Source organism: Macaca thibetana, chromosome 6, assembly GCF_024542745.1.
Source record: "Macaca thibetana thibetana isolate TM-01 chromosome 6, ASM2454274v1, whole genome shotgun sequence".
Taxonomy (NCBI): domain Eukaryota; kingdom Metazoa; phylum Chordata; class Mammalia; order Primates; family Cercopithecidae; genus Macaca; species Macaca thibetana.
This window is the reverse complement of record NC_065583.1, coordinates 58,729,668-59,883,100: the sequence shown is the minus strand read 5'-3', so window position 1 is coordinate 59,883,100 and position 1,153,433 is coordinate 58,729,668. Positions and strand designations below refer to the sequence as shown.

Below are 1,153,433 nucleotides of genomic sequence, written 5' to 3'. Positions count from 1 at the left end.
TGCAGCCCACCAAAGTCCTTTTTGGGTCAAAGGAAACATAAGCACGGTGCCAGTCGCTGAATGCAGCATCACCAAAATCCAGGAGAAGACACAGAGAAGGAGTCATTGCTTACCCTCCATTTCCCTCCTCGGTGCACTTTTGCAGACTCAGCAGCAGCTCTTCTTGTTGGGGCTCAGGAGTATGGGCTGAAAGATACTGCTTCTCAGGCTTCTTCAGGGGCTCCACCACCACTGAAGATAAAGGTGCACTGGGGGAGGGCACATTTCATGTTTCTCCATTGCCTTTGCCCCATTCCTATCTGTGGCTCTTATTCTTAAGTACCACATACTGGATTGCAGCCTGAATTATGCCACCAAACAAAATCACGTCGTTATAACAAGCAACATCTGAGAAAGCCACTGCATGAACCTATCTGCAACCAAAGAACACATACAGAGACTTGGTACCCTGAAAGCAGCCAGAAATCATGCCAATCCATCATATATAATATAAAACATGGTCATACCCTCAAAGGAAACAAAAATAAAAAATCAAGAAGCCCCATTTAAAAGATGGCAAATTAAAAAAAGAAAAGCAGCAGCATCCATCTAGATGAGAAGGAATTAGTACAAGAAATTCAGCTATACAAAAGTCAGAGTGTTACATCACCTCCAAAGGATCCCACAATCTCTCAAGCAATGGATCCTTACAGAATGATGTCTCTGAAATGGCAGATACAGAATTCAGAATATAGATGACAAATAAACTCATTGAGATCCAAGAGAAAGTTTAAATGCAACACAAAGAAGCCAGAAAAGCAATCTAAGTTTTGAAAGATGACATAGGTATATTAAGAAAGAACCAAACAGAACTCTGGAATTGAACAATTCACTACAAGAATTTCAAAATAAAATTGGAAGCCTTAAAAACAAACTAGGCCAAGCAGAACAAAGAATTTCAAAGTTCAAAGTCCAATCCTTCACATCAACCCAATCAGACAAACATCAAAGCAAAAACAATTTCAAATAATGAGCAAAGCCTTCAAGAAATATGGGATTATGTAAAGCAACCAAATCTATGACATATTGGCATTCCTGAGAGAAAAGAAGAGAAAGTAAGCAACTTGGAAACCATATTTGAGAATATAATTCAGGATAATTTATAATGCCTAATTTTACTAGAGAGGTCAACATGCAGAGATAAAAACCCAGAGAAATCCTCTTACTATGCAAGAATACCACCCCCAAGACCCAAAGTCATCAGACTATTCAAAGTCAACACAAAAGAAAAAAATCTTAAAGGCACCTAGAGAGAAGGGTTATACTACCTTTAAAGGAAAGCCCATCCGAATAACAGCAGATTTCCCAGCAAAAACCTCAGAAACCAGAAAAGATTGGAAACCCAACTTTAGCATTCAAAGAAATTCCAGCCAAGAATTTCATATCCTGCAAAACTAAGCTTCATAAACAAAAGATGAATCAAGTCTTTCCCAGACAAGCAATCACCAAGAGAATTTGTCGCCACCAGATTGGTCCTACAAGAGATACTTAAGGGAGTTCTAAACATGGAAATTAAAGAACAATATTTGCTGCCAAAAAAGCACATGCAAACACATAGCTTGTGGATCCTATAAGGCAACTACACAATTGAGACTATGAAGCAACTAGTTAACAACACTACAACAGGAACTAAACCTCACATACCAGTATTAGTCTTGAATACAAAGATTGTAAACAATCCACTTAAAACACAGAGTGGCCAATTAGATTTGAAAAACACACACACACTATAATCCATCCTTCTGCTGTCTTCAAGAGAGAAATTTCACATGTAATGACATCCAGAGGCTCATAGTATTTGGATAGAGAAAGATTCACTATGCACATGGAAAACAAAAAAGAGCAGGGTTTGTTGTATTAGTCTGTTCTCATGCTGCTAATAAAGGCATATTAGAGACTGGGTAATTTATAAAGGAAAGAGGTTTAATGGACTCATAGTTCCACGTGGCTGGGGAGACCTCACAATAATGATGGAAGGAGAAGCAAAGGCACATCTTATATGGTGGCAGGCAAGAGAGTGTGTGCAGGGGAAATGCCCTTTTATAAAACCATCAGATCTCATGAGACTTATTCAGTATCATGAGAGCAACACAGGAGAGACCTAACCCCATGATTCCATTATCTCCCACCAGGTCGCTCCCATGACACCTGGGGATGATTACAGCTCAAGATGAGATTTGGGTGGGGACATAGATCCAAGCCATATCACTTGGTATTCTTCTATCAGATAAAATAGACTTTAAACTAACAACAGTAAAAGGGAACAAGAGCATTTCATAAGGATAACTAACAACAGTAAAAGGGAAAAGAGCATTTCATAAGGATAAAGGGGTGCATTTAACAAAAAGGCTTAACTATCCTAAATATGCATGCAGCCAACATTGGAGCCCTGGGTTTATAAAACAATTACTTCTAGACTAGGAAAGACTTAGCCATATAGTAATAGTGGGGGGCTTCAACATCCCACTGACAGCATTAGAAAGATCATGAAGGTAAACACTAACAAATTCTGGACTTAAAATTGACACTTGAGCAATTAGACCTAAGAGATGTCTGTAGAATACACCACCTAACCATAGAATATACATTCTTCTCATATGCACATGGAAGATACTCCAAGATTGAACACATAATCAGTCACAAAGCAAGTCTCAATAAATTCAAAAAAACTGAAGGCATACCAAACATCTTCTTGGATCACAGTAAAATAAACAGAAATCAATACCAGGAGGAACCCTCAAAGTCACACAAATGCATGGAAAATAGACAACTTACTCCTGAATGACTTTTGAGTGAACAACAAAATTAAGGCAGAAGTCAAAATGTCATTTGAAACAAATGAAAATAGAGATACAACATACCAAGACCTCCAAGATATGACAAAAGCATTGTTAAAAGGAAAGCTTATCTCACTAAACACCTACATCAAGAAAATAGAAAGGTCTCAAATTAACAATCTAACCTTACATTTAATGGAACCAGGAAAACAAGAAGAATGTAAACCCAAAACTAGAAGAAACAACAAAAATTAGAGTAGAACTAAATGAAATTGAAACTCCCCAAAAAACATACAAAGGATCAACAAAAAGTAAAGTTGTTTTTTTGAAAGAATAAACAAGATTGATAGATCACAACTGATACAGTGATTGACAGCTAGATTAACAAAGAAAAAAGATATCCCAATAAGTATAATCAGAATTGACAAAGGTGGCATCATAAATGGTGCCACAGAAATACAAAAGATCCTCAGACACTATTATGAACACTTATATGCACACAAACCAGAAAATCTAGATAAAAACACACAACCTGCCAAGATAGAACCATAAAGAAATGGAAATCCTGAACTGGCCAGTAATGAATAATGAAATTGAATCAATAGTAATAAAAAAAGTCTACCAATCACAAAAAGCCCTGGTCCAGATGGATTCATAGACAAATTCTGCGAGACATACAAAGAGTTTGTATAAATCTTATTCAAACTATTCCAAAAATTAGGGGAGGAGAAACTCCTCCATAACTCATTCTATAAAACATGTACCATCCCGATACCAAAACCTGGCAAAGATACAACAAAAAGGGAAACTATAGGCCAATGTCCCTGATGAATATAGATGCAAAAAAAAATTCATTAAAATAATAGCAAACCATGTCCACCATCACAACACAATCAAGTGGGCTTTATTCCTGGGATACAAGGATATTTCACCATACACCGATCAGTAAATGTGATTCACAACATAAACAGAATTAATAACAAAACCATATGATCATCTCAATATATGCAGAGAAAGTGTTCTATAGAATACAACATCCATTCTTGATAAAAACCCTCAACATACTAGGTATTAAAGGAACATACCTCAAAATTATAAGAGCTAATACAACATACCAAAAGCTAGCATTATACTGAAAGGGCAAAAGGTAGAAGCATTCCCCTACGAACCAGAACACATAAAGATGTTCATTCTCACCACTTTTTTTTTTTTTTGTATGCTTTAAGTTCTAGCGTACATGTGTACAATGTGCTGGTTTGTTACATACGCATACATGTGCCACGGTGGTTTGCGGTACCCATCAACTCATCATTTACATTAGGTATTTCTCCTAATGCTATTCCTTCCCCAGCCTCTGACCCCACAACAGGCCTGATGTGTGATGTTCCCCTCCCTGTTTCCATGTGTTCTCATTGTTCAACTCCCACTTATGAGTGAGAACATGTGGTGTTTGGTTTTTGTCCTTGTGATATTTTGCTGAGAATGATGGTTTCCAGCTTCAACCATGTCCCTGCAAAGGACATGAACTCATCCTTTTTTATGGCTGCATAGTATTCCATGGTGTATATGTGCTACGTTTTCTTAATCCAGTCTATGATTGATGGACATTTGGGTTGTTTCCAAGTCTTTGCTATTGTGAATAGTGCCACAATAAACATACATATGCATGTGTCTTTAATCCTTTGGGTATATACCCAGTAATGGGATTGTTGGGTCAAACAGGATTTCTAGTTCCAGATACTTGAGGGATCACCACACTGTCTTTCACAATGGTTGAACTAATTTACATTCCCACCAACAGTGTAAAAGCGTTCCTATTTCTCCACATCTTCTCCAGCATCTGTTGTTTCCTGACTTTTTAATGATCGCCATTCAACCTGGTGTGAGGTAGTATCTCATTGTGGTTTTGATTTGCATCTCACTGATGGCCAGTGATGATGAGCATTTTTTCATGTGTCTGTTGGCTGCATAGATGTCTTCTCTTGAGAAGTGTCTGTTCATATCTTTTGCCCACTTTTTGATGGGGTTTGTTTTTTTCTTGTAAATTTGTTTCAGTTAGTTGTAGATTCTGGATATTAGCCCTTTGTCAGATGGGTATGTTGCGAAAATTTTCTCCCATTCTGTAGGCTGCCTGTTCACTCTGATGGTAGTTTCTTTTGCAGTGCAGAAGCTCTTTAATTAGATCCTATTTGTCTATTTTGGCTTTTATTGCCATGGCTTTTGGTGTTTTAGTCATGAAGTTCTTGCCCATGCCTATGTCCAGAATGGTATTGCCTAGGTTTTCTCCTAGGGTTTTTATGGTTTTAAGTCTAACATTTAAGTCTTTAATCCATCTTGAATTAATTTTTGTATACAGTGTAAGGAAGAGATCCAGTTTCGGCGTTCTATATATGGCTAGTCAATTTTCTCAGCACCATTTATTAAATAGGGAATTCTTTCCCCATTGCTTGTTTTTTGCCAGGTTTGTCAAAGATCAGATGGTTGTAGATGTGTGGTGTTATTTCTGAGGGCTCTGTTCTGTTTCATTGGTCTATATTTCTGTTTTGGTACCAATGCCATGCTGTTTTGGTTACTGTAGCCTTGTAATATAGTTTGAAGTCAGGGAGCATGATGCCTCCAGCATTTTTCTTTTTGCTTAGGCTTCCCTTGGCAATGCAGGCTTTTTTTTTTTTTTTTTTGGTTATATATGAAGTTTAAAGTAGTTTTTTTTCCAATTCTGTGAAGAAAGTCATTGGTAGCTTGATGGGGAGGACATTGAATCTATAAATAACCTTGGGCAGTATGGCCATTTTCACAATGTTGATTCTTCCTCTCCATGAGCATGGAATGTTCTTCCATTTGTTGGTGTCCTCTTTTATTTTGTTGAGCCGTGGTTTGTAGTTCTCCTTGAAGAAGTCCTTCACATTCCTTGTAAGTTTTTTATTCTCTTTGTAGCAATTTTGAATGGGAATTCACTCATGATTTGTCTGTTTGATTATTACTGGTGTATAAGAATGCTTGTGATTTTTGCACATTGATTTTGTATCCTGAGACTTTGCTGAAGTTGCTTATCAACTTAAGGAGATTTTGGACTGAGACATTGGGGTTTTCCAAATACACAATCATGTAATCTGCAAACAGGGACAATTAGACTTCCTCTTTTCCTAAGTGAATACCCCTTATTTCTTTATCTTGCCTGATTGTCCTGGCCAGAACTTCCAACACTATGTTGAATAGGAGTGGTGAGAGAGGGCATCCTTGTCTTCTGCTGGTTTTCAAAGGGAATGCTTCCAGTTTTTGCCCATTCAGTATGATATTAGCTGTGGATTTGTCATAAATATCTCTTATTATTTTGAGATATGTTCCATCAATACCTAATTTATTGAGAGATTTTAGCATGGGTGCTGTTTAATTTTGTCCAAGGCCTTTTCTGCATCTATTGATGCAGAAATGTTTTTGTCGTTGGTTCTGTTTATGTGATGGATCACTTTTATTGATTTGCATATGTTGAACCAGTCTTGTATCCCAGTGAAGAAGCCAACCTGATTTTGGTGGATAAGCTTTTTGATGTGCTGCCGGATTCAGTTTGCCAGTATTTTATTGAGGATTTTCACACTGATGTTCATCAGGGATATTGGTCTAAAATTCTCATTTTTTGTTGTGTCTCTACCAAGCTTTGGTATCAGCATGATGTTGACCTCATAAAATGAGTCAGGGAGTATTGCGGGAAGTCAGGCACCCTGGAGAGACTGGTTGAAGCAGGGGCAGAACAACATAAATTATGAAGATTTAATGGACATTTATCAGTTCCCCGAATTAATACTTTTATAATTTCTTATGCCTGTCTTTACCACAATCTCTGAACATAAATGAAGATTTCATGGACATTTATTACTTCCCAAATCAATACTCTTATAATTTCTTATGCTGTCTTTAATCTCTTAATCCCACCATCTTCATAAGCTGAGGATGTATGTCACCTCAGAACCCTGTGATGATTGCATTAACTGTACAAATTGTTTGTAAAACATGTGTGTTTGAACAATATGAAATCAGTGCACCCTGAAAAAGAAAAGAATAACAGCGATTTTCAGGGAACAAAGGAGATAACCATAATGTCTGACTGCCTGCAGGGTCGGGCAGAATAGAGCCGTATTTTTATTCTTGCAGAAAGCCTATAGATGGATGTGTGAGTAGGAGAAACATCTCTGAATTCTTTTCCCTGTAAGGAATATTAATAATTCATAGCCCTGGGGAAGGAATGCATTCCTGGGGGGAGGTCTATGAACAGCTGCTCTGGGAGTGTCTGTCTTATGCAGTTGAGATAAGGACTGAAATATGCCCTGGTCTCCTGCAGTGCCCTCAGGCTTGCTAGGATGGGGAAATTCCAGTCTGGTGAATTCTAGTCAGACCAGTTGTCTGCTCTCAAACCCTGTTTCCTATTAAGATGTTTATCAAGACAATACGTGCACAGCAGGACACGAACTCTCATCGGTAATTCTAATTTTGCCCTTGCCTTGTGATCTTTTATTGCCCTTTGAAGCATGTGATCCTTATGACCTACTCCCTGGTCATACATCCCCTCCTCTTCTAAAATCCCTAATAAAAACTTGCTGGTTTTGCATCTTAGGGTCACCACCACAGTCCTACGAATATGTGATGATACTACCCAAGGCCCAGCTGTAAAATTTCTCTCTTTGTTCTCTTCCTATTTCTCAGACCAGACAACACTTAGCGAAAATAGAAAAGAACCTACATTGAAATAACGGGGGCTGGTTCCCCCGATAAGGGAGGATTCCTTCTTTTTCTATTGATTGGAATAGTTTCAGAAGGAATGGTACCAGCTCCTCCTTGTACCTCGGGTAGAATTCGGCTGTGAATCCATCTGGTCCTGGACTTTTTTTGGTTGGTAGGCTATTAATTATTGCCTCAATTTCAAAGCCTGTTATTGGTCTATTCAGAGATTCAACTTCTTCCTGGTTTAATCTTGGGAGGGTGTATGTGTCCAGGAATTTATCCATTTCTTCTAGATTTTCTAGTTTATTTGCGTAGAGGTGTTTATAGTATTCACTGATGGTAATTTCTATTTCTGTGGGGTCAGTAGTGATATCCCCTTTATCATTTTTTATTGCATCTCTTTGTTGTTTCTTCTCTCTTTCCTTCTTTATTAGTCTTCCTTGTGGTGTATCAATTTTGATGATCTTTTCCAAAAACGAGCTTCTGGATTCATTGATTTTTTTGAAGGGTTTTTTGTGTCTCTATCGTTTTCAGTTCGGCTCTGATCTCAGTTATTTCTTCCCTTCTGCTAGTTTTTGAATTTGTTTGCTCTTACTTCTTGAGTTCTTTTAATTGTGATGTTAGGGTGTCCATTTTAGATCTTTCCTGCCTTCTCTTGTGGGCATTTAGTGATATAAATTTCCCTCTTCATACTACTTTAAATGTGTCCCAGAGATTCTGGCACATTGTGTCTTTGTTCTCATTGGTTTCAAAGAGGATCTTTGTTTCTGCCTTCATTTCGTTATTTACCCAGTAGTCATTCAGGAGCAAGTTGTTCAGTTTCCATGTGTGGTTGTGAGTGAGTTTCTCAATCCTGAGTTCTAATTTGATTCCACTGTGGTCTGAGAGAAAGTGTGTTGTGATTTCTGTTCTTTTACATTTGCTGAGGAGTGCTTTACTTCTAATTATGTGGTTAATTTTAGAATATGTGTGATGTGTTGCTGAGAAGAATGTATATTCTATTTATTTGGGGTGGAGAGTTCTGTAGATGTCTATTAGGTCTGCTTGGTGCAGAGCTGAGTTCAAGTCCTGGATATCCTTGTTAACCTTCTGTCTCGTTGATCTGTCTAATATTGATAGTGGGGTGTTAAAGTCTCCCATTATTATTGTGTGGGAGTCTAAGTCTCTTTGGAGGTCTCTAAGGACTTGCTTTATGAATCTGGGTGCTCCTGTATTGGGTGCATATATATTTAGAATAGTTAGTTCTTCTTGTTGAATTGATCCCTTTACCATTATGTAATGGCCTTCTTTGTCTCTTTTGATCTTTATTAGTTTAATGTCTGTTTTATCAGAAACTAGTATTGCAACCCCTGCTTTTTTTGCTTTCCATTTGCTTGGTAGATCTTCCTCCATCCCTATATTTTGAGCCAATGTGAATCTCTGCATGTGAGATGGTCTTCTGAATACAGCACCCTGATGGGTCTTGATTCTTTATTCAATTTGCCAGTCTGTGTCTTTTAATTGGAGCATTTAGCCCATTTACATTTAAGGTTAATATTGTTATGTGTGAATTTGATCTTCTCATTTTAATGTTAGCTGGTTATTTTACCCATTAATTGATGCAGTTTCTTCATAGCATCAATGGTCTTTACAATTTGGCATGTTTTTGCAGTAGCTGGTACCAGTTGTTTCTTTCCATGTTTGGTGTTTCCTTCAGGAACTCTTGTAAGGCAGACCTGGTGGTGACAAAATCTCTCAGCACTTGCTTGTCCATAAAGGATGTTATTTCTCCTTCACTTATGAAGCTTACTTTGGCTGGATATGAGATTCTGGGTTGAAAATTCTCTTCTTTAAGAATGTTGTATATTGGGCCCCACTTTCTTCTAGCTTGCAGGATTTCTGCCGAGAGATCCGCTGTTGGTCTGATGGGCTTCCCTTTGTGGGTAACCCGACCTTTCTCTCTGGCTGCCCTTAACATTTTTTCGTTCATTTCAACCTTGGTGAATCTGACAATTATGTGTCTTGTGGTTGCTCTTCTCAAGGAGTGTCTTTGTGGCATTCTCTGTATTTCCTGAATTTGAATGTTGGCCTGTCTTGCTAGGTTGGGGAAGTTCTCCTGGATAATATTCTGAAAAGTGCTTTCCAATTTGGGTCCATTCTCCCCGTCACTTTCGGGTACACCAATCAAACATAGATTTAGTCTTTTCACATAATCCCATATTTCTTGGAGGCTTTGTTCATTTCTTTTTACTCTTTTTTCTCTAACCTTGTCTTCTCGCTTTATTTCATTAATTTGATCCTCAATCACTGATACCCTTTCTTCCAGTTGATCAAATCAGCTATTGAAGCTTGTTCACAAATCATGAAGTTCTTGGGCCATGGTTTTAAGCTCCATCAGGTCATTTAAGGTCTTCTCTACACTGTTTTTTCTAGTTAGCCATTCATGTAACCTTTTTTCAAGGTTTTTAACTTCCTTGCAATGGGTTCGAACATGCTCCTTTAGCTCAGAGTAGTTTCTTATTACCAACCTTCTGAAGCCTACTTCTGTCAACTCATCAAAGTCATTCTCCGTCCAGCTTTGTTCCATTGCTGGCGAGGAGCCGCAATCTTTTGGAGGAGAAGAGGTGCTCTTGTTTTTAGCATTTTCAGCTTTTCTGCTCTGGTTTCTCCCCATCTTTGTGGTTTTATCTGCCTTTGTTCTTTGATGTTGGTGACCTACACATGGGGTTTTAGCCTTCTCACCTGTCTTATCCAATATAGTACTGGAAGTTCTTGCCAGAGAAATCAGGCAAGAGAAAGAAATAAAAGGAATCCAAATAGGATGAAAATAATTCAACATATGTCTCTTCATAGATGATATGATTCTATACCTAGAAAATCCTAAAGATTCTGCCCAAAGGCTCCTAGAACTGATAAACAACTTCAGTAAAGTCTTAGGATACAAAATCAATTCACAAAAATCAGTAACATTTCTGTACATCAAACTGTTCAAGCTGAAAACCAAATCAAGAATATAATCCCATTTGCAATAGGCACAACAAAATAAAATACATAGGAATACATCTAACCAAGGAGGCAAAAGATCTACACAAGGAACACTACAAAACACTGCTGAAAGAAATCATAGACAACAAACAAATGAATATGCATTTCATGCTCATGGATTGGAAGAATCAGTATCATTAAAACATTCATACTACCCAGTACAATATACAGATTAAAGACTCTTCTGTGAAATTACCAACATCATTTTTCACATAATTGGGAAAAACTTTTCTAAAATTTACATAGAACCAAATAGTTGGAATAGCTGAGGCAATTCTATGCAAAAAGAATAAATCCAGAGGCACCACATTACCTAACTTCAAACTATATTACAAGGGTACAGTAGCCACAACAGCATAGTGGTTGTACAAAAATAGACATATAGATCAATGAAACAGAATAGATACCCCTAAAATAAAGCCATACACCAATAATCAACTGATCTTTGGCACAGTCAACAAAAATAAGCAATCAAGAAAGGATACCCTATTCAATAAATGGCACTGGGAAAACTGGCTAATTACATGCAGAAGAATGAAACAGACTCCTACTTGTGACCATATACAAAAATCAACTTTAGATGGATTAAAGATTTAAATGTAAGACCTGAACCTATAAAAATCCTGAAAGAAAACCTAGAAAATTGTCTACTAAATATTGGCTTAGGCAAAATAATTTGTGACTACATCTTCAAAAGCAAATGTGGCAAAAATAAAAATTGACAATTGAAACCTAAAGAGCTTCTTCACAGCACAAGGAGATATTAGAAGAGTAAATAGACAACCTACAGAAAGGGAGAAAACATCCGCAAACTATGCATTAACAAATAACTGCCATCTAGAATCTATAAGGACCTTACACAAATCAATGAGAAAAACACAATCCCATGAAAAAGTGAGCAAAGAATACAAACAGATGTTTCCCAAAAGGAGACATATAAGCAGCAAACAAACATAAAAAAATACTCAACATTACTAATTATCAGAGATGCAAATCAAAACCACAATGAGATACAATCTCACACTAGTCAGACATGCAATTTATCTATATAAAAAACCTGCACATGTTCCCCTGAACCTAAAAGTTAAAAAATAAATAAATAGAATTACAAATACTGCCCCTGTCACCCCCACCTAAAAAGTAACAAAATAACAGATATTGGTGAGGTTGCAGAGAAAAGGGAACACTTAAACACTGTTGGTAGGAACACACATTATTTCAGCCCCTGTGTAAAGCAGTTTGGAGGTTTCTCAAAGAACTAAAATAGAATTATTATTTGACTAAACTAGAGAACTAAAATAGAATTACTATTGAGCAATCTCAATACTGGGCAAAAGGAAAATAAACTGTTCTACCAAAAAGCCACGTGCATTTGCATATTTGTCATAGCACTATTCACAATTGTAAAGACATGGAATCCGCCCAGGTGCCCATCAACGGTAGACCAGATAAAGAGAATGTGGTACATATAAACCATGAAATACTACGCAGCCATAAAAAAAGAATGAAATAATGTTCTTTGTAGCAACATGGATTGCAGTTGGATGCCATTATCCTAAGCGAATCATTGCAGAAACAAAAAACCAAGTGCCACATGTTCTTACTTATAAGTAGGTGCCAAACATTGAGTACACACAGACACAAAGTTGAGAACAATTAACATTGGGGATTTCTAAAGGGGGTAGGGAGGGAGAGGAATCAAGTATTGAAAAACTACCTACTGGGTACTATGTTCACTACTTGAGCAAAAGTATTGTTAGAAGTCCAAATCTCAGCATCAGGCAATATACCCATGTAACAAACCTGCACATGTGCCCATGCGGCAAAAACAAAAATTGACTATTGGAACCTAAAGAGCTTCTTCACAGCACAAGGAGCTATTAGAAGAGTAAATAGACAACCTACAGAAAGGGAGAAAATATTTGCAAACTATACATTAACAAATAACTGCCATCTAGAATCTATAAGGACCTTACACAAATCAATGAGAAAAACACAATCCCATGAAAAAGTGAGCAAAGAATACAAACAGATGTTTCCAAAAACATATGTTGAATGTTTTGAATCCATCATTGAATCCAGGGTAAAATAATGAAATGAAATTAAATGAAATGAAATATATGGTCCTATCCAAATCTGAGAATAATAAAATATGATGGGATTTTCCAAACCAAGGTAAATTGTTAGTTTACCATAGGTGTTCTTGTGTAGCAGACACCTTTGACCACTTTCCCATATATATCTGCTCCCTCTCTCCTTTCTTACAGAACTATGATTTTGTTCATGTATGCATCCCTCTCATCCTGACATTTTTGAAAAGTCTAGAATAAACTTCAGCCCCAGTGAGTGAATCTTAAATTTCATAAATCAGTCTCAGTGATTACATTACCCTACACAATTGATCTAAGCATAGATATGTGATGCAATTCAAGTCAATGTAACCCAAGTGTTAAGACTACTAAGGGATCATGGGAAAGGCATTCTCACAAAATCACATATTATCTCTTTTTTCTGACACTTTTGTCTAGGTATGCCACCTGGAAGTGTTGCAATCTGGAATCTGGCCTGAAGACAAAGTCATTGTGGTGAGAATTGTAAACAGGAAAGGTGATTACTTCATTGTGCCATTGACTAAACCAATCTTAGAACAGCTCCGACTGCCCTTCTTGTCATGTGGGAAAATAAATTATTTACTGTTGAAAACACTTCCAGTTGATTTTCTGTTAACTGCAGCCCCTGAACTCTATATTATCAAATCTCAGGTACCCTTTTCAGTTCTGCTCTTGACTAGAGCATACAGAAGTTTTGATACATTTACTATTCCCCCCTTATTGAAATATTTAGTTTCTGTGAAACTGGTGTCTCCTATTTTTTTCTCCTTCAATAGAAAAAACAGTTATAGTTCTCCTTTGTGCAATCACTAAAATTCAGAATTCCTCAGGATTTCTCTTAGGTCTCTTTCTTTCCTTCTTTCTTTCTTTTTTTTTTTCCTTTTTCTTTTTATTTTCTTACAGTTGCTTAATACTTGTATTTTTTCTTTGACATCTGCTACCATCTATGAGCTAATTACCCTCAGGTAATTTGGTACAGACCTATTCTCTGAGTTCCAGGTATACATTTTGACCATCTTGTTGAGACATTCTCTGATATTGCACAGGTTTCTTAAACTGAAAAAGTCCAAAATTGAGTCACTGATGCTTGACACTAAACTGTTTTTCCTTTACACGATGCCAAACACACCTGCAGTTACCAGTTGGTCACATTAGAAACCTAGGAGTCATTCTTGCCTCATGTCCACATCTGATATGTCTTTCACCTATCTACCTCTCTTCATTTGTATTACTGTCTTCTTGGTTGAGGGTAGTAATACCTTTAGTATGCTCAATACAACAGTTGCTTAACGAATATCCCCACTTTTGACTTTCTATGATCCATCTCCTATGCAGCAGCCAGAGTATTATTTTAAAAGTGCAAATAGATTCCCTATTAACAGCGTCTCTCTTCAATGCTATTTCTATACTTAGATCTAAATCCAAAGGGTTTGAACCTGCTGAGATGATCACGTAATCTGAACCAGGTCACCTCTCCAGTATTATCTCATATGATTCTCTGACCTATTCACTATGCTCTAAACACACTGGTCTGCTGTCATGTCTTTAAAGGAGACACATCTTTCCTCTCTCAACTATTTAACTGAGTTAATTCCTGCTCATCTTCCAGGTTTCAGCCTGAATATTACTTCAAATGATGACTGCCAGAACCACCCCATCTAAATTATATCCTTAAGCTTTATTATCTGTCATGAGCTGTTCTAATTAATTTTGTAGCACATAACATTTAAACAAACATTTATACATATATCAATATACATATATACATATATGTATAAAATACATGCATGTGTATGCATATATATACACGTAGTATATCCTCCTACAGTATAAATTCTAAGTTGAGAGGCCAGTGCCTGTTTTGTCCATCTAGCAAATCACAGAGAACTTAGAACCCAGCCAAAGAAAAAAAGAACTTTTCAAAAAGTTCTAGACAATTGACAAGGTCACAGTCAGGAAAATAAGCAAGTGGATACTGCTAGGCTTGAAGTATCTAGACCACTACCATGGCTCTAATAAACAGGACTGGCCTAGGCTAATGGTAAAGCAGAGACAGACAGCTTTTACAAATTTCCATATTGCCTTGATATTAATATTCTTAATCTTCCATTGTGGTTAGATACAGAACTTATTAGCTATCCCCAAGCAGAATAGAATAAATAACATTTATCCCTCATGGGAAATGTCTTATTCTTTAAAGCCACCAAGATAACATTATAATGAAGTATATTGTTATTAAATACTGATTTGCTGTGAATCAAATAAAATTATTGATTCTTACAGATTATTTGAATGCTGTTACTGGAAAGAAACACAGTGTGGTGGAAATACATTTACAGTCTATCAGAGCTAAATTTGAAACTGATTCCTGATAATTACTAGTTATAGATTTGGGAGAAGTTTATCTTTTTGTACTGTTTTTTTATATAAATAGGGATATATTTACTTCTGATAGGGATTTTCATGGTGTTTATAAAAGGATATGTGTGACAGTAAATTTCTCAGGTCCTGGCACAGAATGAGAAGCTACAATGCTGCAGATGATCAAAAGCTGATGATGTAATTTTATTGTACTTTTAGTGTTATCTGTTAGTGAAGAAGCTAATGTGTGCAATGTTTTCAAGAGAGGGCAGAGTTAGGAGTATTAAGAATCATTCATGTGGACATGAAATTTGAGCTAGAGGGGAAAGCCAGGGGAACAAGATGGAGAATTTAGTGGATTATGGCTAAGTTACTTTCAAATATGATTCCATTGATCCATTTATTGGAAAAAAGTATTAGCTCACACATTTATAAATGTCAATGAATGTATCAATAGTTTGCCCAAGTTTATATTCTAGCATATTGTTACTTTTATTATACTGCAATATACATGAAACAATATTTTGCTTCCATTTCTGAGGCCTACTGAGCCATATAGATGCTAAGTCATGCTCAAATCTATTGGCAAGTTGCTTTACAAAGAATAATGCTATAACTCATCTATGCATAAACAGGAATTATAATGCCCTGAAAAGTTGAATTCAAAAGACCAAAATTGAGCAGTAAAGACTGTTTCATACTGAGCCATATGAAAAGTGATCTCCTCTATTTGACTTGTTTAAGTCTTATCTCTGTCTTTGAAATTAAACACTCATAATTTGCATTTTAACATTTCTGAAATTCTTTTAGAAATAGTATCAAAATGATCCATAGAGAGAATGCTATTTATAATATATATAAAGGGAAGTATCACAGTTTAAATACATACCTTTATTTTTCTACCCATGCTCCAACACGTACATCATTGATGGGCTACACTGATATTATCAAATGAATTACGGGCAAGGGAAATATAACAAAATACTCTTTACCTGTCTCTCAATTCAATTATGAAATCTCCAACTCCAAACCTCAAAAATTGCTCCAAATCATCTTTATTTGTCAAGTCCTGTACAAACCATGCTCAACAATAAGTTATCCACACCCCATTTTCCACCCTCAATAATACTCACTGGAAAAATAATCCCTTAAAAATTCTGACTACTCTACTCAATTGTTTGCTTCTTTATGAATTCTTAGCCTTGGCAAGTAAATCTTTATTTTGATAATCATATAAAGTCTAAGGTAAATCCTATTAACCATAAATAGAGATGAATCATTTTCTCCCTTGTTCTGCCACAGTACATTTTATCTTTGGGAATATTTTCTTTAAAAATCTTTACATAAAGTTTTTTCCCTTATAAAATATAATTGAAAAATTAAGTCCATCAAAAATGATCACTGTCATGAATTTTAACATTTAATAATGGGAAAATAGAAACATATACACAAAAAGAAAATATGCACAGCAAATTATGCCTAATGGTATTTAAGTTGAATATTTTTATGAAAATCTTATCATGCCTTGAGACAAGTCCATATTCTGAGTACCCAATTGGGTTTTTATAATTATACGTACAACTTAAACTACTATGTTAAACTACAAACTTTAAGCACCTGTTGTTTCTGCTAACCTATAACATACTCTTAATGTTTGCCCTCTCTTAAACATAGTTTTAATACTAAAAGTAATAACCTCTCAATCTCCCCTATCTTTCTCTCTCCCCACTTCCATCTCTCACTTAAGCACATTATTCAAATTGAGTTTGGCTCTTTTGCTGGGGGAGGGGGGTGGCGGGAATCATAGAATATTGGAAATATAGGACAAGAGGAAAAAAGTCAAAAGAAAGATAATAACTAAATGACATCCACTGTAAAATTATATAAGAATATGCTGCCTCCCCTTGTCACAAATATTTCACAAAGCCACAAAATCAATCTTTACACAGATCATGTTTGCAGCTCAGTTGGATGTAAGTAGGAATTAGCTACAGCTCACTAAACACTTTGTCACATTATCTGATTGCATTTAAATTGTTTTTAGGTAATTCAAGGAACAGATTATTTGCAGGGGCTCCTGGGAATAGCAACACTCCCTCAACAAGAAGTCAGTGTACCCTGTTCATCTGTTTTTAAAGTTAAATCTCTTTCATACCCAGTGTGAAAATTTTAACAAAGTCTGATTTGCTGTTAAAGATTTTGCACAATGCTACATAATTCTACTTAACACTTCAAGCTAGGAAAAGACGTGACTGCTAATCTGAACTCCACCACCAATAGCTGTTTCAGATTAACAGGTTAATTTCAGATGCCAAAACTAGCTTCATCATCTCTTTCCCCTAGTTTGTTTTTTAAATAGTCTTTGAAAATTATGGAATTATAACTATTCATTATGTGTTTTCTCTCAGGGCTAGATGACTTCAATAAAGCAAAGTGGGAAATGTCTCAAAAACATTCTTACTCTTCACACTCAAATGATATAAGAGGTGCATATTCAATGAGCAGCAGTAAAGCCCTTCTAAAATGGGTAGGTGTAATTTGTCTTTCTTATTTCATTAAAAACGTTTTGGTCAATTATGATGCCATCTGGTAGGAGGCACCATTTCTCAATGAGCGTCACAAAATAAGAAATCAGCTGAAAGTAATAGATTCCACCAGAAAAATAGATACGGCATAGTCAAATAAATTTGGAACATGCTAGGAAAGCTTAGTTGAATAAAACCTGTTTTTCTTTTGATACTTTTCATAGATTTCAGTATATTAATTTGAATTATAAACCCCCTAGAATGAGAAGGTGCATACACAGTTTCTCAAAGCTGATAAAAGAGGAAATACACAGACTACAGATGGAGACAAATGTAGTCACAGACATAGGTTACACCACATGTTTGAGTAATGAAAATCTTTCTGATCCTTAGTTTCCTCATCTGCCATATGATAGAGTGAATAAGAGATGGTCTCCAGGGATGAACACACCAATGCCCAAATCCCAGGGCTGTCACTTATTTGTTGTGAATCACAGGCAATTTACTACAAGTTCTCCATACCTCAGAGTCTCCTTTTAAAAAAATAAAGAACATAACAATAATATCTACCACCAGATTTGTAATTACAGTGCTTAATAGTTTTAAGGTGCCTAAAACAACAGGTGTTCACTAAATATGATTTTCTTTCTGTCGATTCCCTTCTGTCTCATACCCAGAGCCATTGTTGGGATATCTGAGCCTCCAAGCCTCACGTTGGAATTAGATCCTCGATGTTTTTTATATATACACGTATACATACACATATATACGTATACATCTACATATATATGTATAAATATACATAGATACATATATACACATACGTATACATATATACATATATACACATACATATATATGTATATATACATATAATCATGCCACATTTTATATATGTGTGTATATACACATATACATATATGTGTATGTATATGTGTATATATATGTATATGTGTATATACACACATATATAAAATGTGGCATGATTAAATCAAGCTTATTAAATAACCATCACCTTGCTTACCTATCTTTTTTTATGGCAAGACATTTGAAATTTAGTCTCTTACTTTGAAATATATAACACATTATTTATTTATATCATCAACAGAGTAAAACTTTTAAAACAATAGCATTTTAAATAGCATCAAAACCATAAAGTGCTAAAGAAGAGACCTAACAAAACTTTCGCACCAGGAATATATAAAACTTTACTGGAGAAATTAAAGACTATTTGAATAAAGGAAGAAAAATGTCATGTCCATGGATAGAAAGGCTTCTCAAATTGATACATAACTTCAATGTTATCCCAAGAGAATCCTACAAATTACTTTCTTTTGGAGATTAACAAGCTGATTCTAAAATTAATAGATATATAATTAGGTTCAAAACAGCCAAGAGTAAATTAGAAACATTTACCGTACCAAGAATTTTTATAAAATTACAGCAATTAAGGTGTGTGGTATTTGTACAAGAGATAAACAGGCCAATTGGATTGAATAAATAGTCCAGATCTAGAACCACTGAGAAATGGACACTTAATTTTGACAAAATTGGCACTATAGAGCAGGGGTGAAAAGAAATAATAAAGACCTTTTAATGGTTGAGAAGAAAAATAAGACAAAGCAATTTTTATATGGGCAATAAATTGAATAGGCACTTCACCAAACAGGAGACAGCAAAATAATCAATAGCTTTTTAAAACTTGCTCAATATTGTTATTGCTCAAGGAAATATAAATTAAAGCATCAATAGAATACCACTATATAATCTACCAGCATGGTTAGATTGAAGACACAAACACACACCCTGATAACGTCATATGATAGCATGGATGTTGAATAACTGGACCCTCATACACTATTGATAAAAATAGAAATGTAAGTTGGTGCAATCACTTTTGAAAACTATTTTATATGATATATTAAATTTGAACATGATCCACCAATTTCATTCCTAGATTTGTAGCAAACAGAAATAGTTTTACATGACCCAGAAGATATGTACAATGTTTACAGCAGCATTATTCATAATAACTCCAGACAAAAAATACCAATGTCTGCCACCAGTTAAAAGGTTAAATAAATTGTAGTTTACTAAGAAACATCATGATATGATAGACTACTACACAGAAGTAAACTTAATAAACATCAGGTGCCACAACCAAATCGATGAATCTCATAAGAAAAGAAACATTTGAGCAAAAGAATTGCACACAAAGACACATGCTGCATTATTTAATTTGTATGAAGCTTTTGAAAACATGCAATTTATAATGTTTGAAATCAAAGTAGTGGTTACCTTTGGGGAGGAGAGCAAGGTTGTGAAGGAAAAGGCTTCTGTTGTGCAGGTAGTATCTTAATTTCTTGATCCGTGTAGTGTTCATTTTATGGTAATGTATTAGGTTGTAATCTTAAGATATGTGCCCTTTTCTGTATATGTATTATGTCTCAATAACAAAAATGTCTTACCTAGAAATCTCAATATTATCATGTCTCTCCACAGCATGAAATCCTTTAATGGTTCCATGATGTCTTAAAGATAAAATATAGACTTCAGGAAGACTTTGAGTTGACTTCTTAACCTCATTTTCCACCTTTGTCATTCAGATACCCAGTTTTTTAAACACATAAAACTGTTTGCAGTTTCACAGATACTCTCTTTTGTGACTTTGCCCTTAGCATAAAGTTTGGAATTTATAAAATAGCGCTTCCTTGTCCACTCAGCTAATTCTACTCACCTGTAAATTGTTACCTTCTCCTGAAAGCCATGTAAGAAACACCAGCCTAGGTTAATTTCTCTCATTTGTGTTCTATAGGACCCTGTCATGCCTCAGTAATAGCTCGTAGAACCATTTTAAACATCAGTTCTACAAGTCTATCTTTCCCTAGAACTTGGTAATGCATAATTCCCTAAGCCTTATAAAAACACAATTCTTGCCACACAGTGAACACTTTATAAGTATTACCAGATTAAATTGTCTGCCTGGCAATTGGTTGGAAAACAGCTTCAGTTGTAAACAATTAGTTTGTTTATGCATATTCACCAGTTGTGTTGTACTTGGAAAGAGCTGGATGGAGGAAGCTTAACTAAAAATTTTAAACAAATATTGTTCATTCCAAGATGGCTGAATAGGAACAGCTCTGGTCTACAGATCCCAGCATGATAGATGCAGAAGACAGGTGATTTCTGCATTTCTAACTGAGGTATCTGGTTCATCTCATTGGGACTGCTTGGACAGTGGGTGCAGCCCACGGAGGGCAAGCTGAAGCAGAGCAGGGAGTCGCCTCACCCGGGGAGTGCGAGGGGTCAGGAGAATTCCCTTTCCTAGCCAAGGGAAGCCATGACAGACTGTACCTGGAAAAATAGGACACTCCCTGCCCAAATACTGCATTTCTCCAATGGTATTAGCAACCGGTAGACCAGGAAATTCTCTCCTGTGCCTGATTTGGTAGGTCCCACGTCCATAGAGCCTTCCTCATTGCTAGCGCAGCAGTCTGAGATCGACCTGCAAGACAGCAGCAGAAACCAGAGCAAAAACCTGAAAATTCTGAAAACCAGAGTGCCTCTTCTCCAAAGAATTGCAGCTCCTCGCCAGCATCGGAACAAAGCTGGATGGAGAATGACTTTGACAAGTTGGTAGAAGTAGGCTTCAGAAGATTGGTAACAGCAAACTTCTCCAAGCAACAGGAACATGTTCAAACCCATCACAAGGAAGCTAAAAACACTGAAAAAAGGTTAGACGAGGGGCTAACTAGAATAAACAGCATAGAGAAGACCTTAAATGACCCGAAGGAGCTGAAAACCATGGCACAAGAACTTCGTGACGCATGCGCAAGCTTCAATAGCCAATTCGATCAAGTGGAAGAAAGGATATTGGTGATTGAATATCAAGTTAAAGAAATAAAGCAAGAAGAGAAGTTTAGAGAAAAAAGAGTAAAAACAAATCAACAAAGCCTCCAAGAAATACGGGACTATGTGAAAAGACCAAATCTACGTTTGATTGATATACCTGAAAGTGACGGGGAGAATGGAACCAAGTTGGAAAACACTCTTCAGGGTATTATCCAGGAGAACTTCCCCAATCTAGCAAGACAGGCCAACATTCGTATTTAGGAAATAAAGAGACCACCACCAAGACACTCCTCAAGAAGAGCAACCCCAAGACACATAATAGATTCACCAAGGCTGTAATGAAAGAAAAAATGTTAAGGGCAGCCACAGCCAGAGAGAAAGGTCGAGTTACCCACTAAGGGAAGCACATCAGACTAACAGCAGATCTCTCGGCAGAAACCCTGCAAGCTAGAAGAAAGTAGGGACCAATATACGACATTCTTAAAGAAAAGAATTTTCAACCCAGAATCTCATATCCAGCCAAAGTAAGCTTCACAAGTGAAGGAGAAATAAAATCCTTTAGAGACAATCAAATGCTGAGAGACTTTGTCATCATCAGGCCTGCCTTACAGGAGCTCCTGAAGGAAGCACTAAACATGGAAAAAAAACAACCAGTACTAGTCACTGCAAAACAATGCCAAATTGTAAAGACCATCGATGCTATGAGGAAACTGCATCAATTAACAGGCAAAATAACCAGCTAACATCATAATGAGAGGATCAAATTCACACGTAACAGTATTAACCTTAAATGTAAATGGGCTAAATGCTCCAATTAAAAGACACAGACTGGCAAATTGGATAAAGAGTCAAGACCCATCAAGGTGCTGTATTCAGGAGACCCATCTCATGTGCAGAGATGCACATTGGCTCAAAATGTAGGGAAGGAGGAAGAACTACTAAACAAATGGTAAGCAAAATAGCAGGGGTTGAAATCCTAGTCTCTGGTAGGACATTAAACTAGGACATTAATCTAGGTAGAATCTTGCAATCCTAGTCTCTGGTAGGACATTAAACTAGGACATTAATCCTAGTCTCTGGTAGGCCATTAAAACAGACATTAAACCATCAAAGATCAAAAGAGACAAAGAAGGCCATTACATAATGGCAAAGGAATCAATTCAACATGAAGAGTTAACTATCCTAAATATATATGCACCCAATACAGGAGCACCCAGATTCATAAAGCAAGTCCTTAGAGACCTACAAAGAGACTTAGACTCCCACACAATAATAATTGGAGATTTTAACACCACACTGTCAATATTAGACAGATCAATGAGAGAGAAGGTTAACAAGGATATCCAGGACTTGAACTCAGCTCTGCACCAAGCAGACTTAATAGACATCTACAGAATTCTCCACCCCAAATCAGCAGAATATACATTCTTCTCAGCAACATATCACAGATATTCTAAAATTGACCACATAATTAGAAGTAAAGCACTCCTCAGCAAATGTAAAAGAACAGAAATCACAACAAACTGTCTCTCAGATCACAGTGCAATCAAATTAGAACTCAGGATTAAGAAACTCACTCACAACCACACAACTACATGGAAAATGAACAACCCCCTCCTGAATGACTACTGGGTAAATAATGAATTGAAGGCAGAAATAAAGATGTTGTTTGAAACCAATGAGAACAAAGACACAACGTACCAGAATCTTTGGAACACATTCAAAGAAGTGTGTAGAGGGAAATTTATAGCACTAAATGCCCACAAGAGAAAACAGGAAAGATCGAAAATGGACACCCTAACATCACAATTAAAATAACTCAACAAGCAAGAGCAAACAAATTCAAAAGCTAGCAGAAGGCAAGAAATAACTAAGATCAGAGCAGAACTGAAAGAGAGAGAGACACAAAATCCCTTCAAAAATCAATGAATCCAGGAGCTGGTTTTTTGAAAAGATGAACCAAATTGATAGACTGCGAGCAAGACTAGTCATGAAGACAGGAGAGAAGAATCAAATACATGCAATTATAAAGGGGGATATCACCACTGATCCCACAGAAATACAAACTACCATCATAGAATACTATAAACACCTCTACGCAAATAAACTAGAAAATCTAGAAGAAATGGATAAATTCCTGGACACATACACCCTCCCAAGAGTAAAGAAGGAAGAAGTTGAATCTCTGAATAGACCAATAACAGGCTCTGAAATTGAGGCAATAATTAATATCCTACCAACCAAAAAAAGTCCAGGACCAGATGGATTCACAGCCATATTCTACCAGAGGTACAAAGAAGAGCTGGTACCATTCCTTCTGAAACTATTCCAATCAATAGAAAAAGAGGGAATCCTCCCTAACTCATTTTATGAGGCCAACATCATCCTAATACCAAAGCCTGGCAGAGACACAACATAAAATGAGAATTTTAGACCAATATCCCTAATGAATATCAATGCAAAAATCCTCAATTTAATACTGGAAAACCATTCCAGCAGCACATCGAAAAGCTTATCCACCACGATCAAGTCAGCTTCATTCCTAGGATGCAAGGCTGGTTCAACATATGCAAATCAATAAACATATTCCATCACATAAACAGAACCAATGACAAAAACCACGATTATCTCCATATATGCAGAAAAGACCTTCGACAAAATTCAACAGCTTTTCATGCTAAAAACTCTCAATAAACTAGATATTGATGGAACTTATCTCAAAATAATAAGAGCTATTTATGACAAATTCATAGCCAATATCATACTGAATGGGCAAAAACTGGAAGCATTCCCTTTGAAAATCAGCATAAGACAAGGATGCCCTCTCTCACCACTCCTTTTCAACATAGTGTTGGAAGTTCTGGCCAGGGCAATCAAGGCAAGAGAAAGAAATAAAGGGCATTCAGTAAGGAAAAGAGAAAGTCAAATTGTCCCTGTTTGCAGGTGACATGATTGTATATTTAGAAAACCCCATTGTCTCAGCCCAAAATCTCCTTAAGCTGATAAGCAACTTCAATAAAGTCTCAGGATACAAAATTAACGTGCAAAAATCACAAGCATTCCTATACACTAATAACAGATAGCGAGCCAAATCATGAGTGAACTCCCATTCACAAATGATACAAAGAGAATAAAATACCTAGGAATCCAACTTACAAGGGATGTGAAGGACCTCTTCAAGGAGAACTGCAAACCACTGCTCAATGAAATAAAAGTGGACACAAACAAATGGAAGAACATACCATGCTCATGGATAGGAAGAATCAATATTGTGAAAATGGCCATACTGCCCAAGGTAATTTATAGATTCAATGCCATCCTCATCATGCTACCAACGACTTTCTTCACAGAATTGGAAAAAACTACTTTAAAGTTCATATGGAACCAAAAAAGAGCCCTCATTGCCAAGACAATCCTAAGCAAAAACAACAAAGCTGGAGGCATCATGCTACCTGACTTCAAACTATACTACAAGGCTACAGTAAACAAAACAGCATGGTACTGGTACCAAAACAGAGATATAGACCAATGAAACAGAACAGAGGCCTCAGAAATAACACCACACATCTATGATCATCTGACCTCTGACAGACCTGACAAGAACAATAAATGGGGAAAGGATTCCCTATTTAATAAATAGTGCTGGGAAAACTGGCTAGGTACATATAGAAGGCTGGAACTGGATCCCTTCCTTACACGTGATACAAAAATTAATTCAAGACGGATTAAAGACTTAAATGTTAGACCTAAAACCATAAAAACCCTAGAAGAAAACCTAGGCAATACCATTCTGGACATAGGCATGGGCAAGGGCTTCATGACTAAAACACCAAAAGCCATGGCAATAAAAGCCAAAATAGACAAATGTGAGCTAATTAAACTAAAGAGCTTCTCCACAGCAAAAGAAACTACCATCAGAGTGAACAGGCAACCTACGGAATGGGTGAAAATTTTTACAATCTACCCATCTGACAAAGGGCTAATATCCAGAATCTACAAATAACTCAAACAAGAAAAAAACAAACAACCCCATCAAAAAGTGGGCAAAGGATATGAACAGACACTTCTCAAAAGAAGACATTTATGCAGCCAACAGATGCATGAAAAAATGCTTATAATCACTGGTCATCAGAGAAATACAAATCAAAACCACAATGAGCTATCATCTCATACCAGTTAGAATGGCGATCATTAAAAAGTCAGGAAACAACAGATGCTGGAGAGGATGTGGAGAAATAGGAACACTTTACACCAAAATGTTGGTGGTAGCATAAATTTGTTCAACCTCTGTGGAAGACAGTGTGGTGATTTCTCAAGGATCTAGAACTGGAAATACCATTTGACCCAGCCATCCCATTACTGGGGATATGCCCAAAGGATTATTAATCATGCTGCTATAAAGACACATGCACACATATGTTTACTGCAGCACTATTCACAATAGCAAAGACTTGTAACCAATCCAAATGTCCATTAGTGATAGACTGGATAAAGAAAATGTGGCACATATACACCATGAAATACTATGCAGTCATGAAAAAGGATGAGTTCATGTCCTTTGCAGGACATGGATGAAGCTGGAAACCCTAATTCTCAGCAAACTATCACAAGGACAGAAAACCAAACACTGCATGTCCTCATTCTTAGGTGGGAATTACATAACAAGAACACTTGGACACAGGGCGGGGAACATCACACACTGGGGCCTGACAGGGGGTGGGGAGCCTAGGGGAGGGATAGCATTAGGAGAAATATGTAATGTAAATGACGAGTTGACAGGTGCAGTAAACCAACATGGCACATGTATACCTGTGTAACAAACCTGCACGTTGTGCACATGTACCCTAGGACTTAAAGCATAATTAAAAAAAAAAAATTTAAAGAAACATTAAGTTCACACCATGCAATGATTCCAAGTAAAGGCAACTTTTTCTTGTTCCATCAGTTTGATTCCTAGTCCTCCTTTCCTGGATAGGTCGAAATGGGTTTTAATGAAATCAGCAATATTTTAAATTAGGCATTAGAGAATATATATCTTATTACTCAAAATGGATAATGAAAATTTATAAAGCTGAAATGCAATCAGTTTTATGTCTTTTCTGAATGTTTTTAAACATTTTATCACAAATAAATGTCAGTCAAATCTATGCTTTTTAAAATCAAGGTTTTAATTTCTTAATAATTTTGATCAGTGCATATTTCACATGACTACATATGATAAACATTATTTAACAAATTTAGAAGCTGTTACATTTAATTACTGACACATTAAGGTCTCCAAAATGCTATTTCAACATTTAAAGAACAGCAAATTAAAACAAACTAGCAGCAGGCCACATGCAATACCTCACACCTGTAGTCCCTGTGCTTTGGGAAGCTGAGGCAGGAGGATTACTTGAGGAGTCTGAGACCAACCTGGGCAACATAGTGAGAACCCTGCCTCTACAACAAATTTAAATATTATCCTGGTGTGGTGGCGCATGCCTGTAGTCCTAGCCACTCAGGACGCTAAGGCAGGTAGATCACTTGAGCTAAGGGTTCGAGGTTATTGTGAGCTATGAACATGCATCCGCATTCTAGCCTGAGTAAAGTGTGAGAACTTGTCTCTAAAAATAATATTAAAAAAAAAAAAAGATCAGCAAAAAAGTACCTCACTACAAGTAACATGATGAGACTCTCTCCTCACCAGATCAATAGCAATGATACTGCCATGCATTTTACTGTGCCAATCAAAGAATAGTATCTCTGTGGCCCACTGTAAGCATCTTTCACAAAACTGTATTTTAACAGAACTCAAACATATTTAAATGTCATGCAAAGGCAAACACATAAAGCCTTTCTCTAGAGATCCAAAATGCATTTTTTTTGCAGCAGCAGCACCAGCAGGAAACAGAAAAAATATCTTAAGAATAATTGGTTATTTGTCCTTCCAACAATGTTTTTCTTCCCGAATGTGCAAGCTGGGACTGTTTGATTTTCTGTAGAGAAGTTTTATACATAAAGATAAGTTTTATCTGACGGCTATAGAGCTCTCTCAAAACCTAAAGACTACCAGGTGTGGAAGGGGAAGCAGATAAGCCTCAGGATTACACCCATGTGAATCTAAATGATACTGGAGGCACAGAAACAGGATCTTACCTCTGCTTTTCGCACATACATTTTTATTCTAGTTCTTTCTACAGACGGGTTTCTTCTGCATACCATTGCATTTGGTATACAGTATCAGTTTGAAGCTCCTGAAATTATCAGTTATAGTTATGCAAAATGCTGACACTATCTCTCCTTCTCTGTGTGTGTGTGTGTGTGTGTGTGTGTGTGTGTAACATATATCATAGACACATTTACACACCCACTATGGGAAAAAAAATCTAACTGGCTTACTTGGGTCAGGTGTACAATTTTGGATAAAGTACCTATAATTAGATGATTATGATGACTTAGTAAAAGCACAGCTTCTGTGGATCTTCTCTAGACCTGTGAGTCTAGAGAAGACCTTACTAGGGTGTAAGTTTATCTAAAAGACAAAACGGAAAATTGAAAGTCTAAACAAAATTGTTAAATGTCTATTAAGTCAAGAATAAAAGCTTGTCTAAGAAAATCCATGTGCTTAGCAATATTAGTCTTGACATCCACCAAAGATTAATAAGTGAAAAGAATCATTAACTATTTTTAATACTGTTACAGGACCAATAGGTTTGTATTCCCACTGTGCAGTAACATATCGATACACTGAGATGGCATGGTTTGCAGAGAGAGAGTAATGATTAGAGAGTGCTGAAATAGGAGATGCAAGGGCACCCTCAAATCTATCTCCTTCAGGAGTCCTGAAGTGGAGTTTTTAAGGGAATCATGGAGGGCCAGCAGATGGAAAATTTGAGTCATTGATTGGTCAGGGCAAGGGGGATACAATCATCAGGATGTGGAAATCACATTATTTGGTGAGTCAGTTCCTTGGGGGTCCTTCAGATCAGCTGGTGTTAGTGGGGTGTGTTAGACTAGCTGATGTCAGTATGCAGGAGTTGAAAGAGTATCTCAAAGGGAAAACATTGCATAGTGTTCAAGTTTTTATTACAGAACAGTTAAGGGAACTGTAATCTAAGGTCTATGTGATTCTAGGACAATAGGCAACAGACAACTCAGATGAAGACAACTCAGATGAAGAGCAGAGAGCAACTCAACCTTATGATTAATGATGAATGTGCTGCAAGCTTGGTTTATTTTTGTTTCTCCCCTTGCCTTCTTCACTGATTAATTTTATAAAGTGTATAGGAACAGTTTCAATACTATATTTCTTTGGCCTAGAAACAGCAGATTCTTTGTCTCCTATCATCTTACAGATAATCTATAGGCTGAGACCCATTCAGAAAGATTCCCAATCTCAAATAATAAATTTTTCATTGTCCTAAAGCAATTAAGTAGCAATTATAATGTGAAGTATTATTTAAAATCTGTAAACTTCACTGATATCACATTCAATTATAATTCTTTCATAGTCAGAACTTAATTTTACAATATCTGGAAATTGCAAAAGTTCAAAAGTCAGTACTACTACTTTTTTGAATATGTGGCTAAATATTTTAGACTGAACTAAGATGTCTGCATTCTTTCAAGGTCAGTGAAAAGACACTGAAAAAAGAACACAACAGGGTGACTATGGTCAATAATAACTGTACATTTTCAAATAATTTAAATAATATAATTGAGTTGTTTGCAACTCAACGAATAAACGCTTGAGGGGATGGATACGCCATTCTTCATGATGTTATCATTTCACATTACACACCTGTATCAGAACATTTCACGCACCCCATAAACATATATATCTACTATGTACCCCCAAATTTTAATTATTTAATAAAAAATAATAATGTTAATAATTTAATTATTTAATTAATAATTAAAGCAAGTCGACCTTATGATTAATGATGAATGTACTGCAAGCTTGGGTTATTTTTGTTTCTCCCCTTCCCTTCTTCAATGATTTATTTCATAAAGTGTATAGGAATAGTTTCAATACTGTATTTCTTTGGCCTAGAATACATACTAGGTCAAATACTATATATTACCATATTTACAATATATACAATATATACGATACTATATATTAATAACAGTTATTTTTCCCTATTTAGGGAAAAAAATAACACAGGAAGGAATCCAAGCAAATGTACAATTGTTACAGAAATAATCATAATGAAGCATTGAAATATTCAAAGTAGATATTAATAACAATAATTCGATCATTAATTGGACAAAACTAATAGACAAATTGGTCCTATAATTTCAACCTACAGTTTAAAGAATCTGTCATTCAAATACCTAACACATTTTATATTATTTCTGTTAAAAAGTCAAACATTAATGTAAACATTCATTAGTTTGAGTGTGTGGTGAAGTAGATTGAATTTAGTAATAGGTTATTTTAAAAGATATGCAATACAATGAAAGAACCTGAAGGGATCTCAGGAAGGGTGGTATTTTACCATCTATTGATCACATTAATAGACACAGAATGGCACAGAATCTAAGTGAGTAAAAAAACTAAGACAGATTTCTCCTTATCCTACCTTTTGTATAGGACAACCTTCTATAGCATAGATGTATCATATGGGAAGGTATTGAAAAGTCACAAACAATTGTACTTGTGCAATCTCTTACATTTGACAAAACATACTCATAATTGTAATTGCTTTTCATGCAACCCTATAAGGCTTATCTATCCCTTTCAGATTGTTGGCTCTTAAAATCTTTAGTTTGCTTATCCCTGACTCTGTGGTTTATAGAGCTAGAATGGAATAAATGTACAGGGTATTGATGGTTTGGCTGTGTCCCCACGCAAATCTCATCTTGAATTGTAGTTCTCATAATCCCCACCTGTCAAGGCGAGACCAGGTAAAGATAATTGAATCATAGGGGCGGTTTTCCGTTTGTTGTTCTTGTGATAGTGAGTGAGTTCTAACGAGATCTGATTGTTTTATTAGGGCTTCACCCATCACTCGACACTCATTCTTTCTCCTGCTACCCTGTGAAGAGATGCCTTCTGCCATGATTGTAAGTTTCCTGAGGCCTCCCCAGCCATGAGGAACTGTCAGTCAATTAAACCTCTGTTCTTTATAAAAAAAAAAAAAAAAAAAAAAAAAAAAAAAAAAAAAAACTAAGACAAACTGTCACACTTTGGGAAATTTAAGGGTTTTTTCTTCTTTTATTTTTTACTTTTAAAATAGTTTTAATTTATGTGCAAATACTAAACAGTGTTCTACCCATAAATTCTATTTTCCAAAAACAATTAGGAGCTTTTTAAAGAAGAAAACCACATAATTAATTTTAAAATATACTGGAATTCCTCTGCTTCTAGATCATTGCTAAGCTAGAAAAATGAAAATTTTTCTGCCAGGAATCACGAGTTAGAACTGAGTATTCTTCAAAGCAGAAATTATAGAGTTTAGTGCCATTTCAGGCAAATATTATTCAGCTCTCATCTCCAACATCCACAGTTACCTATCAGAACGATTAAACCAGGTCAAAAATAGTCCAGCATAATTAGGCTTCATCAAACAAGGCTATTATTTTCTTCTAAGATGCTAATACACTAAAACAGGAAACACTGAAATCAAAATAAAGGATATTATTTGAGAATACCTGTCTTACAGATAGTTAGTTCCTTATCGTATTCCCCTTCTATAACACTAATAAAGGAAATATTTTACTGCAAAGGATATTTCATTTTGTATATCACTTGTCATGAATTTTTTTCATTAGTTATTATATAAATGCCTCCTGCTGCCATTATCCAAATAATGTGACCATTTTTTTGTCCACAACTCATTTCTGTATTTACAAACAGAATTTTCATGATTTACACAAGTACATCTATCAGTGAAGGTTTAGCACTAAGAAGCAAGCTAACATTCATAATATCTGATGTTTTACAGACAGCAGTGTAGGAGAAACATTTTTAATCACCTTTTAAGCGACCATATTTAAAAAAATAAATAATTTAGAAGTTGTTAGTCTCCAAAGGATATTTTCAAGTGTACATGCAGAAATGTGAAGGTTTTTAAGAAACATCTTCCATGTCCACATCCTGTTGTAATTGCTGTACCATTTTCTCTTACGGCTGCTTTCCTTTGCCTGCAAGAGGCGCTTGGATAAGATGGATGTTTTGCTTGACTTTTTTGATCTCCTGAACTTTCTGTAGCTCTTTATTTTTCTTCAATCTGTTCATTATAAATTTAGCTTGACGTTTCTGTTTGATCTCTTCATTACATCAGTAGTTTTATTCCATAGCACTTGCTGGTACTTTGTAGGTTCATGTTTACGTTTTTCGAAATCAAATGAATTATTCACTGTAAGCTCTTTACCAGTTTCTTTCTGGAATGCTTTGGTCCACCTGAACTTGCAAGGATTGTGTTTCTTTTTAAAGTTTTTATGATATTTGTATTTACAAAATCTGAACACCTTGCAATCATTGCAAACAAACATCATGCAGTGGCCAGGGTTCAGGGTTCATGGGCCCTGTACAAAAATTACATTTCCAGATAGGCACGTTGAACCTGTGCGGTTCCCACCAACCAAATCCCAAGCTTAAGTGGAAGTTGAAATTTAAGTTTTGAGTTTACATTACAACCAATAATTCTTCATTCTTGGATCTATTAAAAGGATCTAGAATCTAGCTATTAATAATATCATTTTTTAAAAATCAAATAATTTTGCAATATTCTCTTCTTTCATATGGGTATATGTGTATATAAAACTTAAATTTATGTAATAAAGATCTTTTATTAAGAAATGTACAAATATGTTTATATATTTATATTAAATATATATTATTTATATATTTAACTTCATATATCATTTGATAATGCTTACAGAGACACATATCCTATATTATAACAGAGTACTTATTTCAATCCAAAATATTTAGATGGCGAATAGAATATAGTTCATTACCATTATTTACTTTTTCACACATTTATGAAGCTAAAGAAATTTCTAGAAACATAGATGATAGCTGGGTAGATGGATGGATAGATGAATGAATAGATGTTCATAGTATTTGGCACCATTCCAAAGTGTTTTGTCTTAGCTTAAAGGAAAAGAAAAAAATACCGATAGAGGCAGATTTTAATTTTTAAAGAAATAGTTGGAAATAAGTGAATATGAAGGAAGTTTACATCAAAGATATTTGACACTATCTAAATACAAAAGGCAGGGCTAATTAAGCAACATTCTTTGATATAGAAGACTACTCCCTCCTACTCATTACTGTTTTTTTCCATCTGTGTTCTGGTTTTTGATTTCTAGTATAACTAAGGAATTAAATTTCTAGTTGTATTTAATTTTAATCCAAACAGCCCCCTGTGGCTAAATAGTTACAGTATTGACCAGGTAACCTATATTCTGCCCCAAAGCAAACTACCCAAACAACATGGAATATTCTGTCTAGAAAGGGCCCACTCTATGTCTAGAAAGATGTCCAGGCCTGGTTTCTTGCTTCCCCTCCAGTATTAGATCACGTTTTTAACCTGTTATTTTCTCTTGGCATTATTCCTTAATGAAAAACAGTGAATTATGTATATAAATTTATAGCAGCTTAAATGGAAGAAGAAGTTATTTAAAACGTGTGACCATGCTTCCTGAAATGATTTCTAACCTTTACATTTGGAGAACAAGCTAAGAGATGGCATTTGCAAAGATTTCCTAGGATGTTACTAACATTAACTATTTAAGATTTGCTCTGTGCCCTATTAATAAAAAGTGACTTTTCTCTTATTTGCAGCAAGGAAAAATTGGTCTTACTTGCAATATAAATCAAAAAGCTGGTCTCAAATCTGTGTGTTGTGATCTCACCTCTCAAAAATAAACAGTCCCTCACACTGAGTCCCTCTTGTGACACCGGGAGGTGGAACCAGCCACACATGTCCTCCTGTTCTCATATGCTGCTTCAGTTAATACTAAGGTTCAGTAGTTGCTGCCAGAGAGGCTAAAAAGGAGAAAGACATAACCATTTGATCCTCTGCTTCTAAATCTGCTTTTCCACCATGGCATCTTCTTTCTTCTCACCCTGCCCACTGTTGCCCAGCCCACAGAGTCACCAGAAAACTTGTCTGGAATGTGAGAGAACTGAAGAACATAAATGGTAGATGGGCAGGTTCAATCCTATAGAGAGTTGTGCATTCTTCATTCACCTGTATGGTATTTGGAAGGCAATACACAACACAACTGTTCATTGCGCAGGCTATGGAGTCAGACAGAAGTGGCCTCAGATCTCAGCTTAAATATGACCTTTGGCAAGTTATTGAACTTGAAGCTCATTGTGTCTATGTTTTCTCAACAGTAAAATGGAGATATTAAAAGCTGCTTCAGAGAATAATTATTAGGACAATTTAAATAATACATATGAATTTGTTACCCTGTCTGTGGCATAGAGTCTCCAAATGACAGCTATAATAATTTTTAAAAGGACCAAATAAGTGTAGGTATAACTTAATAACAATGATCTTAGGAAGTGTTCATTACCCAGCTGTATATCCCTGCTGAAATCCCTATGTTGAATTCTGCTCTTTATTAAAATTGCAAGCCAATTATGGGGGCATTTAATATGTCAGTTGTTTAATTTTGAAAAATGAATGTTACCTTTGTAAAACCATCTGGTCAAGAATTTACATTACACTACACTTAACACAGAGACTTCCATTGTACTTAGAATGTCTTCATCAAGTTTATTAAAAAGATGTAAGGCTTAGGGAAATTTACATCTGATATTCAATTACCAGGTTTTTTTTTTTTTTTTTTTTTTTTTTTTTACAAATGGGAACTCTATGTGTTTAAGGCTTACAACATGATGTTTTGATATATAATGTATACATTGTGAAATTATTGTCATAATCAAGCTGATTAATGTATCTATCAACTCAGATACCATTTTCTTTTCTTCTCTCTTTTTCTGTGTGGTAACAACCCTTAAGGTTTATCCTCTCAGAAAATTTTAAATGTACAATACACTATTGTTAACCATAGCCACCATCCTGTATATTAGAGCTACATAACTCACTCATCTTGTGTAACTGTAGAATCACTATTAGCAAAAAGACAAAGATAAGTGCTGGTAACGATGTAGAGGAAAGAAAAACTTATACGCTGTTGATGGAAATGTAAATTGGTATAGCCATTATGGAAAACAGCCTGGAGATTTCACCAAAAGTAGAAAATAGAAATAACATATGATCCAGCAATCCCTCCTCTGGGTATATATACAAAGGAAATAAAATCTTCATTTCAAAGAGATATCTGCACCCCCATGTTCATTGCAACATTATTCACAATAACCAAATTATGAAAACAACCTGAATGTTCATTGACAGATGAATGGTAATAAACACACACACACACACACACACACACCAAATATTATTTATCCTTTGAAAAGAATGAATTTCTGCCATTTGCAACAATATGGATGTATCTTGAGGACATAACACTAAGTAAAATAAGGCAGACACAGAAAAACAAATACTGTATGATCTCACAAGTATGTACTAAAGCAAAATCCCACACCAAAAGAGAGGGAAAGGAAGGCAGCTATGAAGGCAGTTAGGGTAGATCCTCAGTAGAATTCTTTCCAACAAAGAGCAGCCTGAAAAACCAAGCTGCAAGCACAGATAAGGAAGCAAAGTCTACCATAAAAAGACCTTTGTCCATTCAGTATGATATTGACTGTGAGTTTGTCATAAACATCTCTTACTATTTTGAGATATGTTCCACCAATACCTCGCTTATTGAGAGTTTTTAGCATGAAGAGGTGTTGAATTTTATTGAAGACCTTTTCTGCATCTATTGAGATAATCATGAGGTTTTTGTCATTGGTACTGTTTATGTGATGGATTACATTTATTGATTTGTGTATGTTGAACCAGACTTGCATCCCAAGGATGAAGCTGACTTGATCATGGTGGATACGCTTTTTATGTCTGTTGGATTTGGTTTCCCAGTATTTTATTGAGTATTTTCGCATCAATGTTCATCAGGGATATTGGCCTGGATTTTCCTTTTTTTGTTGTTGTTGTATCTCTGCCAGATTTTGGTATCAGGATTATACTGGCCTCATAAAATGAGTTAGGGAGGATCCCCTCTTTTTCTGTTGCTTGTAATAATTTCAGAAGGAATGGTACTAAGTCTTCTTTGTAGCTCTAGTAGAATTTGGCTGTGAATCCATCTGATCTAAGGCTTTTTTTGGTTGGTAGGCTATTAATTACTGCCACAATTTCAGAAGCATTCCCTTTGAAAACTGGCAAAAGACAAGGATGCCCTCTTTCACCACTCCTATTCAACGTAGTATTGGAAGTTCTGGCCACAGCAATCAGGTAAGAGAAAGAAATAATGGATATTCAAATAGGAAGAGAGAAAGTCAAATTATCTCTGTTTGCACATCACATGATTGTATGTTTAGAAAACCCTATCGTTTCAGCACAAAATCTCCTTAAGCTGATGAGCAGCTTCAGCAATGTCTCAGGATACAAAATCAATGTGCAAAAATCACAAGCATTCCTATAAACCAATAATAGACAAAACAGAGAGCCAAATCATAAGTGAACTCCCATTCACAATTCCTTCAAAGATAATAAAATACCTGGGGATACTACTTACAAGAGAAGTGAAGGACCTCTTCAAGGAGAACTACAAACCACTGCTCAAGAAAATAAGAAAGGACAAAAACAAATGGAAAAACATTCCATGCTCATGGATGGGAAGAATCAGTGTCATGAAAACGGCCATACAGCCCAAAGTAATTTATAGATTAAATGCTATCCCCATCAAGCTACCACTGAGTTTCTTCACAGAATTAGAAAAATCTACTTTAAATTTCATATGGAACCAAAGAAGAGCCTGTGTAACCAACAGAATCCTAAGCAAAAAGAATAAAGCTGGAGGCATCATACTACCTGACTTCAAACTATACAAGACTACAGTAACCAAAACAGCATGGTACTGATACCAAAACAGATACATAGATCAATGCAACAGAACAGAGCCTTCAGAAATAACACCACACATCTACAACCATCTGATCTTTGACAAACCTGACAAAAACAAGCAATGGGGGAAAGGATTACCTATTTAATAAATTGTGTTGGGAAAACAGGCTAGCCATATGCAGAAAACTGAAACGGGATCCCTTCCTTACACCTTATACAAAAATTAACTCAAGATGGGCTAAAGACTTAAATGTAAGACCTAAAACTATAAAAACCCTAGAATAAAACCTAGGCAATACCATTCAGGACATAGGCATGGGCAGAGACTTCATGAATAAAACACCAAAAGCAATGGCAACAAAATCAAAAATTTGGCAAATGGGAGCTAATTAAACTAAAGAACTTCTAAACAGCAAAAGAAACTATCATCAGAGTGAACAGGCAACCTACAGAATCGAAGAAAATTTTTGCAATCTACCCATCTGACAAAGGGCTAATATCCAGAATCTACAAAGAACTTAAATTTACAAGAAAAAAAAAAAAAAAAAACAACCCCATCAAAAAGTGGGCAAAGGATATGAACAGACACTTCTCAAAAGAAGACATTTATATGGCCAACAAACACGTGAAAAAAACTCATAATCACTGGTCATTAGAGAAATGCAAATCAAAACCACAATGAGAGTCCATCTCATACCAGTTAGAAGAACGATCATTAAAAGTCAGGAAACAACGGATGCTAGAGAAGATGTGGAGAAAAAGGAACACTTTTACACTGTTGATGGGAGTGTAAATTAGTTCAACCATTGTGAAAGACAGTATGGCGATTCCTCAAGGATCTAGAACTAGAAATACCATTTGACCCAGCACTCCCATTACTGGGTATATATCCAAAGAATTACAAACCATTCTACTACAAAGACATATGCACACGTATGTTTACTGCAACATTGTTCACAATAGCAAAGACTTGGAACCAACCCAAATGCCTATCAGTGATAGACTGGATTAAGAAAATGTGGCACATATATATCATGGATACTATGCGGCCATATAAAAAGGATGAGTTCATGTCCTTTACAGGACATGGATGAAGCTGGAAACTATCATTCTCAGCAAACTATCACAGGAACAGTAAACCAAACACCGCATGTTCTCACTCATAAGTCGAGTTGAACAATGAGAACACATGGACACAGGGAAGGGAACATCACACACCGGGGCCTGACAGAGGGTGGCTACTAGGGGAGGGATAGCATTAGGAGAAATGCCTAATGTAGATGATGGGTTGATGGGTGCAGCGAACCATCATGGCACGTGTATACCTATGTAACAAACTTGCATGTTCTGCGTATGTATCCCAGAACTTAAGGTATAATAATAATAATAATAATAATACCTTTGTCTTTTCTGCAACCAGTGAGTTCTGTCCATACACAGTTGGCTTCAGTGAACACATTCTTTTCCTTTTTGGGCATACTCAGATAAGGGAACTTACATAGGGGACTTCCTTAAGATACGCTTGCAGCTGCACAGATCAGAGGATTTACACAAACCAAACATGTCCACAGTGGTAAATTCCATCTGCTGACACATGTGTAGTAAGGGAAATAAAACAATGAAGTAACTCAGGATAAGGACCCACATGCTCACTAGAGGGGCAGGGTGGAGCTGTTGTAAATTTCTGCTTTATGCAAATAAGATACCCAGTCCTAACTGTTTTTTTCACCTTATGCAAATGAAACACCCCACCCCATTCACTTTTGCATAAAAGTCTTTGTACTCAACTGTGAAATGCCAACCTTCCTTGGGCCCCTCCCCACAGTGGAGAGCTTTTCTCTCTCGCTTATTAAACTTTCACTCAAACTCACCATCATTGACCATGTCCCTTATTCTTCTTGGTCATGAGACAAAGAACTTTGGGTAATACCTCAGACAACAAGACTACTTCACTAATATCTCCCCAACTTCACTAATTCTTTGTACCATTACTTCTAGGATTTCCCTTACTGATGAAGCATTGGCATGTATCAGTCATTAATCTGTCATTCTTTCTTTTTTTTGAAATCAATATCCAAGTCTTATAAATTTCACAGCATTGATATGTTAAATATCTATTTCCATATCTACTGCCTTACTACAGATTCTTAATATCTCATACTAATGATATTCTCATAGTTTCCTAAGAGGCCTTGCTCTGTCTCCATTTATAAGTTCTCTAAAGTTCCCAAGTGATCTTTTTATAATGCAACCTGATCATACCACTCCTTTGTCTGGAGATCTGCAGTGATTTCCACTGTTTAGATTATAAAGCTAAACCTTTAACCATGGTGTACAAAACTATTCGTGTTCTGTCCCTGGCTTTCTTTCCAGTCCCAGGTCTACTTCCTGTGCCTTGTTTTCTCACACTATTTTTTAGCCTTGCAAAACTGCCTAAAAATACCCTTACACCACTTGCTACTTTTGGATACAAGCAACAGAAACCCACTGAAAGCACTTTAATATGTATTTTGAATTGAATGCTCATGCTGATCATAGAATAGTGTAGACGGCCAAGCTGAAAATGGAAGACAATTGTGACAAAGGTATTAATAGGTCATAGAATCTGATATTGGAAGTACAATTCATGCCATGAAGAGTAAACTCTGAATTAGAAAGTCTTTATGAAGTTGGCAAATTTATACATGGTCTCTAATTTCTGTCTGAGTCTGCTCCATTTTTTTTTTATTTTGTTGACATGGTTTCTCTATTCAGCTCATCTTGCATAGAACAACATGATCACCATCCAGAGTCTACAATGTCCTCTCGGCTCCAGAGTCATGGCCAACTGATGATTCTATGTCATTGAGTTAAAAAAAAAAAAAAATCTAGCCCATTTCCTCACTACCTGGCAAGACTTTAACTCAACAGTCAAACCATGTGTTGACTGTCTCATCTTTGTTTCTCCACTTAATTACCAATATTTTCCTTTATACACAAAAATAATTGAGCATTATTTCTCTGTGTGTGGTAGGGGCAGGGCGTGGTGAGGTAGTGGGGAATTTAGCAGTTTAAGCTAGAAGTAACAGGTGGGTAGGACAGGCATGTGACTAAAATCCAGTACATACACAAAGCCCCTGTGCTTTCATCTGGAATATGCTCTTTTCCTCCTTGTCTGCTGGTGATAACCATCTAGTTTTCAAAACACTGTACGTTTCCAGAGAACAAGGATTTTGTCATGCTCGTTACTATATCTCTAGCCTGGAAAATATCATGCAATCTTTAAATAGTTGTTGAATTAATGAACAAATATATTCTTTTTATTTTCCTATAAGGTCATCCCTACCAAAAAATGGCCACTCTTTCCTTTATACCCCATTAGAATACCCTTTATGCATACCTTTATTAGAAACTAAAATACTGATGTACTTATTTGAGTCCATCACTTTACTAGACTGTGAGCTCCTTGAGGAAACACCTTGAGAAAACACAATGTACTAATTTCTAACGTTTCTAATCCAATGTACATGGTGAAAAACAAAATGCCTGTTGAATCAATGACTGAGTAAATGGGCAACATTAACAAGCCCTTCACATTCACAGTGTCTTTCTGTTCCTCTTTTTTAAGAGCACTATTGTATGTAAGGTTTCAGGAAGCAGAAACAAGTAAAGCAGCACAAATTTTATCACTGTGAAGAACATGCCTTACCCTCCAAGCAAAAGTATTTTTCAGCCCATTCCTGTTCCTTTCTCTGCTGGCTGTCCACTGGAGAAACTGGTGTTCAACACACCCTGTCTCTGAAGAACACCAGAGAACTTTGGTAAAGATCCTGACATAAGACTTTGACTGATTTGTTCCAAAGACACAATTATAAAACAAGTCTCTATGGAATATACTACTTGGCTCTGTTTTAATATCCTTTAATCACAACACATATAATTCTTTTGCTTGGAGATCACATAAAGACTATGCCCAAAACAGTCAGATATACTGCACTTTCATCTCCTTAATAAACTTTGCTATACTTTGTCTTTTCCAGTAAATTACAAATGAGTCACAGTTTGGAAATAATTCTAAAAGAAAGCACTTTCCAAGCATGGAAGTGGTAAATATAAACTTCAGTGTATGACCATCTGTCAGAGTTAATTACCGTCAGGGATTTCTTCCTTAATTATTTGTTTCTATAGCCAATGTAAAGCAAAATTCAAAGAGTGAACTTTGAATAGTAGCAAATTCTTTATATATTTACCAACTTGTTTCCAATACTAATTAATTTTCTTCAATATAAAATAATTATATATATATTTTTTTCTCTATGAAACAAACAAGAAAGTGAAATTTTCTAAGTTCCATTCTCTGGAAGTAACCCTAGTGAACATTAATTTTTTTTTCAATAACTTGCTTTTAATAGCATGTAGGGTTGCTTATCATTTTTAGGTTTGCCTAATTTTATTAGGGTTGCCTCAAAGTTTTAAATAAATTTGGTTGAGTAAAACAGGCATCACTAATTTGCTTATGTTGATGCAGGGTCATTTTAAACATGCAATATAGACAAGCATTCTCTACAATAACCTTGAATAATTACAATGACAGCATTTTTTGCCCTCTTCTGCTTTCTCATATGACAGTGAAGTGGCTAATTGCTCTGCAACATAGCCTATTACAGCCACAGTTAATTAACTGCAATAATTATCTATGGGACTTTTTTGTATAATTAGAAAGTTTCAGATATAACAAATAAAATTTGCTTCCCCTTTTGAGGTGTGCAGCTGTATTATATTCAGCAAACACACATTGTTATTTGTGGTAAGTACACTCAATTATGATTATCCTCTAGCACCATGAAAGTGAGTTAGGAATCCACTTGGGGACAAGTTACTAAAAGTTTTCTTTGAAATAATAGTCACACTCAACATGTTTTTCTTTTGAAAGTGGTGGATACGGCTGAGCATGGTGGCTCACATCTGTAGTACCAGCACTTTGGGAGGCCAAGGCAGGCAGATCATGAGGTCGAGAGATCAAGACCATCCTGGCCAACATGGTGAAACCTCGTCTCTACTAAAAATATAAAAATTAGCTGGGTGTGGTCGTGGGTGCCTGTAATCCCAGCTACTCGGGAGGCTGAGGCAGGAGAATTGTTTGAACCCAGGAGGTGGAGGTTGCAGTGAGCCGAGATTGCCCCACTGTACTCCAGCCAGGTGACAGAGTAAGACTCCGTCTCAAAAAAGAAAAAGAAAAAAAAAGTAGTGGATACTTATAACCATTATAAAACTCACGGTGTAAACAAAAAATAGCCTGGAGCAGGCAGAAGGATAATTCAGCTGCTCCTTTTTCATTTTAAATGAATCCTAGAGAGAATCAGTGTGGTTGAAGCCGTGCCCCACAACTGCCTACAGCAACTCTGTGCCCCCCACTCCTCCCTATGCCCCAACACAAAGCTGAAATCCCCTCACTTCACCGGGCTCTTGGGCTCTTTCTAATTTGTTAAGCATTGGATGAAAGAAAAAAAAAAAAAACTTCAAGAGAGGTAATTAAGTAAGGTCTTAGGAAAAAGAGTCATCACAATGGAATGAGACAGTTTGTCTCACTTTTTTGGATAGAATAATAAACTCACGAGTAGGAAAACCTGTTTCTGGCTAAAATGATAGAGATGTGAAGGACAGCAATAGAACAGGCGAGAACTACGGGGTGGGAAAATCTAATGATGCAATTTTTAGAGAAGATATTGTCCTCTCAGAACCCCAACACCCAGCTACTCACTAGTTTACTGAATTTAGTGAAAAGTTATTTAAAATGGGGAGAAAAGGCAAGATACTGGAACCTTACTTGGAGATCACCTAAAGAATATAATAGGCCTGGCCGGGCGCGGTGGTTCAAGCCTGTAATCCCAGCACTTTGGGAGGCCAAGACGGGCGGATCACGAGGTCAGCAGATCGAGACCATCCTGGCTAACCCCGTGAAACCCCGTCTCTACTAAAAAATACAAAAAACTAGCCCGGCGAGGTGGCGGGCGCCTGTAGTCCCAGCTACTCGGGAGGCTGAGGCAGGAGAATGGCGTAAACCCGGGAGGCAGAGCTTGCAGTGAGCCGAGATCCGGCCACTGCACTCCAGCCTGGGCTACAGAGCGAGACTCCGTCTCAAAAAAAAAAAAAAAAAAAAAAAAAAAAAAAAAAAAAGAATATAATAGGCCCAAAACAATCAGATATATTGTACTTTCATCTCCTTAATGAACTTTGCTATTCCAGTAAATTACAAATGAGTCACAGTTTGGAAATAATTCTAGAAGAAAGTTAATTATTTCTTTTCAGGGAAACATATCTTACGTACTTTTTTAATCTCATGCTATTTGAAGAGCAAAAATTTACTAATAAATGTTACATTAAAGATTAGCCAAAAATTATAAAGTAAGCAGTTTACTAAATTGTATGGATAGTCTTTTTCCCTAACAGTAAGAACTTTTTAAAAAACATCTTTTAGCATTAGCCTATAGATAATCCTTGGGAGGATATAGGTTGAATTATGCTATAGATTAAAAGTATTAGAATCATAGGATCAATGTAAATTATTAGGCACAGGAAGATATACAAATAGCCAACACACACATGAAAAAATTTTCAGTGTCATTAGACATTAGAAAAATGCAAATCAAAACCACAGAATTTCCCATACTAGGATGGCTATAATAAAAATAAAACATTTTTAATAGAAAATAACAAGTGTTGATGATGATGTAGAGAAATTAGAACTGTAACACATTGCTAATGGGAATGTAAAATGATTTAGCCACTGTAGAAAACAGTTTGACTGTTCCTTAATAAGTTAAATGGAGAATTACCATATGACCTAGGAATTCCATTCCCAGATATACCCAAAAGAATAAAAACAAATGTCTAAACAAATACTTGTCCACAAATGTTCAGAGCAGAACTGTTCACAATAGCCAAAAAGAAAGAAAAACTGAAAATTTCATCAACTAATGAATGAATAAACAAAATGTGGTATCACCAAACAATGGAATATGTTCAATCATAAAAAGAATAAAGTACTAGTATATGCTACTGATACGGAAGGTAGAAAGAAATTATTTAGGCAGATAGTGAGGGCAAAAGAGTCATCAGCAAAGCTACCCTTCTAACAAAAAGCAGCCCCCAAAAGCATTTCTTTTCTAACAAAGAGCAGCCTGAAAAATGGAGCTGCAAATATAAATAAGCAAACTAGAAGCTTGTATGGGGTAATCCTGGCAGCTGCACCAATAGAAAAGGGCTATCTTGGGGCCAGGCATATCCAACATAGAGGGTACATCTTCCCTTTGTGTCATCATGTGTACAGGAACAAAGAAATGGGCAACATGGCAAAGCTCAGGCAGGGATCCTGCATGCATAATAAAAGATGAGAGTGGAGGCTACCAGAGATTTGCACCCTAGTCAAATAACACACCTGGTGGTCTAACCAGTTTTTCATGCCCTATGTAAATCAGACACTGCCTCCTCACCAGCTCATCAATAAGACCCCCTGCATTTCACCAAGGATTCAGCAACCCATTTTTCTGAGTCCCCTCTCTGCAGCAGAGAGCTATTCTCTTTCTTTCACCTGTTAAACTTCCAGTCTCAACCTCACTCTTTGTGTCCACATCCTTGTTCTCTGTGGCCATGAAACAACAAACTTCAGGTGTTACTCCAGACAATGAAGCCATTTCAGTACCACATGAATGAATCTGAAAACATGATACTAATTAAATAAGTTAGACACAGAAAGTCACATATTGCATGATTTTGTCTATATGAAACATCCAAATAGGTGAATCTATGTAGATAATAAGCAGGTTAGTGGTGGTAGGGGCTGGGTGGAGAAGAAAATAAGGAATAGCTGCCTGGGGGGTCCAGGGTTTCCTTTATGGTTGATGAAAATATTCTGAAGCTAGACAGAGGTGATAGCTGCACAACACTGAATTTACTATATGCCACTGAATTGCATACTTTAAAATGGTTAAAATGAGAAATGTTATGTTATATGTATTTTATTACCCAATAAAAGTATTAGAAAAAGGAATAGAATTGAGGAGAATAGTTGACTTCAAATGAAAGTTAATGTCTCAAAAAAAAAAAAAAAAAAAAAAAAAAAACATTGATTTTGATTTTGTAGTCCATAGCACTTGCTAAGAACATGCCACTTAGGAAGCTTACTGATGCTTCTCATAAAGCCCAACATCACACTTCTTATTGGTACTCTTTCAACCTCCAGACCGAGTGCTTGAATCAGTGCAAGTCATGTCAGTTTTGTGGCACTTGACAGAGTAGTTTCTTTTTTTTGATATATGTTATAAAAAATGGACTTTGCTAAAAACTTATTTTCATTTTAATGTATTCATTAAAAAATGGTGCTTTGTGTTATCAAGAAGTATCATCTCCTTAAGCTACTTTAACAGAAGATTGAAAATGATGATCCCCATAAGTCTCTGCTCATGACTCCTGTTCTTCCTCTTCCAGAGACTAAATGTTATAATGAAGGTTTTTAGTTATGTTTTTTTTTTTGTCTTAGTCAATGATCTCATGTATGAAGCTTAATGTCAACCTTAGCCCCTTGACATGTTCAGTAATTATCTTAAAATAACACTCACTGTAGGCCGGGCATGGTGGCTCATGTCTGTAATTCTAGCACTTTGGGAGGCCAAGGCGGGCAGATCACAAGGTCAGGAGATGGAGACCACCCTGGCTATCGTGGTGAAACTCCATCTCTACTGAAAATACAAAAAAAAATTAGCCGGGCGTGGTGGCGGGCGCCTGTAGTCCCAGCTACTCAGGAGGCTGAGGCAGGAGAATCGCTTGAACCCAAGAGGTGGAGCTTGCAGTGAGCCAAGATCACTCCACTGCACTCGGTGATGCTACAGTGACACTCAGTGCACTAGGTGACAAAGTGAGACTCCGTCTCAAAACAGAAACAAAGAAACACTCATTGTAAAATTGTCTATCAACTTTAAAAGGAAAACAAAGCATTGTATTGATATTTGTGGATATACTGGCCATATAAAATAATTTGTTTACTCATGGTAGACTACACTACCTTGCAGTCCCAAGCTGCCATGATGTTTGTATTTAGAACTTGAGATGAATTGTTAGTTTGAGAAGTAGAGGCTTCTAGTCACCAAAAATTCATAGTGAAAGAAACCAAATGCAGAGCTCTCACCATCTACATGCCAATCTGAGTGTCTGTACAGCAGGTTAAAGTTTAACCATTCACAGAAGTTTAGGCAAAAGGAAGAAAGTAAAAGGAAAAATAATTTTCCTGCTGCCCCACAAAATAGAATCTAACTATCAAAAACAATGCAATTCAGATGGTTCACACTGCACAGGAAAAAAAATGGCATTTACAATATGACCTCTACATGAATGTAGTGAGACAGAGTAAAGAAAAACAAAGAGCTGACCATTACGAGTACAAAAATTAAGGTTCAGAAGAGGAGTTAAGTTTTGGCTGGAAGGATTTGAGAAAGTGGGATTAGACTTCGGCTTTATAGTATGGTTAAGAACAGACTTTGTGAAGTGTCAGACATCATATGCCAAAACCCAGGTGTTAGAATGAAAGTAGTGTGTAAGGCCAATACTAAAGAGTCAAATCTGACTGAACTCAGGAGGCCGTGTTGGGATATAGTAAAATATAATAAAGTGAGAAATGCAAGATGGGCCAGAGAATAAAGTTCCTTAGATGCCTAGGAGGAGTTTGGATTTATACAAAGGAAAATGGGAAAACAGTGATTTTCTTTGAGCTTGCCTGATGCTGAAATTCTCAGACTAGGAAGATGGCTTGGTTTCAGTATGCTGTATGAAGAGAAAAAAATCTAGTTAAGGAAACCATCTGGAAGTTGTTAGAGTGAGTTAACTATGCAATGATGAAGAGCAAAAATGGGGAAGGGATGTGGAAGTAGAGAAGGTACAGATTCAAGAGCCATCTCAAACAAACAATAGGATGTTCTCACAGAACAGGTAGAAGGCAGAGAAGACAGCTGAGGTGGCTAGCCTGGATTTCTGAGAGGAAGCAATGGGGAGGGTAGGAAAGTGAGGTTAATTTTGTTGATGTTAGGCTTGAGGCAATATTAGGTCATCTAATTAGATGACACATCAGGAAAAAAATACTACCTTTACCACTAAACTCAGTGTATTTCAAATGTAAAACAAGATAATATATATGAGCATATTTTCCCAGTTATATAAATGTAGGGTATGTAAAAAAGATATCTTGTTATTTCCTTTAATAATAATTATAACATGAGAAGGCTGAGATTTGAGGAGGCCCAAGGCTGGATACAACAGTGCATATCTCCTTGATGGGAACTAAAACCTCAAGCATGCATTAATTTACTTGGTAATGTGGTTAGATCAAGAGCAATAGGATAATAATGTTCAGAGAAAGTTCAAGAAAGAACTAACGCTGGAATTTCAACAGGGGATTTACATTTGCATACCTGAGTAAAGGTTGTGTTTTCTTTGTCATAGAAGTTGAATTTCACTGGCATCAAATTCAATATTTAGACATAATGGGCAATTCAACATATTGCCACTTTTTAACTGTTACTGCTGTAACACAGAGAAACATGAAGACATATACACAGAAGCAAAATAAAAAAGAATTAGATGGCCAGTGGTGTTACGATGTGCAAATCAATGGTTTTACCATATCTTCAATCACCCTTATGAAACTAAAATAATGGTTTTATTAAGAGATTTGTCTGTTTGTTGTTTGTTTATGTGAAGTGACCAGCCAGAGTGCTATGAGATTTGTTTCTTTGCAATTCAATAGTATCTGATTAGAGAAAATTACTCTGTTGATTTGCCTAGTGAAAGGATAAAGGAAGCTGATTGTCCTTCCCTTTGATAAGTAAATTAAAACAGCTAAATTCTATAGAGACTGAAATGATGCCTTGAGTGAATTAATGGCTAAGACAATCAATAGGCTATAACTTTCTTGTTGGTAACAAGATTTAATTTAGAGCTTATGGCTGTTAGAATTCTGTTAGAATTCCTCTAACAGATTTTTTTTCCTGAAAAAAAGTTTGTTTCAGACTTGTCTTTTCTCATTATTTAACACTCATAAACCAATATAGTTGTGCTTATTCTGATTATTACAGTTTTTAAAGTACCTGATCAAGTCACAGAAATGAGATCTTTGGAATGTTACCCAGAAATTGTACCCACATTCCGTTTGTAATACATTCAGTAATGAGCATGTATTACCTTTAGGACAGCAATAAAAATAAGTACCATTATTGACATGGCAATATAATGGTATCACAATTCAAAAATACAGTAACATTTAAATGAATTAAGTCTTCTATAGCAAGATAAAGAAATAAAATGCTGATGTAAATACATAAGAAAGAAAACTATAGGGACATTTTATAGGCTAAGTAAAATACCATCAGGAAAATATCATAGATTATAAAACATTTGACTTTTGTGTAAACTCTTAACAAATTTCTCAATTTTTCTTGCCCCAGGCAGAATTTTTCTTTTTTCTCCTCACCCAATATTATATATGTGTGTGTATCACCTCAAAAAACTTACTGAAAGATTTCCGTTCCTCAATCAGCTCAGCATTCTGCTCCATTTAGCAGCTCTAAGGATTTGCAGAGGGCAAATCATGTCAAGCCAGAGCTAAATATCATAATTGACAAAGTGTGAATCAGCAGGTAATGACCTTCTATAGAAAATGTGCTTTTTTAAACGTTAAACCCTATCCTAATTGTATATATTTACTAAACATCTTAAATGCTCAAAGATCCAATGCTTATCTTTTTCAGCTTAGGATTTTTGCTCATCCTTAAATCATATGAATTAGAGGTCTTTTTGTTTTTGTTACTCATAATAACGAAATAGAATGCCAGCCCCTTGAAGTCAGGGAATTTGTCTCACTTGTTCCATTATAAACCCAGCACTTCAAAAGTGCCTAGTGCGTTAGCAATTATTATTATTAATAGTTAAATGGAGATGCTTATATAAAGATACAAATAATTGTTGAATATGACAAAGCTAAAGGTTATGTCTTTCACCTGGGAGCATATCTTAATTTACTGTATTTGACTAATGTTGGATTTTATGCCTGAGTCTACATAGGCTGGATCACATGAAAAGAAAATTATCAGCGAGTACTAGCTAATAACTAAAAATGAAAAAAAGAAAACAATATAAAGCAGTCAACAACATATATAAACATTTATTTAAAAACAGTCCACCTCTGGATCTTGATCTCATCTACAGAGATATAGAGGGATTTCTCTTGTAATAGAAAAGTTGTACTGAACACTTGTTAAACATGACAAGAAAGATTTTATTCAAGACAAGTGCAATAGGAGTCAAGGCTATGGCAGTAGGGTAGAGGGCCTATCTGAAACAAAAGGTAGGAGAACTTTTAAATGCTGGGTTGAGCTAATGGAAAACTACTAGAGGACTTTGGTGTGGAGGAGTGGGGAGTTGGCTAATGTGAATAGGTCATCTGTATTTGCTAATTGGCTCCTACCCTTCCACAGAGACTAGAAGACAGTGGCCTTATCTTTCTTGATTATATTTCTAAGAGATGGCCTCAAGGTCTTTGAGAAATGCACTCCAGGGTTGTAATACTGGCAAGACGCCAGGGGAAGATTTACATCTCAAAGAGTCAGAGAAAGAATTTACAAAGGAAAATTTTCTTAGGTAAATTCCCTAAGAAAAGGAAGGTCAGTGACCTAAAGTCAAAATGCCTGTCTAAAATTTAATAGAGCTGAGGGGAATATTAAAGTTCTCTTGGTAATGCACTTAGCACTAATTCAGAATTGTAAAGCTAGAGAATAGCTGCAAAATTAAGGAATGACTTATTGGTCAGAGCATGCTCCCTCCCTGGGTGTCTCCTATACAAAAACGGCTTCCTTTCAGCTGCTTTGATTTTTTTCATTTTGCCTTATTATATTCACTGAAGTTAGATGAATAAAACATTATTTAAGCCATCAAGCAGTCTTTTAAAATCCAAATATTTTTAAGACTTATCACTCAAAAATCAGGAAAGTGATGAGGACTTCATCAATAGTATTGGGAATGAAAAACTAGTTTCCTAACAACTGACTTGGAGGCAATATAGAGAGGAGGTAATAGACTCCAAAGCCATGTTCAAATTTGGACTTCACTCCTTATTGTCTACATTTCCTTGTACCAGTTATTTACACAATTTTCTGTGTTTTCTCAACTGTAGGAAACAGACACACAAGTTTATTGGGCTGTTTAAGTAAATCAACATTATTCAGTACTTAAAAGTATAGTTACAGGGTTAGCTATTTCCATTAGTGTTTCAGAAATTGAAGAATTTTTTTTAAACTTTCAAAAAATAAATAGAAAATTTAAAAAAGTATTTCAAGTTGAATTCTGATTTGCTGTTTTGTATTTGCTCTCTGGAAGCAAGCCTTACTTTCCCTGTCATAAATTTTCTAAATGTGCCCAATTAAAATAAATTCTTACTGAACTAAGAAGGATAATCTATCTTCTGGCATTGATATTCAATGCTTTGATTCCTTACCAAAAATTAGCCAAAAAAAAAAAAAAAAAAAAAAACCATGTATTGCAACAGTATTTCCCACAGAAGCCCCAAATGTAACCATGTGATCATGAAACAAAGCATATGTGTAACCAGATGAACTTTCAACAATTTGTAGTTGAGAAAAAATCTGTCTTCCTGTACTGCCCTGGCTAGAAGGTAAAGTAGTAAATTCTTTGTCAGGCAAAAAAATAATGTAGCACAGAAACATAATACATCATTATAAGTCATATGAATAATTATGATTAAAACTTACATGCAAACCTATTGCAGGAAATAAGGAAAAGAGATTTTGTAATCAAAAGTTGCAGTAACAGTCTTTTAAATTGTATATATGGCATATATACCACAATATGCAGATAATAATTGAATATTTTGTTCCTGAAATTATTTGTGAGAGTTTAAGTCTACCTTGCTTGCAAACAGCATTTTATATTGAGAAAGTCAATATTCATATTTGACTTTGACTTAGAAATAAGAGATATTTTGTTTCTTCCCTGGAATATTAGCAAAGTTAACAAGAGAATTATCAGAGAACTGTGTTTTACCTGTTTTATTTAAACTTATTTTGCTAAGTGATATATAGATACAAATAACTTTTCATTTTAATTGTAGATGTGATTTTTGTTTTATTTTCCCAAAAATAGTATTCATTTTTATAAGGTCCATGGAGAAACACTTCTTTTTCTGTATCAGAAACATTTGAAATTTATCATTATATATCAGCAATAGTTCTAACTTTTGGCTTAGAGAACCTGATTGAGCCTTGTGAATAATGATGATTATAATAATAATATCGAATGTTTGTATAGCTCAGTATGGTGTTAAAAAAATTTCACTTCAATTAAAGGTTGAATTGAGCAATGAACAATTCATGAGTTAGGCAGCCCCCAGTATCACAGCAGATTCAAAGAGACTCCAGGGATGCCTCATGGTCAGAACAAATTTATAGACCAAAAAAAAAGGGTGGGGGGAGTGATATTGTAGAATTTTCTCCTTAGTTCAGCTGAAAATGGGGTCCTTGTCACATGCCCATGAAATATTAGACTTGCAGACACTCTGAAGGGTGAGGAAAATGGAATTTACTGAGAAAAAAAAGGGGATTAAAAAGGAAACAGGGACCCTCAGCAAAGTGACTCCTGCTAGTAGAGGCTTCCCGCCTCACAGACTGAATTCCAGGTTCCACTCTGGGACAGGAAAGGCCAGGCTCCTCCTTCCTGCAAATGCTCGAACGTCCCAAAACTCCACCCTGTTCTCCCAGTGCACAAGCTGGAGTTTACCTAGGGACCCCTCCACACTTGGCTGTCTCAGTGACATACAGAAATCAAAAGTGAGGTATAGAAACAACTGGATTGGTTACAGCTCACCGTTGGCCTTATTTGAACACAGTCTGAACACTCAGCAGTGTATGAGTGGTTGAAGTACCGCTCGTGGGATGGGCCAAGACTCAACTAGTGTTACAGGTACATACTCCTAAGTTAGGTTTTCAATCTTGTCTATCTAGTAAGTTAGGTTGCAGTTCATCCACAAGGACTCAAATATAGAAGTAGAGTCCTTTCAGGCCATAGTTTGCTTTAACAATGGTTTTGAAAAGTATGTTGATACCCATTACCATATATATACCAGTCTGCAGTACTGTGAAATTGGTATTCTTAGATCCCTAATTTCGTTGACAAAGAAACAGAGATTCTAAGTGTAAATGACTTCCCTAAGATCATGGTAATAGTAACTAACTTCAGTAAAAGATTAGAACCTATATCTTAAGCATTTTATATTTTCTGAAGGAAAAAAAAAAAGTTAAAGTTAGATGTGTAACACAAGATTTTGAAAATCCTGAAAATTATCATGCTCTCAAATACCTAAATATGACACAGAAACTATTAAAGATGTCCACTTTTAAATATAGCTGAAGAAAAAAGGAAAAATCTCAAGAGGCTAGAAACAAAGCAGGCATGGAAATCACTGAATACAGCAACACCTGGAAACATTTGGTGATTTGTGGCAACAAAGAGCTTTTATTATAAAAAGCTAATGGAGAGTCTGAACACAGAAAACCCTTAAAGCTTGTGCCTCTGAAGAGATTCACCATTAGTGAAAACATAAGCTAGAAAAATAACAAACCACTGCCAAAAGAAATAGCAACAAAATTTGTTGATCTCTGATTCAGTCATGGGTACAGTGATATATTCCCCCCTGAGAACTTTACCCTAAAGTAAGGCCACATGCAGGAATGATATTTAAATGGATTTAAATGGTTACTACTCACATGGTTTAAAAGTCTTAATTAATTAATTTGAAACCAACAGTACCTTCCAAATTTTGAGGAAAATAAAATTGAACATACAATTGCATACAAGGTGAAACAATCTTTTAAAAAAAATACAGATTGCAAGAATTTAACCAACAGGCTAACAACTGAGGAATGTATTTGAAAGAGAAGGAAGGTTATGCCAGAAAGAAGGTCTGAGATGAAAAACATGGGAAAAATAGAAAACGGCAAATACGAGCAGTAGTCGAAATAAATATTTATACACTGCATAAAATAAAATTTCTATTCTCAGCAGTACTAGATAGCCTAACTGACGCTCCAACTGAAAACTATTGAAAATGCCAGAAAAAAATATATTCTATGGACTTTAAAAAGACATCAGTGAACTCTGAAGGATCTCTGAGGTAAAAAAAAAAGTATGAGAAAGGGGAATTTAGACTCTTAGGCAGAAGTCTATAAGCGATGGGACAAATCAAAACCATGGCCTGGGATTTTATGGCTCTGGAGCCAAGAATGGTTATTACATTTTTAAAAAATTATGAGAAAAATTAAAAAATAGGCAACAGAAATAATGTGGCCTGGAAGTACATGACCAGAAAACACTAAAATATTTATTATATAGCCCTTTGCAAAGATTGCAACTCCCTGATCTATAGAGTCCAGAACTTAAGAGGAGCCCTATATTCGTCATTTCCCTTAAGGAAAGTTGCCAAGTTTAATACTTGAGAGGGGAAACATCCACAGCATACTCAAATTGTAGAATCTTTTAGGAGAAACCCCCCAAATCCAAAGATAATGACCTCAGAGTAAGGGAGTCCTAACACGCAGATACATATCCAATGAGCAGCAAGGAAAATGATCTGCCTTGAAAGTAGTCACAGACTAAAGGGAGAAAAAATTTCCCCTAAGGATTTGCAACATTACGTTGGCTCTCAGGTAAGTTTGCATCCTGAATCCTGAGAAATGTAAAAAACCTGAAGTTGAGAATTAAGTGTGAAATGGCCCTGGCTGGAAAAGAGTATTTTCAAATGCTTGGAAGAAGCAAATATAAATCTCTTCTCAAGGGTCCCACTTTCAATTCAGACATCAGAGAATTCTCACTGATAAATGTTCAAGAAAAATGGTGGCTTTTTTTTTGTTATTGTACTTTAAGTTCTAGGGTACATGTGCACAACGTGCAGGTTTGTTACATAGGTATAAATGTGCCATGTTGGTTTGCTGCACCCATCAACTTGTCATTTACATTAGGTATTTTTCCTAATGCTATCCCTCCCCCAGCTCAGGTTTAATGAAGCATCTGACTCATAGAGACTTAAAATACTGGAATTATCAAACAATATAAAATAAGTATACTTACTTTTTTTTTTTGAGATGGAATCTCGCTTTTGGTGCCCAGGATGGAGTGCAATGGCGCCATCTCAGCTTACTGCAACCTCCGCCTCCCGGGTTTAAGCAAGTCTCCTGCCTCAGCCTCCCAAGTAGTTGAGATTACAGGCATGCACCACCACCCCTGGCTAATTTTGTATTTTTAATAGAGACAGAGTTTCTCCATGTTGGTGAGGCTGGTCTCGAACTCCGTACCTCAGGTGATCCACCCACCTCGGCATCCCAAATTGCTGGGATTACAGGTGTGAGCCACTGCACCCAGCCACTATGTTTAAATATATAAAAGTATGAAATATATTATACAAATCAAGAAGGTATAAAAGATGGCCCACCATAACGGTAATTAAACCCTAGAAGGCATATCAGAGACAAGTCTCTGCTCTGAACTCCATCCTACCTGCAGAATTTAGAGCTCCCAGTGTCTCAGGGGTTTCTTCCTGCCCCTGGTACCCTGATCTGTCCCAATGACTGGGGCCTTGGCACCTCTTTACCCTGTGTGACCCCTGACTCAAAAGTCATAATGAATCAGAGGTGATGGCATACATTTCTTCCTGGTATGTGTGAGGCTTCTTGTTCCCAGGTGATGTTACCTGCACATCTCTTCCCTCCTTCTAGGAAAACCATTAGATATTCTAGAGGAATAAAAGCACTATTCTTACTTGGTCTTATTATGGTTGAGTACTTAGTGGGCTCTCTGTGTATTGCCAGGTAGTCACTGGAGGGGTGGTACTGGATAGAGAAAACTCTATTCAAGAGCCATGAATTCATTTTTCCTCATTCCTAGATAACACTTTTACTTTAGTTTTTACTCAGCATTTTATATTTTAAGAGACTTCTAAATTTGGCATTCATTTCCTCTATAAAAGTAAAAATGTAAAACTAATAGGTATCTAACACCATAGATAGCTACTATGAATATATATAATCAAGTAACCATATGTTCAAGAATTCTGCCCTCTGAGAACATTGACCCAGAACTGCAGTTTTAAAATGTTGTTTTCCTCTTTTAAATTTCTATTTTTAAATGACAATTTCTATTTTTAAATTAGTGGTTCTGAATGCCAAGAAATGAATGTCTCTATAATTAATGGAAAAAATATTTTACACATTGGCATTGGCAGAATTAATTTTCAAGTTAATTTTCACAGAGGAATTGTGGGTAATAAGTGTTCTAAAATCTAAATCTCATCTTTGTTCATCCTTATTTTACTCAATATGTTTTGGCAAAGACAATTACCACAGAAATCATTCAGCAATGCAATGCCATAAATATCATAAAAATGCAATGTGTTTTTGTTGCTATATTTCTTTTTTTAGTACATATCTCTAAATAAATATATATGGCACCAAAGTCATTAACTAAGGAAAATCCAAGTCAACAAAGAGAGAGTTTATATGCTAAAAAGTCAAATAATGAAACATTTTACACTTCACTTAGACATGTGAGGGACACTCCATGTGCCAGTCATTGTAATAAGTGATGGCAATATTTAAAAATCCAGCCTCCTTTCTTATCCTCAAATAAGTGGTAGTCTAGCAGAGTCACTATAAAATAAATATTAGTAAAGAGTTGAAATAGTTAATCAAACAGCCTTTAATTGTAACACACACAGAGGAATGGTACCAACTCAGGTTCTATATATATATATATATATATCTGGAGAAATAGGGAGAAATTATGATACCTTGGGATTGAGCTATTAGTGGTTCCAGAGGTCATGAGTAACTTCAACGCCTTGGAGAGAAAAGCTGGAAAGGCTGTTTTGTGCAATACTATTCAAAGAGGCACTAAGGATTTGGTCTTAAGTCTCTCCCCAGACCACAGGCATAAAATGCCATAGATTTAATCAAAATGACTTCCTGTAGAAGCTTAGTCATACTGGAATGCCCAATTCAACTATCAACTCCCTTACACAAGTATTATCTCTATCTTCCACAGTGAATGAAGGACAGAAAATGTATTCATTCACTTTCTTTCATCCCTACCAAGACTGCATTATTGAAAAACTGTTCCTCAGTTCTTTCCTCTTTTTTAGTTATTACTAATGAGTATTATTCAGGCATGCAAATTTGGGAAGAGCATTTGAGTCATTTTGGGTTCTCTACGAAGCAGATGCCAACATGGAATTAGAATTAATTAGAGGTAGTGTCTGTAAAAATGGAATATGGAGAAGTAGACCAGGAGAGCCTTCAGACCATGATACTGGTCTGACATCTGTGAGTCCCTTTTTAGAATGGAAGTTCTGTAAGTACAGAGAAAGAGCCAAGCACAGAGAAAATTTTCAAGATAACCATTTTATTCCTATAATAATAGTGTCTAATGTACATAAATTAGCTTTTCTCTTTGTTTTCTGATGATTTCTTTCACTGCTCAGGGCTACTTTGGGCAGCTACCTGCCCTTGAGATGAATAAAATGGCTCTGAATTCCCAGTAGTCCAAGTTGGAAAAGGTTTAACAACTCATCAAGCTGAAGGGTCATCAACAATTGCCAAGTATATTAGACACAAAATGGAATCAGAGTTTAATCTCTTACAATCCGTTAAGTTGGTGCAAAAGTAATTGTGGTTTTTGCCACTACTTTTAATTTTCTTTTTCCAGTAATTTCTCTTGATTATATTGTCTTTCTCCAGAAGTTGTTGTGTTAGCTTAATTACCTCATCTTCTACTATGGATATGAGTTAAAAGAAAAGGTCTTTGTGCTTAGGATACTCTCAAGAATACTCTGGGGGGTCTTATAAAAAATAGAATTTCCAAAGCTACCATTTCTTTTTACAGGCAAATTTCATCCTCTTCTGCCACTTCTTTTTCAGCATTGCTTGGCAATCTTGTTACTTTTCAGACCTGTCCTTAATAATATTATTCAAACACTTCATCTTCAAGTGTTTGAATTTTTCATCTGGTTGTGGGTCCCTAATACCAGAGCATGATACTTGTGAAAATGCTCATCTAGGGAGCTAGGAAAAGTAGCTTGGTTCTTAGTGAAAACATGCAAGACTAACTAAATGCGACTCAATTTTACAAAATGTGAAAGAATGAACAAAAATACGAGATAATTATTTTGTGGGGACTAGAGCAGACATCACATCCTTATAGAGCTTATAGTATCTTATACTTCTCTGCCATATTGTTCTTAGGAGCATCAATATATTTTTTTTAGATCCTAATAAGTGTCCGTTTCTTAACTTATTTTCAATTAATGCCATTTTCCCCGTCCTGTCTTTATTATAAAGGGAAAATAACTATGCATTCTTATTATACCTCTTTCTTTCTACTGGCTAAGAGTTTCTTGTAATAAAATCTGAGAGTGTCTGCCGCAACCAATGCCCCATAAGTGAAACATGAATCTGAAGGGCTGATTCTTCCAAATTCTGCTATTCTTCTGACACATAAGCCATAACAACATTGACAAATTAGCTACAAATGATTAGATCAGAAGCCGGTGCCTAACTCAAGGGCAAATGTGTCTAGGCTGGAAATAAAGAAGGCCACCAGTCCTTGAGGTAGCCTGGCCTAAATTCTGCCTAATAGGGGTGTTCTATATATAACGGTGAAAAAACTTCCCAACCAGAGCTCATCTTTTGGGCCTCTGACAAAGAGACAGTCACCAAAATGTGTTATTATGATGTTTCTCAGAATGCTTATTGTATACTTCAGTTATGGCAACAATCATTTCCAGGATAAGCCATAGTTAAAAGGGGGGCAACACTTTTCATTTTTTGGTCCTTCATGGTTCTTTGTAGCTTTGCAGTAAACTTCTCTCAAAGGAATCCTGGGTTAGAGTGTTTCTTATAACCTTATAGAGTGTATCTACTGTAAAGTACTTATAGATTTATTAACTCTCTCTTTCAAGGGTCCCAAAGACCCCTAGTTTCTGTATTTGTTAGAAGGACTCAGCCCCAGAATATAGTCATACTCAGAACTATGATTCAATGCAGGAAAAATATATGAAGCAAAATTCACCAAAAGGAAAAGCATTTGGAGTGATGTTAAGAAACAAGGCTCAAGCTTCCAAGAATTTTTTCACAATGGAGCCACCAAGATATGTGCACAGGCATTTACATTTTGTGTTCTGGAAGGACTTTTTAAAGGGAAGAATGGAAGATCCTTGTGACCAGATTGGGGTATGACTACAATATGTAAAATAAAAAAGGGTATCAGATTTAGCTAGTTGGGTAACTAAGAAATGGTTGCTATTGATTATTCCTATTGAACTGTAAGAAAAAAAACAAAAAACCTTGAATGCCACGTTTCCAATCAGACACATTCATATAAATTACTGACTTGTGTAGTTGCTTAGATTAATTGCACTAGGTTAACTGCACTAGGATTAATTGCATCAGCAGACAAACAAGAGCTGAACTATATTCTAAGGAAGAATTAAAATAAAACATTATGCATGAAGATTAGAATAGAAGCAATGTTAATGGCCTTTGCTGTATCATCTACACTGCTTGGAAAGTCTCACTTTTTCTATTTGGAGAAAGCCAGGGGAGTATGTTTGGGTTTTAAACTATCATCCTGAAAGGGACATCATGAAGCCAATGGCACAGCTTCAATCTGGGTTTATGTTTCTTACCTCCACTCTGGTCCTTAATATTAGATTTCACTTCTCACTGGTTACCCCCCTCCCATGTTATTCCACAATGAGCAGGATCTTAACTCTCCTTATTTTCTTCTAAAATCCACAGAAAAGGTACAATTACAATTGTATTGAATACTATTCTTTATCAATTACTCTTTTATATAAACTTTACAAATTATAAATAATAAAATGAAAATTAGAATTTTTAATTTGGACTCAGTTGAGAATTAAAAACACATCTTATGTTTCATTTTAAGCCAATAAATTAAATGCTGTCTGAACAACTACAAAGGCTTCTGTTGCTTTCTAAATAAAGAGAAAACCACTAGCAGAGGAAGATTCTCAGACTTATCATGTACCTTTTGGTTCAGAAGTTAAGCAATATCCATAAGAACAATTAAATAACTTCAAGGGTGCTACCTAAACTTGTGCTAACTGGATTTGGATTTATAGTCTTAAATTCTTCCTAGCAGGTTTATAATCTTGACTAGTCTTAGAAATGTGTACCTTAGAAAAGCACACATAAGGAGCTTAAAGAGATATAATTTCATAAAAGAAATCTTAAGTGGCAATGACTAATAACGTTCACTGAATCAAAAAAAGAAAAAAATCAAAACCTGATTTAATTTCACATACCAACTCAGGACAGCAATTACACTCCCAGAGTTTTTAAACCGTTGAACCAAACGACATACCAAAATAGTATATTTTTCTTAATAATAACCATAGATATCAAGGTAATAAGAGCTATATTTTCTATTTTGAAAATTTTCATGTGAACAAACAAATAATGAAGTGACTTAAAGGGTGAATTTTAAAAATCTCTAAGGATACAAGTTCGAGTAATCTAAAGCTTTACAAAGCAGTCACTTGAAGCTAAAATTCTGGAGTGCCACATTACAAAATCTAAAATCACATTGAAATAACACACACACTGAATAAAAATAGACCATGATTTTATTTTTTTTTTCCTGTCTGTGTAGAAAATAAGTTTGGAGCACAAGTAGCAATTTCATCTTTTAAGCACATACTATAAAACTTTGGAAGAAGAAGAAAGATATGGCAAATAATCAACAACTACAGATGTTAATACTATTAATGGCTATTCAGTTTTGGAAGTAAACTATTTTACATCTCAGTTTCGTTGCAACTAAAATTAATACCAACTCCACAGCTCCCATTACACAGACAAGAAGCATTGCTCACATGCTCTAGATGCCACCTCCTAAACAGTTTCCTGGAAAATGTAAGAGAGTACTGCGATCTGTTCATTGCCATTGTCCTCACTGCCATAACTCATTGCTGTCAGAAGGCACCACTGTGGTGCACTGCTTTTCCACTGCACCAGGGATCCAAGTCCACAAAGAAGGGAACTCTCGCTCTCTTGGGCAATAAATCACATCAACTGGAAGAAAATGAAGAAGTAAATGTGGTTTTATAACTATTGCTGGAGTTATTTAGTATGTTAAATACAATGATGAAAAGGATATTTTGTGAGAAAGAAACAATATGAAAAATATTGACAGAATGTAGCTAGATACCAAGACAGCTTAGACTTATACGAGATGTTATACACCTAAAAGTGAAAGCCATAGGAAAAGGACAAAAGGAAGAGAAGTTAAAGTGACATTATTTATTTTATAAGATCTTTCTTTTATAGGTCTCTTTATAGTAAAAAGTTTGAACTTAGGCAAAAATTTCTCCCCAAATCACTGCAGTTATGAAATCTCTTCCCAGTGGATCTCATTCTCTTCCCAACCTAGAAGTATACCTTATTTTACTTTTCTTAGACTTCAGATCTCTTTTAAGCTTAGTTGTTTCACATTTCTCAGTTTAAAATGACTATCTTTGACTACACACACAAAATTGGAATTAGTTTTTCTTTATCTGTGTCATTACTATATGTTCAATTTCTTATAAGCAAATAATCTAATAAGTGTAGTTTGTTTTGTCCAAACATGTCTTTAAAACCCTTTAAACTATTTTTACATGCTTTTCTAAAGAGTTAGCTTAATTTTGGCTTTTTCTTTCTCAATTATTACAATTATATTGTAGCACTCCTTGCTCCTTGGCTTTAATTATGTGTTACTCTTCCAATTTGTCTATGTATTACTTCAATTGTAAAATACCAGGGAGTTCTCTGTAGATATTGCAGATTCTTTAGATGTCTCATTACAATATAATTTCCATGTACAATCAAAGTACCTAACTCTGAGACTAACATTTTCTTGGAATTTCTCCTCTGAAAAATAACTTTTTATTATCTGAAAATGTTTTGAAATATCCTTTTGGATCTTAGACATCCAAAAGGATATTTCCAAAAAGAATATGCCTTGGTCTTTCGTGTTGCTCTTGTTCCAAGGTTCTGGTTCCTACTACTTCAGCAGCCAATCAGACTTACAGATTCAAACTATGCACAGAGTAAGACTTCCCCCTGTTTCTTCCTTGAAGTGATCCATACAGTCCCCAAAGACCTTGATTACATATTAAGCCCACACCATGATCGATTGCTCTACACAAAGCACTCTGTAAATCACTCTAGAGTGGCTTATAAGCATTCAAATAGAAAAAAATTAAGATAATTTCTCTATTTAAGATTTGAATTCTTACTCACTATATAAAAAGAAATTTCCTTGGCTACACTTTTCTGGATATAAATACAAGGAAATTTATTACAGTAAATCATTGCTCATAACTTGATTCATATATGATAGATTTTTAGTGCTGTTACTCTTGCCTAGCTCTGGGTCAAATATTTCCACTGTCAGACTTCCCAGTTTGAGCCCCAAGAATGATTCAGTTCTAACCCTTCCTTTATATAGTGCTTGAAATGTCCTGTATATTTCCTTTATTATACAGAATTAGAAAACTGTGATTAAGAACTAGGTCAAACTATATTCTGCTGCAACCTTGGTGGTATGTTTCAATCACTGATTCAGCAAATTAGTATCTATTACAAGAAAGGTCCTGTTCTAGGTACTGGTATTGTAACATGAAACAAAAGAAAACAAATTCTCATCCTTAAAAAGTGTGCCAAATGTGGTGGCTCACACCTGTAATCCCAGAACATTGGGAGGCCGAGGTGAGTGGATCACAAGGTCAGGAGTTCAAGACCAGCCTGGCCAACACAGTGAAACCCCATTTCTACTGGAAAAAAAAAAATTAGCCTCACACAGTGATAATCACCTGTAATCCCAGCTACTTGGGAGGCTGATGAAGGAGAAGGAGAATTGCTTGAACCTGGGGGGTGGAGGTTGCAATGAGCCAAGATCACGCGCCATTACACTCTATCCTGGGTGACAGAGTGAGACTCCATCTCAAAAAATAAAAAATAAATAAATAAAGTACTGTTTAGTGGATTAAAAAAGACAAAAATAAGATGAATAGTTAATACACAGTATGTTAGAAGGTAATGAGTGCTATGAAGAAAAATAAAACATGAGGAGAAATATGACTCTAACAATATTACTCTAGTGATTCTGTTGGAAATAGATCAAAGGGAAAAAAGCAACATAACTAATTTGGCACCATTGCAATAGAATATGTAGGAAAAGAGGCAACAATAGTTTGGGCAGGGCATTAGCTCTAGAGATTGGGAGACAAAGACTTTGGATATAATTTGAAGGCAGAGTAACAGATTTTTCTGATGGATAAAGGATGACCAAAAAGAGTAAAGGACGCTTCCAAAGATTTTAGTCAAAGCAAATAGAAGAAGTGAAGTGCCTGTTATGGAAGGATAGGGTTTTGTGGGTGGTGGGTGAGAGTATAAGCTTGATTTTTAAAATGTCAACTTAGGAATAGTCTATTAGATATCCAACAGGAGATATTTGGAAAGTTAGTTGATTACATGAGTCTAGAGTTGAGAGGGGAGGTAAGATGTAGATATACATGCTAGGTTAATTAGCTTGTATATAGATATTAAAGCCTTAAGACTTGAGGTTTCCCAAGAAAGGGAATCAGTAGGAAAAGAAATAAAGAAGTAAAGGACTGTATGTTGGGACAGTTCAATATTAAGAGATTAGAGAGATGAGAAAAAAAAATCTATAAAGAAGATCAAAAAGTAGCAGACAAAAAAGTAAGGAGAGAAACAGAGCAATGTGATATCTGCATGATAAAACAATTTCAAGGAGAAATAATAGTAAGAAAAGAAAGAAAATCATCAGAAGTTCCTAGTATATCCATGTGGCAAATTAAGTTAACTGGTTGGTGATCACAAACTTAGTAAATTATTGTTCCCTCATGATTAAAGAAAAATTATGTAAAAGCAATTTCCATTTCATAAATATTTCTGTTCATTATTTTCCAGGATCTAAAGGGCAAATCTCAGCGTACTTTGGGGTTGTGGCTTGAGGGTGGTGTTATTTTTCCTGAAAGTCTCATTTAAATACTTCTGTTTGTGCCAAGTGGAGAAAATTCCTTTTTGAGTGTCAATTGGCCAATATTTTTTGAAGTTCTTTGGGAACCACATGCAATTTCAATTTTCAGGAAACTTTATGGATAATAAGCTTATTTTCTATGAATCCAAGTCACAGAATCCCAGCTTTCCTGGCCTTCGTTTCTGGCCTTTGCAATTAAACCTCAAGCCATTGGCTCAATGTTGCTTTTGAGAATAATCCATAGTCTGGCTTTCCAAAACCATTCTCCTTTAACATTCTGTTTAGTAAGTGTCTGTAGGCAAATTACTTGTCATTTAGCTTACATTTATGACTCATAACCAAGAGTTAAAATAATAAACAGCTGGGGGCCTTTTTAAAATATTTATTTTGAATCTAATAGCATAATTAAGAGCCATTCTTTTAAAGAGGAGTCATTTTCATCTCTTTTCACTTATGTCAGAAACTCCCTGCCGAAATTAATCAAATGTTTATATGAACACTAAATTTTCTTCAGGGTCCAAACTAGAAAGTAATTATTTAAAAAAATACTTGATTTTTAATCTGCCAGGGTAATACTGACACATTTTTATATAAAATATTCCCAGATTAGCAAGCAACTCTACCCTGTCATCACATGTTCCAAAATGCATTATCTATGACCCTGGTTCTCCTCCCAGCAAAGTCATCATTTTAAAATGCTTTGCATTTTTTTCTTTTTGAATTTGCTAGAGATTTCTTAAAGATTTTTGCAAGCATTCATCCAAGTATTGGCAAAATTTCTGTCAAAGGTCAATCTGAATGTCAGAATTTTAGTTCTGAAATACTCTGTTTTGTATCTCAACATTAAATCAATGAAATATATAAAAGTCAAATGTACTCTTATAAAGGCTGCTCAAACTTATGTTCTCTCACCATAATTTTTTAACTCCTGCATGGTATTACTCCACAAAATATCATTGGCATTGCTCTGTAAATGTTTTACTTTCACTTAATAGCAATCAACAAATTATCAAGACACTAAAGCTAACTCAAAGAATCCAAATTTTGTGTACAGGACTTTTCTAAAAATAACTGGAAATCTCTAGGTTTTACACATCTATATATTTAAAGTTTTATTTTAATATGACTGTAAAACCACCTAATTGGCTTCATTTTCTTGGATAAAATCAAACTTGAAACAATACATCTGCAGTGTCTCCTAGAGTTCCTCGGGAGACATATTTCTCATTTATGATTTTCAAATCAAGAATACAATGCATAATTATGGTTACATCAAAATGGCAATTAATTTTAATTCCTGTCTGATGCCATAAATATATATAGTTGAGAAACATTAGTTTTCTTTTTCCAGTGAGGAAGGTATACGTCGTAGGTTAAAAAGCAACAAAATCATGCAATTTCGGAACTTTAAGCATCACTCTTCTCTGTGCAGAAGGTAAAAACTTGAATTATCAATTGTTTGGGAAAATTCAAGTGATAAGAAAAGAGTTTGACTGGGGTGCAAGCAGATCTGCAGCAATCTGGGCCATGTCTTCTTTGCAGAAACATTTCTTGTATAAAATTTTTCCTCCCTGTATATGTACATTAGTGCTTGTTTTCAGACAGTTGTGTGTATGTATTCTTGATCAAGAAGTTACAGGGGATCAGAAGCAGAGAAAAAATAGACCACAGGAAAGGCCTGTTAGCCTGATTTTCTACTCAAGTATGTGTTCCTCTGCCCTGGTGACACCTCACATGTGATTGTATTTAAGGTTGAATAACTCAGATTTCAGTGGATATTCTAATACTAGATTAGTGTATTAAAAGAATAAGACCAGACCACATCCCTAGAAGTAGAAGTGAGATTTTAAATAAGAAGATTGAATATTCTGGACTGCTAGTAATTTAATGACAAAAATGAAAATGAAGTTGTAGATCCTTCACTGGAAGTGCCAAAGAAATGAATTGGTCTCTCAGGATCCTGGCAGCAGTTTTGAATGGAGATATTAAGACACTTCTGCAGGGTAAACTCACTTTTATCAAGGGACATCAGGTTAGCAAGTAGCCTGAGGAACATCTTAGGAGGCTTCTGAAATTTTGGATTATAGCTGGTGGTGTCTGCTTGTAAGTCACATTTAGGAGTCAAAGTATATTTGTACTCCACTTGCCTTCTAGAACTCCCAGTCTTTCTGTATTTGATTAAAAGTTACAGCCTATCTTCACATACCTTTTTGAGTTAATGAGCAAAACTATGTGCCAATTTTGGGGAGAAACATTTCTTGCAAGAGAGAGGGGCAGTGGGTTGAGAGGAATACACCTTGAGATGGCAGCAGGTAACCAGCAAGGGAGAGAGCAGTAACCATTGAAAATAGCAGAGCACTGGTCCATGCCTGGTTGACATGGTCATTAACTACAGGACTAAACTGTGGGGCATGAAGAATTCCTGGGAAACTCTCTGCAACACTAAAGGAAGGAAACCTGCTAAAAGACTAGATGCTATGCATTCAAGTATGGAATAAGGACTTTAGCCAATTTGATTTGGACATGTGTTCAGTATAATACTTGCGATGAAATAATTCTACTGAAGTTTTCATTATTGACCTTTGTTTTTATGCTCACACAGTGGACCTGAGACTGCTATCCTTAGAATGCCTTGCTTGCAGGTTGTCCCTTGGCAGGCATGTGTAATTATGGGAACACAGGGCACAGGACCACAGGGTTGATGCCCAGGTTGCAGTCAAAAATGGCACTACTTTGGCATTATGGGTTGGCATCCCAAGTTTATGGATTCATTTATTTCCTCATTAAATAAATATGTATGAAGCCTGTCCAGTCTGACAGACACTGGTTTAGGGGCTGGGTATAGAATAGTGAACAAGACCAAGTCTTGTCTAACAAAACTTAGAAAATAAAGAATATTTTTAAAATATACATCTGGTAGCAATAAGGATTATGAACCAAATGGAAACAAGGTAAGATAAATAATGGAGTACAGGAAAGTTGGGTGGTCAGAGGAGACAGCACCTGGAAGGGAACTAATGCCCTCAACACTGACAGCTTCCTTCAAGTGTTTTGTGAGCATTGAACCTCTATGAGGAGACCAGAGTAGACGAGCAGGACATAAAAGCTTTTGAATACATGGAAGATCCTGGATAAACTCTGAATCAAGCCTAGACTTTGGTGTCCTGGGTATGCACATGGGGGTCAGAGCCACTGGAATTTGAGATATGGTTAGTCTGAATTTATTCTACGTGCAGAATCTGCCAAGATGTAGGGATATTTAGACTCTACAGTTAATGACAAAACATGCAAATAGAGTAGATGAGAAAGAAACCGATAACATGAAGCTGGAGCAAAAGTCAGAGATCCTATCTACATTTGGAAGTCATAGGAACAATAGTTAAAACAAGAATAATGATATATCAAAATGAACAAGTGTCAAAGTTGGAGTCTTGAGGAATGTTTATATCCAGATACTGGGGGAAAATGTAACAGAAAAGTAATTTGAGGAGAAGCAAAATAGAGAAGTAGCAAAAATACAGAAACAATATGAAAGTATTCAAAAAAGCAAGAGAGATTTGATAGTGTTAAATTCTAAAATGAAAATAAGATAAATGCCAAGCAGAATTTGTTTAGAGGATATATAGAAACCACAAGAGAATAGCATTAGTGTGGTAGAATCTGAAACTAAATGTTATGGCATTATAAAGGAATTCAGATGAAACAATTTTAGATCAGGTATCACAAACATTTAGCAAAGAAAGAAAAGAGAAAGGTACAATGGTTCTACCAGGTGTGTCCATGACAGAGCTTGCATTTAAACAGGCACTTATTAATTTTTCAACAAATGATAACTTGATGAGTGATTAAGATTTTGACATTTTCGATGAGAACATTCTTTGCAATTTTTGAAAGCAGGGTGGGAGGAGCCAAAGGAAAGAGAGAAGTTGAAGTTGCTAAAGAGAGGAGGAATAATCATGAAGGTAACATATGGAGATATAAGGAATTAGATCTAGAGTGTAGGAATGTGTACACTTCCTTCAAAGCAGAAAGGATAGATACATCTCCCTTGATATTTCAAGTTGAAGATTAAGTTACATATAGGAGTTAATACTTGACAATTTCAATGTCTTCTGAGAGACTGGAGTCAAGGTAACTAGCAAAATTTGTGGGCCTTAGGTGAAACAGATTTGGAAATGACTTAAGCATTTTTGAACTTGATTATACAATGTCAGCCCTACCAAAGCAGGAATATTCTATTTTAAGATCTATCCTACCTCTCCTCCTTAAACTGCCACTTAAATATGTTACAAAAAGATGGGACCCCCCAATACAAGTAATGGAGAAGAGACTGCAGGTTTACATTAGGCTGCTGTTGGGCAGGCAAAGGAGTGTGCAGGTACAGGTGCCAATTTTGCCTGCTGGTGGCTTTCTACTTGAGAACTCTGATTTGTTCCTCAACTTTTGGTTCTCACAACATAGAATGCAATCTAAATTTACAGGTGTTCAAGGCATTTCCCAATCTTTGTTGACCTTCTTAAACTCATACAAATGGCCCTGCATATGCTCTGGTGAAGGTGTTTAGAGAACCTCTTAAGCCCAATATTATGTGGCTGAATGAAAAATACTTATATACTACTAACAATTAAAGGATGGGCACATTTTAAATTAAGCATATTTTAAATGATGTTTTTCATTTATCTTAAATACCCTACTTTGACCTCAAATCACAATTTTATCCATCATATTCTCACTATGGAAACAACATAATAACTATATTTTAAACTGTGAATATGCAAAATTTACTTTCGTGACTCCAGAATGGAAAAAGCATATGAAAACCTGGCACCCAGGGAGCAGCTTCCTTACATCCAAACACATGACTGTTGGAAATAAAAATTCAAAGGAACCAAGACAGCCAAGGTAAAGAAGATGGAAATTAGTATAAAGAGAGCTATTTCTGGAGAGCTGGACTAAAATATAAAATCTGTTTTCCCATAAAAATTATGCCATAAGTGACATCTAAAGATTTCTTGAGCAGTACTAGTTAATAAATGATTTCATAATAAGCTTTTTGGGGCCATCCTGATGCTGCAACAACAATTAATTATCCACCATTTCTGTGCAAAACCAGAAAGCCATTCCTAATCCCAAACAAATGACTGGTAAGTGATATAGCCCAATTACAAGCCATTTTGTGATAGTCCTTACTTACACTTTGGGCATAGCCAGTGGAAGACGGTAGCCTATCTCAGGAAATGAGATGGCAAGTGGATTTCTTTCCCTGTGCCAACCTCAATCAGTTGGAGTAATGTGTTATAAAGTACCCTGAAATCATGTTTTATCCAGACAAAAAAGAGTTATGCATTATTTATGTATTTCAAAGACATGCTTGAGAGTAAGATACTACCACCCATTTTAGAAGATGGGGAAAAGAAAGTAATATGAATAAAGTTTCAAAAGCTGGTACATCAGCATGAAGGAGAGGTAACAGAGAAGGCAAACTGAAGGGCTTTGTTTTATCCTATCTTAATTCCTGTCAGTTTGTCTTAAAAGGAAAGGTGTAAAAAGGTGTAGCTGGCAGGTGAAATGAGTGAGCAATGGTGAGAACTTCCACCCAGTAACTTCCTTTCTTGTATCTCCCAGATTGATAATGACAAGGAAATAAAGGACACAGTGAGGCAACTAGAGAGGAAAGAAGTAGCAATCTAACAGTTCCCAAGTCAGTGCAAAGAGAAATTAAATTAAACTGCCTAGAAGTCTCAATTAACTAGAAGTCTCAATTCTAGTTAAAAACAATTTTTTTTTAAATGAAGGAAATCAATGGCCATTAGTTTTAACGTGGGGGCTGGGCCCATACAATTGATATCAACATCTAATTGCATCTCCTGATGATTTTTGTTATTATAAATGAAGTCCAGATCTAAATAAGATATTTTTTAACAAAGCAATAAAAAATAAAACTGTACTTTTCAAGTATTATCTGGAAGCTAAATGAGTTCAACATTTTGGTAGACAAAGGGAAAGAAAGATGAATAGAATAGTACTTCACATCTCAATACTAACATTGAATGTAATGGCCTAAATGCTTTACTTAAAAGATACGGAACAGTGGAATGAATAAGAATTCACCAACTAAGGACCTGCTGTCTTCAATAGACTCACCTGACACATGAGGACTCACATAAACTTAAGGTAAAAGGGTGGAAAAAGATATTCCATGAAAATGAACCCCCAAAGTGAATAGGAGTGGTTATTCTTGTATCAGACTAAACAAACTTTAAAGCAACAACAGTTAAAAAGAGACAAAGAGGGACATTATATAATGATAAAGGGGCTAGTCCCATAGGAAAATATCACAAAATTTATATGCACCTAACACTGGAACTCCCAAATTTATAAAACAATTACTATTAGACCTATGAAATGAGATAGACAGCAACTCAATAATAGTGGGAGATTTTAATACTCCACTGACAGCACTACATAAGTCCTCAGGACAAAAAGTCAACAAAGAAACAATGGATTTAAACTATATTCTACATCAAATAGACTTAACAGACATTTCTAGAACATTCCACTCAACAACTGCAGAATATAGATTCTACTCATCAGCACATGGAACACTCTCCAACATAGACTATATGATAGGCCACAAAACATGTCTTAGTAAATTTAAGAAAAATGAAATTATATAGAGTACTCTCTCAGACCACAGTGGAATAAAACTGAAAATCAACTCAAAAAGGCACCCTTAAAATGAAGAAAATACATAGAAATTAAATAACCTGCTCTTGAATGATTGATGGGTCAACAATGAAATCAAGACGGAAATTTAAAAATGCTTTGAACTAAACAATAATAGTGACATAGCCTATCAAAACCTCTAGGATACAGCAAAAGCAGTGCTAAGAAGAAAGTTCATAGTATTAAATGCCTACATCAAAAAGCCTGAAAAAGCACAAATGGGTGTCTAAGGTCATACCTCAAGGAACTAGAGAAACAAGAACAAACCAAATCCAAACCCAGCATAAAAAAAGAAAAAACAAATATCAGAGCAGAAGTAAATGAAATCAAAACCAGAAAATACAAAAGATAAATGAAACAAAGAGCTGGTTCTTTGAAAAGATAAATAAACTTGATAGATCATTAGTGAGATTAATCAAGCATAGAAGAGACAAGATCCAAATAAGCTCAATTAGAAATAAAACAGGAGATGATAGTACAACTGATATCACAGAAATACTAAAGATCATTCAAGGCCACTATGAGCACCTTTACATACACAAACTAGAAAACCTAGAGGAGATGGATAAATTTCTGGAAATATACAAGCTTCCTATACTAATACAGGAAGAAATAGAAATTCTGAACAGACCAATAACAAGCAGCACAATAGAAATGGTAATTTAAAAAGTGCCAACAAAAAAAAGTCCAGGACCAGATGGATTTACAGCTGGATTCTATCAGACATTTAAATAAGAATGTGTACCAATCCTTTTGACACTATTCCACAATATAGAGAAAGAGGGAATCCTCCCTAAATCATTATATGAAGCCAGTATCACCCTAATATCAAAGCCAGGAAAGAACATAACAACAACAACAACAAAATACAGACCAATATCCCTGATCCCTGATGAACATAGATGCAAAAGTCCTCAACAAAATAGTAGCAAACTAAATCCAACAGCATCTCGAAAAGATAATCCCCCATGATAAAGTGGGTTTCATACCAGAGATATAGGGATGGTTTAACATACACAAGTCAATAAATATGATACACCACATAAACAGAATTAAAAACAAAAACCATATGATCATCTCAACAGACATGAAAAAAGCATTTGACAGAATCCAGCATCACTTGGTGATTAAAACCCTCAGCAAAAGTGGCATAGAAGGGAAATACCCTAAGGTAATAAAGCCATCTATGACAAACCCACAGCCAAAATTATACTGAATAGACAAAAGTTGAAAGAAATCCTCCTGAGAACTGGAACAAGATAAGGATGCCTACTTTCACAACTTCTATTCAATGTAGTACTGGAAATCCTAGCCAGAGCAGTCAGATAAGAGGAAGAAATAAAGGGCACCCAAATTAGTAAAGAGGTAGTCAAACTGTCACTGTTCACTGATGATATGATTATATACCTAGAAAACCCTAAAGATTTGTCCAAAAAGATCCAAGAAATGATAACTGAATTAAATAAAGTTTCAGGATACAAAATTAGTGTACACAAGTCAGTAGGACTGCTATACACCAACAACGACAAACCTCAACATCAAATCAAGAACACAACCCCTTTTATAATAGCTGCAAAAAATAAATAAATAAAATAAGATACTTGGGAATATACCTAACCAAGAAGGGGTAAGACCTCTACATGGAAAACTACAAAACACTACTGAAAGAAATCATAAATGACACAACCCAATGGAAACATATCCCTTGTTCATGAATTGGCAGAATCCATGTTGTGAAAATGACCATACCATCAAAAGCAATTTACAAATTCAACACAATTCCCATTGAAATACCACCATCATTCTTCACAGAACTAAGCAAAAAAAAAAAAAAAAAAAAAAAAAAAATCCTAAAATTCCTATGGAACCAGCCCACATAGCCAAAGCAAGACTAAACAATAAGAACAAACCTGGAGGCATCACATTACCTGACTTCAAACTATACTATTAGGCCATGGTCACCAAAACAGCATGGTATGGTATAAAAATCGGCACCAAGGCCAATGGAACAGAATAGAGAGTCCAGAAACAAACCCGAATACTTATACCCAACTGATCTTCAACAAAGTAAACAAAAAGTGGGGAAAAGACACCCTATTCAACAAATGGTAAGCCAAGTGGGGATAATTGGCAAGCCACATGTAGAAGAAACTGGATCTTCATCTCTCACCTTATACAAAAATCAACTGAAGATGGATCAAAAATTTAAATCTAAGACCTGAAAACATGAAAATTCTAGAAGATAACATTGGAAAACCCCTTCTAGAAATTGGTGTAGGCAAAGACTTCATGATCAATAACCCAAAAACAAATGCAACTAAAACAAAGATAAATAGATGGGACTTTATTAAACTAAAAAGCTTCTGCACAGCAAATGAAATAATCAGCAGAGACAACCCACAGAGAGAAATCTTCACAATCTATACATCTGACGAAGGACTGATATCCAGAATCTACAAAGAACTCAAAGAAATCAGCAAGAAAACAACAAGAACAACAACAACAAACAATACCATCACAAAGTGAGCTAAGGACATGAATACACAACTCTCAAAAGAAGATATATTATACTAATGACCAAGAAACATATGAAAAAAATGTCCAACATCACTGATTATCAGAGAAATGCAAATCAAAACCACAGTGCGATACCATCTTACTCCTGCAAGAATGGCCATAATCAAAAAATTAAAAAAGATATTAGAGCTTCTGCACAGCAAAAGAAACTACCATCAGAGTGAACAGGCAACCTACAGAATGGGAGAAAATTTTTGCAATCTACTCATCTGACAAAGGGCTAATATCCAGAACCTACAAAGAACTCAAACAAATTTACAAGAAAAAAAAAACAACCCCATCCAAAAGTGAGCAAAGGATATGAACAGACATTTCTCAAAAGAAGACATTCATACAGCCAACAGACACATGAAAAAATGCTCATCATCACTGGTCATCAGAGAAATGCAAATCAAAACCACAATGAGATACCATCTCACACCAGTTAGAATGGCGATCATTCAAAAGTCAGGAAACAACAGGTGCTGGAGAGGATGTGGAGAAATAGGAACACTTTTACACTGTTGGTGGGATTGTAAACTAGTTCAACCATTATGGAAAACAGTATGGCGATTCCTCAAGGATCTAGAACTAGATGTACCATATGACCCAGCCATCCCATTACTGGGTATATACCCAAAGGATTATAAATCATGCTGCTATGAAGACACATGCACACATATGTTTATTGCAGCACTATTCACAATAGCAAAGACTTGGAATCAATCCAAATGTCCATCAGTGACAGACTGGATTAAGAAAATGTGGCACATATACACCATGGAATACTATGCAGCCATCAAAAAGGATGAGTTTGTGTCCTTTGTAGGGACATGGATGCAGCTGGAAACCATCATTCTTAGCAAACTATCACAAGAACAGAAAACCAAACACCGCATGTTCTCACTCATAGGTGGGAACTGAACAATGAGATCACTTGGACTCGGGAAGGGGAACATCACACACCGAGGCCTATCATGGGGTGAGGGGAGGGGGGAGGGATTGCATTGGGAGTTATACCTGATGTAAATGATGAGTTGCTGGGTGCTGACGAGTTGATGGGTGCAGCACAGCAACATGGCACAAGTATACATATGTAACAAACCTGCACGTTGTGCACATGTACCCTAGAACTTAAAGTATAATAATAATTTTTTAAAAAAAAAGATAATGAAAAAAAAACGGATATTAGATATTGGCATGGATGTGATGAAAAGGGAACATTTTTACACTGCTGGTAAATCTATAAAGTAGTACAATAACTGTGGAAAACAGCGTGGAGATTTAGTAAATAATTATAAGTAGATCTAACATTTGATCCAGCAACCCACTACTGGGTATCTACCTGGAGGAAAAGGGGTCATACAAAAAAGATACTTACACATGCTTGTTTATAGCAGCACAATTCACAATTACAAAAAATATGGAACCAGCCGAAATGCCCATCAATTAACAAGTGGATAAAGAAAATGTGGTATAATTACACCATGGAATACTACTCATCCATAAAAAGGAACAAAGTAATATTATTTGCAGCAACCTGGATGAAATTGGAGACCTTTATTCTCTAAGTGAAGTAATTCAGGAACGGAAACCCAAACACTGTATGTTCTAACTCATAAGTGGGAACTAAGTTATGAGAGCACAAAGGCATAAGAATGATACAATGGACTTTGGGGACTTGGGGGAAAGGGTGAGGGGGATGTGAGGAGTAAAAGACTACACATTGGGTACAGTCTACACTGCTCAGGTGATGGGTGCACCAAAATCTCAAAAATCACCACTAAAGAACTTATCCATGTAACCAAATACTACCTTTCCCCAAAAAACCTATTGAAATAAAATAATGATAAAAAAGATATCTCAATGTTAAAAAAGAGACACAGGTTGAATTACATAATTCTCATTACTAGGGAAAGAAACAAAGTAGCTACTCAAAGAGCCGAAACATTAAAAATATACATATATTGCATTTCGTTGCATTTTGAATTTTGTTAATAAAGAGTTTGTAAAAAAAAAAAAAGAAAAAAACTACCTAACTAAATAAAAGATAAATAATACTTAAATTATTTGTTTCTACATACTATTTTTTTCTATTAAAGTAAAGTGATTTCTCTTCTTGTCTTCGTGCCTCATTTCACTAAGTTGATCTTCAAACTCTGATATCCTCTCTCTGCTTGATTGATTTGGCTGTTGATACTTGTGTATGTTTCTTCAAGTTCTTTTGCTGTGTTTTTCATCTCCATCAGGTAATTTATGTTCTTCTCTAAACTGGTTATTCCAGTTGGTAGTTCCTGTAACATTTTATCAAGGTTCTTGGCTTCCTTGCTTTGGGTTAGAACATGCTCCTTTAGCTCAGAGGAATTTGTTATTACCCATCTTCTGAAGCCTTCGTCTGTCAATTCATCAGTTTTATTGTCCCTCCAGTTTTGTGCCCTTGCTGGAGAGGAGTTTCAGTCACTTGCAGGAGAAGAGGCATTCTGGTTTTTGGAATTTTCAGCATGTTTGCTCTTTTCAGCATGATTTTTCCTCATATTTGTGGATTCATTTACCTTTTATCATTGAGGTTGATGACCTTTGGATGGGGTTTGTGTGTGGGGCTTCTTTTTGTTGGTGTTGATGTTATGGCTGTTTGTTAGTTTTTCTTTTAGCAGTCAGGCCCCTCTTCTGCAGGTCTGCTGCAGTTTGCTGGAGGTCTACGCCAGACCTTGTTTGCCTGGGTATCACCAGCAGAGGCAGCAGAACAGCATAGATTGATGCCTGCTCCTTCCTCTGGAAGCTTTGTCCCAGAGGGGCACTGGCCTGATTCCACTCAGAGCTCTCCTGTATGAGGTGTCTGTCAAACACTATTAGGAGGTCTGTCTTAGGAGGCACGGGGATCAGGGACCCACTTGAGGAGGCAGTCTGTCCCTTGGCACAGCCGAGCGCTGTGCTGGGAAAACCCTCCCGGCAGATTCGCTGTTCTCTTCAGAGCTGGCATGCAGGAACATTTAAGTCTGGTGAAGATACACCCACAGCTGCCCCTTTGCTCAGCTGCTCTGTCCCAGGGAGATGGGGTTGTTATCCATAAGCCCCTGACTGGGTCTGCTGTCTTTCTTTCAGAGATGCCCTGCCCAGTGAAGAGGAGTTTACACATGCAGTCTGGCCACAGCCACTTTGCGACGCTGTGTTGAGTTCCACCCAGTCCAAACTTCCAGGCCTTTATAGTGCGGTGGGGGGAAAACTGCCTACTCAAGCCTCAGTAATGGTGGAGGCCCCTCCCTTCAGCAAGCTCGATGGTCCCAGGTCGACTTCAGTTGGCTGTGCTGGCAGCCACTGGCAGAATTTCAAGCCAGTGGTTCTTAGCTTGCTGGGCTCGGTAGGAGTGAGACCCACTGAAGCTCCCTGGCTTCAGCCCCCTTTCCATGGGAGTGAATAGTTTTGTCTTGCTGGGGTTCCAGTCACCACTCAGATACATGGGCGGGGGGTGGGGGTGGGGAACACCACCACTACCACCACCACCACAACAACAAAAACCTCCTGTGGCTAGCTCAGTGTCTGCCTGAACAGCCACCCAGTTTTGTGCTTGAAACCCAGGGCCCTGGTGGTGTAAGCACACGAGGGAATCTTCTGGTCTGCGGATTGCAAAAACTATGGGAAAAGCGTAGTATCTGGGCCGGATAGTACAGTCCTTCATGGCTTCCCTTGGTTGAGGTGCGGGGTGGGGGGGGGCGGGGCTCCCCTATTCCTTGCACTTCCCAGGTGAGGCATGCGCCACCCTGCTTCTGCTCACCCTATGTGGGCTGCACCCACTGCCTAACCAATCCCAATGAGATGAACAGGGTACCTCAGTTGGAAATGCAGAAATCACCCGTCTTCTGCATTGGTCTCGCTAGGAGCTGCAGCCCGGAGCTGTTTTTTTTTTGTTTTGTTTTGTTTTGTTTTGTTTTGGTCATCTTGCCAACAGCCCGTTTTTATTGCTTATTGCATTAAACATGAACTCTTTCTCTGTGGCTCTAGCAAAACAACTTTCTGAAAATTCTGTTGTAAATACGTAATCAGAACGCCCTTTATTCAAGGGAAACAAAAGCATGGAATTTAATAGGCACTGATTGATCCCAACTTGGCTGTCATGTCCAAATATCAGAAGTTTATTTGAGGGAAACTGTACAGTGCAAAAGTATTTCTTATATGACTAAACGAACAAGCAAAGAATTAGTAACCAGATGGGACTGATTGAGAAACTTCATTTGTGATTGAGTTTGGGGATTTATTTCACTCCAGATGATGTATCTATTAGCCTGATTTAATCATTCTACCTGAACACATGTATCAAAATATCACATTGTACTCCATTGATATATGAAATTATTATTTGTCAATTAAAAATAAATTTTTTAAAAACAGTCTAGTTATAAAATTGTTTGTGGAAGTATTAAATTGACAAACTTATAGCTACCTTGATGAATTACATTGGCAGTCTACCAAACTGAGAAATATCAAGGGGCAGGAGGTTATGAGAGATAAACAGAATTTCTTACTCTCTGTGGCAAAGAAAATAGGGTGTCTGAAATCAAAATATTTACATTTCATAAGTAATATTGCACTTGCAATTGGAGGTGACTTTGTTAGTGGTAAATGTAAATTTTAATTATATAACAAAACAAGACATCTGAATGGGTAAATTAAAGTGAATCTCCTGTATTTTATATACAGTGTTTAAAATATAATCAGTTCCTCTGGAACTAAGACAACACAGAAATTCTCTGGAGAAAAGAATGTAATATAGTAAATAACACATTTTTTCATATGAGAAAAAATATTTTTCTACAAATCATAATTGGAATACTTATGGAAATATTTCATTGTGTTATAGGAGGTAGTCAGGCAGTCATGAGCAGGGCAGGAGAGGGATCCCCTCACCAGGAATATCAGGCAACTATCAGGTGATGGTCAATCTGTTGTAAAACTGTCCCTCTAAAATAATAATTGATCACAGCCAGCACCAGGAAAAAGCAGTCTCTCAGTCGATAGAAATCACCTGAAATGGGTGATTAGCAGCTTCCTGATAGGATTCCAGGAACTGGGTGAGTGGGCTCAAGCATGTGAACTATGAGGCAAACTGGCAGAGTTTAACTGGTATATGACCTTCTCCTAGGAACACTCTATTGGTAAGGGAAGAACGCCTCAAGTGAGCATGTGCACAATTTCAGTAAACACATGGCACACGAGGCCCCTCCCGAGTGCTGGCAGGCTACTGCACGTGCAGACAACGCACCCCAAGGGAAGAATCAGGAGAGAAGAGATGCAAGACCCCGGAAGCATGCCAATGTGTAAGACCCCAAGTCAAAGGACAAACCACCCACTTGACTCTCTCAAGTTGCCTGCTTGGCCCTCTTCAAAGTGTACTTTACTTCCTGTCCTAAAACTTTTAAAATAAACGTCACTTCTGCTCTAAAACTTGCCTCAGTCTCTCACTCTGCCTTATGATTCCATCAGTTGAATCCTGTCTCCTGAGGTGGCAAAAAATGAGTTTGCTGAAGACCCGTACACATTTGCTGCTGCTAACAACTGCAACTCTTTAAACATAGCTCAACTCTTTCAGTCAATTGCCAGTCAGAAAATCTTTGAATCCACCTATGACTTATAAGGCCCCATCCCCATCCTCCCCCTCCTTCAAGATATTCTGCCTCTGTATCCTGAAGCAATGTTCATCTTCCATGTATTGATTTCTGACTTTACCTACAATTCTTGTCTCCCTAAAATGTATAAAACTAAACCTGTAATCTAACCACCTTAAGCAAACATTCTCAGGATCTCTTGAGACTGTTTCCTGGGCCACAGTCACTCAGACTGGTTTAGAATAAACCTCTTTAAAATATTTTAGAGTTTAGCTTTTCTGTTAACAAAAGAATATAAAGGTGCTATTCCTGGGAACCCCAACCAGGGAAATGGAAGGGTGCCTGATTTGCTGTGGGATATAATCTAGGCTTTACAACACTGAACTTCTTGCCCATTCAGTTTTCCGCCTTCTTCTGTCTTCTCCTCCTCCTTGCTTTTGCCTTCCTTCCCTCCTCCTCTTCCTACTGTAAAGGTAGAATAATCTGTTTTCAGTAAACAAAGATCACACTTTCTTTGTTTAATAAAAAGAAAGAAGGCAATTGGTTCCCCAACCGCTCCCTGCTTGAGTATCTTTTTAAAAACATAAGAGTCCCAATAAAAGGTCCAACCTTTTCATTTTCAGTATAAGATCCAAGATCGCCTGACCAATGAAAGTATAAATACGTTTTTCTGAGATTAGCTTAAAAGTCTTTCACAATACGAGAGATAATCACAAAGTAGGTCCTCTTGTCTTTCAGGAAAATCAGGGAAGTTTTATTTCTCTACTACTTTACTGCACAAATATGTATAAAATTCTGTCCAGATTTTGTAGTCACTTTTATGCTGTCTTACACGCATATAAATTTGATAACACTCAATATTCAATTGTGTTCTTTCTCTCTACTATATTGGCATGAAGATTATTTATTTCTCCAATCCTTCTTTCCTTCCTTCTGTCTTTTCTCCGTTCCTTCCTTCCTTGTTTCCTTCCTTTCCTTCTTCCTTCCTTTCTCTTCTTCCCATAAGTATTTACCGAGTGCAGATAGCACTATATTAAGTACAAAAAGACTTAGAACGTGGTAACCTAAACTAAAAGGTAAAACCAAAATAACCCCATTTGTTTCAGTATCCTTAATCTCTGCTTCAAGATTTTATAATGCAAGTTTTTTTTCTTCGTACATTAGGTGTTGTATTAGTTATTATCTAATTATTTTTTATTGTAACTGCCCATTTATTGTTTATCCAGGAGAATATTCTTTTATGCCTGCATCATTTTTGGTTTTGGTTGCAAGATTTCTGACAAATGTTTAGCATTCCATTGTTTTTGCATGTTTCATTGTGCACCGGCCAACATTAATGGAGCGTTAGGCTTGTAAGTACCTGCGCCTACAAGGGGAGGATTTGATGCTGTGTAAGAAGCTGAATCTTTTCTGCTATTGATCATGTGATTAGTCTCTGTGCTTCCCTTGAGTGAAAGCTTTCTTACTATTCTACTTTTTTTTTCTTTTTAAATTTTAACCAAGCCAGGCACAGTGACTCATGCCTATAGTCCCAGCACTTTGGGAGGCCGAGGTGGGCAGTTCACTTGAGGCCAGGAGTTCGAGACCAGCCTGGCCAACATGGTGAAACCCCATCTCTACTAAAAATGTAAAAAATTAGCTGGGCATGGTGGTACATGCCTGTAATCCCATCTCTTTGTCTCTGTGGAAGAGTGCATGCACAAGTTTGGTAAGTGCCAATTATCAAACACAGCTGGCCTAATCTCATTGACCAGCCTCCCCACTAACAACTTCCAGTTCTTTTTCACTATCTTACCCCAGTGTTTAAAAACTCCCCTGCCTTTATTTCAGTGGAATTGACTGAGATATTTAGCACATATTTTATACATATACACAACAATGTGCCTCTTAACAATGTTTCAATCAACAACAGATTACATATATGGTGATTCCATAAGATTATAACACTGTATTTTTACTGTGCCTTTTCCATGTTTAGAAACGTATAGATACACAAATTCTTACCATTATGCTACAGTTGCCTACAGTACTCAGTACAATAACATGCTGTACAGGTTTGTAGCCTAAGAGCAAGGGGCCATACAATGTAGTCTAGGGGTGTAGCAAGCTATACCATATAGTTTTGTGTAAGTATATTCTATGATGGTTACACAACAACAACATGACCTAAGGACCCAATTCACAAAGTATCCCTGTTGTTAAGTGGTGCATGACTGTGTCCACAGGTGGATTAACAAAGGCTAAATTTGAGCATGAGAACCAAGTACTCTAGTGGAAGCAGATGTATTTCTATTTTAGAAATAACATTATTGTCCTATTTCCCACTCTCCACTGATCTCTTCCTGCTGTAACACATGAACACACACAAACACACATACACATACACACACACACACCCCCCACATGGAGTAGATCTAAAGTATCTGCAGCTTTGAAATACAGTTACTCAGGAATCCTTTTGTCATTTGTGAGCAAAAAGAAACTACTCCAACCTGGAGAAGAGTAGGGAAACAACAACAACAACAACAACAACAAAAAAAAAAAAAAAAAAAAAGGGAGGCAATCACTGCTAGTTGATTTTCTAATCGGCTTTCACTTTTCACTACAGCAAAGGCCATGTCAATAACCATGCTTCTGTCTCTGTCTCCTTTCCCTCCTGTCAGACCCTGTTTTCTTCAGGTTCTCGCAGGCTGGCTTGGTAGTAATGGCATCTGTAGACATGATAGTGGTGTTGTCAGCCCTTTCCTCGCTCCTGGGTAGATTCTTGCTATATTTAGATCAGCATTTGCAGCACCACATAGATGGAATGAACTTGTCAACAGGCCCAATATGTGTTGCTCTAGAAGTGAGCACAGAGGGCTTGTATGATCCCCACACTCTAATATTTCCTGTCCCCTTCATTACATATTGAATCATTCTGAGAAATTTGATTTCTGCACCTTGGTCTTTTTCCTAGAATCCTTCTTTCCTAATGGGACTACAGCTGTGCACAGAATCCTAGCTCTTGCAATTGCATTACTGGAGACCCACTGTGAATGAACTAGCTACCCAGACCATAACTCAATGGGTGACAAGGAATTGTTCCTCTCTGAATTCCAGTTTTTACATCTGCCATGTCGGTCTGATTCTCCAACCCTACACTCTGTACTCATTACAGCTTCTGTAGAATTTACAATGACTTTCTGATATGGCTCATTGGAAACCTCCCCTCCATAAAAAGCCTCTCTAAAGCTGGGTTCTTTCCATGGCTATTTTTCTGTCCTATACGCTCCCTCTAACTCATATTACTGGAATACAGCTTTTAAGGTATAATACAAAAATATAAAAATATAGATATTGATGAAAATATATACTATTCACTAATAGTCTATTGTTTAGTGGACAATACATATTTTTTCTAATGTAATAACAGCCACTCAAGTTAGTGTTATTATCCCCACTTTACAGGTTGGTAATCTGAGCCTAAGGCTCATTAGAAACTTTATCACTTACCGGACCACAGGCATTAATGCAAGAGCTGAAATTCAAACACAGGACTAATTTGGGCACAAAATCTTCACCTCTTTATGTTGTGTCACAAGATTCAGATATTCTTTGCTAAGAATTAGCACACTGGTAGCAGAGGGAAAAAAAATCCAGTCCCAAAAGTAGCCAGTATAATAAGAAAAAGGCAAAGCATTAGGATTCAAAATGCCCTGCAAATTAGTTGTGTGACCTTGAACAAATTATCTCACTACTTTGTACTGACAACTTCCTTATCAATTACATAGGAAAATAGAACAGTTGGTAATATAAGCTGTGTAAGAGCAAACTTAAGAAACTTGTGAAAATAATAATCTTTCCATGCAACTTTACAAAAAAAGTCTTAAAGACCTTAAGTTTTTCTTCACTTATTCATGTAGTGAGTGGAGATAAAAAATAATAAATGTTACTGCAAGTTTTGTGTCAGAGGCTGCCTCTCTCCTTCCTGCCATACACTTCGAATGTCTAGGCAAGAATTTGAGAAGTGCATTTTCTTGCTCTCCAGTCAAGCTAATGTATACTGGAGGGAGAAAAATCCATAAATCCCCATATCTGGCTCTCAATTTGCCTTCCATCTGCCTCACTAATAGTTTTCAGGTTGAAGAGGTTTTTGTTTCCACATTCTCCAGGGCTGTGAGAAACCATTAAAAGTGACAAAGATTGTTAGAAATGGAGGAAGTGTATAGAATCAATGCAAGTTTGGCAGGCAAAGCAAAAACTACTTTACCTTATAAACATTAGAAAATCTGTCTGCAAAGTTGATCTTTAATGGAAAGTAGAAGATGAAAGAAGTAGCCAAAATAGGCTACCATGTTCATCCAGATATTACAAAAGCAATGATAGGCTCATTCTTCTGCTGCCTGATTCCAGTACAACTAATGCTCACGAATGTCAGCTGAGTACATTAGAATTTAATAGATGCCAGCAACACTTAAGTAAAAACAAGCAAAAATGAATTCAAATTCACTTCTTATTTTTATCCATAAACATTGTACTCAAGTAAAACTGCAGAATTCTTGGCCCTATTACAAGATTAAGAGAGACTTTTCCTTTTACTAATTATCTTTCCTTTTATCTTTACCAAACTGACTTTACCTCTATCCATGAACTTAAATGTTAATGTGGTTCGTAATTATCTCATAACCTATTACGAAACAGTCCGAAACATCCTAAAGGAGAGAGAAGAGCTCCTAACTGTCACAAGAAGTTGTTCTTCTGTTTCAAATATATAGGTATTCCTACGCGTAAGGAAGAGAAAAACAGAATGTGAAAGAGACAGAACATGTGCCCAAGCCAAATAAAATACAGTCTGCAGGCTAGTGGTTTGAACACTGGATGAAAATATATTCTTATCCTGGAACAAAAGAGATGGTACGGAAATCACAAATTTTAAATGTTATTAGGCCAATCTAATGGCCTTTGGCAAGGAGTAGTTAACGTTTAAGGAAAATAATCTTTTCAGTTGCAGGGTTTAGGAGTGAGTCTTTATTGCCAAAAGTCTTTTTCAAATTGTAGTTATGAATTTTTTACTGAACTTCGACAAATCTATAGCTCATTCTATTAACATAATCTTTAGGGTGACCTTGAACTATAGGTTTGTATTTTAATGAAATCAGCATTACTCTGTTCTGACACATTTTTATAAAGCACATTTTATAGTATTAATAGAAAACTACTGCAATTTAATCTATGCAAATGATATTAAAAGAAATACAGAAGTCTGTTCAAATCTTTAGGTTTAAAAATGCAATCCTATTTAAAAAAATATATGGATGTCAGCATATTCTCAAGACTAATGTAACAAGAGTTTAAAATGATAATCTTTCTATCCTGATTTTGGCTGGGCCCCCAAAGGCTGAGAACTATAGAGTGGGTGCCAAGTAACCGTATACCTTACAGTGAGAAGTTAGTTCATCTATACAAGAACATGACAAATGTTTCTTAGATTTTACAAGGTCAGCCACCTTCCATAAATACAAACAAGGTAAAGACTGAATAGTCACAGGAGGTTTGGAGAAGTTTGTCAGTGAGATAGTACCACTCCATGAGGGTAGTGAAATAATGCTTCCTCTTGTTTTAATCCAAATGAATGGGGCTTCTCAAGGGCTCTGTAAGCATCCCCTGTATGCATTTCCTGTAACTTATTTGACACAGAGGACTGGGATTTAAAACACACCTGAGGAGCTGACAACTAAGAGGCTATACCTCTCAGGTTAAAAAATATCGTTTGTAGAGGGGGGTAAAAAAGGCATGTAATATGATGATAGGATTAATTTCAAATACATCAATAAATGCATTAAATGTACATCCAGTTGATATTTCAGTAAAAAACCAAAAATCATCAACTTATGAAATTCTCTTTGATACATTTAAAACATACAGTTATAGAAAATATAAACTAAAATAATGGAATAAAATATGTCATGCAAATACTCCCCAAAATTATTAAAGTAATTTCAAACAAATAGAATTTAAGATAATACAAGTTTTTGTGGGGGGTGGTTGCAGTGACTGACGCCTGTAATCCCAGCACCTTGGGAGGCTGAGGAGGGCGGATCACCTGAGGTCAGGAGTTCAAGACCAGCTTGGTCAACATGGAGAAACCCTCTCTCTACTAAAAATACAAAATTTAGCAGGGTATGGTGCACGTACCTGTAATCCCAGCTACTTGGGAGGCTGAGGCAGGAGAATCACTTGAATCTGGGTGGCGGAGTTTGCAGTGAACTGAGATTGCACCACTGCACTCCAGTCTGGGTAAGAGAGTAAGGCTCTGTCTCAAAAACAACAACAACAGCAACAACCACAACAACAAACTTTCTTGAAGTAAAATGATTTTGACTCACAATAAAAATTTTGCTCACTGAAAAATATGGCCTCAAAATATATAAATCAAAATCGAAAAACCTAGAAAAAATAAATTTAAAAACTAAAAGCAGATTGATACATTTCAGTAAGTAATTAATAGAACAAGCAGACAAAAAGTTTTGAGTCCTCATGTAAAAATAAGCATTGATGTGGGAACTACTTACTCCTCTGGACAAGAGTCTTTAAAATAAATATTTATATAATCTTATGATGTTAAACAGACACTAGGGCTTGGATCTACTCTTTCAGCAACCTTACAATAGCTCATGTACACTGCCACATCTCAAAATAAATCTGAGACCTTAAACATGCTTAGTATTTTTTAAAAGATATTAATCTAGATTAAATAGAGTAAATATAGCACAGCTAATCTTATTTTGCTAAACAGAAATAATCTTTTCTCAATATTACCTCATGCATGACACACATAGAAGCATTCTGACAAACCAAAAAGAATGACAACTGAGAAATAATTCTTTAGAGGAAATTCCCAAAGGAACAATAAATATTTCTCCTTAGTCAATAGTACATTTATAGGAAGTTACACAGACCGTAGAAAGAGAAAGGCAATATTTGATCTACTTTTGACACCTTACTAATGTCAGCAGATGAATGTGTGGGGAAACAGGCACTCCCAAACTGTTAGGAATACAATCTTCTTGAAGGGATTGTGGCTATTCTAAACTCCTTTTGGTTTATGCATTGTAATTTACCAGTAGCCAGTTCCCTTTCCGGTAGGAAAATTATTCTTTCTTAGTGCACTGAAGCCTATAATGCACATGTGATTTGCTTTGGACAATAAAATGTAAGAAGAAATTATATGTATCACTTAGGGACTTTAAGGACAAATGCAAGCTATAGTAAATTCTCAACATTCACAGTAGTTATGTTATAGAAAGTTTCCATGAACGATGAAGATTGTCCATCGAACACTGTCATTGCTCTGAGGAGAAATGCACTATCGGGTTTCTATTAACCTCTGGTTACAACATTTAGACTACTTACCAATCAATACAACCAGTAATACTTTTTTAACAGGTCTTTCTGTTTAAAGATATCTGAATGAATATATATTTCTTACAAATAATTATACGCAGTGCTTTTTTTAAAAAATAATAAAGCACTAGTCAAGAACAGCTTAGCATTTTCTTCACCTTGGGTAACATCACTAAAAATTTCTTTAGTTTTCAACCTCATAACAATGTTTCACCCTGTTTTTATGGTTCATCATCTAGTGGATCCACAAGTCTAGCCATTTTTTCATCTTTTGCATATTTTAAGATGTTACTGACCTGGTAGTGGCTCACGCCTATAATCCTAGCATTTTGGGAGGCCAAGACAGGCAGATTACCTGAGGTCAGGAGTTTGAGACCAGCCTGGCCAACATGGTGAAACCTCGTCTCTACTAAAAATACAAAAATTAGCTGGGTGTGGTGACAGGCGCCTATAATTCCAGCTATTTGGGAGGCTGAGGCAGAAGAATTGCTTGAACCTGGGAGATGGAGGTTGCAGTGAGCAGAGATCGCGTCATTGCACTCCAGCCTGAGCAACAAGAGCGAAAGTCTATCTCAAAACAAAGCAAAACAAAACAACAAAGTTGTTACCATATAGCTTGAATCCTAATACAATAGATGTTACTTGCACTCTTTCTAGGTCAGCCTGACATATAGATTGGCACATTTCCTCTTATCTGAATTTACTGTATTACTAATTTGTTAACATTAAACTCGTGGTCAACAGCATTGTAATTCATGCCTGAATACAGTGTATTGGACACATGCATTTTCTCCATAAGGCACATCACAGCCTTGTTGTGCATAGGAACACTAAACAGTACTTTAGCACTACTCTTTGGGCCATTTTAAATGGCAAAATTACCAACAAAAAAACATAAAATGTAAAAAAAGTAGTACTAAATAGATAAAACAAACAAACAAAAAAACAAGGTATGAGAGGTGAAATAAGAGTTCAAGAGCATCATCTTGTTGGACCTCAGCTGGAAACATGCACTGTTGGACAACTCAAATTTTTTGCCACTCTGCACATGTCTGAGAATGAAGATCAACCCTATACATTAATCTTGACCAACAATCTTCCAGTTACTGGCTGATTCATTAATCTGGGCAGTGCAGAGACCTCAACTGAACATGCATAAACAAATAGCATGAGCCAGTATTAAATTTTGGTTGTTTTAAGTCTCATAGACTTTGGAATTATTGGTTACTGCAGTGGAACCTCACCTCCTCTGACTTACATGCTCCCTGACCTAAAAATACTATTATAAAATTTATCCAATAAATACACTCACACATCTAAACAAAACCATATGAGGAAGACTATAGAATTTTAATGGAAGGATACATAAGAAACCAGTAACTCTGGTCACCTCTGGTAATCAAAAGGAGGGAACTGAGGGTCTAGGCAGTGCTTAGTTTTCTCAGAATAATTTTTAATTGTTTAGAAATGCATAATTTTTAAAATAAAAAGATAAATTTCAAAAATTTAAATAAAATAACCAAATGAGAAGTATGTGTATTTTAAAAATCCTTAAGGTTTTCTATTAAAATAAATAAATGAGTTTTACTAGACAGAAAATTTCTAGAAGGCTTGGATTGCTGTCTTTATTAAGGGATTATTTTATCACTAGAGAAAGATTATCCCGTTATGCATTTGAAGGATGGATTTGAGACATTTTCAATTATTTTAATTAATCTAAATTATGATTTATTTTTAGGGACCAGCAGTTTTATTCTCTTTTCAGTGACCCAAAAGTAGCAATATATGAGCAGCTGAGAAGAGGGCACAGCCTTGCCTCCTGGAAGCATCAGTGCATTCTCACTGAGCCTGGTCCATGCAGCTTACCTATCCAGAGGGTCACTGGAACATGACTTTTAAGTATCAGAAGATCAAAGGATTGTCTTCCAGAAATAGTGACTTATTAATTTTTTTATGTATGTGAGAACTACCACTTTGCAGAAAACATTTTTGGAATAAAAATACATCTTGTTTGTAAAATTTTCCTCAGAAATTGTATTGAACTCATCATTTTCATTGAAAATTTAAGGTGACAACAGTATTACAGAATATATTATGAAAAAAATCCCATAATTTCTCTACTTTAACACTCATTTAACAAATTTTTTTATCAAAATTATTTTATGTTGATAATCTTTCTATCTTGTCACCAAGTATCTACAGATTTACTGAGTACAACTGGAGTGTATCTAATAATTTTCTACATCATATTTTAGTTTAACTTCATTCCCAGAAAATTGTCAAATGTTTTATTGAATTATTTTCATTATAGTTTACCACTATTACTGTATTCATGAGTCAGTACCTCATTATAAAGTTCTCTCAAAAATTAGATTTTTATATATGTATACAAACAGAATAGCTGAATAATTTTTATATATTTCTAGAAGGGAAATTGTTCAGAAAACAGTTTATTTCCTGGGAATCTGCTAGTCTAGAGAAATATTATATACTATATTCATGTATATTTTACATGCGTGTATATAGAGAATAATTATATAAACACGTGTGTGTTTATATAATCTATATTTATCATTACTATATATGGTGACGATATGTAGTCAATGAAAGATTATACAAAAATATTTCTTTTTGCATTATATAAGAAGAAATCTACTCCCTTAGCACTATGGTTGAGAAAGTTTGATGAAATAGCTCCTATGATTTGAAATGTCAAATTGAGTTTGGTTATTTAGCATGTTGCAAATCACCATTCTTGAACTGCTACTGTTAGGGGCGGGGCATCTCCAAGATCGGAGTGGTGAATCCCTATGGGTATGCAGCAACCTCAATTTTGGCCTCCTCAGAAAAAAGAATTCGACTGAGGGGCGTAAGGCAGAAAGAGACTGAGGCAAGTTTCAGTGAAGGACTGGAAGTTTATTAAAAAGCTTTAGAACAGGAAATAAAGGAAAGCACACTTGGAAGAGACCCAAGTGGGCACTGTGGAGGTCAAGTGCCTTGTTTAACCTTGATCCTAGGACTTTATATGCTGGCCCACTTTCGGCGTCTTGAGTCCCTCTCCCTTCATTCTTCTTTAGGGTAAGCCTCCAGCATGCAGGTTGCCCTCTTTGCACTTGGGAGGTGAGCATGCCCAGTGTGTTTAAGAAGTTGCATGCATGTTCACCTGAGGTGTTCTTCCCTTTTCCGGTGGAATGTCCCCAGAAGATCATACTCCACCATTTTGTCTCTTAACATGTGTGCTTGTGCCCACTCACCTAATTCCTGAGATTTTACTGGAAGCTGCCTATTACCAATTTCATTTTTTAATCTATTGGGAAATTGCTTCTCCCTGGCTCCAAGTATGACCAATTATCGTTTTAGTACGGCAGCCGCCAGAGCATCACCTGATGGTCGCCCGACATTCCTGGTGGGTGGCTGGGAGTCCTCTAATGACCCGCTCATTCCTGACTATCTACTTAACTGTAACACTACCAATTATGCCCTCTGACACTGGCTGTTTTGGCACACAAATTGAATTTAGTGACATTGGATATAACTCAATCAAGGAGTAAAAGTGACCTTGTGCTTTACTATGGGCATAAAATCAGCATTATTCATTTAAGTTGTCTCTATGTTCATAGAAAAGGCCACACTGACATCCTATTTCAACTGTAAAATTATCTGTCATTTTCAATTATTTCCCATTTATTCCATGAAATTATGAAGGTTCATTCCTAACACAGGAGGAGAAAGGTTAACAGATGATAAATAGGAAATCATCTTCCAATTTGTTGAAATATATACATTGATCAAAAACTAATCCTCATAAGGCATTGGAAAAAGCAGGAGATTTGATTCCTGTTTGATTTTATAGCAAGTAAATTGGCTTCAGCTGAAAGTAGTAGAAACCATTTCGTGTCTCAGGTAACTGAAACATGGAAGATGTAGTTGCTCAATAATGTTAATGAGTTCTGAATTTTGTAGAGTCTCCACTCCTTTCCACAATATGGATTTTATCTAAAGCTGGACATTCTTGGTTTCTCAGATTAGTTACCAGCTTCAATCAGAATTAGAGGCTTTTTTGTCTATAATACCCAGGAACAAAAATATTCTCTTTTTCTGTCACTACCACAAAAAATCTTGAACTTTCTTTTGGTTAAACAAACCCAGTTCCCTTGTCAACTTCTGAGTAGTTACTGTGATGAGAGGAATGTGATTCCCTGATTTAGTTGGGGGTTTGTGTGTAGTCAATCTCACCCATAATCCATGATTAGAAAATCTCATGTCTGATTAGAAATAGAGAGGTAAACAAATTTCATGAAACAATATATTTATATTAAGAACAAATATTGGCCGGGCGAGGTGGCTCAAGCCTGTAATCCCAGCACTTTGGGAGGCCGAGACGGGCGGATCACGAGGTCAGGAGATCGAGACCATCCTGGCTAACACGGTGAAACCCCGTCTCTACTAAAAAAAATACAAAAAACTAGCCGGGCGGGGTGGCGGGCGCCTGTAGTCCCAGCTACTCGGGAGGCTGAGGCCGGAGAATGGCGTAAACCCAGGAGGCGGAGCTTGCAGTGAGCTGAGATCCGGCCACTGCACTCCAGCGTGGGCGACAGAGCGAGACTCCGTCTCAAAAAAAAAAAAAAAAAAAAAATTCTGTGTATTTACCGAAAACATTTAGGCTCCAGACATTATTCTAGGCACTGGGAATACAGCAGTGCACATTCTTTTGAGTAAAGTAGATTCTCTACTCAAAAGAACCTGTTGTCCAAGAATGGGTGCCCCATGAGAAAATAAACATAATAGTTTTAGAAAATCAAAAAAGTACATTAGAAATTAGAGAGACTGGCAAAGGAGTGGTTACAACTGAACTATGATGATCAGGAAATCCCTCTCTGAGGAGGTAACATGGAATCTGATGAAGAAAGAGAAGGAAAAAACATTCTGCTTGCACAGGAAATAATAAGTGCAGAGTTACATAGAGGAGAACCAGCTTTATATACTGAAAAGATAGAGAGTCTCAATATGGGGCATAGGGAATGTGGAAGAGAATGATGAAAGATGGAGTTACAGAAAGAGATCAGAGCCCAAATGTGTAAAGTCTTATAGTAAGGTGCTTATTGTATTCTAATTGAAGTGAAGAGACATTGCCAAGTATGCTGATTCTGGCTGCCCACTGTCTGACCACCCTTTATATGAGGAGAGGCTTCTCCCATCTTATGAACCTTGGTAGGAAGGAAAACCTATACACCACATTAAAGAAACTGAAATGTGACCAGCTTTCATTGAAACTATGAAAGAGTCACAGGAAATACAAAAACTCCCTTAGATGGTGTCAGTGGTTGCAGGGAGACTGAGTTCCAGAGAAGGAGCAATGTTGGTGGCGGTACGCCGTCCCCCCAGGCAACTGTTTCAGTCATTAGCAGCGAGACCTTGATAATGTCCTCCATGGACCAGTACTGCAGTGTGACTGTGATGTGGCTCCTCACTGAATAAACCTGGTTCTCCAAAATCTTCCCCAAATTCCTTGAATTACCAATATATTTATACTAAATGATTTTCCACATACAATATATAACTGCTTACAATATAGTAATTTATTGTTACATAACAAATTAACTCCAAACTTACCAGCTTCAAACCACAATAAACATTTATTATCTTGTGATGTTCTGTTGGTCAGAAATTTGGGAGCAGCTTAACAGAGTGGCTCTGGCTCAGAGTTTCTCAAGAGGTTGCAGTCATGATGTCAACCAGAGATTTGCTCACTTGAAGGCTTGACAGAGGCTGGAAGATCTACTTCCAAGATACCTCATTTACATGGCTGTTATCAGGAGGCCTAAGTCCTTTACTGGCTGTGAGCTGGGAAGGAGGCATCAGTTCTTTACCATGTAGATCTCTCCTCAGAGCTGCTTGAGCATCCTCATGGCATGGAAGTTGGCTTGTTCCAGAGCAAGTTGTCCAAGAAAACCAAGATAGAAATTGAAGTCCCTTCTACAATCTAGCCTCCAAAGTCATATTTCATCATTGTAACAATATTTTATTGGTTACATAGGCCAGACTTATTCAATATGGAAATATACTGCACAAGGGCACAAATACCAAAAGGTGAGGATAAGTGAGGACCATCTTGAAGACTGGCTGCTACATTTACTCAGAATTGGTTTCCACTATTTGCAAATAAAAGTCCTGACTAATTTTTAAGTCACTAGATATTTTTAAGAAGGGGGGGGTGATATGTTTATTTAGTGTTTATCCTGGACTTTGATTATTTAAATTATTATAGGAGAATGAAATGTTGAGGCATAGTGGAATCAAGAGGCTGTTACCATATTTCAAGTGAGATATGGTGTTGCTATTATAGTAGTTAATGGAGAAATCTGTTCTGATTCAAGTCACAGTTGTAAAGAGCAGCCACAGAATTTACTGATTAGGAAGAGAATTTGAAGGGAATCTATAAAGCAAGGATGCATCAAAGATTTAGACTCAGAAACAGGGTGTATATCAGAGCTATCTACAGAACTAGACACAAGAGAGAGAGGAACAGGTTTGTAGGGGAAAACTAAGAGTTCCATTTTAAATATAATCTTGATGCATTTATTAGGTATTCAAGTGGAGATACATAGCTTAGACTATTAAATACATGAGTGTGAACTTCAGGGCAGAGGATCAATGCTAGAGATATAAATTAGCTATCTTTAGGAAACACATGATATTTAAGGCCACATTCTCCATTAATTTTGTAGAGCCTTAACTGTAGAACACAACTTGGAGTACATAAATGAAATTTTATTACTACTGAAATAAAGCAGTTTTGCCATGTCCATGGACTTATGTAATTCTTTTCTTTTTCTTTCTTTTTTTGGAGACAGAGTCTCGCTCTGTTGCCCAAGCTGGAATGCAATGGCACCATCTCAGCTCACTGCAATCTCCGCCTTCTGGGTTCAAGGGATTCTCCTGCCTCAGTGTCTCAAGTAGCTGGGACTACAGATGCACGCCACCATGCTCGGCTAATTCTTAGTATTTTTAGTAGAGAAGGGGTTTCACAATGCTGGCCAGGCTAGTCTCAAACTCCTGACCTCAAGATTCGCCCGCCTCAGCCTCCCACAGTGTTGGGATTACAGGCATAAGCCACTGCGCCTGGCCAATTCTTTTCTTCAAAGGAGAGAAAAATATGTGTTCTTTAAAAAGAGAAGGATAACGGGATACCAATATTCTCAAAACAAACCTCAAATTATAAATCAGTTACCCAATGTTCAAAACTTCAATACTATTAAACCAGACACAACGTTTTAAATTTCTTCTTTTTTTCTTTTTTTTTAAATTTATTTATTTATTATTATTATTTTACTTTCAGTTCTAGGGTACATGTGCATAACGTGCAGGTTTGTTACATATGTATACTTGTGCCATGTTGCTGTGCTGCACCCATCAACTCGTCAGCACCCATCAACTCGTCAGTACCCATCAACTCGTCGTTTACATCAGGTATAATTCCCAATGCAATCCCTCTCCCCTCCCCGCTCCCCATGGTAGGCCCCGGTGTGTGATGTTCCCCTTCCCAAGTCCAAGTAATCTCATTGTTCAGTTCCCACCTATGAGTGAGAACATGCGGTGTTTGGTTTTCTGTTCTTGTGATAGTTTGCTAAGAATGATGGTTTCCAGCTGCATCCATGTCCCTACAAAGGACACAAACTCATCCTTTTTGATGGCTGCATAGTATTCCATGGTGTATATGTGCCACATTTTCTTAATCCAGTCTGTCACTGATGGACATTTGGGTTGATTCCAAGTCTTTGCTATTGTGAATAGCGCCACAATAAACATATGTGTGCATGTGTCTTTATAGCAGCATGATTTATAATCCTTTGGGTATATACCCAGTAATGGGATGGCTGGGTCATATGGTACATCTAGTTCTAGATCCTTGAGGAATCGCCATACTGTTTTCCATAATGGTTGAACTAGTTTACAATCCCACCAACAGTGTAAAAGTGTTCCTATTTCTCCACATCCTCTCCAGCACCTGTTGTTTCCTGACTTTTTGTTACAAGTCAATTCAGCCTACTTGAAATCTTGAAAGTCATATTGGCAGTGATATTTTGAAGAGAATATTGTTTGGCAGAGGGGAATAGCATCCTGATATTAAACATGAATTAATAAGGAGGGTCACTTGGTAACTATTTCTATGAATCATGCCCTAAGAGAACTCTTTACAGGAATAGGTCTCTCATCGAGACAGTGACTCTTAATCATTCTACTTCCCACTGAAGGAGGGTACATAGATGCTGGTTTGTGTTGGATAATAAATAATGATTATTATACATCTAAAACATTGTCCAAGACATTTATTCTAGTTATGCTTATTTAGGAATGCCTATATAAATGGTTATGTGGTACTGCTGAACATCTGTCTCCTGTCTTTCTGACCAGCATCTTATTTTTTAAAATGCCAGTTGTGGCATTACTCTGTTGATTCACAGATATGAATCAGTAATTTTTCTATGTTGTATTTTAGTCTAACTTGATTCCCAGAGTAATTAAGTGGCCCTATCCACTATGTACCTTTAACACCAAATTCTTGTCAGATATGTAACAATATTGGCATATTTGATCACCATCACTATAACAAGAACTTAAGCAAAAATAATTATTCTATAAAACCAAAACAATAATCACACTATGCATAGTCAGTGACCATTGCCACTTGAGATAAGTAACATTATTTTTCTAGTCGAAACTTTCATTTCAGTTCTAACAGAGAGAAGCTAGTTTGAAGATCATTTTTCCCAAAAACCTTCCTCAGTTGTTGAAATGGGTATGTTGACACATTTTCTACTTAATTCAATGTAGATTAGTCAGTGACTTCTCTTCAGCTAAACCTCAAAATGGTATAAAACTGAATTTGCTATCTTTCCCCAAATCAGCTTACCCTACAGATTAATTTATTTGTGTCAGTATTATTTTTCAATCACCTAGGCTTGAAAATTTGGAATTGTTTTTGACTTCTTCCTCTCTTGCATTTCTAACAATTAAGAATCAAGTTTTTATATCAAAAATTATTAAGCGTTTACTATATTCTGTGTGCTTAGGATGCAAAGATAAATGATATCACACCTGCACTTCAGGAACTCACAACATTTTCATTTAACCCTTCTGTATTTCTACTGCTGTTAAACCAATCTTCACTAGCTTTCTTGTCTCCACTCTTTTTCACATCTAATTTATCCTAAACATTGCTGCCAGATAAATTTCAGTTCAAAAATGCATTCTATACATTATACTTTTATTAAAATGTGTAATGATTCTACTTTTTCTGCAGAATTTTGTTGTATATCTTTATCAGGCATTCAAGACACTTGACAATATGTTCCTCATCCTACTTTGAAGCTGTCTGTTCACTCCCCCAAACCTTCTGTTCCATCTAAACTAGTCTACACACTACTCCTACTCAAGCCATATATATCCCTACTATCAAACCTTAGTTCACACCATTTCTCTTGCCTGAGATGTATACTTCCCCGGACTAAACATATCTAAGTAGAATAATACAAATTTAAGAATGTACACTATTAAGAGTACTAGCTACTTATTGAATACAATCTATGTATATTTAAAGTTTATAATCAGTTTTCCAGTTAGGTTGTACATGCATTGAAGTTCTTGATTTTGAGGTACGTACCTCATTTAGGAAATAGCACATATACTTAAAAGTTTAGTAGTTTTTGTTTGTTTGTTTGTTTTTTATAAACAACCTCCCTTCCCTGTACCTTCTTTGTGGAAGGAGAACTTAAATACTTAGTATAGAACTTCTTCAAAAATGTATGCTGTACAATAATCTATCATAAATATCTTACATTTCACATTTTTATTTCTATAAATGAAGTCTTTATAGTCTTTTATTGAGTTTGACTTAGAGTTAATTATAAAATATTATTACCATGAATTCCTAGCTATAATTCAATCATAACACTCAGAATTGTAGAATTTTGGACTTGACAGGATCCCAGTAAATATTGAAATAAAGGAACTGAGGCCCGGATGTTGCTGGAAGGCATGTATTTAAGAATTGGAAGTATCATGCTTGAGTCTCATCTTTTATGTACTTGAATATAAGGAACCAACCACACTAACATGTGTACATTGTAGGGAATAAAATATTAAGTAATATTGTCACCAGGGCAGCCGTGATGAAATAACTGGAAAAATTACATTTTCTTACTGTTTTTCTTTAGTCCCTTTATCTATAGGCAAAACTGCTTAAAGAAACAAGATGGCTGAGGATTCCACCAGATCTTTTTGACCCTTTGGCCAAATAAAAGATAAGACCCCTTCATGAAACTATTGCAAACTAGAATGGGTGACCCCTTAGATAATTAATGTATTAATACAATGCTAAAACCCTCTCGCCTAAAAGAAGATCATAGCCATTTGTGTACATGCAGGGAGTGAAGCATGTTTGGGGATTCTGCCTGTGTGTTTGGAACTTCACACTGTGCATGCTTACATATACCTCCCTGACCATATCTAACTATCTAAAATCTCCCTGCCTCCCATCACTCTGGGAGAAGGTGTCTTCACAGCAGGAGCTCACCTTCTCCATTCTCTGAGCACTGAATTGTCTTTTTCAACTGGATGTTTTTTCTTTGCAGCCAATACAAAGTAAAGAAATAAATCAATTTACCAATGACAATATTACTCTCTCATTTTCCTCAAAACCTGTACAAGATGTATCTAACAATATCCCACAAATTCAAGTGATATAAGGGCAATGCCTATTTTTCTAAAATTGACATTGGTGATTAGAATTTTCATGTAGATGTATTTGGATGGTAAAGGTAATCCTGTGGTCAATTACATTCTCATCTCACTTTTTTTCACCCTGTTATTTTAAAACCAATGCTTCAGAAATTAATGCTAAAGTAAGTTTTGAATAGATAAGAATTTGTTTCTAAATTTGTTCATACAACTTTAAAAGAATAATGTTACGGCTATAATAATGCCAATAATGATAGTATTAATTGGCAGAACGGCTACTATATGGCAGATTTTTCTAGAAACTTTACATGAATTAAAACATTGACGTCTCACAAAATTACTCTAAGGTGAATTCTGTCATCAATTAAATTTTTCCAATGAGAAATGTAAAGCTCCAAGGTTAATAAACTTTCTCCAGGGTATACATTGCCTTCTAACCCCAACTGTCTGCCTGATGTTTTGATCCACCATGCAATCTTCTTTATTGTTCTTTCTGAACTCTACGTTCTGTTTTTATGGGCGCCACTGGCTCCTGTCTCTAAAAACGGAGAACAAAGGAAAAGAATTTACCATTTTTTAGCCCTCAAATATTAAATGAAAAGTTGCAGATCCCTGGCACTAATTAGCCTAAAAATTTCTTAATCATAATGTAAGATTTTAGCAGATATGTATAATTTCTACAATCTCCATTTTTAAGTATCTGTAATCTTAGAATATAAAATATTTTTTCTTTCATGTTTATTTAATGGTGCCTTTTCATTTGCCCCCCTCACTTGCGGCTCTTTTGTCACCAGTTACATGGTAATTCCTCAAATTTTAGTTTTCTGCTATATCATGACTCATCAAGTTTTAAGATAGTCATTCAATCCACCAAATATTCTTCTCATTGTGATACTTCCTCTGATAAATAAAAATGGTGTCAAAACAATACAAAGAGTCTCCAATTAGGATATCATCTCTGTGTCATAAATGAAAGGATTTTCTATAAGTGACAGTACACAATTCACAACATGGGTGACTATGTACCACCTTTTGAAAAGATATAACAAATAGAATTGAAAAATCTAAGTCAGTGTATAGTAGCGTTATGAGAGTTTTCAAGGCAACCTTAATTTTTCAAAGCTTGTCTATTTATGTTTTGAGAAAGTGGGAATTCCATTAAAAATAATTCATTTACATGGTATTTCTGAATTTATAGAAATTTGGTGATGGTTATCAGGCTCTTGTTATGGGATCTATTAGTATGCTAGATGTAGGATTCCTCCAAGAATGTCTTGAATTATGTTTATCAACTGACTCCTGTCAATACTTTGTACAACATTCAACCTATTCTACAGCCCTACAGCACCTAAAGAGGCATGCACAAGGGACTCAAAGAAGATATAGCAGTAGATAAGACATTCTTTTTTCTCCATAATAACAATAAAATATTTTTGAGTACTTACTACATGCAAGGAACTGGTTAAACAATTCTCATTTAAAATTTTATTCAATCCTCCTAACAGCCTCATAAGGTGAGGGTTATTTTAACCCCATTTTCATAGAGAAATCAGACACAAAGAGATTAAGTTACCCAACTAGGAAGTATTGGAGCTCATATTCCAATCAAACTGTTATTTAATTCTATAGTCAGTGCTTTATCAACCCAATTATTAGCCCCTCTATTTTTTCTCATAGCCTATAGCAGCAGAGAGTGGACACAACCAATCTGTGGTCAATCTTGAACTGGGTCACTATATGGTAAGTGAAGAAGTTTAATAACCGAGCTCCTAGGTTCCACTCTTATTGTAGGAGCCAGAGAACACAACTCCTCTGTTCCTTCCTAAAAGCTTCAAAGAGGAGATGTGCCCCATCTGTAAAGATACAAGTTTATACTTTCAGCAACTCTACCCAAAATTAAGAAGCGGCACCCAGTGGGAAACTCTTCCCAAACCAATTCTTTCCAAGTCACACTCCCACTATGCTTCTTCCTATGACCTGATAAATCATTTCCTTTGAATCATTTTAACCTCTTAGAGATAATCTAGATAATTTATTGGCATCGTTTTTAGTATAATCACCAAGAATCTGGTAAAGATATCAAAATATTAGAATCCATAATTATATTAAAGCTATATCTTAAGAAGAGTACATTTTAATAGAATATAAATTGCTAACGTGTTAGCCAAACACAAAAACAAAAATTGCTGTTTGGTTGTTTTGTGTGTGTATGTTTGTGGTTGTGGAAGACATTAGTAAAGAGCAGCCAAACAATGGTTTATTTCCTATTTTGGAAAACCATATATCTGGTACAAATGAACCCGGATGGCTCTCACTTGACAGTGGTGCCAAAATGGAAAGCAAATACAAGAGAGCCTAGTTACGAGTTTTGAGCCAAGAGATTATATTCGATTTCTTTCTCACATGGGGCATTTTAGCTTTTTATTACATAAAACTATGTGTTAATGTTTATAATGCAGAATAATTGTTTGGCACAATTCACAAATTACATTCACTGCTTTCTATATCAAATAGAGATTTTTAAATAAACTCAAATTGTATAAATTATAATTGGTTGTCTGTAATGGGCTGGTGGTCTCTCTGTCCCTCTGCGCACAGCCCAGTGCCACTGATGCCCCATAAAAATACCATCTGCCTCTGGTCTTACAGCTCAAGGGATTTTCTAGTGCTGTGTGCCACCATTATTTACTCTCACTCTGGTCTGGTTTCCATAGTTCCCAACTGTTGGAGCCTATGCCGAATCTGTCACTCTTTCCACTAATAGCCTGGTTGAGCTTTCTGCAGGCTTTGGTTTCCAGCTTTCACTGGCACACCTTCAGGTCTGCTTTGCTTCACACTCTGCCCCTAGCAGACAAGTGCCTCCTGCCTACAAGCTTCCCTGGTCTGCAGTCCCAAACCTGATTCACTGTTCCAGGGAATGGGAGGGAATCTGACAGTGATGCCCAAGTGCTAGTGCAATAAAAGTTGCAACTTCCCAACTCCCTTCAGAGATTTTAAAGAAAATAACAGAAATAAGTAAGAATTCAATTGAAGATTTGGAAGCATAAGTTTGATATCAAAAATGTTTAAAAGAACATAAAATCTCCAACTCAAGATTTAAACTGTGAACTACAGCTAGGTGTAAGATTAGGTCATATGATTTATGTGTTCGAATATTTTTATAGAAAAAAATAAAGTATCCATTTACATTTACTCACACTATCCACAAATTATTGTACACACCAATAGAAATGTATTATGCTAGTTTTATTAAATGGTGCTTGGCCTGAAGGTTTTTTTTATCACAAACTTTCTCAGTACCTCATGCACACAAAAGTAACCACAGAATAAAAGCCACCTAAAGTAAAGTGGTCCAGTAGAACTATAATGTGAGCCACATAAATACTTTCCCAAGTATCTATATTTAAAAATTATTTATTTTTAGTAATTTATTTTATTTGACCCAATATATCCAAAATATTGATATTCTTTTATACACCAAATTTTTGAACTCTTTTATGTATTTTACACTCACAGTACATCTCAATTTGGACTAACCACATTTCAAGTACTCAATAACCATATGTGAATAGGAGCTACCATACTCACAGCACTACTTTAAAGGAAAAGATACTTTCTATCAATTTCTTATAAAAAGAATTATTTCTGTAATGATAATATATTCTTAAAAATAATACATACATGTCATGTTCATTAATATCCTTCCCAAATTAAAAAGATTTTACTTCTCAACAAAAGTTTCTTTTTTTACATACTCAGTTATCTAGTATCAATATACAATCATGAGTTATAGTTTTGAATTCCTATTGCTGCCAGACAAAAATTTGAGCTGCTCTCATTCTAGGCATCCATGTGGCTGGGTGTTCCAAGTGAAATTGTGTCAGCCCTTGCTATGGAAATATGGTCCTGGGATAAGGTATGACAGGTTAATGGAATGGTATGTTCAGTGAAAAGAACATATAACAACAAGGCATTAAAAACAGTGTATTCTCAATTCTGCGTGCAATTTCAAGGGTGACAAAACATTTCCATGAATTCTTGTTTCCTTAATTAACTTTTTATGCTTTCTTCTTTCTTTATCTCTAAGCAACTCTACAAATTTAATGAGAATTGATTTCATCACAAGCGTTTTCTAAGAAGAAAAACTCTAGTTTTTTAAAGGTCATTTTAGAAAAACTTTTACATTTATAGGAAGAAATGCTAACATATTTATTTTTTAAGAGCCAAAAACATAATACCAAAAATGCTTTGTGTAATTCATTTAACAACACCACCAGTATGTATTCATTTGTTCATTCATTGAAGCTGCATTAAATAGACATTATGTACCATATGGTGTGCTTGGAACAAAAATACAACAGAGAACACCAAAGCTCCTGCCTAGAAGTTTATGTTCTACTGAAAGAGATAGAAATGTGCACTGTCTGTATTCAGAAGTCTACAAGGGAAGTAGCCACAAAGCAGTTGGAGAAACATCAAGAGGACACCTATACTTGTTTACATGGGCAAGTCATCTCTGAAGGTAGTGATAGCTAAGGTGAGCCTTGAATGCCAAGTAGAAACTTCCAGGCCAAGGTAAGAGAAGAGAGAAAAAACAAGCAGTGTTGAAAGAACTTAAGTTCACATAAGGTAGTCTTGTTTATGAATTTAAGAAAGTTTGTATGGCCAGAAATGAAGCTAGGGAATCAAGTAAACAGGATCTACATTTTGAAGGGTCTAGTAAAACCACTCCAAGGATGAGGAGCTACCAGAGACTTTTAAGCTGGAAAGTAATTTACCATATTGCATTAGTCTGTTTTACATGCTGCTGATAAAGACATGCCTGGGATTGGGAAGAAAAAGAGGTTTAATTGGACTTACAGTTCCACATGGCTAGGGAGGCCTCCAAATCATGACAGGAGGTGAAATGCACTTCTTACATGGCAGTGGCAAGAGAAAAATGGGGAAGAGGCAAGAGTGGAAACTCCTGATAAAACCGTCCGATCTTGTGAGACTTATTCACTACCAAGAACACAGAATGAGGGAAAACCCCCTCATGATTCAAATTATCTCCCACTGGGCCCCTCCCACCACATGTGGGAATTATGGGAGTACAACTCAAGATGAGACTTGGGTAGGTACACAGAGCCAAACCATATCACGTATTATGCATTATAAAAGTCATTCTGTTCACTGTGTGGATTCCACACGGCTGGAGGAAAATTCATTGAGAAGATGGTATACTTTAACAATTGGTAAGTGTCTAGACATTTAGTGATTAGAAGTAGGTAAGGGAAGAATTTGATAATGATTCCCCAGGTGCTTGCTCTGGTAATGAAGGAGTAGTAGTGCCATCCATTTATTAAGGCAGAGGATCATAAGAATGCATGCGAAATCAAGCACTTACTCTGTGCCAGGCATTGTACTTACTTTGTTATATCAAGCAATTGAATCTTCACAACAAATATAAAAAGCAAGTACTATGATTATCTCAACCATTGCAGAGAGACACGAAAAGCTATAACTGGCCCAATGTTACACAAACTAGGAGAAGGACACAAATCACAAACATATATAAGAGCTATACAATAACAGCATTTGCAGAAGAAAAAGGAGAGAGGAGCAATAAGGAGTCTGACTGGAAATAGCCAAGAGTTATTGACTAGAATGAGCTGCAGCCAACTGGAGAATTGAATTTCAACCACCAGGGATTGTACCCACTCCATTACCTGGTGAATGCAAGAGAGTCAGTATAAAAAAGGAAGGAACTGATGACGTCTACTCACGGGAAATCTCAAAAGAGTTTTCTTTCTGGACAGGGACCAACATGGAGAAAAAGGAAAGTGCTGGGAATAAAATCAAAATTGCAGGGATTACACTAGTTGATGTAGTTCTTAATGTTATATTAATATGAAGTGGCAGCTCCACAGACCCCACAAATGATCAAGCACTAGTGAACCAAGATAATTTAGATTTGTGTGTCCAAAAAAATATTTTGCATGAAGCTATTAGAAGCATTTTGAATACAATTACAAGTTTGGTTCTATCAAAGGTATTTACTAATATTCCTATGAAAGTTCCTAGTCAAATATGGGAGACTAGAAGAACAAGAGTGCCATATTGTTCCTCACCTTGTCTCTCTTCTCAAAAAAAAAACAAAAAAAAAAAAAAAAAAAACCCTGAAAGTTCTCAATAGTCTAAGTCACTTATCTGTGTGTCAGAGTTCTGAGAATTCCTCATTAACAGCTGCATCGAAGAATTTCCATCATTAGTCAGCTCTCAGAACTGGATGGATCTACACTGAAAGAAAATTGCTCATTTTCAAAGCCACTGGGACTGCACATAGGAGAGCACACATATTTTAAATTGAAATTACGTAAAATTTCCTCTGAATATTATTTACTTTACTACAATAGTAATTATTTTTAATGTGTATTCTAAATTACAATTATTTATCTGAATTGACAAGTAATATTGATTAAAGTTTTTTGAAAATTTTTTGTCTAAGTCATATATGTAATAATGTCACCTATAATAAAAATTAACACTCATGACTTTTTAAGGCCCTTACAAATATCATAAACAGACACAGAGAATGTCAATTGCTATCACTATTTTCACATTCTGGAGAAGCTCGCACCCAGTTCTAGGACTAAGATTGGAAAATACAAATCTGAATTAAATTAAATATACTTTATTTTCTGAAATATATTTTCTTAAAGCAACATTGAAAATTTAGTTTTGTATTTTGAAAAATGCAAAGAGAGTGGATGTTAAGTGTCCTCACAACAAAAATGACAACTTTGTGAGGTAATGCATTTGGTAATTAGCTACATTTAACCAATCTACAGTACATATTTACTGTAAAACATCATGTTATATATAAATACACACAATATTATCTGTCAATTTTTTTAAAAAAAGAAATGAGAAAAAATAAATGAAACCAAAGAAAGGCACTATATCTTTGCACTGCAAAATACAAATGAAGAAACAGCATTTTCAGTGGATTCAGGTGAAACCCAAAGTTTAGCTCATTCAGGTTCTAAGATGTGATTATAATAATCTGTGTTCTGGAATAAGCAGTTATTTGATTAAGCTGGCAAAAGCTCTTGAATTTTAAAGGAAAATGTCTTTCAGTTGAGTTGACTGTGACGGTTAGTTTTATAGATCAATTTGAGTAAACTAGGGGATGCCCAGATGGCCGGTAAAAGGTCTTCTGGGTATGCCTATGAGGATGTTTCAAAAGAGGTTAGCATTTGAATCACTAGACTGAATAAAGAAGATCTGCTCTCACCAATGTAGGCAGGCATCAGCCAGTCCTTGAGGGACTGATTAGAACAAAAAGGCAGAAGAAGGGTGAACTCTCTCTCTTGCTCTATTTCTCTTTCTCTTCTTGAGCTGGGATATCAATCTTATACACTTAGGCTTTGGAGCTCCTGAACCTTGGGCCTTTAGACTCAGACTGAATTATACTACCCACCTTCCTTGTTTTTGGATCTCCAGCTTGCAGACAACATATTGTGGGACTTTCTGATCTCCATAACCATGAGCCAATTCTCATAATAAATTGCCTGTAGTATATCTATATGTAGCCTTTTAGTCTTGTTTTGCTTGTGTCAATCAAGAAAAAATGACAAGACAAGTCTCAAACATTTTCAGAGATTTATTTGCCAAAGTTAAGGACATGTGCCGGGAAGACAGGTCTATGCCTTTCTCCAAAGATGATTTTGGGGATTCCAAATTTAAAGGGAAAAGGGCAGGATATTGAGAAGTACACAGTTTCCTTGTAAGAGGTGGGCAGGGAAAAACAGTCATTCATACCTTTGCCTTGCTCAGTGAGTCTGCATTTTTTTACACAGGATGACATAGACAAATGGGGCAGAGGAAAAATGCAGGGAATCTGTATTTTACATAAGATAATATAGACAAAATGGGGCAGGGGAACAATCAGATATGCATTTGTGTCTGGTGGGCCGGGGATGACTGGACCTGTAACGGTAAGCTATTAATTTGTATTGCCATGGTGAAATTTTAACAACTCACTAAAAATTTCCTTGTGGGCAAAATATGGGGGAGGCGTGTAGTTATTCATCTCATAGCCATCTTATTTAGGAACCAGGTTTGCATGACCCAGTGGCCTGCTTGACTTTTCCCATTGGCTAAATGAGTCTGGGGTCCCAAAATTTAATTTCCTTTCTCACTGGGAATCCCTGATACTACATTAAGTAAACAGAAATCAGAAAGTTTTTTGTCTATAAATTTAGATTGTTTTTTGTCTATAAATTTAGACTGAAAAAAAAATATTTTCCACTTTTTGGCTCCTTAGTACCAAAAGTTTATGCTCAGTTATAGTACCCAAACTTATGCTCTGTAAGAACTGACTTCTCTTGAAAATAATATACATTCAATCACAGTACTCATTATATTCCAATTTTATATCTAGCAATATTGCCATTTGATTTGAGTTCAGGTATAAATATCTGAATGTGTCAAAACATTTATTTCAGAAAGTGGGCATTAGAACCTAAAAACAGGAAGGAGTGACTTAGCTCAATTAGGAACACAGAGATTCAAAGACCAGGTAAGCAAATAGCTTTCATTTGCAATTGGAGGGGCACTATTTTAGGACAATAGACTGTTAGTCCTTTAAAAGCAGAGATGATATGTTTTTATTTTTGTATCCCCAATATTTAGTGCCGTGCTTGGCACATAGTAGTACTAAATATAAGTGTACACTGACACTTAGGAATTAAAGTGCATATAATGTTATAACCATAAAAACCTTTTAACTTGTCTTCCTTATATAGCATGTATTTATAACAGAAAGTTTTTGGAATGCAGGACCTGTCCTTTTGTTTTTTTTTTTGAGACGGAGTTTCGCTTGTCACCTAGGCTGGAGTGCAATGGCACCATCTCGGCTCATGGCAACCTCTGCCTCCTGGGTTCAAGCAATTCTCCTGCTTCAGCCTCCTGAGTAGCTGGAATTGTAGGACCTGGCTACCATGCCCAGCTAATTCTTGTATTTTTAGTAGAGACAGGGTTTTGCTATGTTGGCCAGACTAGTCTTGAACTCCTGACCTCAGATGACCTCTCTGACTCGGCCTCCCAAAGTGCTGGGATTATAGGCATGAGCCACCATGTCTGGCCTTATCTTGTAATTTTTAAGTAAAACAAAAATTACCAAGTAACAACTTCACTGACTTTAGAGTGTTTTTAATGCTTGGGGAAAAAACTGTTTTATATATTCTTCTACCTTAACACTATACCATACTAAGATTTATAGATTGCCTTCTAGTGTTTGTCTACGCACATATTTTATGTAGTTATGCTGAAATTTTATATTCATTGCTTTGCTCTGTATTTTTAATTTAACATCTTAATATTGCAATGTTTTTATGTTGACGTGTTGTCTGAATAATTATCATTTTTACAGTTTCATAACATTTCAGTAAGTAAATGACAAAATGTATTTAACCATATTTCCTACCATTACTTTTTAGAAGAAATACATATTTATCTGATCTATTCTTTACAGAGCATAATTTCAGATATTTAAAAACATGTTTGGATGCAGAAATTTTTCTTTAGCACAGCACTTACCTCTGGCATCTACAAAAAATGCAAAACAATCAAACTTGAAGGCCAGTGTAAATTGGGTCAGATTATTTTGTACCCAACACGGGAATGCCCCTTCATCTATTTTGATTTGAAATGTCAATTTCTCAGCTGAAGGCCTAGGAATAGCTCCTCTTTGAATTGACTATGAAGAAATAGAAGATGACCCAGCTCAGTGTTCAGCTGCTTGCTACATATCCGGTTTACGTACATAGATAAATCCCAGGTCTGTCATTGGCTTTAATTTTGAAAATATTATGAAACTCATTCAGGTCCTTGAATTTACCAAATCTAAACTTTGAAATTTCTTAACCTCCATTTCACTTCTCTAGAACACTTATACTGAAAGCTCATCTGTTATAGACATTTTATATGTATTTATTTTTATAAAGTCAAGCTTCCCTTTCCTAGCAATTCTCTTTATGAAATCCCTTGCCTCTGGAAGTAGGGCTACCCTTAGAGAAAAAAAAAAAATAAAAGCCAGAGATCTATTTAGTAGTAAAGATTCCTTATTGCCTCTAAAATCTGAAAGCATTGATAAGGGAATAAAATTATTATAGCTAACACTTACTGAGGGCTTACCACTTGCCAAGAACAGTGCAAAATATGTTATATATACTTTAGTCATCACAGAAATCTTATAAGATAGATACTTTTATTAACTTCCATTTTATAGAGGAGAAAAAGGAGTTAAGCTTTATAAATAAATTGCACAAGATCACATCATGTGTAAACGTTAATGTTGAGCAAGATTGATGCTTAATTTCATTCAGCTGGGGAATCAACAATGCCAACCGAAGAATTAAATACCACCATTGCAGAGAGAAGATAAGAAAATGAAAGTTTTCCATTATATGAAAATAAACTAAATAACATTTATTCCCCAGATATATTTCTGTGAAGTATGCCATGCTCCCTCTTATTTCCTATGCATTCATGCCAGATGGGAAAGCCTATAAGAGCATCTTTTGTAGAGGAAGCTTCAGAATTTTCTCAAAACAGTGGTCTAGGGGGCTACCCCCAATCAACTGGAACAGGCTAAAAAGATTACTTCTGTTGCCTATTACTCCTAAGAACGTTATGATTCAGAAGTGGTGCTGGGAATACCTTACAGGTTTAACTGACTAACACAGAGTCACCGTCTAGACACTTCCAGAAAGGCTCTGTGGCCTGTGTACTAAATAGTGACAGGGAATGATCGTATTATCTACCTCATATAACTGTAAGAAGGAATAAATGAGCAAAAACAAAGTTCCAGATAACTTAGGTTTGATAAATATCCCTCGCCCCCCCCCCCCCCCCCCCACACATTATGATCCAGGCAGTTTTCTACACCCTATTCATCGATGAACATAACAGAAGAAAATCCACCCCCTGACCACCACCTTTCACAAAGTTTAAGAAAAAGAATATTATTCATATTTATTAATTTACTCATGCAGGCATTCATACATTTATTCATTTACTTCAATTTGCTTGTCCACTATGTGCCTAGTAAAGCTTTTTGTTTGAAAAATATAAATAATGCAACCTCTGCCTTCAAAGAACACTGTTAATCAGGACAGACAACAACAACTGACTATAATAAAATGTATTAGACGTTATTATATAGGGAAATGTAAACAACTATGGAGATATAAGCAGTAGTGAATCTTCTTAAAGACATGAAACTTGATTTAAAATATAAATATATAATATATTAATACTTGTTTTTTAAAAATCTCAGTGGATTCAAGTATCAGTTTTAAAGGCCAGCATCTTTTTTCTTTCTAACAAAAATTTGATTTCACTTAATTATATGTGCTTGCTTTTGAAAAAGGAAAAGATACTGTTGAGTCCACGTTGCGGTTAAAAATATATACAATATATAATAAGCATGGGTGGTAATTGACTCAGTACAATGCAACTATCACTTGTCCAATCCTGTATTCTCTGAAGGAATGTTATAATTCAGCAGTGGTGCTGGGAATGCCTCACAGGTTTAATTTAATTACTACAGTTCTGACCTTTTCATAGTAGTAACATATAATCTTTTGTCCCTATGGGTTGGCCTGTTCATTATGTTTTCTGCCCAAAGCTTACCGCGCATTGATTTCCAATTACTAGTTTATAAAACTGCCAAGTCATCTCTGTCAAATTACTGTTCCTCACCAAAGCAGCTTAAAAATTATGCAAGTCAAGTGAAGTAACTGAAGCATTAATTAAAATTTGCAGATTGTTAAGACAGACCCAAGAGACACGAAAGTACTGTTGAGGAGGAGCCGTGTCTCTCAAATCATCTGCCACTGTAATTAACTGCCATGTCCTGGTCATATTGCCAAGACCAGAAATTTCAGATTTTTATAATGAATAAACAATTATCTGTGAAGTTTAAGCTACTAATATACATATAAGATTATTCTATAAAGAGTACAATTCTGACTAAACAACCTGAGAACTTTAAAGGCCTTGTGTAAGAATTCAGACAGTTATATATTAATATAGGTAAGACCATGTATATTCGTTAGGACTGGAATCACCTGAGAGTAAGGATGATCTAAATTAACATTGGTTAAACCAAACAGGAATTTTGTTTCCTAATAGGCCTGAGGCAGAGGGCAACTCCAGTTCAATAAGTCTGAAGGAACCAAAATCTTTCCAGCTGTTTGTTTCACCATCTGTATTTCTCATCCTCATAGATCAAAGGGGAAGTTACAACCAGGGGATCAGAACAGGCAGCAGGAAAAAAAGAAGGGGGGTTTAAAAAATTGAGCAAAAGTGGGCTATTATATCTTAAGAACCCCAGAAGCTGCCACATAGTCACTCAGCCAGATTTAGTCACATGGTCACTCCTGGCTGCAATGAAGGCAGAAAAAAGTTTTTATTCTGGCAGCCAACTGCTTCTGCTGAAACATGGGCATCCTATGACTGGGGGGTGAAGGGAAAATTGACATTAGAACAGGAGTCCCCAATCCCTGAGCAATGGACTGGTAGCGTTCCATGGCCTATTAGGAATTGGACTGCTCGGTAGGAGGTAAACAGTTGGTGAACAAGCATTACCACCCTAGTTCCACCTCCTGTCAGATAGCAACAGCATTGGATTCTCATAGGAGCACAAACCCTATTGTGAACTGCTAGAATGGGCGCTCCTTATGAGAATCTAACTAATGCCTGATGATCTGAGGTGGAATAGTTTCATCCTGAAACCATTCCCCTTTTACCCCTGTCACCCCATCCCCCTCCCCAATTCCGTGGAAAATTTGTCTTCCACAAAACTGGTCCCTGGTGCCAAAAAGGTTGGAGACCGCTGTGTTAGGTCTCCTACTAGTCTCTACTACACCCTTTGATTACTGAGTGATTTAAAATATCTTGGTAGTTTAACAACAAACTAAAGACGTAGTATTTGTAGACAACAAACTAAGAAAACAGTGGTACAAAATGGCCACATTAAGAAATAACAAAGAATTAAAATCAACCCTTCTAATAATTTGGAGATTCCTCAAAAAACTAAAAATATAACTACCACATAATCCAGGAATCCCACTGCTGAGTATGTATCCAAAGAAAGGAAATCAGTAAACCGATGAGATATCTGTGTGACCATGTTTACTGAAGCACTTTTAATAATATCCCAGGTATGGAGTCAGTCCAGGAGTCTACAACAGATGAATGAATAAAGAAAATGTGATGTGGTATACATGGACAATGAAATATTATTCAGCCATTAAAAAAGAATAAAATCCTGTCACTTGCTGCAATAGGGATGAGACTAGAGGACATTATAAGTAAAATAAGCTGGCAGAAAAAGACAAATATCACTCTTCTCAGTCATATGTGTGAGAGCTGAAAAAGAGAATCTCATGGAGGTAAAATATAGAATGATGTTTCTACAGGTTGGGAAGAGTATGGGGAGGGACAGATGAAGAGAGTTTGGTGAAGGGGTACAAAAATACAGATAGAATAAGTTCTAATGTTTTGTAACACAGTAGGGTGACTACAGTTATCAATAATTTATTGTATATTTTTAAATAGCTAAAAGGAATTATTTGAAATGTTCCCGTCACAAACAAATGATAAATGTTTGAGGTGATAAATATCCCAATTGCCCTGATTTGATCATTACACTTTGTATGCATGTATCAAAATATTACATGTATGCCATATATATGTACAATTACTATTTATCAATAAAAAATAAACCTTGAATATTAGAAATGAGGGATAAAAAGTAATATACAAGTCATCAGAATATAAATATAGGGAAGGAAAAGGAAGGAATATACAGATCTTTAACAGCAGGTTAATAAGTAGATAAGGAACAGATGTCAAACCAATTAAAGAAGGAAGTATTAAACAGAAAACTATAGACAAGACTCTTAGTGCTCCAGAAATTATTCAAATAGATGACTAAGATTTAATTCTTTAAAGTAAGTTAGATATTTAAAAAGACATTATTAGGGTGTCTATAAAATTTAAAATTAGAATAGTGCTAGGAGCTCTAAAATATGCAAATATATGTATTACGATAAAATCTTTTTCATATAGGGCTTTTGAACTTCATGCAGGAAGAAACATTTTCATTCAATAATGTTAATAATTCTATAATGAATACATAAATAATGGAAGACAATGACAAAATGAGTAACTTTGGAGGAGAGTGCACGAGATCTGGACCTTGTAGGAAAATAAGGATATCAACAGGCATCTTCACCTGCAGATTAAGAGAAAGAAATGCAGCAACTAAAGCCACTCAGCAGCCTCCAATACATTCAGGGTATAAAAGATTCATTTGTGCGAAAAAATTAGGAAGATTACAGTCCACGCTTAGACTGCTGTTCTCTCTGTGCTTGTATTTGAAACCCATCCCTAAGCAGATTGAGAGGAAAGAAATCACCACTGTAGCTGCTCATCATTCAGCATTCGTTTGCATTGGTTTGCCTTCCTCTTTCACTTTTGTAAACATCTTTCAAACTCCATACGTCTCATTAAAAATCATAACATGTTGTGGCAAAATTTAGACCAAGCATAAGAGATCAAGAATATAAAATAATATGTGGATATATTAATTCTCCTATATAAAGGTAAACTCTGAAAAATAAAGCCAACCAGCTACCAGGACTTGGGACAACAGGCTTCTGTCTCCAGTACCCCAGTGTGGAGGAGTGTGCCACAAAAAGCCTAATCACCCCATCCCCAAAACAAAACCAGATGTTTTTGTTAAACAATACCAGACAAACTAAATAAGCATATTTTCTTGCTTTTAACTGTATCCATCAATTTATTGTGTCATGATGATGCCAAATCCTGTTGGTCAACTTTATGTGCCGTTGATTAATTAAAAATGGGAAAATCAACTATTATTCAGTAAGTGCTTTGTTGCCAAAACTTTTCAAAAAATGAAATTTCTGAGTTAAAAGTAACAGACAGTTGAAGAGATTCCCGGTGATAAAAAATGTTTAGGGAACATTGAACTAAATTTAAGGAATTATACAATATTACATCTTTGTAGAATATAATTTCAGTAAATAGTATTTTTTCCATATTTAGGTTCATTTTCTGGATAGTTGAAAAAGAATCAGTCTATTTTTTAATAATTAGTATTTTAATGCAAATATTAAAAATTTACTTTATCCTTCATGATGTTTTTCAAAGGGATAGTTAAGAAAGTTGTCAAGAACAATATTTTTTCTCTCATCATCTTAACCTGTTCTGAGATAGTCATTAGTCTCCAAAAATAAGCTATTAAGATTTTGTCTTTGTATAGCTACTTTCAAAATAGCCACAGTATTAAGACAAATTGGTAATAATAGTAAACAATAAGAGATCATCTGATTTTTTGATATTACTGTCAAAACAAGCATTAAGGCTTATCCCATCAAAAATTTTTGAAAATCAAATCTCATCTGAAATATGTTTATCATGCAAGCCCAGTTTTGATTCTGAAACAGAATTTTCCTATTCTATAGGGAATTATAGAGTAAAACTAAAAAGACTAAATCGGAAATCAAGAACGCTGATCTAGTTTCAGATAAGGTACTAGCTTCTAGGGTTAAACCAGTTGGGGAACTCAGAGGCAAGAGCCATGTCTTGATTAACTCATGAAAGAAAATTAAATCAAGAATTCCTCAGAGAAGTAGACCATATGACATATTTAGCAATAATGCCAAAGTAATAAAAAAATTCAACCACCAACTTTTACTACAAATAATCTGACTTTTCATCGTGGAATGCTATAATTCTCTTTTTAGCTTCATTTCAGATTAATTTTCTAAAGAGGAAAACATGCATTTATTTGTATGAGAGAAATTATAATTTAGTATTTATGTAACAGACAGCTTCAAATTTATTATGAGAAAATAAATATTTTTAAAGATTACCAGATTTTCATTACATTAGAAACAATTCTTTGCAACATTTTATCTTTGGTCTTTATGCAAAGAAATGAACATAAAGCAAAGCTATCTAAGCTGTGGAATTTGATAATCAATTTTCTGACATCTAATTTTATGTTCCATACTTTAGAACAAGAATTGGCAACCCACGCACGGCCTATGGGCCAAATCTCGTTCTCCACCTGTTTTTGTAAATAAAATTTTATTGGAACACAATCATGCTCATTCATTCATTTATGTATTATCTATAGCTGCTTTTGCATTCCAATGGCAAAATTGAGTAGTTATGATCATATAGCTTGTAATACCAAAAATATATGCTACCTGGCCTTTTACAGAAAGAGGGTTGACGCAGGAGGTCTGGGGTGTTCAAATCCTGCACATTCCAGTAAAATGAATGACCCTCGACCAGCTCCTGGAAATAAGCTCTAAGTCCTTGGAATATCCTGCCTGGTAGGACGCAAAGACAAGGAGTGTCTTTGTTTATCTGAGGCCTTGGGCCATGCCACATAGTTTGTGCTAACAACGTGATTATGGTGGGGTCCTTAGGTCACACAGTTTTAGTTTGACCTCTGGAGAACCTAGAAAATAACCCTCAATAAAATCTCTGGATACCAAGGCTTGGATGAGCTTCACTAGCTAGCAATACTTTGTATATGTAGTCACACATTTTTTTCTGGTGGAATTAAGCACTAGTCATATAACCATTTGACAAAGACACATGGAAGCTTGAACTTGGTTTCTTCTGAACTTGGCCCTATGCATATTTTGCCTTTGCTGATTTTAACAGTATTCTTCTGCTGTAATAAACTTTCACGGTGAATATGATAGCTTTTCTGAGTTCTATGGGTTGTTCTAGTGAATTATTAAACCTGAGGGTGGTCTTCAAGACCTCTAAACTCACCGAATCTTTCCCAAAATGTTTGCCGATCCATTCCCTGGCCATTATTGAAATGTAAAATGTCAGATAAATAAAACTGATCATACTTAAACTAATAAGATATATTTAAAACTTTTCAGAGTTCACATTATTTTTTCTAACTTAATCATCAATTATATTTTTTAGCAAATTCAATCCCTGAAACAAGACCATTCCATAAGTAAACAACATCAAGCCAACCTATTTTCCTTAATCCAAGTTTGCAGTTTCTTAACAAGTCCTCAATTATGAGTATTTTCAGCATATAATATTTATTTGGAACAATCACAAGAATAAACAACTCATGATGCATTCTCTACTATAGCCAGCAGTGGCTGCCAAGATTTAAACTTATCAAAAATAAAATAAAATGAACCTTACTGTGAATAAACTTTATTCTTTTTTTTTTTTTTAACCTCATACAAAAGTCAAGAAAGGTAATAGGAAACTCAGTCCACATACTGAATCACTAAGCTTTGTCTTTATGCAATATAAAAAAAAAATGTGCTGTTATTGATTTGTAAAATAAAAAACAAAATTTAAACCTAACTAAAGAGAGATTATATTCAAAAGGATTATTTCAATAAGGAGAGAGGGACAGTTGCAATAGAGAGAAATCCTGACCTAAGATCTACAAGCCTTTCAAAAGTTAAACAGAAAGAGCTTTTCTTTTATCAGAAAGAGTCAACAAGCCTAGAAAGAGCCAGATGCAGAGACATGGGAGGAGGAAGGGTGGCATGATCTGACAACAGCTTGGAGAATGCTTTCTCAGTGGTCAGTCTATTCCCAGAAGCTTGCGGCTAAGTAGGGGCGGTATGCTGGCTCAGACCAAGGGAGGATCAAATTTGAGAGGATAGGGAAAGGAGAGAAACTTAAGTTCAGCTAATAAGTATTTTGTTTCAGAAATCAATAGGGAAAAGAGAGTTCAGCTAGACATCTGTCTGGCCTTGTCATAGCTAAATAGGGACATCCATAAGTCTGCCCCTATGGGATTTATGGATGTGGGGAGGATTTTTTTTCCAGAATATAAAGGTGTGTGGGGATCTCTTAATCCCCACTATGTTTCAGAAGCACAGGGTTCAGGTAAAATTCAACACCGTCAGATCATACAATTAACAATGACAACAACAAATCATTTAGGTAGTATGATGCTGCACAGTGTTAGAAATAGAACAAGTGAATATAATGGGAGAATTGAATTAATTCATGGAAAATAGAAATAAGGTAAAGTAATATTAATAATGTTTTAGCTGAAAAGGATGTCTTCAAAGTCATTTGATATTAAAGACATTACAGGAGTGAAAATGTCCTGTTAAAACAAAGGGAAAATCAACTTTTATGCCTTACTGATGTTGCAAGAAAATCTAAACTGGCCTCTAGAAACCTACACTAATGTTGAGTTACACAGAAAGGGTTCCAAGAGTGGTGAAAAGAGCTATGATCCAAGCATCATCCTCTTGTCTCAGATTATGAGCTTAGAACAAGAAATGCCTTACATTTTCTTATATTATTTTTAATATTTGCAAAGAATGCACCAGGAGAATTTTAGTAATGGCAGTAATAAATCAGTCTTTTCAATTTGGGAAAAAAATAGATATCATATTTCTATTTAATTTAGTTTAAAAATAAAGATCATTGACCTACACTCAGAGCCAGGTACTTGTTTAGGTGGTGGTTTGAGAGTGTGCAAAAAACTAGGTAAAGCCCTGACTTTGTGGGGCTTCATCTCCAGTGGAGAGGAAAGATAAAAGAAAGTAAATAAATAAAAGACCATATTATTATAGGTAATTTTTATGGGCTGAATTGCATACCTCCAAAATTCATGTGTTGAAGTCCTAACTCCCAGGACAACAGAATGTGACTATTTAAAGGTAAGATTTTAAAGAGATAATTAAGAAAAAAATGAAGTCTTTAGGGTTAACTTTAAGCATATATGACTGGCATCCTTATCAAAAGAGGAGACTGGGACGCAGACACACACAGAAGGAAGATCATGTAAAGACATGGGGGAGAAGATGGTCATCTGCAGGCTAAGGAGAAAGGCCTCAGAAGAAACCTACCTTACCAATACCTTGATCTTGGATTTCTAGTCTCCAGAATTGTAAGACAATACATTTCCACTGATTGAGCCATGCGGTTTGTGGTACTTTGTTAGAACAGTCCTAGCTGCCACAGTTGCACCTTGTACAGTTTGCTTAGAGAAGTCAGAGAAGATCTGTCTGAAGAGATAACATTTTGATCGGAACAAATCATGTCAAAACGCAGGTAGCCACATTCCTGGCAGAGAAGACTAAGTTTGAAAAGCCCCAGAGAACACAAATGAGGCCAATGTGTCTGAAGAAATTGAGAAAATGTGAGAACTGAATGAGATGACTTTGGAGAGATCATACTTAAATATGGTTCCCTGATTTTCGGCATCTGTAAAACACACGGAGAATATTTTAAGGTCTAGAGGTTGTGTTTTGACTCCCTTCTCTCTTTCGGAGTCCATAAGAACAAATCTTTTGGGCTGCCAAAGTCAAAATAATAAAAATCATACTGAGAATTTCACAGGCTTTGTCATCCAAATAGTATATCTGTTGTCCATTGCAACTTGATTACCTTTAAAGGAGATAGAAAATAGAGCCCCATATGGAAGAAGCACAGAATAAAAATTGATTCAAGGAAATACAGAAACAGAGTCACATAAACACTGAATTAGATAATATGTGCTGAAAGGCATGTTTCCAAAATTGCTTATGATCTCAAATAATATAAAGAATGTAATGGTTAAAGAAGAAGAAGAAAAAGAAAAACATAATGTAAAAATGCCCTCTTATCACCTCACCTCCCACACAGACAGGATTAGACATACTGTGAAAACCTAACCCAATTGCATGCCTAAGAAGACTTCCAGCTTTAAAAAGTATTTCTCAGAACAGGCATATCAAACTCTTTAAGGTTATCAGAAGAAATACAATTTACACTGAAATTATAATATAAAACATATCAAGGATAGAAAATAAATGACAGATATTTCTCCTCTCCCATTTTTGGCTCTGAAACTTCTGGTAAATATCACCAATCTCTCCTGACCCCCTAATAGCATCCCAATTATCTCAATTGGGATGCTCTCAACCGTTATAAGCAGAGTAATACTGTTTAAGTTATTTGAATGTGTTTTTCCCCTTTACATTTCTGTCCACGTGACATCCTCTGTAGTCAGCCTAGGCCTTAGAGTTACTACAGGGAATTACCACAGGGAATGTCACAGGGACATCTGGGGACAGAGAGAGGATTAACAGCTTGTCACAGCAAGAATATAAAGAGAAAAAAGAGATAATCTACTTTTCTTTGCAATAAGACAATATGCTTGAAAGCACAGCTTTGTCAGAGGAAAGCAATGTCATAAATTCCCTTATCTGATATTTTGGAATAAGGATACAGGTTTAAAGGCCTTCATAAATGAGCTTTATATTAGACATTGGCCAAATAGCAAGCAAAAGGTGGTAAGATTTCAGTACTGACAGAAGCAAACACTCAGACACATGATGTGATATCCTTTCTCATGGCCAAAACCCCAAAAGCAGGACTTGTGTTAGGAAGTTTGATAAAAACTTAGGATTCTAGAAGTCAATTTTCTTATAGATTACCCCCAAGCAAACCTAGAAGCAGCCATCTCAAAATAAACTGAGTGAAATAAACTGAAACAAAGATCAGCCATCCTTTGGTTCCCATGTGGCATAGTGTCCTGTGAGTACATGGAAGACGGCTGAGTTGAGCATCTATGAACCTGTCCCAAATGAAGGGAAATTCCAGGACAAAAACTAAGAAGCTAAGAGATCAGGTTAGGGAGTTGATTATGTTACCAGGTCAAAACCAACGGGTTAAGATCAAGCGGGAAATGTTTTAACATAACAGAGAGACTAGTTGTCATCAGTCGGGTAGTAACCCAGGCTAGTTATATCTAGCAGAGATCAGCAAGATTACAGAAGATTCCATATAAATTTCTGCTCATCACCAAGAGGAAATATCTCATACCCTTTTCCAAATGGCCAACTTGAAAAGGAGCAAGGGAAAGAGTAGAACTCCAAGACTCAGCATATATCTAAAAGGTTATTTTATCATTACGTTAGACTGAATTACCAGTTTGGAATCAAATCTTTGGTTGTCACCTCCATATTATCCATATTATCCACCAATATAGATTTTAATGAGGAAAATCCAACCAGTTAATTTTTTTTTAAAAAAAGAGGTTTTATTTTATCTGCCCCTGTCAGTATAACTTTTAAACCTACTAGACAATAAACTGTAACTATTCAAGTTTGTGGGCTAAGTCTTTTTCTTAGACACAGCTAATGTGAATACTAAAAACATTTTTCTCTATGATGCTTCTTTTTCCCTAAATCAACCTGACTTTTCTCTAAAACCATATCAGATTGACACATTCTATTGTAAAATGTCAATTCAGACTGGTTAAATCAGGTTCTGCCAGCTTAGAAGACATGCGATTTTTCTTTTGGGAGTTGTTTTCCTAATATCCATGGCTTTGATTAACAGTTTTTAACTAGAAGACAAATCTACCCATTAATTCTCAAAGTTCTTCAGTGTTTGTTGAAGATGGGGTGGGAAAGGCAAAGGATGTTTCCAAATTTACAGTAAAAACAAAATTTAGCATATTAAGTTACCATTCACTCACAGTAGATTTACAAAAGTATCATACAAATTACACTTTTTCTAATAAACAAATTACACTTTTTCTAGAACATATTTAGACTGGCTATGAGTTCATTAACATGCTTTAAACCACTGTCTCTTTCCCTGAGATTCTAAGTTTATAAATGTTTTTCTCCTTTCCTCTCTGCAACCCCTTCCTTCCCTGGCACAATATTCTCTCATTTTTCTAATTGGATTCCCTGGTTTTATCTTGTAGACATAAAAATTATCCCATGGGTAGACAGGGTTCACTTTGACTTCCATTTCTTTTATCTTCAATTTCAAAAGAAGTTTTTCATGATGAGAAAAGACAACTACGTGTACTTTTATGTAGAACTATGCATTTCTATAGTTCTGAAAATAAGTAGCATAACTTAATACTGTGAAACCGTATGCTCTGTTTAGGTATTTATGCTTTCTCTGGGAAATGCTATTCTTAAAAATGCATTTCATTTTAGTATTCTTAATGGGTTAGTAATAGGGCTACCTTACAAAGGGTAAAAACAAAAAGGAAATATTTCTTTATTTCTACTAAGCAATGGCCTCTTTTGAAACTATACTGAAAATGCTTGAATGGACAACAAAACAAGATGAAAGTGAAAAACACAGAAGAACCTTTAAAAGCTTTGTTTTGTGTATTTTCCATTATAGAGAGTGCTATAATTTGATTTGTAATTTAATGTACTGTCTTACATGCATAATTTGTACTTTTGTATTTAAATATTACTGCTATTTCTTATAATCAGTTACCTTAATTATAAAAATGCCAAATTTGTTTTATTGAAAATCGTTTTTAAAAACTCAATTTAACAGTTTTCACAAATTAGTTACTTAAGCAATTATAATAGTAGTTAATATCTTGATTGTTCAATCTGATGAAGCAAAAAGAACAAATGGAGGTCCTGGATTGTTGACCAAGCATCTCTATCCAGGACCTTTCTCATCTGTCAAGTGGGCAAATTGGACTTTACCTCCAAATTCCTTTTCAAGTCTACATTCCCATGGCTATTCCAAACTATTGAATACTTTGAAAAGGTTGGTTATAATATGATATAGTTTGGATATTTGTCCCCACCAAATCTCATGTTGAAATGTAATCCCAAATGTTGGAGGTGGAGCCTGGTAAGAGGTATATTGCTCATGAGGGCAGATCCCTCATGGTTTAGTGCTATCCTTGCAATAGTGAGTGAGAAGTATTGTGAGATCTGGTTGTTTAAGGGTGTGGTACCCATGCCCTCCTCCCCAGCTCCCAACTTCTTGCTCCTGCTTTTGCCATTTGACATGCAAGCTCCCACTTCACCTTCCACCATGAGTGAAAGCTCCCTGAGGCCTTCCCAGAAGCTGAGCAGATGCTGGCACCATGCCTCCTGTACAGCCTGCAGAACCATGAGCCAATTAAACCTCTTTTCTTTATACATTATCCAGTCTCAGGTATTTCTTTATAGCAATGCAAGAATGGCCTAAAACAGAAAATTAGTACTGAGGGGTGGGGCTTTGTACAAAGATACCTAAAAATGTGGAAGTAACTTTGAAACTGGGGAATGGTCAGAGGTTAGAAGAGTTTGGAGAGCTCAAAGGGAAATAGGAAGATGAGGGAATGTTTGGAACTTCTTAGAGACTGGTTCAATGATTGTGACCAAAATGCTGATAATGATATGGACGATGGAATCCAGGTTGAAAAGGTCTCAGATGGAAATGAGGAACTTATTGGGAACTGAAGCAAAGGTCACCCATGTTATGCCTTAGCAAAGAACTTGGCTGCATTCTGTTCAGGCCCTAGGGATCTGTGGAAGGTTTAACTTCAGAATGATGACTGAGGGTATTTAGCAGAAAAAAATTTCTAAGCAGCCACATGTTCAAAATTGGGCATGGCTGCTTCAAACAACCTGTGTTCATATGCGGGAAAAAAGAAATGACTTAAACTTGGAAAAAACTTTGAAAACCTTGCAGCCTGGCCATCTGGTAGAAAAGAAAAGCCCAATTTCAGAAGATGAATTTAAGCAGGCTGTGGAGCAACAGTCTGCTAGAGAAATTTGCATAACTAAAAAGGAGTCAAGTGCTAAAAGTCAAGACAATGGGAAAAAGGCCTTGAAGGCATTTCAGAGACCTTCTAGGCAACCCCTTCCATGACAAGCCCAAAGACCCAGGAGTACTAAATGGTTTCAGGAGCCAGGCCCAGGACTGTGCTACCCTTCACAGCCTCAGGACACTGTTCCCCACCTACAGCCCACTTCAGCTCCATCTTCATCTCAGAGGGCACCAGGAACAGCAGAGGCCACAGAACTGAGGGCATAAGCCATAAGTCTTGGTGGCTTCCAAGTGGTATTAAGTTGGCAGGCACACAAGAGTGCAAGAGTAGTGGAGGGTTGGTATACTCCACCTAGATTTCAGAGGATGTATGAAAAAGCCTGGATGCCTAGGCAGAAGCCTGCTGCAGGGTAGATGCCTCACTGAGAACCTCTACTACGGCAGTGTGGAGGGGAAGTTTAGGCTTGGAAGTCCCACTCAGAGTCCTTACTAGGGCACTTCCTAGTGGAGCTGTTGGAGGGCGACTGCCATCCTCCAGACCTTAGAATGGTAGGCTCTACCAGCAGCTTGCACCCTGTGCCTAGAAAAGTCACAGGCATTCAACAACCTGGAGAACATCCATGGGAGCTAACCTCTGTAAAGCTGCAGGGGTGGAGCTTCCCAAAACCATAGGAGCCCTATTTTGGAACTTCAAGATTTAATGACTGCTCTGCTGAGTTTTGAACCTGCACAGCCTGTAGCCCCTTTCTTTTTTCTGATATCTCTCTTTTGAAATGGGAATATTTACCCAATGCCTATACCACCATTGTATTCTGGGAGTAAATAACTATTTTGATTTTACAGGCACATAGATGGAAGAAACTTGCCTTGTTTCAGATGAGACTTTGAACTTTGCAGTTAATGCTAGAATGACTTAAGACTTTGGGGAACTGTCAGGAAGTCATGATTGTGTTTTGCAGTGTGACAAGGACATGAGATTTGAGGAGCCAGAGTTGCAATAATATAGTTTAGATATTTATCCTCATCCAAATCTCATGTTGAAATATAACCCCCAATGTTGGAAGTTGGGCTTGGTGGAAGGTGTATCACTCATGAGGGTGGATTCCTCACAACAGTGAGTACTCATGAGACTGGGTTGTTACATGTGTGGCACCACACCCTGCCATTCCTTCTTGCTCCTGTTTTTGCCATGTGACATGTAAGCTCCTGCTTCACTTTCCACCGTGAGTAAAATCTCCCTGGGGTCTCCCTAGAACCCAAGCCAACGCCAGTGCCATATTTCCTATGCAGCCTATGGAACAATGAGCCAATTAAATTTCTTTTCTTTATGAATTACCTAGTCTCAGGTATTTCTTTATAGAAACGAAAGAACAGCCTAACACATAATACAGGTCCCAAGAAATATGGCTTTTCCTCATTTGGTTTATATATTTGAAGCTGCATTTTCAAAAAACGATGGATAGTGTACTGGGCTGAATGGTGGCTCAAAAGAATATGTCCATATCCTAATCCCTGGAACCTACAAATGTTACCTTATTTAGGAAAAGGGTCTCTCTATATGTGACTAAGTTAAGGAACTTGAGAAAGAGCATATTCTAGATTATTCAGGTGGGCTCTAAATGTAATCACTTAGAGAGAGGCAGAGAACTTTTCGACACACAGAGAAGACATCAAAAAAAGAAAGAGGTAACATGATCACAAAGGTAGAGATTGGAGTCATGTGGCCACAAGCCAAAGAACTTCTGCAGCCATGAAAATATAAAAGAGGAAATGTTTTTCCTCCTAGAGAAGGTACAGCCCTGCTCATGCCTTGATTCAGTCTCTCACCCCTAGTATTGTAAGAGAATAAATTGTCACCCAGTACCTAGTAATCTGTTGTAGCAGCCTCAGAAAATGAATACAGATAGATTGCCTGAGATTTATTTATTGGCAGTGCAGTCAGTGATGAAGACTCTCTCTTGTTTGATTTCTTGGTTTCCTTGAAACAAGATTCTACTCAGGGAGTCAGAGAAAGAGTCCAAGCAGCTGTGATGGCAGAGTCTTCTAGTTTCCACTTGTTTTTCATCCTAAAGGCTCATCTCTTTCTTTCTGCTCCCTCTTCCTTCAGTTTCTGGCGTTGTCCAGAATAGTACCAGTTACTTATCACATTCAGTGATTTATCATCCAATGGTATTTGAAAAGGAAAAGGGGAACATCCCTCAGCTTTCTTAGAGAAAAATCTCAGAAAATTAGTCTAATGTTATTATAAGTAAAAATCTGTGCTACATGAACTTGGAAGAATCAAAATGGGTTATATATCAGTTTCTTAAGAAAATTTCCAAATGGTACTTCTATAAACCCTCAACTATTGACTTCTTTACTCTCAGAACTGCTTTTATCTTTCATTCCCTACCTTAACTCTTTGAATTAACAACTGTGGTATTTAATACTAAATAGGATATATAACTTCCTATTTGGCCTTCTCATGAATTTGTTTATCTATTTGAATATTGATTATATTCTCTTTTTTTTTTTTTTCCATTAATAATGGCCTAAACCTCACCAACTAGCATGCAAGCAAATAGAAAGCGAGATATTTAGTCAAGTTTACCCAGGAAGTTCAAATAAAGTAACTTAGGCATAAACATGGTGGTAAAATCAAGCAGAAGGAACCACATAAACAAAAACAGATGGGAAAGTAAATGGAGAAAGCTGTTTCTGAGAAAGGGCTGAAGAACTACATTGATTACTCATTTCTGGATAACTACTCCCACTCACTTCATTACCAGGTAGTTTTTCTAAGTGTGTCCTATGTAGTATATATTTTGAAAAGTCTATAAAGTCACTTTATTCCTAGATATTAAAAAAAAATCTTTGGACCACATTAGATTTGATGTTTTTCAATTCATTTATTTATATTTAGTTTGCATTTGGAAGAACAGAGCAATTTTCAGCAATCTAATCTCATTAATCTCCAAGTTATCTTTCTGAGACAGAAAAGCTACATAGCAAGCTATTTATTTTCTGTTCAATGAATTCTTGTGTCATTCTCTTTGCAGATTAATGAACAGTTTCTCCAAATCCTCAGAGAAATTGAAGTGTTTATTTCAGCAAATAATATGTTTTTAGAAGCACACATTATTACAGAAGTCTTTCCTGAGAAACTTCTCCTGATATATTATGGCCTCTTATCCCATTGTGCAAAGGAAGGTCATAGTAAAGCACATTTATGCTTAGCTCAGTGCTGCAGTCTTTCACTAATAATAAAGTACTGGAATCTGGCAAGGCATTTACATTGTCAAATAAAAGGATTTTTTAAATATTAGTTTTCTTTCCAGGCAGTTTTGATTTGTCACTTATTTCAGTATAATATACATACAAGTATACATGTATAATTTTTTTTAAATTTCTTGCGTTCATGTTACTAATACCCAAATCAAGAAACAGTCCATTTCCAGCACCCTAGAAGATGCCCTCATGCCTCCTTCCAAACACTACCTCTAAGCTCAACACCATTCTGACTTTTATCACTATAATTTGTTGTATTATTACTTTATATAGTTTTTCATGTCTGACTTCTTTCATTCATTATATTTGTCAGATTCTTCCATATTGTTGCATGTTCTTCTAGATCATTCATTCTCATTCTACATAATACTACCTCATTTTGTGATTATGCCATACTTCATCCATTACACTGTTGAGTAGCTTCAGGTTACTCAAAATTGGGTAAATTCACAAATCAGGTTTTGATGAACATTCTTGTATATATTTTGGTAAAAATCAGTAGGCATTTCTGTTGGATTTTGTCTAGGAGTGATATTGCTGAGTTGTGGTATATGTATACATTCAAATTTAACAAATAACACCAGTTTTACAAATTAGCTGTCCTAATTCACTCTCAACAGTATTTGAGTGTTGCAGTTGCTTCACCTGCTCATCTACATATGGTATTTTCTTTCATTTAAGACATTCTGATAAGTATGCCGTGGCATGACACTGGAGCTTAATTGGCATTTCCTTAATTATTAAGCTAGAACATAATTTCTATGTAAATTGGCTACATATGTACATATATATTTGCATATATTTAGTTTTGTCCATATATTGATTCTGTTCATATAAATTGCATACATATATATTTCTTTATATATTTGCATTTCATAGGTATGCAAACATATAATTGTTCAACTGTTTTGCTTATTATTCTATTGCTCTCTTTAATTTTCAAAATTTGTTTATAAATTATAGATATAACCACTCTGTAGAGAAATGTATTATAAATATATTCTCCCACTCTTGGAGCTGCCTTTTCCCTTCTATATGAGAGGGAAGATTTTCCCTCTATGCTCTAAGGGCTCAATAACTGAGTCTATGAAATAAACTGACAACAGGCAGATTAACAGTAGAAGAGGTATACAAATTTCTTACCTGCACAGGGGCATCACAGGAAAGAAAAGTGAATAGCCAAAAACTCAATGAGACCCAAAAGCTTATATTCCCACTTCATAGGGAATGGGGGATGTAGGCAACTTAGGGAAAAACAAATGGCTTTTGGAAAGACAAATGGCCCTTTTGAAAAACAAGTGACCGTCTGTGACAACGTTTGTCTGGGTGTGGTGTTGACCACTAGCCTGGAGATCAATGACAACTGAATCATTTTGAAGAATGTGTCCCTAGGTAGATAAAGAGAGGCCAGCCTCTCCCTGCATCTGCTGTCTCCCGGGTGCCCTCAGTTTGAAGTAATCAGTATATTAAGGTGGCATATTTGGGGATGCCATTTTGAAAACGCATTCACTCACTTAATGCTCTCTCCTGATGAACAAAAGTTTCTTCAATTTTACTGTAGATCAATTTTTAAATTTTAACTTCTGTAGTAGACACTTTTTGTGTATGTTTGAGAAATCTTTGCCTATAAAGAATTGTGAAAATGTTCTCCTATGCACATGTTTCTAAACTTTAGTGGTTTACCTTTTTCATTTAGATGGAAATCCTTCTGTAACTGATTTTCAGGTATGGTATGAGATAGAAATAAAGATATTTCCGTGGATATGCAATCCATCCAGCACTATTTATTGGAAATCCATCCTTTTGTTTACTATACTTTCAAGACATTTTTCATGACAATCAGTCAGATATCAAGCTAGCATACTTTTAAAAAACGTGTCTGTAATCAAGTTTAAATTTTAATTTGGAAAAATGTAAATCCACTGATAGACAAATAAATAAGATGTTTACATATTAAATTTCAGAACAGGGAACAAGATTTTTAAATGATTGGGGAGAAGTAATTATTTTCTTTCCACTTGATGTTTTGTTATTTCAAATGTATCACTGATCTATAACAATAATCACTAATATTTCTCCATCCCCTTTGTCCTGAGGTCCAATTTATCCCAAGAATGCCATGAAAACAGGCATTTGCCTAGGTTCCATAGAGGGATATGTGAGGAAATTATCACTCTCTTCAGCAGGCACATCTTTTTGCTTTCTTTCTCACTTCACCTATTCAAATCTCCACTTATTTCCAAATGTATTGATATTTCTTCCTTTTCTAAATGATCGTCACCAAACTTTTTGCCTCAGTCTTGCAATGGAAAGTCAGGTAACATTTCGTGAACATTTATTTATGTATTTATTTATTTTTAATTTTTTATTGTTTATTATACTTTAAGTTCTAGGGTACATGTGCACAACGTGCAGGTTTGTTACATATGTACACATATGCCATGTTGGGGTGCTGCACCCATTAACTCGTCATTTACATTAGGTATGTCTCCTAACACTATCCCTCCCCCTTCCTCCCACCCCACAACAGGCCCCAGTGTGTGATGTTCCCCTTCCTGTGTCCAAGTGTAATCATTGTTCAATTCCCACCTATGAGTGAGAACATGCGGTGTTTGGTTTTCTGTACTTGCAATAGTTTGCTGAGAATGATGGTTTCCAGCTGCATCCATGTCCCTACAAAGGACATGAACTCATCCTTTTTGATGGTTGCATTGTATTTCATGGTGTATATCTGCCACAGTTTCTTAATCCAGCCTGTTTTTGATGGACATTTGGGTTGATTCCAAGTCTTTGCTATTGTGAATAGTGCTGCAATAAACACACGTGTGTGTGTGTCTTTATAGCAGCATGATTTATAATCCTTTGGGTATATCCCCAGTAATGGGGACGGCTGGGTCAAATGGTATTTCTAGTTCTAGATCCTTGAGGAATCACCAACTGTTTTCCACAATGGTTGAACTAGTTTACAGTTCCACCAACAGTTTAAAGGTGTTCCTATTTCGCCACATCCTCTCCAGCACCTGTTGTTTCCTGACTTTTGAATGATCGCCATTCTAACTGGTGTGAGATGGTATCTCATTGTGATTTTGATTTGCATTTCTCTGATGGCCAGTGATGATGAGCATTTTTTCATGTGTCTGTTGGTTGTATGAATGTCTTCTTTTGAGAAGTGTCTGTTCATATCCTTTGCCCAGTTTTTGATAGGGTTGTTTGTTTTTTCTTGTAAATTTGTTTGATTTCTTTGTTGGTTCTGGATATTAGCCCTTTGTCAGATGAGTAGATTGCAAAAATTTCCTCCCATTCTGTAGGCTGCCTGTTCATTCTGATGGTAGTTTCTTTTGCTGTGCAGAAGCTCTTTAGTTTAATTAGATCTCATTTGTTGATTTTAGCTTTTGTTGCCATTGCTTTCGGGTGTTTTAGACATGAAGTCCTTGCCCATCCCTATGTCCTGAATGGTATTGCCTAGGTTTTCTTCTAGAATTTTTATGGTTTTAGGTCTAACATTTAAGTCTCTAATCCAACTTGAATTAATTTTTGTATAAGGACTAAGGAAGGGATCCAGTTTCAGCTTTCTACTTATGGTTAACCAGTTTTCCCAGCATCATTTATTAAATAGGGAATCCTTTCCCCATCTCTTATTTTTGTCAGGTTTGTCATAGATCAGATAGATGCAGATGTGTGGTATTATTTCTGAGTGCTCTGTTCCGTTCCATTGGTGTATATCTCTGTTTTGTTACCAGTAGCATGCTGTTTAGTTACTGTACCCTTGTAGTATAGTTTGAAGTCAAGTAGAGTGATGCCTCCAGCTTTGGTCTTTTGGCTTAGGATTGTCTTGGCAATGTGGGCTCTTTTTTGGTTCCATATGAACTTCAAAGTAGCTTTTCCCAATTCTGTGAAGAAAGTCATTGGTAGCTTAATGGGGATGGCATTGAATCTATAAATTACCTTGGGCAGTATGGCCATTTTTATGATATTGATTCTTCCTATCCATGAGCATGGGATGTTCTTTCATTTATTATCTATTGAGCAGTGTGGTAGTTTTCTCTTAAAATAATATTTATCATATGTAGACCCAAACAGCCTCCAAAAGAAATTACTTAATTTTTCATCTGTAATCATTACTAGTGTCTTAATGAAGTTATATTCCTTGTAAATTTGATGAAAGATTTTTTTATCTCCTGAAAATATGCATATACATAAAATCATAAATACAATTTCAGAGGTTCCCAGGCTACTAGAAGCCATAGGTTGAGAAATCATTATTTTTCTTTTTTGATGATTCTCCATGAGCATATTTAATGATTAAACATCACAGTGTATGCAACATGTTGCTTTATTGAGGATAATTTTATGGTTGCTCATAGGGCTGAATAAATGATTCCATTATAAAAATGTGTTAAACTGGATATAATAGCTACTTTTCATTCTAGATGAATTTAGGATATTTCATTTTGATACTAAGAAGTTTCTAAAAATCCCCTTTCAAAAAGAAGAGTCATTTGGAGAAGACATTTCTTTCAATCATGTAATGAAATACTTAGTGGTTGCCCTTCCATCCTATGTTTAAGGCACTGGCTAAGAGAAACACAGAATGCCATATTACCAGTTTTTTTCAAATATATAAAAGAACAAAGCATAATTATAACAGAGCAAAGCAGCTGGTCCTTTCTTTAAAGAATCTAGAAAAATAAATTTGTTACAAAAGATACCCATTTGTTATGATATTCAGAAATTCCACATAGAGCACTTTTTAGTGCCATATTGAGTACAGACACACAGAAAGCCTCTCACACCTGAACACTAGACTGAAACAGAAAGCCTGCATGTGGTGTCAGATACAGCTGTGTATTGCAAAGAACTGCAACTTCAGTCTCATCCTCAAACATTCTCTTACTCAAAATCTCACTGTTTTAATTTTTTTCTTACTGCTCCACAGATGCTAGAGCTGTCAACCCTGAGTTTTATCTAATAGGAGCATTCTTTGCTTCACCAAAATAAAATCAAGCTCTGGGAATTAACATCTGCTTAGATGTGACACCATAGACCCAGTGGATTAATCTCCTTGAGCAGGTAACTTCTTCCACATGTTCCAGTTGCCTTCATAAGTCAATATTTTAAAAAATCAAAACTATTTTTACTCTAAAGATTTTACACTTAGTCGTTCCTAAAATCATGTCCTTTTTATGCACAGAACTTTCCATCAGCTTTCCTTTACACACAAAAAAATAAAATCCAAACTTTTTAACTTAACCTATAAAATTATACATGACTGAGTCCCTGGATACCTCTCTGGCCTATTTTCAGATCACTTTTCACCTTGATCATCATACTCTAACAACTGTCTGTTGCAAGAATACAACAACCACCATCTCTTAGGCCTCTGCTGTTCCCTCTGCCTGGAATGCTCTTCTCCCAGATATCCACATGGTGCACCCTTTGCATTCCTTTAGGTCTCTTTTCATATTTCACTTCTGACTCTACTTAAAATCACAGACCATTTACTAGTTTATCCTCTTTTTCTGTTTTATTGCCTCAATATCACTTACTACCTAATATTGATTTACATTATTATTTTACTTATGTTTAAAATATAAGCTTCATGAGTGTAGGCATTATATTAGTTTACTGTTATTCCATTGTGTCTAGAACTGTGCTTGGCAAATTGGGGATGCTCAATAAGAATTCGTTAAATGCATGAATGCTTCCTGAATCTTAACACAGGATGAATTTGCTAACTTTTATTCAGAACCCAGACTTTATGTATACCATTATAAGCAGTCTAGTAACTCAATAATTTCAACATATTTTTTCAAATGAAACAAATATCAAAAGAGTATTAAAACAAAAGGGTTAACTCCATTCATGAAATTTAATTCATTGCAAGTACAAAGAGGACTTAGTAAAATAGTCAATGACTTCAAAAGCAATTGTTGTCATTCTGTAGACATTTTCTGTGTATCAAAGTAATTCCTTTCTCTGAATCAAACTATACAGTAGGAACCTATTTTTAAAATAGGCAACTTATGTAATAATTATTTCATGAAGAAATTTTAACACCATGTCTTCTAAGGGCTCATTACTAAGAAGAAGTAGATGAACAACTTTTCCCAGATAAATTGTCTGTGCAAAACTGGAGTTGCACTACACCATAGCATATATGCATCCATTTGGCACACTGCAGGTGCCAGTAGGACAACGTACCAGAGTGTAACTCTTCCTGATCATTTTCATAATGTTCTCAGTTATTACCTTGTAATAAGCTGGTAAATGTCTATAATTGTTTTTGAGTCATCCCAATGCAGTCATGTAATAATAACATGTATTTTAAATTAAACTTGGGGGTTTTCCTCCATACTGGAATCTCTAGTATTCACATAAATGAAAATCAAAATTAGGATAAGTTAATGTCAAACATTAATGGATTTTTACAGTGTTAATTGGTGTTCCTTTTTAAATTATTGCTGCCTACAGACACATAGCTGTAGTTCCATGCACTTTCAACCACTAATGCCACCAGGCTAGTAAAGCAATTAATGTATATTTGGGGTTAATTATCAGAATCATCAGAAACAATTTTTCAATTGTTTAAATATTTTATTTTTCCGTAGATTATTGGGGTACAGATGGTGTTTGGTTACATGAGTAAGTTCTTTACTGGTGATTTGAGAGATTTTGGTGCACCCACCATCCGAGCAGTATATACTATACCCTACTTGTAGTTTTTCATCCCTTGCCCCCTCCCACCCTTCCGTCCAAGTCTCCAAAGTCCATTGTATCATTCTTATGCCTTTGTGTTCTCATAGCTTAGCTCGTACATATCCATGAGGACATATGATGTTTGGTTCTCCATTCCTGAGTTGTCTTATTTAGAATAGTAGTCTCTTCAGTCTCATCCAGGTTGCTGTGAATGCTGTTAATTCATTCCTTTTATGGCTGAGCAGTGTTCCATTGTGTGTGTGTGTGTGTGTGTGTGTATATGTGTATATATGAATATATGTGTGTGTGTATATGTATATATGTGTGTGTGTATATGTGTGTGTATATATATGTGTATATATATAAATACATATATATCTCTCTCCCACAGTTTCTTTATCCACTCATTGATTAATGGGGCATTTGTGTTGGTTCCACATTTTTGCAATTGTGAATTGTTCTGCAATAAACATGTGTATGCAAGTATCTTTTTCATATAATGACTGATTTACCTCGGGATAGACACCCAGTAGTGGGATTGTGGATCAAATTGTAGTTCTACTTTTATCTCTTTAAGGAATCTCCACACTGTTTACCATAGTGGCTGTACTAGTTTACATTCCCACCAGCAGTGTAGAAGCGTTCCCTGATCATAACATCCACGCTGAAAGATCTCTACAAGGAAAACTATGAAACATTGGTGAAAGAAGTCATAAATGACACAAACAAATGAAAACACATTCCATGTTCATGGATGGGAAGAATCAACATTGTGAAAATGACCATACTGCCAAAAGCAATCTACAAATTCAATGCAATCCCCATCAAAATATCACCATCATTCTTCACAGAATTAGAGAAAAATTCAAAAATCCATATGGAACTATGAAAAGATAAAAAACAAACAAACAAAAGAGTCCATATAGCCAAAGCAAGGCTAAGCAAAAAGAACAAATCTGGAGGCATCACACACACACACACACACACACACACACACACACACCAGATTTCAAACTATACTATAAGGCCATAGTCACCAAAACAGTGTGGTAGTGGTAAAAAAATAGGCACATAGACCAATGGAACAGAATAGAGAACCCAGAAATAAACTCAAATACTTATAGCCAACTGATCTTCAATGAAGCAAACAAAAACAGAGTGGGGAAAGGAAACTCTCTTCAACAAATGGTGCTGGGATAATTGGCTAGCTGCATGTAGGAAAATGAAACTGGATCCTCACCTCTCACTTAATACAAAAATCAACTCAAGAAGGATGGAGGACTTAAATCTAAGACCTGAAAGTATACAAATTCTAGAAGATAACATTGGAAAAAACCCTCCTAGACATTGACTTAGGCAAGGATTTCATGACCAAGAACCCAAAAGCAAATGCAATAAAAACGAAGATAAATAGCTGGGACTCAACTAAACTAAAGAGCTTTTGCACAGCAAAAGGAACAGTCAGCAGAGTATACAGACAACCCACAGAGTGGAAGAAAATATTCACAATCTATACATCTGACAAAGGAGTAATATTCAGAATCTACAATGAACTCTAACAAATCAGCAAGAAATAAACAACCCCATCCAAAAGTGGGCTGAGGACATGAATAGACATTTCTCAAAAGAAGATATACAAATGGCCAACAAACATATTAAAAATGCTCAACATCACTAATAATCTGGGAAATGCAAATCAAAACCACAATGCAATACCACCTTATTCCTGCAAGAATGGATATAATCATAATTTTAAAAATGGATATAATCATAATTTAAAAAATCAAAGTATTTCATGCGCTATGTAACAGTAGTATTACTTTAAGATCAAATTAACATTACTTGAAAATAACTTTCGAGTTTCTATACGTTTAGTTCTCATTTTATTAAGAAGTATGGTTTCTATAGGTGGGAAGTCTATGTTTGGCTGTGAAGGAAATAAGGGAAATAGAATTGGGTTATAAGCTGAGACTGACATTGATGAAGAAAAAAAGGATTTGAAAGTGTTTAAGGGAAAATCTTAAAAGATAGGAGCCGGCCAAAATGGGCACTGCATGAGCCAAGGAAGGAGGTGACAACTCAGGTGACATGGTGGAGAACAACAGTGTGCTCTTTTTGGTAGTTGGATGTCGCGCATGTGATATATACTTCCTTATCTATCTCCCCTGTGAAATTCTTATTAAAAGATACTCGATTACTAATTGTGACACCACATGGGTTGATTCCTTAGGAAAACTGGAAGAAGGACTGACCAGCATACATATGGATATGGGATTAACAGGCAAAGAATTCGTGAACACACAGTTTGAGATGGTAGGAGGGCTGATATCTGGATTAAGTAATCTTTTTGATTCACCTTACTTCCAGAATTCAAACAACCACTATCTGCTTTCACCAAAAGCCTAAGTTTTCCACAACAAAATAACATTGAAACAGTTTGAATACCATACTTACAAAACTCATTTATAAAACTGAATATTAATAAATTTTGCCTTTGAGAAAATTATGCCCAGATAGCAATTTTATAATCTATCCAAGACTTAAAATAAATTTATTTGAAAATATTTTAAATATAAAGACAATAATGACTTCCATGCATAATGACTTCTCAGCAACCTTTAACTCTGTTGAGATCATAAACAAATTCCATGCCAGAAGCCCTTAGAAATAGGAAATAAAGTATATTTCCCTGCCATAGTACTCCTTTTAATCACGATGTCACCCTTCAAATACAATTGTCCCAAGCAGCTTTCCCCAGTGATGAGTTTATGATTCAATAAAGCACACATTCTCCTGCCCTGAAATTGAAGATGCTTCATTATAGACATAATAAAGTTAAATGGACAAGTCACATGCCTCACAACAGAAGGTTCCTACTGTTCTTACAATAACTAAATGTCCCTAATTTACCTTTATTCAAAGAAAGAAGCTATACTATTTTATTAATCAACCCAACTTAACATAAAAAGACTTTTCATATGTGAAAAAATATCACACAGAGGCTGACCATTTTGTGAATAGAAAACACACACAGTAGCATAATCCTCAATTTATGCTTTCTGAAAGTGAGAGTCATCAGGCACAGGTGCAGATGCTGAGAACTAAACAAGGTGGAATAAGAGTTGAAAGGGCAAAGCTTTGTTTGCCTGTCTATAATAAGAAAGACTGTCCTCCACACATCCCACACAGAATAGAGTTTGGGGAGGTATTTATTTTGGGAGGAGGGGAAAGAAATGGAGAGCCCATGTGAAGACACTGCAATAATCATTAAAAGATCTATTCAATAGAGAAAGAGTTTAGGATAATAAATTACAAAGAGGTATGGAAGCAAAATACAAGGTAAAGTAATTGAGTAAATAGAAAGGGAACTTTAAGAGTTATTAGCATTGAGTTGCATGGAAAGAAACAACTATTCTTCAGATGCTGTATTTAAGTTCCACATTTAAAACAAAACAAAAAAATTCTTTTACTTCTTAATTCAATAATCGTTATATTTTCCTCTGAAAATGTTTCATAACTCATAGTGATAGCTCTCTCTTCTCTGGCTTGCTTTTCCCCAAGGTTATTTATTTTAAATGATAAATGAAGAAAAATCCTAGTACTTTGTAAATAGAGATCATTTTTGTTAGCAACCTTAAATGGAATTTCTTAGAGTATAATACATAGGAATGTAACCATTATCTTTACCACTGATACTCAGTCTGCTTTTACATTTTATGTGAGGAAATACTTCTATTATGTGAAATGCATTAAAGGCACCTACCATGTTTCATTGGAACTAGAGTTTATAGCTACTATAGGGGAGGATATGGACAGTAAGAGTAATAAAAGTTTTGGTAAATAAATAATTTATTTCTACTCCTACAATGGTAAAGGAAATTCCTCAGGACTTTTCATATGTTATTTTTGGATCAACATCTATTCTCACATTTACAAGACAATATTTTACTCATGCCAATATATAAACATAGACTTTAAAAATCCTATAGTAGTATTTCTTCAAGCATGTTATGTAGAATTTTTCCATGATACGTTAGTAGGTGTTTCAGAGAAAAATGAATCTTGTTCAACTAAGTTTGAAATAACTAACAGATTTCTTATTTACTTGAGGACTTCTCAAAACATTTGGTGTGCTCCAGCATTTAATGAATTTAAGAGGCAATAGATTATGCAGGCTTTCACATTTTATTTGATCAGGAAACCATTACACTAAGCATTTATCCTGTGATATTAGTGTTGTGCAGAAAATGCTTTGGTAAATGCTATTATATTTATTCATAAAATGGATAAATTTATAATAGGTAAATGTGCTATTGCAAATCTACATAGTGTTTATTCCTAGATGTTGTGTGTTAGAGATCATGAAATATATTAACCTTACTCTTTCAAACATCACACACAATGAGAGGTCTTTGCTCTACACATGCGGAAATGCAATTATGCTCAGCAAATTGAGGGAAACTAACTGAGGGCAGATTCCTTCAGCTAAGACTTATATTTTCCCCAATAGTTTCTATAAGCTAATATGAAAAGTACTCTTGGGTCCTTCAATTCCCATCTCTGTAGAAACAGCTAGGGAGAATGGGGTAATATTTTAGGTTAGGAGATCATGTTTTGGGTCACAGTGTTATTTAGAGTGAAGGTTTGAGAAAGTATAATCTAATACAGTTTACTGATTGTCATAACTCAAAGTCATAAAATGAGACTCGGGCACTAAATATGCCAATCATTTTTGATAAATGAAGATGTGGTTCACACTCAAATTATGCCCTAAGCTGCTTACAAGATTTGTTTTCACATTTAGTGTTCAGGTATGTATTTTTGATAATCCTACAAAAACGCAGGCTAAATTGTATTATTCAGAAAAGCACAATGTATATTTGTATGTACATCAGGCCTCCACTTAAGTCGCTTACCAGGGTGTGATCTTGGGTGAAATACTTTTCTGTATCTTAGAGTCTTCATAAGTAAAATAGGAGAAATAATTATAATCGTATGCACACACATGCAGACATACACACCATAAAGTTACCGTGAGGATTAAATGAGTTAACATACATAAAGCATTTGAGACAATTCTTGGCACGGAGTAAACATTCAATATGCTTTAGACACTATCATGTGTGAAGTACTATGCTAGTTACTGGGGATGCACACAATAGCAAGCAAGGCAGACAAATTCTGTGACCCCAGGAAGCTAGCAGTGCACTAGGAAAGAGAGATAAATAAATCAAAGAAACGAACAAATACATAAATGCAAGTGTAAATGGTGTAATAGAAACAGCATATGGCCATTGAAAACTATATTAGGGCTCCCACCATACTGTATCTAGGTTAAGGAGAACACCTCCTAAGAAGACATTTCAACTGATATTCAGACACAAACAGGACAATTATGTGAAGAATATGAGAAAGCATATTCCAAATAAAAGAACAGAATGTAGAAATGCATTGAAATAGGAGTAAATTTAGAGAGCCACTGTTCTGCCAGAAACAAGTGGCATGCTCACAGTAGGCTAATTAGAAAAGGAATTAATAAAGGGATGATTTGCAGTTATGAGCAGGGAACACAGTGTCCTGGGCTTAGTAAGTAGAACTATTACCGTGTCTAAAAGGATGAGATTGGGCAGTGCTTACCAGAACCCAAAATAAGAGAGATATGTAGATCAGGCCAACTTGAAAGGACTTGACCTTCCAATGGATAGAATCAGCCAGAGGCGGCTGCACAGGGAGAGAACGAGGGAAAAAATAATCTCTCCCTCAAATCTCCTGCTAAGGCACCCTGTCAGTCAACCCAGTGAGCCACAAGGCAAAGAGAGCATTGATGTGGTCTATAAAGACATACTAGGGCAGAGAGCAAGTTGGAGAAAGGGGAGAGGAAAAATAGAGGAACACTGAAAGAAATCTGGTATGAATGGAATATAGCAGTGAGAAGAGGCAATGAGAGTAGATAGACAGGCAGGGAATAAATTACTCAGAAGACAAAGGGGATTTAGATCTTATTCTAAATGCAATGAGAAGTCATGGAAGGATTTTAGGGGAATGACATAATCCAATTTGTATTTTAACAGATTACTCTGCCTGGTATGTAAAAACACCTGGGAAGGTGTAGCAATAATCTAGACAAAAATCTGATGATGGCTTGCATTCAAGTAAGGACAGTGGAGATGGAGAGACGTGGGCACATTCAAGCTGAGAATAGAACTGACAAGATCTTCCCTGAGATTTGATGCTGGGTAACAAAAAGGAAGAAATCAAAGATGACTACTAGATTTTCAGCTTGAGCGACAGGTGGAATGTCGTTCAGTGGGTAGAAACAGACTTGGGAGGGGAGGATAAGGAATTCAATCTGGGATATGTTAAGTTTGAAATGATCTGGGACATCAGATGAGAACGTCAAATAAGTAACAAAATACCTACATTCCCACTGAGAGAAGTTGTCTGGCCTGGGAACAGAGTTATCAGAATGTGGTAGTAATTAACACCACGCCAGAAGAATTAATGAGATCACGTAGAGAGAGTATTATGAGGAAAAAGAAAAGATTAGCTCTGATTTATCCAAACCATTTTTATATAAATTAATTGGATTTAAAGCAGAGAGACTAACTTTTTTTAATGTATATTATTTTACTTCTCATTTGATAACTTTTGTAAAGTAATGAGCAGAATGTATTTCTTCAGGGAACCAGATATATACATTTATTCATTCAATAAAAGTTCATTCTTATAATGGCCACTGATACTTATATTCAAAATGTTTCTAAAAATATCTCCTCAGGCCTGCATCATCTTTGCAACATTGCCTTATATTTTATCTTTGTTTATTTATATGCCTCAGAATTTTATGCTCCTCACAGTAATTAGGGTTAATTATCTCTAATGCAAATAGATCTGTGAATCATTCCTGAATATCTAATGTCCAAGCATCTTAAAGGTTTATATATTTATTTATTTTATTATGCTTTAAGTTCTAGGGTACTTGTGCACAACGTGCAGGTTTGTTACATATGTATAAATGTATGCCATGTTGGTGTGCTGCACCCATTAATTCGTCATTTACATTAGGTATATCTCCTAATGCTATCCCTACCCTCTACCCCCTCCCCACAATAGGACCTGGTGTGTGATGTTCCCCATCTTGTGTCCAACTGATCTCATTGTTCAGTTCCCACCTATGAGTGAGAACATGTGGTATTTGGTTTTCTGTTCTTGGGATAGTTTGCTGAGAATGATGGTTTCCAGCTCCATCCATGTCCCTACAAAGGACACGAACTCATCCTTTTTATGGCTGCATAGTATTCCATGGTGTATATGTGCCACATTTTCTTAATCCAGTCTGTCACTGATGGACATTTGGGTTGATTCCAAGTCTTTGCTATTGTGAATAGTGCTGCAATAAACATACGTGTGCATGTGTCTTTATAGCAGCATGACTTATAATCCTTTGGGTTTATCCCCAGTAATGGGGATGGCTGGGTCAAATGGTATTTCTAGGTCTAGATCCTTGAGGAATTGCCACACTGTTTTCCACAATGGTTGAACTAGTTTACAGTCCCACCAACAGTGTAAAAGTGTTCCTATTTCTCCACATCCTCTCCAGCACCTGTTGTTTCCTGACTTTTTAATGATTGTCATTCTAACTGGTGGTGAGATGGTATCTCATTGTGGTTTTGATTTGCATTTCTCTGATGGCGAGTGATGATGAGCATTTTTTCATGTGTCTGTTGGCTGTATGAATGTCTTCTTTTGAGAAGTGTCTGTTTGTCTGTTCATATCCTTTGCCCACTTTTTGATGGGGTTGTTTTTTCTTGTAAAATTGATTGAGTTCTTTATAGGTTCTGGATATTAGCCCTTTGTCAGATGAGTAGATTGCAAAAACTTTCTCCTATTCTGTAGGTTACCTGTTCACGCTGATGGTAGTTTCTTTTGCTGTGCAGAAGCTCTTTAGTTTAATTAGATCCCATTTGTCAATTTTGGCTTTTGTTGCCATTGCTTTTGGTGTTTTAGACATGAAGTTCTTGTAGTTTGTAGTTCTCCTTGAAGAGGGCCTTTACATCCCTTGTAAGTTGGATTCCTAGGTATTTTATTCTCTTTGAAGCTATTGTGAATGTGAGTTCATTCAGGATTTGGCTCTCTGTTTGTCTGTTACTGGTGTATACGAATGCTTGTGATTTTTGCACATTGATTTTGTATCCTGAGACTTTGCTGAAGTTGCTTATCAGCTTAAGGAGATTTTGGGCTGAGATGATGGGGTTTTCTAAATATGCAATCATGTCATCTGCAAACACGGATAATTTGACTTCTTCTTTTCCTAATTGAATACCCTTTATTTTTTTCTCTTGCCTGATTGCCCTAGCCAGAACTTCCAACACTATGTTGAATAGGAGTCATGAGAGAGGACATCCCTGTCTTATGCCAGTTTTCAAAGGGAATGTTTCCAGTTTTTGCCCATTCAGTATGATATTGGCTGTGGGTTTGTCATAAATAGCTCTTATTATTTTGAGATACGTTCCATCAATACCGAATTTATTGAGAGTTTTTAGCATGAAGGGCTGTTGAATTTTGTCAAAGGCCTTTTCTGTATCTATTGAGATAATCATGTGGTTTTTGTCCTTGGTTCTGTTTATATGATGGATTACGTTTATTGATTTGCATATATTGAACCAGCCTTGCATCCCAGGGATGAAGCCCACTTGATCATGGTGGATAAGCTTTTTGATGTGCTGCTGGATTCAGTTTGCCAGTATTTTATTGAGGATTTTTGCATCGATGTTCATCAGGGATATTGGTCTAAAATTCTCTTTTTTTGTTGTATCTCTGTCAGGCTTTGGTATCAGGATGATGTTGGCCTCATAAATGAGTTAGGGAGGATTCCCTCTTTTTCTATTGATTGGAATAGTTTCAGAAGGAATGGTACCAACACCTCCTGGTACCTCTGGTAGAATTCGGCTGTGAATCCATCTGGTCCTGGACTTTTATTGGTTGGTAGGCTATTAATTATTGCCTCAATTTCAGAGCCTGCTATTGGTCTATTCAGGCATTCAACTTCTTCCTGGTTTAGTCTTCGGAGAGTGTAAGTGTCCAGGAAATTATTCATTTCTTCTAGGTTTTCTAGTTTATTTGTGTAGAGGTGTTTATAGTATTCTCTGATGGTAGTTTGTATTTCTGTGGGGTCAGTGTGGATATCCTCTTTATCATGTTTTATTGTGTCTATGTGATTCTTCTCTCTTGTCTTCTTTATTAGTCTTGCTAGTGGTCTATCAATTTTGTTGATCTTTTCAGAAAACCAGCTCCTGGATTCATTGATTTTTTTGGAGGGTTTTTTGTGTCTCTATCTCCTTCAGTTCTGCTCTGATCTTAGTTATTTCTTGCCTTCTGCTAGCATTTGGATGTGTTTGCTCTTGCTTCTCTGGTTCTTTTAATTGTGATGTTAGGGTGTCAATTTTAGATCTTTCCTGCTTTCTCTTGTGTGCATTTAGTGCTATAAATTTCCCTCTACACACTGCTTTAAATGTGTCTGAGAGATTCTGGTATGCTGTATCTTTGTTCTCATTGGTTTCAAAGAACATCTTTATTTCTGCCTTCATTTTGTTATGTACCCAGTAGTTATTCAGGAGCAGGTTGTTCAGTTTCCATGTAATTGAGTGGTTTTGATTGAGTTTCTTAGTCCTGAGTTCTCATTTGATTGCACTGATGGTCTGAGAGACTGTTTGTTATAATTTCTGTTCTTGTACATTTGCTGAGGAGTGCTTTACTTCCAACTATGTGGTCAATCTTGGAATAAGTGCGATGTGGTGCTGAGAAGAATATATATTCTGTTGATTTGGAGTGGAGAGTTCTGTAGATGTCTATTAGGTCTGCTTGGTGCAGAGTTGAGTTCAATTCCTGGATATCCTGGCAACTTTCTGTCTCGTTGATCTAATTTGACAGTGGGGTATTAAGGACTCCCATTATTATTGTGTGGGAGTCTAAGTCTCTTTGTAGGTCTCTAAGGACTTGCTTTATGAATCTGGGTGCTCCTGTATTGGGTGCATATATATTTAGGATAGTTAGCTCTTCCTGATGAATTGATCCCTTTACCATTATGTAATGGCCTTCTTTGTCTCTTTTGATCTTTGATGGTTTAAAGTCTGTTTTATCAGAGACTAGTATTGCAACCCCTGCTTTTGTTTTGTTTTCCATTTGCTTGGTAGATCTTCCTCCATCCCTTTATTTTGAGCCTATGTGTGTCTCTGCATGTGAGATGGGTCTCCTGAATACAGCAGACTGATGGTTCTTGACTCTTTATCCAATTTGCCAGTCTCTGTCTTTTAATTGGACCATTTAGTCCATTGACATTTAAGGTAATATTGTTATGTGTGAACTTGATCCTGTCATTATGAGATTAGCTGGTTATTTTGCTCGTTAGTTGATGCAATTTCTTCCTAGCATCGATGGACTTTACATTTTGACATGTTTTTGCAATGGCTGGTACCTGTTGTTCCTTTCCAGATTTAGTGCTTCCTTCGGGATCTCTTGTACGGCAGGCCTGGTGGTGACAAAAATCTCTAAGCATTTGTTTGTCTGTAAAGGATTTTATTTCTCCTTCACTTACGAAATTTAGTTTGGCTGGATATGAAATTCTGGGTTGAAAATTCTTTTCTTTAAGAATGTTGAATATTGGCCCCTACTCTCTTCTGGCTTGTAGAGTTTCTGCCGAGAGATCTGCTGTTAGTCTGATGGGCTTCCCTTTGTGTGTAACCCAACCTTTCTCTCTGGCTGCCCTTAACATTTTTTCCTTCATTTCAACTTTGGTGAACTTGACAATTATGTGTCTTGGAGTTGCTCTTCTCAAGGAGTATCTTTGTGGCATTCTCTGTATTTCCTGAATTTGAATGTTGGCCTGCCTTACTAGATTGGGGAAGTTCTCCTGGATGATATCCTGCAGAGTGTTTTCCAACTTGGTTCCATTTTTCCCGTCACTTTTAGGCACACCAATCAGACATAGATTTGGTCTTTTCACATAATCCCATATTTCTTGGAGGCTTTGTTTTTTTCTTTTTACTCTCTTTTCTCTACACTTCTCTTGTCACTTCATTTCCTTCATTTGATCTTCAATCGCTGATACTCTTTCTTCCAGTTGATCGAATTGGTTACTGAAGCTTGTGTATTTGTCACGTAGTTCTCGTGTTTTGGTTTTCATCTCTATCAGTTCTTTTAAGGTCTTCTCTGCATTGATTATTCTAGTTATCCATTCATCCATTCTTTTTTCAAGGTTTTTAGTTTCTTTGCGCTGGTTACATAGTTCCTCCTTTAGCTCTGAGAAGTTTGATCGACTGAGGTCTTCTCTCAACTCGTCAAAGTCATTCTCCGTCCAGCTTTGTTCCATTGCTGGTGATGAGCTGCGTTAATTTGGAGGGGGAGATGCGCTTTGAGTTTTTGAATTTCCACCTTTTCTCACTGCTTTTTCCCCATCTTTGTGGTTTTCTCTGCCTTTGGTCTTTGATGATGGTGATGTACTGATGGTGTTTTGGTGTGGGTGTCCTTTCTGTTTGTTAGTTTTCCTTCTAACAGTCAGGACCCTCAGCTGCAGGTCTGTTGGAGTTTGCTTGAGGTCCACTCCAGACCCTGTTTGCCTGTGTATCAGCAGTGGAGGCTGCAGAAGATAGAATATTGCTGAACAGCGAGTGTTGCTATCTGATTCTTGCTCTGAAAGCTTTGTCTGAGGGGTGTACCCAGTCGTCTGAGGTGTGAGGTGTCGGTCTGCACCTCAGTTGAAAATGCAGAAATCATCTGTCTTCTGTATTGCTCATGCTGGGAGCTGGAGGCTGGAGCTGTTCCAATTCAGCCATCATCAATAGTAGCATTTTTTATGCCATGGATGCCTTTGGAGGTCTGATGAAAGCTATGGACCCCATCTGAGAATAATATTTCTCAATGCATAAAGTAAAATATATAGGATAACAAAAGTAACTAATTATTTTGAAGTACATTTATCAAAATTTAAAATCAAATTTATAACAAAGTTATTTTTAATGCATTAAAAACTGCAAGTCTAGTAATTATCATAATTTCAATATAGTAATGAATGCAAAATATATTTTGTAATATCTGTGACAACTAGAATATGGTATAAAAATCTGTCATTTCTGTTCAATATATTCTGATTCTATTGGGTGCATACCTATATTTAAAATGAAGGAAATATTAAACATCAGTTGGGGCACTCTCTACCCCCAAGGAGGTAAGGGTCTTGGTAATATTAGCAGTAGGAGAAAGTGGGGAGGACAAACAAGTCATTAGATCTTCGCATTGTGATGAGAGAACATTTGGGAAACAGGAATGCATCATGAGTGATTGGAACACAGTAGAAGTCTTAGAAAGTCTTCTCAGAGATGCCTCTATAGCCATACCAGTAAGAAGTGTGTGTTTAGCATTTCACATAAAGTAACATGAGAATGCATGTGTAATCAGAAACAGTAATGAAAGCAGCAATATCACAGCTATGCCATGCATTGTCCTTGTGTTCTGCATGAGAATATATGGGAGGGAGTCTCACAACTGCTCTTTCTTCCACTCTCCCAAATAGCATCCTGAGCATTGTCTGCCTGCATCAAAATATCTCATGTACCCCATAAATATGTATACCTACTATGAACTCACAAAAATTCAAAATTCAAAAAAATAGCATTCTGACCCGACAATAGAACCAGAGTATAAAGAATCCTTTAAACTTGTTAATCACTCTATGTGAAACCTATTTAATTCACTCACATTATTGTACAAATTGGTTTCTCACTTCAAATTTTTGTTCAAATATCACATTACCAATGAGGCTTTCCCACACCACTCAATACAAAACAGCCCATTTTCCCATCATTCTCTACCTGCTTGGTTCCATAGTACTTATCATTGCCTAAAATTATATCCTGACAAGAGAATAGTAGTTTATTGTCAGGCTCCCCACTACAAGGTAAACTTCATAAGGGCTATGATTTGGTCTTGTTCAGAGCTGTTTCCATAGTACCTAGGTGAGTGATTGTCACATGATAATAACAGCACTGATTGTTGTTAAAAAAATTAATGTACATATTGTTTAAGGATGTATTTGTCCTCACCCAATTATAACCATGACTACAACCCTGTCTCACATGTCCATGTCTCTCAGTATCCTTGGTCTTATGTATGTGACACAACATACCCCTTGTCCTTGCAGATACTACAAAAACCATCCCTTGCTGCTACATCTTGCTATTCCATCCCCACCTTCTGTTGAAGTTTCCTGCCTTCACCCACAGAAAAGCCAACATTCTGGAGTATAACTATCTTTAAATATCTTACTCCAGTATAATGCACTGCTTATCTCTGAGGATGGTGATACCATCACACTCTACATCCCTGTATCAGGCTGGACTGGGACGTTTTCTCACAATGCTGCTGGCAATATGACTTCACAGTCCATTGCAGAAACCAAGATAAGGCCACACAGCAACACTGAGTTCTACTTCTTCCTGGTTCTTGTCCACCCTACCCCCACTCTGCTCCAGTGATCTATTTTCTCTCTAGGCTCTACTGCATTTAGTTCTTTTTTTTTTTTCTTCATTTTTAAATTTCTTTGCATAATCATACATACCACTGGGCAAATAGCCCTCCTTTGTCACCCACATGCCTACTTTAATCATTGCTCATTCATCAATTATGGTTTATCTGTCCATGACAGATATTATAGCAGTGGCGAACTACTAGCAGTGTGGCATAAATAGTGCTCAATTATTTTTGTAAGAAGAAAAACAGGGAGAGAGTAAGGCAAGACCTTCATTTATGTATTTAGTGTGCATTTGTTGAGCTCAGTCTTACTATGTTCCAGATATTGTTCTGTGGACTGTGGATAGAGTGGTGAACAACATAGGATAAAAACTTACCATCCTAATGCTTATATTCTAGTGGGTAAATAAAAGATAAATATATAAATATATAATATAGCAGCTAATGATAAGGGCTATTTTAAAATTTAAACCAAACTAAGGGACTGGAAAAGATGGGTAGAAATGAGCTATCTTAGATAGAGTGCTCAGCGAAATCCCTATGGGGAGGAGATATTTAAACAGAGATGAAATATAGGTAGAAGTAATGCCCAGCACATCCAGATCTGGCCCAAACAAACCTCCTGAAACATTTTTTACTTTCTTTTTTCTTCTAACTCTTGAGTAGATATTGACCCAACGGCAAGCTTTAAGGTGGCAGAGAGTGTCCTTCAGACTAAGTCCATCATTATTGCTTTAAACAGAGAGCCCTCTTCCTCATTACCTCCCAAAAGGTGCCACTCCCATAATGAACATCCTAATACTTTATAAATGTAATGCTGTGTATAGTATATATACTTTATATAATATATATATGATTCTGTATGTGGTAATGTAGTACACTTCATGAAGGTAAAATAGATTTCTGATTTTTTAGCACTGAGACTATGAAATTACTATTATAGCAACTACCTCTAACATCTCACATTACAATAAATAATAAAGCCTTCTAGGCAGATAAACATTATGTGCAAAGACTTTGGTACAATGAGGCAATAGTGTGGCTGTGTGTTCCATTCCAGGCAGAACATGGAAAGTGTAGCTGGAGCCCAGCACATTAAAGGAAGAGCTGTGTGAGGTGAGATCCAAGAAGTGGGGATGGTGGATGATAGCACTTGGGATTTTAGTTGGTCTGAAATGAATAGGCCCTAAGCTCAGCTGTGTCCTAGAGCTTTCTAAATTGATGAAAACAGCTTTATTGTCCAAAAAGGTAACTACTAACTACTGCAACTGATGAACTGAAATTTTAATTTAAATTTATTAAATTTTAAAATTACAGAGTCACATGTGACTAATGCCAATATATTGGACAGTGCAGCTCTGGTGGCTTTCAGCAGAGGAGTGGCATAACTTATCTTACATTTAAAAATAAAAATCATATGGTACATCTAGTTATAGATCCTTGAGGAATCGCCATACTGTTTTCCATAATGGTTGAACTAGTTTACAATCCCACCAACAGTGTAAAAGTGTTCCTATTTCTCCACATCCTCTCCAGCACCTGTTGTTTCCTGACTTTTGAATGATCGCCATTCTAACTGGTGTGAGATGGTATCTCATTGTGGTTTTGATTTGCATTTCTCTGATGGCCAGTGATGATGAGCATTTTTTCATGTGTCTGTTGGCTGTATGAATGTCTTCTTTTGAGAAATGTCTGTTCATATCCTTTGCCCACTTTTTGATGGGGCTGTTTGTTTTTTTCTTGGAAATTTGTTTGAGTTCTTTGTAGGTTCTGGATATTAGCCCTTTGTCAGATGAGTAGATTGCAAAAATTTTCTCCCATTCTGTAGGTTGCCTGTTCACTCTGATGGTAGTTTCTTTTGCTGTGCAGAAGCTCTTTAGTTTAATGAGATCCCATTTGTCAATTTTGGCTTTTGCTGCCGTTGCTTTTGGTGTTTTAGACATGAAGTCTTTGCCCATGCCTATGTCCTGAATGGTACTACCTAGGTTTTCCTCTAGGGTTTTTATAGTATTAGGTCTAACATTTACGTCTCTAATCCATCTTGAATTAATTTTCGTATAAGGAGTAAGGAAAGGATCCAGTTTCAGCCTTCTACTTATGGCTAGCCAATACTGGGTATATACCCAAAGGATTATAAATCATGCTGCTATAAAGACACATGCACACGTATGTTTATTGCAGCACTATTCACAATAGCAAAGACTTGGAATCAACCCAAATGTCCATCAGTGACAGACTGGATTAAGAAAATGTGGCACATATACACCATGGAATACTATGCAGCCATAAAAAAGGATGAGTTTGTGTCCTTTGTAGGGACATGGATGCAGCTGGAAACCATCATTCTTAGCAAACTATCACAAGAACAGAAAACCAAACACCGCATGTTCTCACTCATAGGTGGGAACTGAACAATGAGATCACTTGGACTCGGGAAGGGGAACATCACACACCGGGGCCTATCATGGGGAGGGGGGAGGGGGGAGGGTTTGCATTGGGAGTTATACCTGATGTAAATGACGAGTTGATGGGTGCTGACGAGTTGATGGGTGCAGCACACCAACGTGGCACAAGTATACATATATAACAAACCTGCACGTTATGCACATGTACCCTAGAACTTAAAGCATAATAATAAAAAAAATAATAATAAAAATAAAAATAAAAATAAAAATCCTGTTTACTTTGTAGGTAGTAAATTGTAACATAACAGGCATGGGAACAAGGCTAATAAATAGGAGGAAAGGCTGGTAAAATTGTTCAACTGAGAGAAGATATCTTGGACTCTGATCATTGTAGTGGAAGCAGGAAGTGGATAGATTTTGAACATTTTAAAGGTGCAACCAATGGTGTTTTTAATATCCACAATATGAGTTGTACTAGTAAAAGAGGAATCAAGGATTACTCGAATAATTCCCTCCCACCCCTGTCCCTTAAACAGCTGGATAAGCAGAAGGCATTTTCTAAAATGAGAAGCTTAAGGGGAGAGTACATTTGTTCTGATGTAAATATGTTTGGTTTGAGGTGTCCACTAGATATCTAAATGCAGATGTAAGGGGTCTGGAGTTCATGGGACAAAGTTAGATAAAATGGTGAGCTACATATGCTAAGTTGTAAGGGAGAAAACTCTTTTGGCCAAAGTGATGTTAATGTCACTGTATGATATGTGACTTCACTAAAAAAGCTTGTCACTTTTATTTCTGTCCAAATATTTAACTAATTCTCCAATTTCTGTAATTTATACATTTTTTAAAAAAATAAATATTTACAATTCCAGATTTCTATAATATTGTTTTGTTTAAAACTGAATATTTTACAATAAGAAATTCAAATCTGCATACAGAGAATACAAAAATAGCATAAAGGCATCCTTGCAGTACCAAGAAAAATAATGACTATGCATGAAATTTAATTCTATCAGAAAAAGACATTGATGTTAGTCATTGAGAATATAAACACATATTTGAATGTTATCCTTTATTTTTTCTAAGTATTACCTAAAATCTTTATGCATATGTTCAAAATTTTCTATTTCTGGATAAGTGTGATCACATCGTCTGCACCTTTTTCGGTGCCAGATTTTGCTTTGGTTTTCCATTTTTGCCTGCTTCCAATCTTTCACCCTTTATCACTTCCTCCCTTCCCCATATCACATGACATAACCCTGCAGGTCAATCATGTTAAAATCTGGTTTGTAGCTGTTCATATTTTTCTTTATGATCATGGAATAATAAACAGAATATATGGTCTTATGATTTGTTTTAGAAAAATAAAGGATACATCTGCTCTCATGAGAAATAATTCTTCCAAATCTCTTTACTTTAAATAATACGGTTCTAATTAATTCTTTGTAATGGCATAACTTCCCACATTGTTAGTTCCATAATTTACTCAACTATTCCCCTATTTCCATTTTCATGTACATTCACTCGGTTTTCAATATTTTTGGCAACATAAAAAATAACTTAAATATGAATGTACCTATATTCTAATATATCTCCTTACATACTGATGTTTTGATTTCTATGAGCTAGAGTACTAAGAGTGGCATTTCTAGGTCAAATAGCATACACATTTTTAAAAGATGTCAACAGTTTTTCCCCAAAATGTGAAAAATCAATTTGTGCTTTCATCAGTACTATATAGAAATTACCTTTTTCTCATATTCCCACTAGCAGTAGGTGTTAGAAATCTTTTAAATTTTATTTTACTTTAATTTGTATTTCATTAACTCCTAGTGATTTTAAACAACTTTTTGTGTGTAGGGAGAACATATGAATATGCTTTGCAATAAGGTACATATTTTTCTACCAAGTTGTTTGCCATCTCCTTGTCAATCTTTTGAAAACTCTCTAAAAATGTGTTATCATCTGCACTAAAAATCTGTTTTCTCAAATTAAGCATTTGTCTATTTCTTTATGGTATTTTGTCATTATAAGTTTAAATATTTCTATCTTCTCTTGTATAAAATCAGAGTTTTATTCTTAATTAAGAAGTCTTCTCCACACTTAACTAGTCTCCTAGATATTCTTGCATGGCAAAATGATTTTTTACATATAGGTCTTTCATTCATTTAGAATTGTTCTTGTTTGTGGTTAAAGAATGGTTTTATTTTATATCCCTTCAGATGGACAGCCAGGAGTTGAAGAACTTTTCTGCAAATCATCTATTCTATTCTCATGTGTATTTTTCTAGAGAAAATATATTGTAAACATTAAATAATCACCAAAGGATTTTTAATGAGATTTTAGATGGTTCCATCAAACTAGAGGGTAGGCAAACAGTTGAATAGCAAGATAAACTAGGAAACTGTCTTTTTTTTTCCCCAGGGAATTTTTTCAGAAGTTCCACAAACTACATCAATATTTATTTCCAACATGGAATATTTATTTCCAACATGAAAATGGAAGAGCCAGCCAAAGCCTTCCAGCCTGGTAAATGGATACTTTCCTATTTATAGTTAGACTGTGAGTTACTTGAAGGCATGTAGGTACAAACTATCATTCCAGAAAGTACTCAAAACAATTTGTTTAATAAACAAATGAACAAATAAGTGAATGGATAAAGAAAGTGAGGACAGATTGGAGAGACAATTCCCTATGGGAATTTTGCATTTCTTAACATTTTATGAGAAGGCATTGACAACTTTTGTTCCACACTACCTTATCAAGAATGTATGTATAGAAAACAATCATGGAAAAAGATATTACCCCACTCTAAGAAAGAGGGCAATCTGTTTTCTGAACAGAAGAGTAACAATAATGTATAAGGCATAGGTACTCCTCTAAGGCAAAGGTTGGGCAGTTTCCCCCGAGCCCTCTTTATAAGCTCGAGGGTTTCCTAAACTCCAAATTCCTTCAGTTGTGATATAAATCCATGTGTGAAGACTGTAGCCACCTGGGCCTGACTTTGCATAACCTTTGCAGAACTTAGGGGGCAACAGGAACTAAAGATATCATGAATTTCATGCTCAATGTGATCACGAAGTTCATGTGTCATGAGTAATAAAACTCTGTTTCTGACCTAGATAGGAGTCTCATGCCTTCTGTCATCATCCATAAAACTATGGCAGGCAAACTTGCTAGCTTGCAAGTATGGTAAAACCTCATACCCTTCACTGTTCTTAAAAGAAGGACCATCAAATTCACTTCCCCTCACAAAATATCTTACCTACTTTTTGCTTTTCTGATATTTCATTCTATTCTCTGGATTAACTCTATCCCTTGTTAAATTTCAAATATTTCTGGAGACAAAAAAATAATTACTACAAAGAAAAAAGATAAAAAGAACATAGGAACACAATTCTAAGGAAATTATTGAGAGACTATAACTGAGCCACTAATGGTAGAAGTGGCTACACAGAAAGGGCTTGGAATTATCAAAGGCAAACTATGCCTCCATCAAATAATTATTTTGAAATCAATACTTGTGTCTTATGGTGTGTTCCAGTTAACAATTTTTATATTGTCAACATTCATTCTGGATTTTCTCTAAAGTGACCAGCCACAGCCCTGCAAAAATATCTATAAACCACATTTTTCAACTTTTGATAAAATAACCTCTTAATTATTGATTTATTGCCAAAGTCCTTTTGCAGCTTCAAGAAGATTTTGGTTTCTAAAATTCTACTGTGTTTTAATGTTAAACTAATATACAAGGTGAATTTTTAGATCAATAATTGGGATTAATCAGTGAAGAAAGCTAAGATGGCCTGACTAGGATATATATTTTAAATTTTTACTGAAAAGTTTTAAGTAACTATCAGTTGAGACTTGTGGAAAAAAGTTAAAAGTTTTATTAGTAATACCTTCTATTTAATATTAAAAAGCTTCAAATGTCTTATGGCATTATATAATTAATGCTTACATTGCTCTTGGGAAATTAGTAAGGATATAAGTTATTCTCTCTCTACTACGCAGTTAGGGACCCCAAGCAGCCACCCAAGTGTTCAGTCACTTTTCTAAGAAACACAACTTTTTAAACTATAAACAGAACTCAACACTCTACCAGACTGTATCTGGACAGAGTCTATAATAAGCCCCAGTGGGTATAATGATACGGAAGTTTCTGTGAATTTTAACAGCTTGCTGAAATCTTTATGATGGAAACCTGTATTTATGCTTTTAATTACCATGATTTTAGCAGTCATATTCAGGTAAATATTTCTGACATTCTGTGTATAGGAAAGCATACACGTGCCAATTTACACTGACAAAATTTGTTCTTTCAATTTATCAACTGACTAATTAGCTTTCATTATAATGCTTTAAAGATTTTCCTGGGATTTCAGCTCAGTAGTCTGAGAGCTCTCTCTGAGTAATGTATTCACAACAAAACTTGTGAAGCTGCCATCAGAAAGACAGAATTCATGAATGAGAGAGGAAGGCTACGTCAATCTTGGGCAAAGAAAAGGAGGTGTTAAAACTGCATCTCAGAGTATGCTTCTTAGGGAACACATCTTCAACAGTTGGTACCAGGTTGGCCCAAGAAAAAAAGGGCACTAAAATGGATGTTTGGAAGTGTATCACCTCCTACTCCCTTGCAATAAGAACCTCCACACCTGCTGGCAGATAGAGAACTATAGACCCTGGCACAGGTGACAAGCCATCTGTTAAAAATTCTCACCACTGGTAAACTGGGATGATATCCCAAGGGAGGAAAATATATTCATTGATGCATTTTGTCAAGCATTTGGAAAAATATGGGGCAAATAGTAACTATGTGGCCAATGCAATTGGGTGGTTATTAGTAAGAGTAATTGATGATGTAAGAAAAGATAAAGAAAAGCTAAGAGTAATTAGTTCCCAATTGATAGCTAAGTGTGAAAGCCAGAGGGTCTCCTTGATAGCTCATAAAGAGTCACTGATTTGTTCTGCCAATATAAAAGCCCTATTTATGAAAGAATGGGACCCTAGCAGCTTTTTATGGGACATAGTGCAGGAAAAAACCCCACTGAACCATGACACTGCAATGTAAACAGCTCAATCACTGAGGCAAATGAACTGGCAGACTCTATGGTGTAAGATATTTTGGTGGGAGGAAAATAGGCCACATGAAACTTACGGAAAGGTCCAACAGGAGAATCACAATGTGAACTATTAGAGGTATTGAGCAATGCCTTGCCTTGCAACTAAAATTATATATCTTTTGAAAAAGCAACTCCTGCTACATTACTAAGATAGAGAGTTTGTCCATGGGGCACTATATAATTATGTAGCATATTTTCCAATCATGAGTTGAGTATTTTCATATGAATAAGAGGACCAACAAAATCTATCATAATATGAAAATGGTACATCAGAGTTCTAGCACAAGCAGAACCAATCATAAGCAAGCTGCATGAGTATGTAACCCAGATGTCCACTTCATTGCTGTTGCACCAGTAAAACTCCCTCTGCTTACATCCATGGCCATATGGGTAATCTCCTAACCAGCTGACTACAGAAGAAAAGTTTGAGCTTGGTTCAGAGATGGGTCAGCTTAGTATGCGGATGCAAATCACAAATGGACAGCAGTCACACTACCCTCACTAAGGAATGGTGTGCGAATCAGGGGCCAGGGAAAATCCTCCCATTGTGCAGAACTCTGGCATTGCACTTGGTCATCTACTTTCTATGACAATAGTGGTCTGACAAAAAATTCAAAATGGGCTCCCCTCTCCAGGCACAAGAAATATTTTACTGCTGAACTGCATCACATGCTTTGACTCTAGTCAAACTCACATGCTTACTTTTTGTCAGTTTTATAATCAGAAATATTTAATAAACTATGTCTTCATTTATTTTTTGGCTTCCTGAAAACTTACAGTCAAATTTAAAGTCCAACTGTGACACTTTTGCTGGTTCACGTTGTTAATATAATTGTGTTTTCTTCCATAGGATTTTGATATTTCTATTAATAGGTCTTTTCTCTCATTGTAATTTTCCCATTTAGACTTCTTTTTAAATATAATGCCTTGCTGTGCCCCTCAGGGGTGCTTTGTGAAAAAGAAACTGATGATTGATATATAATAAATTGACAGGCAGATAAGTATTGTTACATATTTTTAAAAGCAAACAAAAACATGAGACTAACACTAAGACAAAACTGTTAATTGGGATAACATCTCTTGGGCATTCTCCTAGACTTACTGTAGTCCCTACTCTCTACTCTTCAATTTCTTGTTCTCCTTTTCCATTTTCACCCTAGATTCTCTCATATCTTTTTTTCATAGAAATATGGGTTCAGCCAACCAGGGTCAACCAAGGCACTGCTCAATAATACTTTAAGGAGTGACCCTTCCCAGGAACACTTTTATTTTAGTAGAAATCTATTGAAGACAAATAGGGTGAACGCCCAAAGGGATGATTGAATTTAACACATAGAGATAATTGGTTCCCTTATCTCACTTTACAGCATCTTCTGTATTTAAAGCATGAGGATTATGTTATCCATGAAGATCACAACATTCCTATGTCTAGCTCAAAACTAGCTAGACAAGTTTTGTTTTATTAAGCCTCAAGACAAAGGAAAATTGCCAGACTTTTTATAGCTATACTGTCATTTCTTTCCTCTAAATTTTTATAACATGAAAGAATCTTATAAGAAAAAAGAAACTAGCTCTCTAAGCTACTACATGAACAAAACTGTTTTCACTTTTGCAAATTTCACTTATGGCTTTGCATACTACAAAATATGTTGCATAGCTGTAATCCCAGTTCCAAGTAAATCTGTACATGGTGCTTTATGTCACTTTTAGAATATAGCTTCCCATGCTTCTATATGGTTTCTGGAACTACTCATTTTAACAGGATATGATGTAACATAATTTACCTAATCATCCTTTATGTTATTAAAATTAGGCTATGGTTATGTTTCTTGCCATTTTGTATAATGCTACAATGAAAATTTGGCACAGCTTTATATCATTGTTGCATTAGTTCTGCAGAATTAAATATCAGAAGGTGTTTAAGTAAAACATATGAATATTTCTATTTACCTTAATTATCTCTTATTACTTTGCTCTTCAAAATTCTTGTAGAAATTATAATTATTTAAACCATCTTAATAGAGCATAAGATTGTTGAGTAACCTTCCCAAAACATAGACTTTAATTAGTAACAGAGCAGATATTGGAATCCTGTCTCTTGAGTCCCTGACATTAATTTATTGGATGCACAGTCTTACATACAAGAAAAAAAGGAAATAATGAACTCAATTTTGTGGAAGAGAAGGATGTAAATCTGACTAAATTCCAAGGATGATAGGGACTTCATTAGATTCTGTTTTCTGGGTATAAATATTTTTTCCCAAATTTCTTTCTTAGAAATTTATGGACATTCTTCTCGCTCTAGAACAAAACTCAAGTTTTACTTTCAGAAATCTCCTCTCACCTCCAGATTATATTAGGAATCCTGAAAATTTAATAGGAAATTCTGTCATTCCAAACTTACTTCTTCATATAGAATCTATTACAACTGTAATTAAATCACTAACAATGACTTTCCTAACTGAACATAAGACAGCTTCCATCTATCCTGTTCTCCACTATAACTACAAGGCCTAAAATAATGCCTTATATATAGAAAGTTCTCAATATTTATTGAATGAATAACCAATTAATGGATAGAAGAGCAGATGGGGAAATTAATATATTTTTAAGCAGGACTGAATCACATTCACCAGAACTACTATTATCTCTCTTTCATCTAAAAATCTGCAAAGACTATTCTGGTTCAAGATGATGAATTTACTGTAAGCATGTTCTTTTATTGCCTTTTAAAATCACAGCGAAATGACAGTAAAGATATGCTGTTAAACGACAAACTCTGGCAACTCTGAAAATAGAGAATATGCCATTAATGAAGAATTTTCTGGAAGATAGCATGCACATGAGAATGTAAAGACAAATCAAACCAGAGGAAATTACAACCCAAAGCATTAACTGGAAAAGGCTAATACAGAGAGGGGAGTTGCTTAGCCTGGTAATGACCTGAAAATGTCTTAAGGCTAGAATTGGCAGGCATAAAATATAAGAATGGGCTGTGCGGAAGCCATCATATATTAATTGATAGAATACCTAGATCTGCTCCTAGCTAGAGCCCTAAAAAGTACTACATAAGAGAAAAAGTTTTTCCTAGTGGCCAATCGTGATGTCAGTGTTAGGGATTGGGATAGAGGCAAATCAAAGCCTGAAGTGATTCTATGCCTCTGCAAGGACCTGCAGGAGCACAGTAGGGGATGCAGTAGAAAGGAAAACAGCTCCTCCTAGGAATAAAATTGATCATGTGCTCTCCCACCAGAGTAGAGAATGCATGCATGACTGCCATGCTACAGGGACTTTGGATGTCCCCCACCTTTGCAACAAAAAGGTAGCCTTCCAGGTGATAAAGTCCATACAGTTATAGAAAGTCTATATCCAGGCATTCCACTGAGGATAGAGGCTTGAGGATGTGCAGACGTCTGAACTGTGAATACTATCTATCTATCTATGCTAATCAGCATAGGCCTCTGCCTATAAACAGGAGTGGTTGAACACATTAATAAAAATAACAGCATGAAAAAGAAACATTAATTTTCCAAGCATTAGGTTTAAAAACAAAACCCTGGGTCAAATACCAATATGGTAAGGAGCAGAAGATAATTAAAGGAAAAACACCCACCAGTATTATATGAAGAGAAATAAAAGATTATTATTACTGAAAGTTCCTTTGCTGTCTAGAATGTAGAGACTGGAAAGAATATTGCTTCCATCATCAAAGCAGGAAAACGCTGGGGAAAAATTTTTAAGAATCATAATTTTTCTTGAAATTATTATAGAGCAGAGTTTGCAAGGTAATCAAGTAGCCAAAATCCAAGGGAAGATGGGTCCCTCCTCAGAGATACGGGATGTGAGCACTGAGTTACCTGAGGCAGAAAATGTGAGAATTCAAGCACCAGGCGAGCTGGTTATATGAATTCAGGTAAATTTAGTTTTAATTGCCATATTAAAGTTCTCTAGAGAAACAGAACCACTAGGATGTACATGTGTATGTGTGTAAATATATATGTGTATATATGTATATATACATGTACATGTATACATATGTTCATGTTATATATATACATATATGTATATCTACATGTACATCTATACATATATGTATATCTACATGTACATCTATACATATATGTATATCTACATGTACATATATAGGTATACATATATGTATACATATATGCACATGTAAACATATACACATGAACACATATACACATATACGTGTGTGTGTATATATATATAGAGAGAGAGAGAAAGAGAGAGATTTATATTAAGGAATTGGTTCATGTAGTTATGGAGGCTGGCACATCCAAAATCTGGAGGGTGAGCCAGCAGGCTGAAGGTCAGGGAAGAACCAGTGTAGTAATTTAAGTCCAAAGACAGTTTGTTGACAAAATTACCCCTCCTTCAAGAATGGCCAGTTTTTGTTCTCTTCCGTCCTTTGGCTGATTGGATGAGACTGACTCATATTATTGAGGACAATAGCTTGACACGAAGCCCACCATCTTAAATGTTCATCTCATCCCAAAACACTCTACCAGAATCACCAATAATAATGCTTGACCACACCTCTGGGCACCATGCCCCAGTAAAGTTGACATATAAACTTAACCATCATGATTGCTAAAGCCCATAAAAAAATGTTTAAGTTATTACCTCTAAAAAGTAAGACTATGGGATGAAATAAAGATAATTTTTTACTTTTCATATTTGACTCTATGGTATATCTTCTGGTTGCTATCTTAACTATGTAACTATGTTATTTTTACATCTATTACAAAGACACAGCAATAAAAGCCACAATGTTAGCAAAGTATTTTATAGTTCCACATTGTTTCAAGCCATCATTAACTCTTTGGATTTGCAAAATTAAATTTGTTATACTAGACCAGATAATTGTCACATGCAAATTATGTTTACATAAAAGAAATTTTACCCAAATTGTACCCAAGGGGATTTTGTTCATGCTTCGAGGTTTCTTTCTTTCCAATGATGTCCACCAGGTGTTCATAAGAAAGATTGGAGGTAAAGTGAAAGATTGAAGAGATTCTTCCATGGTGGTTCAGGCCTACAGGAGTGAAGTGACAACCACTGTGAGAAAAGCCTGAAGCCTTAACTAGACACTTCTCTGTGGAACAAAATCCTTAAACACCTTAGTCATGAAAGGGAGCTCTGTCTTCACTCAGGGCACAGGTGAAGACTCACTGTGGCTGAAGGAGGGTGAAAGAGAAAATCCTACCCCTGGGAGAGGGGCAAAAATTATTCCTGGGCTCAGAGTCCTATCTCAGGAAAAGCATTATATGAAGAGAAATAAAAGATTATTATTACTGAAAGTTCTTTTGCTGTCTAGAATGTAGAGACTGGACAGAATATTGCATCCATCATCAAAGCAGGAAAATGCTGGGGAAAAATTTTTAAGAATCATAATTTTTCTTGAAATTAATATAGAGCTGAGCTTTCAAAGTAATCAAGTAGCTTAAAAGTTGAGCAGAAAAACTGTTCCAGAACAAATCTGCAAAATACAGAAGGCAGAGATTAGCTGCCATGGAGACAAGCAGCAGGATCACTGAGGCAGCTCCACCCCTGAGACCTAGAAGCCCAAAGCCTACTTAAGACCAAGACCCAGACAAGAGAGAACACCTCTTGCCCCACACCTTCAGACAAGAAAACACCCAGCAGTCAGCCACTGGAGGAGACTGGAAAGCTTGGAGAGACATTCACATTATGCCCAGGAAAGAAAGCTGAGGCACAAGGAAACATTGAGAAATATTATACAGCAGGCCAGCCCCTAGCTTAAACGCAACGAAACACAAGAGCAGTTTGAAGTTGGAGGTGCACTGAGGGTAACCATGGCAACAAAAAATTTCCAAACCCGTTGTCTCAACTCCTGACAAAATGAAAGCAACGCTTTAAACTAAGAGCCTAGCAGAAAATGCCTGCCAATTTCTTGACACAAATGCTATTTTCCTTCATCTTTCCTGTACTACACATTATGTATAACCTCATAAAAATTATGACACATACACAAAAAATAAAACAATTTATTGTCAAGAAACAAAGAAATCAACAGAACTGGACTCACAGATTACTCAGATGCTGAACTACATAGCAGATATAACAAAGGGGAAATGGGGAAAGTAAAGGAAGCTATTTCAGTAACTGAAATCCAGACTCAAGTCTTCAGATTTTAAAGGTTCTTTAAATGAAAATACTACAACAAATTTTAAACAACTTAACCCTAGATTCATTTTAATAATATTCAGAATTTCAAGAATAAATTAAAACTTTTAAAAGCATCTGGGAAAAGATAAGTTTTCAAAGGTATAAAAATAAAATTTGCATCAAATGTCCCATCAAAAAATTGGAAAGTAGAAGGTGGCACAATGCCTTCAAAATTTTGAAAGGAAAAAATTTTAACCTATAATTCTATACTTAATGTATTAATAGATGAGGAAGAAGGACATCGGCAAGACAGCAGAATACAATTCTCCAGCGCTTGACCCGTCACAGAAATTCCAATTTAAATAACTATCCATGCAGGAGTTTGAAAGCAAAATAAAGGTATTCACAGGATAAACAAAGATTATGTAAAGATTATGTGAATAACCAAATGAATGTTTTAAACATAAAATCTAATAGAAAGGAAACAGGAGATCTTAGAAACAATAACGCCAGCTCAGGGGAGAACTGTTAAGAAGTTAACATTTTAATAAGATCACCAAGTGATTTTTTTTGCTTGTTAAAGTCTGAGGAATTTGTGTGAGTGATTTGAATTACTAATGTTTGATATCAAAAGTCAACTGGTAAAGTCTCAAGTTGATAAATAAAAAAATCAAGACTCAATAATTGAATTTAGAAGTATGGGCAATGGAGGGACTGAAGGATTAACAACTTTAACTAAAAAAAAAAAAAAAAAAGTTTAGGTTATTACCTCTAAAAAGTAAGACTGTGGGATGAAATAAATAAAGGTAATTTTTTACTTTTCATATTTGACTGTATGGTATAGCTTCTGGTTGTTTTCTTAACTAAGTAACTAAGTTACTTTTACAACTATTTTAAAGATATAGGAATAAAAGCCACAATGTTAGCAAAGTATTTCATAGTTCCACACTGTTTTGAGCCATTATTAACTATTTGGATTTGCAAAATTAAATTTGTTATACTAGACCAGATAATTGTTACATGCAAATTATGTTTACATAAAACAAATGTTACAATGAAGCATAAGAAAAGATTTACTAACTACAAGTTTTACTTATTTTTAAAATATTCAGTACAATAAAATTCCATTTTATTTCAACAAAATATTTGACGGTTTCTTAGATTTGATCAAAATGGTATTAGACTTGAAAATTTTTGCCATTTGGACTGAAAAACAAATATCACTGTAAAAGAAACTACTCATTTTTCGTATCACAGTAAAGTTCTAAATAATAGATCATTATCTCTATTCATAAATTGAAAGCAGTACTTTTAACTCGATTCAATTTTTAAGATGGAGTGGTTCTAAAATGAGATTAATCCCACTTTCGTACTCTAAACCTTAAAAGAAACAATATTTTGTGTCCTTATTAATGAAGTAAACCTACTCAATTTATAATTTCTTAAAGATAAAACACAAGCAACCATTTTGTATTAATCATTTGTGTTGTGGTAATAATCAACCCATACATCTCAATAGTTTATGACACAAAGGTTTATTTATCATTGATGTCTGATTTGGGTAGCTATAGGTCTCTGCTTGATGTGTCCTTTCATTCAAGGATCTAGGATGAAGATGAGGCACCTATCTGGGACACATAATTCTCAGGGCAAGGGAGACAAAAAATAACAAGATTTCTGCTTGGATTTGTGTATCTAATGTATGATCACATGTCATTGGCCAAAGTCCAATGTTGTTGGGGAATTTCTATTCCACACAGTAGGCATATAAAGTTTCTTAGAAATGCATGAGACTCATAATCCTCCTTCAAAAAGAAGAAATACATTTTAGGGACCACCGTGTAATCTTTCGTAATCCTGTCTTTTTCACTTTTACTTCACGCACTGTCACACTCACCTTCGGAGATATTCTGAGGTCATGCCAGATGATGATGTGTTCCACAGAGGAACAGGAAAGCTGAAGAGTTGTATTGCTGCCAAAAGTATGGTTGAGTAAATTGAATAATGAAACATTTTTAACCTTCTTTAATGCCAAAAATTCTTCATTTTCGTTAAACTTATGCCACTTAAATTATCTTGTTTTATCTTTTATTTTAGGTTCAGAGTTATATGTGCAGATTTGTTACATAGGCAAATGCATGCCATGGTGGTTTGGTATACAGATAATTTTGTCACTGGGGAAATACGCATAGTTACCCAGGTAATAAGCATAGTACACAATAGGGTTTTGTTTTTTTTTTTTTTTTTTTTTTTGCTCCTCTCATCTTGCATACTCATGAGGACCCCAATGTCTGTTGTTCCCCTAGTATCCATGTGTTCTCATTGTTTAGCTCCCACTTATAAGAGCATACAGTATTTGCTTTTCTGTTCCTGTATTAGTTTGCTTAGGACAACGGCCTCTAGCTTTACACATTTCATCTTTTGTTTGATAAAATCATAGGTTTATGATTATTTCTGCATATAATTTTGAAAGGACAATAAATATAAATATGAAATGCTTCAATTAACCACGGGATTAAACTGGGAGCCAAATTTGACACCAGATGAATTCTGAATATCGATTTCTCAGTTGAATAGAAAGAGCTATTTAATTCCAATCAGTTCTATGCAAAATAGACAACTCACAAAAGAATTTTCTATGAAACATTAGAATTTGTCAGACTATGTGATTTTTCTCCATTTGTATGCAGAGTATATGCAAGTCAGACTGCAGATCCTGAAACTGTCAATATCATTGTACCGTATTGATTAATAACAGTCTGCTTATACTTCTTATCCAAATAGCTATCACTGCCAATCAATAGAATGTCTGTTGTTAAAATTCTTGCTCTACTGATTACCAAAGGATACAAAGAGTAAGTTTTCTTACCTAGAGGATAGAAATTAAATGTGTTGCAATGGTTATGTAATGCTTTTTACAAAACTCAAAAGATAAAGTGTAATTGTTCTGCACAAAAAGCACTGAAAATGTACTGATTGCCCTAAATAAGTAAAAACTCTAGAAATTAAACTGTACACTCTCTCTCTCTCTCTCTATATATCTATATATATATATATATATATATATATATACATGGCTATATTTTGTCACTTTGCATTCAAATATAAAAGTGCATATGTAGTAAAAATATCCTTTTTTTCTTGAATTTTAAATCAAAATAACTAATTGATATACAGTTTTCAGTGTGATATCATATAAGACAGATTTCATTTTTCATCATCAATAGTGTAATTGATGGGAACCAGAAGCAGAACTATAAAGAGAATGTCCCTTGGGTACTGGTAGGGGACAAACTGAAGTTTTTCAGGAACTTCAAAATAGGCAATATCACTGTCAATTTTCCAACTTCCTTTCATTTTGTAATAATTCATTTCACAAGTACAGAGAACATTTCAAGAAGTTTCTCACATGTGGAGCAGTGTATTATAGACAGTGCTTGCCACATTTGCATCTGAACTGTGTAGTTATGAGCAAGACAATCAAGCTATTACCGCTTCATGTGTAAAATGGGGTAAGACATACCTTGAAATATTGTGAGAATGAGAGAGGATGCATATAAAGAACCTGGCATAGTGGTTGGCATGTAAGTAGAAACCAATTTTTGGAAGTTTCCTTTGTTAAGATTGATTTTAATGTTTATTAATCTGAAAAGCTCTTAAAACTCTAATATGCTACTCTGTTGCTTTGAATACACTCTTAAAAATAAGCATTTTTGGAGTGTGCTCTACTTAAGACATGACAACTTTTATTTCTAACCCATTGTCAATATGGTATTGAGAAGGGACGACAGTGGATTTAGCCATAATAAAAATGAGAGGTATTCGATTGTCACTTTTTTAACTGTTTGAATGAAAAAGAGTCCTATCCTTTCCAGACATATTCACATACCTGGAACATGCAGAGACATCTCTCTGCAGTTTTTTTTTTCCTTTTGGAAAGTATGATACATTGGGAAATAGTTGGTCATTGATCCCAGTTCTTAACAGAGCTCCTAAATTCCTTTTAATTTCTTGAGTGATAAGGGTAATAAAAACTTCTTTATATTGAGGTGACTCTTGGTGAGCCCTAACCAGCTTCAGAAGGGGGACTCATCACCAGAACAACTAAGGCATGATTATTTTGTCAGAATCTTCAGTCCCACCCTCACAACCTCTAAAGAAGGGAAAAGGGCTGGAGGTTGAATTAATCCCCAAAGGCCAATGATTTAATCAAATATATATATATATACACATATATGTATGTATGTATGTAATGGAACCTCTTTAAAACATGGGATTCAGAAAGCTTCTGGCTAGGTTAACACGTGGAGGTGCTAGAAGGGTGGAGTCCTTGGAGAAACATGGACGCTCCATGCCCCTTTTCCTATGCAACTCTTCCATTTGGCTCTAGGTCAGTTTTATTCTCTATTAAAAGAATGATAATAGCAAGTAAAGCATTTTCTGGAGTCCTATGAGGCATTCCAGCAAATTATCAGACCTAAGGCAGAGGACATGGGAACCCTTTATACAGGCAATTATTCAGATGTATGGGTGGAAACCTGGGACTTTTGACTAATATCTGAGTGGAGGCAGTTTCATGGGACTGAGCCCTCAACATGTGGGGTCTGCATTAACTCCAAGTAGTAGCAGGATTTCAGTGGATTGCAGGACACCCAGTTGGTGTCCGAAAAGTTGGAGAATTGGCTGCTATAGGAGAAAACGTCTACATATTTGATGTCAGAAGTGTTGATGGGAAAGTAAGTGGAAAGGGTATTGGCAACAAACAAACAACAAAAAAACACTACTTGGGCAGATATTCTAGCTAATTTATAACTCTTGGAAAGAAGAGAAATATTGGGAAAATAGAATTCCAACACAATTTGTCAAACAGGGCAGAGAATGATGCTTTTTAAATGCATTGCTTAGTCAAGGAACTTTAATGGTGTTTTGAAGTCCCAAAGGGATTAGAAGTAGGGAGACATGCTATTCATGTGATATCCTACACATTATTAGCAACAGGGGAAATCAAAACTGGAACAAGTATACTGGTTAACAGTTAAGGTTTAGTACAAGGAGGAGTTAAATTCTTATCTAGGGTTCTAAAACATTTCAATCTTATTTCTTATAGTTTCTGTTCAATATATATGTACATAACTATTAAAAACACACTGGTTTTTACCCTAAAATTGTAATAAGCCACACCCAAGGCAGTACCATTCACTTTTAAGAGCAATATTTTCTAGGACCAATCCGAGCAAAGCTCACTTTAAAATAACTGCAAATATAACTTGGATATATGAGGAATAGTAAACGAAATGGGATTATTTGTCTGGAGGAGAAACATTTGCCCAATAATTGCTTTAAAAGTTCTATTTAATAGTCACCATTCTAACTGTTGTGAGATGGTATCTCATCGTGGTTTTGATTTGCATTTCTCTAATGACGAGTGATGATGAGTTTTTCATATTCTGTTGGCCGAATAAATGTCTTCTTTTGAGAAGTGTCTGTTCATATCCTTCGCCCACTTTTTGATGGGGACTTTTTTTTTTTTTTTTTTTGAGTCTGGCTCTGTTGCCCAGGCTGGATTGCAGTGGCGTGATCTCGGCTCACTGCAACCTCCACTTCGTGGGTTCAAGCAATTCACCTACCTCAGCCCCTTGAGTAGCTGGGATTACAGGCACCCACCAACATGCCCAGCTAATTTTTTGTATTGTTAGTAGAGACAGGGTTTCACCATGTTGGCCAGACTGTCTCAAACTCCTGACTTCATGATCCACCTGGCTTGGGTTCCCAAAGTGCTGGGATTACAGGCATAAGCCACAGCGCCTGGCTGGATGTTTGATTTTTCTTGTAAACTTGTTTCAAGTTCCCTGTAGATTCTGGATATTAGATCTTTGTCAGATGGGCAGATTGCAAAAATTTTCCCCCACTCTGTAGGCTGCCAGTTCACTCTGATGATCTGTTCTTTTGCTGTGCAGAAGCTCTTTAGTTTAATTAGATACCCTTTATCAACTTTCGCTTTTGTTACAATTGCTTTTGGTGTTTTAGTCATGAAGTCTTTGCCCATGCCTATGTCCTGAATGGTATTGTCTAGGTTTTCTTCTAGGGTTTTTATGATTTTGTATTTTACATTTACATCTTTAATCCATCTTGAGTTAATTTTTGTTTAAGGTGCAAGGAAAGGGTGCAGTTTTAGCTTTCTGCATATGGCTAATCAGTTTTCCCAGCACCACCTATTAAATAGGGAATCCTTTCCCCATTGTTTGCTTTTGTCAGGTTTGTCAAAGATCAGATAATTGTAGATGTGTGGTTTTATTTCTGAGGTATCTGTTCTGTTCCATTGGTCTACATGTCTGTTTTGGTACCAGTAACATGCTGTTTTGGTTACTGTAACCTTGTAGTATAATTTGAAATCAGGTAGCGTGATGCCTCCAACTTTGTTCTTTTTGCTTAGGATTGTCTTGACTCTACGGGCTAAGTTAGGAAACAACAGATGCTGACAAGGCTGTGGAGAAATAGGAATGTTTTTACACTGTTGGAGGATTGTCAATTTGTTCAACCATTGTGGAAGACAGTGTGGCAATTCCTCAAAGATCTAGAACCAGAAATACCATTTGACCCAGTAATTCCATTACTGGATATATACCCAAAGGATTATAAATCATTCTATGATAAAGACACATGCACATGTATGGCTATTGCAACACTACTTACAATAGAAAAAGACTTGGAACTAACCCAAATGCCCATCAATGATAGACTGGATAAAGAAAATGAGGCACATATACACCATGGAATACTATGCAGCCATAAAAAAGGATGAGTTAATGTCCTTTGCAGGGACATGGATGAAACTGGAACCCATCGTTCTCAGCAAACTAACACAAGAAAAGAAAACCAAACACCACATGTTCTAACTCATAAGTGGGAGTTGAACAATGAGAACACATGGACAAAGGGAGGAGAATATCATACACTGGGGCCTGTCAGGGGGTGGGGGGCTAGGGGAGGGATAGCATTAGGAGAAATACCTAATGTAGATGACCGGTTGATAGATGCAGCAAACCACCATGGCACGTGTATACCTATGTAACAAACCTGCACTTTCTGCACAAGTACCCCAGAACTTAAAATACAATTAAAAAAAAAAAAAAAGAATCTGGGGGAGTCTTGGGAAATGTGGGCATTTTAAAACTAGAAGGAAAGTGAATTATTTGTGATCAGAGAATAGACTGTAGATTCTTAAAATGCTTACAATTATCCCTTCTCCCATTAAAAGGCAGAATCCATTTTTCCACCTCTTGAATCAAGGTTAGTAATACGATTTGCCAGGTAAATAAGACATTAGCAACATGAGACAAGCACAGAGTTGAAAAGCTCTTGCACGTTAGAGCTTACACACTTGCTGCTCCTGGGACTTTGCCCCTGCCACCACTTGAATACATCCAGTGCTAATGAGAAACATATGGTCCAGTCACATACTCTATTTGAGAGGTGGTTAACCACCAGTCATATGAATAAAGCCATCCAAGATTATCCAGGCCCAGAAAGCCTGCCAAGTAGTAACAGAGGAATGGCCCAGCACAAATTGTCTAGCTAGACAAAAGGTTTTTGTTTCAAACCACTATAATTTGTTACACAACAAAGGTAGACCAATACCCAAAACTGACATATCTCTAAACAAACATCTAAATATATTAAAACAATGACATGAATGTCTTCTGTATCTCTTGTTAGAAGTCTGGAAATCTACATTGTTGGAATTTAGATATTTTATTTGCTTACAGGAAAACATTTTCATCAGGAAAGTTGAACCATTTTAAAACATGATGGTCTATACTTTTTTATACTAGGTTTAAGATAGCCTATATAGTACTATCTTAAAAAGTAAAGAGAATTAATTATACTACACAAAAATAATTAAAGTTGAGAGATCTGGCTGTTGGTGGTGGTTGTTTTTCTAGTAACCATTACGTACATAGATGCCTTAGAGCATGAAACTCAACTGTTTTAGTCCTCTGCTGTTCAATAAGTAATATAAGGGAGGTTGGAAGAGATGAAACCTGAGCTTACATCTAAGATTTTTTGGTTTTCTGATTTCATGTCAACTTTTGAGGTCCAATTTTTCTTCTGTCAATCAAACTATGCTTTCCATAGCAGTTAAACTTACATAACTATATTCTTTAAGTATGTATTGAAGATTTATATTTCAAGAAAGAAAATAACTACAAATGTAGCTTGCTCACCTTACCTATCTTTAGAAAGGGAGATAGAGATTTGTATTTTCTTTTATTTATTTATTTATTTATTATTATTATACTTTAAGTTCTAGGGTACATGTACATAACGTGCAGGTTTGTTACATATGTATACTTGTGCCATGTTGCTGTGCTGCACCCATCAACTCATCAGCACCCATCAACTCGTCATTTACATCAGGTATAACTCCCAATGCAATCCCTCCCCTCTCACCCCTCCCCATGATAGGCCCCCGTGTATGATGTTCCCCTTCCCGAGTCCAAGTGATCTCATTGTTCAGTTCCCACCTATGAGTGAGAACATGCGGTGTTTGGTTTTCTGTTCTTGTGATAGTTCGCTAAGAATGATGGTTTCTAGCTGCATCCATGTCCCTACAAAGGACACAAACACATCCTTTTTGATGGCTGCATAGTATTCCATGGTGTATATGTGCCACATTTTCTTAATCCAGTCTGTCACTGATGGACATTTGGGTTGATTCCAAGTCTTTGCTATTGTGAATAGTGCTGCAATACTGGGAGTTTCACTAATCAGTTCATTAAAATAGTTTATTAACCCCTATTATATGTAAAGTATTTGTGCTTAACACTTTATAGGTTACAAAAAAATTTTAGATATAGAAATTTTCCTTGAAGAGCTTTCTACTAGTTGGAAAAGATATTTACTTATTAAAAAGCAAATACAAGGTAAAACTTTAAAATATATAACAAGTACCAGAGACACACCACATAGATTATTATAGGGAATATATAAGAAGTGCTGAGAAAAATTTAATGTTAAATTCATGAGGTGCTACACACACATAGTAAATGTTATTTAAGTGTTATATGTTTATGTATAGATAATAAGTGGCTAGGAATAATTAGCTACTTGACATGAATGGCTCTGAAAAGAGACAAGTCAGCTACCTCTTTTTAAAAGTCAGTCAACTTCCTGCCAAGGTATTCCATCCATTAATCAGTTTTCAGAATTGGAACAAAATTTGCTGAAACATTTATTTCCTCAAATATTTGAATACAGTGTTGTCATAGTATTTTATATTATGGATGAACTCTAACACAAGAAGTCTTCTTGTTGGCATATTTTAATTATATCCCTCATATGTTGAGCCTGCTCTGCTTTCAAATGACTGCATTATCATAGAAATATACGCACAAACTTCATATTTATGTGGTGTACTGGCGTATTGGTGTATCTAACCCTGGAGATTGTCATACAGTAGGCAGTCTGAGAATCTTCTGGGAATAAATAAATATTTCAAAAGTAATTTTAAAATTTGTAGACTACTAAAGGCAGTGTTTTTTAAATGCAAAGCTAGTAGGTACTGTTGCTCAGCCTATAATTTTTTAAAAATACAATAAAAAGTATAAAGTCACCAAAGTAAAAATCCAAAAACTGAAAGTTGAAGATTACTTTGAATTTATTTCAAATACATAAAGATTTACAAAGCTATGACATTTATCTAAAGAGGCTCTTAAATAAAATAAAAATTTTATGTAAAATTTATATGTAAAAAAGAACTAATTTTCCCAACTTAACTTCCACCAGAGACAGGCTTGAAAATTAAAAATAGAGATGAGGGAGGAAATGGGAAAAATACAAAGGGAATTTAGAATCAAGTCTTAAAATTATGCCAAGGTGCTATACTATTTTTTTAATTTTTGTTATTTTTATACTTTCAGTTTTGGGATACATGTACAGAACATGCATGTTTGTTACATAGGTATACATGTGCTATGGTGGTTTGCTGCACTTACTGACCCATCCTCTAAGTTCCCTCCCCTTGCCTCCCACCACCAACAGGCCCTGATGTGTGTTGTTCCCTTCCCTGTGTCCATGTGTTCTCATCGATCAACTCCCACTTGTGCGAACATGCAGTGTTTGGTTTTCTGCTCCTGTGTTAGTTTGCTGAGGAGGATGGTTTCCAGCTTCATCCATGCCCCTCCAAAGGAAATGATCTCATTCCTTTTTATGGCTGCATAGTATTCCATGGTGTATAAGTACATTTTCTTTATCCAGTCTATCATTGATGGGCATTTGGGTTGGTGTCTTCGTTATTGTAAACAGTATTACAATAAACATATGTGTGCATGTGTCTTTATACTGGAATGATTTATAATCCTTTGGGTATATACCCAGTAATGGGATTGCTGGATCAAATGGTATCTCTGGTTCTAGATCCTTGAGGAATCACCATACCGTCTTCCACAATGGTTGAACAAATGTACATTTCCACCAAAAGTGTAAAAGCATTCCTATTTCTCCACAGCCTCGCCAGCATCTATTGTCTGACTTTTTAGTAATAGACATTCTGACTGGCATGAAATAGTATCTCATTGGGGTTTTGATTTGCATTTCTCTAATGATCAGCAATGTTGAGCTTTTTTTCATATGTTTTTTGGCCACATAAATGTCTTGAGAAGTGTCTGCCCATATCCTTTGCCCACTTTTTGACTTTTTTTTTTTTTTTCCTTGCAAATTTGTTTAAGTTTCTTATAGATTCTGGATATTAGACCTTTGTCAGCTGGGTAGATTGCAAAAATATTCTCCCATTCTGTAGGTTGCCAGTTCACGCTGATGATCTTTTCTTTTGCTGTGCAGAAATTCTTTAGTTTAATTAGATACCATTTGTCAATTTTTGACTTTTGTCGCAATTGCTATTGGCATCATCATCATGAAGCCTTTATCCATGCCTGTGTCCTAAATGGTAATGCCTGGGTTTTCTTCTCAGGTTTTTATGGTTTGGGGTTTTACATTTAAGTCTTTAATCCATATTGAGTTAATTTTTGTCTAAGGTGTAAGGAAGGGATCCAGTTTCCATTTTCTGCACATGGTTAGCCAGTTTTCCCAGCACCACTTATTGAATAGGAGATCTTTCCCCATTGCTTGTTTTTGTCAAGTTTGTCAAAGATCAGGTGACTGTAGATGTATAGTGTTATTTCTGAGGTCTCTGTTCTGTTCCACTGGTCTATGTCTGTTTTGGTACCTGTACCATGCTGTTTTGGTTACTGTAGCCTTGTGGTATAGTTTGAAGTCAGGTAACATTATGCCTCCAGCTTTGTTATTTTTGCTGAGAATTTTCTTGGCTATATGGGCTCTTCTTTGGTTCCATATGAAATTTAAAGTAGTTTTTTCTTTTTCTGTGAAGAATGTCAGAGGTACCTTGATGGGAATAGCATTGAATCTATAAATTACTTTGGGCATTATGGCCATTTTCGTGATATTGGTTCTTCCTATCCATGAGAATAGACTGTTTTTTCCATTTGTTTGTATCCTCTCTTATTTCCTTGGGCAGTGGTTTGTAGTTCTCCTTGAAGAGGCCTTTCACACCCTTGTTAGCTGTATTCCTTTGTAGCTATTTTGAATGGGAGTTCATTTATGATTTAGCTGTCTGCATGTCTATTGTTGGTGTAAAGGAATGCTTATGATTTTTGTACATTGATTTTTGTATCCTGACACTTTACTGAAGTTGCTTATCAGCTTAAGAAGTTTTTGGGCTGAGATGATAGGATTTATAAATATAGAATCATGTCATCTACAACCAATGAAAATTTGACTTCCTCTATTCCTATTTGAATATTCTTTATTTCCTTCTCTTGCCTGATTGTTCTGGCTAGAACTTCCAATATGATGTTGTATAGGAGTGGTGAGAGAGGGCATCCTTGTCTTCTGATGGTTTTCAATGGGAATTCTTCCACATTCTGTCCATTCAATACGATATTGGCTGTGGGTATGTCATAAATAGCTTTTATTATTTTGACATATGTTCTATCAATACCTAGCTTATTGAGAGTTTTTCAACATGAAGGAATGTTGAATTTTATCAAAGGCCTTTTCTGCATCTATTGAGATAATCATTTAGTTTTTGTCTTTGGTTTTGTTTATGTGATGGATTATGTTTATTAACTTGTGTAGGTTTAACCAGCCTCGCATGCCAGGGATGAAGCTAACTTGATTGTGGTAGATAAGTTTTTCGATGTGCTGCTGGATTCAGTTTGCCAGGATTTTATTGAAGACTTTTGCATTGATGTTCATCAGGGATATTGGCCTGAAGTTTTCTTTTTCTTTTTGTTGTGTTTCTGCCAGGTTGTGGTATCAGGATGATGCTGGCTTCATAAGATGAGTAGGAAGGAGTCCCTCCTTTTCAACTGTTTGGAATAGTTTCTGAAGGAATGGTACCAGCTCCTCTTTGTACCTCTGGTAGAATGCAGCTGTGAACCGCTGTGAATCCTTCTGGTCCTGGGCTTTCTTTTTGGTTGGTAGGCTGTTAATTGTGGCCCCAATTTTGGAAGTTGTTATTGGTCTATTCAGGGATTCGAGTCTTCCTGATTTAGTCTTGGGAGGGTGTATGTGTCTCAGCATTTACCCATTTCTTGTAGATTTTCTAGTTTATTCACATAGAGGTGTTCATAGTATTCTCTGATTTTAGTTTGTATTTCTGTCAGGTCAGTGCTAATATCCTCTTTATCATTTTTTATTGTGTCTATTCGATTCTTCTCTGTTTTCTTCTTCACTAATCTAGCAGTCTATCTATTTTGTTAATTTTTTCAAAAACCCAGCTCCTGGATTCATTATTTTGGAGCATTTTTCATGTCTCTGTCTCCTTCAATTCTGCTCTGAGTTTACTTATTTCTCATCTTCTGCTAGCTTTTGGATTAGTTTGTTCTTCCTTCTCTAGCTCTTTTAATTGTGATGTTAGGGTATTGATTTCAGAGCTTTCTAGCTTTCTGATGTGGGCATTTAGTGCTGTAAATTACCCTCTTAACACTGCTTTAGCTGTGCCCAGAGATTCTGGAACAAAGATATTGTATCTTTGTTCTCATTGGTTTCAAAGAACTTCTTGATTTCTGCCTTAATTTCATTATTTACCCAGGAGTCATTGAGGAGCAGGTTGTTCGGTTTCCATGTAATTATGTGGTTTTGAGTGAGTTTCTTAATCCTGAGTTCTAATTTGATTGCAATGTGGTCTGAGAGACTGTTATAATTTCAGTTCTTCTGCATTTGCTGAGGAGTTTTTTACTGCCAATTATGTGTTCGATTTTAGCATTAGTGCCATGTGGCACCGAGAAGAACGTATATTCTATTGATTGGGGGTGGATAGTTCTGCAGATGTCTCTTAAGTCCATTTCATCCAAAGCTGAGTTTAAGTCCTGAATATCCTTTTTAATTTTCTGCTCATTGATCTAATATTGACAGTAAGGTGTTAAAGTCTCCCATTATTATTGTGTGGGAGTCTCTTTATAGGTCTCTAAGAACTTGTTTTATGAATCTGGATGCTCCTGTATTGGGTGCATATATATTTAGGATACTTAGCTCTTCTTGTTGAATTGATCCCTTTACCATTACATAATGCCCTTCTTTGTCTTTTTTTTATCTTTTTTGGTGTAAAGCCTGTTTTGTCAGAGACTAGGATTGCAATCCCTGCCTTTTTTTTTTTTTTTTCCTTTCCATTTGCTTGGTAAATTTTCTTCCATCCTTTTATTTTGAGCCTATGTGTGCCTTTGCATGCGAGATGGGTCTCCTTAATACAGCACACTGATGAGTCTGGACTCTTTATCCAATTTGCCTCTCTGTGTCTTTTAACTGGGGCACTTAGCCCGTTTACATTTAAGATTAGTATTGTTATGTGTGAATTTGATCCTTTCATCATGATGTTATCTAGTTATTTTGCACACTAGTTGATGCAGTTTCTTCACAGTGTCATTGGTCTTTATGTTTTTGGTATGGTTTTTGCAGTGGCTGGTACCAGTTTTTCTTTTCTATACTTAGTGCTTCCTTCAGGAGCTCTTGCAAGGCAGGCCTGGTGGTGACAAAATCACTCAGCATTTGCTTCTCTGGAAAGGATTTTATTTCTTCTTCGCTTATGAAGCCTAGTTTCACTGGATATGAAATTCTGGATTGAAAATTCTTTAAGAATATTGAATATTGGCCCCTACTCTCTTCTGGCTTGCAGGGTTTCTGCAAAGAGATCCGCTGTTAATCTGACAGGCTTCCCATAGGTAACCTGACGTTTCTCTCTGGCAGCCCTTAACATTTTTCTCTTCATTTCAACCTTGGAGAATCTGACAATTACATGTCTTGGGGGTTATCTTCTCATGGAGTATCTTAGTGGTGTTCTCTGTATTTCCTAAATTTGCATGTTGGCCTGTCTTTCTAGGTTGGGGAAGTTCTCCTGAATAATATCTTGAAGTGTGTTTTCCAGCTTGTTTCCATTCTCCCCGTCTGCTTCACGTACTCCAATAAATTGTAGGTTCAATTTTTTTATGTAGTCCCATATTTCTTGGCGGTTTGTTCATTCCTTTTTGTTCTTTTTTCTCTAATCTTTTCTGCATGCCCTATTGCAGCAAAGTCGTCTTCAAACTCTGACATCCTTTCTTCTGCTTGATTGATGTGGCTATTGATACTTGGGTATGCTTCACAAAGTTCTCGTGCTGTGTTCTTCAGCTCCATCAGATCGTATGTGTTCCTCTCTTATCCTAGTTAGCAGATCCTCTAATCTTTTATTAAGGTTCTTAGTTTCTTTGCATTGGGTTAGAATATGTTCCTTTAGCTCAGCAGAGTTTTTTTATTACCCATCTTCTGAAGCCTACTTCTGTCAATTCATCTGTCACATCCTCCATCCAGTTGTGTGCCCTTGCTGGAGGGACATTGTAATCATTTGAAGGAGAAGAGACACTCTGGCCTTTTAGGTTTTCAGCATTTTTTAATAGATTCTTTCTCCATGGGTTTGTCTAGTTTCAATCTTTGAGTCTGCTGACCCTCAGATGGGGTTTTTGTGGGTACCATTATGTTGTTGTTGAGGCTGTTGTTGCTGGTTGCTGCTTTCTGTTTTCCCCCCTCCCTGCGCCACAATGGTCAGGTCCCTCTTCTGTAGGGACCTGTGGTTTGCTGGGGGGGTCACTTCAGGCCCTACTCATTTGATTCAGTTTTACGCCTGGAGATGTCACTAAAGGAGGCTGAGGAACAGCAAGGATGGATGACTGCTCCTTCTTCTGGGATCTCTGACCTTGAGGGGCCCCCAACCTGATGCCAGTAGGAATGTTCTCATATAGGGCATCTGACAACCCCTGCTGGAGGGTGTCACCCAGTTGAGTGGTACAGGAAACAAAGCCCATTTAACAAAAGCACTGTGTCCCTTGATATAGGGGGTGTGCTTTGCTGTGGGGAAACACACTGATCTGGGCTACCCGGATTTCTCGGAACTATCAAGAGGAAAAGCTATGTCTGGTGGTCCACAGAGACTCTACACTACTATTTTCAACAGTTATTGAACATCTATATCATCTCAGTAGAATGATGATAAGTGATTAATGCCACTTTTGTGATAGACAATGAAGGCTACAGGATCAATATAAATCAAACTTAAGAGATTTACATTAGCAGATAGTGTTGCAGTTGTTTATGTTTGCTTTGAATTTCTTGTTTTGTATTTTAAGGATAAATTGTTATCGCCTTTATTTTTCCCCTTTACCTTCTTATAGTTATTCCTTATAACCATATTAAAAGTGATTTACAATTAACCATAGTATTAACCACTTTCAGGATTAGAATTTAGATTAATACAGTCCCTCTTTTCACAAGGGTCACAATGTAGCAGAGACATAATTTATCTACTTCACAATGAAAGTACACATCTAAAAGCCCTAGAGAGAAGACAAAAAAAAATTCATTTTAACAAATAGATTTATAATACTGAGTTCCAAGAAACAATTCTATAGTTGGTCTTTTCAGGTGAATCACAAAAACAGATCTCCAATAAGATAAACTTATGTTGATACAGGCCTAACGCAGTGTCTCAGATGTAGTGGGCACTCTGTAAATATTTGTTGCTAAACATTGCAATAAATTATACTATCTTTACTTTCAGAGTATAAATATCTGCACCTTAAATAGTTGTGTTAATATACCAACCAGAGGAATTAGTAGACAAGAAATGAAGATACAGTTGTCAACTCTACTAACAGAGGTTTCAGAGTTTATGTCATAAGAGGACTTAAGTGACAATGAAATGATTCAGTGAGGGATAATGAGATATTCTAGAGGATATAATAATAAAACTGTTAATATGAATTAACCTATAGGAAATCTATTTAAATCCAACAGTATGTAAGAAGCTCTAGAAAACTAGGTTTGTAGCTAGAAATGGGCAGACAAAACACATAAGAAAACTCAGTAGAAGGATGATAAGTAATAAGTCCCAATTTTATGATAGACAGTAAAAGCTATAGGGTCAATATCGATCAAACTTAAGAGATTTACATTCACAGATGGTGTTGCATTTGTTTATATTTGCTTCAATTTTCTTGTTTTGTTGTATTTTAAGGATAAAATTATGATTGCCTTTATTTTTCTCCCTTTACCTTCTCTTCTCACTCTGCCCAAAGCAAGAACATCAAAGAGCTTATGGTGGTGAGATGGAGGGTATATGATTAGGAAAATTTACAAAGATAGTAAAGAAAAAGAAAAGAAGATATTGTCTATAATCTGTTCAAAGAAACATTCAATCAAATAAGTTCACAGGGTTAAGGGGGAGGTAGTTAATCTATGTATCAATGGTTTATCATAAAAACAAAACTCAAATCTACAGAACTAATTATAATTGTACCAAGTTTGCCAGTAAAACTATAATTTTTTCTTGACTCATGTTCACACATCCTAAACAATTTACGAAGTGATTTGTGTACACATTTTATGATTAATTTGCACAACAAATGAGTAGAAAACAACTGCTCAGAAAGTTTAAATAAGTAAAGGCTAACGGAAGTTGGATGAAGTCAGGAACTCAAATACTGAAAACAGGTTTCTTTGAAAAACCAGAAGTGAGGATGCTTCGTGGTCTATATTTAATATTAAAATTTCTCCTGATAAAAGTAACTATCGCTTGTTAAGCAAACATGTGACAAATGTTTTACCTCTCCTAGTGGGAGTTTCTCCCTGGCCCAGCTGGTGGCTCCTAGGACCCATATATTATCATATGGGTTTCTGCCCTTATAGTCAATAGTTTTCACCTGTTAGTACATGAACCTAGGTACGCACACATTTGGGTCTCTTTAACAGTAGTAAAGACAGAGAGAATAGCTACCAAACTTCTCCCATAATCTTTGCAGACCCTCTGCCATCCTGTCTGCTGGGGTTCTGCTGTCCCTCATTAATTCATTGTGTCCACCATATTGCCGATGCACCATTCAGGCAGTTGGCCATGCACCTATCAATTATCTTCAGATCACTGACCTCCTCTCTACCCACAGGCAGCGCCTATGTCACATTACCAACCTCCAATGCTCCTCCAGTACTCTGCTACCTCGCACAGAGCTCTCTCCTCCTACCTCTAGATGTCAATCATTCACTCTCTGGCCAATAAATGAATATTTTCCTTACCTAGTAAACAGTTTTCTTAAGAAGGTCCCCACAGTTTATTTGTTTGGTCCCTTGCCTATTATTTTTACAGTTCCGCTAGAGTAAGGTGAAAGAAGTCCTCAGCAGAGTAACTTGGAGACTAATAACACAGTCTTTCATCCCTACCCCAATTCCTTACACATACAGGTACACACATGCAAACACACACACACAGTTTACAGGTGACACTAGAGAACAGTCAGGAAATGTTCACCCTCAGCAGTTTGTACTATGTATTGGATGTATTGCCACCTCTCTTGACAGGCAAAACTAGTACTGAATTTTATTCGCTCAAGTCAGATTTCTCATTTCTCTCAGGAGCCTCTACCTCAATCCCTAAAATCTAGTTTCCTTCATTTCTATTGCTCCAGTCCATCATACATAACTGTATTCATCAGAAACCCAAAGTCAGACAAATTTCAAGCTCTTTTTTGGGCTCCTGAGCCTCAGGCAAAAGCCAACCAAGGAATGTGGCTACTCACCTCTTTATCTCTCAAGGTTCTATGGCCATTAATGAGGTTTTGTCTTTGTAAAACACGGAACTTCTACTACCACAGTATTTTTCAAACCACATTATTATTTCAAATAGGAAACAATACATTTAACCTCAAATTACATGCATCTAAAATAAGCATTGATGAACCTTATCTATGTCCAATAAAATTTGGTAGTTTTTTATTCTACTCAATATTTTTTATGTTTAAATAGGAGTCAAACCCACTAAAATGATCCAATGCATCACTAGTAGATCATTCCCACAGTTTTAAGAGTTTTTTCTAGGAGGCAGAATGAGAAAATGCCTAACTCAACATGTTTGAATATTGAGTCTCTAAGTCTACCCAACAAAATACCATGTAATACATATATTATATCTTAAACCTTCTCAATCACACTCCATGGTAGATACTGTTATGCCTAAATGACAAAGTCCAAGATATTTAATGACTTTCCCAAGGTTGCATATCTAGAAATGATACTTCAGAACATGAAATTCAGGTTCATCTGAGCTAAGTCTCCTCTCCATATGACAGTATGTTGTTACTTATGGTTCAAACAATCCATGAGTATGGATGGAACAATGAAGAATATAAGGCATATGTTGCAGGGATTAAGAGAATTAAAAGCCAAGCTTCCTTGTGAGCCGGACTTTATCAATTCAGTATACATTTATCTTTTGGGGCCCAATTTGCTAGACATTGTCATACAAAGATGGATACTAAACTCCCTCTTCTCAGAGAACCCAAAATTTTGGGTCAAACTTGAATTCTGGATGTAATCTGGACAGACAGAAATGATGAAGATACTTCAAGTCAACAGCACAACACGAGCAAAGAATAATCGCAGTAAGAACTTATGCAGAGGCAACAATAAAAAAAAAAGAAGACTGAGGTGGAGAAAAACACCCTACCATATGTTGCTAAATGAGAGAAGTAGGATGAGGACTAGTCACAAAGAGCAGCAACTATGTGCAGAATGGGGCACTTGGTGAGGAAAAAAGACACCCTGTAGGGTCATACCTTTGACAAGGAAATAAGAATGTGTTCAAAGGCATAGATATTTTTTTGACAAGTTTTCTAAAAGATAGTTAAAAAGGTATCCAAAAGGCAGTAGAAAATCTACCTGCCTCACTCTTTCCACGCCTTTAATCAGAATGCCAAATACAGTTGTTTTAAAATATGTCTCCCAATTTTTTGATAGTCCTCCCATCAAAAGGCAGAGTCTAATTCTCTTCTTCTTGAATAAGAATTGATTTTAACAAATCACTTTTAAGGAAAACTTCTAGCAATTACAATGAGAAGGAAGTGACACTATGTGACCTCCAAGGCTGGTTCAGGGATCAGGTCACAATAGTATTTCTGCTTCTCTCTCTCTCACTCACTCACTCACTCACTCCCAAACAAAAGGAGGAGCATGTATCACAGTAATTTCTCTTGAACAGTCACTGCCTGCATAAGTAACACACACCAAAACAAACTTAGGGGAAAAGAAAGTGGGTGCTGATTGAGACATGAGACTGTGATGGCTTAACAATACAAATCAGTGGTGCTGTCCCAGAAGCAAAGAGGAGCACACAACAGGCAAAACAAACATTTTCTTCAAACATAGAGCCCGATACAAGGATTTGGGTGCAAGGGGTTCATTCTGGAAGTCACTGTAGAAGTGCAATGAGGGTAATAGGGATGTAAGGGAGGGAAAGGAAAACAGCTAATAAATGTTGTATTGCTCTGTGGGCAAGTGGAACTTACTCCTACTGGAGACCCTCTGAGAAATAGCTTGAATACTCTCTTGGAATCATCTTGCATGGGATAAAGAAGATGGGGTATTTCCACCAATTCCCGTTCTTCATTAGTTAAGAGATTGCTCTAGAGTTGTTAACTCTTCAGCACCGTTGGTGTGGCCCATTTGTGGGCAGAGCATACTCCTAGAAGCAGATAATGTTTCAAGCAGAGACACAGGTAGCCATTGGTATTCTTCCTGCAGGTAAACTTCAGGCTGAGAGGATGTGGGTGAGACACTGCCTGCTGTAGTGTCTGACTGAATGGGTCATTAAGCTGTGAGTGAGAGGTAAAGAAACAGAGATGGTAGTAAAAATATCATTCTGGTGAAGACTGACTGTGGAACAAGGAGAGAGATGCAGTGACAGCTGGTGTTTTATGGTTCTAACACTTAATTCATAGATGCACATTTCAGCACTCAGTGTCTCAACTGCCATCTTACGTGAGAAACCTGGACCTAAGAGGAGATAAATTGTTCCTCCAAAGTTTCACAACCACCACGGTTCTGCGACTCCTAACATTTACTCTGTGTTATTACATACTTCCTCATTAATATATCTTTACCTTAAAAAGAAAAAAGAAACGACAAATAGGGATTGGCACGACAACCTGCACCCAGATAGGGCATTGGCAGCCCCTGGAAAGTGGTCTGTTTACCAGTGAAGTCAACACACAGCTCCCAGGATATGAACACCTCTGTTTCTTGAAGTGTATATAAATATTTTTCTTTGAAGAACTCACTTTTTCTCCATTCTCGTATATTCTGCTATTTTTGAAAAAGATGACAACGCTTTCCACAGATTATTGCTTCTGTCCTTTATATGCACATCAAGGTGCATAACGTATAAGTGAGAAAAACTGAATTTCTCCAGTTGAGTATTAAAGAGTGAAGCGGAATTATTGAATTCAATCATGTGTTAGTAATCCTCCAAAGAAAAAGTTAGCATATACCAGAGGAACAAAATTTTACTAAGCCAGATACATCATAGGCTTCTAAGAAACAACCTGAAGAGGTTTACAAAAATCAATATTAAAATAGCACTTAATCATTTATAGGAGGACGCCATTCTCAGAAGTATCTTTTAGTAACAGTCTGAAATTATATCCCCTAGTATAAAAACATGCCTTTAGTCATTGGAGAGATTCTGCTGGCACAGAGTGATTTATTAGGGAGTACAGGAAGATTTGAGATAGTAGAGTCTTATATTTGAAAGATTATCTTCTCTGCCTGGACGATAATTATATATAAGAGTAAAAATATGACATGAAAAAATAAGAGGACATCTATGAAATAAGAACACAAGATCAATAAAATTGTTTAAAATAAAGTGAACAAGAGAAGTTTTCATTAATGATATCTAATATGCTGAGTACACACCTGAGGACTATGTAAGAAAAAGTCACCATAATTGCTGCCATGAGCAATTTTAAAAAGAGAAAAAACTATAAAGGGGTTATTTTAATCAAGATTAAGTTTTCCAGAGACCTATGTGAGGTTGTGGCATACCTCTCAACCTTTCCTAAAAATCTTCCCAAAATGATGCACCATGTCAAACCTTTCTATTTAAGCAGCTTCAAAGGATCACAATAAAACTTGGCCTGCTCACACATTTTAAATTCAGCTTTTATCAAACTGATTGATGATTTGAATTGGACTTATGTCAATTTGATTTATGTGTCTGCTCTTGGCCTATGCTATGTGTACAGACCATAACCGAGTTGTCACTGATGAAAGAAGATCCACAAGGACAGGGATAATATACCTCCCAAAGGGCCATTAAAGGGAAATCACAGGACAAACCTTGTCCTTTGCTGAGTCCCATGAGCTCCAAAAAGCATGTATCTTGCAGTGCCAGGCACAGATTAGGAGCACAGAATCACCTGAGATAAGCAAACAAACATATCATGTGCTTTCCGGAAAGGTGACATCACTCATCATGTTCCTTTGAAACAATTTTTAAATAATGGCTGAGTTGAGAAACCATTTAAGACTCATCAACTATTAACATTAAGTGATATTCACAATTATGATCAGCTTGCATTGCTACACAGAGCCCTTGTAGTTGTCTTACATTTTCTGATTTAAATAGACATTTTTCTTGTCCCAGGGAGACACCATTATCGACGTTTGGTGGAGAAAAAAATATATGAGACAAGTATTGCACTATGAATAGTCACATAAAATTAAGTTCTTAGCCAATGAACTTGAAGACTTGATATTAAATTTCTAAGTTGATTTTTTTAGCAGTCTGCCCTTTTAGGAACAATATTTTGATTTTACCATTAACAACTGTTGGCCAAGATAGAGAGTCCTATTTTCTTCACTTGTGATCTGTCATTATCACATATTCTTCAAAATCTTGTTGCCACTGCTAAGCATTTTAACTTTTTTCTCTATTGTTGTTCATTACTATATTTACCTTCCACTAATCTATAATGAAAAATAAAGTATAGAACAGACTGCAGGTGTCTATCTAGGATGTCAGTATTTTCTTGGATCATTACCAAACAGTGCAATGACAGGATTCCCAAACTGGTCTGTTGCTTAACATTGCTTTGCAAAGATCTACTGAAAACATTACTTCTTTAACAACTACAGTGTACTTTCTGTAAATTGCCACTTGTTGATACCTCCTAGAAAACCACCAAAAATTAGCTGGAAAAATATGTTTTGAAAATGTTGAAAGGAAAATTGTTTCCACTGAAATCTGCAGAAAGCAATATACCATGATTTTGGAGGGTTGTGTTGGTGCCAGAAAATGTGTTTGTCTAAGTAGACCTCTAAGAATATGGAATTTTACATTTTCTATAAACTTAAAGCTGTAACCATCAACAATTCGCTGGCTACTTTCTTCTCTCTGGTTAACAACGCTCAATAATGGGGTATCCACAGAGTTATGAAAGCATATTCTTTATAGATCTTCAATCAAGAAAACAGTCTTGTCCTTGGTAAGTTTATGTGCAGTTCTCTAATTGGAGAAACTGTTCTAAGCCAATCATGAAGTCCTACTTTCTCCCCAGAATATTAAGATATCAGATACCCCAACTGGAAGGTTCTACTGGTCTCAGGAAACATCTGGCAAACTGGATTCTTACCAGTTGTCTCTGATATTCTTAAGGAATTAATTTGAAAAACTTTATGCTTCCCCAAATAAATAATACAATAACATTTCAAAAGTACTACTCAATTTGAGTAAGGGACAATGAAATTTGCTTGAATTTCAAACATGAAAAGTAGTCAAAACTTACTCAAAACCAAGGTGACTCTGTTCCCACATCTAACACCCTCTGAATACAATTCAAGTTTGTAACTTGGTAAAATACAAATGATGATAGGTTTTATAAAACACTGTTGAAGCAACAAATGCCATAGTTCTGTCTTATTTCTTCTCTCATAACCATGGCTTCAAGCACCACACTGTTCTGTCTCAATAAAATGCACATCATTGAGAGAGCTGATGGAGGAGAAAGCAGCTAATAGCTCTGAAAGAAAGGAATGATTAACTACAGTGTATTGTGACTATTGTGTTTAATTTCATGATATATAAAGAAATTTAATGACTTATTTAGCTGTTTCTTCAGGATGGCTTCTTCTGACCTTTTACAGCTCATTCAGTGCCTTAGGAGAGAGGAAGATAAGAATGCATTTCAGATTCTTCCATTATCCTGCAGTATAACAAGAGGAGCACTTTCTGGTGTCACTACAAAACTTGATTATCCTGGTTAGGAAGATGCTTTTCCAAAGGAATGAAAGCGCTCCCACTCTGCATGATGCTTTCCTTTCTCATTAAGCCTGACATTTCAGTGCTTTGTTGCAAACAAAAACTTATAATAGCACTGGACCAAAGGTATAAAATTTTGCCCTGAACACATAATACACTGTATAAAAGGAAAGGGAGTGACAGAGTTGTTGATGTATGCTTTGTAGTTACCACTTTGTGACAGTTACCAAACAGCAGCAGCTATTTTAGCCAGTTTGCAGAGAACCACTTTTGGACAAATGTTCGAATACTGGCTACTCAACCAACCTACGTAATGATAATTTAGAATGGGCTTTCACCAGAAAACCAAGCATATTTGCTCTAACAGTTATTCTTCCAAATAAACAAACTGCCTACTTTCTCCATAGCCAAAAATGTCAGCTAAATTCCCAAATTTAAATTTTGACCTTCATTTTAAGGAAAATGAGCACCTGTTTTACTTTTAGAAATGGAGACCTAACCAGAGAGTACCAGTAACGATTGGAAAAACATAGCAATGGTCTGTTAGGGGTGGAGTGGCTGTTAGATCCAGCTCAATCATTATGATCTAGGACTTAGATTTTCTGGAGCTTGAGGAGGAGTGGCTAGCATATGCATATGTCACTGTATCCTTCTCACACTATATTACACCTCTTTATTTTCTTGATAGAAGTTTAACATTTGGGTGTGCTTTTCTTTTAATATTGAAAGCATTTTTGTAAAGAAGTTGAATATTACCATTATTTAAACTGCCAAGTCTTTGCAAATATTTTTTAATTTCTACTTTTATTTTAGATACAGGGGTATATGTGCATATTTGTTACATGGGAGTACTGAGTGATGTTGAGGTTTGGAATACAGATCTGGTCACCCTGGTAGTACCTCACAGGTAGTTTTTTAAGCCAACACTCCTCCTTCCATCCTCTGGTAGTCCACAGTATCTATTATTTCCATATTTATGTCCATGCGTGCTTAATGATTAGCTCCCACTTATAAGTGAGTACTTATGGTATTTGGTTTTCTGTCCTTGTATTAATTTGCTTAGGAGGATGGCCTCCAGCTCCAACCACGTTCCTATAAAGGACATGTTATTCTTTTTTTTATAACTGTGTAGTATGCCATGGTACATATATACCACGTTTGTTGTTGTTGTTGTTGTTGTTGTTGTTAATCCAATCTACCATTGATGGGCACCTGGGTTGACTCCATGTCTGTGCTATAGTAAATACTGAAACAATGAACATATGAGTGGATGTGTCTTTTTGGTAGAATGATTTAGTTCCTTTTAGGTAAATACCTAGGAATGGGATAGCTGGGTCAAACGGTAGCTCTGTATTAGCTCTTTGAGAATCTCTAGAATGTTTTCCACGGTGACTGGACTAATTTAAATTCCCACCAACAATGAATAAACTTTCTCTTTGCTCCACAGCCTCACCAGAATCTGTTATTTTTTAACTTTTTAGTAATAGCCATTCTGACTGGTGCAAGGTGGTATCTTATCATGGTTTTGATTTGCATTCCTCCAATGATTAGTGATGCTTAGCATTTTTTTCATATGTTTCTTGGCCACTTGCCTGTCTTTTATTTTTAATTTTTCATAGGTTATTGGGGTACAGGTGGTATTTGGTTACATAAGTTCTTTAGTGGTGATTTGAGAGATTTTGTGCACCCATCACCCAAGCAGTATACACTGCACCCTATTTGGAACCTTTTATCCCTCGACCCCTCCCACCCTTCCCCCCCAAGTCCCCAAAGTCCATTGTATCATTCTTACACCTTTGCATGCTCATAGCTTAGCTCCCATATGTGAGTGAGAACATACAATGTTTGGTTTTCCACTCCGGAGTTATTTCACTTAGAATAATAGTCTCCAGTTTCATCCAGGTGGCTGCAAATGCTGTTAATTTACTCCTTTTTATGGCTGAGTAGTATTCTATTATGTGTATATATACACACGCAGTTTCTTTATCCACTCATTGATTGATGGCCACTTGGGTTGGTTCCACACTTTGGCACTCACAAACTGTGCTGCTATAAACATGAGTGGGCAAGTATCTTTTTCGTATAATTACTTCTTTTCCTCTGGTAGATACCCAGGAGTGGGATTGCTGGATCAAATGGTAGTTCTACTTTTAGTTCTTTAAGGAATCTCCACACTGTTTTCCATAGTGGCTGTACTAGTTTACATTCTGACCACCAGTGTGAAAGTGTTCACTGATTACTGCATCCATGCCAACATCTAATGTTTTTTGATTTTTTGATTATGGCTATTCTTACAGGAGTAAGGTGGTATCACGTTGTGGTTTTCACTTGCATTTGCCTGATCATTAGTGAGGTTGAACATTTTTTCATATGTTTGTTGGCCATTTGTATATCTTCTTTGAGAATTGTCTATTCATGTTCTTAGCCCACTTTTTGATGGGATTGTTTTTTTCTTGCTAATTTTTGCTGTAGATTCTGAATATTAGTCCTTTGTCAGATTGTATGGATTGTGAAGATTTTCTCTCACTCTGTGGGTTGTCTGTTTACTCTGTTGACTGTTCCTTTTGCCATGCAAACACTCTTTAGTTTAAATCCCAGTTATTTATCTTTGTTTTTCTTGCATTTGCTTTGGGGTTCTTGGTCATGAAATCCTTGCCTAAGCCAATGTCTAGAAGGGGTTTTCCAGTGTCATCTTCTAGAATTTTTAGTTTCAGGTCTTAGATTTAAGTCCTTAATTCATCTTGAGTTGATTTTTGTGTAAGGAGAGAGGTGGATCCACTTTCTTTCTCCTACATGTGGCTAGCCAATTATCCCAACACCATTTGTTGAAAACGGTGTCCTTTCCCGTTTATGTTTTTGCTTGCTTTGTTGAAGATCAGTTGGCTGTAAGTATTTAGGTTTATTTCTGGGTTCACTATTCTGTTCCATTAGTCTATGTGTCTATTTTTATACTAGTACCATGCTGTTTTGGTGACTATGGCTTAGTAGTATAGTTTGAAATCAGGTAATATGATGCCTCTGGATTTCTCTTTTTGCTTAGTCTTGTTTTGGCTACGTGGTCTCTTTGTTGGTTCCGTATGAATTTTAGAATTTTTTTTTCTAATTCTGTGAAGAATGATGGTGATATTTTGATGGGGATTGCGTTGAATTTGTAGATTGCTTTTGACAGTATGGTTCTTTTAACAATATTGATTCTACCCATTCATAAGCATCGGATGTGTTTTCATTTGTTTGTGTAATCTATGATTTATTTCAGCACTGTTTGTAGTTTTCCTCATAGAGATTTTTCAACTCCTTAATTAGGTATGGTCCCAATACTTTCTTTCCTTTTTTTTTTTTTCCAGCTGTTGTGAAAGGGATTGAGTTCTTGATTTGATTCTCTGCTTGGTCACCGTTGGTGTATAGAAGAGCTACTGATTTGTGTACATTAATCTTGTATCCAGAAACTTTCCTGAATTCTTTTATCAGTTCTAAGAGCTTTCTGGAGGAGTCCTTAGGATTTTTGAGGTAAATAATCATATCGTCAACAAACAGTGACAGTTTGACTTCTTATTTACTGATTTAGATGCCTGTTATATCTTCTTTTTTTTTTTTTTTTTTTTTTTTTTTTGTCTGATTGCTCTGCCTAGGACTTCCAGTACTGTGTTGAAGAGGAATGGTATGAGTGGGCATTCTTGTCTTTTTCCCATTCTCAAATGAAATACTTCCAACTTTTCCCCATTCAGTATTATGTTGGCTGTGGGTTTGTCATAGATGGCTTTAATTATATTGAAGTATGTCCCTTGTATGTCGATTTTGCTGAGAGATTTAAATCATAAAACGATGCTGGATTTTGTCGAATGCTTTTTCTGCATCTATTGAGATAATCATGTGATTTTTGTTTTTAATTCCATTTATGTGGTTTATCACATTTGTGTATGTTAAGCCATCTCTGCATTCCTGGTATGAAACCCACTTGATCATGGTGGATTACCCTTTTGATATGTGGCTAGATTTGGTTAGCTGGTATTTTGTTAAGGATTTTAGCATCTATGTTCACATCAGGGATATTGGTCTGTAGTATTCTTTTTTGGTTATGTCCTTTCCTGGTTTTGGTATTAGGGTGATGCTGGCTTCATAGAATTAGAGAGGGTTCCCCCTTTCTCTATCATGTGAAATAGTGTCAAAAAGACTGGTACTAATTCTTTTTGTATTAGTATTCTGGTAGTATTCTGGTAGTAGTCTGGTAGTATTCTGCTGTGAATCCATCTGGTCTTGGATTTTTTTGTTGTTGGTAATTTTAAAGTTACCATTTCAATCTCACTGCTAGTTATTAATCTGTTCAGGGTATCTAATGCTTCCTGATTTAAGCTAGGAGGGTTATATTTTTCCAGGAATTCATCCATCTCTTTTAGGTTTTCCAGTTTATGTGCATAAAGGTGTTCATAGTAACCTTGAATGATCTTTTGTATTTCAGTGGTGTCTGCTGTAATATCTCCCATTTTGTTTCTTAATGCGGTTATTTGGGTTTTCTCTCTTCTCGGTTAATATTTCTAATGGTTTATCAATTTTATTTATCTTTTAAAGAATGATCTTTTTGCTTATCTTTGTATTTTTTTGTTTCAATCTCATTTAGTTCTGCTCTGATCTTGGTTATTTCTCCTCTTCTGTTGGGTTTGGTTTGTTCTCGTTACTCTAGCTCCTTGAGGTATGACCTTAGATTGTCAGTTTGTGCTCTTTGTCTTTTTGATACAGGCATTTAGGGCTATGAACTTTCCTTTCAGCATTGCCTTTGCTGTATCCCAGAGGTTTTGATAGGTTGTCATTGTCATTCAGTTGGAAGAATTTTTAAATTTGCATCTTGATTTCACTTTTGACCCAATGATCATTCAGGAACAGGTTAATTTCCATGTATTTGCATAGTTTTGAAGATTCCTTTTGGAGTTGATTTCCAGTTTTATTCCACTGTGGTCTGAGAGAATACTTGATATAATTTCAATTTTCTTAAATTTATTGAGGCTTGTTTTGTGGCCTATCATATGGTCTATCTTGGAGAAAGTTCCATACACTATTGAATAGAATGTGTATTCTGCAGTTGCTAGATGAAATGTTCTGTATATATTTTTAAGCCCATTTATTCTAAGGTATAGTTTAAATCCACTGTTTCTTCATCGACTTCTGTCTTCATGACCTGTCCAGTGCTCTCAGTGGAGTATTGAAGTCCCCCACTATTATTGTATGACTGTCTATCTCATTTCTTAGGTCTATTAGTATTGTTTTATAAATCTGGGAGCTCCAGTGTTAGGTGGAACCTAACAATATACGTTTATGGTTGTGATATTTTCCTATTGGACAAGCCCTTTTACCATTATATAATATCCCTCCTTTTTTAACTGCTGTTGCTTTAAAGTTTGTTTTGTCTGATGTAAGAATAGCTACCCCTGCTTGCTTTTGCTGTCCATTTGCATGAAATGCCTTTTTCTGCTCACTTATGTGAGTTTTTGTGTGCTAGGTGAGTCTCCTGAAGGTAGCATGTAGTTCATTGGTGAGTTCTTATCCATTCCGTGGTTCTGTATGTTTTAAGTGGAGTATTTAGGCCATTTACATTCAATTTTAGTGTTGAGATGTGAGGTACCATTGCATTCACTGTGCCATTTGTTGTCTGTGTACCTTGGATTTTTGGTTTTTGGTTTTGCTTTTTAACTTGTATTTTTGTTTTATAGGTCCTATGTGATTTATGCTTTAAAGAGGTTTTGTCTTGATGTGTTTCCAGATTTAGAGCTCCTTTTAGCAGTTTCTTGCAGTGGTAGCTTGGTAGCAGCTAATTATCTTAGCAGCTAATTATCTTAGCATTTGTTTATCTGAAAAAGACTATCTTTCCTTCATATATATGGTTAGTTTCACTGGATTCAAAATTCTTTGCTGATAATTGTTTTGTTTGAGGACGCTAAAAATGACCCCCAATCCCTTCTAGCTTTTAGGTTTTTTGCTGAGAAATCTGCTGTTAATCTGATATGCTTTCCTTTATAGATTACCTGGTGCTTTTGTCTCAACTCTTAAGATTCTTTCCTTCAAATTAACTTTAGATAACCTGATAACAATGTGCCCAGGGAATGATCTTTTTGTGGTGAATTTCCCACGTGTTATTTGTGCTTCTTGTATTTGGATGTCTAGGTCTCTAGCAAGGCCAGGGAAGTTTTCCTCGATTATTCCCTTGAATATGTTTTCCAAACTTAGACTTCAATACGTTTGGTCATTTAACATAATCCCAGACTTCTTGGAGGCTTTGTTCATATTTGTTTTTCTTTGTCTTTGTTGGATTGGGTTAATTCAAAGACTTTGTCTTCAAGCTCTGAAATTCTTTCTTCTAATTTGTTCAATTCTATTGCTGAGAGTTTCGAGAGCATTTTGTATTTCTATAAGTGTGTCCAATGTTTCCTGAAGTTTTTAGTTTTTTATTTATACTATCTATTTCCCTGAATATTTTTCCCTTTACTTCTTGTATAGGTTTTTGGATTTCCTTGCATCAGGCTTTGCCTTTCTCTGGTGCCTCCCTGATTAGCTTAATAACTAACTTCCTGAATTCTTTTTCAGGTAAATCAGGGATTTATTCTTGGTTTTGATCCATTACTGGTGAGCCAGTATGATTTTATGTTGGGGAGTGTGGGTGTTAAAGAGCCTTGTTTTGTCATATTACCAGGGTTGGTTTTCTGGTTCCTTCTCTTTTGGGTAAGCTCTGTGAGAGGGAAGGTCTAGGGCTGAAGGTTGTTGTTCACATTTTGGGGGGTGTTCACTTGATATAGTACTCTCCCCCCTTTCCTATGGAAGTGGCTTCCTGTGAGTCGAGCTGCAGTGATTGTTATTTCTCTTCTGGTTCTAGCCACCCAGCAAGTCTACCCAGCTCTAGGGTGGTACCAGGGGCTGTCTGCACAGAGTCCTGTGGTGTGAATCATCTATGGTTCTCTCAGCCATGGATACCAGCACTTGTTCTGGTGGAGGTGGTGGGAGTTGTGGGTGTGAAATGGATTCTGTGAGAGTTCTTAGCTTTGGTGGTTCAATGTTCTATTTGTGTGTTGGTTGGCCTCCTGCCGGGAGGTGGCACTTTCCAGACAGCATCAGCTGTGGTAGTGTAGAGAAACTGGTGGTGGGTGGGGCCCTAGAATTTACAAGAATATATGCCCTTTGTCTTCAGCTACCAGGGTGGATAGGGAAGGTCCATCAGGTGGAGGCAAGGCTAGGTATGTCTGAGCTCAGACTCTCCTTGGTGCAGCTGCTGTGGGGGTCCTGCTGCAGGTCTTGCTGCAGCTACTGTGGGGGATGGAGGTGAGGTTCCCAGGTCAATGGAGTTATGTATCTAGGAAGATTATGGCTGCCTCTGCTGAGTGATGCAGATTTTCAGGGAAGTAGGGAAAAGCCAGAAGTCACAGGCCTCATCCAGCTCCCATACAACCTGAAGGGCTGGTCTCGTTCCCACCATGCGCCCACTAACAGCCCCGAGTCTGTTTCTAGGCAATGGGTGAACAGGGCTTGAGAACTTGCCTTCAGGCTACCCACCACCCAGCTGTGAAAGAAAAGGACTTTGGTTCTCCCCCAGCCTGTGGAGTCTACACGCCAGATTCACACCCTCCCCCGACTTCTGGCCAGGATTCTTCTCTCTCAGTCCAAATTGTTACAAAATTCAGCCGGAGACTTCCTTCTTGTAGTGTTTTCCCCCACACCTCTGGCCACCCTCCAGAAGGATCTCTGTGGTGCCAGGCAGGAATGGCTTGCTTGGGGACCAAGCCAGCTCCCAAGGCCTTCCCCATTGCTTCCTCTACCCCTGTATTTCACTCAGCTCTCTAAATTGACTCAGGTCCAAGTAAGGTTGGAAACTTCTCCTGCAAACTAGGCCTTCAGTTTTCCCAGTGGAGGTGGGTGTGTTTGGGAGTGGTAAATCTCCCTTTCCCACTTCCACAGTTGGGGCACTCACAGTATTTGGGGTGTCTCCCGGTCCTGCAGGAACAGTCTGCTTCCTTCTGTTAGAGGGCCTGTGGGTCCTCTTGGGATTCCTGGTTTGTTCTTTCAGTTGTTCTGGAGCCAAAATTCACGATGCAAGCCTCCTCACACTGCTCTATCTGAGTAGGAGCTGTGATCTTGTATCTCTTTTGAGAAGTGTTTTGTTCATGTTCTTTGCCTATTTTAAATGAGGTTATTTGGGTTTTGCTTATCAATTTAAGTTCCTTATAGATTCTGAATATTAAGCCTTTGTCAGATAGTTTGTAAATATCTTCTCCCATTCTGTAGGGTATCTGCTTGCTCTGTTGATAGTTTTTTTTGCTGTGCAGCAGCTCTTTAGGTTAATTAGGTCTGACTTGTCTGTTTTTGTTTTTATTGCAATTGCTTTTGGGGACTTAGACAAAAATTCTTTGCCAATGCTGATGTCAAGAAGAGTATTTCCCAGGTTGTCTTCCAGAATTTTCATAGATTGAGGTCTTACATTTAAATATTTAATCCATTTGAAGTTAAATTTTGTATATGATGAAAGGTAGGGGTGCAGCTTCAATCTTTTGCATATGGCTAGCCAATTATCCCAGTAATATTTACTAAATAGGAGTTTTTTCCTCATTGCTTATTTTTTTCAGCATTGTCAAAGATCAGATGATGTAGGCTTTATTTTTGAGTTTTCTGTTACTTTCCATTGGTTTAAGTGTCTGTTTTTGTACCAATACCATGCTGTTTGGGTTAATGTGGCTTTTTAGTACAGTTTGAAGTTGGGTAGTGTAATGCCTCCAGCTTTGTTCTTTTTGCTTAGAATTGCTTTGGCTATTCAGGTTCTTTTCCGGTTCCATATGAATTTTAGAATTTTTTTTTTCCTAATTCGGTGAAGAATGACATTGGTAGTTTGATAGGAATAACATTGAATTTATAAATTGCTTTGGGCAGTATGGACATTTTTATGATGTTGATTCTTCCAATCCATGAGCTTGGAATGTTTTTCCATTTACTTGTGTCGTCTGATTTCTTTCAGCAGTGTTTTGTAGTTCTCCTTGTAAAGGAGATATTTCACCTCCTTGGTTAGTTGTATTTCTAGGTATTTCAATTTCTTTATGGCTATTGAAAGTGATACCGTGTTTTTTATTTCACTTTCAGTATGGATATTTGTTTTTAGAAGTGCTACCTATTTTTGTACATTAATTTTGTTTCCTGAAACTTTACTAAAGTTGTTTATCAATTCTAAGAGTTTTTTGTCAGAGTCTTTAGGATTTTCTAGGTATAGAATCATATTAGCAACGATGGATAGTTTGCCTTCCTTTCCTATTTGGATGCCTTTTATTCCTTTATCTTGGCTGATTGCTCTGGCTAGGAGTTCCAGTACTGTGCTGAATAGGAGTGTTGAGAATAGGCATCCTTGCCTTGTTCCATTTTTCAAGGAGAATGGTTCCAACTTTTGCCCATTCAGTATGATGTTGGCTATGGGTTTGTCATAAGGGGCTCTTGTGTTTTTCATAAAGATAACAGTCGTTGCCCTATTTAGGAACTGCATTAGAAATGGAAATTTTACTTTTGAAAAATGTTTTGAGATCACCTATTGAAACTGTCATAATCAATTTGTTGACACTTTGTATACTACTGAAATACACTTAAAAGTATTGTTTGACATCCTCTATAGTGTTAGGCGGCAGCATGGTTTTATGTAAAATACCCATTTATCTGTAATCTAAACCCTTAGTAGAACACACTCTATCTTATTTATTTATCCATAGAAATAAGAGGCATGGATCCACTGAAGGAAGTTATGAGGGTCAGAAAAATCCTGTTTAGTATATAAACAATACATGCAATTCTGTGCTATAAAGAGCTACATGAAATTAATTTTAAACACAGGGTTATCAAAAGATGATATAGACCAATGGTCAGAATAGTCTAAAATAAATGTATTTTATCTTATGTTATAATTTCTATTTCTAAATTCTCACCCTTTCCTCCCTGAATTTAAGTATGCCTGAAATTTAGAAATCAAATATACACTATGAAATATAAAATTTTCCTACCCTTTAAAACATATAATTTATTCCTAAAAATATCACTAACATGCAATATAAACAAATTCACATGCTCTATAGATCTGCATTATCCAATTCATGCTGTCTTTAGTAAGAAAGCATATAAAAATTATATTTATTAAAATAAAAATGACCAGTGGTTAATGAGTTAATACTAGTTAATAAATTAACAAATATGTTGTATTAGTTACTTAGCACTGCATAGTAAGATTAACAGCTGAAAACAACAGACCTTTATTATCCCCCAGTGTCTGTGGATCAGAAGTCTGGTTGTAGCTTACTTTGGTGCCTCTGGCTCAGGGTCTTTCATGAAATGGCAATCAAGGTGTTACCTGAAACTGTGTTCCTCTGAGACTGGACAGGAAGAGAACACACTTCCAAGGTAAATCATATGGCAGTTGGCAGGTCTCAGAAGACCTGCATGTAAGCTCACTCAGTCTCCTGCAGACGTCTGCCTCATGACATAGCAACTGGTTTCCCCCCACAGCAAAAATAATCCAAGAAAGAACAAGAGAACTCCCCAAATAGAAGTCACAGTCTTTTTTCACCTAATGTTACATGTGACATTCCATAATGTTTGCCATATTCTATTCATTAACAAGTCAGTAACTCCAGTTCACAATCAAAGGAAAGGGATTACACAAGGGTGTGTATACCAGTATACCAGGAGGTAGACATCTGGGGTGAAGGTAGAGGCTGCCTTTCATTTATTATATTGACATTCTTTTAGTAATATATCTTTTAGATGGTAGTTCTGCTTAATCACTATTCATTTCTTATATATGATACTTAATTCAAATACTCTATATCAATAGGATATCTGGCTAATTCAGTTGTTTGCACCTATTGAACTAAAGGTTCCAATAAGCACATTTAAATGTAATGTATTCTTCCATATAAAGTAAGATATAACTTACTTTATATAGAAAAGTGGGATATTTTTGACATTGTTGGAAACCAATTTGTACTTTCTACATTACTTAAAATCACCTTCACACATAATTTCCAAGCATCAAGTAATTGTTAAATGCCATTATTTGAAAATAAAATTATAACATTCTCTGGTATAATATTAATAAACTTAATTTTAGCCCACAAATCAAATCTGAAAACTGACCTCTGTATTTCTGCCAAGAATGTTTTCCTGGTTCAGCAGAATGGGGTTAAAACATTGGACAGAAACAAAATGTAAGAGCCAAAATGTAAAAGACTTAGAAAACTTTAGTTCATAACAATCATTTTCTCAGATTTTTATAAATAAAATAGAAAAACAGCATTGATCAAAAACAGGTATAGCATTCATACCTGCCTTTTAACTATAGGTGCTGCACATATAGCTGCCATTCATTCATCACTTCCCAAAGTTAAAAAAAAAAAAATTAAGTCTTGCTCTATTTATATAATTCTTTATATAAGCATCATCAAGGATTAAATTTAAATTTCAATAGTGAATCACAAAATCTGTCCCTTCCAGCTTTCTAAATAATTTTTGTAATACATTCCTTATTAGACTATTACGTTTTTGGTTTTAAGACAGAAATGCTATAAGACTATCGGATTTTCACCATTACATTTTTTTTTAATAAGGCGGAATCAAGCCAATCCTGTGACCTGTGGGTATTTCAGACAATGTCATGGTTAGAGGACTAAATGTAAATCTTTTCTGAGTGTCTTTCTCCCTAACTTAGTTCTTGATTGTTGTTGGTCCTAAACTGAAAGTGTTGGATATGACAAAAGACAGCTACTAATGATCATGCATGTCTGCAAAAATCACACCTCACAGCACTAAAGACTTCTCAAGGCTTTTCAGAATACTCTGTGTCAAAATGATTCATCAAGACTGCCACTTCAAAATATTTCTAGCAATCACATAAGAAACATGCTGAGAGTGCTGTGAATTAGATCATTTTAAACATATAGAAGTAACTTTATTTTCTTAACTGCTTTCATCAAAGTAGAAGATATTCCCAATTTAGAGGTTCTTCATAAATGATACACATTCACATAAGAATTGTTCATATAAATGCTAATGCACAAACACACACATTACACATTTAGGCTCACACATGCTGTGAAGAATAAAACAGCTTTTCATCTCAAGTAATGCTGAAATACACTTTTGTTAAAGCATAAAAGGCACTTGCATAAATGTATAAGCATCAAACTGAAGGTTTACAAGTTAAATAATTTAAAAGGAAAATAATGAGTGTTAAGAAGTCTCACTTAAAAATTAAAGCTTGTTCCATAGACCAATAAATACTTAATTACTAGTAAACAAAAATAAATCTCTATTTTAATTCCTCCAAGAACATAGCTCTTCCAACTATTGTGTGAATTCATCAGTTTAATATGAAACAACAATGGCTGGTCTTTCCTCTAGAGATGCTTTCTAAATGTGAAAACAAAGTCTTATTCAAGACCTTTACGAACACAGAAGGAGTTAACCCTGACAATGAGATCTGTGTTTGGAAAGAGTATCACATTTATAAGGATTCTTGCAGGTCATAAAGCACCTTTGTGCAAATTAAAAAATAGCAACCCCTCTGGGCCCAGATTGGCACATGAACAGCATTGTGAATTATGGGCTTCCTTTTATTGAATGGACACAGACTAAACAGGAAGCACAAGCAGGATCTTGACCTCTTGTAAACCCCTCCATTGTGCCCACTTCTACAAAGAGCACAAACCACACAACCATAGATACCAGTCCTGGTGTTAGGTGGCGGGACTCTGAATGATTGTGGAGCAACACAGGTCACCAAGCAAACTTACCAGTATAATACTGTTATAGCAGGTAACTAGTCAAGCATGAGCAGGGCGGGAGAGGGCTCCCCCTGACCCAAACACACACCAGGAATGTCAGGTGACCATCAGATGATGGTCAGGCAGTTGTCACTGTCTCTCTCTAAAATAATAATTGGTCACAGCTGGCACCAGGGAACGGCTGTCTACCAGTAGATGGTAACACCTGAAACTGGTGATCAGCAGCTTCCAGGTAAGATCTAAGGAGTCACGCGAGTAGGCTCAAGCATACACATTAAGAGGCAAAATGGCAGAGTTTGACTGGTTTGTGATCTTCCAGGGACATTTAACTGGTAAGGGAAGAAGGCCTCAAATGAACATGTGTACAATTTCAGTAAACACTGTACATGCTCACCTCCCAAGTGCTAGCAAGCAACTCACATTGGGACAGCCCACTCCAAGGGAAGAATCGGGGGTGCAAGGATGCAAGACCTCAGAAGTATGCCAACATAAAAAATTCAAGGTCAAACAGGGCACTTGATCTCTCAAGTCACTGGCCATCATCCAAGTGTACTTCCTTTCATTCCTGCTCTGAATCCTTTTAATAAACTTTCATTCCTGCTCTAAAACTTGCTTCAGTATCTCCTCTGCCTTATGCTCCTCATTTGATTTTTTATTTTTTGAGACAGTCTCTCACTCTGTTGCCAGGCTGCGTGCCGGGATGCAATCTCGGCTCACTGCAACCTCCGCCTCCTGGGTTCAAGTGATTCTCCTGTCTCAGCCTCCTGAGTAACTGAGACTACAGGTGTACACCACCACACCAAGCTAATTTTTGTATTTTTAGTAGAGACGAGGTTTCACCATGTTGGCCAGGATGGTCTCGACCTCTTGACCTTGTGATCCCCCCACCATGGCCTCCCAAAGTGCTGTGATTATAGGCACAAGCCACCGCACCTGGCCTGAATTCTTTCTTCTGAAGAGGCTAGAATTGAGGGTGGTAAAGACCCATACAGATTTGCTTCTGGTAACAATGCAACCCTAATGTGGTTTCAATGTTTGTCCCCTTTAAAACTCAGGTTGAAATTTCCTTGCCATTGTGATAGTATTGAGAGATGGGACCAGTAAGAAGTGTTTAGGTCATGAGGGCTCTGTCCTCATAAATGGACCAATGCTGTTATCACAGGAGTGGGTTCAGCCACTCTTACTCACTTTCTCTCTCACTCTCCCTCTCTCTTTTCCCTTCTACCACACTATGATGAAGGCTCTCTCACCAGTTGCTAGCACCCTGGCATTGGACTTCCCAGCCTCCAGAACTGTAAGCCAATCAACTTCTGTTTATTATAAATTACCCAGTCTGTGGTATTCTGCTATAGCAGAACAAAACAGACTAAGACAAAGCCTAACAATGCAAATAGTTAACCAGAGAAGATTAAGGTCTAGGAGGTTTCAAATAGAATCCAGAGATCAAGGAAAATAGTGCAGACTCCTAAAGCCAAAAAAATATGAATAACTATGAATTCCACAACAATGATACTCTGGCAATCTTTGTAACTGGTTTTGTCCCCGAGAACTAGTTTATCTGCTAGAGAAAGCAAGAGAAGTAAAATATTTGTATACCATATTTTATAACATGCTTGATCCAGCTGTCTATTCTCTGGATTGGATTACAAATGTGATTACAAATGTGCTACAGACAGGGACCTTAAACTGTGAATGCCAGGTACCTTACGGGTACTTAGTAATGCAAAGCAATAAAATCTCACTTTATATAGAGGGAAAAAGGGAAAAATGGGATTTTGAAAAATTAGTTGGGTAAAAATGACTAATTTCTACATTTAGGGAAACAATTATTGGGTGATAAGGGACAATGTCAAAAGTGTCCTGCATACACTATCCTAAAATAGCTCCATATTCCATTTATTTTAGTGTTTTTCCAATAGGCCCGCATGAGTGCATGTCATTAATTTGGTGAGTGACAAATTTGGTGATACCTTTTTTCTATATCATGAAGGTATATTCACAACTTAGCTTTGGACTTATAATTAAATGAAGCACAAAACTCTGATTTATTAAAATTCATTGCAGATTTTTGGACAGAAATTTATTCATGCTCAAAGGCAAGAAATCATTGTGAAGGTTTGTGAACTCAAATTTGTATTACTTTTACCCCAGGAAAAAAACAAGATGTCAGTAAAACCTGTATTCTCTTTACTGTATTGTAATTCATATCTAGGTGGACCAAGTTAATAATTTGGTTGACAGAAAATATAACTGATAGTAATGCTAATAAAATATGAATAACATTTTTAAAATGTGGTTGAATATAGAAATCACTGCAATACCTATGACAATACAACAGCCCTTGATTCTAGTTAGCACAAATCCCCATTCCCCTTCCAGCAAGCACACTTGTTCATAATCTTTTGTACAACTTACTCTGTTTAATTCTTAACTAACATTTCCTAACCTACAGTGCCATCTCAATTTGCCTCTTGATCTCTGCAAATTATTTGTCATCCCCATGTCTCTCCCTGTGCCACAAATTCCACTACTCTCAGACAGATGAGTAGACCAAAGTCATTAGCCTATGTTGAGATTTATTTCTCCCATCTATGATGATGTAGCATCTTCAAAAGTCTCTTTTAATTTTTTTTAAATTTAAATACTGAAAAAGTAAAATAGCTCTTAATCACACTATTTTAAAATGTATAAAATGTTAATGTACAAAAAATTAAAGTCACATTTCCTTTCTCCAATGCATACAATTGTGATGGTCAGAGGTTACCATGGTTAATAGCTTGGTGCCAATCTTTTCTGACATTTTACTGTATTTATTCATTTGTCTTTCTCTTTCTCTCCAGTGTCTGTGTGTATACATACTTACATATTCACCTTTTTTAATCCTTCCAAATATAGAATCACATACACAGGCATACACTGATTTTCCCATTAATAATATTTTCTTAATATCTCCCCATATTAACACAAAGAGGACTATACTTTGTTTTATTAAAAGGCTGAGTGATATTCCATGGTATGACTCTTCAGTAATTTGTTAATGTTCCGTTGATAATTTACATTCAGTTTTTAATTGTTATATACCACACCACAATGAAGTTAACATACATCTTTGTATACTACCTCCTTTTCCAATACAGGATATTGAATCAATATGTACTTCAGTGTATACTTTTGCCTTTTTTCAATATGGCAAATTTCTCAAAATGGAATGGCTAAATTATAGGATTTTGTATGAGATTCCTGAGAACAGGATTAGTGCCTTTTCTTTCCTTATAGATTCCCACGATTCATATAATATTCCAAGATATAGTAGTGACTAAAAGGGGTTAGCAGACTCTAGTTAATTGAGTGGTTGACTATTCTAAATACAGAACCTACATTTGTAAACATTCTGAAGAAAATTGACCCTTTCATTTTTTTCCTACAACAATAGAGCACTGCCATGTTATTCAACATCTAAAATATTTCTCCCATTTTGATTAAAAACTGAATTATCAGAAACATTTTTCTCTATTCATTCAAATTATATAAAATGGAAAATAAATGTGTGCATATTCTCTGCAATTTGTAAAGAGAAAAATGGGTAAACTGATTCCTACTGCACAGTGTGTTTGTGAAGTTTCAATGAAAGGATGCTCTTAGTAAGTCTTGTATAGTATTTTCCATATACAAGCACTCAGTGGCTATGACCTTTCTTCATTATAATCACTGGAGAAAGCCAAGAGCTTATGTTTAAATGTTATATTACCATATCCTGTTTTAAGTTATAGAAATTGTTCAAAGTATGAGAATTAAGTTGTAATTATTAAAAAGGTTTTGGTGACATAAAATCTGCAGTGTCTTGAGCCATTTAACAAAAATAAAAGCACTTTCAAAGATATTTACTTGTGAGCCAATGTTAAAGAATTAAGAAATAACAAGCAGACAGGTTTACAAAAAATACACTTATAGTCATCAGTCATCCTTGGTTTTTCTATGTCCAATTCATGAACTGAAAGTACTCTCTTTTATGTAACTTGAGCGATAGTGGTAAACCACATCTTTGGTGGAAGTAGCATCCTTGCACGAGTTCTAGCACTTAAAATTGCTACTCCTGGCACACATAAAGGCCAGCATATGTATGTTTCATGAACTTTATCATTTCCTAAGATTATCGTTTCCATATTACAGCAAGCAAGGATATACACACTATTAAATTCTTCAGAGCTAGAAAGAAGATTTAAAACTCTAGCCCAATTTCAAACCCATTCTCTTCTAAGGTACAATGTACACTGGCCATATCTGACCAAGCACCACAGAAGTTTTGTCTGCACTTTTCCTCCTCCAAATGTAAGTTTGACCTGTCACCTTTAAGTTTCTGATGTTATTTTTTCTGCATACAGTCATCATCCCCCAACCTTTATTAAGACTGTAGTCAAATCCTACCTTCTCTACAAGGCATTCATTAATCCATCTCCTGTGCTTGCTTTGAGATGCTAACATAGCTGACTTTCTATGATTAAATGTGACTCTACCACTTTGCCATGAGTCCATACAGGCCGTACAATCCAAGTTACTTTTACTCATTTGCAGTATTATTTGATTCTTACCCTTCTAGAACCAGGTTCTAAAGACATTTTTTGAACTGAATTGAGATGAGTTGAAGATAACTGTTTATTTAATTTTAAGTATGTAGGGCTGAAAATATGTGGCCACTGGCCTCTACCAGCAATAGAGCTAGACAAAAATAAGCCATTAAATGAACTATAATTAAATTTAAAAAACTATAACTCTCCAAGACTTTGTTCCTAAAGTATAATTTGTAACTAAGAAAGTTTGAGGACTTGAGGGAAGTTTAGTTCATAATTATATTCATTAACAGTATTATTGACTCCATTGTATCGAGAATCATACTAAATGCTATATACACAGGAGTGAGAAAATGGACATTCCCAACAACCAGAATCTCTTAATTTAGTGGAGTAAAAAAGTAAATAATTATAATCCAGTGTTATGACAGAGTAAGTACAAGGAGTTGAGATGTCCTATAGGGAAATGAAGGCTTCTAAGAACTGTCTAAGAAATGATGCAAAGAATGATGGAAATTTGCCAGCAGACAAAGCTACAAAAGGACAGGGCAAGAGTAGACACAGTTGCAGAACTATTGAAAAGCAGGAGCAGCATGGGAGCTGTCAGAGGATAAATCCACTCTAATTTTATTCCCTTCAGCAGCTACCAAAGGGTTTTTTTGAGTTCAACTAAACATTTAAATTTACAACACTAGCACACGCCACTAAGAAGGACACAACAGGAACTGCAGCTTACTGGCAACCTAGTACCAAGCATTCCTCATCAATGTGGACACCTGCAGTATTTCTTACAGCAATTCACATAGCTCTCCAGAAGCTATTTTCTCCCCTGTGTAACAATTCAAAAGCCAAGAGACAGGATCCACATAAAATGAATATAGAAGATTCCCCAGATGGAAAGCCTCGTAGTTGACAAGAGCCACTCTCTTACAACAACTCCATACTTTCCAGTGACCACACGAAGAATATACCAGAAATAAGTCACCACACTCAGAGAAGCCCAATGTTACTTTGCCAATCAAGGGTAATGTTTCCATAAGCAAGATCATCTAGAAATAGACTCCACGTTTTAACAGAGCCAGACAGTTAACTGGTGGTTATAATTCCACACAGAAGGGGAAAGAGCTTTGTAATCCTCTGCCCACACTCCCTCTGTGATTAGTCCTGGATGGCCCAGTGATCCAGGTAGTGGACATAGCATACAGAAGCCTGTGGGAAAGAACAAATGGTACATCTGGTGTCTAAAAGAAAGTTCATAATGACTGGAGCATATTGGGGTTGGAGGAGAGTAAAAGATGCTGGAACTGGCAAAAGAATAGCCACAAGGCAGCAACAGAGAGTATATTTTGCAGGACTATAGTTTAATGTAGAAACACTAAAAGGTTTAAAGCATGGGAATAATTTAATCATATTTATACTTTAAAAAGTTATCTATGGCCTCTCTATGGACAGTAGATTGGAAGAGTATCAGAAAGCCTAATACCTTATGTTTGACCCAACAAATCCACCCCTACCCTGTTTGCTTCCCCAGGGGCTGATCTGAATGCACTACAACAAAGGATTCACTACCTCGTGGCTTCCTGTTAGATTCAACCTAAAAAGAGATCCAAGGGAAGATAGAGGCCAGAGTATTCATTCTCCTAAATTCTTTCCTCCAAAGTTTCCTAAGGTGCGCTTTGCTCCTTGACCAGGTGCCCCTGCTCTATGTGATTGTCTCTGAATAGCTCACTCTCACCTGGGTTCTGATAACGCCTCCCCTTGAGACTAACTCCAGGTCGCTCAACTAACTTTTCTGACCTCGCTTCACATACATTTGTATACAATCCTTCTATGAAACCTTTCTAGAATTCTAATTTTCATGCTCCATCTATTTTCTACTGGATCCTGTGCTGATCACAATAAGACATTAGGTCAGACAACAAGTGAGTAGGTGTTGGTATTCTGCCCAAGATCCTCTTGTAAACATTTTCTATTTGTGCGCCTCTCTGCCCCTTCAGTATGCTGCCTCTAACAAGAGAAGTTATAACTCAATTAGGATATCAGTCCTCAGACTACAGGTAGGACAGGAAAACCAGCATAGAACATGGGTGTTTGTATCTTTCCAGAGTGGTCCTGAGACAGTGAGTGGCTGTTGCAGGAGTATGAAAGCCCAACTCCCTTACTCCATCTTAGGACCATTTCTGAGCTCCTGATTTTCTGTGTTCCTGATTTTCCCTGTGGAGTCAACTGATATCACCTGCACAGAGGATTAAGTACAAAATAAAAACCTGTGGCCACCTTCTTCAAAAAGCAGAAACAAAATGCTATTAGAGGTACTAAAATATAGAATATTTTTTCTTCTATGATCTCTCGTCATGATGTTTTTATTTGCTATTTTTTGTCATTCTAAAATTTAAAAAAGCTTAAAATTTTGAATCGTAAGCCTGTATTTCACCATTCATCTTTAGATTGTGCAATGCTTGTTTTAATACCAATATAAAAGCAATTAACTCATATGCAAAATCTCTAATTACCCAATTTGTATTTTGTAGTTTGTACATGCGCATGTATTTCATTGTTATCAAAACAGTGCATACACTACACAAAAGTAACGGAAGTGTTTTTCTTTCATTTATTGATGGTCTCACATTTTATCAACTCTTACTTTGGCTTACTGAGAAGGAAGGAGTAAAAGAAAAATGAACTATGGTTTGCTTTATTTCCCACTTTCCTTCTGTGTCATCAGTTTTAGCATGAGTAGTCACTAACACAAGGAGGTAACACTAGTAAGAATAAACCTGATATTTCTTTGGTTGTTTGTGTATCTAAGAATGCCATTGACTTCTTTCTGCAGTCTCAGCAAGTGCTGTTTTAAAGGGAAATCACCTTCTAAGAGCTGTTGGCACCCTGATGTACTCATAGACTCAATCCACTTTTGTGCTTGCTTTGAGTCTTCCTGAACTCCCACTACTGCCGAGTCACCAAAATTCAATGCTCGTGAGACATTGCAAATGCTACATATGAATTTTGGGAAGGCAAGAAATGGCAAACACATAAATTGCATTTCTCTCATCTGCTCAGTTGCGTGCTCCATTTTCCCATCAAACTTCAATCACAAATACAAATTCAAAGATAAAGTTTAAGAATTTCAAGACATAACAGCAGAACAGTAAGCCAAGAACCCTTCTGAGTGAAGGTCCCTGTGCAATTGCAGAGGTTGCACATCCAAGTCTTATCTTCATTGGATTTTGCTGAAATCGGGCCCTTTTATTATTTCCCCCTTTCGTACTCCCTCTAGCTCCTTATTGGTTTCTCCTGGCAGTATTTCCTTAATAAATCACTGGAGAATGAGTCTTTTTGTCAAGGTCTGCTTACCAATTTAACTTAAAATGGTTTTTACCGAAAGTGTTCCTGAGAAGCAAATTTAAGATGAGATTCAGGAGATGTATCACATGTTTAGCAAATAATAAAACACCATACTCCCTTTCCACCATACTGGTGATGAGTGTGATAGCTTCTGGAATTCTATGGCACTGAAATTACTAGAATATTCACCTATTTAACTGGGAAAAATACAAAGAGATACCCTGGCTTGGGCAGTATCTGTCTTGATTTAGGACTATCGTGAAAATGTGGAATTGATTGCTTTTAACTAGGTGATACTAATGTCTTAAAAGAGAAAAAGGCAGGCTCAGTTGAGTTACTTACCAGCTTAATGATACGAAAATCAGAAATTCCCTCATGGTGGAATTTAAAGGGACCCTCATGTCCTAGAGCGGGAGTCAACAAACTCCAGACCTGAGGCCAAATCTGATCCCCTATAGTTTTTATAAATGCTAAGTGAAGTAAGTCAGCCACAGGAAGAAAAATACTGCATGATCTCAGTTATACGTGAAATCTAAGGGGAGCAAAAGGTAAAATATGCAGACATAGAAAATAAAACAGTGGTTACCGGGGTAGGGGGAATGAAGGGAAAATGGGGAGATGTAGGTCAAAGGATTCAAATTAGCAGATGTGTAGGATGAACAAGTATAGAAATCTGATATACAACATGAGGACTACACTTAATACAATTGTATTGCATTAGGGATTTTTGTTAAATAAGTAGTTTTAGCTGCTTTTGTCACAATACTACTATGTGAGATCACAGACGTTTTTAATCTGTTAATCTTCATTATAGTAACCATATTACTGTTTATATGTATCCCATCACATCATGTTGTAAACCTCAAATATACACAATACAATTTATTAAATAAATTATGCATTATTATTAGCACACAACCATGCTTATTCATTTATTATGGCTGCATTCATACTACAAGAGCAGAGTTTAATAGTCGCAACAGAGACTGGCCTGCAAAGCCTAAAATGTTTATTGTCTGGCCGTCTCTAGAAGAAATTTGCAAATCCCTGTCCTGGAGTCCGAGAGCAGCCTGAGCAGAAGAAAAGGCACAGGACCTGTGCTAGTCTGTTCTCACACTGCTAATAAAGACATACCTGAGACTGGGGAGTTTATAAAGGAAAGAAGTTTAACTGACTCACAGTTCCACATGGCTGGGGAGGCCTCACAAACATGGCAGAAGGCAAAGGGGGAAGCAAAGTCACATCGTACATGGTGGCAAGCCAGAGCGCTTGTGCAGGGGAACTCCCATTTATAAAACTATCAGATCTTCTGAGACTGACTCACTACCATGAGAACAGTATGGGGGAAACCACCCCCACGAGTCAAGATTCAATTATCTCCACCTGGCCCTGCTCTTGACATGTGGGGATTATTACAATTCCATGTGATATTTGGATGGAGACACAGTCAAACCATATCAGGACTTGATTGTAAAAGTAGGAGAATTTCACTGAAGGCTGAATTCATTGCCTTCACCAAAATTATGGCTCTGATAGAGAAAGACTGAAACTTGGAATAGAAACATCTGGGTAAAATGCATATAAGTTCATTCAACTGCCAGATTTTCTTATTGGCTTATTATTGAACCATATTGGCTTGCAAAAGCAGCCCACTGCTTCTTGCTGGAAGAAAGAAGCAAACCCACCTCTATCAGTGACTATGCAGAGGCATCAACAGGGCTGGTGCTAGTAGGACATTGCTTTTCCTCAAAATCAATCCACATTGCCCCTGATGGCCCCTTGTATTAGTTTCCTATGGTTGTCATAATAAAGTATCATAAACTAGGGGGCTCACATCAACAGACATTTATTCTCTTACAGTTCTGGATGCTAGAAATCCAAAACCAACGTATCTATTGGCAGGACCATCCTCCTTCCAAAGACACAAAGGAAGAATTCTTCCTTGCCTGTTCTAGCTTCTGATTGTTACTGGCAATCCTTAGTGCTCCTTGGCTTGTAGCTGCATTGCTCTAATTTCTACCTCTGACTTCACATGGTCTTCTCTCCTCTGTGTCTATGTGTCTGTCTAAATTTCCCTCTTCTTATAAGGACATCAGTCGTTGAATTAGTATATACCCTAAGCCAATAATCTTATTTTAACTTGATTATGTCTGCAAAGATCATGTTTTCAAATAAGGTCACATTCACAGGTTCTGGATGGACATAAAGTTTGGGGGGATATTATTCAACCCAGTCACTCTGACATCAACAATTAGGCATCCATCATTAAGCATGGCCCAAACAGAGAAATACTGATGCCAACCCTGCTGTGAAATGGAAGGTTTATACTTAGAGAGAGCTACAAATCTGATTAATATATACTGGCATCAACTGAGACAGAATGCTTGGGAGTGGATCTTGAGGGTGTAAACTGTGGCAGAGTGGGGAGGAGTTGGAATATAAAGTTGTGTAAGAGTAGGAATTGGCCAGGCATGGTGGCTCCTGCCTGTAATCCCAGAACTTTGGGAGGCCAAGTTGGGCAGATTGTATGAGGCCAGGAGTTCGAGACCAACCAGGCCAACATGGCAAAACCTGTTCTCTACTAAAAACACAAAAAATTAGCCAGGCATGGTGGCACATGCCTGTAGTCCCAGTTGCTTGAGAGGCTGAGGCAAAAGAATTGCTTGAACCTGGGAGGCGGAGGTTGCAGTGAGTTGAGATCGTACCACTGCACTGCAGCCTGGGCGACAGAGCGAGACTCTGTCTCAAAAAAAAAAAAAAAAAAAAAAAAAAGCAGGTTTTGTTGATGTGGGGGCACTTTTCCCCTGACTAAAGATTTAATTCTCTGACAAGAGTCCCTAGAGAAAATATTAATACACTGCTGGATAGCTCTTTGAAATCTTCAAAATCTGTTACTACATGTTAAATGATACAGAAATAGCAGAACTGCCTGTGCAGAATTGAGGGAGAGATCAAGTTCAGAAAATGAGCATGCTGGAATGCATTTACTGTATAAGACCCAAGAATCCACCAGATGACCACATTCCTTAGATGGCCAGAGTACGCCGTTTACACAAGGCAAAAATGAATGTGATAATGAACGAGTCATGAACAGCATTCAGACGGTCAGTTATATAGGCCAGGACTAATTATTAAAGATGCTGTTATGTAGAACTATGTTCCCTAGTATCAACGAGTATGACAGGATTCAGAATAGCAAGGCCAGATAACAGCATTTATCCACCAGAGAGAGGTAAGTTGAATTTACCACAATAGCCAGAAGATCAAATGGCAACCAGGGGCATTGACCTGCCAACACCTATGGTAATGCCTATTGACCATGCTGTTACTAGTGGCAAGACAAGTGAGTAGCCAGATTGAGATACATGAAAATAATAAAAAGGGGTCCAGAGTGGATGATGTCAGCTGCCTCAATGGAAATTTATAATCAGTTGTCTAGTTTCCAGACATCATCCAGTTCTTTTTTTTTCCTCTTTCTTTTCTTTTCTTTTTTTTTTTAATAGAGACAGGATCTCACTATATCACCCATGCTGGTCTCAAACTCCTGAGCTCAAGCTATCCTCCCTCCTCAGCCTCCTAAAGTACTGGGATTACAGAAAAGAGCCACTGTACCTGGCCTTTGACATGAGCCAGCTCTCACACCCAGACATATCAATCGAACATGTTTCTCCTTGTAGAATGACCCTGCAACTCCTCAGCAAGTAGATATAGCTGTTTTGTTTGTTTTTGAGACAGGGCCTCATTCTGTCACCCAGGCTGTTAGTGCAGTGGTGCAATCACAGCTCATTGCAGCCTTGAACTCCTGGGCTCAGGCAATTCTCCCACCCCAGCCTTCCAAGTAGCTGGATAGATATTCACCACCAAGACCAGCTAATTTATTTATTTATTGGAGATATGGGGTTTCCTTATGTTGCACAAGCTGATCTCAAACTCCTGATCTCAAGCAAGCAATCCTCCCTCCTCAGCCTCCCAAAGTGCTGGGATTGCAGGTATATGTAGTTTGGATTAACTCTTTCCTTTCCTAAAAGGACCTATGGGCATTTGCTTGTGTAATAATACACTGGATAAAGAAAAATACTCAGTTATTTGAGGATTGTTGGATACAGAGTCCAACTGATGTTGATATCCAGAAACCCAGAGCACCACCATAGCCCATTATTACAGTAAAGGTAGAGGGAAGACATGTGACAAATGAAGTCCTTCCCCACGGTTATCTCACTGTGGATACAGTATATCCATGGACCTACCAGTTGCCATCTTCTGAGTTCCTAAATGCATAACTGGAATGAATATACTTAGCAGGTACCAGGACCCTCACGTTGATTCCTTGACATAAGGAGTAAAAATGTCCACAGAAAACTCAAGAGGAAGCCCCTGAAATATCCCGTTCATCAAAGTTATTCAAACTAATGAGTTCCATATCCTGTTTGGAATGTCAGAGGTTAGTTTTACCCCTAAAGAATTAATGAGGCAGGGGTGTTGGTTCCCACTCTATCACCATTTAATTCACCAAGTAGACTCTGCAAAAAAAACAAAAGAATATTAGTGAAGCATGGTGGACTGTCCAAGCAGTATCCACAATCACAGCTGTTATTCTGGGTGTGGTGTCTTTACTAAAACAGACCAACTAAGCCTCCAGTTCATGGTATGTGAATTTTGATTTGGGTGCATACGTAATTTTCAGTATTCTTCATGAAAGCATCTGAGGTAGTTTACATCCATCTAGGATGGGCAGCAGTATATATTCACAGTCTTGCTCCAGAGATATGCTAACTTGCCTGCTCTCTGTCATGATAAATCTAAAGACAACTGGCTCATTTGAACATTCCACCATATTGGAATGATGACACTAAGTTAATAGACCTAATAAGTGAAAAAGTACTCTGGACAGCCAGCTAAGAGGGTGAAAGGTAACCAGTGACTGGAATATTGGTGAAGTTTTAAGAGTCCAGTGGTTTAGGAAAAGCCAATATCTCTTGCAAGGTAAAGAGTTACTGCACCTTGCACTTCCATTCCTAAATGAATAAAATGAATGAATAAAGCAGAATTTGCTAGACTTCTTTTGGTTTTAAAGGCAGTACGTACTACACTTGGGAGTTTGGTTCTGAATTATATGCGGTTCTTATCTAAAAAGTTCCCAGTTTTCAGTGGACCCCAGCCTAAGGCAAAGAAAAGTACTCCATAGCTGAGTCCAACCACTCTCTTCAGAATTCTGAGACTTCCTAGTGATAACAGAGCAATACATATGTTATATGCTTTTTCTTTTCCCAAAGAGTAGAAAACAAACCCTCTATTATTTTCTATTCAAAACCCACAAATATTCCATTAACAGCAAGTGCATAATCCATAGTGATCAATGGACTTATCTCCACCCTGGCTTCATCACATTACAGGCTTCTGACAGCAAGCAATTTTAGAAGGGACCAAGGTCAGTAATGAAAATGAAGAGTTGCGTACATGACTGACTTTGTTACATAAAAGAGAATTTTTTTTAAATGAGAAAAAGAGAAAAATGTCTTCATTACAAATGCAAATATAAAGGGATCAAGTTACTTTCTACCTTTTTTCCTCATTGTTTATGACTGCTCCCATCTATTAATGTAAAAGAGTAGCATATTCTTCAAAGATTTTTCAAGGTATTTAAATTCTAAAAAATGTTTGGTGTTTAAAATCAAGTGCTTTCAAGTAAAGAATATAATAAAATGTGATCTACATATTACATAAATCAAAACATGGCTTAATAAAAAAATCCACATTCATATAGTTAATTTCCCATTGGCAAAGCATTTTCACATATATAATCAATGATTGTCTAATATATCTATAAAGGAGAAATAAGTGAATACTGTTATTCCTTTGGAGACTGAAACCACCAAGTACAGAGATTTTCTGCAAAGCCTCAAATAATTTAAAGTGAAGATGTCTCCTGATATACTTTATAAAATGTATTAGGCTCAACTGGTATACCATACAAAATAAGAATTTCTACTCTAATTTATTTGGACATTTTAAAGCATTTATGTGTGTTTATTTTTTAATATGTGTCAAGCTGTAGGCTGGGGCCTGGGGATTTAAAAATGAGTAAATAGTAGGCTCTGCCCTTAAGAACACATACATACACACATGTATATACAAGGAATTATAACATAATACAATATGCTCTTGATATAAGCAAAGTACTTAACCAAATACAAAGTAATGATTAATTCTGAATGATACTATGTAAGACTTTACAGAAAATGTAATATATTTGATGAGACAGTTAAAGGAGGTTGGAAAGATGAGTTCTGGGTGCGAGGAAAGGAAAGTGAAGAAGCAGAGAGAAATCCAGAGAAGCCTAAAAGCTTAGGGTGTTTTAGAGGAAGAGAAGAAGACATTACAATTAAGAAAGAAATGAGTTGTGAAGAGTGGTGGGCAATCATCTAGGTTTGTATTTTTTTAGAACATTAATTTTACTATAAATACTAGAAATCAAAATGCCCATAATATAAACACAAGACCTATCACATCCTCGCATTTTCAAAGTCTAGCAAATTATATGACACATTTTGTAATATGAAGAAGAAACACTTTTGACAAATTAACATAATATTTAAATGTGTATTGTATTTAATGGCATTTCTGCATTACGCTTCATGTATTACATTTGTTTTACATCTATGCATTTTATTACTTAAGGGATAAACATTTATATGAAGAACATCAATTTTCCGAAAACGCTAGTAGCAGCAGTCAGCATTTACTACTATTCTAAACAATCATTTTCATAACCTCTCTTTAGGGAACTACATTTTAAGAAGAGAAAAAATGGGGGAAAAATAAAAGTAAAGATGGGTGTGGAGAAGTGAAAACTAGTGAGAAATTGCCTGGCGAATATCAATCACCTTCTAGTAGCAAAGTTTAAGTGCAACTAGACCTTAAGCATCCCTTTTATTTACAGCACCTTTTAAGAAGCTATATGAGAGCAGAGAGCTTACTAGTAAACTACAAGTTTGACACTCCCATACAATACAAGAATTTTCACCTCACTACCCATACACAATAGCAACAATATAACATCTGTAAACATCCTTTGTAAGCTGTAAAGTTCTTTTCGTATTCAATAACAATAACACTTGCTTACTGAATAATTAAGACAATTAATTTTTAATAATTAAACAGGAATTATCCAATAAAAACTATTAAAGGGTATTCCAAGTGCTTATCCTGTGTCAAGCACTGTGATAAATGCTCTGTATGCATTCTCTTATTTAATTCTTTCAACCACCCATGGGAGATAAGTAGTTTCCTCAATTTACAACTGAAGCAACTAACCTAGAAAGACAATCTGAGCTGACCAAGGAAATAAAGGAAAGTAACATAGAAACAGTAATATACAGATAACATAAAGAAGACCTGAATAGAGACAGTACTATTATCAAAGACCCAGATAATAAACATAAGAATCAAACAATCATAACAAAAACAAATAGCTCAATATATAAATGGACAAAGATTTGAATACACACTTCACCAAGAATATGTGGTTGACAGAAGGCAGGTGCAAACATACTTAGCATCAGTAATCATTATGGAGATGCAAATTAAGAACACATTGAAACACCAGCACACATTCATTAGAAATTTTTAAATTTTAATTAAAATTAAATGACTGACAATACCATGTGTAAACATAAAATGTGAAGGAACTTGAACTCTTACAGTCTGCAGATGGGAATGTAAAATGGCATAATCACCTTGGAAAACAGTTTGGAAATTTCTTTAAAAATTAAACATATACCTATCATGTAATCCAGCTTTTCCTACAAGGTATTTTATCAAGAGAAATGAGAGCATCTGACCACAGAAAGACTAGTACAAGAATGTCTATAACAGCTTCATTTTAATAGCCAAAAACTATAACAACCAAAATGTCCATCATCAGATGAAAGGATAAACAAATTATGGTATATCCATACAATGGAATACTACTCAGCAATAAAAGGAACTACTGAAACAAGCTACAGTATAGATGGATCCTAAAATAATTATGGTGACTAAAAGAAAGCAGGTACAAAGGAACACATACCGTTGACTCTATTTACATGAACTATATGCATCTGCAGTTTATTGTATGCCAATTATATATCTCTATATAAAGCTGTTTTTGTATGTTTATATTCACTTTCGTGTGTCTGTAATACACGTTTTTCATTTTTTAAAACCTCTGAGTATTACCATCAACATTTTAACAATAGTAATCTCTGGGCAGAAGACGAATTAGGGTTGTTTTGAATTTTCTTCTGTGTGCTCACCCTTATTTTTTCAGTACCCCACAAAAATTACATAAATACTATTTTAACACTAAATGCTATTTAAAGTTTAATTTTTAAAGAGCCATTTTTACAAGGATATAATCTCTGCATTAACAAAAGATAGGAAAGTACATATTTTGAGTTCAGAGGCATTTTATTCCTCCTAGGGTTTCTACGGTATCTCTTTTTTTTTTTTTTTTTTTTTTTTTTTTTGAGACGGAGTCTTGCTCTGTCGCCCAGGCTGGAGTGCAGTGTCGCGATCTTGGCTCACTGCAAGCTCCGCCTCCCGGGTTCACGCCATTCTCCTGCCTCAGCCTCCCGAGTAGCTGGGACTACAGGCGCCCGCCTCCACGCTCGGCTAATTTTTTGTATTTTTAGTGAAGACGGGGTTTCACCATGTTAGCCAGGATGGTCTTGATCTCCTGACCCAGTGATCCGCCCGCCTTGGCCTCCCAAAGTGCTAAGATTACAGGCGTTAGCCACAGCGCCCGTCCTATGGTATCTCATTTCTTTACAATGAAGATACATTTTATATTTAAAAATAAACTATGCATGTATTTTAAAAGAAACAGTCTTAAAAATGTGCCCACTATGCTGGCAATTGTTTCCATACTTACATGTTAAGCAATCAGTTAATTTATGTACACCTGCTTTGGATGTGGACCTTTATTCTCACAGGTAAATGGTGACTTTTGGTTCACCCTTTTCACTGTGTTGCCCATCCAACTCTTGGTCCTTATGAAAAGGTCAGAGAAGAAGGGGGAGTACAGCTTGGTCCCTTCTTTGGGAAGTCCCAGTGCCTACTCTCCTGACAGCCTTTTTCAAGCAGGTGAAATCAGTGACAATCGCCAAAGAGCAGAAATCTCGTGTCGACGGTGGGGGCGAATGTTCACGCAATCGTGACTGGGCATCCGCGCTCGCCTCCGCCTGGGCGGCGCCCCACGCAAGTCCCCAGCGACCCCGGCGGCGCTTCCCCGGCGCCCTCCGCGTGGAACCCTGCGCCTCTGGCAGAGAAGGGGCGTGTGACGCAGTCGCCGTTGCCTAGGGCCACATTCTGATCGGATCTGACGCTTCCAGATCATCGGATCTGAGGCCCGAGAGGGCCGGGCCTCAGTTTCCCCACTTCCAAGGAGGCGGCGCTATGCTGTCCTGTTTCAGGCTCCTCTCCAGGCACATCAGCCCTTCGCTGGCGTCTCTGCGCCCCGTACGCCGCTGCTTCGCGCTTCCGCTGCGTTGGGCCCCGGGGCGCCGCCCCTCGGATCCCAGGCCGATCGCCCCCCGCCGCACCCTGACCGCAGCCGCATCCTCCGGGGACCCTACCTGTCCCGCAGCCAGCTCCTCTCGGGTGCGCCAGAACTTCCACCCCGACTCTGAGGCTGCCATCAACCGCCAGATCAACCTCGAGCTCTATGCGTCCTACGTGTACTTGTCCATGGCCTATTACTTCTCCCGGGATGACGTGGCCTTGAACAACTTCGCCAGGTATTTCCTTCACCAGTCCCGAGAGGAGACAGAGCACGCGGAGAAGCTGATGAGGCTGCAGAACCAGCGAGGAGGCCGGATCTGCCTGCAGGACATCAAGAAGCCGGACCAGGACGACTGGAAAAGCGGGCTGCATGCCATGGAGTGTGCTCTACTCTTGGAAAAGAATGTGAACCAGTCATTGCTGGAATTGCACACTCTAGCCTCTGACAAAGGTGACCCCCATTTGTGCGACTTCCTGGAAACCTACTACCTGAATGAGCAGGTGAAGTCTATCAAAGAACTAGGTGACCACGTGCACAACTTAGTGAAGCTGGGGGCCCCGGATGCTGGCCTGGCGGAGTACCTTTTTGACATACATTCCCTTGGAAATGAAAACAAGCAGAACTAAGCAACGGGCTGCCTTCCTCCCACGTCATTGGGTTCAAAGACCAGAGTCAGCTGTCTCCTGCTTTCTTGCCCTTAAAATCACCTCCATCTTTATATTTTTCTGTTACACTATTCTTGCAATAAAGTGATTTGTAGAAAAAAAAAGTTTTGCCCATGTTTAACAAGGACTTTTTATTAACCATCAAGACACTTATTTTCCCAGCTCGAAGAATAGCCCAGATAACTATGGTATGAAAAGGACTCCAAAAAGCTACTGAAAGAGGGTGCAAACTAACGTTCTCCAGTTGCCAAGTATTATCAGAATATGAACCTACACTTAAATTCTGTGATTTTTAATTCAACAAGTGCCTGCTATATTCAATACCTTATGCAAAACGCTAAAGTGGGAAAATGGATAAAAATATACAAATAACTATAAGTGAAGAATATTTAGTACTATGAAAATCATACATGCAAAATGCTATGACAGCTTTTGCCTTTTCCCATGGTGTCCCAAGAAGCAGTACAGTCTGGAGATTGTTTTTTAAAAGAATTCATAGTCAAATTTGGGATAAGCTACATGAATTATCAGTGCTGGTCTTGGAAAATCACAGCATATATTAACATTTTAAGGGCTCTGGGACATTTTGCAATTAAACAATAAATATAAAAGCTTGAATTATTTTTGTTTAGCTCAGTGTTTTCCAAACATATGCAATCTCAGTGTTTTGTTCTTTTAATGTCAGTAGTATAACAAACTAGATCTGATTCCACACTCCATATACTTCACCACTGAGTCTCTCTTTTAACCTGCCAAGAAGAGTGAAAACACTGCATAAAACACCTTTCTGTGGTCTTTACAATGGACAGAAAAGAACATGGGGGTTAAACAAAAGTCAAGAAGGGATCCAGAATAAAGGAGGCATCTAGTCAGATGTTTTCTTTAGTCATGGAAGTGAGGAGGGGAGAGTCCAGCATTGGAATAGACTAGAACACTGAGTGGTGATTGGAAAGATGGGCTGGGGCAGAGTATAGAGGTGAGAAGGGTTTGGGCTTAACTCAGGGGACAAAGGCAAGGACTTCAAAGGCTCTCAACAGAAGAAAACAGTGCTCGAAGTTGAGCAATCTGAAGCTTAGTCTGGTTATACAGAGTAAGAATCTGAAAACAACCGAAATATCCCTGTTAGTTTGGGTTTTCTGAGACACAGATGCCAAAATGGGATTATGTGTACAAGAAATTAGGGGAACAGACCTCTGAGAGAAAATGGAAAAGGAGCAAGTGGGAGAAGCAGGAAGAGCCTTCAGACTTCATGCAAATGTAATCCCCGGGGGATGAAGAAGGGAAGTTGTGCATATTTCTTTGGAAAGGTCTGCAAGACTGTCAGGGAGGCCTCAAGTCAAAGTCACTAGTCAAAGGAATCCCAAGTCTCCCAGAAATGAGCCTAAGTACCTTTCCTGTATTTAGGTATTGACTGGGAGGTATAGACTTGCAGGAAACCAAGTAATGAATCAATTTCAGAGAACGGCAGCTGAGGCTCTTGGCAAATTGTGCTCCCTGCAGTCCAAAACCTGAGAGGTACTTGCATATTATGGCACAAGTTCAACAAAATGACTTAGATTAAAACACCAAACAGTGTTTTAGATTAATACACATAATATTCTGTAGTTATTGTTAAATATGATTTTGTACAAACACCTTATGGTGTGTATAGAAATTCTGAATGTATTATGTTAAAAATGAGGAATATTACACGATGGGGTTATATAATTCTATATGTACAATTGTAAGACAAATTATATTATATGTGCATATAAGATGACAAAGTATATATACCAACAAGCAAAGCTAGAAAATTCTTTTAAATAGTGAGATTGTGGTTGATATTTATTTTCTTTAATTACATGTCTTTTAAAAATACATTTGTTATAATGGACAGTCATTATTATAATAAGACAAGAAAAGCAAAATATAAGATGGAGGGAAAAGCAATAAAGGCCAGAATTATGGTAAAACCAATGGAAAGACAAACAAAGAGATTCTGGTGAGAGTTTAGAGGCAGAATCATTTCAATTTTGTGACCAATTTAATGACTGGAGCTAAAGAAATGAGGTATGGGAGAAAAAGTGATAGGTCTGAAATTCGAGTTATTAAAGAATAGGAGATTTGAGAATAGAGATCTCAGCAGGAGGGATAATTGGAGGTGGGGGAATGCATAATAATTTTGGTTGATTTTGTTGATCATTCTCACTTTACATTCTATTCTTAAGTGGGTCTATTTTGCTGCTCAGGAATCCTGTTATATTTCTATGCAAAATCTCTTCAAGTTTTCCAGATGAGTGGTTTTCAAACTATACCTTGCAGCCCATTAGTGTGTCACAAAATTATTTACTGAGTCACTATCCATGTTTTGTGAATAAAATAGAGTAGAATTGAAGTGACAGTAAGTGAAGTAAGGGTATTGTTTCCTGAAACTCTTGTTTCAGGTGGTGTGTGTGTGTGTGTGTGTGTTCTCATGTATTTACTTCCTGGATAGTGATATTTCTTATTCTGTGTTTCTGTCAAAAACTTTCAATAGCTGCTCTCCTAGATAATTATTTTACAGATTCTCTTTTCTCCTCAAATCTCCAAATCTCCTCTCCCTCCCTACTGTCAGTTGGTAATCCGCTTATTTCACTGAGAAATTAGAAGTACTAAAAGAGAACTTCACACTTTTTCATCATTGAATTAATCATAAGCTTACATCTGTGTTCACTTAGATTTTGTTCTGCTAGAATGGTTGTTGCATCAGTGTTGCCTCCTTAAAACCAATGCCCTCAATCCTAACCTCCCCACATAGGCAAAGACACAAGGATATCACACCTATGGTTTTCCTCTCTCTTGCAGCAGCTTTGCCCTCTTTATCACTTGGTCCCATGAGAATGCAAACACTGTATTATTTCTCCTCATCCTTAAAAAAATGTCACTTCTGGACTCACATTCCATCCAGCAAACACCAGGCTACTCCTCTTTACTCATCTCCCTTGTACAACAAAACTTCTTGAAAAAGTTCTTCCTGTCTCCACCTTTTATTCTGCTTTCTCTTGATCCCTCCCAAGGAAGCCTGTGTCCACTACTACACTATTTATTTCCTGTCAATAAAAATAGTGACTTTCATGTTAATAAACTCAATGGTCAATTTCCCAGTCTTCCTAGAAGTACTTGTCCATTCTCTATTGAAACATGTGCTTACTGTTCTGTATTTCAGTTGCTCTTTCTAATCTCTTCCCATCTCTCTGACCTTTAAAGCTTGGAGCGTCCCAGAGCTCAGTCCTCACATCTGGACTTCTTCTCTTCTTTATCTATACTTGTTCCTTAAAGATCTCATCCTGTCTGGGGACTTTTATTTAAATATATATTCATTAACAAATCACATGTTTTAGTTTGCTTCAGCTCATCTTTGAACTCCAGACCTACATATCTAAATACCTAATCAATATTTCCCCTCAGATGCCTAATAGACATTTCATATTTAGCATGTTCACAGCCATACTCTTTATTTCACCACCCTCCAAAACCTGTTCAACCCAGTCTTTTGCTTCGTAATGAATGGAAACTCCAATCTACCAGTTTCTATGGTTCAGTCATCCTTGACTACTCTCTTTCATATGAAAGTCAGGTCTTTCAGCAAGTTCTTTTAGGTCTTCCTCTAAAATAGATCCAGAATCTTACCACTTTTTAAAGCCTTCATCATTGCCACTTCTGTACGAGCTCTCACCTTTTTTTCCATTATTATATTTTATGTAACACTCTTTGTTTTTGTTTAATTTAGTCTTCCCTGCAATGCAAATATGTCATACTTTTTACAGATCTAACTGCTTTCACACCTAGGAACATTCTGTCATTTCTTCACAAAGCAGCCAAAGTGTTCCTTTGCAAGTGTAAGTCATTTATTGTTATTTCTTTGCTCAAAACTCTCCTATACCTTATTTAATTTGGAGAAAATGTCAAGATCAAGATCCTTACTATAGTCCACAAGGTGCTTTGTGATATGAGACCGTAAAATCTTTTTGACCTGATATTTCTATATGTACTCTGTGTGTGTGCGTGTATGTGTGTATGTGTGTTTAAGAGGTGGTAAGATTATATTATTCAATATGCATACAATAATATATACTATATGCAATATATATAATATATACTATGTACAATATACATATACTAATATATGTATACAACATAATACTGTGTGTATATTGTTTGTGTACACATGTATATTGTATGTACTCTATGTATGTTGTATATATATTGACCTCACTATTCATATGTATATGAATATATGAATATGATACCTTTTTGATCTTAACATTCATATAGATATATGAATAGTTAGGTCAAGATATATCATTATAACTCTTTCCCCAGGCCTTTCTCTCTTTCTCCCCACTCCCTCTCTCTCAATCTCTCTCGATATCGAGGGCATCTACGTTGTTTCTCTATATTGAGAGAGAGAGAGAGAACAGGAGAGAGCATGTCTTCTGCTTGCTTTACTCCCATCACATTTGTCCCCAGGACCTCAGGTTGTTCTCTGTGCAAGAATATTTCGCCCCCAAACATGAACGTGGTTTTCATTCTAACTTCCTTTGAATTTCTGATTAAGTGTCATCGTATAGAGAGACTTCACTGATTATCAGTCTAAATTTGTGACTACATTTCCCATCACTCTCTATCTTCTTACTTGATTTGCTTTTTCTCCATAGCACTTACCACCACTGGACATCTTTTGTATTTACTTGTTTCCTTCTCTCACTAGAGTGTAAGTTCTGCAGAGCAGGGTCTTTGTTCTGTTCACTACTCTTTTCATAGCTCCAGAGTAGTAGCTATCTCTTAGTAGGTTCACGATAAATATAAATGAATGAATGAGTGAGTGAGTGAATGAATAAAGATATCTAGAAACCAGCTGGAAGTGCTGATATGGGTCTTTCAAAAAGTATCAGAGAAATGAATCTGGAGGTTACTCATATAAAGTTGTTAAGTAAAACTGTGAAAAAGCTGAACTGACAAAGGAAACAGGAGACAAAAGAGAAACAGAGGAGAGGAGTCCAAATATAGAAACATAGAAAGTTGAATATCTCTAGATTTAGGGGAGATTCAATAAAGAACTCATGAAAGGATACAGAAAAGGGAACACTGGACTTGGAAGCTATACATGACAGAACTTCTATCAAATGCTGCAGAGCTTAATTGGATTACGGATTCATAGGAATTGGCCATAATAAGTCATTGATTATTTTAGAAGAGGGACTTTAAGAGTGGTGGTAAAATAAATGAGGTGGAGAACATAGAATTCTCCTTTGAGTTTTTTTTTTTTAAATAATTGAAGGGGAAAGAGGGTAAGGATGGCTGTGCACATTATTAGGCTAAGGAAATAAGCCAACAAAAGGGAGAAACATGAGCGGCAAGTGATAGATAGAGAGGTTCCGTGGAAGAACAGAGCACAAGATAAAAAGCTTAGGTGCAACCTAGAAGAACATGTCATTCCAAACTAGCCTGCATGAACGAGGGAGGAAGTGACGGGTTTTAAATGAGAAAAGGGCACATTTAGGGTGCTTACATAGGTTGAGCTCAAACTTCTAAATAAAGTATCAAATTAAATAATTGACTAAGATATGGCTATCTCTATACAGAAATATTTCAATTTTATGTATCAGGTATTATTACAAAAATAACTCAATATAAGTTATTTTATAGATAGGAAATAAGTCTTTACCCTATGTCTAAAATTTAAAACAAATACAGAAGCTTTCACAATTGAAAAAATATGTTCCTGGAATTGAGCAAAATGGAGGATATATTTCTAAAGAGAAACCTAGTATGTGAAAGAAATGACTCCAAACCCTTAAATATTAGAATAGATTGTACAACTTTTGAACATAAATACCCAGTGATACCAAGATCCAAGGCCTTCAGACTTGCAGAAAAATATATAGTATATTCCCCTAACATTAGTAGCTCTTGAAAAACATCATCCTTCATATTCAATTGTAAATGAGGTTTTGTGTAATTCATTTAAAGGGTAGAAGTCTCTTGGAGAAGCCCTTAAAATGCACTAAAATGCACTCCAAGATCTCCCAGAACAAAGAGTGTGTGTGTGTATGTGTGTGTGTGTGTGTGTGTGTGTGTGACCTGACTTTTTAAAATTTTGAACATGAACTTCAAGCTTTCTGCACTTGGATAAAAGGCAAGAGAAAACATTCAGCACCTCGAATGCAACAAAGACAAGTGAGAGGAATGCATGGTGAAGAAAAAGACTCCCTCTCAAGACACTTCTCCACTCCCTCCAAAACTGCACCAAGAAATGTATTCAAAAAATAGACATCTGGGAAACATGCACACTTGCTAAGCAGAACTGACAAGTGTATTATCTCTGCTTACAACAGGCTGTTAGCATAAACTGTCAAGCAGCAGTCAGGTAATAAAATCAGTAAAGTACACAGGCTTTGAGGTGTGTTTTTTAGCTTTCCTGGACTTCATATTTCTATTGTGCATGATCAAGACACTTAATAGGTATATTTGTTAATGAAGAAATAAATGAACAAATGTGTGTGTGCATGCATAAATGCATATATACTGAGTATCAGATGGAATTCCAATGCCCAACAAAGAGTGGGACTGCGTGGCAATTCTCGAGAACAGACACAGACATGCACTCAGGGTTGGGCTTCTTCCAAGCAAGCTGGCCAATTTCCCAGCAGAGATGATGGCCAAATATTCTCTTGAGAAAGATATCTAATACTTTTGTAAATACCTTAGTTTCTCTCAAATGCCCTAAGCACCATATTTTCACAGATTGAAATAGCAGAAAGAATTTCCAATACCATAAAAGGATTGCTAGACTACTGAATTGTGATTGCATAACCTATATGCAGATCATAGGCAATGTAATCTAGTCATTAAGAGCTTCCCCTTGAGAAGGCAGAATACCTACATGAGAGTAGCTACTCCACCACATACTGACTGTGTGATTTTGGGAAAAAGAAGTTAAACTGTCGGAGACTGATTTTTCTCCACTAAATAATAACCTACCACAAAGTTTATGGTGGGGATTAAATGAGATAATGCATATATAGTTCACATATTATCTGGTGCCTAGAAAATACTCAATCAGTATTAGCTGCTTTAGAATTTGTGTTTTAAAGGGAGAGAAAGTGATGTGAATGTGTTTGTGATATTTTTGCTTATATATGCATAAATTGTCTCTAGAAGGATAATGTCAGTTATCCTAAATGAAAAGAATGGTAGTCAGGAAAGGGAACACAGTAATACTTTTTCATTGTGTAGCCTTTAGTATCTCTTGAAGTGTTAATCCCCTGAATTTATTACCTATTCAAAAACAGTAAAATTTAAATATAGCAAATAAATTAAAAACTGCTGTTAATTTTACTCACTTCTAAACAGCATACATATACTGCACTTCACTATAATATATTCCAACACTAAATTTAGAAGTAATTCAAATAACAAGTTGGAAGACTAATCAGAAGAGGACTTGTATTTCTGTTTAATCCAGCCTAAGGCATTTCCCAACATTTTTGTTTGTTTTGCTCTCCCTTTAGCCATAGATTAAAATACAGGCAGTCCTCACTTTGCATTGTTCCACTATGCATAATTTCAGTTACTACAGTTTAGTTTTATAACAGCAATACTCCAATAACATGGGTCAAACCAGCTACCACAGTATATTTACTGAGAATTAACTGCATAAAGAACCAGTTTGCTGCTAGCTCTTCAGCCCACAAATCACCATATAACCACCAGACGCAGGTCATGATCAGGTACTAATCATGTCACTTCTTTCAAGGTCTGCCTGAGATTGGAGATTGGTCATCATGCATCTGTTATGGGGTTTATCCCCAGATCATAAAGTGTGTAGTTGTCTCCTTGTTTCCCAGTGATAAACCCAGGTAACAGTTTTATAACAATGGATAATCCAAAGAGGGAACTGGTCAAAAGAAGTAAGTGCAGCAAATAAATGAAAAGCAATCATGCAGGAAGTGAAATTGAATATTATTAGAACTTATTCACCTAAATGAGCAGTTATGACAAAAAGGATGAAAGATATACCAGAGAGGTGATGCCAGCAAAAACTTCACATTAACAAAACTCTTGGAGCTACTTTACAACACCCGAAATACAAAAAATAACATTTTGGAAATGGATTCAGATTTAGAAAGGAGTATGACAATTTTCCAAGGCATAAAAGAGATGTTGGCTCCATGTGCTAAGTTACATTATAAGAAGAAAAGCAAGAAAAGCACTGTTCAAACTACTCTTACTATTTTTTGAAAGAAATAAAACTAATTTTTAATGTTTCAACTGTTTTAATCACAGTGTACTAAATAAATATTAGTTTTAGTATTTTTTCATTTTCCTTTACATTTATTGCCAAAAGTAAGAGAGTGTTTAGTGTTTTGACAAAAACAATTTAAAGGCTACACAAAAATCATAATTTTTTCCATGATTACTAAACTCACTTTGCATGGTTTCAACTTGCAAAGCCAAGCTGAAAGCAGTCATGCTTCTTTTCCACCAGATAATATCAACTTTATGCTTCATCTTAAAGAATGTGATTTATGAACCCAACTATTATCATTAATGAAATATAATAACGTCAAATCTGTAATTATTGGAGCTATTTTCAAAATTAACACCAAAGATATTACAAATATCAGCAGTACCTGAGTTCGGTTTCTTGGTTTTTGGTATTTTATTGAAACATATGAAATATATACACAACTGGATTCAAATGGTCAAATGAAAAAAATAGTTACCCTGACTTGAGGCTAGCAACACAAAATAATAGATGGTATTTTATTTTTTCTTCTGTGCATGAGTTCAGGAGAGTCAATTCCATCATGGAAACCAAAAAAGATTTCGATAGACCTGTTTCCAACATTTTCTTTAGAGATACATACAACATGTGTTTAAGGAATAACTTGACTATTTTAGGGTGAACTACTGTATATTATTACTGGCTACTCTGCATTTTTAAATATTTAGACACTACATATTGTATTAGTAATTTTGAAAGAGCAAAAGACATAGGTTGTTTGGATAACAAGAGGGGTAATTATGAAGAAGGAAACATGAGCAAGATAGAAATAAATGGAAACTATAACTGGAAAATTCAATTCACCAATGAATTTTAGTGACACAAAACTTCTAACTGGTAGCGTGCTACTTCCGTTCATTGCTAACTGCACACAGAGTGCATCCAAAGGAGGCAGTTAAAAAGAAGCAAGGTGCTGCGTGAACCTAGGGAGGAAAGTTGGGGGTGGAAATCTCTGAAGATGTAGTGACTGAGTAAGAAGAGGACATGAGTTCATTTCGTAACATAGGGAAACTGGACAAGCATAGAGGAAATATCATTGCAATAAATGAAGATTTGCAGGAAGAGTTAGTGGAAATATGGAGAAAAGTTATAACTGTCAAAAGGAAAAATGAATTTTTTTTTCATAAAGTGCATCTAATTTAGTTAGAAGCCTGATAATCATGCTTAACAATTTTCTTTCCCTCGACTTCCATGTCCAAATAGTTGCCAAGGTTTGGAGATTTTTACTTTCTAAATATTTCTAGATTGTGTCTGTACTCTGCATCTTTTCCACTAACACAGCTACCATGACTGCTCTCCCAGATGCCCAGACCGCTGGCATAGTCTCGTAAGTTGTCTTCCCACATCTACTCTGCCTCAGTCTGCTCTCCAGACACACTCTCTGCTCTTCTCCACCTCTCCCCATGCTTCAAGATGCTGAACTACAAGAACATATTAATGGACCCCTGGTCTATGGAGTCCTTTGATCCCATCAAGGTATTTTTTCTCTCAGCTCTTTGTGTTCAGTGTCTCTGCAGGTTTGCAGCATCCGTGCACAGAAGCGGTATCTTCTGTAAGGCAGCTCCCTCTACTTAGCCTCTTTGTCTCTGGGTTCCAAAAAACTCCGGTAATTCTTCCTGCATCAGGCCTGGGGAGGAATTATCCCACTCTTGGTCTCCTCTCCTCCCCATCTTTTGTAAATAGCTGCTTTATTAATATTCTCTTCAAATAATCCCACTTGACCGTGCCATGTGTTTCCTGTCAGGATCTGGATGATGGTCTTGTCCCTGCTCTTTCTCCAACAGCATCTCTTAATAGTCCTCATCCTAATCCACACTGCTTACATTCTCAATGGCAACCCATTGAACTACCTACAGTTCCCCAAGTGTGCCCTTATTACATTCCACTTGTCTTCCTTGCTATTCACCGGCCCTAATATCCACTCCATAATTCAGAAATTTCCTCTTTCCAGAAGTTTTGATATCCTCAACTTACCATCTTCTAGTTTGTGTTTGGGCAGGCATTTTAGCTCCTAGAGCACTGTATCTATCCATACCACAATGCTTATCACTCCATGATTGCCTTTTATTTGTCTGTCTATACTACAAGCTCTGAATCACCATTTTTAATTTCTAGTCCCGAGGGCCTAATAACCTCCCTGGCACATGATAGCTATTCAATAAGCAAATCAAACTATAAAGCTGTGTGTGTAATCTAGCTAAAACAGTTCAGAGCTATTTTGTAATATATTGAAGCACAGTATATTATAAAGAAGCTTACCTATTTACCCCAACCATTTTCTTCTTCCAGTGCAGATCTTAATGAGAATACAGAGACCATAGCTAAAATACTGCACCAAGTATACAGACTGCTGCAACTGCCTCCATCAGTCATTTATCCTTCCAAAAGTAAAAGCTTTACACTTACTTCTCAATTCTCCTTCATTGAGAATTTTATTTCTTCAGTGTTGTCAAAGAAAATACAGTACATTGAAAAGTAAGGACGACTCAGAAAACTGGATTTAGAAAGGTTTCAGAAGGAGGTTTATTCAGGGAAAACACGAATGTTTCATAGTATTCTTACTCTCATAACCGTTGCAGTGAGAGTAACATTTACCATTTGTTTACATTATTTTATTAAAATTATTTGTTTCTTTTCTTTTATGGCTACCTCTTCCTCTCTTCTCCCCCATTTCAACCACATTATTCCTCACTCAGTTCTTTACAGGACACTATGATATTCCAACTAGTCCCCTTTCAGGACTAAAGAACTTATTTCGCAGCTTCTGGGAATGCTGACAGTTGATGGCTCACAGGCGAATCCTTCCTTTCAAGTTTTACCCTCAGCTGAAGAGAGCTGCAGGTATGACATCTTACTCCCTCCTGGGGCAGTCCACAGCCGATGACTAGTCAGTGCTGAGGGCTGGAAGGGGAAAGCATACAGAGAATATGAGGAAACAAAGCCCCCTTGCTCCTATTTGGAAAACCATGCAGGGATATTTTAGCTCCAGAGGGCCTGGTGGGACTGGTTTTTGCTGTGACTTAATCACAGCCCAACCCCTCCCTAAGCTTGATCTACCCTCCTTCATTTCCCTTCAATGGTTGACACAAGGAGCACTCCCCCACTCCCCCATTCACTCCTTGAATGCCAATCTCTATCTCAGAACCTGCTTTCCAGGGAGTCGGACTGTGAGAGTCTTCAACAAGGACCCCATTTAAAAAAAAAAAAAATGAATTCTTCCATGCTTCCTTCTATAACAGTTAATCACATACACAAACATATGTAGACATACATATGAATAAAGGTGTCAAAAATACATAAGATTTTGGCTTTTGTTAATGGGATATTATAAATTTCTTAGTTTTACCATTCAATAGCACATAGTGTAAATTCTTTCAACACAACTTGTACCTCTTTATAATTTTAGTTTATTCTTTGAGTAGTTACATAATACTCCATGATGTTAACATATCATAATGTAGTCATTCACATTTTGCTGGGCATTCATCTTGATTATTGTTTTGTTTTGTTTTCATTTTGGCCCCCATGAACAATGCTAGAGTAAATATTGTATATATGCCTCTATGGACTGTCACTTTCATTTCTGTAGGTTTCCAAAAATAATAGCTTCAAGAATATGTATATTTTATTTTCATAGATATTGCCAGATTTATTTCTAAAATTCTATAATATTCACATTTGTACCATTAATGCAGAGAATAACTTAAGAAATAATTCTATATGTCATTTTGATATATTTCTTTCTTGTCCCATACATGGACAAGTGACTTTATACAAACTTTCTTTTTCAAGATGAAAGTCTAGAGAGGTCCCCAAAATCAATCCAGCATTGATTTTTTTGGATATAACCCCAAAAGCACAGGCAACAAAAGCAAAACTAGACAAATGGGACTATATCAGGCTAGAAATCTTCTTCACAGTCAAGAAAACAATTAACAGAGTCAACAGGCAACCTATAGAATGGGAGAAAGTATTTGTAAACCATACATATAAGAGGTTAATATTCAAAGTACATACGGAACTCAAACCACACAATCACCAGAAAATAAATAACCCAATTTTTTAAATGCACAAAGAACCTAAATAGACATTTCTTGAAAGAAATCATGCAAATGGCCAACACATATATGAAAAAATGTTCAACATCACTACTTATCAGAGAAATACAAAGTAAAACTGCAATGTGTTATCACCTCACATTTGTTAGAATAGCTATAATCAAAAGGACAAAAGATAGCAAGTGTTGGTGAGGATGTAGAAAAAAAAGAACCCTTGTCTACTGTTGGTGGGAATGTAAAATGATGGAGCATACCAAGAAACAGTATGGATGGTCCTCAAAAAAAATTGAAATAGAACTATCATATGATCTAACAATCTCATTTCTGGTTATATATCAAAAAAAATCAAGTCAGTATGTTGACGAGATATCTGCACTCCCATGTTCATTGCAACATTATTGACAATAGCCAAGTTATGGAATTAATGTAAATGTCCATCAACGGGTAAATGGATTTTTAAAGTTGTGGGATATATACACAATGGACTATTATTCAGCCTTTAAAAAATAAGGAAACTTTGTGATTTGTGAACCTGAAGTACACTCTGTTAAATGAAATAAGCTAGGCACAGAAAGACAAATACTGCATGATCTCATATGTACGTGGAATCTGAAAAAATCAAAGTCATAGAAACAGAGAATAGAATGGTAGTTGCCAGGGGTTGTGGATATGTTGGTCAAATAACACAAAATATCAGTTAGAAAGAATAGGTTGAGGAGATGTACTGTACACATGGTGAATACATTTAATAACAATGTATTTGCATACTTAAAAATTGCTAAGAGAATAGATTTTAAGTGTCACCACAGAAAAAAAGCATGTGAGATAATGGTTATGTTAATTAGCTTGATATAACCATTCCACAAAGTATTCATATTTCAAAACATCATATTGTATATGATAAACAAATATAATTATTTGTCAAATAAATAAACAAATAAATACATAAATTGTATCATTACAAAAAAAATGATTTAAGTGCTACTTAATCATCAAAACAACAAACACAAAATGAAAAACCACTCATTTTAGAAACTCACAGACTGGTAGAAGTGATGTTAACATAAAAATGGAAAACTTTTAAAATCAAAGTACTACAATTAATTGTAAGATTACAATTATTGTAATCTTGTCAGATTACAAATCTAGCTTTCTTTTAAGTTAATGTTTAAATGGAGCTGGAAGTTATGCCTGGTATACTTAACTTTATCTAAAACAATTTCTTTTGTTATTCAGACTCTCCTAGAAGCAATAAAAAGTATCAACCTCTTTTCCCCCAGAGTTGACATTATGATGTCACTAAATATGTTTAAAAATTAGGGATAGTCAGTAAGAATTATTAGAACTAGCAATTTCCTGAATCCAGGAAATAAATATTGGTTTAAAAAGCAGAAAACAATGATGTTCAATTCGGAAAACTACATACAACATTCCATATTCAGATTTTAAATGTAGTCAGGTGCAAGAATAGCTAGATACTACCATCCCTGATTTCACCAACAAACCATTATGGACATTTTTAATACATGATACAAATCTAACATTATTAAGTGTGTTTCTGCTGACATACAACAAAATATATATATCACAAAGTTCAGCTATTTTGTCATTGGAAAATGTGTTGTGATTTGCAAAGAAAACAGTTTTCCTGTTTTAGCAAAATTAGAAGTTAATGAACTGAATATTCCACTGTAGCATTAACATAAATAAATGCAAATCTACAACAAAGAGAGTTAATCAAATTGAGTTGAACAATACATTATCCTAAGCACATTTTGCACAAAACTACAGGCTGAGGAGTAATTATTTTTATGCACAGGCACTTGGCATTTTCAACTTGGAAAACAATTTTGCCAAGTAAATTTGATTCCATTTACAAGCGCAACCAGTTGTTTGCTAATGTTAGGACACCATCTTGTGGATAAGGTATCTAATTTGGAAACCTATTTGAAATAATTTACACAGTAAAACGTAAAAAAAAAAAATGTTCTTGGTATCACAAAAATTAATCAACAGCTTTACCTTTATTTTATTACCATGTCTACAAAAGGTATGGCTAATAAAAGAACACTGAATAATTTTTATCAAAGGAGCCTTTTCTCATTGTGCATCTGCTACACACCAAATGTTGTATTCCAAAGTCAGTGTATTAGAAAAGCATTTTAGTGAAATCTTTATTCTACAGAGAATTAATGAAATCCGTGTTAATAAAAATAAACTTTCATTTACCACTATAACACAATACTGAACACTTTAAAGATATAGATTGTTGGCCAAGATATTGTTCTTGAGTTTTATATTGTCAATATTAAAATATATATGTTGTGTGTGTGTGTATATGTGTGTGTGTGTGTGTATGTGTGTGTGTGTATATATATATATGAGGCATATGAGAATCTCAAAGATCAAACTGGTTTTCTCCTTAAAAAAATTAATTTCTCTATTAAACTTGCCTGTTTATTTAAATAAGAAAAGTAATACTTATAGGAATGCTGATGCAGTTTGACTTTATATAACACAATAAGTTAGCAGAAACAGAATACATGCCTAAGAAAGCTGAGCGCTAGTTTTGCCTCTGCAACTGATTAGCCACCTATCTTGGACGAATCAATTCACTTCCCATGCCTTATCACAGCTGAGACAAGAAATAATAGACGCTTGTCCAGAGAATTTTTGGACATAAAATAATACATATAAAATTTCTGCATCTACCACAATATAGGAAATAAGAAGAAAAACAGATCTGATTTTATTCCAGATCCTTGTTCCAATCCCTGTCCTCAAAAACAGCTATGGTTTCTTTAGTTTTTTTTAAAAAAATTATGTGAACACCCACTGTATCTTTCAACACATTTTTCTTTTATTAAGCTGTTATGTGCAGTAAACCTTCTTGACTAACACAGCACTCATGTGATTTGGGAAAGGTAATTACATTTAGTTAATGGAGGAGGGATTAAAAATTCAGGTTTTCATTAAACAGGTATGGGATTGAATTCTGATTTCCTCACTTACCAGTTGTATGACTTTGGGTAAGTTATTAAGCTTCCCTTGCCTTGGTTTTCTCACATGCCTCGCAGAGTTCTAAAAAGCGCTAAATTAAGGTGTGTAAGGCATTTATCACAGTGACTGGTCTATGGCAAGTGGGAAATGGTAAACAAGAAAGATTATTATTATAATTATTGTAAATGGATATTATTTAATTTGACATCCTCCCAAATCTGAAAATAAATCAGAGCATGAAATACTCATCATTCATAATATCTGTAAAAGAAGTAATACTCTTCTGCATTGATGCCCACAAAATATCCACTTAGAAGAAGACTTAAATGGTATTTTTATAGAGTCTAAATTGATTTCCTCTAAATGGCTAAAGCTCTAAAACAACTTGTAACTTCCCATCTGCACCATAGTACACAGACCACAATACATCCAACTCTTCAAGAGATTTGAATCTTCACAGCTCATTAATCTATAATGAAAATAATTTATGAGCATCTTTGACTTACAAAGGCAAGTTGCCTTCTTCATCATGCCTTTGTGGCTCCTCCAGTAAATGTGGTGAGTCAAGGTTCAGCAGCATTCAAACAGCTTAACCATCAAAGTGACCAAAGGTCTTTTTGAAGGAGCTAGAGAAATACAAGAGATATCCTCTAGTCTCTCTTCTGACTGTATGATACTTCAAAAAGTGAAAATACAAACTGACTATTTGGAAATGTGAGATTGTGTTGTTTTTCAGCCACATATGTGATTTTTTTGCCCTTGATATCTAGTTAACTAAAATAGAAGCATTTTACAAATGCACAAATAATGTCTCAGAAAATAAATCTGCATTCCCCTCCTCCCTCTCATTCTTTTTTCTAATTCAATTTCTAAACTTGAAGAATCAGCTCAATTCTCAGCATATCCCTGTATCCTTCCTCATCCATTACAAGTCCTAACGGCCGTCCTAGGCCATATTATACTTTATTTTCTTTCATGCCAATAACTTGGAGCAAATAAAGACACCTCAAGCAGGCTAAAAACCTAGGATTTCATCAAATTTGTAGCTTTTAAATATGAAATTAGCATTTAACTTGGAGAGAGGCAATCTGATTTTTTTCTGTTCATAAAAGTATAAACTTTTTTATTATATTTAGACTGAAGAATTTATTGCATGCCTATTGTTTGAACTCAGATAGTCTTTCATTTCACATTTTTCTCTTCAGTCATAACTGGATCATATTACTCACATTAAAAAAGACATAACATACAAGAAAATAGTTCCAAATTCCTTTTCAAAATATGTGTGTACTTTTTTCCTGGCTTTCACAACAGCAAGGCATTTCCAACCTGTCTATGGCTTTGTTTTTGCTAGAATTTTTCTATGCAATATCCTAAATAAGCAATTTTTGGGGAGGCATATTAAAGCTCTCAAACTTTTCATAAAAGAAAATACTCTTTTCTCGTAAGCTGTATTCCTCCTTTTATTATTTATTTTAGAAATTCAGCTACCAGTATTGCTGATTTTAGAGTATTAGCAGCTGACTGGCTCGGAGTTGGTAGCACGGTCTACAGTTGTCCTCTGTGCCTGTGTGTGTGTATCACTTGTTTAGGTAGATGATGGTGGAGAGTGGTTTTTATTTGAAATTTTTAATTGTAGAGGCTGATCATGTCATTAGGAAATATGTGTAAGGAGTCACACAATGCTTATTGATTAGCTACTTGGGCATCCAGCTCCTTAATCTAACTCTTCTCAAACTGTTACCTCCTCCTATACTTTGTAAATTAATGCAGGTCAGGGACTTCAAGAATCTCAAAACAACAGGTGGCTGGGATTATGTGTAACTATTTTGAGATAATTGCTTTCTGCTACTTACCCTCAGGTACTGATACAATCCTCTAGTGACAATTGTTCAAAAAATCCATTATATTTTCTGTTATGTCCCTATCCCTACCCTTTACAAATTATCATTTGAACAATATTAGCACAATGTTGAGCTGTAATAGGAACTTAACATGATTTTTCGGGTTTCATAAGGACTTTCCTTGCAACTATTGTTTTCGTACCAATCCTAGATTTCTTTCTTCCTTTGAAAACACCTCTATACTATACCCTCTGTGAAAAAGAGTTGTGTGTTTCAGTAAGCTATATTTTGAGGTACTTCCTAATGTATACCTTTCCATTTCAAATATTCGCATTTTTGTTACTTGGTTATATTAATATTTTTAAATAGACTTTTATATACTCACATTGTCTACTTAACTTTTTAATTGTGATCAGTAGTGCATCCTATCATGGGCTGATTCACTGGCAGCAAAGATTTGAGAGAAAATGTTCTGCATATGACAGTACTGCTTTCAACTGAATATAGATTGATCCAGCACATTTATATTAGGAGTTTTTTTATTGAAAGTAATAGAGCTGAGCCCAGATTAAGAATGCTCCATTGCTTTCAAAAAAAAGTCCAGTCATAAAACATGTTGTACTTAACATCTGTGGCCCCTTTCATCTCCTGGCTTCCTATGACAATATGTGCACTGTCTTTTAACCCTTGCCAATTCAGTATTATTACTTGTTTTGATGGTATATTTCTGAAATGTACTGCACAGGAAACTGAGGTCAGGAAACTGTACCAAATAATTATTGTTGTAAATATTAATTAAAATAAACAAAATAAATTGAAAATGGCACTGTTATTATTTACTTTTTTATCTAGATTCTTATAATCTGACAATTCTACCATCTCACTGGTACATGATAGTCCAAGAGCTGAGGTGATATTGCAGGACTACCATTAGAGGGGGAAAAAGGCAATTCTAAGCTGTCTCAAAAAAATATTCCTGGCTGGGCACAGTGGTTCACACCTGTAATCCCAGCAGTTTGGTAGGCGGAGGTGGGGAGATTACCTGAGGTCAGGAGTTCAAGACCAGCCTGGCCAACATGGTGACACCCAGTCTCTACAAAAATACAAAAATTAGCCGGGCATGATGGATGACGCTAAATTGTTCACCCTACCTGATACTAATTTTCCATTATGACAGGAAACACACATTAGAACCTACAAAGTAGTTGAGAGGGGATATGTACTTGATGAATGTAGAAAAATCATCTCTGCAAAAATGCCTTATTTACATGATGTTAAAAATCAATCATTTTTACCTAATTGGCATCACAGTTGAGCTGAATTAAGATAAACAGCTATAATTTATTAAGTTAAGCACTCTCATTTGTATAACAAGATGCCCATCACAACAGAAGAAAGTACAGCCAAACAATATACTAACGAGTCACAGATTTATTGACTATTTTAACTGAAAATATCCTTAAATATTATCTTGTCCTGATATGTTAACGACTCATCTTTTAAAAGAAAACAAAGAACAGATAAATTCATGGGTGACCGGGTTGAAAAGGTGAGAACTGTTTAGGGTGGATGTTAGAAATCTCTTTGTTAAAAACCGCATGTATTTAAAATGTTACAATGTTACTGTTTAAGAAAGAATATTTGAAAATATGTATTAAATATGTAAGTGAACAATAAGAAACACAAAATCTTATTAATTAAATAAATTGTGCTTGCAAAAAAATATTAAACTACAATAGGCACAGATTGCAGTTTCAATTAAAAATACTCTGTTCATTTTTTTGGCCACAATAGATACTACCAGAATTAGTTATAATTAATTTTAACCTGGTCTAAACTTAGGGTCATAGGAAATCCTGATAATGTGTGTGAGATATTAAGATTTTTAAAATCTGATAGCAATTTGGTTAACTATAGATAAATATGATATTACATCTTGTTTTTCTTCTCAATTTTAACAGAAATAAAGTAAATGTGTTCCCTTGGTGAAAAGGTTTTGGATCTGATTACGTTAGGCAGAGAACTCAAGTCTGACCAAACTTTAAATGAAAATCTTCCAAGAAGAAGCCTCATAAAAAACAAAATAATGTTACAGATGCCAGTATTTTCATGAATTTGGAGGAGTTAGGCTCAATGCATACTCAGAATAGCATAGACCAGAAAAGGAAATGATGACTTAGACCTACAGACAAATGAGGAGGATGAGTTTGCTCAACAAACATTGCTTTTGCTTACCAATATCCATTCCAACTTCCTTTGTATGTAGCACTATCATTTGCTTGGAGGACTGTTGTTCACCAGTATTGGTTCTGTCGGTGTTCCACATCCAACAGGTTCACTCCAGGGAAGAATTCACATTGGAAGGAGAAGGAATAGCAGGAGCTACACTTTTGCATGAGTAATTGTATTGTCATTATCAAATTACCAATTTCTTCAAAATAGTAAGTCCACCAAGAACAAGAATACTGGGTCCACTCCCCCAAGCCAAAGGAAAAGCCTGGCAGAGTATTAGCAATTCCACAGGCTGAAGTTCAGCACAAGGGACGAAACAAGGGGGTAGAGATGATTTATCGTTCAAGGCCCTCCTGATTGTCAGGGCTCACCCTAGCACAGCTGACTGTGGATCTAATAAGAACTGATTTCAGAGTCTTCTGCTGCTGGGACCAAAGTAGTTAAGAATGCTTTCACTTCAGTCAAGAATGGCCAAGGACTGAGCAAAGCTGCTCAGCTGATCTTTTAGCTTGGGGTGAGTAGGTAGGCCTGGAAGAAGCAAGCCATAATGGGGTAAGGATGGTTTGTTAAAAGTGGATAAAGTTAATAATATGGTGTGTCTTGAACTGAGAAAAAGTTTAAATATACAAATGACCACACTTCTTGATATTTTGCAAAGATACTCTCTCACAGCATTTGAAATACCTCTCTTTGGGACATTCTTTCCTTTATTCTCCTGTGGTAAGATTTTATATATATATATATATATATATATATATATATATATATATGTCTTAAATGCACTAAAATGCTATCTATCTTCTAGGGAGAATACTCAGCTCTGAAAATTGTTTTATTACATTTCTACATAATTCTAATTTGAATTAAGTATTCCTTCTGTGGGAAGGTATGGACAATATCTAATTAATAAATAGATCTGTGCACTGGGCCCTGCACATCACAGATATACAGGAAATAGTTGTTCAATGAATAAATGCCAAGTTCATGAAAGGAGTAGTTCCTTCTCTGACTGAAATTATTCAGATCTATCTTTAATATTTTAAGTATTCATAAAAAATGTTTCAGCTGGAAATTAAACCTCATTAGCACCTGAGACATGAAGTGCTCTCCTTTACACACAAAATTAATTCTATTACTGACGGAGGAGAAGTCTTTTCAAAATGAGTAAAAAGGAAAATGAATACGGAAGAGTAGAGAGGAAAAAAGCATAGTCTCAAAACTTAGGTATGGCATGTATTTTCAGACTCTTAAGTACTGCTTTCTGGTTTGTATATGGAATATAACAACATGGCACTTTAGTGTGCAATTAGAAAACACGCATAACAAGAACCTTAGTTTCAATGAAAAAGAAAAAGAGCTTAAGCTCTCTCAAACCAACTATGGGGATTGTGTCCAGTTTTTCTGCAGTTAATAAAGAACTCTTCTCTGCTTCATTTAGATAGTTCTTTATCCTCAAAAAAAGATTTCTTTTCTTCTCTGATACCTGAAGTTCCAGCTTTCAATGCCCATGGTCATCAGTATTATCTTCTTTGGAAAGATTCTTCCTCAATGATAAAGAATGATAGGTAGTAATGTGAATATCCAAAAGATATTCCATTTACAAGCTTTTCTATCTAAAATACAAAATACTTCTAAAAGGAATGACTTATGCTTTATTTGTGTTTTTCTGGTTTATTTAACTTTTTTTGTTTCTTATCCACATAGATTTATCCACAGTATAAGTGAATTTAAAAAGAAAGAATTTTAAAATAAACATGATGACCTATTCCATTATAAAACATATTTAAGTTTAAGAGACAACGAATAACATAGTCAATAGAGAATTTTTCATTCTCTCTTGGGTTTCAAATAAACTTGGTTTCAGTAATTTAGAGTTCTGAAAAATATGTCAATGTGTAAAGCGCACTGGTGCAGCTCCTGGAATAAATTTTGGAATAAATCAGATTGTGTTCTCTTATACAAAGATAATAAGAAATATGTCCAACAATTGTTTTCAATGGGTTATGAACTTTCAGAAGGTTAAATTCTCTATTTCTGTTACTTTGGGGATTCTTCTTATATCTCTAACAAGCTCAGAACAAGTTGCACCTGTCAAATGTTTTGGCAGTTTACAAGACAACAGTGCCTGAAAGAAACTGGGCCTACATTTTCATGTATCTTATTGAAGTTTGACATTTTACAACTGTGACTCAAATTATTCTATCAAATAATGCTTCTACTTCCTTTATAAGAGTGAGAGGCTTAATGCCAAAGGCACAGCAATTTAAAGATATCCTTTTTCTAATATTGTCTTCAAAACATAATTACTACAACACATTAGAGCTTATAAAGTGACACATACAGCTTTCTGCATAAACTGTATTTTTTATAAGACTTTGTAATAATTATGTCACATGAAATACCAAAGAATGTTTCTTTCTGAAAGATTATATCTAAAATTATCTAACTTTATAAAAGAAAACAATAGCCCTAATTAACAGAGGGTCATCCTAATGATATAGTGTCATTTTGATCTAATCTATTACTTGGATTTTTACTGTCTTTTTAGAAATATGACACAAATTTTCATACAGATTAGAGACACATGAAATACCTGAAAATTCTACTTCCACCTAAAGGAAAAGAGGAGAACAAGCTTCTCAATGCACCACAAGTGCTCTCCAAAATTCTTCCCTCACAACTTCAGCCTTTCAGAGGGTGGAGAGTGGGAGGAGCGAGAGGGTTCTTGGATCTCATGCAAGAAAGAATTCAGGGCAAGTCTGTGAAGTGAAAGCAAGTTTATTAAGAAAGTAGAGGAATAAAAGAATGGCTACTCCATAGACAGAGCAGCCCCGAGGGCTGCCGGTTGCCTGTTTTTATGGTAATTTCTTGATGATATGCCAAACAAGGGAAGGATTATTTATGCCTCCCCTTTTTAGACCACACAGAGCAACTTTCTGACATTGCCATGGCATTTGTAAACTGTCATGGCGCTAATGAGAATGTAGTAGTGAGGACGACGAGAGGTCACTCTTGTGGCCATCTTGGTTCTGGTGGGATTTACCCAGCTTCTTTACTGCAACCTGTTTTATCATCAAGGTCTTTATAACCTGTATCTTGTGCCGATCTCCTGTCTCATCCTGTAACTTAGTATGCCTTAAACATCTGGGAATGCAGCCCAGTAGGTCTCAGCCTCATTTTACCCAGCTCCTATTCAAGATGGAGTTTCTCTGGTTCACAGGCCACTGACAGAAGGAGAGGGTCTTTCGGCACCTTTGGTGCATAGGGCAATAGAGTCCTAAAATTTTTTTGAGCAGATCAATACAACAGAGGCATAAGGTAACAACAACAGATAATGTGAATGAGAACACAACAGGTAAAGGGAGCCTTCTCTTTCAACCTGTAAGGCTGTTTCATTTGCTCTAAAATCACAGAGGATCATATATTGTTTATACGATGTGACATAATAAATTTTGAAAATTATCTGAAAACTGATCTAATTCTATCCCTAGTTCCTATGTCTTCAGTTGGAATCAAAATTGAAATTATCTTGCTTGGATAATCATGCTTTCCACATGGCAGTTTATGGAGCAAAAAAATAAACTATTTTTTATCAAAAAGAAAAATATAGAATAACCAAGTCAAAAGAATATTGATTTTTTTGTCTTATATAGTTGGCACAAATTAAAATCATACAGTAGAAGTCCAGCAGCTAACTCTGGAATTTTCCCTGAATTCTTCAAGGATCTCCTCTTCCTATTTACTTGCTGTTCCTCCCTCTACCTAGCCTCAGATGTCCTAAATTTAGTGTTTCTCAAGTTTCAGAAATGTACTAATCTATTTCGATGTAAAAAAGAATGCTCTTTGAGGCTTCCTAGTACTAATAAATTATTTTTATTGTTTGTCAAATATGTATAAACACAAAACTAAGTATAAACTCCTTATGCTTAGAGCTTATGGTTAGAACTTCAATTCTAAAACCAAATTAAATATATACAAACAAAATTATAAAAGCAATAAAATTCAAATTAACGTTAATTTAGTGTGGTAGATTATGCTATTTTGCTGCAACAAAATGTAAAGATGATACTTAACACATTGGTTTGCCATCTTAGTTCAGAATGCTTATGCCATCCTGTGATATCTGATGATTCAAGTATTCTAAGATTTCTCTATTAAAACTATTGGAAAATGTTCAATTGTGCAGTGCACTGTTTTGTAATTGGACCTTTACTTGGTATGAGATGTATCATTTATGTACAAAGTTCTGCCTCTGTTCTTTTCATATTATTCTACATTTAAACTACCCTTTAGCTTAAACACATATTCACCAATGTGCAGCTCTCTATGAGGGCAATTTTGACTTTTGAGGGACATTTGGTAGCATCCAGAGACATTTTGATTGTTACAAAATGGAAGGAGTACTAGCATCTAGTAAGCAAAGGACAGAGATTCTGCTAAACATTCTACAATGCAAGGATAGAGCCCCATGACAAGGAATTACCTAGTCCAAAATGTCAGTAGACTGAAGACTGAGAAGCACAGCCAAGGCAAATACCAACTGTGAATAGTCAAGTCCTACTTGAGTGCTTGGTTCTAAGTGGTTATCTGGATGATCCAAAATATGTTTATATCAATTTATTTCATATTTTTGGTTGAAATGTTTAAAACAAATTTAATTTAAATTGGCATTAAATAATTCTAAAAAATTATTGAACTTCATCAGATATATAAAACTTAAAACTACAAGAACCCAATGAGAGTTATTTTGAAGAAATTCATTTTCTTATATAATATTATAAAAAAAATCACACAAGGCTCTGGGATTTTTTATTCTTAATTTAATTGTCTTAAAAATACCACTCTAAGAATTTGCCTGTGTTATAGAGTAATTAGAGTAATTACTTATAGAATTACTCTAAATTGAATCACCTTCAGAAAACATTTGTTAGTCACCTAATTGACTGTAATAACACACAAAAGAAACAGAATTTACTGCAGAATCCATGCTACAGTATAACAGAGCTGGATATACATTTCCAAAAAAGGGGCGATGATCTAAGAAAGTTGGTAAACTAGAATTATAGATTAGTCTAAAATGATATGATGATTAAGAATCTTAACATCATCCCTAGTTTATCATTAAAGCATTTATCGAACATTTGTTATAAGGCATGGTTTTTATAAACTTTAATCTCAGGTCAAGTACAGTGTATTTTTCCTCCTTACTAGTTTCCATGTCTGATAGGCTCCAGTCAGAAGGTCTGGGAAATAAATACTTGCCAAGAATAAAGAAAAATACAAAGCTTTTAAGGCTAAAATTCTAGTATGCTGCAACAGAAAATGTTTCAAAATAGTTTGCATTTCAGTTGCTTCTTAACATCTTCTTGCTAGTTGCAGCAAATTTTGGATGATCTTTAATACATTTACCCCTCCCTAAGAGGCAGTATTGATTCAGACACTGGCCTAGAATCAAGCAGTCTTCATTTGACATTTGATTGTCCTGATACCTAATAGTATGGCCTTAAGCCTATTCTTCCTATAGTCCATTTTTTATTCGTACAATACAGATAGCAATAATAGTTCTATTAGCTTTTTGATGGCTAAATGAGGTAAAAGAGAGTGCTTAGAAAAATATCTGGCACTTGATAAGCTCTCAGTAAGTGTTTTCTATAATTATTTCTTTATTTGAGTTGTTATATGAGGAATAATTAAAAGATTACAAAAATAGCAAATGAAGATGATTAAAGCCCCATTTTTAAAACGCAGCTGGATATTTGAAATGAACAGAATTATCCTGCCTAGAGTAAATCATTCTCTTAATTCTCTCTTGACAATAGTTCCACTGAAAATGTGCCCATTTACTGTTTTAATTCCATTTTTTCATGAATTCAAACAAATGAACATGTACTGAACACCCACTAAGTTCCACAGCAGATGCAGTCTAATGTGGAGATTCAAAGAAAAACAAGGCAGAGTCTCTGCCTTCAAGAAATTAATGACGAAAAGGGAAATTGATATTGGCACAGAACCAAATGACCAGAAAAAATGCTTTAGCCCACTCCCTGATTCACAGGCTTACTTAAAAAAATGTTAGTGAACATTTCATAGCAACTGATAATGCAGATAAAACTAAGAGCAAAGAACTGTAGCTTCCATGCATTTGTATATGAGGAACTCCTTTTATGAAGAAAGATGTTGGTTATAGGTTGGGGAAATAATTCCAAGCTTCTGTTGGAATTATTCTCTTAGAATCATTCCATAGTTTGCCTTTCTACTGTATTGTGCAGAAACACAATGTGGGTCCACAACACACACACACACACACACACACACACACACACACACACAGATACACCATTTAAGCATGCATCTTTTTTTCTTTTAACTTCATATACCGTTCAATAAAATACTCAGCATGGGTTCCTCTTAAGATGGCCTCCAGTGAAATAAGACGGTGGAAATCAGTCCCAATAAAGAAAAGACAGGACAGACAACTGAAATCAGAAGTATTGCATTTAGAACACTCTTGTCATTTGCTCAATTCCTCACAGTGTTGTTGATGAGGCTTCCCCTGCAAATACTTTGGATATTTATAGCCTTACCTAGCTTCTGCAATGTTCCTGGGATTTGTCTGCTAAGAGCCTTGAAAGGAAAAGCATTGTGAAGAGGTGAAAATGACAAAGTAGAGCTATATATGGAAAGTTAGGAGCAAATGATGCTTAAAAGTTAACTAGAAGAACAGCAAAATAATCTGCATGCAGTTATCCTTGGAGGAATATTTCTACCTGCAGCATTTAAATCATCGCACTTGTTCTTGTTACATTTATAATAATAATATTAAACCTGTAACACTTTTGGAGGACAAAAACCAATGTGGTCTTATGTCATTGATACATAATAACTGAGGATCTACATTGCAGTGTCATTTGGCTCTGTAAAAGGAAATCAGTTCTAACTTTTGTATCTATAAAGGATGTGAGATTTTTCAACAACTTGGAAACTTACAAGTTAACCAAATAGCCAAAACAATTTTAAGCAAGAAAACAAACCTGGAGGCATCATACTTCCTGATTTCAATACACCAATCAAACAGTATGGTACTGGGATTTAAAAAATACACATATAGACCAATAGAACAGAATAAAGATTCCAGAAGTAAACCCACTCATATACAGGCAACTCATCTTCAACAATGATGCCAAGAATACATAATGGGGAGAAAGTAGTGTCTTCAATAAATGGTATTGAAGAAACTGGATAGTCACATGCAAAAGAAGAAAATCAAGCCATTATCTTTTACCATATACAAAAATTAACTCGAGATGGATTAAAGATTTGAACATAAGATCTGATACAGTAAAACTAGGAGAAAACAGAAAATATCAGGAAATCTTCTTAACTTTGGTCTCAGCAATGATTTCTTGAATATAATACCAAGAGCACAAACAAAAAAGCAAAAATAGACAAATGGGTTTATATGAAACTAAAAAGTTTCAGCACACACAGTCCAATAGAAAGGCAAACTGTAGAATGAGATAAAATATTTCCTAGCCATATATCTGATAAAGGGTTAATATCCAAAATATATAAAAATTCCCCAAACTTAATAGCAAAATAACAAATAATCCTATAAAACAAGGAGCAAAAGATTTGAATAGACATTTTTCAAAAGAAGATGTACAAATGTTCTACAGGTACTATATGAAATAAATGCTCAACGTTATTAATTATCAAGGAAATGCAAACAAAAACCATAATGAGATGTTACTTCACACCTGTTAGGTTGGCTATTACTAAAAAAAAAAAAAAAATGTTGCTGAGGATACGGAAAAAAGAGAACTCTTGCATGTTCTTGGTGGTAATGTAAAATGACATAGCCACTATAGAAACAGTATGGACATTCTTTAAAATATTAAAAATAAAACAATCACAAGATCCAGCCATCCTTCTGGGTAAATATCTGAAGGAATTAAAAATCAGAATCTTGAAGTGATATCTGCACTCCCAAGCTCACTGCAGCATTATTCACAATGGCCAAGATATGGAAACAAGTCAAATGTCTATCAACAGATGTTTGGGTAAAGAAAATGCGCTATAAAGACACATGCACACGTATGTTTATTGCAGCACTATTCACAATAGCAAAGACTTGGAATCAACCCAAATGTCCATCAGTGACAGATTGGATTAAGAAAATGTGGCACATATACACCATGGAATACTATGCAGCCATCAAAAAGGATGAGTTTGTGTCCTTTGTAGGGACATGGATGCAGCTGGAAACCATCATTCTTAGCAAACTATCACAAGAACAGAAAACCAAACACCGCATGTTCTCACTCATAGGTGGGAACTGAACAATGAGATCACTTGGACTCAGGAAGGGGAACATCACACACAGGGGCCTATCATGGGGAGGGGGGAGGGGGGAGGGATTGCATTGGGAGTTATACCTGATGTAAATGACGAGTTGATGGGTGCAGCACACCAACATGGCACAAGTATACATATGTAACAAACCTGCACGTTATGCACATGTACCCTACAACTTAAAGTATAATAATAATAAATAAATTTAAAAAAAAAAAAAAAAAAAAAAAGAAAATGCGGTATATGCCTACAATGAAATATTATTCAGCCTGTAAAAAGAAAGAAGTCCTACCATTTGTGACAACATGGATAAACCTAAAAGACATTATGCTAAGTGAAATAAGCCATATACAGAAGGATGATTAGACATAATTCCTCTTATATTAAGTATCTAAAATAGAAGTAGATAATAGGATGGTAGTTACCAGGGGAAGGGGAAGAGGGAGATATAGAGAGTTGTTATTCAATGGATATAAAGTTAGAGTGATATAAGATGAGTAAGTTCCAGAAATCTGTGCAACATGTTGCCTATAGTTAACCTTAAGGTGTTGTGTATTTAAAAATTTGTTAAGAGAGTAGGTCATGGGTTCAGTGTTCTTGTCACAAGAAAAGGCAGATGTAAGGTAGACATTAAGAATGTTTTGATATATTTATTGTCTGAATTGTGGTGATGATAACTCAAGTGTATACATTTGTCTAAATTCACCACATTGTACACATTAATTATATGCAGTTTATTGTAAACAATTTATATGTCCATAGAACTGGGGTGAGGGAAGTTAGCCTGCCACAGTTTTATTGGTGCTGGCAGAAGACATGATACTCCTAAGTCCTGAAAAAGCCCAGGTTTTTAATCACAACAGTAATAGTAGCCAGATCATCACCATTTTGCACCAGTTCTCTGAGCCCCAATATTCATGCATTACTGCAAAGAAGGCCAGATGACACCTGTACAAAGAATAGCGTATATTACAGGAAAGGACCTCTAAGTTTAGGAAACTCAAATCTTTTATCATGGACAGTTAAGCCTGTTTGGCCCAAAGGCAAACATTTTTATTTATTGTATCCAACAGTAAAAAAATCTTCTGTTTGCTCTGAAGGGAGACACTACCCTTATCTCCCAAGGCAGTTTGCTACACAAACATCCTTAAAAACATAGTCTAGAATGTGGTAGGTAGACAGTGCCTTTGCTCACAAGACATCTAGAGATGTGAGAGAGCAATGGAGAATGGTTGTATAATTGAAACTATAATAACTTAAATATTTTCTAACTCTGAAGTCGTGTACATCAAACAAACCTCTTTAGGGTTTAGGAAAACTATATTTGTGTGTATTACACAACATATACAAAATATAGAAAGTTAAATGCCTACAAAAATAGAAATTTAAAAATGTGAAATATCGAAACACAAAATGAACTGAGTTATGACTATAGCTTGTGTTCTTTGGTGGGGGTTAATTTAACCATTAACCTATGGTGACTTTTACTCTATCATTAATTAAAATCTAGAAAAATTTTAACAGATATTTTCCTTTTTTCTGGAAGATATTATCTTGACTTCTTTAGTATCAGGGAGTTCATTGGTCCTACAGTTAGATTTATTATTGGGAGTAAGATCACACATTCTTCTCATACTCCTTTTCACCCAAATGATAATACTAAAATGGAAATCGTTTTGACCAAAAACATAGGTAAAGCCTTTTTCTATGTTGTATGTATGTGTAGGGCTGTGTGTGTGTGTTTGTGTGTGTGTGTGTGTAAGAATGAAATTTCTGGAATAGTGAAATCTATCAACACTCATTTATCCTCCCTGATCTTCAAATAAGCCAGCTTGTTTTCCAAATGACAAATGACATAGAACACAAGAACTTAATATTGTTTTTCTATCATGCTGAAGTCCACTACAGGGTAAGTGCCTAATATCACATATTATGGAGCTAGCCCAGAAGAGAATTTGAAGGTTCATTTTTAGAAAACTTAAATGGATTTCCAAATCCTAATTAAAGTATCATTCCTACAAGACAACCAGGATTTCATCTCTCTTCATATTTCAAATCTCTACCAGAAAAGTTGAAATATAACTATATAATTCAGGGTTGTTAAATAAAACAATTTAAAAGAGGCATTTTCAATATTTACATGACCATGTTAACATAACTTCAAGTGACTTAAATTATTCATAAAAATGGTGCTTCACCTGGACTAACAGTTGCACTATTAAGATAGATTTCACACATGTTTATTCAATGACACAAATGTAGAAATACTGTGTAGAGTCTGTACTAATGCAAATATAAAAAAATAATTGCTTCCCTCTAAAAACTGACATTATTGCAGGAGGCTAGGAAGAATATGACAAGTATGTAGAAATCTTGATAGAAAATTTAAAAAGAGAACTAATATGAGACAAATTTTATGTAAAACATCAATTTCATTCTAATTAGAGCAAGCTAAATTAGTAAATGTCTGTTTTACACACTATTTAACTATTAGTAATTGAATTTTGCTTCACCATGGCTTACTGAACTCAAAAGTTTATTTAGGCACCCTCCTAAAATTTCACTGAGATGACAGAAAAAATATATATAAAACTAAGGATATATAGCAAGGAACTTGTTGAGTCAAAATAGTCAGAATATAATTTTGATTTATTGTTACTCTCTTTTAAGAGAAGTTGCTACTTGAACATTCTAGCTAATTCTATTCTACTACTGCAAGCAACAAATCACTTTAAATTCGTAAAAAACTGACTATAAGAAATTGTAGCATCTAACAAAATTGAAAATTTTTCTTCAGCCCAGACCTTAGAATATTTTTTATTATTATAAAATAAATAGCATAAATAAGGCATTTATGCTATGCCTTATTTCTCATTATTTCTTTGTCATTCTCCACCAAACCTATCAAGTGAGTTGGAAATGTCATTGTACCAAAAGAAAGAGAGGAGAGCACTTATGCTATGGTGTATTTTTTATCCAAGGTAATGTGAGCCAACAACCAGGCTCTATTCTTGCTGCTTCTGTTCTTCCAAAGTTGTCAGTTCTCAACCAGGGCTATCTAGGAGACCCTCCATTCTCCTGGCTGACTGGGTCATGAGAACACACAAAGAGGTCTGCCAGCAACCCTGAACCAGGCTCTGTGGTCAAGCTCAGTTGTTGCTTTAAAAATAAGCAACATTTTGAGCATTTTTATTTCTTCCCTGGGGAAAGATATATGATGTTGGTGACAATTCAATTATAACCCTCTTAAATCATTTCAGGCAAGTTCAAAACAGGCATAGTCTCCAAACAAAGAAATACTTTGCATAGAAATTTTGCAAACATGACTTGTTATACCCCCTTGCTGTGGTATATATAACAATTCTATCTGTGGAAAGATACACACCAAGCTTTATCTAGAAAAAACTAGTCTGGCAAAGTCATTTGTTTCCCATTTAAAAGGTTACTTAATGTTGGGAAGACCAAGACAGTGTGAATAATGGACTTACACATAGTGAGTCCTTAGTGTAGATAGCCACTAAGTTAATTCAGATGCAACAGATGCAGCTCTACTTTATTTAGCACCTACCATGTGTCTGTTCTACATAGGGACTGCATATAACAATAGAAAAAGATGAGTTGATGTATCACCATATTAAAGAGCCCAGAGATTTGCTTAAAGGTCTCATATAGTGCCACATACTATTATGAGCATTATTCAAGATGCTTGTTCACTGAAGAACACAGTACAAGAGAATCACTTCTTCATTCCTAGTCCAATTTCCCAGTTCAACCCATAATGCCTGATGAGTACACAATCCCAACAGCCTTCTAACTACTCCGATGGCTTTCAACTGTTATTCACATTCCAATCATCTTTCATATTGTTCTCAATATTTATTTCTAAAAAGGCAGCTCTAAAAATGGTCATTCATCTACATAGATTCTTCCCTCGCTGACTCCCATTACCTACATAGAGAGTTTAAACTCCTTGGCATGGTATTTTAGATACTTAGAGGACTTAGGTCTGACTTACCTTTTCAACTACATTCTCCTTCATTCCCCACCATACCTATCATGCTGAACTACTTATCCTTCCCCGAAAAAAAAAAAAATCATACATTTTCAAATCCTTATTTTTTTTCAGTACTCCTATCTCTATTTGGAAAACACAAAGTTTGTACTGGATATGATTTATCTAGTTCTGTGACTTTGTACAACACAATAAGACTAGAAAGCAAGTACAAGCAAATTAGATAGATACTTGGATGTCTCCAAAGATGAGAATTGATGATGTTGAGATACAAAAAGGTAATAAGGGTGACAAAACATGACGTGGTGACTAGAAGAGTCTAACTTGAATAGAGACATGAAATCTAGAAATGACTGAAAGACCAAATGAATAGGAAGGCAGTGAAGCAACTGATGGCTAAGGGAAGAAAAAGAACATGTTCTATGGCAGAAATTAAGAGTAAAAGTTTGGGATAAAAAACATTAGATATTTGAAGTTGAACAGTTCTAGTTGATGATGAGTTTCGAATGTTGAGAGAGAATTGCCAAAATTGAATTTTGAATGGGAGATGACCAAAGGGCCATGAGGCTAAAATTTGGAAAAGGTCATACAGATCAAATCAGCTAGATGAAGCAAGTATAAGGCAAAACATTGTCTTAATTGCCCAAATCTTCCCCAACTGTGGAGGAGGTGAAGAGGATGACATTGAGGTGAAGCTTGAATAGAGAGGTGAAATCTAGAAATGACTGAAAGACCAAATATCTTTGATGACATAGACCTCAGCTCATTGCATAACTTAAAACCAAACTGCAATACATCTAATTTATATCATTTAAATAAAATATAGCTTAAGATAATTACCATTTGAACATAATTTCTATCAAAAAATACCCATACAGTTGATTTGTATTTTTATAGTTGATTAAAAACTGAAAGATACATTTTTTATTTTTTTTGAGACGGAATCTCGCTCTGTTGCCCAGGCTGGAGTGCAGTGGCCAGATCTCGGCCCACTGCAAGCTCTGCCTCCCAGGTTGACGTCATTCTCCTGCCTCAGCCTCCCGAGTTGCTGGGACTATGGGTGCCCGCCACCACGCCCGGCTAATTTTTTGTATTTTTTAGTAGAGACAGGGTTTCACCGTGTTAGCCAGGATGGTCTCGATCTCCTGACCTCGTGATCTGCCGCATCCTCCCAAAGTGCTGGGATTACAGGCGTGAGCCACCACCCCTGGCCGAAAGATACATTTTTTAAGCATGCAATTGATTCAGGATTTTTCTTGGCCCCTTTGCCAGACTTCCATCAAGGGCACCCTGTCTACTTGGCCTGCAGTGCTTAGCCTGTTGTGGGAAGGAGCATGTGAACGAGTGAGTGCGGGATCTGGCTGGCCACTCCATCAACACAGTAGCAAGGTCTGTGCAGGGCCTACAGTCAGACCAGGCTACGTGTCACCTACAGGGGAACACAGTCGCACCCAGGCAAGGGTGCCTATGACCTCAAAGCCCCAGTGGGGGTGTTAGTGTGCAAATTAGCTCTTTTAGCTCCACTGTCCACAGCCTAATGGATGGTAGCATGTTAGCAGCTCAGTCTCCCACTGGTACCATCATATGGGGCAGTTGCCCTCTGGTAAGGGCAAAGAACCAGTGTGAAAGCCTTTCTGGGTACCAGCACTCAGTGGGTCTCAAGCTCTTGTCCAGCATCCAAGAAGAATGAGGTCACGCTTGACGACTGAAGGATGGCAAGGGTGGAGAATTTTATTGAGCAATAAAAAGAGCTCTCAGTAGAGAGGGGACCTGGAGAGGGGATGGGAAAGGTAGGTCATCTTTCCCCGAAGTCAGGGGTCTCTTCCCCAAAATCAGGGCATCTCCTCCCCAAAGTCAGTCCACCTCCCTTCTACTAACTGAGTCTGGGGTCTTTATAGGCTCAGGATGGGTACAGGGTGGGCTGTAAGTAGTATTGAAAAGGCAGCATTTGATTGGTTAAAAGGCATTATTCAGAAAGAATCAATTGGGTGAGGGTGGGCACAGAAATAGAGTTCTCACTTTGGTCTGTGGGTTTCAGGCTGTTTTTGGATAGAAGGTGGGGTTTCACTGGGGACCCAAGCTTGTCTGTCTGGGATTTCTCTGCCTCCTGCCTCTATTACAATCACTGGAATAAAACATCTACTGGACCAAATACACAAGATTGAGAAAGTTTAAATTTAATAATAATCATGTAGAATGCCCCACAGTGAAAAAACTGCTTATAATACATGTTGAGATAAATAAATGTTTAACCTTTTGGCTAAATTTAAAGTGTAGCAATAAAAATGGCTTAGTAGATTGCAAAACAGACAGGAAAAAGAACTCAGCCCCTGCTGTTTGAGTCAAGTTTTTCTCCAGAAACTTCATTAACAGAAGAAGCAGTGCTGATGCTCAGCACTATTTCATGCTTTGGCTGTGTCCACCCACAGAGGCATAAGTAGATTTTTATTAGACATAGATTAGATAAACTGAAAATATTCTGGGCTGTCTGTCAAAGAAAAGTGTCAAAAATCATTACATTACAAGAAGAAAAAGTGTTGAGTAGATGCCCTAAAAATGACTGTAACTTTCAAATCAGCATTAAAGCCTACACATGATAACAAGATTTTACCCCTACAGTTGCCAATATTTGCCTTAATAAGTGAATAATATCAACTGAACAATTGGGAAGGGTAACGACTAGGTAAAGGAATCTAAAAACAGTTATGTAGGTTCAAATTCAGAGACAGTGTTTAGATAATTGACCAGTGCTTCACATGTTACTCCCCACTAATTGAGATATTGTAGATTATTGAAGATGTTAATGAAACCTGGGAAATCACCAACAGCAACCCGCTTTTCAAGTTGAATATTATCAAAACCTGAAAGGCAATGGAAAAAAATAATAAATTAGTGAACCAATGATGTAAGAAATTGGGTAATATGTCTCACATGTTGTAACAACACCCAAAAGCTCAAAGTAAATTGGCGGAGTAAGATTTAGCATGCAAACAAGAAAAACAAAAACAGGAGTCCCTATTCTTATATCAGATAAAATGATTTTAAGTCAATAAAAATTAAGAAGAACAAAGAAAGACATCACATAATAATAGAGGGTACAGTCCAACAAGAAGACTTAACTATTATATGTGTGTATGTGTATATATATATACACACACACACACATACACGCACGCGCGCGCGTGCACACACACACACACACACACACACACACACACACACATATATGCCCCCAACATTGGAGCAGCCAATTTATAAAAACAAGTTTTTCTTGGCTTTCAAAAAGACTTAGACAACGACCCAATCATATTGGAAGACTTTAAAACCCCACTGACAGCGTTAGACATATCATTGAGGCAGAAAACTAACGAAGAAATTCTGCACTTAAACTTGACCTATGGCCAAATGGACCTACTAAACATCTACAGAACACTCTACCCAACAACCACAGAAATCAATACCAAGTATATTTCTCAAAACTACAGAAATTCATGGAAATTAATCAACTTACTGCTGAGTAACTCATAGGAGAACATCAAATTTAAGGCAGAAAATAAAAAAAAGAAAAGTTCTTTGAAATCAGTAAAAATAGGGACACAATGTACTAGAACCTCTGGGAGGCAGCTAAAGCAGTGTTAAGAGGAAATGTATAGCACTAAATGCCTTCATCAAAAAGTTAGATCTCAACTTAACATTTTAACTTTGCACCTAAAGGAAATAGGGGGAAAAAATCTCAACCCCAAAGCTAGCAGAAGAAAAAAAAAATAACTAAAACCAGAGAAGAACTGAATGAAATTGAAATGCAAAAATCCATATGAAAAAATCAAATGAAACAAGAGTTGGTTCTTTGAAAAAATAAACAAGAGTGATATATTGCTAGCTAGATGAATAAAGAAAAAAAGAGAAGATACAAATAAGTACACTCAGACAGACAAATGTGACATTACAACTGATTCTACAGAAAAACAAAAGATTATCAAAAAATGCTATGAACACAAATTACAAAATCTAAAAGAAATGGATACATTTCTAGAAATGAAATCTACCAAGGTTGAGTCAGGAAGAGATTGAAACCCTAAATAGAAAAATATCAAGCTCTGAAATTGAATCAGTAATAAAAATTCTACTGGCCAAAGAAAAGCCCTAGACCAGATGGAATCACAGATGAATTCCACCAGATGTACAAAGAAGAACTCACACAAATCCTACAAAACTGTTTGAAAAAACTGAGAAGTGGCTCCTCCCTAACTCATTCTATGATCGCAGCATCAGCCTAATACCAACATTGGGCAGAGACACAATGAAAAAAGAAACTTCAGGGTGATATCCATGATGAACATAGATGCAAAAATCCTGCACAAAACACTAAAAAGATGGAATTCAGAAGTATATGAATAAGTTAATACACCACAATCAAGTAGGTTTTATACATGGGATACAAGACTGGTTCATTAGACACAAATCAACAAATGTGATTTACAACATAAACACAATTAAAAACAAAACCATAAGCCCATTTCAACAGATTCAGAAAAAGCTTACAATAAAATCCAACATCTCTTCATCATAAAAATCTTCAACAAACTAGGCATCAAAGAACATACTGCAAAATAATAAGGACCATCTATGACAAGCACACAGCCAACATCATACTGAACTGGCAAAAGCTGGAACAACTCCTCTTGAGAAACGGAACAAGAGAAGGATGCCTCTCTTATCATTAATACTCATTATAGTTCTGGAAGTCCTAACCAGAGCAGTCAGGCAAGAGAAAGAAATAAAAGGCATCCAAATTGGAAAAGAAGAATTCGAACTCTCTCCCTTTGATGACAATAAAATTCTATGCTGAGAGAACCCTAAAGACTCGATCAAAAGGCTTCTAGAACTGATAAATAACTTTAGTAAAGTTTCAGGATACAAAATCAACATTCAAAAATTAGTAGCATTTCTATACACCAATAATGTCCAGGCAGAGAGTCAAATCAACAATACAATGCTACTTACAATAGCCACAAAGAAAATGAAATACCTAGGAATACAGCTAACCAAGGAGGCGAAAAATCTCTACAAAAAGAACTATAAAACACTGCTGAAAGAAATCAGAGATGACACAAATAAATGGAAAAATAATCCAAGCTCATGGATTTGAAGAATTAATATTGTTACAATGGTCATACCACCCAAAGCAATTTACAGATTCAATGCTATTCCTATCAAACATCGTTCTTCACAGCATTAGAAAAAATTATTCCAAAATTCATACAGAACCAAGAAAGAACCCAAATAGCTAAAACAACCATGAACAAAAAGAACAAATCCAGAGGTGTTGCACTACGCATCTTCAAACTATAATATGCTATAAGGCCACAGTAGCCAAAACAGCATGGTACTGGTACTAAAACAAACACGTAGACAAATGGAACAGAATAAATAAATGGAACTCAAAAATAATGCCACACACTTACAACTGTCTGATTTTTGACAAGGCTGACAAAAACAAGCAATGGGAAAAGTAGTCCCTATTCAATAAATGGTGCTGGGATAACTGGCTAGCCATATGCAGAAGAATAAAACTGGACCCTCACGCCTGTAATCCCAGCACTTTGGGAGGCCGAGGTGGGCGGATCACAAGGTCAGGAAATTGAGACCATCTGGCTAACACGGTGAAACCCTGTCTCTACTAAAAATACAAAAAATTAGCTGTGGTGGCGGGTGCCTGTAGTCCCAGCTACTGGGGAGGCTGAGGTAGGAGAATGGCGTGAACCCAGGAGGCAGAACTTGCAGTGAGCCAAGATCTCACCACTGCACTCCAGCCTGGGCAACAGAGCGAGACTCCGTCTAAAAACAAAAAACTGGACCCCCGTCTTTCACCAAAAAATAACTCAAGACGAATTAATGTTTTATATGTACCACCTCAAGCAATTAAAAAAAAAAAAAAAAGACCCTAGAAGAAAACCTTGGAAATACCCTTCCTGCTTCCTGAGACTTCTTGGCAAAGAATTTTTGTCTAAGTCTCCAAAAGCTATTGCAATAAAAGCAAAAGTAGTCAAGCGGGACTTATTCAAACTAAAAAGCTTCTACACAGCAAAAGAAACTATAATAAACAGACAATCAACAGAATGGGAGAAAATATTTGCACACTATGCATTTAACAAAGGTCTAATAGCCAGAATCTATGAGGAGCATAAACACATTGACCAGCAAAAAACAAATATTTCCATATAAAAATGGGCAAAATACATGAACAGACACTTATCAAAAGAAGACTTACAAACCACCAACAAACATGAAAAACTGCTCATCATCATGAATCATTAGAGAAGTGCAAACCAAAACCACAATGAGATATCATCTCATACCAGTCAGAGTGGCTGTTATTAAAATGTCAAAAAGCAAATACCAGAAACACTTGCTGACAAGGCTCAGGAGAAAAGAAAACATTTATCCCCCGTTTGTGGGAATGTAAATTAGTCCAGCCACTGTGGAAGAAAACCTAGGCAATATCATTCAGGACACAGGCATGGGCAAAGATTTCATGACTAAAACACCAAAAGCAATGGCAGCAAAAGCCAAAATTGACAAATGGGATCTAATTAAAGACCTTCTGCACAGCAAAAGAAACTATCATCAGAGTGAACAGGCAACCTACAGAATGGGAGAAAATTTTTGCAATCTTTACATCTGACAAAGGTCTAATATCCAGAATCTACAAGGAATTTAGACAAATTTACAAGAAAAAAACAAACAACCCCACCAAAAAGTGGGCAAAGGATATGAACAGACACTTCTCAAAAGACATGTATGCAGCCAACAGACATATGAAAAAATGCTCATCATCACTGGTCATTAGAGAAATGCAATCAAAACCACAGTGAGATACCATCTCACACCAGTTAGAATGGTGATCATTAAAAACTCAGGAAACAACAGATGCTGGAGAGATTGTGGAAAAATAGGAAAGCTTTTACACTGTTGGTGGGAGTGTAAATTAGTTCAACCATTGTGGAAGACAGTGTGGCAATTCCTCAAGGATCTAGAAACAGAAATACCATTTGACAACAATCCCACGACTGGGCATATAGGCAAAGGATTATAAATCATTCTACAATAATGCACATGTATGTTTATTGCAGCACTATTCACACTAGCAAAGACTCAGAACCACCCAAATGTCCATCAATGATAGACTGGATTAAAAAATGTGGCACATGTACACCATAGAATACTATGCAGCCATAAAAAAGGATGAGTTCATGTCCTTCAAGGACATGGATGAAGATGGAAATGGAAACCATCATTCTCAGCAAACTATCAAAAGATCAGAAAACCAAACACCACATGTTCTTACTTGTGAGTGGGAGTTGAACAATGAGAACACATGGACACAGGAAGGGGAACATCACACACCAGGGCCTTTGTGGGGTGGGGGGCTAGGCGGGTGATAACATTAGGAGAAATACCTAACGTAGGTGATGGGTTAATGGGTGCAGCAAACCACCATGGCACGTGTATACCTATGTAACAAAACTGCATATTCTGCACATGTAACCCAGAACTTAAAGTACAATAAAAAAGAAGAAAGGAAGGAAAGAAAGAAGGGAAGGGAAGGGAAGGGAAGGGATATTAGTTTACGGCCCTCAGACCCTTTCAAGAGCATTTCATGTGCTATATAAAGATTTGACAATGGTTGATCTACCACAAAAAAGAAAAAAAAAAAAAAAATTAGAAACTACAGATACTGGAGAGGATGTGGAGAAATAGGAACACTTTTACACTGTTGGTCGGAGTGTAGATTACTTCAATCATTGTGGAAGACAGTGTGGCGATTCCTCAAGGATCTAGAACCAGAAATACCATTTGACCCAGCAATCCCATTACTGGGTATATACTCAAAGGATTATCAATATAAAGACACATGCACATGTATGTTTAATGCAGCAATTTTCACAATAGCAAAGACTTGGAACCAACCCAAATGACCATCAGTGATAGACTGGATAAAGAAAATATGGCACATATACACCATGGAATATTATGCAACCATAAAAGAGTATGAGTTCATGTCCTTTGCAGGGACATGGATGAAGCTGGAAACCATCATTCTCAGCAAACTAACACAAGAATAGTAAACCAAACACTGCATGTTTTTACTTATAAGTGGGAGTTGAACAATGAGAACACATGGACACAAGGCGGGGAACATCACACACTGGGGCCTGTCAGGGGACGGGGGCCTAGGGGAGGGATAGCATTAGGAGAAATACCTAATGTAGATGATAGGTTGATGGGTGCAGCAAATCACCATGGCACGTCTATACCTATGTAACAAACCTGAATGTTCTGCACATGTACCCCAGAACTTAAAGTATAATTAAAAAAAGAAAAGAAAATACGCGATTCCTGTTTACCACTATATAGGTGTCAATAAGTTACAAAATTATGGTATTGATCAAGACATTTTTCTTCAATAAACTGGCTATGTAGGGTGTTATGAAATTAGAAACATATTTTAAATTATGAAAAAAATGTGCCAACTTGGTGTTTTTATTTTTCTTCATTCATCCACTTGCTATTTGTACAATAAGGAATAGCATAGCTATCCATAGATGATTATGGCACCCTTTTGCATTTAGGAGTTATGAGCTTGATGCTTCACAATAACCCTTAGAGACAAATAGGAGATGGATACATAATATGATCTCAAAGTGCATCATGATGAAAAGTAATGGCTCCACCTCTCACAAGCTGTGAAATTAAGGGCAATTGTTATAACCTCTCTGAACCTCTGTTACTTCCTTTGTAATGCCTACCTCCTAGGATCTTTGTGTGCAATTAGATAAAGGTTGTTAAAATTTTAGTACAGTGTCTTCCTTTGGAAAAATGCTTAATAAATGGTAGTTTATATTATCATTATTATATAAAACCAGTAAGAGAGACAGGACATGAAGGAAAGGACAGTAAGTACAACTTAACCTAGTGAAATGTTAATATCAGAAGTAAAAAGCATTGCAGGAGTTCATAGTAAAGCAGAACTATTCTCCAGAGATGCTTTTCTTGAGACGTTGCTAGTTAGTTGGGCCTCAAAGACAGGGGAAAACTCAAAACACAGATAAGGGAAGGAGAATATACCAGGTAAGGTGAAAGCTGAGGTTCTGAGGCACAGGCACATGATGTGTTTGGCAGTGTGGCCAGGAGACTCTTGAGGAATATCTTGGGACCTGCAATTGAAACAGTAGGTAGAAATAAGATAGAGGAAGGCTGTAAATGTCAAAGCAAAGAGTTGGATATATTTAGACATTGAAAAAATGAAGTGAAGTTTCCTAAACCCAGAATTTTAAACAAGTGTATTTACGTACACTGCTAAGTTAATTGATGCACATGTTCAAAAATTACTTCGTTAGATTTCTCAGATTGGATCTCTATTTTTAAAAAGCTATTCAAAAAAGCTTACTCTTGGCCGTGCGTGGTGGCTCACACCTGTAACTCCAGCACTTTGGGAGGCTGAGGCAGGTGGATCACGAGGAGTTAGAGACCAGCCTGGACAATGTGATGAAAACCCTGTCTCTACTAAAAATACAAAATTTAGCCAGGCGTGGTGGTGGGCACCTGTAATTCTAGCTACTCGGGAGGCTGAGGCAGGAGAATAGCTTGAAACCAGAAGGCAGAGGTTGCAGTGAGCCGAGATCGCCCACTGCACTCCAGCCTGGGCAAAATAGCTAAACTCTGTCTCAAAAACAAACAAACAAAAAACAAAACAGCAATAACAAAAAAGCTTACTCTTGCTGGCTCTAAAAATAGCAATTTATGCAGTCCACAAAACCTAGCACATAGTAAGTATTCAACACATGGTTCATAAATTTGCAATGAATTTTGTTCATTGATAATAATGAAAAAGATGTGTATATAAAATGTTATAACCCCAGGCATTATGTTTTCCAATAATTTCAACTTTCCCTACTCCAGCAGCCAACAAAGAGGAAAAACTGAGTAATTAGAATTCACCTCTTCTCCCTTCTATTGGACATGCTTAGGAGCAGTGGAAAAGCAAAAAATCAGGGATGATGCGGAGAGGTGAAGTCAGTAAATGACAAAAAAGCAAGTTACAAATTGAATAATCACTCTCTAAGTAATACAAGTTGTACAGTATTATGGATAATTACCATTTCAGAAGCACTTTAACAATGAATATCATTTGCAAACAGCTATTACTTGCATAGTTGAAAAGGGTTCATTTCCTAATCTCCCCTAATGGCACTTATTGTACAGCCAAAACTAATGTTATGTATGACACAGGGCTGAGGTCCTCCTTTAATGTCAAGTATACAACTGGGATATGACAGTTCATCCTGTGTTAAGTACTACTGGGAGACAATAAACAGTAAGAGGATGACTGCATAGGCACAGAAGCCAAACTTCTGGCTCAAGACTTGACTCCACCACCAACTAGTTTTGACCTAATGTAAAGTTCCTTATCCACTCTGTGCCTGAGTTTCTCATCTGGAAAAGGTGAATAATAGTAGTATCTTCCTATAAAGTATACATAAGTTCACATATGTAAAACACTTGGGAAAAATGTCAAGAACGTGATAAAAGTCAATGAAAGTTAGCTATTATCATTCACTGGGTAAATGAATGACAAGAATTGATAGAGCAGGAAGCAATTGCCTCTATATAGGACAAAGTGTAAAAGTCAAGGAAGACTTCAAAGAAAAGGTAATGGTTAAGCCTGAAGGTTTGTTATGAAGGAATGGTGGAAGAGTAATTCAGGCAGGGAAATGGAGGTACCTGGTATATTCCAAGTGGGGAATAGACCTTTACTCCAGAAGTGGTGGAAAATGAATCCAGAACCGTAAGAGGTTGGGATGAAGATTTGTAAGAGTTTCAGAATTCTTTAAACTTCAGGTAATTGAAGATTTTGAAGGTTTTTAAACTTGAAAGAGACTTGACTAGGCCTCATACTTAGAAGGAACCTGGGCAGCCACTCAAGCTAAATGTGAGATAACTGTAGCAGCCAGACTCATTGAAGTCTGCAAGTACACTATGAGGCTATCACTGCTAGTTATTTAAAACTTATGATGCACTAGGCAACCAGGCACTGTGCTATTGTGTGTGTGTATATATACACACACACACGATTTCTAACCTTTTTTTTAAAATAGGGTCTCATTTCATTGCCCAGGCTGGAATGCAGCGGCACAATCATGACTCACTGCAGTCTTGACCTCCCAGGCACTAGCAGTCCTCCCACTTCAGCCTCTAGCAGTCCTCCCACTTCAGCCTCGCGAACAGCTGGAACTGCCATGCCTGGATAATTTTCTTAATTTTTTTGTAGAGACAGGGTCTCCCTACATTGTCCAGATTGGTCTCGAACTTCTAGGCTCAAGTGATCCTCCCACCTCTGCCTCTCAAAGTGCTGGGATTACAGGTGTGAGCCACTGCACCTGGCTCACATCTGTAATTGGCTCACACCAATTTCTAATCTTTAATGCAACTATGTAAAATAACTATTTGTCATTATACAAAATTATACATTATACATAAACAAAAGATCAAGAAGTTTAAGTTATCTACCCAACCAATAACAGGCTAGTAACAGGCATAGCTAAGTCTTCAAACATTCAGGTCTCTTGGGGGCCAAAGTTCTTCTTCTTTCCACAAACACCTGCCTCCCTCCTGAGTCTGTTCTATGGCATCAACCTAAGACAATCAGTCAACAATGAGAACCTGAATAAAGGTGTCTACAGTGTGGATGAAGAGGGATGATTGCTTACAAAGACACGTGAGGTCTGCAATTTAGAGATGTTTTGAACAGGGGCTTTGTGAAAATGCAAGATGTTAAAAACAATTCTAAATTTCCTAACACAAATAATACACTTTTCAGTATAGAAGAGAGGTGTTTGGTGAGAAAGATAATAGAGTTAGTTTGAAGATTTTGTAGGCTTAAAGTGCCCGTGGGACATCTATTTGGAATGATCTAGTTTTCAGGTAGAAGTAGAGCTTGAAGCTCTGCAGAGGTTAGCCTGCAGAAAGACTTCTGAGATATCAAGCATTAGGTGATAGCTGGGAATACAGAAAGAGAAGTCTGCACAGGGAAAACACATGAAAGAGTAGGAGAAAGAGAAAAAGGAGTTTTTGTGACACTGGATTAAGTTTTTAGTCTCTGAAAAGCCAGTAAGTTGAATCCTTGTAACAGTTACTTGAGTGTGCCAAACTACTGAGCTCTCATAATATCCATTAACGACAGACGTTTTTCAGTTCTTGACTGTATTCCGAGCAGTCAAATGTATTAAAAACATGCAAGTCATTGCCTTCCAAACTTATCAAACACCCCTTTTATAGAGTTCATTGACCATCAAAATCTCTCAACAAGAAAAAAAGCTAGAATTACAATATTAAACATAGACAAATAATTTGTGTACAAAATAGGAGCTCTGCAACATTATTTGTCAGGCTGGAACACAGATTCAGCTCCCCTGATTTGCACTCAAGAATATTATTCAATGGAGTGACTGCATCTGTTGACACAATGTGTATCTGTCCCTCCTTGGGACTGAAATGAAACCAAATCAGCTCACACTGCTGTCTTGATAGCTCTAAAATTATAATTGCTATTTAATCACTACTAAATTGGACTTGGCCTTCAATTCTTGGCAAGTGTTTTTATTACATTAGTAATATACTGAACTTCTCTTTCTTCGGTCTCTTTTGCCAAACATTCTGTAATGAAAATACACAAAATATTATTTTTGTAAAATGTTGACTACAGTGTAAGGCAAATAAGGTTATAGTTAAGTAGGTTCTTTTTTATTTAAGATAAACAATGATATCATTAAGCATCGCGATAATGTAAAACTAAATAACAAGTGTAATCCTGATGAAAATTGTTTTCCAACTAAAATTCCTTTTTGAATGGCAAATCAACCTCACTAATATATAATATGTAAATTATGAAACTAAAATACATCTCACATTTGTGTTTAAATTATATTAGATTGATTTCTGCTCTACAAACACATTATGTTGCTACCAGCTTCCTTGGTAATTATATTCTTACAGCCAGTGAGAAAAAAGCATTCCTACATTCTAATAAAGAACAATAAAAAGTATGATTTGATTGTGCATTTTGATACCTATTTAGGAATAGTAAATAGCAAATTATTAACAAATAATTTATTTTAAATTAGGATATATTTTAACTGCATTAAAGCATAAAAAACTAAATTATAACGTTGGCTGAGTCACTTTAACTTCTAGTCTTCAGCTTTTCAACCATATAACGAATGATTTCTTAAAATAATTACAAAGTTCTTTCTAGTTATAATATTTTAATGTGAAGTGGCAATACCAAGGCATAGTACTGAAGAAACTTTAGATTCAATTTCCAGGATCACTCAAGACCACTGCCAAAGAACGTACCAATAAGAACAATGGTCAACTAAGCAAGTGCCAAGTTCAGTGTCGAGTTCACCGTGCACCCATCTAGCAAATTGCTGCCCCAACCTTCTCTGATGCAGATATTCTAGAGTGGAACTGCTCATACTCTTTAATCTTTAGTTTAAATATTTTTTACATGTAATGATAAAGCTTGTACTAAAACAAATATTTGTCAATTGAGGAGCATTTTAAAGCACACCTTCATAATTAGAAAAGATAAAGGGCCATTTTTTTTTCTATAATACAAGACAACTGAAAGAAATGTTATAATATTCCTTCCACTATGCACATTTTGAATTTTCATCATTCCAAGAGTAGACCTACATTTGTGGTTTAAAGTTTCAGTGTGTTTCCTGTGAGGAAACAGGAGTTCCACTAACAAGTCTTTCTTTTCAAGGTCAATGACACATGCCATTGAAGCACTTGGGAGACAATTCTGCATTTGATTTCAGAGACAGAAGTTAAACTAAAATAAGCATATTGAGATGCACTAGATGCTAAATTATTTGCTCAGGTTCTGTAACTAGGAAACTTGAATTAGCTAGTGCCCCAGGCACTGAGATATTAAAGTTGTAATATAAAAAGCTCTGCTTATGACTTTGCCCTGATGACTTCTTGTCACTCATACGCCAAAAAAGCCTATTTGGAAATGCACACCAGGGCATGGGCAATAAGTAATTAACTGTGCTTTACTTAAAATCTTTTATTATACAAGTCAGAAACTCTGTTTCCCAATGACATTAACTTACTTGAAATGAATAATACATGGCAAGAAATTGGTCCCTGCAGTTCAGAAAGGGGATTTGACTCTGTTTTAGTAGATTGTTCAGACAAGGCAAAGGTAATTCTCATTAAAGTTTTGAGCATGTAGTCATAGACCAGTGAGACACAGAATAATTACATGTACCTCCCAAAAGACAAAGAACATTAATAATATTACCTCACACACATCTCAAGGATCAGGCCTGAAGGAAGTGATTATAGCATATAACAATTTTCTCCAAATGTCCCTTCAAGGGATCTGATTAAATTCATCATATGCTGAGATATTCTTTCCTTTCATATATTTTGAAAAGGTACTGAGTATATAACTTTGCATATATATATAGTCCTTTTCTAAGGTAAATTCATTCAGTTATTAAATATCTAATATACTTATTTTGTCATAAAACATCTAATATATTTACTTAAGTGACATCTAAATACATTTTTTAATGGGCAACTGTTAAAGAAAATCAAACCCAATACTATTTTCTATCATGGCTAACCTATCTGACTGCTTTCTTTGAACACTATATTGAGAAACCTAAGCATATCTTAGTGTTCAAAGACTTCTATAATGAGAGTGTTCTAAAATGCTCACTTTGCTGTTTTAGCATATCTAAACTGCTTACAACATTTTCATTGAAGTTTTGAACAGTTATTCAGCAATTAAAATAGATCACATATGGACACATCCATTTCTTATAAATTAATATGCACTTTTTACAAGAAAAATATTTCTGCTTTTGTGCAATAATACTTTTATATAAATATTAATGCACATGAGAAAATAAGAAAAATAGTCTAAAAGATTAGATTTTTAATAAAAATATGTTCTTTAAATATTCTCCATAATTTACTCTTTTTTAAAGTGAATCTTCTAAAATTTGTCACAACAGTAATAAATTTTTACTAAGGATCTCAGAGAGAACTAACACCCCAAAATATAACTTCATTGCTTTTTTAAGAAATCAAAAGTGATAAGGCACAAACTTCTCACACAACCTCCTGAAGACAAAGACTTCCTACAGTTGTTCTTCATAGCTGTTACTCTAATAAAGGTATTTAATACTTGTTGGTAATATCAATGGCCACATTTTAAGTCATAATATTTTGGTTTTCATTTTCTAAGAGGAAGGAAGAATGTTAATATAAATAAGTACATAGATAGGTAGATAGGGGTGTGTGTGTGCGTGTGTGTGCATGTTATATGTTCTCAATCTCTTGTTTAGTTTTTTGCTGTTGGGTAGTCAAATTAAATTACTTTAATGTTTTCTTTTCCAATACAGTGACCAAATGAAAGGCTTTCTAGACCAAATGCAGAAAAATCACTTTAAAACACTGTGTAAACTGCAGATCAAAGTGTTTATATTCACCAAACCATACCATTCAACTAATCTCTTATCCTTATGCATGAGCTAAACTCAATTCAGGAATGAAGACTATGTCTCTCAGTCTTACACCATCCAATGTTTCAAAGACAATTCAAGCCAGGTGGTTTATAGGCTATACAAGTTAATAGTAAATATAGACAGAATGAATTCATTACATCATTTTGTCCTGGAGAGTGGCATCCTGCTAGAGGAGCACAGGATATAAGACAGCACAGAGGGAACCCAGATACGTGGTCACACAGGAGAAAAGAGCAGTTTATTAATTTCACAAAACACCCAGGTTAGTAGCTGTTAATTCCTTAATGTGAGAACCTACCATTGGAAATTCTAATATCTACTTAGAATGACTTCATAATTTTAGAAGCAAAACAGAAATAATGGTTACATCCTCCTATTATCAGATATATTATTGCTTGAGTGTAAAAATATTGAAACATTGGTACACAACTTACCAAGTACAAATAGATGAACAGGAGTCTTGGTTAATTGTTAGGAAGAGATATTCCAAATGTCTGTGTATGAGTATATTTCTAGGCCATTCTAAACTGGCGCTGTTTTAGTAGAGACTAATAAATGACAAGTAGTAATTGTTTTTCATTTTCAATATGTGGACATATATCATGTCCACCTCTGAATCATTATGGCTGAGTTTAGTACAATTAGTTTATTCCTATTCTCCTTTATCTAAAAAAGAGGTAAAATGTAAGAACTTTAGTCAACCAAATAAACAGACTTTGGGGTTAGACAAACAATTTAAATTTTAAATTAGGTCAGTGAAATGCACAAAAAGATTTCACTCTTACAATCTCAGCTGTATAGATATCTGTTCTAGTGCTGAAATACTCAACTATCTCAAATACTCAACTTCAGCTCAGGTAGAGAACTTCCTTTTTCTGCTGAAAAAGCATCTCAAAAGTACGTTTATGCAGCTTTAAACTTTTGATAAAGCTAATCTGCTTAATTAGCAGCAAGGAGTTAATCTCAAGCCTCAGTGGATAAGACTCCTCCCAACAGCTGATTACCAGGATAGTTTTGTGGGTCTTATCCTGAGAGATTCTGATTCAGTTGGTGTGGGTTTGTGTTCAGGAATTTGCTTTTAATCCGCACCCAAATTGCTAGTGATGCTGGGGGCACATTTTGAGAAGCACTTAATGTAAAAGGCAGGGACCAAAATCTGAGTAACTCCTACAATATCAATCTACTTATGTTGTTACCAAAATTGCTTATATTTGAAGTTGTTGAAGGATGTTAAAACGATGAGAAATATTTGTGAAAAGCACGATAATCTATCCAATGTTTACTCTGACATGGATAAGGTTCTCAAAGCCTTCCTGTTTCTTTTTTCTCTCTCTCCTCCTATGTCCATACACACACGCACATACATACATACATACACACATACATATAATTTATTGATTTTTCTATTTAAAATTAAAGTAAATAATAAACCTCAACTTTCACAATTCTTAATATGGGGATTTATAAGTTAAAAAGTACTATTTGAGCAGTTGACTTTTTGTCTATTAATCCCAATGGCAATGACCTAGAAAGTAAAACATGTAAAAATATACATTGGAAGGCAAAAAAGAGTATTCATCAAATTTTGAAAGCTTTAAATAGCTATTATTTGGGAGTGGGAAGATGGAAACAGACAAAGGGTTTTATGCCAACAAATATTACAATTTAGATGAAATAATTACATTCCCACAGAACTTACAAAGATTGACATAAGAAAAAAATAAAATCTGAATTTCCCTATATTTATAATTAATTCAATGTAAATTAAACATTTTTCCACAAAAAAAAACTTCAGGTACAAAGGCGTAAACAATTTATTCTAACCAAACATGTAAGCAGAAATTAGGCATATCTTAAAAAATCACTTTGAGAGCAAAAACAATGAAACCACTTAGGTTTATAATATCAGCATAATTTTGATAACAATCACACAAAGCCATATCAAGAAATTTACAAACAAATCTCGCCAAGAACATTTGTACAAATATCTTAAATACTGTATTGGCAAACAATTTAGTAAGATGTAAAATAGAAAAATATCATGACAATATTTGGTTTATTTTAAAAACACAAAGCAATTTTAGCATTTGAAAATCAATGTATGTCATAGTCCTAATATTCTAAAAAGAAAAAATACTTGACCATGCAAATTCGATAGTGTGCATGACAAAACCTAAATTAAGAGGAAGAAGATTATTATTAATCTGATAAGGAGACTCTTTTAAAAACTGCATTGTACTTAAAGAGAAAATATTAAAATCTTTTCTCCATGATTGGGATTGAGTGTTATTATAGCTCTTTCTATATTATATTGAAGACACAATAAGATAATAAAAACAAATGGTTGGAAAACAAAGGTATCTATAGCTATTCACAGATATATTCAACAGATTATTCAATAGACTCAATAGATTATTTTACAATAGCATCAAATATATCTTATATTTAGGAACAAATCTAACAAAAGATGTGTCTGCTCACTAAAAAAGATTTAGAGAAATTAAATAAAACCTGAATAAATAGAAGAATATATCATATTAGTGGATTCAGACAATATTATAAAGATTTCAGTTTTCTCCAAATTGAGATATAGATTAAATTCTGTTCCCTTAACACTACCAATGGAATTTTTATGAAAATTGACAGGCTGATTTTAAATTTTGGGTAAAAACACAAGGGTAAAACTTCAAAGACTGAAAATACCAAGTGTCAGTGACAACCACTTTGGAAAATTATTTATCAGAACAGACTAAAATGGAAAATAAACACATCCTATAACTCAGCAATTCTATTCTTAGGTATATACCCAAAGATATACAAGACTGCACATACAAGAATGTTACTTAGTAAGAACAAAACCCTGGAAAAAAATCCAAGTGATGATCAAAATTTGAATGGATGAATAATTTGTATTACATTTTTATAATGAAATTCTTTACAGCAATAAAAATAAACAAACTTCTACACACAGTAACATGGATAAATCTCATCATGTGGAGCAAGGAAGCCAGACACATTACAAAATAGCACATACTATGTTATTTATGTAAAGTTTTAAATGAAGAAAAATTCATCAGTATGCTGTAAGTCAAAATAGTGGTTATCTTTAAGGTGTTACAGGAATAAAGGCAACACCCTCCAGGGTGTTAGTTTTCTTTTGCCTAATCTGGATGGTAATTAAATGGGTAGGTTCACATTACAAATATCTCTCAAGCTGTAAGCTTGATTTATATACTTTTCTGAATATATTATATACTTCAGTAAAAGCATTTATTTAAAAATATTACAATATTATTAATAAATAATTTAAAATAGTATTTTAATAGTAAATATTAAATAATTTAATAAATAATATTAGATATTTAGTAGTAAATATTGAATATTTACTATTAAAATAATATAAATTATTTTTTAATTTTTGAATCTCATTTAGACTTGGTTGTAATTATTCAGCCCTACCTTTTAAAATCTGCATCCAATATAAATAAGTATAATTATTGCATATATTGTGACTATGAAATAATTACACTCGTAAGTATTGACCATGGAACATTTTAATTTCTTCAAAGTTACATTACACATTGGGAAGGCTATATAAGATAGTTGTTAAAAAGGCTGGTTCTGTAATAAGTTTACATAAATTTAAACCTGAGTTCATGATTTACTAAAATGTGATTTTGGGAAAGCTATTTAAACTCTTTGTGCAAAAGACAGATTCTGGCCAGGTGCGGTGACTCACACCAGTAATTCCAACACTTTGGGAGGCTGTGATGAGTTCAGGAATTCAAAACCAGCCTGAGCAACACAGGGACATTCTGCCTCTACAAGAAAAAATAATAAAAAATCAGCCAGGCATGACTTTCATCCCTTCTTCTCAAATAGTACTGGTAGTCCTATGTCCTAGGACTAGTCCTATGTCCTATGTCCTTTATCTACTTCTATCCAACAAGATAAAGATAAACAAATAAAGGGCATCCAAATTGGTAAAGAGGAAGTCCAACTGTTGCTGTGCATTAATTATATGATCGTATACCTAGAAAACCTTAAAGACTCATCCCAAAAGCTCCTAGATCTGATAAATGAATTCAGTAAAGTATCAAGGTACAAAAATCAATATACACAAATCAGTAGCACTGCTATACACCAACAGCAACCAAGTGGAGAATCAAATCAAGAATTCAACCCCTTTCACAACAGCTGCATAAAAGATAAAATACTTAGGAATATACCTAACCAAAGAGGTGAAAGATTTCTTCAAGGACAACTACAAAACACTGCTGAAAGAAATCATAGACAACACAAACAAATGGAAACACATCCCATGCTCATGGATTGGTAGAATCAATATTGTGAAAATGACCATACTGTCAAAAACAATCTATAAATTCAATGTAATTCCTATCAAAATACCATCATCATTCCACACAGAACTATAAAATACAATTCTAAAATTCAAATGGAATCAAAAAAGAGCCCACATGGCCAAAGCAACATTAAGCAGAAAGAAAAAATCTGGAGGCATCACATTACCCAACTTCAAACTATACTACAAGGCTATAGTTACCAAAACAGCATGGTACTGGTATAAAACCAGACACATAGACCAATGGACCAGAATAGAGAACCTAGAAATAAAGCCAAGTACTTACACATAACTGATCTTTAACAAAGCAAACAAAAATATAAAGCAAGGAAAGGACACCCTATTCAACAAATGGTGCTGGGATAATTGGCAAGCCACATGTAGAAGAATGAAGCTGGATCCTCATCTTTCACATCATACAAAAATCAACTCAAGATGGATCAAAGACTTAAATCTAAAACCTGAAACCATAAAAATCCTAGAAGGTAGCATTGGAAAAACTCTTTTAGACACTGGCTTAGGCAAAGACTTCGTGACCAAGAATCCAAAAGCAAATGCAACAAAAGCAAAGATAAATAGATGGGACTTAATTAAGCTAAAAAGCTTCTGCACAGCAAAAGGAATAATCACCAGAGTAAACAGACAACCCACAGAGTGGGTGAAAATGTTTGCAAATTATGCATCCAACAAATAACCAATATTCAGAATCTACAAGGAACTCAAACAAATCAACAAGAAAAAGCAAATAATTGCATCAAAAAGTGGGCTAACGACATGAATAGACAATTCTCAAAAGAAGATATACAAATGGCCAACAAACATGGAACATAGTCAACATCACTAATTATCAGTGAAATGCCAGTCAAAACAACAATGCATTACAACCTTACTCCTGCAAGAATGTCCGTGATTAAAAAAATCAAAAATAATAGATGTTGGCATGGCTGTGGTGAAAGTGGAACACTTTTACACTGCAGGTGGGAATGTAAACTAGTACAACCACTATGGAAAACAGTATGGAGTTTCCTTAAAGAACTAAAAGTAGAACCACCATTTGATCCAGCAATCCCACTGCTGGGTATCTACCCAGAGGAAAATAAGTCATTATATGAAAAATATACTTGCACATGCACGTTTAGAGCAGCACAATTTGTGATTGCAAAAATATGGAACCAGCTCAAATGCCCATTAATCAACAAGTAAATAAAGAAAATGTATACATATATACATATATATGTATGGATGGATACACACACACACACACACACACACACACACACACACACCATGCAATACTACCCAGCCACATAAGGGAATGAAATAATGGCATTCACAGTAACCTGGATGGAGTTGGAGACCATTATTGTAAGTGTAGTAACTCAGGAATGGGAAACCAAACGTCGTATGTTCTCACTTATAAGTGGGAACTAAGATACAATGTTGCAAAGGTGTAGATTGATATAATGGACTCTGAGGACTTGCAGGAAGAGTGGGAGGGAGGTGAGAAATAAAAGACTACACAATGGGTGCAGTGTACATTGCTTAGGTGATGGGAGCACCAAAATCTCAGAAATTGCACCTAAAGAAGTTATACATGTAACCAAACACCAACTGTTCCCCAAAAAAACTATTGAAATAATAATAATAATATAAAATAAATTAGTCAGGCATGGTGGTGCATGCTTGTAGTCCAAGCTTGGGAGGCTGAAGCTGAGGGATCACTTGATTCCAGGGGGTAAAGGCTGCAGTGAGCAATGATCATGCCACTGCACTTCAGTCTGGACAACAAAGCGAGACCCTGTCCCCTCTGTTCCCCTTAAAAAAAAAAAAGACAGATTTTTCTTTTCTTCATCTTTAAAATAAGAATGATAATATTACCTACACCAAATATAGTTGTGAAGATTAAGTGGCAGAATACATTTAAAGCCCTGAAAGCAATAGTTATGCGTATCAAGTGTATGATAAATGATAGTGCAAGATGAGAGATACAAAAAATGTAGTCTTTCCTATAATTAAAATATTAGCAACTATGTACACATGCATGGATTAGTATGTAATCATACACTTCCTTCCCCTATAGTTGAGAGGGCATAGACGTAATAACATCCAAGAACAACAAGCAAACCCAGCACCCAGATCTTGGTGTCTAATATCTTTCTGCAATAAAAGGAATCACAGATTCTTAGGGGAAGTGGCTGATTCTAGGACTGGAGCAACAAATACACAAGATGAGCCTGCAGTGCCAGAAAGTGAAGAAGTGCTCAATGAAACCCCACAATGATGGGGGTATGTCAAAGGGACACAGGAACCAGGTGAAAGCTGTCAATGGCCAAAACTAAAGAAATTTGAACAACAAAATAAAGTAGTATTATGTTATTTAAAAAACTTATGAAATAAATATCCTTGAGTCCATACTGACATAAATACATAGTCTTTAAAAAATAAAACAAATAGGAGAGAATAGACAAATTTCCTGTGCTTAAAAAATTCCAAATAATTTGTGTGAATACTCTGCCTCAAAGAGATGGAGCATAACTCCTCGCTTCTTACACGTGGGCCGAGCAAAGTGACTTGCCTCCAAAGAGTACAGTATGGACAAGAGAAAAACAAAAAAGAGAAACTCATCAGTGGAGACACCTGAGAAACACTACCTCAGCCAGGTGATCAACTTTAGCATCAACAGTGACACATTATGTTGCTAGTATGTATCCTTGATAGGATTTGATCAAAGCGCCAGTTTACTTTTGTGGTTTTCCTACCAAAAACCCATAACCCGAATCCAATCATAAGAAAAATATTAAACAAATCCCAATCTGGGGACATTATATAAAATACCTGACCAATACTCTTCAAAACTGCCAAGGTCATCAAAAACACGAAATGTCTGAGAACTGTCACAGTCAAGAGGAGCCTAAGGAATTAACAAAACAATGACTTCATGTAATTGGGTATCCTGGATGGTATCCTGAACCAGCAAAACGACATTAGATAAAAATTTTAAAAACTCTGAATAAAGTGTGAATTCCGGTTAATAATAATACATTGATACTGAATCATTAATTGTGAGGACTGTATCAAACCAATGTAAGACATTAATAATAAGAGAAACTGGGCGAGGAGCCTAAGGGAACTGTTGGCACTATTTTGAAAATGCTTTTGTAAACCAAAAACTATCCTAAAATAAAAGTTTATTTTAAAAGGCAAATGTCATTAGAAAACTCGTGTGACTGTATGAAATTATTTTTAAAGCAAAAAAATGCAACATACATGTAAAGCATTTTTACATATCTTTATTGATTTTGACCAATTCTCAGTCCCTTTAAATATTTTCTACTTCCTCATGGTCATTTTCTCAATATAGAGCTACTTCATTATCACTAGAATTTGAAGGACTTTGATCAGTACTAGTAATAGGAGAAAAAACTATGACGATAAAGAATTTTTTAAAATCTGGATTTCAGTGCCACCTTTTGGACTAGCAACAAATGTGACCAACAACTCACTTGGCCCCCGATGTTTCCATAGTCCTCATCTGTAATTGTGTTCTAAACTATATTTTATTAAATGCAAACATTTGTAAGTATTAAAATATATTACCTTAGTCATTAATAACTGATAAAATCAACATCTTATCTAGGAAGTCTTCTATAGACTATAGTTGGCATAACCAAATCAGCTATTACTAATCTCTGATAGCAGATAAATTAGAAAAGAAATAAATTAAATAAAAAAATTATAAAAACAAGTCTACTGCTTGATGAATTTGGTTAAACCTCTCAGAAATTTAATTGTTGCCAAATATTCTAAATATTCTATAAACAACTTAAAAATCCTGGCAGAATTTCCTTATTTATAGCATTTGTCAATATACTACTTATTTATAGTATTGTATATAGCAAAGCTGTAGACATTTTAACAGTTCTCAAGGAATTTCAATTTTATTTCAAAGCATTATAAACCAGAGGTTTCACAATACTGAGTAGTAGATACTTTTGATGGGAACCTTGCTTTTAGCAATACTATACTGTATATTTTAGTGTTACACAAAATTAAAACAATTTATTTCCAACTGGATAGGAACAACTTGATATTATAACCAAGAAAATTAAAATGAAAGGCAGCCATGTGCATTTTTTAAGTTAGCAGTCATATTTCACTAGGCCATTTAAAATATTTCAATACCTTAGAGATAAATGAGAAAAAATTCTGTCAGATTTAAATGCAAATATTGAACATTGCATGTGAAAGATCTCTCAACATTCTCCTACTACTGCAACTCTTTCTCCAAAAATTCTAGATTTTTGTACCTCTTTTCCACTAGTATTAATTAGATTCCTAGGCAATTTAGCTGACACCTTAAAAATGTCAAAGACCCGGTTGAAATTTTAGAAACAAAAAAAAGGAAAAATAAATTGTGAAGACCAGGAAACCTGATAATGAAAACAACCAGGTGTGTTGGGCTGGAAGGAAGTGGTGTTCAAATGAGGAATCTTCCTGGATTTGAGTCTGAGTTCGCATGTCATTATGCAAGAAAGAGATAACCAGAGATGGGATATTTAAGAGACTAGAATTTTTCAAATCATCAAGGAGAGACTGGCATTCTACACTAAGGAAAAGTATGTACAAATATATGGTAGGCTCTAGAAAACCCACACAGTCCCAGATTGCTGGATGAAGGCTAAGATTGTATTCACTGATTTCTATAGAAAGTAGTAGGTACAATGCTGCTGAAGAAGTTGTGCATGTGATTAACTGTGATGCCAGGCTGGCTTGGAAGAAATGGGCATAGGATCATTGATGACTTGACAAAAAACTGAGAGTAAATGTATGAGATTTAGATTTTGTAGAATTTGAGAAAATAAAATAACACAGGCTGAAAGAAAACAGAAATTGTTATTGTTTTTTGCTCTCACGTAAAACAAGTCTAGAAAACAGGCAGTCTCGGGTAGAACAGCATTCCATAAAATCAAAGAACCGTTCTCCTCCTTCTATCTTGTCCTCTGTCCTTCAGCTCATGGTTTCCTTCCCATGGGCCAAAGGAGGGCTGGAACTCCAGATAGAACATGAGCTGTCGAGCCAAAAAGCAGAAAAAAATAAAATAAAATAAGTCCCTCCTCTCAACTACCTTTATGGAAAATTATACACAAAATGTTGCTCATATATTTTGAGCAGAACTTAGTCATTTGGCTAAGACTAGCTGTAGTAGATGCTGGAAAATAATAGTCTTTTTTTGGATAGTCACGCTTACTACAAATCATGGGTTCTATCCACAAGGTGGAAAGAGAAAGGATATTGGGAGCATTTTAATATAATATAATTTAGTAATAACCCAATACTTCAAAAATAAAATAGTTATAGATGATGACAATGTCCAGCAGTATCTGTTTTCTAAAGTATAGAGAACATAAAAGACATATATTTGGTTGTACTGAGGACCTTAGAAGGAAAAAGTTGAGGTGAGGAAGTTGGATGGATTATGCACAAGAACATTGAAATCAATCAGAGCAATAACAGAATGTGCAAAGAATAGGAACTAAAGAATATTCAAAATCCTCACTGAAGTTTGAGAGAAAACTAAGTCAGTTAATAACTGTATAATTGGAAGGTGTGATTTTTCATAAGAAGGGTATTTTTTAACAGAAGAGGAGAATCCTGGTACAGAGTTGATAGATTTTTAACTTCAGCCCTTCAGGTCAGGAGATCCAGAAAGTAAGGAAGGTAAGTGAAGAGCTCTCAGCAATATTGGTAGTGAAAAGAGCATGGTCCCACAGATTTGATGTGTAATGACACCTTTTTCATTCACTAATTTCATAATTATTAGCAAGGTACAAAACTATCTTGTTTCCTCATTTAAGAATTGAGAATAATATCTGCCTCAAAAGTGTATGGTAAAGATAAAAAAAAAAAGAAAACACTAAAACATTGCTGAACTCATAGTAGAATCTCAAATAATGTTAACCACACTCTCTTCTTCCTACAGTTTCCAATCTGTCTGTAGTGGGAGTTTGCTTTTTTAACTTTATAGTCGTTTCTATAAAAATTTAGGATGGAGAACAAGAATATCATGGGCAGATAATGCATTATTTAACCTCCAATTACGACAGTTCACATTAGCCTTAATTTATTATGAATGAGGAATCTCTGTTAGGTCATAAATTCAGTCACTTGTTTTCTTAGTACCCTCTATTAGGCATTAGGAGAGAAAGGGTGCTGTGAGTCTCAGTGACATGTACGAACAATAAGCAAATATCCTCCCAGGGTGCCTCTTTGCTAAAAGCCTGCCATATGTCCACAATGCACTGAAGCATTAACAGCACATCTCATTTTATATCCCCGTTTGACAAGCACATCTTAAAGCAAGGATGAGCTTGCACTAAGTGTGCTTGTCTAATTCCCATTACTGCTAATTATGTGCACACAGCAGGAAGACCACATCTCTTCAAAATAAGGCTTACTTTTCAAGAGAGACAGAGGATAAAAGTCAGTAAATTTTCAAAGCACCAAATGATTTCTTACCATTATTAGCATTTTATGTACCTGTGGATATTTTATTTTATAACCTTAACCATTATTCAGTTGTGGCCACAGGCCCTATATGAGCTTTCAAAAAATAAAGTCATTCCTAATCTGTTGCCTGGCAAGACCTAGCAGCAATTTGTCTTCATAAAGAACCCTTGCCATGCTATTTCCTGAATTGCAGACTAGAAAATTTGCTTCAAGATTAAGAGGCACCAGTGAAAAGAATGAAATACATAAAAATAAAAACTTTCCTATCTCTTTATTTGAATTCTATTAAACTAGTGCATGTCGTTTTAAAAAGGAGATAAGGAAATTTTCGACCGGTTTTTCCGTTGATTTTCTATTTTGATTTTTCTGATTATACAAGGAAGTGCTTATGAAATGCTTTGGGCATAATAGCACAATACATGTCATTATAGGATACACTGTACACACACATTTCTCTGTGCAGTTTTCCCCAGGATATTTATGCTGCAAACAAAAGTTAATATCTAACAACTTTTTCAGTCTTTCACCCTCAATTGTATATTTTTAAGATGTTGAAGATTACAGAACATCAGAGAGAAAGTATATGTTGGTAAGATAAAAACGCGGTATTACTAAAGCTGCAGAGCCTGACATATCGCTATAATAAACCAAATTGAGCATATTCTTGTGTCAAGATCTGCCTGTGTTTTTGGAAACATTCATTTTCTTATGAAATATCCAATAGTAAAACAAAATCCCTTTCTGCATCACAATGTAGATAGCAAAATAATCCAAATTCCAATGCTTGGAAATACGTAGATTTCTACTTACCTTCTTTATCCCAATTTGAATGAATATATCATTTCATTTTTATCCATGTCAACTTGCAATCTCTGAAGATTGTTTAATGCTTCTATGGCTTTTATTAAATGATTCTACAGCAGATTTCAGGTCTCTGTAAATTCTCCTTGAGATTTCATACTTTGAGCCTTTCCATTTTAATTTTATCATCAGGAGTGTTTGAGGCATTTCATGGGAAAGAAAAAAAAAAACCTATGTCTGCCAAATGATTCCTTTAAAGTCAATTTTTATAAAGGGTGTTTTTGATTAAATGGTATGTGATCATTGTATTCAGTTCACGGGAAAGTAAGTGTGTTCCTCAGAGGGGGATGCGGAGACGTGGGATTCAGTTTATGGACAGTAAGGATTAGACAGTTCGTTTCTTTAACTTTACCCTATTCTCTTTAAATTACACATGATTTCATGGGTGTCAACTTCAAAATGGAAAAAGACCAAAGGCAAAAACACATGCTTTGTCTTATTTAGTTGCTTAAGTCTTTCAACTGCGGTCAAAACATGATTGTGAAAATTTCAATTTAAAACTACGTTTATGATGAGTATAAAACGGACCCCCAAACTTCAATTAATCGTAGCAATTGTACCTTTTCTTTGAAAGATTTAAAAGTTGCAATCCTAAGTTCCTGAGAGAGCAGCTCTGATTATTTGATTCCCTACTTACTCCCCAGGTGAGCTCCAGAAGCTACTCCAAGCTACATCTAGGGTCATTTTTTTCTTCTAGGGCATAGAGAAGTAGATATCCTGCAAATAAGAAAACACCTACCTCTTCTCGGCTTCAAACCATTCATTCTTCCCATTCTTAAAATATCAGAATGAAGTATACTTTCTAGGCCAGCTTTAGGACTGGGTCTAGAATACTGCCCAGCAAAAATGTCCCATCCAACAACTGAATCAGTTTATTGAGCAACTTCCACAACTAGAGATAAAATGTGAATGCTCACAGAGAGATTATGTTGACTCTATTGACACTGATGGGTGACCAGAGTAAGACTTCCAGAATGAACAAATGAAAAACAACTGTGGACTAGCAAGACATTCTTCATAAGTTATGTAAGTGAAAAATAATTTTAAGAGGTCTGGAATTGGTTCAACCTGGCTGGTTATTCTTGGCAATAGTGGGATTAGTTGATTATTTCTCCTGTTTAAATTAGTTAAATACTCAGAAATTGATTGAGGTTACAAATCAAGCTTCTAGAAAGAGAATAAACAAGCAGCTGTAAATGTTTGTGAAGATGCCTCACTAAAGGGACAGCCAAATTACCTGGCTCCAGCCTGGCCCTTTGACTCACCCAATCAAACCAGCTGCCAAGTCTCTCCCCAGAAGGTGGCCATTGGCTCCTGGCTAAGAGGCAGGAATTACAATATAAACAGCCTTTTTTCTACATATTTCTTCTCCACCTCTTCAATGTTAACAGTATTGGGAAATAAGAAACAAATCAAAAATATAAGGGTTAAAAAATGAATGTGATTTCTAAACAAAGATGATTTATAAACCATTCAAATAAATGCATTTGCAAAAAAAAATAGATTCTTTTTCTACTTTTGTATTAAATAAAATTTGTCACACAAATTTACTCATCATACCTACCTATTAGATGTTAGTTTCCTTTAAAAATAAGCATTTACTACCTGAAATTCATAAACTATATTCATCTGTAGGCAAAAACTTGGTCTTTTTCTTGTATTCCATAACTCTGACACTGGCGCAAAACAACCATCCAAATTCAAAGCCTCAAATGTATGTTTGCCATTTCACTTACCCTTACCTCTAATCCTAGCCCTCCCTCCATTGCTCTTACAGTCACTCATTCCAATTCCCCTGAGGTTCAGTCATGGCCTCCAGAACAACTTGTCTGACTCTGATTCTGCCTTGTGCAATGCACTGTGTGCATTCCTGAGAAAGTAATCTTTACATGTCTTATTTCTGGTTATATACCATGCCCCAATGGCTTCAACAGCTCCTAGAAACCTACAAAATAAAGACCAAGTACTTTATTTGCTAAGTATTCCAGAAAGGTTTTCAAGACCACACTCTGATTTGACTTCAACTTCTCTCGCACTCTGTCCCATTGCTCCTCTTCAAATCACACTATGTTCCAGTCAATTAGATCCTCAACTCACACCAGTCCTGCAAACCCTCCTTCTCTTGCCTTGTCTGCTGTATCCACTGCCTGAGTTGCTTCTTCTATGGTCAGCTTCCTCAACTACGCCATATGAGGAATCTCTTCAGATTCCTTCTCAGGAAAGCCTTTGTTAAAAGCCCAAAATAGGTCAGGACCTCTCCTTCACGCCTTCTGAAATCAGTGTTTCTCCTTGTAGTATTTGTAGCATGTGTGATTAATTAAATATTTGCAAAATTATTTGTCTAATTCTGTTTCTGTCACAAGATAGCAAGAGCCATGAGGACAAACACTGGTATCTATTTTTTTCTTTGTATTCCCAGCACCTGGAAATGAAATAATTATTTCATTTAATAATAATATTTAATAAAAGGAACCTTGCAATTTTTCAGTTCCTTTACTAGAGTAGTTCTCAGACAGAAGGTGCACTACAGTAATGCATTGTGATAATGATGTGTGTGTCTTATCTTCAGCCTTTATGTTTTAGTTACCTTTGTCTCCCTGATAGCACCTTGGACAAATCTGTGCAGATACTGCTCAGTAAATTTTTTTTAATCTAGTGGGAAGGAAAAATTATTAAATGCATACTGTTTTTCCACACTGAAAGCCCACATTGAAAAACTAACCTTTGGCAGACTGAGATAATTAGCTCTGATTTCAGATAATTTTTTAAATTTGATGTGTTTATTTTTATAATTGTCTAAAATTTTCTACATAAGCACATCCTGGATATCTGGCTTATAACCAAATGCTGCTTCATCATTTCAGCACCTGTTGCATTTTTCTTTACTACAACATTGAGACTCAATAGTTCACTTTAATTGTTGAGGCTAATGACAAAAGAACAGATGTGGACTTAATACACAAGTAATATTTTCATGATGAATGAAGGTTAGATAGATATCACTGAGCACTCTTGAAACAATGGTTATGAAGCTGTTTTGATGAAGAATAGCGGAGGACATTTTGAATTATCCCCTAGCATATGGTGGCATAGGCATGCCAAACTTAAAAGAACCTGCCTGTAGCTCTTGGTTTCATATTTACATTTTGAGCAATGGTTCAGTTTCAGCAAACAATATCATCTGTCACAGTAAAGCAATGTTTCTATATAAAATTTCTTGCGCTGTTTTAGTTTTGCTTGCATTTAGTTGGTAAGCTTATTTTGGAGAGTATGAATCAGGGGTAGAAATTATGGGAAACTACTCACCATCCCTAGCTACCAGGACCACTGGGTAGAACAATAGAAATACAGTATTACAGTATTAGTAGATGTAATGTTTCACATTGTTTTAAACCATAAAACAAAAATTAGTCATTTTCTATTATTTCACATTCAATAATCTTATAAAAGAGGGTAGTATATTAATAAACACAAACTGCTCAAACACTTTAAAATATTGATGATGATGACAAATAAAAATAATTTAAAACTACATTGAGGAGGGGTATAATAATTTCTTTTTCAATTAAAAGAGGTCATACATTTCTCAACTTTGAGAAACATTGTTCTTAGCTTCTCAGTATGCACCGCACCCCCCACCCCAACTTTTAGTAACAGCACCCCACACTTCTCTTGGAAAACCACTCTCCTCCTTGTGGTTTTAGCAGAACTATAAACCATGCTGTTGCTGCTTGCCTTATCTAAGCTATAACCACATGATTCACATTAGAGCAATCATATTCTCTCAACCAGGAATTTGGATATTGTTTGGAGAGACATAAAAGTAGAAGACAGATGGATTTGGGCTATTTCCAATGAAAATAATTGTGAGTTTTTGCTACTGAGATCCCTGAAGCTACAGTGGGTTTCTGTTCTTTCTTGAATCCTTCTTGAGCCTCTCATTTTATATAATGAGTAATGCATTATCCTTCTTACAAACTTTTTCTTCTCTTTTCTTTCATTTTTGCCTAAGTTGATCAGTTGATTTATTTTGGTTACCACCAAGAATCTTAACCAATGCAGTAATCTAAACAAACCTAACCCAAAGTCACACAAAATTCAGAGGAGAATTTGAGAAATTGAGAAAAAGTATTCAAGAGCTTACAGAAAGATAAGGAAGATAAAAGCAATACCGTGTATAACATTTTCTTTCTTTCTCTGTCTGGTTTATAAGTTTTGAATTCACTTATTAATACATTTTGAAACTGATGTCTCACACCTGACCAAATGTTTCTTGAAAGCAAGAAGTAATTCGTATTCATGTGGTATCTCTAGCATCTCACAGAAGGCTTGGCACACCTAATAGGCAGTCAATAAATATACTTTGAACTGATAAGTTTCACCTCCAAGGTTTATGGTTACAACAGTAGGTCAATAAAGAAACAGTTTTTAAAATTTATAAAGTTTATTGTAAAAAGAGGCACAGGTGAGTTTTCCAGTTACTGGAGAATGATCTTTAGTATTACTGCCATAAACATCTTCCAGTCTACAGTAGGCTGCTTTAGGTTAGAAAATGGTGTTTACCTTTGTACCTCCACAATCCAAAAAATGCCTTATATATAGCTATCACCTCAATCACTGTTTAGTCAATTAATGTAAACTGAGATTAGATCTGTCATTCTAGAGTTTATTTTCAGGATATAAATCAATGTGACTTGAATTTGAAGACAATGTTTACATCATACTCTAGTTTACACATATTGTTGCTCTACTGAAATTAATATCAAACTATCTCTGTTGCTTACCAAATTTCTTCCTTTAAACTAGGATGCCATACAGCAGCACGAGTTCCTCCAATTGTCTATACTAGGTCTGTTGAGGTCTAAGGTGAGAACCACTGAGCATTGAACGGTAAGTTAATTTGTAATACTAACTCTTTCGGGTGTACCGTCATTGTCAACATCTTTATTAAAATATTTTCAGTCATTTTTGCTGAAGTACATGATACAGAAGAGATCACTTTCACCTATGCACTGGTGACCTAGCTAGTTTTTTCATAGAGCATTAAGCACGAGCTAGTCATGCTCAGAAATAATGCCACACATCTACAATCATCTGATCTTTGACAAACCTGACAAAAACAAGCAATGGGGAAAGGATTCCCTACTTAATAAGTGGCATTGGGAAAACTGGCTATCCATATGCAGAAAACTGAAACTGGTCCCCTTCCTTACACCTTATACAAAATTTAACTCAAGATGGATAAAAGACTTAAATTTAAGACCTAAAACCATAAAAACCCTAGAATAAAACCTAGGCAATACCATTCAGGACATAGGCATGACCAAAGACTTCATGGTTAAAACACCAAAAGCATGGCAACAAAAGCCAAAATTGATACATGGTGTATAATTAAACTAAAGAGTTTTTGCACAGCAAAAGAAACTATAATCAGAGTGAACAGGCAACCTACAGAATGGGAGAAAATTTTTGCAATCTATACATCTGACAAAGGTCTAATATCCAGAATCTACAAGGAACTTAAACAAATTTACAAGAAAGAAACAAACAACTGCATCAAAAAGTGGGCAAAGGATATGAACAGACACTTCTCAAAAGAAGACATTTATGCGGCAACAAGCATATGAAAAAAAGCTCATTAACACTGGTCATTACAGAAATGCAAATCAAAACCCCAATGAGATGCTATCTCACACTAATTAAAATGGTGATCATTAAAAAGTCAGGAAACAACAGATGCTGGAAAGGATGTGGAGCAATAGGAATGCTTTTACACTCTTAGTGGGAATGTAAATTACTTCAACCATTGTGGAAGACAGTGTGGCAATTCCTCAAGGATCTACAACAAGAAATACCATTTGATCCAGCAATCCCATTGCTGTGTATATACCCAAAGAAATATAAATCATTCTACTCTAAAGATACATGCACACATTTATTGCAGCACTATTCACAGTAGCAAAAACTTGGAACCAACCCAAATGCCCATCAGTGATAGACTGGATAAAGAAAATGTGGCACATATACACCGTGGAATACTATGCAGCCATGAAAAAGGATGAGTTTGGCCAGGCATGGTGGCTCACACCTGTAATCTAAGCACTTTGGGAAGCTGAGGTGGGAGGACCACAAGGTCAGGAGATCAAGACCATCTGGCTATCATGGTTAAACCCCGCTTCTACTAAAATACAAAAAAATTAGCCAGGTGTGGTGGCGGGCACCTGTAGTCCCAGCTACTTGGGAGGCTGAGGCAGGAGAATGTCGTGAACCCGGGAGACGGAGCTGGCAGTGAGCCGAGATCACGCCACTGCACTCCAGCCTGGGCGACAGAGCGAGACATTGTCTCAAAAAAAAAAAAAAAAAAAAAAAAAAAAAAAAGGATGAGTTCATGTCCTTTGCAAGGACATAGATGAACCTAGAAACCATAATTCTCAGCAAACTAACACAGGAACAGAAAACCAAACACCATATGTTCTCATTCTTAAGTGGGAGTTGAACAATGAGAACACATGGACACAGGGAGGGTAACATCACACAGTGAGGCCTGTTGGGGATGGGGGCCTAGTGGAGGGATAGCATTAGGAGAAATACTTTGCCTTGTATACTATCTTGTATATGTGTATGTTTGTGGTTATTTATTTCCACTGTTTCATACCTGTCCCTTAAAATGTATCCTAAAAATGAGTAGATTTAGGAATTAAATATATTTTTCTCTAAAATTTAGAACAGCTCAGGGTGACTATAAGTTTGAAGAGAGATATGAAGGCAGCAAATCTGATCATACATTTTATGCAAAAATAAAAAGTCAAGAATGAACAAGTAAGGAAACAGCAAGTCATCATTTTATAGCAGAATTTAATTGACCAGTGCAGCTCAAAATATCATGGGGTTGGCACCTAAAGAAAGTCATGGCATCAAGTTTTAAATTAAAAGCTCATTTTACCTCTTCTAAACAATTATCAAAGGATGTTGGTAAGTTATAGAAATTATAGCATCACCAATTGGCATTCAGAGTTCTGATAGCGGTCCTCATGGTTTCCCAGTAAGAGAGCTGATTAACATAATGAGTGGATGCTTGAAATCCATTGTTCATAGTTTTATCAACATGGTAATGATAATAATAACCAGGAATCCCTCATTAGTTACGTATATACAAATTATATATATTCTCGAATTACATAGTTTTATTCTCACTATTTCTTTTTATATTATTATTTTAAATAATAGTTGCTATTTATGAACTTCTTACTGTATTCCCAGCACTATGCCAAGAACTTTATGGAAATCATCTTTCATTTAATGCTTACAGTGACCAAATTAAATAGATGCTATTATTATTTTCATTTTATAGTTAAGAGAACTGAGACTTTGAAAGGACTTTTTGATCTAATTAGTGGCAGAACCTGACCACTTCCCAGATCTGTCTAATTCCTGAATCTGCATTCTTAGCCACAAACTTACACTGCTTGAGTAGAGAAATACTGAAAACCATACAATTCAAAAATTTTATTTTCATGACTAACATGGCTCATAATTTTTTAAATTTTATCTTAACTAAAAACAGAAAAAAAATGAAATTCTTGAAATGCAAATAGAAGACGCTTGCTTTATTAAGCAAATCTGCTGTTAAACCTTGATCTTGAATTCCACTGACTCTTCATAGTATCACCACTAGCAATGCCAGATTCATAAACATTGTGTACCAAAAATTAGAGCAAGTTTTTCTCTTCAACTCAGCGTATTATACTGAAATAGAATGCTTTATTTAAACAGATGTGCCAAATAATCACTAAACATTAGTTTCTAAATTATAGGCACGTAATTTAGAGTAGAAAAGAAAGAATATTATACCTAAATAATCAAATCTCAACAAAAACGTTAACAGGTGTCAAATACTGCATAGTTCTGCACAGTAATCTCTAAGCTTGATGATATTCAATATATTAGAAATCTCTTAAATCATACACAGCATATACCATAGGCTTCCCTGGATTGTGTAACTTACAGAATTTTTAAAGATGGCTTTACATCAAAAGCATTTTATCCTCCTCAGGACCTTCAAATTTTATCTAGCTACATTTTTACAACTTAGGAGAAAATATAACCTTGGTTATCTGTATGGTATCCCATTTACCCACCACTTTCATATCCACAAAAGTAGAAAGTTAAGAAGTGTCATGAAAATCCGATGTTCCTAAGAACCCTTTGATGGCCTTTTCTTTAGTTATTAATATCCAAGGTCACCATTCTTCCCATTTTGAGAAACTTTATCTCCCTTTTTCTGATTCTTATTTCTGCCCACAAAGAGCTAAATATGACACTACCGTTAGTGGACTATATTTTATTCTGGATTTCCATAGAAATAATATATATTTTTGTGGGATAATTTCCTATTCAGACCATAGTATCTGAGTTTATATTTTAACCTAAAACATCATTTTTAAACAAAAATTTAAGTGACTTATCTGTATTTGTCTAAGACTTCCATACATTGAAAACTAAGATTCCAACCCACAATCCTTTTATCTGATTGTAGAAATCCCACCATTGCTAGGTCCCAAGACTGTAGTCTTTCATGGCAATGTACACAGAGGTGTAGATATATTAAGTACGTCATGCCCTCATAACAGAATAATGTATAATACAATCATTCCTAAAATGTGGAACACTCAACATTCAGAGTACTTGTTCACCAATAAAACATTTTTAATTTTAGTGGTAGTATGTTTATTGAACATATATCAGAATATATTACTAATACATTAAACTGTAATATTAAGTAAATGATAGTAAGGGTGATATATGAATGAGGCAAAACTTATGAAATTCTACAGGAATTACTGAGGTTTAAAAATAATGATTTAATTGTAATATAATTGAAACTTGACTGTTCTCAAAAGAACATCAAAATTAGGCCAAGCTAAGGTATTATAACTAATTCATAGTTTGTACCTAAAGTAGAAAATACAGGAATAATTTCTCGCTGTGTTAATGAATAATATCTTCAGGCATTCTCAAAGCTAATGTTTTATTAAATGTGACATTATAAACGTTAACTTTTACAAAACAAGCCAAGAAGTAAAATATGCTGAATTTTAAATAATGTATAATATTCATAGATTTTTCTCCCACTCAAATTTATGCTTTACCCTGTAAGGACGATAAATAACAGTGGCTTGAAAAGATTTGTAAGTACTTCTTATTAGGCTCTCAAGATATTTATTTGAGACAGAAATATTAAGAATCATGTAAAATCAAGTAAAACTGATGGTAAGTAAGTTCTATTCCTAATGGCACACCCAATAAGCATGTGAGGGAAAGCAAGTTTTACTTATTTGAATGTAAAGGAGAACGCAGTAGATTTCTGTTCAATTAGGTGAAGGTTTGAGCTTTGTCCATTCTTGGCTTCCTCAAATTGTGTGAATTTGTGGCTTTAAAAAAAACTTTAAATGAACATTAAGTTATGTCTTTTGTTTTATTTTGAACATAGGCTTCGCTTTGAGCTACTATATTCAGGAATAATGCCAAATCACTAATACCATAAACGTTGCAGGAACAGGAAACCAAATACAGCATGTTCTCGCATATAAATGGGAGCTAAACATTGAGACACATGGACATAAAGATGTGAAAAATAGACACTAGAGACTACTAGAGAGAGGAACGAAAGAGGTGGGTTGAAAAACTACCTATGAGGTACTATGCTTGCTACCTGAGTAGCGGGATCATTTGAACACTAAACCTCGGCAATTTAACCATGTGACAAACCTGCACATGCACACCCTGAAACTAAAAGTTAAAATACATATATATATATAAAATATATTACAATAGAGTATTCGAAACACAAGTGGTTGAATAACAAGTCAGTGGTGTCACAATCCAGAAGCAAATAAGAGATAGATAATTCTATGTTTAAAAGTTTAATGTATAATTTACTGTATATAAATGATATCTCGTTAAACAAAGTTTAGTGGTGGGGGCGGAGCAAGATGGCAGAATAGGAACAGCTCCAGGCTCCAGCTCCCAGCGCAAGCGACACAGAAGATGGGAGATTTCTGCATTTTCAACTGAGGTACGGGGTTCATCTCACTAGGGAGTGCCGGACAATCAGTGCTGGTCAGTTGCTGCAGCCCAACCAGCGAGAGCTGAAGCGGGGGTAGGCATTGCCTTACCTGGGAAGCACAAGGGGGAAGGGAATCCCTTTTCCTAGCCGGGGGAACTGAGACACACAACACCTTCAAAATCGGGTAACTCCCACCCCAATACTGCACTTTACCAAGGGTCTTAGCAAATGGCACACCAGGAGATTATATCCCACACCTGATCGGGAGGGTCCCATGCCCACGGAGCCTCCCTCATTGCTAGCACAGCAGTCTGCAATCTAACTGCAAGGCAGCAGGGAGGCTGGGGGAGGGGCGCCCGCCATTGCTGAGGCTTAAGTAGGTAAACAAAGCATCCAGGAAGCTCGAACTGGGTGGAGCCCACAGCAGCTCAAGGAGGCCTGCCTGTCTCTGTAGACTCCACCTCTGGGGACAGGGCACAGCTAAACAAAAAGCAGCAGAAACCTCTGCAGATGCAAACAACCCTGTCTGACAGCTTTGAAGAGAGCAGTGGATCTCTCAACAGGGAGGTTGAGATCTGAGAATGAACAGACTGCCTGCTCAAGTGGGTCCCTGATCCCTGAGTAGCCTAACTGGGAGACATCTCCCACTAGGTGCAGACCAATACCCCACACCTCACACGGCGGGGTACACCCCTGAGATGAAGCTTCCAAAGCAAGAATCAGACAGGTACACTCGCTGTTCAGCAATATTCTATCTTCTGCAGCCTCTGCTGCTGATACACAGGCAAACAGGGTCTGGAATGGACCTTAAGCAATCTCCAACAGACCTACAGCTGAGGATCCTGAGTGTTAGAAGGAAAACTAACAAACAGGAAGGACACCCACACCAAAACCCCATCAGTACGTCACCATCATCAAAGAGCAAAGGCAGATAAAACCAAAAGATGGGAAAAAAGCAGTGAGAAAAGGTGGAAATTCAAAAAATCAGAGCGCATCTCCCCCTCCAAAGGAACACAGCTTATCAAACAGCAATGGATCAAAGCTGGACGGAAAATGACTTTGACGAGTTCAGAGAAGAAGGCTTTAGTCCATCAAACTTCTCAGAGCTAAAGGAGGAATTACGTACCCAGCGTAAAGAAACTAAAAATCTTGAAAAAAGAATGGAAGAATGGATAACTAGAATAATCAATGCAGAGAAGGCCATAAACGAACTGACAGAGATAAAAACCATACACGAGAAATATGTGACAAATACACAAGCTTCAGTAACCGACTCGATCAACTGGAAGAAAGAGTATCAGCGACTGAAGATCAAATGAATGAAATGAAGCGATAAGAGAAGTCTAAAAAAAAAAGAGGAAAAAGAAATGAACAAAGCCTTCAAGAAGTGTGGGATAATGTGAAAAGACCAAATCTACATCTGATTGGGGTGCCTGAAAGTGAGGGGGAAAATGGAACCAAGTTGGAAAACACTCTGCAGGATATCATCCAGGAGAACTTCCCCAACCTAGTAAGGCAGGCCAACATTCAAATTCAGGAAATACAGAGAACGCCACAAAGATACTCCTCAAGAAGAGCAACTCCAAGACACATAATTGTCAGATTCCCCAAAGTTGAAATGAAGGAAAAAATGTTAAGGGCAGCCAGAGAGAAAGGTCGAGTTACCCACAAAGGGAAGCCCATCAGACTAACAGCAGATCTCTCTGCAGAAACTCTACAAGCCAGAAGAGAGTGGGAGCCAATATTCAACATTCTCAAAGAAAAGAATTTTCAACCCAGAATTTCATATCCAGCCAAACTAAGTTTCAGAAGTGAAGGAGAAATAAAATCCTTTACAGACAAGCAAATGCTTAGAGATTTTGTCAACACCAGGCCTGCCCTACAAGAGACCCTGAAGGAAGCACTAATCATGGAAAGGAACAACCAGTACCAGCCATTGCAAAAATATGCCAAAACATAAAGACCGTCGATGCTAGGAAGAAACTGCATCAACTAATGAGCAAAATAACCAGCTAATATCGTAATGACAGGATCAAGTTCACACATAACAATATTAACCTTAAGTGTAAATGGACTAAATGGTCCAATTAAAAGACACACACTGACAAATTGGATAAAGAGTGAACACTCATCACTTTGCTGTATTCAGGAGACCCATCTCACATGCAGAGACACACATAGGCTCAAAATAAAGGGATGGAGGAAAATCTACCAAGCAAATGGAGAACAAAAAAAAGCAGGGGTTGCAATCCTAGTCTCTGATAAAACAGACTTTAAACCATCAAAGATCAAAAGAGACAAAGAAGGCCATTACATAATGGTAAAGGGATCAATTCATCAGGAAGAGCGAACTATCCTAAATATATATGCACCCAATATGGGAGCCCGAGATTCATAAAGCAAGTCCTTAGAGACTTACAAAGAGACTTAGACTCCCATACAATAATAACTGGAGACTTCAACACCCCACTGTCAACATTGGACAGATCAAGAAGACAGAAAGTTAACAAGGATATCTAGGATTTGAACTCAACTCTGCACCAAGTGGACCTAATAGAAATCTTCAGAATGCTCCACCCCAAATCAACAGAATATACATTCTTCTCAGAACCACATCACACTTATTCCAAAATTGACCACATAATTGGAAGCAAAGCACTCCTCAGCAAATGTACAAGAACAGAAATTATAACAAACTGTCTCTCAGACCACAGTGCAATCAAACTAGAACTCAGGACAAAGAAACTCAATCAAGACTGCTCAACTACATGGAAATTGAACAACCTGCTCCTGAATGACTACTGGGTACACAACGAAATGAAGGCAGAAATAAAGATGTTCTTTGAAACCAATAAGAACAAAGATGCAACATACCAGAATCTCTGGGACACATTTAAAGCAGTGTGTAGAGGGAAATTTATAGCACTAAATGCCCACAAGAGAAAGCTGGAAAGATCTAAAATTGACACTCTAACATCACAATTAAAAGAACTAGAGAAGCAAGAGCAAACACATTCAAAGGCTAGCAGAAGGCAAGAAATAACTAAGATCAGAGCAGAACTGAAGGAGATAGAGACACAAAAAACCCTCCAAAAAACCAATGAATCCAGGAGTTGGTTTTTTGAAAAGATCAACAAAATTGATAGACTGCTAGCAAGACTAATAAAGAAGAAAAGAGAGAGCAATCAAATAGATAGACACAATAAAAATGATAAAGGGGATATCACCACTGACCCCACAGAAATACAAACTACCATCAGAGAATACTATAAACACCTCTATGCAAATAAACTAGAAAATCTAGAAGAAATGGATAATTTCCTAGACATTTACACTCTCCCAAGACTAAACCAGGAAGAAGTTGAATCCCTGAATAGACCAATAGCAGGCTCTGAAATTGAGGCAATAATTAATAGCCTACCAACCAAAAAAAGTCCAGGACTGGACAGATTCACAGCCGAATTCTACCAGAGGTACAAGGAGGAGCTGGTACCTTTCCTTCTGAAACTATTCCAATCAATAGATAAAGAGGGAATATTCCCTAACTCATTTTATGAGGCCAACATCATCCTGATACCAAAGCCTGGCAGAGACACAACAACAAAAAAGAGAATTTTAGACCAATATCCCTGATGAACATCGATGCAAAAATCCTCAATAAAATACTGGCAAACTGAATCCAGCAGCACATCAAAAAGCTTATCCACCATGATCAAGTGGGCTTCATCCGTGGGATGCAAGGCTGGTTCAACATACACAAATCAACAAACATAATCCAGCATATCAACAGAACCAAAGATAAAAACCACATGATTATCTCAATAGATGCAGAAAAGACCTTTGACAAAATTCAACAGCCCTTCATGCTAAAAACTCTCAATAAATTCGGTATTGATGGAACGTTTCTCAAAATAATAAGAGCTATGTATGATAAACCCACAACCAATATCATACTGAATGGGCAAAAACTGGAAGCATTCCCTTTGAAAACTGGCATAAGACAGGGATGCCCTCTCTCACCACTCCTATTCAACATAGGGTTGGAAGTTCTGGCTAGGGCAATCAGGTAAGAGAAAGAAATAAAGCGTATTCAGTTAGGAAAAGAAGAAGTCAAATTGTCCCTGTTTGCAGATGACATGATCGCATATTTAGAAAACCCCATCATCTCAGCCCAAAATCTCCTTAAGCTGATAAGCAACTTCAGCAAAGTCTCAGGATACAAAATTAATGTGCAAAAATCACAAGAATTCTTATACACCAGTAACACACAAACAGAGAGCCAAATCATGAATGAACTTCCATTCACAATTGCTTCAAAGAGAATAAAATACCTAGGAATCCAACTTACAAGGGATATAAAGGACCTCTTCAAGGAGAACTACAAACCACTGCTCAGTGAAATAAAAGAGGACACAAACAAATGGAAGAACATACCATGCTCATGGATAGGAAGAATCAATATTGTGAAAATGGCCATACTGCCCAAAGTAATTTATACATTCTTTATGATTCAATGCCATCCCCATCAAGCTACCAATGAGTTTCTTCACAGAATTGGAAAAAACTACTTTAAAGTTCATATGGAACCAAAAAAGCGCCTGCATTGCCAAGACAATCCTAAGTCAAAAGAACAAAGCTGGAGGCATCACGCTACCTGACTTCAAACTATACTACAAGGCTACAGTAACCAAAACATAGTACTGGCACCAAAACAGAGATATAGACCATGGAACAGAACAGAGTCCTCAGAAATAATACCACACATCTACAGCCATCTGATCTTTGACAAACCTGAGAAAAACAAGAAATGGGGAAAGGATTCCCTATTTAATAAATGGTGTTGGGAAAATTGGCTAGCCATAACTAGAAAGCTGAAACTGGATCCTTTCCTTACTCCTTATACGAAAATTAATTCAAGATGGATTAGAGACTTAAATGTTATAACTAATACCATAAAAACCCTAGAAGAAAACCTAGGTAATACCATTCAGGACATAGGCATGGGCAAGGACTTCATGTCTAAAACACCAAAAGAAACGGCAACAAAAGCCAAAATTGACAAATGGGATCTAATTAAACTAAAGAGCTTCTGTACAGCAAAAGAAACTACCATCAGAGTGAACAGGCAACCTACAGAATGGGAGAAAATTTTTGCAATCTACTCATCTGACAAAGGGCTAATATCCAGAACCTACAAAGAACTCAAACAAATTTACAAGAAAAAAGCAAACAACCCCATCCAAAAGTGGGCAAAGGATATGAACAGTCACTCCTCAAAAGAAGACATTTGTACAGCCAACAGACACATGAAAAAATGCTCGTCATCACTCACCATCAGAGAAATGCAAATCAAAACCACAATGAGATACCATCTCACACCAGTTAGAATGGCAATCCTTAAAAAGTCAGGAAACAACAGGTGCTGGAGAAGATGTGGAGAAATAGGAACACTTTTACACTGTTGGTGGGATTGTAAACTAGTTCAACCATTATGGAAAACAGTATGGCGATGCCTGAAGGATCTAGAACTAGAAGTACCATATGATCCAGCCATCACATTACTGGGTATATACCCAAAGGATTATAAATCATGCTGCTGTAAAGACACATGCACACATATGTTCATTGTGGCACTATTCACAATAGCAAAGACTTGGAATCAACCCAAATGTCCATCAGTGACAGACTGGATTAAGAAAATGTGGCACATATACACCATGGAATACTATGCAGCCACAAAAATGGATGATTTTGTGTCCTTTGTAGGGACATGGATGCAGCTGGAAACCATCATTCTCAGCAAACTATCACAAGAACAGAAAACCAAACACCGCATGTTCTCACTCATAGGTGGGAACTGAACAATGAGATCACTTGGGCTCGGGAAGGGGAACATCACACACCGGGGCCTATTATGGGGAGGGGAGTTCATTCATGATTTGGCTCTCTGCCTATTATGGGGAGGGATTGCATTGGGAGTTATACCTGATGTAAATGACGAGTTGCTGGGTGCTGACGAGTTGATGGGTGCAGCACACCAACATGGCACAAGTATACATATATAAGAAACCTGTGTGTTGTGCACATGTACCCTAGAACTTAAACTATAATAATAATAAAAAAAAAAGAATTGAAGAAGACCTCCAAAAAAAAAAAACTTAGTGGGAAAAACATAGGAAGACCTATGTAGTGAAACTGATAAAAGAATTACAGAATTAACCAGCACCTGGTAATAATGAGTGCTGACTGACAATCATTTCATGGAATAACACAAAAATATCAAATTATACTATAAAAAGCTTTGTCATAAAAATTATGACAGACAGTAGCTCAGAGGCAAATTAGACAGCTGAGCCTGAGGCACTCTAGTCGGCTTGTAATAAATCAAATATATGTCCAGTGAGACTAAAATATATACAGCTTCAACACAGTAAAAGGACTGGCAAAGTCATTAAGAATTATTGTTAGAGATACACAGCATCTGCACAAAATAATAATCATAATCAGAAATCCATCATGTTGACTGACCTTCCTCTCCACTATCTACCCAGAGGAAGAGAAAGTATTTGTTTAGGGTGCAGGAATTAAGAAAAAATTTCTCTCTGGGCCGGACATTTTGTGGCTCACAACTGTAATTCCAGCACTTTGGGAGGCCAAGGCGGGTGGATTGCTTGAGCTCAGGAATTCCAGACCAGCCTGGACAACATGGCGAAACCCCATCTCTACAAACACACATACACAAACACACACATGCACACACACACACACATACATAATTAGCCAGCGGCGGTGGCACACACCTGTAGTTCCAAGTTTCAGTTACTTGTGAGGATGAGGGGGAGGATCACCTGAGCCCAGGGAGGTTGAGGCTATAGAGAGGCGTGATCATGCCACTGCACTCCAGCCTTGGTGACAGAGTAAGACCCTGTCTAAAAAGAGAAAAAACAAAGATCTGTCTGCCTTCAAATTTATGAAAGGATTTACATTGAGTACCCATTCTTACCACTCTGATTTTTTTTTTTTAACTTTTCAGTTCAGGGGTACTTGTACAGGTTTGTTACACAGGTAAACTTGCATCATAGGGGTTTGTTGTACCGATTATTTCATCACCCGGATAGAGGCCTAGTACACATTAGTTATTTTCCCTGATATCTGTTGTTCCCCTCTATGTGTCCATATGCTCTCACCACTCTGATTTTGTATTTGTAAGTATTTCTCCTTCTCACATGTTGCTTTTAGTTTGCCTTTTCCTCCTTTTTCTTTTCCAGTTTAGTTCTGACTATATTCAGTTATTTATAGTATAGTGTTCATGACTGTCATGATAATCACTGGTCCTTATGAGTCTCCTTAGTTTCTGTATCTGTTATATATTTATCAATTATTTCCAGCACCATTCATTTACTTCCTTCAACCAAACTTCCAAGTTGCATATAGATTTATCTATGATATATAATAGTATTATATGTGACTATAACTTACAATTTAAAACAATGGTGTTAAACAAATTTTCTCTATTGTACTCTTTCCATTCAAATTATGTATCTTGATATTCATGTTGCTATACAGTCTAAGTCTATTCCTTCTATCCTGTACATAGTATCCCAAAGCATACATATGGCACATTTGCTTATCCAATACACCTAGCAGCAACAAACATCTGCATATCAGCCTCCCTGCACACCATGGGAATGTGTCCCAGGAGTAGATATCCAATAGCAAAATGACTATGCTTTGCAATATGCACGTATATCAACTGATTTTTTTTTTTTATTTAATATTACTCTCACTCAGGGATTCAACTTCTTCCTGGTTTAGTCTTGGGAGAGTATGTGTCCAGGAATTTATCTATTTCTTTTAGATTTTCTAGTTTATCTGCATAGAGGTGTTTATAGTATTCTCTGATGGTAGTTTGTATTTTTGTGGGGTCGGTGGTGATATCCCCTTTATCATTTTTTATTGCATCTATTTGATTCTTCTCTCTTTTCTTCTTTATTAGTCTTGCTAGTGGTCTATCAATTTTGTTGACGTTTTCAAAAAACCAACTCCTGGATTCATTGATTTTTTGAAGGGTTTTTTGTGTCTCTTATCTCCTTCAGTTCTGCTCTGATCTTAGTTATTTCTTGCCTTCTGCTAGCTTTTGAATGTGTTTGCTCTTGCTTCTCTAGTTCTTTTAATTGTGATGTTAGGTGTCAATTTTAGATCTTTTCTGCTTTCTCTTGTGGGCATTTAGTGCTATAAATTTCCCTCCACACACTGCATTAAACGTGTCCCAGAGATTCTGGTATGTTGTGTCTTCGTTCTCATTGGTTTCAAAGAACATCTTTATTTCTGCCTTCATTTCGTTGTGTACCCAGTAGTCATTCAGGAGCAGGTTGTTCAATTTCCATGTAGTTGAGTGGTTTTGAGTGAGTTTCTTAATCCGGAGTTCTAGTTTGATTGCACTGTGGTCTGAGAGACAGTTTGTTATAATTTCTGTTCTTTCTATGTAGCACTTTCTAATTGGTTCTTGTTGATATAAAGAGTGTTGCTGCTCTCCACATAGCATTTTTACAACTGGAACTTTTTTTTAAAAAATCTTATTTTTTCATGAGAAGTACTTTGATTATTTTGATTTTTCAGTGTAAATAATCAAATGACATATAATTTGAAAATAAATTGTCCCTTCCTCTCAAATCTTGTGGATTTTTAAAATTTCTTCCTGTTGTTTTGCAGGATCCATCTAAAATCTCTCCATTTATTATTATGCTTGCTATAAGGTTTTAGTGTATATCTTCTCCTAGATTAAAGAATTTCCCTTTCTGCCTATTTGAGGGTGGAGGGTGGAGGGTGGAAGGATCAGGAAAAATAACTGATGGGTACTAGGCTTAATACATGAGTGATGAAATAATCTATACAACAAACCCCCGTGACACAAATTTACCTACGTAACAAACCTACACATGTTCCCTTGAACTTAAAACTTAAAAAATTAAAAATAAAAGAATTTCCCTTTATAATCCCAGCTTTCTGAGAGCTTCCTATCATCTATTTTTTTTATTTTATTGTGTTTTTATTCACCTATGGAATTGATTATAGTTTTTTAGTCTTTTTATGATTAATTGCACAGATAGTTTGTGTAAATGTTTATTACTTTTGCTGCTAACACAAATGCCCATGATAGAAAATGTACAACATATAGCCAATTTTTAAAAAGAAAATAGTCACTAATAATCTCAACACTCAGAGAAAATGTCTTAATAATTTTGTATATTTCCTTCCAGGTTTTTTTTTCTTATTTACGCACATTTACATATTTTTTAGATAAAATTTGGAGTACATGTGGCCTGAGAAGCTTGCACTCTTTTGTTCATTTAAAATTGTATTGTGAAAATTTTGCGGAATCATTGCTAGTATTATACGTGTGTAGCCTGTATCAAAGATATTTCAACAATTGCATATATTAAATATTTAGGTTGCTTTCAATGCTGATACTTAATGCTCTTTACATAAATGCTTATTAAAACAAGTCTGTTGTTCAAAAACCCTGGATTTCTAGGGAACATATTTATTGAGACTGTGTCATATGAGTTTTCAAAAATTTCCTTAGAAATAGTACTAAGTTCCTTTTCAAAAATATAATAGCAAATACAGCATTTAGCTGGGCATGGTGGCATGCACCTGTGGTCCCAGCTACTCAGGAGGCTAAGGCAAGAGGCTCACCTGAGCCTGGGAAGTCGAGGCTGCAGAGAGTCATGATCATACAACTGCACTCCAGCATGAACGACAGAGTGAGACTCTGTCTCAAAAAAAAATTTTTTCATTTATATGTATATAATATATATTATACATTTATAATAGCAGTTAACAATGATTCCAGCCAAATACAAGAGTGCTCATGTAATCATACTTGTCAAATTTGAGTAAGTGCAATAAAGAAATTATTAACCAAAATCTTACTTTCTCCTACCCATAAATATGACACTATTTTACAGTTTGAAAGAATGTTTAAAACAGAATTACATATTCATAAATGTAGAAATGAAATTCAATGCTAAGTAGCCTAAATGATGCAGTACTTTGAAAACTATTAATATATTTGTTGTCTCAGCAAAAACATATATCAACAATAACTAGTTAATACATTGACAATTGCATTTAATATTCAGTAACCTGGCTCTCTCCCTCTAACTCTACATAATCTGAGTTTTGGCCCTTTTTTAAATAGCTATTCTCTTTCACTTGTGTCTTTACCAGTACTGTTTATATTTTCAGTTGTTCAGAGACCTAACTTTTGGCTGTATTTATCATCTGTATTTCTTGTTTGCTTCCTGTTACATTAGTTTCTGCATTTCTCTTTAACATTTTCTTCCTTCTGCTTATTTTGGCTTTATTACATGAGTCTCTTTTTACTTTTTAAGATACTTAGCTTTGAATGTTAAATCTTTTACCCCAATGTGGGTATTTAAGACTGTAGACACTCTCCTAAATATGACATTAATAGCAACCTACTGGCCGGGCGCGGTGGCTCAAGCCTGTAATCCCAGCACTTTGGGAGGCCTAGACGGGTGGATCACGAGGTCAAGAGATCGAGACCATCCTGGTGAACATGGTGAAACCCCGTCTCTACTAAAAAATACAAAAAACTAGCCGGGCGAGGTGGCGGCGCCTGTAGTCCCAGCTACTCGGGAGGCTGAGGCAGGAGAATGGCGTGAACCCGGGAGGCGGAGCTTGCAGTGAGCTGAGATCCGGCCACTGCAATTCCAGCCCGGGAGACAGAGCGAGACTCCGTCTCAAAAAAAAAAAAAAAAAAAAATAGCAACCTACAAACTTTTAACGATAAATACTACTAAAAACATACTGTATTACATTATAGACTGGGGGCTATTAATGCTCAGAAATTTAATGAGGTTTATTTTATACCCTATATGAAACATGAGCTATTTTAATAAATTTTCTGCATAGGCTTGAAAATAGTACATTCTCTAATTCTTCAATTTAATATTATGCATGTCAGTTTGAACAAGTTTAGTAAGTATGCTGTTCAAATAATCTGCAGTTTCATTGGTTTTATTATACACCTAGTTGAGCAGTTACTGAGTTATTTTAAAATATTGTAATATGATCGTAGATAGTCCTTGTGAGTTTATAAATATCGGCTTTATGTATTATTAGACTAAGTTATTTAGTGTACACCAGGTTAGGACTGTTGCATCTTCCTGGACTATATAATTTTTTACTATTTTCTAATGATTTTTGTCGTATATATATATACATGTATATATTATCTGTGTCTGTGTGTGTATAGAGAGAAAAATGTAGATCCCTCTTAGAAAAAAATATAAAATTGTATTCTTAATCCTACTTGACAAACCTTGTATGTTACTTTCATCCTTTCACATTTATTGTAATTAACAACATATTTTAGTGTAGTGTTGCCATTCATATTGTACTGTTTGTCTTCCTATTTCAATTTATTTTTCTATGTTTCTGACTACTTATAGATTGATCAAGAGGTTATATCCTTTCTTTTATTCCACTCCTACAAATTAATAAAATATACTCTCTAAACTTTTTTTGTGTTCGCCTTAGATATCTTAACAGGCACACTTACTATATAAATTTAGTGATCTTTACCTTTCCTTCAAGCAACAGATGGATCTTTAATGATTTAACTCTGTTCATTCTTTGCCAATTTATGTTATTTTTTCCAGTATTTTAGTTTCATCTTTTACTTAAACCCCGTAAGTCAGATATTATTTTATGATTTCATAAGGTCATTGCTAATTTAGGTGTACCTATATATTTTTCAACATCTTTGCTCATAATTTTTTCCCTTATTTTTAGCATCTTTAGATTACTTTCTTTTGTATCAGGCCAGTGATGTATTTTTAAAACTTATTTTTATGTTTAATCTAGCATTTTTAAATTAATGGATCTCCCAGAGTAATTAGACTCTTGTTTTATCTGAAATTATTTATATTCTTTACTTTTTTAAATTATTCAAATAAGTTTTACTTGAAACCAGACGCTAATTTTTAAATACACTATTTGATTCAATTAGCTAATATATTATTGAAGACTATTGCATCTATGTTCATAAATGAAATTGGCCTATAATTTTGTACAACCATATCTAGTTTTGCTACCAAATTCTGCTATCCTCAAAAAACACTTCCTGCTTGTCTTTCACTGAGCCTATTATTTAATTGAACTATGAGAAAACATGCAAACCTAAAATATGAAGCCAAGTAAGGGATAGATAGAAATTCGAGGGGGTTTAGAAGTTTAAACAGTGCTTGACCAAAAAAAAAATGAGCCAACATTTGCAAAAACAAATTTTACTGACATTCCCAACTTACTGTTCTTCATTATGAAATGTGAGTCGATTATATACCAACTTTTTAGGAATATCAAATAATAGGAGACAAACTTGACTGAAACTTTTACTGTTTTATAAACTAGGAAAGATTGTCAAAATGTATATGTTCATATAAATATAAACATAAATGTATATATTTAGTATGTTAAATATTAACAAAATTTGTTGTATTATAAGCATAAATTATAAGATATATATTTAGATAAATGCTTGACTACATTCATCTAAATAGAATTACAAATTTGGGAAAATAGATACTGCAGAGTATGGCTTTTCCATTTCTTAAAAAAAAGTATTGAACTCGCTCTTAGAAGAGTTTTAAAATTTCCAGCTGATATTCACAAAGGCATGATTTAGCGCAGTATTCTCTTTTCCTGTGTTGGCACAGTATCTGGCATGTGGAAGTTACTATGTATTCATACACTTTTATTGTGATAACATCCCTCACTTTTTCCCTAGCCTTAGAATAACGGTCAAGAAACTATTGTATTTTTCCTATCATTGAACTATTCCAGAGATACTGGTACTTGTTCGATCTCTATCTCTTTCACTCACAAAGCACGAAAATGTCTTCTTGACCTCAGTTTTTCTTCTTGACAATAAAAAAGCTATTTACAGTATGACATAATATATTGACTCATTAATTAGCCTTAACTGATCACAATTGATTAGTTTGACAAGCAAATGACTTAATAGAAACAATTCTATAAGCAGTGATAAATAGAACTAAAAGTATAAAATTATGAATGTGATTAAAAATACTTTCACCATGATCAAAAAAATCAAATAAGAATACAGTAGGTGTTTAGTTTTAAGCTCTCTATGTAATAAGTGGATTTAAAATATTTTCTTTCTTTCTTTGTTTTGTTTCTGATGCCAGGCCTGGAGTGCAATGACGGAATCACAGCTTATTGCATCCTCAAATTCCTGGACTCAAGCCTTCTTCTTCTCAAGCCTTCTTCCTCAGCCTCCTGAGTAGCTGGGACTACAAATGTGCACCACCATGCCCAGCCAATTTTTAAAATTTTTTGTAGCTACCAGGTCTCACTATATTTCTCAGGCTGGTCTCAATTTCCTGGACCCAAGCAATTATCTTTCACCACTTCCCAAAGTGTTAGAATTACAGTCATGAGCCACCATGCCCAATAAAATATATTTTCTTATTGTTCTGCAACAGGTAGGTGGACCATTAAATTTTGTGATTAATTTTATGAGGAGAAAAGTAAAACTATAGCAAATAGATATTTGCTGAAGTAGTAAATAGAAAACTCATACTCACTTGCAAGAGAATTCTGGAAACCAACTGATAGCTTTAACTCTGATTTCTTTCCCTAGATAACTTTTATTCAATACATGGAAAGTAAAACAACTCAGGTGGAAACAGATCAAAACATTTGAAGAAAGTAATGTCATCGAATTTATGAGAAAGGAGCGCTGACTAGTGAGAGGGAAAAGAAGAAAACAGTCAAGAATTATGTGCCTAAATACTTCACCCTGAACACTATTCATGTTATACAATGAAAAACTGTGGATGAATCTTGACATTATTTATCTGGCTTGATATCTCTCTCAATACAACAGATTTTGAAAGCCGACTTCTATTTGAGGATATAAATACATATTTTTCCTTTTTGTCCAAATCAAGGAAGCATCAAGCACTTAAATAAAAGACACTAAAAATTGTCACTGAACATATCACACAATATAAGCAGCAACTCTGATAAACTAAATTGTCATTTTTTTTAATTTTTTTTAAGATACAGGTAGAAGCATGGATCCAAAGTAACACCAATGTATTACAGATGTCAGTTGTTCTAAGTGTAGTATAATGAATATCCCATCATTATCATCATCTTCTATTCTCTAGGTACCATAGAAAACCAGAATTAAGCAATCTTTTATATTCCATATGTATTTGTCTTGGAATTATTTTGATATAATAGAATTTGGTGGTTAAGGATATGGCTTGGCCGGGCGCGGTGGCTCAAGCCTGTAATCCCAGCACTTTGGGAGGCCGAGACGGGCGGATCACGAGGGCAGGAGATCGAGAGACGATCCCGGCTAACACGGTGAAACCCCGTCTCTACTAAAAAAATACAAAAAAACTAGCCGGGCGAGGTGGCGGGCGCCTGTAGTCCCAGCTACTCGGGAGGCTGAGGCAGGAGAACGGCGTAAACCCGGGAGGCGGAGCTTGCAGTGAGCTGAGATCCGGCCACTGCACTCCAGCCTGGGTGACAGAGCAAGACTCCGTCTCAAAAAAAAAAAAAAAAAAAAAAAAAAAAAAAAAAAAAAAAAAAGGATATGGCTTGACCCAGATTATCCCTGTTCAAATAGTGGCCTCAACACTTCCTCACTGTGTGACATGCTCTGGTGAATTAATTTGCTCACTGTGCTTCGGTTGTTGAAACTATCAGGAAACTTTTTTTCTTAATAATGGTACCACCCTTAAAGGGTCATTTTGAGGGTAAAATAAAGCATATCAAGTGCTTGGAGACATACAGCACTTAGAAAACAAATTTTGCTGTTTTATTATTGTGAATACTTGAATACATTATTATTTTTTATTACTATTAACATTGTTCTTAATCCTTAACTTTTCCCCCTTTTTGTCCTTCCTGGGAGATAGAAATATTAACAATTTGAGGTTGTTATGACTGTGGTGTAACTATACAACTTGCTGATTCTGAAATAATTTATTCTTTTTCACTCTCTACCCCTGGAGTCTATATCAAGTTAAAGTCTCTTGTTTTTGAAAGTAAAAAAAAAAAAGATATACATAATGAATAAATAAAGCATATAGTTAATATTTCACAACTAACCTTTAGCAGAAAAAGACTGTCAAATTATCTTCCATGTAATTCATCACTGTCCTTTATTTTCTGAAAAAGTGGAGAGATGTCCTTGATCCACACAGCTTCACAGGACATATTTGATTAGTTCCTAAGGATACACATGAAATGTCAAGGAAATATTACTACTAGGGATTTTAATACCTTAATGAGATCCTTTTATTCTCCCTTCCTCTGCTCTATTACCTTTCCTTATGGATCCCAGTTGCTTATTACTTTGGCAACAATAGATGATGTTACTGATGTGACTACAGAGTCTCTAGACTAAAATTTAAGTTCTTTAGCTGATGATAAAATTGTCAGAAATTCATTGTAACAAAGATGTTCATTTTTTCTCCCACTTCTTTGCTCTTAGGACCTTTACAAAGGCTTACTCTACAACCTCCAAGTCCCAACCAGAAACTTGAATTCAGAATTATGAGAAAAGAATATGCACTTGGGAACCATATAGGCTGAGCTAACTTAATGCTGTGGTGGATAAACAAAACATATTTGAATAGTTCCTAGTATAATGTTCAGTTTTAAAAAAAGTACTCAATTAACCTTAATTTCTTTTTCTGCTTCTTTTCTTTTGAAGTGTCACTTTTTTGCCCTTAATTGTGCTCTGTATTTTAGATGTCTTCCAATTGTCAAAAGTCTTATCTATCCTTCTTACCCAACTCACCTTTCACCTTCTTAACTAAGCCTCCTAATATCACTATTAAAGAATTTGAATTTTTTAGTTCTTTGAGAGTAGTAACAATATCTTCTGTCAGAGTTTCTAAAAGAGTAAGTGGCTTGAACACAATGAAAAAGTAAATTCCTTTGAATGAACTATTTGAAACTGGAATGTGAATTTGGGTGTGAGGTCAAGAATACTGGCATGCATAAGGATCCAACTTGTGCTGCGTAGAAATCAAATAGGCTGTATCAAAAGTAAACCAAGATGCAGCTGGAAGCCATTATCCTAAGCAAATTAATACAGGAATAGAAAACCAAATACCACATGCTCTCACTGATAAGTGGGAGCTAAGTATTGAGTACACATGGACATAAAGATGGGGATGATAGAAACTGGGACTATAGGGGAGAGATAAAAAGGGGAAATGGGCTGGAAAACTACTTATTAGCTAATTGAGTACTATGCTCACTACCAGTGTACCGGGATCATCTGTATTCCAAATTTCAGCATCACAAAACATTCCCATGTAACAAACCTGCACATATACCCTTAATCTAAAATAAAAGTTGAATTTTTTTTTATTTTACTTTAAGTTGTGGAATACACGTGTAGAATGTGGAGGCTTGTTACATAGGTATACGTGTGTCATGGTGGTTTGCTGCACCTATTGATCTGTACTTTAAGTTCCCTCCCCTCGTCCCCCCACCCCCCAACAGGCCCTGGTGTTTGTTGTTCTCCTCCCTGTGTCCATGTGTTCTCATTGTTCAAATTCCACTTAAGCAAGCATGCAGTGTTTGCTTTTCTCTTCCTGTGTTAGTTTGCTGAGGATGATGGCTTCCAACTTCATCCATATCCTGGCAAAGAGCATATTCTCACTCCTTTTTATGGCTTCATAGTATTCCATGGTATACTATGGAATGTACCACATTTTCTTTATCCAGTCTATCACTGATGGGCATTTGAGTTTTTTTTTTTTTTTTTTTTTTAAAGTAAACCAAGGTTCTAATATTGGGGGGCAAGCACATAATAAAAGCACAAACTTTTAACTATTAAGTGGGAGTCTCAACATGAACCTTTAGCCTTAGAGAGCAAAACCAGTGCAGGGAAATTTTCTTAAACATGAATAGCACATTGTTCATATACTATGACTCTGTTTTTTCTACTAAACTTTTCTATTGCTCTGCAGCTAGAAGGTACTTATTTAGACTTTATGTAAATAATATTATTTCTACCTACTGAACTCTTGCTAGAATGGCCTGCTAGCATTTGTAGTTCTATATTCACATAATTATGGTACTCGTACATTCCAGTTTGCATGACAAATAAATTCTACAGTTTTCTTAGCAGGGACTTCTATGATAAGGGGGGAAAATGCCTAAGGATGTGACTGAAATAACTACATTGCAGAAATAACTAAAAATAAGACCACCAAAACTATGAACATTGATTCTATACAGGAAATAAATTATTCTGGAACAAAAATAAATTTTCAGAAATATGTACAATGAATATCAGGGTAATAATAAATACCAGAAAAATCAAAATGCAATTATGTAAAATGTTATTTTGGCACTGAAAGATTAAGTAACAGCTATATTATGAGAAGGATTGGATTTGCAAAGAGTGAAATGTAGGGAAGATTTCAAAAGTAGTAGGATATTCAAAGGTTAACAATTGTTGCATGTAGGAGTAAGGGAGGTGAATAAATTAAAATCATTTCAAGTATCCATGCAACCACTGAAATGATTCATTTTATTATTTGTCAATTTACAAGAATGTTGGTTGTAAAATACACAAGCAAGCCAAAAATTAAAAAATGTCAAATTTTTTAAAGCATGTAGACCCATTGTTAACAGTGTTTTGAGATTTTCTGTGTTTGTTTTTCTTTGTTTGGTTTGGTTTTAGGCAGTTATAACCATTTGATAGTTTCAGGTTCCTTTCAACAAAAAGATAAGCATAAATGGGACCTTTTTTCAACTTTTCTTTATGGTGCAATAATTATTTTATTGTCCATTTTTCACAATTTGCAAACAAGATTAGAGTACAATAAATAACTTGGAACATATATGACTATATATATATATGTCTGTATATATTTACAAAGTATACCTATAGTTTTAGAAATAAAATTACTGAAATAAAAGGTAAAAACATTTTACATATTTATATATTTCACAAAATTTCTCTAAAAATTATTCGAATATAGAATACTAGAGTGTTATACACCTACTAGAGCAGTGGCCTTCTGCTCATATTTTCAATAACGCAATCAATATTTTTTAAATGTTGATTTTAAGTGTTGTTAAAATGTTCCAATGGAAGCACTTTTTCCTCTCTCTCCAGTACAGCAAAAGTGAAAGGATTATTTCTATAACAAGGCCAACAAGAGAGAAGACATACGTGCAAATGTAAATCCCAACTAAGAAAACAGCTCAAACTCTCACAGAAGGTTTATAGTGAAAAACGTAGTCCACATAATAATTAAAATAATATTCTGTTATGCATAAATTCTTTGTAGGTTTTCTCCAACTAGTCCAAAGATGAACTTCTCCTCACTTTAGAGAAAAATTGTGCTGAATCAGAAAATAATTTCCAACTCAAATATTAGTCTTATTAAAAATATAACAAATTATCTGATGTCTGTGATAGTAAAAATTAAGACTGTCTTCTGAGTATAGACTAAGTTTTTTTGTGCCTTTCTTAATATGTTTAAATTTAGAATCCACTGACTACTGTACATTAATTTGCCAATTTAAACTTTCCAGTTTTTTCAAACAAAATATCATATTATATGATATCAGGATTGAAGTAAGGACTCTAGGGATGTTGTATTTTCTTTAAATTTAATATAAAGGAGTGAACTAGAAATATAATTATATTCAACTTACAAAATTAAATTTAAGACCACCGCTTACCTGAGTCCTTCAAACACTCATTTAATCGATATGTGTTTTTAACGCTAACAGTTACATGCTTACTCAGAGAGCTTAATTAAGAAATACAATGATGAAATTAGCAAAGGTACTAAAAGAGGCCATCTGGACATTTAGTCTTTCAGCCCATAGACTATCTGTATTTATTTTATGTTTTTAAAATTCATCTAGGAACAATTTAGAGAACCAATATAGCAATGCCAGATGTACTTTGCAAGATGATTAGGAAGCAGATGGTTTTATGATCACATTTGTGTTTTAAAAGGTGTTATTCTATTATATAAGGTTCACATTCACAACACATGCTTCTTGTTTAATATCGTGGATGGTGTCATCCCATCAGAGCTTCTCACACATTTCTCTTCCTTGCATCTGTTCAGTAAGTATGCAGACTGATTCTCTTAGCAAGGTGTATAAATTATCTCATACATTGTTGGAAGAATGGTATATTACGCAGTCCTAATTTTCTTATTGACATGATAACATCAGTAAAACTTATACTATAGGCAACCGTGGAAAATCAACACAGATGCCTAAAAGCCAACTTGAGTTGTGTCCAGTTAGATTTGATGTGACACTTCACTTTTACTTAACTAAGCTCAAAGGTACAACATACTCTGAAAGTAAGTCTGTATTAAGAGACTATAACTGTGATTTTTCTTGGCTTACTCAATTACTAATAAAAATATTAGGCTTTAGTTAACCATGATAGAGAATAAATGTGATTATAGTAACAGACGTGCCCTAGTGAAGAAAGCAATTAAGCATTATGCCTTTTGCTCATGCAGTAAATTTTGATTTTCTCACTTTTTTAAGATATAGTTAAATGTAAGAAAAGCATTTCAGAAAAAGCTTGCATTGGCTATAAACTCAGTCTGTGTCCTGACATCCTGTCACTGTTCCCTGCCTGACTTGTGTAAGCAGCCTAATTTTGGATCTGAATGATCCAGTGGGAATGATCCTATTACCTAAACTGACTAGATTAGTGCTACTGTGAGAAGATAATCTCATTCATTCAATTAGCATTTATTTACCACCTGCTAAATGGTCCTAGGCTACTCACTGGGAATGCAGATATATGTAGATCATTGCACATGCCCTCAAGGGGATCATAGTCCAATGGTAAAGTAGGCATGCAAGTAATCATATGTATATGTACATATTCAGAAACATGTATTTCAGAGAGGATAACATATTGCACATGCATATTCTATAATTACACAAGTATTATATACAATAATTGTTTTAATATAATAATCATATTTAAAATATACAAATAATCATATATCAGAGAGATTACTATTATTGTAATATTGTATTATTGTAATAATATTACAATAATAGTAATTATATTATTATTTATAAAAACTTCAGTTAATGACATTCATTCTGAAGTATTAAAGGGGAAGTTTATGGACATCTGAGATGTCCTAAAATGTACCTTTAAAATGTACCTAGGCCGGGCCGGCGCGGTGGCTCAAGCCTGTAATCCCAGCACTTTGGAGGCGGATCACAAGGTCAGGAGATCGAGACCATCCTGGCTAACACGGCGAAACCCCGTCTCTACTAAAAACACAAAAAATAAGCCGGGCGAGGTGGCGGCGCCTGTGGTCCCAGCTACTCGGGAGGCTGAGGCAGGAGAATGGCGGGAACCCGGGAGGCGGAGCTTGCAGTGAGCTGAGATCTGGCCACTGCACTCCAGCCTGGGCGACAGAGCGAGACTCCGTCTAAAAAAAAAAAAAAAAAAAAATTAAAAAATAAAAAAAATAAAAAAATAAAATGTACCTAAAATAAGATGGATTAATGGTGGAGAGATAGATAGATGATAGATAGATAGATAGATAGATAGATAGATACACAGATAGATAAATAGATAATGTTGTAAAGCAAATATAGTAAAATGTTAATGATAAAATCCAGGTCGTGGGTTACACGTATTTACTCTCAACTTTTCGGTATGTTTGAAAATTTTTTTCATAATAAAATGCTAGAAAGGAAAAGAAAGTAGGATGGCTGAGAGTGATCAGATGTTTGAGAGTTAAAATATGGTAAATGGAATCAAGAAAAAGTTTGCTGAATGTATTAGTCCATTTTCACACTGCTGATAAAGACATACTTAAGACTGGGAAGAAACAGAGGTTTAATGGACTTACAGTTCCACATGGGGGAGGCATCACAATCATGGCAGAAGGCAAGTCATGTCTTACATGGATGGCAGCAGGCAAAGAGAGAGAGTTTGTGCAAAGAAACTCCCATTTTTAAAACCATGAGATTTCATGAGACCCATTCACTGTCATGAGACTAGCATGGGAAAGACCCACCCCCATAATTCAAACATCTCCCACTGTGTCCCTCCCACAACACATGGGAATTACCGGATTTACAAGATGAGATTTTGGTGGGGACACAGAGCCAAATCATATCACTTGCTTTGGCAAAGTCTCTTAGCTCCTTTAGCGCATTTGCCCTTGCCTCATGGTATTCTAAATTCCTTCTTTTATCTGGTCCTGCACTCTATTTATACAGTTTGTCGAAGCAAGAAGATTAACATTTCCGTGTGTATTCTAGGACTTCTGAATTCTGCTTTGACCAGAGGCCTTTTTTTTTTTTCTTTCCGTGTGTGTGCATGTGTGTGGGTGTGTGTGTGTTTAATACTTTCTGTAGCCTTTATCTGTGTTCTTTGATTTTTGGCCTTTTGACTAGGGAAGGGAAGACACTCTCAGCGTCCAGGTGTAAGTGCTACATGGGATGTGAAAAGGAGGCAGACATTCTTTTTATTTTTATGTAAATGTGATGCTTGATAATATTATCTCACCAAACTGCATTGAGTGTTTTTGAGTAGATAGGTAATTGTCTGGAAAGAAAAGTGACAAGTTGGTAGGCAAATCAGCAGAAACTTTTTAAAAAGGTGGTTACTATTACCTTTCTGTACAGGAGGCTAACCTGTAGTCTATACTCTGGACAGGAGAATATATTTTTAGTTGTCCCAGTTTTTTAAAAAAATCAGTAATTCTCTTAATATATCACATAAGGAGAACAGGTAGTAGAAAAAACTATCAATCATAGTTAGAGAATTATCAGTCTAGAATAATATATAATAAAATAGAGAACTTGAGAGTCCTGCAATCAATATTTCAATGGATTAAAAAAATGAAAACAACTGGAAGTAAAATATAGAAGGCGACAATAGAGTTTAGTGGCCCAGGAGAAAATTCAATGTGTGCTGAATCCTCAAGGACGTATTGGTGTTTCATTGTACTAGATTTGGTCTCAAACAGAATAAGCAGAAATGGAAAGTAGGAAATATCTTGAATTACCCTTGACTAATATTTCTTTTTGATTAATTAGAAGATAATGATGGTAAGTAGTAATTTGCCATTTCCTCACATTGGGAATTGGACAGAGAAAGCATATCTTCAATTTGTCAAAAAAAAAAAATCAGAAGTAAATTTATGAAACCTTTGGGGTAGGGAGTGCTGCTGTCCCTTTTGTCTTGTGGAATTGAGGTAGTCGATGTAGAGATCTATCTACCACCCTAGTTTTACAGGTGATGATCCTGAAGTTCAAGATGACGTGACTCTCCCAGGGCCACAGCAGTAATAAATTTTCATATTGGCACTAGACACAGAAGCATTCTGATTCATAGTCTGTGGCTCTTAAATCTCTAAAAATTTTCTTGGCAGCATCTAGCTATTCATCAAATTTTAGCCTCCTCAGTCTTGGAAAGGTATCAGCACGTCAATGTAGAATTATTTTCAGATCTTTGTAACATTGAGTCAAAAAACCAGTTTAACTCAGAGTCCCTTTAAAATTATCTAAATTCAGCATTTTTATGAGGATTCATTTAATCCATTGCTCAGCATGCTTTTGTGTACATACTGACGTAGCTTTTTATTCATCTTAGTGACTATTAATAGTAGTTTTGAATATTAAGAAAATCTGACTTTGCTATTTTTTATTAATAATATTCTCAATTTAACCAAGTACTCAATATCAGCATGCACAAAATGCACGTCCCTGTTAATAGCATAGATATTCAGCTAGATGCTGGGAATAAGATGGTGAGCAAAATCAGACATGGTTCCAACTAATACTGGGCTTAGAGTTTAGTGGGGAGACAGACATTTAACAAGCACAGTAGTGGTCACATAATTTTAAAAATTACAGAAAATAACATGCCCAATAAAAGCACATGATAAAGACCTTCAACAAATATGTATTGAATGAATTATTGGACACTGACCACATATGGGAAATGGTAGACTGATTTGAAGTGAGATGGTAATTTTAAGATGCATCAAATTGTTAAGGGCTTTGAAAGGCAGGATAGGACTTTAGACCTTGTACAATAAAATGTATGGATAAAGAGAGTCATTGAAGCTTATAAAAGAAAAAACAAAATGATCCTCTTATGTTTTGGGAAGAAAGGTTTTGATATGAGTGAGAGAATGGCATTGTAGGGTGTAAAACAAGAAACAAGCAGATCAGTTTGCTGGCAATTTTAACAGTTTAGGTAAGAGATAATGAGAGACTGAACAAAGGTAGTGAGATAGAGAATGAGGAATGAATTTAAAAGACATTTCATGGATACTTATGACAGAAACTGGTGACAAATAATCCTTTGAGGTGTCAGGGATAAGATAAATGAGATATTAAAATTCATCCAATGTTTCTGGTTTAAATGACTAAGATTACATCAGTAAATAAGACAGAACGAAGAATAAGTTTTGTAAATAAAGTTGAGGAAGAAAAACAGCCACTCCTGATATTGGAGAACTGATCTACAACTCACAGCCAGGCTTCAGTGTCGTTACAAGTTGGTTTGATGCTCAAAACTAGGCCATAGTGTTCTGCTCTTGAACATAAACAGTCTCACAGAATATCAACATCAAATGAGGTTACTCTGAGACCATGACTAAGTGAAACTAAAAAAATGATCATTGCTCAACCACAAAATACCAAATATTCCTTTCCCCAAATAAAATGTGACTGTTTTTATAAACCAATTTCAATTTTATCTTCACTGTAGTCAGCCCTCCTCTATACATAAGATTTATTGAGATATTCATGGATTTTCCTTCTGCTTTCTGAAAGCACCCAATTTAGATCTAACTCCTGCTTCATCAGATCCTCTCCAAAATTACTCAAGCAAACCCATAATTCTATAAATGCTTTCAAACACCTTCTTACCGAGACCCTGTGTTTCCCTATAGTGTGCATTCTCCCTCATTGAAACAAGTAATAAATCTAACTCATTTAACTACAGCTGTGCTTCTGGTGGTCTTTGGCTGAAGGTCATTGCATGGCAATAGGCCTAATATTAGACAATGTCATCTTGAAGTGTTTCTTGGGATATAAGATACTACTGGAAATACAGTTGCTATGTTGTGTCATTCATTTTCTTTTGGTTCATTAAGTTCTTAGAGATACACTTTTCTGAGGAAAATCATTCTGGAGGAACCTAAAAAGGGACCAAAAAATTCAGAATTGCTTAAGAATCTACTATCAGTGTCTTTTGATAAATTCTGTGTATCCAAAAAGAAAGCAACCATGTAAAAGGTTGACTTAGATAAAAGTAATGTAAATGTCTTTGTGTGTATTAACATGCTATAAAAGGTACCATTCAAGGCAAAAAATAAATAGGAGGAGAAGAGGTAATTTTTATAAAAAAATGGAGCAGTGAGGCCTGCTTTTTGTTAAAAAGATTTTCTAAGGTTTGTCATAAATATTGCCATTTGTGCAATTACAGTATGACATTATATGGTAACTGGTCATACATAACAATCTACTGCATAAATAGAATGACTTGGATTAATCCGGTATGTTTTGTAGCATATATACAGTTAAAACCCAGCATGAAAGGTTAAATAGGAAATATTGCCCAATATTGCTTACAAGTAAAATGCTCCATTGTGATGAGATTATTTGGTTTAATATCATATTACTCTCTGATACCTTTTAAACTTTTTGGGAACAGGTATAATTTGTAGAAGAATCTTGATTCAGTTTAAGTGTAGGTTTTTAAAACTATTAATGTCCTTTTTATATTTTTATAAAAATGTACAAGGAAATTACTTTTGAAGAAAATGAGCTTCTATTTAAATGTTGAAATATTTGTATGCTGTGAGTTTAAGAAGCCTTTAATTACCTGTAAGTTTTAGAGAACCATCTGCTTTCCATGATTGTAAAAAAGAAAAAACTATGAAAACATCATTTTAAAGGCTCCCTACAGATTATATTGATTGTCAAGTATATTTAATAAAGTATTAATCAAATGCAAAAAGTAGAGACATTCCTACATATTGGTGTGTCACAGCATTCCCTAATAACATTATTGTCTTTGTTTTTAAGCCCAGACTTCTGCAGATATTATCCTGTCCCACAGCCCAGCCCTTAGTATTTCGTTGCACTATACAGTTGGTTGTTACAGACATAAACATAGATCAGGGGTTTTCAACCTTAGCACTATTGACATTTGGGCTGGATAATTTTTTGTCGAATCAATAGTGTCCATGTGGCTAGGTCAGGTATGAAAAAGTCTGATGTGAAGCAACCACTACCTGATGAGGCTTATAGCTTAGACAGTGATACATGTTGGGAGGCAAGAGAGGAAGCAGTAACTGACTCAGCCAACACAGTCAAGTCTTGTCAATCAATGGCAAAGGACTGGGATGATGATCTCATACTAAAGCGCTCTGAAACCCAGCTTAGTGCCTAAGAGGTCACTGGTGACATTAACAAGTAGACTTTCAGTAGAGTGGTAACAAGTAGTTACCAAAGTTCAGTGAGCACACTGAGGAATCTCTGTAAAATAATGAAGCAGAGATATCATGCTTGACTATGAATTGGGCAAAATAACAGAGCTTCTCTCTCTTACTCTTCTTCTTACTAGAGAAACAGCATTTGATTTCTTCAAGCAGAGGCTAGGTGACCTGCTAATTTTACCTCTCCAGGCTATATATCTTGCCTCTCTCTTGGTCTTGATGGAGAAGTGGCCCAACAAATTTGCTACAAATCCTTTATTCCCTGATGGACAGATTAAAAATGTTTTCTCTGAACAGGCTTACATTGTAAACCTTAAGTAAAACTATTTAGAGTTGAATTTCCAAATAAACAAGTTATTTGGGAATAATATACAAGGATTAAAATTGCAATTCAACGCACACAATCCAGAGTAGCTTTAGATGTGTCTGAAAAACGAAAAGAAAGGCTGGAATTTTATTGAGAAAAAGAGAAAAGGTATGTACATTGTTTTGAAAGAAAGTTCATTGGCACTGGCAGTGTTGAGCTGAATGAGCATAGGAACTTCTGAGCTCTGAGTAGTAAGTGGCAGCAGTTACTACAAAAGATGTAATCTTCAAGTGATGTTTTTTTCTGTTGAATTGCAAAAATACTTCCTGGAACAGGGACTTGGGTGTCTTTCCTCATGGCTTCCCAATTCCATTTTAGTTGGGTATGACATGAATGTCTCCATTTTGAATAAACAACTTTCACAATATCATTCACTTTACTCTGGTTCAAACTTCTATCTTTATGTTTAAGTATAATGCAGCAAAATTTCCTTTAGAGATTATTCAATAATTTACAGATCCATAAATTTCCAGGTATTCTGAAACCTACTTCTATCAGTCTACTAAGATTCATGTATTTTGTGTTTTGCCTTAAAACACCTTACTTCAGTTTTTCAAATGTTTAATAACTTAAGAAAACTATCATTTTTTAGGAGGGATGTGTGTAGAAAATATATTTAAGAAATTAAAAAGGTTTTAATTTCTAGGCATAACAATGTTTTTGGAGACTTTAGGGGTTTATGAAAGATCATTTGGAAGCTTTATTCTATTTGTGAAATAGTGTGTCTTCTACTACCTTACTTTTATCTAACTAATTTCCTCCAGTGGAAACTTTTTCTTCCTATTATTCAGCTTCCTATTAAAGTGCCTTCCTTCCTTGAAAATGAAACTCAAATTCCACCTCTTGTAGTAAGCATTCTCGTCAAACTGCTTACTCACTGCCCTATTATACTCCAATAGTGCCTCACACTCTTACTACAGTACTTAATGTAGTCTATCTTGGTATTAGAATCAATTGAGTTAGTACTCTAAGTCCACGGTGGACATGGACAATGTCTTCATCATTTTTGTATCTCCTACTGAACCTAGTACAATGCTTTGTAAAACAGATACTCAAAAATGTTTATTAAAATGAATCAAAGCCAATCACGATGTTGAAAAGAATCTGAACTGGGTTTTAATAAGGTTTTCTGAACTTTAAATTATTACAGGCTTTGTTACAATAATCTTGAGCCTATCTTGGGCTAATTGGCAAATAATTAAAAGAAGTAAATTGTATATGTGAAGGAAAGTATAGTTTATAAATTGTATTACCTCATTAATTATTGATATTAATAAGTAATTAGATGAATGGGAATTAATGACATGGTGGCTACCAACTATTAATGTAATTTATACATTCATATCATAGAGCTGTTATAAAACCGCTACCAGTGATTTTATGTCAAAAGACTTGGACTGTCTCCTTATTACCTCTATGACCTTAGGTATATTTTTATTCATAAAATATGAATCCCTCACATGTACCATGCCTATCTCACAAAGTTACTGTTAAGATCAAATGAAATAATAAAAATAACAGTAAGTTATTTAGAGGTAAATATTCATCAAGAACTCTATACTGTGCTTTCATTTAAATATCACAACAATCCTGTGAGATAGATTTTCACTCCTATTTTCACAAATAAAGAAGCCTTGGCACAGAGCGCTTACATAGTTTCCCCAAGATCATATAGTTATTAAGAGGTAGAATTAGAATTTAATATCAGATAGTCTGATTCCAGAGCCAAAGTTCTTAGCCCAAATGTTAAATTGCTAAGTAAGTATTAGCTCTATCACTTTGAATTTTATAAAACTTGGAGTCATGACATTAACTACTTACTGAAAATTTTTAAGATATAAAATTTCTAGAATAAAACTTTCTTAGATTTCCTAGAGACATAAAGTAACAAATCTAATCAAAATGCTCCATAAAAATTAAAATGCAATTTATGCCAGAAATATATTAGAAGGTTGATTTAGTAAAGCTGTTAACTTAGTGACTTGTCAATTATCTGCCTCTTATACAGTAGCTGGTTACACTCTTTAGTTTGTCATATATTTTTTAAAAACAGAATCTTAAATGAATCCATTAGTGTTTCACTTAGACACTTTATTGTTTAGTGACTTAAAATCAAAATTTGAAATCTTAAGGTGTTAATCCTAACCATTAAATAAATATAAGACCTGGTATATCCATCTATTTTCTTTCTAATTCAGAAAATGCTATGCATACCATATTTAGATTGCTTTCCTCAACATCTGCAATTTGGATTACAATGTGCAATTTGGAGAACAACACTGCCACCCAGGGGATAGAGGATTGAAAGTGCAAAGTCAAAATAAAATTTGAGAGCAGTGGTACTGGATTGTGGATGAAACACTCAGTTGTGTTGCAATCTGTTGTGAGGTGAATTACTAACAATAGTTCAAATCCCAAAGATTGTAAACAACATGGTATAAAAAAGATAAGATTCTAAATAATAACTTCTCTTTTTTCTATTCATTTAAGTAAAAGAGAAAAATATAGAGTTACATCTACTTTCTTAATAATGGCCCATAACTTTCTAACAGCTGCGATACAATTAGAACACATATGGGGAAAATGCCTTAAAAAGAAAAACAACATATCAAAGCAATTAAGGCCCCTAGTAAAATAGAAAAAAAAATACCTGGATTTGATTAAATTATTCACCATGAAAAACATCAAATATCATTCTAAGTTGTGAAATTTTAAAGCTCTTCCTATTAAAGTCAGGAAAAAGTAAAGGGTACTCACTATCACTGTTATTACTTACACGGTTATTACATTTGTTTGGAAATTCTAATAAATATAATCATTCAAAACAAAATAATTGCTATAAATACTGAAAGAGGTAATTATCTTTCTAATAATATGACTACAAACTTAAAAATCCTTCTCACTTCCAAAAAAATACTTGAAAAAGTGACTGGAAAACATATACAAAAAAAATCATGATTTATAGTTTGTATCTATATTGGTAACCAGCTAAAGTATATGGAAATGAGAGAATATATTCCTTTCACAATTGCAACAACAACTATGAGACTACATTTTAAATTTTATTTGGTTTAAAAGTTAATAACACATGGTACAAAATTTATAAGGTATAAAAGGAAACATGGTAGAAAGATTTTACCTGTTTATCCAGCTCCTCACTTCCCCTGTAAAGAACAAAGATACTACACAAACAATTGTGGTTTATGTGTGTATGTGTATACATATCTTTCCTTCTAAAACACACAAACAATAGCATACTATTGTGTAGTGATACTTGATTTATTCATTGCACAATATATCATGAAAAGCCTTTCATTCCAATAAAGAGCTGATTATTCTTTTTAATGGATTATTAATCAGTTACATATTGATGGACAAGTTCCCTCCAATCTTCTATTATTACAAACACTTATATACTGAATAGCTTTTTACATGCATCAGTAATTTGTACCAGTGTAATGTTACCATATTTTTCTAGAAGTGTAATTGCTAGTCCAAGGGTAAACATATTTATTTAACAGTTTTATTGAGCTTTAATTGACACACAGCTGCATATATATAAAGTATACATTTGATAACTTTTGACATGTGTATCTACTGTGATAGCATCACGAAAATCAAGATAATGAACATATCAATTACCCTCCAAAACTTCCTCATGACCATTTTAATTTTTTTTCTGGCATCTTTCTATCCCTCCTCTCTCACTTCAGCAGGCAACCATTGATCTATTTTTGTAACTATACATTAGTTTGCATTTCCTAGAATTTTATATAAAAGAACTAATATAGTATGTACTCTTTTTGTCTTGATTCTGCCACTCAGCATAATTATTTTGAAATTCATCCATGTTGTAGTGTGTGTCATTGCTTTCTTTTACTGGATGATGTTAGTGTGTGTGCGTGTGTGTGTGTATGTGTGTGTGGGTATCAGAGTTTATTCATTTGCCTGTCGAATAAAGTTTTGTATTGTTTTTATCATTTGGCTATTAAAAGTATAACTTCTCTGAATATTTAAGCACAAGACTCTGTATGGATACGTAGTTCCATTTCTCTATTAATCTAGATGAGAAGGCCTAGATCATATACTAGAAACTTCTTTTAAAACTCTGTCTATAAATTGTACTACGTTACATTCCCACTAATGATGTTTGAGAGTTCCAGGTACTCCGCATCCTACTTGGTATAATCAGACTTTTTATTTTAGCCATTCTAGTAGGTAGGTAATGAAATCACATTGTGGTTTTAATTCGCATTTCCCTGATGTCTAATGATGCTGAACATATTTTCATGTGCTTATTTGCTATTCGCATATCTTTCAAGAGTGAAATATCTGTTCAAATCTTCTGCCTGTTTTCTTAACTTTTGTTTTTGGAGAGCTCTTTACATAGTCAAGGTTAAAGTCCTTTATAAAATACGTAATTTTCAAAACTTTTCTCTCCATGTGTGGTTTCTCTTTTGACTATCCTCCCAGTGTCTTTTGAAGAGTAGAAGTTCTGTTGTTGATTCAGTCCAATTTTTAAATGTATTTTTATATGGATTCTGCTTTTTGTCTAATATCCTGGAAATTTTTGCCTAACCCAAGGTCACAATATTTTTTTCAATTGAAAATATTTTTTTCTTAATTTTTTGTATTGTTAATTTTTATGGATACATAGTAGGTGTATATATTTATGGGGTACATGAGATATCTTGATGCAGGTATACAATGTGTAATAATCACATCAGGGTAAATGGGGTATTCATCACCTCCAGTATTTATTATTTCTCTGTTTTATGAATGTTCCAATTATACTCTTTTAGTTAGTTTTAAATGCACAATAAATTATTCTTGACTGTAGTCATATACTAGATCATATTCATTCTATATACCTATATTTTTGTACCCATTAACCACCCCACTTCCCCCATCCACTACACTTCTCAGCCTCTGGTAACCATCATTCTATTCTCTATCTTCCTGAGTTCAATTGTTTTAATTTTTAGCTCCCACAAATAAGTGAGGACATGTGAAGTTTGTTTTTTTCTATGCCTGGCTTATTTCACTTAACATCATGTCCTACAGTTCCTTCCATGTTACTGCAAATGACAGGATCTCATTTTTATGACTGAATGTATTTCATTGCATGTATGCATCACAATTTCTTTATCCATTTATCTGTTGATGAACATTAGGTTGATTCCAAATCTTGGCTATTATGAATAGTGCTGCAATAAATATGGAAGTGCAGGCATCTCTCTGATAGTCTGATTTCCTTCATTTTGGGTATATACCTAGCAGTGGAATTGCTGTAACATATGGTAGTTCTATTGTTAGTTTTTTCAGGAATCTCCACATTGTTCTCCATAGTGGATGTACTAATTTACATTCCCACCAATAGTGTAACAGAGGTTTCCTTTTCTTCACATTCTCACTAGCATTTGTTATTGTCTGTCTTCTGGATAAAAGTCATTGTAACTGGAATGAGAAGACATCTCATTGTAGTTTTCATTTGCTTTTCTCTGACGATCAAGATATTGAGAATCTTCTTATACCTGTTTGCCATTTTTATGTCTTTGAGAAATATCTATTAGATATTTTGCTCATTTTTAAATCAGATTATTAGATTTTTTTCTACTAAGTTGTCAGGACTCCTTATATAGTCTGGTTATTAACCCTTTGTCAGATGAATAGTTCCCAAATATTTTCTCCCATTCTGTGAGTTTTCTCTTCACTATGTTGATTGTTTCCTTTGTTGTGTGGAAGCGTTTTAACTTGACGTGATCCCATTTGTCCACTTTTGCTTTGGTTGACTGTGCTTGTAGACTATTACTCAATAAATCTTCATTCAGACCAATGTCCTGGAGAGCTTCCCCAAAGTTTTCTTTAAATAGCTTTATAGATTCAGGTCTTAGATTTAAGTCTTTAATCCATTTTTATTTGATTTTTATATATGGTGAGAGATGGGGGTCTAGTTTCATTCTTCTGCATATGAATATCCTGTTTCCTAGCAGCACTTATTCAAGAAAATGTCCTTTTCCCAATGCATGTGCTTGGCACCTTTGTAAAAATTGAGTTCACTGTAAATGTGTGGATTTACTTCTGGGTTCTCTACTCTGTTCCATTGGTCTGTGTGTCTGTTTCTGTGCCAGTACCATGTTATTTTGGTTTCTATCACTCTGTAGAATAATTTGAAGCCAGATAATATGATTCCTCCAGTTTTAGTCTTTTTGCTTAGGCTAGCTATGGCTATTCTGGGTCTTTTGTGGTTCCGTATAAATTTTAGGATATTTTGTCTATATCGGTGAAAAACGTCATTGATATTTTGGTAGGATTGCATTGGATCTGTAGGTTGCTTTGGGTAGTACGGACATTTAAAAAATATTGATACTTCCAATTCATAAACATGGAATATCTTTCCATTTTTGTGTGTGTCCTCTTCAATTTCTTGCATCATAGTTTTTCTTGCATTGTAGTTTTCATTGTAGAGATCTGAGATCTTTCACTTCTTTAAGTTTATACCTAGGTAATTAATTTTATTTGTAGCTATTATACGTGGGATTACTTTCTTGATTTTTCACATGGTTCACTGAACACAGAAATGCTACTGATTTTTGTATGCTGATTTTGCATCCTGCAACTTTAATCAATTTATCAGTTCTAATCGCTTTTTGGTGGAGATGTTGTTTTTCCAAATATAAGATCATATAATCTGCAAAACCAGGATAATTTTACTTCCTTTCCAATTTAGATGTTCTTTATTTCCTTCTCTTGTCTGATTGCTCTGGCTAAGACTTTCAGTACTATGTTTAATAACAGTGGTTAAAGTGAGCATCCTTGTCTTGTTCTAGATCTTAGCAGAAAATCTTTCAGGTTTTCACCAATCATTATGATATTGGCTGTTTCTGTCACGTGGCTTTTATTATGTTCAGATATGTTCTTTGTATACTCTGTTAAGTTTTTATTGTGAAGGAATGCTAAACTTATCAAATGTTTCCTCAGCATCGGTTAAAATTATCATATTTTTGTCATTTATTCTGTTGATATGATGTGTCATATCAATTGATTTGCATATGATGAACCATCCTTGCATCCCTGGGATAAATCTCACTTTGTCATGATGAATGATTTTTTAATGTGTTGTTGAATTCAGTTTGCTAGTATTTTGTTGAGAATTTTTGCATCAATGTTGATAGAGATATTCTGTAGTTTGCTTTTCTAGATGTGTCTTTAGCTTTGGTATTAGGGTAATACTGGCTTCATAGAATGATTTTGGAAGTATTCTCTTCTTTGTTTTTCAGGATAATTTGAGTAGGGCTGTTCTTAGTTCTTCTTTAAGTGCACAGTAAAATTCAGCAGTGAAGCCATCAAGCCCCAGGCTTTTCTTTGCTGGAAAACTTTTTATTAAGGTTTCTATCTTATCACTTGTTATTGGTTTATTCAGGTTTTGGATTTCTTCATGGTTCAATCTTGGTACATTGTATGTGTCTAGGAATTTATCCTTTCTTCTAAGTTTTCCAATTTGTTAGCATGTAGTTGCTTACAGTACAAAGTTTTTGTCCTATGATTTCTTGAAGTTCTATAGGTTTTACATTTGGATATAAACTCAACCATTTTGAGTTGTTTTTCTAGATGGTGTTACATGTGGGTGAAAGTGGTGTGTGTGCACGTGTGTGTGTTCCATATAGATATCCAATTATTCAGGCACAATTTGTTAAGAAAACTAACTTTTCCTCACAGAATTGCCTTTGAAACTCTCAAAAATCATGTGTTCATACATGTGTGAGTAAGCTTTTCAATTTTATTGTTTGCTAAACATCCATGGTTAGTTGTAATCTATAATAGTATGACTAAAACTTAAGAAAAGTGCAAAATGAGAATAATGGTAGTAATCCAGCTTGTTAGATAAGAAAGAGATTACTTTGATGTAGTCATGGAAGAATTCTCAAGGAAAGTGGGTGTTGCGAACTGAATTGTTTCCCCCGCCCTTCAAATTCATATGTTGAAGACCTAACCCTGAGTATGATGCTATTCAGAGATAAAATCTTTAGGGATGTAATAAGTTTAAATAAGGCCATAATGCTAGGACTCCAATAGGATTGGTGCCACTATAAGAAGAGGAAAACACCAGAAAGCTCTCTCTCCACATGTGTACAGCAGAAAGGTCACATGGGGTTGTGGCCACAAAAAGGTGGCTATTTGCAAGCAAAGACGAGAACTTGTACCAGAAACTAATCCTGATGGTACTTTGATCTTGGACTTCAAGCATCCTAAATAAATCTGTGTTGTGTAAGCTATCCAGATTGTGGTATTTTATTTTGGCACCCCAAACTGACTAACACAGTGGGATCTAAGAAACTCTTGAGGAACCTGACATTGAAAAACTTGAGTCTCTATGGAATGTGTTTGTGGACCCTTAGTTCCACTAATTGGAACACTGTAATAAAAAGAAAAAAAGGTCTCAAACTAGTTACTTTTAATTATAATAGCTTTGTCATTTCATACATCTGACAGCATTGAATTGATCCAGGTCAGCCCTCCATGAATAAAACAGTGAGACAGTTTGCTTCTTAGAGAAACTTTCAACCTAATTAACACAAATACATTATTATTACTGGAGAAACTGGGCATTGCTTAATGAAAGCCAGTTAGTAGAACTACCTTTGTTATCAAACAAAATAATTTTTGAGACTGTAGGAAGTCTCAAAAAAGAGGCAGGAAGATTGAGTTGGAGGTGATATACCTGGAACAAATGATTTCACATTAATATTGTGAAAATGGAACAATACTAATCTCTTTAAAAACAAGAGTATCTAAGGTTGTTGAGAGCTTTTAATATAAAAGAATAACCAGTACACAAATTATTTCAAATTAAAGTAGACTGTCATAAATAGTATAGTATGCCCCACTGGTAGACTATCATAAATACTATAAATATGACCCACTGGTGAGCAAAATTAAACTTATCTCTGGGGCTGTGGAAATAATTCTTAAAAGAGATGGATGGAATTTGACCTGGTCTTGAGAAGTAGCACTTGAGAAAGCAGATGCAGCAGAGGAAGCCTCATAGCTAATGGAGACAGCATGGGCTAAGGAGGAAAACAACTAAGCAAGTGCTGATCCTGAGGAGACTGGTGGTTTAAGAACTGAGATTTTAGGGATCAAAAGAAGTGGTCAAGAGAAAAGGCTGCAAAGCTTTTTAGAGTTACAGGAAAATTTTGTATTAATAATACATTTTCTGAAGCATTATGGGATCATAACTCCTTTCTCCCAAATTTAAAGACAGATTTTCCATAAAGCTCTCTATTTTTCTTGATTATTTGACATTCCTTCCTATGTATTTATATGCAAAGTACACTACTCACCTGGAGATGAAAAAGCTCCTACACTGCAGGAGTTCAGCTTTAATGACAGAAAGTAGACAAAGTAAACAATTACAATTCAGTGTACGATTTAGTAATGGCAAAACTACCTTCATGTAACACTGGTCAAACAAGAAGTCAGCTGTTAAATCCATTTGTGTCCAAATAATGCACCAAACTAAAAGAATACCTATTTCGTTTACCAAGTCAGAGCTATTCTAAGTGGAGTTCAGTTTTATGAGTTAACAGCATGGGGTCTGGACAAGGCTGGTTTCTTGGGCAAAGGCTTAGAAGTGGGCCTTGGTTAACTGTGCTTTGGGAACATCTTAAAACTATTAGTAATTTCATTTTGGAATTTGAGTTTTGTAAGTGACGTCCAGCGGGATAATGGAACATGTGCCAAGGCCTTGTTGTCTCAGGTCATGTGTGGTCCTATCTCCCACAGCCTCCCCAGGTGGACTCTCTGGTTTCCTGCTCTCTTGTCTCCACCCAGCAACTGCTGCCACCTTGTTCCAGTGCATACACCCCTACCTGAGTCTTGGGGCAGGGGTCTCAGGCACCTTTGAGGGTCTGCCCTAACAACCTAATGTCTCTGTGCTTTAGGGAGCATCTCATTAAATAATAAATTTTAAAACACCATGAAGAGTCAAGAGACACTATAGAAGAAACTGGTTATTTTATTTGTTTTGTTTTGCGACGAAGTTTCACTCTTGTTGCCCAGTCTGGAATGGTCTTGGCTCACTGGGACCTCCGCCTCCCGAGTTCAAGTGATTATCCTGCCTCAGCCTCCCAAGTAGCTGGGATCACAAGCATGCGTCACCACGCTCAGTTAATTTTGCATTTTTAGTAGAGACGGGGTTTTGTTTCTGGAATTGGTTCCTTCCGGTGGGTTCTTGGTCTCACCAACTTCAAGAATGAAGCCGCGGACCCTCGCAGTGAGTGTTACAGTTCTTAAAGATGGTGTGTCCGGAGTTTGTTTCTTCAGATGTTCAGATGTGTCCGGAGTTTCTTCCTTCTGGTGGGTTGGTGGTCTTGCTGACTTCAGGAGTGAAGCCACAGACCTTTGCAGTGAGTGTTACAGCTCTTAAAGGTGGCACATCCAGAGTTGTTCATTCCTCCCGGTGGGTTCGTGGTCTCGCTGGCTTTCACGAGTGAAGCTGCAGACCTTCCCCGTGAATGTTAACAGCTCATAAAGGCAGTGCGGACCCAAAGAGTGACCAGCAGCAAGATTTATTGTGAAGAGCAAAACAACAAAGCTTCACCAGAACAGGTTACCCCACTGGTGGCTGGGGTGGCCTGCTTTTATTCCCTTATTTGGCACCACCCACATCCTGCTGATTGGTCCATTTTACAGAGTGCTGATTGGTGTTTACAATCCGTTAGCTAGACACAGAGTGCTGACTGGTGCATTCACAATCCTTTAGCTAGACACAAAAGTTCTCCAAGTCCCCACCCAATTAGCTAGACACAGAGGGCTGATTGGTGTGTTTACAATCCTTTAGCTAGACACAAAAGTTCTCCAAGTCCCCACCCAATTAGCTAGACACAGAGCACTGATTGGTGTGTTTACAAACCTTTAGCTAGACAGAGTGCTGACTGGTGTGTTCACAAACCTTTGGCTAGACCCAGAGCACTGATTGGTGCATTTACAATCCTTTAGCTAGACAGAAAAGTTCTCCAAGTCCTCAACCGACCCAGAAGCTCAGCTAGCTTCACCTCTCAGTTTCTCCATGTTAGTCAGGCTGGTCTCCAATTCCCGACCTCAGGTGATCCGCCCGCCTCGGCCTCCCAAAGTGCTGCGATTACAGGCATGAGCCACTGTCCCCTGCTGGAAGAAACGTTTTTCCTGTATTTTAAATGAAGGGGCCTGGATTTTCATTTTGCACTGCACCCCACATATTATGTAGCTGGACTTGAAGTCCTATAGCAGTGGACAGTACCAGGCAAGTGACTCTGGGCAAGGCACTGGGTGCCTCTGAAGTCACTTTACACATCTGTAAAATAATAGTTCAGAGCAGAGTTGGGTGGCTCACTCCTGTAGTACTAGCTATTTGGAAGGCTGAGGTGACAGGATGGCTTGCATCCAGGAGTTTGAGGCTGCAGTGAGCTATAAATGTGCCACTGCACACCAGCCTGGATGACAGACAGACCAGGTCTCTAACAAAATAATAATAATTATAATAGAATAATAATATCTATCTTGTTGGATTTCTGTGGAGATTTTGAGCTAATTTATGTAAAGCTCTTGGATCAGCATTTGACACATTTTAATGGTCAATACTAGAAAGTGTTGACAATTATACATTACCTAATTCAAACACATTCCCTTACGTGTCCTATGCCCGCCGGCTAATATTTCTAAACAGCCATTCCCACAGGCAGTACCAAATGTGTATCCTGGTTTTTCTTCAAACGTTCATTCCTTAAATTTAAACCCTTCTATAGTGTGCAGGAAAAAATGTTCGCACCTCAGCTATAATGTGAGGTTGGAACAAAAAGCTGTGAGGATTTAAAAAGGCGTGTTTGTTAGAAAAGCAAAAAATATTCACAAACACTAGATTTTAAAAAATGGAAGCAAAAAATCGTTCATTCAAGTGCTTGACCATTTCACAAGAGCTCTTTCACAGCCGCTCAGCGCCCCCCTCGCCATTACGAGAGAAAAACCAAGGCCGGTACAATGCGGGCGCAGTGTACTAAGGGGACACACACATACAGTGTACTAAGGGGACACACACACACACATACACACACACCCCCCCACATCTTGAAAACCTGTACGTTCCACCGCTACCAGCCCGCCTCTGGTTTCCATAGGAACGCGCAATTCCGTTGCGTCGCCCTTTGCGCCGGAAGTTGCTCTATATCAGTTCCGGTTTTCCCCTCCAAGCGTCAACGTTTCCTTTTCCCAGGCGGCAGCTAGAGCAGACGGCGGATGAATTGTGGACAGAAGAGGCTTCCGTTGAGGGGCGTGGCGACGCAGCCGCAGTCTGGGAGACTCAGTTCACGTGCAGGCAGCGGCGGATCATATTCCGTAATCTACCATGGCTCAGCCGGGAACTCTGAACCTCAATAACGAGGTGAGCGCCGAGCAACCTATGGGGCTGACATTGAGGGTCCTCAAAACCAGGTCTTTTGAGACGCGTGGTCGGAGGCGGGCAAAGAGGGTGCGGCTGGAGGAACTTTCGTGGTGGGCCCAGGGGAGTTTCCCACAACTTGGAGTTTGGCAACCGGTAATTTCCCTTTTCGGTCTCTAGGTGACTAAAGTGACAGACATGTGTCAGGCCCCACGAATTTATGTGTATGGGACTTTGGGAAGACCCTTTAGCCTGGATATTCAACATTTTCGTCTGTAAAGCGGAACTCAAGATAGTTCGTCCCAGGGTTGTGAGATTAACTGAGATACGTGAAGTATTTGCAAGTGCCTGACCCTTAAACTTTCAGTACACATTACCTGCTCCTTATTGCCTGTCGAAAATGAAAGAGAGAAATTAAGAGCTGTAGCTTCTAAGAAATTGCTGATCTTGAATGAGACTGTATGCTCAGTACTTCGTTTCCTCTTCCAGTTAGTGTCTTACTCCTTTGCTTCGATTTACAGCGGAACTTCAATAAAGAACTGTTCATACTTGCTATCCCCAATTCTTTTTTCTGCTTCTTCAGTCCATTCTCATCAGACATTTGTTCTCACCACCGTCTCTTCCCTAATGTGCTAAGGTCAACAAAATACTATTCCTACCACTTACCCGCCTCTGGTTTCTGCTTCTATTCAACAAAGTAATGTCATCCGAAGTCTTAAAGTAAGCTGGAAACGTAAGGATCGAGTAAGGAACTCACAGTGACATACAGAAAGGAAATTCTTTATCCCGTGTATGAGCAGGTCACTGTTTAGAGTACACATAGTAATGTAAGAGATATTTCATATTTTCTAGTAACAAGGCGGGAAAATGAAGTGGGTAATATTTGTACTTGGTCTTTAAGGATCTTCCCCAGGAATCACTTAGTCAGTGATTCAGGAAAGGGGAAGAAGTCATTCCAGGCAGAGGAACTGGTATAAGCAGGAAAGGGTTAGTAGCAGAAGAAACCGTGGGTAATATAGGGATAGGTAACTTCACTGATGGGAACTTGTGAGATGAAGAAGGAAATAAAACTGAAATATATTCCCTACTGCCAGATTCACGAGTCTGGATTTCAGTTGAAAGTGGAGTACAAGATATGCTGAAGAGGGAAGCTGCAAGCAGTTACTATTTACTCATAAACATACATTAAGCTTATGCTTTCTGCCAGAAAGCATTTGGTGGGCTATTTTCCATTAGGTTACCTGTGATGTATGAAAGATCGGAGTAATGTCCTTGGGATTTCAACCCCAGGGAGCTTCATATCAAATTTTGTAATGACTTTGATGATGGAAATGACAGGGGATAAGCCATTTAAGACTGTTTTTCCACTTAGCTAACTTCTGTTCTTCTTCAAAACAGTTAAAATTTGACCTTTAGGAAACCTTCATTAACTCACCTCGGTCTGGGTTAGGTGTCTATTCTTTGTGCAGCCAGATTGCTTTCTCCTCTGGAAACACTTATGTAACTGTTTCTGTCTTCCTGTGTTTATGTGTCTGTCACGTGTAACACATATGTTTACTAGGTAATTAAATGAATTTATGAAAGCAGGAACTATACACATCCATCACTGAAGTCTAGTGTGTTCTAATGTGAAGGGGATAAAAAGATCAGAAAAAAAGTGGAGATGATGGAGGATATTATAATTTAAAATTAGTGGGGGGAAAAACCACAAAAGGAAAGATAGTTATAGATTTATCTACATTAAAAAATTGAATAACATACCAAAGAAAAGAAAAAGGACAACCAACTAGAAAAAAAAATATGCAGCAAATATGACAAAGGACTAATGCCTTTAATAGGAAATACCTCATAGAAATTAAAAGAAACCATCTCAGAAAATAGGCAGAAGTGAATTAACAACTTCTTAAGGAGGAAATGTATCTGAAAAATAATTTGAATTTGCTTTCAATCTTTTCACTTCTTTTCCATCACCACTAGAATCCTAGTACAGCTGCTGTACTAGCTTCCCAGCTACTTACATGGACTCTTCTCAAACTTTAATCTTTTATATATATATATATATATATATATATACACACTTTAGGTTCTGGGGTACATGTGCAGAACATGCAGGTTTGTTACATAGGTATACATGCGCCATGGTGGTTTACTGCACCCATCAACCTGTCATCTACATTAGATATTTATCCTAATGCTATCCCTTCCCCTCCCCCACCCGCCCACTGCCACAGGCCCTGTTGTGTGATGTTCCCTTCCCTGTGTCCATGTGTTCTCATTGTTCAACTCCAACTTATGAGTGAGAACATGCGGTGTTTGGTTTTCTTTTCTTGTGTTGCTTTGCAGAGAATGATGGTTTCCAGCTTCATCCATGTCCCTGCAAAGGACATGAACTCATACTTTTTTATGGCTGCATTGTATTCCATGGTGTGTATGTGCCACATTTTCATTATCCAGTCTATCATTGATAGCCATTTGGGTTGGTTCAAAGTCTTTGCTATTGTAAACAGTGGCACAAAAAACATATGTGCACACGTGCCTTTATAGCAGAATGATTTATAATCCTTTGGGTATATAGCCAGTAATGGGATGCTGGGTCAAATGGTGTTTCTATTGCTAGATCCTTGAGGAATCACCACACTGCCTTCCACTATGGTTGAACTAATTTACACTTCCACCAACAGTGTAAAAGTGTTCCTATTTCTTCACATCCTCTCCAGCATCTGTTGTTTCCTGACTTTTCAATGATTGCCATTCTAACTGGCATGAGATGGTATCTCATTGTGGTTTGGATTTGCATTTCTCTAATGACCAGTGATGATGAGCATTTTTTCATATATTCGTCGACTGCGCAAATGACTTCTTTTGAGAAATGTCTGTTCATATCCTTTGTCCACTTTTTGATGGGGTTGTTTTTTTCTTGTAAATTTGTTTAAGTTCTTTGTAGATTCTGGATATTAGCCCTTTGTCAAAGGGGTAGATTGCAAGAATTTTCTCCCATTCTGTAGGTTGCCTGTTCACTCTGATGGTAATTTCTTTTGCTGTGCAGAAGCTCTTTAGTTTAATTAGATCCCATTTGTCATTTTTGGCTTTTGTTGCCATTGCTTTTGGTGTTTTAGTCATGAAGTCTTTGTCCATGCCTGTGTCCTGAATGGTATTGCCTAGGTTTTCTTCTAGGGTTTTTATGGTTTTAGGTCTGACGTTTAAATCTTTAATCCATTTTGAGTTAATTTTTGTAGAAGGTGTAAGGAAGGGGTCCAGTTTCAGTTTTCTGCATATGGCTAGCCAGTTTTCCCAACAACATTTATTAAATAGGGAATCCTTTCCCCATTGCTTGTTTTTGTCAGGTTTGTCAAAGATCAGATGTTTGTAGATGTGTGGTATTGTTTCTGAGGCCTCTGTTCTGTTCCATTGGTGTATATATCTGTTTTGGTACCAGTACCATGCTGTTTTGATTACTGTAGCTTTGTATTATAGTTTGATGTCAGGTAGCACGATGCCTCCAGCTTTGTCCCTTTTGCTTAGGATTGCCTTGGCTATGCAGGCTCTTTTTTGATTCCATATGAAATTTAAATTAGTTTTTTCCAATTCTGTGAAGAAAGTCCATGGTAGCTTGATGGGAATAGCATTGAATCTATAATTACTTTGGGCAGTATGGCCGTTTTCACAATATTGATTCTTCTTATGAGCATGGAATGTTTTTCCATTTGTGTGTGTCCTCTCTTATTTCCCTGAGCAGTGGTTTGTAGTTCTTGAAGAGGTCCTTCACATCCCTTTAAGTTGTATTTCTAGATATTTTTTTCTCTTTGTAGCAATTATGAATGGGAGTTCACTCATGATTTGGCTCCCCATTTGTTATTGGTGTATAGGAATGCTTGTGATTTTTGCACATTGATTTTGTATCCTGAGACTTTGCTGAAGTTGCTTATAAGCGTAAGGAGATTTTGGGCTGAGATGATGGGGTTTTCTAAATATACAATCATGTCATCTGCAAACAGGGACAATTTGACTTCCTTTCTTCCTATGTGAATACCCTTTATTTCTTTCTCTTGCCTGATTGCCCTGGCCAGAACTTCCAATACTATGTTGTAAAGAGATTAAGATTAAAGTTTGTTGTTATTCTTGCGAAGTAAAGTAAAAATTTATCTTTACTCTTCTAAAAAATAAACCATCACTTTTTACTCTATCTTGATGATTATTTGTTGCATATTCTTGGTACTTAGAAGAGAGAATTTTTAATTGCTTTTTATAGCAGCTTCCCTAATCTCCAGCACAGTACCTTGTCTATAGGTAAATTTAAGAAGTAAATATATATTGGGCAGATGAAAGCATGGATAGCATAACTGTCAACTAATGTTCAAATGAGAGGGAAAATCTCCTAAATGCTGACTTTTTTCTCCCTTTCCATTAGAACTAGAGGAGAAATGCACAATTGAAAACCAGTGCTGTAGAATTTAGTGAGTAAATAATTTGCAAAACTAGAGCTAGATTTTCTCAAGTCATCTGTTTTCTAAAATTTAGACAGCAGTGATATGTAAAAATCAGAATTAGGAGGTGTAGCAATCTGATAGAGTGCTTTAATTTCATAGGAAGGCCAAATCCTATGTATACAACTGACATTATTTTATTCTTTTTTTCTTTTTTTTTTTTTTTTGGGTTGGAGTCTCCCTCTGTTCCCCTGGCTGGAGTGCAGTGGCGCAGTCTCGGCTCACTGCAAGTTCCGCCTCCCAGGTTCACACCATTCTCCTGCCTCAGCCTCCCGAATAGATGGGACTACAGGTGCCTGCCATCACTCCTGGCTAATATATATATGTATATATATATTTTGTATTTTTAGTAGAGACGGGATTTCACCGTGTTAGCCAAGATGGCCTCAATCTTCTGACCTCGGCCTCGCAAAGTGCTGGGACTACAGGCATGAGCCACCGCACCTGGCCTATTTTATTCATTGATAGCAAATTACCAGTAAGCCCATTAGAAAATTGGTTTTCATTTCTTGTAAGACAGTAAAGGTAGAAACTAAAGTGCCAAAGAACAAAATGAGTTTCCTCCACATATTGTAAAACATAAGAATGTCCGGAACCATGTTTGTATGTGCTTATGAAGTTACAAAACTCCGATGTCATGATTAGGTGCAGAGTATTTTTTAACAATTTTTTTCTGAAATATTAAATTAGGGCCTATCTGTAAGAAAAGAACCAATTTGTGTTTAGTTATTAAACTATTCTGGAAAGTTTTGCTAGGTGGCAGCATGTGCCCAATAATGGTTAAATTGTAGATAATCACTAAGCACTCGATATTTTTAAAAATTTTTGCTCATCAGAAATAAAAAGTAAAATCAACAATAAGTTATCATCCATATGACATAATTAGGATCCTTTTTATAAAACAATAATTTTGGCCAGGTGCAGTGCCTCACTCTGTAATCCCAGCACTTTGGGAGGCTGAGGCTGGCGGATCACTTGAGCTCACGAGTTTGAGACCAGCCTGGGTGACGTGGTGAAAACTCGTCTCTACAAAAAATACAGAAAAATTAACCAAACATCGTAGTACATACTTGTAGTCCCAGCTACTTGGGAGGCTGATGTGGGAAGATGGCTTGAGCTCGGGATGGGGCGGAAGTTGCGATGAGCCGAGATCACACAACTGTTCTCCAGCCTGGGCAATAGAGCCAGACCTTGTCTCGAAAAAAGACAAGAAACCCAATAGTTTTGTTAACTATGAATTACTTCAAACGTATGGAAAATAATGTAATGAATCTTATAATCTGCTTCCTCTGTTTAGGAAATGTCAGTGTTTTGCTATATCTTAATGTTTAATTCCACCAATCTTCTTTTCTACCTCAGCTGTAATTACTCCTCTTGGTGTGTGTTTTTCTCTTGATATTTTTCACAATTTTTGTAACATAAGTATCTATACCCAGTGTATAGTATTGTGTTGTGTACTTTTAAACTGTATATTGTTTTACAAATTATAAATTATAGTAGTCTCCCCTTATCCATGGGGGTTATGTTCAAAGACCCCCAGTGTATGCTTAAAACCTCAGATAGTACCAAACTGTCTTCATTATTATTATTATTTTCTGTACTGTAATGGGCAGGTAACAGATACAGCAGGAATACACTGGATGTATGATTTACATCCCATGTGGGATGGAGTAGTACAGTGAGAGATTTCATCATGCTGCTCAGAGTGGTACACAATTTAAAATTTATGAGTTATTTATATTTGGAATTTTGGCTAACCGCAGGTAATTGAAACTGCTGACGACAAAATTGTTGGTAAGGGGGGACTTCTGTATTTTATTCACCAAATGTTACTTTTCAAGTTTTATCCATGTAATACCTACAGATCTTTTGCATTGATTTAGAATACTACATTGCTATATGCTTTATTTATATACATTATCTTCTCTCTCATGCTACATTTTGTTAAAGTGCTGCCATGAATAATCTTGTGTATAGCCTTTTCCTGTTGTTGAGAAGGTGTCTTCGGAATATATTCCTAGAAGTAGGACTTTTGTTAAAGCACAGCAAGGTTTCCTCCAAAGAAGTAAACCAGTTTGCATTTCTACCAGCAGTGTATTTGTCTGTTTCCTCACAACCTCGTACACAGAATGTGTTGTCATAGTTCTTTTGTATTTCCTAACCTGATAAGTAATTAATGAATAACAGAAGTTTTAACGTGTTCTTAGAAACACAGATATAGTTAGACTTTTCTGAACACTGCAAGTTCCCCTGGAAGAATACTAGCTCTTGGAATAACTATTTTCTAATAACTATAGATTTTTATTACAGGCTAACTCAAAAGCATGGTAAAGTTGGTGAATTATCAGAGGCTAACTAGTTGGCCAGCTAACACATAGCCAGCCAAAAGTCAATTCAGGTAGCATTTAATTTTGTCTTTGGACCAAAGTCTGCTGTCTGCTTTGTATATCAGAAACTTCCTATCATTGTCACCACAGAAATAGAGCTCATTCTCTAAAAAGCAAATTCATATTAAACATAAATGTATAAGAGATTGTGTGAATGAGAAAGGTAGCTTATTTTTAAAAATCTGATATACATAGTAATGCTCACATTGTAAAATACATTCTTTTCCTGTATACGCTGACCATCAGCTGCTTGGTATGTAGAAATGCAGAAAAGGGTTTTAGTTGCATGATTCATGTTGAGCTATGATGCATCTGTTCCCATAATTGAGTTATTCCAGAACAGATTAGATTTCTCAAGTCTCTGAGCTGGGGAACCCTTTCTTTGGAATTTCCTTGAGTTGGACACTGCCAACTTTTGCCTCTCTGTGGTTTCCTTTCCTGTGTTTATGTTGACTCTTCTGAGTCATCTCACATGGTCTTTTCCCAAATAGCTATATTAGACTTCCATTGTATTTATAGTATTTTTATATTGTCTATGCAAGAGATGCCCTATGTTTAGATTTTGCCAGGTTACCTTTAAAGGCCTCTGTATGCCTAATTTATAGGTGGTACTTCACTGTCAGTACATATATATTCACTGTGTATGTAAGTCTTAACTCTTTTTCTTTAGATCTTATAGATTGTCTTAAATGCGTTCTCTTGCTGTTTGGAAGCCCCTTGGCTTGGCTTCGTTAGTCTTGTTGGTGATGGCTTCAGATCTTCACTTCAATTTCTGTCTTCATACCCCTTCTACTTCTCTTTCATTTGCTTTCTTCTGTGTCAGCATATTTTATTTACATTTCTAAGCCTCTGTTTTCTCTGTGCTCACACTATTGCTCTGTTCTTTCCCTCCTAAACAATAATCATACTGTTTTTACAATTCTAACAATGATAGTTCTTGCTTTTGGTTAGAGTTTTGCCAAAGTGTACTGCCATTAAGCAGTGCACTTGGACTTCTGGCAGTATTGGTGTATTAGGTCTGTTCATTGCCTTCTGAGTTGTCTGTCAACCAACTTTATAACTCCTGGGTGACAAATGAATTGGCAGCCTTTTAAATCCCAACTTAAAGGCTATATTTGTCATCAGTTTTGCAAAAATCTAAGTGTTTGGGGAAACCTAAGTCTTAAATATATAAAAGTCTTATATAACCAATTCTTTTTGGTTTTAGAGTTCCCTTATCCATTAATACAAATATAGTATTTCTTAAATTAGAATTTTAAAATTGGAGACAAGCTTTCTTATGATTGGACTCCAACCAAGGACCAACTCTGCCCTCTGCAGTTTATTAGTTAAGTTTGGTTAACAGTGGTTAGCAAATGGTATATTATCATCTCATGCACCTGCAAAGTTAAGCAATTAGAAACATTTGTTAATATATTTTAATGTGTAGTTCATCACTTGCTATTAGTTTATTTTTTATGGATTACTTTTAAAAATGTATCATGACACCATATAATTCTGTTTATGCAATGTGGCAGTTCTTTTTTTTTTTCCTTAAACCTTGTCTATGTGCCTTTTCATTTATGCAAAGTATGTTTTTTTTCTAAATGGGTCTAATTTTGAAACAAATTCCTAAGAGGTTAACTTATCTAGGGGGAAAGAAGCCTGATTACTGTGCATTTTTAAAATATATTATGCATTTGAAACAGTGAATAGACTGTGTATTGTTATATTTCTGTTCATTTATTTAACCAATATTTATTGGACATATACTGTGTGCCATGCACTATGTTAGGTGTTGAGATGCAGTGTTGGATAAAACCAGATACTTGACCTTCACAGAATTTATAACCTACTGGGGAAAGACACATTAAAAATAATCAGATTAAAAGTAAAGTAAAAGTTACCAAGTAAAGGTACTTGTGACCCTCTCAGGGAGGCCAGAAGAGACTCTTCGTAGAAATGACAGTTGGTCCAAAATCAGGATGAATAGATGTTAACAAGCTGACATGGGAAGAAAGAACATTCTGACCAGTGGAAATGGTAGGTGTAAAGGCTTTGTAGTAGAAGTGAGCATGGTGAGGACAGGGGACTGAAAGGCCAGTGTGGTTCTTCTGAGAACAATTGGAGACCGTTAAAAAGAGTTACGTAAAGGTGTGACATTGGATATATACTTTAAAAAATTTTATTCTGATGGCATTGTGGATAACTGATTGGAGAGAGGCAAGAATAGGTGCGGAGAAACCAGTTAACAGTATCTCAGCCACGATTGTGAAAAGGTCAAGGTAGGGGAAAAAGTGGTACAATTTGAAAGATAGTTAGGATTTAAGATTAATAGGACTTGGAGATTCATTGTGAAGGATTAAGAGAGCTACCTCTAATGACCCTTAGGTTTATAACTAAAATAATTGTTCCATTCCCTGAAATATGAAACTCCCCTCCCCAACAAAAGAAGGGAAGGGTCTTATTGGAGGTGAAGAACATGAGTTTAAGTGTGAATTTGAGGTGATTTTGAGCACACTCAGAAAGAAATGTCAAGCAGAAAGTTGCACATTTGGGCTTGAAGCTAAAAGGAGTGATCTCAGCTCAAGGTAAAATTTTTGACTCCTCTTTGTTTAGGTGACAAATATGCACACATAACATCTCCCAGAGCTAAACAATGTATTGTGAAAAGAAACACTGGCTTGGGACTGCCCCTTCAACTCTTAACATTTTATGAGTGGGTAGAGGTGGATGAATTTTCAAAGAAGATCAAAATAGAGTGAGTAGAAAGGAAAGAAGAAAACTGTCTTGGAAAACCAAGGGAAGAATGTTTGAAGAAAGAGAAAGTGGTCAAAAATGTCGAATTTCCATTGGATTTCAGGGGCTTTTTTGGAAATCATTGATGCCCTTAGTGACATCTTTTAGTAGACTTCATGAGGATGAAAATCAAACTGGATTTGTGTGGCATGCAGAAATAGAGATACTGAGTTTGGATGTCTCTTTCTAAAAGCTTAATTCTCCACATAACTAAAGAGGGGGTGGTCCTAGTGAACTATGTAATGAGGATGTTTATTTAGTCTCTAATGAAAATGACTCAAGCATGTTTAAAAATCAGTGAGAAACAAATGTGTTAAAAGGAAGAGAATGACAATGCTATGGTAAAGGGATAATCCGTAGTAGAGGTTCTAGGAAGGCAGAAGAGAATGGGCTCTAAAAGACAGTTAAAAGATTAACTTCAGATATGTGTAGTGGTATATCTTGTATTGTAACTTTATTTGTAAAGGAAGATGGGTCATGGAAGTACATTTGCATTCATGGTAGTAGAAAAATGATGGTCCCCAACTGATAATTATTTTCTCCATGCGATTGAAAGAAAGAAGGGAGGATGGAGACTAGAGGATTCAGGACAGTAGGCAAAAGTTTAAAACAGGCATTGTAGAGTGAATTGAACAGAAAAATATAGGATGGCTAGAAAGAATGGGGGTCCACTTGAGGTTAATTATGATGAATTTATAGTAGACAGAATGTTACAAGTATTTGCTATTGGCATACAACAATGAAGAACTCAGAGTGTTTTTTTCATTCAAAACTATGGTTTCTTAACCAGAGGGATAGGAGTTTAAGAAATTGGCAAGTGTTTATCATGTATCTAAACTGCGTAAAAAGAGGAACATGTAAAGGATTGGTGGTCCTAATGAAGTCAAAGATGGTTGTGGTGGGTGGAGTTGAGCAAGCAAGCTGATAGAGGTTGTGATCACAGTGTGGAATATTTGAATTAATGGTTTTAGAAATTGAATATTATGAATGAAGACAAGGTTGACAGTGTAGCCATGGAAGTGGATGGCTGAGATAGAATAGATTAGGTCTTTAGAAAATAAGTAAAGAAGTGAAGATATAATTATCAAATGGGCTATTCAACTGGACATGTAAGTTACACAGAATGATGGCAGAACTTAGGGTATAAAGAAGTTGTAAGTTGGTTGCTAATATCTTCAGTGAATAAGGGAGTGAATGATGTGAAGGGTAAGAGAAGATATTATTAATTAAATGGAAGAGCCTTAAAGACACAGGATGATGTTGATAATGTTATTTTGGCAAGAAGAATTTGAGGAATTTTGTGTGCCAGGCACTCTTGCAGGACAAAGAAAACACTATATAAATATTACAAGACTCCTATTTTCTAGGAGCTTGCTGTCTATAGAAAAAGACAGCCACGTGAGCCATTAGTAACAATGCAGTGAGGTAGATGCTTTAATGACAGAATCTGTATAGTGGGGGCCGCAGGGATGGAGTGGTTATCTCTAACTGAGGAAGTCATTGAAGGTTTCACTGGAAGGACTATATCGGAACTGAATTTTATGTAGTCCCTAAAGTGAAGAAGGGGAAGAAGGACATTCCAGGAGTAATTTTTAAGATGTATGCCTCCTAACTGTGATAGACAAAACATAAACTCCGTGATTACATGCCATTGCACTGAAAGCTATTATGATGTGTATTTTTTTTTATAACTAGAATTTCCATTTCTTGGTCTATAGCTCTGTTTTTTGTTCTTAGAGTTAAACATTGTTCTCTAGTAGGATGATTTAAAGTATGTATTTGTATATGTGTGGCGGGGGGAGCATTTATGTTGACATGCACATATGCTTGCACACAATGCCCTTGTGTTTGTGGAGCTGCTTTTAAAATTATACTTGAAATAATTTATTACTAAAAATAATGAAAGGTTTGTTTTTATAAATAAATAAAATAAATTGCTAATTAAAATAGTCATTCAACAAATTAAATTCCTACCCTTATGAGTGAGGCTTTGTTTTAAATGGTGAGAATACAAAGATGAATATGACAGGTTCCGATTTCAGGGAACTCACTGTTTATTGTGTTCCAAGCCCAGCAAGATATAAGTGTAACATTAAAATACTTATCTCGGGTAATACCATGACTTTTTAAAAAATTATAACTTGTTTTTCTTAAGCCCTTAGACACATTTTTAGACTGCTGATTTATTTCTTCACTATTTATGGAAGAGGTTTGATTACATCAAGCTATGAATATAGTTAGACAAAAAAGGTAAAGTGGTAGACTAAGTCTACAATATTAAGACTCAAAATAAAGTGTGTTTGTTCCTGAAGTAAGTGTGTTTCTTCTAATTATGACTTTATTCTTCAAAGGTTGTGAAGATGAGAAAAGAAGTGAAGAGAATTCGAGTTTTGGTTATCCGAAAACTTGTCAGGAGTGTTGGCAGACTGAAGTCAAAAAAGTTAGTCATTTAAAGTCATGAACTTGTGACTAATAAAATGCCAAAAGTTGTTTTTATTTGATGCTTTAAAATGTTTAGGGTGGGATATAGAGAAGTAATCAAATATCTTACTCATACAGCATTTTTGTTTCATATGTGGAGATGATGTGAGATAGAATGTGCTGTGTCAGCATGCCCTTCTATGGTTTGGACATCATTGCTCAAGATACAGGATGAATTTTTCTGCTGCTTTTGCAAAACTCTCTTTTGGTCTTTTCAGAATAAAATTCCCTTGGGCTTATCTGTTTTATGTTATTAGAAGTTATTTTAAGATGCTGATACAGCTTAACAAATCTAGTAATACCTTAACAATCAGTTTTGAAGATTTTATATCACATTTTTTCTTGAATTGCTAAGCAATTTGAAATCTTCAGTACCTTGTGAAAGTGTTTATTAGAACATTGTGTTCCATGTAATTTTTTGGAAAAATACAATATTTTGTATTTTCAGTATCACTAGTGTTAGTGAAAAAGTATTTTATTTATAGTTCTTCTTATAATGTAAGCATGAATACTTAGCCTTCAAATATGTTTTGTTCCTGATTAATTTCCTGCTCTTTCATAAATATGTCAGAATATAGCCCTTCTTTATTTTTTTCTTAAATTCCAGAGAGCAAATTTTCATTAGATAAAATTGTAGCCAAATTCTAATTGTAACTTATGAAATTTATATTACATTAAATATACTATTGATTGATTAAAAAAGTGTTGTTAAGGAACTAGAGAAGGCAAACTGTCAGCAATGATAGTCATTAATACAATGCCAAGACAGTACTTATTTTTGCCAGTTACTGACATATGGGTTTGTTTAGTAAATTGAGGTTTCCTTTGGGAGTGGGGAAAATGGGCAGTGTAGGATAGTGGCATGTTTGTTGTTTAGAGATTTATTACACTTTTCTAAAAAGAAATGAAGTGATTATCCATTACAGTATGAGTCTAAAAATTAATGCTTTGCCTGGCTACATATTGTAATGTATTTTTTGCAGGGGTACTGAAGATGCACTGTTAAAAAACCAAAGACGGGCGCAACGATTGCTTGAAGAGATCCATGCCATGAAGGTAAGGACTTCTGTGGGTGTGAATGTGCGTATGTTTCTGAGTATCCTGTTATCCTGCGTTTTGTTTGTGTGTGGTATTGCTTACTTGAATATGCTTGAGAGTTGCCTAAGATATCTTGTATCAGTCTATTTGGTGAAAATGTAGTACATTTAGAAAATTGTAATGTTTAACCTTGCATTTTTCTATGTTTTTGACTGAATTTGTTAAAGTGCTAGGCTAATTTGAGTCAAAATTGTGCCAAACTAAAGTCATCTATGTTTAATAATGCCTCATGCCGCAGGTTTTTAATTTTTACTGTAACTTTAACATGAAGCCAGTTCGAGAATTAAAGTCTTCACGCTATTTGGGAATGTGGATGGTGATATTGGTGGCTGACATCATGCTTTCCTTGTTGCCAACTCAATAAATTTTATGTATTGGTATCTGCATTTTATTCAGTTCTGTAGTAACTTCAAGTAAAATTAGTGTTAGGCCAACATGATCCCATATTTTTGTTTTTTTTCAGTCAGACTCTTCACTAGCATAATTTTTAGGTCTTCTCGCTGCTCTTACTTTGAGGAAACTTTCATTTACCAAATGACATGACATTAAATGTCTGGGAGACTGTTTCACTGTAGAACTTAAAAACAACATTTGGTCCCAGCAATTTTCTTAATTGCAGGGTCATTTTGCATGCATGTTTGCCTATTATATTTTGGTATAACTTTCAAGTTTTGAATTAGGTAAAAGAGAAAGAAAACTCTCTAACAATATTTTAATTGAGTTAGGTTATCAAAGCTTCTCACCCTTTCTTCCTTTTAAAGGGATACTAAAGTGTTTAATAGGACAAAGTTATCCCAGTTAATCTGAATAAAAACATCTAGGAAACGACTCTTTGATATGAAGTATATTTGTTTCTTGTGTTCTTCCCTCCCTTCACTGCACACTCTTGTAAAATTCATGGAATCCATCTGATAAAACTTTTCTTTCTCAAAGTTATAATCCCCTTTGTATCCAGTCATTCAAGAAGAAAAAGTATTCTGTATTTGACTGTCAGTGATGATTTGTGTCTCTGTGGTTTGCAGATTATTTAGTCTTTTTCATATACCTTTTTTTAATGATAGTCCTATGAGAAATAAAATTTTTAGAGATTTTGCCTTGAGAATAGCAATAAAATAGGAAGTTACAATTTATCTCTTTCACTTTCTCTTAACCAAGGTTCTTACTAAATTACATTGCCTACCTAAATTTTTCCCTGTAATTTCTTCTGAATAGTCATTTTTGTAGTCTTAAATTATTCAGAGGCTTTGAGCTACTATATAATTGCTGATTTTATTTTACCATGGAAAGAATGTTGTGTATGTGTGTGTATGCATGTATATATATACACATACACACACAATGTATAGTTGGCTACTCTGACTTTAACTTCTTTTGTAATGCTGTTTAAAAACTGGAATAAACTGGAATTTAAATATTTATATATATATGTAAAATATATATATGCACACACTACATTCTTTCCATGGTTTATTATATATAATAACTTGTATGCAGTGTACGAAGAGTTTGAGAACAAAAGATACTCAATCTTTAGAATACTTCCCTGTTGTAAATTTCAGTGATACATTTGGTTAAGTTAATTAGAAAGAAAAGTTGTCCTTTTTGATCTAAATGTAAAGCCTGTTTTCTTTTTTTTGTTTGTTTTGAATCTCATCAGCAAAGGGAAATCTGATTCAGTGATAAAGTTTGTAGTTTACAAGATTACCACATCACTACCGTGGTTTGGTTTGGTTTGGTTTGGTTTGGTTTGTGTTCTATTTTTCACTGTGATTATGCAATGGAATGGTTGCATCATAGAAAGCCAGATTCATAGCCTATGTATTCCTTGAATTCATAAAATTCATAGTATGTATATGTCTTGAATTTGTAGCAGGAATTAGGGCATACTGGGTTGGCTACTGTGACTTCAACTTCTTTTGTAATGCTTTTTAAAAACTGGAATAAATTTAAATATAAAGTGAATACTAGAAAGACTATATATTTGCTGTTCTTAGATGTCAAATTTTATTCCTTATTTATGGTTCCTTTACAAATTTTTTTGTCTTTTCTAAACAAAGCAAATACATACAGCATTTTTCTTAATTAATAGGTCATTTGTAATTGTCTTAGGAAGTGGTTATTACCTACTTGAGAGTATCAAATAAATGGTGACAAAACAAACTCTCAGTCTTAATTAAATTTGGAGAAAAGACCTCTGCTTATTTATTTTTCCAGAGAAATTTTTTCCTTGGCTCAGATACTGCTTCATTTTTATAGTCTTATTGATGACATACTGTCCTATTCTTGCTTTCTATAATAATAGGGTATTTTGTTGCAGGATGACTTCTTTGTGAAGAAATCCTAAGTATTTTTAGAAATGAGAGTTTGCTTTTTCTGCCCAACCAAGAAAAAAATTGACTTGATCTTTATCCTTTAAAATCATAGGTTCTAATTTTATAGACTATGGTGTATGAAACCCAAGTCTTTGCTGCCTTTTCTAATAGTGTCTATACTTTTAATGTTGATATTAGTAGAAATATTGGCTTCTAAAACAGTTTCTTTTTCTTTGAAAGTTAGTTAAATTAGCTATCAACATTTAAAGATCAATAAGTTACTTAGCTGGAAAAGGAAATGGTAAAATTCAAACATATACTGAAATTACTCAAAATGTGCAACAAATCTCTTACTCGATGATGAAAGTAACAACTAGCTTTTACTGAGCATTTACTATGCGCCAGGCAGTATATGATGTGTTTTATATTTACTGTCTCACTAGGTAGATACCATTTTTATCCCTGTCTTACAGAATAGGAAACTCAAGCTTAGAGAAATTAAGCAACTTATAACTGATTATAAAGCTAATTATGTTATCCACTGTAGTATACTGCTTCAGTAAGATGAGAACATCCTGTAATATAGCTAGACACTTTCCTAGATATTGGAGGAGATAATTTAATAAACATGAAACTTGCCATCTAGGAAAAAAAAGACCCAAAGATGTGCAACATGTCTTCAGATCCTTTAATTCCTCACAGGTAAATATACACAGTAGCCTATATCTGTATTTCTTTTTTTTTTTATTTGAGACGGAGTCTGTCTCTGTTGCCCAGGCTGGAGTGTGGTGTCCCCATCTCTGCTCACTGCAACCTCCGCCTTCTGGGTTCAAATGATTCTCCTGCTACAGCCTCCTGAGTAGCTGGGACTACAGGTGCCTGCCACCACGCCTGGCTAACTTGTATTTTTAGTAGAGACAAGGTTTTGCCATGTTGACCAGGCCGGTCTCAAACGCCTGACCTCGGGTGATCCGCCTGCATCAGCCTCCCAAAGTGCTGGGATTACAGGCGTGAGCAACCACTCCTGGCCTATCTGTATTCTTTTTTAACCTCTTCCTCTCTAAGGCTGTTACTTCTTCCTATCCTGAATATTCTTAATATGAGAATTTATGTGTTCTTCTTTGAGACCTTGTTCTGCCTGCTACCTCTTCTCCTCTAGTTTAAAACTCTCTCCTTTTGTTTTATTCTTCCCCTAGTTTTATATTCTGAAATCTATTATTAAAACCAACCTTTGAGCTTGTAATCAGTAGTTAGGACCACTTTGTCTCAGGCTTCTGCACAGCTTGATCCTAAGTGGTTGTCATTAGGAGATCACAAATAAAAAAAAATAGTATAGGTTATAATCTGTAAAGGCATAAAAGTTAAGTGAAATGATATATCATCAAAATAATATAATTATATCATTTGAACCTCATCACAACTCTAGGGAGAATCCCATTTCAGAGGACATGTTCAGAAGTATTCTAGGCTGCGTATACCCCTTAGATTGGAGGTTTATCGTTGTATGTATTCATATACTCTTTAGAATTTTGTGATGTTTCTGGTTATATATGCTTTTTAAAAAGTTATTGAGTTTTTTTCTATAGTTTCACATACTGTGGTTTTGGTAAATTTTTTTCCTATGAATGCCTAAACAAGTTCCTTCATAGGGTAAAAGATACCTTATTGAAGCCTGTAAGTACACTGTACTGTGCTAATTAGCTATGTCAACTTGACATTTTGTTCGTTTATTCTATGAAAGTAATCATATTAAAAGTATCATTAATCTTACACTATAATTATTTCTGACAATTTTATTTATGAGCTAATATGTTATCAAATCAGACTCAATGTGTTAGAGCTCTTACCTAGAATCAGCTTTACTAATAATTGTAAAGATGCAAATAGTCAAAGGGGACAGGTGAAGCAAGGAGAGAGATCTGGGACTCTATGTAATTCCATAGGCCCTTCCTTTCCACATCAGACGTGTACTTTCTAGCGCAGAGTCTCCAAATGAGGAAGTCTGGTTATTACCTCATATCAGAGAGCATTTACATTTGGAAACTTCTCCATGTAATATCCTCAGGTTATATAGCTTACATGATATTCTCCAGTGTGCCAGGCTTCATAAACCCGTAAATTCTGGGTTTATTTTAAGCATCCTTAACAAGGGACAGCCTACTAAGATCATTCTTCAGATAAGGACCCTCCTCCTAACAAAAACTCATTATCCTGTCTACCAGAGGGACTGCTTACCATCATGTTAACACGAAGACTAAACTGCATCACTTCCCTTTCCTAGAGTTTCCTCCTGTTAAAGGAAATGAATAGATCCCAAGATAGCTACTTTAATTCTCCCCTCCCTGATATGTAATAATCTTCCTTTTAGCTTTTCTTTTGTGTTTCATGATGTATAATACTGTATTTATACTTTAACTTCCAACTTTTTGGAAAATACTTCAAACCTATAGAAAATTGTAATACTGCAATATGATAATAATAGTGCATTGTATCACATGCATTTTTGTACCTTTACTATCAGTGCTGAATTTTCTGGCACTTGATTTAAGTGCCATATGCCAGATTTCTCCATTGTAAAGGTATCTTTTCGGTTTGCTGTTACTAAGTAATCTGTGAAATGATACTGTGAGACTGTGTGAATATCCTGTAGTCTTTCACCCAGTGATTAATGTTCTATGGCAACATCTGTTAAAATATTTTTATTGTTTCTATTTCTCTTCTGCAATAATTTATTTCTCTGATAATATTTTCATTCTTTGAGAGGAATTTTTTTTGAACACCATCAAGGATGGTGATAATAGCTATTTTTGTTTATGGAGAAGAAAAATGTTCTTTTTCCTTTCCTGTTCATATGCTGGGTAATTTTGGACTGTACCCTGGCCATTATGAAGTTGCAGAGATTCTGGATTTGGTTATTTTTCTCGAATAAGTGGCTGTTTTAATGAATTTTCTTGGCTAGATTTTAACTTTAAACTATGTTTCTTAGACAGCAGTTCCAGTTTCAGATTGGATCTTTTGTCTTTCAGCAAGATGCTTTAAATCTACTACTTATCTGAACACTTAAGATATTTAGAGATTTTTTCTGTCTCTCCCTTCTGGGCTTACCCTGCTCTCTCAGCAGATAAAGTATCCTGGATTCATTTTTTCAGGGGTAGCTCTGCCACTGTTTCTAAATCCTGCTGATTGCAGTTGGCCTTAGGCTAAACCTTGAAGAAATGGTAACTACTTGTGCTGTACAGCTTTCCATCTTCTTTCCTCCAAGTAAGCTTGGTGGACCATCCATTAGAGTCTGTCTGTTTCCATTTACTTTCTAATATCTTCAGATAGGCAGATAGGGCTTTTGGGTAGCATGTCCAGGTGTTACGGTTGTTTTCAGGATTGGGGGTATGGGGATGATTAATCATGTTATCTTATTCTGAGGGCCTCAAGACACACTACAGTTTTGATTTTAGGAAGATGAAGAAGAATAAGTAAAAGAGACTGAAAAAGTGTAGCCAGTGAAGGAGAAAAAGAACCAAGAGTATTGAAGAAACTCTTTCAAGAAGGGAATAATGAATTAGGTGTTTTTGAAATGAGCACATTTAAAAACACGTTCAAATCATAATAGACTTCCTGCCTCTGGTGTCGCCTTCAGATCATGTTCTGCACTCTAACCAGTGACCTTTCTAAAATGCATATCTAATTGGACTTCTTCCCTGCATGATATACAAGACCCTTTGTGGTCTGTACTCTAGCTACCCTTCTGTTGCTTCTCTATCTTCCACTTACCCTGTACCTTTTTTTTTTTTTACCAGCTAAACTGAATCCCAAACTTAGCAGTTTCATGTCCCATTGCCTACATCTGAGTTTTTAAACATAGCACATCTCTCCCACCTGAACAAACACTTCCTCTTCCTTCAACACCAAATTCTTATGTTATTAGCTCTAGGAAACTTTCCCTGGCACTTCTGGAACTCTAACCCCAGAAGAATCACTTACCTACTCTGTACAGGCCCTTTTACTTCGTGTGTTTGTGCTATCATATGGTATAGCAGTCTGCTTTCATGCCATTCCTGCTGCTTAGAGAGAACTTCTTAAGAAAATGGGTTATTTTACTCAATTAATTGTTCCTAACACCTAGTAATGTGTCTGATACATAGTGAATGCTGCTTGACCAGCTGACGGAGTGATTTCTACTGCAATTTTTTTTTTTTTTTTACATGTTGGCACGTTTACAATGTTGAGGTTGTTCTGAGTCTCTAAAGATAAATGGAATACTATGGAACTGTTATTAAGAAAAATCTGTAATCAGAGGCTTTTCTTTTTGCTTGTTAAGTATCAGAAACAGGAGGCAAAAGGTTCTTCATTTTATACAGTCACCTTAGCCAATACCCTAAGACCATATAACTTCCAATTTAATTGTTTAAAAGGTAGAACTTTTGTTTCTAAAAGGAGAGCAAGAAAGATGTCCTGGTTTGTTAGCCTTCTGTACTTAACTGTGACCTTTGAAATTATAAACAGGAAATCATAGCACTATTTTAGAAGATCGGTATATAATGCTCTCCTCACACTCATGAAACAGCATTCAGTAACAGATCATCATACTGAAATCCCAGTTTGCTTTCTGACATGTGGTTTCTACAGCTTTAAGTTACTATTTTGTATAGGTCATATTCCTGAAATTCTTACTGTTGCATTTTTAATATATAGGGGTCATGATTTTCATTGTAGACCATGTTTATGTAAAGTCTGTGATTGCCTTAAAATATTCTTGTCTTCTAAATAAGAACATATGTGAAAAATAACAGTAGTATATATCATCTGTTTTTGAACTTGCTTGCTTCTGTTTGAACACAAAGAACAAGTTGCAGGCCTTTGTTGGCAAAAGAGATGAAAATGCTATTACTATTTACTGAGTCATAGTATACAACTAAGTTTTAAATAAGGAACTGATTCTGGAATTCTTTACCTAGATAAGCCTACTTCAGAGGCTACTGAGTGTATAAACAAGATTCAGCAGTATGAAGGAAGAAAGCAGTATAATACGGCTTTTTAAAAAAATATTTCCCATTTATTTTTGTTTTGTTTTGATTTGATTTTTTGTTTTGTAATTCTGGAAATTTGAACCTAAACCTTAGCCAAACATTTCCTAATAACTGTGAAAGTATCCAAAGCATTTTTAAATTATTAATTCAAAAATTTTGGACAACCAATACTACTATCATGATTCCAGTCTGAAACAATATGGTGCTTGAGAAAAGAGTTAAATATTACAACATATTTTGTTGGAAACACATAATAGGAGACAAAGCGCCCTAGAGAAAAGCAGCAATAGGATCAGTAAGTAACTGGTCTTACAAAATGGGATGTTCTTTTTGTTTTTTTAACTGGATATCACCTCAATTTGGGGTTAAATGGAGACAAATTATATGCAAACAGTAAGCTTTTCTTCACAAGGCCATCCATTTTGTTAGAAGGAAATGTCCAGAATGAAAAAGGTTGTTCAACTTATTTCTTAGAATACAGAAGTGTTCTATGTAGAATCTTCAGCCTGATGTAATTGCTGGGTGTCATTTTCTCTGTCTGCCTCTTTGAACCTGATAGAAGTGAGTCATTTTATATGCCAACAATAATTTTGATGTTTTTATTTGATATAAAAAATGTGATCATGTTTAATCACTTACATTAAACAAGCTGTTTTGCCTGATTTTCTAAAAAGTATTTTACTGTGAGAGATAGGACTGTATGGTAAAACAGAAGTTTTGGGAGCTTCATTTGACTGCATTATTTGCTAATGTTTATGTTGAATTAATATTTTTTGATAAGATGCAGATCATTCTACAATTGAATTATACAAGTTGTTTAAGCTTTTGTTGATTGACACAATTATTTTTATATATTGATGAAAATAATTTATAGGTGAAAAATGCATTAAGCTTAGTTTTTAGAATATGAAGATTCAACTTTTGACATGAAATTCAACTTGGAATTAAAGTGAGACAGTACTATTTGTAGACATTTAGTAATTCTTTAACTGGCTGCCAGCAAAAACCTGACACTAGTAAAATTTCTTAGTAGTAAACTTACTTTGTTTTATTATATTGTTCTCCTGTTCAAGACCCTAAATTAGCTTCCTATTGTCTGCCAGACGGGATCTAATTTTTCATGAGTATTAAAAGCATTTTCATCAGTTGACCCCGGTCATCATGCACAACTGTATTAACCTCATTTCTATGTACATACTACAGTCAACATTATATTCCCTATACATTACGCATTCTTGTTTTTTAAGTTTCTACAGTTTTGCCTGATAACAAGGCAGGATTTTCCACCACATCACACATACTTCTGCAAAATCAGACTATCATTTTCACAGCTTTCACCAACCTCTAAAGTAGTGATTTTATTGGGAAAGATGGAGGATGTATGCATAAGGCTTCATGCCTTAGGGCATATGTCATAATGGATGGGGGTTTTGTGTGATTGGAGAAAGCTCCTCTAGTAATTTGGTTATATTTTTATTGTTCCCACCAACTGCGCTAAACAGAAATTACCCCACTTACTTAAAATTACCCTGCTTACTTCATCCTCATACACACAGTGCTTCGGTAATCAGTTTTTAGAAATCTATTATTAACACATCTTTCTTTTTGTTACTATGACAGGTTATTGGCATGTTATTTCAAACGTGAAACTGTTTGGATTGCCTTTTTACACAGTGTTCTGCACATAGAAGGCTTTCTGTGAAGTTTCTGTGACATGTTTCAAATATAAATGGGCACATCTATAAAAAGATGTGTAAGAGGTTATAGCAGTATATAATTTTTGTTTCACTTATTTGCTGTGGTGAGTAAATAAAATATACAACATCAACATTCCTAGCCATGGTACACTTTAATTTTTAAGAATTTGAATTTCTATAGTCTTTTAATCCATATAAATGGCATAAATGAAATGTTATTTAAGATGACCATTGCCTTCAACACGATTATGAAAAGTTACACTAAAACTTTTCATAATGACAGAGGGATCCAGAACAGAGATATTTTCCAGACCAGCTATACCACACAATCCGTTATCATTGTACAGATTGCATTGTGACTTTAGACCAGAAGCTAAAGTGGCTCTCTTTATTTCAGTTAGCACTGTAGGATTCAAAAAACAAAAGTTTTACTTAATATTTTTTAGTCTGGTACTTTGCCAGAAAAGTTCAAATACTTACTTATAATCTCATCTCAGAACCATCCTCATGACCAAAACATTTTATTTTGGCTCAACAAAAATATATTATGTCTATACTTTGTGTGCGCCATGTTTGGCTAGTTTACAAAAATACAGAAATTAATATGGTGCCTGCCTTTGAGAAGCTTAAAGTCTAATTAGAAAAATGGAGAGAGCTTCACTGTGATGTGTTGAAAGATGCTGATAGACGTATTTGAGGAGGGACACTTAGCACTGCTTGAAGATTCAAGGAAGTCTTTCTGTAACAGAAAGCTGAGTCTTAAAACTTGAGTGAAACTTTAGAAATTGTGGGGTGAAAAACTTAAATTTGTATTGCTTCATTATTTTGTTTTGGTATTGGGTTTTGTTTTTCTTTTTTACATTGTAAAGGAAGTATCTGTAGAATCAAGAAATACAAAGCTTTTAGATTATTAGTTTCTATTCATGAAGTCTGTGTAAGGGAAGATAGTGATTTAAACTCATCTCAACATGATCAAGAGTAAAGATTAACTGCTGTATTTTTTTAATCTAGGTAATAGAAAATAATAAACCTGAATGAAGGACATAGTTATTAAATACACTCTGCCATGGTTCCTGCACAGTGGCAGTGTTTACTGACCTGTCTGGTTTATGTTATATCTAATACTGTGATAACTGAGATATTTAGTGTAACAATTTATAATACCTAACAAGTAAAAATAACTTCAGTATCCATTCTTTCAACAAGCACTTATTGAGCATCTACCAAATGCGGTGTACTTTTCTAGACACTTATGGTATACCTGAGAAGAGTAGACAAAGGTTTCCGATCTTTTGCAATTTATTTTTGTGGGGAGTTGGGGGATTAGGGTAGACAACATAATAAATAAGTTAATTGTGTAGCATGTTAGTAGATTATATACTGTGGAAGAAATAGAGCAGAGTGGGAAGGATTAGGAATGTTGATGTGAAGTAGATACTTGGTTATGTAAGTCTGGAGGTCAGAGAAATTATCTTGGCTACAGATGGAGATTTTGGGGAGATGTCCACATATATATGATATTTAAAATAATGAAACTGGATGAAATCACTGAGGTATTATTAGATAATAGTAAAAGGAAGAGTACCAAGGACAGAGTCCTGGTCCATTCTTAAGTTAGAGAGAAGAGAAAGAACTAGCAAAGGAGACAAAGAAAAATTAACCAAGAATATGGGTCTGACGTAAGTCAAATGAAGATAGAGTATCAAGAAGAAAGGAAGAATTAACAAAAATTGATAGGCCAAGAAAGGGACAGTGCTGCTGATATGTTGAGTAAGAGGAGTACTGAGACTTATTCATTATTTAGCAGCTTGGAGATCATCACGGGCTTAAAATAATGGGATTGATGTAACTGGGATAAAAGCCAATGAAGTGAGTTGGAGAGAAAATAAAGAGCATTTGGAGATGGCAAGTGTTGACAAGTGTTATAATTAGGGTGATCATATAACCAGATTTCCCTGGGATTGTCTTGGTGTTCATTCACCATGTGCCTTATTTTATTCTCAAATGGGCTGTAGTCTGAACAACAAATATATGATCAATGTGGTTGTGATTCATTGCTGTCAGTATGCTTTTTGACACCCAAATTTAGCCAGTGGTAGCCCCTTTAAGCCAGCCTACATAACTTGTTTGAGACCCTAATTTGAACTCCTTTTGTCCTTTTCCGGCATAAGAAATTATCACAGGGTTTATACTTTTTCTGCCTCATATCTGTAATCAGCCATTTCTCTAAGAAGTCCTGCTTCATTGTTAGTGGTATTTAAAAACCAAAACCCAATACATGGATAGTTTTTGATTGGAAGGAAAGGGAGTGAGAAAGTTAGGTAGCCAGTTAGAAGGCATTCTAAAGACAAAATTTTAAAAAGCAAAAATATTACAAAGATATTGAGGTAGAAAATTTAGTCAGGTGATTCTATGTAGAATTGAATGTTAAACATGGAAGTGTGTTATAAAATTAGAGCAGTTAGATCAGGAAGATACATTGAGACCAAGTACTGAAAAGATTTAAATACCAAACTGAAAGTTTGACTTCATTCTGTATTCCGGATGGTGATGTAATGGCCCTTGGAGTTACTCATCCTGGAGTCTGGAAGAACAATTAGGTTATTATAATCCACACAATCCATAAAGAAGTCTTGAACCTAGGAGTGGGATAATGGTAGTACAATGGAGGGAACAGATACAACTGACAGTACCAAAGAGAAAGCAGAAACGGTGATAGGAGCATAACAGAAGCATAGTAAAGGGACTCCCAATATCTCATGACACTGAGCTGTCTAATCCTAGCGGCAGAAGATTGAGATGCAATTTGTTTCCATAGAGAACAAAGGAATAGGTGTAAGAAGAAGGTAGTGATATTTTATTTGGGAAAAAAAGTCTATTGGCAATATGATGATAGAGTATAACTTTATTGAAGTTTCATCTAGAACTGTATGTAAAAAGCAGAACAGTATTTAGGAAATAAAGTTTTTGTTGTCACTGAAAGGTGATCGTAATGAAATTCTCAACTATAGAAAACTATGAAGATTTTGATGTCTCTCACTCTCTCACAAGTTATTTCAGATTCTTTATTTCAGAGAAATGACTCATTTTCAAATAGACCAAAAATCTAGAACTCAGACTTTTCTTGGCACCTTCTAATTTTTTGTATTGGGGATTAATCCCTTATAACCTAAATATACTATTCCAATTTTGATCACACTTTGGAAAATACAAATGTGTTTTGTATTTTATTAAGTTAAAAGCCTGACTCTGATAAGATTCTCTTGAAATTAAAAATGTCAACATGATTATTGCCTCCAAGTTGCTTTTTGTATTTACCCAATCTCCTTTCCCACAGCACAATACAGAATAGTTTGGTTACAAATGTTTACTTTCCCTACTTAACCAGAGGCAACACTACACTGCTTATACGGTTATGAGTCACTATATTAGATTGTTCAAACAAAGTCCCTGGAAAGAAGAAAGACAAGGTTGTAGCCAAATAACCAAAATTGGGATTACCTAATTTTGACTTAGTTTGATATTTTATGTAAAAGCAAAAAGTGACATCTAGCACTGTGTGGAATAAGAGAACTAGAATAATTCTGATGGATCTGGTTATTAGGGGATGATGTCTTTAATGTTGAAAACATGAATAATATTAGTTTAACATAATTAGGAAGGAATTAAAACAATTTTTAATTGATCATCACTGACAACAGAATATAGCCAAAAAGCAGAAGAGTATTTGCAGTTATATTCAATTTAGAGAAAAATCTAAATTCAAGAGAACTATATTTATCTGAAAAAAAAAAAAAAAAAGACATTGGAATTTGTTTGTTTGCTTGTTTGTTTGAGACGGAGTATAGCTCTGTCGCCAGGCTGGGTTGCAGTGGCATGATCTCGGCTCACTGCAACCTCCACCTCCCGGGTTCAAGCGATTCTCCTGCCTCAGTCTCCTGAGTAGCTGGGATTACAGGCACCTGCTGCCACACCCAGCTAATTTTTGTATTTTTTTTTTTTTTAGTAGAGACAGGGTTTCACCACGTTGTCCACGATGGTCTCGATCTCCTGACCTCATGATCCGCCCACCTCGGCCTCCCAAAGTGCTGGGGTTACAGGTGTGAGCCACTGCACCCTGCCTGGAATTAGTTTTAGATGAAGGAAAGCTAAGTGATGCTGTCTGGTTAATCATCTTACTTAGCATTAACAATATGCACTAGGAAGAACATGGTGTAACAGTATCATATAAGCACAAACTAGTTTCTTTCACAATTTTAAGTGCTATTAACCAGGATTAAGTGTGGTGCGTGAGGGACTAGGTGATCTTTAAACGCTGAGTACATATAAAATGTCCTTGGAATAGGTATATAACTTCTGTCTAAAATGTCTATTACTGGGTCTGGAAATGGATCTTAGTTTTCCATTTGGCATGAAACCTTTCCTCAGAAAGAACAAGGTTGTATCTGGGATCTGCCTGGCTTGTTACCTAATGTAGTTTCTCAACCATTCACAATTATAAATCTGTATATTTCAGTGAGTCTTTAAGTAGTGCTTTACCTTCTCCCATTATAAGTAAAACCAGAGTAATGTAGAAATGAGCAGTAAGTACTCTTCTTTGCAACACTCTAGTAGTCCTCTTGGCTGATTTTTTTTTTCTCCTAGTAGTTGCTCTCTTTCAACTTTGTTTCTCTAAAGAAAAAGCCTAGATTGGCAACTGAAAATTTTTTGGCAAATCTTGGATTTGACTTTTTGCTAATAAGAGACTTAACTGATTTTTTTTTTCTCACTAAGAAATAGACTTAAAACGGAGCTGCCATTCAACCCAGGAATACCACTACTGGGTGTATACCCAAAAAAAGTAAGTCATTCTACCAAAGACACATGGACATCTATGTTCACAGCTGCACTACTTACAATAGCAAAGACATGGAATCAGTGCAGGTGCCCATCAGTGGTAGATTGAATAAAGAAAATGGTCCATATATACTATGGAATACTGTGCAGCCATTAAAAAAAAAAAAGAAAAAGGGAAATTGTGTCCTTTGCAGCAACATGAATGGAGCTGCAGGCTGTATTCTTAAGCAAATTAACAGAGGAAGAGAAAAGCAAATACTGCATGTTCTCACTTATAAGTGGGAGCTAATCATTGAGTACCCATTGGCTTAAATATGGGAACAATAGACACTGTGGACTACACAGTGGGGAGAAAGCTAGGTTTAAAAACTACCAATGGGGTACTGTCCTCACTCCCAGCACGAACGGGATCTGCACTCCAAACCTCAGCATCACACAATATTCCCATGTAACAAATCTGTACATGTACCCTTATATCTAAAATAAAGGTTGGGGAAAAAAGGAAATAGACATTTAAAATGTTTCTACACTGGTCCAGTTCTGTTCAACATGTGTCATTGTGCTTGAGTCTGACAGTCAAAGCGAATAAGACACCATTCTTACCCTTGAAGAACTTACACTCTAGGCTCTTCATTCCATTTTTATGTCAAGAATATGGAGAACAAAGGTTATAGTAAGCATAAGTTGTTTGTTTTATGTTTGTCCTCAATGCATTTTTTTTTTTTTTTTGACTACATGTCTTATTGCCCAACCATGTTCTCACTTGAAGCAGAATTGTTCTCAGCAAGCTGGTTAGAATATATGTACACTTCTGAATAGTTAGCCAGAAAGCTGTAGTGCTTCTTTAGTGCCTAAGCCTCTACATACCATTTGTCTTTCAGAGTTTGCTACTTTTTTGCCAAATTAGGGCTTACTTGCTTTCCAGTGCACGTGTAGAAAACAATTTATAATGAAGAGAGTTGATGTATTGTCAGGTAAGGGACCCCAGCCTCAAATCCAGGGACGTTGTCCATCTTCCCAGGCATTCTTTGTAAATAATTAATTACTTCAGATCTTGAAAACTCAATTCTTCATGTCTCCTCCAGTTTTAATTACTGATCTTCTAGATTCTACTGAGTTTTGCTATGACTGGCTTCCATAATCAATTTGATAAGTAATTTATATGTTCTTAAAACATAAGTATTTTGTGACCAAATTATAATGTATTATTGACACTGTTAAATTCAGTCCTACAGTGATAAAAAAAAAAAGTTTTTTAAAATTCTCCCTTAAAAAATGGATATTCTGAGTTAAAATATATGTAAATCTAGGTTTCAGAGCAGTTAGAGAAATAATTTGCTAGTCCTCACAATTTAGTATGAACTTCCCAAGCAGACTTCACAGCAGACTCTTAGGAGGATTCAGAAAAGCTATGTGTGAAATTTTCTCTAATCTTTTAGTAGGAACACTAATATTTAAGGTGCTATCTGTGCAATTGTAATAGTACATCAAAAGGAGTCTTACTCTGAAAGTCAGTACCTGATTTCTTCTGAATAAGAATAACTTCATAATATATCATTTATTGCAGTTTTGTGTGTCTTAAAAAAGTCTTAGTTTCTCATTGTTTACTTAAAAGAGTACCTGACAATTCCAGTTATAGCACAGCTTTCCTATCCATCCATATTTGCTAAACACAATTTTTACATTTTATGTGAACCATGTTTTAGGAGATAGTATTCCCTTTTAATGACACAAAGAGCTGTATTTAAAACTAAGGTAATAAACGAGTTGATCCAAAATACTGAAGTATAAATGGTATAAGACAAAAAGTTTAAGCCATCCAAATACATCTATATTTTGCTTAGTTTTAAGGTAAATATTTAATTATTATTTATGGCATATAGTGTTTGTCCAAATAATACGGTATAATGAATTATTTTATAATACAAAGATTGGTAGGAGATAGAAAATACCTTAATTTCCTAGTGCCTCTGTAGCAAATTATGACAAATTTAGTGGCATAAAACAACACAAATGTATTGTCGTACAGTGCTGAAGGTTAGAAGTCCTAACGGTAACAGGGCTGTATTATTTCTGTAGGCTTTCAGTGGGGCTATATTCTCTTTGTAGTCTCTAGGGGAGAAATTTTCCTGCCTTTTCAGCTTCTATAGGCCACCTGCATTCCCTGACTCATGGCGTCTTTCTCCATCTTCAAGGCAAGCAGCATAGCATCTTCTCTTCCCTCTCTCTCTTCCCCCTCCACCTCCCCCATTTCCCACACTTACGTTTTTGTTTGTTTGTTTGTTTTCTCTGCATCTCCTTCTCTTTGACCTTTCTGCTACCCTCTTGTAAGGAAGATTGTGATTACATTTGACTTACCTGGATAATCCAGGATAATAACCCCATTTTAAAAATTCTTAATTACATCAGCAAAGTCCTTTCTGCCATGTGAAATAATGTATTCATAGGCTCTGGGGATTAGGACATGGACGTCTTCCAGGAGCTATTCAGCCTAGCACACGGTGTGTAATTAATCACTACTTAGGTTCTAAAAGTAGAGGTTATTGTAATCATGCTTTGTGTTTGTGTATCATGCTACTAGAGCTACAAATGGTTTTCCCTTTCTCAATCAAATAATATGTTTTCCACTTATTAGCCCATTTTAGGGGTATTGTATTCCTAAACGACTCCCTGTAGTTTTTATTACATGGATTTTTTAATGTCTTAAGTTTAATATCTACCATGTATCTGGGGCTTTGGGTTTCTGGGGGAAAAAAAGTAAAACAGTGAATGAGCTTTTTAAAAATTTTGATACTCTGGCTCCTGCTATTGCTATGAGTAATAAACTGCCGTTTGTCTCTGACCCAGGAGCCTTGTGTCTTCTACCAACATCTGTCATACAGTATGTATTTGACTAACTTGTTAGCTTTCAAATCTTGACATTGGGTATTGCTAATAATTACTCCAACAAATTAACAGCCTTAGTGGCAAACGTATTTCTTTAAATATACCCAACCTGAGTAAATTCATATCAACTTCACTTTCTGTATGTCTTTTAAATATATTTTGTTTATTTTGAACCTTCACATCATTCTCCCTGAAATATTTCTGAAAGACCACAAAAGTTGCCAAAATTACTCGCTTGGGTTGCTCAGTGCCTCACATTTATTAAAAAACATATGTATATATTCCCTTCTGCTGAAAGGGTTATAATAACACTTAGCTCATATAAATCATGCTTCATTTTAAAACCTGTGTTTCTCATACCTAGAAGATTCTGATGGTCTTGGTTAAAGGATCATATGACATCACCACAAACCATGAAATATAAACTCGTTTTTTGTTAGTTTTTCGTGAATGCTTTTAAACATGGTAGAGATTTTTTAAATTTATCATAGAGGCAGTAGACCAGAAAGATGATGATCTAATAAAGATACTAGTTAAGATCAGTCTTTCTACCACCTAGTTATAGGACCTTGGACAAATCACATGATTTGAGTCTTACTTTTCACTTGTTAAATGAGGAATTGACAGAGGTAATTTCGGTTACTTTTAGTTGAGTAATTTAATTCACTTACTTTCATTATTTTTATTTACCAATGCAGTTGTTTTAAGGCTAATAACCACTTTAAATGCTTTTCGTAAATTTTGGTACGTAGTATTTTCTTGTTGTTACAAATTCTGACGTATCTGTTTATATTTCCCCTTTCTCAAGACTTGTTTAGTTGAGGTGGTTTTATTTATTTATTGTTTTAATTCCAGATGGAAAGGCCTTTTAAAATTTTTCCTTTGTTGATTAGTTGATTTTCTTTCATTTATACTTTTTCATTGTGATCAGATAATGTTGCTTATAGTATTTTACTTGATGGAGCTTACTGTTGCTATACTTTCTTTGACTTAATGATAATTTTTATCAATATTCCATGTGTACTTGAGAAGAAGATACAATTGTTTTTAAGATCTTGTAATTTTATTTCCCTATTTTCTTTCTTGACTGGAAGTTGTGTGTCAGAGTCTTGAGCTAATAAATAGTATTTCTATTTCCTTTATTTCGTGAAGTTTCTGCTTTATGTAATAGTTGTGTTTTATTTGACGCATAGTCATAAATGTTATCTTCTGTCTTAATTTTGTTTTCTTTGCCTCAGCTTTGTCTGAAACACAGTCTCAGCACCTGCTTTCTAATTTTTCCTGTTTGCCTGCTATATCTTTGAGCCTTTTTAAATACTGTGTTCTTTGTCTTTATTATATACAGTATAGAGTTAGGTTTTGCTTTGTGATTCAGTTTGACAATATTTTTCTTCTAATAGGTACATTATACTAATTCACATTCCGTTATATTCCTGATGTTTCCTTTCAACTCTGTCATATTTTATATTCTAATTACTGAATATTCTATGTTGTATTTACCGTTTATTTCTCTACTTAATGTGTCTTCTTTGTCAAAGATTTTTTAAAAATTATTTTGGTATTTAGAAAAGTCTGTATTTTCTTTCCATGGATGACGTATTTATATCTCATATTGCCTATACTTTTCCATTTTCTTATGTATCTTTTATTTTCTACTCTGTTCATTTTGAACAGTATCCTTCAACTCCTGTTTACCCGACCTATATGGTAGTCAGTAATCTTATTCTTTCCCCATCTCCTCTACTTTTTCTAGTTGTAGTTTTTCTTGCTTAATCAAAACATATAAAGCCTACCTACTGTTCTTTCTCCTATACCCCCACACTTATTTTAGTCATAGCTCTACAAATAGATACAGTACTCAACATCAATTATTTTATCAAAGTTATCTTTTGCTGGCTTCTAGAAGATTCTTCAGAAGAAGCACATATATATAATATTTCCTGAATTCTTGCAGTTCAAAACTGTTTTTCTATACATTAGATATTTGAAGAGCTGCTTGACTGGGTATAAAATCCTAAGGTTAGAGTTGTTTGTATGGAGTTCCTTGAAAATACTGCATCTTACTTGCCTTGTATGTTGTTCTCAGAAAGATTTGCTCTTAAAGTCATTTTGCTGTGGCTATTTTAGTAGCATGATAATATCTTACTGTGGTGGGAGTTAATTCGTTTCTCAAAATTAAGATGTTATTTAATATTAAGTTTCTTAAGACATAGAAAGGAACTTAATAATAGTGATTAATTTAAAGATAGATACGTAACTAAAATTTGTTTTATTCTTTCGCAGGAATTGAAACCTGATATAGTAACTAAATCTGCTCTTGGTGATGATATCAACTTTGAAAAAATCTGCAAAAAGGTATATCTGCAGTGGATTATATTTGTCTTATGAAGTTTCTCATTTATATTTCTTACTGTGTTCTTGAAGAGAAAACTTACCAAGAAGCCATGCTATTAGTTTGTAATTACTTTTCCTAAATGAACTCCATTACTGCCACCAAAAAAAAATTTTTATGCTAATTTATAAATTTTGTTTTGCTGTAATATCATACCTTCGAGGTCCTTAAAGGTATGTTGAACTTAATATGACATTTCATGCATTATATAAAAATTAGTCTGTTGATCATACTACTTAGAACTAAGATTCTTTATTATTTTTCCAAGTATTTTTTATGAATATCTCATTTAATCTGTATATTTGCCCTTTGAAAGATGTTTTTTCACCCTCTTTATACAAATGAGGAAACTGGAACCCAAAAAGAATTAAATGAGGTAATTAAGAACACACCACTCTTAGGTGATATCATCATTATATTTTTCTACATCTTCCGCTCTTTGGATTTTCCACTCCTGCTTCTTCCTTAGTAATTCCCTTTTATAATTTGTACCCACGTTGTTCCACTTGAGAACAGATTTTGTATTGATTGATTTTTCTATATTGTGTTTGTTTTTACTTTCATTGATTTTTGTTCCACTCTATATTCTTTCCATCTTCTTGATTTATGTTTTTTTTTTTTCTGGTTTCTTAAAGTGGAAGCTTAAATTACTGGTTTTAGACCTTTTCTAATAAAAGCATTTAATACTATTCATTTATCTGTAAGCAATACTTTAGCTGCATTTCATAAATTTTAATAGGCTGTTTTGTTGTCTTAGTTTAAAATGTTTTAAATTTCCCTTGAACCCTCTTTGACTCATGGTTTAATTTGAAATGTGTTGCCTAATTTCCGAACAGGTTTTCCGGTATCTTTTTGCTATTTTTTGTTTATTTAGTTCTTTTATGATCCGTGAACATACATTTTGTGATTTCTATTCCTTTGAATGTTGTACTTTTGTTATAGTCCAGAGTATAGCATATCTTGGTAAATATTTCATGTGCACTTGAAGACAGCATATATTCTGTTGGGGTATCTGTAAATGTTAAGTCAAATTGGCTGATGGTATTCAGATTATCCATATTTTTGCTGTTTCTTTCTGCCTACTTTGTTAAGAGGTGTGTTGGAACCTCCAACTATGAATATCAGTTTGCCTATTTGATCTTTCAATCTTGTCACTCTTTGCCTTAAGCATTTTGAAACATGTATGTTAGGTATGTAAACTTTTAGGATTTATGCTCTTGGGGCACTGATCCTTTATCATTACGTAATGGCCCTCCTTAACCCCGATAATGTTTATTGTGCTAAAGTCCATCTTGTCCGAAGTTTATATCACTGCTTTAGCTTTCTTTTGGTTAGTGTTTACATTCAGTATCTTTCTCCGTCATTTTACTTTTAAGCTGCATATGTCTGTGTACTTAAGGTGATTTTTTTTTAAATCAATAGCATATGTTTGGATCATGCTTTTTATCCAATCTGATAATCTCTCTTTTAAGTGGTATCTTTAGGCCATTTCTCTTCAATGTGATTATTGATGTGGTTGGATTAAAATCTACCAGTTAGCAGTTGTTTTCTATTTGCTTCATATCTTTTTGCTTTGTTTTTCTTCTTTTTTTGATCTCCTGTTAGTTAATTGAGCATCTTATCTCTTCCGTTGACCTATTTATTACATGTACATTTTTATTATTGTTTTTTAGTGTTCACTCTACAGTTTATAATACACACTTTTAATTAACCAAAATCTGCTTTCACATAATTTTATGCTGCTTTATATGCAGTATAATGATCTAAGAACAGTAAATGCCAATTACTTTATGCCTTCTATTGTGCCATTGTTGTTAAACATTTTACATATGCTATAAGCATATAATAGATTTTCCTATTTTTGCTTTGAACATTTGAACCATTCAGTTTAGAAATAATTAAACATAAGAGTAAATCATTTTTTTACTTTCATTTATTTAGTTTTGATTGCTCTTTATTTCCTTGTTTAAATCCAGGTTTTCTGCTGGTGTATTTGTTTTTCCTGAAGACTCAAAATATCTTGAAGAGTAGGTCTAGTTTCTACAATTTTTTGGCAAGAAAGTTTCTGTTTGTCCTTTATTTTAAAAAATATTTTTACTAAGTATAGAATTCTGTGTTGATAGTTCTTGTCTTTCTGCACTTTGTCATCTAGCTCCTTTAATTTTGTAAATGTCTGCCATAATTCTTATCTTTGATCCTCTGTATATAATGCCCCACCTCGTCTCACTCCAAACTGAGTATAAGATGTTCAGTCTAACTGGTCCAATGTGAATTTGCTATTTGTCCATCCTTTTTTTTTTTTTTTTGGCTCTTTCTGGTTCTCTAACTCTCCAGAGGAACCAGAAATTCACAAGTCTCAACATCTGAATTATAGAAGGAAAGAAACCAGAAATCTAAATTTTGCATTAATTTTTATGATAAATTATAAGACTACCAAATTTTGGGTTGTCTAGAGTGTAACCTTGAGCTGTCTGTTCCCAGAGGATACATTATCATTCTTTCTGCCTTCAGGGGACTTGAATAGAAAAAATTGACATACACTGACTCTGGATGTCATGTTTTTCATCAATAAAATACTTCAGTGAGATCACCATTAAAGGTCCCTCCTCCAAGCTCTTAAGTTTTTCTCTTATTTCTAAACCTCCATAAAGTTTTGCTTTTGTGAATCACTATTCTCAAAAAGTGATGGGATAATTCAAATGTAATAAATCAGAGCATACTTTATAATATACTATGATAATTATATAAAAGTTTCTAATCATAACTACTTGAGTAAAATGAATAAAAGTTTGTGTAATGTTAAGATCTCTCAAACTGTTGGAAATTTTGCTATAACAGGTTGGTATCTAAATACTCATTCAGTGGATGTTTATGTGCAAATCAGCATGCTAGATGATTTAGGGCCATGATTTCAAAACTTTTATTTCTCTCAGAACCTTTTGTTAAAAATTTTACCCCACACTAAGTGTTGTATATTAAATACATGAAAACAGCTGCTGTAGGGATTGGGGCTGACAGTTAAGAAGCCAAGTCATCCTTTGGTATCTTAAAAACATTGCTAAGGACACTACAAGAAAAGATAAGAGATAATCTTAACCACAGAGTTTATTTCTAAAGGAGAGTTTATACTTGTAACTAACTATAAGATGTGTGTAAGAAAAAGATTTGAAAATACTCATTCTTATATTACAGATTGATTTGTCTTTAAATTTGAATTATTTATTAAATACAACATATATTCAGTGCTATAGTTTTCACTAACGTGTGTTAGATACAATCACATTTAATTTTTAATATTTGCAACTCTAGTTGGAGGAGTTTTGATCGGGAGAGAATTACAACCCCATTGTATAAAGTAGAAACTAGAGCTCATGGAGATTAGTTTGTCCAGATCAGTACAATCAGCTAGTTAACTGAACAAGAACGTAAATCTGTGTCTTCTAAAGGTTTCATTAACATAACAAGCTTTTGATCTGGATTTCATTCTAATTCATTCTTCTGTATAATCTGATGTTTCATCATTAATTATGACAAATACTGGATTTTCCTATGTTTACTTTTCTTCAGGATTGCTGTGGAATCCATGTAATGGGCTTACTCTTTGAATTTTTAAATATAGTACAACTTCAGAAACTAAATTCTTACCAAAGACTTTTGTTTGAGGTCCTGATTAGATTTAGATTTAGCATTATGTATTGTGAAAGGATATTTGGAACAGATACTGCATAGTTTTTACTTTTCTTCCTCTCCATCATACCTAAGGAGGAATCATCAATCCACTGGCATCATTAATAGTTCATGGCAGTAATTATTAATAGTACTCATAGAGATGTAAGAAATTGTTGAATATTAGAGTCTCAAAGTGTTGAGAATATTTTTCAGGGAAAATCCAAAGATTAAAAAGTTATTTGAACTGTATGATGTTAAGGTTTTTTCCCAGCCTTAAGAAAAAAAGCACTGATACTACATTTATGTAGCATCATTTCTCTACAATTAATTGATATTAGTCATTTTAAATTTTAAGGCATTTTATGGCAAGAAAATCTGTCCTTGTCAGAAAAGCAACACAAAAGTTATGAGTGCAATTTTGCAGTATTTTTATTCCGTGTAATTCATTCATAAAGAAAAGAAAGGCTTAGCATGGCGGCTCAGCCTGTAGTCCCAGTGCTTTGCTCCCAAAGGAGGCCAAAACAGGTGGATCACTTAAGCCCAGGAGTTCAGGACTAGCCTGGGCAACTTGGTGAAACCCCATCTCTACAAAAAAAAAATCCAAAAAATAAGCTGGGCGTGGTGACACACAACTGTAGTCTTAACTACTCAGGAGGCTACATTGGGAGAATCACATGAGCCTGGGAGGTTGAGGCTGTAGTGAGCTGTGGTCATGCCACTGTACTCCAGCATGGGTGAAAGAGTGAGACTGTGTCTCAGAAAAAAAAAAAAAAAGAGAGAGAAGAAAAATGTTAACCCTAAAATGGTTTTAAATTTGTGCTCAGGTCTTACTGAGACAAAATAATGACATGTTGAACAGAATAGTGCTAATTAAATAAAAATATGGCACAATATATTTGTTTTTAATTTTGTTGAGATGTCAAAATATATAATAATTGTTTTTTTGCCATATATGTCTTTAGCATACTGATTTCCTTTCCTTTGGATATATACTCATACCCAGTAATGGGATTGCTGAATCTTATGGTAGTTCTATTTTTTATTTTGTTTTAGAACCTCCATACTGTTCCTCATAATGGTGGTATTAATTTACATTGCCATCCAACAATGTACAAGGATTCCCTTTTCTCCACATTCTCTCCATCACTTGTTATCTTCAGGCTTTTTTGTAATGGCCATTCTTATGGGTTAGAGGTGATATCTCATTATGGTTTTAATTTGCATTTCCTTAATGATTAGTGATATTGAACATTTTTTATGTATCTATTGGCCATTTGAATGTGTCCTTTTGGGAAATGTTTGTTTAGGTCCTTTGCCCATTTTTAATTGAGTTATTTACTTGCTAGTGAGTTTCTTTTTGTTTGTTTATTTTTATTTTTATGTTTTATTTGAGACAGGATCTCGCTGTGTCACCCACACTGGAGTGCAGTGGCAGGATCTCAGCTCACTGCCACCTCCACCTCCCGAATTCAAGCGATCCTCCCACCTCAGCCTCCCAAGGTGGGAGGTGCCAGCCTAGAGGCTGGTGTTCTAGTGCTGGTGTAGCAAGTGTAGCTGGGATTACAGTCATGCGCCACCACACCCGGCTAATTTGCTAGTGAGTTTCTTGGGTTCCTTTAGTATTGTGGATATTAGACTCTTACCAGATATATAGTTTGCGTATATTTTATGTTTTCATCTAGCAGTTTTATAATTTCCAGCCTTACATTTTAGCCTTTAATCCATTTTGAGTTGAGGTTTGTGTATGGTGTGACATAGTGGTCTAATTTTTTTTTTTTTCATGTGGATATCCAGTTGTCCTAATACTGTTTATTGAAGAGACTGTCTTTTCCTTATTGTATGTTCTTGGAAGCTTTGACGAAAATCAGTTGGCCGTAAATGCGTGGATTTATTTCTGGTGTCTCTATTCTGTTCTTTTGGTCAGTATCATTGGTGTTTCTGTGGTTATCAGTTGTAATATTTCCTCTTTCATTTCTCATTTTATTTATTTGAGTCTTCTCATTTTTTTAGTCTAGCTATATAGGTTTGTAGTTTTGTATCTTCAGGAAACCATCTCTGGTTTTGTTGATCTCTCTTGTTTTTCTCATGTCTCTTTCATCTGTTTCTGCTCTAATCTTTATTATTTATTTTCTTCTGCTCACTTTGGGTTTAGTTTGTTCTTATTTTTCTAATTCTTTGAGGTGTAACTTTAAGTTATTTATTTGAGATCTTTTTTGATGTAGGCATTTATTGTTATGAACTTCTCTCTTAGAACTGTTTTTGCTGTGTCCCATAAGTTTTGGTATGTTGTGTTTGCATTTTCATTTGTCTCAAGATACTTTTTAATTTTCCCTTCAATTTCTTCTTTGACTTATTAGTTGTACAGGAACATGTTGTTTAATTTTCATGTACGAGTGAATTTTTCAAAAATTCCTTCTGTTACTGATTTTTAGTTTTATATCATTGTGGTCAGAAAAGATACCTGGTATGTTTTCTGTTTTCTTATATGTGTTGGGCCTAATTTTGTGGCCCAGCATATCATCTGTTTGGGAGAATGTTCCTTGTGTTCTTGAGAAGAAGTTTTCTGTTGCTGTTGGATGAAATGTTCTGTAGATGTCTATTAGGTCTATACAGTCTAAGGTGTACTATTAGCCTGATGTTTCCTTATTGATTTTCTGCCTCGATGACCTGTGCATTGCTGAAAGTGGAGTATTGAAATCCTCTGTTATTATTGTATTACAATCTGTCTCTCCCTTCAGCTCTGTTAATATTTGCTTTATATATTTGGGTCCTGATACGGGGTGCTTATATATTTACAACTGTTATATCTGTCTGATGAATTGACCTCTTTGTTTATATAATGACCCTTGTCTCATCATACAGTTTTTGATTTTGTCTTTTTTAACTAAGTATAATTACTCCTACTCTTTGCATGGAATATCCTTGCTTCGTTTCTTCACTTTTAGTCTATGTGTCCTTACAGATAAAATAAGTCTCTTATAGGCAGCATATAGTTGGGTCTTATTTTTTGTTTGTTTGTTTTTTGTTTTTTAAATTCATTCAGCCACTATGTGTTATGATTGGAGAATTTAATCTTTTGACATTCAAAGTAATTATTTCTGCATATGGATTTACTACTGCCATTTTGCTAATTGTTTTCTGGCTGTTTTGTAGCTCCTTTGTTCCTTTCTTTCTCTCTTGCTGTGTTTCTCATTTAGTGATTTTCACTAGTGGCTACTTTGATCATATTTTAAAACTCTATACTTTTATTCCTCCTTCCGCTGCATTTTGGTGTTATAATTTACATGTGTATTCTTTAACAAACTATTGTAGCTAACAATATTTTAATAGTTTTGTCCTCTCATCTTTATATTAAAGATACAAGTGATTTGCACACCCCCATTTAGAGTATTAGTAGATTCTAAATTTGACTATGTACTTATTTTAGCAGTGAGTTTTATCATATATTTTAGTGTTAAAAGTAGTGTTCTTTTCTTTCAACTCAAAAAACTCCCGTTATCATTTCTTCTTGTAAGACAGGTCTGGTGGTAATGAGCTCTCTCAGCTTTCGTCTGAGAAAGTTTTTATTTCTCTTCTTTTCTGAAAGACAACTTTGCCAAGTACAGTATTCTTCAGTGGCAGTTTTTTTTGTTTGTTTGTTTGTTTTTCCATCAACACTTTGAATAAATCATCCCACTCTCTCCTGGCTTATCAGGTAGGCCTTTACTGAGAAATTTGCTGCTAGTCTTATTTGAACTCTCTTACATGTTATTTGCTTCTTTTCTCTTGCTACTTTCAAGATGCTTTCTTTGTCCTTGATTTTTGACAATTTGATTATGTGCCTGAGTGTAGTCTTCTTTGGATTGAATCTGATTGGAGACCTTTGACCGTCCTGTACCTAGATATTTATGTCTTTCCTCACATTTGAAATTTTTTCTGATGTTATTTCTTTATGTAAGCATTCTACCCCTTTGTTTTTCTCTTCCCCTTCACAAACTCCTGTAATTCAAACATTTGTTCTTTTGATGCTGTTCCATAAATCTCATAAATTTAATTCATTCATTTTCATTCTTTTTTTCTAATTTCTCCTCTGACTATATATTTTCACATAACCTATCTTCAGGTTCACAGATTCTTCTGTTTGATCAGTTCTGCTGTTGATGTTCTCCATTAAATTTTTATTTCAGTGTATTTTTCACCTCCAGAATTTAAATTTTTCAAATAGTAATTTTAGTCATTCTGTTAATTTTCTCATTTTGGTATTTTATTGTTTTCTTTATATTATTAATTTGTTTCTGTATATATTTTGAAGTTCTGTAAGCTTTCTGAAAATAATTATTTGAATTCTTTGTCATTCTGTTCTAGATCTTCATTTATTTGGGGTCAGCTACTAGGATATTATTCTGTTATTTTTGTAGTGTTGTATCTCTTAGGTTTTTTCTGTCTCTTGTTGCCTTATGTTGATTTTTGCATATTTACAGAAGTAGGGACTTATTCTAGTATTTGCATACTCGCTTTGTCTGGGAGAACCCTTCTCCAGTCAGCACATCCAGAGATTTTGGGCAGGGTGTCTGGTGTGATTTGAGGGCAGGTTTGCTGCTGGATCCTTGGGCAAGCCGGCCTGGTGACCAGGTCACCATGTGGGCTGGCCTGGCATCTGGGTTCATATGATAGGGCCTGAAGACTGGATCAATAAGGGCTGGTCTGAAGACATAGTCTACACGGGTGGTCTTGGGGCCTCAGTCCTTGGCATTCAGCCTGGAACTGTGAATGCTGAGGTGGACCTGGACCCTGGGTCTACTGGAGTAGGCCTGGACTCTGGATCCTCTGGAGCCTGGAACCATGGGGGCTGGCTGGGTATCAAGGCCAGCATGGAGCATAGGTCCACAGGGCTAGTCTAAACTTAATATTGCTGGTGCTGGCGTGGTGCCTGGAATCACTGGGACTGGTCTGGATCCTGGGGCCATGGGGACCAGCCTGGATCCTCTGTCTGTTGGTGCCAGCCTTAGAAGCTGATGTGCAAGTGCTGGTTTAGAGTCTAGGTCGACAAAAGCTGGCCTGTATCCTACATCCTCGGGGCAGGCCTGGGACCTGTGTAGACAGGAGTGGTCCTGCACCCTGGGTCTGTGTTGGCTGGTCCAGTGGGAGTCTTCTGGGACAGACCTGGACCCTGGGTCTGCTGGAGAATGGGGCATCAGAGGCCAACCTGGAGAGTGGGGCCTTGGGACTCAGCCTGGCACTGGGCAGGTCTGGAGCCTCTGTCTGCACGCGCCTGCCTGGTGTTTGTGTCCAAGGGTGCCAACCTGGTCATGGGGCAGGTCTGAAACCTGGGGCCACAGGGGCAGACTTAGTGCTGCATAGGTCTGTATCCTCAGTCACAGGGCCTGGCCTGGTGCTTGGGTGGGCTTGAAGCCTGGAGTTACAAGAACCACCTCGGTACTGAGGTCAGTATATATCCTGAAGTGACTGAGGCAGACCTGGACCCTGGGGTTTGTAGGATCCTGCCTGGTGCCAAGGCAGGCGTGGAGGCTTTGTCTGAATGTACCAGCCTGGAGCCTGGGATCTGACAGGTCTGACAGAGGGTGACCTAAATGCTGAGACCACAAGTGCTAGCCTGATACTGGGCTGCCCTGAAACCTAGGGCTGGCCCAAAGCCTGGGACTGTGGGGATCATCCTCTGCTGAGGGCAGTTCTGAACCTGGGGCCACTGATATTGGCCTGTCTTGGGACAACCGAGAGACACAATTTGCTGTGTAGGCCTAGAGCCTGGGACTGCGGCATTCAACCTAGCACTGGGGTGAGCCTGGAGTCTCAGTCGTTGGTTACCAGCGTGGAGTCTGGGCCGGTGACGGCCTTCCTGGTGCTGGTTTTACTGGAGTAGGTTGTGTTTTGGGTTCCCAGGCAAAGTATAGTGCTCACCTCTCCCTCCCGTCACCACATGGAAAGTATTTCTCACCATGGTTTGCTGCCTGGGGTTGGGGAAGGGGTGATTTGAGTAGTGTAAAACTGTTCTTCCTACTCTTTCCAATGTCTTTTTGTTGTTGTTGTTGTTTTTCTTTTTTTCTTATTTCTGTGCTATACCTAGGTGCTGTAATCTCTCATCTGTTTTCGTTAGCTCTTATAAAGGTATTTTTTTGTGTAGATAGTCATTCAAATTGATGTTTCTGTGTAGGTATGAGCCCTAGAAAGTCCTGTTCTGCCATCTTACTGACATCCATCCCTATGAACATTGTTACACATTTCTTTTGGGGAATATACCTGAAAGTGGAGTTACTTGGTTATGGAACATGGCATATTTCAGAAACTAGGAACAAAAATAAAATATTATAACAAAATATGCTCCTTTCACCTTTATTTTCTTATTGCTTATGAAATGACATGAGTTTTGGGAGCTCTGGCCAGGAACCAAGATAAACACCAAATATATATTTCGTTATTCTATAACAGTATCACACGTATGTTCAATTTAGGAGATACGCTGGTTTTCCAAAGTAAATGTACTAATGTATACTCCCACCTTCAGTATATGAGAGTTCTAGTTAAGATTGTATTGCTAGTCTTTTTCATTTTAGATATCCTAGTGCATGTATAATACCTAAATTTAATTTGCATTTTTCCATTGACATGTCATCATTTTGTTTGGTCATATGCATATCCACTTTTGTATAGTGCCTGGTTTTATCTTTTTTTAAATATTTAATTGGTTTGTTTTCTTAATGATTTATACGAGTTCTTCAGATATTTTGGAGTGAACTCTTTGTCAGGTTGGAAATAGCTGCCTTTATTATTTGGCTTCCTTTTACTTTGTTAATAGTGTCTTTTGATGTATACAGTTTCCTCATTTTAATTAGTCTCTTCCATTATAATAATATTTTCTCTTTCCCCCTTTTCATGTTTTCTGCCTACTTTTATTTGGCAGTTTCTTACTATATTTTATATCTATGATCTTTTAAGTTCTTTTTGAAACTGAGAGGTGGAAAATAAACAGATGAAGATGTGATATTTTAAAACTCACAGGAAGTATTCCATTCTTCAGATGGGTGGAAGGATAGATTCATGCATAGTTCTTGGTAAGTTTTCTGAGTAGGGTGGCCAGAAATGGTTAAAATGACTGTCCTGTGTATGTGCATCTTTTTATAGTATGTAGATGAGCATGGTCCTGAAAGGATTACCTTACCGATTTCTTGCCTATCTACTATTCTTGCGAGCAAGTCGAGTTGAGGAAAGTGGTTCATGTTCTGCGATAATGGCAAGGATAATTCCCATAATCTCTCAAGGGAAAATATTCTGGGCCAGGTTTGTCTTTGGAATTTTTGCTTTCTATATGTCCTGAATCTTTTCCATTTTTCTTTTAGAAACTAGTGCCATAGTGGAACATCCCATCCTGGTCTGTTCAGTTGTTCTATGCTTCTTTTCTGGCACTCAACTCCATCCTCCCCTTTAACCTTCCCTTCCCAGTAACTCTGCCACCAGTACCAAACTGTAAGATCCAAAGACCCATAAAATAGTGATAAGTATAAGCACTGTTTGATTCAGTTGTGTCACATCACTACTGAAAATTCGTTTTATTTTTTTCATTTCTACACTTTTAATTTTCTCAAGCATTCATTTCCTTCTGTCATATTATTAACTCCCTATGGCTTTCCAGTGTTAAAAGGGCAAGTTACAGAGAGGTTCATTTTTGGCCTTTGCTTGCCTAGAATTTGTTATAATTACATGGAGTTCTGCATAGTTTTCCTTTTTGTTCTTGTTGTTTTGTCCTATTTTTATGTGTTTGTTCTTCCTTAGTTGACTATAGGACATATACGTATGGTGCTCTGGGACTAAATACCTTTAGAAATTGATCCACTCCTGGAAATAGGAACCAAGGAAGAGTGTAATTGGTATTTAATGTAAGTTTTAACTGAAGATAAACATCACTATCACTTAAAAAGCAGACCCAGTGGCTTAGGAGAAGTAGAACAGTGATTATGTCCTCTCCCTTTTCATGCAGAAAAGAAATAATAGCTGCAGATACCCCTACTACAAAGCTATTACTTCCTCCAGTTGATTAATGAATGATTAGCTTGAATGATTAAATGACTGGCTTTATCACTTACGCTTATGTTCATTCCCTCATGGTAATGTTCACATATAACATTTTGTGTGTATGTATATGTGTGTATCAAATTCCCATAAAACTTTATTTAATTTTCACAAAAAATCTATTTATATATGACCAGTTTTCAGTGTTTTTATTAAATGTCTTCAAACGCAGGAACACACAGTAGACAGAATATTGGAGAGTATTTTTTTCATCACCACCTAAATATCCATGTTTAGTTAGCCACATTACTCGTGATCCAGCCAAATGGACTGTTTGCTATTATTTTTCTAAATGTTTTTGAGAAATACAAATATTAATATGTGGGTTTATATCATCAGATAAAAATCTATAATTGAAATTAAGTCCATCTGATATTCAAAGTACTGCTACTAGCATTCTACCTCCACCAGTTTATTTATAGTCAGTTTGTTTTAGGTAGTATTTCAAAGAAGAGATCTTTTTCATTTTGGGATTGTTTACATTCTGAGATACATCCAAATACTTTTCTGTTTATAATAAATACCCATATACCCAAGTAAAAAATTTCCATTAAAAGGTAAGGTGTTTTCCCTTTTTTATTTAATGTATTTGAAATGGAAGAAACTGGAGGTATGTTTCTGAAAACCACAGTTTCCGAAGAATTTTCCATGGCAAACATTACGTCAGTTTTAAATAAGGAAAGCTGTGGTTTCCTTCATACCTCCTGATATTGGGAAGACTTTTTCATGCAGGTGTAAAAACTGTTTTTTCATTGAGATTACTTAGTAGCCTTTTAAGTTTCAAAATAAATTTATTTAAGATACATCAGTGTATTTCTATTCCCTTTATAAATCTCCATTTTCTATCTCATCTATGAAGCCTATCACATTCTGCCTTGTATTAGTTGTTTGTGCATTTGTCTTAGCCTTTTAAATTAGAGCAACAGTGTGAGCTTCAAAAGACGATCTCTGTGTCCTCATGTGAAAGATAGTGTCTTCACATAATAGTAAGAGTTTAGTAAATACAAAGAGGGAAGAAGTTAAGTGAGGAAGGAAGATGGGCAAGAGAGAAATGAGGAGGGAAAGAGTCTGTTCTACTCATTCTTGTGAGTTTCTGCACTTAACCCAGTGCAATAAGCAAGAAATGCAAATATTATCCCAGTGCAATAAGCAAGATGCATATATTATCTCAGTGCAACAGAGACCCAAAACCCTGCCAAAGTAATAAACCTGAGCCCATCTGCTTCATCAACTTTTTGTTTTAATGCTTATATTTCATTTCTTTTCAAAAACACATGAAGGGAGCTTTACGCAATTTATAGTGTAAAAAACATCTGGAGTTGGGTCATGAAACGTGAAAGTTATCTCAGAGTTGAAAAGAAAATTTGTTGAGAATACTAGACTGAATTCCGAAAACAGATTTTGAGTTCTAGCTTGTTCCTAATTGGGTAGGTAATCTTGAAATCAAGCCTAGAAGGTTAGTCTCATTGATTGATAAAATCTTTGGTCCATTTCTCCTTTAGATCTTGTTGAAATTTGAATTTTAAAAGTTAAATGTGGGATTTTCTAAGAATAAAATTTTTAAGAATAAAATTAAAGATTTAAAATGTAAAGCTAAAAATATTAAATTTGACTTTCTCTTAGGAAGAGTAAAAATACTTAAATAATTGCCATAATTTACTAAATTGGTATGTCAAAGACTTTCTTTAAAACCAATATTTTTAAGTACATGTGTAATTTTATTAGTCTTTTAAGAATGGAAAACTAAGTTTAGTATTTATAAAACATATAACTAATGTGTATGTTATTAAGATTTTCATTTGCACTTTTTTTTTTTTTTTTTTTTTTTTTGCACAGTTTTTTCACTGCCCATTAGAATATTTTTTACTACTCCCCGGCTATAATTTCAAGCCAGCAACTGACATTTGCAAATTACATGTCATCAAGATGAAATACAAATTAGTTAAAAATAGCTGGCAACTAAATATAAGGAATATTGAAGGACCAGATATATACGAAGGAGATATATGTCTCTCCTACAATACACTCTGATGTTTAGGAATGCCTTGATTAAATAATTTTTAATTCAGTGAAAGCCTCAATTCTAATTATTATGATTTCTTATAGTGTTATAATAACAGTATTCTAATTAGTACTTGAGCATAACTTGTGCCTTTTTCTTTGAGACTGACAATTCAGATATACTTCTAGGGAGTGATTGTTAATATCCTCATTATAAGTTGTGAACTCACACTCTGCAAAGATTCTTGTTTAGCAAAAGTTAGAGGTTTCTAGGAGTTTCTGCATTTCAACTAGTGTTACCTTCTCCCTAGCTTTGTGACCTTAGGTTACTTACCACCACTGACTCTTGTTGCTTCTCATTTCTGTAATAAAGAGCTCTTCCAGATCAAACGTCCTGATGTTGCATTTTAGTCCCTCTTCAGAGTTGTTATGGCATCTGATAAAAATGACAAAGCTCATCTTCCCAGTGTTTAGATTTTTTTTGCCTCAAAACTTCACTGTGTCATGCACTCACTATGTCTGTATTGTAATTTTTAAATATGTTTTGTTAAGTATTATTAACTCTAACATTTTACCTATTTCAATATAACAAGTAGTTCATTCTCTAAGATGTTTGGCCATGGTATTGGATAGGCAACTTTATCAAAATTTCATTTATAAAAATTAGAAGCACTGAGTACATTTTGAACTGTATATACACCATAAGATTATGGTACAGAGTAGGTACAGCACATACTTCACAGACATTTTTGTTAAAAAATTCTCAATAAAATAAACAAGAACTTGAGAAACCGTTTATTTTCAACCCATTGTTCTTAAACAGAATGGTATTTCTACCCGTGAAGCGATGTTTCTCTTAGCCATTGTTGAGGACATGGATACTTCCACATAGTATAAACTGGATTTTGTATTTATGGTTATTCAGAACTTTCCCAGAAGCAAAAAGTGTATTCTCTGGTATGGTGCGATTATAGGAAATCAAATGCCCACATGTCATCCTTTTCATGAATAAGCCACATTCTCATCAAATATTAGCCGAAGCATAAAGCATCAGAATATGTTTTATATTTTCCTTAAAAATAACTACCCTTATCAACAAAGTACTTATTAATAGAAAAATATATTTGGTGTAGAGGTGATTTTCATAATCTAAAACTCAGAAGTCATGAAAGTTTGACTCATGAAAATTTTAAATTTCTCACCCAGAAAATTGTCCAAAAAAAAGATTTTAAAAAATACTAACATTGCAAATACGTGTGAAAGGACACAGCTAATTTTCTAAATCTATGAAGATTACTTATGATGAACAAACCAGCAGAAAAAGAACAAAGCAAGATTTATGAACAGATGTTTGTAGAAAAGTACATACTAGTGGTCTACTAACATAATGAATAAAAAATAATGTTATAATGACTTACTGTTTTTAGTTTACATTACAGAGTTTTTAGATTACAGAAAACAAAAAGTCTGCTAACATTCTGCATGGGAAAACCACATAGAAAAACATACTTTAATATATTGCTAATGGAAGTGAAATTTGGTAGAGCTCACTTGTATGTGGAATCTAAAAACGTCAAACTCGTGGAAATAGAGAGTAGAATGGTCGTTACCAGAGGCTGGGGGCAGGAGTAGTACAAACTGGAAAAGGGAGAATTGGTCAACAGATAGAAGGTTACAGTTAGAAAGAAGAACCAAATTTTGGTGCTCTGTCGCACAGCAAGGTGACTACACTTAAGAATATATTTCAAAATAGCCAAAAGAGAGGATTTTAAATGTTCTCATCACAAAGAAATGATAAATGTTTAAAGTGATAGATATGCTGATTACTCTGATGTGATCATTCTACAATGTATACATGTGTCAATATCACTTTGTACCCCATAAGTACAGAAAATTATTGTCAATTAAAATAAAACAACATATCCTAGAGTTTTATAGCAATATTTATATATTTATAACATTTTATCAGCTGATAGCATTAACTATTATTCTTCAAAAACACAAATTGCATATAATTACAGAACCTAAAGCTGTAGTATACATAATTCTACATAACTACTCATTTTATATCCCTACATACCCTGTAGACCCAGACTTTTATGTTCTCCTTTGGCTCACTGCTGTTATATATGGCTGCAGAGCTGCAATTTGACAACTACAATGTGAGTGACTATCTTGGGATTATGCAACACTGTGGCCTTTTTCGAATCAGTCTCATTTTTTATTAACTTGATATTCTTCCACAAATAAGTGCTCCACAAAGATTGCAACATAAAAACACAGTTATAGAAGAAGACATTAGAAAAAAAAAATCTAAAAAAATCTTCATTCATGAGATTTGTACATAATTATAGAATTGTAAATCTTTTTCTAGAGTCTTTCAGAAAAAAATGAAATTCCCTGAAATCAGATTACTAAATCAGAGTTAGCCTGGGATATCTTCCAGGGCAGAGAAACAGCTTTGCTAAATAAAATTAATGATAAAATGATTCTTAGCAAAATAGCATTTACCCCCAGAGTCAACACTAGATATGCAAGTGTTACCACTGCTCTTCTAAAACTTGTTATAACTAAGATGGGAAGGTATAACTAACTCTGGAAAGAAATACCCAGTTCTGCAAAGATTTTAGTAAGTTGTCAAAGCAGGGATTTGGAAACAGCAGTATACTACACAATTTTTTCTTTCTTCCTGATTTTTTAGTTCTGCCCCACCAAGGATTGTATTTGCCTGTAATTTAGAGCAGGCATCATACTTTTTCTATAAAGAACCTGAAATGAATGCCTTTGTAAGACACACAGCTTCTGTCACAACTACTTTGCTTTGCCATTGTGTCATTAGTGTAGACATAGGCAGTATACATATGAATGTGATTGACTTTGTTCCCATAAAACTTTATTAAATAAAAGAAGTTCCAGCGGCAGGCTGGAACAGCCCCCATGGGCCAGTTTGCCAATTCCTGGTTTTGAAAATCGAATACTTCTACAAGAATTTTTTTATAAAAATGGCAGTACTCTGTTATTCCTTTCCTGCTTCAATTGCAGTTAGTTCATACAGAGTTTACCCCTACAGCAACATGTTTATGTACTGTATTAGCTTTTTCATTTTAAGCACTAGCTGTTAACTTTATGTTGTGGTAGGTAAGGATTTAGATCTCTTTTCTCCCTCAGGCTCTAAGTCATATATCCCCTCCATCCTCCTCATATACTTATCTCCTGATATCCCTCCTTATCCCCTCCATCCTCCTTATATACTTGAATCAGATTAGATGAACATTTAGTGATTATGTTATTGTTACTGTGAGTCATGTACTGAGTTATTATTACTTTTCTTTTTCTGCATAATATTTCTGTTTTCTACCATTTGTGATAGGTTTATTTTGTTAGTTTTCTGTCTTATCTCTAGTGTAACACCAGTCTCTCCATCTGCTATTGACATGTCCTCTCCAGATATTCAACACACCAAGTATCCCTAACCTAAGTCTCTTGTCACCATCATACTGGAAAATTCCTTTTGCCTGATCTTCTGTTTCTTGTCTCCTATGCCATTCTTATTACTTGTATCCTTCCTCATTTTAGGGGAGCCAGTAGCTTCTTGGGCAGAAGTGTACACGGGATATAAATTTTTTTGAAATAACTTTGCGTGTGTGGAAGTATTTTTCTTCTTCCCTAAGTTGGAAATTCTTTTCCTTCATAATTTTAGAAGCATTAGCTGCTCTATAGTTTGAGTTCAAGAATTAACGTCTGAAACCATTGTGATCTTGTACATCTTTTCTTTTTAGTTTATTATTTGGTGACTTGTTTTACTATCTGAAATCTTCTAGGTCCCAATATACTGATGTGACTATTTTCATATATTGTTTTCAGTCTTCTTAGCCTGAAAATCATGTTTTCCATTGGGGTTTCTATATTCTAGCTTTTAATGCTCAAGCAAGCATGTTTGACCTATGCCTTCAGCAGCCCAGGTTGTCACTAAGTGACTCAGGATACTAGCAATAGGCTTCCTTCCTAAATTCTCTTCTGTCTGTCTTTCCTGTATCAGGAAAATCAGCAGCAGGTTGAAGAAACGGGTTCACTTTGTGCTGTACTTAAATGAATGGTCCATAAGTAGACGACATTTCTTGGAAAAGGTTGAACAGAAGCTGTGTCTAATAGTCGGAATAGAGGTGTATCAGTTTCCTAAGGCTGCCATAAGAAAGTATCACAAATTGAGTGGTTTAAAACTACGTAAATTGGCCAGATGCGGTGGCTCACGCCTGTAATCCCAGCACTTTGGGAGGCTGAGGCGGGCGGATCACAAGGTCAGGAGTCCAACACCAGCCTGGCCAACGTGGTGAAACCCCATCTCTACTAAAAATACAAAAATTAGCCGAGCGTGTTGGTGGGTGCCTGTAATCCCAGCTACTTGGGAGTTGGGATATAAAGAGACAGGAGAATAGCTTGAACCTGGGAGGCGGAGGTTGCAGTGTGCCGAGATCATGCTACTGCAACTCCAGCCTGGGCAACAGAGTGAGACTCCCTCTCAACAACAACAAAAAAAGGTAAATTTATTTTCTCACAGTTGATGAGGGTGAAAGCTTGAAATTAAGGTGTCAGTGAGGCCACACTTTCTCTGAAAGCTCCAGAGGGGAAACCTTCCTGCTTCTTTCAGCTACTGGTGGCTGATGCCAGGATAACTCCAATCTTTGCCTTAGTGTTCACGTAGTCTTTACTGTGTCTCTCTGTGCCCCTATATCTAAATATTCTTCTCCTTATAAGGAAACCAGACATACTGGGCTTAGGACCACCCTGAGCCACTGTGATTCCATCATAATTTAATCTGCAAAGACTTTGTTTCCAAATAAGTTCACATTCTGAGTTTCCTGGTGGATGTGAATTTTGAGGGGACACTATTTAACCTAGTACACAAGATAATTAAATAGCAGGTGGTCCTGGCACAGGATTTGCACCAGGTGTAATTTAAATATTCTTTGAGTGACATTACTCAGATGAATCCTCCAAACAGAATAGCTTGCATACTGCCATCATCTTGTTTTTATTTCGGTATTCGTACATTTATAATTCTGGGTTGGAAACACCTTTTATTTGACTATTCACAATGAAGGGTAAATTTAGGATAAAGACATTTGAAACTGGTTGTTTTACTTTCACACACTAGTGAAATTTATTCACTAGCTTTATTAATGTATATTGGGTGCCTACCACTCACTATTCTAGGCATTGAATCTTTAGCAATGAGGCAAACAAAGTCTCTGCCTCATAGATATGAAAACATCTACACTGCCATGCAGTGGTAAGTGATGTGAAGTAAATAGTGATGGGAAGTGTTGTGCTAGTTGAGATGACATTTAAGCAGAGACCTGAATACAGTGAGATGATCACCCGTGTATATATTTGGGAGTAGAGTATTCCAGGTAGAGAAGAGATTGCAATGGTATGGCCTAAGCATCAGAAGGCAATAAAGCTTAAAGAAGAACAGATATGGAAATAGCATGATTTGATTACATTTTTAAAATCCGCCATGGCTGCTATGTAGAAAACTGACTGTTTAGAGAGCAGATTGCAAAGGAGAGTGCCCAGGTATAAGTTTAATTATGTCGGTCCAGGTGAGAGGTGTTGGTGATTTAGTCAAAGGTAGTAAGAATAGAAATGATGAGAAGCGACTGGTTTTGGATATATTTTACATTTGGAACCACAGAGTGTCTTGTGAGTTTTGAGGGAAAGAGAAATATTGGGAAAGAATCCTTACAGTTTTAGGCCTGAGCAACCAGAAGAATGGAAATTACATACAATCAGATGGAAAAGCTACAGGAGAAGCAGATTAGCGAGGAAAAAACAGAATTCCGTTTTGACAATGTGAAATAGATGTCAAGTTAGGTGGTTTGATGTATCAGCTTAGAGCTCAGTTGGAGCTGGAGGTCGAAATTTAGATTTGTCAGCCTTCATATGGCATCTCAAGTCATTAGCCGGCATTGTGATTTTTCCAAATGTATAAATATATTAATATTGTATATAATGTCCCCATTCAGTCATCATCAAATATTTATAATGTGTTTTCTATGATCAAGTTATTGTTCTAGGCCCTGAGAACGTGTCAGTGATAGTAGACATTTAAAATAGAAATATGGAGCATTAGATAATTTCTGGGTCTCTGTTAAATGGGACTTCAAGTATTACAGTAGTCTCACCCAGTTTAGCACTAATATGTTATTTGATTCTTTGATATTTAGTCATCTTAATTAGATGATTTAAGCTCTTTGATAGTAAAAACTATGTTTTTTTTTTTTTAATGTTACACATGGTGCTTATCACAATTCTGGGAACATTAAGTATCCAAAGAATATTTATTAATGATTAAGTGATAATTTTAATTATTCAAAGGCAGTAATATTTTTGTCAGGATGATCTTTGTCTTTAGCATGGCTCGATTATACAGATAACTTATCTAAGGAGACTATTAACTAGTTCTATTCTCAACTCTAATTTTAAAGACTATGATAGATTTTATTTTATTCACTTTCAGTGGTGTCATTTTTATTTTATTTCCATACATTTATTATATTTTTAAATTTGCAGCCAGATTCTACTGCAACTGAAAGAGCAATTGCCAGACTAGCAGTACATCCTCTTCTGAAGAAAAAGATAGATGTGCTAAAAGGTATGAATTAAATGACTTTTAAGCCATGTACTTAATGCCTTTGTAGACTTTGGATAATGGTGATTCACTTATTTTAACTCTTGAGGTTCTATTATAAATGTAAGTTTCTTTCAAATATTTACCAATGTGGAAGGTGTCTGAAAATACAGAAAGTGTGATCTCTGAAGAAAAACCAAATCTGTATTGTTTAATAAATTCTAATATATGAACATATAATATGTAATATATATCTTTCTATATATAATATATACAAGATAAAGTTGAATAGTTTTTTAAAAATATTGACATAACTCATTACTTTTGGTTTTCCCACTTAGGAACGTAATTTTTTATATATTTATTATAAAATATATTTATAAAATGAAATGTTTTTGTCACATGATACTGATTTTTATGTCTGAAAGCACAATTTATAATACTCAATGCATTATTATTATATAAATTAAAGTTGCCATTTCCTTTTATTTGTATAATGTGATGTTTTTACTGTTCTTCATAACTCCAACACATGAAGAAAAGATTTTCTTTTCATTTTCACGATTTAAAATGAATACATCTGAGCATATCATATGTTTGGTTTTTAAGAAGTCAAAAGATTTCTTTGTGAATTCAGACCCATTATATGTATTTAATATCAATTCCAACTGCCCTCTTAAATCTTTTCAAATAATTTTTTTAAATATTGTTCTAAAACAGTCATGTTTTATGTGTTTCAGTGCTAAAATGAGTCATGCACTATTTCTCTTGCAGCTGCTGTCCAAGCCTTTAAAGAAGCAAGACAAAATGTTGCTGAAGTTGAGTCATCAAAGAATGCTTCAGAGGACAATCATTCTAAGAATACTTTGTATTCAAATGATAATGGAAGTAATTTACAGCATGAAGGAACTATTATCAGTGAGCAAAAAGTCAAAGAAACCAAAATACTGGCGAAGAAACCAACACACAATTCAAAGGAAAAAGTAGCCAAGATGGAACACGGACCTAAAGCAGTGACTATTCCAAATTCTCCATCAAAGCCTTCAGAAAAGGATTCTGTAGTTTCCCTTGAGTCCCACAAGACACCTGCTGACCCAAAGCTGAAAACACTAAGTCAAACTAAAAAAAACAAAGGATCTGATAGCTCACTCTCTAGTAACAGTGATGGCGGAGAAGAAGTATGTGAAGAGGAAAAGGAGTATTTTGATGATAGCACAGAAGAAAGGTTTTACAAGCAGTCTTCCATGTCTGAAGATAGTGATAGTGGTGACGACTTCTTCATTGGGAAAGTCAGACAAACAAGAAAGAAGGAAAGTAGTTGTCATTCTTCAGTTAAGGAACAAAAACCACTCGAAAAAGTGTTTCTTAAAGAAGATACAGGTGAAACTCATGGGGATACAAGAAATGACAAAACCAAGCCAAGTACAGAAACCAGAAAGTTAGAATCAGTGTTTTTCCACTCTTTATCTGGATCTAAAGGCTCTAGAAGGTAAGATTCTTTTTCTGTTCTGAAATAATCATTAGTTCTTTTTTAAAAAGCTAGAAATATCTATGTGTCCATATATGAAGAGACTATAATTCTAGTTTGTACAACCCATCCTGTTTTTAGACATGGCCCTCTCCAAGGTTATAGTGGGATATTAGGTACAGATAACATATGGCAATGCCACATTTGTCCAGTTTCATCAGAAAATGAGATGTTATAGCCAAATAATATGCCAGCTGATTTAAATTTTATTCCTTCATTTATCAAATCTTTGAAACTTTGAAATCGTTTTTGATGAAAAACTTTTGAAAATGTTTCACATGTCTTTTTAAACAGAACTTTCTGAAAAGAATATGGTGTATTTTCTTGATGACCCAGGACCATTATTGTAAACATCAGTCATTTTACTGTCTAGTACCGTTTCAGTATGTAAGGCTGCTTGCCCTTAAACTGAGTTTCTCCAGACTGCTTTTTATGTGGTGATGTTGCTATCTCCATCTCTGTTGCTCACCACTTTTCATAGTTGTTCTGTTATAAATCAGTAAGTTTACCCTTATTTGTAATTCCAATTTGATAAAGGATATCTTCACATTTTAGAGTAAAGGTTATGTTTAGCTGATTTCTTCAGTAACAGCTATAAACTGTTTTTGCATATATTTACAAGTCAGGGATAGTTTTTAATGAAATAGAAAAGTGTGATGTAAAAATTTTTCAAAAATGTCACAGTATGTATTGCAAAGACATAAAAACACGTGGAGTGTTGAAATAATTAAAATATTTACTTCTGTTTTCCAAACTTGCCTCAAAAGGCTACATTTTTTTCTCATTTGAAAATGGCATACCACTATCCCTTTACTACAAAATATAAATCTTTTTTTTTTTTTTTTTTTTTGAGACAGAGTCTTACTCTGTCACCTAGGCTGGAGTGCAGTGGAGTAATCTTGGCTAACTGTAACCTCTACCTCCCAGGTTCAAGTGATTCTCCTGCCTCAGCCTCCCGAGTAGCTGGGATTGTAGGAACATGGTGCCACACTTGGCTAATTTTTTTTTTTAAGTAGAGGTGGGTTTCATCATATTGGCCAGGCTAGTATAGAACTCCTGAGCTTGTGAGCCACTGTGTCCCGCCAAAATGTAAATCTTAATTTTTGATGTATGAGAGTCATTCTTTCTGTGAGAAGACTTTAGAAATTCTTTATCTAGATAATCCCCAAGAGTAAAGGCAAGGTAACCAAGACAAGACATTTTCCATTACAAACAAAATTCTCTTTAAAGGTGGTGAGGGAAGTAGGTCCTCACATGTCTGTAGTAACATTGGATTCTAACAAACCTTTATTTGATACACAACCTGGGACTTTCTTTTTTTTTTTTTTTTTTTTTTTTTTGAGACGGCAGTGGCGCGATCTCGGCTCACTGCAAGCTCCGCCTCCCTGGTTCCCGCCATTCTCCTGCCTCAGCCTCCTGAGTAGAGGGTCATTCTACAGGCGACCGCCACCGAGCCCGGCTAATTTTTTTCTAGTATTTTTAGTAGAGACGGGGTTTCACTGTGGTCTCGATCAAACAAAATTCTGACCTTGTGATCCGCCCGCCTCGGCCTCCCAAAGTGCTGGGATTACAGGCTTGAGCCACCGCGCCCGGCCCGGGACTTTCATAATTATCTATTGTTTGCTGGTGTGACTAAGGAGTATAGTAGCCCTTTGAATTAGTTTTATCATCAATTTTGTTATGTTATTTTCTTAAGATCAGAGGATTTATCTTCAAAAAGTCATAATGGTGTTTTTCTTCTTTTAGAAATTACAAAGAACAGGCTCCAAAAACAAGATCACTAGGTATGTATTCACACTTGCCTAACCTTCATATGCAGTTAAGCTATGTTTTACCAAAGTAAAAGAATGAAAAATTGTTGTTGCTTAGTATAGTCTGAATGAATTATGTACCCACAGAAATATTAACAGAGCATCTTATAATTATCAATATAATTTTTTGTTGTTGGTTTTCTTTTTTTCTATGTCCTGCCAGAGGGAAAAATATAGATAAAATTTATCAGGAAATATTATGTCTATTTAACTTATCTCAAATCAACACATTTTTAAGTAAATTATGTAAGTTATATCTTAATTATTAGTGATCCTAAACACTAATGCCATGCCATTAAATATTGAATAACAAGTATATTACTTTCTTAGGCAAGAGTATAATCAGAATATTTTCAGATTAATTCATAACAAATCTAAGTTTAATGTATTTGGGGAGAGTGACTTTTCACACAATCCTAGACTTTCACTAACTGAACATAGCAAAAATTCATTTCTCATTCACATCACAGTCCACTGTGATGAATTAGCAGAGAGGCTGTGTTCCACATAGTCATTCAAGGATCAGGCTTCTTCCATCTTTTGGCGTTTTCCTCCTCCAGGTTCCAAATATTCTCCATTTGCCAATAGAAGGGAATGAAGTACATGGAGAATTTTGCAGATTTTTGTGAGCCAGGCCTGAAAGTAGCAGAAACCAGTTTCGCTCACATATCATTAGCCAGAATTCAGTCACATGACCCCATCTAGCCACAAAGGAGCTAAAAAATGCAGTCTTACTATATATCTAGGGGAAAAGAGAAAGTGGAATTTTGTGAACACATAACTTTTTCTGCCAGTGACCATACTTTCTCTCACCAGATGCCCATTTTGTTTGTCCTCCTACACAGAGCACATTTACCTCCTTCCCAAGGAAGCCAACCCAAAGTCACATCCAGTCACTGCATCTAGCTCAAAGTTCAGGATCACTGGTCATGCAGTACTTTCCATCAAATGTCATGGATGAGATTCCTCGAAGTTTGGTGACCTTTGTACTGAAAAGAAATTCATACCATGATATACCACATATCAAGTAGCAGAACAGGGACCAAGTAATGAAAATAAAAACTCTTAATTGCTTAAGGGAGAAATGGAAGCCACACAACAGGTCTACTACCTGAAATTCTGCTGAGCAAAGATTATGAAGGCTCTGAGAGGAACTTCCTTATCCATTGTTTTTCATGGTCCCTGTCTAGGAAGGGTCTTTGTTTCATGGCCACATCTGAGGTGGGTATTTAACATCTCTTTGGAGTTTGCCCCAAGTCACTGGTACAAATATAAAGTGATGAAGATTGTACAAAGTTCCGCAGAGGTTTTTTCCATCCCAGGCTTGTGATTTCTTTCAGTATACACTTCCTCAAAAACTCAGTGGATTTCTGACCTGTGTTTCCTTCAGTCCATCTGTGGGCTAGTTACTGTACTGAAAATTCTTTCTCAGAGCTAGTTCTCAAACTTGTCTTATTTATGTTTGTTTGTTTGTGTTTTGTTTTGTTTTTCCCACTTCCCACTCTCATTCAGCATCTACTGCACTGAGAATTATCAGGTTTGGATGGGAAAGCCATACCTTTAGTCTTATCTCTGCTCTAGGGCTGAGTTGCTGTGGGCCTTTTATTGCTTAAAACTTTTCTTAGACTTGCAGGTTACTGTTTGGGAGTCAAAAGCTTTTCTAAACCTTAAGTTCCCAAATATCTAGATTCTTTCTGTTCTCTCTGTTCTCTTTTGTGTAGTGCATTGTCAAGGACAGCCAGTAACACACTGATCTTTTTATTCTTTCCAACTGGTTACCTTTGTACAGCAAACTCCATAGGCTTGTGGCCTGCTTGCCAAGTTATCACGGACAACAGTTTTATCTATTTCTTTGGCACATAGGTTTCTTACTTCTCATTGTCAGTTATCTGTTTCCTTGCTACCCACCACTGAACTGCTAAGCCAATACCAAATTTTTATGTTATTGTAATGGTACTTCAGAGTACCGATTTTAGTATTATTCATGGTAGACTACCTGCTATAACAAGTAACTACTAAATCTCAGTGGTTTGTCATCCATCAATCTGTCTGCTCCTTGGAGTTTTATTCTATCTTGTGCCTCTTGCTGCCTGTGGATCCTAGGAGTTGTCTTCATTCATCAGCGATAGAGAAGTAATGGAAGATGGAATGTGAGGTTTTTATGGTCCAGGCCTTTTACTCACATTTTATTGGCCATCACTCAATTAGCCATATGACCTCACCTAACTGCAGCAGGAACGGAAAATATTCTGATTGTATGCCTAAAAGGAAGTTAATACAGGATTTGGCAGAAACATGTCAGTATGCCCCATTTATACCATATATTCACAAACATAGGATAACTGTAAATATAAGACATACCTACATTTTCACAATGAGAATATCCAAATAAAGGGTTTTTCGTGCTTAGCTTGTATGCTTAAAATATTTACCAGTTTATTTACATATACAACTGTATGTAATATATAAAATAATACTTTCATTTAGAAATACTGCCTTATTCAAATCTCAGTTTTTATGAAACAGGTTCTTTTTAAACTTTTCATCACTACAGCCACTCTTTGAATATTATAACAGATTTCTAGAGCGCATGTGATTTGTATAAGATAAGGTTGTTTTGATTTCTGTCTAGATAATGTTTTGTAAATATTATCCCAAACTATGCACTGGTTTATATAACATTATTACATTTGTTTTCTTAAAGAAGTCTTTAAAAGACTTCTGACAGGCCGGGCGCAGTGGCTCATGCCTGTAATCCCAGCACTTGAGGCTGAGGCGGGTGGATCGTCTGAGGTCAGGAGTTTGAGATGAGCCTGACCAATATGTCTCTACTAAAAATACAAAAATTAGCCAGGCGTAGTGGGACACGCCTGTAATCCCAGCTACTCAGGAGGCTGAGGCAGGAGAATTGCTTGAACCTGGGAAGCGGAGGTTGCAGTGAGCCAAGATCATGCCACTGCACTCCAGCCTGGGTAACACAGCAAGACTCCATCTTTAAAAAAAAAAAAAAAAAAAAAAAAAAAAAAAAAAAAAGGCTTCTGACAATGATTTCTAACTTGCAGTGGAGAAATTACGTAGTCATAGGACTGATTAGTAAGTCTATATTAAGTTTCTTGTCTCTCTTTTCTTTCTGATTCTGTCTTCTAAGTTCTGTAAGCACCTAAAATGTGCATTGATTCTTGTCTTTTCATGCTAGTATATCTTCCCCAAATAAGACTTGATTCAAAATCATATAAAGTGATAAGATACTATATGGACTAGAATACAAGTTGCCACCTTCATACCTGGAAACTAACGTTACAACTAAAAAAGAACTTTGTCTTATATTCTTCAGTAGACTTAGTAATTTACCTTGTAATAACCATTTTTGGTTCAATAACAGACGGAAGTGGAATCAATTTATAGCCCTTTAAAAATAGGTAAACACTATCAGTATTGTCAGTCCCAGTGGAGTGTCTTAGCTAAGATGTGAATTTTCTGGCTACATCTGCTTCATGTACACAGATATCATAAGCTAATGATGTTCCTTTGAAAATACAAGATGTCCTTCTTTTTTGCCTTCTATGCTAGTGCAACAGGGTGATTCTTTTCTTAATGTTGTTATAAATAAGACAGCACAGCATAAATTAAGAGGCACTCAATAAACATCTACTTATAAGGGTTAGAAAACATGTGTGTCAAAATTGACTACTCGTATGTAAATTTTCAACTTCAAACTATTCCCTGTTGGACTTCAGTTTTAAATTGTGAAATATTCCATTAAGAAAACAAAATTTCTTTTTTTAATATTGGTTTGAAAAAGATGAAATTTACTTCTCCTTTATGCTCTTTAGGTATATAGTTAGTTACTATTATTTTTGCTTTCTCCTCCTAGATTTTCCACAGAATGAGCCTCAGATCAAGAATCAGTTTAATAAGAAGCTACCAAGAAGACTTGAAAATACAAAACAGCAATTGCAGCTGCCTCTTCATCCTTCATGGGAAGCAAGCAGAAGGCGAAAAGAACAGCAATCTAATATTGCTATGTTTCAAGGGAAAAAAATTACATTTGATGATTGATTAGTGCCTCTTTCTGCGAACTTTTTCATCTAAAAAAAAATATATATATATTTTTTTTAAGACAGGGTCTCACTCTGTTGCCCAGGCTAGAGTGCAATAGTGCAATCACAGCTCACTGCAGCCTCGAACTCCTGGGCTTAAGTGATCTGCCTCCCAAAGGGGTGGTACTGCAGGTGCATGCATTACCATGCCCTGCTTTCTCACCCCAGGCCCTGCAGCTATTACTTAAACTCGTATTTGAATAAATCTCTTGGGGGGAATTATAGAATGTTTGTTTTTGTATTTCTTTTTTTTTTTTTTAAGTAAATTCAAGTTATGTTTATGTAAGCCTTTCACAAATCCAATATGTACTTAAATTGATTTTTAATATCCCTCAGACTGTTTCCCTTATGAAGTAATTTGGGGATTTTAGTAATCTCATATTTTCTCTTTAGTGCTTATCATGTAATGTGCTTCACTGGTTCAGCTCTGTTGTTTCCTTAAAAAGTCAATGTATATTTAAAATAATAATGGAAACATAGGAAATCATAGCTATTTAAACCAGATCACCCTTGTTAAAAATCATTCTTGTTAGCAAACTAAAATAGTAACTTATGGATGTACAGATAAATAAATACTGATTTTATTATTGTTTTACATACTTGTGATCATATACTTTTTGATTCTAAAATAGTTGTCTAGGACAATTTTGGGATTCTTAATTATATTTTAGTTACTTAAGAAAATTGTTTAAATGTAGCAATACAACCAATAATTGGTTTTATGTTTCACTGCATATAAATATTTCCATTAAATCAAGAATGTATATTATCTAGTTTTGACTATATATTCTGATTTTAAAATTTTTGAGGAATCATAGATTCTAATTTTTAAGAACAAATTCTGAAGGCGATTGGATTAAAAGAGGATTTCCACTGATAGCTAAGCAAAGAAGTTGTAAGATGACTCACTGAGGAAAGGACTGCTTTATACATTAAAGTACTGCTATTTAAAAGGAAAACAGAATTTTTTAAATCCTTTCAAATGTTTCACTTTTGCTATGATGGGAAAAATTTTGAAGTTCTTGGTAAACTGAATAATGCTAATCCATGTTTCCTGCACATTAGTTCCTTTAATGGCAGGGAAGGCCATCTGGTTAACCTGTATTCACAAACTCTCAAGAGTTTCTACTTATTTCAAGAACTTAAGAATTTAGATAACTAAGCTGGGCGTGGTGACTTATGCCTATAATCCCAGCACTTTGGGGGGCGAAGGCAGGTAGATCGCTAGAGGCAAGGAGTTCAAGACCAGCCTGGCCAACATGGTGAAACACTGTCTCTACTAAAAATACAAAAAAATTATCCAGGCGTGGTGGCCAGCACCTGTAATTCCAACTACGCAGAAGGCTGAGGCATGAGAATTGCTTGAACCTGGGAGAGGTGAACGTTGCAGTGAGCTGAGATCACACCACTGCACTCCAGCCTGGGTGACAGAGTAAGACTGTCTCAAAAAAAAAAAAAAAACTTAGATAAATAGAATAATGGAATTCAAGAGATTATGCAGAGAAAATTATTTTTGCTGTGTCAAATGCAAACATTGCTTTTGTACTTCTTTCTTTTAAATTTTATTTTGACATAATTTCAGACTGACAAAAAAGTAAAAGGAAAATGTCTCTGTACCTACCCAGAGTTTGCCAGACTGTGAAGCTGGGGTCACTATCCTCCACACTGCTAAGTCTGTCCATGAATTTTTACCTCAACTGGAAGGAGTTAGTTAGAGTCCAAGTAAAAAGTTAAGAGGGAAGAGTTTTGTTAGCTGTTAGCTATTAGATTTTGTTATAAGTTCTGTTGGACTTTGTTCTGGGATGCAGTGAAGTTACTTAGAATCAGATTGGTCATTTCGAGGTTTGTGCTTTGTTAGAATGGATCTACAAGAGCCATTAGTCTAGGGTATTGGTTCTCAACTTGGAGTGATTTTCCCCCCAGGGAATATTTGTCTACATCATCTGGAGATATTTTGAATAGTCAAGGGTGGGGAGTGGGAGGGGGCTACATCTAGCAGATATAGGCCTGGGATACTGCTAAGTTGTCCATAATATATACACACACACACACGCAAAGAATTTTAGAGCCCCAAATGTTAAGAGTGCTAAGGTTGACAAACCCTAGTTTAGGGTTCATCTGACTCCACTACGAGACATTACCATTTTAGCAACTCTACCTGATACTGTGTCTATCAGGAAATCTTTCTGCAATGGCTGGTCAGAACACAAACTATACCTGGGCTTGTGTAAGGCTTAGTTCCACTTACTCCTTTCTAGTGTTTGGTTTTTTTCCTGGCCTTAGTATATTCTTTGTACACCTCACGCAGGTTGATCTTCTACTAAAGACTTGAAAGAACCCTTCTACAGATCTTTGGAGCACTTTTTCTCTTTCTGTGTATTTCCTTCCTCTAGTATTTTTGCCTCACAAATTCTAACCACACTGACTTTTCTGAACTCTGAAGTCTGTCTCTAATTTCAGTAAGGCCACTTAGCTCTTTTGGGGTTCTCTCTGCACTGTAGTTTGGAAACTTCATGCAGTAAGCTGGTATACTTGTAGCACTCAAACTCATTTGTTTTTCTTCTGTCAGGTATGGTTATCCTTTGCCACCTCTTCTCCATTGTCTGAAAACTGTTTGGTGTACTTTGTGCAGTTTCCTAGTTGTTTAATATAGAAGGGCAAATCCAGTCCCTGTTATTCTATAACGGTCAAAAATTGAAGTCCTTCTTAATTTTAATGCTCAAATTCTACTTAATTTGGCCAATGGGAGCCTCCACAAGCTGTCTCCTGTGTCCTTTTAACATGTAAGTTCTTTGTATAATCGTGAGAAAATTGATTACCATTATCGAGGATATATTTACATATTTGAAAGTTCAACCCTAAAATACATACACAAGTTAGTTTCAGAATTGCTAAGTCATAGCTCTGCAAAACAGAAGCCTACTAGCCAAAGGGTTCAATATTTATTTAGAGTTCTTTAAAAGTGACATGGGGTAATAACAGCTAAAATGGCGGAATAAGAACATCCAATTTTTTTTCTCTCTATGAAAGCAATAAGAAAACTGTCCAAACTATCAGAATCAACCTTTTCAGAACTCTAGAATTAACCAAAGGCTTGCAGCAATCCAAGAAGTATTTACTAAAGAAAAAATATCTAAATCTTGAACCTTGAATCTAAATCTTGATGAGAACAGAGATCACTGTGAAGCTTTGCCCTATTCTAATCTCTGCTTCCGAGATTCATGGTAGCTGTGAAAACCAACAGCCCATGATCATAGTGCAAACCAGCAGCCTGGCAGCCACTGGAGGGAGTTCAGAACAGGGTTAGAGTTTCTTCAGACACATTCCCTAAGAACTGTCATTATTTGACCTGATCGATGGTTCACTGGAAGACTTAACTTGCAATGCCATATTTGTTTCATCTGAGTTACAGCTTGCCCAATGAGAGAAGCTTTTTCCCAGAGATTGTTTTTCAAAAACAATTAGAGGCATTTTATTTTTTTTAAACATCAAGACTACCTTAGGCAGTGAGTAACAGTTGGGGTAAACAGTAACTTAACCAAAAAGTAAGTTAAAATAGCATCTTTAATGTCTTTTTTTTTTTTTTTTTTTTTTTTTTTTTTTGAGTAAGTCTGAAGTCTGGGCTTCCTCAGGGAATTTCTATTGTTTTTTTTTTCTATTACTCTTTTTAACCAAAATAACCACACTACTAAGCTTAATGAATCAGAGATTTCAATGACCATACACAACAAAGAATATAGACCTTACACACAAATAGTTAGAAAGGTTAAACAACTAAAAGATAGGGACTTTGATAAGTTATGACTTATTTTTTGAAATCAAGGAGATTATGTACATGCATAAAACTGTGTACGTATTCAGAAGAAAGCTGAGAAGGCCCTAAACTCCCACCAGTGGCTGACCTTGAGGCACTGCATAAGTAGGTGAAGACTGAGGAGAAGCTGTTAACTGTGGCTAAGTATTAAAGGTGTGCCCCAACACACAGAGTCCCCAATACAAAGAAAAGTATTGATTTCAGGCATTGAAGGAAATCTGTCCAATTATTAACACACTACTAAGCATGTGAATCAGATATTTCATACACAACAAAGAATATAGACTTTACACATATATAGTTCAGAAAGGTCACTAAACGGCAAAATACAGCAACAACAGCAAAACCTGGTGAGGGAAGGGAATCTGATTTATAGAGTTGTAACATTATGTTATTTAAAATGTCCAATTTTCAACAAAAAATTATGAGACATGCACAAAAAACAAGCAAGAACGGTCCATGCATTGATGGGGTGATAAAAAGCAATAGAAATTCCCTGAGGAAGCCCAGACTTCAGACTTACTCAAAAAAGACATTGAAGACACTATTTTAAATGTGTTCAAAGAGCCAAGGTAAACTGCCTAAAGAGCTAAAAGGAAGTCTGAGAACAACATCTTGCCAAATAGAGAATATCAATAATGAGATAGAAATTATGAAGAAAAGCCAAAAAGGAATGAACAGATTCTCAGAGACCTGTGGGACACTATCAGATATACCAACATAGGCATGATGAAAGTCTCATGTCACCCAGAATTTTCCATAGCCATACATGCCCAAGAGAATTGAAAACATGTTCACATAAAAACTTGAATGTGAATGTTCATAGTGGCATAATAGCTAAAAAAAGAAACAACCCAAACATCCATCATCTGATGATGAGTAAACAGTGTGGTTTATACATAGAGTGGACTGTGATTCGGGCATAAAAAGGAATGAAGTATTGATACAGACTACAACGTGAACGGATGAGCCTTAAGAATATCACGCTAACAAAGAAGCCAAACACACAATATGGTTCCACTTATATGCAATGTCCAAAATAAGTAAATCCATAGAGACTGAAAATAGATTAGTGATTGCTAGGAGCTGGGAGAGGGAAGAATAGTGAGTGCATGCTAATGAGTCTGACATTTATTTTTAGAAAGATGAATGTATTCTGGAATTAGCGCTGATTATACAACCTTGTGAATATACAAGATCCACTGAACTGCACTTTAAAAGGGTGAATATTGTGTTAATTTTATCTCAATTTAAAAAATAATATAAAGTTCCCTGGGTGAATACTGGTTTCCCTCCTCACTTCAGTATATGTAGTACTTCATTTGAAATGTAGTGAAGTTTATATGGTTCTGACAGTATTTTATTTTAATGATTTTTTCCTCCATCCTTGCTAGTTTTTTGTTGCTGTTGTTGTTGTTGTTTTTTGCTTTATGTGAAACGGCAACACTGTTCCTGAAGTCAGAGCTACACAAAATACTATAATCAGAGGAGTGGAAACTCTCTCCTTTCCCATTGTTTGTTCTTTCCACCCCATTCCCGCCCATCCCCTGTAGACAGTAAGTCTCATTAATCCCTGGTAAATGCTTCCTGTGTTCCTGTTTGCACAGATGAACAAATATATGTCTATTTTCTTACCTCATGTTATTTCTTATGCAAAAATTAGCAGTCTCTAGATGATTACGTGAACTTTGCCTTTTTCATTTAAAATATATCCTGGCAATCACTGCAGATTTGTTCATAGAGATCTTCCTCATTTAAAAAAATTGTCTTATAGTACTCCACTGGGTAAATGTATAAGGACTTACTAAACCACTCTTCTATCTATGGCTATATGGATTATTTTCATATTTTGCAATTACAAACAATGTTGCAAAGGAAATATATGAAAAAACTGTGTATTTCATGTTGTTGCAGGTCTACAGGGTAAATTTCTGGAAGTGGGAATGTTGTGTCAGAATGTAAACACATATGTGGTTTTGTTGAAAATTGCTAAGACTCCCTCCATGAAGGTTGTACCAATGTGTATGCCCACTGCAGTCAGTGTATGACAGAGGCCTATTTTCCCATGACCTCTTTGTGATAGTAAGATAGGTAAGAAATGTTACCTCTGTGTAATTTGGCTATGTATTACTCACTCTTTAGCAGGATAGTTGAATACTTTTTAATGTTTAAGGACCACTTTTGTATCAATTTTTTGAATTTTTTATATTTTTTTGCCCATTTTTCCACTGGTGAGGGTTTTTTTTTTCTTTTTCCCCCTAATTTTTAAGATTTATTTATTATATATTAGGGATAGTAGCCCTTTACCTATTTTATGTATTGCAAATATTTTTACCAATTTGTCAATTATCTTTATTTTATGTTGTTTTTCTATCATGTTATTTTTTTCTGCCATTTATTTCTGCCATGTAATCAGGCGCATGAGTTTCTCTTTTTATATCCTTTTATTCCATTTTTACAAATGGATTGAGAAAAATAGTTCAAAGATCTTTCCTTACAATAGTTTGCTTGCTTTGCTTGCTGCTTCATCCAATATCAGTATTGTATCAGTATTGTGCTCCTGCTTTCTTTCTTTCTTTTTTTTTTTTTTTTTTTGAGATTAAAGTCTCACTGGAGTGCAGTGGTGCCATCTTGGCTCACTGCAACCTCCACCTCTCAGGTTCAAGCAGTTCTTCCTGCCTCAGCCTCCCCATTAGCTGGAATTACAGGCGCCTGTCACCATGACTGTTTTTTTATTGTTTTAGTAGAGATGGTGTTTCACCATGTTGGCCAGGCTGGTCTCAAAATCTAACCTCAGGTGATCCACCCACCTCAGCCTCCCAAAGCGCTGGGATTACAGGTGTGAGCCCCCACGCCCGGCCAGTGCTTCTGCTTTTTTGTTTCCATTTGCCTGGAAGACCTCAGATATTCTTTTAGTCTTTTTTGGCTCACTGCAGCCTCTGTCTCCCGGGTTCCAGCAATTCTCCTACCTCAGCCTCCTGGGTAGCTGGGATTACAGGCACACGCCACCATGCCCAGCTAATTTTTATATTTTTAGTAGAGATGGGATTTCACCATGTGGGCCAGGCTGGTCTCGAACTCCTGACCTCAGGTCATCCACCCGCCTCAGTCTCCCATGGTGCTGGGATTACAGGTGTGAGCCACCGCGCCCAGCCTATTTTTAGCCTTTCTAAATAATTGTTTTAGGTGTTTCTCTTGAATAGAGTGTATAGTTGGTTCTTTATGAACCAAAATGAAGATCTTTTCCATTTAATAATTGAAGTAAGCCCTTTCACATGTGTTAAAGTGAATGTTTGCTATCAACCCTGCCAGATTATTTTATGCTGTAATTGTTACATTTATTACATTTAGTGTGTTTCTCATTATAATATGTTTACTGTGTTCTCCTTTAAAAACAAAATCTTAAATTTGGTATTTAGGAAGGTTTATGTTTCTGTTATCCTTTTGCTTATACTTTTTTTAATGCCCTTAGCGGCGCCCCCCACCCTCCATTTTTTATTTGGAATCTATATTGTCCATCTTTAATAACATTCTTTAACTTTCACTTATTGCTTAAATACCAGTTATTGAGTTTCTCCTACTTTCCTCTTTTCATCTACCTTCTCTTTCCATTTTTAGTTGCATCTTTTTTTTTTTTTTTTTTTTGAGACAGAGCCTCTCTCTGTCTCCCAGGCTGGAGTGCAGTGGCGCGATCTTGGCTCACTGCAAGCTCCGCCTCCCGGGTTTACGCCATTCTCCTGCCTCAGCCTCCCGAGTAGCTGGGACTACAGGCGCCCGCCGCCACGCCCGGCTAATTTTTTGCATTTTTAGTAGAGACGGAGTTTCACCGTGTTAGCCAGGATGGTCTCGATCTCCTGACCTCGTGATTCGCCTGCCTCGGCCTCCCAAAGTGCTGGGATTACAGGCCTGAACCACCGCGCCCGGCCTAATTTTTTATTCTTCAGAACATACAGCATGTAACAAATAGCATTATCATATAACCTATTATTATTCTACCCCGTTCTCACCTTAATTTTTTTCTTAGATTTGCAATTAAGTATATTTTAATGCTAAATTGCTGAAGTTCCTCTAGTCATTTTTTTGTTTGAATAAAGTTTATTTTCTAGCAGATTTCTTAAAAAAAAAAAAAAAAAGACTCATGGAAAGAATTTTTTGAGCTCTTGATGTTTAAGTTTTTCTGTCGTTTTGATACTTAATGAACCATGGCTAAATCTTGGGATTGTAACTCTCAGTGATCCTGCCACTCTTCCTTGTGACAGCAAAACTCTTCAATGTATCTTTGATAAATCTTTTCCAGGAGTGTCTCTTGCCCCTTTCCCGATTAGGAGATCTATCTATTAGTCTGGGCGCAGGATAGCTTTCTGCCCCTTTCCAGGGATACAGGGTTTTTGTTGTTGTTGTCGTTGTTGTTGTTGTTTCTTTTACCCTTTCACAAGTCACAGTGAGTCTTCACCTGTCTTGAGTGACAGTATTTGATGTCCTTCCTTCCTTACAGTGTCTTAAGTTTTGTTTGTTTGTTTGTTTCCAGTAGGGAAAAAGGGTCCTAGTGGAGATTTGTATCTTTCCTATAGCAGCAGCCCCTCCTCTTTCAGGCCTACATCCTCAACAGTTTTATCTGCCCTGACTCCCATCTTTCTCCTGAGTGTCCAGTGTAGGCTCATATCCATGAGCCTAAGATTAGATGCAAATTCCCCTTATGTCAGCAGCTCTCAGAGCTTCATAGTCTCAAGTTAGCCCACGTTCAGCTGCAGCAATTCATCAGAAACTTTAATCAAATACTTCTTACCTTTATGGCAACCCCATTTTCCTTCTGTGCTCTGTCACAAGTGAGCCAGTGCTCTTAAATCTTGCTCCTAGGAGGTGCTTGTACTTCCCTAGATCTCTGGCTGCTTGGTTTTCCGACCACCTTATCTCTTTGTTGGATTCAAGAAAAGTTATGATTTTGTAATTTTTTCTGTTAGAATTTTTTAGAGTGGAAATAATGATCATTCTGGCTTACTATATTCTATGCCCCAGTTTCATTTTTATGGTATCTTTTGTGCTGTATAAGTGTTTTTATGTAACCAAATTTATCAATCACTTCAATTTGCCATCTGTGTTTTATCTTATTTAAGAGATCCTACCCTTGTTGGACAATGCAATGTGCCATAAGCCTTGAGCCTCCCTGAAGGTGCTCGCTAAGTATACCAAGAGGGCAAAGCCCTGTTCACCTTTTACCTGGGTAATTTTTCAGGATTTTATTTGCACTGAGCAAGCTTGAGGAATGAGTAACATCTCCTACAGGACAAAAATCAGTCAAGTTCAATACTCCTCTCCTACAGTGAATCTATAGGTATCAAACAGTGTTCCTTTGTGTTTCCTCCATAGGACTTGGGAGAATACAGGTATACAGGAAGGGGTTAATTCAACTGGCCAGGGTTGCTCAAACTCTGCACATTCCCAAGGTATGCTTGTCTTCCAGACTGTTTCTTGGTCAGCTCCTGGGAGATGAGCTTTGAACTAACAATTCTTCCTGATAAGAGCATGTTTGTATGCATAAGGCCTTCGACCTTCTAATACCAGTTTGATCAGCTAGTTTATCTAAGTGATGGATGGTGAGTACTGATCTGTGCTCTGGGAGACTGGAGTCTGAGTAACTGAGGTCATCATTCAGGTGATTTATATCTATGTGACTGACCACCACCACCCCCTTTAAAAACCATAGACAGCAAGGATCAGGTGAGCATCCTAGTTGGCAACACTTTGCACAAGTTGTCACACATTGTGCTGCGAGAAATAAGTACATCCTGAGAAACGCCTGTTTTGGTGACTGGCTCTTGGACAGCTCCTGGGAGATGACCTCTGAGACTTTTGCAAACGTGGTACCGATTTGATCAAAGAGTTTATGTTAACAATGCGATTTATGGTGAACATTTCTTTCTCTGGGAGGTAGAGACGGAGAACCTGAGTTCAGTCCTGTAAGTGATTTACGCCTATGTGATTGACCCTCTATGAAAACCTTCAGGACCAAGGCTCATGTGAGCTTCCCTGGTTGACACATTAGTACGTGTTTTCACACGTCATTTCTAGGAGTGTGTCCATATGACCCAGCTGGGAGAGGACACCTGGAAGCTTGCCCCTGTTTCGTCCTAGATTTTGCCCCATGTACCTTTTCCGTTTGCTGATTATAATTTATACCGTTTAATCTGTGATCAACTATGACTATGAGTATAGCAGCATTTTCTGACTCCTATGAGTCTTCTTTTTTTTTTTTTTTAAGAGATGGAGTTTCACTCGTGTTGCCCAGGCTGGAGTGGCAATGGCGTGATCTCAGCTCACTGCAACCTCTGCCTCCCTCCCAGGTTCAGGCGATTCTCCTGCCTCAGCCTCCTGAGTAGCTGGGATTACAGGCATGCACCACCATACCTGGCTAATTTTGTATTTTTAGTAGAAATGGGGTTTCTCTGTGTTGGTCAGGCTGGTCTCAAACTCCCGACCTCAGGTGATCTGCCCGCCTCGGCCTCCCAAAATGCTGGGATTACAGGTGTGAACCACTGCGCCCAGCCTCCTGTGAGTCTTTCTAGTGAATCATTGAGCCTCAGGGGGGTCTTAGGGACCCCCAACCCAACGGGGAAACGGACACAAGCATCATGCTCACACTGTGCCTATTGTTTTTGCCATGACTAATAAAATTATTTGTCTCTAATCCAGGAAATCACATGTCTTCTGCCAGCATCCCTAAAATCGTTGCAGGCTAACTTAGTAGCTTGCAGATAGGGTAAACTCCCATTCCCCATAGAATTCTTGCCATCTTCAACTTATTCTGTGTTTTCCTCTAGTATTTTTATAGGTATATGTTTAAATGTAGCTCTTCTCTTTTTATTTTTAGAGTCTCACTTTGTCGCTCCGTTGAAGGGCAGTGGTATAATCATAGCTCACTGCAGCCTTGGACTCCTGGGCACAAGGAATCCTCCTAAGTAGCCAGGATTACAGCCACATGCTAACACACCTGGCTATCTAGTTTTTATTTTGCATTCTTTATTTTTTTTTTGGTAGAGATGGAGCCTCACCACGTTGCCCAGGCTGATCTCAAACACTTGGCCTCAAGTGATCCTTCCACTTTTGATTTCCCAAGGTACGGGGATTATAGGCATGAGCCACAGTGCTTGGCCTGAATGTAGCTCTTAATCCATCAGGATTTACCCCCATGTGTTCTGGCAGAGATTTGCAAACTGCTTGATCAAACCAATTAGTATACAGCTAATCTACATTTTCCAAACTCTCTTGAAGTTAGGTTTGGGTCATGTGACTTAGGAATTGCTTAATCCTTAAGTGGAACATGAGTGAAGACTATGTGAGCCATCTCCAGGTGTGGCCCATACAATCTCATATTTCCCACTCATTTTTTATGTCTCAGATGGAGGCCTGCCTTTCTAAGATGAAGGGATAGTTATCACAATCATCAACCTAAATAACTAAGAACCTCCTCCACTTAAGCCATTTGGACTTAAGTGATCATCAAATAAACATCCGTTTTGTTAAACCAATGAGAGTTTGGAATTTTTTGTTATAATACAAGTAGCACTATTCTGATACAGAAATTGGTGCTAGAAAAATGATATTCCTATGGGGGTGGTGGATAGGGAAGAAGCCCAAAAGTCCAAATTACAGGGTCTGGCACAGGGTCAGGAGGAAAATGACTACCCAGGGCTAAAAAACTGGAGATTCATGTCATGCAGTGATAAAACAATTATTAAAATGGTCATCTGCAATTTTTTTGGAAGGTGGGCCACGTGGTTCCTAACCCTGTAGCTCTAGGAAAAAAGACTGGAAAATGGAAGGTTATTAGTGAGTGTTGGGTTGTGGGAATCATTTGCTGGTTTGCAAGCAAAACAAAAATGAAAAGCAAAGGACGGAAAATCACTGCTTCCAGTCCCAAGTGATAAGAGATTGTGTACAAACATCCGCTGAGACTCCTGGCTCCAGCACAGACCTGAGTAAGGGTATGCAATTTCTTTACAAACATGATAGCCTTTAAGGCATAAGGACAAAGGAAAGAAAATGCAAGGCAGGCTTGAAAACTTTATTTAGGAAAGAACTTTAAGACATGCTACCAATGTATGTAATAGAATAAACACCCTCCTCTCAAACACTAGAGTCATTTGCCTATTTTTGTTCCCAAAGTAATTGTGAGACTGGACTCCATCAGCCTTTGAATGTTCTACCATTAAACATACTCTGGGACTCCCAAACTTGTTCAGGGAAGAGGTGGGATGCAAAAACCATAAAAACCCCCAAGGAGGGTACACTCTCCATCATTTATTTCAAATGTGGCATATGGTAATCACGAAAAAAAAAAAAGAAAATCTCCAAGAGGATGGCTCTAGTGCTTTGAAAAACAATGAACAAGTACTTCCTTCCAGATAGCAAAATTAAAATCAAGGAAATGCCCTCACTCCTGGATCAGAGGACTTCAAAATGTTTGCTAGTGAGATATCATAACTATAACAGAACTGTGTGCCCTCTGCATCTCTCACATTCCCTAATGGGAATGGCAGCTTCTATTATAAATTTGTCCTTGCTCACCCTAATATGTTGGGCCTGGTGGCAGGGGAGAAATTTCTATAACTGGTGTTTAAGAAGATGTATCCAGAATTGATGGAAAGAACCATGGCTTCATTCAGAGATCTTGGACTTTGAGCTAGTTACAATAACTGGATGGAACTTTGAATTGCCTCTGTTGAGGAAGGAGGGAGTATATTCTAGGTGTGGTAGGATATTCGGTAACCAGAAGGACATAGTAGGTTAAAAACTGGCTAAGTGTTCACTGAATCTATTTCTTCTTTCCTTAGGCACCAGGGCAAATAATATTTCCCGGCCTCCATAAAGTTAGGCAAATTCTGGCCAGTGGAACATAAGTAAAATGATTACATGATTTTGACAAAACTTTCCAGGTAATCTTCTGCACTTCTTCCATTATTTCCCAGCTAGGCGTTGACATACTGGGCAATTTTCAAGATTGAATTTTCAAGATGGTGAAGTTTCTATTTGCCAGGTTCTCTGAATAATTGCATGGAGCAGAAAATGAATGAGTATTGAAGTGACTGAGATTTAGGGAATTTATCTGTTACTGTAGTTAGGATTATCCTAACATGTATTTGATATATGGTTGGGATCTTACTATTCTATTTTGTCCAAAATGAATCATGTTCTAATGCTATGTTTGAGTAATTGGGTTATCCTTATTTGAAATGTCACCATATAATCATGTGAATGTTCCTGGACACTCTTTTTGCTTATCTCTTTATCTGATCCAGTATTACATTTTAAACTATTATAACTTTATATTTACCAGATAACCAGTAGCTTGGTTTATCCACAAATCTTTCCTTCCAAATTTTCTTAGCTATTCTTATACCTTTTCTTTACAAATAATTTTTTAATCAATTTGTGAAATTTTATTTTTTAAATTATGTTGGGTCATTACTTTTATTACTTTTAGAAATTATTTGTAACCTGGGAAGTATTTGTATTTCAAACATCTCTCTTTGTTACTCTCTAATTAGTTGCATAAAATCATGGATTTGCCTCTGTGAATTGGGCCCATACTATAGAATTGTAGAACAAATTTTATGTACAGGAACATGTTCAGTAGCCTAAGTATGATATCATCCTTCAAAAATTAAGTAGCCTTAAGCTGAATACTGGAATGTTGTTTGTACTTTGAACATGTGTTTCTCTTCAAGGGAAAACTTGTTTTGAAAGAAAGTCATTCTCCATGTTGTTTTCAGGATAAAATTAAAAGGGTGTTTTTCAGTAAAGACAGCCAAAGCTTAGAGGGTCAATAAAGGGAGGAGGGTATTTGTGTTTATTTTTCAACTGACCATGGAATGAATACTCAATGCTTAGCTTTGCTCTCTATCTGAACAGAAGTTCACAGCCTTCACATACACCAACAAGCAAGCAATTTAGCTCATATTCGAAATAGATGTGGATTAGTTGATATCATAGGTATACCAGCTGTGATAAAGGAGAGGTTGTCAGGCCCTATAAAATTTTTAAAGATTTACAAGCACTAAAATTACACAATTAATATACCTAAAGTCAATGTTCTTGAGTGCTTGAATTTATGTTCTGCACTTTAATACCTGCAAGCCTCCCTCCATCAATTTTTCAGATCTCTGTTCAAAGGTCATCTTGTTAGAACTTCTCTGACTTCACTTAGAAAGTATCAACAGGTTATTTCCCCCTTTGCTTTTTCTTCTGTGGCAATCATCACCTGACATATATGTTTATATAGTTTTCAGCCTCCCCCATCTAGAATATAAGATTTGTGGGTTTAGGGACTTATTTTCTTTTTCTCCATGTCCCAATTTTGAACAGTGGTTGATACATAGTAAGTGCTCAGTTAAATATTTGCTTTTTCTAAAATATGTATAAGTTTTTCAGTTTATCAATGACTCACATGGTTGAATAGCTGTAGTCACCAGTTAGGAGGCCTTAGAATCATCTAAATGGGAGATAGGGTGGCTTGGGCTTGAGTAGTAGCAGTGGAGAATGAGAATGGGAGGGAGAGTGATGGCTATTTGATTATAGATAAAGGAATGAATCAATCCCCTAAGGAAAGTATGGTAGAGTAATTGAAATAAGAAACAGTATGATTACTGGGCAGTATATGGGGCCCATTTGAACTTTACCGTCATTGATTTAAAGTGAAAGCAATCAGTATAGGCATTTGTATTTTTATTTCTGTGATATGTGGTTTCTTTTAACCATATCTATTTTGGGCTCTTGATCGTTTTCATTATTGGTTTGTGGGAGCGCGTCATATGTTAAAGGAATTAGCCCTTTGCCTACCATGACTTGCAAAGAATTTTCATTTTGTCATTTGCCTTTTAGCTTTAATTTTTTTCCAAACAGAATATTTTATTTTATTCATGTTATAAATGTGATCTGATCTTTTACATTCTAATTGACTGTTGGTGGTATGTGTGAAGATTATGAACTGCTATATACTGATAATTTTCTCAGCCACCTTACAAAACTCTCACTATTTTTAATAGTTTGTTGTTTCTCCTGTATTTTTCCAGGTTCAGAATTGTATCATCTAAATACATTAATAGTTTTACTTATCCCTTTCTAATTTTCACAACTCTTTCTCTTGCCTAATTAGAATTGCTAGTACCTCCAGTAAAACATACAACAATAGCAATGATAATGGCCCACCTTGTTTATTTCTGGCTTTAATGAGAATAATTCTAGTGTTTGCTTTTAGCATGAAATTCACTTTTAAATTTAGATAGATATGGTGTTAAGATCTATTCCTCTTACTGAAATGTTTTTTTTTTTTCAGTTCAAGAATAGGCATTGAGCTTTATCAGCTACCTTTTAAACATTTGTGAAAATGAAGATATGATTTTTTGTTGTTCTTTAAACATTTCCTGGAATAACTCTGAAAGAGCATTTGTGCCTGGTGCATTTTGACAACTCTATTTTTTCTATATTAAGTTATCTGTTTCTATTTTAATCTGAACTCAATTTAAATTTTTCTTTAAAAGTAACAATTTTGTCCCTGTTTTATATGTTATTTGCAGAGCTAAACAATGTAACCTCTTGATTTTTTAAATTTATTTTTTATTTTTTGAGACAGGGGCTCACTGTGTCACCGAGGTGAGTGCTATAGCACTATCATGGCTCACTGCTGCCTTGAGCTCCATGGCTCAAGCGATCCTCCTACCTCAGCCTCCTAAGTAGCTGTGACTACAGATACATGCCACTACACCTGGCTTTCTAGAGACAACATCTTGCTATGTTGCCCAGGCTAGTCTTAAACTCCTGACCTCAAGTGGTCCTCCTGCCTTGGCTTCCCGAAGTGCTGGGATTACAGGCATGAACCACCTCTTGACTTTTAAAATAACTTCTGCTAGTTTGAACTACTTTGCCCTTTTTCTTATTTTGCATATTTGTGTTTTATACTTCTTTTCTAGATTAGTTAGTTAACAATTTTCCTAAGGAAGGTATACAGTTTTTCTTTGTGTGCTCTTTTAGCCATATCCCATAGGTTCCAATGCATCGTGATTTTTAGGATACTGTTTTTCTCTTTTCTACCTTTTCAAAATTTCGTTTCAACTGTTTTCTCAATTTTGCTTCTCTGTTACTTTAGAATTTCTTTTGGTATTAACATTTAAAGTTAAAAGTATGTATTTTCTTAAAATCTAAGTGAATCTCAGTTACTCTACAGGCCTACCAAATAATATATAGGCCTCAGAAGTCTTTTGCCGCTCTTTTATCTTGCATGCGTTTGTGTCAAATATTTTAATTACTAGATATTATTGCTTAAAACAGTCAATGTTCATGTAGATTTACCCACGTTTACCAGTTTCTGTGTTCATCAATTTTTCTTTGTCTCCATCCTTCTTTCTAATATTATATTTCTACTTTCTTAAGTACGTATTTTTCAGCGTTGTATAGTCTCAATCTTAAATAATAGTCTAATAGGGTAATAATAATTATTTTCTTCCATTACTATGAAAATATCTTACTGTTTTCTTTTCTTTTTTCAAGATTGAGTCTCCCTTTATAGCCCAAGCTAGAGTGCAGTGGCGCGATTTTGGCTCACTGCAACCTCTGCTTCCTGGGTTCAAGCGATTCTCCTGCCTCAGCCTCCTGAGTAGCTTGGGATCGCAAGCATGCACTGCCACACCCGGCTAAGTTTTGTATTTTTAGTAAAGACACGGTTTCACTCTGTTGGCCAGACTGGTCTCAAACTCCTGACCTCAAGTGATCCGCCCACCTCAGCCTCCCAAAGTGCTAGGATTACAGGCGTGAGCCACCATCTGTAATCTGTTTACAGTCTGTCACTGTAAACAGTCTGTCCCAGTCTGTCACTGTTTTCTGACTTTCTTTTGTTTCTGTTAAGTCAGCTCTTGGTCACATTGTAATTTTATAGGCAACTTTCTTGTGTGTCACTGATTCTTTTACAATATGAAACAATTGTATTTCTTTACAGAGGCTCTCTTTACAGTTGTAATTTTGTATACTAGTAATACTCTATGGCTTTAGAACAAGGGTCAGCAAACTTTTTTTGTAACAGATGAGGTTGTAAATATTCTAGACTTTACAGGCCATAAGGTCTCTGTGGCAGCTACTCAACTCTGGTATTGTAGCACAAAAGCAGCTATGGATAATATAGAAACAAATTATTCATTAATTTTTTTCTTTAACTTTTAAGTTTTAGGGGTGGATGTGCAGGCTTGTTATACAGGTAATCTCCTCATCACAGGAGGTTAGTGTACAGATAGTTTTGTCTCCCTGGTAATGAGCATGGTACCTTACAGGTCGTTTTTCTGATCCTCTCCCTCCACCTACCCTCTACCCTTAAGTAGGACCCAGTGTCTGCTGTTCCTCTCCTAGTATCCACGTGTTCTCATTGTTTAGCTCCCACTTGCAGGTGAGAACGTGCAGTATTTGATTTTCTGTTCCTGTGTTAGTTTGCTTAGGATAATGGCCTCCAGCTCTATCCACATTGCTGCAAAGGACATGATCTCATTTTCTTTTTAATGGCATCACAGTATTCTATGGGGCATATGTACCACATTTTCTTTATCCAGTCTAACATTGATGATCATTTAGACTGATTCTATGTCTTTGCTATTGTGAATAAGGCTGCAGCGAACATACATGTGCATGAGTCTTTAAGGTAGAACAATTAATATTCCTTTGGATATATACCCAATAATGAGATTGCTGAGTCGAATAATAATTATCTTTCAAGTTCTTTGAGGAATTGTCACAGCTACTTTCCACAATGGCTGAACTAATTTACACTTCAACCAGCAGTGTATAAGTGTTCCCTTTTTTCCACAACCTTGCCAGCATCTATTTTTTTTTTTTTTTTTTTTTTTTTTTAGTTTTTAATAATAGCCATTCTCACTGGTGTGAGATGCTATCACATTGTGGTTTTGATTGACATTTCTCAAATGATTAGTGATGTTGAGCATTTTTTCATACACTTGTTGCTGCATTTATTTCTTCTTTTGAAAAGTGTCTGTTCAAGTCTCTTACCCATTTTCTAATGGAGGTTTTTTTTTTTTTTTCTTTTCCTTGTAACTTTGTTTAAGTTCCTTATGGATTCTGGATATTAGATCTTTGTTGGATGCATAGTTTATAAATATTTTCTCCCATTCCATAGGTTTTCTCTTTATTCTGTTGATAGTTTCTTTTGCTGTGCAAAAGCTCTTTAATTTAACTAGGTCCCACTTGTCAATTTTTGTTTTTCTTGTAATTGCTTTCAGTGTCTTCGTCATGAACCCTTTGCCAAGTCCTATGTTCAGAGTGGTATTTCCTGGGTTGTCTTTCAGGGTTTTTATAGTTTTAGTTTTTACATTTAGGTCTTTAATCCATCTTGAGTTGATTTTTGTATCTGGTGTAAGGTAGGGGTCCAATTTCAATCTTCTGCATATGGCTAGCCTATTATCCCAGCACCATTTATTGAACAGAGAGTCCTATCTGCATTGCTTGTTTCTTTCAACTTTGTCAAAGACCAGGTGGTTGTACATGTGTGACACTATTTCTCAACTCTATTCTGTTCTGGTCTTTGTGTCTGTTTTTGCACCAGTACCATGCTGTTTTGGTTACTGTAGATCTGTAGTATAGTTTGAAGTCAGGTAGTGTGATGCCTCCAGCTTTGTTCTTTTTAAGATTGCCTTGGCTATTTGGGCTCTTTTTTGGTTTCATATGAATTTTAAAATAGATTTTTCTAATCCTGCAAAAAATGTCATTGGTAGTTTCGTAAGAATAGCATTGAATCTGTAAATTGCTTCAGGCAGTATGGCCGTTTTAACAATATTGATTCTTTCTATCCATGAGCATGGAATGTTTTTCCACTTGTGTCATCTCTGATTTCATTGAGCAATGTTTTATAATTCTCATTGTAGAGATCTTTCACCTCAATAGTTAACTATATTCCTGGTATTTTATTCTTTTTGTGGTAATTGTGATTTGGATTGTGTTCCTGATTTGGCTCTTGGCTTGTATGTCGCTGGTGTATAGGAATGCTACTGATTTTTATACATTGATTTTGTATATTGAAACTTTCCTTATCATATTGAGGGGCTTTAGGGCAGAGATGACAGGGTTTTCTAGATATAGAATCATGTCATCTGCAAACAGAAATATTTTAACTTTCTCTCTTCCTATTTGGAGAACTTTTATTTCTTATTCTTGCCTGATTGCACTGGCTACAGCTTCCAATACTATGTTGAATAGGAGTGGTGAGAGTGGACATCCTTGTCTTTGCCTGCTTTCAAGGGGAATGCTTCCAGCTTTTGCCCATTTCGTATGATGTTGGCTGTGGGTTTGTCATAGATGGCTCTTATTATTTAAAAATATGTTCCTTCGATGCCTAGTTTATTGAGGGTTTTTAACATGAAGGAATGTTGAATTTAGTTGAAAGTCTTTTCTGCATCCATTTAGATAATCACGTGGTTATTATTTGTAGTTCTGCTTATGTGATTAATCACATTTATTGATTTGCATATGTTGAACCAATCTTGCATCCCAGGGATGAAACCCACTTCACTGTGCTGGATTAGCTTTTTGCTGTGCTGCTGGATTCAGTTTGCTAGTATTTTCTTGAGGATTTTTCCATCTATGTTCATTAAGGATATTGGCCTGAAGTTTTCTTTCTTTGTTGTTTCTCTGCCACATTTTGATATCAGGATGATCTTGGCCTCATATAATGAGCTAGAGAGGAGTTCCTCATGCTCAATTTTTTGGAATAGTTTCAGCAGGAATGCACCAGCTCTTCTTTTTACATCTGGTAGAATTTGGTTGTGGATCCATCTGGTCCTGGGATTTATTTGGTTGGTTGGTTTTTATTACTGATTTAATTTCAGAAATTATTATGAGTCTATTCAGGGATTCAGCTTCTCCTGATACAATTTCAGGAGGTTGTATGTGTCCAGGAATTTATCCATTTCTTCTAAGTTTTCTAGTTTGGGTGTATAGAGGTGCTCATAGTAGTCTCTGTTGGGTTTTATTTGTTTGTTTGTTTTTGTTTGTTTGTATTTCTGTGGGGTCAGTGGTAAAGTCCTCTGTTGTTTCTAATTGTGTTTATTTGAATCTTCTCTTTTTTCTTTATTAGTCTAACCAGTGGTCTATTTCTCTTATTAATTTTGTCAAAGAACCGAAACCTGGATTCATTGATCTTTTTGTATGATTTTTTAATGTCTCAATTTCCTTCAGCTCACCTCTGATTTTGGTTATTTCTTGTCTTACGTTAGCTTTGGAATTGGCATACTCTTGTTTCTCTAGTTCTTCAAGTTGTAATGTTAGGTTGTTAATTTGAGATCTTTCTTACTTTTTGATGTGGGCATTTAGAACTATAAACTTCCCTGTTAATGCTGTCTTAGCTGTGTCCTAGAGACTCTAGTATGTTGTATCTTTGTTCAAATCAGCTTCTAAGAATTTCTTGATTGCTGCCTTAATTTCATTGTTTCCCCAAACATTATTCAGGAGCAGGCTATTTAATTTCCAGGTAATCATTTGATTTTGAGTGGTTTTCTTAGTATTGATTCCTATTTTTATTGCACTGTTATTCTAAGAGTGTGTTTACTATGATTCTAGTTTTTTTAAAAAATATTTGCTGAGTATTGTGTTTTATGTTTGATTGTATGGTTGATTTCAGAATGAGAAGAATGTGCCATTTAGCAATGAGAAGAATGTATATTCTGTTGTTTTGGACAGAGTTCTGTCTGTTAGGTCCGTTTGGTCAAGTGTTAATTTCAGGCCCTGAATATCTTTGTTATTTTTCTGCCTCGATAATCTGTCCAATACTGTCAGTGGAGTGTTGAAGTCTCCCACTACTATTATGTGGGAATCTAAGTCTTCGTAGAGGTCTCTAAGAACTTGCTTTATGAGTCTAGGTGGTCCTGTTTTGGCTCCCTGTATATTTAGGATAGTTAGGTCTTCTTGTTGAATTGAACTCTTTATCATTATGCAATGACCTTCTTTATCTTTTTTTTTTTTTTTTTTTAAGCATTGTTGATTTAAAGTCTGTTTTGTCTGAAATTAGGATTGCAACTCCTGCTTTTTTCTGTTTTCCATTTACTTGGTAGATTTTTTTTCCGTCCGTTTGTTTTGAGCCTATGGATATCATTGCATGTGAGATTGGTTTCTTGAAAACCCTTCTTGGGTCTTGCTTCATTATCTAGCTTGCCACTCCATGCCTTTTAATTGGGGCATTTAGCACGTTTACGTTCAAGGTGAATATTGATATGTGTGGATTTGATCCTGTCATCATGTTGTTAGCTGGTTATTATGCAGACTTTTTGTGTGGTTGTTTTCTAGTGTCACTGGTCTGTATACTTCAGTGTGATTTTGTAGTAGCTGGTAACAATCCTTTCCATGTGGAGCACTCCTTTTATAAGCTCTTGTAAGGCAGGTCTGGTGATAATGAATTCCCTCAGCATTTGGTTGTCTGAAAAGGATCTTATTTCTCCTCCACTCGTGAAACCTAGTTTGGCCACATATGAAATTCTTGGTTGGAAATTTTTTTCTTTAAGAATGCTGAATTAGACTACCAATCTCTTCTGACTTGTAGGGTTTCTGCTGAAAGGTCCACTGTTAGCTTGATGGGGTTCCCTTTATAGATGACCTGCCTCTTCTCTCTAGTTGGCTTTAACATTTTTTCTTTCATTTGGACCTTGTAGAATCAGATTATAATGGTGTCTTGGAGATGGTCTTGTGTAATCTCTCACAGAAGTTCTCTGCATTTCCTGGATTTGAATGTTTACCTCTCTAGTGAGGTGGGGGAAGTTTTCATGCATGATATTCTGAAATATGTTTTTCAGGTTGCTTGCATTCTCCCCATCTCTTTCAGGGATGCCAATGAGTTGTCGATTATGTGTCTTTACAAAATCCTATAGTTCTTGGAGGTTTTGCTTTTTACTTTTTTATTCTTTTTTCTTTATTTCTGTCTGACTGAATTATTTCAGAGTGCCAGTCTTCGAGCCCTGAGATTCCTCCCTTAGCTTGGTCTATTCTGCTGTTAACACTTGTGTTTGCATTATGCAATTCTTGTAGTGTGTTTTTCAGCTCTATCAGGTCAGTTTAGTTCTTTTTACAGTGGCAATTTCATCTGTCAGACACTCCTGTATCATTTTACTGTGATTCTTAGCTTCCTTGGATTGAGTTTCGATGTTCTCCTCAATCTTGATGATCTTCATTACTATCCATATTCTGAATTCAATTTCTGCCATTTCGTAATTTCGTGTCAGTGAAGAAACTTGCTGGGCAAATAGCGCACTCATTTGGAGGAAAGAGACTTTTTGAGTGACCAGAGGTCTTGTGCTGGTTATTTCTCATTTGTGTGGGCTCGTTTCTTTAGTCTTTGAAGTTACTGTCCTTTAGATGGATTTTTTGCTTTTCTTTTTTCTTCAATTCCCTTGGGGATTTGATTATGGTATAAGGTGGGTTTGGCTGACTCGCTTTGATTCTAGTCAGCTCCTGGATCTTGGAGGAGCCCCCTCTAATTACTGTCTCCATACACATGTTTCTTTTGCTGGGTGTCCTGGTCCATGGGGCTGCCTCAGGCAGGGGCCACTATTGGCAGACAAGCCATGTCCTTGCCCAGTCAGCCCTCATCTGTTGTCCATGTGCTTCCTCGGAAAACACAGGGTTGCACCTGGTCACAGAGTTCTGGTGGAAGCCAGACCATTGGGTTGGAAGCTTTAGCAGGTGTGTCCTGTTTGGCTATAGGAGGCGGGGGTGGATGGAGTTGTCTGCCTTGCCCTCTGGATGTTTGCAGGGTAAGAAGAGGCTTCACCCCTTGGCAAACTCACGCAGAAGTAGGACTTCTGAGACAGAAGCTTTAGCAGGTGTTGCCTGCCTGGCTTCCAGTGCTGGGAGTCAGTGGGTTCCTGTGCCCTGCCATTGGGGTGTCTCCCAGGACAACAGAAAGCTGCCCCCTCCAGCTGAGTTCATGCATAAGTGGGGCCACTGGGCCAGAGGCTCTAGCAGGTATTGCCTACCTGGCTATCAGTGGTAGGGCTGGGTGGGCTGACCTGCCCTGCCATGTGGGCGCTTCCTGGGACAACAGGAGGCTGCACCCACCAGCTGAATTCACACAGAAGTGTGGCCGCTGGACTGGAAGCTCTAGCAGGTGTTGCCCACCTGACTACCAGTGGTGGGGACAGGTGGAGTGTCATGCACCCTGCTGTCCAAATGTTTCCAGGACAACAGGAAACTATACCCTCCAGATGAGTTCACACAAGAAGCAGGACCCCTGGGCCAGAAACTCTAGCAAGCATTGTCTTCCTGGCTATCGGTGGCAGGAGTAGGTGGAGTCACATGCCCCGCCACCCAAGTGTTTTCTGGTACATCGGGAAGCTGTACCCCCAGCTGAGTTCACACAAAAACAGTGCCACTGGGCTGGAAGCTCTAGCAAGCATTGCCCACTTCACTACCAGTGGCAGGGTAGGTGGAGTGGCCAGCCAAGTTCAGGCTGAATCAGAACTGCTGGGCCAGAAGCTGGCAGCAAGCCCCATCCAGCAGTGTGAAATGGAGCAATCTTTCTGCTCTCAGGCACCACAACTGCAGCCTTTGGTGGGACTGTTGCACTGATGCTGGTCTGCTCCAGGGCCCAAGCTTGTAGAGGTCCCTTTGGACTTGATTGTTGCCCCCACAAAACATCTGAGTGGCTCCCTGCCTCAGTCTAGAAGTGTGTTAGGGGTGTCTGGGAGGTCCAGGGGGATTCTCCTGTTCCATCTTGCACAGTTCCTGTGGAGAACATGAATTCTCCTAGGGGCTCTCATTCTCTCACCTTTTCCATGTTGGAGAGGTACTCCCGACTCTGAGCTAAGTCCAGACAGTCTGGTGCCCAGCTTCGCTCCTCTCTGCTGTTTGTGTTCCCCTGCTGCCTTCCTGGGTCCCCAGTGTGGTTTCTCAGATCATCAGCCTGCAGGGTCCATGTTCACTAGCCCTTTGTTTCCTGTCCATGAGTGTGGCATACATGAGCTGTTTCTAGTTTGCCATCTTGGCTTGAAACACACTGTAACTGTGTTTCAATGAACTTTATCTACAAAATCAGGCGGTATGCCAGATTTGGCCCATGGTTCCTATTTATTGACACCTGCTGTAGATGGTACCTTTTACTGCCTTTTCTGAGTAATGATTAAATTAATATATTTCTCTCTCAGCTTTCCTTTCCTCCACTACTATTAGTTGGCAGCATTATCTTCCTTAGATTTTTATTTTGTAAACTATAAAATGGATGTATTTATTTGCTTTAAATTGCATATTTTGACCCCAGCTATAAAAATATGAAGAAATGGAACACACCTTTTCATTTTTTTCCCCTCAAATTTCTTTGTTATGACATTTCTACCTTATGAAGGCTTATGACATTTACATTCTGTAACAGCACCCCCATCGTTGTGGGTCAGGTGGCTTATTGAAGATCACAGAGCCAGTAAGTGATGAAGCTAGGATATGAACTTGAGTAAACTTTGCTGTTGACAACTGTTATTGTCTTAGCCTGTTCAGGCTGCTGTAACAAAATACCATAGATTGAGTGGCTTGTAAATGACATACCCTTTCTTTTTCACAGTTCTGGAGGCTGGGAAGTACAAGATTAAGTTTCTGGCAGATTTAGTGTCTGGTAAGGGCCCATTCCTCACTCATGATGCCTTCTTGCTGAGTCCTCACATGGTGAAAGGGGCAAACAGGCTCCCTTGGACCTCATTTTTAAAGGCACTTATCCCACGGATGAGCACTCCTCCCTTGTCATCTAATCACCTCCCAATGATCTATTAATATCATCACCTTGGGAGTTAGGATTTCAGCGTATAAGCTTGAGGAGAGAAACACATTCAGACTGTATAGCAGCCACACTTTTCTGAAGCTAGGAAAATCCCAATACTAAAACCTAACAAAGATTGTGGGGGTGGGAGGAGCCCAATCATTTATAAATGTAGATGTGAACATGACAAATGAATAATACAGCAAACCAAATTCTATACAATTTTAGAAGTTGTCCAGCATTATTGTGTTAGTTAAATTTTAGAAAGTAAATTTTATTAAATATATCATTCTAGTAAAACCAATAAAAGATATTTTTTCATCCCAATAAAAAACCAAGACATATTTAGTAAAATCAGTTTATTTCTAAGAAAAGCATTATAAATCTAGGGAAAGAAGGGTGATTTCTCAACATGAAAATTGTGTCTTAGACAAATAGTGAATATTGTATTTAATGGCGACATGTTGGAAATTAAAAACACAAGGAGGATGGTTGCTATTACCATTTTCACTTAATGGTGCTGTGAAAGTTGAAACCAGTGAAAGGAAGAAATAAAATTAACATTGAAGCTACCTCTCTTTATTTGTAGGGGAACTTCCCACTAATCTTACTTGTTTCCTGTTTGGTCAAGGAGTAAGAGTTTTGTTTTGTATATGCCTTCATTTTTATTTAAGGTATCTGAATTCCCTAACCACTTTCTTCAGGACTCAAACTGCCCAAGATTGTTGAATAACAGGTTTCTCATAGGTGAAAAAATTAGAGAACTTTTCACTCTGTTCCCCAAACCTCTGAAAGTTCTTGTCCGTTTTCTTTCTGTCCATTCTCCCTCTCTCATTTGACTGCCCATTCTATCTTCTCTCTCTCTTTGTCCCAGTTTTAGTTTTAGAGGCAGAAAAAATAGCCCTACAAGTATGTCATAAGAACTTGTCTGGCAATTTAGGGCTGATCTTCTTTGAATCTTTGTTCTTGAGTGGTTATGAACTTAGGGTAGAACAATGACCAGCTGAATATAAATAAGGAAGAAAAGAGGATGGGAAACAACTAGAAATCAATCAAATAAATACTAAAACGTAGCCCAGCTACATTTGCAAGTAGGATTTTACGGTTAGAGCAATTTGGCAAGCACTCAGTAAATATCAGCCACTAATTCTTGAGAAACTCATCTGGCTGCCAATAAACATTCCTAACCATCATCAATCTTTTAGTCATTTACATAGAATTAAAATTTTAGGGAGAAAGCACTAATCCAATTTATCTAGCTTTGAACCTGGAGCTATTTATTGCTTGGTGTGGAACATCATGATTAACAATTCCATGTGTGGGATGTGTCTTCCCAAAAGGAAATTAAGGTGCCAATTTTGTTTAAAAAGTAAGAAGACAAGTTGTTAGCCAAGAAACACTTTGTCTTGTTAGACTTGTAGCTGTCCCTTACAAGTTGAATAAGAGAAGATGCCTCTATGTGAATCTACAAAAAGTAATCCAGCACCTTCACAGACAGAAAGGTAAAGTCCCTCTGTATCCACAGGGCATGTACTTTACTCCTGGGGAAATAAGAGGTCTAAGGGAAATAGTTGTCTAGAATGGCCAGAGGAAAGAATACATGAAAAACAATGGGATATGAAACCAGTGAAGAGGGCAATTGGGACCAGATAAAGGAAGGCCTTTAATGTCAGTTAGGGTGCTTGAAATTTAGTTACAGGAAATTGAGAAACCAAATTTAAAATTGAAAAATCTGAGGAAGAAGAATGTTATGTAAAGCATGTAATATAACCACCTTGCCAAATGTCCTTAACTTTCTTGTCTTTCCAGTAACTAACCTCTTTGAAAATGTTCTAGGTCAAAGTTTTCCCATGATATTTCAAGTCAACAGATCATTTGTATAAGGTTAAAATTACACTTGACCATAATGGGAGAAAAATACACATGCACATGACAAAAACAGCTCCAAAAACAATGTTTTGGCTTTTCTCATGAAAGAGCACAGCACCTTGAATATCTTTCATGAGATTCCAAAACTATCTCAAATTACTATCAGAAGAAAAGGAAAGGTTTATTATCAAGTTTTCAGATTATTATTTAATGAAGCTCATTAATGAAAGAAACAAATAGTCCAGCTCAAATGAAAAAAAACATATATGTCATTTGGATTGCTCTCAGTTCTTTGTATGTGTGTATGTGTGTGTGTGTTTGTGTGTGTGTGTAGAAATGAGGATCTCACTATTTTGCCCAGGCTGGTCTCAAACTCCTGTCCTCAAGTGATCCTCCCTCCTCAGTCTCCCAAAGTGTTGAGATTGCTGGTGTGTGCCACCACTCCTGGCCTGTTCTCAGTTCTTAAAAAAAAAAAAATACTGATTTTGATAATGAATCTAGCGATGTTCACTAATGGCTGCTAAAATGATTAAGTGAAACTCTGATGGGGAATTTTTTAGTAGATGGATCAGACTGACAACATTGAACCCACTGATCATTCTTAACATCACAAAAAGATAGCCAGAGACATTATGGGCTTCCTCATGTGATATAATTATGAGGGCACAACACCATACCACCAAGTCTCATTGCTTCCTAAAATCAAACCTAACCTACATCTGGTTAAGCCTCTAAACATGACTTTTTAAACTAGTAAACACAGAGAATAGAAGAATGTGTTAAATGACATCACAGGATATAACAGCCAAATCCAGAATGTGGAGAATTCTATAAGACATAATGCCTATTTTTTTCCCCACACATTATTAGCAAGACAAGGAAAAAATCATAAAAGGAAAACATCCGTTTATATGTTTTAAAGACACTTAATATACATAAAAACCAAATTCAGTGTGTAGAACTTGTTTGAGCCTGATTCAAGCAAACCAACTTTTTTAAAAAAGAAAACAATTTTGAGACAATTAGTGAAATTTAAATACTAACCAGAAATTCGATGATATCAAGGAACTATGACTTTTTTTGGGTGAGATAAGGATATGGTGATTCTGTTAGAAAGATTCCTATTCTTTTAGAAATACTGACTGAGGAATTTAGATGAAATTACATGACATCTTGGATTTGCTTTAAAATAACAGAATGAGCATGGGGCTTTAGAAGTAGTGGATAAAGGAATAATCAGTTGATAACTACTGATAATAACTGCTGATGCTGAGTGATGTGTACATGAAGTTTCAACAGATTATTATAATGTTTATATGTTTGATAATTTCCATTAGAAAATAATGCATGCTATCCAGAGAAAATTCATAATATGCAAAAAAAAAATGAAGGAAAAAATAAAATCTTTCATTATCCAAGGTTTCAAACTTAACCACTACTAAACTTTCGTTGCATTGTCTGTGAGTCTCTTTTTTTATATAAATGCATTCAAAACACACATATAGAAAAATGTAAACCAATACTACTATTTTTATATTACAGCAGAGCGTTTTCTCCTACCCCCAAATTTAAAACACAGTCTATAGAGGCTGCACCATAATTCTTTCGGTAGGATTGTAAGTAAACAGTTATTTACATGGGTTATTTCTAATGATTAAACTGTTTTGATTATGCTTCATAAATCTTTATCTGTGTAGAGATAAAGATTATCTGTGTATTTGATTATATTATAAAATTTTATGTATCTATAAAAAAAGTTTTTTTGAGACAAGATCTTGCTTTGTCACCCAGGCTGGAGTGCAGTGGTACAATCACAGTTCACTGCAGCCTCCAACCCCTGGATTCAAGCAATCCTCCTACCTCAGCCTCCTGAGCAACTGGGACTACAGGCATGCACCACTACTCCTGGCTAGTTTTTAAATTTTTTGTAGAGACAGAGTCTTTTCAAAATTGCCCAGGCTGGTCTCGAACTCTCAACTCAAGCAATTCTCCCTCCTCAGCTTCCCAAAGTGCTAAGATTACAGGTATGAGCCACCATGTCTGCTGGCCTTGATTATATTCTTAAGAGAAGTTCCTTGAATTGTAATTATTGCCCAAGAGGAATTCTTTAAGGTTCGTGATATATATTGTCAAATTATTTACATAACAAATGATGTCCATTTAACCTCAAGCAGTTTATCAAAGCGTTATTCTCTCACTGCCTTGATAGCATTATAGGGGAATATTATTTAAATCATGATTTATTTGCAACGTTCAGTCTTCCTATAGAATGACATAGTACACTTCCCTATTTGTTCAACAAATATTTGGGGTTTTCTTCACGAGCACCATTCAAGATTATTTATAGTTATAAACAAAATATTTTGAAAAGTACATTTTTAATTGGCTATTACTGGCTTAAGAAAATTTTTGTATCTTTTACCTAATTAGTTTTTTGGATTTATATACATTCTAAGATATTTGATTGATTTCCTTGGGTTTTCTTTGGAATTGTCATAACTTGGGCAATGGCTTAGCTTCTTGAAGCCTCCCAGTCATCTGTAGAATGAAGAAAATGATAGATCCTACTTCATAGCTGTGAGAAGACAATGAGATAGTGTGTGTGTGTGTTTGTGTGTGTGTATGTGTATAAAGGCCTATGTCTAGAACCTAGTAACAATTCATTAAATATTTAATATCTATCGTTATATATCTGGGCTCTCTCACAAAAGCTAACACACTTCCCCTTAACTAGCTTCTAAAGATATTGTCCATTGTTATTTTATATGGGACTACATTGTAAAAACTCGGCCTTTCATGTTTATAGGGGCATTTGATTTAATATTTTTTAGGTAAGCCCCAAAACAGTGGTAAATTTGTGATTCTGTGAACTGATGGTGTTTGTGAAGCACTGGTAGCATGGTACCTCAGTGAAATGAGCATTATTTATTTATGCTAACCAACTAAAATTATTTCAGTGAAACCAGGATGAAGATCTAAAACATACTGATGGGCAAAATCCAATTCTTAGATTTTTCTGGAAAATTCAAATGAGACCAACATTGAGGTTAAAGCACTCCCACTGGCCTCGTGTTGCCAGGTCATTGACATAGAAAGAATGCCAGAGGGTCCCCTGTAGTTAAATTGTGAAACCCTATACATGAGGACAGAGAAAAGAAGAATATGTAGTTTTTTTCCAAGTCTCTTTTACTCAGAAGTATTCCCCCAGAGAAAATGGTAGGGGATGGGGCAACAAGGCTTTGTGAGACTCACTCCTGACAAGCCTTCTCAAACTCTGAAAGAATAACAGGGTAACTCCCTGTGGACTAAAAGGCATCTCTGGTCAGTCTAGACCTTGGAGAAAGTTATTTTCTTGAGGTTGGAGGTCTGTTATTTCCCAGAGAGCAGGTTGCCTAAATTAGTGAGGAAACTGTACCATGTATGTGTTTTTTATCCCATCCCTCTGACCTCATCCCCTTACATCTCTGATCTGCAATGCAAATTTAATGCAGTCACAGATATTCTCGGACTCAGGTTTAGGAACGTCTGGGATGAGTTGTCACTCCTGCACACATCTCCCACTTTACCCCAGCAAAAAACTACATGTAAATTTTTCTATACCCCTAATTAAAAGGAATGGTGAGAGTAGTAAGAGATAATATTGGGAGAGGGATGGATATAGCTGACTACTTGTTTCTCTCATTCAAGCTTCCCATGACCCCTGCAGTTCTTGAAGAACATGGGTATTTTGCTGCACTATTCTCTGAAGTTTTCCCTTCCCCTCTACCTGGCCATTGGACTGCACTCATTCTATGGTGTCTGTAAATGTGTTAAGAGTACACTATAACCAACAGAAGTAAAGAGTACAATGTACGCTAATGTGCTCCTTCCAGAGGGAGACTCGCACTAATGGTCAAAGACAAAGAACAGGATACAGGGATGGTGAAGGTGGTCAGTGGGAAAGAGTAGCAGTTGTAGAAGCAAAAGTTTGAAAGAATAGTTCTTTCTTGCTCTTATTCTTTTTCTGTTTGCCTTGACCCTCCTTTTTGGAACTCCAGTGTGACTTGTTGAATAATAAGGAACTTGGATCTTCTCTCAATTGTAAGAATGGGTTTTCCTCCTAAAATGCCCTACTAAGGCTTCATGAAACACAGAAGATGAGGTGGGAATGAGCAGGCTAGTTAGACCTGCCAATGGAGGCAAGTAACACGGAAGTGGAGAAGATGGTGGCATTAGTTCTTTCTGGAGAGAAAGTCAGGCCTTAGATACTATGAGTAAGGGGGTTCTCAACAGAAATCAGGTAGGTGAGCAGCCTGGAAGAAAAGAGTTTGAGTTGGATGATGTAGATGTTGATTTTATTAATCTTTTTTCTGGACATAAACATGACGGCTTGATGGTCCTGGTAATTTTCTCATTGGCAATATCCATAATAACTCACCCCCGTCTGGGGCATCATTTTCCTTTTCTCCACCTTCCCATCATACCCACACATACGCCAAAATGCAGTCATGTGATTTGGATTGAAGCATCCTCTTACTTGGCCTCACCTTTTTGACTTCAGTGATTAATAAAATAAGGGCAATTGACTCGATTTTTATCAGCTATAGTATCTACAACAATTGGATCAAGGATTGGTAAATGACACAAACTGAGCCTATGAAATTCCTTCCCCTGAGCTTTTCAAATTGGAGCACAGGTTCATGCCACTTTTTTCTGGTCAATAAGCTGTGTACACATGTACCCCGGTCTGCAGGCAACCAGGGTTGCATCTTCATGAAACCTCAATTAAACCAAGAAAATAAAGTTGATTCACAAAGAAACAGAGCATGGGCAGCAAGAATGTGATCTTGCTGGTGTTTGATTTCCTGGTTCCATCTGCTCCTACAGCAAACTCCACCCTTGTCCTTTGGTTACATGAACCCAAAATTCCTCTTTTGACCAGGCAAGCTTAAGATATATGCCTGTCAGCAGAAACTAGAATCCTAACACAAATGTGAAGTGATCGCAGCTACCAGGTTGTTTTTTATTCAAGAATCTTAGCCCCAGCACTAACCCAACTATAAATCAGTTTAAAAGGTTTTTTTCTAATACCATCATTCTAAAAAATAATGTCAAAAATAATAATTGAAAATTCTTGACTCCAATATTAGCTGTATGGCAAGGGTTTAGCTCATCAGTTTGCAAATGACTAGCTGGTAATATTGGCTCCAAATTGTCAGACTCAAGATTCGTGCATTAAGTCACTAAAGACATATATAATGAAGACCCAATATTATTTGATTCATTTTTTAAAAACGAATGATCTCTTATCAGGCTCTATCATTAAATTTGTCTTTAGCCCCTACTTATACAATTGTGTCAGGAGCTCTGGTTTGATTTGGTATATAAATTGAGAACTGGCGATATTGTTTCTAACAGTGACACAGGCATATTCTTGGTAATTGTTTTAATGGTTCTCTTTTTGGTTGTATAGCTCTATTTGTTTTCTCTCTCCAAAGTTTGTGGCTACTTCGCATAATTAAGAAACAAACAAGTTATTGGTAGCAAATTATAAATATATGAATACATCCTTCCAAGCCATTTATTTCCAATCCCATTTTTCTCTGCCCACAATGGGAAGTACAAAACTTTAATTGAAAATTAAGTCATGCAGTTATGCATAATATACTTTTAAGTATACAAACTGAATGAACCATGAAGAAAATGATTGTTTCACTCTAGTGTTATAAACAACTAAGATTTGTGAGGGAAGAGATTTTAATAAGCGCTACCTAAAAGCATTCAAGTTATCTAACAAATAGGAAAAACCTATATTTTTTTCTAAAATAGAACATGATTTAGAGAGTTAAATAATCCTTTCTATTGAAAAGGTCTTATTTAACCATGTTCTGTAGTTTTTAGAAAGTGAGGCAGGCAGTAAATTAGTGAGTTTTGGATATCCAGTATCCTTGTGTCCTATAGCTCAAATGCTGCCACATTTATTTTAAATACTTTGCAAATGATCTCATTTCTACAAATTTAAAATTACTTAAGTTGGTGTATCCCAGAGTTTTCCAACAAAAATTGTATACTAGGATAGTGAGAGCTATTTTAAAAAAAGACTTGTGACAAAACAAATTTAAGAAACACTAGATAACGAAGTGGTTTCTTTGCCGCAGGATTTCTCAGATACTTATATATGCTAAAAAGTATTGTGAATCTCCCAAAATATGGGAAAGATAACATTTCCCATACTTACTTAATATTGGATCCTTTTTGAGTATCTTGTGAAACTGGAACTCTTTAGTATATGTTTTAGGAAATCAATATTCTCCTAATTCTATGTAAATATTATTTACTCTTCAAATTAAAAAGAAGTATGGGGAAAAGGCCTCTGATTTTAAGCTACAAATTGCTATGATTAGTGATTTATTCAACCTGTGTGTTAATCCTCTAGTAACATCTGTGGTAAGGAGTAGAAATATTAACAAATGAGTCACATAAAGACAGACAAGTTTTCAGACAAAAAGGAAAGATCTACACACTGCTATCTTTGGTTACTGAGCTAATTAACGAACACTGCTTGAAACACTGTACACTGATGAGACAAAGGAAATCATCTTTGCAATGATGATGCTTTGCCTTGAGCAGGAGATAGAAACAGGAAATTTGTGGTTTTAAGTATCACTGTTATTCTGCAACTCGAATCTGCAAATTGCCAGCCACAAGTCTACATCTGTTTTACCTGCAAGACTCCTTAAGGATGAATTGCTTTTGTGGGTTAATTTTGTGAGTTGTTCCCCAAAAACACTTGCCCAAAGTTTGGGCCTGTTTGCCCTCTCAGGTTGTGAGATTTCTGGCTAATCTGATGCAGGTTTAAATACGAATTACTATGACAGCAACGTATCTCTTTACGTAAATAGTTTATAGCTAGAGTTAGATGTATTCCCTAAACAAATATGTACATATGTGTGTGTTTACATCTATAGTCAGATATATTTCTTGTAAACCCTAATTAAAGCAGTGTGATTGTTCTTGCAATGCCTGCTGTGTGTCCTTATAAGTAGCTGGTAATGGTGATAAAAGTTTATGTATGACCACAGTGTCTACACAAAACATCAGCTAAATTTTTATCCATCATAGACAAATTTCCAGTCATGTGATCTTATTAAACAACTTGTGAATACAAAAGGCAATTAACAAAAACTACCAACCATATCCATGGCTTATAACATTTTAACCTAAAATGAACTTCAGATGATTTATTTATATAACAACAAATGACTACTATAGACACTTGAAATCATTTATTCAAGGCATTTTTATAAAATCTTGCAATCATAGTATAGATGTATAATAAAAGAATATGAGAATGCAAAGAAGAATACCAAGCCAATGTCTGAGCATTTAAAATAAGAGTTCTTCAAAAAAGTTACAAATGTCTTACAAATAACATTCCTGAAAACTTTGGGGGAAGCTAAAACTTCATTAAAAACATAACACCAAATGACATGTTACTTAGTTTATAGCAAGCAGTTTTATATTAATTAAATGTTTATATACCATCAGCTAAGATTTAATGCATCTTACATTCAGATTTAAATAATTCAGCACCATCTCAGGTTAGAGGATAAATGAAATGTTTAGTGTTTAAAAGTGGCCCAGGAATTTTGGTAGCTAGGAATGAGACTTAACTCACTGATTCAATATATTGATTGTGAATATGAGTTCAAAAGAAAAAATATATATAGAAAAAAGGGTACTTTTTAGTTAGCAGTTAATACACTGACTGGTATCAAAACACATTATTTTATAAACAAAGTATCTCCTTACCAGGAATTCAGTATTTTCATGCAATCTGCTAAAGATTAACTCTCAGTGCCAGGAAAATTTTAGTGAATTGCATTTCTTCTAGCATCTGAATATTCCGAAAAAAGTTACTACAGATAATGCCTAGTGAGTAATTGGATGATAGAAATTGTAAATAAAGTTATTCTATAAAAATATACAGATTTTCTGGAAATAAGCAAGTTGTATACTCATATATGTTATGCTACTGTTGGAAGACAGAGTGCTAGCCTCAGAGGTCAAGACATCTTTAACTCAGACTGTGGTCTGAATCATTATGAGATTACTAATATGGCATATTGTAAACTGACTCATAAACTCCGAAATTATGTTCCTATTTAGTCCGTTTCTTTCTTTCTTTCTTTCTTTTTTTTTTTTTTTTTAGTGTAAAAGCCAATCTCCTGTCAGTACTCAGCATTCTTTTTATCATTGCCAGTTCCTATTTTTTAAAATGTATTTAGAGTTTGGTAAGACTGGACTGTGTTCTTTATTTTATTAATTGATAACCTCCATCAACTAATCATTATCTTTGAGTTTTGGCAGTTATTCAGAGAAGAGATTCAAAATTCAAAATAATTCAAAGAAGTTCAAAAATACTGAGTGTTAAATCAGTACTTGTGAGTTACTTGGGTGTGTTTAGAGGTGCCAGGAGGGGAATGAAAGTTCACATAAGGAATAAAGTAGTATTTTTAGCTTCCTAATTGAAAAAAAAAAATTGTAATTAACCAAGTAGTAGGTGTTATATTTCAAAGGCAGACATTTCAGGGATTAAACACATTTTTAATTATTAGAAATACACACATGCATATAGTTAACCTTTAATTTATTTTTAAAAATAAATTATGGTCATGAAAAACAATAGTGCTTAAAATTGAAATTTTATAGACATGTAATTTTATTTCCTAAAAATAAAATAAGATGAACCTTCTGGGTAATAATGGGATTTTTAATACTTATTGAGGTTACAGACAGTCTTTTTTATGTCTCAATGCATAGCATGTGAGTACATGGCATATATTAGGCCTTCAAATGATGATGAATGGATAGACAGATAAAAGGCCCAATGAATGATTGTGAATATGTCTTCTCCTATATATCCATGATGATATTGCCTAGTTTTTAATACAAGCTTAAGGATCAATAAAATGATAGATCCGAAATCTGTAGATGCCAGTCTGGCTCAGTATTAATACTGACAGTAGTTTTTTTTTGTTTTTTAAGAAAGCAAGTATATTAAAATATCTCTATTAGAAAAGATTACATTTTGAAAGGATCATTCTACAATCTTGGAACTAAAAAGCAATTTAAGGCAAAGAGGTACATCAAAGAAGCTATTCCATAGCTCAGTTACTAGCTCAACAAAAGCTCTGTCTGTATTGTCTACTGGTAAGCGTGTGCCCTGGTGGATAAGGATCATATGTACCGCTATATCTGCCAGCTGATGACTGTCCATCTCTAGCCCCTCTAACCATGCTATGCACCCAGTGAGTGCAGAATGATTACTAGTAATTGATGTTGACTTTACAATTCTATGATATGTAATACAGGATGCCAATGCACTTTTAAAATTCCACCTAACGTGTTCTGGCACTGGAAAGTCTTACTTGAGATTTTAATACTGGTTAATGTAGGAAAAATTCTGCTTAAGCACCACTAACTTAAAAGTGTAATTTCATTTTCTTGAATTTAGGAAAAAGCGAAAATCTCAAAATTCTATTATGGCACATGGTTTCACAGTTTAAAATGCAATCACACCTGTCTCATTACGCAGCATGATCCTCGGTTTTGCAGAAAGTATATTTTTCCTTTGTTCACCAACCCCTCAAGTATGTAATACTATGAGCTTTGCTAATTTAGACTATATCTCAGACACACACATGTGTGTGACTGATTCCTGAATAAGCCTGAATAGAACACAGGATGATGTTCCTGTGTTCTAGATAATATAAAATTTTTAGCAATCCTCTCTTTAATAGCTGAACATCTTTTTAAAATCTAGAAAAGTTGAAAAATCCTAAAATGTTTTTCAATTTTTTTAAGTTATTTGAGAGACAGTTGTGGTTTGGGGGGGACTTGTTTGTATGATTTTATGTCAGCAAGAAAATTGTATCTTTGGCAAATATTTTAATATGTTTAAATGCATATTATCTCTGGATGTATCACATCAGTCATCAAAATGACTTCCCAGTTTCATGGCTGCCTTACATATAGCAGTCCCAAGAATGGTGATATTAAGAATCCCACTTACAACCTCTCTGCCCATGGGAAAGATGAAATGATAGAGGGCAGCCTCAAGAAATATCAGACAGGAATTGGGCAGCTCCCTTACTTATTTGTTCCAAAATAAAAGTTGACTCAAGTCAAAATGAAATTGTGCATTTGAAAGAAAGAAAGTTATCTACTTATTTTTAAAATGTAAACATAATTTTTATATAGGGATGTAACTATCTGAATACATGTATTGCCATGTCTCTGCTATATAGTAATATTTCTTGACACCAATGGTAATGTGTTTGTTTCTTTCTCAGCACCAGATGTGTCCATATGTATTTAAACAGTAGGAGCATTGTTTCTAAATTCATCTATGCTATGACATATATAAACCCATTATTATTATGTTTCACTAAAGTTCCAGCACGTTAGAAAAGTTTCACTTCAAAGTCATTTTGGCTCATTCACTTAAATAATACTGACCCTTTTGCACTATAATTTCAAAAGGAACATGAGAAATTTGGATTTCTTTGAAAGAGTCAAATATGTAATTACAGAATTGAAACACTGATAATTCACAAAGTGATGTAAATAATAAACATTAAAAATTTCCCAAATAATGATGACTTAAGTGTTCAAAATCCAGTTATGTGCTTTGTTATTGAAAACAGTCCAAACAAAATTTCTTTTGTTGTTTTCTGTTCTCTTTTTCAAAATACATGAATCCTACTGAAGTTAATCTATTTTTTCCCACTTCAGAACACCAGGCACTGATTTATCCATTGGGAGTTTTGCCTTGCTTTCTAATACCTAGATTAAAAAGACAAAATAAGACAAATTATTAACCTTATAATATAATGAATGAGTACAATAGACAAATTTAAAGTCAACCTTTTAAAAACTTTATGCAACAGTTTCCCTCCATCTAAGCAGCAATCATGTTGTGAAATTATGCAGTAGCATATCATTTTAATAATGGTTTGAAGATAGTGACTATGTCAACAGCAGAGATGCCCAATGCCTACACTCTTCACATTTAGCGGCAAGAAACCAGTTCTGAAACACTCAAGAGTACAGCAGGACTTCTGGCACCAGCAGCCCTGACCAGGGGAATTCATTCCATGGAACAAGGGTGGCACATCCACCAAGAAGCAGAGTCAAGGCCTCTGCCCCATCTTGAATTAGTCCTTCTCCAGCATGACTTTGGATATAGAATAATACATTAATAGGCAGAAACTGGACCAAAAGATCAATCAAATATTACTGTATTTAAATGCGATCATAGATCTTCATGTAAGGAAGTAAAAATGCACTTATGCCAAATCATAAGCTATCAATTTCCAAACAGTAAATTCTGTGATGAGAAAAATAAAAAAAAAAAACTTACACAGTATTTTATAACTGAAAGGAGCCTCAGAGTCACCTTGTCCATACATTTTGTTTCAATGAGGAAAATGAAGGAGAGAGGGTACATTAACAGCACACACTTATTTACTGGGTGGCTTTTACACATCAACAGAATGCTCTTAAATATCTGGCAGGAAAAGAAATCAGTGAACTGATAAATGATATGTCTTCAGAGTGACACTCACTGCTGTTTACACAGCCACCAGAATGACCTGAGGGCCTTAGGCAAGTTACACTTCCTGCTCAAAAAGCTTCAGCCTCCCACTGCCTCCAGAATAAATTTTAGCCTGCTCTTCAGGGCTGTCTTCCATCTGGCCCCAACTTACTTTTCCATCCTTTTTCTCCAACTCCTAACTCCACGAAATTTATGCTTTAGCCAAACTAGAAGACTTGTTTTTCCAAACATGCCCTGCAGTTTCCTCCTGCCATGCAAGTTGCCTGTGATGCTGACTTGCCCTGGGCTTCCTTTCCTTAATGCTCCCCAGTGCATCCCTCAGACTTCAAGGCCCAATTCAAATGTATCCTAAAGTCACTCCTGAAACTCAGCCCAAAGACACCTCTTCTCTCTCTGAACTCTGATTCCTAGGAAGGAAGGCCTGATGTGAAAGTCAGAATATAAGAAGCGAGCATTATTATCCTGAAGGTGTGGGGTTTTTTCTCAAATATTCTATACTTTCCCCAATATTTCCACTCAGAATAAGTATGATATTTTATTATGATCACTAATTATGAGTAATTTCACTTTTTCATTTTTTCATCTTATCTATATTGGTTATAAACATTCCAACTTCAACCACTCTTGAAGTTTGTTACACTCAGTAATAACTAGCGGAAAAAAAAAAACAACTCTATATGAGTGACCACATCAGGAATCCCTCTTGTACAATCATATTGCTGGAGCAATACAACAATTTTTATTTCTTCTAAATACCTGGCAATATCCAATTCAACAGAATCTACTGATTAAAAGCAAGAGACATTCTATGGAACAGACCACTCCAGACCTATTTCTAGTGGGAAGTCAGTAAGACATACTTGGGAGTTACCAACTTATAACAAAGGTCCTTCTGATCCCATCACATTTTATTTTAAACTTTTCATATTGTTATCTCTATTACAGTTATATGTGTAATTCTCTCACTTCCCCTACTCCAAATGCCTTTACTCAAATTATTTGAGAAAGAAATTCATTAAGCAGTGAGTGAGAGGCTGCAAGGTGGCAGACTGTACCTGACAACGGGTATATAACAGTGGACAAGAGACTAGACCCCAGCCATCACTGACTGGAGCAGGAGACAGACATTAAACAAAGAAATTCCTAAGTAATTAACTGAAAATAGTGTAATAAGGCTACAGCAGTATAGAGATTAGTAGTCCTAGTTATGTTTGCATTATTCAGTAATATCTGGTTCAGGGCATCAACAAACAGTACAAAAATGAGAGTGCAAATGAATAAATAAATGGATAATGGATGAATAAATTAAGGAATTATAAAAATTAAGAAAAATTAACTAATCTGTTTATTTAAGTGCAAATTATTTTAGCTTAAATTATACAGGTGTTCTGGCGGTAGGGGGCAGGGGTTAGTTATACTATAACCAACTCCACACAATATGGGCCATAAAACCTGCCAGGTTTTCTGTGCTGTGGGCATGTTCACAAGAATGTATGTGACTATTTTTTCAGTGCTATTCTTTTGCTATCATAGGCTTCATCTATCTCTAATGCTGTGACAACACTTGTAAAGCACAGTCTCTGCTTCTTTATGTATAAAGTCCTGGGTTTTGTATCAGGCAGAAATTTCTATTAATTATGAGTTTCTAGTAGAGCTGTGCTATACCTGTCTGTATGATCCAGTGGCACTGGTGGTTCCCCAGTGACAAAGCAAAGCTGTTGAGTGTTGAGTATCATTCCAATGGAAATAGTATTCTCATTGTTGGGAAGCCATAACTCAAGTGGCATATGTAATTATAATCTAGCACCCAGCAACACTTGGGGAGGTAGTGCTTAAGGAGATGGGGCAGGACACACAGGCACGCAGGCAAACCTACCCAACTTTCTTTCATTATTTTCATCAAAGCACCTCCCTGTGAATAGATATCTTTCAAGATTCCATTCAAAGAAGAGTCTCAGGAGAAGGAATGTTATGAAGAAACCTCCACATACCTCAATCTTTTGCAGAGTATTTTCCTAGTATCCATGGTTCTAGAACTCAAATATATGACATCTTAATTTGTACAGACCGGGGGGGTTGATCTCTTCAGTTGCTTACTTTATGGCGGTGGTTTTCAAAATGTACTTTGAAGAATCCTAGCAATTCTTTCAGGGACTGTGAGGAAGGGGCAGGAAGCAACTACTGGGGCTTCTACAAGCTCACCCACTCTACATACTGAGCAATTTGATGTATTGGGCCTTCACAAATGCCTTCTGGGTAAACACTGTGGTCTGTTTATGTCTTCTCCTGAAAAGTAAGCTTCTCCTGAAAACTAAAAACCTTAGTACATTCTCCTTTGCCTTCCATTATTAAAAAAAAAAAAAAAAAAAAAAAGAAAATCAGACTGCATACCATTTTCTGCCTTTGGTCTGCTTACAAGAAAGCTGCTGTAGTAGTAGAAACAGATACATTCCATGTATAATGTTTGAGCATGAACAAAAATTATTTGTGACAATTACTTAGCTAAGCAAATAACACTTACGGTGAAATTGTGCAGCCTGAGGCATACGCATGATGTCCTGTGTAGCGAATGTCACAGCGCACAACGTTGTTGGTATAGTCAGATTCAGGAACCAGGTAGCTGGGGTTTACACTGACCTGGACAACACAAACAGCATTTGTGTTAGAGTTCCTCAGTATTTTTTTTTCCATAGGGCTACAATAAGGAAATTGTTAATGAGGGACTTAGGTAAATCAAGCAGGGAAGGGATTTTTAACTTAAGTGGTTAAACTCTGGAGATATTATGGAAGGACACTGCGTATTTCCCCCTGAAGTTCTTTAAAATAAGACAGATTAGATTAGATTAGATTGTTTAGAAATAGTTTGAGGATGTATAATTGCTTCCAATACCATGATTATTTAACATTTGAATCCAGAAAGGAAGGCCTATTGATCTGCAATATAAATACATGATGTATTTTCAAAGGTCTTCACCTTTAGGATATAGTTTCCAGGTTTTACATCTGTAATATCAATCCACTGGCAGTCTATGTCTGCACCGTAGGTATCGTAACAGCCAGGACTCAATCCCTAAAATAAACAACATACAAAATTTTACATGATGGTATATGGTCGGGCTATGCTAAATAATATGCTATTATTTGCAAATTAAATTTTGAGTTAGTACTTACAAGAGCCTGACATAAAACTATACTTATATTTCATCTCCCTTGAGAAGTATTTATTACTCAGCCTTATAGCATCTCCAGCTAAAAAAGATACAGGACTAATATAAGTAGTAGTACATCTCACTTCTTAAAAGTGTCATATATCACCAGAGATAAATGCAATCTGAAGGAACAAAATAGTTCTCTACCAAAATTCTAGAATTTTAACAGTTCAAGAATAAAGGGCACATAATAATTAACTTAGCTCAAATGTCCTCTTCTCAGTGAAATCCTCCTCAATTTCCCCTTTTGGAAATTACCTTCTTGTACTTTGAACAGCCATGATACTTTTTATTGTGGGTAGCTTTTATAGTATTTATCCCTTTTTGCTCTGCATTATAATCATGCTATGTAAGAATATAGCTAACCAGAGGTTGCAAGTTCCCTAAGGGTGGAGTCTATGTTGCATCTTTGAATAACTAACATTTATTAAATAGTATGTGGCAGGAACAATTGTAAACATTTTAATATATATATGTGTGTGTGTGTGTGGATATATACACACACACACACACACACATATGAAAATTCAATTTTCACAACTACATGAGGTGCTATTACTATCTCCATTTTATAGATGAGAAAACTGAGGCACACTAAGATCAAATAACTTACCGAAGGGTATCCAGCTAGTAAGTGGCTAAGCTGGTTTTGAGTTTAGATAATCAAGGTCCAGAGTCCCTGTTCTTAACTACCACACTATACTCTTTCTCATACAGTCACTGAAACATGACATATTTTGTTGAAGGGGTAAATGCATGACGAAACTGATGAATGCCACATCACTCCACTTGCTAAAACATTCACGTCAATAAGTAAATGAGTGCCTTCTATAGGCTGGGAGGAGAAAAATACAACAAATACAATCCTTGCTTTTAAGAATGTTATAATCTGGAGAAGTTTCCTCAGATTGGAGTCTGTAGGTATATTCTTGATTCCATTAGTTCTTCACAAAATGTTTTAACTTGTATTTTCATTCTAACAATAATTTAAATTTAAAAGTACGTGCTAGATTCACTTTAACTCAATACTGTCACTCAATTCTAGCAACCAATATTGCCTTACTGTTTAAGATCACTTTGGTCACCCAAGAGAGAGTAAAATCACCTTGGCATGCTCTGCCAATGCTGGTTTAGCTATAGCTTGTTTTAGGAAGAGCAGGGGAGAATTGTGCTGTCATACAGCACACAATAGCACAGACAGGTCAAACTCAGAAGGGTCAGTGTTGCAGCAGTGAGACTCATATTCTATTGTTATCGTCTAGATTCCTACCTTGATCCATACATCACTTAACAGTATGTTGAGTAGTCAATATAAAATGAAGAATTTTTGGTCTGATTCCAGCATACAATTCTGATTCTAGCATATAATACATACTCAATAAGTGTTAGCTATTACTTCTACTACTACCACAATGTTCATGACATTGTAAAGGATTCATTGGATTAGATATTCATTTAAGATGGGTTTAAACAATGCTTCAATGCTTATCTTGCCTTCAAATAGACAAAAGACCTTTAAAAATGCCAAAATTGGCACTCTAGAATTCATCAGCTGGCAGAATTTAAGTATAAGCTTTGCTTATTTGCACAGGCAAACCAAAACTAGAGTTACTAAGGCAATCAGGCATTTCATGTAGGCAAAGTCAAAATATAAAAACAGATTAAATGTAGAATGTTAGCTGAGACTCTCTAAATCAGCAATTTGAGTTTTAGCAATACATGTTATTTGTTACATTAAATTAATAAGTGAATGCAGCTGTTTTAGTTTTGTATATATTTAATATGTAAATTTTTATCTCAGAATGCAGGAGTTATTAATATATACAAGTATAAATCTAAAGAAGTTATACCTAGTTTTATGCTTGAATACATTTAAGCAGCATTCAGTAAAACTAATCTAAGTCATCACTGGGTGATTGAGAGATTATTTTTTCCTTTAAATGAAGCCATGTGAAAGAGAAATTGGTCTAATGAAAAAAAAATCAAATATATAAATCACTCAATGCAAGATTTGGTGAATAACGGTTAAAAAGAACATATATGGAAGATGATTAACAAGAAAGCTACCATATAAAATGAAATGGGGTTACCCCAAAGAAGGGGGGGACGAGAAGTGCTATAATGTCTACAATCCCAGCTTCAAATATATCAGAGTGAGCTGTCCAAATCCCAGCTTCAAATATTTCAGAGTGAGCTGTCCAGAGTGCCTCTTTTTATAAATGGGGCGAATAAACTCCAGGTCCCTTGCACAGGACTTGCAGATCACTGAAAAGGGAATCTCTATACACACACATGAATAATGTGTGGGTAAGTTACATTTCTTCTTTCTAAAATAAATACTGTCCCGAGGCATGTAGAAGTTAACCTTTCCCCCTCCAATTGCTATGATGTTCTAAGCTCAGAGAAAAAAGCAATGGTAACATTTAGGTCACCAAACAGCTTCCTGCCACAGCCCTGGAATTTGCTTCCCAAGATGCCAACTGCTGATCCCTTTCTACCCTGAGTTATGTACATTCACTACCCTTTGCCAAGATCTGGGCGGGAGTCAAATTATAATGTCCTTTTACAAATTAGGGTTTCATATGGAAATACTGACATAGCTTTTAACTGACACGCATTTTCCTATGATAAAACACACAAACTGCTTAGTTCAGCACTACTTTAGAAAAATCCATCCCAACAACATCTGACATCAATTATACTGTAGATTTAAATATATACGTGTGGAGAAAGAAATGGTGTCCTTCTGCTCTAATTTGCATTATTAAAAGAGACAACTTTTTAAAGTGCTTTCAAAGAAATGTATTTCTCCTTCATTTGCTAACCCCAATCACTATTCTATTTCCAGCATAAAACAGAAGGAAGGAATGGTTTCACAGGTGAAAAAAACAGAGATATCTGGTTTTGTTTGTTTGTTTGTTTGTTTTTTACAGTTATTTACTAAGCCAGTTAAGGAATACAGAATGGGTGCATATGTTGTTGACTATTCAGACTTTTTCAGAGAGTAATTTTCTGTTCTTCATTGTGGAACATAACAAGGACCCACACTGACCTGTGATCATGAATAGGGGCTATATGAATAATGGGAAATATTTCAAAAGTAATTTGGATCATCAAGCCGTCATTTTCCTTTTCCCAATTATTTTCCATCTTGACAACGTAGACCTCAAATTGAATTCTTTACAAAAGAGAGGTGAGAGGAAAGAAAATACTAGACTCATGGGGTATATCATCTTCAGTTTTCTTTGAGAAAGGTCTCTGTATCCTTTTGATAAAAATGTGTGTTCTTTATGAAATGCTATTTAATGCTAACTAATGGTAGATGACCTGTTTCTCTCTGAGGCTTGAGGTTCCAGATTTCAGGGTGCCAACATACCTGTGTGTGTGCAGTACATGCAAATCGCCTGTGGTAGCCATAGTCACAGGATGTGTCTTCAAGACAGAAACTTGCTTTGTGGCCTTCAGCCACTCTCCTCTGGGTGTTGGCATCAAGCAGGTCATAGTGGCTAAACTCATCCATACTGTGGTAATGTCTAACGTCCCACAAAACAAAAAGATGGTGGTCAGTTACATACAGAGAAAGCAATGAAGATATTAAATGACTTCCCCCATGGCTTCACAAATTTGTTTTCACATTAAAATTGAGACCAAATTTATCTTCTAAAAGAGAGATTCATGCTAGGGTTTCCCCCCCTACCGCCCCCCAGGACATAAATCTATCAAAATTGCAAGGTTTAACTTTGCTACTAGGACAAAAGACTTAGTTCATTATTTTGCTCTCTTATTGCACCCTGTTTTGTCTTTGAATATTACAGAGAAATGGACAATAAATTATCTGTTCTGAAGTGAAACTTGCCATGTGTTCTCTAGTGTATTCCTCTTGGCTGCCACTGCTGATGTTTCATTCCAAATAGCAGCACATTACTTTTTCAAGGTTTCTATGAGATTTTAAAAAAAATTGAGTTCTCACATATTTAAAATCATTAGTGAAACGCAAAGGAGAAATCATGGCATGTTTTATCCACCATTATTATTTAAATAGTATACACTTTTATTTAGAAATAAAGTATTCCTATTTTATCAGGAAATTGGGTGACTTATATCTACTTTTGTCATTTCATTAAACAGAAGGTGCTGAGCTGTTCATCTTCCCACATAAGGAAAAACAACGAGGACTGGCTTGGATTTCAGGAAGTAAGTTTAAGGCTACACATCAGGATTTCCTGACAATTAACACCCAGGCAAGTTACTAAGGCAAATGATAGAATTACCTTATGTAAAACTCCTTAAATTTAGGATAGAACAGGCAACCACCTTGGGTTTGATACAGGTCTCTTTGAGCTTAGGGAGTGTATCATCTACATCTTTCTTTGAGAATGGTTTCTGAATCCTTGTGATAAAAAACGTGTGGTCTTTATGAAAGGCTATTTAATGCTAACTAACTGTAGATGATCTTGGCTGTAATGGACTTTTAAAGAAATTCTATGTGTAATGCATTGGAGTAAATTTTATTGAAGTCAATTGCTGTATCCTATCAACAGCTTTAATAAGCTGGGCCTCAGATTTTCTATTTCAAAAGATAACAGGATCCTGTAGTAGATGGGTTATGTCAAATTACATAGAGAAAAAATCAAAATATAAATAATAGCAATTTTCTCCTTTTAGGTAAGAAATAAGACTTGCATTTGTGATGTCAAAAATCACCCGAAAATTGAAAAGCAACTCAAAAGTACCCAGGAGGCCCATTTACTTACTGGTGACAACTGTGCCATTCCCAGGAATATCTTGGTCGGCTGGGTAAGAAATCTGATGTCCCTTGGTTTTTCACTCTTTGGGGAAATCTGAGCAGCACCCTGTGATCATAATCTCTGACATCTGCCCTGTATGCCGTACTGTGATTTTGAAAAAAGAAAAATTATTATATTCATAGAATATTAACTAAAGACAAAACTACAAATAAAACCTCCATTATATAGTAGTGACAATCCTCCTTCCCCAGCTAGACTATCAGTTCCAAGAGGCCAGGGCATTTGGTTTATTTGGTTCATTGCTGAAAAGCTCCTATAACAGTCTTGGAGCAGTCAGAGCTCAATGAATATTTGGTGAATAAGTGAATGAATACCAACTATGGAAATCCACAGATTTTAACAGTAAAAACATAATAAATAAGCATTAAAAATCTAAATGTCAGAAGTAAACTTTATGTCTAGAATCAATTCAAGTTTGATCATATGAACGAGTGAAACTGAAGTGGAAATAATCCCCCAATAAAAAATAATTCACAGATATTACGAACTTCAAATTTAGCAAAACTTTCAAAATAGTTAATAAGTTGCAAACTGAGGAAATAACTCTAGAAGAGCATACCCAGATTTAAATTAATAATTTTGTAACTTCACTACCCCAAAACAATGGCAGTACTGTAAAAACATCATAGGGAGTTCAATGGTGTGAGTGATGCAAGACTCAGGAATGAAAATGAGCTTGGATGTCTTCACTTCCTTTAGCCTGACAATTGTAAAGGGTCAAAGTAGAAGAAATGTACAAATAAACATTACTGTGTTCCTACTAATATATTTAGTGTGGCTATATGTTCAGATGGTATTGATGACCTTATTTTACACTTTACATTTTTGATTAAATTTTTATTAAAACATATTTTGCTCCCTCTGCTGTTTCCTAGCAGTTAACTCAGAGAACCCCAATCTCAGAGTTACTATTTTATTTTAGAATAGTGGAAGAACAAAGCTCTTGCTCATGGTCTTATTCTGGCTGAAGTAATACCGAAACAACCAAGTTCATCGTGGTCTCAAACAAAAGAGGAAAACTTAGTCTTTACCAATGAGGCTACGATGGCAAATTTGCCCCCATTCTTTTAAGGGGGTATTAACACACCCTTCATTACAATCAATGTTTTGAATTACTGTATAGTTGTTTTATGAAAAGTGATTGGAAACAATCGACTCCCAAGTTTAAGTATCTTGGAAAAAGAGCATGAGACTTCAGTCTCCAGGATAAGGGTTTGCGCCACCTCTCTGATTCGTGCTGCAGTTTGAGACAGAACCCACAGAAATCTTCAAAATATTAACTCTCCGTCCAGGTCAGCATGCCCAGGAGGTCACGTCCCACTTCCCAGCTCTTGTTCCACTTCCTAACACTTGTCTGCGCGGAACAGTAGCAGTCAGAAGCAGGCACCAGAGCGCCCCCTGAAGGAAGACCGGGGAGCGGGGCCTCAGACATCTCAGCCCGTACCTGGCCAGGCAGTTTTCCTCCGCGGCGCATCTCAGGTTGTACATGGACATCTTCTGCACGTACGTGGACGCCTGGATGTAGTAGGGGTCGGCCACCAGGTCTGGGAGACCTAAACGTCAGCAGGCGACGGGCGCAGCAGTGAAACAACCCGGCGCCCCCCGCTCCAACTCCCTACCCCTCTAGGTCCCTTACTCCTCACCCTTCTCCCACCGGGACTGCAGAGTGGAGCAGGGGGCAGCAAGAGAACTGGGGACTCCCGGGGCTGCAAAGCAATGTGAAAAGGAAGCAGGAGGGGCCAGACGCGCGGTTTGCACTAGATTCCAGGGCTGCCACTGCAGGCGCGTTGGGGGAGGGATTGGATCTGCGAGGACCGGGGCCCGCCGCGCCCAGGCAGCCACGTCGAGAAGCCACATAGCTGGGGACCAGGTGCACGGGTGGTTCCAGCGGACTTGGGGGTACTTACCGTACTGGAAGTAGCCAGTGCCGTATCCGGGCCGGTACCTGCCCCCAGGTCTGGGCCTTTCATAAGTATCGTAGTAGTTGTAATAAGGGTTGTCGTCAGAGTACTTGTAGGGGTTGTACGGGTCGTCGCCCACCATCCCGTCCACGCGGCTGGGCAGCTGCAGGTTACTGAGCGCAGGGACATCTCCCGGCGCGGTCTGGTTCTCCGCGCTCTGGGCGCCAGCTTCGCGGGCTCCAGATGTCGAGTAGCCAGCTTGGAACCAGTGGCGGGCGGCGGGCCTGGGGCGGCCGGCGGTGACTCCAGATGAGCCGGCCGTCCGCGCCCGCGCCGCGGCGGTGCGGTTGTCGCGGATCAGCAGGATCGGAGTGCGGGGCTGCTGGGCGGAGGCGCTGGCGGCACCGGGGACGGCGGCGCCCGGGTCCCGGCGGCGCTGAGGCTGGTACTGTGAGCCCAGGCTCAGCAAGCTGAACACCTGCCCGTTGTTCTCCCATTGGATCTGCTGGCGCCAGGCTCCCGGAGGCGCCGGCGGCTCGCGCGGGGGCTGCTGTTGGCCGGCGGCGGGCGGGGCGCAGCGCACGAGCGCGCAGAGCTGCAAAGGCCCGAGCAGGAACACTGTCCAGGCGAAGCGCATCACTCCTTTTGCCAGATTGACCCCGCTCGAGGAGGACGTGGCTCAGAGAAAATAAAAACAGGGCTCAAATCACGTGAGGGAGGGAGAAATCTTCAACCAAGGAGCCGAGCGGAGCACGGGTATCTCAGTCTCCACCAAGCAATGCCAAGGGTGGGATTCAGACCCTTCCCCAGTCAAGGCGGCTGCTCTCGGACGTGGCACCCTTCCCTTTCCCCTTTCTCAGTCCTGGAAGGCAACGGGGAGCGGCGCGGCAGTCCCGGAGAGCGGGCAGTGTCTGGAGTGAAGGAAGGAGGAGTGATTTTAAACTTTCTGGCACGTTTGCAAAGTTACACAAGCCGTTCTGGCCCGGCCGCCCCTCAGCTATTTGTTCACGTAATGCGATTGGAAACGTGCAAGGCGGACAGCTCCTCGCCTCTGCCCCTCCCTTTCTCCCCTCCCTGCCCTCCTCCCCCCAGACACGTTGCACAGGGAGCGTTAAGGGGAAAGAACAAAACGGAACACACATCCTGAGACACACTGGCTTAATCTGGGGCGAACATGCAGGAATTTCAAAAAACTCAGACAGGCGAAGGCAGCCAGGCCATGGGGCGACGCCAAAATATGCACGAAGAAAAATGCTATTAGGTCACCAGCCCTTGAGAGGCGGGAAGTCGGGAGGTTGGGAGGGTGCTGGGGGCGAGAGGGGGGCGGGGGAGGATTGTGACTAAAGTTTATCCATAGAAGAGTTAACCAGACACATTTCCCAACGCACACTCACTTGCTTTTATGGGAAGCGCCCTCAGCAAATAAACCCCAGGATATCAAATTTTGTTTTTCTGTGTGTAGGTAATATGAGAAATGGGTTACAAATTTATTTCCTACAGTGAATATTTTAATAACCAAAAGTGAAATTTTACAGGGAACAAAGCCAGCTAACGCTGCAGCAATGAATAAACCTGTCTCTTTTTCAAAATGCCGGCCTGATTTGTACTTTGAGTGGAAGTGGAGAGCAATCGTTCATCTCCACAGTGTCTATAAGGAAGATTTACTAAAGACTAGAACAAGTCTGCACGAGAAAGCACTCAGAAGGCATCTTCACATATGCATTTTATAAGACATCTTTCTCCTTCATCTTATTTATAAAGAGGTTTGACTTTGGTTTAAAAAAAAAATTAAATCATCTCTGTTAAATACTGAAAGTCAGTAAAACATCGCTTGCTGTTTGATTTATCTTCCAATCTAAACAAGGGAGTTGCTGAAGAAACAGCCTTAGAGTTCAGATTTTGGTAAAGAGAAGGAAGTAGGAGTGGTCAGAAGAGAATATAGGTAGGGGATAAATTATGTTGACTGGAAAGAGATACATAATGGACCAGTTATTCATATACCACTCAGGGTTTGGGCAGTGCTAGAAACCTCGCAACAAAAAAAATGGTTACTAAATGGTCTGATTTAACACTACTACTCAAAACCAGATTTTGGTTACCATTTTATTGGTCTCATCATTGGGCTGTTGTCCAGACATACTTCAATATTCATATACCTCTGTTAGTCTCTGTCTCTCCGTATTTAATCACTGCATTTTGGTGATGTGGTGGAACTCTGCTGATTTGACTGCCTCACATCCATTTCCCTTTTCTTTCTAGTGAGAACAACTGGATTTTCCTTTGAGGGGCTTCCCGCCCATCCCACTCAGTTGCAGAGTGGAAGGACTGAGCATTTATGAGACTTACCCACTTCAAGAAGAGGTCATGAGATCCAAGTTTGGCTAATCAAGCCATCTCTCTAGATGGTTTAATTTTATCTGGGAACTGAATCTCGAGCAGAAGGACAGTGTCAAAAATGTTGCTCCTCAAACTACTAAAGAAAAGTGCCCAGGCCGGGAGCAGTGGCTCATGCCTGTAATCCTAGCACTTTGGGAGGCCGAGGCGGGCGGATCATTGTCATTGGAGGTCAGGAGTTCAAGACCAGGCTGGCCAACATGGCAAAACTCCGTCTCTACTAAAAATACAAACAAACAAAAAATTAGCCAGGCGTGGTGGTGCATGTCTGTAATCGCAGCTACTCTGGAGGCTGAGGTGGGAGAATTGCTTGAGCTTGGGAGGCAGAGGTTACAGTGAGCGGAGATCCGCCACTGCACTCCAACTTGGGCAACAGAGTAAGACTCCATCTAAAAAACAAACAAACAAACAAAAAAGTGCCCATTATGTCTTGCTACATTAATCCCCACCCCACCCCGCCCCCCAAGCTACTTTAGGTGAGTACATTCTGAGACCTGGTTCTTCAGCATTTCCTTCTTTCTTTCTTCCTCCCCACCCCCCCATACATTCCTTTGTGACTGAACATGGTCAGAGTCAATTTCTGTTGTTTTCCACCTAAGAACCCTGACTGACACTGAACAGGGTGTGGCTGCTTCTGTCAGCTAATTGGTTCACATGATTCTCAGTTCAGGGTGATGGGTTTGGTTCAATTTGAGTCAAGTTAGATTTCCCCCACCCATGACTGCACAGCATCCTTGGTCACAGGGAAATATCACATGGAAGCTTGCCAATGGGTTTGCAAATCTATTACTTACATGATAATTTGCACTTGAAGGTGGACATTCAAGTGCAATTCCCATTGATGGCAAGTCAACAGTGACATCTCACTCTCCCTATAAGGGTCAGAGACACCCCTAGCTGTCATTTTACAGACTTGCTGCAGTGCTTAAAATTAAACTACTCAACTCCTCCAAACCCACTAAGAAAGATGGAGTGAAAAAGAAGAAACAGGTGTATAGATTATAATTTCGATGGACAGGCCAAATTACAGGAGAAGCAGGAAGCGAAAGAGTGTAATTATCCCTCATCTGAAAAAGGCTATACATGTGCCCATGAACAGCTTATTCCCCAGACGAGAGAAGCCTGAAACTGCTATTACTTGACCACAGGTTCCTGAGGGAAGACCTCTGCTATGCCAGACATAGTGTCAGAATGGCAGACCAAAGCAGCACCCCTAATGGGAGGGTAGAAAGTTTACATTGGATCCCAGATAAAATGCCCTTGTTTCCAATCCTAGTGCTCTAATTAAAAAAAAAAAAAAAAAAAAAAAAAAAAAAAAAAAGGCTGTATATCTTTGGAGAGTTTATCTACTCTCTCGGGCTTTTGTTATATTTAAGATTCAAAGATTAACCAAATTCTTTCTAAAATACGTTTCCTAGTTTTAAAATCTCTGATTTTTGTGAAAATTCAGGTTATTCCAGTTGCTTTCAATTTATTAATTATAATGTGTTCATTATGATTATTAATATTTAATCGAATAATTTTTTAGTTGGGCTTTAAAACATTGGATGTTAGAATCTGCAGACTGCAATTTTCTCATTCTACATATTTTCCATTAGTGAAATTCAATATATATTTATTTGTTTTACAAACATTTCTTGAACACATATATGTTCTGAAGTGTAGTATACCATAATAGTGACTTGCACACATGAGCACTAAAAATTTAGAGCTGAACGAAGTTGATTCTTTTTCCAAATTTGTTCCAACAGACTTTAAAATTCTTATCAGAGTGTGAATAACTGACTAGAGCAGTAATGACGTGCAATATTTATTATTTAAAACATGTCCACACTACCAAAAGAGAAAAACACACTGCCCTTTGTCACACATGCTAATGAAAACTTTAGTTGATTTTCACTCTCCTTCATTTCCTCTAAAATCTCTCTGGCTTAGGACTCTGCCAGCTGAAAAACAGACATGTGGCTACCACATTTGGGGACAACACAGTATTTGCAAGCCCTGCGGGAGATGAACTAGCCACACACTGTGTTCCCTGTTCAATAGCAAAACTATTATTCACAAAATTGGAGAAACCATAGTTCCTTTCCACTCAAAACGGTGATGATAATGATGATGACAATAATAATAATAAACCACAGTTACATCAAGATACAAACAGCTTTTTTGCTTTGATAAGATCCACAGCTGATTGGACTTTTGACCATGAGATTTTCTTCTTGTGAACAATTCTGCAGTATGTGCCATAAGAGAAAAAAAGGAGTGTTGCTAATTATTTTTTTTTGGGTTTCATGTCCATCAATATCAAATCTTTAAACTGCAATGTCTGGCCCATTGGTCGAGAAGTGAAAGTTGTTGTAATGCCATGTTCCTGGTATTTGTTAAATGCATTTATTTTTGTGGGACATTTCATATAAATGGAAAACAGAAAGCCCAAACCATAAAGCAGGGCCTCTGAACTGCAAAAGCCAGAACAGTAATGCCACAGTCAAAGCAATCAGGTTCAAGTGTAAATTCTTTTGTTTGGGGCTCAAGAAGCTCATACGAATCTTGTTTTTTGGTAAAGACTAATAGTTGTATGTGCTTTGGTTCCATGTGGTTTGAAAACAAAACAGCATAGATAATAAAATTTAAAAAGTGGAAAGTTGGAGGTGTGTAAGGGGAAAATGATTGAGAAAACAGAATACCATCTAACACAAAGGAGAATACACTCTGAGTGTTGAATTAGGACATTGAGGATACTTAAAAAGTAATTAAGAAATGTAACAGAGTGAAACATAGAACTAGAAATCTTTTACTTGGAGTGAAATGGAGAAGAGAAGTAAGTCAGCCTTAAAGTTAACAGTGTGCTTGTGTTCCCTTCTACTACTCATCCTTGCCTTCTGCCACATACCACTTCCAGGTATTCACCCAAATATAAAAAGTAGACAGTTGGGTACACACTTGACTGTGTGTCAAGACCGAACTGAAAAAAAAAAAATGTATAAACAAACTGAGTAGAAGAATTCCAGAAATAATAACTTTTAAATATATCTGGCTTGGTTACCCATTCCTTTGGGCCACCTAAGGAATGGAAAAGCAAATTTTAACTCTAAGGAATAGAAAAGTATTTCATTCTGGTGTCCTTAATGCATGTTCATATGTGATGAAGTAAAGAATGTTAGTTACTGAAACAGAATGGGAAAATGAGAACAGGTGATATGATAGGAGAATGGGTCTTTGAAGTACCGGTAATCAGAGTTCAGAGTAATTTAATTCTATTAACAATAAAAATAAGGGTTCAGCTAATTGGCAAAATTGCTTACAAGTAAAGTCCACATGATTTAATTGGTTCTGATGGACAGTCCAATGGCAAAATGGCAACGTTCTTCATGCTGTGGGGTGTCTAGGGTCATTTTTGTTATTAATTGATAGAATGAGGTGTGCTCCTAGTTCTACCTCTGGACTTATTTTCTGCTCCTAAGCTCTTGCTGGATTCAGTTTCACTGTCCCAATACCCTAAAAGTCATTTAAAATAACCTAGGCATAATCCTCCAAAATCGTGGGGTATAAGTCCTGACTTATATTCTTCTTCTGCCTATCGCATGCAGCAATTGCAATCTTGCTATTAACAATCATTCCTGTGCTTTAACTTAACTCAATGTGCATTGCCTTCTCTTAAGGCCTAGGGAAAACAAGATGACGAATGACTAACATCGTAATGGGAGTTATCTGAGATTTAATTGTTTTGTCCCTCTCTCCTATAAAATGATAGATCTCAGAATATTTGATGGTGTTATGTGTGTTTGGAGTGAAGGCAGAATGGAAGGAAAATGTTGATGAGGCTGTGGAAGTGAAAACTTGTTTCACAATTATGCTTGAGGTCAACTTTGAGAATCGGTTTTTTTTCTTTCTGTTATGATTAGAATGCTACTCTTGATTATATAGCACCTTAATCAAACAATGAATTTTTTTTTTTATTTTTTGATGCAGAGTTTCACTCTTGTCTCCCAGGCTGGAGTGCAGTGGTGCAATCTCAGCTTACTGCAACCTCCACCTCTCAGGTTCAAGTGATTCTCCTGCCTCAGTCTCCCCAGTAGCCGGGATTACAGGTGCGCAACACCACGCCCAGCTAATTTTTTTATTTTTATTTTTAATAAAGACAGGGTTTCGCCATGTTGGCCAGGCTGGTCTTGAACTCCTGACCTCAAATGATCAGCACGCCTCAGTCTCCCAAAGTGCTTGTTGGGATTACAGGCTTGAGCCACTGCGCCCGGCCTGAAATTTTTTTATATAATGGCTCTTGAAGCCGTGAGTCTTTTAAACAGGCTCAGTTAGTTATAATTAGTCCTGCAACTATATTGCAGTAAACATGGGTTTCTCTGGCTTTTATTTATTTTCTAATATTTCAACTATTTTATGGATCACAGTTATCTCTTTCAGAAGGCACAGAGAAAAAAACTTAAGCCCTGTGTCATGAAGTCTGTGGGAACTGTGTCTCCCATAGGTCACATAATGGCACTGGACCCTTTGACCACTATTCTAGGCTACTTATGTGAATAAGACAGGCTTGTCTGCCAGTGAGATATCTTTTATACTTTATTCTCAATGGTCTATATAAGTTTTTGAAATGGTTAACATAAGAGCCTATAGTACAATGGCATATTGAAAAATAATAAATGCATTGATTAAAAGAAAATATTAAGTGAAAACATCAAAATGAATTTATATAGCTTTAAATGATCTGTGGTTAAGGAGTCTCCAATGCCTGAATCATTGAGTTGAATACACAGGGTCTTTTCCAATTTGCTAAATAGAAGCCTAGTCAAGGGAAGAAATAATTTAAAGAATAAGCAAAAACAAGTAATTATAAAAACTCCCCCAGTTTCATCTCCCTCTCTAACAGGACAATACCTGTCCTCTCATTACTAATAATAATTTCTGTTTCTTACCATTTACTATGCTCCTGGAACTATACAACGTGCTTGAATGTATTATCTCACTTTTATGTTCACAATAACCCTATCAGGTGGTTATTAATATTTTCATTTTATAGATAAGGAACATATCTATAAAGCTTAGAGAGATAAAGCATTATGCTCAGTTAAAACTTGGCAGAGCTGGATCTTGAACCCGGGACTAGCCTGTTATAAGCACCATATTAAACTGTTATGTGAAGCAGAAAGAAGGTAAGTAGTTGTTTCTTTCATTTTCTTTTCTTTGTTTAATTACTGGAAAAAATAAGCTGAGTGACTCATTAAAGTTTACATTACAAGGAGATTGTGGCCAGGCCAATTAAATAATTAGACTAGCAATGACTGTCATTCTAGTGCCTACGGGGAAATGGCTGTGGGATATGTGTGACATACAAGTTAGCTGGGAAGGTGACAAGTAGTAGAAAGAACGTTGACAATGGAGACAGACAGTCCTTGGATAACTCTCACCTCTACTATTTACTAACAATAAGTACTTGGATGAATTATTTAACTATTATGAGACTTGGGTTTCAGCACCAAAAATAAAGATAATAAAATCTATCTTAGGGTTGTGAGAATGAAATGTTTGTAAGTGCATGTCAGAGCATCTAGCTTATATTTGGCAATGAATAAATGGTAGTAATTACTACTTGGTACTTGGACGTCAGTATTTAAAAGTTGACAAAGACAATTGTATACAATTATGCAAAAAGGCATTTTCTATAAACAAGGAAAAAGGAACATTCTTTACTTCTTAAAGTGCCTATTTTGCTACTTTGAGGCAGGCAGGTTTTTTTTAAAAAAAAATCAGTAAGAAATTATTGAGATATGATTTATACAAAATAAAACGCACAACCTTCAAGTGTGCAGTTCGATAAATTTTTTACAATGTATATGCCATTGTAGCCAGTACCACAAGTGAGATACAGAATCTTTCCATAATTTTACAAAGTCTTCTTGAGCCCACTCTACCCTTGCCCCAGGTAACCGCAGTTCTGATTTTTTTCACCTGGATGTTTTATTTGCTCTAAAACTTCAAGTTAGTAGGAATTTTACAGTAACTCTTCTGTTGTGTCTATTCTTTTGCTCAGCATAATGTCTGTAAGATTTGTCCATGTTGCTACTCAATCTTGATGAGTAGTATTTCATGCTATGAACATATCATATTTGTTCAGTTTGCGGGGGGGAGAATTTTCTCCCAGATTGGGGCCTTTTTGAATAAAGCTGCGATGAATATTCATCTACAGATTATCCTATGGATGTATATTTTCATTTCCTTTTTGTAAATGGAGATAGAATTGCTGCATCTTTAGAGTAGGTACGTGTTTAATTTTACACAAAACTGTCAAATCTTTTTATAGTTAATTGTACTATTTTTGCATTCACACCAGCCACATATAAAGTTCTAGTTGTTTCACATCCTTATCAACCTCTGGTATTACAGTGTTTTCCACTTTAGCCATTGAGTGTGAAATGGTATTTCATTGCCATTTTAATTTGAATTTCTTTAATGACTAAAGATTTTAAGCATTTTTTTCATTTTCACATATTTATGGAATATCTGTTCAAATTTTTGCCCGATTTTTAATATTTTTTGTATTCTTATTGATATGTAAAAGTTTTTTATACATTCAGGATATCAGACTTATATAAGATAAATGTATTACAAATATTTTCTCTCAGTCTGTGGACTTAACTTTTCATTTTCTTAATGATGTCTTTTGCAGAATAGAGTTTGTAATTTTGATATATCTAGTATCAATTTGCTCTCTTTCACTATTAGTGTTCTTTGTATCCTAAGAAATCTTTTTTTAGCCCAAGGCCACAAAATTTTCTTCCATATTTTTCTCTAGAAGTTTTCTGATTTTAGCTTTATGTTTAGGTCTGTGATCCATTTCAAAATACTTTGTATATGGTATGAGGTAGGAGTTGAGGTTTATCTGTTTCCACATGAATATCCAGTTGATTCAGAACTATTTTTCGAAAGGTTTAGTATTTCTCTAAGGTGTTCCTTAATACCTTTGTCAAAAATCAATTTACTTCATATGTGTGGTAATATTTGTTCACATAACAAATATTGATATACAAATCAGTGAAACAGAACTTTCTATTTTGTTTCACTGATCCATTTACCTATTCCTATACCAATACCATATTGTCTTGCTTATTGTAGCTTTCTAGTAAGTCTCGAAATCAGGTAGTGAAAGTCTTCCAACTTCATGCTTTTTTCCAAAAGTATTCTGTTTTAGATCCTTTGCATTTCTACATACATTTTAATTATAGCCTGTCAATTTCCATTTAAAAGACTGCTGGAATTCTGACTCAGGCCACGTTAAATCTGTATGTAAATTTGGAGACAATTTACATTTTAACAATATTAATATTCCAATCCATGAACATGGTATATTGCTCCTTTTATTCAGGTTTTCTTTAACTTCTCTTGGCAATATCTTATAGTATTTAGTCTAGAAAGCTTGCATGTCTTTTGTTATTTTTTTTCTAAGTATTTTATTTGTTTTAAAATTATCATAGAGGAAAATGTTTAAATTAAAGCTTATTGTTGTTTGTTTCTAGTTTATAGAAAGACAATTTATTTTATATATTGACTTTATATCCTCTTAAAAACTTTCTCTCATCAAAATTTAAGGAGGAGAATAATACAAGACCTCAAAAGAGAGCTGAAGGACACAAATAAGAGAACAAGATCAAGAGACACAAGGAATGATTCTGTATAAAAACTTCTGGAAAAAAGACAATTATAAAAACAGGGCCATAACAGTTAACCGCTGCTATGTAACATCTCAAAAATTTAGTGCCTAAAACACATAATATTATTTCACAATCCTATAGGCTAGCTGAGTGGTTCTTCTGCTGTTATCACCTGGGCTCCCTTATATAGCTACATTCAGCTATATCTTTGTTTCAGAATTATATGTGATATACATTTTTTTCTATCTGTGAGCAGAGCAATTTATTGGGGAAAATAATTTTGACCACAAAAATGCCCATTGAATAGAACATGAATAACTTCTTTTACATCTCACAATATTAGAAATAACTAGACACTTCAAAAATATTCAGTTGCTATTTAATTTAAAAGATTAATACTTTTGCATCAATTATGGTGACTAATAAAAATTTAAAAGCAAAAAATATAGCATATTTTATTTGTTTTTTTAAATAAAGTTAACCTGTCATAAAATCAGTAACAGAGCTGCTTCATAGAAGACAGAAATATTTGTATATATGAAAGCATTATTCATTTAATAATAGATGAAAGGGATATAATTTTAAATAAAATATTATAGTGCATTCATACAAACATACAGCTCTGTGTGTGTGTGGGTTTTAAAACTCTTAATATGCAACATTACATGTCCAAACTGATTGCCTGCACCAAGATTTTTTCTTTGTTGTTCTTTATTTTGGTAACCATAACTCCAGCTGACTATTCCAGAAACCTGAGACTCATCGCTCAGCTCACTCTGTCTTTTACCCCAACATCCAATCCATTTTCAAATATGGTTCATTGCACCTCCTTTATATTTCTTGGACATTTCTGCTCCTCCTTATCTCCATTTCAAACGCCCCTGTGCAAGTCACCAGCCATCGCTCCGTTAGACAATAACCTCCTAACCAATTTCCCCACATCCACTCATGTCCACCCACCCCTCAAATACTCCATATTGCACCCACGATGATCTTTTCATAAACACAAATCTGACCGTGCCACTTCTGTCATCAAAACAATTTAGGGAATCTCACTACCTTTGAGTAAAGTAAACAATCTATACTATGGTCTAATGCTCCCCACTCTTGACTACTTCTGCATTTTGAATACCACCAGCATCTTCATCTCCCTACACAGGCTCACCTCCTTTACACTACTACTAACTGCACATTCCAGACCAAACTGTCATGTTCTTTGAGGGCCTCAGGGCCTTTCCTTTGCTATTCCCTTTTCATGAACTACTTTTTCCTCTGCTCTTTATCTAGCCAACTTCATTTCACTCTTCAAGCCTCAGTTTAAATGTCATTGCTTCCTGGAGACAAAGTCAGCCCCTTCTCTTCACCCTTACATAGCATACTGCACTTCTTTGTAAATCCACCCTCACCTGTAATTATGTATTCAATGTCTGTCTTCTCAACTAAATTGTAATTTCCATAAGGATATAAATTTCATCAGTAACGTATTCATCCAAGCTGTATATTTCCATCTGTAGGAATGATGACTTCCTCTATGTATTCTGTGTAGACCAAGTACAATAACTGTTCTTAATACATGTTAATAAGTAGTAATCATAAAGACACTTTGTTCCAGCTCCGCATGGTTTCAACAAACATGCATTACACTCTCAGAATTTGTGTGCCAAATGAAAATTCACTTCAGCTCTCTCAGCATGGGAACTTAAGTATTTACTCATTTTGGAGAGACATAGGCATAATTTAACCAGAATAGCAGAGCATGTGCTTTAGAGAGGTCTTGGGCTGAAGCAATTGAAACCTTAATCTCATTAAAATGACAGTCTTGGCAGAAGTTAATGGGGAATCTTGCCCAATGCTTGACCACACCAATCTGGCTTTAGTCGGCCCTCACATTTACATGCACCAAAAATCTACATTTCTTAATTTTAAAGGGGTTAAAGTAACTTCATTGTAAACAAAACAGTTTTGTGGTACAGTAAATAGATTTAGGGCTATCCCATTGAAAATTTTCATTTGTAAATTGAATAATTAATGTAACTAAGCAGTCTTTTTTACATCTTGTTAGGACTCTGGTTTTCTTATGAAGTACCCTGTGTTGAGAATGGCGTTTAGGTATTTCCACAATGACTGCGTGGCAAATTGTGAATGAGATGAGAGGAAATACTTTAAGATGATCTAACACTAAATTCTAAGGTTTATGTGGCAGAATGCATGTGTGAGCATTGAGATAGGGTTCTTCAAAATGCCGTGACTCAGTTTGGGAGATAACAGGGCGCCAGCTAAAAGCAGTTCCAGCTGCAGTCCAAATTACTACAAATTACTACAGCCCACTTTATTTATGTTAACACTCATACACACAATCAAATAGGCTTTTTATCCTATGTGTCTCCATTAAAGGTTTTTAGAAAAAGAAAAAAAAAAAAAACCTACGACTAGCTATAGGAACAGCAACAAAAAACAGAAACAGAAATTACTGTTTTATTAACACATTTATGTTATGCTATAACCCTGTACTAATAATCAGTTATATAAACAAGTGATTAGTGAGAACAACACTGATACAATTCAATAATTTCCTTATTATTAATGGATATTATCAAGTTGATATTTCTGGAAGTAAATAATATATTTTCCTAATAATACTAAGTAACTACAAAATAAAATACTGCTATAGTATATTACACAATCATAATCATCTTTTTTAAAAAATATGTTTTTCATAATAGCCCCCATGTTAATTTCTGAGAGACTAGGCCATAACACTTTGTAAGAGAATAGTGATCTGTTTTAAAAATGCAATGTTTATTTCACATTAGCTAGAGATTGATACTGAGGATTATGTCTAAAGACATTTTGAATGAAGACATGCTTAAGTATGTACTCTCTATTTTGGTATTTTTCTTGGAGACTGAGTGAAGTTTCTAATTGCTTAATTACTATAAGGATGATTGTCTATTGTTTATTGCAGCAGTTCCCAACATTTTTAGCACCAGGGACCAGTTTCATGGAAGGCAGTTTTTCCATGGACCAGGGTTAGGGTGGGGGAATGGTTTCAGGATTAGTCAAGTATATTAAATTTGTTGTGTACTTTACTTCTATTATTATTACATTGTAATATATAATGAAATAATTATACAATTCACCAAAATGTAAAATCAGTTGTTTTCCTGCAACTATACAGTCCCATCTGGGGGTGATGGGAGACAGTGACAGACCATCAGGCATTAGATTATTATAAAGAGCACGCAACATAAATCCGTCATATGCACAGTTCACAATAGGGTTCATGCTCCTATGAGAATCTAATGCCATGTTTGATCTGACAGGAAGCAGAGCTTAGGCGGTAACGTGAGGAAAGAGAATCTTAGTAAACATGCTATTATAAGTTTAATGTCTCGACTCCCATTCCGAGAACCCCATATCTCCTCACTGGGAAACTGCAAGTCAAATGGTTTTAGGATTTACTGACAGAGGTTACTTGCTAGTATGAATTTGAGAAATTCATGGGAGGTGCCTCACCAGGAACCCAAAAAAATGGAATTTTTGATGTGGGTAGTGAATGACTTAAAACTGCATTGGGATAAATCCTCGGAAACAGAAAAATATTCCCTTTAGGTCTAGTGAACTCAAAACCACGAAATACTTTCCTTTCATGGTGGACTTCCTCAGTTCTCTAGAATGAATGTATGGTAGGATGGAGACATACTGGAATTCATATGTCAAGGTCATAATTGAGTGGGTAGAAGTTCTACTTAAAATTCCTACAGTAAACGACAAAAATGAGTCATCCTCTAGGGGGCAATAGAGTATGACTTAGGCTCAGAATTGCCGGGATCAAGATTCTGAGGAAAGGATTGGTCATGAAGAATTCTTGAACTGTCTTACAGTTGAAACAAAACATTTGGCTGGTTCAACTTTATTACAGCTCCTTAAGAATCTCCCTGATTTTTTGTGGTAAGGCTGAACAGCACTGAGGTGGACCAAGGCATGAGTGTAACTGCCCTGCCAGTGCATTACAAATGAATGGAGCCTGAACCCCAGAACTGGGAAGATGAGAGGAGGAATGGACGCAGCAAGGCTGATTCAGGCTCTTGAAGTGGGATGCTCTCCAGTGAGGCTTCTGACCCTGAGGAGCCCATCTTGCCAGGGGCTTTATTAGGGACTGTGTGCTTTTATTTAATTTCAGTATGAATTTTCAGCTCTTCAGTTCTCTACATTTTATAGTACCCAGGATGGGAGAAGAACTTTTCCTAGGCCACTTTGGATTTCCTAAAACTTTGGTGGTTTGGCCTGTATCATGCTGCTTTAGTTTTGTTGGTGCAGCTCACCTAGCAGTCAACTGCTCAGATAATAGAAAGAACTCTGTGAAGTTATCTTCGTCCTCATATTACGAAAATACGGACCCTGGCTGGGTGGGGAGTAAAATCCCAATGCTGATATACAGTCAGCCCTCCCTGTTTATGGGTTCTGCATACATGGATTAAACAACCACTGATGGAGGAAAATGTTTAGGAAAAAGAAATATGTCTGTACTGAACATACAGACTTTTTTTTCTTATTTAGGTAGCATTTACATTGTATTAGATCTTATAAAGAATCTAAAAATGATCTAAAGTATATGGGGGGATATGCACAGGTTATGTGCCAATACTATGCCATTTTATATCAGAGACCTTGGTATCCACTGATTTTGTTATCTGTGAGAGGTCCTGGAATGAGTCCCCCACAGGTACCAAGGGATGACTATATTGCCTTTCCTATGTTCTAGTGGAAACTTGGACTAACATACGTGTGGTGGCTTTCCAGGGTACCTGTTGGTAAGCCTGCCTAACCTAGGTGAAGAAGAGAAAAATCATGTTAGAGTGCTGAGAGGAGGGAGTGTGGTGTCCGAACACATACATTTTCTTCTTGGTAGAGCTGCATGAAGAACTAATGGGGGGAAAGGGTGACAGAGGAAAGAGTATTAATTTACAAACATTTATAGTCTCTCTTGCCCCTTTGTTTTCTTCCAGGAGAAAAAAAATCTTACTGGCTGGATTTCATTTTCCATGAAGAATGTGGGGTGATGAGATGGTTTGTATGAGAAAAAAAAAATCAAAGCATAGGAGGAGAATAAACTTGACAGAGGGCTGCATACAGCAAGGAAAGTCACTGTGGGCAGCCGGAGCTATTGGGAAAGAAGTGGTCTTAGTAAAAGGACAGTTCTGGAAGGAAGATGAGAGTGAAAGGGTGCCAGTGATTGGATCATTTCAGAGGACTGAGTTGAGTTTGTAAAGAGATGAGGAATAAGAAAACTATCCAGCAAAGAATGTTAAGTCATGTGGCTTATATTAACAATATGCTGTCTGTTTTCAGGCATTTTCCCCACCAAGAGACTTAGTAAAGATTCCAAATGCTTTTATTGACTATAGAGGAATAGGTCATTTGGGGGCAGGAACTTAATTATCTTTAGAATACAATTATCTAGTATAATGATTTGGAATGTTATTATCTGTTATCCTAAATTACTTCTTTTAGCTCTTTGTTCACTTTATATTTGGATAATACAATTTCCTAAGTAGCAATAAATCTGAAAAATATTTTAGAAATGTATTTTTAATTCAACAAAAATATAAAGTTCTAGCTGGGTATTACCAGGCTTTCTGCCAAGTACAGTAATTGTTACTTGTGGAATTTTCTTAGAATGGCCAAGGCATTTGACTCAATAACTATAACTCTGGAATGAGTAGCTGGGTGGAGACACTAGTCTGTTGTAAAGTTGGTGGGTTAGTTCAAGACTATATGCTATAAGAAGAGATTTGTAGGTGGATTCACTTGGCAGATCTGAGAAACACAGGGTGTATGTTTTCTTCAAATTGAACATTAAATTTCATTAACCTGTACTATTTGTTTCCCCTTCTCCTAACCAATGGTTTGTTTCTTTTTTCTTTCCTTTTTGTTTTTTTGTTTGTTTGTTTGTTTTGGGGGGGGGGACAAGGTATCACTGTCACCCAGGCTAGAGTACAGTGGTGCGATCTTGGCTCACTGCAACCTCCACCTCCAGAGTTCAAGCGATTCTCCTGCCTCAGTCTCCCAAGCCTGAGATTACAGGCTCCCACCACCATGCCCGACTGATTTTTGCATTTTTTTAGTAGAGACAGGGTTTTAACATGTTGACCAGGCTGGTCTTGAACTTCTGACCTCAGATGATCTGCCTGCCTCAGCCTCCCTAAGTGCTGCGACTACAGGTGTGAGCCACTGTGCCAGGCCTGTTTGTTTCTTTTTTCCTTTTATCTTCATGCTTTTTAAAATACCATGGTGATAAACCATCTATTAAATTACACTCTTTAGAATATATAAATGCAAAGGTCACATTCAAGTCAGGTTAGGAAGTGGGTGGGAGTTGTCAGTTATTTGAGAACACACATGTACTGGAAATGATCACAAAGCTATGAGGAACTTAGACAAATTTAGGGAGCAGAGGGCCACAGGATCACTGCTCAACCAAGCACCACAGCAGGCACAGTTCTCAGCCACAATGCCCAGACACAGGCTTTGACATTCTTCTTTCTTTGAGTTGAAACTGAATGTCCTTGTTATTCTTTCCAAGATGGAAATGGGTAGAACCAATTTGTAGAAATGCAGAACCTAAATGCAAGCAAATACATTGCAAATGGGACACCGTAAGTACAAAAGTTAACTTTTAAAAATCGTTTGTGAATAAGTTGGTTCATCTCCAAAGTGTTAGTTAAGATGTGCCCAAGTGCACAGAAAAATTCTAACAAGCTTGGATTTGTAATAAACATGGTTCTTGCATGCTTCATATTTACAAAATGTTAATAAGCTAAATTTTGAGTTTAAAATTAGCTTAAACAAAATGTTAGCATTTTGATTTGAGGCTTTGTGGGTCATGTGTCCCCCCTCGCGTGCCTTCCTAAACTGCAGAGGTAGGACAGCTAAAATCGACACCTCTCAGAGTGCCCTGAAGCCAGGATTCAATAATTAGGTTCTGAAATCAAATGAGATGTACAAAATTTGAAACTGAAGTATGACAGGGTTTCTTCTTTTTCAGTTTTTGCTGATTTTGCTGACAAGCACAATTGTGCGGGAATTGAGATTTTCAGCTGCAGAGGACATTCCAGGGTCCATTCAATAGCTTTATGGGTGTAGGGTGTACTGCAGGGTCTAGGAGTTGCAGGACATCTCTGGAGCTGACAGTTGCACCTTCCAGATCCCTGGATTCCAGCTAAAGTATGTGTTACTGGAGCCATAGTTCCAGGGGCGGCTTCCAGATTCCCAACTTCCACTGAAAATGTGGCCGAGGTAGCAGCTCCGTTGGTAAGCCAGTGTTACAGAATCTTCCTGCAATTATTTCTGGAGAGCAGGCTAGACTCCAATACTCCATCTCTTTCAATAATTTTATAAGAATGTAATTTCTCAATTTAAATTATTTCTGCTTAAAATAGAGTGTTTTTTTGTTATTTGTAACTGAATCTTGATTGATAACAATGTTTGAGACAATAGGTTAGGTATTTAACCTACTTGTGATTGATGCAAGCAAGGCAGTACTTACCTTTTTATTTATTTATTTATTTTGAGATGGAGTTTCACTCTTGTTGCCCAGGCTGGAGTGCAATGGCATGATCTCGGCTCACCACAACCTCTGCCTCCTGGGTTCAAACAATTCTCCCGCCTCAGCCTCCTGAGTAGCTGGGATTACAGGCATGCGCCACCATGCCAGGCTAATTTTGTATTTTTAGTAGAGACGAGGTTTCTCCATGTTGGTCAGGCTAGTCTCAAACTCCTGACCTCAGGTGATCCACCCACCTTGGCCTCTCAAAGTGCTGGGATTATAGGCGTGAGCCTCCGCACCCTACTTATCTTTAAATGAGGGGATAATTGTAATTTTTGGCAGCAGGTGGTGAAACAGTAAAATAGTAATTTTGGGCAGCTGGTGGTGTATCACCTGTAATGAGTGCCTATAGAAAACCAGGCTTTGATGGACTGAGTGATAATGGTCATGGCACAGCAGGAGGATATGATGAATAAGGGTAAACTGGCTGCTGCAAACTGCGCTGGAGAGATTTTAAAAAGAAATGAGAAATTCAGGGCTTTAAATTACCCGCTCAATGTGGTGAGAGAGCCAGGGAATTTTTAGCCTTCAAAGAATCTTCTATCTTGTGGCTGCTGAGCTAATGTAGCCAAAAATCAATCACAAAATCTGTCCCTATGGTTTGTTGAATCACCTGGCTGTTTTCCGCCCTACTTGGGGTCTCCTCTTTCGCTTTGGAGCCCTGCTCCCTCTGTCTCTGTAGGGAGGAGCTTCTATCTTCTGCTTTCCCTTTTCTGTCTTGTCTATTAAGCGCTCTGCTCCTTAAACCACTCCACGTGTGTCCATGTCCTTTTATCTAAACCGGCATGAGGACCTAGAACCCTGGTGTTCCTAGAACCCTGTATCACTTGTATATGTAGCTTTGAGTTCCTACTCATCTAAGTATGATACATTCCTAGAAAGAGAATTTTTTAATAAAAAGATATGTGCAATTTTCATTTGCTAGTCACTGCCAAATTGCCCTCCAAAAGAATTATTTGCACCCCCATCAACAGCATACGAAAGCACCAGTTTTCTATATCCTCCTCAATTCAGGGTTTCGTTAGATGTTTTGATCTTCATCAACTAGATAAATAGAAATAGATGTTTCATTATAGCTTTAATTTGCATTTTTATTATGGGTTATTTTGAGCACTTTTTAACTGTAAATGTAATTTGTATTTTTATTCCTGTTAAGCATTGATATCATTCGTCTCCTGGATTGCCAGCCCTTTCCATTTGATTTATGGTAGTTAATTGTATAATGGAATAAGCTTTTTTTTTTAAATTGTCTTGTATGTTGAAATATTGCTCTCACTTGGTTATAGTACTTTTATTCCAGGCAGAAAGTAAAGTTTACTTAACTTTTATGTGAGTGACTTTATTTTTTACTTTTTATTTTTTAATGATCTTTTACTTTTCTGACAGGCTTAAGAAAGCCTTTCCTATTTTAAGAGTGCAAAAATATTCTCCCATAATTTTTTTTCTGGTTTCCAGAAATGTTTGTATGTTTCTGGTTTCCACTGTTGTATTTGAAAGTATGACATTTTTTTTGTGTGTAAAGAATGAGATTAGAATCTCTTTTTGTTTTCCCATCCAGATGACAAAACCCACAATTTTAACAAGTATTCAAGATTGCTTTCTTGAGAAGGTTTTCACACATGACATCTTACCCGTTCTATTAGCCGTGTGCCCCTCAGGTCCAGTCATTCCTAAGTGCCTTTCAAGCTGCTGCCTCCCAGTTGGGATTTGTTTTATTTTTTATTACAGCTTGTGATTGAGAGACACTGAAGTTTGCACATCATGTAGAGGCAGGAAGACCACCAAGAGAAACTTATGTTTTTACCAAGTCTCATGCTGCCCTCAATCTGATGGGGTGTAGGGCTACTCACACCTGCAACATTGCTGCTTCAATGAGTTGGTATCCCATGTGGATAATACAAGCATGGTTTGCTATGCTTAATTATATTAGCAACAGTATTTTTTTAATGTAATTCAGTTGATGATCAACAACAAAAAAACCCTTTTGTGTATGTAAAGGAAAGTTAAAAATAATATTCTTTTAACTGCCTTTCTTTTTTTGGTTCAAAAATAATAAGCTTTAAAATAGTTGTTTAAAATTATTTATTTATTTATTTATTTTTGAGACAGAGTTTCGGCGTGTTGCCCAGGCTGGAGTGTAATGGCGTGATCTTGACTCACTGCAACTTCCGTCTCCCTGATTCACGCAATTCTCCTGCCTCAACCTCCTGAGTAGCTGAGATTACAGGCACCTGCCAACACGCCCAGCTAATTTTTTGTATTTAGTAAAGACAGGGTTTCACCATGTTGGCCAGGCTGGTCTCAAACTCCTGACCTCAGGTGATCCACTGACCTCGGCCTCCCAAAGTGCTGGGATTACAGGTGTGAGCCACTGCACCTGGCCTATTTTTATTTTTAAAGACAGGATCTTGCTCTGTCACCCAGCCTGGAGTGCAGGGGCATGATCACGGATCACTGCACCCTCAACCTCCTGGGATGAAGCGATCCTCCCACCTCAGACTCCAAAGTACCTAGGACCACGGGTGCACACCACCACGCTCAGCTAATTATTTATTTATTTATTTATTTATTTTTCTGTAGAGATGAGGTTTCACTATGTTGCTCAGGCTGGTCTTGAATTCCTGGGCTCAAGCAGTTCTCCTGCCTTGGCTTCCTAAAGTGCTAGGATTACAGGCATGAGCCGCCAGGCCTAGCCTAAAAATATTTTTTATTAGTAAATATATTGCTATTTATTTTATTTTAGAAGTCTCAGTGTATTGTTGAGTCAATAAAAAGTCGGCTGCTTTCTGAGGCCAATTTTCCTAAAAAATCAGAATTATCAAGTCTGTTTATAAACCACTCATGAATGCTTCCGGCAGGTTAAAGTGTTCATGGTTTTCATGTGACTGCTGCAGCCAATGCTATGCAAGAATCCATGACCATGTGAAGACCATGCATGGCTGATCACTAGGAAAACAAAAGTAGGCATTAAAAAAAAAATTAAATGGAAATGATAGAAGGTAAAACTAAATATTGATTGAGAACTTATGTTTGCCAAGAACTATGGTAAGTGATATACATGCAGTATCTCATATAATCACCAACCCAAGAAGGTAGGAACTGCTATTCCTCTGTTTATAAATGAGAAAAGAGCCTCAGAGGTGAATTGATTTCCAGTGTCATACAGCCAGTAAGAGCAAAAGCAGGGGCTGGAACCACTCTACCATGCTGACTGTTAGAAAGGGCGAAGACTGGAGGCTTCAGAGGTCAGAGGCCTCAGGGCTGAGCAAGCTGAGATGGAAGTAGAATGAGAAGACAAGGAGAACTCTGCCACTCAGGTGACCTGGACCCCATCTCCCCACAGCCAGCTATCTCTCTTGCTCCCACTTGTAAGGCAACCCCAGTGTAGAGAGCAGTGCTAGGGTCAGGTGCGGCAGGATAAGATGTGGTAGATTCTATCTCTCACAGCATCAGGGTAGTTCACTGGAAAAGGACAAATAGGCTGACTGGTAAAGGGGAATGCAAGATCCCACTATTGTCACCAGCTAAGCAGCCTTTGGACCAGGCCCTGGCTGGAAGACGAGGACTTCATCCAGGTCCACAGGAGGGCAGGGAGACATACAGGGAATGCCTACCCCTGCATCTACTTGGGCACACTAGCACTCCGACCACACAGCAGCCCTTACACAGACTCTTACAGACATAGAGATCGCTCTGGGCAGTCACTGCTACAAACCAGGGGAGAAGCAAGGAGCCAGAGGCAGGGCTTGGAGCCCCCAGAATTTTACCATCTATCTATTCATCTTCTGTATATTTTCCCCAAGATTCAACTGCTCTTGAACACCCCTGTCAAAGAATGAGTCAGGCTGTGAGTAACCATATGAAAAATTCTGCCTGTTGTTTTGACACTGATGACTCTCAGAAAGCTGGCAACTGTTTGGAAAAATTGTATGTGCTTCTGAGATTTTAGGTGTCTAATCTTTAAAAAAAAGTCCTAGGTTTTCTAAAGTCTTTATGAAAGCAGTTTTAAAACTTGTGTGAGACTCTGAGTTGCACATGGACAGAGTATCAGAATCTACTTAAACTTGCTAAAATCTATATTTTATCACAGATAACTATATATTGCTGTCTCAAGAACTTTATTATTAGATCATTAAGTGTTGTATCTAACAATAAGATTTATACCTGGGTTTAAAACAAAATATGTGAGTAAATAGAAAAAAATGGCAATATTTTATTAATAACAAGATCTCTGAAAATATATATTATACTGTGTACTCAGCCTAGTAATTTAAGTGTGTTTTATATAAGAATTCATAGTACTTTCTTATTAGGGGAACTAAAAATTAATTTGCTTCATAACTCCTTTCTCTTCCATATTGAAAAATAGAAAAGTGGGAAAGCAGTTACCATGGCTATTAAAAGAAAGTGGGATTTGCGTTTCAATTTGGTAAAATAATTTATGCAATTAAGTAGTGAAGTTTAATGGAGACCACATAGGTTTAGGAGCCAGACATGCCAATTCTGCTTTTGTCACTAATTACTCTGTACTGAGGGATAGTTCATTAACTTCTCTGAACCTCCTCAATTTTCTGTAAAACAGGAATAACAAAACCTATCTTGGAAGATAGTTAAGAGGATAATGGCACATAGCAGTCATTCAATAAAGATATTGCTTATTATTATTAATGAATTAAAAGTGAATTGTCAGCCAAAAGCAAAATGTACTTCCTTTGAATGGGAAGGAGTTAGGTTCCTGGACTAAAGTTGATTATAGTTACTATCATGTAAATTAAACCATAGTCTGTTGAATTGCAGGGATTCTTTATTCCTATAACCTGTTCTAGTAGGACAGAAACAGTTTGGTATTTTTAGGTGACTTTAGAGTGTAAGATCAATGCCTCATGAGTGGAACTATTACCCCTGAACTGAAAACATTGGGCAACGCCCTCCAAGCAAGTCTCTTAACCACTCTCAAAAATACTGGAGCTGGGAAGCCACTTTCATGCTAAATTTAACAGACATGCTGATTTTGTTTTGGAAAAATCAATTCATCAATATGTTTTTTTTTTCATGGCTATAAAAAGTATTTAAAAATGAAACAAAATAAAGCAGTAAAAACTCCTGGTATGTATTTTTCCCTTGGAGAATGAGGTACTCATTCAAGTCCTCTTGGAAAAGATTATTTTGTGCTCTGGTCAAGGTGGCCTACTTTCTTTTTGTGTTGAAAGGATTTGAAATTAGAAGTTATTTGTATTTTCCCAGGGCATGTCCACTGTAGGAAGAAAGAAAATTATATGCCTGAAGAACATGGTTGGCCAATGTATTGTTTATGTCTGCTAGGCCAGAAAGGAAATACATAAAATTCAAGTTTCTTTTTTTTTTTTCTGGGAAATATAGTGTTCCATTTGTTTTATGACAGAATAATATTCTTTCCCATGTTTGAGAGTGTTCAAAGGTAATTTTTTGAACATGGCTTGCAATCTAGACCAAACCACGTACATGCATAAGAAATGGAGGAAAGAAAAAGAACAAGAAGTCTTTCCTTACAAGATTTCAGTAAATATATGAGTTTCTCCTCTTCTGAAATATTGCTTCAACACATTTTAATTCCTCTAGAGCATTAATTTTTGAAAATTATCTACAAAAATAATTTTTTCCTCTGTAATTGTTTCCTATCTGTGTGGACTTGTTGTTCTTGCATCCTGTATAGAAAAAATCAGTATCATCCTGTATAGAAAAAATCAGTATCTCAGCCACCTGGGATAATATATTGTAGGAGATGGTCATCAGGAAGAATGTGTAATCAAAGTTATCAGATCAAAACCAGTTTAAAGTGGACCCATAAAATAAATTGGTCTGTAAAATGCAAATGGTAAAGTCCAAAAGGAATCTTTAAATAAAACCTGGTGTTGACTGAATTATTTTATTCATTTGTGCTAGGTGCCCTCTCCTGGTCATAGTGAGTAATGTTTAGTAGCTTACTCTTTCTAGATTCTACATTGCCAAGAAACATATGTGCAATTGTACAATACACTCCATGCTAGGCTTCACATAGGAGGGAGAAAAATCTGAAGACAAGTGGCTTTTAACTTTACAAGAGTTAGACTCTTACTTTCGTTCTACACATAGATGCTTTTAGTCATCAAGCAATGTTTGATTAGCTTGGTGTGATGGAGGTAATACTTTGTTAACTGATGTACTCCTTTTTTTCTGTATGACTTACCATAAATCCAAGAAAGTCCTGCAAATGGCCTGTATGTACATGACAGAAATGATGTGTAAAACAAGAATACAGCCTAGAACTTGAGCAGACCAGGGTGAACATCTTCCTTTTCTCCTCATCCTCACTCCCACCACAGCAGCATTAGTTTATGTAAGTCCTAGGAGCATCAAACCCCAGAGAAGCAGTGGCCCCAACATCATTGAAGGTTAAAACCAAAATAGCTGTGAAATCACTGAATTTTACATATTTTATCTTAAGTATTTAGCATAAAAGAATGGGGTCCAAAAAGAAGGAGAAACTTATTACTGAAAAATTGTATCTTTTTATTCTGTTTAAAAACTGTGATTGGGGTCAGGTCAGGCACAGTGGCTCACACCTGTAACCCCAGCATTTTGGGAGGCTGAGGTGAGATGATTGTTTGAGGCTAGGAGTGCAAGGCTGCACTGAGCTATGATCATACCACTGCACTTCAGCCTAGACTACAGAGCAAGATCCTGTCTCAAAAAAAAAAAAAAAAAAAAAAAAAAAAAAAAAAAAAAAAAAAAAGCAACAACAACTGTTATTGAATGATTGACTTAGGGATTCTCATGTCTAATTCATGTCTAATGGGCAACAGAAAAACACAGTTGCAGAACACAGCTTACTGCTTAGCACATCATGGATGGGAGTGACTATAGACGTCCTCTAGCCCAGTTCCTTGTCTGGGATACACTGAATATTTTTAATCTCTTCTGAGCGATGAGGTAAGCATATTCCCCCAGACTGAAAAAAGAATGGGCTTGCTTATTGTTTGCTATAAAAGCAGTGGATTCTCCAAGTTCAGTGTTCCTTAGCTGTGATGCAAACCCACTGTGTGTCCCAAACATCTGAACACATTGAGTCATGCTGGTGGGACTTGAGCAGGAAGAACCTCACACTGCTTGCTGTGTTATGCTTAATAAACTCCTGTGTTTCTGATCCAAGGGTCTACAACTTCATATGAAATCATAACAGTCTGACTTAATGGTTTGTAAGTAGAGTAAAATAAAATTTCAGACCTGACATTAGCCTCTCACAAGGTTGTTACTGTACCATTCTATAATTAGTATTTTTACCTTCTTCATATGTTAGATACCAGGCCAGTTCCAAAAGGTAGTTAATTTATCTATTGATCTATCCCACTTTGATGATGGACTATTTATAGAAATCATTAAATTAAAAAATACTCAGAATATGAAAACGTGTTATTTCTAAAAATAGTAAGTTTCTTAGCAGAAAGCAAAACTCGGCAATATTTTCATAAGGGATGCTGTATGCCTTGAGCTGATAAACAAGAAAATAGCTAAAATGCAGCATAGATTTGATAATTGTCTGTTGGAGGGGAATGAAAAAAATATATTTTCACTCAGTGCAGATAACCCTCCCACACTGTTTCTGGTACAAAGGAGGTACTCAATATTTGTTAAATGAATTAACAAACAGAAATTCTCTAAACTTTATTAACTCTCTAATGATGAACCCAAAGTAATTTCTCCAATTCCCATAAAGAACACTATCATGATTAAAAGACTAATAATGGAATGGCTATGAAAAAGGGCTCATTATTTTATGATTTATTTTAGTTTTCATTGGATACATACCATGTTAATGATCTTTCATTTTACATTTTAAAATACGAATTAGAGACACAAGTATAATTATGGCTAAAGTAAAAAAATAGAAAATGGAGAGAAAAAAACTTTGTACTGTGGAAAACTTCAAACATACATAAAAATAGAATAATATAATGAACCCCCATTTACCCATCACCAGCTTTAATAATTATCAAACACAGCCAATCTCATTTTATCCATACTTCCTACTCCTCCACCTGTCCACTGAATTCTTTTGAAACAAATTCATGATAGCATATGAGTTTATCTACGAATACTTGAGTAATACCCACATTTTTAATAAAAATAAAATTTCACAATAAGGATGGATGATTTTCACAAACAACATTTTTCATCAAATAGAAACATAACCACAAACGTCATTTCACACTAAAAAGTACTTTATGTCTTCTATATGGTCAGCTTTAACTTCAGCTTAAAGCAGGGACATATTTTAAAGCTTAAAGATCCCTCCTCCTTCCCGCTTGCTTTACTTCAAATTTGTGTCCCTGAATTTAGAATGTGTTAATGACTTAACGAGATCCAGGTTATTAATTGAAACATAACACCATTTCAACTTGAAAGTATTCCATCAGAAGTAAGAATATTTTCCGATTACCTCCACTTTTATGGTAAAATTATTAATATTTGACCCCCTGTGATGAAAAGTCTAAAAAGAATTAGTATTATGTACTAAATTAGTCATTTTTTTTTTTGCAACTCTTTATGACTTGTCAGTGGAAATCATTTCTGGGAGTTATGTTAGTGTGCATATGCATTTGTGTACACAAACACACACACACACTAAAAATGCCTTAGAATTATAAGAGAATTCTGTAGTTTGTTGTCACACACAGATAGAGTTGTACTTGCTAAAATATTAAGATAAATGAGGACAAATAGCTGCTGTTCTAAGCCTTTGACTGTGTTTCTGCTACCTAGGCCACCTAGACCTCTCCGTGATCAGGCAACTAAAAGGTTGAAATTTAGCACAGTAGAGATGGATGGCCCACTTCCAGCATTAGGCAGCCTCCAATCTGATTGAAAGGTGCTTGTATTAGTCAAGATCTCCAGAGAAACAGAACCAATAGGAGGATACGTGTGTGTGTGTGTGTGTGTGTGTGTGTGTGTGTGTGTGTGTGTGTGTGTGTGTGTGTGTAGAGGAGAGAGAGAGAGATTTATTATAAGGAATTAGCTTATGCATTTATGGAGGCTGAGAAGTCCTGCAATCTTTCTTCTGCAAGCTGGAGACCCAGGAGAGGTGGGGGTGTAGCTCCAGTCCAAGTCTGAAGCCCTAAAAAATGGGAGAAACAATCATATAAGTTCCAGTCTGAGTGCAGGAGAAGACTGATGCCCCAGCTTGAAAACAGGTTGAGCTAGCAAACTCTTCCTTAGGTTGAGCTAGCAAACTCTTCCTTACTGGAGACCTGTTGTTCTATTCAAGCCTCCAACGGATTAGATGAGGCCAACCCATCCTAGGATGGGAAATCTGCTTTACTTAGTCTGATCCAAATGGTAATCTTTTCTTGAAACTCTCACTCAGACAAAATGTTTAACAAAATATCTGGGCATGTCATGGCCCAGTCAAGTTGACACATAAAATTAACCATCACAGTGTCCCTGTCCCGGCTTTATTGATTGGTAAACAATTTGAAAATTTGCTTATTTAAAACATGGTATAGAACTGATCTTGGGAATTGATAAAAAGTAGTCAAAACAGTGGCAAGAAAATAAGGAATAATTGCAGAAAAGCAGAATAGAACTAACTAAAATGCCAAGGTAAGAGCTTCCTATGTATATTAAAAACCCAGGACTTACTCAATATCTCAAAGCTAGAGGACCAGGTAGGAAATAAATAGATTACAGGCTGAATATCTCTTATTCAAAATGCTTAGGAACAGAAGTGTTTCAGATTTCAAGTTTCTTCAGATTTTGGAATATTTGCATATATATAATAAGATATCTTGAGGATGGGACCCCTCTTAACATTAAATTCATTTGTTATTTACGTTATTCATTTATGAAATTTATTTCATATTTATTATGAAATTTATACACCCTTTATTATATACATAGCCTGATCTATTGTAGTTTTACACATTATTTAAATAATGTGGTTCATGAAACAAAGTTTGTATTAAATACTTATGTGTGAAATTTTCCACTTGAGAAGTCATGTCAGTGCTCAAACAGTTTTGGATTTTGGATTTTCAGATAAGGGATGCTCAACCTGTATGAAGACAAAAATAACAAATCATATTAGAGAGTGCCTTACTGAGCACTACAAAGCAGCACATGAAAACTGATTGACTTCATTGATAAAGGATGCTTCTGGTGAACTTTGTAAAAAATTGCTGTGTAATGCAATATGAATTTGCTGGGAATGGTTTTGTAATAAACTCTATTACTTTATGACCAATCAACTTTCCGTACTAACCAGTATTTTCCATTCCAGCACACTGTTGCCCATGGCTTGCTGAATGTTCACTCTTGGCAGCCTTTATTCTGGCAAGCACCTACCAATTGAGATATATGTTGACCAATACTATAACCAGTTGTGTTTATTTCCAAATCAATTTATGCCAGTTGTACTTATAACATTAAATGTGTAAACTAAACACATGTTATATAAATCAATAAACTATGAATGAAAACATTTTAAAAGTTGCTTCTATGAAAATTAAGTGGAAAACTTATTCAAAATCAGATAGAGATGAGTAATTAAAAATTACCAATGAATTACCTGTGGATAGTTAGTGTAAAAAATAGAGTGGAGAATCATCTTACTCTAGAATGATTTTACACCGAAATTGTTTCACAAGTATTTTCAAGAGCTCAATTCACATTAAATAAGTGGATTAAATAAAAATTATAAATTATAAATAATACACAGTGAAGTAGTTTATTAAGAATAACAGCATGTGTTTAATCATTTGACCTATTGGCTTTAAATCAAAAGATTGGTAAGCAAAAGTGCATTCATTTGTATAATTTGTATAATGGTGAATAAATGCATATTTTAATTTAAAAGGGAAAGGTATGTATAACTTTCATAAGTAGGTGTTTTAACTGACTTTTTAATTAATGACCAACTATAATTCCTGATTGTGTCAAGATTTCTACTTTATGTGATTATTAGAATCAATTAGAAGTTAAAAATTATTATTTCTGTCATTTTTATGTGTTTTTTATAGAACTATATATAAGACTAACAGAATAGAAGAAGAGACTTGTATAAACCTGCTTTGTGTCTCCTTTTCATATACACTATCTATGTTTGAGGAAGAGTCAAAACAAGTGTCTAATTTGCTTGTCCTCCCCTCTATAGGAGAAAGGGTGAGATGACCTGAATCAACAAAGCATCATTATATGTGTTTATTTATTCCAGGAGATTTGTATTCTGCACAAGGCAACAGGATCATTTTCCCAGAGAAAGGAGTAGCCATGGTGCTCTAGACTGGGACTCAGGGAGATCAGAAGCATTTGCATGAGGCTGAGGGACCAGGCTCTCCCTGGAGAATTCTGCCTGGGATCACTACTAACACAGTGATGCACTGTGTGGTGCAGTGGTTGTTGGGGATTGGGGTCGGGGGAGCTGGTAAAAAGCACACAGTACAATTCAAATCTGCAACAAAATGTAGTTTCTTTATATCCGGAAACTGATCTCATCTTATCTTGGAAACCCCATTCCTGCTGATGATAGCAGAAAAAATAATTGTGCTTGCCAATCAAAGGTATATTATTTTCTTAGTTTTAATTTCTTATCAGGATTAGTTCTCAGTTTCAAAATTTCTACTCCCTTTCTTTCTGTCCAAACTGACCTCTGGATATAAGTGGAAGCAAATGCATTTTTATAGCATTTGGGGAGGGTAATCTCTTCCTCATGCCATCCTCTGGTCTTCAGCATTTTCTGAGATGCCGTATTTTGTCCTTACTGGGAGGGATAGGCAGACACCTGCTAGTGGTGGCTGTCCTTGTCTGGACTGGTGCTATGCACTTGTACTGAAATTCACACATAACTGGCCATGGACTTCATCATTGCCTTTTTGTGCATTAACCCCTGTACCACAGACTTCCTTGGGCGGCAGGTCCGGTACCTCAGTGCCCCACAGGGAAGCCCGGAGCATTTGCCTGCTTCCTCCACATTTTGCTGCAGCATGCAGGATTCTGTGAGATAGTTCAAGGCCTTTCTCTCAGCAATTGCTATTCTCTTCAGACACCAAGACCAAACAGAACATAGGTTTTTGCTAAGGAATATAGTCTCACAGACTGGTTCTATGGACACAGTCCATTAGCCCCAATGCCCTTCAATTGTTCCTGTTTGGTATCTTTCTACCTATCATCACAGGGACTTTGGTACTAAGAGAGGAGCTAGGGCACTTGTGTATGACCTCTTGCCAAACCTTCACCCTCTCTTGGCTCTGCTTCACAGCAATTAGAAAAATCTTTTTTTATTTCTGTTAGATGAAGTCTTTCCCTACACCATATCTTCGTTCCTTTCTTTACTGTGGCTTATAATACTTAGGTTCACACTCCCATGTTTTGATCTTGATATATAAAGAAAAGTTTGGAATTTCTTTTTTTGAAAAGTTTTTGTTTCAACAGGGTCTGAATGTTAATGCTGTTGTTTCACAAAATATTTTAAAAATCTGATTTTAGACTCAAATCTGAAGAGTGGCATTTTTGATCGAGGGAATATCTATACATTATTTTCCTGGAATAATAAAACTCTGAGTCTGGCCTTAATTGTTGAAGAGCAGTAAGGGAAAACGGAAAACTGTATTACTGTAAGGGAGAATATATCAAATATTAAAAATCCCGTTAAATAAATTCTTCCCTGGTGAGATACAACCCACTGCCTTCTTCAAGCCCTGTTGTTTCTATCTGGCTACACAACTGCCCAAAGTCATGCTTTGTTCTAGTCCAAGGTACAGCAATAAAAAATCCCTAGGAAACTGGGTTCCTGAGTGAGCTAAAAGGGAACTGAAACAGTGAGTGATAAAAACACCAGAAGGTAGAGTCTATCCAGTGTGAGATATGACTGATGGATTCTGAAAGCATTACCTCTTACATAAGCTTTCTTATTCTAGGACTGGGAAAACAGGGCAGTGTGGCCCTTTATACTCAGTCCATCCCCTTCCTGATCCTACACATCTCTCTCAAGTGTAAAACACAAAGTAGCTTAAGAACCTCTTCTTTGTCTCTTTTGCTCATTAAATTACAGACCTAAAGAAAACAGTGCCACAGATGGGTGTTTTCTCATATAATATGACAACAATTTCACTAGGTCTTTTCCAAAGAGAAATTGACAGACACACTGGTGATCCAGCATTCACTCAACTATAAATACCATGAAGTCAACAAGATGATGAGACGCCTCCACTTGGATATTGATTGCTTTATGGTTTTGAATCCTACCAGGCCCCTATGGCCAGTGACACTGTGATTATTACTGGTAAAGATGTAGTTTTAAAACATAGTGAGTTGAGAATATCATTCTATAAATTGGCATTTGAACATATAAGGTGAATATAAAGAACCACAAAACTTTACTACACATCTAGTAGAATAACTAGAATTACAGGTATAATCACATCAATGTTGGCAAGGAAGTAGAGGAAATTTAGCTCTCATATATTGCTGTTGGCAATGTAAAATGGAAACCACTTTGGAAAGCAATTTGGTAGTTTCTTAAAAAGATTAACATACACCTATCATATGATTCTGCCTTTCCACTCCTAGGTATTTACCCAAGAGAAATAAAAGCATATGCCCATACAAAGACTTACATACAAATGTTAGCAGTTTTATTGATAATAGCCAATAACTGGAAGCAACCCCCAAAATGTATCGACAGGTGAATGGATTAACAAATTTTGACATAGCCACACAATGGCATACTACTCAGCAATAAAAAGTACTGAACACAACATGGATGAATCATAAAATCATTATGCTGAGTCAAAGGGGCCAAACAAAAAAGGTTACATAATATATTATTCCAATTATAAAAAATTCTAGAAAATACAGACTAATCTATAGTGTCAGAAGGTTATCCGTGTCCCTCTGGGGATGGTGAGGTCAGGTTGGGAGACAGGCGAGAGAGATAAATAAGCATGGCGAAACTTTCAGAGGTGATCAGTGTGTTCACTATCATGATTATAGTAATGGTTTCATGTGTACATATATTTGATACACCATTATGGTAACAAAGTCTGCCTCCGGTTTAATAAAAACACACATGCTTGTCATTCTCAAAAATGAAAGTAAAGAAAAATCCCCTCTTGCTATACATGTATTAAAGGCATTTTATGTATGCATTTCCGCTTTGTTTTTTGAAAAGGTTGAGAACAGCTAATTTGTTCTCAAAATTTTCTGTCTTTTGCACAGGCCAAATAATTCTAATTCTCTAGGATTTTTTTTTTTTTTAGAGTATTCAAGAATAATAGGTTGTGTTCACTTCTCACAGGTCTTTGAAGTAAAATGTCATTTGAAAAAAGAGCTTGTTTGCTAACTTTGTATTCTAAAGGCACTGACCTGCTAAACGTTGAACATGTTTTAGCTGATGCATTCAATATGTGAGCATAAAATGTGGCACTTATAGGCAAAATCTAGATACTCTGTGTCTATGACCAGAACATCATCATTATTATAAAATAACCAGCCTCCATACAGCGGGTGTTAGGAAGCAGAGAAGAGCATTTGATTTTTATCCGGATGATTCTAGAGACAGGCAGTATACATTTGAGTAGTTAATTGATTCAGCGGATTTCCTTCTGCTAGCACATTGAATAATGACTCTGGATCTCCCGAGCCTTAGAGTATCTGTTCTGCCTTTTCTCTTCACACACTCACCAATCCCCAGCTTTAATAAAAGAGAATTTCTCTCCCTCTGACACTACTAGAATGCTAGATAAATGACATTTTGCTACCCAAAACAATTTTATAAGGGGTTAGGAGTTTATGCTTATTTCTAAATTCCAGTGTTAAAAATCTATTTTCAAATTCACAAAAATAGATTAAGGCCTATTAGACATAAGCTGTCACATTTAATACTATTACAAATCAGATAATTTTTTTAAAAAAATGTCTACCATCAAAGAGTATGAAATTTAGTTAAGGGTGAAAAAGAACAACATTTCAACAAGTTGTGTTGAAAAGATCGAATTGTTTTATATTAGTGTTTTGTGAATCAGGCAGCATTCCATCTACAAAACAGAAAGGCACTCGAATGAGCTGAGCAGAGGGAGTAGGCTTTATAGGCAGAAAGGCTGAAGGACATAAAACAAGAAACAAAATGTGGATTCATTGTTTAAAAGTTACTTTCCTTACAGGGTTAAGGAAGAGAGAGTTTCCTTATCATGCCAGCTTAGGATGACTGGACCTGTTTGGATTGGTTGCTGAAAATCTGGTTTGTTTTTGTTGTTGTTCAAACTGGCTTTTTAAAAGCCATGATCAGTTTGATTATGTGGCACCTAGCACGCATGACTCCATTCCGGGTTGGGCTGGTCTCTTGGGGCCTTGCGTACAAGCTGAGCTCAATACAATGCCATCCCATAAATTTAATTTAACAGGGGTAAATTGCAAACATTCTAAATGAGAAAAATAAAAAATGTTTGTTACAAGTGGAAGAAGTACCTCTCACAAGGCAGTACATGATTAAGTATCCAATGAACATCCCAGAAAATGGCCGCTGTGGGAGATCAGTGGTTCATTATAACTGGGACTAGTGGGGGAAAGCTTTTCTTCGGAGTCAGACTGAAGCTTGGTCTTAGAGGGTTGTGTAACATGCACCAAATGTTTGGCTAGACCAAGGAAACACACAATTGCTTTTAATAAATCGCTGGGCTGCCGTTCTCTGTTGGGAGAGTCAATATGTTCAGGGAAGGCACTCTGCCAGTAAAGTCCATCCCCTGAGCTAATGATGCTGACTGCCCTGCCAGTGGGTCACCCTGCTCCCAGGCCAAACACACAGTGTGACTGGAAGTCTCAAAGATCAGTCAGAAATAGCTCACTTGTCGGAACTGGGGTGTGTTTGTGGAATGGTTTGTTGAAGCACCTGTGCCCACCAGTGTCTGGACATAGTTATTAGTCTCTCGTTTTCCCAAGTGGTGAACTTGTTCACAGATGTTACTGGCGGGAAAGAAAATGTTCAGTGTTTATGCAGTGAGTCTGCTCTGAAGAAGCCATTATGCTTAACTAAGGAAATGCCATAGTTATTTTGGTATTCATTTAATTTTAGACGTCTTTATTATTTGCAGCGCTGACCAAAAGACTTAAAAAAATCCACAAATAAACAACAAATTCTTGTTTAATACGGTGGATGTTACTGGTTTCTGGAAAACAAAAGAACAGTCAGTTACTCTTGCACCCACCCAAGAAGCTAAACGTCTTCCTAGTATTGACCAAGAAATCTGGTGACATAAACCTTTACTTTATTCCGAGCTAGAATATCTACCTCACAAAATAGGTCTGCCAGAAGTTTCTCTCTATTCCTAACACATCTGAAAACAGCAGCAAAGAGCCGACAAAGATAAAAGAAGGGTGAGAGGAAGTTTCCATGATCGATCTCTCATTGTCAGTCAAGAAATTTCCACCTCATAAAAATTATCTCTAGGTCTTTTGAACTTAAGCCTTTTCTGAGCTGAATAAATAGAGGAGAATGCATTTGGGTTCTTTACTTCATGCTTCTTAATGCCTAAGAAAATGTTTATTGCCTGTCAGGAAATAAAGACAAAGGAATAGTAATTTATAATTTTTTTCACATGTGTGTAACTTGTATCAGTTGGAGAATTGAAGTAATTCTACAATCAACTGAAGTCGCCTTAGATTAATTTAATACAAGTTGCTTTAGACAGCTCTCTGGGGATCCTTTCTTATGGCTATGTTGGGGTACTGAGGTGGGGCCGGTGTCTTATTTTTCTTACCTGGTCACCTCTGACCTTAAGTTGCTATTTCTATTGAATTTCTAATCTCTACGCTTCATTCCATCTGCTGAATATGATACTGACCCATACTGCCCCAGATACCATTGACCCATAGCTATGTGTGGAGGAGAGTTGTTTTTAGAGCCCCTAGCTAAACTGTGGTTCCAGTACCAGAGAGGCTAGCAATCCTGCCCTAACAGGAAATGAAAAGGAGCCTTTCATAGAACACTTCTTTCACCTACCAGATGGCTTAATGCCTAGCTGTCTGACCTGAGACCAGGATTTCCCTCACATGGGGAACTTGGTTATATTGCCAGATATCCTTGAGACTCTTGCCTGGCCTGTGTCCAGTTTATGCCTACTGACCATGGCCTTAGCACTGGGAGCCTGCTGTTGTGTTCATCCTGGCCTTCCTTGGAAAATCCAGTCTAGGATAGTCGCTGGTTCTTCAGATGGAAGGTGAAAATTCAATACACCAACACAAAAAGAAACAAAGTCAAAGCTTTTTACTTACAGACCTTGGGCAGGGAGGGTGCCATGAATCTGGAGGGCAGCTCTCCATCCCTCGATCACGTGAGGCAGGAATGAAAGGTCAGGCAGAAAGAGAGAGTGGCAGCTAGCAGAATATGGGTCACTTTAAGTTCATGGGCAAATGCCTGAGTCGTTTATTTAAAGGAAGTGGCGGGAAAACAGGGGGCCCAGTCTGGTAGGCAGGAGAGATGCCTCTAAGTTCTTATCTCTGGCCACCAGCTTTAGCCATTGGGTGTGGTGTTCTATTTCTAATGCCCAGGCAGCAGCCCTTGCTGTGTTGTTCCATTCTAGGTTTCCTGAAGATTTGTAACAAAAGGTATCAGTGGTAGGAGGTGGAGCATTGAATATTAGGTATTCGTTTTTGAAAAAACACTTCAGACATTTCTGTAGTCAACAGTCCCTCTTTTCTAACAAGATTCTAGCTTCTCACCACACTGCAATTTTCACCTCTCTGTTCAGATCCCCTTGCCACTTTGTGAAAGTTTTACTCACCTCTAAGTCCAAGATTCCCGTGGAGTACTTTCTCTGTCTCTCAAACTTTACCCAGACCAGTCCTATACAACAGAACTTTCTATGATGATGGAAATGTTCTGTAATCTGCACTACATAATATGGTAGCCACTAATCATATATGGCTATTAAGCACTTAATGAATTAAATGTGACATTAGATTTTAATTAATTTACCATGTACATTTCAATAGCTCTATGTGGCCAGTGCTTGTTACATTGGATAGAACAGCTCCCTACCATCCAATGTTGACCAAGAGAGGCAACTTCTTCCAAACTAGACAGACCTATTCACATGTGTTTCTCAATAGAGGTAATTCTTTCCCTGACAGAAACAGGTTTTTTCCACCTGCTTGCTAAATATCTAATATGGTCTGTGTTCATATGCATAAAATGGCTAATAAAATATTGAAACGACCCTCAGTTTAGACTTCAGTATTCTATTCCCCTCAACCTTGTTTTCTCAGATACATCCTTTTAAACATATGCTATACATTCACTTAATGCCAGTGTACCAATAAAAATTAGTACATCTTGATTCTGTATCGAAGTACATGACAATTAACTTCTTAATGTAGCCAGAAACTTTAGTATATCTAAGTCATGATTTTAAAACATATCATTTCTGTCTCTAAATTTTAGGATACACTTCAGCTATATAATTTTGCTTTGGTAAGTTGCATCCAAGGAAGTTTGGCATTCTATACTATGGGATCATATGCTCAATTTTCAGCTTAATATCCTTTCCTCTCAAAGGGTAGAATATGCCTCTGCTATTGTGGTGTCATGCAACTAATTGTTATTGCTTTTGGTATAAAGAACAAGCTTTGGAGTTCTTTCAGAGGAAGTTTTACTTATCCCAAGAGTACACATTTTGTTTTACAATACATATTTGCCTTCTACATCCCTTTCTTTAAAATGTTTATTACAAAAGCTAATATTAAACAGATGGGCTTTATTTTTGTGATTGAGTATGCATTTAATAGAGGCTGTGAACACGTCCCTTCATGAAAAGATTGTTTTGCTTTTGAGCCAAAGCTTGATATATTTCCTTTCTGAAACACTCCTTTGTTTAGCTATTTGCTTGTTCTACCTTTAAATTTATTCTGAATTTCACATCGAATGATTTAGGTGTTTCACATAGAAAGTGAGCATTTCTATTTACAAAGACCAGAGAAGAATTGTACACACTGATGCATTTCCCACTGCGCCAGCATCACTACCTTCCAGGTGTGCCTTCCTCACCACGTATGGAACAGTTCTGCTGTCCACATTCTGTTGGGCAAAAAGAGTTCTGCGAAAGAAACAAGTTTTATTGAATTAGCAATTTATTTCCTATTAACTAATCACATGAAGTAAAATCTCTTTTTTGATCCAGTCAATATTGGTTTTCATTCTTTGTATCTTATCTCTTAAACTTTGGATCACAAAGGTTAGACCAACTCTTATTTTGTCACCCATAATGCAGATTCTATTGCATTTAAAGTTACAAATATCATTATTACATACTTTATATAAAAGTAACATAATCACATGAATAGAAATATAAACCAAAAAAACCACAATTCTTTAGTTAAATGCAATCATTATTTTCATACAAACGTTTTCACATACTTACAATAATGATGTCCACATGATTTAGTATCTTACTTTGTAATTGACTAACATTTTATTATAAGGAGTTTCCATGTTGTGACATAGTCTCCTCAACCGTTCTTTTTTATATCCATCGTTTCAATGGGTACATATTATTCCATTCAAGCATAATTCTATAATTAATTTAAACATTCCCCTATTTAGGAACATTTGGAATACACTGATATTTGATAAGATAAAGAAGACTGCTAGGCACATCTTTGTGCTTATAGTTTTTTACATATTTTGTTTCACCTAATAGTGAGATTGTCTACATATTTCTAGGTAATGTATTAATCTACCTAGATCTATATATAACAGAGTAGATCTCTCTGTATCTCTTATTGCTTTCCTACAACAGTTAAATTTTGAAACCCTAACATCGGGCAAGGGTAAAACCAGTAAGTACATTATAAAGAGACAGTCTTCTACAATGCTAAATATATTAACTAATTTATTCAAAATATGCTTTTGAGCAGTACTACGGATACTATTTCTGATGTACTAAGAAGGCAAGAGTGACCAAGTACCTTGGTATACTGGGCTGCTCTAGCAAAATACCACAGACCGGATGGTCCAAGATTAGGGTGCCAGCATGTTTAGGTTGTGGTGAGGGCCCTTTTCTGGGTTGCAGGCTGTTTTCTTATTGTGTCCTCACAGAGTGGAAGGAGCAAACAAGCTTTTTAAAGCCTATTTTATAATATAAGGGCAATAGTTACATTCACGAGAGCTCTGCCCTCATGACCTAATCACCTCCCCAAAGGTCCCAAACCTCCTAAAATACTGTGGGGCTTAAGATTTCAATATATAAATTTGTAGGTCAAGGTGGAGGTGGGACACACAAACATTCAGACCATAGCACCAAGGGAGCCACTGTCTCTGCCTTGTTGGGGTTTTCCTTATTATGGGTAGTACAGACTAGCCTACTGAGTGACCAGTACTTTGAGGAAGTAGAGGTCCTATGGAAACACATAGAAGAAACTGAATCCCCTCCTCATAGAGCCTTGAATGACTTCTTAGAGGAAGTAGCATTGAAATAAAGCATAATCAATGAGGAATTAGTCAGCAAAACTGTAAGATGGGATAGAGAAAGGGGGATGAGTGCATTTCAGGAAACCTAATGGCATGTGAAAGCAAGGGGACATATATGTATTAGAGGAACTCAAAGAAGGCAGTATGCCAGGAGAAGAGACTGTGTATAGGACCATTGAATGTTTCTTTTGCATTTTCCCTAACGTTCATCAGCAGTCACATTTAATGCATAATCTTAGATTAATTGATTGAGTTTATCATCAAAACTGCCTTTTCAACAGAAGTCATCCCATTCCAATACAAGGCAATGTATTAGAGGTCAGTTAAACTGCATCTTCGCCAACATCAGATGGTATCATTCAGGTTACTTTAATAGCAGGATAATAAAAAAGATGTATCATTCATGTTTATAACAAGCATTTTAAGGCCTATGGAGTGATTTAAGGGAAACCCCCAGGGAAGATCTGTTCAAAGAGATCTTCCATAATTCTTTTCCTGAACACTGAGATTCCTATTCTTTCTCCTTTGGCTTAAGGTATTGAAGGCCCTTGTAAATTTACAAATTTATTAGTTGGAATAATTACATATTCAATTCCTTTTGACCACGAACTCTTTGTAATACGTTTTTTTTTCATATTGATTAGCAAAGACCTTTGTCTTTAAAGAATAGATCACAGTGGAGTTAAATTTTGATGATAAATTTTGAGATGGAATTGAGTCCGAATAAGAATTTCTCCTTGGAAAGTGAAAACTTAGGTGTTGGTATTCGACTTACAGAAGACTTGGAAAGCAAGATAGAGAGTAGAAAGGGGTTATTACCTTCAAAATGTTATAAACTGTCTCTAAATCATACCCTATTCACATTTTTTCCTAGTTCCAGCACTGTCCAAAGTAGTAATTCTAGAGGAATATGAAAAATAGCTTTGAAAGATACCTTTTTTTGAACATCAAAGGTGATAACTTTTAGCTGCATGACAAATTTCTCAATGTAATATAAACCAACAGAATCATGGTTTCCTTTCTACTCTGGCTATTAGACCACACATTAGTAGGTATGACCTGTATCTGAGAAAGTCATTAAAAAAAAAAAAAACTGCACAAAGTAGGGAGGATGGCGATTAACACAGTTGGCAGCAAAATTAGGGGGAGTCATTTAATTTTGATTTGGTTCTAGCAATCATGATTACTAGCATTTCTAGTCTTACATGGCATTTGCAATTCACTGTTTAAATACTGTGGCAGTTATTTGGCTCTTTAAAAATATTCTCATTCTCCTCCTTCTGGGCATGTGGTTATTGTGATTCCCTAACTTTCATAAAGTTGTAACTTGCTTTGGCTAATGGGAAGAAAAGGAAAGTGAGGTGTATCTCTTCCATGTGGAAACATTAGGCAGTGGAAGATGAAATCCAATGGACTTGCATTGAACCATATCCATTCAATAGCCAATGGAGAATGTGGAAATGTAAGGAGCTGACCATGAAGTTCCATATCTGTCTTTGGATGTCAGATGAGGCAGACATAATTTTGTATCTAATTTAAGCTACTATTGTTTGTTTTTCACAGCAGGTAAGATTGTAACTTAACTAATACTAGGAGAAAATTAATATGTGAGAGAGAAAGCTATCAAAGAGTTGGACAGAATTGGAACTATCAGAACTTTGGGGGTAAAATATTCTTAAAGGTAGAGCAAACAAATTCAAAATGCATTGTTAACAAAGTTATATTCACCCTATATTTGTTTAATATTAGGAGAAGCAAGTGTCATGCTTTTCCAAAATAGTACACATTAGTTAATTTACTATAATTCTGCAACCCATACCTTCAGTATTAGATACCAAAAAATGCCTTTGGATGCCAATGAGTTTCAGCAGCAAACTTCACTTTATGAGCTTACTCATAGGAAACCACTTGTTCTGTCATTCCTCAGAATAGTTTAATTAGAGAATAAGAAAACACAAGAAACACTTCCAAATCTTATGCCTCTCTCCATTCACTTTTCCCCCATTTTTGTGCCACAGGTTAATTGCCACAATCCTAAGAATATATATTTTTTTCATCTAGCAGCACATGAGTGAATGTTCTCTGCTCCCAGAAGACTTGGCAGCCAAAGAATTACCATTCCTCAAGCCCAGTTACTCTCTGTAGGCTACTGACTATAAGAAATGGGATTTGCCTTAGGACTAATAGGTTATAAACTTGGCTCTGGATGTACCAGGTTAGTTTGTGTAATATATAAGAACTGTTAGGTTACATATAGTAGAAAATATTACAAGTAGCGACTTAAGTCATAATGATACTTCTTATTCCATTTTTAAAAAGTCTAGAAGTAGAAGGTGCCAAGATTAGCTGACTTCAGTGGCATAGTGACATCATCAAAGTCCTAGACATGTTCTATTCTTCTATTCTGCTATTCTCAGCATGCTAGCTTCCATTACTCTTAGGTATAAGATGGGTCACCCCACTCCAAATTTATGTCCTTCTTCAATTCTATTAGAAAGCAGGAAGCCAGAAGGGAGAACAAGAGGATTTTTTCTCCCTGCTGCCCAAATCAAGAAGGAAAATCCTTGCTAGAAGCCCATTAAGACTTTGTTACTCAAATTGTGGTCCTCAGATCACAGCATCACCCACCACTAGTGAAGTTATTAAAATGCAATATCCCTGGCTCTGCCTGATTCCGATTCAGCATTTTGGCACTATCTCCGGGTGATACCTATACACAGCTGATTTTGAAAAGCACTACACTAATGATGTTTTCCTATGTCTTTTTAGCCAGAAATTGGTGACAAGGCTATCCCCAGATGGAAGGGAAGATGGGAAAGTAATCTTTTTTCATCCTCTTTACTGGAAAGAGAAAAGGGCCAGTGAGGCAGGAAATACATGTTGGGTAGACAATTCCCAGAGTCTGCCATGGTATTTTTCCAGGGACAGGGTGGTACAGAATGCCATGCTCCCTACAGTTCACTGTGACTCTCTGAGTTCATATAGCCTATGAAAGCTGTCCAGAGAATGCAGCACTGGCCTCACCAGTAGTATTTTTAACGGCAGGTTGAGACTTTAACCATATGATTTTGGAAAGGTTTCTTGTTTTTATAATCCTGAAGCTTAAGAGAACCATCTGACTCAGGGGAATTCAAAGGAAAAATATTAAAGCTGGTATAATTGAAGGGAAGGTGAAGATTGTAAAATAACAGGTTACCTTTGAGTTTTGGTTTGCGTGAAACATAAAATGTACTCTCATGTACACTTTTTTCTCTGCTATACATTAGTTTTCTGGCCTTATTGAAAAAAAATGTGCTAAGAGTATTGTTTATGAATATGAAATAACTGGCTTACAGAATTCTAGTTTAATTTATTAAATGAGAATTGCATTGTTTCTAAATTAAGCCATTAATAAACTTAGTCTTCTTAAGTGTTTCATAAAGTAAAACTGTAATAAGCTTTCCAATAATACAAAGTAATAAAACATGAGAGTAAAATGGCAGATAGAAAAAATAATAAAATAAAGGAAAAATGTGGGACACATCTTAATCTTGGGGCAAGAACCTTGTAAACTCTAAGTCAATCTCAGTTTGACTTCCTGGTGATTACATCATGATTTACATGTGGTCGCATAAATACATCAAACACTCATTTAGAAGTCTCCTAAATGAGTGATTTTTTCTGCTGGTTATTAAAAGGCATGTTGAGAATTAATCTTGGGCCACATTTCCACCTTCTCCTAACCAAATCCTCATTTTGTTTCATTCATGGAGAATATATATTCCCAATGAACATGTATCATTGTTGCCTTAACAGTTTGATATGATAGAATAAATTGGATCTAATCCCAGAGAAACAAACATGTTTGCAGAGAAAAAGCAGAGGAGGCGTCCATATAGAAATGGTTGTTTGACTTCAGAAATACTGCACATACTCAATAGTGTGTCCTTAAATTGAGAGCAAAGATGTATCAATGGTCATATGCAGGAGAGCAAAGAACTGGAAACAGGTCACTCCTCACATCACTTGGCATGTTTTAGGTGTATATACTTCTCATCAAATTGGCTGGGAGGCTCCCACAGAGATCTGCTGGCAAACTGGCGCCCACTAAAACAACTGTGACTTTCCATAAAAATCCATGCCATGGGTGCCAAAGCAAACTTGTAAAAATTGTCCACTTTCAGGCAACCTGGATAAAAACCTTAGGAGGGCTGGAGTCATTATCAAAAGGGCTCTATAAGAGCCAAGAGAAATGTATTCCTGGTTTATTCAAATGCAGGTTCTTGTAAATGGAACAGCCACGTGAGCCAAATTTGCATTTCATACCAGGAGCTTGGATTAAGCTCAGCCTAATCTGGCCAGTTAAAACAATGAGACCCTTTTGGCTCTTTTACCTGAGATGCTAAAGGAAAATTTCAGAAATGTGATGATTCTGGACCTTAAATTTAAAGATTTAGGTATTAATTGGCAATTTTGGAGAAATGCTATTTTTAACTTTTCAGATAGATTGCATCCATTGAACTAAATGAGAAATAATATTCTCAACAAAGCAATAAAAACAAGTTTAATTATGAAACTCAAAAATCTAAGCTTTTTTTTTTTCCTTTTTGATATCTGAATTTCATATTCTCATCAAATGTGAGTTACGTCCAGTCAGTTTAGTGGTAAATCAGAATGTCACCACTTGACCTTGGCAAAGTTACCTGGTAATGAGGATGAAAGGTACATGGAACAATTTGTGTCTATCTGAGTCACTGAGTTTTCCTTCAACAGCACAAATGTGTCATCTGTTTTGTCATGGCTTGTGTTGAGCAATAGAAGCTGTGGTAGCCACAAAGAGGAATGGGAAGGGCACTGGTTTCAGGCCGGGAGGCAATATTCACACATAGATGTACATCTGTAAATGCATAGACTTTCTGGGAGGATACACAAGAAATTGGTAGTGGAAGCTGCTGCTACAGTAGGGTCCTGGAGTGGGAACCTGGTGAGTCAGGGGTGGAAATAGAATTTTTATTTTTATTTTTCAGTTTTGTAATGTGTGTATATATATATGTGTGTGTGTGTGTGTGTGCACATACTGTCCATCCAAGAAAATTAACAATAAATAACAAAAGACAGAGTGAGAAAGGCCATATTTTCATTGGCTCTACTTTAAACTGGGTGGATAATTTTTTCCCCTCTGGACTTCAGATGCCTCTTTTCCAAAATAAGATGGAATAGAGTTTCGTCTGCAAAAATAGCTAATATTTCCCAAAGCATTGACTTTACAATAGTATAAATAAAATTTTCCATTCCGAGTCTGATGTTGGAGAGATAATATATTGTTAATAATAACAATGTGAAACATAAGCACTATCTTACTAGCCAAAAAGTTGAAAATTCGTGGTTGTTTATTGAAGAGCTGCTCTGAGAAGGAGCTTTAGAGGAGAACAAAGGGAAAGGAGAAGTGACTTGTGGTGGAAACTGGGGAGGACAGGAGAGCTGGGTGATTCCAGGTCCAGAGGATATAACAAATAGGGCATAAGCAAGAGAGAATCTGGTAAAGACCAGGTTCACCCGGCTGGGATCATCACTTTCGTAAAAGCCTTTACCAGTCATTTGCTTTATCTAGGAGCCAGCTGACCTCATCTTATTTTCCTATAACTTGGCTCTGACCTCACACCTCAGAGTCTGTACTTGCCCACATATCAGACAACCCCTAGCTTCATTCTGTCCCACTCTAACTCCATTACAAACTTCACAGGGAACACTTCGTCTCAGTTCTCTGTCTTTGCATTTTCTCGAGCTAATTTTTGCATTGCAGAAGTGATTTAGCCCTTAGTCACATACAACTGAATATCTGCAGTTCAGCTGCTTGGGGCAGGTGATACGGAAAAAAGCGTGGGCCGTGAAGTGAGTCAGGCAGGGCCAGCGTGCACATTTCCAAGGTGTCCTCACATATTGGCTGTAGAAATATGAACAAGCTATAGAGACTCTCTGTGCCTGCTGCTTCGTTTGCAATGGAATTCCTTGGTTATGAACCATGAATCTGGAAAAAGCCGGTTGACTCTGCCTGTTCTAGAAAGAAAACATTGCCACTCAGAGTCCATTTTATACCTGAGAGTTCAGTGCACAAGCCTCAACCTTAGCATTTACTGATGTTTTGGACCAGATAATTTTTTTTGGTGTGGAGGAGTTAGCTGTGCTTTTTAGGATGTTTGGCAGCATCTTATCCTCTATCCACTAGCAGCGCTCCCCTTCACCCTATATGTGACAACCAAAAATGTCTGTAGACATTGCAAAATGTTCCTGGGGTGGAGGAATTATCACCATTTAAGAATCACTGATCCAGAGGATGTTTTCCTATTAAGTTTCATTTTGGTTCATATGAAGTCAGCCTAGGGATTGTCTGTACAGTATTCTCTTTTTCCAGCATCCTCATTCCTTACCATGGGCCCTGAACTCAGCCTCATTAGGTAGTTAGCAAGGACTAGAGGGGCATGGTACAGGTCTTTACCTGAGTCGGCTTAGGGCTTTCAGGGTTCAAGGAAAGCCTCTAAAAGGTAAATAGACTTAGTCTTGCTGATATTGATCATCTCTTGGTAAAACTTCATGTGTTATTACTCTGACCAAGTTTCTATTTTAGCAAAGATCTGCAGGAAATTAGGAAAGGAAGAGAGACAGAACACTCCACCTATTATAGCAAAGGGTGATCCCAATAGCAAATTGCCTGGTACAAGACTTGGCATGCGGCAAGAATAATCTCCACATCTCAGAATACAGTGCTCCCTACTAACCAGCTGTCATCTCTCTCTCCACTCACTCACGGTGGTGACAGACAGCGTCCACACCAAGCACTGTGGCTGTGACTTAGGTCTTGAACTCTTTACTTCTTGGATGGATTATATTCATACTAATCAGGTCTTGAAGTCAGTCTAAAAACTTGCTACATTTTTTTGCCTGTAAAATCAATGAGGTGTTTAAAGGAGAAGAGAAATTTCTAGTGGGTGGGAGGGCAACGGTTAAATGTATCAAAGTCATGGTGGGTGAGAGAAACCAGCAAAAGGTCTTGGCTGAGCCGACTGGGAGCACACCAGTGATGTTCTCAGAAGACGCTTCAGTGAGAAAAGCAATAGAAACCAAATGATGGGGTAGAGAGGTGATTAAATATGTGTGTGTGTGTGTGTGTGTGTGTGTGTGTGTGTGTGTGTGTGTGTGTGTGTAAAATAGAACCAGGGGCTTGGATCTCTTCTACTCAAGAAGTAGGTAGGAACACACAGAAAATGCAGATTACTTTCTTTTAAGATAGAGGACAACTGAGTCTGTTTAAAGTCGAGGGTAAGAAGCCAACAGAATAGAAGAAACTAAAGGTGCTAGAGAGGAGAGGCTAACTAGGGGGGGCAAATTACCAGAGAGAAAGATATCCCTTTCTCTGAGACTGGTGGAAAGAAGGACAATTAGAAGGAATTTCCTTATAACTTACTATCTTTAATTAAGGAGTTGAAAAGCACTTCATAAAACACACATGAAAACGTCAAATATTAGACTATTATCAGCCATGAACACTCTAATTTAAACCGGCTTTAGAAACCTTTGGGTGATAAACTACTGATTAAATATTTATTGTTCACATGCCATAAGGTCTTGGACTTCTGCCAAATCTCTAAAAAGATACAAAATTGTTTCAAAATGTTAACATTATAAGGTAAAAATCTTTAAATGTGAATCTGGTCTTAACATCTTGTAACTTTGGTTATCTTCAACCCACTTGTCACTATTATCTCTTTTAACAAAATAAGGTGTGTGCCCAGCATAGTAAGCAAATAATCACTGAGAATCTACTATGGAAAGCTGCTCTGGGTCCTGATTTAGGGGTGTTGGGAAAGTTAGGAAAAGAGGTGGAAGACCAGGGTAGAAAACTGAGCCAGTGCAGCCTGGAGAGCCAGGATTGTGATGAGTTGCCCAGACTCACAGCAAACATTTAAAATCTAGACTCTCACATCCCTGAAACAGGAGGCTTTACAACACAGTATATACAAAATATTTTATTATCTGTGGAACACTAGATACAACGCTAAAGAAACATTCCCTGTCCATAGGAAGGGAGATCAAAATACAGAAATTTTTCTATCTGTCCTGGTAATGTTTTTCTTATGGCAAAGATAAAGCAAAGGCGTCTTCTGATAATATTTTTTTTCTTGGTGTCAGAATTTAAATCTGTGCCACATAAACAAATAGCTTAATATTCTCTACTTAAATGCTTCATCAATTTAAAAAGTCAGACCAAAAATATCTTTTTGCCTGAGAACAGTTGGCTGGACTTGATGCAATTTTGAAGTCCACTTCAGCTCCAAGAGTTCTATTTCTATGATAAAACCACTCAAATACATAGAAAATATCATAAATTTATTGCCCTTTTTCAAACAAGTCCATTTTTCTCTTGAACACACTTAAGGGAAAATTTGCTGCTCTCTTTTGTTTAGGCAATCTGTGGAGGATTACCATGGTTTCTGTAGCCTCCTGGCTACTTTTTCTGTACATCAGCTTGGCCATGAGATCATCTGAGGCCAACACTGTCAGCTCTCTGGATGTATGACCCTCAGCATGCATTCCCCATGGAAGCAGTGAAAACTGGTTTCAAGGGTGACATAATCTTAGATATTGCATTTGTTTGTAGCGGGCCAAAGAACCACAGTACATAAATAGATATAAGGTATATCTGTGATATATTACAATTTCACAGTGGATGAGGGAAGATTAGGAAAATAAACCTTAAAAGTCTTTGTGGCAGAGGGATACTAACACAAAAAGGCTGAGAAATACTATCTTAGGGCAAGGATTCCTTGAGGATTTAAGATCTGATGACAGGACTCCGGTGCATCAAATACAATAAACTTTTAAAGTTTTAAAGTATTTAAAATGCACCTCTCCTCCTTTCCTTCGAATCTACCACAAGACACTTTTTGCACTATTTTAAATTTAGACATTTTAAAGTTCAGTCTAGTACAGTATATAAAACTCAATTTACACAAAGGCTGTTCTTGTGACAAAAGGCATATTTGAAAAATGACTCTCTCTTTTGAGGTCGGACTCATCATAAAAACATTGCCAGGACAGATAGAAGGATTTCTGTCTTTTGATCTCCCTTCCTAGGGACAGGGAATGTTTCTTCAGTGTTTTATATAATGTTTCTCCAGTGTTTCTTCAAGCATCCTGTTTCAGGGACATGAGGGTCTAGGTTTTAAATGTTTACTAGTCTGGGCAACTCATAGAAGATATTATTTCTATGAGCTGGGCATGGGAATATGGCAGCAAGATCTAGCAGAAGGCAGCAAAGGGAAGCCATCTGGGCACCAGAAAGACACACATGTCCATCCTAGATTTGCTTTGGAATAGCCTTGCCAATGGGGCAAGTTGCTTAATGCTCTTGAGCCTCAGTTTTCTAATCTGTCAAACAAGGATACTAATGCCTACCTTGTAGGATGGTTAAAGGATTTGAGATAACAGATGTCAGGTGGCTGGAACCTGCTGCTTCTGAGTTAGGTGATAAGAATGAAGTAAACAATAATTGGGTAGACGAGAACAAGGCACTCAGTGGACCTATTTTGCCAGACTTCACTAACATCCTGTTTGGATCCCTGCTGCTGCCATTGCAATTTTTTTTTTCTCACAGCATGTAGTCTCTGCCAAGTTTAAATAAACTCCAAAGGATTATTGGTAGCTTGCAAAGTAAGATTTGGACTTTGCATCAATGAACAGTCTTGAGGATGGGCAGAGATACCAGCAAGGAGAAGCATTTCTCCTGCTCCATGAAAATGAGATTTATTCCTTTAATGAAAAAGTCAGGGGCTTGTGCAGGCACAACAGCTGTGGTTTTATGAAGGGAAAATAATCCAGAATTCCTTATGGTGGGGCTGCTGCCACAAGGGGTCAGATCTGGATTATTGCTGGAGGTTGGCATCATCCCACAGTGACACAAGCATGATTGGATATCACATAACTTGAAATAACTGGCAATTGTTTTAGGTGAGAAAAGCTCAAGCAAGAGCAAACCAGACCAGCTCAAGTAAAGGCTTCAGTGTCTTTGATCTAAGGCTGACTTGAATGCCTGGAGCCAGAACAGAAGAAGGAACACGGTTATCTTTGAAGCTCACACTGGTTGCTGGTTGCCCACTCAACAGATGTAAGCAGTTTAGTTGTCACCATAAATCAAGGGCTCCCCCACAATGTTATAAATAGGGATGGGTAAATATTTTGGATTCATCAATCTCCAAGTATTCTTCAGATGTTTTGGGTTCAACTAAACAGAATACATCGTGCAAAATACATACCCTCCTTGATTTTTTAGGACCGTGTGTGATTTATGGAAAACAGAATCCATATGTTTCTGCTTCATTTACACTTAAATCATCAAAAGGTTGTGTGTTGTAAGAGCTATTTGATGTCCAAGATGCCTCTGCGCATGCTTTAAAAAAAATACGAGCAGCTTCAAAGTTTTTGTCGCTCGAAAAGACCAGAGAGACACAGAGACAGGGAGAAGGAGAGAGAGACAGAGCACCTAGGAATGCCTGTTTTGCCAAGATGAAATACATTTGAACACCAAGAAGTTCAATTCTGACTGAAACTACAAACCCGTGAATTAAAAATGAGGCCAGAATTTGAGAAACAAAGGCTCCACTCCAGCCAGTTTTAGAAGCAGCTTCGATGAATACAGAAAAGCAGCTGGCAACTCGGCCACCGCACCAGGGAAGAGCGGGTCGTGAGTGCACCGTTAGCTACAGCTAACAAAGCCTGCAAGCTCTGTTATTCTTGGGCCTCCTAAGAGTTGCTCCAGCCAGGATAGAGACTCTGCCCTGCTTTAGCTCAGAAATATCCACTCTCGTGATGTTTTCCTGAGGTTGTCCTCTCATAGGCCAACACTTCCTGTCTCTTCTTCTGCCATCTGGCCCAAATAGCCAGCCACTGGACTGAATATTGGGTGTGCATTTGAAATAATGTTTATTTATTGGGCACTTTCTTTTGAGAAAGATCACATTTAGTTCACAATAGGGCCGATAAAACATGCAGTTTTTGTAAGGTGAAAAGTGTGTTAGCTAGGGGCCTACAGGTCAGTAAAAGGCAACATGTAAAACGGTTTTCTTGCCCCATCTCAACATTTACTCACTGATATTATGTCAGCTCTATGTCATTGTATGCATGTATTATTATTTGTATATGGTATCTTATGATTTCAGAAGCATCTAAATTAGAAATATTTTATATTATATCATAAATTAGGTATCTAGAATAGTTAGAGCAGTACTGCAAGTTAGAATGTGAAATGCTACTGTCCCTTGGGATCTCTAGACTATGTAGACTGAAGAGTCACTTCAGTAGAATTAAGAGTCCTGTGAATTACCTCCACATCCCAATTACATTATCTGGGGACACGAGGCAAGGTTGGGGAATATTAGAGGTCAAGTTTTTGTTCTTTTTTTTTTTTTTTTTTGCTAACCAGTAAGGAGCATTCAGTGAAATGTTCTTTAATCTCACCACTCACAGGTAACCACTGTTAACACTGGGGTGTATATTCTTTGAGTTAATTGTGTGTTTGTGTGCACATAAGCACACACAAATAATTTGATGAGATTATACAATTTATTCTGTTTTTTTAGCTTCTCTTTTTCATTTAGCAATACATTGTAAACTTTTTCCCGGGTCAATAAACTATTGCCTCATAAGCTTTAATGCTTGCAGAGTATTTCATTGTGGAATTGTACTACAATTATCTTAATATCTCAGAATATTTTAAAATATGAATCTTGTAAACACTACTTCAGATGTATTTTTAAATACTGGCCTTAGTTTTTAAAATGTTTTCTATGTCTTAGGACATGTTAGAAAAATAGAAAGCATAGCTTCTGCATCTTGTAGTTGCTTGCATTTTAGATCAAAGCATAGGACACGCTTTGAGAGTCACAGAGACTATCCATCTTTAGAGGAGAACAAGATCTTCATCATCTTTTTCTTTTTTCTTTCCTTCCTTTTTTTTTTTTTTTTGACAGAGTTTCGCTCTTGTCGCCCGGTCTGGAGTGCAATGACGTAATCTCAGCTCACAGCAACCTCCACCTCTAGGATTCAAACGAATCTCCTGCCTCAGTCTCTCAAATAGCTGGGATTACAGGTGTGTGCCACCACGCCTGGCTAATTTTTGTATTATTAGTACAGACTGGGTTTCACCATGTTGACCAGGCTGGTATTGAACTCCTGACCTCAAGTGATCCACCTGCCTCAGCCTCCCAAAGTGTTGGGATTGCAGGTGTGAGCCACTGCGCCCAGCCCAAGCTCTTCTATATAGATGGTATTAGTATTAGTCAGGGTTCTCTAGAGGGACAGAACTAATAGAATAGATGTATATATGACAGGGAGTTTATTAAGATGTATTGACTCACACAATCACAAGGTGAAGTTCCACAATAGATCATCTGCAAGCTGAGAAGTAGAGAAACCTCAAAAGTAGGGAAGCCAACAGTGCAACCTTCAGTCTGTGGCCAAAGTCCCGAGAGCCCCTGGCAAACCCCTGGTGTAAGTCCAAGAGTCCAAAAGCTGAAGACCTGGAGTCCAAAGTTCCAGGGCAGGAAGCATCCAGCACAGGAGAAAGCTGAAGACCAGAAGACTCAGCAAGTCAAGTCCTTCCACCTTTTGCCTGCTTTATTCTGGCCGCACTGGCAGCTGATTAGATGGTGCCCACCCAGATTGAGGGTGGGTCTGCCTTTCCCAGTCCACTGACTCAGATGTTATTCTCCTTTGGCAGCACCCTCACAGACACACCCAGAACAATACTTTGCATCTTTCAATCCAATCAAGTTGACAGTCAATATTAACCATCACAATATTTTTAAAGTCCCTAGAAAAGATCAATAAGATAATCAGTAAACATTGTTTTCTTTTCTTCCTTAAAATAAAATGTTGTGTTTCTACAGCAAGAAGAGCCTGTGACTTAAATTTATCTGTCCCTGTTGGTTGCTCAGTCCGTCGGCAAAGTTCCTGGAGTCAATTTAAAAGAAAGCTGAAATCCATACCTACTTTGCTCTCTGTTTCCCATCAGTTACTAGAGAACTCAGTCCCGTCCCTTTTGTTGACAGGTTGCCAGGATACATCCAGGCCACAAAGGCTGCGGTTCCTGTTACTCAGCAGCCTCAAAAACTCACACCAACTCCTGCAAGGAATGTGAATCTTGGAGGTCCCAGCTATTCTGTTCCTGTTTCCATCAGCTCCTTCCCTGAAAACTCAGAGGTGCTCAGCATGCCACACTAAAAACCAAACTAAAAAGGTAAAGAACAAACGTCACAAGGTGAGGCTCTCGCGGAGAGCATTTTCTGTTGTCTGGTGCATTCTCGGTTGCATTCTCTGTTGCATTCTCTGTGTGCATTCTCTGTTGTCTGGTAGGTATTAAATCTCAAACCTTTCAACTAATAACAACTGCTTCTCTTAGACATTCTTGGTCTCTTCCATTGGCTTCTCACCAGTATTCAGTAAATATTTCCTTGCTATAGAAAATAAATCCAAATGATAATAATAATAATTGGTTCTTAAGTGAAAAATCTCAAGTATTACCAAACAAAACAATAAATGTCATTTTACTTCTTTGGATGCTGGCAATGATAAATGAACTATGGATTAAATGTTCTAATACTAAAAGATAATAAAATTGTATTTAAAAGAATGATTTTTAAAATAACTTTCTTCAAAGAAAAGTAGATGAAGTAGGGTTTTAACATTAATTCAGAACTATATGCTTATTAGCCAGATTATCCGTGACAGAAAAGGGGTGTTAAAGGCTATAATTACTCAATTGTCGTGGCTTTTTTTTTTTAATTATTTGAGATAAAATCGATGTGGGGTAAATTGTAACCACTCTGGAGTTCTTAAATTCAAGTTTCTAAAAGCAATGTGTTTAACAGGTACATACAACCGTGTCATGGTCACCTCAGTCAGGGCAAGGGACATTTCTTTCACCCCAGAATGTTTCCTCACATCCTTTCCAGCCAGTCTTCCCTCCATAGATGGCCACTGTTTTGATTTCTATCCCCAAAGAATACTTGGCCATTCATGAACTTTATGTGAATAGAATGATACCATATATATTATACTGTTGGACTGATGTCTCTGGCTTGGCAGAATGTTTTTTCAAACATTTCAATGTGACTTTTAAAGTCAGTAGTACAATTCTTTTTAAAGGTAAGTATAATTGCATTATATGCGTATTCTACATTTGTTTATTATATTGATTTTTTTTCTAGTTTGGGCCTCTTATAGCTAAAGCAGCTATAAACATTCTTGCACAAAGTATTTTTCTCCTAATTTTATTTTTTATGTCTAATTTGTTTCCTGCTTTATTGAGGTACGATTGACGAATAAAAATCACACATATTTGGGGTTTATCGTGAAATGTGTTGATATCTGTAGACATTGTGAAATGATTACCACAATCAAGCTAATTAAAGTATTCATCATATCACATAGTTACCTTTTTTGGGTGTGGTGAGAATGCTTCGGATCTACTATCTTAACACATTTCAATTATTAATTATAATAATTCTTAATTATAGTCACAATGCTGTACATTAGGTTTCTAGCATTTACTCACCTATAGCTGAAGGTTTGTACCCTTTTCCTATCTTCCCTTCACCTCATCCTCCACTCATGGTAACCATTATTGCACTCAGCAGGTAGGTATAGGAAGATGCTCACCATCACTAATCAACAGGGAAATGCAAATAAAAATCACAAGGAGATATTACCATATATTTGTGAGAATGACTGTTAAAAAGATAAAAGATAACAAGTGTTGGTGAGAATGTGGAGAAAAGGGAACCCTTATATACTGTCTGTGGGATTGTAATTTAATATAGCCATTATGGAAAACAATATGGAAGTTCCTCAAAAAGTTAAAAGGAGAACTACCATCTGATCTAGCAATCCCACTGCTGGGTATATATCCAAAGAAAATGAAATTAGTATATAAAAGAGATATCTACACTCCCTTGTTAACTGCAGCATTATTTACAACGGTCAATACATAGGAACAAATTATCTATCAACAGATAAATGGATAAAGAAAATGTGGTATAAACATACAATACAATATTATTGAACCATAAAAAAGAAGAAAATTCTGCTATTTTCAACAACATGGATGAATCTTGAGGACATTATACTAAGTGAAAAAAGCCAGATACGAAAGACAAACACTGTGTGATCTCACTTATATGTGAGGGGAAAAGGAAGCCTGCACGAGTCTTAGTAGATATATGTCCTTATTTATTTTGGATTTGGACCCAGGAGTGAAACTAATGAGTGATAGGGTAGATGTTTGCGATAAATATGGAATAACATCTCACAGTGGTCACAATTTGCATATTCCTGATGACTAATGGAGTACTCTTCATGAGCTTCTTGGAGATTTGTATCTTTTTAAAAATTATCTATTCATACCTTTTACCCATTTAACATTTTTTTCTTTTTAATGTCTTTTTCATTAATGTATAACTCACATACAATAAAATGCACCCATTTTAAGTACACAATTTGATGAGTTTTGACAAATGATTATATCCATGTCACCAACAAAGATATAAATAAAAGAAAGTGTCCATAACCTTTGTAGTCAATTTTCCATTCATGCACCTACCCACTAAACAATCACTGATATACTTTCTGTCACTACAGATTAGCTTTGCTTATTCTAGGGTTTCATATAAATGGAATAATTCAGTACCTATACTTCTTTTGTATTTGACTTTTTTAGCAGCACATTATTCAAAGGGATCCATGTAGTGTATATTAGTAGTTTGTTCATTTGTATTGTGAAACAACATTCTACTGTATGAATATGCTATAATTTTGTGTTCATTTATCTATTGATGTATGTTTATGTTATTCCCAGTTTTTCACTACTATGAGTAAAGCTACTGTAAACATTTGTAAATGACTTTTTGTGGACATATACTTTCATTTTTCTTAGGTAATTATTTAAAATGTCAATATCATTGGGTAGGCATAGGTTTAACTTTATCGAGTTAAATTTTTAGATAATCCAATTTTTAAATATATGTCTTGCAAGCATTTCTTCCCAATCTATGTCTTGCCTTTTAATTTCCTTAATTTTTTTTAATGTGCAGAAGTTTATAATTAAGAGAAAGTATAATTTATTATATTTTTCTTTTATACTTAGTTCTTTTTGTGTTTTGTCTAACAAATCTTTGCAAATATTAGGATCATAGATACTATCTTCTTAAAGTTTTATCATTTTTACTTTTATATTAAGTTCCATGATCCATCTTGAGTTAATTTTTGTGTGCAGTGAAAGTTAGGAGTTGATATTTTCTCCCCGTGTGCATCCTGTTGTTCCACTCTCATTTGTTAAAAAGATTTTCCTCTCTCCATTGAATTGTGTTGACATCTTCATGAAAAATGAATTGATCATGTATGTAAATTGACCATATGCTTCTGGACTATCTATCCTGTTACATGAATCTATTTGTCTATCCTTATTGGCATATTAATTTTAATAAGCCAACTTATATTATTTGAATACTTGAAACAAGTATTCAAAATAAATATGGAAGTTGAGTCCTTCCATGACTGCTTACTAGTGAACCATACACAAGAATTAGAATCAGGTTGGGCAATCCTCCTTGCATGTTGCCCAAATCTTACCCCAGGCAGCAACCTTATTTTAAGTGATTCTGTAATAAGCGAAAGCCAAAAATATAGTCACAAACTTATTCAGGAATCATAATCCCAGTGAAAAAAATTAGTATTTTTCAAGACCATTAATATAGAATGTGACTTCAACTTAATTTTATTTATTAATTTATTCAATAATTTATTGAGCATCTACTGTATTCCAGACACTGTTCTAGACAGGAAAAAGCAGAAGGAGAATATTTATTTGTTCATAATTTCTGCAAGAAAACATTATTTATAACATCAACTCTGTTTCCTATTTAACAGTATATTTCTCACAATTACAGAAAAAAATCTATACCTAGTAAAATAAGCGTCAGAATAAATGTCATCACATATTCTTACAAATTGACAGAAAATTATAAACATTCAAATATTAACTAAGAAAAGATATTTTCCAGCCTTTCCAAATCTTTCTATCACTTCCATAAGATACCTATTTTTTTGAGACTAAAATGTAAACTATTATTTCTATTAGTTGCATTTTCCAGATTACTTTATTCATTCATTCATTCATTCATTCATTCATTCATTCATTCATTTCTTTGAGAAAGGGTCTTGCTCTGTCACCCAGACTGGAGTGCAGCAGCACAATCACAGTTCACTGCAGCCTCGACATCCTGGGCTCAAGTGATCCTCCTACCCGAATACCCCAAGTAGCTGGGACTACAGGCGTGCACCACCATGCCTGGCTAATTTTTTTATATTTTGTAGTGATGAGATTTTACTGTATTTCCCAGGGTGGTCTTGAACTCCTGAGCTCAAGCAATCCTCCCACCCTGGCTCCCAAAATGCTGGGATTACAAGCGTGAGCCATAGCGCCCAGCTCCAGCTTATTTTAGAATTTAAATATTATCTATTCTTTCTAAGAGAATTTTTTGTTTTACCAACTAGACCTCCATATGACTGTTTCTTCTCTGGATCTACATAATTTGAATAAATATGTAACATTATTTTAACTCATTTTCTCAGAGTATCTGGTGAATGATACATTTTCAGGATTATATGCAATTCTAGACGTAAGTTGTAAATGGTGAGGAACGTGAACCATTCCAAAACATCCTTCCTGAGGAATCAGTGATGATTTCTGTGGAGTCTTACAAACCTGAAGAAGCAATTTCTAAATATCATAGCACACAAATATGGCAATAGGAATACACTATGTTGGGGGCAGCAGAGAGGGATAATGTAAAGAAGGCAAGTTGTTAATTGGTTAAAAAGGATGGCAAACTGCAAATACAACGTCCAAGGTGCAATGCAGCCAAGCATTTGTTTGAGAGAAGACTCTAACAGGAGCCTTATGGAGTTCTGTGCAGATGGCATTTAGTAGGATTCTGGTTGCATTGAGTACTGTAAGTTCACATTGATTAATAACTTGATGTCTTAACGTTAAAATGAAATCTAGTTTGAATGGTCTAATGGAAAGGTTAGAAAATGTTCTTGTCTTTGCCCAAATGGTAAATAGTTAAGGGCTTTTAAGTCATACACTCTGCCATTGTAGAGCAAAAGCAGTCAACGACAAATATAAATGAATAAACATGACTGTGTTTCAATAAAACTTTATTTACAAAAGAGCTGAACAATGGCCAGATTTATCCTGGGGGCCATAGTTTGTCAGCCCTTCCAATGTTCAAGAAGTTCTGATGAGATACCTTCCAAAAATCATACATTGATATTGAAAGGCCTGTGGCCTTGAAAATGTTCTTCTTGAGTGCCTGGTACTTGCGGGGGTCGCTTTAGAAGGGAGATGACTAGAGATAATTATATGCCAAAGAATGAAACGAAACCCCTATCTCTTGCCATAGACAAAAATCAAATCAAAAAGGACTAAAGCAAATCTAAGATATAAAACTATAAATCTTCTAGAAGAAAACACTGGGAAAACACTCTCATACATTGGTCTGGTCAAAGACTTCTTGAGTAAGATCTCAAAAGCACAGGCAACCAAAACAAAAATGGACAAATGGGATCACAGCCAGCTAAAAAGCTTCTACCTAGCAAAGGAAACAATCAACAAAATGAAGAGACAACCTATAAATTGGAGAAAACATTTGCAAACTACCCATCTGACAAGGGATTAATTATCAGATTATATAAGGAGCCCAAACGACTCAATAGTGAAAAACTAAATTATACATTTTTTAAATGAGCAAAAATCCAGGCTTGGTGCCATGCACCTATAATCCCAGCTACTCGGGATGCTGAGGTGGGCGGGTCACTTGAGGACCTAAGTTAGAGACCAGCCTGGGCAACATATCAAGACTTCATCTCAAAAACATTTTTTATTTAGAAAAAAATTAAAACTGGACAAAAGGTCTATATAGATATTTCAAAACAAGACCTGCAAACAGTCAAAAAATGTTCAACATTACTAATCATCAAAAAAATGCAAATCAAAACTAAAACAAGGTATCATCTCATCTCAGTTAAAATGGATTTTATCAGAAAGACAGGCAATATTGATTGCTGGAGACGATGTGGAGAAAGGGCAACCCTCGTACACTGTTGGTAGGAATGTAAATTAGTACAGCCACTATGAACAGTATGGAAGTTCCTCACAAAACTCAAAGTAGAACTACAATATGATCCAGCAAACTAACTGCCGGGTATATATCCAAAAAAGTCGGAATCAGTATGTCAAAGAGATATCTGCACTCCCATGTTTATTGCAGCAATATTCATAAGAGCCAAAGTATGGAGTCAAGATAAGTGTACACCCGTGGATCAATGGATAAAGAAAATGTGGCACATATACACAATGGAATATTATTCAGCCATAAAAGGAGTAAAATCATGTCATTTACAACAACATGTATTGAACTAGAGGACATTATGTTAAGTGAAATAAGCTAAGCACAGAAAGACAGTAGAACATGTTCTCACTCAAATGTGGGAGATAAAATAATTTAGATCTCACTGAGGTAGAGAGTAGAATGATGGTTGCCAGAGCTGGGAAGGGTAATAGGACATTATGTTAAGTGAAATAAGCTAAGCACAGAAAGACAGTAGAACATGTTCTCACTCAAATGTGGGAGATAAAATAATTTAGATCTCGCTGAGGTAGAGAGAAGAATGATGGTTGCCAGAGCTGGGAAGGGTAATGGGAAATGGATAAATAGGGGTTGGTTAATGAGCACAAAAATATAGTTAGAGAGAATAAGATCTAATGTTCAGGAACATAATAGGGCAACTATAGTTAACAATAAGCTATTGTAAATATTTCAAAATAATGAAAATAGTAGAATTGTAATGCTCCCAACACAAAATAATGATAAATGCTTGAGGAGGTAGATATCCCACTTACCCTGATTTGATTATTACATGTTGTATGCTTATATCAAAATATCATACCTATCCCATAAATATGTACAACAATTATGTATTCATAATAATTAAAAATTTAAAAAAGAAAAGATCTGACTTCCAAGGGGAATTAAATTTTGAAAGTCGTTAGCACTCAGAACATATGTGGTCAAGAAAAACAATGTATGAATAAACTTAGCTCGGGGAAGTCAAACTCTGTGATTCTCCTTCAGCTTTTTACCTAGCTAGGCAGTGCCCCCAGCACATGTGACTAGCTGCTCATATGGCCACCTTTGGTGTGCCTGTCTGGGTCCATTCTCTAGGGAGCACCAGCCCATCTATTCTGGTTGCTCACTACTTGATAAACTTTACCATGAGGTATAGTGCTTGGTCTAGTTCGTCGTCCTTGGAGAGATTCTCATTTCTCTTAGATTCAGTATAGTTATGCTTTTAAAGCTATAATATTTTTATTATGCTAATTCCTTGAGATAGTTTTATAAAAATGACAAGAGTTAAATGGTCACATATGCGTAAGACTTGAGAAAATATTACAAAGCTGTCTGTTAACGCTTCTTTTGCAAAAGCACCTTTATGTTTTTTATTCCTCATATAAACAATGAATTTCAGTTTTGTTTAAAAATTTAATATAAAATCAAGCTAATCTCACTCAGCTCAGTCAACATTAAATTTATTTTGTTATGACCTACAATGTTCCTGGCACTGGGCTAGGTGCTGGGGATATAACTATGTAGAGAGCAAGTAACCCTTTGTTGTCTTGAAGTTTACATGCAATTTAAGGAGACAAATATTATACATGCAAACAAACAAAACAAAAACATAGGTGCTGAGTGCTGTAAAGATGATAAACAGTGGCATCACTGAACATAACTATGATGGTGATGGTGACATCGGTTCCATGAATGAACATAAATAGGCATGTGTATGTCCACGTGTATGGGTGCACGTGGATGTGTAAGTGTGTGTGTTTAGGAGAGAGGGAGAGAAATTACTTGAAAAAGAGTAGTCAAGAGTTCAAGGCTAGCCTGGCCAACATGTCGAAACCCTGTCTCTACTAAAAATACAATAGCCAGGCGTGGTGGCAGATGCCTGCAATAGCTCCTTGGGACACTGAGGCAGGAGAAGAGCTTGAACCTGGAAGGCAGAGGTTGCAGTGAGCTGAGATTACAACACTGTACTTCAGCCTGGGCGACAGAGTAAGACTCTGTCCCCCGCCCCTCCCCCCCCCCCAAAAAAAGTAGTTTGGAAAGGCCTGAGTTGACAATATTTAAATAGAGACCTGAAGTATAAAATAAGAAAGCCAAGCAAAGAACTGGAGGAAGATTCCAAGCAATGGCAAGAGCATGTGCAAAGCCTCTTTCCAGTCCCTTCCCGAATCTCCCCCAGAGTGACAGAGAGTTTGACTTGTCTGAGGAACTGAGAGGTGAACATGGATGGAGCACAGTGCAGAAAGGGGAGAGCAAAAGGAGATGAGCAGAAACTGAGGGAGGTACAAAGTTACAGAGGGCATTCAAGGTCAAGAGGTTGGATTTTATTTTGAGAGTAGTGGGACAACCATGGAGCAGTTAGGCAACAGAGGTTTAAGTTGTGATTGTAGCTTAAGGAGTTAAATGTGACTGCTCTGAAAAAGATAGATGGGGGTTGATAGCGGAAGTGGCTCTTCACCTACATGGTTGAAACAGCCCACAGATGGAGGCACGCCCATTCACCTGCCTGGCATTAGATTTACGAGTGCAGGCAAAACAGTCGAAAGGAATAACCAATCACTTCAATGCTAGATGTGGAAATGCTTCTACATAAATTGATGTAATATCACAAGAGGTTATCCAATATCAGATGGGTAGAATGAAGACAAGAATAAAAAAACATGGGAAAGGAGATATATTAAAATGCAAAGGCAGCAAATACTAAGATGAGAAGGGGAGCAGAAGGAAAATATAAGAAGATGATAGAATAAGATAAGATTTTTTTCTACCAAATTATTAATGGGTAATCACATAGGAAACAAAAACATGCTAAATATTGTTTAGAGCGTCTGTCAGTGCCTTTTCCCTTTTCCCTCGTTGTCTAATTCCTTACCCTACATTTCACATGCAAACCCACAATAAGACAGGGAATCTACTTGAAGAGCTGAGGCAAAGGAAAACATCCTCATGATCTTCTCAGCCTGGCCTCACCATCAGTGTGACTTCTCCCAAGTTCAAAGATATGTTCAAGAGGTTATTTTAGTGAAATTATTGTGAAATGAACAGAGAGCAAAATGAAGAGTAGTGAGGACTGGAAATAGAAGAAAAACGCAATTGGGCAAAGACTCGAATCTCGAGTTTCAGTTAGACTCTCAGCCAACAATTGTCCTTATTAGTACCATATGACCTAGTTACAATCCAGCATATCATCACCATATATCATAAGTGTCAGATGGACTGGTATTGTGGCATGGATTAATTACTAAATGAAGATTATAACATTGATTATCAATGCATCCACTTGACCCGGCAGAAATATGGAGAGGAATGTATAAGGTCTATGATGTATGTGTGTATGTGTGTGTGTGTATGTGTATGTGTATTCATGTGTGTGAACAATTGGAAGCAGAGTCCTCAGTAAGGTGATAATAAATATAACTGAAAAAATTCTATTTTCTTGACAATAAAGTATACATATCCATTGAAAGAATGGAAAAATATATAATTATTTTGTGAAAGACTTTTTCCATTTTGGTTCATTTAAAAATCATTAATGGGTAATAAAAGTTAATAACATTCCTTGAATCCGTTCATGGCATTTCCACTCAGAAATACTAAATGATTGTGAAACATTAAAATCAGATAAATCTTGGATTGCTTTATCTATTCAGTTCCAAGTGAACTATCTTATATAGGAAACATATGACATTTCATCAACAAAAATTAAAACCACATTTTCCCCTTCAGTTAACCTGTTTCTGATGTAAAACACCATGTCAAATAGAGTTTTATTATTTGAACTATTGGGGCACTTATGGGTGTTAAGTAGTTTCCAAATAAAGTTTTCAACAGAGATCCCAGAAGTAGCACAGGAATGCTATTTTAGCTAAAATTACTTAAATGAACATTATCCATTCCTTGCCTATATGAAACAGGCTTCATTATCATTCCCTAAAAATGTAATGATCTTTCATGTAATCAAATTTATTTTATTGTCAATTTTGTACCTGGAATTTTACAGTCAACTAAAAAGGATCAAGATTTGTGACCTAAAAAATTGCCATTATTTCATGACATTTACAGGAAAAATCCTAAATGTATGAATTTTCAAATATTGATTTCAAAATGTCTTCAGGTAGTTCAGCCTATTCTATGCATTTTTTTCCATACAATTATGGTACTATAAGATTCTGGTATTTGAAAAACTAGAAAACAAGGAACATGATGAACAAGTAGATGAAAACCAGCTTATAACACTTAAATTGGGAAGAAAGAGCAGTGACTGAATAAAAGTGAAACATTAAGAAATTGTTAATGTCTGTTGAAAGGAAATAAGGACATGACATCACATCTGCACATTCTGGCCCTGGGATTCCAGAGTAAACTCATTATTTCTCAAGGTAAAGAAGAAAAAACCTTTTAAGGCAGCTTAGGAATTATTTGCCATATTTGCATTTAATGGAGCGGTCTTTGAAGAGAGGACTTATAAGCACAAAGGACAGGAAAGGTAAAGGAGAAGAGTGAAAAAAGAGGATGCTCCTGATGCCTATTATTGGTGTCCTATGAACGTAGGCCAGTGGAATTCTCTGAAAAGTTTACCTAGAAGCTGTGCTAACCTCAAACCATCACACAAGACCCTCACAGGTGAAGCGCTCTTCTGGACCCTGGAATTGGAAACCCTAGGTGTTATGGTAGAATGTTTTGTCCCTTCCAAAATTCATGTTGAAATTTAATTCCAACCAAAATTCAGATGCTACCAATGTGATAAATTCTCATTAAAAACAGAAGTAGTGGATATTTATTAAACAGTTGATACAATTATATAGAGCTTAATACACACATATGAGTACAAATAAAATTGAGGATTCTGATACCTCGATTTTATTTGCACTCATGTGTATGTATTGTACTCATGTGTGTGTATACCACAGGCAGCACCTCCAATGTTCTTGTGCTATTTGACAGTATATTCCAAATTTTGTCCTCGCTTTGCTCATGTTTATGTAGAGCATACGGAATGGGTATGAGCTAGATAAACAGCAATGACCATGAGCTACTGATGCCAAGGGGACATTTAATGGGGTTACACACAAGTGTTATGGCACAGCAGGATGGGAGATCAATTTTAGGTTGGGATTCCATATAGGAAATGACACCACAAAATGGAAATGTGTTTTCAGCTTTTATTTTTTATTTTATTTTATTTTTTGAGACAGTCTGTTGCTCAGGCTGGAGTGCCATGGCACAATCTCGGCTCACAGCAGCCTCCAACTCTCAGTTTCAAGCTATTCTCATGCTTCAGCCACTCAAGTAACTGGGATTACAGATGTGTACCACCACACCTGGGTATATATATATATTTTTTTTTTGAGATGGAGTCTCCCTCTGTTGCCAGGCTAGAGTGCAGTGGTGCGATTTTGACTCACAGCAACCTCTGCCTCCTGGGTTCAAGCGATTCTCCTGCCTCAGCCTCCCAAGTAGCTGGGATTACAGGAGCACGCCACCACACCTGGTTAATTTTTGTATTTTTAGTAGAGACGAGGTTTTGCTATGTTGGTCAGGATGTTCTTGATCTCTTGACCTCATGATCCATCCACCTCGACCTCCCAAAGTGCGGGGATTACAGGCGTGAGCCACTGCACCCAGTCCTGCCTAATTTTTTGTAGAGATGAGGTTTCACCATGTTGGCCAGGCTAGTCTTGAACTCCTGACCTCAAGTGATCCTCCCACCTCGTCCTCCCAAAGTGCTGGGATTACAGGCATGAACCACTACACCCAGCTCACAGCAAGATCATCTTTCTTTTGGGGGCAGTAGAAGAGAATCTATTTCCTTGGTCTTCCTGGCTTCAAGAGGTGCCTGCATTTTTTTTGGCTCTTAGACTCCTTTGAACAGCTAATTGAGGCCTTTTCACACTTCAAATTTTTTCTGCTGCTGTCTCTCTCTCACTGACTGGGGAAAAAGTTCTCCACATTTGATGACTCATGTGATTAGACTGGGCCGCTCACTTCTAATGCTGCTTTCTCCAGAATATAACAAAGTTAAAATATAAGCCACATTTTTCCTAGTAGTGAGCTGGAATTGTTGGCATTGCCTTATCTCTCCAGCCAGATGGAAAATCCAGAGGACGTTAGCAGTGGTGTCAACCACGGAATGCTATATTCTTCACTCTCTTTCTAATGGCATCTTGTCCTTATTGGGTATTCTTGTTGGGTTGTCCTAAACTTAAAGCTCAGATAGATAGTGGAAATAATGAAACAAAGTGAAATAGAACCCAGAAGGTGGGAAAAAAGACCCTGTGGAAAACACAAGAAAGATAGGAAACATCAACATCCACAAAGTTGATTTTAAATTAAACTCTTCCCATCCAATATCCTAATATTTCCAATCATATGTGTGACTTAAAATATACATGTGACCTTTGTGTTTACTAAAGGCAAACAGAACAAGGCAGTCGAGAGTTATTGGTCATGGGGTGGAAGGAGGCTTTCAATAAATGTTGAACCACAAAAAAATTTAAACTAGAAGCTGAAGAGGTTTTTAAATGAGCCATCACCACATTGCATGGTTGTTTGGGTCTGGGGACACAAAGAATGAGCAAGTTTCCCCCAGACACCAGGAGACTCATTCTGGTGGTTTTCTCTAGCAGGGAATATTTTGTATAAGCTTTCCTGGGAAATGAGAATTTGTAGGGCTGAGGATTCTGAACCATCAGTGAGCTCTAACTATGTGACCCATGAAAGAGTGCCTTGTTGCCATGATTCAGCGATGTCAAATGGTATGACAATAGTATTTTGATGACTTATTCACATAGAAGGATGAGAGGTGTGGGGAGAACAGCAACCAAAAGCCCATGTTCAGAAACAGCCTTCAGTTTGTGGGCACATACAAGCTACCAGGTCTCCAGAGTCACCGCCTGGCACGTCATGGCGAGCATATCGGAAAATAGAGGCACATTCATTCATGCACACAGCAGAAGCCCCGCCTGCCTTATGGCCTCTGCTATTTTTGACTTCCTTCCCAGGCATTTTCCTCAGAAACAGCTTTGGGTGGAGAGCACATTATTAACAAAGGGTGTTGATGTCTGTAATGAATGGTATTGATAATCAGTGTAAGTGTTAGCCAGGCTCCAGGAGGCACTGACCTCCTGGAGGTGGACAGAAATAAGGCACAACTTTGAGACCTCTGTAAGGTAAGTGGGTGATATGTTAGAAAGGTTCCTCCTGAATTCAGTGAGCCCATCTCTCTTATGCCAATTTATCCTGGCCTAGCAGCTCCGTTCATGCACAATTATATTCTTCATCGTGTTTGTTTCCACCTGGACACACAGAAGTGACCACACTTCTGATACTAACACAGTGTGGCTCAGAAGTCTGTGCCAAAATTGTCGCACTGAGTTCAACTAAATCAAGAGTATAAAGACCGTGGGAACTCTGTGCAAACATATCACATAATGGGGGCTGGCAAACATATGCATCTATTTGCAATTCTTTTAAAACATAGATACTAAAATACGGTTATCTGTGGGTTTTTCCATCCAATGTTTAAAAACCATAATATATCCATTTTAGACACTTGATGGCTATAGATCTCATTCTAGGTTGAGAAGGGGCTACTGTACTGTTCTTATACATTTTCAGTTCAAACTAATTTATAGTTACTTCTTGACAAAACGGACAGCTTGACAGAAAGAAAAAGTATACCAAATCCTGTAATCCCCATGAGGAAGCATAATTCTCTTATAAAGTATTTCCAGAGCAAATCTTTACAACCCAACTATGGTCTACATTGCTAATAGCTTATTTACGGTTCTTTTAATTGGCTGATTAGTTCTTTAAACTAATAATATAAAACATCTAACAGTCCTCATCTGGGGAGTCATTTAATGGTGAAGCAAGGTCCATTGGCTTAAATAGAAGAGTAGCTCTTATGCTATCAACCGATCAATAGATCATTATGGGAATGCCTGTAAAAAGTTTACATGGTCCACAAAACACAATTTTGTCTGTTTCTGTTTTCCTTTTTTCTTTTGCTTTCTTCTATAATCCCACCTGTAGCTGTTCTAAACATTGGCTGCTTTATTTTTTCCTCTGAAGTTATGTATATATCATCTTCTATAACCGTTTGATAACTTACGAAAATTCCTTCTTAGGTCACTGATTCTGTCTTTTCTTCTTGGATTTTACCCTCCCTCCTAGACCAAAGCTTTTCAGCCCTAATCTACCTTCAGTCGGAAGATTCCTTTCTAAATATTCTAAATATTTAATAATAAATATGTTGTGTTTATAACAATTATATACTATAAGGCTTCAGTTGGATTCTTAGTTCCTTGAAGTGATTTTCAATATTTAATTAAGAAGAAAAATGTCCCCACAGGACACTTTCAAGCAAGAAGCATGAACTATACAAATTAGTGAATCCAACTAGTGAGAAGCTTTGGAAGAGTAAAGGCTGGCTCTCTGAGCTACAGGCACAGCTCTTACTCACCATCAGCTCATGTTGGATGTTGCCACACAGGAATGTGGGCTCTGTTCGGCCAGCTCTTCCACTTTTCAAGAGAAACCAAAAATCCTTACTTTATGCGACGTCTCCCACTTTTAAAATAATGGGAACTAAGTCAAGCAGTTTTGACTTTCTGCAGGCTAAAAAGAACATAGCTATGGACCAGATGTGCCTATGAGCCAATGCTTAAAAAATCTTGAAAAAAACATATTGGTATAGAGCTATTCTGTTGGAATAAAATTATCCTAAATGTGAGAAAATATGGCATGTGAAATTCCTTTGAAGACTTTTTTCTTTTTTTTCCCACTTTTTTCTTTTTTGGGCTATCCTTTAAATTTCTATGTATTATAGGCCTCTAATGTGATTCTACTGACAGTTTGTAGAACCAGTGCTCCACCACTGCAAATGTCAATATTACAATTATATGATCATACCTGTGTGGCATTCATGACTCTTGGGTACTCTGTAATTTGGATGCTCAATATAGAGTGAAAATTACAGGCTTGATCTAACAATAGTTTTCATAGAGTGATATTATAAGCCTTAACAACATAAAATGCCTTTTGCAGAGGGCTCTAGTTAGAAGCACAAGAGTGCATTTCTCCAAATTTTTTCATAGCTTTTCTAACGCCATAAAGTATTATGTTCATACTTGACAATTAGATCGAATGAAAGTGAAAGAACTTATTTTCTTGGCTTAAAATTATTCATAGTGAAGGAGAGACAAAGAAAAGGAATTTTTTCATTAGTTATTTATAATCAGTCTAGAAATGTCAGTATTTTCTCAAAGCCATGCCTCAGGCTGAGTGGCTTTTATGAAAATGCTTCCACTTTTTACCTTTCAAATGCTGCTCTTATATTTCTTAAACCATACTGCCTCTAGGTCCCAGCTGCTCTCACATGGCCTTTCCCACTCACATCAGATTGGCTAAGGTCTGCAGATGCCACGGGACCAGATGCTGCCTAGAAGAGAGTGTGCAGAACCAGTGAGAATGAGCCAGACCAGCTGCCCAGCTGCCCTCAACGCTTCTGGTCACCTTTGGTCTATGAGTAGGATCGCTTTGCTGTGGCTCCCTCTGTGGCAGTGGTAGCCTTATGGTTGGGGGCTCAGCAGGTGAAGAGTGTCATATAAAATTTAGCAAAATACAAGCATGCTTAGAACGCAGGTTTCCCTTATGAAATTTGTACAGCTACTGGAAAATGGAAGAACAATACTTTCTAGCTCTTAAAGCACAGTGATAGTGTAAAAATAACAAACATGCATTTTCAGTGGTCTGCATGAGTTGAGGATTAAATGTTCAGGTAAGCATCTTATTTTGTAAGATGCTATGAAAGAATTAATTTGCATTTATATTTATTGCAATATTTAAGTAATATGCAGATTGAATATCACAGATTATTATTACTTGTATTTTGAGGGTTGTTACATCGTTTGAATTATTAAAATTTAGAAACTTAGAAGATGGAGTTGAAAATCAGATCTCCAAGGAGGGGACACAGACTGGCTGGTGATTGCATCTGGTGGGGTAGGGTCAGTTCGTCTGGTTTTACAAATTTGGTTGGATTCAGCTGCTGCTGCTGAAAAGAACTGCTGCTTCAGGAGTAGAGAAGTGTTGCTGGAATAATGCTCACAGCGACCACACACACACAGGAAGCCTTTAAAAGGATTAAATGCCCTCTTGCTCCCCAATTCTTGCATTCTCCTTCCATTATTCCTGTTGGCAGAGCATAACACAGAACCAGCTTGCAAAGCAGAAATGGGCTGTGCAGAGTCCCAGTACCCATATCATAAAGCTAAATAAAGAAGATTGGGAGTATAGAGACAATAAGTTAACAACTAGCACAATATTGCTCTCCGCTAGCTCTTTAAGAAGCTCGTGGAAAAAATGGGCTATTTTTTAGAAAAAATAGTCTTTAAATTTTTTCACTTAAAAGAATCTCTAAAAAAGGAAGTGTTGTGATCAATTTCATAAGAACCATTGATCCAGTATTTATAGTATCAATTTTAATTTTTGATTTTTAAGAAGTACATATTTAATAAGTCAATTTTGCACCCAAACCTCTACTCCCTCAAAAAAAATTCCTTCATCAAAAAATTCTGAAATTTGAAATAACATTATTAGAATTAATTGTGCTAATCACCACTATTAAAATACAGACATCTCTCAATTACTATTAGGTTTCTATGTGAATAACAGACTTTTTAAAATGGCTAAAATAAAAATAAAAATTTATTTTTCTTATGTAAATAAAGTCCAAGGAAGGCATTCCAGGGATTCTATGATGGTCCCAGCATTATCAGGGACCCAAGTCCATGCAGGTCTCTGCTCTGTCATATCAAGGGTTACATAGATGAAATCTGTTCTCAACTGGCTGCTAAAGCACCAGTCATCACATCCATCTTCTAAGCATCAATAAAAAGGAAAGTAAGAGAAGCAGTTGTTCTCTTCTATCTTTTCAAGAATTATTCTTACAAGTTCCACACAATATTTTCACTAACTACAAAGGAGCTTGTAGATGCGCCCAGCTGAAAACTGGGGCCTATTAATTGAGGGTGTTGAGTAGAATGGCTATTGGTAAGGAAATAACTGTCTCTGCCAGACATTGGAAGGGACATTACCTCATCAATTATAAGCCTTGGTGTGAATGAGTCCATCAGCTCCTTTTTGAAAGCAAGATTTCATAGGTAAGACAGACTGTGAGCATACAAGAATACTAGGCTGGAGAGTGGAGGCTACTGAATGGGGTGGGTGAAGAATATTGAAGATGAACCTCCTCTCTTTTAGAATCTTGCCAGAGCCACGATCAGCCCCACCTCCATCTTTCTTATTTATATTTTTGTTCATTTAAAGAATTTGAATTCCATACTAATAGAGAAGGGGTCATATCATGTATCCACCATATTTCTTTTGTTTCAAAGGACTAGTTTTTTTTTTCATATTTTAAGTTCTAGGGTACATGTGCACAACGTGCAGGTTTGATACATAGTATATATGTGCCATGTTGGTTTGCTGCACCCATTAACTCGTCATTTGCATTAGGTGTTTCTCCTAATGCTATCCCTCCCCATGCCCCTCACCCCACGACAGGTCCCCATGTGTGATGTTCCCCGCCCTGTGTCCAAGTGTTCTCATTGTTCAGTTCCCACTTATGAGTGAGAACTTGCAGTGTTTGTTTGTCTGTCCTTGTGATAGTTTGCTCAGAATGATGGTTTCCAGCTTTATCCATGTCCCTGCAAAGGACAGGAACTCATCCTCAAAGGACTAGCTTATTTTTTAAAAGATATGATCACACTTTTGATTGTGTTCTGTTCCCTCTCTTTTGGAGAGACACCTTCTAATGCCAAGATGGTTTTTGGATTTCCACGGTTATTACATTTATCTTTGTGTGTTTGTCTCTCCCTTCCCATGAACCCTGAAGAGAATGGAAAAATGGCATCATGTTGATAAAAAGTGATGCCTTCCAAGACATTCTTTAAATGTCCTATGTGCAGATATGGTCAAAACGAATAATCCAGGCCAACTGAGTGAACATTCTCCAGAGATGCTTGAGGTAAAACTGTCTGGCTTTGCAAAGTGATTCTCTTTATAAACCAGCAACATTGCTTTATGATGTTTTGGGTGACAGGCCAATTTCTTAGGTGATTTAAGTATATGTATTTAGTATTTTCCAGTACTTTTGCTTTTAGAGCTAACTTATAAAGGGAGAGCAACCAACACTGCTGTGCCGTGGCATGTTGCCTTTGCACAGTCACTGGCTGAAACATTATGCATTTCTCCATAAGACACCTCCGTTCCCAAAAATTTCACTGGCTTCCAGCTACCTCATCTTTCATATTTTGATACCTTTAGTCACAATAAGGGAAAAATTTCAGGAGAACGTTGGAGGAGGAAAGGGATGGTAGAAAAAGAAAAGCTGAAGATTCAAATGGACGTTTTGTGATGTTTCATCGTGTTTGCTGCAGAGAAAATATTTGCAGTGCACAAATGTTCGTGTGCGGTAAGATCTATCCCTAATCAAAATGGTGACATGGCTTCAAACTGAGCACTACCTGGCCTCTTGGGGCAGCCTTCACTTTTACCCTGTGCCCATGATAAAGAAAGACAAAACACATCATTCATTGGTGGTCTGCCCCATTCCCCCAACTGGTCCCTACCTCTGCTGGTTATGTAGATTTTTCTGAAGATATTGGTGAAATTAAGACAAGACTCTGTACTGCACATCACTCAGGAAAAATTACATCTAGAAAACAACTGTATATGGAAAAAGTGATTCTTTTTGGGGGGGCGGGGGGGAGTTTCACTCTTGTCAACTAGGCTGGAGTGCAGTTCCGTGATCTTGGCTCTCTGCAAACTCTGCCTCCTGGGTTCAAGTGATTCTCCTGTCTCAGTCTCCTGAGTAGCTGGGATTACAGGCACCCACAACCACACCAGGCTAATTTTTGTATTTCTAGTAGAGACGGGGTTTCACCATGTTGGTTGGGCTGGTCTCGAACTCCTGACCTCAGCTAATCTGCCCACCTCGGCCTCCCAAAGTGCTGGGATTATAGGCGTGAGCCACTGCACCTGGCCTGGCAAAAGTGATTCTTAATGCAGAAACAGAAAACCAAATACCACACTTTCTCACTTATAAGTGGGAGCTAAACGTCAAGCACATGTAGGCATAAAGATGAGAACAACAGACAGCAGTGAATGCAAGCAGGGGGAGGGCTGAAAAACTACCTATTGGGTACTATGCTTACTACCTGGGAGATAGATTCATGTGTAGTCCAAACCTCAGCATTACACAATATGCCCATATACCAAACCTGCACATGTACCCCCAAACCTATAAAAAAAAGTTGAAAAAAAATGGCCCCTGTCACTTAACATTGAAAACATTGTGTTCCATAGCCCCAGTCTCCCTCTTCTGCTTTGTCCCTCTCAGAGGCTTCTCCTCTGTGCCTTGTCTGCCCTCCTTTTCTTTGCTTCTTCTTTCTCCTAAAAGGAAGCATAACAGCTGGTGAGAGCTTAGTTACCTTTCCCTGAGGCATATGGATAGTACATTAAAACAGGGATGAAAACTAAAGGGAAGAAGCTCTGCTGGAGGAATTTAGGCAGAATGAATAATGGAAAGAGCCACATACTGGAGCCAAAGAGAGCTGGAATTGATTCACAGTTCTGTCATTTAGACACTGACAGCCTTGGGCAAATTACTTGTCTTTTCGGAGTCATTTTCGTTACTTATAAAATTGAAATAATAATACCTGCTTCATAATTATTTGACAATTAATTAAAATTATGTTTACAAAAACATCAGTGCCATATCTGGCACATAATTGGTATTCAATAAATATTACCTCTCTTACCTTATCAAAAGGGAGATGGAGGGGTTGTTATGGAAAGTCATGGAGATTTCTCAGTATTTTAATCTGCTGGGAACAGAATTGACTCGTGTGTGTGTGTGTGTGTGTGTGTGTGTGTGTGTGTGAAAGACAGACAGAGAGACAGAGACAGAGGAAGAGAGACGGAGACAGAGAAAACTTAGGGGAAGGAGGCTTATTTGATTGCATTGATTTTTCTAATCTGCCTTCTTAAATCATATTAGTGTCTGCAATTTCCTAGTATCAAGGAAAACGATAAACTAAAATTCCTCAGTGAACAGAGCCAATGAAGCAGAGTGGTTTATGGAAATAACCCATGGGCTGGATTAAAAACCTAATGAAATAATTTTACCCTATTCCTATGTTCCATAGATCTACTTTCTCTTTTAGATGGTACTAATCAAGTGATAAATTTCTCTGTTTCATTTTCTAGGCTGGCCACTCTGGGGCCAACACATACTTTTGTCACATCTGTTAACATTACTGTCTTAAAATCTGTCAAAATAAAGAATAACTTCCTTCTCCTTGCCAGACCTGATTTGATACTCTTAAAGGCAAGGATTCAGACCTTTCTTGGCACCTAAGTCAGGAGCTGGGCACAAAGATCACAGCTCTTTTTGTTCTTTATCAAATCCAGTGCCTGGGGTTTCCATATTCCCAGGACTGCTGGCCTTGCACTGCCCAAACTGAAGTGTTTGCCGTGATGTGCAGGATCCAGCTTCACACCAGGGCTGCTCCTTCTGTGGTTAAGAATGGATGCTTTAGAGTTTATCACCCTGATCTGGGTCATCCTTCAGGAAATGAAAAAGGTCCTGAGGCTTCTGAAAATAATCGTTTTGGGGAGCCAGATTATAAACCCATGGTAAAATTTACTCATGACTTTTCCCAATATAAAAATTTAGGATTCTTCCCATAAATGGATATCTAAGCTGCCACTTCTTCTGGTGGGGATTCTTGGGGAATCTAGTGCCTTTGTTTTATATTTTAAAAATATTTGGAAGTCATACATATATAAAACAAGAAAGTTGGTATGATACCTTTAAGAAAAAAGAGCCTCAAGCAGCATCTGTGTATCATCTTTCCACGAAAGATCTGCAGATATCTCACCAGGATGGGTGCCAGCCTAGGCTGTACTCTGCTGGAGAATTATAGCTCCACTTATTAATACTGTATTCCCATAATAAACAAAAGTAAATACATGATGTGTCACAAGAAGTTTATGTCCCTCTGAGGGCTATCCTGATAATCCTCTTAAGATTCATTCTTGAATTACTTCTTCTGCAAGAGTTCTTAGTTTCAGGTCCGTGGACAAGCAAGAAGTCTGTGACACAACTTTATCTCGATTAAAATGTATATCACAACTAGAAACAGTTGACAAATTATTTCAGTAATATTGATTTCCCCTGTGATAGCAACAATTTTAATTTTTTGCTTGTAAACATATTACACAGAATTGTCAGAGGAATCCATGTCACTAACAAGTTAAGGATCTCTGACGTAGTGGAAGTTTCTGTGGGGCCCAGGGGGTCTTTTTGTATGACCTGCTGATCTCGTTAATCTAATTTTCACAGTTTGCAGTTTTCTCTTCTATGGTCTTACCACCCTGGTCTCAGCCTCTGTAGGTTTGCATCATCTGTATCTATGATGTGCTGTCATTGTCAAGTTAACTTTTTGGGCAGAACACTATTTTTAATACAGTGATAGTACAATTGATGATGGAAGATTTCCTCAGGTTTATGTCAGTTTATTGACCAAATCCCATATGCTGGTTATTATGCTAGTCAAAAAGTATACAAGGTCAATATTTAAAACAAGCAAAAAAAAAAAAGAAAAAAGAAAAAGAAAAACACAAAAAAACTACGGCCCTTTATCAGTTTACAGCCCAAATATGTGTGTATGTGTGTGTATACATAGTAACTTCTTATGTCTCCCACACCCCTCCACAGATCTTGCAGACATCTCAACTTTAATGAGGACTTTCCAACATTCCAGACTGCTGTCCTACAATGAAGCTCTGAGTCATGGTCTGTGGGGCTAAGGTACTGGCAACAGTGTGAACCCCAGGACAACTAACCTCACTAACCTTCACTCTAAGCAGAAGCCCAGAGTGAGTCTGGCCTGAAATCTTTGTTAATGGAAAGAGGAAAGAAGAAAAGAATTTCCAATAAGTTACAACAAACTTTTCACCATTCTAAAGAACCCACTTTCCTTATCAACCAAGCTGGGTTTCTCTCTAGTGACTCCTATTCTAGCCTTTTGCCAGAAACAGAGAGTGTTAATCCTGGTGAAAAGATTAAGACAGACACTCAGAAAAAGAGACCTGGGACTGTGATACTATCAAAACCGTCAGGTAGAAGAATTATATCGGAAAGCCAGCTTAGCCCCCCTGTGATCCCGGCCCGCAGGCCTGGATTCCGGGTGTGCTACATCTGTGGTCGAGAATTTGGGTCCCAGTCAATTGCCATTCATGAACCCCAGTGCTTGCAGAAGTGGCATATTGAAAACAGTAAGTTGCCCAAGCACTTGAGGAGGCCAGAACCCTCCAAACCACAGTCTCTGAGCGGCAGTGGGTCCTACAGTCTTCAGGCAGGTAATGAGGCTGCATTTCAGAGTGCCCAGGCTCAGCTGCTGCCCTGTGAATCCTGTGGCCGCACATTCTTGCCAGATAATCTTCTTGTTCATCAGAGAAGCTGCAAGCCAAAGGGTGAGGGTGCCAGAGCACCACAATCAAACAGTTCTGATCATCTTATTGGCCTCAAGAAAGCTCGTAGTGGAACCCCAGCCCGACCAAGGACTGTTATCTGCTACATTTGTGGTAGGGAATTTGGCACCCTGTCCCTTCCTATTCATGAGCCCAAATGCCTGGAAAAGTGGAAAATAGAAAATGACCGGCTCCCTGTGGAGCTCCACCAGCCACTCCCACGGAAGCCTCAGCTCCTTCCGACTGCACAGTCCAGCCAAGCGGGACCAAGTCAAGCTCAGCTTGTGTCCTGCCCAAATTGTAGCCTAACCTTTACCTCAGACCGCCTTCTGGTACACCAGAGAAGTTGTAAAACTCAGCCTCAGGGGCCAAAAGATCAGAATTTGACCTTAGGGAGTAAAGGAGGCCTAAAAGAGTCCACTAATTCCAAGCAGCAAAGGAACAGGGCAGCACCCAGTGTAACTGATAGGGTAATTCATGCCACACAAGAGGCTTTAGGTGAACCTGGTGTCACCCTCTGCCTATAGGGGAACGAGAGAAAACTATCCCTAGAATCAGTCACCTCACCCCCTAGTATTTTTTCTATCAATGCCTTACATCAGCCTCAATGCAGCCTGTTCAAGTTAACTCCCTGTGGAACTCCAGGGCCTATATCTCTCTTGGCTGAATAGATATAAGAACATCCTTGCCTGATGGGTTCATATTCCTCTTCAGTTCTGCTGTCTAAAAGAAGAAGAGATGGACTTCTTTCTTCCCTGATCCCTGATACAAATAATCCCCAGGAGACTGTAATTTGAAAATGAGTCATTAATGCTGTGTCTACATCACAGAGATATAATTCCCATTCCAACAGCCAATATTTATTGCTGGTTTATTTTAGTCATCTACCTTAGGAATTCATTTTTGGCACTGCTGGGTTATGCTGAGTTTATCTTACTAAAATAGAATCTGTGTCAAAAACCCCAAATGACTTTAGTAACAATTAAACACTGAAGAACTTGCAAAAATACACATAGTCTGTAAATACAGCATATTTTTTCTTTTGACACTTATATGGTTGTAGTAAGTAGGAAATTAACCCCAGTGTAGACAATGAAGCAACTAGGTTATTTTTTGGGAGGTGCTTGATTCCTGCTGCTGCTCTGTGCCCTGTGTTCAGGCTGACGACAAGGCCCTGACCCCCCACGTGGGCCATTGTGAACAAGCATGACCCCAGGAATCCCCAGCTTGAATGGCAAAGAGTTTTTAGGGTTTTATCTAAAGTTTCATCATGGACAAGGATTGTAGAGAGATGCTTACGAGGGTGGCTACCTGCAAGATAGGGCCTGGTTCATGTTCTTTGTCCATTAAACCAGATTGTGGTTGCTTTGTCTTGTGTCAACCTTACAGAATATCAAATCATGAGAAACAGGAAGTGGTAAAGGTCTTTTTTCCATGGCTTGCTACTTGAAAAGCCCAGCCTGCAGAGATAATGAATTCTTCAGAAAACTAAGATTAGGCCGGGTGCAGTGGTTCATGCCTGTAATCCCAGCACTTTGGGAGGCCAACTCCTGAAGTCAGGAGTTCAAGATCAGCTTGACCAATATGTCTCTACTAAAAATACAAAAATTAGCTGGGCATGGTGGCGTATGACTGTAGTTCCAGCTAGTTGGGAGGCTGCAACAGGAGAATTGCTGGAACCCAGGAGTTGGAGGTTGCACTCAGCTGAGATTATACCACTGCACTCTAGCCTGGTTGACAGACCGAGACAAAGAAAGAACGAACGAACGAACGAAAGAAAGAAAGAAAGAAAGAAAGAAGGAAGGAAGGAAGGAAGGAAGGAAGGAAGGAAGGAAGGAGAGAGAGAGAGAGAGAGAGAGGGAGGGAGGGAGGGAGGGAAGAAAGAGGAAAGAAAGAGAACTAAGATTACACAAGCTATTGTAAAAGGTTAAACCAAAGGAATTGGTTGGGAAAGGGGCATTCTTTGTTTCTAATTTGATTTTTCTTTCTTTTATTTTATTACTTTGAGGACTGTCTAGTCCTTTGCTCCTAAATTCTATGTTAAAATAAAATGAGTATGGTCTTGCTGGTTTAGAAGATTCCAAGACAATGATTCGAAAGCTGAAGAGTCACTCACAGCTGCTGGGCAAGTTTTCCGATGAACATTGAAGAAAAAACAGCTCGTTTCTTTGCCTAATGAAAAACCAAACTCCTCAGTGTGGCATAGTCTTCAAGCTGGTTTCAGAAACATGACCTGTTTTTCCTATCTTCTGTCTGTTGCTTTTCTTCCATAACGTGTGGGGTCTGGATTCAGAGAATATAAGAATCTGTGTCTCAGGGTCACAAATCAGAAACTCTGTTCACTTTCTGCCTTACAGCACTGTTTCTTGATTGTATGCATTTACTTCAAATGTTCTCATTACAGATCTAGAGATAGGGAAGTGTGTGGTCAGGATTCTTGTGCTTGTTGTTATAACACATACTTTGTGCTCAAGAGTAGAGCCAACAGGCTGAGCACAGCATGTTCTCACTCAGTCATGATGGCTGCAAGTGGCTGGCTTGGGCACCCAGCTTCCCTAGGAGACACCTTCCTGACTCACCCGGTCATCTGGAGGGGAGAATGTCAGGAGAGGCCAGCGATGGTCCTTCAGTGACTCAACTTATGCATTTAGACAAGAGTAGGGGGTGGTGGTCTAGAGGACATGGCTATGTCAGAGCACACCCAACCCTGCTCTCAGGCCTGAGAACACACATGTGAATGAGAAATTGGCCCCGACCACTGTCAGATGTGTGCTGGCCTATTTGGGGACCACACAAGATTCAGTAGAGGGCGTAGAAAGGTTATCCAACATAGGGTCCCTTTGGCTGCCAGACTTAAAATAAGCTTGGGTTAGTTATGAAGGAGAAAACTCTCAGGCTTCCAGGGAGCATGAGAACTTTCAAAGCAGTGGGCTTTAGTCCTTCCTTAGAGGAGACATTTACCATTCCATAGTGCTTTCAGCAGAAAGCCTTTCCTTCACTGTGTAGTTTAGTTATGATTTGATCCTGCCTATGGATATTTTTCTTTCTTTCATTTAAATTTTAGATAGTGCTATGAATTACTCATTTTCCATAAAGAACACTACTGTAATGATTATTAGATTTCAGAATTTCATCTGTCTGTGAAAGCTGACTTTTGGCAGCCTGTGACACTCATACATTCCTTCTTACAATTCAGATTTCCCTCTGGAATCCTTGGTCTCATTTCAGATTAGAATCAGCTATCTTGCCTTATGTTCTCACGGGGTTCAATCTTGTAGTGAATTCAGGTGAGAGAAATAGTTTCAGAACTGTGATCATAGTAGTTGGAAAACAATTCACTCCAGTGACCCCACAGTCACTGTTTCACTGGTAGAATGAATTACCTTTCCCTCGGAATGTTTCTCCAAAATAGATTGGCTCAGGTCCCTTATGGCACAGATGCTCCTTTGATCCTTCTGTCAAATCTAAACACAAACACCGATTAGACAAGTTCTGCTCCAAGATCTCAGTGGGCATTTTGCATTGCCTTCTAACTAATATGCTGGCTTGAATTGTCTCATTGTTTCACATCCAAAGTATAGGACTGAACTCACTCTTCCTGATCTCCCAGGAAACTTGTGTAGGACCCTAAACAGTATTTAAGAGGAATAAAACCTTCGGTGTGGATTTTTATTTAAAAGATGGAACGGTCCTGGGGCTGTGTATATGTATTTCATGGTGTAATGAGCAGCATCACACTTCCTTTCTTTCCTCTAAAAAAAAAGCCTGGATGGGTAATACCCAATTTAGCAAAAATTTAAAAGTGGTGTCAATTCCAGATAAAATTGTGATTCATAATATGGATCAAACTGTATGTTAACATTTTAAATTTTAATGTCATATCTATTCAATGAGATTCTTGATGTCTATTTTAGTAAATGATTTTCCCAGCTATGCTGAGGAATATAATAATAGAAGTAATTATTCTTATTTTAATATGAATGAATAAATTTTAATAATTGCATTTAATAGTTGATAAAATTTTGTCTGTTTTTGGAAGCTGATTGTAATTCATTCGTTAGCTTTAGGCCCTTTCAAGCTAATTGGAACAGAACAGAGTTCGTTAAATATAACTATAAACCAAAATGAAACTTTTGCCTAATAAGTTTTTATTAGTTACGGCTTGGGGTTATTTTCCTAGGATTTCACTTGTAACCTGTGAAACACTCTTCCTAAAACCTTATTCTATATTGCAAAATATGTATTATTTTTCTTAAGGGGGAACTATCTTTTCTATAATGATTGTCTCTCTGAACACAGTTTTAAGCTACTTTCAGCATCCTCAATGCTCAGGTTTGAGCTAAAGCCCCATCAGACACATCTCCAGCATCTGGTGCTGCCATCTGGTGTTTTCTTTTAAAGTAATGTCTTCTGCGCTATCAAATCATATTATTGACTTTTTCCTCAATAATATCCCCAAATGTATTGGAGAAGGTGCCCTTATTCGATAAACTCCAGTTATTTAGTGCTAGAGTTACATATTTGATTTAAAGCTACAAATGTTCTTCTCTGGGTAAGTATCTTATTCTTTACAGGCAAAACTCGCAGTAGGAAGAGCATAATCAGAAAAACCCAGGAGGGCGGGATAGATATTCTCATATTTTCAAATTCTGTATGTGTGCATGTGTATCTATTGGGTAAGAAGAATTTGGAATTTAGGGGAAGGCGTGGAAGACAGGGAACTAACTTTTACTGAATAATTTTATGTCTTAGTCCATATGTGTTGCTATAACAAAATACCAAAGACTGGGTAATTTACAAAGAACAGAAATTTATATTTCATGGTTCTGGAGGCTGGGAAGTCCAGAATCAAGGTACCAGCAGGATTTTTATGAACTTGTGAGGAATGCTCTACTTCCAAGACGGTAATTAGTTGCTAGATCCTCCAGAGGGGCGAAATGCTGTGGTGGAAGGGATGGAAATGCGAGAAGGGTGTTCCCTATTCTAACCTTGAGCCCTTTTATACGGGTGTGAAGCCCATTCACAAAGGTGATGTCCCCACAACTTAATCACCTCACAAACGCCACACCTCTTAACATTGTTGCACTGGGAAATATGATCCACTGTGAATTTTGGAGGAGACACCACCATTGAAACTGCAACACTTTATGATTAGCACTTTATATACATGATGCCATTTTAATTCTCATTATATTACTATAAGATAAACATTATTTTCTGACTTTCTAGGTTGGAAGACTGTGGTTAAGCAACTTGCTTAAAGTCGTACACTGGATTCGCAAGTGGCTGTCAGAGTCATTCTGTCTAATTCCACAGATTCATATATTTTCATGTCACTATAAAAGGGGCATAGAAGTGATATAAAAAATGGGTATTGCTACCCTGCCAACCTGTGAGTGTTAGGAAAAAGAGGACAGAATTCCATTCATTCACTAATACTTATCATTAGGCCTTGGACTAAGTACTAAATATAGAGTCATAAAAATATAGGCATAGTTCTTGACCTCATGGAGTTTTGAGTCCTATTGAGGAAATTGTATGGAATTTTAAAAATATATACAATTTAAAATTGTGTTATGATGGTGTGGAATGGCGGAAGACAGACATTCAGGATCTTGGCTAGAGAAAACCTACGGGAGGAAGATATTTCAGCTAAGACATAAAAGGTGTGAAAGCATTAGCCAAGAGGAAACATGTGGAGGAAGGGAATGGTTAGAGAAAAAGACATTCGGATAAAGGGCAGCATGTATGAAGGTTCTAAGGTAAGGAAGATCTTATAATGAAATGAAAGAGTGCACATGTGGCCAGAGCCTAATACTAGAGGGAACAGGCACATGGATGAGGCTGAAGAGGTAGCATAGTTTCCTCCAGCTGCTCTGTGGACACAGGGACATCAGTTGTTTGGTTACTGCAGGAACCCAGGTGACAGCTGGTGATGGCTTGGCCTATCATGTTGGTAGCAGAGATAAAGATAAAGTACAATGGGCAGATCTTGGTGATAGGTGGGATGTGGAGGATAAGAAAGAAGGTCAAGGATGACTCCCAGATTTCTACCTTGAGCAACTGCACTAGTAGTGCCATTTTCTAGGATCAAGAATACTGTGGAAGGGTTGGATTTGGGGAAGTAAGATCTATAGTTTAGGCCGGGCACGGTGGCTCACGCCTGTAATCCCAGCACTTTGGGAGGCCGAGACGGGTGGATCATGAGGTCAGGAGATTGAGATCATCCTGGCTAACACAGTGAAACCCCATCTCTACTAAAAAATAAAAAAAAAAATATTAGCCGGGCATGGTGGCAGGCGCCTGTAGTCCCAGCTACTCGGGAGGCCGAGGCAGGAGAATGGCGTGAACCCGGGAGGCAGAGCTTGCAGCAAGCCAAGAAGCACCACTGCACTCCAGCCTGGGTGACAGAGCAAGACTCAAAAAAAAAAAAAAAAAAAAAGATCTATAGTTTAATTCTGGCCATATCAAATTCAAAATGCTTATGAGATTTTTGAGTTAAGCTGAATCTATGAGTCTGGAACTCAGAAGGGAGGACTGGGCTGGGATATACATTTATGCATTATTAACATATATTTAAAGCAATCAGAATGAATACTCATAGAAAAACAGGCCCAGGGCTGAGTCCTGAGATACAATATTTAGGGACTAGAGGGGACGAAGCTGGAGAACGAAGGCCTGGAGATGCAAGAGAAAGGTCTAGAGTAGGGTGCCATGAAAACTGAGATCCAACAAATGTTGTAAATAAGGGTGTTGAAAACAGTGTTTTATGCCAAGAGGTTGAGTAGAATGAGGACCAAAAAATATTTGATTTGGCAGTGTGGATGCAGCTGCTAACCTTGGAAAGAACATAGTGGACTGGTGAGATCTGCAGAGTGTATGGAGAATAAAGATAGGTTGTGTTTTGAGAAGTATGGCTTTGAAGACTAGAATAGAAATAGTAGGTAGGCTAGGAATAGAGATATTGGGATGAGAGGTATTTTTGAAAGATGGGAGCTTCTAGATTATGTTTTAATACTTAGGATAATGATCCAGTGGAGAAAAGGAGGTTGAAGAAGCAAGAGAGGTGATCAGAGATGGTACAAAACCTGGAGAAAAAATAGGCACCAGGAGATGGGATCACCAGTGTGTGTGGAAGGAAGGACTTCGATAGGAGAGGGTACTTCTTTGTTTCAGGAGAATGATTAATACAGATGAAGGCAAGACTGTAGGTTATTAGTGGGGAGATAAAGTAACTACTATCTGTTAGCTTGAATCTCATATTTTCTTGATGAAATATCAGGCAATCTTACCAAGCCTATCAGATGAGAAAGAGAGGTATAAAGAGAGAGAAAAAGTTAATGTTAAGAACCTTCTTAGTCCTTTGTCTCTCCATGCCTTCTGTTAAACTGAGCTCCTGAAATCAAGACTAAGTCTTTTAGAATGCTTTCCCTCTGTGATCTCCGCTTCTTTGGAGGTGGTAGATGAAATATTCAGTGGGCTCCTACTTGTAGATCCAACCATTTTAATAATCTTCAGTGGTCCTAGCTCACCTCCTCAGCTGTGCTGATGTCATGAAAACCAGCCTCGACCTCACAAACTACCCCTTGATGATGCTGACAGCTGGACTACTAATACCCAACTTGCTGTGCCGCTTCTTCATCTTTCCTTGGTGCCAACCATGCCTGCATATCAGGGCAGCATTCCATGATCCCATGGCTCTCAGGTCAACAAACCACAACACTAAGGTAACAGGACCAGTTCTCTTCTACGTTGTTGGCTCCAGAAGCCAACCCAAGGGAATTTGTGTGTATGTATTACATGTGTGGAATATGTGTGTGTTGAAGGTGGGGAGAGTTACACATTTTAGAGCCACTGCCTCATCAGTGAAATTGATGTATAGCTTTCTAATGTAAAAATTTAAAGGATAATTCTCACCTGTACAAATCACAGTCTAATCTAATCATTTAAAAACTCATCCTTAACTTGTAATTATATATCACATATTGCTGGGTAGAGGGACTGTGATAGATACAACTACATCTCCCAGAGCCCAAAGCCCAAAGCAAAAATAGGTGCTCTTTCTTTGCACTGGCACTTCTTTATGTGGCTTTCTGCTTCTCTAGAAAGAAAAACACTGACTGTAACTTCTGTGAGAGGAGAGGATCACATATTATAAATTCAAATATTACTTAGGCCTAAAATGAACAAAAACCATAACATAGTTATACTCTCAAAAAGTTAATCTAGCTTAATTTCGTATGTCTTCAAAGCCTTTTTTCCCCATCACTTGCTTCCAGCCCAAACACATGTACATCCACATTTCCTAGTGATCATGGATACTGAATCGTTATATAGTGAGCGAATGGATATAGCTCCAGTACTTAAAAATCCAAATTCCAAGGTCAACAACTACAGTCTCTCCCAAAATTCTTAAAATTCCAACAAAGGTAGTGCAACGCAATCTGTAAAGAGTCCTTATTGAAACAGAGGTGATTGTCCCATAAACAGAATCTCAGTGCTCAATGTGAGGCATAAGTTCAGCCTTATGGATAGGTGGGGAATTGAGAGAACTTAAGACTCCATCTTCTTCTCTCCCATTATGTTGTGCAGTGCTCATCTTCCTTACATCTCTTGTCTCTTTGTAGCATTTACTTTATGAGGTTGTCTTATACATAGAAAGAAATGACCTACAAATTGAAGAAAGGGCTAGTAAATCCAGGAACTCAGTAAGTTTCCAGTATTCTCAGCCCAAGCACCTGCTCTGATGCCATGATCCCATCTTTAAAGTCTCCCATGCTGCTGTCATATCCCCAGTTACTTTTAATCAGAGAAGGTGGGAACATAAAGGTATCACTGGTCCCATGTTAAAACTTCAAGTAATTGGAGGCAGAGAGTAGAAGCAAAGGATAAGGAGAGATCGGGGTCAACTCTGATAGGAAAATTTTTTAAAAATATCTTAAAGTTAGAATTCTTTCTGGCCTATCCAAGGCGATGGTCTTCTTTTTATAGGAAAACTCCTTTTCTTGGCCTCCACCCCTGAGCGGTATGTGCTCTAACACGTAAGCTGTAGACAAATCAGGCACTAGAAAAAACCCAACGTCCAAGTTCAGGTCAGAGAGCATTTTTTTTTTTCATCTTTTTAATTATATGCACTGGACAAATTGAGTGTCTGCCATAGCCCATGGGTGTTTCTTGTCTTTCCTCCATTTTCCCTTGTTTCTCCATTTTACTCTGTGACCTGGAAGCCAACTGGCCTAAGAGTCAGGCCTGTATCCAAACTGAAGAGCACAAGAACCAAACACTAAGAACATTCTCCAACCATTTTCTTCAAGGAGAGTCATTTCAGACAAGAATTTGGCAAGACGTTTAATCAATACCTCAAACACTTCACCTTCCAACTATGTTCTTCTAAGATCAGAAAAACAAAAACAGAAACGGTTCTTATCTCAAATGTGAAAATTTAAAAAAACAAACAAACAAAAAAAAAACCTTCAGCTAGGAAATTGTGTTTCTTTCAGAAACCTAGACCAAATTAGAGTCTAATTTGGAATTCATTCTTTGACCTATATTTTTCAGCTTCGTAGCTTAAGATTAACAATTAAATAACTAAAATGTCAAGCAGGCATTTGAAATATCAATAGTTCTTTTTTAAAAAATAAATACATAAAGATAATTTAATAAAAACAACATTTTCAAATGAATGTCAAATCTTTCTTATGTTAAAAGGAGCAAAACGAAACTCCAAATCACAAGTAACAGCCTCTTTTAGTTGGCCAATAGACAGGCCGGATTGGGAAATTCTTTTACGCGGCATCCAGTGATTTCCAAAAACAATTTAATTTTAAACAACGATCCTTCCAGATGTGACATTTGGGGAGAATTGTTTAAAACACCAGAAGTAAATGTGAAATACCAGTGGTTTCTAAACAATCAAACTCTCCAATTGTTAAGGTTTGGGATTGAACTATGCAGTTACTCCTATATATTAAAATACTATTTATACTTTGTATGTAGGACATGACTAAAAGAGTAGAAACTTAATTGTATACATTCAGACTCAGTCAGGTTGGTTGAAATTATGTTTTAAATGGCTGAAGGCAAGATTCTGATTTGGAGAAATGAGTCTCTGGTTGCCTCGCCTCATATTCTAATCTCCTTTGCATTTTAGCACCTTCTGCACTCTCCCTACCTCTGCCACCCCCACCCCTTGGTATTGTTGGAAGGGGGTCAAGATAATTTTATAAACTTAACAGAAAACCATCTTTCATAGGACTGTTTGCATTCTGAAAACCTATCTGGGAGAAAGTAATGTTTGACCCAAAGGAATAAACTTTCGAGATAGTTGGGAGAGCAAAGGCGGGAGTTTTGCTAGTTTTTCCCCAGTCCTGTCCAATGGCTGACTCTGGACATGTAAGGCAGGGCATGATACCCCACTGACCACTGATGACTGTATCTCCCATGTTTTTAGAAGCAACTGGAATCAGACAGACCTGGATTCAGATCATAGATGCACAATTAAATCAAATATCTTTGAACAAGTTACTTAACCTCCCCAAGTCTCAGTTTCCATCATGAGAGGTTGAAATGAGAGGATGCCTGCAAAGGACCTGGGATGGTGCTTGACAAAACTTTATCTGTGGGCTTCTCCCTGCCCGCTTTACAGAAGACCCAACTCTCTGCAATAGAAACCAACTTTTCCACTTAGTAATCACTGTGTGCTTCAGTTTCCTGGTTTATAAAGTAGGGGCACTGAGCTCTGCCCAGAGGGTTATTATGAGAATAAATGAAATAAAGCACGTAAAGTGTTTAGTACAGGGCCTGTTACTTAGTAAATGCTGGTAATTAGCTGCCATTATGCCACTTAGTCAGACATGTTTAATATTGCAATATACATAAGGATTTATAAAAGAGGTTTTAGCCTTTTTCATCAAGTATGGAGGGAGGAGAACGCTCACTCTTACTTCCTCCATCCAAACTTCCTGCATTCTATGATATGCCCTGTGCACTTACCACAGAAATCTCAATTATTTGGCTTAATGGAAGGAATCTGGAGTGTAGAAAATCTAAAACAGAAGCTAAGGTCCAAATTTTTAGTTTAATTTTATCATGGAGAAAGAGAAACACTCGTTGATGGAATGACACACATTCAAATATCTACACAATCACATAATTCCCTCAGATCTTGGCAAAATGTGCCCTGTTTTTGACAGCCTGGGATCCAGCTGGGAACAGGGAAAGCAAAAATCCCCCAGAGAGTAAATGACTCAAGGATTACCCATGCTCACTGTGTGCACAGCGTCTTGGAAATCAGTCTCATGCCTTAAAGTACAGTTTCTTTTGCCTAAGGATAGGCTTCAAGCCTCCTGTCAAGTTCTGTTGTAATCGTCGTCGTGCTTAAATTCAAAAAGAACAAGGAAGCTTCAATGTGACAATCTCTGTGTCACTATGCTTTTTTTTTTTTTTTTTTTTTTTTCCTCTAAAGTACCTTTCCTACTATCCTACTACCTGGCAAGTTTTGTTTTAATTCCTCAGTCAATGATTCAGCTTTTGAGTGAAAACACTGACTCTATAGGAGATCTCAGCTAAAATACAAAAATTCCCTTGATAGGTGACAAACCCTTTTTAGTCATTGGCACATTCATTTCTTAGACATGAGATATAAGGAAAATACTTTTTATTGGCGATATGACTGAGGAGAGGAATTGGAAAAATAGGCAGCTCAGAGTCACAAGCTCAAATGCTTTCAGGGGCAGAACAGGCTGCATAGAGGGCAACGGGGAGTGGTAGAGCTTGTGGTATACTGGAGAGTCAGCCTCACCTAAAGATATTCACATTTAAAACTTTTAAGAACATTGTCCTGGCCAATTAAAACATGCTGTTGATTAAAATGACTGTTGGTCCATCCGCTTGCAACCTGAAATCCAGAGCATAAAGCCGAGAGGAGGCAGTTCCATTGGGTAGTCCGGGTGAGATGCTGTAAAGACCCAGGCCTGGGCCAGGAGAAGACAGCTGCGGATGCTGAAGAAGCAACATGTTTGTGCGACAGCTGTGTGCAGGGACCAGGGGCATACACACTTCGTACCTGAGCATAGGGTAACTCACCCCAGCAGCCAACTACCATGTGGATCACCTGTGGGAGTCTCTGGAACAATGAAGCTATTCTTCTGGATCAGACATCTTGGAGCCAAACCTTCTGATAATTTTTAAGGACCAAAAGTCAAGGATGCTAGAGAGGCTGCACATCTGGAGAGTAGTTTTCAAAATTAATCAGTCTGACTTCAAACATGTTAGTGGGCAGAGAAGTCAGGATGCTTCCTCCACTCAACAGGTCCCCTTCTCACCCTGCCCCTGTATCTTGAGTAATTTCAAATGAATGGGCTCAGCACATGCCAAATAGGGATCTGTCAACCTGATACTGTCTCAGAGATAGAGCTTTGGACAAAGCTAAAAAATATTTTCTAAATAAAGGGATTGGATTGAGACGAAAGGGGCAAAAAGAAAAGAAAGTAAATAAAGTAGTGAGTTCAAGATAGTCATTTCCACTGTTAGGGCTAGTTCTCAGTTCTGTACCCAGCACAGTCCCTGACACATTGTCAGTAATCAGAAAATACTTCTGAGCAACAATATCTGGGCTTCAATTAAATCACCTAGCGAGGGACAGCCCTTTCCTCCACATGCATTTCCATTTAGTGTGGGTCTCAGCTGTGTTTCCAGCAGATGTCTCCGGTTTATTTCTGCTCACAATGGAAATGCAGTATCAAAATCTAGAATCCTATTGTTTCGTTGGCTTTTGAAATTGAAAAGCATCTGATTCATCCCAGATATTTGTGGACTAGCATACTGTACCGGTTACCAGTCACACTCCATCTGAGAGACAAAGTACACATTGACATATACGGCCAGTTCTAGGCCCAGTTGTGAGACAGGGTAAGGATTTTCCTGTCTATCTCCCCCGTGGTCACCATTTTTTAATTCTACATGTTGTGACTTGTCTTATTACAGATTAGTGATTACAACCGTATGGTTGGAAAGTGTCTGAAGGTAGGAGTGCCTTTTTTCTGATTTGCTCCAAGTCGCGGTTCAGGCTTACAGGGGCTATTTGCCTTACAGGATATTCTCTTACCTCTGGGTTCCCTGAGTTCTCTTTGACTCTTAGGTTAATGAATAATCTCAAATGAACACTGGGAACATGGCTGTTTTGATGTAGGGATGATGCAATCTACAAAATGTAGGTTTGATGTAGGGATGATGCAACCTACAAAAATAAAAAAGACCATTAAACTTTCTGCATTTAAAAAAATATTTCCAAGTAATATACAAAGCATGTTACTTGAGAGGACACAGGCATTTCATTTGCAGACATATTTAGTAGTAACATAGTTTACATTTTGATGTGGCTCTTTGGCAAAGGCCCACTAAAATGACCTCATCAAAAAAGCAGAGTGTTTTTGTAATGGTTACAAATAAATCCAGCAAATTACTGCCTTCCAATGTGTGATTGCAGGAGGCTTCCTCTATTCCCTGGTAGCAGATGGGTAATTGTTTCTGTGCCCTTCTAGAGCCAAAGTTCTCAGCTCTCTCTTTCCGAGCTGAATGACCCTAAAGAAAATAATTGTAGGCTGGAGAGTAGACAAGGGCAAGCACAAGGAAAATATAAAGGAATAAATAGTGTGACACAAGGAGAGCCTTTCAGTATCCCTAAAATCAACTGTAGATGAAGACTAACTGAATTTATGTGTTTTGTGCGTATACACACACACACACACACACTTATATACTAATAAACCTTGAAGTTCTTCATATGTTGGAAGATAAGAAACTGGTCAGTTATGTCTCTATTTTATTATTATTAAACTTTAAGTTCCAGGGTACATGTGCACAACATGCAGGTTTGTTACATATGTATACATGTGCCATGTTGGTGTGCTGCACCCATTAACTCATCATTTACATTAGGTATATCTCCTAATGCTGTCCCTCCCCACTCCTCCCACCCCACGACAGACCCCGGTGTGTGATGTTCTCCACCCTGTGTCCAGGTGTTCTCATTGTTCAATTCCCACCTATGAGTGAGAACGTGCAGTGTTTGGTTTTCTGTCCTTGCAATAGTTTGCTTAGAATGATGGTTTCCGGCTTCATCCATGTCCCTACAAAGGACATGAACTCGTCCTTTTTTATGGCTGCATAGTATTCCATGATGTATATGTGCCACATTTTCTTAATCCAGTCTATCATTGATGGACATTTGGGTTGGTTCCAAGTCTTTGCTATTGTGAATAGTGCCGCAGTAAACATATGTGTGCATGTGTCTTTATAGCAGCATGATTTATAACCCTTTGGGTATATACCCAGTAATCAGATGACTGGGTCAAATGGTATTTCTAGCTCTAGATCCTTTAGGAATTGCCACCCTGTCAGTTTAATTAGATCCCATTTCTCAATTTTGGCTTGTGTTGCCATTGCTTTTGGTGTTTTAGACATGAAGTCCTTGCCCATGCCTATGTCCTTGCCCATGCCTATGTCCTGAATGGTATTGCCTAGGTTTTCTTCCAGGGTTTTTATGGTTTTAGGTCTGACATTTAAGTCTTTAATCCATCTTGAATTAATTTTTGTATAAGGTGTAAGGAAGGGATCCAGTTTCAGCTTTCTACATATGGCTAGCCAAGAAACTGGTCGGTTATGTTTCAAACAGACAAGATGCCATGCACGTGGGTGCAAAGGGACAGTCCTGCTTTTATGTTATTCATCTCTGGCTACAGGGCTCAGGTACTGAAACTCTAGGGTTGAGTTTTTCTTGAAGAAATCTTATGTAAATGGGGTTGCTTCTTAATGGACTTTGTCCTACAAAAAATGTAATGTCCTGAAAAAAAAGTCTTGATAAAACATTTTCTAATTTGATGTTTTTATTTGTTTTCTTTTGTGGTTATATGCTTTGTTTTTTGAACTAGGAAAACTTCTTGGGAGACAAATTAAAGAGTTTAGAATAGAGATCATTTGAAATATTCCCTAGGTCCCGGCAAAAAATAACTAAAATACATTACTTGATTCTGGAATTTCTTTTACAATGTGTAATGCTGACTTTCAACTGACTGCATTTCATGAGCATGGCAATGCAAAAATACTCCACTAAACTGTATCTGCACGAGTGTTTTTAAATCAGCCTTGTTGAGAAATAATTTGCAAACAATAAACTGCATCCATTAAACATGAGCAATTCAATGAATTTTGATGGTTTTAGAAACCTATTATACCACCACCATAACCAAGACATAGAACATTTTCATTACCTTCCAAAATGTCTTATATTTCTTTATCACCTTCCACTTCTAGCCTCCAGGCAACCACTAATCTACAGATTAGTCTGGATTTTATATAAATACAATCATGTCATGTGTATTCTTGTGTTTGGTTTCTTTCAGCATAATGATTCTGAGTTTCATCCACTGGTGCAAGTAGCAGTGATTCTTTTTTATTGCTCACTAATAGAGCATTGAATGACTGTATTCAACTTTCTTGCTCTATTTATGGATGTTTCCAGTTGCATTCGTGTTTTGTTTTATTTTATGTTTTTTGTTTTTTTGAGACAGAGTCTCATTCTGTTTCCCAGGCTGGAGCCTCAGCCTCCCTAATAGCTGGGATTACAGGCACCCACCATCATGCCCAGCTAATTTTTGTATTTTTGTAGAGATAAAGTTTCATCACGTTGGCCAGGCTGGTCTTGAACTCCTGACCTCAGGCGATCTGCCCACCTCGGCCTCCCAAAGTGCTGGGATGACAGGCGTGAGCCACCATACCTGGCCAAATTCATGTTTTTTTATTGTGACTTCAGAACTTTAGTGCAGGCAGAACCAATTTGCATTTCTCCAATATGGGAAAACCAAGATGGTTTAGTGTATAAAAATTATAAATTGTCCCATCTTGCCCATTTCTTAATCTGATTATGTCTCAAAGATATGAAGTCCACATCCTTATATTCAGGGCTCAACACAATCCCCAAAATTGCCCTCTCTCTATCCAAAACAACATAACACCTTAACTTGACTGATACAGCTCTCTTATTATAGAAAGTCCTTCCTTTCAGTGTTATTTGTCAAATCTCTACCCAACTATTCTGACAGGAGGATGAAGTCTGGGATCTGGACTAAGGTGGAAAGACAGAGGGCCAGGGGAGACACTTAGAAAAGGTCACGACCTTCAACTATTTTCTCAAGGTCTAACCACTCGTGTTTCCATCCTATGTGGAACAGATTGATCTTCACTTGTATACTTCCTCTAAGCAGACTTCTTGTTTCCATTATGGGCATTAGGGCTTTCATGTTCACATACTACAGTACTATTAAACAGTTGTTGAAAAGGTCATGTTGTTTAGCAGCTTGCCTAAAGGAGTTCTCCTCTCTCCAGTACAGTTCTACCATTCAATAAACCGACTTCAGATATTATCCACTTCATTGGCTTCTGATCAAAACACTTCCTTTTCTTCCTGCTTCAGACTCCTGTGGCACTATGTCCCCATATCATGATACTTACACCTTTTGGCTTGTAAATTAATAGTTTATATGTTTGCCTCCATAACTACAGAGAGTTAAGGATTAGGATTCCCCACAACCTCCAGCTTGGTGCTGGAGGAAGTAGATGAATGAAGGCATGGAGACAGCAAAGTTGAGGACTGTGGCCTCTAGCTTGGGGAATAGTGTCCAGTTTGGTGTGGCTCAAAGATGCGTTTCGTGGGGCTAAGATTGGCCATGGCTGAAGTCTGCATGAAGTGTTAGACTTTACTCTGTAGCCACAGAGAACCATAAAATTACTGAGATCATGTTAGATAGGCCAAGTTTGCACAAAACAGTCAAGTGGGGTGGGGGCGGAGATAGTTGAGAAGATGAAAATTATATGGCGATATGTCAATCCATCTAGAATGGGCAATACAGGATCCAAAGGATGGCCTGGTTCATCCATCCACCAAATTATCCTTTTGACCGCCACTTTTCAAAATAAGATGACTAGTACCACACAGCCCCACTTAGTTGCTTGTGAGTTCATTTTTTGACTAATGCGTTCAGGCGCGGGAAACAGCCTAGACAAAATTAAAATATCTGTAAGAGTTGCATTTAGGATTATCTTATGGTGGAAATGGACTCAGGCTAAATCTTGTTCTCAGATTATTTTTCCAGACATTTGTTACTGCTTTTTAAAGTAATGGAGCAGAATTCTAGGATTTCAATTATGTTTTGCCATACAAGTATTTAACTGATATGTACTCAACTACAAACAATTAGCAAAATAAAATAGTATTGGAATAATGCAACTTAAAGTACTATAAGTATTTTTATTTTGTATTTAAAAGGAAAATGTTTTCTATTGACAACATTTCTGACACCAAATGTGTGGATTTTTACCCCTACAGCAACAACCAGTTCTCCAGTTCTCCAGACAACTGAGTGTTGTCCCAGAGTTAGCGCAGACCTCACAAGTTGAGGGCTCAGTCTCACAAGACTGCCCCCCAGCTTCAGAAGCCAATCACAACTACTGGGAAGTCAGGTTACTCATACTTCTGTCAACTTGGTTAAAAACTGAATTTCCCATGATCCTGCCTTCATGCTTAATAATTTGCTCTAACAGCTCACAAAACTCAGGGAAACATTTTATCGTGTTATTTATGTTACCAGTTTACTATAAATGATTACAGAAGAACAGTCAGATGAATAGGTACATAGGACAAGGTATGGGGTTGGGGGTAGTGTGGAGCTTCTGTAACCTTTGGGGCCACCACCCTCCCAGCACCTCAATGGATTTGCCAAGCTTGAAGCTATCTGAAACTCTTCATTTGGAGTTTCTATGGAGCTTCCATTACATAAAAGTAATTGATTGAATCATTGAACATTAGTGATTATCTCAATCCCCAGCCCCTCTTCCCTCCTCAGAGGTCAGCAAGTAGGGCAGAAATTTCCAGCCCTCTCATCAGGCCTTGGTCATTCTGGCAACCAGCCTTAATCTTTAAGCTGTCTACGGGTCCCAGCCACCAGTCATTCATTACATACAAAAAGACACTCATCACTCCCGGGGATTCCAAAAGTCTTAGAAGCTCTTGTTTCAGAAACGGGAAAAGGACCAAACACAATTTTAAAAGCCCCTATCAACCCTATCACTCAAGAAGTTACAAGGATTTTGAGAGCTCTGTGTCAGGAAGTAGGTGCAGAGACCAAATATGCATTTCTTATTATGCCACAGCCTTGTAATTTTATGCTATGCAAAACTGTATTCATTCCTAATACTAACTCTAATTCCAACTACTAGTTTGTTATAATACTAAACTATGTTATATACATAATCTTGGAATATCTTTTATGAGTTATTTCAGGAATTTTCAGAAAGTAATTCAGTCTGCATTATTTTACCTTTAAGACTGATTTTACTACCCAATCCAGATTAACTTTTGACTCCAGAGCTGATACCCTTTTTTTATTATTTTATTATAAAAATGATACAAATTCATTTTAAAATTCAAGCCATTAGGAAAGTATAAAAATTACCCCAGACTCCTCTAATTTGACCTTAGTGGATATCATTCCAGGCATCTGTGTACACAGACATACATAAGTAGACATGTATATGTTTTCATATAAGTGAGATTATTAGTAGAGATAAATTTAATTTACTTGCATTTGACAAAAAGACACCAAAGTGAAACTAATAATTTTGCTGAACTTCAAGATAATATTTCTTCACTAAAAGTTTAGTTTTTAAAAGGACCTACTAAAGTTGAAAAAAAAGTAATTATTCAAGGATTTGCAAAACATTAACTTCAAATTTTAATTTTACACTGCTTCAATTGACTGTTTCACATGAAAACTGAGGAATTTAATGTCATTAACTTCTTTGTACTGCTCCTTCCCCTACTAATTTTGATAATTTTATATTCTCTTCTCTATAATTTTTTTTTTTTTTTTTTGAGACAGAGTCTCACACTGATGCTCACACTGGAGTGCAGTGGCACAATCACAGCTCGCTGCAGCCGCAACTTCCCGGGCTCAGGTGGTCCTCCCACTTCAGGCTACTAGTAGCTGGTAACTATAGGCATGTGCTACCATGCCCAGCTATTTTTTACATTTTTTGTAGAGATGGGGTCTCACTGTATTGCTCAGGCTCAGGCTGGTCTCAAACTCTTGGGCTCAAGCAATCTACCCTCCTTGACCTCCCAAAGTGCTGGGATTACAGGTAAGAGCCACTGGGCACAGCCTCTACAATTTCTATAGTTATTTTGCCTCCCATGATTTAAGTGGATTAATTGCCACTCTTTTAGTCACAATCTCTATATTTTTTAGCTTTTTTGTTGTTTCATCCTTGATTTCTTGTATTAACTAATGTTTTTCAAAGAGAATCAGAGGTAGAGTGGCTATATCATGTATTTATTATACAGGGACATTTTAGAGAGTAAAAGAAGAGCTATTAATATTAGCAAAGACAACAGGTAAATAATAAGACTATTCTAGGCAAAACAGTGCTTAGAATCACCCTAAAGCCAGATATGGTGTATTTTATAAGCTCTTGAATGCTTCAACTCAGAACTTTCTGAGCCATTTAAACAGTGCCAAATGGCCCCTTTAGCAACGAATTATCTATTGGAAGAAAAAGTTTGGCTCTGGCTAAAGGCCCAGTAGCTCTAATAGATGGGGCTAATAGATGAGTTTTAGGGAATCTACCAATCAATTGAAACCATATCCACAATTCTGTATACATATGCATTTTTCTGGGGAGATCACTGTGACACTAATCAGATTTTCAAAGACTATTGCTCCATAAACATTTCTTACCAATTTCTATTTCATAAGGTGATGCTTGGATCACATTCTCTGAACTCCCCTGTAAATAACATCACAGAACTATGCTTTCACACTATAAGTTATCACTTCATATCTTCTGTATAATTAGTATAAGAAGTGAACAAATGTGGGCTGGGAGTGGTGGCTCACGCCTGTAATTCCAGCACTTCGGGAGGCCGAGGCAGACAGATCACGAGGTCAGGAGATAGAGGCCATCCTGGCTATCACAGTGAAACCCCATCTCTACTAAAAATGCAAAAAAAGCCAGGCGTGGTAGCGGGCGCCTGCAGACCCAGCTACTCAGGAGACCAAGGCAGGAGAATGGCGTGAACCCGGGAGGCAGAGCTTGTAGTGAGCAGAGATCGCGCCACTGCACTCCAGCCTCGGCGACAGAGTGAGACTCCATCTCAGAAAAAAGAAAAGAAAAGAAAAGAAATAAACAAATGTGGAGTGTTTCTGATATTTTGTAAAACTGCTAGTAATGACTTCCATTTTAGTTTTCATTACATCTTTTATTAAAATTCATAAATTCATGCAATAAATTTAGTGCTAGGAATATTTTTTTCCTTCTGACCAGTTGTCATAGTTCTTTCTGCAAACTCTGTTAGTTATTGAATTGTGTATTTCACAGTGGTTTCCTTCTAGCCTGTACTATCAGAGAGGTCATCTAGAGAAATTTGAACCTATCTGAATAATAGGTATTCTAGTCTTGGTTTTCTGAAACAACTATGTCCATTCCTCTTTTATCCAAACCTCTCTTAAGGTTCTCCAACAAATCAGTCTCTTTTCTTGGTCCTTAATCTTTCTCCCCTGCTTCAATAGTGATACTATGACTATTTCAAACAGTAACAATGAATGGATGGATGCCAGGTGATATATACAATAATTAGGATAAAAGTAGTTAAATATCCACTTCCCTGTGTGTTACACAAACCTGGCCTAAAACATTGAACATGAAGTGTTCCTGACAGAGAAAAGACATTAACAGAAAGAAAAAGATGCTGTGTGGAAAATAATATGATAATTCCAATAGTGGCCAGCAAAATAATTGAAAGCATATGAAAAGTTAGTGGATTCAAGTTAAAAGCTTTCCCTAAAGTGTTCAAGTGCCTGCCTATATCTAGCCTAAATCAACTTTCCCAGGAAACTGAGAGGACCAAAACAAAATTGTGATGAGCCCTGACAGACTTTTATGCACACTTACATAGATTTAGTGATTAACTTTTTGTAAAAAATGTCTTTTACCTTGATGTTCAAAAAGTAATGCCACACCAGCAAAATATTATCTGAAATGTTACAGGAAAACTGTTGACCTAATTCTTTGCTCTTCAGCAACCTCAGACTTATCGACTTCCTCTTTGCCTTCCTTTGATAACACTTTCCTGAAGTTGGCTGGTCCTGGCAAGGGCCTCCATAGACAGGGCCCCCTGCCCTCACATAACCTCCTCAGCCACCCTTCCACTGCCCTCCTTACTCTGTTATGCCATGCCACTGAAAGCTACAGCCTGCGCATTTGCTAAGAGGGAGCCTTCTGCTGGTCCTGCCAGAGCTACAGTCCCTTCTTTCTGTTCCTTCTTTCCATCCCCCACAGATCCACTTCTATCTGAAAAAGGCCAAATAGGAAAACCCTGGACTGGAAAAAGAGGCCAAACAGGAAAACCTTGGCAGCTGGGGCAGTGGCAATAACCACAAGTTGGAGATTGCTCAGCTTTCCCTGGAAGTTTCAGACTGACAATTGTAAAATCAGTGAAAAATAAAATAGGTTTTCTTATCTCTGTTCAGACCCATGTGGATGTATTTTTCTCTTCTGCTGTGGCTGGGTTGTTTGTGCTTCACTAGAGCATGGCTTAGGAGTAAGATGCTCAAAACATAAGAATATGGAGTATATTGCAGGTTCAACGGAAGTTCAACCACAAATACAGAGCATGGGACAAGCTTTAGAAAATATAATATAGACCATCTTCGTCTTTTTATGGTATTAATTTTCCCCCACATCCCTTTCCGTTGTTTGGTAGATGTCTTCTGACCTCTGTGTCTGCCTGTTTTCTTCTAACTTTCCTTCCAGAGGAAATCTTCTGACACGGTGACACAAATGTCTTCATTTATGACCCATGCCATTTATTTTGCTTATATGCTTGGTTAAATACTGGATTTGGCTCATACTTTCCATGTGGAATTTTATTAAATTCACTATTTTCAAAGTAAAAAGAATAACTTCTCATTTTAAACTAAAAAATCTGCATTTAATTAACCTTTCCAGTAAATAAACATGTAAAAAAGTAGTAAGAAACATTAAATGTCTTGAAAATTTTTGCTTATGCTTTGTACTTTCTGTTAGGTCTTTCTTGAATTTCTCAAATATTTTTAATGTCACTTTTAAATTGTTAGAACCCACCATATGGCTAAGAAAAGAAGGATAAACAACTATTTAGTTATTTTGATAAATGTAGACAGTTTATTGGCATAAGTTAGTATAGAATAATAGAATAAAATATTCCACTTCAAATAATACTCTTTTTATAAAAACTTCAATCATCCAGGGAGTCACTTTATTTTCCCTTTTTGCTTGGTCTATGTAACTGTGGATTTATTCACCTAACATCTCTTTTTATGTCTGGTAAGCAGAAATCATAAATGTGTTTCTTTCTGGTTTTGATGTTGCTCTGTGCAAGGTGAAAGTCCCAATAGTTATAGTTAAAAGTAGGCTGATTATATGACATATACATCTACCTAGTTTTATTTCCCCAAAGGAGACCACACAATCAGCTTAATTTGTTTCTGTTTTCATGCCACCTGGCGCTACTAAAGAGCATATTGAAAAAAAGTCATTTAATTCCAACAAAATTTCTTGCAGCTTCAGGTAACTAGGTCTTTTCCATTATTCAGTGAATATTCTTCCCTAATTGAATCATTACTACATTCCCCAGGGTGCATAATCCCAGCATCTTTCACTATTCTATTTCCCAGAATTCAAATCTCTTCATTCTCTGAAGATCACTTTGCCTCATACTTAGAAGACTAAGTCCACGTATGTGAGCTCCACCAATTCCTCACTTCTCTGCAAACACCTTTTCCCTTTCTCTAGCTTTCCTTTTTTCCCTTTTCTCAGAGGCTAACACCTCCAATTATGCCCTTAATCTCATCTTCTACTGCCTCCTCTGTGATTTTTAATTATCCTATTTCATTGGGGACCTATAATCTTTTCCTCTCTACCTAAGGTATCCCTATCCTATAAACAACAACAAAACAAACCTTTCTTCTACTTTGCTTATCTCTCAAGTTTCTTTTCTGCAAGTTTTTGAAAGTATGTTGTTCTCCTCCTTGACATAACTTTTAACTCCTAACAATTTAGCCTTTACCATTACCACTCCTTTGGAACTAATCTCTCAAAGTTCCTGCTATGGAATCCACTGATAACTCCATCTAATAGCCTTTTCTCAGCCCCTCATTACTCTTTGTAGCATCTGACAGGGTTGATGATACCATATTTCTGGAAACCAGAAATGTTTCCAGAATTCTGAATGGAATCTTTTGTCTGCATGCCCTGTTTCTTTAACTGCAAATTTGAACCTTTCTCTGTGTTTTCTGGCTATAATTTCCCGTGTCCAATATTCCTACTATAAATATTCTCCCAATAATTTTTCTCCATATATTCTTTACATACTCCTATTTATAGAATTTACATGGTTTTAAACATTTTTTTTTTCTGTGTGAATAGCTCTGAAATAAATGAATACTGAATTTGCAGGCCTGTATTTCCTGTTTTGGCTGGATTTATTTATTTAAATTCTACAATTATGTCAAACTCAACAGATCCAGAACAAAATGTTTTTCTCCTTCCCTAAATTACCTTTTTGGATTTATAAATTTTATTTGTACTCTGCGCAATGCTTTTCTATAGCTCTATCCTCAGATTTAGACAGGTCCTGTGTTCCTAAAATGGTAGAGGCTTCTGTCAATCCCCAGTCCTCTCCCCAATGTCAGATTGTTACCTCCTATTACTGGGTGTAAGACTTGGTGGGTAGGAGAGTATACACAGATGGTCCCTGCGTGCCTGCCCCTTAGAGGTGCTTACGCTCAGCTACTCTGCCCTTTTCTTGTGGCAGACAATTATGTCTCATATAAAGTTTGGAGCTTGGAGGCTTTTTCTTGGTACTATTGATCTATCTTCAAACTTAGGTAGGCCTTTTAGTTCATCTATTTATCTTGCAACTTTGAGTCTCCAATGGACTCAAAAATTATGATTCTGTAAGCTATTCAATTTGTTCTCATTGTTTAGGTGGAAGCAATGATTCTTCTGCTTTTCTGTATCTTAGACAGAAACCGAATTTCCCTATTGCATCTTATCCTTAACTCTCCCGTAGATTTGGTTCTTCCTAAGAACAAGAAAACTAAGAATTTTAGTTCAAGTAGTTTATTTGGGAGGTGATCTCAGGATACCCCAGTAAAGGAATAGGAAGAGAGACAGTGAAGAGAACAAAGCCCAGCTAGTGTGTTAACAAGTGACTGTGGTCCAGTCACTCTGGGGACTTCTGGAAGACTATATGGAATCAACCTTGGTGAGGAAGCTGGATATGTATTCGCTGAGTCTCATCTGCAATTGATGAGCTGCTCTGCTGTGGGCAGAGCCTCCTCCCGATCAAAAAAAGCAAAGAATCACAAGTGCTTGCAGTAGAAAGTTGTTGACATGATTCCAATGTGGGGAGGCATAATAGTGTTAACAATGTCTGTTATAAACTTTCCACTGACATTTATTACTTTTCCTCTCAGATATATGGGTGTACTAGAGCCTGGTGTTATTGAGAAGAGTAGTTATGCCTGATTTATCTTTGTATTCTCCCAGCATAGTAACTTGGATATAATAGTCAGAAGGCAATCGATCAATATTTATTAAATGAGAAAATATAATTTATATAGTATCAATATGAAGAATTCTGGTTAGCTCTTTTTTATTTCCTCCGAAGCCCATGTCCTCACCCCAATCCCAAGTACTCAAATAATATAGTTTAATCTTTTAATTGCCAAAAAGATAACATCACCTGACTAGTGGGGATTCTTTTTAATCACATTGATTTTCCAGTTAACTTAAATGTGATATAATTTTAAACTATGATTTCCAAATCTAAGCTTTATCTAACAGATTTTTTTTCTTTTTTTTTTTTTAATTATACTTCAAGTTCTGGGATACATGTGCAGAATGTGCAGGTTTGTTACATAGGTATACACGTACCATAGTGGTTTGCTGCACCTATCAACCCTTTAACTACATTAGGTATTTCTAGCCCACCATCCCCAATAGGTCCCAGCGTGTGATGCTCCCCTCCCTATATCCATGTGTTCTCATTGTTCAACTCCCACTTATGAGTGATAACAGGGGGTGTTTGGTTTTCTGCTCCTGTGTTAGTTTGCTGACAATGATGGTTTCCAGCTTCATCCATGTCCCTGCAAAGGACATGAACTTATCCTTTTTAAGGTTGTATAGTATTCCATGGTGTATATGTGCCACATTTTCTTAATCTAGTCTATCATTGATGGACATCAGGGTTGGTTCCAAGTCTTTGCTATTGTGCATATTGCTGCAATAAGCATACATGTGCATGTGTCTTTATCATAGAATGATTTATAATCCTTTGGGTATATACCCAGTAATGGGGTTGCTGAGTAAATGGTATTTCTGGTTCTAGATCCTTGAAGAATCGCCACACTGTCTTCCACAATGGTTGAACTAATTTACACTCTCCACATCCTCTCCAGCATCTGTTGTTTCCTGACTTTTTAATGACCACCATTCTAACTGCCATGAGATAGTATCTCATTGTGGTTTAGATTTGCGTTTATCTAATGACTGGTGATGATGAGCTTTTTTTCACGTTTTTGGGCTGCAGAAATGTCTTCTTTTGAGAAATGTCTATTCATATCCCTTGCCCACTTTTTGATGGGGTTGTTTGTTTTTTTCTTGTAAATTTGCTTGTTTTTTTCTTGTAAATTTGTTTAGGTTCCTTGTAGATTCTGGATATTAGCCCTTTGTCAGATAGATAGATTACAAAAATTTCCTCCCATTCTGTAGGTTGCCTGTTCACTCTGATGATAGTTTCTTTTGCTGGACAGAAGCTCTTTAGTTTAATTATATCCCATTTGTCAATTTTGGCTTTTCTTGCCATTGCTTTTGGTGTTTTAGTCCTGAAGTCTTTGCTCATGCCTATGTCCTGAATGGTGTTGCCTAGGTTTTCTTCTAGGGTTTTTATGGTTTTAGGTTTGACATTTAAGTCTTTAATCCATCTTGAATTAATTTTTGTATAAGGTGTAAGGAAGGGGTCCAGTTTCAGTTTTCTGCATATGGCTAACCAGTTTTCCCAATACCATTTCTTGAATAGGGAATCCTTTCCCCATTGCTTGTTTTTGTCAGGTTTGTCAAAGATCAGATGGTTGTAGATGTGTGGCATTATTTCTGAGGCCTCTATTCTGTTCCATTGGTCTATACAGCTGTTTTGGTACCAGTACCATGTTTTGGTTACTGTAATCTTGAAGACAGGTGGCATGCTGCTTCCAGTTTTGTTCTTCTTTTTGCTTAGGATTGTCTTAGTTATATGAGCTCTTTTTTGGTTCAGTATAAAATATAAAGTAGTTTTTTCTAATTCTGTGAGGAAAGTCAATGGTAGCTTGATGGGGATAGCATTGAATCTATAAATTACTTTGTGTAGTATGGCCGTTTTCACGATATTGATTCTTCCTATCCATGAGCATGGAATGTTTTTCCATTTGTTTGTGTCCTCTCTTATTTCCCTGAGCAGTGGTTTGTAGTTCTCCTTGAAGAAGCCCTTCACATCCCTTGTAAGTTGTATTCCTAGGTATTTTATTCTCTTTGTAGCAATTGTGAATGGGAGTTCACTCATGATTTATTTTATGTTACTTACAGCCAGCAATGATACGGCGTCCACCAACAGTTGTTTGCTACATTTGTGGTCGTGAATATGGAACAAAATCTATTAGCATTCATGAGCCACAATGTCTGAAAAAATGGCATAATGAAAACAACTTGTTGCCTAAAGAGTTAAGGAGACCAGTACCTAAAAAACCAGAAGTCAGGACCATTACTGGTAAGTTCCTAGAAAAAAGATTTGAGTGTATAAGGGGAGACTTTTCTCTGTAAACTAATAAGAGCAGAAGTATTTTCTTTTTTTACTTGTTCAAACGACCAAAATCAGCAACATTTCCTGCTTTGGTTAAAGACAAATAAGAAAAACAGTTCTGGAATGCCTATCCAAAGTATTATCTTCCGATGCTGAGACATAAAGACACTGTCCTGGCAACACTGTGCATGAGAGAGACCTATAGGAATTTGCTCTATTTCCCAAAAGTTTCCTTCATATATCATCAAACCCTTTGAATGTAAAATAAATAATAAAATATTTTTAAAATAAAAATAAATAAAACTTAAAAAAATATGAAACTTAAAAAAAACCTTTGGGAACATCCAAAGTCATGTTTCCAAATATGAATGTGTCTTGGTGTTCACAGAGCAGGGGTACCAAACTTGAATTTTCACCAGGTCCACTAGTCAGGTTATGACATTGAGTAAACTGGTCTGTGTGTACAACAAAGGGGGAAGTAAGGACTACGATGAGGTGTGGAGCATCAGATCACTCTAAAGGAGACAGGCCGCTGCCCAGTTCCAGCTGGTGTTATCATTAAGAAATTTAGTCCAATGTACTCATATCTTTCAATAACACAAAACAAACTAGAAATCCAGACATCTATTTTAAGTTTCCAGAATTTTTTGCATTTAATCATTTGTAAAGCCTGGTGCAAACCAAATGAAACTGAAACTACACTGCCATGTTTGGCCTCATCACAAAGCCTCATGCTTATTCATTTAGGGTATGAGAATAGTTAAGAAAATATTTTTGCCATGCAAGCTCAGACTTATCATATTTTTACCATTGTCATTTTCTCAGTAGATCCCCTAAACCATCTCATAGGACAATGTTGGTTTTAAGAGGAGTATCTTTCAATTTATCCGTTGTCCTATGTAACCATAGATTTGCAATGCTGAAAAGTATTTAATGTCAATTAGTCCAAAGCACTTGTGTCAGAGATGTGACACAAGGAGAGTTTTATAACAACCTACAAAGTAGATCCTAGATTGTATGATAAATTCTAGATCCTGCTAGATCCTAGCTGTTCACAGTCCTTGCCAAAAAGAGGGCTTTACATACAGGTGGGAAAAGAGCTGAAGATGAAAACAACCAGCTACTGAAATTAGAGAATTTTCCACAAACAGGTTGTTTATTTCATTGAAACTCTCTTTCCAGCATTTCTCACTTGGTGTCAAAATCTGTTTCCTTCCCTTCTGATCTTTATCACTTTCTCTGCTTGACCATAACTACCAGAAGGCTAGAAGTAAGAGGAACGATTAGTCTGAAAGCCCTGGTGGTTCACCATTCTGTTACTGCCTACAGATGGAAAAGATAGGTCCTATAACTGCATTGTCTTCCTCTCAGTCCCACGTTATTTATCTCTGAAGATGCTCTTCCTCTCTAGGTAAAAATATTTCACATTACCATTTTTATCTCATGAACTCATTGTAGTCATAGGGTTCAACTAACCCCTCTTCCTGATCTGAAATCAAAGCCCTATGCAAAAACACTTAGAAATGTGATGAATCACCTTCAAGTGAGAGTCAATAACTACTCTGGAATTTTTGAATTCATTTTAAAACTCATATGAGTAACGAGAAAGTCAGCATCATTCTTTTCTCATTTTTCAAAGCACTCAAAATACACATTCATATCCCACATAGACAGTGACGTTTGCTATATCCAAAGAAGAAATACTAGATTTTGCTGGGATTTAAATTCCCATGGAGCAGAAAAGTAAGAATTAGGAGCAGACATGTTAAAAACTTTAAGATTCACTGTGGTTGTGTGAACCATTAGATAGAAATAGTATGTGAATTGCCTAAGCTTTAACGAAGTAATCTATGCTGTGCCAAAGATAAAAACTAAGTAATATGTTTCTGAGTGCCTTGTTACATTTTGGGGGCCTATTTTCAGTGGTTCTAAGATATAGTCAGTTTAATGTACTAAAGTCATTCTATTTTAACTAAGGTTTATTAAAGCTAAATCCCACATTGTTTCTCTAAAATAAAGCCATATGCTTTTTTCCCCATGCTCTGCCAATGAAGATTATACATTTCTCATCTGTCTTTGTTATTTTCTTAAGGACACATCTTTTTGTCAGATTATTCTGTTTGCATTCTCCACTTTGATTACTTAAAGAATATCTGAGTTTATGACCATGAAGAGATGATAAGTTTTTAAGATACAATTCATCTTAAATTCACTCTCAACTGTCAGTCTTGGCTTCTAAAAACATTCCACTGAAGAATTACAGAAAAGGAAAATACAAATACATGCTGATTCCCCTTTGTAAGCTTATATTTAGAGTCAACTGAAAGAAGGCCAAAAGTTATATTTGCAAAATAATGATGTATATGCAAAGATGTTAATAATTAGTGAAGAATGCATATCATAACATGTAAAACAATGTCTTTCCTTTTTAAAATCCAAAGAGTGAAAACCTCTGTCTGATTCCCAGCTAACTTTACTCAACCCTTGAAAGAGCGAGCAGCCCTTTCTTTTTTGGAGGCAAAAGTAATATGATTTGTTTAAAATACTCAGTGAACAGGTATTTCCTGAAAATATTTTCCATAGAAAGTAGAATATGGTTCTCCCTAATAAAAACTGATTCACTTTACCTTTTTCTTTCCTTTTTGTTTTTGATATTTTTTTCCCTTTTTTTCCTTTTGCTTTTTCCCTTTAACTTTCCAGCCAAAGGCTTCTATGATCTTGATGCTTTAAATGAAGCTGCTTGGACAAGTGCCCAGAGCCAGTTGGTTCCCTGTAATGTTTGTGGGCGTACCTTCCTGCCAGACAGACTGATTGTTCACCAACGATCTTGTAAGCCCAAAGCCGCCAAGTAAAGCCCTTTTCTCTCTACTGAAGTGTTACAGGAATTAATCCCTTTGAAAGAGATTGGGATAGGGTGGGAAGGAGAAAAAGGAGGTGACGAGGGGAAACAAGGAAAACTGCAATTGACCAAGGGCTGTTCTAGCAGGGGAGGCCCAGCTCAGCGCTTTGGTGTTGTAAGCGTTGCTCACTATTCTGCAGTTGGGCAAATGCTCTGGTTTTAACAAGCAGCTGCATGTGCATAGGCACGCTGGGGACCATTTCACACTTTTGTCAGGCAGATTTACAAGCAGGCTGCTTCTCATCAGAGCTGGGATTTTGTCTAAAAGAAATTTCAGAGCCAACCGTCCCCATTTTTCTTCCATTTTCTTTCCTGAACAAGATTTCGAACTTCACAATTAGGGCTCTTATTCAGTGCACAAGGGCTCCAGAGGCAACTTCAGGCAACTCTTTAATCCCAGGAAGAACTGGATTCCTTCCTCTCCCTGAGCTTTCTGAAATAACCTGTCATTCCACATGTCCTTTTATCCAGGGACATTTTTTGAGTTATTGATTGGGGCAGTTCTTTTCTCTATAAGATTGTTCAACAGCAGAGACATTCAAAACATCGCTGAGAACTCAAAGTACCGGAACCATATCTAACTCATTCTCGCTTTCAAATGGCAAGAAATGCTACAAGATATTTCAGAGCCACTGCCAGCCTCATGTATCAGGAGACTGCTGCAATACAATTCATCAAAATAGGTGGAAGCTAGCTAGCTCCTTCCTTCTTTAGGAGAAGTCCAGCATGAATTCTTTATGCCGTCATAGGGGTTTATAGGTGTTTTATTGTTGTGGTCTAAATGCCTGCCAGAAAGTTCTGTGCCTCCCCACCCAAGGCTCATGCACAGTAAGTGGGTTGTGAAACTGCTTAGTATTTTAGAGTCCTTGAATGTGTATTAATCGAGGTGGGGCTCTCCTGGGAGGACGCCAGGGTCAGGGAGGGACTCTGCCCAGGAAATTCTGCTCCCCCAGGCTGTGCTGCTTTGCCTGGACTCCCGGTGGTTTTGCTTGAGATCTTTGTTCATTTTATGGCGGAATTCCAGGGCCATTCTGGATCCAGTGGGTTCCTGCAAGCCTCACATTCATGACTTTACACAGCATAGTCAGATCCAAATTACACAGGCAAATTTATTCTACCTAATACTTTGATCATACTTCTACTTATAACACAGGGTTGGGTGAGGATAATTGTGCAAATCTTTCTATTTTTTCTGCCTGCTTCAAAGGAAGCAAGAGATGAACTTTTTAAGTCTTTAGATACCCTCAAATAAAAATCTTGTGAAAAATCATGGCATTTAGTGACTCATAGTTGATGATTTAGTTGTTTTACCTTTTTAACCAAAATGACAAAAACATCAAATAGATGTTGAGTTTACTGTGGGTCAGGCACTGTGCTAAGTGCTTCATATATGTTACATTATATACATCTCATGTCAAGCCTACAGAAGGATATCATTATCTTTATTTTACAGATCAGAAAACTGATATTTGGTCTAAACAGCTAACTCAAGGTCACACTGAGCTTGAGTTAAGGAATAGTGAAGGAAGCAAACTCAGGACTGCTGGACTTCCAATTCCACACTCATCCACTGCTATATGTATGCTGGATTTCATCACTAATAAGATTACCTATACTAACACAATTGATCTGACAAATCTGAAACATTTTGTACATTATTTAAGTAACAAAGCAAATGGGAATCTTAGCATACGTGCAGTTCTGCTGCTGGTTTGGGTTTAACTTAGACTGAGGTGAAAACAAGCTTGAAGTGGACAGTGTTAGGTTTTTCAAAAGACACTTCTGCATTTTGCTGATGTTCAGAAATAGCAGTGAATATAAAAAATTCTGGCCTCAACCATGAAATGAGTTGCCACTCAGGTCATAATAAGTGACTTTTGAGCATGACAAAAATAAAAATTAAAAACCCAACATCCTTATGTGTATGAAGCATTAAGTCTGTGAGTTCTTGAAGTGGTTGAAAAGAATGAGCTCTTGTAGAAATCATCATATCCATGAGGAACTGTGAGCCAGCTTGAGACACATCAAGGTGCTGAGTATGGAGATTCCACGATGGCTCCACCTCAGCTGGCCTACAAATGTTCCATGGAATTAAATCTGGAGCAAGCTCAGTTATAATGACATCAACCCAAGAGTTCTGGTCTATGATCAAGGCAAGTCATTAAAGTCTCTCTATTAATGGGAAAGCACTCACCTTCTCTGCCAATGGCCTTCCCACAGTGTGTTCACATCTGCACAGCTCTTTGTAACTCTCAAAATAAAATAATTTCTTTAACAATGCTTGGCACCTCCATGAACTATGAATTCAAACCTTGAAATAGTTCCCATAGATACTGTTTTAGATTATAAAGAGCAGATACTAGATGAAGGTACTAGGAAGTCTACACTAACCCAGGCCATTATTGTTGGGTGTGGGATGTAATGCTGTTACAGGCATCAACAACAATGCAATTTCCTCACCATTCTGTTACTTGGCACTGCGCAAAGTTTAACTGAATTCCCCTCTAGTCAAAGTTATAGGAAGAATTCCAGGATCTCTTGATGCTCATTTGCATTCAATTAACATCAAACTTTTAGGGTCCGTCCTACCAGAAGGGGGCTGAACAAGAATGTTCTAGTCAGGGGCATGCAGAGGGGAAATCTCTTACCCTGAGTGAGCATGTCAATCTCTCAGATCCATTATGGGGGCTCTTTAGATAGCTTCATTATAGTATTTCCTTTTTCAAAACTTTTATTCTAGGTTCAGGGATACATGTGCAAATTTGTTATATAGGTAAGCTGTGTGTCACGGGGGTTTAGTGGACAGATTATTTCATCGCCCGGGTAATAAGCACAGTATCTGACAGATAGTGTTTTTAAATCTTCTCCCTTCTGCCTCCCTTCACCCTCTACCCTAAAGTAGGTCCTGGTGTCTGTTGTTTCCCTTCTTGTGTCCATGTGTTTTTGTTGTTTAGCTCCCAGTTAAAAGTGAGAGCATGTAGTATTTAGTTTTCGGTTCCTTCATTAGTTTACTTAAGATAATGGCATCCAGCTCCATCTACGTTGCTGCAAGAGACATGATCTCATTCTTTTATATGGCTGTGTAGTATTCCATGGTGCGTATGTACCACATTTTCTTTATTCATTCTACTGTTGATGGGCATTTATGTTGATTTCAGTTTTTGCTATTGTGAATAGTGCTGTAATGAACATACATGTGTATGTGTCTTTATGGTAAAATGATTTATATTCCTTTGGGTATATACCCAATAATGGAATTGCTGGGTAGAATGGAAATTCTGTTTTAAGTTCTTTGAAGAATCACCACACTGCTTTCCACAATGGCTGAACTAGTTGACATTCCCACCAATAGTGTATAAGCATTTCTTTTTCTTGGCAACCTCGCCAGCATCTGTTATTTTTTGACTTTTTAATAATAGCCATTCTGACTGGTGTGAGATGGTATCTCATTGTGGTTTTGATTTGCATTTCTCTAATGATAAATAATGTTGAGCATTTTTTCATATGATTGTTGGTCATATGTATGCCTTGTTTTGAAAAGTATCTGTTCATGTCCTTTGCTAACTTTTTAATGGAGTTGTTTTTTGCTCATAGTTTTGTTTAAGTTCCTTATGGATTCTGGATATTAGACCTTCGTTGGATGCATAGTTTGCAAACATTTTCTCCCATTCTGTAGATTCTGTTTATTCAGTTGATAGTTTCTTTTGCTGTGCAGAAACTCTTTAGTTTAATTAGGTGCCATTTGTCAATTTTTGTTCTTGCTGTAATTGCTTTTGGCATCTTGTCATGAAATCTTTCCCAGGTCTTATGTCCAGAATGGTATTTCCTAGGTTATCTTTCAGGGTTTTTATAGTTTTATGTTTTACATTTAAGTCTTTAATCCATCTTGAGTTGATTTTTGTATATGATGTAAAGAAGAGGTCCGGTTTCAATCTTTTTCATATGGTTAGCCAGTTATCCTACTACCACTTATTGAATAGGGAATCCTTTCCCCATTGCTTATTTTTGTAGACTTTATTGAAGATCAGATGATTGTAAGTGTGGAGACTTATTTGTCAGCTCTCTCTCTCTTTCATTCATCCATTTGTCTGTTTTAATACCATACAGTATTGGTTACTGTTTCCTTGTAGTGTAGTTTGAAGTCAGGTAGCATAATGCCCTCAGCTTTGTTCTTTTTGCTTAAGAATGCCTTGGCTATTTGGACTCTTTTTTGGCTGCATATACCATAGTATTTTCTAACAAGTATTTTTTTTCTTTTTTTTTCTTTTTTTAAGACAGTTTCACTCTTGTTGCCCAGGCTGGAGTGCAATGGTACGATCTTGGCTCACTGCAACCTTCATCTCCTGGGTTCAAGCGATTCTCCTGCCTTAGCCTCCCAAGTAGCTGGGATTACAGGCATGCACCACCACACCTGGCTAATTTTGTTTTTTTAGTAGAGATGGGGTTTCACTATGTTGGTCAGGCTGGTCTCAAACTCCTGACCTCACATAATCCACCCACCTTGACCTCCCAAAGTGCTGGGATTACAGGCATGAGCTATGAGCCACCACTCTATATGGCAAATAAATATCCAGTCCCCTCCTTTGCAAACCTGATAACAGCACTTGGTCTTTCTGTATTCATTTACTTCTGGCATGAGTAGCACTTCTTTATACTCTTTTCTGAGACCAACTCATATGGCTTAAATCCCATATCAGGTCAGAGTGGGAAGTCCTGCCCTTTCCTTCCCCACTCCTGAGAGGTCCTTTCCCTCCTCTGGCAATGGTCCCACTTCCCTTATCATTTATGACTTTCATATTGACTCACTGTCTGGACCACTCAAACTGCTATGCCTGTTTCTGCTAGCCCTGCCTGCTCTCTGTGAGCACTGTGGTAAGATATGAAAAATGAAGCTTTTCTGCACTTGGAGGAAACCACACAAATGAGAACCAGTGAAGTTTCCAGTAGAGGCCAAATTGGGTGCTGTGGAGAGAATATATACCAGGAAAAACACTGCTGGGTTATCTCAGGATGGTAGACCTTTTTGCTAAGCTCTTTTAAAATTTTGTTATAAAACAGATACACTCATTGCGAAAAGTATAATGAAGTCTCATGTTCTCTACATCCAGGTAAACCTAGTTGTTGACATCCACTGAGGTTGAATTTGAATGGTTTAAATTCCAACTACTACTATTTTTAATTAAAAGGAAGATGAAGATGGCAGGGAGGGGTTGCTGGGATCCCAAGATTCCAGGGTATCTCTGACAATGCCTTTCAGTCCTCCTTACAGGAACATGAAATTAAGCCAGCATGGTCATAAGCTTACTGTGAGTGAGATAAGAATGTGAAATCTGCCCTAGGCATCCTGGGGCTGGGTGCCATCATTGTTGACACTGATCACCCTAGAGGCCAAGGGTTTTCAGATGTCTTTTAGTTAACTGAGAATGTGTTAGGCAAAATAATGGGCCCCAAAGATGTTGACATCCTAGTCTCTAAAACTTGTGAACACAGGAGCTTAAATGGCAAAGGGAAATTTGCAGATATGATTAAGTTATGGACCCTGAGATGCAGAAACCTTATATGAGTTCTAAAAAGTAGAAGAAGGCAAAGGGTGGGTGAGAGAGATGGCAGCATAAGAAGGGTTTAACACCGTTGCGGGTTCTGAGCTGCAGGGAGCTACGTACAAGGAGTAAGAGAAGCCCCTCAGAGCTAAAGGCCACCCTCAGCTGAGAGCCAGCAAGGAAACAGGAGCCTCAGTTCCACAAGCACAAGTGGCAAAGTAAATTATTTTAAGAACAGGAATGAGCAAGGAAACAGATGGTCCCTCAGAGCCTCAGAAAGAAATGCAGCCATGCCACCTTGTTTTGCATCAGGTGAGCCTAGGATTGAAGTTCTAACCCTACAGAACTGTGTGAATATCTGTGTTGTTTGAGCCACTGAGTTTGTAGTAATTTGTTATGGCAACCACAGGCAAAGAATGCAAGATGCATCTATGTGGTGTAAAGTAGGACCAATAAAATCGCCTATTGATCAGAGGCATACAGCTCTCAAGCCCATAAAGGTTACTGGCTACCTCCGCAGCTTGTTTTAGTGAGAGAGCAACTAGATAACATTCTGGAGGGGCAGATACCCTAATTAAAAACTGGCTCCAAGATTTGCCACCATTGAATACACAACTATTTTGCAGTGTGTATAAATTTTAGTTGCAGATTACTGATGTTATGCTAAGGAAAAATACTGTCTTTAATATTCTTAATCACAAAGCTGATTCTGTCATATGTACATACTTGTTTTTAAAGTAATAATAAATGGACAAATGCAGTTGAATTATTTGATGATTGACTATTGGCACCAATAGCTCCATGCCCTTGCCCTGCCCACCTGTCTGTACTAGAAGTCATATTCCTTTCCATTAGCTGCAGAAAGAAGATAATAACTGCATAATCAGGAATGGTAAGCAGTTATAGGAACCTCTCAATAAGGCACTGACTGAAAAATAATCAAAACATCTGAGCTCTGGAAATGCACATATGTTTTGAACAAATTCCAAAATTCTCATAAGATTTTCACTGGGGCTTTCCTAAGGAGCCATTTACAGATCTAAAAAGTAGCCTGGACCATCAAAATAACTGCTTACCGGGTAGACAAAGGGTGTTCAAAAGCACCTGATTTGAGGACCAGAGTTCATCTATATTATCAAACTTACCTTCAATGCCCTCATCTCCCATCTTTGAACCTTCTGCATCAATTTCCCCATCAAGGTTTCTTCTGCAGTCTCCGTTGCCACCTTCTGCCTACCTCTGCGCAGTGGAGTAAAAACAGCTCCATTGTTCCTGTTGGAGCGAAAACTCAAGTGCTCCATGATAAAGATATTCCTTCATCTCCCCTAATCTTCCCTTTAACATTTTATTGCCTGTATCCCTTTGTCAACTTTTCACTAGGTATTTCATTGCAAAGACATCTGAGAAACTCATCTATGCTAATAGATTCATGGAAGATCATGGTTGAATGTGCTATCTCTTTCAGGTGATAGTTCTTTTAAAAGAAGATTCCTGGAAGTATTATGTCTTTATCCAAAGTAATGAAATCCATGTGGTGGAATTTTAGACAGTGGTATTGAAATGGGGGCTGAGAGGGCATGGGGAGTGAGCCTCTCCTTAACCACTGGTGTGCCTTAACCCACCACACAGACCTGTGCTAACTTTCCATCTCAGTAGGGGCTTCTCTGACTATAGGGTATCCATTTATAGCTTGTATTGAGACAAGATAGTTGCTGCAATAAATAAGACCAAAAGAGTATAATGGCTTAAATAAGATAGAAAATTATTTCTTGCACTAAAAAGAGCATTGGGCAAGTGAGCAGTTAGTAAGCTATCCCTTTCTCATAAAATCAGTCAGGGTCCTAGGCTGATGAAGTTTCTATTTTCAACATTCCATATGAGGCACTCAAAAGTTGCCCTAGTTGTGGGGGAGTGGGGGAGGTGGAGGGCTTTCCTTTCAGCCTTGCCAGAAGAAAAGATGAAGGAGTTAGCCATTTGGCAGTTTTGTACAGGCCCAGTCTGGAAGAAATGCTCCTCATATCACTAACATTCCTTGGCTGAATCTCAGCCACATGGTAGTGCCTAAGTGCAAGAAAGGATGAGAACTGTGTTCTTTCTGCAGCTTCAGGAAGGAGAGGTGCACAAGAATTTGGGGGACTAATTAATGGTGTCTCCAAGCAGCTCAAACATGAATCTATTTCTGGCTTCTTATTTAGGGACTACTTTCCCTCTTACAGAAAACCAACAATATTTGGGCATTGTTCTTGCCATCAAGAACAACTTGTCTTGCCAGACAAGTTTGGCAAATAAAGACAAAAAATGTGAAACTTTAAAAAATTGCAGCCATTTTCATATATTAGGCATAGGAGCATCATTTCTTTTTTGAAAGAGAGAATCAATGTATTTGTTTGAGGAAACACTTTTAGAGGTGTTTTGTTATGCAAAGTTTAATCTTGGGTTTAGTCTCATAAATGAGAAGTCTCATTGGGGCCAAGATGAGAGAGACAATTTTGCAAAAGAATGTGAATAATGAATGGCCACCTTTGGAGTGGAAAGAGCTCCAACTCTGGGTAATTATGAAGTAAATTAGTTTTTCATCCTCTGTCTGGAGTCTGACAGAAAGAAATTGGAGCTCTGGACTCAGCACAAGATCAAGAGGAACATCCACCTATATGAGAAGGGACTGAAACCATAAGCCATAGCAACATATCAGCAATACAGACTGAGATGAGACAGCAGGTGGGACTCTACATTGGGATAAGACCAGTAGACTTAAGAGCAGTGGTCACTATTACCAAGTTTTAAGTGTTCCTTTTCTGCATTCTAATTCTGAATATTACCTTCCTCCCTCAGTACAGTTTTATTATTCACTCTGGCCTATTATTAGCTATGCTTATGAAACTTTATGAAACGTGCAAAAAAGCAGTTAGAAGCAACATATGGCAAGCAACAGCTACAGAAATCCTCAGAGTCACCTGAGGAGAGAACTAGGATTCGTGAGATCATCCAACAAGGGTTTGGATCTTGGCGTTTTTTTGTTGTTGTTGTTGTTCTTGGCTAGCAAAAGTGTATCTGACCATGGAAGGCCAAAGAATGGATATATGGTTAAATATATTCAAACAAAATATCCCAACACTTTGGGAGGTCAAGGTAGGAGTATCAGTTAATCCCAGGAGTTCAAGACCTGTCTGTGCAACAAAGTGATACCCTATCTCTACAAAAAAAATTTTTTTAAAATTAGTTAAGTGTGGTGGTCGCCACTTGTCAGGAGGATGAGGTGGGAGAATCTCTTGAGCCCAGGAGTTGGAGGTTATACTGATCCATGATCATGCCACTGCATTCCAGCCTGAAGAGCAGAGCAAGACCCTGTCTTAAAAAAAAAAAAAAATCAACGAACAACACAAGACTTAGTGTAATTGTACCAAATGGTGTTGTAAGGGCTCTACCTCCTGCAGCCAAAGCAGATGGGAGGACTGAAGTTGTTAGGAAAACCTCACTGCAGAGGGAATTTGGATCTGACCCTGAAAGGATGAGAAGGTAGAGGCAGCAGGGGCGCTAGAAGACACCCCAAGGAAAAAACCCATAGAAACTGTGGGATACTCCATGAATTGCAGGGTTGGATATGTTTTGTTTCCACTCTAATTGGCCTGTTTTTCTTTGTAATCCTCTGGGTTTGTCCACAGGATTTCCTGATAATTTGATAACGCATGTTACTTTGCCTTAATCTGTTGTATTTTCTAGACCACAATTTCCTAACCAATGTGCCCATTATTGATGTGCTAACACATTAATCCCTTTGGCTCTCCAGGCTGTCCTCCAGGACCTGTGGTGTTCACCTCTGGCTATAAGCAGCCTCATTGGTGAACACTAGCTTGTGTATTAGCATGTACATTAGATGCTGTAAAGTGAAACATGGTGGGACGCTCTGCAGCCTACATGCTGGTAAGTGACATTGACCATGGGGAGGAAAAGTATAGTAGCATTCCAGACTGTATGGAATGTGGAATCCAAATGCACGTCGTGTCAACTTTTAAAAAGTTATCAATATTAATGTTTTACTCACTCTAGTTAAAGGTATTATTTCTCTTCCTCTCTTTTTTTACTTGCTTCATTTTCCTCTTATATCACCAATGCAGTATTTTCCAGAGAGCGGAGGAACCCAGATGCAGAAGGTGATGAAGCAATTCCATATACCTTTTAGCAATGAAGGATAGAAAGAAAACCCATATATAGCTGGGTTATAAGGGGAGGCTCTGGGGGTATCTAAGAGTGGCCATGCTGTGTGTGCAGGTTATCTGGAAGCCCAACCAACAATGGGCAGCAGATCAGAGGAACAGCTGAAGCAGGGATGAAGGGCAGGACCAGGGTCTGTATACAAGGAATGATAGGGCTGTCGACAACAAAAAGATCATAGCAGTTATGGCTTCATTTCTTTCAAGCCCCTAACTTTCCACAGGTACGAAGGCAAGTCAGACAAGTTGTTTGACTTATCTGTTTTCATTCTGGAGGTCATTGGACAAGATGACCTCTACAAGAATAGTGTGGGTGGGCCTAAAGATTAGGAAGTTTATAAATCTACCTTTCCCATTTTTGTTCCCATATTTTTTTTTTTTTCTAATTTCATTGTCTCACAATCGCATTGTCTCTATCCCCATTCATTCCATTTCTCTTCTCAGAAGCAGGCTCATTTCATACAACTCTAATAATAAGCACTCTCTAGCCAGAAGAGGGCAGTATTTGGAAGTGTTGAACATAGAAATCCTCATGGTGCAGGCACAGGCATTAACAGGCTGATGGGTTCTCTTTTTTTCATACGGCTGCAGCGAACTGTGAAAAGAGCATGCATTTCTTCTGGAGTCATATCAAATGACTCCTTCATCTCCCCACTCCCAACTTTTTAAAGAAATAATCATAAATATTTAAGATATAAATATCAAGTTGGCTTAATAACAGGCCACATTTTGGCTAGTTTCATGAGAAACTTACACAGCATATAGAATGCAAATATCCACATACTGTGAACAGAAAGTATATGGTGTATTCAGGCAAAACAGATACTTTGCTTAGAGTATGCCTGCTCCTACTAGGCAGTTGGGCAAGTAGAATTTGTGTTCTATCAAGTTTAAAAAATGTGCAAGTTAAGACAAGAAAGTGTTAACTGTCTCAATACATATTTACGGAGGTCGTATGAGGTGTCACGTACTAGCTGGACAATGGAGCGATGTGTTGATGACTTCAACAAGGAGAGAGAGTGGGTCTAGATGGTGGCATGGGCTTGAAAGAAATGATTTTTGAAGAAGGAAGGAAAAGTTCTGAAAAGGGAAAGCAATGAGGACTAAAGAGGGTACCTACTCCATCCCTGGGTCCTGTGGTGTGGAATATGGGAATTCAACAGTGTCCTCAAAGGAAAGCTGAGTTTTATTTAGATTAAGAGAATTTTTTCAAACATTTAGAGAAGAAATTGAGGACACGGGAGATTTGGTTGATGACAGGCCATAAGGCAATAAAGAAAGGGGTTGGGAGTAGAGAGCATGGCTGGCTTTCAGAGTGTATAACCTATGTAGTCAGACAGAGCCCTGTGCTCAGAAGGGCCCCATGCTGGTTTTAATGTTTTGCTGATACCATCATGAAATTCTTAATAATTTTTTAACGAGGAGACCGATGTTTTTATTTTGCACTAGGCTCTGCAAATTACACGGCTGGAGGTCAGGGAGAAGTTTGAGTAATGTAAGACGAGAGAATTTACAGATCTGTCTGTGGATATGAGGCTTCATAATGCTCTGGGAAGCCAGAATTTCTGGTGGCACTTAAATTAAGTGGAGATATAATTCCCAATGAGATTAGTACTGGGGGTCTTTTAGGGAATGCTTGTTCAGTTCTAACTGAAGCTTCCTTCTAGGACAAGGTGGAGATGTTGAGAGGAGGGATGCTGGGAGGGAGGCAGTGTTCAGAGAGCACTTACTATTCTGTGGGTCGGTAACAGGGAGGCTTAAATGGGAGCATTTGGGGCCTCACTTAGCTTCAGGGGCATTTGGCGCTTAGTCATTTCCTTTCTAGACTTAAGTGTAAAGTGTGGTGCAGGATTAAGGGAGCTTTGGGAGCCTCCAGTCTCACTGTAGGTAACCTTGCATGTGGAAGAGAAGTTGTCTTATCAGAAGTCCTAGAGTCAATCACACATTTCAATGTAGTAAAATGTTAGACTTTGGTTTTCTGCTTTCTGATTATAATGTATAGCTTAAAGAGCCTTTTCAAGCCTTCCAAAACTATAGTCTCCTAAGTTTCTTCTAAGAATTTTTAGTTTTTATATTTAGATCTTAGCTACCTGAAATTTTATTATTATTATCAGGTGCATATTAGGGATCTAACTTTTTCCCCAATGAAATTTTCTAGTATAATTTATTAATTTATCCTATATATAAATAGGTTCATTTTTGGATGTTCCATTCTGTTCTTTTGATCTATTTTCCCAAGTCTGCAACATTATTACATTGCTTACATGATTATATCTTTAGAGTACATTTTTATATTGTGTAGAAAAGTCCAGTTTCTTTTTCAAAGTTTTTTTTTTTTTTTGGCTCTTCTTACTCCTTTTTTCTTCTAGATGAATTTTAGAATCAAGCTCATCAAATAACATTGCAAAATTCTTCTAGTGTATTGATTTGTATTGAATCATATTAATATATTCTTTTTAGTAATAATCAGCATCTTTTCAATATGGACTCTTTCTACTCAGGAACACAATATGTAATCTACGTTTTAAACAATAAATCTTCAATCTTGAATTCTGCTCATCCACTCATGCTAATTTGTTTTACCAATAACTCAATCTTTTTGCACATTTTTGTGGGACCCTTGGCATCTCCCTTTTAAAAGTCATGTGTGTTTTTCAGATAACTCTGAGCCACCATGAATATATAGAGAGTAAAGAATTTGAGAACAGTAAAACCTTTATATCATGAAATTTTCTAAGTGCTAAGGGCTTCTGTTCATTCCTTAAATCTACGCTATCAAATTGTTTATTCTCTTAAGTGCTCTAGAAAAGATTTGAAACATTTTGCCTTAGACCCTGAAGGTGTCCATATCAATATCTTCCCTATAATCAAGTGGTTAAAATATAAAGCCATATACAATTATATGCTAGGCATCATTGCAAATCAATATACAATTGGAAAATCACTTCACATAGCTCACTTTTTAAAGGCAACCAAAACCTTCAGCCATACCCAGCTTGTAAAATAAGGATATTCAGAAAGAAGAAAATAATTTTTATTCAGCCAGTTTACTTATTCCACTGTTCAAGGCTAATCAAGGCATATGATTAATAATAGTCTCTTAAAATTGCATCCTGAGAAATGTTTTCACTTAAGTTTAATGAAAAACACTTGGAAGCAACTGAGTGCTATGGAGAAGTGGTTAGTTATTATCCTTGTTTATAAATTAACATAAGTTTAAAGAGTAGTTGATGCTGAAAGCTAAAATGTTAATTTCTTTTTCATAAGCATTTTTCCATCCAAACTGAAACCGAAAGATTGACACGTGTCAGAGGGCAGTTAGCTGGCAAAAGAAGCTCGAGGCCAGAGATTTGAAACCAGAGATGGTGGACTGGATAGGCTGATAAAAACAAGGAGCCCAGTAGGTGGCAATAGAGGCTCTTCTCTTCCCTATGTCCAGGCATTTTAAGTCATCTCTCTTCTTAACCCATCATTAAGGCAAACCTAATTTCAATTATCTATGGTCCCCTTGTTCTCACGGAAATAAGGATGAGAGGATTCAGGGTGGAGTAGGAGGAATGAAAGCTTGTACAGAAAATCTGAGCCCTTGAGAAGGGCTTTGCTTTCCCATATCGCTGAAGATGCCTATTTAGAAAGAACACATATGTTTTAGTAGGCTCTGAACATGCTAATTGTAAGGATCTTTTTTTTTTTTTTAGGTGGGGAGTGACAATACAATTTTAATCACCAATAGCTTCCAGCTTAATAGTAAGGCTTTTGGCTGATTTTCATCCAGCTTATTAGTTCAAAGGGAGCTCACTGAAATCCTTGAACTATTAATGACTGTTATAAAGATTGAAAAATTTAAAATATCAAGTGTTTTCATGCACAGCAGGGAGAAAACTGAGATGTTACTCATAAGAAGAACTTCTCCTCTATCAACTTAGGAGAATTTGGAAGAGGAAAACTTCTATAACAGGTTGGATTAGTATTTCCAGATCACACTAATGAAAGAAGAGATTATTCTATACAATGTTTCTCAAAGATCTGTCCAGAAAGGAGACAGGAATTTCTATTGGGATTTTTTTTTATTTCATTTTTAAAGTATAGTTAATGGAAACAATAGTCTTCAGAGCTTAGAGCTTGAGTTTAAAATTCCACTTCCATCAATTACTACCTGTGGGATCTTGAGTAAATGACTTGTCTTTTTTGTACCTCAGTTTTTTTTTTAATCTGTAAAATAGGATTTATATATTTACCTCATGGGGTTGTGAGTAATAGATGTAAAGCACTTAGAACAGTATTGTCATAAAAAACTACTCAACAAATATTGCCTATTATGGCACAGACAATTAGTGCTCACTGCTTATTTATTTGTTCTTTTACATTTCCCAGCTTGACCATGTGCCTAATTATAGCCAATGAACTGGAGCAGAGGGATGGAGGCAGTTAAGAGCCAGTGTGCCTTTGAGCTCTCTCTTTCCCTGATGAGGAAAACCTGGGGGCCGCGTATTTCAAATGATATACCTCCAAGATGCAGAAGAGCCACCCAGCCCACACCAGGGCATGATGAGGGTGACAAACATACATTGTGTTCAGTCGCTGAGATTTCAGAGCCAATTTATTGCCATAACATAGCTTCATTATGTAAGGAAGATGTTAACAGTTGACTATTAAGAGTTTCTTTATGAATATGGTATTGCTATTTCTAGGTAATGACTAATCAAATGTCAAGATAAAATAAGTAGCAGGCTGACTTCTAGTTCTTAATAAACTGGTTGTAATCTCCTTTGAGAGTAGAGTCTTCATCTATCTTATTTACCATTGAAATGTCAGTACCTAGAATATTACTTGGCACAAAGTAAGTGCTTACATATTTTTATTAAGATACTGCACATTTTCAAGATGCATAGCCCTCTGCATACATTGTGGAGAACATAGGAGATTAAAACCATGGTCTTTGCTCGCAAGGAGAATGTAAACCAAAATAAAGAAACAAATACACCTGTCTCCTATCTCGTCCACACCTATCCCCTGGTACACAAACCAGTGACATTGCTGCTTCAACTAAGAAATTCTATATTTAAATTCTAATGTATGCAACATAGAGAAGGCATTCAGACAACAGAGTGCTCAGAGGGCTGCAAACCACTGGGACAGGAAGAAGAGATATCTCAAGAGTTAGAGAAAGAGACCCAGGTTAGTGGGTTAGATAGAAAGGTTAGTGAAACTGCTGTCATAAAGACTCCAGGGTTCTGAGTTCTGGATGTAAGACTATAAATGTTAGTGAGATAGGTCAGACTGGAAGAAAAACATATGTTGGAGAAGAGAAAGAAAAATAAATGGAGAGTGGATGTCATAGTATCCACCCTTCAAGACTAAAGTCCTCATTCTCCCAACTGCTGGGACTGGTGACTACTGAAGTCTCTCAGCTGTGACCACTCCAGAAATTGCCCACAGCTGAAGAAAGCCACCTGGCCCAAGTTCTCATCTCCATTCCAGAGACAGCCATATCCAATGACTGACTGATGCTAAGTTATAAAAGCTGGGCCCTCTTGCTTCAATAGAGGGATTGTTCTGCAAGACCATCCCAGCTTCGGGGCACTCTATGGAATAATCAGAAATTTCTGTTGTGATGGCATCACAGCCTAACATATCTCACTGCCCAATCTGCTTCTATCACTTCTCCATAGCTATGGATTCCCAAAGTAGGCTCAACACTTACTGCATGCAAATTTCCACCTCAAAATCTGCTCTGCAACAGATAGCAAGGAAGAGACAAATTAATCGAGGGTCACAAAAGCCAGGAAGATCTTTGACTTGTCGGGGCAGGAATAAAAGAGAGTCACGAATGACTTCTCAAAAGAGAATGAGAGTCTGGGAAGGATTGGGGCTGGGTAATGGAATCAAGGCTAGGTAGAGGCAAAGATACTATATTTGGAAAGGCAGATATTGCTCTCAAGAATTCTGCCAGTGATGCTGTCTATGCAGCACTTCAGTGCAATGCCACTGTCTAGACCCCAGAACATTTGCCTGGAATGTGTTTGCTATTTCGAAGTCCACTTAGGATGCTGAACTACAAGTCTGATGAATAAAAGAAAGTGAAATTCCTTTTTCGGCTCAACTTAAAGTAGAATCATTTGACTACAGATGAGTTCAGGAGTAGCCAGAGGTAAGGGTGATTTCTAGGTTTCTGGAGGAAAATCTCAGCATTTTGTAATCCTTTACAATACGAAACTGGGATTGTGAAGGAATGGGCAACTGAAAGGAAGACTTCATCCTTATTTGAAGAGATGAGCACGGCTGCCCCAAACTGTAGAAAATACGGATCAGTGAAAATTGTTGACTGTTGACATGGTAACTTTTCTAGGCAGAACTTATATAACATTTAAGATATTTTCTCTAGAATAATAATAAGACATTTTCTTTCTTCCCAACTTTCTTTTGATTTCTTAACTATTGTCTTAAAGATGGTTTTCGTGACACTGGAAGTACCAGGATATAATGTCTGACATGCCAGTTACTGTTATGATAATATTCATTCGACAAAAACTATAGGAAAATCTAATAAATATTGTCAATGGAGTCTTAGGAAATGATTGTTTTGGCTGGGGCTATTCTGGAAGTGTTGATTGAACACTTAAATAAAAACTTTGGAAAAAAAAGATGACTCTTCCAACATGTTTGTATAGTAGTGCCACTAGTTCAAGTGAGCTTGGCATGCTATATTGGTGCTCCCAGACAGACGGAGCAGGCGCTGTAAAGTGTAAATGTGGGAATTTGTTCAGAGGAAAGAGGAAAGGTGGAACGTCCTAAGGGAGAATGCGTACGATGAGTGGTTTTGGCACGAATGAACCCAGTAAGATTGGAATGATCTGCATTCTAAGCTCAGCTAAAAAACATTTCTTAAGCCTCTACCCTGTGCCAAATACTGCAAGGGGTGTATTGGCACATTTATTAAGAATTAGAACTGGTAAGGCTTTGTGAATTCAGACATATGAGGGAAAAATGTAAAAGAGAAAAGGGTGAAAATATTAAAATTTGTAATTGAGAAAATTAGGAGAACCAAGTGGCCATAATGAGAAAAACCTGCTCATTAAAAGTCCTTTGTAACTCTAATTAAGGTGATCCTGTTACTTCTGAGAGCAGAGCTACATTGTGGCATTATGGAGGGGTTAGAAGAATCTGTTCTAGAGTCAGCCTTCCTGAGTTTACATCCCATATCTATCACTACAACTATGGGACTTTGGCTAGTTTCCTTAATTTCCCCACCTCTCAGTTTCCACATCCGTATAATGAGGTTAATACATTACCTCATGAGATGGTTACTAGAAATTCATAAAAATAATTCATGTAGACTGCTCCACATAATGCCTGGCACTCTTTAAAAGTCCTTGAATGTATTTGCATGTAGTATATGATGGTGGAAATGGTGCCGGGAGGGATATCACCAGAGAAATGAAAAGGGGCACCTCTTCTTGGGCTGTAACCCTTGCAAAAGCCCTCCTAAAGTTCTCTAGAGGATAAGAATGGAAAAAAACCACCCAGCACAAGCAGACCGAGGAGCAAAGCTGGGATACATTCTCTTTGGAGTCATTCATCTTGCTGCAGACACCCACGCGGACATGCAATTTCTTTTCTCTTAGGTTTATAGCTTATAGAGTGTCTTAGTATCTGATAGACTGCAGGTACCTTTTGGTGAGACTTAAGCAATTTTCTCAGTTTTTGCTTAATAAGAATAATTCACTCTAAATGCCAGGTTTACATAGTTTCTGATGGATGGAACAGTTTATAAATCCTCAAGATCTTTTTATTATTCCCTGCAAAACAAACCTTTACACTTATTACCTGTGCCCTGAGGGCCTGTTTTATGGAAAGGGTCCTCACTCTAAAGAACAAAGGCAGGCAATGCTTAAAAAAATAAAAATAACAAGCATAATTGTCCTGGACAACTAAGGCTCTCTTCTACTCCAAACCTTGAAACTATTGTTCATTTTAGCACAAATGCATTAGCAAGAACAGGAGTAAGCCAGATTCACAGGACTTCTGTGTCAGCACTGCTGGGTCCTTACATGACAGGTGACAAATGGCTTTCCTTTGCTGTCCTTCACCCCTGCAACCCCTGACATATCTGAACTCTTGCTCTTGCGTTTTCTCAGCTTTTGAGGATAACAAAGAAGCTGCATATTAAGCAGAGATTAAGTAGCCTTTGAAAGGGTTATTTTGGCTTTCATAAGCTTCGGATAAGAAGGAATGAAAGAGAAGTGATTTAGCTTGCCCCAAATGATAATATATTCTGACAAGAGAGAGGAATAGCATATTTGGGGTCTTTCTCAACCCTGTTTTCTGCATCAATCTTTAACTCCTACCTAATGCATTAGAACCAGGTGATAGAAGGGGTATTCCCCAGCTGCCCTTTCTTTCTTAGCTGGACATCTGCTTTCTAACTCTTCGCTCACCTTATTCCACCCTCCTGACTCAGCATGTGTGGGAGCCAAGTCGATACTAGAGGATATCTCTGTATGCATCTTTGGTATCAGTTAATTTAATAAAGGCCCTTGGCAGGGAGAACACCTTCCGGAGATAGGGTGTTGGGGGACAATTCTCCATGTGTCTCACTTGTCTGAACATCTTGCAAGATGTACTGATTGTCTTTTTTTCTGGCCACAGCTTTTTAAATGTTTATATAATGTTTCCCTTTAAAGCAAAGGGCAGGCATGCTTACTGCCATTATAGAAGATTCCGTTTCCCTGAGCTCGAGATTCCCGTCCTGTAATATAATCCACGGTGAGTGTGGGTGTATTATGGTTCTTCTCACATTGACCTGGAGGAAGTGGGGCTCAAGGACCAGCACAGAAATGTTGTTACTGCTATTGTTACGTCTAATAAACTATTCTTCACCTCTGTGCAGGAGTCTTGTGTCTTCTGCCAGCATTCTGAATGTGTTGACCACTGCAATGCTATACATGCTCAGCCTGTCCCACAGCTTTCTCAAATTCTAAAAAACTTATTCTGTCATGTGTGTACAAAAATAGCTGCACTCCATCAGCATTCTCCTTGAATCCTTATTTCTGGAACTTTCTTAAAAGATGTCAAAAAAGCAACCATCAGACAACTTTCTAAATGTTATCACACCTTTGATCCATAGACTAAGGATTAAGGCCCTGTAAATGAACAGGACCATTTTTGTTTAGCAATAACATAAAAGGTGTGTCTGCTCCCATTGTACAGATTGGGCCAGTCATTCTGACACATTCACTTATGCCAATCAATTTATGCATTAACTTTAAAAATATTTTTCACAGAGGTGTATAAGATAAACATAGCTTTTGTCTTTATGGAAATTATAGACTTCTAGGGCAGAAAATATTAGAAATAATTACATAAAATTACTTAATGAGTCACAAATACTATGAAGGAAATAAATATTATGAAATGTATGAAGCATGATACAAAATGATGTAATGGGGGATTTTTTTATTATCAAAAGTAGCACAAGTTAGCAAATAACACAAAATTTTTGAACAACTGAGAAATTGAGATCCTCATTTGCTTTTTTTCTTTTCTTTCTTTTTTTTTTTTTTTTTTTTTTTTTTTTTTTGGCTTGGATCTAGCAGGTAAAGCTTTTTTTCTTTTCTTTCTTTTTTTTTGGCTTGGATCTAGCAGGTAAACAAGAAATAAGAACTAAAATATATGTTCTTCACAATTTTACCCAAATAAAAGAACATTTCCCCTGGGTAAATTGGATTTTTGAAAGGTTTCATGAAGATCTCTAGAGAAAGAAAAAATTGCTTCAGTGACAATCTTTGAGAAGTTTATTGGCTATTATGTAGGAATTAGAAGCTGAAGGGAATCTGAGAAAAAAAGACGCAGGCTTTACTTACAAGAAAGACTTAATACCTGGAACAATTTTCTCACTTTTCCAAGCAATGTTTTAGACTGCATTTAGGTGACTACACCCTGCAATAACAAATGCCTAATCTGTTAATTTATAAAATAAGCGAGTTGAAATAAGGGAGGGGGGGAAACACATATAAAGCAATGGTTAGAATCTAAATAAAACTTTCAACAGGCAACTCTCACTTCATTCAATTCATAGGTTTGATTTGAGCAAAAAATTTACAAAACAGGATCAACTGGTATTCTAGAGCTTTAGGGAATATTCTGTTTATCATATCTGTCTGTCTCTACCTTTCTCTCCCTGTATACATGTAAAGTGATTTGTATTTATTGCCTTGGTTTTCCAAATAATTCAAACATGTGTGTTTGAGTCACAAAGACTATTTTTAAGTGAGAATGAAGAAGGGATGGAAGAGGAATGGATTTGACGGAAGGATGGTTAAAAAAAAAGAAGGTATTATTATGTTCATCTAGATAAAAGGAAGCTAATCCAATTGAAATTCTTCCTTTGAGGTAGTGCCAGAAAGGAATTTGTTTTTCTTTGTAGTAATGCTAGGACTTGAAATAACTTACCTAGTAATTAGTTACTTCATGGGAAAGAAAAGTCTCATTTGTGTTTGCATTACTGAAAATGAAGGTAAAGAAGCCAAGATGTGGTAGACCAGTTCTCTTCATCTGTCAGCAATGGTAGATGTTTATCTGTTTCCCTCTGAATGCTGCATGTATATCTGGTTGAGGTTGAGGCTTGCTGCCAAGGCATACAGAACTGATCCTTGCAATCCAGCAAACCACATTGCTTTCAGCTATTGCTTCTGACTTGGTGACCCTTACTACACAGCTCATTTTGGAGAGGTATTGTTCAATATTATTTTCTCTTGTTCCTAAAAGCAAATACATTACAAATTAGTATACGGTTTCTGATTTTATTTTACAGCATTGTTAGAGAAGCATGTTTTCTCTAACTCTCCAACCGTCCTTTCCTTCAACATGTTGACTTTACGAGACTTTCACTCCTGCCATCAAGGTCAAATAAAAGGTTCAAATGTCTGCAGCCTTTTCTTTCACTTCTCTATCCTATGAGGGAGAGAACTATGGGCAAGATATGGATTGGGTAAAAAAGCCATTTTGTATAACAGAACGAAGACTTTATTGATTGTATTGTCTACATTTAGAAATATCCACAGGGTGTTCGATTTCTTTCTTCACATCCAACACTGGCTGTTTCTGACACCTAGCAATAAAATCCTGGTGTTTTCTGTAGGAGTCTTGATGATTGCTACTACTTTACCTGAATTACCTCTTATAAAATAATATAAGCAATTGCCTCATATGGTATTAATGAAGGAAGTTCTCCTGAGGCAAAGTCAGTCTCACATTTCCTAAACAGAGAACAATCGTACCATATTGTGAGGGTATTCTTAGTCCTATTTCTACAAAGATGGATCTAGGTGAAACTGCCTTGAGAATTTTGTATAGAGTCAACCATTTCCATTTAATGACAACTGAAAGTAAAGAAAAGATATCTTCTAGAGAAAGTTATCCTACATATGCAAAAATTTCCATTGGCAATTTGAAGTGTTTTGATCCAATGAGAGGTTATGAAAGAATATCTTTAGATGGGTTTTTCAGTAGGGTAGACTAAGGGCTTTTGTTGGTCTGTATGTCACTCTGTGTCTCCCAGGGTTTTAAGTAGAGAGATGTTTATCTCAACCACTGATTTTTGACCAGGCTTCATCAGAGTCAGTTGGGAAACTTTTAAAATAATACAGATTTGAAGACACAGATTTGAAGTCTCAAGGATTCAGGTTCCATCAGCCTGAGACACAACTTTGGAATCAGTGTTGTTAATAAGACTCGCATTTAATTGCAAGGTGTGCCATGTTTGATAAATAGTTTTCAAATTCTTAAGATACTTTGGTTATTTTTTCCTCGTTTTCATGAAAACATGAGGAAATAAAATACTGACCTCTGATCATGTCCAAATAAATATCCCAGTGCTTTTTATAATTTTTATTTTTCAAAAAGTTGTGGTGGCAAACACTAGACTGTTAGGCGAAAGCCAGCTCAGGCAAACATGTAATATGTCAAATATGTCTTAGGTACTCTCAGACCCTCCCTTTGTCCATAGTTGTCTGGGTGTCTGGACTACTAATGATAGATTACACTGTGAAAATGAACAGTCCTAAAATCTCAAAGGCTTAATACAGCAAAGTTTATTTACTACACATGCTGTGATGGACTTTGGCTTTGATCCATAGCATTTTCTCTGAGGCTCAGGCTGCAACAAGCCTCTGTTTAGAACATTGCTGGTTATTGTGGCAGAGGGGCAAAGAAGATATGGTGAAACATGCCTAGGCTCTTAAAGCTTCTGCATAGAGAAGGTGACAACAGCTGTGCCTGAATTCCATGGGCAGCATGTATACTCCTACCCCAACAGGGAGAGATAGTACATATTTCAGAATGAAAGTGCACCATATAATACTTTTTAGAAAATAATAATGCTGTTCTTTTTGTTTGTTCATTTGTTTGAAACAGGGTCTCATTCTGTAGCCCAGGCTGGAGTGCAGAGGTGCAATCTTGGCTCACTGCAACCTCCACCTCCTGAGCTCAAGCAATTCTCGTGACTCAGCCTCCTTAGTTGCTGGGATTACAGGTGTGCCACCACCAGGTCTGGCTTATTTTTGTATTTTTAGTAGAGGCAGGGTTTCTCCATGTTGGGCAGACTGGTTGTGAACTCCTGGCCTCATGTGATCTGGCCACCTTGTCCTCCCAAGGTATTGGAATTACAGGTGTGAGCCACTGCACCCAGCCTAATAGTACTGTTCTTAAAGCAACAGAAAACAAGTATTTCCTGAATTCTACCATGTTCCAGACACTGTCTAGATATTGAGAATATAGCAGTAGGTCAAACACAGAAAATCCTAGAACTCTTGGTACTTTCATTGAAGGGATGGAAGGGGGACATAAAAATAAATTTTTTTGAAGAAAAACAAAATAGGAAAAGGGACTAAGAGTGATGGGATATTGAGGGTTTAATTTAGACAGGGTCATTAGAAAAGTGTCTTGAGAAGACATATTTGAGCATAGTATATAAAAAAAAGAAAGAAGGCTACCAGACCAGAAGGAAAAGACCTTGAGATAAAACAGCAATTGCAAAAATTCTAAGACAGGAACACATGTGGCGTGACTTAGGAACTATCAGGTCAGAGTGTCTGGAAAAGAGTGAGCCTATGGAAGAAAGAAATACAGTAGAGGAACCAGGAACCTGATTAGATAAAACCCTGAAGACCATGGTAAAGTCTTTGAATTATTTTGCAATGAGATGAGAAACAACTGGAGGATTTTCAGCAAAGGAGGGACATGATAATATTTTCATTTTAAAGGAATCTCTCTACCTCCTGTTTGGATATAAACTATAAAGAAACAAGAGAGGTAGGCCAGGTGCACTGACTCACACCTATAATCCCAGCAATTTGGGAGGCCAAGACAGCCAGATTGCTTGAGCTCAGAAGTTCAAGGCCAGCCTGGGCAACAAGGTGAAACCTCATCTCTACAAAAATACAAAAATTAACTGGGCACAGTGGCATGTGCTTATAGTCCCAGATACTTAGGAGGCTGAGGTGGGAGGATCGCTTGAGTCTGGGAGGCACAGGTTGCAGTGAGAGAGCTGAGGTTGCACCACTGCACTCCAGCCTGGTGACAGAGCAAGACCCTCTCTGAGGAAAAACACAAAAACCAAAACGAGTGGAAGAGGGTGACCTGATCAGCCAGGAGGCCATTGCAGGTAGTTAAAGAGAGAAATGTTGGTGCCATTGCAGGTAGTTAAAGAGAGAAAAGTTGATGGTAGTAAAAGTGGCAAGAAGTAGTCATTTTGAGAATATATTGTAAAAATAGAGCTGTCTGGATTTCCTGATGGGTTGGATGTAAGTTCTGAAAGAAGAGAAGAGTCAGGAAAATTTCTAGGATGTTGGCCTGAGCACCTGGGTGAATGGAAGTCCACTTATTGAGCTGAGAACTTGGAGGCGAGTTAGAGGAAGATAAAAAGTTAGCTTTTGAAAAAATTAAATGTGTGATACCCATTATACATTCAAGTTTGGGTATATGAATCTGAAATACAGGGGAGAGTCTGGGGTAAGTTTTAAATTAGGGAGCCAAGATTTGTATAAGATCACTTAGGAAATAATTAGAGATAGAAATGAGAAGAGGTCCAGGGTTGAGCCCTGGCATCCTCCAACATTTTGGAGCTTGGGATGGGAGAATACCCTGCAAGGACACCGAGTAGGAGAAGACAGTTGATACGGTTTTTCTGTGTCCCCACCCATATCTCACTTTGGGTTGTAATAATCCCCACAAGTCAAGAGCGAGGCCAAGTGGAGATAATTGAATCATGTTCTCATGGTAGTGAATAAGTCTCACAAGATCTGATGGCTTTATAAATGGGAGTTCTCCTGCACAAGCTCTCTCGCCTGCTGCCACGTGAGACATGACTTTGCTCCTCCTTGCCTTCTGCCATGATTGTAAGACCTCCCCAGCCATGTGGAATTGTGAGTACATTTAACATCTTTTTCTTTTAAATTACCCAGTCTCAGGTATGTCTTTATCAGCAGTGTGAGAACAGACTAACACAATAATATGGTAGGAGAAAACTGTGAGTGTGGTATTCCAAAACCTTGTGAAGAAAACCTTTTGAGAAGTGCTCATGTATGTCAAATTGAATGTTGATGAAAATGAGGACGGAAAACTGACTGCTAATTTCACCATCGTGAAGGTCATTGGTCATTTTGGCAAGGAAGGTTTAGGTGAAAGTATAAAGGTAAAAAAAAAGCTTGACTAGAGTGGGAATGGAAACTGAGAATTTGGAGAGCAAACATATACTGTTTAAAAACTATTACTATAAATGGGAACAGATAAGGTTCATTACTCAGTAGTTATCTTTTCAACTGTAATTATACCATTTTATGTACTTGCCAGTAGTAGTCTAAGAGTCTCAGTTGTTCCACATCTCAGCCGGCACTTGGTATGGTCAGTTTTAGTTTTAGCCATTCTAGTGAGGACATAGTTGTATCTCATTGTGAGTCTAATTTGCATTTCTCTGATGACCATTGATATTGAGCATCATTTTCATGTGCTTATTGGCCATTTTTTTGTGTAGCTTTTTTTGCTAAGTAACTTTTCAAATTGCTCATTTTCTTATTGGGTCTTCAGTTTTTATAATTGAGATATATGAGTGCTTTCATTATGCTGGATACAAGTTATTTGTCTGATATATGTTTTGCCAATATTTTCTCATCATCCATGGCTTGCTTACCGTTTTGCTCCTCGTCAGCTTTTCATTCTGAAATTCTCTTTTCACTCTCCAGCTTCTGGAAACTCATTTTCCTCCTTCCTCTGGCCAGAAATGTGGGATATTTCTTGGCATTTTACTGCTTCTACTGCAGCAGATCATGGCCAGAGCCTACCAATAGGGCAGACCCACAAGAGGAAAGAGAAAAAAATGAGAACCATCTCTGTGTAGTCGTTCTCCAAGATTTGATTCTCTTTCAAATAGGGCTACAGGTAGTTGTTTTTGTATTTTCTACAGAGTTTTTAAAGCTGTAATCAGTGCGAGGGACGGAATATAATGAATTTATGTGCTATGCCAATACCAAAAAACCCAAAAAGTTTTTAATTTTTATATAGATAAAAACTTTAGTATTTTCACCAGGATACATTTTGTGTTTTGTTCAATAAGGTCTTTTTCACCACAAGGTAGGAGAAATACACACACACACACACACACACACACATTTATTTATTATATATAGTCTATTTTGTCTCTTTTGGCACTTTCAAAGTTCTTTGGTTTTGTTTGTTTATTTTATCTTAAGTTTACTTAGTTGTCCAAATACAATTTATTTGTAAAAAATTTTAGTTGTGGTAAAATATGTTTCTTAACCATTCTGAAATGTACAACTTAGTAGTGTCACAGTGTCAAATATTTTCACATTGTTGTGTATCCACTCTCCATAATATTTTCGTCTTGCAAAACTGAAACTCTATACCCATTAAACCATAACTACCTACTTCTTCCTCTCAAATTTCTTTTTTGTTTTTTGGTTTTTGGTTTTGTCATGGGGTGACTTTGATTTTTTTTTAATAGATGATGAATGGTCCAAGGACCATTTATTGTATAGTACATAACTTTTCCACTCATTTGAAGTGCCACTTTTAAGTATAAATCGAATATATATTTATATATTTATTTATTTATTTTAAATATTTACACATACATGAATTTATTTCTGGGTTGCATTTCATTCTATTGATCAATTTGATGTATTGATCAACTTTGTATGTGATTTAATTTAAGTTATCAGCTTAAAATAGTCCGCTATAACTATAAGATATTTTAAGTAACTCCAAGGTAATGACAAAACAAAGAATAGACTATACAAAACTATGTAACCATAAAAATTAAAAAATTAAAATAAAAATATGTATAAATAAAAATTATACAAAGGAAAAGAGAAAAATTCAAGGCATTTCTATACAAAAAAAAATCAGTAAAACACGAAGGAAGACAACAAGAGATGAAAAGACAGATGAAAGAAAAATAAGGCAAACATAAAGCAATTAACAAAATAGTTATAGTAAATCCTTCCATATCACTAATTACTTTAAATGAAAATGAAATAAACTCCCCTATCAAAATATGCAGAATAGCTGAATGGATTTTTTTTTAATGAGAACAGACACAGCTATATGCTATTTACAAAAAAATCCACTTTAGATTTAAGAACAATATAGACTAGAATGAAGGAATGAGAAAAGGTGTTCTATGCAAATGGTTGCCAAAAGAGAGTAGAGGTGGCTATATTTAAATTATCCAAAATAGACTTTAAGTAAAAAATTGTCACAAGAGGCAAAGAAAGACATTATATAATGATAAAAGGATCAAACCACCAGGAAGTTATAACAATATAAATACATATATGCATTTAACATTAGAGCACCTAAATATATAAAACAGATATTGACAGGTTGAAAAAGAAATAAGTAGTAATATAATAATAGTAGGAGACCTCAATACCCCACTTTCAATAATGGATAGATCATCCAGACAGAAGATCAATAAACAACACCATAGACCAAATGAACCTACCAGATATGTAGAAAATATTCCACTTCACATCACCAGAATACACATTTTCCTCAATCATACACAGAACTTTATTCAGCATGCAGCACATGTTAGGTCACAAAACAACCCTTAACAAATTGAATAAGATTAAAATAACACCAAGTATCTTTTCTGACTGAAAATAGAAATCAATAGCAGGAAGAAAACTGGGAAATTCACAAATATGTAGAAATTAAACAATATACTCTTCAACAACCATTGAGTCAGAGAAATAATCAAAAAGAAAAAAAGTAAATACCTCAAGACAAACAAAAATGAAAACACAACATACTAAAATACGAGATGCAACAAAAGTAATAGTATGAGGGAAATTTACTGCGATTAACATCTACAATAAAAGCAAGAAAGGTTGAAAACAAGCAAGCTAACTTTATAAGGAACTAGAAATAAAAGAACAAACTAAGCCTAAAATTAGGAGATGAAAGAAAACAAAAATTAGAGTAGAAATAAATGAAATAGAGGAATAATAGAAAAAAATCAGCAAAACTAAGAGTTGGTTTTTGAAAAGATAAAATAAAATTTGCAAACACTTAACCAAACTAACTAAGAAGAGAGAAGGTTCAAATACATAAAATCAGAAAGAAAAGAGGAGACAAGACAATTAATGCCACAGAAATAAAAAAAGATCATAAGTGACTACTATGAACAAATATATCCAACAAACTGGTTAACCTACAAGAAATGGATTTAATTCCTGGAAACATACAACTTACCAAGACTAATTTATGAAGAAATAGAAAATCTGACCTAAAACTAGTTTGAAGATACAATTGATAATCAAAAACTTTCTAACAAAGAAAAATTCAGGACCAGGTAGATTCACTGGTGAATTCTTCCAAAACATTTAAAGGAGAATTAATGCCAATTATTCTCAAGTCTTCCAAAAAATAGAAGAGAAGGGAATGCTTTCAAGTTCACTTTATGAGGCCAGCATTACCCTGACACCAAAGCAGACAAAGATACCACAAGAAAAGAAAATTTCAGGCCAATATTCTTGGTAAATATAGAAGCAAACTTCTCAACAAAATACTAGTAAACCTAATCCAACAGTATGTTAAAAGGATCACACACCCTGAATAAGTGGGATTTCTTCCTGGGATGCAAGAATGGTTTAACATATGAAAATAAATTAATGTGATATACCACATTAAAAGAAAAAGGATTAAAATCATAAGATCATCTCAATAGATACAGAAAAAGTATGTCGCAAAATTTAACACTCTTTGATGATAAGAACTGTCAACCAACTTAGAATAGAATGAAAGTAACTCAACAAGACATAGGCCACATAAGATAAGCCCTCAACTAACATCAATTCAGCAGCAAAAATCTAAAAGCTTTTCCTCTAAGATCAACAACAAGGCAAGAATGCCCACTCTACCCACTTTTCTTCAATGTAGTGCTAGAAGTTCCAGCCAGAACAATTAGGCAAGAAAAAAATAAGTAAAAGACATGCAAATTGCAAGTAATGAAGTAAATTGTACCTGTTTGTAGATGACATAATCTTATGTATAAATAATCCTCAATTAAAAACCTGTTAAAATAAACACATTCAGTAAGGTTGCAGGATACAAAATCAACATTCAAAAATCAATTGTGTTTCTATACACTAACAAACTATCTGAAAAGGACATTAGGCATACAATACCATTTACAGTAACATCGAAAAGAATAAAACACTTAGGAGTAAACATAACCAAGAAGGTTAAAGACTTGCATTCTGAAAACCACAAAACATTGATGAAAGAAAGAAGACACAAACAAATGGAAAGACAGCCCACATTCATGGGATCTGCTGTGTTGCATAATTTTACTCACACGAGGTATTTAAAATAATCAAATTTTTGGAATCAAAGAGTGGAATGGTGGTTGCCAGGGGCTCAGTTTGGGGGAGGGAGAAATAAGGAATGACTAATCAGAGGGCATAAAGTTTCAGTTAAGTTAAGTAAGACAAGTTCTAGAGATCTGTTTTGTAACATTGTACCTATAGTCAACAACACTGCATTGTACACTTAAAAATCTGGGAAGGTAGACCTCATTTTGACTGTTCTTACCACAATAAAACAAAATTTGAAAAAGTAAACATCGTATGAAGTAGTAATCTAAGTTTTAAAAATGGTTATTCAGTTGTTCTGATACCACTTTTTGCTTAGTCTGTCATTTTCTCACTGATTTGAAATCGCTTCTTTTAATGTAAACTATATTTATATCCATGCATGCATTTCTGGATGCTCTATACTCTTCTATTGACTTATTTGTTTATTAATTTTTCAATATTTAGCAGTACTATTTTAAACCCTTTCGATCATGATATATATTATTTTTTAGTGAAATTCTCCATTGAAAGTGTTAATATTTTATTTAATGTTTTTGCATCTAGTTTTATAAGAAGTCTATTGTGTTCTCTTCTTTTAGTGTCCTGGTCTGATTTTGAAGAATCCACTCATAAAATACTCTGCACCTGGCTTTTGACTATATTTTCCATTTTGTCTGTGGTACTGGTTTATTCTGATTTTTAATTTCTTGATGCAAACCTCATTAATGTATACTTTTCCAGGAATGTCAGTTATTTTGGTTTTTTAAAATTACTTTGTATAAAAATATTCTCTTACCGTTTTACAAATTCCTGAATTAGTAGTTTTGTTTTTATTATTATCTAATTTTTTTAAAAAATCTTAATCAGATTGCCAAAAGTTGGTTATTTTATTGGCATTTTCAAAGAGGCAACTGATATGGTTTGGCTCTGTGTCCCCACCCAAATCTCATGTTAAATTGTAATTCCCAATGTTGAGGGAGGGACCTGGTGGGAGGTGATTGGATCATAAAGGTGGATTTCCCCCTTGCTGTTCTTACGATAGTGAGTGAGTTCTTAGGGTATCTGGTTGTTTAAAAGCATGTAGCACTTTCCGCTTTGCTCTCTGTCTCCTGATATGCCATGTGAAGATGTGCTTGCTTCCCCTTCACCTTCTGCCAGGATTGTAAGTTTCCCAAGGCCTCCCAGCCATACTTCCTGTACAGCTTGTGGAACTGTGACTCAATTAAACCTCTTTTCTTCATATGTTACCTAGTCTCAAGTAGCTTTTTATAGCATGGTAAAAACGAACTAATACAGCAACCTTTTACTTTACTTACATTAGTTCTGTATTCTATCGTGTTCTATTTCCTATTTAATTAGTTTATATTTCTATCTTTTGTATTCTCTCTTACATTCCTTAGGTGTATTTTTTTCCATTCACTCATGAGCTTATAACATTTAGTTTATTTAAATTTAATTTGTATTTTACTATATAGTTTTAAACCTAGATTTTTAAAAAATTATTATCATGTGTATGTTTTCAAGTTTCGAAGTGAATTGACTTTCTCATCTTGGTTTCTCTCTTTTTATTTATCCTTTAGGAATTTTAAATTTTATTTTATTACATTCTGGTTTGAAGATGTGACATTATACTTTCTGATTTGGGGGATTTATTAAAATTTTATTTTTAGCTGAATACCTGATCTACTATTTTGAATGAACCTTCTGTGTTTGAAAAAAAAAATGTTCTTTTCACAAATGCATATTTGTTTGTTTAGATGTATTGTTTTTTCCATATCTTCTATATAATCATACATATTTTTTGTCTATCTGTTGTATTTGTGAGAGAGGTTTGTTAAAGTCTCCCAAATTAGAATCCTCCCTTGTTGCGGGACTACTCCCAGAATAGTCATCCCAAAATACCTATGTATTGCATTTTCCATGACTTTCCACAACCTCTGGAACCAACTCAGAGTTTCAGAGGGAGAGAGCTGGGAAGACAATGCCCAAAGGTCCTTAATGCAATGCCTGTTTCATCATCAGTTTGCTTCCCCAGCTGAAGCCAGATCTGTAGTATACTTGGCAAGTCAGACCCTCTCTCTGAAGGTAACTGCATGTAATTAATGAGCAAAGCATTCTTTCTGTATATGACATTATTTGCAAGATGTACTTGATGTGATGGAAGAAATTGGAAATTCCCTGGGGAAAGTCTTTGTATACACTCTGGGCACTTATTTACTTCCATAAAATACAGATTTGTAAACTGTTAAATGACCAAACAACTTTGACAATAGTATCTCCTTTTCAAAAAAAGAAAGTTTGACTTGTAAAGAAGTAAAGATGTCATAGATCCAGAGGAAATTTTCCAAAGCAAATTAAAATTAAAGTTTATTATTGTTCATAGAGTATTTTTATATACACTAGATAATTTTGTACCAGCAACAATTCTGTGACAGAAGTAAAAAGCCATATGACTATCATCACCATTCTGATACACACCACTGAGTACCCGGAATCAGAAGTGACTCATTCAAAGTTATACGACTTATACGTGATGAAGCCAATATTGGAATACACACGTTATGATTGCAAATTTCAAGTTATTTACACTTCATCATAGCAACCCCTTACAACCTAGAGAGGAAATTTCTGTGGGACAGTTATCCTTGGCTTTCGATTCATGTGTATGATAAAGTTATGGAAATGGGAATTTCCTCAAATGTAGCTGTTGCATAAATACTAGTTGATTTAAAATAAATGTGCTAAATCTCGTAAGCACAGGATCACTGGGCTCCCTGGCCTTGGGAGAGTTGGTAGGGTTGGCCAGTGGGGACACTAGTAGGAGACCCAGGGAAGGAGGAGAATGAGGTCCAGACATTTGTTTCCCACATTTCCTCTTTGCTGGTTGTGGTGGGCTGGCCATGTTCTTTAAATGAGGATCCCAGCTCTTAAGGGGAGACCTTTCACTCAGTTCTCTCTTCTTCCCTGTTCCAGTAGCAGTTTCTTCCCCCGAACCCCTTAGGACTAGGGTGAAAGTGGTTACCTACTATTATCTACCCCAAGTACTACACCATCCCTTGTGGTTTCTCTGTGTCCTACCTATATCTTTGTAAATGGTCTCTTTTTTAAACAATCCTCAAATTGTATGCTTTGATGTGGCAGCTGTTTCTTGCAAGGACCCTGACTGATAAAGGAAACAAGTTACTCTTAAAGTATATGACTTAAGTGAAAAAAGCTGGGTGAAGGGACAAGTTTCCTAGCTAGTCCATATGCTAACATCTGATTAATTCAGTTTTGGAAAGGAGTTGGCTCTTTTAACATATTCTTCATTGGGGATTACACATTTTCTGGACCAGAATCATAATCAGATCCAAAGATTTCTAGTACTTTAGATATTATTAATAAAATTTACCAGTAACAGAAAAAATAAAGAAAAACAATCTTTTCAGTTTCCAAAGCAGAAAGAAAACCCCATGCATTGTTCCTAAATCACTCTGTCGCCAGGCAAACTTCATTGCCACCCCATCCTGAGAAATTTTTTAGAAGAGTTAGCGTCACCTGATCTTTAGACTTTGAATTAAGGCAGGCACAGGGTACTGCAAAGGCTCACTTCCCAGAACTCTTTGTAAGTAGTGAGACAGACTGATGATCACATGCTAAAGGAGGAATTGAAACAACCCACATCCAGCAGTCTCTGCGTGCTGGAGACTGTGTGTGCATGAGAGTTCACACACACAGACACACAGACACACATACACACACTCACACACACACGGCCAGAAGGGCAATCCTGCAGAGAAAATGGCGTTATCCTCAGAATTCATTTTGGTGTTTGGGGACTGCATGGGAATGGAGACTATTTACTTCTCTTCTGAGCCAGAGCGGGGTGATATGCTGACATGTCTGGTATTTTCTGCCAGTTGGCTACAATTTGGGTGAGTGGAAAAATATACTCCATTCTCCTCCCTTATTTCCTTGCCATGGCTAATTTTTAATATAATGCCATAAGGGACATTATGATTCAAAAAATAAGAAAAAAATTCGGCTACATAATTGCTTAATCAATATAAGATAGGTTTCCACTGTCAAAGTGGAAAGGAGCATCACCCTCTAGTGGATTTGTTTTCCTGTTGTTTGTATGTACAGCAGTTAGACTGACTACCTTTATTCCTTTCTTTGCATTTTAATGAGAAGAGGGATTGGAAATTAAAATATAGTGGTTGATGCTCCCTGAAGGTGAAGTGGAACAAAGCAAGAATACATATTTCTTTTTTTTTTGGGACAGAGTCTCGCTCTGTCGCCCAGGCTGGAGTGCAGTGGCCGGATCTCAGCTCACTGCAAGCTCCGCCTCCCGGGTTTAGGCCATTCTCCTGCCTCAGCCTCCCGAGTAGCTGGGACTACAGGTGCCCTCCACCTCGCCTGGCTAGTTTTTTGTATTTTTTAGTAGAGACGGGGTTTCACCGTGTTAGCCAGGATGGTCTCAATCTCCTGACCTCGTGATCCGCTCTTTCATTTTAATAATTTTCAGCTTTGAAGCAAAATTTCCTTTTTGTCATTCAAGATAAGGAAATAAAGTGGTCTACTAGAAACTTAAATGTTTACATTTGTGTTCTTGACCAGTAACTATGGGTTGCTAGTTCCTTGGTTGCATTTTTAGCAGTGTAACCAATGTATCTTCAGACAATGAACTTAGGAGTATAGTTATAGCACAAAATAACAACAACAAAAAATTGTGCGTCAGTCTTTCTAGGTTTGAAACAATGAAAATAAGAGGATGCAGTTAGATACTAAAATTATAATTGCCAAAATTAACATTTATTCTCTAGTTTCTCAAAGTGAGGAGCCATTGCAGTATTTTAAGTTAAAATTGATACATTAAGAACTATAGGAGACATCAGCAAAATGGCCGACTAGAAGCTCCTAGAACATTCCTCCCAGCCACACACAAAAATGCCTCAAAATAACAAACAATTTACATTACAACCAACATAACTAAAGGAGAGCGCCAGTGAACAGCAAAACAACTGTACAGCAGAAATCTTGGAGAGCACAGAAATTCAAGATGGCCACACAGATAAGAGAAGGAAAGGGCTCGTCCTTACCACCCCATCCCCCAGGCAGGGTCAGTTAGGAACCAGGAGGGGCTTCTCCATGTAGAAAAAAGGTAAGCAAGAGGATCCCAGCAGCTCCTACTGCCACTGTGGACAACTGCCGTCTTTGCTACTGGAGACTCTGCAGTCCTCATAGGCTCTGAGCCCTGCTGAGGGAGCTCCCTGCAATCCATACCCTGAGTTACACTCCGAAAAGGAGTAGATGCTGTGCCCTACCCTGCCACTCCACCTCCACCTGGCTTGTGCTGCTCTGTAACAAATGGGAACCAAAGCTACCTAGAGTGTCCTGCTGGGGGCGAGTAGCCCTTTGCATTCCTCCATCCCTAAGGTTCAGCTATTACTGCCAGTAGCCACCATCCCTTCCCAACTCCACACCCCCAGCCAAGCTCCTGCTATGCCCTACCTGTGTAGACCAAGCTACTGCAGAGCCGCTCCATTTCCCCCATCCTAGTTTCTGGTGCGCCCTCCCTTTAGGGCTGAGCTAAATTGGTGCCCTGGCCACAGAGAGCTGAGGCCTCAAACTATTGAAGCAGTCATGCCCCAGCACTATAACTGAGGCAGCATCCTGGCCCCTAGGCACCTCCAGCACCCCAAAGCAATTGCCACTCACCCCGTTTTATAGCGGAGGCAGCACCCCGCCACCTGAAGGAGCTGAGTCTCTTGCACACCAGAGAAACTGTGCCTTCCAGCACCACAACTGATATGGCACCCCACCACCCGAGAATCCAGAGGCTCCACTGATCCCACCCTCTGGAATCCAGAGACTCCACTGAAAATAGATATGTAGACTCACCCCACTACACTGATGTGTTGTGCTTTTTGGGGCTGAGCAGATATGGCCGAGCCATGCCACCTTGACTTCTAGGCCAAAGAGCTACAATGCCCCACTGACTTGGAACTGGACTAGCCCTCACAGTTTGAGCTGCTGAGACACCCCACCTCTCTGGGATGCAATCATCACAGCACCATTTCTCACCCTCCAGGGCCCAAACCCTGGCAGCATCTGGCCATTCTTGGGACCTTGCTGCTGCTGCTGCACCTGGCTTCACAGAGCCTGGGCTACTGCCTTGTTCCACCATCCCAGGCTTCAGAGTCACCACCGCCTGGTACTTCATGCCCCAGAGCCTGATCTGCTGTTACGCCCTGTTGGCTCCAGGTCCTGAATTGCAGTTGTGCCCTGCTCCCCAGGGCATTCCTTCTTCCCCAGAGCTGTATCAGTACTGTGCCCTGCCTATAAGGGTCAGAAGAACCACAGCTGTATCTCAGCCCCTTGAACCAGTGTGCCTCAGAGCAACAGACTCCTAGCATTGTTTCAGACAATGATGGTGTGAAAATAGAAGTCAATAACAGGAGAAATCTTGAAAATTTACAAGTATGTAAAGTTAAACAACATGTTCCTGAATAACCAACGGGTCAAAGAAGAAATCAAAAGGGAAATTTAAAAATATATTGAGAGGAATGACAATGGAAGCACAACACACCAAAACTATGTGATGCAGCAAAAGCAGTTCTCAGAGGGAACTTTATAGCAATAAATGCCTACTTGACAAAACAGAAGAAAGATTGCAAATAAATAGTCTAACATTATGCCTCAAGAAACTAGGAAAAAAAGAACAACTAAACTCAAAATTAGTAGAGAGAAGGAAATAAAACTGAAACAGAAATTAATCAAATGAAGAACAGAAAACTATATAATCAATAAAAGTTGATTTTTGCAAAAAAATACACAAAATTTACTAAATTTACAAAACTTTAATTAAAGAAAAAAGAGAAGACACCAACAAGATAAAAATGAAAATGAAGAAATTACAAGAGATACCTCAGAAATAAAAAGGACCATAAGTGACTATTATGAACAACTGAATGCCAAAGCATGCCAACAAAATGGATAACCTAGAGGAAATGAATAAATTCCTAAAAAAATACAGCCTACCAAAATTGAACCAGGAAGAAATAAAAAGCCCAAACAGAACAATAGCAAATATATTGAAGGAGTAACCAAAAACCTTTCAACAAAGAAAATCCCAGGACCAGATGACGTCACTGAATTCTACCAAACATTCGAAGAATTAATTCTAATACTTCAATTCTATCAGAAAGTAGAGCTATAGGGAATACTTCTAAACACATTTTATGAGGTCAGCATCACCTTAACACCTAAATGAGACAAATAAATCTCAAGAAAAGAAGTGACAGGCCAATTTATCTGAATAACATTGATGCTATAATCCTCAATAAAATAGTAGTAAACCAAATCCAAAACACATCAGAAAGATTATACATCATGCCAAATGAGATCTGCCCCTGGCATGCAAGGCTGACTTAACATATGTAAATCAATCACTGTGATACATCATATTAACAGCATGAAAAATAAAATTGACATTATCATCTCAATTAATGTGAAAAAAGCATTCGACAGACTCCAACATGTTTTCTCAATAAGAACTCAACAGTTTCAGTATAGAAGGAAAGTTTCTCAACAAAATAAAAGGCATTAGCCATTTATGAAAAACCCACAGCTAACATTATAATCAATGGAAAAAAAAGAACTGAAAGTTTTTCACTAAGATTTGGTTGAAGGCATCTTCTGCCAGAGGTATACCTAGAGTGGCATACCACTCTCAACACTTCTTTTCAACATAATGCTGAAAGTACTAGCAAGAGTAATCGTAAAGAAAAAGAAACAAAAGGCACACAAATCAGAAAGGAAAAAGTAAAATTATCTCTATTTGCAGTTGACATGATCTTATATATTAAAAAACCCAAAGATTCTACAGAACATTTTTAGAACTAATAAATGAATTCAATAACGTTGCAGGATACAAAATCAACATACAAACATCAGTAGCATTTTATACACAAATAACAACCTAACTCAAGAAATTTTAAAAATGTCATTTACAATAGCATCAAACAATAAAATAAAATACCTAGGAATTTAACCAAAGAAATGAAAGATCTTCATACTGAAAACTATAAAATGTTAATGAAAGAAATTAAAGAAGACACAAATAAATGAAAATATATCCCATGCTCATGGATTAGAAGAATTAACATCATTAAAATGCTTATACTTCCCAAATATCCAGATTCAAAACAATACCTATCAAAATCCTAATGGCATTCTTCACAGAAATAGAAAAAAACAAGTCTAAAATTTATATAAAACCATGAGACGCCAAATGGCCAAAACAACTTTTGAAAAGAAAAACAAGGTTTCAGGCATTATACTTTCTGATTTAAAATTATATTATAAAGCCATAATAATCAAAGCAGTATGGTTCTGGCATAAAATCAGACACATAGACCATTGGATCAGGCTAGAGAGTCCAGAAATAAGTCCAAACGTATATGGTTAACTAATTTTTTATGAGAACACTAAGATGACACAATGGAAAAATGATAGTCTCTTCATAAGTGGTTCTGGGAAAACTAGATTTCCATGCTCAAAAGATCACCATACAAGAAAGTCAACTTAAAATTGATAAAAAGACCTAAATATAATACCAGAAGCTATAAAACTTCTAGAAGAGAACATAGGAGGAAATCTCTTGGACTTTGGCCTTGGTAATGATTTTTTGGATACTACACCAAAAGCCCAGACCACAAAAGTAAAAAATAAGTGAATGGAACTACATCAAACTGAAAGTCTTCTGTATAGCAAAGAAAGTAATCAACAAAATGAAATGGCAGACTGTGGATTGGGAAAAAATATTTGTAAGCCATATATCTGATAAGGAATTAATCTCCAAAATTTATAAAGAACACATACAACTCAACAGTGGAAAAACAAAAAACACAATTAGAAAATTGGCAAAAAAAAAAAGTATAGGCATTTCTCCAAAGAAGACATAAAAGTTGCCAACATGTACATGAAAACGTGGCCAATCTCACTAATCATCAAATAAATGCAAATCAAAATCACTGTGAGATACCACCTCACACCCGTTAGGATGGCTATTGTCAAAAAGTCCAAAGATAAATGTTGGTTAGTGTCTGGAGAAAAGGGAATTCTTATACATTGTTGATGGAAATATAGATCAATATAGCCATTATGGAAAAACAGTATGGAAGTTTCTAAAGAAATTAAACATAGAACTACCATGCAATCCCTCTTCTGGGCATATACCAAAAGGAAATAAAATCATCACCTTATAAATATATCTGTGTTCTCATGTTCATTGCAGCCTTATTCACAGTAGCCAAGATATGGAAACATCTTAATATCCTAAGATGTTGGCTTGATGATAAAAGTAAATGACAAATGACATAATAATCAACTAAGTAAACAAAATGGTAGCAGGAGGCTTTATACTAATACCAAGCAGAGTTGAATGCAAGTCAAAAATCTTAAATCAGTTATTGATGCAAGTTAAAATCTATAAAAAGTTGTAATTAGTGTAATTCTTCATTAGTAAAAAATACTATGAATAAAACATAAATAACAGAAATAACAGAAGATAAAGAATATATTTACAAGAATACAATTATAGTGAAAAATGATACCTCACTTTCAGTTTTTTGTAGCTCAAAATACAGAAGATTTCAATAACAATGTTTGTAATAATATTATAGTTAATAAATACGCAAATGTGTAAAATAAGCAACATAAAGAGGAAATGAATGCAGATGATGAGAAAATTATCATAAAAAATACACTCTACAACTTATATTAATAACTTTTAAAACTTTCTTTTTTTTTCCAAGAAGAAATAGACTACAAATTGTGGAAGAAATTGTCAATGTTGTCAAAGTTCTCAAAAGGCTTCAGATCTAAAAGGTGTCTTTGGTAGTTTTTCCATTATTCCAAGAAACAGATGACTCCAATGTGACTTAAATTTTTTCCAGAGCAACACAAAAGAAAAAATTATCTGAAATTATTTTATGACAGAGCATATGTGTGGTAGCAATATCTAACAGATTCTCTCTCTCTCTCTCTCTTTCTCTCTCTCTGTCACATTTCTCTCTCTCAAAGATCTAAATGATATATTAGAAAAGGTAATTCAGCAATGCATTAAAAGAATAATACAGCATAACCAGGTTTAACTCCAAGAATATATCAAATTCAAAATTGGGAAATCCATTAGATTCTTACAGTCAGTCATATTACAGTAGATATAAAAGGTATTTGATTAAATTCAGACATTCCTGACTTAAAAACAATTTTAAACCTAAAGAGCATTAACCAAATATAATTTAATAAATGAAAACATATGTCATGTTCTTGATTACAGAATCTCAATATTTAAGACAATTGTCTATTTTTCTCAAAATAACCTATAATATCTATGCATTTTTATTCAAAAGTGTAGCAAAATATGTTTTAGAAACTTATAAAACTATTATTATTCTAAAATTATTTTTTAAACAGATCTATAAAAAAGTCAAAAAAATTGGAAGAATTTTCTGTAAAAGGAAATATAAACTTTTAACCTATAATATTGAGTTTGTAACTACTTCCAAACTTCAAACTTATAAATTACAATATCTAAAACAGAACCGCCACAGAGGCACAGAAATAGACTCAATTGAAATTGAATAAAGGAGCCAGAAATACACTCAAGGATATGTGGTAGTTAAGTATATGATAAAGATGGCATTTCACATTGGTGAGAAGATGAATTGAATTTTTAATAAATAATGCTGGGATTATTGGTCAGATATTTGGGAAAAGAAAGTTGACTCTTTTATGGGAAAATAGCTTCCAGATGGATTAAAGGTTTAAATGTATACGAGGAAAAAAGGAAAGGACAAAAAGAAATTATAAAAACCTAGAAAAATGGGTGAATAATTTTATAATCTTAAAACTAAGTCTAAGCAGTATAAGAAATTCAGGGTCCATAATAACATTTTGGTAAGTTTCATTACATAATAATGTAACATTTATAACCATGATATTAGCTTTTGAAGTAAGTCCAAAAACAAAATACAAACTGGGATATATGTAAGGAAGAGTTAATACACTTAATACATAAAGAGTTCTAGCTAATCAGTGAGACAAACTCAACCATTACAACAGAAAAATGGGTAAAGAAAACAACAGACAGTACAAAGAAGGTGAAATAAAAAGGGCTGAAAAACATCTACAAGATAGTTACTCTCACAAATAAATAGAAAATACATGATCTATTATTTTTTACTCATTAAATTAGTAGATGTTTATGTGATTGTAGCAGTCACTGAAACATCTAAGTGAGGACTAAGCTCTGTTGTTTTTTAACCTTGCCAAAATTCCTATCTAAGGGGTCTGGGGAGTCATGCCCCACAAACCACAAATTCTCATCAGATGGGTTTTACTTAACCCTATATATTGTGACTTACTTTCCAACCTGACTCTGGCATAATATTACAAGATAAACAGGAAAATCAAAATGCCTTACCCCAAAACATGTTTCTTTGCCATACTTGAAATGTCCCTGGAAAGCTGTCCTTTGTGGGGAAAAATTTAGATCTGTAAAGAATCTCTACTAACATAGCTAGATATTTTCTTCCAGACCCTCCCAATCCCAAAGAGATTAAGAATCTAGCACCTTTTAAAGATCTGAATGGGAAACTTTTGGCATCTATTGTCTCTAAGGGCAGCCACTATAAGACTTCCAAAGAACCTTGTTCTTCACAATCTTTGATCTTAACCTGAACATTTCTTTTCTATGGATCCCAGGTCCTTAGACAAACTCAACCAACTGTCAACCAGAAAATGTTTAAATTTACCTATAGCCTGGAATCCCCCTCCCCACCCCTGCACCCCCAACCCCTTTGAGTTGTCCCACCTTTCTGGACCAAACCAATGTATCCAATGTATTTCTTAAATGTATTTTACTGATGTCTCATGCCTCCCTAAACTGTATAAAACCAAGCTGCACCCCAACCACCTTGGGTACATGTTCTCAGGACCTCCTGAGGGCTGTGTCACAGGCCATGGTCACTCATATTTGGTTCAGAATGAATCTCTTAGAACGTTTTACAGAGTTTGACTCTTTTTGTCGAGATAAGTCCTATTGGCAGGAATGCAATTATATAGAAGATTTCTGAAGGGTAGTGTGGGAGTGTGTATCAAATCTTAAGTTAGATAACTTTTGGCCTAATAACTCTACTTTTAGAAATTTAACTGGAGGAGATAATTGTGTAGGTTAAATTAAAATATGTGTATGAGAATTTTCTTTAGTGTATTTAAACAATCTATAAATGTCTCTCAGTATGGAACTGATTCAATAAATTATCGTCCAAACCATGTATTCAATAAAATAACAATATAGATCTCTTGACATATATTTGGTTGAGAAAAGCAGATTAAAGAATAGTAGGTACCCCACATAACTACAGTCAATTGATCTTTGACAAAGGAGTAAAGGCAATACATTGGAGCAAACATCTTCTTTTCGACTAATGCTACTGGAACAACTTGGATATCCACATGCACTAAAATTAATCTAGACACAGACCTTACAGCTTCAACAAAAATTAACTCAAAATGGATCACAGAACTAAATATAAAATGCACAACTATAAAACTCCTGGGAGATAAAATAGGAGAAAACCTAGATTACCCTGGATTTGATGATGAAATTTTAGATGTGACACCAAAGGCACAATCCATAAAAGAATTGATAAGATGGATTGCATTACATTAAAATTTTCTGCTTTTTGAAAGACACTGTCAAGAGAATGAAAAGAGAAGCTACAGATTAGGAGAAAATATTTGCAAGAGCTGTGTCTGATAAAGCAGCAGTCCCTAACCATTTTCACACCAAGGGCTGGCTTAGTGAAAGACAAATTTTCCACAGATGGGGGGTAGGGGAGATGGTATCAGGATGAAACTCTTCCTCATCAGATCATCAGGCATTAGATTCTCCTAAGCAATGTGTAACCTACATCCCTGGCATGCGCAGTTCAAATAGGGTTTGCGCTCCTCTGAGATTCTAATGCCACTGCTATCTGACAGGGGGTGGAGCTAGGGTGGTAATGCTTGCTCTCCAGCTGCTTACCTCCTGCTGTGCAGCCCAGTTCCTAACAGACCCGGGACCAGTACACAGCCCCGGGGATTGGGGATCCCTGTGATAAAGGACTGTTATCTAAAGTATACGAAGAACTCTCAAAACTCAATAATAAGCAAACAATTTGATTTTTAAAAATGGATCAGACCTTAACAAATACCTCAAAAAATGTATATACAAATATCAAGCAAACATATGAAAAGATGCTGCACATCATATATCATTAGAGAAATGCAAATTAGAATGAGATACCACCACACACCTATTAGAATGCCAAAAATCCAGAACACTGAGAACAGCAAATGCTGGTGAAGTTGTGGAGCAACAGGAGCTCTTACTTATTACTGTTGGGAATGCAAAGAGGTACAGCCACTTTGGAAGACAGCATGGAGGTTTCTTACAAAACTCTTGCCATACAGTTTAGAAATTGTGTTTCTTGCTATTTATGCAAACAAATTGAAAACTTAAATGCACACAAAAACCTAAACACAGATGCTTATAACAGCTTTATTTTGAGTTATGAAAACAACCCTAAAGCAACCAAGCAACCATCTTGGTTGAAAGTAACTAACATATCCTTCAGTAGGTGAATAGATGAATAAACTATTACATGTCCATACAATATTATTCAATGCTGAAAAGAAATAAGCTATTAAGCTGTCAAAAGACTTAGAGGAATCTTAAATGCACATTGCTAAGTAAAAGAAGCCAATCTGAAAAGGCTATGTATTCTATGAGTCCAACTATATGACAGTCTGGAAAAAGACAAAACTTTACAGATGAAAAAAAGATAAGTGGAAGCCACAGGTTAGGAGAGAGAAAAAGGACAGAGTGCAAGGCTTTTTTTTTTTTTTTAAGAGCAATAAAACTAGTCTGTATTTTGCTAAAATGGTGGATACTTGTCATCATACGTTTGTCCAGACTCATATAATATGCAACACCAAGAGTAAACCCTAATGCAGACTATGGACTTTGGATAATAATGATATGTCATTGTATGTTCATCAGTTGTAACAACGAATGTACCACTCTGGTAGGATATGTGAACCCAAAATATCTGAGTCAGTTCTCAGTCAATTTAGGAAGTTTGTTTTGCCAAGATTAAGGATACACCTGTAACACAGCCTCAGGAGGTCCTGACAACATGTGCCCAAGTTGGTCCGGGTACAGCTTGCTTTTATACATTTTAGGGAGGCATAATACATCAATCAATACATGCAAATTTTACTTTGGTTCAATCTGGAAGGGTGGGACAACTCAAAGCTGGGGCTTTCAGGTCATAGGTAGATTTAACAATTTTCTGATTGACGATTCATTGAGAGTTATTATCAGTGGAAAGAAATGTCTTGGTTATATAAGGGGTTGTGGAGTCCTAGGTTTTAACATGCAGATGAAGCTTCCAAGTAGCAGACTTCCAAGGGAATAGACTGTAAACATTTCTTACCAACTTAAGGTCCGTGTTGATGTTAATTCTGGAGGGGTATAATGAGACGTGTCTGACCCCTCTTCCATCATGGCCTGAACTAGATTTTCAGGTTAACTTCAGAATGCCCTTGGCCAAGAGGAGGGGTCCGTTCAAATGATTCGGGGCCTTTGAATTTTATTTTGGTTTACAGACATGCTGATGATGAGGGAGCCTATGCTTGTGTGGGAACACGGGGTATATAGGAAATCTCTGTACTTTCCTCTCAATTTTGCTGTGAACCTAAATCTGCTCTAAAAAAATTATCTTTAAAAAGTGTGAGTAAAGAATAATGATTATGAAATTGTACACAATAAGATCCATGTATGGATATGTACACATGGAAATATACAAACTTTTATAATCATATATAAGTTATGTCTCCCTTGCAATAGACAGAAACTCAATTTAAACTAGTTCAAGCAAGAGAGTACCATTTTGGCTCAGATAGCTGAAAAGTATATCTTCAGGCCCATCTTTTTCAAGGCTTCAAAGAGGTCATCAAGAGGAGTCAGTTTCCCACTTTGTTCCCAAGTCTCTGCCTGTTTTCTCTGGGGGCTCTGTCTCCAGAACAGGATATCTCCTCATGGTGACAAGATGGCTGTTATAGTCCTTACCTCTCCTCCTTTCCATGTTAGTACCAGCGTGAAAGAGAAAAATATTTTCCTGATTATTCATTTGAAAGCTTTAGATTCATTGGTCATTGGCTAGCTTAACCTGGGACGTGTGCTTACACTCAAATCAACACTGTGGATGGGTTTAGGCTTTGTGTGCCATGTCACATGCCCTACCCCTATGGCATGTGGCCTGAGAGTTGGGTGGGTGAGGGAGAGGAAGAGTATTTCCTTTTTTTATTTTTTTGTTTTATTTTTACCATATGCCTTTTTAAAAATATTATTTTAAGTTCTGGGATACATGCGTAGAATGTGCAGGTTTGTTACATAGGTATACATGTGCCATGGTGGTTTGCTGCACCTATCAACCCATCATCTAGGTTTTAAGCCCCACATGCATTAAGTATTTGTCCTAATGCTCTCTGTCCCCTTGCCCCCCACTGCCTGACAGGCCCCGGTATGTGATGTTCCCCTAGGAGGAGTATTTCTAAAGGAAAATTGTAGAAGAGTAAATGTATGCCGGGCCACTAAAACAACAGAAGAAAAATTTCCCTTCATGATGTTGTTTCTTAACAAATTTTTTTAAATGTATTATTTGGGAATCTACCATTTTTTAACTAGTGAAAACTATGAAAAACCATTACCATGCAGCATTTTATATGTAAACAAATAATCTATTTCCAACATAAATAAAATAAAATATATAGATATTTATTCTTCATTTCACGCTATTTTTATTCTTTTATGTTTCTACCTTGTCTTTCACTTACATATTTTTTTCATACAAACCTCTCAGTATCACTTCTTTTTGTTGTGTTTCCATAGTTATTCAGACTTTCAAAGTCACAGGTAAAAGAACGTGTGAAGTGAAAATGTTTATCCTAGGAAGCATTTCAGAGAAGGAAGTGGAGAAGTAAAGAAATATGTAGTGGCTCCAGAATGTCTGAAGAGAGTTTTAGGGGACTGGTCTTGAGTTATATTTGTAGAGCAAACACAATTTTTACTTTGATGGCAAATTGTTGGAAGGAAGAGCAGCTTTCCAAAGCCTATGAGATGTTGCCTTTGATGAATAGTTTTATTTAGATCGGTGCCTAGAAAACTTTCATGTGCATATGAGTCACCTAGACATCTGATAAAATGCAGATTCCGACCCACTATGTCCATGTTGGGACCCAAGGCTTGTAATTTCTCACAAGCTCCCAGGTGATATTAATGCTGCAGTTCCACAGATCATATGTTGAAAAACAAGTATCTGTATAACATTTTCCTGACAAGTCAAGAATTAAATCAACCATTTTCTGCATATTTTATTAAAACTAGAAATATATTAAAATGTTTTCAATTATTCTGGGCTTATTTGTATATGCTACTATTTTTCTATTTAGGGCTAAGTAAAACAAAATTAAGAACAGTTGATTCTGTATTACCTCATCTTAAAAGAAAGAAGATATTCCAACTTTCTTTCCCACCATCTAATATATAATGTTAAATATGTTTTTATATTATGCCATAAGAAAGAAAATGCTCTCTTGCTGTCTTAAATGCTATTTTTCTTGTTCTGGAACGAAAGATTACTCAATTCAACTTTGAATTACACTGGAATTGTGTTGAACATTTTTTCTTGTTTGAGATTTGATAGTGTGCTCTGTCAAGGGCAAACTCAAGAGCCATGAGTTTTTGCTTTATTGCTGTCAACTAGTATAATTTGTAGAGCAAAAGGAGAAAGGCACTAAGAATGTCTCTTGAAGAAAGTGTGTTTTAAAATTTAGATTCCCACTTGTGCAAAATGGTGGCTCTTCCTCCTCACTGTGGGTCTATATGACCTTGAACAGCAGCTACAGCCCAGCCCCAGCTTTCAACACCAATAACGTCTGAAGACCCAAGCCATTTCACCTGTCCAAGGCCAATTTTTGTGCTTGGATATGAATTCACTCTGGGTTACAAACATTTCTAATGATTTGTTTGTTTTTAAGCTTCATATGCCCTCTCCAACTCCAGGCCCTTTATCAGTTCCTCTCCACCCTGCTAAGAAGAATGGAATCTGGGAACCAAGATCAAGAGCAAAAGTCTGCTTTGTTTAAGGTGAGACAGAGAGAGAGAGAGAGAGAGAGAGAGCGAGCAAGCGCACATGTGCAAGCATAAAATAGAAGCACCTTTCTCTTTGCCTCAATTGGTTTGGGACATTCCTTTCAGTTTACCCCAGGAACCAGAATTGTTTCTGGGGACTCTAGCACTAGTAGGTAATTCCAAAGTGGTAGCTCTGGTGTATTAGTCAGGGTTCTCTAGACGGACAGAACTAATAGGATAGATGTGTATGTAAAGGGTAGTTTATTAAGGAGTATTAACTCAAATGATCACAAGGTCCCACAATAGGCCGTCAGCAAGCTGAGGAGCAAAGAAGCTATTCCAAGTCGCAAAGCTGAAGAACTTGGAGTCTGATGTTTGAGGGCAGGAAGCATTCAGCACAGGAGAAAGATATAGGCTGGGAGGCTAAGCCAGTGTAATCTCTCCACGTTCTTCTGCCTGCTTTTCATTCTGACTGCACTGGCAGCTGATTAGATGGTGCCCACCCGGATTGAGGGTAGGTCTGCCTCTCCCAGTCCACTGACTCAAATGTTAATCTCCTTTGGCAATACCCTCACAGACACACCCTGGAGCAATATTTTGCATCCTTCAATCCAATCAACTTGACACTCAGTATTAACCATCACACTCTGCTATCATTTTTACTTATGTAGAAGCATCTCAGTTGTCTTGAGTCTTGAGTTTCCACCTATGGGTTGGTTTGTTTGTTTGTTTTCTTTTTTGTTCTTTTTTTTTTTTTTTTTTGACAGTCTCACTCTGTTGCACAGGCTGGAGTGCAGTGGTGCAATCTCGGGCTCACTGGAACCTCCTGGGTTCAAGTAATTCTCATGCCTCAGCCTCCCAAGTACCACATTGGCCAGGCTGGTCTTGAACTCCTGACCTCATGTAATCCACCTGCCTCAGCCTCCCAAAGTGCTGGGATTACGAGCATGAGCCACCATGCCTGGCCACCACCTGTATTTTTAAATACGATGTGGGGGCTACCATGTTATCTTCTTTGGGCCCTTGTTATGACCCCAACTGCATACTTCAGTTCCTTATCTTATAGGAGCTTGCTTAATCGAACTTTCAGGCTTTACTTAGCACCCACAACTCTTCTCTGGCTCCTATTGAGATCCACTGGCTAGGCATTGTTCACATTTCTACTTGTTTGTCTATGCCTCTGTGAAAGTTACTGGCACTTGAGAAGACAGAGTGACATAATAACAAGAAATGGATGAGACCAAAAAAGTGTTAATGAAGAAAAGAATCACTACAGCCTACATTTATGTTTGCCAGAGACAGTGCTTTAGTAGCCCAAAATTCTCCTTTTAAACACATTTACAAGGTAAACAAGTCCTTTTTTCTATAAAATAGTTACATTTGTTTAACATTGGACATTGGGTTGACCATTGGTGATGGCAGCCAAAATCCTAAAGTATAGGTTTAGCCATTAGCCTTGCTGTACTGATGACAGAAACAGACTCTTACATTGCCCTCCTGTGGCTTGGAAATTCCCCTATATTCCTTCTCTTTCCCTCAGGCACTTTGATGACACACCAGTTCCTCATCAGCATACTGGAGACCCTACTGGAGTTGTAGAGTTAATGCCAATAGCATTGCCTACAGATAGAAAAAGAAGAGCCTTGCACTTATGCATGTGACTATTTTTTAAATATGTAAGAAGAAAACTGTTTTAATTTATTGATTTTTTTGGATACCAAACTTAAGCTATAGAAGAAAAGAAAAATGATTCAAATATGTTTTGAATAATCATTTATTTTAGAGCGTCTGACAAGCGTAAACTTGGAAGTATGGAAGAACCTCCATCTTAACAATGGCCACTTTCCAAAGAACAGTAAGGGACATATATTTAAAAAACGACAACAAAAAAACATAAATCACAATCATCTGCCACAGAAGTAATGACTGCAGGAATCACAAAAGATGGTGATAATAAGTGGAAGGTTATGCCTTGAAGTCCTGCTGGTGAAATTCAATTTAATTAAATGAGGGTTTAATTATAAAAAACAAAGGTGGCATTCACTTCGATTTAAAATTTTATGCATAAAAAGTAAGCTTCAGAAATACAAAAGAACCAAATAAAGCCATCAAGTAAGAAGAGCTTAAACTTATTTTGTTATCCTGGTTGGCGGGAGGCTGGGGAGTAGGAGAGCGGAGGACCATTTGGCAGGCAATAGATAAATATAAGCAAACTGCAAGTCCTTGATTTTGCCTTAAGTGGCAAAATGCATGATGAAGACAAGAGTGAAAGAGTCTGAGTTGATAAACATGAAGACAATTGTTGTTCTTATTTATTGGCTTCTAAAGCATATCTTGCCTAATACAAAATACTGTGCTGCTGAAAAGCAGAAAGACTATTAAAACTCCAAAATAGAGATGTTCTGAGAGCTGAAGCCATGCACAGAGTATTTTTCAATTACTTCAGAAAAGAAGGTATCATACATAGAGCTATGTGTTTGAAAGCATTTAACTAAATAAGGATGATAATTGCAAAATAAATGCTATACCATGGGCCAGGATGGGAATAATATGTTGATCCTGAATAAATAACTTATGCTAAAGCAGTAAAACAAATTAAGAGATTTAGAATCAAAACTATTATTACTCTTATTTTATATACATTTTTCTGCGTGAGAGATAGAGGGGGTTAAGAGGGGAGGAGGCAGGAAAAGAGTTATAGAAAAAGAAGGGCCACTGTGGGTAAGCAAAAAATGGCTAAGTTGATTCAGAGCGACTCAGTGGGAGGTCTAGATCATATTTTTTACCTTTTATAATAAATCCAAAACCGTATTTGTCAATTTTTCCTAAACGGCAACTCTATGTGGCTATGTTCATTTATACCCAGTCTGAGTGGGCATAAGCACAAACCAAAAAAGTAAAAAAAAAAAAAATTGTCTGTCTCCAGGACATTTTAAAACCAATTTATTTCACTTTCCATCATCATTAAGGAAGATTATTTAAACAGAGGCACAGTCTACTTTTTGAATATCCTACCCTGGGACTAAAATTAGCAACTAAACCCTTGAATTTAGACCATTCCAAGTTTTGGATAGAATCATATTAACCTTTCTACCAGCTTTCCTGCTTGGTTTAATCTGATAGCCCCAGGAGATGGTTTCTGAGGAGTGCCCGAGCCATTGGGGAAGGAAGCGGTTAAGAAGGAAGAAGCACACTTCTTGGCAGAGTGTCTGAGTATGCAGTCACCTTCCTCATAGATAGTGCCTAAAAATCCTGACATCTAAAAGTATAATTTAGGTGTGCCAAAAGGTTTATCAGCTCTGAAATACCTGATAGTCCCACCATAAATTCACCCAACAAGAATATATTTATTAATTAAACATTTGGGGTGGGGAGCAAATTTTGTGTTTGGCATTTATGAATGATAACAGGGGAGAACAAGACATAGTCTTTGAGTTCAGGAAGAGACCTACATCACATTGCCAGGCCCTGTCAAGGGTACAGATGGAAGTCCACACACCACATGTCAAAATATCTAAAACTATAAGTTAATTTTTGAAATCAAAATTATTTAAGTAAAGCTGAAAGACTTTGAATTTTGAAAACAATGGAATGTCCCTAAATATTTTTATAAAAATAAAATATCTGCATTTCTAGAATTATCTCTTTCATTGCCAATGTAAAGAATTAGTAACCTGCTCCATGCATGTTATGTCTAGACCTGCATATGTGAATTAATATTTCAAAATGTCCCTCAGTCACCACAGGCACCTGTTGTGAATATCATGCCACCAGAGCCATTTATTGGAGCACATAGTAGAAAAAAGAGACTCTTGGCACTAGAGAGAAATGATTCTCTGTTATGCAAAACTATATTACATTCATGCTATAGAAAAGGAAGAATTTGACAGCTAATAACTTTGGCTTTTCTCTTCCCTAAGTGCTCTGCTCCTACTTCAAAGGAGCATTTGCTTCTCACATGGGCAGTAGCACAGACAACAAACCTTCATAACATTCAAGCAATCAACTTTATTTTGAGGACACAGGACAAAAAAATGTGGGCAAGTCTTTCCCCGGACCAGAACAGCTGTGTCAGGGGAGCTGTTGTTTTAGGATTATAGGCGACATCGTGCCAGCGTTCAGAGTCGAATCTCAAATTCTTTTTGATGTTTGCAATATATAGGGCTCACTAAAGCATGGATCCTAGGTCGTGGGCCCCTTTTGCTTAGGGCAAGGATGGTACCACCACAGAGCTTGTAATTTAGCAAGGGAAACAGACATATAAATCATGAATTTTAGTGGGAGATTAAATGAAGGAGTGCTGTGATAGAAGCACAACAATAATATCCAACTTTTATTGGCTCCCTATATGCTAGTATTACAAGTGATTTCTATACATTATTTCATTTGAATCTCACAAAACAATAATGAGTGAGAATTGGAAAATACAGAATAGAGGCACAGAAATCTTAGGCAGCTTGCCCAAGTATGTGAGTGCCAGTCAGAGACCACATTTTTATGTAGAAGTCTGCTATATATAGTGGTTTGTCAAATTTTATGTTAGATGTTTTTACTATATGCTCATGAGAGGAATTTTTTCATTATTGACATGCTCTTGTCAGGTTTTGAATTCTCAATTTTAAAATTCTTCAGGAGCTGTGTGTGTGCGTGCGTGCGTGTGTGTGTGTGTGCGTGCATGTTTGTCAATGAAGAAGCTAAGTCTAAAATGTATATGGTAATGCCAAAGGCCAAGAATGGCCACACCAATATTGCAGAAGAACAAAGTCGGGAGATTTACACCAGTGGATCTCAAGACATTCCATAAATCTACAATTATTTAAAAAATATGGTATTTGAAAAAAGGATAAATCAAGAGAACATCGTAGAGAATTTAGAAACAAGCCCACACCCAAAAGACCTTTCGATTTACGACAAAAATGTTCTCTCTCAGAAGTGGAGAAAGGGCAGTCTTTTCAGAAAACAATGAGTCAAATGGATATCTACATATATAAAAATAAGGGAAATTTGATTCTCACCCCATATCTAACCCAAACATCAATTCCAGGTAGATTGTAGGCCTAAATGTGAAAGGCAAAGCCTCAGTGCTTTTAGAAGATAATATGGGAACATACCTTTCTGACTTGGAGAAATGAATAGATATTTTTTAAACAGAATATAAAATATTTACAATAAAGAAAAAGATTTATCAATTGGAACACATCAAAATTTAGTTCTGTCTATCAAAAGACATCAGTAATTGAGTGGAAAGTTAATCCAGAATGTGGCAGATATTTGCAATAGGTATATCTTACAAGAATTCATATCAGCAAGAAAAAAGACAGCCATACAGTAGAAAAATGGACAAGGCATTTGAGCAGGCATTTCGTGAAAGAGAATATCCAAAATATTCACTAGAGTGACTAACACTTTTTAAATGATTATGAGTGTTGATGTGAATGTGAAGCTCTCATACTTTCGTGGTACAAATTTAAACTGATACAACCACTTCGGAAAGCTTGTCTGCAGTATAAATTAAAATGAACAATTTTTCATTCTACGAACTAGCAATTTCACTTCTAGGTATATATAAACCTACAGAAATGCACACATGGATGTATCAAAACACATGAATAAAAATGTTCTTTACAGTATTATTTGTAATAGTCCCAAATTGGAAGCAATAAAATTATCTGTCTATAGTAAAATAAATAAATACATTGTGGTGTATTTTTATAGTGAAGGGATGTTCAGCAATGAAAATGAACAAACTGTAGCTCAACAACATGCAACAACATGGGTAAATCTCATAAACACTATGTTAAGTGAAAAAAGTTAAGACGCAAAAAGCACATTTTATTTCATGAAGTTCAAAAGCATGCAAAGTGTCTACGGTGCAGATGTCATGATAGCGGCTACCTTTGAAGTAGAAGAGGAGGAATGGCCCAAAGGGGCAATGAGGTGGGTTTCTGGGATACTGGCAATGTTCTACTTCTGGATCTGCCTGGAAGTAACAGGAGTGTGTTACTGTGTAGAAGTCTATTAAGCTATACAGTTAAGATTTATATACTTTTCTGTAAACATTAAATACTTTGAAGAAAATTTTTAAATGCTGTGAAGGAAAAAATCTGGGGATGGAATAGAGAATAGTTTAGAGGAGGGAGGTAAGGGGAAGTCTTCTTGAGGAGGTGACACCTAAGAAAGAGGCACACAGCTTGGGAAAACATTATGCTCTCTGCAAAGGGGAATGTACTACCTCACTTTCACACTGATGGTGTAGTTTTATAATTAAGTCATTGCTGCTCATTATTTACCAAAAACCAAGACTCTCTGACACAAAGTAGATGCATTTGGTTGGACTGCAGGACTAAGGAATATTCAGAAACATGAGATTCTCTACATCTCCCTATTCCCCACCCCAAACTCCAGCCACCACCATTTTACACTCTATTTCTATGTACTTGACTTTTTTTAAAGTCCATGTATGAGTGAGATCATTAAATATTGATCTTTCTGTATCTGGCTTATTTCACTTAATATAATTTCCTCCTGTTTCACCCATATTGTTATAAATGACAGGATCTCCTTCTTTTTAAGGCTAAATAATACTCCATCGTACGTATACTGTAGTTTCTTTATCCATTCATCTGATGATGCATTTATTGGCCAACAGACACTTTGGTTGTTTCCATATTCTGACTATTGTGAACAATGTTGCAATGAACATGGGACTATAGATATCTCTACAAGATGCTGATTTCATTTACTTTGGGTGTATATCCATAACAGAGATTTCTAGGTCAAATTGTAGTTCTATTTTTAATTTTTTGACAAATATTTATACTGTTTCGCATAATGTCTGTACCAATTTACATGACCACCAAGAGTAGACAAGGGGGTCTGTTTTCTTCACACTCTCACCACACCTATGTGTTTTCTTTTTAATAATAGCCATTCTAACAAATATGAGGCGATATCTGATTATGGTTTTAATTTACATTTTCCTGACGATTAGTAATGTTGAGCGCCTTTTCATAGACATTTTGGGCACTTTTGTGTCTCTTTTGGAGAAATATCTATTCAGGTCCTTTGTCCTTTTTTAAATTGGATTATTTGTAAGATCCTTACGTATTTTGGAGATTAGACTCTTGTCAGATACATGTTTTATGAATACTTTCTCCCCGTTTGTAGTCTTCCTTTTCATTTTTGTTGATATATGTGTATAATTTTTTGCTGCGCAGAAGATTTTTAGTTTGATGTTGTCCCATTTGTTTATTTTTGCTTTTGCTGCCTCTGCTTTTATGTCATATCCAAAATATTATTGCTAAGGTAATGTCAAGGAATTTTTCCTCTATGTTTTTTTCTAGGAGTTTTACAGTTTTGGTCTTATGTTTAGGTCTTTAATCCATTTTGATGAGTTGACGTTTCTGTGTGGCATAAGAGATACAATTTCATTCTTTTGCATGTGAATATCCAGTCTTCCTGACACCATTTATTAAAGAGACTATCCCTTCCCCATTGTGCCTTCTTAACGTCCTTCTTGAAAATTAATTGATTGGATTTATTTTGGAGCTCTCTATTCTGTTCCATTGATAACTTTTCTTCTTTTCTTATAGAGTTATGAAACCTCTTGTCTATAAAACAGAATAGCTAAAATTTTAAAATCACTAATAGTAAGATTAATTAGATTCTGGCCCTACAGATAAGAAAACAGAGTGAAAAAATGACACTAAAGTTTTACAAGTTGTCCAAGTGCCAAAGTAAAACTAATTAATACTAGTAAACTGAAGTCTAATCATATACCTTTCACATAATGTACTTTTCATATCCAGCCCCAAATTTAAATATAAAAAATATAGCCTCCCAGAACTGATACCAATATTTCAATTATAGTAAAATAATGTATTTTTCTTATTTTCCATTATTTTAGATTCAGGAGGTACATGCGCAGGTTTGTTACATGGATATATTGTGTAATGGTGAGGTTTGAACTTCTAGTGAATCTATCACCCAAAGAGTAAACATTGTACCCAAGAAGCAATTTTTCAATTCTCACCCCTCTCCCAGACTTCCTCCTTCTGGAGTCCCCCAGTATCTATTATCTCTATCTTTATGTCCATGTGTACCCATTGTTTAGATCCCGCTTGTAAGTGAGAACATGTGGTATTTGATTTCCTGTTTCTGAGTTATTTCACTTAGGATAATGGCCTCCAGCTCCATCCATATTGCTGCAAAGGACATGATTATATTCTTTTTATGGCTGCATAGTATTCCATGGTATATACGTACCAAATGTTCTTTATCCAAACAATGGACACTTATGTTGATTCCATGACTTCACTATTGTGACTAGTATTGAGCTAAACATATGAGTGTAGTGTCTTTTTGATAAAATGATTTATTTTCCTTTGGGTGGATACCCAGTAGTGAGGTTGCTGAGTTAATTGGTAGTTGTATTTTTAGTTATTTGAGAAATCTCCATATGGTCTTGCATAGCATTTGAACTAATTTTTATTCCCACCAACCGCGTACAAGCATCCCTCTTTTTCTGCTTCCTCACCAATATCTATTGGGGACTTGTTTTTTTGTTTGGTTGGTTTTTGGTTTTTGTTTTTCGGTAATTTTTTTTTTTTTTTTTTTTTTTTTACTAATAGGCATTCTGACTGTGAGATGGCATCTCATTGTGATTTTCACTTGCATTCTTCTGATGATTAGTGATGTTGAGTATTTTTAATTTTTTTTTTTTTGGCCACTTTTATGTCTTCTTTTGAGAAATGTCTGTTTGTGTCTTTTGCCCACTTTTTAAGAGGGTTGGTTTTTTCTTGTTGACTAGAGTTCCTTATAGACTCAAGATATTAGTCCTTTGTCAGATGCATAGTTTGCAAATATTTCCTACATTCTCTAAATTGTCTGTTTACACTACTGGTTGCTCTTTTACTGTGCAGAAGCTCTTTAGTTTAATTAAGTTCCATTTGTCAATTTTTGGTTTTGTTGCATTTGTTTTTGAGGTCTTAGTCATAATTCCTTGCCTAGGCCAACATCCAGAAGAGTTTTTCCTGTTTTCTTCTAAGATTTTGATAGTTTCAGGTCTTACATCTAAGTATTTAAATATATATATATGTATATATTTGTAACACAACTGCACGTTCTGCACATGTAACCCAGAACTTAAAGTGTATATATATACACTTTATATAGTATATATATACTATAAAATATATAAATTATAGATATACTATAAAGTGTATATAAAGTATATATACTATAAAGTGTATATATAAGTATATATGCTATAAAGTGTATATATACTTTAAATATATATATTTATATAGTATATACATTTATATAGTATATATATACTATAAAGTATATATATATAAAGCACATATATACACACACACTTTAAGGTCTGGGTTACATGTGCAGAACGTGCCGTTGTGTTACATAGGTATTCACGTGCCATGGTGGTTTGCTGCACCCATCAATCCGTCACCTACATTAGGTATTTCCCCTAATGTGACCTCTCCCCTAGCCCCCTACCCTGGACAGGCCTCAGTATGCAATGTTCCCCTCCCTATGTCCATGTGTTCTCGTTGTTCAACTCCCACTTATGAGTGAGAACACGTGGTGTTTGGTTTTCTGATCTTGTGACAGTTTGCTGAGAATGATGGTTCCCAGCTTCATCCATGTCCCTGCAAAGGACATGAACTCATCCTTTTTTATGGCTGCATAGTGTTCCACGGTATATATGTGCCACATTTTCTTAATCCAGTCTATCATTGATGGACATTTGGATTGGTTCCAAGCCTTTGCTATTGTGCATATTGCTGCAATAAGCATACATGTGCATGTGTCTTTATCATAGAATGATTTACAATCCTTTGGGTATATACCCAGTAATGGGGTTGCTGAGTAAAATGGTATTTCTGGTTCTAGATCCTTGAGGAATCCTCACACTGTCTTCCACAATAGTTGAACTAATTTACACTCCCACCAACAGCGTAAAAACGTTTCTGTTTCTCCACATCCTCTCCAGTGTCTGTTGTTTCTTGACTTTTTAATGATCACCATTCTAACTGGTGTGCGATGGTATCTCATTATGGTTTTGATTTGTATTTATCTAATGACCAGTGATGATAAGCTTTTTTTCATATATCTGTTGGCTGCATAAGTGTCTTCTTTCGAGAAGTGTCTGTTCATATCCTTTGCCCATTTTTTCATGGGGTTGTTTGTTTTCTTCTTGTAAATTTGTTTAAGTTCTTTGTAGATTCTGGATATTAGCCCTTTGTCAGATGGATAGATTGCAAATATTTTCTCCCATTCTGTAGGTTGCCTGTTCACTCTGATGATAGTTTCTTTTGCTGGACCCCAGCTCTTTAGTTTAATGAGATCCCATTTGTCAATTTTGGCTTTTGATGCCATTGCTTTTGGTGTTTTAGACATGAAGTCTTTGCCCATGCCTGTGTCCTGAATGGTATTGCCCAGGTTTTCTTCTAGGATTTTTATGGTCCTAGGTCTTATATTTAAGTCTTTGATCTATCTTGAGTTGATTTTTGTAAAAGGTATAAGGAAGGGTCCAGTTTCAGTTTTCTGCATATGGCAGCCAGTTTTCCCATCACCATTTATTAAATAGGGAATCATTTCCACATTGCTTTTGTGTTTCAGGTTTGTCAAAGATCAGATGGTTGTAGCTGTGTGGCATTATTTCTGAGGCCTCTATTCTGTTCCATTGGTCTATATATCTGTTTTGGTACCTGTACCATGATGTTTTGGTTGCAGTAGCCTTGTAGTATACTTTGATGTCAGGTAGCGTGATGCCTCCAGCTTTGTTCTTCTTGCCCAGGATTTTCTTGGCAATGCGGGTTCTTCTTTGGTTCCATATGAAGTTTAAAGTAGTTTTTTCTAATTCCGTGAAGAAAATCAGTGGTAGCTTGATGGTGATAGCATTGAATCTGTAAATTACTTTGGGCAGTAAGGCCATTTTCACGATATTGATTCTTCCTATCTATGAGCATGGAATATTTTTGCATTTGTTTGTGTCCTCTCTTATTTCCTTGATCAGTGGTTTGCAGTTCTCCTTGAAAAGGTTCTTCACGTCCCTTGTAAGTTGTATTTCTAGGTATTGTATTCTCTTAGTAGCAATTGTGAATAGGAGTTCACTAATAATTTGGCCCTCTGTCTGTTATTGGTGTATAGGAATGCTTGGGATTTTTGCACATTGATTTTGTATCCTGAGACTTTGCTGAAGTTGCTTAAGGAGGTTTTGGGCTGAGACAATGGGGTTTTCTAAATATACAATCATGTCATCTGCAAACAGAGTCAATTTGCTTCATCTCTTTCTATTTAAATACTCTTTATTGCTTCCTCTTGCCTGATTTCCCTGGCTAGGACTTCTAATATTATGTTGAATAGGAGTGGTGAGAGAGGGCATTCCTCTTGGGAAAGCTTCCAGTTTTTGCCCATTCAGTATGATCTTGGCTGTGGGTTTGTCATAAATAGCTCTTATTATTTTGAGACATGTTCCATCGATTGTTTATTGAGAGTTTTCAGCATGAAGGAGTGTTGAATTTTATCGAAGGCCTTTTCTGCATCTATTGAGATAATCATGTGTATTTTGTCGTTGGTTCTGTTTATGTGATGGATTACATTTATTGATTTGTGTATGTTGAAACAGCCTTGCCTCCCAGGGATGAAGCCAACTTGATCATGTTGGATAAGCTTTTTGATGTGCTGCTGGATTCAATTTGCCAATATTTTATTGAGTATTTTCACATCAATGTTCATTAGAGATATTGGCCTAAAATTTTCTTTTTTTGTTGTGTCTCTGTCAGGTTTTGGTATCAGAATGACACTGGCCTCATAAAATGAGTTAGGGAGGATTCCCTCTTTTTCTATTGTTTGGAATAGTTCCAAAGGAATGGAACCAGCTCTTCTTTGTACCTCTGGTAAAATTAGGCTGTGAATCAGTCTGGTCCTGTACTTTTCTGGGTTGGTAGGCTATTAATTACTGCCTCAATTTCAGAACTTGCTATTGGTCTGTTCAGGAATTTGACTTCTTCCTGGGTTAGACTTGGGAGGGTGTATGTGCCCAGGAATTTATCCACTTCTTCTAGATTTTCTAGTTTATTTGCGTAAATGTGTTTATAGTTTTCTCAGGTGGTAGTTTGTATTTCTGTGGATCAGTGGTGATATCTCCCATATTACTGTTTAATGCATCTATTTCATTCTTCTCTCTTTTCTTCTTTATTAGTCTGGCTAGCAGTCTATCTTTTTTTTTTTCTTCAAAAAATCAGTTCCTGGATTCATTGATATATTGAAGTGCTTTTCGTGTCTCTGTCTCCTTCAGTTCTGCTCTGATCTTAGTTATTTCATGTCTTCTGCTGGCTTTTGAATTTGTTTGCATTGTTTCTCTAGTTTTCTTAATTGTGATGTTAGGGTGTCAATTTTAGATCTTTCCTGCTTTCTCTTGTGGGCATTTAGTGCTATAAATTTCCCTCTAAATACTGCTTTAAATGTGTCCCAAAGATTCTGGTACATTGTGTCTTTGTTCTCATTGGTTTCAAAGAACATCTTTATTTCTGCCTTCATTTCATTATTTACCCAGTACTCATTCAGGATCAGGTTGTTCAGTTTCCATGTAGTTGTATGGTTTTGAATGAGTTTCTTAATCCTGAGTTCTAATTTTATTGCACTGTGGTGTGAGAGACGGTTTGTTATGATTTCCATTCTTTTGCATTTGCTGAGGAGTGTTTTATTTTCAATTATGTGGTCAATTTTAGAATAAGTGCACTGAGGTGCTGAGAAGAATCTATATTCTGTTGATATGGGGTGGAGAGTTCTGTAGAGGTCTATTAGGTCCGCTTGGTCCAGAGCTGAGTGCAAGTCCTGAATATCCTTGTTAATTTTCTGTCTTGTTGATCTGTCTAATACTGACAGTGAGGTGTTAAAGTCTCCCACTATTATTGTTTGAGAGTCTAAGTATCTTTGTAGGTCTCTAAGAACTTGCTTTATGAATCTGGATGCTCCTATATTGGGTGCATATATACCTAGGATAGTAGCTCTTCTTGCTGCATTGTTCCCTTTACCATTATATAATGCCCTTCTTTGTCTCTTTTGATCTTTGTTGGTTTATAATCTATTTTATCAGAGATTAGGATTGCAACTCCTGCTGTTTTTTTTTCTTTCCATTTGCTTGCTAAATATTCCTCCATCCCTTTATTTTGAGCCTATGTGTGTCTTTACACGTGAGATGGGTCTCCTGAATACAGCACACTGATGGGTGTTGACTCTTTATCCAATTTGCCAGTCTCTGTCTTTTAATTGGGGCATTTAGCCAGGTTACATTTAAGGTTAATATTGTTACGTGTGATTTTGATCCTGTCATTATGACGCTAGCTGGTTGTTTTGCCCATTAATTAATGCAGTTTCTTCATAGTGTCGATGTTCTTTACAATTTGGTATGTTTTGGCAGTGACTGGTACCAGTTGTTCCTTTCCATGTTTAGTGCTTCCTTTAGGAGTTCTTGTAAGGGAGGTCTGGTGGTGACAAAATCCCTCAGCATTTGCTTATCTGTAAAGAATTTTATTTCTCCTTCAGTTATGAAGCTTAGTTTGGCTGGATATGAAATTCTCAGTTGAAAATTCTTTTCTTTAAGAACGTCGAATATTGGCCCCCACTCTCTTCTGGCTTGTAGGGTTTCTTCAGAGAGATCTGCTGTTAATCTGCGGGGTTTCCCTTTATAGGTAACCCGACCTTTCTCTCTGTCTGCCCTTAACATTTTTTCCTTAATTTCAACCTTGGTGAATCTGACGCTTGTGTGTCTTGGGGTTGCTCTTCTCAAGGAGTATCTTTGTGGTTTTCTCTGTATTTCCTTAATTTGAATGTTGGCCTGTCTTGCTAGGTTGGGGAAGTTCTCCTGGATAATATCCTGAAGAGTGTTTTCCAACTTTGTTCCTTTCTCATTGTCACTTTCAGGTACACCAATCAAATGTAGATTTGGTCTTTTCACATAATCCCATATTTCTTAGAGGCTTTGTTCATTCCTTTTCGTTATTTTTTCTCTAATCTTGTCTTTCTTTATTTCATTAACTTGATCTTCAATCACTGATATCCTTTCTTCCACTCGATCGAATTGGCTATTGATACTTGTATATTCTACACAAACTTCTCATGCTGTGTTTTTCAGCTCCATCAGGTCATTTATGTTCTTCTCTACATTGGTTATTCTGGTTAGCAATTCAACTAACCTTTTTTCAAGGTTCTTAGCTTCCTTGCATTGGGTTAGAACGTGTTCCTTAGCTCAGAGTTGTTAGTTATTACCCACCTTCTGAAGCCTACTTCTGTCGGTTTGTCAAACTTATTCTCCGTCCAGTTTTGTTCCCTTGCTGGCAAGGAGTTGTGATCCTTTGGAAGAGGAGAGACGTTCAGGTTTTTGGAATTTTCAGCCTTTTTGCGCTGGTTTTTCCCCATCTTTGTGCATTTATCTACCTTTGGTCTTTGATGTTTGTGACCTTTGGATGGGGTCTTTGAGTGGACGTGCTAATCCTTTCTGTTTGTTTTTTTTCCAACAGTCAGGCCCCTCTGCTGCCACTCTGCTGGAGTTTGCTGGAGGTCCACTCCCAACCCTGTTTGCCCAAGTATTACCAGTGGAGGCTGCAGAGCAGCAAAGATTGCTGCCTGTTCTTTCCTCTGGAAGCTTCGGCCCAGCAGGGCACCTGCCAGATGCCAGCCAGAGCTCTCATGTATGAGGTGTCTGTTGGCCCCAAATGGGAGGTGTCTCTCAGTCAGTATACACAGGAGTTACTGACCCACTTGAGGAGGCAGACTGACCCTTAGCAGAGCTCATATGCTGTGCTAGGATGTCTGCTGCTCTCTTCAGAGCCGTCAGGCAAGGACATTTAAGTCTGCTATAAGTCCCTGACTGGGGCTGTTGTCTTTTTTACAGAGATGCCCTGCCCAGAGAGGAACAGTCTGGCAGTCTGGCCACAGCAGCCTTGTTGAGTGGCAGTGAGTTCCACCCGGTTTGAACTTCCCGGTGGCTTTGTTTACACTGTGGCTGTAAAACCGCCTACTCAAGCCTCAGCAATGGCAGACGCCCCTCCCCACACCAAGCTCCACCATCCCACGTGGATCTCAGGTTACTGCTGTGCTGGCAGTGAGAATTTCAAGCCAGTGGATCTTAGTTTCCTGGGCTCCATAGGGGTGGGACCCGCCGACCCAGATCACTTGGCTCCCTGGCTTCAGCCCCCCTTTCCAGGGGAGTGAACGGTTCTGTCTTGCTGCTGTTCCAGTCACCACTTGGGTATGGATAGAAAAATAATAAAAAATAAAAAATAAACTCCTGAAGCTAGTTCAGTGTCTGCCTAATTGCTCGCCCAGTTTTGTGCTTGAAACCCAGGGCCTTGGCGGAGTAGTCACTGGAAAGAATCTCCTGGTTACAGGTTGTGAAGACCATGGGACAAGCACAGTATCTGTGCCAGAGTTCCTTAGGCTCAGACCCTCATGGCTTTCCTTGGGTAGTGGGGAAGATTCCCTGACCCCTTGTGCTTCTCAGGTGAGGTGATGTCCCACCTTGCTTCGGCTCACCCTCTGTGGGCTGCACCCACTGTCCAACCAGTCCCAGTGAGATAAACTGGATACCTCAGTTGGAAATTCAGAAATCACCCACCTTCTGCATTGATCTTGCTGGGAGCTGCAGACCGGTGTTGTTCCTATTTGGCCATCTTGAATCTCCTTCCACATCTAAGTCTTTAATCCATCTTTAGTTAATTTTTGTATATGGTGATAAGTAGGGGCTCAGTTTCATTCTTCTGCGTATAGCTAGCCAGTTTTCCCAGAACCATTCTTTGAATAAGGGTGTCCTTTCCCCATTGCTTATTTACATCAATTTTGTCAAAGATCAGTTGGTTGTAGGTATGTGAATTTATTTCTGGATTCTCCATTCTGTTCCACTGATATCTGTGTCTATTTTTGTACCAGTACCATGCTGTTTTGATTACTACTGACTTGTATAGTTTGAAGTCAAGTAATGTGATGCTTCTGGATTTTTCCTTGTACTTAGGGTTACTTTGGCTATTTGGACTGTTTTTGTGTTTCCATACGAATTTTAGAGTAGTGTTTTTCTAGTTGTGTAAAAAATGACATTGGCAACTTGATAGGAATAGTGTTAAATCTGTGGATTTCTTTGGGCAATATGGGCATTTTAACAATATTTATTCTTTCCCTACATGAACATGGAATGTTTTTTGTCATTTGTGATTTTTCATCAGTGTTTTGTTCTCCTTATAGAGGTGTTTCACCTGCCTGGTTAAATGTATTCCTGGGTATTTTAATTTTTTATGACTATTGCAGATGGAATTGAGTTCTTGATTTTGTTCTCAGCTTGAGTATTGTTGGTACATAGAAGTGCAAGTGATTTTTGTACATTAATTTTGAAGCCTGAGACTTCACTGAAGTCATTCATCAAATCTAGGAGTTCTATGGAGGAATTTTTAGGGTTTTCTAGATATAAGATTGCATCATCAGGAAACAGAGATAATTTGACTTCATCTTTTCCAATTTGGATGCTTTTATTTCTTTCTCTTGCCTGATTGCTCTGGCTAGAACTTTCAGTTGAATAGGAGCAGTGAGAGTGGACATCCTTGCCTCTTCCAGTTCTTAGAGGAATTGCTTCCAACATGATCACATTCAGTTTGATGTTGGCTGTGAGTTCGTCATATATAGCTTTTATTATTTTGGGATATATTCCTTCAATGCCTAGGTTGTTGAGGGTTTTCATCATGAAGGAATATTGAATTTTATCAAATGCCTTTTCTGCATTGATTGAGATGCAGATGATCATATGGTTTTTGTTTATAATTCTGTTTATGTGGTGAAACACATTTATTTATTTGCATATTTTGAACTATCCTTGCATCCCTGTGGAAATACTCTTCTGGTGGCAACCACCAAAATAGCCTCAGGGCAGAGTCTCTTCCCTCAGTCTAGAACAGACAGTTCTGCAGCTTGTATGCCCTCTATTGCTGGAATGCTGCTTCTCTGTGTAGGGAGGGAGAGTGGGGCCCTGCCCTTCATGCAAGCCTAGGCAGAGTGGGATTTTTCAACAGCGGGTGTAGCCACCATGAAAATCACTGGAAAGTTCATATCTAAGTCCACTTAAGCTGACCCTGAGAGGGGAAAGCCTCTATGTGTCTGCAACAGTGGTTGGAGAAGCAGGAGGTGACCCCTATTCCATATTTATTCCCAACCACCTTCAGCAATCAGCACCACACCTGAATTTCCTTTGTCCCAAAGGGAGACTTTGGTGGACTGCACTACTCCCTCTTCTAGGAGTACCCAGTGCTGTAGGCTAGATGTTTGGGAATCCTGTAGCTTCCTGGGGAGCAACTGGTCCCCTGTGGTTGCTAATGTCAGAGCAGGTTGTGAAATATATTTGCAGGGCATTTGGTAATGTGGCAACACAAGGGCTAAGGTTCCCCCGGCAGAGGAGTGGCCCACAGAGGTGCACAACCAGTACAGCACCTACTGTCTCTTTTAGGGCCTGAGCAGAATGTGAGTGCACCAGCATGAGCTGGCCACATGGTGCTCTGCCCCTGGGAAGTTCCTAAATTGCCACCAACAGCTTGCCTGGGGTTGCAAGCGTAGAGGGACTCCCTGAAAGCAAAGCAATCAGCAGTGTGTCTCAAGAGTGAGGGGAGCAGGGAGGTACCTCCACCTACCATTTCTGTGTGATTCTGAGTTCCTCAAGGGTTAATCTCTGCCAACTCTTGCTGCTTTACTTTTCTGCATCCCAGCTTCTTCCCATTGGCTCTCCAATAGGTCCTGGCTGCCTTGCCTCAACTTTCCATTTGGATTAGTTATTCACCTGTAACTTTGATCTTTCTAAAGACAACTGCCATCTGACATCCCTAGTCAACCATGTTAAGCAAAATTACATATTAATCTGAAATATATTGTAACTACATTGACATTATTTGAAACATTGAGCTCTCATTGTAAAGACATAAAATTTTCTCTCAAAGTAATATATTCTATATTCCATAAAAATAATTTATAAAAGAAAAAAGAAATATGAGGTGCTTCCCAGAGTGTGTGCATGTGTAGGGAGACATAGCTAGGAAGAGAGACCCCTAAGGTACAGTTTGAGAGCCCTAAGTGAGAGAAGTGAAAGATGGGAGAGATGACAAAGAAAGGGGAATATTCAATTCAATCTTGGCCTCCTCACCACATCACCTAGCTTTATCAGAGCCATTAGGTGGTAGGATATGGGCAAGAAATATCAGGAAAAAAATGACTAGAAGAGAAGAAAGGATCTGAACCTGTGTCATGCCAAGCCTCAGTTTCCCGTCCATGTCAAAGTCTAAAGGGAGTGGGTGGACAGGTGGCAGATAGCTGACATAACACTTGGGGGGGTGGCGCATAGACAGGTGAAAGATGGTTTTATTCAGCAGCTCTCTTATACTGTCTGCCTTTGTCTCAGCTGCCTGCTCTGACTCTGCAGCTCCTTCTGCTTCCACTCCTGCAGCTACATTCCCTGGCCTGCAAGGCCGGCTTTCCCTTACAGGGTGAGCAGCTTCACATTCTCTCTCTCAGCACAAGCCAAGCTGTGCTGTATGTACAGCATCAGTAGGGCAGTTATACCTTTTACAAACAATAGTGGCTCAAAGTTGGGTGATGCGCCTTCCCATGTTATGGCTACATAGCAGTGATTATATTACAAGTGGAGTTTTATGCCTGCACTCTGAACTGGCTGAGTCACTCTGGCCCTGATGTCGGCCTCGGCCTATTGTTGACCACAGCACATCCATATACCTTACACTGTACCCCCTAGGCCAAGGGAAACACAGGCCTTGGATATACAGGTTATACATATAAGCTTTGGGTACATAGGCTCAATATACACACACAGGCTTTATACCTAAATTTTGGGCACATAGTTTTGATATAAAGGCTCAGCACACAGACCTTCCAAGCTGGTTGTGAAATATCTAGTCATGTGTGTGTGTAGAAAACACATGTTTATAGATCTGTTTATGAGTTCACATGAGTAAACAAACACACATGAGGGAATTAAGTGGATGGGACAAACGTAAGCAAGGGATTCTGAAGGGAGAGACAGAGAGAAGAGGATCCATCAATAAAGATAATGTGGAAATTATATATGCAACTTTGTGTGACATGATCTGAAAAATATTAGCTGTTATTTAGAAAGTTCTCACTTTTCAAAAAAAGACTGTATTCATAAAACTTAAGAACTGATAGTTCAAAAGAAAAAAAAGACTCCTGAATGCCTTCCTATATACCTTAATTGAGATTATGAAAGAATGAATTAGGATTGTATTCAGGAACCATGCCAGTACAAAAAAGAAAAAGAATAAAAAGTCATACTATACTGAACTTCAGTAATATTTTGGCATTATTTAGAAAGTACCTCATATGTTACTCCTCTGAATAAGTAGGCTTTACATACAAATTTTGAGTGTAGGTGTGTTCACACTTTTAGGCTAAAGACTTTATAGGCTAAAGAGGGTGAAGATTATAAACTTTTGAGTTTGTAGTACTACAAATAAATACTTGCACAGTCATACACACTAACTCTGGCTACAGGGTAATATGAATGCCACAGGGTAATTTAATTCATTACTCTCTGCTACTTTTACTTCAGGTGTTCAGTTGTGGACAAAAAGGCTCAAAATAGTCAAACTAGTTTTGTTCATGGAAATAGTCTGAAACAAGAAAACAAAAAATCCAAGGACAGTTCACGTTAGATTTCTAAAATCATCACAATGCTAAACTATAAAATTTACTTTTCCAGGTATAAACCAGATGCTACAAGATTATTTTAAAGTATTTTCTTTTCTGTAAGGACTTTTCTTTCAATATATTCTCAAGATGACATACCAATGATTCACACTTGTGTTGAACACATTCCAAATATCCTAAGTAGGAGTACGTACCTTCTAACAAAAATCAAACAAAGGCTTTTGAGGGTTTATGTAACTGGTGTTTTATTGAGAGACATTTCTTTTCTAGCATTTCAGGAGAATTCCCTGAAAACAAGTTAAAATATACTAGGAATATTATTATTAAGGAGTAATCAGTGATATTAAAGAAAATTTAGTAGGAAATATTTTTATTTATAGAACACTTAATCCTTATTAGATGAGATAATAGTCAGCTCATCACAATAAAAGACTTTCTGTTGGAGAAAACAGGTATGAAATAGCTGGGGAAAGAAATTTGATAATATCATAAAATATATGAGTCACAAACCCCATTTTTTAGTAAACTTAGATGTAGCCCAAATGTAACAGTGATTAATATATATAGGATGTCAACTTTATAGTCAGGTTGAACAGAAGTAAATTCAATTTTATTGGACCACAGGTAAACCTAAGAAAATATCTGGACTTCTTTCCCAAAACGTGTCATTCATTCTGTGTCCTAAAAACAAATAACAGAAAAATACAGTTTACATATATATGTAGCGAACACAAAGCTGATTGATCATCATTATACAATGTATATGTATTTAAATCATTATGTTGTACCATTCAAATATTTTAAATTTTAAAAATGTTAATTAAAAAATTTAAATTAGAATCCATAAAGCTATGAGTAAGGCTTTGATAGTGTCTTTGTGTTCCATCACAAGCAACACTGTAAACCCTAAACGACGGGAAAGCTTGACTCCATCAGTGACCAAAAATCCATTATGGGAAGAGTAATAGGGAAAACAATTATACAGTGGCTGAGACATTTTTCTAGGTTAATTGGGATGTGACATTGCTATAGCAGAATCCTCCCTCCGACTATACTTACTAGTTTCCAATGACTACAGCAAAAAAAAAAAAAATTTCACCTTGTGACCTAGGAAAACAGTATATCTCAGGAGAATAACCCTGACTTTCTGCTAATTTCTTCCATACCATTGAGGCATTTGCTGATAAATGCTGGGGAAAAGCTTCTGTATGTTGTCTAATGTGCAATTATCATAACCTCGTTTGGAAAAATCTCCAGAACCACACCCATGAGGACCCTCCCCATATAAAAACACCCCCACTTCAGCCCTCTCTCTTTTACTATTTCTCCTTCTCTGCCTCCTCTTCATCTGGGGCCCTTCCTCAGACTTCTGTTTCCTTTCTCTCACTTCCTTTTAATTTTTTTTCTATCTCTTGTTCTCCTCCCCATGTTTTCTTCCTCTTTTTCTCTATTTCTTCCTCCACCTTCTCTATTTCCTCATCCCCTGACCCTTCTTTTGTCATAGCTTCCCTTCTCTCTATTCCTCTTGTCCCTCTCTCATCTGCTTGGGTTAGTCATTTGGGATTCCTTAGGATGGATACTTTGGGGATGGATGTGTCTCCAAGCATATTTTCTGCAGAGCCTATTTCACCAGCTCTTCACAGGGGTCACATCCTTTGCCCTACCACAGGCTTCATCTTTGGTTCATGCTGACCCTTTGTAGTCCAAACACAATTCCCTTTGAGGATGTAGAGTGGTTAGAGAGATAAACACGTTATTAGAAATCAAAATCCTATTTATTTATTGTCATCAGAAACACGTTTAGGCCAGATTTTCAAAAGCCCTCCCTTTTCACAGCCTCCCATTTTTAAGGTTCCTGCTTGATTTATGCTTAAAGTCAAGTAATTGTTTCCTGCAAAAAGGTAAAAAGCCAATCTGCTCTCATAAAATTGAATGCTGTTTCTTTGAAACTCTTGCCAGAGATGTTGGTGGAATTGTTCTATTCGTCAAGACTCTAAAGATCAAGAGAATGAAAATCTTTAGGAGAAAACAACAACAACAACAAATGCAATGCTGTGTCTACTGTCTCTAATGGTTTAGATAGATGTTAGAGCCAGCAACTGACAGCATCGATGAATTACCAGGGCTTATATATCAGAGATGAAATGGTTAAAGTAAATTATGTTTAAGGCATGCAAATACATCATCCCCCATTACTGTTTAATTATATTAGTAAATAGTCCACAGTCAGACTCTAGGAGAAAAAGCCCTTTGGATCTGTGTTTGTGGGTGCTTTGTTCATAAAGTGAATGCAAACATGGCCCTATGAATTCACAACCTTGGAACGCAAATGTTTTCCCCCATAGTAACACTAACAACTGTCTGAAAAAGAAAACTGAGCTGCTGGATTATATACCCACAGTTCCCCTCTTTTAAAATTTTGTTTGTTTCTTACACTGTGAATTATTTTACAATAGAAGTAGGAGTTAAAAATAGTACTTGTCTGTGTCGTTCTTAACAGAATTTCAAATGCAACCAGTCTCTCATCCTACTTGAATCAGACAAAAAATTATTGCTTTCATGTGCTCTTACTGAATCCTATCAGCTGTTTCCTGATTCACAATTTAGTATGTGATCATGACATTCTTATCTGTGATTAACCCAAATTAAAGTTTACCTTGTCCTCTTTTTTAGATTTTCTTATTGGATGAAAGAGACATCCTTAGCATTCAGTGGGAACTATGTTAATGAAAATGACCCTAGCCAGCCATCCTGGCACTAAATATGTGTGGTTTGCTAATTACAAAAGGAAAAAAAAAAAACCTCTATTATGTCAGATTAAACTCTTTATCCCTTAACGAGCAGCAAGCTCAGAGTTTCTTTGTCTGAAGGGTGTCTTCAAATCAATTGTTCTGCATCAGAGTCCAGGGAATCTGATTTCGTACCTGAAAATTTCAACAGAAACTTATATATTTATATATAAATAGAGATTTATATTTTGAAAAATATAAGAAATATTTTAAATAGGTAAAGGCATGATCTGAGAATGAAACAATGCCAGTTTATTGTTTAAAGCGTGTTAAGTATTCAGTTTCAAGTAATATATATATATATGTGTGTGTGTGTATATATATATATATGATCTTGTGACATTTACATTTGTCCAAACGATCATAAAAAGTTTATATTGGAAAGAACTATTTTAGAGGCCATAATAATGGTTCTCAATTTCAGTTTGCCTCAGAAGCACCTGCAGGGTTTGTTAAATAACAGATCATGGGCTCACCCATATTGTTTCTGAGTCCATAGAATTTGCATTTCCAATATGTCCCAGGTGATGCTGATGTTGCTATTCTACAAGCCACACTGTGAAGAACTTTGACCTGGTTCAACCCTCTTGTTTTACAGACTAGAAACCTACAGTTTCAGTACATTGTCCAATGCTAAACAACTTTTGAATGGATGAGGTAAGAAAAGAACCTGGTTCTTCTTGCACTCAGTTTAATTGCTGATTTTCCACACCAGTGCTTCTCAAGCTCTGATGTGCATACAAATAACCTGGGGAACTTTTCAAAACACAACCTGTGATTCAGTTGGTCTTGGGGGGGGAACCTGGGCTTCTACATTTACAACAGGCTCCCAGGTGCTGTCCTAACAGCTGGTCCACAGACACACTTCAAGTAGCAAGGTCCTGCACTGTGGTATGCAATAGTGTTGTCCTTTTTATTTTAATTATTTACACTAAAAATGTAGGACAGATGTTCTTTTTTTAATAGACCATTTTTAAGAGCAGTTTTAGGATAACAGCAAAATTGAGCAGAAGGCACAGAGATTTTCCATACACCTTCTCCTCCCTGACCCACACTTCCACAGCCTCTCCCACTATCAACATCCAGAATCATGGTGGTACATTTGCTACAATGGATGAACCAACATTGACATATGATTATCATCCAAAGTCCATAGTTTACATTAGGGTCCATTCTTGGTGTTGTATCTTCTGAGTTTGACAAATGTGTAACGACATGTATCCACCGTTATAGCATAATGCAGAATAGTTTCACTGTTCTAGAAATCCTCTGTGCTCTGCCTCTTTTTCCTTTCTTCACACCTAACCTGGCAACCACTTATCTTTTTACTGCCTCTACAGTTTTGCCTTTTCCTGAGTGCATATAGTTGGAACCAGAGTATGTAGCCTTTTCAGATTCACTTCTTTCATTTAAAAATATGCATTTAATATCCTCCATGTGTTTTCATGGCTTGATAGCTCATATTGTTTTAGTGCTAAATAATATTTTATGGTTTGTATATACCACAGTTTATCCATTCACCTAACTGAAAATATTTTGGTTGCTTCCAATTTTGAACAATTATGAATAAAGCTGCTATAAACATCTGTGAATGGGTTTTCCATGAACATAAATTTTCAATTCATTTGAGTATATACCAAGGACCATGATTGTATAGTAAGAATATGTTTCTTTTTGTTTAAAAAAAAAAAAACCACCAAAAATACCCAAAAAAACTACCAAACTGTCTTACAAAATGGCTGTACTATTTTGCATTCCTACAAGCAATGAATGAGAATACCTGTTGCTCTACATACTCATAGCATTTAGTGTTGTCAGTGGCGTTCTGGATTTTGGCAATTCTTGTAAATGTAAGTGGTATCTCATTGCTACTTTAATTTGCAACTCCCTAATGACATATGATGTGAAGTATCTTTTCATATCCTCATTTGGCATCTGTATATCATCTTTGTGAGGTGCCTGTTCAGGTCTTTTGCCCATTTGTAAATCAGGTTATTCTTTTTCTCATTGTTGCATTTTAGAGTTCTTTGTGTTTTAGATAACAGTCCTCTCAGACATGTATTTTGCATACCTATGACTTTGCAGGCTATGACAAATCTCATTTTCTTGATAGTAATTTTTAAGGCAAGAGACATCATTTCTTAACTAGAATTAATTCTTTCATAAAGTTTAGCTTTCTTGATTAGCACTAAATATGTTATAGAAGTATATGAAGTGTTAAAAATGTCTTATTACTTAAGAAAAGGAAGCATACTCTGAATATGCTAAGTATATTTGCAGATGTATTAAATAGTCATTGCTTTCTTATATATAAAAGTATTCATTCATTTAATAGCATTTATTACAAGCACTTTCCCTGTGCTGACTTGGAATACTGGAGTCATAAGACCCAATCTCTGTCATCAAGTCTACTTAGGAAGGTAATTGTAAAGTAAAATACAGTGTAATATGGTAGATGTTAGCACAAGCAGTATACAGAAGAATAATAAGACTTCTAGAAAGAGGAAGTATTTATGGATGACTTTCCAGAAAAGGTGACTTCTGAGATGGATTTGAAAATACATAAGGGAGTTTGACAGATTTGGGGTGGGGAACAGTTGGAGAGAGACAGACATTTCAGAATGAGATGTAGTAGGATTTAAGATATTATGATAAGGATCATGGTGGGCAGGAGGCTGGACTAGATTGCAGCTCTGGACAGAGCCGTCAGTGGCTCATATTGTGAATTTTAGCTCCAGATGAACTGCAATAAAAAAAACCAGCAATCCCGAGAGGACCCACAGACCCTCTGAAGGAAACAGACTGCTCCTGCAGGACCTAGGAGACCCCCAAAACTGTGAGAGCCCCAATTGTGGAAGTGGGAAAGGGAGACCCTCCACTCCCAAACACACACCCCTACTGGAGAAGCTGAAGGTCTGTTTGCAGGAGAAGTTTCCGACTTTACCTGGAGTAGAGTCAATTTGGAGGGCTGAGTGAAATACAGGGGTAGAGGAAGCAGCAGGAAGGCCCTGGGAGCTTGCTGGGTCCCCTAGCAGGCCACCCCTGTCTGGCACCACAGGGATGCAACAGGAGTGGAACAGGGGGTCAAACACTACAGTGAGAAGGAAATCTTTAGCTGAACCTTGGAACAATTTGAACGGGGTGAGAAATCTACTGGCCAGAACTCTAAAGAGTGCACAAATCCGGTGTGCAGACTCCACAAGCTGGGGAAGAACCAAGCCCTTTCCTTTCACAGTTGGAAGGTGGATAGCCTGAGGCAGGTTTTCAAGCCTGTATTGCTCTCTGCTTGGGAACTTTCTGGGGGATGTAGAGGTGGGAGAACAGTGGAAGTGAGACCAGCCCTTCAGTTTGCTTGGGAGCTGAGCAAGGCCTGTGACTGGCAGCTTTCTCTCACTTCCCTGACAACCTGCATGACTCAGCAGAGGCAGCCATAATCCTCCTAGATACACAACTCCAGTGACCTTGGAATCTCATCCCCATACCCCACAGCAACCACAGCAAGACCCACCCAAGGAGAGTCTGAGATCAGATGGTCCTTCCCTACCTACCTTGGTAGTGGAAAACCCAGGGAATATAGTCTTGGGAGTTCTAGGGTCCCATCCACTGCCAGTTCCTCCCCATAATACCACAGCTGATGCTTTCTGGAAATCAGCACCTCCTGGGAGGAGGCCAGCCAGCACAAAAATAGTACATTAAACCACCAAAGCTAAGAGCCCTCATGGAGTCGATCGCAGACCCACCATCTCTGCAAGAACAGGCACTGGTATCCACAGCTGAGAGACCTATAGACGGTTCACATCACAGGATGCTTTGCAGACAACCCCCAGTACCAGCCCAGAGCTGGGTAGGCTTGCTGGGTGGCTAGACCCAGAAGATAGACAACAATCACTGGAGTTTGGCTCACAGGAAGTCACATTCATAGGAAAAGGGAGAGAGTACTACATCAAGGGTACATGTGGGACAAAAGAATCTGAACAACAGCCTTCAGCCCTAAACCTTCTCTCTGACAGAGCCTACCCAAATGGGAAGGAACTAGGAAACCAACCCTGGCAATATGACAAAACAAGGCTCTTCAACACTCCCAAAAAAATCACACTAGTTTACCAGCAATGGATCCAAATCAAGAAGAAATCCCTGATTTACCTGAAAAAGAATTCAGGAAGTTAGTTATTAAGCTAATCAGGGAGGGACCAGAAAAAGGTGAAGCCCAATGCAAGGAAATTTAAAATATTATACAAGAAGCGAAGGGAGAAATATTCAAGGAAATTGGTAGCTTAAAGAAAAAACGGGGGCGTGCCCAAGATGGCCAAATAGGAACAGCTCCAACCTCCAGCTCCCAGCGTGAGTGACACAGAAGACGGGTGATTTCTGCATTTTCAAGTGAGGTAACAGGTTCATCTCACTAGGGAGTACCGAACAATCGGTGCTGGTCAGCTGCTGCAGCCCGACCAGCCAGAACTGAAGCAGGGTGAGGCATCACCTCACCTGGGAAGTGCAAGAGGGAAGGGAATTCCTTTTCCTAGCCAAAGGAAATTGAGACACACAACACCTGGAAAATCGGGTAACTCCCACCCTAATACTGTGCTTTACCAAGAGTCTTAGCAAACGGCACACCAGGAGATTATATCCCACACCTGGCCCAGAGGGTCCCACACCCACAGAGCCTCCCTCATTGCTAGCACAGCAGTCTGAGATCTAACTGCAAGGCAGTAGCGAGGCTGGGGGAGGGGCGCCTGCCATTGCTGAGGCTGAAGTAGGTAAACAAAGCCGCCAGGAAGCTTGAATTGGGTGGAGACCACCACAGCTCAAGGAGGCTGGACTGCCTCTGTAGACTCCTCCTCTGGGGACAGGGCATAGCTAAACAAAATGCAGCAGAAACCTCGGCAGAGGTAAATGCCCCTGTCTGACAGCTTTGAAGAGAGCAGTGGATCTCCCAGCATGGAGGTTGAGATCTGAGAACAGAAAGACTGCATGCTCAAGTGGGTCCCTGACCCCTGAGTAGCCTAACTGGGAGACATCCCCCACTAGGTGCAGACTGACATCTCACACCTCACACGGTGGGGTACACCCCTGAGATGAAGCTTCCAGAGCAAGAATCAGACAGCAACACTCGCTGTTCAGCAATATTCTATCTTCTGCGACCTCCGCTGCTGATACCCAGGCAAACAGGGTCTGGAGTGGATCTCAAGCAAACTCAAACAGACCTGCAGCTGAGGGTCCTGACTGTTAGAAGGAAAACTAATAAACAGAAAGGACACCCACACCAAAACCCCATCAGTACGTCACCAGCATCAAAGACCAAAGGCAGATAAAACCACAAAGATGGGGAAAAAGCAGGGCAGAAAAGGTGGAAATTCAAAAAATCAGAGCGCATCTCCCCCTCCAAAGGAACACAGCTCATCGCCAGCGATGGAACAAAGCTGGACAGAGAATGACTTTGATGAGTTGAAAGAAGAAGGCCTCAGTTGATCAAACTTCTCAGAGCTAAAGGAGGAACTACGTAACCAGTGCAAAGAAACTAAAAACCTTGAAAACGGAACGGATGAATGGATAAGTAGAATAATCAATGCAGAGAAGACCTTAAAAGAACTGATAGATGAAAACCAAAACATGAGAACTACATGACAAATGCACAAGCTTCAGTAACCGACTCGATCAACTGGAAGAAAGAGTATCAGCGATTGAAGATCAAATGAATGAAATGAAGCGAGAAGAGAAGTGTAGAAAAGAGAGTAAAAAGAAATGAACAAAGCCTCCAAGAAATATGGGATTATGTGAAAAGACCAAATCTGTGTCTGATTGGTGTGCCTGCAAGTGACGGGGAAAATGGAACCAAGTTGGAAAACACTCTGCAGGATATCATCCAGGAGAACTTCCCCAAACTAGTAAGGCAGGCCAACATTCAAATTCAGGAAATAAAGAGAACGCCACAAAGATACTCCTCAAGAAGAGCAACTCCAAGACACATAATTGTCAGATTTGCCAAAGTTGAAATGAAGGAAAAAATGTTAAGGGCAGACAGAGAGAAAGGTCGGGTTACCCACAAAGAGAAGCCCATCAGACTAACAGCAGATCTCTCAGCAGAAACTCTCCAAGCTAGAAGAGAGTGGGGGCCAATATTCAACATTCTTAAAGAAAAGAATTTTCAACCCAGAATTTCATATCCAGCAAACTAAGTTTCATAAGTGAAGGAGAAATAAAATCCTCTACACATAAGCAAATGCTTAGAGATTTTGTCACCACCAGGCCTGCCCTACAAGAGACCCTGAAGGAAGCACTAAATGTGGAAAGGAACAACAGGTACCAGCCATTGCAAAAACATGCCAAAATGTAAAGTCCATTGATACTAGGAAGAAACTGCATCAACTAGCGAGCAAAATAATCAGCTAATATCATAATGACAGGATCAAGTTCACACATACCAATATTAACCTTAAATGTAAATGGACTAAATGGTCCAATTAAAAGACACAGACTGGCAAATTGGATAAAGAGTCAAGATCCATTAGTTTGCTGTATTCAGGAAACCCATCTGACATGCAGAGACACACATAGGTTCAAAATAAAGGGATGGAGGAAGATCTACCAAGCAAATAGAAAACAAAAAAAGGCAGGGGTTGCAATCCTAGTCTCTGATAAAACAGACTTTAAACCATCAAAGATCAAAAGAGACAAAGAAGGCCATTACATAATGGTAAAGGATCAATTCATCAGAAAGAGCTAACTATCCTAAATATATATGCACCCAATATGGGAGCACCTAGATTCATAAAGCATGTCCTTAGAGACTTACAAAGAGACTTAGACTCCCATACAATAATAATGGGAGACTTTAACACCCCACTGTCAACATTAGACAGATCAACGAGACAGAAAGTTAGCAAGGATATCCAGGAATGGAACTCAACTCTGCACCAAGCGGACCTAATAGACATCTACAGAACTCTCCACCCCAAATCAACAGAATATAAATTCTTCTCAGCACCACATTGCACTTATTCCAAAACTGACCACATAGTTGGAAGCAAAGCACTCCTTAGCAAATGTAAAAGAACGGAAATTATAACAAACTCTCTCAGGCCACAGAGCAATCAAACTAGAACTCAGGACTAAGAAACTCAATCAAAACCGCTCAACTACATGGAAACTGAACAACCTGTTCCTGAATGACTACTGGGTACATAACAAAATGAAGACAGAAATAAAGATGTTCTTTGAAACCAAGGAGAACAAAGATACAACATACCAGAATCTCTGGGACACATTTAAAGCAGTGTGTAGAGGGAAATTTATAGCACTAAGTGCCCACAAGAGAAAGCAGGAAAGATCTAAAATTGACACCCTAACATCACAATTAAAAGAACTAGAGAAGCAAGAGCAAACACATTCAAAACCTAGCGGAAGGCAAGAAATAACTAAGATCAGAGCAGAACTGAAGGAGATAGAGACACAAAAAAACCCTCTAAAAAATCAATGAATCCAGGAGCTGGTTTTTTGAAAGATCAACAAAATTGATAGACTGCTAGCAAGACTAATAAAGAAGAAAAGAGAGAAGAATCAAATAGATGCAATAAAAAATGATAAAGAGGATATCACCACTGACCCCACAGAAATACAAACTACCATCAGAGAATACTATAAACACCTCTACACAAATAAACTAGAAAACCTAGAAGAAATGGATAATTTCCTGGACACTTACACTCTCCCAAGACTAAACCAGGAAGAAGTTGAATCCCTGAATAGACCAATAGCAGGCTCTGAAATTGAGGCAATAATTAATAGCCTACCAACCAAAAAGAGTCCAGGACCAGATGGATTCACAGCCAAATTCTACCAGAGGTACAAGGAGGAGTTGGTACCATTCCTTCTGAAACTATTCCAATCAATAGAAAAAGAGGGAATCCTCCCTAACTCATTTTTTGAGGCCAACATCATCCTGATACCAAAGCCTGACAGAGATACAACAAAAAAAGAGAATTTTAGACCAATATCCCTGATGAACATCGATGCAAAAATCCTCAATAAAATACTGGCAAACTGAATCCAGCAGCACATCAAAAAGCTTATCCACCATGATCAAGTGGGCTTCATCCCTGGGTTGCAAGGCTGGTTCAACATATGCAAATTAATGAACATAATCCAGCATATAAACAGAACCAAAGACAAGAACCACATGATTATCTCAATAGGTGCAGAAAAGGCCTTTGACAAAATTCAACAGCCCTTCATGCTAAAAACTCTCAATAAATTCGGTATTGATGGAACATATTTCAAAATAATAAGAGCTATTTATGACAAACCCACATTCAATATCATACTGAATGGGCAAAAACTGGAAGCATTCCCTTTGAAAACTGGCACAAGACAGGGACGCCCTCTCTCACCACTCCTTTTCAACATAGTGTTGGAAGTTCTGGCTAGCGCAATCAGGAAAGAGAAAGAAATAAAGGGTATTCAGTTAGGAAAAGAAGAAGTCAAATTGTCCCTATTTGCAGATGACATGATTGTATACTTAGAAAACCCCATTGTCTCAGCCCAAAATCTCCTTAAGCTGATAAGCAACTTCAGCAAAGTCTCAGGATACAAAATCAATGTGCAAAAATCACAAGCATTCTTATACACCAGTAACACACAAACAGAGAGCCAAATCATGAACAAACTCCCATTCACAATAGCTTCAAAGAGAATAAAATACCTAGGAAGCCAACTTACAAGAGATGTAAAGGACCTCTTCAAGGAGAACTACAAACCACTGCTCAAGGAAATAAAAGAGGACACAAACAAATGGAAGAACATACCATGCTCTTGGATAGGAAGAATCAATATTGTGAAAAAGGCCATACTGTCCAAGGTAATTTATAGATTCAATGCCATCCCCATCAAGCTACCAATGACTTTCTTCACAGAATTGGAAAAAAACTGCTTTAAAGTTCATATGGAACCAAAAAAGAGCCCGCATTACCAAGACAATCCTAAGCCAAAAGAACAAAGCTGGAAGCATTACGCTACCTGACTTCAAACTATACTACAAGGCTACAGTAACCAAAACAGCATGGTACTGGTACCAAAACAGAGATGTAGACCAATGGAACAGAACAGAACCCTCAGAAATAATACCACACATCTACAGCCGTCTTATCTTTGACAAACCTGACAAAAACAAGAAATGGGGAAAGGATTCCCTATTTAATAAATGGTGCTGGGAAAATTGACTAGCCATATGTAGAAAGCTGAAATTGGACCCCTTCCTTACATCATATATAAAAAGTAACTCAAGATGGATTAAAGATTTAAATGTAAGACCTAACACCATAAAAACCCTTGAAGAAAACTTAGGCAATACCATTCAGGACATAGGCATGGGCAAAGACTTCATTACTAAAATACAAAAAGCAATGGCAACAAAAGCCAAAATAGACAAATGGGATCTAATTAAAGAGCTTCTGCACAGCAAAGAAACTACCATCAGAGTGAACAGGCAACCTACAGAATGGGAGAAAATTTTTGTAATCTACTCTTCTGACAAAGGGCTAATATCCAGAACCTATAAAGAACTCAATCAAATTTACAATAAAAAAAAACAACCCCATCAAAAAGTGGGCAAAGTATATGAACAGACACTTCTCAAAAGAAGACATTCATACAGCCAACAGACACATGAAAAAATGCTCATCATCACTCACCATCAGAGAAATGCAAATCAAAACCACAATGAAATACCATCTCATACCAGTTAGAATGGCAATCATTAAAAAATCAGGAAACAACAGGTGCTGGAGAGAATGTGGAGAAATAGGAACACTTTTACACTGTTGGTGGGACTGTAAACTAGTTCAACCATTGTGGAAAACAGTGTGGTGATTCCTCAAGGATCTAGAACTAGAAATACCATTTGACCCAGCCATCCCATTACTGGGGATATACCCAAAGGATTATAAGTCATGCTGCTATAAAGACACATGCACATGTATGTTTATTGTGGCACTATTCACAATAGCAAAGACTTGGAATCAACCCAAATGTCCATCAGTGACAGTCTGGATTAAGAAAATGTGGCATGGAATACTATGCAGCCATAAAAAAAAAGGATGAGTTCGTGTCCTTTGTAGGGACATGGATGCAGTTGGAAACCATCATTCTCAGCAAACTATTGCAAGAACAGAAAACCAAATACTGCATATTCTCACTCATAGGTGGGAATTGAACAATGAGATCACTTGGACACAGGAAGGGGATCATCACACATTGGGTCCAATTGTGGGGAGGTGGGGGGAAGGGATAGCATTAGGAGATACACCTAATGTAAATGACGAGTTAATGGGTACAGCACACCAACATGGCACATGTATATATATGTAACAAATCTGCACGTTGTGCACATGTACCCTAGAACTTAAAGTACAATTTAAAAAAAAAAAAAAAAGAAATCAGAGACAACACAAACAAATGGAAAACTATTCCATGCTCATGGATTAGAAGAATCCATATTGTTAAAATGTCCATGCTGCCCAGAGCAATCTATAGATTTAATGCTATTCCTATCAAATTGCCAATGTCATTTTTTTTCAAATAATTAGAAAAAAAAACTATGCTAAAATTCATACAGAACCAAAAAAAAGAAAAGAAAAACCAATCAAAAATTCAGGAAACTTGGGACACACTTTTAGAAATGTGAAATTCTCTGGAAAGTCAGCAATAGAACTGAACATGCAGAAGAAAGAAATTCAGAGCTTGAAACCAAGGTCTTCAAATTAATCCAATCCAACAGAGACAAAGAAAAAAGAATAAGAAAATATTAACAGGCCGGGCGCGGTGGCTCAAGCCTGTAATCCCAGCACTTTGGGAGGCCGAGACGGGCGGATCACGAGGTCAGGAGATCGAGACCATCCTGGCTAACACGGTGAAACCCCGTCTCTACTAAAAAACACAAAAAACTAGCCGGGCGCGGTGGCGGGCGCCTGTAGTCCCAACTACTCGGGAGGCTGAGGCAGGAGAATGGCGTGAACCCGGGAGGCAGAGCTTGCAGTGAGCTGAGATCCGGCCACTGCACTCCAGCCTGGGCGGCAGAGCGAGACTCCGTCTCAAAAAAAAAAAAAGAAAAGAAAATATTAACAAAGCCTCCAAGAAGTCTGAGATTATGTTAAACAATGAAATCTAAATCAGTGTTCCTGAGGAAGAAGAGAATTCTAAAAGCTTAGAAAACATATTTGGGGGAATAATCGAGGAAAACTTCCACAGCCTTTCTAGAGAGCTAGACATCCAAATATAAGAAGCACAAAGAACACCCAGGAAGTTCATCACAAAAAGATCTTCACTTAGGCACATTGTCATCAGGTTATCCAAAGTTAGAACGAAGGAAAGAATCTTAAGAGCTGTGAGACAGAAGAACCAGGTAACCTATAAAGGAAAACCTATCAGATTAGCCACAGATTTCTCAGCAGAAAACCTACAAGCTAGAAGGGATTGGGGTCCTATCTTCAGCCTCCTCAAGCAAAACAATTATCAGCCAGGAATTTTGTATCCAGCAAAAATAAGTATCATATATGAAGAAAAGATGCAGTCTTTTTCAGACAAATGCTGAGAGAAATCGCCATTACCAAGTCACCACTGAAAGAACTGCTAAAAGGAGCTCTAAATCTTGAAACAAATCCTAGAAACGCATCAAAAGAGAACCTCTTTAAAGCACAAATCACACAGGACCTATAAAGCAAAAATACAAGTTAAAAAGTAGAAACGAAAAACCAAAGTACACAGGCAACAAAGAGCACAATGAATCCAACAGTACCTCACATTTTAAGATGAACATTGAATGTAAATGGCCTAAATGTTCTGCTTAAATGATACAGAACTGCAGAATGGATAAGAACTCGCCAACCATCTGCTGCCTGCAGAAGACTCACCTAGCACACAAGGACTCACATAAACTTAAAGTAAAGAGGTGGGAAAAGGCATTTCATGCAAATGGACACCAAAAGCAAGCAGGGGTAGCTATTCTTATACCAGACAAAATAAACTTTAAAGCAATAGCAGTTAACAGAGACAAAGAGGGATATTATATAATGGTAAAAGGCATAAAAGGCCTTGTCCAACTGGAAAATATCACAATTCTAAACATATATGCCCTGAACACTAGAGCTCCCAAATTTATAAAACAATTACTAATAGACCTAAGAAATGAGATAGACAGCAGCACAATAATAGAGGGGGACATCCATACTCCACTGACAGCATAGACAGGTCATCAAGACAGAAAGCCAACAAAGAAACAATGGATTTAAACTATACCCTGGAACAAATGGAGTTAAGGGATATACACAGAACATTTCATCCAACAACTGCAGAATACACATTCTATTCAACCGCACGTGGAACTTTATCCAAGGTCAACCATATGACAGGTCACAAAACAAGTCTCCATAAATTTAAGAAAATCGAAATTATATCAAACACTCTCTCAGACCACAGTGGAATAAAACTGGAAATCAGCTCCAAAAGGAACCTTCAAAACCATGCAAATACATGGAAATTAAATAACCTGCTCCTGAATGAGAATTGGGTCAAAAAATGTAATCAAGATGGAAATTTAAAAATTCTTTGAACTGAATGGCAATAATGGCACAACCTATCAAAATATCTGGGATATAGCAAAGGCAGTGCTAAGAGGAAAGTTCATGGCCCTAAATGTCTACATCAAAAAGACTGAAAGAACACGAACTGACACTCTAAGGTCACACCTCAAGGAACTAGAGAAACAAGAGCAAACCAAATCCAAACCCAGAAGAAGGGAAATAACCAAGATCAGAGCAGAACTAAATGAAACTGAAACAAACAACAACAAAAATACAAAAGATAACTGAAACAAAAAGCTAGTTTGTTGAAAAGATAAATAAAATTGATAGACCATTGGCAAGATTAACCGAGAAAAGACAGAAAGCCCAAATAACCTCACTAAGAAATAAAACAGGAGCTATAACTGACACCACTGAAATACAAAAGATCATTTAATGCTACTGTGAACACCTTTACAGACATAAACTAGAAGACTAGCAGAGATGGACAAAGTCCTGGAAAAATACAAGCCTCCTAGCTTAAATTAGGAGGAGTTAAATACCCTGAACAGACCAATAACAAGCAGCGAGATTGAAAAGGTAATTTAAAAATTACCAACAAAAAAGTCCAGGACCAGATGGATTCACAGTAGAATTCTACCAGACATTCAAAGAAGAATTGGTGCCAATCCTTTTGATACTATTCCACAAGATAGAGAAAGGAACCATCCCTAATTCATTATATGAAGCCAGGATCACCCTAATACCAAAACCAGGGAAGGACATAACCAAAAAAGAAAACTGAAGACTGATATCTTTGATGAACATGGATGTTAAAATCCTTAACAAAATGCTTGCTAACCGAATCCAACAACACATCGAAAAGATAATCCACCATGATCAAGTGTGTTTCATACCAGGGATGCAGGCATGGTTTAACATACTCAAGTCAACAAATGTGATACACCACATAAACAGAATTAAAAACAAAAATCACATGATCATTTCAATAAATGCAGAAAAAGCACTAGACAAAATCTAGCATCCATTTATGATTAAAACTCTCAGTAAAATCAGCATACAAGGGACATACTTTAATGTAATAAAAGCCATCTATGACAAACCCACAGCCAACACAATATTGAATAGGGAAAAGTTTAAAGCATCCCCTCTGAGAACTGGAACAAGACAAGGATGCCCACTCTCACCACTCCTCTTCAACAGAGTACTGAAAGTCCTAGCCAGAGCAGTCAGACAAGAGAAAGAAATAAAGGGCATCTAAATCAGTAAAGAGGAAGTCAAACTGTCACTGTTTGCTGATGATATGATTGTTTACCTTGAAAACCCTAAGGACTATTCCAGAGAGCTCCTAGAACTCATAAAAGAATACAACAAAGTTTCTGGATACAAGATTAATGTACACAAATCAGTAGCTTTTCTATACGCCAACAGCAACCAAGCAAGTTCAAATTGTTTCAGTTCCAATCAAGAACTCAACCTCTGTTACAACAGCTGCAAAAAAAAAAAAAAAAAAAAAAAAAAAAAAAAAAAAAAAGACTTGGGAATATACCTAACCAAGGAGTCAAAAGACCTCTACAAGGAAAACTGCAAAACACTGCTGGAAGAAATCATGGATAACATGAACAAATGGAAACACATCCCATGCTTGTAGATGGGTAGAATCAATATTGTGAAAATGACCATGCTTGCCAAAAACAATCTACAAATTCAATGCCATCTCCATCAAAATACCATCATTCACAGAATTAGAAAAAAAAATTTCTGAAATTCATATGGAACCAAAAAAGAGCTCACATAGCCAAAGCAAGACTAAGCAAAAAGAACAAATCTGGAAGCATCACATTACCTGATTTCAAACTATACTATAAGGCCATAGTCACCAAAACAGTATAGTACTGGTACAAAAATAGGCACATGGACCAAAAGAACAGAGTAGAGAACCCAGAAATGAACCCAGTAATAAACCCAAATACTGACAGCCAACTGATCTTCAACAAAGCAAACAAAAACTTAAAGTGGGGAAAGGACACCCTTTTCAACAAATGGTGCTGGGATAATTGGCTAGCCACATGTAGGAGAATGAAACTGATTCCTCAGCTCTCACCTTATACAAAAATCAACTCAAGATGGATTAAGGACTTAAACATAAGACCTGAAACTATAAATACTCTAGAAGATAACACTGGAAAACCCCTTCTAGACATTGGCTGAGGCAAAGATTTCATGACCAAGAACCCAAAAGCAAATGCAATAAAAACAAAGATAAGTAGCTGGGACCTAATTAAACTAAAGAGCTTTTGCACTGCAAAAGGAACAGTCAGCAGAGTAAAGAGACAACCCACAGAGTGGGAGAAAATCTTCGCAATCCATATATCTGACAAAGGACTAATATCCAGAATCTGTAACAAACTCAAACAAATGAGTAAGAAAAAAAAAAACAATCCCATGAAAAAGTGGGCTAAGGACATGAATAGACAATTCTGAAAAGAAGATATACAAATGGCCAACAAACATATGAAAAAATGCTCAACATCACTAATGATCAGGGAAACGCAAATCAAAACCACAATGCAATACCACCTCACTCCTGCAAGAATGGCCATAATCAAAAAATCAAAAAACAGTAGATTCTGGTGTGGATGCGATGAACAGGGAACACTTCTACACTGCTGGTGGGAATGTAAGCTAGTACAGCCACTATAGAAAACAGTGTGGAGCTTCCTTAAAGAACTAAAAGTAGAAATACCATTTGATCCAGCAATCCCACTACTGGGTATCTACCCAGAGGAAAAGAAGTCATTATTCAAAAAAGATACTTGCACACGCATGTTTACAGCAGCAAAATTCACAATCGCAAAACCATGGAACCAACCCAAATGCCCATCAATCAATGAGTGGATAAAGAAATTGTGGTATATATATATATGATGGAATACTGCTCAGTCATAAAAAGGAATAAATTAACAACATTTGCAGTGACCTGGCTGAGAATAGAGACTATTATTCTAAGTGAAGTAACTCAGGAATGGAAAATCAAACATCGTATGTTCTCATTGATATATGGAAGCTAAGCTATGAGGACGCAAAGGCATAAGAATAATGCAATGAACTCTGGGGACTTGGAGGGAAGAGTGGGATGGGGGTGAGCGATAGAAGACCACAAATACGGTGCAGTGTGTACTGCTTGGGTGATGGGTGCACCAAAATCTCACAAATCACCACTAAATTACTTACTCATGTTACCAAATGCCACTTGTACTCCAATAAGTTATGGGAAAAAAGTAAATAAAAAATTTAAAAAAAAATTAAGACCAGAAGAGGAATGACCTGAAGATGAAACACTGAGGAAGGTTTATATTTAGGGAGCTAAAGAAAAAAGAGAAGTAAAATAGAAATTCAACCTCTTCGGAGACTTGGGAGAAACTAATATACAGAGCTAACTTTCAAAAATGGAATAGAATTACCTATTGGTTGCACTTATACTCCAGCAGATGTAAACAATAAGCATCTAACTTCTCATCAGTTTTTAGTCTATAGAAAATTCAATTCACTATAGCTCAATGAGACTCATTGTTAAAGCAGACACACTAGCTAAACTTCAGGGATTCGTATAAGTTTAAAAGTTATAATTTTAAAAACATCATCTCTTATTAGCTATTAAAGTGTAAACTAATATATAAACTTCTATTTTAAGTGTAATGTGCTTTAAACCAATTTAATAAAGCAGAATCAACTGACTAAATTGTAAGCTTCAAGAGGGCAGGGACTGTAAGTTGAATTAATAAACTCCTAAAGATTAATTAACTAGTATTTTTACTTCTGATCTTGATCTTTACTTCCTTAAAAACATTTTTTTTTTAAAGAAAGGTCTTCTTTTCTCTACATTTTTTTCACAATGCAGCTCAGTTGCAAGCCCCTGCTCTTTTTGGCAGCCTCCTTCTCTTTAGGGAGCTATCTATCTCTGACCCAGACATTTCTGCCTTTCTTTCTCTCTCGTGTAAGACCTCTACCTAAATTTTCCAGCTATATTTCAGCTAAAAGATCCCTTCTTTCCTGTGTGGGTAATTCATTTCTCTCCAGTTTGTTTTCTACTCTGCAGTTTCCCTGTCTCTCCTTGGAAGAAAGAACCCTTATAGAAATTTCTTAGGTCTCAACATGTCTGAGCACAGTGATTTAAAGGTGTGTTGAAATTTTTTTCTCAGATATGACTTTTTAGATTGAGAATGAATTCTTGTAAATTCCCAGAATCACTTCAAATGGAAACTTAAATACATTAGCTTATTATGTGCCAATTAGCTGATTTTTGTTTTCTATCTAAACTTTTTGTCACCATTAAACATTAAATATAGAACATTGTTATCAATTTAAGGATTACTCAGTCTTTAACACAATTAAAATCATATTTATGAACTATCATGTCAATTCAGAAATCATCAGCTTTTAAAATGAAAAATATAAATATAGAAAATTAAACTTTTAAGATCATTGAGCAGATGGAAAGAAATAATAAAAACTAAGAGCATTTATTAGTGTAAGTGTAAATAGGAAAACCATAGAGAAAATTCAATGGAAAAAAAGCTGGTTCTATGAAAAAATCAAATTGATAAATCTCTAGTAAGACTGATGAGAAAGAAAAATGGAAAAGGCACAAATCACCAGCATCAGAAATAAATCCGGCCCTATCAACACAGATCCTATAGATGTCAAAAGGATAATAAGGGAATACCACAAATGACTTCATGCTCATAAATTTGACAACTCAGAACAAAGGAACTTGAAAATCCACAAACTACCAAACTCAACCAAGATGAAATAAGAAAACTAAATAGTCCTACAAACACTAAACTGAATTAGCAATTTAAAAGCTCCTGAGAAAGAAATCACTGGGCACATATGGTTTCATTGAAGAATTCTACCAAACATTTGCATAACTAAACCCAATTTTACATAATCCCTTCCAGAAAATAGAATAGGAAAGAAGATTTCTCATCTCACTTTACAAAGGTAATACTACCCTGATACCAAAATCAGACAAAGACAAAACAGAAAAAGAAAACTATAGGTCAATATCTCTCATGAACTTACATGCAAAATTCCTCAACAAAATATTAGCAAATTGAATCCAGCAGTGTATAAAATTTGTTATAAACATGTCCAAGTGGTATTTATTCTAGGTATGTAAGCCTGGTTCAACATTTGAAAATCAGTATAATCTACCATATGCCCAGGCTAAAGAAGAAACCTCATATGAGCATATCAATTAATGCAGAAAAAACATTTCACAAAATCAACATACAATCATAATAAAAACCCCCAGCAAGCCAGGAATGGAGGAGAAACTTCTTCAACTTGATAAAAACACATCTACACAACACCTATAGTTAACATACTTAATGGTGAAAGACTCAGGCAAAGATGTTCGTTCTTATCACTCTTATTTAAACATATTACTCAAAGTTCTAGCCATTTCAGTGAGACAAAACAAGCAAACAAACAAAAAAAACAACAAAAAAAGAAACTCACCACATATTAGAATGGAATAAATAAAACTGTCCCTTTTTGCAGGTGACAAACTGTGTAGAAAATCCTAAGGAATACACACAGACACACACACACACACACACACACACACACACACACACACAAATATTCCTAAAACTAGGAAGTTCAGCAAGGTTGCAGGACACAAGATTAACAAAGAAAAATTCATCACATTTCTATACACAAAGAAAGAACATATGGAAACCAAAATTAATATCACAATACCATTAGGATCTTTCAGAAGAACAAAAAGGAATACTTAAGTATAACCTTAATAAAACACATACAGCATCTGTATGCTGAAAGTTATGAAATGCTGATAAAAAAAAGTCAAAGACCTAAATAAATGGAAAGACATGCTGCATTTATGGACTGGAAATCTCAACATAGTAAAGATGTTAATTCCCTCCAAATTAATCTATAGTTTTACAATTCCTATAAAAATTCCAGTAAGGGTTTTTTGTAGGCATACACAGGACAAGCTTATTCTAATATTTACATGGAAAGGCATAGATCCTAGAATAGCTAAAACCATCTTGAAAAAGGAATAAGGTAGAAGGAATCTCTCTACCCAATATTCAGTCCCGCTATATAGATAGAGTGTAATCAAGACAGTGTGATATTGGTGGATAGATAAATATAAGGATCGATGGAAGAGCATAGAAATCCCACACAAATAGACCCACACAAAATATGCCCAACCGATATTTGACAAAGGTGCAAAAGTAATTCAATAGAGGATGGGTAGATTTTTAATTTGAGATAGTTGGAGGTTCGCAGTTTTAAGGCACAGTACAGAGAGATCCTATGTACCTTCTACCCAGCTTTCATCAATGGTAGCATCTTCAAAACTATAGTACATTTTTCAACATATGGTACTGGAACACAATAGGAAAAAATGAATCTCAATCTAAATCTTATACCTTATACAAAAGTTAACTCAGACTGGGTCACAGACTTAAATGTAAAACATACAATTATGAAATTTTTAGGAAAAAAAAATAGGAGAAAATCTTGGAGATTTAGGATCAGGCAAGAATTCTAAGACTTGACACCAAAATCACAATCCATACGAGATAAAATTGATAAATTAGACTTCATCAAAGTTTTTAAATTTTTCAGCCGGGCACAGTGGCTCATACTTGTAGTCCTAGCACTTTGGGAGGCTGAGGCAGGCGAATCACCTGAGGTCAGGAGTTCGAGACCAGCCTGGCCAACATGGCGAAACCCTGCCTCTACTAAAAGTACAAAACAATTAGCTGAGCATGATGTGTGCCTGTTATCCCAGCTAGTCGAGAGGCTGAGGAAGGAGAATCGCTCGGACCCGGGAGACGGAGGTTGCAGTGCGCGGAGATTACACCACTGCACTCCAGCCTAAGCAACGGAGCGGGACTCCATCTAAAAAAAAAAAAAAAAAAAAAAAAAAAAAAAAAAAAAAAATTAAATTTTCTCAGTGAAAGATCCTTTTAAGAAGATGAAAAATCAAGCTACAAACTAGGAGAAAATATTTTCAAACCCTCCATTTAACAAAGGTCTAGCATCTAGAAATTTTAAGGACACTCAAAACTCAACAGTAAACAAATAGTCCAAATAGAAAAAGAAAGGGATCCAGGTGTGGTGATATGGACCTGTTATCCCAGCTACTCAAGAGGTTGAGGTGGGAGCACCTCTTGAGCCTGGGAGTTCAAGACTAGCCTGGGCAATGTAGGGAAATCCTGTCTCAATAAAAATAAGATAAAAAAAGAAATGAGCAAGTATTTAACCAAAGAGGATATATACTTGACAGATAAGCACATGGAAATATATCAGTCATTAGGGAAATGTATTATAATCACAATAAGAAATCACTGTATACCTATCAGAATGACTAATATAAAAAATATCAACAACACTAAATGCTGACAGAGATTCAGAGAAACTGAAATCACTCATATATTGCTGTTGGGAATGGAAAATGGTGCCACCACTATGTAAACAATTTGACATTTTCTTGTGAAACTAAACATGCAACTCATATATGATGCAGAAACTGTATCCTTGGGCAATCCCAGAGAAATGAAATTTCATGTTCACACAAACATTTGTCATGGATGTTTTATTTATGGTAATCAAAAACTGGAAACAACCCACATGTCCTTCAACAGGTGAATAGCGAAACAAGCTGGTACATCCATATATCACAGAATATTACTCCGCAATAAAAGAATACTTATGACAATGTGGATGAATCCCTGGGGAATTATGCTGCAAGGAGAAAGCCAATGCTAAAAGGTTAAATACTGTATAACTTGATTTATAGGACATTCTTTAAATGACAAAATTATGGAAATGGAGAACAGATGACTGGTTGCCACTGCAGGGATGGCTATAAAAGAGCAATAGAAGGAACCCTTGTGATGATGGAGTTGTTCTGTATTTTGCTGATAGCATGTCAACATCCTGGTTGTGATATTGTATTATAGTTTTGAAGAGGCTACCACTGAGGGAAGCTGGATAGAAGGTACATAGGATCTCTCTGTATTATTCCTTAAAGCTGTTTGTGAACCTCCAATTATCTCAAATTAAAAGTATAACTAAGAATCATCAGTTCTCATCATTTCCTATTTTCTAATTATTTGAAAATATGTACTGATATCAAAAGAAGAAAAGGAAGTCAAATTACATAAAATACTATGGAGAGGAAATAACTTATTAATTTACTTTATGGAATACTAATACTAATAATACTAATAACCTGTATTATAAACATGAAGCATCCTATGGGATATTGCAAGACTACAGAATATGGCATTGCTTCATCTTATATGGAGCAAGGTGGCGTGTGAGGAACCAAAATAAATTGGGTAGAATACAACCTCAGTTTCTCCATATAGAATGTTAATAAAATGGCATTTCTATCTCAATTTCACTCAAATTATGGCTTTAAGCAGTGTTTCTTCTGTCATCACTGGTCAGTCTTATTAATGAGTTTTATCTGCTGATAATAGTATACCTATTAACATTAAGATAGTTTATGTAGGACATTAGTTAATCAGATTAATTCTATAATGAAAAGTGAAAAGTTTCCTCATTTCTTTTATTTACTTATTTATTAAAAATAATTTCAACTTTTATTTTAGATCTGGGGCTACATGTTCAGGTTTGTTACATGGGAATATTGTGCGATGCTGAGGTTTAGTGTATGAATGATTCTGTCACCCAGATTTTAAGCATAGTAACCAAAAGCTAGTTTTTAAACCCTTGACCCCCTCCCTCCCTCTCCTCTCAAGTAGTCTCCAGTGTCTATTGTTGCCGTCTTTATGTCTATGAGTACCCAATGTTTAGCTCCCACTTATAAGAGAGAACATACAGTATTTGATTTTCTGTTCCTGTATTAATTTGCTTAGGATTATGGCCTCCAACTGTATCCATGTTGTTGCAAAGAACATGATTTTGTTCTTTTTTATGGCTGCATAGTATTCCATGATTATATATACCCTATTTTCTTTATTTTTTATTTTTATTTCAATAGTTTTGGGGGACCAGGTGGTGTTTGGTTGCATGGATAAGTGCTTTAGTGGTGATTTCTGAGATTTTGGTGCACCCATCACCTGAGCAGTCAGTGTACACTGTACCCAATGTGTTGTCTTTTATCCCTCTCTTCCCCCACCTTTCCCTGCAAGTCCCCAAAGTCCATTGTATCATTCTTATGTATTTGTGTCCTCATAGGTTAGCTGCCACTTATAAGTGAGAGCACACCACGTTGATTTTCCATTCCTGAATTACTTCACTTAGGACAATGGTGTCCAACTTCATCCAGGTTGCTGCAAATGCCATTATTTCATTCCTTCTTATGGCTGAGTAGTATTCCATGGCATATATATGTACATCACATTTTTCTTTATCCACTTGTTAATTGATGGGTATTTGAACTAGTTCCATGTTTTTGCAATTGCAAATTGTACTCCTATGAACATGCACATGCAACTGCCTTTTTCATATAATGACTTCTCTTCCTCTGGGTAGATACCCAGTAGTGGGAGTGCTGTGTCAAATCACAGATCTACTTTTAGTTCTTTAAGGAATCTCCATACTGTTGTCCAGAGTGGTTGATATGGTTTGGCTCTGTGTCCCAACCCAAATCTCATCTCAAATTGTAATCCCCATGTGTCAAGGAAGGGACTTGATGGGAGGTGATTGGATCATGGGGGCAGTTTCTCCCATGCTATTCTCATGATAGTGAGTGAGTTCTCATGAGATCTGATGATTTTAAAGTGTTTGACAGTTCCGCCTTCACTTTCTCTCTCTCCTGCCACCCTGTGAAGAAGGTACCTGCTTCCCCTTTGCCTTCCGCCATGATTGTAGGTTTCCTGAGGTTTCCCCAGCCATGGGGAATTAAGAGTCAATTAAACCTCTTCTCTTTATAAATTACCAGGTCTAGGTAGTTCTTTATCGCAGTGTAAAAATGTACTAATACAGTGATTATACCAGTTTTCATTCCCACTAGTGGTTTAAAGTGTTCCCTTTTCACCACATCTATGCCAACATCTATTACTTTTTTGTTTTTTAATTACGGCCATTCTTGTAGGAATAAGGTGGTGTCTGTTACATTGTGGTTTTTATTTGTATTTCCTTGACAATACCAATGTTCAGCATTTTTTCACGATTTTTGGCCACTGTATATCTTCTTTCGAGAATTGTCTATTCACATCGTTAGCCCACTTTTTGATAGGATTATATCATTTTTTTTCTTGCTGATTTGAGTTCCTTGTAGATTCTGGATATTAGTCCTTTGTCGAATGCATACTTTGCAAAAATGTTCTCCCACTCTGTGGGTTGTCTCTTGACTTTGCTGATTATTTATTTTGCTGTGCAGAAGCTTTTTAATTTAATTAAGTCCCATCTATTTATCTTTTTTTTGTTGCATTTGCTTCTGGATTCTTGACTATGAACTCTTTGCCTAGGCCAATGTCTAGAAGAGTTTTTCTGATGTTACCTTCTAGAATTGTTATGGTTTCAGGTCTTAGATTTAAGTCTTTGATTCATCTTGAGTTGATTTTTGTATAAGGTGAGAGATGAGGATCCACTTTTATTCTTTTACATGTGGATTTCCAATGATCCCAGTTCCATTTGTTAAGTAGGGTGTCCTTTCCCCACTTTATGTTTTTGTTTGTTTTGTTGAAGATCAGTTGGCTGTAAGTATCTGGCTTTTTTTATGGGTTCTCTATTCTATTCCATTGGTCTCTGTGCCTATTTTTATGCCAGTACCATGCTGTTTGGGTGACTATGGCCTTATAGTATATTATGCATTCGGGTAATGTGATGCCTCCAGATTTGTTCTTTTCGGTTAGTCTTGCTTTGGCTATGTGGGCTCTTTTTAAATTCCATATGAATTTTAGGATTGTTTTTCCTAGTTCTGTGAAGAATAATGATGGTATTTCTATAGGAATTGCATTGAATTTGTAGATTGTTTTTGGTAGTATGGTCATTTTCACAATATTTATTCTACTCATCCATAAGCATAGGATGTGTTTCAATTTGTTCGTGTTGTCTACGATTTCTTTCAGCAGTGTTTTGTTATATTCCTGTGGAGGTCTTACACATTCTTGGTTAGGTATATTCCTAAATTTTTGTTGTTGTCGTTGTTGTTTTCCAAGTGTTGTAAAAGGAGTTGAGCTCTTGACTTGCTTCTCAGCTCGGTTGCTGTTGATGTATGGCAGTACTACTGACTTGCGTACATTGATTTTATATTCTGAAACTTTACCGAATTCATTTATCAGACCCAGGAGCTTTTAGGGTGAGTCTTTAGGGTTCTCTGGGTATATGATCATACCAGCAAACAGTGGCAGTTCGACTTACTCATTACTGATCTGGATGCCCGTTATCTCTTTCTCTTGTCTGATTGTTCTGGCTAGGATTTTCAGTACTATGTTGAATAGAAGTGGTACAAGTGGGCATTCTTGCCTTGTACTGTTTCTCAGGGGGAATGTTTTCAGCTTTCCTCCATTCAGTTTACTGTTGGCTGTGGGTTTGTCATAAATGGCTTTTATTACCTTAAGGTATGTCCGTTCTATGCCGATTTTGCTGAGAGTTCTAATCATAAAGGGATGCTGGACTTTGTCAAATACTTTCTTTGCATCTATTGGGATGATCACATGATTTTGATTTTTAATTCTTTGTATGTGATGTATCACATTTATTGACTTGCTTATGTTAAACCTTCCCTGAATCTCTGGTACAAAACACACTTGATCATGGGATATTATCTTCCTGATATGCTGTTGGATTTGGTTAGCTAGTATTTTGTTGAGGTTTTTTTCATCTGTGTTTATCAGGGATATTGGTGTGTAGTTTTCTTTTTTGTTGTTATATCCTTTCCTGGTTTGGGATTAGCATTATACTGGCTTCATAGAATATAGTAGGAAGGATTCCCTCTTTCTCTATATTTTATAATAGTGTCAGTAGAATTGGCACCAGTTCTTCTTTAAATGTCTGATATAATTCAGCTGTGAATCCATCTGGTCCTGGGCTTTTTTTTTCTTGGCAATTTTTTTATTACCATTTTGATCTCACTGCTTGGTATTGGTCTCTTCAGAGTTTGTATTCCTCCCTAGTTTAATCTAGGAGAGTTGTATATTTCAGAAAAGTATCCATATCTAGAATTCTTATGGTTTCGGGTCTTAGATTTAAGTCTTTGATTCATCTTGAGTTGATTTTTTTATAAGGCGAGAGATGAGGATCCACTTTTATTTTACATGTGGATTGCCAATGATGCCAGTTCCATTTGTTAAGTAGGGTGTCCTTTCCCCACTTTATATCCCCACTATATCCTCTAGGTTTTCTAGTTCGTGCATGTAAATGTATTCATCATAACTTTGAATGATCTTTTGTATTTCTGTGGCATGGTTGTAATATTTCCCATTTCACTTCTAAGTGAGCTTATTTGGATTTTCTCTCCTCTTTTCTTTGTTAATCTCGCTAATGGTCAATCAATTTTATTTATCTTTTCAAAGAAACCATTTTTGTTTCATTTATCTTTTGTATTTTTTGTTGTTGCTGTTTCAATTTCATTTAGTTTTGTGCTGATCTTGCTTATTTCTTTTCTTCTGCTTTGTTTGGGTTCAATTTGTTCTTGTTTCTCTAGCTCCTTGAGGTGTGACCTTAGATTGTCTATTTTGCTCTTTCAGACTTTTGGATATAGGCATTTAATGGTACGAACTTTCCTCTTAGGACTGCCTTTGCTGCATCCCATAGGTTTTTATAGGTTGTGTCACTATTATCATTCAGTTCAAAGAATTTTTTAGTTTCCATCTTAATTTCATTTTTGGCTCAACGATCATTCAGGAGCAAGCTATTTAATTTCTATGTATTTGTATGGTTTTGAGGGTTTCTTTTGGAGTTGATTTCCAATATTTTTCCACTGTGATCTGAGAGAGTACTTGATATAATTTCGATTTTCTTAAATATATTGAGACTTGTTTTGTGGCCTATCATACGGTCTATCTTGGAGGAAGTTCCTATGTGCTGATAAATAGAATGTATATTCTGCAGTTGTTGGGTAAAATGTTCTGTGACTATCTGTTAAGCCCATTTGTTCTAGGTTATAGTTTAAGTTCGTTATTTCTTTGATGACTTTCTGTCTTGATAACCTGCCTAGTGCTGTCAGTGGAGTATTGATGTGCCCCACTATTATTGTGTTGCTGTCTATCTCATTTCTTAGGCCTAGTAGTAATTGCTTTATACATTTGGGAGCTCCAGTCTTAGGAGCTTATATATTTAGCATTGTGACATTTTCCTGTTGGACTAGTCCTTTTATCATTATGTAATGTCCCTCTTTGTCTTTCTAAACTGTTGTTGCTTTAAGTTCTGTTTTGTCTGATATAAGAATAGTTATTTCTACTCGCTTTTGGTATCCATTTACATGGAATGTTTTTCTACCCTTTTACCTTAAGTTTATGTGAGTCCTTATGTGTTCCTTGAGTCTCTTTAAGACTGTAGATATTTGGTTGGTGAATTCTTATCCATTCTGCCATTCTATATCTTTTAAGTGGAGCATTTAGGCTATTTACATTCAGCATTAGTATTGAGATGTGAGGTACTATTCCATTCATCATACTAGTTGTTGCTTGAATAACTTGTTTTTTTGTCTTTCATTGTGTTATTGCTTTATAAACCATGTGAGATTTATGCTTAAGAGAGGTCCTATTTTTGGTGTATTTCAATTTTGTTTAAAGATTTAGAGCTCTTTTTAGCTTTTTTGTTTGTTTGTTTTTGTAGTGTTGGCTTGGTAGTGGTGACATCTCTCAGCATTAGTTTGTCTGAAAAAGACTTTATCTTTCCTTTATTTCTGAAGCGTAGTTTTGCTTGATACAAAATTCTTGGCTGATAATTGTTTTGCTTAAGAAGGATGAAGACAGGACCTCGATCCCCTCTAACTTGTAGGGTTTTTGCTGAGAAATCTGCTGTTAATTCTATTGGTTTTCCTTTATAGGTTACTTGATGCTTTTGTCTCATAGCTCTTAATATTCTTTCCTTAATCTTGACTTTAGATAACCTGATGGTTGTATACCTAGGCAATTATCTTTTTTCAATAAATTTTCTGGGTGTTCTTTGAACTTCTTGGATTTGAATGTCTACCTCTCTAGCAAGGCCAGGGAAGTTTTCCTCATTTAATCCCTCAAATAAGTTTTCCAAACTTTCAGATTTCTCTTCTTCCTCAGGAACACCAATTATTCTTAGGTTTGGTTGTTTAACATAATCCCACACTTCTTGAAGGCTTTGTTCATTTTTTTTTTAATTCTTTTTTCTTTGTCTTTTTGGATTGGGTTAATTTGAAAGCCTTGTGTTCAAGCTCTGAAGTTCTCTCTTCTACTTGTTTGACTCCTTTGTTGAAACTTTCCAGTGAAATTTGCATTTCTCTTAGTGTATCTTTCATTTCCAGAAATTGTGATTGTTTTTTCTTTATGACACGTATTTCTCTGGAGAGTTTTTCATCCATAGCCAGTATTATCTTTAAAATTTCTTTAAGCTGGTTTTCATCTTTCCGTGGTGCTTTCTTAAGTAGCTTAACAGTAGACCTTTTGAATTCTTTTTCTGGCAATTCAGAGATTTCTTCTTGGTTTGGATTTATTGCTGGTGAGCTAGTATAATCTTTTGGGGTGTTACAGAACTGTGTTTTGTCATATTACCAGAATTATTTTTCTAGTTCCTTCTCATTTGGATAGACTATGTCAGAGGAAAGATCCAGGACCCAAGGGCTGCTGTCAGATTCTTTTGTCCCATAGGGCCATCCCTTGATGTGGTGCTCTCCATCTTCCCCTAGGGATGGGGCTTCCTGAGAGCCAGACTGCAGTGATTGTTATTGCTCTTCTATGTTTAGCTACCCAGTGAAGCTACTGGGCTCTGGGCTAGTACTGGAGAGTGTCTACAAAGAGTCCTGTGACATGATCCATCTTCAGGTCTCTCAGCTGTGGATACCAGCACCTGCTCCAGTGGAGGTAGCAGGGAAGTGAAGTGGACTCTGCAGGAGTTTTCGGTTGTAGTTTTGTTTAGTGAACTGGTTTTCCTGAATGCTGTTTATGCTAGCAGTGAAGTTGTCACATGGACAGACTCAGGACCTCTGGTTAGCCAGGATGTTACAGGTGGTGGAATTAGCTGTTGTTTTCTCCTTCCTTGGAGCAGGATTGTTCTGTTATGAATTGCTGTAATGGTTTGAGTTGGTTGGCCTCCAGCCAGGTGGTAGCACTCACAAGAAAGCATCAGCTGCAATAGTATAGGGACATATGAACTTGCTCTAAGGTTGCTGGATAAGTATTACAGTTTCTCCGGTGATGGATGGGGCCATAGAGCCCCCACAGTTTATGCCTTTTGTCTTTGGCTACCAGGGTAGGTAGGGAAAGACCATCAGTGGGGGCAAGGTAGTGAGTGTCTTAGGTCAGACTTTCCTTGGGTCGGGTTTCTACAGTCACTGTGGAGGATGGGGGTTGGTTCTCAGGCAAATGGAGTTATGTTTCAAGGGGGAATATGTTATGTTCCAAAGGGGAATATTGCTTTGGAACAAAGCAATTTTGTTGCTTTGTACAGGTTGCCAGGGAAGTGGGGGAAAGCCAGCAGTGACAGACCTCACCCAACTCCCATGCAGCCAGCAAGGCCAATCTCACTCCCACTGTGCTCCCTCAATAGCCAACAGAGCTGAATTTACATCCAGGTCTCCAGTGCACAGGGCTGACATCTTGCCTCACTCTACAAGCCTCCCTGATGAGAAAGCAAGCCGGGCTTTCAGGCCTTACCCTCTGCTACAGCTTCTGTGCTAGTGTCTGCACTTCCCATCCCACCCGACCCCAGATTCTGCTCAGGAAAGTTTGTGCTCAGTCGAAATTATTCCAAAGTTCAGATGGAAGTCTCCTTCTCCTGTGGCCCTTCCCCAATTCCACTGACTGCCCTTCCCAGGGACCTCTGTGAGATAAAGCCAGAAATGGGCTTCCCTGGCAACTGGGAGTGCCTACAGGGCTCTTCCCGCTGCTTCTTTTACTTTCATGTTTCGCATGGCCCTCTAAATTTATTTCAGCTCTAGGTAAGATTAAATCCTTCTCCCATGATCTCGATTTTCAGGTCCCCAGTAGGGATGTGTGTTTGGAGGTGGACTTTCCCCCTCTCACACTTTGGGCACTCACAGGTTTTCAGCTGTCTCACGGAGTTAGAAGCAGGAAGCCACTTCTTTCAAAAGGTCTGTGAATTCTTTCAGGTTTCCTGGTATGTTCCTATGGTAGTTCTTGGAGGAAAAGTTCATGATGTGAGTTTTCACATGCTGTTCTGTCTGTTTGAGTGGGAGCTGCAAGTTAGCCCTGCCTCTTATCTGCCTTTTTTTTTTTTTTTTTTTTCTGAAAAATCCCATCATTTCTATGCAGAAAAAACAATTGTAAAAGTACAGTCTAGAAGTTGAAACCTAGGATTGGATGCTGATGTTATAGAACCTTTATTTTTTTCATCATTTTGCATGAACCTTGGTACCATAACATGCCATGACATGCCATTTGTATATTCTGGTATCTGTTAATTCATTTATTTTTGTATTCATTTGTTCAACTAACATTTATTGAGGATATAATATGTGCATAAAATTATGCTTGGAATGAAAGCAGAGCAGAATGGTATGTAAAGCTCCACCCTCAAGTAGACTTGAGGGTAGCACACATCCAGAAACATCAGTAATATAAAAGGAAAAGTCTTAAATGCCATAAGATGCAGTTCCTGTGAGCAAAGGGCACTCAGTATTCAGAAGAAGTGAGTCTTTCCCACCCAGACAAAGTAGGGAAGACTTTGTAAAGAGAATACTGTCTGGTTTGATTTTAAGAAGGCTGGATTTAAACAGGCTGAGACAATAAAGGATTAGGACAGAACTGGCAAAGACCCTCTAGAATTGCAAGGGAAGTCTGAGGTCATCTAGGCTGATAAAAAGAAGTGCTGTTTTTTTTGTTGTTGTTTGTTTGTTTTTTAATCTCTGACATTGGTCAGTCAAGCTTGGTTTGATTCCCAGTGATAGATCAGGGACTACTTTGCAAATAATTTTTTTCAACCATTCTGTAAATTTCTTATAAGTGTCTATTCGCTTTTTCAATAAAATGAACTTTTCTGAAATTAAAGAACCACAAATATCTAAAATACCTAAATAAATATGTATTTGTGTTACTTTTATTGACAATGCAGATAGAATGAGAGAAAGTTGACCAAAAAAAGGTGGCAAACAGGAAATTATTCACAAGGTTGAATTCACTGGGCTTAGGGTTTAAGGATGGTAGAACTGAAGTACAACAGGTTCTCAAATAATATCATTTTGCTATATCGTTAATGAGAAAAAAAATTGATTCCCAGCTAGAGCCACTGTCTGTGTGGAGTTTGCATGCTCTCCTCATGTCTGTGTAGGTTTCTCCAGATACTTTGATTTCCTTCCCATCCCAAAGATGTCATCATCAGGTTAACTGGCATGTCTCATTGGTCCCAGTGTGAGTGAGTATGGGTGTGGGAGTGGTCCTGTGACGGGATGGTGTTCTGTCTAGGGCGGGTTCCCATCTTGCACCCTGTGCTGCCAGCATAGGCTCCAGCCACCCATGACCCTGAACTGGAATAAGCAGGTTGGAAAATGAATGAATGAATACAAATTATTGAAAGGTAAAAAATTGTAAAGTCTATGATGATCATACAAATGCACAACAATAATTCAATACAGAAGTGCTCAGTGAGCATATGATATTTGTGTTAGTTTTTGAACTGTGTGGTGGTAGAAGGTGCCCCTACAATGTTCATTTTGCAAATATTTATTTCTTAATTTAACCCACTGCTACTACAACTGTCATCATTCACCAAATCGCCAAAAACTCGGTAAACAGTTATCTTGTTTTCATTCATCTTTCTTAAATGTATGTATAGCTCATGTTTATTTCAATGTTTAATATAGAAATATTTTGGGTCTTTGTTTAGAAGTTTAATGATGTTTTTGTGACCAAAAAGATGCCATAAGAACTTAACTCTTGTTTATATCAATTAGTTTCTAGTAAATTGGTTTAGTTATATTTTAATTATATCACTTAAAATGGCAGTTTCCAAGATAGGTTGAGTAAAAATTTATGTACTAGGGAAGTCTGGGATTTAGAGGTAGTGTATTAAAAAAAATAAAGCGAAATTAATGCTTATTATCATGAGGCAGTGTTATAAAGGGACAATCATTTCCAAAATCAGTGTGAGGATTAGCCTGATGTGAACTTCTTTCAATTTGGGGCTGTTTGTACCTGGTGAAGCTCATGCTGATAAATTACTTGAGTGCATATGTTTATCTGTTGTTAATCCTCTGAAGAGCTTTAGAAAGGTGCTGGGATTTTTCCACCTGCATATTAACTAATATGTGTGTGTGTAAGCAATTTTGGGGAAAAACGATTTGGGACATCGTTTTTGATGTCCATCCAAACAGTTTCATCTTAGACACTGAGTAAAAGCTAATGCCAGGCAAAATGTCTGCTCATGAATTTGAACTCTCTCTTTCCCTGTTCTCCCAGAATCTGGACACTCTTGTGTGTGTGTATGTGATGTGATATGTGTGTGTGTGTGTGTGTGTGTGCATGCAAGTGCATGTGAGTATTGAAGAGGGGAGGGCAAAAGGAGTAATTAAGGAAGGTGATCCTACTACATATTAACTATTGGTAAGCTAATCTTCAATTTCCTTGAAACTCTAAGAACCACTTTCGTTAACTAGAAAGTGATATTCATCTTAGTAAAAAGTAGTTATATCAAATTTAATAAATTCTATAGTTGTAAAGCAATGTTTGGTCTGTCTGTGAATGCTGATAAATTCTCATACATAATAGAGTTATCAATTTTTTCAGATAACTTTTGAAACTTCAGGCTTCAATCCTGAAAATTTTTTAAACATGAAGCTAGCTGGCCTTGATCATGCCCCACCTCCAATTTGACCAGTGAGTGGCATAAGAAACATTTTTGTAAGGTATTGAAATGTGAACACAAAAAACCTTCATATATCCATCCCTGCCCCTCCTGCTTTCTAATTCCATAGAGGTACCATGAATGTATATAACAGACCTGTTTCCTTCAGCACATTTCAAGAGAGAAAACATATTCAGATCAACAAAGAGTGTTTTTAATTTAGCCTGATGAGCTGTATTTCAAATCGCCATGCAGATAGGAGACTTAAGAGTCATTTGCTTACACACACACACATCCCTACCCATTTGATAATCACAAAGCAAACTCCTCTCAATCACAAGATTGCAGGACTGAACTTCTTGGGAGACATACCATCCAAGAACCCACAACTTCACAGGGAAGTTTAATTACTACATTGCCTCACGGAGCTTACCCTCAACTCTGACAAGCAGATTTCACATTAACATGATACACAAAATGTCTAAACTCATTCTGTTCCGAATTTTTAAAAAATGGCCGTACATTTTCTTAAGTACTGAGCCCCAAGATGAAGAATCCTCAAAGAAAACAATAGTACATAAGCTGATGTAGTAATGTCAAATACCAGATACCGTGCAGAAAATCCAGTATGAGTTTTCTCCTTCATGTAAAGGTCTGGTTCACTCACCTGAATAAACTGGCCTCTGACATGCATTACACCATGAGTATGAGATCAGAATTTTCTTCCTTGACTAATATCTAATGTAAAAACATGTAAAGCCTATGTTTCTTTAAATAACTGTGGTTATAATTATTTTAAACCATTATCAAGTGCAAAAGTATTTGAGTATTATCAAATGCAAAATTTTAAAGCATTCGTTCCAAATTATGAATTACTCACATTGGACAAATCACTTTACACTCAGATGCCTGACAAGTGCTCTCAAGGACCAGACTGGAAACTCTTTACCCTAACACTTAGGTTTTCTCCTAAACTCTACAGTTGCCTTAAGGTCCAAATAGGAATCAAAAGGTAGTTAAAAACAATAGTAAAGGTAACATAAGAGAGTAAAGAATCCAAAGAAACTGAATGTTCTGGGAGTTTCTTTATCTTTTACAAGCGTTAACAGATCTCAATTGTGAGTTGATATTTTTTGGCAAGCATGTTTATTTTGTACTGATGAAAATATTTGGCTTTGCAAAATGTGTTTTAGTCAGGTAGACTCATGACCTAGGCCATTCATCACTGGCGTAATGTCAGGACTAGGACTGTTTGGCTCATCTAGGAGAACATGAACCCCCAGCATATGCAGCAAAGAGCAGTCCCTAAAAGAGCAGGTATCTGAGGGTGGTACCACACAGCCCAAGTGTCAATAGCAGCTGCAGATCCTTGTCTGCTTCCCCACTCCACCCTGTATAGACCTGCAAATTGCAGTGTAGCTCAGACCTTCCCTACTGCTAGGAGAATAATACACGGGACCACAATCATCTTGAAAACTGGGAGGGAGTCTGTTGTGGGTCTGGGCTGACTGTCCTCACCCCCAGCTAGACTGATCTCTCAGTGGACATTCTTTGCTGTTTTATAGGACAGTGCAATGCAATAGATCTGGCTACGTGGCAGTTGTGAGCTGGTGGGGGGTGGAGTGGGGGAAGGAGGATAGATGATGATACATTCCTACTCTTGTCATAAATGAGCACAAATTTCTTCCATGGGTCATAGTCAGTATAAATGGCAAAATACCCAAGTTGTTATTTGAGTTAGTCTGCCTACCATAACTCATATAGGTTAAGAATCTGTTTACATACGTATGCAAAAAATTCTGTTGCTGGGGAATAGCTAAGCCAGATGGAACATTTTAGAAAACCCAAACACAATTTGCTGTCACGTGATGCTACAACGTTGCTACTGCTGTACAACAAATAGGGGATGAAAATGTACTCCTTGTTTGAACTTTATCCTAGCACCTAACCTCAAGTCCTCTGTCCCTTCACTGATGGCTATTTAAACCTTGTACAGCATGTATAGAAGGTTGACCACCCACTGATACATCTATGCTATAGCAAACAGTATTAACAGTTAGGATCAAATGCAATAATACCTAAAACATCTTCCCATTTTCTCTGACCTGCAAGCTTTCCTTATGCTTAAAACATGTTTGGCCTTTCCTTTATATCCTGGTGCTGTTGGAGACAAGCTCCTGATGGAATTTTCCATATCTTTTGGCTTGTGGGAAAATCCCTTCACCAGGTGCATTGCCTGTTTCAATGACATTTGTTTTTGAACTGCCTTCTTTTGTTTTTAATCCAATATTATGGCAGATTTGTATTTTCACAGTTTATACATCTATACTTCATGGTGATTTAGGCATGTCCTGGCATTTAGTCATTAAAGCACAAAGAATAAGGATTCTCCACGATTTCTCTCATTATTGAGCCTCAGGCCACCTTTGTGTGTTTAAGGGTTGAAAGTCAGAGGGGGTGATGTTCCTATTAATAGATGAAAGATGAATTTAAGAGAAAGGCTATATAAAGATAAGTTTTTGCAACATACACATAAAGCTGGTGCTTCACTTCCCAGTTTTGGAGTGTCTGGGATGAGCAGGAATGCTGGGGACCCAGCTGCTGCTTCTGTGCTTCACCATGAAAAACTCCCCCCTCCAAAGTGCCTGCTTTTTTAGATGTCACATGATTCTTGCAGCTGAAGCAATCCTTCTCTAACTTGGCTCTTTTACATGCAAAACATTTTAAATCATGTTCACATTAGCTTAGAGTACCTTAATTCCAATATTTTAAGTTAAAATAAGAAACAACTTGTTTTCTTTTATTGAAACAGGGAGGGGCTCCCTGTAGGGCAAAAGGGGTCAAAACATTTAATCTCAGTTTGATACCAAGTTCATCACCTTTATTGTTCAGTGAGTTTTCTTTCTGATTATCTTATGTTTTTAGAGTCTAAGTAGTTTTATATGCAAGAAACAAAGGACTAAAGTGTTTTTGAAAAATTATGCCAGAAAGAAAAAACAATCACCTATATAAAGCTGAAACCCAAATATCTTAAACTGATTTTCCACTGAATTCCTCAATCCTTTCCTAAGAGTGTATTTAGCTAATATTCATTACATACGTATTTGAATTAACTCTGTTCTGTGCTTAATTCTCAAACTCTTGATCTTGGGTAGCAGGACCAAATCTCTAGCTGTTTATGCTAAAATTAATGAAAGGGAGGAAGAACCTAAGGACAACAGATGAGCCACACTACTCTTGGACTACCTCTGGGTTTCCATTTCTGTGCTCGGATAGGCCAGGTCCTCTGCATTCTGGATGGGCTTCTCTAGGAGCAGACTTTCTGAGAATCACAGATCTGTGACCCATTTTGACAGGATGTGTATGTATGAAACTGGATCAATACTCCAGTCCTACTGCCCTTCCCTATATTTTTATAGATTTCCCAGAGGGATTTGTTTACCAGCATAACTTTTTAAAAACTTTTCACTTTTATTTTAGATTCAGGGGATACATGTACAGGTTTGTGACAAGGGTATATTGCATGATGCTGAAGTTTGGGCGTCTATTTATCCCGCCATCCAGGTAGTGAATGTAGTACTTAACAAGACATTTTTCAACCTTTCCCCCTCACTCTTTCTGCCTTCTTGGATTCCCCAGTGTCTTGTTATTTGTGTCCTTATATTCGTGTGTACCAAGGATTTAGCTCCCAGATATAAGTGAAAACGTGATATTTGATTTTCTGTTTTTGTGTTAATTCACTTAGGATAATCCATGTTGCTGCAAAGACCATGATTTCATTCTTTTTATGACTATATAGCACTCCATGGTGTATATACCACATTTTCTTTATCCAATCCACCATTGAGGGGCACCTGAGTTGATTCCATGTCTTTGCTATTGTGAATAGTGATACAATAAACATGTAAGTGCATGTGTCTTTCTGGTAGAGCAATTTATTTCCCTTTGGGTATATACCAGTAATGAGATGGCTGGCCTGAATGGCAGCTCTATTTTTAATTCTTTGAGAAATCTCCAAACTGCTTTCCACAGTGGCTGAACTAATTTACATCCCTACCAACAGTGTATAAATGTTCGTCTTCTCTGTAATCTCGCCAACATCTGTTATTTTTTACTTTTAATAATAGCCGTGTCTGGCTGGTGTGAGACAGTATCTCATCGTGGTTTTGATTTGCATTTCTCTGATGATTAGTGATGTTGAGCATTTTTTCATGTTTATTGGCCACTTTTATGTCTTCTTTTGAGAAGTGTTTGTTCATGTCTTTTACCCACTTTTTAATGCGGTTTTTTTTTTTTTCTAATTGAATTGTTTAACTTCCTCATAGAGTCTGCATAGTAGTCCTTCGTCAGATGCATAGTTTGCTAATATTTTCTAACCTTCTTTAGGTTGTATGTTTACTCTGTTGATAGTATCTTTTGCTGGGCAGAAGCTTTTTAGTTTAATGGGGTCTCACTTGTCAATTTTTGTTTTTGTTACAATTGCTTTTAAGGACTAGGTCATAAATTCTTTTCAAGGCCAATGTCCAGAAGGGTGTTTCCTAGATTTTCTTCTAGGACTTTTATACTTTGAGGTCTTACATTCAAGTGTTTAATCCACCTTGAGTTGATTTTTTTGTAGGGTGATAGGTAGGGATCCAGTTTTATTTTTCTGCGTATGGTTAGGCAATTTTCCTAGGACCATTTATTGAAAAGTCCTTTTCCCGTTGCTTATTTTTATCAACTTTGTCAAAGATTAGTTGATTATAGGAATATAGGTTTATTTCTGGATCGTCTATTCTGTTCCATCGGTCAATGTATCTATTTTTGTACCAGTACCCGTGCTGTTTTTGTTACTGTAGCCTTGTAGTATAGTTTGAAGGTAATGTGATACTTTTGGCTTTGTTCTTTTTGCTTAGGATTGCTTTGACTATTTGGGCTCATTTTGGTTTCATATGAATTTTAGCATAGTTTTTTAAATAATTCTGTAAAGAATGACATTGGTAATTTAATAGGAATAGTAATTTTTGGTAAATTAATAGAAATCTGTAGATTGCTTTAGGCAGTATGGACATTTTATTGATGTTGATTCTTCCTATCCATGAGCATGGAATGTTTCTTCATGTGTTTGTATTGCCTCTGATTTCTTTCAGCAGTGTTTATAGTTTTCCTTGTAAAGATCTTTCACCTTCTTGACCAATAAGTCTCTTTCTCTGAGTTCTTGTGCCTAATTGGGCTACCTGCTTCCCCACTTTCATGTCCTGCTGGGCAGTACTGAGGGTTATGTTATGTCATCGTTATGTCATTGCACAGCTCTAGGGGGCACCACTAACTTTGTAGTTTATGTGAATGACATCTTCTGAAACACATATAAGGGTAAATGATGTCCCTGGAGCTGAGCAACACTGTGGCTACCAAAAATTTAAAAATAGATAAATAAATAAGTATTCCTTTTTTTATTCACTAAAGTACTATAACTCAAAACTCATGTGTGATAGAAGTCCACAGAAGGTATTATGGCTAAAAGGGGGTTAATTGAATTACAGAGTGGGAAATGCTTTTAGGCCAAGTAGGGGGAGGGGTAGGGTTCAATTTTCATAACCAAACAGCCCCAGATCATTGGGGTATTTTATTTAAAAATAAAAAACTCCCAAAAGGAACTCCACCTTATTCCTAAACCTTTGCCCTTTTGTCTCAAAACGCCAAGATGACAGGTATTTTTATTGCCTTTACAGATGGTTTAAGGAAAAAGGAGGGAAGGATGTGATGAGATCATATGGATGATTTAGGACTATGGCAAAGCCCCAAGCTGAAAACCTAAAATCTCTGGATTCATTTCTGTTTACCACTTCACATTGTATATTTAGCTTTTCCCAAATTGAGACCAAGAGGAAAACATGGCTTTCAGAAGCAAGTTTTTCTTATCTAGCCAATGTCAGCCAATTGTTTACGCTATTGATTTGAAAATTTCCCTCCTACTCTAGGTCTTTCTTACATTGCTAATTAGCTGGTTCCTAATATCCTGTCACCAAGATTAAGATTCTCTGATTAAGGATTTATAACTGGAATCTCATTTTTATTATATTTCTTGAGAAGTGAAGTCTCCCCTTACTGTGTAATTCCTCTCTCCTGAACATGATTGGTAAATACATATTTAATTGAGTGAAAAGTAAATAAATTTTCTTTTTAAAACTGATTTATGAGAGTTTAATGCTATCCAAATCAAAGTCTTTAATTATTCTTTAATCCTTCAAATAGCTACTTCATTGAATACAAAATTAATTGATGTTATACCTGCAAAATTTTCTTGATGTTGTACTAAAGCTAAGTAAATTGAATGAACATCATCACTTATAGAAAAATTAGAAAGCACTGTATTTAAATAGAATGATGTCCAAAATAGCTCAGTAGCCAGGCAAATATATTCTTGGTAATAAGAGAGTTGGCTAGTCCAGACAATCTCATAAAAGGACACAGATGAAACTAGAGAGATTGGCTAGAGAACTAATTATCAATTGAATATAGAGAAATAATTAAAGGATTTTATTTATTGCAGTCTGTGAAATGAATTTTTACATATGTTTAAGAACTGTAGAGAAATAGACAATCTTCTTCATTAGAACCTTAACTTCTTTTCCCTATTATTGTAATCAAAAATTACATCACATACTGCAATTTCAGTAGCTGCTTAGAATATATGATTGACTACATGGAATCTATATGGTTTAAATAAAAAGCAATCATGATATGAAATAGGGAATTCAAAAGTATCAGAAAAGATAGGACTGAGTTGAAAAGACAAGAGACAAAGGTAATAGTTGAATCAGTTGGAACAATGCTGTCTTCTTTATCCCAGTCTGACCCAATATGTGTCTCTTTTGAGCTCTCTAGTTGAACAACATGTGATGGGCATTTAAATAAGGTTCCATAGAAGCAGTTAGTATACCATGTGTCCTATAACAGACAAGGGCAGGTCAGCCATGAAAGAAATGAGATAGAAACATGAGAAAAGTAATCACTGAAGTTCACACTTTTCAAACAAGATCTTTTACTACCTCTTTTGTGGAACATGAAGAGACTGCCTCATATTGAAGAATGTTCTCTGACAGAACTCCTTTCCCCTGCTGTGGGAGGAAAGCTAAGGACTGCTGAACTACAGTTGCAGCTCTGTTAGGATATCCCATGAAGTTTCCTGTCAAATGGCAGAAGGCTAGGCCTAAGTTAGTGTGGTAGGGAGTTGCCTCCAATGTGCTTTGAGGAGTTTCTAAAAGCATTTCTGTCACCAAATACCTCCCATAAGAAAGCACTTGGAAGTCCCATCATAATATTCATTCCTTTTACATAAAGGAGATCTTAACCAGACTCAGGAAGACCTTCCTAGTGACACATAGTCTACCCAAGAGGTATATCCATGAGTGACCTGAACTGTATAGGTTTCTCAGCTTGGTTCCACATCCTATTGGGATCCAGAGGGGGCGGACCCCAAGACAAGCATAGTTGGGTGGCAAGAGTAGGGTGAAGACAGAAAAGTCTGAGACGTAGTAAACATTCCAGATTAAAAATAAAAACAATAAAATGTGGTCCTATGCACACCATCCCATGGCGAGAATATCGGGTTTCTAGAGGCAATGAAACTAAGGGCCTATTTGAGAAATAGAAAGCCATTGGAAAGCAAAGTGAGATGGTTAGTACCCAACATAAACTTTGCCTACCCCACAATTTTGCAGTCAAGTCCTGACTTTGAGTTAGGAGAGGAACAACTTTGGTGGCAGTCATTTATGACTCATGTATGATTGTCAAATGAAGTAAAGTAGGAGAAGTCACAGAACTCTGGCAGACTCGGGCTTCTGACTCTCTTCTGAATGTCAGTGTTGCACAGAGATCTGACATCAGAAATTTATCTTCCTTGTTAACAAAGAGGGACAGCTTTAACTGGCCACTGATTTTTGAGCTAATAATCTGCCACATTTGGAGATTCCATTACAGAATTCTCATGTTATTTTCTTACTTTCAGTAGAACTGAAGAAAACAGTAAACCAGAAATGAAAGTGATCTCTGCTCTCTCTCTGGGGTCACAGGCCAGTCACCTGCACATCCTGTACCAGTCAGGTTATCTGGACAAACAAGGAGAGGGAGCAGTGCTACACATCAGTCAGCACATTTTATCTCACTGCTTTCCGCCATAAAAATGCCAGCGTAAAGAAAATTAAGCCAGGTGACAAACCACCACAAGAAAAGATTGTTTTTTCCAAATTTTCTTGCCTGAAGAAGGTAAAGGAAAATATTAAAGGTAATTGGGTCAGGCTTCAGTAACTTAAGTGTCATATACCACCCACTATGCAACCCCCCAAATAGCCTGCAGGATTAATAATGATCCAAAAGCAAAAAAGGAAAAACTCAACTGTTTGAAAACTCATGAAGTTTCCTCGGGAAGGAATTCAAAGAAGATAAAATAAATGAATCCTGTCCACTAGGCTGACTAAAGAGTAGCAATTGTATTGTCAATCCTGCCAGGACTCAAATGCCCCCTCAGAATTCAGAATTAGAGGTACTTGTAACCTCTTGATTTAGACAAATGGACAATAGACATCTACCTGAAGGTGAAGAATGGTTTTACTAACTGTCTTGTGTGGTAATTGCCAGCAGCTGACAATGAAAACGGCAGAGAGGTAGGTTAAGAGGTCAGTCATCTGCCAAGACCTGTAAGCCTGGAGCATGATTTGAATGTTACACATGAGCACCAGGAAAGGCTGTGCACGTGTGACTGTGGGTATAGAACTCACCGATCCTGGATCAGATAATTTATGTTGATGTTTCTTCTCGTGTCACATGTCAAATCATGCCTCACTGGCTGCTGCCAATTTCATCAGACCCAGTGTACACAAGGAACTGTGCAGGGTGAAGGTTTTCATTGGCCCTTGTCCTTAGATCATTAGTTCATAGTTTGCAATTAGAGAACTGCTGCAACAATAATTCAAGTAATCATAATTTTTAAAAAGAAAAGCATTTAAGGATATATTCAAAGTTGTGTATAATTATTATTAATATATCATTGGGACTAATAGCAAAAGCAAAAAAAAAACAATTCAAAAACTAGAGACAAACTAAAGCCCATCAATACACTGAAATATTAATCAGGCATTAAGCAAATGAGGTGGATTTATAAAATGATAAATTTTGAAAAGATGTCCATAAAATGCCTTAAATCATTAAAAATTAAAAGAGTTTGGCCAGGCGCAGTGGCTCATGACTATATTCCCACCGCTTTGGGAGGCCAAGGCGGGCAAATGGCTTGAGTTCAGGAGTTCGAAACCAGCCTGGACAACATGGTGAAACCCTATCTCTACAAAAAATACAAAAAAAATTAGCCGGCCATAGTGGCACACACCAGTAAACCCAGCCACGTGAGAGGCTGAGGAGGCAGGAGGATCAGCTGAGCCCACGAAGGTTGAGGCTGTAATGAGCCGTGAGCACACCACTACACTCCAGTCTGGGCAACGCATTGAGACTCTGCCTCAAAATTTTTTTTTTTTAATTTTTAAAAAAGAATTAAATTGAGAAAAAAATATATATTTTGATTCCATTTTTTTGTAAAATAAGAAATTTTTTAGATATATGAGAGGAAAAGAATCTGAAAGAGTACACTTGAGGATGCACTTGAGGAATAGGTTTGAAAAGAGTAAGATTTGGATTTTATTTCTTACTGAATATACTCTTTACTACTTACATGTTTTGAAATGAGCATAAATTCGTTTATTAATTTTTTAAAATAGACAATTCTTTAAAAAGGGGAAAATGGTAAAATAGAAAAAAACAATATGGGAAGAGCTGAGAAGTATGGTTCAAAACTGTATTTTTGTGGGCAGATCACTTGAATTGCCAGGGGTAGTTAATTTTATTGTACTTGCTTAGTTTGTGTTCAATTCTATTGGACAGCTTAAGATCTATATTTTCTCTTTAGAACGCCAATGTGTGTGTCTGGCATGTGTGTGGTTTCTGATAGCACACTGAGAGAAAGAAAGAGAAAATGTTGCATTATTTCTACTTTTCTTATTTTTGTTCTCCATTTGGGGAGGTCCTTTTTATTCTTTTTACCCTTCCCTCATTTCTTTCTCTTTTATTACCGAATTTTTATATTTTTATTTGTGCTAAAACTGTGTATTATTCGTGAATCTTTTGCTTACAAGAGACAGAAACCCAACTCAGACAAGCTTATGCCATAAAAAGGAAGTCGGGTTAAATTTTTTCATCAAGATTTTCCTTCCTTCCTTTCTCTCTCTCTCTCTCTCTCTTTCTTTCTTTCTTTCTTTCCTTCCTTCCTTCTTTGTTTCTCTTCATTTTTCTACCTCTCATTCCTGCTTTTGTCTATATTGCTTTCATTCTCAACCAGGGTGTTCCTTCAGGGTAGCAAAGATGGCAAGCGTGGCTTCCCTAGGCTTACATCACCATCTGAGCTAACAAAACTAAGAGCACAAGAAAGACTGCCTCTTTTTAAATAGGTCTAACCAATCCTCTGTCCCTGTGCAATCTTTATGGCCAAGAGGATGTGAGACCCTGATTGGCTAGTCATGGTCATGTGCCCATCCCTATAGCGAGGGAGGCAGGCAAGTGTTCAACCCCTTTATCAATGTGGGGGAAAGAAGGTTCTCAGAAGATAAAGGTAACAGCTCTTACAAGAAAAAAGAAGGTCTGCTAAGCAGGCAAAAACAACATGGAATATTAAGTGTCATATTTCATATACAGAAGTAACAGAGCCACCTTCATTTTCTTGGGCTTCCTAAAGGTTTGAAAGTTTCCCTGCCCAAGGCTTCTATACTTTCTTCTAAATATTTCTCACTGGATTAGAAGATATGGTTGCTTTTGGTGTTCTTACCTGTGTATCCTGTTATGAGCAAAAAGTTTGCTCTATTTCTCTGGTTTGTCCAATTGGCCTGTCATTTGCCTTTCGGTGATTTATCTTAAAAGGAAATTATGGTAAAATGAAAAATTTTGACTTTTAAAACACCTTATTTGATTACAAGGGGAAAAAATACAGTGTTTCAGATACAGTTTTTGAAAGTCTTGAGCTGGTGAGTTATTGCATAAAAATAACTTATGTTCTTTTTCCTGAGCCAGCAGCCCTTTAAAAAGCAGGTGTTCCGGATACTAGAGATGACAAACAGCTTTATAACTAATGCGAGGAAGAGCAGAGGACAGTGGACTCCTCTGCCAAGTGTTAAAGCCAAGGGGAAATATTCCAAAATGGACTTTTCTGTAACTATCTCAAAACAGGGGAAGCCAGAGGATTAGTAAAACAGTAAGTGTACAGTCTATTCACTTTGAAGCCTGACATATTAGCCAGTTTGCTAAGGGCATACATTTATGTAGATCTTTTAAAGGGAAAAGATTTTTCTTTCAGCCAAGAATAAACATACAATAGTTTTTTTCTGTCTTCAGCTCATTTTAAGTATCATCAACATCTGTTGCATAGTCTACTTGGAGTGAGACTATTTTTATGCAGTTTGCAGAATGCACACTGGATTCTTAACACACTGACTGTAAAGGCTTATTTCCTGATTATTAAGTTGTTTTAGAGAGAAGAAGAAAAAGATATGTTAGGTATAGGTTAGAGAATCATGCAGGCTCTCCTTCTGTTTGAAGAAGCACAATGGACCTGGATGCAGCCCCTCAGCCACTGAGCACAAGGATAAAATAGTGTTTTGTTTTGTTTTTTAATATTCCCAGTTTCCTTCTTTTGGAACATCTACAGAGCACATCAGTAATTTCCTTCTAGCATTTATTGATGAGTTTTCTACCAAACATCAATTTTTCCCATACTGTGTAACTGTCATATTCATCTGTTACCATTCACGTAAACCTGTAGCTAGTTAGCCACCTGTTTTCCCCCTTTCGACAATACTGCCATCTGTTTTGATGGAATGGTTTGGGATGGATGTTTAGGGAGCAGGTTCAATGGGGATGATTTTTCACCTTCCCAAGAACAGAACAGTCCAATAGAAATACTACATAACTGAAATATGTGATTTTAAAGTTTCTAGTAGCTGAATATTTTTAAATTAAAAATCACTGGTGAATTTTTATTTTAGAATACTTTATTTCAAAGTAAGACTTTGAAATCCAGTGTTTCTATTACCTTCATAACACGTCTGAATTCGGACTAGCTATATTCCAAATGTCCTATGACTACATATGGCTACTGTATTAAACAGTGCCATAGAAGGACTAGAAGGACTCTGTAGGCTCTATTTAAATTATCCACTGTGAACATATGGTCCTTTTATATAACACTACCTAGTTCTGAGTAGCTTAGGATACTGTGAACATAAAATTGTTTTTTTTCAAAAATCCTTGTTTCCTCAAATCTGTACCAAGATTCCAAGTTATTTTCCCTTAGTCAATCTAGCTACTAAAAGTCATTTCCAAAGTCATGACAGATTTTAGAAAACGTGGAAAGTTAGAGGTGAGGAGAGGTGCTCAAAATGTATAGCTCGTAATTCTTAAGTTAAATTCTATATTAGATAATGACATTTTTAAGAAAGTATCTACCTGGTTATTTATGATTCTCATAGACTTTTCATCACCTTCATGATTTCTGCTACACCTGACTTACTCTCACATTTATTTTATGTTCTAGTCTCAATTCTCCAAGGTTTTGGAACAGTTAGTCTCCTTTTTACCTTGGCTACACGTTTCTAATAGCAGTGACTGATCCTCATGTCAGAGGATGCCCTAGGAGTTTCTACTTTCTCTTAAGACCTGCTTTCTAGGGATGACTAGTATGTGGTGACATTGATCACATCAAGGCTTTGCAAGCACTTTAATATGTCAACATTTCCACTTGTGTTTTCTGCATCTATGGTTAATGGTGGTGGTGGTGGTGACGATTGTGTTTGTTTTTGTATGCATGTGTGCCAGTCCAAGGGGTACACATAAGCCTCATTACAGCCTCCTTAATCACTTAATTAATTTGGGAAACACTCTGCACACCTTTTTGACTTCTGGGTGGTGGTTGGATGGACATTCAGCAGTACAATCTGCCTCCCCTACCTGGAGCATTCCTCTATTCACTATTCACATCATTAACTTCTGGTTCTTCAAAACTCAGCAGTCTTCCCTAACTGCCCAAGGCTGTATTAGATCCTCTCTTTATTTTCTGCCACAGCTATCTGTTTTTTGTCTTCATAGCACTTAGCAACAAGGAAATACACATGTTTATTGACTGTCCATAAGGGCATTCTGTTGTGCCTGTTCTGTTCACCTCAACACAGTCTAAACAATTATCACAGTGCCCAGTACATAGCAGGTGCCCAAGAGTACTTGCTGGATAAATGCATGGAAAAGTACTTTATATTTTTTCAAGAACTGTATTTTTCCATTGATAACAAATTAATGACAAACATATCAAAATCTTATTAAAATCGGTCCAGAGTTTAAAATGCTAATGACACTCCTCTCATTACAGATGTTTCGTTTTTGAAAATTCTTCTTCTATGTCTGTTCTTGAGTTATGAGTCAAATCATCTTTGGCGGTCTGGGTAGAATGTTAATGCTGTTTACAAACCAAAGTTTAGTATCAAATGAAAAGATCTAAATATTAAACGTCTTAAATTGCCAGAGAACCAATGGCAATACTTAAACATGAACTAAAAGGTTTTCCAAATAACATTTCACATACTGTGACTATAATAAAAGCAGGGTTGTGGAAAACTATATGTTTACCATATAAGAATATAAGATGTACTATTATTGTGGCTTAAGGAGCAAATAATTCAAGTTCTATTTAATGCCATGATACAAGTGAAGAAATAAAGATATTTATAGGCAACTCGCCAGCACTCAGTTTCAGGGTCCATATTTCAAATGGATTCACCCATACTCCATAGGCATTATAGTGTTTACTTACTTAACAAACAGTAATTATCTTAGTATGTTTAACTGTAAATTTTTAAAAAATATTAGCTTATTTAAGTTTCATAGTCTTTTGAAGCAGAGACTATTAGCATCCCATGTTGTAGCTGAGGGAACTAAGGCCTGGTCACATCATATAATGTTGAAAATAAAATAGGGCCAAGGGTAGTGGCTCACATCTGTAATCCCAGAACTTTGGGAGGCTGAGGCGGGCGGATCACTTGAGGCCAGGAGTTCGAGACCAGTCTGGCCAACATAGCAAAACCCTGTCTCTACTAAAAATATAAAAATTAGCTGGGCATGGTGGCGCACACCTGTAATCCCAGCTACTTAAGAGGCTGAGGCATGAGAATCACTTGAACCCAGGGGGCAGAGGTTGCAGTGAGCCGAGATCATGCCACTGTACTCCAGCCGGGACAACAGAGTAAGACTCTGTCTTAATAAATAAATAATAACTCTAAAGCTAAAATCAGTAAAGCTGGGGTTTGAACCCATGGAGTCTGAACCTTGGGTTAATATCCTTAAATCCTCTATACTATAGGGTTACACTGGACTTTGAAGTTAAAAGCATTTATTACATCAATAATTACTTTCTTTTCTTTTCCTACAAACCACCTTTAAAAAATTCCCCATGATTTACAAGGAACTTTTTTTTTTTTTAAATCAGCCATCAGCTTTTTTTTTTTTTTCCATCTAGCTCAATATGTAGTTAGCATTTTTCTCCTTGTTTTTTTCTAAAAATGACCATATGTCCCCAGTCCGGGGAATTTGGTACTAGAAGCTACACATTTGGGGAAGAAAGTAAAATTCACAAGATAGTCATATCTAAGAAGACTGAAAATCTTACTTCATTTTCAGAACTAGTCTTTCTTCCCAAAAGTTGTTTGGAATTAGGATTTATTCTGGTTTGGAACAGTGGTGATTATAATTACTTAAGCATTCCATTCACTGACAGCTTTCTGCTGCTACTTACACATAACGATTCTAGCATCTTTGTGGGGCTTATCCAAGGGCAACAGGTTTCTGTCCTATTAACTCACTAAAAGCTGCTTAAAGATAAAGCCAGAGACTAAAGTCAGTTATAGCTTTAATCCCCATTGGATCGAAATCCCCTTTGTCCATTTCATAGCCATGTGCATCATCCATAAACCAATCTAATTATTTCCAAATGCATGTCCTTACTCTCAAGTTAGAATAGATAAGTAAAATGATAAATTACTTGTATTATAAAGACAACAGAAACTCTGAATCCAACTATATCAGTGGATTTATATCATAGTAATATCAAAGCACAGATTATATGCTATAGTACAATTATTATCTAAATGAAGAGAGGAGACTTAATAGTTACCTCTAGGACCAGAAGCAATTAAAAATATAATGCTGTTACAATTGATAAGTAATCAATAGAATGTATTTTCATTGGTTTTATAGTCTGCAGCCATGTCAGGTCCACATGCATGTGGCATGATGTTCGGAGGTTGACCTGCATTCCTCTTCAAATCATTTAACCACACTCGGCTGACCTGCATTCCTTTTTAAACAACCTAATCAAATTTATTTCAAATACCAAAACCTTCAGTTAGAGATTTAATCTGTGTTTTTGCACACGTGTGAAATCTCTAGTGTCTAAATGTGCCCTTGCCTAAGAGTACTCCATGTTTACAGAATATAAATTTCATAAGATTTCCCAATTTTTCAGTCTCAAGTGAACTTTCTCATTTTTTTTCCCTGAAACTGGAAATCCCCAATCAAGGTCAGACTACCCGAGATGATGTTTGGTTTTCTGCATGTTGGCCTATAATCAGGGAGTCATTCTGGGAGGGAAAGTATAGGTGCCCCTCCCTATAGATGTCTCTCATCCCCTTCTCCCCCTCGCCTTACATAGTCTTTAATCTGTGAGATATACCAGTTGTTGAAAGCACCCATTCTAGGCCTGCATCATAGAAAATATTTCTCTTTCCTATTGCCCACATTGGAAAGTAGTATAACCCAGTAGGCAAATTACTAATTTGGAAGCCTTTGTATAGTAATTCTATGGTATAGCATCCACTAGAGGACTTGCCTGCATATGTAATAACTAAGATATTGCTATACACATATGTCATGTTATGAAAATAAATGTGGTGCCCATTCAGCAAGGGTATGGCATATTCATTTATCCCCAGGATGAATACTCTGATGTAGGAGGGCTATTTATTTCACCAATAGAGAAAACAAACCTAAGAAAAAATTAAATAAGTCTGTACAATTTGTAGGGTTTTAAACACTCCTCAGCTATTAAAATAACCACTTTTTGGTTGAATAACAGATCCATGATATCAATTTACATTAGTGACTAAAGTAGTTATTAATGAAGATTAAAAAAAAACAGTAGAATACAAAGGGAGAAATGATGGTGTCAAAGAAGAGAACCAGAGAACATTGATTTTATTCATGCCCTTATAATAGAAGAACACCCTAAATCTGAATATCAGGATGTTTCTGTAGGTTTATTTTCCCTTAGACTTTTATAGGGAAGAATAGACAAATTACAGGTGGGATGATTTATTGTTTGGGTGGTTTTGCAGTCAGGGGAATCTAGGTCAGTTAGCTGAAGAGGAAATGTTTATCTCTGTGTCTAGCAAGTTTCAGAGGGACAAACAGTTTTAATCTCAGCTAATCATTCATAAGATAGAGAATGGGAAGTTGAAGCGCCTGTGTCTGGTCTTATCAGCACATCCAGGCAAAAAGGGGAAAGTCTGTGTTTGGCCTTGTCCTAGGTAAACAAAGGAGTCATCTGTGAATCTTATAGGGGTCATGAGAAAGAGTGGGCTGTGAGTTTTATTTAAGTCACATGAGCAAGGGTGGCTTTTTGTGGTGAGCCATTTCCTGGAACACTAAAAAATTGAGGGATTTTTCAATCATCACTGTTTTCTGGGAGCACCAGGCTCAGGTAGATTTCAGCGTTGTCACTGAAAACCTCATTCAGACCAGGGGCAACAGTGGACAGACAGGGAGATGTGATGTGACCCAAGGGGAGTCATTCAAATACACCTGAATTTGGCCACCTTGGGAGGGTAAAGGCTTTTCAGTAGAAGTATCCAGGAAAAAGCAACCTGTTGAAGACAATGTGGATAGAATCCCTGAGAAAAGCAACCAGTCCAGTGGGGCTCAGGTAGCTGTAGAAATACCACTTTTCAATCAAAATTGAAGGTTTACAGATGACGCTGAGTGAGGACAGGAAAAGAGTCCCTCAAGGCTTAGGTGGAGAGTGAGCCCAAGTCAGCCTCAGTGCTAACCTGCCAAATCCCAGCTGTTGGGTTAAAGTAAGAGTAGTTCAATCCAGTCATGAAGTCTATACATTGCCTGCCTGAATTCATAGTTCCTGTCTGTATTCTAGCTGCTACACAGATTGACTGTACTCTCTGATGGTAACTCATTAGGGAAGATAAGCACAGCAGAAAGATCATAGCCCCCAAATCACATGATTTCCAGAAAACGCGTTAGTCCCTTGTGGATAGTCTCTCTATATATTTGCCTCAAAATGCCTCATAACACATGGCAAGACACTCATTTATCTGATTGTGTTTTTTCACATGTCTAATAGTTTCCATTTAAAATACCAACAACAAAGCTGCTGATGAATGATGTGTAGGAATGGGTAAAACAGAGTAATAGGATTAATTGGAATCCCAGGATAATCTCAGGGAATCCAATTAACAATCCATAAGATTTCTTCTACACTAAATCTTTTATTAAAGCTGTTATATTATAAGCAGTCAAACTTCTGGATTTGGATTTCATCTCCCTCCCCATTATAACTATCAGAGGTGCTAAGAAGATGCAGAATACTAACACTTGGCCCAAGAAGAGAGAAAAAAAGAAATACTGAAGGAAAATAACTTTTTAAAAGTGAAAAGTGATCACAAAAAACAGATCAGGTGAGGAATATCAAATTGTTAGTCACACCCAGCTCGAGCACACAAGGACACACATGGCAAAAAAGATGTGCCCCGGCCTAAAGAAAAAGATAAGGGAAGCACGTTCAGGTAAAAGGAGGTGGAGAGAAACATGTGAGCGTGACCTAAAACCTGCTAGAAAACTAGGTAACTCCACGTTTTTCTATAATGATTTCTTTACTTGTAAAACTCAAAAATGTTCAAACACTGGATTCCTAATCATTCTTTATCGAAGTCCACAGTTCTTTACTCTTTTTTTTCTGCAGTTATTTCAGAAATTAAAACTACTATAGAATTTATACTTCTCTTCAGCATCCATATTTATACTTAAGCTCTCTGGCTTTTATGTAAAATACCCAGAGAATTTTCTCATGTTTTATAATATCTACAGTGAAGTGTAATATGTTCATATTTCCTATTATTATTTACCAAATATTCTAAGGATTATTTACCAAATATTCTAATTATTACCAAATATTCTAGGATTATTCTAATATTGTAAGAATTGCACTTCTTTGTCCTCTTGTGATTTGGTGGAGCCACACAATTAGTTCAGGCCAATGAGCTGTGAGCAGAAGTGATTTGTGTAACTTCCGAGCCGAAGCATTTAATTCCTAGTATAAAATATTCGAGGGATGTATTTCTCTATCTAGAATTACCAGCAATATTGTTGTTAGTGGCTCCTCCACGGGGCTGCAGTCTTTTCTTTTTTTTTTTTTTTTTTTTTTTGAGGCAGTGGGTGGATGAGGTCTCACCCTGTCTCATAAGCTAGAGTATAGTAGAGGAATCATAGCTCACCGTAACCTCAAGTTCCGGGCTTCAAGGTTTCCTCCTGCCTTGGCCTCTCAAAGTGCTGAGACTGCAGGCATGGGCCACTATACCTGGCTTGGGCTGGAGTCTTAAAGTGAGAAAGACATGAAGTAAAGATGCAGCCCATGGGCAACTGTTGTACAGTGAGAGCAAGGAATACATTTTTATTAATCTATGGAAGTTTGGGGTTGTTGCTATGGGATTATTTGTTACTGCAGCACAACCTAACCTATCCTGATGGATATAATCAAATTTGCATAAATATTTAGTCTGATTCTTGATATAAATAACTTATAATTACATATATACAGTGGGAGCCAAGCAAATAAAACTCAACTCCAGAATAAAAGAGCAGCCTGACCTGACCAATTACAGTTCCCAAACAGAATCAGAATGACCCAGACTCATCAATGAGAATAAAAAATCTGAGCTTTTACCATAGATTTGGATGGTTAAGTCAAATCTACACTTTAAAAATAGAAAAAATAAGGAAGATTTTTTTCTATTTGATCATCAATAGTGTTATGGTAGTTTTATCTAATTTCTGTAGCACAATAAAGATATATTTATAGAAATTGGGTAAAAGGATAGAGGAGACAGATGTTTAATTGTAATAATTAAATGAACAAATTACTGGCAGCTCTTTGGCAGATGATATACAGAGTGAAATGCATTTTTGTACTAATTATTTTCAGTAGCTAACTCTTGAGTATAAAAATGTGTTCAGTGTTGAGGATCCAAATATGAGTAATATGTACACCCTGTCATCATGATGGGAACTGACAATTGAATAGAAGGGGATAAGAAACAGACAAGAAACAGAAGTATGCTAAGTGCTTTAAGAGGAGTACACCCTGTGCTGTGGCAGGCATGGGTGGGGCATCCTAAAAAATGGTAAATGAGTCAGTGGCTGTGCTGCTGCTAAGCCACGTCTAGGGAATAACTAGCCCATAGAGGCAGCTGCTTGATTAGAAAACTGAATGCCAGAAACTGGTTGTCAGTAAGAAGCAACATAAGGACTACTTCCACACTTTGGTATATCAATTTGTAGTTAGAATTTGGCAAGGGTATGTACAGGAGAAGCAAACCAATAAACAGTCCAAGGAAAGCAAACACACAGCCTATGTGGGAAAGTGTATATAAGCCTAGATTTAAATCACACTGTAAAAACAATCACATGGAAACAATGCTAAATATGTAATCAAAAACATGTTAGAAACCAAAAAAAAAAACAAAAGAACTATAAAAAATAGAGGAAAATATCCGAAACAACAACTCAAAAGATTGCTCTTTTACACTGTGGCATGCTATTCCCTTGGCTATGCAAAAAAAAAAAAAAAAACCACTATTTATTTCCCAGGACAACCCACTTTCTGTACATACAGCAGTATCAGGCCCCTTCTTGTTGAATCATTTACACTGAATTAACACCTGGCTCGACCAGAGCTAATGAATATTTAGGACAGTTGGAAGGAGATGACCATTTATAATTCTTCAGTAAATGAATCCTTCAATAAATTAAAATGATTTTCAAAAACAGGGTGTCAAAATATTTAAGAGAATGGAAATAAAGTATGTTCTCTGTAGATCATGTCAAGGGTGACACCAATCCCATCCATATCTACTGGATGAAAGCAAGATGTGCTTTTCTCAAAATTTACACTAGGCAAAAAAAAAAAAAAAAAAAAAAAAAAGAGGCAGTTTTATTTTAACCAGATGTGAACAAATCAAACCCAATATTTTCAAGTATTTTTAGTGCCACATGATGTCATCCAATTTTATATTTTCTACTGGGGGATAATGTGTATTTTTAAAATTGTGAAGCCACTTTCCATGTATGTACTTAAGTCTTACACACGATAAATTACAATAAACAAATTACAACAGCACAGGACATGATCTTGGCTGTTTATGTCAACAGCCAAGAAAGACATTTAGGTTTCAGTAGGAAATGGAATTAGACACATGTGAAATGTCTTCTGCTGGCATTCAAGGTAGTCCTCATTTCAGTGACGATGGTCCTGGTCCAAACAGGTCCAGGGCAAGCATTACTCTGCCTATGCCCTCCTAGTACAGCGCAGCCTGTGGACTCCACAAAGACTGAAGGCAGTCTTAGGCTAGTTATTCAGGAAACCCCAGCTTTAAACAACCAGAGCCTTCCTTTTTTGTTGTAACAAGATCACACATCCCCATTGCTACTACCCAGATAGTGCCGGGTGTCCCAGGATCTTGGCACTGCTCTTGTCCTCTGGAACTGGCAAGGGAATGAAGATGCCTCTAAACTGACCAAGACTTACTTCCTCACGCTTTTCTCTGGGGCAGCATCAGGCAAGCAGTCATACCCTGGAACAAGAGTGTGGTCCTCAATGGCTTTGCTGAGTGAACTTCTCCGAGTCATCTCGCCTGGGAAAGAGATTTCTCAAAGATCATTTAAAGCTTTCCAGAGGGCAACAGCGAGACAGTCGTGAGCCAAGGTTACCATAAATGCTTCCACAACCCCTGATTTCATTTCGGAAATAAGGAAAGAAGTAGTCACCACTGCAGGCGTTGCTGACTCCTCATCCAGCAGCCTCCCACCCCCAATCCCTCAACAATTAAGATACAATAAAAGTAAAGTTAATATTACTGTAGGGCCATTGGTACATTGAAACGTCGTTGAATTAAAGTCTTTATTTCAGCCCAAGATCTTCTCCATCCACCCACACTTGAGCACAGAACATTCCAGGCACGCAAAGCCACCCGTGCCCTCCTCTCCTTGGCCACGTCCTCAGGGGTGGGCGAGCTTCGGGGAGAGGGGTGGGGGTGACGACTCCGTGCCAACGCAAAATACTCTGCCAAAAGGCTTCTCAGACACGAGTTTCCTAGGGCCATGCCCACCTTCCGTTCCCCGCCTTCCTGAGTCTCTTCTCCCGGTTTATGCTGGAACCCTGGAATGGTCTGGGGACCAATGAGATGGCAGCGGTTGACGCTTGGATCACGGTGAGGGGGCGATTTCCAGGGGGAGAGGCCGCGAAGCAAGGAAGGGGGGGCAGGAGGAGAAAAGTGGGAAGCGGGGACAAAAAGTAGGCGGGGAGGAGAGGAGAGCCCCAGTTGGGGAAAAGCAACGGCAGTCGAGGTAAAAAGAGCGAAAGGTAAAGAAAGAGCAGGTTCGTGAACAGGAGCCGGCGGGCAGGCCGGGGGATCCCGGGCGAGGAAGCGGCGAGGGAGGGGCGTGGGCCGGGCCGGGGGCCCAGCGGGGAGGGTCACTGTCAGTCAGGCTGAGCTGGGCTCGCTGGCCGGGGGGCGGCCGCAGGGGCGCAGCGCAGCCTGAGGGCGCGGCAGCCCCAGCAGCCTCGGCAGTGGCAGTGGTGGCCGCGCCCCCGTCCCCGGCCGGGCGCCCGCGCTGCGTTCCGCGTACCCCAGCGCCGGTTCCGGCCGGCGGCCGCCCAGGCTGCCCCCGCCCGCGCGCGCCCGTTGGGGGGCCCAGGGAGCTGCGCCCGCGGCCGGGCCGCATTGTGACGTAGCGGGGCCGCGGCAGCGCCTCCGCCGCTCGCCTGCTCCCGCCGAGGCTGTTCTGCTCCCGCCGCCGCAGTCCGTCCGTCGGTCCGTCAGTCCCTTCGCGCTCCTGAGCCGCCGGCGCGCGTGGCGCCCCGGGTGAGTCCAGGTCCCAAACGGACCCCGCGGGGAGGCGGGGGGCGAGGAGCTGGCGGCTCAGCCTTTCCAAGTTTGCACCAGGCGACCCTGGCGGGTGTCGCCCCGTGCTCCCCAAGCCCGGGGCCCCCTTTGTGCAGCGAGTCTCGGCTGCTTGGGACAGCAGAGGCGTCTCTGCAGAAAGGGTTTGGGGGGAGGTCTCTATAGTAACAGTGGTGGCGGCAGCGGCTGTTTTACTGGGGAAAGGGGGAAACAACCCCCGCCTCGGTTTCCAAAGGATTGTTCTTTTCATTTGCCTGCCTCATGTGGTTCTTATTCTTGCTGCCACCCGGGATCGTATCGCAGGCAGGGATGGGCAGTGCCGCGGCTCGGAAGAGCTGAGGTAAGGAGGGGCGAAGTAATAGTAATAGCGACGATACTAACAACGGTAGCAATAGCTGTAGAAGAGGGACGTCTGGTGTTGCTGCCGCCCCTCGCTCATCAGCACGGGCTCCCCGACTGCCCTGTCCAGCCCGGGCTCCGTCAGCCTCCCTCTAATGCTGTCCTGCGTCCCAGGCTGGTCCGCGTCAATTTCAGCGGGGACTGTTTCTCTCTTGGCCTTCTCTCTTGGCGATGACTTTCATCTGCAGGTGGTAAGTGGGGTGAACCCAATTTTGGCTATTGTCAAAGGCCACATTTTGTTTATTTCATTTTTACGAAAAGAAAAGAGGGAAAATTATGAGCCATTACTGGCAGCCATACAGTTTCCACAGGAAATACTAGCATTCTTTGAGGAACACGCTACTGCTTGCAGCGAAGAAAGTCTTAGGAAACAAAAAGGCAACAGCATTGTTGCTCATTTTCAATGGACCTCTAGGAGGGGGGAAACGTGTTGTTTTTTCCTGTGGTAACGTTGTTTTCCTTGGGAAAGTTAATTAAGGAAGCATTACTGTCGGTGCCCCTTTTCACTTGCTGGAGGCAGGGTCCGATTCCTCTTGGCTGTTACTGACAAGTGCCCATCAAAGAGCCCAGAGGAAGAGAGAACTGCTGCAGGACAGTCTCGCCACACACCACGTGCCGTGGAGCCTGGCCAGGGTGCAGTTTGCAAAATGAAATAAGGGCTGTCTGGGGAGGTTTATGAGGATTACATGTGTGCAAAGTATGTCAGTTCTCCAAGGTGTCACTCTAAACACGTAATTTTCAAGCACTACTTTCGTTGCTGAATCTGCAGGAAGGGAAAAACCTAGTTTTCTTTTATGGAGCAGACATCTCAATTGGGAATGGGTTGAAATCTGTATTTCATTTGTACATATTGAAAATTTAAAAGGCAAAGAACAAGGTGTAGGAAAGCAGTATGCTAATGTGTACACATCTGGGAGAGAAAGTCTGTTGGCTGTTTCTAATGCATCTCAATGTTAAATTACATTCAGCATGGTTAGAGTACAAGGAGACACCTTTAAGGAGTCCTCAAGACTATTTGAAAGGTGCTGTATTTTGGTACTGATCGCGGAAGTCTCTCTAGAAAGGGAGTATTAACTGAGGATTACCCATAACTAAATATGTATGCATTAACAGGTCTGGAATCAGAAAGCAGAAGATAGTGCTTCTCTTAAGAATCTTTTGGACATCTCAGTTAGAATAAAATACAGAATGGGATTTTGAAAAGAAGGGGTATAATTTTGAGTATAAATTTCATTTTCTCCATAGCAAGCGTTTCATGAAGAAAGGTTACAGATAGTAGATTTGAAATGATGCTGCATTCATGAATTTGACTGTTACCATTTGTTGATATCCAAAAGGAAGTGACTAAAGCAAATGCATTTCTCTGTCTACTTTGTCACAACTTTGCTAATTCCAGACAGTTGTTCTGGTGCAGGTGTACAGTGGAAATGCAAGCCAAGAAACTGTGTGTGCTATTGTTTTGGAAGAAATTGTAGCAGTACTTTACTGCTCTTAAGGGAAACCCACACAAACATCTAATACAAACAAATGATCCTTGATATTATCAGAAAAAGCCTGGAGCTGTTTTTCTTGCCAGATGTAAGGCATGTCTTGTCAAAAGAGGAAATCTCCCAAGGAGCAGGTGCATCATTATAGGAAACACAAGGGAATTTTTCTTTTAAATGCAAAATCTAATTGAATAGCAACAAGAGAATCAGTAACACTCTTAGAATAGAAGCTTTGTTTTTGGCAGTTTGTCAGGTTACAGTTGCAAACCACATAGGAGAAATATGTGTCTTGGGAGAAAAATGATATCCTGGTGAAAATCAAATAGTTGCTTCTGTGAAACTTTTACCCTTATGTACTTATTTCCTTGCGCCCATTTGATTTCTATGCAGATTCACTTGCAGGAAGTTATTTATGGAAAATGAATCAATAACTTGTTTGCTTATATCATATATACTATGCATGATTTTGCACTTTACGGGTTAGGTAACTAGATTTTATATTTTATGGTTTGCATCTTAGCTGTTTTTTACATTTTTGAAATTAGTGATCAAAATATGTGTTAAAATAATTTTTAATTGATGTGACTGACAGCTGGGCCCTGGGAAAGTACTAATTGATTCCTAAATAGTTATTGTGCAATTACTTTTTGCTTATATGTAATACAGCAATATAAAATGCATAGTCTTTTCACAAGGAACGTTTTCATGGGAAATAGGACCCATGGAAAATTAAATGACACAAAACATCAAAGAACACATTTCATAATCGAGTGCCTAAGATGCTAAATAGTAATTGAAAATCTCTGAGGAGAGAGTGATCAAATTAGCTTAGATGTTATATCAGTTTTTCATTGCTGGATAACAAATCCCCACAAAATGCAGTTACTTAAAATTGCTACTATAGCTCATGATTCTGGTGGTCAGCAATTTGAGCTGGGCTCAGTAAGATGGTTCTTCTGCTATTCTTAGTTAGGTTCCCTGCTGGCGGTGTAATTGTGAATGGCTTTACTTATATGTCTGGCAGTTATCAGACTGTTGGCCAGGGTAACATAACAAGTGGCTGGGATATGTACCTCCCGTTCTCCGGCGATCAATCCCCTCACCTTCTTTACGTGGCAAATCAAACAGTGTTGTAAGAGCAGCAAAAGAACAACCTGCAATGCAAAAGCAACTTTAAAGCCTCACCTTGAATCACATTAGCTACTCTCCCATTAGCCATATCAAATCAGAAGGTTACACCATTCAAGGGGTATAGAAAGAGTCCACTTATGATGAGAAGGAGCTGCAAAAAATTAGAACCAGTTTTTGTGATCTACTACATGTTTGAGGATACGTATATCTAGCAGGTGTTTTCTGCTGAAAATAATATGTTAGGAGAGCATATTGGAGCCTACTTATCAATAGCCCAGGATTTAGGTTAAGGAACTGTCCAGTAAATCATTGTCCTGCATTTTTTTTTTCTGTAAACCCCAGGTAGAGGAAGTATGACACAATGATAATAAATTTTAGTCATATCCTTCCGACAGTGGTGTTGGGATGGTTTGGAGACAGGGGGCTGGTGGCAGGGTGAGCTGGGCATTGTCGAAAGTTGATGGTTTTGACAAAAATGGAGGCAGGAAAATTGGAAAGGGATCAATCTGGGAGATCCCGTATTTAGGATGAGGTGACTGATTATAGGGAGTTAGTAAAAGCAAAAAGTCGAAATCATTCTGAGGTTTAAAAAAACTTAAGTGACTGAAAGAATGATTGTGCTTTTGTGAGAAATAGAGAAATCAATAAGTGATTTATTTGGGGGCAGGAGAAAAATTCAGTTCCAGAAAGTTTGATTAAAAGAGATAAATTGAATGTGAAAGTACTTTATAAGCTGCAGAGTAGTCTATGAATGTTAGCTATTGTTTAGTGTTTAAATCACAGTGCTCTATTGTATATAGTTAAGTTTCTTTAGGTGTATAGCAACAGAAAACAAAATACAACCTCAGGGATTCCCTAAGATGTCAAAGGGAAGTCAGAACCACTACTCTCAGGATGGAAACAGAACTTACCTAGGGAGTAGAACTGATGTTCTTTCTTCAAGGCACAGCTGAAGGTCTGCCCTTAGAGTGCTTTGCTCTTAAACTGAGCATACCAGGCAAAGAACACCTTTGACTTAATTTGAGTGCCATGCACACTCCTGAGCCAGTAGCACTGACTAACAGCCACACCAGGTCAGTACACAATGTGAAGTGGGTAAGTTCACCCTTAAAGGACACTGGAGCACTGCTGTCAGAAGTGGAGATGGACACAAGGTGACAAGACCAGCAAATGCTCACCCCAGATGAACACTTGAAGATTCATTTCGGCCTAGCCATGGGGAAGCAAGAGGTAACAAGGCAGGAGGTGACAACTTAGGCATATTTCCATAGAGTATAGGCGCGTGAATAACAGTTGAACCCATGCTCGTGGTGTAGTTTTCTTGTGGAAAATAAAGAAAAGAGGGTCTGGCACAATGCCTCATCCAGACTCCTTCATAAACGTTAATGGATGTTTTATTAGAAGGGAGAAGAATTCTAAACATGTTCTGTTCTGTCTTTCACCTAAAAACTCATGCAAGGTGCTGTTTCATCAGCCTCATTTTATGGCCAGACTGAAACTCAGGTGGTGCCCTTACCACCAAGTGCAGCTGTTAGGCCAGACAGAAACACCTGGCCTCTCCAACTTCACACAATTAGTCTGAACAGCATACACAGCTGCTCTTTATGGAACGGCCTTGGATGGACCAGCTCAAACCAAAGAATCCGTTTTTATCATTTTTATTGCACAAGTCTAAAACCCCTGAAGATACTCAATAAATGTTAATTGAATGAGTGGATGTGCCATTATCTGGTGCAGTAATGTTTTTTAAAACAGTCTGGTCTGACTTTTCATTATTAAGTGTAGAGTTTGCTATAAAGTCCCTAAGTGCCTTTTGTAGACTTAAATGTTTTAAGGTACTCTTGTCACAGTAATGTAGGTTTTTAAAATCCACCACTCATAAAAATAAACTATTTTTTCTTTATTGAAACACAGTTGTCTTTAATCCTTGTGTTTGTCAGGACACTTGGTTGCAAATCACAGAAACCCAGTTTATACTTACTTAAGTAGGAAAGGGCATATACTGGCTATTATAAAGGAAAAGTTCAGAAAGGATCCAATTCTGATTTCCTCTTTTCTTCATGGTGGCAAAATTTTCATCTCTAGCTTTAGTCTTACTCCCTGAGAAAAAGAGAATTCAGGACTAACTTTAATTAGACAACTTTGATCACATGCATATGCTTGAACCAGACCCTATGGCTGGAGATTTGGACTATGCCACTTGACTTGGCTTTGATTATGAGACCAGTCCTGGGGGCTTTTGAAAGGGGAGAGTGGTATGTGTAAGGGCAGGTGGGAAGGAGTATATGGGAGTGAAGGAGGTATATGGGAGACTAGTCAGCAGAACTCTTCTAAAGCATATAACCTGAGAGCAGGAAAGGGGTAGTTTTTAAAAGAAAATATTGAAAAGAAGAGATAGGAGATGATGTGCATGCAGAAACAGCAGATATCTATTAAATACGATTACACCTGTTTTCCATGACAGGCATATCATCCTCTCACTACACCCCCAAGCCAGAGACCTGGGAATGATCTCGATCTGACCTTCTCCCTTTCTTCATCCACCTAATCAGTCACCAAGACCTCCAGCTCCACTTGCTTTCATGTTTCACTCTTCCCGAGTCACCTCTACAAATGCTGCCTTCAGTCTCTCAGCTTTCAATCCATCCTCCTCACCGCTGCCTGCTTGCTCTTTCTAAAGAATAGATAAAATTGAATTATATAACTCCCTGCTAAGAACCATTCCAAATCTTGTCACAGTCCTGGAGAAAAGTCCAAGCTCTTACCATGAATTCCAAAATTCTCTGCAAGGTGAGTCCTGACTCCTACTGTGGGTGCAGGGGATGGGTAGGTGCTAGTATGTTCAGCAATGCCTCCTTCTAGCTGCCCATATTATCTCCATGCTGGGCTGACATGTATAACTTCAAAGTCTTTAAATGCTTCATTGCATGTGCTTTTACATGTTGTCTCTGTGGAATATTGTTTCTTCTTTCTCAAACTATGAACTATTAAACATTTACTTATCCTTCCAAACTCATCTCAAGTGTTGCTTTTTCAAGGAGCCTCAGCTGAACATCCCCTCCCAGCCTCTTCCCACATCACACTTTATCCTGTGGTATGTATGACCTTGGATATACATGTCTGTCTCCCTCTGTAGATGAAATGTCTCAAGAGCTGGACTGACTTCCTTATCTTTGTGCATCCTGTGCTCGGTACAGTGCCTTGCCCACCATGTATCTCAATAATTTTTAAATAAATGAAAGAAAAATGTGCATTGAATCATTCATCTTTCATTTTTTCAGGTGATTTTCTTTAGGTATATTCTATTTGCTTTAACTTGATTTTCACATTTGCCTTTAGGATACTGGGACATGAAAACAGGTTTTCTTTGAAACTGCTGCTCAGACACTTTTTCAACAGTTTTCCCGTTGGTTTATATACTTATTTATTACTTGGTCACTCATAACAACCTTAAGGAGGAGGCTGGAAAATATCAGTGGCCCAGAGTAAATCTCTAGGCTAAAATCTATGGGTCAGAGACCAGATGAGGAATCATTTTCCCACTATCATCAGAGAGGATATTTAATAGTTAATATTTATGAGGCACTCTGTTTTGAGTACTTACAAGATGCCTTACAATTACTTTCTTATTTAGTTCTCACAGCCCTAGGAAGGAGGTGTTACTGTTATCATCCTTTTTTTATTCACAGATGAGGAAACAAAGATTTAGAAATTTGAAGCAGCTTGTCTGCCACTAAGCTCCTTCTTCCTGGTGACTGCCAAGCTGCCAGACCTCACCTGAGTTGTTGGGGAGTAGAATAAAGCTTTGATTGGGCTCTTCCCATTCATTTGTTATGATTTTTGTTGTTGTTCTTCTAAGATGAAGTAACCATCATCTTGAGAATAAAACATAGCTGCCTTCTTTGGTCATCAATCATATATATATATATAAACTATGGAAAAAGATGTCTTTAAAGAGATAAGGGCTCCAGTACTATTGTTGAAATTAAGATCAATTTCTGACTTACAAATTCCAATCATCTTCCTGTGATACTGCTGCTGCCAGAAAATAAAAGCATCTTATGGAAGTTATACTGCTGCATATAAAATGCAGGCCTCTTGAGGAGGCACAGAAAAGCTTGGTTTTGAGAGTCATCCACAGAGCTATTCCATAGATAAATAAAAGGAGCTAAACACTTTGGAAGCCACAGAAGCTCAATACTTCTTAAACTGTTTTCAGTCTGAGAGCCTTAAGAGCATCATATGAAAGCTATGGATTCTTTCCTTGGAGAGAAAGGATATGCATGCATGCCTCACTTTGTATTTAATTTTAGGGATTTCAAGGATCTATTGAATCTCATCTGTGGATTTCCCGGGACTCCATGGACTCCAGGTTAAAGATTTAAGTTTTAAGATTTTTAAGATTTTTCCTTCTGCTAATGCAGAAGGAAGATATTAGTCATTGTTGAGTGTTTACTGTGTTTGACATGTAACCATTTATTCAGTGCTTACCAGATGCCAGCCCTTTTTGAAAGGTACATTATAGCTAAACCATGCATTATGAGTCCAGTTTTAAGCTATGGAGGAGAACGAGGTTCAGAGAGAGAACTTAGAGTCTCCCACTGGGCAAGTACTGAGAATAGAATTAAACAGAGAACCCAGGTTTGTATCACCACTACTTCCTGCTGCTTCCACACTCATTCATGCAACCAAGTGAGGCATAAGACCTGTGCCAATGAAATTTGGATCCTCTGTTGGTCCTGACTTCCCTCAGCCTTCAGCTTCTCTTGTTGAAAGTAAGTTAAGTGGCTGCTTTTGCCACAAGAGTTTCCTGGAATGTGTGCAGTGCAAGAGCAGTCGAGGGCTGGGAAGATCTCAGCTAACTCTCCTCCTTCACCTGTGACAACATTTTGACAGTAGGACAGATAACATCATTAGAGTGACAGCACTACTGGTTTGATCATCTTTAGGTAAGTTTCTACCTCTTACTCATTTCTGAGTACAGTTTGCACACTTGGAAACTTTAACTTAACAGATGCTCAACAGCAAAAATGACTGCAAATTCTCCATGTGACCTCCCTTCCACAGATATTTATTGAGGCCTGTATTCTGGGCTCTGTCCTCCAAGTTGTGGTCACAGCAGTAAGCAGACAGATGTGGATCTTGAGCTCATGGTATTTATAGCTAGCTTATATCTAGGTAGGAAGGGGGCTAATAAATAATTTAAATAAAGTGTGGTAAGTTTTATGAAAAAGGAAGTATCAATAATTTATTCTATTCAAGTTTCTTCATTCTTTTCAGCTTAAAAATTCTGGTCACAAAACATTATATACTTCTCCAGCCCTTTCTTCCCCCAGGATGTTTAGAGCGCTTCAGGTTTCCAAAAACTTAGTTGACAGAGTCAGGGGGATACGCAGGCCAAGCAGTTAATCTCAGTCCCCCCTTTGCAGATGAGAAGGCAACAGTGACCAGATGACTTAACCATAGATGGGGTGAAGACAGGGGTAACTGGTTGGTCTGGTCCCCAGTAGAGCATTGCTCACTATAAACCACAAGCTGCTTCCAATTTATTTGAGATGTTGTTATCATGGCCTTTATGTTCTGGTCTCTCTTGCTGCAAATGAGTCCGGCAGGCAAGCACAACTCAGAAAGCAAATGTACCCTCTTTGTAGCCCCTAATGGGTCCTCCTGTTGTCTCTTTCTCATTCCATGGGCACTTCCCCCTCTCACCCACTTGCCCTGAGGCCGCCTCCCCAGGTTTTCTCCCGAAGCATTGTGTTGTGACTGCACCAACCTGCACTGGCAGATAGAAATGTAATAGGATTCACGAATGGGAGCCATGCAGGGAATTTCACATTTTCTAGCAAGCACGCTTAAAAAAGTAAAAGGGAACAGGTGACATCAATTTTAATAATATATCTTACCCAATATAGTCACAACGGTAGCATTTCCACGTGTAATCCATATAAAAAAATCATTAACCAAGAAGCTTACATTCTTTTTTTTCCCATATTACATCTTTGATATTTGGTATGTGTTTTTTACTTACCTCAATTCAGAATGGCCACCTTCCAATGTGGCCACAGGTGACTGGTGACCCCTGCAGTGGACTACAGGCTTCGACTTTGAGGAGACCCTGGGATGCCTAAGACAGACTCAGCAACCACCTCCTCAGTCTCCCTCGGCACTTAGCTCAGATCTTTATTGCTGCTCCAATAGAAGGTTCACAAGCTTGTTTTCTCAAACCTGGGCTCTTGAGGGAAGGGAATTTGTCTTTGTCGTCTTTCTATCCTTGGTGTAGAGTGCAGTGTTTAGAAGGCCCACCGTTGGCAGTGGGTACATAGTGAATCATTAATGAACAAAGGAGGGATAACTAACCCCAGGAGTTGAAGGGCTTGGTATATGGAGGCTCACCTGTCCAACCCCTGCTCCCTGACTATATTCCCTCATTGCAGGGGCTCCTGTTGCAATCTCCCAGCTTTGTCCAGAGCTGCAGAACCACATTGGAGTCAGACTGAATGGACAGGAAGCGTCTCTAGTCACACATCTAGTCTTCTAACCTAGAATTGTATTGAGGCTGTATACACCTTGTTTAGTTTTTGTTTCACCTCTTTTAATATCAAATACTAGAAGAACTTATAAGCAGTCTAGTATGTGAAATCATAAGTCTTATTTAACAGCATGAAAAAAGAAAAAAAAAAAAAAACAGAACAGACCAAACACAGAAACAAAAACTCGTCCAGTGAACAAGCCTCCTATTGAGATTGCAAACAAGGCCAACTGACATATAGAACATTAAATATACAAGAGAAGAGTAGCCTGCATCAGGGAGCTGTTAGAGTCATCACGATGAACTTTCTGTTTCCAGTGGTTTTAGAGTCATCACTACTCCCTCTGAGAGAACTGGAGATTTATATCCTGAGTCAATTTGCCTTTGCACATACAGTATTTAAATTTTGCAAGTGCTTCTAACCAACTAATGTGCATGCTAGCTTATCTACTTTACCCCCAAAGATAAGTGTCACTTAGAATAATTCATATAACCCAATCTAAAAGATTGGTACTTCCGTAAACCATATTAACCACATATTCAAATAAATTCAAAGTTTGAAAATGGAGGAAAATATGTTTGGTCTGTTAAGTCATATAAACATTTTTAAAAGGGATTTTTACCTCAGAAAACAGCACGGTTACCTCAGGCCCACTTAAAGAGTACATTGGAATGGAAAGTTGAATAAGGTCTAACCTCAGTTTGACCATTGATTACCAGTTTCAACCTGGAGAGCTCATTGACCTGCTTTGAGTTTTTGTTTCTGAGTGCGTACAGGAAAAATAAATCCTGCTGTCACACACACTGTTTTAGGAGGATGAATGAAGTCTAGAAAATGTTTTAAACAATTCCTCAAAAAAGATATTTGGAACAGTTTGAGGGTGAGGTAGCTTGCCAGTATTTCTGCAAAGTAAAATCTTAAAAATAATAGCATACATCCTATAGCAGATAACTAAACATTAGCCATGTTTAAGTAATTTGATGATCTCGTCTTTAGTAAGACAAGGACAGTTCAAGATAGAGTTTTGCATCTGTTGGCTACAGTTTTGGGAATGCTGCTTTCATTTGGGATTCTTAAAAAAGAATTCGTGCCTCTTCGCAACTAAAATATATTTCTTCAAAGATGACGGCTCTGGTGTTCTGTGTTGGTGTAATTGAAAACCTATAAAAAGGCTGAGAGCTACTTTTGAATTGGCTCAGTGAACTTGGACTGGATTTGTCGAAGTGGTGAAAGGTTTAAAAGAATTTTCATAAATGAGGTCTCCAAGCTGTGTTTTAACCATAGAATTCCAATGAACTCCAAGGCCCGTGAACTCGGGCAACAACACCTCAGAGAAGAGCAGTCATATCAAGATGAAAATAAGTGATTCATTTTCATTCCCCACATTCTGCAGACGTAAGCACACTTAGCCACTGATAATCATAATTTAGCAGTACTGTTGTGCACTAAAAATACAATTTAAAAGTCTAATCTTTAATTAAGTTGAGTATTCACAGATTAACGTGGTTACAAATCTTGGGCACTGGATGTAGTACAGTGTTTACTCCTGTTGCTAGGAAATACAGCAGAGCTATTTGAAAGTTACAGATTGATTTGGTGAGAAGGATGTGAGCCTCTCCCAGTAACAGACTTGCTCATTGCTTCTCTCTTATGTAATGTATGTAAATGTATTTCATGCAGCAGAAGTCCTGTGCATTCAAAGCTTTTGTTGGCAATGGAAGCACAGGTGTGTGCACCTAAGTCAATGTTCAGAGGATATTTGAAAAAGTGATCTTACCTAGAACTCCTGGATAAAATAAGTATCACGAAGTGTGAGGATTTGAGTTTTTACTGAAATGAAGTTTTCTATTTGTTAGAGTTACCAAGAAAATAGAGTGTTCTTTAAAATCTAATTGTCATGAGGCTAACTGATGGCTTTGCATTCCTGCCATTAGTGGGAAGCTGTCAAATTAGTATGGAAATTCGATCCAGGTTGATGGTTTTCCAAAATTATTAAAATGTGCATGTAGGAAACTAACTCTGCTTTACTTTTCTTTCTCCTCCCCCGCCAACCCCCTCCCTGCTTTGGCAAACCTTGTTATGTGACACATCATACAATAGTTGTTAAAAATGCAAAGATGATTCTTACACAGCATGAAAAGGAGTAGCTACGTGCCAGTTCACTTGCCTTGTCCCTGAAAAAGATGAAAGATTGCTATGTGCTATTTCAGTCAGGACCAGGCGTGAAAGAGTGGCCTCCCCAAGCCCAAAAAGAGGACTAAGAAAAAACCCACAGGGAAAAATTTCTATTTGATCTATTTGAGGCAGGCCCTTGCACAAAGGGACTGGTATTTCAAAGCAGGGTCCTTCCTAAGAGATGGAAAAATAGCAGAATACATAATTGTCTCAAGGAACAAAATCAGGAGTAGGATGACATGTGCTTATTGTGAAATTATATCCTACATCCAAGCTTAGAACAACCTGGATAGAATTAGGGCAGGGTCCTGCTGGGGACCAGAGTCACAACTCTACTCCAGCATGTGTGCTCATGACCTCTCAGTAATTAACACACTTTTACTCGCCCTGTGGATGATTATCGACTCATTCCTGTAGAAAGCCAGTTGTTGATTTTGGTATGAATTATTTTCTCAATGTATATGAGTATCTATCACAGTGTCTGGTATGTACCGTATGATCAATATATGTCTGTGGAACAAATGAGTCCTTCAACATGTCTCACAAGTAAATGTGTTCCTAATATAAGCTTTAAGGCTTATTCCATTGCAGCTAATAGAGGTTAGGGGCTTGTTTCACAAAAGATATCATGTTACCTGTTATTTACACTCAGAACATCCATCTGAGGCACAGTGCTGTCAAACAAGTAGGCAAAATGCCATGTGATGGAAGGTTTCACTGCTCAGCCACTAGTAGTAATAGCTGATGGAGTTGTAAGATGTTTAAGACCTGCCTTTATAGAACATTTGATTCTAGAAGAGAATTTGGAGCTTTGACAATAATGAGATGGAAAAGTAATATAAAACTGACACATGGATTACAAGTTTCTTAAGGGTATTAATTCTAGTCATTCCCCCATCTCCCAAAACACCTGACACCATACAAATGACATGGGATCAAGGTGGTGGAAAGGAGGCAGAATAACATAATAACTGATTATGAGCATGGGCTTGAACCACAGAGCAAGGCCTGGCTCAGCAGCTATGTGTGATTTGAAACAGCTTATAGAACCCCTCAGTATTTTGATATGATTTCTTCCTTTTTTTATTAACAGATATCTATTGATTTTCTCATTTATTCAAGGCAAGTTTGGGACACTTGGGATAAAATAAGAATAGTGGATATCAGATCCATTCTCCCTGTCTCCACCTGCCCTGTGTAATAAGATGGCCGACCAGCCTTATGAAATCCAATCAGCAGGCTCCCTTGTTCTCTGGCTTCCGGTTGGGTTTGGCCAATGGGATGGATCAGCAAACGATTAACAAACAGGTAGGGAGGGAGAGGTTTGGGTATTTTATTCCCTGGGCTCCCACCTTACCAGATCACCTCTGCCTACAATAAAGCACATGTGCTTGCAGGCAACTGTCTCCCTACGGCTGTTCTCTGGGTCCTGGTAACTGTGCCCTCCCCAAGCAACTTCAAGCTGATAACTGCTCCCTTTTAGTCTTACTAGCTCAGGGTACTACGTCATTGTTTGTAGTTTCTCTAAACCTTGGCCACAGCTTTGCAAATGCCCTTTTTACTAAACAACTCTCAAATTGCATTTGAATATGCCATCTGTTTTCTTTGGGGAAGCTGACTGACACAGTGATTACCAGTCTCAGAGGACACTTTAAGAATGGCATGATTTATCAGGAATTTAGTATAACTATTAGCTCTTATTATGCATTCAACAAAGGATTATTGTCATCATTAGCTTTTTTTTCACAAAGTATTGTTTGCAATATTTTTGCATTCTTTAATTTTTTTAAGTGAGAAGGAATATATTACCTTACAAATGTTAAATACGGGGGAAAATAAAACAGAGATCAAGGGCTAAGGTCACACAGTGCTTCAGTGGCAGAACTAAAAAGTGAAGTGAGGGTTTCCTACCTTGTTTCTTTGCACAGCATACACGGTTACAACATGTCTGGAAGAGAAAGTTGCAACTTCAAAGTTAAGTAAATTAAAACATAACCTAATTGGGATAATTGGGTATGCTTAAACTAATAAACTCTATTTGTGACCACTAAATAATAATTGGGGTGAAATATTGATGACTCAGCATCCTCAACTTAATTACTATAAGGGCTGGGGCTAAGACAAATGATCCTTAGGAATGAATTTCTTGTAGGCTCTTAAGAGTAGAACTGTTTATAAGCAACACTGAATAGGGGACCAGCATTCTAATGCTTGTGTAGTAGGTTTTTCTACTCCTATATATTTGTCTGACTTCTGTCTTAGAGCTCTCATTCATAAGCCACATAATGTAGGTCACTCTGTGATACTTAGAGTCATCTTATCTATAACTTATGGTATACTCATTAACCTGTTTTTCAAGAATGAAAAGTAACAAATTCCCTAAAGAAGTAGTGGTCGTCCTGAAAAATAAAGCATACTACTACAACTTCTTTCCATTTGATAATAAATTTGTCATAGTTATTGAAATTTCAAACCTCATGAGTGTATCTTTCATGGCCTTGGAAAAATTGTCCAAGTATTCCATTACAGAATAGAAAGAAAGGGAACTTCAGAAATGTCTCCTTATGTCTCCTTTTTTTTTTTTTTTTTTTTTTTTTACAATTAAGTAGAGTCAAGGGAGGAATAGCAATTTGCAAGGTCTTTTGATGTCAGCCCAAATAAGGATTTATAGATTGTCCCTTCTGTGTAAGGAGCTGAGTAGACAAAAACAAATATCTTGTTGCCAGAAGAGCTCATGCTTCTAGAAGGAATTATTTTCATTTAAACATTTGGGTCTCTCTCTCACTTTTATAAACATCTTATTTAAGGCCAACTCCAGGTGAAAGTCCTGCCTTCTGTCTTTATAAAGAAAATTCTTTCATAGACTGGACAGTTAACACATATAAACGTTCTCAACTATGTATATATGTATGTATGTATATATGTATGTATGGTCTTTGAATTATCCTTTCTGGAGGAGATACTACATCAAAATACCATAATGACCTCCCAGTTGATCCAAGTGAAACCTCCTTTTGTTCATTCCAGACCTCTACTTCTGTTTAGATTTCATCTCTTTTTATTTTTTGCCTCAAGTGAAATAAAGTCCAATTTTTATTGAGAGGAACTAGTGTATTCATAGTCATTGCTATTCTAAATGATTTCACTGTTTTCACCATGTCAGTTGTGTTGAAATGAGTACCAGTAATGTGGTAATAAAGTTCCTAATGGATCATACTGGAAATATCACATTATACCCAAGAACCTTCCTTGGCTGCTTGCCAAACAGAAGTAGGCATAGATTCTTTAGAGTAATTGATGATGTTTGCAGATGGAGGACACATTATTTCAGGCGGTCATTCTATAAATATGCTCTTGTACTGATATGGTTTGGCTCTGTGTCTCCACCCATATCTCGTCTTGAATTGTAATCCCTACATGTCAAGGGAGGGACCTGGTAGGAGGTGATTGGATCATAGGGGCAGTATCCCCCATGTTCTCATAATAGTGAGGGAGTCCACACGAGATCTGGTGGTTTAAAAGTGGCAGTTGCCCCTGAGCTCTTTCTATCTCCTGCCACCTTGTAAAGCAGGCACTTCTTCCCCTTTGCCTTCCACCATGATTGTAAGTTTCCTGAGGCCTTCCAAGTCATGTGGAACTGTGAGTAAATTAAACCTCTTTCCTTTATAAAGTACCCAGTCTCAGGTAGTTCTTATAGCACTGTGAAAACGGACTTATATAGGTACATTTCTTTGTGTGTATGCAATCTTTTTCTTCTAGGAAATTTCTATCTGGTGGAGAAGAAACATTTGTATTCCGTAGTAGAGGCATGTGCCAAGGGCTATAGTCAGAAGGAGAGAGGGAACTATGATCTCTATGTGGAATGGGGAGGAAGATGGTTAGATTATCAAAGGCATCACAGGAAAACTCCCATTTGATTTAGAGTTAAAGGCCAAGTGGGTATTCACTAGGCAGAAAATTTAGGGGACAATGTTGGGATTAGACAGAACTTGGGAAACTAAATATAAGTATTTTGATGTGACTTCACAGTAAGATGTATGGTACAGAGTATCAGAAGATAATGTTAAAAGGATAGTTCGAGCCAAGTCTTAATCTGTTTCCCACTGCAGTAAGAGAAAGTTTATATATCTTTTTCAGTGAATGTAATTAACAGATAATCCTCCATAGATTATGTCACCCATTCTCAAGGTTTATACTATCACCTGTGTTGGTGACTTCCAAATTTGTATTTCTAGTCCTGGGCTAGAGATCCTCTTTGTCTTCTGGCCCTCAGCATTTTGATGTCTATCAGCTCTTGCAAAAGTGTGCACCCCCAAAGTAAATTCATTACCTTTCCTTCAAAATCTTTGCCCTGTCCAAATTTCCTAGTTTGGTAAATGGCCCCAGATTTCAAGAAATTATCCATAAATACTCCCTTCTTTTGAGCCCTCTCAATATTTTCCAATATCTAAACACTCAACAATTCTTGGCTACTTATTTGTTACCTTGTTCTAAATATTATTGTCTCCTTTCCATCCCCATTTCTAGTAGTATCTTTTTTTCGGATTGTCATTATTTTCTCTTTTAATTATTGCAGCAACCTCTTAACTGAATTCTACACCTTTCTGATCAGTTCTTGCACCGTTAACACATTGATCTTTCTCAAATTGATCACATCAGTGATTTTGCTAGTAAAGTTTTAGTAAATCCTCGCTTGCTTTAGTATAAAATCCCAAAACATTTAGCATGACATTTAAGCCCTTGTGATTTGAGCCTTGCCCATTTGTCCAGCTTCATGGGACCCATGGCCAGTCCTTTACCCTTTTCTAGCCTTATTGAATAACTTGAAGATTCCTAAAATTTCCAAAGTTTGTTAGTCTTCTGGGTATTTTCCTGTTTCTGTTCCTGTTGCCATGCTTCTTACCCTGTCAATTCATTTCTCTTAACCTCTGCCCCTACTCAAGTTGGGGTAAAGTGTTTCCACAATTGTATGGTGATAAATTATTTACTCTTCTCTGTCTTGACTAGACTGCAGGCTCCTCAATGCCAGGCACCATGTTTCATTCATGTCTGCCACATTTTCTATGCTTAGCTTCATGTCTGGCACAGAATTATAGCAAAAATAATAGTGTTTACTAAGCACTTATTATACACCAGACAAGGTGCTAATTTATTTACAAGCATTATTTCCTTTTAAGGAGAAGAAATCAATCTATGCTTTAGAAAGGTAATGTGGCAAAATTAAAAAAAAAAAAGATTGGGTACAAGATGTATTACAGGGAGTTCAATCAGGATGATTTCAGGAAAACAAATGAGAATTTAAAAGAGGTTAATTATTCATGATACTCCTTTTCTTGAACCTCCCAGTATCTCCCAATATCAAAACACTCAACAAGTCCTGCCTTATTTAGTTGTTAAATTGTTCTCAACTTTATTGTCTCCTTTCCATCCCCATTTCCAGTAGGGTAGGGGAAATAGAAATCAAGAAAAGAAAATTTACTATAGTAATTTGTAAAGGTGTTGAATGGATAGATAGATAAATGAAAAGACAGCCCAGCATATGTTTGTTAGAACTCACTGAGGAACTTACTTTAACTTAGAAATCTGAATAACTTTTGTGCAAAAAGCTTATTAAGATTAGAGGAGCAGAAACAGCTTATGTATCCAAAAGTAGATATAATGAGAGAGTAAAATAACATGGCTTTTAAAAATAGATATTTAAAATTATAAAGGTATATACAAATTATTAAGTTAGATTCAAAAGCAGTTTTCAAGTAAATATGGAAATATGTATTTTAGAATTACTGTCATCAAAATGGAACTTCAGGTGGAGTCATCATAAGCTTAGGAGTTGTCAATGGAGGCAAATGCTTAAAAGTGTGGACCCTGGGATTAGAGCACCTGATTTAAATCTAGCTCTGTCATTTGCTAGCTATAAGATGGGGGCAATTTGCTTAACCCTCAAAATGGAGGTGCGTTCTTTGTTTTAAGGATTAAATAAAAAAAGAAAAGTGTGTGCCACTATAATAGTGTGGGATATAGCAAGCACTTAAAGATGTATGGGCTTTCCTCCATGTACAACTTCATTTCTTAGCAATAGTGAGAAAGTGAGCAATTATGGCATTTGTACTTCAACTTATATTTTCACCTGGCTTTCATGTCTTGTGGGTGTGTTATAACAGAAAATTTGCCTAGTTTTATATGAAAAACACAGTTTTGCATACTAAAATTTACTTAAAGGACCTTTGTGTTGTTAGGGTACAGTCTAAGTGCCTTTTGTTTTCCCATACAATTCATGAAAAAATTTACTGAGATGAACAAATGTTAGTAGTAAGCCATCATTTAATTCAGCAGTCCCTAACCTTTTTGGCACGAGGGACTGGTCTCATGGAAGACAATTTTTCCATAGCTGGGGGAGGGGATAGTTTCAGGATGATTCAAGCACATTACATTTATTGTACACTTTATTTCTATTATTATTACATTGTAATATATAATGAAATAATTGTACAACTCATCATAATGTAGAGTCAGTGGAAGCCCTGAGCTTGTTTTCCTGCAACTAGATGGTCCCATCGGTGGTGGTTGTAGGGGCATTGATGGGAGACAGTGACAGATCATCAGGCATTGATTCTCAAAAGTAGCACACAACCTAGATCCCTTGCATGTGCAGTTCGCAATAGGGTTCATGCTCCTATGAGAATCTAATGCCACTGCTGATCTGATGGGAGGTGGTACTTGGGCAGTAATGCCAGAAGTAGGGAACAGGTGTAAACACAGAGGAAGCCTTGCTTGCTCACTGCTGCTCACCTTCTGCTGTGTGACCTGGTTCCTAACAGGACTCGGACCAGTATCAGTCCATGGCCCAGGGATTGGGGACCCCTGATTTAATGCACACAATTTATTAAAAATATGGTCCCTAGTTAATTCCTGTGTGATGTGAAATCTCAAGTTCATTGGTTTTTAAATGTTCATTAAGCAATCCCTTTTACTATTCACTATTTTAGTTACTTAGTCAAACATCTTAACAGAAAGACTCCTTAAAAATACACTGTTTCCCAGAAGTTCAGAAGATATAATTAGTCTCTACATATTTTCAAGGTACAAATATTGTGTTCTTATGGAGAATAACTTAGAGATAAAAAGTACATATTCACTGATTTAATGACCATCCTAGTTTTTTCAGGCCACTATAACAAAATACCATAATCTGGGTAGCTTGTAAATAACAGAAAATTATTTCTCACAGTTGTTAGAGGCTGGGAAGTCCAAGATCAAGGCACCAGCAGATCTCATGTCAGGTGAGGGCCCACTTTCTGGTTCGTAGCTGCTGCCTTCTTCTGTGTCCTCACATGGTGGAAGAGGCAAGTCAGACTCAACACATTTAATGTCGCCACTTAATCCCGTATCATTCTCTGTAACTTCACTTTGCATTATTTTTTCATCATAGCACTTACCCTAACTTAACGTGTCATATTTATTTGTTTGCCTATTGTCTGTCTGCCCCACCAGAATATTAGACCATACATGCAAGACTTTCTTTTTGCTTAGTGATATATTCATCAAACCTAGCACAGTGCCTGGCCCATAGCAGAAATTCAGTAAGTATTTGTTGAATGAGTAAGTGTACAGATACAAGCCTGCGCTTAGTAGACAATCCTAAATAGGGAGTGCTGCCACATGAATGTGTTTTTGTAAACAGTGTTGGCTGATTAGAATGTGATAGTTGTTGACTGAAAACACATAAAAAACTTGGAAGATGCAAAGATGCATCAAAAGAAAAATGTTAAATCATTCTCCAACTGTGGACAATGATTTAACATTTTGGTGTGTTTTCTTTCTTTATGTATTTGATATCATAATGGTGTGTTATCCTGGATATATTATTTTGTATCTTGCATTTTCCCACTTAACAGTCAACCATCAGCATCTTTTTATATTTTACAAAAATTTTTATAAAGACTTCTATTTACACATGGTGGAGTAAAGGTACATTTCTCCTCACCTCACTAAATAATAGAAATGAGGGGAAAAGAGAAGAAAATCCATCTGTAATGAAACAAGTCACTGGCAACAGCCCCAGAGCATATACCTTGAAGCATACCTGCCAAATCTGTAATGTTTGGATACAGGTGAAGGAGGGCATAAGATTATACTTATTTTCGTGGACCTAGAGCAAAACATAATTTCCCTTGAATTAAGAGTACTGCCATAAAAGACATCTCCAGTGTTCCCTGAATTATATGACAAGACCTAGAGCTGTAGCTAAGCTGTGGAAGAAGTTGAGAGTGACTCTGCAAACATTCAAATGTCACCATTGAAAGGCAGACAGTGGCACTGGAAGGAAAACCATTCTGATGCCATTTTAATTTCCCTTTCCCTAGCCTGCTGGCTGAGGGAGCTTGGTAAAAGTGAAATGGGGAAAGGAGGGAGAGCAGGCAGTAATTGTGCTTAAGGGCTTTGCTGTGAGGCACATTAGAGCAAGAAATGGGAGAAGCAGGGGGCAGAAAAGAAAGGCTTTCTGAAAGAGCTGGCCAGACTTTAAGGAAAATGCATTACTTATTTCAGACTCTGAGAACACACTAAGATGCTAAATAGTATTTGGTGAACTGAAAGTGTAAATACTTTCTTCCAAAGCTATTTGGTTGAGAGACATGGCCACTATAGAGAAAATAATCCTTTAAAATTAGAAATAAGAATGAAATAGCTGACCTTGTACAAACTTTGTGTAGTTTACAGAAAGAGGTTAGCACAAAGATAGAAGCCATAAATCAAAGATTAAGCAACATGGCACAAAAGGGCATGTGTTTCTGTAATTGTAAAATGAGCTTCTCAGCAAAAGGTGAAGCTGAACTTTTCAAATTGCTGGAATGTCGCTCCTTATTTATGAGCAAAGATAAAACTCACTTTTAGATAAATGACTAAATTGAAATACTATAATGCGTACCATTCAAGTGCTGTTATGGTTAAAAAATGTGACTATAAAAATGTCACATTATTACAGAACCTATTTGTTGGTTAGGTATTTTCCAAGTCCTATCTCCTCAGTTTATTGACTACCGCTAGGTTTTACTACTGCCTGCCTTGCATAGCCAATGCACAGTAGCTATTGCAAAAGCAAGATCTAGTCCTTTGTACCTCACACAGCTCTGAAGAATCTCAGGAACTCTTTAAACCAGAGCTGATATTGTTGCTAATGCCATTCGATGAAATAAGAATGAAGGCACTTGGTTGGCGAATACCGTATCTCCTTTACAGAAAAGCAGTGGTCTCTTTCAAATTCAAGTTCGCGTCTAATTTGAAACTACATCTTATATTCTGATTGTTCTACCATTTCCCTTGAGCACTTAAGCAATCATCGTATCTCTCTTTCAAATTAAGTCAAGACAGAGCTTGCTATATGACCTATTAAAGAACCAGCACCAGGCTGCATAACAGCAGTGGTCCTGAGCTGGGGATGTTTGTGTGCCTTAAAGATTATTAATAATTGCGATAGACTTCCCATGCTGGTAGATTACCTTTTACGTGTTAACATGGTAAGGCCACAGTGGGCTGAATTGTTTGCAGGTAGACGACAATAAGAAGCCAGAAATTGTGGGGAAATGGAATGTATACTGTGGTAAAGATGGGGGAGATGGAGGCTACAAGAAAGAAGAGATCAGCATGGAAGAGTGAGTTTTGTGAAGAAGAGAGAAGTGAATCAAAAGGATGAGTCAAACAACAACATGAGAGGATGATACGGCAGGCTTCAATTCTTCAAAGAGGTTATAAGAAGATGAACTCAAAGAAATGAAAATGGAATGGCAAACTAATAAAAACTAACACTTACAAAGCATATACCAGGTGCGGGCACTGTTCTAAATGCTTTATTTATGTTAATTAATGTAAACAATAACCCTGTGAGGTCAGAATGATTTCACAGAGTTTAACTTTTCTTTATATGAAAAAATGAGCTGGCAGTTCAGCTGACCTATGTTTAAGGTCAACTGTTGACTAATTTATACTCAGGAGAGTTACAGCAGAGAAGTGATATGCCATGCAGCTAACACAGGTTCTTGTCAGTGGACGTCAGGTGGTAACATTGAGGGAGGGAAAACAGAGTGGATTAGAGAAAGCATTTTAACAGCAAAGCCTAGGCTGGGAACTGTGGATTTATATTAGGAGAAATTTTTTTTTTTTTAAAGACCATTCTGCAATTGAAAAATGTCTTATTAGAAAATGTGCTAATTTTTTGCAATTTTGAGGTAGACCTAAACTAAATAGAATGTAAATATTTCATTGTCACCATTATACATATAAATAAACCACTGATTTTGGGTAATTGAAGTGTATTATTCCTTCAATCTAGGCCTCTTGGGCAAAAGTTATATTGACCTTATAGGTGTGGATTTGGTGACTACAGTCTTCAGGAAATGTTATTGCATTGCCAGAGATATTACTAAATCTGTAGATTTGGCTGGGAGATATTCTAAAATGCAAGTGACAAATCACCTTTACTTTCAATAACCAACACAGTTGAAAGGGTGGGAGGAAGGCTTATAGGCAACTTAAATACACATTTTTGAGGATTTTTTCCCTCTTTCCTTTTTCTTGATGACTAAAATATCATATAATCTTATTTTAAAGAAAAATAAAATCTAACAATTTAGCATTTATCTTTAGTGGAAATTGTTGCTAGGAGGAAAAACAGTTTTATAGAGAAGTTTGAGGTGAACAATTGCCAAGGACTCAAAAGACAGGCTTTTTATGTGTGTGATGTATCTAAGGGTTTGTCTTGACAGTGTCAAAATAACAGTTCAATTCTGTTAACCACTTGATTCACAAATAAGTCAAAATAATCATTAGGCTAAATTAAACTGCTTTTTTTCTTTTCTCAACTTTCTTCATCAGAAGTATACATTTGTAGTTGTAGAGCAAGCAGATATACTAGCTCTTATGAAAAGTAAAAGGTGTTCCAGTTATGACGGATAAAGGGAGTCTGACTGCCATAACTGTTAAAGCACACCAAAGTTTGGCAGAGGGTTTCTCTGCACTTTAACTGTTGTACATCAGTTTATTAGGGACAGCTGTTGGATTCAACATCTGTGGAAGGAAGGGAAGGAGTCAGAGAGGGCAGAAGGAGAAGTTGGGCTCTGACATAGTCTCACTTACAGCCCCAGCCAACCCATGGAAAGCTCTGATGCTAGGAGGGCTCTTCGTCATTGTACTGAGTTGGAGCAAGGGCACCTGGCCTGCATAACTCCATGCCATCCAGTTGTTGAATGAATACAGGCTGCCCCAGGAAGGTGGCTTTTTCTAGCCCAGGGCAATTCCTATAGAAAGCTGAAAGCCGAGGGCTATCAGGCAACATCTTTCCCAGGACCTGGGCGAATATGGCCTTAAGTCCTGAAAAAGAATCTGGCAATTCATGACAATGCCCTTTCTAGTAGCTGACTGAAATATTTTGAAATTTTAAGACAGAAAAGGAAATAATCAAGAATAATATTTGCATTTTATTATTAAGACTTATATAGTGTTATCACAGAGGGAGGCCTTCTTCTACAGACAAAATAAGACCAAAAGAAATTATTTAAATAAGCCTATTTTGCATAGAAGTAATATATTTAGCCAATACTGGTTATTGAGAGAGAGAGAGAGAGTGTGTGTGTGTGTGTGTGTAATAGATACACAGAATGAGCCACTTTTATTTTTATGTACTGCATTAGTACCATAAAATATTGCTGTCATTTAATGTTTGCAACTCTCTTGTATGGAAGGTACTATTGTCCAATTCTGCTGATAAATAGAATCAGAGGGCTAGGAGACATGTCCAAGATCATACAGCTAGTTACTGGTGTAGTCATGACTCTAACCTACATCTGCCCGTATTAAAGTTCTTCTTGATCCTCTCCTTCATTGTTCTAGTCCTTGGACCATAGAGGTTTTCTATTTCAGTAGATAACTTTTTGTCCTCCCAGACCTCAGAAATTTTTCCTTTAAGCTAAGTGTTTATCTCCTTTGGCCCTTGTCACAGCCTTGGCTGGCAAAAAGGCAAGGTGTTTTCCTTTCATTGTTGTTGTTGTTGTTGTTTCTGAGACAGGGTCTTGCTCTGTCACCCAGACTGGAGTGCCATGGTGCAGTTATGGCTCTCTACAGCCTCAAACTTCTAGACTCCAGTGATCCTTCCACCTCAGCCTCCCAAGCAACTGGGACCCCAGGTGCATGCCACAACACCCAGCTGATTTTTTTGTATTTTTAGTAGAGACTGGGTTTCACCATGTTGCCCAGGCTGGTCTCGAACTCCTGGGCTCAAGCAGTCTGCCCATCTTAGCCTCCCAAAGTGCTGGGATTACAGGTGTGAGCCACTGCATTGGCCGAGGCAAGTATTTTTATCTGCACTTTAGCAGGAATGTAGTGCTGATGACAGTGGCCTAGCATCTTATGAAAACAGGACCATTCCAGGAAGGCTTCTGCCCTGTACTTCTGCCCCCATTTAGTAGATGAATTAACAGGTAAAAGAAATGATGCAAAATGTGGCAGGAGTCAGAGGTGAACTTGGGTCTACTGATTCCAAATCCCATGCTTAATTCCCCCTCCAATGGGATTAACACAGGAAAAGGGAAAATATGGATAATTGTAGGTATACTGCACATAAATTGTGGGTGCAGAACAATATCAACCTTTCAATGATCCTACATAATAATCGTTTTATTTATGATAAAGAGATTGTGGAACCAGTAGAAAGAAGTTATTTGAGTGGCCATTAGGAAAAATGTAAGCATATACACTTTTAAGAATGTGGCTTAAACAAATTTTGAAATGATTTTAAACTTCCTTTAAATTAGAATAACTTCCTAAGGGCTTCTTGTTTAGAATGCCTGAATGATGTGTCTCTTTTACTGACAGAAATAGTTGCCTGATTCCCCACAGTTGAATCACATGACAAATGCAACTCCATTGCTCTGAGACAATCTGTTTCCTCTGTTTGAGTTTTCTTTGTTTGTTTGTTTTTGAGGTGGAGTCTCACCCTGTCGCCCAGGCTGGAGTGCAATGGCGCGATCTTGGCTCACTGCAACCTCTACCTCCTGGGTTCAAGTGATTTCCTGCCTCAGCCTCCCAAGTAGCTGGGACTACAGGCATGCCACCACCATGCCCTGCTAATTTTTGCATTTTTAGTAGAGATGGGGCTTCGCCATGTTGGCCAGGCTGGTCTCAAACTCCTCACCTCAGGTGATGCACCCGCCTCTGCCTTCCAAAATGCTAAGATTACCACCATGAGTCACCACGCCCAGCCTCCTCTGGTTTATTTTAGACAGCACAACTGAAGTAGAAAAGGTTCTCTTGTTGCCTAGTTTATTATAATAGGGTACTGCTTGTGTCAGAAAATTCGAGAGGACTTTGAGATATTTGTCAGATATTTATATAATATTTCATCTTCCATAATATAAAAAGGAATAAGGAGAGTCATTGTAATATTTTGAGTCACATACGTTTTTTGATACATTGAAGTAAATGACAATCCCAATCTGAAGTATTTTAAGTCTTTTCTCAAGCAACTATTACTTTATTCATGTCTTTGGTTTCAGCTCAAATCTTAATTTAATGGAAGATTTCACCAACAGTTAAATAGAATGGATACTTCTGCATGATTAATGCAGTGTCCCCTATATATTGTATGACTCTGAATTATAAATTATTTAGCATTTTAGTACTAGAAACAGATGATATGTTTGCCTTTTGAAATGCAGATAGAAGGATGTAGACAGAGTGTCGCTCTGTCACCCAGGCTGGAGTGCAGTAGTGCACTCTCGGCTCACTGCAAGCTCCGCCTCCCGGGTTCACGTCATTCTCCTGCCTCAGCCTCCTGAGTAGCTGGGACTACAGGCACCCACCACCACACCCAGCTAATTTTTTTGTATTATTAATTTTTTTTTTAGTAGAGATGGGGTTTCACCATGTTAGCTAGGATGGTCTCGATCTCCTGACCTTGTGATCCGCCCAGCTTGGCCTCCCAAAGTGCTGGGATTACAGGCGTGAGCCACCGTGCCCAGCCTGATAAAAGATTTTAATACATCATGAACACTTACACATGCATGTGTGTTCATTAACAACCACAAGTCAGTCAGCTTAAAAATTCATGCTCACGACTTGTCGGTGTTAATCTAAAGGTCCATAAATTGGATTATCACTGCTAGTGCTATAGTAAAAACCAACTAATAATTTATTACTTTTTTTTCCTAGGTATTAAAATGGTCACAGAACTACAATTATACCATTTCGTATGCACACATATATAAAGTTATGCTGATATTGATAATTTATAAAGGTTGTGAATGAGATCCGAATTAAGGATGGCTTGAAGTTGTCTTTTATTGACTATACGAAATCAAAAATTAAATATGATTATAATATCTAGAGAATTCACATACAATATACAGTGATTATTAAACTTTCAAGTTTCATTGTTTTGGGAGAAGTTTTGTGTCAGTCATGTCTGGTTGCCCAAATCTTTAAAAGAATGCTCATTTCCTAAAATTCTTTGTGGTCTAAACATGAGAGTTTATAGCAAGATTCACATGCACCCCTGCTTCTATGCCAGGGATTCCAAAGTTATGTGTACGGAGGCAGGAAGGTCCTTGCATACCAGGAGGGGCACTTGAGTATTATACAGTGGGGAGTAGTGAGTATTGACAACTTGAATGGTGTAGGCCTGGAGAAAGTTGAGTTTGTGATCATTTGGGAATGTAATGCCAGTTTCTCCACAGCTTCTGACTTTCATGATAAGATAAAAATGTGGATGTTTTGGTGAAATTTTCTGATTTTTAGGACACTCACTGGGCCAGATCAATCCCTTACGTGGGGTGCATGTAGCCTGTAGACCTCCAGTGTTCACATTCCTATCTAAGTCAAAGAGAGCCCAAAGTCTTGGGTTGTCTTCCAATCAATTTTGAGTAGGCAACTAATTATCTTAACAGAATCTTCAAAATAGAATCAAAACCAACTTTGGATACATTTCAGTGTTCTCCTACAAGTGTCAAAAACTACAGTAACCCTCCAGTTTTTTAGTTTAAGCCATGTGTGTGTACCTTTTAGCCAAAGGGGCAGAGGCAGTTGGAATTCTATTTCATTTGGCATATTGTCTTTTATTATTGATTGGTCTAACATTGGCCACTACCTTTCCTCATTCCCATTTACCTATCTCGGTATGAGATTTCCTGCCTTGATTCAAACCTTTGTGGTCAGTTTTTATCTGATCATTTGTCTGTCTGATATCCTTGATATGCTTTTATAACATTTTTAACAGAAAATGTAAGTGCTATTTATGGAATGCAAGCTGGTCAGCTATGAAGGGTCTCTTGTGATTTCTCAAGTTGTTTTGATGTTTGACTAATATTGGCTCCTAGAACAGAAGTCTGGGAAGTAACAGGGAATGTTAAACGACTGAATACTAGTTTCCTTCCCTTCCAAGTCTGTCTTCAGGGGCATAGAGAAAAGATGAATGAGAATGGAAAATAGAGGAGTGTAACTGAGCAGGGGTTAATTATATTAATTTCAGACTCAACTCATCTTGAAGACATTATAATCTATAAAAAATGGAATTTCAACAAGAAGCCAAACTCGTATTACCTTTTCCTTTTTAAGAGCACAATATGTTATAGTCATCAGGCACTCATAAATTGCCGTTACAAGCTGTTTAGAATAAGACACTATACAAAACCTACTTAGAATTGGAAACCGTAGGGAGATTCCCCCCCGCCCCGTTGCACCTGAGGTAGTTTTTCCATGTGTTGAGTTTCCTTTTCGTTGTTCATTGGAGAACATGGGAATTCTGCTGTGCTTCTTGTACATGTGATGGATGAGGAGGGTCAAGATACAATTGAATTATTTTAAATACTGAGGAGCCAAATGTAAATAGTACTATGTAGTACTGTCCCCTCATTGTATATGCAAACACAGAGAGCCATCATGTTTTCTCCTTCATTTATGCTAAGTTGCCTGGTAAGAATTATTAAGTGGTAGATGGGAATGGGAATAAGTAGAAGAGAGTGAAAAAATAGTCCAATTTCTTCCAATACAAACTTCTCTGTTCCTTCACCAGGAAAACTTCAGTTCCTGTTTCATCAACAATAGTAAGAATATCTAGGTAAAAGACCATTGAGAAGTGTCAATATCTTGAAGCAAACGAATATTCTTCAAAATATTTACAGTAGCCATGAAAATAACTTAGAACATCGAACTGGAGTAATCAGCATTGACAATTGTGCGTACTATCCTATTTCTCATTACTTTGTCCTATGTGCATAAGTAATCATTTCAATGACTCCTTTTGTTAAAATATGTGAACATTTATATTCAATTATTCAAAAGCACATGATCCTATGTCAATTCCTTGGAAATTTTAGAGTAAATTTTACTACTTCATCACCTGTATCTAGACAAATTTATTAGGCACTTGCTGATGGTGAGTAATACCTGTTTATTAAGCTGATTTTCCGGCTGCTTTCATGAGCGCTTTCATAAATTAGCATTAGTACCTTAACATTTAAGCTTAAACAGGGGTTAGGCATTCATAAATTGAATCAAGTGATCATGGACTAAGAGGGAAGGAAAACTTTTTTAATGCATTTCTGGCCCACCACCCCCCTCCTCTTCTTTACAACCCCAAGAGCCTACTTTCTAATTTAAAGTTAGAATCTCTAGTGCCAGAAATGTCTACTTTATGTCTTGGCTAACCAGCGAGGATAATCAGCACCTTGTCTTTCTTAAAATTGACAGGGCACATTTTTAAAGTGTTGAAAGAGAAGTATACAGAGCTTACAGGTTGAACAGTCTCAGTTCCCTGACCTCAGCAAAGATTTTGAAACTTAAGTTGTTTTCAGATGTCAGGGTAAAGCCCTGTGGTCAGTTAAATGAATCAGCTATTTTAGTCATTGGTATTTTCTAACAAATACATAAAAATCGGAAGTGCACACTCTGAAGTATAAAAATCAACATTATTCATTTTTTATAGTTTTGTGTTACATTCACCAAAGGGAACAATATATATCCCAGTTTGGTAAGACTATCATCTGTTTTAGCATATTAAAAAGGCAAACTCATTTAAAGATTCAGGTTTAATCCTTTGAAAATTAACCCAATCCCAGGCATTAAATGAACTTTGCCTAAATTCAGACAAGTGCAGAGAACCTCCAGTTTATTTTGCCCTTTTAGTTGGAAAACAATACAATTTTCCATGCTGCCTTTCACTGGACCCTTCAGTGCCTCCTCAAAAGAGCAGTAGAGCCTTCATCTCTCAGGGATCTGTAGGAAACGCCGTTGTTTTGGGCAGGCTCCAACCATGTAAAATCCAGCCCCAGTACCCTGGAAATGTTGGATAGGAGGAGATTCTTGGGGTGTTGTGGGAGCAGCTAGCACTTAAAAAACAATACTCCATCCCGAATTTAGATGCTTCCAAAATCCTTTGTCTTTCACAAATCCACTTCTTGATTATGTCATGGAATCTGAATAAAGTTAAAGGAATATAAAATAAAGGCAGTTTCTGCAACAAATTTATATAAAATACGCTTGCTTCCTTCAGGCCACGTCCCTCTCTAAGAGGGTGGAACTAACACTTCTGTGAATGACGATGCATAAGAATGTTTTTTATTTTGGACCCTCTCTAGGAGAGTGGAACTAACACTTCTGTGAATGATGACACACGAGAATGTTTTCGATTTTAGCTGTTTGCCCATCGGCTGCCCGTTCTCCCACTGATCAGACTATTGGTTGCTAGGCATCCACATTATTACACCCAAAATTGCAATTTTGTGGTTTCTCCCTTCTTCCTCTTCTACTCTTCTCCTCGATGGCCTATCCACTGTTGTCACCCGACTACTTAGGTCAAAGCATAGAAACTGGAGGACTGATCTGAGCAGTTTGGGGAATGGAAGCGTGGAACCAGCAACTACGTTTATCCTATGGAGTCACTGCTCCCAGGGCACAGATTCTCAGGGAATGTCTACAGGAATTACCACTGCAGGCTTCCTGGTGCCTCCTGCAAGCAGAGATCTGGCATCTCTTCACCATGGTTCAGATCACTGGATATGGATTTGTAAACTAAAGAAAACACAGACCATTTCCATCCACATGCCACTTAATAGCTGTCAGCCATGGTTGAGTCCTATGATGAAGTGAGGGTGCTTTCAGACATTGTCTCATTTAGCCCTCAAGGAAATTCTAGGGAACTTTTAATGACCATTATCCCCAATTTACAGATGAAGAAATAGGCTTATAGGGAGGGCAAGGAACTTGCCTATGGTTTTTTCTTCAGGTAACTGGTGCAGAAAGGCCTGAGTCTGGCTCCAAAGCCCATGTCCTAAACACAGCCCTGTGTCTCCCCCACCAGCTCTCTGCCTCACTCACCAGTATGTATGATGCATTCCATAACCTTAACCTTAGCTTCCTTTTTTGTCACTCATTTTCAAGGTGACAGTGTGATAAGAAGGCATTGCTCTTTTTCCAGTGGCAGAATGTTTAGGATATGTTATTTTTATCTTATACATGGTTTGTAAAAGATATCTGCCATTGATATATGAAATGCTATCTTCATATTTACCTTTCATAAGAAACAAAATAGAATATCTTTTTCTTCCTTTCCTCTTAAATATGTGATTACACTTGTTTTGGAAGAAGTACCGGGGTAGATGGCACCTTACAATAGTTTTGGCAAATATGTTCATGAGTTAAAGTCATAGAAGTCCTCATACCAACCAGATTTTCCAATGGCACAATACAAACTGAACATCTGAATGCTGAAACCTACTTTGTAATTTAGTTCTCAAACTAAATCAACTACCTCTTTTCTGCTTACTTCTTAGTTGTAGATAGCTAAATATTTGCTCGTGGAGCTGAACTGTTGCCCATTAAGTCGTTTTCTCATGTTTCCCCCTCACCTCCCATCTTTCCTAATAGTCATTACTGCCTGAAATCTTTTATTCAAATAACAACACATCATTTGAGTTGGATCTCATTTTGAAAAATTTAATAATTTTAACTGGAGATTGTTCAGTTATTTGAAACAACATCAGTATGCCTTTTACATGTAAGCAGTTTTTCTTAAAACTGAAATAATGAAACATAATAATTATATCTTGCTTTCGTGGATCACCGAGAATGTTTTGTAAATAAATCATCAGTGCTATGCATAGATGCTCAAAGGATGATACTGTGTCATATATGTTTTCTCTGAGGGTTTTAGAAAAGCCGGTTATAAAGCTAAATTGCTATGGCAAGGTTTCTCAACCTCGGTCCTACTGACCCTTTGGATCGGGTCATTTGTTGATCTCTGCACTGTAGAATACTTTTCAGTATCTCTGGCTTCTACGCATTAGATGTGAGTAGCAACTTCTTACTCAGTTGTCATCGTCAAAAATGTCTCAGACAGTGCCCAGTGTCTCTTAGGGGCACAGTCACCTCTGGCTGAGAACCAGTTCTTGCCTTAACAAGATGAGAAACCAGTTAGACATCAAAACATTAGCTCTGTTGATGGTCAAGTTGAAGTGGAGAATGTGGCTGAGGTCTAAGGCCAAGTTGAATTTATTTTTTCTTTTTCTTTTTTTCAGATACTTCTGCCCAAGGGCACGATGCCTTCCATGTTTACTATATTCAAAAATATTACAACCCCGTGACTGTCTCCCTCACCCACTTTACTCAATTTGTCCTCCTATCCCCCATCTCCACCTGAAATTCATATTTAATTGTTTATTGTTCTCCTCCTCCACTAAAATGTAAGCCTCATGAGAGCAGGACATTTTTTCTTTAGTGCTGTTACCCCAGAGCACAGATCAATGCCTGCCACATAATTTGAATCCATGAGTAATTGTTGACTAAATGAGTCAATTATTTAGAGACACTTGCTGTAAAAAGATAGATTGAGGATGTTAAAGATCACAAACATAGCTGAAAATAAATAGTTGAGATAATTTTTATTGAAGAAGGACGGCTTAAAGTATGATCATTCTACTTAATGGTTTTATAATTAATTAATCCATAATTGAGATTTAGGTTTTTCCCTCATTTTATATAATTAGTTTTGCTGGTCTATTTTTCATGTCAAGCAAACAATGCTTTCAGAGAGAGGGCTTTGAGCTACAAGGAAATGAGGAGTGAAAGCTCAGATGATGTGTGAAGTGGGAAAACAGTAAGAAATACTAACATTTCTTATACAATCAGTCACTCAAAATACAGCAATAAGCAAGAGTCTATTGTTCGGTAGTTTCACTGGAAGGTAAAGAGAGACAAGCACAATATTCCTTTGAATGCTGCTTTGCGTTTCAGAGCTAACAACTGAGAGTTTTGAATTTCAAGTAAGTAACAATTTATCCATTCAGGGTTTAAAATTTGTATTATATATTTTCAAATCTTTCTTGATTTATACTTATTTTTTCAGTTCCCCAAATTTAACCAGTTACACATATTTAAGTACCATTATCCTCAATAATTTGAACCGAAGTAGTTGCCTTTAATAGGAAATATGCATTTCATCCTGAAAATAGAACACAAAATTCTTAGCTTAGCTATAAGGTCCAGAAATATTTGAGCTAAAATGCTGTAAGCTGAGCAAATAGTAAAAGATACACATTCTACCAAATGTGTTCTGGTCTTGAAAAATTAAGGACCTGTGTCCCAGAAGGGTAGAGAATGCAGCCTCTTCAGGATGTGTACTGACCACCACTGAAATTTTGTATGACAGGAATCACATCCTGGCTACGGGCAGATGCCAGGATTCGCTAGTATTGTCAACAAAAGGGCTATGACAACTTATCTTTTAAAAAATGTTGTATCAATTTTTTTGTTTTTGGTTTATTGGAATGCCCTCATGTTTCTTAATTATAATGCCTACTTAGCTCTTTCAAAGAACCTATTTCTTACTTTTAAACATGTAGTCAAAATAGTAAGAATAATAGATTTGTTTTTGTTTTTCCGTTCCCCATACCTACTTCCTGGAGTATATGAAAAGTCCTAAAGAGGCTAGAGCAATCCTAGGGCTATGGATTGGGCACCTGTTTATTACAGAATAATTAAAGAAATGGAAGAACTAAAGTGAATATTCTATCCCAGTTCTTTGTTGGCTGTGGTTTGGAGAGGAGTTGCCTCCCCCAGTTTCACAGTGCATTAGTGATAGATCCCCTGGCTGAAACCCCAACTCCCATGATCTCTGTACAGCATTATTCCCATCCTCCATTTATGGTATAATGTGGCCATATTTTATCCCCCCTGGACTCTAACATTGCTCAACACCTGGAGTCAGGGGATTTGTTGTTGTTGTTATTGTAAGGACCACACAGTCACGGTTCACTGCAACCTTTAACTCATGGGCTCAAGTGATCCTTCCCCCTTAGCCTCCCAAGTGCCTAGGACTACAGATGTGTGCCACCATGCCTGGCTTTTTTTGTTTAAGAGATAGGATCTCACTTTGTTGCGCAGGCTGGTCTTGAACACCTGGCTTCAAGCAACCCTCCTAACTTAAACTCCTAAAGTGTTGCGATTACAGTTGTGAGCCACCATGCCCAGCTGTCAGGGTTTTTTGGTATAGTTTTATAATGATGGTGGGCTGAGTGACGGTGACAGGGAACAAAGAAAGAGGGAAAAGAGGAGAGGGCTGCCACTTTTGGAAATTCTATCTGGTAGGAGAACATTTTGTTCGATTAATAGACATATTAACTTTCCAGTAAGTGCAAAACATATAATAGGTGATATGGAGGAATACAAAGATAAATATGACCTGGCCCTGCATTCCAGGAAAGCATGGCCTCTAATGATTTTCTTACTTGAAAAGGTCCAGTGCAGCCAGGCCATAGCCACAGATCTTCCTGGAAGTGTTAGCAATTCAAATAAATTATGCTCAAGGAGACCCAAAAGAATGGCTTACCCTACATGGTTCAGCTAATAGCATTTTTATTATTCCTTAGAATTCCTTCTCTCAGGGACTTTTTTTAAAAACTCAAAAATGTATTTCCTTTATCCTGTGATTTGCTCTTGTGGCTCTATATTTTCTAAGTACATTGACATCACTAAATGAGGTTAAAAGTAGGATTCCAATGTTAGCAGTCAGGGAGTAGAGCTTGTCTCAAATAGCTGACGCTTTTTGCAAAGTCTAAATAAAACTTCCTCTTTTCTCTTTATTCAAGTAGAAGACAGTTTTACCAATAAATCCAGTTAGATCCTGTCTATTGCAAAGAATAGATTTGTAGACTAATAGAGTTTTAGACCTGTAAAATTAGGGATAAGCTAGACAGCTAAATCAGTAGACACTTAGTATATATCTTCTTTCTAGTCGTTGAATAATAGGACTCTTGAATTCATTTCTAATGATTTATTGAAATTTGGGTAAATGAAAGTAGGGTTGAAATGATCTAGTTGTAAGTCTTTTGCCATTTCCAGTCCATAGTAGTATTAAGCCAAAAAGTCTGTTTTCAAACCTTTTGGTAGCCACATAAAAGTAATAATTTTGACTCTGAAGATATTTGAACTGTGAGGTTCTAAGAAAGACTAATTATATGGATACAATTATAGATATAATGAAAGCAATTGTCAATGGATTGTGTAGGGATTTTTCCAATCACATTAATTATATTACCAAATAATTAAAACATAGCTGAGGCAAGCTATCTAGGAGTGATTTCCAGATGTGAGTGAGCTAATTTTTATCATTAAAGATAACTCAATGTTTTAATGTAACTGGAACAAAAAACATGTGCTTCAGTAGAACCTTCAAGAATCCAGTGTTATTTGCCTGACTTTATTTTACCCATAAATTGTTTGAAAGGATAGACTATGAATTCTTTATCATCTATAATATATTACAGCTTTCTGGAAGGTCTATGTGAGAAACACTTTTTAAAGCTTGCTAGGATAAAGTGACGGTTATAACATCTTTACCACAAGGAACATCTGTTTACCAGCTCCGCTTTTTTTGACCGGCTGTAGGAGTGCTTTAGGGAGTGATTTTTTTTTTCTTTTCTTTTTTTTTTTTTTTCCTTCTCTTGACAGGCTTCTGTGCCTGAGGCCAGACTACAAAGATAACAATAGTGTATGAGTGTTTATGTATGTGTATTCATGTGGGCACATGTGTACAGCATGCTAAAATCATAAGCATAGTCATGTAACAATGGTTCTGTTTCTCCAGATGATTTGAAAGTCATTGGTACTTCCACCTGTGAATAGATACCCTCAATTAAAAAAAAAAATTGCTCTTACTTTGTCTCTCTTCTAATTAAGTTTTCAATTTCTAGAAATTCTTTACATTTTTAACTAAAATGATGCATGTGACATGACACCTTGGTATAATGGACATCTTATTCAGACAGTTCTGTTTATATCTGATTTTTAGAAATTATAAAAAGAAGTATATTGTTTTTTCACCTAACATAGAACTGTGAAGTTCTGCAAAAGAAGGCAAAGTTGAATTTGGGAAACATTCATTCAGATTTTTCCTCTGATAACAATTTTCTTTTAAAAAAAATAAGCTAAAAGTGTTTCCTTTTTTATTTCCCATTTTTTTCTTGGCCTTTGAATATCCAACATTACCAAACATGTTATGAGCAAGACAAGGTATAGTTTGTTGTTACTTCTTAAGTCAGTAATGGTTTTCCTTAAAAATGATATGAATAGGCCGGGCGTGGTGGCTCAAGCCTGTAATCCCAGCACTTTGGGAGGCTGAGACAGGCAGATCACGAGGTCAGGAGATCGAGACCATCCTGGCTAACACGGTGAAACCCCGTCTCTACTAAAAAATACAAAAAATTAGCTGGGCTAGGTGGCAGGCACCTGTAGTCCCAGCAGGGCTGAAGCAGGAGAATGCGTAAACCTGGGAGGCGGAGCTTGCAGTGAGCTGAGATCATGCCACTGCACCTCAGCCTGGGCGACAGAGCGAGACTCCATCTCAAAAAAAAAAAGATATAAATATTGATAAATACTGAATATATTTCAGTTTTCCTCAAATTATTGGGATTCCCCCATCCATTATTACAGATTTCAAAGGACATATGCCTTTCATTCCAATTTTCGTAACAATTGGGATACAACTTGAAAATTCCCAAGTATTTTTTATATATTAGTTAAAGGAATGGGAAACCTAAAAATAAAGTTTATTGTTTCTTATTTATTAAGATATTTTAACTCATTAAATGAAAAAGACATGTAAAATAGCTTTCACTGTGTGTAATTATGGTGCAGGCAATTTCTGTTGCTTATTACCTTCATGTTCTTGAATAGTGGGGTGGTAACAGGTCCCTGCCCTCATCGTCTGAGTCCCCACAGATCAGTTACAATGGAGTTGTCAGAAGAGGAACATATTCACTGATGAAATGACTAGTTATAAAAGTAGTCTTCTAAAACCCTATCAAGTTAATGTTTCTGTTCATCAGTTTGGGGCTGATTATAAGATGCTTATAACAATTTAATGCAACAGAAATGCTATGCTGAAAATATAGTGTACATACCAACCATATAACAAAGGAAATTTATTATAAGAATTATTTAATGCAAAGAAATTGATGTTGAAAAATTGCCTGATTCACATATAAACCCATTGACAAATGAGGAGCCAGCAGAGTTGGATCAATGAGCAATTGAAAATTAGAGAACAAAAATGGATGAGGACATAAGATGTTTCACACAAGAACTATATCAGAATCAAAAGATGAGAAAATATCTGGAAAATTGATGACATTTTTTAGTATTTCTGCAATAACAGGTCTACTTTAAGCTGCACTGTTGTATAGTTTTGTACAAAAAAAAAAATGTCCTGAAAAATCAACACTTGATTTGGTCTTTATTCCAGTTGATAGCTTAAATTTTAGTTTAAACTTTGTTCCTTGTGATATAATTTTTAATGAAAGTCATTTAAGATAATATTCCAATGTGATCTTTGTCACTATTTCTATGAAAAAGTGGATTGACCCTTTTCTGTTACCAATTATTCTCTGATAATGAAAGCCTCTGGAATAAAGCCACCACTCTGAATTTTCTATCACAATTAATTATGAATAGAATATGCCTCAGTTCATTCCTTTGTTTAAACCACAAATTATTTATTTGCCTCTTTTCAGAATACTTTTTGAGCACAATGATCCTTAACTCTGGTTACACATTAAAATTACCTGAGGAGTGTTTTTAAATACAGATGCCTAGTTCCCACCCCAGAAAAATGAAATCAAAATCCCAGGGCTGCAGAGAGGTGGGAGGTAGAACTTGATATGAACTATTGTTTAAAGCTTCCCAGGAGATTCTAATGACTACCACTGATAATACCTCTAAAGGGTATTAAAACTTCCAGCAAGCTTTCCAACTAAAGAAATGAATATAGATATGGTTTGCTTCCTACCCACACTGTTTTAATACACAGAAACTTTCAAGGATTTCCCTTATATAAATCAACTTTAAAAATGACAGAAAATTAGATCTTTATTAAGAAAAAAGAGAAATTTCTTAAGATAACTAATTTCTATACTCCACACTAGGTATTTCTTCCATTTGCTTTTTCTGCTATTTCCTGTCTTTGGAGTAATCATCATAGTGTTTGTGTTTCTGAGAGGTTGAGGGTCTGGCAGACAGAACCTCAGCACAGTCAAAACACCTCATGCTTTCTGATCCCTCTGCTGCTTCATCCCATTGTGCATCCTACTCTTGCCAAACAAATATAGTCTTTATTTCCTATGCTGTGGTGCTTCACTGGGCCATGATGGTTTTGATAGGGCTCTTCTCTGCCCGTGGCTGCCCTGCTCATCTCTATCACAGTCTCTTCTGGCAAGTCTGAAGACAACCTCTGGACTTCCACAGCCCTTTGCTCCCCCATCAGCTGAATGTCCTTTGTAAAGAGCAGATGTGTTGTATTCTTCCCTATTATGATTTGTTCATGTTAGATAGACACTTAGCAAGTTCTTTTGAAGTTAGGGAATAATGGAAAAGGACATAATGGTGGGAAGAATCTCAAAGTTTCATTTAACTGTAATAAAAGTTTATGTAAATTTATTTCAAGAATTGCATTTTCTTGGTCTTGTCCCATTTCTACATTTGGAATATGTTAAGCATGGTAATTGCTGAATTCAAGGGTCCGTCCCGGCTGAAAAGATTTGTAAGTACGTAAATAAGTTGCTGATCTTTATGTTCAGAGGAAAGAAACATCAGAGGTGATTATTATCCAAATATAAGAAGATAATTTGTTCTTTCTTAATTCAGTTTCCCAGAATTTGATTCCAGTAATGGACTATTTTAGTATTAAGATGACATAATTTTTTAGTATTATTATTATTTTATTTCAGTATATAATAGTATATTTCAGTATATACTAAAAAGATATTGTGGTTCAGATTTTTGCATTCTTTTTGTACACAAAACCCTTACAAAGTGTTTACAAGGAGTAAGGTTTTTTGGTTTTTTTTTTTTTAAATCAGTGTTGATTACTGGGAAAGTCTTATAAATTGCTTTCCTGTTTTTTAGCTCAGACTCTGACTCACAACTCATTACTGACCAATCTTACTTCCAAGTGTTTTGGTACAACAATCATCTTACTTTTCTTTCTGGTGCTTATATGGTCACAAAGCCTGGAGGTCACAGAACGTGTGTGGTAGGATCATGAGACAGGTCTTAAAACTGCCTGCAGGCTGCTTTGCAGCAAGCCTGACCAAAAGCTGGGCCTCAAATGGGAAGATGGAATGAAAGAAAGGTACAGAGAGATCAGAGTGTTCATGATGAAGTGAGAATAGACAGGAGTGGTACTACAAGATTTCTTTAGAAGGAGGCTTAGTGGAAGCCAGAACACCAAAGACCATATAAGAGCTAAGACATTCAGTGCATTCTTGCTGATAGTGTTGAGTGCTCTTGATTTTCCTTAATCCTAAAGATCATTGTTAGAAATATTAAATATGTGTCTAGCACATCAATTACTATAACCCAGATCTTATGTTACTCTGCTATGCCTCCAACATTTTTCTATTGATTCAGCATATTTAGTTTATGTTCTCTCAAATATAAAAGTGTTACCCTTTTTCATGCTTTTTCTACCTTGTCTAAATTCTGCTTTGTGATATCTTCTCTTTTTACTTTACATCTTCTTTCCCTCATTAATAGATATGCTTATTTGATTGCAGAAGAAAATTTAAAATGTGAATTGGCCAGGCGCAGTCGCTCACATCTGTAATTCTAGCACTTTCAGATGCTGAGGCAGGCGGATCACTTGAGGTCAGGAGTTTGAGACCAGCCTGGCCAACATGGCAAAACACCATCTCTACTAAAAATACAAAAATTAGGCAGGCGTAGTGCCATGCGCCTGTAATCCCAGCTACTTGGGAGGCTGAGGCAATGGAATTGCTTGAACCCAGGAGGCAGAGGTTGCAGTGAGCCGAGATCACTATCATGCCATTGCACTCCAGTCTGGGCAACAGAGTAACAGAGTAAGACTCTGTATTAAAAAAAAAAAAAAAAGAACTAATTAAAGACATGTTATTCTTTCTGTAGTGGTTGTGTACATAGCATAGTCACTGAGCAGCTTTTTTGGTTTCGCATTTAATGTCATTAGGACCCAGACAAGCCTGAACAAAGCACAGTGGTTAGCAGCGTGCAACATCTTCTGTCTGTGTTTGGGCCCAGCTGTAACTTAGATGTTTGTGCTGACCTCATTGGGGAAGACTGGCTGCTTAGCAAATTTGGCCAACTCTAACCCAAACCAAATGAGTTTGTATACAGTATTTCAGCTGTATGTCAGGAGACCAGATGATGACTTTGCTCAGAAGGAGGGGTTTGTCAGTGATAATGACCTCTTGTCTTCCAAAAAAGCAGGATGCTCTGATCTCACCCACTGATATCCTCTAGGAGGCAGGCCACATCTGGTTCATCTAATTACTGTGTTTAAAGCAACAAGGCTTATGAACGATCAGCAAAGAGCAATTATCAAAATCTTGGATGCACAGTGTTTGTTAATTGTGTTATTGCAAATGTATTAAATTGGTAAATCAGGTATTTTTAGTGAAAGTTACTTATCTTTTTGTTTCTGCTCCCCTTATCAGATTTCACCCGGACTCTCACAGAAAAATGAGTTCTTGTGTTATCAGTTCTACATTGTCATCAAAAAAGATGACACCACTGCTTGCATGAAAGTCTTAAAGGTCATTTGTTACAAAGTTCCCAGTGATTTTTAAAAGAATGTTTTTTATTAAGCCTTCTTTTTAGAAATGTCCATAGGTTTAACAGCTTCTTTTATATTGTTGGAGTTTCTATTGGGCTCTCATTAATAGGGTTAAAATTCACTCCTTTGGCTAAGTTATCTTATCTGATTTACTGAGTTTTCTACTTCTTTTACTGAAGGACGCATTGCAAATATGGGATTCCAGTAATGTTAATTTGCATTGTTCTGTTGTATCATAAATCTTTACCAGAAATTTTTTTTATACTTTTATATAGGGATGGGAAAATAGTTCCCTACTACAAAAGTTCTTAGAAGATTTTTGTTTGGTTGTTTATTTTGAAACTCTTTAAAATTTTAGATTTATCTTGCTTAGTATGAACCTTTTGAAAATAATCAGCCTTCTTAATCCTCTGTTACAAGCCAAGAAAAAGTCTCATCAATTGCAGGCAAATGATACGACATCAGCAGACAACTTTGTGTTCCTTGTATTAGTCCATTCATTCAACAAATACCTATTTTTTTGTTATCTCCATGCAAATGAGTTATGGGCTACTTGAAATCATCTTGTTTTACAGGTAAATTTTTGGTTGTCCATAGTCAATATAACATTGCTCTAACAAAACAATTCATTTAAACCATGGATGGCCAGGTGGGGTGGGTCACACCTGTGATCCCAGCAATTTGGGAAGCTGAGGCAGAAGGATTTGATGAGGATAGGAATTCGAGACCAGCCTAGGCAGCATAGTGAGACCTTCATCTCTACAAAAAACTTGAATAAAAAAGAGAAGAAGCATGGACTCTTATGAACTTTACCTAGAACAGTTCTGGAATCATCACCAGCTTTCAGTTATTCATTGCCAGTGGATACAGAACCCATCTACCTGGGAAATCCTTTGATACACATATATACAAAGATGACATTGCCTAGGCTCTACCTGCTTGTGGTTCTGTCTAGTACTTGACCAATTACATTGCCTTGGGTACTTTCAAAAGTACTTTTTCTTATTGGTTGAGTTAGTGCTTGGCATTAGCAGAATTTTAGAGCCAGAAGGAATTAACAATTACAACAGTGTGGATAAGTCTTCCAGATATTATGTTGAGCAAAAAAAGGAGGTGGGCAGCACAAGTGTACATACCATGTAATTCCATTTCTATAAAACTCACAAGGCAAACCAATCTATTGTGTTGGGATGCAGCATAGTGATTACCTACGTTGGGTAGGAGGACAGTGACTGAAATGGGGCAGAAGGTAGATGGCTTTAATTTGTGAAAAATCCATTAAGTTATACAATTATGATTTATATATTTTTCAGAAAAGGCTTCATAATAAAGGTTATGACATAATTAGAAAAAAAAAAAAGGCAACTGCTGTAGTTAAAGCAGGTGATACGATTTGGCTGTGTCCCCACCCAAATCTCATCTTGAATTGGAGCTCCCACAATTCCCACGTGTCATGGGGGGGTACCCAGTGGGAGGTAATTGAATCATGGGGGCAGGACTTTCTTGTGCTATTCTCATGATAGTGAATAAGTCTCACAAGATCTGATGGTTTTAAAAAGAGGACTTCCCCTGCACAAGCTCTCTCTCTGTGCTTCCCGCCATCCATGTAAGATGTGACTTGCTCCTCCTTGCCTTCTGCCATGATTGTGAGGCCTCCCTAGCCACATGGAACTGTATGTCCGTTAAACCTCTTTTTCTTCCCAGTCTCGGGTATGTCTTTATTGGCAGCGTGAAAACGGACTAATATGGCAGGGATTGCAGAAAGGGCCCAAGATGAGAATGGAGTAGGAGTGAGCCAGTATGAAAACCACAGGTTCAACCAAATCACCACGTTAGAGCTGAAGAAAGGAGAGCTCCTCCAGAGACTGTGAATTGCCCCAAATTATACAGCTACTTGTTGATAACATTTATTAACTTACTTAATACATATATACTGAACATGTGCCATGTCTCAGACATGGAGCAGATGCCAGAATGTAGTTGGAAACCAGACCGACCCAGCCAGACTCTAACCTCACAGTTTAGAATTCAAGTCTTCCAGCTGACACATTTACGTGACCTGTCTGGACTCAGTAGACATTTGAGTTTACACTTCCTTGATTCACATTAATCTTCCTAGTTCAGGATACCAGATACTTCATTTTGTTAAGGCACAGACTGGACTTGTCTTCCTACTTCTACTTGTTGCATGTTTCATTGTAGTCAAGGAAAAATGTTTTGAGAATTGAGTGTAGGCTAATATTCTTTATGAGAGACTGGTCTTCCAGAGAGGCTGTGATGACAGCAGAGAGATTTCTTGTGAGTGCTCCTCTGGGCTTGCAGGCTAGAGTGCCCATCATTTCTGTGCGAGTAGACTCATTCACATCACTGGGCTCCCAGGCTTGTCATTTGATCAGGCTCTCATCTGCATGTCAATGAGGCTTAGAGCCCATGGAAAGAATTAACTGGTCTGGGATGTTTATGCAACTTTTCAGCAAAGGCAATTTAAAGGAAAGTTGCCCTGACTGAAATGATTGTCTTGGAGCAGATATATAGTGAAGTAATCATGTTAATATTATGTGACTTGGGTTATATGATATTTTCAATGATCAGCCTAGTAGGAGTTTAAACATGAGAAAAAACACAAACTAATCAAAAGCAGTAAATGAAACATCCCTTTTAAAGCCAATCAACTGGACTTTTATTCATTTTTATACTTTTTATTTGGATTAAAGCATGGTACAAATTCAGATTTCCTTCAGAGTATATGAACCATATTTTGTATTGTATTTTAAAACCAACAATATTAATTTCCAGTTGTATTTCTTTTCCTTTAGGACTAATTAAAGAAAATATGTTTGTTTTTCTAGGCATTACTCCCAAATCTGCAAGTGCCAGGATATAAAGTCTAGTTTTATGTTCCAAAAGAATGTTTAGGTTTTGAGATCATATAATCTTTAGTAGAAAAAACTGTGTGTGAGAGGGTGCATGTGTTCTTTGTTCAAGAATTTAGCCTCATACTGTAAACATTTCTAGAGAGGTAAGCAAATTTCATGCAAAGACTTTCCTATTGCATGTCCACAGGTCATATAAACAAACACAAAACAAATCCAACTTAAGCATAAAACAATGTTTCAGAGGATATAAATTTAATAGTTAAGATCCCTTGAAATTTGCATATTCTCTTTTGTTTGTTTTAATATCCTTCATATATAGAATGACTTCCCCAAAGTATGTAATGAGAGAGTGTTGTTTTCAAGTTCTTTCAAACTAAAATATAGTAATATAAGATCATGATTTCCCTTCTCAGTAAAGTTGAAGCAACCCTATGCCAATAATGGTACATAGTGAACCCCCATCTTAAAGACAATTAGGTTATAAACTCGGGATATGAGGCAAAAATTGTGTCTAGTCAAAAGGACCTTAAAAACCTATAAAATTGCCCATAAAATCCACCTCCCCATAAACTCAACACTGCCAGTGTTTCTTCTTGTTGTCTTTGAACATCAGATGAGGTAAGGCCATATTGTAGGAAAAAGTATGTTTCTTTAACACCAGAAAAGTACCTCACATGGTAAGATCCTGATACCATGGAATCTCCCCTCGCATGTTCTTTGTCAGGCCTAGACTCACAGAGGGGAATGGAGTAGAATTTCCCACACTATGCCAGTTGATTTCCTTTTTCCTCCTTATCTCATTATAGTTGAATTTAAATTAAATGCATACATGCAGTGACAGCACTGTGTCTGTGAAGCCCCTGTTGGGCTTTTCTGCACGTAACACACCAACAGACATGTCAAGAAATATGTTGTCAACTCTGAGGTTAAACACTTCAAATCAACACTTATAGTGAGGGAATTAGGTGGTCTATACCCCAGCTCTCCTATTAGATACCATTTGATTATGGTTCAGAATAACTTTTTCTGAAGGTATCATTTATGCATGTTTAAATATATGTAGAACTGAGGTGAGGTTGACAATAATATAATATTGCAAGAGTTAGCCTTTTTTTTTTTTTTTTTTTTTTTTTTTTTGAGACAGGATCTCACTCCATCACCCAGGCTGGAGTACAGTGGCATAAATGATCACAGCTCATTGCAGCCTCAACCTCCTGGGCTCAAGCAGTCCTCCCACCTCAGCCTCCCAAGTAGCTGGGACCACAGGTGCATGCCACCATACCTGGATAATTTTTGTAGCGACAAGGCCTCCCTACATTGCTGAGGCTGGTCTTGAACTCCCAGGCTCAAGCAGTCCTTCTGCCCTGGCCTCCCAAAGTATTGGGATGTAGGCATGAGCCACCACACCTGGCCATTTAGCTTCCTTTTTAAAGGATCATTACTCAGTTTATATAAAGCTAAATTTTTTTTGATGAGACTGAACTAATTGGTCACATTTTACTTAAAATTTTATTTATATACATTCACACATGTACACACATGTACCTCCATGCTTCCTAACATATTTATAAGAGCTTTCCTGGTTTGACTGCCTCTGGGAATTTGAGCACCTTCTTTCTCTTGGTTCCAGGGTCAGTCCCTCTCCAGTGCCTGCTGGCATTGTTGTTGTAATAAGCTCTACAACTAACCTTGGGCTTGTCCTCAATGCCTCCCTTTCCTTCCTCACATACACATATATGCTTACTACATGTCATCTGTCACCAAACCTGTTGGCTACCCTCATCCTGAGTCTGCCCACTGATATTACTCTAAACAAGCCACTAAAGTACCAGGCCTGGACCGATGCACCACCCTCCTAACTGGCTGCTGTTTCCACTCTTCCAGTTTGATCTCTACCTAGCTCCTGTCTGACCTTATTAAATTGAAGTTAGCTCAATACTCTTCTACTTGAAAACATTCACTGGCTTCTCTGTTCATCACAGTAAATTCCAAACTCCTTTCCATGGGCCATAAAGCCCTGCATATTTGTGTATCTGCCTGTCTCTCTGACTGCCTCCTGATACTCTCGTGGTCTCCTGTCTGCTGGCCTTCCTGCCGTGTTTCTCTGCTAAGCTCACTCCCACCTTAATGCTTTTGCCCTTGCAGTGTCCTCTACCTGTCATCTTCTTCCCCCACATTTTTGCATGACTTGATTTCTTTTGTCAATTGCATGTCTGCCCTAATGTTACCTCTTTATTTTTATTCGTTTATTTATTTTGAAATGGAGTCTTGCTCTGTTGCCCAGACTGGAGTGCAGTAGCACAGTCTTGGTTTACTGCAACCTCCATCTCCTGGGTTCAAGTGATTCTCCTGCCTCAGCCTCCCGAGTAGCTGGGACTACCGGCACACACCACCATGCCCAGCTAATTTTTGTATTTTTAGTAGAGACAGGGTTTCACCATGTTGGCCAGGATGGTCTTGATCTCTTGACTTCGTGATCCACCTGCCTCAGCCTCCCAAAGTGCTGGGATCACGGGCATGAGCCACCAAGCCCGGCCAATGTTACCTTTTTAAAAAGGCCTTTCCTGACCCACCGTATTTAGAAGGACCCAACCTTCTCCCATTCCTCCTGACAAGCCTTTTTTTTTTTCTTTCTTTCTTTATTGTACCTATCTCAGCCTGAAAGGATTTTTTGTACTTATTTACTTGTTTATGGTCTGATTAATCCATTGGAACTGTGCTGTTCAGTAGGATAGCCACTAGCCACATGTGACTACTTAAATTAGAATGACGAAATAAAGACTAAAATTCAGTTCCTCGATTGTACTAGTCAAATTTCAAATGCTCAATAGCCACACGTGGCTAGTTGCTACTACATTGGACAGCACAGATACCATTTCCATAAGTCAGAAAGTTGTGCTGGACAATGCTGTATTAAAATATGAGTTCCCTGAGGGCAGACAGCCTGTTTGGCTCATTCACTGCTGAATGTCCAGAAGCTATGTCTGATCTGTGGTGCTCAGTAAATAAGAGTGGAATGAATGAATGAATGAATGAATGAGTGAATAAATGAACAAGAGCCTTATATTTTTCAGGAAGAATTGCCCTCACCACTTTAATATTCATCTTTAAACCTTCCATACCCCTGAACAGACTTAATTTTCAGGATCAAAGAAATAGAAATTTGTTTCTTAATATGTAAGGGGAGACTTGGAATATTTAATCATTGTAATGGGATGCCTTCTAATGCCCTTGAATTTGCCATTGTTCAACTTGTGTCCTTAGAGCTTCACTCTGGGGACTCCATCCTTCAAATAAAATTCTTATCTGACTTCCGGGAGAAAGGCACATTTTTCCTGGTCTCTTTTTAGCATGATAAGCCCTTTTCCTCCCTCTGCGTCCACTGTGTATACACGAGATTTTTGCTAACACTCACTAACGCTTACAGTTACCAAAGTTAGAAATATGGCATGCTTGTGACTGTGGGTTGTTATTTGTGCTATTTTCCTGAATTTACCTTGTGAAAAACCACAGTTTTTAAAAGTGTCTTGACAGTGTCTGAACTTGCAGCACCCTATATCATACCGATTGGCAAGGTCTGCTGCTGTGTAAGGATTGTAGCTGAGTGTTGATTAAAAGCAGCACTTTCCCTCTCGCTTGCTTCAGAGCTAATACCCTTATAAATTGTTGCTATGAACTTTTGAACTCAGAGAAACTTCTGAATATATGTAATAAGGAGTAAAGTAATCCAGGGCTGAGAATTTGTGTCTTCCCTGAAACAAATCACATGGATTAAAAAATAAGTTTGATTCTTAGCTTTTTAATGGTTTCTTAAATCTAATGTTTTAAATTATAATCTGGAGCCTTTAAATATACTTTATGTAAGGTTTTCAAAGAACAATTCTTCATATATAATTGTCTAGATAAGAAATTTCATAAAGTAGATTTGAAAATCACCTTCAAATAAGAATGCTGTCAAAAATAATTTGTCATTTTTATTTTAAGACAGATAAATCACTTAAGCCCAGAATAATATACTAAATCATGTTCTGAAGTGTAGATTCTAGAAATGTATTAGATTAAAACAATGAAAATAATGTCAAAGTATTTACATTTTTGAGTTTTATATCTAATGTCTTATTGTCCTGAGTAAAAACATATTTTTATTTATTTATTTATTTATTTAGAGACAGTCTTGCTCTGTCGCTCAGGCTGGAGTTCAGTGGTATAATCTCAGCTCACTGCAACCTCTGCCCCCTGGGTTCAAATGATTCTTGTGCCTCGGCCTCCTGAGTAGCTGGGACTATGGGAATGTGCCACCATGTCTGCCAAATTTTTTGTATTTTTAGTAGAGACAGCATTTCACCATGTTGCCCAGCCTGGTCTCGAACTCCTGAGCTCAGACAATCTGTCCACCTCGGCCTCCCAAAGTGCTAGGATTACAGGCATGAGCCACCGCACCTGGCCACAACATAAGATTTTTAAGCTAGAATAAAGCAAATATAATTTTCAGATTCACTATGCCTCACTCCAGAAAGCTTATGAATTAGTGAACAGTTTTATTTAATAAGACATTATGAGAGAAATATAATAGCTATTACTGGAAAGTTGTATTAATTTTATTTTTATTGGAAAAGGTAAAGCATCATATGTCTTCAAAAGCTGAATGATAGGCAGCCCATGAATCTAGGCTTAAAGATAAAGATCTTGTTCTCTAACATGTATTGCTGCCTTTAGCTTCTCCAGAGAGAATCTCATGCTGCAAGGATTCCTGTATATGAAACATGCAATACCAGAGAACCTGCTTAAGAACCTCTTTATGCAGTCAGAGTTTATTACCAGCACTTGTGGTAGGGCTCTTTCATGCAGAAAAACCTTGTTCCAGGGAGCACCTGAAACCACTTTTCCAGCATTCTTTTTCGGATTTTGTTAACATTTTGATGTCAGAATTGCTTTTGGCCTGTTGTCTCTAAGTGGCCCTAAATGTTTCAAAACATGGCCAGCCTTTCTGCTCTAAAGATTATCCCACAACAAGCAAAATGTAAGAATGCTTGCAAGTGCTTCAGATGTCTGTAGTGGCACCAACAGAACAGAATGCCTGATGTCATGTTGGAACTGGGGATCTTCTGTCTTCCTGACTGGCTCCTCAGCCTACCCCAGAAACTACATTTCAGTTTCTTTCTTGTGGACGCTGGTGATGAATAGGGTTGTATTAGTAACTGAACTGAAAACCACTGGTTCTGACCCTCCAACATCCAGCCCCACGTAGCCTCATCAGCTTAAGATGGAATGATTTTAGGCTTAGAGTTCAAAGTGAATCATAATCTTTTCTTCACCAGTTTTTGTTCTTTAATTAATGAATGTTACTTAACCTATGTCTCCATTTTTCTGTCTCTAAAATGGGTGCAATTGTACCAACTTTGCAAAATTGTAAGGTTTAAATGTTAGGCATGTAAAAACCACCCAGCACAGGGTAGTTGCTCAAAAAGTAGTACTGTCTCTTTAGCATCATGAAATTCAGTAGCTGGAACTCTACTTGTAGAAGAGGAGAACTTGGGGTTTTTTGGATTATATTCACTTAGCAACTAAATTTTATTTTGTAATTTCTCCATGAAATGTCTCTAAGTATACTCCATAAGGAAAAGTATGATTATATATACCCGTGGTCCTCATTATCTGAATAATCAGGAAAGGGTGGGTGGAAACACACTAAAAAGTGAAGCCACAAAAAACTAGAACCATGTTTCATGGCAAATAGTGAGAAAAAAAATCACCTAATTGAAATTTGTCTTGAAAAACTAAATAAATTATGAAAATAAGTCTATTAATACCTATGTTCTATAAAATTGGTTAGTTTTTAAAAATGAATTGGCAATCAGTTCTTTCAGCAAAATTATACATTCATATTACATTACATCATTTATTTTGTGTTTGAATTTACAGTATACAATCAAAGATAGTCATTTTTAAAAAAAAAAAGTCTTTGGACTTTATCAACTTACCCAAAGACCTGTCTTTATCATTAGTCAGATGATACTCTTAAGAAGTATCTGTCACAGCTCCATCTTTGTTGACATCTTTCTTAAGTTATCTACTGCTCCAAATTTTCTAGTGGCCTGGTGTGTGTTTCACTTATTCAGCATCTCTTTCTCTGACCTCGTGAATCCTGTATCTCTCACAAACTTTGCAATTTCACTTCCAACCTACTTGCATTGTGTTTGTGTTGCATCAAAGAAAGGTTTGAAACCTCCCACAACCAGCAAGATTCCAAACATGTTGATTTAATGAATACAAAGAGATGATAATTGTAGGCAGGGATGTTTGAAGGAGTTGTTTTTTAAAAAAAAACAGCCAATTCATGAATATTTTCATGTCATGATGACTTTTATATCCCTATGCAACCTTGAAACTGTGGAAGGCTGGAGAATCAGGCCTTGCTGTGTGGAGTTACTGTCATCCTCTGATGAAGAACTCCATCGATGCCTTTAAGGTCCCAGCGTGATCATTTCTAGCGTGTTTGCTCACGCCATCCCCCAGATTTTCCAGAACAGCCTTTCCATCCACATTTTTTGATCCTCTGCTTCCACATCATCAGTTCCTAATGACAAACTAGACATAGAAAAATGAGGGAAAATCTTTCGTACCATTTATCAGTACAATCAACTTTTAGCTCTCTATAAAGTTGGCCAGTAATGATTATGAAAGAATGATCCATTTTCTACTCCTAGGGGATGGATTCAGTTTGTGGACAAGAAAACAGAAAGAAATATGTGTGAGTGTTTTAAATTCCAGCTGTGGAATCCTAATTTCCTAATCATCACTGACTTGCCTGCATCAAATAATTTTGCTTATCTAATTAACTGAAATAATGTAGTCCTTCTGTAATGAGAATAGTAATAAAAACAATAACAAATAACCCTCTATTGAGCACTTACTTTGTTCCAGCCACTATTCTAAGGATTTTGCCTGTATTATCTTATTTAACCTTCGCCATACCCTCAGATTAAAATGTGCCTATTTTATAGATAAGGACAGTGAGTCCTTAAATGCCTCTTAAATGCCTATGAGCAATAGGTGATGGAGTAGAAATCTCATAAGACTGTGAGATGAATATGGATACTGTTGCCTCTTAAGGTACAAAGAAATAGAAAGATTATCAGTCTGGCTCACCATAGAGGGAACATTGGAGATTGAGGAATCCGAGTGTTTTCTGACCCTAGGAATGGAGCAAATTGAAAGAATAACAGTGGAGAACCACAGTTTTCCTCTGTTAAACCAGAGCTATCTAGAAGAACTCTACAGTATTGACTTGAAGAGAATTGTAGTGGATAAGAACAAGGAAAATTCAAGGCTTATCAATAGAAATGGAATGTTTGAAGTCAGAGAACTCATAGGAATGCTAGTTACCAAATACAGAATCAGATTAGCTGGAGGAGGAGGGAGCTGGAGAATGTCTATACTTCACTAGATAACAAGAGTGGAGTGAGCCAAGAACTCAGTTGGAGTTTGATGGAATGAAGCAGAGGGTTCAACTGAGGTTGAACTGAGCATGAACTACATTCAGAGGCCTTGGCAGTGCCCTCTTTGATAAGATAATGATAACAAACATATGCAAATGAATTAAATAGTACAGCAACATGTGGTCCAGCTAGCCTCACCTTGGACTTTGAAAAGTTCCATAGGGGCTTAAGTCCCAGACAAACAATATAGCCAAGAGGGAAAGAATCTATGCTTAAAACGTTAGATTGAGTTTCCAGGTGTCATAGATTCTTTTTTTTTTTTTTTTGAGACGGAGTTTCGCAGTTGGTGCCCAGGCTGGAGTGCAATGGTGCAATCTCAACTCACTGCAACTTCTACCTCCCAGGATCAAGAGATTCTCCTGCCTCAGTCTCCCAAGAAGCTGAGATTACAGGCATGTGCCACCATGCCCGACTAATTTTGTATTTTTAGTAGAGACGGGGTTTCTCCATGTTGGTCAGGCTGGTCTCAAACTCCCAACCTCAGGTGATCCGCCTGTCTCGGCCTCCCAAAGTGCTGAGACTACAGGCATGAGCCACTGCACTGGGTCTTCTTCTATCTTTCTCACTGACTTGGTTGCATTCAGTGCCAGTAATTCCAGTGGTCACATATCCATGTTGCTTTCTTGCCTGTTCTACCAGTTGGCATTGCATCCTGGAAGGGACTTGGTCTATGACTGGCAGAACTTCTCCTGAGGCCTTGTGTAAGGTCACTGGGATCAACCATGGCCCTGATGGTTGATATTGGCACCCCTTGCCATACCTTATCTGGGAAAGTGAGGCCCAGGAGAAGGGAAAGTGGGTGTAGAATAGATGTAAACACAAGTGTTTAATTTGAGGATCCAATGTGATTTAAGAATTGAGGATAAAGTAGGAAAACTAAGTATCCATTTTCCACAGCACCTAGAACAGTATTAGACACTGATAAGGAGTTAAAAAAAAAAAAAAGAAACCTCTCTTGGTTGATTTAATAGTTTGAAAATGGGAAATTTCTTAAACCCACTACATTTAATGCATCTGAAAAAATAAGCATTTATTGTCAACTATTTATTTACTTATTTATTTTTAGAGACAGGGTCTTGCTTTGTCACCCAGGCCTGAGTGCAGTTGTGCTATCATAGCTCACTGCAGCCTCAAACTCCTGGGTTCACGCAATCCTCCTGCCTCAGCCTCTTAAGTAGCTGAGACTACAGGTGCCCTCCACCACACCAGACTAATTAAGAAAAAAAAAATTTGTGTGTGAAGACGAGGTCTTCCTATGTTTCCCAGACTGTCCATGAACTCCTGGCCTCAAGTGATCCTCACCTCAGCTTCCCAAAATGCTGGGATTGTCAGAGGCGTTTGAACCAGAGTAATTCCATCTTGAATAGGGGCTGAGTAAAATGAGGCTGAGACCTGCTGGGCTGCATTCCCCAGAGGTTAAGGCATTCTTAGTCACAGGATGAGATAGGAGGTTGGCACAAAATACAAGTCATAAAGACCTTGATAATAAAACAGGTTGCAGTAAAGAAGCCAGCCAAGACCCACCAAAACCAAGATGGTGATGAGAGTAACCTCTAGTTGTCCTCACTGCTACCCTCCCACCAGCGCCCTGACAGTTTAGTTTGAGACACCAAGGCAATGTCTGGAAGTTACCTATATGGTCTAAAAAGGAGAGGCATGAATAATTCACCCTTTGTTTAGCATATAATCAAGAAATAACCATAAAAATGGGCAACCAGCAGCCCTTAGGGCTGCACTATCTGTGGAGTAGCCACTCTTTTTATTCCTTCACCTTCTTAATAAACTTGCTTTCACTTTATGGACTTGCCCTGAATTCTTTCTTTTGCAAGATGCAAGAACCCTCTCTTGGGGTCTAGATCAGGACTCTTTTCCTGTTAACAGGATTGTAGGTGTGAGCCACTGTGCCCAGCCAATTTTCAACATTTTATTGTTCAGATATTTGACATAGATGGAAGACTTTAACTGGATATTAGAAAATTATATTCAAGACACATGTGTTATTTGTACTACCACATCCTTTGCCTGCTTATAATGAAAATGAAACAGTCAGTGTTTATGAATGTCATGCTAATGAAGTCATTTGCACTAAGTGCTTTGATACAAAGGTGCAGTCAACAGCCAATCTGAGGCCAAATTGCTTTAATGTAAAAATTTTTTTTTCATTAATTTCATTTTCTTTATTACTTTTTTTTATATTTCAATAAATTTTAAAAGTGTGGTGGACAGACCAATGCAGGAGACCTGTCTTCTACCCACCTGTGCCATTAGAAAGCTGTGTGACCATAGGCAAGTCACTGGGCCCTTCTAGATCTCTTTTTTCCTCATTTGTAGACTTATACAATGGTGAGAGATAATCGTTAATTTTTTAAATATAGTGTTCAGTGCCTTTTCCCAGTGAAAGAAAACATGAAAAGAGTAATTGTTAAAAAGAGACATATATAAAACATTTGGGTAAGACTAGAGTTTGAACATAAAATGAATCTCAAAAGAATCTGCCATCTGTATTGGTGGTCTCTCTTCCCCTTGGCTTCCTGCCTACTTTGTTGCCCCCATGCCCCAACCTGTATTTAATCTCATTTAGCTTATTTACTCATGCGAAATGTCCATCTTCTTTTTACTTTCCCCATTTCCCTGTCTGGATTCTTTGGAACCATGAACCTTATTAATTTTTTTAGAATTGTGACCAGTTTTATGACATATGCTTTTCCCCAAAATGCCATATGTCTTATGTTTATTTTTAAATAATTAGGCCATGATTTGTTTGGGAGTAAGACTTTTTCTATAGTACTGGTACAAAAAATGTGGGATACCTTCTATGGCTAAGCCAAACTTGGCTTCTGATAGAAAGATCCCTCTGGCCAGGCATGGTGACTCACGCCTGTAATCCCTGCAATTTGGAAGGCTGAGGCAGGTGGATCATTTGAGGTCAGGAGTTTGAGACCAACCTGGCCAACATGGTGAAACCCTGCCTCTGCTAAAATTACAAAAATTAGCTGGGTGTGGTGGCGTGTGCCTGTAATCCCAGCTACTTGGGAGGCTGAGACAGGAAAATCACTTGAGCCTGTGAGGCAGAGGTTGCAGTGAGCCAAGATCACACCACTGCATTCCAGTCTGGGCGGCAGAGTGAGACCCTGTCTCCATAAAAAAAGAAAAAGAAAGATCCCTGTTTGGTCACATGGTTTTATTCATTAATATTTTTCCATTCGTTCAAAATATTCTTGAGTGTCTTCTTTATGCCAATCTCTGTGCTGAGCACTGTGGGTTATGGTGAACAAGCCAGAGGATCTCATCAGGAGATGCAGACGCATGGATAGATAATAATAGGAAGTTATGGTAAGTATATAGAGTGTCATTTGCTGGAGAATTTTTCACAGAGGAAGAGGCAGGTAGACAACCTAGACTTGAAGTCAGGTGTAAACTTAAAAGCTTCCTTAGGAGTTACTTCCTAAGTAACCCCTAAACTGAGTTTTTGAAAAGTTTAAAGGTTAAACAAGTGAATTAGTCAGGGTCAAGTCAGCATAAACAGAAACCATTCTAAATATTTTAAACAGAGGAAAATTACAATAGAGAATTCGTTACTCCAATGCTGAAAGAGCTGAAACACCAAACTAAGCAAGATAAGGCAATCTTGATACTAGCAAAAGCAGGGAAGCCACCAGCTCCCCTAGGATTGAAAGGACAAAGGGAAAAGGTCTATTACCACCCACAAGGTAGGGCCACTAGCAAAGCTGGAATGATGTTCAGCTGCTGAACAGTTATAGGAGCTGATGACATAGAAGACACTGCCTGTGGCAGGGTAAGTATGTATGCGTATGTGAGAAAGAGAGTTAGAGAAAGACTAAGTCCCTTCTCCAAGCCCTCCAGTCTTCTGATTGAGTCTGCCATTGGCCAGATTTACCTGGAAACCAGTCAGTTGGCAAAGGAGCCTAGGAAATATCATTTCCTGAGAGAATATATCTGAGAGTTAATAGGCAAATGTTCATACCATTCATAGCCAAGTGAAAAGCCAAACGTTGGGTGTTGGATGTCTTGGTGTGGTCATGAGAGAAGGAGGATGTATACAGAGGTATCAGCATAAGCCAAAGCACCAGGACAAGAAACAGCATGAGATATGCACAGAATCTCAGTCTCTGTCATAAAGTTTCCAGTATGAGTCAGAGATTGATAGGAGCTGAATGTAGGCAGGCACCCAACATGAGAGGCTTCATGTGACTTAACGGAGTTACTGGCCATCTTCCCTGTAGGCAATGGGAAAGTTCTGAAAGGTTTTCAACAGGGAAGTGGCAAGCCCATATTTGTATTTTAGGTCACTTTGACAGTTGTGTAGACTCCCAGAATGATTTTGAAGAAGCAAAAATATGATTTATTTGCCTTTGTCTTGTCCTTCTCAGATTCATTCAAGCAAGAAACAATGAGAAGCAGCAGTAAGAAAATGGTAGGAAGGATGGAAAGCATAAAAATGATAGGAAGTATGGATGTACAGGTGAGGGAGAGGTGGGATCCAGGGATGGCACCCAAATCTCTCACCTCAGCTGAGGATGGTGGTGTTGTCAAGTAAGGTTAAGTTTGAGTTGGGAGTCTAAGGGACATCAAGCGGAGTTATCCAGAAGCAGATGGGATCTGTACACATAGGTATTCGTGGGTGATTGAGAAGAGAAGTGGACCAAGACTTGACCATAGGGAGCAACAAATGTAAATCCTTAAAAGAAAAAGAGAATATCAGAAGGTCCAGGTGTGATTGGATTTAGTGGTAGAAGATGATCTTGTTCTAAATCATTTTCAGAGGAAAAAGTAGTAGAAACTAAATTGTGCTGGGTTAGGAAGTAAAAGGAAGACAAGAAAGTAGCAATGGTAAATGTAGATGTGTCTTTTGAAGTTTGGATAAGACCAGAGAAAAGACGGGATGAAATGCAAAGTTGGGATGGGTTTCATTTGCAGGGTTGATGAGACTTGAGGATGTATGTAGTCGGGTTCAAAAAACCAGAGATGAGTTTCTTTAGAGGATAGAGTAGAGATAGAGACTAAGGGGCTCAGGGCTGGAGTCAGGCCTGGAGACACTTGGGGGAATTTCCCACAACTGTTTGCCAAGGAACTGCACTTACGCTGCAAAGACAGTGCATTTAGAATTCCAGTCTTGGCAAAGAAACCAGGTAGCACTTTCCCGTTTCAAGCAGAAAGCACCTGTATTACTGTGTGTGTGATTTTAGGAGACAAATAGTAGCAAAAACTAGCAGTTGTATAGCACTCTGCATCCTTCAAACTGGGCTCAGAGTTTTATTTGAATCCCATGATTGTCTCATAGCTGTGTGTGCATAAACTATATATATACACACACACAAACACATACACATATATAAGTTTATACATACACACATAGGTCTATATATATTTTATTGTCTCTGAGAAACTCCTTATTAGAAACCTGACACACAGCAAATAGGACTTGCCAAACCTTTCATAATTCATACATGATTTAACCCAAGTCTTCTGACTCTGGAGTTGTAGGGTCATCTTTAACAGACTTTGCCATTGCAATTAACAGACTTTGTCATTCTGATAGATTGGCCTAGAGAGTGGCAAGTATATAGGCACTGTCCCCTTCACTTTACTTCCTGATTCCCTAGGCCTTTCAGCCTCAGACAGTCTGGGGGCCCCTCCTTTGGATCCCCTAGTGTTACAGGTAATAAGTGGTTTTGCTGAGTACCATAGAGTCAGTTTTCCTTGACGGCAGTTCCTCCCCTCCCCGCCTCCTATGTTCTGGCACGAGGCTTCCCCATATTCTGCCCACAAAACTTTCCTATCCACACACGAGAAAAGGTGCCTCTGGAGCCCTCATACTTACAGAATTTTTCGTCACGGCCTGATTTTCAAATTCTGTCATCCTTCTCTGCTACCAGATTTCCAGTTTTTGAACCTAGTATATCCAGAAATCACACATTTCTCCCCATTTCTACTCAAGCCCATGCCACACAAACCTGGTGGAACTCCTGACTCTGTCATGTACCAGCTGGAGCTAACTGAGCAAGCGACTCAGCCTTAGTGAACCTAATGATACTTTGCACTTATTATAAGGATTTCAAGAGATAACTTATTTGAAGGATCAAGCTTAGTGCCAGACTTAATAAATCTTAGCTCCCTTCTCCCATCAGAGTGGCCTGGAGCTCTTATCCACATTTCCCAGCAGTTAGCACAGTAATATAATTAGCAACATTAGTATATCTAAAAGGCAATTACCATTTAATTGCTCTGGCCCCAGCCAGCCTGAAGTTTCTCCCCATTCACTTTTAATTTGGGGTTAGGGGTTTTTAGTCCTAGCCTGACTGGTCACAAAATCACTGCCTTGGAGAGAATTGAAAATAGCTGTAGGCAGCCATTGATTACACAGTAAGAGATTTGGTAATTCCTTCCATTTTGTCCTATGTAACATATCAGTTTGCTCCTAGCCAGTGAACTAATCAGTTTCAAGCAGCATTTTTCTGAGAGTCAGTGAAGGATCATTTTTGGTCAGACCAGCTCTGATCTCAAGAAGGCAAGCACTCCCACAGATGCTCCACACTGATCTTCATTAAAATAAATTAGTGCCATTGTATGGATTCAGATTCAGAATCAAGTTTCAGCCATCCTTTCTTAGAAGACATTTATTTATATTACATACTCAATTTAAAGGAGCAAATGCCCTTTCCCTCAGCCTGCGAAGTTTGTTTATCTTAGAGCTACTGTGAGAATGTAATGCCCAAATGAAGGCAGTGTGTTTTATTTCTCCTCCTCTGACCCAATGTCGCATAAAGTAACAGCAGTCTCTAATCAAGAGGAACCCAATGTACTTTGAGATTTCCAATCAAAATCTTTAATTTTCGAATGGCACATGTGCATTTGAGGAAACCTAGATTGCCTTAGGCCACACGGAAAGCATTTACATCTGAACCACTTTACATATGATTGCGAGCTAAAGCACATTCTAAATAACTTTTAGCAGTTTGAGATTTGGAAAACAGCCTGGCCCATATAAATTCTCCCTTAATTCTTTTTCTGTTAAATCTTATGCCAAAGTAAATGGAAGCTGTAGAGAACCTTTGAACTCAGTTCTCAAAGAGCCTCAGTGAAGTTGGATTGGCAGAGCCTATGTTAGGTTTTCAAAGAAAGATTTTTTTTTGTTCCCCCTTGAAGTGTCCACATCACAGTCACCTTCCTTGGCGAAGGATGCAGTCTTGCTTCCTGGACCTTCTTGGCTCTGGACCATGTATGTGCCTCTGAGAAATGGGCTTTCTGCTGTAAGGAACTCCTCAGGAGGACTCTTCAGGACCCTTGGGGTTGGCATCCAGGCTTCTTAGCTCCTTTGCTTCACGATTCAGTCAGCTGCACTTTTCCTATTCTCTTTCCAAAAGAGCTATTGAATGCAAGAGCCCTGGGGTTCAATGCCACCTCTTCCTGCCAGTTAGAGCAAGTGGCTTCACTTTTCCAAGCTTCACTTTCCTTTTCTGTGAACTGGAGATTAAAAATAGAATGGTATATTTCAAAATAGCTAGAAGAGAAAAATTGTTATGTTCCCAACACTAAGAAAAATTACATGTTTGAGTTGATGGATATCCCAGTTACCCCAATCTGATCATTACACATTGTACACAGGTATCAAAATATCACATGTTTCCAAAATATATACAACTCATATATCAACAAAAAAATCTGTATGCTCAAAAAATAATAGTATGGCGCACATGGATCCCACACTTCTCTGAACATTTTGCTCTTGTACTCATAGCCATGCAATTTATTACATTGGATTACTTATTTTATCGCTATCAATTAATAATTATTAAAACATAAATATATTTTATATTTCTCATACATGTATGTATGTAACATAATGTAACATATATGACATGTATTGTACTTTAGTGTGTTCTTACTGCCAAATCATTGCCTCTAGAAGGCTGGGACAATTGCACCCTGTGTACCATCCCTAGAAGCCAGGCCATGCTGAGCACACAACTGCTTCTTAATAAACAGCTAATTAAGTGCAGTCTTATGAAGGTACCTGTTTATCCTTCTGTTTCTTACTTATCAACAGAAAGTCTTATTCATCAGTTAAGCAAATATTCACAAAAATTAACTTTGTTCCCCTCATATTTTAATGTATGCTGTTTCTCTACTCTAGATATAACCCTGAAGGAGAAAATGGCACATATTTTTTGTCCTTTTTATCCTAATGCAAAGGAACATACGACTTGTTTGCTGATTGTTTGCACAGCTTCATATAAGCTTTTTTTGATTTTGTAAAATATGTTTTTCTAATTGCTCCTCATATGCATGTAGAAAGTCAGTATTATTTGCTATGAATTGTTACTATTTGTGTAAATTTCAGAAATAGCATCACTTAGACAATTTCTCAATTTATCCTGCCAAAACTAAATCTCAAACTCAAGTGGGCTATATTCTGCCTGCTGTTTAGAGTTTTTCTTCACTACTCTACAGAGTTACTTCAGGCTTAGGGCTGGGCCTGGTGACTCATGCCTATAATCCTTGTGCCTTGGGAGGCTGAGGCAGGAGGATCACTTGAGACCAGGAGTTTGAGACCAGCCCGGGCCACATAGTGAGACCCTGTCTCTACAAAAAAAATTAAAAATTGACTGAACGTGATGACATGCTCCTGTAGTCCCAGTGACTTGGGAGGCTGAAGTGGGAGGATCACTTGAGCCTAGGAGTTCAAGGTTGCAGTCAACTCTGATTAGATTTCTGTTATCCGGCCTAGGTAACAGAGCAAGACCTTATCTCAAAAAAGAAAAAGAATTACTTCAGGTGGTCATCGTGCCTCTGCTTACACATTGCCAGTGTAGGGGCTAACTACTGCTGAAAGAGCCTTTTTCCATTTCAAGCAAGTCATCTTGAGCTGGTGTACAGAACGCTTGAAGGTCTTCATGAGGTACAGAGGTGAAAACAACCATATTTATTACTGTCGTTGACAGAGAAGGGAGAAGACAAATTGCCATTTAAAAACCTGTTTGACTTCTATATTATAAACTCAAAGAAACTCTTCTCAGTGTGTTATATGTTGGATGTACCAATTATAAATCATTAGAGGGAGACTGAGAAAAGTCAACAGGAATCTGCAATCTGACATGTGTGGAAAGGCAGTGACTGAGAACCGGTAGTTTGGGAATCAGTCCTACCTGGCTTTGATTCCTGTCATCATTAGTAGCTTTGAGCAATCTGCTTTACTCTCTGGTCTTCTGTTTCCTCATCTGTGAAATGAGAGTGATATTAAAGATTAAATCAGGTTGGAATTGTAAAGCAAAACACCAACACAGTGTCTGGCTTAAGTTGGGGTTAAATAAATAATAACCAACATTATTATTGTATTATTGTATTATTTTATTATTAGAACCACAGGGGTTTCTATTTGACTGATAATGGATGTTTCTTTAAAAAAAATGTGTGAGGACTCTAAGTTGACTATCTTAGTAGCAAACTAAAGGAAAGGGGGTTAATAGAAACTGTCAATCCCCAGTCGCCACCTCCCCATAGTAGGGTTGTGCAGCCCAGCTTTTCCATCTGCTTACACAGCCATAAACCTCTTATCTAACATGCAGCACTAGGAGTTGTTCATACCCTTACTGAAAGGGCTGACCAATACCAAATACTGATCACATCTTTATGTAAATAAAACATCAGCTAATTTCTTATTCTAATCTGTATTTTTTTGGTGAGGCCAATGTTGTGTTTCTAAAACAGCTCTCCTCCAAAAAAGCTGTGATTTGCAGCATTTGCCAATTTCCATGGTGTAAATACTTCCAGCATGGCCAATTGTAAGCTCTTAACATAAAGTCACTGAACACAGAGTTTGGAAGAGATGTGCACAGCTGTTCAAGTTGTTGCCACTCCATTACACCACTGGGCCAGGCTAAAGCTTATGTTTTGATAGTATGGGACAGGATGGTTGATGACAGCAAAACCTACAAGCAAATGCAGTCGAGGGAAAATAGTTTGTCCTAGAGTGGATCACTATACTATACTTGGATTCATCCAGAAAGTGAGTTCATGCCAGATTACTCGAGCAATGTATTTCAAGGCCATCTTTCTGTTCTAGTTCTGTACTCTCCAGTCATACTTAGAAGAGAAATATTTCCCTAGCCTCTTGTGCTGTAGGAAGGAAAATCTCCCTAATCACTTCTCAATTGTTTGAATGTTTCCTTAACCGATAGTTTAGATATTTGCTCCTGGACATAATCCCCATGTTTATAAAGATGTCTTCTTTTTCTCCCTCCTCTTTCCCTTCCCCCTCTCCCTCCCTTCTTCCTTCCTTCTTTATAACCACCCTTACTTCCTACAGAAGTATTTTCCACCATCTTTTGTATTTCTAACATCTCTACAAGATCATCAGAACAGGTAATAGTACTTCTGCTTTGCAAAATTGTAGAGAAACTAGAAAACTATTCTACTTGTATAAATCTCTATCATGTTATTACTCTCATTTTTAATTTGTCATTTTGTTATTTTGAAATCTTCATTGTTATTCAGACATCCCTTACTTTAACTTTCTTCCATGAGTGGAGTGGTGTACTTTCAACCTCTGGCTACTTTTCTTTCGTGTCACAAATTTAATTTTATTCTCTCCATCATGGTTTTTGAAAACTGTATTATACTGTATCTAGGAAATCGTATTACAGTACTGTAAATACATTTCTGAGACTTTTAATTAAGTGATGATACCTAGCACTTTCTCATCATAGTCAAGTCCCTAGAGATGACAAAATAGAATCCTTTTGGGAAGCAGTTCTGTTTTCAGCATCTCATCACTGGAGCAAGCAGAATTCTGTTACAGGCTTTGAACTGTTAGGGTGATATCAGTTGATGATTTTGTCAACATAGTGGATCTATTTAAAAATCCAGATTGTCTCACTAAGGACCTCTTAAAAGTTTTCCAAAAGCCTAGTGACAAACAGAAGAGAAAAAGACATTTGAGATAACAGTTCAGAATTTACCATGAAGCCCTCTGCAGACATGCTTGAGATCATCACTTGTACCATCCTTATCTTCGTGAACATCGTTGGAAACTCACGTTTGTTTTATTCTACAAGAAGATGTATCACTGGGCATTTACAGACATCCTTTCTTCTAATTTTTAATCTTATTTTTGTCCACCTTATTAAAAACTTGGTGGTGAATGTTATGAAAATTGTTTACTCTTCTGGTATCATGTTGGATTCAGCTGGCTGCAAAGTTCTGTGCTTTACATCAGCCCTGACAACTTCACTGGCCATCTGGTTCATGTTACACTTTGCATTGCTTTACCACTGGAAGCTTTACCAAATTGCCCACCCTTTGGGTGAGAATCTAAGCCTGGACCAACAGAAGCATTCCTTGAAGGTGGTGAAGGTGGTTTCTGTACTTTGGGTGGCTGGTGTGGTGTATATATCCCAGTTTTAATTCGTACTAGAAAACCAGAATTCTCGAATGCAGGAGATGATACAGATCCCTTGTCTACTAACAGGATGTACATGGATTGCCCAAGTTTTCTTTGGAAACAAGCAGGTAGAGTTTTTCTAGGGGAAAATTTTTTTGGTTCTGATTGATATTCTTCCTTTAGTTATTTTAGTCTTTGTCTGTTTCTGGATGTCTTTCCTCTTTTCGGAGAGAAAGAAGATGACATATGGTGACATCTGGATTGGAGATGATGATTCAGAAACTGAAATCCTTAGAGGGGCCAAGTTCAGTATTTTATTAATGTTGCTGATCACTCCACTTTGGATTTCTCACTTTATCTCAGTCTATTTCTTGAAAGACTTGGCAGCATGCAGCTTTATTCCAGCTGTTCTTACAGACCTCTCTTCAAACTTCTCTGCTCTCAGTCCTTTCTTGCTTATGTTGGTTAATTACAAAATGAAGTTGGTGTCCTTCTGTGGTGCCAAAAAGGAAAAACCCACACCGCAGCCTACAAATGTTATTCTTTCTCCATATGCTTAATGGCAAAGAATTCAAGTTTAATCATTGGAAAACAGACCCTGTCAGTGGAGAGTATAGCTTGAAGTTTTCATAGCGCTCATCAACAGTTTCTGAAAGGGCCTCTAGAAAACTGACTCCTCTTCAAAAATAGACTTCAGAGGAAGCTGTGCAAGAAAATACATGAACATTAAGCTATTATATGTTAAAAAATAGTCATCACAACATTTTTTATTTAAGACAATACCAAGAGTTCTAGTGCAAAAATTATAAAGCAACTCAACAGTTTTCAATCTGGAAATGAACTCAACATAAACAATATATTATTTACTCTGTACAAGATATTGTGTTTAAAAAACAACATATTGATGAAACTGAAGATAATACTTCCTAGCTGAATTTTAAAGGTACACATAAATAATCTTATGTTGTTTTTGAAATACTTCCACACATATCAGAAGTGTGTTAGGTAGGTATGCAGCATTCAGTTTTTGCACTTTTAGTATAGTACCTCAGCCATCATGGAAGCAGATTTTGTTAATCGTCTCTACCCTACATGTCTTTAATAAAGTAGGGCTAAATGAAGCATTGGATTAAAGAATTAATACTTACTAAGTCATACTCTATGTGTATGTATAGATGTGCAAATATTTGGTTGTTCAGACATTTAACTCACTATCCTTGCTTAATCATCTAAATATATATTAAAGTATACTCTTTTCTTCAGAAAAAAAAAGACATTTATTTTATAGGGAATTTATCTCCTTTTGGTTATCAAATTGGTACATTTACAAATTGGAAGAACTTATAAAACCTTCATAATAATTTGATCTCTGGATTTGGAGCCAATAAAAATAAGCACATTGTAATTCTAATTACAAATATATGGCTGGGTTTTTCTTTTTCTCACTTAGCTGGGTTAGCTCTTTGGACTGCTTCTGATACAGTGAGTAATTATGTTCAGTATCTTCACATATATTTATGTAAGCATTGATTTTTAAGCAAATTCTTAGTAGATTTTTGCTTTTTATTTTTTTCATTTTTCTTCTGTGTTAACAGACCTGGGATTTATTATACTGTTGTTCTAGTGAATAGATGTCCCCAAATTGAGACCTCGGTTCTAAAAAGGCAGCATTGAAAATTATAAAACTGGACCTCATTAACAGAAGACACTAAGAACATCTTTGTAGCCATGAAATGCTATACAGAAAGGAAATTTTAAAGTAGCCAAGACCCAAATTGTGTAAAGTTGTGTGTGCCAATGTCTATGTCTTGTATAGCACAACAAATTGAAAAAAATCATAATAATAAAAAGACAGACCTAAGACCCTCTGAGATTGCTGGGTGGTCTTCATGGGAAATGCTTAATTGAGTCCACTGAGGCAGCTTAATCAAAAGGGCACTAGGCATGAATCCTGTATAATGAAGTTAACATCTGGATAGACGTGGCATGTGGGGAAGAGGTCACTATCTTTAATTAAGTGCAGATGTAGCCAAAGCTGAGAATAGCCACTAGCTTAGGTAGTGGTTCTAAAATGTGATTCTGGGACCAGCAGAATCAGCATCACCTGGGAACTTCTTACAAATGCAAATTATTGGGCACCACATTGACCTACTGAATCAGAAAGTCTGGGATTTGGACCCAGCAGTCTGTTTTAATAAGCCATCTGAGTGACTCTCATGCACTCTAAAGTTTGGGAATAACTCATCTAGGATTGCTCCAAAGTTTAATCCTCATGAACAATCAGAATGAAGCCAAGATAACTGACTGAAGATGTAGTCTTCAATGATCCCATGCATGCTGCTGTTGTGTCTGCTTCTCTTTAAAATGGCAATCAGGATTGTGATCTGTGTTCCATACATACTCAATAATAATTTCCAAACACATCCACTGCAGAAATTAAGTAATCTTTGCAAAATCAAAAATAAAGCATAACCATTTCAGGTGAGCCAAAAATTTGAAACTTGGATTTGGATAGTTTCCTGTACATAACGGAGTAAGGGCTCCAGTTCCCAGAATATTCCATAGTTACCTTCCAGAAGCTAGTGCAAGACACGGTTGGTTGGCTTAAGCCCAAGCTCAACTTCCCAGTGCTAGAAATGTTTTCTTTTTCTTTCCAGATATTTTCTTCTTGTTTGGACCTCATTAGGTCATAGTTTTGTCCTTGTGGAGTTGATAAGTTTTCATTTACAACAGGGAACAAATCATATGTTCACTGAATGAACAATATTCCAGTTCTCTTTTAAAAATTAGTTGGATTTTAACTCTCTTGCTCCCTCTTTTCTCTCCCTTAACCTCCAATTTCACTCAAGTTCCTGGTGGGATTATGATGACATATGATAGGGGAATTCAACAGAGATAGTCATGGCAGCTCTCTGAAGAGATGTAAAATTGTTTAGGACTGTCCTGAGGTCCTGGTTTAGTTTCACGGGTGTTTGTCAATGCCATCTCAGACTACACAAAATCTTTTGAGCTGGGAGGCCATCTATTCTTACTTCACAATGCAGGATTCTGATCTTCTCCTCTCAGAGGACTTCTATTTGAACATTTTCTTGCTGAGGTGGGTGTGATTTCACAAAGCAGCCCATTCCATTAAAGCCCGTTTGAAATACCATAATTACAAAGTATTTACTGAAACTGATATCTCTGATATTTCCTCCAAGATTTACCCTTGAAGTTAAATCCTCCTTTTACCTGTGGGATCTTTAGATTCTTAGAAAGGAAAGCTTTTTTCTCTTCACCAAGTTAGGTATTTCCTTAGCTGTATTGCATAAGACAGTTTCTCAACCACTGGTTCTCTTGGTTTCCTTACTCTGTCTTGGTATATTCCAGATAACCTGTGGCTTTTTAAAGAAGTAACACCCAGAACTGAATACAATATATTTTTTCTTTGTGTATGTGTATGCATGTGTGTTTGCATGTATTTTTTCTATTATACATTCTTTTATCTTTTTCTGCACAGCTCCTGTGAGCATGGATTCTTTCCTTCTTCCAAAAAGAATTTTAAGTGTTCAACTCATTTTAAAATCACACACACGAGAGAGGGGTGGGATGGAGACAGATAGACAGACAGGGAGAGAGAGAGGGAGAGGGAGAGAGACAGAGAGAGAGAGACCAGATTTAAAGGTATATAAAATATGTATATCTGCCCTAGGCTTAAAAACTAAGGTCTCTCCAAGCTCTCAAGTTCAGGTATATGTTAGTTTGTTCTCAATATTTGGATTTGAGAAACCATAAAATGACCCACAAATCACTTGCAAGAATTTTAATGTATAAATTAAAGGGCAAAACTACAAAAAGACCAATCCTTGTAGGGATTTTTCAGAGAAATCCTGATCTCTAGAATCAAGTTTTCTAAAATAGTGCCTAAAACAGTACCATCTTCCTTGCCTTTTTAATAAGACATTAAAAAGGATGCTTATAATCCAATTTTCTTTGAAAGTGAAGTTGGAGATTTAAACCAACTGACTATGGAATATGTTGCCTTAGAGACCAGTTCAGGGAGATCTGTGGGTAAGGTATGTTAGAGACACAAAATCTATACACGTTTTGTTAATGATGATGATGATGTCTACCATTTCTGTTTAATCTCTCCTGGAAAGAAGGGTAACTTATTTGGAGTTAGGTTCATGAACATCCAAGCAATACAATTCAGGGCTAAAGATGTCTGGAATTCTGACCTAGATGGTTCAAAGACATACCCATGATTCAGAGCAGTCCAGGGCAAGTCAGAACAACACTAGACTGGTTAGCAGGAAGTGATTTGTGTTAGCTGGCTTTGCCTCTACTTAGTAGTGCATAACCTTAGACAGAATATTCCTGAGGTTTGCCATCTGTGAAATATAAAAGATATGATTGCAAATTACAAATTATGGTACATCCCTTCTGCCTCCATCACTGGTTGCAATAAATAAATTCAGCTAAAAAATGCTGAAGATGATTCTTAAAAATAAAACGTTTGACACAGAGACAGTGTTGCTTTACCATTGTTATTTTGGCAAGTTGAAGTAGGAGAGAAAAATACTAGACTTAAAATCAGAAGCCCTGGCTGTGTGAATTTGAGGCAATTACAGAACCTCTCTGAGCCTTGGTTTCCTTATTTCCACAAAAGAAATTAAGACTTTCGTCTCCCAGCATCTGTGTGAGACTAAGTAAGCAAGTGTATGTAATAGCACCCAGTCCTAAATCTTGATGCAGAGTTTTCTTCACAACTTTTTCTGTGGGTGTTTCCTTCAGGACAGCAAGGAAGAAATGTAGGCTCTCCTCTAGGAGCTGGAGCAGGCTCAGTATATTACATTGAAGTCCCTTGTTTGATATCAAACATTCACTTGTATTTTTACAAACATGCCAGAAATTTGGTATTCCAAGATGTGCTCTGTGTACTCTCTGGCTTTGGAAATACTCCCCTGACAATCCCTATTTACCACCCTACCCTCACCCTCACCCTTCAAGACCCTTTTGTAGAAGCAAAAATACAGCAATCAATGCTAAATCAATGTTATGCATCTTTCTGGACATTCTGTTCCAGAATTCTCATTTCCAGGCCTGTTCCCATACTGAAAGCACAGACAACTGGAACACTTCCTCCTGCCCCCAACCACTCCCTCCCCATTCACACCTCCATCCTTCTGCTTTCAGTTTTGCCAGGCTGACTTTCCTTATCTCCACAGTCTAGATTGGGTGCCTCAGCCTGCTGTGTATTTTTTGGTCTTGGCCAGCACCACATGATATTGTAATAGCATGCCTTCTTGTTTGTCTCCCCTGGTACCATATACTCCATCCTGGTGTGGAGATTAGTGTAGGTCTTATCCACCACATGCATCCAGAATATTCCAGAAATGAAGAAGTGAATAAAGTTCACAGGGCTTGTGCTTTTTCTTTGTTCCTCATGTGTACTTCTTGGCTCTCCTTCAGTTGCCTCTTTCCAGTAGAAATTTCTTGCCTCTATCATTTTTCTGCTTCAAGATGAGGCATTTACTGACTGCCATGCTTCTGGCCACTGTTGAATCAAAGAGTGAAATAAACCAAATCCAACATTTGGAATGAGTTGCTTCCTTGCCAGCCAAGCTACTGAGCCAACTGGGGACAACATTTCTACCCAGACCTTCCAGTACTTATTTTGTGATAATTTTAAGATTTTTATATTGAAGAAAGTAAGCCCAATATTGATGTCCAGGCCTTCAAATTGAAAATTTTTCCCCATACAAATTTGGCAGGCATGCGTGTGTATGTGTGTGTGTGTGTGTGTGTGTGTGTGTGTATAGGAGTGCAGGGAGGGGCTGTGTTTTCCCAAGTGCTGGTATATTAAAGGGTAAAGAAATAAGTTGTAATGCAAATCCGTTGAAGTTACCTCATCACCAAATGTACTCTGCTCATTTATTTTGACAAGTCCAACTTACTTTTAATTACCAGGCCTCATAGTATACTGGTAAATGGAGCAATAGCGACTTTGGCAGAAAAGAAGAAATCTGTGTAACATGAGCCTTCAAAATGAGTCCAAGCTGACTCCTTGTAAAATGGAGTGAGGCAATACATTTTTAAAAAATTTTCAGTAGAGCAATTTATATGATATGTGACTGTAGTCACAAATCAATGAGCCTTTTATGAGCCAAGCACATCAGAATGCGTACAATAAAATGAGTGTAGTTTCTCAAGGAAATTTTGTTGGCTACTATAAGCTTTTTCCAGTGATGCTGCCATTATGTAACAGATTTTTGGAAGTCTTCATTTGGAATTATTTTCAAAGTCAATTTTCAAGTCACAACAAAAAAAGTAAAAATATCACCTGAATATCATAATACTGGGGTAGCAAGGAGGCTATTTTTTAAATTGCTTGTCTATGTTTTTATTATGCAATTTGGTTCTCAGTTATTTTGAGCTCTCTCCCAAAAGGAAATTTCCATGGAAGGTAGCAGTTGGGCCATCACTGAGGTCACTCATGAGAAGGTGACATGGTGTTGATAGACCCATTAGGGGCATAAGCCCCTCGCACACACTTTAATAGGCACTGGAGGGACTTCTGTTCTTGGCAGTTTATCAAAACTCTGTGAGAGTAGGAAGAGTCCTACAAACATTGAGTATAGTTGATGCCGTTTGTTTTGTTCTTTATCTCTGAAAGCCGAGCATCAGTTTGGAGTTTGAGTAAGGTTTGTCCCAGTGCCGTGGGCACATCCAAAGAAGGGAGCCAAGCTGTCATTAGCAGCTTCTGCACAGCATATAGTTCCCAGCAACCCGGCCCTGTGTCCTCACATTCTAATCTGTTTCTTCTTTCCCTCTCTATCAATTTTCCTACCCAAATTGGGAGAGCTACACCACTGAAAAATGTTTCCTTTATCTTTCTCTACTCACCCTCCCTGGCATCTCACCTCTCCCCACTTCAAAAAAAAAAAAATTTAAACACATAACACACCTGCCTAAATAAATAACAAATTAAAACTTGCCAATGCCAGTAAAAAGAAATGGGATGATTTCAATCAGTGGACAATACTCATGGTGGACAGATCTTGAAAGAGGTGTGCTGTGGGGAGAGAGGCTTACATGCAAAAGAAAGCCCTTGGAAGGCCTTAGAGAACCTGGGAGCAAGTGATTGTAGCTTGTAGGGTCAGGGCTGATGGCATGGGGGAGAAATTCAGATTCACAAATGACTAGGTCCTGAGATCCAGAAGGGGCCTAAGGCCGACTATGATACATAGCAATAAAAATCCTATGGTGTGATCTTGGCTCACTGCAACCTCCACCTCCCGGGTTCAAGTGATTCTCCTGCCTCAGCCTCCTGAGTGTCTGGGACTACAGGCACCCGCCACCACGCCCGGCTAATGTTTTGCATTTTTAGCAGAGACAGGGTTTCATCGTGTTAGCCAGGATGGTCTCCTGACCTCGTGATCCACCCACCTCGGCCTCCCAAAGTGCTGGGATTACAGGTGTGAGTCACCGCGCCCAACCCTACATAAAGGATTTTAAGCTGACCTGCCCTTTCTGGAAAGCGTAAAAAATGTATTTTGCTTAGGTATAAACCCACTCTTGTTGGCCTCAATAAGGTTGGCTCTCTTGCCTCCAAGCTGCCGGTTTGGGCCAGACAGAGGATGGCTTCAGGACTTTTTCTGGGTTTGCACTTGGCACGGCTTCCTCCCTTCCCCTGGAGTCACAGCAGTGAAGTGTCACCATGTAAATCCACACCAGTCACAACAAAGCAAGAAGAACCCTTCCTTCCTCCAGTTGTAAAGTGAAGGAAACATAATCCCCACCTCATAACATTTTATTATGTTTGCAAAGGTTTTCTTTTCCTGGTACTAAGAGATAAAATGGACATTCTGTGAAAGCACAAGTTGTGATGTGCCAATAGTTTATTTGTAGGAAATTTTATTTTGTTGCTGTTGTGGTATGAGAATTTAAAATGATCTTAGAATACAAATTAAGTCTTAGAATACAAATGAAGTAAACATTTTTGTCAGGAGACACCAATACAAAATTGGGGGTAATGGTTGTACTTATTGTTTAATACTGAATTCCTTTGAAGGGTCGAACATTCAGATGTCCCCAAGGCATGTTGGTGAGTAGAGCAGCCTCGGAGGGGCTCCCGGAAAATGGGGAGCACAGGCCCCATGGACAGGTAGGAGCAGCTGCCGCTCAGCTCTAGCCAGTTGTTGCCATGGGGACTGCAGACCCTTGTTGCCAGAGCTTCAGGTATTTAAAGCAAAGCCAGAATTCCAAAATTTTATGTGAAATCACCCAAGGTCTGCAAGTTGGCAACTGATTCAATTTTTTTTTTTTTTTAACACTGCTGGGGTCAAACAAATCACATCTGTGGGCCAGATTCAGCTCACAGGCCTCCAACGCATGCCCTCTGTAGCTGTGCTTTCTGTTAGAGCACGTTTGCCATGGATCTGAAAGAAGACTTACTGGTTTCCATAGTGGTTTGGTGTGCATAGTGGGAGGTGTCAGAAGAGCAGGATGAGAAAAGCAACCACAGTTCACCTCAGTGTCCTTATCATATTTGACCAGCAGCTACTCTAACCTGACCTTATTGCTTCCTATCTTGTCACTGATTACTTTGAAAAGAGTGTGTGAGAGTGCCAGAGGCTTGGTGGAAGGGCAGATGAGAGAAGAGGTGGCATCATATTGGCCACTGGGACAACTGCAGACTCATTCTTACCTGTAAAGAAACAGTTAATGTTGGGGAATGTAGTCAGGATTGGAAAACCACGGGGATTTCTGCACATTATAATTGAGAATGTAAATATTCTTTTCTTTTTTTTTTTTTTTTTTTATTGAGACAGAGTCGCGCTCTGTCGCCCAGGCTGGAGTGCAGTGGCCAGATCTCAGCTCACTGCAAGCTCCGCCTCCCGGGTTTACGCCATTCTCCTGCCTCAGCCTCCCGAGTAGCTGGGACTACAGGCGGCCGCCACCTCGCCCGGCTAGTTTTTTGTATTTTTTTAGTAGAGACGGGGTTTCACTGTGTTAGCCAGGATGGTCTCGATCTCCTGACCTCGTGATCCGCCCGTCTCAGCCTCCCAAAGTGCTAGGATTACAGGCTTGAGCCACCTCGCCCGGCCGAGAATGTAAATATTCTTAAAGTGGCACCCTGAAAGAGACAAGCCTTGAAACCAGACAAAAGAAATTGGGTCATAAACAGAATGAGACATCTTAAAGGAGATAGCATGTGGAGGCCTGCTGGGAAGTAGAGGCAAACTCCAGATGCCTGGGAGTCTTAGTCTAAGGTGGGGTCATCCAACCCACAGAAATAAATATGGGCAGTGGCCCAAGGCTTCCTATAATGAGCTGCACCTGTTGTAAGTCTTGTGTTCTTGCTATAGAATCAGGAACCTCACTACCATTCTGCAAGCTTAAATAGAAAGAATCCTGCTGTGATGTCATGAGTTATTATCTGCTGGTTATATTCTATTGGAATGGCTATACTCAACTGGATATTGCTGTCTGTACTGTTGGAGCACCTCAAACAGGGGTGCAACGGTTATTGATTAATTTGATTAATTAAGACATGTTCATCCACATTTTATAGTTTCATTTATTTAAAAATCCATTTGGTCCCCAGCTCCGATGCATGTTTCTCTGCTTAATCTCCCCATATTTCCATGTTCCTGCTGATGTTTGTACCATATCCTGACACCCAGCATCATCTTTCTGTTGTTCACCAAGGCCGTGGGAACACAGTCTGTAAATCAATAGTTCATTGCTGAGTACAGATTTAGTGAAAAGAAATTGAATTGGATTTGGATCTAGTGAACGTGCTAGTATCCAAAGAGTCTGGATTGTATCAGAATCCATCACGGTAGAAGAGAATGTTGTTTTGAGTAATTTCCAAGCAGAGTTTGTATACTTGTCTCTGAAAATTTTTGTGAATTGAAGAAAAGTGACATTTTTATACCAAGCAATTTGTTTGATAACCTATTTTCAGATTTCTACAAATAATAAAATTTCTGATTTTAAATACTTTTTACCAATACAAGTTGCTTTTCTTTTCATTGTAAGCCTTACTGTGATTTCAGAAGAATTGTTAACATTTGCTAAATGGGTAATCTCATTTAAACATAGAAGTAACATCCTAATTCCTTCTTGGATGGACTCTGTATCTATTGTAATTAGGACTGTAAAAACGGTATATACATATGGGGAAAAAAGGAGAAGAACAGGAAAAGTAAATGATGGGTTTGAGGTAAGGGATGGCAAGTTTTTTTTCTGTTTATCATAATTATACTATTTGTAGAGCTTAAAAAAGAAAGAATGGCTCAACATGAGGGAAAAAATGCCTTCAGAACAAATTTCCTTTTAAAAAGTAGGTCTTTTAAAACAGTTTCAATCTTATATCAGGAAGCCCATTTTTTTCAGCCTAGATATATTTTCACTTTCCAGTAATGCAGTCCTTACTGTTTAGCAAAGTACACCTTGATCAGAGAATCAAAGAGGGCAAAATGAATTATTTCAGATACTCAAATCTGGGTACATAAGATAATTTTTACAATAAGAAAGACAAGTTGCAGGAAGCAGAAGCTCATTTTGCTATCTGAGAGTTGGCGCTGCAGAAGATAACTGCACACCAAGGCGCCATCAGGAAATCTATATTTCTGCCCTTGACATCTGTAGGTGCCGCTGCCACCACTGATGGGAATGATGATAAGTGATGGGAAAATGAAGTGGGAGGTGATGTATCTTACTGTGACAGATTTAAAGGATTGCCCCAGGCAGCTCTGAGGCAAGAGCTGACTGAAGACATTCTGGGGCCTGTATCAGGTCACTCTGGCACTGTCAGGCAAAGCTGTTTGAAGCAGAGGGCAGTGCAATAACTCTGGGGTTTAAATCTGCACTTAGATCCTCTTTCTTTCTTCCTTTTTGAAGGGTGAACTGGAGGTTGTGCTACAAATTCTAAAATATCCATTACTCTCGGTTAGTGGTATCTGTCTTGTGTTGTTCCTGTGGAGATCCAGTATTCATTGCTCTATGTACAACACCCAAGGATATGCCCACAGGAAACATTTGAAAATGGCTTTCCTAAGATTTCTAGGCTGGCTCCCCATTTCCCAAAGCCCTGCCTTTTTCCCTGACTGTGGTAAGAGTTGGTGTGTATTCTAATATTGATGCTAGGGGGAGATTCTGACCCAAGTTACTGCTCTGGCAAAGACAAACAGGCACATATCAAATAAAGCAAAGGACTTTGGGTACCCACTGGGGAGCCACACTGGGGACCATGGAGACACTGTGTTTGCTGCTTCCGGAAAGCCAGGCTGTGGACAGTTGAAGGGAGGAAATGTGCTCCAAGGCAACACTAGCACCCAATAACCCTTCTCATCTTATTTGTTTAAATATAGACATTATTTTTGGTTGTAAAACAGCTAAATTTTTTTGCCTTTGTTTTCTGCTTCTGTCTCGTTCAGGAATTTATAAGTATTTGACCATACTCAAAATGTGCAAGGAAGAATAATGGAAGCCCCTGAATACCTTGATTTGGATGAAATTGACTTTAGTGATGACATATCTGTAAGTATTACTGTATGCAAGAAATGCTTTCAAGATAATCTGCCTTCAACTTCATAGCCTACTTTCTCCATTATAGTCTATATGTCCTCAACTTTTCTGACTACATTGAGAAATTCACAGTAGAAATCCTGTGTGACAGACTCCGTGTGGTTTTGGGGGATCTCCTAGACCAAGAAGTGAATCCTACCTAAGTGTGTGTTTTGGAAGATGAGTCATTTAACTTCACTGAGCCTTTCATTCCTAATGTCTTCCAATGTTGTCAAAACTATTGATTGAATATACTTATAAAATGTAGCCACTTTCATAGAGTTAATTCCAAATTCTCTTATGTGGCTGGCTGTTCCACAGCCAGCATTTTCTAGAGTTCACAGGGACACTGACTAAAGAATAGCCAAGTTGGAATTTATTAATTGATGAACAATAAAAGGAGTCTTTCCGATCACTGTAGATATCAAAGCACAGGTTGTAAGTTTGTTGGGAGTATTAAGGAAAATTCTTGCAGCGATAAGAACTGGACTAGCTGACCTTTGAGGTCCTGCTTAATCCTGTAATGTTGTGGGCTGATGAGTCTCTTAATTCCCATAACAGCCACAAACTTCCTACTGCTTAAATCAGGGCTGCTTGGAATGGATTGTTGACGTGCATCTTGCTTTGAGCTGCTTGTGCCTTTTCCGGGACCACATAATCAATTCTGCTGCACTAGCAAACATGTTGGCCTGGAGTACCCCAGCAAAACTGGCTAACTCTCAGAGTATGTGATGAGAAGGTTGCTGTTTCTGAGCTAGCCATATACCTTTACTTTCCAGGACCCTCAAGTTCACAACTTGTAACCTTATCTTCCATGGATCTCTCAGGGCATGGAGCTTTGGGTCATCACTCAAAGTCTCTACTTTAAAATTGCCTCAAAATGATGAACTTACTTTATCATGCCTCTGGTAGTGATTTATTCATCTATTTTACACCTTGCCTTGAAGTAAAATGTGAATACTGTACACAAGAATTGGATTACTGGGAAGAGTTTGATAAATCACCTATTTTATACAACCTTGGGTGAGTCTTTTTTGTGTGTGTACCAGAGAAATGGGAATTCAACATTTGCCTATTTCAGCTTCCAGACAATTTTTATTAGTCCTCATTAAAACCAATGTGAAGTGAGCTTCTTCCTTCCCATGATATATTTTTGTCTATCTGTCTGTCTGTCTGCCTGTCTCTCTTTCTCTCTCTCTCTCTCTCTCTCTCTCTCTCTCTCTCTTTTCTTTCTCTCTCTAAGTCACTATGCTTGACTTGGAAGTATTCGAAGCAAGGTTCTTTTATGATCACTCCCCTCACAGTATTTTGAGCATTGTGGGAAAAAGCAAGGAATGTGAATGATAGCATGGGTGTATGTAGATAGGATGGAAGGTGTTATAGAAAGGGAAACTGTGTTATGATTGGGAGTTAGGTGGTAGCTCTCTGAGCTTTGATAATGTTGTGTTTTAAAAGTGAAGGCTTTAAAAGCAGCCAGCCTGGGCTCCTACCTTGTTCTGACCTTTACTGGCTGAATAGCACATTAACTTCACCTTTCTGAGATACACTTAAGGTTGTTTTGACAATTGAGTAAAATAGTAATATATGTGAAACACTTAGCTTGGCACACAGTAAGTTGCTCTTAAAAATGGTAGCTTTTGTTATTATTTCACTGAATAATACAATAATATTTATATGACCAATGGTGAAGAAAGAACTCAAGGGAAAACACTAGGCATAAAGTCAAGATTTTTTTTAGTACAACAGAGCAGTTGTATTTACAGAAGAATCATCTGGCAGCAGCCCATAATTTTGATGAATTGGGAATCTCCACTTGAAAGATAATAAAATACATTAAGCAATAACTAAAACCGTTTAGCAAACTAGGCTACAGGATTATGCAATAGTTGAGTGTCTATAACTTGATCACTCTAAAACATAAACAAAGATATCCATCTGTAATTGTGTAACTGCACCCAAAATTTCCCTCTTAAACATGTTTCTATTGTTTGGTTCTTTAACCTGCATTTAAACTTATATCAGATTTTGAGATTGCATAGATATGAAATTCTATGAAATTCCATAGTAATTGATGAAATAATAATAATGGCTAACGTTTATTGAACATTTACCATGGGACAGGCATTATCTTGGTTAATCCTCACAGCAATCTTCTAAAGTTACTGTTATTATTTTCATTTTACAGATGAAGAAACTGTAGCATAAAGATTTTATATAATTTGTCCAGGTTTACCCAGCTGGTTAGGTGTACTCTGTCTCCAGAGTATTTACTTTTAGCCACAACACTTTACTGCTTCTCCGGGATGAATATAGTTTATTGCAGTGGTTCACATCAGGGGAAATTTTACCTGCCCCACCCCTACCCTAGAAACATTTAATAATATCAGGAAACATATTTTGTTGTCATACTGGGGAGATGCTACTAGCATCTAGTGGGTAGAGACCAGAGAGGCTTCTAAACATCCTGCAATGCACAGCACAATCCCCTACAACAAGAATTGTCTAGCCCAAAATGTCAGTAGTACTAAGAATAAGAAATCCTAGTCTATTTAAATCCACTTGAAACTGAAGAAGCTCTGCTTTGGCAAACTCTACAACATAGATTATTTTATCATAATTTAGTATGATCCAGACTTCATACCTTAACGAAGCCAGAATCATATTGTTCTAACTTAATGATTACATGGAAAAAGAACTGGAGACAACCTCTTAAATACTGAAATGATTGTTCTCAGGCAGTTTAGGTAAACCAGGAACAATGAATGTCACAGCTTCTTTAAGGGCTAAATGAAGATTATTCAAATGCTAAAATTGAAAAAAAAAATAAAAATGTGTTCAACATGCTAATTCACTGGCATAAAAAGAAATGTAGTTTTCCATGAACATGCTTTTTTTTTTTTTTTTTAATTCCGTAAGCCTCCATCTCTGACAGCCCCTATGCCTCTTTCCTGGTTAAGTGGCAGGAAGGGGAGGAAACTGCACATTACATCTGAAAAAGATGTTTATGAAAAGGTGCCCTAGTTTCAAACTCTTCTCCTTACTCTCCAGCTATAGCCCTATTACATAGTCTAGGCTTTCTATTCCATGGTTTTTCCCTCTGATCATGAGCCTGGTTCTTGTTTTAATTAAAACACAAGCTGTATATTGGTAGAAAAAACAACTAGAACTTTTTTTGCCTTTACTTAATGAGAGAAAACACAGCAGCTAATTTATTTTGAAGTTTCCCAGACTAGAAAATAACACACATCCTTTGCAAAACACAAAGTTTAAACTATACATTCTTGTAATCCTGCCATCTAAAAGGGCAGAACATTCTGCAATAGCTGCAGGTCTGCAAGGGAGAGATGACGACACATAAGCACAAAAGTTTAAAGCAGGGTTTTTCTGTCACTGTGAATGGGTTCGCAGATTGCTCTCTCTTCCTATGGAAGCCAGATCCCTATATCTTAAAAACAAAAACTCTCTGGAATTCTTTGGAGCTATGGTGTATTTATTTTATTAAGAGAGGCCAGTGTGGTGCTCTTAAAAATAGTTTCACACACAGGACTAAATAAAGCGGAGGCTGAACTCTGGATCTCCTGAGGAGCTCACTCACAGCCACCATCCACTAATGTTGGCTGTGCCACACACTGAGATAAACTCTTTGACTGGATTATCTTGTTTAAGCCTCATACATCAGCTTTGCAAGGCAAACTCTGTTTTTATTTCTTTTGGCATATGAGAAAATTGAGGCTCAGAGAGCTTGTCTGACATTTGCAAGGTTACAGGGCCAGGACCTAAATGCAGAACTATTTGGCCACCTTACTCCTCCCCATCTATGCAACTTAGCTGAGTAGTAGTTTCTCTAGACCAGTGACCTCACCCATCACTATCCCTGATTGGCACTGTAGTGATTACGAATTATTTTTTCGAAGTAAAGGGATTGATAATTATAAATAAGTAAAATGAAACCAGTTAATGAGAACTTAAGCAAATCTTTTAATTTTACTGTACCTCAACATTCCCATCTGTTAAATGGTAATACCTCAACCTATCACCCTGGATTTATACACATACACTCACACATGCACATAGCTACATATATACACATATATACATGTAAGTATTTACACATACAGACATATACACACACACACAAATAGAAGTAAGAGAAATATTCTGTTGCCTTTCTGTATAACTCTGACTGCAACCTTGATGAAAGTTGACTTTTTTGGCAATTGCATAAACTATTTTTGTACAGGTCAAATGAGATCAAGATAATAAATATCCTTCCACTTTTCAATCCTCTTTGGTCAAAGCCTTTGAACCTAGAGTAATGGCACAAAATTATGTCGGTTCATTTTCCTAAGGTGCTTGAACCACTGTCTGATAGAAAAATTAATTCTTATGGTAAAATAATCTCACTTTCAGTGAGTTTTCATATTTTTCTATCACACAGACTGTGCAGCATTTTTACTAAAAATGCCTGCCCCCTTCTGTTTTGTGTGCATCACCTTTTACGCCATTCAATCCCCTGATGCTTCCCGAGATTTTGTTACATTTTGAGAAAGACTCATTTCAAGTAGACTCAGGCAATGAGCTGGCATGGGCAAAGAATACAGCTTACGTGTGAAAAAGAATATAAAGGTATTCAAGGTACAAAGAACCTGGCTTCCCCTTCTCTCCAGCAAGGAATCTCCTGAGTAAGATGGACCTTATTGTACTCTCTTCTGTACCTTCTAGAAGGTGACCAACACTTTCATGTGGCCTCTGAGTGGCTCAATCCCTTCTTCACTGTCTCTGTCTGTAAGCCCTGCCCTTCCTAGGAGTTGCCCTGTTCTTATCTATATGGAAACTTTGTTTAGTGTTTTTCAGTGTGATCTTGTTCTAGCAACTGTCCAGAATACCTCAGCTTTATGCAGTGTTTTTTGTAATATCCTGCATTCGAGGCTAAATTGCCTCTCATTCTTCCCTTCTCCAGCTCAGCATCATCAGAAACCTCACACCTTGTTCTAACATCATATGCCATATATGTTATCTTGTTTTTCTTAACACCTGCCAGGAAACGAATTAGGAATCATGTAATCCAGAAAAGATGAGTTATATTTTGATATTCTATTGTTAGTGTTAGACCCCAGGACTAGAATCTAGGTTCCCAAACTCCAAATCTTGGACCGGACACCTCTGCCAGAGAAGGGAGAGAATAACTCTACAAATAGAGAGATTTCTAAGAAGAATGAGCAACCATTGGATTTTTAAAAATTTTCCCTTTTACTCTGCAGATAGTCCTGGAAGTTCTTATCTTACCTGATAGTCAATAGAAATTACTAGATTGACTATGCAGATTATTGACAAAAACTGTTCATCTTTTCATCACAATTAGCTTTTATGCCAATCTAGTCAACAAGCATATACTAAACATTAACAGAGTACCAGGCTTGGTTCTAAGCTTGGGGTGAATGACACAGACTTGCTGTGCTCTCAATGTGTGTATAGTACGCTGTATTAATAACTAAGCACATTATGAAATGTCAGGTTAACTTCATGGTAGGTCACATTTGATTATAATACTAAGCTCCATTCTTGGCAATGAGTCTTTATATTGTGACAGTGATTGATTATTGGCTCACAATTAAAAATAGACTATCATTGAAGTTGAACAAGGTTTATGACTGGCCATCTGCCCTACTACAACATACTTTTTTCTTGTAATTCTTTTGTCATTTGTAATTTTTGCTTCTATAATTATGATTACTTTGGCATCATTTTAAAATGCTGGTTTTGGTACTTATAAACAATAATATGATGCTAACATTTATTGAACACTTAACTGTGCATCAGACACTCTTCCCAGGTTTTATATTACTAGTTCGTAATCTTCCCGGACACACCCTAATGAAGGTACAGTCAGAACCTTGTTTTTACCAATGAAGAGACTGATATACAAAGGTTAACTAAGATTAATTAGCTAGAAAAGGGTGAAGTCAGGATATAATGCAGTAGTCTGACTCTAGAATCCATGTTTGTAACCACTGCATTGAAAATTACATCTGCTGGGCCCAATGGTCACCTCTGGTTTTCCCAGTTCAGGTAGGTCTCTTCTCCATCCATGTCCACTTCTTATTATACAATAGAAGGAGGTCATTCAATACTGTGATCTCACCACATTTACCAAGTGGATCTTTATCTCTTGCCTGACTACACATTATATTAATTAAATTAACATTGCAATGGAGTAGTTCCTGATGTACTCTTAAAATGATCAAAAGAGTTACTGAGTTTTCTCAAATACCAACTACAAACAATGTCTTAGCATAAAATAATTAAAAAAAAAAACTCTTGGAAGGAAGATACAATAAAAATGAGGTACCAGAACAAAATTCAAATTTATTTGAAAATAGGATTAGTTATAATAATTTTCATTAATGGAGCCCAAATGGTGGGAAGAAATATATTCAAAGCAGAGTGGAATAGAGGTATGAAAGTGTGGATCACCAGTATCTGTACTATGTAGAGGTGGTGGTTGAAAGTGGGGGTATAGTTAAGGTCATCTGTGAAAACATGGAATGTGGAAAGAGAAGAATATTCCAAAAATTGAACTGTGCAGAAGTATATCCCATGTGGTGGGGTCTGGAAAAAGAGGTTTCTACAAAAGAAACTGGAAAGAAGTTTTCAAAGTTAAAGAAATAAAACTAAGGGAACTAAAAAGGCAAGCGGGGTGGAATTTAAGGAATTTTAAACAATAGTTGATAGTGGCAAATAGGTCTTTATAAAGATAAGAGTTGAAAACTGCCCTCTGGATTTTCCAGTTAAGACCCCCTTGGTGTCCCTAATAAGCACAGTGTCTAATGGGTGGTGGGCAGAATCCTATCATGAGGGCTGGAGGAGTAAATGCAGAGATGAGAAATTAGAAACATAGAGACAATTATTTCAAAAGAGATGGCTGATAAATGCAGGAGCAGGAAGGCCCATGCTCCGTCAAGGAGGCAGTGTCTTGAGGTGGTAGTGGTGCTTGCTTATCTTTATAAGACCAGAGGAGAAAGCCAATGCTGAGAGTGGGCTGAGGAGAAGGAGAGCGGAAAGAATGGTGGCAGGCAAGAGTCCTGAGGAGATGGGAAAAGAGGAAACCTGAGCCCCAGCAAAGGGTTAGCAGTGGAGGAGCAGACCGTTAGTGCCATGTCCCAAGAGAAGGGGCAGTGGAACGCAGTTTAAAATGGAGGGCATGAAGTCTTCCTGAACTGGAAGGGCAGGCCTTTGGAGGGGAAGCCACATTTGTAGAAAAATATTATGTTCTGGAAATCTCATTTCAAGTAGATGTCTCTGCTGTCGCTCCCAGCTTTGCTTGTACACATTATTGCCATTGTTTTTATTGTGTGCCTGTTAAGATACCTGCCTGAATTTTGGAAAACTGTGTGAGAAATATGAATTTCACCATGGTTGTTTGGATGGCTGGCTTAATTGTTTCTTTTGGAAACTTTTATGGGGCCTTAGTAGTTTAAAAGTCTCTAGCTTGCAAAGGTGCTTGGGATGTTAGTTCTTTCATTTTCTGTGGCTCATTACCATTTGAGTAATGTCTGCTCATTCGCTTAGTTGGCTCCGGTTTTCAGGAATAAGGGCCAAAGCTTTTCAGCCCTGAACAATATCTAGGGTGGTCAGAGATCCCCATAGTCCAATGTAGAAATCACGCACTGTCATTATGAATCTTATGCATGTTCCAACTGTTTTGCATGGCATGGTGACAAAACTGACTGGTGTAGGCTGGGATATATAGGATGATCTTGCACCATATCAACTTTGTGAAGTTTTTGAAGCTGACTTTTCAGTGTCATCCCTGGGCCACAGACTCTCTTCAGTGAGGGAAGAACAAAGAGAAGCCAAATAATGTACTGAGATAGGCTGAGCTATATTTCCTTTCCTTTCTATTCCCAGCTCAACCCCTCTCTTGCCACCTCGTTAGTTCTCATATCTTCATCTACTGAACTTAAAGTCATGGCAGAAATGAAGATGAGGAGGGAAGCTCTGGGGGCACACATAGAAAACAGGATGAAGAGAAGAGACAGACATTTACTAGAGCTTTACAGTTTGCAAAATGACTGCATCTACGTTACCTCGTATAATTATCTGTGTTTTACACATAAGGAAACTGAGCCCCAGAGATATTAAATGAATTATTTGTCCAGAACCACAGCATTAATAAGTGTCAGAACCAGGACTTCAATCCAGATCTTATGGCTCCAAATCCATTGTCCTTTATACAAAAGGTTAAGCCATCAGCCATTACTCATGCTATTAATATATTGAGAATTTTTTTAATATAAAATGATTTATTGCTAGACTTGTAATTATGGGTTTTTCTAAGATTAGTGCTATGTAAATATTAACGACTGACATTATTATTATTACTGCCACCAAAATTACGGACTGAGCTATATCCCTGCCTCATTAGTCCTCATATCTAGAGGAATTAATTTTATTTGGTTTAATAAGTGCCTAGTATCTTGGGTAAATAAAATACTGTCCACACCTTCAGGAAGCAGAGAAAGCAGTTAGGTGAACATACAGATGAACCATCCTGTGATGAGTTCTGTAATGGACATATGCCTAACATCAGGAAATAATACAGGACAATGGTTCTCAAATTTCATCCTGCGGTAGAATCACCCATATGGCTTGTGAAAAAACAGATTGCTGGGCCCCGCCCTCAGAGTTCCTGATTCAGTAGGTCTGGGATGGAGCCCAAGAATGTGAATTTCTAACAAATCCTAGGTTGTGTTGATACCACTGGTCCAGAGACCACACTTTGAAAGCTGGCATTATTTCCTTGTGGGGCAGACTCAGAAAAGATTTTGTAGAAGTGATATTCAGGCAAAGCTTGAAGAATTAAAAGGGGTTTGCCTAGTGAAATGGGCAGAATGGCATTTCAGGTAGATGGAATAGCATATGTAAAGGTATAGACAGGCAAAACAATGGGTAGGGCAACCCCCAAGAATTTGTTATTGCCTCAATCAGAAGAGAAGTAGACAATGCAAAATGAGGCTGAGCTCGCGGAAGGCTTCATGTGCCATGCTAAGGCTTATGGTCTTTGTCCTATAGACTGCAGAGCCTTAGTCAAATTTTCATTCAGAAAGCTAATTAATTCTAGTGTTGGTATAAAGGCCTGTAGGAAGGTCCCACTTACTACCTAAACATGAAAGAACTCCTTTGAATGTCTCTAATATTATGCCCAGGGATTAGTCAATATGTACACTTCTTGGTATTTAAGTTAAACAGTTAATCAGTCCCTGTGTGCCATGCACATATACAAGTCAAAAATATCATTCTTTCACTCAAGTGCTTATGGAAGCCAACACCTTCATGTAAGAAACACCACAGCACATGACAAGGCAGAAACTTACCAAGGGGAGAAAAGAGAAAAGTCAGTAAGGGCTAAAGCAATCAGCTAGGGCTTCATGGAGAAGCAGAACACAGCTGGCCTTGCCTTGTGGAATGGTGGTATTTGCATGGCTAGAGGAGGGCATTGCAGAAATGGGGGACCCCTGAGTAAAGGAACAGAAGGCAAACAAAACTTTGGAAGCACAGGGACTTTGAAGAAGCTGAGGCAGCTGGTCAACCTTTGTCAGAGCTCTTCTTGGGACATGGTAGAGAAGTGGAAAAGAAGTCTGGAAAACAAATTTAGATCAAAAAGTCTATTTTCACTGGGAGTAACCTCTGGAAGACTTCTAGAAAAGGAATAAATTATAGAGATAGAAAATGTAATGCTTCTTCATTAACTGCAAGCCCCCTCTTCACTCTTCTTACCCAAGGACAATAGGAGTCAAGGGAACAGGCTACAAAAGCTTGGATTGGAGGACACAGACAGGGAAGATGCATTGGGCTTTGGTTCCCATAGGGCCAAACTGACAGTAGTTGCTGCCCTGGGAGCTTGCCATTGTCCTGAGAATGAGGTATGTTGGCGAACTGACAGTTACTTATAAAAGGCCATCTGTCCTGTGAACTGGGATGAAGGCCTGGGAAACCTTCCATTTCAGCTCCCAGATGGTAGCACAATGCATACTTGCAAGGGAGCCTTCTTGGATCATTTGCTCATTCCCAAATTTGCAAATATGAAAACATTTTTGGATGTTGGTTTTGTGAGTTATGTGTTTCCTGTGCATTTCTTCACATCACAGCTTAACAATCTTCATAGCACTCCCTTAAGCCTTTTCTTCCATCCAAGGAGCAGTGTTTATACTTACTGAAACAGATCCACAAATTGATTTTGTCTTGAGTCTTTATAAAAAATGATGGACTTGTTCACAATGTAGATTGGAGTCATTGCTGAATTTGACGTTCATATACCCTTAAAATTTTCCAAAACTTTAATTTTCTGGATAAACTGTCATCTTTTTTAGATTACTGTACTTTTTATTTCTATTTCCAGGAGTAGCAAATGATATTTTCTTCACAGTTATTGTTACCAGAGAATGAAAATGTATGACTTCACCAAAGTGACTTCCTATGTGACTCTGGGTGGAGAGGCAAAGTGCCACAAGTGATTTAGGTTGAGGCAGTGGCAGTGACTCACCGAGGCTAGTGTCCACCTGTGACTCAGTCCCCACACCAGCCAGGTGCTGCTCAAATTTAAACCTCATCAAATTAAAACTTACTGCACACTATGGGCCTTTGAGGGCAAACAGGAAAAGTTGAAGCTACAGCAAATACATGAGAGATTCTGATATGTCTGACTTTGGGGTGGGAGATGGCAGTTAGGAAGCATGTGCCTCAAAATACAGATAACAGCTCACACATTTTAATCAGCTATATATCATTAAGCCCAGTGAACAAATCTTATTGAATTTTTCATTAACTGTATTTAAACACAATTCATCTTTAATTTCCTCTTTCTAAACTCTTGCCTTGGATGAAAAGAAAAAAAAAAAAAAGAGTGAGACTTTGCCAAAGGGTGTTTCATGGGACCAAAACAAAAGGCAACCAAAACAAAAGGCCCAATTTTAATTGAATTATAGACTGTGTAATTATCTAACCTGTACCAGCTGGTCTCAAGAAGCTACCAAATTCCTTAGAGAGTTTGTACTTGGCCAGAAACATAAGGTACCTTATTAGTACCAAGAAAAATGCCTTGTGTTCCTGTGTTACCCCAGACCCCCAAAGAACATAATGTGAAAGAAAAAAATACTTACAGGTTAATTTTGGGTTTATGAGGCAGTCATCTCTCCCTCTGAGCATGTGGGTGGGTTTGCTTAAAGCACCTGTAGTCTCAGAGGCATGGCCAATATAAACAGGATGTTATTGCATCAGACAGGTAAGGGTAATTTCTCTAATTAGTCATTTGAGATTTCACTTTTCACTTGGAAATACTGGAAATTTAATTTGTTTGTGACATGCAGTTGGCAAACTGACAATATCTACAACGGTCCCATCCTATGTCTTGCTGTCCTGGTATCCTGGGGAAAGCATAAGGAAGTCTCAGTGCAGACGCTTTGCTTCACCTATCGACATCAAGCTAACTAAAGTACCTTCTTATTGATAAATGTGTCCTAATTACACATTCCTCACTTGTAATGCTATAGTAATCCTAATGATTTTCCTGTGATCATTTTTCTTTTAGATTAAATGCTTTTTCTCAATCCCGCCAAATTTTGCAATGGTGAAGTAATTTATGATACAAGCTCATTTACGTTAAGAACATTGTCCTTAGAGGTAAAAAGCAAAATAGTTTTAGGGAGCTGTATTTTATGAATTAAAGTATGAATGTGATTAAAGATAGTCCCTGACTGGGCCTTTGATTAAAGGACAATTTCATTTTATTTATTTTGTTTTAAAATACCCTCCTCTAAAGAAAGACTGATTGGCATCACATGTCGTCCCCATAAATCATAGCTATTGATTTTACATTTGTTTTAGCTCTTCCAGTTGTATGCCCCCTTGTGTCATAATTTACCCTGAAAACTAGCCTCCTAGTGGGTGCTGAAACAGCCTGGAGGGTGGTTTCTTTCCACTCAAACTAATCTATATGTGAAAGAGATGAGCTTTCAAACACAGAACCACACCCCTCTTGCTTTTTATGATATTACCGTGGTATTTCCCATGAAGATAATGGATGCTACAGAGTAAAATCTGTGGCAAGTGGCAACATTAGGAACTTTTGCATAGCCCAGTCAGCATCGGCACAGACATGTCTCCTGACTGCCCTGGATGCTGCAGGAAGCCTGGTGTTCCCGTACTTGACTTTTCATACACAAGTTTACCCTTAGGATTCAGAATGCAATTATTAAGGCCATCTTGAAACTCGCAGGTTCAGACAGTTCTTCCGTCTTCCACAAGTAGCAGAAGTGATAAGAGGGACAGAGTGTCTGCTGGCTGCAGCCCACCTTTTTTGTTAAAGAAGGGGTGCCCAGCCCTCTTTTTAAACTGCATGTGGTTAGATGCTTGCAGGTAGATCTTAGGATGCTGCCAGATCACCACGCACCTCATTAAGGGTAAAATGAGATAAATTTTCTGAATATCCATGTTGTGCCCAAGTATCACTTACTGGGTTTTGTTTTTTTGGCCAATCTGAGTGAATGCTCGCATTTTAAATTATTTTATGCCCTCTCTTCTCTGGCTTCCCATTCAGTATTCAGTCACGTCACTCAAGACGATCCCAGAACTGTGCCGAAGATGTGACACGCAAAACGAAGACAGATCAGGTAGGTTTTGCTCCTCCCCTCTTCTCCTTATCCTGACTCAGTATTAATGGCTCCTGAAAAGCTGTTTTCCTCACACTGGTCCCCCCTGCTTTCTGTTTCCTTTTCTTTTTACGGCTTCTCCACTCACACCACCCCCCACCTCATGCCCTGCCTTCAACAAACAGATGTTAGGTCATCCGAAAGAGGATAGCAGGACAGGGAGGCCCTAATGAGGACTGAGCTGTATACAGATAAATAAATATAGGAGATCATCTCAGCATCTCGAAACCACAATATATGCAGCAATTTAGCGAAAACCCAGGAAACCATTGGTGACAAAACATAATGATGCAGGCGCCAATGAAAAAATGTTGGATGCATTTACTACCCATATGGCAAGTACCAGCTTGGGGGATGGTGCTTTGCCAAAGTCAGAAACCCTATCAGAGATGCGACATTATAGAATCTGCAATAAGGCACACTGTAACAGTTAAGATTAAAGCAAAGGCTTTGGAGTTTAATAGTGTAAACTAAACAGAGAATTATGGTATATAGATGAAAACCAGCTGGTCGACCTTTTCTCTTTACACCCCCAACCCCCAAGATTAAAAAAGTACATTCAAGAGTTGTTTTCCCTCTATAAATCAAATTAAACTTCTCTTCTTTTCCTTCTATAATGGGCAAAAATGAAAATAAAAAAGGATATTGATGGGAGTGATACCATGGTATTAAACTATGAAATGATGTTTATTATTTTTCCAAGTAGTTACTCTGTGGCATCACCATTAACCTTCCCAAAGCTGGACCTCCTCTGATAGTCAGTAGAATCCTGAGAACCAGATAATCCTCAAATTCTGTGTTTAAAAATAAATAGATGTGCCTTACCTATACAGCTACTAGAATTCTAGGCCTTTCTGATGGAAAGGATTTTTACAAAGCTAATTTACTTTTCCACTGGACTGTTTGTTTTCCTTTGACATTTTGCTTAGGAGAGACGGGAAAATTAATTAGTCTTTCTAGGTTTGTTTATCTCAGTGTTTTTTGTGTGTGTGAGTGAAAGTAATGCTTCAATGTTTGGGTCAGAAACATCACAGAAGATAGTTTTCAGTTCAAATAGAAGCTTTTACTTGCCTTCACTTATTTTTTATTTCCAAAACATTCAAGTTTGTATAGGATTTAATAGATGCTCTTGGCTATACGTCTTATAAGAATGTGTCTTCTTAAAAGGCAGTGCCCGTTTCAGACTTGAACCAATGACTGTGATCAATGACACAGGTAGCCAACTGCAGTAGGGAGGCTGCCAAGCTCAGAGTCACCAGGCCTAGGTTTGAATTAGAGTACAGGCACTTCTCAACTAAATGACCTTGAATCTGTGACTAGTTATCTACAAAATAGAGAAGAAACCTGTACTAATGTTGCCTGGCTGTCCTTAGGATCAAAATTAGGTGATGTAACAAACGGGTACTTTGCAGATACAAGATTTTCTTTTTCCTTTAATTGGATGTAGGGAATAAGAGAGAAGAAATAATAGCAAATACTTTATTAGTGCTTAATGTGCTGGGTACTGTTGTAAGCGCTCTACTTACGTTAATCCCATTCATCCTAAAATAGTTGTGAGCTAAGTACTATTAGGATGTTTATATTATAGATGGGCAAAATGAGGAACAGAGATGAGAAGTTAAATATCTTACCCAGAGTCACACAGCAATTAAGTTACACAGCTGAGATTCAAACCCCGGGAAGTCTACTTCCAGATTCTGTTATCTTATCCCTTGCATATATTCTCCTTCCAAATAGTTTGACTTGGTGGCAATAATTTACTTTTAAAATATTATCCTTTTAAATCTTTACAAGTCAATATTTTCCCTGATTAGTGTAAATTATTTTTTCTCTGTTAAATGGTGACTCTTACCAAGTTAAGTGAGTAAACAGAAACTTTTAGCAACTGTTTTTCCCAGGGCTGGTTCATTCCATTCTCTCTGGGTCTTACAATTTCTAGTCGTATCTACAATAAATGATGGTAGACTTTTCTTCGGTGGTTGAGGAGGAGGCCAGTTTCAAACTTAAAAGCTTTTGAACTTTACCCAGTGCAAAGGCACAGTGCTCAAGGTAATCAGCAATAATTAGACCTGACAGGAAATGGATTGTGAGCAAAAGACTCAGGCCTCTTAATGGAATTGCATGTACATTTCCAATTTGATGGACCATTTGGAGGCTGCGAAACTGCATTCTGATAGATCGAGAATGATCCTAGAAAAAGGAACCCACGGAAAAATGTATCTGCCCAGAGCATCACTGTAGAATTATCCATGGGCCCATCTGAAAGAAATTTCAATATGGTGAAGTTTTTGGAGCTGGTTTCCTAAGGAATTGAGGCATTCTCAGTCAGTTCCGTAGGCATCCAGATGTAGAAATAACCCTTCTCACCCTGTCTTTCTTGTATCAGCCACATAGAAGGAGTTTGCTCCAGGAAAGTTAGCAAATTTCTATCTTTTCAAACGGACGCAACAGAATGCACTTTGGCTTCTGAGAAAAGTCCATATCTTCTTTGGGATGGGGCACTCGGCACTCTCAGGGGAATCTTCCTCAACCGTCTGTCACTTACAGCATACCTGATATGGTTTGGATCTGTGTTCCCATCCAAACTTCACGTTGAGTGGTAAATCCTAATGTTGGAGGTGGGGCCCGGTGGGAGGTGACTAGATCTCGAGGGTGGATTTCTCACTAATGGTTTAGCACCAACTCCTTGGTACTATCCTTGTGATAGTGAGTTCTCATGAGATCTGGTTGTTTAAAAGTGTGTAGTACCTCTCTCACTCTGTCTCCTGCTCTTGCCTCCGCCATGTGAGATGCCTCATTCCCCCTTCTGCCATAATCGGAAGCTTCCTGAGGCCGTTGCAGAAGCAGAAGCCACTATGCTTCCTGTACAGCCTGCAGAATCAAGAGCCAATTAAACCTCCTTTCTTTATAAACTACCCAATCTCGGGTATTTCTTTATAGCAGTGCAAGAATGGACTAATACGATACCCCCACGAGACAAAGACATTTCTCTTTACCTTTCTAGAATAGTTACACGCTTGCTATTTTGTACAGGTTGTCAAATTTTAACATCTATCCTTGTACGTATTATATCTCTGACCAGATGTTCTCATTTGCTCTCTTACTTATTTATTCAGCTAATATGTGTTGAGTGTCCTCTGGCCCAGGTATTGAGGACATGGTAAAGAACAAGACAGACAAGGCCTCTGTGCTCACGAAGCTTACATTCTACTGGGAGTGACAGCCAAAAGGCAAGCAAACAGATAAACGAGGTCACCACAGATAGTGAAAAGAGGCAACATGAGGGACTGTGGTAGTTTTTAGAAGCTGGGGAGGGAGGTCTTAGGGCATCAAGGAATGTTAGAAGGCCCCAGCCATGAGAAAACTAGCAAAGAGTGTTGAAGGCAGAGGAACTAGTAATTGCAAAGTGCCTAAGCCAGCAATGAGCTTAGCAAGTATGAGGAAGAAGAAAACCAATGTTGCTGCAGCATGGTGATCAAAATGAGGAGCAGTAGGAGATGAAGGCAGAGAGATAATCAGAGTCAGACTCCTCGGGGAGTTCAGATTTTATGCTTAGTGCAGTGAAGAGCAATGCCAGCAGGATTCCAATTTTTCTAAAATCTTATGACCTGGAAAGAAGCCTCAGCATGTAGAATCATAACTCCCCCTAAGAGAAGGGACTTTCAAAATCAGCTATTCTGTGAGAAAGAGCAAGTGAGCAAGTGCAAATAATAAACAAATGGGCAAAATGCTGACAACTGATGAATGTGGATAAAAGGTCTACAGCTATTTTTTGTACTGTTTTCGTTTTTGCGACTATTGTATACGTTTATTTACAAGTGAAAAATGTAAGAGTTATACACAAATAAAAAGTTTTCTAAAAGGCAAAAAATAAATAGTCCAAAGCCAATCAGATCTTTGAAGGTAATGCTCCTTATCCCAACCACAGGGTCATCTAGCCTGTACTTCATCAATTTAGCAACAGGGAGTGTACAATCTCACGAGGCAGCCCGTCCATAAAGGTTAATGCTTTTACTGGCCAAAGTCAGTGTCCCTTGAATTTCTACTCATTGATCCTGGTTCTTCCTTTGGAACCACAGAAAAGGACAGTCCCTCCTGAACAAGAGTGTCACTAGGTGTGTGGAGACAGCAGTCACTCTTGGGCCTGTCTTCTCCAGGTGAACATTTCCTTCCGCAGTTCTGAGTGTGTGCTGCTCATTCTTTTCACTCTCTGTGGATACAGTGCAGTTATCCTCTTAAAGTGGAGCTCCCAGAACCAAACCAGAGGTTCCCCCACATGTGGTCTGCTTGGAAACCTGTCAGCCCCACAGAACACTCCCCGGGGTTTCCCACATACCTTTTCTGTTTTCCCAAGTAGGGCTGTCCATTCTGCCTGCTTCCTGAGTGTCCTCAGAGAAGCTGGAGTGTAAAATGAGCCCTGTTTGTGGCCTTTGGAAGCACCTCTGTGAGACACGCAGCCTAGGGCTCACCTCGCTTCATCCCTACGGCCCTAGTGGTGGGCTCCAAGAATGAAAATGGCAATGTTGTCAGAGGCCTGGAAGTCATGTCCTCGCACCTTCCACTGGCCACCAACGCCCACAAATCCACCTTAGGAGTGCCCTTTCTTTAGCTAGAAGCTTTGATTCCTATTGAAGTCTATGTTTTCCCCTAACAGGAATAATATTTTAAACTATTCTCTATCAGTTACTCTGCACTAGGACTATTTCAAATTTTTGTGAGAAAAGTGGTTTAGAAAGAAAGGAAGTGCAAGGGAATTGGAGATGCCACAAGGTGGGAAGGAAGCAAAAATCTAGGAGTGGGAAGCCTGAGAATGAACTGCCTGTGCATGGAGATGCACAGGTGTTATTGAGGTTTCTGAGTTGTTTCATAAGCCAGCAGTGTACCAGGCATTGTGCCAGGTCTCTGTAAGCAGCATATTTATCCTCAGAATAATTATCAGAGGGAGAAGCATTACTGTGCCTATTTTATTGATGAGGAAACTGAGGCTTGCGAGGGTAAATAATGTGCACAAAGTTCTAGAGCTAGTAAGTGGATGTGAAACTTGCTCTACAGTCTCCATACACCCTGTGGGTAAGCTGACTCAATTGAGGAGTAATTTATTCCAGAGAACCATGTGTAGCAACTAGTTTGGGGCAAGGATTAGCAGCAAAGGAAATTATGCGTTTAAAAAAAAAAAAAAGTTGCACCTAAAAAAGGAAGTTATTCGTGAAACTTTTGCATGCATTCTCTGCTTAATATCTGCTACTCAGGTGGGAAAAGAGGCACAAAGCAGTGAATGTTAATTCTTCTCTATGGTTTTCTCCAAATGAGGACAAAAAATACATTATGGTGACATATGGTGTTCAAATCAAAACATATTCAGTTTCATTGATTTAGAATTTTTAAAAATTAGTTGGACATTCAAATACACATTTGTTTCAATTCATAGTGCTTTAAATGTGATTATTTCAAAATCTGTATCTGCTAAACTCATTGTATAATTTTCTTATGAAAGAAGGCAGACAAATATTAATGCTGCTTCACATCTGAAAACTTAGATGTGCTGAGGTAGAAAATTCAGTTATATAATAGTAATAAATGACCCTGTAATGTGTCTGAATGGATTCTGAAAAAATGTTATACCTAAATGATATAAAGTGTTACTTGTATGACAATGAGTAAAGGGAATAGTACTTTTTAAACTTGGTGTCTGGCATTAAAGTCATGTAGGTTATACATTTAAAAGCATTGCAAATTTGCTATATTTTTGAACCCTGCATATGCAAATTTTGTGACAAACCCTAAACCTATATGGATAAAATATGTGATGTTCTAAGATTAAAGGGATTTAAGCCAGCACCTAAAATAATAAGTTGACATGAAATTTGTCCTGTTGATGCTGTTATGACATAGTTGGTGATGCTAAATATATAAACCTCCTGTTTTCAATATTTATTAAGGTTTAATGCTAAAAGCTTGAAAGTGAAGGCTGGTATGGCAGTTTGAATTGAAAAGCTTGCTGATTAATCCATTTCCCAGGATGTAATGTAAACTGGACTGCAAAAAGCGGGGAAACACATTTTCTAAGATCTCAATCAAGAAAATGAACACTTCATCCTGATGCAGCAAGGAACCTAACATTGATAACAAAGAACTGTCTCTTTAACTAGAGTAAAAATTTACAAATGATAAGACATCTAGATGAGATTGTTTATCAAATAAAACAATTATTTTTATTGTTTAACAAAACATAGTTATAAAAATGATATAATCCATTATTTTTAAAGAACTTAACTTTTCCACCAAAACAAAATTACTGCACTTCTTTCAAGTATTTTTCCCCTGGAGGCATATTTGTACATATCGTTGTCATCACAATATAAGAACAATTTTTGTGCTTTTTCTGTTGCTCCAGAATGTGCATAGGCCATCATTTTGAATGGACCACAGAACTTACCCATGAAAACTGAGCTGCCCCTTCTGTGGAAAGGGAGAGGTCATCTCTACCTTTAACCCCTTTAACCTATTAACACTTCATTTATGTTTCTGAGAGGAAGGACGTAGGTCAATGTTCATAAAGATGGGGGCAGGGGGTGAGAGAAAAATTAAAATAAAATTCTGGTGGTATTGAAAATAATAAAAGGGGCTGGGTATGGTGGCTCATACCTGTAATCGCAGCACTTTGGGAGACTGAGGCAGGCGGATCATTTGAGGTCAGGAGTTCAAGACCAGCCTGGCCAACATGGTGAAACCCTGTCTCCACTAAAAATACAAAAATTAGCTGGGTGGTAGTGGCACACCCCCATAATCCCAGGTACTCCAGAGGCTGAGGCAGGAAAATCGCTTGAGCCTGGGAGGCGGAGGTTGCGGTGAGCCAAGGTCGTGCCACTGCGCTGCAGCCCGGGTGACAGCGAGACTCTGTCTCAAAAAACAAAAACAAAAAAAAAAAAAAAAAGAAAGAAAGAAAATAATAAAAAGGGCTGAAGGTAGCAGAGCTTAAACACATCGCATCTTTGCCCCTTTTTCTCTTGACTGAAGCATTTATTTTCTTTGCTTAACCATAAATGTTAAGTGGCACAACAAACTGATTTTCTACGAGGTTCACAGCAGTGGAATTAAGGAAGTTAGGAATAAGACAGTATTTGAGGGAAAGAAAACTTAAGGGTAGAAACTCACAGTCTTCTCTCCTGTGTTTTGGTTTATTTTTACTGGACTCTGAGAAACATATCTTCCACTCCCCAAACTGGTTAAGTAAAGAAACCGCCTGTTGGTAGAAATGAGTTAAAGGAAATCTGCAGTAAGAAAGGATGAAAAATGGGAAGTCTAGAGAGAGGCATCCTTTAGGCAGGGAGAGAAAGAACTGAAGCATAGGGACAAGGAAAAATGTATACACAGCCAAGTGCCTTTGACTTTGTCTGGCTTTGCAGTGACTTCCTTCTCACAAGTCCCCATCCTATCACAGGAATAGCGGTTTCCCCATCCCATCTTCCCATACTTTTTAAAGGCAAAAGTATGAGTGTGTGTTGAGGGACATTTCTAGTTTGGTAGCTCTGTCATAGCATCTCTGACAGCACCCCAGTTCTTCCTGAAAGCATAGCCTTTGCTTTTGTCTCTCAATATTCAATGGGCTCTATCTTCACATTTCAGATCACCCCTTTTTATCCACTTATCTCCTTTACTCTGACTCTTCCCTCAAAAAAAAAAAAAAGTCATAAAGTAAACTCAAGTAATAGAAACAAAATCCTAGAATCTCATAGTTGAAGGGTCTTCTTGCATAAGTCCCGACGCTTCTGTGGCATTTGCTTGTTCAAATGGCCCTTGCATCTCACCGTATGATCCAGGACCCACCACAGCACCATTAGCGGCAGCATCACCCAGGAGGTTGTGAGAAATGCAGGCTCTCAAACATGCCCCAGATTCCTGAATCAGAATTTGCATTTTAACAAGCTCAATCCCCAGGGTATTCATTTATGCACATTCAAGTTTGAGAAGCACTGACCTGGGTCACCTAGATACCAGTCCATTGTTTTTAGTGAGGCACAGTGATCTTTTCAAAAATGCAAGTCTTATCATGCCACTCCCTGCTCAAAACCAAGCAATGGTTTCCCAGGATGGTTCTCAAGATATGCAGTGGGAAACTCTCTCATGTGGCCTTCAAGGCCCAGAGTGATCTTCTGTTGGACCAGCAGGCTTCCTTGCATGCCTCCTGCCTGCCAGTCACATCAAGGAGCCTCCTTCAGTTCTTCAAATGAGCAGTATTCCTTCACATGGGATGTTATTCCTTTTCTCCCTCCACCTCCAAGGTCACCTCCTTAGGGCCCCTTTACTTGACTTTCTGGACCAGCACTGTCCAATAGAAATATAATGTGATGGACATAGAGTGTGGAATAATAGACATTGGAAATTCAGAAGGGTGGGAGAGGAGTGCAGGGTGAGAAATTACTTAATAGGTACAATGTTCGTTATTCGAGTGATGGTTACACTCAAAGCCCAAACTTCACCACTGTGCAATAGATCCACATAACAAAACTGTACTTGTACCCCTTAAATGTATACAAATAAAAAGCCTGAGGAAACAACGACAAAGAAATGTAATGTAAGCCACATGCCACATATGTAACTTAAAATTTTTCTAATAGCTACATTAAAAAGTATAAGCAGATAGATCAATTTTATAATATACTTTCTTTAATCCAACAAGGGAAAACTATTATCATTTTGACAAGTGCCACTAGTCATATTTTAAGTGTTTGATAACCACAGGTTTTTAGTGGCTCCTAAACTGTACATCCCACCAACTCCTATTATTTCCTAGCTCCCTATACTTTTCCTACTCTATACATATCTGTATACTAATGTGATGTTGGTTTAATATCAGTACACTGAAAACTCATTCGGGTGATTTTGTTCATGATGGTGTCTCCAGTGCCTGGGCGCTGCTGCTGACCATATACCTGAGGTGTAGATGGACAGATGAATGTGTGAAGATGTGAAAGGAATCCTCTGGGTTTGTATCATGGTTGAAGTATGAGACAGCTGATATTTTGCTTCTCTTCGTTTGGTTTGACACCCTGATTCTTCAGTTATCTCCTCTTTCATCTGCACTATTAATCTCTTTGTCTCCATGAGGCCATTATCCTCGTCATACAAACATTCTCTACCTTCCATCTTAAAAAACAAACCAACCACCTCTAGAAGCTCCCATCCTACTTGCTCCTCCTTGCCAACCCTCCATTTATAGCCAACCTGCTTTAAAAAGTCATGGGAAACTCCCTCCCCTGTCCCCAACTTTCTATTTACTTTAAACATCCCTAGTATGATTTCCATCTCTCTAGGGAAGGTGATGGCTTCCATGCTGTCAAATGCACTGACACTTTGCTATTCTCATCTTTCTTGACCTGTCAGCATTAGCTGAGACAATAGGCCCCTCCTTTCTGGAAACAGTCTCCTCTCTTGGCTTTGTGAGACCACCTCTCTCCTCATTTTTCTCCTAACCCTCTAACACCCTCTTAATCTTCCTTTGCAACTCCTCCTCCCTCTAAATTTGACCTTTCAATAGTCAAGTGGGACTAAATATTTAATAGGACCCTCCCTCTGCCCTCTCAGCCTCTCATTTGATCTCTCATACATGCTTACAGCTTGAAATACCATCTACATGCTGCTGGAAATCCTCTCCACATTCCAGCCTCCTATTTAATGGCCCACTCAGTGTCTACATTAGAAGTCTCATGGAATTCTAAAGAGAAATTTTTGAATTCCCCTGCCTGACGTGTTGCTCCTCATACTCCCTCCTCAGTGAACTGCACTCTGCTGACTGAAACATCTCATCAGGTGCTGAAGCCAGATTTTCTTGCTTTCCCTGATGTCCCGTATCAATTCATCACCAGGTCTTGAGTCTCTGTGCTCAAAGTATATCCCCATGCTATAAACTAAATGTTTGTGTCCCTCCAGAATGTGTATGTTGAAACCTAACTCTCAAGATGATGGTACTTGGAGGTGGGATCTTTGCAGAAGTGATTAGTCAAGAGGATGGAGCCCTCATAAATGGAATTAGCGTCTTACCAAAGCAGCTACTGAGAGCTCCCTCTCCCGCTTCTGGACTCCGAAGACACCCACTTCTCTGCAAAACCCCTCAGAAATACCCATTTCAGTTAAAATAATAAACAAACTCTTTGTTGTGGCCAATAAAACCCCCAAATGGGGGTTATCGGGGTCCCTGATAACCTCCCCCAGCTTCAACTTTGCTTCCTTTGACTCTGACCCACTCTGATCTAGCAGTAACAGCTACAGAACCTGCCAGATTCTCTCTGCTTTAGACACTTGCAGATGTGCTTCCTTCTACCTACTCAGATCTTTGTAAAATTATATTTTATATTACCTCCCAGTTTCTCACATAAGTGGCTTCTTCTCATCCTCCAGGTCTTAGCTTAAATGTCACCTCCTTGTTGAGGTTCTCATCTGTTTTCTATTCCAGTCCCCTCCTTATTCAAAGCAGTTTGCATTTAGTAATTTTTTTTATTTATATGTGTACTTGCATCATTGTCTGAGCAGCATTATGTCTATTTCATTCACCCCTGCACCCCGAGAGACATGTGCACAGAAGACATTCAATATATATTTGTTGAATGAATTAACTGTATAAGAGTACTGTAGCATTCTGCCAATTACCAGTTGCTTTAGCACTCTGACTATGCTTTGTATTCCTGCTTTTCTTGCTTACTAAATTAAAAAAATAATAATAAAGGAAAAAGATCACCACCCTTAGCCGGTTGAAGGAATTAGCAGCTGTAAGAACAGATTCTCAGTGATAAAATGACTCTAAATTTAGGCTAATGCTGCTAAAAATAAAGAGGGAGGAAACACTTCCACTCAACTGTTTTCAAGAAAGGTTGGGGGATATTTTTGTTTTTTTGTAGACAGGGTCTCACTCTTTCGCCCCAGCTGAAGTGAATTGGTACAATCATAGCCCACCACCAGCCTCCAACTCCTGGACTCAAGCAGTCCTCCTGCATCAGCTTCCCTCGTAGATGAAACTACAGGAGCAAGCCACCATGCCTGGCTAATTTTTTAATTCTTTGTGGAGATGAGGATCTCACTTGTTACTCAGGCTGGTCTCCAATTTCTGGCTTTAGGCAGTCTTCCCACCTCAACCTCCCAAAGTACTGAAATTACAGGTCTGAGCCAGTGCGCCCAGCCAAGAAAAGTCATTAAAAATTATTTTTCCTTTTTTTTGTTTTTTGTTTGTTTGTTTGTTTGTTTGTTTGAGACAGAGTCTTGCTCTGTTGCCCAGGCTGGAGTGGAGTACAGGGGCACAATCTCGGCTCACTGAAACCTCCATCTCCCAAGTTCAAGTGATTCTCCTGCCTCAGCCTCCTGAGTAGCTGGGATTATAGGCATGCACCACCATACCTGGCTAATTTTTATATTTTTAATAGAAATGGGGTTTCACCATGTTGGCCAGGCTGATCGTGAACTCCTGACCTCAAGTGATCCGCCCACTTTAGCCTCCCAAAGTGCTGGGATTACCGGCATGAGCCACCTTGCCTGGCCATAAATTATTTTTCTAACTTTGCTCCCACACAGAAGGTTCCTAGTAAATTGTTACCAAAATTTACACAGACAACACAGTGTTGGATTTAGGTTAGAGTGAATCTGAAATGAGTATGACTACTGATTTCTGGGATTCCATTGCATATATGTGACCCAAATAGAGAAAAATGTGAATTGTATCTTTAGGGAATAATTTAATTTCAATAAGGCAGTCCTCCAGTGTTACGGAAAGAAAGTTAAGAGTCAGAGAACCTTGGTCCTAGTTGAGAAGTCAGCATGCTATGTCATTTTCCACATTACACTTAAAATTCTCTGAGTTCTCATTTATTTCCAAGTAAGAATACATAAGAACTGTCTATCCATCCTCCAGAGTTGTGGAAATCTAATGAAATCATACACTTGCCTTGTACTCAGCAGCATAAAAAGCCTTACATAAATGTATCGGCAATTTTAAAGTATTAAGTGGAGGGCATTTTAGGAAAATTCCAAATGAGAAATATTGCTTTGTAGAATTCTTAAAATATATTTAAATCTTTTTTTCACTCTTATTAGTAATATTTGTGAAGTGTACGGTGACCTGCACCTGAAGACGGAGGTGCAGCAGCTCTGCCATTCATTAATCCCGGCGAGCCACTGTCCATTCTTCCTCCCACTTTGTTTGCCACTGCACCTGCCTGTTCTCTCTCCAGTCTTGTACCTGAGGGTTCAGGCCATGGTAGGAGCTTGCAAGGGCAGACCTACAGACCTGCCAAGAGCAAGAGTAGGCTGCGGGCCAGCACTGGATCTTCCATTTCTCCTCCCCTTAAAGTGTGTCCTTCTTAAAATAAGACCACTTTTCACAGACTCACCACTTTGTTTCTTGTGGAAAATAAAATGCATTTAACTTTTAGCAAAAATAAAACAAGAAGGGAACACTTTTATACCCTAAAGACACACCCCATTTTCTTTGTCGTCTTGGTGTCTAAAGCTAATTTTCTAATGTGGACACATAGTCCATATTTAGAAGTAAAATCAGCAGACATTTTGGGAGTTGTCAACTGAAAATGGAGAGAAGAGGGTAGAAATTTTTCAACCTGTGCTATCAGCCTCCTGTTCTCTCCTACCAAGAAGCAGTAACTCAGAGTCCTTTGTCCTTGACGGTAGATCAACCCTGTAAAACATCGCCACCTTCAGTTAAAATGTGTGTGTGCTGCATGGCCAGAAGCCACACTTAGCCTGCTCAGAGCTCTGCCCTGTTCCAGAGCATCTCCAATGGTAAGCCTTTCACTGTCCCCTGACATGTATCTCTCCCTACATTTCCTCAAGAGAGAGGGGGAAAGAAGGAAAGGAAACCTGGTAAATGGGCCTGGAATGAACACAAAACTTAATCCACTCACAAGGTTTTGCTAGTGTCAAAGTGAAGGTCAGCATACTTTATAGATGGCACAATAATGCAAAGACCATGTAACTTTCTTCACCCCACCAATTGCTGTTCTATGGAAACTGTACTTTCGAAGCCCAAAGGTTTAAAGTTGTCAAAATATTGAGTCTGATTTCGTGATGGAATATGCCTCTTTGGTGAAGTATCTTTTCTATCCAGGGTAGTAGGGCTTGAGTATTTCAATGAGTTGTCACTAAACAAAAAAATGGGTGAAAATAGGGTGCAAAATTATGTGAGCTGGAAATAATAAAACATGAATCAGACACATTCAACGACAGCTGCTTGGTATCAGTAGCCACTTAAAGACAGAAAGTTTAGAACCCAAATCAGTGACGCTTTCCCCACAGTGTTTTAATGCCCTAATGTGTATAGATCGTTGACTGGCATTTCTATAATAAACAAGCCTTCTGTCCTCCTTTCTCAGCCTCACATTACCCTTACTAGAGGGTCCGTAGCATCAATGAAAAGGATGAGCAAGCAGCCCAAAGGGAACATCCCAGAAACACTCATTCCTCACACACCCTTTTGCTCTTCCCAACACAGTGCCCCATCACAGTTCTCCAAATCCAGACTTGACTCAGCCTTAATTTTGATCAGGTCATGGTCTGATCTCTCAGGGCAGCACAGAAGAGCACCCAGCAAGTCGTCCTCACTCAGACTCCGTGCCTTCTTCCTCCTGTCAGAACATGGGATAAGCCACCTGTCATCACTTCTTACAGAACCTGAGGTGTCTGCAGTAAGTGGGTGCAGTATAGACTTCAGCTTACATCAGACTAACCAACCTCCTGACTCTAGCATTAATACTCCCAATCGTTCATAATGCCCCTCCTTTTGCTGTGAAAATGGAAGGAAATGGAATGTTGAAGAACTTCAAAAGTATGTTCTGGAAGGCGCCTAGGTTTCCAGTAGCTATGGATGTGAGGTATATTGTTGTGTATACTTGAAGGCAATTATAGCTAAAGCTGACCACTTTGTTCCTCATGGAAAATAAAATCCATTTAACTTTTAATGAAAAACAGTAGGGGAACACTACTTTGTCCTAAATCATACCCCTTTTCTTCTCTTCTTGGTGTCTCAAGCTAAATTTCTAATATGGACCCATAGCTTTCTATTTAGAAGTAAAATAAATAGGCATTTTGGGAGCCAGCATTGACGTTTGGTCTTGAAAATTGAATCCACTGTTGCAACAGCAAACTGTCCATTATCTTCCTAAGAAAATACTAATTTATCAGTCTTAGGAGCCAAACAGTTGCTCTGTGTCAGCAATCAGCATAGCCTCATAATTATAAATTTGTGAGGATCTGGTGAAAGACATAGATCCAGAGAAATTATAGTGTTTCATAGTGAGTCATTCAGAATAAAGAGCTCTATTATTTGTAGACATTCCACACAGTCATAGAAATTTAGAGGTGGATCAGGTTTTGGCAATCTTATAGTCTAACCCCATCATTTTACAGATGAGGAAACTGAGGAATGTTTTGTAGGAAATAGATGAAAGTGGTTTAATATGCAGCACATCTTGTCTAAACATTTTTCAAGAGCTTACTAACACTGTCTTTGAAATACTTGGCACAATTGGTATGCCCAAAATGTGGCAAGGTGACTTCATTGTGTCAGAACTCATTTATTTACTATACTTTTCATCTTTGGTTTTGGCAGCTTCCTTCCCTCCCTCCTCCTCCTTTCCTTCCCTCCTTTCTTCCTTCCGTTATTCCTTTCTCCCTTCCCCCTTCCTTCTTCCCTGGCCACCTCCTCTTTTATTCATTCATCCATTCTTGGAAAGATTAAGTCATTGGTCCCCAGTATCTTCAAGGCACCCTGCTAGACAAAGGGCTGGTTATAAACACAAGTTGGTTCTCAGGCTATCTTTGCCCTTGAGGGGTTCTCAGGAGGGAAGATTAAACAGGTGTATGAGTGAATAGTTGTAACAGAATTTCCAAAATGCCCAACTCTAGGTATGTGCAGATATTATCAGGGCACTGGGAATCGAGGAGCAATTATTCCCTAGGAGAGTCACAGGAACTGCACAAAGGAAATAACCCCTGAGTGGAATCTTGTGAGATGAGCCTCAGTCTCAGGCAGAGAACACAGCCAAGAGCATTATAGAAAAGTAGGAATAAGCTTAAACGCAGGGAGAGTGTGGTATATCCAGAAAGGATGAATTTAGCAGTGGAGCTGCAGGGAAAAATTAGTGATTTGGGAATCATGAATGCTGAGATGATAAGGTAAATTAGAAAACAAATACAAGAGCTGCTACATACCATGCTAAAGAATTTAGCTATTATCCTGGAAGCCAAGGTTTCACAAACCTAGTAATTTAAGTATCATTTCCACAACATGCGTTATATCCCAAGTCTACCTCTGTTATTTTTGCTTTACCTGTATTGCATCTGTACTGTTTATTTAATATATTTTTCTAAAACACCTGACTTTCAGATATATTTGTTTTTAAAAGAAACTTCATGTCACTATGGTTGTAACAGAAAGCCATGGTCACTTGCAATAAATTCAAGGTCATCATTAAAATGAATGTGATAAATTGAACATGAAACATTCCTTTAATTATTTGCTTATGAACATCTCTGAGCCTGAAGCCTGTGGTCTCATTTTTCGAATAGGGAATTGTAAGTTTTGGAAAGGAGTTAAATTCATTCTAGCACCAAAATGAGTCTCCTTAAATTAATTAGTAAGAAGAAAGAGAATTTGGAAGGCCAATAGCATTCTCACTCGGTAAATCAGGGGTATTACCATGGTTCCTGTGCGCCTCTTAGGTATTGCAGGGATATGCACCCACATATGGGGAAATATTGTTTAGTGCAGGGCTACCTGAAATATTTGAGTGGATTTTGGGTGACAAAGTCAGACTTACTGAAGAAGGATCACTCAGGACTGAAAAAAAGAGAACAGGGGAAGCCAGGAAAAACTTACAGAGACTGTGGGAGAGGATCCCAGTGTGGTCCAGTCAGTTTAGTGATGATGAAGAAGAGGGCCCAGATTTCAGAGGGATTAAGGATAAGGACACAGCAGGACTTGGTGCCTGAGTGATGAAGGGCAGGGGTCAAGGAAAGAGAAGAGTCAAGGATGCCTTGGAGATAGAGTGCTTGGAAGACTGCATAAGTGTTCTTGTCACCATGTAGGCCACGATCACAAGGAATATGTTTTGGGAAGGGGAGTAGCATCTGGATGTATTGGGGGAAAAGGGGAAGGGGAGGGAGTGGGAAAGGGTGGAGAGAGATGAGGCACTTGGATCGGAACAGGCCACCTATCAGGAATCCTTGCACATTCTAAGACTGCATTACATGTTTGTTCAATCAGTAGATGGGTGTGGACAGTCAGCAGGCAAATACTTTACTAAAGCTCAGTGGCATTCCAAGTGTCAGCTAGACTGAAGAGATAATTGTGGCCTATACATCAGCAGCAAATACATGTCTGTTTACTTACTGACCATTTTAGAAAATCTGTGGTGTAATCAGATAGACAGGTTTAAGGCTTATTAGGCATGTTTACTTCTGTAAGATGTTGAAAATGAGCCCATTCAACCAAAAAGTCATTATGAATCTACTTATGTAAAGCAATTTTTCTGGGTTCTTTAAGGGATAGAGAGATAAATTAGACACAGACTCTGCTCTCATGGAGCTTGTACAAATCTAAAATGGATAAAATTTGGGGAGATTTAAATTTTGGTAACATGTAAAGAATTTATTCATAATTTCCAAAAAGCAAAATTAGCCTCAAAATTTTTCTAGTAACAAAATAAGTCTAAACCTTGTTTCCATGTATGATAAGAAATGTATTATTGCATTGCAATGAAATAAAAGTATGAGTGAAATTTTTGATAAATTTAAATAATTGCAAGTGAAAATCTTACTAGTCATTAATAGCCCCTCTTCTGTGTTGTTCTTAAAGTACATGATTACACAGCTTAGCAGCAATAAAGGAATTGAATTTTGTCTTTTGTATGTAGCACAAAGTTGCCCTTCTTCCCATCCAGGTTTATGATATAGCAATAAATTGGAGCCTTTTAATGAAAACCTGTGAAATAATCCATTTTTCATTACTGGGATGTCTTTTCTTGGCAATCAAAACATAGACGAGAAAACACAGATCTCACTCACAGCCTCAGAAAGAGTCATAGGTTTGAAGAAGGAGAGGGACAACAAACCAAAATGTTGGCACTCCTTCTTCAGTTTCTAGATCCTTCTGTGGAAAGATGTGTTTTCGTAAGACCCAGACAGAATTCATTTCCATAGAGCATTTTTAATGGCTCCTGTCAGAACAAAACAGCTGGGAAACATATGGTATCCATTTCCCTGTATCACTTGGAAAAAATTTCACATGTAAATAAAGCCAACATAAAAGAGTAGCCCTTTGAACCTACGACCTTATATAACACATAAATATATTGGTACAATGCACTCGTTGTATTGACCTACTAAGTTATGTGGCTTTAAATTTTTTTATTACCTTCTGAGATGCATATTTTCTAGAGGTTCCAAAGAAATCAAGGTAATTGGCAAAATATTACCAAATATACTCAGTAATAAGAGTGTATCTCAGAAATGTCTATGAGTATGTATATACATTTTTTTCCATTTTATTTAAAGTCTTGCAGAAAGTTGATGAATAAAATTAAAGGCATATTTACATCTTATAAACTCTATGTCCACTATCTCTGCTGTTTTAATTAAATAAGTAACCATGTGTTCTTGAAGAGAGAAAGGCTTGGCAGAAATTTCTGGCAGACATTAATTTTTCATGGCTTTATATTTTTAGAGAGAAAAGGTCACATAAAAGATAGAAAACTTTTACATTTATAAGAGACCAACTGGAATTAGTCTGTGCCTTTGCATATTTACATTTCATAAATAACTTTAGCAAATTGAGCTCTTACTGGTGATTATCACTCCACTGAGTTTATTAACAGGATTTTGTCCCCTGTGAAATTAAACTGTAAATCCCTCAGAAGGATGCACTTTGTACATTTTAGAAGATTTAATGTGTTATGCAAAGTGAGATTCAAATTCACATACTAGCATTTGTTAATTGTCTGATCTATGCCAAGCACTGTGTACAACTAAGAACTAGAGCCAACAAAAGGGGAAAAAAGCAGCAGCCTAAGACCATCTAGATACCTTCCTTCCCTTCTGGAACATTCTCTTCTACATTACTTATTGGAGAGAATCCAGCCCTCCTTCCACAGCTCATAGTATTCTCTTCTTAGATTCTAAAAAGTCAGAGCCAGAAAGGTCTGAGAAGTGGACTGCACAGTGCAGACCCTTGCAAACCTCATGCAAAGTTGTGGTCAGTTTCAGGGAAAGAACTCACAGATAGTTATATAGCATTCAGGTTCAGAGCACTCACTCTCATCCCCTTAGCTTCATTCAAGAACTTCTCTGAATCCTTTTAGAACATACCCCAGCAGGAAGAAGAATGACCAGTAGCTTAAATTTAGGGAACTTTAATAATGTATGTTCCACTTTCACCCTAAGAGTCAGTCACAGCCAAGGGCTATTGCAGAAGTTACAGATGTGAATATACACCCATCTTATGTTCTTTTTTCCTTTAGTTGTTCCCAGTAGCAAAGAACACACACATACACATGCTTTTCACTTGTTGTTTCAGAAGAGAAGAGGTAAATGGAAGGTCCCTAGCTGTAGGGCATGCCCCCTGAAATCTCATCCTTTGATGGGGGATGATAGGAACTATGTGGCAGGGAACTAGGAACCCATAAATCAGTGACTTGCAAGTTTCCAAGGGTACTGGGTCATCTTTTATCTAGCAGGGGAGTGGCACGGGAGGAAGCAGTATAATCATGGCTGAGGAGACTGTTGTTGCTCCATCTGCTTGCCCCAAGAGAAGGCACCAGGCAGCCTCTCATAACTAGGAGAGATGGTTCTTATCTTTCACCTCCAGGTGTGTCTGACTGTTTCACTTTCTACTCTATCACAACCAGACACTTACTCAAATGCAAACCAACACACAACCTTTATCCAAACTTTGCACAGAAATTAGAAAAAATAACCAGTCTGCCTAACCCATCTTCTTTTCAGAACTTTCTTACCCTGTTTATTTCCAGCCTTCTCAACAATGGAGGGCAGTATTGAATCTTAAAGAACATGTTCTGTTGTGAAGTGTTAGTGCATTCTGTCACTGTGTCATATGTCAGAAAGCACCATGAAATGCTGCTGCATGATAGTTGACCAGGTACTTTGACCAAGGTGGGGTTAACTCAACCAAGTCTTGTCTCCCACAGGCCTTTCAGCTCCTGAGCACTGCATTCCTTCCTATTCTTTCCCTAATCCACTTAATGGCACACCTAGGGAGTCACTCAGCAGATCATAGTTTGCATTTGCTCAATATTAAATAATATGCCCCTTCTTTACATGGGACTTCTTATGCATTAGGGGTGTATGTGGACATGCACGCTAATGTGTGTGCATGTGTGCATACAGCATACATCCCTTTTCTTCCTAAATTAGTTTGGAATTTTGTTTTTGTTTTGTTTTGTTTTTTTGAAACGGAGTCTCGCTCTGTCACCCAGGCTGGAGTGCAGTGGCGCGATCTCGACTCACTGCAAGCTCTGTAGTTTGGAAATTTATTTAACACTGAAAATCGGCCGGGCGCGGTGGCTCACGCCTGTAATCCCAGCACTTTGGGAGGCCGAGGCGGGCGGATCACAAGGTCAGGAGATCGAGACCACGGTGAAACCCCGTCTCTACTAAAAATACAAAAAATTAGCCGGGCGCGGTGGCGGGCGCCTGTAGTCCCAGCTACTCAGGAGGCTGAGGCAGGAGAATGGCGTAAACCCAGGAGGCGGAGCTTGCAGTGAGCCGAGATCGCGCCACTGCACTCCAGCCTGGGCGACAGAGCGAGACTCCGTCTCAAAAAAAAAAAAAAAAAAAAAAAAATCTTATTCTCTAATCTTGTTTTTCAGGGTGATGACAAATATATAAATATTGCCAGGGAGGTAGATCTATCCGGGGAATAAACCTAAATACTTATCTGGGGTTGCTTCCTTAGCTGTTTACCATTACCATTATTATTACTTTAATTAATTTTGAGTCAATATGTTATAACTTTCTTTGATTATTCGTTGTTTTCCAATGGTAAGTTTGATTTTTTTTGTTCTATCGATATGCACTCTCTGTAAGTCATCCTCATGCACAGAGCCTTAATTTGAACATAGCGTGAATGAACCACATCTACCTGCATAGCCAAGATGTGTTCAGCATTCCAAATTAATAGCTTCCTATTTTAATTTTTTAAAAACAGTTTCTAGCTCTAGCTGGAATTGTGGCATCTCAACTCTCATTACAAACACGCAAAAGCCCACAGGAATCGCTGATGTGTACAGTAAGTTCCGCCCAGTGAAGCGGGTTTCGCCACTGAAACATCAGCCAGAGACTCTGGAGAACAATGAAAGTGATGACCAAAAGAACCAGAAAGTGGTTGAGTACCAGAAAGGGGGTGAGTCTGACCTGGGCCCCCAGCCTGAGGAGCTCAGCCCTGGAGATGGAGTGGGTGGGCCACCAGGTAAGAGCTCTGAGCCCAGCACATCGCTGGGCGAACTGGAGCACTACGACCTCGACATGGATGAGATTCTGGATGTGCCTTATATTAAATCCAGTCAGCAGCTTGCCTCTTTTACCAAGGTGACTTCAGAAAAAAGAATTTTGGGCTTATGCACAACCATCAATGGCCTTTCTGGCAAAGCCTGCTCTACAGGAAGTTCTGAGAGCTCATCATCCAACATGGCACCATTTTGTGTTCTTTCTCCTGTGAAAAGCCCTCACTTGAGAAAAGCATCAGCTGTCATCCGCGACCAGCACAAGCTGGCCACTGAAGAAACCGAGATCTCACCTCCTCTGGTTAAATGTGGCTCTGCATATGAGCCTGAAAACCAGAGTAAAGACTTCCTAAACAAGACATTTAGTGATCCTCATGGTCGAAAAGTTGAGAAGACAACACCAGACTGCCAGCTCAGGGCCTTCCACCTGCAATCCTCAGCAGCAGAATCCAAACCAGAAGAGCAGGTCAGTGGCCTGAACTGGACCAGCTCCCAAGGCCCAGAAGAAAGGAGTGAGTATCTGAAAAAAGTAAAAAGCATCTTGAACATTGTTAAAGAAGGACAGATCTCTCTCCTGGTAAGTATAATCTAATTCAGTATACATGTCAATAGACTGGAGACTCCTTTTTTATCAGCTGCATTCGTTAGTAACAGAAAGATGCTGCATTTGTTTTGGTTCTTACTTAATCTTTACTTGTGGCTTTAGTTGGGAGATGTGACCTTTTGAGTTTTAAAATAAGAAGTTATGAGGTTAATACAGGGAAAACAAATGGCTAGAGAGTGAGTGTTATTTCATTTTAACTTTGCATGAATTCAACTGAAAAGAAGACTCAATCTCAAACAAAGAGAGCCCGGCACTTTCTTTAACTTGAATCTTAATGTCTTTCTTTTTGCTTTTCAAATGGTTCCCAATGCTCTCATGCAGTTATTTGTGGGGATGTCAATTCTTGGCTGATGGTGGACCTGCCGGATATGTAAACAGAGGGTCTTCTGTTTTGTCCTGATCATTATTCAGAAGAGTTGGACAAGGTTGTTTGAAAAGCATTTGTAGATAGAAGCTTACCCAAGAGCTTCATTGCCCTCTGACCCAGGTGGAGTTTTTACTTACTTCCAGCTCTGCATGTCTAGGGAGCATGAAGCTTTTCCAAAGACTCTAGAAACAGAGTAACATGATGTAAGAAAAGTCTGTTCTGCTTAGGCTCAGAGAGAGCTAAACTTAAATAGCACTCCATCTGCCTACATTGTTCTTTTCTGGCTTCCAGACTTGGATCAAACAGTAGCAAGCGTGGGCTCATACTATGATGCTAATTAAAGTCTCATTCAGGAAAATCATCACATCTTGGCAATGTGATTCTACTTACTGTAAAGCCATGCATACTTAAGTACAATATACTTGCTCTATTATCACAAATACTATTGTGATAGGGTGATATAATTGAATAATTTTATGAAATAAAGTAGTAGTAGTATTTTCTCCTGAAAATGTCTTTTCAATTTTCCTGGCTCTTCCCGCTAATTCTCTTTGGTTCATTCCTTTCTTTTGTCTTTCTTATGTTTTCATGTTTCTCAAATGCTAACAACACCTCTCAGTTCACCCAAAAATCTCTATCAACTAGTTCATAGTCAAGGGACAAAACTTCACTAGAGATGAGAAAACCGAAGCCATGTAGCCTCCAGATACCAGCAGTCATCAGGTAGTTTGCCAAAGCCAGTTCTCTACAATCCAAGGCAAAATAAGCAGGTAGAAACAAATAGTTCATTCATTCAACAAACCTAAAACAGGAAATAAAACCCAGCCCCAACCCTCAAGGACTTCACAATCAAGTAGGGGAGACAGACAAGGAACCTGACAATTACTGTAAATGTCATTATAGTTGTTTAGAAAGCCAGCTTGAAGCCTCCACACCTCATTGGCCCTAGCCCTGTTGCCATGTCTCATATGAAGATCTGTCTCTTGAGAACTCATGTTCTAAAGCATATTGTAACAAAGAATAATAGCAAGATACTCTGATTTATTAGATCCCCAAGGCTGCCACCAGAACTTCTATAAGCTCATTTCTTCTTTCCAGTGCCCAGAGAAAAACACCCACAGGGTCTTGCTCTGATTTATTGACTTGGGTTTTCTAATCTTACTATTTATACAGCCACACCTAGCTGCAGACAATCTAGACAAAATTCACGATGAAAATGGAAACAATCTATTACATATTGCGGCATCACAGGGACATGCAGAGTGTCTACAGCACCTCACTTCTTTGATGGGAGAAGACTGCCTCAATGAGCGCAACACTGAGAAGTTGACTCCAGCAGGCCTGGCCATTAAGGTGACTGGTTGGGGGCTGGAACCTCCGCAGCTAGAAGTCGGATTTCTATTTTTTTTAAGATTCCTTGTGAGCTAAAGTGTTGGAAGGGAGAGAAGAGAGTGATTTGTCAAGCAAAGAGCAAATGAACATACTGCATTTAAGAGAGTAAACATTTCAGTCACTGCTTTGAGATTTTGAGACTAAATTCCCAGTTTTTGTCAATCTGCTACTAAAGAGAAAGGAAAATGATATGTTGTGGTTCTAAGAACTTTTGTTATTCATAGGGATTGCAATTTAGCTTCTTAACCACACCTGGATCTATCAGAGACTCTCATTTCTTCTTGAATAATGAGCAAGATAAATGTGGGGAAGGTGTATTTTTAAGGATGCTAGCACTCGGGAGTATTTCAGATCACAAAGTGGGGTCTTAATGGATCACATCTGAAGTTTAAGTGTCTTCAGTATCAAGAATTTTTTAGAGTATCAGTGCCGAGTTTGAGTTTAGCTCTTACAGAGCACAGTGTGCTGTCAAAAACTACACAAATTAATGTCAACTGGGATAGAGTTAAAACCTAGAAACTGTGAGACAAGAAAACATGGACTTTTATAGCACTGCAGCAAGTGCCTCTGCAAAATATAGTACATCACTAGAAGATTAGCTATTCAACTAAAATTACCTAAAAGATCTTTGGCAAGTAAATGTAGAATCCAATCGTATTTATTAAAAAGCCAGAAGTGACATTCAGGGAAATATAGTACATCTTGTACTTTTGCATATGTATTTTGCTTTACATAATAGTTGTGTCTTCTAAAAGCTGAATAATCATAATTTTTATAAATGAAGTTATATTGAAATTGATGAGGGGAATTTGTTAGAGAAACCTACATGTCACTAAAGAACATTACATTTAAAAAAATATCAACTGCTGTTCTACCTGAATATATTTTTTATGCAACCCTGATTTTTGTGTATTTTTAATTTGATGATTCAGCAAATGTTTATACATTAAAAATAATTTCCATTTTATTTAATTTTGCTCAGTTAAGCAAAGTAATTAGGTATACTTCAAATCTGGTGTAGAAAATAATTTTTAAACAAAATAAATCTATGACCCTTGTGGGTATCATTTTCCTTTGGTTGTAAATGATATGATGTCGAATTAAGAACTAAACTGCAAGCAGCTATCATTAAGAAAGACAGAACTAAACTACAGGCAGCTATCATGAAGAAAGATAAGTCAAATGTAAAGTCAAGATTTAATATAGTTGAGCTTAACAAAGTGTACCAAGTTTACTAGGTACTGTGTTTGGTGGCTAGCAATACAAAGTTGTGTAAGTCATGGTCCCTACTTTTAAGGAGCTAATAGCTAGTGGAGAAGACCGCTAAGTTATCAGTAACACAAGTACAGGATGGCAAATTTGGGACACAGTCCTGTGACAGAGTCCTGTAGGCATCAGTGAGTATGTGTCAGTGATGAATAAAATATTCTTGCAGTGCCAATGAGTGTTAAGATTTGCCGTCCTGTTTTAGTGTTTATAAAATGCAGTTCTCATTAGTCTTCCTAATGGTAGATTATTTATATAGGTAGATGACAAGAATTTTTTTAAATTTATATGCCCTAGGGCTTGTTTTGATAGATTAAAAATCTCTGAGTAGAAGGTACATAAGAAAGTTAGTGGTCATTACGCCAGTCTTCAGCGTAAACACCTTCTATGATATCCATATTAAGTGTTAATTCATTCTTATATTCCTACTGTCAACATAAGATCGCCATCATTCAGTCAGTGTGCAAACTTAAAGAGCAGTTTTGTTTTTCCTTTTAATCAAAAAGATTTCAAACCCATAAGACTCAAAAACTTTTACAAGTTTGAGGTCTCAGGCTTTTCATACTTTACTTCCAGGCAATGATTTGAATGTTCTATTCCTTTATTCTAGAATTTACAAAAGCAGTAAATACAAATATTTTGTAACAAGTGCTCCCCTCTTTAGAAATCTGTCCTGACACATATTTTGTCTCAGTCCATTCAGTGTATTTTGATGAACATTGATGACATTGAAAGAGTCCTAAAGAGTCATCATTTTGTTTTAGGACCTTGTTTTGAACACCAGTAAACAACTAGTGGTGTTTTTTTTACCTCATTAAGCACAGTTTTGAGGGCTCCATTTGTACCAACTTTGTTAGACAGAAGCTGCTAACATAATATGACTTGGCTGACAGGAAGCAGAGTCAGGGATAAGGTATCAAATAGAAAGATTACCTGAGAACAGGGGCTTTGAAGTCATATCAGGGCTTAAGAACATCTCCCTCACTATTAAACTCCTGGAATGGAACATAATAAATTCTGCCAGTTACGTACAGAATTTATTGACTACTTCTGGGATACCCAAAAGTAGATACTGTAGGAGTTCAGGGTATTATTGAGTTTTCTTTAGAAATGATTAAGTAAAGTAATTGGAAAGAAATATTTCTAAAAGGTGAGAGCAGTCTGTTTTCTAAAACAGGAGAGAAGAAGAAGTTATTTTAAGACTTAGTCTAGGAATGAAATAATCTTAATTCCCTTTTCACTTCTCATTCAGTCCTTTTGATTAAGCCAAAAAGCCAAGTGTCCATTTGGGAATAACATGACTTCAAACACATAACCTTACTGATACCCATACTGATCAGTATGGTTGCTATTCCTTTCTTCATTTAGAGGAATGAAGCACATTGTATTAGTGTGTTAGTAGTTTTTTGTTTTTAATCCTGGTAGGAAACATTTGGCATGTTCCAATTGTGAAATTTAAGGAAAGTGTGTAATTAATGGATTATATATAAAAGGATGGTTGAGGGTAAGGGAATTCGTAAAGGAAAGTGCAATACTATGGGGTCTTTATTTAGCAACCAGTACACGGTTACCTCCCCAAAACTGGGAAAGGGAAAGGAGTGGTTATAAGAACTTGAGGTAGAGAGGGCTGAGTACAAAGGACTAGCTTACTTTTGAGCTTTTTAAGGGACTCAGTTGGCCAATGGCAACCCCACAGAGAGGGCCTCAGATGCACTCTCCTTTCCTGATCTGCCACTGCTCTCCATCAGCCAGATCCAACCAGAGGGGCAGGGAGCCAACTCATACAGACCAACCTCCCAGGGCAAATACCTCAAGAGAATAGAATCTGCATGTGAATAGTTGGGAGTTCTATTATCCAAATGGAATAAAATGAAGAATGAGCAGATTACCTCATTGTCCTCCTTTTAGAATAGATTTTTACCCTTGAGCAGTTAAATGATAGAATTCTAAAATAAAGAGAAAGTAATCCTATTCTACTAATTTAAATGCTACCCTTGGTGAAGCCTCCCCTGGCTCCCTGCCAACCATACCTCTTTTCTCCTGGGCTAAAATCCCACAAGCTGCAAACTAGGAAGGCAGTTGAATGTTTCATTTGTCTGACAGAGTTATTGTGAGATCTAAGAGAGCATTCTAATAGAAGGTAACAAGTATTTTCTGCTTAGTAAGTTTACGTGCTTTATCTCATTTAATCTTCATGGTAACTCTATGAGGTAGTTACTATTATCCCTGGTATTTCACTGTTTCACAGTTAAGAAAATTGAGTATCAGAGAGGTAAAGTAATTTGTGTATGGTCTTGTAACTAAGTGGCAGATTAAGATTTAAATCCATATCACAATCTGGGTTTTAATCACTAGGAGATATATATCTGGGTTTATATATCATACTGCTCTATAAGTGGTAGGGAACATTTTCTGCAGATATGTATGGACTATATTGTAGCTATTTACATGACTTGATTGTTTTTTGAGAGAGGTTTAAGTTTGTCAAAATTATGAGAAATTTTTTAAAAATTATGAGGGTAAAAAATCCTCATAAACGACTATAAGAAAATCCTACTCTTTTTTTCTGCCTACTTTTACTTGACCCTAAAGGTCAAGAGGGTTGGTTTCCTTAAAAATGTAAAAGTTGAGGATATTTTACTTTCTGTGTCCATAGATATATTATTTGTATATGATAAAAGATAATTTCCCTTTTTAAAATTGTTTAGTATTTTACTAATTAAGATATTTACCACATCCCTTAATGAAATTTTTAATTTCAAATATGAGTTTACTGATTTTTCATTAACAAATATGATTATTTGAGGATTGGAAAACAGTTGTGCATCTTATGAAGCTTAATCGAAGAATACTGATTAACTAACCATACCATGTGTTGGCTTAGTTTTGAAACAACTAGAATGCTCATATGATGCTGGTGGTGATGTCAAGTGGGCAATCACTTTAGAAACTAGTTTGATGGCTTTTTATTAAGTCAAATATACAGCTACCATACGACTCAGAAATTCCATTATTTACCCAGGAGAAATAAAAGCATGTATTCACAAAAAATATTCATAGCAACTTTATTAATAATATCCCGTAAGTCGAAACAATCCACATGTCTATCGATAAGTTATTGGATAAATAAATTGTGGTATAATTCTACAATGAAATGCTTCTCAGCAAGAGAAAAGGAATAAATTACTGATACAAGCAGTAGCTTGAATGAGTCCCAAAGGCCTGCTATGTAAAAGAAGCCAGACACAAGAGTACATACACTAATCTATTGTGACAGAAATCTTATCAGTTGTCTGGGACGAAGGTGAGGAGGGTGAGAACCAAAGAATAACCAAAGAGTACTAGAACACTTCTAGGGGTAATGGAAATGTTCTTTGTCTTGATTGAAGTTATAGTTACAGGAGTATACATATTTGTCAAAATACATCAAACTGTATACTTTAAAAGATTATGTTTTATAGTATACAAATATACCTTACTAAAGTGAATTTAAAATAACTGATTACAATTATGAAAATGAACTTAAATAAAAATTCTGCAATTGATTTCGAGCCAAATCCACAGATGAGGAATGTAATAAGTGATATCTTTATATCATAAATATATTAAGCCAGATATAAATGCCAAAATTTATATGATTTCTTTCCTTGGTAAAATTACCATCTTCAATGTGTTTTTCAAACCTGAATTACCTTGAATTTCCATCTCTCTTTCTTTTTTAAAACCTAGAATGGTCAATTGGAGTGCGTGCGCTGGATGGTGAGTGAAACAGAAGCCATCGCAGAACTGAGTTGTTCTAAGGATTTTCCAAGCCTTATTCATTACGCAGGTTGCTATGGCCAGGTATGAAGGAGTTTTTTTAAGTATCTTGCCTTTATGTACCATATAATCTTCCTACTTTTTTATTATTAGTCCATCAAAATCCAAACATAGGAAATCATAGAAAATGTATCCAAAGGTATATAACTAATGATATTTGTTGTTGTTTTCTTTTTAATGAAAAAAAAGTTTACAACAGCCTAAATAAATACTCTATGACAGATGATGGATAATGAAGCTGCAGCCATTGATGACATTTTATGGGAAAATGTTCATTATATAGTACTAAACAAATATGTATGATATAAAACTGGTCCTATAATTTAGCACCAACTTTGAATTTTGGAGATAAAGAGAAATAGAAAATAATACTAAAAAGAAATATATCACAACACGTTTATAGTAGTTATCACTCAGAGGAGAAGTACAAGTGGCTTCGATTTTCTATTTTTTTAAATTTTTCAGTATTTTCCAAATTTTTTACAATAAACACATTTAACATTTATCAAAAGGAACAATGATACATTTCTTGAACCCAAAGTTAAAAGGAAAATCTTTATAAGATATTAATCAAGGCAGTCTCACTCAATTAAAGATGAGTAAGCACACTAACTAGATGGCTCTCCATTGCAATCAATTTTCACATTAGAAAATCCCAACATTAATTTGTGTACACAGATCACAATCCAGTGTTTGCAGTTAAAAAGAAAAATTACTACCTCCCTTTGGAGAATGTGACTGTGAATTATCTTTTTTAAAAATTGGAACCACAAAATACCAATCTCAGTCTTAAAAATAATAGTACTGTGTTAAAATAGATTTAATTGTATTTGTGGCAAAGAAAATTGCTTCTCATGCATTTAACTGTATTCCCTTTGGCTTCATAAACTTTCCCAGTAGAAGTAAACTGTGGCATTGTCAACAAGAGATTATGCTTTTTCAAGTATGACAATCTCAAGTTCAAAAAGTAGACAACACTATTACCGTAGTCTGTCTTTAGCAGGAGTCATGCTTAGGGATAGTTTATTTTGTGCCGTGGTAACTTCTACTAATGTGTGTGTGTGTGTGTAATATATATTACATAAAAACATGTTTTTATATGTTATATATACACATGTAAAATGTTTCCTATGTGTGCCAGGCACCATGCCATTGGATTTTGTGTACATTATCTAATTTATTCCTCAAAACAACCCTGTGAGAGCTTGTTGTGTTTATCCCCATTCCACAGATGAGGAGTCTGAAGAAAGAGAGTTACATGACTTGCACATGGTCTAATGGCTAGTAAGAGCAAAGACTAGATTTCAACTCAGGTTCTCTCACTTCAGGGCCAGATCCTGTTTTGTCCCCATTTGTATAGAAAATGTATGCAAATTGTTTGTAGAGGCACTGATACAGCTGAAGAAGACTTTTTTCTGCAGTTTTATCTAACAATACATTATAATATTTGGAGTACTTCACACTACTCACTGAAGAAATTTGCAACTGTACCAAATTTATGAAATGGAGAAAGGAGCAGGCCCAACATTAAAATTTGTAAAAGTCACTGTCTTTGAAATATTATACTTTGTGTTCTTTGTGCATTGTACTCCCTAGTTCCCATCCACAGTGTCCTGAAAACAATGATTAGTGGTTAATAAGGCATGATGTAAGGATGCCATTTTTTGCTTATGCAGATGCTCCCCAACTTAAAATGGTTCAGCTTACGATTTTTCGACTTTACAGTGGTGTGAAAGAGATATACAGTCAGTAGAAACCATACATCAGGTTTGAATTTTGATCATTTCCCAGACTAGTGATATACAGTATGATACTCTTGTGATGCTAGGCCATGGCAGCCACGCTCCCAATAGCCACGTGATCACAAGGGTAAACAACCAATACCCTACAGTGTATTAAATGTATTTTCTACTTAACAATATTTTCAACTTAGGATGGGTTTATCGGGTCATAACCCCATTGTAAGTCAAAGAACATCTATACTGGCAAAGAAGAGAATAGGATTTTCAAATGATCAGAAGAATTGGATCAATACTCATCTTCCTAATCATTTTGAGTCTAAAACAGAGTTTTATTTAATTGCGTGAATAGTTATTTCATGTCCCTGATTTCATTTGCTTATATTAAAACCTAAAAAGGAATTTTAAGTATCAGTGGAAAGGCTGCCTGCACTTTTGGTAGAGCTTGCCAAAGAAAAGGAGGAAAGAATTACATGGCCGTTCTGAGACTCTAAGTAAATAATTGGGTATTCGGCATTCTTTGTCTTGGGAAATGTTGATTATATATGCCAGTTTCTTTATTCAGCTCTCACAGCAGGTTTCTCATAATTTTGAAGCTATTGGGACTGAACAAAATAAAGTGCCCTTTTTCTGGGACTGGTTGGGTCACAGTGTGACTTACTTGGTGGGACTAGAGGAAAATATGGAAATTGGTGACCTGTTTGAAGAGCTGTGTCAAACGTTTGCTTCACGATAGTATCAATACTCAGGTTGTTATTTCAAGATGATATGCATTTTTTATGACCTAAAGTACAGCTCTGAGGGGGGCAGTCCAGCAGTGCCCTTAGGAGATCATTCTTACCCAACTGAAAAATGTAGAAGCCCATTAGAACTGCAAATGCTGTCCAGCCATCCTACATCCGCCACAGCCACTTATGTAACAGATAACCTGTGGAGATGCTGAACTTGGAACCATTACAAGCCTAATATTTTCACAAGGAAGACTGTTATTGAACAGTTTTCTAATGGATTCAGCACATGCAAGTTTTTCTACATCCAGCAGGCATTTGAGTGTGTCCCGGCTTTGTTTCTTCAGTAAATGCCCCTGGAAAGGATAGCACAGAGGAAAATTCCTCTCTTGGTTTATTTTACTTGCTCTCTGCCCTTCATATAGATTCCTAAAGAATGGGCTCCACGTGACTCCCAATTTGTGTCCTTTTTCTTGTAAAAATTACCTTTAAAGACTCTAGTACCGCAGGGTAGCCAACAATTTTTAGTGGTCTCCTGGAGTGATAGATCCCTGGGTGATAGGAATTGATTTTCTTCATCTTGACACATGAAGTCTCAGAGGGTGCAATTATTTCATTGCCTGACTGTACCTAGCAGAACTAGCCACAGGGAATGTGAAGGTGGAAGCCTCAGGGACACCCGAGAAACAAGCAGGGAGTGTCCTCAGATAGGCCTGCTTTGCTGGCCCTTGAGGAAGATGTTGCTGGCAAAACAATTGAGATGGAATTATCTCAATTCAAAGCTACTGCCTTGTAACTTGGGCTGTTTTATTCAAACGTGAAGGTTCAGGTTTTCTCTTCCAGGCTCTTCCAGCACAGCTTCCTGCCCTCCACTGCCTGGGAGCCTCTGCCTACTCTGCGTTGGTCATTAGTCCAGTGGACTCTATGTTACTTTCAACATCAAACCTGTGATTCCTTTTGTTTCTGAATCATTCATGTGACTTTTAGTCAGGAGATTCTTCCACAGAAACAATCTGCATCATGGTATTGAACATTTACTAAGAGCACCTTTGCCTACACTGTATTTATTATTCTGTACTTTAAATGTTTGCCCTAATACAGATTTTTTTTTAAGGGCACTTTTTGAAAAAAGAAAAGGCTGAGCAGTTCTTGCAAATGGTCATGAGCAGTGGTAGACATGCTGGTGATGGGGGTGTTCCCACAGGCTATGTTACTGTTGTTTTTCCACAATTTACTTTAAAAAGGAAAAATATTCCCCTGCCTTTATTGTTTTACTGTCATAGGGAAGTAAGTCGACAGTACTGAAAATGCTGCGATTGCAGATGAAAGCAAAATAGAAAAGTCTTTGATTAGCACTCATGTATCTGCTCTCCAAGTTCTGATCTTGACAAAGCATAACTGACAAGGAGCCCCACAAACCCACAGACTTGACAGGCAGTTAACTCTGATTTCTTTGACTCAAGGGGCACAAAGGGAGCACGTCCTTTACAGAGTCAGGGGTCATAAGGGGATGTGCAATTGTGGATATCCATACTCAAAAGACAGAAAACAGAGTCATGAAGAACATTGGTTCATATGGCAAACTCTCCATTGTCATCGTAACCTTACCACTTATACTAGTTCAATGGGTTAGATATTTTAGTTGTTTCTTTTGTGTTTTTTTTTAAGAGAGAAAATAAAAGAATAGACCTCCCTGGACCTCAGTTTCTTCATCTGTAAAGCGGAAATAATAGAATCTTCCTCACAGTGTTAATCTGAGGACTAAGTGAGAAAAGCCACATTGCCCAATCCATACTAGGCACTAGATGAATGTCGGCTGTTATGACTATTGAATGTCCTCCAACTTATTGTTTTTATCCCTATCAGTATTATTCAGTTTACTTATTTTACCATTAGTAATGTATAGGAGAAACTTGCAAAGGAATTATTAAGGCCATAACTTATTTAATCAATTCTTAGATGGACTTTATTTCACATTTACCATCTTTTGATTCTACGTATATGTTACAATACATGATATTATAAAATTATTGCTGACCTTTATTTTTTACATTTTTACATCTCAAAAACTGGAATAAATCTTGTAATTGATGGCATATTAGATTTGATAATCTATGATCACAAAGCTAACTCCTTTAAAACATGGATTGCCACACACTATAGAGATTTTATTGATACCAGCAATAAACCTGTGACATACTTCTCAAGTACATTTTTTATTAGAATTTGTCCAGCAAATCTCATAAATCACATGAGATAATTGCCTCTTTAAACAACTTGCATTGCCCTTAGGAACACATAAAATACAACATTACAACAGGTTAGCAAAACAGCAGAAAATCCCCAGAAGAGGAAACTGCTGAGGAAAATTACATGAGAGGAGTTTTCAGTCAGTAGATGAAGGTTGAATGGATAGATGGATATGTGGGTGGACAATGAAATGTAAGTTGGAGAGGCATTCTGGGAAACAAATGATACAGAAATCTTCATCCATGTGACTTCATTAGATATTCTCTGAAAGCAATACTTATGGGAAAATGGAGGTCTGAAGTTACAGCCGTCCTTTAACATCTCCTGCGTGTACATACACAGAGAGAACACACACTGAAGGGCTAAGAGGGGAGGGGGACACCATTACAAATGTATCTAATACACATTCACATTAACAAGCACCCTCTTAGCTGGAGAAAATAGCCATATTTGTTTTGCCCTTCTTAGGAGGTATTTTCAGATAGTCACTTTGAATTGTAGAACTGTGCATCTCCACAGGCATGGTCCCCAGAATCAGGGCAGGATTTGTCTGTGAGCAGATATTAAATATGCTTTTACCAAAACCAGAGACTCTAGCCATCTCCATGTTCCCCTCAAAAACCCTAAATTGTTTGTTGCTAGAAGACAAGATATATAGTCAACCCATCATTTGGGGGAGTACTTCTCTGCATCGTATAATGGAAGATTTTGGTTTCCATATCATATCTCAGTGGACAGGCCAATTGCACTTCTTATTTTAAATTCTTATGCTTATTCTTAAATTGTCCAACATAAAACCCAAGACTGGATTGGAGGTGATTGGAGGTGCTAGGCAAAACCTGTCTTGTTCTGAACAATCAAATAATGGTTCTTTCTTTATGTAAGTCTTGCATGTTGAATTGGTTAGAATCTTTCATTGTAAGGAAGAAGAGTTATCCATGCCTTCATAAGAAGGGAAGTCAGGCTATTGTAGCAATATAGGTTGAACCTGACTTGGAGACCCCTCAGGGGCCAAAGTAACTTTTGGCTCACACAGACCATATATGTCTTGTTCTCCCAGATTATCAAGTCCCTGAAAAGTCCAAGGTCTTAAACTCTCCCCCAGATTTCCACAATGGGAACATTCCCACTCTTATGACGTGCAGTATTCCATTGCCTATAACCCCTCCATTGCCTATAACCCCACTACTAAAACTAAAGCACTGTGATTTTAATAAAGGGCATGTTTTGTGCATGTGGAATAGACATACCCACCATAACATTGGGGCCTGAAAATATGGAATTACATCTAACAAGAAGATACATGTAAAACACTTCTCAATATCTTGAACTCCTCTGAGCTTTACTTGCTGAAGAAAGAAGTCTCTAGAATATCAAGAATATAGCAGGTCCTTAAATTAACCTGATTTCTTTAAACATCATCTTCTTATAATGTTGATGAGAAGAAAAAAATAGTTCCCAGCCAGGGCCACTGTCTCTGTGGAGTTTGCTCATTCTCCACATTTCTGCGTGGGTTTTCTCCTGGTACTCCAGTTTCTCCTCACGTCCCAAAGATGTGCACGTTAGGTGAATTGGTGTGTCTCAGTTGTCCTAGCGTGAGGGAATGTGTGTGGGTGTGAGTGCACCCTGTGTTAGGATGGTGTCCTGTCCAGGAATAGTTCCCGCCTTGTGTTCTGAACTGCCAGGATGGACTCCAGCCACCCAAACCATGAACTGGAATGATCAGATAAATAATTATCTTACTCGTTTGTATTAGTCTTTCTTAAATGTATGTATAGCTCATATTTATTTCAGTGTTTCACTTTAGAAGTTTTTGGTCTTTATTTAGAAGTTTGGTGCTGTTTTTGTGACCAGAAATATGTCATAGGAACTAAAATGGTAAAATTAGTTTCATTATACTTCATTTTGCTTAAAGTCGCAATTTCCAAGAACTTATCCATGCCATCACATGAGGACTTGCTGTATATCATTATCCTCTCCCTCAGTTTTCTGACTTATAAAATAAGGCTTTTTGAATTGGATGATTCTTTAAAATCTCTCCTCGCCACATGTTTAGGAGTCCGTGATTTAATATCATGAAGCAAACCAAATCACAAGTTTGAGAATGACCCACTGAAGAGAATTTGTTCTGCCCATGGTAGGGCCATCTTTTTCACTGATAGAGGTACCTTAGCCTGTCCTCTTGCAGGCTCCATGTCTAGGCCATTAACCTCAACCAGTTGGTTATGTATTTTATCCTGAGATACTTCCATTCATCCAGATTTTTAAGGAGTTAAGATCATCATATGGTATAATCATCTATGTCCAGTTAAAAGTAATCCAGGGCCCGGCACGGTGGCTCACGCCTACAATCCCAGCACTTTGGGAGGCCGAGGCAGGCGGATCACGAGGTCAGGAGATCGAGACCACGGTGAAACCCCATCTCTACTAAAAATACAAAAAATTAGCCAGGCGCAGTGGCGGGCGCCTGTAGTCCCAGCTACTCGGGAGGCTGAGGCAGGATAATGGTGGGAACCCAGGAGGTGGAGCTTGCAGTTAGCCGAGATCGCGCCACTATACTCCAGCCTGGGCGACAGAGCGAGACTCCATCTCAAAAAAAAAAAAAAAAACAGTAATCCCATATTTTTCCCCTACCTAATTAGAAAAAACAAAGGAACTGCTTTTACCTTATGCAAATGAAACATCACCTGCTCTGGTCCAAACATTAGCTCCAATTTTCTCTAGGTTTGCCTTTGAAGAAGAGGGCTAAGCATAGCAGCATATCCTTATCTAACTTCTAACTCCCGGCCATAGCTCCAGGCTCTGCTTCTATCTCATTCTCTAGGGACCCTTGAGGGTTTCAGTTCCCACAAGGTCTGTGTGCTTTTGCAGTTAACACTCACCCTGCTTTCTGGGATGCCTTCTTAGAAGGTTGTAGACATAGATTACATTGTTCTCATCATGCTCTTTAGGGGTCTTACTCCCTGGGGCTCGTTTAGAAAAAGTATGGTGCAAATGTTCAGTCTGTCCCTGATGTCAAGATACCTTCATAAACAGCGCCCTGTTCCCCCACATAAGGGGTGAAACATTAAAGGATTTGGCTGTTTTTATCCCAACATTCCTTTAGCAGATTAGTTGGCATGTTCAGAAGATGAAGGCAAATTTAATCCAGAAAAGTATAAAAGTTCATGACCAGTCCGAGCAAATAACTGCAAAAAAAAATCTTTTAAAAGGCTAAGAAGAAAGAAATTCAAGGTTATTTCAAACACATGATCGTCTTTTTAAATGTCAAATTCCACCCACTAAACTTCATGCTGTTGTTTTTACCACTCTCATATTTTTTTTAACTTTATATTTAATTCTTCTATTTTAAAACAGTGAAATCCCATCCCCCTGCTTTCTCCAAAGGCCAAGCATAACATGAAAATACCACAAAACACTCAGTGGGTAAAATGCAAACAGATTATGACAACACATACTGTGATTGCTCTATGTCTTTGCTTTTGAAAGGTTTGTGTTCCAAGTTTTTGTTCTCTTCCTTTAACATGAAAGAAGAGAAATCTTTACCTTAAGACACCACCAACACTTGGTCAGAAAATCAAGAGGGTCCTGGTTTTATTTCAATGAATTTATTTTACACTTGGCAACTTAAGGTATTACCTGTTTTTTATAAGCCCATTGATTGCAAGCGGTGTGGATTACAAAGGCATGGTTGAAGAATTATAAACTTAAAAGTATAAGCTAGTTCTCAGTAGTTCAAGGTTTTATGGTAACATCTTGAAGCCTACAGGCAGTATAACACAGCAGCAAGAACATTGCCTTGGGAGCCTTGGAATCAAAAGACATGGATTCTAGTTCCAACTTTGGATCTGTCTAGTTGTGTGCCTTGGATGAGGCACTCAATCTTCCTGCAAACCTATCTTCCCATCTATAGAATAGATAAGTAAAAGAAGAGCACTCCCAAGGGAACTTCCTGCTCTTAAAATTCTCTGTCATCCTCTTTCATTCATTTCAGTCAGAGATTCAAGGATTTTCAATTCACATCTGAATGAGAATTTTCTCTTGCTACGGTAAACTTGGTTTTACCCAAGCTTCACAAATTAGAGTATTGTTTTCCTCTGTCTTTTTATCTGACTTCTCTGCCAGATATTACATGAATTCCAACTGTCTTTGTGTTTATAGGAAAAGATTCTTCTATGGCTTCTTCAGTTTATGCAAGAACAGGGCATCTCGTTGGATGAAGTAGACCAGGATGGCAACAGCGCTGTTCATGTAGCCTCACAGCATGGCTACCTTGGATGCATACAGGTACACAGGCCCTGCTATTTTGCAAAGAGAATTGAGTATATCAAATATTAAACAAAACATTAAAATTCTGTTCACTAGGAGAATGTCTGAATTAATTCACCTTTTGCATGGTCGTAGACAATAAGGAATTATTTTGAGAAGTCCACACAAATGTAGGCATAAATATCCCTAAGAGTTTCTCTTTCAGTGTCCCAGAGTGTTGAAAAGGACTTTTCCTGCTCCCTTATCACTGCTCTAAAACCCCAGTGCTGAGGACAATACACATTAAATTTCCCCGTGTTCTCAAGGCACCAGAGAAACCATTACCAGGCAGACATCTCTGTCTTTCACGTGGCAGGCTGCTTTTCCACTCACTAGTAAATTTCACCCTTCCAGATATGTGAAGAATAAGACGGATTTTTCAGGAATGGATTAGAATTCTTTGTGGTAGGGAGTCGTAGACTAGAGAGACAATGCTGTGGTTCCCCCTTTCTCTGTAGTAGGACTGAGCTTCTCAAATGCATTCAAAAAGTCCAGAATTGGTGGGAGTGGATTCAGATATTGATCCTCTCAGCCCTTGGGCAGGCCACCCAGGGCATTGATTGTCCAATCACTGCACCCAACAGTGTCAAGTAGCCTTATCTTTTTACCCTAACTTGCCTTCTAAATATTGTCATGTTCATTGTGTACAATGATGTCAAAAAGTTGGGGAGCTGAGCCACAGGAGAGGGGAAGGAGTCTCGTCCCCCTGCCCCGAGTCACATGAAGGGTGCTCCAAGAAAGCTCCCTAGAGAGTGTGGGGTTCCTATGGGAAGAAGAGATGGCATCTCATCCCTCAGCTGAATGCAGAGCTGCATGAAGCTGGGCCAAACCCGGAGCTGCCGTCCGAGTAGTGCATGGCAGGAAAGCCCACCAGGGGTCTGTCTCCAGGTGTCTGGAGTATATGTGAACATAAGACCCAATAGATCTTTCCACCTAGAAAATGTTGAACGCCCTCAGTGACAGAGCAAAAAGAGGGGATAGCTGAAGGAGGAGTAGCAGGTGGAAGAGGCATGACAATGTGAGGAAAGGAAAGGCTTTGAATTGGAAACAAAGTCAAAGTTTAGACTTGGTCTAGAATATTATTTACAGACATAAATCATTATTACCAGAATCAGATCAATTATACCATTATTATCATTGAAAGTGACCCAAAATATGTGAATTTATTGCCATATCTATATGATATATAGGATAGGGAAATTGACAACATATAGTTGAAGGTCATGATTAGAGACAAGACTTTTACCTCATCAAGTTCATACCGTTCAAAATATGTTGTGTGTATATAACATTTAATACATTTTCTACCTTTAAGAAAGCAGCACTCTTTTTTTTGTTTGTTTGTTTTTTGTTTTTGGGGTTTTTTGGCTTACACGTGTGTTATTTTCCTATGTTGCAAACTCAGTGTGCTCAGTTATGCAACAGGTACTTACTGAGGCCCTCCTGGGTGCAACATAGATGGTATCCAAAACAGAAAACTGAGAGGTGAGAACTAGTTGCTCGGGAAGGTAGGGGAGACTTGGGAAATGACAGGAGAATATATGGGGAAAGTATAAATATAAAAAGCAAGAGATTTATGAAAACAAAAGGCAGAGATAATAGCAGAAATCTCTCTAGAGTGCCTACTCACATGGAACTGCTGTTTGGAGAACTAACTTGATAGGAAATAGTCCAGATAGCTGAAAGTTTTTCTATTATTGTTGGGAAAGCATACATCTTCTAATTTAAGGCATCAAGTTTTAAAAAGCGTGATATGAAATTGGAGAGTATAGGAGAGAAATTTAAATTCTTACCAGGTTCTGCAGAAATATTAAAGGAGTAGCATTTTTTCTAAAGGAAATATGATTGAATAACCATTGAAAAATATGCTTTTCTATTTAACAAAGCACTCTAATATTTAATAGTCTTGAAACAAACTTTTAATCAGCTAAGAAATGACTAAAGCCAAAGAGAGCCAGCTGAATATTGCTATGTGAGATTTTACTTATTTTTCTTTTTAATATGTGAAGAGAGATAGTCTTTCCTTTTAGAGCATTCATCACTCCACTTACACACAAATGATATTTTTGGCACTGGACATCATGGAAGTGGAAACTTGGATAATCTTGGAAGGGGGTCTGTCCACTGGGTGTGAAATTTAAAGAAAAAAATGATAAGAGACTGAGAGTGAGCAAGGGACCCTATGAGGTGAGGGAGGGGACTGAGTAAGGAAAACAATGGAAAGAAAACTGCAGAGGTTAGGCTCAAAGGGGAGTAATAACACTGTGTGTTTGTATTGCATCTCTTCAAGAGCTCTGAGGGCTCAATACTGACATGGTCTTTGTGACACTCCTGTGAGGTAGGTGGCAATGGCTTTGTGGTGAGTTGACCTTTCATGGTGAGTGATCATAAACCAAAAGGAAAATGAAGCTCCTTAATGACCTCTCAGTCTAAGTAGCCTAAAATTTTAAATACTACAACTATTGCTTAGGGGAACATACTGTCTACTACCCAAATTAATCCGGGTTTGCAATCTCATCATAATATTGTCAAAGAATCTATCAGATTGTAGTGGTTGATTAATATTGATGTAATAACTTTTTATGGAATCTAATAATATCACAGTATGGACACAAAACAGTTTGGATGTGGTTTTTTTTTTTTGAATTATTAATTTCAACCATGCTCCATCAAATTTCTGTCTCACCACAACTAATGGTACCTTGGCCAGATTCCATAACTTTGTCCTTTCTTATGACTATTAAAATTTACTCCAAGCCACTTTAAAATCTCAGTCTTACTTCTGATTCAAAGCATTCTCCTTCCCACCCAGATTAGACTCAAGATTCAAGGGACTTGGAATGGGAGTGAGACATGCCTTTTTACACACCACTTTAGCTCCTATCCCCCTCTCTCTTCTGGGCTGTAGTGTCAAGGATAAGGAGGAGATATGAAGAGAAAAAGTCCAATGTCTATTTGCTTAACTGGGAAAGGCATGCAACCTCCCTGAAAGTTGTCCCTGCTTCTTTGGCTGGCTGTGGTCACTGATGCCCTCTGTGGCAACCTTCAGATGCTGACTCTCCAGTGAGTGCCATGGGTGGGGTCTTCAGAGGGCCCTCTGGAGCCTTTCCCTCCTCCCCCATACAGTTCTCTCCACCTCTGGGGTACCCTATTGCCAAACGTCGCCAGAGAACCCTCTCCTCATTAACAGGGTGATAAGAAGCTCACACAAAGCTTTCTTCTACAAAGCCTGCTCAATCCACAGACATGCCCTCACCATGGCGCATCATGGGAGGGTGGGGGTTACTTCACAGCCTCCCCACTCTCAGCCACGTCATTTCTCTCCCGTTCTTTTTGTTCCTGATCAGATGGGCTCAGCAACAAATAAACAGGTGTTATTCCAAAACCAATTACCAGAGACCAAATCCAATTACTAGAGCCCAAGCAAATAAGAACAGGTAAGATTCCAGTCTTCCCCTCTTACAGGCATCTCTGACTTTATGAGTGATTCTCTTGGAGCCCAACCATGGCAAGAGGCAGAACTCCCCACCACAAAGACTGCGCTGCGTGTCTCATAAAGGAGAGCACACTATGGACAGCCTCCTCCTCTCTTTCCCAGCCCTCTCCTTATGTAGGCTGCAGGTGGGCATTGGTAGTGGTAGAACCGGCTCTGCTACATCATCATAGACTCTGAAGGGAGGTGTGTGATATCGACTGCTGGAAGATCCCTAGAGGCTTTCTTCATACTATTCAACATTCTGTTACAGTCATTAAAAAATCGTGTGTACAGAGATGCCCTGATACACATGTCTCTTCATTTTCTGACAGACCTTGGTTGAATATGGAGCAAATGTCACCATGCAGAACCACGCGGGGGAAAAGCCTTCCCAGAGCGCTGAGCGGCAGGGGCACACCCTGTGCTCCAGGTACCTGGTGGTGGTGGAGACCTGCATGTCGCTGGCCTCTCAGGTGGTGAAGTTAACCAAGCAGCTAAAGGAGTAAGTGGCCTGTTGGTTGCATGAGAACCAAGTCTAACTCATTATTGTTGTACTTAGGCTTCAGCCCAGTGCTGTGGTGAGCACTCTTCTTTCCAGTTGTACAGGGAATTCCTGCATTCTCCTCTTCTATTCTTCTTCCATCTGAAGTCCTTACAGCCTGACTTCATGCTAAAGATGCCATCTCTGCAGAGGCAAAATGATGTCTAAACAGTAAAATGTACAGCAAGTTCCCAAAGCAGGGAATTTAAGCCAGTGGGCAAGGAGAGAGAGCCTCTCTTTGTGTTCACACATCAGGGCCAGATTACAGAGCACCGGAAGCACTCACAGGCATCATCTCCAAACTTTTGTCCTTAATATTTGAGGAAATCATAAAGAACATGAGAGAGAGGAAAAGGCTAGAGATGGACCAGTTTCCCAGTTTTCTCAAAAAGAAAAAGATGTAGGGGAAATTACAGATAAATAACTTGGTGACTATCACCAGCAAATTTCCTATAAAAATTAATCAGATGATTCATGAATCCTCAGAATAAAAAATAGTGCTCAGTCAGCATGAAGTTACTTAAAACGCTCCATGACTAACTACAGTCAGTTCTTTCCTTGATAAGATTATTAAACTGGTACCAGGGCATGTCTGGATGTCAGGGGAGTATTTCTGAGAGATTGTCATAATATGCTTAGAAAAAGAGGTCCCAGATGAAAGGTCATCAGGTAGGTCTCCGGCAAGTTGAAGGACTAAGGAGTTAGCACCTGCCTGAGGGGAACCAAGGTCAGCCCTTGAAAAGCTCACCCATTAAACATAGTTGCCAGATTGGGGAGGGTTTCCTGAAAATCAGTTAGTATTCAAAGTAATGTTGACAGATTAGGATGGTAAATCTTAAAAATTAAATTTTAGAGGGAAAAGAGTCTTATCTTTAAGTTTTATACACACACACACACACACACACACACATTTTTTTTTCTGAATAGAGTTCATTTGAAAAAAGCCTTGGTTGGGTGAAAGACCTCGATTAACTATGATCCATGCAAAAATATGACAAGGCCTTGGACCCTCTGCCTCTTCTCTAAGCTTGGGGAAATCTCCCTTCTCTCTCTTCTTCCACTCTTCTGCTTTCGAGCTACAAGTCTCTGTGCCCCTCTACCCCTGCCCCTGTCAATACTAGAATAATTTCTTTAATGAGTTTATTACTTCTAGAAAAAATAAAATAAAATTTGAAACTTGAAAAAATGGGGTTACTGCCAAGCATCCTTTGCCTAGTTACACAAAACTTCCCCAGGTTAGGTGAGCTAGGTAAACTTCAAGGTCTCAAAGTAATCACAGGGAAAATGCACACAAATGAATAACTCAGTAAGCTATCTTCCCACAGTGAACACACTGTGCAAATGCCTTTATGAACATGTATAGATATTTCAAAAAACAAGTTCCTAGAAAAGGAATTGCTAGAGCAAAAGGCATACATATTTGAAATGTGGATAGATGTTAACTAATCTTTCCAAAAATGCTATACTAATGTCCACTCCCTCTAGTAATGTATGGACATATCCATAAAGAGGAACTTTAAAATGATCCAATGGAGTGTTTTTTCTAAAGGTTCATACTCAGAGAAGGGAACACAAAACATTCTCCTTCTTCTTCATAGCGTGGAATCTACAAAATTTTCATGAGCTACAATCACTGTTTTACTAGTGAACTGCTCAAAGTCAAAGTCTTGGCTGCTTTCTCAGTTGGTGATCCTGGGATAAAGTACACATATGTACTAGTAGACTGTAGTCCTTCAGTTGTCTCCAGAGCAGAATGCTGTGGACAGCTATAGTTGGGCCAATGACAAGATGAACTAAAGGAGGCTACATTGTATGCTCTAGTCTTTTACCTACTATATATCTCAGTGAAGTTGGCAAAACTAGAAGTGAATGGAGAAATCAACTTGGTACAGCCACAGTACACTGTGCCCTTCGGGCTCCCAGACACCAATAACATAGACAAGGACAGGAGAGAGGATGGAAAACACTAGTCTTCCCAGTCCAAAATTCTGGGGGAAGATAATCTTGAGTGCCTTTTCCAACCTTCAGCAACTCCTCAGAGTTAATAAACATAGTTAATATTTAGAAATGACAACCTTCAGCTCTACTGAAGTGCTAATCAACAAGTCTAGGTGTTACGGGTGTCCCCCTCAAAAAAGTATGTTGGAATGTGACCTTATTTGGAGACAGCACCTTTACAGAAGTTACCAAGTTACAGTGAGTTCATTAGGATGAGTCCTACTTTGACTAGAGTCTTTATAATAGGAGAACATTTAGACACAGACATGCACACGGGGAGAATACCCGTAAACATGAAGGCAGGGATCAGGATGGTGCATCTGCAAGCCAAGGAATGCCAAAGACTGCCAGCAAACCATCAGAAGCTAGGAGAGAAGCAAGGAACAGCTTCTCCTCACAGCGTTCAGAGGGAGCCAGCCTGGCCGACACCATGATCTCAGACTTCCAGCCTCCAGAGCTGTACGATAATAAACTTCTATTGTCTAAGCCACCCAGTTTGTGGTACTTCCTTACAGCAGCCCTATCAAACTAATACAGTGGCCATATGCCCATATATTTTCTTTTCTACAATTAGAGCTGATGAGTTCTTCCTGAGAGCTTTTATAGAATCCAGAGAGTAATCTTCCTTCTCCATTCATACCTGGGATTCAAGTTGTCAGTCAACCCAATTACCCCAAAATATTTTTCTTGACTGTGTCGTAATTCACTTTAAGACACATAATAAACCCTTTAAAAGCAAACTCTAATCTTTCTTCATCTGTTTTATCCCCTCAATAAATATTTTTCTTAAAAACATGTGACATGCAATACCAGCTGGCAGAGTGGGAAAAGTAGAATGTTTTTATGTATTTTTAGTTTTTATTTTTTTCATTAGACCAGAATCAGCAAATTACAGACTGTGGACCAAATCCAGCCCATCAGCTGTTTTCATAAATAAAATGTTATTGGAACACAGCCACTCACATTCATTTGTCTATCATGTAGGACTGATTTCATGCTACAAAGGCAGAGCTGAGAAGTTGTGGTACAATTGTATCACAACTGTGTTTAGCTCACAGCCTAAAATATTTACTATTTGGCCCTTTAAGAAAAAGTTTGCTTGCAGGTTCCCACATTAGGCAATTACATGTCAGTAGGTGAGTCTGGAAGAATGAATCAGATAAAATGAGTTCACAGACTCCTCTGGTCTTAGTGATGAAATGTTTGGACTAAAACTGACAGCTTCTGAGAAAAACAAAAAAAATGCTTGGGGCTTATATAAGGGTATTAGCAGAATCCCATCTCACAGAATTAGATTTAGGCAGCTAATGGTTGCTGAGTATACACAGTGACACTCAACAAAGAGAACATTGGGCTTCCTCCACCCAATATCTAAAGTACAGCAGTCATTTTAAGAACATTGATGATATATTTATTTAATATATTTATGTATTTAATTATTTTAAATATTTTAAATCAAATATTAAAATATTAATAATAATTAAATATTTAATATTTAATATTTTAAATATTAATAATAATTAAATATTTAATATTTAATATTTTAAATATTTAATTCTTTTTCTATTGCTCTGTAACAAATTACCACAAGATTAGTGGCTTAAAACAGCATAAAATTTATCTTACAGGAATGTGGGTCAAGTCAAACTAGGCGGGACACATCTGTAGTGCCCACTACTTGGGAAGCTGAAGCGGGAGGATCGCTTGAGCCAGGGGTTCAAGTCCAGCCTAAGCAGCATAGCAAGACCCTATCTCTGAAATTTTTTTTAATTGAAAAAAATCTTTAATTCAAACAATTTAGGAAAAGTAAATATAACATTTTGAAGTGTATCCTTCCATATTTTTCTATATATATATATATTAAAAAATGCACATGTAGGAAATGGAGAGTTAGTTTTCTTTAAAATGAGGTTATAGATGCTCCTAAATTTACCATGGGTTTATGTTCCCAATAAACACATCACAAATTGAAAATATCACAAGGTTAAAATGCATTTAATACACCTAAGCTGTAGAACATCATAGCCTAGCCTAGCCTACCTTAAGTGTGCTCAGACCACTTACATTGGCCTACAGTTTAGCAAAATCATCTAACACAAATCATACTTTATGATAAAGTGTTGAATATCCCATGTAATGTATTGACTGCTGCACTGAAAGTGAGAAAGAATGGCTGTATGGATGCTCGAAGTACAGTTTCTACTGAATCCGTATCACTTTCTCATCATTGTAAATTTGAAAAATCACAAGTTAAAGTATAGTAAGTCAGAGATTGTATACTGCAAATAGTATTTTGTAATTTTCCTTTTTATTAAATGAAAGTAAAGTATACTTCATATATACATATTTATATATAACTATGCTTTATATCTACATTATATAGACATAAGTGGGAAAACTTTTTCTATGTCCATAGATACTCAAACATATTATCATTTTAATAGCTGTCATTGTAGAAACAATTATAATTTGTTAACTCAGACTTACTGATAAGCATTTAGGTTACTTACAGTTTTTCATTAATATTGGCAATAAATATCTTTTTGGGGTACTTTTGATTGTTTCCTTAGGAAAATTTCTGAACTGAAGATTATGCACATTTTAAGGCTTTTGTATTTATTGCAACTTACTGGAAATTATTAGGAAAAAAATTATACTCCCTAATTTATAGCAGTAGCCAGTATCAGAGACCTCATGTGTTTTGGTTGATTTCCCAGACAAACAGTAGAACGTGTCACGCTGCAGAACCAACTCCAACAATTTCTAGAAGCCCAGAAATCAGAGGGCAAGTCACTCCCTTCTTCACCCAGGTAATACCAGCACATTGTTGTTTAGCATTCTTAAGTATCCTAAATTGTTAAGCCTTCTTCTGAACTTCCTTTGATATATTTTAAGAGGATGACAACAGAAAACATTTTCTTCTTATAAAGGGGAATAAAAATGAGAAATCATAGTGAAAAAGGCACAGGACCTAGAGTCTGAAGACCTACTCTATTCTCTGATTCTGCTATTTTTCATTCCACGACTATAAACAAGTCACTTACTCTTTTGTGAGAATTGAATCTTTTAATTCTTCATCTGTGAAGTGGAAATAGGAGATATATAGATATAGATATAGATATAGATATAGCTTGATAAGTTTGTTGAAAATGGAATTAGCTGAGAACATTTATGCAAAATTGATGTATAAACAGTAAAACAGACAAATTTAGTAGTCATGGTAGTTATAGCCAAAGGCATAAGGCACCTTATAGCTGATACTATGGAGTATTTGCACATTGTTTTGAAGAGACATTAAGTACTTATTTGTATTCTGTTCTTATTTACTTGTACATTATTAGTGGCAGTAAAGGCCATGTAGCGACTTGTGGCTGAATCATTTCAACCCAGTAGGAAATCATCTCATATGTCCTTCATCTTCTTTTTAGTTCACCATCCTCACCTGCCTGCAGAAAGTCCCAGTGGAAATCCCCAGATGCAGATGATGATTCTGTAGCCAAAAGCAAGCCAGGAGTCCAAGAGGGGATTCAGGTTCTTGGAAGCCTGTCAGCCTCCAGCCGGGCTAGACCCAAAGCAAAAGACGAAGATTCTGATAAAATCCTACGCCAGTTATTGGGAAAGGAAATCTCAGAAAATGTCTGCACCCAGGAAAAACTGTCCTTGGAATTCCAGGATGCTCAGGCTTCCTCTAGAAATTCTAAAAAGATCCCACTGGAGAAGAGGGAACTGAAGTTAGCCAGGCTGAGACAGCTGATGCAGAGGTCACTGAGTGAGTCTGACACAGACTCCAACAACTCTGAGGACCCCAAGAATACCCCAGTGAGGAAGGCTGACCGACCAAGGCCACAGCCCATTGTAGAAAGTGTAGAGAGTATGGACAGCACAGAAAGCCTGCACCTGATGATCAAGAAACACACCTTGGCATCAGGGGGACGCAGGTTTCCTTTCAGCATCAAGACCTCCAAATCCCTGGATGGCCATAGCCCATCGCCCACCTCAGAGAGCAGTGAACCAGACTTGGAACCCCAGTATCCAGGCTCAGGGAGTACTCCTCCAAACCAGCCCTCTGGTGACCCTCCACAGCCCAACCCTGACAGCACTGCTGCCCAGAAAGTTGCCACAAGTCCCAAGAGTGCCCTCAAGTCTCCATCTTCCAAGCGCAGGACATCTCAGAACTTAAAACTGAGAGTCACCTTTGAGGAGCCTGTGGTGCAGATGGAGCAGCCTAGCCTTGAACTGAATGGAGAAAAAGACAAAGATAAGGGCAGGACTCTCCAGCGGACCTCCACAAGTAACGAATCAGGGGATCAACTGAAAAGGCCTTTTGGAGCCTTTCGATCTATCATGGAGACACTAAGTGGCAACCAAAACAATAATAATAACTACCAGGCAGCCAACCAGCTGAAAACCTCTACATTGCCCTTGACCTCACTTGGGAGAAAGACAACAGATGCCAAGGGAAACCCTGCCAGCTCCACTAACAAAGGAAAGAATAAGGCAGTAAGTGCTATTTGGAGACTATTCTTTTTTTCTTCCTTCAAATGGATTATGTTGTTCCTAATACTACAGATTGTGGGCCCATGCTACCTTGAGGGAATCCCCAGAAAAAAAAATCCAAAGGGATGCATGGAAAGCCAAATAATGTGTCTAATGAGACATGTCTTGTTACATACATACTCCTTGCTCTTCTTTTGGAAAATATTCTAAGAGAGAAATGTTAAAAAAGAAGTCATAAGAGATTATATTCTGGTCCCTAAATTTCCCTAAATGGCATAATCTTTAGGTGTTAGGGATGCTAGACTTGGAGGCATTTCTGCAAGATGAAACCACCAGTCAGTGCAAGTTTAGTCCTGCATTGGCACTGATTCTGTCCCAAGGAAGAGTTTGTTCTCTTCATGTGATGTGATAGTTTATTCTCAGGCTCAATTAAAAAGTACATAAATAGATGCTCTGTTTCTAAAGACTTAACTGTACAACTTTGGGATGACCTTTGAAATGAATACACCACAGGGACCTCCACATAGGTATTTTACAACACAGACTCCTAAGTGTTGATTGGAGCCTATAGGAACCTGAAGTGCTTGCCAGTCCACAGGGGATGGCAGAGTATGCCATGAACTACATTTTATAATTGCCTTCATTGGAAACCCATGCACTATAATCTGTGATTTATATCCAGTGGATAAGAGATATGAACATCTTTTTAGGCAATGTTTCCTGCAAGCTTTGCACTTGCCATGCCATTAAAAAATGGTATAGCAGCCAAAATGCAAAACTCTCTGTGGAATGGAATGACCTAGATCATTCTCCACGTGATCCAGATAAACCACCCAGTGGAGCTGCAGAATCTTTGTGATTTATCATTAGCTATAAACGTTAGAATCCCATTACAATGAGGTTTAAGAACTGTCCATATTCTTTTTGCAGTACCCAAATCAAGTTTTAGTGATTATTTCTCTAATTAATTGAACACCAAATTTTAAATTATAAATCAATTTTGTCTGTAAATTGTCCTTATTATAGAAGACTACATCATGTGTTTGTTTCAGCTAGAAAAGGCATACTTGTGCCCAAAACACCAGACCTTTTGAGTCAAATGTGTCAAAACTTAAGTCACTCAAATAAAACTTTACCAGGTAACTTACTGGGTTCTGCTACTCAGTAGTAAAAGAAGAATCATCTCAGTTGCCCATGCTCCTTAAAGTGCATACTAAGCCACTGTCCTCTAATCTGTCTTCCTGCATGCTTCGTGTTTACTGGGCTTGTGCATGTGCTGAGCTTGTTGCATGTTTTCAGATGATTTTTAATTGCACCTCTCTAGGAAATGTACAGCAGCTGCATCAATCTTTCCTCTAACACGCTGATTGAAGAGCATCTGCATAACTACGCACGGTACGTGGTGCTAGGAGATGTGTTGTGCGGCCTTGACATGCTTTGCTTTGAATTGCATGAGCTTTTAAATCATGGACTTGGAGCACCTTTCATCAGAGGATAACACCAAGGAAGAAGAAAACTACAACTATTCCCCCAAGTAGAAGCAGGCACTGATGTAATGGTAACTAGGTCTTAGGTCGCTAGTCCCCCTTGGAGGGCTTTATTCCAGTGTCAGCCAGAAGATTCTTCTCAGTTCACAAACTTTTGCTGTATTTCCTAGTTGACTTTGGCTTTCAATCTTTGTTTTAATGGAGTCAAGTATTAAGAAAGTATTGAAATTAAATTTCCTGTCATGGTGGAGTGAGTCAGCCTCCAATCAGAATCGGAACTTTGAAACAGAGCTTGAATTTTATTTCAGTGTTGATTATAAACCAAAAGCTCCTTTCATCACCATTTTGCTGATCTCAGGAGAAGCAAGGCCTTGCCATTCTGAAATTTCTCAACATTAGCATTATGAACACAATTTCAGTCTATGAGCCAGGTTTATGAGTGCCCATTAATAAAACAAGGGCCTTTCTCAAATAAGATGTTTACAATTCAAAATGCGTGGACTACATAACACAGCTCAGGAGAGAATTGAGTCCCCAATGGCTGGGCCACCTCCTTGGGCAAAGTCCTTCTGCAGCGTAGCTGTCATCTCCCTGTGGGATGAAACCAGTATGCCTTAATTGGTTTATTTCAGAAGAGTTACATCCGTAAACCCATTTTAAAAGACTATCACTTTTTATTTTGAGACAGAGTCTCGCTCTGTCACCCCGGCTGGAGTGCGATGGCACTATCTTCGCCCACTGCAACCTCCGCCTCCCAGGTTCACGCCATTCTCCTGCCTCAGCCTCCCGAGTAGCTGGGATCACAGGCCTGTGCCACCACATCTGGCTAATTTTTGTAATTTTAGCAGAATGGTTTTTGCCATGTTGCTCAGGCTGGTCTCAAACTCCTGACCTCAAATGATCCACCAGCCTCAGCCTTCCAAAGTGCTGGGATTACAGGCATGAGCCACCGCACCCAGTCATAAAAGACTATCACTTTTAAAATATTTAAACAAATTGAAAAATTATGGTATGCCATTCAGCACTCTTCCAAAATCCTCCAAAGCATGTATGTGGCTAGATGGATGGGTGGGTGGTGGTGTGTGTGTATTTGTGTGCTGTGGGTATGAATTTTAGTTGGGAATACTAAGTTGTAAGGAAGTCACTCTGCTTTTTTCTTTCTCTAAATCAAATTTAATCTGCTCTAAGTCTTTATTCAGGCTAGAGGGAAATTAAATATCAGTCATTTTAGGGGATGCCCCTAGGGGGCTCATTAATTCAGTATGTTAAAGGAAGAACCTTGGAGCTTCAATATTTACTGGTCACCAGTGGTCTGCTTGGGTCAGGCTCACATGTTGCCAGAGTCCAGGTGTCTGAACTGCTTCCGGTCTCACTGAGGCAGGGAATCTTGGCCAGTGCTGAGAGCCAAATGCCTGGGGTGGGAAAGGAATAGAAAAAAAAAAATGCTCATTGCCCTCCTAGACCTTGGTATTAGCCCACTTCTATTTCATTTCTCCTAACCTGGGTTCCTCACCCCTATGCCCTCTCTGTCCCCATCTTGGGAGGAATGTGTTTTCTGGTGCCTGGAAAATTCTGCTTTTGTCCTTAAACAGAAGCTACCAGCAACCCTCTGAGGCAAGAAAGCACAAAGAGTTGGCAAACTCCTTGGGAAGGGGAAGAATACCTCTTATTTCTTCCAGGCGCCTACAGCCACAGGGAGTAGGAGCAATTAGTATCACAATTAGTGATAAAGACAATTAGTATAAAAGACAATTAGTATCACAGTAGATTCTCCTGCCAGAAACATTTCATTCTGTCTTTTTATAAGCAAGGGAACAAAGCTGAGACATCTGCTATAATAGGATTACAAAAGTCAGAGCACAAAATGAGGTTATGGGGCTACTCAGTTATCTGACGCTAGGTTAACACTTTCCCTTTCTAAGCTTAAGGAAAAGTCCTTCTAAAGGCTCAGTTTAGAACCTATTAGATTCATTGGCTTTACTTATTAACAGAGTTTAATTTCAACAATAAATACTTAGAAACCCCAAAATAAAAATATTCAATGTATTTAAATAAACATCTTGACCCCTTCCCCTCATTACCCTGTAAATTAACCTATACTTTATCATGGTTGTCATTTGCCATGTGTTTCCATAGAAAGTGGAAACCTTGGCCAGGCGCGGTGGCTCATGCCTGTAATCCCAGCACTTTGGGAGGCCGAGGTGGGTGGATCACGAGGTCAGGAGATCAAGACGATCCTGGCTAACAAGGTGAAACCCCGTCTTTACTAAAAATACAAAAATTAGCCAGGTGTGGTGGTAGGCACCTGTAGTCCCAGCTACTCGGGAAGCTGAGGCAGGAGAATGACATGAACCTGGGAGGCGGAGCTTGCAGCGAGCAGAGATCGTGCCACTGCACTCCAGCCTGGGCGACTGAGCAAGACACCATCTCAAAAAAAAAAAAAAAAAAAAAGTGGAAACCTTAGTTCTTTCATGCTAGAAAGGAGATGTTTCACTCACTCATAATCACACACAGACAGAGGGAACTAGGCCCTCTGAGATAAAGCAAAAATGGATCTCTCTGGCTGAAATAAAGATTCCTCTGATAAATTCAGACTGGAGTGGGAATGTGGGCCTGAAAAATACCTAAGCTTGCATAATTTTGTCTGTGGGACCCTACTGCAAGAAGGAAAGGAACTAAAGTGTTCGTGTCTCAGCAATGACTCCATATCTTGGCCCTAAAATTTGCTTGACCACCAAATGGCTCCTCTCAGGTAGCAGGGATGCCCAGGGTGATATGACTTTGGAAACCAGTGGCAGTCATTGGGTTGGAGTTGGGGCGAAATGTTATTGCCTCTACATAGCCCTATCAGCATATCCTGGGGAAAAGAGTGAGGCGATGGATCCTGGTTCCAGGAATACATTGGAATTCCATTTTAGTTAAAAGAAATTATTTTTTTCTGATAACGGAAAAATAGGGACTATAAATATAACATTTTAAAGAATGTCTGCTCTGTGAGGACTCTGTTTGCTATTTATTTTTCTAAATTGGTCACAGCTTGATAGCAAAGAATCTAAATTTCTTTTCAATGCCCTTTAAAATTAGATTCAACTCTAATCCTTTGAGCAGCTTTCCCAGTGTGATTCAACTGCAGAGGATAACTTGGTTTATAACAAGCAGATTTATCTTTACTTTATCTTATAAAGGACAAGTTGTTTTTAAGTTATTATAACTCCAAGGAAATGTTTGCAATTACTTGTCTTAAAATGCCAGTGAAACATTCATTTCCCAGAGTTTAAGTCCATCTGAGATCTTTAGGGCACTAAGTGAGCATTGATTCCAGTTACTGATAGGCAAAGGGCATAACCCCTGGCCACCACCAGTAACACCCACTTTGACCACAGTGGCACAGTTGCCTGAGGGGTTAACATCAGGAAACCCCTAATCCTAGCACCAGCGTTAGCATAGACTCCTTAAAAATCATAAAGCAATAAATTAAATACCATTAGTGTGGGTTTTACTGACAAAGTATTAGCCACACTGGGAATTTTATATTGGGAGCCAAGAGCTGGTATCAAGTATTTTGCATAGATCTTAAGGTTGTTCAGCAGCCACTTCAAAGAGACTGGTTTGTTTCGCCAGCAGTGAGATGACATCTGCTATGGTAATGGTCATCTGCTGTGCCCATTAGGGTATCATTCTCCCACCCCTAACACACACACACACACACATTTCTGTCCTTAGTGCCAGGACATCATACTAAACAGAAAAAGGAACAAAGATGTGGAAGACATTGGGAAGTAAAGGTGAGGCCCTGGCTGAAACCTGCTCCCAACCAGAGCATATCCTCAGCCCCACTAAAAAGCATTTCCAGAATCATGATGAGAAAATGCAGCCAGTGCAACAAGACCTTGGTGCTGCTGAACAAATGGGTCCTTGCCATCATTCCTCTATATATTATCAAATAACCATATTTTAATCTTGTTTTCATTTTTTGACGTTAAAATGTTAACATGATTTTTAACTCATATGCTTGATTCTTGAAAGGATAATGATAAACCTACTCAATCATGTAGGTGTGTTACCACACTGTCTAATATATGTTGAGTGCATCCTTTCAGAGACAGACAAATCTTACCAATGCAACAGTTCAGAAAAGTTTGTTAAAGTGCTGTTAATGAAAAAGTATTTAGTAAAGTAGTTGGTGCTTAACACTATAGACATTTGAGTTTTCGCTCAGAAACTGTAGTTTCATGGATTTTTTGTTTTTGTTTTGTGTTGTTTTTGAGACAGGGTTTTACTCTGTCACCCAGGCTGGAGTGCAGTGGTGCGATCTTGGCTCACTGCAACCTCCGCCACCCAGGCTCAAGCGATTTTCCTGCCTCAGCCTCCCGAGTAGCTAGGATTACAGGCGTATGCCACTACCACCCAGCTACTTTTTGTATTTTTAGTAGAGACAGGGTTTCACCCTGTTGGCCAGGCTGGTCTTGAACTCCTGACCTCAGATGATCCACCTGCCTCAGCCTCCCAAAGTGTTGGGATTATAGGCATGAGCCACCACACCCAGCCTGTAGTTTCAAGTTCTAAGCCCTGAATGGAAGTATAATTTTCTGTTTGCCTTTCTAACCTACTGGCACCAGGCTCCATGCCCAATTAGCAAAAGTTGAAAGACAACAACCAGGTACCTAAAGTTGGGTGATTGCCTCTGCTCCAGAAACCCCTAGAGCAACACTGACCCTCCCAGCTCCCATGCGTCCCCAGGTACTCTGTGCTCTCCCACAATGTACCCCCAGGTACTCCGTGCTTCCTCCCCACCAATGCTTCCCCAAGTGTTCTGTCTCTGTCCCCATACCCAACCCTGCCAACCCTTTCTCTGTCTGTCACTCTCGCTCTCTTTCCTGCCTCCTCATGCTTCCTTAGGTGTTCTGTGTTCTGTGTCCTGCCCACACCCACCTCAGCCTCGCCTATAGTCTCAAAGTATTTTCAGAATGAAAACCCTCATTATATACTATGACTTGGAGAAGAAGAAGTGAGAGGCTCTAAACTTAAACTATTTCATCACATGAATTAAGTGACAGTTCCTTCTTTCAAATGTGCCAGGGTTTGGGGTTTCCATTGACCATTGCACAGTAGAATTTCAGGAAATTGTTGCCAATAAGGCAGAGTCTTGTGTATAAAGAAAAAATGTCGATGTTATGAGAAGCCAGAATGATCATATCTTCCCAGTGTCTAAGCACAATTTAGCAAAGTCTTTATAGAGGCTGGCAGAGTTCCCAAGATGGATGCACAAATGGGGTGTCTTTTCATAAGCTCCTTACACTGGTAAAAGGAGAAAGCAGATTGCACCAAAAGAAGACAGTGAAACAGTTTAGTTAGTATCAAAGTACGATAAGTTGAGACATAAAAAAGGCAGGGAAGACCCTCGTACTCTCTTAAATCACTGCCCCAGGGAGGCAGGAAATGAATGTGTGGAGCTTGTGAACACCCATGAACCAACAGTAGGAAGATAACAGGAAGAGAACTGCCTTGGATACCAAAATCTTCCCACCAGACCACTTGCTTTCAACAAGCCACTCCTGATTTAAGGATAGTCAGAAAACCTAAGGACAACTCACTTTCCACCCCCACCCTCCTTTCCTTATTCCCCAAAGATCCAGTTTTGAATTGTGTGACCTCAAAGCAGATACATGTTCTATTAATGTCATATTTGCACCACATGTCTGCCACCACTAGGGGCATCTTTGTGCATTAAAAGAACAGAGCCTGCCTGTATCTCTTAAGGCTGGATGGAGTTTCAAAGAAGCAATAGATTGGTTGAGTTTAAAAACACCAAATAGAGACTTTACACAGCCACTTTCCAGTGCCTTCACGAAGTATCCCTCCCCCAACCAGCCACTGGTGCTCTTCGTTGCTACGCTGATGACAGCGTGGATGGACAATCTTCCTAATGCCACATCCCTGGATGGCCAGGCCACTCTTTGCAACCATTTTCAGCTCTAAGTCACACATTTTGCTCTGCCAGGATAAGGCATGGTTCCTTCACTCAGGGAGATCCTAATCAAGAGAGAATTAAAATAGGATTCAAGTAAAACATGGCAAACTCTGTGAAAGGCCTAAGAGCTTCATGAAAATAGCGACCCCCATTAGCACCTTTGGACTCCACGTGTACTCCCAGCGTCTTGCTTGGTGCCTGGTGCATGATAGAGACTTCATAGATATTTGGAGAGAGGCAGAGCTAGAGAGAGGAAAAGAGGAAGAAGAAAGAAGAATATAAATAAAAAAAAGACTGAGCCTGTCTTCCCACAGCAGGGGAAAATGGAGTGTTCTTTATCAATATTGGCCTTCTGGTCACAAGTCCACCTACCCACAGTGAGTTTCCATTTGGGCACTTCAAATACAAGTGTTCATACCTTGAACCAGAATCCCATTTCTTAGTAGATGATACTTATAGATGTGCTCTCAGTCAAAACTCTGAGGGAGATCACAGAAAATAGCAAGGTTTCCCTGTTTTGGTTACCAGCAGAAATGTCGTGCATGCCATGGACCATTCTACATGGATGCTGTAAGTTGCTGTCTAGTCACCATGGACTGTGGAAATATGCGATCCATGCCTAGATGAGTCAGCAAGTTAGAACACTTGAAAAACTGTTATTTAAATTTAAGGGTTTTTTCTTTCCAATTTTGGTCACTCAGAATGTGATTTCAAATCCAAAAATGAAATAGAGGAGCAGCAAATTATCTGAATAATTCATGCCAGAATTACCCAAGCACTTTTGTTCTTTGCATACTGCTAGTTTGGGATTAGGTAATTGAAGGGTTCAGGGAGGATTGAATTATCCTGGTATTTTTCAGATAAATGCCTCAAGTTAGTATTTTACTTGGTACAGACTTAGCTCTAATCATACGGGTTTTTGTCCTGCAGAAAGAGTGCTCATTTTAGTGTTTTTGACCACAGCACCTCTTATATTAAAGCGGAAATGCCCGTCAAAGTCTAAACTATATTATCCTTAGCCTATGACCGAAACCTTCTTTTAAATTTTTTGTTTTAAATTTATTGTTAAAGTGATATAGATACTTACAAGAGTAGTATTAGCATTATAATAAAGACTGGATGTGCCCTGTGCCAAACCCACCCCCTTCCCTAGCCTCACTCTTTTGAATCGACCACTCGCTTTTCCTTCAGGTGTTTTCTCTAGTATTCTCTATTTGGAAGTAACAAGCTCATACATATTTTCAGTTTCAAATAGTATCCCTGTTATCTATTGGCATTCTACTATAGAAAATCAAAATGATAGCACTTATAAACACTTACAAAGCATGTACAGTATCCCAGAGAATATTTCAGGTACTTTACACATGTTTACTATTTTAGTCTTCTCAATGACACTATGTGACAGATACTTTTTTCTTTTTTTTTTTTTAAGAAACAGGATCTTGCTCAGTCTGCAGTACAGTGGTGTGCAGTACAGTGGTGTGCAGTACAGTGGTGTGATCTTGGCTTACAGCATCCTCTAACTTCTGGGCTCAAGAGATCCTCCCACTTGAGCTTCCTGAGCAGCTAGAACTACTAGCATGTGCCACCCCACCCAACCAAGCAGATACTATTATTATCCTAATTTTGCATATTGGAAACTGAGACATAGAATGATTACATATCTTGCCCAAGGTTACATAGTAATGATGGCAATAGATTGTGGAGCCAGGATTTGAACTCAGTTAGTCTGGCTCCTAAATCCGTGTTTTTAACAATGAACCAAATGTGTCTAGCTCCATTTTAGCATCCAACAATGCAACACTGCACCTGCTCTCTCTTTCTCTGTCTCTCTTTTTCCCTCTCTTTTCTCTCTGTCACACACACAACTACACACATGTACACATTCCTACTTCCTCTTCCTCCCACCCCCATGAGTATAGTTGTATCACTCTAAAGAGCTAAATCAGTATTCAGTGTTAATTATCATTGTGGTTATTTAAATATTAATCACAAGGATTCATTCATTGTGTTGTCCTGTGTTATATTTTCTTTCTCATTCAATTTTATGTTTCCCATGGAAATAATTTTGGTTTCTTAATTTACAATGCGTTTCTAAACACTCTGCTGAAAACCAAACCATCTTTTAGCACCCTCAGACAGTTCAGATGTTTGTCAGTTTCTCTCTGTTCATGGACACCCCCCCTCCTGCCCCCATCTTCACTGCTGCCTCCTGGCACTGCCACACAGCTATCATCCCAGAGTCTGTCATGCACATCATCCTGGGAATTCCTTTTGCTTCTCTCCTGTTTAGACTCTGTTTCCCGAGCCTGTCTTTTCTTTTTGGTTGATTCTCATGCTTCAATCATATATCTTCCCACCCAAGGAAGGTAAATAGGTGCTAAGTTTTTTGAGACCTTGACAGTCTGGAAATACCTTCAATTTACCGGATTGAGTGTTTGACTCAGTATAGGATTCTAGGTGGTAAATTATTTTCTTTCAGAATCTTGAACACATCATTTCATTTTCTTTTGCTTCTAATGTGTCTGTTGAGAAGCCCCATTCTTCTCTGCTGATGGCTTGGAAGATTTTATGATTTCTTCTTTATCTCCAAAATTTTGATTTTTTGATGCTTTGCCATGATGTGGGTCTGTTTTCATTCCTGGACTGTGGGCACTCAGCAAGCTTTTTCAATCTCAGTACTTCAATTCTGGGAAATGTTTTGTACAATTTCTCTGAAAATTTTCTCTTCTCCAATTTCTCTGTTCCCTCTTTTGGAAATCATCTTATTCTAATGTTAGACATACTGGACTGATCCTCAGATTTTCTAATGATTCTTCTCTATTTATCCATACTTTGATTTTTTTAGTTTGAATCTCTAATATATTTACTGAATTTTGCCTTTCAATTTTGCTATTGAATTTTTTATTTCTGCTATAATAATATTAATTTCCAATATCACTTTACTGGTTTTCTCTTTTTTCCTTCATTATAGCTTTTTTCTTTTTTTTTCTTTTTATTTTCTTTTTGAGACAGAGTCTTGCTCTGTCACCCAGGCTAGAGTGCAGTGGTGTGGTCTTGGCTCACTGCAACCTCTGCCTCCTGGGTTCAAGTGATTCTCATGCCTCAGCCTCCATAACTGGGACTACAGCCACCACACCTGGCTAATTTTTGCATTTTTGGTAGAGACAGAGTGTCGCCATGTTGGCCAAGCTGATCTCAAACTACTGACCTCAACTGTTCCACCTGCCTTGGCCTCCCAAAGTGTTGGGATTACAGGTGTGAGCCACCATGCCTGGCTTTTGTAGAGTTTTATGAGCAAATCTTATTTAAATGTTTGCAGTCAAATACAAATGCATATCTTTATCTTCCTTTTTACAATAAAGGCATCATACTCTACACACAGTTTTGTTTCTTGCTTTTTTTCACCTTACATGTTGGAGGACTTTATGTGTTAGTGTACAGAGAGCTTCTTCGTTCTTTAACATAGTTGCTATCATCTTCAGAAATACACGGTGCTTCTAATTCCTGCATCTGGCAGCAGTGCAGATCAGTTAGTTGGATTCCCTGACTGTAAGCTTGGGTTTTTGCTTTTTCTGCTCTGCTAAACCAATTCTAAATGTTCATCCACCTTTCTGTTTCTGAAATACTATTGACATTTTGTCTGTTGTATCCTCTCCTCCCATTTCCCTTATTCATCTAAATTTGTGTCTTTTTAATTTCTTTTATTTCAGTGTTATTTTGCAGGATATGGAGGACAAATGTGCGTATTCAATCCATCATGTTTAATTGGAATCTCTAGCACATCTTTTAGCCAATTAGATTTTTCTTTCACCTTCTTCTCTTTCCCTTTCTTGCCCATGGACAGCTCTCTAAAGTTCCAGTTAGAGGGAAAATAAAAATAAGAATTATAACTTTCAGATGATGATGATGATGATGATCAAATATATTCCAGCACACTGAAAATAGGCTTCATGGTCTTTGTGAGTAAGCACAATTTTGAGACTCTGGAGCCACGCCTGGGGTTCTCCTGCATCCAAATGTGGTCTCATAATAGCTAGTATCATTACCAGAAAGTGTTTTTGTCTGGTGTAGCAACAAGAAGTAATTTAGTAATATGCGGCCTTTTCCACCCTCAGAAGATAGCTCCTCTCTGAAGATTTTACACCCAGAATGGGACTAATACCTCATGAAAATGATTGCACCTGCCTAGGGGAAAATTTATTTGAAAAGCAAAGCTGTTCCCTGGCTCAAGTTTGTACTCTTTTTCCACAGACTTACTAGGTATCCAGTATTGAGGGAAAAGGAGCATATTGTTCTTTAGCTTTCTTTTTCCCATAGATTTATCTACTTATGATCTTTCAACATGCTATGACTCAGTAATCACACCCCAAAGAAAAAGCATTCTTCTTTAAACTTTTAAGGCTCAAGCTTATTGGAGAATAAAAGTGTCACCAGTGAATCTATCTAAATAAAATAAAAATATTTTGTTTATACTCAACCAACAGTACTATACTTCCTATCTTGTTTAACTCTGATAAAATTCCCATGACTGTAAAAATGCCTGTATTTCAATCAGTATGGTTGAGAAATTATTTCCATAGCTGAGTTAGAAAGTGTTTAGTAAGTGTGTGTTATTACATGACTATTGCTTTCATTGTTTAAAGAGTGGTTTATATGAAAAGAGAATAATTTGCGTATTGGAATGAAGTGTTCTTCAGTGTGGTTTGTATGAGGATAATTTCCATTTTTGGTGAGCTGTTTAGTGGTGTTGTCTTGTAACTTGACCATAGTTTTATCTAATTTTGGCCTGTGGTTTCTCTTCTGCTTAGGCATAATGACATCAATAGAAAAATGAAGAAATCCTACAGCATAAAGCACATTGCTGAGCCAGAGTCAAAAGAACTCTTGTTGTAAATCACTTTTTAAATTTTCTCTCACTGATGCCCTTTGGACACTAGTGGAAATTTCTGGATATCCTCTATGGAAAGAGAACCATGAAAACAATGCCTCACCAGCAGAAGAACAGAATATCAGGATGCCTTAAATTTATAGTAGTAGACTGTAAAAGATTCCTTTTGGGGTGATATCTGTATATATAACTTGTGTTTTTTTTAAAAAAAAAAAAAAAAGATGCTGTTTAAAAGCATGATTGGGAAAATGTATGTTTTTAAAGAGTAGATTGATTCACCCTACCCACAGGACGTTGACCAAACCACTGATGCCATTTTATATTTCATCAATTGCATGAGTATTTGCTAATGTTGATTGAACCTCCCTTTCCCCGTAATGTGGGCAGATTTGGCTCAGCTCCTTCATGAGATCAGGTCAGTGATATTGTTTTATGTCAAGAGTGTTCTTTCTGTCATTTCTACTTTTGTATAAAGGAAATAAAACAATGTTAACAGCCACCTATAAGCTTGGGGCACCTACTTTCTAACAAATCTGTGATGTTCTGATTTCTAAGGGACTTTGCAAGTATTTTGACTGCTGGTATTTGATTTCAGGAACAAACTGCTCAGTTTAGCGGTTTTCCCATAGGGGTCAAATAAAACGTTCTATATTTCATTAAGTACTAAAAGATCAGACAAGTATATAAAGTAAGTCAGTTCCTTCTGCCTTCTCAAATCTCAGTGTTGACATGGGAAAATATTAAGGAGAACTAAGGATTTAGCCCCTTCTTGGGTCACTTTTTTCTGCCTCTGACACATTATGAGACCTGTCTAATCCCTTTAGGAGACAGTGTGGAGCCCAAGTTCATAACAGCCCCATTCTTGATGCAGCTCTCTCCCTCCATGTAAGCAGTAAGTTCCAGAAGGCTTCCTTCTATCATGTAAAAATATATTTCTGTTGAAACTTCAAGAGTTTTATTTTCAAAGTATTGGCATGGCCTATAAGAGGCCTGTCAAGTTTTAGTTTAAAAGTAGAATGCATTCTTACCAGTAGGAGGGAACACTGTATGCTACTATAGTTACTAGCAATGTCACTGCAGCCAAATCAGTCAAATGTGAACCATTCCTGTATCCTGGTGCAGAGAGCAGATAAACTCACTGAATTAAGAGATAATCTTGCATATGTAGGTCATCTGACAAACTTGGGCTTGATGAGATGCAATTAGGTAGAAAAGGAGCTAATAATATCTGAGTGCCTTTTATGTACCAGACAGTATTATGTGGTGATATTACTACTTTCATTTTATAGATGAGAAAACAAAAGTTTGAAATGTCTTAAGACCTGGTTCCCAGGTAACAGGTAACACTAGTAGTAAATCGCATAACTAGGCTTTGATACGTATTTGCCTATTATCCCCACTACACTGATGATCCTACACTGTGCTGTCTCCCTAGTGCGCTAAGTGCTGGACTCGCACAGGAAGCATGAGTTCTGGTGTCAGCTCTTCTTCTAACAGCCCTTTGATCTCAGACAAGGGGCATTGCCCTGCCCAAGAAATCTGGAAAGGGCAAGACGGGCCTACGTGCACATCGAGGAGAAGAAGTTTCCTTTCAAACTTACAGAGCAACGTGTCTATGAATTTCATTCCATGTGCTGTGTCCTTGTCTGGGTCCTGTGAATTGCTACTGTTAGAGCCTGGTGCCATGTGTAAACCTTCATTTATCACCTGGTCTTTTCCTCAAACGAGATGCCCTCACTCTGATTTATGCCCCTTGGCCTTATCCACCCACTTTGATTTTTTCCTCATATTTCACTACTTTGTCCTATTGCTTGAGATTCTAACAGAGAATTTATGGCAAGCACATGTGAAATGTAGACTCCTGTGTTTTCTTTCTGCTTAGTGCAGAGGAGGTGATGGTGAGGTCACACAGCCAACCTTTGGGATTTGGCCAAAATGAAGCCTCGAAGAAAGAGGACCCGGTAAGTGCTCTCTGTCTCCCAGACATCCCAGTTTTCTTCTTAAACTGTGTTTTTAAATGTGAAAGATGAAGGGGGCTAGGCAGAGATTTCATAAGCCACAAAGAGTTCCTGATTGAACATAGCAAAGAAAATTTCAAGAGTTTGAAAGAAAGAGATGTTACTTTGACTTAGAAAAAACACTGGCAATTCAGTTGTTCAGTGACACTAGCATTTTAGCTTCTGCAGTCTGAGTACAGAAGAGCAAAGAATAAAAAAGGTAAAATAGGGAAGTTGAGCAGATTCAGATCAGCCCAAGAAATCTGGGCTGATAATGCATTCTGTTTAATGATGTTGCTAGGATACTAAAAATAATGGCCCTTAAATTATACATGTACCTACCTTTACTAAGTTCCTTATGAAATCGATACCTATGGTTGCTTGAAATTAGTACAAATGATGTTTTCCTTACCACAAACTTAGTTTTGTCCACCATTTTTTAAATGAAAACACAGAAAACTCATTTATTTTTTTCTAGAAATTGAGACGCATTAACATGTTAAAGAAAGCAAGAATGTGTTTCCTTTTAGAGAGCAGAGCTTTGAGGCCCCTGTCCCAACTGCCGCCCATTGGGCTAGTAAAATGAGTAAAGCTCTATCTGCATGCCTAATTACATGCAGCAGAGTAGGAAACTCAGCTCCATTGTAAAAAACAATCACATCTGTCAGTATCTTTTAAAGACTGGGTTCTTTTATGTCACTAAAGGGACTTATATTACCAAAGTTCAACACAGCAAATTAGGAATGTTTCTTAGAAAAGATAACAAGATACCAAACTGTCACCACTTTCAATGGATTGAATTCCCACTATTTATTCTTGTAAAACAGTATCAAGACTTCAAACCAAATAAGAAAGTTCTAGATGTGCATCACAGAGTTGGAAGTGCGGATGAGGCTTTCAAAAGATACCGTCAAGTAAGACATTGAGAATTAATTATTTTTCTCAAAATGAATAATGATAAGCAAAATTATGGTACAAGCTAGAGGAAATAATTATCAATATTTAAATAACTCCCTAAAAGACTCCTTGATACAAACTAGATTAAATGTTTTTTCTTCAGCAGCCACCTATATCCTTAATGTTGAATTAAGTTAATAGAGCTAAGTAAGCCTAAGGAATTATTGCAACAGAGTTGGTACATTGCCCCTTGTAAAAAATGGAGATCACACTGTCTACGGCCCATAACTCTTACTGGCTGATAGGTCTGTCATTACTATGTTATGTTGTCTCAGTATTATTTCCCTTTATTCTTTGACTACTGCATAGTTTTATATAACTTTTCAAGCACTTGATTCCTGTCTCCTAATGAGACCATAAATTTGTTAATCTCAACAGAATCTTAGTATCACCTCTCACAGATGGTGTTTAGTATCTACTAACAACTTACAGCCATCTTTCTTTCCATATCCTCCCCAGTCTTCTTCTATTCTCTCCTTGTCCTCATTTTCTCTCTTCCTCCTTCCTTCTCTCCCTTACTCTCTCCTCTCCCTCCCTCTTTGCTGTCATCTCCCCTCCTTTTTTCTCTCTCTCTTCTCTGCCTTCTGTTTACAAAATCATTAAACCCTATATATATGGGATCTTCCTTGGAAGAAACCTGGCAAAGAAATTGCAGTAAGTAGACGTGTACTGGACCAGGTTTACAGTGAAAAGCAAGTCACTTCTCCCTTCTTGCCAGAGCATGTGAGTGTGACAAGCATCCCATATGCTAATATATTCAACACACTGTGATTCAACCCATGCCAAAGAATGAGGCCCTGTGCTAGGCATTCCATTTGAACAAAAAAGACCTGGAAGTTAGTATCAGCCATAGGAGGAACAAAGATAGATAAGTCTACCAAATTGTGCATTTGGAGAGACTTGTGGAAAAAAACTATTCCAACCAGTTTATAGCAGTGATTCCCAAATTTTGCTGTATATTATACCACCTAGGGGAGCTTTTAAATACTGGATACCCAAGCTAAACCCCCAACAAATAAATCCCCTCTCTGTGGTGGAACCCAGGTATCAATATTTGTAAAGAATAAGATGAAAAAGAAGAAGGAAGGAGGAGGAGGAGGAGGAGGAGGAGGAAAGAAGGAAGAAGGAGAAGAAAAAATACTAGGATTTCCATATTAACAATAATTGTACATATTCATGGGGTACATAGTAATGTTTGGAACCATATCATTTACAGCGATCAGGTCATGGTACTTAGTATATCCATTACCTCAAATACTTAACACTTCTTTGTGCACCTAAGTTTTATAACCAGCACCTTGCTAACTTAAAATGTGATCAGAACCCATCAGCACTGGCATCGGCTGGGAGCATGCTCAAATGCAGAATCTTCTGGCATTCACCATGGCTTCCACTTTTAATTTTGTGATGCTGTAAACTGTCTATTGAGAAAATATTTGAGAAGAATGGGCAAAAAATACCCTGTCCTCAAAGAGAAAGAAAGAGTAGTATATCCCTAAACCTGGGTTAGAATGTGGAGAAGAACCTATTTTGTGTTTTAAAGGAGTGTGTGTAATGTGTATGCAATTTGAAAATCATGTTCCATGTTGTAATTCACATGTTGGAAATTTTGTAAATCCTATAATTATAGAAAGTGAAGCTTCTTTTCTGGAGGGGAGAGGTAGAAGACACAACAATAATTTTTCAATCCAGGATAGGGTCAGTACACTTTTATGTTTAATCATAATGTAGCTAGGTTTTCACTTGTTATGAAATATTTCTCTAAATTTCCTAAAATCAATGTTTATAGAAGTCAAATCACCAGGAAACTACTCATTATGCAGTAGCATAACCAAGACAAAGCACACTCAAAGCAAAGACCAAACCCCACCTCTCAATACCATTTCCTAGCTGCTACTGGAGGGGCTCCTCTTGATAAACCACCAAGATATATGATATTTTATTACCTTGTTGCATAGGACACTGTTATATGTCAAATATATTATTTTGTACACACCACACACACACATATGCTGAATGCCTACCATGTACACAGCTCTGCCCCAAGTGTAAATTAGCGATAAATTCATAAGAAGTATTTTTGATGAAATGTGGAAAGTCTTAATTAAACAGAATAAATCTGAGAAGTATAGTGATCTGTCATGATGTTATACTCATATATGTATTTTATAACTGTATATTTTTTCTGTGGAATTTGTTCTCACAGTTGTTCAGCCAATTAGGAACAGTGGCAGAAGAATTTAAATTCTATTATTTGTGGTAGAAAATGCTAGTTATCTCCTCAATATCCTTTCTCCCTTTCTTCTGATTAAGAGAACACAGTTAAATGTTCCCAGATAAAATTACCTTCCCAGATGCCCTTGAAACTGGGAATGGCCATGTGACTCAGTCTGGCCAATGAGAGGGATGTGGAATTTGTAGAGTGGGGCTTTAGAAAATCTTGTAGAGGTCAAAGCTTACCTGGCACTCATCTTTTGCCCTTTGTACTACCCTGGTATACAGCATTGCTTCTTTGGCCATAAGGACAAAAGTCAGATTCTTTAAAAAAAGGAAAAAAAGGAAAATAAGGAACCCAGTTCCTTGTGCAGCTATGTGAGCCCTGAATTGTACATATTACTTATTGAGTAAAAAAAAACTCTCCTAATTGACTAAATCACTGATATCTGTCTTCTGGTAGGAGCAGCCAAATATACAACCTAACTGAGGTACTCAGTTGACAGAATAAAGAATAAACCACTAGAATAAAGCAGCATTTCACAGATCATATTCTATTTACCACTAGGACTAGGGGATGTTTGGCTGTTCTCCAGGATTAATGTATGTTTTGCTAATTAGTTTGGCAAACAGTGCATACAAAGTCCTGACATACACTGTGAAGTCCCACCTTCGGAGACAAAGGACATAGTTCCCCAGCTGCTGGTGGTATTGCTGGCCCAGAGCTTTCAGGTGTTAGCCTTCTCCAGGAATTGCCCTTGGCTGAAGAAAGTCACCTTGCCCAAGAGCACAACCTTTCCCTGGGCAGCCCATATCCAGCAGTGGTCAATGTGCAGGTATGTAGACCCAGCCCCTAACATAACTTCGGACAACCCCAGAAAGCCATCCCAGCTTCATACCTCCCCCATGGGTTTGTCCCAACTTCTTCCTCTACCTGACACAGCCTCTTTCTCTTCCTTAACATAGATGTTGATCCCAAGAGCCATCTATAATAAACTTCCTGCACATTAATCTCTAGATCAGAGTCTACTTACCAGGGAATCCAGTCTGTAATGATATATTAGCATGTTCATATCTTGAAGAAGTCCCAGAGTACAAAAGAAACTTGTTTAATTGGGTTGGGTGCTTAAACTGATTTATAAACCAGAGGTTTTTTAGAATACTTTTCACATCCCTCAGAGTGATTTCTACTAATGTTAGTTTAGGATGTGCTGGAATCAATTTTGGGTCATTACACATATATGGAATTTAGACTATTCTAACTATCATGAAAGCCCAATGTCCAATCAAAATGTGTATACCGGAACAGAACTATTTAGCCAAATTTCAAAGAAATGCAGCCAAAGTTATATTCTATTTGGATATAATTTTGTGGTCATTATTATTGAAATGCACCATTTCCAGGGTCCTTCCAAAAGCTATGGGCTCAAATTAATTTCACTGCTGATGGTTAAACTACACCCTAAGTCTCCATAGAAATGTCATCTATAAACTATGGCATTTATCAAAAATCAATATAAGAAATAGTCATATAGAAAAAGTTTCTATATATTTTTTATAAAACTCTTATTGAAACCATCATATATTTAAAAATTGAATGGCTCTATAAGGGGCCATAAAATAAATTCCTCTTAGAGTTAGTACTAGAGAAAAAAAAATGCTTCTATAGGAAAAACTGGCATGCTTCTTTTTATTAGCTAATAAGAACCTTATATAACTCGCATTTTCCCTTTTTGTCTTGCTTGCCAGGAAAAGGTCAACAGCAAAGTTTGCGTTTAATCTCAGTAGCAATCCTTAGCCTAGTTTTTTCTAGTATAACAATCTGTCTCCAACTCCACCCTCTTCCTTTGTTCTTATATTTTTATCCTTTTTAATGGCTGTAACACATCTATGTCTTCTATTTTAAAGACCTTCTGAGAATAAGTAGGCTGAAATAAATACAAATGTTTCCATCATGTTTTTTCCACCATACCTTTCTATCTGCCAAATCCTGCCCATTTGTTTTATTTATTAGGTTGGTGCAAACATAATTGCCATTACCTTTAATGGCAAAAACTGCAATTATATTTGCACCAACCTAATAACTGACGTTGTAAGTCCACACCAATTGTGTGTGCAAGGCAATGCTGATTCAAAGTGTAAGATAATTGTTATCTTCAAGTTGCTTACTGTCTATGGACACTGGGAGAAATCACGTACACGAATATGTAAAGTGCAAGACAAAAAACAATATGTGTGGAGGGACTCAGTGTAGCTGAGAGGACAGAGAAATCACTTTTGGTTTGGCTGAGGCGAGGCAGGTGCCCTGTAAGGTTTGCATTTAATAGAGGCTGACCAATATATACTCAGATGCAGTAATTGGCTGCCCATGTCCACATGTAATGTGATTGTCAAAATGAGAATCAGAGATAGGAGCATAGTACTACATGTTCACAGCCACATGGCCTTCCTGGTAGCTTGTCAAACTCAGAGAATCTTGGAAAAGAGTCAAACAGCCCTTAATATTTTCCAACCTTCAGACCGGTGGGCAGAGATTCAAAAGGGAGTTCTCTGTTTAATTCGTCTCCTTGCTCTGACCCAGATCCAGGGCCTTAGTCCTAGATCCTGAGAGTCCTTCCAAGGAGCACTCCGCGTCAGCGCAACGTACCCCTCCTCATGGCAGCCCTGAATTACCCCGCTAAGAGCTCTCTGCAAGAAAGCCTGGTGTAGGGACACCTTTAGCTGTGTTGTGCGCTCACCCCAAGGCCAGTGACTGAGCACAGCAGAGGGATGAGAGCCCGGGCATATCCTCCCACCCTGAGACTCTTCCAAGGGCAAACTGTGGTCTGGGACTCCCCTTGACCTGGCTAAATTTTTTTCTGAATGTGTTGCGATCTCGAGCTCTTCCTACCCAGTCCTCCTTCAGAGCCACTCTCATAGTATCAGAAGGACTTTGCTGCCTACACCTGCACCCTCCTCCTTTATCCTTCAGAAGCAAGGCCCCTAATAAATCTCTTGCACATTCAGTCCCATTCGGAGGGCTGCTTCTCAGACCACCTGAACTGACACACTGCCCTGACCCTCCTCCTCACCCTCATCCTTCTACTCCCCCTACTCTTCCTCCTGGGTTAAGCCCTCACCTTGGGCTGGCCTTTCTCACTACTCTCTCTCCTTCCCCTGCTGGGTAGGGTGGTAGGTTGGGGTGAGGATGGTGTTTAGGATCCTATAAGTGGAGGGGGCAGTGGCACAGGCCTTCTCTCCTCTCCGCAAAGATTAACTTAGTGCTGATATCTATGTCTCCTGTAACTTATGCTAAGAGTCTATTTCCTTTCTCAACTTGAGTTATATTACAAAGAGCTATCTTCTGTTCGCTTATGCCTCATAAGTTCCAGGTTCAAGGACCAGGTTTTGGCTTGGTGGGAGGAAGACAGGGGCTAGTGGAGTGGGGGCAGGTGATATGTGATTGAGGAAGACTCACCCTACAGCACAGCTAAAATATGTTATCTGCATTCAAAAAAATAAATAAATAAAGGTTAATAAGAGGTAGAAGAGAACTTCTACTTTACATTAAGCCCCCTGCAATTTTTTTCTTCCTACATTTCTTGTCTCTTACTAAAAAAATTTTGCTGTTTGTAGGTGAAGAACTCATACTTCTCATCTCTCCCCTTAAGTTTCTCTCTCACATAATCACTCTCCATATTTACATTAATTTAGCACAAGAAACAAACAAATTACTAAAGTTGTTATCTATGGTTGTTGATAGCATTGATTTTCTAAATTCATCTATGTTGAAAGAGATGTACTTTTAAAAATAAATATACTTAAAATTTTAATAAACTAGTTACAGGCAGTAAATAGCACGTACAGGGAGTAAAATTAAGTTAGATTGAGAAGTTACTAGTCATTATATTGGTGGTTGCCTTTTTCAGCACACATGTAGGACTAACTGTCATAGCCAATTTCCAAAACCTGTAAAGACTTCAAGAAGGGAACCATTCTATTTGCATCTTGTCTGACTGTGTTACTGGCATCCTGGCTACAGACCTCCACGTCTCTCTGGACCTGCACATACAGCTGCAAGAAAAATTCTGGGATGTCACATTCCCAACAACTGCTGGATTGTAGTAAGTCTCCAGCAGGAAGCAATTAATCATTAAGCTTTAGAGGAATAAGAAAAGAATGGAAAATCCTTCTTTCTGCTTATATGTACAATAGCCACATTCCAAGTGAATGCCTAGATATTGTTCCTTTCCAGACTCAAACTCTTTGACAACCAAGAAAAATCACACCTCTGATTTTAGGGCCATTTTGCTGTGACTTACCTAGGCCCAGTGGACACTTAAAAATGATTACTTTATTTAAATATCCTTCAGCCTCCTTCTAGACATGTTTCACAGGCCGAGTTTCCCCTTTCTCCTGTGTTCCTTTTGTTTTCCAGACACACCGCAAACCAAAAGGAGCACACGGCCTGTGCTATACAAAATGTGCAGTAACAGGGTTTCTTGATTGGCTACCCAATTAAGTAAATCTCCTTGCCTGGAGGAAACTAAGTTAAAATAACATTGAGGTCTGTCCCCAAGCCCGCAAAAGAGAAGAAAATGTAAAAAACCAGGGCTGAAAATTTCCTCTGTTGTGCAATGAGTTTTGCAGAATGAGAACTCTCAGATGAAGTTTCAAAGAAGTATTAGCATTTTCCAAAGCACAAGTTCAGAGCCCCCCCCCCGCCCCCCGTCTCCTAAATGTTGCAGGTTTGGCTGACATTAGTTTCTGGAAGATTACACTATTAGAAACCATCAGCAATAAAGTGACTACTTGCTATTATAGCCTCTTATTATATGGTCAAGAGGATTTTCTCTTCTGCTTTTCGGTAATAAACACATGTTGAGAAAGTATGGTATGCTGGGCAGAGACGTGAGAGATCAACTGCCTCCCAGGTGTTTCCAGAAGTAGCTCATACACATGATTCCAGACACACAAAAGCATGCACCTTCTTTACTAAACCTGCAGACAATGAGATTCCACTATCCTTACTGACATTTAGATTGGTGCAACCTTTAATGCAAACAGTCTTTCTCCAGGTGTGATCATTTCTGGGGGCCTACCTGCACAGAAATGTTTCAGTTTGAACTGAGTCACTTGACCAAGACAAGTACCCAATCCAGTACAAGTGTAGAAAGAGGGAGGAAGAGTCAATTCTAAAAGCGGAGAATTGTAAGAGAGGGATTGAATAGCTCTTTTCGTGTAAGAATGGGCACCTCATATTTTAACCATAAAAGAACTAAAGCATAAAGCCATGTTTTATTGGTATGTATGTGCTTCAATAAGGTAAAAGTCACTTTAAAGCTAATAAATAATTCATATTCTCCTTGACCTGTGGAATAAATACCTGTGGAGGACAAACTTCTTGGGGTTATGCATCATCTTGTTGGTAAATTTGCAATAAGTCAATGGTTAAGGCATCACACTAAAACAGGCAGTTCTTAATGACAAATTCATATCCAAAAACGCGCACTATCAGACCACAAGTTACAGATATCTTTGAATGAATTTAGTTAACCATTAATTAAGTTTAGCACCCACTAAACCTAGTTCAGGTTCACCTCCCCTCCTCCACTTCCCCACAAAGATCAATTACACAGGAGTTACCTGGTTTATTTCCATATTAATGTTTGATATCTAATGTGGCTTGTTAACATAGCTTACCATATTTTCTGGGCATAAGTGTTTATGGGAAAAACTTCAGATTTATACAAGGTTTTGGACATGTGACTCATATAAACTGGAATAACAGCATTGTTGCTAAAACTTGCCACTTGCTTTGAAGGCTCATCATACTGTTCTTGGGAAACCATTAAGCAAAATGCCCTGAAGGGTAGGAGAAATTGCATTGAGCAATAAAATGTCAACAAACTGTAGAATTTGAACATCAAGCACTTTCATCTAAATATGCCCTTCTCTCCTTTCACTTGGCAGGGGTTTGGGTTTTGAAAAGTAATAAACTCTAGCACTCTAGTTGACCTGGGATGTGTTTAAGAAATCAAATCTTAGAGCCAGAAGCAGTATAACCTTTAATGTGGACTCCCCACCTCAGAAAAACCATAGAATGAGAAATATAAACAAAAAAGTAGAACAGAAATATATATCTCAATTGTCTAGATCTTTAATTTTTTTAAAGAGGGTACACACCAAAACCCTAGGCCAGAAGAAACAATCTTAAATCTGTTTAAACAGGTGGTCAGTTCTTACTATCATCAACAGCAAATGAATATAATCATAGCACAAGATAAGAAGGATATGAACAAGGAAAACCTATTCATAAGTCTGTGTAACTTTTATAAACCTGGGACGGACACAGCTCAATCTCAGAGCAGGTTTGCAGTCAAGAAACAGCTTCCCACAGCCAAAAGTAATTTCAAAACAACTGAAACCCTTCACTTGTGTTTCTTAAGAACCGTAAAGGGGATCTACATTCAAAGACCATACCGATATTTATTAAAACCCCTTTCGTCTTCTACCCTTCCCCCACAAACTTGCTGCCAATCCAACACATTACAATTCATGATTCCCCATAACTTGTCTCAACACATTATTCTATTTTCTGTCTGTCTTTACCCTCTCTTTTATATATCACATTATTATTCAGACTGACCTTACCTCTCTCCTAGCAGAAAAGAATCCTTACAGGAAGAAAAAGAATCTAGAAATTAATCTGGTAAATAGAGAATTCCCTTAGGTTTGGTAGGGTAGGGGAATAGATAGAAAGCAACCCATATGATGAATATGATTCCAACTTATATATTTAACTGTATCATGAATTAAAAACTACTGTGTACCCTAAAACTGAGGCCTAAAAAATCTGGGAGACATTATGTGGATACATGCTGTTCACATAGTTCAAGAGATAGTGAATGATTGCCTCGAATAACTCATGTTTATTAAAGCACAGAGAAGGACATCTCTGTTTCGTACCTCAAAAGAGTCAAGTTTCCTTTTGGAAATATAAATCTAATAGGTTACCAAATGGAGGTCTAGAATTTCTTGGAGAAGGAAGGGTCAGGAGCCATAACAGAATGCCAGTCATGGACACTGGGAAATGTTCATGCCTGCATGTAGAGACCATTGTCTCATTGTTTGGAATGGTAAATCAGGGATTGCCTATACATGACTAGCATTCATCTTCTAATAAGTTCTATCCTGCAAAATTGGGGATTTTGAATCCAAATGCTTAGAAGAGTCAGGCTGTGTCCTAATTGAGTGACACTGGCTGACTGAGAACTATGGCAAAATGAGAGAACATGTCCTATCTAAGCAGGAGTAATTTGTCTATTCCTATGATTCTTATCATGTAGGAATACTGGCTCTTTATTGCCAGATTCTCAATGTTCCAAGATAGCCTGAAAATCCAAATGCTATATGTGATATTCCTCAAAGTTTAGGTGTTGGCAGTTTCATATTTTTTATCACTATGACGACCAGATAGCCACACCTGTGGGCTGATGCAGCTCACAGACCACATCACTTCTGGAAAAAAATTATAATAATCAACCTTCAAGAAGCAATAAATATAATATATAAATATTTAGTCTCTTTACTTGATTCAATATGAATATTCAATGGAAAGAATTTTCTGCAAAAACCATTCACCAACAAATAAAAAGGCTTAGAAGAAATCAAACATGTGGTAACTTTGCCAAAAAATGAATTCAATTAACCATGTAAAAAATGTAGGCTTAGGCCAAAAAAAATCAGAATGAAATAGGAAACTATCTTGAAAGAGGATACCCTTATCCAACAATTCCACTTATTAAAAACCACACAAAAAAATTTTAGTTGAACAAAGATTAATTTATAAACATATTTATTGCAACAATTTGTAACCAAGAAATTAGAAACCACCAAGTTAATAGGGGTTTGGTTTAAATAAATTTTGTATAATAGATCTATAATGTGCAAAACTATACACTCATTAAAAATGATGCTGCAGAAAATTATTTAGTGGAAAGATGTTCTTGATATTATTAAGTAAAAACACAGGTTATAAATACAAAGAAAGTATGATTTCAGTTTCTTACATGTTTATATCTTTGTGGCATATCTCTGGGTCAAAGAAGAAATTACAAAAGAAATTTCAAAATAGTTTGAATAAATGACAATGAAAACAAAATAACAAAACTTGTGGGATGTAGCTAAAGCAGTGCTAAGTAGTAAATTTTTAGATGTTAATGCTTACATTAGAAAATAAGTAACATTTAAAATAATTATATCTTTCCACATTAAGAAGCTATAAAAAGAAAAGTAGGCTGGGCACCATGGCTCATGTCTGTAATACCAGCACTTTGGGAGGCCGAGGCAGGCGGATCATGAGGTCAGGAGATCGAGACTATCCTGGCTAACACGGTGAAACCCCGTCTCTACTAAAAATACAAAAAAATTAGCCAGGCATGGTGGCAGGTAGTCCCAGCTACTCGGGAGACTGAGGCAAGAGAATGTCATGAACCAGGGAGGCGGAGCTTGCACTCCAGCCTGGGCAACAGAGCAAGACTCTGTCTCAAAAATAAAAAAAAAGAAAGAAAGAAGGAAGAGCAAATTAAACTCAAAGTAGAATTTAAAATGTAGCAAAAATGGGAGCAGAAATTAATGAAAAAAATAAAACAAACAATAGAGAAAAATTCATGAAAACAAAATTAGTTATTTGAAAAGATATATAAAGTTGATAAACCCCAGGTTGACCAAGAAAAAGGAAAAAGAAAGACCATAAAACACCAATATCAGGAATGAAATTGTCATTATTCCTGTAAATTCGATGGCCACTTTAAAAGATAATAAGAATATTATGAACAATTCTATGATAATAAGTTTGACAATGTAGAAGAAATAGGCAAATTCCATAAAAGACATAAATTATCAAAATTGACACAAGAAAAAATAAAAATCTGGAAAGTCCTATATGTAGCAGAGCACTACATCTAATAAATAGATTGAATGTGTGATTTTAAAAAACAAAACAAGCAACAAAGAACAACAACAGCAACAAAAAACTTCCTTCGAAGAAAACCTCCAGTCAAGATGGCTTTACTAGTGAACTCTGTTAAACATTTAAGGAAGAAATAATACCAATCCCACACAAACTCAGAAAATAGAACAGCAGGGAATATTTTTGACTCATTACCTTGATATTAAAACCAGACAAATACACTGAAGAAAATTACAGATTAGTATTCCTTGTAGAAGTAGAAGCAAAAAAGTATTTAATAAAACTTTAGCAAACTAAAGCTAGCAGTACATATAGATTATAATACATCATGACCATGTGGGGTTTATTCCAGGAATAAAAGATTGATTTGGTAAAACAATCAATGTAATGCACCATAATGAGACAATAAAAGAGAAAATCACATATGAATAGATAATGTAAAAGCATTTAACAAAACTTAATACACATTTATGAATGAAAGGTTTCAGTCAACTAGGAAAAAAAGTAACATTCTTAACATGATAGAAGGCAGCTAAGAAAAGCTTATAGTTAACATTTTATGTAATAGTGAAAGAATTACTGCCTTCACTAAGATTAAAATTGTCTTTACTCACAAATGGCATAATTATGTACACAGAAAACCCTAAGGAATCTACAAAATGAGCTACTAGAACTAAATGCAAATTTTGCAAGGCCTCAGTATACAAGGTGAGTAAAAATAAATTGCTTTTCTATATATTAGCAATGAATAATTGGAAAGTAAAATATTAGAAAAATTTTGCAATAGCATCAAAAAGCCAAACAACCTAGAATCAACTAAACACAACATGTGTAAGACTTATATACCGAAAACTACAAAATATTACTGAGAAAAGTTGAAGATGACCTGAAAAGTAGAGAAATAAACTGTGTATATATATGAATTGAAAAATTCAGTATACTTATGATGTCAATGGTCCCCAAATTGATCTGTAACTTCAATACCAGTCAAATACCTGGCAGGATTTTATTTTTTGAGAAATTGGTATGCTAATTCTAAAATGTGCATAGAAATGCAAAGGACAGAGAAAAGCCAAAATAATTTTGGAAAAGATTAAAGTTAAATTTACACCTTTTAAGATTTGCTGCAAAACTAGAGAAATCAGGCAGTTGTATGAATGTAAGAATAGAGATATAAATCAATGGAATAGACAGTGCAAAAATTGACCCAGACATATATGGTAAATTGATTTTTGCATATATGATAAATTGATTTTTGACAAAGGTCCCAAGGTAATACATTTTCCCAAGTGGGAGCAATGTAGCCTTTTTAACAAGGGGCCTTAGAACAACTGGACATCTGTGTGTGCATGATAATTTTATGTGTCAATTTGGCTGAGACATAGTGCTCAATTATTTGGTCATTATTCTAGATGTTTCTGTGAGGATGTTAGTAAATGAGATTAACATTTAAAATGGGGAACTTGGGCTTTTCTAACTTTTATTTTAGGTTCAGGGGTACATGCGCAGGTTTGTTACATAGATAAACTTGTGTCATGAGGGTTTCATGTACAGATTATTTCATCACCCAGGTACTAAGCCTGGTACCCAATAGTTATTTTTTCTGCTTCTCTCCTTCCTCCCACCCTCCACCCTCTGATAGGCCCCACTGTCTATTGTTCCCTTCTTCGTGTCCATGTGTTCTCATCATTTAGCTCCCACTTATAAGTGAGCATGTGTGGTATTTGGTTTTCTGTTTCTGGGTTAGTTTGCTAAGGATAATGACCTCTAGCTCCATCCATGTCCCTGCAAAGGACACGATCTCATTCTTTTTTGTGGCTGCATAGTATTCCATAGTGTATATGTACCACATTTTCTTTATTCAGTCTATCATTGATGGGCATTTAGGTTGATTCCATGTCTTTGTTATTGTGAATAGTGCTGCTCTAACCATACACATGCATGTCTTTATGACAAAACTATTTATATTTCTTTAGGTATATACCCAGTCATGATATTGCTAGGTCAAGTGGTATTTCTGTTTTTAGTTCTTTAAGGAATGGCCACACTGCTGTCCACAATGAACTAATTTACACTCCCACCAACAAAGTTCCCATCAACAAAATGTATGGTTCCTTTTCTCCACAACCTCACCAGCATCTGTCATTTTTTGACTTTTTAGTAATAGCCATTCTGACTGGTGTGAGATGGTATCTCATTGTGGTTTTGATTTTTATTTCTCTAATGATCAGTGATATTGAGCTTTTTTCATATGCTTATTGGCCACATGTATGTCTTCTTTTGAAAAGTATTTGTTCATGTCCTTTGCCCACTTTTTAATGGAGTTGTTTTTTTTTCTTGTAAATTTATTTAAGTTCCTTATAGATGTTGAATATTAGAACTTTGTCAAGTGCATAGTGTGCAAATATTTTATCCTGCTCTGTAGGTTGTCTGTTTATGCTGTTGATAGTTTCTTTTGCTGTGCAGAAGCTCTTTAGTTTAATTAGATCCCATTTGTCAATTTTTGCTTTTGTTGCAATTGCTTTTGGCATCTTGTCATGAAATCGTTGCCAGTTCTTATGTGTAGAATGGTTTGCCTGGGTTATCTTCCAGGGTTTTTATAGTTTTGGGTTTTATGTTTAAGTCTTTAATCCATCTTGAGTTGATTTTTGTATATGGTGTAAGAAAGAGGTCCAGTTTCAATCTTCTTCATATGGTTAGCCAGTTATCCCAGCATAAAATGGTGAACTTTGAGTAACTTTGACCTATAAAATATGGGTGGACCTCATCTAATCAATATAAGTAGTTAATAGAACAAAAGTTGACTTCCCCTGAGCAAGAAGGAATTCTGCTAGCAGATTGCCTTTGGGCTTGAATTGCAACTCTTCCCTGATTCTCCAGCTTACTACATCAGATTTAAGACTCACCAAGCCATTTTATTGTGTGAGCCAATTCCTTAAAATAAGTCAATCTCTCTGTCTCTCTCTCTCTCTCTGATATATGCAACATAGATTATTATCAAAAACATCACACTAAGCAAAAGGAGACTGATACAAAAGAATATACACTGTGTGATTCCATTATGTAAATTTCAAGAAAAAAATAAAACTATACTGAAACAAAAAAGAATAGTAGTTGTCTAGTGTGTGGGTCAGGGTGGTAGGAGGATTGACTGCAAAGTAGAATGTAACAACTTTAATGTGTGCTGCAAACATTCTATATCATGATTGGGGTGATTGTTACACAGATGTATATATTTTTTCAAAGCTCATCAAACTGTACAGTAAAATTGATGATTTACAAATCATACTTCAATGAAGTTGATATTTTAAAACATTTTCTAAAGACTGTCCCACGGCTCCTCCACACCATGCAAGACCTCCTGCACACTGTAAGCCCCACGTGAAAGCTCATGCGGAGTTCTGATTCTGAGGATCAGCACACACATCTCCCAGCCCTTGTGTGCTCCACCAGGAGAAGAACTTCCAGGCAGTGATCTCAGATCTGGATGTATATCACAATCACCTAGGGTGTTCATTAAAAATACAGATTCCTGGGCCCTATCCCTAGAAATTTTTATCTTAGTTCAACCTTATTTATTTCATTTTATTTTTTGAGTCAGTGTTATTCTGCTGCCCAGGCTGGAGTGCAGTGGCACAATTTTGGCTCACTGCAACCTCCACCTCCCAGATTCAAGTGATTCTAGTGCCTCAGCCTCCCAAGTAGCTGGGACTACAGGCATGTGCCACCACACCCAGCTAATTTTTATATTTTTAGGAGAGATGGGGTACCATCAAATTGACCAGACGAGTTTCAAACTCCTGACCTCAAGTGATCCACCCACCTCAGCCTCCCAATGTGCTGGGATTACAGGCATGAGTGACTATGCCTGGCCAAAGTCTGCTTTAAATCCAAGGCAAAAGGCACAGTGTCCTATGTTCATTGCTGGCATCCAACTGCACTATATTTAAAGTCACTGCTGCAAGGTTCTTTGTTGAAACTCAATTCTCCCTTTTGTCTGGGGCTGCCATTGGACACTTGCCCTGCTGTTTAAAGAACTGCCTTTTTCAAATTTAAGCAACTCAGGAGACAAATGATGTCAGTCTTATCATTTATACACCAAATTATGAGGACTCTGAGGAAAATGAACAGAAAGCCCAGTCTTTTTCTGGGGTTCTCTCCCCTTAGCAATCCCAGGAACCTCTAGGGAAGGTTACATAAATGCAGGAATCAGTCCTACTCATCACCACTGCTTGTCAGGGGAATGGGAATCCAGACTTCCCCCTGAAATCCAAGATTAAGGATAAAATCCTTTAATGAAAACATAAAAACAAAAAAAAAAAAATAAAAAAAAAAAAAAAAAAAACAAAAAAAATTAAAAAAAAAAAAAACAATAAAAAAAAAAAAAAAAAAATAAAACAAAAAAAAAAAAAAAAAAAAAAAAAAAAAACTTTAAATTAAAAAAAAAAAAAAAATAAAAAAAAAAAAAAAAAAAAAAAAAAAAAAAAAAAAAATAAAAAAAAAAAAAAAAAAAAAAAATTAAAAAAATTAAAAAAAATAAAAAAAAAAATAAAAAAAAAAAAAAAAAAAAAAAAAAAAAAAAAAAAAAAAAAAAAAAAAAAAAAAAAAAAAAACAAAAAAAGCAAAGTGAGAAGGAGGATCTCTGCTCTGGTTCCAGGTCAAGGTGACTCTAAGTAACTCTTAATCTTTAACTATTTTGTTAATTCATAGAGTTTGTTTTCTGTAGCCTATGCCACAAGACCATGAAAATTATGGTGGCTAGGAAATCCCTTTGTTTAAAATCATTTGTTGCTTGTTTGGTCTGATCAGAAAAATATGAAAGATTGTACATGAAGAAAAGATGTATGTGAGACTCTTAGCATGTAGAGGGCCTTGATTGTTCGCTGATGATGTCCACCTAAGCAAGGCTTTACCTCCCCCTAGCTTACCTGGCTGACTTTACCAAAAAAGCTTAGGGGTGGAAATGGATGTGTGTGAGACAGCAATCCTAATTTTATGACTCTCAGGTCCTAGAAGAATAGATGAGGCAATGGACCATATTTCAAACTGCACACTTTCTTTAGGCCTCATCCACCCTTTAATATAAATGTTTGAATCAATTGGGATACAGGCTATTGATGAGAACTTAGGGGATTGGAACTCTAGCTCAGTGAAGAAGAAACAAGATAAATCTCTGTGCAGATCAGTAAAGCAGTTAGAGATGAAAGGGTTTGGAAAGCAGATGGCAGTATGAGAAAATTCAATAGCTAGAGTACAATAAATGGAGTTCAAGACGGTGGTGGAATGCAGAATGCAAGCTTGACCTTCTCTGCAACTTTGCCTGGGGCCCTGATGACAGCTGTTAACTCAAGCTTCTCTACATTTTTGCCAACAGAGTCACTTTGGAAAGTAGAGTACATCTGCCATGATTCGGTACAATTTCCACTAGTAAAAATTCTGATTTGTTTTCATGTCTTCCAGATTCTCTCCAATGAAAAGAAAAAAGTAGAGACAAGCCAATTACTCACCGAAACATTCCCCCTTGTCAATATGATATTGGCAGAATTTCCCTAGTTGTCTATTCCCAACTCTTACTTTGATGCATTTAACCATTTATACAACACTGCATATTCTTAAGCCTCTACTCTGAGCCAGGAATCAGAAAGAGCTGGAGATTGACCCTCAAATGTCACAATATCCCTTGTTTATCTATGCTAAGCTGGTGGCCATGAATTTCTTTCAATGTGGAGTTGTAGGTTCTTTAAGCCACTACCTACTATGTAAGCAGTAACTCTTCATATTGTTCCTACATTTACCTCTTTTGGACTACAGAGATTAGAGTATATTAGTATTATAAAAAAACAGATAAAAATTTGTCTAGGTAAGCTTATATTCTAGTGAATAAAATAATTGATAAAGATAAATATCTAAATCAAATAGTGATAAGAAATAAAGTATAAGTTAAGTAAGGGGCTAGAGAATGATGGTAGAGCTGGTGACTTATTTAAACGGGTGGTTACAAAAGGCCTTTCTGAGGAAGTAACACTTGAATCGATATCTAGATGAAGTGAGAGAATAAACCAGGTAGAGATCTGGAAACAGTATTCCAGACCAAGGAAAGAGCAAAAATGCAAAAAACCTGAGGTGGGAATGAGCTTGTCATATTTCAGGAACAGCAAGAAATCCACTATGGCTAATATTGAGTGAATGGGGCCAAGTGATAGAAGGTGAGATCAGCAATAAGCAGGGGACAAATCATGCGGGAATGTAGGAATCTAAAAGACCTGTAGGGAAATTTTTGAGTAATTTTCTAAGGTCAGAGGTATAATTTGTCCCACTTCCCCTATACTTTACAGAGGATTTTAAAAGTAACCTAGAAACTAAGGTCACCCTAAGTTTCTGAAATCAAGGTCTGTCCTTACATCTTATAGTCCAGTTATTATAGATTATAAAGTAGATGACAAAATAAGAGCAGAGCAGAATGAGAGAAGGATGAGTAAACCCTAAAAGGAATGAGATGAGTAATAAAATTTTGAAAAGAAAAGCTACACATTGGGAGATTTAACTGAAATTTTAAACCATGGAAAATGTGATAGGATCCTAATGGAATTATCTTTATCCTGTTCCTAAAGATGTCTTTCCAATAAATGTATACTCAATTTTATTTTTAAAGATCTGTAAAGAGAAGCCTCTGGAAGCTCAGTCTTTCATGAACAATTCCCATATAGTGAGTCCTCAAGGGATGGCCAGAGAAGAGCCCTCAGGTAACAGGCACTGGGATCTGCAGAGTCAGTGCCCAGGTCTGTCATCCAGAGCGGGATCCATTGGCAGGCCAACTGGGCAGAATGAATTAGAAACATGGCACCTGTCAACTTGGGTATCTATCTGGATTGTAGATCACACTGCTAAAATACAAGCAGGTACTGCTTTCAACAAAGTAGACATCTCAAGTGGAACTATAAAAACCATTCCTCCCAAAACGCTGTCTGCCCAGTACAAATCCTGAAACCAGCTAGTTAATATTTTTCTAAAATCAAAATATTAGACTGTGTGCGGTGGCTCACACCTGTAATCCCAGCACTTTGGGAGGCTGAAGTGGGCAGATCACTTGAGGTCAGGAGTTGGAGACCAACCTGGCCAACATGATGAAACCATATCTCTACTCAAAATATAAATATTAGCCTGCTGTGGTGGCATGCGCCTATAACCCCAGCTATTAGGGAGGCTGAGGCACAAGAATTGCTTGAACCCAGGAGGCAGGAGGCAAAGGTGGCAGTGAGCCAAGATTATGCCACTGCACTCTAGCCTGGGCAACAGAGCAAGACTTTGTCTCAAAAATAAATAGATTAATTAATTTAATTTAACTAATGTATGGGATGATACTATTTATTGAAAATGGAATTATTTTATTATCTAACATTTGGATACCTGAATATGTTGTCCAAGAAATTAGTCCAGAAAATGGAAATTCCAAGATGATTACAACAAAATAAAAAGAAAATGATGTAAATTCATACTTTCCATGTAATAATGTTTTCATTTTGAGCATTAAGTAAGAAGTATACAACTTTGATTAATAAAAAAAATCAATATCTCCTCACCCTTACTAAATAAATGTTAAACAAATATACAAATAATTTGTCAGTTTGAAGGGATACCAAGTTGTTCACCTTGCATGGAGCCTCATATTTCTTGGTCCAGCCCTATTGTCATCTCACTTTCTCAAATGTGCCAAGATCCGGGAAGCTTTTGCCCTAAATGGAAATGAAGATTTGATCCCAGTTGATCCTAAGTACATATCTGAGAAAGAACTAACAGTGCTGGCCAACAGGTAAATGAAAGACATGGAGTTGAATCTGTTTTTCTTCATATGGAAAACATGATATTTTAGGGATTCAGATACAAATCTAAGAGTCCAAAAGAGGTAAACTTACGAATAATATAAGAAATTACTACTTACCTAGCAGAATGTACAACCCCACATTGATAGAAATTCATGACCACCACCTTAGAGTAGGTAAATAAGGGCACATCTCCGGCTTTTTCTGATTACCTCTAGGGAAGACAGCTGTGCGCTTTCCTAGACGTGCCTTGGTCTCCCTCAAATACACGTGATATCTACTACATAGGCAAATCTCATGCTCACGTGTTCTAAAAATACGTGGTTTAAGACACTAAGAGACAATGGTTTTTGTTTTCCTGCATCATCTTGATATTTTGAGGAACTCAGAAGAGAATTCTAGACATTTGAAAAAATTTGTGTTTAATAGAATCTCTTAGAAATATTTAAGTTGTTGGCTAAAGTGAGGCCTCTGTTTCTACTCAACTATTTGACGTTTCATACATTCCCTGTTTACCTTGAGAAATTTTCTCGGACTAACCCATGACCTGGAGCCTTCTCTGAATTCCTAAAGAATTGCCTATTCCACTCATTTTTCATTTGACATATACCATCCTATAGGGTTCTAACTTCTTTCTTCCTTCCTTGCTTCTTTCCTCCCTCTTTCCTTAATCTTTTCCTTCCTCCCTCCTTCTTTCCTTCCTCTCTTCTGCTTCCTCTTCTCTTTCTCCTAAAATGTGTGGACCACTCACTCTGTGCAAGCACTATTGTAGTCTCTTTTCAGTCAATTTTCTAACTTAATCTGCACAAATCTATGATCTAATCCCTTCCTGTTATATTCTCTACTTGGTTGTAAAGACCACCTTACTCCTCTTTGGATCCTAGGTGCCTGACATGCTTATTCTTCCAAAAGAGTAAAACTTGGACCAAAATTTGTACATAACTGAAGCGTACACTTGTTTTTGACATGTGGCTCACTCCAATATGATGGAAAAATTAATTTTGCCATTCTTATTCAGACCGGTTATTATGTCCTAGCTCTGCAACTATCATCATGCATGGCAGGTCCTAGAACAGAGGATTTTCAAAGAAAGAAAAGAGAGAGAGACAGGGAGGAAGGGAAGGAGGGAGGAAGGGAGGGAGGGAGGGAGGGAGGGAGGGAGGGAGGAAGGAAGGAAGGAAGGAAGGAAGGAAGGAAGGAAGGAAGGAAGGAAGGAAGGAAAAAGAAAAGGAAAAAATGAGAGAGAGGGTAGTAGGAAGAAGAAAGGGCAACTTGTCACCTCGTACATTTTATTTATTATTTATTTATTTATTTATTTATTTATTTATTTTTTGAGACAGTCTTGCTTTGTCGCCCAGGCTGGAGTGCAGTGGCGTGATCTTGGCTCAGTGCAACCTCTGCCCCCTGGGGTTCAAAAGATTCTCCTGCCTCAGCCTCCCAAGTAGCTGGGATTACAGGCACCTGCCACCACGCCCAGCTAATTTTTGTATTTTTAGTAGAGACGGGGTTTTGCCATGTTGGCTAGGCTGGTCTCAAACTCCTGACCTCAGGTGATCTGCCCACCTCGGCCTCCCAAAGTGTTGGGATTACAGGTGTGAACCACCATGTCCGGCCACCTCATACTTCTGACAGACTGTAAACTGTGTCTCCTCTTCTATGCTGCTAATTTTATTTTCTTATAAACCAGCCAAAAGAACATTGGTTTCTTGAAGAACACCTGTCAATGTACTTGTACAAAATTGTGTAAATTTTCAGAATAAGAAAGAGAAGCGTGTATGCGTTAGGATGGTGGAGGTAGAGGCAAGACATTCCTTAAACCATGTTCAACAACCCTAAAAGGGCATTTTTTTCCTCAAAATTACAACTTATTCCAAGAAATAGTTTTCCCCTTTCAAATAGTTTCCCCCTTTCAAATACTCTACTGCTAAATCAGTTTGGATTCAAGTCCTGAATCTCAACTGCGGAGGAATTCAAATCTTGGCTTCAGAAACCACCAGTGACCTACATGCTCATCATGGGAAGTGAAGGAGGCAGTTCAAAGCCCAGAGTCAGCAGTGACCAGGAAGAAGTCTCTTCATGCTCAGAAGGCTGCTGATCCCATTTTGCAGGAATGTTGAAAATAGCAGCTTTCCCAGGCAAAGACCCCGAACTACACTTTTAGGTGATGCAACCCAAGCCAAGCTTCCTCACGTGGCAGGCTACGGGGCCAAGGAAATTTCTGTCAGTTCTTCAATCCTCCTTAAACTGGTCACTAGAAATCTGGAATCACAAATAAATTAGGAAAATTCACAGAGTACTAAAATGGTACTATCAGCTACACTTGGAAGGCATACCACATGCCAGGAGTTAACCAACTTTCATTTTTCTAATTTTTATAACAAACATAGAAGATACATTATGGACTAGGAAATTGGGTCTGAGAGAGGCTAAGTAACTTGTTAAGAGGCAGAAGCAGAATTAGAATCCAGGTCTAGCACAGAGTTTCTCAACAAGATGTAATTTTGCCTGCTAGGGGACATTTGTAAGATCTGGCAACATTTTTGGTTGCTACAACTACAGTGGATGCTAGTGGTACCTAGTGGGTAGAGGTTGGGGTTGCTCCTAAACACCCTGTAATTCACAGGACAGTTCCCACAACACAGAATTCTGTAAGCCTAGATGTCAATAGAGCCGCTGAGGCTGAGAACCCCTGGTTGATTTGTTTCCAAGGCTGACTTTATAAAAAGCATCCAGCATCTAGATGTACAGGAAAACAGATGAGACTGTGAAGGTGCAGCCAGGGGTAAACGAGAACTGAAGGCAAGTCATTGGCTTGTGGTGGAGAGTTCCATTAATTTGTAATAGAGGGGTGGGGAGGGAGCAGGGAATAAACATTCAAACCAATAAATTTCCGATCATTTATATTAACTTTCCCCCTTGTTAGCCCATGAACACCAGCCAGTATGATCGAGGATACAGAAGACCAGACCAGCGGAGTTAGAGAAAACCAAGCATTCCAGTCCAGGGGTCTTTTGCTCTGGCCGCCTTCTGACCGTTGCCTGCCTGCCTGGAGATTGATAGGGTAACCAGGCAGCCCATTAGACCTGCTTATCTCAGCACCCCGTGGCTGGCTGGCTGGGAACTGGCCCGCCAATGTCTACTTCATCACAAGCTCAGCCTCTGGCTGTCAGCACTTGGAGCTGGGCCAGTGGGGCCCGGATGGGGCAGCTGGTACCAGACACCCAGGCCTGCTCTCTGTCCTCCCCCTACTAATAAATGACTTTCCTGGCGCTGCCACCACATGGATCAGTGGTGGCACAGACTCCCTGTCGGCAAGACAGCCATTTTTCTATGCCTGATTGGAGCATGAAAAACAGAAGCACTCAGATTGTAGTTTTGCCTAAATGCTCTCTCACACATTTTCTCCATCATTAACTAGTCATAAATCAATCTACTAAGCAACTATTTTACCACCCTGTGCAGTTTTCCTCAACCCCTTCCAGAACTGGGCTATGCTGGAGGAGTCACAAAGGGAATTCAACAAGAGCCTGCACGCCTCTCTGAGCATGCCTTCCCCTCCACTCTCAGCTGAAGATGTAACTTTGCACAGGTCCCCACCCTGAGTGGATGTTGAGTGCTCCTTCCATGTGACTCTACAAATCTCTGCCCTTCCCCAACAGAGAATGCTCTGTGCTGTATCTAGTTGTTCACCTGTTTGTTTCCGCAGCAAGGTTGTGAGTTTGAGGGGCTCTCTTGTCCACAGTTGCATGCTCAACATGTAGCAGTAGACCCGGTACTGATGGGTTGGTCAGATTAGATTAGTTAAATGAATAAGTGGGCGTGATATCTGTACAGAAATCCTTTATAGCAGCTACCTTATGACATTCTAACTTGTAGGTGTCTGGCTCCTCCCAAAACAAAGAGCTGGTTGTTGTCAGGGGTTATGTTTCTGTTCCTTTGTATTCCCAATGCCTAGAACATTAATAGGTCAGTCATGATGGCTCACACCTGTAATCTCATCGCTTTGGGAGGCTGAGGTGGGAGGATCCCTTGAGGCCAGGAGTTCAGGACCAATGCCTAGTGCATTAATAGGATATGAAGTGGCTGAATAAGTGAAAATATTAAATTGAAGTAATTAATGGATCTAGGTTTGAGACTGTCTTTATATATTACTTCCAATGTCAACACAGGGCACCAGAGGTTATACAACTGTATGTGTTTTGTCAAAACTCACAAAACTGTACACTAAACAGGGTGAACTTTTGCTGAATATAAATTAGCTTAATTTTTTTAATGTGAAAGAGTATTTAAAAATTACCAGAAGGCCGGTCGTGGTGGCTCACACCTGTAATCCCAGTACTTTGGGAGGATCACGAGGTCAGGAGTTGAAGACCAGCCTGACCAATATGGTGAAACCCTGTCTCTACTAAAAATACAAAAATTAGCCAGGTGTAGTGGTGCATGCCTGTAGTCCCAGCTACTCAGGAGGCGGAAGCAGGAGAATCGCTCGAACCTGGGAGGTGGAGGGTGCAGTGAGCTGAGATCATGCCACTGCACTCCAATCTGGGTAACACAGCGAGACTTCATCTAAAAAAATAAATAAATAAAATAAGTCCCTTTTTTCTGAGGTGTAATTGTGATCACTATAAAATTTTAAAGCAACCGTTTCCCTTAAAAATGTTGTACAAAAAAGATGTATGTTATTTTAGATGCATCCCCTCACTATCGTACCAGAAAGAACATTTAATAACTATCTCTGGAATTCCAGTGTAATTTTACTTTATGTACAAGCTGTTGGTAAAAAATGAGGCACTTCTAGTTCCTAAAGGCATCATTCAGCTGCAGATATGTCTTCAGAGAGTAAATGTTCTTTTAGCAGAATATCACTCTATTAGATTTAAAAAATGATATGTGTTAGAATTCCTGAGTTTTAAAAATTGTTTTGCCTGAGGGATTCATTTACCTCTATCGCAACTTGTTATGTCATTTTTCCTGCATATGCATGCAGGAATAGCCAGGAATAGCTTTCTAGGGACATGGAGAGTTACTATGGGAATATATTAAGATAATATATTCATATATTCATAAAAGCATTTCATAGTTTTTTAAATCTCCAATTTTTGAATGGTAAAAATGAATAATAAAGAGGGCACCAGATATCATGTCTTTGGTACAAAGCAGAAAATTTGTCATGGTGCTTCTTTTCTTCTTCTTTTTATTTTATTTATGTATTTATTTATTTATTTATTTATTTATTTGAAATGGAGTCTCACTCTGTGGCCCAGGCTGGAGTGCGACGGCAAAAGCTCACTACAACTGCCGCCTCCTGGGTTCAAATGATTCTCCTGCCTCAGCCTCCCAAGTAGCTGGGATTACAGGTGCCCGCCACCATGCCCAGCTAATTTTTTGTATTTTTAGTGTAGATGGGGTTTCACCATGTTGGCCAGGCTGGTCTCGAACTCCTGACTTCAGGTGATCTGCCCACCTCAGCCTCCAATAGTGCTGGGATTACAGGCATGAGCCACCACACCTGGCTGTCATGGTGCTTCTTCTTTTAGTCTCCTATGACTCCTTCATCTGACCCCAAAATCGCCCATCTCTAAATCCTGTTGGCATTTTCGGTTTACATCTCTTGATTGGGATCATCAACCTACAGCAGCTGCAATCTAAGCCACATGTAAAATAAAGGTAGCATGAGTTTTGCGTGTGTGTGTGTGTGTGTGTGTGTGTGTGTGTGTGTGTGAGATTTTTGTTTGACTTGCAGGTTTTTTAAGTTTTGAATTTGTTGTTAACATTTTCAAAATTGGTAAATTTTCTGTACAGATCCAGTGTTTGAGTTTCTGTTGAAAAATCAGAAAGATCTGGCAATGCTATGTCCATATTCCCATGTGGCTAGAACCAAGTGGCAGCTGATTTCTGTAGAAGGGGCTTGTGTCCTCTAGCTTGCCAGCATTTTCACAATCATTTATCACTTCCCTGGCCTTTGTGAGCTTTGATTTGCAACCCCTGGCCTAAGGAATGATCAGGTGTATACAATATTGGTGCATACCTGATGTGGGTAAGCAGGCTGAAGTGATTGCTGAGAACTTCCTGACACACGTTGGACTGAAGAACCTTGTCATGAGTTAGCCAAACCCACAAAGCTAGAGGGAAGACTCACAGGCTTGGATAATCAGGAAGTGTCTGTGGAGGTTGCAGATGGCTGCAGGATGGTCTGGATGACAGTGGACAGGGATTTTCCAAGAGGGGGAAATGGCAATTTTTGTTTTAACAACATACTGGTGTCATCTGGGAACCCTAAGTCATAACCTCTGACATGACCTATGTCATGGGGATTTCTTTCTACAAAGCATTCAAAGCAATCAAAACCACATGACAACAGGGATCTCACTGTGTCTACATTGTTTCAAGGGCTACAGGTTCTCATCAATATCATGGCTACCTTCTGAGGCTGGGGCAGGGTCTCTGGCTTCAGAAACCTTCACAGTTTCCTCATTTTGACAACTATTCATAGCCTGTCTGGCATTGGCTTTCAGTGTGTGTTTTATTTCTTCAATAAAATAGTTACTTTCTTGTGGGCAGGTGAAACACCTTCCATTTCACTGTTATTTTCTATGACAAATTACTGTGTGTTCGGTATATAGATCATACTCCCTATCTGTTCTATATTGAATTAGCAGGCTGTTTTCGGTGCCTGAGTAAGATCTTAAAGACAAAATGGCTGAGTGATGATGATGGGAACTGCAGCTGGAGCCACAGAATAATAAGCTGGACCCCTGCTATGTTCTCCATGATAGCTGGGGCTACCTACCAATTTGTCTAGGGATTCCACAAAGAGAAGAGATGCTTTCAGATGTTTACCTACAGCATTCTAAAATCTAACTATCAGATAGTTACGGAAGTGGTACAAGGTCTCACCTGATTACACCTGAGAACAGGTTTTAGGTGGCTCTAGTATTCTCCATTGGATTTTGAGGCTAAAAGACTTCTGAAGGTAAGTCTTCTCTCTGAAGATTGCATAGTTTCAAACAACTCTCAACAAATTATTAAAGGGGATTTATATCTACACTCATCTAGGATTCCAACAGAAATTAGCTCAAAGAACCAAGAGGAGGAATAGCCTTCCGCTGGTGTAAATGCTGATGGATCAGCCTTGCTGCTCATTAGCATACACCCTGCCTTCTAATTATGCCCTAATTTGTGCTGTGCAAACATCTCCTAACAATTCCTCCACCAACAGCTTTTCTAATTAGTAAGAAAATCAGTGGCAGATGTGAAATTCGTGGGATGCTAAATGTAAAATGTTAATTAATTTTAAAAACTTTGAAGCCATTTGAAAAGCCTTTTCTGGGAAAACTTTGGTTGATGTCCTCATTAACAGAGACCCTGAAATAGCTTTTCCTTTTATCCTGCTACACTTTGAATCTAACTTTTACCATTTCTGGAATCTTCTTGGGACTAAAGTTATTTTGGGTGTTTACTAATGCTTACATGTCAGACAAAATCATGGCTGTGCTGGACCTACAATTGGTTATTCTAGCTCCCTTGACCAAACATCTCACTGTCCTGTCTGAGCCTGGGAACCAATAGTGTCCCAGCCCTGCCTTCCCCAGAGCAATGTCAGACAAGTCACAGAGTCTGTGAGTTTGTCACAGTGAGTGATGAGGGCCTCAGTCTCCCCTTAGGGGTTTCACCTTATCTTGCATTCCAAAAGCTTCCAAGACCCTTGTAGTTGCTGAGAATTTGAGCAGAATTGCCCTCAAAGATGGGAGCACTCTGCCTCTGGGTTTGATAGGCCTCATGCTTCAGGGGCCAGCTGCTCAATAGCTTAGGTCCACAACAGCAACAACAAAAGGCTATAAGACCTAACAATAGAGAGAAGCAGTTTTATCATCCCTATTACAAAATTGCTAAAAACAAATTCCTATCCCAGGAATGCAGAGCAGCCAGTATTCTCTGTGAAACACATAAAGTCTTCCTGTGAAGCAGAAGGGATACAGCTCAGCCTGCATTTGTTCCTGCAGCATCCCCTGCTGTCACTTTGGAGGACACCAGCTGGCTGTGGCCTGACATTGGCATTCTTTTCCTAGCTTGATCTCAGCCATCACCTCCTTCCAACACCTCCACTGCTGAAGTTAAAGGAAAGGTCCTTATTGCACAAGTATGAGAATTCTCCCAAGCCAAGGATTTTGCTCTGTGTTTGTTTTTTGTTTGTTTGTTTTTTGTTATTTTGGTTTTTTTGTTTTTTTTTTTTTTTTGGTCCGGCCCCTTTCATTGCAGTCACTTGTGTTTTAAAACCTAAACATGTTTCTTCAGCACTAGATGAGAAATAATTATTAACACTGAATATGGTCCTTAGTATGTCCTAAGCACTATTTAAAGCACTTGACATTGATTACATTTAATTGCATTAATTGACATTTAAGCCTTTCATTAACAACTCTGTTTGGTGAGTGCTATTACCATCCCCATTTTACAAGTGGGAAAACCCAGGCACTGAGAGGTTCAGTGGCAAGCCCAGGTCACACAATGGCACAGCAGGGATTCGAACCCAGGTAGTCTGGCTCCGGAGGGAAAATGAGACAGGGACCCTGCAGGATTGTCCTTGAAAGCTCTCCTCTAATTTCTAATGCGATCCCCAGACTCACTAGATATGCCCTACCTCTCTCCCCTCAAGGTGACTTCTTCCTGTGTGCCTGCACCTACCTCCTTGGTTGGAAAGAGAACCCTTGCTTACTGTACTTCTCCAGCAGTCCAGTTCTCCACTCACCCAAGAACATCACTGGGTTCTTGGGCTGACTCATAGCCACTGCCTGACCCTTAAGTTGTTACCAGAAGGGCTCTGGACCTTGGACAAATAGAACACTGGTGGCTTCCTTCTAAGTCCCTTGCCATAGATGTAGATGCAGATTCTTCCCACTGACCCCAGCCCAGCCCACCGCTTTCCTATGCGTTCCTTTACCTCTTTTCACAAAGACAACCCTTTTAAGGCTTTCCTTAGTGTTGACTGTTGACTTGAGTTCATGTGTACACATGTGTGTATGATGACCTAGGTTTGAGGTCTCTGATGGATGGCAGAGGACTTCAGCCTCCATGTAATGAAAGGGATTTCAAAGAGAATGGGGTCAGGTTTACAGTTCTGAAGAGGATGGCCATTTGCAAAAATACTTGTTGTGGCTTGCATGTGCTTACCCATGGTTTTTCTGATCCTTGAAAGCCAGTCAAACTGCTCTGATTCCAAGTCTACTCTGTACTTATGTTGCTTTTTAGCTTGCATAGCTTAGCAAATTTTGAATGAAAGTGCAGGGGAAAAATCTAAATATCCAACAGCATGCAAGTGTGTAGAAAGGTATTCTTAAGGCAGTAGTTCTCAACCTTGGCTGCACATCATCATCTTCTGGAGAGCTTCTATAAATCTCCATGCCAGGACACACCCCAGATCAATTACATCAGAACCTTGGAGGGTGGGGACCCAGCTTTGACATTTTTTAAAGCTCTCCAGGCAATTCCAATTTGCAGCCAATTCTGAAAATCTCTTTTGTAAAGGGACATGGACTTCCTTGTAACCCCATTGCTTCAGCAATTACAGTTAGCAAGTTTTCTCCCTTGATACTGGGCTTGAATTTACTCTGAGAGTGAGAAGCTCAGCTCGGATTGGAGTTGATATGTAACGTGTATATATAGATGGAGGGCTTCTCCTGAGCAAATATTTGAGGTGTTTCATGCAGATGGTCTTGTTTAATTATCATAGGAACATTGTGGGTGGGGAGGAGCAAGTCTGATTCCCATTTTACAGAGGAAGAGACTAAGACTCAGAAAAGCCAAGTAATTTGTCCAAAGTCAAACAGTTCAAAAGCAGTAGAATCAGAATTTGGCCTGAAGAGTCAGACTCTAGGATCTCTCTGAGAAAGAATTTTCTGAATTCTTCTGGTGACTAGGGTCTGAAACGATTTTATGTTTTTCTTATGTTTTTACCTTCTAGCATCAAATTTGAAACCATGAGCTGTGAATTCCTATGTGGAAACTGACTCCTAACAGACACACCCCATCCTTTCCTGGCTAATGCCTCATTTCCAGACACTTTGGTCTTGTTGGAAAAAGCTGTGCTCCCTACTGCTTAAGAGTGTTTTCACAGATCCTGCTTCCAGAGCCTTCTGTCAATGGTGCCCCTGTGAAGGCCCAAATCAAAACGACAACAGTGTGCCTTCTCTCTGCCAGGCACAGTGCTAAGTGCCAATGCGGGGTATCTTGTTTATTCCTCACGGCAACCTCTGAGGTACTTGCACTCTCCTCCTTATTTTACAGATGAGGAAACAGACGCGGAGTTTCAATCGTGCACTGGATGCCTCATAGTAAACAGTGGAGCTGACACTCAAACCCAGGCAATTGGATTCAGAGCACGTGCTGTGAGTGGGGTTATATACTGCCACCCCAACCGATGCTAACCTTAGAGTCCTCAAAGGGAAAGACTGAGAATTTTTTGTTTGTTTTAATCAGTGTGACTTCTGCTTCTCAGGAAAAAAAAAAAAAAATAGGGATGACCACAGCCTGTGCTGGAGTCCCGAGATAGTAAGACTGGTCACCAGAGGGAGACAGAGCTTGAGACATCACGGGTCCTCCTTTTTCAGCATCTGATTCGGCAAAGCACAGCCTGGAGGAAAACAACTGCAGACGGAATCCTTCGTTTTGGTTTAATTTCTTCAACTGCTGTTTTTCATTCCTTTCCTCCTCCATCTTCATTTTCTCCTTCCTCTTACTCTTCTCCTCTTCCTCTTTCCACCCTTTTTTTCTATCTTTGTTTCTAAGTCACCAGTAGCTGCTTTACCAGAGGGTACGATCCAAAGGAGAAATTCGAGGCTGAATCTCCTCCCTCTGCCCAGAGCCTGAAGTCTGGGAAAACACACTACTTTCTGAGTTAAAGTACACTCATGAACAGAGTTCCCAGAACTCCTCTGTCAGATCCCAGGGTTCTTGGCAGAAACTCAGAAGCAACACTAGATACATATTTTTTTAAGGAAAGAAATTGCACATTGCCAAGGCAAAACAGGATTTGATGTGAAATTGATCTGTATAATTTTTGCCATGAAATTTCCAGTTCGATTTTTAGATATCAAAATACTCCATATAAATAATGGACATGTGAAATCAAATCGAAAATTATAAGTGTATGTGAAAGTATACTCATGCCATCAGAAGTCTACTTTTAAAGAACTGATTATCTAGTTTCTGGATTTTAAACTTTCTTACAGCTTCTCATTAGAATAGTCGCCACACAATGGGAAAGAATGGAGGAACAGAAAACCAAACACTGCATAGTCTCACTTAGAAGTGGGAACTGAAAGATAAGAATATGTGAACACATGGGGGATGGGGGAACAATACACACTGGGGCTTGTGGTAAACGGGACAGAAAAGAAGGGGCGGAAGTGAGGAGGGAGAGTACCAAGAGGAATAGCTAATGGACGCTGGGCTTAATACCTAGGTGATGGGATGATCTGTGCAGCGAACCAGCATGGCACACGTTTACCTATCTAACAAACCCATACATTCTACACACGTGCTCCGGAACTTAAAATAAAAGCTGAAGAAAAAAAAATCAATAGAATTAGACCAGGCGCAGTGGCTCATGCCTGTAATCCCAGCACTTTGGGAGGTCAAGACAGGCAGATTACTCAGGCTCAGGAGTTTGAGACCAGCCTGGCCAACATGGTGAAATCCCATCTCTACTAAAAATGGCAAATTTAGTGGTGGTGTGGATCTGTAGTCCCAGGTACTCAGGGGGCCCTGAGATCACACCACAGCACTGCAGGCTGGGCGATGGAGCAAGAGTCCATCTCAAAAAACAAACAAAAAAAAACGATAGAATTAACACAAAATTTGCTCTTGAGTCACAGATCTGATTAAAGAAGAGGTATAGGCTACTGAGAGAAAGAACTTGATTTTATTAACTTAGACATCTCTGAAGGCTCTCAGAGCATGTTAGTTTTAGTAAGATGCTCACTAAAGATTTCTCAGATTGATTAATGAACGACAAATTTGTGATTATCTGGTTTCCTCAACACAAATCCCATGCCTACAAAGAAAGGCCAATCCTTGCCGAACCAGCAGGTAGCCCACCCAAGAAGACAGGTGTGCAAGAGGAGGACCCAGTCAAACACACTACCACAAAGAACTACAGTAGTAATCAGTCCACTAACTCTTCCCCTCACTATTTTCTGCCTAACGACTTGTTCTGGTCAGGAATTATTTATTTAAAAATAACAAAATCCTACCCAACCTAGGCTAAAGGGGAGGGCAGAGATGACACTGGAAGGACTCAAGGATCTTACACAGAATCAAGGGTGGGAAGCATCATCCACCTTCTAGAGAAAGCCTGGGAGTAGGGACAGAAACACAGTGAGGAAGTTAAGCAACCTCGATCTGCCCCCTATTTCTCATCCCCTTGACAAATGTCCTGTCTTTTCCCCCACACACACCTGCCTCTCTCTCCCCGCAGATCAGCTTTATCTGCCTCATTGTCCATGTTGGAGAAAGTGGCTGTCCTAAGCAGTCCTACCTGTCCTCTGAACTCAAGGTCCTGACTGTCACTGTGTACCAAATCCTTTTCCCCCAACTCAGAACCTGGCCCAGGTTGGGTCAAGTGTTAACTTCTAATTGAAACAGCTGTGGCCAGAGGACTGAGGTTATTTCCCTATTACTCATTGAGCAGGCCCACCCTATCCCTTAGGGACAGTCATCTCTATAAATGAATCTCTCATTGGTAGACACTGCTGGTTGATGGGCCTAAAGGGTACCACAGTTCACTCTGATCTCATTAATCTTGATAGAATAAGATTAAAATATTGAGGAAATAGATTCCATAATTATAAGCATCTGTAATTTTAGTCCCTGTATTTAAAATTACAAAGGAGGCTCAACACTTCTTTCCTGTAAATAGGTGGTTTTGTTGATATTAATTTTGCCATGGGAAAATAATTGCACATGGGCATGTTTGACAGCGTCTTGAGGCATGTTTTAAGTTGCCTGAGACTATATATCTTTTGTGCATATTTCATTTCTGTGCATTCAGAATATGTGATCACAAAACTGCAGTTTAAGAACGTGTGCATTTCTTCTGGAGTAATGGGGAGTCCTGAGTGAAAAATCAATAGTTAGAAAGTATGCAAGGTTAAAGGTAAAAGCATGGTCGAAGCCAAACAGACTGGAGCTTCAACAGTGATTCAATGAGATGGCTTCAGGTCCAAAGTGACAGTGTTTGGCTAATGCTGAAGGGATTCCACACTTCCAACTTCTTCTACATGGTTGTGCACAAATGCCACAATGAACTCCAAAGAATGATAACACGTAGGAGTCCTAAAACATTGTCATCTAATTTGGTGAACACAAATGCATACAAATGCAAGAGACAGTGACCTAGATTACTAAATATTTGACTCAGGTAAAAATTCAGGAATAAAATAAAGGCTAAATTTCTGCTTTTATTCATCTTAATTTATGCCCAAATTCATCATATGGCTCAGACCTTATCCCAGTGGTGTGTTATCTATGCCCACATTTCTATTTGTTTTAAGATAGGCGTTTGTAAGTCCTTTGTCCCCAAATTCAAAGGTAGGGTACTACTGCAAGATTAAAATGCCTGCAACAAAGTACTCTCACATTCATCAAAAATGATTAGCTATAATTTGCATAAAATCTTATTTCATTGTTTTTATTTGTCACCCAATAAGCCACAATTTTATGAAAAACAGCTTTTGAGATACCTCATTAATCAAATTTTTGTTTTATTTAATAAATATTTTATTTTACTTAAACATTTACACATGTAAGCATTTTTAAAACACTAATTTGGTGCTGGGAAAATTGGCTAGCCATAAGTAGAAAGCTGAAACTGGATCCTTTCCTTACTCCTTATACGAAAATTAATTCAAGATGGATTAGAGACTTAAATGTTAGACCTAATACCATAAAAACCCTAGAAGAAAACCTAGGTAATACCATTCAGGACATAGGCATGGGCAAGGACTTCATGTCTAAAACACCAAAAGCAACGTCAACAAAAGCCAAAATTGACAAATGGGATCTCATTAAACTAAAGAGCTTCTGCACAGCAAAAGAAACTACCATCAGAGTGAACAGGCAACCTACAGAATGGGAGAAAATTTTTGCAATCTACTCATCTGACAAAGGGCTAATATCCAGAACCTACAAAGAACTCAAACAAATTTACAAGAAAAAAACAAACAACCCCATCGAAAAGTGGGCAAAGGATATGAACCGACATTTCTCAAAAGAAGACATTCATACAGCCAACAGACACATGAAAAAATGCTCATCATCACTGGCCATCAGAGAAATGCAAATCAAAACCACAATGAGATACCATCTCACACCAGTTAGAATGGCAATCATTAAAGTCAGGAAACAACAGATGCTGGAGAGGATGTGGAGAAATAGGAACACTTTTACACTGTTGGTGGGATTGTAAACTAGTTCAACCATTATGGAAAACAGTATGGCGATTCCTCAAGGATCTAGAACTAGAAGTACCATATGACCCTGCCATCCCATTACTGGGTATATACCCAAAGGATTATAAATCATGCTGCTATAAAGACACAGGCACACGTATGTTTATTGCAGCACTATTCACAATAGCAAAGACTTGGAATCAACCCAAATGTCCATCAGTAACAGACTGGATTAAGAAAATGTGGCACATATACACCATGGAATACTATGCAGCCATAAAAAAGGATGAGTTTGTGTCCTTTGTAGGGATATGGATGCAGCTGGAAACCATCATTCTCAGCAAACTATCACAAGAACAGAAAACCAGACATCCCATGTTCTCATTCATAGCTGGGAACTGAACAATGAGATCACTTGGACTCAGGAAGGGGAACATCACACACCCGGGCCTATCACGGGGAGGGGGGAGGGGGGAGGGATTGCATTGGGAGTTATACCTGATGTAAATGACAAGTTGATGGGTGCTGACGAGTTGATGGGTGCAGCACGCCAACATGGCACAGGTATACATATGTAACAAACCTGCACGTTATCCACATGTACCCTAGAACTTAAAGTATAATAAAAATAAAACTAATTTAATCATAACAACAGGACTATCAGATGAGTAAGTAATATTATCCCCATTTAGCAGATATTATCCCCATTTACCTCAAGGAAGCTGAGGCCCACAGAGGCTAAGCAATATGCCCAAGGTTACAAGTTAGTGAGTGGTTTAACAAATAACAGAATTAGAGTGTGTTTTATGAACATTTTCTGAAGGTTCCCCTACACAAACAGTCCTCTTTAATATAATATTAAAAATTCTAAAGTTCTTTCCTGTTGTCCTATTTGATTCTCAACACCCCATGAGGTTAGTCTTAGGTAACCTCATCTGTTTACAGAAGAAGAGACAGGATCCCAGATGTTAGAATATTTCCCAAGACTGTGCAAGCTGGTAAGAGATCTAATTAGGATATAGCAAGAACTGACTCTTCTGACTTTCTGACTCCTCCTAGTTCAATTTCTTGCTACTAATCCACAAATCTAATATAATATTCTGGTTGTCAGCTTGCTAAAATGGCAAGGCCTTCATTAGCCTAAAGATGTCCTCATATAAATAAATGCAACGCGGGCGGGCGCGGTGGCTCAAGCCTGTAATCCCAGCACTTTGGGAGGCCAAGACGGGCGGATCACGAGGTCAGGAGATCAAGACCATCCTGGCTAACATGGTGAAACCCCGTCTCTACTAAAAAAATACAAAAAACTAGCCGGGCGAGGTGGCAGGCGCCTGTAGTCCCAGCTACTCGGGAGGCTGAGGCAGGAGAATGGTGTAAACCCGGGAGGCAGAGCTTGCAGTGAGCTGAGATCTGGCCACTGCACTCCAGCCTGGGTGACAGAGCGAGACTTCGTCTCAAAAAAATAAATAAATAAATAAATAAATAAATAAATAAATAAATAAATGCAACTCTTGCTGCATACAAAACAATTACCTGGTCTCTTGAGCTAATTCTTGTTGGGGAGAGGAGGGTCTACCTATCAGCAACTGAACTCTTTTTCTGGCAGAGATAACTTTCCCTGTTAAAATAACACATTTTCTAGGATGGTCAAGGATGCCAGCTGAACTCTAATGCTCCTTCCCTTTCATCATTTTTGCCCCACCAAATGGACAACCAAATCCCAAAGCAGGCTCATTCTACTGATGAGTTCTATGACTGCCCTATGCCCTGAAGTGCCAAACCAAGTACCTAGGAATGTGGAAGATGAAAGCTGTAGGAACTTTGGTATTGGTTTTACTTTTGTTGTTTTGGCTTGTTTGTTTTAGTCTCTTCCTGGTTCTGTATCAGGAATTTTCTAGCTCCATGAAATAAGGTAGAAACTTTTTCTTTTCTTTTCTTTTCTTTTTTTTCTGAAATACTTTTTAAAATACACATTTGATAAACTCTCTCTTATAAAACTACTAGGGTTTTAACTATGTTTTTCAATTATTTCAAAAATTACTTATTGATTCTCATGTTTATTTCTTCTTGATTTTAGTCTTCTATAATTTTTGCATATACGCTCTAAGTCAAGAGCCTAGAGTTTATTATTAAAGGCTTTGTGATGGTAATGCTTTTGTCAATTCATAGGCTTCACATGACAAGGAAGATTCCCATGCAAGGAAGAACCCCTCAGTTCACATTGAGGATGGTGGCTCTTTGAAGGGAAGTAAAGGTCCTGTGAGACCATCCTTGGATGAAAGATTGTGGCATTGAAGCTTTACATGGGATCTCCATCCAGCTCCTTCATGTTATCATTTATTAATTCAATTAGCAGTTTTTTATCATCTACCATGTGCCAGAAATTGTACTAGTTAGGGATTCAAAAAATGAATTAGACTGCTCTCAGGCCATTCATAGTTTAGAGAGTAAGAAAGACACATAAGTGGAGTGGCAAATGCTCAGAACAGCAGTGGAGGTCTCTTAAGGAACAATGCTGTGACTGCACACAGTGCATGTGCACATATATCACAGACCAGGAGCTGAAAGTAGAGATAAACAAATATTTATTATGAGCGTTGCTTTCCAAATGATTTTTATGAGTCTGAGAGCAAGTTTTAAAGGCATCCTAGTCCACATATCTGTTTAATTCTACTCTCATTTCCCTCCTGACTATTCAGATAAGCCTTGGCTATATTGCAGTCACCTTTAGCTAAGTAAATATAATTTGCAGAAATCCATTTCTCTTTAAGTGAAAAGTGTGCATGATTATGTCAGTACTTTTATATGTTCATCTGAGGCCATCTTCCCTCCATAAACAAGGTTATTTGCTTTGCTGCCATTTCAGTGTTTCAGGGGGATATTTTTTGTTTTACCTCAAGCTGTTTATCAGTAGGCAAGGAAACCATTCTCTATAGTCCTATGTAATTACGTAGCTCTGGGATCTTAAATAACATTTATAACTCCTTTGCACCTGCTGGAATTTTTCAGGTAAACGGAAGGGATGATTTATCAGTCCTTGTTTCACCTCATATCCATATCGTAGACCCAATTTATGGCTTATCATCCCACCTATCTCAAATTTTATAAGAGCAAATGCCAATATCAGAATAAAGTTTTCCTTCAAATTGAAGGAACCTTCCTACAGGGAATCAGGAACTTTTTCCAGGCCTGTGAGATGGTGGTGTGAGCACTACAGAAACAAGTGGTAGTGACAACTGTGACAACTGTGAGCTGACTGCAAGCTACTGAAGGCAGGGCTATGTGATATCATCTTATACCCTCTGCACCTAGCCCCATGGCTGGCCCAGGGTGTAAATGCCAATATGTGCAGAATGGGATGTATATTTTAATATATTTCAGAGCAGAGTATAACAGCAGAAAGAATTCTAAAGCATTTGTTTCATTATTTTAGTTCAAAATATGTTCACTATTTACTTGCTTTTCAGTTTCTGTAGTAAGAGAACCTAGATCTTCAGTTTTTGAGCTTACCTTTCTGATGTCATCTTACAGTGTAAACCTTGTGCTTTAGTAAACATTATATTTCTGAAGTATTTCTTTGTACCAGGACATTGAAGAAAGGCAAAAAGATTTCATGATTGGTATATGCATTAGTTCTCAATTACTGAATAACAAACTACCTCCAAAGTTTAGTGACTTAAAACAGCAAATTTTATCTCACAGATCCTGTGGGTCAGGAATCCAGGCACAGCTTAGCATGCTCCTAAACAAGATTCTGCCTCTGACAAGAGAAAATGGTTCCTGTAGCTTTATCAGTCTGTTATATGTCATCAAACACATTCTTGATAGACAGGCTTACATTTTTAAGTAGGTTTTCTACTTTGTGACATTTCTGGAGTTTGGAAATAAACCATTTCCTTCTGTGTCCTGAAGGAAATAGGCAATTGATAACTTTAGTTTTTGTTCCTGGAAAAGGTAAAATGTGACCTTCATAATTGTTGAATAAGCAAACAATCTGGGTTCATTTTCAGGAAGGCTTGTCAGGGTGTTTTCCAAACTTACAAATATAAAACCCTCCTAGGTGGTAAAGAAAGTCAGTCCATTGTTGAGAAGCACTTCATATTAATAACAATAATATTTGAAATGGTACTGAATCAAGAAGGCAGAACAAGTGAGTGCTGGGATGGAATTGATTCCCATGCCTTCTCTCAACTGGATTTCCCAAGTTGCAATTCTCATGAATCCTTAAGCTCACTTGGAATCAAGGAGCGGTCCAAAGATGATCATAAAATGGAACAATTTCCAAAGTTGGTAGTGGATACAGACATCTGCCTATGACTACACCAGGTGCAAAGGAGGGAAAAATGAGAAGGCACCAAGGAAAGGGACTGCTACTGTGGCTTTGTATGGTTCTTTGGTCTACACACCTTGACCACACATTGATGATCCTTCCCATGGCCTCCAGGGTCCAGGCACACAGGCTGGCTCTCAGCCACATCTCTGACTCCTCTGTCTCACCCCCTCACTGCAGCCACGCTAGCCTGCTGCCACTGCTCCAAAGTCCCAGCATGCACCCAGCGTTTACTCATCTGAGTCTGGCGTTGCCCATCTTTCTGTTTGGAACACTCTTTCTGCAGGTAGCCCCATGGCTTGTCTCCTGTACCTCACTCAGGTCTCTGCCTAAGTGCCATTTTCCTTGAGAAGTCTTTTCTGACCAAAAAAAAAATTTTCCCCTCTATCAAAAATAGCACTACTGTCACTGTCCAGCCCATACTCTGCTTTATTTTTCTTCACAGCACATAGCTTCAGATATATTATATTTCACAAGTTTATTATTATTCTCCCTTAGTTAAATTATAGGCTCTCAGAGCTGAGAGGTTGACTCTTTCATTCACTTTTGAATTCCTGGAACATGGATCAGTACCTGCACATAGTAAGTACTCAACCAATTTCTGTTGAATAAATGAATGAATTGAATGCTCACTCTGTGCCAGGTACAGTGACCAGCGATTTCCATACATGGCGTGCTAATAACCTTCACAAGAGCTGCCAGGCAAGATCTTGTTACCATTATATCCATTTTAGGGCTGAAGAACTCAAAGAAGTAATTATCCAAGACTGTCTAGCAAGTAAGTAACTGATATGGATCTTGAGCCCAGGACAGTCTTATTCTGAGCTCTTAGCCAATTAACTTCCTTAAATTAAATGATTATACGAATACAGTCAACCTTGAGATAGTAGCAGAAATTCCTGTCGAATTGTATTCTTCACAAGGACTTTGCCCAGTTCCTACTGGTGAAAATGCCACCTAAGTAAGATAGAACACCACCTCCAGCTTGGCATTGGCAGATTCTGTCAGTGCTATAATTGAATTCCTTCCCTCCTCGGAGTCCTGCCATCTCTCTTGTTCAGGAAGTGAGCTATGAAGAAAAAGTTTTGGAGAATGTTCTCTAATTTGAAAATAAAAGCCAGAAAAACAAACTCTCTTTGTAATTACACGAAGATGGAAAAGGAGGATATTTAAAACAACACATCAGCTTCCCATGCCAGGAGAAGGCTGACATGTTCCAGCATTAGCCAGGTCAGGTGATTGGCACTGGGAATGGAGTGCCCAGCAAGCAGATCCTCATTCCAAAAGCCTTCCAATGCCCAATCTGCAGAAGGAATTTTGAAGATTAGGAACTTGTGCTGGTCTTGGAAGTGGAGTAGCTTTGTTTTGTTTTGTTCTAGCAATTCTTTATTAATCATTTTCTGTATGCCAGGCACCATGCAATACATATTACATGCATTGTCTCCTTAAATCCTCAATAAGAGCAAGGATTTGAATTATCAATGCATTCATCATTTAGAAACACCAATGTTTGCTCGAAATATTAGCAACTGAATGTGCAGTGGTCATTCTACATCAGTCTATATGATTTCTGATGCCAAGCTACTCTGGATTCCTTCCCAACAGTATGTATTGTTAAACATTTTTCTACCCATGGATATATTTTAAACAAACCCCTTTAAGCTTTTCTGTCTAGTGGTTGGCTGTGGTGGCTTATGCCTGTAATCCCAGCACTTTGGGAGGCCAAGGCAGGTGGATCATCTGAGGTCAGGAGTTCGAATCGAGACCAGCCTGGCCAAACTGGTGAAACGCCATCTCTACCAAAAATACAAAAATTAGCCGGGTGTGGTGGCAGGCACCTGTAATCCCAGCTACTCAGGAAGCTGAGGCAGGAAAATCACTTGAACCCGGGAGGTGGAGGTTGCAGTGAGCCAAGATCATGCCATTTTCACTCCAGCCAGGGGACAAGAGTGAGACATCGTCTAAAAAAAAAAAAAAAACTTTTCTGTCTAGAGATGGTGAGTTCTTTTTGAAACTGTTCATGAGCATTTCACTAATGCTTTAAAAATCCTTTCTAAAATTGTGCTTTGAGCACTTGGATTTAAATTTGGGCTTTTGCTACCACATAGCTGAGGACACTGAAGGAGCGTGTGCTAGAGACAACAGGGGCTTCTACCATGCAACGACCTCTGTATGATTGGGCTCCTTTCACTCTCATTTTCACTCACCAGAACATCCAAAGGCATCTGCTGCAGTACTTACCGAGGTATTGACCGTCAATGAGCGGGGGTGGAAAGGAGCATGCTAGAATCTTAGAGGAAGGGTCCTGGAGACTCAGAGAAATCCCATAGCACTGGGCCCAACACCCTCTGGGCAGAGTCACAACAGTTTCAAAGAACACGGATCACTTTTTAGTAAAATATAAGTATAAGACTTAAGGACACAACAGTTCCCATTTAAAAGGGAATGGGGGCAGGTAGGTTAGGATCAAAAGCTGCTGAGATAGAAAAGTCAATAGTAAATAAACCTTCAGTAATGAGCCAACAACCAGACGGCCCCTCTCACTTTTCTTAGAAGCCAGCAGAGAGCGGTGTTGTCATGCACATTGCTCATTCGCATCCAGCCTGTCTGAGCTCCAGTTAGTCTTCCCAGAAAAGGATTTCATACAGGGAAGACAGTTTAAGGCAAGGTGGAAAGCACTACATGCAGTCAGGAGATTAGGTTTTAACCCCAGCTGCACAGTTTCGCAAGTCACTCTTTGTGAATCAGTTTGGGGTCTATTAAATGTATTGAATGGGGCAGAGGAGGGCTGGACTAGTAAAAAAAATGGCATTCCATTTATTGAGTACTTCATGTATACCAACTTCGTGCTAGGTCCTTCCAGCAGCAGGAGTTCAAATCGGATCTCTGCAGCACATTTAGTATCCATGTGATTTGGGGGCAAGTTACTAATCTCTTTAAACCTCAGGTTCCCTACCTACAGATTAGCCATAATAGATCCACACAGGATTCTTCTGAGGATTAAACTAAGTAAATGCACTCAGCGCAGCGGCTGGCACATGTAATATTGGCAACTATTGTCATTTACTAGTTCCGTTTCATCTTCACAACAATCTTGCAAGGTAGTTAGTACACTTTTCCCATTATATAAATGAGGAAACTGAGGCTCAGGGAGTTTCAGAATTTATTTATGGTGACCCAGCTCAAAAGTAGTATAATCTGGATTTTAATCCAGTTGCAATCTTTCTACTATATTCTACTAAACATTCTTTATTCAAAATGTTGACATGTACAATGCATTTTTCTTTATTAAAGTCATCATTCTGCATTGTAGATCATTAAAACTTATTTCTCCTGTCTAACTGAAACTTTGTGTTGATTAATCAACATCTCCCCCTTCCCCATTCACCCCCATTCACCCCATCTCCTAGTCTCTGATAACCATCATGCCACTCTCTAATTCTATAAGTTTGACTGTTTCAGATTCTACATATAGGTGAGATCGTGCACTATTTATCTTTCTATGCCTGGCTTATCTCACATAGCATAATGTCCTGCAGGTTTATCCATGTTGTCACAAATGACAGAATTTCCTTCCTTGTTAAGGCTGAATAGTATTTCATTTAACCATTCTTAAAGATACAACACACTGTGTTTTAACTGTTCCATCTTTTTGGGCTATAATTTAGCAATGGAAATAATCCATTTGGAAGGGGAGACAGACTGGCATTCATAAGATGTTTGAAGCTAAGCAAGCCTTGCTAGGGTCAGAGCAAGCTGGAAGTAGTGTCAGCTTTAAAACTTGCAGTTTGATATGAAATGCTGTAAACCATGCTCTTAGCAGCTTTTTCTTGTTTTGGCCCACTTTTGTTCACCCCTCAAAGTTTTTGTTGAAACTAATCCCCTTAAGAGGACATAAGTCACCTTTTATCAAAAGATCTCTAAAGGTGCAGAGTTAAGCCAAGGGCTATTGAATAAAGTCTGGAAATGCCATTCAGAAAGTTTCTGCTCCACCAATGCATTTGAGACTCTTGCTCTTCAGCCAGCCAGGCACATGGAAGCTCCCATGTGGGCGGGGGACATCCCACGGCCGGTTTGAGTCACACTTCACTTCCCACCTTGGAAAGGATGAAAGCCACCATTTATGCCTGCCTCCATATTCCCATCACTGTGCTTAGCACCCAACATGTATTGTTTTCAACTCTCTCAGCAGCCCTGCAATGTTTGTATTGTCATTCCTGGTTGGTAGTTGAGGAAACAGAAGCTTAAAGGGTGGTGAGTCCCATAAGTAAGTGACTGAATTAAAGATTTGCAGTCAAGATTGTTGGACTCCAAAATCCACTGCCCTTCCACCCCTCCATTTCACTTCATGGCTTGGCCTCAGAAGTGGACTCTATTCTGCAACTCAAGCAACTCCATTTCTTTGGAAAGTCATTGGACTGGGATTTTGTAATCAGCATACATTCTCACCCCTTTTTTCTGCTTTCTCCTGAAAGAAGCCTGGAATACTTTTGCCTATACTCCCTTGTGCCAGGGTTCTGGATAAAATTTGCATTCTGGATGCAATGAGATGCATTTCATTCAACTTGAAAGTGGAAGCTATTCTCCTCCTCCCAGCCTTGGCACAGAGGCATGGGCTGCCCAGAGAAAAGTTCGTGCCACGACCTCCATGCCCTCTTCCTGGTCCCCATCTCGATGCCAAGGAGGTTCTGTGAATTTGGAACCAGTTTTCTGTAGATCCATTTCCTCTGGTATCCTCAGAGTCAGCACCTCTCTGACTCTGTAGCACAATTACGTCAGGGAGCCTGAAAGCTGATAGCAGATGCCTAGCCTTTCCAATAATTTTGTAAGCACATAAATCTCTGCTTGAAATCCTTCAAGTTGTTTCCAGTTTCTTGTCTGAACATTGACCAGTGTTGTCCTTACCTTCTTCTGCATGCTTCTTTTCTTGTAAATGCTATTTAACTATAAGTTTACTGCTGGATCCCAGGTCCACCCTCCTTGTCTTCTTACTTAAGACATTTCCTGGGATATCATGTATCTATGACTTCAGTTATCATCCACGTGCTGATAACTCCTAGTTTAATATTTCCAGCCCAGACCCCTATTGTGAACTCCAAATTCTGACACCCAAATCTAGACTGCACATGTTCGCATGACTATCTTACGTGTATCCTGCCCCAACTACTATTGCTGTGCAGCAAACTACCCCCCAAAGCTTAGCAATGTAAAATAACCATTTTATTATGCTCGTGGGTTTGTGTGTCAGGATTTCAAAGAGGACACAACAGAGATGCCTGGTCTGTAACGCATCATGCCTGGGAACTCAGCTGAGAAGTTTCAATATTCAAATTTGACAATTTGGACCTAGAACTCATCTGAATATACCTTCTCTCACATGTCTGGTGAGATGATGTTCCTGTTAGCTGGGACCTCCACTGGGATATTGGCTGGAAGACTTGCACAAGGCCCCTCCATGTGATTTCTCCACATGGGCTAGTTTGGACTTCCTCACAATATGGCAGCTGTGTCCTGAGAGTAAGCATCCCAAGAGAACAAAGTAGAAATGCATAGAATCTTTATGTTCTTGCCTTGGAGGTTACATAGCATTGATTCCACCATTTTCTATTGTTCAAGACAGTCACAAAGGCCAACCCGGGCTCAATAGAAAGAATTGTAGACCCCCCCCCCACCCCCATCTCTCATAGTGGACATGTCAAAGTCACATTGTAAGAAAAGCATGTGGAATACAAAAAAAATTTGAACCATCTCTGGAAAATACAATCTACCACACTTCTGAAATGCAGTACTTTCAAAATAAAAAATGTTATCTTTCCTGCCTCCCTAGTATACCCTCTCCTTATTTTTTGCCTTAGTGAATAATGCTCATTATTATTTAGGTGTTATTATTTTTTATTATTACAGAAAATGCCGTTATCCCTCTGTCGCTTGAGCCAGAAATTTAGAAGTCAATATAGAATCCTACCCTACCCAGTCACACCAAAAGTCCCATCAAACTCACTTAATTTATTACCCCGTTCTTCTAATGTTGCCTTCTAAATATATCTGAAACCCATATGTCTTAGCCTGTTCTGTCTATATAACAAAATACCACAGACTATAATTTCTAATAAACAAAAATTTATTTCTCACAGTAACAGAGGTTGAGAAGTCCAAGACTGACATCTGGTAAGGATCTTCTTGATGCATCATCCTATGGCAGAAGGTAAAAGGGCAAGAGAGGGCAAAACAGAGAGACAGAGTTAAAGTGGGTGGAACTCCACCTTTTATAATGCAATAATGGCACTAATCCATTCACTCTACCCTCATGGCATAATCACCACTCTTTAGCCCTCACCTCTCAACACTGTTGCATTGGGAATTAAGTGTCCAACACATGCTTTTTTGGGGACACATTCAATCCACAGCACGATCCCCTCCTTTTATCCCTGTTGCCTTAATTCAGGCCATCAAATTCAGCACCATCTTTCTCCTTGTTTCTAGCTTCCCCCTCTCCACCAACTTCCAGCCTCTAACCAATTGCATGAGCTGCTGTCAGAGTCATTTTCTAAAATTCCAACCTGATCAAGTGAGGCCTTTTCTGCTGAAAACCTTTCAATGCTCACAAAATTTCCTAATTTGCTATGGCAAGACATCTACATCAGCTCCTGCTCTACCTCCATTCTCACACTGAACTCTCTGACAGAGCCACACTTACTCTCCAACCATATGAAACTATTTGTAGATCCCCCAAACTCACTGAGGACCCTTATACCACTGCAAAACCCTTCTGTATGGAACTCTCTCTGCTCTCTTTTTTCTGTCTATCTTCTTTTTGTCCTGCAAGAACTCAACTAGGTAATTTCCTCTCCCAGGCAACTTCCATAGTATCTCTTTGTTCTTTGCTTACTTTTTCTTCATATTTGGCCAAACCATTAGCTTTCTTTGATTTTGGCTACCTTCCAATTCTGATTGCTTTGACGATATTATGTTATATAGAACTTTAAAGCTGAAAGGAACCTCAGCGATCATGTAACCAGACTCTCAACCCCTACTCTCCCTCTAAAGAGAGCATCTTACAGTCTGTATCCTTAGCACCTCAGTGCCTGGTGTGCAGTAGTTGTTCATTATGTTGTTTAATTGAATAAATGTCCAAAATTTTATAGCCGAGTTCAGAGGTTATGATTTTGGAAACCATACATGATTGTCAACTTGGTTTGAGTTGCCTAATCAGAAGGAGGCAGGTTGAGAACTTTCACTTTGGGCCTCTGTGAAAACATAATCCTCCCTCCCAGGGATGTAGGAATCTCGTTTTAAAATGAGATTTCTCATTTTTAAAAGACCTTCAGTTTCCTATTATTGATTTCTCCAATGAAGACATTATTCATGTATGACTCAAGTGTTTTCTGGATCCATCTAATTTTTTTTCTAATTTTAAGCCTTCTTCCTAAAATAAGAAAAAAAAAAAATCACAGGATTTATGGTGACAAGGAAGTTACTCCAAAAATCCAAACCAAGAAAGATCTTGTTTTCTCTCTTATTTTCTCAAAAGTATTTAATTCCTTCTTATAATGTTACTAAAGGCAGAGTTTTATATGGACCAAGAAAACCACAGCACGTCTTCAAAGTAAATGTAGATGTGTTCGTTCATATTTTATAAACTAGCCATCCACATCCCTAATAAATAAAACATTTACAAGCTTTTAGATTCCACATCTAGCTCTTTAATCTAAGAGCTTTCTTGATGAAGGCAAGAAAGGTGTTGAAATAGTAAAGTGATCTTTTTGTTTCCCAGAATAAAAAAGAGATTAAGTGTTAAAAAACAGAAGAGAGAAGGTAGTAACAAGGACACTTCGTTTCTTTCCTTCTTCTGCCTTCTATAGCAAAGAAAAAAGGCAAGATCATCTCTATTGTGACCACCAGCATTTATCAGGTTTGCCTGCTGTCACTGTAATGATATATAGTGTTCTAAAAGGGAGAATCCCAGGAAACTGCTTAGATCACTCTTTGTAGTAGAATCAAGGAAGCAGTGATAACTTTTCCTATAGCAAGTTCCAACTATGCTTTAAATCTAAAATGTAGAAAAATATTTAATTCTTATGAGATTGGAAGAAAAGGCCAAGAAGTATTACAGTGGCTTTTTAAAAATTATAATAACTTATACTGGGTAATTCAAAAATATAACACTCATATATTGTAAAAAATTTAGAAAACATTGTTTAACACCAATAGAAAAACTCCCATAATCACATCACCCAGAGATAAATACTGTTAATATTTTAGTGGTTTCTCTCTCACTTCCTTTACTTTGTGTGTGTGTGTGTGTGTGTGTGTGTGTGTGTGTGTTTATGCTATGTATGTATAAACTGGACTCAAATATATGTATTAAGGAAACGCACTCATATTCTTTTTTTTTTTTTTTTTTTTTTTTTTGGGACACAGTCTTGCTAGTCACCCAGGCCGGAGTGCAGTGGCTCACTGCAAGCTCTGTCTCCCAGGTTCAAGTGATTCTCCTGCCTCAGCCTCCCGCGTAGCTGGGCTACAGATATGTGCAACCATACTCAGCTAATTTTTGTATTTTTAGTAGAGATGGGGTTTCATCACATTGGCCAGGCTGGTCTCAAACTCCTGACCTCAAGTGATCCGCCCGCCTCAGCCTCCCAAAGTGCTGGGATTACAGGTGTGAGCCACTGCGCCCGGCCTCATATTTGATATATTGTTTTAAAACCTAAGTTTTAATCCATTTTAAAATAATTTTAATAAATTAATTTAATTGAACCATTATGCCAATGTAAAAAGATAGAGAATTTAACTAATTTTCTACTACTTGGCTGCAATGGCTTTTTTTTTTTTTTCCTGAGACAGGATGTCATTCTGTCACCCAGGTTGGAGTTCAGTGGCACAATCTCGGATCACTCTAACCTCCACTTCCCAGACTCAAGCAATTCTCCCAACTCAGTCTCCTGAGTAGCTGGACCACAAGTACCTGCCACCACACCCAGCTAATTTTTTTGTATTTTTGGTAGAGATGGGGTTTCATGATGTTGCTCAGGCTGGTCTGAAACTCCTGAGCTCAAGCCATCTGCCCACTTTGGCCTCCCAAAGTACTGGGATCACAGGCATCAGCCATTATGCCCAGCCAGGTTTATTTGGCATTAGTGGCTGGCCAAGCTACTTTGGGTGGGAGTTGGGAGAAGACTGAGCAACCAGGTGGTACAAAAATCTGGCAATTTCTACCCAACACTAGGCATCTACCAGTTACGCTGCATTTTCCAGCAGGTGTGAAAAAGTAGGGGGACACAACCCTGGTGGGGCACCCCTGCCAGAGTTTCGGTCTGGGACTTGGCCTGCTCTGGTCTGAGCAGATTGTATGGCTCTGTTGTCAGCATTCTTACAGAAAAAGAGAATTTCCTCCTTCCTTATAAATACAAATTGCCCTGTTAAAAAATAAATTCAATAGACCAAAACATGGACTCATAAAAAATAAAGTGAAATATGACTATTCACATTTTAAAAGGATCCTTTGTCCAAATCACTTCCTTCTGAAAAATTTTCCAAACTCCCATTGCTCTTGATACAGAACTCCTTAATATAGCATTAGGGTCTTTAAAATCAGGATTATCTCCAACTACTCCCATCCCTCCGTACACAGTACCTCATACTCAAATTTCACCCAACTACTAGCTTTTCCTTTGGAAATGCTATGAAAGTTACGCTTTGCTTCATAATATTGTCTATGTCTTTGATGCCATGCTCTTCCTTTCACTTGCCCCAGTTGGAAAAATCCCACTCATCTCTTAAATTCAGCTTTGTGTATGTGTGTGTGATAAGGAATTTACCCTTGCCCTCTGGGACCCTGGTGTGTCATGCCTGGTAGGAGTAGTATCTTTGTTTGCCTGGGGCCTTGGTTTATGCAGAATAGTCTGACATAGTCTGACACTGTGAATTTAGTGTATAGGCTGGCCACACTAAACAATATTTAGAGTGGGGGCTGACCAAAAGACCAGCGCTACAAGGTAGGGTGGAGGCTTTGAACCACATGGTATTTGTTGACTTGGAAACTGAGGTCAACTATATGGGCAATCAATTAATTATGCCTATGCGATGGAGCCCCAGTAAAAACTCTGTTGAGTCTCCCTAGGTGGCAATACTTCACACCACACATTGATGTTGTCGCACATCAGTGCCGAGAAAGTGAAGCTGTCCATGACTGAGCAGGCAGAGGACAATGGAATCTCTGTGTTCAGTACTTCCCCAGGCTCTGCTCTATGTACTTGACTACTTTTTCCCTGCCTGATTTCAATCTGTATACTTTCTCTGTAATAAACTGTAACTGTGAGGGTAGCAGCTTTCAATGAGTTCTGTGACCTTCTAGAGAACTATCAAAACTAAAAGTGGTTTTGAGGACCCCCTGAACTTGCAATTTGAGTCAGAATTGAGGTCAGCCTTGTGTAGACTGTGCTCCCTGTAACTTCATGGTTTAACTCTCACAGTGTGGCCTCTCCTGAAGAGACTCTTCTGACTTCTCCAGGCCCCTCCTCTGGGCCCCATGCCTTTTCATACCATATAATAACACTTATTTCAGGATTTATGCTTGTATTGGTTTCCTATCATCACACTTGGTGGCTTAAAGCAGCACACATTTATTATATTATAGTTCTAGGGGTCAGAATGTCAGAATGGGTTTTACTGGGATAAAAAACCAAGCTGTGAGCAGGGCTGTGCTCTTTCTAGAAGCTATAGAGAAGAATCTACCCTTTGCTTTTTCTGGCTTCTAGAGGTTGCCTACATATTTTGGCTTGTGGTCTCTTCCATAATTCAAAGCTAGCGGCACAGTACACTGAAATCTCTCTCCTATTCTGACACTCCTGCTGCCCTCTTATAAGGACCCCTGCTATTACACTGGGACCACCCAGATAATCCAGGATAATCTTCTCAAGATTCTTAGTTGAACCACATCTGCAAACTCCCTTTTGCCATGTAAGATAACACATTGACAGTTTGGGGGGATTAATACAAGGACTTCTTTGGAGGGGTCATTATTCTGTTTACCACAATGCTTGATTTTTTAATCCAAAATTCACTTCACAGTTTATTTATATATTGTAAACCCTCTATTTGCATTAAAGTAACTAACAATAATTACAACGACTTACTTGGGAATTATTGTTGAGATTCCTTAATCTATCGACAATGGCAACTATAGGGTCATGTAAAGATCAACTGAGACAATTAATATAAATCACTAAGAACAGTACCTGACACATAAAAACTACACAAATAATGTTAGTTGTTGTTTTTTATTATTATTATTATTATTATTATTATTAGCATGGCTATTATTGTTATTATTACTATTATATATCTCTTGTAAGTAATGATGGGGCAAAGTATGGTAACAGTCAAAATGTCTTCCTGAAAGAGATAAAAAGTCAAATCTTCACTACAGATTTTAGAAAGGGTGCAAGAAGCAATAGGATCTATGGGAAAGGAAGAATGGCAATAAGTTGGAGGCAATTTATTCATTTAATAATCTTACCTTGGAGTATTTATCCATATCCAGTGTATATGGATTGTTCAGAGCAGTTTGTAACCAGCATTGAAGCAAAGCAGAAGGCAGAAAGATTAACACTGCCTTCTTCTAGTCGACTAGTGGGTCTCAAGCTGGTGGAGAGAGGAGCCTGCCCTCTGTGTGAAGAGGGACAGATATAATTCCCACAGAGCTTCTTCAGAAGCTCGCCCACACCCTCCAGGTTCCTACCTACCCCACTGCCTGTTCAAAGTCTGGGGACAAAGTGAATAAGGATAATGATGTGAAAGTAAATACAACATGCTGGTAATTACTCCTAGGTTCTGTCCTTTCATAAAATCTAAGAAAATTGCACTTTAAATGTCTATATTCATAATGCAGCTGTGATATATTCATTCTGGTATTACGTTTTTGTCTGTCTTGAATTTTAAAAAAGGTGCATTTCATTGGAGAACAGTACATTTTTTATTTTAAGTGGAATAGAAAAAAATTGATTTTTTTCTAAGCCCTAATTGCAAACATGTCAAATAACATGTCACATTTAAAGGCTGTCATGGGAGCCAAGCAGTGTAATTGTATATGGACAGTGCTATCTAATTTAGCTGGGTTAGGATGATTTACTAGGATGTTTTGCTATTGGTTGCATTATTTAGATCTTTGATAATCTTCTTCTTTTCAGTGGTAATCTGAATCTGGAAATGTTCACTTTTTTTGGCCTCGAGAGGTCATTTTTGTCAATCAGATTATCTGCATGCACCAGGAACTGAGCCTGAAATAAAAGGTGCAGAAAGAAGAGTCCCAGCAGGCTAGGAGTTTACAAAGCAGAACACTGGTGTACTGGCACAGGATAAATGTGCTGGTCAGGGCTTTCTGGGGTTTGTTTGCATGTGTTCTATAGAACTCTGTAATTGTGGAAAATTCATGACCTAATTTATTTTTTTCTCTCAAAGTCCTTTGATTTCCTAATATTTCTTAATAAAATATTAATTCAGGTCAAAGCATTAGTTTGCCAAACCTGGATAGGGTTGCAGCATATTCAATACAATTTGTTTTCGATAAGAATTGAGAGCAAGCTATTTCTAAGTCACATCTATGTGGTACGTTAGATATGTTTTTAAATCTTTGAACTTGATCCGTGTAAATGTGTCACTGTGTTTATGGGCTTACAGCCCTGTTATGAGAACCTCTAGGCTTATAAAATGAAAGTATGCTTTGCCACAGTTGAGGTGCTCATAAATGCATTAGTACCCATGGCTGTGGTTTGGAACTTTTCACATCAGGCATCCACATCCCCTTTCATCAATTCCAGGCTTCATGCTACATGCAAGCATAGATGTGAACGTCAATATCAACTGTCCGAGGAAAAAGCAGCAGCCTAGTCAAAGGCAGCTGGTGCTTCATGAAAAAGTCTGGGAAAACAACCCATAAATAACTACATTATGATACATACTGTAGCTACCAACACACTTTCTTTCTTCTAAATTTGTAGTGGACTTTCAATCTGGAAATTGTCATGTTGACAACGAAAGTCTTCCCATGAACAATTCATAACCTGGAAACTAGCTTTTAAGGTAGCTAGGTTTGTTAACATCTGCAACAACTTGAAAACGTGTTTTTTATCTGAGAGAAAGGAAAAATGGTCTATGAAAGGAAATCCTTTAAATAATGAGGTAGGTGGCTCTGGACATCCTGTAGCTATGGAACTATTTGCTGAAGCACACTATGGAAAATACAAAGATTCTAGTTCTATACCACTAGTAAGTCTATCAGTAGCCTCAATATTATCACGTAGTGATAAGCAGATCTTGAAAAGGAAGAAAAGTAGAATTTTTGAAACTACAATTAATGAAAAAGTGGATTAAAGCACTGAGTGAAAAACACTTATACATATATTCCTTATCATTTAACTTAGGACACAGACATGTGCATTTGTCCATTTTTTTCATTTAATGATATTCATTAACACTGTGTATGCACTAATTGCAATTCTTTGTTGACTTTATTGACACACCAGACCCAGAATGCATCATCTGTCTATTCTATTTCCAGTTTCTTTAAAACACAGTGAGAAATTTGAGAGTTTGTGATGTAATCTTAGTCCAAGATCCATCTAAATTTGTATGACATATTTTTCCTTTTTTCATAGTTTATCTTCCCTGTACTATATTTGAGGGAAATTGTTTTAACCAACATGTTGTACCAACACTGCAAAACTCTCACTGCTCTTTCATTCAGGCCATTTCTCAGCCTTGTTTATGTAGCAACTTTGAGAGAGGAGATAATGTCTCCTCCCAGACAAAGGGTAGGCTTGCTTACTGCTTGCTATAAAAGAGAAAGATTCTCTAAATTCAATATTACTCATCTACAATACAAACTAAATGCATTTGTAGCATCCATGGTGCCCATCACATTGCCCTAGTGAGACTTAGAAGCAAGAGAAACTGATGCAAATATGCTGATGCTCCTGTTGCTTGCAGTGCCATGAATAATACTCAAAGCAGGTTTATGCTGGTTAAGATGATTATGTACAATCAGTCTAGACAGCACATACTATGTAAATAAAGGGCAATACTTATGTCACTTTAATAAGAGTGAGTGAGTTGAAGCTGATTACATCATATAAATAAAGACCATCATGAAAAGGGGTAATAACCATATAATTGGTCCCAAAATAAAACTTCATGAATATAAAAGAAAATTAGATATGCTCTTCTATTCTTAAATTGGTTCTTTAATAATAGTTGATTCTTAGTATTTTCCAGAACAATTAGGCAACCTTCAATAGGATTTTTAGGAGTGTTAACAATCCCACCATGCCATAGTCATTTGCTTGGTCAAGTCTAGATTTGATTCCTATTAGATGTCACAACACACATACAAAAGTAAAGACTTTTAAGAGAGTATAGGCAAGAGTTGCCCTATAACATTCCTTCCACATAAAATCATCTGTTTTCCATTGGATATAACCAAATTAAACTGTGAGGAAAATGAAAGGGCATAGTTTCTTCTATCCAACTACTTACTACATTTCATGAGCATAATATTTGTCTCCTATTAAAAGTATTCATTTCTGGATGCCATCAACACTGCATGCCATCAAATTATACTTGTTTGATTTGATTTTTATTAAATCAAAATTATTCACTTTATCTATTAATTACAAATGTTATAGGTATGTGTTGTAGAAAATGAGGACTATCCAGAACAATACAAGGAAGGAAATTATCAATGATCTTCACCATTACAGAATAGTCACTACAACTTGATTGGGTATTTAGGTTGTTCCCAATTTTTTTGCTATTATCTTCTTAAATGTTGTGTATTAAGATAGCACTGTAGGCCAGGTGCAGTGGCTCACACCTGTAATCCCACTTTGGGAGGCCAAGACAGGAGGTTTACTTGAGGCCAGGAGTTCAAGAGCAACCTAGGCAACATAACAAGAATCTGTCTCTACAAAAAATAAAAAAATAAAACTTGCCAGGTATGGTGGTGCACACTTGTAGTCCTAGCTACTCAGAAGGCTCAGGTTGGAGGATAGAGTGAGCCTGGGAGATCAAGGCTGCAATGAGTCATTATCACACCACTGCACTCCAGCCCAAACAATGGAGCAAGACCCTGTCTCAAAAAAAAAAAAAAAAAAAAAAAAGCACTAAAGCACATAAACCTTTTATATCTCAACAGGTTAACGCAGTAGAATTTTAGAACTTTATTTATTGCTCATGTACTATCCCAACCAGTGTTTCTGATCATCAGGTGACTGTCTTCCAAATGATGATCCAGTGATGCGAGATCCTTTCCTATCATGCTTCCGCCATCTTTAACATATGGCTTCCAGGGTCACCATGGAAAGCGAAAGAGTATAAACACTCCTCAGTAAGACTGGAAGTGGCACACATCACACATCACTTCTGCTCACATTCCATTGGATAGAGCTTAATCAGATGGCCACCTCTAACTACAAGGAATGCTATGACATATATGTTAGCTGTGTGTCCTGGAAGATGAGGAAACAGGCTTGCTGGTTAGTTAACCATTTCCACTACATGTTGGTTGTACATAATCCTTGTGGGTAAATCTTCTCAAAGTCTTAATTGTATCTTTAGAGAAATTTCCAGAAATGAAGAATAATTTTATTATTTTACAAATATTTTGAACATATATCAGATTTCTAACTTCTCATCACAGCCTTAAGAGATAGATTGAATATGTTCGGATTCTTATCAGGAGTCCTGGTTTACTTGCAGCTATAGGAAAAAATCATGAATTGGCAGACTTTATGCCCTGTGATCACTTTCTTGATAATAAAACATTGATTAGAAGCTAGACTTTTTTAGGTAAATGTGTGTGTGTGTGTGTGTGCCAGAGCATAGTTAAATATAATGTGTAAATGCATTCCAGTTATTTTTAGAGGCATATTCACATTTCTACAAAATTTTAGATGTAAGAGAATCATTTCCTTAAATATAAATTTCTTCTGAAAAATTATTTTAAAAATTTAATCTGCCTATAATAACTTAAAAATTCAAATATGATACTTTTGAATTTGTAGTTTCTTATTCATACATACCAAAAGTCATCCTGAAATTATGTTCTATTCTGTATATATTTTCTACCATTCATAATCAACAAAAAATAACCAGCAAAAAAAGGCAGATTCTAACAAGGGTGAATATAATTCCCTGGAATCTAAAATATAAGTTGCTGTTAACAGTGCTTAATATATATGTTTGCATGTTTCCTCTACCATGAAATCTGCTCCCCTGTGCCTTCTCAATTGTTCACAAATTTGATAATTGCATTTACTTCTTTTTGACAATTTTCTCTAGCTTTTCTTTGAATTATTATATGTTTACTTAAATTATTTATAAAATGGATATTTCCATACAGTTTACTGGATTCTTTTCTTCCTCATTACTAAATATGGCATTAACTTCTTTTCTATATTTCCTCTTTAAAGTGATGGTTAACACTTAACAATAATCCTGTCTTGAAATAGAAAATACGGTTCAGAGACTTGAACCAAATGAAATATCGATTCAGGTTGGAGAATATTTTGATGTTTTAGTTTTGTTACAGTTCAGTTGTTTTAGAAAATATGTAGGTTTGGATTTAGTTCAGACTGGTTCACTGGGTTTTTTGTTTTTAATGGATTTGATTTATAGTTCTGTAAAAAGTTTAATATTGGGTTTAGGTCAGAGAGGACACATTCAGCAAAGTAGTTGTTTGTTTCCAATTTTGGTTCATGGATCATTACAAGGCCTTGGTGTTGTAGTTCTTTCCAGAGCCACAGCATGAAGTTTGCACTTCACTATGGAGTCTTCCTTTAAGAATACAATAGATGTTATTCACTCCCAGAATTGTGACCACTCACATTAGACCTCACGCTATTATACACATCATATGTGACACAGAAAGATAGAAAAAAGTTGCATGTTGGGGAAATATTTGAGTCTTAAGCTATGACAGCATTTTTTCTTTATTTTCCTACATATGTATAGGAAATTTCCTATAATCTCACATTTCAAATATTTACGGCCTAAATTTTCAATTGATTTCTTCTTTTTTGTCTATTTAACCATGCTATTTAGCGAGTTTTGCTTTCAGAATTTTGTGAACTTTTAGGAGACTCAACGAAAACCTAGTGCCCTAATCAGTTCCATCTTTTTGCTCTTATTTTAATGTCTAAATGTGGCAAAGGATTATCAAGTTATTAAGTAGAAAGGTAGTTGTAGTAATATTCTTCTAGCCTAGGAATGTTTTATACAAAGCTACACTTTAAAATATTGGTGGGTTTGTCATTGAGTATAATAATATTTAAGGTGAAGAAAGAGGGCAAAATCCTCTCACTAGAAAAACTCTTTAAAGGCTGGATAAATAGTAAGGAGTGTGTTTAATACAACTAATTTATAGATAAATGTGGTGCCAAGCTAGAATACATTAACAAGGTAAGGCTTCAGGGTCTCTAGGTAAGATAATATATTGCTTTCATTAAAAAGCAATCTGCATGGACGATATCCACCACCACTGGAAACTCTGCAGCTGTCACCTTTATCAGGGGAACAAGAGCAAGCCACTACATTTTAATCACTGGAGTTTGTCAGGAACGAAAAACAGCCAGCTTCCCACAAATCAACAGACATGTATCCTGATAAGGGAAGTGCATTGGAAAAGGACAGCTACATACCACATGACACCACCTATTCTAGGGTGATCAAAGCTCCGTAATTGTTGAAGATAAATCTACTGAATTGGGCTTTCGGATGAAATAGTTGTCTTTGAACAAAGTAGACACATACTTATACAAATTACCCAAGACTTAGAACGCTGTTAGATCTGAGTATATTTTGCAATGTGGGAAGGAATGGGTGATAGAATGGCAAAGCGTGGGGGCATCTTCACACTATACTTGTTCCAATAACTCATTTCTGGCTATATGATCCGTTAATTAAATTAAGAAGATATCATGAAAAAATTGGAATAAGAGTCAGTCACAGCAAGACATCTGAGTGGAAACAAGACACTTACATAAATGAGACAGAAATGGGGAATTATTTTTTGACATGCTCATACCTCTTATACCTGCACTTAGGGAAACAGCGAGACTAGCCCCAGCCCAACAATGCCATCCCAGCCCTGTTCCAGTTCCTCTGAATGTAAGTCCTCACAATAGAGCTCTTTGTTCAAGGTGCCCTGAGAGGGTCTTTGTACTTTCAATATAAGAACCTAACTTTAAAAAGAAAATGTTACAAACAAGCAACAGCAAAGCAAAATCTGAATATATCTAAACACTACCATATCTTTAAGGACTGTTGCATCATAATGAAAACGCTGACTACAAGCTAGAAACGCAGAGTTGGCCAAAGAGAGGTTAAAATGTATGAATAAGGGTGCCTCGAAACCAACCACAGCTTAAAGATCAGCTTACAGCTGAAGTGAAGATCAACTTACAGCTTACAGCTAAGACGATGAAACGTGTGAGGATAAAATAGGGTGGGGAAAAGGGGATCTGTTACTCACAGAGGGAGAAAACAAGAAACTGAAGTCTAGCTTTGGAAGCCATCCAGAGTCACAACCTAGGAGACTGTGATCTATTTTTATAACTCACATAGGTCTATAGTCTCTGGCTTAAATTATACTTGTTGAATGCTAGCTACCCAAATATCACTAGAATGATCTGTTAAGAAGACAAACCTGAGTTTATTGCTTATCAAAAGAGAACATCAACCTCACAGACTTTATTGTTATTATTATTATTTTTTAGAGATAGGGTCTTGCTCTGTCACCCAGGCTTGAGGGCACTGGTGTGATCATAGCTCCCTGCAGCCTCGAACTCTCAGGCTCAAGCAACTGTCTTGTCTCAGCCTCCCAAGTGTCTGGGACTACAGACACTGCCACCATGCCGGTCTAATCTATTTTTATTTTTAGTAGATACAGGGTCTTGCTATGTTTCCCAGGCAGTTCTCGAACTGCTGGCCTCAAGTGATCCTTCCACCTCAACCTCCAGAGTAGATAGGATAATAGGCATGAGCCACCATGCCTGGCTACAGACTTTTTAAAAAAATTTATAAATTAAGGTGAGATTCATGTAACATAAAGCAAACCGTTTTAAAGTATACAATCCAGTAGCATTTGGTACATTCATAATCTTGTACAACCATCACCACTATTCTCATTTCAAAGCATTTTCATCATCCCCAAAGGAAATCTGACAACTATTAAGCAGTCACTCCCTATATTCCTACCACCACCACCCAAACTGCTAGCAACCACCAATCTGCTTTCTGTGTCTATAGCTTTGCCTACTCTGGATATTTCACATACATGGAATTATACAACTTATGACATTTTATATCTGGATTCTTTCACTTAGCATAATGTTTTTGAGGTTCTTCCATTTTACAGCATGTATCAGTACTTGGTTCCTTTCCTATGACTGAATTGTGTTCCATTATGTGGATAATCACATTTTGTTTATTTATTCTTCCATTGATGGGCATTTGAATTTTTAGGTTTGTCTATTTGTTTTCAGCTTTTGGCTGTTGTGAATAACACAGGCTTGAGGGAAGGGCAAGGTCTGGTTTATTGGAATTGTGAAGTCTGGGTTTAAGGTTGGCCTTTCAAAGTGGAGACTTGAGTAGGATTGGGTAAGGATCATGACATAATAGTTTGGGATTGGTAGAAACAGCAAGCATTTTGAGGCAAGGGTTCAAGGAGTGTTGGATATGAACTACCTATTGATGCCTTCTATTGAAAACTGATGGATCTTTCAGGAAATTCATGTAATAAACAATCAAGTTATTGACCTGGACAAGAGACTCTTGAAATAGTAAAGTTATGCTATTGAAAGCAATGGAATAGTAGCATCATGTTAATATAGACAACAAGCTGTAGTGGGAAAAAAATGACTTTGGTTCTCACACCACGAGAGATGGAGATACATTAAAAAGACACATTTTCTGGCAATATTGAGCGCAGAAGTGCTCCTGAACCATTCTAATCATAAAATTCTGTAAAACAAGTTAAAACACTATCTATCCCTATAGTGCCTTTAAAAAGAGTAAGATCCTCTGGGGTCAGCATCATATCTGTTGGCCCTTTGTATCAGCAACGTACTATATTATTTAGCACACAGTAGCAGCTTCCTAAAATCTCTGAGAGTAATAATTACGTGATACTCTCATAGTGGTAACTAAGCAATCTAAAAATTCAGACTAAAAATTTCTCTCAAGATACTGTATATTTTGCCAATAAAAACGAGCATTGCTTTAAATATCTTAAATTAGTTGTTTAATATAATCTATGCTCATGGGAAGATATTCTATCATTTAACAAATAATAATTCTTTGCAATTTGGACATTAACCAGTCTCTAAATGATATCAGAGAAATTGGAATGCCCTTGCAAGGTAAGAACTGTAAAGACTAAAATAAACTTGGCAGCCAGGCTAAGTATCCAATAGCTGATGCTTCCTGATAACACAGAGCATATTTATAATGAGAGTTTCCCGTAATTAAAGAAAAACTAACTGTAAAGGAGTAGAAAGAACAAATATTTCATTCTTGCTGCCTTTGGATCGATCAGAAAGAGTATTTCAAAAATAAAGGCTTGTCTATTTATTTTCAAATAGAAATAATCAAAGCAAACGTTGTACTGTGCAAAGGAAAGTATCTCTTGGCTCCAGAGAGAGAATAACTCTCGAATCCTTGATACCTTTTTCAAGCTGGAAAGAGTGCACTAGTTTTTCAGCTACTAAGGACTGCCAGCGGGGAAAGAAAGTGGATCACCTGTAAGTCACTTGTTTTTGAAAAACCATTGCTTGTTTTGGAAACAAAAATAATCATCCTTGCCAACAATAATAAATATTACTTCAGAGAATTGTTTCAGTAGATCCTAAAGTATAAGGGTCATTTGCATTTTTGCATTTCATAACTTTCGTCGAGAACTCTTTTCTTTTAATTGTGGTAAAATATACATAACATAAAATTTACCATTTTAACGATTTATAAAGTGTACAGTTATGTGGCATTATGTATATTCACTTTGTTATGCAACCATCAGCACCATCCATCTCCAGAATTTTTTATCTTTCCCAACTGAAACTGCTCCCATTAAGCAGACACTTCTTAGTTTCCCCTCCACCCAGTTCTAGCAACCGCCATTTTACTTTCTAAGTATCACTATATGATTCCACTTTCGATCTACCCTAAGTATTACTCTATGATTCCTTATGTAAGTGAGAGGAATCATATAGTGTATTTTTTGTTACTGGTTTGTTTCACTTAGCATCAGGTCTTCAAGGTTTATTCATATATGAGCTTGTGTCAGCATTTTCTTCCTTTTTATGGCTTAATAATGTTTCATTGTATGTATGTATCACATTTTGTTCATCCATTCTTCTGCCAATGAACACTTGGGTTGCCTCCACTTCTCAGCTATTGTGAATAATGCTCCTATGATCATGGGTGTATAAATATTTGTTTAAGTTCCTGATTTCATCTCTTTTTGGTATATACCCAGAAGTGAAATTGCTGCATCATCAGGTAATTCTGTTTAATTATTTGAAGAATCGACATACAGTTTTCTGCAGTGACGGCACCATTTTAGATTCCCACCACGAGTGCAAAAAGATTTCAATTTCTCCACATCCTTGCCAGTACTTGTTTTTTGTTTGTTTGTTTGTTTTTGTTTGTTGTTTGTTTGTTTTGTAATAATAGCCATTATCAAGAGTGGGTGTAAAGTGGTCTTTGGCCTTCTTGACAGTCTTTTCCCCTTTTCTTTGGCTTGCATTAGTTAAATAAGGAAGTTATTTAAATACAATGGATACATTTTGTTTTACGAGGGAAAAAAAAGGAAGACAGCAATTAATAAGACTCTCAGTCTCTGCTAAGGGGAATAAGAGTGACCAACACTGACTGTTCAGAATAATACATGGAGGAATCGTTTTAAGTTTGATCTTGATCTTTCTGGGCAATGTTTAGTTTGTGTCTCCTTAAGAAGAGAAAGCAAAAAGAATATTCCAGTCTTCAGCAGGGCTCACAGACTGTTTTAAGGAAGCTAGTACAGTGCCCTATTTCTCGTTTGCCCAAATTTTGATGTTATAGACAGAATGATCAGGGAACATCACCATTTTACCAGGAGTCTGATCACTAGGGTTCCATCTTGGTTTATCCCACAGTTTCTCAGTGATCTTGGACAAGTCATTTAATACTCAAAACTTCAATTTCTGGATTTGTAAAATAAGGATATTAGAGTTATTATCTCCGAGGACCCTTCCAGTTCTGAGATCCCTTTAATATGCAATAATATTCAGGAGTTATCTAGAAAGACAACACTTTGGAAGTGAAGAATTAGGTAACAATCTTGTAAGTAAAAGTGGCGTAGAAAAATGGATGAGCTCACTCAAAAAAAAAAATTCCATTTCATGTCGTGTTCTGTGGATTGAGAGATCACATAAAATGTACACATCAGAACATAGCCTATGACTTGCTCTCATATAAAACCACATAACAATTTTGTGACGATATTGACAGACATAGAAGAATCTGAATTTTATCATCTCTAATCTAGCTCTCTGTCATCCAAAACCTTATTTGTCAGTAGATGCTGTGGGATTTGAGTGGTTACTGGATAATCTGGAATTCTTGATTAATATATCAGCTACCCTGGATAATTCTAGGAAAGTTATGAGAATTTAAAAGAAGGGATTTATTTAATTTCTCAAGTTTCTAGGCACTGACTTTTCTTTAAACATGAGACTGCTATCAGTTAAATAGAGCCTCCTTGGACGAGAACTATCATCCTCTGATATGGTTAAAATCTAAGGTTGAAATAGTTCAGAAATATCTAAGCCATCAAATAATAGGATATTTTCACTAATTTTCATCTTAATTCACTAGCTTATAAAATCTAAAGTCCTTTTATTTGTGTTATTTTCATGATGGACTAAAACTTATTGTTTACTGACTAGAATTTTAGAGTAAATTGGATTATCCCAACTCTACTTCCTACTTGCGCCTTTGGGAGAGCCATTTAGCCATTCTGAGCTTGTTCCCTTTTGGTTTATAATTCCATAGAAACAAGGATTAGGTAAAATATCTGGACTATAATAGATACTCAACAAATATTTATGGAGTGAATGGATGTTTTGTTTCTCCTAGACACCATATTCTCCTTATAGTCACCACTGATAAATGATTCTGGGCAGTATTTGGTCTCCACTGGGTTATTTTTGCTCTGCAGGGTGTTACTTGCACAAATGTTACACAGCTTTTTTCTAAGTTTCTTGGTTTTCCATTCAGGAGACCCTTCTAAATAGTAAATACCTTGAGGGTAGGAAGTTTTTGCTTACCAGCTTACTACTAAATATACTCACTATTTTAGGTTGCAGACTTATTTTGTAAAGTACTCAACCAACTTTTGACTGGAGCTTTTACAGTTAAATAAAACAGAAGCTCCTACCAAACCCCATGCTAATTAAGGATTCGTTTCCCATGGTCATGCCCACTAAAAACATATGTGAGTTTTTGTGTGGCCCTTTTTGTTCAATCTAAATCCTTTCATTGATATTATAAACTCGGGACATTTTCTAGGATATGGGGAAATACTTTTTCTAAAGTCTAGAAAAGTCAATAAAGGGAAATTGTATATGACAAACTCATATTTAAGGGTAGTGTTATACTCTGATATCTTGAATAGAAGAAAAATTAAGTGGTTTTCCTTGACTGTCATTTTCTCTTGGAATAAAAATTTCCGTAATCCATCAGCCAGAAAACTACTTAAATAGCATCACCAATCGTCTCTTGGCCGGGAAAGGAAACCACATTGTCTTTTCTGTTTTCTTGTACTTTTCAAGAGCGAATCTGAGTATTTCACATTGATTGCTTGATTGGCTGCAGAGGGACTCTTTAAAAATACTAAAAAAAATCAGGAATCCAGTACAAATCAAACATAAGCTGCCATCAATCACATGCTTAGGGCATTATGTGAGGGTTTTACTCAGAAAGATGTCATTAAAAGTTGCAGAAATTAATTGGTGCCATTGAATGTAATGGTCTTTCCTGCCATAGTTTCTCAAATGTAAAGAAAAATTATGGATAACATAAATTCCTCGTGGGATTCTTATAGATGTCTGCTTTGTTCTGTTATTGTTTATTGCAAATGTTATTACTGTGATCTATGGCCCTATCATGCTTTGTCTATACTGCACTGCCATTCTGCAGCCCACAACAACGGAGGACTTTACTCACAAGCAAAGATCATGTTTATTTGGAAATTCTTTGCTTTATATATTCCAAAAGTGTCTCAAGGTGTTCATTTCGTGTGTTTAAATTTTTATACAAAAACAGATTTGTTCTGATTGATTAAATATTGACTTATTCCATTTTTAGAACAACTCTGAATCTTATTTAAGTTCAGGGCTTGTGTTCTGCTTTCCCAGAGGGTTTGAATTCAGTGTAATAATGGCCATTACTTTGTGTGAATCAATGCATCGGGATTTGCAATCTTTCTCAGTAACAACATTGGTTTAATTAGCAGTGGTTTAAAACTTTGACTCTTAATTAGGGAGCAATTTTAAATCTCTGAAAAAAGTATGAGAAAAATAAACATCTTTTTTGCATATTAAATGCTGTCTTATTAAAGACATATCAAATACTGTGTAACCTGTAACTCCATATCTAAATTATAGTACATTGGAATCTGATATCACTAAAGATTAACCTTTTGTTTACAGATATTTATTTTAAAAGGCATGCTTTTAAAATAAGTGATCAGTTCCCAGCACTTTGGGAGGCCGAGACGGGCGGATCATGAGGTCAGGAGATCGAGACCATCCTGGTTAACATGGTGAAACCCTGTCTCTACTAAAAAAAATACAAAAAACTAGCCAGGCGAGGTGGCGGGCGCCTATAGTCCCAGCTACTCAGGAGGCTGAGGCAGGAGAATGGCATAAACCCGGGAAGCAGAGTTTCCAGTGAGCTGAGATCCGGCCACTGCACTCCAGCGTGGGCAACAGAGTGAGACTCCGTCTCAAAAAAAAAATTAAAAAAAATAAGTGATCAGTTTTCACAATGGTCCACAGTAGTCTTAAAGAATATTCTTTTGGGCTGGGCGCAGTGGCTCACGCCTGTAATCCAACACTTTAGGAGACCGAGGCAGGCGGATCACAAGGTCAGTAGTTCAAGACCAGCCTGGCCAACGTGGCGAAACCCCGTCTCTACTAAAAATACATAAATTAGCTGGGCATGGTGGCGGACACCTGTAATCCCAGTTACGCGGAAGGCTGAGGCAGGAGAATCACTTGAAACCGGGAAGCAGAAGTTGTAGTGAGCAGAGATCGTGCCATTGCACTCCAGCATGTGCGACAAGAACAAGACTCTGTTTCAAAAAAAAAGAAAAAAGAATATTCTTTTGTTAGGCATGGCCCTCACGACAGACACCATGATGGTATCCTCAGCCCTAAGAGCAGAGGCCTAATGAATACAAAATAATGTTATAATTACTGCCATAAAAATAAGCTTTCAGAACACACTTCTGGTTAGAAGTAAGACAAAGGGATTAAAAGTTGGGTCACTGTGAAACAGCCCCTTCTGTAAGCACGACTTTCTATAAGAACCCAATGCAAACCCCCCATGACCCCTTGGGGCTCTCGTCCACCATTGCCCATTAGCTACTGGGCTTGGGAGAGTAAGTGTCTCCTGGGTGTGGCTGAGTCAGGTTCAGAGTATCTGAGTCTCTAGACTTGGTATATGTCACCAGGCAAGCTAGAAACTTGACTGTCATGTTTGGTAGAGATGCCTCTACTGCCAAAATGAGCATCCGATGCCTTCCTACCCACCAGGTCACCAGCCCTCTGTCTGCCTGCGACCGTTCTGACAGTTCATGCCCCACTCTTGCCATCTCAGGGAAGGAACAGATCTGCAACTTGGCCTCCGTATAGTGTCATTTCCCGTACAGTAAAATTTATTTTCTTAAAAAACCAACTGCTCTCTAGGTTTAGTAACATCACAGGTTCTAGCTGTTCATGTGGACAATATGGGTCAAGTTCACATCTCCCCAAACACCTGAAGGAATGCTGTCCTTGGGCGCCTTCCTAGTGGCATTCTATGTTATGTGGATAATATGACCAACTCCATCTTTAAAGAACAGTGAGTTTCTAACTGCCTACATATCTTTACATAATATCATTTAAGTTAAAATAATTTTAGAGTTTTATAAACCTTAAGTTTTAGAAGACTTTTAAAAGCATTTAATCCATGTCATTTCAAACAAAGATTTATGGCTCAGTCATGCATCAAATAGATAAAGATCCACACATCTTGTAGTACTTTTTCTGGATATTCTGAACATAAGAGACACTTTTGTGTAAAAATTCAGATCTGTAGATTCTCTAGATCCTCTAGAAGATCTGGAAACGTGGGATATGTATTCCTTTGTGGCAACTGTCAGCTGGACCCGAGTGATGGCTAATCCCTGTGAGGTGCTCCACTGTTCCTCAGAGTCTCCCCCAAAGAGAAGATGAGTGTTGATTTGTACTTTACCGTGTTATGATTTGGCCTGTTCACTCACTTCTGTAATCTGCCTTGCCCCTGTAGGCATCTGAGTTTGCAGCCTTTGGCTGCAATCTATTGCATATCCAGATGGGACCAAGCCTCATAAGGTCAGTTCGGGAAAGGGGTTGCTTTCGTGGCTTTGTCTACACACAGAATAGAACTGTTGGTGCCCATTACAAGGCATCATCTGCTTAATTTCATATATCAACATGGCAAAACATAGAAGAATCTTGGAACTCAAGACTTTATGAAAATTCAGATGATAAAATATGTGCTGAGATTGACTTATTGAGTTGACTAACCCGTTCTGCATAAGAGCAATGTACTTAGCTATACATGCATAAGTATTACGCATGCATTGACTATTGCAATAATCAATCTTCTTTTGGGGTTCTGGACACATTTGAGAATCCTTTCCCCATAAAAAATGCACATTTACGCAATAACATCAAGAAATTTTAAAACAGTTTCAAAAGATTCCTGGTCCTCCTGAGGTCATCCAAGAAACCCCAGAGTTCACAAGTCTCAAGAGTGGACTCCATGCTCTAAAAAAGACTCAGAAGTACTGCTGTCAGATTCCCTTCTCTCCCCACTAAAGAACCTACAGATTAGCTTTTACCTAATGTGATGAAGTGGATAGTTCTGGGTTAGTCTGGTTCATCTTGTATCTCCTATATAACCTCCAAAGTTTGTTCTCCCTGTTTTCTGTTTCTTTCTCGTCATCTTGCTGTGTGCTTAGTCAAGACATCATCACAGCTCCTCCACGGAAGGCTAGGATTCCTTCTGATGTGCACTGCCAATGTGGCTGAGTTGCGCTGCCGCCGATCTCGAGCCTTCCCATCTGCAAGGCTGAGCCCACCACCTCTCACTATAGCATAACATTTCCTCCACAGGCCAGGGTGAAGAGAGATTTTATAACTCTGCTCAAGGGGATAATCTCTGCTTGAAGCAGATGCTAGGGACAGATCTGTGACACCACTGCACTTCCTGCATAATGCTGCAAAACATTGTCTTAGTAGCAAGAGCTCAAATGTGGCTGCTGAATTACTACTCTCTACTCAATGTTCATCTGGGTTGTACACAAATAACTTTCTATAAGTACTTGCTGTAATAATAGCTGAGAATAACAGCTAATAACCTATTGGCTTTGTGAGATGCAGTGACACTGGGTTGGTTTGAGGCTTTGAAATATTATGATGGGTCCAGTTATGTTGTATTGAAGCCTATGTCCACACCTTTCCTGCTAACCAATTCCCCAGCCCCTTCTCATTCTAGTATTTTTGAAGTTTAGCATTGTAGCTAGGCAGATAGGCTATGAGATCTCAGGTAACATAACACAAATAAATAATCCTTTAAATTTTCAACAACTAATTTTTCCCTTAAGCTTTTTTTTTTCATAAAACTGCTGCCAAACAATTCTGTATAAAATGGGTTGCAGACAACAACAATGAAAAGAGCACAGTAAAAAAATGAAATCTACTCTTTTTTTAATGTAGACTCCATTTCCCCTGTAACCTTAAGTCTTTAGTCTTTGGCATTATAACCTCTTGTCACATGAGAGAGTTGAGTTGACATAGCTTCGGTTGATGAAGATGCGTTTTGAAGGGTCATGCCCAAATTCATGTTTCTTTAAGGGCTCAAGATTGCTTGTGCTTTTTGATGTTTTACCTTGCACAGGCCTGATAAGCAGATAGATTCCCATGATAAATGAGTATAGTAGGAAAGTGATAAGAACTCAGGAGTTTGGCATGAGTTATGTCCTCACTCATACAGAAGTAAAGAGTCTCTTATCTTTACTCTTTAATTTCTTAATTACAAAAAAAAAAATCCTGTCTATATTGAGGGAGTTCACAAAACATTTTGTGACTATTGCCTGAGACCAAAATGTCTTGCGCTAAGATCTTTTCCTTGTTCATGATTTTTTTGTTATTGTGTTCATTTCATTTCTGTTGATAGCATTTTTAATAAAAGATAACATTCCTTATTAAATATTGAAGTTGTTTTCCTTTAATAGAAACACTTTGTTACTGAAATAGCAAATAAGCAAAAATTGTCATTTAACTTGAGCATTGGTAATCTACGTTGCATATGGAGAGATTCCAGACTTCTCCCCACCCTCCCTGTAAGCCAGCCCTGTCACATAAGATGTTCATTGCCTCTAGCCTCACTGCCAAAGTCCTCAGCTTGCACGCAAATGTGGATTCTAACTCAAACCTACCCCTCAGACTCCTGGCCTCCTGCTGCAGCTTGCAGAAGGAAAGGGTTCAAATCCACCTTCACTCACCATTATTCACAGAAAATCCTTCTTTGGCACAGGAGCTTTGGCAAGGGATAATGAGAGGTGAGAGTGTGGTGCCTCTGAGTGCTACATCATTCCCTCCTTCCTTCCTTCTTCTGCCTGCCGACTTATGCTTTCTTCTCTTTTTACTTTTTAATGGGACTACTGTGTGCCAAAAATTGTGCTGAGTTCTGGGTATGTTACTTTTCATTGTCCCTTCTTTTTGGTTGAAACTAATCATTTCCTTCTCTGTTTTCTGTAGCATCATGCTTTAGCAGTTGGATGATAGAGAGCATGGATACTGGGGTTTTCAGATCCAGTTAAAATTCTGGCTGTGCCACTTATTAGCTATATGATCTTTGACATATTACTTAACCTCTCTAACGTCCTATTCTCTCATCTGTAAAATGGGGAGAGAAACAATTCTTTATAGGACTGACATGCTGGTTGCATCAGATAAAATGCATCAAAGTGTCAGAAGCGTGTGAACCAGAGTAACTCCATCTTGAATAGGAGCTGGGTAAAATGAGGCTGAGACCTACTGGGCTGCATTCCCAGATGGTTAAGGCATTCTAAGTCACAGAATGAGATAGGAGGTTGGCACAAGATACAGGTCATAAAGACCTTGCTGATAAAACAGTTTGCAGTAGAAAAGCTGGCCACGACCCATGAAAACCAAGATGGCATTGAGAGTGTCCTCTGGTCTTCCTCACTGCTACACTCACGCAAGCACCGTAACAGTTTACAAATGCCATGGCAATGTCAGGAAGTTACCCTATATGGTCTGAAAAAGGGATGCATGAATAATCCACTCCTTGTTTCACATATCATCAAAAAATAACCATAAAAATGGGCAACCAGAAGCCCTCAACGCTCCTCTGTCTATGGAGTAGCTATTCTTTATTCCTTTACTTTCCTAATAAACTTACTTTCACTTTACTCCATGGACTTGCTCTGAATTCTTTCGTGTTCGAGATCCAAGAACCCTCTCTGAGGGTCTGGATCAGGACCCCTTAACTATAACAAAAATATCAATGACAATGCTTGGCACATAAGCAGTATTTGATCAATGTCAGATTCCCCTTCCCCCTGCATAAACATTGTATTGGCAGATATATCTTCCTGCAACAAATTCCCACAAAGGAGAAATATTAAGGGTATGATGTGTATATTAAGTTGACCACTTATGTTGTAAAATATAAGAAAATAATGGGTCTATTTGTTACCTGTCTGTATAAATTACACATTTTTTCCTTTTGAGTTAGAAAAATAAAGGCAAGCACTTATATAACTCAACTAATTGTGTCACTTGAATTGCATCACCTCAGTCTAGATGTGTTACTCCCCAATATTTATATGTTAATTTTTTGGCCTTCACAGTTAAGATCCACTAATGAAGACAAATTTTATGTCCAAATAATCTATCTCACAAATATTTATTTAACTACACATAGGCCCCATGTAGTTATTCCCTGTTTTATTTGACTTGACACTGTGGCTGGTCATTCACACATCCATCTCAGCCACTAGACTGTAAGCTCCTAGAGGTCATGCCATGATCTTCTTTTCCCTCAAAGCTCCTAGCACAGTGATTTGTATACAATGATTAATTGCTTGATTACTCCTCTTAAAGAGAAGACTCAAAGCAAGTGTGTTACTTGCCCAAGTCCAAGAATGGAAGCGACTTTTCTAATTGTAAAGTATGCTAAAACATTTCAAGTTTTCTCTTTATTTGAATGTGCCTCTCTGGTTTGTGTCATTTTTATTCCTTCCTGTAGGTAGGTCTAGAGTCTAGAGTCAGTCCAGCTGGTTTTGTAGAACCCAAGTCTTCATCCCAGCTCTCTTTTCTCATATGACCTTAAGAAAGTCCCTCATCCTTTCTAAGGACAGTGTCTCTGTTATAGCCAAGTCTCATATTTTAGAGATGGTTTCTAAGACCCCTTCATTGTAACACTTTTTTTTGGACAAGCATGAAAATCTCTCTTATGCATTTGAGGGATGCCACTAAGCTTGGCTTGACAAGGCACCCTTACCTGAAACTCCTAGAATATTGCATCAGACACTTCTGTGGTGGGCAGCCAGTGAAGGCTGTGATTTCCACAGACCACCAAGAGCCTTAGCGACTTTCTCCTTCTTAAGCAAGCAAGAGTAAGAAAGGCTGTGCATCTACTAATTTTCACCCCACTGTTGTTGACAAGGCCACCCAGCTTGTCTCTGGCATCACATAATAGCTCAGATTCAGAATCTTCTCTCTGTAGCTGCAGAGAGAAATCATAGAGAAAGCAAACTTGCTCTGAGTTTGGAGAAAGAAAACAATTAAAAGACTTTAATGGTCAGGCGCGGTGGCTCAAGCCTATAATCCCAGCACTTTGCAAGGCTGAGGCAGGCAGATCACTTGAGGTCAGGAGTTCAAGACCAGCCTGGCCAACATGGTGAAACACTGTCTCTACTAAAAATACAAAAACAATTAGCCAGGTGTTGTGGTGTATGCCTGTAATCCCAACTACCCGGGAGGCTGAGGCAGGAGAATCACTTAAACCCTGAAGGCGGAGGTTGCAGCTAGCGGAGGTTGCAGCGAGCCAAGATTGCACCACTGCACTACAGCTTGGATGACAGAGCAAGACCTCATCTCAAAAAAAAAAAAAAAAGACTTTAATTATAATCACCCTGGTTTAATATGTTTTCTAACATGAAAATGATATTCTGTGATTTTTCAATAAAAACACAAAGAAACAATAAAAGCCAATTTGCCTGGATTCCCTCGTCCCTCCTAAATGAAAAGTAACATACCCAGAACTCAGCACAATTTTTGGCACACAGTCGTCCCATTAAAAAGTTTTGATGTTGAGACAAAAAACACATTCTTAACATTGTTCTCATCTAAAAGCTTATGTGCTTCAAAGTCTTCTGTATGTGGCTAGAGGTTTTATTTCCATTTTAAAATACTATCTCTTATTATCCTTATAAAAGCTATTTATCAACATACTCTTTTTCAGTATACAATGCTGCTGGGTTTTTTCCTTTAAAAAGTCTTTATCTTTCACTTATATAGTGAACAGGTCGTGAACTGTGTGAATAAAAATATTGCACGCAATTCTGAACCCTGACCTGAAAATAGAACACATCTCCAAAGACAATAAGGAAAAGAAACATAGAGGTAAGAGTGGAGAGAGAAGAAACCTGAATATAAATGGTATCTTTAGAAATGCAAAAAGAGCATTTTATACAAATAATTATTCAGATTTCTTTAGTCTCCTTTCAAACCAAGATTTGTTTACTAGAGGCATTACAATTTAGTGAGACAAATTAGACTAAACTTTTTTATCTCGGGTGGTTTGCACATGCACTGATTGAACTAGTATTTCTTCCAAAGATTGCCTGGGAAGATAAATGAACAGGAGGAGCAATTAGGGTAAGGAAAAACTAAAGATTGGCTGACATGATTTAAGTTTACCACGAAGGCAGTTTGTCATTTTGTCTCTATAATCTCTATCAGAATTGACTAAAAGAGTAAGCATAAATCATTATACTAATTTATTTCACTACACTGTGGTCTGGGAAAAGAAGATTTCATTTTTTTCTGAGAGACTTTGGGGATTTAGGCAGCCGCTTTGAACTTATTTTCATTTATATATTGGGAGGAAAAGAAACAAGAGAATTAAAGAAGAGTACCTCGGGTTCTTCAAAAACAATATTTTTGGTGACAAGCCAAGTAATTTTTATCCCACTATGCTAAAATAACTATGGGTTGTGCATTAAAAGCAACTCAACATTGATTCTTTTTTTAAAAAAAAAAAAAAAACAAAATTTAATTCCTAAGGTAGAGATGTAATCAAATCTACTGCTGAAAGTGATTTTTCACATAGTAGTTAATAAGCTTTAAGTTTCTTCTCTGAAGAAACCTCAATGACCACAGAGGGTCAGAATGCCATACATTGTCTGGGAGTTCTTTATGGAACATCAACACCCTTGAAAATTAGGACTGCAGCTATGCCCTTGGAATATAGAATGCAGCATTGCTGACTCACCAAAACAGCAGGACCATCAACAGACCCTCGGATATATGGCCCAGTTGGCTACTTGAACAAAAATGAGCCACTTTTTAACCTGTGGAGGTCACAAACACACACACATACACACACACATATTTCCAGCCACAATAAATATGAAATTAAAATAAGTATTAGAAGTATGATTATCACAATTTTCTTTAGTCTTTCAAGGGATCTCAAAGCTATAAGTGATATACACAAGTTTATCATGCAAAATGTTTTATTGAGCATCCTCTCCTTGAAGCCCTTTGTATAAAGGGAACAGCCAAGTGAGGTTTAAAATTTAAAACTTGTACTAAAGTAAATTACAACATGGGATTGAAAGAGGTATTAATGGATGACTATATATATGGCAGACTGTGTATAAGACAGAATCTAAAGTGTCTTTGGGCTAGCTATTAACAGGCAACTGGAGGCAGGGTGCTACCAATAAGGTAGCAGCCAAGGTGGGTCTCAAAGATTTATATACTGGGGTAGGGGTTGTTCCCTTAATATTTAGGTTGGAAAAAGTAGGACCATTGCTTAAAAACAAAACACAGACACACACAGACACACACACACACATACACATGCACAAACACACATTTGCTAACTACTGAGTGAGATATTAGAGAATATTAACTCTGAAAACACTGCTGAACTTCACTTGTCAAAAGCCTTGAATACCAATCTAAAAAGGAGTTCTGAACTTTGCTTAGGAGAGCATAGAGAGCAATTGAAGATTTTTAAATAAAGAAGTGACAGTTTCAAACTGTGCTTTAAGAAGATTCATCTTAGCAACAGGGCTTGAAATTAACTTAGATATCTGCTTCCAGTAGCCTTGGAAAAAGGTAATAAAGTTCTAAACTAAGATGCTAATTGTAGAAAGTTTAATAGTAGATGAATGCAAGACACGTGGGTATCGCATCAGGACAAAATTACACTTCAGAAGAATGCTGCCATAATTACTAGAAACACAATTTCAGATAAACACAAAAATTGAGGGGAAGATAATACATTTACTTTGGAACAGTGATCTTAGGCATTGTTAGAGTATCAGCAGAGAGTAAGAAGTAGTCCAGCTAAGAGTACCAAATACTGTATAGAAATACAGTGTATGAACTATAAGGCTGGACTTTCTTGTGTTCATTGAATTGAATTTGTGTTACTGAATTATTGTGTTTATTTAAGTTCTATCTCTTCCTATAAGGAGAAAGAGAAAAAGAAATGAATATTGTGAGCTCTAATTCAGTGCCTACATCCTGCTGAACACTTTGCATATCTCATTTAATTGTAACCACCACCCACCAACTTATTATTAGCCACACTCTATAGTGAGAGCATTACCCAATGGCACAGGTAGGATCTGTCTGGATCCAAAACTGTTTCTAAGACAACTTGCTACCTCTAGAAAGATATGAAATCATTGCACAGAAAGAAATTGTTTTTAGGTCATCCATTAAAACAATAAAAACGGAAGCAGATGAAGATGTTAAGGGAGAAAGTGTAGACAAAGAATTGCCAAAGTTCGGCTGGGAATCCCTGTACATTGGGAGGCCGAGGTGAGCGGATCACTCAAGGCCAGGAGTTCAAGACCAACATGGCCAAGATGGTAAAGCCATCTCTACTAAAAATACAAAAATGAGCTGGGCGTAGTGACGCGTACCTGTAATCCCAGCTACTCAGGTGGCTGAGGCATGAGAATCACTTGAACCTGAGAGGTGGAGGCTGCAGTGAGCTAAGATTGTACCACTGCACTCCAGCCTCGGCAACAGAGGGAAACTCTGTCAAAAAAAAAAAAAAAAGTCACCAAAGGTTAAGGAAAAAAAACTTGGGGGAAGATATATTAAAATAGTGATGAGTCATAAGCAAGAAGGGATGGCCAACACCTTGATGTACTACAAAGAAGTTAAGGAAGATATAAACTAAAAATGACCATTGTATTTGGTCTACAAGGATTTATTAATGATTTCTGAGGGGAAAGTTTGCTTATAATAGTGAGAACAGAAGCCAGATTGCAAGCAACATGATGAGACGGGAAAAAAAGAGTAGACTTACCCACTGGGTAATATTCTTCAAAAAGTTTAACAGTAAAGAGAAATAAGGACCCATTATCGTTTAAGAGAGTAGCAGTTATAAGGAAAGGACTTTCTGTTTGTTTTCTCTTATCGAATGGAGACCTTAGCATGTCTTCAGAATAGAAAGTGGCAGAAAAGGAAAACTCAAAGATGGGAGGAGTAATTGATAGAGCAAAATCCCAGAACAACAGGAAGAACTAGATTCAGAAGAAAATGAATCTTCATTTTCAGAGGGTCACCATTACAGAGTAAAAGCTCTTCTTCCTCTGAAAATAAAATAATAATAATAATAATTTTTTTAAAAAGCAAGGACTTCTGAAGGTAGAGAATAATGATGATATAAAGAGCAGGAAAGCCATCAGGGCAATCAGAAGGAGAGTCTCTGACCTAGAAAAGCAGAGGGGAAAGTTTTACCTTAATGTAACCTCTCTGCTCCAAAGACAGATAAACATAAAGAGAAAAAAGTAAGCAAAACCGCTAGATTCAAAAATAATATTAACAACTCCATGGATCAGAAACACTGCATTTAGCAGGACTGACATTGCAGGTCTGCTGAAGGCCAAATTTAAAATCAAACAGAGATGGCTAAGAGTATGGCTTCTATGAGGTACCAGGAACTAAAAGTTTTCAATGTGATTAACACTTGGTTTACCCCCTTGAAATCAGGAGTTATGATGGGGATCCCCTGAAGAGCCAAAGGGACTGAAATATCCCCTTGGAGCTGCAGTTATGAAGGTAGGATGACAAAGACCTAGTCCAAGAAACAGGAATTGCTGGATGAGTGGCAACATCTTTGATAGTTTCAATGTTACCACAGAAAAGAAATCCAGAAATATTATGTGTTTCTAAACTTCAAAGAGCCAGGAATAAGGAAACATAAATCTAATGAGTATAGAAAGGAATAGTTAACAGGGAAAGAGAGAGATCCCATTCAAGAGCAGACTGCAACAAAAGCAAAAATAGGCAAGCAGGACTATATCAAACTAAAAAACTTCTGCTCTGCAAAGGAAACAATCAACAAACTGAAAGAACCTATGGAATTGGAGAAAATATTTTCAAACCATACATCTGAGAAGGGATTGATATATAAAGAACTCAAACAATTCAATAGCAAAAAAACAAATAACCCAATTTTTTAAATGAGCAAAGGACTTGAATATATGTTTCTGCAAAGAAGACATACAAATGGACAACAAGTATATGAATAGATGCTCAATATCGTGAATCATGAGGGAAGTGCAAATCAAAACCACAATGTGGTATCTTCTTACATCTGTTAAGATGGCTATTATTCAAATAAAATAAAATAAAGTAACAACTGTTGGTGAGGATGTGGAAAAATTGGAATCCTTGTACATTGTTGGTGGGAATGCAAAACGGAAAAGAGTATAGATGTTTCTCACAAAATTAAAAATTGAATTACCATATGATCCAGCAATCCCACTTTTGAATATTCATCCAAAAGAATTGAAACCAAGATCTTAAAGAGATACATGCATTCTCATGTTCATTGCAACATTAATTATAATAGACAAAATATGGAACCAACTAAGTGTCAACAGATGAATGAACAAAGAAAAACGTGGTATATACATACAGTGGAATATTATTCAGCCATAAAAAAGAAATGCTGCTATATAAGACAATATGGATTAATCTTGAGAACATTATGCTAAGTGAAATAAGTCAATCACAGAGGTACATATACTGCATGATTCCACTTATATGAGTTATGTAAAATGGTCAAACTCATGAAACACAATGCAAAAAATTATGTTTATATTGTTATATATATACAATACCATACTGTACACTTTGAATTTTGTTAAGAAGGTAGAGCTCAAAAAACAAACAAAAAATAACATAAACATTTAAAAATAAAAAGAATTAAAAAAGAAGGGAGATCTCATGTTATTTGTTCTTATCACAGTTTTTTAAAAGTAGATTGCAATATTAGAATTGAACAATAATCAAGTACTACATATCAAAATCTGTGAGATGAAGCTAATATGGCACTCAGTGGTATATTTATAGTTTTAAATGCATTAACTAAAGAATATAGTTCTGGTAAAGGATGACTAATGGCAAAACTCTCATTGTCAAATACATTTATTAACTTGAAAAACACCTAAGAAAATAAATTGATAAAATTTGGAACCCACAGAGTTTATCAAGATGGCTAGATATAGGAATAATGTAAAAAAATACTTCCTATAACTCAGTAATAATCCATTAGATAATTCAATCGAAAAAAATTACATTCACCGTGTTAACAACAAAAAATAAAATAGCCAGTAGCAAACCCATAAAAACCTCAAAAAACCTAGTAAACTTCACTGAAGTCCTTAAAATAAGACTTAAAAAATGGAATAATAAACCATAATCCAGGTATATTATGTTAAGTGAAATAAGCCAGGTACAGACAGACAAATACCACATGATCTCATTTATATAAATAAATATAAAAATATTGAACTCAGAAATAGAAAGTAGAATTGTGGTTCTGGGGCTGGGAAGGTAGGAAAGTAGATTGGAGTAATGTTGGTCAAAGGATATAAAATTTCAATTAGATAGCAGTAATAAGTTTCAGTACAACATAGTGAAAAAACAATAGTTAATAACAATGTATTGTATTTTGTGTGGTGGCATGCACCTGTAGTCCCAGCTACTAGGGAGGCTGAGGCGGGAGAATCACTTGAACCCAGGAGGTAGAGGTTGCAGCGAGCCGAGATCGCACCACTGCACTGCAGCCTGGGTAACAAAACGAGACTTCATCTCAAAAAAAAAAAAACGTATTGTATCTTGAAAATAGCTGAGAGTAAAATTTTAGATGTTTTCACCACAAAATAAATGCTAAGTATGTAAAGTAATGCAGATGTTAATTAACTCAATTGAGCCCTTCTATAATGTATATATATTTCAAAACATCACGTTGTACACAATTTTTACTTGTCAACTAAAAATAAAGTAAAATAAAAACCATGTTCCAGAATAGGAAGATTAAATATTGTAAAGGTATTAATGTCACTAGGGAACTCATCTTTAACCAACAAAGTAATCACATCAAAATATCAAAGCATTTGTAAAAGGAAAGAAAGAAGAAAGAAAAGAATAAACCAAACTATACCTCTTTAGCTACATATAAATATATGCAGGTACATCAAAAAATCATAAAGGTCATGAACTAAATGAGCAACAATAGTTACTTCTGGGAATATGGATGGAGAGAGGGTGAAAGGGACATTAGATTTATCTGTAGTCTTTTATGTAAGTGAATGTATTTATATATTACTTATACAGATAAAGATACATTTATTTTAATTTTAAAAATAATAAAATGTCAACACCCCTGTGGTAGGCAGAATAGTGACCCCCAAACTGTGCATGTCCTAATCCCTGTAATCATGAATGTGACCTAACCTGGCAAAAGGGACTTTGTAGATGTGATTAAATTAAGGACATTGAGACAGAGTAATTACCCTGAATTTTCCAGCTGAGCTCAATGTAATCACATGGATCTTTAAAAGTGAAAGAGGAAGGCAAGAGAGCCAGAGTCAAAAACGTGAAGATGCTGAGATGCTGGGCTGCTGTCTTTGAAGATGGAGGAAAGGGCCACGAACCAAGAAACGAAGAGGTCTCTAGGAGGGAAAGGCAAGGAAACAGATTCTACCCTAAAGCATCCTGAGGGAACAGTAACCCTGCCTGCACTTTAATTTTAGCCAAGTGAGCCCCATTTTGGACCTCTGCCTTCCGAATTGTAAAATAATAAAATTATGTTGTTTTAAGCCACTAAACTTATGGTAATCTGTTGCAGCAGCAATAAAAAATGAAGAGAACTTCTTCATCACTGCTCAGCACTTTTGAACTTCTAATTAACCAGGCTTACCATGACAGATTTTGTACTAAAAATGCTAATATCACCTGAGGATTTATTCCCAGTTTGTGAGGTTACTATAAGATGGAAATGAAAGAAGAATTATAAGCCCCAAATATTTTGAGTCAACCTGGGTTAAAATTGTGTGGAAAACCATATTCCCAAGCCTCCCCAGTATTTAATGAACAACCATGAGAGACCTAAATACTTTATGTCAAGGCACTGGGCTAGTTATTAACTTTTTTGCAAATATAAGATCAAAGATTGGCGATCATTGAAAAGCAGAAAGATTAAAGAACATTAGCCAGATGAGAAGAAGGTTATGTTTCTGGTTAGATCTAAACATATTTTATATTTTATCACCAAGTGAACCTCAAATGTGGTCTTCATTTAACTTGTTTGCTGAGAAAGGTGACAAGCTGTCTTGTATTTTCTGCCTTTTAAAATAAAAAGAGTTAATCTCCTATGAAAACTATCCTTAAACTCAGAACGTATTTTATCCTGTGAGGCATGAAATTGTATTTATGTACAATTTGATTTGTAGAAGATTGTATTTGTTTTAACATGCTACTAATAGGCAGCTGAGTTTCATTATCTGATCTATAATAGACCCATTAGCCACCATGATGATTATTTCACTAATTATTACTAATTTTATTCCATAAATCCACTAGTATAATCAGGCATACCTTGTTTTATTGTGCTTCACTTTATTGTCTGTTGCAGATAAAGTGTTTCCCTTTTTACAAACTGAAGGTCTGTGACAACTAATCTCTGCATGAAGCAAGGCTTCAGCACAATTTTTCCAATACCATGTGTTCACTTTGTGTCTTTGTTTAATAATTTTGATAATTCTCATAGTATTTCAAACTTTTTCATTATTATATATTTGTTATAGTGATCTCTTATCAATGAATTTTTTTTTTTTTTTTTTGAGACAGAGTCTCGCTCTGTCACCCTGGCTGGAGTGCAGTGGTGCCATCTCAGTTCACTGCAACCTCCACCTTCTGGGTTCAAGTGATTCTCATGCCTCAGCCTCCCAAGTAGCTGGGATTACAGGCATGCACCATCATGCCTCGCTAATTTTTGTATTTTTTGTAGAGATGCAGTTTCACCATGTTGGCCAGGCTGGTCTCGAACTCTTGACCTCAAGTGATCCGCCTGCCTCAGCCTCCTAAAGTGTTGGGATTACAGGTGTGAGCCACTGCACCCAGCCTCCTATCAATGACTTTTGATGTTACTGTTGTAATTGTTTGGGGCACCACAAACTGCACCATTTAAGACTGTGAATGGATGAACTCGTTGTCCCATTTCTCTCCCTCTCCTCAGGCCTCCCTATTCCCTGAGATACAACAATGTTGAAATTAGGCCAGTTACTAACCCTACGATGACCTCTAAATGCTCAAGTGAAAGGACGAGTAGCACACACATGCTCTTACTTTAAATCAAAAGCTATAAATAATTAAGCTTGGTTAGAGAGGCATGTCAAATCCCCAGATAGGCTGCAAACTAGGCCTCTTGCGCTACTCAGCTTGTGACTACAAAAGAAAAGTTATCGAAGAAAATTTAAAGTACAAGTCCAGTGAACACATGAATGATAAGAAGGCAAAACAGCCTTATTGCTGACATGGAGAAAAGATGAAACAAGGCACAACATTCCCTTAAGCCAAAGCCTAATCCAGAGCAAGGCCCTAACTCTCTTCATTTCTTTGAAGGCTGAAGGAGGTGAGGAAGTGGAGGAAAATTGGAAGCTTGCAGAGGTTGGTTTATTATGTTTAAGGAAAGAAGCTGTTTCCATAACCTAAAAGTAAAAGGTGAAGCAGCAAGTGCTGACTGAGGTAGAAGTTGCAGCAAGTTATTCAAAAGATTCAGCTAAGATCATTGATGAAGGCAGCTACATGAAAGAACAGATTTGCAATGTAGATAAAATAGCCTTCAATTGGAAGAAGACACCATCTAGAACTTTCATAACTAGAGAGAAGGGGTCAATACCTGGCTTCAAAAGCTTACAACAACATGCTGACTCTCTTGTTAGGGGCTAATGTAGCTAGCAACTTTAAGTTGAAACGAATGCTCATTTACCATTCTGAAAATTCTAGGACCCTTAAAAATTATGCTAAATCTACTCTGCCTGTGTTCTATCAGTGAAATATCAAAGCCTAGATGGCAGCATATCTGTTTACAGCATGGTTCACTGAATATTTTAAGCCCACTATTGAGACCTACTACTCAACAAAAAAGATTCCTTTTAAAATATTACTGCTCATTGACAATGCACGTGGTCACCCAAGAGCTCTAATGGAGATCTTCAAGGAGACTAATGTTTTCATGCCTGCTAGCACAACATCAATGCTGTGGCCTATGGACCAAGGGGTACTTACCACTTTCAAGTCTTATTATTTAAGAAATACATTCTGAAAGACTATAGATGCCATAGATAGGGATTTTTCTGATGAATCTGGGCAAAGTAAATTGAAAACCTTCTGGAAAGGATTTGCCATTCTAGGTGCCATTAAGAACACGCACGATTTATGGGAGGAGGTCATAATATCAGTATTGACAAGAGTTTGGAAGAAGTTGATTCCAACCCTTATGGATGACTTTGAGAGGTTCAAGACTTCAGTGGAGGAAGTTACTGCAGATGTAGAAGAAACAGCGAAATAACTAGAATTAGAAGTGGAGCCTGAACATCTGACTGAATTGCTGCAATCTCATACTAAAACTTTAACAGATGAGGATTTGCTTCTTATGGATGGGCAAAGAAAGTGGTTTCTTGAGATGGAATCTACTCCTGGTGACCTGGTGAAGATGCTGTGAACACTGCTGAAATGACAACAAAGGATTTAGAATATTATATAAACTTAGATAATAAAGCAGCAGCAGGGTTTGAAAGGACTGACTCCAATTTTGAAAGAAGTTCTACTATGAGTAAAATGCTATCAAACAGCATTGCGTGCTACGGAGAAATCTTTCACAAAAGAGTCAATCTATGCAGCAAACTTCATTGTTGTTTTATTTTAAGAAATTGCCACAGCCACCCAATCTTTAATAACCACCACCCTGATCAGTCAACAGCCATCCACATCAAAGGATACACTCCATCAGCAAAAAGATTACAACTCATTGAAGGCCCAGATGATTGTAAATATTTTTTTAGAAATAAAGTATTTTTAAAATTAAAGTATATACATTTTTAGACATAATGCTATTGCACACTTAATAGGCTATAGCATAGTGTAAACATAATGCTTATATGCACTAGGAAACCAAAAAATTTGTGTGACTTACTTTATTTTCATGGTCTGGAACTGAACCTGCAATATTTCCAAGGTATGCCTGTAAGGGGGACAAATTCATTTTGTCTTTATCTTTTTATTACAGTCCCTTTAAAAACCACACAAAATCTTGTAATTCAAATAAACTCATTTTTGAAACATAGCACAAAACCTGTTTCTTTAATAATACTCAGCACTTTGTTTATTCACATGTAAATAGTGAAAACCTACTATGTAGCTCTGTGAAATAAAAACCAGGACAACTCTCACCTGGGATAGGAATAACTAAAACCAGAAGCAAATGTATCATCAACATTACATTAGGCTGAAGAGAAAAGGGTTTTGTTTTCTTTTGTTTTTGTTTTGTTTAAGTAACAGAATCTTGCTCTGTCACTCAAGCTAAAGTGCAGTGACTATTCACAGGTGTGATCATGGTGCACTGCAGCCTCAAACTCCTGGGCTCAAACCATCCTCCCACCTCAGCCTCCCAAGTGCCTGGGACTACAGGTGCACAGGTGCATGCCTAGCTATTTTCTTTACTATTATTTGTTTAAAATTTTAGAAATTTTTTAAAAATCAGTTTTCTTATTGCTTTGCATTTCTTTAGCATCTCTATCTCTGGAATGTGCTTGTTAAAAATATGCCAGATGAGTTTGATAAATGAAGCACACGTTTGGCTAAATACTATTTTTCAACCTTATCTTTATGGTAAATAATGAACAAATACCCAATTAATGCTAGAATTAATATAAAACAAAAACATCTTCAGAAAAAAATTAGAATCAAAAGATTGACTTTAATTTTAATGAAAGATGATCATTTAGAAAGTTGTAAATTCATATTTTACACTTATAATTTTTATAGCTATACAATTCACACACAGACAATGCTTACACACACACACACACACACACACACACGCTTTTTTTCCCTTCTTTTCTCCAAGTCTCATTTTCCATGATAGGTCTCAGCCTTTCTTCATTTTCCTAGAAAGTCTGTTTTTCATTCCCTAAAGAAGGAAGCCCTTTAGAGCAAGGCCAGGTGGGACACTTGAGATTCCTATGAGTTGGAAATAGAAGTCTTGGTTGGGAAAGCTGATTTGATGCTGAATTAATAATGTCAGAGCGCCCTACAAATTGCTATGTGGAGGTGTTGGACCCACATCATCAGCCATCAGATAACCACATCATTCTGCCTTTCTTTGTTGTGAACTGTAATGCATCAATCTCTCTGGAACCCCTCACGAGCATGAACATGGCTACCAAGAGTTTGAGTAACTAGTACAATGACCAAGATGTGGAATTGTAGTTTCAATTCTGTCCCTGTCCCATGGTGTAATTAGATCACCGATACTTACTGACCAAGTCACACTTAGTCCTATCTAATTAATCTTCCTGTACCTAACATCAACACAGGTTGGGGATCTGAGTCTGTTGATCAAAGACATAGTTGATCCATATTCTAGGCCTAATTTCTATAGCACGGAAGTTTCTTATTCCATCAGCAAGGCAAGTGCTGCAAATGCAGAACAATATAAACACAGTTACTCTTCACTTCGAGAAAACATTAGTCCTAGGATGTGGTACGTAAATTACAGACCAATGTAAGCTTTCAGATTTTTGAGTTCCAAATAATTTCAAATGAGACTCTGAAACAGATAATAATTTGATAGGTTTCTGAGTCTTAATTTTCACAATATCTACTATATTAGTCCGTTTTCATGATGCTGATAAAGACATACCCAAGCCTGGCCAATTTACAAAAGAAAGAGTTTTATTGGACTTACAGTTCCACGTGACTGGGGAAACCTCACAACCTTGGAGGGTTAAAGGCACATCTCACAGGGTGGCAGACAAGAGAAGAGAGCTTGTGCAGGGAAACTCCCGCTTGAAATAACCATCAGGTTTTGTGAGACTCATTCACTGTCACAAGAAAAATGCAGGAAAGATCCTCCCCCATAATTCAATCACCTCCCACCAGATTCCTCTTACAACACATGGGAATTGTGGGAATTACAATTCAAGATGAGATTTGGGTGGGGACACACAGCCAAACCATATCATCTACCCAGATGCAATAACGGTGCATGCAAATCCTAATATAAACAAGAGTAATTCTAAACATTGTCATGAACTGAAACTTAACAAACTATGTGAAACCCTGTTATATGGCCAATTTTTAGTCACTGTCACCAACTAATGTCTCCAATACTTTACTATGAATCTTAAAATTTCTGGAACTAATTCTCATTCATTTCTTGTTTTGGCTTAACAAAATTGTTACCAAGGACTCCTCCTCAGTTCTGTTTTCTAGGTCTGTGCTATGTTTTCTTCTTTATACAATAAACATCTTCCTCTAAGCTAAGCATGTGAATTTTAATTATATTTGTCTTATTCTTATCTCACTACCTTGTGGCTATACACAAATTTCTAAATTGGCCAGTAAAACAATACACCTTAATTAATCTTTTGAAAGTTACAAACACTTGCGAGAATATAATGGAAGACAAGAACCCTAGTCCTAGGAAAAAAACACACACACACACGCACGCACGCATGCACTCACTTCTGTACTTACTACAGTCATATAACGAAACAGTTCAGAGCTTAGGCTTTGGAGGTTCAAATTTCAAACTCTGTCCCTTACAAGCTTTAATATCACCATTTGCTAAATCAGGGTATTAAATTTATTGAAAACTCTTTGGGCCTGTGAGTTGGTTACATTTTTCATAAATAAAAGTGTTTACATTTTGCCCCCAGTAAGAGTATGTTGTGGAGTTAAAAAAAAAAAAAATCCTCATAAATAAGACCTAATCCTAGAGTGAAGAAAAAAGAGGTATCTTTACTTGTAAGCTGCTTGTGTTTACTAAGTAATTTCTTCATAATTTTTCTACAATTCCAGTATAATTTTTTCTATACAATTCTAGCCAAAATTTTAGAAACATCTATCAATCTAGTTTCTAGACACTGATTATCTCTAATGAGGGAAGAAATTATCAAATGCTTAATTGAATGCAATCCCTGAACATTATGAAGATTGTCATCCAGCCTTGGCTGAAAAAGTTAGCAATTATGTCACCTATATGACATTAGTAAGTTTTTAAAATGTATTTATGCTGTAGAGTTTTCTTTGACTTGCTGCTAGACTTTCCTTGTGTTCTCTGTCTGTATATGCAATATACAGCTATAATACTCCGTATTTTAAAGTTTGAATAAATGTTACTTTTTGGTAATTATCTTTTCAAACATAATTTAGATCACAGTAAAATAAGTATGGTTCCAAGAACTCACTAAAACACTTCCAAGTCACAGTCAGTGGCTGAGGTGAAGCGATTTCATTATTAAAATTTTAAATCTGTACCTAAATAGTATTCTTTATGGCAGTGATTTTCAATTTTTTTGTAACTCAACACACCTGAGGGGCATGATACATGCCACAACAACAATTGTCATCTGGCTAGAAGATAACAGACAATAGAAGGGGTATCGTGGTTGTGAATCACTATTCTATAGCAAAATTATATTTCCCTGTGGTCTGTATGTTTAAAGAAGAAACTTCAGGTATTAGCTAATAATGGATGGAAGTTCACTCTATCAGCATGCCAAAAAAAAAATGAGTCAGGATATTTCTTCAATTAGGATTGAAAAACTCATATATATGTCGAGAAAAAATTATTTCCTTTAAAAAAAAAACTGTGGTTTGCGTATTAGAAAGTTTAGCTGATTGTACACAACCTAAGAATACACTATGTCTTTATAATTACTATTAAGTGACTTTTTGGAGTCAGTACATAGGGCTCTACAGTTTCCAAGGAGGGTACACCTTACAGAGTTTGGAAGTTAGCTTAAGAAATAAACACTCTGAATTGAAATAAAGATTAACTCATTCGTATATAGAAGTGCCATTCCTGGGAAATGGTATGTAGATCTTTAGCGGAAAAATTAGGTTGTCTTCCAATACAATGTAATCTCTGAAACCAGGATATAACTTAACTACCCAGTTATTTGGTAACATGTCAGGCATGAGGAGATGATGAATGGGAACTGAAGAAGAAAAATTGATCAGTTTCTCTTTCCATCCCAGCTACCGGAAAGCTCAGACTCAAATTTATGACCAACCTCTGTCAAACAGACAGGATCTCACAGACCTGTATTTTCTATGCAGACATTAAATTATTTTCCCCTTTTTTCTTCTTGGATCCCCTTTTTTTTTATTTAAATGTGTAAATATCTCATCATAGTTTATTGTATGTATTATTACAAATAATTTTAAATCACTCATTAAAATTATACACATCTTTACTTACCTAGCACTGTACAGGGGAAAAGTTTCGGAAGAGCAAACATGAGTACTTCTGTGAGGTGAATTTCCAAGTACCTGATGTGATTTACATCTGTAGAGGACCTGAACACTCCACACTCTCAAAACTTTATTCTAACAGTATTAAGATCATATAACTACCTACCTGCAGTCTATATTTCTAAGCAGCCTTTTGGCACTAATTCGCATTTCTCAACAGGAGAGACTGTGTTGACCAATAGACATGAGCATTCTGGCACGACTGGTCTAATTTTATTTATAAATTACAAAGTTGGCACTCTATTCCACTAATTAGTCTCTTCGGAGTTTGATTTGTACAAGTCTACTGTCTAAACCTTTCTGATTTAGCAATTCAGTAGAATTTCATTGCTGATCCTGATGAACAGCCCTGGAAGCTTATGCTGCACCCAAAGCCCTGTACCATGCGGGGTTCCAGGAGCAGCTAGAAAACAACCTTGGGCCCCACCCCATTTGAAGGAAAAAAGATTTCCTAACACGTTTTGCATTTACTGTTAGTCCACTTTATCACACCATTACAACTGAATGTTTCTTAGCACCAAATCTACTACTATGGTGAGGGAAATGATGAGACTTACTCCAGAAACCAAAAATACAAAGTGGGCATGTGTAGGCCTGAAATATTTAAAAGTAGCACAATCTCTAGCATTTTCATTCCTTTGCAAAAACCATATGTATTTTTGGGATGTTCTTAAATAATTGTCCAGATGCCTTTGGGTAGCAGGTTTGTTTATTATCCCTTTAACTATCTATCAGTTATTGAGCATCTACGGTGTGTTAAATGCTGCACTGAGTGTTAGATCCTGCCTTATGGAATGAAATCTAGTGAGGGACACAGGTATTTTAAAAGTATATAAGTAAATGTTTTCTTATACATTGGGACAATAGACATGAGAATCAATACTTGGATGCTAAAGTAGAAAAAAATAACCAGGGGAGTACCAGTGTTAGACTGCAGAGCCAGAGCACATCCCTCTCCCCAACAAAAGATGCCTTTTAACTAGAGGAACATATGTGCTTGTTTGATTGCAACAGTCCCAGTTAATGCCAGTTGTTCCAGCATAATTATTAATAGATGATCCTTTCCCACGAAACATATCCTGATTAAAATAATAAATTATGTGGTCATGCTAATTTTAAACAAAGTGGAAACTCAGTAAAGTGCTAGGTCCTAGAAGGGATAATGACTTCTAAGTACTTTGGAAAGCATCCCGAGGTGAAGATAAGCATTAGCAGTGTAATGGGCTGAGATTAACTTCATTCCTGGCTTGATTCCAGGGGGAAAAAACATCACAGCTTCAAACATAATGTATTTAAGGGCACGGAATCGATACTGAGTAAAGAGAAAAGAAGGGAACCTCAGTAAATAAAACTTGGATCATTTTCCTCATTGTGAAGACCGAATTAGCAGAAAATGAAAATTCCAGTTCTTTAGCACCATGGAAGCCTAGAAACTTTTTAAAATATGAAAGCAGATAGCAGAATGTAGTCATAAAACATGTAAACTGAAGGAACCTTGGAAAGTCACCTCATACAGATCTCCCATCTTAGAGGAAATATAATGCCAGAGGACATAAAAGTGAACCATACACTTGGAGGTGAGAATCGCTGTATTGTATAAACATTAATTGCAAAAAGCACTGGATTTGGACTCAGGCCACCCATGTTATAGTGCCAGTTCCTTAAGCACCTCTTATTTTTCCCAAACCTTGGTTTCCTCAAATAGAATCCTGGAATCAAAATATCTTTCTCACTATCTCCCAGGGTTGTTTTTGAAGACAAGATAAAATCATATAAGCTATAAAGGGCTTTGCCAATTTAGTTGTTGTTAGCAACACATTCATTAGCCTAGCCCATGTTCTAAGCAAAAAAGAGTCTACATCTATCATGAAGTTATGACAAGAAGTTTCCATGCCCTTCACAACTAAATAAAGGGGATTCTGATTTGAGTTTTGTAGCTCTCATGTTTCTCCTTTCTCATGCCTCAAAATTCACCAAATCAAATACAAGTAAAAGATGGTGATTAGGGAACTGACAAGAATCATAGCCGTAGACACTCTCTGGGTTTGGCTGAGGAGGCCATATCTAGAAAAGATAATAGGCACCATGGTTACATTAATGTCTATCGTTTTAGGATTGAATTACCACAAACCTAAACAGGCTCAGCAACTGAAACCATTGAAAAAAACTCAAAATGAGGAAGCAAAGGCTGAGCATGAAATCTGAGCTTCTAAAGTGAGCACAGTTGTGCAGCAGCAAAGTTCAGTGCTGTGAATGGCAATACTGAAATGTCAAGAAATGGAGTCTTAAAAAGTCCTCCCATGCAGACAGGCCACTGTTTTATTCAACTGGACAAAAGATTCTTAAGTAAATACAAGAAATCTGGTAAAACTTTTTAAGGAGTTAAGTAAATCTGTCAACGTATTGAGTGAATCAGGGTAAATAAGCCAAAGAAATAACAATGTGTAAGGACAAACATAATAGAAGTTTCTTTCTTGCTCATGGAAGAAGGTAAGGAGGTTCTCCTGGTTGGTGGAGGCTTTCCTGCATGCGGTGATTCTGCCTTCTCCCAGGGACTTACCATTGGTATCCTCTTGCTTTCCATCCAGTGAGAAGAGAGAAAGACTGGAGGAGGATAGGTTCTTCTTAAGCCATGACCCAGAAACAGCACAGCATGCACTCCAACGTGGCTGACTGGAACTCAAACTCAGCCGCACCCAGCTCCAAACATATCTGGGAAAGAGGGTCTAGCTGAGAAGAAAAGAAAGCATGAATTCTGATTAACAGCTTGCACTCTCTGCTACAGGTAAGATTTCTAGTTATATAAATTCTACACCAGGACCAGCAGCAGAGTAGAAGTCAGACAGAAGGGAAAAGGGCTATGCATTGGCCCACCAGCCATTTGCAGGTACCCTGCCCTGCCTGATGCTCAACAATGTCCCCAGTTTCTCACAAAGCTAACAAAGTACAAACAAGGGGCCAAGGTTTACTTCTCAGTGTCCAATCCTTTATGTCTAATGCTTCTAATTAGTAAAAGGGATCAGTTGAAGGCATACTGGCACTGTGATAACACTAGAGAAAAATGTTTGGCCAAAATACAACAGATCCATTCCCTGTAACCTATACGGTACCCTGGAAGAATTTTCCATTTGAAAATCCTTATACACCTTGGCAATGATTTGCAATGAGCAAGATTTTCAACCACAGAGAGTTTTAGGAACTCTAGACATTGGGGCCTTTGGGCCCAAGACCAATGTAAGTTGTACTCCTACTTTTTTCATCATTCTGGAAGGTGATCCCTGACTTAGCCGCAAACTACTTTGAAAGTAGAGAAACCATTGGGAAAGGAGAAAGTAAGGCTTGGCTGCTGGGCTTGGTGTTTAACTGAAAGGCAATACTTCAGGAAATTGTGAAACCACCCGTCGTTAAGTAGATGGTGTGAAGATGGAGAATATTATCTAAAACTACTATACTGAAAGAAAAAGTTACTCTTCAGCTACCATTTGTGTCTCCAATTGTTTGTGTGCCTATTTTTCTTTTTCTCAAAATGAGGGAGAAATTGGATCCCTAGATTTAATCTTTCCTTAGCTGGATAATAACAGATTTATCATTTCAATCGAATTATATTTTTAATGCAAGGGTCATGGTATTTTCAAGAGTATTTTTGTGCAAGGAATATAATGATATGCCATGGATTTCAAGCAGAACCAGAAGGGAAGGGAAGTCTGAAGGGGTTTTAGGATAGCAGGAATATGGCAGGAAAGGAGAGGGATGTCAACAGGCTGGCTGTTTTTCTTGGCATTACGTAGGGGGAACCAAACCCAGAAATAGACCTCAAACTTCAGAAAAATTTCTGATAAAGCTGGATTGGGAAACGAGGCTTGGATCTACAGCCACAGTGAGTTTGCTTCAAACTCTACACTCTCTGATTTGAACTGACTTGCCCAACCACCTGCAAAGCAGGCTGATCTGAGAGGGGGTTCCCAAGAGCACCCTGGAAGGAGTTAGAAGAGAGGGGAGAAGAAGGTATGGATTGATGGAGAAGAAGGGCAGGGATGAGAGGGGTTGAGAGTTTGGGAAATGACAGATGATGTGAGAGGCTTGCAGTCAGCTGTGGGAACAAGGATCAGAGGCAGAATAGATTAGGTTCTCATGCTGTGGAGGACACTCTCAGGCCTGAGAGTGTCCAGCCAGCTAGGGGCAAAAGGGAGGCACATTAACCCAGGCTGGTTTTAAGTGCTACAGTGAGAAGGGTAATTAGTTAACAGTGGGGAGCAATTAATCAGGAGCTATGTGATTCTCACCAGAGGGAAGACATGGAACCTGAAGCAGCTTCTGGCCAGGCTGGGTTGCCTTTCTCCATGGTTAGCAGAACCATCCTTCACGGTCTCAGAATGCAGGAACACTGGAAACATGAAAATCCCTGCCTCCTTCAGCTGTGGAAATTGTCTGTAGCTATCTCTCAGTATGAATTTGCCTCCAAATTCATTCTTCAAAATATTTGAGGATGTCAATATATATAAAATGGAGTTAGGTTGAATCATACAGAATTGCCGGTTTTGAAGTTAAAAATCTGTTAAAATTGGCATTTCATATGACTCAATATTGAAGTAAAGAATAGGTTTCTTGGGCACTTTGCATTTTCATAGTTTCACAGTAAATACTTCGTGTTTGGGGAACCCCCGAGTGCTCCTTTAGGAGCACCTTAGGGGTCAGGCTGTCCTCAGAGGATCCAAGGATAACCCTGACATAATGGTTGCTGAAGTCCTCAATAATTCTGCTACCATGAGTGACAGGACACTTTCCTGGTGTGACTAGTTCACTGACCTCATCATATTTTTAAACGCTTAAATAAAAACTCAAATTCCATTGCCTCACTCTTAATAAATGACCTTGCCAACTACATCTCAGAAAATAGAGGCTATTAGGTAAGAATTTATTCAAACTCCCACCCAAACACTATGTGCTTGCCTACTGCTGAATTCAGACAGATTATCTGGATGTCTTCAGGCACATTGGTGTAGAATGAACTTGGAAACATACATTCTGATTATATTATATTGAGCCACCATGCAAATGTACAGCAAGTCACAGCTATATAATTGTTCGCTTCTGTACCAGAGATCAACATCACCAACCCATCCTCCACCAAGGGGATGTTACCAAAATGCAAATCTGAATGTGTCAGTTTTGTAATTTAAAGATGTCAAGCCCGTTAGCTCAGGTCAGGAATCCTGCTGCTTGAAGATCACGCTGTTCCCTCTTTCTCCAGTTTCACCCCAACGTGCAACCTTTCCTTCACATGCTCAATTACTCGGCTTCCTGGAATGCATTGTGCATTTCTTGCTTCTAGGTTTTCCACATGCTGATTCTTCAGACTGTAAGTTTTCTTCCTGTCAAGACGTTACTGGGTTTAAACTTTATCTCCTGAAAGAAATATTTGAGTAAGATGCTCTGTTTCTCTACTGCCATATCTTTTTACACACACCTCGATCCTTGCTTTTATCCCACAATATATTTAGTCTTGCTTTACTAACCTGTCTTACTTGTGGGGCATTATATGAGGTGACCACAATAAACTTTGGAGCAGGAACTACATGAAATAACATGTACTGAAAATATGAGTTGAATGAAGAATGAATTTATAACCATAAATTAACAATTTAGCTTCCTAGATCCTAACAATGTAAAAGTATTTTTAAATAGCAATACATTCATGTACTGAGAAATTTCACAATTTAACTTAATATTTTGCTGTTTTTGTGTGTTGAAGTAATCTTTCTAAATAGCTGCGATAATAGCTAACAATTACCAAGTACCAACTATGAGCCAGGAATCATTCTAAATGCTTACACATCTAGTTTTATCAGTAAAACTACATTTAGAGTTCTCATTTTAAAAATGAGAAAAAGGAGCAAGGTTTTCTTCAATTGATTTGTTTGATAAATATGGATTTTACAAATCCAGTGTTTTCTCAATAGTTTTCACCTGAATTCCAACTGAAGAACTAAAATTTAATATCTGAAACATATCACATCTTTAAATAAAAATATAAATATCCTGACCATCTATCAGGAGTTCAAGACCAGCCTAGCTAACATGGTGGAACCCCATCTCTACTAAAAATACAAAAATTAGCCTGGCATTGTGGGATGTGCCTGTAGTTCCAGCTACTCAGGAGGCTGATGCAGAAGAATTGCTTGAACCTGGGAAGTGGAGGTTGCAGTGAGTCAAGATCACGCCAATGCGCTCCAGTCTGGCTGACAGAGCGAGACTCCATCTCAAATAAATAAATAAATAAATAAATATCCTGACCATCAAATAATTCAAAAAGTAAAGTAACTTCTGTCTACTTTTTCTTGCCCTAACTCCTGCTTCTTTTTTCTCCAATAACCATCTGGTGACAAATCTCCTAATTCTAGTCTCTCTTTGGGTCTTCCTTTTCCTTCAGTTTAAGGCTCTCAGTGCTTTAGAATCACTGATCAGCAATTGGATCCATGGTGCTACCCAGATCCCTCAGAAGGCATATCCCTGCCTGGTGGATTTTCAATTGGAATAAAATAAGATGACATGAAAGTACAGAGACGATGGATGGCTTGAGCTGATGGGCAGCATTTGGAACTGGGTTTTGTTTTCTTCAAGAACTGTGGTGTCATTTTTCTTCGTCTTTTCCTGTCTTTGCTGATTCTGTCTAGGGGATGTCTTTTAATGTGAAAAACTGAGTAATAGCGTCATAAGAAGTCCTGAGAAAACAACTCCTGGATTCCAACTTATCTTCAGTGCCCATAACCTTCCCCCACAGAGTAAAGGGCTTATTTTTATTCAATTAGGCCTCAATTATGTTCCAAGAAATCAGTCTCCAGACTAAACGGGAGCAAGCAGCAGGTAATAAACAAACAAGACACATCATGCTTTTGCCTTGGGCTTCTGTGAATCACTTATGTCTTCTTTAAAGAGTTTTGGTGAGGTAAGCTTTAAATTTTTGGAATGTTCACTTAAGCTATAAATCAGAGGCTTCCAGTATCTTTTTGCTAGGACTGGAAATGAGATGTAAGTGAGGTTATGGTGTGCACACACACCATCCAAGGGCTAAAGGAAACTAAGACCAACAAAATTAATTCTTAAAACTCAATAAAATTCACGTGTTAAAATAATTATTTTGCAGACATTAAATGGTAGTATGCATAAAGTAAAATTACAAAATAAACACTAACCAAGCTCCTCCTCACTCTCTTGCCGCCACACTTCTTTTCTAGCACAGTGACCAAGGCATAAGCTCCAACTGTCTTCATTCAAATAGGGCTTAGCTGGTGCAACCTGGCTGGTCATCAGAGTTATGTATGAAACTATATAAATATCAGTATTCATCCCTACAGATTCTAATTCTTATCTGGGAAAATATAAACTTGTGAAAAGCTCCACATATAGTTCACCTTGTCAGCAAAATACAGAAAAAAAAAACCTGCAGCAAGTTTTCCCTTCCCCTGACCCCTACTGTCTACATCAAAAAAGGCAAGAAGGTAGAACCCATGCTGCAGGTTGGGGAAACCTGTTTTATTCAATTCACTATCCAAAGTGAGTACTAGGAAGTCAGAGAAGGATTACTGCGAATCCTCAGTGTTCTCTAACTTCTTGCTCCTTAGAAGAGCCTTGGCATCCCCAAAGTCACTGGTAGCTTGTTAGGAATAGACAATCTTGGGCCCTACCTGCTACTGAATCAGAATCTGCATTTTAACAAGATTCCCACAATATTTGTATGCACATTAAAATCTGAAGAGCTCTGCTGTATCTCACCATCTTTGACAGCCTCCAATTTGATGTTTGCAAGTCAATCCTAGCCATGTTTCTCTGGGCTAGATAGTTTTGGCCTAAAAATCTGTCCATCAGGTCCTACCCAGTTCTTCCACCAGAGAAAGAGTGAGGGTTTCGCCCTAAAGCTGAGCTGTTGGGTCCTGCTGTCTGCCTGCAAATTTCTTTAATACCAACATGGGCCTCCTCCAAATTTTGTCTCTAATGAGATAATTTCTAGTTGGGTTTTGTTGGCCTTGCAGCAGGAACATGCTATTATATTTGCAGAAGATTTCTGAGAACAGCAATTTCTCTAAAATTCTGTTAGCTGTTCTCTCCTTTATGAAGTGGAAGACATGATTTCAAGTCATTCAAGAAAAGCATGAAAATTGTTAACAACTTTGTTATTGTGCTTCACAGTTTATAGTCCAATTTTAACCAATAGCCAGTCTGTTCATAGAGATAGGACGCGGAGAAGCGTAGTACCAAAATTTATTAATGTTGACACTAAATGAAAATTCCAAATGAGTAACATGGTTGATTTATAAGCATGTTTCTATGAGAAGTTACTCAAATAATATGATCTAATAATCTATGCAGGAGTGAAGTACAGGTCCTTGAAATATTTGGAATACTGACAGAGAGGGTAAATATAAAGAAATTAAAACTTGGCATGTTAAAAGTTGTCAGTTGTATGTTTCTGTGATTACACGGTCAGCTCAGTTCCAAGTTTAACAAAAAGTATTATCTGCCTGTCAATCAAACATTAACTGAGAATTCACTATGTTCTGGGTGTTAGAGCCATGGGAAATGACCATTTTTCATTCAGTGTTTGCTGAAAACCTCCTATGGGCTAGATATTGTATACTCAAGATATAAAGATGGGTAAGACATTGTCTACGCCCTCAAAGAATTTACAACCTACAAGAGCAAGATATGCAAATAAAAGGAAATAGGCTACAGATATGCTCCCAAGGAGGAGGATCAGTTCTATCTTGGGAAGGCTGCAGCTGCATAGAGACGATACTTACAGGTTTTTTCAGGCAGAGGAAGAATAACCCAAAAAGAATGGAGGCACGAAACAGCATGTCACATTCACAGACCTGTGGAAGTTTAACATGCTTAAGGTTTCATTTTGTGAGGGGAGGCAGATGGCACTGAAAAGGTAGGCAGGGGCTAGATCATGCATGATAATGTTTTTGTATTTCTTTTCCATGAGTGAATGGGAAATCATCAAATATTTTTTGAATAGGAAAAGTTCAATTCCTGAATTAAAGTCATTACACAAATTAATTCATTTGATTCTCAACACAATTCCCTAGGATAAGTATTATCTCAATTTTCAGATGAGTAAATCAGTTTAATGTTTCACAACTAATGAGTTGCAGAGTATGGAGTCAAAGAGATATCTGTTTGATTCTATAGTCTGTGCTTTTACATAAAAGTATAAAATATTATCCCTGAAGTCAATAAATTAACAAACTACTGGAGATTTAGGGCTACCATAGAAAAAACCAATGGAAAGTAACCAAGCTCTGCACTATATACATTGACTATGAGAGAAAGAGGAGTTGGAGGTGGCAGGTGGTAGGGGGAATGTGTACAGTTTGGAGCAAACAGAAAGGTTTAAATGGCAGGTGTGGGATAGAAGTTGGAAAGTGAGAACAACTCAATGAAACTAAATGTCAAGACAGCTAAATCCCTCCAGTTGACCATCCTGCCCCTCCCAGTTGAATTTGCATATTTGCTCCCTCTTCCCCCACCATTATACTCTCTTATCTCACATGCCTCCCCTTCTCCTGGCCAAAGCCTGGAGAGTGAAACTCTACTCTCTTTTCAAATTTTCCCTTTCTCCAACACTTTATCTAATGAGAGACAGAAAGGCAGACAAAGAGAAGTGTTTCCTTGTCTTCTATGCGAAGAATATGACCATAGAACATTTCTAGCTATCATGGGAGGCAGATCTTCCCTAAACATGAGAGAACCTCACGAGCTGGATTCTCCTCATTGTTGATATGCTAAAGGGGAAACAACAGAATCTGTAAAATACCATCCCAAGCCTTGTTTATATCATTATTCTTCCTGCTGTAAAATTCTAGTTGCATGTCAGGAGCTGAAGAGTATGTTCTACTGGCTTTCTTTCTGTAACCAAATCCTAATTTTCTTCTAGGCAGATGAATTTCTCAGGTGAATTAGGGCAAAGTTAATGTGCTCACAGAGACAACAGGGAAAACAAATTAATAATAAAATATTGTCCTCAATACATATCATGTGAGGGTGTCCCTAAGAAATATTTCAGGGCCATGAAAAAATGTGGAGACTCCAGAATGAATGATGTAAATTTACTTACAAATGTGATTTTTATTCAAATTCTAGTTATCCCTTCACTGAAATAGAGTGAAAATTTAGAAATATTTGCAAATGAGGTGTCTTCCCATTACAATGAAAACATCTCCGCAGTCACCATATACTCAGGCACCCTGCAGCTATCTTACTTAAGATATGATACTGCCCAGTCACCTCAGCCTCAGTTTCACATATAGTCTTATTCTGCACATAAACCAATATCCTTACAAGGGTTTTTTGTTTGGTGATTTTTTTTCTCTCTTTTTGGTTTTGTTTGTCTCGTCAAGTCTCCATCTAACTCTGTCTAAATTTATCAAAAATATTTTATCTATCTTACTCATTGTCTTTATTTGATATTAAGATATATTAATTATGAGCAATTCTAATGTGATTAGCAAGTTTGAGCTTTAAAATAGCTTTTTATGTCTCATTGATGGATTTGAATAACTTTCACTCATAAACTGCCCATTAAAATTTCTGGTCCGTTTATTTGTAAGACTTTCTACTTAACTGGTCCTTTATGCCAAATCAGTACCTGTTTAATCTATTTAGGAGCAAGAGTCCATACATTCATGTCTATATTAGGAATCTGAGCACTTATTAACTCCGGTTCTGCTGCCAAAGTTAGCCTCCCAGAGTTTTTTAAAATGTGAATCTCCACATAGAGACAACACAAAAGCACAACATGACAAAGAGAGAAGGGTTGTGCTTCTCCTAGACCGTGGCTAAAACTGACAGCCCAAAGGGAGTCCTGACTGAGCTTTATGTTGGCCCATGGGGAATTTGCATACACATGTGTACAAGGTAAGTGCAAAAAGTACAAAACTAGAAAGTGCACATTGAAATCAGGGGGGAAAATACACCCAACAACATGTGCTGTTGTTAGGAGATGCGCCATAACTTTCACCCTCTATACTGTCTGTTGCAGCGTCTCACACTGTAGGTAAATGGAGCCCAGCACGGTGAAGCATTAGGTTTTTAGAAGTGAAGTTAAACTGATAAATTAGACCTCATTTATTGAACAGCAGTTAGAGCCGATTGCCTAGGGAGTCGTTTGACACCTTTGAAGACCCTGCTAACTTAATTGGTGATAGTTTGGGGGCTGAAGGAAACATTTAAGCCAAGAGCAGCAGGACACCGTGCCGCATGAAAATGGAGGAGACAAGCATTCTCTCTGACAAGGGGAGTCATATATAGATTTTTGTGTCCATTGTTTTCGCTTATTTGTGTGTGTGCTTTACTCAGTCAATCAAATATAATTGACACCACTGGGTTCTGTTGTTTTGTAGATGACAGGAGCTAATGCAAGGGAAAAAAGCTGGAAGTAAACTTCCCCCTGAAAGGCTGTGAAAAGGTTTTTCCACCGGGCCCGTGACATTTTTTGCTCAATTGTATTAATTGATGTAGTGACAAGGCACTTGGAAAGATGATGGATACTGATCACTACACCCTTTTTAAGGTTGGGCTATATCTTGCTATTAGCATAAGCACTTGTTTGTGCAAGGAGAGAACAGCAACCCAGATAGAACAAAAGGAGAGGAAAGAAGGAAGCAGGCTACCTGCACTATGCACCTGACAGACGAAGAGACTAGGTTTTCTGTGCCAGGGTGCCAAGGCAGTGCTGGGGATGGGCCTTGAGTCAAAGACAAGCTCATGACTTTGATCTTAACATTGACTCCCTTTGAACTGTGGTCCTTGAAGAGGTTCTGCCCCAGTTTTTTCATCATTTGCTCAGAGCAACAAATAATTCTAAGAGTTCTCATAAAGTCCTAAGTATTTAATTGCCAGAGCAGAAAACTGAGGAAAACCTACCAGCATTGGAGCACCCTGGGTCTAGAACTGCCAAATTATTCAGGCTAAGGGAGCTATAGGTTTTAGGATGCTCATTTTTCAGAGTCAGTGACAGTGGCAATGATGCGTTACAGTAGGCCACATGGCTTAACAAGACAGTGCCAGGGCTGAAATGACTTTGACTATTCACCGTAGATCTATTCAAAGAAGACCTTGAATACTTAAAATGAGAGGATGCAGAGTAAAGAGTCCGTTTTTGTCTGCCTAAGTCTGCCTGAAGGTTGCCAGAATATAATCTGTGGCTCATTTGAGTTACCTGGAGTCATGCAAAATCAACTGTAGTCTTCCTTGGATCATCTCCGGTGTTTAAATCACTTTGTGATATGTGAACTTAACATCCTAAATTCACAGTGCAAATGTGTTTTCAATCACACTAGAAAAACTCCTCTAACTAAAACAATGTTTGTTTATGGAGTTCATTCTTCCTCTTTCTAACATCAAGTACTTTCTGTAATTTCTATTGGTTGGCATTTAGATTTTGAGGTGCATCATTCATTATTATGAAATTTAGAGGTAGAGCTGGAACAAAAATTAAAGGAAAATTTCCATTATCCAAATCCTCCAGGGAAAAATCAGTAAATGTACAGTTTAAGGAAGATGAAAGCCCAAACTGCAATTTTGTTCCACGAGTATTTCAAGAAAGCATTTGGTAAACCTCATCACAGAGGAGTTTCCACAATACCTGCTGAGCCAAAAACGGAATCTACAAATTTCCATAAATCCAGATACCCTTATCATTTTTCAGGCATCGGTAGATAGTCATGGCAAGTACTGTATAGAGGAGAAATCTCTGAAGATCCAGCCACAGTGGGTATTCCATGTCCTTTTTCAGAGAAAAATCCTAGGATTCCCTCATTCATTCATTCATTCATTCAACATCTATTTATTGAGCACCTGCTCTGTGCCAGGCGCTGTGGATGTAACAAGGAACAACAACAACAAAAAAAGACATATTTGCCCTCATGGATCATTCAGTCTAATATGAAAGAGAGGCATTAATCAGATGATAAACCCAAATAAATTGAAATTTGAAAATTGGGTAAATGCTCCAAATGAGAGGTAACTGGCACTATGACAGCTAATCGTTGGGAAATTTTACCCCCAACTGAGAATTTAAGGGAAGCATAACTAAAGAAGTAATAACTAAGCTAAGACCTGGAAAAAAAATAGTTACTGACATAAGAATTGTAGGAAGGACAGGGAGAGAAGGGAGAATATTTCAGTCATACACACATGGCAAGAGAGACTAGTGCCGCCCATTCCAGAGAATCCTATCTTGTCACTGTCCACTCCCTCAGTGTGTTCTCATTCCCTTCTGCACATTTACAGGTATTATTCCTCTGCCTGGAATGGCTTCCATGCACCCACACAACCTCCTGCCTAGTTATGTTACAGGAAAGGAGTCCCAATCCAGACCCAAGTTAGAGTTCTAGGAATTCAAATAAGCCAGGGTGTGGTCGAAACACAAACAGTAACTGGGAATGTGATCAAAGCTGAGCTATAGGTTGGGTAGACAGGGGTGAGTCCAAACTGGGGCAAATAGCTTTAAAATACAACACCATGTAGGCATTTTGTCCTCCTCCACAAAACTTACCTCTTTATTAACCCTTTGCTATTTTTATTTTTGAGATTGCAGAGTAGTGGTAATAGGTAATTAAAATAATGGAAAAAGTCTGGAAGTGGCCTTGCTCACAGGTTCCTTAAAAAGCACCTTCTGTAGCAAGAGGCCGATCAAGGGCTGGGAGCAGTGGCTCATGCCCATAATCCCAGCATTTTGGGAGGCCAGGGTGGGAGGATCACTTGAGCCCAGGACTTTGAGGGCAGCCAGGACAAGACAGTGAGACTCCTGTATCTACAAAAAATAAAAAATAAAATTAGCCAGGCATGGTGGCACACATCTATAGGTCCAGCTACTCTGGAGGCTTAGGCAGGAGGATCACTTGAGCACAAGAGGTTGAGGCTGCAGTGAGCTGTGTTTGCCCCACTGCACTCCAGCCTGGATGACAGAATGAGACCCTGTCTCAAAAAAACATATCAAAAAAAAAAAATCAACAGAAGAGGCAGAGCAAGAAAAACAAAAAAAGAATGCTATAGGCCATTTCTGGCTAGAAGAATTCTAGATTGCAAGTCTATCAACTCATCCTGTTTACATTGAGAGCAAAATGAATCCTCACTATCGGAAAATGTTGACTCCTTCCATTAATGTTGCTTCAAAAAAAGATTCAGGTTAGACAATGAAGAAATCTGTCAGAGTGATAGAATGATGCAGTAGTGATACAGAGCCATCTTGGCTTGTGTTATTGTGTTCTTAATACCTCTAGAGAGCAAAAACTCTTTTTGTGTTTGAAAAATAATATAAGGAGTTATACTTTCCTGGGATCCTTGCTACCAAGATGCTACTAGAGAAGATCCGTTAGCAGAGGAACAAGCCTTGGCCATAACTGGTTGCTGGCACTTTGGCCATGGCGACAAGAGTTACAGAGAGGCAGAACAGATGCAGTAGAAAGTCCCAATACCTTGTAGAGAAGCTGCTTGTTAGCACCAGCAGCTCTTTGCCCACCTCCGTCTCTGAATTCTTACAGAAAATCAAAAGGGAAAAGCATGAATGTCATCTGTGACTTACAATTAGTTCCCGAAAAAAAAATGAGCATGAATGTAGTCTTCCGGGTAGAGATGCTCTGGCACACAAAGCCATGGCTACTTTGGAGAGGAGAAGATGCTGCTTTGGGCCTGGGCTCTGACACAACACTAGGAAAATACAGCCAACTGGGAAATACAGAACTGACCATTCACAAGTGCTCTTGATAAAACATTACAGGAGATGGAATTCTCAGAAAACACTGTCAACAGAAATTAGATCTATAATACACTGTGGCAACAAGCCACATGGTTTTATATATGATTAGGCAAGTTTCAGTTGTTCCCCTTCACACACACACACGGGCGTGTGCACACACACACACACACACACACTCTCTCTCTCTCTCTCTCTTGCATGCCACTGTGCTAATCTTCTAGCCGCCCATTCCAGGGAGTCCTGTCTTGTCACTGTCCACTCCCTCACTGTGTTCTCATTCCCTTCAGTACATCTACAGGTATTATTCCTCTGCCTGGAATGGCTTCCATGCACTCACACAACCTCCTGCCAAGTTATGTTACAGGAAAGGAGTCCTGATCCAGACCCAAATTAGAGTCTGCATGACCATTCAGATCCACACCAAATCCTTCTCTCCTTTGTGTATCCTTTTACTACCCAAGCCCACTCTAATTGTTTTCTTCTTTCTGGTCAGAATTATATTTTTATGTGTTCATATGATCTACCCACCACAACTCTAAGGCTAACAAGGAGTACACATGAATAAGTGCTTCGTCAATTATCTATTGCTGTGTTAAAAAAAAATGGTGGCTTAAACAACCACCATTTAACATTGCACAAGTCTACAGGTCAGGTGTGCGGTTCTGCTGATCTGCGCCAGGTTTGGTTGATCGTAACTGGACTCATAAGAGTCAGCTGTGGGTTAGGAAGATAGAACTAGGGATATTGGCTGGGGTCTCTTGCATCTCTGTGTCCTTGCTTGGGACAACTGGCTGATTGGACTGTGGCTCCTGTGGGCTCTCAACCTCTATCAGGGCTGGTGGGCTTGCTCACATGGTGGAGGCAGAGGTCCTGAGGGAACAAGGCCTCTTGAGGCCTAGACTAAAGTTGGACATGCCACTTTACTTCATTCTATTGGCCATGTACACGCACACATACATACACAAAATGTTCATGAATAATTAATAGACATACCAACAGAGTAGTTATGTCAACTTCCCTCACATATAGCTGAGGGAAGGGCTGTGTCCCCTTCTGTCACTAACCTTTGTCCACATCATCTACCATCTTTTTTTAAATGTTTCTTGAGTCATAAATCCACCATCTATTTTTATGGTTCAGGCTAGTCCATGACATGCTGATTTATATCAAGCCACATCAAAGTGGTCACTTCCTTAAATGACTGGGAATTTGATATCCCCCTGCTTATAATTAATAAAAGTGCAGTCTCTGTTATGAGTTCTTCAACTAATTAGCTATGACACCTTCTCACTACTGTCATAGAAAACTGTGCTAATGCAAAAACAAATCAAAACAGAAGCATGATTCCTCTCAGTTTCCGTACATATGCCTGCCCCTGGTCCCTGCACATGCAAAAACCATCCACTTATCTGATTTCCTCACCAGTTGGAAGCAAATGTTTGTAGGCCATATCCTGTCTTTTAACAAAAAAAGAAATATTTCTGGCCTGGGAGCTTCCCAGAAGCTGTCTCCTCAGCAGCAATCAGTTATTTCCTTAGTGCATACTTTCTGCTTGTCCTTCAAACATCCTTCTCTGGGTCCCTCTTTCCAACACTGTGGCTGAAATTGCCTACTTGCTTTTTCATTGAGGTTTTGCTGCATAACTCCTGTGTATGTTCTGGCAGAAAATGTGTTTTAAATATTCCTTTGTCCAGTGCTGTGAAATAGTTTGAATTACCAAAAACTATGTGATTCATTTACAACCAAATATAAATATTTGGTAAAGAGACAGAGTAGAAATCTCCTCCAAGCCAGGGAGGACCAGCTAGTCTGAAGTCAATATTGCATGACAAATTTTGTAGAAGAAGGGGCTAATACTTGTAAGAATCACCTCACATCACCCTGCTGGTCAAAGCTGCACATCACCCAACAATATGATACCAGGTGGCCTCACCCCAGGAGGGGATTGGCTCCAGGTGGACTTGCAAAACAAGAGTAGGCTTGTCCTACCCTGATCTCCCATAGACCAGCACTCTGACCATGCGGCTTTCCGCCTAAGCCAGCCTTGGGACACAGGAATTTGGCTCCAAGAGTCTGGGGTGAGGAGTCTTTTTCCAGAGCTCATACCATTAATCCAGCCAAAATATGCTTTTTCCAGAAAGATGAGAGTTTTCCTGAGCACAAAAGAAATGCTCCTACAGAAAAGCAATACAACCAGGTTTCAACTGACTTCTGGGTTTCAACTGGCTTCTATTTTCCTAGATAAACCAGCAGGCTCGGATAAGCCACAGTGCCTCACATCCCTAGTATCTTTGTTACTACTCAAGGCATAGATTGCTCCAGTTATTTTCCTTTTGTATACCCTCATCCCACTGTTGCTCTGTGTTGCTTTTCTTTTGACCTTCCTACATGTACTGATCCAGTCTTTCTAATGAGCCTAGAAACCTCCATCCCATGGTTAACAAAGAGCTCCTATATCTTCAATCACTTCCCTAACTGTCCTGTTCCCAGCTGGTCAGAGCAGAAGCCTGGCTTTCTTCTAAATTCATGGCTCCAACGAAAGGACACTTATTTACTCATTCCATGCATCTCAGGGTCAGGAAGTGGGAGAGCATCCTCCTCACTTCTCAGGATTATTTCCTCTCTCATATAAAACCCCTGCATCTTCGACATAGCAATGTGGTTATACCACCCTTCTAATTGCTGTTCCGTACTAACCTACCAATCACTTGTCTCATTTGCTGTAGATTTTGGTGTCTGGCTTAGCCTCTCCCTCTCCACTCCAAGCTCAATCACCACTCTAGGTACCTTTAGTGTCCATGAAAAACAGACCATCCCACTTCTTAATCTTGGGGCTACTTCACATCTTCATCTCCAATGACCTTACCTCCAACGGGCCAGTCTATTCTGCCAACTGCTTCCCTAGCCACAACCTGGAATGTATCATCACCCAGAACTTCTCCACCTCTGAAATCAGACATTCACACATTTTTTTCTGATCCCAATCTCCTTTTCTACCAGTTCTCTCATCAATTGCTCCTATACCACCCATTCTTCAACTCCAGCCTACTGAACCTCTGCTTTTACCTTCTTTTTTATTTTATTTTATTTATTTTCTGAGACAGAATCTCACTCTGTCACCCAGGCTGAAGTGCAGTGGTGCAACATTGGCTCACTGTAACTTCTGCCTCCTGGGTTCAGGTGATTCTCCTACCTCAGCCTCCCGAGTAGCTGGGATTACAGGCACCTGCCACCATGCCCGGCTAAGTTTTGTACTTTTAGTAAAGATGGGGTTTCACCATGTTGGTCCAGGCTGGTCTCAAACTCCTGACCGCAAGTGATCCACCTGCCTTGGCCTCCCAAACTGCTGGTATTATAGGTGTAAGCCACCGTGCCCGGCCTGCTTTTACTTTCAAATACTTACTCTGTCACTTCAAACACACTCTTGGCAATAGCATCGACCCCTTTCACCCTTTTGTCCTACTACTTGTTCTGAAAAATCACAGACATTGTATCTACTTAAGTGAGAGCCTTGTTGGTACCTCCTAAGGCCACTGACCTGGAAGGTGAAAATCACACAGCAATGAAAAATGGTTTCTCTTTATGTCCAATGTTTCTACTCCTAACCAGATCTAAGGACTGCCTGGCATTTCTGCTGTTTCCTTGTCAGTTCTCTCTCCCAGAGGTTGGGAGTCCAATTTCCACCCATTTTTTTTCAGGCACTGTTGTTGACAGTGGAAATGCAGTGTTAAACAAGACATTGCTCCCTACCCATCAAAAGCTTATTCTGATGGAAGGAAACAGATACACTCAAAAAATCAATGAAAAGTGCTATGATGAAAATCAAACTGGATGATGTGATGGGCTCTAACTAGAGGCTCCTTTAGTTTGTGTATCAGAAAAGGCTTCACTCAGGACATAACAGGATAACAAGTAATCTGAGACCCGAGTGGCATAGCCAGCTATGCAAAGAACTGTGAAAAGCCCACCTCACAAAGTAGAAACCACTCCTTGCAAAGGCACTACTGCAGATACTATTTCAGAGTGTTTGGGGAACAGCAAGAAAGTCAGGGACTGCAAAATCACTGTGAGCAAGGGAGAGAATGTGGTAGGAAACGAGAGGAGAGGAACAGGCAGGGAATGGATCTTACAAGCCAGGGAAAGGAGTCCGGATTCGTATTCCACATGCAAATGAAAACTATTGGAGGATGTTTTGTTTTGTTTTTTTCCTTGAAAAGTAACATGATTTGATTTGTAATTTTCAGAAGATCACTCACTTCAGTGTGTTTTCTCTCCCCATGCCTTCATCCTCTTTCTCTCTCCTGACTCATTTCCATCTCTAACTATACTCAGCTCACTCCCATCTCTTAAGCAAACACTTCCCTGACATCACTCTCTCCTCTGCCAGGCTCTCTCTTTTCTTTTCTTTTCTTTTTCTTTGTACAGCCCCCCTTCCTGTCTTCCCACTTCCTCAGCCACTGCCCCCGGAATCCTGTGCTTGCCATCCACCCAGCTCTCATGGAAGCCTCTGAGTGCTGCAGCTGCTTAGTTAATGGCACCTCTTCAGCCCCTTCTTACCTGACCTCCCTCTAGAGTCCTTGTGATTTCCTCACACTTCTCTAGCTTCTCCCTTTGGTTTCTTGGGCAAGGTCCACTTCTACTTGGTCCTTCAATGTTCTACACACTGCCCCAGAATGCCTTATCTCCACACTCTGCACCACTCAATACACATACATACACACACACACACACACACACACACACACACACACACACACACACACACACACACACCCTCCATTTCCATCTACATTTTGATGTCTCACAAATTCAAATCTACTATATCTCTCTACCAGGCTCCAGATTTGCTTGATTTTCCCATAAGCTCCTAAATCACATGCAATCACAAACTGAGCTCACCATATTTTCCCAAAATTCTGCCTCTTCTTGTGTTTTCAATCTCCTCTGCCAAACGTGAAGCCTATATTCCCTCTTCTCCTTACCCCCTCTTATAACCAAAATTGTCAACACTACCTCCCAATACTGAAACTTGTGTCCCCAGTTACAGACATATCTGACCATCATCTCTCACCTGGATTATGGCAACAGTCCACACCAGACCATTCTGTCTTCATTATTGCCCTATTCAGTCCTTTCCCTCATCACAAATACAGTGGGTTTTCGAAACCCGGAGACTTCCTTACTTCTCCATCGCCTTCAGAATAAAGTACAATGGGATTTTGTTTGCTTGTTTTTGAGGCAGGGTCTCACTCTGTTGCCCAGGCTGGAGTGCTATGCAAAATCACAACTCAGTGCAGACCAACCTCCCCTACGTGAGTGATGCTCCCACCTCAGCCTCCCGAGCAGCTGAGACTACAGGCATGGGCCACCAGTCCCAGCTTTTATTATTATTATTATCATCATTATTATTATTATTATTTTGTAGAGAAGGGGTATCATTATCCTGCCCAACTCCTGGGCTCAAGCAACTCTCACACCTCAGCCTCCCAAAGTGCCAGAATTAGAGGCCAGTACAAACTATTTAATACAGCTTTCCTAGGTCTTTCCCCTGAACATCTTACTCCACCATACATACTCCAGCCACGATAATTGTTTTCGCTTTCATGAACATGAACTCCCGCCTGTGGACGTTTATGCATGATGCTTCCTCTACTTGAAAATCTCTTCCGTCTACTGCTTCACCCCTGCGACTATTCATTCTTCAGATCTAAGACCTCTAAGGAGGTGTTTCCGGGATCCCACCTGTCTATAGTTAATACCTCCTCTGTTTCCCCATAGTTTCCTTTAAGAGCACATATCAAACTGAATTATAGTTTTCTACTGGTTTTTATTTCCCATCAGACTTTAAATTCCATGAAAGCACACCCTATTTGTTTCCATCTATTACCAACCATTAGTAGAATTTAGCACATAGATGGCTCTCAAATGTTTGTTAAATATTTTGGCTAAGAATGTAATGCCCACACAAAATAGTTTTTGCATAGATAGATAGATAGATAGATACATAGATAGATAGATAGATATAGATTGTTGCACAAATAGGCTTTCTAGTTATCGTATCTACACTCCTCCTTCTTCTCTGATATGGGATCTGGGGGAATAACTCACAACTTGGGGAAAAGGAACCAAAGAGTTTGACCTTCCCTCTTTTCTCTTCCTCCTCCTCTTCTGCTTCCCTAAACCTCCTTTAATTTAACCCTTCCTTTGATTTTTCAATGGGAAAAAATCTTATGGATTAGAGTATCCTCTTGAGAGGTAAAGTTGCTTTTCCAAGTAGAAAACTGAAAATTAGAATGCAACAAAGTGCGCAAAGAAATTTTTGTGCTCCAATTTGACAAAACCTAGATAATACAAAACTAAATATTATAAGTGTATAACATCAAAGAGATCCTCACCTGACCATTTTGTATGTTTTTCTGTGAGGCCTTCTCCACCTTTCTTCCCTCCCTCTCTCAAGACCACAAACAGCAGGGGATCTCTGAGTCCTGGGAGTTCTGCATCACCCACACAAGGCTAAGAGAAGGCCTCGAAGACAAAGCCAGGAACCTCTTCATTTGCCACCCGTAACCCACATCCCATGCCCAGCATAGGCTATTTCTTTTCATAAAACTATACATTATAAAATTGAGGCGGGGGAGAAGGAGAGAAAATAGCACAATGGCAGCTGTAGCAGGTCGGGTAATCCAGGAAGCAGATCCAAGACAAAATTAGAAATGTAAGAGATTTATGAGATGTATTGGGGAAATGTCCATGAAACATAGAGAGGAGAGGAAGCAGGTGAAGGCTGTGAGATTCCCAGGCCATGATGCAAGTCTGACACCTGGGAAAAAAAGAGGGAGAAGGAAGGAGGAAAGGGTAGAAAAAGCCTCAGATGACAGCACAGCTCTGAGAATGCCAAAGAGGAGCACCATTCGATGGGTCCCATGTTGGCAGAAATGTCCAGCTCCAGTCCCCCTGCTGTGCAGAGTCATTGGCTAGAAGCAGCCTGGGGAAGGTGTGGCCTCAGCATGACTGCTATGGTAGCTGAAGCTTCTCCCAACAGCTTCTGTCTGCTGGCACAGTGGCTTCTGAACTTCTTTGTAAGTTACTCAAACACCAGTCTGCTGTAAAGAGGGAAACTGAAAGCGAATGTCATGTATTACGTTACCTCTTTGGTTCTCAATCAAAAATCAAAAGTCAATTTTGTACCCAGAGGATATTTGGCAATGACTTCACATTTGCAATTGTCACCTCTGGCAGGGGGGTGGCTGCGGAGGTTTGGGGGAGGCATACTGCTGGCATCTAGTGAGTAGCAGCCAGATATGCTGCTAAATGCCTTACAATGCATGGCACAGCCCACCACCACAAAGAATTTAAAAATTATCTGGCTTAAAATATCAGTGATACTCAAGTTGAGGAAGCCTGCCGTACATCAAACAGAAAAATCTTAATTCCATTTCAAGGAATGTAGTTCTTTTTGAATCAAAGCATGCAAGGTGGCAGGGCAGGTGAGCGTGGGGACATGGATAACACATGTGGCATGTCACTGTACATCTGGAGAGCACTGTAGACCCAAAATTCTACTTTCAAGCCTTCCTCATTTCTTATTTCAGTGTGTATAGTCTATGAAATAAATCACATGCACATTGAGAATAATATGAAGGCAGAATGCCACATCCACTCCGGAGTCCTGCGTCGTCTACCAGCTGTTGATATGTGTGTCCCATACAGTGTTCTCATCACTCGCAGGACTGATGAAAGACTAATTTTTTTTTTGTCAGAAAAGAAGAAAATGACCTAAAACTCTACCTTTCTATGCAACACATACCATATTCTTTACAGAGTTAACATTCTAGTATAAAACATAATTGTTTAACGAGTTTTAGTTATGGGTGGGGGATAATAAAAGTTCCATTTTCCTTTCCTACCATGGTGCCCAGACACTGTCTTCTTTATTCCATTACTCCAGGGTGAAACCATAGTGATGAAAAGGTACCCTGACCAGTCTGCTGACAGATCACTCTCATGGCCAAGAGTGGAATTTCTTAAAGTAGATATAATAATAAGAGTTTGGGAAATAATGTATTTGAAAATATGAAAGTTTCCCAGAAACATGAGATTATTCCCGGCAGCCTAAAAAAAGAAACAGAATTGGCCTTTGTGTTCCCAATTTGCAAAACCATGGTTAGCCGCCAAAGAGCTCAGCTGAGGATGGGAAGAAGAAATCAGACTGGCCGGACACGGTGGCTCACGCCTGTAATCCCAGCACTTTGGGAGGCCGGGGCGGGCAGATCACAAGGTGAGGAGATCGAGACCATCCTGGCTAACACGGTGAAACTCCCATCTCCACTAAAAAATACAAAAAACTAGCCGGACCTGGTGGCGGGCAGCTGTAGTCCCAGCTACTGGGAGGCTGAGGCAGGAGAATGGCGTGAACCCGGGAGGCAGAACTTGCAGTGAGCCGAGATCGCGCCACTGCACTCCAGCCTGGGCGACAGAGTGAGACTACATCTGAAAAAAAAGAAAAAGAAAAAAGAAATCAGACAAAATTCTAACAAGGGATTTAAAAAAAGGAAGTAAAGAAAAATAAAAACCTGTTCAATCTCCTGCCTTCCACCTGCACTGATCCCCACAAGAGAAACAGTAGATGATACTGAAACAAAGTAATTTCACTGCTGGTTCATAGCTCTGGGGAAAGATGAGTTGGAAAGGATCACCTAAACTGGAGGTAGAGGTCATCTGTAGATTTCAAATGTCTGTTTTGCTTTTGTTCCATGTTACTGTAAATAATTATCAAGTGACAGTAAAGATTTATAAAAGCATTTAAAACAATGAATAAGGAGAGTTGGTGGAGTTATAAGGTGATTTTCCTGGTTTATGAACTTGTTTGAAAAAGAGCCATGACCTTATACTTAAACATGGTATAAAGGCCCAACGAAGCTATTACAATCTAATAATAAAATTATACAGTGTTTCTTTCCTCTATAGCTAATGCAGGCTTTATTTCCAAGGGGAAAAAAAAAAAAAACAAAACAAAACAGTATCAGTTTCCAAAAGGAACTTGCCTTCCATTCTTGTCAGACATTCAGGAATCAAGCTTCTCATTTTGAGCTTCTTATATTATGTAAAGAAATTCACGACTGGGCACAGTGGCTCACACCTGCAATCCCAGCACTTTAGGAGGCCAAGGTGGGCGGATAACCTGAAGCCAGGAGTTTGAGATCAGCCTAGGCAACATAGTGAAACCCCATCTCTACTAAAAATACAAAAATTATCTGGGATTGGTGGCACATGCCTGTAATCCCAGCTGAGGCACAAGAATCACTGGAACCCAGGAGGCAGAGGTTACAGTGAGCTGAGATCACACCACTGCGCTCCAGTATGAGCAACAGAGCAAGACTGTCGAAAGAAAGAAAGAAAAGAAAGAAAGAAAGAAAGAAAGAAAGAAAGAAAGAAAGAAAGAAAGAAAGAAAGAAAGAAAGAAAGAAAGAAAGAAAGAAAGGAAGGAAGGAAGGAAGGAAGGAAGGAAGGAAGGAAGGAAGGAAGGAAGGAAGGAAGGAAGGAAGGAAGGAGAAAGAGAAAGAAGAAAGAAAAAGAAAGAAAGAAAGAAAGAAAGAAAGAAAGAAAGAAAGAAAGAAAGAAAGAAAGAAAGAAAGAAAGAAAGAAAGAAAGGAAGGAAGGAAGGAAGGAAGAAAGAAAGAAGAAAGCAAAAGAAAAGAAAGAGAAAAGGAAATTCACAGTCAAACTGGTATGCATTGAGTCTCTGGAGGCTGAAGACAAACAAGTTTGTAATCTTATTTGTGCCATTTAAATCTTTATAAGATTTAAGAAAAGGATTTTTCTTTTCTTTTCTAATCCAGGACAGTAAGGGACCAATTTGGAAGTCAGAAACTTTAGAGAAAATTGTGCTACTGACACGCTGACTTTGGCAAATGAGCCTTAGATTCCTCTTTGTATACCTGCCTTCTTGCTTCAGTTAATTGGAAAATACATGCAATGACAGAAATAAAATCTCTGGCTCTTTGAAAAGTAGGGTGCCATGGGAGAAAGACTTTTTAATAATTTTCTCTGTTATGAAGGGCTTAGGTCTGGAGGATAGAGGCAAAAGCTGCAAATCCCCCTTGTTGTGCATTCACTCACATTCACTACCCAAGGCTCCCATTTTGATCGTTCCCCTTGACCAGAAAATGGAGAGTGCAAATGTGTGTTCTTAGATGCAGGAAAAACAAACATCCACCAGCTTCAGCTTCAGCTTCAGAAACGCGCATGAGGAGCCTTCAGTTTGCAAAGCAACAGCCTCACGTAATAGACGACGATGTGTACATGATTCACTACAGCTTTTGACACTTCACAAATCAAGTCTGATTGGGTTTCTCATTGAAGCGATCTGACAGCGTAACCAGAAAGCCTCCTGGGGCTCTTCCTTTTTTTTTTTTTTTTTTTTTTTTTTTTTTTTCGTAGCAATGGATAAAAACAACCCCAGAAACAGTCATTTTGGAAGTGGTAGTATCCAAACTTAGTTTTCTATTTTATTTATTGTCATGCAATTGCTTCTCTAACCCATTCTATTGATCTTGAGTGGGAAAGGAAGGGGGTTGGACAGAAGAAGAGCATTGCTCCGAGTCAGGCATCTGTGGTTTGGTCCTGAGGGAAAGAAATAAATAGTCCCAACCTAGAAGAAGAGGGAGGGGAGAGGAGGGGGGAAAAAAACCCCAGAAGATTGACTGGTTTGCAAGGGATCCCAGTGGATTCCTGCTTACACCAGAGCATCATTTAAGCCTATGTTCTTCCATCTACCTTGTTTGCAGTAAATAGCTGCCCATTATGTCAGGTCAGGCAAGTGCCGGGGCGTCACAGCTCAGTGGCCGTGATCTGCTCACAGAGCAGCAAGAAAGGGCCCCCAGAGAGCAAACGCATGTGTCAAGTTCTGGAGCCGTCAAGGTTCTAAGCGACAGCTTATCTTGAAGGTTTAAAACATGCAAGCTGTCCCTACTTGCTTCTCTCCCCTCCTCCCCACCTTTCACTCTCCCTCCTCTTCTCCCCCACTCCACTTATCCCCCCTCCCCCGGTCTTTTTGCCTCTTGACAATCTGCTTGAAAGAAGACAGATGCTGGAGCAGTTTTCCTTAAGTTGGCTCTAATTCCGTAAGGTGCAATCCACCAAACACAACTCTGTCCATCTTATGAAAAGGCTAAGATCCTGAGGCAGCCACATTTATTATTTGTCTTGACACTAACACAAATATTTTCAGATGGGTTGGAGGCTGTCACTTTACTATCTTATGTTCTTTGCCCTCAATAAATAAGACACATTAAAGTTCTTAAAGGCAAACAAAGAACTGTATCCTGGGTACCATTTGTCCTGCAGTTGCCATGTTTAATTGAACATTTTATAGCACTCTAATGCCATGTCAGGTTCTTAATGTGACATGTGTTCCTCTCTTACATTATCAAGGGCTAAGAGCATCACAGAATCTTCCTTGGATTCGTGCGTATGAGAAATAAGATTTATCCTGTGAGCTTCACTGAATCATTTATGAGTTGCCTTATCTTACCCAGGCAATTTTATAACTCATAAATGGCCCCTGTGGTCTGCTGTCTGGATTTTGTTTACTATAAAATCCCAAAATAGTATGACTATTTTTAAGATGGCAAGCTAAATTTTGCCGCAATATAGAAGTATTCTGTATCTGTCCTTTATTCTGCCATTTGCTGGTCCTAGTTAAAGGATGGAACCAATTCTGGGAAAGGACGATGCTCGTGGATGGCACTTTAGAACCTCTAGTCCTACTATAGGGCAAAGGTAAGAGCCAGTGACTGCCAAACTTTATAAAGTAATTATGGTGTTTGGCAATTATCTTTAGAGAATGCTGTCCTGGACAGAGCTAGACAGCAGTGGAACCTCTAACTGCTTACGTTCCAGCAGAAATTAGCCACGTCTCAACAAGATACACACTCAAACCAACACTGAAAAAGTGCAGGATGTTGGGTAAATCAGGAGGAGATTAACTGTGCTTAATTAAGAGGAAAAGAAACGTGAATGTTAAAGGTGCATAATGAAAGGAGGATTGTGGGAAGTTGTGTTTTTGTCATGTCATTTACAATGGGAAAACTTCATGAAATAGATGGATGTGCAGTGTGTCCTCAAATGAGAGACAGCCAGCTCCCTGGGCTTACTAAGTCCCTGTCACATACAAAGTCCTCAGCTCCATACAGAGTGCTGTGAGTGTTCACCCAGACAACACTATTCTCTTCCAGCTCAGTCATGGGGTAAATAACTTAAACATATTTCAGAAATGTCTTAGGCAGACAGTGTGGTTTTTCAATCGGCACATAACCACAGTGTCCAATTTTCCCCTGAGTATTCTGAGTTTTTCTGTGTATTTCTGGTAATAAATACAACTTAGTATTCATTTCTGGGGTCTGTTTATTTCAGGGTGACTGAGTATTCAAAAGCTCCTTATAATATATAAAATGTATGAGATACTTTTTGCATTGAATCAAAATTATACATTTAATTTTTCAAATATTTCCTTTAAAATTCAATCACCAGCCAGGCATGGTGGCTCATGCCTGTAACCCCAGCACTTTGGGAGGCTTAGGCAGGAGGATCACGAGGTCAAGAGATCGAGACCATCCTGGCCAAAATGGCGAAACTGCTTCTCTACTAAAAATACAAAAATTAGCTGGGTGTGGTGGCGAAGCTGAAGCAGGAGAATTGTTTGAACCCGGGAGGTGGAGGTTGCAGTGAGCCGAGATCGTGCCATTGCACTCCAGCCTGGTGATAGACCAAGACTCTGTCTCAAAAGAAAAAAAAAAAATCAATCATCAACCAAACACTGGAAAGGATTTTTTCACATTTTTGCATAAGAGGCAGTACAGCCCAGTTCATTGTATCTTTATTTCACAGCTGCTCTGTCATTTTTCTCTCAAGTCTCAGTTTACTCATCTGTAAAATGGAAATACTGATACCTGACTTGAAAGCCTGTTATAAAGATTAAATATGAAGTGTCTAATCCAGTACCTAGAACATTCATTGGCATGAAATAAATGTCCACTGTTGTTGTTTTCATTATTATCAGGTATGTGTAAACTTCATATATGAAACTCTAGAAAAGATTGTGTGTAAAATTTTGTAGGCATTTTGGCACTTTAACTTTCCATCATAGAGTATGGTAGTGACAGGATAAGGATGGGGAAATTGGCTACATTCATCATTTATTCCTTCCACAAATATTTGCTGAGTGTCCTACCCTGCATAAACATTATGAAAAATCACAAGAGAGATGGCAAATACTTCAGCTAGATAGTCATGAGGGTTAGAGTCAAAACTAAAAACTTCAGTCATTGAGTTTACGCAAAACCTCTTGATAGGTTTTCAAGGGAGAAGTTCTAGATTCTGTTCCTCTATAATGTACCCTTCATGGGAAATCAAGTAAACCTAATGATTCAGACTCTTGGATCCAAGGGCTCACTCCATTTCTGCAGATTTCTTCAAATTTCTACCAATATCCTCTTTACAGAAAGCCAATGTTGTGCCTTTTCTTACTTGAATTTGTTATAAGGGAAGGCTGACAAACCTATTCTTATCTTCTTATCCTTCCTAGTCATTGTAGAAACCTCTGTTATTAAAATATTTTTTACAGATGAGCAATTCATACCATGCCTATAATAAATTTTTCCATTTTCCCCAGGATGCAAATGTGAGAAACATCAAAGAAATTCAATTATAAAAACCTATTTTCATTCAGTTAAGGACAGGAAAATTTATTATGGGTTGCTATTTGCCATGTTTCACATGGGCATAAATGAATTCAATTTCAATCAAAGTATCAAGTCTTTTCTAATAGGTTTTGACTGGACTGAACACAAGCATCTTGACATGTGTATAGAGAAGATACAGCTCTGGAAACATGCCTAAGGAATGAAGATTTTGTAAAAAGGAATTTAGCTACCTAGACACATTTAGAGATCTGGTTCTGAACATATTTATTTAAGGAGGGTGTATGTGAGGTAGCACAATTATGATTTTGATGTGTGACTTTAAGTTGTCCCATTTTGAATACCTGGCTTTATCTGAGAAAGAAGCATGAGATCCCCACCACAACTCCGCTGGACACCCATTTGTTTTTCAGCGAATTCTGCGTGGTTTCTCTGCTTCATGCCACGGTAGGAGAGATGCTGGGTGTTCTCAAGCATCCAGATAACTAGGGGTTTTGCCTTCTGTATAGGTACTGGATTATATATGGCCAGTGGTGTATTCTTTCTCTCTAAAAGGTTTCTTCCCTCTACTCACTTATTACAGGAGGAAGCACAATATAGAAGTTTTATTTCTCCTTTTAGCCACAGAATCTGAGTAAAATGTATAAGTAAAATTACTCCAAATGAGGTGCAAGGCAGATGACCACAGCACCTTCGTGTCCCAAGTGGCAAAGCAGGCCTCCAGCTGGAGAGGGTATATTGGTAGAATCTCTCATAAAATAATTTGGCACTGCTTTTATATCATTCAAATCTGAATGACTCAGAAATTTTACTCGAAGGCATATACCATAGAGAGATTGTTGCCCATGTGCACCAAAAGAACTGTACCAGAATCATCTTAGCAGCACTGTTTGTAACAACAAAAACTGAAAATGTTTCCAGTGTATACTAAAAGGAGAGTGAATAAATAAATTGTGGAACTTTAACACAATGAATTATTGTAAAGCAGTGAAAATAAATATTATCTTCATGCAATAATAATATTGAAAGTGAAACGTGAAAAAACAAGTCAGGAAAAACATATACATACATACATACATACATACATGGACACATATATACATATAATAATACTATTTATATAAAGCTCAAAATTATACAAAAATAAAATGTAAGAGTGTTTACCTCCAGGAGTTGGTGCAGTGCAGGGGGATGTGAATGGAAGCAGCACCTAACTTGTAATAACAGTATTAGTAATTTTCATGGTCTTCAGTTGAGTAGTAGCCATGCTAGGGTTGATTTTATTAACATGCCTCATGGTTTACATATATCATCTTGTATATATGAAATAGCACATGATAAAAAAACAAAACTCAATTTCAAACAAAATCTTACCTAAAGCAAAAAATTAATGGACTTCAAACCAATTCACATATATATGGGCCTAATCCTAATAGATAATTTCTGAGTGCCCGGCAGTGCAGAGATCTGTGATGCAATTTAGAGACAACACACAGGACTATTTCAGCGTCTATCCGCAAGTCTTGCTTTAAATTTTCCACTGTTATTTGCCTTTTTCTCATCTATCATAGCTTATGAATGAATTTCTGAGGGTCACATTTACTTGATAAAGCTTCCAGGAATTCTTTAAAATTGTCATGCTTAAAATATCAACTTAAATTGTACACATCCCCGTTTGAGATCTCCACAGCATATTCTTTACCTTTCTAAAGGATTTCACAGAGCTTTGCAGGCAAACTCACAGACTAAGGAGACAGACACACTAATAACCCTACAGTTTGTGTGCTACTAAAACACCCATATCAGCCCTATTTTTAAAAATATTTGCTATTCCCTTCTACTTCAAAAGAAGTTTACTATATATACCCTATCTTAATTTCTCAATAAGATGGGGAATTTCTAGAGGTTATCTGTGCTCGGGGCTTTGAACCCTGGTGAAAGTCACTCTTCAAAGTCATGAGGAATTATAATAATGAATACATCTCCATTCACCGTATTTGTAGTTGAAAACACATAAACATTGAAAAGTAAAAAATACAGGAAAGTAAATGTGTATTGGCAATATTTAATTATTTTGCAGCTGATATATTGAAAAATGTTTTTTCTGTTTAGTCTGAAACATCAGGAATTGTTTTCATTACATAATTTTTTTAATGCCAAAATGGAAAAAAAAAAAATGTTAAGGTCAAAGTTCTGAAAAAGACCTTAAAAGATCCTGATGAAACCCTATTATTGCAACTGAAGTTTTTTCACCCAATGATTAGAAAATGCCATTCTGAGAGAAATTATTGGTGGTAAAACCACGACGGCACATAGACCTAATGGCTATTCCTCAAAGGTAAGTCAAAACGTTCCATGAGCTTCTCTTATTGATTGTTGTTCCCCAGTGCACCTCTGGGAGCACAACAGCAAAGAAATGTTTTGATCGGAGAAAGAGTGACCTTTACTTTGGAAGTGTTTTAATGCTGTGATATGCTGAAATAACTAACTGAAAAGATAACAAAGCAGGGAAAAACCTTATTATTTTGTAACCCATGGGGAAATGGGCATTTTTAAACTTTTCTACAAAATCAGAAATCTGATAAAATTCTTGAGGCTAGATCTGAAATGCTGTGTTCCTGATTGGAGTAAAACTTAATATCCTTACATAAGCAATGAAGAAGCACACACCAACACTCAAAGGCCTACATACGCGCCTTTCTATTGATGCACGGAAGAGGAGAAGTGCTCACGTCGTGGCAACCAGAGCTGCCAGCTAAGATGTGCCGGCCAGCATGCTCTGCACGTGCGCCCATCTTTTCACAGTCTGTACACTAACGCTGTCAGGCAGCCATTGTTATACTCATTTTATAACAGAGGAGTCTAAGGGCCAAACCACTTAAGTAACTTGTCTCAGGTCATACAGTGAGTATGTGACAGGGTTCTATGCCATAAGCAGGGTTCTCACCAATGAGAATTACAGGTTGTTGATCAGAGCACCTGTAGATTGCCAAATTTGAAGTGCACCTAATATGAATAATTATTGAGTAGTTCCTTAAGACAGTAAGAACCAGTTTTCTACATTAAACCATTTGCAATGGTGAAAACAGAAGCAAAGACACAGACTCAAGATTTTTCTATCAGGATTTCTTTTTGGCATGTTGGTTCAAATCTGACTTGCTTTTTCCTTGTTTAGGGATTTTATCTTTTCTTATGAACAGAAGCATTTATTGATGTCAGTGGCTTGCTCTATTTCTCAACAATTTCACCCAACAGATCTCCATATTTGGATCAATCAGATGGAAAGTCACAATATCACAAAGAGCTCTGGGAAAAAGAAAATTTAATTTATAATTAAAGAACCTGAGTCTCTGTGAGCTTGCTGTCTTCAAAAGTAATTTGACTTGACATTAGCAGCCAGCGTGAATCATGGAGAGAGCACGCAATGAAGGCCACGCTGTTCTAATGTTCACTATTAGAAAAAATGTTCTTCCCATGGTCAATGTCTGCTTCCTGTATAGGGAGGTAGAGTCCGTCTCCCAGTTCTGGCTCCCTAGGTGCATTCCTAGAAGCTGCTGGGGCATTGGAATATGTCCTGGAACATTACCTTCTTTGCCTGTAGTCCTCAGATGGTAGATCACAATGTCCACTCTCTGTAACACAACCCCACCCAAGCCATTTTCTTTTCCTTTTTTCTTCTGTTCCACTACTGCCAGACACTGAACATATGAGCCCACCTTTGCCATTTCCCACCTCTTCCCCATGCCTCCCATGGAAGGGTACACAGTGGTCATTACACAGTCCTTCACTCTGCAGCACCCAGTTGGCAAGTCATTCTCAGTTCTTTGGCTCACAATACAAAGGATGAATAATATGCTGCTCTTAGGTCCTTCAAACTAAGGTGTGGGTGGCACTCCTCACCAGAACTGCAGTACACCTACTCTGTCATTAAAGGGGGCAAATGTTAGGGTTTTTTTTGTTCTGAATAAGGAGGCGATCCTTCTCAATTGAGCTTCAAAAGAAAACATTGAATACTGAAAAGAAACACATGAAGTAAGTACTATTGCTCCTATTTGATAAATAAGTAAAGCAAGGATAAGAAATATTAAGTAAGTTGCCCAAGGTCACACAGCTTTTAACAAAAAGAGTCAAGGGCCAGTCCCAGCAGTCTGTCCTCAATAGCTATGTTCTCAGCCATTCCAATTCCTTTTAAAATTACCTAGCACCATCCTTAAGAAATAACATTGAATGCTTTGTAGAAATAGAAAACCTGGAGGAAATACAAAAGCAATATAATATTTTTGACTATGAACTATGTCTTATTCAACTTTGTATCATCCTTTCCTATTATAGTGCTTGTTATTACCCATACACTATATTTAAAGCACACTAAAAATGCTACTCCCAAAGACAGTCAAAGATGACTTTCTAGAGAATACAATGCCCAAACTAAGTCTTAAGAGAGATTTAAGATTCAGTCAGGCAAAGCTTTTACAAATTTAAACTGTAGTATTCAGGATTAGTGAAAAATAGCACTTCTTTGCAAGATGAAAACTTAGAAAGTGAAAGAAATGAGGCTATAGAACATCACAATAACAAGAATCACTCTGCTGAACACAGTGGGTCTCAAGGGGCAATCTTCATTGTAAATATGGCTAATGAAGCCTTCCCATTTCTGGGCAAGTCAGCTTCAGTTCACACTTTAAAAAAAAAATAAATGCCAGGTGCAGTGGCTCACACCTGTAATCTTAGCACTTTGGGAGGCCAAGGTGGACAGATTGCTTCAGCCCAGAGTTCAAGACCAGCCTGGGCAACATATGGGGACCTTGTCTCTACAAAAAAAAAAATTAAAGAAAACTAGCCAGGCATGGTGGCATGTGACTATAGTTCTGGCTACTTGGGAGGCTGAGGTGGAAGGATATATTGGTCCATTCTCACATTGTTATAAATAAACCACCCTGGACTGGGTAATTTATAAAGAAAAGAGATTTAATTGACTCACAGTTCCACATGGCTAAGGAGGCCTCAGGGAACTTATAATCATGGCAGAAGGGGAAGCAGGCACATCTTACATGGCAGCAGGTGAGAGAGAGAGTAAAAAGCCCAGGGAAACTGCTATTTATAAAACCATCAGATCATGTGAGAACTTCCTCACTATCATGAGAACAGCACAGAGAAAATCATCCCCATGATCCAATCACCTCCCATCAGATCTCTCCCTCAACACCTGGGGATTACAATTCAAAATGAGATTTGGGTGGGCACACAGAGCCTTACCACATCATTCTGCACCTGCCCCACCACCCCCACCAAATCTCATGTCCCTTTCACATTTCAAACCAATCATGCCTTCTCAACAGTCTCTCAAAGTATTAATTCATTCCAGAATTAACCCAAAAGTCCAAATTCAAGGTCTCATCTGAGACAAGGTAAGTCACTTCCACCTATCAGCCTGTAAAATCAAAAGCAAGTTAGTTACTTCCAAGATACAATGGAGGTACAGGCATTGGGTAAATGCTCTCATTTATCCAATGGGATAAAATGGCCAAAACAAAGGGGCTATAGGCCACATGCAAATCTGAAATCCAGCCGAGACACCATTAAATCTTAAAGCTCCTAAACAATCTCTTTGACTCCATGTCTCACATCCAGGGAATGATGAGGCAAGGGGTGGACTCCCATGGCCTTGGGCAGCTCCACCTGTATTAGTGGTTTTTCATTCTTCTGATAAAGACATGCCCAAGACTGGGTAATTTATAAAGAAAAAGAGGTTTAATGGACTCACAATTTCACTTGGCTGGGGAGGCCTCACAATCATGGTGAAAGGTAAAAGGCACATCTTACACGGTGGCAGGCAAGAGAGAATTAGAGCCAAGTGGAAGGGGTTTCCCTTATAAAACCATCAGATCTCATATGACTTATTCACTATCACAGAACAGTAAGAGGCAAATCACTCTCAGGATACAATTATCTACCCCCAGGTCCCTCCTACAACATGAGAGAATTATAGGAGCTACAATTCAAAATGAGATTTTGGTGGGAACACAGCCAAACCATATCCCCACCCTATGGCTTTGCAGGGTAAAGCCCCTCTCCTGGTTGCTTTCACAGCTGGCATTGAATGTCTGTGCCTTATCCAAGAGCATGGTGCAAGCTGTCAGTGGATCTGCCATTCTGGGGTCTGGAGGATGATAGCCCTCATCTCACAGCTGCACTAGGCAGTGTCCCAGTGTGGACTCTTTGTGGGGGCTCTGACACCATATTTCCCTTCTGCATTGCCCTAGCAGAGGTTCTCCATGAGGGCTCTGGCCCTGCGGTAAACTTCTGCTTGGACATCCAGGCATTTCCAAACATGCGCTGACTACAGGCAGAGGTTCCCAAACGTTAGTTTTTCAATGCTGTGCACTCGCAGGCCCAACACCATGTGGAATACACAAAGGTTTGAGGCTCACACCCTCTGAATCAGTGGGCCAAGCTGTATCTTGACCCCTTTTAGCCATGACTGAAGCTGAAGTAGCTGGGAAAGAAAGCAGCAAGTCCCAAGGCTGCACAGAGCAGGGGTATCCTGGGTCCAGCCTATGAAACCATTTTTCCCTCCTCAACCTCCAGGCCTGTGATGGAAAGGGCTGCTGCCAAGATCTCTCACATACCCTGGAGACATTTTTCTCATTGTCACGGTGATTAACATTTGACTCTTTGTTACTTATGCAAATTTCTGCAACTCGCTTGAATTTCTCCCCAGAAAATGTTTTTTTCTATCACGTCATCAGGCTGCAAATTTTCCAAACTGTTATGCTCTGCTTCCCTTCTAAACATAAGTTCCAATTTCAGATTATCTCTCTCAAGTTCAAAGTTCCACAGATATTTAGGGAAGGGGCAAAATGCCAACAGTCTCTGTACTAAAGCATTGCAAGAGTGACTTTTACTCCCGTTCCCAATAAGTTCTTCTTCTCCATCTGGGACCACCTCAGCCTGGACTTCATTGTCCGTATCACTATCAGCATTTTGGTCAGAACCATTCAACAAGTCTCTAGGAAATTCCAAACTTTCCCACATCTCCCTGTCTTCTTCTGAGCCCCCAAACTGTTCCAACCTCTGCCTGTTACTGAGTTCCAAAGTCACTTCCACATTTTCAGGTATCTTTATAGCAGCATTCCACTACCTCACTACCAATTTACTCTATTAGTCCTTTCATATGCTACTATGAAGAAATACCCACGACTGGTAATTTATAAAGGAAAGGGGTTTTTTTGATTCACCATTCTTCATGGCTGGGGATGCCTCAGGAAACTTACAACATGGTAGAAGGGGAAGCAGGCACATCTTACATGGCAGCAGGCAAGAGAGAGAGTGAAAAGCCCAAGGGAAACTGCCATTTATTATACCATCAGATCTTGTGAGAACTCCCTAACTATCATGAAAACAGTCCGGAGGAAACTGTCCCCATGATCCAATCACCTCCCACCAAGTCTCTCTCTCAACACCTGGGAATTATAACTCAAGATGGGATTCGGGCAGGGACACAAATCCTAACCATATCAGAGGATCACCTGAGTCTGGGGAGTTGAGTCTGCAGCATCATGATCACACCACTGCACTCAAGCCTAGGCAAGAGAGTGAGATCCTGCCTCAGAAAAAATGATAATAATAAGTAAAAAATAAAATAAAATAAACAAATAAGCAAGTCACAGGGTAATGTCTCTCAGTCTCACAGTCTTGAAAGGTCTAGTCCTTGTTGGTTCCTGTTTAAACAAGATCTGCTCTTTCCAGAGCCACATTCAATTTGGCCCTACAGTGACACAATGATAAAATCAAGTCCTGCTAGATTACAGAAGGCCACTTTTTTCAAGTCTTAGCACATATTAATGTAATAAATCTGGCTACCTGAGCAGAAAAGGTTGCATACAGTTGAGATTCTTTTTTGCTGTAGTTATAATTATTATTATTTACCACAAAATGGCATAATTGTTTTTAAAAGGTTTTTTTTTTTGTAGATATGTAAAAAGGATATATGTATTCGTATATATATATTTTTAAATGTACTTCTTCTCTGCTCTCAAGAAAACACTTGTGTATTAGATTGATGCTAGATACCTTCTAAAGCATGCACACACCACATCAGTCTTTTGGTTGTTGCAATGCTCTAAAGAAGTTCATTGCATCTGGATTTCTTAGCCAGCCACTTAGACAAAGTCTGTGGGGAAGCAAACTGAAAACTTACGAAAGTCTATGAGTTGTATTTTGAAGTGCCAAAACCAAGCTGCCAAAAATACTTACTAAAACAAATACTGTGCCAAAAATACATACAAATTAAATTTAAGTTATAGAGAGTAACTCAGCAAGACACTTAAAGTAGAGTTTCCAGTGGCTCATGGGTCTCAAATAACAGGCAGGCAGTAATGCGAGATTAGGCATATTTTCTTTTCTAGTTTTCTGTTCAACATTGCTGTTTTATGAGCCCAGTAATATGTACTGGGGATTATAAAAAATTTGGTGATAATGAAATGAGAAAATAAAGTATGTGGGAACTACATTGGCTTGTCTTATAAAAGATGGTCTACTAGGCCAGCATTGGTAGAAGACATGAAATATCCCTCAGGAGCTCCCTGTTAATAAGCTATCATGACTGTTATTGCCACCTTAGCCACCCAACTACGACAGAAGACCAGCCTTCACTTGAGCATCTATGCCCAGAGTTTATGGCCTTGCCTTGGAAGTCCTCAACCTGGCTCAAGTCTACTCTGACTGCTGTGTACCTGAAGTAGAAAGAAGAAAGCCATTCCATTTATATCTAACATCAATACCTCTGAAGTTGATACCAGTTAACAAAAATCTCCCAAACAGGAAGCCCTGCCACTATTCTCAGCTCTAGGCTACAAGGAGACTTCTGGTGAACTGTGAAAGTTCCTAGAAGATCTTTGAAATTTAGTTCTTTTGAACTTGATCACCAACTAAAGACTTTAACCTCCAGTTTGCTGAGTGATTTTAGAGTAACCATCTTTTAGCTGAAGTTTATGGTCCTGGGAGATCAATGGATGGCTTTAAGTGGGTCTATGAACTCCTGAAAATATAAGGAACATGTGCAGACATGCATGTGCGTGCACTCATACATGGGAATTCTCAAAGGAATCTATGCTCAAGAAATTTGTAAGACCTATGCATCTCTAGGCTCCAGCATAATTCATCTTTTTCAAGAATCCTGGAAGGTCACTGAGTATTGAGTAATCATCTAACACATTATGCACTGGGAAGTAATTGCATTCAGATAATTCTCAGAAGTTAAGGATGGATATATATACACACACACAGATATATACATATATACATACACACACACACACATATATATATGTATATACATATATAGAGAGAGAGTGGCGAGATCAACACCAAAACTAGTGTCAAGACCTATACCTAAAACACAACAGCTTACCAGGAATTACTATGCTAATTTCTGTGGCACTTCTGCTGATATTAGAAATGAGGTAGAGAGTAAACAAATTTGTTGAATTTCTCATCTGATTTCCACCTACTTACATTGGGTAAAATATTAATGGGCAGTGGCCACTTCCCAAACTATTCTTCACAAAGGATGTGAATTCTTCACAAAGGATGCCAATAATCATCATCCTAAAACATAGATCCGACAGAATGATATACCCCTCTTGAAAACTTGCAATCATGGATCCCTGATGTCTGCAATGAGAAGCCGAGCCCATAGCTCAAGGTGCTTCATGGTCTGTTTCTGCTATTTCTTCAGCCAGATCTCTCAGCACTTCCAATCTGATGCCCAGTTATGCCAGACCAAAATATTTAATTCATTTATAGTACCATGCCCCATGATTCTGTACACAGTACAGCCCTCCTTGAAAGGCCCTTCACCTCATAAACTTCCAGTCATTCTTTAAGACACAATATAGGAAGGTTTACTTGAATTTTCTCATAGAGTGACCCTTCCCTTGTACCTCAAATTCTATCTGCCCCTACATGCTCTCATCATACTGCACTGTATAGATTTCCTATTAAATTGTGAGCTCCTTGAATTCAAAAACGGTGTTATTCATCCATTGGTCCCCGTTGTCTGGTCCACGAGTGGAGACCATTCAATATTTGGTGAATTGAATATTCTGTGGGTCTAGGCAAACAAGGGATGGAGGCCAAAGGGCAAAGTACCATGAGAATAAACGAATCATTTAAGTGGGTGACACAGACCAGGCATTCAATCTCTGATTCTAGGACAGAGGGTGTTTATAATCCTCCCTAACTATATGATTTCCTAATATGGGATGATGAGCACAGGATGGAAAAATTGCCGGACACTTGGGTGGGTATTTGTGTCTATGAATTACTAGTATCGTCCAGGTGAACTGCAGGTACAAAAACTGGATATCTGAAAACTTCCTTTAGTATGCGTGTTAAGAACAACATCCTTTTCTTATTTTCAGACTTACACTTTCACCTCCTTTTCCCATCTTAGTAAGCATTACTTCGGAACCCAACATAGTTTGAGTACCAGAAGGAGGGAGAGTAAAAAGGGGAGCATAGAAGTTCTTTCTTGACTGTCCCATTTGTAAGGTGGCTTCATCGTCTCTGAAGATCTGCCCCGTGCATATTTAAAGATGACCTCTATTCTCTTGGGCATTTCATGTCTTCTCTTGCAGTCCCCACTGGGAGCTCATTACTGTACTGCTGGGTTGCAGGGGATGCATCTCCCTCCGGTTGCTGCTCAGCCTCCATCCCTATTTTTTCAGCATTTCATCCCGCTCAGACTACTGTGATCCCATGGCATTTCCAGATGGTATTTTTTATTTTATTTTTTAACTGATAAAAACTGTATGTATTACTGATGTACAACATGATGTTTTGATATATTTATGCCTGTGGAATGGCTCAATCAAGCTATTTTTGTGGGGAGAACATTTAAAATCTACTCTCTTATCAATTTTAGCTCTTCTAAATTTATTTCTCCTAACTGAGGTTTTTATATATTTCGCCAGGGTCTCCCCAGTGCTCACCCCTGCCCCCATCCCCACCCAGCCCTTGGTATCCAGCATTCTACTCTCCCAGGCAGAACTCTTTTTTTTTTCTTCTTCTTCTTCTTTTTTTTTAGATGGCGTCTCACTCTGTCACCAGGCTGGAGTGCAGTGGCACAATCTCAGCTCACTGCAACCTCCTGGGTTCAAGCGATTCTCCTGCCTCAGCCTCTAGAGTAGCTGGGACTACAGGTGTGCACCACCACACCTGACTAATTTTTGTATTTTTAGTAGAGACGGGGTTTCACCACGTTGGCTAGGATGTTCTCGATCTCTTGACCTCGTGATCCGCCTGCCTTGGCCTCCCAAAGTGTTGGGATTACAGGCATGAGCCACCACACCCAGCCAGAACTCTTAAGCAAGATATAAAAGAGCTTCAGTCCATTTCTCTCCACCTGCCCCACATCAGGTTTGTTAAGAAAGCTCAGGGCTTCCTGCTGCCCACCATTATGAGAGTGCGGCTAGTTCCTTTCCCTCTGCCACCTCTGGCCTTAGTCACAGATTTTTGACCTTAAGCTCCTCATGCTATGTCAAATGAGGGATTTTTAACTGCACTGTGGCAACGTTCAACTCTATGTCCTCCCAACCACTAGGGATGTGTGGTAAGTTCCTCAGGGGCTTCCTTAAGCCCCTCTCACCAGACCAGAGGTGAGGGACAAACAATCTCCATCCTTCCTCCTTGAAGTGGGACCAGGAATCATAGCATTTGGCTGCCTCCAAAGAAATCTGCCTTCACAATTCCCTCCCTTCTTTCTCTGGTATTTGCTCCTCTGAAAGGCAACACCTATTGTAGTATCTTAGTATTTCAGTCATAGGTTTCAAGGTAACGTCTCACTATAATGTAACATTATACTAAGAACCTAAGGGTTGCTGTGAGAAATTGGTAACAGAATCCAGTAAAGCACTTAGCACAGTGTTTACAAAACCTTTTAGGAGTAACAATGTTATTATCACTCCTGATATAAACACTGTTACTTTGAAATAGTCTACTACTTTAAAAATCTGTTTATGCATCTCCTTTTTAGATTTGTTACAGATTTTTATTTCCTTTAGGGAAGTATATTGTAGTCTCTGGTATACTTGAAAGAACATTTGCTAACTTAAAAGGAACAAGGTTTCATTTCAGACTTTCAGCTGTCAATTTAGATAAGTGTTGACATGAAGGATCCTTTTGTTAGGACTAAGTGTTTTAAAGGAAGTGGCATTGGTTTTAGTTACATGCATAATGAGACCTCTTTCAGTCTGACCCCAAAACTTCCTAATTTAGCTTAAACTAATATTTGCATACAAGACAGTATGTTTTATTGAAGGTGAGGGGCATTTGTGGCAATATAGCAAGAAGACCTCCCACTAAAAGAACACAGAAATTCTGCATAGAGTAGAACAGAAAACATTTTTTCCATAAATAATTGAGGTTGAATAAAAAGGGAAATCACAGTGTACTAGAAAATAAAAAGGCAAGAAAATAAAAAGGCAACACAGTGATTTTAACTGACATTGTAGAGGCTCAGGGAGGGTATCAGACTGGAAGCGGACCCTGGTGGAGCCTGTGGCTTGGGAAGGAGGCTAGAGGTTTCATAACCACAAAAGGCCTGTGGGAATGGCACACAGTCTATGTAAAGCATATAGCTGGTAATGAGATCTCTGCTCTTTGTAAACATACATGGAACATTAACTAATATTGACCATATGCTAGGCTGGCCATCAAGCAACTCTCAATGAATTTCAAAGTATTTAAATTTTACAGAATACGTTCTCTGAAAACAGCAGAATTAGGCTAGAAATTTATCACACACACACATACACACATACACACACACACAAACACACCCCACTATGGAATCCTCATATTTCTTCAGTAATAAGAAAAAAAAAAAACTTCTAAATCATCAGTGGGTCAAGGATGAAATCACAAGAGAAATCAGACAATATTTTTAAATGAATGGTAATAAAATACTACATATCAAATCTTGCAGCTAAAATATTGCAGCTAAAATATTGCTTAGAGAGAAATGTATAGCCCCAAGTTTAGAATATTAAATATTAAAAATATTAGAAAACAAGAAAAGTGAAACATCAATTAGCTAATTATCCCTTATGAGATAGCTAGAAAATGAATAGGAAATTAAACCCAAAGACAGAAAAGAAAGGAAATAATAAGGACAGTTTTTATACAACAATGACTAATTCAGCCTGTATTAAAACAAATGTTAACAATACACAATACCATAGGATGAACCAGTTAAACAAATAAAATATAAAACAAACATGTAATAGAATTAGCAAAGCCAAAAGTCAGTTCTTTGACTGACTTTTTATTTGACTAATAAAATTGAAAAATTCCTGTCAAAACTATCAAGAAAAAAATGAGAAAAATAACACATCATCAATACCAAGAATGAAAAGAGGAGGATAGTATTATAGATTCTGCAAATATTTTAAAAATTAAAAGTGGATAACATGTTCCCTTGATATGATGTGATGACAATGGCATTTTGCCTCTCTGGTCTTCCTTTTAAAAACAAGTAACTTCAGCCCAACCATGAGAAAAACATCAGAAAATCCAAAGTAAGTAACATTCTACAAAAGACCTGACCAGTACTCTTCAAAACTGTCAAGGTCGTCAAAAACAAGGAAAGTCTAAGAAAGCAGAGATATGGCAACTAAATGTAATTTAATGCTCTGGATGAAATCTTTAAACAGAAAAAAAGGCATTAGTCTACAATAATGCCTTTATTAACAATAATGTCTAATAATTAACAACACTGTGTTGCATACTTAAAATTTTGTTAAGAGAGTAGCTCTGGTGTTAAATGTTCTTACTACCAGAAAACAAAAGAATGAGGGAGAAAACTTTTAGGAGTGATGGCCTTGTCTATGACCTTGTTTATGGTAAGGGTTACATAGATGTATACTTGTCTTTGAACTCTTTAGTAAGTATACATTTAATATGCAAACCTTTTATATGTCAGTCATACCTCAATTTTTAAAAATGCACTAGGGGCAGAGTGCAGTGACTCACACCCATAATCCCAACATTTTGGAAGGCCAAAGCGGGAGGATAACTTTAGCCCAGGAGTTTGAGACCAGCCTGGGTAATATAGTGAGACCACATCTCTACAGAAAAAATTAAAAATTAACCAAGCATGATGGTTCATGCCTGTATGTCCAGCTACTCTGGAGGATGAGGTGGGAGGATTTTTTGAGCCTGGGAGGTGGAGGCTGCAGTGAGCCAACATCTTGCCACGGCCCTCTGGCCTGGGTGACAGAGCAAGACCCCATCTGAAACACACAAACACACACACACACACACACACACACACACACACACAGGAAAAACTAATGAAATTTAAATATAGTATGGAGTTTAGTTAATGATAATGTGTCAATATTGGTTCATTGGGGATGACAAATGTACCATAATAACATAAATTTTTAGCATTGGGGGAAGTGAGGATGAAGTATTATGGAAAATCTCTGTACTAGCTTTTCAACTGTTTTGTCAATCTAAACTATTTTAAAATAATAGCTTTATTTAGTAAAATATTATAAGTAGGTGTTATTAACATTATATCATGAATAGAATGTCAATAAATTATAAACTTAAATAAGCTGGACAAGTTCCTAGAAAAGGATAAGTTACAGAAACTGACATACGGAGAAATAGAATATATAAATAGTCATATTATGTAACTATTTTAAATATTAAATTCATCATTTAAAACCTTCCTACTAAAACCTTTGGCCCAGAGAACTTCATTGGTGAATTGTAACAAATATTAAAGAAAGAATGCCAGTGTTGCACAAACTGTTCCAGAGAATTTAAATGGAGAGAATAATTTTTAATTCATTTTCATTCTACATAATTTGACATGAACTTTACAAAAAGGATAATTGTAGGCCCATTTCACTAATAATAGACACAATAATCTTATACGTTAACAAACTGAACCCAGAAATATAGAAAAAGGTCGATGCAATATAACACAACCAAGTTGAGTTTATTTCAAGAATGATAAGTTGGTTTAAAATTTGAAAATCATTCTGTATAACTCTTCACATTAACAGGATAAAGAAGACAAAACCGCAAACATCTTAATAAATTCAGAAAATCTCCTGTTTATATTAATAATAAAAATTGTTAACAAATAGGAATAGAGGGGTTTCCTTAAACTGATAGCATAATTGTATATATAAAAATTTAGACATCTATATATAAAATATTAGAATTAATAAGTTTGCAAAGTCAGTGGATACAAGATCAATATGCAATTATATTTTTGTGGGACAAGAACAAGCAGTTAGGAAACAAAAAAATTAAAGATACCATACTTAATACAGTCAAAATTCCTAAATACCTCGAAACAGACATAGTGAAAGATATAATAAATGTCCTGTGCACAGAAGTTATACAATATTATTGAAGGAAATTAAAGAAAACTTCTTGAATCCATCTGGGATCAATTTTGGCATAAGATGGGAGGTAAAGATTTAATTTAATTTTTTCCAATTAGTGAAAAAACTGTTTTAGCATAAACTGGATATTCCTTTGCTGATTTGAAATGTCACGTTTCACGTACCCTAAGATTTTGTTTATTCTTGGGGCTGTTTCTGGACTTGTTCCACTGGTTAGTCTAATATTATAAATACTCAAAACTAGTATAGCTGTTAGTATAGCTGTTAGTATAGCTAACAACTAGAATAGATGTTAGAAAACAAAACTTCAAGCAATTTAGTTTAATGATCTAATTGACTTTCATTAGTGATTCATAAATTGGGCAACATTTCATCTTAAAAAAAGAAAAAGGTTCGCTGAGCATGGCAGAACAACTGGTTTTTGTATGGCTTGAACAGGAACAAGGAAACAGTGTAATACAAAAAAGTGAACAAGTTAACACCAGGTTACTTCAGATTACTTTTCTTCCAGGGATAAAGCAGAGGGGACATCCTTCTCATGCCAGCTTAGGTTGACTGAGTCCTTCCCAACTGGTTAATCTTAAACTCCTGAGGTTGTTTGTTTGTTTGTTTTGTAAAAACGGTCCTGTTTGCAGATTTTTCTTTTCTTTTTTTTTTTTTAAGTTTCAGTTTGACTTTATAGCACTTAACATGAGTAACTCCATTATGGTTCGTCTGTTGGGATCGACTTCAGAAGCTCAGTCTAAAGCAATGACTTCCCATAAATTTTATTTAGCATAGCTTTATAATATATTTCATTATCCAGTGAGACGATGCCATCATTACTGCATTTTTCAACTTCTTAGCTATTTCTGTTTGTTTGCTCTTCAAAATGAGCTTTATAATACTCTTGTTGTTTTGAGAATTGTTTACAATTCTCCAACTACCAGAATTTTTTTTTTTTTTAATTGGAAGTGAAAAAATTCTGTCAGGAAACCTGAAGACGGGAGAAATTGAGGCTTATGTATGATGTTGAATCAGTAATATATAATACAACTTGCTATTCTTGGAAACTCAATATAAGCCGTGTTAAAACGGGAACTTAAAATTACTAAATTTTAAAGGCCAGGTGTGGTGGCTCACACCTGTAATCCCAGCACTTTAGGAGGCCGAGGCAGGCAGATCACTTGAGGTCAGGAGTTCAAGACCAACCTGGCCAACATGGTGAAACCCCTCTACCAAAAGCACAAAAATTAGCCAGGTAGAGTGATGCATGCCTGTAATCCCAGCTACTTGGGAGGCTGAGGCAAGAGAATCGCCTGAACCCAGGAGGCGAAGTTTGCAGTGAGCAGAGATCGTGCCACTGCATTCCAGCCTGAGTGACACAGTGAGATTCTGCCTAAATAAATAAACAAATAAATAAATACTAAATATTTCTTTGTAATAAGAACCTTAACTAATTCATACAGAGTTTTTATTTAGAAAGTCCTAGATTGAAATCATAGTTCCATTGCTTTCTACCTATGTGACCATGGAATATGTAAGCAATCTTTCTAAGCTTCAATTTCCTCATAGAAAATTCTTTTTATGTTTTTTTTTCCTGAGAATTAAAAGAGACTGTATACAAAGTTCTTAGCAACTCAAATTATACTAATTGCCGTTGTTGTTACTTTTATTCTCTACAGCATTAGTTCAACTTCTTTTATAAGAAGGTGTCAAAGGCATTGGAACTGGAAAAGGTTCGACCTGCTGGGTTACATTCCCAGGACGTTAGGCATTCTTGATCACAAGATGTTTATGGTTAAGGGAACAAGTTAATGGAAAAATACATTCTTAGTTTAAAAGCAAGTTTCACTTTAAAGATAATAGTACACACAAAAATTCTTGCTGAAATTAATAATTACACAAAAGAATAACAATGCTAATAGTCTGTCACAAGATGATCACAAGCCTTTATGGTAAAGTATACTATGCTTAGCCCTAATACCCTATGTAATAGGCAATCATTAAGTCTGAGGTAGGGGCGTTCCTCCTCTTGCTTTCTGAAGACACCCACCCCAGTAGTTTCTAATGAACTATTTTAACTGTACATTACTCTGTGACTCACCCTGAATTCTTTCCTGTGCATGATCTAAGAACCCCCTTTTGGTGTCTGGGACAAGACCCCTTTCCAGTAACAAAGGCACTCAATAAATATTTGGCAAATGGATGTGAATGCCTATGTTTTGCTCAGTGACACTGGAAATAAGAAATTAAAATTCTCTTTACTCCACTTGCAGTTATACTGAAAACATTTCAGGGAATGAGCCGTGTGCTTTCTTGATAGCCTAAAGCAGGAACTTCCAATCTTTTGGCTTCCCTGGACCACACTGGAAGAAGAATTGTCTTGGGCCACAAATAAAATACACTAATGATAGCTCATGAGCTTGACAAAAATCACAAAAACACCTCTTGTAATGTTTTAAGAAAGTTTACAGGCCAGGCATGGTGGCTCATGCCTGTAATCCCAGCACTTTGGGAGGCAGAGGTGGACAGATCACTTGAGGTCAGGAGTTCAAGACCAGCCTGGCCAACATATTGAAACCCTGTCTCCACTAAAATACAAAAAGTAGCCGGGTGTGGTGGTGTGCACCCATAATCCCAGCTACTCGGGAGGCTGAGACAGGAGAATTGCTTGAACACAGGAAGCACAGGTTGCAGGGAGCCGAGATCTTGCCACTGCACTCCAGCCTGGGCTTGTGAAACTCTGTCTCAAAAAAAGAAAAGAAAGAAAGAAAGAGAGAGAGAGACAGAGAGAGAGAAAGAAAGAAAGAAAGAAAGAGAGAGAGAGAGAGAGAGAGAGAGAAAGAAAGAAAGAAAAAGAAAGAAAGAAAGAAAGAAAGAAAGAACAAAGAAAGAAACAAAGAAGAGAAAGAAGGAAGGAAGGAAAAAAGGAAGGAAGGAGGGAGGGAGGGGAGGAAGGAAGGAAGGAAGGAAGGGAGGGAAAGAAAAAGAAAGAAAGAAAAGAAAGAAAGAAAAAAGAAAGAAAGTAAGAAAGAAAAAGAAAGAAAGAAAGAAAAAGAAAGAAAAAGAAAGAAAGAAAGAAAGGAAAGAAAGAAAGAAAGAAAGAAAGAAAGAAAGAAAGAAAGAAAGAAAGAAAGAAAGAAAGAAAGAAAGAAAGAAAGAAAGAAAGAAAGAAAGAAAGAAAGAAAGAAAGAAAGAAAGGGAAAGGAAGGAAGGAAGAAAGAAAGAAAGATTACAAACTTGTGTTGAGTCACTTCAGAGCCATCCTGGGCCACATGCAGCCCATGGGCCAGGGATTGGACAGGCTTGGCCTGAAGGAAAATGTGCTGCCACTCTATTCTCCTATCCCAGAGAGTGTTTTCAGTTACCTAAATGGGGCTCAGGGCAGACAATAATCAATTCCCAGCTTAAAAAAGAGTGACAAAAATTTCCTCACGTTTTCTAAGAACAAACTTTCGTAAAAAAAAAATAGGGGGTAAGTATTTTTTGTTGCGACTGTTTTGGAGAAAAACAATTTATCTCAAAAAATGACTAACATTTATCAGGAGAGACCTATTTATTTACGTCTAGATGCTGGTAGTGAAGACTTACTGTTAACATGAATACAGAAATTTCAGACACTGAAAAATACATGAAGAAGATCTGCAGAGGGTCAAGGAACAGAAACGTGGTAAGAAAAACGGAGTTCTGCCAGCCCTGTAGCCCACGGCTCCCCCTCACAGAGCATGTTCTTACATTGTGAGTGAGCAGAGAACATGGTGTCTTCTGATTAGGCATGAGGCGGTAACAACAACAACAACAAAAAACCTCTCTGGTTCATTCGGTATTCAAGGTGGGCTGCTGTTGAACAATTTGTTTCACAACCAAAAGTTGACAGAACAAATCCAAAACATTTCTGTGTACATGTTTACATGGGCAGCAATTGGCACCGCAGTGGGTCTGAAGGTGTGCCTGAAGTCCCTTATGCTTTTTGTAACATTTTCAAATTCATTGCTGTCTTCTAGATGACAGGAAATTCAGGTCTGCCTTCCTCCTGGGAGATCTTTATTCACAGACAAGTCAAAAACCCTTGACAAAAGGCAACCAAGGGAACTTGTTGACCTTTTAGCTGTCTGCCTAACATCAGTGCAAGTATTGTTCCCTGATAAAACAAGAAATTCAATTTAAGGGGAAATTTAGAAGGCATTTGAGGCACTCTCATTTTATTTTACCTCTTGGGCTGTCTTTCAAACTGAGAACAAATGTAAATAAACAAGACCTGTACTCTCATTCCAAGGATTCAGTAACAAATATCTGGTCTCACAGCTTGATGTAAATGAGACATTGTCTGTCTCCTTATTTATCTGTCTTTTCAGCTATTTGTTAAATTTTTTCCTTACCCTTTCCTATGCACACATGTACACAAATACACACACACACACATACATATACACAAATTACTAAGAAGTTAAAGCTTCACCTCCTTGGGTAGATTATTTTTCTTTCTCCATATCATTTCTTACATCTTGAAAAGCTGTATTCTTTTACAAATTAAAAAAAGAGAACAAATCACATCCCAACAATGCACTCTGAGATATTCATTATCTCAGATATTATAATGAATATTATAATATTCATTATATTTTACCCAAAGATATTCAAGTGAAGAGATTGTTAAACTTTTAATTACACAGAGGCTTATTAAGGTTATAATAATTTTTATCTTAACATATATTGACTAATCAAAATATTTTTTCTCTTGGAGTTGATGTAACATTCATTCACCAAACAATTATTTAGTGTCGATAATTGTACTGGAATTATAAAGTTGAATAAGACCAAGGTGTTGCCTTCAGAAAGGAAGAAACTGAAAGAGGACAGTTACAAGGCCAGATCCAGTTCACCAAAACACATGAACTGCATTCACACCTATAAAAGGAAACTCTCCTACATGAAGAACTCACAAGGTATTCTAACTATTAGAGTCTCATATTTCCATAATTTCTACAGAGACCTCACATTTGAATCTACCCCCACTAACCTCAGCACTTTTGAGTAATATAATAATTCAATGCACTTTTGAGGTGCCTTGGAAAGGGCTGAGTAGGAGAAAGAAGTCTTTTTTAGATCTATCAAACCTTATTTTTTAAAAGCAGATTTGAAGTGCTTACATGACATAGTACAGTAAAGCATAACAATGAGAGACTCTGAGAGCCTCTTAATGTCTCTGGAATTATCAGTTACTCAAAGGAATGTGTGGTGGGTGCCTGCATTAAAGGATTCTACCTTCCTAAGGGCAAAACTTGTTGGGGTGGAGGTGGGGAACTTATGTTATCTTCTTTCTTTCGCCTTTAGGCTCTCCATTCCATCACATCTACTGGGATAAAATCATTTACCATAGTTTCTAAAAAAAAATCATAGAAACACACAGTGCAGCCTGGGAAACCTGGTGAAACACTGTCTCTGCTAAAAACAAACCAAAAAAATTAGCCAGGCGTGGTGGTGTGACTTTGTGGTCCCAGCTACCCAGGTGGCTAATGTGGGAAAATCATCTGAGCTCAGAAAGTCAAGGCTTCAGTGAGCTGTGATCGTGCCAATGTACTCCAGCCTGGACTACAAGAGTAAGAACATGCCTCCCACCAGCGTATCCAGCACACACACACACACACACACACACACACACAAGAAAAAGAAAAAAGAAACACAAAGTGGTAACTGCTAAGCTAGAAAATAAAGAATGTCTTTTGGTTTGGTCCTCCCATTAAACCTAGTTTTTGGACACAAACAGGTGCCTGAGTCTGAACTCATGAACATTCATGGAGGAAGTACATCATTGTCCCATTTGGCTCCACTTCAACTCACCCACTAAGGGGATAACTCCAGTCCAATTCATTAACCCAAGGACACATAATCTGGGAATGATTGGGACAGGGAGCATGAGCCAAATGGAAAATGTGGTTCCTACAGAGTTTTGCCACTGAGTGACTCCAGAGGGCTTCCAGTGCAGCAGGGAGCCAGGCTTCAGAACCAACCTGCCTCACTACAACATAGCAAAGGAGAAACTGAGCAAAACTATCAACGTATTACTGTGCGCACCTGTCAGTCCCTGATTAAAGTATAATTCTCAAAAGCCAAGGCCAGTGCTATGGTTTGAATACTTGTTTTCTCCAAAAATTCATGTTGAAATTTAATTGCCATTGCAACAGTATTGGGAGGTAGGCACTTTAAGAGGCACTTAGATTATGAGAATTCTACCCTCATGAATGAAGTAATGTCATTACTTCAGGAGTCCATTCAATCCCTCTTGCTCTCTATCACACTCTTTTCCCTTCTGCAGTGTGATGATTTCTGCAATGTTATGATGTAGCAAGAAGGCACTTGCCAGATACCAGCACCTTGATATTGGACATCCCAGTCTCCAGAACTGTAAACCAATAAATTTCTGTTTATTATAAATCATACAGTCTGTGGCATTCTGTTGTCATATCAGTACAAATGGACTAAGACAGCAACCCTACTCTCCTTGAAAAATTCTGGAATATCAAAGGTAACTCTCAAGGGCTCTCAGTGTTTTGATTAGAATGTCTGCATAGTGCCCCAGTCACACAACTTTCAGCTCAGGTTTTCTGTCATATAACACTTAGCTTACAGCCTGCAGCAGCAATTGTGACACGCCTTTGTCATTGCCGGACCATGAAGCCAGACACCAGTCAAAGCTAAGCCTCAGAACTGTTCTGAGGCTTTACCAAGAGGATTGACACCAAGGGCTTTCAATTTGTTTTTACCTTGACACAGTAAGAAATACTTTATGCTATTCAGTAGGAAACACTGTAAACACACTCACACACACACACACAGATAGTCATAAAACTGAGACCGAAGTTTTACCCAAAAATAATGATTATACTTACAATATGCACTGTACTCCAAATTTTTCCAGTTTATTTTATTTGAATTTTAAATTTCTGGTTTTGATCCACTAAGTTGATTTCAAGACCCAATGATTCACACTATCTGTGGTTTAAAAAATAATCTCAATCTATACACACACACACACACACACACACACACACACACACACACACACACAGACCCCCTAATTGGCTCAATACAGTTTCGAGACTGCTGAGTCCATGGAACAGAGTGAAGGGGTGTGGTACAAACAATGAAATGCCTACCACATATGAGACTTTATTCGCTCATTTAGATGTAGACAAGAATGTGACAAAGATTCTTTGTTTGGCCAAACTTTAGTCAGGCTCTGAATATTCTTCTAGGCCCATCTGTGTACTTCCTCATAAAATCCAGTTTTAGCAATCTACTAAGTCAATTTAACAAGAAACCCTCCCACTCCCACTCTCACTCTCGATATCTTATCACTCTCAATATTTGGTTGGGTTCCTCATCCTCTGCCATCCCCCATGAAATATCTGATCAGCCTGGCCTGTCTTCAACAAGGATCAGTTTAGCCAGAACCTTCCTTACCTCTGTTGTTTCCTCCTAGTAATTTTCCATCCACTGACCCTTAGCTATAAATTCCCACTTGCCCATTCTGTATTTGGAGTTGAGCCCAATCCCTCTCTCCCACTTCAAGACCTGGTTGTAGTAATCCCTGTACTTATCTTGATGATCCTGAATAAAGTCTTTCTTACCATGCTTGAACAAATATTATGGAATAATTTTTTCTTTCACAGATACTAATAGAATTTAAGATCCTTTAATGGAATATGCCTACACATAGTGTGAAAGTATCAAACATCACTCTCTAGCTCTGCTGTCTACCCATAGATGGAAAGGCAGAAAATGAATCTGAAATGGTTAATCTCTCTATCTCTGTTTGTGCCCCATCCTTTCTTGCATAGTGTCTGTGTGTGTGTGTACATATATGTGTGTAACATAAACATGTTTTCTCTTTACAATTAGGCATACATCTGATGTCAAAACCTCCATCACACCTGATATCTTTAATTATCCACCCTGTTGAAAGTGTCCATTGCATTAGACTTTAGCTACCAGGCCCAACATGGTCTGGCACCGCTTGAGGCACCTGCTTTCTCTGTGCTCTCATAGTAATTTGCATGTTCCTTTCCGACGGCCTTCCTCACAGTGGTAGCAAGGGTTGCAGCAAAAACAGGTACTTTATGTGGGTAACAAAAGGTAGGAATTATGCCTCATTCGTCTTTGTATTTCCCAAATATAACTTAGAGTCTGGGATATGACAGTTGTTCAGTATTTACTGAGTGAATGGATTATAGATGACATCGAAAGCCCTTTCTATGTTCCTTACCTTAACCAAACTAAGTATTATATCACAGTCTCTCATTGGCTTAACCAAACTAAGTATTATATCACAGTCTCTCATTGGCTTAACCAAACTAAGTATTATATCACAGTCTCTCATTGGCTTAACCAAACTAAGTATTATATCACAGTCTCTCATTGGCTTAACCAAACTAAGTATTATATCACAGTCTCTCATTGGCTTAACCAAACTAAGTATTATATCACAGTCTCTCATTGGCTTAACCAAACTAAGTATTATATCACAGTCTCTCATTGGCTTAACCAAACTAAGTATTATATCACAGTCTCTCATTACCTTAACCAAACTAAGTATTATATCACAGTCTCTCATTGGCTTAACCAAACTAAGTATTATATCACAGTCTCTCATTACCTTAACCAAACTAAGTATTATATCACAGTCTCTCATTGGCTTAACCAAACTAAGTATTATATCACAGTCTCTCATTACCTTAACCAAACTAAGTATTATATCACAGTCTCTCATTACCTTAACCAAACTAAGTATTATATCACAGTCTCTCATTACCTTAACCAAACTATTATATCACAGTCTCTCATTACCTTAACCAAACTAAGTATTATATCACAGTCTCTCATTGGGGAAAAATCTGCCTTTAAGGTAAATACTTTTCTTTAGTTCTAATTGTTTGGATTTCTCTGGGAGTACTTCCTACTAGACAGTAGGACAATTAGGACTACACATATGTATTCATTTGCTTAGCAAACACGTCTGGCCGGGAGTGGTGGCTCACACCTGTAATCCCAGCACTTTGAGAGGCCGAGTTGAGCAGATCACCTGAGGTCAGGAGTTCAAGATCAGTCTGGCCAATGTGGTGAAACCCCATCTCTACTTTTTAGTAGAGATACAAAAAATTAGCTGGGCATGGTGGCGGGCCCCTGTAATCTCAGCTACTCGGGAGGCTGAGACAGGAGAATTGCTTGAACTTGGGTGGCAGAGGTTGCAGTGAGCTCAAATCGTGCCATTGCACTCCAGCCTGGACAACAAGAATGAAACTCCATCTCAAAAAAAAAGTTAAAAAGAAAAAAAAACACATCTATGCCCCTGCTATATGCTTATCCCTGTGCTAGTGTAATACATGCTGTAAGCCCTTAATGTCTATCTGGATCAAGGAATTCGTCATGTGAAATTCATATGTGAGATCCACACCAAAGCAGATTGTAAAACTCACTGCTTAATTCACCCTGCATCTTATTCAACATCAAAATCCACCAGAGCAAGGCCAGGCACGGTGGCTCACGCCTGTAATCCCAGCACTTTGGGAGGCCGAGGTGGGCAGGTCACCTGAGATCAGGAGGTCAAGACCAGCCTGGCCAACATGGTAAAACCCCATCTCTACAAAAATACAAAAATTAGCCAGGCATGATGGTGGGTGCCTGTAATCCCAGCTACTTGGGAGGCTTAAGGGGAGAATCACTTGAACCCAGGAGGCAGACATTGCAATGATCCAAGATAGTGCCATTGCAGTCCAGTCTGGGTGACAGAGCAAGACTTTGTCTCAAAAGAAAAAAAAAAAAAAATCCACCACAGCAGAAGTTTTCTAACTGATCCTGCCCACAGGCAAGTCAACTTTTATTTTAACACATCAATATTACAAGGGGATTCAAGTTTAAGGACAGTTCTTCCCCTCGCCTTCTCCTGTAGTCCTTTGAATATATCTCAGCCTCAGGCAATAATAATGTCTAAAATGTTAAACAAGGATTTATCATCTATAAAAGTAGTCATGTAGATAATCTCAATTAATTCTCCTAACAATTCTGTGAGGTAAAAGGGAGTCTATCAATTTAAAGCGACCTTGTCCTTCTTTTGTCTTCCTGGCCTTTAAGTCCAATCATGAATTTTGGTGAAGTATATCTTCATTTCTGTACTGTTCCAGGGCTGGTATCAGTAGATTGCTGGATTCTCAACATTGACCAGCTTCCGAGATTAGCCAGAATTTATTTCTGACAGCATTCTGTAACTTATGAATGTCAATTTAATTTCCCTTAACATTCTATGGCCCTGATCCCATTTTTGAATTGGGCCAACTGATATCGCTTATCTTTACTGTAGAGCATTAAAATATAGTACTTAGTGAATAATGTTCAGAGCAATGACACAATTCTTGTGGGGTTTTTATTCTTTTAAATATACATACTAAAGAAAAGGAATATGTACACACATTTCATTGAATACTTATTTTTAAAGCGAGAGCAAAAGATGAAGAGAGATTTGTGTAAAAGAGCTCCCTATGAGAAAGCAAAGAGGCAGGAAGTGTGGAAGAAAGAATTGAAAACACAGACCTGTCAAATTCCACTGAGGCATCAAGGGAACCGATTAAATGTGGTGAATAGAAAGAACTCTTTCTTCCTACACATAATGCCCTGGTACTGACCCCATCCTGACTGAAGTTTAACATACTTTATATCTACCAATTTTGGGAAATACTTGCATCACCTTGAACTAGGAGTCAAGGCTAGCTAAAAATAAAAAATTAAATTAAAAAAAATTCAGATACAGTGATTTCGAATGGATTAAAACAGCATTTGAGTGTGTCGTGCCCTGAACAGACTTATCACTCACTGGGAGATGACTCCCTTGTGTGATGCTGGGCTCCTGTAGTTTCCGTGTGGGGATGGCACTCTTTTACAAAGGCCATTGAAGTCATTTATAGATACACTGTCAACTTGTAATGATCGAGTTTAACCATCTGCTTCAAATTCAATTCACAGCCTTATAGCTAAAATTGAGAATTCCCCTTTCAGGTTGGAAGGGCTGGTAAGTACATGAGAAAGGGATAAAACATGCGGTCATATAACTGATTAAAAAAAAGGGTCAAATGGCCTTTCAAAATGATCCATTTCTTTGGCCTTACTAACTGTTCAAAACTGCATTTTGTGCAGACAGTATGGAAAGAAATAAAAGTCTAGTCATTCATATTTTACTAGCTACTCTGCACATCCCTAAAAGTTGACTTCATGGGGTTTAGATTTCTGTGGTGAAGAAGCCATTTTGTCCTTCTGAAACCCATAGGAATCTCATGCAGACAAAACCCTCTCCACACTCTTCATGTGGAGACTTAATCTGGCCCACTGCACTACCTGTCAGAAGTGGAACTTGCATGGATGTGTAAGACCCTGAGGTGGACTCACCATGAAGCTAATGAAGCTTAACTTTAGAATCTTAAAGCCCTGAACTTGATTTCTTATTTGTAATTCTGTAGTATTTTGCTTAAAGAAGACCCCCATAATTGTGAAAACTTCAGGTTCCACACAACCTGGACCCATCAAGAATAAAGTCACCAGAGCAAACGACGTAGATATTCTTATCTCTAGTAAGCCTCAGAGCCCATGACTCATGTTCCTCTTTCAGAGATATTTACGCAGAGGCTGAGAGAGAGAGAGATGGATGCTTCTTAGTTTCTGCTCTTATCTGTGATCTTATGGCCTGAAGAGCTATATGCATTGATGCTTCTCAATTGTGGCTTAATCTGGATCAAGAAATCCCCTCTGAAAGAGGCTAACTAAGGAAATAGAACCTAGACCTTTTCTTCTACAGTTAGCAGGAAAGATGTTCTCAAGTTTGCATGTAAGATCCCAAAAGATAAACTTCTTCCATTATCACTACCCTTTCATTTGCTAACATGGCAAGTAGAGGCTGAATACTTGAATACAGAATGTCTTCAGGTCGGTTGCAGTGGCTCACACCTGTAATCCTAGCACTTTGGGAAACCAAGGCAGGTGGATCACCCTGAGGTCAGGAGTTTGAGACCAGCTTGACCAACATGATGAAATCCCGTCTCTACTAAAAAATACAAAATTAGTTGAGTGTGGTGGTGCATGCCTGTAATCCCAGCTACTTGGAAGGCTGAGGCAGGAGAACTGCTTGAACCAGGGAGACGGAGATTGCAGTGAGCCGAGGTCATGCCACTGCACTCCAGCCTGGGCAACAAGAGTGAAACTCCATCTAAATAAATAAATAAATAAATAAATAAATAAATAAATAAAGTCTTCAAAGGTAGCATCATTTCACTCTTATTCTTTTAATTGTGAGGTGCCAACGTGCCCTTTTCTTCTTGTTGTTTGAGTTAATTATTCATAGTAGCTTCTTAAATTTGAAAACTACATAATCAACTGCAAAATTTTTAATGTGACTGTAAGTTCCCATCTACCTTCAGATACATAAAATAGGCAAAAAGCGTTTTGATTTTCAAAGAAGAGGTGTTCTCTCTTAATTAAAAGTCTGTGAAAGCCAAGGAGACTTTCAAATTATTTTAAAGACCCCTTGTGTGAAATTTGCAATACATTTTTGAAATATGCCGCTGTCACAGCTGCCGTCTGATGAGGCTTGGGTTCCAATCTGTGCCTCTCCAGCAGTCTGTGCCACCATCGCTGCCAGGTGGCATCAGCTCCCGCGCAGCATCCTCATCCTGTTTGCCATGAGGGAATAAAGCCGCATCTCCCTGGGAAGCTCCCACCGGTGACTCGGAAGAAATCTGTCTGCAGAAAAGAGATGGCAAGCATACTTGGAAATTTGAATTATTGCTGTAATCAGCACATTGCTTTCCCCCTTGTATTGAACCTTTGACATTGAAACAGTTTGCTTATACGTAGTTACAATATTTGTAATTTGCTTTGGGTTGAATGAAATAATGAAATATAGATAGTCATAGTTAGTTGTTTGTGGCTTTGAAGGAAGCAGAAAATATTTGTAAGGTTAATGAAAAGGAAATTAGCAAATTGATACTCAAGTAAGTCACCTTAAAATTTTGGTAATTACCAACTTATTATTTATTTTGAGAAAGTACTGTTAGAAGTGTCTATTTTAATTGTGCTGAGCCTAAAATTAAAAACAAAAAAACAAAAACAAAAAAGCCTTAGATAGAAAACATCTTTGTTGCTCCAAAGAAAAGTAGGTAATCCTTGGTTTAAGGCTAAGTATATCCATAAAGAAAAACAGAAAAGGGAAGAAAAATGCTGAGAGCATCTGTAAACTTGGGCCTGCATCTTTTGTACTCCAAGGACAATTGTAGTAATTGTGCTGATGAAAGAAAATTTATGGATATAAGTCACTTGTGCCAATATAGCTCTGGCATATAGCTGTGGGTGCAGTTGGTGACTACAAAATCAGCCATTTGCAGGAAGACTTTTTTTCACCTTCAAAAGCTCCTCAAAGGTTTTCAATCAATCCTTCACTATTAAATAGTGCATATCTTACATTTTTCTTCTTAGACCATTGGAAAGACATTGGCAAGGTTCTTAATCAATTTATATCCCAACATTGTATGACATTAAGGAAGAAATTTTCAGTCACTTCAAAATTGATATCTTAAGCTGCCAACTTGCTTATACTATTATGGTAAGAATTTATAAAGCAAATAAAATCACTTTCTACCTATAAAAGTATGATTTGAAATCAACTTGCTGTCTAACCACAATATGTGGTCATTACAGAAATGCCAGCAAAAATAGCTCTTTGGAAGAAAGATTATGCAGCCAGGTCATAAAGTCATTTTTCTACCATTGGTTCTGCATCAACTCTCCCAAAACAGCACTATTGTACATTTCTTAAATATTTAATTGTGTAACATGAGCACTTTTTGTACATGGTGGAGAAAAAAATTAGCATAAATGCAGGATAAAGTAAAATAATTAATTACAATTTCCAAGGCTGTGTTTTCATTTTAGTTTTTAGATCTCTTACATACAAATATTCTTCAACATATACAATACACTTAACTCATATAACTAATCTTATTTTTCAGAGCAAGGAGTTGGGGAGACAAGCGAGATGCCTAAGGCACAAAACCTAAGGAGATAGATGCTTTTGGGGTTCTATCATACACTTATACTTTGCATCTGAAATGCCTCACCTGCCTCACGCTTATCCCAGCATTCCTGCTGCCAGTCCCACAGGAGTAATAGCCAATCTGCCATATTCATATTCAGATAGCTGTTACTTTGTCATATCACAAGTGTCTGGACATAGTTTCTTCCTAACTCTCCATCCACCTGAAAGATGATAATAATTGATGTCTGTCTTTGCAGATTCTAATTCTAGACTGAGAATCATAGAAATAATCTCTATTTTATATGGACAGAAAATTCATGCCATTTTACTAATACAAATTTCTTCTTAATTTTTGCATAGAAAAGATTCTGAGAGCATATTATTGTATGATCTGTTTTTCTAATGACTTGGGGTCATCTATGGCTATGTCAAAAACTGAAACTTTGACCACAGGATTAATGATAACTTTTCCCCATCACCGACGGTGATTAAAACAAATTATAACATTATGATTTTCAAAGCCCTCCACATTGGTTTTTTGGTTTTTTTTGTTGTTGTTGTTTTGCTTTTTTGAGTCAGGGTCTCACTCTGTCACCCAGGCTGGGGTGCCGTGGCATGATCATTGCTCACTGCAGCCTCAAACTCCTGGGCTCAAGTCACCCTCACCTCAGTCTCCCAAGTAGCTGACACTACAGGAGCACATCACCACACCTGTCTAATGTTTTTAAATGTTTTTCAAAGCCCTCCACATTCTTATAGGTTTTTTTTATTGATTCATATTTATGCCTTACTTTTAATGCTGAAATGTACCTTCTAAAACTTATTCCTACCACTGAATTACCTAAGGCAAATAACAATCTGGCACTTTTTGTACAGGAATATAACCTGAATAGTGATAAGTCTATGAAAAAATACAATCTTTTGCTGTAACAAGACATTAAGCAATATTGAGAGAATTGGGAAAATTTTATTAAATCTCAAAATACTGTTTTTTTGTTTTGGGTTTTTTTTTTTTTTTTTGAGACAGAGTCTCACTCTGTCGCCCAGGCTGGAGCGCACTGGCATGATCTCTGCTCACTGCAACCTCCGCCTCCCCGGTTCAAGTGATTCTCCTGCCTCGGCCTCCTGAATAGCTGGGATTACAGGCATGCACCACCATGTCTGGCTAATTTTTGTGTTTTCAGTAGAGATGGGGTTTCACCATGCTGGCCAGGCTGGTCTCAGACTCCTGACCTCAGGTGATCTGCCTGCCTCAGCCTCCCAAAGAGCTGGGATTACAGGTGTGAGCCACCATGTCTGGTCTGTATTTTATTTTAATAATACTTACCAAATTATGGTTGGAAACTTATTGGTAATTATCAGTGAAAGGGTCGAGGAGGAACCTCTGGCAATTGCTTCCATAATAAGTCATCATTGCTTTTCAGTCAAAGGTTACAAATATAAGTTATGATATCTTTGTATTGCATATTTTTAGTAAGGAATTCTGTGGAGAAAAATGCTTAGAAATTTGTTTCTGAAGCATTTCAAAAAGACTACATTGGGACTAATGAGCTATTTTTCCATGGGAAAGAATTGAGAACTGAAGTTTAGGAGAGTGGGCCTGACAACCTGCCCAGAGATCTTGTCCATCTCTACTTTCTGGAGATCTTTGTCTGCAATTATTTGTCCTTTTCTGCAGAATCCACCTGGCTAAACTTTCCTTTCAACATATAATATTCTTCCCCGACATGGTCAGTGAATGTTGCTAAGATAACAGCACATAGCATTCATTCTGCATTGACTGTGGCTTGAGTGGGTATAAGTGTAAAGAAATTGACAGTTACAGCCAGGATTCCTGGCTAGGGAGTGGGCAAAAAGGGCCCTCTCCACAATCACAGGGTTTTCTTGATGCTCCTGACACTCCCAAGGCTGCAGAGAAGCCAGTCAAAACATCTGTATTCCTGTCTCCCAGCCCTCACCTCAGGCAGAAGCTTCTGGAAGTTCCCTAGCAGAAGCTCAGGCTCTCTGGAGACCATGGTGGAGACCTAAACTTCAGTGAAGACTATTGATCAGAGAGATGAACAAGCCTGATAGCAAATCCAGCAGAAACCTCACCACTTTTTTTTTCCCCTGATAGCAAATCCAGCAGAAACCTCACCACTTTTTTTTCCCCGTGAAGACCTTTTCAAACCTTTCTCTATTCACTGAGTAGAAAGCAATAAATTAGAGCAGTAGGCTCAGAACTTGGAAGGCTCTGGCAGACAGTGTTAGGCTGAGTTATGGTTTTCTGTAAGCTTCCTGCCTGCCCAGGAGTCATACATAATGGAGAAGGAGGTAAATAAGAATTAAATACCTGAAGTCTCTTTTTTCTTCTGTCCTTTGATTACACCACTATTTTATTTATGATTCCCCAAAGAGGAGGAAACTTCCCTTATGTGCCACTGCTTCTGTAAATTGTTAAAGAATCACAAAAATGAAATACTTCACAGAAGGTTTTTCTCTATTACCTCTTTCCTGCCATACTGACCCTTTAGAAGTGATGGTTTACCCACACGTGTTCCTGTTCACCTCTGCCATAGCCACCCTATCCCCATCACCCCCAGCTACAACGGGCTATAATCTCACTGTATCTTATTTGCCAGTGAAGATCAAACATATCTTAAGTCCGCACTGAGCTTGGTGTAGTGTTACCTAGTAGCGTCCAGGTTTTGTTCTATATAATACTGTTTTGCATCTCAGGGACGGTGTGCATGGCACAGAGTGCACATTCTTTGTTTCATCTCTGCATGAGAATCGGTGCACAACTCGTGGGAGCAGGGAATAGGGGAACCACAAACAGCTCAAGTTTCGTTTGGTTTTAAATACTATCCTCAATAGCTTGGTGGGGAATGTGAAGTAGGGCGTGTTTGTGTGAATTATTTGTGTAGTCTCTCAAGATGTCACTTTTCTTTGCCCAAAGGTCAAAGAAAAATGTGTACAAATGAGAATACAGGGCTCTTTCATTCTGAATCTTTTTGGAAGTTTCTAGCATTTGGTTATTTCCTCTAAACCAAATTTCAGGATTTCTGTTTCATACCACTTGCCCCTACCACCAGGAACTTTAAGAGACGGGGGATACAGGTCCTTCTTTTATGTTATCTTTCAGCTAGAGGAAATTCCTTCTTAATAGAAAGGATTTGGAGTGTGAATAACAGGTTATGATGTCAAGGAAGAGACCAACATGATACCAGAAAGAGAAAGTCTTTGTGAAATAATTCTCTATAGATTCAATGGGGAAAAAAATGCAATGGAAAGTAAAATCTGCCATACATGGCAGGCAGGATTCTTTAAGGACTTAAGGTAACCAAATATTCTCATTTCCTACCCTTTGAGACTTATTGTATGCGCTACACCATCAGACCAAAATAAGGCACGTTTGAGGGAGAAATAAAGCCCAAAATGGAGGACACATTACACTGAAATTGCATTAAGGAGTGGCTTATTCATGGGAACACAGCTATATGAACTCTGAGTCAGAGATACTAATAGTGGGCAAACTTGCCCACATTGATTCACTGAGTTCATATCAAGCTCCACAGTTTGCCTGACATGAAGCCTTTGAGTCTGTTGCCCCTCCATGAGTCTCAGCTCTCTGTGCCCTCATAGTGACTGCACTGTATTTTTTCATAGAAACTCTTCATTTTATACTATGTACATTATATATCTATTCATATCATATATATATAATGTATATAGTATTGTATACACAAATCATATTCTGTATTAGCAATTTAAGGGGATTTCAAGAGCACTTTTGTCTTTACTCAATTTTCATTTTACATACTGACTTTACAAGTTAACTTCTATTCATGATCACTGTAATAATTAAGCTGTTTTGATTAATTATTACAAATTACCACAGCTGCAGTAGCTGAAAGGCCCTGAAGGTGCACTCATGCAAAGTTTGCTAGCGATGCTTGAAGAATTTACACAAGTAAACCTCATTAAACTAAAATTGAAGAGCAAAGCTAATAAAACTTCACTTAATCAGGAGAAATATAAACTCTTCACTAAGGTGCAAATGTGAAAATGTGAAGGTGCCAGAAGAGAGGGAAATGGAAAAATGAACCAATTTTCTAAAGAAAGATAAAAATATATTCCAGAAATTAAAAACCATCAAATTAATTTGATAGCAATATCTAGAAACAAAATACAATTTTAAGATGTTTAAATAATTCGGAAACATTTGTGAAATACAATTAGCGAACATACTTGTACTAAGAATAATTCATAGCAAACAAGGCTAATTTAATTTTTTGACCATACTTTCACTGGTTTTTTAAGGAAAAGTCATAGAGATGGTATATCTTAATTTTGTTCTGTTCTAATAGACAAAATAGAGAATAACATGAATTTATGGATTGCATCAAATTAGAGGGAGCTTTCAGTAGAGTCCTTTATTATTTTACACTTAGACATGCCATGGTTTAAATATTTGTCGCCTCCAAAATTCATGTTGAAATTTAATCCTGAAGGTGGCAATATTGAGTGGTGGGGCTTTTAGGAGTTGTTTGGGTCATGAGGGCTCTGCACTCATGAATGGATTAATCCATGCATGGATTAGTGGATGAATGGGTTATTATGGGAGTGGGACTGGTGGCTCTATAAGAAGGAGAAAAGAGACCTCATTTAGCACACTTAGGCCTCCTTACCATGTGATGTCCTCTGCTGCCTCAATACTCTTCATAGAATCCTCACCAGCAAGAAGGCCCTCACCAGATGTGACCCCTTAACTTTGCACATGTGAGCATCCATAACTGTAAGAAACAAATACCTTTTCTTTATAAATTACCCAATTTTAAGTATTCTATTATAAGCAACAGGAAATTTATGAAGACAGTCTCATCTTGTCCAACATTTCTCTTTAACACCTTGGATGAAAAGCATAGAACAATTATGCCCTGTTTGTGGATTAGAAAAAGCTGAACAGGAAAGAAAATACAATGAGTATTACCGCCCCGCCCCCCTCCCCCCACCCCCACACACAAGTAAACATCATTAAACTAAAATTGAAGAGCAAAGCTAATAAAACTTCACTTAATCAGGAGAAATATAAACTCTTCACTAAGGTGCAAAATTTAACTTTCCATGCACGGAATTAAGTAGATCTGTCTTGAAAACACATCTTGTGGGGAAAAAAAACTGTACTTTTTGTTGACTGAATATGTAACAGGACTCAATCATGTGATGTATCTACCAAAAAACAACTGCAATCTTTAGTTACATTTTCAGTCCCCCAGAAAACGGGAGATTATCTTCCCATGGTGCTCCACAGTAGTTGACCACATGTGGAGTATCATATTGACTTAAGGGGAATGCACCTTAAATCTAATCCATTTTTAACATCGCAGCTTTTCAAATATTTGAAGACAGATTCCAAGCTGCCTTTTCCAAGCTAAGCATCCCTCTTCCCAATAGAATAAGTTGTTATGTCACCAGGACAATTCCTTGTTAATGACACTGCCCTCTACACATTTGTCAGCAACTCTTTGTAGTTGTGTCATACAATTGAATGGGATGAACAGGATTGAACAGGATGTTTCAGATGTAGAATGACTAGCATAGAAGAAAGTAGGATGCTCACCTGCCCTGTGCAAGTTATTCTTCTATTAACCAAATGTAAAATTACAGTGCAGCTACATTATACATGCACTTAATTTATACAATTCTACTATGTGTTTCAGCAAAAATAAATTGAAAAAGATACTGCCCACTGAGTGAACACATGTTCCAGAGTAAACATGAAATAAGCAATGTGAATGGGGCTTTCACGCTTCACAAATTTAACACTTTTGATGGTGAGGTAGCGCTAAGTGTCACTCACCCTTATGTTTACGAGTGTCACTTAGGACACTTAGGAGTGTCACTCGTAAGCATAAGGATGAGTGTTACTCATCCTTACTGCTGTCCTTATGGGAAATTTTAGACTTTCATGGTACCTTTGACTTGATGAGAATTTTGTCTTTTTGTCCCTTTTGACAACCACATGAGATGCAAGTCTTCTGTACTTTTGTCTTTTTGGCAGTCACCTCACGTTGTTGAATTTATAGTCTTTTTTTTTTTTAAAAGGAGTCTCACTCTGTTGCCCAGGCTGGAGTGCAGTGGCACAATCTTGGCTTACTGCAACCTCCACCTCCCGGGTTCATGTGATTCTCCTACCTCAGCCTCCTGAGTAGCTGGGATTACAGGTGCGCACCACTACACTCGGCTAATTTTTGTATTTTTAGTAGAGACGGGGTCTCACCATGTTGGCCAAGCTGGACTCGAACTCCTGACCTCAAATGATCCACCCGACTCAGCCTCCCAAAGTGCTGGAATTACAGGTGTGAGCCACTGTGCCCTGCTTATAGCCAATTTTTAACAACAGTCTTTTCATATAAACACATTCATATAAAAATGTAAATCAGTTCTGCTCTATCTTATACTTTTAGAGTTGTTTTGTTTTGTTTGAGCCTAAGTACAGGATTTTATGTTTATTGCTATTATGTTTCTTCCTACTACATGTGACTCATCATTCCGTATTAATGATTTAGGTGATCAAATTGCTATTAATACTATACTCAGCCTTTTGTCATCTAGTTTCCATAATAAACCAAAGCCTACAACCTCCCTCTTGGTTGCCATTGCTGATTCATTAAGACTTTTGCACATGTAACAAACCTGCACATGTACCCCCTGAATCTAAAAGTTGAAAAAGACTTTTGCATGAATTTTATATTTCACTAATTCTAAAGTGAATATTTCTTTCACATTTTACATATTTGAAATTATGGCTTAAAATCAGTGGGATCTTCAAGGGAATGAGAAGACAAGCCACAGAGTGGGAGAAAATATTTGCAAAATACATATCTGATAAAGGGCTATTATCTAAAATATACAAAGAACTCTTAAAACTTAACAATAAGAAAATGAACAACCCAATTTAAAAACGGGCAAAAGACCTAAACAGACACCATACCCAAAAAACATAGAAAGATGGTACATAAACATCTAAAAAGATGTTCAACATCATCTGTCATTAGGGAATTACAAATTAAAACCACAATGAGTTACCACCATGTACCTATTAGAATGGCCAAAATTCAAAACACTGTCAACACCAAATGCTAGTGAGAATGTGGAGCAACACAAACTCTCATTCATTGCTGATGGAAATGCAAAGCAGTACAGCCACTTTGAAATACAGTCTAGGAGTTCCTTACAAAACTAGACATACTCCTACCAGATGATCCAATAATCATACTTGTTGGTATTTACCCAAAGGAGTTGAAAACTTATGTTCTCACAAAAACCTTCACATGGATGTTGTTGCAGCTTTACTTACAATTGCCAAAACTTTGAAGCAACTAAGATGTCCTTCAGTAGGTAAACGGATAAACTATGATATATCCAGACAGTGGAATATTATTTGGCACTAAAAAGAAATAAGCCATCAAATGACATAGAAGAAACTTAATGCGTATTACTATGATAAAACTTAAATAAAAGAAACCTGTCTGAAAAGGCTACATACTGTATAATTTCAACTACATTATGTTCTGAAAAAAGCAAAACTATGGAGACAGTAAAATGATTAGTGGTTCCCAGAGATCAGTGGGTAGGGAGGAATGAATAGGCAGAATACAGAGGATTTTTATGGCAGTAAGACTATTCTATATGATAGTATAACAGTGGATACATGTCATATACTTGTTCAAACCCATACAATATACACCACCAAGGGTGGGCCCTACTGTAAACTATGCAGTCTGGATGGTAATGATGTGTCGATGCAGGTTCATTGATTATAACAAATATCCTAAGCCTTGTGCAAGATATTGATAGTTGGGCAGTTTGTGTGGGGGACGTGGGGTAGATAGGAAGACTCTGTACTTTCTGCTCAAGTTTACTGTGAACCTAAAATTGCTCTAAAAACTAAACCTTATTGCTGGGCATGATGGCTCGTGCCTATAATCCCAACACTTTGGGAGGCTGAGGCGGGCGAATCTCAGGAGCTCAAGACCAGCCTGGCCAACATGGTGAAACCCCAGCTCTACTAAATACAAAAAAAAAAAAATTAGCTAGGCGTGGTGGCGGGTGCCTGTAATCCCAGGTGTGTGGGAGGCTGAAACAGGAGAATCATTTGCACCGGGAGGTGGACGTTGCAGTGAGCCGAGATTGTGCCATTGCACTCCAGCCTGGGCAACAAGAGTGAAACTCTGTCTCAAAAAAAATAAATAAATAAAATAAACCTTATTATTTAAAAAAAAACAAATCAGTGTGATCTTAAAATCCCTGTTGGCCAGGTTATAGCCATGATATGGTGGTCATTACCTATATATGCACAAACACGGTTATTGCTACTCATATTATCAGCACTTCACATGAGTTACATGTACTGTTAAGATTTCTCATGCTAACTTTAAAATTTCTTCAAAAAGATTACGCTATGATTTGTTACTAAAACAAAAATTTATAATAAGCATGGAATAGCACAGAAACAGAGCAATGAGATATACTTTTGATATTAATCAGCAAATAATAGTCACTGGGGTAATGACTACACTCTGTGTTTTCTTGTGAATGCAGGACCTAGGAGAGAAGTGTCATAAGTTCATGAAAATGTGCTGCATTTTATTCCTGATATAAGTACAAAAGGGCCATCAAGTGGCAAGTAATGTATTTAAGAGAAATTAAATATATTTAAGAGAACTATGATTACTTTCCTGCTGAATTCTACCAAACATTTAAATACCAATTCTTCTCAAACTCTTCTTGAAAATTGAGGAAGGAATTCTTCCAAACTCATTCTATACTCATTCTATGAGGCCAGCATTACCCTGATACCAAAACCAGACAAGGATTAAAAAAAAAAAAAAAAAAAAAAAACTACAGGTCAAAATCCCTGATGAACATAGATGCAAAAATTCTCAGCAAAATACTAGCAAAGCAAATCAAACTGTACATAGAAAAGACTGTAAACCATGATACCATGATCAAGTGGGATTTATCCCAGATATGCAAAGATGGTTTAACATAAGCAAATCAATAAACATAATATATCACATCAACAGAATGAAGGACAAAACCTGTCTGATCATCTCAACAGATACAGAAAAAGCATTTGATAAAATTCAACATCCCTTCATGATAAGAACCTTCAACAAACTAGGTATAAAAGGAGCATATCACAAGGCAATAAAGGCCATGTATGACAAACCCACAGCTAACTTTATACCGAAGCTTTGACCTTCTCCTGGAACAAGACAAGGATGCCCACACTCACCATTCTTATTCAACATAGAACTGGAATTCCTAGCCAGAAAAATTAGGCAAGAGAAAGAAATAAAGGACATCCGAAATGGAAATGAGAAAATGAAATTTTTCCTACCTGCCAATGGCATGATCTTCTATATAAAAAACCCTAAAAGCTCTACCAAAAGACACTTGGAACTGATTAAACAAATTCATTAAAGTTATAGAACACAAAATTAACATACAAAAATCAGTAGTATTTCTTTACACAAAAAAACAACTGGTGAAAAAAGAAATCGAGAAAGTAATCCCATTTACAAGATAGCCTTAAAAAATACCTAGTAATAAATTTAATCAAGGAGGTGAAAGACCTCTACAAGGAAAACAATAAAATACTGAGGAAAAAATGAAGAAATCACAAAGAGATGAAAACATATTCATGGATTAGAAGTAATATTGTGAAAATAACCACACTACCAAAAGTGATCCTTAGATTCAATGCTAATTTACATTAGTATAACCACTATGGAGAACAATATGGAGATTCCTCGGAAAACTAGTAATAGATCTACCACATGATCCAGCAATCCCACTGCTGGGTATATATCCAAAAGAAAGGAAATCAGTATATTAAAGAGATATCTGCACACCCATGTTTATTGCAGCACTATTTACAACAGCCAAGATAGGGAATCAACCTGTGCCCATCAACAAATGCATGGATAAAGAAAATACTATTCAGCCATAAAAAAAGAATGAAATTCTGTCATTTGCAAGAACATGGATGGAGTTGGAAGGCATTATGTTAAGTGAAATAAGCCAGGCACAGAAAAATGAATATCACATGTTCTCATTCATATGTGGGAACTAAAAAGGTGAATCTCATGGAGGTAGAGAGTTGAATGATGGTTACCAGAGGCTGTCAAGGGTAAGGGGAAAAGGAAATGAAGGCAGATTGATTAATGGATACACAATGCAGTTAGATAGAAGAACTAAGTTTTAGTATTTGATAGCACAGAAGAGTGACTATAGTTAACAATAATTTTTTGTAGATTCACAATAGCTAGGAGAGAAAATTTGAAATATTCCCAACACAAAGATATGATAAACATTTGAGGTGATGGGTATTATAATTATCCTAATTTGATCACTACATATTGTATGCATGCCCCCAAAATATCACATGTATCCCGTAATTATTATATGCAATTATTATGTATCAATAAAAAAGTGTCTTCAAGTCAAAGATACATGATCTTATCCACTTACACCCTTGATCCACACATTTGTTGCAGATAAAACTTCCATGGTCCTTTAGAACAACCAGGAGTGAACTGAGTAGTGAGAATTTTTCCTTGGCAGATGTGAAAGTGATTGTAAGACAAGCGTACGAGTGAAGTCTCCAAAGATAATGAAAGAACCTAGTGCATGGTTGTTAGAAAGTGAATACAATCAATAGAGACAGCATAATTAGAGAGCAATTAAACAAAGGAAATTTGATGCACCTGGATCAGACATAGCTTAACTTCTCTTAGATATGATATTTTGGCTAAATTTGTGCATGTGAGTTTGCACACTTTGAAACATTTTATCAGTTAAAAGAGGCTAAAAACCTGGTTCAGGATGCATACATTTTTTAAAGCAAAGTTGATAGTTAACAGGACATCTCTGTCTAAGGTAACTAGGCCAAGCACCTTCATGACTACAATAGCATCCTAACTTTCCTGCCTGCATCCACTTTTGCATCCTGAAATCCATTCTGCGTGCTTTTCTAAATACACATACACACCCATTAAAGGGTTTCACCATCTGCATGATTTTCTATTGCTCTTAAGAAAAATTCAAAACTCCTTCAAGTGGCTCGGTCTGGACCAACTCTCCAGCCTCATCTCACTGCACAATGGCGTTGTTGGCGCCAGACACTAAGTTCTTTCAGTTCCTTATATGTGCCATGCTCCTGCTTATTGGGGGTTTCTCTGCCTGGTGTTTCACTTACCACTTCACTTCATTTGGTAAGCTCCTATTCATCCTTCAGCTGCCAGTTCAGTGGTCACTTTCTCAGGGAAGCCTTTCCCAGCCTCCCTGACTACAGCAACTTTTTTGTACACACACGGCACCATGTCTGTCTTTTGCACCATGTCTCTATCCTGGCAGTTAACATGGTTAAAATTTTTCACTTATTTGTATGATTATTTGATCAATGCTTTATCTTGTCCTTCCCATACACAAAACAAAAACTGCAAGCTCCAAAGATATAGTAACCATCTTTCTACTCACCATTGTAATCCCTACTACTATTCCATTATGAAGTGGGTGCTCACTAAATATTAAAAGAATTAATGTTAAGTAAAGACACCTCCATATTTCTTCTTTATTTTCTGTAACCACTTTTCCTAAATCCTGGAAGTTGGCAGCCCTAATCAAATATGTTTTACTATAATGTTAACAAAATGTGGTGAAAGTCCTCAAAAAGATAAAGCCAGAGTAGTCTTCCCATTAATGGTTTGCAATTACACAAAGACTAATGTTTTAAGGAGGACAAGATAGCTAAATGATGAATGGTTGTGATTCCACTGATAAAGAATGCAGTTCCTCAGCCAGGTGCTATGGCTCTCTCCTGTAATCCCAGCACTTTGGGAAGCTGAGGTGGGCTTATCCCTTGAGGTCAGGAGTTCACGGCCAGCCTGGCCAACACAGTGAAACCCTGTCTCTACTAAAATTACAAAAATTAGCTGGCTGTGGTGGTGCATGCCTGTAGTTCCAGCTACTCAGGAGGATGAGGCAGAAGAATCACCTGAATCTTGGAGGTGGAGGCCAAAGTGAGCCAAGGTCGTACCACTGCACTCCAGCCTGGGTGACAGAGTGAGACCCTGTCTTTAAAAAAAAAAAAAAAAAAAAAAAAGAATGCAATTTCTATTATCTTGTCATATTTGTGATTAACTTCTAAAAAAAAAAAAATCCAGCCAGATTAAATAGATATTTTCTTGGGAGAAAACTTCTAGTTAGAGAGACTTGATTTTAAAAGTGTTAGCTTAGTCAATGTTCTGCATCAGTTAAGAATACACAGGTAGGGAATGCCTCTGTGATTATAAGGATTTGTTTTTATAAAATCTCAACAATGTTTATGTGTCTATGTGAATGTAAAACTATTTTGATCTCAGTATAAAATATAATGGATTGTGGCCAGGTATGGTGGCTCATGCCTGTAATACCAGTGCTTTGGGAGGCTGAGGCAGGAGCATCACTTGAGCCTAGGAGTAGGGGTTGTAGTGAGCTGTGATTCCTCCACTGCACTCCAGCCTGGGTGACAGAGAGAGATCCTGTCTCTGAAAAAAATAAACAATGAGTAAATAACAAAAAAAAAAAAAAATTAAAATAGTAGATTTCATCAGTTTTATACCTGTTAGATGTTAGCAACAGGAGTTGACTTTGGCAATTAGACAGAAAAGAAGCTTATTAACAGAATGTTAGAGGTCCTAATTTTTCTTTTTCTTTTTCTTTTTTTTTGAGACGGAGTCTCACTCTGTCACCCAGGCTGGAGTGCAGTGGCGCGATCTCGGCTCACTGCTAGCTCCGCCTCCCGGGTTCACGCCATTCTCCTGCCTCAGCCTCCTGAGTAGCTGGGACTACAGGCGCCCGTCACCTCGCCCGGCTAATTTTTTGTATTTTTAGTAGGACGGGGTTTCACCGTGTTAGCCAGGATGGTCTTGATCTCCTGACCTCGTGATCTGCCCGCGTCGGCCTCCCAAAGTGCTGGGATTACAGGCGTGAGTCACTGCGCCCCGTCGGTTCTACTTGTTCTGACATTGAAATTGCCTAGGTGCTTTGGGAGACCCTTCAACTACAGAGCAATTAATTCCTGGTTTGAGACACCACTTCTGTGTAAAGATACTTCCCCTTCCAGGCCGGGCACGGTGGCTCACGCCTGTAATCCCAGCACTTTGGGAGAGGAAGGCCGGCAGATCACGAGATCAGGAGATCGAGACCATCCTGGCTAACACGGTGAAACCCCGTCTCTACTAAAAATACAAAAAAAAAAAAAAAAATTAGCCGAGCGTGGAGGTGGTCACTTGTAGTCTCAGCTACTCAGGAGGCAGAGGCAGGAGAATGGCGTGAACCTGGGAGGCGGAGCTTGCAGTGAACCGAGATCACTCCACTACACTACAGCCTGGGCCATAGAGCGAGACTCTGTCTCAAAAAAAAAAAGGCAATGGGGAGAGATTAGTATGCTTGTAAGCAGTTATCAATGGTAGTGGTGCCATCTGGAAAATTAGTCTTGGAAAAATAAGTCTGGTCTAGCAGTTATGTAGGGAAGGGATCCTAGAGTTTCCCCCAGTGAGCTGTGAGCATCCAGAGTAGTTGACAAGGTCCCACAGTTAATGGCTACTTCTGGCTACTGGCAGAGGCAAAGTGAATCTTCTCTGGAAGAAAGCTTCCTTAGTTATCAACTTGCGAACAGGGACTCCCATTGAATAAAATCAAGACGTGAATTCACAATCCAATAGCTCAGATACAAAAGAAAGCAATCCATTATGTCTGAGAGACAGTGAACAAAACCAATAATTTTAGACCCTCTTCTCAATTACAGCAGTTATTAAAATGATCGGATAGAAAAATACAGACCTGCCTTGTAGGTAATATTTTGAAAAATTGAGGATGCATCACATAAAAGACAATCCGAAAAGGAAAAATCCCAACAGATTTGAAAAGAAATAAATGCAGCCTTTAGAAATTTTTTTAAATGGCATTATTAAAATTTAAAAAGTAATCTACAATTAAAGACCAAATAAGACATTTTAAGAGAGAAATAGTAAACCAGAATATACATTAAAAAATACCTAGCATATAGTGCAAAATGACGAGATGGAAAAATATTTTTAAAAACATTAAGTGAAGTGGAAGATAAAATGAGAAAGTTTGCATACATCTAATCAGAATCCCAAAAGGAGAGAAAAACAGAATGCAAAAGAGGAAACAAAATGAGATCTAACAGGCTATCTACAAAGGCACAACAATGAGAATTACAACAGATCTCTCAACAAAAATAATGGAATAAAAAAATGTATACCCAGAAGAACTCTCTTTTGAGAAAATGAGGGTAAAATAAAGATTTTTTTAACCCAAAGGAAGTAGATTTCCACCAAGGAATCAGCCAAAATAACTTCTAAAGGTTATATTTCAAGACAGAGAATCATTCCAGAATGATAGTTTGAGATGCAAGAAGAAATAATTTTTCCAAAAGGCAAACATATCTATAAGGACAAACATTATATAAAATAATAATACAGGCAGAATTAACGTACTGAAAAATAATAGCATATAGGTCAGAAGAGGCGTGATGAAAGTTAAAACATTCTAGGATACTTGTATATTTTAGGAAAGAAGTTAAGATATTATTTAACTTCAAACTCTAATAGATAACATCAAGTTAAGTGTGCATGATAACACCTCAAGGATAGTAATCAAAAGAATAGAATAAATTTGCAGTGCACAAGACCAAAGCATGAGAAATAAAAATACAGAATAATACAAAAATAAACTAACAAAAGTTCAACAAAAATGTAAATAGATTAAACTCATTAGTCAAAAGATGGAAATTATGAGATAACATTTTTAAGTCCAGCTATATACTGTAAAGAAGAAAACATCTAAACCTAAGAATTTAAAAAGGTTGAATGTAAAGTGATGAAAAATTATATCCCAGACAGCTATTAGCAAAAAGGAAGCTGGAATAACTATTTGAATGGCAGTTGCAATAGATTTTAAGACAGAACATCTTAATAAAAGGTTAAATTCACCAGAAATATGTTGCATTATAAAATTATATACATCTAATAAAAAAAAGCCCCAAATATGTAAAGCAAAACTGATGCAACCTAAGGAGAGGCTGACAAATCCACAACCTCTCCCAATTCCTAATAATCAAGCAGAATAAATATCAGTAATGAATAAGGTCATGAACTCGTGAATACATAGAGACCTTTTTGTGCAACAATTAGAAAACACACATTCTTCTCAAGTAGACATATAACATTTGTGAAAATGATATCTATGCAAGATCATAAAACAACAAGAGTTAAAGAACAGATAACATTGTCTGGTCACAATGTAATTAAAGTCCAAGTCAATTACAAATAAATAAATAAATAAAATGTTTTGTAATATTTGTCTGTTTAAAAAACAGTTCCTCAAAAAGCTAAACACAAAGTTACCACATGACCCAGCAATTCCATTCCTAGGTATATACCAAAAGAACTGAAAACATACATTCTCACAAAAACTTTACATTAATGTTCATAGCAGCATTATTTTTTTGCCCAAAGTGGTAACAGCCTGAATATTCATCAACTGATAGGTAAATAAACAAAATACGGTATATTAGTACAATTCACTGTTATTCCATCATGGAAAGGAATGAAGTATTGATATATGCTTCAACATGGATAAACTTTGGAAATATTATGCTAAGTGAAAGAAGCTAGATCACATATTGTATGTTTCCATTTAAATGAAATACCTAGAATAAAGAAATCTATAGATAGAAAGCACATTAGCCATTGCCAGGGCATGAGAGCACGAGGTTTGAGGAGTAATTGCCTGTGGGTATAGAGTTTCTTCTTTTAGGTGATGACAATGTTCTGTAATTAATGGTGGTGATGTCTGTGCAACTTTGTGAATCTAGTAAAACCACTGAATTATACCACTGAGAGTAATACAAGTGGAACTGCTTCTGTTTCCACCCTTGGTTCTTAGACTCACGTAATCATCCTATTGAGGATGAGTACCATGAAAATACATTTGATTCAAAGTATCTATGTGTCCTGAAGGATGGCACTGGATTCTCATAAAGCATTGCTTCTAAGCTGGCCCTTCAGTTATCCTTAACCAGGCCATTCTAACACTCTATCAGGCCAGCAGTTTCTAGGTGGTGTGAAACGAGATAGTTCTGGGGGAATGCCCACTGCCTGCACCTCCTTTTCTTTAAAGGGAGTCCTCTGATCTGTTGCAATATTATGTGTGATTCAAAACCAGTTAATTAAACAGGGTTAGCTCCCAGACAATGGTACTGAAAGAAAGGCAAACTCATCTTAGATATGTCTATTCCTGTCTCAGTGAGTTGCTGGTTCTTCCAATGTGGAAAGTTTACAATGCAAACCCCTGCAAATGTTTTCTTCCCTCTCACTACCTCTGACTGGATTACAAACCCATTTGTAATTAGTCATAGTGGTCCAAGTGATAGATTAAGCTGACAGGTTTAAGCCAACTATGTCCCACTAAAATCACAATTTTAAGAACAGAGAGAGGAGTTCACCCCTACAAATTTCATGTAATTAGGAAAAGGAAATGGATGCCAGGCAGCTAAAAATGACAAAAACAGAGGGTATATATATCATCTATTACATTACATTACATTACATTACATTACATTACATTACATTACATTACATTAACTGGTTCCTCCTCCTATTATCCAAAGCAAGGCTTTCCTGTTTGGGATAGGACAATGTAGAGCTGGAATTCCACTGATGAAGAACAAATCTGTACTAAAGCATTCACTACCAAAAATGGCTATCTACATATAAAGATCATAACCATAGAGGAAAAAATGTTTCCGGCTTTGATGGGAAACTTGTTTATCTGAGATTCAAGTCAACTAGTATGTAGAGCGTAAGATATATACCAGATGCCACTGGGAAATACAAGAATGAGTAAAACACAATCTTGCTTACAAAAAAAAAAAAATCAGTGGAGATTATTGGAATTTCAGACAGGGATGTTGTGCAGTCTCATGGAAACAAGCACACGTTTCTGCCCTGCTGTGTCAAAGTTTTGTTTTCTGAAGGTCTTAGAGTGTCAGCACTGCCTTCTTCCTTTGTTCTTCACGAAATTAAAAGCTAGACAGATCCCGACTAATGTTGCGTATTAGCTTGTTCATCATAATTGCCGATTTAAATTAACACACATACTTACCAGGAAACATTTGAGGGGAAAAAATTCCTTCAGGGGTAAAGAGTTCAATGCAATTAAAAAAACAAAAAAAAGGAAGAGAAAAAATTATAGTCTGGTTTTCCAGATAAAAGACAAGGTAGGTAAAGTAAAAGAATTGACTGCCTGTAGACTGGGGTCTTCCTGACCCTCCTTGAGTCCACTCACTCCTAGAATCACTAATATCCCTATTTCTAATATCCCTATCCCTATGTTCACACTACATACAGGAAGTCAGGAGTAATTAGTAGCAAACTCTACCTGACTTCCAGGGTTGTTCAAATCATCAGCAAATACACTGTGGACTTCTAACCAACTGGATAAAATATTGCAAAACATTTTTTATCAGACAGTTTTTAAATAAACAAGCAAAAAATACTCCAGGTGACAGATACAAAAAGGGAATTCAGAGTCAGAAGCTGAGCAGTTGCAGAAGATTTATAGAAATATCTAAACCAATCAGAGCTCTTAATTGGGCTAGATCCTGGAGCTTTAAAGCCTGTATCTGGCAGAGAATCCATGGTTTACGGTCATGCAAATGGAAGCTGGAATGAGATATCTACTGAAATCCGGGAAATAGACAGACTTCTCTGTTCATGAAAGAAGAAACAGAAAATTTCTTTCTAATCACTATCTAAAGAAACAGTCAAGAAACTTGCTGTACACTAACAGCTAGGAGAGAAAAAAGATCCACTCTTGAGAAATTAGAATCCCAAGCTGCACCGTACATATGTGTGAGGTTCTCGCTTATTTAACCCATGTAGTATACATTTATACACCAAGAAATTTGCATAAAAACCAATCCAGAATCAGTGAAAGCCATTCGGCTCTGACAGAGGCTAATGCAAAGTAAAGATAATCCTCTAGTCAAGGAGATTATTTATATCCCCTAAAATATAATCACAGCTAAGATTTAAGTATGTGTTTTTCCAGGCCACATTTTTCTACTGATTAAAATACCCACATCATACAAATATAGAGTCTGTGTGTTGGTGGAAGAGGGTCATTCTTACTGCCATCTTGAATTTGGCATCGAAACTTTCTCTTTTGTTTTTACTTCAAGTTCTGGAGATACTGGATTGCTTTATCGTGTTGCTTTATATTGATCCCTTTCATGGTCATGAGAGAATGTGTCTCTCATAATATAAATAACAACAATAAAAAGGCAAAGTCTAATTCATACAATGTAAAAAGTTGGCTAAAATTTTTTCCTTGGGAATTAATAATCTGTCCCTTTATTCTCACATAAAATCCATTAGAAGTCAAAAAAATCTTCAAACTTTTTTCTCCACATAGAACCTAATTTTGATCAAATATAAGAAAGTGTGTTTTATGATTAGCTGCTTCCTAAGCCTTGACTTTTACTTTAATCTTTACTTGTGTTTTGAGGATGCACACTTACTCACTCTCTCCTGAATCATAATCTCTTAACCTCTTAATCTCCTGGTTCCTTTTGCTTTCTTCAACACTGAGGACAAGAAAAAGGCTACCGTCCTCATTGGTTGAAGCACTGATTCATAATCTTGTCACAATGTGTACACTCATAATCTTATCACTTTTCAGCTGGTTCTAGATGCATCTCCCTTCCTCTCCATTGTAGAGGGATAAAATAAAATGCCTCAATTTATAATCCATATTTTTAACATAATTTTTGTTTATACCACAATCCCTGAATTTTCAGTCAATTTTTTTTCAAAGGAATCTCCCCCACCCCTCCCTTCTCTTTGCAAGGCCACTGTTTGATCCAGTTAAGTTTTTATATGGAAAACATTTTAAGCAGCTCCAGTTGCTGATTTTACAAAGAATAAAAACAGAAATGATAGGAGCATTTGGCAAGAACCCTTAGACCTGAGCAGCAACCCACTGATATATTCCTGCTGCAGAAGTGATTTGTTTTGTTTCATGAACTTGTACAAGCGACTCTTTCTTTTTCAGTGCAAACGTAGTCACAAAAGGGAAAAAGACCAGCACACTGTGGGGAGCACATATTTGGTTCTTTAACCAACTTTTAAAAATATGTTTTATGTCAATATCTAAATTACATAGAGCAAGCTGACATGCTCTCTTTTCCTTTCGTTTATGAACTCTATTCTGAAAGTGGGTGTGAAATAATCCTTTTGCTTGTGCTTCTGGATTGGCTTTGATGAGTCAGTTATTAAATATGACTGGTTCAGATGTCACATATCGATGCAGGGCATAAATGTCGGCGTTTAGATGGAGAATAATTGGATTCATATCTGTGTTATGTTTTAGAATTGCTGGGTCAGTTCTGGGTCTCTTGCTGTAAATTCTTCATCACAGACCCAAGTAAAAGGAATGTGACAGATTTAATACCTTGAATAAGTTATTAACTGTAAGGATGCATAAAACAGGGGCACTGCTGAGCAGAGAACATTACACTGCTCATAATTCTGTAAATGAAAATTAAAGTTTTTTTCATTTTAGTGAAATATATTTTTCATTAGCTCTCTTGCTTTACTCAAGTAAGTTCTTTATGTTTGATCTAATGTAATCACTTTTATTTGGCCATTGAATTTATGAATGTTTAAACTCTAACATCCAAGCGTGAGAGAATGAATTTGATAAGAGAAGGGAGTTGTTTATAATGTTTCACTTCCCAAAATGTCAAGTGGCAGCCAGGTGGCTACTGCTGACTGCAACTGTGATTTTTCATGAGAACAATATCTAATGCAAATCCCATTATAGAGACTTCATGAAATATCACCATTTATCGTCATAGCATATTTGCCTTTTGTTATGGCCTAAAAGAAAGAGAACTGAAATCTAGTCACACCTATTAATTTTAAAATTATTTGAAAAAGAAAAAAAAATAAGAAGCCAAGAAGTCAGGAGGAGGATGGGTGTTTTTCATACCTCCCAGCATCAGCACTAGAATCTTTAAGGGTGGCTGGTGCTGGAGAGCAGCTTGGGTTTTTCTGTGGTAGAATAACAGCAGTGGTTCTCTTATGTCTGTGTTACCAGGCCATCCCCACTCCAAGAAAATTCTTCATTTCTACAGCATCTTTTATCATGCAAGCTCAGAGTGTACAGGGTAATTCAACACAATTACATTCACTTGGCCATCCATTTTATTACTTAAACATTGAGTACCTCCTATAGAAAAAGTCAGTTGCTGCCAATAAAGAGCTGTACTATAAGTTATGCAAGAGTTTCTCAAACTTGGCTTATTCAACACCACCTTCTGTACTTATTTAGCACACACTTTTACAGGTACTGTTCCGAGTACTTTATGAATACTAGTCCATTTAATCCTCACAGCAATCTGATGTCATCTTTTATTGCCACAAGAAATTGAGGTTTACAGAAATATAGTAATTTGCCCAAGACCACACCTTCACAAATTTCGCAGTGTCCACATCTCATCTACACATTATTTATCTACTAATTTTCTTTAAGTGACTTTTTTCTCCTTAAGTAAAAGTGTACTTAAGGAGTCTTATTGCTTCCATAAAGGGACAACAAATATTGAGCTTAATTAATGTGGTAATTATATTTTCAAGTATACATTAAAATAAATACATATATCACATCACACCCACTAGGATGGCTGCAGTCAATAAAATGGAAAATAACTAGTGTTGGTGAGGATACGGAGAAATTGGAACCCTCACACTCTGTCAGTGGTAATGTAAGATGCTGTAGCTACCATGGAAAACAGTTTGGTGGTTTCTAAAAAATGTTAAACAAAGAGTTATTATATGAGCCAGCAATCTCACTCCTGGATGTATTGCCCATAAGTTTGAAAATAAGGACTCAAATACTTGTACATGGATGTTCATTGCAGCATGATTCATAATAGCCACGAAGTGTAAACAACCCAAATGTCCACCAACTGCCGAATGGATAAACAAAATGTGATACATCCATACAAATAAATTTCCAAATAATGGAAAATTATTTGACCATAAAAGGGATTGAAATACTGATACATCATACAAAACTGATGAACCTTGAAAACATTATGCAAAGTGAAAGAAGCCAGACACAAAAGGCCACATATTGTACAATTCCATTTATAAAAAATATTCAGAATAGGTAAATCCATAGAAACAGGAAGTAGATTCATGATTATCAGAAGATATCTGGAGAGAAGAATGAGAAGTGACTGCTGAATGCCTATGGGGTTTCTTTTTGAGGGGATAAAAATGTTCTGATGTTAGATAGTAATAATCAATGGTCAGTTTTGTAAGTATACTAAAAACCACTAAAATCCACACTTTTAAAAGGGTGAACCTGATGATAGTGAATTGGATCTCAATAAAGCTGCTATTTTAAAAATAGAAAATAAAAGAGAAAGATTTCAAAAGATGCTTCAGGGATCCTGCAAATATCTTCTTTCATTTGTAAGGCAACCATTTCTTGTATGTGAATAAGGATTTTCCAGGTACCATAAGACAGAAACAAAATACAGAATTAAAAAATGGATGGAGAGGATGGTTTTTAAAAATACACACATATTACATTTTTAAAGATGTGTTTGTGTTCTACCTAAAATAATTTCATATGTACTGCCCGAGGTAAACTCACCAAGATTTGGCAAGCACTGTTGAATATCACAGTGGTCAGCAAGACTGGGTTTGAAGCCCAGTTCTAGCACTTACTATGTGAGCTGGGAAAGTTCTTTAATGTTTCTAAAACTTGATTTCTTCATTTGTAAAATAGAGATAATTCCTGGGAGTGCCAATATCAGGGAAGCCTGGGTCATTAACTTAATATGGTAACATGTCTTGTTTATAGCCTAGAAAGGCAACGTGCTAAAAACATTATGTGTAATGTCATTATATGCTCCTAAAAACTGTATGGTCCAATTTAAATATAATAACCAAGTGTATAGTCTTCACTGTGCACAATTCCTCTAGATACTATTGAAAATCTAATGTCTTCTAATGTCATACCCACTAAAAGGGTTATTGATACAGAATCATTGCCTTCTTCAAATTCCTTAAATTCAGACTCTGTTGTCTGACAGATCACATTTTGTTTTTAAAATTTTAATACATCAATTTATGGTAAATTGTATCATTCTACACTCTAGTAAAGCTATGTCAAAAAAGTATTTGTATTTTATTTATATTTATGTTCTAAATTTACAAGTTGTGGGGATCTTGTATGTACCCTCAAAAGGATTACATCTTAGAATGCTGAAAAAAATTGCTCAAAAATCTATAAACTTCCCAAAAAGAAAACATAAATAAAGTACAGAAACTATTACTCAACTCTTAATTGACACTAGGGTCTTAGTGTATCCTATTGGCTTCTGAGAGACCCACTCATGTACAACAGCATTCATTAACTAAAAATAAATTTCAAATGTGCAGATTCAGTGACAATAATAATAAACAAATGCCAAATTACTACGATATATTATACCCTTGCACCAGCAATTGAAATGAGCTTGGAGTCTTTGAAAGTCCATGTAGCAATAAAAGTATGGCCCCCAACTGGATCAGAAATGTGAGTGTGAAAACACTTTTTCTTTTAAAGAGTCTATGTAACAAGTCCTGAAGTAATAATTCAAGTATTAAGCATACTATTACTCCTATCTCTTAGTCTCATATTTGATTGAATGCTTAGGAATCTACCTCACAGGGAGATGCTATGTCAACCAGTCAACTTTGCAAAGCAATCAAGGTTACCAAAACAGATTATGTTTATAAGACAAGGTCAAAAAGAACTTCAGCAACTCTTAGCATCTGAGTTAATCCCTAGTTTAATTTTTTCAAGTGTTTCCAGTCAGTCCCTAATTATTTCTATTTAACTCACCCTTTACACATGCAGAGCCAAGTAGAGTGAATTGGGCCCATGGGTTTTACATTTTTATTAAAAGACAGAGGTAACATTTAACCAAGTTGAATTGTGGGTGGCAGCTCACTGCATGATTTTTTTTCAGAGGAAATTTGACTGAACACATGGAGCTGGGCTGTGCAACAGGTCACTATTTGCTTTACAAGTAGGTCTATATAAAATGGTATTTGGCAAGTATTCACCAAAACCCCTTACACTGTACCACAGCTAAATTATTGTCCTTCCTGCTACCTTTCAGTTACCAAAGTAAAAAGGTCAGAATCATGACACTTTTTTAAAAAATGCAAATGAGTTCTGTTAGCAGTAACTATTTGTAACAAACTTCCATTTCTATTAACCACATTAGGACAGTGATATTTTCCTACATACATTCTGTGAGCTCAATAAATGCTCTCTGACAAAGCTGAGCTCTAATATATGTGTGTATGTGTGTGAGAATATGCAAATATACAAATTGCCAAGTTGTTAAATGTCTGTTTATGTGTTTCCACAGAAGTGCTACTCTTCACAAGTGCCTAAAATGTAAAGATATCTAGAAATAAGTATAAAGACCCAGGTATAGAGACACTAAATTACAATCAAATTAGAAAAGTAAAAGAAGTATATGTGTCTCACAGTACACACATTAATGGGGAAAACATTCTAGTTTGAATTTTAATTAACAGCTAAAAATTTAGAAAGTATTATTTGCTTTCAGTTATAAAATACTGAGTATATTTATTATTCAACTTACAAGTATTCCCAGATTTTATTAATAGGCTTATATTAGATTTATTTTCTGTAAATTAAATCAACAAAGAAAATTAGCAACAAGCAGGGACTCCTAGGAAAACTTTTATTTAAATTTTAAAAAATTATAAATGTAAAAGTTCTGTATAGAAAAAGAAGAACACATAAGTAAAGATACAAAATGAACTGGGAAAAAATCTATGACATGTATGACAAACAGAAAAGTAATATAATAAATATATAAAGAATAATTTAAATCTATAAGAAAAAGATTAATATCTAAATTAAAATGTGGGCAAAGGCCATGAGTGGGCAAGTCACAAAAGAAAGAATTAAAATGTGCATTAAATATGTAAAAAGATATTCAACCTTACTTGTAATTGACAGAAAGCAAATTTTAAAAGAGGAGAGAAACTTTTTACCTAGAAAAGTCCCAAGTGTTTTTAAACTGGTAATATGAGGAGAGTTCAAAAAGCTCATGGAAAATGCATATTATAAAGAAACTATATGTGGATTTCAACTTTTTTGCACTCATACTAACTTGTAACATACCTGAACAGGATCTAGTTTGAAGCACTAAGAAAGATAAGATAGCAGTTTGAAAAGATCCACTATCAGAACAATATGATTCTGCTAAAATTGAAGCATGAACAAACATCAAATTTATGGTGAAGTTTGGGAGGAAGAATGGGGAAATCACTGATGGGATGAAATGGTGTGAAGATGAAGCCCACAGAAGCAGACAATCCACATCAATTTGAAAGGAAAAAATTAATCCTTTGCTGCCCTAATTGAGGAGGACCAACAATTAACAGCAGAAACAATAGTCAGCACCATAGATATCTCAAATGGTTCAGCTTATACAATTCTGACTGAAAAATTAAAGTGGAGCAAATTTTCTACTGGATGGGTGCCAAAACTATTGTACCAGATGAACTGCAGACAAGAGCAGAGCTTTCAATGACAATTTTAAATAAGTGGGGTGAAGATCCTGAAGCATTTCTTCAAAGAATTGTAACAGAAGATGGAACATGGCTTTACCAGTACAATCCTGAAGAGAAAGCACAATCAAAGCAATGGCTACCAAGAGGTGGAAGTGATCTGGTCAAAGCAAAAGTGGACCAGTCAAGAGCAAAGGTCATGGTGTATCAGTCTGTTCTCACACTGCTATAAAGAACTACCTGAGACTGGGTAATTTATGCAGAAAAGAGGTTTAATTGACTTACAGTTCCACAGGCTGTACAGGAAGCATGACTGGGAGACCTCAGGAAACTTACAATCATGGTGGAAGGTGAAGGGTAAGCAAGCATGTGTTATCATGGTAGAGCAATAGAGAGAGAGAAGAGAGAGGTGCCACACACTTTCAAACAACCAGATCTCATGAGAACTCACTATCATGAGAACAGGAAGGGGAAAACTGCCCCCATGATTCAGTCACCTCCCATCAGGCCCCTCTCCCAACACATGGGGATTACAATTCAACATGAGATTTGGGTGAGGATACAGAGCCAAACCATATCACATGGCAACAGTTTTTTGGAAGGCTCAAAGCATTTTGCTTGTTGACTTTCTGGAGGGCCAAAGAACAATAACATCTACCTACTATGAGAGTGTTTTGAGAAAGTTAGCCAAGGCTTTAGCAGAAAATCGTCCAAGAAAGCTTTACCAGAAGAGGTCTTCTCCGCTCTGCTCATTCCTCTCATCAAACAAAGACAATTTTGTAAGAATTTCAATGGAAAAACCATTAGACATCTGCCTTACACTTCTACTTGGCTCCTCCTGACTTCTTTTTGTTTCCTAATCTTAAAATATCTGTAAAGGGCACCTTTTTTCTTCAGTTAATAATGTGAAAAAAACTGCTTTGACATGATTAAATTCCAAGGTCACTCACTTCTTTAAGGATGGACTAAATGGTATCATTGCTTACAAAACTGTCTTGAACTTGATGGAGCTTATGTTGAGAACTAAAGTTTATATATTTTTATTTTTATCTTTTAATTCTGTCTTTCCATTAACTTTTTAAAATATAGAGATGGGAGTCTCACTATGTTGTCCAGGCTGGTCCTGAACTCCAGGGCTCAATCAGTCCTCCCACCTTGGCCTCCCAAAATCTTGGGATTACAGATGTGAGCCACCACACTCAGCCTCTGTGAAATTTTGGATCCCCTCATACATAGTATTGGTGATATTGGTCTCAATACAAGCACTCTCATTTTGTGAGTCAGGGTATAAACTGACTATACCTTTCTGGAGGGCAATTTGGCAATATTGTGTTAAGACAAATATGCCTACCCTTTGATGCAACAATTCCAATTCCAGGAATTAATCCTAAGGAAATCATCAAATTAATGATCAAAAATACATACATATACATGTTATGTAAATATAACATAAATGTGTGTGTGTGTTTGTGTGTGTGTGTGTGTGTGTGTGTGTGTGTGGTGGTATTGTAAGATTCCATAAAACTTGAAAAACCCAAATCTCTAAAAAAACAGGGTAAGTTAAATAATTTATTATGGTACTCTCAAACAACGAAATGAACAACTATATTTAAAATGAAAATGTAGAATTACATTTATTAACAAAAATTTTAAGGTATATTATTGAGAAACTAAGTTTTAAAACAGTTTTGGTCCTTTTTTTGCAAGAAATGTGTGTAACAAAAGTTTAGAGTTATGCTAAAATAAGAACATTAGTTGTCTCTGGGCAATGAGATTTTATCTAATTTTTTTCTTGCTACTGTTCTGTATAGTTTAACTTTTTGGCAGTGTATGTATTATGTTTATAATCAGAAAAAGATCTCAACTTTATCTTATTGATATTCTTTTCACCAATTCCCCAGTTTTAGGAGCAGCAAAAAACATGACCCTACAAGTCAAACTGTTGACTACTGAACCTTCAAATTATTAATTATTGCCCTAACAATTCCCTCCTCTCTATTGGAAATATTTAATTTCTAAATTGCAATGTCTAACTTTCCCTTAATCTGTTGAACACAAGAAATCAATGTGACTGACAGAAGTGACAGGTAATGTTTCTTTTCCTTTCCCAACACTTCTAGCACAGTTCTGCTGGAAATACATACGGTATTTATTCAACAAACACTGCTTCAATTGTAGTATTACAAGGATCCTGGAGACTTTCCAGTGCAGTCCATGGTAATCTGATATCAGCTAAAGAACTAAGTTGTTGGATTATCCAAAATAATAAAATAAATTATACTTCCCTGAGATTTCTTCTACATCTAATTGATTAACACAAAACAAAGCTACACTATAATCTACAGAAGAGGAGGATTTTTCTGATTCGCAAATGACATGATTTATAAAACAACAAAGCCATCACACTGATGGGACTGTTGTTTTTCTACATTACTTAGCAATCATGAAGCATGACAATGTGAATTTTTTTGGCCTTTTATAAAAATTTCTTAGAAGAGTTGGACTTAAAGATTACCGTTCAGAATACTACCCTTCAAGACCTTTCTTCCTCATCCACTGAGAAGATACCAGCTAGAACACTGGGAACCCACTAAGCAGACCAAGTGGAGGGCAGTGTTTTTAGGTATCCAGGTGGTGAGCAGCACATGGGAATGTTCACCTAGTAGATTTGCACCCTAATATCTTTTAACATAATAAATGCAGCTGGTTCTCCATATCAGTGGGTCCACATCCATGGATCAAACCAACTGCAGATCAAAAATATACAGACAGAAAAAAGTTGATGGCTGCATCTGTACTGAACATATGCAGACTTGTTTTCTTGTCATTATTCCCTAAATAATACAGTATAGCAACTATTTACATAATATTTGCATTGTATTAGGTATTACAAGTAATCTGGATATGATTTAAAGTATTTGGGAGGATGTATGTAGGTTGTATGAAAATAGTATACCATCTTATATGAGGGATTTGAACATCCCTGGATTTTGGTATCCAGGGGGGTCCTGGAACCAATCTCCCACAGATACCAAGATGTCACCATACAAAAATTATGCTATCTATTCTGTATAGTTTATCCATTCTGTGTAGTTTAACTTTAACTAGTATTATCTGTTATGCACCATTCATTTTTAAAACTGGATATACTGGATTATAGGATCTGCAAGCTATTAATATACTGGATTACATTGCCAATTCTTTGCCACTGACTCATCTTTCACTAGAGAACTCACTACATTGCAGAGTTTTTATATCCTTATCAGTAATGTTAAGAAAATATGTAATCCTTGAAGAATTTTGTTTAAATTGCTAGACTGACCGCTAAATAGCATGATGTCATTTGAGGCTCTGTTGCATTTATCACTGTGCTCTTTGGTGAGGGAAGAGTTCTTCGTTTTCATCCAAAATTTTGTTTTTCTAATATGAAAGTCGTATAGGCTGAAAAAGACATAGTAGCAAACCATAAAGGTATAAAGAAATGAAAACAACTCATACTATACCATTCTCAAATAGGATGAGTATTTTTTACATGTCTTGTAGCCAAGTGGTTAAGAGGGCAGGCTGCTGAAATCATAGTGCCCAGGGTTCAAATCCCAGATTTGCCAGTTACTAGTTCTGTGCCCCTAAGCAAGCGGCTTTGTGATTCAGTTTCTCAAGAGAAGGGAGGAGGGAAATATTAGAGAAGAACTCCTGGCCGGGCGCGGTGGCTCAAGCCTGTAATCCCAGCACTTTGGGAGGCGGAGACGGGCGGATCACGAGGTCAGGAGATCGAGACCATCCTGGCTAACACGGTGAAACCCCGTCTCTATTAAGAAATACAAAAAACTAGCCGGGCGAGGTGGCGGGCGCCTGTAGTCCCAGCTACTCGGGAGGCTGAGGCCGGAGAATGGCGTGAACCCGGGAGGCGGAGCTTGCAGTGAGCTGAGATCCGGCCACTGCACTCCAGCCTGGGTGACAGAGCGAGACTCCGTCTCAAAAAAAAAAAAAAAAAAAAAGAAGAACTCTTAATGGGTGGTTATGAGAATTAAATAGGTTAATATATGTAAGTGCTTGGAACAGTGCCTGGCACATGGTCTCATGTTAACTATAGCTATTATTTCCATTTTGAATCAATACATTAAATATATGGAATATACACATATGAAATCATACTGTTTGGCATCCTGCTTTTTCACTTAACAAATTATCTTGAGCATCTTTTTTTTCCTTTTTAAAAATTTTTTCATGTAAATTAATATAGAATTGTGTAATCATTTTTAATCACTACATAGCATTAAATTGCAAAGATGTATAAAATTCTGTAACCAATCAGAGGAAACCATTGTAAAGGCTCTATTCCATAATATAATCTCATCATGAAGATCAAATTGGGTTATTAAGCAAAAAAAGTGAAAGTATAGTCTGCTACTAAATCTTTAAAGTTTTTTACTAGCTTGTTTTTTTAAAAAGACAGTTATTTTAAAACAAAAAACTAATGTGCAATCCTTATAGTTCTCCTGATTGTTTATCCTCAGAAAATAACATCAAAGGCTCTTCAAAATCTCCTAAGTTAGTACCACTTGCTTTGGCTGATTTCATCACCTAAAAGATCTTACTTCAGATTGTTTCAGGGGAAAAACTGTCCCTCAATTAACCCTGATTGTCAGCAGTACATGAAAAATAACCATGAAACAGAGCTATTTTTAAACTGAATTTTATAAGAAGGGGACCAAACAAGACTGATCTCAGATATCTGGGGTATAAAATACAGGGACCTGTTTCAGTATATATTTCTATTTCTTTATAGAACATTTTTGTCATGGGAGACTATAAAGTTTATGATCTTACAGGACTTTTTATTGCTGATGTATAGTATCTACAATGCTGATGTAGAAAAAAAAAATAATCTTCTCTGCCTTGTCACCCAAGGTTTGAGTTCATGGTCATATCAAACTTCCAGACCAACCTTCCAAGTTTTAAGGCCACCTTATTATACTCTGGGGAGGATTCATATGGCCGGGAATATCATTGCAACAATCTTAAAGACCAGTCCAAAAAACCCTCTCAGTTTCAGAAATATTTCATATCTCTTCCACATTCCTCAAAATCACAGGTTTGTGCTAAATCTGAAAAAAAAAAAATTACACTACTCTTTTTTCTATATGTGAAGATAACTTTATTGATCAACCTTCAGGCCCAGTGCTTTGGACTTGACCAGGCTCATTCACATCTGTGATGGATTACAAAGGACACGTGTTTTCAAGGCTAGAATTTAGTTTGTGACCATGGAATAGAAAACCTTAGTTAAGGGAGACCAAATGTTAAGCTCTGGTCTTATTTTTATGTATATATACCAACCAGTGATTCTTAAACTAGCCATGATTAAGAATCCCCTGGGAAATTTTCAATGCAAATTCTCAGGTCCAACCCCAAACCTATAGAGTTGAAAACTACAGGATCAAAACCCAGGATGTATTTATAACAGTTTAACATATTTTAATATATATACTTACTATGTAAATTATATATGTGTAATATATATATATACGTATTTCCTCAAGAAATATTAATGCAAGACAGCACAAATCCATCTATGGACTGGAGTTTGGGAGGTACTGCTCTAACTACCTGGGTTAGACAGTATATTCATTTAGACAAATATTTTTAAGAACTTATTGTGGTTAGGTCTCTGGTGATACAAAGGAAATAAAGTGTGAAATCCCTGTAAACAAACTACTGAGCCAGTATTCCAGCATTCTCCAAAATGTTTTCCATGAGACATTTATAGGTATTACATTCAAAAAGGGATTATGATCAAATAAATTTGGTAAACTCTAGATTAAGCACATTTAACACATTTCTTTACTTCAGAATTTTTCAGGGCCTTTAATATGTTGTGTCTTTCCAAGAAGGAAGTCAGACTTCTCTCTACATGGAATTCTTTTTTCACAGAGTATGTCTTAGAACAAATTTTCCAAAGAATACAGTTTTGGAAGTGTTGAACTAGATTATCAATTTCTTACGGACAATGATCATGACTTTCTACATTTTTAAACTCCTGTAGCACCTAAACAAAGATTACTAGTACATGGAAAGTCTAGTTGGTCAAATGAATTCTCACAATCTGAAAGGTAGGTTTATTATCCAAGATGTTAAGGAAATGGAGGCTGAAACAGTATTAAAGATTGCCTGTGCCTACAGAGTAAAGCTGTCGTTTATTCCATTACTTTTTTGAATTTCATTTCCTCTTTTGGAGTGTTGGCTCATATTTATGCCCCCAGTAAAGCAATGGCTTACTTGTGAACTGCCAGTTTGTCTCTTACTAACATTTTAAAATTAGCCTTCATAGATGCTAATAATTTTACTCAGAAGAAAGCTGTGTCTGTGGAATGATGTTGGAACTGTGACAGCAGAAACACTATAGGAGCCAAGGAGCTTAGCATGCCTCAAAAGGTGAGAATGGCACACATATGCACCAATTTTTCTTATCAAAACATATCAGCGCTTGTACAGGAATACAAGAAGAATATGAGGAGAATAATCACAGCATTGGGGAAATAGCATGCTAGTCTTATAGCTACTTCCAGCATAAGGACCTTGCTGGGCATTATCTGCCAGGCTGTGGTGCAGGAAACCATTATACAGCATGGAAAAGTGAACTTGGCAAATGAAGGATAAGAGGAAAATCAAAAGAACAGTTTCTGTCATCAGTTCTCCTTTTCCAGGACTGAAGCAAACTTGTTTGATATTTTTAGTTTGCTTGATTCTAAATGACATGAAAATGCTTCCATTTCACTGGGGGAGGGCCAGCTGGAGTGAAAATCAAATGGCTGAGAACTGAGGTTTTATGTTTTATCTTTTAATATGGGAAAGAAAAGAAAAAACACTGTATCTCAGAGTGGTTAGAAACCAAATTGTTTTTTATAATCTGCATCCTGCTTTGATGAAATGGGGGTGGTTTTCATGATGTCATCCACATGGTTTAAATAAACAGTATACTAAGGTTAACAAGCTACAATCATAACAGAACTAGTAGGGGATTATAGCTGGGCTAATTTGATCAATTACTTCCAGTTCCAGAGGTCTCTAGATGAGACAGAAGCCAGTATACACATTTTGGCAGATAAAAAATTAGTTTGGTCAACACATACCCTGATGGTAATGAACATTCTTTCAAACTTCATTTTTCATCCCCGAGAGAGTAGAATCCCACTAATGCCAGTCACTGCCACTCAAAACCAGCCAAAAAGATAACAGTATTTTAGGCGCCAGAAATTTGCATTCCATGGGGTAGGCTAGGACTAGTCTTTTGGCTGCTCCATTGTGTCTGTGTTATATTTTAAGTTTTCCTCTCAGTATTTTTCTATTCAAAATTAATTGAAACTAGGAATAACTATCTAAAGTTTGTTTTTTGGGGTTGTTTTGTTTGTTTTTGAGATGGAGTTTTGCTCTTGTCACCCAGGCTGGAGTGCAATGAAGCAATCTCGGCTCACTGCAACCACCACCTCCCAGGTTCAAGTGATTCTCCTGCCTCAGCCTCCCAAGTAGCTGGGATTACAGGTGTCTGCCACGACACCTGGCTAATTTTTTGTATGTTTAGTAGAGACGGGGTTTTGCCATGTTGGGAAGGCTGGTCTCGAACTCCTGACCTCGGGTGATCTGCCCACCTTGGCCTCCCAAAGTGCTGGGATTACAGGCATGAGCCACTGCACCTGGCCAACTATCTAAAGTTTTTAGTCATTGTATGCTATGCCTTCGACAGTTGATATTTTCTTTCTTCTTCTTTTTTTTTTTTTTTTTTTTTTCCATAGCATGTTTGTTTGTTTACTTTAAGTTCTGGGATACACGTGAAGAACCTACAGGTTCATTACATAGGTATACATGTGCCATAGTGGTTTGCTGCACCTATCAGCCCGTCATCTAGGTTTTAAGCTCTACATGCATTAGGTATTTGTCTAAATGCTCTCCTTCCCCTGCCCCCAACCCCTGGACACGCCCTGGTATCTGATATTCCACTCCCTGTGTCCATGTGTTCTCATTGTTCAGCTTCCACTTATGAGTGAGAACATGCAGTGTTTGCTTTTCTGTTCCTGTGTTAGTTTGCTGAGGATGACGGTTTCCAGCTTCATCCATGTCCTTGCAAAGGACATGAACTCATTCTTTTTAATGGCTGCATAGTACTCCATGGTGTATATGTACCACATTTTCTTTATGCAGTCTATCATTGATGGGCATTTGGGTTGGTTCCAAGTCTTTGCTATTGTAAATAGTGCTGCAGTAAACATACATGTGCATATGTCTTTATAATAGAATGACTTATAATCCTTTGGGTATATACCTACTAATGGGATTGCTGGGTCAAATGATATTTCTGGTTCTAGATCCTTGAGGAATTGCCACACTGTCTTCAACAATGGTTGAATTAATTTACACTCCCACCCACAGTGTAAAAGCGTTCCTATTTCTCTACATCCTCGCCAGTATCTGTTGTTTCCAGACTTTTTAATGATCGCCATTCTAACTGGCATGAGATGGCATCTCATTGTGGTTTTGATTTGCATTTCTCTAATGACCGGTGATGATGTGCTTTTTTTCGTATGTTCCTTGGCTGCATAAAAGTAAACAGTTTTTTCCTCTTTTTTTTTTTTTTTTTTTTTTTTTTTTTTTTTTTTGAGACGGAGTCTCGCTCTGTCACTCAGGCTGGAGTGCAGTTGCCGGATCTCAGCTCACTGCAAGCTCCGCCTCCCGGGTTTACGCCATTCTCCTGCCTCAGCCTCCCAAGTAGCTGGGACTACAGGCGCCCGCCACCATGCCCGGCTAATTTTTTGTATTTTTAGTGGAGATGGGTTTTCACCGTGTTAGCCAGGATGGTCTTGATCTCCTGACCTCGTGATCCTCCCATCTCAGCCTCCCAAAGTGCTGGGATTACAGGCGTGAGCCACCGCTCCCGGCCTTCTTAATTTTTATTTTAAGTTCAGGGGTACATGTGCAGATTTGTTGCATAGGTATATTTGTGTTATGGGTATTTGTTGTACAGATTATTTCACCATCCAGGTTTTTTTTTTTTTTTTTTTTTTTTTGAGACGGAGTCTCGCTCTGTCTCCCAGGCTGGAGTGCAGTGGCGGGATCTCGGCTCACTGCAAGCTCCGCCTTCCGGGTTTACGCCATTCTCCTGCCTCAGCCTCCAAGTAGCTGGGACTACAGGCGCCCGCCGCCATGCCCAGCTAATTTTTTGTATTTTAGTAGAGACGGTGTTTCACCGTGTTAGCCAGAATGGTCTGGATCTCCTGACCTCGTGATCCACCCGCCTTGGCCTCCCAAAGTGCTGGGATTACAGGCGTGAGCCACCGTGCCCGGCCATCATCCAGGTATTAACCCTAGTACCCATTAGTTATTTTTCCGATCCTCTCCCTCCTCTCACCTTCCACCCTCTGAAAGGCTGGAGTGTGTGTTGTTCCCCTCTGTGTGTCCATGCGTTCTCATCATTTAGCTACCAGTTGTAAGTGAGAACATGTGGTGTTTGGTTTTCTGTTCCCGTGTTAGTTTGCTAAGGATAATGGCCTCCAGCTCCATCCATGTCCCTGCAAAGGACATAATCTCATTCTTTTTTATGGCTGCATAGAATTCTATGGTGTATAATGTACCACATTTTCTTTATCCAGTCTATCAGTGATGGGAATTTAGGTTGATTCCATGTCTTTTCTATTGTGAATAGTGCTACAATGAACATAGGTATGCATGTGTCTTTATAATAGAATGATTTCTATTCCTTCGGGTTTATACCCAGTAATAGGATTGCTGGGCCATATGGTATTTCTGTCTTTAGGTCTCTGAGGAATTGCCACACTGTCTTCCACAATGGCTGAATGAATTTAAACTCCCACCAACAGTGTGCAGGCATTTCTTTTTCCTCCACAACCTCACCACCATCCATTATTCTTTTACTTTCAGTAACCGTCATTCTGACTGATGTTAGATAGTATCTCATTGGGGTTTTGATTTGCATTTCTCTATTGATCAGTGATGTGGAGCTTTTTTTCATATGCTTACTGGACACATGTATGTCTTCTTTAGAAAAGTGTTTGTTCTGTCCTTTGCTTACTTTTTAATGGAGTTATTTGTTTTTTTCTTATAAATTTGTTTAAGTTCTTTATAGACGTTGGATATTAGACATTTGTCAGATGCATGGATTGCAAAGCTTTTCCCCCATTCTGTATGTTGTCTGTTTATTAAACAGTTTATGTCCATAGAGTATATGAAGGAACTGAGCAATGAGCTTTAGATACATGACTTATCAGCTTTGTAAGATGCTGAATACAAAGAAATGATTTTTAGTATGTAAATAGAAGAAATGAATGATTAAAAAAAAAAACGAGCTATTTAAATTCCACAATTGCTATTTAAAAGGCACTAGCTTGGTGGTACAGGGTACAAAATTGTGTAAGTCATGGATCTGACTTGATTGTCTCCTAGGGGAGATGCCATCCACACCATGAATTACAACACACAGCAGATATGCCACAGAAGAGTGACAAAAATTTGACTCCTCATTCCAAAGTCAAAAGATGACAAGACCTCATTTGGGGGCAGGAATCAAGAAAAAATTCTGGGATGAGCTTTCATTTGCGATGTTCAGGCCATGATATAGACATTTTTGCATAAGGAATAAATCATAGGTAGCATGAAGTGGGGAATTAGGGAATGCCCAGGGAATGCTGAAGAGGACCTTTTGGTTTGCCCAGAGAATTGTGCTCCTAAAAGGCAGAGATCAAGACAAAAAAGTAAGCTGTAATCACTTTTGAAGGACTTTGGATTCCATGGGATTTTAATTTGGACAAAATAGTGTGGGGAGTTGTTGAAAGTTTTTGAGAAAAGCCTATCAGAGTAAGAAAAATTATTCCAGAAAAAATAACCATTCTCTAGCACATTTGAGAGAGCTCAGAGGTGGGGAAAATCAGAAGCTGTTATCACAGTAAGTCTAGTTGAAAGATAGAGAGTCTACATTGGGCTGGTAGCAGTGGAAAATGAAGAAAAACACAAAGGTTTTATACAAGGAGAATCTATAGGACTCAACCACTCATTGTGGAATAAAAAAGATTTAAAAAGTGGATTTCAACCTTGGGTGGATAAAAAATGGTGGCACCAACAATAGCAACATGAAAAATGAGAAAGTGGGACTCTTTTGGTGGGTTTGGTTAGGCATCATTGGAATTTGGGTGCTCCAATCACATCTAAAAACTTATAAAAACTTAGAAAGAGTAGTTGAGGGGAGATATACTGAGGGGTTTGAGAATCTGTTGAAGCAAAAGAGAATGTGAGTCCCCTCCAGAAAGAATTTTGGATTCTATTTAAGAAATATTTAATGAGTTCCTAATAGTGCCAGGGACTGTGCCGGGCATGGTAAGGAAAACAAATACACAAAACAGATCCCTTAAAAAGTTCAGAATCTAGTAAGTTTCTCATTCTGGTTCTATCACTTATTTGCCGTATAACCTAGGGAAATTAACATTTTGGGATTGTTCAGCTTGCTTCTATTCTGGGAATATTGCCGTGTACATGCTTAACCAGTTAGGTGGTGGCGTTAGATTTGCCAGGTGTAAAATTTTTTAGCATCATAGGGGAGCTCATGGGAAATGTTATTATGGACAGTCATAAGGGCTAGTGGAGGCAAGGAATTAGGTGATAGCCAAAATCCCAGTCAGAGTGAAGGAGCACAACACATGGGAAACATTTAGAGAAGTCTCTGAGGTTAGAACCGAAGCCAAAGCCTTCCACTAGTGCGTCACTTTCCGACAGTGCAAGCCAGCAGTGGCCTTGAAGCACTCCCATGCTGAGCTTAAGCACTGGATCCAGAAGCCGGAGGAATAACATAGACATTTCTAAAAAGGAACCCTGTATAGTAGAGGACAGTAGAGAAGTGTGAAAATGGCAGACATCTTCACACTGTGCTGGTGTTTAGTTATTCAATTGATACTTACTGAGTACTTACTGTGTGCTCAGGGCTACTTTCTGAGTGTACAATAGTGAGCAAAGCAGACAGGTTCCTGCCTCAGTTCATTTGCATTGTGATAAAGGAACACCTGAGGCTAATTTATTCAAGAAGCACAGCGCCAGCATCTGCTTCCTGTGAAGACTTCAGACTGCTTCTACTCATGGTGGAAGGCAAAGGGGAACCCATGTATCGTATGATGAGAGAGGGAGAAAGAGGGAGGAGAGAAGGTGTTAGGCTCTTTTTTAACAATCAAATCTCCTGGTAACTAATAGACTGAGAAGACACTCATTACCATGAGGACAGCACAAAGCTTTTCATGAAAGATCAGCCTCCATGACTCAAACACCTCCCACTAGGGCTCACCTTCAACACTGGAGCTCAAAATTTCAACATGAGATTTGGAGGCAACAAACATTCAAACTATATTGGTCCCTAATATCACGAAGTTTGTAGGCTAGTGAGGAAGACAGCTATTAATCGAATTTTTACTTGACTGTAATAGGTGCTATAAAAAAGAAGGATACGGTTCAAGGAGAACCTCTAAAAGGAGGGCTTTCATTTAGATTGAAGTATCCAAAGAGCTGTTCCAAGTGAATTATGTTTGAGCAAACAGGGGATGGAGTTGGCCTTCAACAAAGTCCTTTATTGAAGTGAGAGATGAGGAGTGGACTGCCAGACAGATCTTTCCCTATTCCTGGTCACTAGAGCATCCAATTATAGAATCCTGAAGGAATAAAATATCAAAAGGTCCAAAAACACCAAAGGTGAACCCAGTGACCCAAATACAGAGAGAACAGGAAATTATTCAAAGTCTAGTCATGCTTATTACAGAGGCTCTAGTGCATAGTGGTAAAAACCCGAGTCTGGTATCAAACCAAAACTGAAGTCTGGCATTAAAAGCTGTGTGACGTAGACAAATTAGTAACTCTCTGTAAGCCTCAGTTTCCCCCTCTGTAAGGTAGAAATAATAAGAGTCACATACCCCTGTGACTGTTAAGAGAATTAAATAATTCATAAAACTTGTAGCACAATTTCTTACACTACCCTTCAATAAATGTTAGGTGTTATCATCATCTTGGATAAGGATTTTTTACTGAGATCTACAGTGATCCAAATATCATAAAATTCACCCATTTAAAATGTGCAGTTTGGTGCATTCAGTACATTCACAAAGTTGTACAACCATCACTATCTAATTCCAGAACATTTTTATCAGCTCAAAAATAAGCCTCATATCCATTAGTCACTCCCTTTCCCCTTCCCCTCCAGCCCCTGGCAATCGCTAACCTACTTCTGTCTCTATGGATTTGTCTATTTCAGACATGTCATATAAGTGGAATCATATAATATATGGCCTTTTGTGTCTACGGAGCATAATGCTTTCAAGGTTCATTCCTGTCGTATCAAGTATTCATATTTCTTTCCTTTTTATGGCTGAATGATATTCCATTGTATAGATATAATGTATACATTATTAGTATAGAAGTTTTTGTGTGAACATATGTTTCCAATTCTCTTGGGTATACATCCAGAAGTGGGACTGCAGGATCGAATGGTAACTCTGTTTAACTTTAGGGGGAAATGCCAAACTGTTTCCCAAAGCTGTTGCATCATTTTACATTCCCACAAGCAAAGCATGAGTATCCCAATTTTTCCACATCCTTACCAACACTTGTCATTGTCTGTCTTTTTTATTCACCATCCTGGTGAGTGTGAAGTGGTATCTTGTTGTGGGTTTGATTTGCATTTCCCTAGTGACTAATGATATTTATTGAGCATCTTTTTCATGTGCTTATTGGCCACTTATGTATCTTCTTAGAAGAAATGTCTATTCACATCTTTGCCCATTGTTTAATTGGGTTATTTGTTCTTTTATTGTTGAGTTGGATACGGCTGTTATTTTAAAACTTTTGGATACACTAAGGAAACTGCATTTCCAGCGAGAGACACACCACGCAGGACTGAAAATGGTTAGTCTAAGGGGATTCATGACAGATTTGAGAAACCATGATGAACAGAATTTCCAGCCAGAGAATTTCCACTCAGACCCATCATCAACAGGAATGATTCCAACATGAAGGTGAACCACCACAGGATCCAGTTAATCCCAGTTTCACTCTGTCATCCAAGCTGGAGTGCAGTGGCATGGTCTCCACTCACTGCAGCCTCAACCTCCCAGCTTCAAGTGATCTTCCCACCTCAGCCTCCCGAGTAGCTGGGACTACAGCAACATGGAGAAGGCATCAAAAACGTACTTTGTTCATCCACCAACAGTATGAAGAGCTAGAAGCTCTGTTTAGCCAGACTGTGTTCCCAGATAGAAACCTTCAGGAGAAACTAGCTTTGAAACTCAACCTACTGGAGTCAACAGTAAAGGCTTGGTTCAGGAACTGGCAATTCAGATTGAAGCAGCAGCAATCAGCAAAGCAAGCAAACCAGATCCTTCCATTCAAGAAGAATGTGCCCACCTTCCCCTGAACACCCCCCAGTCTTTATGCTTTTTCTCCTGTAGTTTCAGATTTCTACAGCTCCCTTCCACCTCAGCCCTTAGACCCTTCCAACTGGGCCCGGAACTCTACCTTCACTGAAAGTCCCACAAGTGACTTCCAAATGCAAGATACTCAATGGGAGAGGCTGGTGGCCCCAGTTCCTGCTTTGTACTCCGATGCCTATGACATATCCCAAATCATAGAACTGTACAATCTTCCTGATGAGAATGAGATATCCAGCTCTTCTTTCCACTGTCTGTATCAGTATCTCTCACCCACAAGGTACCAGGTAGGAGGACAGGATTTCTCTCTCAGCACTTTGCTGGTCCAGCTGTAGGCCTATCTCCCACACAAACCTGGCCCAGTATGACAAGCCAAAGCTTTGAAGCCTACAGTCTAACAGACAGCCTGGAATTCCAGAAAACCTCCAATACGGTAGACTGAATTTCTCTGACCAGAGTACTAATAAATATGGACCATTTTAAAAAGAGGTCTTCTTGCCTCTTGTACATAGCTATTGTTTCCTTTGTTTCGTTTTAACCCAAACATCTGGGTCTGTGTCTCTGATTTCCATGGAAATGTTGTGAAAAGAGATTTCCAAGTAGAGCTGGGCACTACGCAATCAGCCCCACAATTCTCCCTGAGAAGCCTTCCTAGTCCCTTACATGGCCAATGAGACTCCAAAATTCCCCTCCCAAAACTATCCTGGAGTTTCTAAAAGTAGGACAGTGGTTTTCGGGGTTATCCACTTTATTTTTTTAAAACTAGGAATCACTCTGTCACCCAGGCTGGAATGCAGTGGCACAATCATGGCTCACCAAAGCCTTGACCTCCTGGGCTCAGGTGATCCTCCCACCTCAGCCTCCTGAGTAGCTGGGACTACAAGTGCCCGCCACCACACTCGGCTAATTTTTTGTTTGTTTTTTGTTTTTTGAGACAGAGTCTCGCACTGTCACCCAGGCTGGAGTGCAGTGGCAGAATCTTGGCTCACTGCAACCTCCACCTCCCGAGGTTCAGGTGGTTCTCCTGCCTCAGCCCCCTTAGTGGCTGGGATTACAGGTGCATGCCACCATGCCCAGATAATATTTGTGTTTTTGGTGGAGACAGGGTTTCACCATGTTGCCCAGGCTGGTCTCGAACTCCTGACCTCCAATGATTCGCCCACTTTGACCTCCCGTGGTGTGGGATTGCAGGCATGAGCCACCGAGCCCAGCCAATTTTTGTATTTTTCGTGGAGGCAAAGTTTTGCATGTTGCCCAGGCTGGTCTCGAACTCCTGGAGTTAACATCATCCACCTGCCTCAGCCTCCCAAAGTGCTAGGAATACAGGAGTGAGCCATCGCACCCAGCTGGGTTATCCAGTTCAAAAGAATTTTTTTTTTTCAAGGTAACCAGAGAAGCCATCATCCACTTTTCTCTCTGTATCATTCTGATTTTAGTATATGTGTTGTGGAAGTGAGTATACACTATCATCCACTTTTAATGAGAGAAAGTTATAAACTTACCTTTTGTTTCCAATTTTTAGGGTTTTTTTGTTTGTTTGTTTTTTGTTTTTTGTTTTGTTTTGTTTTGTTTTTGTTTTTGTTTTGGAGACAGCACTCTGCTTCCAGGCTGGAGTGCAGTGGCACCATCTTGGCTCACTGCAGCCTCTGCCTCCTGGGCTCAAACAATCCTCCCACCTCAGCCTTCTGAGTGTCTGGGACTACAAATGCGTGCCACCATGCCTGGCTAATTTTTGTATTTTTAGTGGAGAAGTGGTTTCGCCATGTTGCCCAGGCTGAATTTGGGGTTTTTTTAAAGGAGACTTTCAGTCCAAATTTGAGGGGAAATTACTATCACCACTAGTTTTAATATAGTATAATGAAAAAATATATATATAGTACAATGGTCCAGACATAATAAGAGGTGCAAAAACTAGCACAGGAAGAAATAAAAACAGATTTTTGAAGGTGAGATGATAAACTCGCAAAATTAACAAAATAAATAGTCAAACTTTTAGAATGACATTTTAGCACATTTTCCAGCCATGTGATCATTCTACAAAATTAATATCATTTCTGAACACCAGTAATAAAGAAACATAAGGTAAGTACCTCTCAATAAAAAATGTAAAAGTACCTAGGAATTCACGAAGAAAATTAATACCTCTGTGGAGAAAACTTCGAAAACTTAAAAAAAGACATAGAAAATGTTTTGAATAGGCCGGGCACAGTGGCTTATGCCTGTGGTCCTGGCACTTTGGGAGGTCAAGGCGGGTGGATCATGGGGTCAGGAGATCAAGACCATCCTGGCCAGCATGGTGAAGCCTCGTCTCTACTAAAAGTACCAAATAAATTGGCTGGGCGTGGTGACGCGTGCCTGTGGTCCCAGCTACTCGGGAGGCTAAGGCAGGAGAATCGCAAGGATTGAAATCACGCAGTGTGTTCTCCAAACACGATGGAATGAAATTAGAAATCAATAGTGGAAGAAAATTTGGGAAATTCACAAATATGTGGATATTAAACAATACATTCCTAAATAACCAATGGTTAAATGGGAAATCACAGTCTGAGCAACATGGCAAAACTCTGTCTCTGCAGAAAATGGAAAATTGGCTGGACATGGCAGCCAGAGCCCATGCTCCCAGCTACTCAGGAGGCTGAGGTGAGAGGATCCATACCCCGAGCCACAGAGGTCGAGGCTACAGTGAGCAGTGACTGTGCCACTGCACTCCAGGTTGAGCAACACAGTGATACCATCTCAATAAATAAATAAATAGAAGAAATCGTAAGTAAAATTGGAAAACACTTTTAACTGAAAAAAAACAAAAACAAAAACAGAAGCACAACAAACCAAAACATGGGATGAAGCTAAATCAATGCTAAGAATGAAATTTATAGCTTCAAATACTTACATATATATTTTTAAAAGGTCTCAGACCAATAAGTTTTATACAGGAAGGAAGCTGGCATAGTTTTACTAATATTTGTCAAATTAAACTTTAAGGCAAAACTTTTTTATTGAGATGGAGCCTTGCTCTGTTGCCCAGGCTGGAGTGCAGTAGTGCGATCTCGGCTCACTGCAACCTTTGCCTCCAGAGTTCAAACGATTCTGCTGCCTTAGCCTCCCAAGTGGCTGGGACTACAGGTGTATGCCACCATGCCAGGCTAGTTTTTGTATTTTTAGTAGAGATGGGGTTTTGCCATGTTGCTCAGGCTGGCCTCAAACTCCTGAGCTCAAGTGATCCTCCCACCCCAGCCTCCCAAAGGGCTGAGATTGCAGGTGTGAGCCACCTCGCCTGGCCAAAACAGTTTTTTAGAAATAAAGTATATTAGACAACAACAAAAGGAACAATTAACCTGAAATATATAACTCCGAACTTGTATATACTTAACATATACTCAAAATATATGAGGCAAATTTTAACAGAAATTAAAGTTCTTAAGAAAACTTCACCAATTACATAGTCATAATGTGGCATATTCATACAACACTCTCAATAATTGATAATAACAGTCCAAAGAAAGCAGAAAGAAGGAAAGCCTAGAGTAGAAATAAATGAAATAGAGAATAGAAAAGCAATAGAGAAAAAAATTATGAAATCAAAAGCTGGTTCTTTGAAAAGCTCAACAAACTGGCAAACATTTAGCTAGATTGACCAACCCCCAAAAAGACTCAAATTACTAGAATCAGAAACAAAAGTCAAGATTTTATTACCAACCTTATAGAAATAAAAATTTTTAGAAAGAAATAATATGAAGAATTGAACACCAACAAATTAGATAAATGAAATGGACAAATTCCTAGGAAGACACGGAATACCTCATCTGACTCCACAAGAAATAGATGCTGTGAATAGAGCTTGCTATGGTATGAATGTGTCCCCCACAGCTCACGCATTGGAAACTTAATCCCCCAAGCAACAGCGCAGAGAGGTGGGGCCTTTAAGAGGTACTAGGCAGAACCCCCATGAACGGATTAATGCCATTGTTGTGGGAGTGGGTTAGTTATCTCAGAAGTGGGTTCTTGATAAAAGGATGGGTTCGGCCCTCTTCTCCAAATCTTTATTCCCACCCCCACTGGTCTCTCTCTCTCTTTCTCTCTCTCTCTCTCTCTCTGTCTCTCTCTCTCTCTCTCTCTCTCTCTCTCTCTCTCTCTCTCTCTCTCTCCCCCCTCCTCCTCTCCCTTCCTTTTGCCATGAGAGGATGAAACATGAAGGCCCTGGCCAGATATGGCCCCTCCATCTTCCATTTGAGGCTGGAAGACTTCCCAGCCTTCAGAACTGTAAGAAATAAACCTCTCTTCTTTAAAAAAAAAAAAAAAAAATTGTTCACTTCCACTGATCCTAGAAAAAATCAGCTCTCCAAGAAGGAGTAGATCATTGTTACTTGCTATCTGCCTTAGTAAATAGCAGATGCCTCAGAATTGGGAGGCATGGAGGTTCTTTCATGGCTAGAAAGAGCACTACAGATATGGTCTCCCTACTCGCATCTCCCCTTTTCCAAAGACTCGTTCTCTTCCTTCCTCGTGTTGGAAACTCTGTCTAGCCCCCTCTTTCTCACCTCTGGGCACTCATGTGTCAGTCTCATGGTGCCATCTTGAGACATTTACCTATATAGGTAGAGTCCCAAGGAACAGGAAACTAGAGACAGTGGGAAGGAGCATGCCAGAGGTGTTTGGCCCACGACCTTTTACAAATACAGAGCCTGGCAGATGGCAACAAAAAGTACAAACACCTTCCCTTCTCTGATCTCTTATCTCAACGCTAAACCTTGTCATTACTGAGGCTGGCAGAGAGGCACCATGAGGGGGGAGATCCCAGAACTAGTGATGGAAAGGGAGTTCTTACCCTGTCAGAAACTCTGTGGCCTTTAAGCAAGTTACTTTCCTTCTCCAAACTCGGTTTTCTCCCCTTGCGAAGTAAGGGTAATAACACGTGTTCTGCCTGTCTTGCAAGATTTTTATGAAGATAAAATGTGCTAAGGTATGTGAAAGGGCCTTGTAAAATGCTATATAAATGAAAGTTCTATTACCCAGGAGTAAGAACTCAACTTGTGTATAGCATCACAGTTGTAGTTGAATAAGTTCCAGGATATTAAATATCTTTATACATCACTTCTGGGTAACTTGTGCAATATATAGTTTATATATGGAGTGTAATTTTTCACTTGGGGTATTGTTTTACTGTGTAAGTCCTAGTTATTTACAGAGGCTTTATTTGAAAATGAGCTAACACGTTCAAATTCCCCACATTCAATTTATTCACACATAGACATGTTAAATAAGAACTTCTTATTTTTCTGCTCTGATATTTCATCAAACTAAAATAAATGTTTAATATTATATATTTTAAGTATTTCAATATCTGGACTAGAATTGTTGTATAATTTATTCTGAGCACTTATATAGTGCCAAGTAGTATGTTAAACATTATGTCATATAATCCTTACCACATCCAAATGAGAGTGTAATCATTATTCCCACCATTTCTGAGAGGGGAAAACTGAGACTAAACAAAATCACATCACCACCTGGTAAGAGACTAAGCTAGGATTGGAAATATAGTGTGCTTGACCCCAGATCTCACCTCTTAAACTCCAATGTTTGTAATATGCCAAGGAGAAAAAGAACACTGAAGAACTGGAGGGTGATTCTTCTGTGTGCATTTGGACTATTTATTTCCACATTTCATTATAGGATTACCTTGGGCAGAACCCACAAAAGAAAACAAACCAAAACAATTGGAGAAGACAATTAATATATGAACAGGGTTGATTCCCATATGAGATTTAGTTAAGAAATACAAAGAATTTACTGAGAGTAAGAATTGTTAAACAAAGATAAATTATTAAAGGAAGTTACAATATCTACTTTTCTGAAGGGTGCTAAGCAGAGTAAATCTCATCTTTTATAACCTCTGCTACATTCAATTAGGAAACTAGAGTCAAAGCAGTGAATAACAGTTAAATTATAGCCAACATTAGCATAGTATAGCATATGAATGTTTATAAATAAAAAAATAAGATACTAAGGAGAAAAAAGAGAAAGCTAAAAATCCTGTAAATGCCAATAATGTTACTAAGAAAAAAAGAACAAAAAAGTCACTTTAAAAGTTACTAAAATTAAAAATAACTGAGGTTACCCAATATTTTTTATACCTCTAGATACAGTATACAAATAAATCAATGAATTTTTAAAACCATACCAAACACACACACACACACACACACACACACACACAACTTTTAATCAGGTCATACAAAAAGCACCATGGGTATTTGTTTTGTATAATGATATGCATTAATGTTAATAAAGGAGTTAAATATGTACTTTATATGATAAATACGCAAATATATGATTTTAAATAGTTTTCAGCAGTAAGGGTGGATATTTGTTGTAGAAACAATAAAATGAATTCAAACTAAGTTCTATAAATATACTTAGTGTCACATCACCCTACACACACTACACTAACTCCTGCATATTGGACCTCTTACATCTTTTATAGTCTTGATTTTGCTCTTTTTATTTTATCTTTATCATCTTGCCAATTACAAACTTGCTGTTTTTAAATTATCCACTTGGGTACGTGTACACCATGGAATACTATGCAGCCATTAAAAAGGAACAAGATCATGGCCTTTCCAGGGACGTGGATGGAGCTGGAAGCCATTATCCTCAGCAAATGAATGCGTGAACAGAAAACCAAACACCACCTGTTCTCACTGTAAGTGGGAGCTGAACGATGAGAACACATGGACACATGGGGGAAACAACACACACTGCAGCCTGTGGGGGTGGGGGAGGGAGAGCATCAGAAAGAATAGCTAATGGATGCTGGACTTAATACCCAGGTGATTTGGAGGTTCTGGTAGCGATCCACCATGGCACATGCTTACCTATGTAACAAAACTGCATGTACTGCACATGTACCCTGGAACTTAAAATTTGAAGGGGGAAAAAAGGAAACAGCACACTGAAAAATCTTTTAAAAATTAAAAAAATAAGTTATCCACTTGATTCAGCCTTTAAAAGAGAGGAAATGAACTTACTTTCATAAAGTAAAAGTGAAAATATTTATTGCTTCCAAATCACCAGTTTAAAATAAAAACAGGCAGTGGGAATTTTTTTTAATTGAATGCTTTGTTCTATTTATTTTACCTGTTTCATGTTCAATGCTGGATGCAGCATAGATTTTAACATTCCAAGTTATAAGTGAACAATGAGTGTAGAACTGAACCTCTAGTGAGCTACCTAATTCTTTTCCCAGAAGGTTAGACTACTAGTTTGCCCAGCAAGCCCTAAAGAAGATTTTTCCGAAATCTTTCCAATTCAATACTTTCTTTGTATCAACTGTAGTTTCTTATTTCCATTCCAGATGGAGAATTAAGTTTGAAAGACTGTCCAGAGTATTCTTTCTCAAAGTGTGATATGCTATGTTGTTTGATGAATGTCAGGAGCATATTAAACTTAATCACACAGTAATGCATTTACTGTGGAAGCAGTTGAATCATTCAAATAGTTCCAACAAACCAATTGCCTCTGTGAATAAGAACTGGTCCTATCAGCACTTCAAACAGGCCTAGACCTAATTGGCATACAAAAATGCAGGTGACTCATGACTAATTATCAATAGGTAGGAAACATTTTCACAGATGGGTTTCACTCTACTAAAACTTTGGACTTTGGGACACACACACACACACACACACACACCCCTTAAGGATTTGAATCAGGGATAAATCCATTATAAAATTTTCCAGTTTAATGACCCTTCCAGATATATTTAGGTGTAGAAAGAAAAGTCTAATGCTAAATTTTGCATGTACATAGCCTTCCCAAATACATTTTAGTAAAATAAAATTGACACTAATGAAAAAACAGATTTCAAATGTAGTAATTGGAGATAGAAAAAAATAAGACATAAATTATCTTAAGAAAATAGTTAAGTTACCTATGTCTTCTCTACAATTTGGTTTACTCTTCATTTGGGGAGGTGGGAGAGTGTGTTACATTGAAAGTGTTCATTAAGCACATGTTCTCATATGAACTCCTAAAACAAGAATTTAAGTGCCTTTCAGTGGGAAAATATTATTCTCGTTGCTCATTTCCCTTCCCTATCCAAGACATACCTCATAGGTATTATAGTTCCTGGTTTCCAATTTGCTTGTTTGAGACAAATGATGCCAGAATTCAGAAAATCATTTGGGGCCACTCAAAACATTTATAAAAAGAGCTTATAGTTAACAAAACAAACTTTGTCATCACAAACTTTAATCAGAATAAATGAAACAACAAATGTCTTTGAGCAAACTGGAAGACAGATAGACTTAGAAAACTTGGCTTTACTGCTTAATAACTTTGCTTTGATGCTTCATGAGGGAATGGGAAGAGAACTGGGCTAGAAATCAGATGACCTAGATTTTTGTCCTGGCTTCACTGCCTATTGGCTCAGTAGACTTGAGAAATCATTTATTCTTTCCAAGCCTCTGTTTCTTCATCTGTTAAAAGAGAAAATAATAGAGACAATGGTACCTATTCTGCTTTCTTCTCAATGAATGACACTTCAGAACCAGTAAACACTCCCAAATCCTAAATCTCTTCTCCCAGTGCCCGTTACCACTGGCTCTAAATAAAGCCTGGATCTCAGGTAAGAACACTTCACTCAGACTAGTGCTCCTCCAATCTTATTTAAAAAAAAAAAAAATCCTGAGGCTGGTGGTGTTTGGCTCATTAATTCTCTACTTCTGTCTTTGCTATTCTCATCAACCTCCCTTGTCATTCTTCCTCCATCACCAAAGCCTTGGCTCTGGTTTGCCACCTGGTTCTGCAATGCAAGTCTTCCTGTCATCCTGATGACTTTAGCTGTAATGTTCAAGAATTCATTCAACATGTTGAATCAGGGCTGCTCTGTCTATAGAGTAGCCATTCTTTTATTCCTTTACTTTCTTAATAAAGTTACTTTCACTTTGAAAAAAAAAAAGTGTTGAATCAGGAACAAGAAAAGGGTGCCCATTCTCACCACTTCCATTCAACATAGTACTAGGCATAGTAGTGTAGTCCTAGCCAGAGCAATTAGGCAAGAAAAAGAAAGAAAAGCCATCCAAAATTGGAAAGGAAAAAGTTAAGTTGTCTCTGCTTACAGATGACATAATCTAATATATAGAAAACCCCAAAGATTTCATAAAAACGGTTAGAACTAATAAATAAATTCGGTACAGTTACAGGATGTGAAATCCACATTCAAAAATCGGTAGCCTTTTTATACACTAGCAATGAACCATCCAAAAAAGAAATCAAGAAAACAATCCCATTTACAATAGCATCCCCAAAATAAAATAGGAATAAATTTAACCAAGGAGGTGAAAGATCTATACACTGAAAACTACAAAACTTCAATGAAAGAAATTGAAGAAGGCACCTCAATGAATAGATATCCCATGTTCATAGACTGAAAGAGTTAATATTGTTAGAATATCCATACCACCCAAAGCAATCTACAAATTTAATGCAATCCCTATCAAAAGTCCAATGGCATTTTTCACAGTAATAAAATTAATATGGAATCACAAATTTATTTTAACAGTCTAGAAATCTGCCCAGGTCACATCATTTCTTCAGTATCCCCATGTTATTTCCAATTCTACATGTTTGAAATTCAACTCATGATCCTCTCCAACCAAAACTAGGCACTCGACAGTATTCCTTTTTCTTTCTTTCTTTTTTTTTTTTAAAAAAATAAGAGACAGGGTCCAGCTCTTCCACCCAGGCTGGAGTGCAGTGATATTATTATAGCTTACTTTAGCCTCAAACCCCTGGGCTCAACGGATCCTCCCATCTCAGCCTCCCTGGTATCTGGGACCAAAGGCACATGCCACCACACCTGGCTAATTTCTTTGTAGAGACAGGGTTTTGCTATGTTGCCTAGGCTGGTTTCAAACTCCTGGCCTCAAGCAATCCTCTCACCTTGGCCTCCCAAAGTGCTGAGATTACAGGCGTGAGCCACCACACCTGGCCCCAGTATTTCCTTTTTTTTTTTTTTTTTTTTTGAGACGGAGTCTCGCTCTGTCACCCAGGCTGGAGTGCGGTGGCCGGATCTCAGCTCACTGCAAGCTCCACCTCCCGGGTTCACGCCATTCTCCTGCCTCAGCCTCCCGAGTAGCTGGGACTACAGGCGCCCGCCACCTCGCCCGGCTAGTTTTTTGTATTTTTTAGTAAAGACGGGGTTTCACCGTGTTAGCCAGGATGGTCTCGATCTCCTGACCTCGTGATCCGCCCGTCTCGCCTCCCAAAGTGCTGGGATTACAGGCGTGAGCCACCGCACCCGGCCTTTTTTTTTTTTTAATTAAAAAAAAAGTACCATCTTTCTGTTTGTCCTGCCTGAATTGGTTTTCTTTTCTCTTTCACTAAATTAACTCACCCTTCCTTCAAATCTCAATTCAAACATCTCTTCTTTAAAGAAAACTTCCTGAACCAGCCTGATACTCATCACATTAAAACTGTATTTATTTGTATGATCATTTGATTAATGCCCATCTCTCCCATTATAATCTAAGTTACATGGAAACAAAGACCATATCTGATTTGCTAAGCATGATATCCCCAGTACTTAGCACTGTTCCTGGTATATAGTATGTACACAATAAACCCATTGAATGTATGGTTATAAGATAATTTAGTGTTTATGTGGCAGATTTTGCTTCCTTTGTCTCAGAAGTAATCATTCTAAATGTTTTTAATTAACCTAAATCACTCTAAAGACTTAGATAAAGCCAGGCGCGGTGGCTCACACCTGTAATCTCAGCACTTTCGGAGGCTGAGGCGGGTGGATCACCTGAGGTCCTGACCAGGCTGACCAACATGGAGAAACCTCATCTCTACTAAAAACACAAAATTAGCTGGGCGTGGTGGCATATGCCTGTAATCCCAGCTACTTTGAAGGCTGAGGCAGGAGAATCGCTTGAACCTGGGAGGCAGAGGTTGTGGTAAGCTGAGATTGCGCCATTGCACTCCAGCCTGGGCAACAAGAGCGAAACTCCGTCTCAAAAACAAAAAAAGACTTAGATAAGACCTACATGTTCATTCCTGAAAACAGAAAGTTGCTGAAAATAGACTGATTACATATGGATCACAGCCTTAACATGAGGCCAACTTCAACTTCACAAGGAAAAGAAGTAGTAATTAGTTAAGTACAAGAAGGTAGTGAGGCCGGGTGCAGTGGCTCACGTCTGTAATTCCAGCATTCATGGAGGCCGAGGCTCGCAGATCACTTGAGGTCAGGAGTTTGAGATCAGCCTGGCCAACATGGTGAAACCCAATCTCTACTAAAAATACAAAAAAAATGGCTGGGCACCACTGTGCATGCCTGTAATCCTAGCTACTTAGGAGGCTGAGGCAAGAGAATCACTTGAACCTGGGAGGCAGAGGTTGCAGTGAGCCGAGATCATGCCACTGCACCCCAGCCTGTGCAACAGAGTGAGACTCTGTCTCAAAAAAAAAAAAAAAAAAGGTAGAGAAGTGAAACAAGAGCAGAGCATACAGCCATGCTGATATTCCACGTTGCCACAGAAACATTGTCCAAAAAGAAAAGTTATGTTCACACAAAACCTCAAAGCTTGGTTGTCACTAGCTATGTCTTGCTTCAAAACTAAACTCTCTGGGCCGTGTCTAGTCAAGGCTCTCAACTAAGAAGAGATTACAGCATCACACTTGCATCTTTCCCCTCTCACCCTGAAAATGCTCTTGTATATTTTATATACTAAAGAGATCACAAGGCATATGAGAAAACACAGGATGCAAACGGGGTAAAATGCTTAAATTTAGAAGGGGAAATCATGATTTGCCATTTTCTTATTTCTGCAATATTTCAAAATATGAACCACAAGGTGTATGCCACTACTGTTAAAAATTGCAATACCTCTCCAGGCACAGCTACATTTTTCTAAACAAAACAAAAAAAAATGCAATACTTGCTTGCTATTATAAAAATAATTTAACTTTATGGATTTAGATAGAAACTAGATGTGGGACAGGACCACTAACCTAAAGAAAGATTTGTTTAGTCTGCATAAGTAACAAGTCAGAAATCTTTCTAACACTGACAGGTAATCAGTATGTCACAGCTTTCCCCCATGAGGGGAGACAAAACTTAATGATCATTGACTCTACCTGAAAACAGCCAAAATCACATCAACAGATGGGTGACTGTCAATTAGCCATTTGTTAACCAGTGTGGATTTCTTGGCAGCTCTCCCACAACCTCAACAAAATGAAGAGAAGAAGTCATGAGCAAAAACGAAGGGATGAGTTCTCCTGAATCCCATTTTCAATTTTTTATAATATTTTATATTCTTCATAGAAAAATAATTGGGTGAGAAAATAATAACATGAGAAAACAAGGATCTTGTCCAACATAAGTTAGGGCCCTTTCTCTAAGATTTTTATGGGTTTCAGAAAAGTTGTCTTTCTGGTTTTAGATCTGCTAATATCAGAAATATCAAAAGAAGAGACTACATCCCTAAGTAACTCTATCCAGTAATTAAACTTAAAAACATACTATTAATTTATAGTAAAGCTCATTCAGTGTTTTTCTTCTGATAGCATTAATTTTCACTCCAGTTTCTTCATTAGAACATTAACAGATGTTAATGGTCAAGGGCAAATCCAAAGATTTAAAATAGACAAAAATTATCTTCAAGACAAACATTCTTCATCTTTAGGCTAAAATGTATGAGAATCACCAAGATGCTTGTTAAAAATGCAGATTCCAGGACATGTCTTCTATTTCGTAAAACTAAAGTATGGTTGAGGAATATGAATTTTAATTAATACTCCAGAAGATTCATCTGCTAAGGCCACTTTAAGAAAAATTGTCACAGTAAAAAAGAAATTGATTATTCTTATTATTAAAATATGTAAGATTAAGAAAAAGAAAATCTGAGCTTTTAAAAATTCAAGATACAATATTTCAATATCCTCTGTTTTCTCCTATAACCGATTACCAAGACATGACCATCTATATAGATTCTAGATCAAGTGTTTCTCAGGCTTTAATTTTTATAATTGTCCCCTGGGGATCTTGTTAAAAATGTTGATTCTGATTCAATAGGTCTGGAGTGGGGCCCGTGGTTCTGCAGTGCTAATAAGCTCCCAGGTGATGCTGATGCTGTTGGGCTTCAAATTATGTGTTGGGTACCATGGTTCTAGACTTTGATACTCAAACTTCAGCACACATCAGAACCACCTGAAGTACTGGTTAAAACATGAAGTGCTATCTCCACCCAAATTTCTGATTCACCTGGCCACGGAGGCAGAGATTGGACAAATGTAGATGCAAGTCAAGAAACACTGGCAGCCACCAGAACCTTGAAGAGGGGGAGAAAAAAAAAGTAAAAGAAAAAAAAACAAACAAACCTCCCCAGAGGGAGTCCAGCCCTCCCAACACCTTGAGTCTAGGGTAATGCCTGAGAACTGGCATTTCTAACAAGTCCACAAGTGGTACTGATACTGCTAGTTCCCAAACGACACTTTGTAAATTCCTGTTCTAGGCCATATTATTGGGGAAGTCCTATCATTAAATATGTATATATATATCTTTCAGAACCCAGGTTTTCTCTCTTCTCAAACTCATTGGAATATACTGGCAGATGGCAAAACCTTAATATCACCACAAATCATAGAAAAGTTCACAGTCTCTATCTTCTATTATTTCCTCTTCTTTGGTCTTCTTGGGAACAGAAAAAACATGAAAGGTAAAGAACGATGCAAGTTTTCAATTTAAAACAGATGGATAAGGACTCATTTGGGGTATAGACAAGCAGAGGTCATGTACCTGGAATTTATATTTCATTTTGCTTTAATACAAAGCCTCAAAATGACGTGTCACTTTCCTCTAAAATATGTAACCTAGTGAGAGGTAGCCATTGTCAGATAGATCTCTCTCTAGGGAGATGCTCATAGGATAGGGAATGGTGAATGTGGGCTGATAAGCTCTTCCCACTTCCTTCATGAGACCCTAATTAGCCCTTTTGGCCAGAAAGTTATTTCTGCAATGGTGCATCCCAGGATCTGAACAGAGTTCACACTAGTCACTTCCATGACACAACTGAGCAGTGCATGGAATGGTACAAACATGCTAGGGGCTTCCCCAAAGAATTTGAAATTCCGACATTTTCCATTCCTATGAGTTAGAGAACTAAGGGTCAAAGGACAAAATATATTTTGTCCTATAGGGTTAACCCATAAGACATTATCAATGTTTACTTTGGCTTGAATGCATTCACGTAGTCAGTACATATTTCTGACCCCCGTTATGTGTCAAGCACAGGTGTAGGCACTAGAGAGAAGGCAGTGAACAAAAGTAACAAGATCTCGGCGTACATGGAGCTTATACTGAAGGTGGGCTGGGAAATTGTAAACAAATAAGTGAACAAGCCTATTTCAAAGAGTAGTAAATGATGTGGAGAAAATAAATAAGAGTGAGATGATAAAGGAACAGCTGTTTCTTTAGATTAGATGGTAAGAAGTTTCTCCGAAAAGATAATCAGTGAGCTAAGATGTGAAAGATAAGAAAATGCCAACTGTGAGGCTGGGCACGATGGCTCAGGCCTGTGATCCCAGCACTTTGGGAGACCACCGTAGGCAGATCACTTGAGGTCGACAGTTTGAGACCACCCTGGCCAACCTGAGGAAACCCCACCTCTACTAAAAATACAAAAATTAGCCAGGCATGGTGGTACACACCTGTAATCTTAGCTACTCAGGAGAGTGGTGGGAGAATCACCTGAACCCAGGAGGCTGAGATTGCAGTGAGCCGAGATCAAGCCACTACATACCAGCCTGGGCGACAGAGTGAGACTCCTCCGTCTCAAAAAAAAAAAAAAAAAGAAAGAAAAAAGAAAGAAAAGAAAAAGCAAGAAAGAAAAGAAAAAGAAAGAAAGAAAATGCCCACTGTAGTGTTCATCAAATGACTTAGCCACAGTCACTTATTATTTTCGTGTATGGTTAGGGCATAGGAGGCAATTTTTTGATAAAGGAGGAACAGGGAGAAATTAGGAGTCTAAAGAATTGGGTGCTGCTTGGGAAACAGGACTGGACATGTTAGAGCTGCTACAGAGGCCTTGGGTTGCCAGAAACTGCAGGAGGGCAATCATTTTTCTGGCCACATTCTGAGCCACACTTCTCAGCTATTTTTAAAATTCATGCACTAGAAATAGTCAGGCCCCGGCTGGGCGTGGTGGCGCATGCCTGTAATCCTAGCACTTTGGGAGGCCGAGTTGGGCAGATTGACTGAAGTCAGGAGTTTGAGACCAGCCTAGGCAACATGGTGCTATCCCGTCTCTACTAAAATACAAAAAATCAGCTGGGCATGGTGGTGGGTACCTGCAATCCCAGCTACTCAGGAGACTGAGGCATGAGAATTGCTTGAACCTAGGAGGCGGAGGTTGCAGTCAGCTGCGATTGTGCCACTGCACTCCAGCCTGGGCTAAGAAAGCGAAACTCTGTCTCAAAAAAAAAAAAAGAAAAGAAAAGAAAGAAAAAAGAAATAGGCCCCAATCTGGTGACTTCTAACCCCAGCTAAGTCATTGCAGTGGTGAAATAATTATTCTCAGCTTTGAGCAGCTCTGAGGCTCAGCCCCACCGGTACACAATTGAAAGACTTGGCAGTTGTTCTCAATCTTCTCATTTCTGAAGCAACAAAGAGTATCCCCGAACTTTTGTCAGTCTGGACAACATGGTCAAAGGTTACTGAGGACCCTTGCTAGGAGGATCCATGCCTAAGGTTGTTCAAGGAATTCAAAGGAAGAGTATATAGTATCTCAAGCCCTCAGCCAACCACACCCAGCCTCCAATTTCTCCCACCTCCACATCCCTCCTCCCCAATTTCTTTCTATTATGCATTTCAATAGATTCCACATTAAAGGCAAGTAGAGTTTCTTAGTCATTCAAAAACAATACCTTACTTGACTCCTATATTGCTTATTAGTTTGCCAATCTTAAAGTTTGTATTTATAGTCAAAGGCTATGGTGCACAATGTTCTGAAAGGCTTCCATTCGTAAGTGGAGGGTACACAAGGGTTATGGGTGATGCTTGTGAGTCCCAGGGCTGTCCTTAGTTAAATGTATGAAAGGAGGACATTTTGATAAGGTCCTCGTCTTTCTGCCTTCCTCTATAATTCTTTCTTCACCCATGGGCTTCCCAGAGCTCTCTTCTGGGGAACCCGCAACCGTATTTGTCCTCTATACACTATTCCCACTCTGAAATTTTTTTCATTATTCTTTCTGCATCACAGTTTACCATTCTCTTTCCCATTCTCTCAAATTCCCATTTAATAACTGGTTAATCTGAAAATCTAATTCTAGAACAGTGCTATTCAACATGTTGTTCCCCTCCCAGCAGCATCAGTATAAGGTGGGAATTCGTAACAATGCAAATTCTCTGCCTGTAACTGACCTAATGAATTGGGAAGTGGGGGCTCATAGTCAGGGCCTTTATATGCTCTTCAGGTGTCAGGTGATTCTTGGGCACACTAAAGATGATGACTGTCACTTTAACGTGTCGTGTATTTGCTTTTTAAAGGGGTCTTTTAAGTCTTTTTCTCAAAACATGACAGTGTGAAAATTGCAGGAACCTCTGTGTGGGAATAGGGTGTTCCATTGTGTATTGCAAAGCATATTGTTAAATTCACAGTGGCTACCGGGAATGACGGCAGGGAAGCTAGTTCCAGACAAAGACCTCTGAATGTACATTCAGAAGCCATCAGAACATCCCACTTGAAATGAGATGACAGGTAGATTAGAATACTGTGGCGCTCAGCTACAGCCCCAATGTTCAGAAGACAGAGAAAAAGAGCTCCTAAAACATCCTCCCTCGGGATGTTAATGGCCCACCTCTAATCACACATCATTTATTGAATGTGAAGGGAGGTCTGATATGGGCAAGGTGCGATGACCTGGCAATTTATTTTACTTCTTGATGTCACAGACTTGTTTCTGTGGGCTCAGCAGGTCAAAGAGCTTAAAATGTTATCTAGAATAAGACAAACATGAAATTTTCCTCTGGCTTTATTCCATTTTTTTACTTAATGATTAATTAAGAGACATTCCTTTACTTAAAAAATTTGAGATGAGGTTGTACCAACCCTTAAGGTAATTCATAAAATCTAGTGCCTGCACAATTAAGCTTGCTTGGGAACCCATGGGCCAAAATTTTCAGCTGAGGAGGAATTTTTCCTAAAACTTATGCATCCCCCAAATCTTTCCTGGGCAGTAACATCCTCCTGGGCTTAAATTTTCCATCAGGACTCAGCCTTCCCTGTAAAACCTGTTAGAGTGATGTGTCTTCTGGCTGGCAGCGTTTGAAAGTCAAGCAAACAAGCCTTCCAGGGCTCACATTGAGTTAAGAAAACATTTTCTGCATGACATTTAGGGCCAAATTAGGGACCAAAGTCCTCATTCTTTTACTCAAGACTAAGTTTATGTCTCCGCAGGCAATGTGAAATGGAGTGTGGAGAAATGATCTCATGAAATAAATTAATTTAGACAGGATGCCTGGTTTGTTAGTACCCCACGGAGTGTATGTGTAAGTGTGTGTGTGCATGTGCATGTGTGTTTAACAGCAGGTTAGGGAAACAGTAACACTAAAGAAATTAATGGAAATTGCTCTGCACCAGCAGTAGAATCGAGCTTTTCCTCTGGGCCCTACCACTTACCAATCATGTGAGCTTAGGCATAACTCCCTACGTCTCTGTTTCCTCGTCTGTTAGATGATCTTGTAAGACCCGTTCAGCTACCACCCAGGGTCATTATAAGCAGAAGGATAATTAACAAGAGTAGTCTGTATTGATATATCAAAGTTCAATATTACTGCCACTAAGTGTCCCTTCTAATATTTGCACCAGGTTCTGTAGAGACACATGGTCATTATTCTTGGGTACACACTGACACACCACAGCTTTGACCTTTCAATCTCTCCCACCAGGACCTTCGAGCCACACATTTACCAGCACTAGATGAACTCACTATCTCTATAATGATCCCAGCTATAGCTGCCTCCAGAACAAGATATCAGAATAGGAAATTGAATCTGAGCTTCTCCCATGGAAGGCCAGGGCGTTAATCATGGTGAGCACACTGGGGGTTTTTCATCTGAGCTGACTGGTTGGGTTCATAAAATCTCTTTCATTTTTCATCAGGAGATTCCAAGTTTTATATATTTATTATCCCTCTCATTATTTCACAGCCAGCAGCATATTTTACTTGTAGCAGTGCCTGACTTGAAATAATTTTGGAAACCACAATGCTTATGAGGCATGGCTTACTGGGGCACCAGCAAGCAAACCTTGCTCTTTATTAACAGACTGGGTGAAAGATTGCTTACATTTGCACCCTGATGTGCGCTGCCATTTCAGCTTTTTCCCCCTAACAACAACTACTGAACATGGGGATAATTTAACCTGGGTTTCCCCCCCACCCCCCATCTCCACCTTGTCAGTTTCAAGGAAGCTGGTATAAACATAATTTATGTAACTCCCCCTCTTCATACTGTAAGGCATTGACCATTGAGTGGCAACAGCAATAACAGTTATTTTCATGGCAAATGTGTTTCAGTGAAATATAGTACATGGTTGCCTCCACCTCTTTCAAGCCACAGTCTACCCTTAAGAAATTAGTGTCCATGGGTGGCTGTCAATATAGATCAACGTAAGGGGAAAAATATGTTCACTGAGAAGTTCTTTGGCCTGTGACTATAACACACAAGGAACACGGTGATTACAGATGGATTTTTGGCTCTTTAAATGTTTCCATTCTTTTCCTACACTGCCTCCTCTGTGAGTTCATTTGGCTCATATCTGACTTACTTGACCATTGAAAAAGTGAGTTTAGGTCATTCAATTTGTTTAATAAAATACAACTGGACTCTCTACCTTTAGAAGTAAAATGTTTATATATCTCATTTAGCATTGTTGTTTATAAATTTAATGAGATGATTAAATTAACACATTTCTCTAATAGGGAAGATATGGGTTATTCTTCTGAGTTCCCATTCAGGCAACAAGTCGAAAATACATGGGTACAGAGAGATGGGAGAAGGAGAAGGAGAGAGAGACACTATTAGAAGAGAAAGAGGAGGAAGATATGGACAAGGAAGAAGGTAAGAGTCCTGCTTTTCCACTTTGGAATCCAGGACTGTAAGAGTCTTGCAGCGAGGGGCATTTAGTGTTTCATGAACCATATCCCCGCATAACTCCTGTGCCTCAGAAGGACCCTGACAATCAGCCAGACCATCTCCTTTCTTTAGGTCCCCTCAAAAATTCATGACAACACACTGTTTCAAAACCTCAGGAAAAGGCAATCCTGCAATGTTCTTATTTTGGGCCCACAACTTGGTTGTTGAGCCATTTTACTCCAGCACCTAGCACAATGCCCTGAACAACTGAAGAATCGTCTTGGAGTGATGAATAAGTGAATGCAGAATGTTTTTTTGGGTCTGATCTAAGTAGTTTAGGGGCAGTATGATGTGGTGGTTATGAGCCCCAACTCTGAAACCAAATGTGGTCTCAAATCTCAGTTCTGCCACTTCTTTGACCCTGTACTTTGTTGCACCTCAGTTACCTTATTTGTAAAATGGGAATATTAGGATTGTTGTAAAGTTTGTTGTTGTTGTTGTTGCTTTGTTTCGTTTTGTTTTGTTTTTTGAGATGGAGTTTTGCTCTTGTTTCCCAGGCTGGAGTGCAATGGTGCGATCTCAACTCACCACAACCTCTGTCCCTGTTGTTCAAGTGATTCTCCTGCCTCAGCCTCCCGAGTAACTGGGATTACAGGCATGCACCACCATGACCCGGCTAATTTTGTATTATTAGTAGAGGCAGGGTTTCTCCATGTTGGTCAGGCTGGTCTTGAACTCCTGATCTAGTGATCTGCCCGCCACGGCCTCCCAAAGTGCTGGGATTACAGGTGTGAGCCACCGCACCCGACTGGATTGTGGTAAAGATTAATTAAGTACAATATTCTTAGTATAGTGCATAACATATAGTAAATGCTATTGTGATCGCAGGGCCACTGGGTTGCATAGCTCTAAGGAACATTAGTCACAGGAAAACTTATGTGAATGCCCCACCCTAGAGTTATGCAGGGTACAACCTGCGAGCTCAAATAATAGCACTGGTATTTTGCTAGCATTATTATTACACTCTGCTTAGGCCCATTTTTTCTTTTTCCTTTTTGTCCTAATATCCACAACTTATGTAGAAAAACACGAATATGTGTTGTCTGAAGTGCAAAATAAAAGAGAATTTTTATGCATGAGAAAATCAAAGCATTTTCTATACTGTGTCTTCTTAGACATTTTCCTTAACCAAGACAAGCACAAGGAAAAGTCAGAGAATGAGAGTGTATTCATTCAAGTAGCTGACCACGCACTTGGTCCAGGACCAAATCAGTCTCTTGAGGTAAAGAGCCCGCATTTGTCAGCCTGAACACTATTCTGTGATATCCTGGAGCAAATGCGCAGTGTAGAGAGAGGTACAAAAATGGCTGCCCAGAAGTATATCTGGTGGAATGTCCAGATTCCATCTCCAGAAACCAAGAACCTCTAATCACATAAACCAAAGAAGAGAAACCAGGCACAGTGCCATTCCCTTCTGTTGGAGCATGGAGTTTTCCTCGTCAGAAACACATAAGGATTACTGCCTTGAAAGCATAGAGGAATCAGTTCCCATCCCCATGAGTTCTAGCTGCTTCTTTTCTCTCAATCCTTACCTCAGTGTCCTTGCACAGCTTATGAGGACAGCTTCACACACACACACACACACACACACACACACACACAGGAACCAAGTTAACTTTACAAACTCAAATGACTTCTTCTCATACAGAATTTCTGCCTCCAAGAAAGAAGCCTTTAGAACTCATTTGACAGAAATCCTCTCAGAAGCAGAGGTTGTTTTTCATGTTTACCACAAAGTAATCAAATAGCTGCTCACAAAATTCCAGTGAGGAAAGATGTACTACCAACCAGACGAAGGATTCTGTTCCTTTTTTTTTTTTTTTTTTTTTTTTTTTTTTTCGAAACAGGGTCTCACTCTGTCACCCAGGTTAGAATGCAATGGTGCGATCTCAGCTCACTGCAGCCTTGACCTCCCGGGCTCAAGTGATCCTCTGGCCTCAGCCTCCCAAGTAGCTGGGACTACAGACACACACCATCATGCCAGCTAATTGTTATATTATTTGTAGAGACGGGGTTTTTGCCATGTTGCCCAGGCTGGTCTCAAAATCTTGAGCTCAAGGGATCTGTGCACCTGAGCCTCCCAGAAATGCTGGGATTACAGCCATGAGCCACCACACCTGACCTAGAACTCATTTTTTAACTTCCATTCCTAGATCTTTAAAGAAAATAATTGGCCTTCCTGTTAAAATTATTATACAAAGATGGCTGGATAGATAAGGATTATAATCCCTAGGACCTGCAAAGAAGAAATGGAGAACAGGAACAGTTTCTTTCATCCCCTACCACATTACCATCCTTTGCCCCCTCCCCATTGAAATAATTGCTGCACTTTGGCTGGGCACAGTGACTCATACCTGTAATCCCAGCACTTTGGGGGGCTGAGGCAGGTGGATCACCTGAGGTCAGGAATTCAAGACCAGCCTGGCCAACATGGCGAAACCCTGCCTCTATTAAAAATACAAAAATTAGCCGGGCATGGTGGGGGCGCCTGTAATTCTAGCTACTCGTGAGGCTGAGGCAGGAGAATCACTTGAACCCCAGGGGCAGAGGTTACAGTGAGCCAAGATTTCGCCACTTCACTCCAGCCTGGGAGAAAGAGCAAGACTTGAGATTCCATCTCAAAAAAAAAAGAAAGAAAGAAATATTTGCTGCACTTGAAGCACAGAGTTAAAACCAAACACTAAGTATTGAATTGATCTCAGGTTGCCACTGCCTTGCCTAAAGTCAAAAAAATAAGAAAAAGAAGTGCTGGGCACGGTGGCTCATGCCTGTAACCCCAGCACTTTGGGAGGCCGAGGCAGGAGGATTACTTGAGATCAGAAGTTCGAAACCAGCCTGGCCAACATGGTGAAACCCTGACTCTACTAAAAATAAAAAAATTAGCCAGGCATGGTGGCAAGTGCCTGTAATCCCAGCTACCCAGGAGGCTGAGGCAAGAGAATCACTTGAACCCAGGAGGCAGAGATTGCAGTGAGCCGAGATCGTGCCACTGCACTCCAGCCTGGGTGACAGAGTGAAACTGTATCTCAGATAAATAAATAAATAAATAAATAAATAAATAAATAAATAAAAAGAAAAAGAGAGAAGTAGGGGAAGAGGGAAGGAAGGGAGGGGAGGAGGAAGAGAAAAAAGGGGAAGTAAGACATTCAGTATACATGGATTACTTTCTGTAGCAAATAATAGAAAATACCACAAAAAAATTCAGCTTTTCAGGGAGGATGTACCAAGGTCCACTAGAAATTTCTTCTTTTTTTTTTGTAACAGAGTCTAGTTCTGTTGCCCAGGTCGGAGCCACCAAGTCCAACCTCACCAGAAACTTTCTCTCTCCCCACTCTGCATCCTTGGCATACCTTCATGAACAGGGCCCTGCAGTGGCTGGTGCACCTCCAGAAATCACATCCATGTTCCAGGCAAAAATGAGGCAATTAGGCCTAAAGACTTGTCCTTGAAGGGCTTTGTCTTTTTGTTGGTGAAAGGAAGCCAGTCTCAGTAGACTTCTCTCTATATCTCATTGGCAGAACTCTATAAAACCATCAGATCTCATGAGACTTATTCACTGCCTCGAAAACAGTATGGGGAAACTGCTCTTATGATTCAATTATCTCCCACCGAATCCCTCTCACAACATGTGGGAATTATGGGAGCCACAATTTAAGATGAGATGTGGGTGGGGACACAGCCAAACTATATCATTAAGGAACTTAGAATTGGCTGGTGTCAAAGCTACACAGAAGAACGCAAAACCATTTAGGATGCTGCTCACATCCTAAGACTTCACAGTTGTAAAGAGACATACAACAATTCATTGCAGAATTCCTCGTCATCGTAAAAAATAAAAGCAGCCTAAATGTCTACCAAAATTAGAATGAAAAATAAATTTTGTAATAGCTGTATCACAAAGTACCAAGCAACAGGTTAATATAATTAAGTTTATTATATGTACTAACAGGGAAAACTCCTCAAGACATATTATTAAGTGAAAAACAAGCTATAGAATAACAGCCATTTCATACGAGTTATATTAAATATATCTCAAAATACTCTATATTTTATCAGGAATTATATATGTACAGACAATGATCTGGGAGGATGTACACTAAGCAGATAGTAGTATAAACATCATCTAGGAAGGAGACCTAGTTTCTAGGTGCTAGTTAAAAAGGATTGTATCTATATTGTCAGAGTTTTAATTTTTACTTTAAGAATGTATTCATTTACTGCTTGTATGATCAAAAATTAACTGTAAATATTTTAATACCTTTAAAGTAAAATATAAAGTACATTGACATACTAGTTGAATTTTTATACCTATAATGAACAACAATATTAAATAAGTGACTGTTAAAAGAGTTATACAATATTCTTAAATTATCCTAAAATACGGTTTCATAAAAATTACTACCATAGGTTTCACTTTCATATTTTATCAATTTATTAATATTTTCTAAAAGAATATTTTAGAATATATTAAGTAGAATATATTACAAATATTTAGGTATTTAGAAGTACCTAAAATGTCTCTGACCACAGGAAAGCATTAGTACTGTGGTCACATTTTTGTAGTAGCATGAAATAAGTAGGGCATTTCTAGCTTTAAGAAATAGCAATGGGGACAGGCACCGTGGCTCATGCCTGTAATCCCAGCACTTTGGGATGCTGATGCAGGTGGATCATGAGGTCAAGAATTTGAGAACAGCCCAGCCAACATGGTGAAACCCCACCTCTACTAAGAATATAAAAATTAGCCAGGCGCAGTGGCATGTGCCTGTAATCCCAGCTACTCGGGAGGCTGAGGCAGGAGAATTGCTTGAACCTGGAAGGCAGAAGTTGCGATGAGCCGAGATTGTGCTACTGCACTCCAGCCTGGCAACAAAGCGAGACTGTCTCAAAAAAAAAAAAAAAGAAAGAAAGAAAAGAAAAGAAATAGCAATGAACACAAGAAAATGACACAATATGCAACTCAGTGTGAGTCATGAAATTTTACTTAGTTTACACAGGTCCTTATGTTGTGGCAAAAATATATTAAAATAAGGTTTTAATGGAACATTTCAAAGCTATTTGATTTCTTTTATTTTTATAATCAAGAGCACAACTGCAAGTCCCTTTTTCCCCTATAACAAAAATATTTCTGACTCAAAAATTCTGTGAAAATTTCTGCTCACTCTGTACCATTTCTTAAATATGAGTTATACCTACACTGTTTTCTATATGAGATGATCTTGATTTCAGCCTAAAGGAGGTTTATTTAAAATACTGAGACAGTAATTTCCATGAATTACCTGTCACTATGGGGAACATGGAGGTGGGAGACTAGATCAAGCCTGTTGAGATTCAAACTTGTTCTTCCAGGAAAATCAGATCTGAACTTAACAATTATACACATGAATAGATGGGAGCAGCCAAAAGTCATTTCTATTTAATGCAGAAGGCGTTAGAAAACTTATGAAGTAAATTTGCCTCCTTAATTATGTTTGTTTACACTGACTCTGAAATGAGTGTGGTTTGCATTCCTGAGCATATATGGATTGATTTCAGAGAAGGTGCTCAGAAGTGAGACAGGGATACACATGGTTTTAATAATGACTATGGATATCCTACAAAGTACGTAATCCACATAAGGATAATAAAAGACCTTTTAGTTCACTCAATTATCTAGTTAGACAAATATAAACTCTAGCCAGGCTTCCTTTGTCCGCTTAGCACACTTCTCAGGGCTCCCCTTCCAGGTCAGTGAGTTTAGGCTCCAGGAATACACACTCATTGTTATCCCAGGTAAAACATCTTTTATAATCAATGAATCATCAAACACAGTGAAGATCACTCGCGTTGTTGATATTTTTCTGCGGGATGTTCTTAACACAAGCCCCAGGAAGACAGGCAAGTGAGAGTTCAGTCCGCGTGAGTTAAGGACAATGATGAATCCTCAGAACCAAACATTCCAGCCATCTTGTCCCTCCTGGCTTCATTTTGGTCCTTTCTCCCTCTGCTTCCATCCATCACTGAAGTATTTCCCACAAGGAGCCAAGTCAATTCCAGCTCTCCTAGGACATGACACAATGGTATCTTAAGGGAATGGTCTTCTCCTAAAGATTTTTTAAAGCTAAAAAAGAACATAACTAAACACATCAAGACATATTTTCCTTTCAACTTTAACTCAACTTCAGATTGTTCACCAAGGCTCAAACTCAAATCAAGTTATATGTGGTTAGAGTTGAAAAAGAACCTGACAATCATCTAGTTCAAAACATTCATTTTCAGGTGGGGAATGGAGTCCAGAGAGAACACGTGATTTACCTAAGTGCACTCTGTGAGTTGATGGCCCAGTTTAGACTAGAATCTTGGTCACCTTGAGCCAAGGCCTCAAGAATTTCATGGACACCCTGACAAAAAAATAAAATAAAATTAGGAAGTTAAACCTTCTTCAGCAAATATTATATATTTCAATATAAACCCTAAGACAATTAGTTTGAGAACTGTGTCTGTTTGGGATTTTTCTTTAGTTCAACTCTTTGCCCACTTCTCATATCCCTTTAGTGAAGATATTTGTGAATGATAATATTTCAAACTTTCTTTCCTAATCATAAACATCTATTTATCTGGATAACCTAGTGTCTTATTTTTACATTATATTTGGATTGAGTGTGTGAATACTTGCAAAAGTAATATTTCTTGGACTATTTTTTGGGCCTCTTTAGATGTCCTGCTGTGTGAACTATTTGAACTAGAATATGATCATAAGTAATGGGACTCTTTCCACTGATAATATGGTTTCCATTAGAGCACAGTCTCCAGTTAAAGTTGAAAACTTTATTAGTTGAGTTACTATTGAATGATAAAAAAATACTTTGCATTTACACAAAGAAAAACATAGTGGAGTCCGGTTAGTTTGACAAAAGTGTGATATTTGCAGAGAGAGCCAAGGATTATCCACGCAAAAGGCCAAGTTAAATAAGACACAATTAGATCTCATTTGGCCTCCTACCTCTCAGGATTCATAAACTCACATTTTTGCAAACGTGGGGGAATAAATTTCATCCTAATTGTATCTTATTTCTCTTGGCCCATCTACATTACTCACACTCTTCTGACAGGAGCTTTCAGCAAATATCACATTTTCCTGCGTCTTGCTGACCTTTTTTTCAAACTGGCTTTTCCCTTTCCTTATTAAATGTTTTTGAACAGATATCATATTTTATTTTGTTTAGAAAGGTAAAATAAAGGGTGAGAATGTATTCATCTACATGGCCGTGAGAAGAAAATAGACATCAACAACAGAATTTTTAGAAAAACATACTCCCAACCAGTTCTGAAGATTTAGACTTTGCCACTAAGAATGTACACGGCTACTAAACCTATGCTGTCCCACTCTGCGGTGTGCTATCAAAGGAGGTTGAAAAAATTCAGAGAAAGGAATCAAAACCATCAAGACTTTTCTTTACACAATGAAAAAATTTAGACCAAAGGTTTAAAGTTCAAAGGTGCTATATTAGTCCGTTTTCACACTGCTATAAAAAACTGCCAGAGACTGGGTAATTTATAAAGGAAAGAGGCTTAATCAACTCACAGTTCAGCATGGCTGGGAAGGCCTGAGGAAACTTATAATCATGGCAGAAGGCAAAGGGAAGCAAGCACCTTCCTCACAAGGTGGCAGGAAAAAGTATGAATGCAGAAGGAACTAACTACCAAACAGTTATAAAAAACATCGGATCTCATGAGAACTCACTATCATGAGAACAGCAAGGGGGAAACTGCTCCCATGATTCAGTTACCTCCACCTGTTTCCCCCTTGACACACGGGAATTGTGGGGATTATAGGGATTATAATTCAGGATGAGATTTTGGATGGGGACACAGCCAAATCACATCAGGTGCTGAATGTCAACTGACCCGAAGTGATATAACACATTATTACACTTCAAGAGGACTTGAAGTTGCCAGGACTCCCCTCTAGGATGCCTTACGCTCCTAGCCATTGTCTCCACATCAGTCCCCAGCTCTGCTGCCTCTTATCTACTTTTTCTGTTCTCAAGTCGCCAAGACGCTCGTGAGAAAGACACAAAGTGTGTTGATGGGGCATACTGCAGGCTCATTCACTCTGCTGTTGTGTAGGAGACACTCCTGGGCTTTGGCGACACGCAGGCTCTCATCTCCAGGCTCTTACAGGCTGCCCCTGGCCATCTCATCCATCCTCACAGCCTCAAGTGTCTTCTCTTGGTGCCTTATGCCACAGCTGCCTGTACTGAGCTGGAAAGTCCCCTGAGTGTCATAACCTCTAAATCTGAGTATAAGTTCCACCACTTACCAGCTGAATAACCATGAGCAAATTATTAAATTCTCTGCTTGTCACTTTCCTCCTCAGTTAAATCAGGGTAATAATCTTTATTATGCAAGGCTAATAGGAAACAATTATATATAGTATACATAGTATAGTGTCTAGGACGTCATAGAGTAAGAAGAAGAAAAACTTCAACATGACTTGGCCAATTTTCCCCTGCTTTCTGTTTGACTCCTTACTGCATTTCTCACAGCAGCTACTCCAGAGCTAGGTGTGGTGGCACGCACCCATAGTCCCAGCTCTCCAGAAGGCTGAGACCAGAGGATCACATAAGCCCAGGAGTTCAAATCCAGCCTGGGCAACATAGTGACACACCTTTTCTAGAAATAAAAATATTATTAAAAAATTTTAAAGAAGCTACTGCAGAAAGCTTTCATAGCCTTAAGATTCTCAGTTTTCAGGCCGGGCGCGGTGGCTCACGCCTGTAATCCCTGCACTTTGGGAGGCCGAGGCGGGCGGATCACGAGGTCAGGAGATCGAGACCATCCTGGCTAACACGGTGAAACCCCGTCTCTACTAAAATACAAAAAATTAGCCGGGCGCTGTGGCGGGCGCCTGTAGTCCCAGCTACTCCGGAGGCTGAGGCAGGAGAATGGGGCGAACCTGGGAGGCGGAGCTTGCAGTGAGCCGAGATGGTGCCACTGCACTCCAGCCTGGGCGACAGAGTGAAGACTCCGCCTCAAAAAAAAAAAAAAAAAAAAAAAAAAAAAAAAAAAGATTCTCAGTTTTCTCATTCTCAACCCATTTGATCAGTACACATTGAGATCAGCCATCTCATGCGTGGTTCCTAGCCTCCTCCTTCTGCTGTCCCGACACCCTCCTCAAAGCCCAGAGCTGCCCAGCACCTTCACTCAGATGTGTCCTTGTAGCTGTCTCAGAGGGAGAGGCATCTTTACACCGTACCCAGGCTTCCTTCCTTCCTTCCTTGGTCTTGTCTCACACCTGATGTTTCTATCATATCTTATTTTCTTTATCTCTTGTATGTTAGTAAGTTAATGAATATTTATTAATGTAGGTTTTCTTCCCACTCCACCAGTTCCTTCTCCACTCCACAGTTCTTCAAGTATTCTTATTCTAAAATACATCTCTGGGTTCTTCTCTCCTCTTGAGCTAGTACTCTGATCTTTTGCCACCAGGTCTCCAACAACTGCAGCAGCAGGTAGGGATCGGGAATCAGGCTTCCCCTTCCCTTTACCAGCTGTGTGTCCTTGGACAAATCACTGAACCTGTCTGTGCCTCAGCTTTTTCATCTGTAACATAGGCGGGAGGGAATAGGTTTGTTTTTATGACTAAATGAGTTAATTCATCCAAGCAGCTAAAACCTAAAATGCTTACTTAGTTCATAATAAGTGCTCAATAAGTGTGGGTCTCCTCGCCCATTGCTTGTACCCCCCGCCTTCTTGCCACTCCTCCTCCATCCCCAGAGGCTGGAGATTTATTTCTTAAGGATTCTAATGGCTTCATAATCTCAAAATGGAACATCATTTCCCACTTTCCCTCTCATTCTTCTTAACCTTCTTAACCTTTGTGCAGCTTTGACAAAGCTAACATCCCTCTTACTGGAACATCCATTGTCTTGGGACAAGGAAGGAAATAATTGATACGTTTTTCCTAACACCCTCCCTACCCAGGCCATGAGACTTGACACTAGCACTGCTCCAAGGGGGCAAGAGGGAAGTTTCAGGAAGGAACTAGGAACAGACACTAATTTGGGTCTTTTAGTCAAAAGTCTTTTTTTTTTTTTGAAAAGGAGTCTCGCTCTGTCACCCAGGCTGGAGTGCAGTGGTGTGATCTCTACTCACTGCAAGCTCTGCCTCCTGAGTTCATGCCATTCTCCTGCCTCAGCCTCCCCAGTAGCTGGGACTACAGGCGCCCACCACCACACCCGGCTAATTTTTTGTATTTTTAGTAGAGATGGGGTTTCACTGTGTTAGCCACACAGTGATCTGCCTGCCACACAGTGATCCGCCTGCCTTGGCCTCCCAAAATGCTGGGATTACAGGTGTGAGCCACCACGCCAAGCTTAGTCAAAAGTCTTCGCAGAAAGTTTGTGTGATTCTTCACCCCTTGCCTCAATTTGGTCCTCAGAATTGAAGAAGGAAGGAAATCCAGAGGGAAATGCAAGACAGTTAAGTATGGGAGCCCTTTGGAAGGAGATATGGAACATGTTCCCCACCTACACCCATCAAGGCTGAATCTACAAAGAGCAGTAAACTGGAAATAACGCCATCACAGGATGACACAGGCCTCCAACAAAAATTTTTATGGCCCCAGAGTGTCACAGTAAAGCAACAGGAAGTTTCCCAGGGTCCTCATTCCCCTTTCCCCAGAGGGATAAGGAAATACTGAGAGTAAGGCCAGAAAATCCCCAGGGGTCTCATGGGCATGCTGAAAGGACTCCCCTGTGGAGGGCAGCGTAGACTATGGGACTAGAAACCATCTGGGATCACAAATATCTCAGAGGATGCTAGTGAGGAGAGAAGCCAGCTACCAAAACCCATGGCCATGGTGCCAGTGTGAAACCCTACCAGGCCAGCCCCACATCTCTTCCAATGGCCCATAAACTACATGCCACACAGAAGAAAAAATGATAGGCAAAACAAAGCCCCACCTAGACTGTCAGCTCCCTGAGGACACAGACCATCCTACTGTTCTTTGTCTAGCTTAGTGCTTTACAGATACAGATAAATAAATTTCAGCTGAATTCATTGATTACCTTGTTTCCTTTTCTGTCATCCTGAAATGGCACAAAAATCATCCCCCCCCATCTTTTTTTCCTTGTCTCTTCTTAAATAATGTATTTAAAAGCAATATTGGTTCTGAATAGATGAGGAAAGGCTATGAGAGAACAAATTTAAGCATCAGAACAGGACAGCTAGAAACTGACTCTGGAATCTTCAATAAATAAGTAGCTTGAACCACTAGAGGGAGTGTGTACAGAAATGGATGAAATAGGATACAAATTGTGCTATAATATTAATTGAGAACCATAAATCTATGACCAGGCAAAATTCTCTTTAAAAAAAAAAAAGTAAATACTTTCAAAAGATAGGCTGTATGGAATATGTCATATCAAGCTATTTCTCACCAAACAAAAGCAAAATTTAAACACTAGTTTATGCTGTGAACTTTTAAAAATATTAAATATAGGCATTTGTAGTTCTGTGCCATGCAGTCCTAAATGGCAACTTAGTACATGCTAACCAAGTCAACAGCTCAATCTTACTGTTGTATTTTAGAACTTTTCAATAAAAAGCCATATATTAAATGTATCGCATTCCTCATTTCAAAATTTCAGGAGAAACTTCAGTGAGTCATCATTTTACACTTGAAGAAAAACAGACCCAGAGTAGTTCATCAAATTATCCAAGGTCTTATATGTAGCTAGCAGATGAACTTATATCAAAAACTTTAGTCCTATACGGATAGAAAAGCGTTTTAAAAATCCAGAAAAGGAGTCACTCGGCAGATTCCCTTTGTAAGACTCCTGCCTTTGTTGTGTTTGTTCTTGAGAAGAATACTCATTCTTTAGTGTTTTTTCAGATCAAAATGCCTCCACACCAACCTGGCCAGGGTTCTCAAGGTTACAGAAATTTTGATTCATTTACACAGCTATTTCCCCAGGTATACATGAGCTCCCAGGAGGGCTGGGAAGGTCAGGTTCTAGGGTCTACCACCATCCCCCTTTGTTTTCTTCTTAATTCTGGCCCCAGGCATTGCTTCTGTCAATTTTAAGCATCTGGTCATTTTACTCCACTGGCTTTGTTACCTTTCCTTACAACTGTGCTTTGGTCTGAGCTACCTCAGTCTATCCCAACAGATTTCCCTAACTTGAGTCTCAGGAAAAAAAAGTTGGGGCCTTGATACCTTCCCTGTCAGAGAGGCTCTGGAATTCTTAGGCAAAGCAGTACACTCTCTCTACATGCTCCACATTGTGGAATTGTCAGGATGAAGAGACATCCTAAGAGAGAAAAAAAATGTGTGGTTACAAACTTTGGGTAGAGCAATGTAAATATCTTGCCTTATAATAAAAAAGGAAGATTACTCAAATGATTCTGACCTTATGACAAAATTACTTCATATTGACTTGCTTTCTCCACTTACAACATAGCAGTGCCAGATACAGTAATAAAAGTCTCAGCTCCCCAGCTGCCCACTGTATGTCGATATAGGATGAACCTAATTTTACGTACCATGATACATACAGAAAAATTCGGGAATAAAAACATCAAAATTAATAGATAATAACTGCTCTATTTAGACAGTTGGGCAAGTATTTTCCTCCTAAATAATTGGTACACTTATGTATCTGTTAAAAAAGGGTTTTGGCTGCAAGTAATAAATACTCAATAAGGCTGGCTTAAACAAAGAGTGGTTTATTTTTCTCATATAACAAGCAGTTCTTCCAGAGGTTGTTCTGGGCTTGGTTCAGTGGCTCAGGGGTATTATCAAGAATGGAGACTCTTTGTCTTTCTTCTATTATCCTTAGTACATTAGCTTTTCATCCTTAGGCTTTCCTAGAGGCCCCAAATACCTCACCCTGTATCTCATTGCCAGAACAGTGTCACATGACCACCAGTATCTGCAAGCAAAGGGGAATGGAATTACTATCATTATCTTAGATCCAGGACAAGGGCAAATGGTTAGGATGATTTTGTTGTATACAGTCTGTGTATGTCGTTCCACCTCAAACAGTTGCTATGCACCTCTTGGAGCTGCCCTGATCAAACGATGGCTCTGTCAGCGAGGGGAAAGGAAAGACTAACTATTGGATAGTCAATTAACAGCACTGGCCATAGCTTTCTTCTATAATTTACCCTTTTCATGTTCCGTCATAGAGGTTCAATATGATTTTTAAATATGCCTACTAATATGTCATTGATTTCTGTCTCTGATGAGTACAGAAAGTCATCAGTCCCTAGGAAAGACTCAAATCCTTTTTTAAAATGTGTGTGAGCATCTTTCCCCAGAAAAGCAGACTTTTCCTTCCTACTCATTTCTCTATATATTTCTGAAAGTATGCAATTTCAGTGGTCGTCATTTAGTTATATTTGCAATTTTTTTCAATTTTCCTGAACATTAAATCAACCACCTACTCTTTTCTGTGACAGAATCAATGTGTGGATTCTCTCATTAACTTTGAGATGCCCTTCCCTGCTACACATAAAATTTTGTGGGTACTAAACCAATGAGCCTTTTCCATTCTCCATGATAAAATTTACAGTCATTGTCATGTTAATAGAAAAAACTTTCTCTGAAGCTTGGTATTTCAGTATAAACAAAACAAGCAACCTCACACATTTCTCCCTTCTTTTACGTCCCTCACATATACTGAAACAAATTTCACTCAACCATAAAGTGAAATATCTGCTAGCACTCTCCAGACAGTAATTGTTCTTCCATATTATATGCTGCTGATACAATATCCAACGTTATCGGGTGACGAAGGGATTGTTTTTGTTTTTGTTTTTTGTCTGAGACAGAGTCTTACTCTGTTGCCCAGGCTGGAGTGCAGTGGCATAATCTCGGCTACCTGCAACCTCCACCTCCCAGATTCAAGCGATTCTCCTGCCTCAGCCTCCTGAGTAGCTGGGATTACAGGTATGTGCCACCACGCCCAGCTAATTTTTTGTATTTTTAGTAGAGACGGGGTTTCACCTTGTTGGCCAGGCTGGTTTTGAACTCCTGACCTCAGGTGATCCACCTGCCTCGGCCTCCCAAAGTGCTGGAATTACAGGCGTGAGCCACCGTGCCCAGCTGACAAATGGATTCTGTTAATTGTTCTTTCTGCTTTACTTCTGATCATAATAATTATCTTTACTATCATAAGTGCATTTAAAACTTTAATAGTAGTGTAATTTATACTTACTTTTTCTATAAGGATTGAAGCTTTCAATAAAGCATTTGTATATCTGTCCTCTCCTTAAACTAGCAATTTTGTCCTGGAAACATTATTTTACCATTGTTCTTGGCATTTTCTATTGGTATACCAACAAAATTGCTATTTTTCTTGAAATACATCAATGGCTTTATGCCACTATATAAAAGTTTCATAATTGATAATGCGCCAGGAATTAGGAGCAAATGGACTGCCAGTCTGATTAAATCTAATATTCAAATATTTAAATTATTTATTTATTTATTGAGATAGGGTCTCACTCTGTCACCCAGGCTCAGGTTGGAGTGTAGTAGCATAATCATAACTAACTGCAACCTCAAACTCCTGGGCTCAAGTATTCCTCCTGCCTCAACCTCTGGAGTAGCTGGGACTACAGGCATACACCACCACACCCAGTTAATTTTTTTTTATTTTTTGTAGATATGAGGTCTCACTATGTTGCCCAGGCTGGTCTCAAACTTCTGGCCTCCAGCAATCCTCCCAACGTGGCCTCCCAAAGTGCTGGGATTACAGCATGAGCCACTGCATCCAGCCTTTTTATACTTCTGGTTCACCCTCTTTTATTCCAACTGCCTGTGTGAAATTATCACAGTTACTAATTTATTTGTCTCAGGCCATGAGTCACATTTTATAGTGACACAGATCTGGAGCCTTTGTACGGCTGTATTTATCACTTTTGATCCATTTATTCATTTTTATGAATTAAACATATGACAATATATAATAATGATTATAGAAAGACAAACTTAGCACGTGGATAACAAGCACATTGTGTGTAAATATGCCTCACTTGATGAACTGACTAGCACAATTCTTATCATACATGCACATTTTTAAGAATATCATACTTATTGAGATACAAAAGATTCCTGTGAAAATGTTAAATTTCAAAATTTACAAAATGTATATGAACAAAATTGTTCCATTTTTCCCCCTGAAGTCTTCACACTGTCTGTGGAAAATTTCATAGGCCACTGAGACCCCCAGTAGTCCATGGACACTTAGGGAACATTAAAAAATACTTGGGCTACAGTTGTTCCAACCATAGAAAGAGGAATTTGAACTCCAAATTTATGGTCATTTCTGACTTGAAAGTTCTACACTTCTCATTTGATTACATTTAAAGGAAAACTATTCCTATAGCAAACAGCAAAGGATGTTATTAGATTCATGAGCTTGACTTTATAGTTTATCCCTCCTAACTTCTTTCATTTTGACTTAATCATTAACCATGGGTACAATTCCAATTTCCCACCTGCTTAGAATCTCTGAAAATTCAAAAAGATGTCAAAGCACTTTCAAAATCTAAGTTTAGGCTGTGTTAGTATTGATTTGAGTTCATCGCAAATGCTCTAGACTAGAAAACAGAAAGAAGACCAACATGTAGAAGCCACAAAGTAGTGTTTTGTTTGCGTGTTTGAGGAGAGAGGGGGAGAAAAGGAGATGTGGAGGACCCGCAAAAGCTAGTGCTCTCCAGGAGTGACAAGGAGCTTCTAGAAAAAGCAGAGTGCTTTTTGGAGGTATTCAGTGAACCCATCAGTGGTAATCTACCTAGGACTCTATAGAAGAGATTCAACACTAAGAAGGAAGGTAGGGTGATCTCTAAAGTCCTTTTCAACTCTAAGATTCTATTAAAAATAGAAAACAAAACAAGACCTTTGTTGTAGCACTGGACTCTATAAAGTTTCCATAAATAACAGTATTATCACAATAGAATTGATTGTAATCAAAAGAGTGAAGCACACATTTCTACATAATGGATCATAAAAATAGTATTGATTAAAAAATATTAACACTGTATATATCAAAATAAAATCCTGTTTATAACATCACAATATTGTTCTTAATTTCCTAAAACAAACCCCAAGGGCTGTGGCACCTAAATAATCTCTAACAATGAACATATTCCCTTAATTATTAACACTAGCAATTAAAATATAGGAGAGGCAAATTGATCTTTTTTCTCTAAGAGTTTTATCTATTTCTCTAAAGGACAGCTAAAATTATCTAAGCACCATAAAAACTGGTGAAATCCTAAAAGGAAATTAGCAATTTCTAAGGTAAATATAAATTGCTGTCTTTTGGACTCAATCTTTTTTTATTTGTTTTGTTTTAGACATTTTCTTTCTATTTTCTAGTTTAAGCTATAGCTGTAAATACAAAATAAAGCACAGGAAAAATGTTCCACAGTATTTTTCTCCAAAAAAGACGTAAGATATTTCAGTACTTTAACTCCAGCTCCTAATGTCCCAGTCAAATGTTATTACAGAATTTTTGCTTTTAACAGATATTGGAAAACAAGCCAAGGCAAAAAATATCAGATACAGTGAATACAATGGTAGTAATAGTTAACAAAATGTTCCTTTTGGTAACAGATTACCAACCAATAAAAGCAAATTTACTGAGATAAAAACAAAATATCTGAAATTTTTTTCTTTTTTTTTTGAGACGAAGTTTTGCTCTTGTTGCCCAGGCTGGAGTGCAATGACGCGATCTCGGCTCACTGCAACCTCCACCTACTGGGTTCAAGTGATTCTCCTGCCTCAGTCTCCCGAGTAGCTGGAATTACAGGCACACACCACCACGCCTGGCTGATTTTTTGTATTTTTAGTAGAGACGGGGTTTCACCATGGCCAGGCTGGTCTTGAACTTCCGACCTTAGGTGATAGACCCACCTCGGCCTTCCAGAGTGCTAGGATTACAGGTGTGAGCCACCGCGCCCAGTCCTGAATTGTTAATTGTTAGAGTCTGGTGCTATAGATTTGAGATGTCATGAATTTGCTTATATGTATATACACACACTATATACTACAGATATAGTATATACTGTATATATGAGATATTATAGTGTATATATAGTGTATATATCTCATTTTTATATATGTGTATATATATAATATATATTATAGTGTATATATATGCTATATACCATATAGTATACTATAATATAGTACATAGACTATATAATGTATATATACTATATACAGTAATAGTGTATAATATACTATCAGTATAGTATATATAGTACATATAGTTTATAATAGTATGTATTATATATACACACTATATGTAGTATATAGTATAATATAGTATAGTATATATAGTAATAGTATATATCATATACTATTAGTATAGTATATATTACATATAGTATATAACAGTGTATATAGTAAGATATACTATTACTACATATACACTATAGTGTGTGTGTGTGTGTATATATACTATTTACTTCTTACATGACTCTAAGCAGTGTTTAGGAAAGTGGGTTAGAAACCACATGCTGAGCTCCCAAAGATCTGGTGACAACCATGTCTTGCCAAATTAATGGAAATAATTTCTCTTTTTTGCAGAGATCTACACAGGGCTTGCTCCCTTAAAGAAACTATATAACTTGGGGTCAGGCATAGTGGCTCATGCCTGTAATCCCATCACTTTGGGAGGCCGAGGCAGGCAGATCACGAGGTCAGGAGATTGAGACCATCCTGACCAAAATGGTGAAACCCTGTCTCTACTAAAAATACAAAAATTAGCCAGGTGTGTTAGTGCACACCTGTAGTCCCACCTACTCGGGAGACTGAGGCAGGAGAATCGCTTGAACCTAGGAGGTGGAGGTTGCAGTGAGCCGAGATCGTACCACTGCATTCCAGTCTGGTGAAATATACATATATTTATGTATTTCTAGCTTGCTACCATGGGTAAGAAAATAAAAACAGAGAAAATTGGACATTTGAAAAGAAAAAAAGTATGCTACACTCTGTATGTAATGATCATATTGCATTGTTTGAAATGTGAAACAATGATTACGTTGCTAATAACTGAAAACTTCTAGATAAGAATTAATTTCTGCCCAAATTATTTTAAGGTCCCTCTTTACCTTAAATGCTATGAATATTTCTCTTCTAGATGCACAGAAATTGAATAAAACAGAAAGATACTATATAAATATTGGAAAAAATTATTTAACAAAATTAAATTCCATAAATACCTATGCTCCATGTGACACAGTAACTCCTAATACATGAATGAAAAGCACTATTTCCTGATAGGAAATGCTTTCCCCCACTACGGATACAATTACTTAAGTCCATAATACCTTACATTACCAAGCCACCTGAATAGAAGCCAAAGCTGCTATAAAGATTATATTGTAAAATAAGCATAATTTGTTGATTTGTAACTATTTTGAAGTTTAGTCTAATAGCTTAAATTTTCCCATTCCCAGGCAGTATGCAGAGATTCAAAAAGTACTATTTATTGGATGTCAAAGAGGATGTAGTTTTTTATTTATTTATTTATTTATTTATTTATTTATTTATTTATTTTGAGACAGGGTTTCACTTCATCACTCAGACTGGAGTGCAGTGGCACGGTCTCAGCTTACTGTATCCTTCGCCTCCCGGGTTCAAGTGATTCTCCCACCTCAGCCTCTGAGTGCCTGGTACTACAGGCACATGCCACCATGCCTGGTTAACTTTTGTATTTTTTGGTAGAGACTGGGTTTCACCATGTTGGCCAGGTTGGTCTCAAACTCCTGACCTCAAGTGATCTGCCCACCTTGACCTCCCAAAGTGCTGGGATTACAGGTGTGAGCCACTGCACTTGGCCAGGATGTAGTTTCTTAAACTGAGATCTAGAAGTGGCTCCTTAGAACTTTTTTTAAAAACATGAAAATGAGCCAGGCACAATGGCACATGCCTGCAACCCTAGCTACTCAGGAGGCTGAGATGGGAGGATCACTTGAGCCCAGGAGTTCAAGATCAGCCTGGGCAATATAGCAAGAGCTCATCTCAAAAAGTAAATAAAAAAAAAAACATTAAAATAAGCATATGCTCAAGCCTAAAGTAATTCCAAAAGGCCTGACTCCAAATTAGGCCAGAGATCTATAGAAAATTAATCAATTATTCAAAAAAAAAAAAGCTACTGCATATACTTTCTTCTCATTTTGCTCCTTTTTGATTGACGTTCAAAGATATCTGATCCTAGAGGGAATGGGACTCCTATTCAATTTGCTAGAAGTTACTTACATGCATCAGAGAGCAAAAGTCAGCTAGAATCTGTTGGAGATTTTCTGGGATTATCTGAAGATTTAAGAATCATGGCATACGGGAAAAGCTACAAACTCTAAAGTTTGTAGACAAAGTTCAAAGTCGCAATTTTCTAGGTTTGTGTGACCTCTTTGGGTCTCAGTATTTTTTTGTTTTCATTTTAAAAAATGGATATACTAATGCCTCAAAAGATTAAAGATAATATATTTAAATGTCTAGAATATTAGGGTCACTCTCACTTATTATATTAAAAAGAGATAACAGAAAGCCACTTAAGAAGCCTTAAGCAAAATTATATTTACAAACTGTTTTGAAGTCAGAGATATTAGATCAAATTGTAAAGTACATAAGGTTCTAATCCTATTTAATTAATTATATTAGTATGTTTTAGAGATGACTTGTACCCGTAAGTCTTGAAAAACTTTAAGAAAAATGTTTGTTAATGGCAGAAACAACTATTATAGGCAGTACATGGTAAAGAAAGGTAATATATTAAAAAGTAAAAGTCTTATTGGTTCATGTTTAAACTTCTAATAAGGACCGCAGAGAAAACATACTATGAAATTTAACATCCAAACTAAATAATCTAATAGAATTACTGAACACATACTTGACTGAAGGAAAATAAACATTATTTGTAATCAAGAACCGTATCTGAGTATGGTAATAGAGATGCTGAAGAGAAAAGTAACACAGAGAAAAGATGCATTTTATTATCCTCAAATATACAATGTTCTCCTGGGTGTCATGATCTTCCTCATTCCTGGACCAGAATCTGTAATTCTACCCTAGTGACCCTCTAGCCCTTAGCTTTCAAACTGCAGAAGAGTGGCTCCCTACATTTTTGTGTAACATTATTGCAAGGACTCCAATGCCATGGTGTTAAATATATATGACATAATTCAGTAGGGCAGCTCTTAGTAATTTTACTCAAAACCTTCTTGCTCTGCTAGAGGCTTTGCTGAAAGACAAATCCTGATGACCGACAGCATATGGCACTCAGATTTGTCGATCCTCCTCCCTACGTAAACTAGAACTTGTATCCTGAGTCATGCTCACATGTCTGGAACTTCACCCATAGAAACTCTCTTCTGGAAGAACTTTCATTAAATTTTGCCAACAGCCTTCTGTAAGATTGCTCCACTCTACTGTCAGAAATGCTGATTTGTCTGAGCATCAAGCAAGGACTCACAGGAGTACTTTTCCAGGAAGTTCTTCAACCCCTATGCAAATAAACTTCCAGCCCATTATTAAATGGATAGTTCCAACCGTGTCTGAGATGCCAGATTCAACCACTTCCTGCACTGCAGAGAAATCACTGTTAGTGAACAAAAAAGTGAAAAACAAAAAATCATGTTCTATCTCATAAGAGGCAGCTACACACGGACATGTAGAGAGAAATAATAGACATAGGGGACTCCAAGAGGAGAAAGGGTGGGAAACAAGTGACGTTTAAAAAATTATCTATTTGGTACAATGGTCACTACTCAGGTGATGGATACACTGGAAGCCCAAACTCCCCATTACACAATATATTCAGGTAACATACCTGCACATGTACCCCTTACATCTATAAAAATTTTTTAAGATTAAAAAAAAAATTAAGGCAGAAGAATTCATGTACATTGGGATTATCCATGGGGTGTTGGTGAGGCACAGATAATCCAAGCCCTCCCTAACAAAATTTTAATGCTCTTCTTTTGTCATAATCAGGAGACTGATTTTTTTGTTTTTAATTTTTTTGTGTGTGCAGACAGGGTCTTGCTTATGTTGATTGGGCTGTTCTCCAACAGCTGACCTCAAGCTATCCTCCTGCCTCAACCTCTCAAAGTATTGGGATTACAGGAATGAGTCACTGTGCCTGACTGAAGCTGGATCTTAAAAACACTGTAGTTCTCTAAAAGTGTGGAGCCAGTGTGGTGCTGTAGCCAAAAGGTAAAGCTGTGCTTTGTCAGAATAAGGTATTGAACACAAAACAGTAGCTCATTCCAGTATTGTCAGATATGGAATACTGTATACAGTTCTGGTTGCTAAACTACAACACAGAGTCAAGGAAAATAAAATTCCAGGGAAGGGTGAGTAAGAAGTTAGCAATATATAAGTTTTGCCAATAAAGCATATGAATGCAATCAGAATGCTTTCAAAATCCAACTCAGTTACATATGAGGGGAGGAAGAACCTACTCAATACCTGTGATTACCTCCCAAGCCTTATCAGCATTTTATTTGTTTTGAGAAAAATGCTTATTTTGGGTGGAGTGCGGTGGCTCACCCCTGTAATCCCAGCACTTCGGGAGGCCAAGGAAGGTGGATCACCTAAGGTCAGGAGTTCAAGACCAACCTGGCCAACATGCTGAAACCCCATCTCTACTAAAAATACAAACATTAGCCGGGTGAGATGGTGGGCACCTGTAATCCCAGCTACTCAGGAGGCTGAGGCAGGAGACTCACTTGAACCTGGGACGGGGAGGTTGCAGTGAGCCAAGTTCATGCCACTGCACTCTAGCCTGAGCTACAGAGTGAGACTCAATCAAGGAAGGAAAGGAAAGGAGTGGGGAGGGGAGGGGAGGGAAGGAAGCTTATTTTGAGAAGGTTTTAGACTTAAAATAGAAAAAATGTATATAAGTAGTACAAAGACTTCACATATACCCTCCACCCAGTTTCCCTAAATGTTAATATCTCTCCTAACCATAGTAAAATTATCAAACCCAGAAAATTAACATTGATAGTATACTATTAACTAGTGTACAGTATTTATTCAAATTTCACCAATTGTCGCACTAATACCCTTTTTTCTGGTCCAGGATCTGACACTGCACATAGTTGTCATATCTCCTTTGTCTCCTCAGTCTAGAGACTTCTGTAGCCTTTATCTTTCTTGACCTTTACATTTTTTAAGAGTATTGGCTAGTATTTTTTTGTTTTTTGTTTTTGTTTGTTTGTTCTTCTAAAAATCTCTTAACCTTAGTTTGTCTGACATTCCCTCATGATTAAATGCAGTTTATACATTTTTGGCAAGAATACCTGGCTGCAAGGTAGAAATATATATATAGAAAAATTACAAAAAAGAATGCCCACAGAAGTTCTGTTGAGCCCTTCTCAGTGCATCTTATCTAAAAGAACATGATGCCAATGTGTCTCATTACTGATGATAACTTTGATTTCTTGTTTAAAGTCAAGGTCTACCAAGTTTCCCCTCTGTAATACTTACTCACTGTAACTAACGAGTATTTCATGGAAAGATACTTTGAGCTTCTGTGAATATCCTTTTTCTCATCACTTTCACTCATTCATTTTAAGCATCCATTAATAAGTCTTACCTAGACTATCTATTACTGAGGTGTTTGTCAAACGATGATTTTCTATTTCCTCATTGTTTCTACATTTTTTGGCAGGGTCTCACTCCATCACCCAGGCTGGAGTGCACAATCACAGCTTACTGCAACCTTGACTTCCCAGGCTCAGGCTGTCCTCCCACCTCAGCCTCCCAAGTAGCTGAGATTACAAGTGCATGCCACCACACGCAGATAATTTTTGTATTTTTCATAGAGATGGGATTTTGCCATGTTGCCCAGGCTGGTCTCAAACTTGTGAGCTGAAGCAATCCACCCACCTCAGTCTCCCAAAGTGCTGGGATTACAAGCATGAGCCACCACACCAGGCCTGCTTCAACAGGATTTTGAAATAAGAAAAAACTGTGGATCAGGCACAGTGGCTCACGCCTGAAATCCCAGCAGCACTTTGGGAGGCTGAAGCAGGCGGATCATCAGATATCAGGAGTTTAAGACCAGCCTGGCTAACATGGTGAAACCCTGTCTCTACTAAAAATACAAAAATTAGCAGAGCATGATTGTAGCAGGACGAGCTGCAGACAAAACTCCTCAGACACTGAATTAAAGAAGAAAGAGATTTTTTATTCGGCCAGGAGCACAGGCAGACTCGCGTCTTAAGAGCGAGCTCCCCGAAAAAGAAATACTTGGCCTTTTTAAAGGCTTACAACTTTAAGGGGTCCACGTGAAAGGGTCGTGATAAATTGAGCAAGTGTGGGAAACATGACTGGGGCCTACATGCATCAGCTAACAGAACAAAAAGTTTTACAATGCTTTTTTTCATACAGTGTCTGGAATTTATAGATAACACAAGTAGTTTAGGTCAGGGGTTGATGTTATTATTACTACTTTTTTTTTTAACTCCTAGGGCCGGGTGGTGGTGCCAAGGTTGTCTGGCTATTTATGTTACTTTTGTTTCTTTCTCTCTTTCCTCTTGTCTTGTGAACTAGGCAAGGTGGGGGGAGGAGGGCAGCAGGAGTAGTAGTGGTCTCCTTCCTTATGATGGCGGGCACCTGTAATCCCAGTTACTCAGGAGGCTGAGGCAGGGATAATTGCTTGATCCTGAGAGGTGGAGGTTGCAGTGAGCTGAGATTGTGTCACCTCACTCCAGCCTGGGTGACAGAGTAAGACTCTGTCTCAAAAACGAAAAAAAAAAAAAAAAGAGAGAAAGAAAAAAGAAAGAACTGTCTACTTATTTGTTTATTTAGTATTTATTTATATCAATATAGACTCATGAATGTTTATTTTATTTTATGGTTTATAATCAATTACCTAAAGAAATTTTTTTTTGTTCAATTGTTTCAGATTTGGCCATTGAGTATTTTCCCAGTTAGCTCCTATATCCTTTTGGTAAGACTCCACATCACCTTTTGAATACTTCTTACTTTCTGGCTGTGGAAGATGTTTCAAATTCTTACTGTACTTTTCTTGCTCTTGCCCTGGAGTCAATCGCTTCTTCAAATAACCATTTTCTGTTTGTGCAGAAAGGAAGAGAGTTAAGCAGAATATTTTTAACTCTAGAGTCAGTCCTGGGCTTTTTCAAGTCTCTTTCTGATTCTACTACTTGGAGATACTTGCCAGAAAGTAAGTTATTTGAAAAAAATTTAAAAGGCTTACAGGACCATTTTTAAACTTTGGCTGAGGCAAACTCGGATGTAATTTCCACATCTAACTTCTGGTCTCCTTGTTATTATAGTTCCACATACATCAGAAATAAAGTTCCCTTGGAGACTGGAGAACTCCATCTACCATTTTAACAAAATATTGAATTATGTGATTCTTGGTAGAGAGTAACAAAAGTCTTCTTTTTAAGGGAGTTTTTTCAACATTCAGAGAGTTCCAAAAGGCTAGCTAGATCTCTAGTCTGAGTATTTTGGGGGATAAAATATTCCAGACCCACTGAAGAAAACTGAGGAGCCAACATAACTCATTATTGCAGGTTTCCAGACATCAGACTTTTTAGAGAAATATGATATAGACTCAGGTTTAATGTGATAAAGATTGCTGGCTCTTTCCAATATTCATTCTCCATTTTTTTTTTTTTTTTTTTTTTGAGACAGAGTTTCACTCTTGTTGCCCAGGCTGGAGTGCAATGGCGTGATCTCGACTCACTGCAACCTCTGCCTCCTGGGTTCAAGCGATTCTCCTTCCTCAGCCTCCCAAATAGCTGGGATTACAGGCACCTGCCATCATGCCTGACTAATTGTTGTATTTTTAGTAGAGACAGGGTTTCACCATGTTGGCCAGGCTGGTCGCGAACTCCTGACCTCAGGTGATCCACCCACCTCAGCCTCCCAAAGTGCTGGGATTACAGGCATGAGCCACCGTGCCTGCTCCTCTTCTTTCTTAATTAGTAAAGCCCCAAAATTTGTCAGAAGTATGTGAACCAGAGCAACTGCATCTTAAATAGGAGCTGGGTAAAATGAGGCTGAAACCTACTGGGCTGCATTCCCAGACGGTTAAGGCATTCTCAGTCACAGGATGAGATGAGGTCAGCACAAAATACAGGTCATAAAGACCTTGCTGATAAAACAGGTTGCAGTGAAGGAGATGGCCAAAACCCACCAAAACCAAAATGGCGACGAGAGTGACCTCTGGTCATCCTCACTGCTACCCTCCTACCAGCACCATGACAGTTTACAAATGCCATGGCAATGTCAAGAAGTTATCCTATAACACTACAAAGGGGAGGCATAAATAACCCCTTGTTTAATATATCATCAAGAAATAACCATAAAAATGGGCAACCAGCAGCCCTCAGGGCTGCTCTGTCTATGGAGCAGCCAATCTTTTATTTCTTTACTTTCTTAATAAACTTACTTTCACTTTGCACTGCCAACTCACCCTGAATTCTTTCTTGAGTGAGATCCAAGAGCCCTCTCTTGGGGTCTGGATCAGAACCCCTTTCCTGTACCATAGCCACCCAGAGTAGTAGAGCTATACTTTCCAAGCTTCTTTAAAGCCAGGTGTGACAGTGTCACCATGGTCTGATCAATGAGATGAGTAAGTGACATTTATAACTCCCCAGTGATATTTTTTAAAAAAATGGGTCATGTCCACCACTTTCCTTTTTTCTTCTTCCTCGTGACTGAGACAAAAGCTAGAGAAGTCATCTTAGGCAAAAACATGGAAGTCACATGCTAAAGAGGTCACACATTAAAGACGACAAGCTACAGCCTTGACATCATGCAGCTGCCATGTTAGGTATGGTCAGCTTACACTTAGATTGAAACATGAGAAAAATTAACTTCTGTTTCTCTTAAGTCACTGTTATTTGGGGATCTTTGTTATAACAGTTAAACCTATATCTAACTAAAATAGAAGTAGTATCTGGAAGGGGGACTTCTGTAACAAAAGACATACATAATATTAATATAGCAATGAACAGGAAACAGCAAATATTTAGATAAGTCAGGGTGGAAAGCTGGTGACTCTTCCTGTGTCATAACAAAACTTTGGCTAAACTGTTACCTGCCATACATTGGACAGTAAGTAATAAACTGTCAGAGTCTGTGGCTGTAAGGCAACTAGTTGGAAAAATTCAGAATCTTGATGTATGTTGGCTGCTTCCTGCCACTTGAAGCAAAATCTTACAAAAGAGATAAAGTCTGAAATAGTTTCCCCTAAGGAAGGATAATTCTATTTTATGAAAAGAGGCATTTTCTGTCTTGCCAGAAATACAAATTGAGTGAAAGTGCAGTAATTTGGGTGCTCAAAGGTTTAAAAAAAGTCTTTTTGGCTTTTTGTTTGTTTGTTTTTTGGAAATAGGGTTTCGCTCTGTCACCCAGGCTGGAGTGCAATGGTGCAAACACAGCTCACTGCAGCCCCAGCCTACTGGGATCAAGCGATCCTTCTACCTCAGCCTTGTGCCACCACACCTCGCTAATTTTTGGGGTAGAGACATATTCTTACCATATTGCTCAGGTTGGTCTCAAGCTCCTGGCTTCAAGCAATCCTCCTGCCTCAGCCTCCTAAAGTACTGGGGTTATGGGTGTGAGCCACTGTGCCCAGCCAAAAAAGCCAATTCTTCTTTACCGAACACTGAAGCAAGAATAAGAGGTAGGTCTCAAGAACAGCTGTAAGTGGAAATTAGAATGTGGCCCCCCCATAAAATGGAGAAGGAAGGAAGGAAGGAAGGAAGGAAGGAAGGAAAGAGAGAGAGAGAGAGAGAGAAAGAAAGAAAGAAAGAAAGAAAGAAAGAAAGAAAGAAAGAAAGAAAGAAAGAAAGAAAGAAAAAGAAAGAAAGAAAGAAAGAAAGAAAGAAAGAAAGAAAGAAAGAAAGAAAGAAAGAAAGAAGAAAGAAAGAGGAAGGAAGGAGGGAAGGAGAAATAAAATGGAAAGAAAGAGTAAGAGGAAGGAAGGAAGTAAAGAGAAAGAAAGAAAAAGAGAGAAAGAGAAAGAGAAAGGGAAGGAAGGAAGGAAGAAAGGGAAGGAAGGAAGGAAGGAAGGAAGGAAGGAAGGAAGGAAGGAAGGAAGGAAGGAAGGGAAAGTATCTTGGGCCCCTTCAAGCTGGGAGCCGCTCAGGGCATATCTGCCTCTCATTCTATTCAAAGACATCCCTCAGGTCACAGACATAGGTACGTATCCTGATTGCCTCCTTTGGAAAGACTTATCACAAACTCCGAAGAATGCAACCATCTGTTTCTCACTTACCTGTGACCTGGGAGCACCCAATCAGCGGGGACAGGGGGCGGGGCTTGCTTTGAGTTATCTCTGCCTTCCTGGATGAAACTAATGTACTTCTTACGTACATTAATTGGTGTCTCATGTCTCCCTAAAATGTATAAAACCAAGCTGTGCCCTGACTACCTTGGGCACATGTTGTTAGGACTTCCTGAGGCTGTGTAATGGGCGTGCCCTCAACCTTGGCAAAATAAACTTCGTAAATTAACTGAGACCTGTCTCTGATTTTCTGGGAGGAAAGGGGAGGGGAGGGGAGGGGAGGGAAAGGAAGGGGAAGGGAGGGGAGGGGAGGGGAGGGAAGGGGAAGGGAGGGGAGGGGAGGGGAGGGAAGGGGAAGGGAGGGGAGGGAGGGGGGGGGGGGGAGGGGAAGGGGGGGAGGGAGGAGGGAGGAGGAAGGAAGGAAGGAGAAAGAGAAAGAGAAAAAGGAGGGAGGGAGGGAAGGAAGGAAGGAAGGAGAGAGAAAAAGGAGGGAGGGAGGGAAGGAAGGAAAGAAAGAAGAAAAGAAAGAAAAAGAAAGAAAGAAGAGAGAGGAAAGAAAGAAAGAAAGAAAGAAAGAAAGAAAGAAAGAAAGAAAGAAAGAAAGAAAGAAAGAAAGAAAGAAAGAAAGAGAAAGAAAAAGAAAGAGAAAAAGGAAGGAAGGAAGGAAGGAAGGAAGGAAGGAAGGAAGGAAGGAAGGAAGGAAGGGGAGAGAGGAAGGGAGGGAGGAGGGGGAGGAGAATGTGGCCTGCAAACATTTTTCAAGCACCTTTGATAAAGTCCCTGACAGTCAGTGAGTGCCAACTCAGTCCAAATATCAGATGATGGCTGTGGCCTCCCACTCAGTCCATTGTTGTTGTTGTTGTTGTTGTTGTTGTTGTTGTTGAGACAGAGTCTTGCTCTGTCAGCCAGGCTACAGTGCATTGGCACGATCTCAGCTCACTGCAACCTCCACCTCCTGGGCTCAAGCAATTCTCCTGCCTCAGTCTCCCCAGTAGCTGGAATTACAGGTGTGTGCTACCACGCCCAGCTAATTTTTGTATTTTTAGTAGAGACCGGGTTTCACCATGTTGGCCAGGCTTGTCTCAACTCCTGACCTCAGGTGATCTGCCCGCCTCAGCCTCCCAAAGTGCTAGGATTACAGGCGTGAGCCACCAGGCCAGTCCATTGTTTTAAATGGCCTGAAGATAGCGACATTAAAATTGAGAGGGCAAATGGACAGAGCACAGAGGGCAATAAATAGGTCAGATACTTTAGTTTCAAAACTGCATTAGGGTCAGATCTATGTTTGTCGTTATTTGTACCTGAAACCAATGTCGCAGGTAAACCAGAAAATTTAACTCGGCGGCCAGGGAGGGGGATATGTTATTTCCAAGGAAATAATAGGCCTGTTGTTTTTTGGCTTCTGCTCCTGTATTAGTCAGAGTCCCATTAGGAAGGACTCAAATTCTGTAATTTAAGGAAAGTTTAATTAAGGAATTATTTGTACATGGTGAGAAGAAGTAGCAGACAGAAAGGGAGAGTAGGTCGCCCCTTCAGCTTGGAACAGAGGGGTGCTATTACCACCCTTTAGTGAGGAGAGAAAACAGTTACTGAAACTAGCAGACAAAAAGAGATGCCTGGCAGGCAACAAGACCTTTGCTTGAGGGACACCACAAGCCTAGGGCAACCCTGTGAAGGAGAGAGCCAGGGGAAGAAATACCCCAACCTTTCTCATTCTTCCCTTCCTCTGATCTTCCTCCAGGGCTCCCCATTGGGGGAACCCCATTGAGAACAGAACAATGAAGTTCTATTGAGGTAATCCTGTCAGTCTCCCAGAAAAAAGATTAGGGTAGAGAAGGAGAAAAATAAATAATCTAGAGTAGTAAATAAATAATATTCCACATATCCCCACACCTACACCAGCAGGAAAATGGGGTACAATGCTATGCAGCCTTTAAGAAAGGTTTATTCTCCAATATCCACCACAGATAAGGCCATAGAAGACGATGAATGGAGAGTTCCTCCTAGAAAACAGAACAAGATGTTGCCGTGTGAAGATCCATTCCCAGGGAAGGGGTTCTAGCAGTTTCTGTTCATCTGGACCAGTAGCTGCCTCTTTCCTTTTCCAAATGGGAGTCTTAACTGTGGTTATTTTGTTGTGAAGGAGACATAACTTATTTTTCAGTTCATAAGTTGCTAGGCCATGAGGAAACATACCCAGACAAAATGAGAGCATTACACATAGACTTTGCTGAAGATGTGGTAATTAGATAGGACCTTTGAGTTATCTCCTCTTTGAGAGGAAATGAAATAAATATGCTTCGTTTGTGAGAAAAAGCATGTGCACAGATATTTACATAGTTAAAGGCACTGACTGTGGCAGAGGTTGTTAATTATCCTTCAATATCTGTTCTCCCCATCTTTCTTTAGAAATAGAATCCCAAAATTATATCTGGGCACATGGCCATCAGTCTCCTTTGCAACCAACTTTGGTCATTTGACTAAGTCTTGGCCAATAACATCTAAGCAGTAGTAATGTTGAAATTCATTCTTATGTCCTTAAAGTAAAGGAAATGCTCTCTGCTTCCCTCTTTTCTTCCTTCCTACTGGCTATGATGCAGACGGACATGTGCAATAGTAAGAGCAGTCATATCGGGCTATAGGTAGAAGCCGCATGTGGGAAATGGCAGAGCAACGAAATGGATGAAACACGGGTCCCAACATTATGAAACCACAATTATCCCCAGACTACTTATTCTTGGATGTTATTTAAGAATAAGGCCGGGCACGGTGGCTCACGCCTGTAATCCCAGCACTCTGGGAGGCCGAGGCAGGCAGATCACAAGGTCAGGAAATCGAGACCATCCTGGCTAACACGGTGAAACCCCGTCTCTACTAAACAAAATACAAAAAATTAGCTGGGCGTGGTGGCAGGCACCTATAGTCCCAGCTACTCGGGAGGCTGAGACAGGAGAATGGCATGAACCCGGGAGGAGGAGCTTGCAGTGAGCCAAGATCGTGCCACTGCACTCCAGCCTTGACGACAGTACTAGACTCTGTCTCAAAAAAAAAAAAAGAATAAAAGAAAAAGTCTCAATTATTTTGAGTATACATTACAGAGGCCGAAACCTCTACCTTAACTAATACTTAAACCAGGATGTAACTAAAGAGAACAGGAAATGCAGTCACCCTGGAGAAAGCCAAGAAAAAGGAACCTACTCAAGATTTAGAGATGACTATGCCTTCTCTCACACCCAGAACACTCTCCAGGACCATGACCATTTGGGAGCATTTTGCAAATATATGTTGATATGAAAACTCTAGACATTTCCTCATTGGAATTGAATGTGAAAGAACCTATCAGCTACTCAATCCAGGTACTTACCAGATACTTACTTTCTGCTTCTAAACTGAGGTGGTCTCATACACAAAAAAGGCCCAGCATGGCCCTAAAACTAAGAATTACTTGGGCAAACAGCAAATTCTCCCTTCTTTGAGGGGACAAAGAGTGATTTTCTTTTTCTTTCTGGCATACAAAGAGCATTGAGGGAGGAAAAAACACATTTGGAAATGACAAAGAGTACTTTATTGAGATTGGAGAAAATAGTGTGAAACCCAAGGCAAGGAAAGAGTCTCTACAATTACCAGTGATTAAGTGAAGGGGGAAAAGAGGAAGAGGTAAGCAGGACTATTACCAAGAGAGAGAGGCGTGGTGGAAGCTGATTCAGAGAGCTGAGCCAACTGTGTAATTGAAACCAGAACTGGTTAGGATGAAAGTACAAGTTTAAAAGTGAGATCACAAAACCAATTCCAAGTAGCCACAGTGTTTATATGTAGAGATGGAATAGATCCTAAGAGCCTTAGGAGATCTCTTGCCTGTTTTCTAGGCAAGACTCATTCTAATGCCCAGCAGGGACACTTGAGGGCAATGAATAAGTACAAACCCATTTGATCTTCCTATCAGATGGGAAATTCCCATGTGCTTTATATAGTTTGAAGTTTTCTTTTGAAATGCAACTATGGAAATGAAATTAAGAAGCAACTGTTAAAGTCTTGCACTAGAAACAATGAGTTTTATTTCACTAGGGAGTTTGTTTAACTAAGGTAATTTGGATTACCTTAAATACCCACGAAGGAAGACAATCCCCTCAGGGACTCAGGGCCTGTTAGCTGTTCACCAACAGAACTAAAACTAGAGACTCACAGTATTGGTAAATATCTTTTTCTTCTTATTCCCTTGACAAATGTTTGCCTGTTTGACAGAGTCCGTTACTCATTTTAAAGGATGCTCATTGCCAGTTTCCTAAGTATACTATTGTTAAAAGATGAGTGCATTTTTGGAAAAGGTCAATAAAATTTTAAGTGAATTTTAAGACTGTAAGATGGAAATAGTATATGCAGATGTTGTATATTGATTCCTAAAAATATTTTCTTCCTAATGACTGCTTCTCAATTCTGGGTTTCGGGATCTTTTCCTCATCTATATTAACTGGAAAATTAGCACAGGGAATTTAAGTAATGCTATATGAATTCTCAATGGTCAGTAGAACTGAATCAGAAGGCCCAATTTGCTATCTGCTAATGAAGAAAGTAATTATCTCTAATACTACTTCCTATCTATATGGTCTTGTACAAGTTTCTCAACCTCTCTGTTTTATTACATTTAAAATGAGAATAAACAGGGCACGGTGGCTCATGCCTGTAATCCCAGCACTTCAGGCTAAGGCGGCGGGATAGCCTGAGGTCAGAAATTCGATACCAGCCTGGCCAACAAAGAGAAACCCCTTATCAACTAAAAATACAAAAATTAGCTGGGCTAGGTGGCAGGTGCCTGTAATTCCAGCTACTTTGGGAGGCTGAGGCAGGAGAATCGCTTGAACCCAGGAGGCAGAGGCTGCAGTGAGCCGAGATTGCGCCACTGCACTCCAGCGTGGATAACAAGAGGGAAACTCCCTCTCAAAAAACTAAAATAAAATAAAAAATAAATTAAATGGGAATAAAGGCCGAGTGCAGTGGCCCATGCCTGTAACCCCAGCACTTTGGGAGGCCTAGACGGGCGGATCACTTGAGGCCAGGAGTTCAAGACCAGCCTGGCCAACATGGTGAAACCCTGTCTCCACTAAAAATACAAAAATTAGCTGGGTGTGGTGGCACATGCCTGTAATCCCATCTACTCCAGAGGCTGAGGCATGAGAATCACTTGAACCCCAGAGACAGAGGCTGTAGTGAGCCGAGGTAGCACCACTGCACTTCAGCCTGGGGAAACAGAGCAAGACTCTGTCTCAAAAAATAATAATAATTACATTAAATAAATTTTAAAAATAAGGCAGGGCGCAGTGGCTCACGCCTGTAATCCCAGCACTTTGGAAGGCCGAGGCAGATGGACAACGAGGTCAGGAGATCAAGACCATCCTGGCGAGACCATCCTGGCTAACATGGTGAAACCCTGTCTCTACTAAAAATACAAAAAATTAGCCAGGTGTGATGGCACACGCCTGTAGTCAGGAGGCTGAAGCAGGAAACTTGCTTGAACCTGGGAGGCGGAGGTTGCAGTGAGCCAAGATCGCGCCACTGCACTCCAGCCTGGGTGACAGAACGAGACTCCATCTTGAAAAAAATAAATAAATAAAAATAGGCCGGGCGCGGTGGCTCAAGCCTGTAATCCCAGCACTTTGGGGGAGGCCGAGATGGGCAGATCACGAGGTCAGGAGATCGAGACCATCCTGGTGAACACGGTGAAACCCCGTCTCTACTAAAAAATACAAAAAACTAGCCGGGCGAGGTGGCGGGCGCCTGTAGTCCCAGCTACTCGGGAGGCTGAGGCAGGAGAATGGCGTAAACCCAGGAGGCGGAGCTTGCAGTGAGCTGAGATCCGGCCACTGCACTCCAGCCTGGGCGACAGAGCGAGACTCCGTCTCAAAAAAATAAATAAATAAAATTAAAAAATAAAAATAGCCGGGCGCGGTGGCTCAAGCCTGTAATCCCAGCACTTTGGGAGGCCGAGACGGGCGGATCACGAGGTCAGGAGATCGAGACCATCCTGGCTAACACCGTGAAACCCCGTCTCTACTAAAAAATACAAAAAACTAGCCGGGCGAAGTGGCGGGCGCCTGTGGTCCCAGCTACTCGGGAGGCTGAGGCAGGAGAATGGCGTAAACCCGGGAGGTGGAGCTTGCAGTGAGCTGAGATCCGGCCACTGCACTCCAGCCTGGGCGACAGAGCCAGACTCAGTCTCAAAAAAAAAAAAAATAAAAATAAAAATAAAAATAAAAAAATAAAATGTCTTTTCTCATCTACATGGAAATTGAAAGAATACATGTGAAACTGTACCATAAACTCTCAAATGCTGGTGGAATCCAGGCCTCAGCTTAGGTAGAGCTGCCTTCAGAACTCAGCATCTCCAACTCTTTCTCCTATTCAACCCCATTCTAATGCCAGCTTCTCTTCTTGCCTTCTGAGTTCTTATATTCTCCTTGCCTTCATTCTCCCAGTGTAAGAAATGGGAATTGTATTATCTACCTAATGCAATTGGTGTAAGGGCAACCTGGAAAGCTCCTGGTGCAATGCTTAGCATATGATCAACTCAATAAATCCAACTAGAGATGGGCAAAAGCAATCAGAGGCCATCTAATCCACTTATCTTATGCAGTTGAGGAACCAGTGCTGAGAAGTGAGGAAACTGTGCAGTTAATGCATGGAGCAGCAGATTTAGATCCCAGGTCTCTGGACTGTCAGGACTCTTTCCACTGCAGATTGTGGCAGTATCAAAACAAATAAATGATCAAGGGGGAAATCATCAAGGTGTGTTTCCCACTAGAGTCTTTCAGTGAAACCAGTATGAGAATGAAGTGAGGGGCAAGGGAGGGAAGGAAAAACAAAATAAGCTCCTTTTCTCGTGGTTCAGTGGGCTATTACAGCTATATACATCACACAAATCTTCTAATGAAGGTTTTATTATTTGATAAATATATTCTGATATATCACATAATGGAAGATTATCCAGCCACCAAAAAGTCTGAAGTAGACCAATAAGCACTAGGATAGAAAGGCGTGTCCAAGATATTTAGGGGCAAAAGGTGCTGTGTGTTATCTACAACACGGTCCCATTTTTGTTTCATGTATATAATAAGTCTTATGGTAATAAGTCTGGAAGGACATCATCCAGATCATTAGCATTGGTTATCCTTCCACATAATAAAGACCTTTCCTTTTCTATGTTATTTCTGTATTATTTAAATTCTCAGATTTTGATCATTAGGAAAAAATAAATCTTTTTTAAGTAAAAAAAAAAAACTTTTAAAATAAAGATCAATTGCATGAAAGTACAATTATTCAGCATTACGAAAGACTAAGAGCTTTGGCAAGAATAATGAAAATATTCAGCCCCTTTCTTTCTTAAAGATTATTGCTGTCTGATAGCATTTCCTTTATGTGAGCAATATGAGCAAAAATAAAAAATAAAAATAAAACAACAGAGGCAAGCAGTTATAATGGAATATCTTTTCCCAACATCTCTAACTAAATAAAAAAATGCAAAGCAGGCTATCTTGGAAGCAAGTATAAAAATGCTTCCCAGTCCCATATCTAAAAAGGAAATAAATCCAAATTGTGTCTCACAGCGCATGCACAATAGCCCTGCAGTGTTTTAATCCACTGTTACTTGGTATCTTAGTCCTAAGGATCTTAACCTTGTCCGGGAATGCCCTGAAATATACCAAAAGGTATACATAATTGCATATGTGCAGTTTTCTGGGGAAAGAAACTATAATCTTCATCCAAACCCATAAATATTAAGAACCACAGTATTCATGTATTCACACATATTCATTCTATAGACACTTGAGAATTGTTTTCCTCCGTGCATTGTTATACATGCAGTGGGAATGTTATTAGTCACTCTACAAACATCATTTCTAATTCTGCCAGCAAAACTGCAAGTAAAGATTATCCCTTTTTTACCAATGGAGAATATGGAGAATTAAAGGTGTCTACAAATTCAATTTTTTTTTTTTTTTTTTTTTTTTTTTTTTTTTTTTTTTTTTTTTTGTGAGACGGAGTCTCACTCTGTTCCCAGGCTGGAGTGCAATGGCATGATCTCAGCTCACTGCAACCTCCGCCTCCCAGGTTCAAGTGATTCTCCTGCCTCAGCCTCCTGAGTAGCTGGGACTACAGGCACGTGCCACCACACCCAGCTAATTTTTGTATTTTTAGTAGAGATGGAGTTTCACCATGTTGGCCAGGATAGTCTCAATCTCTTGACTTTGTGACCCGCCTGCCTCGGCCTCCCAAAGTGCTAGGATTACAGGTATGAGCCACCACGCCCAGCAAAGGTGTCTGCAAATTGTTTGACACTCCTTCCATTGAGAGTTGGGGCGTGATGCTCCTTCCCCTTGAGTCTAGATGGGCTCTGTGACTACGTTAACTAACTGAATATGTTGGAAGTGACACTGTGTCAATTTCCAGACCCAAGACTTAAGACACAGGCATTTTCCACTTAATGTCCTTTGGAATAATAGTTCTTCAAAGCCAGCCATCACGTTGTGAAAAAGTCAAAGCAGCCCCCTGGAGATGCCCACACAGAGACAAACTGAGCTCACCAACCTGCCAGCCACATAGATGGGCTGTCATGGAAGTCGATGTTCCAGTCCCACTCCAGCTGCCCCAGATGATGCTGTGTGGCATAGAGATGAGCCATTATCCTCAATGAGCCTGTGGTTGGCAGAATAATGGGAAGATGTACATATCCTAATTCCCAGAACCTATGAATATGTTACATTACATGGCAAGGGTGAATTCAAGTTGCAGAGAGAATTGCTAATCAGCTGACCTTGAAGTAGGGAGATTATCCTGGGATATCCCAGATGGACCCAATGTAATAAAAAGGTGCTTAAAAGAGGAAAAGAGAAGCAGGAGAGAAAGTCAGAGTGATTCAGTGGGAAAACGTCTTGACCAGTTGTTGCTGGCTTTGAACATGGAGGAAGAGGCTGTGAGCCAAGGAATACAGGCATCCTCTAGAAGCTGGAAAAGGCAAGAAAACAGATTCTCCCCCTGGATCTTCCAGAAAGATACACACCTCTGCTGACACCTTGAGTTTAGCTCAATGAGAACTGCATTGGATTGCTTGTCCACAGAACTGTACGATAACAAATTTGTGTTGTTTCAAGCCACGAAATTTGTGACAATTTGTCACACAGCAATAGAAAACGAACACAGAGCCCTTTCCAAATTGCACATTTGTAAGCAAAATGAATTATAGTTCAAAAACCACTATGTTTTGGGTTGATTTGTTCCTCTGTGATTGATAACTAGAACAATAAAATTAAGCTTGAGATAATGAATCTTTCCAAGTGACCCAAAAAGTTCAATTACTTGGCTCTGGTATGACATTTTTCACAGTGAAAACCTTCATGGTCAAAATTTTACTAGCCATTCCCTCCCCCAAGCTTCCCGGACATCACATATCTCCTTGCCACCCTCTGAATCTGCTCTCCCAGGGGTTTCAAGTGCTCTCTTTGCACCAAACCCCACGTGATCTTTTCTCTGTCCTCATTCTCAGTGGTGACGTTGTTGACCACCACTTCTCTTTCTTTCTCCAAGAAGAGGTTCTTACATACACCGTTACTTCAAGGTCAGCACCTTAAAATCCAAACATATCATTCTTGAAAATAATGACTACTTAAAAAGTTAATAGTATATAACAGCAAAATTAACGACATTTTTAGTAGGCTATCAAACATTTTTATGAATGCCTAAGCCTCTTGTTTTAACTTACTTGAAGATGTTTTACAGATTTAATTTTCTATGTTTAAGTATCTCTTTTTCAGTGGAACCATAAATGCCCTTTTAAATTAGTGGCAGTGAAAGTAGTTATCCTGGAAATAATTATATTTAGCAATTAAGTTTTACAACAAAGCTATTTTAATCAGCTGAAATAACACTCTTCACTGGTCATTATACTACTAGATAAGGAGAGTTACATTTTCAGACAAGAATAAGATCACTTCAGTTCTTCTTTTTTTTTTTTTTTTTTTTTTTTTTTTTTTTTTTTTTTTGAGACGGAGTCTTGCTCTGTCACCCAGGCTGGAGTGCAGTGGTGCAATCTCGGCTCACTGCAAGCTCCGCCTCCCGGGTTCACCCCATTCTCCCGGCTCAGCCTCCCGAGTAGCTGGGACTACAGGCGCCCGCCACCGCGCCCGGCTAATTTTTTTTTGTATTTTTAGTACAGATGGGGTTTCACCGTGGTCTCGATCTCCTGATCTTGTGATCCTCCCGCCTCGGCCTCCCAAAGTGCTGGGATTACAGGCGTGAGCCACCACGCCCGGTCCTACTTCAGTTCTTCAAAAGGAACTTTCATAGTAAGTCTTCCCACAAAGTCTCCAAAGTAAAGTGATAATTGACTGGAAAATAGGCTCATTCTCCTTCATTCCTCCTCATTTGTTGAAGACCACCATCTCTTGATGTTTCTAAAGATTAACGATTTAAAGAAAGCCCATTTCTCCTGAGTGAAAACAGTGAGAGATGTTTCAAATCCCAGAGAAACTCCCTCTGGTTTACCAATTCAAACGCAGATTAGGTGCGAGCACGTTTAACTTTAGAATATAATGAACCAAGTAGCCTTTTGAGTCAAATCTCTGTGATACTCCCAGAAGTGTAGCTGTGAGTCAGAAGAGATAGCAGGGAAAATATATCACAAGGTGCTATTTGTTAAAAAGATAAACATAACTATTGAGTGTTTATAAATATTGCTCAAATATGAAGCAAACATGAATGTATTTCCCTGTAAACCAAGTTTCAACTGGATTTTTTGTTCTTATTGCAATACCAGATAAGGAGAATTGATACAGTGTGAATCAAAAATCAAACAAAAAAAGGATTTGAAACTAGGCTTTCGGCTGGGCGCAGTGGCTCAAGCCTGTAATCCCAGCACTTTGGGAGGCCGAGACGGGCGGATCACGAGGTCAGGAGATCGAGACCATCCTGGCTAACACGGTGAAACCCCGCCTCTACTAAAAAAATACAAAAAAACTAGCCGGGCGAGGTGGCGAGCGCCTGTAGTCCCAGCTACTCGAGAGGCTGAGGCAGGAGAATGGCGTAAACCCGGGAGGCGGAGCTTGCAGTGAGCCGAGATCCGGCCACTACACTCCAGCCTGGGCGACAGAGCGAGACTCCATCTCAAAAAAAAGAAAAAAAAAAGAAAAAGAAAGAAACTAGGCTTTCATTATTAGGAAAGTAAAAAGGACTTCCAAGAACACTTGGGAAATCTATCAATATACAAAGATGTAAAAGTCACTGGGTGACAGAGTAACTGGTCTGTTTCCCTACAGGCTGCACATCAAATGTAATTTCAGGAGTGAGCTAATAAGGATACAAACAAATTATTTTGTTGGGTTTCCCCCCCCAAAAAAAAACAATGAAAACTGTGAAGATGTAAAATAACTGTACCAGTTAGCACTCTGTAGTAAATGATGGAAAATTCAACTCAAACTTGCCTAGTTAATTAGAGAAATATATCAGATCATGTAGCTGAAGGCTCAAGGACTAAGCTTCAGGCATAACTTGATTCAGGGGCTTATGCAATGCTATATAAGGTCAGTTAATCTCCAAATTTTAATTTTGTCATTCTCTGAGTGTTGGCTTCATCCTAGGCTATCTCCCATTGTGACAGTAGCAGTGTCAAGCCTCATGTCCTTACATCACTGAATTCTGTGGAAATGTGAATGCTCTTCTTTCTCAGGAGCCCAGCCAAGGTCTGCCCAAGTCTCCCTGTCTCTGACAGGGTTAGATGCCCATCATCAACCCCATTACTTGACCAGAAGAATGGGTTATGCTCATTGGTTGTCCCAGTTTCTCCCCGGAACCGAGGAAACAGTCACACCCACACAAATACGGCAGAACATAGCAGGGTAGTTTCCCAAGGGAAATTTAACATACTCAAAAGCGTGAATGTTTGTTAGGCAATAGTGTCCACTATAATATATTGGTATCACATATTAGTATGAGACATTTTTTATTGATACATGATATGTGTACAAATTTATGGGGTACATGTGCTATTTCATTACAAGCATAGAATGTGAAATAATCAAGTTAGAATATTTAGGATATCCATCACTTCAAGCATTTATGATTTCTATGTGTTGAGAACATTTCAAGACCTCTCTTCTAGCTATTTTGAGATATGCAAAACATTGTTGATAACTAGTCACCCTACTCTCCTATCTAGCATTAGAAATTATTCCTTCTAACTGTAGGTTTGTATCCGTTAACCAACTTCTCTTCATCTCCCCTTGCCACACACACACCTTTCCCAGCCTCTGATAATTATCATTCTCTCTCCCTCCATAAGATCAACTTTTTTAGCTCCCACATGTGAGTGAGAACGTGGTATTTGTCTTTCTGTGCCTGGTTTATTTCACTTAACGTAATGACTTCCAGTGCCATCCATATTGCTGCAAATGACAGGATTTTATTCTTTTTATGGCAGAATAGTATTCCATGGTATATATATCATCACATATGTATCATATATATATGTATCATCACATCTTCTTTATCCATTTGTCCATCTCTGGACACTTAGGCTGATTCCACATTTTTGCTATTGTGAATTGTGCTGCAATAAACATGGAAGTGCAGACATCTCTTTAATATACTGATTTTATTTCCTTCAGATAAATACCCAGTAGTTGGATTGCTGGGATCATATGGATAGTTCTATTTTTAGTTATTTGAGAAAACCTCATACTGTCTTCCATAATGGCTATACTAATTTACATTCCAGTCATGTGTAAGAGTAGTAAAAGACATTTTGAGTATTGTTTGTATATGTTTAAATGAGAAGTAAAGTCATTTAGGTTTATAAGATGGTCTGATATGCAAGTATAAAAAATATTCAGCCCAGCCACTTTGATACCTAATGAGATAATGATTTTGTTGCTCTTTCATTCTCTGTGTGTTTTTTTCAACTTTTTCTCCCACAACATCCATCCATGCAAACTTTGCTCTAGTCTCATCCATTGGCTGATCTGGATTGCTTACTTCTATACCTTGATCTTCCCAATTTCTAGTGCCTGAAATGTTCCTTCCCCTCTTCATTCTCTAATATCCAAATTATCCTTTTCCAAAGCCTGATTCATAGCTACTTTATGAAGCAGTTTAGAAATAATGACCTTTTCTCCTACATTTTCTCATAATTTTTAGGTTAAAATTTGCAATTTGCTACAAATTCCCACTCTCTAGATCATGGACGATATTATTTTCATGGTGGAAGTCATGCCAGCTGACCTTAATATGATCCTAAATTTCTTCTCCATAGAGCACTCCTGGAAGTCCCTATCAATCAATCAAAGTTTGCTCATAAAATGAAACTTATTGGCTGCTTTGCATGAACACTGGGTATTACATTCTCATTCTTTTCATTTATAACTCTAACAGCTTGTATGTTATGAGTATATAAAGTTTTGTCCCTAGAAAATGTTCAATAAATGGGCCAGGCGCGGTGGTTCACAGCTGTAATCCCAGCACTTTGGGAGGCCAAGGCAGGTGGATCATGACATCAGGAGTCCAAGACCAGCCTGGTCAAGATGGTGAAACCCCATCTCTACTAAAAATATATATATATATATTTTTAATATATATATATATTTTTATATATATATATATTTTTATATATATATATATAAAATTAGCCAGGCATGGTGGGGGCGCTCGTAATCCCAGTTACTCGGGAGGCTGTGGCAGAGAATTGCTTGAACCTGTGAGGCAGAGGCTGCAGTGAGCCGAGATCATGCCAATGCACTCCAGCCTGGGTGACAGAGCAAGACTCTGAGAAAGAAAGAAAGAAAGAAAGAAAGAAAGAAAGAAAGAAAGAAAGAAAGAAAGAAAGAAAGAGAGAGAGAGAAAGAAAGAAAGAAAGAAAGAAAAGAAAGAAAGAAAGAAAGAAAGAAAGAAAGAAAGAGAAAGAAAGAGAAGAAGAAGAGAAGGAAGGGAAGGAAGGAAGGAAGGAAGGAAGGAAGGAAGGAGAAGGAAGGAAGGAAGGAAGGAAGGAAGGAAGGAAGGAAGGAAGGAAGGAAGGAAGGAAGGAAGGAAGGAAGGAAGGAAGGAAGGAAGGAAGGAAGGAAGGAAAATGTTCAATATGGAATGGAGGGCAAAATCTAATGGTAAACTAAATGATGGTAGTAACTGGTACAAAAGCTAATTATGTGTTAAGGATATACACTTCTGTGATGAACATTTAAAATGTGAGAACTCCAAGTTTCCTTTCCCCAAACAATATGTTTTCACAAAATGGGAAATAAAATCTAATGTACATAAAAGCTTTCCCTGAGGAAATGGTTGGAAACCATTTAAAGCAAAATACTGACATTTAACTATTCTTGATCCTAAAAAATAAAATATTTTAGCAGACTCATTTATTTGGAAAAAACAATCTGTGGTAGGTGATGTATTTGAGGAGAGGGGGAAAAAAAATCCATCCTCACAACCAGATCTGGTTGGGGAATGATTTCTGGAATTGTGAACAATTGTGTATATTTTTAGCTACGGTTTCAGATGGCCTTATAGTGTTGGGAATTATAGCATTTTATAGCCCAGAAGTGATTACATAAAATCATGTTAAAGTGATTATAATAAGAACTACGTAGGCAGTAATGTTTGCTGCTCTGCAGAACACTTTGCCCAGGAGACTCTTTAAAGCTGAATGGAACAAAAATGTTGGTAGTCATATGAGACCTGTTCCTCCAATAAAAGTCCACACTCACTAGCAACCACAACCTGGCAACATTTTCGTTGAATCTCACATCTCATCTACTACTGAACATCAAAACAGCCAGTTACATCCTTGTAAAACAGGACAGATTAACAATTTAGCAGCATAAGTGTCTCTTCCTTTATCCCCCTATCATTTTTTTTTAATTTTATTATGTTTGTTCGTTTGTTTGTTTGTTTTTGAGATGAAGTCTCGCTCTGTCGCTCAGGCTGGAGTGCAGTGGTGTGATCTCAGGTCACTGCAAGCTCTGCCTCTCAGGTTCCAGCCATTCTCCTGCCTCAGCCTCCTGAGTAGCAGGGACTACAGGCATCCATCACCCTGCCCAGCTAATTTTTTGCATTTTTAGTAGAGACAGGGTTTCACCACATTAGCCAGGATGGTCTCAATCTCCTGACCTCGTGATCCGCCCGCCTCGGCCTCCCAAAGCGCTTTGCAGAAGAATCTCAACTAATAAAGGCAGAAGAAATGATAACACAGCCCCCAACAAAATAATAAATCTAGTCATTGAAACATCAATGTGTACTAATACCATAGGTGAAATGTTCATGGGGAACTTCAATAATGGATAGATCAGGTTGATAATACCTGAACATATTGATTGATCTCAGCATTATTAAAAGTATGTCAAGCAAACTGTATGTGATAAACTGGTACATGTTTTATCTATTGCTGCATAATAAACTACTCCAAAACTGAGTGGTTTGAAACAACAGTAAACATTTATCATCACCCACAAATTCTCTGTGTTAGGAATTCTGGAGCAGTTTAGCTGGTGGTTCTAGCTCAAGGAATCTCATGAGGTTGCAGGTTAGGTGTCAGCTAAGGTAACTGTCATCTGAGGACTTTGACTAGGGCTGGAGGATCCATTTCCAAGATGGCTCACCCATATGGCTGTCAGCATGGGGCCTCAGTTCTTCACCACATGGTCTTCTCCATAAGGCTGCTTGAGTTTGCAGCTGTCCTGATTGCCTTCCCCTAGATTGAGTGATCCAACAGGGAGAGAGGAAGAAGTCACATGCCATTTATGACTTGGCCTCCTGAGTCCCATGTCATTATTTCTGCTATGTCCTATTGATTCACAAGTCATTCTTCCTAGTCATTGTGGTAAGGGACTACACAAGGACATGAATATGAGAAAGTGAAGATTACCGGGGCCATCTTGGAGGCTGGCTACCACAAATAGGAAGTAATCCTATGAAGTATTCTTGCCCCATCCTCTGTAAAACAATTCTGGGATCTAATCCAACCTGTAGGTCTAACTACCCATTAGTTATAGCAAATGGGAGGCAAGACGAATGGGTAGAGGAACAAATTAAACAACACCACAGGGAAGCAATCAGTCTCTTCCACGATGTGGGACTATTTAAAGAGCAAGATCTTAGCCGGGCGCGGTGGCTCACGCCTGTAATCACAGCACTTTGGGAGGCGGAGGCGGGTGGATCACGAGGTCAGGAAATCGAGACCATCCTGGCTACCACGGTGAAACTCTGTCTCTACTAAAAATACAAAAAATTAGCCGGGCGTGGTGGCGGGCGCTTGTAGTCCCAGCTACTCGGGGGGCTGAGGCAGGAGAATGGCGTGAACCTGGGAGGTGGAGCTTGCAGTGAGCCGAGATCGTGCCACTGCACTCCAGCCTGGGCGACACAGCAAGACTCCGTCTCAAAATAAATAAATAAATAAATAAATAAATAAATAAATAAATAGCAAGATCTGATTTCCTCAGCCAATAAATGATATGGGGGTAGGGGAAGGTGGGAACAGTTACAGAGTGAAAGAGATTTAAGAGATGTAACAACCAAATGATAACGATTCAAACAAACCAATTGGAAAATACTTCTTCTGTACAGCTGTGAAAATGTCAAGGACTGGATATTAGATTATGTCAAGGAATTGTTAGGCATGTTCAGGAGGATAATGGCATTGTGGGTGGCTGTGTTTAATATCCTTATTTCTTATATGCTGAAGCATTTACAGTTGGAATGCTGTGATGAATGAGATTTCTTTTAAAATAATTCAGCAAAAATAACAAATGGAGGAATAGATGAAACGAGACTGACAAAAATTTAAAAATTGTCGTCGCTGACTGACAGGGTAAAGGGAGTTCATTTTATCAGTTTTTCTAGTTCTGAATATGTTTTTAAAATCTCCACAATTTTAAGCCACAGAAAGTTTGGGATTAGTCACAGCAGTTAGCATTACGCAGAAGTACCTAGAGGCACTGCAAGGTGGTTAGCTGTGTTTCGGGATGAGGCGGGTCTGCAGCCGTGGTTCTAAACTTTCATGAACTTAGAGTTTGTGGCAGGAGAGAAGATGAACTGCGATGCAAGGGAATGGTGGGGGAGGTAGGGCGGTCAAGTGGGAGTAAATTGCAAAAGTCTGCACAAATTGGTGATAATGGTCTCTTCTGGGGAAGTGGCAGCAAAACTAGAAAGGAAGGAAAATCCTAAACTGGTGAGTGGCCACAGCCTACAATAATCTGCAGTTGCTTCCTGTCAGATCCCCCTACTTCCTGTGTAACTTCCCTTCCTGGAGCAACGCTTTATTTTTGCCTTTTAGTAAATCTGTTACTGTTCCAACTCCAATTTCCTTAACTTTATAAAAGTTTTTTGTTCTGTTTAGAGTTTAAAGTTTGCTTGTGAGGGTGCTGAAGAGGCCAGGGCAGGGAAAGAGGATACAAGTTGTTTTTGCTCTTCCTTTTAATCTATCTTTGCAGTAGGAATATTTCGACAGTCTTTTAAAGCATATGATACATGTTGGGAAAGTTGGAGAAAGTCACTGTATAAATATGAAGTGATAATTATGAGGATAGAGCAGGGATTACAAAAGAAGACAAAGACTTTGATTTTTATAACTCAAAGTTGTAACTTTTTAATCCTCACATTTTAAAAGTACTTGTATTTGAGTTGAACAAAAGGACTCAGAGCCAATTTTAGAAGGTTGTTTAAAATGTTTACATCTTCTCAGGCTTTCCTGGATGGAAACATTAGCAATTAAAAAAAACCTCCAAATTATTCATGGAGAAGAATAAAGTATTGTCTAAGGGATTGGAAAGCCTCAGAAGAAACCATAAAGTATCTCGGCTTGCAAAGGCCTCATTGAAAGCCTCAGGCGCCCGCCACCGAATTTTTAGTAGAGACGGGGTTTCACTGTGGTCTCGATCTCCTGACCTTGAAATTGTGGGATTTTGATCAAATTCTTGCTACTAAAAGATTGTATTTTATCCCAAAATAGAATGGAGTTTCCTAGCTATTCATGGCTCAGAAAAAACAAATCATCTTGTTCGTTGGCCTCAGATATAATTTGTCATTAAATATGGGAGTGAAGGAAGAGGAAAAGTTATCAAGTTTCAGTGTTTGTAACTGAAATAAAGTTAATTACATGACTGTTCAGAACATATAAAAATACCTTGTTGTATATATAATGCTTTTGTTTGGGGAATTTGTTTTAATTTCTTTCTATACCTTCTACAACAAGGATATCACAATGATTTCAAATAAAGAAGTTAAAAATCTGAACCCCTATGAAAATCAAAGCACAAGTTGTAAAATTCAAAATGATGTCAAACTGATCACTTGGGGCTATATAGAACCATAAAACCTGATTTAATTATACCAGGGTGCTCAATAAAGAACAGTTTTTTTTTTTTAATAACCTGTATTTTCTTACCAAAGGCCCCTGTTTCCTTACCCCACAGTGAGCCAGATTATGTGTGGCCATGAAGGATCTGTGCTCTCTCTGGGCTGAAGGGTGGAGGCACCCAGTAAAACAAGTATTACTGCTGCTTTCTAACTTCTTGCCACTTTTAGTGTGGCCCCTGCACCAGCAGCTACCATGCTACCTGGTAGGTGTTTTCTTTAAGAAATGCAGGTTCGGCCGGCAGGGTGGCTCACTCCTATAATCCCAGCACTTTGGGAGGCCGAGGCAGGCGGATCATGAGGTCAGGAGTTCAAGACCAGCCTGGCCAACATGATGGAACCCCATGTCTACTAAAAATACAAAAATGCCAGGTGTGGTGGCACGTGCCTGTAATCCCAGCTACTCAGGAGGCTGAGGCAGGAGAATTGCTTGAATCTGGGAGGTGGAGGTTGCAGTGAGCTGAGATCATGTCACTGCACTCCAGCCTGGGTGAGAGTGAGACTCTGTCTCAAAGAAAAAAAGAAATGCAGACTCTCAGGGCCTACTCAAAACCTACTGAATCAGAAACTATACTTTAACAAGATCTCCAGGTGATTCATATGCACACTATATTGTGAAGAAGTATTGTTCTAGAACACACAAGAATATTTCAGATTCCAATGCTCACCTTTCACTTCAAATCTCACCTATTTGATGTTTCCATCTGGTTCTCTGAGATGTTTCTTCTTTGGCCATGCTCTCCAGCTCCGAGGTAGGTGCTACCACTACACCTGGCCTAGGCTTTCAGGATAATGAATCCTGGCTCAGATCCTAGAACCTAAGGTTGTGAGCCCCTTGAGGGCAGGGAACAAGTTAAAAGAATGTCTACATCAATTTCAGGACCTGCCACATAGCAGAGACGCAAGTATTTTTTGAAGAATTAGTAAATGATAGATAAGAACATGGCCTTTGATATCAAATTGAGGTAAGTAGAAAACCTGACTCTTCCACTTACTAGCTGCATAATCTTAAATAAATTACTTAATTTATCTAAACTTCACTAAAATGGGAATCATAATCCTATCTCAATGAATTCTACTGAGGATTAAAGAAAACTGAATGTACCTAGCATTATGTACGTATTTCATTCTAAGGGGTCTGGGTTTTTTCATGTATTAATAAAATAGTACTATGTTTTTCCATTTTTAACTGTTGTCTCCTTCCTGTCTTGGTTTATGTAGGCTGCCATAACAAAATACCGTAGACTGCCAAAATTTTTACCTTGGATTTTCCAGCCTCCAGAACTGGGAGAAAATTAATTTGCTTAAGTTTCGCAGTCTATGGTATTTTGTTATGAGAGAGCCTTAGCTAGAAACTGAACCTGCCAAAATTTTTACCTTGGACTTTCCAGCCTCCAGAATTGGGAGAAAATTAATTTGCTTAAGTCATGCAGAGTTCAGGTTCTAGCTAGGGCTCTCTCCCTGGCTTGCAGTCAACCTTCTTGCCTTCTCCTCACATGGCAGAGAGAGAGAGAGAGAGCTCTTTTCCTCCCCTTATAAAGACACCAAACCATGAGGATTAGGGCTCCACCTTCATGAACTTACCTACTCATAATTACCTCCTAAAGGCTGTATATCCAAATACAGTCACATTGGGGTTTCAACATTTGAATTTTGAGAAGACACAATTCAGTCCATTGTATCTCCAATACGTAGCATTGCAGTGTTAACAGTTGTAACAAAAAATTTCTATGTTAGACAGATTTACATTCCTTATAGCAATGCTATTATTTCTTTGGCCCTATAATGTCCTGATATTCCCTTTATTTCAGTTTTTCTGTTTTCTTGGCATTCTTTATCCATCTTAATATAGAGTCTATTTGGGTCTCTCCTCTAATAATTATTACCTTTTTTTTCTAGAAAATTGTTTATTCTTCTAGAAAACTGTTTTTTTTCTAGAAAACTGTTTTTATGCTTCTTAAAATCCTTAAACCTTTGATAAGTCAATAAATTGCCAGAAATGCAAGCGACACTCATAAGCATTTTCTTACAGTGCATCAAGATAAAAATAAGTTAAATATATGATTAGAAAAATTCTTTCTTTCTTTCTTTTTTGTTTTTTTTGTTTGTTTGTTTGTTTATTTTCTTGAGACAGAGTTTTGCTCTTGTCTCTTGTTGCCCAGACTGGAGTGCAATGGCATGGTCTCGGCTCACTGCAACCTCTGCCTCCTGGGTTCAAGCGATTCTCCTGCCTCAGCCTCCCAAGTAGCTGGAATTAGAGGCATGCACCACCACATCCGGCTAATTTTTGTATTTTTAGTAGCGACGGGTTTTACCATGTTGGCCAGTCTGGTCTAGAACTCCTGACCTCAGGTGATCCACCCACCTCGGCCTCCTAAAGTGCTGGAATTACAGGCGTGAGCCACTGCGCCTGGCAATTTACCTTCAAAAGGATTATGCAATCTAGCATCCTCTCCTTTACTTTCTGAATTCATTTCTGACTTTCCTTCTGCTTCCTTATTCCAATGCAAAACTACATAGTTCTTTAAAAAGAGCCATTACCGGTTGGGCACAGTGGCTCACTGCACTCCAACCTGGGCGACAGAGTGAGACTCTATCTCGGGGAAAAAACAAAACAAAACAAAACAAAAAGAGCTATTACCCACTGGGCACCGTGGCTCATGCCTGTAATCCCAACACTGTGAGAGGCTGAAGCAGGTGGATCACTTAAGGTCAGGAGACCAACCTGGCCAACATGGTGAAACCCCGTCTCTACTAAAAATACAAAAATTAGCTGGGCATGGTGGTGGGTGCCTGTAATCCCAGCTACTTGGGAGGCTGAGGCAGGAAAATTGTTTGAATTCAGGAGGCAGAGGTTGCTTTGAGCTGAGATCAAGCCACTGCACCCTGGCTTGGGGGAGAGAGCGGAGACTTTGTCTCAAAAAAAAAAAAACAAAGCCATTCCCTATTTTCAATCTGCGACTAACAACAATTATGAAGAATATGAACAGCCTTTCCCCCTAGTCCTTAGATGTTAGTGTATTTTTTGACTGCTATGATCATTTGAAAGCCATGCCTAGCTGAACTCTTAAATATTTCTAAGAACCTTATAGAGATAGACAAAGCATTTAACTCAGAGAAGCACTTAATTAAAGGTGTTTATTATTCAATAAATATCTAGCTCATGCATTTTGTTTGGTAAGAATAGAAAGATGAGAGAAACACAGATTCTTCCCTCTGGGTGTTGGTTGGCTAGTGGGAAAGACATACATATGAACAAAAATAAAATATCACTCATTCCTCATGAATGCATCTGTAAGATACAAATGACTGGCGGTATTTCAAATATACTTGGACTGGGGATATAAATTCACATTGGTGGGGGGAGAACTCCTCAGTAGTATTGTCTAGGTTTGCTACCTTCAATTCCTCTTCTCCCACTTTGTCTTGAATACATGCCAGGTAAGCTTTAATCCTCACAACTCTACTGAAACAGCTCTTGTCAGGGTCACCAGGTCCCTAGGTATTCTCAGAGTGCACGTGGTTTAAATTTCATTGTGACATCTCACAAGTGTGTTTCTCCACCCTGAATCTTTCCTCATCTGAACTCTAGAACATTCATTGGAGTGTAAAATAAATGTTTCAAAATTATATATAAAACTGAATCCTCAATTTTCTTTCACAAATCTTCCTCCATGGCCATTCCTCCATCCTACTATTCACCTCGTTGCTCAGGCCAAAAATCAAGAATCATCTTTCATTCTTCTCTTTACCTTACATTCTTCAAAATGTTCATCAGCAAATTCTGTCGACTCTACTTTGGAATAATATTCCAAACCCAACACCTATCACCACCAATGCTCCCACTGCTCCAAACCATCACTATCTTTGCCTGAATCCTGCAATAGCCTCTCAACTGTTCCCTCAGCTTCCATTCTTTCCCCTTTGCAGTTGATTCTCCACACAGCTGCCATAGGCATTCTGCTAAAATGTCAGCCAAATTGTTCACTCCTCTGCTCCAAAATCCTCTAATAGCGCCCCATCTTACTCACAGTAAAAGTCAATGCACTCAGTGGCCAAAGATCCATGCAGTCTAGAGTTGCTATCCCCACCCCCTGACCTCATCACCAGCTTCTCTCCCCACCCTGATTGTGATCTCACCTCACTGGATTCCTTGCTATTCTTCAACCACACCAGGCATGCTCCCACTTTAGGGCCTCTGCCTTTGCTGTTCTCTGCCAGATCTCTATCTGCATAGCTTGCTCCTTTAGATATGCATAGCTCACCTCCTTTAGATCTTTGTTCAGATATCACCTTTTCAGACAGGACTTCTGTTTTAGACATGTTTCAATCAAAGAAGCAGAATTAGTTGAAGAGAGAAGTAGAGAGAGAAAATGAATTCGTTACACGGATTTGACTTAACCAATTGTAGGAGCTTATTAACCAGACTCTGTCAGGCTGTTTTCTTTGCATTTGATGCTGGAGTTTGAAGTCCATAGATTAGAGAGTAGGAAGGAGAGATGGACATAAACTTGAGGAGAGCCTGGTCAGTGGGCTGGAATCCAACAGGGCACACTGGACCCCGTAACAGTTCTCATTGCCTCCAACCTGTTGATGGGGCTATCCTACATAAGAAGCCAGCCCACTTCATCACAGAACTAAACACACACCTGGCCCAGGAGTCAGAGAATCTGAAGGAGAATGCCGGGGAAGGTGAGCAGTTGCAGGCCCTGCTACTGTGCTATATTAATGAAGTGAGCCAGTAGAAGGGCCACAGCATTACCTGTCCTGACTTTTTAAACATGAAAAACAAAATGGTGGCTGTTTCACGTCTTCCCTCCAAATATTGCACAAAAAAACACACAAGAAAGACATAATTCAGCCTAGTCAAGTTACACATTACAAAACCACCACTCCTTTTATGATTGCTCAGTCTAAAATTGCAGCCCTGCCTCCAGCACTCAGTATCCTTCTCCTCTGCATTATTTCTTCTCCATGCCACTAACATTGCATATATTTTACTTGTTTGTTTTATTTAGCATCAGTCTTGCCCCACTTAAATGTGAGCTTCATGAGGATAGGGATTTTTTTTTTCATGTTTAATCACTGCTTGGTGTCTGGTTCCCAGAAAACTGTCTAACACACAGTACATATCTGCAAATATTTGTTGACCAGAAGAATAAAGGAATTATGTAAGCATTTAGATGAAAATTTTAATAGCTCTATAATTATGATTATTTGTCAATAAAACATTTACATACAGATTTTTTAAATGAAGCAAGTGAGTATTACAGATATAGGAAATAAATTCACAACCTATACAATAATAAGGGAGCTAAAGAACTAGTGGCCTATCACTTATTTTCACTCCCTGTTCGTTGGGAACAGGGAACAAGTTTATAGACAATAGCAGAAGAGCAAAAAGGTTTTGTAAGATCTGTCATGTAATATATGGAATAGTGAAGATAAGACTTTGTTAAATAAAAAGGGCTGCTTATCACCAGACTTCTCTCATTAAATAATTAGGCACTTAGTAAATTTACTTGGCTGCTGCTTTTCTTTCTTTTCGTCTTTTTTTTTTTTTTTTTTTTTTTTTTTTTGACACAGGGTCTGGTTCTGTCACTCAGGTTGGAGTAGATTGGTGCAATATCAGCTCACTGCAACCTCCATGTCCCAGGCTGAAGCCATCCTCCCACCCCAGCCTTCTGAGCAGCTGAGACCTTTGTAACAGCCAGCTTAAGGTGTAGCTGTGACCCTTGTAACAGCCAGCTTAAGGTGACCTGTCAGGGCAGTTAATCTGTCATCTCTGTGGAAGTGATCAGTTTTACTGTAATTACTGCAATGAGTCTTGAGTCTAACGAATCAAGAATCAGCCTGGAAGGCAAGAGTCTTCCACTAAGTCATGTGGGAGATTCGGGTAGGGTCAAAGGGTAAAACCCTGAAAGACCTCTGAAATATCCATTGGTCGGTTTGTATGCTGACCAGAAGGTGCCAACACAGTCCTCCTCATGGGAGACCTAGGTGAGAGGCATGGGAACGGTGCACTGAACTCTCAGAGCAATAAAACTGTTCCTACAGCAACAGGCCTTGTGGTGAAATACTACAGGGTGTGAATTCCTAGACTGGGCTTCACAGTATGGCATAGGTCACTGGCAAACTCCTCCCTCAAAGAGGGCTTTGACCAGGGTCTCACAGGTTTATTTTATTTTTATTTTATTTTTTTTTTGAGATGGAGTCTTGCTCTGTTGCACAGGCTGGAGTGCAGTGACATAATCTCAGCTCACTGTAAACTCTGCCTCCCGGGGTCAAGTGATTTTCCTGCCTCAGCCTCCTGAGTAGCTGGGATTACAGGACCGTGCCACCATGCCCAGCTAATTTTTGTATTTTTAGTAGAGACAGGGTTTTACCATGTTGGTCAGGTTGGTCTCAAACTCCTGACCTCGTGATCTCAAACTCTACCTCGGCCTCCCAAAGTCCTGGGATTACAGGCATGAGCCACTGCACCCAGCTGACAGGTTTATCTGATTACTTATTATATTACTCTTGCAACCTTATAACTTTACATGTATGATTTATGTGTTCTCTTTAAATGTTGGTCAGTGATAGATTTAAAGGAAGATCAATAAAGGAAGGAGAATGATGCCTGAGAACTTTGGAACTTAATTTTTTAAATGTCAAGCTAAGGAAATCAGACAGGGCACCTAGGAAATATATCTTAAAGACCAATTTGCATTCTACACGCCTGTTATCAAATGGATACCTCCTTTACCTAGCTATATTGCTTTTACTCGACAGCCTAATAACCTGGAAAGTAGTAAAACTAAATGTGTACCTTATTGATAAGCCATCAAAAGTATTATAATATTTCACCTTTCTCATAAAATATGTGCAAAAAAATATATTAGAATATTAACATATAAGCTTACCGCTCTAGTGGGATGAGCTATGAATCCAACACAAGACGATTCCTTTGGTCTTTTCTAAGTAGCATTCTACCATAGAACTGCAGAAAAAAAAAACATATATATATATGGCAGTTTTCATAAACAAGGATTTATCCTTGAGCCTTTCACACATGTCTTTAGTTCTCTTTCTAGGATTTTAAAGTAGCATAATTTATTTATAATCCCTTAAAGATCTTAAAGAAAGAAAGAAACAATATAACAGCATCAACATTCTTTAAACAAAGCTCATTTTTTCATTCCTGGAAATGTGATAAAAATTAAAATTGCTATGAAATAATCATGTTTTTCTCCCAGAAGTGGGGCAATATTTTATTTAGCTTTGAGTTCTGAAAGTTAAGGCTAGTGCCTGGCATATCACAAGTGTTTTATAAATGTTTTTAACCTGTGTTGTGCCATGAGGCCCAGTCCAGGAATTCACACCTTGTAGTATTTTACCACAAGGCATATTGCTGGAGGAACTGTTTTATTGCTCTGAAAGTTCAGTGTTCAGCCATTCCCATGCCTCCCACCTATGTTTCCCAAGTAGAGGACTGTGTTGGCAACTTTTGGTCAGCATACCAACTGACCAACATGGTGTATGACTATATAGCATATACGCGAAATAAGTAGCTATATGCCTTTGTTGTTATTTAAAGGCATACTCTAACAATTATCAAATGACTGTAAATGTACTACACACATGGCTTACACCAAAATATCTGAGATAATGTCAGTAGCACATTGTATTGATTAGAATGCTTTCAGCTGCGAGGAACAGAAAGGTTTGTCTTACTTTGTTAAAACAATAAGAAGAAACATTTTCACGTGGTAAGAAGTCATGAGGTAGGGTGGGTTCAGGGCTGGTAAATTCAGCAGCCAAATGATATTTCCAACGATGCTGATTCTTTTCATGTTTCTGCTCTGCCTCTTCAGTATATCAGTCTCATCCTCAGACTAACTCCCCAACCCCTGCCAATGGATAATTCCAGGAATTAATAGAACATTCAGAGACAGAAGGGAAAGTCCGAGTTTCCCTTTAAGATCACGGAAAACTTTCCCAGAATCCACCATGCACACATCCATCAAACTTCTCCACAAGTCTCATTGGCCAGAAGAGTGTCACATGCTTTTCCTGAACCAATTATTGTGAATGGTGATGATACTGCTATTGGTGGTTCAGAGCAATCAGGATTACCACATTCCCACACCTGCCAAGATGCAGAATATGTGGCCAGGTGGAAGAGAAGGACACTTGAACAAAATGAGGATTTTACAAAGATGGAGGAAGGAGAATGGCCATTGGGCAGGCATTCAATGCATCTACTACAGGAGTAAAAATACAGCTTTCCTAAATCTTTAATTATAATGAATATATTAGTCACAATTAAATTTTTAGCAATATTCTTTTTTGGCAGAATTTTATCTTTTTATTATATAGGGAGAGTTGGGGTCAACATCTAGGCATGGATGGAGGTGAGACTGTGGAGATCAGCTCATTCTTTATAATATTAGCAGCAGGAGAAAATGAGAAGGCAAATAGGGGGTCAAAAAACGGAGGCAGAAGGGCCTGTGGCACTTAGAGGAGACTCTTCTGCCATCTGCAAGTGTGAGTGGGCTTTTGCTGGACAAAAGACGTGATCTGGGATGAACTGTTTGCCCAACCTTGGGAGTCTGCCGATTATTGGCTGTACATGTAACCTGGAAGTTTCTGGTTCTGTGAATTGAGCAAAAAATCTACCCACAACATTTGGAAGTACAAATGGGAAGTACAAGTGGTGTCTCCTCAGAGAATAATGGTAGGAGCAGAGATCTCAGAGCAACCCTGCTCTGAACTGACTTCCAGCGGGCTGGGGTTGGTAAAATGGAATGTTGTCAAAAAGTTGGTCTCGGCCGGGCGCGGTGGCTCAAGCCTGTAATCCCAGCACTTTGGGAGGCCAAGGCGGGTGGATCACGAGGTCAGGAGATCGAGACTATCCTGGCTAACATGGTGAAACCCCGTCTCTACTAAAAAAAAAAAAAAAAAATACAAAAAACTAGCCGGGCGTGGTGGCAGGCGCCTGTAGTCTCAGCTACTTGGGAGGCTGAGGCGGGAGAATGGCGTGAACCCGGGAGGCGGAGCTTGCAGTGAGCCGAGATCACGCCACTGCACTCCAGCCTGGGAGACACAGCGAGACTCCGTCTCAAAAAAAAAAAAAAAAAAAAAAAAAAAAAAAGTTGGTCTCAAGAGTCTTGATCTCAATGGTGGCATATAAGGATATTATATTGTATGATGTTATCTCTTATTATGTTATACTGTGTTGTGTGGTAGGATTTTATATACTATATATCTACGTTTGCACCTACACCCACATATGCACCCACACACACCTGTATGTGTAAGAAAAAGGCAAGGAAAGAGGGAATTGGGAATGTGTTATGTGTCACTTGAGCAGTTTTGGCCAAAGGCAAGAGCTTCAGGGAACTCCTCTCCTGGTTCAGCTGTTCCAGCACAAGGAGTGCCTCTGCAGCGCTCTGCAATCCTTCAGGAACCCATTGTGCTTTCTCTCTCCAGTTCTTCTTTCTCGGGGTCTAAAGGGGCTTCCTTGGTGTGACTGTGGGATCCCTGCCCTCCACACAGTCCTCCTCCCTCTGAGCAGTGTGGCCCATTTAGGTCTCCTGTAAGTTTCCTGTGAAGTCCCGGGCAAGTTACTTTTCTCCTCAGTATACTTTGTCCTGCCAGCCAAGTCATGTCCCGTTGAGGTCATGGGAGATGCAGTCTTTTACACAGACATTTGCAAATGAGGGCTCAAACTTGAATCCACAAGTAGGTGCTGGTGGCAGAAACTTGCAGGTGTCTGTTTCCATCTTCTGGCACTCCCCACCCCAGCATCCGTTCTACACCTTTCTGGCTTGCAGAAACTCTCTGGTCTCCTTTGAGTTTCTGTCTTCCCTGGGGTTCAATGGGAGGCACGACATGTGTGGACCCTGGAGCTAGGGGTGGCTGGGAGCCTCAGATCACCCTGGATGTTGCATAAAGGGTCAGGGTTCAATGGCACTGGCAGGAACCTCCAAAATGTGTGTCTCAAATCCATCAACTTCTCTCCACATCCTGGGGAACGATCCATCCTTTCTTCCTGGACTATTGCTGGTATCTGTTAACTAATCTTCTTGCTATTGCTCCACAATCTGCTCTTCATATTATAGCCATAGTGACAGCTCCACATGGCTGGGGAGGCCTCACAATCATGGCGGAAGGCAGGGAGGAGCAAGTCACATCTTATGTGGATGGCAGCAGGCAAAGAGAGGTTAGCAATATTATTATTTTCTTCTTTTTTTTTTTCTTTTGAGACAAAGTCTCGCTCTGTTACTCAGGCTGGAGTGCCGTGGCACGATCTCGGCTCACTGCAACCTCTGCCTCTCGAGTTCAAGTGATTTTACTGCCTCAGCCTCCCAAGTAGCTGGGATTACAGGCCCGTTACACCACACCTGACTAATTTTGGTATTTTTAGTAGAGACGGGGTTTCACCATATTGGTCAGGCTGGTCTAGAACTCCTGACCTCTGATGATCCACCCACCTTGGCCTCCCAAAGTGCTAGGATTACAGGCATGAGCCACTGTGCCCAGCCAGCAATATTCTTAATTGCCCTATTATAATGTAGGAAGACATTTCTGAAACAATTAAGATGTTGTTTTCTAAAAAAAAGTTTTAAAAATGCTTATTCACTCTTTTCTCTTTTTGTATTGTTAGCAGAAGTCTTCAAAATTATCTCACTCATTTTAGTTCATAGTATTATGTACTCACAATATTTTGTTTGTTTTCTTCACTGAAAAGCGTTTTTTAATCCACACTTTTCTATGTACTTAGAATACAATTGTGAACAAAATAGACCAAAATTCCTGCCCTTGTGGGGTTTACGTGGTGTTACCAGTAAGATATGCCTCATATGAAAGGCATTTTAATAATGGGTAATAATTTTAAAGTATAAAACATCAATTTTTGGTAGCCTGAAAGAACAACCCAGTTTTTTGAAAGTTATCCTGAAAAAAGAAAAAAATAGGTAAACATGGATGCAAAGGATGCAAAAGTATTCATTAAGTAGCTGCTCACCACAATAGTCTATAACAGGGAAAAATTGAATACAGTCTAAATGTTCAAAATCAGAGACCTAGCTAGGAGAGAAAATTGTGTGTCTGTATAGATAATCATTAAAAATAATTATGCTAGGCCAGGCACAGTGGCTCATACCTGTAATCCCAAGTTTGGGAAGCAAAGGTGGTAAGATCCCTTGAGCCCAGGAGTTCAAGACCAGCCTGGGCAACATAGTGAGACCTTGTCTCTACAAAAAAAAATTTAAACATTAGCCGGGCGTGATGGCACAGACCTATAATCCCAGCTACTCGGGTGGATCGCTTGAGCCTAGGACGTCAAGGCTGCAGTGAGCAGTGATTGTGCCTCTGCACTCCAGCCTGGACAACAGAGCAAGAACCTGTTCTCCATCCCCCAAAAAGTTATGCTGTTTAGTTATTATTTAGAATATTGAATAGTCATTAAACATAATTGTGTGAAATAATATTTATTTGTAAAACTGTTCATGATGTGATAATACTAAATTTAAAAGTAGTATGGAAATAAAGCAGCATGGAAACTCTCTAATAACTTCTTTTTTTTTTTAATTGAGATGAAGTCTCGCTCTGTCGCCCAGGCTGGAGTGCAGTGGCGTGATCTCAGCTCACTGAAGCTTCCACCTCCAGGGTTCAAGCGATTCTCCTGCCTCAGCCTCTGGAGTAGCTGGGATTATAGGCACACGCCACCACGGCCTGCTAATTTTTGTATTTTTAGTAGAGACGGGGGTTTAGCCTTGTTGGCGAGGGTAGTCTCGAACTCCTGACCTCAAGTGATCCACCCCCCTCAGCCTCCCAAAGTGCTGGGATTACGGGCAGGCGTGGGCCACCATGCCCAGCCTCTAATAACTTTTTGTTACATATGAATAACACCAAACTGTTTTGTTGTTTGTTTTTCAGACAGGGTCTCACTCTGTCACCCAGTTAGAATGCAGTGGCATGATCACAACTCACTGCTTCCTCAACCTCCTGAACTCAAGAAATTTTCCCACCTTACCCAGAGTAGGGACTACAGGAACACACCACCATGCCCAGATATAATAATTTTACTTTTTGTAAAAACTGGGTCTCACTATGTTGCCCAAGCTGGTCTCCAACTCCTGGGCTCAAGCAATCCTCCCACTTTGGCCTTCCAAATGTTGGGATTACGAGCATAAGGCACTGCACACTAAACTATTAACAGTAATTTTTCCTAGATGTTATGATTTGGAGTGAGGTTTTTATCCCCTTTGTTTTCCAGATTTTTTTTTTTTTTTCTTTCTGAAATGGAGTTTAGCTCTTGTTGCCCAGGCTGGAGTGCAATGACACGATCTGGGCTCACCGCAACCTCCACCTCCCGGGTTCAAGGGATTCTCCTGCCTTAGCCTCCCGAGTAGCTGGGATTACAGGCATGTGCCACCACACTTGCCTAATATTTTTGTATTTTTAGTAGAGATGGGGTTTCTCCATGTTAGTCAGGCTGGCCTCAAACTCTCAACATGAGATGATCTGCCCACCTTGACTTCCCAAAGTGCTGGGATTACAGGTGTGAGCCACCATGCCTGGCATGTTTTCCAGATTTTTATTTTCAAACATGTATTGACATGATAAATTAAAAGGGAGCAAATTAAAGTCATCAATGATGACTTGAAAGTCTCATTATAATAGCATCAACCATTTATTAAGCGCTTACCATGTACCAGTCAATGTGCTGAGCACTTAACATTTGTTAGCTCACTTAATCCTTTCAACATCCTTATAGGGTAGGCAAGCCATGTTCTCCATTTTCTCCTCAGGCTGTAAATGATAAATGTAACCATTTATTATGTTAAATATCTTGCCAAGATACAGACTAGGAAGTGGTTCCCCCTGAATTCAGTCCAAAGTAGCCTGACTCAGAGACTGTTTCTGTTTGTTTGTTTGTTTGTTTGTTTGTTTTAAGATGGAGTCTCGCTCTGTCGCCCAGGCTGGAGTGCAGTGGCGCAATCTCAACTCACTGCAAGCTCCGCCTCCCAGGTTCACGCCATTCTCCTGCCTCAGCCTCCCAAGTAGCTGGGACTACAGGCACCTGCCACCACGCCCAGCTATTTTTGTTGTATTTTGAGTAGAGACAGAGTTTCACTGTGTTAGCCAGTATGGTCTCAATCTCCTGACCTTGCGATCCGTCTGCCTTGGCCTCCCAAAGTGCTGGGATTACAAGTGTGAGCCACCGCGGCCAGCCAGAGTCTGGTTTTTTAACCATTGATGCTTTTCTGCCTACAAATACAGAATGTTAAAAGCAGGTTGGATATGGCAGAAAATCAATGAATTAGATCACAAAACTTAGGGAAAAATATAAAGAGATAAGCAGAACTGTATCAAGAAAGCAAAATGACTAGAAGCTTCTCCAAGGTAAAATAAAATGATCTTTTTTAAAAAACCTAAAAGCTGCTTCAGAAACATTTATTGAATTAATAAATATGTAAAACACTACTGTTTTAAATTATTGGCTAAAAATTATTTAAAGAATAACTTTCAACTTTTCAGTTCATTAATCAGTTGTGGAAATATCCTGTCCATTGCTTCTTTTATTTCCCCATTCCTTTCTGTTGCTGAGGTTAACTCTTTAATAACCAGAGAGACAACAAATGTGTACTACCTGCTAATTGACTACTATTCTACTAAGAATGATTTTATGGTGAAAAGGTTAAGACTATTCTAATAGAAAACAATGTTTTTTTAAGGTTTGTGGGGTTTTTTTGTTGTTGTTGTTTTTGTTTGTTTGTTTGTTTGTAGTTTTCACCCAGTGCAAGAAATCATCAAAAGACAAATGGGATATACACTAATAAACAAAACAAACACGATCTCTCCACTAACACAATTTATAGTCACCTAGTTGGAAAGAAAGACCATAGCTCATGGTTAGAGAGAGCTGTTAGAGAATTGTATGAGACACCTCCTGTGTACCACTTCTTAGCCTCTTTGCCTTGCCTCTTAATCCTGTCACAGCTTTGGTGACCAGTAGCAAGTTCTACCACCTTCATGCTCAGCCTATCAGCAATAGCACCTCACCTCAGCCTGTTTTAAGTACCTCTTACTCCCTATCCTGGTGTCTCTCTTACACCATCGCAGAGGACATTCACAGAACTCACTTAGCACTCACACGAATACAACCGAATACAACCATGCAACCGAATACAATACAACCGCACATGTGTGAGTCTTCTGCTCCCCAGGGGAGCTGCCCTCTAGAGACTGCATCACCCACCCCCTCTTGCCCTCTGGCTAATTGTGTTCACCCAATGAGAGGCATTGGCAGGAGATCAGTGGACCAAAAAACAAAACAAAAAAACAAAACAAAGGATCATTTCTTCTTTCATTCCTGTCCTGTTTCAGCAGAAAGTTCCCGTGGAGACTCTGTCCCTTTATAACTATAGCTCCTGTGGGCGATCCCTCTTGCTTGCCTGAGCACCTAGCAGGCCATTTCCTCCCCTGGTCCCTTCAGGCAGGGCAGTGATAACATTCCATTGTTGCTAGTCCCTGGAATGCCTCAACAATCCTTGCTGGTTCCCTTAGCTCTACGTACATCACTGTAAATAGCCCTTTTACTAAATTATCTTCAAAATCTCAATTTAGCATTCCTTCTGTTAAAATTACAGATAGTCTTTTAACAGCTAATCACCTACCTCCTTTGTAAGAAAAGTACAGGCAAAAAGAATACAAGTAATAAATTAGCATAGTTTAATTAATGAACTCTATGCTGGAAAGCAGAAAGAAATAATCAGGCTGAAGAAAGTATATCATAAGAAAAAGATATTGGGTCTGGGCACTGTGGCTCATGCTTGTAATCCCAGCACTTTGGGAGGCCAAGGTGGGTGGATCACCTGTGGTCAGGAGTTCGAGGCCACCCTGGCCAACATGGTGAAACCCTGTCTCTACCAAAAATTACAAAAATTAGCTGGGGTGGTGGTGGGAGCCTATAATCCCAGCTACTCGGGAGGCTGAGGCAGGAGAAATGCTTGAACCTGGGAGGCTGAGGATGCAGTGAGCCAAGATTGTGCCACTGCACTCCAGTCTAGGTGACAGAGCTTGACTCCATTTCAAAAAAAAAAAAAGAAAGAAAGAAAGAAAAAGGAAAAGATATTGGTTGGGCCAGGCATGGTAGTGCATGCCTGTAATCCCAGCACTTTGGGAGGTCAAGGGGGTAGGATTTCTCTAGCTCAGGAGTTCAAGACCAAGCTGGACAACATGGTGAAACTCTGTCTCCATAAAAAGTACAAAAATTACTCAAGCATGGTTGCATGTACTTGTAGTCCCAGCTACTTGGGTGGCTGAGGTGGGAGGATTGCTTGACCTTGGGAGGTCAAGGCTTCAGTGAGCGGAAATTGTGCCACTGTACTTCAGCCTAGGGGAGAGAGTGAGACTCTGTCAAGGAAGAAAAGAAAAGAAAGAGAGGAAGGGAGGAAGGAAGAACAGAAGGAAAAGAAAGAAAGAGAGAGAGAGAGAAAGAAAGAAAAAGAAAGAAAGAAAGAAAGAAAGAAAGAAAGAAAGAAAGAAAGAAAGAAAGAAAGAAAGAAAGGAAGGAAGGAAGGAAGGAAGGAAGGAAGGAAGGAAGGAAGGAAGGAGGAAAGAAAGAGAAAAGAAAAGAAAGAGAGAGAAAGGAAGGAAGGAGAGAAAGAGGGAAGAAGGGAAGGAAGGAAGGAGGGAAGGAAAGAAGGAAGGAAGGAAGGAAAAAGAAAGAAAAAAGAAAGAAAGAAAAAGAAAAGAAAGAAAAAGGAAAAAGAAAGAGAAAGAAAGAAAAAGAAAGAAAGAAGAAAAGAAAGAAATTGAGCTAATAAATACAAGACAAAAGTTTGATAGGGAAATGAGATAAAGATCATTCTTATTTCTTTTTTTTTTTTTTTTTTTTTTTTTTTTTTTTTTGAGACGGAGTCTCGCTGTGTCACCCAGGCTGGAGTGCAGTGGCCCGATCTCGGCTCACTGCAAGCTCCGCCTCCCGGGTTTACGCCATTCTCCTGCCTCAGCCTCCGAGTAGCTGGGACTACAGGCGCCCGCCACCACGCCCGGCTAGTTTTTTGTATTTTTAGTAGAGACGGGGTTTCACCATGTTAGCCAGGATGGTCTCGATCTCCTGACTTCGTGATCCACCCGCCTCGGCCTCCCAAAGTACTGGGATTACAGGCTTGAGCCACCGCGCCCGGCCAGATCATTCTTATTTCTAAAGCTGAAGATACAATTACAAGGCTAGTCAAAAGAAATCTAAATACAAGAAATGGATTTGTATTTATTGTTTTTGACATTTAACCTAATTAACTGTTATTGTATCCACATAAACAGTTTCTAAACATGTTCCTGGGAAAAGATACAGTGAACTAGCAATATTATTCATTCTAACAATATGTGTGTCAGCAATTCACATGTTTGAAATGGTCATAAACAATGACTTCAAGTCTAAATACTATTAGCGTAGGTCACTTGATTTACGAAACACTATGATAAATAAATGAGCTTTTAGTAAACACTAATGATAGGCCAGGCCCTGTGCTGATGTGTTCATGTATATCATCTCCATTTATTTTCTTTAAAACTGCTGGAATGTGCAGTTGTCAACTTATTGGACGCTCTCTTTCTCAGAATCCCCTTCTCTGTATTGTTCCAAATTAGGGTTGGGCAAAGAACTTGTTTAAGATTTGGAAGGCAGAGCAAGCAACAACAGTGACTCTTGGGAGACTGTCAGACACAATAAGAAACAGATGCAGAGGTGCCCAGCAGATCCCAACTTGTCCTCTCTGTCCCGCATGCCTCGTCCTGCTCATCTGCCCAACTGTTGGCACTGCTGACCAGCTGTGGCCCCAGGCTCACCATGCGATGCTTGCCTGTGGACTAACACAGCTTATATCTTGGATGAGAAAATATTTTCTCCTGTACCACCTTACTCAAGAATCAAATTCTCGAGGTAGGGAGTGGGAATTCAGTCAGTCTAGCTTGGCTTACTTGCCTTCCCGTGAGGACAAGCACTTTGATATACAAGGGATTGCATATTGAGAAATAGGTAACTCTTGGGAAAGGAAATTAAGGCTAGAGAAAGGGGAATAGATGCTAAGGGGCCAAAAATAACAAGAACATCAAGTGTCCAGCCTATGCATTTACCCACTATGTTCTGTATCACTGGCTAGCTAATAATAATAGACAACATTTATCCAGCACCTTCTCTGTGCCAGTAACTCAGCAATTTATATGTACTATAATATTTAATCCACACAATGATCATAGGAGGTAGGTACTTTTCTTTCTCTATTTTACAGTGAAGATAGATAAAGTTGGCATTTTGCCAACATCTCCTGTAAACTATAACTGACTAGAGATGGATCTGGTTAGAGGTTTCACTCAAATATCAGAACTACTAGATTTTCAACACCAATTTTGCTAATTTAGGGGAAATTTTGCTGGAATTTTTATTAATCCATCAAGCAATAATCCCAGTACTGCTAATTTATATTGTAGTGACTAACTATATAGCATAAATCTCATCCTTCATTCCATAGGAGAGTTCTAAGCTGCATGAGATATTTTATTTTATATTATTTGTTAAAGTTAAAATTTAAAAAGCTACTTTTTCCTTAAGCTTTTAATTATAAGTTATAAATTCTATATTCTATTTCGTGAATCCTAACACTCACTTTTAAGGGAGCTTTTGTATGTTAGTTAATCTAATGCTTTAAAATATTTTTTAACTGAACTTAAAAGTATATTACTTTTTTTACCTTTTAGTATTATAATTGACTCACGAATCAAGTAATTATTTTTTAACAGCTTCATTGAGATGATTCACATGCCATACAATGCATCCATTTAAAGTATAAAATTAAAGTGTGCAACTCAAAGTATACAATTAAGTGACTTTACTATATTTCTAGAGATATGTGACCATCATCACAGTCAATTTTAGGACATTTTCATCACCTCACAAAGAAATTCCTCACTCCTTAGTCAAATGATTCTTATAAATCAGTTAAGTTAAATTTATAAATAAGGTTAATCTTAAATTCTCTTAATTGTTCTAATACTCCATGAACTTAGTGAGATTTTAACTTAAAATCACAGTTATAAAACCATTACCCAATTACTCATTTTATTTATTTATTTATTTAGAGATGGAGTCTCGCTCTGTTGCCCAGGCTGGAGTGCAGTGGGGTGATCTTGGCTCACTGCAACTTCCGCCTCCCAGGTTCAAGCGATTTCCCTGCCTCAGCCTCCTGAGTAGCTGGGATTACAGGCGCATGCCACCACACTCAGCTAATTTTGTATTTTTAGTAGATACAGGATTTCACTATGTTGATCAGGCTGGTCTTGAACTCCTGACCTCATGATCCACCTGCCTCAGCCTCCCAAAGTGCTGGGATTACAGGTGTGAGCCACCGCACCGGGCTATTCATTTTAAATTGGAATCATGGGCCCCTTCTAATAGGCCAAAATACCTAAAACATTATAAACATCTAAGGACAGATTATTCCTTAATAAAAAAAATTAATAGCATGGTTTTGATTTACTTCATCATTTTTACATTTAATTCCAAATTTTCCCTGAGCTAAAAATACACCTGCCCACTAAAGAAAAATTATGTCAAACAAACATAATTTGAGATTTGCTTTCTAGAGCAAGTTTGGGGAAATATTTTCTTCGCTAGATGAAAATGCATACCAATAAGAGATTTTGGCCAGGGTTTGAGATCTAGAACTAGAAACACACTCAGAACAACTTATCTCATACTGGTGAGTGACAAGTCATGCCCAATTTGATAGACACTATATCAAGAGAATTGGCCTTTGGTGCCTTAGTGGCAGCTGAAGGAAGCGTGTATGGAATAACCTAGAAGAAAGAGAGGCCCAAGTAATATGATGGCAGGCAGAGCCCAGAACCTTGTACAAAAATAAATTTTATATGGTTAAAGAAGCTGACGAATTTTAGGACGGGAATGTGTGATATTTTGTATTGTAATTACTCTGTATTGTTGTCATCCATCCTTTAGCAGAAGTATAATATAGTTATGTTTGAAACATAAAAGGAGGACAACTGGATAGCCAAGAGTGATGTAAGGGATGTAAGGAAGCATCAGCAATGTAAGCATTGATGCAGGCAGCAATGTAAGTTGATGCAGATGCAGAGAGCACTCCCCTCTCCAAAATATCCTTGGTTTATTAGACAGGGCTCTGACTGCTGTGAGTGGGATGGAGGCTTGGGCCACGTTATTTGGATATTGTAGGAAAGGGTAACTAAAGGATGAAGGACTTCAGAACCCCCAGGCAGCAGAGAGTTGAGTTAAAGGAGAATGTAACCACATGCTTCTTAAGGAAAGTCTATTCCTTAAAAGTAAATGAAATAGAGAAAAAGTATGGAGAAGAGATGATGGGCTATTTCCTATCATTGTTTCTAAGAAGTCATTGAGTATCAAATTTATGCTGAGTTACAGAATTCTACACAGTTACATTCAGCTACTCAGCAGCTCGGCAACCAAAGGAAACGATTTCTACATCACTAATGCTGATGAAAGAAGGTTTCAGCCCCCCATGTCATGAGGGAGGAAATGAATCATTTGGCTGCTCCAGCACCTACTTTGTTCCCTTGAATTGCATCAACAGCCCCAAGAATTTTGAATTTGAGTCTTTGTAATTAAATGGAATGTTTTGTCAATTTTTCTTAAGAATTGTTTATCTTCATAACCCTCTGATTTGGCTTTATAAAAAGACTTTTAAACAGTGTTTTATGTGGGGCAGTGCTCATGTAGCCCCAAACATCTGATCTGTTTGGTGAAGGCGGTCAAATCACTGGCTGAAAAAATAATAGAAACAGGTAAACTGGCTACTTGTCATCATGAAGACTCAAAAATTGGGCCTTATTTCCCACTTTTAATAAAGATACTTTTAATATTAATTACATAAATAGCCCTTTGTATGTAAACTAGGCTATTTGGGTTTGGCACCTTGAGCCCCTAACTATAAAACAGATTTTTGAGAAGTAGTGTCGGCCGGGCGCGGTGGCTCAAGCCTGTAATCCCAGCACTTTGGGAGGCCGAGACGGGCGGATCACGAGGTCAGGAGATCGAGACCATCCCGGCCTACACGGTGAAACCCCGTCTCTACTAAAAAATACAAAAAAACTAGCCGGGCGAGGTGGCAAGCGCCTGTAGTCCCAGCTACTCGGGAGGCTGAGGCAGGAGAATGGCGTAAACCCAGGAGGCGGAGCTTGCAGTGAGCTGAGATCCGGTCACTGCACTCCAGCCTGGGCGACAGAGTGAGACTCCGTCTCAAAAAAAAAAAAAAAAGAGAAGTAGTGTCACTAACTTTTATTTTCCTCTCTGGCTAGGTGTTTTGTTAGTAAAGGGATGCAAAAGAAGAAGAGTGAGCTGTGCTTCATGCCACTGTGCCCTAGCTGCTGGGAGCTCTTTCACTCGAACCACCATGGTTGTCCTGGCCATGCCTGGCATTTGTCCCACCTAGAAAGCCACCAACTCCTCCACAGAGAAGTCTATGAATGCCTAGTGAGATAAGTTGAAAAAATGTGAATCGCAATTTGTAACTCTTCACACAACCTCGGTAAGCCATTAAATTTACCACAACTTAAATTTTGGTGGCATTTTATACCTAGCTCTGCAGAACAATTCGTGCTATTAACAGACTTGACAGTCTACTGAATATCTGTGTGGCTTCTCAACTGCTTTGGGGATAGGAGGTGTAGATGGACAATTACATTAATTTCTGCCTGGGAAAGAAGAAATATTCATGCAAGATTGAACAGAACTATCGTAATGAGTTTGCTTTGTTCTTTTGCCGCGGAACACAGCATCCTCTGCGTTGCCTTTCTTCATATTAAAGTGTTTCTCCACAGAGTGGAGAAGTTCTTTTGGGCCTCGGTATAGGCCACGTCAGCTACACGGTGAAAACCAAGAAGGTGGCATTCCTTGCAAAGAAAGGAGATTCATTTTCAAATTGCTTCTCGACTTTCATGTAAATTATGCCCTATATATATATATTTTTTTTTTCTTTTTTCTTTTTGAGACAGAGTCTCGCTCAGTCGCCCAGGCTGGAGTGCAGTGGCGCGATCTCCGCTCACTGCAAGCTCCGCCTCCCGGGTTTACGCCATTCTCCTGCCTCAGCCTCCTGGGTAGCTGGGACTACAGGCGCCTGCCACCAAGCCCGGCTAGTTTTTTGTATTTTTAGTAGAGATAGGGTTTCACCATGTTAGCCAGAACGGTCTCGATCTCCTGACCTCGGGATCCACCCGCCTTGGCCTCCCAGAGTGCTGGGATTACAGGCGTGAGCCACCGCGCCCGGCTTTTTATGCCCAATATTTTAACACAATGACAATATGATCAGCTTTCTGCTTCAGAATGTGTTGAGTTTTTTCCCTATCTTTATGCAACTGTGAAGTACATACGAAACCAAGTGGGTAAATGTAGTGTTATGGGCTGAATTATATTCCTCCCAAAGTTCATGTGTTGAAGTCCTAACCCCAGTTCCTCACAATGTGACATTATTTGGAGATAGGGTCTTTACAGAGGTAATAAAGTTAAAATGAGCTAATTAGGGTGGCCCCCTAATTGACTGGTTTCCTTATAAAAAGGGAAAATTTGGGCAGAGCACAGTGGCATATGCCTGTAATCTTAGCAGTTTGGGAAGCAGAGGTGGGAGAATGACTCGAGCCCGGGAGTTTGAGATCAGCCTGGGTAACATAGCAAGACCTCGTCTCTACTAAAAATAAATAAATAAATAAATAAATAAATAAATAAATAAATAAATAAATAAATTAGCCAGGTGTGGTTGCACACACCTATGGTCCCAGCTACTCAGGAGGCTGAATTGGGACAATACTTGAACCCAGGAGTTAGAGGTTGCAGTGCACGATGATCATGCCACTGCATTCAGCCAGGATGACAGAGCAAGACCTTGTGTCAAAAAAAAAAAAAAAAAAAAAAAATTTTATTAGTTGGGCATGGTGGCGCCCGCCTGTGGTCGCAGCTACTTGAGAGGCTGAGGCACGAGAATCGCTTGAATGCGGGAGGAAGAGGTTGCAGTGAGCCGAGATAGTGCCGCTGCACTCCAGACTGGGTGACAGAGCAAGACTGTCAAAAAAAAAAAGAAAAAAGAAAAAATGGGCCAGGTGCAGTGGCTCACGTCTGTAATCCCAGCACTTTGGGAGGCTGAGACGGGTGGATCACGAGGTCAAGAGATTGAGACCATCCTGGTCAACATGGTGAAACCCTGTCTCTACTAAAAATACAAAAAACAATTAGCTGGCCGTGGTGGCCCGTGCCTGTAGTCCCAGCTACTTGGGAGACTGAGGCAGAAGAATTGCTTGAACCCGGGAGGCAGAGGTTGCAGTGAGCCAAGATTGCGCCACTGCACTCCAGCGTGGTGACAGAGCAAGACTCTGTCTCAAACAAAATAAATAAATAAATAAAAAATAAATAAATATTTAAAAAATAAAATTATGTCACCAACATATTCATTATAAAATTCTGATTAAACAATTTCATCAGTCATAGCTCTTCTTCTGGACTCTAATTACAGACCTGAATGAGGCAGTGACATTATTAGAAATGTAACATTTTCTGGATATCAGCAAATACCACAGAAAGGCTGTCCCTCTACTTTGGCCTTGTAACTTGACCTTCAAGCTCTATAAATTCCTATTCTTGAAACCTCTGGGCCTTGTGACTCTTAGATGACTACATATTAACTTGCTTTTGCCTGCTTATCTAGCATCTTTTACTGCTAACATGAATTTATGTTCATCTTTTCTCTCTGTCACCCTTAAGTCCTTTGCTGGCTAATCCTTCCACTCCCACCATCATTTCTTTTTCCAAAACGTCTCTGGACAAGCTTTTAGCTCATTAAGCTGACTTTCCAGCACTTTCAACATTGTTATACTTCTGTTTAAGTTTTCACATATCATAAATTTCATATTGTAAATTCTTTGAGGGCAAGAACCATACATTTTATTTATTGCTTTATCCTAAGCACCTACTGTGAGGTAGGTAGCCTTTTCCATTTAATTGATTACATCTGTATCATTTTACATTAGTGGTATGTAATTATTGTGATTTATGATGCTTTCTACATTTCTACAGATCAAATGCAAATCTTTTGTTAAGAAATAAACACATTTACTTACGGAGTAATATTCATAAACATAAAAACTGGTTTTGCTTTTTGCGTGAATATCTGTTGGTTGATTTTTATTTTTTATTGCTACATTTGACAAACCTAATGTCATTAAAGAATTACGTTATCATTTAAGACCTTTAACCATGTGACTGCTTATCTCACATGTTTACACTTGAAACTATTCATTGTGCAGTCAAATAAGCAAGTAATGTAGACATTATCTACAGAAAGAATTCCTGGGATACAGGAGTGACAAAAACAGAGGGTGAGGACATTTTATTGTTGTAGACTTTCCTTATTCAGCTGGAGATTTTCCCTTTTCATTTAACACTAACTTGAATAGACTGAATTTTGCATAAATACAGACACTTTAATCTTCATTTCTGATGCAACTAAAGCACATACATCACTCTTGTGTCCCATACATCACTGCACTGTTCACAATGTTTCTGGATAGATCTCCTGGTCATGGTGCATGTGATTCTGTTTGCTGTGTGATGCTTCACTGTTCTGATGAGTCTTGTGTCTTTGTTCTTTATGCATTTGCATCTCTACACTTACGCTCCTGAAGATATTTCCTAATGGGCATTTGGCCTGAAATTTAGAAGCAGCCTTATGATCCATTTAGCAAAATGTCCTGGGGTGATTTGAGGGAGGTTGGAGAGATTTCAAGGCAGATAGGTAATTGGGAATCTAATGAAAGAGTAGTGAGTAGGAGGGCCTGATCTAGGATCTGATAAGAGGTACAGTTTCAGGGATTTGCCATGGAGATAGTGGAAGGTCCCTACAGAGCCAAGAAAGTAGGTGGAAAAAAAATAAAATAACTATGTGGAAGAGATAAATCAGAGCCCATTTCTCTGGAAATGGCTGCAGGAATGACACCAAAAACTGGCTAGTGGGGATGAAGGTGAGTTTCTCTTTTTAGGAAAGGTGAAGGAGAACACAGGTGCCTGAGAGTCCTGAGCATAAGGAGGCCAGGCAATCCTGCCATCTCCTCAGACGTGTTGTGGGGCCCAACAACATGGCTGACAGCCAACAGCACAGCCAGAATGCTCAGAGCTTCACATCTCGATTAAGTAGCAATTGCAGCAATATTTCAAATTCCTTATTATCAGGGAGAGATATAATGCCTGATCACCTTTCTTTACTGGGGAGAAACAGAGCACATTACAAACATTTGGGTACTTAGAGCAAAGAGCTTGGATGGTGAAGGGGTGGCCTGCCCCTCCACACCTGTGGGCGTTTCTCGTTAGGTAGAACGAGAGACTTGAGAAAAGAAATGAGACACAGAGACAAAGTGAGACAAAGTATAGAGAAAGAAAAAGTGGGCCCAGGGGACCGTTGCTCAGCATACAGAGGACCCACGCTGGCACCGGTCTCTGAGTTCCCTCAGTATTTATTGATCATTATCTTTACCATCTTAGAAAAAGGGAAGTGGCAGGATAATAGGATCATGGTAGGGAGAAGGTCAGCAGTAAGACATATGAATAAAGATCTCTGTGACATAAGTTTAAGGAAAAGTGCTGTGCCTTGATATGCATATGTAAACATCTCCATAAACCTTTTTAGTGTATAAAGAGCAGCATTGCACTAGCAAGTCCCACCTTCAGCCCTAAAGCAGTTTTCTCCTTTTTTAGTAAACAGAACATACAATAGGGTTTTACACCAAGATGTTCCATTGCCCAGGGATGGGTAGGAGACAGATGCTTTTCTCTATCTCAACTGCCAAGAGGCCTTCTTTCCTCTTATACTAGTCCTCCTCAGCACAGACCCTTCACGGGTGTCAGGCTGGGGGACGATCAGGTCTTTCCCTTCCCACGAGGCCATATTTCAGACTATCACATGGGGAGACACCTTGGACAATACCTAGCTTTCCTAGGCAGAGGTTCCTGCGACCTTTGGCAGTGTACGTGTCCCTGGGTACTTGAAAGTAAGAGAATGGTGATGACTTTTCACAAGCATACTGCCTTCAGGCACTTGTTTAACAAAGCACACCCTGCACAGCCCAAAATCCGTTAAACCTTGAGTCACCACAGCACAAGTCTCTGGCAAGGACAAGGTTGGGGGTAGGGTCACAGATTAGCAGCATCTCAAATACAGAACAAAATGGAGTCTCTTATGTCTACTTCTTTCTATATAGACATGGTAACAGTCTGATCTTTCTTTTCCCCACAGATGGAGTTACAGCTAGAATAGAGAACTGGCATTTCTCATACAAGTGCTAATCTGAGTAAAATTATATAGAATGCTTTTCCACTCCACAGGATTTTACACAAATTTATTAAATTTATGAAGCTTATTTTAAATAGGATTATTTCTAAATACTATATAAGAATACAGCAAAATGCAAATTCCTAGATACCATTACATGGTATCACTCACTATAATATCCTAAATAAATGCTAACTTTTGTCAAATAGAAATTGTAGGAGCCCATTTTTTGGACTGAGCTCCTACACCAGGCTCCATCAGATGAAACTAAAAACCAAAAGAGTCACTCATGGGCGAGGTGGCGGGCGCCTGTAGTCCCAGCTACTCGGGAGTCTGAGGCAGGAGAATGGCGTAAACCGGGGAGGCAGAGCTTGCAGTGAGCCGAGATCCCGCCACCGCACTCCAGCCTGGGCGACAGAGCGAGACTCTGTCTCAAAAAAAAAAAAAAAAAAAAAAGAGTCACTCATGTCAAAGTTTCATGTCACCAAACTGAAACTGATTTATCTGGCCTTCTGAGAAATTGGTAGAGAAAGATCAGGCCAAATTTCCCAGACAGGCCAGTTTCAATGGGCATAAAAATGAAATCCCCTCTGCTTTAATCCTTACCAAAATAAATAAATAAATAAATAAATAACCAGAAGTAACCAGTGTTAGTCAGTCAGCTATTTTTCGATTGTTCTGTCTTCCTGTTCCTGCCTTACAAGGGCTATAACTTTGAAACAACCAATCTGCTGTTTGTTCTTTGTTTTTGCTTTCAGCCCTTTTCTGTCTATAAAACCAAGCTCCTCTACTCACAGCTCATGGGGAAATTTCTTCTATTTTCTAGAATGAGTGTTGCCCATTTCTAGAATGATGACTAAAGCCAATTAAGACCTTTAAGCTAAATTGTTATAATTTCATATTTTGACATATAAAAAATCTATATATATATATATTTTTTTTTTTTTTTTTTTTTGAGATAGAGTCTTGCTGTGTCACCCAGTCTGGAGTGCAGTGGCACAATCATGTCTCACTGCAGCCTCAACCTCCTAGACTCAAGTGATCCTCTCACCTCAGTTTCCTGAGTATCTGGGACTACAGGCATGAGCCACCATGCCTGGTTAATTTTTTAAATTTTTTTGTGGAGACAGGGTTTCACTATGTTGCCCAGGCTGATCTCAAACTCCTGGGCTCAAGCCGTTGCCCTGCTTTGGTCTCCCAAAGTGTTAGAATTACAAGCGTGAGCCACCATGTGTGGCCTATTTTGACATTTTAAATCAAGTTGAATTTCCAGTCTTGAGTAGGCCTTCCCTTTTTTGTTTTGTTTTGTTTTGTAAGATGACTCCTAGTCTCTTGATTAGGTTTATCCACAAAATTCCTTTCAAGCTGCTGCCATATTTCCCTCTGAATGTGCCCGTAGAAGAGGAGATTTGACTGCTTTTTGCTTTCAAACCTCCAGAGAAAAATCTCTTTTGCTATCCTCTTACTTCTTTTAACTTGTGGTCAAAGCAAAAGAACAACAACAACAAAACAAACAAAACAAAACACAAACACATACAACATGCACACACATGCAGAGATATGTCTTTACAATCTACTTTCATCTGCACACAGCCTTTCTTCTTGTTACAGTGGAAAGTGGGAGAGATGTTTCTCCAGCAACCTAAAGCCAATCCCTCACCTGTGTGCTGAATTCCATCCCCTTTCACCCTTTCAGATTTAAATAATCATGGTGGAACCTTATGAAGGAAAACTCCACAGGTGACAAATATTCCTCTGTAGAAAACTATTGACACAAGAGGATGTTAACAATATATTCTTAAATGAAAAAAGTCAGGCTGTACAACAATATGTATATTAGAATAGCATTGGAATAGATAATACGGATACATAGATAGATAGAAAAGACTGAGAGAATGTATATATGAGTAGTGATTATTCCTTAATAGCAAGATTATGGGTAGGGGTATGTGGGTCTGGAGGAGTTCTGCATTTTCTAATTTGTATGCACATAGTTTAATTGTGTTTGGAAATTAAAATTTAAATACTTAAAGAGGCTAGCTTTAAGTATATGAGGGTAGCTGCTCACTCCCACTATGAATAAAGTCAAGTCTCCATCTGGAGCTTTAGGCTTTGAGTCTTATCCAAGAGCACCTATTTGAATAACATCCATACAATGTACATTGTAAAAACAAACAAAATTATACTTACACATCCAAGGATCTGGAAGACATAGGACTACATATCTGCTGATTTTAAAATGGACTTTTCTAGTTCCAGCGGCAGAGTAAAAAATGGGCTTGTTTTTCCTCTTGATCAGTGGTTCTCAAAGTGTGATATCCCGACCAATAGCATCAATCTTATGTAGACCTTTTAAGAAAATTACATTCTTGGCCCTATCCTCCCCCAGATAATTTGAACTAGAAATGCTGAGGATAGAGCCCAGAAATCTGTGTTTTCTCAAGCCCTGCAGGGGATTCTGATGCCCACTGAAGTTTGAGAATCATTGCTCACCATAAGTTGACTTCTACACAAAGACGTAGTCCCACAGAGTGTGGAAAAAGCATAAACAAATTGTCATCTCCCCATGCTTTCATGAACAACTGGGACAGAAACAAAAGAATCCTTAACTAAGAGAAGACTAAGGGTTAGTTTCTCTCACCACTCTGGGCAAATGGAAAAGATGGATGGGTCTACAGCCAACAAGTCTTCAGGAAAATTGAGCTTGACCATGCCATAACAAAAAGGTCAACATGGGCCGGGCACGGTGGCTCACACCTGTAATCCCAGCACTTTGGGAGGCTGAGGTGGGTGGATCACCTGAGGTCAGTAGTTCAAGACCAGCCTGGCCAACATGGTGAAGCCTCATCTCTACTAAAAATACAATAATAACAATAATAATAATTAGCTGGCATTGTGGCATGTGCCTATAACCCCAGCTATGTGGGAGGCTGAGGCAGGAGAATTGCTTGAACTTAGGAGGTGGAGATTGCAGTGAGCTGAGATCATGCCACTGCACTCCAGCCTGAGCAACAGAGTGAGGCTCTGTCTCAAGAAAAAAAAAAAAAAAAAAGGTCAACACGAATTAACTGGTAGCCAACTGAGTATGTGCTCTACTGTGTGATGCTGTCCCAGAGAGGCGATTATTAGACACTCCTCCCTTTGGGCTGGCTAGATATAGTCCTCTTATTGACAGGGACAGGAAACTAGAGGCACTGCCCAGTCACATCAAGAGAAATCAGGCATCAGGGAAAGGCTGCCAGGCAAAGGGGACTCTCCCTTTTAAAAATATATCACACACTAACATTTTAAACAGAACATTGGTACTTAAAATGCTGCATTTAATTGAGTTCCAGTTGCCTGTTTTCTATCTAAAGGATATGGTTTAAAACATTTTAAGGAAGAGTCATTACAATTAGTATTTGTCTGGAGGGGCATGCCCCAGCCCCATCCAAAGTGGCTATCCTAGGAAATCCTCATAAAAGCAAATTGGCAACTGTAATAAAAGAATATGCCCATAATTGCACCTTAATAGAGTTTTAAAATTTGGGGAAAAAATTGTTAGTATAATCTCTATCAATTACAATATAATTTCTCAGATCATTTTAGGCCTATTTTGTGTAATGCATTCATTAAACATTATGTCACAATTAAATATAAAGATTATTTAATTAGAATATGCCCTTAAATATGGAGGGCAGCTAGGGAACATGTCAAGGCTATTTCTTCATTGGTAAAATGACAACTTTAATACAAAAACATACTAAAGAATAAGATGTTCTCACTACGAACACTTTAAATAATAATGAACAAAAATGTCACAGTCTAGGCCAGTCATGGTGGCTCACACCTGTAATCTCAGCATTTTTGGGAAGCCAAGGCAGAAGGATTACTTGAGGCCAAAATTTCAAGACCAGCCTAGGTGGTAGAGCAAGACCTCATCCCTATGAAAAGTAAAAAGTAGCCGGGCGCGGTGGCTCAAGCCTGTAATCCCAGCACTTTGGGAGGCCGAGACGGGTGGATCACGAGGTCAGGAGATCGAGACCATCCTGGCTAACACGGTGAAACCCCGTCTCTACTAAAAAAAATACAAAAAACTAGCCGGGCGAGGTGGCGGGCGCCTGTAGTCCCAGCTACTCGGGAGGCTGAGGCAGGAGAATGGCGTGAACCCGGGAGGCGGAGCTTGCAGTGAGCTGAGATCCGGCCACTGCACTCCAGCCTGGGCGACAGAGCGAGACTCTGTCTCAAAAAAAAAAAAAAAAAAAAAAAAAAAAAACAGAAAAGTAAAAAGTCACAGTCTAAATCTATGTAAATAACATACTGACTCTATGTATAACATTCATTTTCCATTTATGCAAATATTTTCCATTTACTCCATATTTGCAAAAATAAAACCATTTTAAAAATACTTCCTTAAAATTACACCACCTCCTTAAAATTATACCATCTTCTTTATTTCCTCGAATGCCTATATTTACTTTCTTTTTTTTTTTTTTTTTTTTTTTTTTTTTTTTTGAGACGGAGTCTCGCTCTGTCGCCCAGGCTGGAGTGCAGTGGCGCGATCTCGGCTCACTGCAAGCTCCGCCTCCCGGGTTCACGCCATTCTCCTGCCTCAGCCTCCCGAGTAGCTGGGACTACAGGCGCCCACAACCGCGCCCGGCTAATTTTTTGTATTTTTAGTAGAGACGGGGTTTCACCGTGGTCTCGATCTCCTGACCTTGTGATCCGCCCGCCTCGGCCTCCCAAAGTGCTGGGATTACAGGCGTGAGCCACCGCGCCCAGCTATATTTACCTTCAAGTAATAATTTCTTTTTAAGTTTTAGGCTTTGCTGGAGATTATTTTATGAAAGAATTAGATATTGCCTTAGGAAACTTTAAAAAATAATTTTATGAAAATTCTTTCCAATGGATACAATTTTTCTCTGTTTCTAATTTGCTAGTGCACTGGCTTTTTTAAAGGTATGCAAATATATGAAAATGATTCTTTTAATAGAAGGAGAAATATCTATGTTCATTATTCTTGTTTCATGAACCCTGTTCTGACAAGGAGCTCACTCCAATACCAGAAATTAAACTTCTTGGTAAACTCAGAGCTATTTTGAAATTTTACTTGTCTAATAATGATGCCTTGAAAGAAACATAATTCCCATTCAAATGCCATCAGGCTCACTGATTTTCGAGCTGATTTCAGTGTGATATAAAAACAGTAAGATCTGAGATTCCCTTGTTAGTTTTAACCTTCCAATAGATCTTATACATGCTGGCTTGAAATAACAATACTGAAATACTGAGCTCTTTCATGATCACATAAAAACATACCACTGTTATTTCCACCCATTTTAATAGTTCATGGTGGGGCTGGGTGCAGTGGCTCACGCCTGTAATCCCAACACTCTGTGAGGCCAAGGTGGGCAGATCACTTGAGGTTAGGAGTTCAAGACCAGCCTGGCCAACATGATGAAACTCTACTAAAAATACAAAAATTAGTCGGGCATGGGTGGCACATGCCTGTAATCCCAGCTACTCAGGAAGCTGAGACAGGAGAATCGCTTGAAACTGGGAGGCAGAGTTTGCAGTCGTGAGCCGAGATCCTGCCACTGCATCCAGCCTGGGCAACACAGTGAGATTTTGTCTCAAAAAAAAAAAAATGAATACTTTATGGTGTAGGAAGAGCAGATTAAGCAGAAAGTAACAATGAACCTCTAGCTCCATATGCCTTACCACCTCCAGGCCACCATTCTGTCTCATCTGTCCAGAATTTAAGGATTGAGATTTTCATACTGGTTATGCACATTATGTTGTCAGTTTTTTCAATAATCCATTAAGAAAGTTACTATTTTTATTATCCTCACCTTATAGATGATGAGACTGAGTCACAGAAACTCCAAAGCCTGCATGCTTCTCCACCAGGCAATATTACCAGAGATAGAGGAACCCCAACCCATTTACGTTCACGGAATACACAACTACCAGTTTTAAACTATGGAATGGCCTGCATACACTCTTCTTTCCAGACTTTGATTTTTTAAAATAGTATTTACATTTTAATAATAGCAACCGTGATAAAGAAGAATTCTGTTTCTCAGCAGTGATTTGTAGTTGTATTATTTAGGATTAGATTTGGCTGCATGTGACAGAAGTTCTCAAACGATAGCTTAAGAAGATCGGAGTTTGTTTCTATCTCATGTAATAGCCTAAGGCAGGCATCTCTGGGCTGCTGCAGCAGATTCTCAGAACCGGGGACTCAGGCCCTGCCTACTTTGTTGCTATACCGGGACCAGGTTTACTTTATGGTCCAAGATAGCTGCTGGAGCTCTAGCAATTACATTTGAATTCTAGCCTGCAGAAGGAGAAAGTGTGGGAAAGGCAAGCCTTCCTTTTTTAAAGACATTTTCCAGAAGTTACACGTATAACTCTGTTTGCATTAAATAGACAGGCCATACTTATTCACATGGCCACCCCTGGCTGTAAGAAAGGAGGAAAAGTTCCCTTTGTTCTGGGTTGCCATGATGCCTGCCAAAACCTGGGTGAAATAAGAATGGGGTAGGAATGGATTTGGGGAATCAACCCAGTCTTTGCCACAGGAGAGGAAAATGCATTCACATTGGATGGACACAGGGTGAACTGGGGGCCATGGAATACTGGAGAGCATATGCTCACAGAGATATGGGTTACATGCAGCCAGATTTAAAGAGAAGCCAGAAATCTAAATTTTTATGTGAGATTTCTTGATTCTTAAATATTGCCAGTTGAATAAAATATAAAAAAAAGTGCAGACCAAATAAAACCTATCTGTGTCAAGCCTACAGGCTAACGGTTTACTTCCTTTGATTTAAAAGAATGGACTCTGTTTCTCTTTGAGATTTACTATTTTCAATCAAACAACAAATATTGATTGAGGACTACAGTGTATAAGGTACCATGTCAAGGGTGACGAAGGACAGAAAGATATAATCTTTCACTGGAACAAGAAACTCTCTGATGTAGGAGACAGGGTTCATGACTAGAATTGAAAAAAAGAGGTTGCAGTAAACTATGTTTTAGTTTTGCTTCATTTTGTTTTGGTTTTGCTCCAGTTTCTTTACCTAGCCCCTAACACTGTGTCTTATTTCCTTAGGCCTTTTCTCAATGTTTAATAGTTTCCATTCTCATTTTAACTCACTCAAGTAAATGAATCTGTCCCTGGAATTCCGTACTTCTAAAATGTATCTCTTGGAAATATTGAGTCTTCTCTTCCTTATTTTGTTGCTAATGTTTTGGTTGACAGAAAAATTGTTTTAAGCCTTTCTTTACATGTGCTAGTCCTTCTAAAGTTAACCATATACACATACATATCATAATTTATGTCAGAACTTGACTTATTGTCCTCAAAAGGATGTGTGATGGGACAAAAATTATTAATATATAAATGTCTATAACATTCATTCCTGCTCCTCCCAGAAGTAGAGAGTGAGAGGTATTGGTGGCAAAGACCAAAGTCACCCCATCAAATTCTCTTGGAAAAGCAGTGAGTGGAACACCAGCTAGTCTTCCCCTGCCCTAGGGTGATGAGTCACTCAACATTCCTGGTGTCCTCTGGTGCTGTCATAACTGGCAGATGGGAGTGAGGACCAGCTCCATAATTTGCAACGCCCAGTGCAAAATGAAAATGTGGGTCCCCTTGTTCATAATTATTAAGAATTTCAAGTCGGTTACAGCAGAGCATTAAGCTAAGCATGAAGCGCTTCTGAGTGTGGGTCATGTGTTGCTGCACAGTTGGCGGTGACTGTAGTGGTGCACCACTGGACACTTCTGGCCAGGGGAGTGGGGAGCAGGTGGGCAGCAGGAAAACATAGGCTCAGAGATGTAGGGTGAGTTTTTGTTTCCAGGGAATTTTGGGGTGACAGAAGCACAGCGGCAGTTTACAGTATGAGTTTTCTGTTTTTGTTTTTTTTTTTTTTTTAACAGAGGGGGAATCAGGGTTTTCTTGTTTCCTTGTTTGTTGAAGTGTTCCTATGATGTGCATGTCCCCCTTTATGGTGTTCAAGAAATGCAGCCGGGCACGGTGGCTCACGCCTGTCATCCCAACACTTTGGGAGGCTGAGGTGGGTGGATCACCTGAGATAAGGAGTTCGAGGCCAGCCTGGCCAACATGGGGAAACCCTGTCTCTACTAAAAATACAAAAATCAGCCGGGTGTGGTGGTGGGTGCCTGTAATCGCAGCTACTCAGGAGGCTGAAACAGGAGAATCGGCTTGAACCCAGGAAGTGGAGGTTGTAGTGAGCTGAGATCCCGCCACCACTGCACTCCAGCCCTCCAGCCTGGGCGACAGAGCAAGACTCCCTCTCAAAGAAAAAAAAAAAAAAAAAAAAGGGGAAATGCAAAACAAGAAACAGTTATTATATTATTATAGCCGGGCGCAGTGGGTCATGCCTGTAATCCCAGCACTTTGGGAGGCCGAGGCAGGTGGATCATGAGGTCAGGAGTCCAAGACCAGCCTGGCTAACATGGTGAAACCCCGTCTCTACTAAAAATACAAAAATTAGCAGAGCGTGGTAGTGGGCACCTGTAACCCCAGCTACTCGGGAGACTGAGGCAGGAGAATCACTTGAACCCAGGAGGCGGAGGTTGCAGTGAGCCAAGATGGTGCCATTGCACTAAAAAGAAGAAGAAGAAGAAACAGTTATTATGAAAAGATGCTTTAGTCTACAGCACTCTTCTGCCATTCAGGCACTGAGACATAGGAGTCGCACTATACAATGGACCCTTGGACAGTGCAGGGATTAGAAGCCCTGACCTTCCTCCCCCAAAATACAAAATTGGCATATAAGTTGTGACTCCCAAAAACTTAACTACTAATTGCCTCCTGCTGACCAGAAACTTTATCAATAACATAACAGGTGATTAACACAAATTTTGTATGTTATATGTATTATATGCTGTATTCTTACAATCAAGTAAGCTAGAGAAAAGGAAATGTTATTAAGAAAATTGTAAATAAAAGAAAATATATTTACTATTTATTAAGTGCAAGTAGACTCTCACAAAGTTCTTCATCCTCATCATCTTCTTGTTGGGTAGGTAGAGGAGGAGGAGGAAGAAGAGGAGTTGGTCTTGCTGTCTCGGGGTAGCAGAGGCAGAAGAAAATCCAAGATTAAGTGGATCCACAAAGTTCAAACCCATGCTGTTGAAGGGTCAAATGTATAACCATTTCACAGTTCTTAGTAATGTCACTGATTAAGGGTTGGCCCACACTTTATACTTGGCCATCTATCTCCCTTCTTCCCTCTCTGCATCCCTTCCTCCCTTCATCCAGCCCTCTTTTCTTCCTGCCCTCTCTTCCTCCCTTCCTTTCACCTTTCCTTCCTTCCTTTGCTTTCTTTCAAACAATTGTGAAGCCTTTCATTATTTTCCAGTAAGAATCTTAAAATATTTTCACTTAATGATAACCAATCATACTTATTTAAGCAATCAAATGATTATTTTTCCCCATACCATTGCAAAGAAGATCATAATAAATTCTTATTTGTTCAAGGCTGCTGTCCTATATGTAACCTCACTCACCAGGAGCTATGTTCAAAGATAAGGCCCCTCCCTTCACTTTCTATATATTCTCTAATTTTTCACAGAAAGTTCCCTCAACCCTCCTGCCTTGAGTAATAGGTCACTCTACCCCCTAAATACAGCTTGTGATGGATTCCAAATACCACTTTTATACTGTCACTTTTTTTCTTAAGAGATGGAGTCTTGCTGTTTTGCCTAGACTGAAGTGCAGTGGCACAATCATAGCTCATTGCAGACTCAATCTCCTGGGCTCAAAGGATCCTCCTGCCTTAGCCTCCCAAGTAGCTGGAACTAGAGGTGCGTGCTACTACACCTGGCTAATCCATCAATAGTCTTGAAAAAAAAATCCTCCTTCTTTGAAATATATGACACCTGCTATCTCTCCTTGTCATTGGAAACCACACATTTCTGCTCACTCCTACTGAGAGGCTTTAAAATCCTTAGTTCCCTTGTTCTCCACCAAGATCATCCTTAAAATGCCTAACATTGAATCAATCCAACTATCCACCTCCAGTCCTACACCAACATTGCTAGGCTACTGGAGAAAATCTCATAAATGTAGAGATTATTTCTATCATATTGTCTCCACCTCATTTGGGCTTTCAATACTACTTGTCAATCCTTTATATGTTCCTAGTGAATGTTCTCTCCAATTCTACACACAATCTACTGAAAATGCTCTTCCTTATACCATCTATACTGACACTAATTTCTTTTCTCTTAGTAATTAACTTTCCCCCTACCCCCGAAAAATATTGCTTTTGGGTATTGACTTTTTCCATTTCTTGCCCCTATATTTACAAACAAGTCTATAAATACATCCACTGAATTACACTGATTGCATTCATTGCCCCAGTTAATGACCTCCCTTTTCCACACCCTTTGCCCTACAATATTGTAGTCCCTTCTCATTCTGATCCTGTGCTTGCCCATGTAACTTCCTTTTGTGGAGGCTTGAAGAAGTGCTTGCGTATTTCTGCGTTCTGTTTGGAGCTCAGTTAGGACCTTGAACAGAAGCCCAAGCTAACCTGCTGGAGGATGAGAGCACATGGAGCACAGCTGAATTGTCCTAGCCAAGACCTTCCTAGTCCAGCCAGTCTCAGCCAATCTATCAGCTGACACGGAGCATGAACAAGCCTGAAGACAAGATTTGCCAAATCTGGTCCAGTAGAACTGCCTACTTAATCTGCAGACTCATGAGAAATAATAAGCAGTGGTTGTTTTCAACCACTACATTTTGGGATGGATAGTTATGTAACAATGGCTGACTAATACAAACTCTCACCTCCAACTCTCCACTCTCAGAGGAAGAATCCTTTCTCCTTTTTAAGACAAATTTATTTATCTACTTGCCCTTTATCCCATTCCTGAGTTTCAGATCTCATCCTTTTGATTATCTCTCCATATATTGCATTTTCAACCTCTTGCTCCCTTTTGACCTCTTTCCCTTATATATTAATATAAGCATGTTCAAATCTTTCCCATTAAAATAAAACACACAAAAATAAACCTGTGTCTTCCACAAGTTATGGACCTATTCTGTCATTCTTTTCATTTATATTCCTTGAAAGGATAATAATTTATACTAGTGCATTAGTTAGGGTTCTCCAGAGAAGTAGCACCAACAGGATGTATATATTTATAGAGAGAGATTTATTTTAAGCAATCGGTTTATGCAATTGTGGAGGCTCAGTAAATTTAAAATCTGATGATGAAGGCTAGCAGGCTAGAGACTTAGGGTTGTGCTTCCCAGACTATCTGGGCCTTCTCATGTAACAGTAGCTCCAGCTACCAAATCTTTATCTTCCACTTAGCTCGCTCTTCTGAGCTTCATTTCATTCATTCTTTCACTGAGGGTGTTAATAGGGTATCTATCTTAATGAATGCAAAGCACTATGGGACCTTGTGGCAACTTTTAAAATGTCCCCCCAAAACCCTGCCTCCTGTTATTCACACCCTTGTTTTACTCCTCCCTTTGAGTGTGGGCTTCCAATGAATAGAATACAGCAAAAGTGATGAGATGTTACTTATGAGATTAGGTTACAAAAACACTCTGGCTTCTTTTCTTATTAATTCCATCTTACCCTCTCTTAGAACTGTCTCCTTGTGTCTTTCTCAAAAGTCTTTGCTCTGGGAGCAGCAAGCAGACATGTTGTGTGGGAAGCCTTACGAAGAGGCTTACATGGCAAGGAACTCAAGTTTCAGGCCAATAGCCAGAAATAACGTGAGGCCTGCCACCAGCTATGCTAGTGAGTTTGGAAGCAGGTCCTCTCCAGTGAGTCTTGAGATGACTGCCTACCTGGTCAATACCTTGATTGCAGCCTTCTAAGAGACCCTGAGGCAGGGGCACCCAGTTAAGTTGTGTAACTAATGAGCTGGTCAAAGGGATGTGGACAAAAGTGGTGTGTGCAACGTCTGGAATGTGCCCTTAAAAGGAAGGTAACATCATTGTTTCCCTTTGACTCCTTTTCTGCTGGCTGGAATGCAGTGTAATTATTTGGGTGAGTTGACTTGAACCGTGAGGATTCTTGATCCACAAAAACCATGAGAAAATAAATATTTATGGTTACAAGCTGCTATGTGTTTATGTAGTTTGTTTTATAGCAATAAATAACTTATACAGGGCTGGCTACTCAGGATCCATCCTCAAATAATGAATGCTCCCTGACATAAATGATCCCTCATCCATTAGGGGTGATGGAACAGTGTCTGTAACCACAGTACAACATGGTAGGTGTTACAATATACACAACAACTGGTGGGAGCATAAAGAGAAGAGAATTTCAATCATACTTGAAGGTGAAGTGATTCACGCAGTGGATTTTATTTTGTCATTGAATGAGGAGGCTAAATCATTTGATGAATATGAAGAGAAAAAGATGGTGGGATACTTGAGGAGAAAATGAGTTTTTAGCACCTATGCTGAGAAGAATAGTTGAAGGAATTGGAAATGAAACAACTAATGGTATTTAGGTAGTGTAGAAGTAGGGACTGGAAATAACGGACTTATATGATCTTCAATCTGAGGTTGGGATTTATTATGCTAAATACTTTAGCAATCTGGATATAAGATTAGAGAAATTGATGGCTGAATTTGGGATTTCAGAGAAGGTGAAACAGAAAAGCAAGGAACCAAGGAAGATGAGCTGAGAAAAACAGCAAGACAATTATTGCAGTTCTGGCTCATAGAGTTTAGACTGACTAGGGAAAGAAAGATAATCAAAGCTTCTGAGAGTTTAGGGAAAAGGCACCTGATTCTGATCCCCCACAAATAACTGAGACTAAAGAGCCAATGCTGTGTTTGATTTAAGCCTAGGTGATGTATTCCCTCCCTGAGGTGGAGAAAACTCACAGCTGAGAAGAAAGTTCAGGTATGCTACCATGAAAACCATGAATGCACTAGCAGAGATCACTAATTCCCTACTTTCTTCTAGGGTAAGTGAACCCCTAAATTTTGGGGGGAGAAATAACAACTGCACTTCCTAATGTTTCCTGTAGCTAGAGATGGCCATGTAGCTAACGAGCTGGTCAAAGGAATGTGGACAAAAGTGGTGTGTGCAACTTCTGAACTGTGCCCTTAAAAGGAAGGTGACATTATTGTTTTCCTTTCACTCTTTTTCTGTTGGCTGGAATGTCGTGTAACTGTGGTGGTGAGCTGACTTGAACCTTGAGGAAGAGACTACATCCTAGGGAGGGCAGAACAACGGAAGGGGCCCATATCCCTGAATGATCTCATAGAACCTTCACACCAGCCCTAGTCCTACATGAGGGACAATTAAACTTGTTCATTTTTCAAACCACTTTTAATGTGGGTCTCTGTAACAAGCATCAGGACCTATATTTCACCTATTGCAGATGTCCACTAAAAAAGATAAGCTGGGAATATATATGACCATAGCGTAAGACAGAAAGCAGTAAGCAATAAATAGAGGCACACATAAAACTTAAGGATGTGTATAATAATCACCTCAAGTCAGGCTGGGAGCTTTCATTAAGAGGTTGACGTTTCTGACCCATGACAGACTCCAGACTTTCCATAAGGTGGTGGAGTGCAGGACAGGGAATGTGACTATGTGCTCTTAAGAATCATCCATTGATTTTCCTATCATTTTTCTAGACTTTTTTTTTTTTTTTTTTTTTTTTTTTTGAGACGGAGTCTCGCTGTGTCTCCCAGGCTGGAGTGCAGTGGCGTGATCTCGGCTCACTGCAAGCTCCGCCTCCCGGGTTCACGCCATTCTCCCGCCTCAGCCTCCCAAGTAGCTGAGACTACAGGCGCCCGCCACCACGCCCGGCTAGTTTTTTGTATTTTTAGTAGAGACGGGGTTTCACCATGTTAGCCAGGATAGTCTCGATCTCCTGACCTCGTGATCCACCCGCCTCGGCCTCCCAAAGTGCTGGGATTACAGGCTTGAGCCACCGCGCCCGGCCGACCTTTTGACTTATTGTGAAAAAAATTATGTGGCTCATGATAAAATTGGAGTGAATAGCAGACGATAAATTATTCAGGGCCCTTTCATTATCTAGAGCTGCAATCACTAAATAGGTAACCACTGGCCACATGTGGCTAATTATATTTAAATTAATTAAAATTAAATAGAATTTTAAAACTCAGTTCCACACACCGGCCACATTTCAAGTGTTCAGGGGTCACAGGTGGCCAGTAGCTACTGTATTGGACAGCACAGATAGGGAACATTTCCATCATGTCAGAAAGTTCTATTGGACAGTTCTAGACAGATCTGAGAGACAGTATGTGTCTCTCGCCCACCAATACTCCATCTCGCCCTCAGCCTGTGTGCAATCCAAGCCTAGAGACTGGTCCCCAGGCTCTACCACTTTCTACAGAAGATTTAAAAACTGGTAGTGCCAACAGAAGTCATTTAGCCTAGTCCCGCCAAGAAGGTGCTGTGGTAATAAAGTCCAAGATTCTGTCACATAAGTCGGGTCAGCAAGTCGGCGGCGAAAAGAGGGCTACGTCCCGGACTTGCTGAGAGGAGGCGGGACAAAGGGGCGGGGCGAGAGCCTCGCGCTCCGGGTGGGCGCTGTCAAGAGGCCGGGGGCGGGGCCGAGCGCGGCTGGGCGGGGCCTTGAGGGGCCGGCCGGGGGCGGGGCAGCTGGCGGGTCGGCGCGGGCCCAGCCGTGCGTGCTCACGTGACGGGTCCGCGAGGCCCAGCTCGCGCAGTAGTCCGGGAGAGCGAAGATGGCGGCCGAGAGGGAACCTCCTCCGCTGGGGGACGGGAAGCCCACCGACTTTGAGGATCTGGAGGACGGAGAGGACCTGTTCACCAGCACTGTCTCCACCCTAGAGGTGAGAGCGCGTCGCTGTGGGTGCTGCGCTGCGTCGCTGTCGCTCGTCTCACCTTTCCCCTGCCCTGACTTTTCCCTCCCCACCCCCCGGGTTTGCAAGGACCGTCTAGGGGTGACACCTGTGACGCGAGCCCCACCTCCGGTGCCCGTCAGAGGTCTGTGTCTTGGGCTGAGCGCAAGGCCTCCTCAGGAGAGCAGCCTGCGACCCGGGGGTGCCGACCTAATCCTCTGAGGGGCCGGGACCGAACTGAGAATGGCAGCGGCCCTTTCCCAGCTCAGCTGGCCTTCCTCGGTGTCACTTGCACCTCCTCCTCTTCAAGCCAGGAAAAGGCTTGCTCTGCATCCCAGTAAACCTCCACCGAGCTCTCCGGGGGCTTCAGTAGCCCTTTTGGAGAGGTGCTCGCTTTTCCTTTCCCGAGGAAGGGTGTGCCGCTGCCAGGGGAGTGCAGTGAAGTGAGCGCTGAGGGGCTGAGGGTCTGTGGGAAATGAATGGGTGCCCTTTCCCAGGAATGGCTCTTCACGGACTGAGGTTCCTCTTGAGGGAGCTGCTTTCGATTTGGACTGTTAATTAGGTAAATGCGTTTGCCTGTTTTTGTTTGTCTTTAGTTCCTAGACTTTTAAAAGGTCATAGTGTTTATAAAATGTAAAACTGAAGGCAGGATTAGTCCAGGAAACTGCTGTTGTGTGTGTGTGTGTGTGTGTGTGTGTGTGTGGTTTTTTTTTTTCTAAGTTACCTAGGGAGAAATAGAAACAGATGTCCACTCCTTTTTCCTCTTTTCTCGCTTGATCAGCGATCTCTGAAGCTGTGTGTTCCTGTTTTTGTCAAAGGAAACACCCTCTGTAAACTTAACTGTATTGGGCCCTCCTATATCCAGTTCACATTTGAATTGCTTTGCGTTTGATGAGAGCACCCACACTTCACAGCCTAATTTTAAGTGTGTGTATGTGAATTAAAATGTACGAAATTTCCCAGAGGATTGTTTACCGTGGGCTGTACTTGCTTATGAAGTACTTTTAATAAGCTTTCTTGGCTTGTTCAACTCTGCACCCAATCAATTGGAAATTACTGTAAAATATCCATTATCTGAAATTCAGTTACCTGAAATTGGAAACCCGGAAACCGTTTTCAGCACTGATCACATTCTGCTAATTGCATGTGCAGTGTCCCAGCCAAACCCCACGTCCCCTCAGGTTATAGGCTTCCTGCAGCTAGTGTTAGTTTCCTGATCATCTTTGTGTCTCTTACAAAATTTTGAACATGTGTATTTATTAGGTTGGGACAAAGTAATTGCGTTTTTTGCCATCCCTTTTAATAGCCAAAAGCCGCAATTACTTTTGCACAAGCCTAATAGTAAATGTTTACCTAAGTTAAAACCAGCACCTCCTAAAATTAATAAAAATTACTTTGCAGAATATATTTTTGGGGATTAGTATCCTTTTAGCCCTTTATACTTACTATACAGCTACTTTAACATGTACATGTGTTGAAAGTGTCTGCAGGATCCTAAGACCTGTATTCCTTTTGGAGGATACAGTTTTTCTACCAGCGAGAATCAGAACAAACTTGATTGACCCTAGTGTGAACTAGAATACTGTGAAGGCTAAGCATTCTGTTGGGGGTCTTTTAGAGTTGAGTAAAAAGAACTATAATCTGTATTTCCCATGTGAATGGAACTTTTTAAAAACCAGAGCGTTATATCCTTTCTTCCGTAAGTCTGCAAAGTTTGTTTATGAATAATTTATCTTGGTTAACGCACGTGAAAGTTGTAAACACATTTGTTTTTGATTGTTCATCTCAGCCCCTTATTTAATATACTCATTTAGGTTACTGATTTTCAGAAGGTGGTGTGGCTATGAGATTTGTAAAGTCAGATTTTTTTTTTTCTTTTCAAATTTGGAAAGAATATATAGCAGTATTTCCTAGTATACCAAAACTGCTTTAAAGGAACGTTCTTTCAGTGCTTCACTTTTCTTTTAAACAGTGCTTCTCAAACTGTGGTGTGGCGGAGTATCCACAGTATTCATCTTTAAAATGCAGATGGCTGTGCCTCACTGGAAACAGCATGTTTAATAAAGTGTTCCAGATCCGTGTTTTGCAACTTTATAAATAGGGATCTTGTTGAAGTGCAAATTCTGATTCTGTAGGACTGAGTAGAGCCCGATATTCGGCATTTTTAATAAGCTTTCCTGATATCAGTGCCTCTGGTCCATAGACAACATTGAGTTGCAAGGCCCTGGGTAATTCTGATATAGATCATCAGTTCTAGAACACTAGAATTTATTCCTCCTATTTGGCTGTAATTTTGTATGTTAACCCATTTTTGACTATTGGCCCCTTCCCAGACTCTACTAATCACTTACTTTCTACTTCTATAAGATCAACTTTTTAAACTTTTAAATAAGTTTAATCATTTGAAGAGTTGCCAGACTGGTTTCCCAAAATGGGATGAGTTGGAGGCACTTTTTTAAAAAAATTATTTTATTTTTTCAAGTTCTGGGGTACTTGTGTAGGATTTGCAGGTTTCTTAATAGGTAAATGTGTGCCATGGTGGTTTGCTGCTCCTATCAACCCATCACCTAGGTATTAAGCCCAGCATGCATTAGGTCTTTTCCCTAATGCTCTCCCATCCTCCCCTGACAGGCCCCAGTTTGTGTTGTTCTGAGTTGGAGGCACTTTAAACAGTCTGAGGTTAAAGGCCTAAAGAACGAAAGTGCAAATAATAAAGGAGAAAAGAGAACTGATGTAATAACAGATTAAAAGATAATATTCAGAATACTTATAATGCCTCCCTTCAGATGATTCTTAGGGGAGGGAATAATAAGTTTATTTCACTTAAGGATATGTTATATCAGTGAAGATAGCATTAGGCAGCTAGGGATGCTGGATGGGCTAGAGATGTAGCTTTGGGAGTCTATCTTAAATTTATTGAAAACACTAAACCGGGATCTTTGTGGAAATCTAGCCCTCCTCTAGTGGAGTGTATGAACCAACAGAAGTCAGTATAATACAACCATGTGAATAAATACCTGCCATACCAGGTGATATATGTGTAATTAAATATCTGCACAAGGTACAGAAACAGGTGATATATGTGTAATTAAATATCTGCACAAGGTACAGAAACAGGTGATATATGTGTAATTAAAATATGCACAAGGTACAGAAACAGTATAGAAGACTGGAGTGACTTGATTGCGTGGAGATGATCTTTGAGGCCCTAAAAGTGGTTGAGAATTATCAAGAGAAAGTAGATTAAGACAAGAGACACTTTTGATAAAGAGGAACTGAGAACAAGTTTAATATCTGCTGTTCTAACACAACAGGTAGTAAAAGTGTATATAACTTGTTTTCTTTTCTTTTCTTTTTTTTTTTTGAGACGGAGTCTTGCTGTGTCCCAGGCTGGAGTGCAGTGGCGCAATCTCGGCTCACTGCATCCTCTGCTTCAGCCTTCCAAGTAGCTGGGATTACAGGTGCACACCACCACACCTGGCTAAATTTTGTATTTTTAGTAGAGACGAGGTTTCACCATGTTGACCAAGCAGGTCTTGAACTCCTGACCTCGTGATGTGTCCACCTCGGCCTCCCAAAGTGCTGGGATTACAGGCCTGAGCCACCGTCCCCGGCCTTGTTTTCTTAATTTGTTTTCTAATCCTTGGGCCTCCAACTTTAAATGTATGAATTTTTTGAAAATTTCATTATGAATTATCTATGTTTCAGAGGGAAAAATTTGCGAACAGGTATTTAAATGCATTAAGCATGGAAAATTACTAGAAAGAGATTTGTGAAGAAGCATGATTCTAGTTGACCACTTTGTCTTGAAACCTTTAAATTTAAGAAGTTTTGAATGAATTATTTTTAGATCCTATAAAAATATGTTATTCTATGAAGTTGCTTGAGAGAGGATGCTCAACTTTTCTTGAAGAGATTTTCTTAGCCTCTTTCCAGCCTCTGGCAACCACTGATCTGTTTTCTGCCTAAAGTTTTGTCTTTTCTAGAATGTCATATAGGTGGAATCATACATTATGAAACTTTTAGAGTTTGACTTTCTTTAACTTAACATAAAGCATTTGAGAGTCATTTTTGTTCTGTGTATCAGTTGTTAATGACAGTTTGTCTGTTGATCAGCCGAAGGACATTTCAGTTGTTTCCAGTTTGGGGTATTTATGAATAAAGCAATATAAACGTGTACTTACAGGCTTTTGTGTGAGCATGAGTTTTCAGTTTTGCAGCGTACATACAAAGTAAGGTGGCTAGGTTGTGTGGTAAATATAAGCTTAACTTTAAATAAACTGCCAAACTATTTTCGAAAGTGGCTGTACCATTTTTCATTGCATCAATAATGACTGAGAATGACAGCTTTTCCATATCCTTGTCAGCACTTGTTATTAGCAGTTTTAGTTTTAGGCAATGGTGAGCTTAAGGCTGGTCTTGCTAACAAGAACTGCATGTTACATTTTTAGGAATTTTATGAACTAGTTAATACACCGCCATTATTACGAGTTAAATACAATGAATTTAAAATTAAATATATACATATGTAAAGTTTATAAATGTATAAAATTTTTATTAATGTTATAAATATGTAAAAATAATAAATATGCAAAACTCCTCACTAATTACTTTACTATATTTCCCTATTACCTATGCTCTTGAGATTAATTATGTCTGTATGGTGGAAAGTACGTCTTCCTAACTCTACCACAGAAATCAGCAAAAGCTAAAAATCTGGATCTTCTCCTCTGCAGATCTGATTGCTAAACATTTGCCAACACACCACTGACTTTTAGCCATTCTAAGAAGTGTTTAGTGTTACCTCATGCCTTTAATATATATTCCCTAATGACTAATGTTGCTGAGTATCTTTTTATGTACATAACATCTGAATATTATCTTTTTTGGTTATGTGTTCTTTTACATCTTTTGCTTATTATTTTATTTTAATTTTATTTGAGACAGAGTCTTGCTCTGTCGCCCAGGCTTGGAGTGCCGTGGTGTGATCTTGGTTCACTGCAACCTCTACCTCCTGGGTTCAAGAGATTCTACTGCCTCAGCCCCCTGAATAGCTGGTATTACAGGCCCCACGCCCAGCTAATTTTTGTATTTTTAGTAGAAACAGGGTTACACCATGTTATCCAGGTGGGTCTCGAACTCCTAACCTCAGGCAGTCCGCCCGCCTCAGCCTCCCAAAGTGCTGGGATTACAGGTGTGAGCCACCGCGCCCGGCCTATTCCATACCTGGCCTATTTTATTTTATTTTATTTGAGATGGAGTCTCACTCTGTTGCCCAGGCTAGAGTGCAGTTGATACAATCTGTGCTCACTGCAACCTCTGCCTCCTGGGTTCAAGAGATTTGCCTTCCTCAGCCTCCCTAGTAGCTGGGATTACAGGCGCCCACCACCATGCCCAGCTAATTTTTGTATTTTTAGTAGAGGTGGGATTTTGCCATGTTGGCTAGGCTGGTCTTGAACTCCTGACCTCAAGTGATCTACCTGCCTCGGCCTCCCAAAGTGTTGGGATTACGGGCATGAGCCACTGCACCTGACCTGTTTTGCTCGTTTAAAATACTGAATTTTGAGAATTATTTATGTTCTGATTTTTTTTTTTCTGCAGTCGGTGACTTGTGTTTTTTGTTTTTTTGTTTTTATTTTTTGTTTTTGTTGAGATGGAGTCTCGCTCTGTCGCTAGGTTGGAGTGCAGTGGTGTGATCTCAGCTCACTGCAACCTCCGCCTCCCCAGTTCAAGCGATTCTCCTGCCTCAACCTCCCAAGTAGCTGAGACTACAAGCACGCGCTACCGTGTCCAGCTAATTTTTTGTGTGTTTTTAGGAGAGATAAGGTTTCACCGTGTTAGCCAGGATTGTCTCGATCTCTTGACCTCGTGATCCACCCATCTTGGCCTCCCAGACTGCTGGGATTACAGGCGTGAGCCACCATGCCTGCCTGGTGACGTGTGTTTCTGTTCGATTAACAGTATCTTTGTCAGAGCAGATGTTTAACATTTTGGTAAAGGAAAGCTGTCTTTTCTTTTTTTATTGATAGTATTTTAGATGTCACATATATGAAATCCTTTGCTAACTTTAACCCACGGTCACAAAGGTTTTGCTTTTAGTTTCTTCTAAATGTTTTATAATTTTACATTGTACATTTAGGATTCATGTTGAGTTAATTTTTGTGTAAGATATGGGTTGACATTCTTTTTTTAAAATACAGATATTTAATTATTCCAGCACCATTTGTTGAAAGTCTAGCCTTTCTTTATTGGGCTGTCTTTTTCAGAAATGAACAGACCATGTATGTGTGGGTTGACCTATTTCTGTATTGTTTCATTCATCTATTGAGAATCCTTTCCCAGTCTACACTGTTATGATTACTTAATCTGAATCTTGAAATCAAGTCGAATGACTCCTCTGACTTTGTTATTTTAAAACTTGCCTTGGCTATTTTAGTTCTTTTGCTTTTTCTTATAATTTTAGAATCAACTTGTCGATTTCTACTGAAAAATCCTGCTGAGATTTTAATTGGGATTGTGTTGAATTAATAAATTAGTTTCAGGAGAATTAACCCATTAACAATATTGAGCCTTCAAGCTAAAAGCATAATCCCTCTATTTATTTAGTTAGATCTTACTTGATTTTCTTTCACTGATGTTTGTAGCTTTTAGCACACGGATCTAGCATATATTGTGTTATGTGCTAGATCTGTACGTGAGTATTTCATAGTTTTTAGTGCTTTTGTTTCTTTCTGTATTTCCCCTTTGGTTGCATGTTGACCCTTTATGATAGCAACTGTTCTAAACACTTACTAGGTTTAGTATGTTTTTGTAGAGTCCGATGATTTTCTATGTAGATAATCATATTGTTTGTGATTGGAGTTTTATTTCCTTCTCTCAGTCTTTATACCATTTTTTTTTTCTCTTGTCCTAATGGCTGGGTAGGACCACCAGTGTAATATTGAATAAAAGTGGTGATAGTGTATATTCTTTCCTTTCTCATGATCTCAGGATATAAGATGTTATCTGTAAGGTTTTTTTTTTTTTTTTTATGAGCTTAATCAAATGAAAGGTTCTCTTCTGTTTCTAGTTTTCTGAGAGTTTTTATCCATGAATGGATGTTAATTTTGACAAATGCTTTTTCTGCATTATGATAATCATATAGTTTTCTTCTTTAGTTTATTCATAAGGTAGATTATATTGATTTTTTTCTTTTTTTTTAAGCCCCACCCTTAGAATGATTTTCAAACTGATTCAAAAAGGTTGAATCAGCATTGCATTCCTGAGATAAACCCCACACAATCATAATGTATTTATCCTTTTTATATATTGCTGGATGCAATTTGCTAGATTTTGTATAGGCTTTTATGTCTATGTTCATGACAGATATTTGTGTTTTCTTTTTCATATGTCTTTGGTTTTCATATCAGAAATGCTATCTTCATTAAGTGATTGGGCGAGTGTTTCTTCTTATTCCATATTCTTGAAGAGGTTGTATGGAATTAGTCTTAACATCTTCCCTAAATGTTGATAGACTTTACTAATGAAGTCATCTGAATTGTAGTTTTGTGTGTTGGAAGCCTTTTTTTTTTTTTCTTTTTTGAGACAGTCTTGCTCTGTCTCCCAGGCTGGAGTGCAGTGGTGCCATCTCGGCTCACTGCAAGCTCTGCCTCCCGGGTTCACACCATTCTCCTGCCTCAGCCTCCTGAGTAGCTGGGACCACAGGTGCCCGCCACCACGCCCGGCTAATTTTTTGTATTTTTAGTAGAGACAGGGTATCACCATGTTAGCCAGGATGGTCTCGATCTCCTGACCTCGTGATCCACCTGCCTCGGCCTGTGCTGGGATTACAGGTGTGAGCCACCGCGCCTGTGGGAAGGGATTACAGGTGTGAGCCACTGTACCCGGCCTGTGAGAAGGCTTTTAATGACAAATTCAATTTTTAAAATACAGGACTACTTCATGGTAAACTTTGGAAGTATGTATCTTTTAGGGAATTTATCCATTCAGTCTCAGTATGAAATTTATGGGCATACTGTTTGTCATAGTACTTATCCTATTACCATGTTTGTGGAGTTTGTGGAGGATAAACTATTCTTTTTATTGATGATACTGGTAATTTACATCTTCTGTCTGTTTATTTATGTATTTTGATTTGGTAGAGGTTTGATATCCTCTTAGGATCTTTTCAAACAATTAACTGTTGCTTTCATTGATTTTTTCCCCCTATTGTTTCTGTTGTGAATTTCATTGATTTCTGTTCTTTGTTTTCTTTCTTCTGCTTGCTTTGTGTTTTAATTTGCTCTTCTAATTTTTTTTATTAATTTTTTTTTTTTTTTGTAGAGACGGAGCGTCATGCTATGTTGCCCAGGCTGCTCTCAAACTTCTGGCCCCAAGTGAGCCACTTATCTTGGCCTCCTAAAATGCTGGAATTATAAGTGTGAGCCACTGCACCGAGCCTGGTTTTTTAGTTTCTTATTAAAGTAGAAGTTTGGATCATTGTCTTGAGACTTTTTTCCCTACTCTTGCTGTTTAGCTATGTATTTCCCTCTAAGCACAACTTTGGCTACATTCCACAAATTTTGATACTGTGTTTTTGCTTTCATTCAGTTTAAAAATAATTTCTAGTTTCCCTTGTGACCTCTTATTTGACCTGTGAGTTATTTAGAAGTATATTATTTAATTTCCAAAATGTGAGGATTTTCCAGATAGCTATTACTGATTTCTGGTTTCATTTAGTGATGGTAAGAGAATGTTTTATGCTTTTCATTTTTTTAAGTTGTTAAAGTTTGCTTTATGGCCCCAGAACATGTTCTATTATGATAAATGTTCTGTCTGTACTTTTGAAAAGAGTATGTAGTCTGTTTTGTTGGGTGGAGTGTCCTATAAATGTTAGGTCAAGTTGGTTGATACTTTTCTGTCTTTCCCTGTTACCTATTTACTTGTTTTATCAATTACTGAGAGAAGAGTGTCGAAGTCTCCAAGTGTAATTGTATATTTTTAATTTTTATTTCTTGTTTTAGTTCACTTAGTTTTTCCTTTATGTATTTTGAAGCTCTTTTGTTACATAGATGCTTAGGATTGTTTTGTCTTCTTGGTAAATTGACCCTTTTATCATATAATGTCCCTTTTTGTTGATGATAATATTTCTTATTCTGAAGTTTACACACTCTGATGTTTAGCACAACAGCTTTCTTGTAGATCGTCTGCATGACATATCTTTTTTATTGTTTTACTTTTAACTTATTTAATATGTCTTTAAAGCAGGTTTTTTTTAGGCAACATATGTGTAGTTATTTTTATATCCAGTCTAGCCATCTGTGTACCTAATGGGTATGTTTAGGCTATTTATTTAATTATTGATGTGGCTAGATTAGATCTACTGTTTTATTTGCTTACTGTTTTTCTCCTCAGTTTTTTCCTTTTCTCTTTTCTTGTGTATTACTTTATGTTTATTATTATTTCATTTTATCTACTGGATATTTGTTTAATATCATTATATTTAAATATATATTTTGGTGGTCGCCCTGCAGCTTAAAATATACATACCTGAGTTAGTAGTATACTTCATGTAAAATGCTAAGCTTTACAACCACATAGTTCATTTACCTTCCCTCCTTTATGCTTGTAAGTCATTGCTGCCCACACCAATAGCATAGTTTTGCAGTTGGCGCCATCCTCAGGAAAAGTCAAGACAGAATACAGGAGAAAATGGCAAAACGGATCCTTGTAAGGATGGGCTATTTTTTGCATGTTGGCTCCCTCCTTAGTCTGCCTGCTATTTTTTTACTTTTATATTGTTGCTTTTTGTATTCTATCCAGAATTTTTAGTGTCAGTCTGTGGGGGAGGGAAGCTTTAGTGGTCCTTGTTGATCTTGTTTGGAATCCAAAGTGCCACTTTTTAATTGAAGAGATACTAGCAAAAAAATCTTAAATTTTTTTATCCTGCTACTACCAGGTGATGGTGTGGGGGAATAAAGGAATATTCATTTATTAAGAATACAGATGTCTACTCAGTTGTATATCTTGGACAACTGTAGTTCTGATCATGCAGAACCTGTGCCACAGGCAGAGAAGCCATCAGTATTCTTTTCCACCATCACTTTCTCATTAGGCAGTCACTCTCCATATTCCTTTCCATCCATTAGAAAGCAGCTCTTTTCCTATTCAGTAGGAACCTGAAGAGGCATGGAGAGGCAGAACAAAGATAAGTAGGTTTTTACAACCTTTAAAGAGTGACAGCTCCCTTGGCTGGGTGTGGTGGCTCACGCCTGTAATCCTAGCACTTTGGGAGGTCAAAGCAGGTGGATCACTTGAGGTCAGGAGTTTGAGATCAGCCTAGCCAACATGGTGAAACCCCGTCTCTACAAAAAATACAAAAATTAACTAGGCATGGTGGTGCGCGCCTGTAGTTCCAGCTATTTGGGAGGCTGAGGTAGGAGAATTGCTTGAACCTGAGAGGCAGAGGTTGCAGTGAGCCAAGATTGCATGACTGCACACCAGCCTGGGGGACGGAGCAAGACTGTCTCAAAAAAAAAAAAGAAAGAAAAAGAGTGACAGCTCCCTGGCAGTTGAGCAGGGCACTCCAAGCTACTGATTGTTGGACACTCGAAGGAAGTAGATTCCTCATAGTCTCTCCATAGTGATAGGACTGCTCCCCGGTAGCCTCTACTTGAGTTGCCCACTGCCCACATCATTCCCATTGTGCAGTCTGCTCTTGGGCTCTGGACTATGAGGTGAAAAGGTTGTTCTTGTTATATAAACATGTTTGTTTTTCTTTCTTTGTTTCTGGTGTCAAAACTATGAGTACCCAAGGTATTAGCAATATGAGCATTCAGTTATGATAAGAATACATCATACATTGTGAATAGTTTACATGTATTGTAGCTGTATTGTATGTGTATTGTAATCTTTACTTCAACGGTCGTGTCTATTTTAACTTAAGAGGAAAAATAATCTGCTTTATTTATTCAGATATTTGCCATTTTTGTTGCTTTTCCTTTACCCAAGGTTTGCTCTTGTAATTTTTCTTTTTAGCATAAAGAATTTCCTTCAGCATTAGTTTTTGAGCAGATCTGTTGGTGATGAATATTCTTAATTTGTACTTCATCTGAAAACTTTATTTCACCTTCAGTCCTGAAGGATGTTTTCACTGCTTATAGGTTTCTGGGTCAATAAATCTTTCAACACTTTGAAAGTATTCTTCCACTGCGTTGCAGCCTTTGTGAATTCTGATGAGAAATCCACAGTTGTTTGAATTGGTATTCCGCTGTGAAAATATGTTGTTTTTCTCCAGCTGCTTATATTTTTTCCCCTATAGCTTCTGTTTTCAGCAGTTTGAATCTAACGTGTGTAGGCATAGTATTCTTTGATTTTAGCCTCATTGAGGTTTGCTGAGCTTCTTGAATCTGTACATTTATATCTTTCACCAAATTCGGGAAATTTCAGCTGCTGTTTCTTTAAGTACTTCTGCAACAATCTTTCATCCTTCCTTCTGGAACATTTTGGTATTTTCCCATAGGTCTTTGAGGCTTTGTTCGTTTTTTCAACTTCTTTTCTCAGGAGAAGTTATCTTTGTTATTCAGATTGCATATTTTCTATAGATTTATTTTCAATTGCACTAACTTTGCTCTGTCAATAACAATAACAACCCATTATTCTCTTCAGTAACAGCTCATTCTGTTATTGCACTTATGTGAACTTTTTGTTTTAGGTAATTTTTTTTTTTTTTCCAGTTCTAACCTTTTCTTTTCTTTTTTTTTTTTTTGGTAGCAGCTTTCTTTTTTTGCAGCAGCTTCTGTTTCTTTGCTGATAGCTGTCATTTCATTCACTTCAGATATGTTTACCTTTACTTCATACAGTATAGTTAGAAATGCTTTTAAAAGTTTTAAAAATAATACATTCAACATCTGGGTTATTTCTAGGTTGACATCTGTTGATTGTCTTTTTCTCTTAAGATTTGGTCACATTTTTTGGACTCTTTATGACAAATAATTTTGGACTATATCTTAAACATCCAAAATGTTATATTGTGTAGACTCTGCATCCTGTTATAATCCTTTGGAGACTATTGGGATTTTTTGCTTATTTTTTTGTTTTGTCAGGCAATCAACTTGCTTAGGTTCAGATTACAAATTCTGTTTTGCCTTCTGTGGGCAGTGGTTCTAATCTCAGTTCAGTTTTCAAAGCTTTTGCTTCTTCGGGTCTGTCTCATGCAGGCATCACTCAGGTCTTAATCTGGGACTTTGACAGTGACCCAAGTATCAATTGAGTTTTCCAGTCTGTGAGAATTGCTGTGCTGTTTGGCTACACGTGTGCTGCTCAGGGTTGACCCTGAGATTTGCACACATTCAGTCTCAGAATTAGGGGATCCCCTTCTCTAGGTTTTTCTCTGGGATTTTCCCCACATTCTTCAGTTTACAAGACTGCCCCCCACCCCTGCCCCCTCCCCCCCCCACACATACAAAAATTAGCGGGATGTGGTGGTGCATGCCTGTAATCCCAGCTACTCAGGAGGCTGAGGCAGGAGAATCGCTTGAGCCTGAGAGGTGGAGGTGGAGGTGGAGGTGGAGGTGGTGGTTGCAGTGAGCCAAGATTGCATCATTGCACTCTAGCCTGGGCAATAGAGTGAGACTCTGTCTCAAAAAAAAAAAAAAAAAAAAAAAGGCACAAGAATAGTCATTAGCTTATATGAAGTATAAATGTCTTGAGAAGTCACATTTTCAGTTTGATGCAATAGAAATTTTAGAATAATTGGTCTTAATTCAACTAGTAGTAAATTTTCCTCTTATAGTAAAGCAGTGCTTTGAACTTCTTGGACATGCAGCATGTTTTCAGGATCTGTTGAGTCACGTGGAATTTTGGTGTTTGGGTATATCTGCCTCCACCAGGATAAAAAACAAACATATCAATAACAAAAACAAAATTAGGGATTTTTGAAAATCAAGGGACATGATATGGTTTTGGTTCTGCTGTATATGACTGTGTAAAATATTAAATTTGGTTTTTGTTAATTATAACTTAGTATGACAAACTAGTATCTCTAAAAAGGATGACTAGAAAAGGTTTTCTGGCCAGGGGCGTTGGCACACACCTGCAATCCCAGCACTTTGAGAGGCTGAGGTGGGAGGATCACTTGAGCTCAGGAGTTCAAGCTGGGCAACGTGGTGAAACCCCATCTCTACAAACAAACAAAAAACAAAAATTAACCAGGTTTGGTGATGTACACTTTTAGTCCCAGCTCCCCTGGAGGCTGAGGTGGAAGGATCGTTTGAGCCTGGGAGGTCAAGGCTGCAGTGAACCAAGCTCACATCACTACACTCCAGCCTGGGCCATAGAGTGAGACCCTTTCTCAAAAATAGAAAGAAAAAAAGGTTTTCTTTTTTAAATCTTAAGTGACTTTTTGTTAAGAAAGATGATGAGTTAAAAGTGTGTTATTAGTTCATTCTTACTCTCAGAGGAGGAAATATAAATAGCTGTTCTTGTTCTTTCTTCCATTCTTACCAAGAGAATGTTCTATTTCTGTAGTACATGGTGACAGAGTTATAACAGGTAAACATGCCAATCCTTTACCTATTATTGTTCTTTTGTAACAGTCAAGTCCATCATCTCCAGAACCAGCTAGTCTTCCTGCAGAAGATATTAGTGCAAACTCCAATGGCCCAAAACCCACAGAAGTTGGATTAGATGATGACAGAGAAGATCTTTTTGCAGGTAATTGTCATGTCTTTATTTTTTAATAATGGTCAATTGCAGTATATTTTCTATTAGATAGAAAATATCTAAAACAAAACTGAAATTCTGTGTAAAGTGTTAGTGGCAGCTCTTGTAACAACTTAGAAGGATGGGGAATTTCCAGTCACATCACTGTATGAAAAATGTGCACTGTCACAGAGAAGCAAAAATGTGGTTCTTTCTGGCTGTAAGCATTTGAGAATAAATTATATATTATAATTTGATTGGGGGCAGTACTTAGATGCAAAAGACTAATGATTGTGATACTCATACTTGGGGAAATAGCGATGATTGTACTTTTTTGTTGCTTACAAGTTGTCACAAAGCAAAATTAAACTATGGATTTAAAAATTATTCTATATTTATGTTTGAAAGCTGTTTTAATAAATTGCTGTGCCATTTACCATCTGTTCTATTTGACCCACTTTTAGGTGAATAAATTGATGCTTAAGGGATTTGTTTTTGATACAGGGGCAGGATTTGGTGTAGTTCATCCTAACTTAAGAAAAAAGGACTCTTTTTAACAATTATCTGCTTTAAAATTAAAATTAATGTTTTAATATTAAAAAGCAACATCTTCCTTAAAATTAATGACACAAAAATGAAAATGGTAAATTTTATTTTATGTGTTTAATAGCCTAATTTACCTAAACTGGCTTTCATTGAGTTAAAACTTAATATGAATGGATTCTTTTGTGGCTCATAAGCTTGGGATTTTCACACTAAACATTTTAACTCAAGATTGGGACTTCACACTAATCTGTGAGATGTGCCTCCCTCAAACTTTGCTATAGTATTGGCACATTACCCATCTCACATGAAAAAGGAAAAAGAAAAAAAGATAAAAAATGAATAATTATGTTCTCAACTTTCATAGTGGTTCAATATTCAAACCATTCTGTGTTTTTGTACAAACATGCTTGAAGATACAATCCTCCGTCACAAAAATCCATATAATTTACACCTTGATTCAGTCCATGAGAAGTTGTCACTGCAGATGAATTCACATATTTTATTGTGTCACAAAATTAAAAGTATGATACCACACACCATCATGTTCTCTCTTTAAAATTTTAAGCCACCTAACAACTTAGAGTTAAAATCACAGTTAACCAAAGTTGTAATATTACAGTATTTGTTATTATGTCCTTTCGTGGACTTTTTTCCAGGCAATCTTTCAAAGTTGTTTCATGGTATTTGTATCTTATGCTAAAATATGACACAAGTTCTTTCTCTACTTATCAAGTACTAATCTAAAATTCTGTGTATTCTTTTAATAGTATAGGGTCATACAAAGAGGTTTTAAATTATTCATTTTCTTAAAGACTCCTTCACCCAATAATCTCAGATTTCTATGTAGATGAGCATGTTTAAACCTTACTGTAACAACAGAACTGTGTCTGTGTGTGTTTGTGTACATGTGAGGTTTTTTTTTTTCTTGACAGTATGCACAACTGATCAAAGAGTTAGCCAAGTGAGCACTATACAGTGATATTTGCCCACTTAGCTTGGTTAGAATAAAAATTAAAAACAATTTTTAGGTAGGTTCTCACTCTGTTACCTAAGCTGGAGTGTGTAGTGGTGCCATCATAGCTCACAGCAGCTTCGAACTCCTGGGCACAAACAATTCTCCCACCCTTGCTTCTCAAGTAGCTAAGTCTACAGACATGTGCCACCATACCTGGATAATTTATTCATGTTTTGTAGAGATAGGATCTTGCTGTGTTGCCCAGGCTGGTCTTGAACTCCTGGCCTCAAACAGTCCTCCCACCTGGGCCTCCCAAATTATTGGGATTACAGGGGTGAGCCACTGAGCCCAGCCAGAAAAATCTTTATAGTGTTTTATTCTACCTAGCAGTCTATACTAAATTCTGTGAATCAAATATGGTGAATATCAGTGTTTGTTTTAAAAAAAGAGAGAGATGGTAACTAAATAACAATAAACATAGTCATCTGTCTCCTTTGTTAACCTAAAAATAGAAACCTTTTCTATGCTTTAGCTTTCATCTTAAACTTAGCTGTATTTCATAATGACATCATTAAGTGACTGAAGACCTAATCTGATGATTTTTGTATGAATGAATGAATAGTACACTTGGTTCTTATTTATAATACATTTTAACAGGTGTAGCATTCCTCCTTCTATGGAGGAGTATGGTTCTAGGAAACTGTAATAGGAAGCAGCATATGTTACTGGGATGGTGAAAACTATTGTTCAGTAATGAGAAAACTATACTTGATTTGTTCCTCCTATACCAAAGGAAAGAATATAGATATTGCTGTAGTGACATTGACATAATCTGTTTATACATGTCTCAAAGCATGTCTCCAAGGAACATTTAATCTTTATAGTTAGCACCTATGAAGCATCTTCCTGAACCTTTAGGTCTGCTTTAAATTAAACCTTGTGAATTTGTAATATATTGGTTTAATTAAGCTAAAAGGTGTCATGAAGAAAATTTAAGACAGATTATATATTAGTATGTTGAATCTAAATCCTACAGTTTTTGAATGAAGCAGCCTGTTAGTGTAAATAACACAAAACTCAGTATCAGTAAAGTAAAATGTTATTAAAAAGTTTAAATGACTTCATCTATACTGATTTCTCAGTAAAGTTACTATCTCTCACAATATTTTGCCTGTGAGTCTGTTGCCAAATAGCAGTGTCTCTTTCAGATTCTGGGGTTTTTGTTTTCTTTGGTGCTTGCTGTTTTGCTTATTGTTGTAAAGATCTCACACTTGTAGCTTTGATATACTGCTTTTTTACTTTATCGTATTACTCATTGGTTTCATTTCTTTACAAAAAGAGTAATAAATACCATTAATCATCACAGCCTAAAGTTGCATATAAGCTTTTATTTTGTTTTGGTAGGCTTATCTATATCCTGTTTCAACATCTATAGTCCATTTTCCTTCTTCTGGTTACGGTAGTTTGAAAGATTTTTAGTTATTGATCATTTTCGCTTTTAATATGAAAAAGAGATCATTTATACTAAGTAAGGATCTCATCAATATGAGATAACCAGTAAACATAGCTTGATAAAATGTTGACATGTATAACCTTATTTCAGGTAAATATGCTATTACTGCTATACCTTGAGGTATTAAGATTAAAATGGTTCACTGACTATCACTACCACCATCTTGAACCTCTAAGAATCTAAGAACCTCAGGTTAGAAACCACTGGCCTGGTCCTGTGTTTTCCTTGAGGTCCTGCCTTCCTTTCCTAGTATCAATTCTACAAACCAGCAAAGTTGTGGTTTACATTATGGCCATCAATTGTAATTTTCCCTTTCCTGGCTCTGCTTTTTGCATATGCTATTATTCCATTTTCACTGAATTCTTCCTTCATTTTTTCTCTACCCATTTCAGTCTTCTCAGATCCATTTTGTAAACTGTTCTTGATTTTTGTCTCCTGTCTCAACTCAAATTGCAGTGTTTGTTCTATAGCTTATGTGGCAATTACATGTCTTATAACATTCTTTTCATTGTTTGCCTGGCTATTATTTAAGTCTTTTATTATTATTTAACATCCCACATGCTTATGTCTTGTTTTCCCCAACTAGATTATAAACTCTCTGAGGGCAGGTATGATATTTTACATTTTTGTGTGTTTTTCCGTTGCACTTAGCACAATGTTATGTAGCCTGTAGACATTCAGTATTGATTTGGTTTGATTTTTAAAAAATTATTAGTATTAGATTTTTCAAGTGAGTGGGCATTTTAGTTTAAAACCTAAACACCTATTTGTTTTGTATCATATTTGTGTATCCAATTAATATCCAGTAATCCTTAGCAATTAATTGCTTTAGATTACTAACTTTGTAGCTTTTCCTAACCAGTTTTTAATCCAAGTTAAAATAGTTGTGGGCAGACTTCCACCATAAAATTTGTGTTTATATGTATAAAATAATCATAATATTAGTGTAAATAAATATTTGAAAGGTAAGTTACCGCAAGTGTAAGATGTTACAAATCCAAACACAAATGTGGAATCATCTACATCATTGCTTTTCTTTCAGCCTTATCCCTACCACTAGTATAATTAAGCTAACTTAATAGGATTCTTTCTAAAACCAACAAGGTTACAGTTGATTTTAAAGTTGTGGTAAATAACTAAGGAAGGATGCATAAAATTCCTTTGTCACAATTATTTTTAAATGATATTATTTTTTATTTGTGGGTAATATAAAAATATTTTTTATAATCCATTAACTGCTATGTAGAATATTGGGGGTTTGCTTGCCAGTGTTCTTAACTAACTTGTTTAATCTATGTCTAGAAGCCACAGAAGAAGTTTCTTTGGACAGCCCTGAAAGGGAACCTATCCTATCCTCGGAACCTTCTCCTGCAGTCACACCTGTCACTCCTACGACACTAATTGCTCCTAGAATTGAATCAAAGAGTATGTCTGCTCCCGTGATCTTTGATAGATCCAGGGAAGAGGTACAGGAAAATGTATTCTAAATTAATATGTAAATATATATCTTTTTTTCCCCACCCAACATCACTCTGCTGTTAGTCATTTCTAATCAAAGCCTTTCAGACATTTTGGGAAAAGAATTTTGGACTAAATAAGTTATGGGATCTGGCTTCCATCTCCCCCACTCTACCCAGTGACCTGGGTGTATCATTTACCTTGTTAAGTGAAGGAGTTTGTCATTTCTGATTTTATGATAATAGCGTGTGTTTCCCTGGGTTTCTCTGTTGGTCAGATGATATATAAAAGTGCTTTGAAAACTGTTAATCACAATAAAGTGGTATTTTGTGTAAATTTATTTGATAAAATTTGTAATAAATACTATTAATACTTAAAGGTTGCTATTGAAAAAGAAGGGAGGATGTATATCAGTTAAAGAACATTCTCATGATTTGGCAGTAATTTCTGACAAGGTGAATTTGGAAAAGAAAAATGAGGTTATTTCAATGGCAAAATTATATATTTAAAAGTCATTCATGGAAATAATGTCATTAAAATGACCATGATCAAATAACCACATACAAAAATATGAATAATCTCGCAAACATAATATTAAGAGAAATAAGACATAAAAGAACACTGATGTAGTTCTAATATATGAACTTTAAAAACAGGTAAAACTAAGGTACAGTGTTAGATGTCAGGGTAGTGGTTATTTTGGCAGGTAAAGAATGGGTTGTAACTGGAGGGGAAGCATTAGAGGGCCTCCTGAGCTGTAGTGATGATGCTTATTTATGATCTAGGTTCTGGTTACAAAGATGTGTTCACTTTGTGAAGACTTATTGAACTGTACACTTAAAATTTATATACTCTTATGTAATGATTTTTTAAAGTTTTACTTTAAAAATATCTGTACAAGAAGACGACCTTGAAATAAAACAATTATGGTTCAAAACACTTTTCATTTAGATACTGTTAGACTATTAATAATTGCCTCGAAAAATTTGCAAAGTTGAATAATCTCTGAACTTTGTGCTTGAGAATAACAAAGCTTTCCTGCAGAGCTAATGTTTGAATTGCTTATTTTTAATGGCATTTACAAGGGCTTCTCTGAAGTCTCGACATAGGGTTATCATTTTTCCCACTTACTGCTTTTTCATTGAGGTTTATAATGCTTTCCTTGGCCTCCAGAAGAACATGTGTTTATTAGATAATTCGAGAAATCTTGATACTAAAGTTGCTTTTCAGTATAATCACTTCTTCTGGTATGTAAGGTTCTACTGATAAAAGTAATGAGTACCTACCTCCTTGGTATTAAGGGGTAGAGACAGAACTTTGAAAAATGCTAGTATTAAAATTAATTAAAGAGGTAATTTTTTAATAATCTGAATCTCAAGATTCAGTATATAGAACAAAAAAATCCCACAATATTTGTACAAAAAGACTAAAACATTTTTTTCTGCATCTGAGGAATTAACACGAGATTTTGGGCTGGGCGCAGTGGTTCACACCTGTAATCCCAGCAGTTTGGGAGGCCGAGGTGGTCATATCACCTGAGGTCAGCAGTTCGAAACCAGCCTGGCCAACATGGTGAAACCCTGTCTCTACCAAAAATACAAAAATCACCTGGGTGTGGTGGCAGACACCTGTAATCCCAGCTACTTGAGAGGCCGAGGCATGAGAATTGCTTGAACCCAGCAGGCAGAGGTTGCAGTGAGCTGAGATTGAGCCACTGCACTCCCACCTGGGCAACAGAGTGAGACTCTGTCTTTAAAAAAAAAGAAAAACTTGTTACTTCTCCAGATGGTCTTTATCGTGTCTGTGTGTGTGTGTGTGTGTGTGTGTGTGTGTGTATTTTGTTTGTGAAGTCAGGAAATGTGAAAGTTTTTATTGTTTTTCAAAAGTGAAGTGCTGGGTGGCTAAATTATTTGTTTTGACAGTGACTCTTACAGAAAATAGATGATAAAAATTAGTGTCATGACAATAGTTTAAATTATAATTTTTAATGCCAAAAAATAAATTATACTTTCTAGATTGAAGAAGAAGCAAATGGGGATATTTTTGACATAGAAATTGGTGTATCAGATCCAGAGAAAGTTGGTGAGTCAATATTTATGATATTTTGTATTTGCTTTTTATTAGTTTGTTGGTTTAGTATTGTTTTTCTTCATCAGTATAGTATTAAATGAGTTTTATTTTTATGCACGTGATTTTAATAGTAGCGTTTGACTTTTTTTGTAGGTGATGGCATGAATGCCTATATGGCATATAGAGTAACAACAAAGGTGAGCTTTTTGTGCTTTTAAAAAAACCATTGAGCCCTCATTATGTGTAGTATGAGGATATGGCTATGATTGAGGTAGAAGTGATCCCTGTCTTTATAAAGGGTACCACCTAATAAAGATTGCCAAGAAATAGGTACAATGAGTTGTGAGTGGTTTGATATGTAGTGTTCAGTGAGAGTATGCAGGATGGGACCTAATTCAGACCTCAAGATGCCTAAGCCAAGACATAGGTGTGGAAAATGATGGGGAGGAGTAGGGGAAGAAGAAGAATGCTTGTTCCAGGTGAGGAATTTGCTTGTGCAAAAGCCAAAAGTCAGGAAAGCATTGTGCTTTCTAGAATCTCTTAGAAGTGATGCATGATTGAATTGTTTAGCAGTAAGACTTCGTGTATTATGAGCAGCCACATTTTAAGGAGTTTAGCTTCATCCTAAGTATAATGGAGAGCCATTAAAGAAGTTCAGAGAAGAGTGGCACAATTAGGTTTTTGTTTTAGAAATATTTCTTTGGCCTCAGTATGAATTGGGAGGGTCAAAGTAGAGGTCAGGATTTCCAGTTAAAGGGACACTGCAATGATTAAAGGATTGTATCCCTTCAAATCTTAAAAGAGAATGTCTGTCACAGCAATTCTAGCTGTGAGCAGTAATACTTTATACTAAGAAAATGGTTCTGGAGATGAGTGAAGTAAGTGTCTTTTTGAGTTACCTAGGAGGTAGAATTGACAGGACTTGGATGTAAGTGATGAGGAAGGAGAGGGATGCCTAGGTTATTGACTAGAGGGACTTTGCAGCTGTGAGAGTAATCCATGCAGAAGGGCAACAGGGGCAGGAACACGGTGAGGATGGGGATGACAGTTGTTAATTAATTGGGTAAATATTCATTAAACACCTACCATGGTGTCAAACTTTGTTGCAAGCACTGGGGTAGAGTAGTAAACAATACAGACAAGGGCGGCATCTTATAGAACTTATGTTCCAGCAGGGGGAAATAGGGTAAGTTTGAAGTGCCAGTGAGATTTAAGTAGAGGGGTATTTGGATATATTGGACTGAAGCTTTGAAAGATACCTGGGCCAGATGTAAAGATTTAAGAATTGTTAGCATACATAGAGTGAATAAGATCAGTTAAGATAGAATAATGCAAATACTTTTTTGTCCTATTAAGGTTCTGTAAAATCTATGGTTTAGGTTTTTTTTAGTTAGAAACCTATATACCACATTAGTTAGATACTCTGCATTGTTTTTCAAAGTAGATATATGTGTGTGTTCACAATTATGTGTAACATTAACTTGTGGAATAATTGCTTACTATTCAAAATTTGAAATGCCTCTTCTTCACTTGTAGACATCTCTTTCCATGTTCAGTAAGAGTGAATTTTCAGTGAAAAGAAGATTCAGTGACTTTCTTGGTTTGCACAGCAAATTAGCAAGCAAGTATTTACATGTTGGTTATATTGTGCCACCAGCTCCAGAAAAGAGTATAGTAGGTAAGCACAAATTTTTCAAAAATTAATTTTTGTTACTGTTACTAGTTCAGTTTTAACTGTATAGATTTGTGGATTTCTTAATCATTCACTGTCAACATTTTATAATGCATAGAGATAACTGAATTTAAATATTTCATTTATACTAATCATGCATGGATTGAAGAATGTATTGGTAATAGTTTTATTTTCTAACACTTGAGGATTTTTGTTTATGTAATACAATAATGTTAAATATTGGGTTGAGGCCAGGTGTGGTGGCTCACACCTGTAATCCCAGCACTTAGGGAGGCCAAGGTGGGAAGATCACTTGAGGTTAGGAGTTCGAGACCAGCCTGGCCAACATGGTGAAACCCCTGTCTCTAGTAAAATACAAAAATTAGCCAGGCATGGTGGCACGTGCCTGTAATTCCAGCTAATTGGTGGGCAGAGGCAGGAGAATCACTTGAACTCAGAAGGCGGAGGTTGCAGTGAGCTGAGATCACGCCTGGGCAACAGAGTGAGACTCAGTCTCAAAAAAAAATTGGGGTTGAAATTCACCAAGTTAAAAGCAGTTGGAAACCCTAACCTTTTAGGGTCATTAGATTACCATTTTACTGAGTCACAATCAGAGAATACTTATTCTTAATATGTTAACATTTTTCTAAGGGATGGAGGTGTTAGACCCTCAGCTATACACTAGCCTTGGCTCATATAAGAGCTGTTTAAACTCATCTTAGTTCATTTCGTACCTCAATTTAGAGTTTAAAAACACTTCTACTTTTTTTGGGGGGGGTGGGGGATGGAGTCTCACTCTGTCATCCAGGCTGAGTGCAGTGGTGCGATCTTGGCTCACTGCAACCTTGGCTTCCTGGGTTCAAGTGATTCCCCTGCCCCAGCCTCCCGAGTAGCTGGGACTACAGGCACACACCACCACACCTGGCTAATGTTTTTTGTATCTTTAGTGTAGACGGGGTTTCACCATATTGGCCTGGCTGATCTTGAATTCCTGACCTTGTGATCCATTTGCCTTGACCTCCCAAAGTGCTGGGATTACAGGCGGAGCCACTGTACCTGGCCACATTTGTATTTCTATAAGCAATAAAGACTTAGTTAAGAAACTGCAGAAAATTACAAAAGAGGAGGAAACCTCCATAGGCCCACCATTAACAGACATCTGTCATCTCAAAATTTTGTAGTATTTTATTCAATGCTTTTTCAGTCATACGTTTTTATTTACCTTTTTCTTTTTTTTCCCTTTAAAGTAATTATCTTCTCTGTATTGTTCACAGTTTTAGTACATGTGCTACCGAAGTGAGCACTACCATTACTTTTCTTTATACTTAGATTAATCTGAAAGTGTTTTTTTTTTTTTTTTTTTGAGACAGAGTCTCGCTTTGCTGCCCAGGCTGGAGTGCAGTGGTGTGATCTTGGCTTGGTCATGGTGGCTCACGCCTGTAATCCCAGCACTTTGGGAGGCCAAGACAGGTGGATCACCTGAGGTCAGGAGTTCGAGACCAGCCTGGCCAACACAGTGAAATCCTGTCTCTACAAAAATACAAAAATTAGCTGGGCATGGTGGCTCCTGCCTGTAAATCCCAGCTACTCTGGAGGCTGAGGTGGGAGAATCACTTGAACCAGGGAGGCGGAGGTTGCAGTGAGCCAAGATTGCTCCATTGCACTCTGGGCTGGGCAACTGAGCGAGACTCCGTCTCAAAAAAAAAAAAAAAAAAAAAAAAGAATTTTGCTGATTTTTTTTTTTTCCCCCTAAGCTGGTCTCAAACTCCTGGCCCCAAGCAGTCCTCCTGTCTGGCCTCCCAAAGTGGTGGGATTACAGACCGGAGCCACCATGCTCAGCCAAAATTTACTGATTTTTAAATTATTGTTTTTACGTTTTTAAACATTAGGTTTATAAAGCAATGTTATTAGTACCTGTTATGGTTTCAAAACCTAACGTATTTAGATGAATTTGTGATATTCTTTTTTTTTTTTGGAGACGGAGTCTCGCTCTATTGCCCAGGCTGGAGTGCAGTGGCTGGATCTCAACTCACTGCAAGCTCCGCCAATCGGGTTTACACCATTCTCCTGCCTCAGCCTCCCGAGTAGCTGGGACTACAGGCGCCCGCCGCCTCGCCCGGCTAGTTTTTTGTATTTTTTAGTAGAGACGGGGTTTCACCGTGTTAGCCAGGATGGTCTCGATCTCCTGACCTCGTGATCCGCCCGTCTCGGCCTCCCAAAGTGCTGGGATTACAGGCTTGAGCCACCGCGCCCGGCCTCTTTTTTTTTTTTTTAATTCAAAAATTGAGTTTAGTGGTTCTTTAACTTTTTGATCTTTCAAGACCCCTTTGTATTCTTAAAATTTGTCCAGGACCCTAAGGAACTTTTGTTTATGTGGGCTATATTTATGGACATTTCCTTTGAAAACATTTAAAAATTTTTATTTATTGTTTTAAAAATAACAATAAACTCATCATATGTGAAACATTTGTGAAATAAATTCTGCAAGACAAATTTAATAAGGGTGGCTTTTTTTTCTTCTACATTTTTGCAAATCTCTAATTTCTGGCTTAATAGAGGATAATTGTATTCTTATATCTGCTTCTGCACTCAATTTGTTTTGAAATAACACATCATATTACCTTTGTAAAACTACACTGAACACTCATGAAATAATGAGAGTAAAAAAATCCAAATAATAGTTTAGTATTATGAAAATAGACTTTGTACCCACCCACCTGTCCCCCTTAAGGGTCTTTGAAACCCTCCAGGTATTCTGAACTGTATTTTAGAACCGCTAATCTTTAATAATCTTATTTTTTTATTTTTTTTTTTTTTGAGACGGAGTCTCGCGCTGTGTCACCCAGGCTGGAGTGCAGTGGCGCGATCTCGGCTCACTGCAAGCTCCGCCTCCCAGGTTCACGCCATTCTCCTGCCACAGCCTCCGAGTAGCTGGGACTACAGGCGCCCGCCACCACGCCCGGCTAGTTTTTTTTTGTATTTTTAGTAGAGACGGGGTTTCACCATGTTAGCCAGGATGGTCTCGATCTCCTGACCTCGTGATCCACCCGCCTCGGCCTCCCAAAGTGCTGGGATTACAGGCTTGAGCCACCGCGCCCGGCCAATAATCTTATTTCTTCTACTTTAGAACTGCTAATAATTTAATAATCGTATTTCTTCTACTCTAAACTATTGTGGTATTTTTGGCATCCTGTTATCTCTGTAGAGAACTTAAGTTTTATTTATCATAGTTTTTTTTATTAATGTCTTTTTTTGACTTCATTATGCAACATTTTTACATACCAAAAGAGGTAAAACAACATATTATTTTATCTCATTTTGGTAGCTGTATATGCTTAGTTAATCCTTATATGTTGACAAAAAAATTTTAAAAACTAAATTTTCATGCCTAAGGTCATTATGTTTCCAACTGCTTTTCTGCCTTAATAATCTTCAGTGTTCCATGAATTATTACAGTATGATAAATACCACATGTAAATTCAAAGTAGAAGTTAGAAACTAAATCCTAAGAGCATCCTTTTCTGTTACTGATTCTGACTGGCTCCAGATGTTAATAGGGGACAGTGACACAGATATATTTATGTTATCCATGTATCTGACCAGCCTAGCCTATTATAGCAGTGGTCCTGGCCAGGTGCAGTGGCTCATGCCTGTAATTCCAGCACTTTGGGTGGCTGAGGCGGGTGAATCACAAGGTCAGGAGATCGAGACCATCCTGCCTAACACGGTGAAACCCCCGTCTCGACTAAAAATGCAAAAAATAAAAATAAAAGTAGCCAGACGTGGTGGCATGCACCGGTAGTCCCAGCTACTCGGGAGGCTGAGGCAGGAGAATGACTCGAACCTGGGAGGCAGAGGTTGCAGTGAACCAAGATTGCGCCTCTGCTCTCTAGCCTGGGCGACAGAGTGAGACTCCGTCTCAAAAAAAAAAAAAAAAAAAAAAGAAAAAAAGGCAGTGGTTCCCAACCTTTTTGGCACCAGGAACAGGTTTCATGGAAGACAATTTTCCACGGATGGGGTTGGGGTGGGGCATGGTTTCAGGATGAAACTGTTCCACCTCAGATCATCGGCACTAGATTCTCATGAGGAGCACACAACCTAGATCCCTTGCATGCTCAATTCATAGGGTTCACACTCCTTTGAGAATCCAATGCCACTGCGGATGTGACAGGAAGCAGAGCTCATCTCCTGCTGTGTGGCCCACTTCCTAACAGGCCATGGACCAGTACTGGTGCATGACCTAAGGTTGGGGACCCCTGGATTAAAGCGTAGGAATAACTAACATTCACTGAATGCTTACTGTGCTGATGTACTGTGGTAAGTACTTCATGTACATTCTATCAGTTGATCCTCTCAGCAACTTTATGAGGTTAACTTATTGTCTTTATTTTACAGGCAAGGAAACAAAGGTTAGTCAAGGTTAGGTAACATGGTCCAAGTCAGTGACAGAGCTGAGCTTTGAATGTAGGCTTTCTAACTCCGGACCCTCTATTCTTAATCATGATTCTATTCTGCATCCTAATTTCAATATGGTTATTTCACCACAATTATAGTTTGCTTGAATTTTTTACCTAAAATAGAAAACTTTCCAATTTTTAAAAATAACATAATGCTTGTGTTATTGTAGAATCATCTAAAATACATTTAAGCCTGGTCAACATAGTAAGACCCCTATTTCTACAAAAAAAATAAATTGAAAAATTAGCTGGTCATGGTGATGTGCACCTGTGGTCCTAGCTACTCAGGAGGCAGGCAAGAGAATCATTTGAGCCCAGGAGTTTGAGGCTGCAGTAAACGACAATCAAGCCACTGCACTCCAGCCTGGGTATCAGAGCAAGAATACAATTTATTTTATTCTTGTAGTAGCTGGGACTACAGGTTTGCCACCATGCCCAGCTGATTTTTTCTTTTCTTTTTTTTGGTAGATAGGATCTCACTATGTTGCCCAGGCTACTCTCAAATTCCTGGGCTTAAACCATCCCCCCTCTACAGGGATGGTTCAATCCCGAAGTGTTGAAATTACAGACATGAGTCACCACACCCAACTGAAATACATTTAACGTGGATTAAGTTGTTTAAAACTTCTTTTTTTTCTTTTTCTTTGAGACGGAGTCTCGCTCTTGTTGCCCAGGCTGGAGTGCAGTGGCGCTCTCTTGGCTCACTGCAAGCTCTGTCTCCCGGGTTCACGCTATTCTCCTGCCTCAGCCTCCTGAGTAGCTGGGACTACTTCTTTTCTAATAGTTTAAATGGAATAGTGTTCTTAAGCCAATGAAGGTCCTACCAAAGTAGTAAGTTATGTGCTAATGAAGACTCTTCTCCCTTCAGTGGCAGTTATAAAGCTTCCCAGCAAAGAGAAGTTGCCTGCCAGCGCGCCCAGCTAATTTTTTGTATTTTTAGTAGAGACGGGGTTTTGCCGTGTTAGCCAGGATGGTCTCGATATCCTGACCTCATGATCCGCCAGCCTTGGCTTCCCAAAGTGCTGGGATTACAGGCATGAGCCACAGCGCCTGGCCTGTTTAAAATTTTACACACACACACACACACACACACACACACACACACACACACACTCCACCATTCCAAAAAGGATTTCAGGCAACTACATGTAATACAGTTTATATATAGAGAAATTGCCAGGAAAAAAATAAATGTAGTCAAATAGTAATATGAAGCCAAGCAAAACAATTTCTTCAAAGTATGGTAAAGTCTTGAACAATTATTAAAGGTGGGTGACAAACTGATCTTTGAACTTCTAATTACATAGCTGGTGGTTTTCAAGTAACTTACACTTAGAGCAGGGGGCGTGGAAAAAGAGTCATAACTTCTCTTTGCTGGGAAGCTTTATAACTGCCACTGAAGGGAGAAGAGTCTTCATTAGCACATAACTTACTACTTTGGTAGGACCTTCATTGGCTTAAGAACGCTATTCCATTTAAACTATTAGAAAAGAACAACAAAGTTGAAAAGTATTAAAAGTTAACTGGTTAAGGTAGGTTGTTTGGGGTTGTATTTATTTATTTATTTATTGGTCACAACGTCCCTTAACGATTACCTCTAAAAAGTAGAATGGATAGAAGGTCTTTAACTTCAGTGAAGAACAACCTAGTGGTGAGATTTTTTTTCAGGGAAATACAGTTTGTGAAACAATTCACATCCCATATCCGGTAGTTCAGTCAGAGGTAGCTTTAGGTGTCTTAAGTTTTCCTTTTCAAGCCATTGCATTCCATTGGAATTTTAAACAAAACATTAATAGGTGATTAAAAATGACTGTGCCAAACTGAAGATGTACCAAACTGAAGAATTGTATGGTTTTACATAATCCATTTTAAAAGACTTTATTGGAATATAATTTACATACCATATAATTCATCCATTTAAAGTGTCTAGGTCGGGTGTGGTAGCACATGCCTGTAATCCTAGCACTTTGGGAAGCTGAGGCAGTTGGATTGCTTGAGCCCAGGAGTTTGAGACCAGCCTGGGCAACATAGCAAAACCTTGTCTCTACAGAAAATTAGCTGGGTATGGTGGTGCATGCTGGTGGTCCCAGCTACTCAGGATTGCTTGAGCCTGGAATATAGAGAGGCTGCAGTGAACTGTGATCATGCCACTGCACTCCAGCCTAGGTGACAGAATGAGACCGTTTTTCGAAAAAGAAAAAAAAAGGGTATCCAATTCACTGGCTTTTAATATATTAAGAGTTGTGCATACATTACCACAGTCAATTTTAGAATATTTTTATTACCCCAAAATGGAATCTGGGATCCCTTAGCCATCATCCCCTAATGTCCTTATTCTCCCCAGCCCTAGGCAGGCACTAATTTACTTTCTTTTTCTAAATATTTACCTACTCTGGACATTTCTTGTAGAGGGGGTCATGCAGTAGATGATTTTTTTTTTTTTGTGACAAATTCCTTCCACTTAGAGTCATATTTTCAAGGTTCTTTCATGGTATAGCATATATTCAATACTTTGTTTCCACAGAATACATTTTTGAAAGGAAAAAGAACAGGAAAATAAAAGAGAAAAATCTGCAGTCTAAAATTAAATTTCCCATAGAGAAATTAACATGACTTATTTTTTAAATCTGAAGTTATAAATGACTCTGTGAAAGAGCTTTTTCTTTCAACCATTATAAAACTAGCTATGATAAGTAAACAAGAACATGCTCTTATAATCTGCAGGAGAGAAAACATAACAAATTCATGGATTACATTTATTTTTGTCATCCCAAAGTAAAGAATTTTAATTATTGCTCATGATAAATGAAAATGTTAATTGAGCTTAAATTTATTCATTTGAAATTCCATTATGCATATTGGGTTAGAAACACCTTTTAATTTACCAGGAGTATAAAATACAACAGATAAGGGTTCTTTTTTTTTTTTTTTTTTTTTTTTTTGAGACGGAGTCTCGCTCTGTCACCCAGGCTGGAGTGCTGTGGCCAGATCTCAGCTCACTGCAAGCTCCGCCTCCCGGGTTCACGCCATTCTCCTGCCTCAGCCTCCTGAGTAGCTGGGACTACAGGCGCCCGCCACCTCACCCGGCTAGTTTTTTTGTATTTTTTAGTAGAGACAGGGTTTCACCGTGTTAGCCAGGATGGTCTCGATCTCCTGACCTCGTGATCCGCCCGTCTCGGCCTCCCAAAGTGCTGGGATTACAGGCTTGAGCCACCGCGCCCGGCCAAAGGTTCTTTTTGATATAAGCATTTCTGTAAACAAAAGCAGAACGGATCAGAAAACTATAAACATTTTATCTGTTCTCTCATGTGTTAAGTATTTACCAAGTAAATACGTTAACATATGAGATTTAATTCCTCAAAACGTTTTTGCTGTTTAAGTAAGATACCAGTTACAAGTTTAGGGCTGTTAAGTTCAAATTTTGAGTGTATTTTAAATTATGAAGAAATGATTGTAAAAGACTTTCACAGCAATATAAAGTAATCATGAATCTCATTCAACTTCTTCAAAGGGATGACCAAGGTCAAAGTGGGTAAAGAAGACTCATCATCCACTGAGTTTGTAGAAAAACGGAGAGCAGCTCTTGAAAGGTAATTCTAGACAGCTATATTTTATTACTCTCATGTTTGTACTTTAAATGTAATTCCATTATATGGCACAATTGTGTTTTAATGATTAAATTTTTTCCAAGGTACCACTTGATGGCCCTTAAGACTGCTTTAAACTGTTTTAAGAAAATTATTTCTTTCAACAAAATACTGTATAATTATTCTGTATAATTTTTAATCCTCATCAGTAGTCTAACAGAATAACACCCATTTTTCTATTACATGCTACAAGCAGGAGCATATAATAGAAAACATATAAAGACATGAGTTAGCTGGGGATAGAATTATATCATAGGTAGTCACCAAGAGTACTAAGAAACTACCAAACTTGGAAAACATGGAAGTTGTGAATGGGGGGAAAAATAAAAATTTTTGCATAAAAATAATCCCACTTTGGTCTTATTTAGGTTTCTAGGAAGTTATGCCACATTCATGTACTGTGTTGGATAGTATAGCTAATTATAGTTCATCTAAATTAATTTTTCTGATGAGTTTTTACTTAGAACATTATTAAATACAGTGAGAAGTACAGTTTGTGCCCCTTTGTTTTTGTATAATTGATTTTTACTTGAATGTACAAAAGTATTAGTCTTTGCTTGAGTTGACTGTATACAATTGGCCCTCCATATCTGTGGGTGCCTCATTTGTGGATTCAACTAACCGTGAATGGAAAATATTTGAAAAAAAAAATTACATCTATACTAAACATGTACAGACGTTTTTGATCATTATTGTCTAAAAAATACAGCTTAACAACTGTTTTCATAGTCTTTCCATTATATTAGGTATTATAAGTCTAGAGGTGACTTAAAGTATATGAGAGGATGTCCACAGATTATTATGCAAACACTATGCCATTTTCTATCAGGGAGTTCAACATTTGCAGATTTTGGTATCCGTAGGATGTCCTGGAACCAGTCCCCCACTGATACTGAGGGACAGCTATACTTAAAGGCTAATATATATGCGGTGTTTTCCTTTAGAGTACTTGACTCTACACATTTCCTATAGCTTTGAAGACTTGTCTTCATTGAAGCAGACTAAAACGGGGAGGAATGGGAAGATGGGAAGAACCCCACCTCCATAGTCTTAAAATTATTCCTTCCTTGCTGTGCTGACAAAGTGAGAAAACAAATATAAATTATCTTAAAGCCCAGCATTTAAGACACAAGTTGGTAATTACCTAGGCTTGAAACTTTCTAATTTCATTTTTTTTTTTTGTTTGCTTGCTCTTTATTTTTCTCTGGCTTAAAATCAGTGGTTGGCCGGGCGCGGTGGCTCACGCCTGTAATCCCAGCACTTTGGGAGGCCGAGGCGGGCGGATCACAAGGTCAGGAGATCGAAACCACGGTGAAACCCCGTCTCTACTAAAAATACAAAAAATTAGCCGGGCGCGGTTGTGGGCGCCTGTAGTCCCAGCTACTCGGGAGGCTGAGGCAGGAGAATGGCGTGAACCCGGGAGGCGGAGCTTGCAGTGAGCCGAGATCGCGCCACTGCACTCCAGCCTGGGCTGGGCGACAGAGCGAGACTCCGTCTCAAAAAAAAAAAATAAATAAAAAAATAAAATCAGTGGTTAAGGTGAATAGGACAGGTCTTGGGGGTGGTATCTATTTCTCTAGGTCGCAAATTATTTTTTAAAACTATTTCAAGGCAACTTATTTCTTGTTTTCAGTAGTAAATTGTTTAAATTTTAAGAAAAATGGCACAGTGAAGTTAGATTTGAACAATTTACATTAAGAAAAGCTAAAGAATATGTAGTTTAAAATCTTATATTAGAGAAGACTTAAAGATGGGATTATGTCTGTGAGAATCAGCAGTTACCCAGAATAAGGATTTAAATTGCATCAAGAGAAGTTTAGGTTAGGCATTTGAATTGATTCTATTGTAGGAGAGGTCATAGACTGAATATTTTTAAGAATCAAGGTAGATAATGGTCTACCTTGATTTCACTTAGTCTTTCCTGAAAATGTAACCATGACCCTTTGAGAGACCTTTCAAGTCTTATTTTTCTATGAGTAAATTTGAAGTATTTCAGATGGCATGCTTGATAAGGAACTTAATGAAGATTTATTGTACCAAGGACATATAATTTGATTCTACGTTTACCTTTCTTCTAACTTGACTGCATTGCATAGTACTTACCATACCTTCATGTAGTATGAAATGTTGAGGAGAGTTTTAAGGGATATTGAAACTTGACCCAGTGTGTGTATAAAGACACTTTCTTTACTGATAAATTCTACTTGTTAAATGCTGCCATAGTGGAATTTACAATAGTGAAAAAAAGAAACAGTATAGTATGAGGGAAAAGTTCATTTTCAATTAGAAAAAAAAAATCACTGAAGAAAATATAGGCATAAAGGTATAGAAGCAAAGGAACTGGAATGGTTCTTTTAATCTAATCTTAGTTCTTCTACCCAAGCTAATTTTCCTGTACACATTTATTTTTTAATCTGTACAGGATTTTAAAACTGCATTTTTCTTGCCCTTTCATATAATCAGCTCTTCTAAAGTGATTTTTCTGTGGTATTTCTTAAACTTTAAACATCAAACAGGTACATCTGTGGGATACTCAACCTAGTTGGATCTGGTGGGTTAGGAAAGTATTTTTCTTTGTATTATTTTATTTAATAGTGTGATATTTATGTATTTGTTCAAACTTAGATGATCCAGATTACTATCTTGAATGAAAGGATAAATATCTGGTATTAAAGGTTAGGAAGAGAAAAGGAGTGGTTAAATACCCAAGTATTCCCCTGTGCCACACTCACTAGAGTAAGCAGAGACTACTACTTAAGAGTAGCCCTAACATCACTTGCTTGGTTTTCTTGAGAGTGCTTCAAATCTTTAGATCATATTGAGTATATTTTATAGGTAAGGATACACATCTGCAAATACAGAAGGAGAAATTTAGAGCCTGATAATAAGTGTATAAGATTTATAATTCCTTTTCAGTTGAAACCTGTACTAACACTACATACTTTCTGTGTGACCTTAGGTAAATTACTTAGATGCATTCCACTTTAAAGTGTAAATGTGAGGCTGGGCGTGGTGGCTCATGCCTGTAATCCCAGCACTTTGTGGGGCTGAGGTGGGTGGATCACGAGGTCAAGAGTTCAAGACCATCCTGGCCAACATGGTGAAACACTGTCCCTACTAAAAATACAAAAAAATTGGCTGGGTGTGGTGGCGCGTGCCTCTAGTCACAGCTACTTGGGAGGCTGAGGCAGGAGAATTGCTTGAACCCAGGAGGCAGAGGTTGCAGTGAGCCGAGATCGTGCCACTGCATTCCAGCCTGTCCACAGAGTGAGACTCCGTCTCTAAATAAATAAATAAATAAATAAATAAATAAATAAATAAATAAAATGTAAGTGTGTCAGGATTGTGTTCATTTCAAGCATCTAAAAATCCGACTGGCCTAAACAGTTAATGTAGATTAATTAATCCACTCTTTCAAATCAGAGAGTTTGAGGTAGGCAGCTGTTCAGGATTATCTGATTCACCAGGAAATTCTATTGCTTCTTTCTGATAACTGATAATACAACCTTTTCTCACCAGTCTACTGGCTTTGAGTCCAAAGGTGTTAATTAACTGCAGTAGCCTCCTAATTGGTGTCCCTGATTCCATTCTTGGCACTTCTACTTTAATATAGAACTTACAGTAGTTTTACATATATTTATATTCTAAAATATAAATCAGATCATTTTTAACCCCTCCCCACCCTGGCCCCGTGTCCCCATTTTACTCAGTAAAAGCCAGAGTCCTTTTAATGGACTACAAGACTCTATATTACCTGCACGCCTCACTGTGTTACCCGTTTGATCTCATATCCTCCGTGATCACTCACTCTGCTTTAGGCCAGACTAACCTTTTTGCTGCTTCTCAAACACCCTCGGCATTTTCCTATCTTAGAGTCTTTGCAACTGCCTGCTCCTTCTGCCTAGAATTCTTTGTTCCTAGGTATCTGAATAGCATTCCTTGTTCAAGTTCATATGTTCAAATAACACCTTTCAAGTGAAGCCTGTTTCAGTCATTGGCTTTCTTCTGACCTATTATATTTATTGCCACCAACCACGTCTTAAATACTTGGTGATATTTACCCCATTGTTCTGTCTTTTTTTCCCATAGCTTTTGCCACCTTGTCACATACTTTATCATTTGTATGTTTATTATGTTTATAGTTTATTGTCTATCTTGTACTAAAATGTAAGCTTCACCAGGGAAGGAATCTTAGTCTCTTGCTCACTGATGTCTTCCAGGTACTCAAAACTGTACTTAATAGGTAGTAAGAGCTCAGTAAGTATTTGTTGAATGAACAAGTGAATGTCATCCAAGTCCCAGGCTCTTTCTACCTTTTTATTCTCCCATTGTGTGCACTTGTGTTTTAGTTTCAAGCAAGATAAATATTTGTAACTCTGTTGCTCTCAAGCATTTTATATAACCTACTTTGTTTTGTTTTGTTTCTGGTAAGTAAATAAGAATTTGAAAGCCTTGAGTGATTTTTCATCAGTAACTTGAAGTAAACTTGAAGAACAATTACTGAGCACCTCTTATTGGATGGTATTGATCAATTCCATTTCTGTTTCTTTTCAGTGTTTCAATTTCTCCCTATACCTCTTTTCCTGTCTTCTTCCTACACTCATTTACCCTTTTTGTCCTGTGTCTTTCCTTTATATTACAACCATCTCTGGTCTTAATTCCGAGTTGGCGTACGTTTATAAATATTTATTGTTTTAAAATCCATTTTATAGTTCTGTTCTTAATTTCAACATTATATAAGCTTATATATATATAAAAGCATATTTATGTATGCATTTCTTAGTTTTTAGTTTATATTTTTAGTTTATATATGTTTAGTTTATGTTTTTAGTTAACATTTTTAGTTATATATATGTTATATATATAAACTAAAAAATACATATATAAACTAAATATAAACAATATATAAACTAAAAAACTAAAAAATACTAAACTAAAAAAATATATAAACTAAAAAAATACATGTATATTTTAGTATATGTATTTAGTATATGTATTTAGCTTTATTTCATGTTGCCTTTGAGAAGGAAGATTTTACCCCCTTTTTCTGGAATATCGTTTTTCAAAATTGATTCTTCAGAATGCTAATACGTGGTAGAATGAAAAAGATCTATAGTCAATTGAGTTTTGTTAACATAGGGTTTAACAGAGTTCAACTAGGGTTATTTTCTGTAGGAGTTCTCACAACACTTAATAAAATGCTGTTTGATACTAATTTTAAAAGACAGGAATATGTATATATTTCAAACTTTCTTGATATGGAATCAGTCTTTTTCATGGAATAGTACGTGAGACTAGTATTCTACAGTCTTTTTCATGGAATAGTACGTGAGACTAGTATTCTACAGAACTCACTTTGGAAAGCTGTTTTAGAATATAAATGATACAGGTATTTCCACTTAGGTTTGAAATATTAGAATATTTTTTTCTTTTCTTCTTTTTTTTCTTTTTTTCTGAGATGGAGTCTCTCTCTGTCTTCCGGGCTGGAGTGCAATGGCGCAATCTCGGCTCACTGCAACCTCCGTCTCCTGGGTTCAAGCGATTCTCCTACCTCAGTCTCCTGAGTAGCTTGGACTATAGGTGCATGCCACCACCCCTGGCTAATTTTTGTATTTTTACTAGAGATGGGGTTTCAGGCTGGTCTCGAACTCCTTACCTGTGATCCACCTGCCAAAGTGCAGGGATTACAGGCATGAGCCACCTCACCCAGCCGGAATATTTCTTAGAGGTTAAGTACTAGATGTTTTGTCTTTCTTGGGTTTTTGTTTGTTTTTTACAAGTATCTGAGTTCCTGCTATTACCTAGCTGTGGTATGCACTGAGATGAGCAACTTATGCAAACTGCCTTCAAGTAGTACTCAGTCTAAAAAACTAAAAAACTTATCTGATATATTGTGACAGAACTTCAGTGTTAAAATTGTAAGTCAAATTCAAGTGGGGAAATACCAACATTTCTCAAACCTACAGGGTTAATGTTCTTGCTGCATCCGTTTTTTTGGCTTCATAATATAGGCAGCAAAAACTTTTAAACCATAGCATAGGTTATATTGCAGGTATCTGTTAAATGATCTGGATCTAGTATAATGACTTCTTATGTGGACCACTGACTTAAAATGAAGTTTAGTATGCTGTATATTTTATTTAAATATATAAAAACAGAAGTTAACATTTTGATACTGATAAAATAGTCATTTTGATCAATGTATAGAATTTGACTTTAGAGAAGATTATCCTTTTTTGGAAACGTTAATTTTAGGCATATTTTATAATTTTATAAAAAGGTAGAAGAAATTACTACATTTATTCTAAAGAAATAAATGTGTTATTAATTGTGAGTAAAAATATTATAACTGAAATATTACTGCATATAGTTATTAACTTGGGGAAAGATAGCAGTTGTTTTTAATGGGATTAGATGAATAATTGAGAATCATCAAATAGTTGACCTTATTTCCTTTTATGAAGTCATGATTGGTAATTTATTATGGGTGACAGGCACATGTGAGCTTTTCTAATAAAGGGGAAATTGATTTCATAGTGGTGTTTCTCACTTTTTCATTTTTATTCATTTTACGTGGTATTTAATTGATTTTATATGGTGTTATATTTAGATAAGATATTTACCAAAAACAGCAAAGCCTTAAAAATAGAAATATTGAATAAATACCTTTGAAGAGGTATGGGGAAATTTTTTTTTCTTTTTTTATTATACTTTAAGTTCTAGGGTACATGTGCACAATGTGCAGGTTTGTTACATATGTATACATGTGCCATGTTGGTGTGCCGCACCCATTAACTCGTCATTTACATTAGGTATATCTCCTAATGCTATCCCTCCTCCCACCCACCCCCCAGCAGGCCCCAGTGTGTGATGTTCCCCTTCCTGTGTCCAAGTGTCCTCATTGTTCCCACCTATGAGTGAGAACATGTGGTGTTTGGTTTTCTGTTCTTGCGATAGTTTGCTGAGAATGATGGTTTCCAGCTGCATCCATGTCCCTACAAAGTACATGAACTCATCTTTTTTATGGCTGCATAGTATTCTGTGGTGTATATGTGCCACATTTTCTTAATCCAGTCTGTCATTGATGGGCATTTGGGTTGGTTCCAAGTCTTTGCTATTGTGAATAGTGCCGCAAAAAACATATGTGTGCATGTGTCTTTATAGCAGCACAATTTATAATGCTTTGGGTATATACCCAGTAGTGGGATGGCTGGGTTAAATGATATTTCTAGTTCTAGATCCTTGAGAAATCACCACACTGTCTTCCACAGTGGTTGAACTAGTTGACAGTCCCACCAACAGTGTAAAAGTGTTCCTATTTCTCCACATCCTCTCCAGCACCTGTTGTTAACTGACTTTTTAATGATTGCCATTCTAACTGGTGCGAGCTGGTATCTCATTGTGGTCTTGATTTGCATTTCTCTGATGGCTAGTGATGATGAGCATTTTTTCACGTGTCTATTGACTGCATAAATGTCTTCTTTTGAAAAGTGTCTGTTCATATCCTTTGCCCACTTTTTGATGGGGTTGTTTGTTTTTTTCTTGTAAATTTGTTTGAGTTCTTTGTAGGTTCTGGATATTGGCCCTTTGTCAGATGAGTAGATTGCACAAATTTTCTCCCATTCTGTAGTTGCCTGTTCACTCTGATGGTAGTTTCTTTTGCTGTACAGAAGCTCTTTAGTTTAATTAGATCCCATTTGTCAATTTTGGCTTTTGTTGCCATTGCTTTTGGTGTTTTAGACATGAAGTCCTTGCCCATGCCTGTGTCCTGAATGGTATTCCCTAGGTTTTCTTCTAGGGTTTTTATGGTTTTAGGTCTAACATTTAAGTCTCTAATCCATCTTGAATTAGTTTTTGTATAAGGTGTAAGGAAGGGATCCAGTTTCAGCTTTTTACTTATGGCTAGCCAGTTTTCCCAGCACCATTTATTAAATAGGGAATCCTTTCCCCATTTCTTGTTTGAGGTATGGGGAAAATATTGAAGAAAATTTAGTTCTTGTCAAGTGAGGACTCAAGCTAATTGTGATCATTTAAATATGCTGACATGCAAAAAAATTGGTATACTCTTCCCCATTTTGGTGATAATAGCAATTTAAAACTTGGTTGAGTGGAATATATATAGTAATAATAATATGTTTCTTAGAACTCTAAAATTATAGTTGAGAATGTAATGACTCCATCTAAAGATAAAATTATTCAACAAACTCACATGCCCCTTTACAACATTAATGCTTTGCAATGAGAAGTTTGGTAAGTTATTTATCCTCTCCCACTCCCACCCCTTGCCATTTTTCTTTTTACATAATTATGAAAACTGGATAGTATATCAATTTTCAAAAGATGAACAAAAACCTTTTTAATTACTAAATTGCTGTAGGATTCTAAGTAATTACAGTGAGATCAGACTAATAGGAAGTAGTGAGGACACCTTTTTTCCTAGTATTTCTATTTTTTATCATTTTGTTGAAATATAATTCAAGATGCTACTGATAAAGGAGCAATTTTACTCTTAAATCTAGGTATCTTCAAAGAACAGTAAAACATCCAACTTTACTACAGGATCCTGATTTAAGGCAGTTCTTGGAAAGTTCAGAGGTATTATTTCTGTATTAAATTTTTGTATATGAATGTTCTCATTATTTGTCATTGTAATTTATATGACTCTATATATAGTAAATAATTGGGTCAATAGATGGAATAAAGCAATTATTATTATTTTTTTCCTTAGTGCTTTAATTACCCTGCTAAATTAGTAGCAAAATATCTTTGCTTTGATACTTGTAGGATGATTAGTCCCTTTCTTGAACACTTAAAATAAGATTTAAGAGAGTGGTTTGTAAGTAGTCTAACTCTGAATGCCCTAAGTTTTTCCTCAGGCATCATGTTGAAATAAGTTTATTCAGACTTCATTTTAGAGAAAGAGAAAGTTGAATGTGTGTTTGCTTGTCTGCATTTTGGTATCCTTATTAAGGTTTTGAAATGCAAATTTGTGACTTGAAAGAGCCTAAATTATAACCATGATGCTCTTTATGTTTGAAATGTTTGGTATAATTTTGGCTCCTAAGAACAATTTGAGTTCTAGTTTGAGTTTTTTTCTTTAATTTACTTGAGTTGCAGAATTTTTTAAAAACTCAGAATCACACAATGCTAACTGAGCATAAGGAGATTTTTCTCAAGACTTTCTTCTTTCCTTATAAACAGTTTATTTCTGTTAGCAAACAGGTGGCCAGTGTTAGGGTACTTGGCAATTTCTTAATATATTTTGACAAACAGGGTGTTTGTTCCATCTAAATGTAAACGTGCAGAAGAAAAGCAAATGGAAAGTCTATTTTTTAAGTTTTCCTTTGAGAATGTACAAGTAGTATATTTGAGAAATTAGATCTCACTACTGAAATGTATGAGAGTGAAGAAAATACAACCTCCTTTTTTAAATTTGTTGGGGGCGGGTGGGAAGGAGGGGGGATCACTTTTGTGCCCAGTTAAACCTCCAGGCTTTTAACCGGTTTGTTTGCCCTTATTTGTCATTCAATTCCAGCTGCCTAGAGCAGTTAATACACAGGCTCTGAGTGGAGCAGGAATATTGAGGATGGTGAACAAGGCTGCCGACGCTGTCAACAAAATGACAATCAAGATGAATGAATCGGATGCAGTAAGAGCTGATTTTTCGACTTGAATAATGAGATGAATTAATGAGCCCAACAATTGCATTTTAAAGCTGTACAAGTGGAAAATAGGATATTAATTTGCTTATTGAGTTTAGTTCTCAGCCACATCAGTTGGCCACCATGGTTATACATGGTTAATTTGTTGCTTTAAAACAAGGAATGTAGCTTGGTATTGGTAACCTAATTTACAATGGTTTGTTCTTCCTAAATTAGCTCCATTTTTCATTTTTTTCTTAGTGGTTTGAAGAAAAGCAGCAGCAATTTGAGAATCTGGATCAGCAACTTAGGAAACTTCATGCCAGTGTTGAAGCCTTGGTCTGTCATAGAAAAGGTTTGTTTGCCTTATTACTTATGTGGTTAGCACCATAAAACTAACGAAAATATTTTATTTAAATTTTATGAAAATAAATATGCTGAAGTCATTGCAGAAGAGAGAAAACAATCGTTTTAAGACAATATTTTCTAGTTCTACTTTATTATTTAAAATTTTTTGTTCTATTTTGATTTAATATCTAGTTTGGAAGTAGAAAAATAACGAGCTTAGAAAACTGTTAACTGGTACAAATGTGAGCTAAAAAAAGAACAAAGAAAACTATATTTGAATTTTGGATTAAAACTTGGTCACTTGATTAACTTTTTGTTAAGTATAGTTACAGTTAAATGGATGAAGATGTCATCAATTAGTAACTTTGATTATAATAAAAAATTTGAGGTTTGAAAATTGCTTTTTGAAAATTTTTTGGGAAATATTTGTTTTGTGCCTCTATTTCCTGTTATGCCCTTTGAAGTATTTTCTTCATTTTTGAACTACAATATTGACAGATCTGGGGGTTTTGCTGAAAATTCCTAGAAAATTTGAGTTGCAATATTTTAATTCACAATGAAATTATAGTTTTTTTGGTTTATTTTTAAAGAATCCAACAATGTAAATATCAATGGTCCACGATATTTAATAAGCAAATAATATGTAACATTACCAGCAATACATTTTATTAAAATAATTATAGAAACTTACTAATAAATTTATTATTGAAAGTAGTTTGTAATAGCTTTTGCCATTTGAATTATATATCTCTTAGGGAATGGGCTCTTTTGGAGAACTTTACATAATGTAGAGCAACAGAGCAATTTCCAGGCAATGTAATTGTTAGTCATTGACAGTGTTCAGTCTGTAAACATCTACTTTTCTTTATTTGAAATATCTGAAATGATCACATTCTAAATCTTTTTAGAAATTCTAATATTTTACTGAGATTGTTGCACAACAAAGGAAAAAAAAATAAAATTTATGTTAATTGTGTATATAATTTTACCTTCGCTCCTGTTAGCTAAATAATATTCTCATTAAAAATTATAAACGTTATTTTCAATGACAAATGTTTAAAGGCCAGAAATGTGGTATAAATCAATTGTGAGTATTGCCAGTTCCTCTCATATTAAAAATATATTTCATTTTTAGGAATGGACAGAGAAACAGTGAACATTGTGGGAGAAAAAACAGGAGGCAGATTTTTTTTTTTTTTTGTGACGGGGTCTTGCTCTGTCGCCCAGGCTGGAGTGCAGTGGCCGGATCTCAGCTCACTGCAAGCTCTGCCTCCGGGGTTCATGCCATTCTCCTGCCTCAGCCTCCCGAGTAGCTGGGACTACAGGCGCCCGCCACCTCGCCCGGCTAGTTTTTTTTTTTTGTATTTTTAGTAGAGACGGGGTTTCACTGGGTTAGCCAGGATGGTCTCTATCTCCTGACCTCGTGATCCGCCCGTCTCGGACTCCCAAAGTGCTGGGATTAGAGGCTTGAGCCACCACGCCCGGCCCAGATTTTTATATTAAATAATTTAAACATAGTTCATCCCTTTGGAATATAAGCAGTGATTTGTCCGTGTTTTCAGTAGATCTCTGAGCACTTGGCATTTATGCCTGAGGCATTTTAATGACTAATTGTTTCATGTTAATTAATTTAAAATATTATTTGAGCAACTTGTGAATAAGTAAAATTTAGAGAAAAGTGGAAAAATCAATACAATATTTTAAAATTTTGCTAGCAAACACTAAAAGTGCATACTGTTTTTTAAATTTCAGAACTTTCAGCCAACACAGCTGCCTTTGCTAAAAGTGCTGCCATGTTAGGTAATTCTGAGGATCATACTGCTTTATCTAGAGCTTTGTCTCAGCTTGCAGAGGTTGAGGAGAAGATAGACCAGTTACATCAAGAACAAGCTTTTGCTGATTTTTATATGTTTTCAGAACTACTTAGTGACTACATTCGACTTATTGCTGCAGTGAAAGTAAGCCCTTTCTTGCATTCTTCTCACTTGTGTGCTTTAAAAAGTATTTTGTCTCCTATTAGTTATGTGTTTAAATGTCTAAATTCCTCCTATACTAGCAATAATAAAGTGGTTTCAAGGTAATTATACATAACTTAATACTTTCTTCCCTATAACTTGCACAGTACAATAGATAGAATTAATGTTTTTAACAGGTCTAAGGAATGACAGATAAGATAGAAAACATACATTTACTTACGTATTTGCTTATACAAGTTTGGAACTAACTAATAGCATTTATTTGCTCATTCTAGCACTAACTGAAACTACTCAGTGGACTCTATTGTCATTAGTAAAGCTGACTGTGTAATAAATAGGATAAAACTAGAAAGGATTATTGCAGTGAATATGTTTAATGGGGGCTTTTTCATGTATTTGGATATAATCAGACTTTGTATCTTCAAATGTATAGTCACCATGTGTTTATAGATGAGATGGGACTAGATTAGATCATAAATTGTGTTACTGAATGGTAATACTTAAATATAATAGTGCAATTTCTGAATAGTTGAGAAAGTGATCCAGTTAGCAAAAATTAGTATTCTACAGATATCTGCAGTATTCAGACAGTTAAACTGAACTGAACGTTACTCAGTGTATCATGTTTCAGAAGATACTTTAAGAATCTTTGAATTTTTGTTATGGATATTAACAACATGGGGTTTGGTGGGTACTGGGTGTTTACCTTTTACCTTGAATTTAAACATCTAGAAAGTTGGCCGGGTGCTGTGGCTCACACCTGTAATACCAACACTTTGGGAGGCTGAGGCAGGCGGATCATGAGGTCAGGAGATCGAGACCACCCTGGCCAACGTGGTGAAACCCCGGCTCTACTAAAAATACAAAAATTAGCTGGACATGGTGGCGTATGCCTGTAATCCTAGCTACTCAGGAGGCTGAGGCAGGAGAATCACTTGAACCGGGGAGTCAGAGGTTGCAGTGAGCCAGGAGCGCGCCATTGCACTCTAGCCTGGCGACAGAGAGAGACTCCATCTCAAAAAAAAAAAAAGAAAAAAAAGAATGCATATCTGCTAATAAGAGCTAGCCTGGAAAAAGACCCCCTGGCAGTGATGGCCTGCCTGTATAATGGATATTGATCCCTCAAAAACAGCTTTCCTCATACCCTAAGTCTTTTTGCTGTGTTATTATATTTCCTGAAATTATAGTTATATTCATGTTTTCCAAAATACTTTCTATAGAACACTGGCACCAAAAGATGGATTACAGTTAGCTAAGTTTTGTATATGGTATCCCTGTTTGCAAGATTCAGAATGCATTTTAAAAGCTCAGAACTGGTTAGGAGTGAAAAAGAAAACAAATTTTAATCCAGAGGCTTCTAAATTCATTTGAACAAGAATTATTTTCCAACAAATGTCTATTTACATATATGGAACACATTTGTGGAAATACTGAATTAATGATTTCATTGACTGAAAGAGTTAAAGAGTTGTGGTCAATTTGCCTTCAGGTAAATTAAGCTCTTTAAGATTGGTTTCTACTGAAACCTAGCCCAGATCAACTGCACAAAGGAATTGAGATATTATGGAATGAGGTGACAGGTAATTTTTACAGTTTTTGTTTTTGTCATATTCTTTGTTTTGAACTAATTCACTTGTATTTGAAAAAATAATGCACATACATGATAGTTTTAATAGCCCAGCAAGGTAAGTTTCCTTGCAGAACTACGACCTGTAGTCTCTGACCTCAGTCATAAACTGTTAGGTTCTTGTGTGTCTTTACAGAATTAGCTATGCATGTACATGAAGCTAATTCTCTCCCCTCTGTCCATTTATTCCTTCCATCCCCTTCTTTCCCTCCCTTCCTCTCTCAAAAAGGAATATACTGTGTTTAGTGTTCTTTGTCTGCTTTTTACACCCACTACACTTAATAGAGCAGTCTCCCTATCAATGTAGGTAGATGTCTTTTTAACGGTTGTATAGCATTCCATCATATAACATTTAGATACACCTTGAATTATAGTCTAGTCTTTTAAAAAATCAAGTATTTTGGTAAGTCTTTGGACATAAAGATTCTATAAGTAGGATTGCTGACCAAAGGGTATATGCATTTTAAATTTCAATAAGTATTGCCAAATTACTGTTCAAAAAGATTTTGCTTTGTACCCTAACCTACCTAAACCTACACGTTTCTTCTTACTACCACCCAAGAATGAAGGTTTTTTTTTTTTTTTATAAGTTGTCATTTACTTAGTGTGAATCAAGACATCTTTACAAATGATAAGCCATTTTACATTTCTTTTTCTTTCTTTTCTCTTTTTTTGAGATGGAGTCTTGCTTTGTCGCCGGGCTAGAGTGCAGTGGCGCGATCTTGGCTCACTACAACCTCCGCCTCCTAGGTTCAAGCAGTTCTGCCTCAGCCTTCTGAGTAGCTGGGACTGTAGGTGTGTGCCACCACAGCCAGCTAATTTTTGTAGTTTTTGTAGAGACGGGGTTTCACCTTGCCAGGATGGTCTCCATCTCTTGACCTCGTGATCCACTCACCTCGGCCTCCCAAAGCGCTGGGATTATAGGCATGAGCCACCGCACGCGGCCCTACATTTCTTTTTCTATGAATGAACTGTTAATGTCCTTTGCCCAGTTTTTGTTTGCTTATTATCTATTTCGAATAGCTGCTTAATATTAATTAACCTTTGGTTTTATCCATATCGAGTGTACTTTTCTGATGACAATTCTTCAAATTAGGAGTACTTTGGGGATTAATATAGAGCCATTGTTGGGATCAAAGAACATCAGAAATTGGAACACCAAAGAAAAAGCTAAATTTTACACATTTCGAAATACTGCCTAAGCCTGGCGTTGTGTCAGGAAACTCCTGTTTTCCTCTTTTGTATAGTACGTGGTCTCTGAAATTTAGAACTATAAGTTTTGGCTGTATCCTTACAAGCATTGTCATGTATTGGGCTTCTTTGAACCACTAGAGTAGGGTCAGAGATTGAGGGCAATAGTTCTTTTTTTTTTTTTTTTTTTTTTTTTTTGAGACGGAGTCTCGCTCTGTCGCCCAGGCTGGAGTGCAGTGGCGCGATCTCGGCTCACTGCAAGCTCCGCCTCCCGGGTTCACGCCATTCTCCTGCCTCAGCCTCCCGAGTAGCTGGGACTACAGGCGCCCACAACCGCGCCCGGCTAATTTTTTGTATTTTTAGTAGAGACGGGGTTTCACCGTGGTCTCGATCTCCTGACCTTGTGATCTGCCCGGCTCGGCCTCCCAAAGTGCTGGGATTACAGGCGTGAGCCACCGCGCCCGGCGAGGGCAATAGTTCTTAATGTTTTTAGCACTAGAACTTTTCATAAATAATTTTTGTAGGGGATCCCAATTTATAAAACATATTAAAAAAAAATTTTAACTAAAAGATGGGTTCCCCAAGGGGTTTAAACGCTTTGTTGTTTGTCTATAGATACTCAGCACCTCTTCAGAACTCCATGAAGCTGGGCAGCATATTTTTAGATTAACTGAATTATAATATGATAATTAAAATTGTAGCTTCAAATTTCCTGATGGGCCAAAAAAACTGTTAGACATCTGGAATCTTGTCTAATTGAGAGCAGCTTGCATACAAATGTATGCCATAAATTAGCAGAGGAATGGAGGTCCTAAATGGATGATCCCTGTAAACTTATCCCTCTTATAATGGTTCTACTAGAGTGGATTAGTATCTTGACATGCAAAGGGAAACATTGTTATGATTTAATTGGTTTAATATAGCATTGTTAGAAATTTGACTGGTGCTGGTTCTTTTTTTCTTTTATTTTCTGTTATTTTGTTACAAAGGTAAGAAAACAAATGAAGAAAAAGTTAATTTGTATATTTAAGATCAATTTTTTTTTCCTGAAATAACCTGACTTTAGTAGTCTTACTTTTATCATAGCTCCTACATCTGTACCACAATAAACATGTCCTGTTCTGGAATACTATAAGATAATAAATTGGACAGGGACGAAATTAGTTTAGATTTAGCATATCAATGCAAAGCCAGTTGATATACATTGAGAACTTAAGCCAATATTGAATTAAAGGGCATGTACATTAACTTTTTCCTTGTATTGGTACATATTTTAAGGAATCAAATTGTTACTGAACAGAGGAATTTATAAATGAAGAAAAGATAAGACCCTGTTCCCCTAAAGCAAGACTAGGCCTAAAATCTTACATTACTTTTTGGTTAGTCGTGTGTATGTGTGTTTGTGTGTGTGTGTGTGTGAGGTGAGAGAGATTGTCTTAAATCAAGCCTTTCCAACATGCGGCCGAGGACAGCTTTGAATGCGGCCCAACACAAATTCACAAACTGTCATACATGGCTGAGCGCAGAGGCTCACGCCTGTCATCCCAGCACTTTGGGAGGCTGAGGCAGGCGGATCACAAGGTCAAGAGATCGAGACCATCCTGATTAACACGTTGAAACCCCATCTCTACTAAAAATAAAAATAAATTAGCTGGGCATAGTGGCGGGTGCCTGTAGTCCCAGCTACTCTGGAGGCTAAGGCAGGAGAATGGCGTGAACTTGCAGTGGGCTGAGGTGGAGTTCCCAGTGAGCTGAGATCGCGCCTCTGCACTCCAGCTTGGGCGACAGAGCGAGACTCTGTCTCAAAAAAAAAGTTAAAAAAAAAAAAATCTCATGACTTTTTTTTTTTAAGCTCATCGCTTAGTGATAGTATATTTTATGTGTGGCCAAAGATAATTATTCTTCTGGTGTGGCCCAGGAAAGCCAAAGAATTGAACACTGTTGTTTCAAATGGTAGTAACTTTTTCTGAATCTATTCATGTTAGATGTGTTACTTTTGGATTTTAGCCTAACTGAATTTGACTAAAGCAAAGTTAATTTATAATAAGGGATGTTTTAGGGAAAATGTGGTACTTTAAATATAAGAAAAGCAGACAAAGGGGACAGTAAGATTCACTTAATGTAAGCAAAAGTATCCGAGAAGACACATACAGCAAAGTGGATTTAAATACCCATAGATAAGGTACTTTGATTGCTAGTTTGCCGTGGATATCTGTTGTCCTAGTTAATTTAAAATGTTCACGATCTTTAAGAATTCTTTTGGAAAAATACTTTGGTTTCTGGTTGACTGGATTTTTAAATGCTATTATCACATTTTAAAAAATTGCCATATGATATAAATGCTGTCTAATTATACATTTTTTCCATAATACTAAGCTATTCTTTGCACTTTTAATAGAAAGCTTAACAGTTAACTACATTTCCGTGTGTATGTTATTTAGAAGTAATCCATAATGGCTGTGCCTACTGATTATTAAGCATCCACTAGGTTAAGACACTATGCAATAATATACTCCTCATGTTATTTCTAATCCATAAATGTAAACATCACTTCCCACCTTTTATATTTGGGAGCATTACAGCTTGGAGAAGTTCAGTGAATTTACCCATGGTCATAGAGTGACAAAACTAAAATTAGAACCAAATTTGATTTTCTCCAAAGCCTGCTTTTTAAAAATACACTAACTACATATTTTTCTTTTCAGCAGATCCCTAAAGGAACATGTATTTTTACTACTTCATGGTTCAAAAAGTTTTTTATTTGTAATAAATTAAAATAACTTGGGTTTAGTGCTTCCTGGTTCACCCAATTTATTAATGTTTACTTCATGAATGTTTGATTAGTAATTACTAAAATAATTTTAATATTTCTCTAACATGAAGCCAGAAAGGGGATTCTTAGTGGGTTCTCCCATCCTATCCATCATTTTTCTCATGAGACTTCTAATTAATTTGCCCATATTTCATTTATTTTCTCTATTCACTTGCTCTTGCTCTGCCAGACTCCTTGAGAGAAGTCATGGATTTGGTTGACTTACTATATTAGGATCTTTTTGTCTATTTCTTTAGTTCTGCAGTGTATATATAAAAATATATATATAGTCCTCTTTTCATCTTTTGCCCTTTTCATCTTGTATAAGACTGTCTTTTTATTCATTTTGTTATATTTTACTTTTTGATTGCTTTGCCTTTTTAAATTTGCTATGGTAATTTCTTCTACCACATATCTTATGAGTTTTTCTCATTTTGTCTTTTCAATTTCAGACATGTTTCTAATACTTAATATGCTTTTGATATTATTTAACGGGAAAATTTCCAGTGTAGGTATGACACTAGCATTTTCCTATTAAAGACATCTTTCTTCGAAGAGTAAAATGCTGTTATAAATCTTATAAATCACACTAGCCTAAAGGCTAGTGATGAAATGGGTTTTGAATGTAGGTTTTATTCTGAACATGTTTCATGCAGTGACAGGGTTTTTTTCTTTGTTTTAAGCAAATGAATATGGAGATTATTTTCTTTGATATTGGCATACTTTCAGTATCTTAGTATATTAGAATAGGACTTAAATACTTGGTTTTATTGCTTTCAGTATGATAACACTTCTAGTGTTATGAAAGTATTTTAAATGTTACTCTTACTTAATAGCATTATGTTATTCACTTATAGGGTGTGTTTGACCATCGAATGAAGTGCTGGCAGAAATGGGAAGATGCTCAAATTACTTTGCTTAAAAAACGTGAAGCTGAAGCAAAAATGATGGTTGCTAACAAACCAGATAAAATACAGCAAGCTAAAAATGAAATCAGAGAGGTGATTACTAAATGCTTTATCTCTTAAGTTTTTCATGAGTCATTCATATATACATAATTTTTCATAATTTTTTTCTAAACCATTCAACACGTAGCTATTTTTGCATATTTTTATGAACTGTGAGAATTACTTCAACATTTTGATTATTAAAATCTCCAGAGCCCTTTGTTACTTATGGAATGGATAAAGAAGCATACAAGGGAAACAGCTAAAATTAACCTTTACATTAATAATTACACATTTATTATTAGATGGTTAATTTTATTTCAGATTATTATTTTCTGTCTAAAAATGGTTTTGGAGCTAGATCTCTCCCACATTTAACTGTCCAGGCAACATTATCCCCCATATATATGTATTATATATGGTATTTTAGTGAATTTGTGTAAGTTTATTATAATTTATACACTTTTCTTACCATGCTTCAATAAGGAAATTGAAGAGGTAGGACAACCTTTATATTACTAAAAATAAATGTACCTGCCCTTTGAAGAGTATGTACCAGTGTTTTGGTTACACAGTGGGAAAAATTATCATTTCATTGCTTAAATCTTCAGTTATTTTAGTTGTTTCATTGTTCACTAATCACAACATTTTGTTGTTTCTGTACTGAATTTAATATTTATTGATGGTCTTCAGTAGAACATAATTCCACATTTTTTTCCAATCTGATCATTTTACCATTACAAAAATGTTTTTAAAATGTTTATCATGTAATTTTCCTAATTTAAAGTATTTCCATCAGCATATAAATTTTGATGAACACATATCCTTGGATTTAATAGTATTGATATATTCTGAAATAATTACTGATATAAAAAAGTAATTAAGAAAATTACACTGTAACACTGATAATTTATTTTGTGGTAAATTTTATGCCCAAAATCTTTCCTCTTAGTTATATTTAATTAAGCTTTGGATATTATAGTTTGTTAAGTACAGTATTGAAATATCTTAATATTGAGCAAATCTGTGGAATATTAATGGAAGTTAAGCTAACATGCATTTCTATTGGTTGAAAGTTATACAATTTCTGTTGATGCTAAATTGTGCTTTGCCAATATTGAGCTTTCTCAGAATTTTCAGGTATTGTGATTAAGTGAGCAGTCATGACAGTACTATACTTTTTTTTGAGATAAGCATAAAATATTTCTTTGTTTGTTTTTATTAGTGGGAGGCGAAAGTGCAACAAGGGGAAAGAGATTTTGAACAGATATCTAAAACGATTCGAAAAGAAGTGGGAAGATTTGAGGCATGTATAATAATTTTGCATTTATCTTAACAACATGGTCACATTTTGCTGCAATTTTGTGGTAAAGTTGAATTTAGCTTTCTACTAACAGACTTTTAAAAATATACTTCAACAGAAAGAACGAGTGAAGGATTTTAAAACTGTTATCATCAAGTACTTAGAATCACTAGTTCAAACACAACAACAGGTAAGCCATTTTTGTTTATAACTTAAACTTATAGAATTTGTTTTTGGTATACTTTCTTATTTTAAAAAGATGATTAATGAACTGGGCTTTTAAACTCAAGAATAAGAAATGGAAGACAGAAAGCCAGTGATGGTAAAGGATAAAAGGGTAAACTCATTGGAAACTACCTCGGTTTTTTTTTTTGTTTTTTTTTTTTTTTTTTTTTTTTTTTTTTGAGACGGAGTCTCGCGCTGTGTCACCCAGGCTGGAGTGCAGTGGCGTGATCTCGACTCACTGCAAGCTCCGCCTCCCAGGTTCACGCCATTCTCCTGCCTCAGCCTCCGAGTAGCTGGGACTACAGGCGCCCGCCACCACGCCCGGCTAGTTTTTTGTATTTTTAGTAGAGACGGGGTTTCACCATGTTAGCCAGGATGGTCTCGATCTCCTGACCTCGTGATCCACCCGCCTCGGCCTCCCAAAGTGCTGGGATTACAGGCTTGAGCCACCGCGCCCGGCCTTGTTTTTTTTTTTTTTTTTTGCCTCTGCTTAACACTAAGGCAGAGATCGACTTTTCCCAATTTTAGGCCATCAGAAACCTCATGGGCAAGTTTCCTCTTTCACTGTCTTTCTAGTTTGTTTTCTTTGTTGGTTAGACCTGTTTGAGTAAATTCTCATAATAAGTTCTTCTCTTCCATAACAAATAGAACTTAAACTAAACAGTTTTTCAGAATTAAAAAAAAAAAAAAAACTGTACTGTTTTCTTTTTGCTTTATTTTGTTTGGGGTTTGGTGGTGGTTGAATGCTGCAAGTGGCATTTGTCTACTTTGCCATGGATTTTAATGGTATATTAAATAAAAAGATAATCGCAGAAAATTTTCCTGTATATTTTAATGTAAATTAGAGTAACAGGTCAAGTAATTCAATATCTTGAATAGAATTTTTCTTCCAGTTTTAAAACATGTGGATCTAGAATGTCATTTGTGTAAAATATAATAGGTTGTTTTTGAATTAAGTGGTATGATATCTTCAAATTGTCTTTAACTTTTATTTAAATAGTTCATAAAGTTAAATTTTTAAAAATGTGAAAATAGGCTGGGCGCGGTGGCTCAAGCCTGTAATCCCAGCACTTTGGGAGGCCGAGACGGGCGAATCACGAGGTCAGGAGATCGAGACCATCCTGGCTAATACGGTGAAACCCCGTCTCTACTGAAAAGTACAAAAAACTAGCCAGGCGAGGTGGCGGGCGCCTGTAGTCCCAGCTACTTGGGAGGCTGAGGCAGGAGAATGGCGTGAACCCGGGAGGCGGAGCTTGCAGTGAGCTGAGATCTGGCCACTGCACTCCGGCCTGGGCGACAGAGCGAGACTCCGTCTCAAAAAAAAAAAAAAAAAAAAAAAAAAAAAAAGTGAAAATAAGTCATATAACCTTGTTTTTAAAGGAATTGTTTTAAACATGACTTCAGTTTATATTTCAGTCTGTTCTCTGGACTATTCAAGGAACTGACAGCTAGTTCTATCCAGTCGTTTTTTTTTTCTTGTTCAATATTTTCTTCCTCCTTATATTCCATTTTTCTTGTCTAGCAATAACGTAAACTATCAATATGCTGTGAATTGGGAAATCTTATCACTTTATGCTGGAAAAGGTCATTGAAGTATTATTTAATATATGGTAACACTGTTCTGGTAAAATTTTGCATAAAATAAAAAATTGTACATTAAAAGAACTCTTATTTTACACCAAAAATAAAAGTAGCCAGGAGTAATTAATGTTTTAAATAATTTATATATGAACTATATTGACGGACTTTAGATAAGGAAATTAAAATGATTCCTTTAGGAACTGGGCATTGGCTGGGCGCAGCTCATGCCTGTAATCTCAGCACTTTGGGAGGCTGAGGCGGGTGGATCACCTGAGGTCAGGAGTTTGAGAACAGCCTGGCCAATATGGAGAAACCCCGTCTTTACTAAAAATACAAAAAAATTAGCTGGGCGAGGTGGCGCGTCTGTAATCCCAGCTACGCAGGAGGCTGAGGCAGGGAATTGCTTGAACTGGGAGGTGGAGGTTGCAGTGAGACGAGGTCATGCCATTGCACTCCAGTCTGGGCAACAAGAGCGAAACTCCACCTCAAGAAAACAATTTTAAAAACCCAGACATTAGTAAATATTAGTCATTGTTAGTTAGCTATTTGTATAGTTTTTTTATGTTGTTTTTGCTTTTTTTCCTTTTTTTTTTTTTGAGACGGAGTCTCGCTCTGTTGTCCAGGTTGGAGTGCAGTGGTGTGATCTTGGCTCACTGCAACCTCTGCCTCCTGGGTTCAAGCGATTCTCCTACCTCAGCCTCCCGAGTAGCTGGGATTACAGGTACGCGCCACATTGCCAGGCTAATTTTTGTATTTTTAGTAGAGATGGGGTTTCACCATGTTGGCCAGGCTGGTCTCAAACTCCTGGACTCAGGTGATCCACCCACCTCAGCCTCCCAAAGTGCTGGGATTACAGGTGTGAGCCACCCCACCCGACCTATGTAGATTTTTGTTAATGCTGTACAGGATATATGCATATAAATGACAAAAAGGTAATGAGAATAACTTTTATTTTAATTTTCATTCACAGCTGATAAAATACTGGGAAGCATTCCTACCTGAAGCCAAAGCCATTGCCTAGCAATAAGATTATTGCTGTTAAGAAGACTGTCGATGTTGTTCCAGTTATGTTGAATTCCACAGTGAAATCATTTAAAACCATCTAAATAAACCACTATATATTTTATGAATTACATGTGGTTTTATATATATATATATACACACACACACACACACATACACACACACACTCCGACATTTTATTACAAGCTGCATGTCCTGACCCTCTTTGAATTAAGTGGACTGTGGCATGACATTCTGCAATACTTTGCTGAATTGAACACTATTGTGTCTTAAATACTTGCACTAAATAGTGCACTGCAAGACCAGAAAATTTTACAATATTTTTTTCTTTACAATATGTTCTGTAGTATGTTTACCCTCTTTATGAAGTGAATTATCAATGCTTTGAATAATGTTCACTTATACATTCCTGTACAGAAATTATGATTTTGTGATTACAGTAATAAAATGATATTCCTTGTGATATATTAGTAACAAATTATTTGGGTATTTAAACATATTAGTAACCTTTTCAATTTTTAATAGGAAGAAACTTTTTATTCTAGATGTATATAGGTAATGCTCTGATTCCTTAATTATTTTAATTGACAAAGCTGAACTCATTAAATGACTAAATGAAGCTTAAGTTTTCTTATGAAACCATCATAAATCAAAGAACATTTGTCTCTTGATTGTCTTGGGTAAAGAACAGAATAATTGTCTTTGCTTGTTTTTAACTATTTCTATTACAAGTGCCCAATTTAAGAATTAGGAAAAAAATGTATTTATATACTTTTACAAGTCCCATGGATTTTGTTCATCTTCTCGTTATCTTCAGAATCTAGTACTTTGCATATATTTAATTTATTCTTGTCTTTTGTTTTATTTCTTTTAAACTAAGTCTATCATCTGTGCTCACAGTTGACAAGGAATGATACCATGTTAAAATATACCATGACTTGATGAATAAGCAAGCACAACACAAAGCAAATTTGAAGTAAAGTAAAATTTAGTTTGCCTTGGGCAATGTTTTTACCCATACTGTATGCTACTTAGACAGCTGTTATCTAATCCTTAATGCTGATGAAAATTTAAGTTATGGCTGGGTGTGGTGGCTCATGCCTGTAATCCCAGCACTTTGGGAGGCTGAGGTGGGTGCATCACCTGAGGTCAGGAGTTCAAGACCAGCCTGGCCAATATGGTGAAACCCCGTCTCTACTAAAAATATAAAAATTCACCAGGCGTTGTGGGGCGTGCTTGTAGTCCCAGCTACTCGGGAGGCTGAGGCAGGAGAATCGCTTGAACCAGGAAGGCAGAGGTTGCAGTGAGCCAAGATCATGCCATTGCACTCTAGACTGGGCAACAAGAGTGAAACTCCATCTCAAAAAAAAAAAAAAAAAAAAAAAAAAATTATGACTGGTGTCAGAGCTATTTTTGTTTTTTAAAAAATATTCTTACAAACACCCCTCTTCTCGAGCTTAACCACCACATCTCCCTTCCATAGGAACAAGATACGGTATGTGTAACTAAATCCTCTCTAGGGAGTCACTGGATACAATTTATATATCAAAGTATTCTTAGCATGTGTTTGCTTCTACTTTAGTTGAAGTGTTAAGCCTTCTATAGGTGTTATTCATATTTATACTCCCAGACCCCAGAAGAGTGGCTGATACATTATAGGTTTAAATAATAAAGGCTTGATGGGCCAGCCACAGTGGCTCACATGCCTGTAGTCCCAGCTTCTTGGGAGGCTGAGGCAGGAGGATCTCTTGAGCCCAGGAGTTTGAGGCTGTAGTACACTATGATCATGTCTGTGAATACCCACTGCCCTACAGCCAGCCTGGACAACATAGTAAGACTTGTCTCTAAAAAAAAATTTAAGACTTGATAAGTTGAACAGAGAAAACAAAAGTTTGCTCTTTTAAGAAGAAACCAAAGCAGAAATAGTACAATCGTCTTTTGTTGCTTCTGGGAATACTTTTGAGAAATGAATAATTCATAGTAATATATATCAGATGCTATCTTGTTGCTCCATTAATATTGAGCAAAAGATAGGCTTACCAGGAGTAGTTTCACTAGAATGATGTCCTAGTGTTTTATCCACAGTTATATTACTTACAAAGGTATAATTTACACATGGGATAGTTATTCAAGTTACTAAAATCTTCCATTCAGATGTGGTACATTAGAATATTCAGTACCGCCAAGTAAAATAATAAATATTTTCAGCCTTGATTAAACTCTATATTCCATTCCAGACTTCTATTTCCCTTGCCCACATTTACTAAAAGATGAGTGTGCTGGAAATTTCAAGTATTATATGAGCCTCTGATACTTACCAGTATTTAAACAGGATTTAATTATTTCAACACTACCCATCAATCTTCATTTCTCCTTTTCCGATATCTAAAATGCTTTCATCCCAAATAAATAAAACAAGAACATTAATAGTGCTAATAATATAATCTTTTCATTGGATCTGAATTTATTTATTATTATTATTTTTTAATGAGATCAAAAGTTGAAGGATGAAGGCAGCATAGTGTGAAACAGGCTGAACGTGGGATCAACATACATTTGTGCAGTCTTGTTTCATTTAGTAGCTGTATGACTTTGGGCATATCACTAAAATAAAACAAGTACATAAAACTCTTGATTCCTGAAGTGCCTTTCTACTTTAAAATACTTTGTTTAAAATATCAAACTTCAGTATAAATACTATGTTGGAAAACAATTCTAATCAAAGAACTTCTATTAAGTAAAGACAAAATGTATGTAAAAATATGACTTCTAACACATAGATTTCCTTGATTGTATTTTCTATTGAACTATTTTCAAGTGTTCAGCTTGTTTTATACAGATATAGTAATCTCAAAATACCTTTGTTTCATTGTTGCTACTTTATTTCTTTAGATCTAGTGAAGTTTTCCACATTCATTGTATTAATGTTGGTGCAAAAGTAATTGCGTCCTTTGTCATTGTATAAATTGTTTTATAAATGGCTTTATTAAATAAGCCTTTTAACATAATCAGCTTTCTTTAAAGGAGGAAGTCAGATGAACAGAGAAGGAAAGTTATATTCCTTTACAAATGCTCTTAATGTCTAAGGGAATTATAGAGACTTCCATTATTCTGCCTTAAATAAAGGATGTTACTTCAGTTTTCTTGTCATGGCTCCCTGCATGGGCAGTCATGTTAACAAGAGTCGGGGGGATAGCAGATATTCCATAATAGTGACTGCAGATAGGCCAAAGTCATTTTGTTTTAAAGGAAGGGAGGTCGCTGGTAGTTAGGTGGGAAAATAACACCTGTAAAAACCAAGTCCAAGTCACTGGCGCAGGGACTTTGGAGGCATTTTCATATCATATTCACTAGTAAAGAAGCATGTAGATTATATGCGTGAGTGACATAGTCTGTTTCAAACTATTAGACAATAGAATCACCCACCCTCCCCCTGACACACACTTCCTTACGTAAAATCAGAATCAAATAATTATCATTCCTAACCCTCACAGTGAAGGATTTGGTTTCATGTAACAATGAAAGTAGATCATGGGTCAGACATGGAAATAGCAATAAAAGGGAATTACAAGATAAATGTGAGTAATAGTTCATTTTCCTGCATTTGTGATCAGGGCCATGAAGAGAGGTCATGGTAATCTGTGGAGAAGGTCCTTAAGAGCATAGAACAATATAAATATAATGTGAGCCATATATATAATTTTAAAATTTTCTACAGCCAAAATTTAAAAAGTAAAAAGAATTTTAATAATCTAGTAGCTCCAAAATGTTATTTTAATATATAATCTAATATATTGAAGTTACAAGATATTTTACATTCTTTTTTTGATTATCTGATGTATATTTTACACTTACATCACATCTCCATTCAGACCGGCTACAATTTGATCAGTTGTCACATGTGGCTGACTAGTGGCTATAATAGTGGACAGCATAGGTTTAGACAATGCATATTCAACTATTCAACTTGTTTTATATTGATAAATCTCAAAATGCCTTTCTTTCATTGTTGGTACTCTTTTTTATTATCTAGATATAATAAAGTGTTTTCCAAGTTTCATTGTACAAATGAGATGAGTTTACTGTGGAAATGAAAATGGAGAGTAAGTCCAACAGCTAGTTTATCTATCATCCTGAACCCAGTGACGAAATCAAAGCTGAATAAAAGGGACTCCTAGTTGTTGCTCTCAAGGACAGGTATAATTTAGATGCAAGACTTTGTAACATAATGTTTTGCAAGTAGTGGATGTTCAATATCTACAATAAATGAATTGTAGTACTGTATTGCTTGAAGGAAGTTTATAACCTGTCTAGAATAACTTTCTCAATTTTACAACTAAACTAGGAGATCCAGTGCTTAAATCATGATTGAACTGATTATTATTGTTAAATCTCTGTGTGAACCATATGTGAACATTCTTTGAAAATGTATGATAAGCATTTCAAGATTTCTGTTTTAATTATTAACATTTAGAATTCTAGGAAATATTTTGGGATACAGAGAACTTATTTCTTCCAACTGTTGCTTCAGACGCTGAGAAGATTGTAGAAGATAGGGAAGTTGTAGTTTACTGTCTAGTTTTTTAATGCGTATGAAGTAATTTAAAATGCTCTTCTTCCTTTCTTGTCACATACTTTTAAAAAATTCTCTGAAGATTGAATAATTTTAAGTATTTCTTAACTGGGCAAAATGGAAACTTTGTAATTGAAGCCAATCGAGGTGAAGCTGCCCACCTGTTAATACACAGAAAATTATTTTCTTATTAAGGTCAGTTAATGGGATAAACCGTTTTAAGACAGTACTTTGAGAAAAAATAAATTTCTATTTTAAATTTATATATGTAACTGTTTAATAAAAACTAAGTCAGACAAAATTTAACAAAACTAAATTGCCTTCTTACTGCTTCCATAGTCAGTCTCGAGTTATCTTGATTTTAACCTATAATTTTCTAGATCTTCATTTCAAACATTCTCACTATATATGTGTATACAGTGTGTTTGTATATTTGTGTGTAGAAGTGTGTGTGTGAATGCAACAGGCTTTTAAACCAAACTTAATTTCTAAATTGTAGTTTTAAATATGTCCCAGCCTTCTGTAACTGAGACATAAAGCCAAATGCTGTTTTTAGAGTTATATTGCTTAGGTGTCATAATTTTACTAAGACCAACTTGAACTGATTCCACTTCTGAAATATCTGCCCTTCTTATTTTATTTCCATTGTCTCTCTCCTGAGGGTCAAGATCTTGTGGCTAGGACTATCTTGAGTCTCCTACAAAAAACTATTCTTGTCGGGCATGGTGGCTCACGCCTGTAATCCCAGCACTTTGGGAGGCCAAGGCAGGCAGATCACGAGGTCAGGAGATTGAGACCATCTTGGCCAACATGGTGAAACCCCGTCTCTAATAAAAACACAAAAATTAGCTGGATGTGGTGTTGCGTGCCTGTAATCCCAGCTACTCAGGAGGCTGAGGCAGGAGAATCGCTTGAACCTGGGAGGTGGAAGTTGCAGTGAGCCAAGCTTGTGCCACTGCACTCCAGCCTGGCAAGAGAGCTAGACTCTGTCTCAAAAAAAAAAAAAAAAAAAAAAAAAAAAAAAACAAAAAACTCTCTACTCTGCCAGGCCTACAACCTGCTCCCAAATTGATTTTCCTAAGTAACTCTTGTCATGGTACTATGCCCAGAAATCTGCACAGACTCCTTAGAGTCTGCAGATGAAGTTCAGATGCTTGCTCCATAATTTGGTCTCAAACTATTTTTTCCTGTCTTCTTATCCCTTAACTTCACCCACCTTTTGCTTTAATGAAATTAGGCTCCTGTCTCATGAGCATGCTCTGTTCCTTCCTGGTTCATGTTTTTGTTAGTGACACCCCTTGTCTGATTGACCTTTCCCTTTTAACAGCAATTGTTTAAATCTTGTCCATCCCTCTAAAGCCAAATTTAAAGTCCACATCCTTTTAAGTACCTAGCTAGAAGGAATGTCTCTTGATCTCTCAGTAGGACTCCAATAACACTTTGTTCTTTTTAGATTGCAGTTACAGAGATCTGTCTTGCATTATAGTTGTGTGGCATTACTGCTTTGACTAGTTTGTATGTCTCTTGAGGAATGACTATGCCCATGTTATTTCTTGTAGAAACTAGTGTTTTACAGCCAAGACAGTGTAATCGAGTGATTAAGAATGCAGTTACACATTCAGCCCACCAGTATGAATCCTGGCTCAAGAGCCTACAATATTGACTTTAAGCAAGTTATTTATCTCTAAAAGTTACTTTCCTTATCTGTATAATGGAAAGTATCCCTTCAGATGCTCCTTAAGGACACTAAGATAATGTGAATTTCTTAGCAATAGCAAGTGCTTTATAAAATATTGGCTATCATATATCCAATAAATGTTTACTGAACACTTAACATCTCAGCCTGAACAAAACACTCACATTTTGATTATTTCACCAGTCTTTAGGGCTTCTTCAAAACAATGAGTTTATGCTTGACTATGGTCTAAATAGGCTTGCCAAAAAGAGTCCTTCCCAGAATAGTATGCCCTAGGAGATCCACACTGGGAGCCTTGGGACTGAGCGTCAGAGGTGGAGGGGAAAAAAGCAAGCAGTCAAAATCAGTTTGTATTCAACCAACAAAAGTTTAGAACTTCACCCACTACAGAGATACTCTACTATAGATAAATGAATGTTATAAGTAAATGTGAGAAACCTTTAAAGAAGCCTGGAGAGAAAGGATGAAATAGAAATATAGTTATTAGGGAAAGAAAAGTTCATTTCCACCCAAACACATGTAAGAACCTTGAATATGTTGTAAGCCAGAGGAAATAGTAAATCATGGAAGGAAGATGGTGAATGAAAAAGAACATTCGATGGGGTGGCAGTTAACCAGCCAAGTGATGGTAAGGGCCTGAACCACTGTAGTGGAAGTAGGAAAGGAGGTAATTTAGGGATATGGTAATTAAGATGGCAAGTTTCATTTATTCTTTCATTTATCCATCTATTTTGAAATCAGCACGCTAATTTCAAAATCCTGGGTAAAACTAATGTCTAAGGGAAGAAAGAAGTCAGGTAGATGGAAAGAGCCTCAGAAAGAAGTGGGGATATTTCTTACTCTGAACAAAAGGAAAGTTCTTACTCTGCACAAAAGGAAAGGGAAGAATGAGTATACTTGGAGATGAAAAAAAGGCAGGACATTTTTTGTTTTGGCAAAGTAAGAAAGCCATCAGGGAGTAATGTCAACAGAAAGGCCAAAGAAGATTGAATACCAAAAAAGAATGGCACATGTTTAGGAAAAAAAAGGAGGGGGATGAGTAAAAGGACTATTGATTAGTGCTAATTTTCAAATGAGTGAAAATCGTGAGTTTACAGTGAGGCCAACTGAAGAAAATATCCATTTCTTAAGCCATCAGAAAGTAGGACCTAAAACTGATGGATTTTTTTCAGTGTTGGGGATTGTTGGTGGGTTTGAGAGAACATTTAGGGAGAAAGTTGCATTGAGAGAAATGAAGGCAAGAGAAAGGTGACAAGCATAAATTAGAGGATTTCAACGCGGTGATAAAGTGAAAGCAGATTTTCTACCAGAGAATAGGAGAGAAGAATTGAGAAAGTAGTCAAAGGAGGGAACTCAAGTTTCAGAAATGAAGACGTTAATTTTTAGTATATTGGCACGTTTTGAAAAAGACAATAACTTTGATATGGCAACCAACCTTTATTTAGTAATGTCATCAGTGTTATTTCTGTGGCAGTCGTAGAATTTGCTTTTTATTTATCTATTTTATTTTTTATTTTGAGATGGAGCCTCGCTCTGTCGCCCAGGCTAGAGTGCAGTGGCATGATCTCGGCTTACTACAACCTGTGCCTCCCGGGTTCAAGAAATTCTCCTGCCTCAGCCTCCGGAGTAGCTGGGACTATAGGCACGTGCCACCACGGCCGGCTAATTTATGTATTTTTAGTAGAGATGGGGTTTCACCATATTGGCTAGGCTGGTCTCAAACTCCTGACCTCAGGTGATCTGCCCACGTTGACCTCCAAAAGTGCTGGGATTACAGGTGTGAGCCACCGTGCCCAGCCTAGAATTTGCTTTTTGATTTGTCAGTATTTTGGCAGTTTTCTTGTCAATTCATTCCAATCTACTTTATTATTCTGATTTTTTAAATTGATGTTTATCAAATTAATATGTGCACATAATCTGAAAACAAGCATTGAAAATGCTAAATAGCCAGGCGCGGTGGTTCATGCCTGTAATCCCAGCACTTTGGAAGGCCAAATTGGGTGGATGGCTTGAGCTCAAGAGTTCAAGACTAGCCTGAGCCATATGGTAAAACCCTGTCTCTACAAAAAAATACAAAAAATTAGCTGGGCATGGTGGCTCACATCTGTAATCCCAACTACTAGGGAGGTTGAAGTTGGGAGGATTGCTTGAGCCCAGGAAGTTGAGGCTGCAGTGAGCTGTGTTCACGCTACTGCACTCCAGCCTGGATGACAAAGTGAGACCCTGTCTGGAAAGAAAAAAAAAAAGGCTAAATAAAAAACGGTGGTTCTCTGTCCCACGTGTTCTGTTTTCCTAATTCTTTTCCTCAGAGACAACCTCTTTCTAGTCTTAGCTGTTTCTCCTGCCATGATATACCTTCACATTTCTAAATAATAGGCATATACTGCTATCAATCATCAATTTTAGGCATTATCTACTTATCTTTTTTATGGTAAATAAAAGTTTGGTTCTCTCACTCTGCCATCTCTCTGCTTTACACATTTCTTCCCCACCCTTTCAATGTAGTTACATTGCAATCTTTTTGTTAAATCAGTGTTTGCATTATTATGCCTAAGCAAATATTATTCAAAGCTAAAAGTTGAAGTGTATTGCTATTTTTTTCCTTTTTTAAAAAATAAACTAATTTTTAGGAGTTTTAGATTTACAGAAAAAATGTGAAGGTAATACATATAGAGTTCTCATATACCCTGAACTATTTCTTCTATAACGTTAGTATAGTACATCGGTTACTACTAATAAATAAATACTGAGACATTATTATTAGCTAAAGTCTGTTGTTTACTCAGATTTCATTTGTTTTTGCTTAATGTGTTGTTTCTGTTCCAGGATACCACATCCAGGATACACTGAGTTGTCATGACTCCTTCTGCTCCTCTTGGTTGTGACAGTTTCTCAGGCTCTCCTTGTTTTCTATTACCTTGCTCTTTTTTCCCTCAGGTAAACATGCCTTGATTTTTCATGTGGTTGCTGCTTTTTATTATTATTATTATTGCTGATTTTTCCCATGTCTTCCCATAGTGTCTCAGTACATTTTCCCATAGACCACCCACACTGAGTAATCTAGCCATTCTGTTTTCCTTTGAGCCTTCTCTCCTGGGGACTTCTCTATGGGGCTGGTGCTCTCTGGACTTGCTGTAGTTTTATCCTTGGACTACTCTTGCTCTCAAATTTGGAATTGCCTTTACCATTCTCTTGACATGTATTCCCTATATCCTGAGACTCAGGCCTTCCTCTTTCTTGGTTTATTTTCTTGTGTTGGTGAAGCATATTTTCTGGTAGTTCCTTTAGGTTAAAAGGAAGACAGAGCAGAAAACATTGTGAAGACAGACCTCAAAATGCCTGCTTCTTGAGTCATGTTGCTTTAGTCTGTACTAGTTACCTTTTTAAACTCACTGCACGGTGGTAATCCTAAAGATTTCCTTTGCTTCTCCCTTGGGTTGTATCTTTTGCTTTCTATACCCCCCAGTTTCCTCTTTCTTGATTTATTCCTTCATTTTGGTGAATATACAGAGTAGGTTCTTAAAAACAAATACATCAAAAGTCAATTTTTTTTTTTTTTTTTTTGAGAAGGAGTTTTGATCTGTCACCTAGGCTGGAGTGCAGTGGCATGATCTCGGCTCACTGCAGCCTCTACCTCCCGGGTTCAAGCGATTCTCCTACCTCAGCCTCCTGAGTAGCTGGGATTACAGGCGCAAGCCACCGTGGCCAGCTAAATTTGTATTTTTAGTAGAGATTTCGGGGTTTCAACCTGTTGGCCAGGCTGATCTTAAATTCCTGACCTCAGGTGATCCACCTGCGTCAGCCTCCTAAAGTGCTTTTACAGGTGTGGGCCACTGTGCCTAAACTATTTTCAAGACTTTCTTTTACTCTAATTTTTATGGATAATTTGAGTATAGATTAGAAAAATCTTCTCTTGGAATTTTGAAGACATTGCTTCATTATCTTCTAGTTTCCGGTGTTGCTGTGGAGAATTCCAAAGCCATGCTGATTTGTCTAATCTTTTGTATATGAATGAGCTGTTTTCCTCCTCTCCTTGGAGACTATAGGATCTTCTCTTATCTCTAGTGTTCTGAAATCTCATAAAGATTTGTAATAGTGGCCAGGTGCCATGGCTCATGCCTGTAATACCAACACTTTGGGAGGCCAAGGTGGGCGGATCATTTGAGATCAGGAGTTCAAGACTAGCCTGGCCAACATGGTGAAACCCCGTCTTGACTAAAAAGACAAAAAAATGAGCCAGGCATGGTGGTGTGTGCCTGCAATTCCAGTTACTCAAGAGGCTGAAGCACAAGAATCGCTTGAACCCAGGAGGTGGAGGTTGCGGGTGAGCCTGTCTCAAAACAAAAACAAAAAGATTTGTAATAGCGTGTGTTTGTTTTCATTCTGTGTGGGGACTTTCAATCTGGAAACATGACATTCTTGTGTGGAAATTTTCTTATTTCACCCATGATTTCTTTTCTTCTGTATTCTCTGTCTTCTCTTTCTGGAATTTTCATTGTTTGAATATTGGATGACCTGGATTTGATTTTGGCTCTTATTTTTCATCTCTGTCATTTTGCTCTACTTTCTAGGAGTTTTCTGTTTTCTGATTGTTTCTGTTTTTAACAGCTTCTTGTTCTTGTTGCATAGATGCAATGTCTTCCCATCTCTCTCTGAAAATATTAGTGACGGTTTACTTTTTAAGTTTTTTCCCCCTCCTGGTTTTTGTTTCTTCCAAATTGTTTTTTCTATTTTGGTATCTCTTCCATGTTAGATGCTTTCTTCAGATATTTTACTCCATAGATGTCTCTTCATGATTAGCAGTGGGATTTGAAAGCTGACTGGAAGCATTGAATGTAGTTATGGGGCCTGTTAATTTAGAGCATTACTGAAGAGTGATCACATTGGACTATTTGTAGGGGACTTTCAATGTTGGTATCTCTGAAGTTTTTCCTCTTGGGCTATTAGATTCCCCCAGAGAATACATTTCTGTTGCCTGCCTAGCAGGTAAAGGTGTGGCTGCCAGCCTTTATAGAGTGTCAGCATTCATTATTCAGTATGTGTATGGTCACTTACCCTCACACTCCAATTATTTTTGATAAAAGTATCCCTGCCCTCAGCCGGGCCAGTCAACTTCTTTGGAGTTTCACTCATGTTGCCCAGGTTAGAGTACAATGGCACGATTTTGGCTCACTGCAACCTCCGCCTCCCGGGTTCAAGTAACTCTCCTGACTCAGCCTCCCAAGTAGCTGGGATTACAGGCATGCACCACCACACCCAGCTAATTTTGTATTTTTAGTAGAGATGGGGTTTCTCCATGTTGGTCAGGCTGGTCTCCAACTCCCGACCTCAGGTGATCCAATCACCTCGGCCTCCCAAAGTGCTGGGATTACACGTGTGAGTCACTGCACCCGGCGGGCCAGTCAACTTCTAGTGCAAAGAGTGTTTCTTTTTCCCTCTCTAGAGGAAACATTCTCCAGACGTAGAGGAACAATGGATCTTCCCGATTCTCAGTTTTTACCAAGACTCCTTATTTTAGCCAATTACCTTCCATTCTAGAGGTACCTGTTTTGTGGTACCTTTTGAATATTGTGCTGTGTAACTCAGGTTGGTTCTATGTTTTTCCTGCTGTTGGTTTAAGATTGAGATTTCTCCTTTGCTAAAAATGTTTCTTCCCTTCTATCTGCTTTTCAGTCAACAAATGTCTTGCTCTCTCCTCTCCTGTTTTTTCTATCTCTGTGAGTTTAAAAAAATAAAAGGGAGGCCGGACGCGGTGGCTCAAGCCTGTAATCCCAGCACTTTGGGAGGCCGAGGCGGGAGGATCACAAGGTCAGGAGATCGAGACCACAGTGAAACCCCGTCTCTACTAAAAATACAAAAAATTAGCCGGGCGCGGTGGCGGGCGCCTGTAGTCCCAGCTACTCAGGAGGCTGAGGCAGGAGAATGGCGGGAACCCGGGAGGCGGAGCTTGCAGTGAGCCGAGATCGTGCCACTGCACTCCAGCCTGGGCAACAGCGTGAGACTCCGTCTCAAAAAAAAATAAATAAATAAATAAAAAATAAAAGGGAAAAATTACTTGCATTTTTACTGGGGCTAGAAGGTTGAAATTAGTTATGTATTTTCAATTTGCTATCTTAACTCAGAAACCTGTACAACAGGCCCGGTGCAGGTACAGTGGCTCACGGCTGTAATCCCAGCACTTTGGGAGGCCTAGCGGGGGTGAATCATTTGAGGTCAGGAGTTCAAGACCAGCCTGGCCAACATAGTGAAATCCTGTCTCTAAAATACAAAAATTAGCCAGATGTGGTGGCATGTGCCTGTAGTCCCAGCTACTCAGGAGGCTGAGGCAGAAGAATCGCTTGAACCCAGGAGGCGGAGGTTGCAGTGAACTAAGATCATGCCATTGCATTCCAGCCTGGGCATCTCAGCGAGACCCCGTCTCAAAAAAAAAAAAAAAAAAAAAATTCTATACAACAGTCTTTTTAAATGCAACTTGTATTCATAGTGTAGGTATACAATATGTTTTTATTCAATCCTCACTGATAGTGTTTCTTTCCAAATTTCTGCTCATATTGAAGTAATTCTTTTTTAAAAACTGCCAATACACTAAAAATTAATGTCATCATTTCTGAAACTTAACTTTCTTCCTTTCACTACTTTATCATTTCTTCTCTCCTTCATTACCAGAAAATAGAAAATCTTTTACCTCATCACATCTAAATCCTGCAATTTATGCCTGTCCCCTCTCTCTTGCCTTCATTTCTCTCAATGTAACCTTCCCCCTTGATGTTCTCTCAAAGCAGGTTGTTAAAGAAGTGAGCCCAGCCCCTTATTCTTTCCCTCATATGCTTTTTTGCCCTTCTGCTATGAGATGACCTTCACAGATGCCAGGGCCATGTTCTTCGACT

At 37.5% G+C, this 1,153,433-nt stretch overlaps 7 protein-coding genes, 4 long non-coding RNA genes and 4 pseudogenes across 21 annotated transcripts; 9 read left to right on the top strand and 6 right to left on the bottom strand.

The window, feature by feature from the left end:
- Window positions 1-31,462: 31,462 nt before the first annotated feature.
- Window positions 31,463-37,976, bottom strand: LOC126956126 (probable ribosome biogenesis protein RLP24; annotated as a pseudogene).
- A 172,015-nt stretch (window positions 37,977-209,991) lies between these two features.
- FTMT (ferritin mitochondrial) lies at window positions 209,992-210,951 on the top strand. The gene has a single exon (XM_050795563.1). It carries the CDS (start codon window positions 210,077-210,079, stop codon window positions 210,806-210,808), a length of 732 nt encoding a protein of 243 aa, XP_050651520.1. The 5' UTR covers window positions 209,992-210,076; the 3' UTR covers window positions 210,809-210,951.
- Window positions 210,952-318,299: 107,348 nt separating this feature from the next.
- SRFBP1 (serum response factor binding protein 1) lies at window positions 318,300-379,353 on the top strand. 2 transcript variants are annotated; one of them, XM_050795545.1, is made up of 8 exons: window positions 318,300-318,408; window positions 330,406-330,494; window positions 331,519-331,591; window positions 350,672-350,743; window positions 371,088-371,169; window positions 371,920-372,634; window positions 374,420-374,457; window positions 378,359-379,353. In XM_050795545.1, the coding sequence occupies exons 1-8, from the start codon at window positions 318,373-318,375 to the stop codon at window positions 378,541-378,543; spliced, it is 1,290 nt and encodes a 429-aa protein (XP_050651502.1). In that variant the 5' UTR covers window positions 318,300-318,372; the 3' UTR covers window positions 378,544-379,353. The 2 variants fall into 2 exon arrangements, with proteins under 2 accessions (XP_050651502.1, XP_050651501.1); XM_050795544.1 differs by lacking the exon at window positions 318,300-318,408 and adding an exon at window positions 318,420-318,561.
- A 33,845-nt stretch (window positions 379,354-413,198) lies between these two features.
- LOX (lysyl oxidase) lies at window positions 413,199-427,216 on the bottom strand. The gene is made up of 7 exons (XM_050795560.1): window positions 426,570-427,216; window positions 426,107-426,215; window positions 424,609-424,746; window positions 423,231-423,387; window positions 419,620-419,715; window positions 419,167-419,282; window positions 413,199-415,873 (listed from the first exon to the last, which is right to left on the bottom strand). The coding sequence occupies exons 1-7, from the start codon at window positions 427,198-427,200 to the stop codon at window positions 415,867-415,869; spliced, it is 1,254 nt and encodes a 417-aa protein (XP_050651517.1). The 5' UTR covers window positions 427,201-427,216; the 3' UTR covers window positions 413,199-415,866.
- Window positions 427,217-452,121: 24,905 nt separating this feature from the next.
- Window positions 452,122-462,094, bottom strand: LOC126957542 (uncharacterized). 2 transcript variants are annotated; one of them, XR_007726816.1, is made up of 3 exons: window positions 461,508-462,094; window positions 454,504-454,582; window positions 452,122-453,360 (listed from the first exon to the last, which is right to left on the bottom strand). It is a non-coding gene; the product is annotated as an uncharacterized LOC126957542 (long non-coding RNA). The 2 variants fall into 2 exon arrangements; XR_007726815.1 differs by having other exon boundaries at window positions 461,512-462,094.
- A 15,698-nt stretch (window positions 462,095-477,792) lies between these two features.
- On the top strand, window positions 477,793-501,470 carry ZNF474 (zinc finger protein 474). Of its 2 annotated transcripts, none has more exons than XM_050795562.1 (2): window positions 477,793-477,991; window positions 499,705-501,470. In XM_050795562.1, the coding sequence occupies exon 2, from the start codon at window positions 499,892-499,894 to the stop codon at window positions 500,984-500,986; it is 1,095 nt and encodes a 364-aa protein (XP_050651519.1). In that variant the 5' UTR covers window positions 477,793-477,991; window positions 499,705-499,891; the 3' UTR covers window positions 500,987-501,470. The 2 variants fall into 2 exon arrangements, with proteins under 2 accessions (XP_050651519.1, XP_050651518.1); XM_050795561.1 differs by having other exon boundaries at window positions 477,794-477,970.
- Window positions 497,255-507,929, bottom strand: LOC126957541 (uncharacterized). 2 transcript variants are annotated; one of them, XR_007726814.1, is made up of 3 exons: window positions 507,811-507,929; window positions 503,843-503,923; window positions 497,255-497,375 (listed from the first exon to the last, which is right to left on the bottom strand). It is a non-coding gene; the product is annotated as an uncharacterized LOC126957541 (long non-coding RNA). The 2 variants fall into 2 exon arrangements; XR_007726813.1 differs by lacking the exon at window positions 497,255-497,375 and adding an exon at window positions 502,474-502,742.
- Window positions 507,930-508,099: 170 nt separating this feature from the next.
- On the top strand, window positions 508,100-530,256 carry LOC126957536 (zinc finger protein 474). The gene is made up of 3 exons (XM_050795571.1): window positions 508,100-508,186; window positions 527,175-527,355; window positions 530,089-530,256. The coding sequence occupies exons 1-3, from the start codon at window positions 508,154-508,156 to the stop codon at window positions 530,238-530,240; spliced, it is 366 nt and encodes a 121-aa protein (XP_050651528.1). The 5' UTR covers window positions 508,100-508,153; the 3' UTR covers window positions 530,241-530,256.
- Window positions 530,257-651,716: 121,460 nt separating this feature from the next.
- Window positions 651,717-798,734, top strand: SNCAIP (synuclein alpha interacting protein). 6 transcript variants are annotated; one of them, XM_050795541.1, is made up of 13 exons: window positions 675,260-680,443; window positions 725,550-725,652; window positions 735,462-735,602; window positions 738,275-738,347; window positions 758,608-759,479; window positions 761,047-761,226; window positions 766,261-766,374; window positions 775,229-775,354; window positions 779,183-779,352; window positions 784,107-784,199; window positions 784,818-785,889; window positions 787,211-787,281; window positions 798,156-798,734. In XM_050795541.1, exons 2-13 carry the CDS (start codon window positions 725,596-725,598, stop codon window positions 798,238-798,240), a joined length of 3,054 nt encoding a protein of 1,017 aa, XP_050651498.1. In that variant the 5' UTR covers window positions 675,260-680,443; window positions 725,550-725,595; the 3' UTR covers window positions 798,241-798,734. The 6 variants fall into 6 exon arrangements, with proteins under 6 accessions (XP_050651492.1, XP_050651495.1, XP_050651497.1 ...); XM_050795535.1 differs by lacking the exons at window positions 675,260-680,443; window positions 735,462-735,602 and adding an exon at window positions 651,717-651,809; XM_050795538.1 differs by lacking the exons at window positions 675,260-680,443; window positions 735,462-735,602 and adding an exon at window positions 652,325-652,463.
- Window positions 652,049-1,140,740, top strand: SNX2 (sorting nexin 2). Its single transcript, XM_050795543.1, has 16 exons — window positions 652,049-652,058; window positions 1,087,380-1,087,596; window positions 1,101,180-1,101,297; window positions 1,105,602-1,105,765; window positions 1,107,773-1,107,839; window positions 1,107,981-1,108,024; window positions 1,109,364-1,109,505; window positions 1,117,468-1,117,546; window positions 1,126,123-1,126,198; window positions 1,127,139-1,127,252; window positions 1,127,506-1,127,599; window positions 1,129,345-1,129,550; window positions 1,136,056-1,136,199; window positions 1,137,371-1,137,451; window positions 1,137,567-1,137,638; window positions 1,140,225-1,140,740. Exons 2-16 carry the CDS (start codon window positions 1,087,489-1,087,491, stop codon window positions 1,140,273-1,140,275), a joined length of 1,560 nt encoding a protein of 519 aa, XP_050651500.1. The 5' UTR covers window positions 652,049-652,058; window positions 1,087,380-1,087,488; the 3' UTR covers window positions 1,140,276-1,140,740.
- Window positions 710,574-724,057, top strand: LOC126957531 (uncharacterized; annotated as a pseudogene).
- Window positions 968,427-982,993, top strand: LOC126956125 (arginine-fifty homeobox-like; annotated as a pseudogene).
- On the bottom strand, window positions 1,006,277-1,010,137 carry LOC126957538 (uncharacterized). 2 transcript variants are annotated; one of them, XR_007726810.1, is made up of 3 exons: window positions 1,009,320-1,010,137; window positions 1,008,050-1,008,135; window positions 1,006,277-1,007,796 (listed from the first exon to the last, which is right to left on the bottom strand). It is a non-coding gene; the product is annotated as an uncharacterized LOC126957538 (long non-coding RNA). The 2 variants fall into 2 exon arrangements; XR_007726811.1 differs by having other exon boundaries at window positions 1,009,770-1,010,136.
- LOC126957540 (uncharacterized) lies at window positions 1,044,522-1,051,473 on the bottom strand. Its single transcript, XR_007726812.1, has 3 exons — window positions 1,051,440-1,051,473; window positions 1,048,096-1,048,242; window positions 1,044,522-1,044,748 (listed from the first exon to the last, which is right to left on the bottom strand). It is a non-coding gene; the product is annotated as an uncharacterized LOC126957540 (long non-coding RNA).
- LOC126957816 (uncharacterized) lies at window positions 1,102,006-1,102,136 on the top strand (annotated as a pseudogene).
- Window positions 1,140,741-1,153,433: the final 12,693 nt, after the last annotated feature.

Excerpts from the sequence above, each read along its gene's own strand:
- FTMT (XM_050795563.1), top strand. The coding sequence starts at position 210,077 with ATGCTGTCCTGTTTCAGGCTCCTCTCCAGGCACATCAGCCCTTCGCTG.
- SRFBP1 (XM_050795544.1), top strand. The coding sequence starts at position 318,427 with ATGGGGCTGACATTGAGGGTCCTCAAAACCAGGTCTTTTGAGACGCGT. Across the intron at positions 331,592-350,671 it reads AAGAGATCCATGCCATGAAG|GAATTGAAACCTGATATAGT; the intron begins GTAAGGACTTCT and ends ATTCTTTCGCAG. Across the intron at positions 371,170-371,919 it reads AAAGATAGATGTGCTAAAAG|CTGCTGTCCAAGCCTTTAAA; the intron begins GTATGAATTAAA and ends TTTCTCTTGCAG.
- LOX (XM_050795560.1), bottom strand. The coding sequence starts at position 427,200 with ATGCGCTTCGCCTGGACAGTGTTCCTGCTCGGGCCTTTGCAGCTCTGC. Across the intron at positions 426,216-426,569 it reads CACTGGCTACTTCCAGTACG|GTCTCCCAGACCTGGTGGCC; the intron begins GTAAGTACCCCC and ends GCTGACGTTTAG. Across the intron at positions 423,388-424,608 it reads GAATGGCACAGTTGTCACCA|ACATTACCACAGTATGGATG; the intron begins GTAAGTAAATGG and ends GTGGGACGTTAG.
- ZNF474 (XM_050795562.1), top strand. The coding sequence starts at position 499,892 with ATGGAAAGAGGAAAGAAGAAAAGAATTTCCAATAAGTTACAACAAACT.
- LOC126957536 (XM_050795571.1), top strand. The coding sequence starts at position 508,154 with ATGGCTCTCAGGTCAACAAACCACAACACTAAG. Across the intron at positions 508,187-527,174 it reads CAACAAACCACAACACTAAG|CCAGCAATGATACGGCGTCC; the intron begins GTAACAGGACCA and ends TGTTACTTACAG. Across the intron at positions 527,356-530,088 it reads AGAAGTCAGGACCATTACTG|CCAAAGGCTTCTATGATCTT; the intron begins GTAAGTTCCTAG and ends TTAACTTTCCAG.
- SNCAIP (XM_050795541.1), top strand. The coding sequence starts at position 725,596 with ATGGAAGCCCCTGAATACCTTGATTTGGATGAAATTGACTTTAGTGAT. Across the intron at positions 725,653-735,461 it reads ACTTTAGTGATGACATATCT|GACAATAGGAGTCAAGGGAA; the intron begins GTAAGTATTACT and ends TTCTTACCCAAG. Across the intron at positions 779,353-784,106 it reads TTAACCAAGCAGCTAAAGGA|ACAAACAGTAGAACGTGTCA; the intron begins GTAAGTGGCCTG and ends TTGATTTCCCAG.
- SNX2 (XM_050795543.1), top strand. The coding sequence starts at position 1,087,489 with ATGGCGGCCGAGAGGGAACCTCCTCCGCTGGGGGACGGGAAGCCCACC. Across the intron at positions 1,105,766-1,107,772 it reads TTGATAGATCCAGGGAAGAG|ATTGAAGAAGAAGCAAATGG; the intron begins GTACAGGAAAAT and ends TATACTTTCTAG. Across the intron at positions 1,127,253-1,127,505 it reads AGATGAATGAATCGGATGCA|TGGTTTGAAGAAAAGCAGCA; the intron begins GTAAGAGCTGAT and ends TTTTTTTCTTAG.